Here is a 1,144,944-nt window from a genome sequence, read left to right on the forward strand (position 1 = left end):
GTGACAGGGGTGTGAAATGCATTTTTTTTCATTATAGAAGGATACGATTTCCAGCAAGGCTGGCAGCAAAGTCACATTAAGCCACAGCCGAAGTTGCCTGCCTAATTCCCCTGGGATCACACTGCAAGCATACCCCATAATCTTAAGGGATGTGCTAAAGCTTTGCTGGGACTCACTCAGCAGAAACTGTTTGGGATTATTCCACAAAGCACTAATTCTGTTCTGATTTAAAGGAGCACCATCAACCTGCCTTAAACACCGGGCTTGGCCTGTCTCACAACTGTCCAGCTGTAAGGAACCTCTCAGTAGCTGGTATTTTTGCCATCTGTATCCACTTTGGTTACCTGGAAATTAAGAGGAAAAGACAGACTGAAAAAGCCAGGATCATGTTAGCATGATGGACTCAAGCCCATCAATGGATATTTGATTAGTGACACTTTGAGTGTTATTAATAATTACGATTAATAAGAAGGAGAGTAGCAATCTATTACAGTTACTCACTTTCACGCACAACTAATGCTCTTACACGTGCCCATCCTCTATGGCTGGCTCCTGCAAACACGCCGCTGGCTGCTATCTAACATCGGCAAGCAGAAGCACTCTTTTTGTTCAAAAGACGGGAACTAACGTTTTCCATTCTGCCAGGCCTGAGCCCAATTTCTGTTCCAGACTGCAGCTTTCGTACCTGTGGAATTATTGTTAGTTTTCATGCTAAGGTGTCTCACGCTTTGTAAATAAGAAAGGAAGGATATTAGCAGGGTTTTCCTTTTTATGAACCTAGAACATGAAACTGAGAGGAAGAACTAAATAAAGCAGCCATGAAATCCCCATTAAACAACTAACGGTTTCTAAAGCATCTTGGAGATATTCATTTTACAAGGCTTATGCTGCAATCTTCTATCATTATTTTAATGAAATAAAGCCCTTGACTGTTTCCAGAGGCCAACTTTTTCTTTCACACACAAAGACATTTTGGTTACCCAAAAAGAAAATAATTCTGCAGTAGATTCACTACAAGAGGGGCAGGAAATTCAGAAAAGCTATATAAAATGTCACTGACGGTAGGTTCTGAACCTTTGGAACAGCAAACAGAACAATTAAGACTCTCAGTTACACGCATCATTATGTTTAATATGAAAAACATTTCTAGATATAAATCATATTTATAAAAAAGATCCATACCATCTCTCAGATAGCATCTTACATGGTTGCAGCAGAAGGAATGTGAAATATCCATTTTAGGTTTCACCTATTATATGCTGTGCTCTCTGTCCCCCGCTTTGCTCGGGGAAGTAAACCTAGCCTAATCAGCTTCACTTTGCGGCTCACATGAAATTCACATCTTGACTAGATTTAGATTAATATTGGTGGCAAACTTTTAAATCAAGAGAAACTTCAAAACAATTCTTCAGAAACACGCTGCTATTAGAACGCACACCCGAACGCGCTCATCCGGCCGGTGACGTTCTCCGAGAGGCCGCAGCGATTCACACCACAGAGATGACAAAATGAGCAGATTCTAACAGAACGAAACCAGACTGCAGAGATTTTTGGAAGGGGGCACAGAGTCAGCAGGAGCTTCCAGGCTCTGTTTGTGAGGAAGGAACAGGTCTAGTGTGTTCAGCCAAGAGGCGCATTCCACTCAAATTCATTTCAGAGTCTGGTCCTTCAGGTGAGATCAGAGGCCTCTCTTGCTTTCTCAGGACTGAATCATTTTCTTCTGTATGTCAAAGACATATCTTTTAAAGAGAAGAGAGATGGTAACAGGTTGGGCTGAATCATTCTTGCTGCTTTCATCCTCTTTAGCTGTATCCCCCTTCCCCGCCTTAGATTTCTTCTTGGAGGCAACATTAAGCAGCATCTTGGTATCTGGCTTCAGCCCATCTGTAAAAAACAAGAACACAAGAACACGTGTGACAAACACACTTAACATCCCATTTCAGTGTAACTGGAAAAAAACAAACAGGCAAGTTCACTTCTGAAAATAACCAAGGAAAATAAGAAAGTCAGAGGAATTAGGAAAGTCACATTTCTGCACCACACTTCCGGAATACGGTAACTCACCTGAAAAAAAATAAGAGAAGCTTTCAAACACAGTTCACAGAAGTGATACCCCCAATCCAGTGCAGTATCCTGCCCGTGTCCTTCTACAGCTTTTATGGTATTAGATACAGGCAAAAAAATCTAATCAAGCCAGACCAACTTGCCAGGTCTAAGCCTTCTCCCTCAGCAGACCTATTATTTACACTCATCTGCCAAAGGTTTTTTTTCATCATTAGGAATATTTATTAACATATAAGTCATGAGTGAAAAACAACTGGTAAAATAGTAAAATTATAGAGTCCTAAGGCCAGAAGATTCCTGAATGTCTTCAGTCTATTTCCCAGACCTGACAGAAGCACAGTGCTTAGGTTTTAATAAATTATACAGTTCTGTGTTTGTTTGGGGGGTTTTGGCTAAAACACAGCATTTGTTAAGGGTTTCCACTGTCGCTTTTTAGGGGAACTGGAATTAACTTCTATAGGAGTCTGAGGATCTAACTTAAGTCTTTCTCCAGACATTTGTGCCCAACAAAAATATTTGTCCTGTTCTTCCTAAACGGCCAGGGTTTATTACACTTTTATATTTTCTTTTAACTCGACACATTGGTGACACTGTAGATAAGAAATGCAAGATAGCGAAGTCCAAAGAAACGCTGTAAAACAAGAGAGATGCAGCTCCTAAAAGACCACTCCTGAAGAACTGCTTTCTTAAAGCAGAAGACGGCAAAATCCTTGGGCGCTTATTCTGCAGCACCCGAATACGCTGCAACGTGGCTCTTGGGCACGTGGCCAAATTCAGTTCAGGTATTTTTAACCTGTGGTGTCACGTAACCTTATCTCAAACACTTAATCAGCTTCTCTCCACTCATATTGAAATTCAGATGTGGATTCTCATATCACAGCCTGACAAAAAGATTGAGATGCTTATGATTTCCTGGAGACAGGAGGTCTACGGGCACAGGTGATCCGCTGCGGCACAGACACGCCGAGAGGCACCTCCCCATCTCCTGGGGCAGGAGCAAAGGGCTCGCCGGGGGAAGGGAGGAGACGAGGAAGTGCTGGAGCAAATCCAGGAAACTGCCCGTGGGCCGTTTCACCCAGGAGGTTGTGAACAGGCCCTAACACCCAGCCACGGCGAGGCTCTTTGAGACAGAGGGGTCTTGCTTTCTGAAAACAATGCAAGAGCACAAGAGAGGAGAAAACCAACCCATTATGTTTATAACTGTAGAACCTACAATTCACGCTGCGGCTGCAGAAGTCCAGCATCAAGCAAGATCAGCTCTGCAGGGTTCTGCAAGATCTTGTATTGCTCAGCCATTTTCTCTTTTCAGATGGCAGAATACAAAAACACAGTTGTGATTATTTCATTGTGAAAATAATTGAGTGTTTTTCCCTGACGGGTGAGAAGTCTGATAATGACTATCTTCGCATGTGTAAGGTTCAATTAATCAAACTACATACTATGGTGTGGCCTGATCACATATTTATTACATGGTTTTATTAGATTGTATAGTCATGTTTGATGCAGCTGTTTCAATTTAATTGGATGCTTTCATATAAATCCCATTAATATCATTAGCCTTACAATCACTCCATCTTCATTACAAAAAATAATTTATCGTTACATGAAAAGCAACTTATCTCCTACTTGGAAAGCTCTGAGAGCACCTTGGGTGTTGCTAGAAAAAAATAAAATAGCCAACAATCCAAAAAAGAGGAAAACAAAATAAAACCAGCAAGAAGAGTAATCTCATGCAGTCGCACGCTCTACCTTTGCAGGATTTATTTCACATTGTATGTTTTCTACTGTTTTGAGCAAGCTAATTGTAAGGGTCCCTGAACAGGGTTTCCTACACTTTCCTGGGAAGACCATTTAGTTTTTGGACAAAGAAACATTTCGTTTTGCTTTCTAGTTGGTTTCCCTTTCTGGGTCTTATCACTGTTACTAATGTTGCTGTTACTGGCACGTTACTGTTTAAGAAAGATGTTTAACTAAATCCTTTCAGAAAGACACACTTTAAATTAATTAAAGCAAACAAATCCTAAAACACTTCTACTTATGTTAGCAGGCTTTGCGAGACTCTGATTTCCAAAAAATGCTAATTGGCGGACAGGAGAGAGGAAGGGAGGGGATGTGGCCTTGAAGTTGCAGCCAGAGTTTCCCCCGAGCGAGCAGCGAGGCAGGCGGTGGCCCCGCCGCCCCCCGCAGGTCAGCCCCTCGCCCCGGGACGCGCGGGGGAACTCCCCGGCACGAGGGCGAAGCTTCGGCTAAACGGAGCTCAGCCACCGCCGGCGACACCAGCGAGCGCCTGGACGGCCCGACGCACCTGAAACCTGACAGCAGTTCAGGGGTTCCCACAAAGAATCTCGTGTTTGAAAAATGTCCAGAAAAAAGGCTGCGTTGTCTGGGGGACTGTACTGGAGAAGGTGTGCTTAAAGCTGAGCAGCGTCACCTCCTCCACCCGGTGGCCAACTTCCCCCTGTGGAGGAGTAAGGATACACCTCACCTGCAGCCCCTAACACCTACCTGGACTCAAACAGGCTATCACGGGTAAGAAGTGTACAGAAGAAATGGAAGAACGTGGCAGTTCTTCGCAGTGAAGTGACGGGCTGACAGCCAAAGGCAGCTCAGGTATTACTGAATTCACGAGGTATCCCAATTACCTAATCGGATCCCATGGCCCTGGTTCTGCAAACAGATTAGGTGGCTGGCATCGTACCCTAACAAATGGCATTTTCTGTTTTGCTGCTCTGGTGCCAGGAGGTCTAAGGGCTGAAGAGGCTCTGTGACAGGGAGCAGCACAAAGGAGCAGGCAGGGAGAGACAGGCGGGGAGGCACAATCGGGGTTTCATCTACCTCCGCGGATTTCTCGCGTTACACACAATGCATGCTTTACATTTTACAAAACCAAGGAAATGAAGGGAAATATATCTGTCACCGAAGAAGACATCAGACCTTTAATAGCTGAAATGACGGATATTTTTAGATGGAGGTCTAGTTTAACTTACTTACATTAAGGGTCTAATCTCTCCTGAACAATAGCTATGTTAGCTTGAATACATAGTGAGAAATCTGTTCCATTAATTAAGTGCTGCCTGACTACTCGGATTTGTAGCAAATGTTAATAGATTTTTTTTTTTCTTCCTCTGTTGGACAATTACTTTATTTTGCCAAGTTGCTAATGGATTAAATTGAAAAGGTCCGTGTGTTAAAAAAAAGACTTTAGCTTCAAAGTTCTAAGAAATGGTTTGCATACAACAGTGGAAAATACCTATATATTAATATTATTAATGGGCAGTCCTCAGAGGCACGTAAGATATCTGAAAGCTTAGCAAATTCATTCCCACCCATCGTAACCATGTCTGTAACAAGTGCCCAGACAGGTCTCATGTAAAATGTACTTGTAGCATCAACTAACACAGGTTAGATATAAAAATCTAGTTGTAAAATAGTCTAATCCATTCTTTGAGTTGCAGCTACTGATAATCATTAACAAATAAGAATACAGATTCTGAACAGAACATCCTCTGTCTCAGCATGGCCTCAAGGATTTAGTCCAAACTCAGCCGTTTATAAATGCAAAAAAAAAAAAGAGTGAATTTTCAAATTCAAATGAAAAGCGATACCTCATTGGGAAAAATATTTTCAAGAGCAGTTTCACATGCACAAAATAATGGATAAATGCAATATTTTAGTTTTCACAAATAAAAACTAGCGTCAGTGACTTGCAGTGTCTGACACAGTTAAATGCATTGCAGCCTCGAGTTTTACCTAGGCAAGAAATTTGCACAGAAACACGCAGTTTTCATTAACTTCGTATGGAAATTTCACACTGCAGAATTCTGAACCCCTCCTTGTGTATAAATATAGGAAACAAATCTTGCTCCCCTTCACAAAGATACCCGCCCCCCCGCCAGCTGCGGGCTCCAACGCCCCGTGTGCAGCCCCGGGGACACGGCCCCAACCCCGACAGGCACAGCACGGCCGGAGCAGCGGGGTTTACCTTCGCTTGGTTTGCACTACTTCTGCCCCAGCTGGAAGGACGAAGTGATAGAGTATCTCCTCTGCTAATTCCTCTTGCTAACAGCAGCAGGGTGAGGGAGCACTGCTGGGTTTTTTCTCCATACACATTTTTATTTCAGCTGTTACCTCTAAGCTTGGATCCTACTTTACCTTTTACATAACTTCCCCACTTCACATCCTCCTTCCCTTAACACTGTCCTTCCTTATCACCATCCTCTGTCATCTTTGTTGTCTTTTTTTTCTTTATTAGTCTTCTGCTCTTTGAAAAGGTCTCCAAAGACGGTCTCTTCTCTCCCTCCTAAAGACCAGGTCCTTTTCCTTGACTCCCAATTCTACTCGCTATTCTGCCCTTCGGGAGTTTTCTCTCTCTCTTTCCTTTTCCAACTTTATTTTTCAGATTTCCCATCTCTACATTTCTATTTCTTATTTTCACAAATCTCTTCAATACTGAGGAACAGACCTGCCTTCTTCAAAGCTAATGTAACACCGTGTTTGAATGGAAGATTTTAAAGACTGAATGCTAGACACATTGCAGATGAGAAGCAAGATAATACAGTATCTCCTTGTAGCCCAGCCTGAGACAGGAGTAATTTTTAAGCAACTGATAAAACACATCATTGAAAACAGGTGTAATAATACAGGTGCACAGCCGAGAATAATTTATTTTGCTGAAGTTCAACTCCTCTCTCACACACACTTGGACCAAAGCCTACTGGTAGCTAACCCAGCCAGCACGGGTGAAGGTGAAGGTATTAGCATGGATGATCACACGGTTTGCTTATGACACTGAAAATCATATCAGGGAAAAAAGAAAAATCGTATTAAAAGATTTCAAGTCTCCTTATCCATCAGAACTTGGCTTTCAGGTCAAAACTGAAAGTTCATTCTGCCAACTGAAAATGAGCAAACGTTACACCAGCTCCCTCAGTGGTACCTGCCACAGTCTGCTGGGAAGGTGCTGACTCGGGGTTCTTACCACTGCATTAGGAAAAGGCACACTGAGGCTACCCTGGTAGCTACCCCAGGAATAGAAAATATTCCTTTTTGTTCTCAATATTTAGAAATTCCTAGACTATTCTTGACCTGCTGCTGCTATCTCCAAACCTCCCAATCCATTCAGGAATTTGTGAGCAGAGTTTCAGCAGGAAACTGAACTTTGGTTTTACATTCTGTAGACAGAATACCCCGTTCACTTCCTTTGGACGCTGCAGGCAGAAGACTCAACCACGTGCAATTTCTTGTTTCCTGTCAACCTTCAAATGTTAAAAATTGACTGAACATCAGAGAACAAGTTAACATGGCACATTTGGTGTCAGAAACAATTTTTAGCGGAGGCAAACGTAACCTTTTAATGACAGGCAGACATTTTTCTTTCTTCCTGAGGGAAGGAAAAAAAGAGCAAAACTTGAAAGAGGCAAAGGGTTGGGGATAATCCTCACTCACAATGGATTATTCCTAACAGCTGGTTTTCACAATTTCAGGATTTCCTTAAATTGAACCCTCAGAGCCTGAACCCTAATTACACAGTTAAGGAGTGTTGTGCCTACATCAACTCTCCTGCTAACAGCACAAAAGCCCGTTGACCTGAAAATCAGAAATAATTAAGAGCCCTGGATGGAGACACCCATGCCCCAGTCTGATGCTGAGAGGCCGTGCCTGGAGTGCATGAAGCCTGGTCCCTGCCCCTGCTTACTGCAGCGACGGACCATTGAAAGGCAACAGAAACTTCATCAGTACTGCGGGACTCAAGAATCCAGTAATTCAGCACAACACAATTATAAATTAATTTGTTGGGGCTTTTTTTCCTCTTGCAATAGCTGTGTATATTCATCCAAGACGTAAAAACTGTGTTTACCTACGTTCAGAGAGGGATACAAGGTTCAAATACACCACTCTTATCTGATTCAGATTCTGATCAGCTTTAGAACAAGAAGAATAAATCTGTTGATGGCTTCCAGCAAAATTAAGAGAAATACCAGTGGTACAAGTGTTGGCTCTCAGAGCCCCACAACACACTAAGCCAGCACACACTTGTTCCCCACCTAGCCCCAAAACATATCAGCAGTTCTACAAAAAAAGTTATCATTCATTTCTGTCTGAAAAACATGAAAAGCTCATGCAATTATCCCTAAGGTTTTGATTTAAAAAAAAATAATCCAGAAGCATCCCAAAATCAGGTCAATTTGTCCAACCCCTCGTGTTACAGTTCTCTCTACAGTCAGACAGAAAGGACAAGAATAACAGAAAACGGAGCACCCTGTTGCTTGAACTCTTTACATTAAGCTATTAGGGAGCAACTCTGCTTCTCTGCTAAAGATACCCAAAACCCTGACTTTTGTTTTTATTCAAGCTAAGGTGGCAATTTTTCTCCTTCAATATCCCAGGGAAAAAAACCCTGAACTGATCAAGAAAAAAAAGACATCTTTGTAAGCTTCCACGAACAGAGCCCTGTGGCACTCTGTCCCTAAGCACCGACAGGGCCACCAGACACACCACGCCACGTCCTGCTGGTTCTGACCCGGCATCGCCTGTCGTTAGCACACGCTGCTCCAGAGAGAGCAGGATGGACGCTGTGCCCTGAGCTAACCAGAGCCCGGGGTCAGGCAGGAATTCTCACTCTGACATCAGGGTCAGTACGTCGACACTTACGAACCTTTCTGGCCAGAAGATTTCAGTAGAGTGCTCCTACAGGAGCCAGGCTACTCTGCTCTGACGCGTTCAGCACCACGACAACGAGCATAATATGCTTACCCAGACAATGTCCATGTGATAGTTGACCAGAGATTCACTCAAGAAACAAGGGATACTCCTTTCCTTGCTACCCTCAGGAGCTCAGGATTTGAGCTTCGATTCCTTTCCCAGATCAGGCAATGAATTTTACTTATGTAAATCCCTTCACAATTCTCCAGTAATTCTAGTTTGAGTTCACACCACCGTTTCCCACATCTCTTGTCAGTTCTCTCAAATATTCTGAGTTTCACACTCCAGAGTAGATTCAGTTTTCTCTTCTGGCTGGTGCAAGATCTGCTATTATCACCTGGCCTGCTTTGTGAACAGTAACAGGGCTACAGCGTGAAGGTGGCCAGGGAGAGCAACCAGCCCCAAGGAGCCCGCCCTTCCAAACGGGAATTACCCCGACGCCTCGGGATCTGTGCAGAACAGCCATAATTCACTGTCTGCTGACAGAGACAAGAAAAAAAAAACATCTTACAGCCAACTTTGAGCAGAAGTAGACTGCCCCATGTCCTGACAGTCAGCCCGCATCAGCAGAGCTATTCGCACAGTCTCGGCTTGGTAGGTTGTTTGGAAATCCTTAACTACTAAAACATTTTCCCATAAATTTGGGAACAGCTGCCCTGTACCACATCAGAGAAGGCTGCAGTTCAGTGGTGAACTGAATTGAGTCTTGTGTATCAATTTGTTAAGTTTATACAGGCTTTTGGGCTGAAAGACATTATTATAAAAGGTGGTACTACTGGAAATAACATGGATTTCATTAGGGGCTCCTACATAGCAGGGAAAGAGCTAATCTTCCTTGATGAGGAAGACAGAAGCTGGTTTAGTTCAAGGGCTGACCTAGGTGAAGTTCAGGCCGCAGCTGTATTTGGAACACTCTCACATCAAGCTGGACACAATCCTCCCAAGGCCGGTGCCAATTCTACACAATGGCTTGAACTGCACTCTCCGGCAGTCCTTAAAGGCACATTCTGTATCTTGGCTTTTGCTGCAAGCAATCAAGAAAGAATGCAAGAAAACAAAACTGTTTCCCAAGCACTGTTTGCTGGTGCCATAATTAATATAATCAAACAATTCCACAAATTGCTTCCAATTGCTGGCGTCACTTTCATGTGCAGAGCCAGACTTTCAAAGAAGGGCCCTTCTTGTCCTACATCCTTACACTGGTAACCCTCGCTTCACACAATAGTAAACAAGACCTCACTAAATAGTGTAGGGTAATTTGTACTGTAATAGGTCCCCAAGGCACCACAGACACAATTTGAAATGCCATCTAATTTTTCTTTTTAATTAAAAAAGCAGTTACTATATTTAAACAACAACACAAAAAAGTTCAGAGGGGACAGACTGGAGTTTCCCACAGCTCTCTGGGAGTTTTCTCAAGGTCAGGAAGAGTTTTATAGGCTCAATTGGTACACATTTTTTTTCTTTAATTAGTCTACCATACCCTCTGCATGAAGTCAGCGTCTTGATTCTCAGCCTGATATTTTTCACATTGCTAAATGGAGCACAGACTGCAGTACCACACCGCATCTATCCGCTCCTGAACAGTTACTGATGCCATACTTGCCTACACGTTGCCTGCCCCTCCCCTCTCTTGGTCCTTGTCATCTACACCAAGGACACCCAGCATACCACAATGCATCAAGAACTTTTTTTTCATTCATGGTTTTATACTTCTCAGTTTCCAGCAAGATGATCAGGATGCATTACCCTATTTCTCAAATTACCAAAACATAACCACATTTTAACGTTTTGTTTTGTTTTTTTTTCTTCCCTAGCAAAATTAAAATATAATAATCAAACACCAGATACAAATGGACATATCTCATTCCCAAACATCCCTAACCCAACATTCCTTTCAGCCCCAAACAACAGCTGTGAAATGACCTACCTGAGATCACGGTTCCTTGCCTAGCTGGCCGTTCAGCATGGATAGGTTGGCAGTACCAAGCCTGACCTCACCTTATATGCCAACACATATTTCAGCTGCCATCATGTTGTGTGCCACAACCATTTGTTGGCTAGTTCTCCTAAAGAGAAGACAACGACTCTGCATTCCTGGAACATAACTATGATTTGTATGCTCTACACAGTTTTTTGTTTCTGTGTGCCAAAGACTAGCTTTAATGCAAGTTACATGGGAGACTCCAGCGCACCATGACTACTAGGTCTAGGCTACACAGATTAAGGGTACACACAATAAATTTGCAGAGCTACAACATAACCACTAAGGTAATCTTTTTGGCCCCAAATCCAACACTGTCCCACTAGCCTGAAAGAGAGGATTTTCAAATTAATTTCTGCATGGGCTATATATGAGCTTTCAGGACATTAACAAGGCTGCAGTTATGCCAGCTGGTATCGTACCAGCAATGATTTGTAAACTCTGTTTTCAGCTGATGGCCACTCAAGGTCCATGCAGTCACTGAGATGATGTTTATGCTCATTCTCCCAGCACACCTACAGGGAAAGGCAACTCTTCATACCGATGCTGTGCTTTTAGCCTGCATGTTTTTCAAGTTCCCTGAAGCAAAATCAGCGCATAGAAAATGCCCAGTGCACAACAAGAGCAACTGCGGAAAAATAATGGAATGAATAAGGACATCAAATTATTAATATTGCAAATATATGCAATGTAGTTGGGAGCCTGGGAATGTAGACAGGCTCTTGTTACAATTCAACAATAGAAGAATTACAGGCAGGTCAGCATGAAATATCCAAGACCATTCAGAAAAAAGGCAGAACAGTGTCTTAAAGTCAGACATATTGTCCCTGGACCTCTAAGCAGTACTCTCCCAGGAAGGGAGAGAAGGAAAGAAACATGCAGCCATCAACATGACGAGTAAAATCTGGGAGAGTCTGTGACAGCTGCTGTACAGGACAGATTTTCCCAGGTATTCTTGCTGAGGTGGTCCTTGCTGATGGACACCCAAATCAAGAGGTACAAAGGCACAAAAATGTCCCAAGGAGCACAGTTAGGTATGCAAAAATACATCAAGGAACCACCAACCATAGGAGCTTTCATAATTTGAAACCCCATAGAATATCCCTTCGGGACTACATTTATAGCCAGCGAGGGAGATCCCAGCCCAGAGCCCCTCGGCAGTGGGGCGGAAGATATTGGACTGCGGTTTCGTCAGCACCCTTGTACCTGTAAAATAGTAAATCAACAGAACACCAACAGTGCTCACACTCTGTGCCCTGAGGGGAGCAGAAACACCTGAAAATGTTCTGAACTCAACACAAGGGCCTAACGTTTCACCAGCCTAGTGAAAAGGCAGCACCACCACCCCACCTCTCCCACACGTACAGCGCAGGAGTCCGGGGTAGCAGATGTGACACAGAATCAAAGGCAATTCATTACAAAGCAGCTTCCAATCAAAGTGCTAGATCCGCAGGCCCGTCTGTAATCCTCCCATCTCGCCTGCAACTCTTGATGTGCAGTAGACACCACAGAAGCCAGCTAAGCTGGACCAACTCCGCTGACGTGTCCCTGGCATCTGCTGCGCAGCGCTGGCCCAGAGTTGAAGTTTGGCGATATGCATCTTCCCCTGGGCCGCCTTTATAGAGCAATCCTGAACAATGGGACTTCAGAATAAAGAATAAAACATTTCATTTTTTTTTAAACTTCTAGGCAAGGGCCTTTAATGCGATTAGAAGGGGAGGGGGATTGGATAGCAGCTTTTTCTTTTTTATGTTATGTATATTGTGTGTAAACAAATATGCAATTTGCTTTAAAAAGATAAGGTGATTAAATTTTTATCGGGCTTGTACTCTGTTGTCACCACAACAAAGAGAATTAGGAGGAGGAAAGAAAGGCCTTTTTATTTGAATTATGCTCTTACCAGAGGTTCTCTACAGCACAGCTGTAAAGCCACTCAATGTTCTCCAAACAGGCCCTTTGATTGCATTTTATTCAACTTGTTTGCATTTGGAGCAATCGAAAGGAAAGGAACGCTCCACATTTTGATGTCTTAATGTTCCTTAATACCTTCTTTAATTTATATTAAGCTTCTTAACTAGGGTGATGAATTCTTCAAAAACAATAAAGACCTAGTGCAGAAATCTTTCACACACCATGGAAATTGAAATTATAATGTATTCATTGCGCTTTTTGTTATGAAAAAAATTATTTAGAAGAAAGATTTAAAGCACATAAAAAAAATCCTAAAGTTGTATGAAAATTACTTGATCCACAGAAATAGATGAAAGTTCAAACTAATTATTACAAGGGAAATAAAATGTTGTGGGAGGTGGAGGAGAATAAACAGTACAAGAATTGGGCTACTATGAAGTTTTCAGTCTTTTCATAACCTTTAAATTCCTTCTGTATGGCTTTCCACAAAAAAGGATGCTGGAAATTTGTATAATTTTGGTTTACCAAGGCAAATTCAAGTGTTTGCAGTTCTTCCCCCTTTATTATTCAAGTCCTTCTTTCCTAAAATAAGCTCTTCGGGTTTGTGGTTCCACAGCGCATCTCCCTCCCAACGCCGCTCCCGGGCTGCCCGGACCCACAGCCAGGCTGGAATGGGCGAAGGCTGTAGGAGCACCCCCCGACCCCCCGGACACAGCAGGTCGGTGTTCCCGGGAGAGGCTCCCCGGAGGAGCCCAGGAGCAGAGCCGAGGGTCAGGCCATGACGCGAAGAGAAGAGGCCACCCAAGGGACCAGGCTGCCGGGTTTGCTGCCGCAGGCGCTGCATGTCCTCCAGGTATGGTTTCAGGATGCTCAGGCTGGTTAAGCTGCAAACACGAATGACCTGGCCCACACGACAAAACGCACTCTCGACTACTGCAGTGTTCTTAGAACCCCCTCTGCAGAAACCAGCAGAGCTTTCAGTCAAAGGCCATTCAGGCACACGCCAGCCTTAGCAAGGAGCATCCAAAGAGCATATTCGTGCCTTGCTTCCCAATTTGTCTATTTCACTTTTTTTTTTTTTTTAAACTTAGTAATTTTACGTTTTAATGCAACTTCTTACAACACATGCACGTGTACAGCTACAAACACATCACCTCGCTCTCCCTCTGCCTCTGCCAAGACACCCCAGCGAAGAAAGAAGCAGGTCTGGCTGCCCCGAGCCCCAGCTGCAGCGCCCGTGGAGTGGAGAAATGAGCTTCCTAAACAAATCCTCAGCTACATCACATCGTTTGAAATAACGTATTTGAAGAAGAACATACATTTTCATCTGGAATGGCTGTTATTTTCTGTCGACACCCCCTGACTGCTTACCTGCCTTCCCCAGCCACATCTCCAAGCAAACTGTAGGAAAAGCTCACATTAAAGCCTCATGATAATGCCTGGCACATTTTAAAATGCTTGTGAAAAAAGCTCGCTTAGCTGTACCAGCAATCAACGGGCCACAATAATTAAAACAATTTAAAAAATTCACATGCTGCCTTTACCATAGAGTAAAACAATGCTGATCTTAATCTAATGTGCATGCAGCCTGGGTGAAGTGGCGCCTCCCCCTCCCGAACAGGGTCACACCGTACAGCAGAAGCATCAGAAGCTGAAGAGTTTAAGAGTGTGTATGGATCACTACAGGAAAACTGGGAAAAAAAAAAAAAACAAACCAAAAACTCTCAAGCACCAAGAAATTGCAGACTGTGGTCAAAGGCAGCGCAAAACAGTTTTACAAACCACGTGGTCACCCTCTGCCACGGTATCGTCATCTTTTGCTCACATCTGTCCTACAAACTCATCGCTGCTTTTGCAGGAGTGCAGAGAGACAGAGCAATGCTAAAACGGACAGTTACTCCAAAGCATCGTAATTCTAACAGGTAATGCCTACTGTACCCCACATACTAAAACTTTCATCTGCATTTTAAGGGAGCATGTACAAAATTTACATATCCAGAACAGTATTTATGTACGTAACCACTTAGAAGTCTTAACTGTTGTATCTACGAAAACTTGTGCCTTTAAGCAGAAATGATTCAAGAATTTTAATTTGTTTTAAATGTTGAAAAAATTCCATCCAAGTAAATTGAGTCAACAAGGCAGCAAAGTACGAAGACATGTATCTGGTTTTTATTTTAAAAATAAAAACCTCAAGTATATACATTTCTTAGTCACCCACAAATCCTCTAGTAGTGAAAAAATACTTTGCAATAACTGAGTTTCCTGCATTTCTTTTAATTAAGACACTATGCTTTTCCCCATTCAGCACATGCTGAGCCTTAACTGATTCTCTTTGTATTATTTAACTAGCTACTATTCTAAAATGTTCTTATAGAAATAAATTAGGCAGAGATTTTGGAAACTGGGGAAGGGAGTGAAGATTTGCAGGATGGGACTCTTCCTCTAAGCTGCTTCAATATCATTAATTTCAAAAATGCAAAGTCATCAGCCCGCCCTCCAAATAAAAACGAATATCAGCATTATTTTTAAAGGCATAACTTATTTATATTCCACCTCTGAATATCGAGACTTTCAGTTCAATCTTCTCATGGTTTTCCTCAGTGATCAGAAAGAGCAGAAACAAACCTTTGAATCCAAAGTTAATGTTTTCTAATAATTACTTTCCAGCACTTGGAACAAAGCTGTTCTTTTAACTGTTGGATAAACAGCAACACCGACAAAGTCACACACAGCCAAACAGTGCTATGTTTATAAAGGGGCTGGCACACTAAGTCAGACTTTAAATGAGATAGCACGAGTTGCAGAGATACAGCGACACAGACCTAGCACATATTAATAACTTAATACTTCTATCCATGCCACAGCGGTACTTCCATTTTTCTAGGCAAGCACCCAAGGGCTGGGTTTCCTTCCTCACTACACTATTCCTGGGGCACAGACTGTTCTAAAACCTCGTCAAGTAAAATACTGGAAAATACAGGAACAGCCTCTGTCCAGTCCATGGGAAGCAGATCGTATTTAAGGCTGAGGCTGATCAGCTTTCCTCTATCTTTCTGAAATGTCCAGGTGCTGTTTAAAAAGGAGCTGTAGGCAGTTCAGAAGGCTCAGATGCAGAAATCACTCACAAGTGTCCCGATGCCAGGTGGCTGGCTGGAAGTGAACAAATTCCAGCAACCTCATTTGCAAGATTCCCACTGCCCCTGCCAATCTGAGCGTGCGGGTCCAAACCCAGCAGCGCGAGGGAAAAGGTTCACGACGTTACAACAGGCAGCCGAGCCCTGTGCACTGATGACCTGGATCGAAGAGTCACTGCACGTTTCCAACACACCAACTCACTTTGCCTTGCACCGTAAAAAATCCAACCCCGACAAACAAATCTGGTGTTTCTAGGGAGCGCAGCAAAAGGCAGCATTGAATGAGAGGAAAATTAGATTACAGAAGATGTAACATGACCAGCCAAAACACACAAACAAGTTAAAAATAAATTAGCCCCATTACCAAAACCACAAAGGCAGCATCTTGTGTGATGACTGTTGATTTCATTAAGTTTGGGTTCTAGTACAGTCCATTTCAGGAGCAGGAGTTCTCACATCTCAAGATTTATTTTTCTTGACAAATAAATGTTAAACATTTGCCTTGTACTAACATCTCAAGGTTTATACCCTAACTTACTCAAAGACAACACAGGAACATAGTTTAGCCTACCAACATAAATGACTTATGAGTGACCCTACCAAAGCAGAGTGTATCTTTTGCCCACTGAGTTTTGCCAGAATACTGGATTTTGGGGGAGGAAGAAATAAAAGATAAGACAAATTTACAGTCAAATTAAATTTGCTCTGAAACCTCTTCTACATCTTCCTCCTAGCTCCCATTATGACACCGCTCCAGTCAACTCCGTACCGCACAGCATCTAAGACGACATGCAATAATAGGGAACAGAGCATCCCTCCTAATACCAATCTGTGCCTGTGTTCCCTATTTAGAGCCCTGCCTCAGGGTTTTCACCCCTCCACCCTTACTCTAGTTAGCATCAGTGGTCCTGATGTCTCCACTTACTGCTCAGGGCAGGGCTGATCAACTGCAGGTTCTGTGACAGCAACCAAGAAGCCATTTACAATTCCAACAGCTGTTGCTGATTTTGCAGCAGAATCACGGCAAATCTGCGGTTCAAACCTTCCCTCCTTACAAGGAAGGAGAAAACAAGAACAATTAAAAAACAACCGAAGAAAGGGAAGGACTGGGGCAGTGTGATGGATAGAGGCACAGCCCCAGCTCATAGCGTGGTGTAACGGCCTCTACACTGCTGCCTTTGCACAGGCAAAATGGTTAAGCCAACCCTGAGGTCCTACCTTAGCAGGTTCCTTCCTCACCAGCAGACACCGGAGGAGCTCTGCAGCACACCCCAACATTACACGTTGTCCTTTGGAAGAGCCACAGGCCCGCAGGCAGCAGCCCGGGGCAGAGCTCTCACGGTGCTGGTACCGCAGGAGGAGGCAGCGGGCAAACCCACCCCTCTGCTTCACTAAGGTTCTTCAGCCCTCACGGATCAAAATGGAAGCAGCACCGACCCCTCACCCTGCACACTGGTGACGAGGGAACTCATAAAAGTGTTCATAAAAGCGCTTGTTCCACAGGCAGCTCATCCAGACTCTGCACCTACAGTAAGTTCACATTAATACTTACATATATGTACAATAGATATTACTGTATTACACGTCTGTACGTGCAAATGTACATTAATACTGCCAAAATACAAGTTCTAGTAAAAGCTCCAAGGAGAAAGAAAAATCTGAGTCTTTACAAACTATACCAGGTGCACGTCCTTCCAAATAGGTTTAAACAATAAATCTTAACACAATTCTCCTGGGGACAGCTATCCTTTTATCTTTTGGAAGAAATACGGGATACTGTGGGGAAGAGAACAGCCTAACGCTTCGGAAGGAAAGCAAGAGCCATGCAGGTGGTGGTCAGAGTGAGGCAGCATCTTCAACTGCCTCCCTCTCAAACCACATCAGCCCCCATGTCTTAAATGCACGTACTCAAGACAACCTGTGGGGTGCCCGAGTTCTGCCCCAGGTGCAAGAAAAAAACCAGTTTGTAGACAGGAATGATCCAGTCTTATCTCCTGTACTGGCCAAAAAGATACCGAGCAAGGAGTTCACCGAGATAATTTCTGCAGCGGGTCAGAAGTGGGAGGTATCTGGCAATTTGGGGTTTGTTTCGTGTTTACATGCATCAGCTCTGACCTAACAAACTTTTTAGTAGAAGAGGCAGCAGAAATAAAACAAACAGATGCCACCTGCTCAACCTGCAGCTCTAAAGTATGATTTCAGTGAATTTCACTGAACGGCAACAACAGAAAACCTGCAACAAAAAACTCCCCCCAAAAAGTCTCAACACTAGAAGAACCTCTCAGACAGCTGTGCTGACTTCTAATGAAGGTTAGTTTGTGCTCTGCAATCTAAAATTATAATGGACAGGCCACTCTATTCCCACCTTTTATTCAGTTCTATTTTACTACTCCAAATATGTACTACCTAAATTTGTATACTCTTTAACAGTAGTTAATCTTCAATTAAAATACCTAGAGCAGAAACTAAGATAACTGGTTTAAAAGGTAAAAGCTTATTGACAAAAACGTATTCTTCATATTGCCTTTTTTTAATTCTGCATATTAAAAATGTCATTTTTATGACTTGAAAAAAATCTTCAGGAATAATGAAGGCTAACAAAAGACTGAAGAGCAGTAATTTAAAAAGCTCCATATGTAGCATCCTGATTACTGTATCAGTCCCATTTCCATAACGAAGGGAGAAGTCACCAAACTGCTGCCTGTCCTTTCTGGTGACAAGGAAAGGGCAAAGAGGACAGCGTGTTTTCAAGGCATCATCCTTCAGGCTCCGAGGGAAGAACAAGAAGTCTCCTGCGGTACAGTACGTGGGTGTCGGTGTCCGGCACTCCTCTGGAATACGGTAACCCCAGCTTTGGTGGTCCCTGCACGTGTACTTAATTTGGAAGCAGCTGGGTTCAAAAGTTTAACCTCACTTTTTGACCTGCAAAGGTTTAGCGTGTGGGCGTGCACATGAGTGTGTACATCCTACCACACAAGCTGAAGATGTGCAGCCACAACAGACAGTGTCTGGGTGTTTATACGTGCATGGTTTTGCACACAGAACATGTTGCATATTTTTAAATACCAAAATGTTCTCCGGTGTACACTGATGTGCACTGTGTGAGCGTTCAGCCTTCCCAAGGCAAGCGTGGCCAGTCTGCATTTCAAAATTCAGTAAGCTTCTGCAATTTTCGGGCATGATTTTAAAAGGACAGAGTAACGAAATAATTTATTAATTGCAATAGTACCTATTTAGACACAGTCAGCATGCTTCATAGAAAGTACAACCACCAAATCTGCCGGCTTGGCCAGATTAATGTCACTAACATGCCACAGGCACACCTACGTCACGGATTCAACAGCCAGGGAATTATCTTCACATTTATAGTGGTTTTCACCACAGACGCAGCGAGCTAAAAAGGTAAGTGAAGCAGGGGTTAAGTGAGAGAGGCAGGAAGCCTAGAAAGCAGGAGGAGGCTGGGAACCAGGGAGCACAGTAAGCTGATGAGTACCAGTGACAAAAGTACAGTCACAGTCTGGTGGAATAGTCACAACTCACAAGAATTAATATATTCTCCAGCCAAAATCTGAATATTTTCTTGAATTGCTCTAAAGCACTCTACAATTGCAGGCAGAAATCCCCGATATTGGCACAAAGGATATATTTTTCAGCCATTTGTCATTTTACAGCTCAGACACAGAAGCAAGTTAGTGCCTATCAGCTGAGCTTCGGTAACTGCAAATATGCTCCTCAGCACATCATATGCATGACAGAACATCTTCACTGGGATTTAAAGAGAGATCTAAGGTTATGAATTTATAACACATTTGTGATGGGATTTGAGCATTCAGACAGTCACTATCCCTGAGATAACAAACAGCAACTCATTAATCCATGGAAATGTGACACTATAGTTGAGTGCAATAGTTTTCTCAGCACTTGTGTTATTTTGAAATCTTGAATCAATTGTTTACAGAAGCTCTTCACTTGTGTTCACAGCAGTAAGTGCTCTACATACCAGTGAATCTTTAATAATTCCTAATGTGCAGCATGTATGAAATAGAGGTTTTATTTGAACGATAAACCCCAGCACACATAATGGATAAATAGTTCACGATGAGTGGAAAACACAAATTTTCAAACGGAACAAGCACTTTGTGTTTGTTGATAAAGTTGTAGCTTTCAGTCAGAATTACACAACAGTAACTCTATTACAAACCAGTTCCAAACACAACAGGGGGAAAACACTTTGTATGCAACACAAATCAAGTAAAGTATGTAGGCATAATGGCATAGAAAATAGAAGTTATTTAACAGAAGAGCCCATACATCAGCAACCGAAACTGCGAATTAAAACACAAGATGGTGCCCCAGGGGGAACACTCAGCACAAAGACACTACAGACAGCAAGTCTATGAAGACCAGACTACTTGACCAACGCCAAGAAAGGCAAGTCTCTCTTCAAAAGTTCCAGGGACATAAAATGAAAAGTTAATGTTCAGAGCCATTGTGCATTTCAAACCCTCTTGTGACCTAAAAACCTATCCAGCTTTCCAGGGAAATTTCCCATTTTCAATGGCAACATTTTATACGTTGCTTTAGCATCAGATCGGATCCCCTAAAAGGTGAAAAATATGGGTGAAAACCCTCCAAGAAAACAAAAATTGTAATTTCATTGTTATACAGTAATCACGGCATCTAGTGCAACAGCCAAAGCAAACGCTTCCTATTTTTGTTTCAGCACAGTAGTACCCAGCTACTTAAAAAAACCACAACAAAATAATAAACAACAACTACTCCAATGTATTACTAAAGCAGACAAACGATACAAAACTCACTGAGCAATAAAAGGCAGAAGAACAGGCTCTCCGATGCCATGCAAACCCCCAGGCTGACGGGGATACCAGCACCGGCTGCTGCACTTCTCTCAAGTGAACTGGACTCTACCTGTTCTGTAAGTATAAATTGGGAATAACTCTAAACAGTCAATCGTTTAAATGAGAATACAATTGAAACAATAACTGTGGCTCACGCCAAGGAAAAAAGAGGAGTAAGTTCTGCCTTACAGAAGCCCTAAACTGTAATACAACTTGTTTTCAAGTTACTACAGCTCTAATGGATAGAGATTGCTTTGGAAGTTAAGAAACCCAGCCCTAGGCAGCTTTGCTTGTTTGGCTTCTGTCAGTTCACACTATTATTTCACCTCTGTCATCACTTAAAAACCGGGGTTAATAATGCTACAATTCTTTGTACAATACCTTGAAATACACAGCCCTTTTTATCTGAAGAAAAACTACATATTAAGTTTACAAAGCGTCATCGTTGATGAAACAGCCTGTTCCTTTAAATTTCATGCTTAAACAACTCCACTGAGGTTTGAAGATCTTGATTTATTTCTGATTTTACAAATTTTTAAAAAGGCTTTTCGTGGAGATGCAATTCATGAGTTTAACATTTCATCAAATATGCTTTTGTTAAGTGCAGTCGAGCAGGCACATTACTCATGGTCATAAACTTTAAGTCAAATCACAGGCAACTAAGCAGTTCCTGTCTTTTTTCTATGGTCTCTGTGCCTACCACAGAGGCTAATTATTTTACAACAAAACTTGAGAAGTGTATTTTTTTCCCCCTAAAGCTATATTTGTTCATTGTTTCACTAGTTCTGCTTTCAGAGCATGATTTCATGTCTGCAGTTCATATTTTCCCAGCAGAACCACAGTGCTTGATCCATCCACACACCAGCAAGAACAATCATGTTGAAGGTAAATTACATCCTTAAGAAGCATTAACTTTTGATTGATGTGAAATTTAAACCACACAAAAGACAACATAGATACAGAGTTCAGAAGTCAAGTAAGAATGAGAAGTACCTCTCAGCTTGCCTAGGCTGTGGGTCTTCCAAGGTTGCTGGTAAAAGAAAAAAAGCTCTCTAAATTCTTTATGCTTTCTAGAAAATTAAGAATAATGTCTACTACCAATTTCTGTACCTGCACCCTCACTGCGACTACTTTTTGGCCCACAGTATACTGAGAAGTTAATTAATAGCTATCTGCACCCATTTCTTCTATAATGTAGATTGAGAGTGAAATTTTCTAGCCTTTGTCTGTTATTTTGGGAGAGTCCATGAGAATCTCTGCAATATGTATATTCACTATTCCGGTATTTTCTCTAAAATTCTTCACAAGGAGTATAAAAATCCTGCCACTAGCTTTTCTGAAAAAAAAAAAGGATTAATATAAAATGGCAGGTGACATGAGCCAACAGCTAGTACTGCCATTGCATTAAAAGCTACAAAGAGAGGACATCCTCTAGAGAGTATCCTCCCTCGTGCAGTTCTGTAAGGTACCCTCACCCTCCCCAGCCACACGGCAACTGTCACGAAGGCCAGTGGGGAACAGCTTGTGGAGCTCTGCCACTTACATTATCTTACTGTGGCAGGAACACTGATGGGTATCAAGTGCCTTGAAATGGGGAAAGTCTTGTCACAACGTGACATTCAGCAGGTACCAGAAGGAGAGAGTGAAAAAAAGAAAAGATATATTTGCTAAAGACTCAATCTTTTTCTGTTCTTACAACTATAAGATGCTAGAAATTAAGAATTATTTATCATCCAGGGAACATCTCAATCCTAGATACTTCATGAAAGTGTATTTTCAGTTACCTTTCCAAACTGTGTCAGAAATCAGGTAACCACCACCTTTCTTCTGAAGATTAATCCCCATTGAGAATGAACGCAATGGACCAAAACACACCACGATGACAAGCACTTAAAAAAGAAATTATCAACAGTCAATAACAACAGGCTACTGGCTGACGGGGTAATTAATCCCAAACCAAACACACCGCAAAAGCTCCAGGAGATGGTCTGATTCCAGTGGTAAACAAAACCACTACAGCCCTCTTCACTGCACTGCCATACACATGCTGGCAATTTATTTAATCCTTTTAGATCTCTGCTCCGTGTCTTTGGAACAGGTGACACCCTCCTTCACTGGGGTAGAAGATGAACTCCATCCGCTTGTGAAGCGGGAGACTACCCCTAGAAAATGCCAGGGAAAAGGACACGAAACAGCTGCCGTCCGTTACACTCCTATTTACATCATCAATATGGCAATAAAATTAATGTATGAATGTACAAAAATCCAAGCTGTCCAACTCTGCCCAGAATCACGCCAGACAAGAGCTCTGCCTGTAACACCAAGCTTGCCAGAGCTCAGCAGTGTTCTGCCAAACCCCAGGCCTTAACCTCTGCGCTGGCGAGGCAGAGCGCAGGCAGGTATTTCAGCATCTACGCTCTTTGAATCCATTCTTACACTGAATAGATTACTTTTGTCACTCTATCATTTTTTTTTCTTTAATTATCAGCATAACGTTTTGCAGAAAAAGTCCTGCAAAAGCAAATCGTTTCCTCATCTAAGCACCAAATCAGACAGCTAGGAGAAGCGGGGATCTAGATGTCCAGAAAGCCCTGACTGTTACATCAGCTCCATTTTTAGGAGTCCCAAGATGCGCTGACATAAAAACCAGAAGTCATGGAAATAGAGAAACAGAAGTCTCAGGGCATTGTTTTGTACCAAAATAGATAGTTCTATTTTTAGGAAAAGACAAACAAACCAGCAAATGTATTGCTGAACTGGGACTGGTCTGGAAAAGGGAGTTCCCCGACTCTATAGGATTTGTCAGCCTCACCCAAAATAAAGCAAGTTGGATTGGTTGGTTTTAAAATCTGTTTGGAACAGGTGCCCCTGTTAAAGGAGTTAGAGTTTATTCTAGTCTCTTCTGTTGTCCTGAAGCTCCTATTTTATCTTAGTCACTTCTACAGCCTAGCCTTTCACAAGAACCACTGCATCCAACCTTTAAGCCGTTTCCTACCCCACGCTCCTTCCCAAGCATGTCAGAGGGAGCAGCACTCACCACACACGGGAAAAGGGGTTCCCGCACTGCGCACAAAGAGCCTCAGTGCCCCTGAAACACTTGGGATGAGACAAGGGACGCCATATACAGCCCCACAGGTCAGAAGTTTGCTCTTCAGGCAATCAGTGATTGAAAGTAGTGTCATAATACACAGCTGAGCACATGGAAAAAAAAAAGAAATAGTACGCTCCCCTTCTAGATATTAACAACCGTGTCTGGTGAGAAAAGAGGGGAGACCAGCAACTGCACTGGGGTACAAAGAGCCAGTAACACAGAGCAGTGTTCCAGGGGCGAGAAACATTCACTTTCCAGGACCTGGACCCGGCAGGGGCCATGCACAGCACACCCAGGGCAGCCAGAACACGCCGCCTTGGGTCAGTGCTGAGCTAAAGCCCACGCTGAAATTCATGAACCCTCTTTGGACAGCACACAGCGAGATGGAAAGGCACGGATGTTCAGGCTGCAGCTCCATCTCCCTCCAAGCACCACATACAGCATTCCTTTGTACAGCCTTGGCCGCAAGCCCACTGGTTTTACCACGGAACGCTGTGATGCACTGTAAAGCTTTTATATTTGTGGATGCACATTGAGACAGTGCCTGAAAAGTGCCAGTACGTGTCTGAAATGCCACCAGCCTGTACCATCTTAAAATCTCATGCAGCATTGAGAGAGAGATCGATAATTAACACACAAATAAAACAGGTCTAAGAAACCCAATTTAATAGAGAAAATACATTTATAACTACTGCAATCTTTCTCCTTTCATGATGACCAAATACGGTGCCCTGGATCAGCTTTCAGCTCTCAGCAAGGCTGGGGGAAGGGGAAAGACTCGTTTAACAGTTGGTCCCATTTAGTCATACAAAGCTGGAAGGAGGCAAAAGGGTAATAATTTAGCAATGAAGAAACTCCAAAGACCTAGAAAAGCATGGCAGCCTCCAGAGATGGGGCTTGCCAGAAAGCTATTTTGGGGACCGATAGGGCTACAAAGCTGCTATTAAGCTTCAATCCTTAAAATAAGCCCATAAACTCAGAAAATATTTATCTGGAAGGGTGGCAGCCCAGTAAAAGTTTTATGAATGTTTTAAAACTGCCCTGTCAAGGGGCTAGCCGCTCAGTCACCTCCCTCCCTCCTAAAGAACAACACATGCAAGAAAGCGGGCCCACGTGTCAGGTTCCCAAGCGGGAATGACAGAGGAGCCTGAAAAATGGCTCCGTGGCTCCTGCCCCCCCCCGAAGCCCGCAGAGCACACGGCCCTCCCCAGCTCTGCCCCGCCGGGGAACGGCGCCCTGCCGCAGGACTCGGCATCTCTAAGCCATCACCTGCTCTGTTTTCACCAACATCTTTTTCTCCTCCCTGCCATCTATCACCTGTTAGGGAAGGGAAAAAAAAACCTCAAACAAACAGCATATACAAATAAGGGATACCACGGGGAAATACAAAACCAAGCTGGTTTTAAAGTTCTTTCCCAAAGCATCTCGGATCCAGAGGCTGTAAGAACATACGGTCCGTGCTCCTCAGCTGAGCCACTCGCTGCTGCTTTGGCTGTGGGTTATAGAGGAGGACAGCAGGGCAAGCGGACAAGTAAAGTCCACGTTGGACTTCAGGGCCTTTCATTTTTGTTAACACTTAAGAGGAAAATCAAGCTGAAGTAAAGCAAATTTAAGTAAAAGAATATAAATTCATTTATGAAACTGTGCGCAGCCTGAAAACGCCAGACAGAAGAGGGATGCTGCTCTTCCCTTCCGCCACACGTCATCTCCTCTTCTATCTCCCCCCCCCCCACCAAATCTAAAACTCCACACAAAGCTCAGCCAAGGGAAGCTTGGCACCTTTCTCAACATGGAAGGCAGGTGGGGGCAAATAATCACAGGCAGAAAAATCAAAATGGGATGGAAGCAACGAGTCGCTGGTGAACAAAACACTGTCTGCAGGCAACCAGACTCTCACAGCTCACATGAGGAATTGTTTCCACCATAATCGGGTCCAATTATTAAGATCAACTTTCAGAAAAATGAACTTCGGTTTGTTCACATTCGACTCCTCCTAGGCAGTGCCATCCTCTGTGGCTCCTTTAATTTATTTTTCGAGTAAAATGTACATAGACTGAAGAGCCACACAACCCCCGAGGCTTTGGCAGAAGAGAGCCGGGCACCCTCCGTGGCAGGGCAGGACCGGGACTGCCCAGAGGGGAGGGACTGTGGGCCAGGCAGATGTTTCCTGTCCCCAGCGTCATGTTCGCACTGTCACAGATTATTTTAAATGTATTGTGTTACTCCATCTATCTCTGTGAACTGTCCATCTTGTAAAAGTCTTTTAATGATGTTATTTTCTTCTTGTTATCTGCGTTATCTAAAAATTATTTATACTATTATAACCTTGGTTTCAAACACTGGCTACAAACACTGTTGCAACAGTTATTAGATCGGGATTCATATATACACACACACGCAGAGATTAATAATTTACTTAACAACTGCTCCGAAATGCTGTAACTTGATTTGGTTTCCCCACACTGCTCTACCAGAAAGGAAAGCAAAAGACTAGAGCGACAAGATCCAATCTGCCTTCCCCTGGGATCTCAAAGCAGCAGTTTTCCTGAAGATGGCACAACAGCGTCCTGCGGTTGAAGCCTTGCTGGACCCTTCTGGGGGAGCTGAGCAGTTGCTGAGCCAGAGTTTGGCAGGAGTAAGTGCTCTGTTAGATTAAGTTTCAGCATAATGTTCTCGATAGGAATCGGAGCACCATCCCTAAAGTGCAACGGGAGGGTAAAACGCCAGCCATCAAGATGGATGGTTTGTTTTTATTTTTATAGAGATTTTCTAAACCTCAACTTTCACCTCAAAGCCCCCTCCCCCTCCTGTTCTCAGTCACCTCCAATGGCCCATCTGTCTGCTTCGTTTAATAGAAACCTCTATTTCCCAGCTAATGGATGCATTTGGCTAAGGAGATAATCTCTTTGTGTTCGCTTCAGTTATCACATTCCTGTTATCATATTCATACTGATTAAATACGAAACCCAACATTTAAGTCAGACCCCCCACATTATTTAAAAGCGACAAGATGTTCGTATTTTGGCACTCTGAAACCCCAGCCAGCATGGAAGTGGCCTCCCCCTCCCACTGTGAACACCTCACCTTTCAGCTGGGATGCCACCCATATGGATTTTTACAAGGACAGGATCCTTTAACAGCACCCTCCTATCTGAGACCGCCAGACAAAGTTCAGGTTTCCTGAAAAGCTCCAGGGCTGGTACAAACCTGTCCCAAGGAAACGACGACACTGCAGGTCAGGCAGCATGGTGCTGGGGTTACAGAACCAGGAGGGTCAGTACAGATTTCAGCGCTCTCAGAAGTGTCCAGTGGCAATTCACAACCCACATCTCTGCCTCAGTTTCCCCCGTCTGAATGCAAGGACAGTTCACAAGCCGTGATGGTAGGTGTGCAGCTAGTTTATTAATGTCTGTTTGGGTCTGCATGGCTACAGGCTGGAGGTGCTGCAGAAAAATGAAGTACGAATCACCAGACATCAAATCAGCAAAAACTAATTCAACAAATTCTGGGATTTAAGCCAACTTCATGACATGTCACATTTTAAAAGCAGCCAGTCACACGCGTGATAAAGCACACTTTTAACCCTGAGCAAAATCGTCCTCAAATTCCAGAACAACTCCACTCATCGGAGCTGTATTGCAACAAGACCCAGATGAATTTGCACCATTCCTTTCTCACTTCTCACGCAACCATCACCAGCCTCTGTGGAGGAGGAAGGCTGTGATATGACAGCCATGGAAACGAACCCCAGGAGACACACGCTTTAACTCACCCTATTGTTCAACACGTAATCATCACTAACTTTTTATTTAAAAGTTATTAATATGGCTACTTATTTACTCAGGGTTTATCCTATTCAATTTAATGGACTACCCCTGGCAAGTCAATAGAAGCACAAGTTAGTAAGACTTAACCGCAAAGTTCTGGTGAAATTAGTCATGTCTGTCACTGATTTTTCAAAACTGCAATTCGGTAAGAGCCTAAGTTATACGTTCTAATCATCTCTGTGTGCAAATATCAAATCTGAGAATGGAAGCACAGCAGTCACACGCACTACACGTGCAAATTATTTATGAGTTACTGAAGACAGACCCAGTGCTCCAACCACTCTGATTACATCCACCTTTCCTAGAGACCAGGCACGAGCTGCAGACACCCCGCTCGGCCGGCACCTCTCCTAAGAAGGGATGCGACACCTCCTGAGCAGCTTCGGAGCAGATGAGGTTATACCATGGTCAGGAAAGCTCCCCTGGGATGTCAAGAAGGCTAACCTAACCTTCTGAGATCCGTATAAACAAACAACCGAACACGGAGAGCCTTGAACCGAGGGACGGCTGTTTACCTAACCCCTGAACTGCACGAGACATCAATCCCTGCCTTATTAAAGAAATGCATACGCTGGCCAGGCATGCCTGCTTGATCAGCTCTCTCCTGTTCACAGCTTCTCCGGGGTCGGAGGAAGTTCTAACAGGGCTCATTCCATAAATAAAATCCTTCTGGTTGGTGATAACTAAATTGTATTAAGACTGGCTCAGACAGCTTCAATTAGAAATAATCGGCAGGGGTGGACTGAAATACCCTCCATCAATTTGCTTACAGCTGGTCTTTTCCTCCTTTTCAATCCCAAACCAATTCTAACTACCTGGTTCAAGGAAAGTAGCAGGGAATCCATAACATGCTTCCTCCTATTATATGCACCATCCATACGTATGCGTCTGAAATCAAAGCACATCTAGTAAGAGTAAATGGTTTAAGTACAGAGGGAATCAACAGGTCTTTAAGAGGAGATTCCCAACCATCAGAAAGCAAAACCTGGAAACTTCTGTTAAAAATACATAATATAAATAAATATAAGCTTCAAATAGAAAAAAAAAAAGACCGTTCCCTCTAGTTTACAGGACTTCTCTCTCTCCTTCACCCTCCTAAAAGCAACCGTTTGCATGTTACAAATCCATCGTTTCTTTATGAAAATTAGCGAAAGGTTGTTCAACCAAACTCATGTACAAAAGTCTACAGCACAGTCTCCTTACAATATCAGTATTTTTTCTGTAAGATTTTGAGCTTTAGTAAAGGCATTTAAGATCTGTTGTTAATCTACCTATAATTTTTCCCAAATGCCAAATCATTTTTTTCTTGTGTTTATAAGAAAGAAGTTCTCAATGAGTATCACTCATACTTTTGCTCCAACACACATTTACTCTGAAACCTTATCATATATTTAAGAGAAAACACTAGTGAAATGCACGATAATCAACCGGACACAAATAGTCAAGTTATTCTATTTTCACAGGTGTAAATTAATTTGACTTTCTGTAGGAATAAATTGGCAAATAATAAGATATACATATTTTAGGATTTTCTCCAAAAATTTTCATTTTCTATTTGGCCTTCGTATGGCTTAGTCAATGGAAAAGGATTCTTAAAATATTCAACTTCTCTTAAAAGGAAGAGCAACTCAAGACAGAGCCTGGGTCATTAAACCCAAACCGAAGTTTCACTTAAATAAAAATGCTAATAATTGACGGAAAAAAAATCAATCTGAATGTGCACAATTTCAAGACAGAAAAATAAAAACCACAACTAAACCCACTTACATTATGTCCTCAAACTACTTACTTTGAGCACAACAAGAAAAATATGAAGAAAAAATAGGGAAAAAAGTCAGGGATTGGGGAATCAGGCATCAATTTCCACATGAACTCCAGGGGGACTATAATCTTCGTACATCTTCTGAGGAGGTACTTGTGAGAACAGTCGACTGTAATGAGCCATGAAAAGAAAATCCTCAGTTCATGATATACAGCCTGCTCCTGCCAGCAGGAACCTGCATTCTTTAGCACATTTTCAGTCCTTGAAAACGTCTTCTTTCGCTCGTGCCTGCAGTGTTACCTGGCACATGCTGCTTGGCAGAGCCCATGTTACCATTGTGCTCGCTTGAAAAGATAATTCATTGCAATCATAAAGAAAACGAATGCATATTCTTCGTGTTGCCTTCATATTATAATGCCAGTCTCGATAAGCTGATACTTTAGGAAAACATGCAGGCAAACAGTGCCTTGCCCAACACATCCATACGTTAACCCTAAAAAATTAGAAAGGGGGAATTTCCTTCACAGATGGAAAATTGAGAAGGTAAACAAATGCATTCAGAAGTAAATACATACCTGGCAGCAAACCCGTGTACTGAATTAAAAATCCTCAGGTGCACAGCGGAAGGCTGTACCATACAAACAACGTTCTTCATTTATACACAAAGAGACGCGTTAGGATGAACAACAAAGTAACTGAAGGGATGGCACAGGTCCGTTTTCTTGGTTCAGGGTTCTGGAGTTGTCAATATATTTATTTTAAAAAAAGCAGCTGAGGCTGCTCAGGGTTGCGTGGGCAAGGCTGGTTAGCAGAGGAAGGAGCTGTAGGAGTAAAAAAGGTAAATGGCCAAACAGAAAGGGAATTGAGTGGCGAGAGAAGAGCAGAGAGAGGCTGGGGTAAGACATCAGAAAAATTAAACTGGGCAGCTCATCGGTTGTACCAGGGAAGAAGAGGTTCTCCAAATTACCAAATTGTCTTCATTTCCTAATCTGGAATAGCTGAAGGGGTGGTATGAGGGGAAAGGGGTGGGAGCAACCGAGGGCTCAGACGTTTAAAAAAGTTTCATGATAAAACCCACAGCGTAAAAAGTTCACAATATGGAATTTCTGTGATTGAAGTTACAACCTCAAATATTAGACAAAAGACTTCTCTGTGCAGGATGACTGTTTTCTGTACTTTACCTATAACTTTTATTCAGGTATTCAGCACTTCTAAAGCATGTTCTGAAGCTTTTTCTTTTTTTTTTTTTTTAATGCAATAATACTGTAGTTACAGGCAGGAAATGCTTTTGTTGCTTATGTATAATATTGTACAAAATCATGTTACAGCAGACTCCCCCTATCAAAACAGGTCTATTGAAGCTCCAGTTATTTCCTATTCTTTATTAAACACTGAAATCCCTTTGTGAAAACACAAACCAAAGACTGCTTTACACAGACTTCCTTGAAATCAATGCACACTATTAAGAACAACTATTTTTTTGTCCCCAGACTCAAAACATGGATCAGCCTCTCAAGGTTAACGTCCTTGTCACACCACAGTTCTCATCCCCTAAGCACTGGCCACTGTTGCGAGTCAGTACTTCAAATAGCCTACAATTTGCAAACCACAAAGCTCTATGCCTCCAGGAAGCACCCATGGTGTATGTTTTTACTCAGACTTCAAAAAGATACCAGAACAAACGCTGGTGGAAAGGGAAGGTGAAAGGCCCAAAGGATGACCGGTCAAAATCGAGTAAATAAGCACAATTTACAGAAAAGGAGAGAAATTTCGTTGCAAGGGGGCAATCTGAATGCTTGTGGAGACATTTAGTAAGATCAAAGATAAAAGAAGGCTTGGCCCATCAGTATTTTCCACCCAAACACTGCAAAAGCCATGAGTGAAGACTCTACCATCCAAAGAGAGCAGCTCCCCATTTTGCACACAAGAAGAAATAAAGATGAAGGAAAGAATTCCTTCTTTGCTCTTGTATAAACTGCAGACCCGAGGACACAGTCTAGAGCTCACGGCTTCCACCTCCTTGTTCTACATAAACGAGAGGGCTCATGGAGAGCAGCACAACTAACACTTCACGATAAAATTCCACCTCGAACATCTAAAGAACGAGAATTAAAAAACGAGCAAGTCCCCAGCAGATTTTTTGGAGCGTTTCGCCAACACTTTAAAAAGTATCATTTTGTGGCAGTTCAGCCCCGTAACTGAACCCACGGGGACCCCCCGAACCCCTCACGTTTAGCTGTACTGACATCAACCAAGTCCTTAGCAAGAAAAAGGGCCTTTCCCTCCAAGAAGCACAACACTCAACTGAGCAACAATGAACTGATACAAATTTTTGCCAGACATATGTATTTTGTTACTCTTCAAAAAAAAAAAAAAAAAAACAAAAATCAAACAGCTGTACTTTGTCCCGTCAGTATTTTTTCACAGCACACTCCAAAGCATCCCAAACCTGTAGAGTAAAGTGTAAGGATTCTTATGTTGAACTACATGAGAATTAAATTAAAAAATGGATATTCCTATTTGCTCTAGGAGATACAAGGTATTACAGGATTTTTTTTTTTTTTTGGTGCTCTAAGGTTGCTCAGCCAAACTGTACAGACGTGTAATAAAAGTTAGCTATATTCTTTCCCAAGGAAAAAAAAAAATCTTTTCACACTTGAAATTACAGCAAGAGTATCGAATTTGCAAAATGAAACACCTAAAATGGACAACAACAACAAAAAAATCAAACAGAAGGTAGCACATGCATCCTGCTCTTGTGTGCAGGACGTGTAGTACACTAAGTTCTGTAGTATTTCACAAGAGTGATTGTGCTGTTCCGTGCCATGTTCTAATCCAAACTGTTTGCAATTTCAGCAGCATAAACCCAATGAAGTCAAAATTAAATGCAGAATTTGGTCTGCAAGAAACAGGATATCTGGTCTGTAGTGACTATAGCAAGGCATCTCCACTTTAAGTGAAAAATACTCAAAATGACAATGCAGCAAAAATTATAAAATTTGAACATATTTCTATTCTGCAGTTGTATCTTTACAGAACTTTGCAACTATCACATATGCCAAACAGGGCAGGATTACTTTCTGGGGGGAAATAAGCTTGTTCATTTCCTCATTTGGAATATTTAATTTTGCCACCCACCAACACGGTTCTTTTCCCCCTCCTTTTTCCTTTTAAGAGGTAACCTTCAGTAAAAGAACCCCGCTTAACACGGGATTCCCTGAGCGCGTTAGGCCAGGCTCATCAAGGCCAGCTTACACAACAGCAGTACGAAACGGAAAGGTATCTGCTAAGTTGGAAAAGGTCACTGGGTAAGCTGGTGGTGACGTGGTGGCTAATCCGAGCTCAGACCCAGCAGCCTGCTCGCCTGCACCAGGCACAGCCCTGTCCTGCTGGCCATCCCACCGCGCAAGGGCCGAGCAGCTTACACTTGCTGTTGCAATTACTCCAAATTCTGAAAAGTAGCAGCCCTAACTATGTGAAATGCTTCTTTTCTCCCAGGGAATGCAACTTTCCACAATAACTATGCTCCCCCAAAATAACAAAGCCTGGATTAACTGGAAAGACTTATGACCACAAGAGCGCCCGCACAGAAGTACGGCTGTAACACACAGCAGCACCACCAGCTCTCAGTTTTACCACAAATCTCAAGATAAGTGCAATTCTTTTGAAATCCCAGATTCTAAAAACATGCAACTAAGTGCAAATCTCAGTTTGTTTAATTTACATATCTAGCTCTTGTGGCTTAGGAGAATCTTACATATATGACCTGAATTTATCTAAGAAAAGAAACAATCTTTACAGATTTTATTTTTTTTTTTAAGTAGAAGAAAAATCATTCTTTGGGGGCTTACCATTGTGCGTACTTTGGACAGCTGACTACCAACATCACTGCCAACTGAAATACTTGTAAAAACCTACAGTGGTCTCCCAAGCTCTCCCCACACTATCAGATCCACATTTTACTCTCAAATCAAGATAAACAAATTCTAACTATAGCATGTGTCTATTTTGCAAGAGGGATTTGAAAGAACTTTAGGATACTAGTAAAGCAATTGCTGTTCTTAGAGGCAAAAAAGAAAACTTACTTAGAATGCACTTGGAAAAGACTATTTTGGCAGCTGATTTCTCCACAGCCTCCATCTACAGAGGGCAATCTTGAGCACAGAGCTAGACTGGAGCTTCCCCTTCAGCCCTTCCTTTCGAGACTCCTAATGTAACACACCAGAGCATCCACAGGTCAGAAACAAATCCCCTCTGCCCTGTACAACCCTACAGCCGCCCGAAACTGCTGGCACAAGTATTTGAGGGCAAAATAAACTGTTACCAGCATAAGACTTCAGAGACCAAGAAAGATGGGGGGGGACGGGGGGACAGGGACAGCAGCAGACTGGAATAAAGAACAGAAGCAAATGGGAGAGAGACAGGAGCATGAGCAAAAACCAGAGTGAAGGGGGAAAACTGGAAGCTACTATTAAAAGAAGAAAATTTGATTGTCAAGTGTTTGGGTTGTTTTTTTTTTTTTTCTTTTTCATTGTGGGGTTTCATTGTTTTTTTCCTTTCCCAAATGCGAAAGGTTCTGTAGAAGTAAAGATACCCATGTTATGGTCAAACAAATCCCATCTGTTGCAATTATTTTTCTTTTCTTAATAGGATTTTTTTCCCCTTAAGTTGCACAAATGATTAATTTCATATTTACAGCAGGAGTCCAGTGAAGTGCAAACAAATAAAGGAGCTGATTGCTCACCAAGGAGAAAAAAACTAGTGCAGGACAATAGGTCAGCTACAAAGCATCACCCCAAACCAGCAATGTTCTGTGTGTCAGCACAGGGAATGCAGCCACCTCACTGCACCTGGTATCAGAACACATGGTACCAGAACACTGGAGAGCTAATTAAGATTTTTTTTTATTTTTTTTTTAACATTCTGAAGTTTTACATTCTTAACTTCACCACCTTAACATTCTTGTCTTTTCAAGTTTTCTTTAGATTGAGGCAGCATCTACATCTTTACTGCTTTCAAAATACAAACATAAACATGCCCTGCAAAGTAAAAGAAATAAAAACCTAAGCATGAACATAAAAGCCACAAAGCCTGGAGTTAAAGCTGGGGGTGCTCTGAGGCGAAGCTCACACCAGTGCGAGTATAAGGTGCTTTGCTATTCAGGGAAGGGAAAAGGGTTCAGTACACTTTGCTCTTTACCACCACTGAGTAATCGTTTAGGAACAGCTTTTCCCTGAAGACCACCCATAGCCTAAGCTGCAAGGGGGGTGCAATGGTCATTGGTGTATGTGATAGGCAGGGAAGAACCACTGAGCTTACACCACACACTGTAAAATGAAAAATGGTCCTTCCACTGTGTTAATGACACTTTCCTGCAGCTCCTCTTGCACAGGACGAAAGACTCCATGTTATTCTTTTCAACTACCCAGAAGACCACCGTGTAGCCTATACTGCACCCAACACAAGGGCTTACACAGGAGCTGGACCTTTTCCTTCCACAGCAGCACTCAAACACTGCTAACATCACCTGGTAATTCTGTAATCCATCTCTGCTTGAGGCCAGAAGAGCAACCTCCTGAACAGACACTCCAACTTGAAATCCAAAGAAGAGTCTTAAGCTCCTGGGCACAGCATCTACCCGAGTGTGCAAAGACTGGCCGCCTCTGAAACCAAGCTTACCATCCACACACCACCCTCCAAAGCTTTAAGTTTAGAGGCTTAGTCCTGCAATTCTGTCATTACAGTCAAGACCAGAATCTACTCGTACTCACATGAACAAGACCGCCAGCCACTTAGTAAGTTAACACTTCCCTGACTTCTGTTTTCATTCAGAAGGCACATGCACAAATCTTGATTTTGCTTCCACAAAAAAGAACACTCTAAGGTCAATAAATCTGGATATTCAGCTCCAAAGGTCAATATGGGCTTACAGGACGTCACCACTTTAAAGGTAGGCTTGATTCCTTCAGGCCAGCCTTGCTATATAAATGCAAACAAACTCCTAGTTCCTACGTGGTCACTAGGACTGGCACATCGCTTCGGCTTAATCCGCTCAAGAGGGGATCATGCAGGGAAGCGATGCTCCTCTGGCAACAATCCTCTCCCAGCCTGTCCATGCTGCACTAGCCAACTTGCACAAAAAGGAGAGAAGGAGATTTATGCTTGAAGTACCCCTGAAGGATTTTAGGTTTTGTTTGGTTTAGAGGGTAGGGGAAGAGAGACTGTGAAAGAACAAGCAGAGCTAATCTCCAGCTTTTAAATAAAAACGCAGCTACACAGATTTCTTTGCCCTTGGGCTTTTGTTTTTCTTCTTGACTGAAATCCTGCTCAGCCTCACCTGATACCGACAGGGATGGCAACCCACCAGACCCTTGCAGCCAACAATTTTTTATTTTCTTTTATTAAAAGAGAAGCCAGGCTGGGCAAACATGGGACATTAAATGTGCCTAAATTCTGAGAAGAAGATTATCCTATTTTAACGCAACACAAGCAAAGAATTCCAAATGTCAAGATCTCCCGCAAAAAAAGTATATTGCTTAGTGACAGGATGTTTAATTATTCTCAGTGCTACCAAAACGTTTAGACTGCCCCATTCCTGCTGATGTCAGTAAGGAACGCCTCCAAACTACAAAACTGGGAGTGTTACATTTCTCTACAGTCAACTATTTAAAGCTTTTTTCCTACAGTTGTTTAAAAAAACCTCTGTAACTAATATTCCACAAATGCCAGCTATGTTGGTGTGCTGAGAACTACCTGAAGAGAGTGAGACACTCCTTAAATAATTTAAAGAAATATTTTATAGAGAACACAAGATATTACTGAAGGGGGAATTTTTAGAAAATACTGTGAGACAAACTGTTTTACTGTTGCGTTTTTCCATCTTTGCATAACTAATTTCACTCATACTATTTAACCTCTATTTGACTTCCTTGCTTAAGTGGAATGCTAAAAAAGAACTGACTTGAATCCCACTTTTAAACCCACAATTTTTAACTGGAATTGAAATTATGCAGAGTAGTGCTGTTCACCTACAGCTTCTTACATCAAAGCTTTCCCACTATGGCATTAACCACTTTGCAAGCCACTGTGGGAACCCATCCAAGGAAAAAAATTATGTGGCAAAATATGAAAACAAAGACACACCGTCTCCACCATACACTAAGGTGGGAACACACATTCAGCATTTCTACCCTTAATTCCACACGTAAGAATACAGGGGGTTCTCAAAAATAAGGCATGTTGGTTAATTCTTAGCACTTTGTGCTACCTCACACCAACACTGTAGGATCCCGGAGGGGATCCCAGAGGCACTGTGTCCCCGAACCAGGGAACACATCCCTGCTGTTACTTTAGAACAGACTTTTGTGGTACATTCAACCCCTCCACCACGCCAAGCAGTGGAAACAGGGAGAACAGACTCACTCTCTCATAGGCAATAAACATAAATGCAAGGCAAAAAGTTACTGGCAAGAGAAGACAAGGTCACAAACGGGTTTGTCTTCACCTGTTGTAAGAAACTTAAAACTACTGTTACCCTGTACAGGTAGAAAGAACAGCTAAGTAAAAAAAGCTTGTATTCTAATATTCTCATTTGTATCTCTTATTATGAAAAGCGTGCCTTTTATTACATTTAAATTTACTCATTCAGAACTGTGTTACGAGGGTTAGATATGCACTGCCCTGGCATTAAGAAGTAAGGTAGCTTTTATCTCACCTCTCATACAGCGATTTTTACTGCATCGAGTCAAACAGAACAGAATTGCAGTCAAACACACAGCGGTGCCTCAGGAGGGACCAACTCTTTTCTAGCAACTAGACAGCAAGGACAGACAGAAAGGAAAGTGAACTGTGCCCGAGATATCACGTATGCTCCAATTAGATTTTAAAAGTCACTGCATTTTACAGTAATTAAGCACAAGACAAATGCAACATGCCAAAACCAATGGAATAGGCATAGCTAGAGGCAATCTTTTACAAGATGTCATGAGACACATGAACAGATCATGATTTTGCAAACCAAGCAAGAGTTTTACAGGGTCAATTCTTGGGTGAGAGACAGTTAAACAAAATCCACAATTAGCACTAAGTTATTCAAACGATTCACTGAACTTTCCTCTGAATTTCTTATCAACTGGCATGACATTCCTAGGTGCAACGTATGTTGAAATAAGCATTTTCCAAAGACTGTTGTTGTTAGCTTTTGTCTTCCTTAGAATGAGGCACTTAAATATACAGTTGCTGCCTCCCCAAACTTGTTCTTGATTTCAAAGGCGAACAATACTTTTCACTCATTTACCTTGACTCTATAAAGCAGTGTTCCCGTTGCCAGCTGAAGCAGCTGCCACGCATCACCCCCCTCAGCAAGCAGCACTTCATCAGTAGCTCGCTCCCTCAAACACACACACACGGAGCTTACAAAGCACTGCAGTTTAAATTGCCTTTCAAATCCTGTTTGTTTTTTAAGCAGCTTCTTAAACTAAGCAAAACTCTCCTGTGAGTTTAGAGCTTACGTCCCCCTTTTAATGTTCTCGATCATATAACCAGTGTGGAAAGTAAGCGTCACCCTGCCAGTTAACATGCCTTGAAACCTCCTCAGTTCAAACAAACAGCTCCACAGTCTAACCCTACAGAATAGCAGAACTGACAGCAAGTACTTTAAAAAATTTTTTTTAAACTAGATGCTCCTGCAAACAGTCTAGAAAGCAGGTTATACCTTATTATTCTGTGCCTGAACACAGAAACAGAAATGTAATGAAAAATACATTGTCCTCCTACTTTCCACCGCCCTGCTCTCTGTTCTACCTGACACTGGCACTAGCCATCATCCAGACAAACCACACAAGTATTCTCAAAATGGAACTACATCATCTTCCTCTGCAATGATGATCTGGCAGCACAAGAAATCTCTGCTAAATAACATCTCTCGATAGTCAAGTTACACTTCACTTTATTTCATGTTATTAGCTTTACTTCTACCTCCTTGGACCACCCTAAGGGATTCTTCTCCATTATGTTCTTCAAATACTTGCAGATAATCATATCTCCCACTTAGACATCATTTAGCCAAGTTTCATGCATTTCTTTTCATCTTCTTTCCCTCATAAATCAATCCCTTTAGCCTCTCCAGCATTCTTGCTGCTCTTCCCTGAATTTCTTCCAAACTGCTGACATCTTTCAGCGACTGAGGAACTTCCAATTGCATGCTGTACTCTAGATGTGTTTTTTGTACTCTAAAGAAAGATAATTAAGCCTTTTCAAGAAGTATTAATGCTCCAAGCCTGGAATAAATCTAAATCAGAGATTTCTTTTTTTTTTTTCTCCCTCTCCAGAATGGGTAGTAATTATCCCCATTTCACAGAGCAGAACTGCAGAGAGAAGTATCTGACTTCTTGCTGCACACAAGCAGCGCCAGAATAAGAAACAGATCTGTGTTCTGCCATTCCCAGCCCTGAGGTCTGCAAAGTTTCAGCCCACAGCCGACGTAAGACACCGTTCCCAGGCTGTGATCTGTAGGCAAACACAAGCCATTTCCAAGTGACTACAGAACCGCTCTCGGGGAACCCAAGACTTGCCCACGGAGCGGCCGTGGTGCTGGAGGCCGCTGGCACCAGTGGGGCCAACAGCCACCCTACAACAGGCCGGGGTCTGCTACTACCTTCACTAGTCTCTGATCCATCTACCTGATTTTTATTGCTGTAGAGAGGTTTGTTTCTAAAACCAGCCCGCGGCTATCATCAGGTTAACTACCTGAACAAGATATTCAGCTCCAGAGGTAAAAACTGTTTTTAAACGCGAGAGGACTGACTGCCAGGCTGAGACAGTCCAAGGCCATTTTCAATTTGCATGTTTCCTTCCGTTCCCTCCCACTCCCTGGAACTTTTGTGATGGAATAACAGTGAAATAACTTCAGAAAAACTAAAAAGAGTTCTTCACAAAAGAAAACTGTAAGACAGGCTATATGAGGGGAGGCAAGGCTGAAGAACGGGGGGCAGGGGAAGAGTCTGATCAGTTAAATGTAATTAAAAAAAAAACCAAAATCCCACAAACAGGATGCAGACACATTAAAAAAGCAACACTGACCTAACAAAGGAATGTGAACTGCAGTTGACTTAAACAGCATCACAGCAATAGCCCTCCCCCTACACACAAACCTCTGCAACTCTTAAAGACACAGGTTTTTAGGCCCTTCTAAATTCTGTGGTTCCTTCCCCTGCCAGCCACACGTTTGATACTCTTAGCTTGAGCTAATTCAGTTTATTGCCTCCTCTTTCCAGACAACAATACCCAAGTTTGACTCAGGCTAAAGCAAAGCAAACTGAGTTGTATTACTCTGCCTACCTTAGACAGATATTAAATTTTAGTATTCTGCTACATATTCTTCTCATTGAAAGAACAAACTATAAAGGGTCCTCTGTATCATGGACTGATGTTAAATATCATAAGAGTATAACCAAGATTAGGTAATGAACACCTTGGTGAAAGGTGTTGTTTCTTCCCACTAACTCAAACAGAGCAAAAAGCAATTTTCTGAATCTGTGTATGATGTTGTTAATGTGACTGCTGGTTCACAATTACAGTCCCTGCTTACATCCACAGTGGTGATGAAGACTCTTTATCTGGCTTCTCCCCATCCCATGAAGAACCATTTCCTCCATCCAAAATGTGGAAATAGCAACATAAATGTCATCCTCCTGTTGTTGGTCTCCATCATATTTTTGCCTCCAGGAGACAGAAGCTACTAAACCCACTACATTTTTAAGCAAGATATTATCTCGATTTTCTGTTTGAACCCTTTTCATCGTTAAGGTCATTTACACATCATTTCACCACCTACAGAAAGGCACCTACCTCAGTGAACGCTTAAAAGCCTTTCTATACTAGAAAATGCAAAACATTCGTATCTCTTGTGCAACTTCTTTCTTTAAATACGCACTGTGCTTGGTAATTAGGCTTTCAGACCTATTTGCAAAGTCTAGCATTTGGCGACAACACTGGAATCACAGCTAGAACAGAATACGGGAGGTTTTCTGTTTAGTCTGAAATTCCTATCTTGTGATAGGAAGAAGAAAGAAAATTTGCTGAGGGTCAAAATTAGTGCAGTTGCATCAAGGCTTAAATTAAATGGAAAGCAGTCCATCTTCAGCAAGAAATCAGGAAACTTCGGTTTTCTCTGTAGATCAACTGCTACATGATTGTTTGCTGTCACAGAATATCATGATTTCTTTCCTCCCCTCGTACAAACAGAAATAATCTCGCTCATGTCCCTAAAGAGGGCAGAGGATTACCTAGTGACAAATGGGCTGAAGACACTACAGAAATACAAAAGTACCCTGGTATTGTTAAAATCTTATCCCACAATCTGAATTAAATGCAGCACCTATTACTGCCTCTTCAAAAGGCTCAGAACAACTTTCCTACCTTAAAAGAAGGAAGGAAAAAAAACAAACCCTAGTAATCACACTTATAAACTCCAGCACCCATCACTCCCCGTGCTCTAACCTAAGGAGGCATAAATCCTTTCTGTAATTCACCAAGGATCAAAAATACAGTAATATATATCATATCATAAAACCGGGAGACACAGGCAATAAAACACACTCTCAAGATCTCTAAAAACTCATTTATCAAGCAGTTTTTGCTTGAAGGCAAGTCAGGTAATAACATGCAGAACGGAGCCAATTTAAGGAATTTGCATCCACTATACTATATTTAATAAGTAGCTAAGTAAAAATGATTGCAGGTTTGCTTTCCTTTATTTGTGCAGAAGGGCTCTGGTACAAATCATACGTGTATTAATAGAGGAGAGATTTCCACAAACCTTCCTGCGCAGAGCGCGACTCCTGTGTTAGTGACACTTAACAAGAAGTCATTTGGAGACCCGAGCCTGCTGACGCCGGAGAGGTGGCTTCAGGCCATTCGGTCTCACAAGGTGTCAGGCACCATCATTTCGTTACCACCCACCGAATCGCCAGGGCTCCAGCTGGGCATGAGCTGATTTCAGAACTCCAGGAGACCGCGGGTAACACTCAGACTTGCAGTACGGAAGGATCCTCTACACTTGATATCGATTAGTATTTGTTAGCTGAAAAGCACCTACCTGGAATTCGGATTTTAAATTTGCCACTTTGTCCAAAACCACCATCTATTATCCCTTCTTCTCCCGTAGACAGTTTGACTTTTAGACCCACGAAAATCTGGATGTTTGTTTCCTTTTTAAACAATGAACGACCGATCACGCTGTAATCATCCATCACCTGCAAAAGAAACAGGGCTTCATGAGTCCACAATCTAAAGTGACAAGAAGAATTATACCCATTATAAATGTATGATACAGACTAAGTACAGTGACTATCACCCTGCCCATGGAAAACTACCCCAAATGAACAGAATTGAGTCATCCAAAGTGCTGAGTTTAAGGCAATTTGTGTCTAAAACCATAGAAGACTTTGCAAATGAACATATTTCTTCCTTCACATCTTTTCTTACAATAGAGGAAGAACAAAACCTGCATCAGGACATGCTGTAAAGATCAGTTAATTAAAATCTCCTTCCTGCTTTGAAGCCTTTTCATGAAAGTCACTTAAGTACCTATACTCACAAAAAGTTTTTACTTACCCTACAGCTAAGTACATTATCACCTACACAAACACCCTCTGTCTCTTCGCTCCAGACCTGCACTCCAGCAGCTACACTTCCAAAGAAATGACAGAATGACTCAGAGTTTCTAAATAGAGCCATTTAAATATTCAACTTTACATAGGCATTGATTTGTTAAACTAAAAGCCTTATGACCATTGTATCCAATTTTAATTTCAAGGTTTGTAACCCAGTGGGAAGAACCATTCCAAGTTGAATTCTTAATTAAGCTATCAGGAACAAGAGGCAGCAGGGTTGGTGGGTACGGCGAGATAAACAACCCTCCCTCAGGCATTACAAAGTATAAGGTGCAGTCAAGTGAGCCTAATCCTGTAGGTGTGAATATCCTTGTATACCTAATGCCTGGAGTTACTCTACCTCGTAGCAGTGAAAAGAACATTTATTTACTTATCAGAAGAAATAAGGGGATATTACTTAAATCTTTTCAAGATCTATTTCTTTTTGTGGCAAAAGTTGCAGCTTTTCTTCATATCTTTGGAGTGATTTTTAGATAAACCTAAGGATTTCAAAGGCCAAAGTGACCTAGAACAGTAAAGATTTATAACCAATTTTGAACATTCCCCTTTATACAGTTTGAATGATAACTCAAAGTATTGCTGGTTTATTAAGTCACTCTCCTTACCTGAAGCCTCCTCCATGAACAGTAGTGCACATACCGACTCAAATCCCTCGCACCGTTGTTTATTATTTATTACACATATACACACACACTCCTTTGATGTCAATCTCAGTATGGCAGTAAATCTAACATCAGAAATTTCAGGTTTGGTTTATTTTACATGGGGTTTACCTGCTCAGCCATAAACAGCCTCGCACAGGCTGTGCGGTATTAGAGGACTGGCAGGACCTCACCCTGTCCCAGAGCGCTGGCCGGGTGACAAGTGTCTGCAGCTCTTCTTCCCTCTTTGCCCTGCAGAGGACAACAGCAGGGGCAGCTCCACTCCCAGCGGGGTGCAGAGTCAAGGCTGCAGGCAGAAGCATTCGGATGTCTCACCATTTGCTGCCTGAACATCCACCCCTCGGCGTTTCCCCAAAGTCACGTTTCTGGGGGTTTTAGTGGCTGTCCTCTCTCACCCCCGCCCCTCAACAAGCACAGCTTCAAACCAGCTTGTGAACCATTAATGGTAGTATCACTGCTTGGCAACCTTGGGCTTAAATTTAAAACTGAATAATGTCTTTTACTAGAGCCACTGATAATAGGTGGTGGCAGAGGGGGAAGATAAGCTTGCAGGCACGCTTGCTTTTCTTCAGGTTGGAAATAGAAGACTAGCAGAAAAAGAAGCTGTTAATTCCAACTTGAAGCACATACATTCTCAAAAACTTCTTCATTTTTCCAGTTGCATTAGCTGGTGCAATAAAAATATTACTTCTTCCTATAAATCTTTTATTTCTAGAACAAGAATTTCAAAACTGAACATCCCTCTCCTCCACTACTGGCTACGTCCTTCTTCCCCTGTGCCTGAAATACAGTCTCTTACACCCCAGTGAGGATCTTCCACATAGCTATTATTTTTGTAGTTATTCCCCCAAAATGGCACAGGAAGACAACTTTAAAGACAATGGAAACGTCTTTTATTTTCCCAAGAGCACTTCAAAGTTATCTTTAACTTAATTAAAAATGGAATTAGAGGGTAAGCAATCACACTAGGCCAGCATGGTTCAGTTTAGAGCCTCCCTGGCAAGGCTGTCAGAAAAAACTCAGGATGATTTCTGTGAACAAGTGTTATAGGCATCACATAGCCAAGTAAGGTGGTAATGATAATCTACAACTGATGATTACAACAGCAATAAAACCTATCACTATTTTAGGTATTCCATACTCACATAGTATCTTGATTTTAAAACCCCTCATCTTTTATCAGTAAATGTGCTTTTTAGGATCTTGCTCTTGTACCCACAGTTTAGGAAAGCAACTGAGGGTTCCAGCCACACTGTTCCTTTCATTCCAATGGTCAGCTTGTTAAAAATCCCTCCTTTAGCTGATGGGTATGTTCTGTCCACATCACCACTATTCCTTGGGCATCTCTACAGGCCGTTAGGAAAACAACTGCTTTAGCAGTGCTGAGATAACAAGCAGTCGCTGACTTGCTCGAGTGGCTGTTTGGAATAAAACCTTTATGATCTAGTGTTGAAGTCTCATACATGAAATACTACACACCCCAACCTGCATCACCCGTTCCCCCTAACCTATCACCAATTTGTCCCTGAAGACGACTAAATAGTAAGAGAATGCCTGACAGAACAAGAACTAAGATATCTCATCAGCCTTTGCAGTAAAACAAATGGGCAGGAGATAATGGCTACAAAGGAAACCTCGTTTTCTCAACTTTAAAATCATCTTAGAAAAATTCATTTTTTGTTTTAGTCTCGCTCTGTGAAAAGGCACAGAAATGCATGTTGTTCTCTCCAACTGAAACTCAACACTTCCAATTACTTTACCAGCAATTTACCTCCAATCGCTGGATTTTAAGTTAATCCCCTCTGAGTTCTCAGAACATCTACAATGGCAATCACTTTGCCTATTAGCTGAGCAGCCTTTTGGGAGATCTTTCAGATTTTCTCTCAAACACTTTTTTTTTTTGGTTATAAAATATTATTAACTTAAAAAGCCAAATGCCACAAAGACAGTAAGGGATATGCAGTCTGCTCTGAAGCAGCAGCAAGGGGCCTAGCAATGAGGGCAGACTAATTTTATTAACTTCAGGGAAACTTCAAAAAGCTTTAGGGCTTTAATGCCAGACAGAGACGACCCCAAAAGTCAGTTTAAGTGCTGCATAAACAAAGGATTAGGGTAAGAAAAAGCTGAAGGCTCCTTGCATTTCTTGTTTATATTGTCATATGACCTAGTAGGAGTGGGAGAGGGCTGCCTCTCTGACTTTAATCCCCCATGGTGTACAGTGGCGTTTCAGTTCACTGACCTACATTACGATAATATTTTTTTAAATTTATGGGCAGAGGTGCAGCATCAAACTCACTTAAGAACTTTAAAAAAAGAAGGGGGGTGGGGGGGGTGCGCAAGGGGGAGAAATAGCCAGAAGAGAAAAATTTTCTGGCTGGAATAGTCTCCCCCTCTCACTTAGGTTAGATCAGCAGCTTAGAAAGGGATTTCAAGTTCAAAGGGAACGTCTGTTACTCTTGTTTTATGGCTTAGACCAGAGGACACAATAGCACCGAGTTTATGAAATATCCCTTCCCACTTGGCTTTTGTGCTCGCGGGAAAAAAGTAAACAGCACTTCATAGCCATAGGTGAAGTATGTGCATCTCTGGCACGTTACACTTCTGGTAATACCAAGACGTTCAGAGATAAAATGAACCACCTCACACTCCCCATCTAAGCTGTACTTATGCTACCGTGTATTGTTTGCAAAAATCACAGTTAATGTTGCATGTGTTGGCTTTCAGTGCAAACCACAGCATAATCCCAAGGAGAAACAACTCTGCAGTTTCCCTTTGAGCAGGGGTAGCAAGCTGTACTGTCCAGGCTGTTAAACCACCCTCATTTTTAAGGTAACAGAAATTACTGTCATCTGAATACCCTCTCAAACAATCCACCACACACATTTTGAAAGGAAATAACTCAGTGTCTTAAACATATCTGTAGAAAAAAAAATATTGGGATCAGAACAGAAACACACAGAAGGAAACAAAGCAGTGCCAAAGTGAGATGGGAAATAAGGTTTGAGACAGCAAGTAAAAGCACTGAATATTAAATACTAGAAAGAGACACAGAAAGAATAACCTTTTCTGATTTAATCTAAAATTATATGGTTTTAACAGAAGTAAACCAATTTTTTAAAAAAGGATAAAAACAGCTCAGAGGATTATTCTCAGCAAACTGATACATGGCCCATTGAAACCAAAGCAGAAAACAGCAGGAGGAGAAAAAGGAACAAAAAGAACCCATGACTAACACTGAAAATACAAAGTATTTTTATTACTTTTTTGTACTTTAGAAAAGTACACTTGAGACACCTTCATCATGATCAGTGACAGCTCATTTCTAGAAAACAGTTTTGAGCACTTTCCATTTCCGTATCAGAAATGGGAATATTTTGGAGGCTGCAAATTCCTGTTCTTTCATAAAACGTGGCTTCATGCATTGAGAAAATGATGGTACATGAGGCCGCAAAAAGGGTGAAGGAGAACAGAACTGAAAGGATTGCACTGACAACTGGGTTTGCAGCTTTTCTGATTCCCCAAGGAATGCTCCATCTTACAGTTTGTAACAGAGAACTAGAATGATTTAGTACAAAGAACAAACAATTTGGTCAGCCACACTGTTTCCTCAAGAACTTGTATCAGCATAAAAGTATTAAAAGCTTTTCTTTCTGCAGCTCCCCCCAGAACTAGAAGCTTTTCCTTGTGTGCTGGTCTCTAAAGACCTCCTTTCTCACCATCCTCCAAGCAACAACTAAACGTGTGCCTCTGAACACCTATCCAGGAGAACGGAACAGATGAGCAGTTCATCTCCTTCAGGACTTCATGCCTCATTGCTGCTGTCGTAATAGAGCAAGAAGCCATCACACAGATATTTCTGCATATCCACCAACATTGGTTTTCAGATGTTTCTCCTATCTCTTCCCTGCCTACATTTCTTGTAGCCAAGGAACACCTTTCTTTCTCTGCCCTTCTCTTCCTTTCTCAATAAAGGGACAACTGCTTTTGAGAGTATCTTTCTCTTTGCTGAGCATTTTGCCATCACTACAGCCTGGTTAAACCAGCAATGTAGCAGAAAAGAGATCTGGAGGACTGAGTCAGGACAATGAGTAAGAACTGTATAACCAGACTAGTTTCGATTTTTAAAGTTCTGCAGGTATCAGCTGGCATTCTCCAGGCACACACAGGGCACTAACTTCATTATGCACCCTTATACTGCAAGTTCCCTTCACCTCTAATTAACGTTTAGACAGGCCGAGTCCCAAAAAACCACAGGCACTGAATTCCTGACACGGCTTAGTTAAGAACACATTTGTTTTACCAAGTGAGAAGAAACTGTTTGATGTCATGTTTTTATTAATCTTTACACCAAACTACGCTGTGTTCCCTTTATGTAAAAAAACCATCAGAGACAGAAAAGAGGAGGCTACAGACTGTTCCTACATACTATACTGCTCAGGACTCCATCTCCAGACCTGTCAGTCCTGGCTTGAAATGCTGTAAAGATTAAAAACCCTGTACTGCTTACTATCCAAGCACAACCAAGAAAGAGGCTGTTCTGTAAGGCAGATCTGAGATGCAGAGTCCTGACCTGGCCTTGCAAGAAGGATGCAGAGAGGATCGCTGAGCTCAAGACAGCAGTTCTGAGCAGCCAGCAGCACTCTGGTGGGGTCTCCATGACTTAAGAACACTCAAGGCACTTTCTTCAACGATTTTAAAGTGTTTTCACTTTGGCAATCTCAGGTTCTGAGATCTTAAACATCCAAAAGGAAACATCAGTGAGACCTGGCGACTTCCATTCGGAACAGCGCCCGGGTCCGGCACACTGCAGCAGGTCAGGTATGGTGACAGTAAATTTGCTTCTAAAGGAAACTACCCACAAATAGCTTGGGAAGGTGTGGTCACAGAGAGGAATAAAGAACAGATGCTCACAAAATCCTCACTGGAAATTAAGCAGGCAACGAGGACAGGCCTGCAAAGAGCTGCCTGAAGCAACTGATGCTGAGGAGAGGAGAGCGCTGGCTCTTGCGCAGCCCTGCAGCCCTTCTGAAGGCCCCGCACGGCCACCGAGCCACCCCAGGCCTCTGCCCTTCCCCAGTGATCTCAAACTCCAGCACGTGGACCCTCGGCCCAGAGCCCAGCAGCCCACCCACTCCCTGGGTACCAGCTCCCTTCTGCCCTGCGGGGACCCGCGCCCGTGGTGCCAGGCTATCGACAGGGGTCTGTGCCACACTGCTGAGGGAACTCGAGTCCTAGCGCAGAGTAACTCAACCCCTGGTGAAGGTGTACTGCAGAGGATGCTTACAGTTCAGTAATACTTAGGTTTAGTTTTACTTGACCTTTTTACTTTAAAAATGCCTAGGAAATTACATTTATATAAAACTTAAGTTGCAGAATTGGGCACTTAAGAAATGCCAGATGTCCATACAACCTTATTCCTGTCCCTCTTTGATATGCCCCATGATATGGTCTTCACATGACCACATCCAAAAAAGTTCACAGCAACCCTGCCTTATTAAGTGCCTAGGGTAGAGGCACAGGGGAACAGAATTAATGTTGCATAGGCAACTGTAAATCTGGTATTTCCTAACTTTCAAGCACTTGATTTTGCAACCTAAGTAACATTCTTAATTTATTTTTGTGTCCAATAAATAAAATGCTGTATTGGTTGCCTTGCTGACAAACTGATTCCCCCACAGGTGACTCTTGCACAACCTCAGAAAAATCAAGACCAGCTGTCCATACACTTGTAAGACCCAAAAGCATGTCTGCATTTTAAATTTAATAATATAAATAATAACCATAGGTGTTACTCAAACCTTGCAAAATTCTACTACCCAGTCATGTGGAGCAAGCTATTCTTTTGTTGGTGAGAGAACAAAATACCAATATTTTCATATAAGCAAGCAGATTCTGTGACTTCGCTGGCATTTTTATGACAAATTTATTCTACTGTGTTAATCCATATATTGTGTCAGTCGGTAAACATCACCATTCTTTTCTCAGTACTCTTTAAGAGAAATGGTATTTCTGTTTAATGAGCATACAGCCCTCCCTTCCCCTTCCCCCACTAAGCTTCTCAAACCCTTTTACTCAAAAACTAAACAAAAGCCAACAAATAAATGCATCTTTTATATTCCTATTTTACAGTGCATTTTAACTAGTGAATGTGCTGTGCACTTTTATTCACCTGATTGCCTTCATCTCTGTATTATTACTGTATTTAGCATACCATCAGCAGCCAAGCAGAACCAAACAAACTCATGTTCAGACTTCAAAGCAGGAAAAATATTAATTGTGGCGTCTGCATGTTTACAGTAGATGGAGTGACATCCACCCCTTCTCCAGTCAGAGCCACGGAAGGATCTGCAGGCAGCCCAGGCCACTGCCTGTGCCCACAGGCAGCACTCCGTCAGCTTTTCCTGTACAGTTTGGCCTTGGCAGTCACTTTGTGCCCGTATCAGTCTGCACACTCGTATCAGTCACCCCAAAAGCATCACTGCCTGGCGGATGCAGTATTTTTCTTGCTATCCTGCTGGAACTACAGTGCCACTTTAAGAAAATAGCAGATGAAACATTAGCCCTGGTAAGCCAGCGAAACATCCTCTACAAGTAAGTTAGATGGAAGAATCTAACTACCTGAGCAGGTAAAATGCACTTCTCTTCACTCCTAGGGGCATCGCAGCCGTGCAACAGAAAATTCAAGGAACAGTATTTCTGTGACAAATATTTTAAGTACAGCACAGAGACACAACTCTGAAAAATTGTGGTATTACTGATATCTGGAGAGGATTCAGTGAAAAAAGTACCAGTGGTACTCACACATGGTACTCTTCCTCACCACTCAGGAATCTTTCCAGACAGGAATACTCTTGCACTCCCCTATTAACTTACTCCACAAGTCTGCTCTCACCCCTAAGCAAACCACACCAAATATTCCCATTCACTGGTACACGAGTTAATTTCTCCTCCCTCAGCAGTTTGGTTAAGTGATAAACTTGACATAAACTCTGTAAACCAAATGCTGTTTTCACCCATAAAAAGACATAAGGAATTAAAAGGCAAAATATGGCTGACAACTGTTTAAAACCACCGTTTTTGCAGACACTGCTTTTTAAAACGTTTAGCTCCTTAAGGGGTAGTCTGGGTCATTGCTGGTCATCAACAAATTTCAATACTGTTTTCTCAAACTTCCTGCAAGTTGCTTACTAGTACTCGTCTCCACAATATCTCACCCTTCTTCTGAAGGGCCAGGAAGATCTGCTAAGCAGTGGTGACAAAGACCTTCCATTTGACCACTCAGCCAGCACACCTGCTCTGACACAGCTCTCGCTACCATACGCTAAGACAACAGAAAACCCAACACTTAAAAGATGCTCAAAGGTAAGCTTTTCCTCTTCCATTCAGGCTTCAAAAGAGATGCTCTGATAAAAATCTTAATAGCTTACCTTGCTTTCACATCTTGCTCCTGCAGCAAGACCTTTCTCTTTGGGGACACTTAGATCACACCAATATTCAATATTCATGTTGTTATTAAGCAATAAGTGATCCCTCCATGCTCCAGAATCTAAGCATGCTAGCTACACGATGGCCTCGGTCCCTATGACAACCAGTTCAATAAGAAAACTCAATATTCAGCAACCCACAAAACTTGGGAGCAGAGTGGCTACAAATACTGGGACATCCCGTGGCTGTGACACATGGAAGGAGAAAGGAGGTGCAACATGATTACCATCAAATAATAAAGCCTAAAAGCAAGGCAAATAATGAGAAAAATACATTAAAAGACTTTGAAATACACAGAGAATTAACTCTTTTTAATGTCAGAGAAACACAGAGAAAGCATCTGTAGGAAGGACAAGCCCCTTCTCACAGGAAAACATTCTGCTATGCTTAAAGTGGGACACAATCACAGCAGACACATGCATGTTTTGCACCGCACAAGCTTGTAAGTGCAGAAGGTGCAGCTCGTGCTATACAAGGCAGAGACTTTTCCTTCTTTTGTTTCTGCCACAGAGCTACTGATTTATGAGCATCCTTAACAACAGGACCCTGTGGCAATCATCCTAAGATAAATCCTGCTTGTGCAAACACTTTCAAAACAGGGAGAATATCTGAGTCAGGCAGGAAAGCCTGATACACCACCACAGTTCACCTGCCAGCTCAAACTCTCCGCACTCAACCTGGGTGACCATGGAAGCCAAAGAGCAAATAACGTGACAAATATGAAGGATTTATCCCAGGAACTGGAGTAACGACTTCATGAGTCAGACTGGAATTAATCTGCAGTGCTGCGCAGAGGTAAAATTCAGAGAGGGAGACATTTCAGAGCTGGCGATAGGATTAACGCAATTCTCGGCCCAGAGAGCTGCGAAGAGCTGGCTGGGGAGAGCCTGTCTCCAGAAGCACAAGCCCAAGGACAACACTTGCTGGTTATCTTCATCATTTGCTCGTCTCCAATTCCAGGGGCTGCTGACCTGCTACGGTTTAGCAAGCCCACACTCAGAGCCACCACCTAGGAGAGTCTGAGGGAAGAACTCCCTCCGCAGCGTCTCATTTGCCCTTTTTTCTCCAAGATTCCCACGTCACTCTCCTTAAGGCAGCACTGGTGTTCACAATAGCACTCTCAGCCTTGCTTTTACTTTTTTATCAGTACAAGCCACTTGTGGCCAGCCTAGCTCTTTTTCCTATCAAAAGTACATTTGTCAGGCAGCCAAGGTTTTGCAAAAATGAAGTGTCCAGAGGGTGACAGTCTCTGCCTCCACATAACCACACCAGAAAGATGCTCTTGACAGAAACTTCCTTCCTCCGAACTTCTCCCCTCTCTCAAGTTCTCTTTGCAAGAGAAAGTTGGACTAGTATTCACATCATGCTAAAGTCATCAAGATAAGCAAACACAAACCTTTGCCAATGCCCTCTTACGTCTGAGGGAATGGCAGGTTTTGATTTTCCTTAAAACTAACTCCTAAAGACTTGCTCTATAAACCCAAACCAAATCTGGTCTAAAGCAAAACAGGAACATTCAGACACTTCTACAACAGTTCAAGAATAATCAGATACAAATCGTAACTGCAGTCTGAATCATGCAACATTTTCATGACCAGGATGCAATCCCAGCATGGTTAGAAGCAAGTTTCCTGCAGTATCCTGCATCTCAGACAACACTAGCTTAACCAAAAAGGCAGATGATAAATGTCTTGCAGCCAAATTTTCCCAGATGCTACAGTAATGCACACATACCTTAAAAAAAAAAAAAGTAAATCAACAGATAAATAAGCAAAAAAAGAGGCTCAAGGATATGCTGCAGACAAGTAAATTCAAAGATCCTGGGGTGAAGAGCAGCAGTCAGGCTTTGATTCTTTCTCTCCCAGTGCTCCACTCAGTTTTAGCATTAAAAAGGCAAGATACCAAAAGGAAACAGGCAGCAGTACAAAGAGAAGTGCAAGGGTACTTGAATTTTTGTAGAACATTTACTGTCACTTGAGCAGATGAGAAAAACCAGGAAGCTTAGGCACAAATTTTCACTAAAATGTACTAATCCAAGACCATTTGCTAGTTTAGCTATGTTCTTTTTCCTTTTTAAAAATACAGTGTTTACCCAGTTCATGGATCTGATTTCTGTGTGAAACAGCAAAAATGTCCCACTTGCTCTTAGAGAGAGAGAAAAAAAATCTTTGAGAATAAATGTTGTTCTTTTATTAAAAAAAACACCGACCTTAAAATCCAGGAGGGTGCCATGCACAAGGGGCACAAAAGTACCGTGATACTGAAACTTAATGAATTTGCAATTCTTACTATTCCATCAGTGCTCTGAAACTAATCAGAATAAGAACAAAAAGCCAAACTATAAATGCCTGATTTCTCCTGGGTAAATTGGTAGTTAGACTGCAGGGAATTTATTTTAATTCTAGCAGCAAAAGCCAGGAGGGAGAGCTTGGGAGAGCCACATCAGATTACCAGCAGCGTTTTACAAGCGGGCACTGCTGAGCTGCCCCACCACGCGCCTGTGGGGGCTGCCTCCCCCCGCTGAACCCAGGAAGGTGGCCAGCACATGCCCCCGCCTCCCTCTCCCAGCCTTTCAGGAAGCTATGAAACTAATTTTCCCCAGTAGTATTCTCTGGGGGAAAAGTTCACTCCTCTTGAAGGTAACGTGTATTTTTTAATTATTATTATTTTTTATGCCTCCCCAGGGAAGGTGAAGAGGGGGGAGCTTCCTTTGCTCAGAGAAAGAAATTTTCCTGTATCAGCGCCAAGAATAGACACCCTAAATTCAGCGATCCTAATCTCCAGCCATCCATCAGCAGCAGGGTGGGACCAGCTGATTCAGATTTTCTATTAGCTAGTGACTTTGTGTACTAAAATAAGTCACTGTACCACCCAATTGTTCTGCTGCTCTCTGCTCTGCAAAGCACAGACTTAATCGCAGCTGCCCCAACCACGGCTCTAAGTACTTCCCCAGCAGGCTCTTTATAACTGGCACAATCCTCTTCCCACCAGCTCTCCCAAGTCCCTGCGTGCCCCCGTGACTCTGTACCAGGAGTGTTTCTTATCACATTTGCTCCACTATCCTTAGGGCAAGCATCAGGGAAAATGCCAACTCTGAGTACCTACGGTACCACAGCACCCAGCATCCAAGAACAAACCTAACCTGCAGACAGGCTATTCGATGGCAACTGTTCATTTATAGGGCCAATGAGTATCCAAACAGAGAGTGATCAAGGCCCATATACAGGGCACAGTGTGTGTCAGATGAAGACAGGATAAAATAATAAAACTCCCAGCTCTGTATTTTAAAAGGCACGGGAGGATATCAAAACAGTTCACTAAAATATCAGCCTAATAAATTACTTTGTTGGTCAAATATCAAATAATCCACAATCACTAGCTATTTTCTGGACCAGAAATGTATAATTTGATTAATGTTATTCCATTATTTAGACTGTAAAAGCAATAGCAGAATACATAAACCGGCAAATGATTTGAAAACGACACTAAACAATTAAAAATCCACGAGCAAGGCTAAAAGCAAACTCCATTAACCCAGTCAGACAACCCACACAGTTGCTACTCTGCAAGTTTTCAACTCCCATGGACTAGTGCCATGCATTGGGAGCAGAAACGAAGAATCTGAGACCAGTTCATTTCAGTTAAACAAAATGCAAGCAGCATGGGTCCCCACGGGTCACACAAACTTCTGTTCTCATTCATCTCCCTACAGCCACAGAGAAACAAAAGGAGCTGGCTAAGCCAGGCCTCGCTGGATGCGAGCGGCACGGGACACGCACAAGTGAGTGAATTTTTAGCAGAGATAAAGACAAACGTTTCAGGAGTTCAGACAGCTCTAGAGCATTCAGAAGGATCGGTATCCAGACAGCCCCACCTGGCCTAGATCTCCTCTGCACCTAGGGGGCAGAACGCTTCGGACCCGTTCTAGTTCAGCATCACCGTCCGCCAAAGAGGAAGGCAGGCGGCCAGTTCAGACAAAGGAGACAACACACCTGCTACCAACACTCTGCAGAATGACTGCTGATTTGGAGGGTCCCGTATAACCCATGTTAAGAGAGACAACGTTTTCAGAAAACGACAAATATCCTCTCCTCCTAACTACTCTTCTTCCTAGTGACAAAATCATCTTCCAGAAAACCAACACAACACCACACCACAGGTCTGTAGTTCCTTTGAAAAGAATGGCCTCCAAAGTCAGGAAAGGAAATTCAAAGGCAAATTTCTCTTTTTTTTTTTTTTTTTTAAATATAAACCAGCAATACAAAAACCTCAGAGAAAAGGGGGAAACACCAACTGCCCGTTTGATCAACTCATGTAGTGAGGTGTTTAGAAGAGAACATCACTAACTCAAAATCATGCCCTGACAGGGATCGTGGCTTTTTTTTTTTTAAACTATTATTTTGCTTTACTAAGCAAACAAAAAAGTATTCAAGAAATCTGTGTTACAAATTGTAACCATGGTAAGGTATGCTCAGCATTGAGTCTCTGATAGTAAAACTTTAGGAGAGACACTGTGCAGCACCCAATGCAGCTTTAGGGAATTCTGAAAAGAAATAAGGACTCAATTGTTCAAACAGGTTTTGGATTAGGAAAATAAAAATTAACAGTTCTTTACCCAAAAGTTAATAAAATATCTACTGCACTAATACATCAGGTAAACATTTGCTGAAGTTTACATCAATTCTGCTCATTTAGGGGTGAGCAATTATTTTTATATCGCACGTCCCCACCTAAACTGTTCATCGTGAAACATTCCACTATGGGATGTATAAACAAACGGTTCTCCCCTGATGACTAAAAGGTAACCACCACGAAGATAAAGCTTATGGCAGCAATGTAGTAACACCAGCCACCAGAGACAGTGCATCCATCCATACTGAAGCGACAGTAAAAAAAATCCTAATTAATTTTTACTGCAGATGCCAACTCCTCCAGAAAGCCCCTCTATTTTCTGCCACAGCCAGGAGGGGTCAAGTATATAAACTGTAGCAGATTCACACCTCTGCAACACGGAAACAACATGCATTAATCAAGGTTCCAAGTTCTCCATGTCATGAGCTTGATCCCAGCTTTAGCATGCTATAACTCTGTAAGGAATCTTGTAGGAGACTTTTTGCCTACTGAAATGAATGTTAATAATTGAGGTTCGTTTAATAAAATGTGAAAATGCATCAAAAAATTAGTGGTGTTCTTTGTGTTAATATCATGCTAATTTCTATTTCTTTTACACTGTCTTTACATTTTCGATGTACTGCAGATTAACTGTGTAAATATGTCAGTGGAAAGCTGGAAGTTTTGTCAACTTGGAAGCGACCAGATGAGCCACTTAAGAAGGTACACAAACCGAGCAGGATTGCAGTAACAACAGAGGGGCTAGACATCAAAAGGATCAGTGAAAAACCAGCATCAAGTTACTCAATACTGAACTGAATAAACTAGGCACTTTTAAGCAGCGGTTTCTGACTGTTTGCTAGCAGCCAAGATGTCACACACGAGGCATACAAACATGAGCAAGATGTGTATAAAGACTCTGGAACACAACAGTGAAAAATTCTGTAGCCCACCAGTACATGTACTTACACAGAACAAATATTTCCCCTTCCCACGTATGGCTTTAGCTTACCCTTTCCACTTGTCCTTCTTTGTGCTTCAGTTTGTACACTTTCAGCTTTGGCAGGAAAGTCTCCACGTAGTTCTTGTCTTCCATGCCCTGGAGCAGCACCCCGTGGAACGCCAACCTGCAGGTATTTGCATGAATATCTGTATCCAGCTTGGAGCCAATCACAAGGCACAGCTTAGGGCAAGTGACTGGTTTTTCAAATTCTAGCAAAGCCCACTGTTGTTTTGGGAGCTGGACTTCTCCTGCCTGGTCATTTTCTTTGTTCTCCTCTGAAGAATTTGAGTCCTTGGACAAATATTCCTCTTGATAAAGATAATCTTTTTCAAAATCAAAAACATTTTCTTCAATTTCTGCAGTGAAGTCAGCAGGAGCTGGACTGAAAAACATCACTCTTCCCATAACTGTTTCATGACCAACTGTGATATGGAACTTGGCCTTGGTCTGAAGAGGTCCTCGAAAATACTGGATTTTCTTCAGGGAAATTATTGCAGCATGGATGGTGTGAAGTGACTCTGGGGTGCAAATTAGGCCTCGTTCCAGCAGTTTGGGATCAAACTGGGTTACACAGATACCTACTCTGTCACCCTGCATAGCATAAGTGACAGGAGTATGGAACATCTGCATGGACTTGACCTTCTTTGTCACCTATTGATGGAAAAGCAAGAAAAAAAAAAATCAAGCAATTAATTGCACATGGGTGCATGACAAAAACAAAGCCACATATCATATCCCGCTCTGATGTAAAATGACCCGAAGATTCCACATTTCAAAAGTGGCAAGGGAACAGTCTGAGAACATACCCCATCATCTCAAATCACCACAGGTCTGAGCCTCTTAGCTTATTCTACCTCTGTTCGTGAGTCTGTAAGAGTATCATGGCCACAATTATGTTGATATTTGCATCACCTGTGCTGCAACAGCTACATACTATCTGCAAATCAACAGATAAACCCACACCATGGAATAGCTGAATGTACTCCCCCCAAACACCTGCAGCAGCAAAGGTGCAGCACTAGAGACCCATTCACACACTTACACGACTCTTCTCCCACCCTTCTTTGACTTGAATTCAATTGTAAAACGTTCAGAACATAAAACCTTGTATTTGTACAACACCAAGCGCCACGAAATCTTGCAAGCCATCACTGCAAAGTAATTAATAATACAAAAATCTACCATCTTTGACATTCCATTATATGAAAAAAAAAAAAAAAAAGTCCTTAAAGCTTTCTTGCAAAGATTTGAATGTTCGTAAATACATGGCTGGCATCACTGTCACTAAAATGTGGGGTCCCACCTGTTAGGATTATCATAGGAAGAGTGCAGCACTGGCCACCACTTCGAATTTATTTAGCCCTTCCCAGATGCTATAAAAGTTTTTAACCTTACGGAGCCTGCTATTGTATTACTTATTTCAAGGAGTTCTCAAGGAGAAGAATGAAACAAGCTTTTAAAAATCAGTCTAGGCTCAGCTTGATCAGACTAAAAGTTTAGTTTAACAAGGTTTAATTTTGGCTTTTCTTTTAATTCTGCAAACCCTCCTTCAATAAGATTTCCCCTCTCCCCAGTTGGCATGTAACTGAATGGTTTTTGTGATGTTTACGTTGCCACCTGTTGCATACACACTAATGCTGCATGCTTCGACAGGTAACCACTTCGCTTGAAGTCCCCAGATTAGATAGCTTCTAATACTGAAGTTATACTTTTGGCAATTAAAAAACAATAACCTCTCCTAAATAAATATTAAATACTTGAACAAGTGTCCTTAGTACAGAAAAGTTATAAACAACGTACTTCTGAAGGGCTGAAACCTCAAAATTCAGATCCAAGAACTGAACTCTCCGTGGGAATGCTCCACACCAGAGATCATTTCTGTAGTACGTCTGTATCAATAGATTATCCTGGGAGTGTGTACAGAACAACACTGCCAGAATAGATCTCAATTCTCAGGATAATTTCTTCTTCTCTCTCCCTTTTCTTAGTACCAATTCTACAGCTATCACACGGTTCATGTCAAATGCTCCTGTGCAATTCTCAGCATTTAAGCCATTAGTATCTCTCTCACTCAGCTGGAACTGTTCCCAAGCCAATCTCCAACCACTGCATGTCCCTCAGTAGCCCATCTTCTAATCCTGGCCCACCCCATTTATCTTCAGCTCCTGAAAGTAAGAAACCAAAATATGCAAACACCGATGAGGAGAATCCCAAACCACAGGGCTGGACTCAGCAGATCTGGGCTGCACCCTCAGCATGTCACCCAGCTTAGAGAACATCATTTAGGTTACACAGCTCAGAACAGTCTAGAGAAGTTAACCGTATTAATTTTAATTACAAAATTGTTCACTCATAAGATAATATGAAGACACCAGCTTTTTTTTCCTGCATCTTGGATGCAATGCATAAGTGAAAACAAAACTAACGTTTTTCACCTTTTCCTTTTCCACAAAGCCTGCTGCCCTACAGGAAGGACACAGCACTTGGCTTCAGATGAATCTTTGTATGCCTGTTCCCAACGTCACCAAACTAAGCAACACTAAGAGAAGACTGTAGGAAAAAAAAAGAAAAAAAAAGAAGAAACACTCAGGGGAACAAATTGCAGAAACTTAAATCAAAATAGGGGAGTAAATGAAAAGTCTGTTGGCTGGATGAAAACCTTCAGTAACTGGAATATAAAGAGCTCTCCAAATAAATCAGCAAAAAATGGTCACAGGTAATGTACAGAAAGCTGATATAAAAAGGGGGGGAAAAATCTAGCAGCTACATGGCTTCTGGAAAACAACAAAAATCCTGCATTTGTTCTTGAAATCATAATTATACCAGTAACAATGGCCACGAGCTTCCCCACGACAAACATTGTTTGGGTTCCCTGTATCTCTGGCTGCTAACCAAACCCAAAAGAAACGCCCTTTTACAGATTATAATGTTATTACTGCAACAGTTTTCAAATCAAATGCCACATCAACGCCTGTGAATTCTTGGAGAATCCACAAAATACTGTGAGAAAGGAGATCAAGAGGTATGTTCATGTAAGAGAAAAACCCCTGAAGTAAAAAAAGTCTGGACCAAAATAGTTTGGTATGATCTTAACTAATGTCAGAACAGACTGTAACGGCCGTTCCAAATACTCAGTGGGATTTCAGTTTCAAGAATTTTTGTGCTCCAGTATATATTTATTATCCTGTTAGGCAAACCTCCTAGACAGTACTACCTTTCTAGATCAATTGGAGAGAAACAACTTAGCATTTACCTCCACCCCTCTATTGACTTCCAAGATTGTACTTTTGAAAACTCGAAGTACAGGGCCTTGAACCAAAGCCTTCCCTCATTCATTCACTCCAACGTACCCCTCTCTGCCCGGTTTCGGTCACTGTGACAGTTGCAACACTGGTGATACAGCAATGTTTGAGGACTTAAAAAAAGAACTATAGAAGGTTTTCTAAACATACGTTTCAAAGAAATAAACAAGTACTCCAAGATTGAAACTGCCAATATAAAAAGTACCAGCCCAAGCTGTTTTAGAAGACTCCTGTGATTTCACAGGTGACCATACTGGCAGTAAATCCTTCATCTCCCACAACCACAGACAGGGTGAATAAACTGACAAGAACTAAGGGATCTTCCAGCACTGCCACACCTCAGCACAAAACTGGAACAGGAAGATGCACAAGAGATCTATGCAGTTTTCCATCCTAAACAGAGCCACAATACTGATTTTCTTCATTTTATTATTAATATCCTAGTTTATAACGCTACTTTTTAGAAACTACCCACCTAAGCAATAAGCAACTGAGTGAAACTATTACAGAAAATACTTGCGAGTCTTTAAACCAGTCTACTACATCTATTAATTCCAAATCTCTTTCACAGAAGCCAGATAATATTAAAGACTAAAAACTGCATTTAAAAATACTTATTCTTGTGTGCATGTACTCAGAATACATCTTAGCATTTAATTAGGCATCCATGGAACATTCCTCAAAAGCATTTGTGTGTACTCTCTCCCCTTAAATTTATTCAAAGGAATACGCTTGATGCATCTGACACGCAGCCCATAAGCAATCATCAGAAGAATTAACAAGTACTTTTAAAACATTCACTTCACATGATTAAACTTTTTCAGTGAGATTTGCAATTCTCAACTGTGGCATATGGAACCAGTTTGTATTAGACTACCAGGCCATGTTCTGCCACATTTCTCAGTATTCAACTATATTAAAAAGAGTAAACAATTATAAAGTGTTACTTTCCATGACAAGGCTGTAATTCCTACATTTATGAGAAGCTTTGCAGTGTAGTACTGACGGAGGAGTATTTCAGTGTCGCGTGAGGCTTTAGCAGGATGGCTCTTGTTAATACATTTGCTGATGGTCCTCACAGTCTCCAACACACGTTCAAGAAAAATTCTGGATCCTGACTAATTCTCTTCCAGGCTGCTCTTTCAGAAAGTGGTTTCAGTGGTTTTTTAATCAGAATCATTTGCACAATCGTGTAAAGTCTTTCCCCCCAAGCAAAGCCCGTTACCTGCACTGCCCCCCCCTCTCGCAGGGGAGGAGTCCCCCCACACCCTGGCTCTGCTCGCCCAGAGCTTTAAGAATCACCCGAGTTTTGTAGCTGGGTCTGGCTTCCAGGCAGGTCTGCCTGCCCTCAGACACGTGAGAGGAAGATACGGAATTACTCAACCCACTGAAAATCCACACTTCATGCTGGCCAAGTACCTTGGAGATGATTTAATCACAGCCCATCTATACTTGTTCTAAATGTAAGCAATTTTTTCACTTATATTCATGGTATCTATGCTTGTATCTGAAGTTCTCACAGCCACAGAGGACAGAAGTAAATGAGAACACATTCCAGCCGATTCCTTTTTTTCCTGCACGTTCCCAGTACCAGAATCCACTGTAAAGGATTACACAGCACAGCATCCTAACTGCCCATAAGCTCTGTCCCAAGAGCGTCACGTCTGTGGGACAGAACCTGAGCAGCACCACGCTGCAGCGCGCTTCGGCGATCGGGGCGGCGGGGGGATTAGATCACACGAGAACTGAGTTGGAATTGCGTCTCCTTCAAAAGGTCAGACGTGGAACCAGCAGAGAAGGGAATCAGCGAGTTGATCTGCATCCACAGCATCAAACAACAAGAGCCAGAGCGGCTTTAAATCACCAACTTCCTGTCTGCTGAGCAGAGCAAGAGCACCAGCGCAGCATTTCATTCCATTTCGCTCTGACCCCAACTGACAGAGACACTCGGCCATGGTTTAAAAAACTCCAAATGTAGGGGTTTTCCTTCAAGAGACTTAAGTACGTAACTAAACTTCATCTTAGTTCTGTCTGGCCTTTAAAATACAAACCTGGAAGCACTGAAAAGGATGCAACTGGCCCTCAGTATTAATTTGTTTCTCTTATGCAGATCTAGTTTCCCTGTGTTACCCACAAGTTATAGCAGAGTTTTAACCTTCCACGTATTTTCTTTAGCTTTATAGCAATAGAAATTTCAAGTAGGGCGTTGGGGCTGGATCGCTCAGTCCACCCATCTACCAACGGAACGACATGGAACACTTGCGAGCATTCTGTCCTGGGCAACAGGAACGCAGAACTGAGGGCAGCTAGGACCGCTATCTTTGGCATTTCTTTACATTTATTTTGAGCACCCAATTTTTGTCCTCAAAATGCTGCCTGTAAAACAGTCTCTCATCATGCCCATGAAAACAGCACAAGGCCCATTTTAGCACTCCTGAGAGACGTATTTTACTCTTCTTTTGGGGAATTAGATTTTTAGATGCAGAAAGTGAACGACATTGAGGGCATTTTTAAAGAGACAGACTTTGTTGCATGCAAACAATGTAGGTAAACATGGAAAACTTGGATACCATTATAAAATTTGCTACAAACTTTGCTAAGAAATTCACCCACATTTTGCTTTCTAATAATGGCACAAGGGAATTGATTACATCTCATCATATAAATCAAGAGCCACGTGTTGAAATCTTACATCATTTGCAAAGGGATTTGCTTCACTTTTAAAATTTTATTTGTGTAATTACATTAATGTTCCTAAAGCATTATGCGAAGATCTATAAAAAGGCTGAGAAAGAAGAAGTTTGTGCGTTCAAATGCAGATTAAAAAAAATGCAAAACAGAAATCAAAAGCATCCAAACAGTTCAGCCCCTGAGATAAACAAATGTATTTAATATAAGAGAACCCGTTATTTGAAGACCAAAGGGAAAGCCTACTAAGATTTTCAAAGCGGTTTAGTACAGACTAATAGAAAACAGGATACAGAAAAAGTCCACTAATGACTTTGTCCCCCCGACATGTCAGAGCTTCTCTTCCTTTATTTATCCAACTTCCATTAAGTTATCAACCATATGCCTTTGCTCGTAGCTTCTTTAGATAAGAACCTAGCCATCCTGCTGCCTCCCAATGCTGAGTGCATCTTTCTGCCATGTAATACTGACGAGAAACTGAAAAGTTAAAATAATTAGCCTCAATAATCTATTAGAGAAAATACTGATTATAAATGCAGTATTTATAAAGAAGTATTACATATGTATTACAAAGAGAGACCTCACTTCAAATGCAGAGGACTCCAACTAGTTTAAAATAAAGATCACATCTCGGAGCCCAACTGCTGAGATCTGCATCTTTAAACTTGCATCCAAGAAGGAAGAGGAACTGATCAGTGAAGAAAGCCCCATTTCAGCCCTGAGCTTTAGAAGTCCACCGAGAGCAAGCCTCCCTGCATCAGCACCCAGACAAGAAAAACAAACCCTCGAGAAGCATAAAGTGACCATGGATTGCAGCAAAGTGCCAACTACAGCAAAAAACACCTCAACATCATCCGGCAGAAGGGTCTCCTTACAGCTGAAGAGCAGCAAACTAAGACCTGAGCGCACAACCAAAAGGCATCTCGTATCTGCTGCTTCTGAAAGCAAGGTCTGCCTTCCTCCCCATGGCTCTACGCCACATCCAAATAATGAGGCAGCTCATCTTCCTGCTGCCAGTATCATCTCTTGGTGGTCAGAGGATATCAAGCTACACTATCAAAAAAACACAGCCACCTGTCTGAAAGGCTACCACAATTTTTAAGCTTTCAGCCAAGCCTTGTCTAAGCACGTATACTGAAACTAAGCAAAGCTCTAATTCAGACGTAAGACTGTTCTGACATGCAAGCAGATATTTTCATAAATTCTCTTCTAAACATGAAGAATGCCAAATTCTTTGCTTTATGAGGGATGACCATTCACACGCAAAGCCCAGCCCTATACACAACACCACGTTAGCTAAGGCAGCAAAGCCACTCCTGCTTGAAAGTGTCAAAAGGACACTCGGGCTTGAAAGCACAAGCCAGCAACAAGCAATCGGAAATCATGAGTCAAGGCCTCTGCCTTACTCCGTCCACATCCTCCATTCAAATAAGCAAAAAAAGTTTAAAAATTAAGATATGGAATATTTTCCTAATTCTCTGAGACGTCTTTGCCGTTCATGTCACATCTCAATGAACTTTGAGAAACGTTAGTTCTAAATCTTCAACCAAGATTTCAGAACAGCATGAAATGGAGATAAAGCAGGTGGTGTTTAGAGTACACTGTTGAACAGCAATCATACAATGCCAGCTCTGCCCACTGCTCAGCTGAGGAAAGTCATCTCTTCTGAGCAAACACAACAGCAGCTAGGACCAGCCACAGAGAGTAGGAACCTCAAAAAGTCAGAAATAATTCCAAGACTGCAGATGCCACCAAGATGATGTGCACTTGGTAACAATTTTCTGAAAGATCTTGAATATTTGTAGAACGTATTATTCATCCACGGCCTCACTGTGCCTCCAGATGGGAAAGGAATATAGCATCTGGACGAAAAACTATTTCACATAGAGTGATTCTTTTAACTTAATTTTTTTAAGTGAAGTTTATAAGGGCTTTCACCATATGACCACTGTGGTGCTTTTGTAATGCCACACACATGCTATTGGATTTTATTTAATATATGCCTCCCCCTGATAAAACAACACTGAAGAAGCCTGAAGAGCCTGCACTGCAACTCTGGAATAAAGCAATATAAAAGGGAATACTAAAATCCCTTTAGCTTATTTCCTTTCACAGCATCTAAAACATGGCTATGCACCCAGTAAATAAAGCAGCAGGTCGATGTTATTCTCATGCTGCTCTGCTTTAATACAGTAATTTTAATTACTCATATGCTATACTCATGCACAAAATCACAAATCAAAAATTAGCAAGTATTAAGGATTTTGCACATAAAGCTAAGTGACCTTCTATGCCCATGCATTTTCCTTTAGCCTTTAAGCATGTAATCTCAATTTTTTTCAACAGAACCTAAACCATCCCATGCACAGGCTGGACCAAGCTCACTGACTAGGAAAACTATCCTCTGTTTATTTTCTTCTTGTGACGGAACTGCCCTGAACTCATTATTTGCTGTAAACTATCAAATTCACACTGTACTGCATGTATGCTATCTTATTGTTTATTTGGTAAACTTGAGTAATCTTTTCACCCTTATAACATAACATGGCATCACGCCTCGCTGCAGATAGGAAACTCAACTGCATAATTTGTCACAATCCAGATTCTCAAGAAAAACCCAATATCCACTTTTTGAAAGCAAAAGGCTGATTTTCAGAATATTTATCACTTCACGGTAATTTTTCTTGTTCAAGCAAAGCTTCCAGTAGCCTCAACCACTTCAACCAATTTTCAACTCACACAAAAACCCCAAAACCCAACTTCGAGGTCAGAGTGCTGTGAGAGATGTTACCCAAGGGGAACACCTAGAGCACCAAGCCCCCCGCCCCCCTTTATTTTCTCTCTGCATTGCCTCTTCTAGATTCGGGTGAATCTATTCACATAGGGGAGGACCACATCCTCTTTTAGTCCTCTGGCCCAAAGCACCCGACAGCCATCCATGTGGAGCTCCCGGGCTGCGGGTAGGAAGAGATCCCCACTCTCCAAGGATGTGTGGAAGGGGCAGAAGACAGACACCTACTGTATATCCTTTCATCTCCAAACAGCTAAAATCTCTCTTTTTTTTATAATCAAAAAAGGAATCCCAAGACGTCAAGTACCCCTAAATTAAGCTGTACTGCTTGTGCCATCTATCACCACAGATGGCAAAGAATGAATTTTAAAAGCATAATATAATGCCAATGAGCTTAGCCAGCAAGTATCTAGACAGAGAATGCCAGACCCATAGTAAACTATGACACAGAATAAGCTTAACATTTACATACCAATTAAAATTTCTGTAACTTATCAAAAATATTTATATAAAACATTTTTCAAAGAAAAAACAAAAAAAAGTCAAAACCAATGCAAAAGGAATAGGTTAAAGAGAGGCTCTCTGGAATTTTCTTCTTCCAACAGAATGAACTGAATTCTTCTTTTTCCAAATAGATTGAGGTTTAGAACAATAACAACACTTTTATCTGAAGACTTCAAAGTCACATGCAAAAGAATATATCACAGTAAACACAGGGTTGAAGGTTTTATAGAAGAACTTCTCGGATTTTTTTCTTCTTCTTTAAAAGAAATTTGTTTACTACCAGTCTTTGAAAAGCATAAAAGGGAGGAAGCTATAGGGTAAAGAAGTAAAACTTTTACGTGTAAGGAACATTTGGAGCTTTGTGAGAAGGCTGGTTTTGGTCGAATGTGCGACATGTAGCCCAATGTGAGTAATATTATATCTCAAATAAAAATCAGCCCATGAATATACATAATCCAAAAGGTAATTCTCCCAATCTCTGAAATGTAATGGAGCCACTCTAGATCACTGAGGCATGAATATTTACCGTATTCAGGCTTTACTGCTCTCGATCTGGGTTCAATTTTGCAAATTAAAATGAAGGCTCTGTGGATAGAGAGATTAAAGAAGAGCATCCCAAAGCCTGCCTGTTTCCTTGGTGTGGTAGCAGTGATCTGGCTACCCTTCTGTTAGGTTATTTCTTTTTACTTAATGGAGTAGGTCAAAAGCAATTGAGAGTGGAAAGAGGAGGTCATTATTGGGTCACAACCTTGGAGTTAAAGGCTCACTAAGGAAAACAAACACAGAGTGAACATAGAACTGCATTGAAAAATAAAACCTGTAATGAAAAATAGTATTTTCGGCTCTTTTCACTTCTATTTTGACAGGTTAAGAGGAAAAATAAGAACAAAGTTCTGCTCATTTCTTTCTCGTGAACAAAATTCTCCTGTTCCTTCTCTAAAATAAGCTCGTTAACAGAAGCCATGATTTATACAAAATGAAACAAAGGTGATGAGTAATTACCGAGAGATCTGGTAGGCTTCATTAGCTGTGGCAAACATTAACATTAATCGTGATGATTTGTACATTTTCTAGGAAATAGCTGGAATACAAACACAACAGCACTCCAGTGCAATGCAGCAAGCAAGCAGACACAAGTATGCACATCGGTACAAACCAAATGATACGCTACTACTCCTAGTGAATTCCGTGTACTAATTACAATCAAAACAAAGGCTACCTCTGCTATGAGAAGAGAAGAAGAAAGGAATTAATTACTAACAAGTATTTTTCACAATACTTCTTTTTAGTTTATGAAATAAACAACTGGTAAACAAAATCTTTATAGCTTTGCCTTGAGGGAGGATTTTTTTAGTGGCATATTTTAAAGAATTCAACTGGTAAGCAATTTCCAATACAAGTCAGTAACAGTGATTAAGATTAGATGAGTTAATTGACATCCTCTGCATTGTATGATATTTTCAAAATCTAAGCAGTTAAGTCTAGAGTAAAGAACAACTGGATTTATCCTCAGCACCTTGGCACATCACACTAAGCTATTAAAGGAACAAAGCAGTACGGTGCAAAGTTTGATACAGCAAAAGCAAATTCTAATGCACAGATACGTGGTAAAAAAGTGCCAGGTTTACAGTATTCTGACTAATCCATTCACATGCAGCTGGGGGAAGAAAGAGGGTAGGAGGGCAGAAAAACAGAGGAGGAAAACTGGGGAAAGAATGAAGAGGCTGCATCTTATGTAACTGGAAATAGAGACAAAACGTAGTGGTGATCAGCCAGCAAAACCAGCATTTACCATACAGAGGTGCCACGCGATACCCTATGAAATCAGAAATTCACACTTTTTGCCTCTGAGCTACATCCTGGTACCAAAGGGTTACTGCGCTTTGAAACCTTCACCAACGGCCTTACTAAACATTTAATATTTTTCTTTCTGCTTTCTTAAAGGCCCCAGATGTGTTCTTGCAGATCAAAAGAGACCAACTTATAAAGTTAAACGAAATCAAGGGCTTTTGTTCCGAGGCATCGTTGCTGAACTAATTATTCCTGGATGTTGTTTAATGAAATAGCAGTGCCATATATTAAAACAGTTAACAGGATGAGTTGCGTGAGTTATAGGAAAGGTCTGATCCAGGATTATAAATTTAAGGTTTTCTTCAAAGGAGATGAAACAAACTGCTCACAACTCCCCAGTCCTTTCTGTCACTTGAAGACTGAAATAAAGGAACCCAAAAATGTATGAAAGCTGAAATATCATTCTACATATTTACCCTTCCCTGAATGAGAGAGAACTAAAGATGGGGGAGTTCAAAAAGCTCCCGAGATACTTTGAGATGGGGAAAAGAAGATTTAAGTTATCCTGTCTATTCCCTGAATGCTACAAAGCACAAGTTAAAAACCACATTGGTGAAGTCTTAGGAGAAGCTTCACTTTAGATGTACACAGACAAAACAAGGACTCCCATCTTAGCCCCGTGCAAATAGTTACCAGAACACTGGGGGGGGGTAAGCAGAAGAGCTATCCCAGCATCACATCACTAGCAGAATTGGAGCTTTTATTCTGCAGCCTCCAGCCGCACCAATATAGTTGCTAAAATGCTTATTTAACTATACATTTACCTTAGGGGGAGAAACAAAAGACTCTTGAGATCCCTAAGGATCTCAGAAGGCAACTTTTCAGAACCAACAACTCTTATACATTCAGACAATAAACACTTCACTTCCCTACCGATAGTCTCTTCTGTGTTTGTATTTTACAGCCTGACACCGGCCATCGCAACACTTGACACCTAATTAACAGACCTAGGAGCTGGAGGTCCATATATTGATCACACTAAATGGGATTAGTGTGAAATAAAAAGTTCAAAGGGTCTTGACCAAACTTCACCACAGCCCAGCTGTGACAGCTGCTACGAATTTGTGTATTCAGTGCCCCAGATTTTTATTAAGAGGGGTCTGGCGCACTGGAGTTTGCAGTAGCCTATGAGATCACAAAGGTTCACCTAACAATGTCAGGCTCTGTAACTGTAGTGACTGACTGAGGAAAAAAATCCTCTTGCTTGTTTGCATAGGTCTTTTTGATTAACTCATGAAAAGGGTCCCTCACCTCTGGTACAACAAGCATTTACAATAGGCATAGAGTTGCGACTTCTTTGCTTCTCAAGGATTTGTTAACTTGCTATGGAAGAGCTGTCCAATTTGAAAAAACCCTGGGTTTGATTATAAAAGAAATAATTCCCGATACATGCTGCAAGCATACCTAGTATATTCTGACAATGACAGCCAGGAGCTGTATTCAAATGATAGAACTCGAAACTATTATCTTCTAGAGACACTTTCTATTTGCTTAAACCTCTCAGCTATCATCAGGTGAATAAATATTTCCACATTTTACACACACCCTTTTTAGTGGCAGTCCTACCGACGTGATTTTTTTAAACCTTCATCAAGATCCAAAACCATTACAAACTATCACCAAGGTATTTCAGTATTCCTGAGTACCTGCGCAAATTCATTTCTTATTTAAAACAAGCCACCTCATTTTCCAATATCAACTCTCACAGACACCTCTAACAGAAACGTGGGAAACCTGTTCCAACCCAGGGAAGGGAACAAGCTCATCACACAGAGATGTCCCAGTGCCACTGAGGCACAGTGAATGCTCGACAGCTTTCTTTTCGCTAATGTGATGTTTACCAGAATATTCAAGATAAACTGGAACAAAACACAATTTTATTTTCACTGGTGTGGGTGGTTTGGTGGGGTTTTTTTGGTTTTTGTTTTGGTTTGGTTTTTGGTTTTTTTTAGGATTTACTCTGTCAGAATATTTTCCAAACAATTTGAGGATGATCTGCTCTGGGAGTTTATGTATCAATGATAAGGAAGTGGTCATCAGTCAGGAGGAAGAGATGGAAAACAGCTGTCACTTTATAAATCACTTTTAATCCAATACGGATCCTTTAAAAGGAAGTTAAATGTGGTCCATGAAGGAACCTTAAAAACAGGCTCACTGGGGGGGGTTGCAACACACACGGGTGGCAGAGGAGACGGCACTAGAGCCATCACACAAAAACCCCAACGGCAGATCACCAACCACGGAAGCTTGGTAGAAGTAAGGAGGGACAACCCAAAGCCTAGGAAAGAAGAGTGGACTGTTAAGTGAAGTTAAATGAAATACAGAAGTGTATTTCCTGTAGCAAAGAATAATATTTGAATACTTTATAGTCTTGTGGCACACCAAAACCAGCTTTTCTTGCCTTTCATTTTGCTTTCTTTCTATCCATGTATAACTCTTCTGCTAGGTTTCTTTCCTTGTGGTATCTTCCCCTTCCCGTCCTTTGAGTCTCACGGCTGTGGCATGCCCAGTCTCACCTGCTGCCACTACCCTCACTAAAATGGCCAATGACATTTCAAAGTCCCACAATTACACTTCAAAATTAACATTCCAAGCCTGGAAGAAGATTTCACGTGTGTCTGCTCTGTCTGCAGTCAGGGCCAGAAAACTGCAACTGTCACTCCTTCAATCTTGAAAGCTGGAACCTTTTCTTTTTAAATTAAAGTTGAAATTACTTGTAATCCAAAGTGTGCAGGCTACAAGAAATTCTTGGAGTGGATCCAGTCATCTCAAAAGGAACCTTATCTAGCCTATCCACCAACGCAAAATTTTCTCCTTATTCACTATATTATTTAGAATTCTTTTTCACCAGTGTAGTTTTAAAAGTCCCATCAGATCTTGCACAAGTACTTCATGACCATGCTTCCTCACCTGCAGATTTTCACCGCAGTCACTAGCTCTCACAGCTCCCTTCCCCCCAAAATATTGGGGGATTATATACTTCCTCGATAGCACAGAACTGCATCATGACTTTCTCTCTTGATGCATTATACGTGTTGTAATTGTATGCACCTTCTTGATTTAAGATTAAGAAATGCCCAAGGACAACCCACACACACTACGGAAGGTAAACGTCTCAGGGAAAAAAAAAATCTACAAAATTAAGAACCACCCAGTTAGATTTGCTCATTACTAAAATCTCAGAGATACCAAGTATCAGAAGAGCATTTTAAAGGGAGACAAAGGCAACAGAACTTGTAATGGAAAACTGTGACAGCAGGCAGTACCACTGCTTTTTGTACAGTGTCTCTGCTAAGGAGACCCCACGTCTACTGACTGGTCTTCATTAGCCAAAACATTCTTCTCTCAAAAACCAAACCAGCATTTTTTTCCCCCCCTCATCTTTAAGAGCAACGTTACACAGAGGATTATCAGCATCTACCTCAGTGCACACTGATTATGAACTTGAACTGTATATCCAGAAGCCTCTTAAATGTAGCAAAAAGCACTGTGTCTTCCTATGCTACAAGCTTAGATTCTCTTTATTCTAAAAGAGGCATTAATATTCTTCTACAGTAAATATAAATAGAGAAGATATTCACCACAGTGAAACTGCAAGATCTGGTTACTTGCAATTCTAGGAGAGTGGACTAAGATAGAATTCAGGATGCACCCTCCAGTTCTGTATTTTATGAGTTTTGTAGCACAATTCAAATGGCTTGCACAGGAAATATGATTTTACTGGAAGAGACTGGGTATCTTTATTTAGGAAGAAAAATATCTAACTGGAAAAGCCTATGGTAAGTCAGGAGTGAAGCTGAAACCAAGAATTGATCATATCATTTGAAAGAAAAATGTCAATGTTAGAAACTCTTGCTACTACAGCCAGTGTCAATTAGAGGAAATTAAGTTAGCAAGCTGGTACAACTGGTTGAAGTTTTATCACTGTCTTTAAACAGAAGGACTGGGGGGAAAAATAATTTAAACACAGATGAGGCCAAAGATAAACAGAAAAATAAGAAAAGCTTTTAACTTCTCCAGTAAGACAAGTTTCCAGAGTCACTCTAAGTAGATGCTTGCTTCAAACTGAAGAGACCTAGCTTCAAGATTCAGTAAAATGTGGGGAAAAAAAAAAATACACACAATACTTACACATACATTTATATACCACTGACTCTATATTCTATGCGTAGCACATGTACATTTCATAATCCTTCAGATTAGATTTAGGGGAGAAAGAATTTTAAAAATGAAGTTTAATAGTCAGACAAAACGGCTGCCGTTAGTCACTCAATGTTTCCATTTGTCTGGCTTTACTAAAAGGCAAACCAACAACTAGAATATTCTCTGTTCTGTCGGCATCATCATTGCTTGCATCGCCTTTAGATATCACATTTTAACTGTGACAGCTTTTTCTCCCTCTTCCTTCAAAAGGTAGGTACCACTTATTGCCTTTTTTATTTTATTTAAGTGGGATAAATTGCAGAGTTTGGAAAACATTCCACCCCCTTATTTTTCTAAAGATATTATTTAAAATCCCCAAAGGATGTTAATATTTAACAAAAGCATAGGGTTAGCCTATCAGAATACCAAGTCTGACGTTATTTAAGGCAAAGGCTTATTTCAGTTGCTTCAGAAGAAAAACATGAAACCCCACTACCTTACCAACCGCGCAATAATGGAAATGAGGTTGTCATGAATTCCAGTCTAACCCTCAATAGTGGATTCCAATTACTGTGCTCATAGGAGAAGTAAAAATATTGACAAAAATATAACACCATTTTTTCTGAGAAACTGGTGAACAATGCTGCAAAAAAAAATCCACAGATGTAAATCTACAAAGAAAATCAAGTTTCCACTCAAACTTCACTCTTTTTAGCCTTGTTACACTCCCCCATATACGAAGGGGTGAGCTCTCACTCTGCACAGGGACAAGGGAATGAAAAGGGATGTATGAGGTTTAGCAGCAAATAAATAGCTTCGCTGTTATAAATTTCAGGAGAAACATTACTAGTTAAACTTAGTGGGCTTTGTGGTCTAATATACATTCTGCACAAGTAATTTTTCTACAAGCCTTTGGCTCCATCTGCTGACTTTTGATATTAAAAATAATTGATGAGGCTGAAAACGTTCATGCTTTTGGAACGCGTAAGTCCTCCACGTTTCTGTAAGTGTGGTTCAAAAGATATAACTAAATACCCCAGGTGTGTGGTCTAGTAATTTTGTCAGTTAAAATTATCTCGAAGCAACAACACATCACCTCTGAGGAGAAAGTACCTGAGGGAGCCCAGGACGTGCAAGGGGTAAACAAACCTTACTTGGAAGACTGGCTGGAATCAAATTTAAGCAACAGGTATACATCTGGATGTTTATGTCACAGAATCACCCAGCAATTAAGTTCAAATCTGAGAAGTGAGATTCTGAGCAAACTAATAAAGAAAACTGAAAATCCGTAACACGCCCCTTGCGAGAGCTCATTGGAGACATTTGCTCAACACCTGCCTGTACGGGTTTCAGCTTCTCCCACATTCACCGAGATGTCTGCTTCACAGAAACTAAACCTTGTTGTATTTATGAACAATACATGAGAAAAAGTTACTCTGAAGGCTCAAAAGCCCCAATATTTGCCTGCTCCGGCTCTGATTTATTTTTCACTACTGCAGAATTCTGATCAACAGTGCTATGAACTCAAACTAGACAGAATTTCCACACAAAAATACTGCACATGAGAAATGCACCTAGTAAGATCTTTAAATATAGCAAGTGAAAATTTTAGACCCCAAAATAAAAAAAACAGTCACAGTACTTCATCGGCCCTTTTTTACAGCTAACAACAAAATCCATCATTAAATAGAAGCAGCCTGATCTACCTGGAACACTGAGCTCTCACTGCTGCAAATTATCCGAGTGGTACCTGGGATAATCAGCGTCTGACAATCTGTTTTCCTTTATGGCTCCAATTTTCAGTACTGCATTAAACAACCTAACGAAACCACGCACACACAGAAAACCCAACACACAACTTTAAAAACGTCCTTGTGCCATCTCTGTGCCCTCTGAAAAATTACTTTCCTCCTATGATCAGTGCAGGAGAAACAGTCAGCCTCACAAACCGAGTCCCACTTTTTACAGTTGCTTCGTATGGGGAGGATTTTTTTTTTTTTTTTTTTTAAACATTCATAGCTTCTATATCAACCTACTGAAGTCTTAATATTTGACTTACAAACACAGGTTAAAAAAAAAAACAGTAGATGGAATCAATTATTTTTGCAAGGGGATTTAAACACAGAATGTCTCAACTGTGTTAAAGCTAAGATTAAATAGAAGCTGAACCAGATCCTAAAGATCACTCTTTATCACAAAAATGTAAAAAAATCTCATCTTCATAGCTTTGTTTAAAAAAATAATCTTTTCGGAAATGAATATAAAAAACCCTCTTGCATATAGCACACACCAACAGACACTGCACTTTCCAAAAAGCTTCTTTCAAAGCTATTAAATGTTTCTAACGTCTCCTTCAGAGGTGAGACTGAAGCTAAGGAATCCATTAAGAAAGCCATTACTTTCAAAAGGTGAAAACAAAATGCATCAATTCAAATTCTGAACAGATTCCCAAGAAAATTTTAACACCATGTGAAATATTAGGAAGATGCAAGACTCATTTCTACATGGTCATGCTCAGATAGAGGTACAGGTCCAGCAGGTTCAAAACTAGACTTACGCAAAAGTTCACATCTGGGAAGATTATCACCACACAATTTGAGATTTAAGAGACATATTGAGGAAAACTTAAAAATATAACAACATTTAAACATAAATCTGCAAATTTGATTTTCCATATACAGATAAACAGCAAGAAAACAAGCGTGCATGTTGTAAAACACTGGCTGTAATTATAAACATTTTAATCACATCAACTTATTCTGTTGAAGTCTATCTAAATCCTGACTCAAGTCAAAGCCCTGGCTCGTGTCACCGCAGCTAGGTGACACCGAACAAGTGAAAGGCAGGATTAAAACTTCACTTCTGAGCCCATCAGAAGGAACCTTGTCCATCAGGGACAGCAACGCGACGTAAAGCAAAAAGCAATAAATACAGTGTTTGATTTGCGGGGTTACACTCACTGTGCCAGAAAACTTTAACATTATGGATTCAAAATAACATTAACTCAGCCCACTACACATTGTGGGTATCTAATGGTATGTTTTTACAACTGTTTGTAATGTACATGTCAGATGGCCTAAGTCTTTCTTGTGAGTCACACCATAACCACAAAACTATGCCTAAATGTTAACTTCTCTTTCTCCCCCACTCAAGTCTGATGTAAAGATTTCTTTGCCCATCTCTCTTCCCGTACACATGAACCTTTAGCACAGCTTGCCAGTATTAACTTCATGCTACCCTCAGACAAGAATTAGAATCACCCTTATGTAAAAAACAAAAACCAACCCACAAACAGAAGTTTATCATGCTTTTGCTTCTAACCAAAATTGAAACAGAAAGCTTGTGTAAAAAAATAAGAGACCAGAAAAGCTCCCAAACTTTTTTGTAAAGAGGGAACAGAACCCTTACCTTCACATTCTCATTCGTGTGTTCTTACTAGAAAATTAGCGTCATTTAAAAAAAGAAAATACTGCTTATCTTCCTGCCAAAAACATTCCTTTAGAAAGCAAAGACAGACAACATCCACAATATTCCTGGTGACCCACCAAACCAGCTCAGCATACACATGTCTCAGAGGCTACCAGAGCCACAATTATCTTCCCCAAACATGCTCTTGTTACTCTTTACCCCTATTATCTCTATTCTTAACAGTACACCTGAAGTTTACAAAGATTTTTCTCCCCCCTCCATAGATTTAAAAATCTTTAAGCAGCTCTCTAGAAGTGGGGATAGAGCCTGTGAGCTCAGAGACCATTCACGTGCTGCCTGCACGACATCTGGAAAATGGATTTAAAAATGGGAATTCAACAGCGTGCACAGATACGATGGGTGGGCGGTAAAAGTGCAGATGAAAAAGCAAGGACACAAGGAAGTACTTGAAAAAAGTTGAACTTTTTCTACTACAAAAACTGTTTGACTATGAATGTATCTTAAAACTTTTGACTGATCTGTTAGCATTTGCTGCAAGAAGGAAAAGCAGACACATCACCATTTGTACCAACTTGGAGATTTCCACACTATTTTAGGAACTGCATGCCCAAGAAATACTAACACACCAGAATAAATTACGTTGAACCTCAATCTCATGTAGCATCTCAGGCGCACGGGAGGGCTCAGAGCACGTTAGGACCCCACCCTGTATCACCAGTTTGGAGAACTTCCACCCATAAAAGATTAAAGTCCTACCCTGGGGCAAACATACTTCATAACCTCCTCTGAAGCCCAAGCAGTCAAGTAGCCTTTGACAAGACTAGAATAAAACATTAATCGGAGGGCACTTGCCCCCTTAATACGTTTTGTGCAAATAATTGTTTCTCCCCAAACAAAAGCATCGTTAACAACAGAAAAAAACAGCTGAAATAGCAACACTTGTCATACAAAACTTTATTCTTTATTCAACGATCACCCGACTCCAATCCTCTCGTAAAACTTGATGCAAAATAGTCCAGAAGGGGATTTTGCATTTTATTTTATCTTTATAAGCATCTGTACACTTCTTTGCATTTAGACTAAACAAGCTGACACTGCTTTGTGTGGACTCAAGGCCAAACTGGGCATGTATTTTAGTCTTAGTGGGCATTCACTTCAATCCTTTACTGAAAATCATATTTTCAAGTTTCCCCTTATAATCCCCTTTTCTGTGGTTTTGAGTGTTTGTGGTATACCTGCACATTCCTCACTCCCTGAAGACTTTAAATTATTGTCAACTAATCTCCACAAGCAGGATCAATGTCTTCAACCAGGCAAAGAAAATACCACATGAATAATACCCATATTTCATATTATAACAACACCTTTTTTTTTTTTCCCCCTAAGCCACCACTTAACTTGTTGCAGCCCTACGTACTAGGTGTTGTACATCAGACAAAAGCCTCTCCCAGGGACGGTTATCCTAGAAGTCTATTGAAATTCATTCTATAATGAGTATTAAGTAAAAGCAACAACACAGCAACCAAAATGAAGAAAATAAAACCAAAATGGTTAGATGAATACTGAGAGGGTAGAAAAACCTCAAGAAGTTCTAAAACCTCATACAAAACTGAAGTGACAAACTTCTGAATCATATTCACTACCTCTATCTGTTTTCTGCTGAAGAAAAAAAGGTATCTGTATATATAAACAGGGTCATCACTTCCAGTGAGTTATTCTGTTCTCACGGGCGATTTCTGCCACCTAGACTGAAGAGGCAGTACGGGCATCTCTGCCATCCTTTGCAGACTCTACTGCACACCCTATATAGTGTGTATCTTAGAGACTGCCTAGACAGGTCAACTACTAAAGCTAACTTTCACAAAGGCCCAATAGTTTTTAAGTCTACAGTTTAAGCATGTAAAGATGTATTCGCTACAGTGACTCTTTAAACAGGCTATCTGACCTTTCCTTTTTATTTCTAAAGTTATTCTTGATTATTTATTCATTAGAGGAGAAAGAAAGAGAAGCCAACTGCACTTTACGGCATATGCTTTCAAGGTAATCTTTACAGCCATGAAGAGCCCGGGACTTTCATTTCAGACAGCTGCAAATGAAAAATCTGTATCTAGGCATTCACATGTTCACCACAGTATCTGGGCAGCTTACATCATTTTACTATTCCAGCTGATATTGTAAATATTGGTTTTCCTTAGTATTACTTTTTCTTTCATTTCTAACTGCAACAGCTATATAATATAAGGTTGTAGAAATACTCTAGCGAGAAGATGTATCGTACACTTAGTTTCAACAATACCCGTTACCATCACAGGCATACGACAACAGATTCAGCTGAACAAACATTTAAAGAGAAAAGTCAATTCTTCTGTAATTTTCATAGTAGCAACAAAGAATAAAATTTAGAGTTTTATAATTGGTGTCACTTCAGGAACGCACAGTACAAGGCATGAGATTCAGAGGACTTTCTGTAGTGGTACAGTAATACTTCAAGAAAATACTCTGCTAATAGACTAATCACAGATTCTTGGGCATTTACGCACTAGTCTATTTTCAATATTCAGATCCATTTTTGCCAATGCCCAGATCTGAGCAGAACTTTATAACACACAGACCACGGCTTCGTTAAGGCAGCGCTTGCTGACTTGTTCTGCACTCTTAAAAGCCTGATCAAACGAGGAGTTGTACTCTGTATGGATGACCAAGGAAGAACAAAAAGTGACATTCCCTTCCTTCATTCTGGTTACTGAAATTTTGCCAAAGCCTCCAGCACTTGAACTTAAATATTTAAAACATGATAGTCAGTCAGTGCTCTAACTAAGCCTACCATGCTAAAGTTACATTCGCAGCAGGAATGCAACGTGAAAGCTCTGTTTGCCATGGAGGGGGTTACCTTTCCAATTACTATTCAAGCGTTCCACTAAGATTCCTGCTCAAACGGTATGTGTACGTGCATGTGGGTCTGTTTTCAATTGATTTGAGAACAATTCTACCTGATAAATTAAGAGAAGTAAAAATAAAGTTAATGACCTGGCAGCAGCAATGCTTACACAAACAAGTTATGCAAACACAAACCAGCCATCCTTTGCTTTAAAAAGTTACCATAAAGCTTAAACAAAAAGGCATTTGGATGAAATTTTGTGATTACTATAGCAATGTCCATTAACTTAAGTTGCAAACCAATCTTGAACCCCAGGGTACACAAACCCCAAACCACAACACTTGATCACTGGAGCAGCAACTGTTCAACAGGGAGCACGTTACCTACTAGCCCTGGGATAACATGCATGGTTTTCTTCAGTTGCATCCCAGGCTTGGCTCAAGTCATCTCAAGATCTTTCTCCTCCTGTACACGGCTTACAGGACCACTACTTAGAGTACCCACTCTAGATGGCCCCAGGACTCATTGTCAAACTATAAATGCAAGACATTTAGCCCTAGAAAAACAATAGCTGGCAAGCTGGCACATCCTGTAGAGAAGTATCAGAACCTGCTTGCTCATCTTCAGAAGCTGACCTTGAGAGGGTAACACCACTCAGTGTTTATCAGGTCTTGCCCTTTCTCTCATCAGACCTACTCTAGCTTCAGCCTATAGAAACAATTCAAAAATGCCATCCCAAGGTTTCACATTTGACACTCACTGATGCTGGTTTCAAGCCAAGATACACTTGAAGGAAGGAAGTATACACAGCTGCCTTGTGACTCGAGATTGCAACAGAAGCTGAGAAAAAGGGGAGGGAGCAAAAAGTTTCTTCAATCCCTGGTGTAAGTGGAAAACCTCAGTCACTTCGAAGAGTAAACTTTGAGGCTGGAAAAGAAGCTAGAGATGGAGAAATATGGAAATAGGCAGGAGAAAAAGTAGAACAAGCTGATAAGCGAAGTTAAAGCAAGAGAGATACATCTAAACGTCAGCTGCCATCTTAATGGCTTTATTAGATGTCTGGTTTTCAACTTCGTTTTGTTGCAAAACTATGTGTTTGTTTACCCTTAAGTATGTTGCCACACTGAAGCCAAATTGCTCACAAACATTACAAGAACATACTCCGTTTCTCCAGCTGTGGCACTCTCCTGCACTGGGGGACTGAGCTTTCCGTCAGATCCAGCGACCCAGCACACTGGTAAGTCCCAGAGAGCCACAGAGCACTGACGTCTGCCAGCAGCCCACGCTAGCCAGGAGGCTAGCAGGGAGAATGCCTGCGTGCCTGGGAGGGTGCACCAAGGGACAAGAGAAACCACTACCCTGCAGGGCCAAGATCAGCCTCAGAATGACTCGACCTCTCTAATTTTTCGGTTAGTCCACTGGTTCCCTCTTCTTCAGCTCAGTTTCTTCCCCACTTTGTATTTCTGCAGCAACTTTCTTCACTTTTTCTCACAGTTCTCATGAGACAAATGATTTACTGAAATCTGGGCAGAAAAAATATCATTTGATTTATCTAAGAAAATCAGTCATTGTATCAAAAATATGATGTTCATCTCAGTATTTTCACCTGCTCAGAGTCGAGATGATCCTATGTTTCTTTTCCATTTTGAAGCCCATTACACAGCGTACCAATCCTTAGGCAATAATAACGCTGCACTTTCTAACTAAGGCAAAATTATCTGCATGGCCATGGCACAAAATACACACTTTAAATTATCTCATGCATTAACCACAACCAGTCGGCACTGCAGGAACTCTGACCAGGCAATCGGTATCACAGAAATACCGCACAAGTTAAAGTCTGCCGTGGAGACCAGTACTGGTCCCAGCAATGCTGCACTTCCCCGTGGAGCCTGGACCCCAACCAGGCATTTAAAGGTGGGTTAAGTGGATAGAAGCAAGGCAGAAGTTACACACAAATCTCTTCCTCTGCAGATTCACTGTAGGAAGAAACTTTGGTCATTTTTCTAATCCATTAGCAGGTAATGTGTATCCAACTGTCTCAAACTGGCAGGGAGCACAGGGTACATCTAAACCTCCAAGAAAAGCTGCAGATGAATTTTAGTATTTGAAGAGTTAATTGGCCAGCACTGACTAGGCCACTTTTCTGCCTACAGAGATCACATTAGACACACAAGCTCCAAAAATACAGTGTATGGTTTGGATTAGCACTGCACAGGCTGGCTGCTCTCCCCTGGCTTCCTTCCCTTCTGCTCTGACCAAGTAGAAAAAAAATTTTTAAAAAACCCCCATGATATATATCCAGCTCCCTTTCTACTATGTCTTATCCCTGGTCCTGAATAAAACAAACCTTAACAAAGTCCTTTATCTTGCTCACTCTTTTTACTGTTCCTGCATGATACTTAATAAAGAAATTGCAAGCAATATTAATTAAACCACTGTGCTTCAGTAACAGGTAGGGAAAGAATAGCAACGTACAAATCTCATTTTTATTCCTGAGCCTTTTTAAAGTTAACTAGATTTTTTTTTTTTTTTTTTAAATACAAAATTAAAGTGGATTCTGTTCTTTGGGGTCTTGAGGTTTTGGGTTTGTTTGAAGGTGGGGGGTGAGTTTGAAGGCTTGGTGTTGGTTTTTTTTTTTTTTAAAGTGTGAACTCAAACAGAAATAAAAAACAAAACCAAAAAAACCACACACAATAAAAAGTTACAAAACCATACATTGAAAATGAGGGAGCGGATCTTTAGAAAGATTCAGCATCTGCTACACTTATTCTCTCAAGAGATCGAGCCAAAAAGATTTAAGACGTTTTTATTGCCAGATCTAAATTTCATTCCACAGGCACTGGATAAAGTCTTTAATCCTTTACATAACCACAAAGAACTGTGCTGAGGAGTTTAATTCTTCCAAAACAACTGATAACATCCTAAATGTTGAAAGCAGAGTACTTTCCAGTATAAGCCAAATCCTGCATGTTTTGCTTTTAAGTAAATGCCACAGCAGATGCAAAACCAGTAGGATTCACACTGATGTTTTCTAGGAAAGGAGAAAATCTCAAAAAAACACAACCCATGCTTTAGAAGTGGCAAACAATTAAAGAAACAGCTTAATACTTGTACTGAACTAAACCACATGTATAACATTATTGTGTATATGTTTGATTTATTGATTTAGGATTTAAGATACTTGTATTTTATCATCCATGTATTTTAATATGCATTATGAACTGCTTTTTCACGATTTTATCCGTTACATTCACTTGATTGTCCCCCCAACCCAATTCTCTGAACTGCCCTTCACAACATTTCAATGGTAAGAAAACGTTCAAGGCGAGCTGGACTTCTACCGTAGCATTTTAAAGGCTGTTTGTATCAGCACTGGGCAAGAAAAAAACATCCAAGCAGCCCTGGAAAAAACAGATGTAGAAACAGCAGAGACATACTCTCAGAAAATTTAGCGAGAGTTCTCTCTAAATAGAGTTCAAAAAAAGTCAAGACACCCTGAAATTTGGAAAGGACATGTTATGAGGTCCAAAGGACACAAAACAGCAGCGGTAAAAACTTGTTGAAGATTTCCCCATGGAAGTCCACATACAAGTGTCCTTGTGATCCTATTCAGCGGATTTCATGCAACTTCATTGTCTGAGATTTAAATATTCTCTGACAAGACTTAACTGTGTAACTCTGATCATGCAAAAAGTCCCTAAATGCACTGAAATCAGTTCTTACTACATTTATATACAAAAGCTCACTAATCAGAGCTCTTGGGACATCAGATACGCTGAAGTCCTCCTGTGGGCAAAACCAGATGTATCTGTTGGGATTTCAACAGCTACAGTGGCTTGAAGGAAATAGTCTTGCAAGTACTATTTGGGTTATTCTATCAGACACTGGAGAATTTTTTTGTTGGATGAGACATAAAAACTACAGAATGTTTGCCAAAAAACAGACCGAGGTTATCTAGCCAACAAAGAAGCCTGAAAAAGAAAAATCTCTTTTCATACGGTTACGGTGGAAGTTTCTTCTCAGCATCACCCTTACAAAATGATGCTTCTTAAAAGTTCATGAAGTCAGTATCATTTGACAGCAAATAGTCCCTTGCCAAAGACAGAATCCACTACTGATTTAAACTGACACTCTCATTTACTGGAAGACTTGACTAGATTAACAGAAGCAAGTTTTTCACATTTTTCATATTTGATGTCCCAGGTGACCTCTGGAGAGCGTATCACAGAACACCTGGATGACTGCTCTCCAAGAGAAGCATTTCATAAACACACTTGCAACTTTTGAGATTGAAATGCTCAACATTAATTAACAGTAGTTGTCTACTGCAAACCTCAGGGATCGTGAAGGCTGGACCCAGTATGAATATTCATCATTCTTCATAACAGCTCAGCCACACCTAGCAGATCAAAACTCTGACAGTGTCTACAGAGGCACATCCCAAGGCCGGTCCAACGATGGGGTGCCCACGTGATTTATTACACAAGAAATAACTCTGTACTGTGTTAACATCAGATACATTATTCAGCTTCAGGACACAAAAATCCCCACATGATCCCCTACCAAAACCCATCAGCATAACCATTCACCAGTAACAGCTACTCAGCCTTCAAGGTCCTCCTGAACTTCTGACAAAGCGCTGCACAAAACGGCACCCACTGTGCTTTTATCTCGGCTCCGCGAAGCTGTTATCCTCCACCAGCCCTTCAGCTTGCATCAACTTGCTCTAACGTTTGTCAGTAATTACATTAAACAGAACAGATCGGAACTTGAATAGGAAGGGGGAAGAAAAGTTCCTACTTCTTACAAGTCCTGAAAAAAACAGCACTGGTCTTTGTACGTGCTGCCCCGTAGGTGCTTTGGGGCTGCCCCAAACCTGCAGCACTGGCACGCAGGCGATCGGTGCTGAGCCGACACTGCCAGGGTGACCACGTTTATACCCGTGGACTGCGTACATCTACCTCTGCCCCCTCACTCAACGCAGATTTGACCTCTTGATGATCTTTCACAACTCTTCAGAGAGGGCGATTCTTATTAATCAACCTGGAACATCTGGTGTGTTCTAAAACATCTTTAAAGGAACATTAAGGTATTATCATCTCTTTTAGCCAATCTTCCAGTATTTCTAATGTGCTTACAGCTGTGCAATCCAAAACTAGAATCACTGACACGGGCCAGGAGGAAGGCCACATACTACATATTTTGCATTACTTTTCACACAAGGATTATGCTTTTTTGGTTTGAGACAAGAACAAAAGTCCTTGTCCATGACTGGATTTTTGCCTTCTAAGTAGCTACTGTTCTCAAGCTACTTTGATTTTTTTTTTTTTCACCTGGATAAGGAAGGCAAAGATATTTCTCCCCCACTGAAAAAACCACTTTCCTTTCTCAATGAAAGCATGCTATGAAGACACAGCAGCACTAGAATTTGACATTCATGCTCACTTAAACTAAACAAAATAGATAAGTATTTTGAAGTGATTATAGCCAAACCTATCGGTAAAATAAAATGAATCTATATTGAAAAAATCCTTATTATTCAAAGTCTAAGGACTTTTATAAAGCAGAAATAAAAATGTCACAAGCTATTACAATTTATAAACTGGAAGACTACAGAGACTGAAAGACCACTTGAAATAATCTTAAAGGACATTCAGAATTCTGCCAACACTACATTTTTGCTGCAGAAATCCTAGGTTCATGCTCTTCAAGGTGGATTTCAAATGCTAGTGAGCGAGCAGTACTAACTCAATTGGATGGTGAACTGTTTGCTGTGTCAAAGCTTTTTGCCAAACACATATATATAATTTTTCTTTTCGCTATATGGATAATCAACCCCAGATGGCAATTTACATAGGCAACAGCATAAAGGAATCCATGCACTGCTGGTGCTCTCAGCCTCAATCAGAGCAAGCACGGGCGTTTGAGAATGTCACTGTTTATTTTTAATTGCTGTGTCCCTCCTTTGTGCAGGTTCAAGCGGTCAAAGATGTCGAAGTCCATTAGTAGAACTGGAAGGTGATGCCACTTCACTTGGTGAGAGGGTTCTTCAAACTCAAAAAGCAGCTGGTTTGTAATGTCCCTAAATGCCCAGTGGGCACCAGCTGTCAATCTCAGTTACCACAGGGTCAGGGCAAAAAAAGGTCAGAGGGAGTCATAAACCACAACGTGTTGTGAAATGTGCTTCCTCCGTTACCTTGTAGGCCTGAGAAAGGTTTGACCTTTTATAGGTATCCTAACCCTCCTCTGCACGATGCTAGCGGGGGTAAGTACAACACACAAACTTACAAAAGTTGCTTCCTTTTACTGTGCCTTGGCTTCCATACCTGGACAATATGAACATGAATATTCATAAGCTGCTAGAGGCAAAAAAAACACAACACAAAACTCTGCCCACCCTATTACTGCTCAGAGGTATGGACACACCTTCTATTTCACACAAGGCAGTGGAAGGATTAATTCATTAACACCAACTGAAAATAACTAAAACCTAGAGGAAAGATGTTAATGCCAAGTGATCTGGCTTCCCTTTGTCAATGACCTGGTTATCTGTTAACCTGCCTTTCACTTCACTGCTCCCCCCGGCACTTGGGGAGAAGCATCTTTTTAAAGAGTCCCACTTAAGGACTTTTCTATTGAACCTTTTAAAAACACATTTGCAACAGGCAAGTTATTCCCTGTGTTTTTGCCACTTTTCCCTTCATATGGATTCTCAAAGAACAGACTAATTCCTGAATATCCTTCTCCAAAACATTCTTGGACTATACGTGAAGAGCTAAATGGTCATTTCCAGATATAATCTAGTTATGCATTCTTTCTTTGAAAGAAATAATTACTCCACTCCATCTCAGCCCCATCTCCCAGAGCACAAAGCTACAGGAAGTTTGGCCAGTGCTGTGCCAAAAGCAAAGTAGGTAACAAGTTGTGCCAGGCCTCTGCGGTGCAGGAGCCACCGCGCGGCAGCCTCGGACTCCCAACCCCTTCTCCCTCCTTGGGGGCCTGGTGCAGACAGGCCCAGGACAGCCAGCAGGACACAACCGAAAAGGGAAGGAACACTGGCAAGGGGAAAGCAGGAGAGGCTGTAACCAGAGCTGCAACCCCAGCAAAGCGTATTCCCTGCAGGAATTACAAGCAGGGTTCCAGAACGGGCTGCACGCCTCAAACGAGAACATGGAACTCCACTGGGAAAACAGACATGACTGGGTGCATGTGCAGATCACTTTTATGCAAAGGACAATATGATATAAACTAGATGGCCGCAGGCATCACAGAAGACACTGAACAAAAATTAGTTGTCAACTACCAGCAAAATATTTCAGGTGAAATCAGAACGCCTCACTTAGTCCTTCGCTTGCCCATAAAGTACAGGCAAAGGTAAGAATGCAGAATGTTCACTCAGCAAAAGAGTAAGGTCCTTATAGTAACACAACTTGAGGATAATACAACACCAACAGGGTCCCATCCAGGCTTGTTCAGCCAAAAGCTGACTACTCTCAGAATGTAGCCAGCTGGGTCCACTTTAAGTGGCAGCTGCAAAATGCTCCACAAATCTTGACTCATTTTGGGCAATTAATAAAAAGGGAAAGTCAGAGCAGTACGAATCAGCACCTATGAAATAGGCTTCACCTGTTCTGAGTATTAAGTCATCTTGTTTTCTTTTAAAGGATAATATAAAAATATATTTTTGTTATATAATAGGAATATAAAGATGTATTTTAAGGAATGCAACAGTAACCACAGTTAAGCAGTTCAAAGGCCACTGAAAGGCCTCTCGACCTTCTACAGGCTTGGATGTGCAAGAGCAGCAAGCCACCTCTGCATCCCAGCAGTGCTCCCAGAACATGCTGACATCAGCTAAAGCCCCGGCCAAGCCAACGTACCCCGAGCATCTCAATGCCCTCTTCTCATTATTTCCTTCACCCCCAGACACGTCGGAAGCCTACCTGCTCAGGTTCTTTCACAAGCCTTCTCATCGCAGCACGTCTCAAATGAAAGTAACCTCACTCAAACCTTGTTCAGTCCTTGGGCACATCCTATCCTGGAAACATGCCCACCTTGCTTTTCTGATTTTGAAAGTCTAACATGCTAATCTGGGTCAGTCTTCTCTTCACTCAGCTGAAATTCATCAGGTACCTCTACTGGCTGGTTTATTTAAAAATCTCTACATCTCTTCCCATTATGAACTGGCTTATGGTAGAGTACCAAAGACATAGAAAATAATTGAATCATTTCAGATTGGAAGAGAACACTCTCTTCTTTGTTGAGTGTCTCTTTCTATCAGGAAAAGTGGGGGGAGTGAAAATGAGAGACTCACCTTCAGGGCAGGAATCTCCACATTGTCACCAAGGCTAACAGAGCCAGAAAGAATAGTCCCTGTCATCACCGTGCCCTGACCCTTGATAGAGAAACAGTGGTCGACTGCCATAAGGAAGTGTCCTGAGGGGTCTCTTGATGGCAGGTAAACCTGAGACTTGAGGACCTGGAAAAAAAAAAAAAAAAAAAAGAAAAGATAAAAGCAGCACCATGCCTGGGTGAAAAGTCATGACAGCCATACAGCAAAAGGCAGGCAAGCAGATGATTGATTGAACAAGCTTGCAGTTTTACTGATTTCAGGCATCTCCCAATGAGCTCAGAATGCACCAATGTCAAATTAACTGTGTGGGCCGTAGAGGAGACGTACACTTAACAGCAGGAACAGTTCGATTTTCTGCCTTAGAAAGATTTGGTGCTGCACATTTAGCTTGGTTAGCAAAACTGCCCTGGCAATAAACTTGCTGCCAAACTCAATATAAACACTGCAGCAAAGCAAAGAGGAAAAATAACTTCTACATGTTCCCCCACCCCCTTTTTTTCCTCTCTCAAAAGTACAATTTTACAGTGCGTTTTGCTACTGCAGCTTTTTTGGATTTTGTAAAAATGAATTTATATACAGATATTAGTGCACCACAGAGCCCATCCCTGCCTTCCTCCCAGAAAAACTATGATACTGGGTTAAGTTTTCAAAGTCGACTTCCCCTTCAGGTATCTGTTAACACTTCTTGGAGGATCAAACCACTAAGAAAAATAGCTACCTAAGTACCATTTTCTAGAGAAATTCTCCAAGTTTAGGATTTCTGTCTTGCTGACAAATACTCTTGTTTCTTAAACCGTATCACTGTATAGAGAAGACCTTAATTACAGAAATGCAGCCATGGACCCAAGAGTGCTTCTGAGGAACTGGTTCACTCCTGTTTCAAACCACTTTGAATCTCTGCCTCTGTTAGAATACCAGCATATAAACTTGGCCTTTAATGTCTGCTTTTAAGGTCAGAAACAGCAGGTTAAGCCTGCAGTTGTAATGGCAGAACAATGGAGAGGGTCTCTTATCGAGGACAGGAAGGATAAACCCTTGAAGCTCGGTGGCAGGGCTCACACAGCATCTGCCAGCTCTTCTAATCTTCAGTCTGAGCTGACAGAAACAGCTCTAACATGGGTATTTCCTTCAGAGTTTTTAACCCTGGGGAACATCCCAGTGAACGTGCCTAGAACCCGGTGAAGGCAGAGCTAAGGACTTGCCTCCCCACCTCTCTAGACACTGCAGTGGGTGCCCTGGTTCCTAGCAAGTCTCTCCCGAGGCCACACCACATCACAGGCCTGTCTCGGGGCACACGTGCCCGGGAGGTGGTAGGACACTCAGTGCTCAGCACCTATGTGGAACATCCTCCCTTTGTACGGGCCAGACACCCCCAGATTTTTGATGACTGGTGCTGCACCCTAACCAGCAGTTTACAAGTACTTTAAACCTGGCGGCATCGAAAACATCCAAGTCAGACCTTGGCAAGTCTACAAGGAATGATGCCTTTGTTTTAGGGCTACTTTCTGCTGTCTGCAAGTAACAGTGGCACCCCTCCAGGGCAGAGATGCGACTTTTCCCTAAAGCTTATTCACACAAAGGGTGACAAGTCTACTACAAGCTACAAACTGCTTTCAAACAGCTATTTTAAGTATCCTGCCCTTCACAGGGTAAGCTTCATGCCATATAACTTAGTTTCTTGAAAACCTGAGAATTTATTCTCTCCCTGCAAAAAACAAAAAAACCCCAAACAAACCAAGAGCAATGAACACAACCCACATTGCTGGGACGAAGGATACCTGTGAAGCATTGGTTTGCTTAAAGTCTTCTCTTGTTCACACGTGTCTGAATGTTAGCTATACAATCACAGTTTTTTCAAGGTCCTACCTCGTTTGGGGCACAGGGTAAATCCAGGCCATGCTTTTTCTTTTCCAGCTATGTAAGGCATGCAGTAAGCAAGGCACAGTATCACAGAGAAAGATGGTTTCATCATGAAGGCAGGTGTTGCTCCTCTAGAGAGTGGATCCTACACTTGCTTATGCCAGAACTCCCATGCATTGCCATTCGCTTAAAAATGAAACTTCCCGCAGGTAATCACTGACTATACACCTCGGACTGTCCAAACAGAAACCCAAAGCTTAACAGAAGTGCTAAGCGCTCACAACTGCAATCAAAATTGGCAGGTACTATGATCGGAACACAAACATGTCCCCAAAGAGTTCCTAGTTTCCTTAAATTTGGCAACCAAAATCAGTAAACTCAATGGACTTAACTGCTTTGTGCCTCAGCTTCCCAATCTAAATATGGATTAAAGTCACCTCTACACTTCCTACAGGTCTTCTGGAAGTAAATTAACTGTTTGCCAAGTGCTCAAACCACAGTCACGTGTGCCAAAGAAAAGTCCAGGAGGAAATTAATCATCCTGAATAAAGAGCAGTATTTGAATGGAGTCATGAGGGCACACGGAGAATAATGAGAATTCAAACAAAATACGGACTACCTGCTCACCACTTGAGCCCTGTCTATCCTGTGCAAGGAGTGAGGTAAAGGTTGTTTAAAATAAAGAATCATGCACTTAAACACTGGATCATAATACACACACTAAGGAAGGAGGCAACCACTCTACTGTTTTCTTAACTGCGGCACAATTATAAAACACCACCTACCAGGGATTTGGCAGAATTATAGAACTACTTCATTATGCCTCATAACTCTTTACAACTTTAAAACCAATTTCACCACACATGTGATAGCTACTTCTTCAGGCAGAGCTATTCAAAGGCATTGAAGCCTAGCAGTTGAAAAAGGAGATTCACTTTTGGGGCATGCAACCCCAACTTCTCCGTTCACTGGAAGGAATCCCTAAAGAATCAGGTTCCTTAAAACTGACATTAGTGCAGGAGTTCCTCAGCTCTAAATACTAATGCAGCGTACTTCAAAAGACTTAAAGGAAAGTTTGAGCATATTTTATGTTATTATGTTCTTCAGCAGGTACCTCGATTAATTCGGAAACACCTATGGGGTTCTCAGACTCTGGGGCTTCTGGTCCACCAGGCTTTGCTGCAACAGCAACAATTGGGCATCCAGAGAACCTGAAAGAGAAAGACTCCCACCATTAGACCACAGATCTCCTACACGTGTCAGTGTAAAGCAGTTCCAGGCTCATCTGACAACGAAGGCAAAGAAACTGTCTCAAATTCCGATTTATCTGCTCTTCCCCCCCAGTGACTAACTGACAAGTTTTCCCTGAACTACCAGCACCTGCCCCACCGGGCTTCACTAGGAAGCCTGCAGTGCCGCTAGATCATCTCCGGATTCAGCTCTGCTGTGGGCACAAGCAAGACTTCAGTTTATTTCAGAACCAAAGGTCTGTTACCCTGGTTTACTGGAGCGGCTTTTCATTCAAGGCGTTTTCCTGGGGACTGGCACTGTTTTCATTCAGACAATCACAACCCCGGCTGCGGAATCATAACCTTCAAAGCAGGAGCCAAACAGAAGATGGCACATGATGCCTAACCCCGAGCCTGCAGGCGGACGGCAGGATCTGCAGACAGGAGATCTCAATCTGCTGACATCAAAGTTCATGAAACTCACAGATCTCAAACATGCAAAGGTTCACAGAAAAGCCGCACTTCCACAGCTGACCTCATTTTAGCTTTTCTCTTACAATGAATTTTACTCTTCAAATCCCTAATAATCAACAGGTTTTTTTTACAAATTCAGTCAGCAGACTTAACTTTTGCTCCCTAAAATGCAGCTTGGGGTTGGAATAATTTGATAGCTTGTTTTACCTACATTTTGGAAAGGGAAGTTAGACTATAAGTCAAATTATTATTGTATTTTTCAAAAGTCAGGATTAACCATGTAATATATATATTAAAGCAATGGAATAATAATCAGCAATAATACAAAAAAAGTGATTGGTTCTCAAATACTTGATTCTTATGCAACAGATTTGGACCAAAAGCAATTGTTATGGTCATCCTTTTGACGCCCACTCCCCGTAGATTTTATCTCAAAAAGGGAGTGAACTGGAGGAAAACACAGTGCCTTGATAAAGAAAAAATTGTGAAGTTCTACAGAGGGAGCTCATTTAGTGACCAAACAGTAGTCAAGCATATAAAGTATTTTCTTTGTTTATATGCCATAAATCTGAGGCATGTAAGGACAAAGGGTAATAAAAATGCACACGGAGAATTCCTGTGATCAATTTTTGAAATTTATTTTCCTACAAATTCAAGGGCATTGTATTGCAATAAACAGAAATTTATTCTGAATCATGTGCTTTACTCCTTTTCCCATGTATCAGAACAAACTGGAGTAATCATGTACTGCCTTTGGAGGCACTTCCACACAATGATTCAACCCTACTAAAATTCTTACTCCATCACACCCATCTATTGTCAGCAGAGGTTAGACCCTGCTGGACAAAGATAAAAGCTGTCATGTGAAAAAAAAAAAAAAAAAATATAACGAAATAGAAATTCCATTGATAGGGACCGTTTGCTTTTACTTCTGGTACCACTCCATGGAACAAGCAACTTTTAGATAGGTTAAATTTACAAGTGTCAAACTATTCCAATGTACAAGTTACTTTTCCTCTGCCTGCTTTCACCTCCCACGGAATCTCCTGACACCACCAGAGTAACTTCCCTGGCATCAGCAGAATACCTACTCTATAGCTGCAGCAGACTTCAGATTTGATTACTACTATGGAACTGTGTGTGCATGCCTGTGTGCAGAATAGTAATCATCAATGAGTAAACTACTCCTAGAAAAACAATCATTGCCAAGGGCTTAGGGTTAGAGGCAACTGTCAAGTGGTCTCAGCCTATGTCCTGCTAATAGGAGTCGTTCAGAAATACAGAACTAGTCGAAAGCCGGGCATTTGGAAATTCGAAGGGGGAAAGAGGCTATTGAGAAACACCACACGCCTGAGATACAACAGGACAAGCACTTTACAATCAAGCCCAGGTCAGCAGTGCTTCCAAAGCGCCATAAAGCACAGCCTGCACATGCGAAAATGAATTTTTGTTGTGAGAACAATACACAGACACATCCGATAAAAGAACATTTCTAGGATCCAGAGTTCCAGCGAGTAATTAAAACATTATGAGGGGATCATTTCTCTCCAGGTGGAATCACAGCTGTTGTGATCAGCTGATACACATCCTTGTATTGAAAGGGCACCAGCAGTAAGGACCTCACAGCTAGCATCCCAACTGTTTCATAAACTCACTTCCCCTTCAACTGTGACAGTCTGCTAATTTTCAAGCCATGTTGTAAAGACCCATCTGTACTCCAGGATATAAAGAGAAGATTTAATTCAAACAGCGTACATTAAAAAGTGTTTCTGAACACCAGTTTCCTTACAAAAAAATTGTCTTCCTTTTATGAATATACAATTAGAAAGGTCTTTTTTCCAATTGTTTGCAACATGATCTTGGACTAAACCAAGAATGAAGTACCACCTGCAGCAGCAATCACTGCCATTCAAGAAGAATAAACACATTTTAGAAGGACAAAATAAAACTGAGTAGTATAGTAGGATAAACTCTCTTAAAAATCAATAAACTTCTTCGCATAGATGAGAAACAGATAAAAAAATAACTATTAATCATAATACTGCTTAATTCACATTCTTATATATCAACCTTTCAAACCACCAAATAAAATCTTAAGTCATTAGATAATACACTCTAAAATTCTCCTAACTTTGTTATCTCAACGCTCTCCCCCCAGGATTACCTGAGAATCTGATCAACAAACTCCGAGCTATAAACCTGTTGATCCCAAATGCTTTGATATGTTGCAGGTGTCTCTCTACCTCCCCTAAAACCAGAGGGAGCAACCTACAGAGGAACCCAACCCACCCTGCTACCAGAGAGAACTGAAGGTTGTAGATTCTAAGTTCGCAAGAGAATATCACTTCCCTGGCAAGCTCCAAACCGCTCCCAGCACAACGAACAGACCCAAGAACAACACAGGAGCTGGCAAGACACCAAGATCTTCGCAGTGGCTGCTGTGACAGTTGCACAGTTGAGAAGGGACGTTGCCCTGCCATCACCAACACCCTGAAACAGGAACAGCCCCATCCAGCCAAGCTTTGCTTTGGTCATCCTGGTGAAGTTCACTCCTCCGTACGCTGAAACATATTTCTTTGATTCTTCAAATCAAAATGTGACCTAACAGCTATAAACGTGGAGTCAGCGTCCCCTTAGGACCCTGGGCAAAGCAAGCTGTGCTTCAGTTTGGGTAACCACTACATAAATATTGTGTCTCTGTTGTTATTTTCCCACTTAGTAAAAATCTCACTGCACTTCATCCCTTCTGTACCTTAATTAATTTGCCTAAAGAGGACTGACAAACATCACCCCAGCCAGAGCCACAACATGTTACGCAAGCTTCCATCATCCTGTTCTGCCTAGTTGGGGCAATCACATTTTTCACCCTCAGTTAAACAAAAGCCCTAACATTTTCTTTTCTTTGGAGTAAAAAAACCCTGCAGATCACAACAAAAGTTGCAAGCCCATAAACTGAAAAAAGCCCAAACAGAACAAAAGATGCAACAAACACATATCCAACAGTTCTTCACCTGGATATTCTGGGGTTTTTAATCCAATCTGACCTCCACACAGCACTTTAAGCTGAAAAACTTTATTATAGGAAAATATCTCTGTACACATGACACTTGCAGATGCCAATTCAGGACTGCACTTGAGTTTCTGGTAACCTTTCCATTCTCATCATCTTTGCTAGACATACCAGTATGTTCAGAAGCATGTTGGAAGGGAAATGTAGGTGAAGTATTTTTGTTAAACATTTTGTTACTAGTTAGCTGTTAATATTACTGTTAACTTACTTCGTATTTTCCAAGGTCTTCTGCATTTTCTTAGTCATCTTCTCAATGGCACTTTGTCTCTTCCCTTCTGGAAGGAGATCTATTTTGTTCAGAACTACCACCATCTTCTGGCAGGCAATTTGCCCAATTACCAAGCACTCTGCTGACTGCGTCTGCATCCCTTTTGTCACATCTATTACAAGCATCATCAGATCAATAATCTGGGCACCTGGAGGAGAATTCAGAGTCAGTATTGCAGCAGCATGAAAAGATTAAGGATCATTTTCTCAAATAATCTCCACAAAAACTGTACAAATCTATGTACAAATGCCCAGAAATATGAACAAATCACAAGTCCAAGTAAGCATCGAATGCAGAGCTGTGTTTGAAAATAAGACCCCAGGAACTTAAGATATTTCATGCTACCATTGGATCATAAAAAAATATGGGAGTGTCATATTTTACATATTCCTCCATATTAACAGTTCAAGTTGAAGGATGTTACCACTGTATGTAAAAAGAAAGGAAAATTACCCATGCAGCAACACAAGTATGACATTTGTCTCAATTAGAGATAATTAAAGAAGCTGAGCAAGAATATGATACAGCCAAAGAAACACCACAACACTGCAGACAGCTGCACACTCGGAGGAGCCCCACGCCCCGTAAGTGTGGTTGCAATGCTCAGTCCCCACCTGCTTCCCACCATTTCTTGCAGAGTCCAACATTTGGTAGAAGTGAAAACAAGGTGACCACCAGAGGCAGGTTTACCCCAAGTATAACTCAATCCCTACAATCTCTCAGCGGGAGGAAGAGATGATTTAAACCCTGCAAGATATTGTCTTCGCTCTCAACTCAGATCTACACAACTTGAACACGCACTTCATACACAGCCACAAACAGACCCGACTCTTAGATCTCTTCAAGAAAACATTCCTAAATTTTAGGCTGAAGTTAACCCATCCGGCTGCTGAATTATTTTTATTTTATTTGTCAAAGTATTGTTGTCATGAACCCTTAAAACCTCTGATTGAAGCAACGTGAATTTCATGGATTTAAATTAGGTTTCAAGGAAGCTTTTGATGAATGTTGGGCCTTCCACTAATTACATTCAGGATTTTCCTGTCTCATTCCAGGTAACTGAAATACTCTGAATACAAAAAAAAGTGAAGTGCAGACTTTAATGTTGAGAAAATTGAAACGTAAAAAACTAGAACAAAAATCTAAAGCTTAACTACCAGGAAATGATATGTCAAAAAACACATTTTCAAAGAAGATAAAAGCTAGAAGTCATGCAAAATTACAGCATTCGGAATTTAAGTACTTTTAATATTTGCCTTAAGCTTTTGATCAGAAGAACGAGAAATCGATACAACTGTTCCTTGTTCCTTCGCCTTCCCCAGCATTCCCCTCCCCACTTTTTTTTTTTTTTTAAAAGCTTTTACAATGGCAATGACAACAGCTAGCCTTGTTCATAATTCCCATGAACTCAGGATAGGAAATCATTCTGAGGTTGAAGTGCATGGGTGAATGAGTGGGTGGGAGCTACAACAAGAAAAAAAAAAAAGTTACAAATGACTATTTTCAACCTACCAAAGCTTTCATCTTGTAATAATGAATGCTAAACCCTTCAGAGCACTAGTTGGATAATTATGACAATTTCCAAGCTCCTGCAGAATTTTCACCAATCCTTTCAAATATCTCTCCTTGACAAGTCAAGGACAGAATTTACACCTTCAGAAGTATTTTTTTATTTTTATTGTCTCGAGAATTGTATTCGTTTAGAACTTGCTTGAACCATAACACAAGCATCACCAAGGCTGTACAAAAGGCTCAGAAGAGCAGATCTGAAGGACAGGAAGCAAGGGGAACGGACGGCATGGAAACAGTTCAAGTGGGACAAAACACCCAACCATCAGAACGCATGCACTCCTGTGAGTACAGAGAGCAGGGGGGGTTTACACTCAATATCCATATTTTATATTAAACTATACCGCACAGTATATTCTTACTACGCAGGTGAAATCCTTAAAATGAATGGGCATTATTAAAAACAAACCACCAAGCCAAATTCTTTATTAATACTATAAAAAGTGCATCTAGTGAAATACCAATGCTGCAGCTTAAGGCTTGGCCAACGCCGTTATGACGACTAGAGCACGGCAATCCTTATGCTCCAGAATTAAGCCAAAGTAACCAGATCCAAACCGGGCCTTGCAAAGGCAGGCTGATAAGACACATTATATATGTAGGGTGTAGTGTCTCTTCCCTCCAACAGGAGACAAAAATCTGCACTGAAACCGTTATATGCAGTTTCAGTACAAGGGCCACTTTATCTTGAAACACTAAATCAACTGCTTTGAATACATTTGTTATAAAGCAAATACTTGTAATTGATGTATTTATGAATTTATTAGCAACACTCTAAAAGAGCCATAAAAACCATCAGCCCAGTTGCTAGAAGGTCAAGAATGTCTACCTCAGGGCATTTCATAGCAAAGAGAAGATGAACAAAGGAAAAATAACTCTACAGTCCATGGAAAAACTCCAGTAACACCAGAAACTATATCGCGATGCTCCAGACAAAAACACATTACAAGTCAAGGAAACGGCAGCATACCCAAGTCTGCAAATATGTGCTTCAGTACAACTATTGTGCCTCCTTCCAAAGCCTTAACGTGCTAACTGGCCACAGTTGGTGAGTGATGTTGCAAGATGGAACAGAAAGCCTGGCAGGAGAAGAGCCAGCACCCCAAGCAGGGTGGGAAGCTGCTGCCCTTCGGAGTCATGGAACCAAGGGAAAGATCAGGACAGCACTGACAGAAATACTTTAACTGCATTTTCCCCGAGGCATGAGGATGCTTCGTACGTGTCTACTCACGCATATCAAGACACAAATGCTCAAGTTTACAGGACCCTTGAGTAACAAGGCAAAAAAAATAAGGCTGACATTTAGTTCCTCAACTTTCTTCTTTGAGATGTTTAATAAACCATTTCTGACAACTCACCTTCTTCCCAATCCCTCAAATCTTCTAGAATCCACTTCCACAGTTGCCCTTCATACATGCATAATCGTTCATCAAATACTAAAATGAGATAATCTAGAGAAGTCAAAACAAAGTGCACAGGGATTCACAAATGTCACATCCCTAATCAGGAAAGCTGGCAGGTCACTTGTAACAAGGTGACAAAACTACAATCCCCTCCCGCTACTGAATATGGGACATCTCATTCAGTACCTTTAGCCTCGCAGCATGTAAACAGAAATAGCAGACTTGCAATATAACTTCATATTCACTATTTAAATAATCTTTATCACACTAATAATCAATCAACTCACTACCATGTTAAATCTCAGTCAACAAAAGGAACAATACTCCGGAAAAATTTTCTGCAGTAGAGCAAGATTTAACTAGGAAAGCTGAAGCGAGGATGGATTGTAAGAGTATTGTTATGTATGTCATCTGACTTGGAAACACCTTTTAATTGAGGCATAAAAATATTACGGCCATACCAAACAAACTCCAAAAACAACAAGAACAAAACAAAGTGGCAATATCACTCAATAGACCTGCACTATCTGACCACAGAATGCCTGCCATGGGCTCTTGGGTGAAAGAGAACAAAAAAGAACTGAAACACTTTGCTTTTTTGCTTAAAAAAGGAGACAGGATACGGTCCCACAGAGTTAAGAAGAATGATATGGAAGAAATAGGTGTTCCTCAAGCCCTCAAAGCAGGCAAGTGGCTTTGAACTACTCTGAACAAAGCAGAGACCCGTGCAAAGGACGGGTGTGCATATAGGGAAGCACAGCAGTCAATAAGAATATTTTATCTGTATTGAAGCAGGTCATATAGAATCAATGATAAAGTTAAACTAAGGTATTCAAACGATTTCCTCTACAGAAAACACAGGGGTGTAACCTTTTATTTGCTGTCTCATCTAGGAAAGAGGTGTTCAAGAACATTCAGAAAGACAGAGTCCTCCTGACATGCGATTTCTCACTTTGCTTGAAAATGAAAGATCAGCTATCAGAGTATCCTTCATGTGATGACATACAGCTCAGATGTAGCCCTGTAAAAAGCAAATGAAACAAACCAGTTGTCATCAGAAAACACAAGGAGGTGGGGAAAGATGGGAATTATATTGCCAGATAAGCAGCTAAACCACAGCAAAAACAAAGTAAAGCAGATAGTCTGAGTGAAGAAAAAACAAACAAGAAAGATAACACATGAACAGAGAGGAGCTGGATGACAGCCAGATACAGGAAAAATGCAACAAGGCAGCATCCCAGAGAAAAGACTGCAAAGAACACCAGCTAAACCTGGGGGCAGCAGCACTCGTTTGTACCACAACAGTGACAGGGAACACAGGATTCTCAGATATTATGAAAAATAATTTCACAAAGAAAGAAAAAGTCTAGCCCCTGCCTTGAACAATCACATCCAACCCACTCTTGCTTCTGAAGTTTGGGGAATATCTGATTATGAACAGTCATTGGGGAAGTCATTTATTATTCTTTACTCATGGGACTAATTAAATCAGAGATGTCATAGGTTATGGCAAGTTTCAGAAGCGCAGAAGGCAGCAACTCTGCTTCCCTGGACTGGCCATTGGCTCAGTTTCTCTAAGGGAAGAGCAGACTGACAGCACTTGGCATGACATCACTCATAGCCGGCTCTCACTCCCGATCCTGGAAGAACTCACCAGCTGCCGAGTACACTGGAGAAGGCAAATGACCCAGGACAATAGCATGCATTAAAAAAAAAAAAGCATTGATGAACTTTTAATCTTTAGGAGAAAATTCATGGCATTCTCTGCTTTTATGTTATTTAGTGTATTATATATTCAAACCTTTACTGAAACGGGAAGAAAGGCCAACCCAGAGTCCTCACAAGGCTGCAGACCTTCATCCCCTGCATTAGATTTGCTTCTTACCCCTTTATCATCACACCTACCTTTGATCTGAAGCATAAGGCACACAATTCTGCTCACTGAAGCTGAAGCAGACAAACCCTGCCACGTTGACACGCTACTGTCTCACATCCTTACACAAGAGCATACGATTAGCAAACCCCGCTCTGTTACAGTGGCATTCACAGGGAAACACCATGTGGGTACCAACCTACAGGCTGCATTTTTAAAAACTGTAAAGCGCTGTAATTGCCGTGTTTATTTTGGAACAGAACATTACGTGTTAAATAACAAACCTCCTCCAGCCTGGATCACAGAAGCTGTTCCAGTTCTGCATGTACATGAACGCAGAACACCTTCTGTTTGTGCAGCCCTTTGCATGCTTGTAAACGATAAACCCAAACTCCCTGACCCAGCTGGGTGGAGATGGAGCCACAGAGCAAAGTGCAGCATTTAAAGTCAGAGGGCATTATTAGGTCTAGGGGGAAAAAACCCAAAACATTTCAGCCTCTCATATTACTTTATCAGTTCCAAAAGCCTATTACTATTTCATCTGCACTGTGGCCACTTTCGGAACCATTCAGTTTTACACTCCAAGCACTAAACCAGCTAGCAATTTCATCCTTACTGAAAAGGAGAATGAAAAGGTGTTTTCAATGAACAGGCAAAATCTTAATTGTTTTCAACAGATATAAACCAAGAACGCAGAGCATTTACAAGTAGTACTATTTTGGCAAGCATAACTCTAGCATTGCATTAATTCCCCCATAATACATCAAAATCAAGCTCACTGGGCTCCAAACAGTAAACCCTGGGCTAGTGGAGGGAAGAAGAGGGGGTCAAGCCCCTGTGTGAGCGAGGGGAGGTTCTGCACGCCACACGAGCACAGAACATCGCCGCAGATTCTCACTCCTGGCTTCTTTAAGCTGCCGTGTCCTGTCCCGTTTGTGGTTACCTTTTTAGCTGACTTTACACACACAGCACCACTCCTGTTCACAGGCACCAAAAGGAAGCAGAAAGTGGAATTTGAAATGTAGAAATAAAATAATTGTGGGCCATGGGCTATAATTTGATTTCATGCTTTACAAGGAAATGAAAGAAGACTTCCTTAAACATACTTTTTTTTTTCTAAATATGCTTTTTACCATGTTAGGATTTCCTCTAGTGCAGAAGAGAAAATAGGATTGTAGAAAATGTACCGTTCTCAAGTATCATTGCTACTCAGGGGCAAAGCTCTGTTTTAATGTGCACTTCCCATTCTGGGGAAGAGGAAATTCTTCAATTAATAAACCGGGTGGACTGAGGCGAGTTTTTAAGGTTTAATCAATTTCATCTGCACATCGGATAAAAAGAGCGACTATTCTACCATTTTTGCCCCCCCTATTCCCCTTTCAAAAAAATAATAAAATCAATGTTTTATTTTAAATTCTTTGAGGTTAGTATCTCCTGTCTCAGGAAATATTGTCTATATCATGCAGTGAGTATGAAACTTCCCCCCTTCCCAGCCCCCCCCTTTTTTTGTTAAGAATCTTTATTCGGGAACAACTGAATTATTCTCTGCTTTCATATACAGTAACACCTTGGGAGATGCTACAAGTCCCAGAGGATTTTGCTAGGTACCTTAGGGGAGGCATTGTGATGAATAAAGAAGATGGTTTACATGATAAGAAATCTCCCAAAATTTAAACAGAAATAGGAGGTACGAGGGGGGAGAGAGACGTGGACACAACTGGAGCACATGAATTACACATGAAGAAACCCTCTGTAAAGCAATGCAAATCATGGATCAAAACTGATACCACAACTTTCGTTAGGAAACACTTTGAAAAGAACAGGAACTCGTGGAGTTCAGGCATCCCACCACTGCTTCCCAGGCATGCCATTCCTCAAGATTTCAAGCAGCTGTAAGCACAAACAGGGACTGTGCAGATTCAAACTCTGGATAGCTTGGAATACGTCCGATAGCGAGGGTCAGACAGGCAACCCACAAGACTTCTTCCTGGATGCACAGTAAAGCTGAGAATTATACGCATTATATTTGATTTCTGAACAATAAAGAAGCCGCTGGTTGCACAAATTCCCCTTAAATGAAAACCAGCCTCTAAGGTCTTTCCTAAACCGAGAGCTACAAAGAGAAAGCAGGATGACCATGAGGGCAGACTTCGAAAAAGTACATTTTTTATACATCAAATAACCTTTTAGTTATTTATTTGTACCCTTGAGTTCAACTCAACTACAAATAGCGGGATAATCGCTAATAAGGAATAAAAAAGTTCTTTTGCAGAAGACCTCAAACAATCCACTTGGAATACACTTTATACTTCATCTCCCAGATGAAACTGTGCAATATTGTCCTGAAGGGGATAAAGGCAGTGAAGGCCTCTACATTCTCCTCCAAGTCATCCAAGGATCTTACTTGTTTGCTTATGCTCTATCTACACGTCAGAAATAAGGCCGTGTTCTTCAAAGGGAGGAAATGCCTATAATGATTAGAATTATGTCAATAAGCTTGATTGGCCATGCTGAAGCAGCACGAACAAGGCCGATAAGGCCTCCATGAAGGTCATGCTAAGAAAGACTGAGGCATATCTTCCAATAATTTATTACTATATGCTGACCTGGCCACTACAATATTGCACATGGGAATAAGGTTAAACTGATGACTTACTGAGGAAAAAAAAAACCCAAACCAACCTTAAAGTGAACACTCTCTCAAAAAAAGCACTGTAACACAGGAAGGACTGTCATCAAGAGACCTTTTGCAAGACTTTACGGAATGTAAGGAGTCCTGTGTTGCCTTTATTGTCTTCAGAGAAGTGTTATACACCAGGCCATCCATAGAGCACTAAATGATCTTGGGAAACTTGATCTAGCTTAAAAGGTGGCCATTTAGAGATGGCTGGCCCACCTTTAAGGGATAAAACCAGATGACTTCCAGAAGTTGCTTCCAACCTGAACTATTTCATGAGGAGACAAGGCTGTAAGAGGGAAAACACTTTTAAAAAAAATAAGTAAGAATGTAGAATGAGACTTGCCCATATGCATTTTCCAGGGACACTGGGAGATCCTAGGCCTGAGTAATTTATTATGGGAAGGTAAGCTTCAGGCAGAACAACTGTGCATGTAGACTGATTATTTTAAAGTCCATTTTTCCCCCCCCTCTCCAAGTGTTTTATTCTTACTACAAAGTATATAATATTTTGAACAGATTTTCTCACTGCATTATTCCTGTTACAGTCTCTGAAATGTGTCAACTCTGTCAGATTTCTGAGTCAGGAATTTCAGTGCAAGGGGAGCTGCGGGGCATTCCAGCCCACAACGGGCAAGCACAGGAAGCCTAGAAGTCGAGGTGGGGTACTCTGAAAACAAGGGAAAAAAAGATACACTTGACCCTGCGACACAGACAAAAATTTAGCACTGAGCTGTTGACTTGGCATCTCTCAAGGTATTATTTTCCAGTCACTCCCCAATTTACTTGTTTGAAGAACAGTAAGGGCTCGCACTGCTCAGTCAGCAGCAGCGGTGACATAGAAGGTGTCTTTTGAGGTCTTTACTCTTCTTTGGCTGAGGGACACCAGAAGCACCACCCTGAGAAATGTCTGAACAGTTCTGCAGTTTCCAGCACTGCAGAGGAGAGACGATTCCAAAACAAGGCAAGTACAGGAAGCCCTCCTTACAACCTGACTAAATTCACTGATAAAACACGTTAAAGTTACAGGGAGTTTTGCAAAAGATACACACAACAAACAAAATCCTTTCTCCAAAGGGTCTCCCAAACGGAAAGCACTACTGAAAAAGAGATTGCTATGACTCTTTTTATTCTAATTATTCTGTTACCTAAATTAAACAGAATAACAGAGAGCAGCACAGGCAACAGCCACAGCTAAGGATGCTGCTTCTACAGACAAGGAAAGGCTCAGCTGCATTTTAAGCACACTTTTAGAAGTACAAGAGTAGATTTTTCTCCTTCACTTCCATCGTAAAGACAAAACATGCAAATGAAAAAGGCCTTTCTAGCCATGCAGTTTCAAGCCAGCGCAATCCCACGCCTCGCTTTATACAGCGCAGATGAAGGCAGTCACAGTCAGGGCCCAGCAGCCGGCAGTGAGTGGATGGAGGGGTTCGCTCTGCACACCCCCGCGATGGAGGCGGCAGCTCTGGCTTCCCCTGCACCGTGCCCATTCCGGTCTCCCACAGCTCACGGCGGGTCCGATGAAGGGCAAAGCGAAAGCTCAGCCCAGTCAGTTCAACTCAGCAGCCCCAGGAGCTCGCCTCTGGATTAGCGAGGTGACCCGGCCAGCACAGGGCTCCAGGGAGAGCCAGAGTGGGCCCGAGGGAGGCAGCTGGACCAAAGAGCCAGGAGCTGCCAAGGGGAGAAAAGGACAGAGCAAAGCAAACCTCTGCCTTCGAGGGACAGGACCCTGCTGCGGACCAAGGTGTTCATGAAACAGCAGCCTGATGGATTTCAGAGAAACCTGAAGCGGAGTCAGTGGTCAGTGTATTGTCAGAAAGCATTGGAAGGAACTTACTAAGTACACATGTATTTACACAAAACAAGTGCTATTACTTTAGAAAATTACAAAAGAGTCATTATATGCTGTTCTATGCAAAACTGTTTTAAGTTTAGAAGCAGTCAAAAAAGGTATTAGACTGCATACGTGATGCAATACTGAAATAACTGCATTTAGATCTAATCACTTCCTGAAAAAGGAATCTGAAATATAAAGTGACTTCAGAAAAAGAAAACGAGACAAATGCAGTTAAGTTCTTCACATACAACTTCTTTTACACAGAACAATCCACATTAACAGCATGCAATGACAAAGCACATGAAGCTGAGCAAGAGAAGGGAAACAGAACACCTCTAAAAGAGCACAAGCAATTATATAATAGTAAACCACACAACAGTCCCCAAATCAGTACTGCCAGACACATCTGACTCCAGACAAGTGCAAATACAGATTCGATATTTACATGATTAAGATTTTCAATGCTACATCCGAGCTGTAAGAAGTTTCACTGTTTACAAAACATTTATGGTTTTATCCTGTGTAAGATGCATTAGGATGAAACTTTAAGCAAGGGACACTTCATTCCCCTCACTGACTTTCTTGCTTTGACCCACTCAAACATTCACTTTCACTGTTTCCAAAGAAAATGTGGCAAATTAGATGAGTAACTACTAGGGTCTGGCATTTCAATTCCTGTTCTTCAAAATAATTCTGAAGAAAACCAGAAAAATCACCACAAACAAGAATGCTCTCCCCTCATTGTCTATAGGAAAGTAAACAATCCTTGCCTTGTAACAAGAAATGCCATGTAGTACAGAGCATGTGTAAAAATGGAGGTAAAGCACCATATGAGAGAAGACATCATCCTTCTTACAAAAGCAGCAAAGCCCCTTGCTGTAATACGACCTATTACTAAACCTGAATTTCTATACTGACAAGGCACAAACTGGACAGAGTCCAAAAGAGACCTCTCCTTATTTTAAGGCTGAAAATACTAACTGTGGTAGGTTTTTAAAAAGCCCACGTATCTTGAAAAAACAACAATCATTCTGAGTAGACACAGATGACTGCTACAAAAAAGTTAGCATTTGCTGAATTACACAACACCATGGTATTTCAGCTGCATTAATTTCTTTCTTGGCTTGAATGTGAAAGTGCATAAATGGTGAATTAGTTAGCAAACATTAACTTTTTAAAGTGTCACTCATATATATGTATATGCAAATACAGATATCAGTAAAGCTAGAAAGTAAAATATTTAGGATACTGCATAAAACTAGAGTAAAAGTTACCTAACATTTTAGACTGAACATCATTATACAGCTCATCATTCTTGGAGTACAACCCATGACATACAGTAGGAAAAATGGTTATTTCATACACTTCAAAGCAAAGCAAAACAAAACATGGAAGAAAACAACTGGGCTGTTACCATTTGGTTGTAACCTCTTTTTTTGTGTGCTACATGCCTGTGTTGTACCTAGGACAAAAAGGTTCAGTTCCATAATCTGACATCCAGACTATAAAACTTCAAAAATAAAAAGAAAAAATCACAAACTTCTGGGTTCCCAGATGACACACAAAACTAGCACCTATAATTCCACGGATTCCTATCAGACTCAAACTTAGAGGTTCACACTGAAGAGCCCTGTTCCTTCTGCCTAGAGCTGTTGAGGTCATAAAAATAAGGATTCTGAAACAATGCGGCAATAAATTGTACTGTAAATCAACACTGTATGTTCATTCTTCGGGAAAATAAAGGTGCAAAGTCAAGAAATGTGTACTTGTAGAACTCCACTTTGACCTCCCCAGACCATACTGTGCACTCAAGGTCCTAATAAGCTTTCCTAAGGCCTGATGAGTGATTAATTCACGGTTTAGATTTCTTATTCAAAACTATTTTGCTTTGGTATCAAGGTCACATGCATTTTTGTACTGCTCTGAAGAATTAAACATAATGTAATGTTACACTCGGGCCTTACATAGTGACCATAAATGGTCCCAGAAGGTCCATAAAGTCTTTATAGTAAACACTGAAAAGCAAACCAGTCAGAAGAAACAAGATATTTAAAAAAAAACCCCACCCTTTTTATAGTCTTGAATCATATCAGCTTTTCATTTGCTCTCTACAAGATCTCCCACCAAGTTTCAAAGAAAAAGTAAATATGTTTGCATATGATAATGCTAAATATGTTGCAAAAAATATGACTACAAGGTATGACCATTCTGTCCACTCTCAAAGAGTACAATCGGTCATAGTCTTTGAAGCTGTCTCAAAGCCCAGAAAGAGGAAACAGTGGCTGAACACTGTACAGGCATCAGGCATCCAGAAGAATTATGAAGGCACAGAACCTGCCTGAATGAGGACCCGACCCATTCCCAGCTCTGCAAGACTTCCACACATCGGGAGTCTTCTGCTCCACCTCTGACTCAGGTCCCACCAGACAGACTGGCTATTCCCAGCTTCAGGAACGTCTACAAAACCAAAACCTGGTTTCCATGTAAAGCTGGAAATAAATTAATGGGATGCTACTCTTAAAGCATTTCAAGCCCTAAGCTACCTTGTCTCTGTCTTTGAAATAAAGAATCCAAAGGTCAGGGACCCCACAACGAGGAGCTTGGTTTGTACTAAAATCCAGTATTGTTGTGCTTTTTTCAGCACTGCACCCAACACACTGTCCCAGCAGAAGAGTTATGATAAGCTAGGGGAAGATTCATGCACAGCTCTCGTATGTTCCATCTGAGGATGCTGAACAAGATTTTTTCTAAAGAAAACAAATTAAGAATTTACTTTTTAATTTTTGAGGAGTGGGAGGGAAAGAAAAAAGAAAAAAAGATTACTGGGGCAAAGAAAAAAAAAAAAGTGTTGTTTAATTTTCTCTTCACCCTCCACAATACTGAAATAACATCAGTCAAGGTTATAAACATCTGTAATTGCCAGGGGAATGTACAATACATTCAGAAACTCCAGGCCCACATATCCTGTAGCTCTGCACTTCACAAACAAAAGGTTGGGGAAAGAAAGAGGGGGTGGGGTACAGGGAATAAAGGCTTAAAGATTAAAGTCACAGGCAGAGACAGACGGCTCCGTTTTTTAATAACTGAAAACACGAGTTGTGCCTGAATGTGCTCATTGTTTTATGGCGGGGGGGAGAGTCTACGCATGCTGGACTGGCTGGCGACAGAACTGCCTTTGCATCAAAAATAAGATTTACAAAAAGGAAAGGGGGAAAAAAAAAAAAAAAAAAAAAGACACCAAACCCATGCCCTAATTTCCCCTCTTGTAAAGGTTAATGATGCATTCAGGTAGAAAGCAAAAAATTATCCCACCTTGTCCTCAATAAATTGGGGAAAAATTCATGTCTAGAAGTACCTGGTTATAACAGCCTGACAGACACAACCGAGGAGATGTCTGAAGGCTTTACACCGCGAAGGAATACAGACTGCAACAGTCCTACATAACAAACAGGCACAACCATGTAATAACCCGCTTAGAAATCAATTTCTGATCGTTTATTTGCACAATAAAACCAGTGCTGCAAGGCTAAGCTATGTGATCCAAGCGATTCTTATATGGATTCGAGAAGTTCAGCTGTCATGAGGAACTTCTGAAATCCATTTTAAAAAAAAAAAAGTATCTGCTGTACTTTCACAAGTTGCATTCATTTCAGTCACTACAAAAAGACGCTAGCTTAAAATACTGCACTAAAGTATTAAAAATTGGATACGTTTGGGTTTGGTTTTAAAAACAATTTTTCTCTCAAAAATTCAAGAGTACAAGGTACTTACGGCTATTCAGTATCCATGATTGCACATGTTTGGTATTTTAAAATTCCAAAATACACAATCTGTAGTGGACAATTTTTAATCTAAAAGGGGAAATACTTATGATTTATTGTGGGTTAGATCCCACCAGTGCCCAGGAACCCATCTAAAGTTGAATGCAATGAGCCCCGTTCCATTGTCAGGTGCCAATGGACTACAGGTCTACACAAACACATAAAACCAAAAAAAAAAGATCATTCTTTCATTTTATTCTAATCTAGCCTAAGACTTTACTATAACAGAGCTTTTGTTTTACTGTATCTTTTTTTTTTTTTTTTACCTGACAACTTTGCTTTAAATATAGACTGAAAGGAGATAATTCAATCAGACAACAGGCTCTTTCATCTAAAACCATGAGACTCCCTGTCATAACTTCTTGGGGAAGCCTAAAATAAGGAGCAGGGAGGCACACAACAGGAGTCAATGAAATGCAGCCTCCTGCCCGAAGCAAGCATGCTGTGCAGGGAGGAATCAGTGGCCACAATACACTGCTCCTTGGCCAAAAATGTCAGACCTGGAATGCTCCAACTATCATCCCCTCTTTGTTGATGCAACACTTTTGCATCATCAGCCACTGGACGTCTTGTTGAGATTAAAAATACTGTGGAGAGTTACTGTCTGTTTAGCAAAGGAAAAGAAGACAGAGTCCATGTCAGAAAGGGAGGGGAAAGGAAAAGCCGAAACATGAGCTCATAAGCCTGTTATGGAGGATAAAGGCAGGCTTTGTCTTACTTTATTCGTACCAAGTACGAACAAGAGGCTCATCACTGTTTTGAGCCTGAACTGCAAAATTTGTTTTGTATGCAGTACTGCCAACTTTTTTTTCTTCACTTAACTAAACTACTCTTTCTCAAAACCAGCTTGCTGATACTCCAATCAAGTATTTAAGCCTAGATGAAATCTGTACCATAGCAGACACTATCGCTCTGCCCACGCTATAAATTTTGGCACCTCAGAGCACAGACAAACCTTGGTTATATAGCTGATTCTGTCCTGAAGTTCACGTGCATAAACAAGTAAATTAAAATATATGAATTGTTCAATAAATAAATAAATAAATCACTTGGAGGACAGACACTGGATATTTAGCCACACTAAGAGTTAGGCAACTCTTAATTATTAAATCGGAGATACTTCTTTAGGCAAGAAGGATTAATTCTTTTTAAACCTTCAAATGTAGAAGTCAGGCCAAAAATACAACACAATGTTTAGAAAGTAGTCTTTGGGAGATTAGAGGGAAAAAAAAAAAAAAAAGGTAAAAAACCGCTCTGTCCTCTCACAGAAACACTACCCACCAGCGTTGTCCCTGAAAGAGCTCAAGGGCAATACTAAAAGGCAGCAATGGAAAGCACAGACTGGATTCTAGTTTCTTGCTCTTAGGAAAAGGCGAAGAGGGTGGTAATTTACCGTGTACAACCAAATTGTACATGAAAGTTTAAAAACAGCCAATTAAAGCTAACATTATGGCATGGAACTGAGGGTCCGAGTGGAACGCATTAGACACGCATTCCAGGCACCGGCTCCAGAGTCCGCCTGCGCGGCGGATGCTGTACAAAGTACAAAGGGTCAAGAAGTTCTTCTCGAAGGGAAGCCCAGCTCTAACCGGGGGCCATGACAGCTCGCCCACAAGGCGAACACGGTGCCCAGCCACTGAGTGACATCAAGGCTGCAGAGCCAAGTACCACTTGGTCATCACCCACACTGACAGTGTCAAAACCACGGCCATCGAGGAAGGGCAGATCTCACTGTGGTGAAGAATCAAATGGAGGGGGAAAACAAGGAACAAAGAGACCCGCTACAACTAACAGTAACAAACAGGCCTATTTTGGTGTAAATCTCCTACACATCTCATACATCCAACTAGAGCTTTGCTTCTCTGTCAAGCCATCCAATCTAGAATGACTGAAAGAGCTACCAATATCCAGTGAGAAGTCAGAAGACTACCACAAGTTACTAGCATTATATTATATTCAGCCTTCAGAGTCTTCTGTACTTTGGAGCATGGTGTACCATGATTTTGATGCAAGTTTCTTGATTTTTCTGTGACAGTAATACAGAAAACTGTTGTGCTGGTATTCCTGCTGCACCACGTAACCAAGCGGAAAAATCAAGCTAGAACAATCATATTGCTCCTTGTGTCATGTACTTCAACATGCAACTCCATCGTGAAACAGGGAAATTCATTACACTTCACAATACACAATTCCACGAGATTTCTCACACTAACACTTTAACTTCCAAACTTTTACCACCTCCAAAAGCCAGTAAGAATTATAATCCTGACAAGAACAGCAGTGTTGGATTGAGGATGAAAAATCCATCCACGCCAAAAAAGTAAGGCTGTCCTCCAGAAAGACACTCTGCAAACAAACGATCTCAGTTTTTATGCCAAGTTTTATTTCAAGCACCTGCATTACTACACAGCTACAGCAGTACAGCGCATGGAAAGAAAGAAATCTCTAAAACAGATCAGACCCAAACAATTAAATTAAGGATGCCAGCTCTGGGAAATAGGATACTTTCATTCTCTGCACTGTGCACAGATAATCAGAGCCAAAGCAAACAGAAATATTTTGGAAGACAAATTCTCCTGGACACAGTCTAGCCAGCAGTCAGTTAACCTGCCTTGCTGCAATGCTGAATATTAGGTGCTTTAACTTACAAATTTCAGTTGAAGAGATGAGTGGTTGAAGAGTTAGCGTTGCCATTAAATTGTTCTTGCTAAAGTTCCAAGACTAGAACTACCAAGGAAAGTTTCTGTATGTACAACCACTGCAAACTTGCCACTTGAAACCAAACTCAAAGCAGTGATCTATTAGTTTATTCTCATTTTAATAGGGTTTTCAGCATTCACAAAGGCTGTAACTTCTGGTTTGTTTTAAAAGATAAATTTGACTCACCACTCAAATTCTGAAAGAGAAATTTATTTTGTACTCGGTTCTCTGGCCTCCAGTCCACGGCAGACATCAGGCCCTGCCTAACAATTCAGTATCAAATCATGACAATAACAAGCATTCTGCATAGCCTGTCGTTCCCCTAAGTCACATCACATTGTGCCAGAGAATCCTCTCCGAGGAAGCCGTTATCGAGCATATGGTACTATTTCATACTTCCTGCCAGGCCAACAGAAGGGCTTTTGACAGTGTATTTATTTTTATTTAAATTTTTGCTGACTAGGATTGCACAAGATACACACCTCATTTCAGAGCAGTCCCAAGGGGTCAACAGTCATGTAAATCTCACATCCCAGTACTTCAGGACAAAACCAGCTATATCACGCTGGATTCGCTATCTAAATTGCCAATGTTACAAAGCACCAGATATTGCAGGTTGTATGGGATTTGTGTTTCACATTTATTAATTATATGGAGAGTGTATTAAAGTCCACTGTAACATAAAAGGTGATGCTCACTGTAAAGGAAGAAGGCAGTGCAGAGTTTAATTACTAAATAAAACTAGACACAACACTTGCCAAGATCAGAATTTATACTGTATTAAGAGGGGCTGGAATTTAATGATCTATAACCACACAGAGATAAGAGACAGTAGCAATGCTTGAGTAAATGTTTTCAACAGTACTAATAGGAGGGAACGTGAAAAAGCTACAGCATCACAATTTAAACAGGTGACTTTTTAAAAAATTTGACAGCAGAATAAATGCCATTAAAAGATTCAAAGTTTCATTGGTAGGGTATTAGTTTTTTTAAAAAATACTTAAAATGCTTTGAATTATTTACTTAATTGTTTAAAAAAAAAAAGAGAGATACTCGTGTGAACAAAGTTTTGCAGCCAACTGAGGAGTGAGATACAGAGCTGGTCTGAGTTTGTACTGGTCTGGACCTTAACCCTGCATCTCCCTTACAGAGCTCATTCCGACGAGGCCGCAGGGATGCAGATCGCCCAACAGGGCTCTGAATTGTTACTTCTAAAAAGCTGGAAGCCTGCATGGCACTTCACAGATAAACTCAGAACAAGGCTCCAGCTTTAGAAAGCTCACAGGCTAAATTTAGACCAGTTGCTCCCTACAATAACAAAAATATTTTAATCTTGGACACAGCCAGGTTCTTTTGTTACTTCAAGTTTTATACTTAGAAAAGCACAGACCTTGTGAGGTGAACATACAGAAGCCAACATACAAAATCACTCCTTTTATCTCTAAAAATCCTCATAATTAGAGAAAAAAAGTTTTCTATTAGATATTTTGAAGAATCTCAAAAAGTGAAGTTGTTAACACAACCCTGCACAGTACAGCTCAAATACTACATAAAACAGACCATGCTCAGATTATCAGATATTTCTGAATAATTCTGAGCAAGTCCTCCAGCATTTTCTCTAGGATGAACAAACAACTAAATAAAATACAAGTGTTGACTCGAAGGTAGAGGCATTTTACAAGCAGTAGTGGCGGTTTGTGTAAACTAAGTTTGAGAGCAGCAGCATCTGTCGGTTACATAAAACACTACTCAAGATCCAAACCCTCATCAAGATCAGAGCTGTGGGTCTGTGACCAGGAAGGGTCAGCAGCAAAAATACAACGGGTCTCCCAGCTCTGCATCCCCCACACTCACCATCTTTTGTTTCATTTGACAATTAAGAACCACTTCTCTCCCAAATCTAAATTTTCAAGCTAAAGCAGAGGCTGACAAAATCCCCAGGGAAGTGGGAAGAAAGCCTACAAAAAACAAAGTCTGCTCAGAATAGACACTGCTTTGCCAAGCTCATGTGACCAGCTCTCAGGAATGCTGGCACTGCTCAAGTTATTCAATAGAAATACACAAACAGACTAAAAATCCTAGATAAACAGCAAAACAACACGGAGAGCAGAGAGGTAATGCTTCTACTGCAAAGTATGCTGTACCTGTAAATCTGCATTTCACTGCTTAAAAATAGAGCAGAGCAAGCAGCACATTGCAGGAGACCAGGAATCACAGCAAAAATTCAAAGAGCAGCAGCTACAGGCACTGAGCCATCCCTATCTAGCTTGGATGGGATTCCAGAAATTAAGAGCCCAGAAGTCCAGCAAAATCATCCGCACTTGCTGATGTGACCTCCGTGATACAGTTTCCCAGGTGACTAAGTGAAGAAATTCCTAAGCAAGAATACAAAACAGTATCGAAAGTACACCGAGAATATCGTAAGATTACACACCTCCCTCTTCACAGAAAACCATTCTTAAATGCTTTTGCCTTGTATGAGGTTTCTTTCATGTTCTTAACTATTACCTTTACATTTTGTTAGGTATTGTTTCCCATTCACATCTTCTAGACTCGGAGAGAACAATAGATTCTAAATTAAACTTTCTGACAGTGAGAACTGGAATTACAGAACAAGGGATGGGAAATTCAGAATAAGAATTTAATTTCAAATGAACTTAAGTAAATATGCTTCATTTGTTATCTAGCCACTTCAGTCTTCACATCAAACGATGGAGACAACTGCTATTGAAGAACCATATAATAGTAACGGAAGAGAAATACAAAGGAACTTTATTAAGTGTATCCTTACAGACAATTTACTACACACACTTAGATTAAATCATTAGAAGAGTTCCTTAAAGCACTTCCAATAAATTATTTTTTATTAATTATATTTAAAATGTCACAGTTAATCTGCTTTTGAGAAAAAAATTATCTTGCCATTTTGTAAAAATATAACCTTGAAATAAAGTGTATGAAGAGGAAAAAAGGTAAGTAATGTAGATACTGAAAATGAAATACTCTTTAATCACTGGTCTACACGGAGGTAAAAAAAAATAGATAAAAATCACATAAATCGTTATTTAATTTTCTTCCTCCCTTAATAAAGTAATACTAGTATCCATTCACATGATTTTTACCTCTAGAGTGTCCTGTTAAGCAAGGTACACATTGGGGGTAGGGGAGGGAGACCCGAGAGACCACAAGTGAAAAAAAAAATATATATTTTTTTTTAAACAGATGTGCTAACTTGTAGTCACCATGTTTTAAACACACATAATGTTCTCTGTCACTGAGAAAAATAAGTTCTGTGTACAATGAGAAGATTTGCCTCTCGAACAGCTAGATTCTGTTGGTCCAAAGAAAATGAAATCCCATCTCAGAGTATACAAGTTTTAGGAAGGGCTTTACCAGCAAAATGAAAGCTTTCAAGTTTTCAGTACCAAGAGATAGCTGCAACAATCTATTCCCTCTGCAGCAGCACTGGGCAGGCAAAGCAGCCTCTTTCATTTCTGTTCTTTTAATAAACTGGAACCCAAGCTTACATACTGTTGAATCTGGAAACAAATTGAATAAATAGTTTTTTAAAATGCAAACAAAAACCATGAAACAAGTAGGAGTGAAGCAAAGCTGAGTTATCAGCAACTTTAGTCCCCCTGCCACAAACCATTCTACCTCACAGTCCACTAGTGTCCACCTAAATTTAATCTTTATCCAGTTATGACAGAAAACGAACAAGGGCAGCTTTTAACAGTATGAGATCCTCTTCAACTCCCTCTTACTCATACAGGGAAGGACAACACAGAGGTACCAAAAAACTGCACTTCTACCCCACTTCCCTCTGCGCTGTCCCTGCTCTTTTCCTTCTCTCCTCACCCCACCCCACCCCCCCTTAAGCCAAAAAGATCTTTTCATTCACTTGTGGAACTACCAGTTTATGAACATGGAAAAAAAATCTGTTCCAGCTACAAGCTTCAAAGCCGGCCTGCTACACTGCTCACTCCCCTGCACCCGAGAGAGGCACCCCCACCCACTGACGGCCAGCAAACCCTGGGGTGGGCTTCAGAACAGAACTTCTGAAAGTTGGGGGGGGGTACAAACACCCTCATATTTTCCACTTTTCTGCCAAAAAATCAGGTAAGATTATCATTAAAAAAATGCCAAGTCTATAAATCCCTCTCTACTGTCTTCTTGCACGTTTTTACATAGCAAGAAAAAATTCTGCTGAAATTGCTAGGCATCAGCCAAATTCAATAAACCAACACTATCTCCCACTGTAAATGCATCACTAAGATAAACGAATGCATAATTGAAGAGCACTAATCACTGCTTAATGAAATGCCGTAATCACCAAGAAAGAATACAGCCTCGGTGATTAAAGCTCCATTTTTTTGGTTGCTGAGAGCTAAGAGAAGTAAAGAGAGAGATTACAACTCAGGCATTCAAAATATTTTGCAGTGATCATTACCACTTAGCAACAAACCATATTTTCCAGAATATTATTTAATTTTGGAAAACTAGCTCAACGGGCTATTTTGCTGACCTGCGACAAAGTCATGTTGGCCACCCATAAGCTAGTGCCTGAGCATCCTGTATCTCAATCACAATCCTCTGCCGCTCACAAGTTCTCATAAATGAGCTGTTCCAGCTGAGCTGATCTTGCCTGCTTTTACAGCATCTATACTGCACCATGCTTCTGACCCCTACATGAATATTTAATTTCTTTAGGGAAATCAGATCACACTTTAGCATCCTCTTGGCAGAAGCACATTTCTCATTCACAGAACTTACTCATTCCACTTCTGAACAAACAGTGCATAGAGGGGAACTTACACAGACTGGGACAAAAGTACAAATCTTGCACAGAAAGCGCAACAGCTTCCAAAAAGAACAACGTCCCCAAAATGTGTGCATTTTGATGATTTCATCCTGATGTCCTGAAAATTTTCAGCATCCAATAAAAAAAAAAAGTAAATACAAGTGGCATTTGAGACACTACAAAGCTGATAGCTCTCCAATACAAAGTGGAAATGCTGCTAAAATAAATATGAAAGAGCTTAACCTCAGACATTCTTGTAACTATTTTGTTCCAGCTCTTCTTGTATGAGCCCATAAGTTACTGAAAAAAAAGTTTAAAATAGTATACATAAGCTTTGAAAGGATACTGTCAACTAATTTAAATCTCACATTAGTCAATTCTGGTTCTACCTTGGGATTGACTCAATTATAAGCAGGAACACACACACACAAAAAAAAAATCCATAAACCTGACATCCTTTTACATGTGGCCTCCAGTTTTCCTAACTACAATCTGTCATTTTCTTAATGGGACAAAAATATTTTAAAATTTAAAAGTGAAAAGAAACAAGTACAGTAACTAAAATAACTTGCAACCACTGCCTCAATTTGACTACATTTCTAAAAAAAGTGTTCTTCTTTAAAGTAAGTTAAGGACTTGCTGGTTTGAAATGGACAGCAGGGCTTCCATCTAAAAAAAAGTTTATCCTCTCATTTAATTTCTTTTGTTTTAAATTACAACAAAAACATTAAACCCCACAAAACAATGCTGGCTATTACCAGAATAATGAACTATTTCATACAGTAAATAGAGCTTCAAAATGAAGAAGAAAACACATTTAGGGACACACAATGAAAAAACACCCAAACATGCACCCACACACCATTTGTTAGCAAACAGAGTTCAGTGATGAAAACACATCTGGAGATGAACTTTCTGTAAAGACTGGGTTTTCAGCCACTGGTTTGGGTGGGGGGTTTTTGGGTTTGTTTTTTTTGTGGGCTTTTAGTTTGGGGTTTTTTGCCCTTTTTTTTTTCTTTACAGAATTTAGCTTCAGTTCAAACTCTCCTTCCCTTAACCAAAAGGGTATTTCCTCCATGCAAAGTGCAACACAGATCGATTTAACAATTCTACTTTTTTTATATTGCCCCTAGATGCACTATACAGCACCACAGACAAGCACATCTCTTCCCACAAGAGATTCCAGTTAAATAGCAACTTTGGACAGAAAAGGCTAAAAAAGCCAGCACTACCGGGTATGGCAATACAGAGCAGAGACGGTAAAAGGAGAGCTCAGCTACCAACACATGGGTAAACATCCCCAGCCACAACTGTATCACTGCACCGGCAATAATGGGAGCATCCCAGCTGTTAGTCAGGTGAAAAGTCTACTCAGGGGAAAAAATACACATGCTGGTCCCTACCATGGGGTGAAAACCTATCACACAGCAAGCAAACTGAAAGAACAAAAATATTTCCTTAACTTCCTTAAGTTAAGGATGCCCAACTTGTGGCTTTTGAATGTTCAGCAATACAGTTATTATGCCATACACAAGGATAATTACCAACAATTATGGCAAGGGTTCTTATTATGGATTTTATATGTATATCAACACACATATATAATTTTGGTATAAAAACTTGGCTTTTCATGCTTCAAGGAATTTTTCAAATGAGGCATATTATCATATTATTTGAAGTGGTAATATTGCCAGCCGGCGGCCAAAATTTCAGTGCTATACACCAAAGCTGGTCCCTCAGGTGAACAGGGATTTTTTTTGTTATTGTACTTCTCAATCCTCTAAACGGAATACTCATTGTCTCACCGAGATCAGGAGAGGATTCTGATGACGAGTGCTTCCAAGAATGACAATGGTTTGGGGTTTTGTTAGTCTCTAAACACAGCCTAGACAATTAAGCACCATCTGAACCATTTTCCTTGCTCTCTGATGAAATGCCTCTTGGTCAGTTCTGATGTCTTTAAAGGATACTTCATACATTAGAGCACAAACTCCAAAAATTTTGGACTTGAAAGCACAGTACATGACTTCTTTCATAAATCTTCAAAGAAGTTAGGGGAGAAGGGGGCTCCAAAGTTGTGTTATGTATAGTACTGCACAATAAAGTCAAATAACACAAAATACTTATGTGAGTTTTTCCACCACACAGCAACACCGATGCACACACATATTCCAGTTTTGCAGCACTGGGTAAGCTGCCTCTATACTCTATAAAATTGTGTGTCATTTTTTTTCATACCTAGATTCAGACACGCTGATGTTCAGTTCCTCCACAACCAGCACCACCATACTGGTGCACTCTTTCAAGATTCTGAACGCCTTCACCACCCACTGGAGTGTGGGGGTTAACCGTAACCTGGCTGACAGACCCCCGGCCCCTGCGCTGGGGGAGGCAAGTCCAGCACTATTTCACTGCTGCACTAGGCGAGGAGCTTACCCGTGACACGGCTCTCACAGAAACCCACCCCCAGCCACATTTACTACTTTTTCTTCTCTCCTGTTTCAACAGATGACCAGAGCAGAGGAGCCGGGCACGCTCCCCTGCCCGAGCGGGGGACAGCCGGACCAGAGCAGCGCACACCCCAGAGAGGGCTGAGGCACGCCACTCGTGCTTCGCGTACATGCTCTAAGCCACGCTTTAAATCATTTCACATACTAGAATGTCAGCGTGGATAACCACTGCCAGAACACAACACAGAATCCCCCGAAGTCAACCACAGGTTCAGGTAATCATGACCTCCCTTTTTACAACATAAATGCATAATTTCCGCACCACTCTTTGATGAAGGGACCACAGACTTTAAAAGAGGAAACAATTACAGTCATTAGAATTTCACCCAAGCATGAGATTTAATCTCAGGGCATGGTCTTGCCAATGGCTGTGGGGGTCTCAATGGAGACAAAATTGCTCTGTGGGAGAAAAAAAATGCCTCGATGATGACATTAGTCAGCAAGAGAGACTGAGCTTTGTCTTCCATCCAACAGCACAGTCAAATACAAGGAAACCATTTTCCCTCCCCCTCCTTCTTATCCTAAAAAAGACGACTATAATAATTTTGTTTCTTTTTCTGAAATGCAGTTTTTGCATGCTTTGGAAACTTTCTTCTCCAAAGCACTACCGCTGGAAGGGAAGCCTTTAATATAGGAAAAGTAGATTTAAGCATGAATAAACATCTGTGACAAAAGACATTTCCCCTTGCCTATCCTGGTTAATATAACTGGATAGTTCTGTCAACAATTCTAAAACACTTCTATAGCTTTTCCTTACCCAACAGGTTCTCAAATACCATTTTCAATTCTCACATACACAAGAGTCATCTCTAAATGATGACACAATTAAAAAAGCACCCGAGATCTGAGAGTACCAGCTACTCTTATAGGCCAACCATATGTTGCATTCTAAGTAAGACACAAAAGGACAAATTTGGCACAGAAGGCAAGAAAGTGCTACAGGGCATTGGGATAAATTCTGCTTTTTCTGCAGTGCTAGCAAAGTGATCTGCAGCGGGCAGAACAACCTTCATGATCCTTCTACAGCACAATGAAAAAGAAGTAGTTTTTAACCAAAATCATACACCCAAATGAATAGTCTCTTCTCTGGAACCTGGGGCGAGGGGCCTGCATTCTTACCCAGTTCAACTTCTCTAAATCTCTAACTTTGATTTTTACTCCCCCTTATCATTCTTTACCCCCAAGATGCTCCTGAATGCAATTTATTCATTTTTGTCTAAGCCATCCTCTCTATTCCATTTCCTTTTCAGCACTAACTCACACACACATATATGTATGTTGAATGTAACAGCAGAATATTTGTCTGGTCACAACCACCCCTCGTGCTGGTAATGCTGATAATTACAGTCTAATGTAGAATTAATCAGATTAAGTTTGAAACAGAGATCATAATTCAAATTAGAAGCCAACACTAACCATTTCATGTTCACTTGCAGAGATTAGATAGGCTGTGCAAGAACATTTTGGTAGAATAACTGATAAGGAGATGGGAAATAAGAATTATTGGTATTTACTTAGCCTGCAATGCTTTTTGGAAGCAAACAGTTTAAAGGAAGCACTTCAGAATGGCTATTTAATCTGAATTTTACAGATAGCACAGAGAATATTTTCTCACAGAACGCATGGTATCTTTGCAATCACAGCTATGGTACGAGCTGTTCAAGTCTTTCTTTGCTGGAGCTCTCACTCAATTTTGCTCTGTTATGAGCTGTGACCCACAGAACACAATGCATTCAAGAATCCAGCTGGAAATTACCACTGCAGAGCATCTGACCTTGCTCTTCAGCTTGCCAGGCCAACCTTAGGGTTCTCAGAGAAAACAACTAGCTGCTACACAGAGAAATAACTTTTTATTCCTCTTAACGGACATTAACAATGACAACACAGGGGTTTGGTTTGCTTGCTTCGCTAGAAGATCTGTTGCGTGTCTGCTTTACAACTATTGTAACCTAGATTTTCCCATCTGCATTTTCTTTTTCTAGGGGTTTTGATAAACAGTACTTTACAACAGTTATCCAAGAACATACTTTATTACTTCTAGTACGAACAAACAAACGGAAAAGCATTAAGGGAACCAAGTTCATGGCTCCAGCAAGCTAAACTAGCTATTAGAAGTAGGTTCCATACATAAGCAACATATCATTCAGTTTATATCTAGCATCTACTAATTGAAGACAACTTCTAAATCAAGCTGTAGAACAAATACAGAGGAACCTTATTAAACCAGTTTGTTCATCAGTAGACCACTGAACTGCTAAACTAGAATATTCAGCAAGCAAGCAAACATATCCATCATCAGTAAAAAAATGCTACTTAAAATGTGCTTTAAATTTATTTTGACAGGGCTGATTTTAACTACAAACATCCTTCATTTTACAGTAAGTTGTTCTAGATTTTATGCAGGTTATTTGTAAGGCTTCACTACATTAGCTGATATTTAAAACCATCTAAAAATGGATTAATAAAGCTTGACCACTCTCTCAAAAAGCCTACAAAATAATTCCAAGCAAGGAGAAACATGAAGTAAAAGTGAAATGAAAGGGCATGTGGTTATTTGATGAATGCTTGCACACAGTATGATGGAACAAAGAAATTCTGTTTTTAAATCAATAGGAAGAATGATCAAACAGACTTAGTCAGCACCATTACAGACCTTGGTTATGTTTTCCTGAGAAGCTGTCAAGTTTTTGTGTCAAATAAAGTGTGAATTAGCACAATTCTGTTGTACACAAGCAAGTATGCACCCAACCACTCAAAAACTTTGTAGAAAAATCATCCTGTATTAGCAAGAGACAATTTAACATTCAAACAAGGTTCAATAAAGCCACTCCTGTCTACAGTCTACATTTAAGATTGAAAGTTCAATTATAAATCACATCTTCGGAACAAGATAGGCACAATTATTTTTTTTTTTATCTGAACACAGGAAACAGCACATTTCTGACAGGATTCTAACAAGCAGAGAATGTGATTATTCACTATAATTTCTGAGATCAGAAAACAATGTGTCTCCTGCTCCTTTTAAACTTTTCAGCCCATAAAAGGAAAGGAAGATTCTTCCTGCTTTGCCCTCTACCATTACTGAAGAGTTGTTGTATAGTTTAGGAGCTTGTTGAACCTGTGTCACTTCCACAGGGAAATCAGCTTTGAGTCAATAAAGCAGAAGCAGGCATAGAATAGAAATTGTAGCAGCCAAGTAGACTAATCTCACTGTCACATCACTCAAAACACATTAATGCGCACAGAAACTAAATAATAAATGGAAAGTTAGAACCATTAAAGTTATGATAGCAACAGATAAAAATCCCACATGAAGTCTGCTATTTTAAAGTGCCCTGGTACGCACACACAAAAATAAGTTTCACTCTACTCAATCTCACACAACAAACCCTTCCTTCTTTTGCTCAGTTATTAATGACACTGGGAAACAGTGAACGAAATAATTGTGTGCACTAAATCCCATAGTACCCACATCACCAACTGCTTTAGAGGTTAAACTAGATAAACTTTCCATACGTGTAAAACAAAACCCCAGTGCTTTCTACATGGCCAGAGTCACACCGCTCATGTGCGACGTCAGTGAAAACCTGCTGGTCTGGCTCTCATTCACATCTCCTCTAAGGTGCAAGGTAACACCCCATACGTTTTTATTGCTTAAGGTATAAAAAGCACTATCCAAACTGTAAATGAGACTAACCTTCCTTAAAACACAGAGGATATTTTCTTTAGGGGTGGGAAAAGTAAGCCACAGTTGTGTTGCCAGTCTCCACTGCCTGGATTCAGTGTCCCGTCCCTCCACCCAGGCTGACCTGTTACCCCAGTACTAACCACCACAATCCCCCACTGTAATCAAACACTGCCCTCTTGTGCACTGCAACATCGGCAGAAAAGCCTGCACTTCGGGGCTCCGGGGGGATTTTAAAGCAGCAATATTTTTACACCTTTCCTTTATGCATAGTTCCTTAATTTTAAAGGGGATTTCATTTTAAAAAGTCAATAAAAATACTCTTTTGTCAGGCAGCAGCCAAATTAAAGTGAATTTAGAAAGACAACGTTTCAATTTCAAAAGAAAACTGTTTTCATGTACAGAAATAATATTTGTTTGCATTTTTAATACAAAGCAACACCAGCAGTTTACAAGTACCATGAACCCAACAAGTTTAATGGGGTTTAGCAAACATTCACATTACTGCTAGTTGAACTCTCCCAGCCCAGGAGTACTTCCGTGACTTCAACCACTACAAAAAGGCTTGTGAATATGAATTAGATTATGTGAGTTGTATTTTTAATATTTTTTCTCCAGAGCAAGGTTCATTATTATATTATTCCCACTTCAAGCTGGCAGCCGAAGTCCTCAAGACTCGCCCGTGAGCTCTCTCTGCCCAGCGTGGCATCTGCCAAAGGACACGAGGCACTCTGAACTCCAGAGAGGAGCAGTTCCCTCCAACATGCGCACTCAACAGCAAGAGGCCTCCACTAAAAATTTAAGTCATCTCTATACACACTCTACAGCTATGAAACTCTACTTCTTCACCCTCTGGGAATGGAAAAAACAACTGTCAGATCTTCACAAAGGTGTCACCAAGCAAAAGTTGATGCTGATGGAAGTGTATTTTCATGACAGTAATGCAAAGGTAACTCTGAGTTTACAAATCCTCTTAAAAGCTTACAACAAACTCAGCAAAACAACTAGTCTGCGATAAAAATACCTTTTTTTTTGTGCTGTGTTAATCTTACAAATAATCTGCATCTGACTGAATTTGAATGATGGTAGCAAGACCACATTTCCCTTGATCTCCCAAGACTGTTTTCATTGTACTCATTTGCATCAGCAAGACATGCTTTTGCTATGCTTATTTCCCCCTCCCCAAGCTCTTGTGTAAGTTCAAAAGTCTTGGCCCCTCCAATGTATCAGGTATGAATTAATACCCTTCCTTAACAGAACACAGCAGCAAAGTGGAAACAGACACTTGCAAGGCAGTTTTCTTTGAAAGGAACTGCAGGGACAAACGGTGACAATGAAGCTCTAGTTATGAAGTAAAAAGGTCAAAGGTTCAGACAGGCATAAGGATTACAAAACTACAAGTTTGTCAGAATTTAACCCCCCCCCGCCAGGTTTAGACAACCAGGGTCAAGCAGTAGCTTTTCAATTAAAACCCTGTATTGGCTGCCCTGTCCTTTGAACTTTGTAGGAGGAAAAAAAAAAAAAAAAAAAAGACAACTTTCTTTTCAGAATTTCTTTTGAGGAGCCATCTCAAAATCGAACAGATAAAGGGCCTCTGACAACAGCTCACCTAAGCCAAGGCCCGCAGTATCCCTTCAGTATCCCTTCAGTGCCTGCGTGTGGGGGAAGCGAGGATGAGGTCATCGTGTTCTCCTGGATTAGTGTGCTGACCCTTCGCAGGGCATGAAATTAACCATCAGCCAGGAAAAAAATCTGCTACTGCTTAAACTACTTTGCTACGCAAAGTGGTCTTAAAATGAAATATGGGGATTGAATTTCTTCTGGCAGATTAACTCTTATAACCTCTCAGCAGGCATCCCTTACTGCCGAACTCATTTGAGAAACCACTCCAGACCCTGCTGGATGCACGGGGCTGCGGCAGACTCGTGTAAAAGCAACTCTTATTTTATTTGGATGGCGCTAACATCAGGTTTGTGGAGGAACAGAGCGCTGAAATTTAACAGAAGCTTAAGACGACCCCCATAGGACTGCGACAGAAACTGCCCCAGCTCGGTGTGGAATGTTCACAAGGCACCACTCAATCTCTACAGCCCCAGAAGCAAGCAGTAACAACAGCACAGCAGAACTGCGTTTTGCAGTCATTCCTTCAGTGCAGGAAGCAAGTGTAAGGCTGATGTGAGCGCTTCCTACTGCTTGTGACAAGCTGAAGAACTGACCCTTAAAATTCAGTCATTCAGGTTTGTTTTCTCTGTTTAGCAAGTCAACTATGAACAAACAGAGTATTTGTTGTGCTGCTTGATACATGATAGTTAGACAAGATCCTGCTAGAACACAGGAAAAGTCTTGAAATTATTGTAAAATAAAATGAGCTCTGTTCTTGCTGTTCAAAAGAATAAGACAAAGAGAAATAGAGGATACAGTCCAAGCCATACAGCTATGCACAACTTAATACCTTCCTGCTACATCAGACACACACGAGTCCCCCGCTGAAGGATAAACCAGTACGGTTTAAACACAAATGAAAGCCATGCACTAGTAAGCCAAGTGCCTATCATTTATTCCATTCCAACCTTGACTATCACCTTCCAGCTCAAACTTTAAGAAAGTATCTTGGGTGGAACTGTCTGCAACATTTCCAATTCCCAGCATGCAGGTAAAAAAAAAAAATCTTTTGATTTAACATTTGATATGCTCTGTTTTCAAGGACAAGCTTTGCAAGAAAAATGTAGCCACACAGAATGAAATACGACTTCCATTTTCCATTCCATTTGGTTTCTGCTCAAATATTCTGCATTCATTTAATCTTATGGTATTGTCTCTAAGTAAGTATCTTGTGAGTGAGAAGTATTTGCAAGGTCAAGCACTAGCTGCCATAGCATGACAAAAACACAGTACTGAACTCAGCCATGAAAAAATCCACTTCAAGAATTAGCCAGATACAGAAATATGGTAAAGAATGGTATAATTTAATATGTAAGTAAATTTAGCAGCTTTGTACAGCAAATTAATTAACCCTTAGAGCACTCTGGGAGCACAGAAAAGATGACAGAGAGAGGATGGAACTGCATTAGAAGATAGCCTGGGACATCACTGATGAAAATGGCACCCTGGAAGAGCTGAGATGATTGAAAAAAAAAAAATGCTGACTTCCCTTGTGGAGCCACTAAGTAGCTCCTCAGAAGGAACTCCTGGAGCCAGTCGCCTCACGGGATACCTGACTGAATAATGCTGGTGCCACCGAGCCACAGCAGACAGTGTTCCCATAGGATGGGGTGACTCGAGGGGGAGCCCACCAGTTTACACCATCTTCAACAAAAAGAGAGAACTTCAAATAGTAAGAGCATGCAATGACATTTTCACACCTGTAGCTTCTACTGCAAAAGCTGCATACACATGACTAACATACATGAGAAGACCGCTTCGGAGCCCTCTGTTGTCATTCTCCCTCCAATTCCTCACACCCAGCTCCCTTTCCCAAACCCCTCCTGCCTCTACTTTTTCTGTAGGTTAACTCACACCAACAGCTATCACAGAACTTAACAGCAGAAGAGCAGTATTTTAAAGAGGTGTGAGAAATCTGAGGTGCAGAATAGACACAGGAAGATAAAGTCCTTTGCACTTACATTTTATTTAAAAAACTTATATATGGAAAATCTGTAGTAACAGAGAAATCAGATTCCATCAAAAAGAAAAAAGCAGTAGCATTCCTGGTTGCAAAGACAGTGCTCAGAATGGTGAGCAGCCCTCAACACTCATGATTTGGAAGCAGATGAAAACAATCTAAATTAAAGTGTCATGATCTGAGAGGCCTGGCTACCCATTTCTGAAGAGCTGGAAGAGCTGACAATATTGAAATCCTGACACCTAAATGCTGAAGGATGTATCCTGTTACACACGATACACTATACTGCAGTTTGAGTTTCACCAAACCATACCAAAACTGTAAGCACCTAAACAGTCCCACAAGCACAGATCAGGTTTTATCATCAAGGTTTCACCTTTTAAACTTGGTAGTAAAAAAAAAAAGCATCCACTATCAAGATACATCTATGCTACCAAGCAGAAAACTGAAAATTCTAAGTATTAGCACAATACTGCATTTTGTCTACAACTCTTTCTTAATCCATAGTACTGCAGTAATCAAATGTTTTCACTAACATACATAACCTGGTAGAAGAAGAAAGTCTGACATGCCTCTGTGTCTGAATCACTACTTGTAAAGAATCATTTCTGTTGGAAAGAAAACTCTATCATGCTGTCTAGACCACTGTCCCCATCATTCTCCTCCCAGCATGGCCTGAGTAACTTACCCTGCCAATGTGGATAGCTGTGACTAAATGCTTTAAAGTTCTTCCTAACGATAATAGGAAGTAACAAGAAGTCTATGTATTAATCGCCTCAGAGAAGTGTTGGAAATGATCAAAAAATATGTTTTTTCCAAGTTTTCCCATGTCCCCTTCATGAGAAAGTTTACCCCACTCAGATTAGTTGTTTCTGGCAGAAAGAAATGTCTGATTACAGGTCACTCTTCAGTATATCCAAGAAAAGTTACCATTTGCCAAAGTAAACTTTGTTCTTTAGAAGATAATCAGGTGCTTCCAATTACTTAATGACAGCTTGATTGTAAAGTACAAAAGACAACAGGTTTCTGGAATTCAGCACACAGCCACTCCTCCCTGGCAGCTGTAGAGCACACATTAATGGTACAGAGCACGTCACTGCTGGTGAAATCGAGAAATGGCAATATCCTATCCAAAATAAATACAAACAATGCAATGCAGCTACTGCCAAGGCCATGTACAAATAATACATCTGTTCAAGACGGGGTTAATCCATACATCATCAAGAGGAACTTGGTCTGAACCTCAGTCTAGCTGAGAAGGAGCGTAGTACTGCCTTACAAAACCACCACCTAGCTGACACTAAAGTAGCAGAGGACATGTACAGGAACTGAACTTCCAGAGGGCCCTGCAGCTGCAGTTCATCAGTGACTGCTTCGAAGAGCCTGCAGCTGCAGCTCCGAGGTCCCAGTCAAGCACCAACCACCTCAACTCTTTAAAGAGATGGAGGGGGTTGTGCTGTTTCTCCTAGAACAAGGTGAGCTAATCAAAGTGAGCTCTAACACAAGCCAGATCAACCTTCAGATATCATCTGCCAAGACTAAAATGGAAAGTTATTAAAACCCACAGAATTATTTCTAAATGTAAGATCATCACGTCAGACCTCCCTGGTCTCACCAAGACCAAAGTCTGGCGGCACAGGCACGTCCAGCAAGTCCACCACAGCTCTCCAGCCCAGGGAATATCAAACCGACAGCTTCAACGGGCAAAAACCCAGATGTTAACATTGCCCTGAAACACCACAGACAGGGGCTCTGCACACCGAGGAAAGGCTTTTGTCCAGGTAACTGTAAGAAACCTGAGCAGGCCCGAGTGTCCAGAGAGCGCCCAAAGACCCCCCCTGCACACGCCGCCTTCCCAGGGGGTGTTTTATTTTGAGGGGCCAGGACAAAAGAAGCGTAACCCCGCCAGGAGGCCCGCGAAAAACCGGGACACCCCGGGCCGCCTCCCCGCTCCCGGGCCCGGCCCTGAGGGACCTGCGCGCCCCCAGCCCGAGGGGCCCCGGGACGGCCCCGCCCCGGGGGGCTTCTCCGCCACCGGGGCGGGCAGGGGCGCCCCCCCGCTCCCCCCGCCGCCCTTACCGCCGATGATGGTGCGGATGAGGGAGGCGTGCCCCGGGCAGTCCACCAGCGTGAACTGCAGCTCGCCGGGCCCCGGGCCCAGCCGCGGCGGCAGGGCGGTGCGCAGGCAGGAGAAGCCCAGGTCCAGCGTGATGCCCCGCGCCCGGCTCTGCGGGGCCCGGTCGAAGGCGGCGGTGGAGCCGGTGGTGCTCAGCGCCCGCGCCAGCGCCGTCTTCCCGCTGTCGATGTGGCCCAGGACGCCGACGTTCACGTTGAGGGCGCGGGGCGCGGCGGCCATCGCGGCGCTGCCCCCGGCCGGTCCGTCCCAACAGCGCCCCGGCGGCAGCGCCGGCCCCGCCGCCACCGTTCCGCCGCCTCAGCCCCGGCCGGCGGCAGAGCCCGGCCCGGCCCGGCCCCCTCCCCGCGGCACGGCGCGCCGGAGGGCGGCCCGGAACGGGAACGACCGGGCAGAGTCCCCGCGGGGGGGAAACCCCGACACCCAGCGCGGCCCCGTCCCGAGGCGGCCCCTCCGGGAGCGGCAGTTAAAGCCGATGCCACGCACCTGCCCGGGTGCGGGCCTGGGGCTCCTCACCTCGAATGGCAGGAGGAGGGAGCCGGGAGCCCCGCGCGGGGTTGCTGTAACGGCCCCGGGGCTCGGCCTCCTCCCGCCCGCGCTGCCGGGGCGCTGCCTGGCACAGCACCCCCCGTTCCGCAGCTGGAGGCAAGGGGCTGAGATTTGATTTCAAAGTCGCAAGGTCACGGCAAATTCCCCTGAAAAAGCAGGTCAAGATTTGGATCATTTGCTCTTCTGCTTAATCACTCATTTCTGGGTCTGCATAATTCATCTTCCTGTTAAAGTACATTTATGCTTTTTAGGAGCCTTCCTAAAAAAAAAAATCTTACCTTTAAAGGATTAAGAATATTTCGCTTATGATTAACAGCTCTCCTGAAAACCAGCAAAAAAACCCCCAACAAACCCACCAAAAAACAACAGGCAAGGCCTGAGAGCATCTGAGATGCTAAAGGCAGGAGCACATTTCACCAGTTGGAGTCACTTGGCCTTACTGATAACCTAGGAGGCACACAGGGCCCAACACGTTAAAACACACATGCTCTGCATTTTCAATAGCAACTGCTGAGCAGTCCTAAGGACCTTTTCGATTACAACAGCTGGTTATAAGCCAAAAAAGCAATACTGGGTTATGGAGCTCCCATAGGGGTCCAACTAGACTAGACTTGCACTATATTCCACAGATTTTTTTTCTTTTAGAACAGTGCTGTTGCTTTTTTGCTCTCTCTACACTGTAATATATATTGCTAATAATATTTAGTATTCATATCAATAACTAATGAATGAGCCAGATGTGAAAGATGACTCGCCAAAGGTTCTCAGCATCAGGGATTTAAGGCGTTGACTTCAGGCTTTCTCTTACAAATAAAGTTGCTTCATATAACAACAGTTTCTATATGAGTTTGCAGAGATTTAAAGTTAGGTACCAGTCACTCCTCCTTCCCAAACACACAGAAGTCAAGATGATTCGGTGACAAGGGAAGAAAAAAATAGCAGGGCTATTTAAGAGACACCTACCTCCCTAAAGGGAAGAAATGAACTCCCAAGGAGTACTGCCCATGCTAATCAGCTAATGAGTTAATCAGCTGCTTAAGCAGAGTCCTTGGGTTTGATGGGAGCTCTGTTATGGGAGCCAAACATTATAATGTCACTTTTCAGACCAAGTTCCCAGGCTTTGAATAGTTTCCTGTTAAATCATAAGGCTCGTGTACACTTCATGCCCTGAACGTCTCAATCTGTGACATCAATGCATACTTGCAATGTGAAGGGAAAGCATACATCTATTCCCACAAGACAAGGCCCTACACAGTTACAACCCCCACAGATATCACTGTATCGCATTACCTACCGTTTAATTTTTTAGCATTAATTACTAGATGAGTTCAGAAGAAAAAGGTCTGATTCCAGATTTGCATTCTGAATCCAGAATTGCATTATCCAGCGGTCCTCCCAAAACATCTAAAATATCTGCCATTTTCAACAAGATTTGTCAAAGCATAGAGGTCTAAAAGCTTCTCTCCTGTGCAAAGCAGCAATGCAGTAAAGGAGACGCCCACTGCAATGGCCCACCCAGAGCAAGAGCTGCAGCAGGAGCGCAGGTGTGACCCGTTCTGCTTGGACTGCCAATTTACCAATGAAACCAAGAACTGCATTCTGCTCAGACAATAACTAGAGGGATTCTGGATAGAACTTACGGGACAAAAAGAGTGTTGTTTGGTTTTTTTTTTTATAAGGAGATATAAGGAAGGAAGATAAAAAACTATAGGAAAATTGATTTAATTCCACTGCTCACATAAAAATGGTGGCATTTCTTTTATAACCCTACACTCATAAGTGATCTGCAAGGACAAGTATCAGGTAGAAATATGGGTTTGTTCTTAATTTTCTTCCTTTAGATACAGCAAAGACTTGCAACTCTCTAGATAGAAAAGGCAGTTGTCCTTGTGTGGTGGGAAGAAAAATAAAACACACATAAATTCACTACAATGCCTCCAGTTTTGTTGTTATCACTGAGAACATACCTCTGTCTCCAGGACTGTGCAGCCTGTGGATCTGATTTTGGGACACAGCACTTTAAGGCACAGCTCTTTTTAAGATCAGGGTGCACAAGGTACCTGTGAAATGAAAACACTTACATCACCAATATGAAGGAAAATAAATTTGATAAATACAGATATAAGCACTTTCATTCAGTGTTTAGAGAGATCCATTCTGTTAGGTTACAAAGCTTTAAAATTAATTACAAGTTTGGAAATTAAGAGATGGCATTCATTAAGATTCATCACTCCTATTGCTTTGATGATGAGGAGGAAAAATCAGTTTCCTTTGCAGGAAACAAAACAGAACACACACCTACGCCCCCAGCTCCACTCTCGATATTACTAGGATGGAGAGGGGAACACGGCATAATGAAAGAATCACAACTTCTCCAGATTTTTCTATAGCCCTCGTGAAGCAATCAGTTTATAACATTTAGCTGTTTTCCTCGTTTCCCCATTAACAGACCATTCCCCTTCCCAGTTTTCTCTCCTATACTGAGTTTCTTCCTTAAAAAGCGTTCACTTTAATTACTAAAGTTTATGGACTCATGGGAGAAAGGGCAGGAAGTCAGACTTTTGGGATAGGGTAAAAATGTAAAGGTCATTCACACACTCACACACACTCACTCTCTCTCTCTCCAAAAATAATACACTATTTGACAGTTTCAGGATTCAGCATGTCCCACTGAAATTTGAAAGCTTATGTGAAACTAGGCCACGTCCTGTAACCTCAAACATTTAGTCTAGGAAAACAGCTCTCAAGTCTCCAGCTCCCACCTCGGGTATCGCATGACGTCTGTGCCAAATAGGAGACCTCAAACAGGGGGGCAAGAGAAACGTTGGTAAAATGAGTTGATTAAACCTGGGGAATAACAGTTCAGACTGTTAGTCACAGGTATTGTTTTTTCTGGTTAACTGGCCAGTGAAATATTAAATTATTCTCAAAGCATCTATAACATGAGATGGGCAGAATGGTCAAACAACTTATGTTCCATCGGGTGGCATGGACAAAGGAGAAAGATGACTCATGCTTTGCAACAAAATCATTTTACCCTCCCCCTCGAATGTGTTAACTATTCAAAAGTCACAAAAAATCATGTTAAGATTGAGGTTCCTCATACTGATGCATCATAACACATCAGACATCAATTATAAAAGATCATTTAAGCTATTTAAGTTCAGTTCTAAACTTTCCAGTAGTTCCAGTCGTACTCTGGTCTTTCTGGGGAATAAGCAATTAATCCTGTGTGGTCTAAAGGATTGTTGTTTATTTTCCCTCACCCAAACGTACTCTTCTCTCCCTCTTTAGCTGCAATTCCACTACGATGCTCACACAACATATGGAATGAGTAAAACCATCAATACAATGAGCGATGCCAAACCATGCATAGCCTCTGGACGATCATAAACCCCGTGAAGTAACACTGACTTGAGCAAATAAGAGGGAGAAGCCAGCCTCACATCTGTCAAGCAAACAAGTGTTTACTGGTTCTTTTTTCTATTGAAATATCCCACTGCAAATACAAACCCAAATCATTTTCATAACATCTTCTGCAGGTCCATCCTGAAAGTGTACCTTCGTCGTGGCAGTGGATTTTACTTACTGCACAGCACAGATCACTAGACCAAAGTTTTGGGCTCTACTCCAGTTCTACTTTTGAGATATCATATTGGTGTAGACAAGCAATTAACACTTCTGTTTGTTACCCACTTTTATCAGGAAAAAAAAATCTCTAATTTAATTAGCATTTCTGAAGTTAAAGAACCTTATGTAGCGTATCTGATTTTTACCTAAATGACATATTTCTATCCATCCTCTAAATTATGATGATTAACTGCAATTCTCTATTCCTGCTATCTACATTCCTATATATTGAATTTCACCAAAAATAAATAAGCAAATATTATTAGTCTTTGAAATACCATAATCTCAAAAACGGGCCTAGCTGCAACATCAAACAAGATAACATGGAACATATGCACAGATTTCAGCCTAAATTAACAAATTACTGTGTATTCACCCATCACTAGCCCTTCTGAAAGAAGAGCCATACGCAGCCCGGCCCTCTCGTTAACAGTATCAGTGCCTTCAGAGCTCTTGAGAGACTTGCTAATTATTCTTCCAGAACTGGCAGAAACTTGAACCCTGACCAGACTTACCCACAACACTTGCGGCAGTTTAATGCACTAGAGAAATCAAAGTTGTATATTTGCTCTTTTACAAAGAAAAAAAAGTCTGCAGATCAGTATGTATTAGGCATTTGTGTTCTGTGACTAATACGATCCTGAGAGGATGAATAGAGTCCAACAGTATACATGCTTTTTTAATTATTTAAACGATAGCTCATATTTGCTAGATTCAAAAATTCTGAGCTAAACCATTGTATAAAAGGATACCCTTACAGAGGTGTCAAACTACATATGTGTGCAATTACACTGTAATTGCAATTTTAAACTAGATTATGTAAATATAAACTGACAGAACAATTAACAGAAAAAGAAAGCTGAAGTGACATTTGTAACAAAACTAATGGAAGCTCTTAGATGAAAAGGGAATAAATAGCATATATATATTGTTCACGGGGCTTCTGCAAATTGAACCATGACTCCCACCCTTCCTAAAGGCCCCTCTCCTCGCTTGGGCCATCACAGGGCTGCCTTCGCAGTTCTCCCTGGCAGCGTGCGGGAGGCGCAGGTGGCACCACCCCTTTGCAGCAATCCTGCATCGTACCGTGTACCCACCGGCCTTGAACGGTGCAGACAGCCATGGTTTTATAACCCAATACAGAAAACACGATGTATCCATGGGAAGAGTCTCTTCTTTTGGGGGGAGAGATCTCGGTACCTACAAACAAGAAGCCACTAGATCTGCTGGTTCCCAAATCCCTAAAATGTCGCCGTAAGCGACCTCCATCTCAAGCACTTAACCACTGCGTAACAAGGTGCAGCAGAATGACAGCTACCACAGGTGGGAGCCACAACAGCCTAAAAGCTTTAGTGTCACAGGCCTGAGGGAACAAGGGCAAGGCCTGTGAGGCCATGAAACTACCTGTTGAGAAGGGGGAGTGGTTTTCCTCATTTCAGTAGGTCAAAGCCCAGAAGAAATATATGCTCTAGGTACAGCTTATGCCAAAGCCTCAGGTGCTTACATAAAGGCTTCGGGCACATGGAATAGAATTATTTTGCAGTTACACTGAAAGCTAGAAGTTAGCGAGCGATGCCGAGCAGGTAAGGGATCACCCATCTTTCTTTGGCAAAGATTTAGAAGACACCCTTGGAAAGCCTCCACTTACTTTTGCAGGCTAGACCCAGCAGAGGCTTTCAGAGAGCGCTGCGGACGGTTCCTGGCCCACAGCCAGCCGGCCGCGGGCAGCCGGGGTGCCCAGGACAGGGCGAGCGGCCGCCAGCACCGCACCCGGCCAGGAGACGCCCGCGGCTCCCTCCACCCTGGCAGCGGGGAGCAGCACCGGCTCCAGCCCCGCCGCAGGTTCCACGAAGGCAGAAGGCGGTCACGTAGATGTGGCGCCAAGGAACCTGCCGAGCACGGCCAAGGCGCCTTTTCCCTCAGCGGGGCCCTGTGCTGGCGGGGCCCTGTGCTCGGCCGGACCCTTCGCGGGCGCCGCACACGGAAGCGGGTGGCCGGACCCTAAAAAGACGCCCCCCCGGGCAGTGACAGGCATGCGCCGCGTCCAATAAGGATGGAGAGCGCCTCGCCAGGGGCCAATGGCGCGGCGGGGCGGGCGGAGGCGGCCGCGGGCCGGGAGCCTTGGTAACGCGCGGGCCGCGTGTGGCGAGCGCGGGCGGTTGGGGCCGGTTCTGCCCCGCCATGAAGATCGAGGAGGTGAAGAGCACTTCGAAGACGCAGCGCATCGCCGCCCACAGCCATGTCAAGGGGCTGGGGCTGGACGAGAGCGGCACGGCCAAGCCGGCGGGGGCTGGGCTGGTGGGGCAGGAGAATGCGCGGGAGGTGAGTGGGGGGGGGCGGCGGGGCCCGGCCGGGGCTCCCCTGGGGCCCGTGGTGGATCGCGGGGGCCCAGCCCGGTCCCGTCTGTGCTGGGCGCTCCTACAAGTCCCGTTAGTGAGTGAAAGCCTTTACCTGAGCTCCTCCGCGGGTTCCGCTGCTGTGAGAAGCCGTGGGGGTAGTCACGGCTGTTCCTTACCCCGCCACTTCCTCGCACTAGAGAGCGGCAAGGGCGGGTGACTGTCTCGGGGGGGTTAGGCGTAGAAATTGGCGTATCGAAGGCAACGAAACGTACCAAAAGTCCAGAGATTTGGCCTAAGTGGGGATTAGAGCTTCTCTTTCCGTCCGGTGACTGGCCCTGGGCTGGTGCTTTAGCTGATCCGTCGTTCTGAAAGTTAAAGATTAATTTCCCGCTTTATTTTTAAACGTTTATATATGCATGCAACTCCAGGAGGGGCAAAATAGCCTGTACTCCTAGGCTGTACTTTGTCGTCTTGTGATTTTTTATTTTTTTTAGCGTCTGTCTGGTAAAATGATCGTAGGAAGTAGGTTTTTCTGATTTCTGCCTCCCTCTTTTGTGTGCATGAAATTAAAATGATCTTTATTTTTAGCAGGCTCACAAAACCTAATATTCCTAAGCACTTTTAGTGATATCGGAACAAAATGTATTACAGCAGTGCTTGTGTTAACAGTGTAAATACTTATTTAACTTCCAGGCTTGTGGGGTTATAGTGGAACTCATCAAAAGCAAGAAGATGGCTGGCAGAGCTGTGCTGTTGGCAGGACCTCCTGGCACTGGCAAGGTATTTTTCTCATTGATATGAAATAAAATAATTCCAAATCTATTTTATGTTAATTTGTTGTCAAAACCATTTTAGGGTAGCGGTTACATAATGCTTTCATCTACTGAAACTTTTTTCATCAATGCATTGCCATGGTTTCCTGCTTTACAGTTTGATTTTGCCATGTCATCGACATTGGCAGTATCCAGCGATGTGTTCGGGCATTGTTAGCATGGAACCACCTCTGGTGGCTTACAGAGGTAACGTGGTCTCTGAAGAAGAGTCTTAGAAGTTAATTTTATATTAAAAGCCTAAATAGGTTTTGCTCTGTTTATTTTGGTTTTCCCCCATAATATTTAAGGCTTTTTGCATTTGTATCAGATGTCAAATTCAAATACCCAGTATTGTTTCTTTAAGGTGTTTTATAAGTCTTTGATAAAAGTCACTTTGTATGTGTCTGCCTTGTTTTGGGCAGAGGTAGGTTGTTATATGTGAGAAATATATGTCAAACAGAATAGCCTTAATATTGAATTGATGGTTGATATAGGGAGGGTGATGTGATGAGGAAAGTTAACTTTGTGCAGAAAGAATTCTTTGTTAATTCTCATTAAAAGTAACGTGTGGATTTTTTGGTTTCTTTAAGACTGCTTTGGCGTTAGCTATTGCTCAGGAACTAGGAAGTAAAGTTCCCTTTTGTCCTATGGTTGGAAGTGAGGTCTATTCCACCGAGATCAAGAAAACAGAAGTTCTGATGGAGAACTTCCGACGAGCAATTGGTAAGTTTCAGAAAAATGGAAGGATTGAGTATTTGCATGATACTCTGCTTTTTCCTGGTCATCTGAAAAGGAAAAACTTTTCAAGGATCGTAGTGGTTTTCAGAATATTGTGTGTTCCTTTTTCCAGTGCTGATCTTAATTTAGTGAGTCTCTTCCACACTTAGTGGAGTCCGGTTTTCTGTTTACAACAATTAAATTATGGCTTATTTTATGGTTTAATCTGCTTCTCCAGATTCTCCTCTCATCCTCCAGGTTCTTCTCCTGGTTTTGCCTGTGACTGAATAAAGCTGAAATAAAAAATTATTTTTACTTACATTAGCAGAAATACTTGTAGACAGAAAAATGCGCTCACCTCTTTTATTTCGATGATTTCACCCCACTAAGCAAACAGTCTTAATCAGGGACTCCCAAATAGTAGTGTCAGCCTGACTTAGTATTCCAGCAAGCACAAAGGAAGTTCCATGCCAACAAAATAAATAACTTAATGTCTTCCTCAGTTCTTGAGTGCTTTTACAAGCTTGATGTAAATTGGTTAAATTTGCAACACAACCTCAGTGAGTATCTAAAATCTCTTACGTGATCGCTGCTGACAGCTGATAAACGCAGTTAGAAGTGGCCCGTGTTTGTAGGAGGATTGGCTAAAGATAGCCTAACTGATTTTAGGACTGAACGTATTAACAGTTAATTTCCCTGGTTTCTGTACCACGTTTCCCCTTGGACTTCATCGCAGTATTCGGTGGCAGTGAGGTGAAGAAGTCTCTCAGTTCTGCAATGAAACAAAAGTATTCCATTGACTTTTATAAGAAAGCAGCTCTCAGTAGTCTCTGCCCTTCTAGTTACCACGGATCTGGTAGGGCCTGGGGGAGGGAAGCCAGAGACTGACTAGTCTGCAAAATTTCCTTGATGTGATGAAGTTCCCTGTCAGAGATTTGGAAACCTGAACCAAGAGGTGAAACTCACGCCATCCATGTTGTCATTTCCAGAGATAGCAGTATTTTAACTCTCGGAGGTTTAACAGCCAGCTACATTGTTAGTTCCCTGCATTCCCTGGATGTCAACAGAGACACTTCTAAACAAATATTAGTGTTAATGAAAGATGGAACTTCTTTTATTCCTTTCTGTTGAATTCCATGTCACATTTTCATAACACAACCTTTATTGGATATTTTTATCAGCATAAAATAAAAAAAATCTGAAATATTTTAAAGGACTACTAACCACCTTTAAATCTTGGGTATGTTTGAGCTTCCCTGCTTGGTAAATAAATAATGTACAAGGGTGAGTTTTTATAAAAAGGATTCTGTGTGCACAGTGCAGTGTCAGCGGTGACTGGGTGCAAGAGAAGCTTCAGCTCACTTGTCGACCAGCACCTGAAGTACGCATTGAGGTTTTTTGTGTGATTTCCTGTAGCAGGTTCTGTATACAGCATCTATTGCTCATATTACGCATTTTACTTTGAGGGGGTTTAGCCACCTCCATTTATAAAAATTATCCAAGATCTTAACATCCATTTTCTACTTAATTTTTTTTTTTTTTTTCTTGGAAACAACAGATTCTGACTGGTTTGGACTCATCACCATATAAGGAAACAAGAGTGACTGAGTTTACAGAATTTTAGTGTTGAGTCTTTTAATAACAGACTTGATACCGTCTCCTGGCCACGTACTATTTGGGGTATACTACAGAGTTTATAATGTGTAGGAAATGTAAAAGGACAGAGTGGGAAATGAGAAGATGGAGTTGTTGCACAGGTTAAAAAAACTTCAGCTGAGAGCGATTAATCCTGTATAGAGCTTATTAGCAGCTGGCAAGGGTGATGACAGTAGCTAATGTTAGAGCTCAGTTGCAGTAAAAAATGACTGCTGGAATAGCCACTTAAATAGCATATCTGTTCCCTCTGTCTCCAAATTGTAAGTGCCAGTATATCAAACGGGCACTGTTTAACTCCACGCAGTGCTGTTGTACCAAAACGTGAAGGAGCCCACAACTGCCAGCGTAGACTCCTGGGTCTGATTTGTAAGTAATGTCTCTGTTTAAGAACTCTTTTGAGAATGAAGTTCGTGGTTGATACATGCAGATTCATTGGAAAACAGGATAATCAGCAGCAAGTCCAAAGCATCAGTTACCTCTGTTCAGATCACGTGCATCTGAGTGTTTCCTGCAGCCGGGTCTGCCTGAGCACAGCGCTTCGGTTAGAGGCTTGTGAAGCACGTCTCGAGGTTGTCCTTTGTGTTGTGGAACAAACTCCGAGCATGGCAATTGGATTCTTTTCAGATGAAATGAGACTGGGAGATATGCTTTAGCAGCATGCAAAATATACCCCAAGCACAAATGGCCTTCCAGTCTTTCAGAGCAGCATAGAGCTTGTGGTGAAGGTTTCAGAACAAAACCAAAAGGAAAAGCAAACTCGTTAAACGTCCCGTTCTCAGCCCCAGCACTTCTGCTGCACGGATTCCCAGGTTGCTCCACGTTCCTTGCATAGGTAGCCTGTGGGATGTAGCCTTGTCTAGGTCAGTTTTATAACTGAAAGGTTCATAATTTTTTTTTGTCTGATCTTGTGGTATACCTGAAAAATACTCTCTTTAAATTGCTGAAATTAACTTCATATCGAACTTTTAATGTCGTGCTGAATAAGACAAAACAAACATTTCTTACCAAGAAATTATCTTGCTAACCACAATTAACCTATTTGTCACATTTCAAATCCTGGCCTTAATTTGGGCCCAGCAGAGGGAGACAGACCCGTACTCGTCAGTTCTTTATATTCCCCTATCAGCAACTCCAGATTACTGGTGAAGTGTCTGATCTATTTCAAAGCAAAATGAAAAGTTATGGAACAAGGAAAGTTTTATAAAGGCCTAATAGCCTCAGACTGGGCAGGATGACTTCCTTATATCTTGTTACAGCCCATTCATTATTTTTGGTATGGCATGTGTGTCTCATAAAATACTTTATAGAGTCTCTTCAGATGTGGGTTCTTTGAACTTTTATGTAGTTAGAACGTGCATAATTGTAGTGGTGGTGGTGATGATAGTGGTTTTTCTTTGGCACAGTCTAACCCTAAAGCTCTTCGGCTCTGTATTACTCATCAATTTAAAATAACTTAGTGAATGACAATAGCTGTGACTAGAACAGAAGATAGTATGATGATTGCTCAGCTGTCTGAAAAGCAAGCAAGTAAGGATGCCATTGTCAGCTATTTTGAATTACAAATTTCAAATGTACATTATAGCAGTTTCTGCTAAACTTTATCTAGCTAATCTCCTGCTATTAAGTTGAAAAAGATTTTAAATTATTCATTAACCTTTCCTTAATTTTATGAGGTTCTAACACTATACCTGTTAATTTATGTTATTTCTAACTCGGTTGCTAAAATATAAAGTTTTTGATGGAGTTACATTTTTCTCCTGTCTTTCTTTACCTTGCACCGCTCTTCTCATGGCCCCAGAATTGCCTAAAACTCGCAGTCCCATTAGTGTCACTAGTTTCAGAATATGATCTGTTGCTCTGACTGCAGCGTAGGGGAACAAATCAAGCAAATCCCCTCTTTGAGGGAGGGAAGAGAGAAGGATATTGACATTTGCTTCAAGAACTAATAATAACAAACAGAAGAAAGACTTTACTGAAGTCCTTTGCAGGTCAGCACTTGGGCTGAACTTTCATTCTAATGACACAGGATGAATATTTTCACTTAATATTGAAGAAGAATAATTCTTCTTTCTACTTTTAAAAGTAAAAAATGACCATTAAATGTAATGTAGCCTAATAAGAAGTTACATTCTTCTGGCAGCAGTGCAGCAGACTCCCGAGTGTATACGGCCACTGATTTGTGTACTGAAACTATTCTAAACCGTTTCTTGCAGGGCTGAGGATTAAAGAGACCAAGGAGGTTTATGAAGGAGAGGTCACAGAACTAACTCCATGTGAGACTGAAAATCCTATGGGAGGGTATGGCAAGACCATCAGCCACGTAATTATAGGACTCAAAACTGCCAAGGGAACCAAACAGTTGAAGGTATGTACGGTGGAGTCTCAGAAATTTCCTTAGGTATTTCAGGTCCACGTCTTCTATTTTTAGCACTTCTTATTTCCATTTCAAGCTCTTGGTCCCTGTCTCTGTAGAGTGAGGATGCCAGAAGGGTGTTTTCTTTTGATGACAGCTTTATTCTACCTCTGAGTGTGTATGTTTATCTGCTTTATGGAGAATATTCAGCTGCTAGTCTTGAAACTGGGGATAATCTCATCGCTCAGTGAGCAGCTCCTCTTATTTTCCTGTTTGGCAGCACACACTTGTATGTCTTCAACGAGTTAAAGGCGAGTTTAAGCAGGAACAGATCCTGATGCAGTTTTGCAGCATTACTAAGTACCACAGGAAAAGAGGCTGAGGTGGGAATCTGAACTATGATCTAGCTCAGCCTGTGATATGCTCATGCTGACCCTGGCTATAAATTCGTGTTCATGATAACAAACAGGCAAGAAAGGTCTTCTTTGGTTTTTGCTTTCCTGATTCTCAACCAAATTTTTGAGGATGGTTTTGGGAAATCTTGCCTGCTTCTGTATAAATTGTCCTTTCTGTCACATCCCTTCTTTCTACACGGGGAGGAATGCTCTAGTGAGTATTTGACAGAGAACTGGAAATTGAGCTGGTACGTTGCCAGCTCAGACCCACTTTCCCTTTGTTTTCTTGTACAAGTCTCTGTCCGTGTTGTCCAATTTCCCTGTCAGTTAGAGTACGAGAGAACTGAGAGCTGTCTCTGTGGTTGAGTATCATCTTGCATTTGTTCACTCTGAAAACAAGAAAATGCAGAGCAAAGTGAATAAACATGTACTGAGGGAAACAAAAGCATCTAATGTATTCTGCATCCACTCTCCCTCACACAGCTCCACAGAGGATAAAGACTCAAGAATTCAAGTAACCTAATTCAATGCTGTAGCCAGATTTTTTTATAAAAGTTTTGCTAGAAAGCAAACGAGTGCTGCTCCCTAGGTATAAACATCCTGTCACATTACACAAAGGCATAGTTTGTGATGGCGACTGTTATCGTGTTTCTGGCACTCACCATCGCTTCCTTCAGACAGCAGATAATTTTTTTGTAAGAAAGTAAGTTCTGTGCATCATCTTTCAGATTTATTCTCTATCGCTACTCCAAGTGTTACAGCTTTATAAAATCCTAGAGGTTTTGTTGAGGGGAGATGCAGCTGAATTTTGTCTGGTTGGGAGTGGGCTTCAGGCTGAATTTTTTTTCCTTGATTACCATAACCACCTGGAACTGCTTTGACCACCTGTGATGTTTGCTTGTCTCCAGCTGGACCCAAGCATATTTGAAAGCTTGCAGAAAGAGCGAGTGGAAACTGGTGACGTTATTTATATCGAAGCAAACAGCGGAGCCGTGAAGGTAAAAATAAAAGTTTTGCACTTTTTTGGAGGTGTATGTATTCTTGCAGACCTTTCTCTGCCTTTGTCAGAAGGCTCTCCGATTTAATAACCTTAACTGACATGAAATGGTTACATGGAAGTTTTAAAAAAGAGCCCAGTGTTTTCCTTATCTGGAGAGAAAACTCTCTCTTGCACTGAAAGAACGTGGTCATCTGGTTCACAATTAAGGTCATCTGGCAAGGAAGCTATCACTGATGCTGTCTGGATGAGTTTTCTGTTCTGTAAAAGCGAGACATCTTTAAGGCAAGGGGGGAAAAAGCAAGCAACTTTAGTCATTTTCAGGCTGACATGTGCAGCGTATTTAATCTTTCTTTTATCTCTCTGGTATTTTCTCCACAAGATATATACATGTAGAAGGGAATACTGCATTAGTTAGCATTCTTTTCATATCTGATTTAGAAAGTAGTGTACAGCGATACTTGGTGTTTAATGGATGAGCATAATATTTTGTATCATATAATAAATCACCCACCTACAAAGGAGTCTTGAACAGTTCTCCCAATCTCTAGTTAATCTGCTGGATTTGTCCTTTCACAAGAATTGCATACGGTTAAAAGAAGGGGAGAGAGGAGTGGAATATTCTTACCACTGGAAATATCAGGTGTTTTTCAACAGAGTTTTTGAGCTTTGATCAGTAGATAGGGCATGCCTGTTGCTAAGCAGGGAGTGGGATGTCTGGACTGTCAGCTGAAGCTTGTCAGGGCTGGAATTGTGAACTAAGCCTTTATCTTTATCAAGTTCATGTCACTCAAGGTTTTGGCACTGAAGCTAATTCTATACCTGGGTTTCTCTTCTTTGCTTTTCCTCAGAGGCAAGGCAGGTGTGATATCTATGCTACGGAATTTGACCTTGAAGCTGAAGAGTATGTTCCCTTGCCAAAGGGCGATGTGCACAAGAAGAAGGAAATTATTCAGGATGTCACCCTGCACGACTTGGATGTGGCCAATGCTCGACCTCAGGTATCTGGCTCCACAGATGAAGTCTTTACAGAAAAAATACTTGACATAAGATGTGATGCTTACTAGAATAATCCAGGAGATGTAGAAAGTTGAGCTGTCCTAAACCACCCCCAAAGGTTCCCCTGTAGGAGGAGCAGTAGGTGTTAGGCCCCCGCTCCCCTCCTCAGGGAGGTGGTGCTGCACGTGGCTGCCCCAGTGCCCCTGCCTAAAGGGGCAGTTGCTGCGTTAGGATGCATGCACCTGCTCATGGAATATTTGTCAGAGTGTATTTCCTAAGGCTACAGAGAACAGCCTTCCAGCCTTAGCAGAGCTTCCGTGTGGATACTCGGGATCCGCTACCTTCACAGTTGATGCATAAGCCAGGCCTAGCCCTCTCCTTCCCTCCACCACTGTGCCCCAGCCCCTGCAGAAAAAGAGCAGCGTGGGCTGCTCCTCTTGACCCGGGAAAGAGATTATTACTCTCTCTCCCAAAGGAGAGATGCCTACAGATGAGAGGTAGCAGCAGCTAGATCTGCATCGTCTTATTTACTGAAAGTTCTGAATGCAGATCAGCATGTTCTGCTCTGTGTTTGTGGCTTTGTGGCCGTGAAATGGAAACTGCAAGCACTGTGATAAAAGGTGACTGACTTTGAGTGCTATGGATTCTGTTAGCGTCCCTGCTTCCTTCAGAAATGTTTCATCACCTCTTGTTAAACTTCCTCATGACTTTCAGTAGAGCTCTGAACTTACTGCAGAAAAAATAGTGAGACTAGAGGAGGATTGCTCCTTGCTGTATCTTAACATAAACCCAGTATTGAGGGAATTCCATCTGTGTCATAAACAAAAGCCACTAAATAGAGTATCTTTGTTTAAAGGCTGGCATCCCTACAGTCTGATAATGCAACCTCTTAACCTACTCAATTTCAAAATAAACATCACCTTTTTTTTTCCCCATCAAAATCACTTCCCTGATAAAAATAATTGTATTCAGAAGTATTCAAACTCAGAATAATGGTTCCTGTGTTGACAGGTTGAACACCTACCGTGCATACAGGCAATCTTAGTCTCTGTGTTCCCTGACGATTTCAGTCCGTATGAGCTTCTCTGGGATAACTTTGAGGAGAGGGTATCTCATTTTGGTTGTTTCATGTTCTCTGAATGAACAAGGCTAAAGAAGGGGTGAGGAGGGAGTGAAATGATTAAGTTTAGGATACTGCTGCCCCGACCTAACCTTTGACAGATGATCATGCCAATGCAAAATATCAAGTTAACTGCAAGAAACAACTTCTTCATCCAATTCCTGATTTATAAAATTCTGAAGGTACATGTTCAATACGAGAACTCATAGCCGATCCGTAACTTTCTCTTCCTAGGGTGGGCAAGACATCCTTTCTATGATGGGACAACTGATGAAACCTAAGAAAACTGAAATCACTGGTATGAATCCTGCATCGTATTTTTAGACCAACATAACCTATATGTTTGCCAGTTAGAAAAGGATTAAAAATAGGGTTACTCATGCAGCATCTCCAAAGGAATACAGATATAATACTTATTCATAAATATTCAGATTTTCAAAAGCTGCTAGAATTGGAGTGGCTGGAAACAACACGTTACTGGTTCACACATAGAGTCATAAATACGTCCTGTACTCTGCACCCCTCTTCCTGAAGAGGAGGAGTCGGAACACCAGTGCCTTCCCCCTTTTCAAAACATTCCTGCCAGAGAGTGTGAGGTTCACCCTTTTGACAAAGAGCCAAACTGAACAGCAACCACAATAAAATCTAAAAAACTGTTAGGATGCATTCTTAAGTGAAGCCAGCACGCTGAATTTCTGTGGAGGAGAAAAATGGCTTCTAAAGACTCTAACCTTTGGTTTAGGCACCTCTGTAGCAGCTGCCTGTTGATTTGATGCTTTAAGTGCACTGCTGCTTTTCCTAACTACAGATCGTTGGAGAAAAATCATACCTACAGAAAGATCTATTCTCTTTGCTTTGAAAGAAATGGTGTTTCAGTAAGTGACTATCTAAATTTAGATCAAAGTCTGTTTCAATACCTAACTGGAATGGTGGTCTTTTGAAGTATTTCCTCTGTTCCAGAGGTCACTTTGCTTATTCTGATGTCAGATTTATTGATGTAACATCTTGCATAGCTTTGAGATCCATATGTTCACAGAAATTTATATAGCCCTATGGTTTTTTTTTTGTTGTTAAACACAACTTTACTGAAATACAGTAGCAATATTTCATTCTTTCAGTGATGTTCTTTTCAGCCATGCTTGGAAACTAAATTTCATGTTTTAAACTGAAGTTTGACGGACTTGCCCCCTGCCAAACTCCCCAAACCAACAAAAATCCTAGTTTTTTTACAAGCAATGAGAGGGAACAGACTACCCCAATTAAGTGTGAGAAGTTCAGCTTAGAAATACTTTCTTGCACAGATATCTCCCTGATACAGGACTGAATGCCACAGAGATTTTCCTTGTGGCAGTAAGATACCAAACCATTAAAAAAAAAAGAAAATCAATGAGAACCTTGGTTGCTTTAAGGCTTTCATACAGACCTGTAGTTCACTAGCAGAACACCTAACAGTTTGGTTTTGTTTTCAGACAAACTTCGAGGAGAGATAAATAAGGTGGTAAATAAATACATTGATCAAGGCATCGCAGAGCTAGTCCCGGGTGTGCTCTTTGTAGACGAGGTTCACATGCTGGATATTGAGTGTTTCACATACCTGCACCGAGCCCTGGAGTCCTCCATTTCCCCCATTGTCATCTTCGCTTCCAACCGAGGAAACTGCGTTATCAGGTACGATGTCTGAACGTGAATTTTCCAGTTTGCATGGGTCCATACACGTTGGAGTTAGCTGTATCAGTAGAGTTACCGTCTTTGAAGGCTTTTGTCTGCGACACCTCTGGTAACACCCTGCATGGGTTGGAAGCTGCATCCGTGCTCAGGAACTGCTGGGGATCTTCATGATGGGACAAGCATTTAATGCCAGGCTGGCTGAGTGACAGCAGGATGGAATTCCTCCTCCTGTTTCCCCTGACACAGCTGCTGAGCTGGCTTCCTGCCTGACCTGTGACAATTACCCCTCACTGGATACCTCGACACCTCTGTCACTTGCACGTTAGGGACAACAGAAGCACCAGGGCTACAAACCTGATACCAGTTTCCTGCTTTTTCTGGATTATTCTGCTGTTTGCTATCCTCACTGCTCAGGCTTCAGCTTCCTGTTCTTACTGCTGAAGCCTGTCACAGGTCAGCCTCTCCTGCTCTTCATTCTTTCCTGCAATGTTGGTTTGGCTTTTTGTGATTCTTCAGTCTTGCCAACTAACTTGTTTTTGATCTCCAGGCCAGTTCGTGCCTCCACTTCAGTATCTTGCACCCACACAACACGTTCTTTGTGTGTTCAGTAAAAGTGTTCTCCTCTTTCAGACTCTTCCGTAAGGTCTACTGCTAATTTGTGGTCTAGGTCTAATTATGTCTAAACAAGCTGTCATTAGCAGTGATTGCTACTCTTTAAATTGATTTAATTCAGCTGTGTAACAGCTATTCCTTTCCCTCTTAGAGGCTCATCTGGAATTAATCTTTCTCTGTTTGCATTGCTTAGAAGTGAAGGTGATAAGCCCTTCAGAAATGTTTAAGGTGGACATGGCAGCACTTTCTTTGCCAGGGGATAAAGAGGCTGTCTTGTGAAAGCAGAGCAAATAGACATCTGTCAGCATGGATTCACTGCAGATCTTGTTATGAAAAAACTGTGATTTATGAAAGGAAGCTTTCCATATAATACTTGTGTCTAATATTGCTGAATTAAGCCATTAAAAGCAAGCTCTTAACTCTATACCCCTGTCTCAAGTAGTTAGTGATGCTCTGATTTGCCTGCTGGTAGTTCTTAAAAGGATTGGGAAAATATTAATTGTATAGATGGAATAGTTGATTCTGTAGCCTCGGACCAGAAGGGATCATTGCAGAGGAGAGGGCACCGTCTGCTCGGGAGTGCAGCAGGTGATGGCAGGTGTTCTGATTCATTTCCCAAGGAGGACCATGGCCAAAGCTGTAGTGCCTGAGCACCAGCACCAGACTCGGAAATGGAGTTCTCTACCAGCACTTCACTGTTTTTACCTGCAGTCTCTGCAGATGTTGTGAAATCTGGATATGTTTTGCTCTCTACAGACCGCCACTTCTCAATTTGCTGGGTGGCAAGTGTGGGATGTCAACCACTGCAGTACTCACTGGAGGGACTGGGGGAAGGACTGAGCAGGGTGATGGCTTGCTCAGCAAGAAGGGATGTTCTCCAAAGGGATGACGGTGTATGTAATTTCTTCTGATACTGCTAAATAACTTAGAATGATTTGTTCCTTGCTGGAAGATACCTTGGAACATCAGATAAGACTGTACTGTAAGTTACAGTGCAGGGAGGCATGAAGGAAAGCACCACCTCTGCCGATTTTTGAGCGGCATGTTTAAGAGCTCCAGAAATAGCATCCATTTCCCTGGGGCTGCCCAGTACCAACTTCAGAGTCGAATGTTTCCTGTCTCCATCTGGGGGGGGGTGTCTCTGAGGGGAGACACAAGAGATGTAAACTAGCGGATGTGTAGTCACTTACAACTGGCTTTAGTCAACTCAGTGAGCTGAACTCGGAATAGTATCTGATCCCTTTCTGTGTCTCCTTCAGAGGCACAGAGGATGTCGTGTCTCCTCACGGGATACCGCTGGACCTGCTGGACAGAGTGATGATTATCCGCACCATGCTGTATACACCCCAGGAGATGAAGCAGGTATGTGCGGCGTTCGGAGGGAAAGCCTGCAAAGCCCCCGTGGCTCTGGTCTCCCGGGAGGGCTGCTCTGTCTGGGCGTGCTGTTGCTGCCGAGCTGCCTGACACGTGGTGGTCACCAGGGTTTGTTCTAGGAAGCTTTCCCCTTCCTGAGGGCACGCTGCTTTAGTAACCCTTTGCAGTAAGCTGCTTACAACTGTGCGTCCAGTTTCTCCGAGTGCCACCCACTGAGCTGTACGGGGCAGCGTTACCTGGAGCTAAAGGTGACATCTCACTCGTGGCAAGTGCTTGCTGACCTTCTCTTGCAGATGTGCTTTCCGCAGAGTTGGCAGGTTCCAGCAGGCTGTGCTTTTTCAGTTGGTATGAGATGAAATGTCACATTTTGGGACCTTTGGCCCCAGACCTCAGGCTGTTCCTCCACCTAAAAGATGAGGGGGCTTGAGGAACGCAACTTCACACACTAAGCTTCTGCCTTTACGCCCTGTACTACAGCTGCAACCTCCTGTCCCCTGAAACTGGGAGGATTTTCATGCTCCCAGTCAAGTTGGGAAGCGCAAGCACAATACGTGTGGCAGAGATATGCTTCTGAATGCTTGAAACTTGTCCTGTGGGGCCACCACAATGTATCGTGTATCGATTATAGCGCGCGGGTGCCATTATGATGCACCGTGTCAAAGATCCCCCTCATTAGCGTCTCAATGCTGCCAAGTGACACGATGCAGAAGACATTACGGTTTATCATGTCAATTCTTTGTATTATTTAAGAGATAGTGTCAATGGAGGAGAGCGTTGTCATGAGATAATAGTCTCCTGCTGCTGGGGAAGTGCCAAGGTGAAGCCGAGGCATTTATCGAATATAAACGTCGAGGCAAAGCTTCATTTCACTCCCTTTGAGGAGCTTTTCACATACGGCTGTTAGGAGCCATCCTCAGGATGATTTTTTTCATACCTAAAAGGACACTTCAAAGCATTATGGTACAGATCACAGTAGAAGCAGCCCAGTGGTTTAATAACACGATTATGTTTTGTCTGTATACAAAACAGATTTTGAAGTGTGACTTTTACTCAGTTGGGAGATGTTAAAGACTGTTGTCTGGGCTTCCCTGTACTGCACGTGAATTTTGTGGTGTTTGGGTATTAGGAGTAGTTCCTTTTTGTCACGGTTGCTGCATGTAATACCCACGTCGTGTGCTGATAAACCACTGTTACAGAGCTCCTTTCTGACTGTTGGTTTTCAAAAGAGCTGGGTAAGTGCTGGGATTTCCACTCTCCCAGGAGTGGGGGAAAGGAGGTGTTTACAGTAGCGTTTCCTAAAGCTAAAAATAGAGTCCAGACGTTATGTCCCATAAATCATGTTCCCACAGTCAGATAATCTCATCTTCCCTTAAATTAAGGTTTTTGTATGACCTCTCCTCTTGGGAGAAGAGGAGGAGCTATTACACTTAACTCTGGTTTCTAACTAAGTGCAGTTGAGGGGGTTTAAAAAGAAGATGTCCATAAATTTATTTCTTTATTTTTGCTCCCGCTTCTTCCTGCTAGGAAGAAGTTTTCACTGTTGACATTTCCGTGTGAGACTCTGCCTTGGCCTTTCACAGTTGATTTGTTTATCAGCACAAGAATTGTCCATTTGTCTACTGAAAGCTTGTTCTTAACCAGTTCAAAATATTTCTCTTTGTGTTGATAAAGTCGAAATCCCACTGTGTAGCTCTGCTCTGAGAGCAGGACCCCCTGTGCCTTAGGGCAAACAGAACAGGAAGAAAACTCTCTTCCATGCATCTGCTAGTTGGGTGTGTTGTAATCAGCCTTCTTTGCATACGTGCCTGCTGTTAGATAGAGTTAGAAAACTGGGGCTTTTTGTTCCTAATGTATTTTCCCCGATAAACGCTTTTTCCCTGTTTCATAGCAACTTACTTATCTATGTATTTGCTGGGTTAATGGCTTGGGCCTCGATCCTTCAGTCAGGTTCTACACAGTCGCTAGATAAAAAGTTCTTTTTAGAAGTTGTTAAAGCCATGGAGTTCAACATGCCATGTTTCCGGAAGGGGAAGAGCAAAGGAGCAGTATTTGAATGGATGGAAAGTCGTGTTGGAGTGATCTCAAAGATAGAAAACAGATCTTGAATTTGAAATTGCAATTTGCAGCAGCGTTGCCAATACTATTAATATCTTAGCCCGACTTCCCGCCATCTCAAGCCCCTCTCTTTCCTCTGCTCCCTACCCTGACTCCCCGAGCGCATTTTTATGGCTTTAATTTAAACGAGTGCTTCTTGATATCTTGTTTACAAAGCTGCCAAAGTGAAAAATACCTGTATTATATGAGGCTTGCAGTTCCAGAGTTATCTCGGCACCACAACACAACATCATTATCCAGTCTGCCCCTTATCACTCAGCTGGTAATACGGACTATCGAGAGACTTGTGCCACTTTTGTTACAGCTTTATATGCTCAGGCTTATTGGTGATATCTTGCTCTCCAACTTTGTAAAGATCTTCAAACTGGTACAAGCCTGAGACTGTTCTTGAAAGATTAGATTCTTCTTAGTGATTTTTTTTTTTTTCTTCTTGCAGGAATAGGTGAATCATAGAAAGTAACTTTTTGATTTATTTTACTATCTTCTTGTCAATTGAATAAAAAGTGTGTTGTGAGCTGCTGAGGAAAGGGCACAGCTTTCTGTAGGGCTTTTCGGAGCAGCAGCCATACTAAATTTTGCAGTGGGACTGGCGTAGCTGCCCGCAGGACTCCAGCTGCCTCGTCTTTCCTGCGTACCTCTTCTCTTTGCTGGTGTAAGTTCCATACTCTGCTCCTTGTTAGCAGATGGGCTTTGCTAACCATGCAGAGTTACTATGAAGAGTTGGGACTCCAGACATGTTACTTCACCTGCCTTTTGTGATAACTGTTTTTTGAACATTATATTTGCCTATTCAGACACTTAGAGTTCTACAAATTCTAGTTTAGCTAAGCTGCGGTAGGATAACTCTTCACAGCACCTTGGTTTTGAGCATGTCTCATCTAAGCTGACAGTTTCCGGATACTAAACGGAGCAGTTTAACATGTTGATTGTTTGGGCTGGTACCTCACTGATTCATTCATCCCAACAGATCATAAAACTTCGTGCTCAGACAGAAGGAATTAATATTAGTGAAGAAGCTCTAAACCATTTAGGGGAAATCGGTACCAAGACAACCTTAAGGTGAGTGGAGCGCAGTCGGCTTTTCTCCGAGGTGTGATGTTCCCCCAAAGCCTGCGGGGTAACTCGCAGGGGGAGGTGAGACAGCCCTCCCCCGTGAAGAGCAGGGAGGGGGAATCCTCGGCTTCCCTCCTGTAGGGAATGCTGGGGGGGTCCGGCAGCCGCCTGCTGCCGCTGGAGGCGGGTGTTTCCCAGCAGCTCTCCCACCCCTGCCCACGCTGAGTCCCCTGGGACCGAGCTGTAATTCCTGCCCCGTCTGTTTGCTCGCAGGTACGCTGTGCAGCTGCTGACCCCGGCTAACCTGCTGGCCAAGATTAATGGGAAAGACAGCATTGAGAAGGAGCATATTGAAGAAATAAATGAACTTTTCTATGATGCCAAATCCTCAGCAAAAATCTTGGCTGACCAACAGGAGAAGTACATGAAATGAAGAGCTTATGTTAGATGCTTTGAAGTGGCTTTAACCCTTACCCAGGACTGGCTTAAGGAGTGAATGAGAAATGTTAATGGTTTGTCTCTTTTGGGACTGGAAAGTATTTAAATGTTGGACTGCTTTGTCAGGCCAGAATTAACTATCAAGTGTTCCCATTTCATTATCGACGATACGATGCTCCGTGATGTCTGTGTAACATCCTAGTCCCCTTTCATGAGTACATATAAAACGAGTAGCTCTTGACCCATCAGTTTAAATTTCATTACAGAAGAGCTCTAACTGAAGTTGATGCTTTAGAACAGTCTATTTTCTTTATGAATGTTGTTTTAAAATAGTTCCCTTTTACAGATAAGAACTTTTTTTTTTTTTTTGAATCAAAGTTTGTCTGAAGTGCTTTATAATAAAATATTTCAAGAATATTGGAAGCCTGCACGTGTTTGCCCTGGGTGTTGACCTGCCTAAGGAAACAGTCAAAATAAGTTGGAATTAACAAAGCCAAATGTGAGTAAGATGGATCTGTAACACAAAAATAGATCTACAGCAAAGGAAAGAAATAGTAATGGGACCTTTTTAAAGTGTTTACTTTTTTTAGGTCTTGTTTTTTATTTTCTGAAGTTGTGCAGAAATATGTAATAGTAATTATCTTGGCCCTGTTGAAAGCCTTTCTTCCAGAGTAACTGAACCTTTCCAAAGCAGATAAGAATTGCTTTCCATCACAGTTAGCTATTTTTTCACTATGTTCTTACCCCACTTTCTTGATCACCCAGGATCAGGAAAAATTTGCAAACTGAAGCTGAAATCCTGCTCTGCACGGACGCTGTATGAACCGAGGCGTAGACTCCTGTGCACAAAGTACAAACCCCGGGTACGTGATTGCTTCCCGGCACTCTGAGGATAAATGATTTAAAGATTAAGATCCATGTAACACTGAAATACAAATCTATGTAACCATGTAAATGGATGAACTAGGAAAAAAATGTAGAAGCCTTTATAAAGTGACTAACCTCACGTTTTTTATTAGAACCTTTAGTGATTTAAAACACTTTATGTACAGTTACTTAAATAAGTGCAGTTCTTAGGGCAGGGGGGGAAGGGAAAGAAGTAATAACTTGTCACAGGAGCCCAATTTTAAATACCCTTTTTAGTTTTATCAGCTGCAAAATGGAGAAGATACCTTTTCAATCGATAATCAAAACTTTGAATCCACGTTCCTAAATGAGAATCTTTCTGACAAGAGCCAGACGCGGGCCTTCCCCAAACCCTTCACTCGGAGTCGCTGGGGACAGGCTCGGTTCTGTTACAGTAGGCAGACACTGGCAACTGCCTGCTTTTTTTATTTTTTTTCTTAAAGGGTAAAAAGCATTTCTGTTACTCATTTTGCTTTCCTAAGATGTTTTCTTTTAGGAGTTCCTGGTAGTTAGAGAATCTAAAACGATCACAGAGCCAGAGCATGCATGTTTATATAAAATATTGACATGGCTTAATTGCTACGTAACAAGCTTCCCTGTGAAACTGGAGAATTCTGACTTCTAAAACTAATGCGTAAGCTCAGTCACCATCTTTTTGGGGAAGGGCTCCAGCTGTTAAAACCTCTGTCCTTGCCCCCATGTGCTCTAGAGGCTTGTCTCTGCCTTGTGCTGAAGGGCTGTTTGTGGAAATTGCTGATGATTTTTCAGCTCAAAAAAAGTGGCCTGGACAGCAGAGCCTGCTGGGGAAACAAACGCAGAGCTGGAAGGAAGCTGGATGCTTTGGATTTAGTAATGTTTTGATCACATTCTACCATCTCAGTCATGGAAAAACCTGTCCCATTCTTCAAAGTGAAATTCAGTGCTCTGTCAGCCAACCCTAATTAGCTTTTTTACTTTAAATAATCTATCTACTCCTTCCTCTACATCTGCAACTAAACCGTAGTGACAGAGATATTTAATGAAGGATTTTTGGTTTATCTCTGAATATTTTTGGCCAAGGAGCAATAACTGCTTTCAAACCCTGAAATCCTCTCTCTCACTGACTCCAAATGACTGAAGATTGCAATTACACCATCGGACTGATTTTCCCAGTGCTCCTACACTCCTCTTGCTGCAGCAGGTTCTGGTTTAGTGCTGGGGCACAGTGGGAGGAGACCCGGGGAATTAAGCTGCTGCATGGACAAAACTGAAACTTTTTTTTTTTTCCCTTGCAGTTTGAAAGTCCTTGGCAATGATGAATGTAGTCATTTAAGAATATAAGTACCACCTTTCTGTGAGTTTTCTGAAATACTTAACTGATCAATTCAGCAAGAAGTTTGAGTAAGCCCTAAATAATTCTGAATGCCAGAGCTGTTCGAAGCCCTAATCAGCGTTTGATGGCATTGGCTTTTTACTGATCAATTCAGCTCTGTGCACGCAGCAGCAAGAGACCTGCGGGGCCTCCTTACAGAACCGAAATCTTAAGCCCACTGCTTGCCACTGGCAGGAGAGGGGAGAAGCTCTTGCTTCTCCTTTGGCAAACCAATTAATTCTTTGCTTACGAAACCTTCTTTATAAAAATTCCAGCTCTGTGAAACTGGGAAGAAATAATCTGTTCTCACAAGGAGTAAAAACCAGTGATCCTCTGTAAAACTGAGGCCGGAGAGCCTGCCAGCCCTCAGGACAAGCAAAGGCCCAGGACATGAAATAAGCCTGGCCGGCCAGCCCGGTGTCGGAGCTGACTTCATGACTGACGGTACCTGTCACCTGAGACTGACTGCAGGTACGGGAGTGGACTTTGGGAAGAAAACAAGATCTCACAATACACGGGGGGGGAAAGCAGCAGCAATCAATCTAAACTGGCATTTTTCCCAAACCTTGAGCATTTAAAAAAAAAACAAACCAAAAAATCATTACTTTGTCACATAAGAGCATCCTTACGTGAGCCAAGTCGTGCAGCCGCTGCTCTGCAGCGCCAGACAATCCCCGGAGAGGAGCAGGAGCCTCTCTCGGGGGCAGGGTGTGCTGGGGGGGTCGCCCTCACCCGTGGACGTGCTGCTCCTCCTGAGCCCGCCGTTCCGCTGCTGCAGGGCGCAGCGAGAAGGGTCCTCGGCGCTCCCCCAGCAGCAGCCCAGCCCCTGCCTCCGCGGGTGCCGTCTCTAACGGCCATTAAGTGTCTGCGGAAGACGTAAAGCCATGATCTAAAGGGAAAATCCTGTGCTAAATGGTGAGAGAATGTTTATCTAGCCTATTAAGTGACGTCCAGCAGACTTATTGGTGTCAAAGCTTTGCCCATGAAAATAGTCTTTCATATTACCGATAAAAATAGTTCTGTTGAAAGAATCACTGCACCGTATACAACAGCAACTGATGAAGGATCTTTAAAAAAAAAAACAGAAATACTCACTTGACACAAAGCTGCCCCTTGAAGTGGGAAGGCACATGCAGCAAGGAACATTCCCACCCAATAAGTTTGGTTATTAATATTAAATGTGAAAGAACAAACTATTATTTTAATTCTTTTCTTTCTATTTTCCACAAAGGTTGTGCTTAATGCATTAATCTTCTAAGCGAAGTTTTTACGACCGATTGCCTGCACACTATGAGAAGTTTCTCCATCCATTACTCGCAGGGAAACGGGCCCTGCTGTGTAGGAAAATATTTGTTACATCTTATCAGGGTGACACATAATCTAACAACAATTACAGCAAGCCCATATTTTGTACTATTTCGGTTTCAACGTGAAAAATAGTTCTAATATTAAACCTGGGGTGGGTGGGGGGTTTAGTAACCAGTTGAATATTATAAGCTGTGATTTCCTCTTGACGTGGAGCGGTGCCGCACTCGGATCCTGCTCCGAGACAGTGGATACACATAAATCCAGCGGACGTGCCTCCTGTGCAGATGCCACAGCGTGGCAGCGACTGGAAGTTGATTCCCCCTCTTCATACATCCCCGGGGCGGAACCTGCCACGTCTTTAGTTTTCATGTGGCCAAAAGCCTCTCAAACGCAATTAACCTTTATGAGAAAAATGGGAGATACTCTGAAAACTGACCCCGCGAGGAGAGCGCCGATGTCGAGAAACCAGGCTTGGGACTACCCACATCCCAAAAATCAGTCTAGATGCCCTCAGTGCTGTGATTCCCTTGGAAAATCAAGGAAAAGCCCTTGCAGCTCCCCCAGCCCAAGCATGACCCTCCCCCTGACCCTTCCCAACTCCCCCAGATCCCTCAGCGCTGGCTCAGCCCGACTCTTCAACCCCTCCAGGGATCCCGGGGACTCCCCCCTGCCCTGGGCAGCCCATTCCAACGCCCAACAGCCCCTTCTGCACAGAAATCCTTCCTCAGAGCCAGTCTAAAATACCTTTAAAAGGAACAAATGCAAGTGTCCAGCTCTGTGCCAGTTCTCCCAGGCAGGTAAAAGTTGACTTTAGGCTGTCAGTTCCTCACCTCTATCTCCTCTGCTGATTAACAGCTCTGGAGCCTGTGCATCAATGTACATATTTTAATTGTGCACGTCCAAGCAAGTCATTCACACCAGGCAGAGACAGCACTGATATCCTGGGAGTGGGCAAGGTAACAACGGCAGAATTTTAGTGGGAGGATTTTGATAAAATGAGCAGGCCAGGGAAAGAGCAGACTTTTTTTTCCTTTAAACAGGGTTAAGAACCAATTTATTTTTATTACAACATTTTCAACAACCTTCACTTGGGGCTGTTTCGGGAGCGCTGATTAAAGAGTTTCAAAGAGGAGAGGACCCAGTGCTGCTCACTTGACCCTGTAGCTGTGCAGCCTGCAGGGCTCTGCTGGGGTCCCAGCCCTGATTTCCCACCCAGGCGCCGGCCCCCGGCTCTGCCGCTGCTCCTCTCCCCCAGCGGCCAGTGCTGCAGCTCTGCCCGCAGCCAGCGGGCCCTGGGACGTTCCTCTGGTGCAAAACCAGGAAACAAGGAGAAAGAGGAGAAACTTGAGCACCTTTCAGATTGGAAACCAGGCCGAGGAAGGGGCACAAGGACAGCAAGGGAGCAAAAAGCACGCTCACATCTGCCTCAACAGCTGCAGCTGACACTTTTTCTTTCTTTCCCAAAAAAAGAAAACACGTTTCTGAAACCGCAGTGAAAAGGGGGAAAGTGCACAACCTGAGCTCTAACCGCCCGCTCACCGTGGCCCTGGCCCCCCAGCCCGGCGTGGATCCTCTCCCGTGGGCAGGTGGGAGCCCCAGGGCTGCTGGGGGCAGCTGCCATGACACCAACACGTCAGTGCCCCAACTCCCAGCCCGAGGCGGAGCAGCGCCGGAGCTGGTCAGCGAGGGCGGCTACGCGGGGGGTGACGGGGTGCAGGGCGAGGCCGCGGGGCGTCCAGGCGCCAGGCAAGAGGGGGGCTCTGTGCTCTCTGCAGCAAAGGCCATTTGCCCGTTACGGGCCTTTGCCAAGCAAGTGTCAGCACGGACAGGAGCGGCGTTCGAGGCACCCCCTGAGCCCCCGGACCTGGGGCTCCCTCCCTGCAGCTCCCACTGCCCCGGGGCTCTGAACTCCCCCGGCCTCCTGACTATAATAGCGGTGTTCTGGGTCAATTATTCATCCCCTTGATGCCTGGCTTGCTGTTTTCTGTCCTGGGCTATTAGTCCCCCTCAAAAGCAATGGTGATAACTGGCAGGCATTGAGCACGGCACTGGAGCAGACGACCAAACGGCTTTTACTTCCCGGGAAATCTGTGACTTCCAGGGAGCCCAACTGAATCCACCCCCACGGTCAAGGACAGCGAGACCAGTGTCACCAGATCCCAGAGCATTCCGGACTCGCTTGCAAAAGCAGCGGCACTGCCCGCGGACAGCAGCACCCACCTGTGAAACACCCGCGGCGCTGCCGGCGCCGCTCTGCACGCCGAGGCCCAGCAGCACAGCCCTCACCTCGAGGCCTACGCTGGGGCAACGGAACTGAGCCCCAGAGACTTGCAATAAAGATGAAGCATATGAGAAAAGATTTTTAAAACTGTCTAGTAGCCTTGTGGCTGGCCTGAGCTGGACATCTGCCAAGCACATGCTGTTTCCTTGATTTGTTTCCTGGTTATGGCTGGAGGTCCCAGCTGGGGCCACGGCTCCGCTGCCCACACAGCAAGGGATGATTTCTGTCCTGCAAAGCTTCCAGTCTGTACGGTGAAGATGGGCAGTATACTGGCGTCAAATGCAGCTTGTAGCCGGGGACATTCCTGGGGACTGGCTATCCCAGCTCCTGAAAAGGACCTTCCGAGACTAGAAAATACATCGTACTCTTTGTGAGAAGAAAAAAAATAAAATGCTTTGTAGGTTGAATTATCTTGTTAAACCCCCCCTGTGGTTTCCACGGTCTGGTGTCATTGCTGACTTCTGCAACAGGCTCCCAGTTCTGACCTCCGCTGGCCATCCCACAGCCTGCCAGGAGGTGAGGGAGGTGCTGCGGAAAGAACTCCGGAGAAAGCTTGGAAAGGTCTGTGTCAGCCTTTGCTGGGGAGGGAAATCGGGCAAGAACTCTGGCCAGCTGAAGTATTTCAGACTGGGCCAGGAAAAATTCATCCACAGCGAAATTATTTCCCATTGTCTGATGGGGAATTCCTGCCGCTCTCCAGCAGGGCAGGATCCGGGTGAGGAGCAGCGCCTCGCACAGCGGTGAGCACAGCCCTCGCAGTAACACCCTGCACACAGCTCAGCTCCAGGAGCTGAGAGGAGCAGAGACAGTCCCTGCGGGGGCTCTCAGCCCTACCAACGCCCGGGAGATGGGAAAGGCTTCGAGGGCTCTGCTTGCTGCTGGGGAGCAGAGGCAGAGCATAGTCAGCACGTGGGGAGGGGGGCTTGCTGTCCTCCCCCTTCAGTGCTTTAAGAAGTTGTAAGAGCCAGAAGATTGGTATTGTCTAGTGGTAAAAGCAGAAGACAAAAGATGCAGTCATTTCTGCACTGCAAATAAAACTACATTGAGTATTTTCCCCATTTCATTAAGATGTTTGCAGACAGGACCAAATTGTTCATAATCATCTTAGCGGAATGGTGCTACAGCAGCCAGCTCGTAACCTGATTTCTTTAATGTGATTACGGGACAATTTGATCCCATCTCCAAAAGCAATCACAATACCACAACGAATCTGTGCTCTGCCATAACCATAAATACGATGCAAACATGACCTCATCTCGCCTCTAAATGCATCTTGCCCAAGGTGACAACCGCTCTGGTTAGACCTCGCGCAGTGCAAAGTTCTTTGGTGCAATACTTCAGAGTTAGAGTTAGCAAGAGATTAACCACATGCCAGGAAAGCACTTTGAAAGCTGCTTTGTTTCATAATTCACCAGATTTACGTTATGAATGGAGCCCTGGCTCCACTTAGTCATTCCAAACCTGCCCTGACTGCTGGGAGGTGGCTGGGGAGCTCGGCGGCGAGGATGGACTTTGTGTAATGACATTTTGTCTGGTTTTAGCTGAGGTGGTTGGGCCTGGCTCTGCCTCCCACACTCTGTACCCGCCGAGCAGCGTGATACACTATGAAATAACAGCTTCTCAGCGTGCAGGCTGCAGCGTGCTGCACATCAGCACATCATACAGCCTCGGGCTGTAGTTTTGAGGCTCATTCATAAAGGGGACAGGGCGCTGCTTCCCCAGCAGCGTGCAGGAGGTTTGTGCAGGAGGTTTGTGCAGGATTCCCTAACAGACCTGGGGACTTTAGCACCAAAAGGCTGGTATTCAGGCCAAGTCTGGGGAGTAATGTCAGCACGGTAACTCTGCACTGGAAAAGGACTGGCTCCCCAGGTTCCCGCAGGTTTGGATGCAGTCACCTGGCAGAGGTTTGTTGCCAGCCCCCCGTTCCCCCGCACGCCAGCCCCTGCAGATGCAGTAACTCCAGAGACACACCCAAGCACTCACGACCAGCTCGGAAAGCACCAAGCCAGGTCTGTGTCGCACATAGAGCACGTCCTTCCGCTGCACAAGCAATGGCTGGAGGGAATTCAGGAGTCACGGACTGATATCTCAAGACCCAGCTCTATTCCTGATTTCACTCTTCAGCAAGTCATTCTCTCAGGTAACAGTTTGTCAGCATCCATTACTCTGGGCACTTAAGTCTGAGAGATCATAGGCACATTAGAATTAAAAATGTACAGTACCTCTGCAAAACCCGGGCTTCAGACGTACAGATGCTCTCACGCTGAGGTGGTCAGGATTAGTGAAAATTCAGGAACACAGATGTTGGGTTCACATTTTCGCAAAGCACCTCAGTGTCTACCAGGAGCCCAAGTCCTAGTTAAGCTCAGGCTTTGGTTGTTTAATTTTCAAGTTACAGAGGTCCCTTTCCTTACAGTTCCAAGCCATGGAGACACTGGCCTACAGACTGCAGAAAACGTTACCAGACAAAAGCCAGATTTCCTTATTTTAGCACCAGCAAACCGCACCCGTATCACCTTTGCAGAGGATACGCGAAGGGTTCATCCTTCACACCCACAGCTCTGAAGCTCCTATGGACAGTGAGCCCACGCCAGCTGCCCAGGACCCATTTCCCTCTCCGTGTGTTCTTGCTAAGGAGGTTGCATGGAGACCAGAGCTCTGCTTCCCCGCCTGAGCTGGGCTTATCCATTCTGGGTTCAACACTTCTGTACGGACGAGGGAAATGTTCCTCAAGGACTGTTTTCACCACTGCTTGCTACCAACATTTATCCCAGCCACAGGGTTCACACACCTGCCAACTACTGTCTGCAGAAGTTACCTGCTCTCATGGAGAAGGCAGAAACTCACCACCACTCAATTTTTGGAAATCGTATGGAACAAACTACTTCTGTGGGAGACGCTGCCTAACCCTCCCTGCTTTCCTCCTGATCCTCTGGGCCTGGAGACGACAGGCTGCAGAGACAGGCACCCCCAGCTTTTACAGACAAACCTGTTTGATCCAGATCTGCTTATAATCCCCACTTTTATTAGGATAAAAACAAAAACAGATGCAGATTAACAAATCTGTTGTAGGTACAAGAGAGTGAATATGCTGAATGAAAGAACCGACTGCCAAATGCTAATGCTAAAGAATTCAAGCCCAAGGGCTTCATCCCAGGGAGGGACTGACAACCGCAGAGCGGAGCCGGGCAGCCTGGAAAGCTGCTCAAAACCACAGGAGAAAACCACATTTGAGGACACTGCTGCTTGTCCCTTAAATTAAAATAGATGTGTTTCTTAAATACAACAAACACGAGCCCCTCCGTGCCTCCTGCTCTCTCCAGCCGGCCCGTGTGGGGCTGCTGGTGTCTTTTTTACACCCAGGGTGGTATATTCTGCCCCGAACTTCGGGCCCTGGAAGGCAAAACTCCTTGGGAAAGCAGGGCAGTTTCCACAGAGCGCTGCTACAGAGTGCAACGGGGCTGGAGCCTGGCTGGGTGGAGAGGATGGAGCCCCGACCACGCAGAGCGGGACGCAGGGAGCTCTCCGCTGCAAGGAAACTCGCAGCACTTGGAACCACGTATCTCTTTCTCCGGGCTGAGGAAGCAGAGAGAGACCTCTGTCCCCTCGCACCGACTCCGCTAGAAACCCACTGCACGAAGGGAGTGGCTCTGGCTTACCCCGAGGACTCCCCTCGCGGGGGGCTGCGCCCCGCTCCCTCCCGCCACAGCCAGCTCTGCGGCGCAGGAGGGTGCTGGCTCTCCCAGCTGCTCCTCTCCGAGGGTGGGCAAAGGAGCCCTGTCCCCCCGCCGAGGGCACCCCAAAGCGCTGCGGGCCGGGGAACATGACAGGAGCTTCCAACACGCCGCTGGCTCCCCGCTGGAGGCATGGGCACGTCGAGCAGCCGGCATCACCTCCAGCTTCACTTTTTGATTAATGTTCTTCCAAACTTTCCCTGGCTCCCCGCGCTCCCACTTTCTGTCACCCTTCTCATTACAGATGTATCTTTGCATCGAGGAAAGCGGGAGGAAAAATTGTTCTTTCAGGGTGACAGCTGAGCGAGGGCTATATTATTAAAGGTACCAATCATAGGTGCCGAGCTATCATCGCACGATGAATGCACTTGTCAGGAGCCCGCGGCGGCCGGGGGAGAGAGGGAGGGAGAGAGGTGGCGGGACGGCGGCACTCGCTGCCTCGCTCCTCTCCTCCCGCCTCCCGCTCTCCCTCTCCTTTAATGTTGGCCACCTCCGCTCGCCTGAACTTGGACCTTCAGCGGCGACAATTTCTCTGGCCTCGACAGCACGATTAATTTCTCCTGCCCTCGGCGGGGCCTCCGAGTGCGGTGGAAGTCCAGCTGGCCTGCTGCTGATAAGATGTACCTTTTGATTTGTTTTGTCTTTGATTGCCTTTTCTGTCACCTACAATGGCTGGCCGCCTGGAGACCTCCACAGCGCCTGACTGACGGATCTATTTATCTATAGGCTGCTCCCCGGCTTCTCCTCCCCCTCGCTCCCCTCCTCCTCCAAACCACCACCTTGTACCACTGAAGTCCCAGTCTAATAGAAGCCGTGAAGGCTCATCCACCATAAAATACATCTGCCATCCTCCTTCTCTCCAAGATAAAAGCCTGTCAGTGTTACTTTCCAATTCCAGGCAGCTTGATTAATGGTGAAAAGCCACTGCAAGATCGACTTCTGGTTTTTACAAGCGCTGTCAGCCGGCCCAGGGTTATGCGAAACACACACTCATAGAAAACAAAACAAAATGAGAAAAGGTTGGGTGGGGAGGGAGGAAAGGGATGGGAAGGAGGGGGTGAGGGTAACCAAATCATATTAGGCTCAAGACTAAATAAAACAGGAACCTGGAGCCATCAAATCCCTGTCAGACGAGTGCAGAAATACGCTCCGCAGCTCATTGTACCAAGGCAAATTATGGCAATAATAAATCATTGTTGAAGGAAGATTGTTGATAATTTTTTTTTTTTTGGATGGTGGCATTCAATAGGGGCGCTGGGACACCTGCCACTGGGCTTGGAGCGAGAGCCGGAGCAGGTTATTAGCCTGTCACTCAGCCCTCCTCCCCTCACCCCGCAGGGATCGCAGGCAGCGGGGCTGAATAAAAAGTCTGGGAACAGAGATATTAAAAAAAATAATAATTAAATAGTGGAAATATTCCTACAGAAAAAAAAAAAAACAAAACAAAACAGAAGGGGAGGGGGTCAAAAGAATTACAGCACTCTTTGCAATGCTCATTTTTGATAAAGAATATTTTACAGTGGCCGAGCCTAGTAGTGCTCCAACTCCTCGGCTCCATGTGCCACCAAGAGGCAGCCATCTCGGGGGTGAGACACCACTGTCCCACGGAGCAGAGCAACGCTGCGCACTCAGGAAAAGTCTGGAAAAAGATACAGCCCGAAAAAGAAAGTAGGGAATACTCCTGAGCCACGGAGACTGGGCTTGAATGGTCAGGGAGGAGGTTTCCTCACTGTCCACTTCCAACAAGACCAGCCCGCAGCTAAGTCGCTCCCTGCAGCGCCTCTGTGGCAAGTTTCCCACCCGAGCTGATTAGTCCCGTTTGGTGGGTGACAAGGTCTGACCGGAGCACAGGAGGAGGTGCAGGCTGCCTAACAAAATAAACCCACGGCCCCGCCTTCACCACACCGGCACGGGCAGGGCACAACATCGCCTCTTCCAAACTGACTTTACCTCTACCAGCACGAGGAGAAAGCTGGCAAGGGAGATGCAATTTCCAGTGAGCTCACACAGGTAACTGCTCAACTGCAGCGATGGTGTGAAGACCAACACCCCCTATCTGGCCAAGTGGAGCACGTGAAGTTGCCAGCCCAGTCCTCGGAGCCCAGCCCCGGCGCTTCAGTCACCTCTGGTGCCTATCGAGTGACCACCCACACGGACTTGTCTGAGCATCATCTGAACCCTTTGATCCACACCTGCAATCCAATCTGCCCCTATCTCATGAGATAGCAGCAGCCAAACCCTATCTTCCACCTCGGCCGGATGAGCTCAGCAGGACGATGCTATTTAAATGAATAAAGGGGGGATTCCCACGTGCCCACACACACCAGCTGTCAGGGGTCGTGCGAGGGGAGATTTGCCCCGCAAAGAGATCGACACCCAATTTCTCCAGCCTCTGGTAAGGACCCCACGAGGCACCATCACACTCCTGCAGTGCGGGCGGGTTGCTGAGCTGTGAGCAGTGGGCCCAGCGCCCTGCTGCTGCCCAAGCAGAGGAGGTCTACAACGGAGCAACACGGGAAATCTGTTTGCAGCTTGGTGTCCCCTGAGCTGGACCGTCTCACTTCAGAGGTACGGCACTGGAGGGATAAGGAGGTGGCAGAAGGGACTAATGGGGCTGATAAGCAAGGAACAGATGTTGCAAGGGAGGATGGCAAGCCAGCGAGGGAAGGGGAAGTAGGGAATGGAAAATTCCCCAAAAGAGGAGAAGAAAGCATGAGGAAGAAGAAAGACAATCTAGAAAATGGGGAGGAAAAAAGAGAAAGGTGGAAGTATGCTAACAAAAGGCAAGAGAAAGCGCAACCAGAGAGGAAGAATAAACCTCAGTACAGTGGATGCAAGCCCAGAGAAGCAGAAGAGAGCCAGGGTGTTTGAAAGCAAGCTGTGTGTTACAAGAGACCAGAGAGAGGAAGAGGAGAGCGGCGAAATGGAGAAGGCAAAAGAAAGGACCCCCAAGAGGACACAGCGGGCTCCCTGGCAACGCTCTTCCCGGGAAGCTGGTGCCAGTAAAAGAAAAGAAGGAATTAAAAAAGAATGTTGAGTCTAGAAGCAAATCCACCGGAACCCCAGGCAGAGGTTTTACTTCGAGTTGTGAGTTAGATGATGTATTCCGTTTGTATCAGAGACCCCTCCATGGCCACACACTTGCCAAATCGGCGTGCGCAGTGGACCCCAAACCCGGCACCACCTCTTAGTTGGCTCAGAGAGCTTTATGCCCTCAGTTATCTCCCCAGTCAAAAGCCGACACAAGTCGCTCCCCCGCAGCCTCTCTGCCCCCTCAGCCGCACGCCGTGGCACCAGGCCCCCCGCCAGGGGCACCCGCCCGGGCACAACGTCCCCATCGTCCGTGCGCCCCCACCTCCCTGCCGCGGAGACGAGCGCCGAGCGCGGGCAGAGCCGGCAGCGGGGCCCGGCCGCCCCGGCCCAGACACGCACCCCCGTGCCCGGAGTGTCTGGGGCTGCCGCGGAGCGCGGGGCTCGGGCCCTGCACCCGGCCCCCCGGCGGGACCAGGAACAGGGAAGGCCCAATTTAAAAAAAAAAATAAAAATAAGGAAACGTGATAGCATCTTTTTACACATTAATTTTTAAACTGATAATGTTACTTCTGTTTTCCATTACTTGAAAAAAAAGCTTTCTATAAAACGAGTAAGTATTTCAATTTGAGTTATTTTAAGTTAAAACAGTAGGTAACTGTAATTCCCATTTATTGATGGCCAATTTTATTGTCAGACCTTAATACTGCACTCTGTTAACCACATTATAATGAATCTATATTGAAACCTCCCATCCTTTTTCCCCCAGATCGTTCTTTAAAACAGAAGTTTCTTGTGTATCTACATTATTATGTCTGGATTTAAGTTCTACTTCAGAGCCACAAGATAGGACCTCCTTTTCTGTATGCAGTAGCATGCAATAGCAATATTGATGCTTTTTATTTCCAATATCTTATTCCCTCCTGTTTTAGGGATAAAAGTATTTAATTTCTCTGTCAGCACAAGAATCTTTGCATGCAGTGCAATTTCATTTCCAATGTGGGCTGTAGTTTGGATATGACACAGTAAAAGAAATAACAAGTCTTTAATAAATATTACTATTTTCCATATGCTATCTAATTGTACCAAACACCATTTTTCATCGTTAGAAAAGTAGACAAAGTTTAGCTCAAACAACAACTACGGGAGTTATTTCACTTTTCCTAAGAAACTCGGGGGCTTTCTTCCAGAAACAAGATTCTCTCCATTCTTTAGTGGCCTTCATTTTTTAATTTCTACAGAATTCAGCACCTTTGTCTGCGATAATCTCCGCGCAGGGCCTGAATGCCACGTGCATTCAAACCTGGTCGACTGTTCCCTGCTAAACTAGAACATGGGAGCAAGTTCCCCATGGGCTTTGAACGTGGCACGGAGCGAGCTGGCCGAGCCCGTCACGCCTCGCGCCGTGTTCACACAGACACTCACATATTCATGTGGCGAGAAGGGAAAAAAGATCTGCAAGTCTGCACTTGCTGCTGCTGTAGCTTTTTCCCTCCCAGCCAGCACAGCTCGCTGTGCCAGCCTGATGCAGCGCAGCGGCTTCGCAGTGTCACTGCAACCACAAGCTCGCTGCCTCGAGAGGCAGACAGAGATGGATAGCGAGAACCGCCTGATCAATGGACCTTCTGTCCAATCCTTTATCACAAACAATAGGAGCTGCAACAATCTAAAATATATTTAGGTAAATACTGGGAACCAGCAAGCCAACTGCTGCCACAGAGGCCAAAGACAATCCCCCAACACCTGAGAAACATCTTTTCTGGGTCCCAAGTGGTGACTGCCAGGGCCCCCAGCCCTCCTTCAGCCTGTCCCTTCTTTTACTACCCCAAATGCTCTCTGGGTCTGAGAGCTGTGTGTAGCTTTCCAGACCACTGACCGCAGGAGTGATGTGCTCAAGCTCAGTATTAATGTAAAGAACTATAGCAGCAGCTTTATTGAACGGCTCCGGCCCCTCTGGACATCTATATCGTACAAGTTGGATACAGGTGATAGGCACCTCAGATTAGAGAGACTGATAACTGTATATTCCTAAAGGGTCCTGTCCTTCCAGATAGATTTTTTTCAGGGGATGAATTTGCTTTGTCCAATCCAGAAGGCAGGATCTTGCCAGGAGTATCAACACATATCATCGCTTGTCTTCAGAAACACCAGCCACCCTCCCGCACCCAGAGTCAGAGCAGGGTAACCCCATCCCACCCAGGCTGGGGCAGGAGGGAAGCACTTGTCAAATGGCAATTAAAGGCCTGTGGAACATGTCCATAGGAGAAAGCGAGGAAATGAAAAACATACATCCAGGAATTGCTAAGCCTTTTGGACAGAAATAAAGAGAACAGCTTTACATAAAGTCAAGTTCCTGCTGTTGTTGTAAGATGAAAACAAATCCTGTGAAGCTCATCTCAGCCTTTAAAAGGTCACGCTGGACAAGCTCACAAAGCTCCTGTGCCCCATCTGACTTGGAGCGAAGGGCATCAGGCTCTTGTGCCTTCCAGCAGACATCTGTGAGCACAGAGCTCTGACACACAGTGAAGAAAGGCCATCTCTGACCTCCGCCGCCCACCCCTCCGGGCATCCATCCTCCTCCTGGAGCCCCGTGGGTCTTCCTACCACTTACAGAGGTATTTGGGAAGAATCGCATCAGGCTCCTGCCAGAGAATTTACAAGAGAAAGGCAAAGCAGCCCTGTCAGATCTGCACTTTATTGCTGCAGTAACAGCTCTGCTGGGTAAGGGAACAAAGCAGAGTCTTTCCGGATGACAGAGGTACCCGCTGGGAGGGCTCCAGGCTGGGTGGTGACGACTTGGAGCACCTGCATGTGCAGGAAAGCACCAGCGTCGTGGGTGAATGCAAGTGGGCAGGGAGAAGAGATGACTTTCTGAGGTCTTCAACCTTGAGCATGCTTGTGCTCAGCCCTCACTGACCATACGATACCCACATACTTTCTGAAACAGTGGTAGGCTGCACGCTCTAGCTTAAGCTTAGCCTCCCATACAGGCTTCAGAGCTATGCCTAGCACAGGCAGTTTCGATCTGGTTGAGCCTTCTCAGGCATCTGTGAGACTGATTACACAGGAAACCCAGGGCCAGCAGGATGCTCTCCACCATTCAAGGTAGCAGGTAACTTCAGGAGTGTTACTAGTAACAGAAACACTCCATAGAAGGAGGAGCAAAACCCAGAGAAGCGGTTCGTTATAGACTGCACTGCTCTTCTGTGAATGTCCTTCCCCAAACGAACGCTTCAGAGCATTTAACAAATCCTGCCATGAGAAAAATTTAATCCAACAGGTAGCCAGAGGGAGATAAACCAGTCCCCAACCACGAGGTGACACAGCGGCCCCGCGGCAGGGACAGAGCACGTTCTTGCACACACTTTCCTGTGCCAATCCCCTCAAAACAGCATCTTCCTGTATGTTACTGTAGAAACACCAAACAAGTTCCTTTTCCAGCTATCAGGGAACATCGGGTGCAGGTGGAAACCACCCAGGCACAAACAGATCTCCAGCCAGGTACTGAAATTCCATCAGCACCTGTCACCCAGAGGCCCTGCTCTCCCCGCACCAAGCAGAAACCAGAGCACGGCCGAGCTCCCCAGGAGCTGAGATGCACCCATTGTTGGGCTGCATGTAGATGAGAGGGCTTCCCTTTGTCCCATTTAATCCTTCCTTCCTCCCCTACTGCCCCATCCTCCCCGACACAGAGTGCTATTCAACACTGCTGCAGCACATTATCAGGGGAAAACATGAGGTGTGGATTGTCTAAGGGTCACTTCTGCAGAAGGACTGAAGCTCTGACATGAGCAATACCTGTTTCGTGCCAGAACCTCTCACCACAGACCCGAACACAAGAAAGCAGGGCACAGGCTTTACTCAGGTCTTTCAAGTTGTGGGCTGGAGCCCGCACTAAATGATGATCCCTTCTCCCGAGTTCCAGAGGGTGTTTCTACTTCAGTATACTCCTACAGAGCTCCCTGGGCTGTAGCAAAGGAACAGCCTTAAGGCAATTTCATTATTTCTCCAATAACACCTTCTAGAACCCCAACAGCATCAGTCTGTCACCTCTGCTTAGGGAGATGATCCAGATTTGTGCTGATTTTATAGCAATTACTTTTAACAACCAAAAACATAGAGAAATGGTTTTGTCTTCTAGTAAATGCAAAGTGTTAAACTTGATGAATTGCAGACACTCAAAGCTCTGATCATCACTTGTGGTCTATGCATAAAGAAAACACTCTCTGGAGAAGTAGAGATATTCTACAAGGATGAACTAACATCAAGGCTGTGATCTCTCAGCAATTCTGTGAGAACAAAGGAAAACATGACCACGCTGGCACAGAGACCACTCAATTCTCTGACCCTCTTTTTCCTACAGGCATGAGCTCACTGCTGACACACTGATTTTGGGATTAAGGACAGAATGAAATGCATTACTTCATTAATTAGCTGCTCATAGTTATGTTTCAAAGACACTTACTTTATACACATACACATGTGCAATTTGGATCTGTATTTCAACTTCTACAGAGTAAACATTTCCTTCTGGTGCTTCAAGAACAGGCAACAGCCATGGAAGAAGCAGGTACAGAGATGGCATGGCACAGACACCGTATCCGAACCAGGACTCTTGCAGTGACCAGCTATATGACCAGGGACAAGCCCTGTCCTCTCCACGGCATTTCCTCTGGATTTTTTTAAAGTCAGACTGTACAATCTTTGGAGCCAAAAATCTCTCTCATGTTGTAATTACAACCAGTACCACCAAATGGGCACTCTCATACAAACCAAGCAAATCCTGCAGTACAAGCAACAGCTGAGAATCCACTTCATAAAAATGGGAACCCTTCTAGCTTATTTGCTCTACAAGACTCTTTTTGCTTTTCACACAAGATACCCCATCACCATTCCAGTTTGAAGGGTCCTGCAAGCTTCCAGCTATCCACTACAAAAAGGCAGATACAAGTGATTTAAAGCTAAATAAAAATGACAGCAATGTACCTCAAGTGCAGAAAGTTGTGTTAGATCCCCTGGCTTATGTTACTGTGTTCCATCATTAAATTAGAGAAGCCTTATCCCAAATGTTGGCTTGCTTCCACTAGCCTGTAGTGCGTAAGAAATGGGAGGCACTGAGATAAAAGGCAGCTCTTTTCTACCTACCTAAAGATGTTAAACCTCGCCGCGCCCCATGAATCTCTCCTCCTTTCAAAAGTTACTCAAAGCAAAAGGGGCCAGGTTAAAAAAAACCATGTTGCTCTTATAACTTAAAGATCACCAGTTCAAGCTCCAACCTCAAATGTCTGAGATAAATTAATTTCTTTTCTAAGCACTTTTAATAAACACACTTCCCTATCCTACAAGTTTCTACATCTGCAGAACATGAGGAAAACTTTGTGGAAAGAGAACACCAGGTCAGGCTGGGATACCAAGGTTAAACAAAACATGGATTGCTATAGAACACAGGTATTCTGGGCTTCCTCTTCCTGGGGAGATCTAGCAGGCAGCTACCCCTTTGCAATTTTAATCCCCATCCCCATCAGCACGACGCACTCACGATTTGTGGTCAGCAGTCGTCAAAATCCTGGAGCTCAAGAGCATTCTTAGATGCACCCGCCGTAAGCACATCGCGTCATACCCCCACACCCTGGCTTCCCAAGGACGCAGCTCCTCGCTGCCCTCCCTGCTGTGGTATTTCTTCCCACCACTCCTCCCTGGAGCCGTGGCTCCTCGCCGCCCGCCTGCCAGCCACGCTGGTGTACGGTTATACCCCCTCGTTGCAGAAATGACTGCATTTGTGGTCCCGGGGAACCCTTGCTCTAGATGCATCAGGCATAGTTCTGCAGCCCTTGGGAATCGAGCCGCAGCAGCAATTTCTTGTTCTTGCATTGCCAAAAGATAAAGCTATTTAAACAAAAACAAAATTCACACTTACATAGTGAAGTTAATCATGCAAAATGTTCTCCTCGCTGTTTCCCACTCCCGTATGTCTGGAGCTGCCTTTTTCCTTCATAAAGCTTCACCCCACAGGTATACAGAAGAGACACATCAGAGCTGTAAGAACATCAAATGGCTAAAAACATGCTGAAGATTAAAGTGAATAATACTCATCTTGGATTTCAGATAGCTAATATCCCCCAACAGTGCTCGCACCATTTTTGGAACCGTCTACTTCAGCCCTAATACATAAAAAGGGGAATCTGGGATTTTATATGTGCCACGTATCCTGCTTTTCTCTAAAGCAATACGAAAACGTCTGAAACAGCTTTTTAAGAATTTATGTCCTAATTGTTCTTCTGTTTTATTTGTTCCCTCTATTTTAAGCTCTCAGGTATTCATATTGCTGGAAAACTGACTTGGCCCAGTCTTCTTGTTCTCCCAAGAAGTATCTCGGAGCAGGCATCCCATCTCTGACCTCGACAGCCCACTCGGCGATGACAAAGTATATCCTGGCTGTGCTCATTCAGTCTCTAGCCCCTCTGATACAGCTGCCAAAGGAGGTGCCAATTGTCAGGGTATTTCCTTTCTGCCAAGCGCTGCCAGCTTGGCTAGCCTCACATCAGCAATAGCCAGAGGACTGCTAGAACCTGGCCCACAGAAGAGTTTCAATTTTAGCAGATCCATCCAGTCACATATTATAAAACAGCAGCTTAAAGTCTAGCTGACTAATTAGGTCCCCAGCTTAGAATATGGATTTTGGTTTTACATGCTGCTTTGTCTTCTTTCCAATCTCACAGACTGTCTCAGTCTAGGCTTAACATGTATAGCAATATTCAGCAGACTAAGGGGCTGCAACAGCAACTGCCCCTTGACACCTAGCGCGCTTGAAAGATATTAGAAAATATTATGCCGTCTAAAAGCAGAAGATGACCATTTTCAGCATTTCAGCTTAGAACCACCTCTATCCTGGCCCCGATCTTAGGAAGTATAAATAAATACTGGCAAACTCTGTTCCCAACTTTTTACCTTGTACAACACCCACCAGCGCAGCGGCAAAGGAAAAGAAAGGACGGGCGCTTGGAACAGACGGAACAGGCCGTTGGGCGAGCCAAGCCTGGAACCGCGGTGTAACATTGCCACCCGGCGGGCAGGCGCCCCGCCGGCGTGCCAGCGCGGCCTTCGGGGAGCTGGGGGGAGGCTGGGGGGCCCGGAGCCCCTCCACAGGCAGGCATTGTTTGAACACCTGCGCATCGCCCCGTAGGGCTGGGAGGATGCCAGCAGCACCGCTCGCCGCTGGCCGCAGTTCAAACCCCGACCTTTTTCGGCAGGAAGGCGGCGAAGGCTGGGGTTTCATGTCAGAAAGCTGGCAGAGGGAGCAGCCAGAGAAAGGGAGACGGCAGGCCGCCCCAGCCACCAACCGAGGAAAAGAGTTTCAGAAATGTCGCTGCTCTCCCTCCCCTGCACACTGGCTGGCGATAGCACCCCGCCGGGGAAAGGCTCCAGCACCCCGCAGCACCCAGCCAGGCACCAGGAAGCCGACCCGGGCTCCAGGCAGCGGGCCCCGACCCGGACTCCCGCAGCGGGGTCACACCACAGCAGCAGGCAAACAGCTTGCAAAAACCTGAGCGAAACTCCCCGAAGCGGGGATAAAATGGAAGGCCGCCTAAAGCTTATTATTCCTTGCTGCACGAGAGGACAATTAGGAAAAGCAGGTACCAGGCACCTCAGCCGCCTCCTTTACCAAAAGCTGGCTGAGAAATCTGTTCCACAAATTCCAGTCTGTTTACAATGCAGGGACAGGGTTATCCCCAGAAGTAATCATGGGAGCACAGCCATGAAACATTTCACAGACTAAAGCAACAACCTTTATAGTCGCAGCCAAAAGGATTTTCTTTTAAACAAAAAAAACCCGAACAACAAACAAAATGTTCAACTAATTAGGAAAAAAAAGTCCCTTTGTTTGCCATCTCAAAGTTACATGGAGATATGCTCTAGGAATAAGTGAACTAAAATAAACTAGATGGTTTGTAAGGCTTCCTGAGTAATAGGGACAAAATTCAAACATCCAGCGCTTAAAGTGCTATTGGCACAAGTTTTCACATGAAACAACCTACAGTGCAGAAGAAAAGGCTATGCAAAGAACTTTGCACTTAACACACCACCAGCAGAAGGGATCTCAAACTTTGCCTTGGTGCTGATATTCTACCTTGCTGTCTTGTGGATAACTCCTCGCACCTACAGTGACTTCAGCTACTTCTGTGACTGTACGTGTGATGGTGTAACATTCCTACAGTTGTTATTAACACAGAGTTCCTGGGGAAAAATAAAACAGCAAGGGAGAAATCAAGCTGTTGTTTAAAACTACTTCATACACAACCAAAATCCTGGCTGAACATCTTGCATCCAGCACCAGTATTTTAAATAAATTTGCTTCTAAGTATTAGTATATTTCTGTTCAGGAAGAAGGAACATTTTTTCTTATTCCAACTGAAGTTTAAAAACTCAAGAGGGCAAAAACAGTCTGGGGATTATCAGTAGCTTTGTGTTTTGCTGTTTCAATTAATAGCCTGTGACTACTATCATGCTACAAAAAACTGGCACTGTATTTCACATGGAAATACACTTTTTGGTGAACTGATGCACCATTACCTCACTCCTCCACTATTGACTTGGGTAGCACCTTCTGAATTGCAACTCTTCTAGAACAGGAAAGCCCAGAGGAATGGTTAAGGGTCTGTTCTTTTGGCAGCCTACTGCTGAGAGAAGACCTTGGAGCAAATACAACTTGTCTTTATTGTACCCGGACACCCTGAGCAGCTGTTTTCAGAGGGATCACTTACACAGTCTCCTAGGAAGGTAACGCGTTAGAATTGTAGCAGTATTCAAAGCACTGAAAGCCAAGCACTAGCTCCAAAGATGTACTTTATTTCATTATAAAGCAGACTGTCGAGGCATTATTTCTTTTTGTGAACATCCAACGTGTATGACCAGCAGGTCCTGCTTCGAGGACATAGCTGCTTGATAACAGACAAAGGTTTCACCACTAGACAACAAAAATACAGATGTGTAGAACAAGTGCTGCTTAGACACTGGAGAGCTAACAGTCTAAACTGCAACCAGTTCGAACAGATATGACCGAAAATACATGTACAGCTCCAGCCCAGCCAGAGCCGCGTGCCCAAAAGTGGAGTCCTTTTATTTCAAACCAAAATTCGTATTGGGCTTCCTGGAAAAACACCACAAAAAAAAATCCCCAAAGCAGAAGAACCACACCACACTCCTTCCCTCTCCTTTTAAAGTCACTTTTTAACCATCCCTTATTTCACATCAAAATTGTGCTGTGGCATACCAGTACTTTATCAAAGACAGAAAAATTATTGAACATTGTGTGAAGTAATAAGTGAATGGTTGGCAGTGAGCACCTTATCCTCATACTTTTGTTCCTTTTACACTTGTGATCCTCACCCCAGGAGTTCCACTTTTATTGATAGGTATGTCTCACCCCAAATTTGCAGGTTTCTCACGCATTTGGTATTTGAGCTCAGTGCATTAACCAGGGTTTCTGGGGGTCATCTGTGCTCCTTGGGTACGTAACAGAGTCCCATCACTCCAAGCAGAAACAGGAATTGATATACCGTCAGCCAACATGCAGAAATGCACAGGAGGCATGTTGATGCTGTGTAGAGAAACATCCCAACATGACAGCTCCTCATTCTGGTTTCCACGTCGTCCAATACTGATTGAGGAAAAGTGTATTGACAAGACTCGTACACAAATATCTGCATTTGGTCCTAGGCACCTTATTAGTACTGACAATCAAAATTAAGATGGAAAATTAAGTACTACTCTGGTCCATTAAAGCCTTTTACTGTAACTTCTCCCATTTGAAAGTGTAATCTTCAAAAAAAAGGAGTCCGAATACCTTCTGAAAAAGTACTTTTCTATGCACCATTCAAGTCACTGAGAGCAGAGGATGGAAAAGCCTCCTACATAAGCAACTTGCAGGAGTTATCTGACAAGGGTCTCGTATCTAGATCTATAGAAACAGACAATTAACATACATTCTTTTCACACTCCCTTGTGATAATGAGACTCAAAGTTCACTAGATATGAGTAGTCAGATAACATCCTGATTGCTACGAGACCAGAATTTATTATCAATGAGAGAAACTTTAGCAAAGAGCACAAGCGATTTGCGTCGAAGCAGCTATAACATCCATTTCTTTCAGCTAGCATCAGAACTAGAAGTGCTACCTCTAATGGCGATGAAAACTAATTAGAAAGATTTATAAAGCTGCCAGATGACCAAGTTTCAAAGTTGCAACTCTTAGGCACAGACTCTGGCAGAATCTTTGACTGACCTGAGTTTTCTGCTCATGGAGGAGGGGTGGTGGGAAAGAACATATTCCTTCCTTATACAGAAACTCGACAACAGTCTCAAGCCAATATTCAACACCTGACAAGGTCTAGTGTAGTAATTACGAGACAAAACATTTGGAATTAGAGATATCATATAGTAAAAAGAAAGAACTGCCTTCCAGATCTGCCATACTGAAAAAAAAAAAACCCCAAACACAAAACTGAACATATTAAACACTTTTTGTGCTTACAACCGTAATTCTGGAACTTGAGCATTAGAGGGAGAGACTTTTCTCACCGCTACTGCAAAGGAACTGCAAAACAAGATAAATGGAAAAAAATCCCTTCCAAACACTCATTTAGCAAACATTTATTAAAACCTGTAAAGGCTTCAGGTATACTAAATTTGAAAGGGCCTTAAAAAATTTTCAAGAGTCATTGAACTAAACCCAATTCAGAAAGCTGATTCTCCTAACATGTAATTAAAAAACAATTTTATTTAAAAAAATTTTTTGCACATTTTTCCTCATCAATTTATAAAATGCAAACAGTATGCTAGAAAAGTTTCAACATAAGGGAATGCGCTTTGGAAACATTATTAAAATATGCGATCCTATAGAATGACATCAAGTTTATGTTACTTCTTTTCACCTGACTGGCTATTTGAGAGTGTTCCTCCCCTCTTTCCCAGGTCCATGAGAAGCTAGGTTTAGAAAAGAAGAGCTCCCATACTGCCAACTTCACTCTGTTCCTTTACAAAAATTTCAAAGTACTGATAAATGATAGTGACAGCAAGCAAAATTCCAGTTCCAGACCCAATTGCCCCAAGGAAGTCTGCCAACACAGAGAGGGCACCAATACAGAGACCACCAAATGCAGCAGCTGTAGGGATGTACCTGTAAAACACAAAATGAGCACAGAAAAGGTGCCATTAGTTTGCTCAAGATATTAACAAATACACCGGGGTTAGTGGTATAGGGGATCTATGGCAAAACAGCTAAATCAGAGACAAGTTTGTTTCTAGAAAACCAATCCCATCAAAAACAGGAAGAACACTACAGAGATAATCTAACCAGGTGGTCAAAAAAACCAAGAATGAAATTAGATGAATGGGAAAAAAGTCAATGGCAGAATGTTCTCTTCTCTCATGGGTCTACAATCCAAGATAAGGAACATGCAATAGTACCAGAATACAAGGCAAGGAAATAAAAAACTCAACCTCACTAGGGTGAAAAAAATGCTAAGCTAAGAAGAGAAAGTATTACAGTCTACCATGCAATTAAGCACAAAGATTAACCTTATGGTTACTAGCTCTTAAAGTCATTTGGAGATAACTGAAATCTAAAGTAACATGTCTGTAACATGAAGGGTGCATAGGTCCTACGCTGCAATTACAAAACCTAGACACCAAGCCCTGCCTACCTCTGCACCTAGTAGATTCAGCTAACTACTTGTCTTAGAAGGTCTACATGAAAACAGTACTCAAGACATTACACATTAAAAGTTACAGTAAAAAAAAAATACTTCTGCATCAGTTTGAAGTAGAAAGTACACTCAAATACTAATTTTTAGCTACCCTATAAAAAGTATAAAAATGAAAAATCTAACAGGAACACACAAGCCCCAGAATTCAAGGCACACTCTCTAATTTTAAGGCAAGAATATGCTGCACTGTACAAGTCTTCCATTAATGAGACAAAATTCTGCCTCACACATTTAACATTGAAGCCAAAAGAGTATCTGTGTTCCAGAAAATGGAAGTCGAAACAAAATTTGCCACGTGTTTCCATGTCACGCTTTGCATAACTAGCCCGTGAAAGGCACAGCTCACCTGTTTAGTTCATGTACCATTGAAGTTTCTCTGTGGCCTCGCATTACCATTTGTTGTTCTTTCAACTGTTTGGCAACCTGTATTGAATCAAGGAATGGAGCAAGTAAGTTTAGGGTCGTTTGCCATGGCCACCCAACTTAGTACTAGGGGAAAACAGAAGCCATTTCAGCAAACAGTGGTGTGTTTGGGTTTTTTGGTATTGTTTTTTACATTCTTCATTTGAGTTTCAAATATCCAGTATTTTAACTTCAAATAGATTGCAGTCACAGGCACTTTTCCACACTGTCTATTACATGAAGCTTTTTGGATAACTCTAGTCCTACTGCAAAAAGGAAAATCTGGAAGTTAGTGGGCTCTCACACACGTAATTCAATTCCTGTTTTGCCACCTACCCTTCTCCTGGTTAGGGTTTAGTAGATGTTAGCAAAACCATCCCATCCTATGAAGCATCCACTCCAGTTTCCCACACTCAGCTGAGCTAAGCACTTATTTGTGGGCCAGATTAGAAGCTGTATGACTTCGAAAGAATCCCTTCCTGGAACATTATTTTTAAATTGGATTTCTGCAATTGTACAGCGTTACAATAGAGCCCTGCAAGCATTTTACTAACAACTGAGGCGAACTCGAAAGTCTAGCAGGGGAACTTCTGAAGGTGCTTGTCACTGAATCTAATATACTAAGAAAACACACTTCCAGATGATTAAGCCACCAGTCTTCCACTATATAGCGAATATCAATTTCTGCTTCTGACCTTGTTTACATGGACTTTATTCGGTATCGGGAAAGGATATTAATGTCCTAAAAGCTGTCCGTTGGTTTATAGTGAAATAAAAATCTGGCTATACATGGCTGGGAATGCCTCCCTGCACGCCTGCCGACAGCCAGCCAGATTCAAGTCCAAAACAAGAGAGTGCTCGCGCTGCTACAGTAACTGTGCAGCTATTACATATTTGTGAAAGAATGGATGAAACCATTCCATATGGCTGCCAAACTTGATTTCCTACCCAAAACCACACAATACAAACACACCACAATGACAACTATTTTCCATCTTGTTTTCCAATTCCAATTGCAGAGTGACACAGTTGCTGAATATCAAATATCCTGCAGCAAATGCAAATTTCGAGAAGCTAGGCTCAGCTACATTAATGCACTGCACTATATTCTCTGTTATCACGCTCTCAAGTTAAAAATAACAACCTCTGGTTAATCTTCCCCAAAAAGAAGTGTCTATGCCAAGCATGAGTATTCAAGTTTTATCTGCAAGTTCTTAAGTGACAGCTACCTTGCACATGGTGCATCTGACATTTGGCACTGGAAGAGTTTCTACCTTTCCTGCCCTCACACTGATCAGATGTTACATGGCAAGGTTCAAAGTTTCCTAACGCAAATGAAAGCAACTGAGTTGTGTTTATTGTTGTTTCTGAAAAAGCAGTAAACAGAAAAAATTAGCCCCATTCTGCTCTCATCCTCCTCACTTACAAAAAAGACATAGTCACTGTTTATACAAATGATAAATATAACCAACAAGTTCACCAGCGTAACAGCTATTTCAGAAGAAAGTCAGTCTTACTCTTACAACAGCCCATCTGTTTTCATCATGTAAGCTTAAAGGATTTATCATTTTAAACTTACATCTTTGGCAGAGGAGCCAGAGACTTCAATCCATGTCTTGGAGAAGAAAGCACAGGAGCCCAACATAAATACAATATAAACTACTGCATGTACAGGGTCTTCTAACACTGAAGAAAAGGACTCTGGAGGTGACAGATAATAACAAAGTCCACCAACGGGATAAGCACGAGCAGGGCCTCCAGATGACGTGTCCTAGAAGGAAGAAGCAAGCAGTCACCAAAACGTTCTCACTATTCCTTAGCCCTTCAGCTAAGCCTGGGTTTGTATCACCTTCAAGTCACTCTGTATCATTACCACTACAGCAGCACACAGAGATTCCCCTTTCCTATCACAAGGAGTTTCTAAAGTGGAAATGGAATACAGTAAGGAACAGCAAAAATACCTAGGACAAAGAACAGCCCAAGGTAAAAGGTAAATGGAGACCTAACATCTACACTCATCACAGCAGGTCTCCTACTCTACCATTAATTTAAACAGATTACTAATTTAGGAGTTTCAGCGTGCATGACCTCCTGTAGCAGAGTGCCTGAATATTCAGAGAGACCATCTCTTCAATCATGCACTTTAATGGTGCTCTTATACGGCTCTATGCAAGATTAGAAGAAATACTCACAGACCAGGTGCCCAGCAGGCTAACCAGTAAGTTGCCACTGAAGCGAGCAGAAAGCATCTGGGAGATGACGTACAAGTTTGACACCAGGGCGGACTGAAGAATAATGGGAATGTTGGAAGTGTAGAACAGCTTGATAGGGTAGGTGTTGTACTGGCCACGGTAGCGAGCAGATTTGATAGGAAGATCCACTCTGAAGCCCTGAAAAGTTTTCAGAAGAAAGTCCCCCATTATATCTGGACGTGGACCCATACCACAGGTCATAAATTGCAAGTGCAAGGCCTCGACAGCAATAGAAAAAACCTGCAGTCATTCTGTGTAAGTACACACACTCTATCCAGAGGGCTATCCATGCAAACACTTCTGCAAAGGGCCTGGAAGCCTGCAGGGCTCTCTAAACACACACATTTCAGAAAGCACAAAAGAGAGAATCACAAGAAACTGGAATTTTCAAGAAGACTGAATAGAGCATCCAGGGAAAGAAACATTAAACCCTTCTATATTCTTCCGCAGTTTGCTGCAACAACACAGTAAGAGACACACAGGCTTAAAGACTTCAAAGTATTTTCCAACAAAAAGCAATAGCATTTGAGTGAGGCAGTACTACATGTACACGTTCATCTGGGTTCTTTTCAGAGACCAAAGTAGGTCTCAAGTCTTTTGGGCAGTTACAGTAAGTGTGGAAACTGATTAAGCAAAGCTAGTGTTAAATGAACATCCAGACGTTGCAGGTACAAAAACTTAATCTTCTGAAGGCACTAGAAAGTGAAAATATAACTTTCTGTAGAAGGAAGCAGATTACAGATCGACTTCCATACAAACAATTTTATAATCCTCTGTATTCCAACTGACCTGGAAATAAATTACAATAGCAAAGACAAAGATGGTGGCAATCAGATTCATGAGGTTGGGGAGATTCTGACGGTAAAAGGCCTCACGAAGAGCTCTGACTTTGTCTGTACGAGTGGCCAGGAGATGGAACAGTGCAATGATGGCTCCCTCAAATTCCATGCCTGGGAAAGGAAAAGAAAAACCAAGTTACGTGTGGTGTGATTGTCTCCAAACTTCAGTGCTTTGTCCCATTAGGCATACTTCTGAACTACAGGATTCAAAATGGGATTTCTCCAAGTCTTTTGTATCTTGAGCATGCTCTCAAGACTTCTACTACTGTCGTCTTGCATATCAGCTCTGTTATTTCTAAGATTTTTTTATCTTAAATCCCCCTATAGTGGCCCCAAAACTAAATCATAACCCAACAATCAAATGGACTAACTTTAATGGTATCTAGAAACACTGACATTCACCAAGTTCTTTCCCCCTTTCCTCTTCTGAAAAAAAATTTAAGAATGAGGGAAGCAGCATCCTTTCTAGTTTTATTCATAGTGAGACATGAGTTACTGTTTGCGTGACAGCAGACGTGATAACCTGACTTATGTTTTCTATTACACAGCACCAAACACGATCACCTCCTGTCAGGTTTGGAGAATAAAGTCTTTGGGACAAAGAGTAAGAAATACAAGGAGCAGAAAGAAACAGATGGTATTTGTCAGTAAGCTGGGCAGCAACCATAATACAATGGCAGTCTACCATCATCGAGTTTTTATGGAGGCACGGTAGGGAATTCATATTCAGGAAATATTTTTTGAGATACTGCAAAACCAAGAAGAAATGTCTTTGTACTTGCACCTTGCATAGGAGCACTTGCTGCCTTAGCAAATTCAGTACATGGCAACTACACGGCTGAGATGCTAGTAACAGCATTTGGCACTGAAGTTAACATACTGCCAAAAAAAGATTCTGCCTTTTTGTATAAAATTTTTGTACAGAAAATGGACTACACCATACTACCTCGTCCTGTGTTCACTGTGGTGGGGCTGAATGCTTTCCACACAATAGTCTCACAGATATTGGTAGCAATGAAGAGAGAGATGCCAGAACCAAGACCATATCCTTTCTGTAGGAGCTCATCCAAGAGCAGAACTATCAATCCAGCAACAAAAAGCTAGAGAAAGAGAAGAAACACAGACTTAACCCCATCTCCTTTTAATTTCTGTTAAAATAACGACTTGCACTAAGAGATAAGGAAAGACTATATATTTACGTCTATCTGAGGAAGCAGGCACACTTTGATCTTTTTTCTCTGCATGTGGGGCAAGCAGTTCCATAAGGCTGATTTTCTGACCCATTCAGAGGGAGAGTAAGTAGAGAGGATGAGAAATTACCTGAATTGTGATGAGCAAGCAGATACCAGCACCCATCTCAGATGGGTCTCCATACATCCCAGTCATTACATAGACGATGGACTGTCCGATGGTAATGATCATTCCAAACACTGTAGAATGAAAAGAAAAAAATATGTATTTATTCTGAAGATTTATGTCAGTGGACAATTAGAGAAATACAAATCCCTTATTTTCAGAGAAATTTAGGGAGGAACACATCCGTCACAGGACATTTAAATTCAAGGATGTTAAGTCTGTTGTCTGAAATATACACAGACAGTTCAGAAACAAACACTTAGAAGCAAGTGGCTTTGGTTACTGAAGATTACTTTAGATACTGAAAACTCCGAGCGTGCTAAGATAATACCTTAGCAATTTATGGTTATTTTTCCCAGTAAACAGATCAGTTGTGTGGTACAGCATCAAAGAGCTAAAGAATACTCAAATTTTTCTGAAAGTCATTTATCAACTAAACACAGAGGTCTCTAATTGCTGAGAAAGAACCATGCTTGAAACTGCAAAGTAAAAACAACTACAACAAATAATATGAATCATTAACTTTTTTAGGTTAACACTGACCAACACCATTCAGAGGCTGGGTCCCCACAGTCTAGGCACTGCCCAGTTTGTCCAGTGAGATTAGAGCAGCAATGTTAGCTGCACAGACACTTTTCCTTTTCAAACCTTCCTGAAGCTGTAACAGCTACCCAGTCAGAGCGCAGCCCCTCAGAGACTGATGAAACCCAAAAAATCTGTAGCACAATGTGAACACGTAGCATGAGAGAAACCCATATATCTGACTCCCGCATTCATCATGTGGTAAGTTTACACCTTCTATTGTTAGGGTGAGATATTTTAAAACATCAGTCTTTAATACCAGCTGTTACTCACGTTTCTGTGCTCCATTGAAGAGAGCTCTGTCCTTTGGGGTGTCACCAACTTCAATTATCTTGGCACCTGCCAAGAGCTGCATGATGAGCCCAGAAGTGACAATAGGTGAAATGCCCAGCTCCATCAACGTACCTGCCAGACACAACAATGAAAGGAAGTAATGGGGTGTAGCATACCCAGGCACTTTTGAAGTTCAAAGCTTGCTTTTTCCACCCTTTACATCATCATGGAGAAGATATAAAACTCCAAGACTCTGTAAATGTAAAAGGTTTCAATGATAACAGAAGCAGTCTGATAAGGAACGCAGTACTCCTCAGTGCCTTAAAGAATATGTTTGCTGGAAGAGACTCTTGCTGTCAGGAACAAATTTGCATAAAACAAGGTAGGAATCTGCTTTCTGCCTTTGACAGTCAGTCACTTGATTATTTGTAATTTTAAACAGGAAAACCCAAACTTTTTTCAAGAGTGCACCAAGTTGCTTGCACGCATATATGCACATCTCATTAGGATATAAACTGACAGACAGCCCAAATGATACGTAATGATAAAGTGAACTCAGGAAACTGTCACCATTTTTAAGTCACACCTGTATTAAAAAGCCTCTATAAGAAACCAAAATTTATACAAACTATCATGAATTTCAATCTTCTCTGAGACAGACTTTAAGATGTCACCCAGAAAACCAGTTTGAAATAATACAGTTATTACTGTTATATAATACAGTTTGAAACGCAAACCAAAAAGCTTGAAATATGTACAGAAGATTGCAACAGCAGCCATACAGGTAATTAACAACTGTCTCTTCCCTAATCCTTTTCCCTCCAAAATGCTCCTTGTTTTTTGTACATACTAGATAGCACACAGCCAGACATAAACTCATTTTGTCCACAAAGTTGTGCCTTTCCCAATGCCACAGTGGTTTATGAATTTATATAATATACAAAATGACTTTTCCCTCTCTAATTCAGTTTTTATTTACATTAAAATAGAACGCAAGGTAAGAACGAATCAAAAACCATTTCGATTCAAGCTAAAGAAATGTCCTCCTGAAAGACTGACCATACCTCTATTTGATGCCAAAATCACTCTCATCCAGTAGAAAGGATCTGCTGAGTCTGATGACATGATCCCAAACAAGGGAATCTGTGTTTCCAACCAACAGAGGAAAACAGGATTAAATTAGACTTCAAAACGTCCTTTACACATTTCAGCTCTTCCTTACAAACAAGAGGAAGAAACATACCTGGCAGCATACTAAGAAGATGAAGAGTGTGATAGCTGTCCATAGTACCTTTTCTTTAAACTGAATCTAAAGGGAAAAAACAAAACTAAAAACCAACGACCAAAGGTGATAAGGCTGTCAAAGTAACAAGATCTAGTCAATTAGGCAAACTTTCATAGTTGCTAAAGCACATGTGATTTTCTTGTGAAAGGACAAATTACAGGACATCCTAAAGAAAATAACTTGTTGTTCATCCCTTTTATATTATAGAAGGCCAAGGAAAATTACAAAGATCTATTGAAAGTTTAATCATAATCAAGATTTTTATGCCAATGGAAGGTAATTCTAGTACTTCCACAGAAATGAGTTTTACATGTTCGCAAGAAAGAGCTTCTGGTGAGAAAAAAATAATAATACAGAAAAGCTTCCCTTAGCAAATAATCTTAGATTAGAACTTTAGAAGCAAAGATTTTCAAGTTGCTGTTTTAAACTACCCCAATACGTACTGCTTTCAACACCTCGCCACTCACTGCATCGGCACAACTGCATTCACCAGCAAACACATCCTTGTACATCCCCGTGTACCAGACAGCACTCCACTCAAAACAATCCTGCCTAAAGCTGCCATTCTCTCAACAGGAAAAAATCCACACATCCCACAAATGCAAACTAAGCTGTAAACATTTTATATGACACAAATACTCTGTGAAGAAAATTTTATTAACTTACCTTCCGTTCTGGCTTTTGGATTTCAGGCAAGATAACACAGAAGGGCTTGATTACTTCAAGAAATTTTACTGTATGAAAATTAGTTAAAAGACAAAGTGAGCACACAGATACAAAGAACACCGAGAAAAGGTCAAGTGAAGTTGAATTTGGACATGTACTTTATATATTAAAAGTCTCAGTTAAGGATAAAGATTTGTTGTTGTGTTGTTTGGGTTTTTTTTTTTAATTAAATTATTATCTGTTCTAAACATACAGAGATTCAGCTAGTATGGTGTAAGTACAGTATGGACTGGAAACAGAAGAAAAAAGTGTCATGAGTTTTACCATTTTACCAAGTAGGTTGACAGTACAAAAAAAACCCCAAACATGTCATTGTTTTGCATGAGTTTACCAATACCCTTGAATATCTATTTCCTAATAGCTTCTCCCCCCGCCTGAGAAATACAATACCCAAGATAGCTTTAAGTCAGGTGTTACTTTTAGGCCATACAGCTTAAGAATTCCTACACACTGTTCCTAAGCAGCAATTCAGGTTGCTTTAGAGGACATCTCAGGCAAAGGCCATAAGATCAGAAAAGTCCCAGTCTTAGAATAAGCATAGAAAAGAAGAGGGCATCTGCAGAGTCATAAGTTTTCCAATGAGCAGAGAGATCTGGTTTCGAACAGAGTTAACGCTAAAAGTCAAATCTAAGCCTGCACATGTATTTTGGACTTGTTTGAACTAAAAAGCATACAACGATCCAGAAAAACTAAAAGTACTGGTGGCTTCCCACTTCTCTTTGGAAGGCAGCAACTTCACTGCCAATTTTGTAACCCTTTAAGACCAGCCCATAAAAATGATCTACTTAATGTCAAATGATTAATTGCCAGAAAAGTTACACTAGACTGTGGTTTTAAGCTTAAAGCAAATCGTGATTCTCCTACATCTACAACAATACACCAATTGACTCAGATGCTTTTCAAGCAGCTCTTCCTCGAGGTAGCAGACTGTGAGCACTTCCATTCACTCGGATTACTTCTAGGCTGCAGATCACCGTTTATAGTTTACTCCGGCAGTGTAACCGAAAGCGCCACGACCGATCACCAACTCGACAGCCCGTCTCGGTACCGCGCCAGGCACACCCGAGCTGGGATGGCCGGGCCCGAGCCTGCCAGGCGGAGCGCGCCGGCCACCGGGCATCACAGAGCAAGCTCCCTTCCCTAGGGACATCTGCCAGAACCAGGAAATCGTTTTTTCTCCGCCACGGGTTAAAAATAAATAAATAAATGAAATCCAGAGGGAGACTCTAACCCAGAGGAAGGGCAGCCCGCGCAGGGCTGGCCGGGCAGCCCCGAGGGCCCAGACCGGGGGCCTCTCCGAGGGGCTCCCGGCCGCCCCGGACGGGAGCGGGGGAAGGGGCCGCCGCGCCGCCCGCGAGGCCCGTCCCGAGGTGCCCGTGAAAGGGGAGCCGGCGGCCGGGCCGCGGCCCCTCGGACGTCACGCACGCCGCGGTGACCCCGCTGCCCTCCCCTCCCGGTACTCACTGCCCATGGCGCCGCCGGACGGGAGCACGGAGCGAGCCGCGGCGGCAGCGGCCTCAGAGGGACACGTCAGGGCTCGGTCCCGCCGCCCCCTTCCGCTTCCTGCCACGCGCCGCGCTCGCCGGGCGCCGCCGCCACTGCGCAGGCGCCGCCGCCCGCGCCGGCCCACGGCAGCCGCGGCGGCAAAGCGCCTACAACTCCCATCACGCACCGCGCGAGCCGCACCCTGCGAGGGGCCCGCGGAGGGTCCCTGATGCTTATTGGCTCGCCGCCGGTCCAGGCAACCAATCAGATGGCGAGGCGGCGCGCGACTTGCTGGGAGTTGCAGTCTTGGTCGCCCTGGCCGCCATCTTAGTGAGCTGTGGGACTGGTACCTGAGAGCCCTGGGCAGGTGCTGCGGCCGTAGGTTATTTTGAAGAACGCAGGCTTTAGCTATCAGAAATCATAACGTGGGCTTAAGAGATTTCGACAGATCAATACATAGGAAAACACTTAAAAATTATTTTCTGCATCTGCGTTTTTATAGTGGAATGTTTTAGGCCCCTCTCAGCAGTAAGAGGCTCTTCGCACCTCACACACAAAATGGCAGCCAGTGGTGTGACAGAGTGTAACCCACCCAGAACGAGCTGGATTTCCAATAAAATACGAAACACTGGTGAAAATGTGAAACGTTTTGCCGTGTGTGAGAGAAGTCATGGTACATCAACATGTCACCGGATTGCCCAGGAGCACCAACACGTGAAATGTGTTCACATTGACTTGCTGCTGAAGGTGTATCTGAGGGTCACATATTGTCCTGTGTGCTTTCCAGGCCTTTACAGAGGGAGTTATCACCAGTCTGAAAACAAAAGGTAAGCAGAAGTTAAAGGAAAGAGAAAAGCAAATAGAGGTGTTAATACAAAGCAATTAGAGCCAGTGTCTAGGCTCTGTGAAACCCACAATGGTTTCCACTAATCTCTCTGTTACTCTTTAGGGATTTAGGTATGCTTTGTTTCATTATTTGATCCCTACTTTTCTGAGATTAACTTTAGAAGGCTAGTCCTTAATTTCCTGGGTTTTTTTCTTTTTTAATTTTTAAATTTTACTCGTGGACAGTATACTTGCCCTCAGGCTTCTGAAAACGTGCATCTCCTCCAGGAGTTATTGAAGACATCTACCAATGGATTTGAGCATGTTTTAGTCAGTTCTTGTCCAGAACAGTTTATTTCAAAACAACCAGGTTATCGAAACTGGTTTTAACCCACCCATTTCTAATTAGAGATAAAGCAACTGCCTTCCAACTGACATGCTGTCTTGCAAAGTTGATTTGATAAGATCATTTTGCCTTACTGACTTAGGCACTGTGCCCGGTTTACTGGAGCTAATAGGTAGAAACGAAGGAGAACTAGCAGTGTGTTTGTGGAAGTCTGGGCAAGGAAACAACAGCAGTGATTCAGGGGATCAGTGGTAGAAGCATGCAGTGAAATGCCAGAATTTGCTGAATTTATTAAAATAAGGCAAACTATTGTGAGAGGTGCTGATAACATCACTACGCCAGATCACTGCTAAGTTAGAAAGGGTAACATGGCTTTATCATTATCTAAATGGCTCATCTGCTTTTAGCCCTTTAGAAGTCAGGTGTCTGGGTAGTTGTCTAGACTCTTTGTGGTCAATGGAGATACAAGTGGACACCTCTGGAGAAATACTTACCCTACCTATTTTACACATCTGTTTTCAATTTAGATGAATCATCCTCCAGAGCTATCTATCTCTATTGATTACAGAGGGAACTAAGGTGACCACTTCAGATGAGATACTTGTATTCTAGACATCTGATGTTAGAAGAGGTGAATTCCAGCCATGAAGACTAAAGGTGTCTTCTCAAAGCTGTTATCTCTGAATCAAGCTCAGACATTTTTGAAAGAGTCTGAGGGGAATCTTTTCAATCTACTGTTCCTATTGTAATTGTTCTTTTGGCAAATAGATAATGTCAATCTTCTAGGGTCTCAGTCTATTTCCCCTCCACAGTGATAAGTCTATCCTTAAAAATTGGCTTTTGGGATATAGTCAGACATGCTTTTTATGCTACTAGCCTTTATCTGTGCTGTAAGAATAGTTAAAAATATTTAGTAGACTGTTACTCTTTGCACCTGTCTTTAAAAATTATTTTAGATAATAAGATAATTTCATTTCCTATAAAAAGATGAACCTTATAATTACATAGAATTGTCTACTTAGACATGCCAGCTGAAAACTCATTAGTTTTTGCTTACAACTCTATTTTGTCCATTCTGAGCCTGAATAACTTCACATTTGGGGCAAAGAGGGTACAGTTCTGCAGCTGAAATTTGCCACTGAAGTTCAATTCTAGGTAGAAAAAAAATGGTTGATGGAAACTAGCCTTCTTAGAAACTTACAGTGAAAAAAACCCTGTTTTGCCAACTGAAGTAAAAAAAATAGAGAGGAGCCAAGTTCTGCTCCTTTGCATAATCAGCTGTCATTCTGCAGAACAAGAGAGCAAAAGAAACTGAAGAGACTGTTATTGGGGAATTATTACAGTAAAGCCATGTGAGACACTGGGTCAAGTTTTGGCCTCATGTCACTCCCTGACTTTGACAGTTTATCCTGGGGAACTATTTTGGCAGCCAGTCACAGACTGAGTGACAAAAAATGAATTTGATACACCAGGGCTGACTTTTGAACTCTGTTTAGGAAACACCTGCTACCACAGAGAACTCAGTTTAGAGCGGTGCCAACTGTTACAACTGGAATGGTGGTGATGATGAAGTAGCATGTAATCAATAAACTGCTCTTTGGAGAACAGCAACATCTGAGAAGCAGACGTAGACTTTAAACAGCTTGTTCTTTTCATGTTTTGCTATTCTTCTTTGAACCAAATCCGTCCCTCTTACGTAACCAAGCTAATCCTGCTTTGGAAATAGTGTAATTTAGGACCATTAGAAACATCAATATTCACTTACTGGCTCTGAAGTTTGTTAGCCAGTGTGTTCCACTGTTTCACAGAGTGCAAATCCTTGGCATTTACTGCAAAACTATATATCTCAATATACCTCTGTTTCATTAGTATGAAGTACAAAGTTCATTAGTACAAAGTTGACATTTAATTACTGCTTTTGAAATTGGGCTTCACTCTGTGGTGACTGGCTACAGATGCTGGACCCAGTCGTGCTGAATTGTACCCCGATGCCAACAACAAAGACTATATGATTGCTTCAATAGCCAGGAGGAAAAAGCAGAAAATAGGGGAAGGGAGTAGAAAGGGAGAGAGAAGCACAGATGAATTTTTCACTGCCTCTAAATGGTTCCTTGTAGTCCTAGTGGCATTGCTTGAAGAAACTGGCTACAGTCTCTATTTGGAGAGATCGCATTTCCCACGTCTGTGACATGTTCACACTCTGTTCCCACACCAGTACATTTTATCAGTGTGTCAAAGCTTGCATGTTGCATTGAATAAAGGCCTTTTTTCACCAAGGAGGATAAAGGAGGCACTCGAGCTGTTGTTACACCGGGTCTCCCAGCATCTGTGGGCTGCGATCGCTAGAGGGCGTTACAAATCTATTCGTTTGTACACGCGTGTGTAAGTACACACACGCACACGAACGTTCGCCTTCCAAAACAGGGCTAGGGAGTATTTGTAGCGTTGCTATGCGAGAGGGGTCCTGTGCCAGCAATAGCCCTTTGTGCGCTGGGTCAGTTTAACAGCAATACTCATCTGCAGTCTGAGTTTTGATGTACAAACTCTGCCAGTAGTAGGCTGGCTAACCACAAGGTGGAAGAACTGCTTTACTTATGATGCCATCTCAGCTTGCATGAAATGTGCACAACTGTGCAGGCAAGTTTTATTGCTATCATTATTTAATTGTTATAGTGCATCAGTGCCCAAGGGTCCTATTCAGGACCAGAAGTCCTTGTGCTAAGTGTAATATAGATGGAGTCTGCAGCTAGATCCCAGTGCCCCGCACGGGGCTCAGGTCTGCCATACTTCAGGAGATGGCTGTGGTCTCTCTGCAGAGCCTAGCTATTACAGTTAGAGACCCTTCCCTTCAGCGAGGCCCCCCGAAGAGGCTGGTGCTTGGGGAGCTCCATGCAAGCCCGCTCAGATGTAGCAGCTGCAAATCCAATGCTCTGACAGAGTGTTCCAGCGCAAGGACAACGGTTGTCACTTCCCCTTTGTCTGGCACCCCATGCTGTCTTTGGAGCTGGCTGAACGTTGCCTGTCAGATGTCCTTACCAATTTATCTACCCAGGTAGATGGGCTCTAGAGGCGGCAGCGTGTGTGAAACAATTCAGGTCACAAGTGGAAATTCATGGCCTGAACGGTAGGAGAGCATGGATGTAAGGATGACTGACCTTCAGGGAGCCCTGACTAACAAATAGTTTACTACGCTGCTAACCTAAAAGAGACTTACCTGCCAGCTCTTTTAAGGCCAACAGCCAAGCTTCATTGATTCCAACAGAGCTAGAGTTTCCCTTGCAGTCTGTACTCAGGAGATAACCTCCCAGCTTGCCTGAGAAACCTGAAGCAGTGCGCCAAAAGGCAGGCAGGAATCTTCTATAGTGGGGAGATGTTGAGAGCCACATTTCTAGTTGACAAATGATGGAATAACATTTTCTGACATAGATTTGAGCTTTATTACAGGGCAATGAGAGGTACAGGGCAATGGGAGATGCCGTGTAAAAAGGTCTTTCTAATTGAAACAAAGAAAGTACTGATTTTTTTTTTTTCCGAGCCATTCAAACTCTCTGATTCCTTAATAGAAGGGGCTTTAAAAAATGTAAATTCCTTCTAGCCTAGCTGATTTCCAGTTGAAGAAACACATTCTAAATGATGAAAACTGCAATTTCTATGAGGCATTAAATTCATCTCTCTTAAGTCCAGATGGGTAAGAAATGCAAAATTTTATCCTATCCTGAAGATCATAGGGTGTTTCATAACTGTGGGTATTTGCAAAAAATTTCCAATTTAGATATCTAAAATGAGATACCCAAACCAGTGATTAAATAGAATTGCCCTAGATACATTAAAGAAGTAAGCTTAGCTTCCTCACCAGGCATAAGTCCAATAGTGCCATGCACAAAAGAATTTCCAACATTATTATCAGGACATGAGAGGTTAACTGAATGTCTTTGTACTGCTTTGCATGAAATGTTTTGAATCCTGAACTCCTGTTATGACTCACACCCCTTTTTCTCCAATTTGTTCACCTAGGCACTCGAACATCACTTTATTCCATGCATTGATGGCAAAACTTAATAAGGTATCTAAAATACTTTATAATACTGTAACTTTAATCAGCCATGCTCTTAGCTGGCAGTATTACAGCAGTGCTTTCTCAATAACTAGGATCCTGATTTCTGACACTGATAAGACAGACCTTCTATATAACACACTTGTGTAACACAAAGAGCCAGTGGCTAAGCCCTGATCTTGTCAAAGAACAACCACAAAACTTCAATAGGACCAGCATCTCATCCTGTATCTGCAAGTGAAGCCTCCATATTTCAAGTAGAAACAAAATGCAACACGTAGCTTTGCAATGACAGCAGTGCTACTGATTCCGAAAAAGCTCTGTAATAAAGCTACCGTCTGTTTGCTAAAAGGTGCCATGAGGGGGACAAATTATGGTAAAATTATGCAGATCAGCAAACGAGGTCAAGCAGATACTTGCCACTGTGAGTACACGCAATATGGGCAGTTGAAACATATGAAAGAAGAATGAAAAGGTTTTACATCCTTCCCCGAGGGATGCAGTGTTGGCTATTGCTGGCCACAGAACTCCAGACTAGATTGATAATGGCTGGTGCTCAACTGACAGCCTACAAATTATACCATTTCATGGTGAACCAACTGGTGAATATTTCAGCAAGAATGAAAGGCCCACAGCGAATACAAGGTTAAAGTCTTTTTTAACATCTAAATGCTTCCCACGTTTTCTCTTCCTGCCTTTTTTAAGGCTTTTGAAGTCTCCAACATATTTTTTTTATGTAACAGCCCCCCCCCCCCCCCCGAATGGTTATTTTTCATGCCCTACTTGTTTTACTGTGGCTTATCTAACTGGATTCTGTAAAAAAATTATAATAGAACTAACCCAAACATGTTCATATTTCTAGGGATTAAGAACTAGCTTTCACTTTTATGATCTGTTTTTTAATCATCAAACTGTTGACCTGGAACCACTGTTTAGAGAAAAAATCCCCAAACAACAGTGTTTGGAACATTAAGGAAAAAAGTGCTTGTCTTGGAAATATTGATGCCAATTTCCCCTAAGTCCTTATAGTCACCAGATACATATCGTTCTGATAATGGACTCATTTATATAAATATTACTGCGAGCTTGACTCTAACAGTCACCATGTGGAAGTCAGCCAGGACTAGAAATCATCACTATGAACCTTCCGAGAGAGCCTTTACACCTTTGCAGAGACGGCTCTTGGCACAAGAGCATTAATTTAATCTAGAATTTTATGAGGCATTAACAAAAATACCTTTCATGCTAAAAAGACATTGGACATATATTTGGGAATGGAAAAGTACCAGTAAGAAGAGGCTCTCTGATTTTCAAATCACCAAATCTTCAGTGACTCTGGATCCCTTTAGTCCAACTGGAATGTTCTGACAGTAGTCAAAAAAATAACAACATGGACATTGGACTTGTGCATCTGTACGGGCTGTTGTTTTTCAAATCAGTGTTTGGATATGGAATTTGAATAACCTCATGCACACAGTGACATGGAGTTACTTACACTCTTCATTTGTGCATGAATGTGTACTGTTGTGGTACACACAAAGTGGGGGCTGAGCTTAGCTTGTCATTTCATAACTTTCATGCAAATGAAACATGTAATACATTAATATTTTTACATGCAGTAATTATCATATGCATACTTGAAAAGAAAATGCTGTACATGTAAAATTATGCTTTTGATTCTGGAATAGAACTGAATTCTGTTTATGGATATTTGCAGCTTGCTGAATAATTCTTTGAGTCTTTCACTTTTGATCTCTTGACAACATCAGCTTTTAAATCCCAACTGTTTGTAAATCACCTTTGGAGCTATTGTCTTTTTCTTTTTTTGGATTTCCGAGCAGCAGCAGCAATTCATCAAGTAAATTCTCTTCCTGGCTTTAAAACCAAAGCTGAAACCTGAGCTGTTCTGTTTGGTATACAGTGAATGAGCCTTGATTTGATTTTTATTGTATTTGATTCAAACTTTATTATAAAAAATCTCCCAGGGACACTTGCATGAGAAACACTTTGCAAGTAAAACCAGCATTGTATCTGAAGTCTCCCATTTTTAAAGATTATTATAACATTTTTATCATGCTTTCTTATCTCCATAATATTCCACTGTATGGCAAACAACTGCAGATGTTAGGTAATAGAGCTAGATGTCTCTGTAGGTTTTTCTAATGGATTTTCTTTTCCCGTACTACAAAAGGGTTTCACAGTGTCATTAACCCAGTGACCAGCACTTCTGCAGCCTACTGTGGGCGGTCCCCAGGCAGCTATATTTCCACTGTTCTTTGACTCCAGTTTTGTCTCAAATTTGGTGTAGATTGTTTAACAAATGCCCCTCAAAACCCTACTATAATTTAAATAGAGCAGATGATCCTTGTGGATGGCCCAACAGTGGGGTTTATGTTATGATGTCTCTACTGTCGTGCCCAGTAGTTGGTTCATTCTCTAGAATTGACCCGCCCATATTTTTCAGTGGAACAACAGTGACTTCCAGCAGCTGGAGAATTTCAGGTTTGTATTCAGGTTGGACATACAAGGTGTTTTCGTGATAACTTCCTTTCCTTCTACAAATTGTAGTTTAAATTGACACTAGTTATAAATAACTCACAACATATCACTTCTTTTTAATTGACTTTTGATTACTATTTATCTCTTGATCTCAGAGAAGGCTTTTGTAAATGCTAACAGGATGACAGGCTTGGTTTGATCCTGCTCCTATTACAGTCATTGACCAAAAATCCTGCTGGGTTACATCCACTCTGAGTGGATCACAGGATCACATCCCTACGGATCTCCTAATGCACTTTATAAAATGTATCCAGTAAATCCAATAACAGCAGAAATACGATTAAATACACAGCGCACAGATGGTTCCAAAAAAAGAGCGAGCTACGGCTTCACTTTGAATTTTTGCTTATAAAGATTTACTTTCCTTATAAAAGTAACCCATATAAGTCTTTATGAATATTTAACTAGCTCAGCTAGGAAAATAAAACAGTAACTACAAGCTGATCTGTGCAATATCACAGTAGTACAAACACATTAAATTCCTCCTTAAATGCAAGTGAGCAGGACCTTGGCCAACTGGAAAGAGCAAGAGAATAGTTAACACGCCTGAGTTTTATAGACATGCCAAGTGGCTTAGCGGTCTTTACTGAACATTTCTGTTACAGCAGCTTGCCTGAAATAAGAAACAAAGAAATCAGATGAACGACTGAGCTGCTTAGGACAGCAGCATTAGTACAGCAAATTTCCTGGCAAGATAACTGTTACTTTGTGCATCAGATGACTGCTCCATGCTGCAGTGCTGAGCAGGGGTGGATTCTTAATCCATTTTCAGAAGTACTTAACGAAAACCTTTAGGAAGGTTTTATCAGCTATGAGTACTGGAAGGAGGGTGAACTTCCCATCCCATGGTTTTGTTCATATGCTGTTTGGCATCTTTGTGTAAGAGCATGGGAAGCCATCAAGGAGTGAGCTATTAACGCATGAGTCATGACAAGGCTTTGCGGCAATTATCAATCTTTGTACAGTCTTTGACTCTCCAAAGAGCAGGCTTTACAGTGGCTTAGCTTCAGAGCTGAGGTGAATGCTGGTGCATTAAGGCACAGTTTGATGAGTGAATTTTCAAGTGGCAGTGCTGGCACAAGCAGCTGCCATATAGCACACACCCATTAGCAGGCACTTGTTCCTGTCTCTATGCCTCTCTTTGTACTGTGCCAGTGTAGGCAATTTTGTAGCTTCATGGCAACTGTGGACTACGAAATGATCTGGCTGCAAAAGACTTTTTCAAGTTCTGCAGCTGAACTACAGATTTAGTCTTTTTCATAATCATCTAGGAGTTCTGACTGCAACGTGAGTGAATACCTTACTTGGCTTTAGTTGAGACTGATAATGAGAGCAGCGAGCGCTTAACAGCTCGGGCTTCAGCATGGGCTGTCCAAGCCAGCTAGAGATCGCACTGAATTGCTAAGGCAGTGGACATCTGGACTATTGAGTCTCCATTGCTCATCGTTAGATCTGGTTTGGGTATATCTGTTCAGCTCAAAATCACATCTCCTAACCACAATATGGCTAGAGCTTTGCTATCAACATGCACCTACGAGCAGGTGTGTGCCAGCTGACAGAAGAAAGGAGCTGTAATCTATCAGACACCTTTAAAGGGCACTTTTCTTCTTATTTTATTATCTTCTTACCTTTCCCTGGGCACTTTGTGTTGTAGATTAAGTAGCTAATTGGGCAACACAACCTTAGAAAGATGCTGCAAGAAATAAGCATTTAAGAACACTTTAACCTTTGTATCTTCTGAATATAAGCTAGAATTTAAGACTTCACTGCTATCTGGAAAGACCTGTCTATCAATATCACGTGGCTTAGTAGAATTCTGTGGGACAAGTAGTAGTCCATGTAGGGTCCTTTGCTCCAATCCTTCTTCAGGGCAAAAAGGAAGACAGAGCCCATGTCACCAACTGTCACATTGTACAATATTCACCATTGCAATTTTAATCTTGGCTATTGAAGAGGATTATGTGTTTAGACATGTCATTATTTCTGTATGCATTAGAGTAGTCATAGCCATCTCTGATCTTAGCAGGATTAGTCCTTCCACTGGTTTGCCTTCTAGGAAATGCAAAGGATATCTGTTTTTTGGGGAATGTGGTTAGATAGATGCTGTCCTATTCTGGGTGATTGTCATTGCAATCAAGAGTAGAATTCAAACACTTTATCTCAGAGAGAGCTTACAGAGATAGCAATCTGGGGGGCATGTAGAAAAATATGCACAAATCATAGACACTGAAATGTCTGATATGGCATTTGGGACCTAGATTAAATATGGGCTTTCTTCCTGAGGGATTTGAACTGACCTTAAATAAAGAACTGCTCCCTTTGTTTTTAATGAGGTATTGCTGCAGTGAATTAACTGAGAGTAGGGGCAGAATGAAGAATAAATGGAACAGACACAACTGAAATGGTTTTAAAGACCAGGCTGGTTTGGGAGTTCTTTCCCTTCTCTTCACCACTGCCTCAGTTTGACTTCCCTGAAATCTTTGTGGTGTCTCTCCCTCTTATGCCTGTAGACAAAATTAGTGCAAAATTCCTTTGCTCAGCATCTTTAGCTGCTAACAGGAATCACCTGGGGACTGGAAGATGAAAATCACAGGTTATTTAGACCTTGACCTTGCTATTCAGGGTCCCAGCTATGCTAATGTCGGGGGGTTTTTTTTGTTGTTTGTGTATTTGGTGGGGAGACAGGTTTAGCAGTTTGATTCTCTGTCCACTAGATATGGGATTGCCATATAGTAACAGCTTAGCAGTGGTCAGTAGACAGCCATCTACAGGGAGTAACTTTCAGCAGCTCTTTCCCTGCACTATAGCTGACCTGAGGGGGCTAGCTCTCCATTACCAGTCTCTCAAGTCTCATCTTTCACTTCGTTGCCTTTTCATCCTCACCAGAAGGGTGAAATCCTAACACTGTGAGCATCCCCCTGAGTGGAGAGAGATTTTTAGTCAGGTCTTAGGTCTGAGCATCTTCTCACACCTTTGTTTCATCAGTGACTTAAAAAATAGTTCTACCTGACTTACACTAGAGTGTCTGAGAGAAGGATCTGTCCTATTTTTTATTTTTATGGTGTAACTCTCTCTGAACTGATTTTTTTAAAGGTTGCCAACTAGCTGTTGCATACAGGCTTCCAGTCTAGCATATTCAAAGGAAACAAAGCAATTATGCAGCTTTCTGAGCAGTGCTGTCCTGCAAAATAACTGCATTTTTTAAAATTTTGTTGAGGCTATTAACTGCAGCAAAATTCCAGTATATCTCACTGTCTGCTTAGTAAGAAATGTTCTCTACCCTACAAAACTTCTTAACCTAAAAGATTTTTGGAAGCTCAGGCCTTATGTATTATAAATTACCTGTCATTAAGTATTATAAATTACTTGTCAGTTCAGCTAAGATTTGGTGGGGAAGACAACAATCCCTAGTGTCAATTCAGTAACCCAGCAAGTAGATGTCACATTGTTTACATTTTAGCAACATCCTAAAACCCTCCTGTAGGTGATTCCTTGGATGCAACAGTGCTTTTTAGTGGCTAGTTAAATGCACCACAGATTTGTTATGGGAATCCCTGGAGAGTTGAAGCATTACTGTCAAAACTGTGGTAGATCATCTAAATTCAGGTCTCAGTTACCCAGTAAAGCTACTACACTTCTCTAAAGCACCTTCTCTTTTTTGGATTGTAGCAACTGTGGCTATCTAAGTGGCATAATTTATTAAATCAAACTGCTTTGAGAAAAATACAGTTCACTCATTCTTCTAATTACTACAGTTCAAATTTAGCTTCAATTAGTGAACTCTCAATTTGCTGAGATTTGTTCTATCTGTGTGGAAGTGTGACTAGCTATAAAGGCACATGCAATAAGCCTTACATTTCTTCTTCTTCTTAACATATTACACAATTAGATATCTCTTGTTGCTTGTCTATGAAGGAGTTAATGAAATACCCTTGTTAGCCGCAAACATCCAGTCTCTCCTTTCCCAGGAAGGCTGGTTTTTGAATGTTATGGGCAACCGTGTTACCAAAAATCAGGGAGATGACAGCAATGCAATAATGTTATTATTCTACCATTGTATAACCATTTTTGATCTCTAGATCTCAACATAACACTACAGACATCTGTGAGCCACCCCCTCTAAAAACACAGCAAGGCAGACCCACAAAATGCGTAGAGCTGCATTATTATAGCTATTCTACATGGGTGAACCTAGGCACAGAGGCCAGATGCCCAAGACTAGTAAATCGAACTGGAAACAAACCCCAGAGGTTCAAATTTCCAATCTGTGATCTAGTTACAAGACATCTCCCTGTGATCCTCCTCCTCATACTGGAAAGCCTGGAAAAGCCTGTTGGATGGGTATCATAGCTTTTTATGTTAGGATTCAGCAGTTGTTTCAGCCACGTTTGAAAGGAATGAGTCAGGAATTTGTGTATGTGGGAAGAGGTTTCCTCTCACATTACTGTATGTATGGATGAAATACATTTCCTCTACTATGAAGTTGCTGAATGAGAAAATAAAGTAATGCAGCTGACTGGCACTTTAGCGGCTCTACTTCGAACCTGATAATGAAAAGCCAGCAGCCTCTGGAGGCCAGTTTGGATAATGCATTTCATAGCAAAACTGGTGAAGTCACTTGCATTCTTATAAAGAATGACTAGAAAAGGACAAAGTGGAGAAATAATACCAGTACTAAAACCTGACAAATTAGAGACCGGGTTCTTTAGTGAAACCTGGCCTGACAGAAAGTGCAGGAGAATATCTGCCTTTAAGACGTGAGCTGTAATGCAATAATGAAGACGCCTCCCTCTGTGCTTCAGACAGTTTTTGTAGCAACCAGCGTCCAAGAATCAGAGATAATGATAATGTCTTCTGCCTGCAGTCATTACAGCTATGGCACGCACAGTATGCAAGGCATTTAATGTCAAACTTACCAGATCACGCAGCGAGACAGCGGCAAGACCTTAGTCTTCTGCCAGGTCACCTGCCTTCCAGCCCCAGTCATAGCCAGAGACCAGCGACACTGCAGAGCAGGCGGGTTTTATTTGCAATGAGACTGAACCACAGAATTGGGGTTGGGGCTAAAACCTGCTCAAAGATGAGTGTCCTCAAATCCAGGGTGCTGGTATAGTCTTCCTTCCGTCCTTCAGAGATGATTTGTTGCTGGAAGCAATAGGCTTCTGAGAAGTCTGGAGCCTGGTGAACACCCCAAGTGGTTGTTCCCATCTTCTGGGGAACTGAAGGGGAAAAGAAGTTTAAGGGCTTGTCAGACAAATGGGCTGAGGCAGAAATGGGGTTAGGGGGAGAGAAACAGACTTGCACAAAGCTTCCAAGAGGAGACTGAGCTTCTGAGCAAAGTGCTACAGCCAGCAAAAAATTGGAGAAGGAAGGAGACATAGGTGAGGACTGAAAGATTTCCCTTAGCTCAGCAAGGAATTTAAGGTTCTTTTGACTCAAAGCCTGGAATAGTTCCATATAGTTAAAGACCAGCACTTTTTTGGAAGTACTTTGATGAGCTATGCAGAAGACAAGAGTTGCCAGGTATGTGTTAAAAAAAGGATCTTATTTCTGTCAGTAAAGAACTTCTAAAAATAATGTTATACATATGTATGCAAACCACATAGGAGTATACATCCTGGAACACTTAAATGCCTTTTCGTTTGAAGGTAATTTCTTATGGCAAGGCAGGCCAGCCCGTCAGGAGCCACAGCTCTGCACCATGCTGGTTCTCTCTGCTCGGGCCGCACAAACACATAGCCCCAGCGTGGCCTTCACCATGGCGGCAATCATAGGTTATTAGTAAATCATTCCATCAGAGCAGGGCAGTACACACAGAGGAGACATTCGCCAAGAAAAGAAGGAAAGGGTACTTCCACATACGTCCTATATATATTGTAGCCATTTTACCAATATTTCCTTTGCTTTCAACCTCTACATGTCAAATGATAGTAAATTGCAAATATACCAGTTCCAGCTGAGCACAACTGGGGGTGAAATAGCTTTTCTTTGAAGCTGAAGCTAGAGTCCACTTGAAACTGTAGAGAGAGCCACAGAAATTTGCAAAATAGTAACTGAAATTCTGACCGGGTGATTCAAAGCATTGTGATTCATGAAACAAATTTTCAGAGCTACGTAATCCATTAGGAGAGCAGCCTGTGAAAGAGACCATCACTGTAGATAAGATAGCAATCACTAGGTAAACAGCTTATTAAAAGAATGTCATTGTCTTCCAGATCAGCAGAAAAACAGTATAGATCTTCATGAATATATTTTAGCATTTTAAAAAATATGTGTTACTCTAGCATTGCTTTTCAGGTGATCAGGGATCTCATTATATATTTAAGGTAGAGGAAAAAATGTAAGATAAAGATCCAGAGCCAAACCCTATTACATCTGAGCCCTCCCTAGGAAGAGGTGGGGAGGATTGTTCTACCCAGCCTGGCAGTGCTGCGTGTTGTAGCATTCTGGGAGCACCTCTCATCTCTGCTGCCAGTCTCTTGGTTTTGATGCTCCCTCAGCCTCTTACCTGGAGCACGCTTGGGAGTGCTGGTAGAGGGGCTGACAGCTCAGTGTGTGCCAAGGCAATTTTCTGTTGGCAAATCAAGGCTTCCTGAGTGGCAGAATACAGCTGGAACACAATACAGAAACTGCCCCATAAAATTCAATATTGTGCACATGTGAAATGTGTGCGTGTGTCCTCCTGGCACGGGCAGGGACTGAAGCACACAGTCACAGCAGTGGTACGTGAGGGTGGATGGTCAGGTGCCTCATGGTTTACATCTGTGGGCAGTTCCTGTGACCACGAGTGGAGTGTGAAAACAGAGACGAGAGATCTACAGGGATCCTTATGAAATCAGTTATACATGGACATTTATCCAAATAAAACATTAGCTGGGGATAAAAATGGAGAGCTTCAATTAGCTTTTTATAGCATTTCATTTTTTGCTTTACTCCCTGTGTGTCACGTGACCAGCTACCTCTCCAACATTTTTCTTCATATTTGGCAACTAGTGATGTACTTCAGCATTTCAAGTGAAACTGAAGTGTATGCCTTTGCTTAATAATCCCCCCATTCATTTAAATAGTCGGTAGCTTGCCAGCGCTGCTTTGTTTGCATTTTAGAATTATGGATGATGTCAAGACAGCCTTGATTGAACGCTCAGCTAACCACTGCTCAGATGGAAAGGGGCTGAAGTAAACTATTATTTCAGTGAAACTCACAAGCTTGCAGAATGCATATTCTGTAGTTAGTTGTTTATTTTATTTTTGCATCAGGATTTGTAACACAAGAAATTAAGACACTCAAGGACTTTCCCAGCAATGTGGGACTACTCATGGACATATCAGACATGCAGTATTCATATACTCTCAGAAGGCTTTTGGCTGAGATCTATATCTCTCAATAAACATGCTTTCTGCTTCTTCTTTACTTCCTTCCTCAGTCAAGCTTTCATTTGCAAGTATTAAAAGTATTTAAAAACGGTAGTCAGCCTAAGTGCAAACCATGAACTACATGGGGCCCCCCCAAAATTAAGAAGTTAGTGCCCTCATTCTAGATGTTTAATCCAGAAGAAAACAATTCCTTGCTTGATATGTAGTGCTGGACATTCAGACTTGGTCAGAAACTGGGAGACACAGACACACAAGAGTTCCCGCTCAAGAGTCTGAGCCCGTGGGCAGCAGGAAGCACGATGCATGTGAGGGCAGGTCACTTGCCAACGGTGCACGCAGTACAAACTGTTAACTGCCCGCTACACCTCAAGCTACCTGATTGCAAGGTCAGTATATAAAACATATGCAACTACTCTTCATGGTTATCGAGACAGACCTTCTCAGAATACATTCTTTCCTTCCATCCAGCTCGTTAAATATCAGTCTGAAAAGCAAAACGTATGAAGCGGGAAAGAAACAGCCAGCTCACTACAGGAATAAATGTTTAATAGAGGAGTCTCAGCTGTGTTCCACATACATGTTCAAATATCACTAATAAAAGCCTGCAAAAGTCTCCCTTCTGCCCTTGAAATCAGAGAGTGAAATCCAGTAGATTAACTCAGGCTTTAAACCACAGGAGGATCTGAATTGTCAGTAGACCACAGAGCAGAGACCAAAGACAAAGAAAACCTTTAAAACATTCTTTCTTAAAACAAAAACCAAAAAAGGTGTAAGAAGCAAAATCAGTAGATACAGTTGCAGAATTCACACAGAAACACTTAACTGATGCTCAAGAGCATTGCTTCCAGCTGCCTTGAGAGCTCTGTAGGCAAATTAGAACAGGATTACCTTTACTTTACACTAACAATGAAAGTTTTTTAAAGTTTCTAATATTGGATGGTTACTTGGAAGAACCTTCTACTGATTTTGTTTAAAAACATATCAAAGCAGAGTTTGCCTTCTTGATATTATACCTAGAACTGTGCTTAGTGACCAGTGGCGTTACTAGGTTACAGCAGTTACTCTAGGAAGCAGTTGCTGATTTGTACCACTGAAGTTCATGCTTGTCATAACTCTGTGCTAGACAGATGATGATCTACATATGAACAATGGGAAGAAAAAAGAATGACTGGATGATACAAACACAAGAGCATGTGTCTAGGCTGTGACGCTCATCCTGCTTGGGAAGCATAAAGGGAGACAAGAGGTTAGCTGTAAGGCTCATAGATTTACTCCTGTTCTACATGTTTTCCTTAGTTTTGTCCCCACCAACTCCCTCATTGTCTGAGCAGTTCTCAGTATCCTACTATAATTATTAGGTAAACTTCAGTGACCTTCCTGCTAATTGTTTTTATATGACAGTTTAATATTCCCTCTGGATATTTTAGAGAATAGTTCATGAATCAAAAAAGTCAGAATTGGGAAAGGACTTTTGGGTCATCCTGTCCACCTCTCTCTGCCATAAGCATTGCAAGGAAAAAAAAACCAAAACAACCCAACAAAAAAGAACTGGCATTTTTGCAGACTAAAATGCAATTGAAAAAGAAAATGGAGATGTCTGAAGCGCAAATCCTGCAAATAACTATGGATGAGCTACCTGATGGATTCCCTCATTTCTTTGTCAATTATTTCCTTCCAGTTTTGTTGCTGCTTTTGTAGCCTTCAAAAGCAACTTCTTGCTGACAGTGATAGTTCTTGTACTGTATCACAGTTTACTCTTAGTGTTTGCCTCTGACACTCACTCTGCATTGCAGCATACTACCATTTGCAGTTTTGGCCCAAGAGCACAACTGAGATTTCCAGTTCTTTTGTCCACACTGCCCAGGCAGTGACAGACATACACAGTAAGGCAGGCACCAGAGACCTGATGAATTGGTAATTCAGATGGGATAGCAGTACTGGTAACAATTTTCTCCCTAACTTACTGTCTTCAAGCCCTATAAAGGCTAACACTGCCTTAAAAAACACTGTTTGAATTATTCCTCTTCCCTGTGATTACAGCCAGTTCTGTTGGTAGAGAATTTACTTTATGCTACTTTATTAAAGCAACTTCTATAAAACCAGCTACTGTTATATAAACATTTATTGTTTAGCACATCTTTCCTTTTCCTGTAGCTGCAGAGCTTAGGCAGATAATACTGGTCTCGTTTATTACTTTTTACTTTACATTCCCTTCTCCATCTCTTAAAGTAAGAGAGTTTTCTAACTGAGCTTTAAGGTTCTGGTCACACCAGACCTTGCAATAGGTAGGGTCTATGTGAAAATTTAGATTCTTCTTGTCTTTGGTACAGACACTGCTGGAGGGCTCACTTGTGACTTGTTGCCAAAAGACTAGATTTCTACTAGCACAGGCTCAGCTCTGTTGGCAAAGACAGCATCTTTTGACTGTCCTGTCTGTGAGTTAGATAATATTTGCAGTAGCTTGTGTACTTGGCTAATGAACCTTGGCTAATGGTTTTTTGTTTAAAACAAACAAGGCTCTTCTCTGTTTTCCCTCTGCTGCTGCAGTACAGTCTGGCCCTTTGATACAGCTTGACTGTTTTTTCCTCGGTAGCTTAGTACAACCAGGTGGGATGAAGAGCAAAGGAGGGATTTCCCTGGCTAGAGCTTTCCATCATATGTTGTGCTCTGCTGTGAAATGAACCCTGGGCTGCCACTGTGCCTGTGAGGCAAAGGGTCCCAGAAGCCCAGGCTGCACCCAACACTGGAGCTCACACAGCCAGATGAAAGATGAAGAGCCACACACAAAGGCTGGGCAACCTTGACTTTCAGTCGCAGAAGTCCAGGGTACCAGTACTAGCAAATCAAGCATCATCTGAGAAGCACAGCTCAAAGGCAGTTCTGTCCTTAAGCACGCGTTGCCGGCTCCTCTCCGTGGGACTCAGCTGTCATCCGGAGCCAGTGCAGCATTTGTCTCTCCAAATTCTTCAGTTTCTGCAGAACCTGGAAGCACTGAGCATCACTGAACTTCTATTGGTCCACTAAATCGGGGGGAGGAGGGATAAGATCCCGCGGGTTCAGCCTAGCAACAAGGCAAACATCATAGCTGTCGTGCATGAGGACGTTGATGGCCACCACGTTCCACTGGTTCTCCCATGTATCCAGCTCGAGGATCTCTTTGGTGATAACTTCATGACGAGCTGAAAAACAGAAGCAACAACAGCAGGCATCAGGAGCCAAGTCAAACGGGACCAAAGAGGTTTGTGCAGTTATTATTATGACCCTTCTGTAAGGTGACGATGAAAAGGGAATTTCTGTGCTGCTAACAGCTACGTAGAAGAGCATGCGAGTTGTCAACATAGAGCAAATGAGATGGTGCAGATGGAGATCTGCGCAGTGTATTCAGTCCTCACACTCCGGGCTCCAGGTGCAGCTTCAGGGACAAAAGCATGAAGTGCTCCATCTTGGGACAAGTATGCAGGTGGCATTTCATTGTGCAATCAATTGTCAAATGCTCATCTTTTAGAGACAGAGTATTGCCTATTGTTAATGGGTATGCCTACATGCAGCGTGTTGTCTTTTCTTTGCCCTGACTAAAATGCAGCTCTCGGGCTCCTGGAAGCACTCCAATACTATGGCTTTTTTTGGGTGTGAAGTCTGGACATCCTGTGATTTAGGGAGAAATAAAGACAGAAAGAAACCTCCAGGGCTTTACATGTACTTTAACTGTTCTGAAGTGCTGAGGAATTTGTCATGAACAGTCAGGTTAGAAGGATGCCATTAAATCACAGGCAAATTCAAGACAAGAAGCTTTTTACTGAGACTAACAAAAAGTAGCAGAAGAATCACCATGCAGCAAAGAACCATAGTTGTCAACCAGCAGTGCTGTATTAAACTTCTTGTAAGAAGCCTTTCTTTGCTAACAAAAGTCCTGAACTTTCATTTCTGCTCGCTTTTAGTTTTCATCTTAAAGTTGCTCTCTCACAGTGAGTAACCTTAGTCTAAGCTTTTCTTACTTTGAGCTGAGCACGTGCTTTGCTGGCAGCTTCCTTCTGATGCATTAGAAGATGGGTCTCAGAGATTTCCAAGCACAGACACTTCACGGGTACCAGGATAAGAACCACAATCACAAGAAACATACAATACTCAACACTTTTATTGAGTATTAAAAGAGTGGTGACAGGCTAAACTTTACAGGGTCCATCCAGACTGAGGTTCCCAACCAGCCATCCCTTCTAGAAAGCGCGCTTTTTTTTTTTTTTTTAAAAAAAAGGCAACAACAAACAACCCTATCCTTCACATCTATCAACTGCATCTCATTGTTTGGACACTGCCCTTCTGCGGAACCAACAGCAAAGGACTGAAGAAGGGGGAAAGAGTGAAATACAGAAGAGCATCCAGAGGTATGTATTGTTTCTGGTGTTGGAAACACAGACTACATACTCCTCCAGAGGACAGCAGCCCTGGGGGTTTAGTACCCCCAAGATAGTGCTGTCACAGTTTGGGTTCCATGCAAAATTGGTGTTGATGTGATGATGACATAGTGTTATGGGATTTTAAATACCCCTAGAGCTCCTCTGCAAGTAGCTTCAGGATGTGGGGAGGTCAGATGGGAACAAGACTTCTTCCCCTCCCAGGCCTGGTTGCCTTGCTGAGGTGATTCAGGACAGTTGTGTTTGCTGCAGGTCCTGCGCATGCAAAGGAGATGTGGATGTCTCAGCTTCATGGAAATGTCTACATGTTTTTGTCATGTTTATCTAAGGAAACCACTCATCAGTCAGTCACTGTCTCCACCCTCTCTCTAACCTGATAAAGCAGTGCAGCACAGTGTTTCTACCCCACAGTGCACAGCCTGTACTGGTTTTCCTCTCAGTTGTGTCACAATTAATTGTGGCATAATTTTTACTGGTCCAAACGCAGACCTCTGGGACTTTCCTAGATCTCTAGGAGCTTGCTTGAGTAAATTTTGGGTAAGATTTCAGGACTCAGCCTCATCTGAATAGTCCTTGATCCATTTCTTTCTGCTGTTCACAGAAAGTGAAACAGTAGTCATGATGGTTTGCTTATTGAACCTGGGTATAAGAGGAGGAGAATAATAATACGTAGGAAAGTTGCACCCATCCAAGAGAGAAGACAGCAAACTGCTGAAAACCCCCAGTTACATGTGAAGAGAGAAGGCACAACTGACAAAGTGCGAACAAGTAACGCGTGCCAGTACCAGCAAAGAGCTCATTTCTCTGTGACCCTGCAAGAGTGAACAGGTTATTCCTAAGAGGCAAATATGGAGACATAAACAGACCTAAGCTGTGACATGGGAGGCTCCTGTATTTATGATTAGATCATCTCCTTTATGCGATACATTTTTATGCTTGTATTTTCTTTGGCATAGCTTATGCCAAAACCGAGACAGTCAGAGGAAAAAAAAATAATTAAACGCTGGAACTAAGACATTCTGTGGGTGATTGCAACACTTCAGAAGAAAAAAATCATAATTAAAACATCAAAGGCAGATTCAACAACCCTTCCTTACAAGCCTTGCTGTGTTTTTTCCTGACCCTGGTGACTCTCAACCTTTAGTGTCCCTTGTTTCCCTTTTCTGTGGGATGTTGTAACTGGTTTTGTTCCACACTACAAATTCTGCTTTCCAGCACATGGAGTGTTAGTTAACTCTTAACCTTTGGGAGATAAAAAGAATATGTTGTTGGAATAATGGAAGCAATCATTCCTCTAGTCTTATCTTGTTTAATATGAAAGGAAGCAGCACCCTTTGGATGAGAAAGTTCATGTGAGGAAAAGCACTCCTCAAAATACAGTCATAGTTCAGAAAAAAAACAACCCTCCCCCTTTCTTTTTAAAAGAGAAATGAGTTAAAATACCTTACTACTTAGGCCTTTTTTAAAAAAACTGTTTCTTGGTTAGGACAATAGAAAAGGTAATGTTTTTCAAAGAGAATAGCACCTTGGATTCCAGGCTGTAATGTGGGGTTTGGGCTTTAATCCCAATAAACAGTTTTAAGCCTGAAGGTGCAAATAATTCCAGATTCTGCCTCATTGGTTCACCTTATTTAATTGCTATTTCTTTTTAAAGGCAATATCTTAGCAGCCAGTTTTGCTTACAGGAGAAGAATGTGACATCTACAAAAAGAAATTGGCTGTATTACACAGATTACTTGCTTAAAAAGCCACCCCACAGAACTCCCTGTCATACATAGCATTATTCTGCATCACTTACCAGACAACCACCTTAGACAATGAAAGGATTTCACTCTTTTCCTAATGCTTTCATTTTTTCTACAAAATTAGGCAGTATTTTTCTGCACATTCTTGTTTAACCGTGAGAAGTTTTAAGAAACTTTCTTTACATTATGTTTTTCTGCGTAGGAGTTAAACCAATTTATTTTAGAATTATTCAGGTAGTACAAACCTAACCCTAATGCAAATCTTTTTTAAAACAGTAAACCAGTGTTTATAGCAGTATGGTTTATTCTTATTCAGGAAAGGAAAAGGCTAAACCAGCATAGAGAACATTAATTCCAGCATAAATTTATCCCCATGAGAAATTGTGGTAGGTTAAAAGTCAGAGCTCTTTTAGTAGTTATGGCTTTTTGATGTACAAGTGCAGACTGAAGGCTAACACTGAGCTTCCAAACCCATCCTTTCCCAGTGAAAGAACTTGAGTTATACCTGAAAATGTTTGATTTATAAATACTAAAATCATACTTCATATATGCAAATAGTCATCTGAAAGCAAACAGTCTAATCTTTAAATTTGCTTTTATATTCCAGTCTGTAATCAAAGCACTTTCCCATAATTTTTCATATGAAATTTCTCTTTGAATGTGCAGAAAAAAAACCAAAAATAATAATTTTCAGTAAATGATTGCCTGCACTCCATATACACAATCATGTTTTCTCTTCAAGAAGTTTATTTTCAAATGTGATTCACTCCCCAATTATGGCCAGACTTCATTTTATGCTGTAAGTTTTCTCATGTCATTTGAATCAGGATTGACCATAAATCAGGATGAGCCATTCTTGGAAAGACCCCCAGTATGACTGCAGGCAACATAAATATTTGATCTGCTTTCTCTTCCTTTTTTTTTTTTTTTTAAACTGCATTCCATTTGTGATTTGGAGGTTTGGGAGAACAACTTTCCATGTGAATGTAGTATTTATTACCACTTTTGGTCTTTTATGACCTTGCTTTCTCTTTGCTGTTTGGAACTGAACATTCAGATACAATTACTAGGTTTTGGGTTGGGAGTGTTAAAGGGAGGCAGATGTAGAAGAATTAACTTAACAGGTAGAATCTATAGGTCATCCAGGACTATTAACCATGCAGCTATTATGTTTGTAAGCCAATAAAAATAAATTCACTCTACTATAGCTCTACTATTAGCTCACTGGAGTTTAATCTATGGCAAGTTTGCTGAAATGTGGTCAATATTTCATTATTTCATGTAGAAGCCCGTTGACATCAGCTGGTATATTTGCCTCCACCTTATGAATGAGGAAACAGTTCTGGAGACAGTGAGAGCATGTGCCAGGTCACAAGTCGTGATGCCTCTGCACCAGTGCAGGGCAGAGATACCCAGAGTAGTTTTGGACAAGCTCACCTGCTGGCTGCAGCATAGCTACATCAACATACTGTTACACGGCCAGCAATTTTATCCAGAGCAGGACCAGCTGCCTCAGCACAGAACTGCATTGTGTAGTGGGGGGTAGTCTCAGTGTCACATCTGTCCTTGCCCGTGAGCTCTGTGCCCTGGGACATCCTCACCCAGGCTACTTGCCTGAGCTCCTGCTGATGTCAGTTCTCAGGTTGTCACAGCACCTTTTCCTTTCCAGTTTGCAGTTTCCTGATGTGCTCTATCTATCTTCTTTTGCCATATAACAGTTTATAAAAAAATACCAAACCTGTGGTGGTTAAACTGTTAACTGTCTGCTTATTCCATGAAAAAAAGAACTTGAACATCACAAGGTGCTTGCCAGTTCCCCAACAGTCCCCAAAATGTTTACTCAGGTGTTTCTTTCCCTGGCTTCCCAGTTCTTATTGCCAAACAGCCACCCTAGAGCTGCCTTGAAACAGTTCAGTCTCCGTGGCTGGTTTGTACCTGGTTTTGCATGTCATTATCTGTACCAGAGAATGATTTCAAACATATGGGACTCGCCTCTGCTACTTATCTTCCTTGCCACTAATAGCTGCTTTCATGATTACATGATGCGGAGTTAGGTGACCTGGGAATTCACGTTTGTGTTGCAATGGGATAGAAGTGCATTTAGATCATTACGACCAGATGTCCTGGCTCCTCATTTGCAGTAGGAAAAGAAATACGTTCATCAAGTCTGTGGCCTTCAATCCCATTTGCGTATGTGAGCTGCCCCCTAACTCCACCGGCCTTGCTAGTCTAACACAGCAAATACCCCTTGCAGGGTCAAATACATCCATCATCTGTGCCTGTGGGCAGAAGCAGGCAGAGAATACACAAGAGAGGGAACTTGGCTGGGCTGTTTAACATGCTGGCCAGCCTTCGTGATGTTAAGTATCAAGGCAGTGTATCCCACCAGACACAGCGTTGGGGCTTGAATTTACAACTGTGGCAGCTTACTGTTTTCAGAGCACCTGCGTGGAGTAAGGTAAGATATTCACTCTCCTAGACAGGACCTCTATCCTCTTGCTCTGCCATAATTCTTCAGGACCATAGTTTCATGATCCACCCATTCACTCACAAATCAATATATATTCAAATTAAATATATATATATAAAGAATGGGACAGTCTGCAGGAAGAAACTTCTAATTTAGTTACTTCAACTGTTTTTCTTGGGATTGATCCAGCTACTTCAGCCTTTAAAATCTTTCCAGATTTTGCCTGTTGTTCATAGGCAAGGCCTCTTTCAGACCTGGTCCCGCTTGCACTGCAGGTGACAGCAGGATCACAGATGATGGGGGCAGTGGGATCAGTGCTCTTGAAGTCAATGCACCATTCATATGGGGAAAAGCCGTAAAATCAGAATAAGAATTACAGGTCTCAGCCCATCCTGAGATACTGTTTCTAAATGCCTTACAATGGGTTAATACATTATTAATAGAGAATATAAAGCATGTTTAGACTGTATGCATGATAGGCAGTTATGAACACAATAGAAGATGTCATACATGGCTACAAGCCATGTTTCTAAACAACCTATTGACCTCTTCAGCAATTAATTAAAATGCATTAAAATAGCTATTAATCATTCATTAACCCTTTATAAACTATAAATGAGCCTTAGTAAGAAGCAGGACTGAATTACTAATACCATGCTGTCAAATTTAGATCTGAAACGAGCAGGTGCTGCTCCCCAGCAATTCCCCTGACCTGTACTGGCCTTATTTACGGTCGCGAGTTGCTGGGTAATGAGCAGGGGGTAAGTGGGCAGCCCTCCCTGAGAGGGCAGCAGGCTGAAGAGGTCTCTCCCAGAACCCGCAGCAGCCTGGCAGCTCACACGGGTGCTGGGGGAGAATTAGGCGAAAGGTCAAGTAGCGTTTTTCGGGGTGGGCTCAGCAGCAGGCTGGAGAGATGTGGCAGTGCCTGCGGCACGGCAGGCAGCCGTGAGCAGATTTCTGTGCTGAGTGAAACGCAGGGACCCCGAATCCCTTCCACTGGTGGGAATATTTATTCAAATGGTAACAACTGTGGGCAGGAGAACTTTAATTATTCATCACTGCCCAGTAAATTCTAACAGAGGGAAACAAACAGTGCAGCAGATAGGCAGCCCAGGGCTTGCCCTCTGCTTTATTTAGCTGGGAACATGGGAAGGTGCTGGAGAAACAGGTTTTGTTCCAATCCCTCAACCCCCAAACTTCACAAGTGCAGTATTTACTGTGCCAGACTCCTTAATATGTCTAAATTTAATTTGATTCCAGTAATGTTCCATAACGACTATAATAAAAAACAAGCACTAGAGTGATTCTCCATCTAAATCACATAATGGAGGAGACTAGGGGGAACAGCCTTTATGGGAGATTAGTCAAAATAAATAACTATTAAACTAGTCCACTGTCAGGAGAGGATGGCATGGAGATACAAACTCATTAGCTCAGCTGGAATACAGTAATTACTACACGGTTCTGCATTGCCGCAAGCAGCACCACTTGTATTCCAATGTATGGATTGCAATTTATGTAAATGAGGAAGAAGAGACCAGAAAATGAATCTAGGGTAAGCATAGATTTTTTTTTTGTAGAATCTGAATTACACAGCTCATAGGACTCTGTGTCACCATCACCTATCTTGTGTAACAGTTGCAAACACAAAATTGTGTTTCTTGCATGCCAAGTTCATAGATATTTCTTTCTTTTCCCCTTCCCCTGACTGTAACATCACTTAAGTGAAAAATTAATTTCTGCTTGATATCTGTAACTAAATACAGAACTGGGTTGAGCAGCTCTGGTCCCACACATGATGCTAAACACATTACAGAAGTTTTCAACATACGTGCATTTATCTTCTCTGCTATAGACTACATTGGAAGGAGATGGCAAAACTGCCAGTTCAGAGAAAGACAGTTCCACATCAAGTGCCATTAGCTGATGAAATCATAGAACCTTTTAAGTGATATGTGCTGCTAATAGCAGACCTGTTAAACATCTCATTAGTTGCACTGAGGTGGCTGTCCCTTTACTTTGTACATCAGCTGATATCGCATGGGTGTACAGTAAAATGGCATTCTAATTAAAATTGTACGATTGTAGAATCATTTAGGTTGGAAAAGACCTTTAAGCTTGAGTCCAACTGTTAACCTAGCACTGCCAAGTCCACCACTAAACCATGTCCTTAGGAGCCACATCTACAGGTCTTTTACGTACCTCCAGGGAGGCGACTCCACCACTTCCCTGGGCGGCCTGTTCCAGGGCTTGACAACCCTGTTGGTGAAGAAATGTTTCCTAATATCCAATCTGAACCTCCCCTGGTGCAACTTGAGGCCATTCCCTCTTGTTCTATCACTTGTTACCTGGGAGAAGAGACCAACGCCCCCCTCTGCCCCCTCCTGGCAGGGAGTTGCAGAGGGCCAGGAGGTCTCCCCTCAGCCTCCTCTTCTCCAGACTAAACCTCCCAGGTCCCTCAGCCGCTCCCCAGCAGACCTGTGCTCCAGACCCTGCACCAGCCTCACTGTGCTTCTTTGGACACACTCCAGCCCCTCCATGTCTTCATGTAGTGAGGGGCCCAAGACTCAACCCAGTAATCGAGGTGCAGCCTCACCCATGCCAAGTACAGGGGGAAGATCACTGGTCCTGCTGGCCACGCTATTGCTGATACGAGCCAGGATTCATCAAGTTAAAAAAAAATCAACTCTGGATTTGAATTTATAAGAGACAGACAGTTGGACCAACATCTATAATCTGAAACTAAAGCTACAACCCCCAGCCCCCAGAAACAGGCTCCGAGATCTGTATTTGTGCAGCAACAATGCAGAGTCAACAAACATGTGCCTCCACAAGCTGACAGTGACAGCAGATGACACAGTCCTGGCAAACAGGCACACACCCTTGCCTTCATTATTTTTCACCAGAAAAAAATATTTCTAATACTGAGAAGCCATCAAAAAGAAAGGGAAGCCAATCTGTCAGGCATTTGATAAGTGTGTAATGCTGCATACCTGAAGGGCTGCTTACCCCTCCTTTGGCGAGGCGCGCTAATGAGGCTGCTTCTGCCATGCACCGCCCGATGCTAATAGCTGTCAGCCTGCCCAGGTGGCAGGTTTTAGTTCTATGTAGAGGCAGAGGAAATAAAACATTTTAACAATTGTTAGAAAGCTGGCTGGCTACTGTGCATTGAGTCCTGAGTATTCATAGCATGGCTAATATTTTTATTGTGTGTGGAGCTATAAACCAATGGACAAACGCAACCGTTTTAAACATATCTTGATGAATGCTGTAACATTGATGACAAATGACAGGCGATATTCATGACACTAGACTACATGAGCTGGAGCTGAGTGTCAGAAACAAGCAGATGAATGTTTCCTATTTGCCATAATAGTTTTAGTAGAAAATAAGCTAATTTGTATAAACTACTGGCTAACAGATGAAGTTTTGCAAGTAGTGCTAAGGAGGAACCAAATTTAAAACAAGCAGAAGTGATTTTTTTAGTCACTTATGTTCATAAGAACACACAGTATTTGTCAGCTAGTGATACAACACCGAGGTCCCAGAGTGGTTTGTACCATTTAGCCACAGACACCAAGCTCCTGATGTGTTTGCCTTAGGTAAGCCAGGTTACAAACCCTCATATCCTGATGGAAACAGAGTGTTAAGAGACCAGAGAGGTCCTCAGGGTTCTGAATTGCCTTCTGCTCTTTCAGAGCAGATGCAAAGCACCTGGATTTCCCTCTGGAGGCTTCTGTGTTTCTCCATATGCTACAGGGGCCCTGGGGTCACTAAGGTCTTCATGTAGACACTCCAGGTAAGTGTCTAAACAGCTGAATTAATCCCCTTTCCCCTCTCATAGCCAGGCTTTGAGCAAGCTTCTAACTTGAGGAAGCCTCAGCAGGAGAATTCTTACAATCAGTGTTTACCAACACAGCTCAACACTGAGCAGCATTCCTTGCAGTTCAGAGGAAGCTTTCTCTTGATGAATCTTGGACACGTTTTGGAGTCCACTCATCCTTTAGAGAGACTGTGCTCTGCATTGTTAGTCTCAGCTGGCCAAGCTGACCTCCCTCTGGGGACTAAGTGGCTGCAATTTCTCTTTCTCTGCTCCTGGGGATGCTATTAGGGCTGAACCACTTGTCCTTCTTCAGACAAAGATTTGAGAAGCAAATATATATGGGATGAGAATCCTGCCATCACAAAACTTCAGGTGTCACGTGGGACATGAGGACTGAGCAGTACTCATCTCTTCATCCAAATTTAAGGCCCTTTGAGCAGTTGACAGCTGCTTTTCAGCTTTGTGCTTGTGCACAGCATCTCTAGTCTCTAATTATCCATTTAGGTCAATACTCGTGCAGAAAGACATACAGAACACAAGACATACAAGTAAAATTTAGATGCAACAATGTCCTTAGTGGGTCAAGTTTCACACTGCTGGATCAGAAGTAGGTTTAAGCAAATGCAAAGTCAGGTTGAAGCTGGGGAGTTGCAGAGAGATCTATAGTATAAAGGGATTTGGTTGCAGCCCCTTATATACCTTGGCTAAGACTTTCCATTGCAGTAGTGATTTTGGCTCATTTTCTTTTTATTTTGAGAAGCGCTCATTCTTGAATGTTCACAGCAGCCCTTTAGTGTTCAGCAGGCAGAAAACCCAGAGACTACAGCTGTGCCTCCAGCTTGTTCCAAAAACTCCACTTGGTTGAAACTAAATTACAATGTTTTGTAAAATTGGAATATCCTCTCTTCGTTGCATCCCTCACAAAAACCAAAGTGACATGCCAAGAAACCCGAAAGACTAAAACCAAACAAGCACATTCTAAAATAACCCCATTTGCTACTAATGCAGCACATGCTGTTCTGTGAATATCTTGAAGCTGCTGAGCAGCTGTAATTGTGGAAGAGCAGAGTCAAGCCACCCTCTCCAAGTCCCCATGTGACAATAATAATGCTCCCACCCCACCCTTCACCCCCGAAGAGCATATCAGGCAAGAACTCTTTCCAGCATGCAGACAAGATGGGGCGAGGGAGGGAGGCCAGCTAGATAACCTCTTCAGGTTCAGCATATGGACTCCACCCATCTTTTTCTGGATGATGGTAGCTAGAAACTGTTATTGTTACAAAGATTTAGAAAGCCTTTTTCCTTTAATAACTGGAAAGCCACATTAAGAAGTCTGTCTTTAAGGCACAGCTTCCTCTCAACTCCTCAAACATGTGGATACCTCTAATTTACGGTTGACAGTGAGAATCTTATTTTGTCTCCCTTGTTAACAGACATCATAACAATGTCTAACAACACAGTCACATACTATTTCTTCACTGGTACACAAAATATGTATGTAGGGGGTCAGAATTCAGGTTGCACGGGTAACTGCAAAACTGGCATTTTCTAACTTTGACTTCTTGTTTTCCAATCTAAAGAACACTTTTAGTGCAGGGGAGTTCTATACATAATTATACAGTTTGCAATCGTACAGTCAGGAAGCTGGCATTATAGACACATACAAAAGATGGCAGTCTTGAAATCCACAGGGGCACTTCCAACCTCTCCCAGAACTACCACTCCTTGTACATGACTCAGTAACAGAATGTGGTGGTATTGTACAGAAAATGTTTTTATGGCTTCGAAACTGCCTTATTCAGAAAGTCTCATACTAATCTGTTAGTCATCTTGAATGAAATTGCTTCATTTACCAGTGCAAGTGATCAGCCTTTTGAGATTTGTACCCACTAACTTTAGGCTTTTTTGCAATACTGCTGAGAAAAAGACAAATATGATGGCACAATGTTTCCTATGGAAACAGTGATGTACTGTAACCATAACTGCTCTGCAGTCACAGAACTTCCATCAGTGGTGACATGAGAACGTGCCTGTTAGAAAGCTGCCATACAATAGTTTTCAGGGAGCAGCTTGCTCAAACAGTAGCAAGTGAAGGGAGGGAAAGGTGAGTTGTGAACTAGCTGATGAAAATCATCATTCTAAAATAACAGCAGCTTTAAGTGTAGAGTTTTTAAAGTAAAAGTCAATGCAACTGGGGTCAGTGTAATTTGAAGGACACGTCACCCAGTGATACCACGTGGCCATTCCTGGGCAACAGTGAACCTGACATGACATTTATTAGCAGTGGATAATGCATCTGTATTACTGTTTTCTCCTAGAAAGGAAATTGGGGTAGCAGCAGTATGTAGCAGAAGACTAAATGTTGGTGTTTTGAGACTCTCTGCATTTATAATGAAAAAAATAATGGTTAACAGTACTGCAGATTTAAATGGAGCTAAGCACAGTTGGAAGGAAGACGACGTAAAAGAAGAAAGGTGGCCGAGGGGCTAGGATTATTTAAAATCACCAGATCTGGAATTTTAGACTCTTTGTATCTCAGTTCCCTACCCAGAGTACTCATTAAATACATAAGCTTTTCCAACACTGATTATGAAAAACATGTAAGTAAATAGGCAGAGCCAGATAGCTTGGCTAAGGACAGATGGATAGTGCCTTAATCTTCAGCAAATATGCCCAAGTTCTTTAATGTCCATAACACACTAAACTCCTGATCTCAGTAGCTCTGGAAGTAAATCCAGAAGAATTCTGCTGAGGTTGTAGATTTGGACAGGTTTAGCACAGATCAGACACATTCTGAGTTTTTCATGTTTTGTTAAGGAAAAAAGCAAAGGGCAAACAGAACACGATTCATATTGACATTAGGAGCTGGCAGTCCAAAGGGCTGAATCAGCTCTGTGGCTCCAGGGCACGCCAGTGCCACCTGATAGGGTTGGTGGGTCATCCCGTCAGGCTGTGTGCAGTGCAACTGATTTCAGCTATTTAGGGAATGTCAGCGTCAACTTTAGTACCTGCTCCGTGAAATCCTCCGCAGAGGTACAGCTTCCCTTCCACACAGCCTGCGCTGGTAGAGTTTGTTCGTAAGGAGAGGAGGGGAGAAGGCATAGGAGGTCCATCCCTCCAAAAGTCTCCATCAGGGTTGTAAATCTCCACCGCATCAAGACATTTCCGTGTCTGTCCTCTGTCTAGACCAAGGCACCCAATTCCCCCTGAAAAAGATATGTAGGTCAAACGTAGCAGTCGCAGATTCTGCAGAAGAATACATTGCTGGCTGCATCGTTTTTTGTTTACATGCCCTCATCTCCCTTTCTTTTCCCTTCTGCAGCTCCAGAAGTTTGTTAGAAAGTAAACTCAAAGCAGAAGCTGCTGCACCTTATCTACAGACAACAAAGCAAGATCCTTTCTGAAGTCTTGTATCAAAGGAAGGACAAGCAGCATGGCTTCAAAATGCAAAGGTATTTTGTCTTGTTTGCTGTCTATATAGTAGAAATGGTCATAATTACTCCGTGTTGGACAAATTGCTTTATCATTAAGTTGCAATGGATCAAAAACTATTCTGCAATTACTGTTAGTGGATTTGACCCTCACACGTGTTAACCAACAGTCATTTGATTAGTTGTCTTCAATAAAAGAAAAAGATTACACTCATTTCTTACGAGAAATCAACTTCCAGAAACAAACCCATCCGATATGCAGGAGTGCCAACTGAGTTCTCTGTGACAAGCGCTACTGTTGAAGGGTTAATGAGGGTACTTGAAGTCAGTGTGCAGGATTGAAACAGATCCCAGTTTTCCTTTGCTGGGACATAGTGCGACAGGCTGCAGATGTCCCCGAGATCTCAGTGTGCACTGAGATCACAGTGTAAACACTACCTTTCCAAATCCTATCCGGTGATCAAATCTAGGTTTTGAATTCAGTCTTTGGTTCTTGAGCATTAATATGCTGACGTACCCTTGCAGGTTTTCCCTCTGTGCCAGTGGACACAATACCCTGTAATGAGCACTGATGGCACGCTGCAGCAGTTCTTTTGTGCATGCATGTGTATGCGACCACTTTTAAATATAAAATGGCTGCAATATGCAAGCAATTTCCATATGAAGGCTGGCTTTCCATATACATGTGCTGGGCTGCTCAAAAGTGCAAATCCAAAATGCATTGTATGCATGCAATTATGCCTTTACATATGCAAAGGGAAAGGACTGCAAGTATAACCTGTGCAGGTGCTGTTAAAATATGTTGCCCCTAGTGCTGTTATGCTGGTCTGTCAGAGGAATGAGCCCCTAGTGCTCAAAGTTTTACTTGCATGTGGTTTTCCATCTACCTCTTAATATGGATTGTGTTATTTTTTCAACCTTTTCTGCATTCTCTAAAGGCATTTGCAAGAGACAACTACATGTAAATGGGGACCACAACGCTCCAAATTTGCTGCCACTGTATTCCAGATCTGCATTTTAGAGTCAGGTAAAGATAAGATCAGTTATCCCTGCATCAGAGCAGGAAAATTAGAACCAAATTCAGTGTCCATTATCATCAGCAGGAAGTTTTTCTCCAGCTGAATTTAGCAGCATTTGACTTGGTTCAGTATTTGAATTTGAAAACCTTCACTGGGTTTGGTTTTCAGCTCCTTTTCCATGCACAGCAAATCTTTATTTGCCTTAATCCCTACCAGCAAGGTCCTAGCAGTTTGTATGAGGTCCCCCTCAGCATGTGCTTAAACAAGGCTAGCATCCAAACGCTTTCATTACTAACTTAACACCCCCAGCTAAGCAGCATTTGCTCTGATGGGCTCCTCCTCTGAGGCTTGATTCACTCAAGAGAGCTGAGGTAGGGAGTAATTGTGGTCATGGGATTTTGCTAATCATTTCCATGCCAGAAAGGGAGTTGTATGCATCCCCATGCTGAGCATTTGTCATGATGGAACCTCACTGAGCTGTTCCTTAGGACTATTTAGAAACAAGAATAAATTTCAGAATTCAAACATTTGCTTATTGTATTGTATTTATGCCAGGAGCATTATCCTCTACTATGCAGTGTTCTCCACTACTCCTTAATGGCTTATAAGAGAGGTGCCACTCTAAGGACAGGACACTATTACCCTAAAACTATCAAGAAAAGTTAAAAGGGCTAATCAAATTTTTTAACTGATAAAGCTATTTGTTTGCTTATGTAGTCTTTGTGATTCTATAGCATTCTTCAAGTAGATTCACAGAGTACAGCGTGCAAGACAATTTGCTACTGGGGTATGTGCAGTCTATAGAGTGCAGTGTAACATAGAAAGAGATACTCAAGGCAGTTTTAACTGGGAACCAATAATATTAAAGCTCCCCACAGACTAATTTGATCAGTTCAAAAGACAGCTTTGTGGTGCCAAAGACAGACTGCTGCTGGTTATCAAGCTATCTTTTTTTAAAATTAGCCCAGGTGTTACTGTACACCGCTGAAGGATATGCACTCACCCATAAGAAAAGTCTTTGTATGAAGAATGAAAGAGCATCTTGTTCAATCAGAGGAATGAATGGTACCAGTTAGGGAATGCATGTGGTGTGTCAAACAATAGCTTTGCTGATTGCCACAATATTTCAGGAGGGGGACAATGCACAAAATGCCCCAGAACTCTTCTAGAAGCATAATTGCTGTTTATTTGTTAGTGCAATTTTATTGTTATTTTCCAAATTGAGTAACTGTGGGGCATGGTAACTTCAGAAAGAACAGAAATAATCAGGTAAAAAACTGATACAGCACTGTCAGTGACCTTTAGAAAAAAAAAATCACAACCATTACCAGTTAATGAAGACATTCAGCTGCCAATCTGGGGGATCCACTGCCAAACATTTTTTTCCTGCATAGTTATTAGAAAAGTAATTTTTTGTGACCTATTGGAGCATCTTTTCAAAAGTTTAAGAGCTACCACATTTTCAAGCATTTATGAAGCCTTCATTGGATAGTTTAAGCCATTTAAAGTTAACCACCTTTAATCCTGTCATTACTAGAGACAGTTCTGAAGGTACAAAATATCTCCATTTTATTTACGCCCTCCACAGCCATTTCAGATAAATCCAATTTCATGTTCAATTTACAAGGGTGAAGCTAAGTTCTCAGCAAATAGAAAGTAAGAAGGAAAAATCAGAGGGGAGTAAAGTTTAATTTTCAAGCTTAGAAAAATAGTATTCTGAAAAACAAGAAATCAGGAATTTCAATCGCCCCTTGTAAAGCAATGCTAACACTGAAATATTGCTAACAAAGGAATCTGAGGATATTAGAATCTACCAGCTCTGCTTTGCTGTGTTCCCAGATGCAGTAGTTGAGAAATACTCCTGTGAGACAATACTTTTTTTCTCCCCCTCTATGGAGGCTGATGTCTCAGGCCTCTTTCCAAAGAATCGAATACACAAATCAGCAAAAAAAAAAATCTCAAATTTAAATCAATTCATGTCTGCATCTGAGTGGAGGCATCTCATGTTAACCAGGCTATCCATCATCTACAATGTATATACAACACAAGACTCCAAATTGGCAGAAAAAAAGAAACTTGCTGTGCCAAACAATTCAGGCTGCTTTGTGCTCAATCACTTATAACTCCAGATCATCCCGTCCCACTGCCTTCTTCATTCAGATTTATGAAACTATTAGGAGTGCAAGTGGAGACTTAGAGAATTACAGTTAAGACCATGAAGATTGTCTTTCTTTCATGTTCTTTGGGTAGAGCAGCTGAACAACTGGGTTCATTCTCCACTCCTGCAGGAGCCTCTACATAAAGTGGGGGTAACCTTTAAGAGACCAAGGCAGAGCGCAGTAAGGAGCAAAGAGGTTTAGATCATTTGGGAGAGGCTCTTGTGCCGAGTGACCCGCCAGCAGCGCATGGATCTGTTCTTGCGATTGTACCTTAAACCACCCAGATCTGTAGATGGGCTCCTTAAAACACACGTGCTGTGGTCACAGCCTCCTGGGAGCCCCAGCAGGTGTGCAAAGGGCACCAATTGCTGTTTCCATGCCCACGGTCTGCAATGGGTGCTGGGGAGGGTCCTTCACGAAGCCACACTCACCTGTCTCATCACAGAGCAGGCGAATTCAACACCACCTGGCTTAGCTCTCCGCAGAAAGCCCAATTATATGTCCTTTGTGCAGGGGGAGTTGGATTTCTCACTGGGAGTTTTGAACATTTCTGTCATTTTCACATTCACGCACAAGAGGATTTAATCCCAGAACTCAGCCTTCCCCCCACCCCCACCAGATACACCCTTTCAACACGTTAGGCTTTTTACATTATGCGCTTTCCCTAGGAGATATTTCAGTTGCCACTGAAGTGAGTGAAGCCACCTTTGTGTTCCCAAACCCATTAATGCTTGAGAGCTTTCCATATCACGCTTGGATGATTCTGCAATCAAATATACTTTCAAGGGCACTCTCTAAGCAGTGGTTCTAATGGACTTTAAATTTAACATGAAGCTCCATTAGTAAAATAAATATATAAATACAATACAGGATCTTTATTAAGAAATCAGGATAGAGAAGACAAGCCTTTGATGCAAGAAGGCAAAGCAGGGTAGGTGATGCGATTACCACGTCTTCAGAATTTCAATGAGATAGTTCTGTGCCTTGCTATACCCACATGCTGCTCAAAGCGGGCTAAAGGCAAAACATATTGCTTTGGCTGAGGTCAAGTGCCTCCCCCTTACTCCATGCTCATGTGAGAAGACTGAATGCAATTTGAGCCACATCGGCTCTAATAACAGAACACCCTTCCAGCACTTGAGGGGAAACATCTGTAATGGCAGTGAAGTGGTAAAGAGTCACTGGTCATAATTAGTTCAGTGGGTACAAAGGAAAGAAGTGCCTTAAATATATCTACATGTATCTATAGAAGTGAGACTGATGCGTAGTTGAGTTTTAGGAGATTTCTTACAGTGAGAACAATCAACCACTGGAATAACCTCCCCAAGGAAGTGATGGACAACTTTAAGATTCAGCTGGACAAGGGCACTGGGCCATCTTGTCTAGATCGTGCTTTTGCCAGATTATGCTTGAGGTCCCTTCCAACCTGGTCATCTATGATTCTATGAAGACATAGGGAGCATTTCTACCTACACATACCCAGTGACTTCACTCACATCGCTGATACTTGTAAAAGCAGACACTGGTGCAGAACAGTTGCACTTCCAAGTCTCATCCACACCAAGCTCTTATACAGTTAAATCTGCCAAACAGCTGAATCCATCGTGGACAATTTTTTCCCCCCACATCCAAGTCTGGATTTTTCATTGCACAGATAGGCTGGCTGACCAAAATGACACCTACAAAGCAGTAGGTGGTCCAGATAGGACTGAAAGCAGCTTGTGTACTCCTCTGAGAGGCACAGGGTAATGGTGACATCTGAATATCAGACTTTACACCATTTAACTTGGTTCTCCCACTAACAGACAGCTGAAATTAGATGTAAGCTATGGTCTTTCAGCCAGGGCAGTATATCAGGGACCAACAAGAGCAGAGCTACTCCCAAAGGGAACATGACCCAGATAATGAACTTACCATCAGGGCACAGAACCAGAGGCCGCTGATTGCAGAGGGCCCTACCAGCAGTCATCAGGCAAAGGCAAGATAACAAAGAGCAGCTAATGCCCCTGGGCCTGCATTTAAACCTTGCTCCTGGACCTGTGTGCAGCAGGTGTGGGTGGAGGCCCCAGGTGATGCTGCTCAGGATGATCAAGACCTATTAGTGCCCTCAGGGCCCTGAAACTGTAATTCTTTATCATGTAATTAAGTCTTCAGATCACAATACTGAGCAACATGTATTCTTACTAATGACCCTTTGAATTTTTATCAGAGGAACCTGGGAAAAGGGTGAAAAAAAGGGAGTAATTCTCCAACAAGCAAGTGAAATCTAACTTTTACCTCCCGTAAAATAATTCACTATTAAATTGGTCTTTGAATGCACCATGGATTTAATAGCACTAATCTCTTACGTAACATTTCCCTTCATTACTCTTTAACAGCACTCAGGCTGAGCATCTCAACACTTAGGTTGCTCTCTCACTCTCTGCAAAGCAGGCTGCATAGCTGGTTTCTCAGAGAAATAAGGGAGCAATAAAGCTAGCTCTGGTGGGCACTTCCAAAGATGAAACGGAGAAGCACTGTCATTCTTTTCTAACACAGAGCACAGCAGATGAGGTAATGCAGCTTGTAGAAGACATGAGGGCAAAACGCTGATTAGAAGCAGGGCTGAAAAAACAGGTGACTGTCTTCCTAAACATGGTCAACGCTGCTGTTCCACTGCCTTCTCCCCTAAGACCTTGCTCTCATTTCCTTTGATAATCCTTAAGTAAGTAGAGGGAGCATTTCTGATCCTGTCTATCAGACCAGATTTTTGCCTTTTTTATTCCTCACTGCACACAGGCACTCCAGAGGCTGTTGCACAGGTATAACAGTGCAGAATCAAGCCCATAAGCTGCTACTTGTCAGAAGTTGAAAGCATATTTATAAATAGACATGTTTATTTTAGAAGAAGGTGTTATTCAAATGCACAGTTAATACTGAAGACTGAAAGCTAAAATGTCTCCTTCCAGCCCCTCCTACACAAGCTTTCCTTTCCAGAGAGACCCCAAAATACATATTCAAATAAGTATTTTATGATTGAGATATTCAGTATTTAATTGAACCTCATTTAACTGCTTAAAACTTTTAAAAGAAGCTCTCAGGAAGCGCTCAGGGGGAAAAAACAAGTTGTAAGAGGTGGGATGCCAGGCTAAGGGGGAGAAACAAAAATTCTCTGATTCTTAAGTCTTTCCTGCTAGGGATTTCTCATTTAAGTCCTTCTATATGCTCTTATTTATAAAGCAGGAATTATGTAACATAAAAGCAACACATGGTTAAAGCTGTCATGGTGATATGTTTTTTACCAGTGACCTGTGTTGCAGAGACAGTAGTTCTACTGAATGTGTTTTAACATAAGCTAATGAATATGGCATTCAAACAGATTCATTTGGATAACTTTTCCTAATTTGTCTGTTGGCTGTAATGAGTTTTCAGAGACTTAGCTGGAAAGGATATTTTTTTAAGCAAGAGATTAAAATGCATGACCTTAAATAGAGCCCTCCCATCTGGTTTTCTTCCAGAAGTGTCTCAATTGCTTCTATCATTAAGAACACAATACTGCTCTTTCTTGGGCTTTCCAACGAATATAGTTATGTTCCTGGGAAAATATGGAGAGAAAGAGCTGAGACCAGTCAAATGAGATGAATAGGAGAATGGACTGTGAGCCTTAGGAAATGCTGGAGGATTATGTACACTGTATAAATAGCATAAGATTCTCTAGGAACATTACACAACAAACAGACAATTACATTGCTGAATTGCTGATTAAGACACATGGTACAGGTTCCTGAACAATGCTATTACTCAGACCAAAAACTCTAATCTATTTCTCATTTTCCTTCCATCAGTGTGACTCTAGAATAATTCCATTTAAGTCATTAGGGTTTTACACACTGGAGCTGGCAATTAGGCTGGGAAGAGGTTTTGGACAGTGACTATGTACGCTTTGTTCTGTGCCAATAGGACTTTTCAGAAATTAACACTTCAAAGGCTAAGCGTCAGATTCTGGTGGGGGTTAGAACAAAATGGGTCTGCCACAACACAACTAGATCAGCAGACTACTTACTACAGATTTACACCTACATGGATGAGGGCAAAAATTAGACTGCTACAGCATCTTATTCAAAGATAGTGCCCCATCTATGTTTTTGCTTCATATTTATGATAGAAATTGCATTTGTGCATCAGAGATGTTAGAAAAGATCAGCTTTTAGTGCAGTGTTATTCCACTTATGCTCTAGAGTCCCACCTAATCCTGAATGTGCTGACACCGGCATGAGCTGTACAGGAAGACAGAGATCCTGCCTGAAAGGGCTGACAAACTTACTTCATTTAAGGAGTTAGTTTTCAAGAGTTGCTTGAAAGAACTCTCATCTCTCTGCAACACTACTTTATGTACCCAGCTAGAGCTGTATATTTCTTTATTTCATGTTTTTATTTCTGGGAAGCAGGGCTTGGTCCTTGTGGCATACAGAAGATACCTTGCATTTACCTGTTTCCACCTTGCTTCCCTCCCTCTCCTTCATCTGCCCCCAGCAGCCCCCAGTGGATCTTCTCAGCTGGGTGCAGGAGGCCCACGGAGACAGGGCACCACGTAAGGAACAAGTGTGATATGCAAAGCGGGTGATGCTTGCGGGGATCCAAGCAGTGCGGTGGAGCACGGTTCTGAATTGCCCCTTCCCTGAGTGCCCCACGACCGGGGCTCCATGGGAGCCCGTTAGATGTTCAGGTTCTGGGCGCACACACTTCACCGTGTGGAACTCCCATCTGGAGTGAGGAGGGCTATAAATGGCAATGGCAGAGACTCCACACAAGTCTCTCTCTCATCTGTAGCACAAAACCCGAGTCATTATGCCTGAGCATAAACGTCTCTGAGATCACAACATGAGGAGAACCGACAAGCTGTGATCCTCTTCAGAATGTCTTTTTGCACCCCTGACAGCATCTTTCCAGACTCCCAGAGTGCTCAACATTCCTTATGAAGCAGGGTGATGTCCGAGGAATCCACAGCTTTGAAGAGCCTGCAGTGGTTTTACCATCCTCGTGGCAGTTGCTATTCTTTGATCTGTCACTATCAACCTCTGTTCCTTCCATTCCCAGTCTCTCCTGAATGTCATCTGCATGATCGAGCACCACACCAGCCAGATTCAGAAGGCTTTCACTGCCTTTCTTTCAATGCCATGAATTGCCCGTTCGCTTGGCTGGGGTTACCATTACAATTGTTCCCAAAGGAAAACTGGACCCACCTCACAGCCCAACAGCCTTAGAACTCGCCAGGTAACAAGGACTTGTCACCACGAATAAACCGTGGAATGTAGCTTTTCTGTGTGAAGTTTTAATTACAGTTGGCGAATGTGAGTTTACAGCTGGAGATGAGGCCATGTGTGATATCAGCAGAATAAGATGCCAGTATCAGTCACTGTATCACTGTTTCCAAACAGAATCATTTGGAAATTGCTTCATCATTTTGAGAGGTCTTGGAAAATCCTTTCATCTCTTCCACAGAGTTTTCAGATCATGATGGTTAACAATTACCAAGCACATTGTCTTCTCAATTTTAACAGCTAAATCTGTATTTCACCCATGCTGTTAAAGGTTGATTTAAACCAGCATATCCAAAGGTAGAATTTTGTTGTCATATAATTTTTGGCTCAGTGTCAAGTTTGTCTTTCAATTAAAAAATTAGTTCTAATATTATTTGATTTCCTAAGGAAACAAGACTTATGCAATTACCCTCACTACATCTGTGTTCTGTATCTGCATTTACATGATTTTGTCTGCCTCTCCAGGCTTTTGCACTTATTGGCCAGTTTCAACCAAATTTTACAGATTTATGGATGTTAAAGTCCTCTCAAGGTTTGTGAAAATAGGCAATCAGGAGTTTGTGAAAAAAGCCCAGACCTAGGTCAAAATGTCTTCCCTGCAATTGATATTCATGCTACCTGATGGTAACTCGTTTGTGTCTACGCTTGCTGCAGAAACAAACAGTAAAAAATACCACAATCTTTCTCCAAAATCTGCTCCCTGGAGTAGCGTGTGAGCTTAGTTACCTTTGGTATAAATCACAAGAAAGTTTGTTCATTACAGTGAAATTACCCCAGATTTACACTGTCGAAACTGAGAACAAAGACCACCTTTATGTACATTTAGTTACATTTAGTGGCAAGAGTGAAGGGTCCAGTGCAGCAAATTGTTAATCTCAGGATTAAATGCGTTGGTTCCCTTAGGACTGCTGGAATAAGGACTGCCCATGGGAAGGTGTGTGAACCACCAGAGTGATGGAGACAGAACAAGAGCCCGTTCTGGCCCATGCACTGATCTGATTGTTAGCAAAGATTTTCTCACCAAAATAAATTATTGGTACGGGCTAGCATGTAAGAAAGAATTCAAGTCAATATTCAGCTCCCTGAATACTGCAGCACTTGCAGCTATACATAATAAAATTAGCTGTTTATTTCATTATGATAGCAAAATGCTTGTGAAGGGCTGTGAGACCATGAACTTTCCTCAACACCATTTAAACAGGCACTTTTCAGATTGAATACTGTGTTTTGTGTTCAAACTGTACATTTCACTACTGTAATCATTCAGATATGCTTCTTGCTTTGTGAGATTTTGAGGGAAGAAAAGGGATACAGTTTTCCTTATTAGCAACTCCTTTTCCTTCTCTCAGTGTCAGGCTTGCTGTGAAGAAGACTGTCAGTTTGTTTTATCACATGCATCCCAAGGCAGCTCCTTTTTTTTTCTCCCTGACTCTCTTGTGTCATCACAACATTCGTGGTCTTGATCTCAGAGCACTTCTTACTGAAGCACATGAATACAGCCTTTCTCTTCTCAACTATTACTGCTGCTTCTGCTGCCCCATTACAGCATCAGTGTCAGTATAAATAATTATATATATTTAACCTTTTACAAAGAATGGAGTTTCCACATTTTTGAAGCACCTTTGAGCCTGGGCAGACAACACTCTCGTTATTTAACAGCATACTGACATTCTCTATCACTAACCTTTGACAATAATGAACTGATTTTCTGTTGGCAAAACTCTCTTATTCTTACGGGCTTCTTTCACCTTTTCTCCTGATTGTGCCTATGGGCCAGTCTCAAGCCACTTAAGAGAAAGAAGTTTCACTAAAAGAAGACAAATGCAGTGTTAAAGCCATTTCCCTCTTCAACGGCAAAGATACCTTTCTTAGATACACCCCCTGCAAAACGATTCCTGTATTACATGCCAGGAGCAAACTCTCCTTTATCCATGGTATATAGCAACCCAGACAAAACCAGAACATCCCTTTTACAGGAGGTGTATTAAGTTGCTAAGACCGTATTTATTGTGTTCACTTTGAGAAGCTTGTAAGCAGGAGTAGTTTGAAGCAGAAGGGGTTGAAAGGTCCTGAGGTACTGATGTGATTGCTGCCTTCTTCATCTCTGATGCTGCCCACCGGAGCATAGGAGGGCATAAGTAACTCACAGCTCACCTGTGGATTAATTGACTGTTTTCCCACTTCTTCAAGAACTTTCCAGTCATACACCTCTCTATAATCTTCTCCATCACTTACACCCCTCTGGCTCCAATTCTGCTTCCAATGTGCCCCTTTCAACTTTTTCCCCATATCATTTCCAATGCCTGCAATGCCTTTCTTCTCCATCTGCCTTTCCCTGCCTTACATCTTCATTGTCTTTGCAGAAAAATTCCTTGCTTGCCACCTTCTGAGGTGTTTGCTAGCGTAGAACAGGTGATGTTCTTTCTGTTGGCTTCAACAGTGTTTGGGATGGGGCTGTGAAGGATGGTCTTTGGGAAAAGAGTTATGTTATGGATGGACCGTGGAACTGGGGATATGGATGGGGATCATTTTGGGACAAAAGACTCTTTTCTTTCACACAAGTCTTAAAACTTTGGGTCAAAATACTGTTTTGAAACAAAAACCTGAAAAGATTCAGTAAAAAAATGAAAAAATGAAAGATTTAGACTTTCAAAAAAAGACACTGCATTGAGGTGGGAGGAAGAGAATGATTCATGGAATTTTATCAGAATCCACAAATAATGTTGGTTTTGACTGGGAGATCCAAATTATTTTTTTTTTCCCTATGGCATTCCTTCATCATGCTGGGTATGTTCCTTAGCTTTTTACTGCTCACCTGTGAAATGGTGCTAACAAGGCTTCTCTACCCACTTTTTAAAGTTCATTATTATTTATAGTGCACACTGATACTCCAAAGAAAGGTAGTTTAAATAGCAAAGTATCTTTGTTACATTAATTCAGAACACTAAACATTTACTTAATTTAATCTACATAAGGAAGGAAGAAATGATGCGACAAAAAAATAACTCTAGAGACACACTATCCTCTTAATCCAACATACTTTCTCCTACGTACATAGCAAAGGGTGAGATATTTCACTTCACAGAGGCAAATTGCTGGAAAGAAGAAAAAGGCATGGTACTATCTGTTAAAAATCTGTTTCCTCTTACCCAAGACATAAATCTCGCTGTTGACTACGGCTGTGCTGAAGCGGTATTTGGAGTACTTCATCGGCGTGCCTTCTGTCCATTTGTCTTGGCCCGGGTCGTACCGAAACGTTCTGTTACTTAATCGATCCGGCTCATCGTCAGGCAGATCCATCTGTATGAAATATGACAGCCATATAATAATACAACATTTGGAGCCCTCTGCACACGCCTGCATGCAATTAATCACAGCAGACAGCTCAGCAGATAAATAACATAAACACATCAATTATAGCTGCAAAGTGATTCATACTCACTAGGGTTTCACAGCACCCATCACTTGTGGCTGGGATACACTGCAGAAGGCAAATGAATAAGAGGGCGTCTATATTCTGCAGCGATAAAGCTGAGGATTTGGGTAATAACAATACATTCAAGGCCCCTGCTCTGGCAGAATGTACCTCTTTCACAAGGCTGCTGTAGAGTCCTAATAATAATAGAGGGAAAACCATTCTATCTGACACTTTTTTTTTTCCTGCTAAAGGTTGAAATCTATTCCCACTGCTACTCAGACTGTACTGTGAGTCTCAGTGAGGTACTTTGCTGGCCTTTCTCACATCTGTATATACACATAACTTATTCTCAAGTCATTTGCACGTTTATTTAGTCAGCCTAACCAAGTAATGTTGTTCAACTGCTGTAACTTCCCCTTCAATAGCTTTCATAAAAAGCTCCTAACCCCCGCTGTATCTTTGCTGCCATAATACTCTTTTTATACTCACTCCTACTCCTCTTGTTCTCTCTAATCTTCTTCCCCTTTCTGTGCCTGTCTCGTATGATGCAGGGAACTCAGATTATGTTTTCTGGGTACAACACCCTTGAATGTAAGCAGTAGGCTGTGGGGGGAGGATCCTGAAATATTTCGGGATGAAAGGTTTCACATAGAGAGAGTGAGAAAGAGAGAACTACTTTGCTTGCTTGTGATGTTCTTATATGTGTTCTTGCTTTGCTTGTTATTTTTCTTCCCCAAAAGACCTTTCCAATACTAATGTCACGGACAAGATAGGAGAAGGCAAACTAGAAAGTAAATATATAGCCCCTTGGTTACTCCCTGTAAGTGCCCAGGGGCATGCTCTTTCTCCATGGTAAGTGTGAAACACCAATTTGTTCGCTGAAAGAGGGGTAAGCTGGGTATTTTCAACACAGAGTAAGCATATACTTAGGAGCAGGCACCATCTGACATGCTGTAAATTCACATCCCACCTCATTTTTGTGGTAACGTTCACCTCAAAGTGCACCCTGTGCTCTTTATGTGCAGGGAACATAACATTAAGCAGCCCTTCTCTCTGTCTCGAGGGTCTGAAACCTTCCTCTCAGCCTCACCAAAGGCTTTCTTCCATTTTACGAGTCCCCAGTTACCAAGGCTGGAGTCGCTTGGGTTTTTAACTCCACTGGCATCAGTGAGGCCAGACCAATGCTGAGCTGGAGCAATGCTGCCGTGTCAAGCCCTTGCCCTCCTAAGCTGTCATTTTATGTCCGGGCTTGACTTTGTCTTGTCTTGTTTCAATTGCAAAGCCTGAGTGGGAAGGGAACATGTATTTATCTCTGTCCTGTAATGGACACATGCGTTTACAGCACTCTATCAATGCGGCGTTGTTAGTGTTTGTTCAGGATTGACAGAACATTCAGTGCTGCTTGAGCACAGGGACAACTCCTGGCTTGACGAACTAATTTGCTTTCCCAGTGCAGCAGTGGTAGCCCCACATATATAATCACTGCATCTGACAGGTGAGTGTGGGAGATATATAGTACCAGACGAATTCATCACTCTGCAGCGCTGGTCTTCAAGCACTTTTTTGAGAGCTTTAGCTGATTTGCTCTGACCTGTTCTGGTACGCCCTAATCTTACAAAGCTATGGGTTTTATCAATTATTGATAATCTGCTCATCTCAAGCCTATGTACATATAAACTCAGACTCCCATGTGTTGTTACTGGCAGTACTGGTGAGCAGGTATCCGTTGCAGGTGGTTTTGAGGTGCCTGCATTTTTTAAAAAAACTATTCTTGGCTCAATATTCCTGACTTGTGCTTCTAAACTACTTCTCCCCTTACAATCTGTTCTGGATAACTATTAAGAAAGACAAAGCTGGTTGTCTGATTTCAGCATCTGTCTTTGTGATACAACATATCTTCAAGTTTTTTCCCAGACAGATTGTTCCTACATTAAGTGCTTTCATATTTTAATTCTTTAAATAGTGAGGTATCCTTGCTCAGTTGTTTCAGTACCAGAAATACTGTCTGATCTTTCTGTTGTCTCCTTTGGGTAATCCTGCACTTAAAATATCCAGAGGTGGAAATCTTGTTTGCTGAATGCATCTCACTTTTAAATACTTTAAACAGTAATTTATTTCAAGAGAACACAAACCAATGAGATGTGATGACAGTCTGAACAGATTGCTGTCAGCAGTAAGGATTACAGATGCTCTACCTCATTGTCAAGTAAATGTGGGGCTTTATGTTGAATGCTCAAATTTAAACTGCGCTGAGCAGTAAATAAGAATGGGCTACACTCTAAAAAAGATTTTTCACTCTGGGAGGAACTGGAGAGAGCAAGCACTGTTCCTGAGATCCATCCTCCTTGTAGCATAGTTCTGTCCAGTCCCGGTCCTACTGAATACGGCATCTGTGGCCCTGCTGAAAATTCCCATTAAAACTTCACATGGCCAAGCAATGCAACTGAAACAAATTAATGGACCAATTGAAAGAGTCTGTTTTCCAGAGAACGCTTTGGCTTTTCATTTAAAATATATTATAATGAAAATCAAATAAATGAACTTTAGTTAATCAAGAAAGTTTCCTGAGAAATTGAGGTGAACTTTAAATTTCAGGTATAAAACTATCCCTGAAATTTACCTCTCCACATGCTTTTCAAAGCAGGGCTCAGTAAAGGGCCCTTGTATGATTTAAATACCTTTATTTACTGATACCTAGAAAAATAAAGAGGATGGTGTATAAGGAAAGGCTGAAACTAATCCATTTTTCACAGCCTGTCATAACAAAAGAAGTGCCAAATATGTACTAAATATCATCCTAGTTATTTCTAGGTTTTTTTACACAAATAAGGTGTTTAACCCAGTAGCTATTTCAAAAGGAGCTCACGTTGACACGGGAGATGTATTTAATCTCTCTCTCACTGTGCACATCTCTGTGAAATAGCTGCACTTCCTGAAGTTGGTATTTACAGTGAGGATGGCACAAGATGGATATTACTCCTCTTCACTGTGTTTGACTTTCCTCTGAAAGATGTTTAATCAGAAGAATGTGAGCAATTTTTTCTTCTATTATCACTGATGTACTATTCCTATGCAAGAATCTCCACAAAATTACACATCGTATAAACCAAGCACAGCTCTGCTTGTTAGTAAACGAACAAAACAAAGCAACTGGCACATTTCTTAACCTGTGGTGTCCAGCCTCCCAGCACGTAGAGCTTATTCTTCACCGTCACTGCCACATGGCAGGCTAATGGCACTGGAAGAGGCGCCGTGCTTCTCCAGGTGCCTTGCTCCATGGAATACCTCTCCACACAGTTCGTGACCAGAAACTGATTTTTCACTTTCATCTGCCCTCCTATCACATAGAGATCGTTATGGATAGTGCCCAATGCATAGAGTTCACGGAGCTGAGTGGTGCACAGGCTGTGCCAAAACTGGTTTCCTCGTGGGTGGTATCTGTAGGAAAATCCAAAGTTGTAAATGCCCTGGTTCCCTGAGGTCCCATCAGCTTATTACCCCCTTCATCAGCCATGTTTATTCAGAGAATGGCACAGTGACAAGAGGAGCTTTCTCCTGCACAGGGAAGTTATAAAGTTGAGCCCAATATTTGCAAGATCAAGCATTTTTAGTATGAGGAATCCTAGGCATCCTTTCAAAGATATTTGACCCTAACTAAGGTAAGAAGTCCCTTATTTCTGTATGTGCTGCTCACAGTTTCCACTGAAGTTAGTGGGAAGAGCGAGAGCTCAACACTGCTGAAAATAAGGCCACTGCATCTGTCACAATATGGATTTGCTCCCTTAAGTTTAAGCATCTGTATTTGAAAATGCTGCTACCATTTTCTAATTTCAACTTTAATCCAGAAAATGTCTGGGTTTCTTTAAAATGGGCGCATCTGAAAAAGACATGAGTAAAACCAGAAAACTATCAATTGTTACCCTTGAATCTCTGAAGTACCATCCTAAACATAACAGAGAAGTGTTTTCTCTGTCTTACTGGATTCCTTGAGTCATTCACTTGACTCATTTCCCCCTGCTAATGACCTAGGAAAGAGTATCCAAGGAAAATGTTGAGATTTGAGTAAGGAGAATATAAAATCCACACACATTGATGTAGGATCCAATCGAGCTCATTTACACAGAGATGCCGCTAGAGTAAATCCTCCTTCTTTCAGGAGAAAAGGCATCAGGATTTGGTTGCATGTATATAATTCAGTGTTATGAAGATAAATCGTGACAAATTGATTAATCAAAATCTTTGGGAAAACTTTTAAGGAAAGAGTGCTTTATCTCATGGTCTTTTTTTTTTTTTTCTCCCGAAAAATTATTTGGATTTAAAATTTTTGAATAATTAGGGATTTTCTGACCGAGGGTACACACCTATAAATTTCGATGTTCCTGGTCTTTTGTCTAGACATTTTGGTGGCGCTTGCCTCGCCTGCCACAATAATATCATTTTTCTCAGTGACGACACCAGTGCAAACGCATCCTAAACCCTCTCCATACTTTGGAGATGAAATGAAGTAAGTCTTTTTTGTCACAGGAGCGTAACAAAAACTGGCATCTGCATAGCTACCATGTCTTGACCTAATGCCAAGAGAATTGTTGCCGATGCAGAGTAAGAGATCAGTAGTCTCCATGCCGTATCGCAGGCTGAGAGAAGGGTGGATGGATAGTCTGATGGTTTTCAGTGCTTCCTCAAACATATCATTGCATTCTGAGTTGCACAGAATCATTGTGTTCCTCTTCCGGGCTTCCACAAGAAAGGAAGGGCTGACAAGTACCAGTCTCACTTGCTTCAGGAGCTCAATAAGGTGATCTACACGTGACTTTCTGCTGTGCTTGACCCATCTAATGACAAGGTCCAAAATGGTCTCCTCCCTGGAAATATTCAGATCATCTGATTTTATGAGAGTCAACAGCTGCTGGAATTCAATCTCTAATATTTCTTCCTGTAAGCTCACCTCAGCAAAATGCTGGTATAAGTATTTCCTCGCTTGATCACATAAATCTTCTGCCCCAATATGGTTTGCAAAGTAGTAGATGCCCACACAGTTGGAAGCATCCATATGGTCCATCATGTACTTCTGACACATACTGCAAACATCTTCCATCTGCGTGAAGTACGCAGCAAGCGCAACAGTCTGCACATTCTGATTAGTGAGGTGCAGTTCTGCACTGTACATGTAATTGAGTATGACCGACACGCTCTCTGCGGAGATGTCATACAGTACCACTTCTCTTTGCGTGCATTCAACCAGGCCACAGGTAAACATGGCTTTGAAGTAGGGACTGAAGGCAGCCAGCACTACCTTATGGCAGGGGAATTTCTCACCTTCCGCAACTAGGACGACGTCAATTATCTCTGTTGATTCTTTCATTCTCTTTACTTGTTCCAATAAAGTCAAGCTATGCCTCTGCTTTCTTCTCTCTTCAGGCTTATGATCCATGGTTGGTCTCCAAACTTCTTGTTTTTAAATCTCCTCAGAATTCAAGGTCTTCATCAGGAATGTTTCTAAAGGGAGAAGCATGACATAGTCCAATAAGAACAATTTATTAGGCCAATTAATATCCAAAGATAGTAATCCTACAGGGCGTTATATAAATCAGTAATGCATAAAAAGTATGTAAAATTACAGTGAGGTCTCAGGCTCAAGATCACTGAGACAAAATAAAAATCAACACTTCAAGTGATCTTCAATATTCAGTAATCTCCCCCTGAGTTTTGTGATTATTTAAAGAAAATTACAGACAGTCTTTTCCAGCTGCCTTCTCTCTCCTTTCCCTGATTCTCATCCAGAGCCTACTAAAATCAAGGGACAGATTTCCACTGACTTTAATAAACTCTCGGTCAGGCCCTTAGTCCCTTGGCTATTCAAGTTTTGTCTCTCACATACACCTGAAGGACATTAGTCCTTGCTTGGATGCCCAGAGTACCTTGTATTTTCAGCAGCTCCATATGTTAGCCAGCTACGATGGAGTAGTGCCTTTCAGTGCTCACAGCTCCTCTCAGACGAGGAGTTATGCCTAAGCAGACTTCCGAAAAGGATTTTACAAGACTAAATAAGTGGAAAAAACATTAGACTTGCTTCTCTCATTAGTTTTTATAGTGATCTACACCGCTGCAAAGCAGGTGGGAAATAAACCCAGCTCACTGGCATTTTACAGAGCCATAAGGGGATGTGTGGATGTTTAATACCCTGCCTTGCCACCAGACTTGGCTGCCAGTTTGCACAACAGTTTTAATTCAAATGCCCTGTGCAAAGCAGTTAGGAAGCTGCCGCCTCATTACTCCACCAGTGAATTTGACTCTGCCTCATCGTGCCCAGCTTCACCAGCAGGTTTCTCCCCAGGCTTCGGGCTGAGAGAGCCGACAGAGTGTTGTAGGCAGAGACAGCTTCCACCCCTGCAGTGTGGTGGCAGAACTGCCAGGAAGCACCTTGGTCTGATTGGCCAGATTCTGTACTCTTCCACACCAAAGTGTAGGTCACTGGTTACTATAGAGTTGCTACTGGTTTGCTTTGGGATAAATAAAGGATTAGTAAATAGGGACCTGCTTTCAAACTGTCCTCCCACTTCTCAGCAGGATGCTTAGGTGCTGCAGATTCACAGAGTTTTGGTTCCATTTACTGTAACCTCAGATGGGATTTTTAATTAAATTGTAATTATTCACATACTCACTCTAGTCTTATTTATGGGGAAAACAGAAGGACCTTCATGGTCCTATTTCTGGTTTTGGGGGGGCCTTTAGTGAACCTCTCAGGCTTTCAAATCAGCAAGCTGCAGAATGTGAGGTACAGTGGTAGAGCTGTCAATGGGAGAATGATGTTTACCCATCACTTGGGGGATGCCAGTCCTTAACACACTTTTTGTCTCTAATGTGGTAGTGAGACAGTTCTGCTGTGGAAATGCATTAAGGATTCGTGTCATGAATCACCAATACACAAACAAGTCCTAAGGCTGAGGTAGAGCCAAGTTCAAACACATTGTAAACATGCTATGATTTGCTTTATGAGACTATTCAAATTAGTAACATTCCTCACCAGCTTAAATATTTGCAGGAGCAGGGTCTTGTACAACAGATTGAACTGTTTTTCTCAAATCCTGGAAGTACAAAGAGTTGTCTGGTTTCATTAAAGAAATATGTATCAACATAAAATAAGAGTATATGAAATTCTTTGAAATCCACCCAAAGGTCTTTTCACAAACAGATCAGATTTCTCTACAGTTCTAGATAGATGGATTTTTAAAAAATATTACAGTTATTTCCCAGGTAAAAAGGAAATCTACAGCTATATCATCAAACTCAGACCTACTCTTTTGGCTGTTCAGTTGTTTTTGGAAGTAGTCATCATTCTGGTTTAGCAAATTACATAGATTCCTCACTTTAAGTGCTAAATTAAAAGCTAGGCATGCTTTAAGACTAGCATTTCCTTGATTTTATCAATTCTTTCCATATTCCAAATCTGGAACTAGAAGCAATACATCTGAGAAATGAATCTGGGTTATTACCAGATTTTAAAAATGGATTTGGAAGACAAAACATTAACTTCATAGTCTGAATGTGGGCCAAGCTCTGAGCTCTTCTCATGCTACTTTAAAAAATCAATCAAAGGCAGTAAGTTTAGTACAAAAAATAAAGCAATGGTATTTCCAAAATCTATATATATGTTTTATTTTATTTTTTTTCTGGCTACACTGAAATGAAGTACTGCATTTGAGAAAATGTAGGTCTCAATCGTGCATCAACTGCATCTGGAGCAGTCTGTACAGTCAGTATAAGCCTTTCATCAGATAAAAAAATGTTCTTTTTTTAAGCCCAGAGGATAATTAGGTGGCCAGTTTATTGTTTACATCTCTTGCTATTTTATTACCTTGTAATATTTGATCTTCATTGCATTTTGATAAAGGAACCACACCGTATCTCAAAGGTCATGTGTTATAAGCACACATATCTTAAAACAGATGAGCTGTAGTGCCTTTAACCAGGTTATTCACCCTCCAACTGGATGAAAGTGTTAATAACTACCAACAAGGCTGCAATCCTTTTTAGCAATCTGATTAACCAGCGTTTTTCCTCCAAAATGATCAACTTGTCTCCTTTCTCTTTTGTGATGTCAGAGCTTCACACATCCTCCAGCTTTTCCATAATGGACAAAATGTGCATTTTTAATGTGAAGAACAAGTGAGATGATTAATCATCATCATCTTTCCCAGACTTTTGCACAGATCAGGAAGAAGCTATGTGTAGAACTGAGTTATGATTTCACTTCCTTTGCTGGTCACCTTTAAGCTTTCTTTCACTGTTAATTTCGCTTTCTTAAGAGGAACGCTTTGTCTTTGGTTACAGCGTTCATCAGATTTGTGAACTTTATGTGTTCATTTCCCAGTGATGAGGGTTTCTGGTACGACATGCTCACAGCCGTTTTCTCCTCTCTTTCATCGTTGACATTAGCAATAGGCATCTTGAAGCACTACGCAGCTCATGCCACTTACGCACAATTTTAGGCACGAATTATCTGATGGAGAAGCCCTACGCCACTGCCCAGATGATGAAGGGCACTGCCCGTCTGCACCCAGTGCAGGGTGCTCTCCTCTACTGCCCGCAAAGGTGCCGAGCCAGCCTCTGGGCCCCCTCCCCAGGAGCAGCAGCAGAGCTGCCTCCGGCCTGTCAGGGGTAGGTGGTGCAGGCTCCCCTCTCCTGGAGCCAGGCCATGCCCAGTCATCACCCCGTCCTTGGACTGACTTGTGCAGGCAGTCTCCACCTTGCAGTCAGGATCACCCGCAACCCCCCAGGCTCCTCTTCACCCCCCTCGCTGCCTCCCCAGCCAGGGCTACAGGCAGAGCTTGGTTACTTTACGCTTTCAAGAAGACAGTATTTGCCTTTCCTTGTAAGAACGCACCTTCCTCATCTTCCATGCTTTGATAGCCACCTTGACTGAACCTTACTCAATAAAATCGAGCTGTCGACTTGTATGTAAGTCTACTTTCCTACAGCTGAGGAAACTGAAGCTAAAAGGTTAAAAAAAAAAAAAAAAACAGGATTAAAACCCAGGGGTGAAATCCTTTCATTAACTTCAAAAATTCATCCCTGTGCCTTAGCTACAAACTTGTCACTCCCCTCCTGGCTTTTAGTAGTGTTTAGGTGAGGTCATTGGAAGGATATTAATATTCTCCTTTATATCACTGGAAAGACTATTAAAGGGTAATAATGAAACAGTGCTGCTTTGCTTTCCCCTCTGGGTTACAGAGTAAAAAAGATGGTACATTGATATTAAAAGAAAGGATAAATGTGATACAAATATAATTTGCAGTGAGACACTACACTGAGATTGTGCCAGAGGCTGGGTTGTCATTATAAAACCTCCTGTGCAAGACTCAAATCCTTTGTAATGTCACCAGGAGCTGAAATCAGAGTTATTGCCTTATTCAGAGTTTTGGGACATTTTTTTCCTTCTATTGTGAAAAAAGGATTCAGGTGCAAATCTTCATTTGATGTTATTTTATCTCAGAGTCAGGCTGTTAATTTTCCTCCAATTCTGGCTGCTACTTTAATTTTTATATCAGCTGTTTTGTTAGTCTAATTTCACTTCTTTTTTTGCCTTTGTGTCATGAACCTTATGAAGAGTCATATATAATTTTATGCAGGAGCTACAGCATACGTTTTGCAAGGCAGTAGGGTGCTGCATGAGCAGTTCAAAACATAAATAAGCGCACTGCTGTGAGCTCAGCTCTACAGCTTTTATGAGGCTATCAAACTATAAATAAATGCTGTCCTCATTTCTCAGTTACACTGCAGCCTCTTTGAACTGCCCCAGTGCAAAAGGACTGTAAACCAGATGGAAGTATCTCATCAGGAATTTCCCTTAACCTCTGGGAAAAAAAAAGCTACCTTGTAATTGGAGACGTTATTTTGTCTGTATTTTTGCCTGGGACACAGAATTTTCTTGTCTTTTCCCGCAGTCCCAGGGACTCTCCGCTTTCCCGCGCTGCAGTGGGAGGGTGGGAGCTGCGGGACCCGGCCCAGAAGAGGTCACAGCACCCAGCGTGGGGCAGCAGGCTCGGTGTGGGGGCAACTCCTGCATCCTCCTCTTCCTCCTCTGCCTTTTTTTTTTTTTTTTTTTTTTTTTTTCTTCTTTGCCTTAATGAGGCTGCCCTGTCTTCAGCCTGCCTCCCTTCAGGTGCTGAAAGGCTCAGAGTTCAGTCACATCAAAGAACTGGTGCCTCTGCCTATGAATTATTTGTGCTTCCTTTGTTATCAGTAAGCTGAGAAGCAAATCTGTTAATTGTATGCATTATGACATTTGGCTGACAGCCACAGCGAGGCAGAAATCAGTACCCAGATGATAATAATGTTATAATCTCAGGGTTTAATTATGAAGTCTGTGCTGGCATTTAAGATCAAGATTTTAAACCATGCAAAAGATTCTGCAGTGCTCAAGAAGGCCAAATAATAATGCTAATCTTGCTATAAGGAACAGATATCATAAGAATAAGATATAGAAATAAATCTTCTAGGGAATTATAAATGTTCCTATATCTGTAGGATAATAGGAACTATTCTCTTAATTCTGATACCTGGAATGATGCTTGAAGACATTATTACATGATTGAATTATAAGAATTTAGAGGGTAATAAGGTGATAAAAGCAGCTATTGCACCTATTTATCAGGAACAAATTGTGTTAATCCAATCTAATTTTCTTCATTTTTTCAGGGATAATAGGGGATAAATTAGATACTTTGCCTTGAGTGAAGTTACTGATATGGTCCTACATGACATCATTGGAAACAAATTGTGATGAAATCAACAGACTAAATCCACATAAATTAGATGCCTAACTGTCTGAAAAAGCAGATTCAAACAATGGCATTGGTGGTCAGACTGGGAGGCATTTCTAGTCTGTGGCTGGAGATGTGTGCTGAAAAGCTCACTCATAGTTTGAGGGAACACTTACTTTCTTGCTTTGACTTAGATATTATTTCTTGAATTAATTTCATCCATGCTGTCCAGATAAAAGTTACAAACTTGTGGTAGAGCATTAAGTGGGAGAACATCCGATTCTTTTAGGAAATGTGTGTCTCTATGGTCTGAGAGGGCATACAGGTAAGTGTCTCTGAGAAGAGGTCCTCTGTGACAGTTACACATTTCACGTTTGGGTGAGTCTCAAGTATCACCGTAACTGCTAGCAGCCAGGCCACCTTCTCTGAAGTTGTCCATGTTCTCTTAGTTGCTAGTTACCTGCAGTTGTCCATATTCTGTTAGTTGCTAGTTACCTACATATTTAGGATTTTCATGTTTTCCCAGGCATCTAATTAAGTGAAATGTCCAAGTCCTACTTAAACTCACTGTGCAATTTAGGAACTGAAGTGGCTGCATACTTTTAAAGGTAAAACTTCAGCCGTAAATTGCTCGGCAGTTTTAAAAGGTTTCCCAGGTGACGTGATCTTCTTCCCATTAAAGCCAGAGGAAGAACTCCCCTTGCTCAGGCCTATGGATCCCCTGGGGCCAGGCCAGTGGCAGGTACATTTCAGGTGATCTGAAGTGATTTACTGGTGGCAGGGAAGGAGGAATTTTGAGGTTTTGAAGCTGCGAACACTACAGATCAAGTTATGTCACTGGCCTAGATAAGATGAAGTATGACTCCTTCTGAGAGAAATTTTACCTATTTTTCTCCCTCAGTCCCTGTGACACCGTGTTTATTTTCACCTGCCATCTGATACTGAGGAGCCTGAGCCAAGGCAGTCTGAGGTCTCCTGATATCCAGGCATGGGCCAGGTCCTGCTGGGATGCGTAGCCATGAGCTAGGCATGCTCCTGGGAGCGTTCTTAGACAGTTACAGTCTGCAAGTGGCGCAAAAGGAGGCTCTCAGTGCAGGAAGACAGGCTGCTGACCTGCAGGCTGCTACTACAGATGTAGACAGCTGTGGCAGCGTTGTGTTCCCCAGTGTGCATCCCTGTGTCCCTGCGGCTGGAAGCACCCCGCTGCCAGCAGAGACTGGTCTTCCCTGCTCAGGCTGCTACAGACACGGCCTGCCTTTTCTGCAGTAGCTGATTTGCTTTCTATCTCATTTCGTTGCTCTTAATTTAAAGTAAAAATAAAATGGGACTTAACAAGGCTGGGCTAGGAGAAGGTAGATACCTAACAGTGAGGTTTTAAGCAGTCTGCAAAGCTTCAGAAACTCTGTTTTGGAGTATGTTTGACTATTGGAAGGAGACCTGAAGATGCTTTGATCACCTTTCAAAGGCTTTGGGTACTTTATGATTCTGGAAAGATTTGACAGTTTGAGCTCCGTTTACTGCCAAGACAGAGGCCTAGATGTGGGATTGGATTAATATTGATCCTATCTCAGCAAATACCAGGCATATTTTTTTTCTTTAAACTGTTACAGATTCATGAAAAAAATCAAAGCAGCTGAAAATGAAAGACCCTGTGGACCATCTTTTCAAATATGCCTTCACCTGACCTTAATCTTGCTCTGATTCAAAGCTCAGTGAAGTCAGTCAAAAGGATCCCATGATTTAAGTATAAAATGGAGATGGCTCTGTTCACAAACAAATGCCTATAAACAAGTCCCAGTCTGAGCCGATTATGTGCATTAATTGCGTGAGAAGAATAGAAGCTAAATATATACACACAGAGCCCATTTCTTTTACAGTTCACATGTGCAGATCATTTTTCTTACATATCAAAACTAATTGAAATGGCAAAGTGCTCATTCACAGAGGGAGGATGCACAAGATTTTTACATATTCAATGACAGATGCCAGCAGAAGGAAAATGTATTCTAAAATGTATTTCAGTGGTTCTTTGAGCAGCCTGGCAAAGGTCTTAGAGGTTTCTCTTTTTTTCATTTATCTAAACATACTGGCAAGTATAGGAAAGGCTTACTTTGTGGAACAATTACATCATACAGTGTAAATTGGACTGTAGCACAGTTAGAAGATAGGTAGTTTAATAACAGTGCAAACTGGGGTCTATTTGCATTTTTACAACGGAAAAGATTGTGAACTCTAATTGCTAGTATTTACATAAAACTGAAGTATGTATCCGTTTGGTGAGCAAATGCTCGTACGTAAAAGCTTTAATATCCCTGTCACTCAACAGTGAAATTAAAATAAATTGCAAGTTGTAAACCTTTATAACTTTATGTCAGCATTCCATTAGTTACTGCTTGAACCAGCCTTCCCCATAAATTTCTCTAGTTTCAATTTCAGCCACTACCAAGCAAATACCTGGGTCTGTCCATACCCACAGAAAAAAAAGTTCATAGCAACCCATGGCAACAGTACTGCACCGCCTCCCAACTGGCCCCTGCACTGCGCCCATATTCAGTACCTGCTGAATCTGCAACCCCCCCTGAACCCTCTTGTTAAAAGTGTTCAGCCTCTTGACGGTACAGACCAGTCCCAGGCACATACAGACACCATTTGGGGGATGCAAGGGTTTCCTCGAGCTTCCTCACTGGAAGCAAGTGTAGATGTTTGCAGGCGTGTGGAGCATGCAGAGCCTGCCTCCGTGCACAGACCTCAGCCACGGAAATGTCTGCATCTGCAGGATGATCCTCTTTCCACGCTTCTGGCAAACCCCGTAGAGCTGCACACACCCCCAGGTTGATACTGTTCAGAGGTTCCCATCCAAACTTCCTAACTGATCTCTCGCAGTTCCTTTATGAACTGGACAGCAGGCACCGTAAGGAACCGGGAGGGCTTCACTGCAGGCGCCAGCAGCGGGCCGCCGGCCTCCTGCCCATGTAGCTGCCCGCGGCTGACCCGCATCGCCGTCTGGAGGCCCCTCTCCAGCGCCTTTGAGGGTTCCCCAAGACACACATTCAAGTACCCCTGCCCACGGGTTTCCCACACACCCAGCCACCCAAAGCAGCCCAGCCCTGGCGTTTCCACATCACCCATCCGTCTCACCGCCAAACTCCCTCCTCCTTCCTGCTCTGAGTGGGGAAAGGATTTAAATGTACCTTTCCGACGCTGGGAGCGGCAGGTGTCTGGGAGAGTGTGTGGGAGAGGGAAAGAGAGATCTCGACAGCAGCACAGAGCTTCTGGTGAGCACTGAGGTGCCAGGGTTATAAATAGCTCGCGCTGGGCTCCCGGCTGGGACAAGGAGCTGCTTTAATGTCATGCACAGGGGCACATGAGGACGCGGCCGACTGGCACCGGTGCTGCTCTCCTTGCCCCCTGCCCGCATGCTGCCTGCCCCGCGCCGGCCAGCTCAGGGCTCCTCTGTGGGGTGCCACAGCCACCGCTCGTGTCAGTGGCCCACCGAAAGAATTATTTTCCCCCCCACAGACCTTGCCATGGGCACACAACCAGGCACGTCTCTGTGTCACAGTTATTTCTGGGCAGCTGGAGCGGTTCCAGTGCAGGCGATGGTCAGATGGGCTCCCACCTACCCCTGAGCTCTGGGGACCAAGCCAGAGGAGATGCTGCTGACCCTGCCCAAGTCACTCTCAAAAACAAGGCCACTGTCTCTACAGCTGAGAGGAATTTCCCCAAACTGTTTCTCCTGTCCTTGCTAGATCACTAAGAGTTGAAGTTGTACATAAAATAAGGATTTGTGACCGAATATGAGCATTATCTCTGTATTTTAATCAGACATAAAGCCTGACTATCATCTTGCTTCTGTTGATGTAAATCAGAAACAGACCCACTAAATTGGTCCAGAATAGTGGGGCTGCACTGATTTACATCAGCTGCAGATCTCGTACTCTGTAAATTAAAGGGGAATAGAGAAGTCCATAACGCACTGTTTATACCTCCATATGTTTAAGCAAAGATGGAAAAAAGATTAAGCAAAATTTAGGGTGATAAAATTGATTGATGTTGAGCCTATACTTTTTAGTTGAGAAAGACATTAAGGGGTTTTCAGAATGTTCTTTTTTAAATGGCATTAATTTATTTATTTGCTGTACTAATTGGTTGATTGATCATAATAGCTTCTGAGAAAATTGAAAATGAAATGTATTTTCTTACCTAGATTTTTAGTCTGATGGTTTTATTACAGAGTTTTTCCCAAAGCCATAGAGGGATTGTTCAGGAATGTTCATCAACAGCAATTTGCTGGGTTTAGGGGGAAAATTAAGATGTATGTCATTTTAAAAAGCATATTTCATATAATTTGTGAACAAAACTAGGAAAAAAAATCAAAGTATTTAAAGTTTACTCATGTCAGAAAATTTGATAGACGGGATTATGAAGATATATATTGTCTAAACTTCCAGATTGTTCTTAGTAAAAGTTCAGTTTTATCTTAGAAATAAAAATATCCAGTCTGATACTATAGCTTTCACAGAAGCCAAGATGGAACAGTGAACTGATGAAATGCCACAGCTCTGATAAAAATGGACTATATCCCCTAAATTGCCTTCAATGGCAAGTGGAAAAAATTCATAGCATGGTGATGGTTAACATGGAGTGTTTATGGTATTAATTTTACTTATATGAAATCTCTCCACTATCACAATAATAATAATATTTCCTTTATGGGTGTGTTTCTTCAGCTAATTTCTATAATGAGCCTGTTTCACAAAAACACTAACTAATGCTTTTAAGACAAATTCCTTTTTATCGCTCATGAAATTCTGAATATTTCTCTTGCACTTCACTGAATTAACCAGGACACCCCGTCTTGCAGCAGGGCGACTGCTGAGCGGCTCTCAGCTGCACTTTGTAATTACACAAACGGAGTAACACAGCAGTGAATCAGGCCCCTGATATTTTTGCTAGAATTAAAAGCTTTCTCTGCTGTAAGCCAAGCCTGTTTTCACCTTCTTCGTGTAATTAAGTCGTAATCCTTTCGTTCTGATATCATTATCTGTTGTCATGGTGATTTTAATTATAAAAATGAATGGCTGAGAAGTGGGCGAAGACTAAAGTTTTTGCTGAACTTTGTTAAGTTAATGGCAAAGGGAAGAATATCAGTGGTAATACAACCAATGGGCCATCTTTTAACACAATGTATTTTAAAACAATGATAAGAAGTAGGTGTCAAGACAGAAGAGACACGTTTGATGCGAATGTGTCAGTGTTTAGGACATATGTGTTGAATTTAATGTCTTAGAACAATTCTTGTATGGTACCAGTCATACAGTACATTCTGGGGTTGTGTGAACAAAGACATTCCCTTCTAAATCTCAACTGCTAGTGATTCACCTATTGGAAAAACACTCTTTTTTTAGGAAAAACCTCTGACCAGCTTCCAAGTGTGTGTTTGTCTGAGTACAGACTTTGAGAACAGCTACGCAACATTTACAGTTCATCCGGAAGCAGAAAACCTGTTTTGAGAGGCAGGTGCATGCAAATTACCCGTAGGTGAAGCTACACCAGGGTTTGCAATAAGCAGACCCGTAAGTCACTGTCAGTTATAGCTGAACTTCAGAAGAGACCTCCATCAGCTCAGTTAAGCTCTGGGTGGTATCAGGATGTGGTTTTTCTTTGCCACCATGGAAACATTGCAACCAACGTGCTGAACGAATCTCATCTCCTCTGTCACTCTTGCTGTGGTTCTGTAGTTCATTCTCTGCTGACAAACACATAGTTTTACACAGATGTGTCTTTTAAACGGTGGCACAACACTGTAGCTCAGAAGGGGAGAGCCTCATGCTTGACTCCGTGCCCACAGGTGACTCCCCAGCATGGTCACGGCTCTTTGCTCCTCCCGCCTCAGCGATTCCCCAGCGCTCCTCAGCCTCTTTTCCTGGAGAGGGAGGCAGCCTCTGTTCTGGGGACCAGTATCCTGCGTTTGCTTTCCTTCCCACATGGGAGTAGTTCTGGATGTGTGTTCATCCACTTGGCACCACCTCCAGTCTGGCTGCAGCAGTGACGGCACTGGCTCCGCTCGCTGCCACAGCCTGGGGCAGAGCTCGGGCATCCTCCCGCTGGGGCAGAGCTCTGGCGTCCTCCCGCTGGGGCAGAGCTCTGGCGTCCTCCGGCGGGGGCAGATCCTCCAGTGGGGGCAGAGCTCGGGCATCCTCCGGCGGGGGCAGATCCTCCAGTGGGGGCAGAGCTCTGGCGTCCTCCCGCTGGGGCAGAGCTCTGGCGTCCTCCGGCGGGGGCAGATCCTCCAGTGGGGGCAGAGCTCGGGCATCCTCCGGCGGGGGCAGATCCTCCAGTGGGCGCAGAGCTCGGGCATCCTCCGGCGGGGGCAGATCCTCCAGTGGGGGCAGAGCTCGGGCATCCTCCCGCTGGGGCAGAGCTCTGGCGTCCTCCCGCTGAGGCAGAGCTCAGGCGTCCTCCCGCTGGGGCAGAGCTCGGGCATCCTCCCGCTGAGGCAGAGCTCTGGCATCCTCCCGCTGGGGCAGAGCTCGGGCATCCTCCCGCTGAGGCAGAGCTCGGGCATCCTCCCGCTGGGGCAGAGCTCGGGCATCCTCCCGCTGGGGCAGAGAGCTGCAGCATGTCAGGCCCGGACGGCAGGTCTGAGCCACATCACACTTAGGTGCTCTACAAGTGCCAGTTACTCTGTTTGTATTATGTTAGGACCAGTCTGGATACATAGGGAGAGAAAAAACAGAAACAGAGAGATTTCCAGTTTAATCTTACTATCTCTTCTCTTAGGTCAGTCCAATACAACACTGACTTTTTTTTTTTTTTCTTAGGGTAAATGTCAACCTTTAGAGCAGACCAAGGGCAATCTTGAGCTCGCCTGTGACCACCGGTCCGGGCCCAGCACCCCTGCAGTCCCTCTGAATTGAAATCTCTTTCTGGCTCTGTCGACCTGATTCCCAGGTTGCCTGACAGATAATGTGGCGTGCCAGCCACCCGCTGCTTTTTCATTTAAATAAATGAGAAAGTTGTGGCTAAATTAACACTCCAACGGAGGTAATAAGGACCGACTCAGCTGCTGCCATGATGTATGCAAATTGCGGTTTCACACATTAGGAGCTAGATGTTGCTTAATTTGTAGACCTTTCTGTCTTTTAAACGAAAGAGTCCCCATCAAATTCAGGCGATCTTAAAAAAAAAAGGCAAAAGAAAGCCCCCAAAGTCAACTACTCACCAGTGATTCTAACCGCACCTACAGTCTTTCTTCTGTGGTTTCCCTCCCGATCCCCTGATAAGCAGTTATTACTGAATTATACTGCACTGCTGGATGCTTTTAGGCAAAATATCTGCTGATTTCCAATGAACAGCCAGCCTGATTAAGGAGGTACTGCCAGCCCTTTGGTATTAACAGAAACCTGGAGTTTTTTGCAGTGGTGCCACAATCCAGGAGCTCAACATCCATTGGGCTTTTCCTCTGGAAATGGAACTGTAATAGGGTGAACTGTGATAGCTGCTAGTTAATCGGACAGAAGGAATGGGCTGATAGGAGAGCATTTTTTCTCCTTTTACATCAGTAGAGATGGGAATAGAGATGCAAAGAAGCATGTAACTGGAGGGGGTTTGTGGAAAAGCTGTTCTGTACATTAGTTTTAGTGCTTTTTAATCTCTCTAAGCAAATTATGGATATAACTGTGTTAGGGTCAAAAAGATTTCTAAATGGACACCAAAACTGAAACTGAGGAAGGGAAGTACATACTCAGAATAGCAGAACTTGGGGCCATTATGGCCACAGAAAGTAGAAATAACTCTAATGTTTCTCACAGTATGTTCTGTGAGAGGAAGCAAAATATTTAAAACATTCTAAATCAGATTTTGGCTCCCTCAGAAATGCTGAAGCCACAGGATATAAGGCTTAAAAAATGATCAAAACTCACCTGATCTTTTCCAGGTTTTATTCAGAAAGGCAGAGGTTGCATTCTAAAATCCCATTCAAACGATCTGGGGTTTGCCTACCTTTTGGGGTTTCTTTTGTTTTTTTTCTGTCCTTACTTACATGGTCAGTCAAGAGCTATTGCCACAGGTCTTTGAATGCCTTTGGAGGAGATGCTCTTCCCTCCACTCTGGTCACCAGTTCCTCCATGCTCAGTTCCTGTCCCCAGGTGTCATCTTCTTAGCCTTCACTTACCCCTTCCATAGCCTGCAGACACCTTAGAGACCCCTGGCATGCCATTAGCAAAGAAATAACAGGAACTTGCCCTGTCTAGTCATTATTTGACTGCATGTGTTGAACAAATTGTCATATGAAAATGCAAGATAAAAAGTCACAATGAATTTGTGGGCAAGAAACACTCAGCCTAGAACCAAAATGCAGGGTCTGAGAGTGCTTCCCAATTCCCAGAAGTCAATTCATACCCGGGCTGGTTTCCAGCTCCCTGCTGAAAGCAGAGCTGGCATACACCTCCTCCCCATCACTCTTATTCCTTCCTGAGGAAAGGAAACCTGAACGCTCGGGTGGGACGAGAGCTGCAGCCTGCCCTGAAATGAGCTACTGTGGACAGGGATTGAGGGAAAAGCCCCAAAGTGCCTCCATCCGGCTGTTCAGATGCAGCCTGGGCAAACTTGGGTGATTTACTATTTGGGACACCAAAGAAGACCGTAATTCTGGCTGCTAGGACTATATCTCTCACTCCGTACAAGCCCCGACCACTCTCTTTGGCCTTTGTCCCTCATTGCTAAACCAGAATGACGGTTCTTTCCTACCAGTCAGAGAGATTAATTAGTATTCACTAAGCTGCAGGGCCTGAGTGCCAATTGGTGCAAATTAAAAAGGGTATCCATGTTTGTGTATCCCGATAAACTCTGTGTTTGCTGCAGACACCCCCCACCCCCCCACCCCCCCCCAACCCGGCACACAACCATGTCACAAAAAATGCACTAAAAAATCCTTTTTTATGCAGTGGTTATGGTGGGTGAATTACCAAATACGAAGCAAACTATGCATTGTTTTTCTGACAGAGGCAGTAACTCGGAGAGACACAGACTTCTCCCATCATGGGCACGAGGCATCTGTCCCTACAGAGACAATGCTAGTTCGTACGTGTCCAGTCCTGAGCACTGGGCTGGAGGTGGCCCCTGCCTCCCACGCCCCGCCGCCCCAGACGTGGCTGGCATTTGCAGTGTAGTGCTGGAGCTCCAACCCACGTGATGAAACCCTGTCCCAGAGGCAGGCAGCCAGCCCGAACTGTCCATCCAGCCATGGCTGTCAAGGTATGAGGAGACAGATGGTCACGGGGAGCCAGGATGGACCCCCCAGCAGGGCCTCATCCTCAAAGACCTCAGTAAATGGCACACATCCTGACTCAGGGCAGGCACCAGATAGCCTCTTTCACCCCATGATCTGAGTCACCAGACTGTAGCTTTGTGAGTTCATCTGCAAGGGATCTCATGAATTAGGAGGTGAAAACTTGGAAAGATCTGCAATACTGTCACCCTTTTAATTAGCCATCTACAGTTGCCCATAAACATGCAGCTGATTTGGCTCAAACATTGCAACTGAGCATAGTGGTTTATCTAGAGTAGCAGTACATCATAGAAAAGGAAATGGGAATAAGAATCCTTCAAAAAAATTAAATTTCTTCTACTTCTGTCCACAAAAAAAAAGAATGAAGAAATGTAGCATCTTCCAAGTTACACCCCATGTGGAATCTTCCAAACCTCTTTCCATATGTTCCTAAGTGTTGAAAGCCCAAATGTTCTGTATCTTGCTGCCAAATTCTCTGGCTGACTTCCAACAGCTCTTACAATGCAGTTGGGTATTGTCTAGTGAAAAAAAAAAAATCACCTCAGATTGATAATTAAAAATACATTTGATCATCAGATAGATATGAATGGCCAGGGGATGCTGTACTGAATGAATCGCTCATGCTCACAGATTTTAAAGCAGCAAAAGGGTATTTTTCTGGTCTTCCCCAGAAATCCTTGTTTGCTGCAGAAGAGATTTGAAACTGGGGTAGAGGTGGAGGCAGATGGGCCATGGCAGAAAGTGACACTGCTGGGGGGCAGTCTGGGGTACGTGTCTGACCTGGGCTGCAGAGGGCGGTTTGGGCTCAGACATGGCTGGGTTGCTTTCACCCCTGCCTTGTTTCAGACTGAGCCCCACAGCACCACAGCCTGGGAGTCTGTCCCTGTTTCAAACCCAGGCATAGACGCTGCTGTAATCCCATCCCTGCAGGCCGGGCACACGCGTTGCTCAGTGTCTCCCACACATTTCGCGGCACAGGAGGGGAAGAGATGCTCTGTGCTCTCTAGCTCAGGTGCTGACCTTGCAGCCTTCCCTCTGCTGTCCTCTTCCTCAGAACCTCCCAAGGTCTGGGAATGCTGGAAGCTTCATGCAGACATGTACACCCAGGAGCTGAGTGCTTCCTCTTGTCCCTGAAAGGACAGCATCTCCAAACCTTAGATTTCCATTTAAAAAGTTACTGCAACTTCAGAGAAGATTCAGTAGGGTACTAGGAAGAGTCAACAAGTAAAAATCATCAACACGTGCTGGTATCAAAGCATGGCACTGTGAGCTGGAAGGTTCCTGCGTGCAGGAGTTCAGAAGCCCCATCGACAGCTCTGTAACAGGAATCTGAACTGACATTACCAGCCCGCAGCAACTGCAGATGCTTGTGACTCCAAAGCACAAACAAAACCACAGACACTTTTGCTACATGGGAATCAACAACTGTAGCCAAGATATAACAGACATCTTGTGTTGGAGGAAACAGGATGAGGGTTGAGGGGCTGAACTCCTAGATACCGTAACTTTTGATGTTGTTAACGGCGCATGCCTAATTTACAGTAAGATTAAATACAGAGGGTGTTAAAGGCCTTGAGGATTGAAGATGTCCATCTCTAGAGCACCCGAGGCTCTGGGAAAAGTCCTTTGTTGTCCTGAGATACAGCAATGTCGCCTTACATAGGAAATACCTCGCCTATGGATGCTCTGTCCCCCTTTTCACTGCAGTGCTCCTCATTTGACATCCCCTTTCTCCACATGTGCTTCTGGGTTAGTTATTACATGTATTAATTCAGACTAGGAGGAAAACCAGTGTGTTTTCCTGCACTAGAAGATATAAAGTAAATTGTGGCAGATACTGTAAAAATTAAATAACCGAGAGGGAACAGTTACAAACCGGATGCAAACAGTAACGCGTGTGGTGCTTAGTATGGAGTAAGTCCCATGTGAATTCCTGGTATTAGGGTGCAACGCTGAGCACAACTGGGCCTTAATTTTGTTGGCCACTTGGTGCTACCACAGCATCTATATAGGAGAGTGCTCCCAGGAGGGAGCAGTGCGTTTGGCACAAGGTTTCTGACCACGTGAAGATACTGCCTAACGCTCATACCAGGATGGCAGAGTATCTGCTAGAATTCTCTTGTTGTTCCACACCATAACGCTTACTCTTTCTCCAACATGCACTTTGCACTAGGGATATTCTTTATTTTCTCTAGTACTACCCCTGATTTACATCAGTGTGAACAAGAGCAGAATCAGGCTTCCAGTTAAATAACTAATGCAGCTGTTTTGCTGAACCAGCTTCCTGGCTGGGAATGAATCCAGTCAGCTGTGGATAACAAACCCCGGTAATAGAGATTTCAAAGATTTCATACATTAGTTTTTTTCTTAATATTTGCAGAGTTACTTTTCTTACAAAATCTGCTAGGCAGATGTTAGGAAGCAATTACTATACATGAATCAGAAAGAAAATGCACATCTTACACTGAACATGTGTGAGTGGACTGAGCAAAGAAACCAAAGATAAATGAGAAAAAAAAAGCAGCTAAAATAAATCTGAGCAGAATCTGCAAGAATTTGCTATGGGGTTATAAGGAAGCAAAAGCAGAAGGCAAGTTCATGAGCCACACATTCACTGTATATCCAAAACAACAAGCCTGCTACCTTTTCCAGCAACAGCAGAATTGTACTCACTGTTCATGGGTAGAAGATGAAGTTAGTCCTGGATGGGCAGGTGCCGTTTTCATCAGCACCTAAGAACCCTTCAGGCAGTTACATCAGCAACCAATACGGGGGACAGGGCTAAAACATTGCTACACACACCCTTGTGCTCAAATGTCCCAAAGTATCCTTACATCACGGTGTACATAGATGTAAACAGGGCTGATCATATGAGTTAAAAGTCTTGCCTCTGTGTACAGAATTATTGTAATTTTTATATATAAATACAACCAATCTTCAAATGACGGTGGCAGCAGTAATAATGTTCTGGAGATTAGGACAGAAAGCAAAATTGTAGGGAGAATTTCACCCTGAAGAATGTAGTTACCCAGGCTGTGGTTTTGTCCAGGACACAATACTCCCTATACTTGCAAATCTGAGTAATCTTTAACGACTGAAAAAGTTACTGCTTCAGTTGTTCACAGTGCTCTGATGCAGAGATTTTGAGAGGATGCGAGTTAGCAATGGTATAATTGGGTAAACAAAACCAGGAGCATTAGGAATGGATTCTGCCCTCAGCTTGCCTCCAGCATTGAGCTCTATTTTCTCTGTCCTGATTTCCCCCCGTATAATAAAAATTTTGTCCTTCCTTTCCAAAGTACTTTGAAATCTCAGGCTCAAAGTACTGAATTAGAATTAAATATCTCAGTAAGTAATAATAAAAATGCAGCATGCCTTTTACAGCATTTGCCATCACTAGCAGTTAATGCGCTTCGTAGATCAGGTTGGTATAATTACCTTTACCTTGCAGTGTGGCTGGACCAACTGAGGCCAAGTAAGGAAATGATTCACCTGTACCATGAAAGCTTCCTTAGAATGCCTCTTAGGAGCATAAAGCAGACCTCCAGATTGTGTTGATTTTTCACACATAACATCAATTTAGTTCAAAAAATAAATTGCACATCAGTAACTACGGCCCTCTAAAATTCCGTCTCAGTGTTTATGAACCTATAAACACCATAAAAAGAAATGTTACAAAAGAAGCCTTTAAAATTACAAACCAGCCAGGATGTTGAATATATCAAGTCTGAATTGCAATATAAAACCTCATTTTGAGAAATGCTATGAAAGCACTGGGGTTGGGTGCATTTTAGAACAGCATTTGTCATAAGAAAGAGCTTGAACATTTGGGTTGCCAAGGCAGAAACAAGCACCACAGACACATTTTACCCTTATGGGGATTCATCAAGGTTGTGCAGTGCAGCTGTTGTCTTAGTAAAAGAAAGTATCAGCCCCTGGCTGGAAGAAACAGAAACATAATTATGTTATGATGAGCTGGAAAACATGCAAAGAAAAATTGGAATGCAAAGCATGATAAATGATGCTTTGTCAATCGCAAAGCAGCAAGAAAACCAGGCGGCACAATAATAACTCTTCTCCAGTCAATGCTTCCAGTTTGGCTACCAAAATAAAGCGCCACTCTAACCACGGCAGAATAGCTGTATCTTTTGTATTATTTAGTCCTGATACAACGATGCTGGGTTTGTAAAGTGGATTATGCAGTCATCCTTAGTAACAGAAATGAGGAAAGGAATGGTCAGGTACTTCTCAAAATTGAGACCATAATTCCATCCAGAGAAAATTTATAATGTTGTCTTATTATGATTTTTATGCATATTAAAATTCAAAGCTTAGAACCTTTTCCTTTTAGACACCATTTAATTATGTTTTCTGCCATGAAACCCCTGTTTCTGCTGAGGTGACCAACATTCTACAAATAGTAATTTGGCTACATGCAGTCGTATCGCAGTAAAATAGAAAATGTGAACCCACAACAGACTCGTTAATCTGGCTGTCCTCACAGTGACAAGGACAGGGTTTCCCTTCCAGTGCTGCAGCAATCTGCTTGTCCAGGGTATAAACCACTGAAGTTTATTCTCGTGATGTGAGTCCAGAGGGAAAATTAGACCAATATATACCAGCACAGGGAACTTTTATTTAGAAACCGATACTGGGCCGCAGAGATAAAAAGGGACAGATGTTTCAAGGAAACCTTCTCATGTTAAAGTGGAAAATTATTTAAAAAAAAAAAATATTGATGAGGAAAGGGAATGTGGTAGGGCTAACAGATCCCCATGCCCAGAGGAGCTGTGGCTGTGCCCTCTAGTGCCCGCGTCCTGCAATCCTGAACTGCAATTTCTATAAACCCGGGGCTTCTGCACCTGAGAACACCCGCGAGCTGTTCCCCGCAGCGCCCAGTGCGGAGCAGCTCCCTTGCTGGGACACTGCAAAGGTTACACAGGTCCAGACGTTTGTAAAAAACATACTTACTCCCAAGGCAGAGTTATTCTCAAGCAAGAGCAATGCTAGAATAACTCTTACCAACTTCCCCTCTACAGACAAAACTTTAGGGCAGAATTTCCCCCTTCTGAGTTTCCTACCTTTGGAGGATGCCTTTTATATATTTCATGCTAAGAATGCCTTGGAATCCGGTATTAATACCCTTGGGGGTTTTTTAATTAAAGAAACCAAATGAACCACCAAACAAAACGGGTATTGCTTCTGTAATTAAAAACAACCAGCTCTCAAATTAGCATCTATGTAGGATGGGTCATCTTTTATACATCAGTTTAAAGGACTGAAACCTATATTCAAAGAGTGTATTTTTAAGTGTGTATTTTTGGTCCTGTCAAATAAGGAGCACAGGCAAGATACTAATCACTTCACTCGTACAGCTACTGTTTGCAGTCACAGCTTTGTAAGCGACTTCTAATGACAGCATGATTTGCAGAACTTTTATTACCTACCAAAAAATTAGGACTATTTTTACCACTGATTATTTTCATTTACATGGTAAAAATACTTTATTACTTGACTATAGTTTGCATCTAGGGGTATTAAACCACTTGTAGCTTAATCTAATAATTCTATTCCCACTGATTAGGGAAAGTGAAATTACTGATGGGCAACAAATCAGTGGAAGCCTGCAAGCAATTTCTGTGATGCTCAGATATTCCTGCGCTAACCCTTCAGCCTTTCTCCCTTTCACTTGGCACTGATTTGTGAACAGGTACGTGAGACGGCAGAATTGCAGAGCAACGCCAAACTAGTTAGAATTTCTCCTGATACTATTAAGCTTAACCTGATCAGTAAAACGTTGTCCTTTAACATTTCCTTCCTCAATCCAGTTTGCCTGACACCAAGTTGATTTTTTTGGATGCAAGACATTAAAATTGTTATTTCCCAGGAAAACGAGCGCAGTTTATCCCAGCCCCCACTCCTGTACATGTCTCATTCAGGAGTACCAACAGGCAAGCAAAGGCAGATTACACAAATAAGTAAAGCTGAGTGACTGGACTCTGCCTAGGGATAAATTTTTAAAAGTAGGCAAAGAGAAGGGCAGATCCAAAAAGATGACTCTAAACTGACAGCTTTAGTGGCATTGGCTTCTTTGCTTTTCAGCTGATTTTAATGCTTCCTCTTCATGCTTCATGTCCCCTTGTTTCCCGTGCGCTCCCCTGCTTGTGCTGTTGCTCTCTCCAGCTGCTCCCTGACTACTGTAACTTCCAGCATTTTTCTGTTGGAGCAGATTCTTCCATAATCACATACTTCTTAGATATTTTATTATTGCGTCCTCCTCCTCTATTACTTTTTACCTCCTTCTTGTCAGCAAAAGTTCTCTTTGTGGTCCTGGTGAGCAGAATCCCAAATGGTTTAGCACCCACACCCAGTCAAATCCACTTCTGAAACAAAAATACTCCTTTGCAATTTAAGAGTGTGGTATCTTCAACCAGAGCACAAGGATCTCATGCAGTCTATTCAGCTTTGCATGCCAACAGGATATGATCCATTAAAAACTCATTTTGTGAATGAAAGCCCAGCGACAAAGAAAATCCTATCCCATTCCCTTACCCCATCATCAGAATTACACGCCAGCCCGCTATGCTGCCTCCCATCCATCCTGCTCTCACCCTTCTCTTCTCTCTAGCCCCTTCTCTCTCTCCCCCTGCTGTGACAGCAAGTTTTCATTACATGTGTTTTCTCTGCCATTCCAGCAATTTATTAATTTCCTAGAATTTGCCTTATTTGAGGGTGTAATCCTTTATACCTTGGGAGTCAATGGAGATGCTTAAACTAAGCAGGAGTCAGCCTTTAATGAACCCAACACCTTCCCCTGCAAGGCTTAAGCAATTACTGAGTTAGTGTAAAGATTCACCAAGTATATTTCTATTTTTTGTTAAGAAGTTGCTTTAGTTTAAACTGTATTTCCAAAATGTATTTCGCTCCACTGAGACGAGAGAAGGTGTTACAGTCTCATAAATACTGCACGCTCAGACATCCCTTTGGTTTCTCACAGGAGCTGGTGTGCAGTAATTGCTCCGCTAAAGCCCTGTATATTGTTCGGATATCAGCTAGGTGAATTCTTCAGACCCAGCCCAGTTTTCTCAGGTGGCTTTTCATTCGCAGCTTAAACTCCATAAAATAATACGGTAACTAGTCAGTAGTTGCTTCTCATTCATTTGTGCGATGTTATCACGAGATGGAGGAGGTTGTGCTACTGATGAGAAGAAACGTCCTCAAATTCCTGGGGGCTCAGGGAGGCTGGGGAGAAGGGAGGGAGGGGCCGGCTGATCCCCCTCCTGGGCAGTGGTGGGAATCTGGGCCTGGCAGAGCGCGTAGGCTGGACCACAGACCTGCTGCCTCCAGTATCAGCTACACGGAGGTCACTGGGAGTCATGTATCTGCGCTGGCCGGGGCAGGCTCTGAGACAGGATCTCACCCTCCTGCCCCAACAAAGGTCATTCTCTTTGACATGCTATTTTCTTTGACATGCTATTTTAGAAAGACATTTTTCCTTGCCTGTCCCCACCTCTCTGTGGCCCTGGGAACTGGGATATTCCCGGCACCACAGCGGGAGAGGAGCCTGTTCCTGGCATCAGGGAAGCAGTCAAGTGTTCCTGGCAGATAAGCCAGGAGCAGGGGAAGAGGCTTCTTTCCTTCTTTCTTTTCTTCTTAATCCGGTTATTATCTGATCTGTATCCTTTAAATAAATATATATGCCCTTGCTTCTTCCAACTCTGGAGCTGGCTTGTGATAGCTCTTTAGTTCCACCCACCCGTGCTTAGACAGTCGCAGGCCTAGCAAACTGTACACCTCTGAGGGCAGCTCCCAGGGCTCAGGTTCAGACCCCGTCTGACCTAAATCTCGCTCATTATAAACAACCATAAACGTTGGGTTTGGGTTTTTTTTCCAAACAATAGCAGTTACAGGAATATGTAATTTTGCTTTTGCCGTTTATAACTAAACCCCCCCTAGGGCGTTTAATATAAATGACACTGAAAAGGAAAAAAATCTGGTTTTGATTTCCATTTTTATATGGGTCATCTCTGAGGTTTTGCATTTATTGTTATTATTGTTAGCATGTATTTCTTCCCTTCCCTCAGCCTTTGTTTCCAGGTTTGGACTCAATGAGCAGCACATTGCTTTAAAAAATATTGTTAATAGCTGCTTCTTCTTGGCCTGAGACCTCAAAGTATAGGCAGATACGTAAAAATTACAGTTTATAATATTATTCTGATGTAAAGGGAATCTGTGCTCTTAATATAAGCAATTTAAAAGTGCTCAATAAATGCTGAGTGCTTACCAGCATTAAATGAGAGAACTCGGTTATCGGGGTGCGTAAGGCTGGGAAGCTGTTTTGGCTTTGGGGAACCTTGCGGTGACAGTTTTTGGACGTGTGATAGACCACCGAGTAGAGCTCGATGTTGCTGCACAGATAATCTGTGGCGGTTCGGGCACGGTTCGGGGATGCGTGTATCGCTTACGGGCGGTACTCACGACTGCCTTTGCCCCGAGGCGGGTGCAGAGCCCGGGGCTCGGTGCCCTCGGAACGCGCAGCCCAACGCCCCAGGCCGCCGCCGCTGCGGAGCCCCGGGAGCGGCCGCAGCACCTCGGCACGCGAAGGCTGGCCTGGGGGCTCGGTTCCGCGGGGGAGGCCCCGCCGCCAGCCCGCCCTCCCCGCTCTGCCCTCCGCCTCCAAGAGCCGTCCACGCTCCCGCGGGGCCACTCGTGGCCACCCGCGCCCGCTCCTGCGCCGGGAGCCCCGGCGCCGGCACCCCCTCCGCCCCCCGCCGCCGGGGGAGGCCAGCGGGGAGGCCCCCGGGGAGGCTCGGCCGGTCAGCGCCCACCCGCGGGCCGGCGGCTCCTCCCCACCAGCCCCCCACCTCCCGCCGCCCAGCCCAGCGCCCAGAGCCCAGCCCAGCCCAGAGCCCAGCCCAGCGCCCAGCCCAGCCTAGAGCCCAGCGCCCAGCCCAGCCGCTGCCGCCGGGCCGCCGCGCCGTGGGGTGGGGGGGAGCGGGGCGGCTGCCCCCCTCGCCGCGCGGGGCTGGCGACCTGGGACCGCGTCGGTGCTTGGATCCTCCTCCTCCTCCTCCTCCTCCTCCCCGCGTCCCCTCCCTCCCGCTCCCCGCCCGGCAGCCAGGGGCTGGGGAAGTTGCGCTTCCACGCGAGATGGCTTCGCAGCAGGGATCGCTCTGAGAAAAAGGTCTCCCCCTCCCTCGCCTCCCCCCGGCGCCGCGGCCTCCGAACAGTAAGTGGCAGGAAGGAAGTAAAGTTGCAAACAACCTGCAGCGGCAGGAACTTTGTGAGCCGCTCCAGCTGCATGTGTTCAAGGTGCCTTTGATGTGTGTGCAGCAGCTTCTGGAAAGTGGACTGCAGCCCTCCCGCTCGTCAGCCCTCCCTCTCCCCCACCCTTCCCAACCTCCCCTCCCACCACCGCCACTTCAGCCCACACACGCAATTTGTTTGAGAAGGAAAAAAAAAAAAAAAAAAAAAAGTGATGAACAAGAAGTGGTGAATTACCCAAGCGACTTTCCTCCACGAGCGAGCGAGCCGGGAAGAGGAGCCGCGGCGAGCCCCGCGCTGCCCGCCCGCCGCACCGGAGCCGCCCGGGGGGGATCCGCCGGGCCCCCGCCGGGGACCGTGGGGGCTGCGGGCTTGGCGGAGTGTGAATGCATCTCCGCAGCGGGATGCCAAAAGCCTTCTCTGCTTGCCTTTGACTTGCGATGCCGGCTCCTCACTAGAATGCAAACCCTTGCACAGGATGAAAACAGGTTTGTTGCAAATTCTCCTGGAAATGTTTCGTTCCCCGCCGCCGCCACCCTCCTGGCTGAGATGTCAGGGAAGATCTTAATGCTGGCACGGTGGCAGATACCTCTGCTGCGTCCCCTCTGCTGCGCTTTGGAGATGTTAAGGCAGAGATAAATCTTTTATGCAGCTGTCTTTTCATATCTGTAGCTGTTGCTGCACAATCTGCACCTGATTGCAGCTAAAATATTCTTTTTAGGATCCGTTTCACAAAATGATGCAAAATAAACACAGATGGGAGAAGTGGGGGAGAGAAAGCTGTAATGAACTAGTGATGGTGGCTTGATCTTCCCTCCTTCCCCCCCTCCAGTGCCCTCACACAAAATGTGAGCCTTTTCTGAACACAAAATGCTACATTTCTGTTTTAAAGATTTGGGGGGCTTTTTGGCTGACGCTTTGGAGGGAGACCTCCATCAGTGGTGCTCACTTGCCTCACTGGCTGACTCTCTTCAATGTCTGTGGCTACCAAGCCCATCAGCCTCTCGCTTGCCTTCACCTGTTTTAAAGTACGTCTCGTTTCTTCCAACACCTTGCAGGTCATTCCTCCAGGATGCCAGAGGAAAGTTCGCCAAAGCGGAGTCCTCAGAACATCCCATACAAGGACCTGCCCCACATCGTCAATGCTGATGGGCAGTATCTCTTCTGCAGGTATTGGAAGCCAGCAACAACTCCCAGGTGAGCACTTCCAAGCAAATGTCCTTTTTTTACTATCAGTAAATAAGACCCTATTAGTGTAGTTATTATTTATAGCTTGACTGGTGTTACAGGTCTGTGTGCGTGGAGCTTTACAGAGCCACTAAGAGAAATTCTCTCACCTGAGAGATCAAAGACTGTTCTCCAAACCTTTCCTCATTCCAGCCAGCCTTACAGATAGGGAGTTGCTGTCATGTCACGCGCGGCTACCGCGTGGCGCGTGCAGGTGCCTGATGCCTGTTGGCAACAAACAACTATCCTCAGACTAATAGCACAGGCAGCCGGGGAGGGGCGGGCCGCGGGTTAGGGATGTCTGCTCTTGCTGATTTTCTCAGTGTCAACAAATTAAACATCAGCATCTGACTTCAGTTTCAACAGTAGCAGATGGAATCTCAGGGCAACAGGCAGGATATGGTTTGACTGCATTGCTTTTTGACTGTTCGGGGGTTTTAAATTATTTATAGTTAGTAAATGATTAAGGGAGCTCTTCCACTGGCAACTGTGATTTCAAAACTGACTTCGGTAATCAACACAGACAAGGAACCAGAGAGGAAAATTTCTCTTATGTTTTTGTCATAATTTAAATAATCCCTTTTCTGTAATAGCTTTCTGTGCTGATTATGATCTGCTATAGAAAGCTGTTTCTGTTCCTCCCATAGTTATGATCTTTCATCCTCCTCCCAGTAGCTGCTGTCTTGGAATGTGTTTATGCTACCGCTAGTTACAAAGGTAACTACTTCTTAAAAATCTGGATATTGTTTTATTGTTTTCTTTTTCTGCAAGCCAACAGGAAAAGCTATGTTGATTTTATGAAGCTAGAAAACAGTCACAGGAAAAAAGTTGTTGAAGCTGTAGTGGGGAGTTAAACTTTTTCCTTGACCACCCAACAGGTTAGACATCATCCTGGGTTCAAGTCAGCCTGCAGCTGTGCTGAGGGATGGGTGCGGGTCCAAGTGAGCTGGCCTTGGGTTTTATACCTGCCAAACTGAGGGCCAGTGGCAATAACATGGAGCTGGGAGGTGGGCAAGCACCCAAGTACACTGCCCGTGGAGGGAGGACAGTGCAGCCACCCCACTGTATCTCTGTTGTGCTGGTTGGGCTCCAGGACATGGGTCTTGGTTTGAGATCACCTGGTCCACAGAGTGCTTTATAGTTACGTATACGCACTGCCTTTCAGAAGCAAGGAGGAAAGTTTTTGGCACCGATGCTTTACATAGTCTTTGTGCCAACCTGAAGATTTCCTCTACAGAAGAAAAAAAATGCTATCAAAACAAGCTTCTGCTGTGGAACCAGGCTGTCTTGTATTATAATGCTAATTAATCATTAACTGCCCACAACTGTCTTCACCCAGTTGCAGAATTGCTTTCTTTTTTTCATGTTTAATTTCTTAGCAACTTAGTAGTGAATGGATGGGTCTTTGATCCGGAAATGAAAGAGTGGTAAAGAGCTGAGAGTTAAAACTTGGCGTCTAAGTCTCTGGGTAGTTAATTTTTGTTAGGGTTCTGTGCACCAAGCAGTTAACTGAGAGTGAGCTTGCCCTAGTTTTGTGACAACAAAAGTGGATGGGGATCAATGTTGCTCATTTACAAGTGGTTCCTAAGTGTGTGTGTGTGCGGGTGTGTGTTTGCATTTACCTGTTCGTGTATAAGGAGGGGGTGTACTGTTTATTATTAGCTCTTTTTGCATTGTTATCTATGAGAGAGATGGTAAGCGAGTGAATAACAAGTTAGTGCCTGGATCCTACAGTCAAGGATGCTCTTGAAGTGCTTTGATAGGCAGACCAAAAATACATTTTTTTTTCCCCCTCTCACTTTTCATAAGTAGCTCAGCTTTTTCTGCTTCATATGTAGAAGCTCAGCAACTTTCATCTAATTTTAAATGTTCAGCAAAAGTGATCTATATATATATGTATAGGGAGAGAAAGAGAGACGCCTCAGGGGACTTTTGCAGGCCTGTCACAGTTTATTCTGTTTCAAATACTGAAGGCAGTTCTTTCAATCTTCTAACTTGATTCAGGTTCAAATCTTAACGCTAATGAATGATGCTATAGCTGTCAAACGGTGGGATCTTTCATTGATCCATTATGCATCTAATCCCAGCTAGGGCCACAGAAATACCTCTTCACTGCAGATGCCCAAAGGTTATCACTGACTTGCCTTCTATTAGAATAGAAATTATCATCCTTGATCCCTGCCCCGGGAAGGGGAAGAAACTGAGATATCTGCCAAAGGAAAAAATTAAAACGTGGCCCTAGCCTGGGGTGGGAGAGCAAACAATGGCTAGGCAGGCTGTGGGAGTGGGGCCGGCTGACAGGCATCGCCCCTCGGAGTTGGTGCTTCTCTTTTATCTCCTCACGCAGACCCACAAAGGTGGATAAAGGCTGTGGCAGACTAATGTGCTATAGCATATTTTAAAAAAACCAAACAAACCCAAAACAACAAAACACAATATGCCAGGAAGATGGGGAAATTTTGTGAGGCTCTTTGGCTTCGTGCTCACAAATACCCGGGCTCTGATCCTGTGTGGTGTTGATCTGACTGATCAGCCCAAACTGGTGCACATATGGAAGCTTTGTTGTAAGTGCCACCGAGGCCAAGGTTGTGCTGCGAGTGAAAGGCACCTATTGTGAGTTCCTCAGCAGGGTCCGCTTTGTTTCGAAGGGGGATTTAGGTGATTACTTCACAGGAAGCTGACACACAAAGGCACTCCGATGTCATAATGATTAGATGGGGTAGATAGAGTAGGTAGTAATGGGACTAAAGCAGGAGGGGGACAGTGTTTTCCACTTGTTTTTTGGGTGGGAAGTCACTCCTGACAGCAGAGCTGGGGACTGGGTGTCTTCATCTATTGCTGTAACGCAGGAGAGACTTCCCCAGCCAGCAGCCCTGCAAGCTGCCCAACTTGTTGGGCCAGTTTCATCTTAAAATATAATTAAGTGGTCTTGCGGAATGCAGCAGGGAAGAGAAAGCAGTATGTTCTGGTGTCGTTTTCACGGATCGTGCCAACAGCAGGATTTGTGGAGCTTAAAAACAGGTGACTCTTTGGCACTGAGTGCTCATAGTGAATGCAGGGCTTAAGATCTGGGCAAGGCAGGGCATTTTCAGGACCATGTAATGTTGTTTGGAGGAAGTAAATCGTTGGTACCAAACCAAATTGATCTCATGCCTATAGCATGTCCCAGTAGCCAAGAAAATCCTACTTAAGGGGAAAATGGTCTTTATATAAACAAAACCAGCTCCATGCAAGGCTAAAACCTCTGCCACCACCCTGAGCGGTCTGAGTCAAAATATGAGGTAATAGGAGTGAGGAATTAAGAAACCATGCTCCGTTCCCAGCCCTCAGACAAAGCTGCTAAGAATAGAGGTGGGATGAGGAAGGGGAAGGAAAGTTGGGAGGAGAAGTCAAGACATTTCCTCTGAGGCCCCTGAAGGGCCTGGAGAAGTTCAGAGATGACCTTCTTTTCCCCTCTGTTCTGTATCCCTGTAGCCTCTTCTGGATGCCTCAGCTGTTCCTGTCACTGCTTAGATAAACACAAACGTTTTGTTCTGGGACACTCTCAGCCCCTCTCCTTGACCTCAAATAAACCCTGTAAGATTTATTGACCCAGAGTAGGTTTTTCAAAGGTGCTAATAGCCTGCAGCCACCAGTGGCTTCAGACAAAGTGATGCTCGACTCTCCTCCTGCAGATCAGCCACTCTGGGTTGGAGACCTGGAGCTCGAGACACTTGTAGTTTGAGGATGCTTTTGAAAATGTGGCTTCCAGACATCGTTGTGTCTGAGCTTCCTCATCTGTCAAACAGAAGTCATTCTCTGTCTGTTAGCATTATGTTGTGCTCTCGAGGTGCACATAGATGATTGCCAGGAGCTGAAGCAGTCTGCCTGAGGAGGCTGCCTGAAGCTGAGACGTGTGTGGGTCACACGTGTTCCTGGTACATTTTTAATGTAAATGGGTTTAATGTAATGCTAAAATGGGTTGGCTCAACTTCAGATGTCGTGGCCATGGTTTAAGTGAACGGAGTTGCAATTGTCTGAGTAAACAGTGTCTTTGTAGGAGTTCTTCCAGTTCTACACCTGACAAGTGTGATTAAAAATACAAAATTAAACAAACAAAAAGCACCCGCTTTTCTATTTACTTTGTAAATTTGTTTTACTCTTTGAAAAATGCCTGTCGTTCGTTCTGACTTGTTAGCAATTAATGTTAGCCAAGCCAATAAGGAGCAAATCTATTTCTCTCTTCCCCAAGGATTTTGCAGAAGCGCCTGTGGTGCAGAAATACAAACTGCCTTTATATTTGAACTGGCCCTTAAATTGTGACTATTGCTTGCTGATTTTGGCACCTCATTACCAGCATTTCCATGGCTTTTCCAGAAGAACAGCACAGCTCCCAGCATGAGCAGATGACAAACTTGAATTTGACTTTCAGACCCTTCCAAAATGAGCAAATAAATAAATAAACAAACCAAAGGGAATCAAGTCACTAATTATGATGTCTTCCGTTATACTGTGTGGTGTTTATCTCTAGGAATACTTAAAGGAATGTCTAATTCAGTGTCACTCTTGAAGAACACTTGTTTGTACTAATGAGGTCAACTCCAAACTAACGCACAAGGGCCATATTTGTGTGGTGCAAAGTGACTGATGTGAGCACAGTTTGTCGGAGGATGAATTCAGCTCCCTCTGCCTGTCTGATCACATCGTACGTGGCGCAGAGGGGAAATAACAATTATCATTGTTGAGTCAACATTCTAGGCTTCGCTTGCTGGATTGCTGTTGCAGTCCAAAGCCTCCTTCTGTTCATCAGCCATGGAAGTGTTCCTTCAGTGCCTGTGTTCACTTTGCTCCGTGTCACTGTCTTACTGTGGGTGGGAGCAACCTTTTCTGATTTCTGATGCATTTCCAGAGGATGTGCAGGTTAGCAAACCAGCTTCACATAAGGGACTCCTGACAGACAGGCAAGCAGCTTTGGTTCTTGCTGTAGATATTTCCAACAGGCTTTTTTAGTAGGTTAATATTTTTCAGTCCCTACAGGAATGTTCAACAGAAGCAAATCTGCCTTTTATACTGCAGAACCCAAGGACAAGGGCAAATGACCAAGGGAATAACAATTGTAATTAACGTGTCCCTTTTGATTATTGCCCTGTTAGGATCAGCTTCTGAGCACAAGTGTATGACGTTGTGACATCGGTGTGTGGGAACAAGGTGACTTTAGGAGCTCCCTGTTGTGAATCTCAAAGCAGTAAAATTTCATCCTGGCCCTGAGATAGCAGCAGAGGAAGCAGAGTCAATGTTGGTTCTCAGTGTGCGCCCTGATGAAATCCTGGAAGCGGTGCTGTCCAACCCTGAATATCAGAGGTAGAGGTAGAAATAGGAGAAGGGAAGAAAAATGGTTTTGAGATTGTGTTGAAAAGCTTAATTTGTGCTCATGATTCTGCCAGAGGGTGAAGGCTAAGCAAACCTTGCTTCTCCCATGCAAACAGTTAATTTGTTTTTAATGGGATTACAGCTGTGGTGGCCAGTACTGGCTTTGTACCGTGACCCTGTGGGTCCCCTAGCTGGTGACAGCAGTTAGAGCCCTGCCTGTCCCTCCAAGTCTCTTCATCCTGAGCAGACCCTGCACTGGCTCTCCTCTCAGACTCTGACGCCTAAGTTTTCTTCAGCTCATCAAACTGGGAGCGCTCTAAACCGGTTATTTGTTGACAGTGATGCAATAGTTGAAGTAGATAAACTCATCAACCTTCCCAGGGTTCCCGATGCATGAGCACTTTACTTCACTAGCACAAGAAATGTGTAGGTTTAGACAAAATAATAAAACCAGCTGCACACAGTTCCTTGCCTTAATTTCTTCAGCATTCTTGAACATCCCCTGGGAGCACACAGCGGCTCTTCTAGATCACCATGAATACATCTACAACAAGAGTTGGCTGGTATAGTTGTACTGGCTAGAAGAGGGTATTTTTTCTAGATGCCTGTTGCAGAGGGGTTGACCTGTGTTTCCTTGCAAGTTCCCTTCAAGCTGCTCTGGCTTTGTGCTTTTCAGAGCAAGGATAAACATCAGATCTCTTTGTTCTCCTAGGGAAATCGCATTGTTCCAAGAGCTGTCCCTGCAGACACATTTGGCTGAGCTGCCTTCCCTAGGTTCAGGCGTGCCACTGTCCTGAAGTGCTTCCATTTGAATGGAATCCATCAGTGTTTTAAACCTCCTATTGTCCCTTATCCAAGAGATGTGACACAACCCTGATAGCAAATGACTGATTGTCCTAAGTAGCCAAGGAGATAGTGTTGCCTCCTGCTCATGAGATTTCATAAGATGTGCATATGCAGATCACTTACCTCATCACACCCCAGTTATATCCTTAACTATACCCATAAATCCCTGCCTGTACTCTACCAGTACAGACATCCTGACGCTGTATCAGTATGGCTGAGTATTCTGTAGGAAGGAAATTAGCAGCACCAGGGTAGGTAAAGTCTTTCGACATCATTAAAACTGTATCTCTCCTAGGGTTTCTTCTTGTAGACCGATAAAATTTTGCTTATGTTAACTGGAATAGAAATAGTGATACAGTCCCAAATACCAACCTTGGGCTAGTCCCAGCCATAAACATCTTCTAAAGCAACCAGAGGTGGGGGAGTCACTGGGTGGTGGTGTCAGGAAGGCATCTCAAAGCTGCCCAGCCTCACTGTCCAGACAGCAGTACTGAGGTGTGGCCTTGGGGCCAGGCAGGGAATGGCCAGTGGAAGCCGTCCTGGTGGCCAGAGCACTCCGGTCAGACTTGCCTGCCTCAGGCACGCTCCCACGGGCTGCCCACATCAGCTGGGGGCAGGAGAGGGGATGGGTTGAAGTGTACTCTACCTGGGGATGCGTTTGTTTCCCCTAGACAGATGCAGTATATTTGCATCCAAAGGAATTCATTATTTTTGCAGTAGCAACCATGTACCATTTTCAGTGTCCCAGGACCCTGAGTAACACCAAACTTGATGAGTACTTCCACGGGGATGAAAGAGACTCTCCTTCTGCGTGACAGACACTTGCTCTCCAGCCAGGAGCTGTCTTCGTTTGGCAGGCGCTCACTTGATGATGGGAGCCTCTGAATCCTCCCATACTAAGTGATGGTAAAAGCAGCTTGCTAGACCTAGAAAATTTAGTGTCAGAAAACAGAATAAAGAAGTCAATGAGGAGCAGAGAACAGGCAAAACACATGGTCAAGACAGTCATTAGGCAGTGACACCGAGATCAGTGATGTACAGAATCAGACCCTCAATTTCTCTGCGCTTTTGTTTCCTCAGTTAAAATTGGGTGTAATCATCCAGGCAAGTGATATAAATTGGGTCTGGAGTCCCTAGATGAAAGTTGCAAGAGAAAGTAAGTTGTTCCTTGAAGTTTTGGTGGGTGAAGAGTGCTTGATGGTTGAAGAGAGCTTTTTAAAAAAAATCTGCCGAGTGATGTACTAGTTGCTCTTTGCTATTCAGCTACAAGTAAATTTTCTCAGCAGCAATCCCTTAAAAGAAAGAAAAGAGGAGGGGAAAAAAAGGAAACAAAATATTGACAACTGGGCTAAATCCAGACACTAAGTGGTAATAGTGTAGTAATCGTTTGCTTCAGTGTTATGTATAGATGGGTGAGGAGAAAATGTGCAAACTGCTATAGATTTGGTAGGCAAGAAAGATTACTGATGTTTTTCAGCCATCTTTCTGACCCGTGATAAAAAGGACTTGCTCTGTATGTTTTCTTTCTTCCTTGATCAAGCTTGAAGCTTGCAGAACGAGGGAATAAAACTTAAATCTTTGGGCTTTTTTTAGAACAGAAAGTTGGTTTAATTTGCTGTAGGTGTCAGCAGGTTAGCTAGTTCACCAGCTGGCAAGATGAGCTTATTTTTATAGTTTTTCAGCATATTTTTTACTTTCAGTTTTCAAAACTGTCTCAGTGAAGTTTCAAATTCAGCTGTCAAATTCCAGAAATCTGCAGTGGCTTAATTTGCTGGGCTAAAGGCATGAGGAGTGATGAGGAAGCAGTAAGTAATTAAATTATTGCAGAGATAACATCCAGCTGACTTAATGGTTAAGCTTTTTCTTCATTTTTTCAATTCTGTGTGAGAGCTAGTCTACAGTATTTGGAGTATTAAAAACTGTATTCCGAGCAGCATTCATAACCTCAGTTTATTAAAAGGAGGTTCAAGTGATCAGCGTTCAGGCAGCCTCCGGCCCTCCGCAAATGATTTCAGCAAGGAGCACCAAGCATCTCAACCCAGGTTGTCCTGAAAAGGCACAGATCATCTCTCTGACATTATTAGCTGCCCACCAGTTTATTAGGACAGAAAGCTTTTTAAAAATTGACTTTTTCTTTCCAGGTTCACTGTGGCCCCATGCATGCAGCACAGGGCTGGAGCTCAGGGAACCCACGGTGGCATTTGGGCTTTGCCTCAGGCTCTGTGTCCAGCCTTGCCTCCGGCATGCTCTGCTGCCATGGATGAGGCTTTTTACCTCTTGTGCTTCAGTTTCGGTGGCAGCGGGACGAAGGGTTGATCCTTGCTTGGGACAGGGTAGTGGATCAGAGGACCTCTCGAGGTCCCGTTCATCTCTGCAGTATGTGACTGCAGCAAGCGTAGCTGCACCCTTTGTAAAGCATTTTGGGTTTTGTGAATGAGGAGTGTTGCACAAAAGCCAGCTGTTGTTATTATTTATGCTGTTCATTTACTGGTCACATTTCTAGGAGCTGGGAAATGGGAGAAAAATCAATCAGCAGTTTCACTTTGTTTATATTTAATGTCACTTTCAGTGTTTGGGGAATGTTGGTTTGTTAAACACTACTCCTTCCTCTAAAACCCCTAGTTTTACACAGTCAGTGGAAACACTGTCTCGTGTTTACACACAGGTGTACATTTCTCTTTTGAAGCATCATTTAAGGGTTCTGACCATCAAAGGTTTGTTTCCTGCTGTGTGTGTTTTCCTGTGGCGTTAGGAGAGAGGGTAAGATCCCCCAGCACTGCTGCACACAGCAACGAGGCTTTTGACATCTTGCTGAGCCCAGAACATTTCTGAGGTGCCCCAGCTCCAGGTCCCTCCAGCTCTGCAGGCAGTTACCAAAGCCCTGCTGCCCCACACTCAGGCAGCAGGGAGGGCACGGGCACGGCGGCTCCAGTGCCCCGAGCCCCGTCCCTGTCTCACAGCTCCAGAGCCGTGTCCCACGGGCACAGGCAGTGCTTCACCCCGCATCCAGCGGCTCTGCGTCACCTCGGAGGTGCCAGGAGGCCCTGATGGTGTGCTGTAGTCCCCACTGGTGTGCTCTAGCCCCCAGCGGTGTGCTCTAGCCCCCGATGGTGTGCTCCAGCCATAGAGCTGACGAAGCTCTTCCCGTCCCCGTTGCAGGCTGTGACAGATGCACCCCTCACATGTGATCCAACAAATGGTGCCTTGTAAGTTGGCAGAAGAGAAACTCAGAAGGAAAGACAAAACATCTTCCCTTCTGCTAGCTCAGACATCAGCTCTGACTCTTTCTTTGCTGGCAGTCGAGGAGTTGGGCCTGGCCTGGCAGTGGTGGGGTTAATAACTGTGGTATTGAAAGTATTTGCTCTTGATATTGCTGAGGCTTTTTAAAAATGGTCAGAAATATGTGGTACTTCTCAGTTTCTGGTGAAGTGCTCCACATAAAACACAGCGTTCCTGCAGCAGAATAACAGCTTGTGGTTTAAATAAATGTTGTTATTTCTGCTCTGCTGTAGGTGTACATGTATGTTTTGGTTCAGTGACTGCCAGATACTGTAAATGAGTATTGATTTCCTTTTCTATTTTAAGCTTTTCTGCAGAAAAGGCATCCCACATGCCTTTAGCTCTCTTTGCCTGTTCCTAAAGTGATTGCAGCCAAGGATTTATCTAACTAAATAGTCTTTTATTGTTACCACTCATCCTTATTTTAGTGGTTGCCCCCCAAGTTGGTCAGGTCAGGTCCCCATTCACCTTTTGGAGTTTAAAGCTTTTACAACTAGTCCTTTTTGAGAGCAAATTAACAAGACAGTGGTTTAAAACTCATGGCAAGTAGTTCCTCACTTACATTAGCGTGAAAGCCCTCACTGCTCTAAGTGAAGCTGCCTTGCTGTTAGAGATGGAAGAACATTTTAGGTCGCGAGCCCACTGTAGCTGAAGTCTTTGGATAGCCAGGTCAGCTCAGTATGGCCGAGAAATAGCACAGACCTGGATTTGGCAACCGTAGCCTGAAGCCTTTATCCATTTGTTAACTTTTAAGTCATCTGTAGGTAAACCATCGCACCTCATCGGAGGTTCAAGTTTGCCGTGTTTCAAAACATGAGTAAACATTTCAGCCTTTAAAGCACATATTGCAGGGATCATTGTCTTAGCAGGATTCCTGTGTCTCACATTTAACCACTTAGATTCAACTTTCTCTCCTACCTCAGGTCTACAGCAAACATGGAATAGTAAATTAATTGGAACATGCTCAAAGCCTTGGCAAATGCTTTGCCTGCGACATTACTGATTTCCCAGAGGAATAGCTGCTGATATTGATTTTGACAGAGCCTGTAAAGCCTCTTGCTGCAGAGATTCCTCTCATAGCTGGGCAGGGCTGAAGTGCAGCTCTGGGATGTGCTGAGATGGAATTATTCATTGGAAATTAATGTGCTTAATCTCAAAGTATGTTAAAATATATGTAAGTGCTTTATGATTAAGAAATCAATCCTTGAGTTTCTGCCTCTGTTCGTGGGATAATGCTACCCTGGCTTTTGGAAAATCACGCAGAAAAAGATTGGGTATTTAGGGACTTGTGTTATCTGTGACATCTGAACTTTTTATGAGTTTGTCAGTTTGTTAAAGATAACCAATTAAGATCTCTGCCAACACAGAGTCCTGCAGACAAAATTGAATCAGAAAGGTAAAAGTGAGGATGGGTAATTGACTCAGTGCAGGAAGTAATCAGGAGTTCCCCATTAGGGGTGGAATTGCCTGGTTACAAACTGCACTGTCTGCTCTAAGTATTTCAGGGAATTGAAGTTATATGTTTTGCTTTAAACTGTTGCCACACAACTGGGAATTGCACAGTCAGTGTTTTATTAAAAAGTAATAATATCATACTATCTTGAGTTCACAGAACAGGTGAAGTGTCGTCCGCTTTCTTGCTCCTACTTATTCACAGCTCACCTCCAAGCTAGCAAAGGTTTGCCCACCTAAGCCCAAAACGCCTGATCAAAGGACTCCAGTTGTGCAGCTTTTATTGCAAGGAATGGCCTGGAAATGCTCTGACCCCCCTGTGCCAGATGTGTGCTCTTCAGCTTCTTCCCTGCACAGGTGCTAGGGTGATGGGCTGAATTCTTCCTTTAATAACTTTTTCAATATTGCTTGTCATGAGCTGTCTGTACCATCCACTCCTTGAAATAACAGCTTGAGACTGGAGGTGATTAGAGCCATGGCTAGAGTCTAAAACATCGACAATCCCATTTTTAAGAACCACTGATTTTGTGGAGAGACTGATCATGAAAATCCCTGGTGAGCTCAGGTTCAGGCCACTAGTGATGTCCAGCTCCTGCATGAGAAATACCCTGTGAAAAAAGTGAAGTCAGAGGAAGTCTGCAGCCTTTTTTTAGAGACCTTTAGGAAACACTACTTAACATTTAGATGTAGTGTCCTCTGCACCACTTTGTGATTTGTCTCAGTCTATAAGCACTTCTTAGCAAACATCTGAAAATAACCGAGCAAGGAAACGTATTGCTAAGGACTTAAAAGTCACCAAGTCCTGGTGTGGACCTAATTGGAGGGATGGCTTTACTAAGTAATTTCCATCATTTGAAACCTGCAGAGGCTCAACTAGAATGCTTCACCTCGATACAGGGCTACTGCTGCCTAATTCCATCTTCTGTCCTATGCAGGAAGGTGAGATTAAATGGTCAAAATGGGGCCAGGATGCCATGCAGGGAGCATTCTTGCATGGCTGGAGCCAATCCCTTAGTGGAGCACACCTTGTTCCTTTCGAGGAGGTCTGCTTGGTCTTTTCGGGTTGAGTTGGGTTTGTCAGGCTACAAACTCAGAGCAGCAGTGAGTAGTGACTTGTCACTGGAACAGGCTCCAGTGTTCTGAATATGCTGAGACTGTAAGTGAACCCAGCAAGAAGGAACTGGTTTTGCACAGCTACTTTGAAACAGAGACATACTTTTATATAAAAACAGGTCTTTCTTCAGTGAACAGGTTTAGTCCTGAACTAGCAAGTAGTGCTGAGTTTGAGTGATAGCGATGTGCAGAAGAAAGCTTCTGGCCCTTTAATTGCTGCTTTCTGAAGCTTTGAAAGGACCTTCCGTCTAATTACACAAGCCTTTCTTTTTTCAAGGCTTTGGCTCACCAGGCAGTGCCTGCATTTTGATTTCAAGAAGAATCTGCTACAGGAGTGGCTGAACGGTAATTTTTGTCCCTTTGGAAATCGTTAGAGGTTCAGTGCAAGTCTGTGAAAGGGAAGGGGGAGGTTTGCAAAAACCGTTCTTGCTCTTACTCTCCATTCGTTGGTTCTCCGTTGAGAATCGTGGTCCTGCAGCCATCTTCCATCTGCAGTGGCTTTGCTTCCAAGTGAAAATGAATTTTTAATAAAATTAACAAGGATCTTATTTTTCCTGATTTCCAGGGTGTTCTGTGCCAGAAACTCTTGTGCTTCTTTGAATATTCTTCCTCCACACCTTATCTAAAAATTTCGGGTGTGATTTCAGATCAGCTTGAATTTTGCAGCTGATGTCTTCTATTTAAATAATGCTTTGCACAGTTTTCTTAGAAAGACACTGACTGCTTTGTGCATTCATCCTCGTGGCTCCCCGTGTGAGATGACCTCCATTTTATCTCTCTTGCAGCCCTTGTACCGAGCAAAGGCTGAAGCAGAGAAAAGTGCAGAACCGGGATGTTCAATTCCAATTCCTGCCGGGCAGGTCAGGGGGCAGCTCTGCCTGGGCTCCCCCCAGGTCATCCCTTCCTCAGCCCTCTGCGTGTGGCAGGGCCCACACCTCGCCTCTTTGGAAACAGAGTCGTAATTCTTCGTTCAAGGATATTCCCGTGCTCCGTGGAAGGGCAGCCCAAGAGGGAAGCGCAGCGCCTGGCCCTGAGCTGCCCGTGTCTCCAGAGCACTCGTCTGCCCTGCAGAGTCAGAGCAGCAGGTCTGGAGGGCAGTTCTGCCGAGGAAAATCCCATCTCTGATATCAAAGTGGAGGAGTGTCTGCCTTAGGCAGTCCCCGTAACCCTAGAATCCCTCCTCCTCGGTCAAGGGGTAGGAAGATCCGGCCCGTGAATTTTAAGCTACACACCACATATTTCCCCTCTGATCTCAGCCTTGTTTCCCCTAAAATATTACTTCAAAGCTTCCTTGAAACAAAATACAGCTGGTCTCAACTGTTAACTTTACAGAGGTTTGTCCAGAGCTATGCACTTTCATGGTTCAGTAACTCCCTCCCTCCCACTCCCACCTGAAGGTTCCTTCATCTCTTTTCCCTGTGTTAGACCACTGGTGAGTTATTCTCGGTGAGGGCTTGCTTTTCGAAGAGCTACAATAAATCAGCATAAGCTGTTTCTCCACATTGTTTTGCGCTGGCTCTAGCTAGATCCTGCTGAACCTTTTTTTTTTTAAATGTATCTACTACCCAGTTCCGTCTCTGCCCCATTGATTTACGGTGTCTACGCTTGCTGGTGGTGTTGAGTAACTTACCCATGTTACCCCTCCTGGAGGTCATGGCAGTTCTCAGCTGCCCTCCTAACTCTGTGCTGATGAAGGACTGTGATTTTGAGATGAATGATGAGACCAGGCTTACAGAGACGTTGCAGGAGAGGTGCTCATGGAAGCAAGCGCAGGTTTTAAGACTGTGTCCTAAGTGTCTCTGATGTTAGACTCTGCTTAAACCAAGAGCAACCCCTTTGGACAGGCTTGCATGGGAACGTCCAAGCCTGAGTAAATGGGGAAAGACAGTAAGAAGCAGTTTGGTGGAGAGGTTTATTTGTTTAATTGCCAGTTCAGGATCAGGAATGAAGCTACTGATTCTACTAGACTAGACCAAACCCCATCAAACACAAATGTGCAGAATCCTAAATCCCTACAAGCTCGATAAAATCAAGCAGAAATTTTGTCGTGTGAGCATAGTGCGCGGTCCTTCGACATACTCTGTGGTGCTTAAAGGTTTTGCAAGGTTAAACTATTGCATTATTGATCTACTTACCTCAGTCCATCTGGAAGAGGAGAATTCCTCCAGATGTGGAGCTCTGCGAGAGATCCATGCTGATGTTATATGGTCTGTGATACTGAGAGAAGGTCAAGAGAGCCTCGACTCCAGGCTGTTGCCATTCTGACTTGCTTTTTCTCCTGAGTTGAGAAAAATAGCTATAGAACTGTTAGTTTGACATAACACTGTTCAGCTTCAATGACAGCTGAAAATAAGAGGTGGCTACCCAGATTATGGACATACATGGCAAAGCTAAGGGCCGATAGAGAAGCTAAGAATGCTTTTCTAAAAAAAACTGAACAAGAAAGCAAGCAAAGCTCTTGGCTGTAATACCTCCTTGAAGCATGGTTTGGAGTTCAGAGCAAAGTCATTGCCTCTTGCACCTTCAGAGGGACATAACTCTGCATGTTTCCTAGAGACGAAGGGCAGCATGAAGGGACACACCTGACTCCACCATAAATATTCCTGTCTACCCGGAGTCACCAGGCTGAACTCTTGGCCAACTGCTTAGGTCACGAGCATGCACAGCATGACAGAAATTGCCATAACTATTTGTAATCCCATGGCCTGAGTTCTGTCAGGATTGCTTCAGGACACAAATCACCTCAGAAAAAAAAAAAAAAAAAAGTGCAAAAGCTGCCTTGAAAAGCAGATACAGCGAGATACCTCTTCCAAACTTCGGATCTTACACCCAAAGCAAGAGCCCTCCAGAGAAAAGGTCACCAATAGTGAACAAAACTGTTCATTCTTCGTTACGTGTTCTTGGAAATGATTAGCTGGGAAATTTAAAAAAAAAAAAAGTCTTTAACCAAATACCAAGGGTAGAAAATTGAAGTGACAGTTAAAACTCAACAAAGTTACAAGCTGCTTAATGCATAATCTTATTATGTGAAAGATAACTAATCTTCATAATCAGCCAGGACCACTAACCCAGCTGACGCCACAGCGCATACCTTTAATCGATTTTCTGTTATAAGATACTTTGGTAGCAGAATATACATGCATGACATCACATTTTTAACAAGTAAAGTGGTCTGTGAGCAGCTGTCCAGTTGCTTGTCAAGAAATGCCACCAGTGAAATGTTTTTGATAAATAAAGGTTAATTGTTTACTGTGGTTCTAAGACTCAGACTGATGCCAGCTGCAAAGGAACTGATAAATACCTCAAACAACACAGCAAAATGTAATACTTCATTTCAGTGAGCCAGTCATTTTTCTGGCAGCCTAACTCAGAGCTTTCCCATCAGTTAATTTTTAAAAATTACCGTAGGATTTTAGTGTCAAGTATTCACAACTGCTCAAGTCAGATGTTCTTTGTTAGAGCTGATCTGGTTCTGGTAACAACATTCATAATACCAAATGAAAAGTATAGTTGCCTGACATGGAATAGCATGGCATTAGCTTAAGTTGCAAGGGCTGGATTCAGGAAATAATTTCTGTGTGTGATTAAATCAGTCCGTACTCAGGACAGAATTTATAAAGCATTTTTTAATTTTCATCTTGTACTTTGTAAGTCCTGCTGACTTTCATGAGTTGAAGAAAGTTTCCTGAGGTTAAGCAAGTACTTAAATATTGTTCTGAAGAGGGATACTTTTGAACGGGGTGAAAGAGATTGCATTTTTCGTATCTGCAGTCATAGGAAGCTTGTCTTCAGTTCTTTGGTCTAGTCCCAGTGTTTTGGGTTATTTTCTGGCAATAAAAGAGCATGAATGGGGTCCTGCAGAAGTGTCTCTGTCCCCAGAGGACTCAAGATGTTAAAAATCATACCATCCACTCACAGCTGTCCTTGCTTAGTTCAGTTTCAACATGATTTGTGTTGAAAATAAAGCAAGAACATGGGTCTTATGCCCAGCGGGACCCACGTCCTGAGCTGTGTTTCTGGCCTGCCAGATTTCATAGCACAGCAGCTTTCTGAGTGGGATTTCAAGGTGTGGTTCTCCTCGTGACAGAACCCTGGTTTAAGGCGGCTCTTGCTCATTTGCGTAAGCCCGGTGCTGCAATTTATCTTCCCCACAATTATTCTCTGCAACGGATTGTGGAGTTGCATCTCTAAACAATTGTCCTGGCACAGCAGAGAGGGCAGAGGTGGCAACGAGTGCCCGGCGATGACGAAAGTGAGAACCTCTAAAACTGGTTCTGCTCTTGCACCTGAAGCTGAATTCCCGTGCAGCAAAGCTGCTCCCACCCAAGAAGTGAAATACTAGAGCTACGGTGAGAAGTGTGGAAGGGTTGCAGAGAGCTAAGGCTTAGATCAGCAGGGACCTCTCCGAGAGGCAGGACAGAAAGACAAGGTGTTCATATGGGTTTGGGCACGCTGCCTTCGCGTTGCAGCCCGGCCTCCACCCCTCGCAGCCTCCCTGGTTCAGGAGAAGGTGTTTACACGTGCCTTGTACCAGCTGCGCCTGTGGCATCGCGTGTGTGGCCTCCTTGGCAACCTGCAGTGCCACACCGCAGGGACTGACGCCAGCCGTGGGTGACCAGCACGGTGGAGGTGTGGGAGCAGGGGCCATCACCTCCTAATGGCAGATGAGTAGCTACAGCCAGGGGTTGATTTGAACAGCAAAGACAAATACTGTCCTGCCCTCTTGTTGTAATAAGTAACCGCATCTGTTTGCCCAGCTGCGGAGTGCCAGGAGGCAGAGACCTGCAGTACGGAAGGTGGAGGAGGTGGTGAAGGCTATGGGAAGGGTGGGGAACTGTGAAAACTAACTGTTGCTTTTGCAAACACCGCTCAGTGCTGGTTTCCTTTAATAACCGTAATTGTCATTGCACTAGTTAGGTGAGAGTGAGCATGTGGATGCTTACTCATGCTCAGCTCACACCTTGGTTTTGTGTGGAGACACACCTGCTGAGCGTGGGGAAATGGTGCTGAGGTGTGATTAGGTGCTCTCTTGAGCAGATGCCAAAGCAATGCTGTTTCAAGATGTTCAGCAATTACAGTTCCACCAACAAAACCCAGCTGAAGCGTCCAAAGAAACATCAGGTCTCCCTGCCTGCAGTTAGAGCCCGGAGTTAGCGGGGGTTCAGGCACAGGCCAGTCCCCAGCAGGGAGCTTTGCAGGCCGGGCACAGGGTTTCCACCTGAGAGGTGAGTTCCCAGGACTTCACCAGTGCAATTGCAAGAGCTGGAGGTGAAGAAATTTCTCCCCAGGATCAATCTGATAGGTGGCCAGTACACAGACCTTGTTTAAACAAAATTCCCATTGAGGTCGCGCACAGAGGCACCGCAGTCCTGCAAAATCTTAAAGCCTGCAGGGTTTCTGTATTAATTTTAAACGACTCTGCAGCAGGCAGTCTCTGATATTCTGTTATTCCAGCCCTTGTGGTAGAAGGAGCAGGCTGCGATTCGAGAGCAGGGCTTTCTCCAAAAATGTTTACAGACAATAAAGAACTTCTGTCAGTCAATCTAATCACTTGTATTGTCATGCCAGCTCGCTAGTGAAAATACGTTGAACCATGTATTTGTTATACTGCCTTCAGGTATTATTTGCCAAATCCAAACTTGTTTTCTAATGGAAAACAGGAGATTAGGTGAAGGAGACAAATCCTTAAATCCTTGCTCAGATGATACACTGACTTCAACTTTCCAAGTTGTTGTGTTTAATGTACGGCCCCTGTGCTTAGACCTGGGGGCTGGTGCTAAAGAGCTGTGTAGATGTGACCTAGTTTTTAGTCAGTAAAGCCACTCTCACTTTTTTTTGAGCTGCTTCTGTTTTGACATAACAGTTGGGAAATTTTACTCCTTGTTTATGACTTTTGATAGGACAAAACTTACAAAAGCGTCTAAGTCTTCTCGACAGCTACTGCCATTAGGGCTCTTAAAGGCACAAACAGTCTCAGGAATTTTATTCAGCATTTTGCAGACAAATAATAACCCAGGTCTCTTCCCTGTGGTTTCCCAAGGCTCGATTCTGCAACGCCTGGCACTTGTGCTAGATGAGAGGAGAGGTTGCAGGAACATCTTGCTTCTCTGAAGCATTGAGGTTTTTTCTTTTCTCACTGGTTTCACAGAAGATGAGGGGTCTGAGCATCTAGCAGGATCCTGTCAGGCAAGGTCATGGTGCTGCATCACTGTGAATGAAAGAGAATTAGGGCTCTGCTGTCAGGGGGGTGAAGTAACAGCAAGAACTTCCTGGCGGAGATCTCTTTGCAGGCTTCCCGTTAGGTTTCATTCACTTGATGCCTTTCAGTGCATGCATTCAAATAATATTTCGCCGAGAAATGAAGGGCTGTGTTCAGTCAGCCAAGATGCACCTCAGTCCCTGTGCCTAGTCAGCAGAAAAAATTACAGGTCCTCTAAAGAGTAACCAAGGGCTTACGTAAGGCACTGAGGAGGGAAGGTCAAGAGCCCGGTAACAGGAGGTGTACGGCAGAGAGATGTAGCTTGGCTGAGCCTGTTGGGTATCAAGGTGATGGGTACACAGGCATTTTCTCTCACATTCCCTTAGTTTCTGCATCCTGTGCATGCAGGGGACTGTGCAAGACAGGTTTGGGGACCTTGATGTCCCTCTAGGTGAAACAGGACCAGGGCTGAGATACCAGAGCGTTATGTGTAGGTGGGGGCAGAAGCACTTGGATGGTGCCTCCAGTTTTCAGGGACACATACAGAGCGATGACTTGCTCGTCCAGCACTGGCCACTGGCTCTGCTGGGCTGCCTGCACCTGGGCGAGGCACAGGGAAAGCCATGATGCCTCTGCCACAGAAAGGTAATATTCTGCAGTGTCTCAATTTCTTCAGTGTTTGGAGATATGATAATAGACCCTGCAGTCTGAAAATCAGACTGTCTGGCAGGTGCATTGATAACTTGACAAATCTATTGGCTGGGGAAGATGACAAAGGAAGAAATGACTGCTCCACAATGATCGTTTTGAAACCTTCAGTGATCCCAAAGAACACTTGCATGGCACAGCAAGTTAAATATCCTACATGACCTCACCTCACCCTTGCTAAATTAGTATTAGACAGATACCAGAGCATCTTTGCATTGCTGCTTTTGTGTTTGCAGTATTCTCTGTAGAATCCTCCTGGTTCTGATGGATGCTCTTTCAAGTTGTCTAGCATGAGCAAATACTTTGAAACAGGTGCTAATCAAAGAGCTAGAGCAGGAGTTTCTACATCATCCAACATATTTTTAAAGTTTAAATGTATTAAGATCAAAGCAGTTTATTGCAGTGAATACAGTGTCTAAAAAGGTATTCAAAACCTCAGTCAAAATAAAGTTGAGGAATTCACTAGCTGTAAACTGCTTTATTTTGTTGTCAGTTCATATAATACTTCACTGTTAATGTACTGAAAATGTCTAACTTGTAGCCTTCAAGCTGTTTTGTGGTTGCTGATGTTGCAATGACAGATGGTACTTTTAAATTAACATGTTATGTTTATGTTGCTAAAGCTGGATTTTAAATAGTCACCTGTCAAATTTAGCAAAACTTCTGTAATAGCATTGCTACTTTTGCTATAGTTCTAGTCTAATTCCATACAAATTTTGCCCAGTAAAAACACTGGGAAGTTTCATTCAACTTCAGTCACTCTCACTTGATGCCATTCCAGTAAAAGTAAAGTATCATTAATAAAACCGGAGTCTTCAAAGGTAAGTATTTGGGTGTCTTACAGAAATGTTTGTTAGACTGGTTTTTTTATGGTCCCTGTCTGTAGTCGTGTGGTGGCTATGTAAGAGTCACTTTAGTCACCACAATGAAGCAGCTGTTTTGGGGAAGAAACTGGAATGGTAAAATTACCAGATACGGGGTCAAAAGATAAAATTCCAAACTCCAACCAAAGTTCTGGACTCTGCTTGAGACCCATCCTTTAGCTGAAATTTTATCTTTAACGCTGCTCCGTAACATCAGACAACGCTGCGAGTTGTAAAGTGAAGGATGATCATTTGTATTTGAAACCATGGAGAGACATCAATCCCCAAAGGGCAGCGCTTAGACTGTAGGAGCAGTGTAGGAGCCTGAAGCCCAACAGTTATCCAGCTCCAGGACTGATGCTGACCCCAGCTGCACGCTGACTCGCAGCAGACCGTGAGGCACAGAAGGAGCAGCGTCCGTCCCCCCAGCAGCTGACTTCTGTCTGCTCTGTCCTGCTGCCACCGGTGAGGACCAGGCTGATGGGAGCTCAGTGGCAATCCCTTCCCTCTGTTCAGCCCCCCTCAGCCATTATATACGTGCTGTGTATTTGCTGAGGTCTGAAATGCTGTTGCTAAATTCAGTATGCTGGTTTTAATTGCAGCTCTGAAGCCCTTGTGGGTTGATTGCCAAGTTAATGATTTTTACCTTGCTGCTCCATTTAGGGCCCTCGTGTTTATCGCTCATGGTGCTGGGGAACACTGCGGCCGCTATGACGACTTGGCCCAGAGGCTGACAGGACTTAACTTGTTTGTTTTTGCCCATGACCATGGTGAGTAACCTAAAACAGTACTTGATTTATAGCAGCTCAGGACTTTACTGAAGTAAATGCCATTAAAGCTACTCAGCAGTGAGAGAGTCAATAAAATATTTACACCTCAGCATAAACGAGAAAGGGATCATCTGTTGCTTTGTAAAGATCTGCATATTGAATCTATAAAAAGCTATCCCTCTTTACCTTGAGTTTTCCTCAGCCTTGCCCTTGGCATTACTGCTGGCGCTGTTCTAACCTCTCTGTAAGGGATTATTTCTCTGTCACCTATCTCTTGTGGGGTGAAGAGTTATTGTGCTCTGTGGAAGTGGAACTAGGAGCCATTTCTGCTGGATTCATGGTCGCTGTCCTAAATGATCCCAGAGGGGAGGCTGAAATGACCGTGTAGCCCCACTGCTCTGATACAACCAGACAGTGCACCCCTGGGACGCGGAGAGGCCTGGAGACAGCGCAGACCTTTCTTTGGACACATCTCCACAGACCAGCAGAGACACCGGGGCTGACTCCGCACCCCTCATCTTTGACAAGGAAGCAGCTTGAGGGTGTGTAAGGCTGTGATAGCACAGCAACACCCCTTCAGCCCCCAGCCCGTAGGTCTGGGCCACGCTGTGCCATGTACACTTACTGTCCAGCCTCTCTGTTTGTCTGCATGGCATGAGGTTCATGAGAAAGGTGACGGAACAGGCTGCACGCTCTTCACCCTGCAGCTGCCGTTAGTGACCACAGGCAATATATACAGCAAGTTACTGAACTCCAGGACACACAAACAACTTGTTCAGAGCTGCCGTGGGCCTACAAGAGACTGCAGTGGCTCACTCTGTGTGCTTAATGTCATGCCTTAGTTCCTCATTCCCTTAGAACTTGATAAAGATTTTAAGAAGTAGAGTTAAAATAACAATATTTGAAACAACAAACCTAGAAGAAACGATAAAAGATTGTATTTATCGCATGGATTTGGTACAGAGAATGCCTCTTCTGTTGATGGAGAAGGGCCTTTGGGGTGAAGGTTTCTGTCAGGCATGTTTTGTGCTTTAGAATGAGACAGTTATTTGCTCTCTTTCTCCTTGAATATCTTTTTGACTAGAGAAGCATAAATATGTCATGTGTTGTTTTTTTTCTATAGACTGATGTTGCTGGATTAATTAGTTCAATTAGTACAAATATGGTTGCTCAGGCCAGTTAACAACTTCATTCTCCCTGTCAAACCTACAGTTTTCTTTGTAAATTCAGTTTGGTTTTCTTCATCAGAAGTGGGGAGAGGGTAGAGAGGAACTTGAAAGCAGAACAATGGAAACACGGTTGTGTTACACAAAGAACTAATCTGACTGAGCCTAGATTCACTGTAACTTAGAAAGACAACATATTTTAGGTTCTGTAAAATAATCTTTGCACCTAAAGAGGTAAACGGTGAGGATAAACTTTATTTGATGGAATACAGGTTACAGCCCGAGCTGGATGCCAGCGAGAGCTGAAGGACATAAACACCTCCATGGCCAAACATGCTCCGATCAGACTGGGAAATTCATAGCTTTCCTCCACCACTTTGTCTCTGCCAAATCACTTCAACAGTGTGTTTCCCCTTTGCAACCCGTCCTTTGGATGTCTTTGGGTAATATTAATTATTCAACTGTGTTAGCAAAATAATTGCTTTCTGTTCCCCATCTCTTACAGTGGCTCTCAGTTGTATGGGCTTGGCAGAGATTTCCCAGCCTGGACAATTGGTCTGGTTCTGGTATTCTCATGGACAAAATTCCCAATATAGTCCCATTATCCATGAGATTATTAATGCAGTTCCACAGCATGGCTAGCATGATTTCCCAAATGAGTTGGGAAGTTACGAGGGCTGTGGGATGCGTGACTTGACTGATTTATATTGTGTCTCTACTTCAGTCAAAAGAAGGAAAAATAATTTCCATTTATATTGCTGAGTCTGTAGGAGCTTAGGCACTGGCTCTAAATCTTGCCAAAGGCTGCTCTGCACCACTGTTTCCTGTTATGCAAGGCACCAGCACAAAGGCTGGCACTTCACAGGGTCACAGCATCGAACCAAATTTGGGTCTTAGTATTGTTGTGTATAAGGTATCACTGGCTCAGACCTCTTAGTATGTCAGGATTTGTACCTTTACTCTCCAACGAATTCCACAGTAATCCCAAGACCCCTGCACCTCCTAGATAAGTGGTGAAAATTTAATTCCAGAAGATGTCTTAACCCTGCCTTACATCTAATAGTACTAAATTGCTTTGGTTTATATCAGTCCCATGAAAGATGAAAATGGTATTTCTTTGTAATACAGAATTTTTTCCTGTGGTCTCCTGTATGGTGTTTCTAATAGTCAGGGAACTGTTTCCCGTGATTGCTGGGTTTACTTGGCACACAGCTCCATGAAGGCAGAGTTAAGGCTGCTGGGATGACCTGGCTCTGCATTTCTGCAAGCTTTAGGTATTTTGAAATATCTCACTTCTTTGATTTCTTTTCTTTTGTTACTATTATTTTATTACGACAACATTCTCATGACAGAAAAAAAAAAAAGAAAAAAAGAGACAAACAGATTATTGGCAACCAATTTAGGAAAGCCCTCTTAGAAGGAATGCCTCCATGGAACTGAGTGATGTTATAACTCGTCAGTCAGTCGCAGGCAGATTGCAGCTCCTTTAGTTATAATGGAGTATTTTTAGGGATCTGTAAAGCTGAGAGCCAAGGAAAATGAGAATAAAGGATAGAGAATGTGGCTTTGTTTTCTCATACCAAGCATTTTCAGTTGGTAAAGCACATGATGTTCCAGCTATCCTCATCTCTCTTCCTAGAACATCTCATTTGCTGAGATCTTATCCTCTGTGGTTGCATTACATGGCCAGAGCCCAGAACAACCGCAATTTCACCTTCAAAAGCACACGTCAACTAATAGCAGTTCCAAAAGCATTTCTAAGATGCAAGGGCCACAGAAATGTATTTGCTTCTCTCTTACACTCCCTAACAGTAGCGGCACTAGCCCTCTTTTTCACTTGAACTTGCTGGTGCTTCCTATGGGTGACATGGCTGTCTTAGGTGAAGATGAGGAAGGTGAAGTACTTAGCCCTAACCTGGCAGCAGGTTTCCTTGAGGACAGCCCCTCCAACCTCCCTCTCTCTCCAGGTAGAATAAACCCTCTACCTGTCTGGGTACATGGAAACCTTCGACTCTTTGACCCTCTTTGAAGCTGTTGAATTTCCCACCCTGGAGTTATGTGTAACGTCAGATCAAAGCAGAGGGAAAGGTTGCAGCTCTAACAGTTTATTCATATTCCTTAGATGTTTCTAACTGAAGTTCAGCTTTCTTTTTCAGCCCTGCTGCTACTTTGTGTGTGGTGAGCATTTTTGATAGGTTAGCACGTCCTTCTCAGACACCTACTGCTGCTTGTGCTCCCTATTAATTTTCTCACTGTTTTCTCTGTTTAACAAAGCACTTACTTATTTCTGAAAAGTAGAAAATAGCTGGAGCAGAGATTTTTAAATGCATCAAATATTAGTTCTTTCTGTTTTGTTTTGGTTTTTTTTTTTTTTTCTCCCCCAAGTGATTGCTGTGTTGTTCTTGCAACTGTTAAAAGACCATTTTGTTGATGAGAACAGAAGGCTTTTATTTATTCATAGCACTGGGAAGGATTATCTACGCAGAAAGGTTAAAAAGGACTAAACATGGTCAAACTGGGAGGGGGGAAATGGCTGAGAAGGATGACAGCATTAATAAGAGCAAGAATTAGGGTAGTGCTGCGTGTGAGACGTAACAGCTGATACACGCCAGCCCGAGGGCAGGTTCCTGGAGAGCAGCGTGCCCTGAGGATGTGAGCCGGCAGGCTGCGGGGCTGTCTCCAGGGACGGAGTCAGGGAAGCCCTGGCAAGCTTTATCAGGAGCTGGTTTGCTCGCAGAGCAGCGTAACTGTTCCTTGGTGAGTGTTAGCAAGGCTGGGTGTGGGCCTGTTACCCACAGCTATCTGTTGTCTTTCTGCTTCCTCTCATTGACTCTTCCTCAGAGCAGAAGTTTGAACTGCTTTTCTGCAGAGACATAAGGAAGAAGGGCACTCATTGCTTGCGTTTCCTTCGACAGGAGGCTTACAGTGGGTTGTGGGCATTTTCATTTTCATCCAAAGGGCTCCTGGCCTTCAGCATGATATATGAACATTGTTGGGAAATTAAATCTTCCATATACACTACTGGAAATAACCATGGGTATGGACACATGAGCATTGGCAGGAGTGCAGGGTGACTCTTCTCCCTGTGAGTCCTGTTCTCATTCGTGGCCCCCCCAGCAGGAAACACCTCCCACAGAACTGGGATTGGCTTGCACACGAAGTTGCACTACCTGAACCTCACCAGCAGCCACGCTCTGAGCCATCGGATGCTGCTGATGCTCATGCTTAGTGCTCTCCTTGGCTAGGAAAGAGGATATAGCACTAGCTGTGCACCCCTCTTAGCACATCCTCGTCCGGGCTTTTCTCTGAAGTGATGAAAGTTGTTCTCCCAGGAGAAATCCATAGTGCTGCCCAGCCCCATGCATAAATACAGGTCCTGAGCCTATCGCGTGTTGTAGGCAGAGCTCCCGTAGAGGTTAGCGTGGCTGGCAGGCAGTGAGATCTGCAGTCACCCAAACCCAGAGTGTTTCTCACCCACAGGTGCCATGGAGGGGCAGAAAATGCTGTTAGAGTTCACAGACTGGAGTGGGGACTGCAAGGGCAGGCCCGAAGCCAGAGCCCAGCTCTCAGGTTGAGTTCCTCTCTCTATGTATTTCCTTTGCATAAAACACCACTCTTAAGAGCCAGGAAAACTCTTTTAATATTTTTACTAACGGTTCCAGTCTGAAGACTCCTAGCCCATTTGTATCTGTCAGATGAGGACTGCTGCGGGGGCATTTCCTGCTGATAGTTTGTTAGAATTGCCAAGCAAAGAAGGAAGTTCTTTAGAGCTTCAAATAACTTTGCAAGTACATTCCCTATGGGGAAATTAGCCCTTTTGTTCTTCAAATTGTCTCGACTTGTCTGTCTCTCAGTCTTTTATGATAATTCATTTGGAGTGGAGAGAGAGCTGCTAAGGGGTGATTAATCTGTCCCACCATGATACAGATGTATGGACATCAATCTCCCTGCATGCAGCTCTGAAAACTGCTAGATTGAAAGCTCATGACAGAGCAAAACCAATGGGAATATAAGGGAACACATAAATGCTGAGTGTCATATGGACCTGTGAGCCCTGTCTGGAATTCATCCGTTCTCCCTTTTAACCCACGGGGAGACTGAGTCATAAACACGCTGCGATGTCAAAAGCAGGCAGGGATGTCTGCGGCGGGGCGAGACACGAAACTGAGGAGAGACACCAGGGAGGGACCATGCTGGTCTGTCCCACCTCTCCTGCTCCCTCTTACAAGCACCACTGTAGGTTCCTCCTAGCAGGGGGATCCTGGAGGAGATGGCTCTTTGGCCTGGCTGACAGAGCACTGCCAGTGCTGTTTTATCCTTGTTTTGACTCCGTATCCAGCAGGGTCCCAAGCCGGCCTTGCTGCCCTTAGCTTCTCCTTCTCCAGATGTTGCACAAAGGTAGCAGGCAGGCTTATCTGCCTTCCAGGGCAGCCCTGAGGAATGCTCAGCATGTGTGGTGCACACAGGAGGTGAGACCATAGCACGTAATTACAGGGTGAAAGTTCAGTTACTGCAGTACACCATGTAATTCCTTAGGCAGTGAGAAAACTGTAAGAACCTGGAGCAAAGTCCTCCTGTAAACCAGATAGCTAATGAGTAAACCTGCTTCTGCCACCCTTTTCTAACTGTGTGTCGGGTGTGGGATTTCTCATGTAAAGTGGGGCTACAGCGTGCACGCCTCCCAACACAGACATGAGTTAGGAACTTGAGGACCAAAAAGCAAGATTAACTCAAGATGAAGTGGGAGACCAGCCTGCCAGCCACCAGTGAGCTCCAGTCAAAGTGAAACCAGCAGCTTCTCACCTCCAGCTCTTCTGGAGCAACGACTGGTCTTGTCATGCTGGATCTCGGAGCAGCAGTGACAGCTTGCTGAGGAAATCAGGCCATTCACTGACCCTCTTTGAAATGATAAACAAAATGATTCATACTGCTAAGATGCAACTTTGCCCATGCATTGGACAGGCTCTTGAACACACTCTTTCGACTGGATAGTGTATTTCCCTTGCTTTCTCCCAGATTGTAGCATGGGGTTGGGCTCTGTTGGTGATCATGAGATAGCACCTCCCAGAGGGGCCAGAGCTCAGGTAGGAAAAAGTGGTCTGGATGCACTTCCTACAACACAGCGGTGCTGACACGGGCCTGCGAGTGTAGCCCAAGGGGAGTATCCTGTGGCACAACAGGCAATTGTAAGTACTTTGAGATGGGCTTTATTAAATGGAGATGTGCACACTATTACTGTTACATTTGAGAAGCTCATTACAGACTTCCACAGCCCAATCTTGCTCTCAATCACTGTCAGCATGATTCTGTCACTTCAGCGCCCGGCCCTCTCCACGCTGGGGTCACACAGTCCCGAATCTCTGCCCACACCACGGGGCACCTTTCGGAGCAGTAAGCATTGTTTCATCTGAGGAGAGCAGCTACACAACAGCAAGAAAACACGGGGTGAAGCATGAAGGCAAATACCTACAGTGTCTCATGCTCTGGAGGAAGCCACAGGCTGGGACTTGGAAATGCGTGTGTGACTTTTATTTTGTCTTGTGAAGGCAGATGAAACGGTGTCGAGCCAGGAAGCAGCTAGACCACAGCAAACTAAAAATAAAGATGCAATGAGGCTGCACACAGCTGATGTATCTGACAGTGCAGACACAAGCTTCAGTGGAGTATTTTGCTTAAAATATTTGGGTTAGGAAAGGGGCAGGGCATACTCAGAGGTGTTTCCCCTCCACTCCAGTCATGGACTTCCCAAGAGTAATACTGGAGCCATGCTGATGTAAAAGTGGAGAAAACATAGGTTATCTTTTAGGCAAAGGGTTTGGAAATTGTGAGACTGGATATACCTTGAGCACAGACATACAGAAGCAAGAGCACCTGAAATCAGACATGCAGTATCATCTCGTGTGCTATGAAAACATGACAAACCAAATCTGGGCTGCTCAAAAAAATCTATTTATTTTTCTGACCCTTTTTATTTTTAAGTCAGATTTAATTGTGGTATAATCAGTGATATAAGACAGGCAGATAAGTTCTGTGCTATAGCCCAGGGCTGGATGCAGGCATTGTTTGGATGGGGGAAGGCAGTGCAGATGCTCCTGCATCACTGCCCCTCTGTGTGGACCTCACTAGATGATAATGCTGGAATGCTGTAACGATTGCAAAAGAATGGTTATGGTTTCCTCCGTTCCCCCAGTTACTCTGTTCCTTCTAACCGCTCAGCTATTTCCTCACTGCTGTAGATCCACCCTGTAACAACAGATGATTGAATAAACAACAACATATCATCCAGTCGAACAGGATCTTTGGCTCAGGTCCTGGCTGAGCTGAGCTTGCCCTCCATGCAGCAGAGGTGTGGTTTGGGCTCCGAGTGGAGCGGAGCTGGGACACCCTTTACTCCAGCCTCACCCTGTCCACCTTCCAGCACGAGCCATTCTCTTTCCTCGCTCCACCAGGTGATGGGAAGGAGGTGCAGGAGAGGCAGTTCCCCTGGCTGTGCTGCAAGCTCCCTGTATGAGGGAATCCCTTTTGGGACACACTGGGATCTGAGGAGCTGGCTTTTTACTCTGAAAGAAATGGGCCGTGCAATCCGCCCTAGTTCTCCTAATTATTCACTGCTTACTAATGAGCAGAGGGAGAAATGTCAGTGGGTCATTCCATGAGATAGTACATCTTCTCAGCAGCTGCTTCTTGAACAAAGCCTCGCTGTTGGCCTTCACACAAGGAGGCGTGAGGCTGTAACAACGGGCCCCAGTGAGAGGGGACGCAGCGGCAGGAGGAACAGAGTGCTCCCTTCTGAGCACAACTTTGAGCATGGAGCTGTCGCACTGGCCACTTTCCAGACTGTGCTCCCCAACCTGTCACTGTTAACGGTTAACAGACAGACTGCATGGCAGAGGAAAGACATGTCATTCATTCAGGAAACTTAAAAGGCTTCCTTCTTCCCATGAGGGTTGAGTCCTTCTGGCTTCCCTTCCATGATTCTGCCTCTCAGATGAGAGATACCCTCTGTGACAAGGGGGAATGGGCTACTAAATTTGTGTTGGGTGCCAGTAATGTTGGGACTAAGTGATCAGAACTTTGGACGAGTAGTCCTGGTAATCAGGAATAAAACATCCTTTATTTGGACAAAGGGTTCACTTTGGTGAGTAAGAGAAACTAGAGAGGAAATAGCCTTGAGTGAACCAAGCTCATTTCATTTTACAACCCGTTGTTTTGCTTCTATTGCCTCAAAGATCTGTGCAATTGTCATCTGTACTCAGTCTTTACATATATCAATTAGCCCCCACATCAAGGGTCAAATTCTGCTTTCACAGCCGCTCAGGTAAATCCAGGATAACTCTGTCACGATGGCAGCAAGCAGGTTCAGGCACATAACTTGTAACTGCATTTCCTATTAGTGAAGGAGGGTTGGCAACCTCATGTAATGTTTTCAACAGTTTACTTGCTCTCCCATAACCAGCTTTGGTAGCTGTAGGCGTATGTCTGCATGCAAGATGGTTGAGGGTGGAAGGACAAGGACCAGATGGTTATTAAAGAGCTCAGGCTGAGAGAACAGAGCATTTCGTGTTGCTAGCTGTGTCTGTTAGCCCCCGCTACTGGGCAGGCATCAAACTTGCTTCAGACTTTGTTCCAGGGGTCATTTCCTTTACTGACTCCCATGACAGGACATTAGTTCGTGTCAGCAAGAACTTTAGCCTCAAGAAGCATCAGAGGAGTCTGTATTCTTCAAGGGAAAAAATGATAAAGAGATGTTGCGTATACTATCAGTGGCCCCTTTTCATTAATGGTGTGGATGATGGGATGGAGAGCACTTTAGTGTACGGGGGTACCAATCTGTGGAAAGTAAGCATATGCTGGAAGGCAGCTCTTCAGAGGGACCTTGACAGCCTGAAGAAACGGCCTGACATGGACCTCCCAAAGTTTCAACAAAGGCGCTTGTGAAGCTCTGCATCTGGGGTGGAGCAACCAGTAAAGGTTGGGCACTGAATGAATAGAAAGCAGCTTTGCAGAAAAGGACCCGGGGATCCTTGCAGACAAGTTGAACATGGGTCAACAGTGTGACCTTGTGGTGAAGAAGGCCACCACACACTGAGCTGTATTGGAAAGATTATAGCCAGCAACTCAAGAGAAGTGATTATTCTCTTCCATTCAGCATTTTTGAGACCACATCTGAAGTGCCAGGTCCAATTTGCTCCCCAGTGAAAGGAAAACATTGACAGACTGGAGCAAGGCCAGAGGAGGGTGGTCAAAACAACTAGGGTACTGGAGAACAAGATGTATGAGAAGAGTCTGATAAAACTGGGTTTATTTAGCCTTAGAAGAACAGGCTAAGAGGGGATCTTACTGCCATCTGCAAGTCACCAGTGGGAGAGTGCGGAGAGAACAGAGCCAGATTCTTCTTGGAGGTGCATAGTGATGGGATGAGAGGGCACTGACACAAGTCACAGTGTAAGAAATCCAAATTATGTACAAGGAAAAAATGTTTTCACCATGAGGGCAATCAAATGCTGGAGCAGGACCCAGAGAGGTGGGTAAATCTCTAGTCTTGGAGATATTTAGCAGTAAACTCAATGAGGCCCTGAACAACCTGAATGAATGGGAAATTGAGTAGGAGCTTGACCTACATATTCTCTAGTCCCTTCCAGCCTCAATTATTCTTTATGAACTAAAGAGCATCCTAGCTGCTAGCATTTGGGGTGTTGCTTCCAAAATTAAAGCACAGAAGGTTTTGAAATGGGTGAAGAAATTATCCTCTTAAAAGCAGGCTTTAATGGTGTCTACAATTAGGAACAGCTTCATCTTCAGGGAGATGCTTTTTGATGTCTTTGCACAGCGAGAAAAAGGAAGCGTGTTTACTTTCACCTTTACAGGGACAGTTTTTCCATAGCAACAGCATTTCATTAATTTGACTAGCTTTCCTATTGTTTATTTGTCAGATGTGTCTAATTTGGAGGAGGTTGTTTCAGAAGCTAATTGCTGATGATTCCTCACTTATAAATGTATCTTCGTACAAATGTGGAGTCTGTCATCCTTTTGAGTTACAGATGACTGCTCCAAGTTACTGAACACCATTTGAAAAGTACAGAAGAAAATCTCTTTTGTGTATATAACTGATGATGAATTAAAACAGAGTCCATTTTCCTTCACTACCTTTTTAGATGGATAAGAGGAGTCGGAGGAGCACAGTCCATCTCAGGTTAGTGTCTAGTTCAGCACTAACCTGGAGCAACCCTTGTTAAGGAGCGTGGTATTCAGAGACCCCTTGTTTGCATGGAACAAAGACAAAAAGGACAGGCAGCTTTACAAAGAGAAGTAAAACATATAAGCAGTCAATAAATGGCCTAAAACTGTCACTTCTTCTGCATTTTTAATGCACTTTCTGCCCTACCTACATTAAAAAGCTTGAACAGCTGCAGTATTGGGGGAGATTATTCACAAAGCAAGCAAAACTTTTCAAAACTTTACCGGAATTGATTTTACTTCTAAGTAGCAGTCTGAAGGCTCACTTAAGCTGCATGCATTTGTGTGTGTTTTTTTCAAACCTGTGGCAGTCTTATTCTATTTTTCCCCAAAAGTTGTTCTTAACAGATCCCTTGGGCCTGCCCCAGGCAAATCTACACTTAGCATGGTGTAAAATGCCGTGAGCTGGTACAGGGTGTAAACCAACAACAGGCTCCTTGCAAGTGAGGTGTCAGCCCTCCAGCCTCACAGTCCTTCCATCGTCGTTCTTAGATCAGGTTGAGGGTTGGGGCCAGGGTTCTGCTTGCCAAAACAAAGCTGCAGAAGCAGCCCCTATACTGCTTTTTATACTTTGCAGTTCTGATGTTCCTTGTTTGACTCTTTGTTTGCTCAGTCATGAGGTGTGGCATGTTGTTCCGAAGCTGGTATGCCTGATTCAAATCGGTGGATTTCCTCCATAAATAACTGGCACTGTTGATTTCTCTGGGAGTAGCTCTGTGTTACAGACCATGAGCCCTTTTAAGGGACCGTCTCACAAGTCCTAACGCTAGCAGACATCTTTCTTATTACAAAAGATGCAGAGACTTTTTTAAAAACAAAAATGTTCTCTAACAGCAACTGCAAACAAGACACTGAATATTACAGCAGCAAGCCCCAGAAGCAAAACAGGCAATGAACAAAAGGAGAATTCATCCTTTTTCGATTCACATACTCAGATTCTTCCTCTTTAATCAGCCTGAGTGTTGCAGAGAAACATATTTGGTTACAGCGTCTGGTGTTTTCAGTTAATCAGGTTCCTGCTATTGCACATTCATTTTGCATGTGAAACGGGAGATTTATTTGTTTATTAAAACCTACTCTTATTAGCAGCACAGACAGGAAGACACCCCCAGGGTTATCCAGGCTTTTGTTCCTGCAAACAGCATCCCTGTCTTTTTCACAAATGGTCAAAGCTCCGTTTTTAGCCAAGCGTTGTAAGTAGCAAACCCTGCTCCGGCTGAGCAGGCTGCTCCTCTGACTCTTACAAACTTCTCACTTTTTGCCCCAGTGTATTTCTGCCTGCTATAGGGCTGTATGTTTCAGTGCCAATGTTTTTCTCTTCTCCATTAGTTACCCACATCATCTTAGTTGAGAGCATTTCTTTTTGGTCTCACACATTGTCTGCGGAGCCTGACAGAGTGTTAACGTTAACTGATGCCTGTCACTTAGGTACCACGTTGCCCCTGGCCCCCCCCCGGTTCTGCCCCCCCTTCCCCTTTGAGGTGCAGGGCCCATCTCCCATGTGCCAGACACCAGCAGCTTTCCCTCTGCTCCTTCAGGGATGGTGCCACTGGGTGCACGCCCAAGCTCATCCCTGCAGCTTCTCTTTAATTTCAGAATGTCTTCACTTTAAAATCATGTTTATGTGCAATTCTTACACAGCTTGGAGGTTTATTTCTTAATTGCTTGAGCTCTGTGTCTCTACACACAGAAGACATGCTTCCACCCTCTGAAGGCGGTAGCTAAATGTCACCAACTTCAGTGACACCAGGATTTGACTCATGGGTTTAAGGTTGTTTTTCCTTTTTTGATAAAAAGCTAACATGTCTTGGACCATTATTTTAGAGAAGAAAAAATCATTTTAGCTGATAAAGAGGTGTACAGGGAACTAGGAGAATCATGGTTAGTGATTTGGAAAAATGATTTCAGAATTTTAAAAAGTTAATCTTCATAACTGAAAGCTTCTGGCAGTGTGATCCTCTTCATTTCTGAGCCCATTAGTAAAGTAAAGCAGCGCATCTGGTTAGCCTCTGGTTCACTCTCCAACCCAGATCAGGTTTTCCAGCATCACAGTAACGTTCCTTTCAGCCTTGAGCATCTTCCTTCTTTAAAATAACAAATGAGGATTGCAAAAGATCTCACAAGACCTAATGCCATCTGGAAGAAGTCTTACCTGAAGACTTGTGTTTGAAGCCCACTTTGAAGTCTTCTGTGCATTCTGGCAGTCAAAGAGCCAGTTGCAGTGGAGATGTTTCAGTTCCATAATGCACTAAGACATCAAATGAGAACTCGTCAACCCGTTTCCATAAGCAACAGCTGCTCTCAGATGATAGCATATCTTGGTCTGTGCCAGCTGTGGCCAAATTTTAGTGACCTGAACTAGAAAAGCCCTTTTGCTTGGTATTCTGGAGACTTCCCTGGATTTTACATAGCGTTAGGTCTGGCCCACGGTCTGTTAAGTTTGAGCAGAGCAGCAGTTTTAGTAGCCATGGATATCCCTTGCAGGTGGGCCTTCCCATGCATCAGATGATCGATCCTGTATGATTCAGATCCAATGTGTCTCACTCTGTATTGCACGAGTATTTTTTCCACTGGTATGCTCTAGTTTTCTTTGGAAATTCCCACTCGGCTCTGCCACAGGTTCACCATGGATCTTAGGAAAAACACTTCACCTTACTATATCTCAGGTTACTCGTGACTAAATCTGACCATGCCAGCCCACTTCCAGAGAGGTTGCAGACAAAAAGCCCTGAGCTCCAAGAATGCAAAACTGTTACTGTGAATGGCTCTTCACAGGCTGAGAGGAAGAGTCAGACAGTGAAGAGAGCAGCTTAGAATAAAATATCTCACCAGTATTTAAAGGGATGAGGCAGAAAAATAAGAATGGTTCAGTTGCCACTGTATACCATTTTCCTATGTCCAAACGCTAAGCTTTTGGTTTTGGAACTGGTAAGGAATGGGGCTGTGGATGGTAAACAAACAATAACGTCAGATAATGACATGCCAGTTGACTAGTTTGGTAGCTGCATGTCTTTTGACTGAATTTATGTTCAGGATTGTACCTGGAAACCTGACCACTTCACACAAACAATAGAGAAAAGTTATTCTGTCCCAGCTAAGCCTGTGCTTTACTCCACCCTCCCTCAGTATTGCCCCATGAATGGGAATAACCACAAGGAGAGATTTCCTAGGGCATTAAAAGTGATGCCACAGAGCCTGTCCTGTGGCACTTGGGGGTTAATTCCTCTGAAGATACCGTCTGCAGATTCAGTTCATGGGGAAAGCTGTTATACCCACAGCATCTCTAATGCTGGGATTTATTCAGGGCTTGGCAGTACTCTCCGATTTGAGAATCCTTGTTTAGCTTCAAAAATAATTAAAAAAGTGCTGAATTGTAGATGGTACAAAGACTAATGCTCTCAACCCGGATCCCTTAAAATTGTCGTTCTCCACACTGCACTTATTTTCTGGTTCTGAATTTATCAAAGACAATGTGTGCTGGGAGACCCTGGCAGTTTGTCTAAGGCAGCCTGATCCGCAGTGGTGCCAAGTTCATGCTCAGTTCGGCGGAGGGCTGGGAGAAGGGAGAGGAGGCTGGGGGCTTTTCTGAACTGAGACTGCCTGGTATGACCTGTTATTTCGATTACAGTCCCGTGTCTTTTCATGAACCTTGCACCTATCCTGCCTAGATTTTGAAGGGAGTTTGCTCTGAGCTGCAAATAGACCCTCACTGGCTGACTGCAAAGCAGCTGGCATAGCCCAAAAGCAACATACAGGTCTGTAACCTTCAACGGCTCAACACTTGTACCTGTGCGTTGGGTACTGAAGTGCAGACCTGCCAGCTAGTGTTCACTGTCTACTGTCAGCCAGCCACGGTTTGAAATGAGTGATAGAGCACAGAAAGCAATAACCTGCCTGTTTGATCCTGGCTTGTTTGGTAAATATATATGTAGTGAGGATTTCAGAGTTGCAGGGAGGAGAAAAGGGTATCAAGTGCTACAAAGCAGCTGCAACAATAATACTGAAATCAGTCTCTACCCAGAAAGAACAGCTTTGCTGCAAGACGAATTTAGTAGAGCTATTTTCTGCCATGCTACTTTCCCCGTGACTTTCCCCGTGCACCATCTAAATACCACCCAGCCATCAGCCAACTGGCAGCCGTGGGGCTCTGCTCTGGCACTCTGGGCAGCGTTGTCCCACCCCGGAATGCTCCCTGCCAGACCTGCTTAATCAGAAGGTTTTTTCTTAATTGCATTGCTCCTGGTCAGTTTGAGCGAGCTATAGCTCTGTGCGGATGTACCCTGTTAAAAAAGAAAAGAAAAATTAAAAAAGCCTACCCTTATTTCAGATAATCCCCCCTCTGCTCTCCCACTGAGCTTGTGCAAAGTGGGTATAAAAAGCTATCAGCTCTGGAAGAGTGGTATTTCCTTCATGACTTGCCAGGAAAGGGGACAAATCCCGTCTAATGAGGGTGGCACTGCCATGTGGCAATGTGAAGGAGTGAAGCAAAAAGCAAAAATCTCTTTAACTCTGTGGGAAAGCTCCCTTTGGACAGGTTGATTTTAGAACTGGAAGTGCAGCCCTTGGGGAGAACTGACCCTGAATGCAGGAGTTTGGGAGCTCTGCTTTGCTAATGACCTTTTGGCAAGTTAACTGGTAAAGCACTTTGCCGTTGCCTTAGAATATGATTCCTACTTTTAAGAAACATTATTATTATTCATTTGCCAGTTGCTGAAAAAAATTATATAACCAAAAAAAAATCTGTGCCAAGATTGCTTTGGAATAGAGAAATGCTGTACTCGGGCGCCAGGAATCTCACAGAGACTAAACAGAACCCACTGGGAGCCCTTGCTCTATATGGGAACTCGTGTTTATTTTAACATGTAAATAAACTGGGTGAAAAATGGGTCTTTTACATTATTTTTTTTGCTCTTGATGTGGGTTCCCAATGGGTGGTCTGCATGGAGGGGAACCTTCTGAAGACAGCTTGAAAGGAAGTTGTGCCTGTCCCCCAAGACATTCGTCAGCAGCGTGGAGGGAGTTCTTACATGATCCAGCTTTCATCTTCTTGATGCCTAAGCCACTGTTAGCAGGGAAGAATTAGGACTGTCTTCCCTGAGATGAATTGATTTGATTGTTTTCTCAAGCATAAAAATATTCAAGGCACACGCCTGGATTTTGCAGTGAGCTAGCTCTGGGCTGATGCTGCAGTGTGCTGGGCAGGGCTCCTGCTCGGGGATCAAGAGGTGGGTCATTAACTTGCAGCGCTCTTTGGAGGGGAACAATCAGGCGGGTTGTGCAAACTCTCAGGCAGGGCAAATGAAACCGTCTTTAAGCAAATAGAAGAGCAAGAAATGAATGGCCTTTGTTAAGGAAAAAATGGAAATGTTTTCTAGTTAAACAAGCTGTCATTTAGGACTTAATAGCATGTGCGTGTTGGAGAGCCAACCCACATGCCAGCCGTGCTTCGGAATAAATGGGCAGGGAAGGGGAAGGGGAGTGTGTGGTTCCACTCCAGCGCTGGCTTTTTCATTGAAAACTCTGACATTTTGAATTGGTGCCCCAGCTGTTCTAAAGCTGGAACTTGGATCGGAAAGTTAATGCTAGTGGACTTTCATCCTTCTTTTCATTAGAGAAAAAAATTAAGTTTGCACTTTTTTGTAAAATTTTATGATAAAATAAAAAAACAACAGGATATTATATATGTGTTTTTAAAGCTAAATTAAAACAGCAGGGAGATTGTCCTTGGCTGCTCTCCTCTTCCAGTGAGTGTGAAACCCTGGTGTCCATTTGTGGTATCTTCAGTCATATGTGGAGAGGCCCATCTCTGTTCTTAAAAGATCAGCAGCGTATAGGTCAAGTGAACTAGTGAGACCCTGGATTAACTCCAGAAAAATCCATGCAGTTTTTTTCTGTGGTGTCTGAGCACTGATACTGGTTTGATGTCATGCCAGAATGTCTTTGAAGACTAACTCTGATTCTAAATAAAGTCGCCTCGATGATACTTCAGGAAATGATCTGTTCCTCTTGAAAGAGGACAAAATCTCAGTGCAACACTGCAAGGATAACTGTTAAAAATTATTATAGGGCCTTAAATAAAATCACTTACTGCCAGATTATAAGACTCCTTAGAGGCACCATAAATTGTGCCTCGCTGATTATATATCTTACATTTACAGTGTGATTTTCATCCCATGGGAAAAGAGATTAGATAGGAATCGTTTTACCCATCACCAAAAGAAACTCTTCTGCAGAGGAGCTCAACAGCTGCTCAACCATCTACGCCAGCTTTGTGCAGCAGTTTCAAATCATCTATCCCGGTAGCCTGGTGGAGAAGGACATTCCTTTTAGCTGTTTTTTCCTTTAATATTCTTGAGGGCTGGCTTGTGAGGTGGCATCGCAGAAGGGGCTGAGGCAGAAAGTGCAGTTCTGTTGTGAACTTTGTGGAAAAGGAACTGGGCTCCATATTCCCCTTTCACGGTCCTTAGCTTCCACCAGTCATGCCACACCAGCATCCTGATTTTGTGACAGGAGTGACAAAGCTCCAGGCAGCACGGGGAGTCACTATGGTATGTGCAGGTTTCCATTACAGGACATCCCAGCAGACACTGATGTTTCTAGTCTGGGCACAGTGGGTGCCATTTGTAAATGCAGCCTATGAAGAGCTCATTATTTTGCAACACAAACACTCAGATGGTTTTTTTCAGCATGTTTTCATGAGCAACATGATGTTCCAGGAAGACTTCTAAGGAACTGCAATTCAGAGCCAAATTCAGCAACAGCATAAGAAATGGGCAAGTCTTCCAAAGCCAGAAGAACCGTGCTTGTATCCATTAGAGATGAATTGGCTCTTAACATTGACAGAAACAGTTTGCCTTGTCGGACAGAATTAACGACTGCTCTGATATGTACCAGGTCACTTTGTTTGTCATCTCTGGAGGACAGAAAAGATTTTAAATGGTTTCAGCAAGGCGACTAGCTCTCTGCTCCCCAGCAATAAGGCACAAATAATTTTAGTATAGAAAATTGCCTGTTTCTTTTTTTTTTCCCTAACCAAGACAACAAACAATATAACTCTGTGTGTGCACTATTCTAAAAATAGCTCTGCAAATGTGTCTCTGGTGTGGGAGGAGAAGGCTTTCAGTTTGCTCGACTCTTTGTGTGAGGCAAGTGAACAAAAACTATCCAGCAAATGCTGAAGGAAAAGTTATTTTCCTAACCTTGAGAAAGAAGAGGGAAGCTGATGAACTTGTGCATTCAGGACAAGACTCCCTTTTAGTAAGAGAGAGGCAGAATCCATCTGTAATTCTTAGTTGCATGCTCCGTACATAAACCACCAAGGCTGGAGAGATACTTCTGCTGGGTACCATATCTAGTGGTTTTACAATGTCATGGAAAACCCAGCGTGCTCACGGTATCTGTACAGGTGGTGTGAATGAAGAGATGCTGAGGACTACCCAGACAGAGAAGAGCAGTCAAAAGTTACTAAGGATAAGCATGTGTTGAGCTGTATTTCAGATCCTCAAGGTACATGAAGGTGGAAGCAGTGGTGAGAGGGAGTCCTCTCCTTTTAGTTCCTGATGCTTCCCAGCTGATGTGGATGGTGTCCTCCTGGAGAAGCCTTAGACCATGGGCTTCTATCAAATATTCGCAGTGTAAAGCTTGTCAGTACTGCAGAGCAGGTTTACTCTGCACTGTGCCCCATAGTCCTGTCTCCTGGTAGTGCAGATCCCAGGCTTAGCTGGAGCACTCCACAGCTCCCTTCCAGCCTAAGCACTGCTTTTTCTTCTTGTGGAGACCAGAGCTGTTGGGAGAGGATGAGAGAGATGGCACACAGCGAAGGCTGGGTCAGAGGGGCATTGAAAAGCTCCTCTCCGAGGTTTAGCTACAAAATACACTGCAGCACATCAGCTGACCTGATCAGAGCCAGGGTGGCAGGGCGGATCCTAGGCCAGCTTACCCTGCTTTCTTGTCCTGCCTTTGCTCTGCACCTGCACGCAAACTGCAGAGCCACTGCTGAATGTCCTCTGTGCATCAGCTTGGTATGGTTGGGGAATGGAAAAAGATAGGGGAAATAAAACCAGACGGGCTCCCTTGCTGTGATAAGTCTGTTCTCAGGGCAGGGAAGCTGCTTTGTTGAGCAGGAATCTGCAGGATGAACTTGGAGGTGCTTCCTGTGTGTATTTGTTCTGAGGGTGGAACATTTGCTTTACGTGTTACTGACGGTACAGGCACAGTCTGTTGATTTTCCCAGATGTTGACTGTCCTGCTTTGAAGCTTCTTCCTGTTGTTTTAGTTGTTTTTGTGTCTGAATGGTGGATTAGATGTATTGCATGTTAAACAAATAATTAAACATTGAGAGCTTTGAAATCCAGTATGTTTAATTAATGAGCCTTGCTTGCTTGATGAAAAAGGACGTGTACTTGATTCAAAACAAGTATAGTTTTTTCAGTAGTGAACTGTTATGACAATTTGAAGTGTTTACTAGTTCATTAATATTTTTTTCATTAAACCTTAAAAAAACACCCAAGCAGAAAATCAAGGCTTCACACAACATTTGCTATGTAAACCCATTATTAGTGTCGTCTTGTGTATTGTCTCACCCACATTCCCCATCTATGTACTTTCTCCCATCTCCTCCTCTGCAAAACCATGCTGCCTTACAGTCTGGGATTAGAGTTAATTATTACTTTTAGATCTTGCAGTACCTTGGGCCAAGGACTGTGATGATGCCCTGCAGTGCTGGGTGCTGTACAAGTGCAAAGAAAGCAGTCCTTGCTCAGCGGAGTTTCAGTAGTTCTCATAAATACAGGCACCAGCCGTAATGCCTTGTGACATCACTTAATTAACTGCTGCACTGGCTTCCAAAGCTGAAACACTCCTGAAAACCACATCTGCCTCATCTTCTGCTTTAAGTACAAGTTTTACCTCCGAGTCTGAATGCATTTTGTATAGGGCAGAGAGGAGAGCAGAGGCAGACAAGGGTTGCTGTCTCCCAGTCTGTGGGGTCTGGATATTAAAATGAGCTACCGAAGTGGTCCCTTCCCATAGCAGCAGGTCACAGGGTTGCTTGGGGTCTGCCACGGTGAGGTCCCCACCTGAGCAAGCTGCCACAAGCTCAGGAAGATCAGGGGAGATGAATTAGGTTGGCACATTTGCACCTTGTGCACCAAAAGAGCCAGCCAGATTTCTGTCACTGGCATCTCCCACCCGCGGGCTCGAGACCCAGCATTGCTCCTCCGTGCAGGCCACCTGCAGAGTGAAAGCATCAGTGAGAGCTTTTAATTACGCTTTTTTCCCCCTAACCCAGACAGTTTAGCAGCAGGGAAGACATACTATTTTCATGTCCCCAGCAGCATCACCTGCTGGGGGGGTGAAAGCAAAGCAGGGTGAGGTGGGCTCACCTTCCTGCATGCTGCAGTGTCCAGCACCGGTGAGGAGCCCATCCTGTCTCCAGTGGGGGCAGGAAACAGAGGCAGAGGCCTTCAGGAGTAAAACAAATCTTTCATAAAGCTAATAAACACAAAATACTAGTGTAAAACCTTTCAAAAGGCATGTAGGCATTTGCTTCAAATGGACTTGTCAGACTCCAACAAGCTTATTGATGAAGGAGGCAGCGAAAGAAGAGCGTCTTCAGCCTGGGCTTGGCTGTGGGCTCTAACAAAAATCCTTCCTTCGCACACCACTGGCTGCTCTGCGACGTGCTGCTGCCTGCTGCTACTGCGGAGCCAGTGCTGAGCAGTAAAATCACCCTTTCTGGCCTCCAGCAGCTCCTTTGGGAACTGAATTGCACCCATGCTTCAGCTTATTAAATGAGACGCTGCGGGACTGAGCCCTGCCAGGGGTCCCCTCTGACATAATTACGAAGCGTCCTTTCAGTGTGGAGCCTGCGGTACGGGAGCGACCCCTTGGCTGTGGCTGGCGGGTCACTGACTGGGCAGCGGTGCCCGTCTCACCCTTAACTGCCTCTGAAAACCCCTGGTGCTCCTGTGTCAGTGCCGCGTGCTGAGGGACCGGTGATCTCCTAACTCTCCTTTTCCTGGCTCTCCTACTTCATAACCTTGGAGATCTGTATCTAGAGAGGAAAACAGACACAAAGTCTGATGGATCCCGAGGCAGGAGTCAAGCCCTGCGTTCCCCCTGATTGTTTTTACCATCGGTTGGTTAGGGGGAGCATTTCACCCCACAGATGCCTGTGATGGTGTCCTTACTACAACTAAAATGGATCCAAACCATCCCCTTTCTCCCAAAGTTGGAAACCTCAAAATATGTGAAAAGTCAAGATACAGATCCTGCCTGGAGAATTACGGCTCCCCAGACAGACTTTTCATGTCCTCTCTCTCTGTTTTATGACTTTTCCATAATAAATAGGGATCAAAGGCTGAAAAAACAACATAGCCCATAATTCCTGCTCTCCCATGACTGTAAGCTTTAAGAAACAGCACTGAGATCGGTAAATTTACAGCGGCATAGCTGAAGTCAACATTTGACCCTGCATTTCCCCTGTCACCTCATCTTCCGCAGCTCTGAGGAGTGATTCAGTCCACACCTGAGCATGCAGGGTCAGGCTGTGCCGTTGTCAGGAGGGTCTGGCACTAGGAAGGAGAAAGAAATACGTGTAGTGTGGGGGTTATATAAAAGTTGGTATTTGGAAAAAAAGTTGTGCAACTATCTGAGGGTGGACAAGGTATGCTGCCACGCTCCTCCATCCCTGCAGGGCCTCGGGGCGGGTGCTGATGTGCCAGGGTGTGCGGAGATGGGCACTGCCAGGCTCTCTATTTGCCTCACGCTTTGTTGGTCTTATTTAGTGTATTTAAGGACGGATTTCTTCAGCTCTGGTGGGAGCCCACAGCCCCAGGAAAAAAGCATCGTGCCAGTGAAAACCCAGCACAGTTCCCTCGTGTGAATGAACGTGCCCCTCAGGCCCAGAGCTGGGGTGCTCGTTTCTTCAGGCAGTTCCCGTTTGGCCTTTGCTGAAGGGAAGGGAGCATCGAGTTGCACTGTGCTTTTGATTTACCTTTTTTCCAGCATATCTCCAATCTGACCAGGATGTCACATTTTTTCAGGTGTGTGAGCCAATGTCAGCTGAAGAGTCGGGCTGCTTTGGTGTAGTTTTCAGAAGCAAAGCCCCACGGCACCAGAGAAAAGGGGATTTGGGGAATGGAGGGACTTGTGGAAGTATGGATTTGCAGGGCCCCATGATCCATTACGCAGGCAGTGGTACACACATGGCGATAACACACCCCCCAGAGCTCTGACACCTTCAAAGCCGAACCCTCAGCTTTGTCCTCCTGCACAGCCAGCCAGGGTTCTTCCATCCAGAGAGGTGTGTAGCTTTGGAGGATCTACAACAATAGGTGAGATCATGCTCTGAATTCCTGCTTTCGACAGGATTGGCTGATCATGAATTATTGTTCTTGTCTCTACAGTGCCAGAACTGCAGAGCTCATGCAGAAAATACAGAGGGCCTAATCGCTATGACGTATTGGGCCAGATCACTGCAGCCTTTATTCAGACTTTGTTTGAGCAAAGTATGTTATTTTGCAGTGGTGTGTTTGGTTGGAAGTGGAGGCTTAGACCTCCTAATTCTAGATTTGCAACTGGAAAGGTGTGGTTTGGACTCTCATTTGTGAAGGCTCGCATCTAGGAAAGCGTGTCCACAGTTATCTCAGTGCACACAACCTGAAACGGTCGATCGCTGTGCTCACTGCACACACACAGTGCTGGCAGGGAACCACACCAGCTGGATGGGAAGCCAGATTTGAAACCTATTTGACAGTTGTTGATAACCAAGTATGTCATGTGGATGTGCCCTGGCAGCCACAGCTCTTTACAGATGAGCATCTCATGACTATAACCTCCCACTGCCCTGTTGAAGCCAGGGGCCCCAGGGGGAGTGTTGTGATGAGGAACTCATGGAGCTGTGGTTCTCATGACACTTCTCTGTTGCTTCTCTTGGGTGTTGTGTCACCTCTGGTTAGTTCCAGTTCCTGGGTGCAGGCAGTTCCCCTCCTCTTGCACCCACTGCCACTGTGGAACCGTTGTGTCAGATTAATTCCCAGCAAAACCCAAAGAGCTTTACATCAAGGATGAACTTGACCTTTCATTCTTAACAGCTCTAAAGGCGAAAGAACAGGGAAAACCATGTCAATATTCTTGACTCCATTGATGTTTGGTTGTGCACATGTCTTTCATCTAATAGAAGAGGTCTTTGTTCCTCACCCTGAAGCTTTCCCAGCTGGGAGATTCAAGCTTGCAATAAACCCATTCTCTGGTGCAGTAGGTTTGGTTTCTATAATAATAAAATAATAAAAGAACAGAGCCCAGCAATGCCATCTGGCTAACCTTGTGCAAGGGGCAGGGATAGTATCACAGCAATGACTGGCATGGCCTTCCTTTACCATATGTGCAGACAAACTGCTCCTTGAGCACTGCTGTGTGCCCTCTGAGTGGGGCGCAGTACTTTAGTAGTTAAAAGCGGGGTCAAAAGGTGGGTTCATTAAGTTATTAAAAAAAAAAAACCACCAAACCCTGCAGAAATCCAATGAGATGCCTGTCACAGCTATTGCACAAGTATTTCTTGGCTTCCACAGTCATAACTGCCTGTTATGAGCAGCATCATTGTTACGTGGTAGGACCAGGAGATTTTCTCCATGCTGAAGGACCAAGGAGGCTTTCTAGACCTGCCTCTGTCTCATCCAAAATTAGAGCAAAGCCTCACAGCTCTACAGTGGTGAGTCACGGCCCATATAGGGACCTGGGCCACGGGGGGTTGCTATTCCTGCTTGCTCAGCTGTCTTCCACAGACACTGTAGAGAAGGTGATAGTCGAAGCAAGTGCAAGCAGCACCGGAGAAAAAAAGAAGTGCTAAGAGAAAATGCTCTTCTCTCTGGATTATTCAGCTCATATTAACTTGCTACATTTGAAGTTTAAATAATAGACAGATAGTGCGTTTGAGGTCCACAGAGTGAGTGGACTGGACATGTATAAACCTGGCAAAATCTCACTTTCCATCTGTAACAAAAATCAGTTTAAAGTTAATAGAGCCACTACCCACACACGTGGCTTCGCTTCTGCAGGTTATTGCAACTTGTATTTTATTTGGCTCTTCAATTTGTTTCTGGTCGCTGACCCACGGAGGATGCTTGCTGTATCGTGTTTTGGCAGGAGCTGGAGCGTGTGCCTGGGAAGCAGAAGCGGTAATACGTTATTTATAACTGGCCAGCTGACATCTGTGGGTTTACCTGCCAGGCAGCGTGGCTGATGGCCGTGTCCACTGCCAGGAGACCCAGCTCTGGAGAGCACCTGCCAGGGCAAAAGCTTTTTTCAGTTTTTCTTAGATGTAGTGTATTTAGAAGTTCTGCCTGCTTTGCAAGGTGATTTTTTTTTTGATGGCTTGAAAAAAAATTAAGTTTAGACATAGCGATTTCTTCTGGTATGAGTACTGCAGATCTAACTGAGAAGCCTGCACCTTTTGGGCTGGGTAGGCAATGCTTTGCTTTGCTGATCACTAGAGGGGGTACCATCCAGCATGTAAACAATTAACAGGCACTTCACATCGTTTGACAAGTTATTGCCCCTTTGTGCCTTCAAGTCTGCCTAGGTTGCCACTGGAGAAGGCCTAGGTAGGCACACAGTGGGAGAGAGATGTCTGAGACTCCCTGTCCCATACACATGGGATGTGTTTTCCCTTTCACAATTTTCCTTAACAACCTGCATGGAACAGAAACAAGCAAGGAGACTGGTTTTAAGGAAGAATCTTATTTGTGATAGATAATAACATGTACATCTGATCAGGTAGACATGCAAACCGCTTCCCCAAGGTGGTATTAATTTCAAGCTTTTCCAAGCTCAGAATTGCCTGGGACTGTGTTTGAGGCGATGCTGCCTCCTCTGCCAGGGATGCCGCTGTTCCCATAGCAACCCACCATCTCCTGTTTTAGCCTTTCCCTTCCCTTTCCCTTCATCAGACAAGATAATTCCCAGATACAGAATGAGCTAACGGCATCCAGGTGCAGTACAGTTTGCATTAGCACTTGTTTAGGAGGAGCAGGCCACTTGATACTTGCCCACCGCAGGCTTCTGCAACCACCGACACTTGGCCGCCTCTGCTGAGCGCTTCACCTCCTAGCAGGAAGGTTTCCAGCCCACCCAGTGCTCCAGGGTATCAGTGAGAAAAGGCAGGGCTCTGCAAACTCCTGCACACCCAGGCCCTGGAAAAGGCTGTGTCCATGGCCCATGAAGTTTATAGCAACCATATCTAGTTAGAAATTTTCTGTTTCTTGCCAAGACACAGCAGTTATTGCTGCACAGTGAGCCATCGGCCTCCAGCAGCTGATCCCCGGGGCAAAAATCCATTTCCCAGGATGCAGTGACCCACCTTCTCTGCAGCAAGGCAAGACAGCCCCTCTGCTCTCCTCACCCTGATGTCGAAGGCTGGGATTAGATCAGCACTCTTAGGTTTGAAGAGCAGGTAGAAACAGAAGGGGATATAAGATTTTTTTAAAAAAATTCAGATCGTGGCCAGTATGGCACTTCTTTAACAGCTCTGTGCTTCCTCTGTATTTCTGCAGCACTCTTTCTGTTGAGACATGACAGCAGGAGGTCAGGCTAGGACAGCAACAGTGCAACAGGCATGTTTCTGCTAAAGCCTTTCTCGCCTGCAACCACTGCTTCCAGTGACTCAGACACATGCTCTCCTTTTCCCCTACAGTTGGCCACGGGCAGAGCGAGGGCGATCGTATGGTTGTCTCAGATTTCCACGTCTTCATCAGGGACAGCTTGCAGCACATTGATCTCATGAAGAAAGAGCACCCCGAGCTGCCCATTCTCATTCTGGGGCACTCCATGGTAAGCACCGTCCCCTGCTCCTCCCGCTGGGACTCTCGCAGATGGCAGGAGATAGCTCAGCCCGCAGCAGGAAGAAGACCACAAGCAACCTTCCCTTCGGCTTCATTCCCTGACTGATTTGCCAGCGTGCCTTACCCCACAAGATCCGTCTTGAGTACAGTCAGTCCTTAACTTTTCTCCCCGGATCATGGCCCTAATTAGTGCCATTTGCAACAATGGCCCGATTTTTTAATAGGACCGTTCATTCACACCACCACCTCCCTGCAGCATTGGGCTTCTTCCATTTTAACCAGTAACCAGGAGGTTAAGCCCTCCAAAGCTTTGTGAGCAGCTAGGGGATGAAGCACAAAAATACCCTGTAGCCTCATTCTGTTAAACAGCCTAACAGGAAAATGTACCAGGGATTAGGGCTGCAAAAACAAAGGTACTGATTTGGTGAACAGATCTGAAGTCTGATTCCGAGAGCACGGGCCAAATCCCTTTATTCAAGCTAGCAATATTCCCACTGATGTCATTGATCTGCTCTCCCTGCCTTCCCGGAGGAGAGGAAAATGAATAAGTTCTTTGGGATTCAGCCCATGCTCGGATAAACAGGCATTCCTGCATGAGAAGGCACGGCATGCTCTGAAGTGCTCGCTGCGCTCCAAAGCCGCTCTAACAAGGACCTAATTTCCCAGTGAGGTCTTTGAGATGCTTCTTGCTGCTACTCCATTTAACAAGGCCCTGGTTCTCCGGTAGCGTGGAAGTTCACCAAATATTTCCCTTGGCAACTAATCCTCTGCAAATTTTCCCGAGCAAGCCAGCCAGATCCCTTCTGTCCGCCACCCCGCACGCCACCAGCCCCTGTCCTCACGCAGCCTGGCTGGCCTTCGGCTCCCAACCACGGGCTGGGGGTTTGCTGTCAGGCCCTGGGCGCAGCGCTGAGGGGCTGGGGACGCTGAGGAGAAATATTTAACTTCCAGTAATTAGTGCAGATTTTCACATGCCGGGTGGCAGCACTGCCGTTGCCCAGGTTACCGGTGCCACAAGCGCGGAGCGAGCCTGGCTTCATGGCATCTCCCCAACACAGCACCAGGCTGTCACGCTGACAGAGTCTCAACTTATTTTTCAAGTCCCACCTGAATTACCACTTCAGAATGTTCTTCTTAGTCCTTTTAACTGAGGGGGCCACACGGCATCCTGGGGAGCCGCTGGACATTGCACGGAGAGCTGGGTTCAGTGCGCGTGAGGGTTTATAGCATGAGAACAGAAACCAGGGCTCTTCTCCCCCCCAAACCCAGACACTTGTAGTGCCTTGATGCCTCCAGCCTCCCTCGCTGACCACGCTGCGCTCTCACTGGGGCAGAAATAATTCGCTTGTTTGGACTAAAACCCTTCCAGTAACAGGATTACTGTGCAAAGGAGATGTTGACACCTGTATTAAGCTGTGGGCTGTTATTTTGCGTTGCAGGGAGGAGCCATCTCCATTCTGACAGCTAGTGAGAGACCCAGTGAGTTTTCAGGCATGCTGTTAATCTCTCCTTTAGTGGTAGCCAGCCCAGAAGTCGCCACTCCCATCAAGGTAAGAGCAATCTCACGTTGCACTTAGTCACCTCGCTCTTGTGATGAAGGAAACGCGTTAAGACCTCTGGCCTTAAAATGCAAAACCCTGCTGAGGTCTGTGCCACCTGGATGCCAGGCAATACTTCTCTGCTAAGTAAGTGCCTCCCCCACAGTCCCACCTACTTTTCAGAGGGGAAGTGAATCCTGAACTCGTCCAGAAAAGCTTATTTAAACGAGTCAGATAACGATGCTACCTCGGGAGGTGGTAGCAGACTGTGCTTTCTTCACCACACCCTGTGGCAGCCCACACAGTGCCATCCTTTCCCTTCCTCTCCTACAGTTTTCTTCCTGACTCATACAGAGTCTGGTATAGTTGCAACACAGGCTGCTGGCTAAGTCAGGCCAGGGTTATTTTTGGCGTTTGGGGGATGACCAATTTCTAAACAAAACTAGTGCTCTTGAGTCCCAGGAATCCTTCATGAGCCTCAAAGGAAGCTTCCAGCTAAAGCATCACTGCCCCAGCAGCGTCCCGTTTGGACTGGTACTGTAGCTGGTGCTTGTCCAGCCCATCTCGTTCAGTTGGCATTTAGGCTTTACCCCCTCCCATTCACATCTCCCTTCCAGAGCTATTTCTGATCCAAATTTCACTGCCCAGTTTGTCCTTCCCTAGGGAGGCTCTGCAAGGCAACTGACCCTCAGCTCTCCCCTCCTGTCTTGATTTTTAAAAGAATAAACAACAATCCTAAAAGAAGCTGGAAGCAAAGGGAAGGACCAGCCAAGCCAGCAGGAAGAGTAGACCATCTCATTCCCACAGGACTCGTTCCTTTATCCTTTCTCCCTAGACTCTTCTCCTAGGGCTAGATTCTTGTTTTAGTCTACTTCTAAGCTATTTCTCTTGCTTTTTTTTCTTCTGAGAGAAAGGAAACAGATTGCCTCACTTTCCAGTATAATCCTGTCACCCTTCTGCTGTAGCCAAAGCCATCTACTGACCTCACAAATCGTTACAAGCACCAAAGGGTGCTTTTTAATCACCTCACTCTTCCACTGAAGGAAACGTGTTAAGACCTCTGGCCTTAAAATGCAAAACCCTGCTGAGATCTGCACCACCTGGATGCCAGGCAATATTTTCCTTCTAAGTTTCTCCCCCCCAGTCCCACCTACTTTTCAGAGGGGAAGTGAATCCTGAAGTCAGCCAGCCTGGGAAAACTTATTTAAATAGGAGTCAGAGCCCCAAAGCACGCTTTTAGGGGGCTGGGAGCTGATTCGTCCCAGGTGAGGCTAGACCTGATTCAGCATAAGGGTCCCGTCAGCACCAGTGCCCTTGTTTTTCTTACTTTGGAAAGGAAAAAAGAATAAATATTAAGAAAAAAAAACCAAACAGGGTCTGAATCTGAGAGACATTGTTAGCCTCCTGTTCCTAGTTCAGTCAAGGAAAATACAGAAGGATTTTCCTTCTTCTAGAGGTGCACCTTTGGCTAGATGCTAAACCACTTCTGACATAAGGAGTCGCCAGTTCTGTGGGAACGAGTAGTCTGGTTTCTCGCAGATCTCTACCAGATTGTTGCTTTATTTCAGTGTAGGAAATCCTAATCTCTAACTGAAGTATTTTGGAGGTGTTTATACAGGTTCTTTCCTACAGAATCTCTCGCATGCAGTAATACAAGTGCTCTTTCAAATCTATTGTTGCATCTCAATACTGATAAAAAATTAATTATTCCTGAAACATCTCTGCTCTGTCAAATTTAGCTGAAATCAGTCCTGGAGTTGAAAAGGTATTTGCAAGAGGAATGAGTGAAAACAGGCAGAGTATTCCTGATTAAACCACCTTTTCCCATAAAGCTGAGCTGAAAACACTTGTGTGCTTTTTTTTCCTCTGAGAGCCAAAAACCATTTCATTGGTGTTTGTGCCTCTGAGGCACAAAGGCTTTGGTTTTCCCTTGGAACTGGTACTCTTCTCGGCCCTGGGCCATTTCCCAAGGACCATTGCATTCATCCCTTTGCTGGGGAATTTTCCAGCTGAGCAAGAATTTACCTTGGCCTAAACAAATGAGGCTCAAGGCAACAATAACAGTGATCCAGATTACACACTGGGTCCTTCAGGCTGTCTTAGAAATACCTTCCCTTGCTTCTGAACCAGCCCCGGCAGCAGCAGAAACACAGTGCGTTTGCAGACTGTGTGCAGGAAAATAAAATTCTGCTCTGTGCAGAAACACGATTTCAGCAATGCCCTGTAGATCTTGTGTCCTGGCAGAAGCATCCAGTTGCGAATCCACTGGAGAGGAAGGGATCTTGCTGCCTTCCCCCTTTTCTTCTCAACTAATCTGGACAAAATTCAGCTCTGAATCTTCAATATTTCAGAGGATGCAAAGAGATGGGAGTCACATATGCTGGCAAAGAGCAGAGTAAGGGTAAAATAATATCTCCCACTACATGTCTGCTGCTGAATGCTGTGAAATCAGGTGGGCAGGACAGCCTCTTAGGAAATACTCCATAGTGATTAATCCTGCACTAACCTTCAGCCTGTTCCTTAAGGACTCAGTACACAATATTCTTTCATTTTTTGTGTTTTCCATTTTGCCTCTTGCTGATCTATTGCTTTGTAACCCAACTGGACATCATGTTGTTCCACTACCTGAGCGTGTCCCAGTCATTCAGCCTCAATCTGCACCCACCAACAGTGCAGAGGACTGCTTCTAAAGATAGAGTCAAACTGGGAGAAAGTACTGTATTAAAATCTCTTATTTTGGCTTTGCTCTGGTCTGTCTGGTTTAGCAGAGATGTTAGTCATCAAACAGATATGAGTTGGTTTGTTATCCAGGTACAGAGACATCGTATCTGATACACAGGTCAGACCGTATCCCTGATCTCCCCGATAACACTGTTCACTGCCCTCAACCAGACCTCGGGAGCTCACCACAGTGTCTCTTGCAGAGACTCTTCAGCGTAGTCAAGTGAGCCTGGCTAGCTTAACCAGTGCAAAGATGTGCCATAAGCTCATACTTGCATTGGTGTGGCTGTGTTACTTTACTAGCCTCACTCCAGAGACCTCAGCAGAAGTTAATTTTGCTGACACAGTGTCACAGTCAGTGAGGGGTCCATATCCCAACAGTGACACTGGCTGTAGCCACCCCAAAGCACAGACGTGTTTCCAAATCTGTGAGCCTTCACTGCTTTTCACTCTCAAACGACTTTGACCTCAGCCTTGTGTTCTTCTCTGATACCACAGTTACTCTGTCGTGTATCACCCGTGATTACACACCAGCAGAAACAGAAAACAGAGGTGACAGCCTACCTGCAGGTGTTGGCTGTGAACACGAAAGGGCCATAAACCAGATCTACAAACACTCATTGCATATTTTCTGATTTAATGGTGATCACTTAATTAAAGACAGCGATCAGCGATCAGAGCAGAACCCTGGTATCAGTGTGCTTGGGGCGCTGCTGGAGTGAGAGATGTTACCCTTGCCCCTGCCAGCGGGTCCGAGCCTGGGCTGCTGAATGCTGCTGGGTTTCATTCCCAGGAGACAAGTGAGCAACGGTTTGCTTTAGCCAGTGCATGCACATTTTGCTGTTTATTTACAGGTTCCCCAGAGAATATGCTTATGAAAAAGAGTGCAGCCTAGGCAACTGCTGCACGTTGCACCGAACATCACTTAGGCACTGCAGGCTGACATCAGAGCTGTGGCAGCAAGGAAAGGGCAGTAAAACAACAAACCCCGGCCCTTCCAAGGGCTGGAAATGGCTTTTCCTGTCAAAGTGCTTAACGTACAAGTTAACTTGAGAAAGAGAAAGAGGCAACGTACAGCGAAGTTGTGGTGTTCCTGTTGACGGGCAGCTGATGGCATTTCAGACTAGCACACCCACTCCCTGATCCTGGGAGCATTTAAACACTTTAAGACAAATGTGTTAAATATAGGACAGGTCTTTCTCCAGCCGCAGTTGACATATCTCAACTATTTAACCTCCCTGTTGATTCCCACCAGCTCAGGATTTGGCTCTCTGTGTTACCTCTCTTGCTCTAACTAGCTCTTCAGCTGTTTGCTTTCCTCTCCCACAGGTTTTTGCAGCAAAAGTGCTCAACTTTGTTCTCCCAAACCTGTCACTGGGGTCGATAGATCCAAATGCAATTTCCCGGAACAAGAAGGAGGTGAGAACCTTAATGCCATTTAAAGTCACTGCATAGTCAGTACCTTGTCCCAGTCCTGCCATTTCTCTTTAAGAAAAAAACCAAGTGTTTTGCTAAATCATGAGGGCAAGATCTATGCTGGTGTAAAAAGGTGAAACATATCTCAAGTCAGTGGAACTGACCGCACACAGCAGGAGACTGTGGGAAATCAGCTGTTTTCCCTCTGGGGGGCCTCTGGGTACAGGACAGAGCAGAGGCCTGTGCTGTGGTTGCGTGGGGAGGCACGTGGGAACCATGTGTCTGTGCTGCACCACCACCGCTTGTTGCAGTGGCAAAACCCAGCTCACACAGGTTACAAACCCGCTGCTAAAGTCCATTTCTCCAACCCTGCTCCTTGGCGTGAAACTGCACAAAACCCTACAGTCCTGGAGGTGGGTTCTGCTGCTTGCAAACCAGGATCATGTGCTGAATGCATTCCAGCAGAGGAAAAGAGCATGCTTGCCCCAAAAACCTCGCTCCAAGGTCTCCTGGATCACACGCTGGCCTTTCCAAACAAACGATGATTTCTTGCTGCGCCTGAGAACACCGAACCCAGCTGCGCTGAAGCAGCCACTGTAACACCCAGTTCCAGCTCCACCACGGCGACTGTGCCTGGAACTGTTCCAGGGTGAAGTTTTGGTAGTGTCACCATAGCTTGGGACTCTTCTCCCATTCATGCCCACTCCTAGTAGTAACTGTTGCTACCACTGGCAAAACCAGACGTCATTGCAACTGCTGCAACGACACTTAACGAGGGTTTTCCTTCTCACTCTTGTGGGAGGAGTGAAAGGAGGGAGGCAAGAACTGTAAGTGAATGAAGGTGCTTTGGCTGGACCCAGAACTTGGTGCATTTCAGAAATCAACTTGAATGATAGAAAGGAGCACCCAAGGGTCTCTCAAAAGAGAGCGCTTCGCTGCTGTAGTGGTCGGTTGTTCCTGTGCTCCCACATAAGCTCACTGACAGCTGCTGTAATTTTTCCTGCTGTTCATGCAGTGGTTCACATCTTAAGTAGAAGTTAATAAATTGCCTTCCTCTGGGGAGACAGCTCGACTGGCATTAGAGCTGAAGTTGAAAGCATCAGGAACAAAGCTGATGTCAAGCAATGCATTCAGCCTCGGCATATCCCACCTCTTTGACTCACCCAGTCAGTAAACTGGAAAGCAAAGTCTCCCAGGATAGCCTCAAGGCTTTCAGGGTCGTTTCTTGGCTCTGCCGAAGAGTTTTTTTGATCAGACAACTTTTAGTTGACTCATCTGTGACCAGAGCATAACATTTCACTGAGTTGGAGGTGGAAGGATTCAAGGAGCAGAGAAAAGGCAGACAGAATAGGTTCTAGGAAACTGTCAGGACTAGCATGGAGTGAGTTCTTGTGCAGCCACTGATGCACCATATGATATCTGTTCTTAAGGCTGCACAAAATATAGACTTGGGAAGAAGGCTGATTCCAGTCAAGCTATAGAAACCTGTTTTAATTTCATTCAGCTGCCATAACTTGTTGCATGTAATTCATAGAAAAGGTTTAAATTAGGCAATCAATTCACAAAATCACACAGAGGAAAGTTTTCACTTCTGCATTTGTATTTAGAGGCTAAAAGCAATCAGTGCTCTGGAGGAGGAGAGGAATTTGAGAGAGTCACCTGAAGAGTAAGCGTGGCTGGGACATGTGGGGCTTTGCTTCCACACTGATTGGGGCTGCAGCTGGTCCTTAAGGGTGGCAGTTTTAAATCCACCTCTGACAGCTGGAGCCTCTGCTGGAAGATGGTAACGCTGCACTAACTATCTTTACAGGAGAAAAGTGAGGATGTGAGGACAGCCTGAATAATAATGCATTTAGGAAAGTGTCAGTGAGCTCCCTTAAGTGGGAGCACAGTACTGAGTGAGCATTTCCATGGTGAGGTCATGGTAGGAATCACCACAGCAGCCACGGGACATAGTTTATAATAAATGCTATTGTGTTGTCTTTCTACCCAAATATTGGCTCCTGTTCCCTTTGCTCTATGATGCTCCAAGTCTCAAGAGTTTTGTTTTTCCTCTGCCCTGTCCATGGAGCAAGGGAAAGCCTTTTGCAGTGGATAAAACCGTAGGTCTGCTCCGTTAGAGTCCGCAGATAATGGAGCAGTCCTCAAAATGAGACAACAAAGCCCTCCTGGCTGTGCTGCCTGCACACCTGCACATGCAGCTGGCATGGCAGCTGTGGATTGTGATGTAAAGTGCTTTCCTGACCAGCCTCAAACTGCAGGATCTGAGGCTCCAGGCACTGACTGAAGCCAACACAGCATCTCGGTCCTCTGGCTGTCTCGAACACACACTCCACCCTCCTCTTGGACTCAAGACGGGCAGCCTCAAAGCACACAATGTGCTGGAAACATCCATTATTTATATGTTAAACACATTCTCCTGCCAGACCAACTTTCTATTCTCTAGAAATATTTTTGGGACTCGATCCAAGAATTTCCTGATGCGATTGTGTTCCCAGCAGGCTGTCCTCGGGGCGGAGGGACTGAGGCGCAGGATGGCATGGAGATGTTTGCTATGGCAAATGCAAGAGACACAAAAGTGAGCAAGAAGCAACCTTAAACCCCCAGTCCTGTTATTCCAAGGGAGAATTACATCACAGGGGTGGGCACCCCTTCACCCCACTAAGCTTTGTTCGCAGCCGTTGATTTCGGTGGAATTTTAGACTTGTTCCTGCAGAGTCCACATAGGATGAGGCTGCAATTACCTTAGAATTAATGTATTGCTCTGCAAAACGCAAAGGGAAGTTGGAGATGTCTAAGCAGGGGAATGGAGTGCAGCAGGAGCCCTGATGGTTCTTCTGTCCTAGAACTACATCAAGAGAAACAAGAGCAGTTGTGAGGCCTCTGCAGGGCCGTTGCTGGAGCGTGGCTGAAGGCAGCCGCAGGCTCCCGGGGTCACCCTGACCCGCTCGCACTCGCTGGCTCGGAGCCAGTGGGAGCTCTGAGCTTGCAGGATTTGCAGTTTGTAGCTGGAGGAGTATAAAAGCCGTTCCCTGTCTTTTCCCTCTTTCCCCAGCGAGCTGCTGCTTTGCACTCACCCCATCCACTGACCGTTAACTCTGACAGAGATTCCTGTTCATTGACTGGGAACAGGCTAGTCCCCCCGCAGGCCTGATTGATCTGGCTTGGGATTGGGTTATTATTTTTTCCCCTCTCACCATCTACACAAAAATATTTGTTGGCTGCTCAGTAGCTCAAAAATCCCTGTTCTGTCAGAAAAGAACAGGAGAAAGAAAGAAACCCATTAGGTCATTCTCTTAGCATTTATGGGGCGGGGGGGGGGGGCAGCTCACATGAATTCATCAACATTGTTTTACTCCATGGTAAGAGAATTTCTGTCAATCCATCCACCCACCCCTTCTGATTCCCTCCTCTGCAAAGTCCTTAATTTGTTGCCTTCAATTAAAAAAAACCCTACAAAATAAAAGAAGCCCATCTCAGAACTGCGCCGCTTTAGCACAGTGCTGTGACATAGACCCAGACAAGTAACTCCCAGATGAGGCTGAGGCCAGTTGCAGAGTAGCCAGTGCAACACAGTGGTTTTGCTCAGAATGCTGGTGAAAAGCCAACACGTTTGGCTGAAAGTATCAGAGTACACCCAGCTGTCAACGGGAGCTAGAAACACCACCCCGGGCACTGGTGTGCGGGAAGTCAAAGCGGAACTTTTTCCATGAGCACGTTCACGAGAGGCTGCTTCTTGGGAAACACAAGCAGCTTCCTGCCCTTGCGAAGCTTGCAGAGGAGGGAAGGTATGGCAGGCAGGCAGGCTGAGTGGTGCAGGGGATGGAGGATGTGGGTGGAGGTTTCTGCACCAACGAACTGGTTGGCACTGGGAGGGTCCGTGTGGAGCCCAAGGACCGTATGCTGTTCAGCCTCTCTGCTTCCTGGAGCCTTTAGCAGCAGCAGAGGATGCTCAGCGTGTCTGAAGAATGGATTCTTTTACCTTAACCACAAGCTCAGGTCTGCAGTGGCCTCTTACAGTGTTTTCCAACCCCCCCCACATGCATGGGCACTTGCTTCTTTGAAAGGGAGGTACTATGCATGAGATCCTAGTATGTGGTGAGAGATCGCTACCTGTCGCCCTGCCAGAAACTGCCCCTCGCTTCAGAGTAGCCATGAGGCCAAAACACAGCGATGGGCTTAAACAAATACTAGAAAAATCTGCTGCACCCAAGGGTCCTACAACTTACATTTCTTTGGTCCAACTCCAGCACAAACTAGGGTAGCTCTACAGCTGTCACTGCCTGGACCACCCTCAGCGCTGCGGGCTGGGCCTGCAGGGTGCCAGCCCCTAATAGTCCCAAATTCCCACCCACCCCTTCCCCTTGCTGCACTTGGGTTCAAGCAGCAGGAGATGGTGGGGACTGGAAGCAAGAAGGTGCCAGGGAAAGACTTGTGAGCACCAGCATGCCTTGCTGCCAGCAACGTCTTCCAGTGCTTCGTGCTCCAACATACTTGAGATGACGAGGAGGGAAGTGGCTTTACACCCTCTGGCAAATGAGTGCCCAGCCGGGAAAGTCCGTGTCCCGCCCCTGAACCGTGTAGTGCCCTTCTGTCACCCTGATATTCTCATCTCACAGGGAGATGAATGCAGAATCCACCTCAAAGCCTTCCTGGCTTCTCCGCAGGGACAGGCAGCCCCCTCCGTCCTGTGCCTACACATGGGCCACCTGCCACCCGTCCCCTCAGGCCAGGCGTGTGCCACAGCAGGAGGGCCTCAAGGAGGATTTGAACAGACCCCACCGCCTGCGAGGAGAGAAGGAGACTCTTTTTGGCTAACCTATAAATAACCATCATTTCTATAAACATCTGCCAGCGTTGGGAGAAACTGGAGGCTGCGCCAGAGACCAACCCCTAATCAAAGCATTCTGGCAAATATTGAGCTGGCAGGGGCTGTGTGGGCCGCCTCCACGTACAGTATACAAATATTTACTGTAGATTTGCCTGCTGCGGTAACTACTCGTTCCTAGCAACTTTCTGCACCAGCAGAAACATTTTTATCCTCTCACAGTCTGGCTGAGCAAGTTGTTGACTTTTTTTTTTTTTTTCCTCATCATTTGCTGCCTCAGCTGTGCACATTTTGTACCCAGAGAGGAGGACTCAGCTTTTCAGTCGGATGTGATGATTGTCTGTAGGGGTAGGTCATGGTTTTCATCCCCAGGAAAAGAAGGTGAAGAAGAATGACATCGGAGCCCTCAGCAGAGATGGGAAGGACCCAGAGAACATCAACTTTCAAGCAATGCAGTCTGAAGAACCCTCTGCAGAAGAGGTGTCATGTTTGAGTGACAGAAGGACATGACAGAGGAGAAAAACGCAGGCAGATGCCCCCACCGAAACAGTCTCTGTCTGACACTGGTTGTTTGCCTGCAGAAAGAGTTTTGGCTTGAATATTTTCTACATGCAGCAGGGAGCAAGCCAGGTGGGGTGAGCAGTTCTGGGCAGGCACAGGAGAGCCCTCGACCCGAGTCTGAGAGCAGGAAACGACTGCGCAGGCCAAGGGAAGAGACTCCTCACTGCCAGGCTGATTTGCTTTGACTTTCCTGCATGAAATATTGCTAACCTTAAATTACCTTTCTCCCTGCCAGATGGAGTCTTACACATCTGATCCCTTGGTTTACCATGGCGGCATGAAGGTGTCCTTCGTCATCCAGCTGATGAACGCCATTGCCAGAATCGAGCGAGCTCTGCCCAAGCTGACTTTGCCCATCCTGGTGCTACACGGCTCTTCTGACAAGCTCTGCGACATCAAAGGGTCATATTTACTGATGGACACAGTGCAGAGTCAGGACAAAACGCTCAAGGTCATCTTGCTTTCTTGATTTTTAGGGTATTATCCTGTCAGTGGTTGCCTGAGCATGAGTGGCTGTGAGGGGGGAGCCTGCTGCGCTCCGCAGAGGTGAGAATGAGCAGGTCACAGCTCCGTTCCCCGGGAGGTGGCCCCGGTGCAGCCCTCCCTGGGCACAGCGTGGTGGCCTCTCACCAGTTGCAACCAGTCTCAAGCCCTGACCCAGCAGTGGCTGTGTACCTGGGGGGTCTCGTGGGCAGGATGTAGCAGTAGGGGGAGGCTCAGAAGCAGGTAAAGTGCTGACCCCCCAAAAGCTCTTCTGGACAACGCCAACTGCGTGAGCACCAACCTTATCTCCTGCCCCAGCACGTAAAGATAGAGGGAGGGCCCTTCCAAATCACCCCACAGCAGAAGCCACTTCACATCTGCTCATTTCAAGAGAGCCACAGCCGATTAACCAATTGTTAGCACATGAATGAGCCTGAAAGAGAGACAAGGAAACCAGGGGAAAGCTTTGGTCATTGGAAAAATAACTGGATAGTTTGGGCGTAAAAGGACTAGAATTGCACAAGGCATGATGGGAACATCCCCCATTGTCCTTTAAACTCCAAGGGCATGATAAGTATTTCCTCTTCCTTAGTAGGGTAAGAAGCAAGAAATAGCTGGTGCTGGGACACAGTTATCTTCCCAAAGGGCAGCAGGGTGCCAAGCTGCAATGCCAGTGCCTTCCTGCTTCTGCCACTGGCATCTCTCTGATTTCATAACCTGCCACATCTAGGACAGAAGCCTGACAAGGTGTGGGCAGGACGTGTTGGACCTGTGGGTGTTGACAAGAGGGGACTGAAGACTGGTTTGTTCATGCAGATTTTTTTTTCCCTGTGCTAATCTCCGCTCTCTCCCTGGTTGCAGGTGTATGAGGAAGCCTATCATGCCCTCCACAAAGAGCTGCCTGAGGTCTCTACCTCTGTCTTCACAGAAATACTGACGTGGATTGGCCAGAAGGTCTCAGCAGCTGGGGAAACCAGCCATACTTAAGAGCAATTGGTTTTGCAGCTCTTACTGGGGTTTTCTGGGAATAGATGCTTTTCTTAATAGAAGTCTCTCTGAAAAAGATAAGGGAAGGTGGGGGGAGAGGCACAGGGTGGGGCATTTTGCATTTGCTGATGTAAACGACCATTGCTCTACTCTGGAGAAGAATTGGTGGCTGTGGGAGCAGCCTCAAAGCTTTCCAGAGCGGGTGACTGGACTGAAATGCCCCCACCCGCCAAACCTCCCCCACCACCCCCCTTCTCTGCTTGCGCTGGGGTGACAGGGGTGTATTTATACTGCAATAATTTTTGGTATGTTAAAGAAGTCAGTATCTTCCACTTCATGGTTCTGATTCCAGGTGTGTACAGGCCCTTCCCTGTCCCCACCATCCAGTACCTTAGAAGCCCTGGTCCTTGAGAGGAGAGCAGTGAGGACGGTGCTGGGTAACGAGGAGGCTAAAGACGGAGCTGAGAGCTCCCTGGAGGTGAGAGGCTGGTTTCCACGGCCAGAGCCCTCTGGATACGGCCCTTTTCAAACAGAACCAGGGGAGAGCATAAAGGCAGCCTCCCCCCGGCCCTGCACAGCCTCCCTGAGTTTGCACTCGGCCAAAGGGGGTTGAACAGCTCTTTAGTTTTCATCATCAGAGCACGATCCCAGTGGGGAGAGGACGAATGTGGAATCAAACCCACTTAGCACATTCAAGACCCATGCTTCTCCCAGTGCCAAACCTTGTCTCTTCTGTAAAATGAACTATTATGTAAATATTCCTAGGGGCTGCTTTTTTTCCTCCCCCCGCCCCCCCGTTTTTTTATTCTTTTGGAATTAATAATTTGCTCTACTGAAAACTGGAAAAGCAAAGTCAAAGTTATAAGAGAAAATAATATAATATATGATGTATATAGATGTGGCTGGGAGCTGGGAAGAAATGGGAGGAGAGTCTAAAGAAGGGGTTAATTGTTCTTTCTCCTGGCAAGGAATCATGTTGTCCTACTGGGATCCAGTCCTCTCACCACAACTTCACAGTCATAATCTGTTGTTTTCCTTCATCAGTTGGATAATGTCCTGAAAATAATGCTAGAGAGAAGCACAGAGCATCTGGTGGGTGGGGATTAGCTGTGGGTGTCCTCATGGTCCACCGGGTTAGCAGGAGCCCCACAGCGTGGGCAGAGATCCCGGCCCAGCTGCCCCCGGGGCTCCGGAGGAGCAGGAGAGCCAGGAGCCGAGGGCCAGGCTCAGCCCCCTGGGCAGAGACCGGGGGGCACCCCGCCACCCAGCACCCGCCCCGCTGCACCGGGGTGCAGCCAAGCCGGGCCTGGAGCCGTCGGCTCTGGCAGCAGCGGGGTGGAAGCAAAGGCTCTGGAGGCGACGTGGGGCAGGAGCCGTGCAGTGAGCACCGCCTGGCTCTGGGGGCACCTTGTGACCTGCTGGGGTTTAACTGCGCCTCTCCCTCCAGTTCTGCAAGCCCCCCGCGAGCGTCGCACTGAGAGCGGGGCAGCGCCCGCGGGGCCAGAGCAGCCCCAGGGCTGGATCCCACCTGGCCAGTCGGGGGGTCACCCACCTCTCCTCCCTTCAGAACCAGTTCTGGCAAGATTCCGGACCGGGGCCTCTGTGCAATAACCCTCAGAATCTGGGCTCGGTCTGCTCGGCTGAAGGATGTGTAGACGCAGGTGGTGGCCTTGTGACTCCTGAAGGGGTCAGGAAAGCTCTTTTGTACAGGTTGATCCAGGCACTTTCACACTTTGTATTTTCTTGCCTCTGAAGAGAGGAACGTGCTGTCATTCTCCAGCAACACCAGCTTTGGATTCAAATACAACTCCAGTGCAATCAGCTGTGCTCACCAGCCCCTGCTAAACCTCTGGTGACACTTGCTGTGGGAAGGAGGCGACGCACAGGCCCTGCTCTGCATCATCCAGCAGCCTGCCTTGCTGCAACTTCTCCCTGAGCAAGATCCCTCCTTGCCACATGCTGCTGGGGAAAGACAGCAAGAGAAACACTACAGTGGTGAAAAACCTCACCTTCTGCTTCAGCTGGAAGGGGAGTCAAGTAGGCGTGTTCCAGTGGTGACAGACGTTGCGGGGGCAGGAGCAAGATGATAAGGATGGGATTTTTGAAAGCACTTTTCCCGAGGAAGTCAGGAGTTAATCAGGGCTCACATTCCTTACGTCCTTTCCCAAATTGACAAGCACTTTGTGGGGGTACGTGACCCTCCAGCAGGAAGGTCAGAGCCCGTCTGCTCCCTCCAACCCGGCTTCAGGCAGAGGAAGGTCCATGGTCAGTGCCTTTCCTCAAATGTGTCCTTTCACCCCAGAAACCTCTGCAGCCCAGCAGAAATAAAAGGAAACCAGTTACATTGATCCAGGGGAGTCCTGTCCCTCTGCCTAGCTAAGCTCAGCAGTGGCACGTGGCCTGGGGAAGCTCTATTTGCAAATCAGGTTAACAAACAAAAAGTTGAAAGAACAACAGCAACAAAACAACCTGAATAAGCCCCAAGCCCTGGCACAGCAGTTTATTGCCACCCGCAGCCAGTTTTCTGAAGAGTTACCTTCTGAGGAAAGGAACACAGGGAAACCTGCCCAAAAAGAGCCCCAAAGGCTGCGGCAGCACCCGCCTGCAGGCCGGCTGCTGAGCCCTGGGCAGGTGGGGAAACGGGCGCAGAGGGAGGGAGCAGGGGCAGGGGCAGGGGCAGCTCAGCCCCGGTCACTCGAGCTGCCGATTCCCACCAGCTGCAGCCCAGCGCGCAGCTCAGCTCTCGCTGCTGTTGCTGATCCCTTACTCTGCCCGTAAGCTACTTTACACTGACCCAGTTAGGTTTCACCGCGCCCCGGAGGAATTCTTCCTTCGCTGCCCAGATTAGCCCTGAGCAGAGCCGCTGCCGAGGGAAACGTAATACAACTGTGGTTGGAAGCGGCAGGTACCGTCTGCAGGGAGCACAGCCGGCCACGCCAGGGACTGCTCCGCGACCGAGCAACAGCGACGTGTAAGCACTGCACATCCCACCACCTGCAGCCCTGAGGCCGCCCCCCACCGCCTAACCCTCCGCATTTTCTGTTTAGCCTCTTCTTTTTATATCACTCACCTCAGCACTGCCAGCACAAACCCGCTGAGAGCACATTTACTTTTCCAAGTGATTTCCGAGCTTGTCTCTCTTGTTGTGTTCCAGTTCAATAAAATACACTTATATATATATACATATATAAAAACATATATACATACACATGTATTTTCAGTGGGAAAAACCATATACAAGTTTAGGATTCTTAAAGGAATACAATGTATATTGCAACTAATAATAAAGTTATGTTTTCTGAACAGAGCGGGTTTGGGGGCATCACTGGTGAGCGCCGTCCCTCCGAGGGTGAGATGGGAAAGGTGAGGAGGTATTAAATTGCCGTGCAGCTTGTGGAGGGGGGGCTGCAGCCCCTTGGTGCTGCCAGGGTGCTGCTGTGGATGGTGTCAGCTCCCCAGCCGCTGCGGACCGGGGGGAGGCCTAAGGTTCCCTTTCTGCTTCCAGCTCAGCTTTTTGGAAAGCCCTGAAATCCGCAGCCTCAGGCCAGTATCTGCTGTAGCCCAGAGCAGTGCAATTAAAAAATCAGCTTGGGGCAGTGCAGGTGTAAGATGTCTTTATGGTTTACTCTGACCCAGCAGGGCGCTCTGTCTGGGTAATCCCAAGGACAGCCGGCTCTACCCTCCCCACAGTCAAAGCCTGCTTTTTAAAAATTGTAACTGAGGTGCTAACTTTACAAAAAAAAACACAGGGAAAAAAAAAATATTCCTTGACCCAAGTGCTTCCCAGCAGCAGCCTGGAGCCGGTGAGGAGCCCGCAGTACCAGGGGAGCTCAGCCCGCTTTCGGACCGGGTTCCCACGCTCTTACAAGCCCGTTAGGACCCGAGCTGGCCCCGAGCTGCACCCGACCCGCACAGGAGGCAGCTGCGCCGCCGCCGGGAGCCGCGGCCCCTCACATCCCACCTTCTGCCCGCAGCTGTGAGTACGGGGAGGGCCGGGGGTGGGTTTGCAGCTCTCGGAGCTGCCCCCGACTCGCCCAGGCCCAGCGCTCCGCGGTCGGGGGGGCCCCACGCGGCAGAACTGTCCCCTCCTGCCCCCCTCGTCGGGACAAGCCGCTGCCTTTGCCAGGGCTCCCCACCCCAAATCGGGGACAAGCTGCTGCAGCGGGGCAGGGGTGGGGCGGCAGGTCCATCCCTGCGCCGCACCGGGCCCAACCTGCAGCCCCCAGCCGCTCCAGGAGAACGCTCCCCCCGGGGCTGCGCGGCGGCTCACCCCCCCGCCGGCTCAGGGGCTCCGGCCCGGGACCTGCTGCGGGTCAGCGCCGCGGGGGTAAGGGACATCGTTAGTGACAAGATTTGCTGTAACACCAGCGAGTCCCCGGCTCTTGCCCTGGTGTTTGAGCAGCTCATGAAGCTCCTCGCAGCCCTGAGGGCCGCTGCAGGGCGCAGACCCCGCGCCGGGGAGGGAGGGAAGGTCCCCCCCAGCAGCCGTGCCGGGGGGCAGTTTGCCCGCTGTCACCACCCGGTGCCCGGCGAGCTGTCCCAGCCAGAGGTGGCCCGTCTGTTTTTAGCCTGTGCTTCTAGTCTGATCCTGCCAGCCTGCGGGAACCGGGGAGCTTTTTGCCGCTTTCTCTTCCCCAGCCCGCGCTCGTGTCACCCAACGCTGGCGCTGGGGGTTGGCGCAAGGTGGGGACCAGCTGATGGTGAAGCAGGAGGCAGAGCAGTGCTGGGGGGTGGGGGGAAAGGGAGCTCCTCTCCAGCCACCCTGCAGGGACAGGCAGTCCCCTCCACCGCGGGGACGCGGGACGAGATGTCGCACCCAGCCAGGGACCGCACCTCTGTCACACGTCTGGGACCACGCAGCCCATGACCTGGGCCAGGCTCAGGCACCAGAAAAGAGCCGAATGCTGCAGCTCCAGGGAGCAGTGAGGAGTTTTAACTCAGAAGATCTGCTCAGCACACAAACCGGCTGCGCTTCGGTTGCGTTTGCCACCAGGAAAGGGTTCAGTGGGGGGTTCACAGCCCCTCGGAGCTGTGATTCACTCCAGAGCTGCTGGTGGGTTGAGCAGGGACTCGCAGCTCTTGTCGGGCACCCGCAGCCTCGGGCACTTCTCCATCTCAGGGAAAGAGGGACGGAGCTGAGGGGGTGGCTCAGGTGCGTCAGAGACCACCAGCCTGCCCGCCTGCTGCCGCCGCTCCCGCTCTGGCCAGGCTCTCCAACGTGGGGTTACTTGGAGCAGCCATTTGCTCCTCTCTCCACACGCGAGCACGTCACCTCCTCTGCGCGCAGAAACAGGGCAACGCTCTCCAGCTCCATCAGGCTGCGGTGCTCCTTCTCCATCCGACGGGGAAGCTGCTGGTGTGGAGCTACCACTCACCTTCCTGCTGCTCTCCCAACAACCGACTCATTGAACCAAACAGCCACATCTGCGAGCAAACACTGCAGAGCCCACACCTCCCAGTAACCAAACACCCGGCCCTCCTGGAGCACCACACCTCCGGAGGGAGGGACACAGCATTAATTTGCCTTCTCTCCGGAATAAACTCTTCAGTGTATGGAAACATTCCAGGAATTCAGATGAAAAACAATTCCTAAGAGGTCAATTAAGAGTTTGGATGGATCGCGTGGTATGTGCGGATGCCTAACTAGAGGAAACTTGGCAAAGAGCTTTCTTTGGCTCTGCTTGGCCCTGGGGGGAGCCGAGGGGAGGGCAAGATGTCCAGCACAGAAACCACTTGTCTTGTAAGAAATCACGCAGAGATGAGAACAGCAGAGTCAAAGCAACGGCAGCTCAGGCACAAAGGACGAGCGGTACCTTCCCCGCATCAGTTCATGATGAAAACCAAGCAAGCCCCTGCCAGACCATGCCATGAGGCAGAGCCCCAGGAAACGCAGAGCTTTCCAGCCTTCCCGGGGTCAGCTGCCTTTGTATCAGAATCACGCATTCGTTGAGATGAAAAACCACAAAATGGCAGCACCAGCAAAGCTCTCCCCAGGCCAGCACAGGGAACCCTGGAACAGGAGATATCCACACGCTAAAAATAAACAACTCCCATCCAGAGAACAAAGAAAAATAATCTGTTTTTCCCTCATGCTGGTCTGCAGGGTCAGCTCCGTGCTGCAGCGACAGCGAGAAGCCGCCTGCCCACGGCCCAGGACAGAGCCCTCGTGTTCGCCCGATCCAAAGCCCCGACGGCACTAAGCTGCCAGGGCTCACCCCGCGCCCTTTCAACACCAAACCCTCTCGTCCTGTGCCAAGCGGATGTACAACCCCTGCTGCAGCTGCTCTGCACCAAAACCCAGCCCGGGGGCACTTGTGTGACTCCTGGATCCCCCGCAAATGCCGACCCTCGCACGCACGACCGATCCTCCCCGTTACCGCTGTGCTGAGCACTGCAGCTGGCAGAGCAAGAGAAGTACCTGCCCCTCGTGCTTTCAGACCTGGACGACTCCTGTTTAATCACAGGCATGATTGGAAAAGGTCACGTAAAGTCAGGAAACCAGCGATCCCATCTCCGCCAGCCCCGCGGAGGGAAGGAGCCGGCGCCCCAGGAGCAGCGTGGCCGCAGCCAGCGCCTGGCGAGGCTGCGCCCGACAGCACTCGGACCGGAGACACAGCACGGCAGGAAAAGCTTTCTGGACAACTTGCCTGAACCATTTTCAGCTTCTCAATGAGAGCCTTTGGGAAAGGGAAGGAGATTGAACTTGCCGCCAACAAACTTGTTTTAAAACTTGTGGATAAAAAGTTCAGTTTTAGAGCCAGAGAGGAGGGGGGTGGAAGGAGCTCTAGAGAGCAGATTGCTGGCTCCCGTTATGGAAGCAAGCTTAATAAAATTCATAGAAATATTGGTGGTTCTGCTATGCTGTGCCAAGAATGTGTTAGAATAAAACCTTCTGAGCAGAAGGGAGAGATAGAATGTCATCTTAGCCTTGATATGAAAGATCAGCCTTCATCTCCTAAAGCGTATCTCAAGGAACGGCAACTAACACATTTCCTCGCCTTCCCCCCGGCGCCGGGCTCCGCACAGCCGCGCCTGCACCTCCTCACTGCCACAGCCCCGTACCAACGGACGAGCCACCCCACAGAGACGTGATCAGGTAAGAGAAGAGAGAGGGAGACATTCTTTCTCACGGGGTTTTCACGACACAGACCAGCTCAGTGTCCTCCACGGGAAGCCGACCCCACCCTGCCCTGAGCCCGCTCCCCTCACCGCCCTCACCCACCAACCACAGCCCCAGCCCCAGCCCTGGCTTTGCCGCAGCAGCGAACAGAGCCGGGAGCAGAACGGGCCCACTGGCAGGGAGCTGCAGTCAGGAGGGAGCAGATCTCACTTTCCAGTCCTGCTCTCCTTCCCCTCGAGCTTGCTCTGCCAGTAACGGGAGGAGGGAGAGGAAAGCTTTCTCAGAGCTTATTTTGGGAACTGAGCAGCCAGGCCCTTGGGACCAGAGCTGGCTCTCGGCATGGCACTGATCCTTTTCCAAGGCTTTCTTTAGTCTCCTGAAATGCCCTTCAAGCCTTGCCCTGAACTCACAGGCTCACAAAGTTAGCCACAACTAGGGAAAGCGGAGGGTGTGCGCCTCCCCGTCCCCTTCCCCAGACGCTGATCACACACAACTTCAAGCTTGCAGCTTGGCTTTGGCCCTAAGGGTCTGCATGTTCACAGCTGCACCCAAACGTCTCTGCTGTCCCCTAATTAATTATCTGCCTCTTTCCAGCCCTTGCCTTGGTTACTGCCAGTAATCCACCTCTGATTGCCAACCTAAAGCCCTAGAAAAGGAATTCTCTGCCCTTCTCCCTCAGCACTTCCTCAAGGCAGGCAGCAACCCCAGCAGAGCCAGCACCTTTACTCCAAACAGGCCCCGACTGTTCGCCAGCGTGGCCTCTCACATCTCAATAATTTGTTATATCAAATCTGATTTAGCTTAGAAGGTAAAACAAAAACCTGCTCTGCCCGCAGAGGCACCCCTGTGAGCAGAGCGCCGAGCCGAAGCCCTGGTTTCCCATCACCAGCCCCACGAGGCCCGTTCGCCGCCGGGAGCTGAGCACACAGACACACACAGCTCCCCGGGCTGTGACGGGCTTCGCCAGGCTGCCCACAGCCAGAGAAACTCGGCGTCGCCCTGAGCAGACGAGTCTGTCGAGGCACAGCGACTGCGAGCTGTTGCGTGGGAAGGTGCCAGTTTGACCATGACTGTACCAACATGAACAGCTCAAGCCTCTTGAAGAGGCTCATCGTTTACTCCGGGCTCTCTCCTTGCAAGCACTGTTGCTGAGTCCCAAAAGCCTCACGAGTGCTCAAACTTTTCCAAGCCCAGCCCCTGCCTTCAGCAGCATTAGTCATTCAGATGCTATTAGCATCCCCCAAAAAACCTGCACGTTCCTACACGGAGCGAGGGGGACAAGCCTGGATCCTCGTTCCCTGAGCACCAGCCACGCTCTGCAGCCAACAGGGGCTGCACACGGGCACCTCAGTTATTGCCACCAAAATTATTTTAGCCCCCCAGACATACAAGGAGGCAGAAGAGAAAATAAGTGTCTGTGTCCTCAGAGAGAAGGACTGCCCAGGCCCTTCAGCAGACTCAAGGTTTTGGGGAGAACCCGGAGGCTCCAGGCGTGCACCGAGCAAGTGAGAGTAAAGCAGAGGCTGAGAAATCCCCAGTCCTGGATCTACCGGAGCCAGCGACGAGAGGCACAGAGTGACAAGAAGAGGGAGGGACAACTCACCTGCCAGGGGCTGCCCAGAGCAACTTTCCGGGATAAACGTCACCACCACCAGCTGACCCAGCCTGCGCCATGGGGCTGCTCCTGAGACAGAATAAACCTGGGAGAAAAAAAACCAGTCAGTGCTTCACAGCCAGGGTCTGGCAGGGCCACAGGAAGGGGTCCCCAGGCCAGAGCAGCGTCACGCGTCCCTCCCTGCTTGGAGACCAGGCAGTGCAGAGCCAGCCCCTGGCCCAGGTGTGGGAAAATCAGCTGAGGGAGCACCCAGTCCCTCCGGAGAGCAAGCCACGCTGATGCCCGTTGGGCACAAAGAGGCCACAGCAGGGATGGATGTAGTGAAAGATACTATTTTATTGCTGCGCACATGCTTACACATTTCTTCTTAAATATAATGTTGCTCTGATAAATTTTACAATCTTCTTAATTCAACATGTGGCTAGTAGTAAACAAAAAGGACAGAGGCAACAGAACACAAAAAGGACGCTGGCAACAGAAGAAAAATCAAAAGGTTTTTATTTTGTGATAAAAGTATTTGCAGCAAGAATAAAGTGAATTCAAATCTAAGTTTTGACCTGGCTCACCTTGGCTGGAGAGCCTGCCTGCACGCTGACCATCTGCTTTTGGTAGCCCTGTTCCACCAAAAGGGATGGGGGGGGCAAAGGGCCCCGAGTCCCTGGACAATCCGAGGGGCCTCACGGACGTGACCACTGTGACACCGCTGGGCAGCGCCCGTGGAACTGCCTTAGTGGGAGGCAGAGGGGAAGGCCAGGCCGAGCTTTCCTCCGTGTACAGCTGCAGCCTGGCTTGCTCTGCGCTTCAGGATGCGGGAATGGGATTGTTCACGGGCAGCCGCATGGAAAAGGCTTCCCAGCGCTGCTGCCCCCTCTGCCTTCCTCCCGCTCTGCCCCTACCGGTGTCCGTGTGGTCAGCAGCCCAGGCCTCTGCAGAGAAAAGCATCAGCGCGTTCCTCAGTGATCCTGCTTCTGCACCTCGCCGAGCACAAGGGGAAGGCAAAGGCCACGGCCCGTTCCCCGGCGGCTCCGTGCGGGGCTGCCACAACCGCTGCTGCTGCCCAGGGATGACGACTGAGGCGTCAGGTGAGGAGTTTATGCAGGAGGAGCAGAGGGGATGGGATAAACTGAACGTCCAGCTTGGGGATGTGATAAACTGAACGTCCAGCTTATGCTCAGCGTCATCTTCAACCACACAGGGCGGAGAAACAGGGAACTGAACCAGCTGGGTCAAGCTTTCCGTTTCTGCAGCAGGCTTTCGTGAACCTGACACTCCACTGAGCAAGAAAACAAAGCGGTTCTGCTTTCACCTTCCTTCCTCCAAAATATACGGGACTTCATATTAAAGCTTTCCCAACAGCTCCTCCCCTCCTCAAGTTTACCGAGATGCTTTTGACAGTTCCAAGCTGTGCTGGGCTCTTTGGTGGTCCTGGTGAAGCCAAAGAGCTCAGAGATGGACACAGAGGCACATTCCACCAATCCCACGACAAACACAGGTCTCCCCTCCACGTCAGCCCCCCAAACAGGGGCACCCTGCTGTTGCTCCCTGCTCCCACACAGCAGCACACGGCTGCAGGGACAGCCCCGGCCTCACCCGCACGCGGCCACAGGAAACAAACCGCCAGAACTCCTCACGATTCCTCACAAGCGTTTTGAAGCAGAATTGAAGCCCTGCTTGAACAGCCCTGCTGCCACCATTCCCTGCCCCACAGACTTGTTCTGCAAGAGACACCAGTTAAACCCAGAGAACAAAGTGCACGAGCATTCGGTGCTTGGTTATGTCAGCACACCTCACTCCTGCTCCCCCAGCTCTGTGCCCAGCTTCGGTTAAGCGCGACTCAATCTTGATACAGGATTCTGCCAAAGTCCAGCTTCTCTCGGGTACCCCAGGGCCCCCTGTCGGTGCAGGCCGTGCCCAGAGCCTGCCCGTGTTCCCCAGGGAGCTCCACCACGCCCCAGGTACAGGCAGATGCTCCGAGCAGGGGCTGCAGTTCCCACGTGGTGTGGGAGCACCAGTCTCACCTCGTGAGATTAGTGAGGGAGAGAAACCCATCCTCCCAAGCGCAGCCACAGCTGAAGCAAGTCCCTGCCAAACGCTGGATCTCCAACGTCTTCCCTTACCCAAGGGAAGCATCACCACCATTACAGAAACCACCACCCTGGAGCTGCAGGGGCCCGTGCCCAGCTCCCACCTCAAGCAGTAAGAGCACACCTGATGCGGGTTATTTCAAGCTCCTGCCTCACAGAGTGACCGGAGTGACGATACGTGTTGGGGATGGTGCCCACTGCCCGGGCAAGATCCTGCGTGTGCTTCTCACAACGCCCCTGCTCCCTCCCCGCTCGCAGCACAGCACAGCACACCCGGCCCCTGCCCCGGGAGCCCGAGCCTCCCCAAACCTGTCACCTGCAGACAAACAGCTCCGAGGGCAGCCTGCGGGGCAAGGCAAGCTTTGTGCAGGGGTATCGCCCGCTGATTAGTGCCAAGCAGAAAGAACATCATTACCCTCGTTAGGAGTCTAGGGAGACAACACGAGATAACACGACCTACTGCGGGACACAGACTCAGATTCATTAGTACAAACAGTGAGTTTCCTGGAGGACACTGAAGCTACAAGGTTCAAGGCTGAGCAAAGCCAGAACGTCGATGAGTGGGACAGCTGCCCTGCAAGAGACCCAAAAGGCCCCTTTTCCTTCTAAAACGATTTCTGGTGACCCCTCCTCCCTGACCCACCAAAGAGTCTGTTTTGCTCTACCACAGTGGACAAAAAGAAAGGGAAAAGTGCTGTTTCCAAGAAGGTGTTTCCTTCCCCTGTTAGGAAGAAAAGGGGTGCTCTCCTTTTTTTTTCATGCATTGAAAGCAACTGCTTTCTAAGAACGGAAAGGCTCTGGTCTCTGCTGCATTCCCAAAGACATTTGTTCAGAAAGCAAAGCTTTTAAATTCTGAGCACTTCAAAGCAATGAAAAGCTAGGGAAGGCCCAGAAACCACTTTGGTTCTTTTCATCTAAAAACTAGAATAGCAGGTGAAGACAGTGCCTTCCACACAGCCAGGCACTGCTGTGCCCCTGCTGGGGAAGCACTGCCCACCTCTGCCAACCTTAGCACGCTGGCCCTGAAAGAAAGGCCACCTCCCTTCCAATATACTTATTTGGAGAGTTTAATCCTGTTTTCTTTCTCTGACGGTGGCAATTCAACAATATCCTGGGATGAACCAGTTTCAGAAGTGTGTTGTGGGGCAACAGAACAGGATGGGTGTCCTAACACCCGGCAAGTCCCCCAGAGCAGCTCCCTGAGCACCCCCAGCAGCGGGCAGCCTCCCATCCGCGTTGTGTCCTACAAAGGAGCAGCTACTGATTTGGGCTGAGCTTTGGGAGCTACTTCTGAAAGGAGAAACGAAAAACAAATTAAAACCAAACACAAACCAGACATGCAAATGTCCAGACGTAAATAAATTAAAAAGAAACCATGCCTGAAAGTGATTGGGGAGGACAAAGAAGGGGAAGAGAGACATTCAGAGACTCGGCTGTTCTTGCGCTCCGAGCCAACCCGGCGGGGCTGCGCAGGCTCATACCACAGGCAGGGTTTGCACATCAGCACTCAAGCCCTATACTGGCCAGGAGGTTTTCCAGAGCTTCAAGTTTCTGGTTGGCTTCCTCGATGGCACTGTAAGTCTGCACGTTGCTGGTGATATGGAAGCGGATGTCGTCGACCAGAGGAATGGAGTCAGTCTCCTGCCGCTCCTCCACAGCCTCCGCGTTCTCCTTCACGGCAGCCACAAACTCCTCCAACTCCACCAGCTGGACGGGGCGGACAAGAGAACCGTTAGGAAGACAAGATGATGGGTGAAGGGATGGAAAGGGTTGGGATAACGGGCTCAGCCACTGTTGAGGGATCCCAGAGAGGAAAAGGGATTGCTAAGGGTACGTGGAGACCCCAACCTTGCTGCCTCCTACACAGCCCGTTTGCAGAGGCATCTGCCACCCCCCCGGGAGGCAGCAACGCCCCAGCAACCAGCGCCACAGCTGTGAGCAGCCTGCACTCCCAGGAGTGCACTGTGACACCCGCTAACTGAGCACCCATGGTTCTGGTACTGGGGCACATGAACACACACAATATTCCCCCCCAAAGGCTCCCCAGCAAGACCCAGGAGATGCTGCCAAACGCTTTTGGGGAAGGTCCTGCCCCAAGCAACAGAGGCTGCTCGTGCCCTGCGCGGACCCAGCGGCCACAGCTGACCCTGCCCCTGCCACAGCGCCCAGCCCCACGGCCACGGCCCCTCAGCAGATCACGGCAAGGCAGCTGCTCGGTTCTGGGCCCAGCCTGACAGAATCAGGTCACCCAGGAATGATTTTTGCATCAAGTTCCCCGGGAACATGTGGCGTGCTGAAGGGTGAGAGGCAGCTCCCGTCTGCCTGCACCACTGCAGCGCGCCCGGGCACGGCGGGGTGCTGAGCCCCGCTCTGTGCTGCACTCCCTGCCAAAACCTCTCCCCGTTGCCATCACCGGGGCCTCGCCACAAGACACTGGCAGCTGCTGATGTCGGAGCAGCTGGGGCGGCTCCGTTTGTGCCGAAACCCTTCGGAAGGCACGTTGCCAGCGCTGGGTCCAAGGGCTCCCGCTCAGGGAAGGGGAATGGTGCAGCCTTGCACCATCACTGCTTGGGACATCCACCAGCTTTCCAACCAAATCCCTTTTTCAGAAGCCAGAATCTGGGGGCATGCTGATGTGTCTGTCATCCCCAAGCTATACACTGAACAAAATAACAGCCCTGGAATCATTTCCTTCGCTATTTTCACATACCAAAAAGAATTTCACACCTTCCAAGCTGCAGGTGAAAAATGTTACGCTCCCCTGTGAACTGTAAAAGCCATTTATAAAAACCTCTGTTTCAGGATAAAAACACCCCACAGGTTCTAGTTTATCCTTCTGTGTGGCAACTTTCTCCGTGAGTCCTGAAACTTATAATCCCTCAGGATAACACTCAAATGGAGCCTCATAAAGAAAACTTCAGAGCTAGATTCATTACTTCTGGGTGTTCAACAGCCAAATTTCCCTTGTGGAGACCCCTACTGTTAGATTTGTCATCCTGGAGGAGAGTAGAGATCACATTGATTTTTCTTTTCTATAGCATTATGCCAGGAAGAACTCCCTGCAGCAAACACTGGAAAACATTTCCTGCACAGAGCTCCCCTGCGCACCCCACGGGGCTCTCCAGGCTGGAACTGGCACATTCTCCAGTTGTCGCTCTGGGCATGGTGGCTGAAAGCTCGGTGAAAGTCACCTGCCCATGGAACTTTTTGGTCAGGTTTTTCACCCCACAGTCCACAGGGATGTGCCAGACGGCCACCAGCATCTGGCTTACCGCAGTGACACTGCACACGCTCCTCATGCTCCGTCCTAACTCACCATGTGCTTTGCTACTTCATCGCTGCTCAGTTTCAGGAAGCACATTAGAACAGAGGGGGCAAGCACTTGTCACAGACCAAAGCACGAGCATTAACTCTTGTATCTGTGGCTCACTGCGCAGTTCAGGCTTACAGGCACACGTGGCAAGGGCTGTGGGGAGCGTGTCTGGTACCTTCTCGATGATCTTCGCCATGTACTCCGTGCACTGGTCCTCCAGCCGGGTCAGCTGGAAGAGCTTTGCGACCCTCCAGATGCTGACGATGTTGTCCTCGTCCAGGATCTGAGCCAGCGTCCTGCCGCAAAGGCGCTTCAGCCCGGGCAGCAGGTACATGTCTGCCACGCACAGCACGTCGTAGGCGTTTTCCGGGGACAGCTGGCAATGGCAAGAGGGGGATTACTGCCCAGTCCTACCCACTTCACCCGTCTCCGGCAAAGCGCCTTTTTCTCTCGTGTTTTAGCAGAGTCCCTAAAGCATGCACCAGGCAGGCGCTAATGGCACTACTGAGAGACCCGAGCTCAATCTTCCAGGGCTAGGTCTTCCCCTCCGTTTCCACAGAGGAGTTTAAAATGCTGCAGAGGCAGCTTGCTCAGCACAAAGCAAGAAGTTTGCCGTGCTGCAGTTAACCTCTCTAGCTAAGCACAAAGCAACACTGAAACACAGAAGTGCACCTGAAAGCTGGCTGCTGAGAGACGTGCAGTGTGGCAGCAGGAGGAGGCAGCTTCTACCAGAGGTACTGAAAGCCCTTCAAACGGAGCGGGCTGGCAGAACAGAGCACCCCATCCCCACTAGGACTTTGCCTCCCATTTACGTACCGCTGGACACGCACTTTGTGGAAAATGTACAAAATTCTTTTAAGTTCCTTCCTCAAACTGGCTCTGCTAACTCAGGCAGCACAAGCTCCTTGGCACAGGGATACAGCCCAGGACAGAAAATTGCACCCCAGATAAACTGTAGGTGAGGGCCAACTAGGTGAGGAACAGACTCTGCACATTCCAGGCCCTCAAACCAAACTAAATTCATGCACCAGATGCTCAAGCTTACACTGTTGTGAATGGCCTTTAACATTTTCAGGCTCTTGAGCTAGAGAATCACCCTCTCATTTCCCTCTTGGGTACTTTTGTTCCTTGCAAGTGATCTGAGGATAAAAAAATGCTGTAGATAATGTTGGAGACACCACCTCCAGCTTCACTCAGTCTCTTCCCCTGGCTGGGCAAATCCTATTTCAGTCAGCCATCTGCGTCACTAACCTGGAGCTAGAGCCTCTCTCTGCACAGTTCGGTTCCTGCTAACGCGCAGTGCAAAGAGCACAGTTACCCACATTCCTTTTAACAGCAGATCTGCAGGATGCAGCACACCCTGGCTGAGGAGGAGGCGAGATCCCCTGCAGACAGAGACCAAGCCACACGGGTCTAGACTGAGGAATGGTAACTCTGGTGCTGCACCGTCCACTGCCCTGATAACTGGTCAGCAGCAAAACAAGCGCTGTCCACATCTGCACAGGTGGTTGCTCACTCTGACAACTGAAAAAGGCTGATTCTTTCTTCCCCCACAGCTGTCCACACCCGTGTTTGGAGAGACTGCTCCCAGCGCCTCTCTCAGCTGTGTGACAGCCCGCAGCAGCGGTGCAGAAGGATGCATCAGAGGCGTGTCGTGTACTGCCACAGGGTGTAACAAAGCTCTGGGGGCTGTTAATCAAGTGCTGCTTTGTCCTTTCATAAGCTCCAGGAACCTCATGAGTTGGAGGCGTCTGAGCCAGTAGTACTGATGGCAGCAGCTCCCAACTGCTTGATGGAGCACAAACCTGGCAAATGTTCCTCCAAAAGCTTCCCCTGAGCCCACACAAGTGTTCTGATCAGCTACTTCTCTCTCTGCCTGGAACCCCGTCTGTCCTCTGCACACACTCTTCCTTCCAGCTGCCAGCACTGTCACTACTACATGGCCGAGACAGAGAAATCCTTTGGAAAAAGAATTGTGGGAGTGCTGACCCTTGGCTAGGGAAACCCAGGGCAAGGAGAACACTCTGCATGTAAGTTTGGAACTTGAGCTATATTCCCACTTTCCTGACCATTTTCCCTAGTAGTTTTTCACGGCAGGTGAACTCTCTGCAGAAGCTCGTGTCTTGGCTGCTCAGTTTGAAATCCAAGCCAGTTTCTGGGGCAGCACCATTCTGCCTAGAAAACACACGAGCGAGATCCTTGCAACTCCTCCACTTTGCTGTTGGGCTGTCCTCCTGCCCCAAGCCCAGCCGGGGCAGCCTTGTGCTGGGGAAACACGTCTCGAGGAGGGCAGGCAGAGCAGAGGGGTGTGAGGGACCAGGGTCACGCTGCAGCGCAGTCACAAGGTCGGGAGGATCTTCACAACCCCAACATGCTGCCTTCCCCCTGCCTGCCCTTTCAGCACGGAGCTGAGGGACAAATGAAGCATCTGCTCTCTGGCATACCAGTGGCAATCCTGCCCGTGCTGCCTGCTAAATACATCCCTCCCCACCGCACATTCCCTGCCGCTACCCGGAGGCGAAGGCAGCAGCAGAAACAAGGTCCAGCTGCGGCTGCTCTCCGCACGTGGCACCCAACCCAGGGCACAAACACTGCTCGGGAGAAGTGACACTGCCAGGTGCAGCAGCGTCCCTCATCGCTGCCCCAATGCCAGAACCCGTTCTGGCATCTTGTAGCTGGAGCTGCTGAAAGCGTCTGACGCAAAACCAAGGCAGGAACCTGCTTAAACACTGAGATTTGCTGCGCCTTCCATGAGGCTGAAAGCTAGGTGGGTTGGGGCCACTTTGTTACTGCTTGTGCCACTGAGCACAGCAAGGTGTTGGTCTCCCAGTGGAACCTTTGCACACCCCAGCAACACATAACAGTGGATATAATGACTTGCTACAAGTGGAACAGTGGGCTGTGATGCCAAGAGTAAATCAGCAGAATCTCTCAACCTTTCCACATCCCCAAATGTGTTCAATCTGCCATCTACTGGCAGCTGCCCACCTTAATCCTTCCACAGAGCCCGAGAGGGAAATCTGCATTTATCATGCCATCATACAACGTGCAACCTAATTTTCACATTTTCGTTATGGGACAAAAGACTAAGGATTTGCTTCCCAAACATCACCCACAGAAACTAGACCCCTGCCTGGCTCACAGTGAGTCCCAGGACGTGGGTCCCTGAGACAGAAGCAAGGCAGCAGAGTAGGGCAGTTGGATTTAAGAAACTGAACACCACTGCCCCTCCAGATGCTGTAGGCAAACACTTCCAGAACGAGCCAGCCCAGGAGGAGAGGCTCTGTGGGTGGCCTCACCTCTGTGTCGTCACTGTAGATGTAGTAGAGGACTCGGATGAAGATATCTTCTGAGATGTTGTGGAGAGTCACCACAGGGATGCTGGGCTGTGTCTGTAACTCCTCACTCTCACTGAAATGGTCTTCAAGAAGGGCTTTGAAATAATCACTGCGACCACAGAAAAATGCCTGGAGAGGGAATAAAGACCAAGAGACTAGAATCCTTCTCACTGCATCAAACCGAGCAGCACTACCCGCCGGCTGTCAGAGCAGCTCAAAGATGTTTCGGAAGTTCAGACTCTAACTCTGATCCTCCCTATATTTTGAAGGTGCATCTCCAACATTTTTCCATACCTTGTTTCTACCCATGCCTAACCCCAGAACCAAAAAAACAATCCGTAAACTTCAGAGATCCAGAAGTAGCACGGCATTAGGGCAGGAGTTTGAATCCATTCTTCCTGTTCACTTGCAGATCAAACATTCCCCTCTCCAGACACTGAACGCACAAGCTAACTGTAGAGATTCTGCAGCTGTGAATGCTGTAACTAAGTCCATAAATTCATCTCCTTACCTCTGCAAGAAAGGCAGCGTTTGCTGTTTTGTTAAATGCTTTAAATATAGTTTCCAGTTGCAATACGACTTGGGGTTTTCCAGCTGATGAGGCAGTGCTGCTTCTGCAGAGGGCATTCCGCACTGGATGAGTGGGCAAGACAGGTAGACTAGACATGGCAAAAAGGGAGGAGAATGAAGTATAGAGCACATGCACGTACCTTATGGCACAAAAAGTTGTACTCTGCCACCCTGAAACACACGTCGGGACAACTGTTGAAGTTGTCGGTGCTGTCAAACGGCAACTCCCCAAAACCAACCTAGAAAGGGAAACCAGAAAACCTGACCTTTAACATTCGTGCTTTAAACATGCTCAGGGTCCCAATTTTGGACTTCTTGGTCTTCCCAGAAGCAACCATCCATTCCTTCAGCACAGTGCAGAGCACCAGATTTCAGGGAACAGAGATTTCAACGTGAGGAACTGAAGTCCTTGCACTCTTGATAGAGACACTCCTGGTACAAGTTACAGCCGCCTCCCTGACCCGTGGAAACTCCCCACCCCTCCAAAAACCTCTGGGAAGCATTTCTGTGCCACCTCACAAGGCACACGACCAAGTGAAGGTGAAGTTTACTTCACGTAGTGGATATTATAAGCATACTAGAGCTCAGGACTAGCCCTTTACTGTGTAGATGCACAGGTAGATGTAGGAACGTATAGATGACATAGAAGTATACACCAGTTTGAAATAGTTTGGCTACAATTACTGCCTCACTTGAATAATTCAAGATTTCTAAAGCACATTTTAAATTTATGATTTGATTTGCAGCCAAAGATAGTGTTGTTGCAGTATTAATACTCTAGTGAATTATTTTAACACCAACACACCTCCTCCCAGTCCCGCATGCCAACAAAGACAGCACACACAGAGAGGAAAAAAAAAAAAAAAAAATCTGTTGGCCTTATGTTCTTTTAAAGTGACACTTCCAAAGATTTTTACTTTCACCTTATCCTATATAAAGGGTAATACAACTGTATTAAAAAGAAAAAGTTTATATTCACAGTCACGTAGCCAAGACAATTAATCTCTGGAAACAGAAGTTCCCCCTGATTCTTGCTTTCCAAACATGTCCCTGAGCTGCCTGGGCCCAGGAGTTTATTACTGCTGTCTCTCACCCAGGAAAGTTTCACCCCAAGCTTGCACCTGGAGCACCCTGGGCTGGCAGTGGAGGTCAGTCTCCCAGAGGCAGACTACCTCAGCACCCCCTGCCCCACGCTGAGAGCACTGACTGCCAGCTTTGCTGAGGAGCCAGCCCACCCCTCCCTCCCCACCTAACCAAGACAGACCCAGCCTGCATCACCCCGGCCTGAGCTCTCAGCCCAGCGCAGCTCCCGTGCAGGGAGGTTTCTCTCTCCAGACGGGTTCTAGGACGTGGCAGGGCACCCAGCTGGCCAAAGCTCACCCCACCGCTGAGCGTGGCAACCCGGACCCATCTGACATCAGTTCAAGGCCCAATTTTATTTTTAACCCGGACCCATTTGCCAAGGTCTTTGTCTGTCCTCGGCAACATCTGGCCGTCTGTGGCTCCTAATCACAGCGGAGTAAACCCCGTGACATTCAGAGCCTGCACAAGGCTCTGGCAGTAAGGCTGCCGCTCCATTAACACCTCTCTCCTGTGGGTCCTTCCCCATCGGGGAACTTCTCTCCCAGAAGAGATGCAGCAATTCAAGGAACACTCCCCCCAAGTCTACTACATGTTTTTTGTGAAGCTGTAACACAAAGGGCACCTCCAGCACCGAGGATGAGACCAGACTGTCCCATTTGTAGATCCCCCAGGCTGCTATTTTGCCGTTACCTGTGTTTCATGTTTCAAGGCACAGCTTCCATGTACCCCTAGAAATTCTGACTTGACTTTCTGGGCTACAGCTTTGCAGCACATTATAGGTAAAACAAACCTAGAAACAGGCTTTGTTAAGATGCCACTCTTTGCAGCACAAGAATTTTAATTGACATATAAACTCCACATCTTCTGCGTGCATCCCTTCTTTGCTCCCCTTTCATTGTTCAAAGGTAAATCTTTAAAAGGAATCCATCCCTCTGGAACAAACATGGGAGTTTTATTTGTCTCCAAGTCTGTCTCCTGAATTACAAACTCCTCCTGGCTCAGTTTCCCACTTCTAGCCTTGCCTGGTCCCTGCTCTGATGCTCAGGTTTACAAGGTCATTTCCAATTCCTACTACAAAAGCAGGTTGATGTCTTTGTGAAGTGGCTTTGCAGAATTTTCCCTTTTACTTCATTTTTAAGTCTTTACTACTTCTACTCTCTTCTAACTCTTGAGGAATTTAATCTCCCTTTCAGGGTCTCCCTGCAGAAAACTGGCTTGTTCCTCCCACCGCCCCCACTCAGGAAACCTGCTCAGCATACCTCTGTCCAGGCAAAGCACAGCTGCCAAAGCTCAGCATGTTGCCCAGAAAGCACAAAACAGTCTGTCCTGCGAGGTGCAAACACATTCACAATCACTCATCCACCATACGGAAATATTCTCAACACCTCCATAGCATAAGACTGCTTCAACGTTCACGAAATCCTCCCGCCATCACCCACCACAACACGCGGAGGACCACGTCTTTGCTGCTGTGAATGTGCTGTTAGCGCCCAAAGAGAAATGCTGCTGGAGACAAAACCGTACAAAACCAATCAGTGGCAGCAATTCCTACCTTGGCTGGATTATCTCAGCAAGAAAACTGTGAGCAAATTACAACACAAAATACAGGGGTTAGTGATCCAAGAAAAGATTACCAGCCCATAACCAGATGCAAGTGAATTGGATAAAAAAAAAAAAAAAACCCAACGATTGGAAGCATGATTTAAATAGTTCAGTTAATCTGCCTCTGCCAAATGGGCAAAGCCCAGGAATAACTGCCATGGACAACCACACTACACAGATGTGGAGGCAAGACTAGATGGAACCCATCGAATGGTTTCAAACTGTTCTTTCTACACTTTGTAAGATTTAGTTTTACCCCAAAAGTGACAAATGGTCACATTTTTTTGCAGCCACACCAAATGTTAATACAGTTGGAGAGAGCACTATTTATTTCACAGCAAACTCTGGTCCTTTTAAGTCTGATTTCATCTTAGTTTGGAAAATAAGAGTTCAGTTAAAGGTAATGAAAAATAGCTATAAGGAAATTATATGCCTGCAGTCTCAAGCACCGGAAAGCCTGGAGTCTCCAACTCCGATGCCACCTGGCAGACAGGAGATGAAGAGCTAGGCAGAGAGTGGAAAGCCACATGGTTTGTGACAGTTGCCTGGTTTCTGATGGTAATTTACTTAAATCTGTCACTGCTAAATTTATTGCAACAAACCAAAGCAGCAGCTGTTGTGGTCAGAAAAATTCTGGTCATTACTAGTTTAAAACAAAATTGAGACAACAACCACACTTTTAAAAACAAACACTGAAAGAGAAAAGGCTTTCAGGTATAAACAGGAATGAGACACAAGGTACCAAGATTATAAACATGCTGAAGAGTTCAAAGAATAGATAGTCCTCACTCTGAAAACTAATAATGAACTGTGATTGGATATCAAACGTTAATTATTGGTTTAGTCATACAGCAGAGTTTTCTGCATCATTCAAGTATCAGAGACATTACATGAAAAGTATTTGTTTATAGTGAAACAGAAAATTGTATACAACCCCATTTCACAGAACATGGCATTACATGGCATGAGCAGCTCAGAATGTCTCTTACCAAACTCTGGAAACGCTGGCTTTTATCCAGAAGCCAAATACCTATTTTGTTCTGCTGGAAAAAATGTATGTTTCTCTCGAGAACACAGATGTCTGTCCGTGACTGTTCGGTTGTCCCTGACATTTTAGGTTCCATAGTTTGTTGCTTGTACGGCATCAAACCCTGTCAGAACGAGGATGTGCAATTCCTCTGTCCCAGAGCAAAGATGCCTAATTCACAGAATTTAACAATTTGCAAACATTAGGATGAGATATAAATGGCAACAGGATGAAGAGCTGTGTTCACACACTCTTTGTAAGTCAACAAAAAAGACCTAGAGAGAGAAAAATGGGAATCTCTTTGAATTTATCAGGCTTAAACAAAGCACCCACGTTTGTGCATGGCACACACGTTCTCTAGTGACCAGGCGTGTGACCGTGCCCTCTCCACCCTTACAGCCATAGCAGCTCCAGTGCTGCTGCAACTGCCTTCGTTCTGATCTATGAACACAGCAAGGAAGCCACAGCTCACAGAGGCGTTCACAGTGCTGTCAGATGATTATATTATTCCAAGTTTCATATTTTCCTTCCAGCTCCTATTCTGCACGAAAGAATTAAAAGGGAAGTGTTTCTAACCCTGGAAAAGCCTAATGCAACAGGAGCATGCCATCAAGGTCTGGGAACAAGCAATCAAACTGAAAGCATTCTTTTTATTTGGGAAGTAACTTAAAATTTATATAAATCTCTCCACTTCGGGGCCCACAATCCTATTTTTAATTATTTGGGAAGTAAATCTGAGGCTTACTTACAGTATCACCTCCCTTTAAAGCCTGCAAACATACAGAAAAGCATACTGAAAGCCACAAATAAATGCACGGTTATTATATTTGCAGGAGGCAGGTTATGTAGGAAAGATTTCTGCATTGGTAGATGAAAACTTGATGGAGAATGACTCCTCTATAAAGTGCTTGGTACTCAGAGAGATATGTCTGCCAAAAGCCAGCCCAAACCATGTGGTTTACTACAGGTAAGAAACCTGATCCATGTGCACACACACACACACACACACACACACACACAGGTCTAATCAGCAAGGGACAAAGAGCAAAAAAGCAATAAACTTTGCTACATCCCTCAGTCATACAACCTCTGGGCACAGCAGTCACCTAAAAGGAGTTCACGTTATTAAATTCAGTGATTGGTACGAGAAAGAGTTAAAAAAGGACAGATGTAAGAGCAAAGTGAATCTGCTGATATTACAGAAAACAACAGATGCCAGGAGAATGAAGACCACTAACATTTACCCTGCTCTCCTGCAGCTGGGAGCAAAGATCCAGATATATGAGCCTAACTAATAATACTGATGGTATTTTAACACAGTGATCACCAGCCTGCGGTCTGTGGGCTATTTCTAAAGGTCAACAAGACGTAGTTATGGAAAGCAAATCTATTGGCAGTCAAGTTAATTTGCTTCAGAGGGATTCACATTTCTGCTGGAAACATTTTCAGGGTTTGAGAGCCCCTCCCCACTGCAGGGTGTCAGTTCCTAGTCAGCTAGCCCAGCTAGCCATCTGCCACCTACATGTCCCTTCGGGTATCAATGCCTGCTGATAAAACACTGCTGATACTCAACAAGGATGGCAGAGAAAAGGAAAAAGAGCTGGGGCCCAACTCCTGTGCCACTGGAGTCAGCGGGGAAATCCCCACCAATACCACGGCAAGGGTTTTGTTTACCAAGACCTGCTGGGGGAAAAAATCCAAGGGAAGGACCAGCACTGACAGCCCCGTTAAACAGCTTCACAGCATTCTGAAGCAATAAAAGGCTTTCAGCATTTGGAGCAGCAGCAGCACACAAGCAAGCACTAAACTCAAAGGGAGAGAATGCGGCCGAACGCGGGTGAACACACAGCACAGCCCCCGGAGAGCAGAAGTAGTGTAAAGGCTCCGTACCCGCAGTTCGGCTGGCAGGGCGCAGTCTGCTAGGAGAGCCAGATCTTCCTGCAGCCGGCAGTTACCTGTGGGCTCAATCGTCAGCACTTTCACACAGGTCCCTGGCTTGGAAGAGACTGGAAGAAGCAAAAAAGACAAAAGAGCAGAGATGCCTAAATTCCTCTACAAACATTCTCTCCCATTTAGAGAAAAGAAAGACACTCCGGGAAAAAACAGTATTATTGCTGTTTGGCTTCTACTGCACAACCCCCGTGATTCTCCTGTGTACACAGGCATCCAGCCCTCGGTGCAGCTGGTGAGCAGGGCTGGGAGGGGAGGCTTGTACCTCCTCAAACCTCCACTTAATGCCTTCTGCTGGCATGTCAACTGTGGCAAGCACAAAGCTGCCACAGCCCGAGTCTCTCTGCACAACCCTTGTCAGCAGGTACAGCTGAGGACTGTCCATCAGGCCCCCCCCGGGCCCTGCAGGGGCCACTCGGACAAGGTCTTCCCAGCTGGCCACCCCTACCACAGACAGTGTTGCCTCAGGTGAAGCCCATGCCAGGGAGTACTGAGCTGAAATAAAGCTGCTTCTGTGCCTCTCTGCTCTGTCACGTGCTCTCGTGGGTCCCATTGCGTCTGTGCCATCCTAACTTCACTCCAGGGAACAAAGGGATTTATTCTTGTTTAGGTATCAAGTCCTGTGCACCCAAGTCTGTCCCCTACTCTACCTGTAGATCCTCAAAGCACAAAAAACCCCAAAACACCTGGACTGCTGAGCATGCCCGTGTTCTCTGCAAACATTAAATAAGCATCACTACCACCAGAGATCAAATAAACCATGCAGAGATGGCAACTTCTTTGCCTTTTTCAGACCTAGTGTGTCTTCCTGCCTTGCCCTACCAGCCTCCACAATTGAACAGCCTCGTAAAGGGGAAGCAAAATACACAATCAGACTTTTGCAGCCTTGCTATGACCAAAGCTGCAGTGGAGCTCCTCGAAGCCACCCCGCCTCGAGGGCAGCCCAAAGCCCACCCAGCTGTGGTGTTACCACAGCTCTGCCAGCACGGCCTTTCCTCTTTCTGGCTACCGCACACCTCGAGTTTGGTTTCAGCTCAGCAGGCTCTGCGGTGAGGACTGGAGCACGCAGACATTCGGGAGTCACGGGCATACAGGGAAGCATGTGAAAAAACATGGAGCACCACTGGAAAGTGGGAAAGTTGTGGTGAGGAAGGCTCGAGATGCTGTTGGGAGCCAGAGAGATGCAGACTTAACTCTCAAGGACAAAAGAGTTAAGCGGCCCCACGCCAACACGCTCAGAAGTTTCTGACAGGCATGATTCACTGCACGCAAACCCCTCCCAGGTGAATCACACCACCTTGAGAGCTCGCTTTTCCTGACGTTTTGCACAGCATCACACGAGCTCCAGGAGATGACTCCATCGGGCCGTGGGCGAAACAAGACCACGAAGTGCCACAGAACAAGTTCTCCACCCCCTCCTCCGGGTTACTGCTGCACCTTCGGCTGTGCCACCACCGTACCTCAAACCGGCTGAACGTCCCACAAGGGTACAGGAAAGGGAAGGATCATCTACCAGTACAAGACAGTCAGGTGCCCCCGCTGCTGCACACAGATACACCAGCAAGCAGACAGGCTGCTCTGTTAGCACTGAACTACCTGCAGACGGATGACTTCCAGGGTAAATAAGCCAAGGAAGAGCCCTGGCACCAACACAAACAAGACTGAGTGCATTTTCTCGAAGAGCCCTGTCTGCTTACAGACCAGCACGAGGGAAGGAAATTTCTCACTGTGCAATTAGAAACTCTTTATGGCCGAGAGAATAATTGATATTTGTGTAGTGCCTATTGTAACAGTCGCCAAATCAGTCAGGCTCTGTAATCACTAATGGACCCAGCAAGTTCTAAGCAGTAGTCGAGGGAAAGAGTTCTTCTCTCGGGATCTACAAAGCATCTGTGCACTTTCACAGCAACGTGAAAGAACAGTGATTTGTCTGAGAAGCAAATCTATCGTGAGACATTTCAAACACTGCATCTCTCAAATCCAAGAGCACAGCATTTGGTATCACAAGCAGCTCTCCTCTAACAGAAACAATCAAAGTGACAGAACAGGAATAAGCTGCTGGTGCGAACAATCAGCAGGGACCATCACCTTCTTGCAGGACGTAGGAATGAAGGGTTTTCTGGAAAGAGCAACATAAACAGTGCAAGGAGCTCGAGGGAGTAACCCAGCTACAGTTAAGAATGAGATTTTGTCTTTCTTCCCAGTCTAGCCCAGCTCTGTAGCACTGAACGTCACCTACCAGTTCACCAGCTGCCTTTGTTTTACCGCTCAATACCTCTTTGTAGCCTTTTGTTTCAAATGAACCAAGGCACCACAAAAAATAAGAGCCACAAAACCCCCCACCAAAATCTCAAACCTTTCCACAATGATGCCACACTCAGATATCTGCCTTACACACCCTCCTGGCAATGCCCTGACTAGTTACAACCACAGATTCTGTACGTTCAGCACCTCCCCTCTGAAGGCAAGCATCACAAACCTGGCTCTCAACCGTTTTTGCACTAAAACATGTAGAAATAACTGCAGAACATTTAATTTCAAATACCTTCACTTCTAAAGGAAGGATTTTGGCTTAATCTGGACAAACTCTGTCTGAGGTCTTCCAAACGCTGCAACTTTTTTTTCTTGTTACAGCCACAATATACACGTGGGGGAAAATTTGCAAGCATTCACACTGAAGTCTCTCAGGTGCAGCAGAAGACACTGGGTCATCCTCTTCAGGGTTTTCCTAAACCACTGTCTGTGCATGCCAAGACACTAAGTGCTTCTGAAATGCTGATTAACTCTAGATAATGAGATTGCAGAGACTGCAATTATCCACTGGAGCTACACGGGCCTGAGTTCATGTTGTTTTATTAGGCACGTTTCAACTTTATTAATACAGAGGCAAGACGTGAGCCTGCTCTGCAGACCTGAATCAGATGTCTGTTCCACAGAAAGCACTCTGAGCAAGCAGGACTTCAGAGAAGGAACAGTGATGCTTTGTCAAGTGCCAGACACGATGCGACCTAAGATCTCTCCCAATTCTTATAAGTATTACTTTCTGGAGAATCAAGTTTTCCTGGCTTCCACATGAAAGCTGATACGAGAAACAAACTGTTAACAGACCTATCAGCAGTTCTGTCTATTCATTTAAATCCAACCCGTCATAAATAAAAACTCAAGCCTAGTACTTCCATCCGTGCTTTACACCACCCATTGATTGTGCCTTCTGTCAGGCCTTAGAAATGAACAACAACTGTTCCCTCTCAAAGAGCACAGAAATTAAATTATTTGTCCGGTGCCATCCAGGAAGCCTGTATTACAAATCCAAGTTTGTATCTGGAACTCCCAACCAACCTGAAAAGTTACTTCACCATTTTTAAACCCGACCAAGAAGTCAGCTTCTTTGCAGTCACAAATTTAACCACTGGACTTCCTGATCCTTAAGTTGCCAGCAACACGCTACGTAATGGCTTCAGACACCTAGCAAGCTATCCGCCTTATTTTCCTCCCACAGTAGGACAGGAGATTTTAACTTGATGGATTAAGGTGGAATGGTCACCCCCAGGGTCTCAGCTAGACCCCAGGAGAAAAAGATAAAAAGGAAAAAAATCGGAAAAAAGCATCTCCAGTATCTCACTGGATTACTCCGATATCAAAAGATGCCACAAGATAATCTTGTTACCTGGTTGTGTGAGTAGTTTTTATTTTCTATTCATTGTATTCACCACCACTCCCCTTTTCCACCACTTATTTAATACACAAACTGGTATCTTACACTATTTGTAGCAAGGAACCAAGAAATGCATTTCTAATCTCTTCAGGTGCATGTTTACATCTGTATTTACACAGCTGGGGTACGATGGGCGATACAGCTTCCGTAAGAACTTGCACACTGGTCTACGTGGGGACAGCTCCGTGGTAACCCTGTACCCCACCACCCGACTGCACGTGCCTAAGGGAGACTTACACATGGTAGTATCTTCCATGTGACTTCCACGTGAGTACTGGCTCTTATCTGTTAAGCCCTGCAACTTCAGGCTGAATAGTCAGAACTCATACTTCAAAAGGGAAAGGTGGAACAGCTACACCCTTACTTCTACGATCAAGGAAGAAGATGCTGTTGATTTAAAAACTACAGACCAGATTCCCTTCTCAAACCAAAACTAACTTGGCTGAAGTAAAGGAGTTAACGCAGAGCATGATATGAGAAATCAGATGTTTTCAGCCTGAAGGTTTTGTTACCAGGTATTTTTTTTACTTAATGACTAACAGCACTTTGCCCTACTTGTGCTGTTTTGATTCTTCGTCATGTGTCCTTTAGCTTGAACTAAGGAGATGAATGATAATCTCCCACTGTTGGTTTTCATGCAATAATCTGATGTCATGATGAGATCACAAGCTCTTTGGATAACAAAAAGCCCTTAAATAGAGGATTGTGCAATTTAAGCTTTGGCACATACATGTGTTATAAATACACACACGCTTTCAGAAATACTTCTCTGCTTTTAAAAAAAGCGTTGTATCTCACTCTGCATCCATTTTGAGCCAATTGTCAAACATTTGAGTTTGGTTAGGGGTCAGATAAATGCAGAAAAGGACTTTTAATTGTACATATTTTATCTCCCCAGAGATTTGAACGAGCTCTCTGCTGAAAGGCAGTTACCAATACACCCCACAGTGCTCCACTGAATGTCTGGCAACCACAGCAAAGTCCTGCTGCCATGGCTGCTCTACTATAATGAAAACATTCAGTGTAAATGATAAACGTGCATGTGTCAGAAACCACTACAGCTGCCCTACAGAGAGCCCCTGACATGCAAACATGGGAATTCCACAACAGAATCATTTTCTGGAAGCACCCAGGGCCCCGTGAAACACGCATCGTCACACTTTCCTCTTTCCCCCTGAAAGGGCACACAGGCACAGCAGAGCCAACAGCAAGTAAAATGCTTACCAAATTCATAGACTTTTTTACATTTGGTCTCCAAATCATCTATGAGGTCCTGCAGCCGACACTGCTTGGCCAACCTCTTGCAATCATTTACATATTCTACGTCGATATCAAGACGACCTGCCAAGAAGAAATGCAGCCAGCTGTTTAAACTCACACCACTTAGGTGTAAACATGGCAACAATTAAGGACAGAATTCCTGATGGCACAGAAATTCAGTAATTGGACACACTGCTTCACTTTTCAGCATCCAGTTACAACTCAAGTCTAAGCATCTAAGACTTGGTCCCCCACCACCCACGACCTCGAGGAATCTCAGTTCAGCATGTAATTCACATTCTCACTTCCCAGCGTCTACCCTAACAGCTCATTCGAGAGGCCAAAGACCAAACAGGCTTATGCAAGAGATGTCTAATTCCCTCAGAAAAGAAAAAATAGCAGCACAACAGCAGCATGCATGACTGCCACCATTGGCTACCTGGCTCTGGGTAAGAAAAGACTTTATGCTCACAAGCTGTCAGCCCAGACTCTGTTACCATCACTGAAAACATTTCTGAAAACACTGGACTGAAGAAGAGCCTTGAAGATAAGGTTATTTTCTGGCACCACCTCCTGGCCTGAAATAGTTCAGCACTTAGCATGGCTACAATACAACATTTGGCATTTTCACAGAAGGTTTAGGATCAACTTCTGTTCAGAAAAAAATATTAGGAAGTAGTCAAAGCATTCAGCACACACTGCTCAGGTCTGACGGACTGAGAATGCCCTAGGTGGGAACCTGGCTGCTCACCACCTCAGGGGATGTTTTCCCAGACAACAGATTTACCTTCCTTAAGTTAAAAATATGTTCTCCACATCCATCCAATCAACCTAAGCTAATTTTTTTTTTTTTCACTTGACTGTATAGTTATTGGCAGGACAACAACTGGCAAAAGGTACAAACGACCTGGAAGAGCTGGGGACTGCTCACATTCTCCCCTTCTGCCGGCAGAGGGGATGTGCTGGCAAGTCCTGTACCCAAACACGGCTGCCAGTGAGCCTGTGCCACCCAAAGAGCACCAGGGCAGAGGCACCGCCCGCTGCCCACCCGCCGCGGATACACACACCAGACAGGAAATCATTTACCTGTGTACAAATACTGCAGAAGAGAGCCAAAGGCTGCTGGATTGATCTGAAACAAAACATGAGAAAGTTACCTTTAGATTTCCCAGGAACTTAGTAACAAGCTTGAAACTTGCCTGGATACAAACCACGATCCTGAAGAAGTCAGAAAACCCCCATAAAAACAGCAACTCACACACTGCACCCGATCTCCCCGCTCCTCACATAACGAATGCTGCCACTCCACCTGGCTTACACAGCTCTTTACATGCATCAACTGACTCGAAACCACGTGCCTGTGGGGTCAGGACCTGACTAATGGTTCAAAGACAGGGTTGTGATACAAGCTCTGTAAAATCCAGCCATTCGCTGGTCACAACCATTTCCAACTCTTCTTGATTTGAGAGGAAAGACACGTTCTTGTACAAAGAAGACATTAAGCAGTGTCCTGAGGAACTGGAAGTATGTTCGTCACGAGAGGTTTTGCACAGCCACAATCAAGCTATAGAAACGTATGCCAGAGTACTGGTGATTAAGGGATGGAATGCACTTATGGCCTGTTACAGTTCCTGCTGCAACGGCAACAAGAGGGACTCAATTAGTGCCCATTATGGAGGTGATGTCTTCACCACAGACCACCTGTCCACCAGGAATGAGACAGACTCAACTCCTCCCGCAGAGGAGTCGTGACGCAGCTGGCAGATGGTAACAGCTACCTGCTACTGAATTAATTTAAGATGTGGTTGAGCCCCCGACAGAGTGAACAAAGGGGAAGCATGCAGCTTTTGTTACCTGAGTAAGATGCTATTTTGTGGCATAAAGTGCCTCCACAAGCCCCTCTCCTTGACTAGGGTCACCCTGAGCTCCTGGAGCTGTTCACTGTGGAAGTTAACCCTCAAACTGTCCTTCCTACACCATTTTCTCACCCAGCTGAAACAGAGAAAGAAAGGAAAGAGCTGGAAGCACAGCCTTGCTCACCAGTGGATGCTTCAGCACTATCATGTTCTTCCCCTTCCATTTGGTCTCAAACATTTCTGCAAAGTAGGCGCTGCGAGCGCTGAGAATGCAGCGGTGGGCACAGAAGGATTTGCCGTGAACGATGAAAACAATGTCGCTTTGGTACCCCTGCTCCAGCAACCTGTAAGGAACAAAGAGAGGGAAAATTCAACGCTGAATGAGAAAGGAGAGAATGGAGTAAAGCCAGTGGGGGACATGGTACAATTAGGTCTAAATGAACAAATACCTCTGGACATTGCAGTCTCTCCCTGCCCAGTTAGGCGGCCGGCACAGGGACTGGTACGTCACATACTAGACTGGGATCTCTCTCTCCCTCCAGTGACTCAAAGTTAAGTTTCATTAGTGCAAGAGGGAGGCTGGAGAATGAAACCTCTCTGCCTCGGGAGAACCCGTGAACACAGGGAACAGATTCTAAAGAGGAACTAGTTGCCTCCAAACACATCTCTAAAGGTTAATCCTCTTTTAAATTGTTCGATGGCAAAAAGCCATACAGAAGCACACACCTTCAAAAAGAATTACACCACTACACAGTAAGGTGCAACTTTCCTGCTCTCTGGACACCGTTGGTGTGCACGCTTTAACCGCGCAGCAAACAGGAGAGGACTTGATGTCACCCACCCTCAGAAGAAGGAAGGATGTCACAGGCATGAAACGCAGACAATTACCACATCAGAGATGAAACCTTGTTTGTGACTGCATGCCCATACCCTTATTCTTTAAAAGGAAAAAAAAAAAAAAAAAAAAGACTGCTACTTGCAGAGTTTACAGCAACACTACCAGTGTTACCTAACGCCCAGCACCCCTGGCATAGATACCCTGCCAAACATCCCCAAGAGGTCACACCAGGCAGACATCAGGCATCACACTCCTCCTGGAGAGAGGACTGGTGCCCGAAAGGTGTGTGGTCACACAAGGAGAGGATGTCAGAGCATGTCTCGAATGCTGATCTCAATCTCCTGCCACTAGCAGCACATCCTTCCTATTAGTGTCTTGCCCAAAACAAAATAGAAGCAGTTAGGTGTTCATTTTTTGCCCCCCTACTGTTGCCCTTTGTTTCAATTTTAATGAAAGGTCTGTTTGGAATGAGAAGCAGAAAACAGTACATTTTAGTTTTCATGTGCACTCGACCCTGCATCATCTGAGCCACAAACTCACCAGGGAAGTGATAAATCACCCTGCAAAATTCTACTTCCCTGAAAGGCAGAATCTGATTTTACTCAGATAAATGAGTTTCCTTCCTCCCCTCTTTCCCCACAGCTGCAGAAATTAGGACTCTGTAGTAATGGGAAGATTGTCAGATCTTTCTAGGATTTATTTGCTCTCCAATTTTGAAGATGCAGACGCTGAAATCTTGGTGGTGGGTTTTTTTTTTTTAAGTCAGTCCAATGGGGAGGAAAAACAAACAAACAAGCAGGTCTGTGTAATAGCATCAGAACTACCAGGGTAGAAAAATAGCAAGAAGAAAAGACTGACACTATTCCTTTACTCCTGGAACAAGCTGGGCTTCTTCTCGAGCTCTAGGCTAAGACTACAAGGTGTGACAGGCAACTTTCAGAAACATCTCAAAATTAACACATTTTAATGAACAAAAAGAAAGAGCTGAGCACTGCTCTGTAAGTCAGTTTAAGGCTTCTTAAGGTGCTCTATTTCAGAAATGAGATATCTATTATCACTGCGGGAAACCTCGGCTCCCAGGCTACAGCACTTCAGGCCTGAAATTTAATTTCGGTTGATATATTATCCTAAATTACTAATGTGGTTTTAGTGATCAGATTTTGGTCTGACATTCAAGGATGACAGTCTAATGCTTCTGCATCATAAAGACCAGCTCTCTGTTAGCTCTGGAAGCTGTGCCTAAGCCACTGGAGGCTCCACTTTAAGCACACACGTACCTGGAACTCAACCCTTTGGGCACAAAGGAACAGCCCTTAGGAAGCTCTGCGTGCCCAGAATGAGACAGAGCACTGATCTGCTGCCTTTCGAATCTGCCCTTAACAGAGAGCTTGAATATGCAGGTGAAGAGCTAAGGAAGGAGGACAGAAGGCCTTGCACACGGAGCCGCCTCGTCCGCTTACCGCTGCAGGAAGACATCGTAGTAGTCCCTCTTCATGCACTTTGCTGTGATCTGTTTGTACTCCTTCAGCAGGCGGCGGATGGCGTCACTCAAAGCTCCGTACAAACAACGTTCCCCATCAAACGTGTTTGCCTCACATTTAGCTCCTGCAAAACGATCACAGGTACACGACAGCAGAGTTAAATCTCTCTCGAGTGTCCCCAGACGGTCGCTAAACGAGTATGACTTCTGGCTGGTGACAGGTTGCCCTGTGACCCCCTACGCTATATATACTGAGCATATTTACAAAAACTAAGCTCCCCTTACTCGTGTACAACCCAAAGGTGTTCTCCCACAGCAAAATCCCCTTCTGAAGAAGCCATGACTCACTTAAACTGACCCTGGCAATAAGTCCCTCAGCATGACTCCAGCCATGTTCTGGGAAGAAGAATCTCACTGCGCAAAGGGTACAATCGCTTACTGGACTTTGAACAGCTCCTCCTAAACAGCATTTCGGCCTTGTACAAGGCAAGAGATGCCTCTTTAGGTTAGACTCTGCTAAAAATTTGGAGGGCACTTGCATTTTGCTATTTCAAAACTACACAGGTGGTTGTTTAAGATGCTCTGAATGCAGCGGAGGAAATAAACCTTCTGAGATCTGACTCTGCACTCAGATCCCTCTGCCAGAGCACAGAACATCACCACTACCGAAGGGAATTTGGGTGCTGGGAACCAAATGGGCAGGCACTTTGCCTGGAGAGCTTTTCTTGCTTTGTCTGAGGTTAGTAAAAGCCCTTGCATTTCACCTTTAAGTCCTGTTTACAAAGCAAGGCTATCAGAAGAGAACAATAAAGTTTTACACAGACAGCTCTTCAGATGAAGTACCTCAGCATACTCCCAACAGCAATGCACCCTTGCAAAACATCAGCTGTGATTTCAGAAAGTCATTCTGCCTCGACTCATCCCAGAAAGCTTTCGTGTAGCAAATTCAAGCAACAAATGGCCTGCAAAAGGCACCATGAAAACACGTCCAGGGCTCCCACTGCAGCCTGAGATCACTGATCAGATGGCTGACTGTAACAGAAGAAGTTTCCACAAGGAACAGCTAGAAGGACATACAATCCCTAAGGACCAGTCTGAAGAAAGACACTGCACCCCAACCCAGGACAGTTTTTGCTCACCATTGGCTAGAAGATAGCGTACAAGCTCCTCGTGTCCACAGAGGCAAGCGTAATACCTGACAATAACAAGAGAAAGAAAATTAGAGATCCAGCAGGAAGCAGAATTCAGCGTTTGGGCACACCAGAGCAGGCAGACCTCAGCACTGAGCCGTCCCTGCTCAGCTCAGAAGGTGACTCCTCACAGGAGGGAGGAACTGCTACCCAATAGCACAGTAGTCTGACCCCAGCACCAGACTAAGCAGGATCGGTTCCCAGCGCTCCTAGGCACTGCTGCCCTGCAAGGACATCTCAAGGTCCCAATCTGAGTTCAGCATCTTCTGCTGCACCACCCACCAGCTGCCAAATCCATCCTCATTTTAATGGAGTTCATTTTTTGGGCACTCAGCAATTCCAGGGAATTCTCAAAAACACTCCTCGCTCCTCCCGTCGTCCGACTGCCGCACGCTGCGTTAAGGGAACAGCACACACCCCAGATGTACAGCAAATCCACTCCTCAAAGTCCTACTTACGAGGAGTTTTGTCTTCCCTTTCACGATCTAAGCCTTTCATGATTCTCTTTCACAAGGACCTCATACTGTCCCACAAACTAGGAGGATGCTGTAACGTGCACTGCAGCAGGCAAACATCTGCCTTTACTTTGGGAAGTCATTCCGTACTCTAAATATACTGCAATGTCCAAATGCACTTTGAAATCGGTATGTGGGGAGGTAGAAAGCTCACAGCACCCCCCTCAGCACCACCAGGGGATTCTTCACTACCTACTGCATGTTCAGAGCCTTGCCAGACAGCAATCCCACAGCCCCTTTGCGTTTCACCTACAAAGGCAGGCGAGAATGGCAGGGACTGTGAGGGGGGAAAGGCCTCATCAGGCCAAGAACTGCTTAATCCAGGTAATTTGATCACAAAATCAACCACCCCTCTGAGCACTCCGACAGCCAGCATCAGTCAGAGGGGGAGACAAAGACTTATTTAGCACAGCACCCACAGAAAAAAGAAGCAGAAATACGTAGCCAAGTCTCCCAGAAAGCAGAACCTGAGACGTTTTGTAACAGTGCTCCTAGCTGCTGATGCAGAGAGCCGAGGAGCTCTGAAAGCCCTCCCCTCCCACCCAGCAGCACTCCAGACCGCAGGACTCACAGAGGTGTACTGTCCCATTTATCACGGACATTAATTTCCACGTCTCGCTGTTCAAGAAGGTATCTGGAAGAAAAGGGAAAACAAAGTTGTAACTTTATGCAGCTGCTCACTCAGTCACATTCTCCTCTTTAAAAAAGATGCAACTCTGAGTCTGTACAGTAACTTCCAAAGGCACGACAAGAACCTGCATTTGACTTGGGGAGCCGTCAGCCGTGGCTGAAGGGGCATCAGTCCCACCCTCAACCCGAAGAGCAGCCTCCTGCAGCCCGGCCTGACAGCGCCCTTCGAGTCCTGGAGGAGGATCAAACCCCCCTCCTGCCGACCCCTAACAGGGCAGCAATCACAAAAGAAGCCTGAGCATTTCAGCAGCACCTTCACATTCCTACAACACTCGCAACCTGGATGCTTACAAACACGTGGCCAAGGTTTTAACACCAAGGCTGGATTCTCATCCTGCCTGTGGCTTTTCTCACCACAGGTAACACCACCAGTGCTACTCCAGACTGCTCTTAACTCCTGCCACTTCCTCATCCCGCACGTTTGTCCTGTATCCAACACTGGCAACGCTCCCTCTTTGGCACCTCGAGAAGACAGCCTTTGCCCTGCACACGAACGTCCTACACAGCCTGGCTCTTCTAGTCTGTCCCAACATACCGCAACCACCAGCTCTCTCAATAACACGTGAGAGTCCCTCTCTGGCCTTCACAAAGATTAAGTTGTTCTTCTCATCTGCCACATCAGCTACCCCCTTTCACTCCCTCCATCCTTCCTGTCTCAAGCTTCAGCTTCCTCTGACCACATTCAAAATCTGAAGCAACTCAGCTCCTTTCTACTCCCTCACCTGGCCAGCTCGTCCCCTCCGCTTTGACAGTGTTCCCAGACTGATCATTTCTCCACTATCACTTCTATGTCGGTCATCTTAAACCTCTGCAAGGCCACCTGCAGGGCCTCTCCTTCTACACTAAAGCTGCAATTTACTGCTTGCAGTAAATTAACTCAACCGGTAACAATGATCTGCAGACCTCGTGTATCTGCCTATTCGTCCTTTGTCAGTGAGCACCTGGAAACAGAGAGGCTCCTTCTGAGGATCTGGAAGAATCAAGCGGGGAAAAAAAAAAAAAAAAAAAAAAAAAGGCAAAGAGCACTCTTAGCCTCAAACTATGAGATGCAGCAGAAGGGTCTGTTGTAAGCTCCGGGCCTTTGTGTTACAACATCCCCTCACCCTGCAGACCACAAGCCCATCTGACTCCTGATCTGAAAGCCCCGCAGCTAAGCCACGCTGCTCCAGCGCGTGAGCAGGCACACCGGACCCAAAATTCAGCAGCCCGGTATTTCTCAGCCCTACTACCACAGCCTCCAGCACAAGGTGTCGAAATATCTCCACAGCGATTACTTCCCAGAGATCCACCTGCCGACCGATGGCAGAGAAGGAGCAGCCGAGGAGCCTTTTGCGAGGACATTTGCCACAGGCGGCGCCCGAGCTGCGCAGGAACCGCCCCCCGCTCGGCTGCCCGAGCGTTGAGAAACCTGGCAAACCTCGCACAGACTCGAGACACCAGCAAAGCCTCCGCGTACGCCCAATTCCTTGGGGGAAAAAAATCAAGGCGCGTTTATTTATAAAGAAATAAAGTCCCCTCTTCACACCCCAGCCGGCACCGCGGCTGCCCCGGGGAGGCCCGAGGCTGCGGGACGCCGCCGGTTCAGCGCCCGGGGAGGGCCGGGCAGAACTTCTGGTAAACACAACCCGCGGCCCGGCCCCGCTGCCCGCGGGTGGCCGCAGCGGGCAAAGGCCGCGGGTCCCGCGGGGGGACGCCCGGAACGGCCCCGCTCCCCTCCCCCGGCCGCCGCGGGCCTGGCGGCCCGGCCCGGCTCACCGGACGCGGCTCACGTCGCCCTTCTTGCAGCTGGTGAAGAGGTCGCTGGTGTCCATGGCCGGGGCAGGCCGCGGGGCGGCGGCGCCGCATTGACGCGGAGAGCGGAGGGAGCCGCGGGGCCGCGCCGGGCCGGGCCGCGGGAAGGGGCCGGGGGGCGGCTGTAAACAGGCGGGGCGGGGCGGGGCGGAGGAGCGGCACAGCGCCCCCCGCGGCCTGGGGGAGCAGCTGCAGGCGGGGGGCGGCGCGGGGCGGGGGGGTCTGCTCTGGACCAAGCGTGCGGCGGCGGTGCTCCGGAACACGGCTGAGGGGGGAGCCTGGCCCAGAGCGTGGCGGGGCCTGGAACACACGCACCTGCGTGGGGCCCAGCTCTGGAGCGGGGGCTGGTGGGGGCACCTGCTCCGGGACACGGCTGGCACAGGGCGGGCACCCGCAGGGGCTCTGCTCTGCAGCAGAGGTTGTGCTAAGCCAGGCTGGCGGGGAACAGGGGCCCTGGGGGGCAAGGGGGCACCCCACCGGGCTGGGACAGCACCCCACCGGGCTGGGACGGGCACCCCACCGGGGGAAGCCAGTTTCCCCCAGCCCGGGCACCTGGCACAGCTCTGTGGGGCAGGGGGGGCAAGGCTGACCGCCCCCCATCCCAGCAGAGGGACCTTGGCCAACACCGCCTGAACAGATGTGAATTCAGGCAGATGCAACCAAGGAAAGGACTCCACTCGGGTCAGTGTTCAGACACCCAGGAGGTGCGTTTTATTGCAAAGAAAACAAAAACCACAACCCTGTCGCTTCCAGGGCCAGACGCGAGTGTTTCTAAGTGTTCTCCAGCAGCAATCCCAAGCAGGGGCCAGGGCTTGCAGGCAGTTTAGGTCCAGCAGGAACAAGGGCGTCGAGAAGGGCTGGGAGCCTGGCTGTCAGCCGACACGAGCCCACGAGGCTCTCATGAGCCAGCACAGATGAAGGTGGTGGTTGCCTCTGACTGTTCAAGCTCCTCCAAACCCTCTGTGAAGGAGAGGTGGCTCCTGCGTGGCTGCGAAAGTGGACGGGAACAGACGAGCTGCTGAGGGCAAGGGCTGCCGTGGGATCCTGCTGCAATGCTCTAAGGTCATTCTGCAGCAATCCATAGGATAAATATACCTCGTTTCATGCTGCATCCTTCGGCCGGAGGGATCCTTAAGGTGGCATCTGGAACTGTATTCTCAACCTGCATTACATACTCCACGGTTACCAGGTCACTTTGCGTTGTTTCTTTACACCCTCCATGCCACCAGGCGTCTGCAGGATGCAGAGCCCTCGCACATGTTGGACTCCGCATCACAGACCCTGTTCTAGTCACCTGGGAGGAATCTGCAGCTTGGCCATCCCAGATCTGGCCACTGTCCCACGGAGATGGAGAGCCACGCTGATCTTGGCCATCACCAGTGTTGCCAGGGGCACAGAGCTCCTCACACTAGCCCCTGATGCTCTCTCAGAAGAGCCACCTCCATTTCAAGCCAGAGCCTCCGTTTTCTGCCTGTACTCCCCAGGATGAGACGGGGCGAGTGGAGGAGGAAGCAGGGAGATGGAGCTGAGGCTGATGGAGCTCTAGACCGGTGACTGCGGGGAACGTCCCATCTCGCTGCTTTGCAGACGGGGATGTCCTCACACAAACCATCCCTGACGTGCTTGGTGAGAGCCCCTCTGCTCACAGGCAAGTCCAGCAGCCCCTCGCCAATAAGACGAGTGACTGTCCTAGGCAAGTCACAGGAAACAAATACGTGGAGCTAAGAAGGGGGAAAAGTACCTTTGTCCAATTATTTTTCGTCTCCAACTCCCAGCAGCCACCAGGTGTCAGTGCGATCAAACGTTTGGCAGATGGGAAGACAGTGAAGTCCGAGTAGGTGGAAAACAGGACTCCAGGAATCAATCACTTTGTCTCCTGCATCTGCTCTGCTGCCTGGCACACCGCTCTGAGAAGTCCAGCTTTGACAGTTTTTGTTAAAAAGAAGTTCAACTACATTAAGGTGATAGAAAAGCTTCCTGTTACAAACGCTAAGACAAAGTTTCTCTTCCTCTAAATCCTCCCTGTGTAGAGCTGGAAACCCAAGCACTGAACAACAGAGGAAGTGGGCTACCGACAGCCTCTCTACAGTGCTCCCCAGCCCGCAGGTCCCCGGAGATGGCCCGTCTCTGCAAGGCTGAGGGGAGAGGGACAACAGTGCAATCGACTTAACAAGATCAGCCTAGTGCAAAAAACATGATACAGAGGAAAAACAAACGGTAAAGGTATAAAAAGTATCACCAGACTAAAGTGGAATGCTATTAACCAGTAGATTTCTGGAGCTAAACTGAGATGATACCGCCAGGTGCACCCTGTCAGAGACAGCAGATTGTTCTCAGCCTCGCGACAGCCGCCCTCACACACTCTCCAGATGCAGAAGAGAGCTCTACAGCCTCCGGAAAACCTTCAAACCGTAAGAAGCCAGAAGAGCAAATCAGGAGAACTTGCTAACTTATTAATAAGCCCGCACAGTCCCCTTGGCTTCTTTAAAGTCTGAAGACTTCACACCAAATGAGGAGGTGCTGAGCCCAGCCAGAAGCATTGCTTTACCAGCTCCTTGTTGTTTCTCTGAATTAGTAAAGGGGAAGAGAAAACAGGGCAGCAAAGCAGCTCCTAGCAACGATGTGCATCAAGGAAGTGTTTTGTGGGTGAACTGATTCACATCTGATCGGTGCCATTATCTTTTTAATAGCCACGGGGCGTTAAAAACGTATTTAATGAGGATTATAGGAACATTTATACGGTGAAACTGCCTAAAGGCCATGGCCATGCCAGGCCCTGTTATGCTAAGTGCTATACAAACTTAAATTTTAACTCCATGCTTTAATTTACTCACCATATCATAACAACAACTTGCATTTAATCCTGTGAGCTCCAAAGTGCTATCAACACAGCCACTGAACTTGTGCAGTCTGACTGCACAGACCCATCAAACTCAGCAAGGGGCGGTCACGGACTGTCCCCCGTTACCAACTGCTGGGCAGGAGAGGGAACTCCTCCGAGCATCTCTGCAACCCTACCGACGAGATAGGAAAGGAGCTGATCACCTCCATCTCCTACAAAACACAGGGAAAGGTATGGAGGCAGCATAAAAAACACTGAAAATGGGAATCTGGATAGGAAACCAAAGACTGTTGCCTTCCTTGAATCCCTAACGGACTGATCTCCACGTGGTCCTACCTCGAGATGATCTGTGATTCAGTTTGTATGCAAAGCGCTATGCAAAATGAAACAACAGACTCGTACCTTGGCTTAGGCACTCACAGCAGGGATGAACATGCTAAAATATCTGTACATACAGGGGTAGATTTACAGGCTTGGCATCAGGCTGCATATCTGGGGTCTTTCTGTACAAAGGTTCCCTTAGAGACCAAACGCGAAGCTGCATCTCCCAGTAAGCAAGGATGCAGATCACCCTAAGAGAGGAATGCTGCTGCCTCTGACAGAAGCAAGTCCCTCAATCCCTTGATGACAGACGAAACAAATGTTCTGGGATTTCAGGCTTGACAGTAGTTCTGAGTCTCAGTTTAGGCAGGGCTCAGAGAACAATTATGCATATTCACGTGCCTTTTATCACACATCTTCAGGGAGCTGGAGCCTCAAAGTTGCCTGAGGCATGCCTGAGAAACGTTCATCGGGGAGCTCTTAGATCTGATTCTCATCTCATCTGAACTGGCTTTTACACTTGCTTAAATGCAGTGATTTTAAAGATGTTACCCCAATTTACACCTGTGGGACATTAAACATTTCCCCCCCTCAGGGCAGGATGTGGAAAAGGAAACAAAAGGACCAGAAAATGATCTGTTTCCAATTTTTTACTTTTCTCCCTGTATAAAAAGTCTCACATAGTCTTTACCTCAAGAAGACCAACTGAAACCAAACTATCCTGGAAAACAGAACAGGAGTGGAGGAGGCCTGCCAGTCTAAAACTGATACTTAGACAAGGGATACTTTGCTGCTGATTTCACAGGCTGTTGTGTGAAAGAGGCATGTCAATGTCCTTTTTTGAGCAACTCTCCAACCTAAAGCAAATTTTCAGCTAAGATGCTGCACCATGGCACCGAATTCTCTGCAGTCAGCCAAGCAAGAGTAAAGTGCTCAAACTTTGCAAACTCAGCTTGGAGCTGCGGAGCTGAAAAAGGGAGTGGGGCTGTTTGTGGTTCAAGGGGGGAAATGAGATGACAGTGGGATTTTTTTTTCCCCCGAATGTAAACATCAGCCCATCTAATTAGCAGCTGAATGCTAGAGCACTAGAAAACCTCTTTTCACATGTGGAATGCAAACTCTGCCCAGGATATCGACTGAGTCTTGGCTCCCCTCCATCCAGAATGCACCTGCAGGGACTGAATGGGATCTCAAGGTCAGGATGTGGCTGCCGTAGCTCCAGCTGGACTCCCAAAGTGAATTTCCTTCCCCGAGCTGGACTCTTGGTGGCAGACTTAGCCCCACTGCCTTGTTTCTCAAGCCCAGCCACTACCAGAGAGCTACAGTAAGTGCATTTAAAGGTGATAAAAGCATTGGTGCTACTGACAGGAACACACACACAGAGACCTACAAACCCACCCCTCCCGTATCCCTCTGTTCAGTGATCCTCCCGGCTCCAAGCCCCAGTGAGGGCTCAGGACTTCTATTGGAAAAACTTGCCCAAAGACTTGAGCCATCCCAAGCCTTTAAGAAGTTCCTGAGAAGCCACCTGATCCCATGGTCCATCAGTCAAGATAGGAGAGAGACAAATGTATTTAAGGGGGTGGTTCCCTCCCTTCTTTTTCTAAAGATGCGTGTCTTCCTCAAACACATCCACATCCTCGCTCGCCTGCTTATTGATCAGGACATCCCAGCTGTCGGGGCCGTTGATGGTGTTTCCACCGTTCACGCTTGGCTTCTTCTCCTGCATCTCTGACTGGCTGTCACTGGCCACGTCCAAGGTGGGGTTGTCATGGCAGCCGTTCTCAACAAAGCGCAGCTCCTCGCCGTGCGACTGCGAAGGACGAAAGGAACACAAACGGAGACAAAGGAGGACAGGTCTTAATGCTGCTGAGAAGCCCAATCAGACCAGGCTGTAAGGGCCACTGAGGACTCTGCAGGGGCAGTGCGAGAAGGTAAACTGACTCCTGGCCCAGCCCTCGCAGTGGAAATGAGCTGTCCTGAGCACAGCAAGAGACAGGTTTGCATCTCTCACACCCGAATGGGCGCCCTTGCTGCTCCAGCGCTATGTCCAGTAAGTAGACAGGGGAAAACAACCTCCCTCTTAACTTTCCAATCCCCTCCTCCCCAAGGGCTAAGAGTCTGGCCACCTCCTCCACCCGTCCTGTGCTCACCATGTTCTTCATCTTGGGCAGGCGTCTCTGCCAGCAGTTGTATATGAGCCCCAGTACAATGATGATGGCACAGATGGAGCCAATGATCACCAGTACCACAAAGAGTTTCCCATAATCGCTGCGTGTCTGGTTGGGGTGCGACTGGCAGCTTGTTGTGGTTGAGTAATTCTGGATGCCAATCTGGAAGGAAAAAAGGAGTATACTAAATCCTCTGGCCTGCAGACAGGTGGGATCCTGTTCAGACTTCCCAGGGTCCAAATACAGGGCCACCACTGTGGGCAGAGGAACCAAAAGCCAGGGTTGGGGAGAAGGATGTATGCTGTCCTACACGACTAGAAGGCACACGGCTAAATTTAACACCATCTTCAGTGAAAAGTGACACGTCAGCAAATGACAGTAGGCACAGTCTTACCCTGATCACCTGCACAAGGACCACACCTATGTGGAAGACAAAGAGGCCTCCATGGGAGAAACTGCCCAAGATTATGAGTACCCAAAACAAAACATGGACCACTGAGGGGTGCTGAGGCTTTGGCGACCGTGTGACAGAGAATGAAACCATAATAAATAGATTTTCATTAAAGCTCTGGTCCTAAGAGGGTATAGCGGTCTTTCCGCTGCCTTGGAAGTGGACAGCTGCCCACTGATTCCAAAAGCTGCCCTAGAAACGGGCCCCTGTGGTTGTCAGCAAAGCCCAACACCAGTCCCAGTGACTCGGCGGATTTCAAGGGGGTTACATATCAATTCAACAGTATGACCGGTGTAAGAGAACACCCTTCCTCCTCCCTCCAGGCGCAAGGTCGGCACAACGAGCAGCGTTTCATTATTGATAGAGCTGGAGGCAGGTGGTGAGGTGCTGCTCTGGTAGGATGCACGTTCACACAGGGTCACAGTTGCACAAAGAGGTCAAACCTTGCGCTGACGCAAATCCTTCTTTCTGGACAGATCTAGCCGCTGATACCTCAGTCACACAATTTCTAGAGGGTCGGCTCTTCACACTTTCTCTAGTGTAAGCCAATCAATACAGCACTGAGCACTTAATTTGCTTTGTCTAACTGCACCGGTTTGTCAGGTCAGGGAAAAACCTGAGAGCAGACAGCCAGCAAGGCCGTGGCCCAACTCTGCTGCTAAAAAGGCAGCAGAATTACTCCAGTAGTGTAAAAAAACCCAAGCTGAACTGGGCACTGAGTGCCTACACGTCTCACAGGCCTAAGGGGCAAAGTCAGATCATGGGACTAATTTGCCCTCATCTCCACCCTCTTCCAAGCCGCCCCGGGTTAGAGGGGAACAGGCGAGGGCTAGGGGCAGCTGGAAGCGCAGCCCAGTCCTCTGCCTGCTCTTGCGTAGGCACCTGTCTAAAGGGGTGGGATGCAGACCCTGGGATTGCAGGAAGAAGGTGTGTGAATGTGTCCCATCTAGTACAGGCACCTCTCCCCCCTCCTCCAGCACAACTTGAGCTACTTGAGCAGCCCGTGTAGGTAAATCAGCTGTAGGGTGAGCAGGGCCAATCCTGGGGCTCCGCAGCACCCTCCTCACCACAGGCAACAGTGTCGAAGGGATGAGACCCAGTATCCCAGCAAAACGAGCGTGCCAAAAGCAGCTTCACAACCACGCCAGAAAAGCAGGGAGGGAATAACCCACAGTTACTCCCTTAATGGGAGCAGACGTCTGATGGCCTGGCGACTACCAGAGAGGAGAGAAGGGAGTTTGCCAAGTGCCTGACTCATCCGTTTGCCTGCTGTGGGTTCAGCACTTGGCTGGACTCGGGTATGCTCCCAGTTTTCAAGGTGCTTATTCTAATTGTATAGCTAGTCTTAACGAATGGATGGAGACAGACGGGCTCTTACCTCTGCTAAGCTCCTCTTAACATCCCCCAGTGCCATGAGAACATCTTTTGTAGGGATGATGCCTGTAAAGGAGAGGGAGAGATCAGTGCTGCTCTCAGCTCAGGTAGATGTACCCATCACTGTGAAGCCCCCAACAGAATGGGAAAGTGCACTTTTGTTCAGTGGTACTTTATATGAGGAGGCTGAAAGAATGCAAGGACCACAACCAAATGCTCTTTAAAGCGGGGAAAATAATCCAGGCATGAACTGATGCTAGAGGCACCTAGGTGCCCTCCCCACAGCTACAGAAGCTCTCGGGGTCTGTGTGTGCTCTGGAGTGAGCAGCAACACCCACAAAGTCAGGGATGCTGCCCGATCCAGCCTCCCTGTCCAGCACAACTCCATCCTGAGCTGCAGCACTCCAGGGATCCCCACAGAGCTCCAGGCTCACCAGCCACAACCTTTCTCAGGAGTGTTTTGCTCGGCAGAGCAGCCTGGTGAGGTGCTGTGCTCCGCTCCCGGCAGGAGACAGCTCCAGGCAGAGCCACCGGCCCAGCTGAGCCACCCCTTCCCGGGAGCCTCCCTCCCTCCCAGCTCCCAGGTGCTCTCCGAGGCAGAACAGGAGCAGTCAGGGAGGATTTAGAGGCTGAGGCCCATTTCTCCCTTCACTTGCACAGCAGTAAAAAGAGGAACTGAACAAAAGCTTGATTATTCAGAGCAGAAAATACTTTGGTTCCTGAGGTTTCTAAACTCAGGGGTATCTCCCAGCCCGGCTGTGCTTCTGGAGTTCAGAACTGGTTTCTTCTCCAGGAAGGGGGATGTCCCTCTCACGATGTCATGAAGTTAGTTTAGAAGACCAAATGTTCACCAAAGCCTTTTCACCGGCACAGGCTCCAGCCCAAGGGCTTGGGAGACATGCAATGGCATCAGCACAGCAAATACCACTTAAATGTTAGCTCTATTTTCCTGTCACTGTGGGACATTTCAGAATACTGTTGGCTTTTTTTTTCATATAGGCCATAATGTCAACTTTATTTTTCTTAGCTGTCTACTAAGCAGGCAGCAGCACATACTGACGTACAGGAAAAGCACCCCCCTACCAAAAGGGGGGTCCAGCCCAGCCCACCTTCCACTGTCAGCTTTTGTTTCTTTGGGGATGCAGGGGAGGCACTGTCAGGACTGGCCCAGTTTGGACAACACTCATGTAGTGTTAAGAAGTGAACTAAGAGCAGGCTGCCATGTCCCACCATTGCAGTGGCCTGCTCCTGAAGGAGAGTACGTAAGGACTGGGATTAAGCTGAGGGACACTCGAGTGAAGGCAGTCCGGGGAGGGAGCAAAGCAGGAGGCAAAGCGCAGAAGATGGAGCTTCATGCAAGTGGCGGGGGACAAGCCAGAAGGCAGATGTCAAGAAAAAGGGTCTTATGTCCTCAGTCCCCTTCCATCTCTCAACTGGTGGGATTGAAATGGATTGGAGAGTGAAAGCTCCTTCCTCCATTTGAGAGCCCCTTAAACACACCCCCCCATCACGGGAAGGCTCCTTCTCTCAGCACTTACCCTGTTCCCCCGCCAGTGTCATGAGCAAGTGCTTGTCGTTCTCGTTGGGTTTGCTCAGAGAGATCAGCCAGCGGTCCTGCAGCCCCTCTGCCTGCCTGGAGAAGGCATCCTCCACCAGTGCCAACAGCTGGGGACCCCTCTCCAGCCGAAACTCCTCCTGCCACAGGAAAGGGACCTTGGTGAGCACATGGTGGGACAGGGCAGGTGTAGCACTGCAGGACTGGCAGGGGGCAGCGCCCGGAGCCCTGAGCCAGGCGTGCCCAAAAGCCAGCGACGCTAAACCTGGTGCAACGCTCTCCACACAGCCCCGGTACCCCAGCCTGGACCCACACACACATCTCCTGACACATCAACCCTCCTCCAGGGCTCCTGTGGCCGCCACGCACCCCACACGGTGCCAGCCCAGCTCCCCCAGCACACAGTGACGTTATGGTGTAAGGCCAGGAGGAAGCAGCCAGGTTCTTCCCCACAGCCAGCGCTGGGTCAGCAGGCGCCGCTCAGCCTGACGTGCTCCAGCCATCCCTCAGTGGGCTCCTTTGCTGCTTTCTCACTCCTGTGTTTCTATTCTTATCTCCGGTTGCCATGCCAACCTGAAGGCCACACAGATGATTAATAAAATGGAGAGCTCCTGTTGCCATGGCAATTCGAAGCGCTCAGGGCAGGCACAGGCCTGTGCCGAAAATGGCCTAATTGGAAAAGACACCGATGACTGAGGCCTGAATCACAAGGGGCTGCCAGTGCCTCCTCTCACCAGGTTACGGTCTGGGCGCGGGGGGGCAGGAGCCGCAGCAGGAGGACGCAGCACCAGGACGCAGCACCATGCTGCTCAGCTCCAGCCCCGGCCCCCCTGGCAGCCTGCGGCCGGTTTGGGGGATGCAGAGGAAGGGGGAGCAGCTGAGCCCAGGAGCAGGAGGAGGACAGAGGTGAAATGTTTCTAGCGATGGGGAAAACAGAGGCTGAAGAACACAGATAGATGCTCTGTGGTGGAGAAAAGGGAGCTGTGAAGGAGCTGAGGTGGAGGTCGGCTCCTGACGTGTAGCCAGTGTTGGGTCAGATCCTGCAGCCCTCACTTGGGCAAAATTCCCAGGTATATTGAGTGGGAGAGGTGCCCAGGAAGAGACCGAAGTGCCTGCCTTGCCCAGAGCCCATTAGGGAGATAAACGGGCTGCCAGCTTAACCCAGCAATACAGACATCAGCCCTGCAGCAGGTAAAAGCCTGGTGCTCTGGGGAACATTAAGGCTCAAGGTGCGACGCTCTGGGGGGGTTAAGCATCCTCCACGTCCCTCAGCTTTTCAGCAGGACTCGGTACCACACTCGGTCAGGGCATCAAAACATAGGAAATACGTGAGGAATCCCCATTCCACTAATTTAAACTACAGCACTTGCAAATGCAGGTTCTCCCTCACAACCCTGGAAAGCCAAACACCACGGGGTTTGGATACAGAAACCAGAAAGCAAAAGGGACAGGCAGAGGGTAGGCAAGCTGCCCAAAGTGAGTAAATTACCACGGGTAGGAAGGAAACGGCATCAACATCAGTGGAAAGGAGAAGAGCTTGATTCCAGCTTCAGCCATGCAAAGTGGTAATGGGAGGCAGGGAACAAAGCAATGTTCCTGTTAAATATGTATGTTGACAAACGTCCCTTTGAATAAAGGGGAAGACAGCACAAATCATTCCTTGGGAAATATGTTTTGAAACATGAAATCAAGTAGAAAAACAGTTCAGTCCTGCCTATCCCAGGGCACTGTCTTCTTTTAGCAAGGCAGAACTGAGGATTCAACAATAAAGACAGAGTTTGGTCAAGAGACATCTGCTTTTCAGTTCTCACCCTTCTAGTAGTTTAAACTACACAAGTGCAAGTGACCACAGGGAGGAAGCTACCACATACACAGAATGAACGAGCATTTAAACTCCACAGAAGTGGGAGAAAGAGCAAGGGGACTAGGACATGGAGGAAACAGGGCAGCAGAACTTTGGTTTTCAAGGACCAGTTTTCTGAGTTGCTTTTGCGAACTGTAGCAGAGATACTTAAAACCCTCCAAACTGGTTTGCCTAAATCAGGAGGAACAAGATGGCTTTTCATCCACCCCTAAAGCAGTCAGCATACTTTACTGTGTATAGGAATCCCCCGTTGTCCCTGCTCCCAAAAAGTTCACCTTAAAAAAATAAAAATGCCACACACAAAAACCCCCAAGAAGTCGCCAGTAGTGGCAATAAGTCAGAGCCACACAGTAACAAAGCAGCTGGCTCTGCCCAGAGCAGGAGCCGCAGAAAGCAAGAGTACAGACACACGAGGCCAGAACACAGCTCCCCGATGAAACATTTCAGTCTCGGGCTGTCAAGCTCCTAATCATTTCTTAGAATTATGAAAGGCACCTTGACCCCAGGCCTTTCACAACTGGTTTTAAAGTGCCTGATAAAAGGCCCAGCAGAGGTGAACGAGCCCTTTTACCAGGGAGCCACAAGGGGCTCCGGGCTCATGAATTAACTGCAGCTTTATGGGGATGGATGGACAGGCATTGGATTAGCAGAGCGTGGCTGGTTAACAGACCCAGATAACACACGAGATAACAGGGTGGGGAGAAGAGGCACTTAAGGAAGATTTAGTGACAGCTGCTTGACACCGAACCATTTACACTGCAAATGGGGAGTCCCTATTCCTCTGAGCCATCAGAGGAACATTACTATATCCTGGAAGGAGGGGAAGGAAAAGGAAGAGAAGGAAGGAGAATCACGCTTCAATCCGGCCACATTTCCTACCAGTAAGAGGTGCAACGTTAAAAGCTCCCCTGTCTCATGACAATGCAGGTACTGACTGGCACAGACTAGCAGCCAGAAGTTAGTCAAAATCCAATATGGGCCTGACATGTGCTAGACTTTGAGCAAAATCTTCTCTCTCCACCCACTCTTTTCCCTTCTGGAGAACAGGAATATTTCTGTCTTCCTCCCTTTCTCTCCACAGCCTCTACAGGGAGGTTGAGGTTTAGTGCTTTTCAAATGTTTTGCAGTGAAAGCAGACAGCAAGAGCTGCGCCTGCCTCCTCTTCTCTAAGCACTATTCCCCCCATGCCATCAGGTCTCTTTGGACTGACTTACACAGTCGATGTTATCTGACATATTCAGGATGACGTAGTTCTTCCCCGCAAGGTTGCTCCAATCTTTGCAGATCACCTGGAGAGACAAGGAAAAGACAGCTGGGTTTGGGTAGCGAATGCAGCTCTCCCGCTGAAAGCACAGGGTACACAGGGAGAAGGGGCTGTGCCATACCCCCGAGAAGCACTTCTCCAAGGATGTAACTGCCCTCTAACTCTGTGTTACGGAGGAATCACCACGCACGGGGCAGGGACAAAGTTCCTGTGCCAGCTTGCCACAGCCAAGCTTTCCTCTGTCTAGACTCCAGGAGGACTCAGGTACCCAGGGGAAAGCTCTCCAGCCTGCAGCCGTACTCTGTACGTGATCAGCACTTAACACAAAACCTAACCAGGAGCCTCCGTGGTCCTTAAACAAACCAGTGAGGAAGGGCAGCACTTTGCAGCCAGGACTCAGAGGGACTACATCACTTGCTCAGGGTCCTCAGTACTGTAGGGCAGAAAGCAAAATTAAAAGCTTTCCCCAGTACTTTCTCACCAGTCAGCTCCTGCTACCTATCTCCCCTTAACCAGCTGCCAGTTTGCTGGATTCAGGAACTGCAGTTCACCTCACACCTCCTCTCCCATGGGCTCTCCTAGACCAACATCCTCACAGCTCGCTGGACCCCGCTCCACCTGCTCTGCATCTGGTCCCTCTGCAGGCAGCAGCAGCAGCAAAAATAGCACTTGCTTCTCACTCCCTCCCCAGAAATCCTCGGGGCCGTTTTTGTCCTGACACTTCCAATAACGCACGCTGAGAAAACAAGAAGCTTTCGCTGCCGTGCGTGCCCCAGAGGGCAGTTGTTTATTAGAAGCAGGATTTTGTGCAGCAGTTTGTTGGGGAAGATGTGAGGGGGCAGAGCTTTCACCGAGGATCACGGATACCTTAAGAAGTGCTGTGAAAAACTCTCTCCAAAATTCAGTTTTGGCTGGGTGAAGAGAAGAAGCCACTTCCACCAGTCACACTGAGGGACATGGGTAAGGTTAAGGGGTTAAACACCCCCCCCCCCCGAGAGAGAAGAACCCAGATATCTGACTGCAAGCTCCCACCCCGCCCTGCGCCCCGCGCTACCTGTGCTGAGTCCCAGGGCAGCTCCGTTGGCAGCACGGCCACGCGGGCATCCCCAGCCTGTGGTGACAAGCTCCTCTCTGCTGCCACGGTCTCAGTGGCTGACTCGGTGTCATTCCAAACGGGATCCAGCGCAGGCTCATCAGCCCTGTCCCACGGAGACGCAGAAGCAGCGGGGTGCTGCTCACTCCCAGGAAGAGTCTGGGTGCCTGGGGAGCCGCCTCCAGGAGAGGGTGTCCCCACGGGCGTTCCCACTGCCTGCTCCATTTCGGTTAGCACCGTGGGCTCCAGCATCTCCCACCCCACTGTGGTCTCCGAGACCTCCTCTCTGGCCGAATGCTCTTCCCCACCAGCCTCCACTGTGGTCTCTGCAAGCTCTGCTCTCGTGGTAGTCACAGTCAGCTCCAAATCCGCTCCCCCAACAGCCCACGTGTCCCCAGCTGTCACCTCAAAGGGCTCTTCTGAAACACTGGGAGACCTTGCAGCAACAGTAGTAGAAAAAACAGAGGACACAGGCAGAAGACCTGGCCCCATGCTGCTCCCAAGGTCTAAGCCTGGAGGAACAGAGTCCTCTTCTTGCCCTCCTATGGCTGCCTCGGTCACAATACCTGGCCTGGCGGAGGCTGTGGAAAACAGAAGAGTGGAGTCCTCTTGGCCCTCTGGTTCAGAAGAGGTAGCCTCTGGCTCGGAGGTCTGGAGGCTCTCCACTCCTCCTCTGGAGTGGTCTATCGGGAGCAGCCCCTCCTCTTCCTCCAGCGTGCTGGAGAAAGGCGTGTGCAAGTCAGGCTCAACAAATTCTGCCGGCGGCTGGAGAGTGGCTGTTTCCCAGTTGTCTTTCACCTGTGTCCCATTCCCTTTCAGCAGGGCCTTCTGAGACGCAGCAGGAAAGCTGTAATCTAAAGAGAGATCCAAAAGACTTTGTGTCACATCCCAAGTAACCATAAACTTTGAGAGGCAGAGAGCTGGCTGCATTGTGTGCATCTAGCCACAGATGGGGCCAAATGGCAGAGACCCTCTAAGAGCAGGCAGCCTGCCACTGAGAATAACAATTCCATCTGATAAGTGCAGTGCAACCTCCTGCGCTTCCCCAGCTCCCCTGTCCCACCCCAGTGAACCCACTTTCCCTAGGGATAATTCACATGTTCATTCTCTCCACTCCGTCCTGCACTTTCACAGACAGTAATAAATAAGTTTTGACTCCTGGCATCCTTAAGGTGAGGTTATGAGTGTTAGGAATTGGGCTGGGACCCAGAGGTTCGTTTCAGATGGGATTCAGGCAGGTATGACGTGGCAGCAGCAGTCAGTCACAAGCTAAATGGGAAATACTCGGGAAGAGAAACAAAACCAGATCCTACTCCCTGGCACACCCAGGTAATACCACCAAAACCTGAATCAACCTGGACATCTTTGAAATGCAGAACTTCAGTTTGTGCAGTGCATAACAGCAGAAGAGTCATCCCACAAACATCTGCATTCAGAGATTCTCATGTCATTAAGGAACAGTTTTGCTGCAGGGAAACAGAAAACAGAAACAGGAGCCAAATCTAACTCCCCTCTCTCCAGCTTCAACCCCTGGTTGTTCTGTGGCTCTGACCATAAATGCACATGATGCTGCCAGACCAGTGTAGATGCTGAAGAAGATGCACCCCACGAATGTAAGGTCAGAGTAGGCAGGGGCTTCTTCTGGAAGCCCAGCAAGGAGCTGGGATCCCGGGATAAGGAGAGTATCTGTAAGATCAGACGCGTTAAGCACAGAGTGACAGGCACAAATCCAGCAGGCATAAATCAACCTTCATCTGTCTTGAGAAACTGCCTGTACCCGAGGAGCTGTTTGAGGAGTTTGCATCCCAATGAACTCCGTTTCTCCCCAAGAAGAGCACAGCACATACTCCGACTGAGAAAGATCAGGAAGATGACCCCTCTGCAGCTAGAAACGAGCACCTTGCCCCACCTATGGTGATTATTATTATTATTATTATTATTATTATTGACTTGCTTGAAATCCCCAAGGCCCCCACATCCTCTCCTGCCTGCCAAAGCTGATGCTCCACGGAGCAGAGTGGGCAGCAGCTCTCTGGATGCCTCACAGAGCAGACCTGCACAGGGAATCTCCTGCATCCCTGACTCCACTCCCTCGCCTGCTGATGCCAGAGTGGGTGCGAGCTCCCAGGCAGGGAGGGCCATGTCAGCAAACACATCCATTGCCTTGGATACTCCCTGGCAACCAGGACTGCCCATGCTGCTCCTGCAGCTCCTCCCCATCCCTCCCTTGCAGAGAGCCCCGTGGCTCCCTCCACCCCGAGCAGGAGGTGCAAAGATGCTCCTGTTCAGCTGGCAGGTGGCTTCCCTAACCCACAGCTTATTCCCTCCGTGCTGTCAGCAGCTCCCTCCAGATGCTGTCCAGAGGTAAGTGTGATCCAACTGACCTTTGGAGCTGTGATGTGGTGACTGTCTCCGAGTTCTGGCTGCAAACAGGCACTGAGATCTACTGGGCACCGCAGGCACGAGCAATGTTCACTTTGTGGCTGTGTTTCCATGGAGAGCACCCATCCTGACTGAAATTCTGCTCAAGGACCTTGAGGATTAAAAGATTTTTGCTACCCAACAGCCTACCTGGTGGTGCTCCCTCAGAGGCCAAGGCGGCTGGTAAGAGCAATCAGTGGCAGCACAGACAGACCGAAACCAGCTCCTCTCCACTGCCTGGCCCTGGTCTTCCCAAAGGCCCTTACCAACAGCTACACAGCCCAGTGTCTGCAGACAGGGTCACTGCCTTGCTAGATGGATGGTGGTTGACAGCAGGCACAGCCGCAGACCACAGCGTTGAGGACACCAGGTCGGGACCCTCTTCAGAGAGATAGCGAAGTTTTAGTGCATCTCTCAGGGCTCTTCTGCTCCTCCCCCTGCAGGGATACTCAGGGTTTGCACCAAACCCACTAACCTCAGCAGGAACCCGGCCTGCCCTGGTGTGCTGTGGGTGAAAAGTGAGGGGTTTGTCCCTTAAAAGAAGGTTCTGTCAGATGAGATGTTATTTTCAAGGCTCAGTGATCCAATCTGCCATCTTCTTTGCCTAAAGACACTCTCAGCTATTCTCGACTCCTCTGCATCTCCTCTCTTCCCTGCCCCTCTTCCCACCTGGAGGAGAGCAAGAACTAGCAGATGGGCACAGCAGAAAAACAAACCAGGGAAAAGCAGCGTGAGGTTTGCCCCGTGGGAGCTAGAAATGCTGCTGGCCTGTCAGCTCTCCTTTGAAGTCACACATTCGACCTTTCCTTTAGGTGCTCTGTCACAGACCAGGCAGCTCCCGCGGGGAAAGCCCCGCGTGCTGCAGCCGTGCTGCCTCTCTGCTGACGAGATCTAAGGCCGGCAGAGCGACCGCTGCCTCCGCCATCTCTCCCGGGGGATGGAAGCGCAGGGAGAACCCATCCCACTCTCTCCCAGCAGGCTTCTGTCTCACAAGGCAGCCAAAGACTGAAACCCGAGCTGCTTCTCTGGGCCAACAAATCAACAAGGCAGAGGCAGACACAGGAATCCTCACACTCACTCCTAACTGAGTTAACATCCCCACTCGCAGGATAGTCTCTCCACTGTCCTGCATGCTAAGCTGGGAGCATCCTTCTCTTGTACGGTTCATAAGACCCCATGATTATAACCTCAACTCCCCTCCGATCTTGTGAGAGCTGTTATCCAGATTTGCACGGAGAACAGTGAAAATTGAGGTGTTTTGGTCACAGTTGTGCTTGCTTGGGCTTCTTAAAACAAGGAGCTCTCCATGCAAGCCATTTCCCAGAGGGGCTCAATCACTTTCCAGGTTCAGAGGTTCAAGGATGGTGAGTCAATCCTTCCTTCCAGACTTTCCAGCTAGACACTTAGTTCCTGTCTGGAATCACCTCCTACTGTCTCACTACCACAGGTGTCTGTCCACTTCTCAAGACCAGGTCTCTAAGGTACTCATATTCTCTTCTAGTTTACATCCCTCTTCTAAGATCTGAAGGAACTTTTGCACCCTGTCCATCTCCTTGGTATGATCCCAGCACCTTCTTCCAGACAAGTTGATTTTTGCCACTCACCTGTGCAATGCAGAGCCAAGAGCTTTCCCATTTAGAGAGCGTTCTCAGCATTTCCCTCAATTGCCCTCACCCCCAACCGTAAGGGAACGCAAAGGGCATCTCTCATTTTTAGTGGCTCCTTCCAACATTGATCTAGCAGTTCCCCTTCAGCAAGTGGTCTTCTAGACCCTACAACCCACTGGCCCACCTGGTTGTCCTCTACCTTCAGCAGAGCCCCTACCCCTGGTTCCCACCCTGAGCACGTGGAAGTGCACCCACAGGCGAAGGTCTAGCCGTGCTGGTGCTGTCCACTCCCACCCCCACCAGGTTCTGTGGGGAGAAACAGCAACCATGGAACAGAGGCCAGACAGACTCGGGTGACCTGCGCTCCTGCTGCAGAAGCGGGGCAGGGTCTTCTGTTAAAGGAGACAGGTAGTATGGAGCTGGCTGCAATGCCAAATTTGTCAGGCTCTTTTATCAGCTCGTCAGATTTCAGCGAGGAAGAAGAGCACTGCCAAAGAGAAGGGAGGAGGCAGTAACTGCAAACACCATCGGTGCCTTCCCTGCCCGGGTCTCCTCTGGAAGTGTCCCACCAAGATCAGCCGTAGGCTGGAGCACAAGAGGAACTTGTGGCCACACACAGAGGTGGCATGTGCCACCTAACCCTTCCAGTCATGAAAAAGAGCAGCCAAGCCACAGTGCAGCCAGCCTGGCCAGAGGGCGGTCAGAGGGGGCAGCTCAGAACCCAGCACCCCTGGCCAGACAGCCCAGCAGGGATGGACCAGGCGAGCGTGGTGGGCAGCCACAGCTCCACATCACATACTCCCAGAGCTTCTCAGTCACACCATCCCCTGGGAATCTGGCTCACCTATATGAAATTCCACACCTCCACCTCACCCCTGTGCCACCACATCCTTCGCTCGCCCCCTAATGCGTTTCATCAGGAGCAATATTACTCACGTTGCAACATCCAGCTGTCTTTTCCACCCCCACCCCCCAGTTCTTCCCTTCCAAACTCTCTTGCAAAGACCCTCAGGCAGTATTTTCTGAAGAAGCCATCTCGCACTCCCAGTCCTGCCCTTCACATCTCCCAGCAGACCTCGTCTGGCTCACACAGATTCATTTCCTTTGCCCGAGGAGATGATTTGTCCTGGGAGAGGTGAACATGAGCTCCAAACCTCTGCGAGAGCCGCCACGGAGGCGATGTCCTGCTCGCTCTGAAATCAATACCAAAACTTCCCTGACACCAGATGGGCCTAGACTTGGCACTGTGCCAAGGCACGGTCCCCCAGCCAGACTTTTAATTCATCACATTTCTGCTTCCCCTTCATTCAGAAGAGCTGTCTCACCTACTGCCCTGCAAGGTTCCCTACCCTGTATTCGCCACTGCTAGCTGTTTAAAGCACCCGCGACAGCTCAGAAAAAGGGTGACCCTCTTTGTTTTTAGCACACATAACCTGACCATAAGGTCTTTATTGGATTAAACTGGAAGATCATGTTAACCAGCGATTGAATTACTGGTAACTAGAAGGCGCTGTAATAAAGAACATTCCTGGGCTTCCACCACCACCACCCAGCCGGACAGCACCGTCCATACTAAAGTCCCCGCCAGCTTTGGGAAGTGCAAGGTGCCCTCTGCTTAAAACGCAGCCAGGTCTGCGGCAGTATCTGCGGCAGCGTAGAGCAGTGGGTCTCGCTACAAAAAGGCACACTCCATCGGATTGGAACTGCAGGGGGATTTCAAAGAGGCGAATGCAAGTACTGGTGCTGGAACTGAGCCAGCTGGGGCTAATATCCTCATCTTCCGGAAGAGCGAGGAGAAGTTACTATCTGTGAGTCCAGGACAGGTCCACACACACACACAGAAGAGATCATAGTCAAAAGAGAGGCCCAGGGTAGCAAAGTGGTTAGGTCTCATTATGCTTGGAATCCAGGTAGAGCCTGGGCACCGAGTGCTACAGCGGCTCCCAAACAGCCCCAGGCCTTTTCCTGCTCAGGGTACCAACTGCAGTAAGGCCAGAATAAACCACCCTCACCCAAACACAGTGTTGGCTGGGGATGGCTGCTCCAGAATACCACTACGCACAGAGAAACCCTCTTTGCGACAGGTCAGCCTTTGCCAGCAACGTGCCGGGCGAGATGGCTTGTCCCGAGAGAGATCACCTCGTGTGAGCGGGCACCAAACCGGGGCGACAACAAGAGGCACCCTGGGAGCTGAGCTCAGGCAGGGGGCTGCACAGCGCTAAGCTGCTTATGTTGACGGTCTTTACCAGGTGCTTCATTTCATTAATGCTTGGGTTGAACACGGCTTTAAGAACTGCAGATCTGCTGTCAGTCTGGATGAAGATGCAGATTTCTGTAAGGCTGAGAGAGACTGAGATCTCTCTGGCCAGAGGCAAGTAGCTCACCATGAACAGGAGTGAATCTCACTACTAGAGAAGAGTTGGGGATGGAAGATATTTTATCCTATTAGCTGGTCAGAAAATTTAGTTTTCTTCAAATACAGTCCTTCTAACTTGTCTGTCCTGCTATTGCTCATCCTAACTCTCCTGGGAATCCCTTCTGCTAATTACTACAATTAAAAGATTACAATTCCAGCCCCACCCCCCTCAAAGTGCCACATGCCATCCCAGTAAAACTAGATCTGATAGCTCCCAGCAGTCATGCCTTGCTCTTCAAATGCACAACCTTGGAGCTAAAAGCCCAGGCCCTGGCTGTAAGGAAGCGAGCTCCATGCCAGCCCGCCATCACACTGGAAGATGTGATGATGATGCACTCCGCTGCTCAGGGACCCAGCTGTTGGGCAAGGGAGGAGAGGGACTGAGTGCCTTCATTCACAAGTCTTGCATCAGTTTCCAGGAGCCTGAACTTCCCAGCAAATAACGATGAGGCTACCTCAGCCTAGAGCCTTCACTGGGCAGGGAACACACGGGGCACTGCGTTCTGACTGAGCCAAAGGAGAACACCAAGAGGCGCAAACCAGGGAGCGCTCCAGGACGGACACGCCAACACACAAGTCTTTCACTAAAAATCAGGGACCCAGAGGGACCCGAAGCCCTAACACCACCCATCTTCTAGCCCTACTAAAAGAGATGTTGCATCTGTTGCCCAGGAGTTCCAGTGTGACAGCAGGAAACCACAGGGGATTGGAAGCCTCCAGGCAAAACGAGATGGGGAAGGTGGGAAGAAGGGAAAGGAGGACAAGAAGGGCCAGATGCGAGTCGCTGCAGGGCCAGTGTATCTTCAGGGTTGATCTGTGGCCCAGGCCAATCTGATACCAAAGGTGAGACAAAGCAGCCAAGCCCAAACTACAACCGGAGAAGCTTCTGGGTTCCCTGGAAGCCCGAAGGCAGTGGGATGCAGAAGTAGCAGGTTCACAGCTCCACAGACTTGCCTCCTGGCTGAAGTATGAGTCACACACGGCTTCCTTCCCTAAGGATATGGCATCCACGTTCCCACCAGACCTAATCCATCTCTTTCAGATGAAGCTCTGCTGGGCAGCAGCTGCGCATGGGTTAGCACACAGGCAAGTGTGCACTGCTGTGCACACTCAGACAGAACGAGACAGGTATCAGGGCCCTTCTACAGGCTGGTGCTCACTGCTGTCAATACAGATTTACTGTTCCGTAGCATAAATCAGCAAAAGCACGTTATTCAGGAGAAAGAGAGCTCCAGGCTGAGCTGTGCTCTGCCAGTGGGAGTTTGTTCTCACTTTCTAATGGACTAACAGGTGGCCCTAGATGCCACATGTTTTATAGAAATATTTTTAAAGGATGTTCGAGTGCACTTAGAAAAAAAAAAAGCAGCAGCTGCAGATTGTTATTACTTTTTATCTCTTGCAGTCTCAAAGTCACACAAAGGCAGAGGAGTCTCCCCACACAGACTTCAGAAGGAAAAAAGGAAAAAAAAAAAAAAAAAGAGATGACTAATACAGTTTTGAAATCTCAGGAGATCTAGCCTGTCTGCAAGACCACCACCAATTCCAGGCCCCAAAGAGAAGCCAGCACATGTCTCCTTTTGTAGCAGAGAATTTTCACTCTCCAGTAGGATAACAATCCTGTTTTGTGAATTGATTGATGCAGGGTCTCAGATCTGTGCCTGGGACAGAACCACTGACCATGCCGGGCTACATTTCACTGTCAGTCAGAGAAACCAACCCCACATAAGGAAAACATATACCATGAACCTTTTTTTTGTTAAACAGCAGCTGTTTGAAACTGTTTAATGGATTTATATGTTGAAAATAATCTAACAGATGTCATCACACAGTTCCACGAGGTATCACATGGCACCTGTCACACATGCAGCATGCAAGATCCATGGTACGTGCATCTCGTGCACAGGCTCTGCATGACAGGAGAAGGCTGCCCAATTTAGGGATGCCATTACAATATCCTTTATTGTAAAATGACACACAGCAGGTTTCTAATTAAATTTTAAGTTGAAATGTGCTCCCAGCTCTTGAATAATTCAAGCTGCTCTATTAACCAAGGTTCTGCAATGCTACCGAGACATGAGCTCTGGACACAGCAACAGCCAGGGGAAAAAAAAACAGTGCTTGGAAGCACAGAAGCGGTTAGCTGGGCAGAGGATAGGGCAGGGTACGCGTAAAGGACAGCTGAAAGAGCACATCTGTTCATGGAGGAAAGCACTGCAGGCAAGAACGGAAGGAGAAGGGAGCACGTTCTGCATACAAATGGGGCGAGGCACGTGCGGGAGGCGAGGCTGGGCTGGGTACCCAGCGCATCTCGCTCTCAATGCACAAGCACACGCTGTTCTCCAAGTCACGTCCCGATCTGTGAGCACACGCAGGTGCCTGCTGGCACACATCTAAAAGCGGCGCTGAGCGCGCTGCCAGCGCGGGGAGCGCCTCGGCCCCAGCGTGTCCCCCGGCTGTGCCGCCAGGGCCCCGCACCAGCCGCCCCGCCAGGGCCCCGCGGGGCAGCGAGAGCACGGCCGGGGAGTTCAGCACCACCGGTGCTGAGCAAAAGGCCCTTGGAGACCTGAACTGGGATGGCCCCTGTCCCGCCGCGCGCTGGGCCCCGCCGGCAGCCTGAGCCATCGCGCTGCGCCAGCCCTCGGCCCTGGGTCAGCACAGGCCTTTTTTTTAGATCACAGAAATAGAAGCAGAGATAAAACAAGACTTGTGCTTTCTAGTTGCAGACCTCGGTCAGACCTGCTGAAAGGGAGGCAGCGATACCGGGTGAGGGAGGAGGGATAAGGCTGAAGCCTGGCCCCTGGGTAACACTTAATACATGCCCCACATGACACTTAAGAGCAGGAACGTGTGAAATAATCTTCTAAGCTACTGGAAACCCTGTAATTCTCCTCCTCCTTCCTCCCATCCCTCGTCCTGAGAGTGCCTCAAAGCCAACGAGGGGCTCGGGGGGAGACCCCGGAGGGGACTCAGTAATCTCAAAAAACACTCCACGGAGGAAAGCCGGCTCAAGCGCTGATGGAACTCACTCATTCTGGCCATGACTCACCAGGAAGCAGGCAACAGGAGAGCTGCCCAAGGGAGAAAACCTGCTGTCTTCTCTCAGGCCAAATCTCCACCGAATTCACAGAGTGAGGAATCAGAATTTGACCCGGGGAACCCAGCTTTGACTCAAACCCCAAGACAGCCTTGATCTGAGATGGAGTCTTGAGACCTTCAGGTTGTGCTTAATTGACAGCAACAGAGAGGACAGAGAAGAGAGCATAGAAGGGGGAGAGAGACAGAGAAAGAAGGGCACGAGGCAATGGGAAACTAGGTGGAGGCAACACGTTTCCTAGCTCATCGCAGCTTAGGAATAAAAGCTCAGCTGTAACTTGGTTTCTAAAGCCTGTGCTTGCTCAGGGTTCGCCGGGGACACATCAAGCACTGAGGTGAGAAAATAGAGCTGACGTTTAATCTCAAGCCCTCTTAGCGAGAGCTGTGTCAAAGCAGGAAGACAGATCCCTGCATCCTTCCACCTCCCCAGAGTCCCTGCAGAGTGCGGAGGAAGAACGGGGTAAAAACAACCTACCTGTTGCCGGTCCCAAGTCCAGGCTGGAGTCGTTGAGCTCTCCCCCATCTTCCCAGAAGTACTGCGGGGGCTGTAAGATCTTGGACTCCTCATTCTCCTCGCTGGCAAAGCCCGACCCTGGGGCAGCATGCAGAGAGCCAGGGGCAAGATCAGGCTCCGCAGCCTCTGGGCTGGTTTGCTCGTGGGAATTCATGGCCTCCAGGTGGGACATCATGGCAAACTCCAGCAGAGACGTTGACGTGAGGCCATCGGCAGTTGGCTCCGAGGAGGAGGCAAGGCAGAGGCACAAGGTCCCTGTAAAGTGACAGTAAACCTGTATCAGAGATAGGGCTGACACCCACTGGGCTTGGGCTTGTCTTCTTGCAGCCTGCTCCTGCCAAACCAACCGCCTTCGGGGTGACCTGCCCCTCTCCGCTGACGAGGAAAATGGGGGTATTTTGGGAAACATCCAGAGCCACGCGGAGGAGCATTCGCGTCCAGGGGGAGTCAGTGCCAAGCAGCCATGCAGCCTGAGGCACCTCTCTTCAGTGGGGCAGTGATGGTTCACCCTCTCTGAGGTTTTTTGCCTCTTTGAAAAGACCAGGTGCCTCGTTAATCACCCCCCCTGGAGAGGAGGTGGAATGTCTCATACCGAAACCATGACATTCTGGCCCTGTGAAGTCAATGACAGTTTCCTATCCGACCGTCACCCAGGCAAGATTTCACCCCAGTGCTCCTTATCTGCAGCTCTATTATACGCAGGGGGACTGATTTAAACCAAAATTCTATACATCACCAATACTAATCATGTTGTAAACCAGCAGGCTGAAAAATCTATTTTTAAGTCATTGATTTGAACTTAATTCTGCATTTGTTTTCAAAAGGAAGGGCTGAATGTCACAGCTAAGAATTAAAATCTACCAACAGCAAACGTCTACCTAACGCTACGCAGGGGGGCAGGTTGCATTTTACACTTTTCTTTAAACAATTATGTCCTTGTTATTTCCATTTTATCTATTAGAAGGTTTGATTGACACTTCTCGATTCCTAGATGAGACTTTAATTGCGATTTGTGTCAAGGTACATTCACACGCATACTGAACTTCAATCAAAATGCAAGAAAACAGCACCTGGAACTTGGCTTTATTCAACGGATAAATACCATGAGAAATATGGAGACATAAGGAAAAAAATGAGATTACCAAAACATGTTTTACATTTAAAACAGTTTTGTTAAGCAAGCAAAGTAACTAATTTGGGTGAACTGAACCAATTGCTTCCTAGCCCTCTGTTCTTCAGCGCATTAAAACTAGAAGATCTCATCCTCTCACAGCTGATTTTTATTCATAGTTTAGAAGAAAAAAGGACAAGTTTTCCCGCTTTCTCAGCTTATACTCTTTCTCAGTTCTTAATGAACTAGTCACTGAGCTGAACTAATTGAATAAGCTGAAATGAAGACTAATTTGTTATTTTTCTTTGATAACTGATCTTCTAGACAAGAGAAACGCATCAGATCTAATCCATCCGGACTTCAGGAAAATCTCTGATACAGTGCCTCGCGCAGAATTACACGAGAGGCAAGAAAAGACACCGATTAGCAGGAAAACTGTAAGGCAACTGTAAGGCATTTGCTATACGAAAAATGACAGAGACTTGTGCTGGAGGGAGGCTATTAGTGGAATTCCTCAAGGTCTGTCCTTGGATCTGCTGTTCTTTAACGTTTTCCTAAGTGACCTTGGAACAAAAATTACGAACGCGATAATGAAATTAGCCAAGGACACAAAGCGAGGAGACATCCTCACTGTGCAGAGAGACTGTAGGTACAGCTAGGTGATCTTGAGAGTGGAAATAACAGAAATATTATGACAATAAATAGTACAAAGTGATAAGTCACCACCTTGAGAACTAGCACCAAACATTTCTGATACAAGATAGAAAACCATCCATTACAAAATGTTTTGAGAGGAGAAACTCCTGTATTAGAAACAGCCCTGAGATATCACTGGAATGCAGATGTGAAAATGCTTGCACAGTCCTGAAGTATTAGAAATAGAGAGATTTTACAAAGCACTGCTGAGACATCACCTGGATGCTGCACGCAGATCAGAACACACGTGGCCTGGAAGGATTTAAGCAGAGCTGAACTGCCTTCAGGCAAGGGCGCACGCCAGGCAGCCTCGCCAGGTTCCTTCCCACCACTGTGTCCTACGGCTCCACGTCCCAGAAGGACAAATTCAAATCAGGGCAAATGCCAAGATGAGCTGTGGGGCAACGGCAGATTGTGCTTTCGCTGAAAACATCGGCTTGTTAGCACAAAAAGTTTGGGATTTGCTGCTCACTTGCCAGGCTGTGCCAGGCTGATTACCAAAGCTGTCCTGGGAATGCTGGAAGCCAGAAACGCTTTTCTCAAGCCTTCTGCCTGCTCCAACCCTATCCACCTTCCTCCACTATCCCCTGAACTGAGCAAAATCCAGCATTGGTTACTCCTTCCCAAACACACTTGGGCCAGGCTTCAGCACTTCTCCATCATCTCGTTTATTTTGTTCTATTGATCCAAGGCAAGATCAGCTGAGGCCGGCGCAGCAACAAAAAGGGCACAGCAACAGAGGCAGAGTATCAAAGGGGAGGGAAGCTACTGCAGCATCACAGAGCCAACCAAAGTGCCTCTGGGCATCTCTGGGGATGGGCGGGCTCCCCGGGAGCTGTGCATGCACACTGAAGTCCACCGTGGGAAGGAAGAGTCCACACGTGTCTCGTGCGTGAGCAGGGATGTGGAGGGACCTGCCCAGGCCAGCCCCCGGCGCATTCAGAGGTGCTCACCGGGCTCCAAGGTGATGGGGCCAGACTGGGCTCCCCAGGTTGACACAAGACACCTGCATCACTAACGGAGAGCACTGCCGAGCCCCGTGCAGCTCAGCGAAGAGAGCACTTGTCTTGAGGAGCTTACAGCTTAAGCAAACATGACAGAGAGCAGCGAGGGGGGGAGAGGGAACATTATTCTCAGAGTTATCCAGAACAGGGGAGCAGAAAGATGGGGAGAGACCAGAGCTGGTCCGAGGTCAAATGGAAGATTTGGTGTAGCTGGGACTGCGACGGACTGCCTGGATCCTACGAGAGCTCTTTATCCACCCCAGTGCCTCAGTTTCCCCCAACTCCCATTAGCAGAGACACAGCTGATGCGACCCCTTGGCTTTCCAGCCACGCTACAATACACACCCGTGTCTCCCAGCCAGCTAGACAAAGCCTCAAAACGTAGCTCTGCGCAAGCTCCAAAAACTGGCTCGAGCCTCTCTTGTTTCCATGGGCTACACCCCGTTTGGGCTGCCTCCAGAGCTCAGCCACAGCCCATCCCACCACCGCCTCAACAGGCATCCCGCGGCCGGTGAACCTGGGTACCCAGAGACCTAATCCCATCCATGCCCGAAGCTCAGAGCCTGGGAGTTTGCTTACCCTCATTTAACTCTGAAGTGTTTACCCAGTTAAACCCCCCTAAGCTGCATTATCTTGTTTACTGGGATGCTCTGCTCTCCTCAGACCAAGATAAAACTACACCACCTCATCCCTAAGAATGAGTCATTAACAGACACAGCCCGATCAAGCCAGGTTTCTCCTGGGGTGCATCTGGAGTAAGACAACACCTGATCCACTGCCACAGGATGCAGAGGCTGGCCTGGGGGAACCCTCCACACCAGCACCAGCCCAAATGCCCCAGGGCTAAGAGCCCCACTGCACCAGCACACAAACCAGTACCCCTCCAGACAGCATCCGCACACCACTTCACACCTTTTGCGCCAGCAGCAAAAAGACAAAGGTTTGGGGTGCCAAACAGCAGACCCAAGATTTGCCACCTTCCCTCTCTCTTCCAAGCATCTCATAAAGGAGCTCAACGCAGCTGCCAACTCCAAGGCAAAGAAAGAATCAAAGCACGAGCTGAGCTGGGAGGCAGGGGAGCACGGCCGAGGGAGGAAATCTAATGCCCAAGACATCGGTGGTTAGCCATTCCCCTCCTAGGATGGGGAGCAGGGATTAGACGAGTTTCTATCAGCCACCAGTCTCCCAATTTTGTATTCCAAAAGGCAGATCAAGTGATAGGAATAAAGAAACACAAACGAATAAAGCCCTGCGACTGTAGATGGGAGGGAGCAGGGAACGGAGCCAGGGCTCGCCAGCTGCTTCAATGGGGCGTTTGTCTCTCATTTCTATTTTTGCGGCACCTCTGCGTAACCTGGAGGAGATGAGGCTCTGCATGCTAAAGAGGGCAGCCAGCCTTCGGGGAAACAGCATGGCTGAGAGCACGGGAGGAAAAACCCTCCCCAGAACAGACAGAGGAGGGGCGAGAAAGGAAAGTGGGAGAGGTAGGTGGAGGGGGAGAGGGAACAAAGGCAGAGAGAGAGCACCAAAACCAGCACGGGAGCTCCCGCGCCGGCTGCGAGCCCTCCAGCTGCCAGCACCCAGAGGTGACACGCGGAGGTAACGCCGACCTTGCAAGGAACGCTTCACCTCTGAAAGGAGCAGAATGGGGCCATTTCAACAGCAGGAAACAATACTGCAGCGTTACCTTTCCAAGGCCACTGGAAAAGAGCCAGCCAGGAGGATACACAGTTGAAATGAATTTGCTAGTTGCTGACCCCACTGGCCCCTCAGAAAATCAAGTCAAAGTGGCGAAGCTTGCTCTGCTCAGCTCAGCAGAGGAGTCGATGAAACAGCCTTGGACAAGGCAGATGGGGGAGTTTCGCTCAACAGCAGGAAAAAAAAAAAACAACAGAGGAAAGAACATCTGCCATCTCCCAAACTGCTGAGAATAAGAGCAGTTTCACATTTCTAAACAATTCTAAAGAACCCCAAAGTATATTAGTTGACCAAGAATCACTTTAGTGCTTTGCCACAAGGCAAGCCACCTCTCCAGGGGTCAGGGCAGCTGTTTAAAAGCTCCCAACTGGCCTACTGAATAGAAGTGAAAGAGGAAATAAGTTGTCTCTGTACCCAGTTGAAATAGGAGGCATTTGAGGAGGTGAAATAGAACCTGGCTGTGACTCTGTCAAACAGCCTTTTAAATTTTCTTGCTTTTTAACTGACAACAAGCAAACCTCAATTTTCTCTCCAAGGAAACACACAGACATCCCTTAAGATGTCACCACCTTGGCTTGACCTATAGAGGGGCTGGTGTGCCCTTCAGTTTACCCAGCTGAAGGTTGGTTTCTCCTGTCCTTGCTGAGTGCTGTGGCTACACCGCGGTGCCATGGGGGCAGGATCAGCCTGCTGAAGGGAAGAGCACTCGCCTGGCGCACACGCTCTGACTTACCTGCCTCTCACCATCACCCAGCAGAGCCAGTACACCACCACTCAAGCACAGTTACACGATGGGTACAGGGAGGGGAGGGCAGAGCATCTCGGTATTGCCAACGCAGCAGTCACAACAATGTCCATCTGGCCCTGCTACCGTTGACCTTCCTTTCAAGCCCACCCCAAACCCAGGAGTTACCCAACAATGCTATTTCCTAGGAGTGCTGGGTCAGGAACGGGTCATTTACTGATAATTGGTTAGGACAGAAACACAATGACCAGATGAGGGAAGCATCTGCCAGGGCTATTCCCTCCCCCAGACCACCTCAGCCTGGAAAAGCTGGGGAGCAAGGCCCAAAGGCAGAGAGGAAAGAGGCCCCAGGGCACTACAGCCAACGGCACAAACCAATTCCAGAACATAACAAAACACAGAGTAATTTAAATAACAAAAAAGGATCCCAAACACAGACAGCCGAGGAAGAGAAGAAAATGTCGTTCAGCTAAGAGATGTCCAAGCCGATTCCTCACACTTACCTGTGCTCTCTGCACTCCAGACCCTCAATGGCTTCCACGGGGAAGCATACAGGATGGCCACGTGTCGGACCACGTCCTTTTGGTGTAAATTCAGAGTTACAGACCATCCCCATGCTGGGACACTCCACCCAAGAGACCTCTCCCAGTCCAGCTCCCACGCTGCACTCGAGCACTTACAAATCCAGCCAGGTCCCTAATCTCTGAGATCATTTCCAGCCAGCGCTTCAGACAACAAGATCAGACTGCCATCCTCCTCTGGTACTGCCAGCAACCAGGTCCCTCACCGCGTGTCCCTCTAAAACCCTCCACCTTCCCATGGCCCCGGTACATTTTACAAAGCAACAGCAAGAGCACTGGGGCCTGTGGGGAGCGTAGACACTTACCAACCTGCACCAACAAGAGGGACAAGGCACAGCTGAAGGAGCCCTTGCAACGGAACAGCGCTTCAGAGGGAGATCCTAGAGCTCACAGTAGCTGTGCCGGCATCTGTAAGGTTTCACAGATCTTCACAGCTAGCATAATCAGAGAGCTCAAAGACAGGGTGTGCACGTCTGCACGTACTGAGTGGGCGCTACCTTGCTAAGGGCTGCCAGCATTTGCTCCCTTGGCATTTCAGCAGAGAGCACTTACAGCGTGCAGACCCAGGGATCTCCGTGGGAAACAGCAAAGCACTGCCAGAAGATGCCCCTGCTCTTGCAGGTAATTGCAGATGTGCCCTTTGTCAGCACACATGCACCGGGGGCCTGACCTCCAGGGGTGCTGGGCATCCTCAGCCGGGCGCTGAGAGGAGTCCCATGCCCTGCCGTTAGATCAGCACCATCAGGACTGCTCCAGGCCCCACCACCCATCTCCACAAGAGACGCCACGCAAGCAGGCCACAGCAACTCAGGCAAGCCTGCCTGTCCCTCCCGCTTCGCTCAACCACTCACGCCGCAAGTCACAATCTTGCTTGGTTTCAGTCTCCCAGACTGTTTTGTTTGCCTTCACTCCCTCCCCAGATCGTCTCGTAGCCTTCACACCTCCCTCCTCTGCTGCTGCAACGTCTGCTCTCCTCCGCGCTTCTCGCCATCGACAGTGGCAGTTCCCAGCGCCGGGAGAGGGGGGAGACGCAGCCCCTGGGGAAACGGCATTGAGTAGACAGCTGTAGACAGAAGAAGTGGATTTTCTTCCCTCAGTTACCTTTCATAGGCCTCCCCAAAGCAGCCCATAGGCCCTCAGGGGTTAACAGGCCACAACATGAAAGCCACTGATCTAAGAGAAAAACCACGGCCCACAGATTCCTTTGCCCTCTCGCAGGCCCAAAGCATTACATCTGTCTGCTAAAAATCACCTCACCAGGCCTGTGCTTCCTCTTCTCACCCCATCCCAACCCGGACCATGTACCCCACGGCGCTTGGTCTGGTTTTTAGCTCATCAAATAAAGGCTCGTGGTCGCTTCGTCTTTAAAGCTTCCCAGCCCGGGCAAAGCAAGCACTACTGCAGATGCAGGAGGGACTTCCCTCGAGATCTGGTCACCCATCAAAATACAACAGAAGCTTTTTACACCCCAAAAAGGTCTTTAAAACTCACCGGGCACAACACTGGGCACAAAATGGTTACGCTCTGCTCCAGGCCCTGCAGCAGAGCAGTGGCGACCACCGTGCGGCACGCTGCTCAGCAGTTTCAGCCCCAAGAGGCTCCTCCACTCTCCAAACAACCTCATGCATCCTAGGCAAACGAGTTCACGCAAAGGTTTGGTAGTCCCTGGGCACACGTACGGGTCCTGACTACCTTCACAACGAACCAGGCGGGATGGGAAGAGCCAAGAGCAGCTGCAGTTGTCATACAGAGGCAAGGCTGAAAAGCTGGCTTCCCAACAGCAAAAAATTATCCCCGAAACAAGAACGTGCATCCAAACCCTGGCAACCACAATGGGGCTTAACCAGGCGCAGGGACAGCGCGGGGCTGACCCGAGCCCCAGCAGGGTGTATCTTCCTTGCCAGCATCCCTGGCCCTCTGAACAAACCAGCGCACGTGTTTGCTTTGCCTCTGCGCAGGCTGCGCTCGTGTGGCTGACAAATAGCCTCTCTCCATTCTTTTGGGATTACGTGTTTCAACAGCCAGCGAGGACGGGAAGCAAGTTCACTCGACTGCCAGCTGCGGCCAGGATGCACCTTCCCCGCAGCCCCTCTGCCCCCGGCCCTGCAGCAGAGCCGCCGTCGCTGCTGCTGCTCACTCGGGTACCCACAAAATGCCAGAGCTTCTTCCCACGCCGCACGAGTGGAAACAACTTTCGTGTGCTCTGATCCACAGCTCATCACCAGCAGCTTCCCCTTGAGGGCTTAATGTAGTTATTTCTACCCCTGATGCCTATAATTAAATGAACATTTCCTTATGGCACTGAAGAGGCCAAGGAAAAACTGACTACAGGGAATTTTCATCCACCCTGATTTATACTCCCTCATCTCAGGCTCGTTGACACAATGCTAACAAGGAATCTTTTAAGCAGGCAGAAGAGAAAAAAAAAAAATTAAATAGCCCCCATGCAGAGAGGCACCTGGGGGGACAAGAGGGAAGAGACCAATTCCCTCCCTTCTCCCCCTGCTTTCAACCGCATCATTTTCCTACTTGCAAAAGCAAAGGGGCTCAGATACCCTTGAGTCTGGAGAGATGTTTCCACGCTCTGCCAGCGGACCTGCGCTGCCCAGCAGTCTGATGAGGTGCACTCAGCCCATCCCGCGGGTCTGAGGAGGTTCCTGATCCGGGGAAGCACGGGAATTGCACTCAGTCCCTCCAGCTCTCTCTCAGGCTTTAACTATTCCTGTTCTGCAGGACTGGAGGAGCAAGGCCAGAGCACGCTGAATTATTCCAGACTGGAACAGATCCTAAACCGCTGAGCAAAGCTACTCACCAAAACATGGCTTGATTTATAAATTCCCAACAGTCTGTGTCTCGCTTCTGATGTCCCGCCTAGGTAGGAGTCCACGTGTCCAGAGATGCCTGGCCAACTGAGTCCAGCCCCCCCGAGCTGTCACAACCCACCAGGATTACCGGTTTCACTAGACCAGGAACTGAGCTGTCCCTCAGAGCTGCCACTCACCTCCCACCCCTACACTTCTCCCTGTTAGGACAGCAGAGAGGATCACAGCCAAGGACCCAAATCCTCCGTATCACCACCAGCTGCACAGCAATACTAGAAAGTTTCCAGCAGCCTGGGCCGAATAGGCAACGCGCCCTCCCCTCGGCACAGGTAGTACCAGCCGTGGTCCTTTCGGCCGACAGATTTTAGAACCACCACCAGGTCCGTCTCCTCCCTCCACAGAGCAAACGCAGCTTTCAAGCGATGGGGACGGGGGCCAACCCTCGCTGGCAGCCTGGTGGGGTGGGAATGTGGCAGCTCCCCCCGCGCGCTTTGCCTTCCGTGGAGGAGGCGGAGGTCTGCCTGAATTTGGGGACGTGGGTCTCTACTGAAACGTGGCTAAAGGACCTTTGCCGGCTGTGCCCGGGGTTTTCCCTGATGTGGACAACCTGCCTGGAGAAAGACACAAACCTGGCTCCCTGCTCCGCTCGGGGAAGGCTTACAGCTTCTGTGCCACAGAGCACTGGCACAAAACACCAACAGGTTTTCCAATCCATTTTGCTCTTTAAGCTCACTATTGTTTGCAAACCTACAAGGCTTTATCCCGTCTCTTCAGGGAGCCCCAGATGACAGGGGCGAGGCACACTGGCGGACAGAGCAGCTCCATGGATTACACCTTCCCCCGTGAACATGGTCGGGAGATTGGGGTAACAGGAGATGTGCCAGGGGGCCGGATGGCACCGTACAGCAGCTCGGTCGTGCTGGAAGACAGCGACTGCTTGGGAAATCAGCCCTTCCCTCCCTGCCAGAATGACTCAAGACAAAGACTCCCCCACTCTTTAAATGTCCCCGTTCAAAACTCCTGTTCCACACTAACCAGATTTCTGTACAAAAGGGATGGGGGTAGGGAGGGAGAGGGCAATCTCAGCCTCACAGGTCTTCGGGGGGATCCCTTTGTTGGGAAATTTCCCCAGACTATTTAAAAATAAAAGCAGACCCTTCGTAAGTATTCCGAGTGTAATTATTCCTGCACTTAACTGCCTTTCCCTGGCACCCTACCTCTCCTCCACATTTCGAGAGGAGGCTCCTGGGGAAAAGCAGAGCAATTTGTGGTTCCCCCTTCCTTTGTGCCAGTTTCGCGGTAGTTAGCAAAATTACCACGACGCCAGACGAAGCCATCGATGCAAGAGGAGGCGGTTTTGGGGCAACCTTGGCGCAGGCGGGTCTCCCCGCCGAAGGCCCGCGGCGGCTGCACGCCCCGGCCGGGGCCACGTCGGTCCCCGGCCCGCACCGGGCACGGCGTGCGGGGTCCCCGCGGGGACCTGGGTGCGCACCCCATCGCCGAGGCTGGAGACCCCGGGTGAGATCCCGTCCCCGCGGGGTGAAACCCGGGCGCATCCAGCCCCCCCCCGCCGTCACCCCTCGGGGGTCCCGGGGCTGAGAGCGGCCGCCGATGCCCGCTGGGGAGCGGTGCCCGGTACTCCGGGGTGGGGACACGGGGACCCGACACCGGCCGCGGAACCCGGGGGCCAAGGGGGCTCTGCGGGGGAGGGGGGCGATGGGGACCTGCCTCCCGCACAAGTCCCGAGGAACGGGACCCGCCGCGGCTCCCGGGGTTGGGGCGGGCAGACCCACCCCCCACCGGCGCTCGGGGCGCTCCAGTGCCCGGAGAGGGGACCGACACCCTCCCGCTGCCCAGCCCCGCGCCGGGGGGGGGGGGCCCCGGCGTCCGGCCCCCGGGGGTGGCGGCGACCCCCGCCCCGCCAGCCTTCACTCACCGGCGGCCAGAAGCAGCGGCAGCAGCAACGCCGGGGCCCGGTGCAACGGCTGCATGGCGGCGGCCGCTGCCCTGCCGCGCCGCCTCTTCACGGGGAGCGGGGCCGCCCCGCCGCCCGCCGGGCTCTGCCCCTCGCCGCCGCGCCCGCCCGCCGCCCGGCCCCGCACTGCATCCCGCCGCCCGGCGCCGCCTCCTCCCGCCGCCGCTGCCCGCCGCTCCGGGGGCGGGGGAAGCGGCGCGGGGGGGCCCTGGCCGCCGGAGCAGAGGCGGGGCGCCGCCGGTGATCCGCACCTGACGCCCGGCTGCGGGGCCGCCGCCGCCCCCCGGCCCGGCCCGGCCCGGCCCCCCCGCCGCAGGCCCCGGCGCCCCCGGGCGCCCCCAACGAGTGCCGGCGGCGCGGCTGCATGCGCCGGCCGGGGTGATCAGCCCCGCGCGGGAAGGCGGGAGCCGCCGAACCCCCCCGCGACGCCCCCTCCGCCGGGCGAGGGGGGACAGAGCCCGGGGGGAGACAGAGCCCCGGGGGGGGACAGAGCCCCGAGGGGGGACAGAGCCCCGGGGGGGGGCAGCGCCCGGTCAGCGGGGCCCTGGCGGGAACGGGCCGGAGCAGAGGCCGCTCCCGGCCCCTGCTGAGCCCCCCCCGGCCCCCGCCTCGCTCCGTGACCCGCAAACGCTCCCCCTGGGCAACTTGACCCCCACCTGGGGGGGCCCTTGGTGCCCCCCGCGGGTCACCTGCAGCCAGGCGGTTGCGGAGTACCGGGCAGCCTGGGCCCGCGCTCCCCGTCCTCTGGGTGAAACGGCGTCTCCCGGTGGTTCGAGGGAACCGCCCGTGTCCCGCGTGTGCCCGCCGCCTCCCGTCCTCTTGCCGGCACCACTGCAGAGCCCGGCTCCATCTTGGCACCCTCCCTCCAGACCCCTCCTGGACCCTCTCCGGGCCGAAGACCCCAGTCCCGCCATCCCCAGGCTTGTCTCGGCTGTGCGGCGCTGCGGCCCCTCAGCCATCTTTGCGGCCCTTTGTTGGACTCTCTCCAGTATGTCCATGGCTGTTACTGGGGAGCCCAGCGCCGGACACTGCCCTCCAGCTGTGGCCTCGCCAGCGCTGAGCAAGGGCTGAGGATCTCCTCCTAACGCCTCCCTTGCCCAATGCCCGAGATACCATTACCCTCCTGTGCGGCACGTGGCTGGCTCATGTTTGATTTGGCGTCCACCACGACCTCCACGTTCTTTTCTGCCAGGCTGCTTTCCAGCTGCGTGGTCCCCGGTGTATTTTGGTGCATGAGGTTGTTCCTCCCCAGGCGCAGCACCCTGAACGTCTGGTTGAACTCCGTGAGGTTCCTGTTAGCCTGTTTCTCCAGCCTGTCAAGGTCCCTCTGCATGGCAGCTTGACCCTCTGGTTTATCAGCCATTCCTCCCGGTTTTCCGTCACCAGCAAACTTGCTGAGGGTACACTCTGCCCCATCATCCAGGTCATTAATGAAGAGATTAAACAGGACTGGGCCCCTGGGGTACACCCGCTAGTCGCTGGCCCCCAGCTAGGCTTTGGGCTGCCACCCTCTGGGCCCAGCCGTTCAGCCAGTTCAGTCCACCTCACTGTCTGGTCATCCAGCCCACACTTGGGCTTGTCCATGAGGATGTTGTGGGACACAGTGCCAAAGGCATTCCTGAAGTCCAGGTAGACAATATCCACTGCTCTCCCCTCATCTACCAACCCGGTCATTTCATCACAGTTTATCACGTTGTTCAAGCATGACTTCCCTTTGGTGAAGCCATGCTGACTACCCCTGATGATTTTCTTGTGGTTCACGTGTCTGGAAATGGTTTCAAGGATTAGCTGCTCCATCACATTCCCAGGGATGGATCCTCTTTCTTAAAGACAGCAGTGACATTTGCTTTCCTTCAGTCTTTGGTCACTTCTCCCAGGTGCGGTGATAGATCAAAGATTATTGAGAGTGGCCTTGCGATGACACTTGCCAGCTCCCAGCGCACTCATGGGTGCTCTCTGAAGACCCCAAGATCTCTGAAAAGGCCAAAGCCTGCACTCCTGAAGTCTGAGGTTGTGAGCTTTCTTTTCTCTCCTTCCTCACCTCAGGATCCTCAACTCCACCATCTCATGGTCACTGCAGCCAAGGCTGCCTTTGATCTTCACATCCCAACAAGCCCCTCGCTGGTGAGCACAGGGGGCAGCAGAACACCTCTTCTTGTTGGCTGCTTTATCACTTGGGGGAGGAAGTTATTGTCAACACGCTCCAGGAACCTCCTGGATTGCTTATGTCCTGCTGTGTCGTCACTCCAGCAGGTGCTGGGGTGGAGCACATCCGACTCCTTTTCAGTCTTGAGGAAGGTGAACTTATTTTACAGTTGTAAGGCCTTAGGGGGGGGCAGGAGTCTTCCTCGTGGTGTCAGAAGCTTCCATCCTTCACCTCCTCCAGAGGTTGCACTTACCTTAATATTGGGGGTGGACACCACCTGCTTCTCCACTTCAGTTGGGGTTGGGAGCTCTCCGAGCTGTTTTGTCTCAGAGAAGATCCTGTTTAACTTCCTTCATCTCCTCTGAAGCTGCACAGCCTGCTCGCTTCCTCCTGTACCTCCTGCACTCGGTGGCACAGCTCCTGCAGGACAGGGAGCCACTTCTCCTGGCACCACCGAGAAGTCCCAGGCACTGGCTGCAGCCGTTACCTGCAGCTGGGTCTGTCCTTGCCAGGACAGAGGCTCCAGCCCACCTGCTGGGGAAAGCACCCTGTGGTGTGTCACCGCCGTGTCCGAGACTGTCACAGTGATACTAATTCAGCTGATGACCCCTTCTTCGTGCCCTTCTGTGAAAACTGCTGTGAAAACTGCTGTGTCTGTAAAAAAGGAAAAGGAAAAGGAAAAGGAAAAGGAAAAGGGAAGGGAAGGGAAGGGAAGGGAAGGGAAGGGAAGGGAAGGGAAGGGAAGGGAAGGGAAGGGAAGGGAAGGGAAGGGAAGGGAAAAGAAAAGAAAAGAAAAGAAAAGAAAAGAAAAGAAAAGAAAAGAAAAGAAAAGAAAAGAAAAGAAAAGAAAAGAAAAGAAAGAAAAAAGAAAAGAAAAGAAAAAAGAAAAGAAAAGAAAAGAAAAGAAAAGAAAAGAAAAGAAAAGAAAAGAAAAGAAAAGAAAAGAAAAGAAAAGAAAAGAAAAGAAAAGAAAAGAAAAGAAAAGAAAAGAAGATAAAAGATTTCATAGTGCAGCAGTTCTTGGATGGGAGCTCTTGGAGCAGTTCTGGTTTGGTGGGTAGCACAGGAAAGAAACACACCGAATATCATGCCGAAAATCATTATTACAGCAACAAGGCCAACTGCTCCAATTACATTCAGTTTCAAATTAAACACATCTTTAGCGGCCTCAGGGCACAACGTTACAGTAAATGACTCAAGCAAGGCCCTTGTCAGGCAGGTGTCCAAGAAATAAGGCTCCACAGGTCCTATCCCGGCAGTTGCAGGGGAACACCCGCCCGCTCCCTGCCCCTCAGCCCCTCTGGCCAGCCGCAGCCTTTCCACTTCCCTCGCGCGGGCCTCCAGCACGTGCCACCTCGGAGGAGCTGTGCGACCCCCAGTCCAGCCCCAGCCAGATATTTGAGAGACCTGGTCAAGCCCCAGGCACGGCAGGGCTGCAAACACGGTACGGCTCCAAGCCGGAGGATCCAGGCTCGGCTCGGTCCCTTCCCATCAGGCGGTCGGCTCACGTTTTCAAGCTTTCCTCAACAGCAGTGACTAGGAGCCTTTTTCTCTGGTTTTGAAACAATTTTCTCTTGTCATACGACTCTAGGAGGACAGGAGATGCTAAAATCCAGCATCGCAAGCTCTGAGTGAGGGAACAGCTGCACTGTCGTGGCCTCACCCAGTGTCTGTGCTTGCCCAGCGCAATACGTCTCCCATATGGGATGTCGCTGAGACGACGGGACATAGGTCTGAAGGTGATCGGGATTTTAAATTCAAATGTTCTTATGCCTCAGTTAAGCATCTATTAAAAACATTGCAGAGACTATTTTTTTCCTGTGAGAATTGAGGTTTTTTTGGTTGAAGTGTGAATCTCCTGAAAGGAATATTGAGGTATTATTTTCTGGCATGACCCAGCAGGTTTTCAACAGCTAAAGAAAGGCAGCACGTGCCAAAGCCCGCTGAACCCCGAGGGATCAACCAGCGAGCCCAGGGTACTTGGTGTTACCGACACTGACCTTTACAGCTCCTACCAGACCAACTGGCACACGCCACCCCTCTGGGCAGTTGCCTGCCTCTTTTTGCCAGCTCTTTCCTTCCACCCTCTGCTCCCACGCAGCAGCTACCCCGAGCGTGACAAGGGCAGGTAACAGCCTGGCTGCACCCGTCACCCAGAGCTGCAAGGCAAAGCCGACAGGCTTGAACCACAGTCCTCGCTTTTGGCTTCTTTTGGACCGCGTCCTTCCAGTGCTCTGAAAGTCCTTTTTATCCAGAATCAATGCGGCCCCCAGCCCCCGCCGAGCAGGAAATGCAGCAGGAACTGCCGAGCCATCGCTTACCCATTAAATGAGATAAAAACACTTCAGTGCGCTCAGATTCTAGTCCAGGCATGGCATTTAATGAATGCTCTTGTCATTTTTCACTTTGTTGCTGGTAATTTGGCTGTCTTAGCGTGCAGGTGGCTTACTACAAGTGGGTAACTAAAAGCCTTTCAGATCTCCTGACCCTGCCACATCCAGCGCCCAAATCTTAGAAACTGAATCCAGTGTCTGAAGCAGCCTGATCGCATCAAAGAAAGCGCAAAAACACCCTCGTGTGTTAAACGGCCTCGAATCGGTGGGAAGGGAACCACGCGGACATGGCAGCGGGCACACTGTCTGTGAGGCTCATAGTCCTCCCTGGATTTATTTTGACATTATACATCAGTCTCAGACTGAGCAACAAAGGGAGAGTATGAAAGGAGGAGACACATCTTCGGCGAGAAAATTAAATAAAATTAGTGGCAACATCGATCAGCCAGGTCAGCGCTGCCAACAGAGCAGAAAACAGCCAGCAGAGATGGGCAACACCATTCTCTTTAAAAACAGCATGAACTTAAACCCAGCACAGCCTTTGTGTCTTCATTTTACGCTCCCTGGAATAGGTATGGCTGGCTTGGCTCTCTCCTGAGGTACTGACAGCTTTATAGTCAAAGGCTCGTAATTTCTCATTTGATCTCCTCCAGCCTCCCTACCTCGCGTATATTCTCCCAACAATGTTCGGAGCACTGGTAAAAGGGGCTTTACAATTCCACTAAATGCTTTTTTTATAGCTCCTCCAAAGCTGCTCAGAATTTTTTCTCGGTATTACCATTATCTGTGCTTTTCTGTTCTTCCCCAAAATTGTTCAATTTCACAGTTACGTCTGTTAGGCAGAATCAGAAAGCAAGTGTGTATTTTAGGTTGGCAAAACTGAAAATCCTTCTGCCCTCTCCCGTTGTAAGTTACCATAACAGCTTTTGCCTTCAGGAAATTCAGCCAGCTTTCCAATTTCAATTTAAGGGCCCCATTTTGTTCCAAGATACTTGCAAGCAAATACTACTGTGACAGAGGAATGAGGTGATAGCTATGGGAAAGAATTTGGTGCCTAGGACTTGTTAATTAAAAAGAAATTAACCACAAAGTCTAATCTCAACAGAAATGTAACTTGTTTTGAAACTCCCGTTAAAAAAAAGGCAACACATTAATTTGAAATACGCTGGCGAGATATTTTGTTCTCCTAAATACAGCAAAACTGAATTGACCCGCAAAGGTGAAAGTGATCTACTGCCCTCGCTCAGCAGAACAAGAAAGTAAACAATAAGCAGAACAAATGAGCGGTCAGATGTTAAATTCTTGCAGTGTTAGAAATTGCAAGATGTCACTAGTACCGCGAGGAGGGTTTAACCCCTTTTCCTTCGCACGCTGACAACGGTCCAGAGAGCAGAAGGTGATCCGTGCCCGTCCTTAGATCAGAAGGGGAACTGCTCTGAGTGTGTCCCGATTGCTGGCTCTCTGGGACAGGGACTGGGTGACACAGCAGGCCTGCAGCACACCGGGAGGTTTAACTCCATCTTCCGCGAAGCCGTGCAGCCTTTTGGCATCTCACCCCCATCAGAGGAAAGTGAATTCCCCTGCGCTGCCCAGCCCCTCCTTCCTTAGGCACAAGGAAAGGTTTAACTTCTCCCGTGTTCCAGCATATGTGAGTTTACTTCAGAGCCTCCGACAAGCTTTATATAAGCTTATTTGCTGAATTAGCCCAGAAACATTTCTAGTGTACCAAGCAGGGGTGGGTACCTGCTCTACGCTGGCGTAGCCCAGGCACGCAGCCATGGGCAAAATGCAGTTTCTGCTCTCATCCTGCTGGGGAAGATGTATAATAAATACTGTGAAAGGAGTGACCTGGAGCAATTAATGCCTTCCAGGATATGCTGTAATTAGAAGGGAACAGCATCTGCTCTATTTAGAGCCCAGGAGCAAAATTTTCTGTATCACTTTGAGCCTGTCTTCCTCTCCGCACATCAGCTTGCTCCCCTCAGGGGAGGGCCGGCTGCCCGCCCGGCACTCAGCGCCGTTACCGGCCCTGCTCCTTTCCCATCTCCTGCTGTAAGGCGCCCTGCAAGGGCAAGCACAAGTCGTGTTTTCCTTTCCCAGTTTTCACCTGCCCCTGCTGCCTTGTGCCCCGAAGCCGCCCGTTTCCCTCCTCACCAGCACGGCGTTGCCCCGCAGCAAACCTCAGCGGGCTCCTGGAGGGCAGAGGAAAACAAAACGATATTGAATTTGATTAAGGGCCCAGAATAACCTTTAACTGAGCCACCTGGGGCAAGGAAGCAGCCAGCTCCTCAGCTGAAAACCCGTGCAGTTTTCCTCCTCGCCCAGGGACAGGGCTCCTGGCTCCAGAGGAACCGCAGCCCGGCACAGCGCTGTCATGCAGAGGGGTTGTCACGGCCTTCCGTTTGCATGGGGGCGACTACCGAGCCCCCAGCGAGGAAGGACTGACACCTCTCATGGATCATTCACATCATTTAAACTGAGCTCCTCTACAACTTGGAGAACCCCCCCTTATCTCTGTGCTGAGCTCAGCAAGCCAGATCCTAAGCAGAGACCAAATGCCCTTCTGACAGGGATAGAAAATCCCAGAAATGTGGATGTCGTGAGGACAGGCAAACCTCAGGCCTTCTGAAGCTTTTCACTGGGGCAGAAGGATAAGCCAGCTAAGGCCCGGTAGAGCCAGGAGGTTGGTGACAAGGTGCAGGAGTTTGAGTCTTAGCTCTGCTTGTTTTAGAGGGATGACCCGAGCCCAGAGTGACTGCCAAGCCCTCGCTAGGCAGGAGTTTCTACCCCTTGAGGTGTAACATATCTTCATTGGGAAGAACCCAGAGGTGGTTTGTACCTTTCCTTGCTAAACTGAAAAGCTTAATGGTATCGTCAGAGAAACTCTTTAATAGCTGGGATGTGGGTATCTTCAGAGCAGAGGAGCAGCCTGTACCTGGAGAGGGCTGGGGTCTGTTGACTCCAAGGAGCCACACGCTGGCTTGTGGGGACTCCTGGCATTCCTACATATGTGTTTCCATGTGGTTTGTTGGGACTGAAGCTCCTCAGCATCGTTTACACAGGACAGTGACTTTGAGATCTCCCTGAGCACTAGATAACTCGGAGGAGAAGCTTGGCAGCTCCCCCGGGTTCCTCCCACAGCTTCACCTTGCCTTTAGCGGGAAGTGACTTGCAACCTGAGTAGGAAGGAGCACAACCCCCTTCCAAGGAGCTTTTGCTCTAAAGATGCAGTGCTCGGCAGCCCCTCGAGGCTCCTCACATACGTTTAGTTGTGGCTGAGGAGCATGCTGGATGGCTGGAGCCCTTGGCAGACCAGTGCCCCATGATAATGGAGGCATTAAATCAGTCATGGCAGCAAGAACTGCAATAAATGCAAAATACAGCAGAAGCCTGATCCAATTTTGGCTCTGCTTTGTTAAATGGAAAAGTATTTTAGTAGATGGAAAAATACTCGGAAGTTCCGAACGCACCCTCCCTGCAGCATGGCGTGAGGGGTGGCTGTCTGCAGTGACTCACCTGTGTCTGTAGATAAACATCTTCTGTAAACAGATTCCCACTGTCCTCACAGCTCAGCAATCACATGCTGGAACTCAGGTATTCAGGTCAGTCAAGGTCAGCAGGGACAGAGCCATCAGCACCTGAAACGGCCCTCCGGGGTGAGCTGCAGCTGGCTGGGCTCCTCGCGGACAGGGACATGACACAATCCAACCCAACCCTTACACCCTGAGCACAGCTACGCTGGGAAAGTTCTCGTCAACCAGTTTCCAGACGGCTCTTTAGTGAACACACAGAAGATGGCTGAGCAGGTTCCTGCCAGGGTCTGGCACGGGACAAAGTAAAACACTGCTGGTCCAGAAACGCGGCATATGCTAATTCTTCTAAGCGGCTTTGACATTAATTTGAGGCAAAATAAATGTATTACTGGAGGTAGAACTTCTCCCACTCCAGGGGCATCTGCCATTTGACAAGCAAGACTCGGAAACAGCCCCTAACACACTGGATGCGACCCAGGACCTGCAGATAGAGGGTGTTGGTTTATGACGACAATAAAGGCAGAAGCTGTAATATCAAAACTTTAAACCCTGTCACAGGTAGGAAAGAGCTTGCAGGAAGGGGAGGGGGCTTGTCTCCCCCTTTTCCCCATCACACACCCTCATGTGTTAGCTGGTTATCTGCAGGCACCTCTCATGCACCCCGAGCAGCACGTATGCAGTTTGTGTGAGCGTGAGTGTGAGTGCGTGCTCCGTGCTGGGCTGAGGTCAAACAGCTTCTGATGAGATGCAGAGAGAGGAGCTGCTCTCTCAGGAGCGTGCACACACCGTGTTCAAATTAAACTGGATCAGGCTCTGGCCCATCATGCCCTTTTCAAACCAAGATGCTCTTCCAAGCCGGTGCCCCCCAGCGTTTGCCAGGACCCACAGTCCCAAGGGGGGAACAACAACTAGAGGGGACACTACCTGGCTCCGCAAAGCTTTGCAAGGAGCACCCTTGTCACCCTGCACCTGAGCCCGGGCACAGCCCTCACCCCCCCAGGATTCTTGCTTTTGGCCCACGTTGTCAGAGGCACTGTGCAATTTCCTGATCACAGCAGCAAGAAGCCCAGCGCTCAAGCTTGGCTAAACTCTAGGTTGTCAGGGGAGCAACTCCTCGTTTCACTGGAGAGGCTTGGCTTGCCGCTCGCTCGAGCCCTGCAGTAAAATCCTTGCTCGGTTCAGCCGGAACATGCCCCCTGGCAAGGCAGTCCCTGCTTAAAGCAGCATTTGCTTTCACCCCTGTTTGCACCCCTGTCCAGGCCAGACACCTGATGCTGTCAACAGCCAACACTTGCTCCAGGGAACCTGAAAAGCTGTGCCAGTGGGAGGAGGAACATGCCTTCAGACTGGCATTAACACTCCACTGAGCGGCTGATGCCAACATTAGCAAGGGCGCAGCTGCAAGAATTCATCGCTCTGCTGGATGCTGGCAACACAACAAGGTGGGAGGGCATAACTGCCTTTGTAGTGAGGATTCGGGAGGAGGCAGAGTGAGCAAAGCGACAAACAAGCGACTCCAACAATGGCATCTCTCTGCTGCCGCTGCTCACACTGTGTGCCGAGTAAGGTGGGACCAGAGCACAGGAGGCAGAAGGTGTAGGACAACACTGAGGGGTGACTGTCAACAGCCCTGTCCGCAGCAGGACAAGGAGAGGGGGAAATCAGGAGTCCCACTTCACAGAATCACAGAATCATCCCGGTTGGAAAAGCCCTTGCAGCTCCTCCAGCCCAACCATGACCCTCCCCCTGACCCTTCCCAACTCCCCCAGATCCCTCAGCGCTGGCTCAGCCCTATGTCACTTCATTCCGTGTCTTCTCTCGTGGTTTGAGGTGACACACTTGGCCGTGTATTTAACCCTTTGTGGGCCGCTACAGGCATACAGGTTGCAAGTGTTTGGGAAGCATTTTGTACTTCTCCAGCGCAGCACAAAGCCTGTCTCTCCTCTCGCACCCACCGTTCACCCCCACCACACACAAGTTCAGCTTGTTTCATCCCTGGTTTTGCTCTCCCAGGGCCAGCACTTTCCCCAGCAAGGTCTGTGCGTTCCCACAGCGCCGGGCACACTCTGTGGCCTCTGCCCGTGGTGTGGGAAGAGAGGTGAGGTGAGGAGGTGAGGTGCTAACAGCAGGAGGTGAGGTGCTAACAGCTCTGTGCCCAGCCCCGAGGAAGCACCCTGGGCCTCACCCCGCGGCTCCAGGCACCGCAGCTCTGCCATCCCCAGGCACAACCGACCTGGGCACACACATGCAGGGGGCAAAGGAGTAGCTCAGGCAAGGAAGGCGTGCCAGGAAAGTGTCTCTAGGGGCTGCCTGCGGAAAGCCCTGTTAGACAGAGACCCAGTGGGAAGGGAAAAAACCAGCCAAAACAGTTAAACAAATACACAGGAGGGAGCTGGCAGAGAAAAGGCAACACGCGGAGCCAGTTTCAGGCTGAGAGTCATGTGCTAAGGCCGCAGCAGGGTTCAAGCACTGCTAGGTCCGGAGCAGCAACCCGGCAGAGAAGACACACACGCACACACATCACCATGACAAACCCCCGTGTCCCCAGCGACGCGTCTGCCTGGCCAGCGCAGAGCCGCCCCAGCCAGCTTACAAATTGTCTGGAGCAGAGGCAGGAGATGCCTCACTGTCCCCTAACTCTAGCCAGCAGGCAAAGCACATCCACTGCAGACTTCAGCTGTGTCTGGGAGAGGGTTTACTGCTTCTCCCAGACTGGAATTCAAGTGGCAGCCAAGACATGAGATCGAGGTTGTCTAACCCCAGTGGGAACGGAAGGGATGTGGGAGATCTGTGATGGGACAGTCTCCAGGTGATTAAAACATTTACAGGATGGCATCAGTGCTCCAAAAAGCAGGCAAGACAGGGAAGGAGCCAGGGCGGGCAGGCTCTTGGTGGGAAAGGCAGCACTTGTGACACTGTCCTGTAGACAGCGTGTCCTGGTACCTGTCCACGGTGAAGACGTGCAGTGGCTGAGACCCCAGCACGGGCACTTCCTACTATCTTGAAGAGCAAACACGGGATGTTTTTGCACCCAAACCCAAGCCCCCAAACTGCTGAGCAGCTAGCACCCAGGCTGCTCACACTCTTCCTTCCCCCGTCGCTGCAGAAGTTCCCAAAACAGGAAGAAAGGCAGAAGTATTGAAAAAATCATGTATTTAAAACGCACACGGTAAGAAAATGGCATGTAAGCACTGAGCCCATCCTGTCTCCCCCGAGCACCTCCAGCTCAGGGCTCCTCCACTGCTGCTCCCCAAACCAGCACCATGGGTACTTCACCCTCAACAAATGGGATGAGAGCACCCTGACCCAGCCACAAACTCACATCTGCTGCCCCTTTACGCCCAGTAAGGCAGGGGAAGCCCCTTCCCTAAGGCTTCTAGACACTGCCCAGCATGTACTGAAGGAGCTTTCACTGCCCATAAAGATCATCACTAATATTAGAAATAGTTATGCTTTATTTCAGTTCTCATCTTCCTCTGCAACCCTCCCTCCCTTGCAGAAACCAAGCACAAGGTCAACCCCCGTGGGCACCTGGGGAGATGGCACAAAGGCCCGGGGCTGAGGCTGGCTGGGTCATGGCGAGTTGAAAGCAGTCTCAGTTATCACCCAGCAGGCTGCACAGTCGCCAGAGATGGGGAAAGAGAATCTCTGAGGGTGCTTACAGTCCAAGGGGCGGGGATAAGGCCAATGCTTTTTGAATGCTCCCACTTGGTCCCTGCTGCAGATGAGCCCCTAACAACTAGCGACAAACAGCAAACATCTATGTGGCCAGCAGTCCTCCCCCTGTTGTGCTTAACCCACAAGGCAAAACAGTGAACAAAGCTGCTAAATGGACTTGGCTGGGCATTTAGCTAATTAATTCTGTTCTATTTACAAGGTCTTCAGCAGCTCAGCATTCCCTCAATCCATAAGGCACAAAGTGAGCAAGAGAATGTGCAGCTTAGTCCTGCTGGATCACGATCTCCGCGGTGCCCCTGGAAGGGCTGCAGGGGGAAGGTCTCGTCTCACAAACGCTGCTGCAGCCTCAGAACTGCTGGAGAATCAGCTTCCGCTTCACATCCCGGCTGAACCTGTTCATCCTGAACACTTCACTGTCGTAGAAGGCAGAGAGGTTGTGGATGTTGATCTGCCGGGCCTGGGAGGGGGAGGAGGAGGTAAATGCTTAGTTTAAAAAAAAAAAAAAACCAAAAATCAGAACCTTGTGGTTTTCCATAGCAGAGGCCGCATAAATGTGTCAGTCAGCAATCTCTGCTCTGCTCAGCAGGAACCAGAACCGCAGCAGCAGGGGAGGCTGCAGGTCAGGAGGGAAGGAGCGCTGGCAGAGCTGAGCTGAGCGAAGGGAGGCTGCTGGCTCAGCACCTGCCCGCTCCCAGCTTGTCCTTTTACCTCCGCTAGAGCTAGAACATTACTGTCCAGAAGCCCCTAATACCTCACCCGTGGGAAACAGCTTTGCAGGAGGCCTCTGACTGGGGGGGGTCACACCGGCAGCACCAAGCTGGAAGTAACTACTTGCACATTTGGTGCAAGGAGCAGAAAAGCAGCGGCCCAGGAATCAAATACTGCTTTAGAGCCAAGCAAGGTCAAGACACAGCGCAGAAAGGCAGAGCCAGGAGCGCAGCCTCTGGACCAGGATACGGATGCGTTGAGGAGGAGGAGGGTGAGCCTCAGGGGGGATTGGGAAAGTTCACACAAGCAGAGATTTTTCTGCTCGTTGCTTCTTCCAACAAAGATTCCAGGGAACTTGTGTCCTCGTTCACCTGCAAAGCACCAGCCGCACTGCAGGATTTACCCCTCCAAACCCGAAGCTTTATAAAGCACAAGGGGAGCAGAGACAGACGAGACAGCCCCGATTCTGGGTTACACTGATGAACACCATTTTTTTTCTGGTACCATACCTCAGGAAGGGAAGTTACAAGTCTGAGAACACCTCTGGTTCAGAGGCTGCAGAGAGCAGGAACCAAACCCAGGGAAGAAGGCTTGTCACGACATGCCCGTACCTTATCCACCAGGTCCTTCTCTGGGACTTCTATGGCGTCCTGCTGGGCCCCGTAGCGGTTCCGCTGGTACATCACCTGCTCTGCCACCAGCTGCTTCAGGATGAACAGCAGCAGCTCGTTGTTGTCTCTCTTGAATGAGAGGTACCGGGAGAACGTCTGGGAGGGAGGATGAGATGAGCCGAGAAGGTCGTCAGGAACCCAGTGACACCCTGGAGCCTCCTGTGCCCAACACCAGCCCACACCCCTCCTCCCACTGAGCACAAGGGGAACCAAGTGACAGCGCTGTCACCTGTGCCCTAAACGTCTCTTGAGGGACTTCTGCCTTGCCAAGGCAGCCCTTGGCGGCCGTGACACTGCTGGCTGCTGTTAGACCCACTAAACACCTCTGAAGGGGCCTCCTCCCCAGCCCCGGAGCTCTGGGGGGCTGGCAGTGCACTGCTGGGGTGGAAGCAGCCATGGGAGGGCCAGCCCTGGGGAAGGTGGGGAGCAGCTTCCCTTAACCCAACTGTCCTGTGCCTCCACAGCAAATGCTCGCACTTGGCTGGATGTCTGCAGCCAAAGAAAGAGGCCACGAGTCGTCCAGACTGAGGGCAGACACTTGGAGTGGATAAATGCCAGGCTGTGGCCAGCCAAGAGCTGTTTGGAGCCAGCCTCTGCCACTCAGAGAAAAGGGCAGACTGGGCACTAAACCACAGTGAGCGCTGCCCTGGGGTTAACCGTCCCCTGAGGAGCCCCAGAAAAAACGTGAAGAAACTGCCTGCTCGGCTTGATCACCCGGAGGCAGCAGCGGGAGCCCTGTGCCAAATAGCAGGGAAGGCGTCAAAAAATAAAAAGAGAGAGGTGGCAGTGCTTTTGATGCAGAGGCACAGGGCACACTTCCTTCTCATCCCCCCAAAACCACTGCCCCACCTCAGGCTAACGAAGGACAGTGATGTAGCAGCACCTTCAGGCTCCACCTGCAGAGCCTGGGAGAGCCTCATCCCGCGGGCAGGGCAGGGCAAGGCGGCTGCAGCCACTGCCCCGGCTCGGGCGGCGCTCACCTTGCGCATGCTCCGCATCACGCTGAACTTCTGCGTGTCGACGAAGCTCTCCAGCATCACCCTGATGGCCATGTTGACGTCATCTTCCACCACGTAGTCCCGCAGGTGCATGCGGGCGTGAGCCTCGGCCATGCGGATCATGGACTCGATGTGTCGCACCGTGATGGGGATGCTGCCGGTTGCCTGCAGGGGGAGAGGAGAAGGCAACTCCTTACCGAAGGATAAAAGACATGGGGCGAGACAGGTGGATTCTGGCCTAGGACCCACTTCACAAAGCTGCAGGGAGCTGCTCCTGGACCTCTGAGGAGGCTCTGCACAGGCTGGGAACAGGCTCCCTGCTCAACATTTTAACTCAGGAGGGTGCGAGGGGATGCTACGTGGGGTCCCTCTTTGCCATTATTCAGTGCCTTGTTTCCTCCAGCAACTTTTAGGAAGGGTTAAAGAAACAAAAAGCCAGTTAAAAAAGGTAAGAGAGAGCTTTCCCAAGCTCCAAAACCCTCCTTCTGATGTCAACAAATTCCACTTCCACTTGGGAGACAACAAAATGAGCCTGAAAGATCCCACGGCCAAGAGAAGGGCATTTCTGCAGAGATGCGCTCCCTGTGCAGTACCAGGAGCGTATGGGCCTGAGTGAACACAAGCATCCCCTCCCGGGGGGCTGCCAGACTGGGTGGCAAGAGGAGGATTGTGCTGTCACAGTCACTAGTACATGTGTCCAGCCCATCAGTCCGCAGATAACCACAGGCAAGACTCTGCATTTAGATGAAGAATCATCTGTTCAGCAGACACTGCAGGATCCGCCCGTCTCTCACAAAACAGTGGCACAGACTTTTGTGACAGGAATGGCAAGAATGTGTCAACATATGCTGGAGCAGTCTCAGGCTGAGTTGCAGGCTACATACACGCTTCCTCCCCCCTTTCCTCAGTATTCTCACCATAGACTCTTTCCTCAGGTCACTGTACATCCGGGCCACTTTGTCCTGGTCCATCTGGTTGAGTTTGGGGTGGACCTTTTCTTTGGCATAGATGATGTATTTCCTCAGGATCTCCTGGGGAATGGGCTCAACCCCGTATGTGTTGGGAAGAGCGACCTCACTGGCGTCCCCATTCACTGCCTCCTTGCTACTCGGGTGGTGCTTGACATGGCTGCCAACAACGAACCGGGCAAGCATTTCATCCTACAAGAGAGCAGTGGAGAAGAGGACCCTGTAAACCCTCCCTGGCTAGCCAAACTCAGCAGGATGCTCAGCCGCAGCTGCCCAACAGCAGCGTGACAAGCCCTGCACAAGCTCAGACTCACAGCACAGCTCGTACCTGCACAGGGTCCACCGTGTCTCTCACCACGCACAGGATATCGAATCGAGAGATGATGGGCTCAGTCAGGTCCACGTTCTCCGAGAAAGTCAACGACGGGTCGTATCGCCCGCCTGGAACACAGAGACAAGTATTAAAGTCAAACACAGGCTCTAGGGCTAGAGCTTTGAAGCAAGGAGACTCTCCTGCACAGAGAGATCTGGAGAAAGCAGGCACAGGGAGGGGAGGCCGTGCCGCACTTCTCAGCACAGCAGCACTCACACTGGACCCTGCAACAGTCCTGTGGCCTCTCAGCACTTACCTATGGGATTGGCAGCAGCAATAACGGTGCAGCGAGCTTGCAAGGATGTAACGATGCCTGCTTTGGAGATGGAAATGCTTTGCTGCTCCATGGCCTCGTGGATGCTGGTCCTGTCTTGATCGTTCATCTATGAGAAAGCAAGAATGACTTACACTGAATCTATGTTTAGACCCACTGCCCAACACACCAAGGGAGGTCAGCTCCTGGTGCTCTGAACAGGTTACAAACTGCTCCATAGACTAGTAAGGGCCTAAGCAAACTGCAGGAATCTCAGTCAGCTGGGAGACGGCACCCCGAGTTACAGTCTCCTCATCAGAGGCTGCAGCTGGTCCCTCCAGAGCTAAGCCTTCCCGCAGAAATGAAATCGGGACTCACCTTGTCGAATTCATCGATCAGGCAGACCCCTCTGTCAGCCAGCACGAGGGCTCCCGCCTCCAACGTCCACTCCTTGCTGACCGGGTGCCTCTGGACATAGGCCGTGAGGCCCACAGCGGAAGCACCCTGCCCGGTGGTGAAGATTGCTCTGCTAGACGCCTTCTCTATGTACTTCAGAAACTGGGATTTCGCAGTACCGGGGTCCCCGCACAGGAGCACGTTGATGTCACCACGGACTTTGTGTTTGCCACCTACAACAGGAAGGGGAGAGACATCAGCAGCTGAGCGCGTGGCCTGAGAGCACCCCTGCCCTGAACACCACGGAGCTGCAGGGAAGGCAAAGAGTAGGCAGGGAAACACCTCACAGGGAAGCGGAGAGAAAAAGAAAGTCAGCTTTGGAGGCAGTCCCACGTGTAGGACAGCATTTCTAACCTTGCTGAACACATCCTTCTAAGAAGACATTAACAAATCACGACACCAAAAGGTCAAACCTCTGTCAGGGCATCAAACAACCTCCTAGAGGAGGAGGAGGGACAAAAACTTGCCCAGGTTTGCAGCAGGAGCTGTTTTCAGTCTTAGTGTTTCTACTGTCACACCAGAGTTTTCAATGTGATAAAAGCAGCCGTTTCCATCAGCTATCCCTCAGTCTGTTACCTCATCTGTCACCAAGACACACACAACTCACAACTCCAACCGTTCTCACTGCCACGCTGCCGACAAACCCAGACCCATTTGCCTCCCGCTGAGCGAAGCGGCCCCAGGGAGACGAGTGACACTCACCTGGGTTTTTGGGCTCTCCACCGAAGAGAGCTAAAGCCAAACCCCTCTTGATATCTTCATGCCCATAAATAGATGGGGCAATGCTGGCAAAAATCTGAAAGGAAAACCAGAGGAGTTGTCCAGGGAATATCGTTTCCCATTCTGGACAGAATTTGGCAGGAATACCATCAAGGTGCTGTAACTACAGTTACCCTTCTGATACCGTTGTAGCCAAAGAGCCTTTTATTATCCAAAGTGAGGGGGCCTTTCCCAAGGTGACTACCCACCCACAGTCCCTTAAAGGCGCTTCACAAAAACGGTGCTGTTGGGACGCCGCAGACTGTGTAGTCTTGTGCTGGAAGCTGCTGTCACGGCCTCCACGCTCCTGCTGTACACAAAGTACATCGTGGTGACTGTTATCGGCTGGTGCAAAGCTGGAGACCTTGATCTGAGACTTACCCACTACACAGGATAGTGGCTGAATGGGCTATGCCGCACATGAATTGTCATCATGGTTAAATATTATGAACAACTGGGTTATTTTCTCACGGGTGTTCTGATAACAGCCTGACGCTGGAGAGTACTGACGTTAAAAACCAGCCCTGGCTCAGCTGAAGCTGCTCCACCCACTGGGAGTCAACATAAAACCAGCACGACCAAGGCAAGAGAGGGAGGTCCCGGTATTAGAGCTTAAACCTGACCCAAGAGAGGTTGAACATCACCAATCCAGGAGCTTTGTTCTTTCAAGCACTGGAGTCAGGTCTTAGCAAGCCAAGATCCCTAACATGGCTTAAGCCAGTTAATAACATCCCTTTGAGGGCACTGGAGACTCAAGTACTGGCCCCTGAGAACACTTCCCTCACTTTGCTTTCAAGATACGGGGAGAGAAAACAAGGATCAGATGTAAGCAGAGTCCGAGTGCCTCCCACCTGCCTTCCAGTCCTGTTGTCATGTGGAAGGCTGAGAATGAAGGGGAGAAACAGAAAACGTGACCCTCAAAAGTACAGTGGAAGTTTCTTATTTACTTCCTTCCTACAACTCGCTCTCATCAGCAGCTGTCCGAGAGCTACAGAAGACCACTCAGAGGGAACTGGGATTTCTAGAAGTTTTTTAACCACTGTTCAGGCAGCCCACACCTTTCATCATTTCTGATCCAGCTGCCAGGTGATGGCAAGCGATCAGCAGGAAAGGAAGGGACGTCTGAGGCTGACCCACCTTCTCCCCAATTTGCTCATCCTTGGACAGACCCACAATCACTTTCACGTCTTCATCGGTCAGTTCGCCAATCGCCAGCTTGTTGTCCTTCTTGGTGATGTGGTTGGCCAGGATCACGGTTGCGAACACTGGGAACCCGTTGGCAGTGTTCAAGGAGCCATCATAGTTGTTGTGGTAGATCCCTGTGAGCTCCTGGGAACCAGAAGATGCTGCGTCAGTGCCTGAACAGGACCACACAGACCCCTTCTCAAATGCATCTGAGGACAACCCCTCCCCACAGCCCCACAGATGTGCCTGTGATGTCATTGTCAGAGCTCAAAAACACTCTGTGCTCACCTCACACTTCAGTCCACAGAATCATCCAGGATGGAAAAGCCCTTGCAGCTCCTCCAGCCCAACCATGACCCTCCCCCTGACCCTTCCCAACTCCCCCAGATCCCTCAGCGCTGGCTCAGCCCGACTCTTCAACCCCTCCAGGGATCCCGGGGACTCCCCCCTGCCCTGGGCAGCCCATTCCAACGCCCAACAGCCCCTTCTGCACAGAAATCCTTCCTCAGAGCCAGCCTGACCCTGCCCTGGGCAGCTTGAGGCCATTCCCTCGGGGCCTGGCGCTGGCTCCTTGGCTCCAGAGACTCATCCCCCCTCTCTGCCCCCTCCTGGCAGGGAGTTGCAGAGGGCCAGGAGGTCTCCCCTCAGCCTCCTCTTCTCCAGACTGAACCCCCCCAGTTCCCCCAGCCGCTCCCCAGCAGACCTGTGCTCCAGACCCTGCCCCAGCTCCGTTGCCCTTCTCTGGCCACGCTCGAGTCATTCAATGGCCTTTTTGGGGTGAGGGGCCCAAAACTGAACCCAGGAATTGAGGGGCGGCCTCCCCAGTGCCGAGCCCAGGGCTCAGATCCCTTCCCTGTCCCTGCTGGCCACGCCAGTGCTGACACAAGCCAGGATGCCATTGGCCTTCTTGGCCACCTGGGCACACTGCTGGCTCATTCTCAACCCCCCCAGGTCCCTCTCTGACCGGCAGCTCTCCAGCCACTCCTCCCCAGGCCTGTAGCCCTGCTGGGGGTTGTTGTGGCCCAAGGGCAGCCCCCGGCATTTGCCCTCAGTGAAACTCCCCCAGTTGGGCTCAGCCCATGGCTCCAGCCTGGCCGGGTCTCTCTGCAGAGCCTCCCTGCCCTCGAGCAGATCAACACTCCCACCCAACTGGGTGTCATCTGCAAACTGACTGAGGGGGCACTCGATCCCCGTGTCTACATCATCGATAACGTTCTCACAGTGTACTCACAATCTCATCCCCTGGCTTGCAGCTGTCGACCAGGTCGGCGAGGAGAATGGCATCCTTGGAGCGGGGCAGCCTGCCAGCAGCCACCTTCCCAGGGCTCTCCTGGATTTTAATGCGCTGATAGTTCTGATAGACTGTCTGCAGCAACAAAATAAAAGTTACCGAGCAAGTCTGGCGGGCATCAGCACAGCTGATGCTTCTCAAAGGCACCTCACCAGAGAAGCCTCATTCAGAGATTTACTATGGTTAGAAAACTACGGGCATGAGAGGATGGAGCAATTCCAGGGCACGATGGGCAACAATGGGGAGAGGAAAGCACTTTGCCACATCTCACTTTGTCCACCCAAATACCAGACCGGTTCCTGGGAGAAGGGTGCTCCACTTGTGACACTTGGAGATATCAAAGCAAAGAATGAAAGTCAGGAAGCTCCATATCGATGATTTTGCTACTGCCTCTAGTTTCCTTAGCTGGCAGATCAGGAAATACTGACCTGACCTGGGAAGGAGGAGGGCTGGACAGTCTGCGTTTGTGTTTCTACAACATGGAAAGGCAACTGCCTACCACAGAGTGTGGCAAAAGATTTAGCCCAAACACTTACAATGAGGCAATAAATGACTTCTGGCTGCTAAATTGGGCAGATTCTAGGTCAAGAGCTCAAATACCCAAGATCTACCTTCACAGACCCCTGGATAGAGCAGCAGACCCCCCTCCCGGCACGAAGCCTGTTCAGAGGGTGGGAGCCAAGGCGGGGCTGGGAGGAACAGGCAGCGTGAGGGCATGGGCAGGACGAGGCAGGCCGGCACTTCTCTTACCTCTTCCATGTTGATTTCAAAGGGGCCCAGAGACTGACACTCTGGACAAGAACCGGGTTTCACCTCCTGGTTCTGGGACTGGAAGAAGGGTCCCAGGATGAAGCTGCACTTGCTGCAGTTGTATTTGACCATGCTGAGCTGAGGCAGGACCCCTGTGCAGCTCGTCACCACTCCGCTGGTCCGGATCAGCTGATTCAAGTGCAGTTGCCTGAGGAAAGACACAGAGATGCTAGATGCCTGCAGGGCACAGAAAGCAGAACACCCTGCAGAAATACTCTTGCTACAAGGTACAACCCCCAAAGGCCTAGTGAGAAACAGTTATAAGTGGGAGTTTTCTACCAAGGTTTGTGTTTTACCTTGGGGACACTGAAATCTCATCCTGAATGACTTTTTTTCCCTGTAATAAGCTCAGGCATCCTGCTAGACTTACCCAGAGGTTTAGCTAGCAGATGAGTCACCCTCAGCCCCCAAAGCCTGCTTCTGGCCACTGAATTACAGAATTCACAGAAGCCACTGCTGGTAATTCTGCTCCTTACCTGAGCGACCGCAGCTCTTCCACCAGAGGGAGGTAGGAGATACGGACATGGATCTCCTGAGCAATACGATCATATTTGGGGTACATGGCCAACACCACTTCCTTGGCGGCCTCATCAAAGATCTTCAGCATTTCTGCTGGGGCCTCAGGCAGAAAGTAGGCAAGGACATGTTCCTGGGCTGCCAGATCCTCGTAGTTCACCACCAGACTCTCTCTGTTCTCTTAAGAAAAAGATGGGGTGAATTGTATTTTCAGCTCCCCAAGGAGTGCAAAAGAGCATCAGAACAGACACGCCTGTGTCCTGCAGTCTGCAGATGTCTGCAGCTTCCCTGAAAAATGTTTAGGGGCCAAGAATTTGAAAATGGCTGGAAAACTCTTTTTAATTTATTTCTCTGACAATTTCTTCATCAGTACCAAGCTTGTGATTGCTCTTCTCCCGTTCAGCACAGGTACTTCCCAGGCTCAGTGTTCCTGAGGCTCAAAAGCCTCAGCCCAACACACAACTTTCCCACAGGCCTCCAGAAAACACAAGTTAAGAGGAGAGACAACTGTGCTGAACAGCTGGCAAAAACCGTCAGTGTCTCTCGTTCCTGGAAAGGGAAAAGACAAATGCCTTTCATCTCCTATAACACTGTGTAACACTGACCCTGATCCACCACTCAAGCTTCTGGAGGTTCCACCGCTGTGTAAAGAAGAAATACAAACAACTGCAGTTACATGAGCTGTTCCTAGATGTGACAATTTCTGCTTTTAAAATGTATCCGTGACAGCCTTAATGGCTGCTCCTTCTGGCAGTGCCTAGTCAGAATTCAGGGCTACAACACTGACATGGTTTTCAAAGTCACAAGGTCTATTTGTGTCCCCTCACTGGATAATCCAGTTTCCAGTGTGAGAAAGTAACCGGCACAGACAGCAAGCAATTGTTCTCTCTTTCAGATCACAAACCTGCAGACCACTGTCTGCTCCCCCACACATTCTTTTGCTAGCATTTCTACGATATGAATATTAATGAGTAGCGGATGCCAGGGGGCCTTCTAATTAGTCAGCCAGAATCAAAGAAGACAGCAGACATGTTTCCATTATTCATTTATCCCCATCAGCATCCGGGTTTCTTAAAGTGCTGACTCAATGTCTGGGACAAACAGGGCAGGCAGAAAAAACCCACCAATGGACTGGATCACTGCAAAGTACCGTGGCCCACATAACGAAGAGGAGCCTCTGATCACCCAGCCCTACCTTTGCACATGTCGCTGATCCTCTCCTTGAAGACATTGTGCCCATGGTCATCCACATGGGTCTTCAAGAAGTTCTTGAAGCGGTTGTAGATCTCAAGTCGGGGAGCTGCCATGGAAACCCACTCCCTCACCGAATGCCCCTTCATATCTTCCAGATTCTCAATGCTCTCAATCATGTCTTCATCCTCCTCTTCCATGCCATCGGCAGCCCGTTCTGCCAGCCTCCTCTTCCGCGAAGGACGCTCTTCGTCTTCGTCGTCACTGTCTAAGGGTTGGGAGGAAAAATTGTTAAAGAGCTGGGATTCCCACTGCCACTCTCTGATCAGTCATGGTTGGATTGCACAGGCTGTGGAAGCACAGAGGTTCAGAACCTGGGGTACACCCAAGAACCATCCCAGGCCCAGCCTAAATCCAGCTGTAGCCTGGCTGCTACATCCTCCACAACACAGCTAAAGACTTTATGGGGGTAAATTTGTATTCAACAGCACACAGTCATGTCTTTAACACACCAAGGGAGGAAGGCCAAGGAATGGGCTTCCAAGTACATCAAAGGCCCTCCCACCCAGGCCACAGAAGGCTCTAGAGGAACATCAACACCAACAAACTCCACAACATACGCTCAGGAGAATCCCAAACCCTTGATACAGGCCCAGGATCCTGACTTTGTCTCAGTGAACACGTAACCAGAGGAACATACCACATGAGCTCCTAGGGAGCCCAAATCAAAGAGATCATGCACTGGGGAGCCCAGCCCAGAGATTTCACTGAGAGATCAAACATGCTGGAGGTCCGGGGACCTCCCGAGGGCCAGCTGACGGCCTGGCCCAGCAGCCTCCCCTGTACGTACCGTAGAGCAGCCCCCTCCTCATGCGGCCCATGCCCTGCTGCAGCTCGCGGTCTCGCTGCCTCATTTCTCGCTCCGCAGCTTCCCGCTGGCTGGCCGTCAGCTCCTCCACATCTTCATCGTCCAGGGCCAGGCCCTCAGCTTCATACACGTCCAGCTCGGGGATGGGGCGGTAGTCCCTAGCACACACACACAGAGCACCGAATCAGCCCAGGCTCCACAAAAGGTTTCTCCAGCCTTTCCCTGGCTGCTGCTGGGTCGGTGTCGGGGCAGTCGCTCTGCAGCAAGACTGACCACGTCGAGCAGGAAGGGGCTTCATGGCAGAAGATGCCCAGTGGTACAGAGGGCTCCAGCACCACGGTTAGGAATGCCAACATTCAAGGTTTTGTACTGTAAAGTTCAGCCCCTCGCCAGCAGGCCTGGCTGAGCAGAAACAGTTATGCCTGCAGGAGGAAGGAGCTGGGCTGGATGCACGTCACACATCCAGGGAGATCCTGGCCTACCCACACAGGATCACAACGGCACGGTGCTTCCAGCTTGCAATTTGCTCAGTTCCTCCAGGACTCTGATGATACCACGCGCTTGCAGGGCAAGCTTTTAGGGGAACACACTGACCTTTCTGCACTGTCCAGCAGCAATTCGGCCCCCTCACCCCAGCCACCAGCACAGCAGAGGGAACCCCCCATGGCTTAGAAACCCCCACTGTGTCTCTGGCTGCACCAAAACCCCATCCCCAGACCCAACGCCCCAGAAAGTAGCTCCCACCAGTTTCCTTACCTTTCCATCCCTTCCCCGATGAGCTCTTCTCCTTCCTCCTCCTCCTCGTCGGGGAGCCCCTCGGTCCCCAGGAGCCCTTCAGACTCATCCTCGAAGGGGGGCAGGTCCCGCCCGGGGCTGGATGTGAAGGCATCGCCCCGGCGTGAGCTGCGGATGGGGCTGGTGGCCGCCGCCTGTGCCTCAGAGGAGTCCTGCAAGGGCAGGGGGGAGAGGGTGAGGGGCCCGGGGTGTCACCACAGGGGATAAAAGAACTCATGTAGATAAGCAGACACTCCTTTATTAACGGCCAGGGAGCACAGGGGAGTCATCTCACCAACAGCACACCCCTAACCCGTGTAGCATGTTTATTATACAGGGTACAGCAACACATAATAAACAAGTGCTCATACATAGACACGATCATTCCCACAACTCAGTTTTCTTATTCCCTCCTCTTTCTGGCCACGCACACCTGAGCCCTGACATGAGTCGGGGGGCTGCTTCTGCAACCACCACGGACCACTGACTCAAAAGAAAGGCCCTCCAGGGCCCTTGGCTCAAGGACTTTGGCTCACATAGAGATTTTAACATGCTTCGAGACCCTTTCACAATGTATTTTTTAGAACACCTGGTCTAGAGGGCAATAAACCCTCCCTACCTGAACATCCTAACAACAGTACTTGCTCATGAGTCTAATTCTTGGAATAGAAATCTGGTTAATGGTTACTGCTGGCCTACACGGCCTGACCCTGGGACTTTACAGAGGGCTTTGTAGCAGCGTAACTGGTTGTCTGGTTATTCAAAATCATTCATTATTTAAACCCAAATCACCCAAAATCACTAAAATCGGCTCAAGTTAATAACAAACCGGTAACAGGAGCACCCCCCTCCCCGGCAGCGGGCCTCCGGGAGCCTCTGCCACGGGGGCGGCGGTCAGAAGGGGCCGCGGATCATCCTCTGTCGCGGGGAGGATGAAAATAATTCGCCCTCCTCGCAAATACCAGCGGAAAGGCAGGGGAGAGCGGGGGGAAACCCGCCCTCCGCGCCCGGGGCTGCTGGGCGCAGGCGAGAGGCTCCGACCCCCCCCTCGCCCCGACCCGGGTCTCCTCTCCGGAGGGAAACCTCCCCGGCCAGCGCACCCCCGCACCCCCGCGGACCCCGCGCGCCCCTGACCGCAGTGCCGGGGCCCCCGCGGCGGGAGGCACCGGGGGCGAACCCCGCAGCCCGCTCACCGCCATCTCCGCCGCCTCTTCCTGCCCCGCCGGATCCCGCGCGAAAACTCACCCACGTGGTCAGCAAAAGCGCGCGAAAGCTCATGAATAATGGAGAGGCTCGGGGGCGGGCCCCGCCCCGCTGCCTGAATATGGATGAGGCGGTGGGCGGGGGCCTGGAGCGGGCGGGGGCCACGGCTGTCAGCCTGGGCACGGCCGAGGGGTCTCCTGGTGGTCAGCAGTGGCAAACTGTGTCTAATTTTGGCAAATTTGGGGCATTTCCCTCCCGCCGGGAACCTGAGCCACGGGAGAGATCCCAGAGATCCCACTGGGAATTCCAGTGTCCGTGTTCCCATGTCGGCCGGTAAAATCAAGTCTGGCTTGGCCAGGTTTGCCACTGCCCCCGCTTGAGTCACCTTTGGTCAGGTTCTCAGTAAAACTACTAGAGGTAGGAAGGGGGTTCCGGCGTTCGGGTTGGGGTTTTTTTGTGTGTCAGTCTGTAGGCAATGACACTAACCGGAGCAGTTCTGAAGAACAGACACGTCTGTCTCTGCAGCTGCTTGGTGCAGCGAGCAATGCCATTTAGGAGAGGAATTGAAGAACTGTCCCACAGGAACTGGAAGAGGAATTTAGAGAGACAAAACAAACAAGGGGATGATGTTTGGGGAGGTGGTGAAACACTTCCACTCCAGCCACAGGCTCTTTCATAATGTGGTGGCTTAGATTTTGTCTTCTCTGAAGGGTTTCTGATTTAATATCAGGCTATTTGTGCTCCTGCTGCACTCCAGCATGCGGCAGTAACCCTGAAAGAGGAGACACCAGAAGCAAAAGTGACTAAAGAGGCAGCTGACAATCATAGACCTGAAATGGCTCTTCCAGGAGAGCCGCTGGATGAATCAGCCGGGGACTGATATAGCAAAGCCGGAGCAACGCGATATAAATAGGAGCGTGGCTCAGCCTCTTCTCTGCGCCACACGACAGGGAGCTGGCTGCTGCTCGGAGTGAAGCAGGCACAGGGGTCCCCCCAGAGATGTGCCCACCTCTCAGCTACCAGAGGCCACCATGGCTGGAAGGAAGGGCCCTGTGTAAGGCCTGGGAAGGCCCAGGTGGATGAACCCGTCTCCCTCACAGCTTTCCTGTCCGTCCTCCCCAGCAGCCCAGGGACCGTGCCCTTGATTTCACCGCTCTCTTTGGGTGCCAGTCACAAGGGGTGAGCTGGGGCGCTCAGTCTCTTTGGGAAGGGATGAGGTTGGGCAGATAAAACCAGCCCTAAAATCAGGTGGCTGCTGTGCACGGGACAGGGCTCCTTCTGCTGTTGCTAGAGATGATGCGCTGGGGCATGGGAGAGGGCTGAGACGCAGACAGGGCCCGGGCTGCTCGCTGGGGTGAGCTCAGCTGAGCATCAAACTCCCAAATATCAAAATGCGACCCTAGAATTTTGCAGGTTGGTGGCTGACAGCACAGCAGGAGACCTGGAGACTGAATTTCCTGTGGAAAGAAGGTCAGAGACACAGGAATACAGCCCCCCTGGTATCCTGTGGTGCAAATTTGTGCCTAATACTAGAAATCAGTGGGTTGGTAGAGAACCTCTGAAACAAGACAGGCACATCTGTCCTTGCCGTTGCTCAGCACCTGAACAGCAAAGCAGGTGAGAAGTAATGTCCTGTCCAGTAGACTGATCTAATAAAAGCTGGAAGAGTATTTTAGAGAGATCAAATGACCTAGAAGAATGGAATTTGGTGGCGATACGAGGGTGTAATGCTGTCCTGGAAGAGATGACAGCAGACTGCTGCAGGTACAGCACCAAGTGGCAGCTTTCCTTGGGGCCCTCGAGGTTATACCAAGGCTGCTAAATGTCACCTCTTGTCTTGCTTCAGCTGGCGACAGCAGGTGACACCGCGAGGCCAAGGCAGCGAGCTCGCCATCTTTGGGCACTGCTTGGAGGAGATGCGGCCCTCGGCTGGAGCGGGAGCGAGCACGTGTGGGGTTAAGGAGATGGGGCAGTCCTTGGAGGCGGGAAAGAGCAGAGTTATGTCTGCAGACACCATGTTCAGGCTGAAAGGTACGGGTTGTTAATACAAAGGAACCATAAGTGTGGATTTCCCACCTCCTCTGTTACACACAAGCAGTGAGGAAGGCAGGATCTAAAGTGTCGCAGCCCTTGCAGTGGCACCCAGCAGTCTTCTGCCTGAGAGGCAGCTTTTGGATCTGGTGTCCCAGGCGCTGGGCTCCAGCCTCAGATTGAATCAGATGGAAAGAGCAGGTGGATTGGAAAGCAAAATCTCTCGTTCTGACACAGTTATGTGGGAGGTAACATGTTCAATTAGTTAGTGCCTGAGGCTACGAGTGAGAAGACATGGATTTTAGTCCTGGTTCTGTTACCAAGGCACTTTTCAGACAGAAGCACTCCACCTCTCTTTAAACAGAAACGTCCCTTCTATAACTCAGAGATGTTGGTGCCTGTCAAGCCTTCGAGCTTGGATCCCTAAATAGAGCATGCAAAAATATAGCAACATACCATTAACCTGAACGACAGTGTGAGAAGAGACAAGCTATGGACCAGCTTCTCCAGATGTCATTCCAAAGGCATGACACCAGCCCAAAAACCTCTTTCAACCCAGTGGAAAATCAGAGGAACAGGGCTGAGGTAGGAAGGAAACACAGTCTCAGGGTACATCCTCTCCATGAGGCTTGCTGCAGCGAAGCTGGAAGATTAAACCCGAGAGGAGGATCAAGCAGACTGAAGTTGCGACAGATTTATGTGTGGGGTGGGTCTGAAACCCTCTGTGCGTGCTGCTTGCTGGAGCAGGGCACGCTAACTTGATTAACGTGGGGATCTTCGAAAGAGGCATAGGCTTTGTACAGCAAATTTCAGCTTAGCAAAAGCCTTGCTATAGAAGCAATCCCTAGACCCCCAGGTGAACAACGGTTAGAAAACCAAGCCAGAATTTATCCTCCAGTCCTTGAAATGACTCCGATAACAAGCATCCCCCTTGAAACTGTTCACAGTCAGACAGCTCTTACTACTGATATTTAGGCAGTTATTTCCTTTAATTTCCCTTTTAAATGTTGGCTCATTTATCCCAGTTGTTTCCTTGTTTAATAAACTTCTCTTTTCTTTGCCTGGTGTTTGCACCTCCAAATCCTGGTAATTATTTATCATGTTTCCCTTTAGCTGCTATTCTCCAAGCTATGCCGAGTTAGTTCAGTCAGCTTTAAACCTTCCTTACAAGCCAAACTCTCCAGGTTGTTAATTATTCTCCCCCGTAGGAACTTGATTATAGGATCTGGTCCGTGGAAGAAAATTAACTCCCCTGCCTTGAAATCAATAATTCTACAGAAGCAGCCCGTTCCTCCTGGCCTTGGAGGTGCGCAGCCGTGCTGGCTCACACCAGCGATTGCTGCCAGGTGCGATGCCGGGTTGTGTGGGCTGGCCTGGGCTGAGGGTCAGGCTGGAGCCGCCGCAGCCCGCGTGTTACAGGCAGCACCTCGCACCGCCGGCCTGCGGCGGGGCCAGGCCCGGGGTCACGGCCCTGCCTGCCCCCCACGCCACACCAAGATGGCGGCAGGGCCTGGCAGGCCCGGGTGAGCCGCTGATGCCACGGCTCCTGCGCAGTGAGGCGTGCGGGGGCAGGCCGGGGCACAGCCTGCGGGCAGCCGAGAGCCACGGGGGTCCCGCAGGGAGGTGGCTGAGCCCCGGCCTGGCTGGGGGTGGGTGGGGGCCTCAGCCCGGCCTAGGGAGGGCAAGAGGAGCCGGGGTAGACCTGGCCTCCGGGCAGTGCAATTCAGCACCGGGGGCTCATGGAGAGGTTTGGGTTTGCTCCTCCCACCCCTTCCAGGACAGGCTCGGGGAGGGGACTCAGCGCCCCGATGGCCAAGGCCAAGGCCGCCGTCTGCTCCCGTCCCGCAAGTGGACGGATGGGGACAGAGCGCCTTTAAAGAGCGGCAGGCCCGCCCCTCAAGTCCCGCCTCCTGTCCCTTCCCATTGGCTCTTGCCCCTATATCTTTGGCAGACCCTGTCCCTGCTTGCTCTCTGATTGGTCTGAGCCATACCCCCCCCCCCCCTTCCCCCCCTTGGGGATCTTCTCGCAATAGCGCCGCTGGGCCCGGACGAAAAGGCCTCGTCCCGCCCGTTCTGGCGGCGCGGCGCTCTGCTGGAGCCGCTCTTGAGCGACGCTCCCTGGCTGCGGGGAGCGGCGGGGCCGCGGCCTGGGATGGCGGGGCTGGGCCCCCGCGCCTGAGCGCCGTCGCCGGGGACGTAGGGCCGGGCGGGCCGGGCCCGCGGCGGGTAGGAGCGGGGCCGGCGCCGGGAGCGGGGCTTACGGGCAGGGGCGGGGGGCACCTCGCCCCGGGGCGGCGGGGCCTGCCCGGCGGCACGGCCTGGCTGCGGCGGGGGCCGCGGCCCGCGGAGGCGAGCGGCGGGGCGGTGCGAGGCCCCGCGGTGGCCGGGCCGCGGCGGTTGGTCCCGGGGAGCCGGACGGTGCCTCTCAGGCAGCAGCAGCCCGCGCCTCGCTACCCAGCTGCCTCTTTTTTTTTTTTTTTTTTTTTTTTTTTTTTTCCCCCCCATATAGTGATCGCGGCAGGAAACAAAAAGCTTCGTGCCTTGCCCGGGGCGCTGCGGTTCCTGGGTTGCGGGCGGTGTCGGCTCCCGTGTTACCGGTGGCCTGAGGGGACCTCGCTGCTCGCTGGGTTTTTGTTGTGCCCTTTGCAGACGCTTCCGCGGGTCCCTGGAAGGCGGCTTTATGCCTCCTCTCGCAGCCCGGGAGCCCTCCTAAAGCGCAGAAAGTAATCGAAGATTTTTTTCCAGCTCTCTGGTTCATTCAGAAGCCTTTAAAGTAAACGCTGCTTCCCTGCCAGCGCCGAGTGAAGCGACCGTGGACTGTTCCTTTGCCTCCTTTGCTGCTGCCGGGCTTGTTTGTGCACCTGCCTTCTAGAGGAAAGAAACCCAAACCCACAGAAAACTTGGGATGCTTATTTCTGAAAGACGTCCCTGATCTGGGCTTCTCTGTCTATTGCTTTTGAGTTATCGTTGATACTTCTGCTTTTGGCGTTTTTCTTTGGTTGTTTTTCGCATTGCAGTTCCTTTCTTTTTTTAAGTTTAGTTCAGAACGAGGCGTGAGAAGGCAACTAAGAGCAGAGACGTGTCCTAGATCACTGGTGGAAAATCCCTGTTTTGTGAGTTCTAAGGGTGAAATGCAAAATGCAAACATTGTGACCAACAGTGAAGTTTGAAGAGCCATCTTAAAGAGAAGAAAAAAAGGCATTTTTCCTTTTACTTTCTTTTTAAGCATTTAAGTTAATCAATTAACAGATGTGTGTAAGCAGGGATCTGGACAGCACAGTTTTTTCTTGCACAAATACAGTGTTTTAAGGCGCTATCTTAACCCAAGTATGGCCTGTACTTGCAAGACTTTCTGATACTGTTTTCAGAAAGGAAGAAAACTTTCATTTTTTGATTAGAGCTGGAACTCTGGTAGTGTGTAATTCACCTTTATGCAGTGGGGCTTTGAGAGCACAGAGAATTGCCAGGGATTTGAGCCCTGATTTCGCCGAGCTCTGGTACGGTTACAGTGCCATGAATCAAACAACAGTCCCTTGGTGAGGGGGGATCATTTTTGCTGAGCCTTCCCCAGCGCTGTCATGGCAACCCGGGAGTCACAGGGGCAGAGCTGTGAGTCCAGCTCCTGGACGGAGGAATAGGCCTCTGCCAGGTGAGGCTGACTTCAGCTGTAGTGTAGAAAACCATTTTAGTTTGTTTTCTGATGTCTGGTGAATAGAGCTCCCTGCTAGAGGAAAAAGGGAGACCAGGACTGCGGCATTGGCTTCCTGTAATGTGGCTACGGGGTGATTTGACCCCCATTATGTAGGTTGGGCTGGCTGGAGTGAACAGCCCCATGGAGGCAGGGTGTGGTGAGTGATCTCTTGGATATGCTCAGCTGACTGGATTTATTTTGGACTAGACAGGGCAGGGGTTTGCACAGGGCGCTGTAAGGAGCGGTGTTGCTGAGGGTGACGAAGCCTAGCCGGATCCCCGCCATCAATTCCTGGTCCTGTTGCCGTGGCATTTTTGCTGGTGACTTGGACAGGAATGGGCCAGTTCTCCACATCCTTGCTGTAGGCCTGAGCTATTAGAAGAGCGCTGACGACCATGCTGTCTGGCTGATGGCTTTGGCTGCCCTTTCTTATCACGTTGGATGTTCTGTTGCTCTGCTCTCTGTGCACTCCATCTTGGGAGAAAGAATAGGATACTAATACCAGGCGGTCACGAGCAGCCTGGGAGGTAAGCTGGGTTCTGCTTTGCCCTTTGAAACCTTGTGACTGGAGCCCTGTTACATGCAGCCAACTCCTCTCCTTATCAGCAGCTTGCTGCTGTTGCATGATAGTGACAGCTTCTAGGGAAAAAGAATGGAGCCTGTTTGTTCTTCTCGTAAGGAAGATGGTTTTCCTGTGTAATTCTCTCACAGCTTTATACTCAAGCTCTTTTCAGTGTGACAGGCAGATCGAATTCTTTGTCCCGGCAGAGGTGTTAGGAGGTTGTGATGGTTTGCAGTTGATCTTGTTCTGCCCATGCTCACTGATGTTTTTCTGTATGCTTTTCCAGCTTTTTAAAAAATTAGGTAGAATTTTTTCAGTGTTGGCAAATGTGAACACACTTGTCCTTGCTGCTACTGAGATGCAGTGGTGTTTCAGAGACAGAGAACAGAGCAAAATTATGAACAGAAAATAATTCTTAACAGTGTCAGTTCCGAGAAGTGAGAAGCTGGAAGGAAGAGAGGGCTCTTCTAGAGATAAGTCTGGAATGTGAAGGTTGTTTGCTGGAACCTCTACTAGAACTAGGATTTTTTTTGTCACAGATTTTGCCATCTCAGCGCCAAGTTGATACTTCCAGGTCTGCGTGTGTTTATTTAATGTGATGTCTCTTGTGCAGCACAGCATAGAGCAGTCGCAAAAGAAAAATCCCAGCTCAGCAAGTATCTGTGAACGTGGATGAATCAAAGGGAGGGTTTGCCAGCTGCGGGTGGGATGGTCCCCTTACCCCTCAGAAGACCTGGGAAGAGCCTCAGCCTCTGAAGAGAAAGAAGAGTGTGTGGCTGGCAGTCTTGAGCACTTTGTGGGGAAGGTGTTCCTGAACTCTAAAAGCTCAACAGATGACACAGGGCTCTGCTGATTCTTTCCGACTTGTGAGTCACTCAGAACCTTGCCGGGAAAATACCTTCTGAGTCCTGCCATGGAGGCTGTCAGTTTGCCAGCCAGGGTAAAGTCAAACAGGGAGAATTGTTTTGAGATAAACCCTAGATTAACTGTAGCACACGGACTGCTGGAGTGCTGTCTCTGGCGATGTGCATCTTTAGGATGCTGGCTGATGGAAGTAGGTTTTTTTTTTTGAACCTGTGTGTGGTCTGTGACCACTTTGAGTGGCAGGAGAGATGACAGAACCTTGTGTTTGTGTTCACCCTTGTAGCTAATCAGGTGCCTTACTGGTGAGGGCTGCTGCTTTAGGGTGGGAGGAAGAGAGGATTTGCACAAGGCGATACGTTGAATCAGGCTTAGTAAGGTAAATCAGGTCAAAACTCCAGTATATACTAGCTCTGATCTAAAGTGCCGTGTGCCGGGGTCTACTCAAGCTTCCAAGGTGATGGTAGAACCAACAGAAGGATAAACTGCCACCGGCACGGGTGTGAAGCACATGGAGTTTTATGGATGGCAGAGCAGAGTTTCCCTTGAGCTTCTGGAGGCACAGTTAATCATAGCAGAGTAGGGCCTGGGGGACGGACAAATGGCAGAAAAGATGTGAATGTTCTCTCAGGAAAGGCAGGACGAAAAAGTTTCATCAGGGGAATGGGAAGTTCTGCCTTGTCATCTTTCTGAGGGGTGGCAGAGGTGTAGGGTAGGGCAGGCAAAAGGCCTGAGCTCCGTGACTTCTGGTTGCGACCATAGCGCTCTGCTGCCTGCGGGTTTGACCTTAGGAAACCCATCAGATAGGACTGCGTGTGGCTCTGGGTTTGTAAACTACCAGGGATGATGCTGATCTCTGTCTGAGAAGGGCGATGCGATTGAGACTGGTGGATGGAAAGAAGCTGGAGGAGTTTATGCTAACAGGGTTTTAGGCGCTGTCTTTTCCCAGCGTGACTGTCGTGCTCAAAATCAGAATCGTTCTGATGTCTTGCAGAGGGTTAGAAGAAAAATGCTGAATCTTGGCTTTTGCCAGTGTTGGTTTTGGAAGTTAAAGAGTCTGTACAGTCCCTTTGGGTAAAAGTACATGAGGCTCTCCCTGCTCCCAGACTGCGGCGTTGGTAACAGCAGCAGGTTTTAGGTAGGGGCCTTCATTTTTCCTTTGCGATAGTTGAAATCAAATCGTTGTCTGTAACTTCTTGGTCTTGGCAGCTAGAACAGTAATTAATGTTCTGGTACAGCAGGGTTTCTGTCTCCATCTGATGATGGAGTATTGCTGCTGAGTCTTGATTTCTTCTGTGAATCTGCCAAAGCTCAAAAAAAATCACAGCATTGAATCCAACACACTATTACACTGTTTGGAGTGTGTTTGTTACCCTGATATCAGATAGTGGGTTTGTGCTGTCCACTGTAATGCCTGTGGGCAGAGCAAGGGCAGGTGACGTTTCATTGTGTAATACAGTCTTTCAGATGATGATAATTTGCTGTAGCAAGCAGGAAGCACTTGTGCAGGGGCCTAATGGCAGGGACGTGCTTTTAGCTCTGACTCACAACTGATTTAATGTTGCTCTTTGTCTCTGCTGTGGTTGTCTTGCGCTGCGTTTGACCTGGACCAGAGGAAAGGCAGGATGTTCCAGTCTGTGATGGGATTCTCCGTGTCTGACAACATCACGCATTCGACTGCCCTGGTGACAGCACTGGGTAATGTGACAACTTTGACCCCGACAACAACGCAGGCGGTCAATGACACCAACATCACTGTGCCACACAAGTGCCTCTTGCTGCTCTATGAGGACATTGGGAAGTCCAGGTGAGATGGAGGGAATGGGACTGTGGCCTGACCCTGGGCGAGGGGAAAGAGCATTTTTGTCTCAGAGTTTGGTTGAGAAGGGACTGGGGCTGGTGCTTTCCCTTCTGGGTGCTGAAGAACAGGAAAAAACCTGTTTTATTATTTACTTTTTGCAGAGTCCGCTACTGGGATCTTCTGCTTCTGGTTCCCAATGTGCTTTTCTTTATGTTTCTTCTATGGAAGCTGCCCTCTGCCAGGGCCAAAATCCGGGTCACTTCCAGCCCAATCTTCACTACATTCTACATACTAGTGAGTACCAACTGCTCTGTGCTTTTGAACCGATGAGTGAGTGGGTTTTTTATTACCACTCATGAACAATATCACTGAACTAGTGGAGAGAGACCCTAGACCAGATCTTGCAGGGAAAAAACTATTTTTACTTGAAGGTATACTACAAGAAGTAAACAGATTTTTTTTCTTTCACTGTCTGAATTCTGGTTTTCAGATTCTGGGACCATAGCTGCTGGATTTGAGTGGATTTTGTTCTCCTGTGGTGATTTTTTTTCTTTTCCTTTTTTCTTCTTTTGTTGCTTTGTTGTCTTGGAATCTACTATTTTACACTTTCCTTGCTCCTTGCAGTAAGTAGCATGTGACACAAAACCAGCTTCACACTGAGCCTGTGGGAAGTGAAACGCTGGAGAATAATTTGTGTGAAGCTGTTGAAAAGCTTGGTCATCTGCTGTAGAAAATGATGTGACAGGGCTCTGGTTAGTCTGGGAATGCAGAAACCCAGCCCTGCTAGTTTCTTTCCCATCATATCAAGGTGGTTGCTGACTTGATGATGTTCTTGGTACTTTTAAAGGTGGAAACAGAATCTATAGGCAGTACAGTTACAGTTCTCACACATCTAAGATCTTGTCTGTTCTCTCCCCAGTTTCAAAAGGCATGGGCAGATTTGATCACATTAAGGTAGTCTCTTTAGTAAGCTCTGAACATCATAACTACTAACGGTGATGCTGCTCACAGGGCATGGTAAACGTAGCTAAGAACCTACCTGAATTTTTTAAAAATCTCATTCTTTATCACAGATGCTTTTTGAGATCCTGGCTTGCCTCAGCGTGTAGCGCGATGCGCTTGCTCTTCCTTGGTGAGATCAGGACAGGTTGTAGAAGTAAAGGTGTGTTTGACTCCGGTTAGGTAGGAGACATCCTTCCTTGGGCTGCGTACAGCTATGGCACGGCAAAACCCAAGAAGCATCAAAACCAAACCTGAGCTTGTAGCCTCAACTGAATCTTTGGTGGGACGTCTTGTTAGCTCTTTCAGGCCTGGAGTGTGGGCACTGGGCTTGTGCAGTTTTGGATAACCAGGTGTACACACATACTCTCTCCTAATTTTTTAATATTACCAGCCGTTTCTGGTCTGGATTTAAATCTTCCTTTATGCTTCCAATAGTGCACATGGCTTAGTAGGAAGTTCATGCCAGAGGCTTTGAAAAGCAAAGCTGATAAACCAAAGGGAAGAGTGAACTGACTATGCTGTTGACTTTTTCAAAACAGAAGAGATAAGCAGAAAGTGAAGCAGCCTGAGAGGAAAATGCTTTCATTCAGTTTGATCTTCTGGAGTATGTTATTGGGAAATGAGGATGGAAGTGTGTTCTGTGAGGATTTCCTTTCAAATGGCTGTTTGTCATGTCTTGAGGGAATGCTTTCTTGTGGAGTCAGTGATTAAAACAAAGTTAATAGATCGGGAAGAGTCTCTGCCTACTTGGAGATGAAGGAAAAAGAGTGTGTTTTCCTCTCCAGTGAGTTGTTGGTGCTCTAGAACACAGTCAGGGGCCCTTCTTTTTGTTGTCAGTGTTTTGCACCCCAGGAGAGAGTGTTGTATTTTATGCCATTTGGGTCCCTTCATCCAAGGAGGAATTAATTCAGCTGTAGGTGGCTTATTGGTCATTTCCATTCTCCAGCCACCTTAGAATCAGCTTGGACTCTCTTCATTCTCTGACAGATTTAGCTGTCTCATACCTGCATCATTAGAATTAGCCCATGACTTGGAGAATTTTATCTGGAAAAATCTGCTTTCTTAGAGTGTAAGTCTGCACAGCAGAGGGTAGGTAGATCTGACCGAGCTCTTAATTGCATAGTATGGCTGTGACAGCACTGGAGTTGGTAAATTAGCTGTGCTGAGCTCCGCGCTGTCAGGCTTAAATGGTACATGACCTGACTTGGGTATCTCTGTGTTGCACTGTGCAGCAGGGTAAGATGTTTTAAAGCTGTTGCCTGCAGCTGACTTCTTTTTCTTTGCATTCCTGAGCACTGTCAGTGTTGAGTGAGTGAACTGCAGATTTTAGTTTTATCACAGATCTGAAGTGTGGTAGCTGGTATCGAGTGGCTTCTGTTATCTGATGGGATTGGTTTATTCTGTCATACCAAGCGCTTGATCTTGTAATTTGGAGGGATATGGTTTTTTGGATGTTTTTTTTCTCCTCCCCAGCCTCTGTTGATTGAAAGGTGTGAGGATTGTTTGCCTGTAAAGGTAATGTTGTAAGGAGAGGGTGAGACCTCTTCAGAGCTCTTTAATCTGACAGTTGAGGAAATGTGTTCCTTCGTAAATTCTAAACCAGTAATCCTACACCTAGCAGGCCTGAGGAATCTTCTTCAGCAAATTAATCTGCTCAGGAAATCCTTAGCATACATTGTCAGGATTGAAAGATGACCTAGAAATGGTATTTCAAAAGGGTTTCAGGTCACTACTGCCTATGTGCCTTTTGACATGAGCTCACTTTGGTATCTTTTTGTGTAGGTATTTGTGGTGGCTTTAGTTGGTATCGCCCGTGCTGTTGTCTCCATGACTGTGAGTGCCTCTGATGCTGCCACAGTTGCTGATAAGGTAGGTACAACACTGATTTTAGAGGCTCTGCTTTGTGCAGTTCTGATCCCAGCAGCAGTCTGCTATGGCTTTCCTTTTATGTGCATACAAGAAGAATGTTGGGGTGTTTTTTCAGTAGTCATAACTGTGTCCTATGGTATCCTGTTCTGATAGCTGTATCTGATCACAACATCCAGGGCTGTAAAACAATGGACTTCCTAAAATAGACACACAAATAGCAGCAGGAAAACTTTCCTGTTGCAAGGATGGAATGACTCTGCCTTGCAAGAGCTGAACATTCAGATACATTTAGTGGATAGGCAAGACCTGGCCGTTGTTACCCCGGCAATATTTGAGTGGCTCTTTGAAAAATACTCACTGCTTTTGTATTGGAAGCAAATAAACCAGAATTCCCTTTGGAGACTGATAGCTGACCGTCCTTGCAGCCACTCTGAGCACAGGACAATCCCTTAACAAACAGGAAATAGCTTTGTGAGTGCTGTTCCTTTGTAGTCATTTGACTTGTAGCAGAATATTACCTGAAACAAAAAGCTCTGTAGTTCTTGAACTCCTAGAGGAAGGCGAGCCACCCACAGAGTACAGGTCTCCTGACTTTATTCTCCGGAATCGGTGTGGTTCTTTCGCTGTTCCCTTCAGTCTTACCCGCCAGAGTGTTGTAATAATTCACTGCTGCTTGTGAGTGGCTGGATGTTTGTAGCATTTTCATTCACCTCTGTTGAATAAATGTAGGTCCAGGACTTGAATAATGGAGAAGGGGAGAGAAGGTGCTTTTCTTCAGTTCTATTAGTGTTGCTGCTAAGTGCACCTTGCTGGGAAGTCATGCAAATAGGACAGATACTCTGCCAGTTTTTCCTGTACACATGTTCTATCATGTCCAGTATGTTTCTTTTGTTTTCTCTCATATATATGTGTACACACACACCGTGTATTTTCTGAGATTAGAAGTGTCTTATCAAATGCCTCTTGAAATATTGTGTATCTTCGAGAGTGCCATTCAGTGTTCAGAGGAAAAGAAGTAATAAGCCAGAATCTGGGTTCTTGTTCTAGGTTTGGCACTGATTTATTGCATGACTACCTGGAAAGTTGCCTCACCTGCTGGTTTTTTGGTCTTGTTTCACCAAATAAAACATGGGAATGAAAATAACAGGCTGGAAGTGGGAGGGCTCTAATGTTGAATGTGCTTTAGGTTTAGGGACCAGTAGCTGTGGAGAAGTGCAGAGTTTGTTCAGTCATAACTGTACTGCAGAATCTACTGCTTTAAGTACTGGCCCTGTTGAACATTTTACTTTTGATGTCTTGGGTTTGTGCTTCTCGGGAGTACAGCAGAGAGAACACATCCAGACAAGCAACAGATCCTCAAGTGTGGCAAACCATAGCCACTTCCTCTCTCCGTAGGCCTGCTATTTGCTCACTCCCACACAACTGTTGTGTTTCACAGGCACGGATGGGACGTGGAACAAGCATATAATTAGTATCCCTACAAAGCACGAGGCAGGTTTGTGGAAATGACCTGCTCCATTCAGAGGCTGCCAACCCCTGCAGCAGAGAGTGGGGTTTTGCTGTATTAACTTCCGACTGGTTCCAGGCTCTGTCTAATCATGTTTGTCTGGTTTCTGTTATCCCTCAGATCCTGTGGGAGATCACAAGGTTCTTCCTTCTGGCGATTGAACTGAGTGTGGTGATTCTAGGCCTTGCCTTTGGTATGTGTCAGGAGGTTTTTGAGTGGTTTGAATGTTTCCTATTCCCTTTCTTTCCATAGAGACTGCATCTGTAAGTTTATGGAGATGCTGATTCCGTAAAGTGAAGGAGCTCTAGAATAAAGACAAAGAGTAAACTGGGGAGCTTTAGTTAGAAATGGCTGAAAGCCTGATTGTATTTACAGATCTATGACTTGTGCAGTTGCAGGTTTTATATGTTCTTTGTCCTGCCTGCATGTGGTGAAGGAGTGGACAGCTTAGGTGAAGAAGACTTATGCAAAGATCAACAGTCTGATCTTTGTTTCAACTCCATTTTATTTAAGATTGTTCCTTTGCGGGTGCTTCTATCCCCTCCTTGGTGGGTTTGATGGATCCTGGCTTTCATTCAAATGCTTTAACTGTAGCTGCAATCTAACTCTACTTTTTTCAGTTGTACAAGTGAAAATGCTGTTTGGAGCATCTCTTCCTGTGAGTCAAAGGTAGAGGACAGGGCTTGGTAGGTGTCACTGCATCTGCCAGGGGTGACAGCTGAGCACTAGCTCTTTCATCTTTTGAGGGCTCATAGAATAATTTGGGTTGGAAGGAGCTTCTGGAGATTGCTCCAGCATTTTCCAGTGCAGATTTCTGTAAATTATGTAAACCCATTTCCCCTGCTCTAACCCAGTGTCCCATTCCCTGAGAAGAAACTTTACAACATCTTGTTGTATATGATACTGGAGTCATTCCTGACTTTTTTTGTGTTGGTAACCCCGGTGGAAGGACTTAGTTGCTTTCTCTATGTAAGTGTGGGCAGGAGGAAAGTAAGTTAAAACCTATGTTAAGTATTATTTTTTCTGTGAAAGACTCAACTCTCCAAAAGGGAAGCAGCTTCTAGTGGTTAAGTGAGCTTTAACCTTTCCTTGAATGCCCTTGGAAATACAGATGTTTTCCTCTATTGGTTTTGGAGAGAAATTATTTTTACCAGGGCTTGGGATAGCATCCTCAGTCACTTCTGTATTCCTGAATTCCAGGTCACCTGGAGAGCAAGTCGAGCGTGAAACGTGTTCTGGCAATCACTACAGTGCTGTCTCTGGCCTATTCTGTCACCCAGGTGAGTAGGTTGGAGCAGAAGAATTAGTCTTTGTGAAAGAGGGGACTTAGCTTGGAGTTGGGCAGTTAGATGTGGGACTCCTCTCTGAGAACTGGCAGCTTTGCTCCTTGGGTGAGGTTTTGGGGGAAGACTGGGTGCTTGTGGCAATGTATGAGGATCCCCTGAGCGCACACCAGACTTTGTCCTCTTTATGGCATGACTGGGTCAGGCGAGGGGAAGAAATGAGGTGAGGTTTAGATGGATTGCCTTGTTTAGCCAATCTTGGAACAGGAGTGAGAGGTCTTTCACACCAGAGCCACAGGTTCTGAATCTGGCCTCAAGTGCCAGGAAAACTAGATGGAGAGACCTGAGGTGTGCTTGGCAGGTAAGGGCAGTGCAGTGGGGCTCTTGTCTCCTGACTCTTGGAGAGCTGAGAGCTCCTGCTTCCCTCAGACTAGCAGCTGGCTTGCTGGCTCAGTTTATTAGCTGCGTCTCCATCTCTCTGGACAATGCACTATGTGTCTGGCTTTATTCTTCTTGGGATGTGAGCGGTCAGCCCTGTGTCTCTATACTTGGGGCAGCTCCAGAGCAACACAGAGATCTTTGTTCTGTGACCAGGCTCTTGCTTGTGTAGGCAGTGAGCTGATCATTACCACATGATAAAGCTGGAGGAGCCTCATTAAATATCAAGTGTTTGAGCTATATCTGGGTTCAGGAGTGCTTACAAGCACTTTTCTCTCTCCACTGTCTGTAGGGTAGCTCCTGTTCATACCGTTTTGCAGGAATTCAAGTGAATGAGACAGTGTCCTTTCCCAACTCTTGCACAAGTGTGGGCTTTTATACCCTGGATGTTTCAGCAGGAAAGGTCTAATGTAGAGGTGGAAAGGGAACTCTCAGTCTATTTCAGGCAACTGCTTGTGTCCCTGTCCCTTCATTCAGCCTCCTGGAATGTCATCCATGCTGGTTTCCTCCAGATGCAGATTCCTGCCATTTTTTTTCCCCCTCACTTATGTCTTCAGTTTCTTCTTTTTCTGTGTGAGCTTAACTTGGTCTAAGCAGGGCACTGGTTGGCTCTTATGTGTCAGTGACAGCTGGTGTCTGGACTTCTTTAAATACAGTCTCCCTTGTCCAGACACCCGCTCTAGTGAGGACGCTGCCTGTGACAGTCGTGTTGGTGCTTCTCTCCTTAGGGCACCCTGGAAATCCTGTACCCTGATGCCCACCTCTCAGCGGAAGACTTCAACATCTATGGCCATGGAGGGAGACACTTCTGGCTTGCCAGCTCCTGTTTCTTCTTTCTGGTAAGTACTGGGCACGTGTTATGCACTCCGATAGTTCCTTTGTATTTTCTAAATGGGGCAAGGAGGAGGGTTGGTGTGTAATTAGGCTCTAGTCCCCTCCTGCCTGATACAGCGCAGCACTGGTGCTTCGCACGTGGTGGGGAGGCTGAAGCAAGAAGGGTTTGTAAGTGTGGTGGCTGAACTCTGTTCTTCACTCCCTTATTTCCCCTTGACGGGTCTTTTTGTGCTCATGGGGGTGAGGTGTGGGGCCTTCAGATCCGCACCATCCGTGCGGGGTTTGATAGCAGGGGTCTGTGCCTCTGTGCCGAGATGTCTAGGGTGTGTGTGACACCACACACCGTCCCTGCAAAGATTGTGGAGTTCAGTTGCCAAGCAGCCATGGAACAGTTAGTTCTTTGTCTCAACAGGTCTATTCCTTGGTGGTGATTCTTCCAAAAACTCCTCTGAAAGACCGGATTTCTCTGCCCTGTAAGTGACTGTAGTGTGTGCCGTAGTATAGATGGAGGCAGCACCAGGCTAAAACATAGGTGGGGGTAAGAGGTTCCTGTACGTGGCTGTGCTGCACATCCCACTGTCTCGGGGTACAGATCCATGGCAAAGGATTGATAAGTTATCCCTGGAAAAAGTGTTGTGCCTTCTGGAGAGCAGAGTAAGAGCAATTACCCTGCTACTTCAGTAGCTAAACAATTACATTAAGAAAACAAGATCGTCTGCTCAGTTAACGATACAGATGTAATGTAAATATATAATCTTCACAGTGCCTTAAGAAATGGTTTCTTAATAATAGCTTCCTTTGAAATGCATGTATGATGTTAAAGTGTACATGCTGGTCATCCCCTGGGAAAGAAAGGCTAATTGGGAGCTGCTTAATCATTTTTATCTAGGCATTTCCTTTATTAAGATGCTTTTCTTTTTGTGGCAGAATATCTGCAGTTCTTGAACAGGGAGAGAAGCTGTTACTAAGATGTTTGCATTGGGCTGTTGTCTCTCTAAGTGGTGTTGGTGTCCATGTGTGGGTACCCTGAGGGGGTGGATCTGTGTGGTGCACGCTGCAGGCAGGTGGTCCTGGGCCCCATGTGCCTGGTGTCCTGCACACCCTGCTGCTCCTGTCCAGGTGTCCTGAGCAGTTTTGTTAGTGCTGTACACTGGAAGGGCACAGCTTCTGGTTCAGCTGTGGGGTTTTTGTTTTTTTCTTACCTTCAGTTCTGTGATTCACACTGGTTCCAGATGCTCACCTATAAAATCTTTGCAATTGTTGCCATGACCGTGTGTTTTCAAAACTGATCTTGTGTGTGTATGCACATGCAGGAGAGTGGAGTTTAGTCCCCTGTACCTCCATCCATCCTGCCAGCATGGGACAGCAAAATGCAGTCTTAATTCTTCAGGAGTTCTTAAACGGGCAGGATGGCGAGATGCTTGTGTTGCGTTCGCCATCTCCATCAAACAGATTTGCACTGGGCTGGTGCTTATGAGGTTGAGCTTCATCTGTGTCTGTGTCTTTCCCACAGCCAGGAAGAGTTTTTATGTTTATGCTGGGATCCTGGCACTGCTGAACCTGGTGCAGGGCCTGGGCAGTGCCCTCCTCTGTGTGGATATCATAGAAGGACTGTGGTATGTGTGCAGGGGAAGGAGGTCTGCAGCCCCGTTTCTCATGTTGCATTCGGGTGTCCTTCAACGCGGCCTCTCCCACGAAAACAAACCTGTGCTGTGTTCCTAAGAAGGACTAAAGCTGTTGGTTCTGTTTTGTGCCAAAAGCCCTCTGAGTGTTCAGGAAGGTCACAGGGTGTGGAGCTGTGTGCTCTGCAGCGGTCTCTGGGTGGTCAGTGATAGTAGTAGTTTGAACCCACTGATGCCTGGCCACTGGCTTGGGTTTCACAGGTAATAAGGGAGGAAATAGTGTTTGCTAGAAATAGCACGGAGATACCCTTACTCATCTCTGGAGTTCTGTAGGGATCAGTGCCACTTCCGTGAATCAGAATTGGGAGCACCGAGACTGCTCTTGGTCAGACCTGAGGTCTTGGCATGGTTCCTGCTGTCTAGGAGCAGTGACACATGCTGATGGCAATGTCTGTTACTTTGCCTCAGTTTTAATTTGTTTAGCACTTTTCTTGCCCTCTGCTTGGACACTCTGGAGGAAAACTGGATCATTTTGGGGGGATGTGACTGGTGTTACACAGCTGTATTGTGCCAAACGCCTTCATGTTCCCTTTTGCCGTTGACAGCTGTGTTGACGCCACCACCTTCCTTTACTTCAGCTTCTTTGCACCTCTCATCTATGTGGCGTTCCTGAAAGGCTTCTTTGGGTGAGTAGCCATGAACAGCAGTTAAGGTTATACACTGTCATTTAATTGTTTAGCACTCAGGTTCTCCCCATCTGTAGAATAAAAGCAGCGACTAGAATGCCAGTTAGGGAACCAGTTTTTAATTTCTGGCCTTGAGGTTTTTCTTATGTGACCCAGGGCTGCTCCCTTCTATCCAAGACTACTTTTGTATGCAAGGTAGAGCCGATAGCTATATTCCTCTCAAACATTTATGAGGATAACTTCTTCAGTGTCTGCATTCTGCTTAGTACAACGTTTTTCTGCTGAAGTTGTTAACTAAATGCTTAATGAGAAATTGAGTCCCGGAAGATTAAATGGTCTTCTGGGTGAGTTCTGGGACAGGTTTGTAGAAAGGATCTAGGGGTTAGGTCACTCTTTGGCTGAGGACTCCTCTGCGGTGGGCCCAGGAGTCATTCCTTAAAAGTACTCGGGGGCGTGATTCCTGGGTCAGGCTTGCCACCGTGTGGCCACTCGGAGGAGATGCATCTTGGTAGGAAAAGTCGAGTGGTTTAGGGTAGGCTTTAGCTTTTATTGTCCATAAGCAAGAAACAGCAGGCTTTAAAAGAACTAAGAACATAAAGTACTCCTAAAATATCAAAACGCGCCTCTGCTGCCTTCTGAAATCAGAGGGAACAGTGTCTGGAATTGGAGATACAAACACTTGTGGCTCAGGAGTTTCTATTTTCATTTCCCTGATGTGCACAGATGGAACTCGAGGTGGGCTCCCGTTCTGCTGGTGTCAGTAGCCAGGCTGCTGTGGAGTCCAGCGGTGGGAATGCTGCTGCCCTTGGTAATTCAGACTTTTCCCACACTAGTCAGGATTCTGCCGGTTTTATTTCTCTAAGGTGGCTTAGTCCAGAGCTACATTTAGCATTATGGCAGTTCCTCTGCTAGGTGTATTTCGAGACTGAAAGCTAATGTGGAGAATTCTTAGGGTCTGAATACAGGATTTCGTAGTGCTGCTGAGTTTCAGTTAAGGATAAGTGGCGGTGAGACTGCATTGCTTAAACACGTATTTTAAATCTTTAATCACTCCAGGTCTGAACCGAAGATCCTTTTCTCCTACAAATGTCAGGTGGATGAGCCTGAGGATGTGGATGTGCACCTGCCCCACCCTTATGCTGTTGCCAAGAAGGAAGGAATGGATTCTGGGTTCTACTCCAGCACTCAGATTGACACCACAGCCTACCTGGACGACGTGGCCTCTATGCCGTATCACGTGGGCAGCATCAACAGCATAGACAGTGACCGCTGGAAAGCCATCAATGCCTAGGGCAGAGCTGCCCGCTCCACACGATGCCTCGTTCCTTTCCTTCCAAACTCCCCGGTACCACAGCTCTTAGGATGCCTGTTGGAAATCTGCCCTTGGCTATCTGCCATGGCTCTCTTCTCTTCCTTAGGATTTCCAAAACCCGTTGTGGAACTAAGTCGGCAGCCCAAATTCTGTTGGAAAGAACGTTTTCTGTCGCTACCTGAGAACAATGTAGAACAGTTCTGTTCATAAACCTATAAACACTGAACCTTCCTGATCTTCTGTGTTCTGGATGTGAATATGACCCAGAAGACAGGCTTGACTGGCGCCTCTTCCTTCTCAATGACTGAAAGCACTTGTCTGCCAATCAGGGGAATGGCGTTTAGGGATGAGGGTGTTGATTTGACTGCTGTATTGTACATACGTAGAAACAGTTCGGTGGTTGAAACCAAAGATGGTCTTCCTGGGCTTTTTCAAGCAGCGTGGTTGCCTGGGTCTTGTCATACTGCCACAGGGTAGGTGGTGATAACAGTGCAGGAAAAGGGAAGCTGGTCAGCTGGGCTCATCTCTGGTTTTAGCTAATACTGCTGAAAACCATGAATTGCAGTTGCCCAGGGTTAAAAGGAGTGTTCTGTGGGAAGGAGAAGAGAGGTATGAAGAGGAATGGACTGTTCTTTGTGCCCTGGGAGCGTTTGGGGGACTAGTAACTGGCAGCATGGATGTGAGCTGATTGAAGGGTCGGGAGACAGAAGGACAGACAGCACTGCAGTCCAGCTGAGCTGAAGTAGCTGTCAAGCAGTCTGTGGAGGCTGTACTGCTGCGTGTCTGAGCGCACGGGAAAATCAAAGTGACAGCGCTGAATCAGGGCTGAGTTTGAGGAGTAAAACCCGTGAGGTAGGTGCGTTTTCTGTCTGCACGCTGCTTCGTGGCTCTGGCAGGGTCTTGGAGCGTGCTGTGAAGGAGGAAGCTGACTCTGCAGATGAAGGCTCTGGAGACATTCAGGTGCTTGAGGCAGAGCAGAACCCCGTGCTGAGTCTGAGCTGTCAGTATTTAGTGACTAGAGACTCAAACACCACAGGCGTGCGAGGATCAAGCTGGCTGGTGTTCTAAGTTGGGAGGCAAGTGGGAGGTGGATGTGTTTCCCTGGCAGTGTTCTTCTCTTACATTGCAGTTCAGATCTGCAGACGTCTGCTGGTCTGAATAGGTTTTATGGCTTGATATGTTGAAAATACTTACGTGCATGCAGAGTGTGGTTCATTTAAAGACTGTCTGGAGCTTCTTACTAACCTCTTCCATGCTGGAAAAGGGAGTACTGTTGTCTGAGCTGTCTGGCGTGCAGTTTCAAGACACTGTGTTCCAATCCAGGGACTGTTCAGCTGAAAGCTGTGTTAGGCTGGTTTCTGGGACGTACTGTGCTTTCCAAGGGTGAAGGGGTGTTCCTCTAGCTTTGGGGGTGCTTTCCTACCTGAGTTCTCCAGGTAGGTGGGGATCTGCTATAAATAATAGCAACTTTCCATTAGGGATGGTAGAAAGAGGGAATTTGAAACATTTGGGGACTGCATAAATCTCTTGCCCCAACTCTCTGCTGTTCCTGATGGATATTGAGGTGAGAGTTTCTGGGAAATCATCTTGCAGGGTGCAGTGTGGAGGTGTTAGTTTGGATCACATGCAGGTAGGGGAAAGCATTTGCTACCAGGTGTTCCCACCACAGAGAAAGAAAAGTTGGGTAAGAACATGAAGAACAACGTTGGTTGCCAAAACTATGCAGGTCCTTTGCTTATCTTTTTTTTTTTTTTGTTAATGAGCAATGCAGCCTCTGGTCTGCCTGTGGACTTTGCCCTGCAGGCCTCTAAGTAGCACTGGCACCTTGAAAACAAATAAGGCCCCCCCCCCCCTTTTTTTAAATTTACTTTTGAGGAAAAAAGTCTCTGTTTGTCTGTGTGCAAGAGCTGAATTGTCTCACGTAGGTCAACAGCCTTTCACATTTCCCCTCCATGCAATGACTGTGTGAGGGCTGGAGAAGCAACTGGCCGAGTCAGCCCTGGCGCCGTTAGAGGAGCGGTGGTGCTGCTCCCTCACCTGCTGTGAGTCACCCTGGGCCACGCTTGCTTACTCTAAAAGGGACGGATGACGTGGTGCCTGAACTGCCCTGCTGCTGCTCCTGCTGCTGCTCACAACACGGATCCTGAGCCGCTGTTGGAAAGTGTGGGGAACCCTGTGAAGCTTCCCTGGAGCTGGTGGCCCTCGGACAGAGCCAAGAGATAGAAAGGTCTTCAAGCAGTTGAGAAATAAAGGAACTACTTTTCCGTTCCAAGGAGAACGTGCTGACTCAACACCCTGACTGAGAGGACTTACCTGCCCTCCTTGGTGATGCGCAGAGCAGGTTATGAATTTGCCTTTCTCAGCTGAATTCAGTGCTGAAGGATCGCTTGTGCTGGTGGTCGCCATGTCCATCCTGTCCTTTGCTGGCAGGACTCCAGGATTTCTGGAGTATCCCACGTTCTGCTGCTGAGTAGCTTCTGTGCTAGGTTGTGGACTGACCTTCCTCCTGTTGTATTTTTATGTATGTATATAATGCTTTGGGCCGTATTCAAAATGGTCCTTGAGCATAAGTGTGTTATGTGGGGGGGGAGGGTGTAAAAAGAGAGAAAATATAGAATAAATGTATATTTTTGGTTGTAAAATAAAAAAATAAAATTGTTTGGCATAAATGGTCATACTCTTGCTCAAATGATCCATATTATGGGCTAAAAAGAGCTTTCAGATTTTTTTTAAAATCCTTGAACATGCATGGCAGGTAATAGAATAACATGATGTCCTTTTGTCAGAGATGGATTTTTTTCCTTCTCGGAAGACTAGGACAGCAGATGGCTGTGCAGAGAGTGGTCTCCTGGTCTAAATGGTTGTCGGTGAAGCCGTTGACTCTTCTCTCGGTGACGAGGTCTTGCTGTTCCCAGGCCTGTGTAGCACCAGGGGTCTGTGCAATGGGATAGGCTTGGGAAAAGGCTTCTGTGGAAGTTGGAACTGACTCTTGCTTATTATTTCTTGTTCTGGGCTTCACAATGAAGCCTGTGTGTTGGGACTAATGTTCCGGCTGCGGGGAGGACGTGATAGCTGCTGAGCAACAGCTGAGTGCTGGCAGTGATCGGTGCCCATGGGATTCTCTGTGGTGGGGGTGTACAGGCTGGGGCAGGGGGGTGAGCTCTGTCTCTACCTTGGGATTGGGTCACGTCCTTGCGCAATAAAACCTCCTGCAGTTCTTTCCAGGCTCCCTGCAGGATTGCCCTAGGAGATGCTACCGTGGAGTTAATTTGGATGGCATCCTCTGCTCCTGCGTGGGTGCGGAGGCCTTGGAGATGCTCTACAGCTGCTCCCCCACGATGGCTGCTTCCACGTCGGTGTCGTGGAGGCGGTGGCACTGCTGGGGGTCCTCAGGCTCCCGGAGATCACAGAAGCACAGCTGTAGGTGGGACGTGCGGCTTTGTCGGTCTGTGCTCACTCCCTCGTGGATCTTTGCAGGTGATGCCTGCTGCCTGGCTGGAGTCACACCTGAAAAGGGAAGGATGACAGGAATAATTGAAGTTGTGGGAAGACTTCCAGAGGAGTAATTACGTGGTTAAGAACTCACCAGCCTGCAAGAGCAATGGTGCAGGTCTGTGAAACCCTGAGAGGGCAGAGGAGGTGAGTAAGAAATGTCTGTTCATGGGCTTTTTTTTCAGTACAAAACCTGGGTGCATCAAAGGAAGGGAGCAGGTGGCAGATCAGAACTAAGAGGCTGGTGAGAGCGTTCTGGGAGGGGTCACGGTTTGCCTTTAGCCAGACCTTTGCTCTTCCACTGGATGTGTGCAGTGTTTTGGTGCTGCAGACAAACAGCAAACTGCAGAGCAAACTGATGGTGGCACAAGGTAGTGCCCTTGTCTTGAACTCAAGCAATGGGCCAAGTCTCCAGCGTACAAGGTATACAAAACAACAAAAATATTCCTTTCTTTCAGGAACATGCTGTAGAAGAGGCCTGGGTATCTTGGGGGCAGAGAATCCTAAATATTCCCTTAGAGCTGACCAGAGTCCCACTGCCAAGTCAAAGCTGTGGTTCCCACGTTAACTGCAGTGAAGAATAAGCATTAAGCAGTTAAAACTGCTCTGACGTGCTACAAAGTAGTAGATAAGCAGTGTGCAGGTACCAAGGCTTTGTTAACTATCTAGTCCCAAATCGTATAGGTCATCACGTGGCCTGTATTTCTGGGAATGCAGAAAGCTTGGAAAGGATCCGTCAAAGCTGCTGTTCTTGGCGCAGCTCCTCGTGTTACATGATCGTCTCTCTCGTTCCTTTGGTTTAGGCTGAGGATCGGCTGTGCCTGGTGACAGGGACGGGCTCTGCGGTGCCCACGCCTGCGCCTGGCGGCCGGTACCGGCGCGGTCGGTGGGCCTTGGTGGCACAGGGGGGCTGAAGGGAGCGGAGAGGCGACTTCTGCCCTCAGAGCACCTGCTGGAGATCTGACTGCAGGCTGCGGACTGTGATTTTCGTTTTCAATCACCAATGTGAGCCGAGGCGGTGGGGTGGTGAGCTCCCTCGAGGACTGTGAGAGAAACGGTGTGTGGGAGGGCGGACAGGGGGTTCCTGGCGGGTGCGGGGGGGACCTGCCCGGGACATCCGCGGGGCTCCTCAACCTTGGAGCGAGGCGAGAAGCTTCGTGCCTCCCAGGCTGCCTTTCTGCAGGGTTACCTGTGGTTGGCTTTTCTTCTTCCCGTGATTTTTTTTTTTTTTTTTTTTTTTTTTTTTGGCCCCGGGGAAGAATCCCCGTGAGTTCGGCGGATGGCAGCGGGAGTGTCGCGGGTTCAAATCAAAGGTGTGAGGGGCGGGCGGGGGGAGCCCAGCGCCCCCGCCACGGGGCCGTGCCGGGGCGGGCTGAGCGGGAGCAGCGCCTCCAGCCCCCAGCCTGCCCCGCGGCCCGCGCCAGCACCGCGCCCCGCTATTGGCTGCCCCGCAGCCGCCCCGCCAATGGGGCGCGGGTATGTTGGCAGGTGGCGGCAGGGCAGCGGCGGCGGCCCGGTGCGAGCAGAGAGGGGGGGGCGCGGCGGGGAGAGGCGTCCCCAGCGCCCGCCCCGCCGGTATGGGGGGCAGCGAGAGCAGGCAGGGCGGCAGGAAGGTCTCCTTCGGGCTGGATGAGCGGGAGCAAGTCCGCGTGCTGCAGGGCATCAGGGTGAGGCGGCCCCGGGGCATGGAGCCGGAGGGGGCCCGCGCTGAGGGAGGCCCGGCGGCGGGGGTAGGGCACGGAGGTCAGGGGAACGTGGTACGGGGCTGGAAGGGGTGAGTGCGGAAAACCAGCAAGCAGGAGGGATGAAAAACCGGAAGGCTGAAGGAGTAGGGGGTTGGAGAGGCGGGAAAGAGCGCTGAGGGCCTGAGCACGGCTGCTCCCGAGGGGTGCCACACCAGCCCTGTGCCTCCCCTTCCGAACCCTGTCCTCGGCCCTCTCCCCCTCCTCACTGATGGGTGACCCCAGCCTGGTGCTTTGCGAGCGGTTTGATGCTGAAGGCGCTGCCTGTCTTTGAGGGCATCCAAGAGGAGACACCCCTGCCCTTGTTCGTGATACCAGGAGCCGTGGCACCACTGAACATTCAGGGAGATAGGAGTTCGTGGGGATGAGGGAGGATTAGGGGTGTTTCTAGGAGGGGCAGTGGGAAGCTGCTTCTTGAACTTTGAGCAGACATCTACATGTATGCGTTGTCAAAACAAACCCTGGAGAGTGGTGGTGGTGTCACTAAGGAACATATTCTTCCCCCATCAAGATTTCTCTCCCTGTTTTTCATCAGTTAAATTGCTTATTTATTTTTATTACTACCATAATATTCATTGCTGTTGTTTCTTCATACTTTTATCTGGCTTTCCGCTGAGATTTCTCTGAAATGAGCTTACAAAGTGTGTTTTGCTGTGGTTACCTATTTTTCATACCGTTTTGACTAATCATTTGACAAAAGTTAACTAAGATTGTGCCAATCTCCTTTTTAAAGTGTTTGATGGAGGTAAAGTTGTTCTTGCCTGATTTCTCTTTACAGGATATTGGCAGGGACCCCTTGGGGACTCATTCTCACCTCCCATAGATGTAATTTGTTCTGGTGCTTTAATTTAGTTAGCTGCTCCATCAGCTGGATGCTGACGTGGGTTCATTGTTACTGGTCTGTTTATGACCTCCAGGAGCTCAAGGTGAAGATGCTCTGTGTATCTCCCGATAGCTAATCAGGTTAAGTGAGCTGTGGTTTTGTAGAACTTTGTTTGACTTCTTGAAGTAAAAGTTTTTCTTTTCCTTTTTTTTTTTTTGTTTGCTTGTTTTGTGAAACAAAACAATTGTTCCTTTTTCTTAGTACCAAGGATGTTGGGTTTTTTGCAGCTGTGTATAAAAAAAAAAGTAGTTTCACAGAGCCTGTCCTTAACTAATTCTGGCTTTTTACAGATTTGTGTTTTTAAAAAACGGTTCCCATAAACAGGAATTTGGAATGATAACAACATATAATGAAGATGTTAAAAATGCTGTTAATCCGGGTAGCAGTGGCACAGCTGAAAATACATTTTTACTGTGACCAGCCTAGATGGGGAAACAGCCTCGTTTTGTTCTGGAGCTGGAACAGCACAGAACCTCTGGCTTTGGGAGGAGGAAGGGGTCAATCTTAACAGTGCTGTGAGAAGTCCCTTGGACTGGATTGCCAGAAAACTTCAAGCTAACTTTTCTTTCTTTTCCATGGTTTGGACCCAAGTAAGGGAGTGGGGATGACGTTGAGATTACAAAAAATGTTTGCAGCCTTATGTGAGTGGGAGGGCTGTGCAGCTCTTCTCTGCCGTGGGGTTTGCAGCACTTCTGCCATGTGGAGCTGGGGAACAAGTAGGGGGGAAGGAGGAGGATGGATGGGGTGGACTTACAACTCCCTTAGTTCCTTTCCTTCCGCTTCTGGTAGATCTGTCCCTAGTCAAGGGTTTGGCTCGTTTGGTGCTCTCCACCTTCATTAGTATTTGTGGAAGATGAATTGTCATTGTCCAGTGAAGCCTGTAGGGTCAGTCGATGGGCGGTTTTATCACTTGCTGATAGTCTGTTTTATAAAAATGTAAAGTCAACGTACAGTTGTTGGCCACCTGGATTCAAAGGACCATGGCACTGAAGTGAGGTCACTGGCAATTCTTTTGCAGTAGCGTGGAAACTAACAAACGGGGAGCTTTTATAATGCAATATATATACATTAAGAGTTAACTTGGTTAATTCTTTCCTGTGTACATATGTTTCAGCTCTCTGAAGATGTAGTGAACCGAATGAAAGAATCTCCTCAAAGTAAAAGGGACAACCAGAGATCGCCCCGTTCATCCACTGACACAGCTCCCTCTTCACCAGCTGCAGAGGGGAAACCCAAATCTCCTACAGGTACTGTCAGTCCCTTTCAGCTCTGCTGACTGTTTGACACACTCCTCAGCAGCGCTGCCACTGGATGTTATACAGCGTGCCTGTGTTTTTCAAGACTACCTTGTTGTGAGAGGAGCTCTTTGATTAACCTGTAACATTTTTATGTACGTAGTTATTGGATGTTACAGTCCTGTGATGTCCTCTTTGTGTTTCTGAAAGGTAGCCGTGTCAGCTGGCAGTTAGAGCACTTGAAATGCTACAGGTGTGGTTCTGTCACTGCATGACCTTAAAACAGACAGATCATTCTTCTAGGTCCTTTCCTTCTCCATTTTTGGATTACCTCCCTTCTCAGATACTTCAATTAACTTATATCCATCCCTCTGTGAACCTTTCTAGGATTTCAGATGAACATGCAATAAGCAAGGCAGAAATTTCTTATTTTACCTTCCATTCCTGGCAAGCTGCCTTGCTGTCTCCTCTGCATGCACAGGGAGTGTGTTGTGGGTGGATGGGGGAAATGCTGCTTTTTTTTTCTTTTGAAATAAGCTCATAGAGAAGGACAGACTGACTAAGCACAGCTTGCTAAATAGATGTTGAGAACTTGGTTTCTGAACTTGTCTTTCTTTACAGGTCAGAAAGCTATTTGATTTCTCTTGGTTCTCAAATACACTTTGTTGACAGATGTTATCAGTGTGGATTTGTTTAAGGCATCCGGACTCACATGAAGTTAGGGAACTGGGCCTTTGCTTTTAGAGATTTGTTTGCTGTTAGCCTACATCTTTCCTGAAAGTGTATTCAGTCTTATGGATGGCCTGAACTCCATCAAATAATTTCATCTCTTGTGTGATCCCTTGTAATTACAACAAAAGTAGGAGGTTGAGGGGAAGACTTAATGGAACTAGAGGAAGGAAATGGATGGTAGGTCTAAAACTGTGCTTACATTTCTGTATAAACCAGGGTCTGAGCTAACATCCTTACTTAGAAGTTTGAGCGTGTCTTCTTGAAGATGATGTTGTCAGTGTCTCTTTGTTTCATGAATTCAGACTCCATCCATTAACCTTAAATTTTTTTGAGACTTTTCAAAATGTATTTTCTTTTCTCTTGATAACACTCGCATACTAAATTTTCCTCTCAAATAATTTATGATGTGATGAAGGACTATGATTTGTACTGTCGTTATCACAGGTTTCTGTTCTTTCTAGGAATCCAGCCACCAATGCCGAGTGACTCTGGTCAGAAGTCTTCTGCTGCAGAGCAGGAACTGTACAGGAGGTGAGGTGAAGTTCTTGAAAAAGACAAGTGTTTAGCTCCTTTTGGAATATATATATATAAAGTTTTGCTTCCGTCCAAGTGCAATGACTCTGTTTTAATGCCTGAGAATCCCCTTTAAAGCCTTTTTCAGTTAAGGGCAACGTAACACATTTTTTAGGGAAGGCCATCCCTTAGCCAAAAGGAGCGGTCGGGGAGCTGTGGGTGATTGGAGTGATGTTTGGAGAAACGGGGGACCAATGTCATGAGTTGGTAACTGCAGGAAACTTGGGTATGACGGGCATTGCAAGACCAGTAGAGAAGAAACTTGAGTGCAGTTGGCTTTTCAGGCACAAATGAAGGAGTCTAAGTGTTTGATACTTCCGTCAGGGATTTTGGAGTCTCAAACATGGTAATGGGTTTAATTCAGTTTATACCTAAAATAATCAGGTCTGTCTTGTGTATCTGATTCTATTCCTCCTCCTTTTCCTAGACTAGACATAATGCCTGTCAGCTAGTACTAGAGTGCTATGAATTTTTCATCCAAGGGTATTTTAATTTATTAGGGTAGAAATACCTGTGTAAAGGTGAGGGTAAGTGTGAGGGGAAAAAGAAATTGCAAAAGAAAACTGTCCTCTCTGACAGAGCCACAGCAGTCGTCTTGCAGGGCAGTGAGAACTTCAGTTCTGTGTAACTCAGTAGCTTTGTTATAAAATTGCTGGCCTGATCTGTCTGTGCATTCTTAAAGGTGCTGTAAAGATGGGTCTTTTCCTGTTCTTTCTTCTGCTGCTCCGATGGTGTCTTTACCGTGCTTATAGTCGAGGTAACAAAGAAAATGAGTCTCTGTGTGTCCGGTGGTTTTTGAGTGTTGCAAGTGACTGACCAAACCTGCTAAAACCCCGCTGCATCAATCACGCTGTCCTTATGAAAGTCAGAGATGCAACCAAGGGAAGTCTCTCTGGAGAGCTGCTGGTTCACTTTCCTGGGGACTGTGGAATTGAAGTTGCTGGCAGTTTTCTGTGCTGAGCTACTGAACTGCATCCCAAGTGCCTGATCTGGGAAAGAAGTAGGGGCAGAAATGCAGTGGAAAGGCAGGCAGGGAAGACAAGAAAGGGGGGAGCAGCTTGTATGTGTGTGGCTCAGCTGTGGAACCAGAACCGGGCCTGGATGGGCTGAGATGCAGCCTCAGAAAGATGTGGGTGACACCACATTCCTCTGCAAGCTAGAGCCATGGAGGAGAGAGTCCGAGGGCACCGCACTGGCTTAGCCTGGTGAAGAAGGGGGATCCCACTCTTGTTTTTAGCTTCCTAAAATAGTGAAATAGAGGCAGTGCCAGACTGTTCTCAGAGGTGCACACTGAAAGGACAAGAGACACAGACCACAGCAAAGAAATTCTGCCTGGGTATTGGGGTGGGGGGAAACCCCAAACAGTCCATGAGTGCAGTGAAGCACTGGAACAGGTTGCACTAGGAGGATACAGAATCTTCACCCTTTGAGATTGTCAGGATTTGACCAAAGAAGGCCCTGAGTGACCCGATCTACCCTGAAGTTATCTCTGTTTTGAGCAGGAGGCTGGAACAAATAACCTTCAAAGGTCCTGTCTCATCTAATTTATTCTGTGATTCACTTCAGGTTAATCTCTCTTTGCTTGCATGTGGAATTTCCAAGGCTTGAATTGGATGAAATGTCCTGTGTGGCAGTTTGAGATTCAGGTGTCCAGGCTACGGATGTGACAAGGCTGGTTCTCTCAGCGCTGTTGCTGCATGTATTTTATATGATTTTCTTTCCCTTGTAGAGCAGAAGAGCAGCGTTTTCAGATAGGCTAACTCCTTTTATTGTTGTATGTCCCTTGATCTTTTCCAAAGCGATATCTATTTATCTACCTAACTGCTTTGTATTCGCACTGTTTTCAGGTGATAGTTAATGGAGCTAAATATAACTGAGGTATAAGCTTGTATGGTGCAAAGTCTGCTATTGTTGCCAGAGCTGTACCTCACTGAAGTTGCAGGTCATGTTTGAAGTTTGTTGGACTTTTGAATTCCTGCTGATATGGAGGGGCTGTGAACAGACTTTGTGTCAAATAGATTATGGAGCTGTGTTTGGGCTCTAGGCAGGGGTAGTCCGTGCTAAGCCGTGACCCTGTTGCCAGGAGTCTGCTGATCACCTTCTCTCTGCCTTTGGCATTCATATAGGTATGAGCAAGAACAGGCGCTGGTCCAGGAGGAGTTGCTCCGGCTGGCCAAAAGAGAAAGGGAAGCAGCCAGTGAGGCCTTGAATACTGCACTTCAGCGGGAGAGAAACAGCACTAATGAAGAGAGGCAGAGAGCGGCCCAGCTGGTGAGTAACAAAAATCCCCGCCATGTTTTCACACAGGACAGGCTAGAATATCTCTGCTTGAGAGGCTGCATTAAATGTCACTTGTGTGATCAGCTTCAAAACTTTGATTTAGGCCGATCACCTCCCAATTCATCACTTGTGGCTCACAGCGTAGCTGGCAGGCTGCTCTTGCAGCGTGTCCTGCAGAGACCCTAAGGCTGGGCCTACAGGGAAGGGTATAAGCAATGGCTGTGAGGGCACGGGGCAGCGTGGGGTGGGTGCTTGGGGTCGTTGTCTGGGTTAGAGAGAACTCTTCTAAACTGTTCTGTGTAGGAAATGGATGTTTTGATCTATACAGGATCAGATTCTACGGACCTGATCTGTCCTGAAACTTTGCTCTGTTTTTCTAGAGTGTAATTGTTCAAATCTCCAAATTAACGGAAGGTGACAATGAGTTCTGTTGTTTGAGTCTTTCATGATGCTGGTAACAGAAGAACCGTTATAAAACTGTCAAGTATTGTAACATTTTAAAGAAGGCTTAAGATTGATTTTTAGGGACCAGAAGCATAAACCCCTTTTGTAGACACCACTGACTCCCAAACCAATCTGTTCTTGCCCAATAGACAGATTTATTTTTGGGGACATCTTGCTGAAGCCTTTACTATTAGTCAGGCACCTCGGGGTTGCTGAGATACCCCATTGGGTTATGTCATGCCAGTGCAGGGAAGGGCAGTGGTGGAGGCAGAAGTGCAGTGGGATGAGACTGAGTAGAACAAAAGGCTTATGTCACTGCAGTAGATCGGGGTTGTCCTTGGTGCTTAATATTCACACAATCCTATCTTATATTGTTCTGGCAATGGTGTACTGCCTGTAAACAATGCGGAGTCTTACTGGAACTGCCATGTTTTTCCTGACCTGCAGTGATAGGAGTAGTTGGGGTGTGACAGTGAGCTGGGGTTGCGTTTGCCACAGTGACATCAAACTGCCTGTTCTTTTAGACTGTGAAGTTGAAACTCAGAGAACTGGACTAAGAGTAATTCTCCTTGCTTGGTATAATTCTCCTTGCTTGGTACATACTGCAGGGATGGTTTAGGGAGGGGGCAGACTTGAGTAATGATGGTCTTTATTGTGTTTCTTCCATCCTGCTGGTCTGTTGCATGCACTTGATTGAAATGAAGAATCCTGTGAGCATGTTTTTTCTGTACGTTGAATGCTAAGAGGCATGGCTTACCAGGCACGTGACTTGGCTGTGAAGTGTTTTGAGGTTATAATATGAAGAAATTTGGGGGGGCTAACTAAATAAAATTTATGTAAGAATGGCTGTAGGGGTTCAGACAGTTCCTTCTAGCTATTGCCTGTCTCTGACAGTGATCCACAGCAGCTGCGTACGGAGCTGTATCGCAGTATTTCCCACCAGTATCCCCTGGCAACTTCTGTTACTCTGGGGCTTAGAGGCTTCTTCAGCAAGAGGTTGCATTTTCACCTTGGCAGTTAATGGTCCTTAATAAAATTGTCATCCATGAATTTGTTCGTTTGTGGTTTTGGACCCGTTTGTGCTTTTTGCCTCTGTGGTAACGTTTGTATGGGGCTGGATTGGGAGGTCTCAGACTGCTTTCCTGGGGAGAGTTCGGAATGGCTGCTGTGTCACAGGAAACACCCTCTTGGCAGCTTGTGCCCCGACCCCAGGGAGCTGTGTGAGTGCTGAGCTTTAGAGCAGGGGTGGCTGAGGCAGGTACTGCCCTTCCGCTGCACAGTGCATCTGGGCCAGCAGATGCAGCATTAATTCTCTTGCCACTGGAAAGAGAATATTCTCTTCATGAATGCAATTAACGGACTTCTGTAAAGAGGGAGGGAAGGATCTAGTGAATTTATTGTCCAACCTGGAGATGTGGCCTGGCTCAGCAGCAGAGCCCTGCCCTCCTGCAGTGAGGTGTAGAGTAATCCTGGAGAAATGTGACTAGCGGAGTCAGGCAATATTTGCAAACTGGAAAGAGGTCATCTCTAAAATGAGTTGGGACCGGACGGCTAACATAGAAAAGCTGTGCTATTATCTGAATTAGCTTTTAATCCTGCGGTGTCGCATACCCAGATATTGCATACTTGATACTCTGCAAAAACCTGATCAGGCTCTCCTGGTGTAGCCCATAAAAGATAAATAGTGACCATGGACTGCTAGCCTGGAATGTGGTGCAAGAATGAGAAGCTGTTAAATTTCATTGCTCTTTAACTATCTCTTGATCAGTCATAAATTTAAGATCCTTAAAAATGGAATAGTCTAGCCTGTCCTTGCAGAGATGAGGTCAAGTCTATTGTCTATCACCTTCTAGATATCTTCCAAAGCAGGAAGTGTTTTTGCCCGCCATTTAAATTATTGGGATCCCTATTAGACTTGTTCACCTCAGCTACAGTTTCCTTTTGGGCATGGTTACCTTAGTGTGTTGACTCAGTGCTACTCAAATCATATCTGTCCTTTGGCTTTCAGTGTTTTTGTTTTCCTTTCTTTGGAATACAGCTTGAATGGATGTGAGCTGCTCTTCGTGCCACATATAATTAGAAAGATTTTTATTTATTTATTTAATATTTGCAGTAAGATCTTGAGCTGTCCTGTGCCCTTAACGTATCAATAGTTTGGTGATTAGTGGCCGCTTTTTCTGCAGTTGTCTCCAGTAGTGCTGCAATATTCTCCTTTGACCTTGCTGCTTGTAGACCATAAATCCAAATATGATAGCTATATTTTGAAATTATTTAATTTTCATTGTGCTGAACATCACTTGTCATTTAATCTATTTTTTGATTTTTCATTTACTGACTTATTATTGACAGTGTTGCTATGAAGCACTTCAGTCTTGTTGCACGGTACACGTTTCTGAAGAGAGTGTGGACTAGAGCTAACCTTTGATAAGGAGCTTGTCTGCTTCTGGGGCCAGTTATGTCATCATTTCTGGGGTAGGGTGCAGATTAAAATTTACTGTTGTTTTTTTGTGGTTTGTGGTGAGTTTTGTTTGGTTTGTTTTCTTGAAGTGGTGCACTGGTTACAAGAGGGATTTTGAGTTAAGTGCTTGGGTCCTGTTCTACATTTTTGTCTTGATCACTTTTTTTAATGACTTTGAACAAGGCACGTAGCTTCTAGATACCTTAGGCTTTGAATAAAACTCTGTAAAGTTTTAGTTTAAGAAGCAAACCAGCTCTGTAAGTAGAAACACTGCAGCATTCACTTCCTTCTTTGTGTGAATATGGCTTCTGATTAACCATGGGGGACGGGCTCCAATGGAATAGTCTGCTAAGATGCTGCAGAGGAACTCTCACCAATTTGTATTGGTAAAATGTTTTGTTTGTACAGCACTGCAGGATCGTGGTGCTGACTGGACTCTGAATAATTTAATGCTGTGAGCACTTAGAATACAACAAGGATCATATGTACAGTACTTCACAGCAGGGCCTAGGGTGTTAACTAATGCTTGTAGCATGCCTTAAGTCTCATGTGAAATATCCAAGAACTAATACAGCTATCTTTAAATCCTTTTTTTATTTCTAGCATGAGGAACTTCCAAAGTTGTCATAGTCAAGTCATTTAATTGCTGCACTGTGTTGTACACGGTCTCACCTTTCCCCTGGACCAGGAGTCTTTCCTTTTTCACTTCCAATTAATTGAAACCTCTCAACTTCTGTTCTTTTGGCTTTCTTTTTTAGCCCTTCTTGCCAACAAAAGAAACTCTGCAAGCAGAGCTGCTCTTTTTTATCCTTTCTGCTTTTGTAATCTCCTAAGGCTGTGCAGCATGTGCAGCATATGCATCATGAGCCACTTGGAGCCAGTGACTCCCTGCCTGATGATTTTCACTGAAACCTTTGAGACAAATCAATGTGGAATGGGGATGGATAAAAGCAGAAGCTGGAGGGGGGGGGAATAAACGCGATTAAGCGAACACATCTCATTACTACTCTAGAAAGGGAGGATTATAACTTATAAAGTAGGAGGATCTCATTTAGGGGCCATGTGTGCCTGTGTTATCAGGACAGAGGGAGAGCAAATAGAATAAATGAAATTAATACTTTGAAAAGAAGCATTACCCGGATTTGAGAATTGAACTAATATGATTTGTGGGAAGCCCTGAAGTTCTTATCTCTCCATTTAATACCCCGAGGATAATGGCTTTGTCAGAGTTATTGACCAAAAGTCATCGTCTTCCTTCCCACTTCGAAAGAATGAATTCAGAAATGGGGTGATGGTAGGACAAACTTTGCACCATGATTAGCTTTTTCAGACAAGACTGACAGGCACTGGTTGCATGAAAACAGACTAGAGGCAGAATTCCTAAATTGCAGGGAAAGTGTTTGTCCAGCTGTCGATGACGGACTGACTGCTCACTCTTCCCGGCGTTCTGCTCATGCCCTGCTCCCAGGCTTGCTGATGGCAACCTTTGCTTTCTGGTGGCTCCAGCGTTGCCCTGTTGTGATTAGTGTGGCCCAGAATATAAGCATGGGAGGAAATAGTCACAAGGATTTAGGGTTTGTCTCTTGTTGCTCCACCAGCTGATTGTAATTGGTCATAGGCTGTTGGATTCTTTCAAATGATTTCTTGTCCAGAGAGAATCTCTTTTCTCTTTGGAGTTTCTTATCTCCTCTTGCTGGTTCAAGAGAGAAGGGCTGAAGGAAGAATGCAGGACTGGGAATGCCTTTCATCAGGGCTGTGGGCTTTGATATTATGTGGTCTTGTGAGTGCAGGATTCCTAACTCTTGGCCTTTGCCTGTGGCATCTTTGGACACTTGCACCTTTAGTTTAATGTATATTGTTCTGCTCACATTGTAACTGGTATGTTTTCTTCTCTGTTTCAAAGAACGTGGAGGTAAAACTGCTTAAAATTTCTGAAAGCAGCATAAACAGCCCACTCTGATTCAGTGGAAGAGAATTTTGATGGCAGCAGGGGAGCGATCAGGTGGAGTAGTGTTTTCCTTTTGGCCCCACAGGGTTGGAGAAATGACCCAACTGACCCATTCATGGAAAGCTTTCTTTAGATTTCTGGTAACTGATGAAGCTTCAAGTCAATCTTGCCTACATTTTTTTGCTGTAAATTGCCCACTGTTGTGGAGTGGTATCAGCTGTGGATGCAGCTGAGCTGGTACTAAAGATGGTTTTAGAAACGGTGCTGAACATGACTGAGTTTAGTTAAGGCTTTCATTTACTTTGTGATAAGCTGGGGATCAGCTTCATCCTGGCTGATTAACCGTAGGTAAGCATATCTAGATTAGACTGGGGTTTTGTTGTGTGTAATCTCCAGCCATTGTGATAAGCTGGAGTTGGACTAGCTGAGCTCCAGTGGTAGCATGAGGTTTGTTGAAACTGACAGCATGGGGCCAGCAGTGAAGTGAAATTGTCGTTTTTCAGGTCAGGCCTCTATTGTTAAAACTTGTAATTTTTTCCTCCCTATTTATTTGAGTTTTTGTAATGAAAGGTAATGTCTCTGAGCTTTGCAGTATAGTTTGGATACTGCATTAGGGCCAGCTTTGTTGGTCCTGGTTTCTCTGCAGATAAATGTAGCACACTGAGCTAAACCCCTTCGCGTTCTAAAAGCACAAGCCTGTATGTAGTAAATCGACTGGTTTTGGGAGGACACATTGCTCACACAAACGTTGGGGTTTAGGTTTTAGTGGCTCTTTAATTTCTGTAAATATTTCTTGATTGAAGTTTTTTGTTGGTGAAGTGGAAAACACTGATTTAAATCAGAAAGTACGGAGGCTTGCTTTAAATAATAGTGCAACATGGGGAAAAAGCTCATTTTTCTCCATTGATGTTACAGTGATTAGCAACAACTATCTACATGTATTTACTAAAGGAATGACACCTCTTTTTCTGAGATTCATTTTTAGTGTTTTCTTTGGCAAATGGCTGGTGCATTTGGTTACTAGGACACTAATCCTGTGCCAGCAGTGGGGGCAGTACCTGCTGATGAGCTTGTTGCCTGCAGTGGGACTGTTTGCAGAGCATTCACACACTGTGTAAAAAAAAAACCCCACACTGACCCTTAGTGCCTGCAGAACCAGCTAGGGAATTCTGACTAGGTTAGCAGGAGTGCATTGGCTTTGGCTAGGAATTGCAGTGCAGTTGTTCTCAGTTTGCTTTCACTAACTGAATAAAACTGCTTTTTAAATGCGTTGATACAAATGGAAAGATGTGGTTTTTGGTTTAAGCCTCAATAATTTATTACAAAATGTTACAAGCTATTGGTAGGGGGATTTAAATAGCTTGTCAGACCTTGTTCCTTCTATCCCTCTCATTCCTTGCTATCTGAGCAAAGAGATACTTTTCTGGATTTTTTTCATTGGAGAAAATGTATTAATGTGTGGAGTCTTAAGGTTAGTGCTCTGTTGTTCTAGTCTCTGACCAGAACATCCTTCCTTTTTCCCCACTGTCAGGTTCTTTAACTGCTACCTTCTACTATAGAAGTGGGTGCGTTTCTGCAGTGAAGGAATTACTACTTTTTATGAAACCATTAAACATTTAAGGGGTTCCTATAGGAAGTGAGTGTGAAGTATTAAATGATGGGCTTCGGAAAGACTTGTGTTAAATTTAAGCTTGGCATGGTGAGGATTTACATGTCTTCTACCTCCAGCAAGCTAATAACTTCCTGTCTCTGGAGCATCAGTGAGTCTAAATTTAACTAAAGCAGTTTTGGGGAATGTGTACTACAATGAACCCAGGAAGTAAAAACAAAGCCAAACCAAAAGAAGAGCTCTTTCTCCCTCTTATTTTGAGGGAAGGCAAAGCTGTTAGCTGGCTAAGGGTAAGATGCTGTGTATGTACTCCCTATTTTCCCTGCCACTGCTGCTATAATTTCTCAGACATTTATAGCATTTTTTTTTTAAACCACTTCCAATTTCTGCAGCTAGTCTTTCATCTCCTGACTGAAGGTTAATTTGTGTTTGGAGAGTTTTTGCAGATTTCAACAGCTGATGGTCGTTTGAGCTTCTCATTTTTGTAGTCTCTTGGGCTAAGGGACCTTATCACAAGGTTGGCCTCTTTTTAAATCCTACAGCTGCAACGAATTGAAGTTGTCTGTGGTGCTACCTACTTCCCTTGTCTTGCCTTCAGTTCTCCTGTGTCTGTATTTCACTCTTGTTTTTTGGCTACTAAGTTCATAGACTCCACAGAAACTTGCTCCAGATTAATTTGTTCTGGTTTAGGGTTACTGTAAAGCCATTCCATTCTTTAAGAAGTAAAATACAAGATTAACCTTCCTTTTCCCCTCTCTCTGTAACTAAAAAATACTCAAATAATGAAGAAATAAGAGAAAAATATCTCTATTTTTCCAGTCCAGCAAAGCTAGTACTGCATATTTTTTTTACTGCCAGACTGCTGTGGAGTAGAACTCTGCTCTAATTTTGCAGCTAATTTTGGGGTATAAGCAACAGAGATTTGGTATGCATCAGGTGTTGCAGTATGCTTTCCTGTGAGCCAGCCTTAGTCAAATGTGGTATAGTTTGTGGTATGAGGTTGTCATAGGTATAAAGGCTGAGAGAATGTACATTAGAATATAGTTCCCACTAGCTTGGTTAAACTTTATTTTTGGATTATGACATGGCTTGTCTGTGTCTTGAGTATTTGGAGTATTGCATATATCAGTATTTGGTGATAGCTTTCCAGTATTCATTGTATTCTAACTAAAAAAATGACAGTGATTGAATCTTGAATCAATGATCCTCGATCACTGAAAGTTTTCTTGATGTTTCTGACTGGAAAGTGTTAACAAGATTATTAATTTGTAGGGCTAATATAATAGCTAGGAAGTAAGCTTGCACTGGATGGAACATGTAGATTGCTCTTGCACTCAGGTGATGGGGATGTGAGGGAGGTGACCTGCCACTGGATGTCATTTCTGAGATATTCCCCATATGCCACAAAAACTAACTTTGCTTTGGCCACCTTTTCTTGGAACTTAATGTGTATGTCTTGATGTGGTCCTCATGGACAACAGAGGGGAAGTAAAGAAGATACCCAAGATGGGCAGAGTGTTCCACACCAGGTGGCGGTGAGAGAAACGGTGCAGGGCTTTTTCTGGGTCTCAGTAAGAAAGGCTGTAAAGTGTCATAATAAAATAGCAGTTTTAATAAGATAATAAGATAGAATAGAACTATAGATAGCAGTTAAATCCTAGAATCACAGAACGGTTTGTGTTGGAAGGGACCTTACAGACCATAGAGTTCTAACCCACCTGCCATGGGCAGGGACACCTTCTGCTAGCCCAGGCTGCCCAAAGCCCTGTCCAACCCATCCTATCCCTGCCCTCCTGGTTAAGGGTCCCTCGCCCCTTTCCTGCAGCCCCTTTCAGCCCTGGGGGTCCGCTCTAAGGTCTCCCTGGAGCCTTCTCTCCTCCAGCTGAACCCCCCAACTCTCCCAGCTTGCCCTCACAGGGGGGCTCCAGCCCCCCCAGCATCTCCGTGGCCTCCTCTGGCCCCGCTGGAGCAGGTCTGTGTCCTTCTGCTGTTGATGCCCCAGAGCTGGACCCAGCCCTGCAGGGGGGTCTCCCAGAGTGAAGCAGAGGGGAGAATCCCCCCCTCACCCTGTGCCCACCCTGCTCTGGGTGCAGCCCCGCACACGGGGGCTCTCTGGGCTGCGGGTGCATGTTGCTGGCTCACAGGCAGTTTTTCATCCACCAGCCCCCCCAGTTCCTTCTCCCTGGGGCTGCTCTCCAGTCGCTCCTCTCCCAGCCTGTGTTTATGCCTGGGATTGCCCCAGCCCGTGGGCAGGACCTTGCCCATGGCCTTGTTGAACTCCATGAGGTTTGCACATCCCAGCTCCCCAGCCTGTCCGGGTCCCTCTGGGGGGCACATCCCTTCCCTCAGCGTGTGACCGCACCACAGAGCTCGGTGTTGTTGGTGAACTGGCTGAGGGTGCCTCGATCCCACTGTCCGTGTCTCCAACAAAGGTGTTAAACAGCGCTGGTCCCAACCCTGACCCCTGAGGATGCCACTTGTCACTGCTTTCCACATCTTACGTCCCTTCAGATGCTGGCAGCCCTGCTTTCATGCAGCGTTGAAGAGACCCTGGCTGGATTTTCCCATGGCGTGCTGTGCAGATGGAGAGGTTCCTCCTTTTTTGAGCAATTAAATTCTTGCAAGAAAAGCAACCCTGTTCATAAAGGATGTTCACATAGAACATCTTCCTGCTCTTTTAGATAAAGGCAAGGGCCAGCAGGGGCCAGTACCGAGGAGCAGCTGCCTGCATGCTCCTTTGTTAGGATGCTGAGGAATCTGTGCAGTACCTGTGTGTGCAGCACTGCAGGCCTGCGCCTGCTCACGTTAACTCTTCTGTGGATCACTGCCCCCTCGGTGCACACTCCTCACCCGGGCAGGGTCACTGCATTCCACCCTTCATCCACACAGAGTTTATCTTTCTCAAAGATAGGTGTGTTAGGGGTTATATATTAGCAAGCTGTTCAGGGAACTTCCTGGTGGGCTGGGGTGTTATCTGTGTGGTGACACAGCACAGGCTGGCGTGGGGTGATCCAGCAGGTTCCCAGAGAGGTCCTGCTCGTGGTGCCACAGGGGCTTCTCAAACTCCCAGTAGCAGACCCAACAGAGCAGATGTGTGCTGTTCGAGATCACATTTCTTCAAACACTGTCTTCCACAATTTCTCCTGTCTTCCACAAATTCCCCAGTAGAAATAGTTTTGCTGCGTCATACTAGAGGATGAAGCTGAGTCTATGTGGTGTGATGGGAGAAATCAAAATAAACACTGTTACTTCTTTATTTTTTCACCTTAAAAAAAGTTAAAGCAAGCTGATACAAAGTGTGAATTTCACTGAGGTTTTCTCCAGTTGGTTTCTACCCTTTGCTTCAGCTAGGCATCCTCATACCTGCTTCTATTTGCTGATGAAGTTTATTTTCATTCTTGTTTGCTTCCTTCTCCCTCTCTCTTTCTCTCTCTGTTGTTTTACTTTCCCAAAACTGCAGGACAGTTTGCTCCTGCTGTCTCCTTGTTGGTGGCGTTATCAGACACGTAGGCAGCGGGTGAGATTGCAAACGCCACTGTTCTCTGGGATTCTAAGCATCAGACAATGTTTTACACGGCGTCCCATTCTCTAGCTGGCTGGTTGGACATGATGTTGGTACCTTATCTTCATGCTGACACACACTGGACATTAATAGAAATACATTGCTGAGGCACATGTGTGGAATTTCAAGCAGCCTTTCTAGCTGTGCTTTAGATAGTCTATTGTGTGCTTAACCTCTTGGAAGAGGTTTTGATGAGAAACACATCATGTTAACTCTTGGGCAGCTGGGTGGACTCCCTTAGAGTTTCTTATTACAGCCAGCATAATAGCTTCCTAATTGCGTGCTGCTTATGTATTTTGGAGTTTCAGCAGTTTTAAACCTGTCTTTCCACGAGCGATATGCCTCCTTCCTAATGCAGATTTTTAAGGAAGAAATAGCTGTGCGTATTGCACGTGGGGAGGAGGTAGGAAATACGTGCTGCAAAGGGAAGTGAGCTGCCAGCACCCTTGTTTAGCTTTGTCTGAAGTCTGTCCTCGTATTGTTTTTGGCTCTGCGATTGCCTTACATCAACTGAAAAAATGACCTGGATGCAACTGCTGCTATTTGCCAGGAATTCCTTCTGCTTTTGGAGCACATCACGATTTTTATTGTTTCCTTTGTACTATATATGTAGACTTTCTTTGCTTGTTTTTTATGACCATCTGCAATTATGTATATTATTTATGACTATTGAGTAAAATATGATGGAAAGTAGCTTGTTAAAAGGGACTGTACTAAGAGAGAGGAAATGAGCTGATCACTTTCTCTTTGATTTTTAGACAATGAAAATAGAACACCTGCAAGCTTATGAGGGAGGGAAGGAATTAGAGTTAGCTGGCTTTCTTTTGCCTCTCTGTCTTACATTGGGGGTTTAGAGCCTTTTTAGCCTTGAAGACTTTGTGATAATGGGCAAACTTGCAGGATGATGCAGTAGGAGTCGAGAGTAAAAATTGATCAAACAGACAGATAGAGCGGGGCTATGTATAATTACTGTCCAAAAGACAAAAGCTCCATAGTTTAATACCTACTTGAATAGTACATTAGGCAAAGGATACATTTGTTAAATAACCAGTGCTTTTCCAATTAGGACTGAGAGCTTGCCACGTACATTCCCTGGATCTTCAGCCTAATGCTTTTGCCATGGAAAAAGTGGTTCACTGTCTAGCGGATGACTTCAAGCCCCTTTCTTTTTCTGAACACATAGGCTTGTATCTCCTCTCTCCTATTCCATTCTCTCCAGCCTCTGAGCAGAATGGATTTGTTCCTGTGTTCGTCTTGCTGTAGCTGTAATTGGCACTGTCAGGCTGAAGCGGTGACTCCCCTCTGTAGCTTCCGAACCTCGGATACACAAACGTTTCCTTACCAAAAGCTGTTCTTTCCTCAGCTGAGGACCTGAGCAATCAGTAGTTTTTGTATTTTCATATGATATACTCTCCTAGTTTAGCAGCTAAATGTGGAAAAAGGGATATTGGGAATAAGGGTATGTTTAAAAAAAGCCCACAACGAAACAAAGCAGCATCCCAAAATCAAACAGAAAACTCTCCCCAAAACCAATGACAATAACAACAAGGAGGTGATTGGTGATGGCCAGTGTGGCTTTACGAAGGGCAAATTGTGCCTAATGAATTTGGTGGCCTTCTATGATGGGGCTACAGCATTGATGGATCAGGGAAGAGCAACTATCGTCATCTACCTGAAGTTGTGCAAAGCATCTGATGCTGTCCCCCATGACATCCTTGTCTCTACACTGGGGAGACATGGATTTGATGCATGGACCACTCGGTGGATCAGGAATTGGCTGGATGGTTGCACACAAAGAGTCATGGTCAAGGGCTCAATGTCCAAGTGGAGAGCAGTGACAGGTGTCACTCACCCCTCAGGGGTCAGGGTTGGGACCAGCGCTGTTTAACACCTTTGTTGGAGACACGGACAGTGGGATCGAGGCACCCTCAGCCAGTTCACCAACAACACCGAGCTCTGTGGTGCGGTCACACGCTGAGGAAAGGGATGTGCCCCCCAGAGGGACCCGGACAGGCTGGGGAGCTGGGATGTGCAAACCTCATGGAGTTCAACAAGGCCATGGGCAAGGTCCTGCCCACGGGCTGGGGCAATCCCAGGCATAAACACAGGCTGGGAGAGGAGCGACTGGAGAGCAGCCCCAGGGAGAAGGAACTGGGGGGGCTGGTGGATGAAAAACTGCCTGTGAGCCAGCAACATGCACCCGCAGCCCAGAGAGCCCCCGTGTGCGGGGCTGCACCCAGAGCAGGGTGGGCACAGGGTGAGGGGGGGATTCTCCCCTCTGCTTCACTCTGGGAGACCCCCCTGCAGGGCTGGGTCCAGCTCTGGGGCACCAACAGCAGAAGGACACGGACCTGCTCGAGCAGGGCCAGAGGAGGCCACGGAGATGCTGGGGGGGCTGGAGCCCCCCCTGTGAGGACAGGCTGAGAGAGTTGGGGGGTTCAGCTGGAGGAGAAAAGGCTCCAGGGAGACCTTAGAGCGGCCCCCCAGGGCTGAAAGGGGCTGCAGGAAAGGGGGAGGACTCATCATCAGGGGGAAGGATAGGACGAGGGGGAACGGGCTTAAACTGAAAGAGCTGCCCAGAGCAGCTGTGGCTGCCCCCTCCCTGGAAGGGTTCAAGGCCAGGTTGGAGGGGGCTTTGGGCAACCTGGGCTAGTGGAAGGTGGCCCTGCCTGTGGCGGGGGGGTGGGATTAGGTGATCTTTAAGGTCCCTTCCAACCCAAATCAGTCTGTGATTCTAATAACAAAAACAATGTCAGCTGCAAATAAACTTCCAAGTTTCTTAAATCTTCCTTAATTTTTCAGGGTAAAAGAATTTTGTTTGAAGTGCAAAACTTGAAAAAGGATGAGAGCTTTAAAGCTCAAAGCCAGCTACAATTTTAGAGATAATGAATGCTGGTCCAGTCTATTGTTTTCTGTCATTTAAAAAGTTGCCCCTCCAGCCAGTGTGTCTTTTCTTGTTCAAGGCTTGACATTTTGCCGTGTAATTTTTCTTAAGCTTTGTGCTACTGAAGGTTATCATAGAGTTCTGTTAAAAACCCCTTGCCTGCGATTTCCTTTTGTACAGTGACCTGCAAAAAGAGGTGGTTTTCTGGTCAAGTAAGAATTTGATACTGTTCCTTTACTGGTATCAGAAGTGGGATGCATCAACACCTTTTCCCATCTGATGCCTCCTCAGAAGCCAGCTCTCAGGTCACTCTGCCCTTGTTCCACATTGTGATGAAGGGCTAAATGCAGTCTTGAAGCTGTTGCTAGCCACTTGCATTTTTTTTTTTCTTTAGAGCAGTTTAGAAGTAGTTCATCAAATTTTATGTATCTGGGGTAAAAATAAGAGTAAAAATAATTAATCTAGATAGAGTATTAGTTTGTGTCCAAATCAAGTGGGGATGGTTAGTGGTGCTCCTGCTCCAGTAATGTTATTCTGTCAGAGCAGGCTTATTTTCTGAGGTTAATAAGGACTGTGTTAAGGCACCTGGAGGGAAAGGAGCTCTAATGGTCTTGGCTGCCATTCTCCTCTGTGTCGATGGGACTAGTGTGGTTGATAAATACTTTGCTGCCTCAGGCCTTGCAAATGCTGGCTGGTCCCTTAGGAAAGAGAGCAGTTTGAGGGGTTCCATGGGTGTTCTTCAGATGGGATTGAAATGCCTAGACAGGAGAGACTTCCTCCAGTCTACTCAAGAAGGGTTTAAATTCATGTTAAATTTCAGTGTTTTGCTGTCAAGGATCTTGGTGGGCAGGTAATGGTAGATGATATTTTTCTGACTACACGTGTGTGCAAGCACAGGTGAAGTTTTGCCTTGTTTGCACACAGGTTTAGAAGTTACATCTGTTTTCTGTGCAAGAAATGTCTTACTGGGCATTCTTACACTGCAGTGAAAATTCACATCTGTGTAAGCATGAATAATAAACTTCCATATAATTAGACTAATTTCATATTGTTGCTCACTGGCCAGCAGATGTTGCTGTTGAGCTTGGTTAGGTTTCATTGTACAGTTCAGCAAGTCATTTGCCTATTTTAAGAGCTATGATGCAGATTGATTTGGAACTAAGTTTCCTCCTTGATAATTCATGTCATCTTCTGGTAAGTCAATATACTGTTCAGAGACGTGAGGTACATCTTGTGCACTTGTGTGTGTGTAAATAAATAAATGAAATTAGAATGTCTTTTTTGACCTGTGCATTTTTTTACTTCATTACTGGCTCTGAATTCTTTCCACTTTTATTAGCAAAGCAGTTTTGATTTGCTTATTTTCTAAATTATTTTTGAGGGAGGGTGTAGGGAGTTTGTTGGCTTTTCAAGTGCACCTTTAAAACGTGATGGTGCAAATGGAGTCTTAATAAACAATCCATAAACAGCATATCCTCACTAATACCCCTTTGAATTTAGGATCTGGAAAAATCTATTGCTTGTCTCATTTGCAGAATCTGGGAGATGAATTATGTATCTTGTTGGGGGTCAAAACCACGGCTAAGCCTGGCGGCTGCTCAGTCTATCGATCTGCGCTCTGCTCCTCCATTCTTTGGGATGTGATTTTAGCCGTAGTAGTCTTATTTTGGAACTAAAGATTTTTAACGTGTATCTCGGTGGTATGCCAGTGACGATGACTTCGCCGAGTTCTACTTTTTTCCTGCAGTGTCGAGAGCACTTTAAGAGCAGCAGCGAGTGTTTCCTGAAGGTGGCAGTGAGGGGACACCCATGAAGACGCCTTTCCAGGGGTGGACGGGAACTGCTGAGCCTTCAGATTGCTTGCATACCAATGAAATGTCTTAAAGTTTTTGATTATTTGTTTTTACTCTGACTCTAGCTTCTCCAGGAGTTACGATAATATTTTTCAGGATGAGTTTACTCGAAGTTTTTTGAAGTTTATTAGTTTCTATAGAAATACATCATTCGGAGCTGAGGCCACTATGTAGTGACATAATTTACAAACTGGAGATGTATGTTGGATCAGCCTGCTCTGTCTTTTCATTTTCTCACCATGCTTCCTGGAGCTCACTTTCGTGCTTAACTGCGTGGATCTAGCAGCTTGTGAAGTCGCTGTGTATTCAGGCTGCGGAGGGGAAGACAAGGTTGTTGTGAAGGCAGTGCACGAATGATGGGGTATGTTCTCAGCCGCTTCAGGTTCCTCTTTGGTCTTCAGCTCTCTAGTTGGTTTTCTTGTAGTACTTCTTGGAGGGGTGGAGAACGGCTGCTGAGAGCAAGTTTGGTTTTGGAGTGGTAGAAGGAGAGTGGCAGATGCTGTCCTAATGACAGCTCCTGCTTGTTATCAAAGCTGATGTTGCTGCCTCCGATCCTCAGATCCTCTTTAAGATTCACCGTTTTGACCCACATCCTGGCCTTCTAATCAGATAGTACCTACAAATCCTGGTCTGTAAAAATTGACTATAATATCTGTGCTCCTTTGCCTTTGATTTTCTGCAATCAGGCTGTGTAGACAGTCTAACAAGGCCTGTACGGAAAACCCACTGGAGTTTCTTTCAGCAGAAGTTTGGGATGTTTATGCAGTACTTTTGTAACGGCAGTATCTCAGGTCAGTGTTCACCGATATTGTAAGTATTTGAGTGATTTGGAGTTTAAAACATTAAGGTGATCTAGCTGGCCTTGGGCGAAATGAATTATTGCTTTGAGGGCAGAATCTTGTCTTGAGGGAGAAGCTGGTGGTTGGATGGCATCCTGCAGATTTTTAGGGAGGAGATTTGTATCTTTTCATCTGTTTTCAAGAAGGAGAAACAAGAGTTATAAAAACCACTTAAAGGTTCAGTTAAGATTTATTCTGGCTACATAACTGCCTCCCATCATAACTTTAATATGCATCATCCTGAAACTCCTAATTGGCCCTGGTGTTGGCAGGGCTTTCAGACCCAGCAGAATCTTCACCGTTCAGCAGCTTTTAGGAAGGAGTGTAGCCAGAGAAGTACAAAAGATGAAATGGCTGCCTTATAAATTCTGATTGACCTTGAGAGTCCTTGTTTTAACAAGCAGGAGGACGCTGTTGAGAGCCATCTAGACGAGAGCAGAGGTGGCAGTGCGTATAGGTGCGCAGTTGCTGAGGCAGGAGGAGAGGGCGGTGGAAGACCTCGTGGGTTTGGTGGGAGGAGGCGGTTCCGTCATGGGCCCTGTACCTACTTTCCTTGTTTCTGTTGTTGGTTGGAGTCTTGTCTGTACTGACACAGATTAGAAATGTTGAGGGTTTTTTTTCTGATGGATGCTTGTGGGGGTGGGCTATGTAAGATCTGTGGGTTGAAATAATCCATTTTGTCAGAGCTGGTATCTTTATTTAGGAAATGATCCCAGTCAGTTGTTCCTCTCTTAGTGACTGACTGGTCCCTGTGTGGGCGCTCCTTGGATGGATCAGAGTCTCAATGACCAGGGGGGCTGAAATTCTCTTTAGCTTCTCCTCTGCTCCCCCAGTGCCTGGGTGGGAGGTGGAAGCCTGCCAGGCTGTTGCGGTGTCCTATCATTTTGGTGAATGACAGAGGACTGTCGTTCTTGCTCTCTTGGGCTGTCAGTTGGGCACCTTTTACAGACCCTAAATTCCCTTTAAAACAAAACATTTGGCTTAGTTTATTTCATTCCATTAAGTAATTTCACTGCTAATGCATAATTATCTACAGCAGTGACACTCGTCTATGCTTTAATTATCACAAAGCTGCACAATTCCCCCTCCCCCCTGCCTAGAAGTTGTCACTTGTGCGGGGTGGTTTTGCAGAGATAAGTGTGTAATACACGGCAGTGCTTTGGGTCTCACACAATACTCAGGCGGTTGCTGATTGCTAAATGTCAGCAATAGACGAGGCAAGGATTTTGGTCTCCATCCTCTATTAGTAGCTCTTAGCCATGTGGAGTGAGAGACGTTGGGAAGGAAAAAGCTTATCCAAACTTCATAATACGGGCTTGGAGATAAAGATGTGAGCAAGTGCTGATTGGAGGCATTAAGCTTACAGGTGTTAGGAAAATTTGGAAGCACAAGTATTTGTTTTTCTTCAAAAGAAATGTAAGAATTGAAGCATCTGTGATCCAGGAGCCCTGATTGTATTTCCTCCCCCCCCTCAGCTTTATTACCAACTTTCCACGTGCAAAAGAGCCCAGTGAGTGTCTTTCATCCAGCCAGTCATTATGAGGAAATACAGCTGAGTTACAGGGTATTTACTCCTAAATGTGGAGAAGATACATACTTGAGTGAAATATCTGCCGTTCCTTAACGCCACGCTCTTGTTCGTTAAAGAGGGATTTTTGTTAACGGAGGACAAGGTCAGTGCTATTCAAACAGAGAGCACGTGGGCAACGTGATACTTGTGTCGTTGGAAGGTAAAGGTCTGTTTGGGAATAAAATATCCTTTAAGAGATTTCTAAAACCTCGCAAAATCTGAATGAGGAAAAAGCTGGAGGGGGCTCATCCCTGCATTTGTCTAGTTTCACAAAGCTGAGAAGTGGGTTGTAGACACCTCGTTTAACTGGCTGTGATGCACGGAGGTTTGTGGATGACGAACACCTGGAGCATGTGTCAAAAAGATGGTGAATCTTGAGAGGGACCTGATAGAAATGAGGACAGTGTGAGGAAGCAAAGCCTGCTTATTATCTTATAATAGATGGAAATGAGGCCATTTATTGGTGTTATCCGCTGGCGGAGCCGTTCTGTCAAGTACCTTTGTTTGGAACTCTGATCAAGACGTGCAATACGTAATTGTGTTCCAGCTTCGTAGGACTGAAATTACTCTTTCACATACAAAAGCATTGAATTCTTTTCCTGTATTGTTATGATGAAGGCAGTTTCTGGTTGCTGACTGGCAGGAATAAGGCGGGGAGGACTATACAGCTTGTGTTACAACACAAGTCCCTGTGTATCTGCTGCACTTGGCTGGTAGCAGTGGCACCTGTTTGAGTGAGATTTCTTTGGCCAAGAAGTACATTGTGTATTTTCTTTGGTCCAAGCACATAGTCTTAAGTATGTCACTTGAAGACCTCACAGCTTGCTGAGCTCTAAATCTTTCCATCAATCTCATACTTATTTTCTATGGTGTTTATCACCATAGCGTTTTATGTACTTTCCAGATAAGTAGAGTGGCATAATATGGTGGTCAGTTTGAGGCCTTTCTTCCTCTCAGGAAAGGATGTTATATTAAGAATTGTACTTCCTATGGGAGGTTATATACTCACCCTACAGTAATTTAGTTCGGGGGACCTGAACACCATTGACAAATTTCCAGATGTCTGTTCTCTAAATACTCTTGGTTGAAATAGTGGCAATAGAAGCACACATAGAAAGATTTTTAAAGTGGGAGAACTAATATCCAGAACAATTGCTTGGGTTTTTGGTTTTGTTTAAAGCATGCTTGAAAACCTTCCCATAAGAGCATGGAAGTAAATACTGCCTTAGTGGCTTTTTTGGCTCATCTTATAAAAACCACTTGCCAGATACGAAGTTTCTGTGAGCCTATGGTAGTTGCTGTGCTCTCGCCTTTGTAATACACTTTGCAAATAGGAATGAGATGTCACTCTTAAAAATATTAGTTCATGCAAAGGCACAAAGGAAAATGGGGAGACACGGAGAACTCCATAATGGAGGTGATGGAGCTCATTGCCTCAGTTCTCTGGGCTGCTGTGAGTGACATACAACATGGAGAGATCATTCCTTAGCCACATGGCAAGGGAGATTGGTTGGGCATCGTGGGGGAGCTACTGGGGGAAAGGGTGGGTAAGTGGTCCCCATGGGGCTTATGTGAGAGAGAAAACCAGTAATGAAACCTGTAGTGTATGCTGTGAAGCCTGGGGTTGGGGGTAAGAGTGGGAATGGCTCTTCCTGGCTCCGTGGGCACATGATGCTTTTGCCTCCTGTGAGTTTGTTGGCAGATGTGGAGAGAGAGGATCACAGCCTGGCAAGTCAGCTGCCAATGTGGCTGATGATTAATTGCCCTTTTTAAATTGCAATTATGTCAGTTATAGAACCCGTGAATATTAATTCCGTATTTGCTGGTGATGAGACGGGTCCATTTTACTGATATCTCAGAAGAGGGCTAAGTGCTGCAGCCGATGGTTACTACTGAAAGGAAAGGCTGCTGTGACTCCTTGCATTGTTTTGTGTCTGTCTTGCCTCTTCTTTCTCAGTGTTTGTTCCCTTCTTCAGAATCTCTCGGTGCTTACAGTGAATTTTCGGCAGTGACAGTAGTAGGTGGCAGGCTGACACCTAGAGTGAGTTAATCACTGCAGGCAATATTAGTTACTGGGGTTTGGTGGATGGCTTTCCACCATTCATTGCTGCTTCCCGAGTCCCTTAGAGACTTAAGAATGAAATAGGGATTGCTTTTTGCTGCTCCAGCTCTTTCCCTTCATCTCAAAAGTGTGTAACCTTTCATTCCACTGTACTTAGATCTTTTGAGATAATTTTCTGATTGTGCCATCTTGGAAGGATATTAACAGGCAAGCATCAGTACACTGTGACTTTTCCTTTCAGTAATCTGCGCAAATACATGGATGATGAAAATCTTGGTTTCTTCTGCGGTTTGGGTCTCTGTTATCAGTCATGATCCTGTCTAGTATTTTCTGCATGAATCAGGACAAATTATTGCATCTTGCTTGTGCTTTAGTTTTCCTGGAATAGTAGTTATCTCAAGAACTTGTTGTCATGATGTGTTGACATTCACTGAGATCTTTGAAGGTGAATAGTATGGTGTGTTTTTAGAAAACAAAAATAAAACCCTTCAGAGCCCTCTGGTTGTTTAGATGCTTTTTTGCTTTTTAAAACTTTGTGTTTCTTTTAAAGCTTTTCCGAGCTTTCAGTTTTAAGTGACTTTACCTATGTATTTCATTGTTTGCTTGTGGGGTTGGTATATGCCAAGTTGTCAAACTGACTTATGATTTTTGATGGTGGAAGTTGAACAAAAATTGTCTCTGCTGTTTGTTCTTCTAGTTGTACGTTTTGTGTGGCTGGTAGAAGTTGACTGTTTCCTGAAAAATTTTCAGAATGGAGGCACTAAAGAGCTGAAAGCGTTGGGCATGTGAATGTGAACTTGGTATTTGCAGAAAAAGACACTGTTACCTGATGAACACTCTGAAATTAGAGTGCCTTTTTTTTAAAGCTGAATTGGTACTCCGTTTTGATATTCTTGGTGTTTTGCTTATAAGGGAAGAGGGCCTTGCAGTTCAATAACATCCCATGCCATGAACTATGCAAACCAGATGTGGGCAGGCTGGAGAGGGTCCAGAGGAGGGCCACAAAGATGATCAAAGGGCTGGGAAGCCTGCCATGTGAGGAAAGTCTGAGAGAATGGGGTTTGTTCAGCCTTGAGAAGGGAAGACCTAGGGGAGACCTTAACACCATGTTCCAGTGTTTGAAGAGTGGCTACAAAGAGGGTGGAGATTCCCTTTTTACATGGAAAAGACCAGGGGTAATGGGTCCAGGTTACTCCTGGGGAGATTCCAGTTGGTCACAAGGAAAATTTTTCACAATGAGAAGGATCAGCCACTGGAATAATCTCCCCAGGGAAGTGGTGGATTTTAAGATTCAGCTGGACAGGGCACTGGGCCATCTTGTCTAGACCGTGCTTTGGACAAGAAAGGTTGGACCAGGTGATTCTTGAGGTCCCTTCCAACCTGGTGTTCTATGATTCTATGAACTGCATTCCTATTTAGGGATGTCAGTTTATTAATTTTGATCATTATGTTTAGAGCTTAACTTCGTGAGCCCCTATTATTATAATTCTGTTTAGACATCCATCATTATAGTTACCGTCCCACTGAATTAAAGGTGCTATGTGGTAACTCCTACAAAAACAAGGGATGGGACTTGCAGGCAATGGGAGAGCACTTCTAGTTCTGTGTCAGACTGCTAGGGAAAGGCTAGAAGAAAATTCAGTGCAGCAGAGAATAGGAAAAAATACATTTGCAATTTTTGCTTAGTGTTGTCCTTTCTTGGAAGAAAGGCATGTAGTGGGCAGTTAAGTGTATTTTGGTAAAGACTTCTTACCAGCCTGAAAAGGCATCGAGGGCAGCCCTGAGACGACAGGTTCAGTGTTTCATTCTGGCTTTTCTGTTTTCCCCATATTTTAGTTTTATAATTGAATGGTAAATTGCTCGTTTTCATCAGACCCTTTCATTGTGGAAGGCCCCAAGTAGTCTTGTAGTGCTGCTGCTTCTCTTTGAGATGAAAATGAAACATTTTGTTTTACAAAACAAGGATAGACAGTCCTTTAACAACCAAGTTAGCTTTTTGTCACTAGTTCTTGTGGGTGTTATTTTTATCCTCCCCCTTCTTCCTGTTTTCCTGGTGCACTTTGTCTTAACTCTGGTGTAGGAACTACTTTGTCCAGTGGGTAGTTAATGGCATCTAAGCATGACTGTCAGATGAGGAACCGGTCGCTTTAAGTACAGCCCTGAAGAGCTATCAGAACCGCCAGCACCTGGCTCCTCAGAGGCCTCACGCATTGGTACAGACCCTGCACTTAAACCTGTCTGCAACCTGCAGAGTTTCCAGTAGTGTCTGGCTGATATAGAAGTTTCCATATCGTGGTAGGACTAGAGCGATCAAAAGTTTCAGCCTCCGTTTCTGTTGGAGTGCTGTCTGTTTTGCCCAAGAATGCTTTGAAAGCTTTGTCTTGTCATCAGGAGTTGAGCTTCCGTTTTGTATCACTTGCCCTTAGGATAATATTCTCTAGCTAAATGGGTACACAGAAATTGATTTTAATGTTTTAAAATATATATATATATTTTGTACTTGAATTGTTCTACTAGGATTTGTTCCTATAGGACTCCTTAGCAGCACACATTACAAACTCTGCCCGCAAGGTACTGCCGAGACACTCCTTGGGTGAGGTGGCAGCCCAGCAGACAAGTATGTCGCCTGCTGCCCGCTGCTGTAAGATGTGTGTGCTCATTCTGTTGACACAAGGTGCAAATATCAACTATTAGTCAAGAAGTGCCAAGGGTAAGTCATGTTTAAAGACCAGAGGTGATTTCTGGCTTTCACAACATGTCTAATTATTCAGCGAGGGGGAATGCTATGATACTCCAGTGATTTATGTGGAAAAAGAGTTTAAGGATACCTGGCCAGGAACTGGAGGTTCCCATTCAGAAAGTTATGATGTTTTGGAACAGAAAATGCTGATCATCACCATGTCAGTAATTTGGATTCCTGGGGGCTGAGAATGGAAACTAAAATTTGAAATTGCTCTTTGCCTTATAAGAAGTAAAGAATTGTCTGTAACTTGTAACATGGCTTGAGAGAACAGCCAGTGTTGTGGAAGGCTTGGGAGGAGCAAGGAGTCTGCTTTTGTGCGTTAATATGCTTTTTTTGTGTTTGTATGTGTGTCTTTTCCCTCACCATCATGGTAATAGACCTTGTCCTTTTTACTTGGCAGTTTCAGTGCTTGTGAGTTCAAGGTGGGCTCTGCTCCCTCTGGGGCTGTGCTCTGGGAAGGATCCTGCTCGTCCTGCTCGAGCACTGTAAGCAGCATCAATGGGAAGGTGGGGGCAGAGGAAGATGACTTCAGCTGCTGCCTGTCTCATTTCTGTCAATGTAAAGAGCTTTACAGAAACAAGTAATATTTTGCAATTGAGTTTCTCTTTTAAAGACACTCTGATGCTAATGTTGATTTAATAAGGTTCTCTCATTCTCTTTCCTTGCTTAATTTGAAACGTCTAATTTTGTGCTTCACAGTTCTGAACACAGAATTAGTGAGGGAAGAAGAGCCGGAGGCAGGGGGAGCGGAGTGCCACACCAGAAGTTGCCAGGGGAGATTGATTCAATAGAGTGAAAAGGTGCAAAAGGTTATATGACCACAGTTCAGAACAACGTGATGGTGGTACTAATGAGAAGGAAAGCTTGATCCTTTAAAATGTTTTAAGGTCTCTGTGGGTGTGGGTATAACCAACACTAAATGGAGAAGGGAGCACTGGAGTGTTGGTTTCTTTGAGTGGATTTTTCTTTTGATTTTATGTGTATGTAATACATATATTATATGACAGGCGGGAAGGAGAATATTATGAGATAAATAAGCTTTTAAAGGTGTTTATTTTAAAGGTTGTTTTGATAAGTGTGGCATTTATTTTCAAAAATGCTGAGAGGTTATGAGAGATGGTGAATTTGATCTTGCTAATTTATTTTGTCTGCACCTGAATGGTGTTTTTTACCTGTTTTAATTTTATGCTTGTGGAAAAAGCTATTGATGTCTTTGGACATTTAATTCATTTGTTGTCTTGGGAATAAATGTAAACTCCCCAAAACCACAGTGCCAAAAGTTTATCTAAAATATTGTACAAATAATAGTAGTCACTCAAGCTTTTTCCTTTGCCTCCTGCTTTGTTAGTGTACCTTTCCTCTGCCTCTTAGGAAACCACTCCTGTGCAACAGAGCTGAATCCTAATTTGCCTCTTGTTTGAGCTGGATGACAGTTCTTCACACAACCAAGCGGACAGTGTAAAAGGAGTCCAAGTTATGTTCAGCTTAGTTTTGTGATAAGCTGCCAACATGTTTCATTGAAAACCTTATTAAATCACAATTAAATCCACAGGAAAAAAAAAAAATACAGGCCATCTCAGTGAATACTTGATAGATGAGGTGTATGGTTTTCAGTGCAGGCCAGGTTCATAATCTGCTCCATGCTGTTGGAGCTCGGTGGTAGCTGTGGTGAGGTCCCACCACAGAATCACCAGAAACCTCTCCCAAGCACTGGGAGCTGCCTGTGGGTGATGATTTCCACCTATGGCCTCAGATACAAGTATCCCTTTTCTGCCTCATGTGCCCTCTCCCCTTCCTCTTTCTTCTCACGTTGTTTCTGGTAATAGGAGCTGAACTTCTGCCAATTGCTTCTGCAGAATTTGATAGCTAATACTGGGTGGTACAAGTCATCCCAAGCATTTGGTTGGGGAGTGCACTTGACCAAGCAGGCCTGCATAAGGACTGAGGTTTTAGGGCCAACTGTCAACACAGGTTCTAAAAGAAGTCTGAACCTGCCTTTGAAGGTTTCTTTTTCCCTGACTTCCAGTGCCTATAGTGACTAGTCTCCAGGAATATTTATCAAATCACTGGCCTGTCTGGTTATTTCTCATCTACTGCACTGGTCAACTTACTTGGTCAATAAATCAATCAACAGGTTCTTAAAATTGCTTTCATTGACCTTGGAGGTGTAGCGTATCAGAGGAGCTCGCGGAAAGTAAATGATTGTATGTGCCCCAACTATAATTAGAGAGCAAACAGCGTGGAGATATGTTTGTAAATAGTATCTACTACAGTAAATACAGCAATCTGTCTTTAGGGTTCTGTGATACTCTGAGCTGGATTGACTCTCAATTTGCAAACTCATGAAGCATGAATCTTAGCTCTGTCAGGTCATCTGACTGCTATATTTAGAGCATACAGTATTTTAAAGCTAAATTTCAAGCTTCTTGCTTTTGATCAAAAGGTCCAGGAGTAAATACTTGTCTAGTTCCTTAGTGTGTGACATCATTTTTGAGCTTCAGAAGCTCCACTGAGAGCGAAATGTTGGTTTCTTTTCCTAAGGAAAATTCCTCAAGCTGCTTAACTGTTTCTGTGGCACGCAGTCTATCCCCTCTTCTTGACAGCAGCAACACCGGGCTTGTGATCCTTGCTGAGACACTACCAGGTACTGCTCCTTTGTAGAAAGAGAGAATAATCTCCCCCCGCCCCTGATTTTTCCAAGCCATCTGCCTTGAGCAAGAGTGTGTTGCATTGCCCATTAACTGGGCATTGAATCAGCATTGAATTCTTGTAGTTCTTACAAATGTTAAGCACTTGCACAATGTGGAAAACTGCTGTTTGCAAATTGTTCTATCAAATGGAAATCAAAATTTTGCCGGCAGTGACATAGATTTGCAAGTTGCTCTTGATACAATCATGCCCTGGAGATTGCAATGTAAAAATAAAAAACGCCGTTTTACAATAGCCTGAAATCCTTGTTGCTGAATCCACACTCTTCTTTTTGCAGATGATTTCATTATGGTATACTCGGACTTCATTAAAAGATGCAACCTTGCAGCATTTCCTCTGATCACAGCCTTCTGAGGAGCCGAGAGTGCATGTATTTGAGAACCAGTATGTTCTCTTCCTAAAGCACACAGTGGGTTGCAAGTGCTTTGGAAGCAAGAATCAGAGTCTCTGGTGGACATTTTGTCTATAGCTCAAAACCACAACTTAATTGGCAGCCTTTTCATAACACTGTGGCCTAGGATGTAGGGAATGCTGCAGGCAAAGACCAAGGTACATTTTCAGAACTGGTTGTAGGAAAATTTAGTGCTGACTGCCTGTCTCTCTTTAGTGATCATAGAAATGAGGGAGACTGGTGGTTCCTCACTTCCATGTTTTTTTATTTTCCTGGGCAGTCTCTGATTAATCTTTCTACATATTTTTTCCTCCATAGGTAACACCTCACTATGAGCATGATTGTGTATGTGTGCTTGTCCAGGCCACTTATTTTAACTTAAGTCCCCTGTACTTTTTGTAGTCCGCTTGGTTTGTTCCAAATGTTGATTACTCTGTCTTTTCTCACATACATCTTGGCAAACTGGTAGGTTGGATTCTGCCCCCAGAAAGATACCAACCCTGTAACACTGTGTAAAGCGTGCTTTGCATACATCTGGGATGGAAGAGCAGGGAGAACAGGAAAATTTGCAAGACTGTCAAAGTGGGTGAAAACATAAACTGTGATGTTTGAAAGCGCACCTGATTCTCCTGCAGAAGGATTCAGACAGACAGGGGATGCATGACCATGACTGAAGGCTTTCAAGAATTTTTTTACTCAAACATGTGATTAAGACAGTCTTTGCCTGTATTAAAAAGCAGCCCCCAAGTCAACTGTATTTCTCCTAAACTGTATAGTATTTGAGATAGGGTGGTTGTTTGGGTTTTTTTTAAATGAAATAAGATTTCTAATCTTGTGGCAGGAACTTTGTATTCACTGTACCACACTAAACCTGTATCCATTGGCTGGTGCCTATAAATATCTGTTTTGTTCAGAGACAGGTAAAAATTGCATATAGTGTCTGGAAGCAAATGTGAGAAGGGAATTCCTTCTGAACTCACATGGTTTATCATTTTTACTGCTTTGAGGCACATGGGTTGATTATGCATGTCGTCTTGATTTTTTGCAAAACAGTGGTTGTGTTTGAAGTACTATGTTTGACTCGGAAGCTAATATATTTGGTATTTAAGAATCTGGCAGGAGAAAGCTCTGTCCCCATGTGCATGCATAGAAATGAGACTGGGATGTAGGCATGCGTAACTGTTATTTTCCCCCGTCTGTCCTATCCCTAGAAAGCCATATGCCACCCTTAGGCTAGCATAATGGGAGACTGTATTAATGATTATGAGCTAGAAATAATCCAAGAAGAGTTGAGTGGCCTTTGATTCTTCTAGCTTTATGAGAAAATACCTCATTGACTCAGTAGGGTCTGAAATATGTTCTGGGATAGAAAGTCATAATTAATATAGAATTCCACGATGCCCTTTCTTGAGCTGTTGGGGTTTTTTTGTCTAGATTGGTCAGGGACTCGCTGAATCTCGTGTCTAACAGGCAGAGCAGGAATTTAAGCAAAGAGGTAAAAATTTAGAGGGAGTTGTTGACTCACCTGCTATCAGAAATAAGCATCTTGAGCATGGATCTCTAGAGAGCCTACGCTCTGCAAGATTTCTATAGATGTTGAATGCCTTGTCTGTTGGCAGCCTACAAAATGAAAACTATGTATGTATGCATGTATAGAAGTGGTGATGGGAAAAGGAGAATGTGGGAATGGGCTGAAGTATTAAAGCAAGCAATGAAAGCAGATGGTTTACTTTGGATTTTATAAAATAGGTTTCTCTTTATTTTGTTTTAAATGAAAACTATCAGCTGTGAGCATTGCAAACCTATTTGCAGCAATGCCATAAGTATTAGAAGTGCAGTTGTCCCTGAATCATAAAAGGACAGAGGGTTTTTCTGCTGCTTCCCATCTTCATGTTTATAAAATTGTGTATGCTCTGTATATAGAGTTGAGCAATTTCATCACAGCCTTTCCTCAGAATTGATTGCTGTTCAGTGTCTCTTCCTGCTTCTTCTCCCTTGTCAGTTGGTTACATCTCTTGACTCTCATTACGTTTAATATTGATACTGCTTCAATTTTCCCCTAAACTGGAAGCGTTTAAGGGTCTGGAGTGGATACTGAATGTCTAGCTACATTCTTTAAATGCTTTAATTCCTATAATCGTGGAAAAGTTTAGCGCTGGATTATTGCCTTAAGAAGAAATGACTCTTTGCTCATTCAGTGATGAAGTCTGGTCATCAAGATGTTAGAATATGTGCTGCAGAGCTCTTCAGATACTGACATGAGTGCAAAAGTTGGTGCCAGCAGCTGTTTTGGGTTTTGGGCACCTGCTGCCTCTCATTTCTCGCATCTCCCACTCTATCTTCCACTTCCAAAGTTGGCAGTGCCCCTGAAAATACTCCGTTCTTTGGTAGGAGATCTCTACCAAGCTGGTAGTGTGGATTCCCGAGTCACTGGCCACGCTGTAGTGAAATTAGTCATATGGCAGAGTTGTTGACTCTGGCAAGATAATGGACGCTTACTGTGCTGGGGGTGAGGCCCTGGCACAGGCTGCCCAGAGCAGCTGTGGCTGCCCCCTCCCTGGAAGGGTTCAAGGCCAGGTTGGACGGGGCTTTGGGCAACCTGGGCTGGTGGAAGGTGGCCCTGCCCATGGCAGGGGGGGATGATCTTTAAGGTCCTTTCCAAACCAGACCATTCTGTGATGAAGTGATCTAGGTGAAGCTGGTTCCAAGCAGGTTAGAAAGGCAGTGTCCCTCCTAAGGCCACTGTTCTGTCATGCTGATCCCTTCGTCCTTCACTGCCGGTTGCTGAACTGTGGTTTGATTGCTCACTGCCATTTTTGCATTTGCCCAGGCCATGACAGACATGAGTGATGTGTCTGTTATGGCAGTTATGTATGTGTGATGTGGTGTATGAGTTCAGAAAGTGTGAGTATGGAAAAGATGATGGAAATTGTCCGTGTGTAGGAAATACCAATTTGGTGGTGTGTTCTTGATTGCACTCGAAGTTGGGACATATGTGGGAAAACATCTCCTGCGTGAATAATCAGTGTTCAAATATGAAATTTTCAGAAGCATGAATGCATTACAGATGTAGTTCCCATATCTAGACAGAGTCTTCTCCGAGCTGACTGTGTCATCTTTTCCCCCTGTATAAGTACTTAGGACAGGGGTTGCCAGTTTGGCCTGAGATCCTGTTTCAATAACCTTCTGCTTCTGATACAGTCAGGAAGGCTGCTTGTAAGAGGAATGAACCCTCCTTTTAGCAGAAGAGTTCAGCAGTATTGGCCAAGGGTGCTAAAAGATGGCTTGTGTCCCAGGGCTGGGATTTTATAGCTCACAAGCCCCCAGCTGGGAGGTGGAAGTGAAACTCAGTTAGGAAGCAAGGAACCCAGATGTTGCTCATTTCTTAAACAGTTTACTTAAACTTTGAAAATATTAGAGGACATGCTGTGTCTTTTATTATCAGGCAAAGCTGGTAAATGCAGGTCGGCAAAGAGATCTTGGCATGTGCTTAGGAGGCAGGAAAACTTAAACCAGTAGGCCTCTTAAGTCTTCTGTTTTGTATTTTTTTTTTTTTTTCAGTCTATGCTTCACTCCAAATGTAGTTATTTTTTCCCGACACAGCAATATGTCCTACTACATCTACACCTGTTTCAATTTTCCTATTTCTGTTCAGTGGAGTGTATCTCTTCTTGGAGTAATAATTTTTCCCCCTCTTGAAAGGTGACAGAATTAAAGCCTTTGTCAGTACCAGCAGAAGAGATGCCCTGTGATTGGCGACAGTGTTATCTTTCCTAAAACTGTGATTCTGCTATTGTGCATTGTATCTTATGGGGGTATAAGAGGGACCACCTCTTGGTGATAGGGCTGGGTCCTTCTCCTTGCTCTCTTCTCAGCAACTGTCCAGTGCCACTGAGTTAGTACCTCGTGTTCATTTTGTCATGCAAGCGTTTGTCTACCAGGAATGTGACAGTTAATGGTTTAGGCACCCCAGGGGTGACAGATGGAAATCCAGGAAAGAGTTACTGGTGTGCATGACCTACCTGCTGAAATAATAACATGCACCATAAAGAGCCCTGTGTTCCTCCTGTCCATCTGCTGAGGATAGACAGTCTTGCGGTTGCTAAAATGTAAAAACAAAACTAAGCGCATCTGTCCTGACTGTAAAAATCAGTAAGAAGAAAAATGTTATTCAAATCGGGCTTTTGTCAAGATCGGTCGGCGATTACCAGTGAGCACCTCTTGCGTGTTGGTTGGTTCCGCCGAGGGCTTGATGCCGCTGTATCACACCCGCCTGCAGAAAGGGGGCAGTTGGCTTCCCCCAGCTGAACTGTAGATGTCCGGTTCCAGCCCTCTCGGCTGTTGCAGAGGATGAGGATGGATGGCACACGTAGCTGGCCCACGTAGCATCATCCCTCCGTTACCTGAAGTAGTCACTCTGTGCCATTAAAACGATGGCAGATCCCATAAACATATTACACTCCACCGTCTGCTCCCTCTGGCACTGAACTATGACCAAGAGGAAAGTTCCTCCTGCCCTGTCAACTCCCCTCAAATAAATAATCATAATAAAAAAGACCAGCCTTTCTGAAGTTCCTGCTTAGCCAATGTGCTGCTGATAGAATGTAGCCCTGAGAGGCAGGGAAGGCTCGTAGCCCTTGACAACAAATGAGAGCTGTGGCTGCCTCATAAATGCCTTGGCTTCAGGAGGAGGTGGTTATGGGCATGAAATGTTTATCATCTTGTACTTGCTTTGCTGCTGCTGGGTTACTGTGTAAGTAAAAAGTAGTAATAAGCAAATAAGAGGTGATACTGCAGCCTGCTTCATCTGCTTGACGTCATACTTGAATGGGCTTGCCAGCGAAAGGAGGAGCAGGTGAAGGCAGCTGGGCCTGGGCCTCTGCGCTAGGGCTGTGTTCAGCTGCCTAGGAAGGGGGATCTGGTTGGAAATCTCATCACTCAACTGCCTTTCTGTTAGGAAGCACTCTTTGAAATTGGCCCGTAAAGAAGTTATGTAAGGTCAGCTTGTGTATTCAAAAATGCCCTTGCAAAAGGAGACGAACTGCAGGTGATTTGGAAGCAGCGCAGTCGTTGGGCACCTGCTTTTGAGTGTGCCCGGCACTGCCACGTTCATGGGTGCATGCTGTGGGCATCCGCATCTCTACCACTGCGCAGCACCTTCCACGGCTCCTGGAAACGGGCTGTGTCACAGCTGCCTGTGCTTAGCTTCCACCTTCCAGGGGGATACCGCAACAATATTTGGGGGCTTTGCTTTGTTTTTATTTTTGGGGGTGCACGCGCTTCTGTTTTGCTTTAATAGCACAGTTCCCAACAGGGGACAGCACTGCACTGCTTAAGATGCTTGCCGTTTTTAAGGAACTTTTAAAAACTTGTCATCCTAAAAGCTATATTGTGCAGCAGCAGGCGGCCTCCATAAATCACTGATTTCTCTTTTTCTTCTCTTTCCCTTCCTTTCTCTCTTGCACTCTCTTTATTCCAAGCCTGCGGATTTGGACGCCTGGGTAAGCTCTCTTTTTTGTCTGGATCTTGCTTATTCCAAGTGTCATGTTGTTACTGCGCACGTACAGATTGTTATTGCTGAGCACAGATGCAGGATTTTATTTTCTGTCATTACATTTTAAAAGGTGTTCAGCTAGAAAATTGCATATTATTTCCTCCATAAAGATTTTCACTGGTTCCTTTTGTGTAGCTTACAGCTGCTGAAACCAAACTTGATCTGGTGATGTGTGTTGTTGGCTAAGAGAGTAGCAGAAACAGGAGGAAATGAAGGTTACACCAGTACTGCTTTTTAAGGCCCTGAGTCTGCATCTGGGTTCTAAAACAAAACAAAACCCAGTCACCCGCCGTCGGCAGAATGAGATAAAGGACAAACAGCAAACGATTTTGTAGGCCTTGCGTGTGTGGAAGAGTGACTGCAGGCAGCTCCACAGTAGTGGTGATATTTCTGCTGGTACAAGTGGAGGTTGAGTCAAGGCTCCCCCATGGTTACTTGTCCGGTACAAGCTTCCCTGTAAAGTTCTGCTGTTCAGTCTCAGGCATGATGTGCACAAGCTGCCTCTTGCTGTTTCAGTGTTGCCCTTTCAGCTCTGCTGTTCCCTTCAGGCTTGGTGAGGAACATGCCAGCTAGCTAATTTTGGAACTAGTTCTGTTCTTCAGTGCATTGCTGTCAATTCCTTCTTCTAGTCTTGGAGCCTTTAATAGCATTTGTTTTTCTCCTCTGCCACCTGGACTGCTACCAGGACTGGAAGAGACATGGGAAAGCATGAGGTATAAGAATTTGCAGTTGTGAAGTGTGGCAAGCTGAGGTACCCAGCCAAAACATCTCTGCTGTGCTGCTGCAGAGATGTCACTGGATACCTGTGGGGGAAGCTGATAACTCCTCTCGGCAAAGACAGGATGATGTAGAAACAAGCCGTTTGGTAGAGACTTAAGGACCTTTCCTTTATCCTTGTAGCTTCTTTCTCTGGATTGCCTCCGACTGATTCTCTAGGCGTCATCTCACTAGTTCGTCTGTGACTGGTGAATGTGTTTTGCCAAGAAGATAAATATTTTTGCAATAATCTTGCCAAGTGCTGTGACTTGCCTGTGAGGAAGTTCTTTATAGATCGAGGTATGGACCTTTCCTTTTAGCTTGACTTGCCCTTTGCAGAGAGGGGTGTTTTTTGTTTTTTGTTTTTTTTCCCCAGTAGAGTATTCTCCATGCCCTCTCCCCAAATCCCACAATCCCAGCAACAGGGAGAGACAAGCCTGATGGTAGCCGTCAGCAGTGGGCTGTGCTATTGCTGCACTTTATTCCCCGGTGCCACATTCCCTACTGTAATCTGACTCTGCCAAGAAGCCCTTTTTTTTTTCAAGCAGATTTCCTTCCTAGTTTTCATGTTTAACAAGGTGATGAGAAGGGACTGTGATTAAAAATAATAAAAATCTGGTGGTATTTTGTGGGGGGCGAAGCCAAAGCTGATCTGTGAATGGCTGTAGCTCAAGTGCAGCCCGGCTCTGGAAGATCAGTTGCACAGTCTGATGTGTTGCAGGTTGGTGTCACTTCAGGACGAGGCTGAGTATCTGGCTTTGTTCATAGAGAATGAACCTATAATATTTCATTACCTCAATTAAGAGGCTTGTAAAATATTTCTTTTGGCCTGCTTGTCAGCTAGCAGGCCAGTGCTTGAATTCTTTAGTTGAGCCAGTATGTAATGCATAGCTTTAGAAATGTGCTTTCACAGTTTGTGTCTAAATGAGTTACTTGATAAAGGGAGGGGAGGAGGCAGGGAATTGCACATGACTCTGCCCTAGCTCTTTGTCACTGTTCAAAGCAGCACTGAGATTACACTTTTTCCACCGCCCGAAGTTTTTCAGGTTAAGTAAAACGCAGGAAGAATTTGAAGAAGCCCCCAACCCAGCCCACGGATCCACGCCCGTGGAAGCTACAGCAGCACGCTGGTAGTATACCTTCACTGTCCCTTCGTAAGAATGCAATGCTGGTAACTTCTGACACATCACAGGGAATTCCTGAGCATTGCCTGAATATATCTTACACCTGGTTTTTGTACAGAGGGCAGTTGCCTGTTGCATACATTCTCTTTTGCAAATCACACTGTCCCATGCTACTTTTCTAAGTTTTGGGTACATTTGTGTGTTCTACAACTAACGATGCTCTTCTTCCCCTCCCTCTGTTTTGTTTCTGTTTTCACACTTTTGGACATCACGCTCCACTCTGTTCTACACTGCAGTTTCTTAGATGTCATCTCTGAGCTTTGGCCATCTCTTACATGATATGTTCAAGCTCAGATGTAGCTTCTGCAGCGTGGATGTAAAATGCAACTTTCTGATACGTGATTTTCAAACCATTCTGTTATCACGCATGTCTTCCCTTCTTCCTTCCTTCCTTAGTTCTAAAGGCCTTTATGTGAAAGTCTATCTGACGCTTTGTTTGGCACCTGCAATCTCAATCCCCTGTGAAATTATAAACATCTCCACAGCAGCCAGTTCTGTCTGGGACATCACAAGCTTCTGACTTCAGGTAGGGAATAAGCAGCAGGAGTAGAGGAACTCTTAATAAATATCCTGTATTCATACAAAACGTCCCTTGTTGCCTAACCCAGTTTGGAACAGCGAATATTTCAAATGACACATGTTCTGACTGTACCGTTCATACTTCAAACATCATCATAAAGTGTTCTAAAGTTTCTAGTAATAACAGCTGGGGATAGAGGGAAACAGAAAGTAACTTTCAAGCAGATCTGTCACCAATAGAATGTTTCTCAGTGTATTTCAATGCACTGAAACATCAGCAGCTCTTGAAAACAAGCAAGGCACTGAAAATATGTTTGAGTTGTGAGTAGAAGTTTTGTGTGCCACCTCTGGTTCATCCTGCAATTTATGGGTGATAAGTGGGAGATAATGGGAGATAGTATGGCAGAAATTACTTAGGGGGAAGGGTGAGTGTATAGTGAGGCTGCAGTCTGCAGATGGGAGATCCGGTTTTGATTCTTTGACATCAGTTTTGCAAGACCCCAGGGAAGTCACTCAGGGACTGTGTCCGCTGCAGGGTGCGGTGGTGTGGAGCATTATTGCCTTTGGGCACTCCAGCTCCACTCAGGTCTGCTTGGGAGTCCATGGCTTGCCGTCGTGCACGTCAGCACCCGCTGTTGTGGCTGCAGCTCAGCACCCTGCTTGAGAGATTAGGTACCTGGTTTGTGTTCCCTTCCAGAGATGTCATATCCATGTCTTGCCAGAAATAGAATAAAACCTCTTGCTCACCAGTATTGCTACATGTATTGATTTTGTGCTCCCAGAATAGTCTGCTACCCCAGGAGAGTAGCGCTGCCACATAATTTGTTTAGACTAAGCAGAAACTTTCTTGCATTTTTAAGAGCTGATCTTTTATTTTTTCTTGACACACACTTCACGTCAAAAGCACCTTCCGTCTGGATTGTGCAGAGGGGTCAGTACTATGTCACTCTTCTTTCTTTTCCTTATTTATTTTCTCCTTAAGGAAATACAAATCACTTGTTTAGTAATCTGATTTTATGGGTGTTATGCAGAAAATCAGCAGGAGAATCGGGTTCCTTTGGTCATCCACCAGACCATCCTATCTTCTTACATCTGTTTCATTTCAGTTGAAATTGCTTATTCCTTTTCTGTATAGAAGATGGATATCAGTTCAGAAGGGTAGTTCTGATTCTCTTATCACAGAAATGGTGATAATTTTGGCGCTTACAAAGTGCCCATCAGTGTTGTTGCTGTGGTATCTCTTTGGTCAGGCTGCATGTATGGGGCAGCTGATTCTTGTCCCCCTGCCCATCCTTTTTCAGCTGGTTTGTGGGCTGTGAGATACAGAGCAGTTCTGGTTAAACCAAAGCCAGAGATTTTGCCTTTAATCAAGTGTCTTTGAGAGCAGGGGGATTTAGATGTGAGTCTATAGTGCTTGTGCCTTACCCTGGCCCTGTTGGCTGGATGACAAACATGGGAATCAAAATGTTTCTTTTTCCTTTACAAACAAACAGACACCATCACCACACCTCTGCAAACTCCCTATTTCATGTACTCCTACTTCTTTTTTTGTTTGCTTATCAACTGTCCCTCACTGCCTAGCTTAAAATCTCTTCTAAGCCCTATTATACCACAGTATTTCCATCAGCAGGGGAGGAGAAAAAAGGAAATGCACAGCAACTGGCTTTCAGATGTAATTTTTCTCATTAACAATGGCTGTTGGCCATAAAACGACAGGTCTGAGCCCATGAGGATGTTTCTGTCCCAGCTGCTTAATCATACTGGACCAGCATTTTCTGTGATTGTACCATCATCATTAAAAGTTAAGAGCAATGCTGCTGGGGTGCTGTAGATTAGCAGGGTTTGTGTTCATGTCGAACAGACTAATAATTGTAGTTTTGAAAGGTTGTCTTGCCTGGTGATAACTTATGTGGCCCCAGAGATTTTGAGGTGGGATGGGGAAAGAAAACCAAATGCCATTACTGGTATTGTTGCTTGTTATTTTTAAGCTCAAAAAGTTTGGTTCAGGTCTATAAATGCCATGTTTTCTTAATGCTAGTTTAGTTTAGGGAATGCAACGAAGTGCTACTGGCTGTGAAGAGCTAAAAGGCAAAAGCTGTTGCTGTAACCACACAACTGATCACTGCTTAGTTAGTTGATGACCAGGTTATGCTTAAACACATGCTTGTATACAGAGTTTGCTGGTTTGGAAGTGTCACGCTTATACTTTGGAGGCGGAAGAGAAATTCTCTGACACCCATCTCCCCTCCAAATCTGAGGATGGGGTGCTGGTGGTGTGTGCCCAGAGAGTGTGTGGAGAGAGCACTTAGTTGTCAGGGTAGTCCTGTGTATGTCTGTAAAAGCAAAAGCACGGCCGTGAGAAAGTGTGTTGCCAAAAAAATGTTACATCATAGGCTCATATTTTAGATTTTCCTCATGATTGTAGGGATTTGTTAAATATATAGAAGTTTTCTGACACTCCAAGGGGCAATTGTTTGTGAAGTGGAGGATTTAAGGTCTATTTTTAAGGTATGGTGAAAGACATTGGAGTAATAAACATCACGATGGGTGAAAAACAAAGACTTGGATAAGGTGGAGTTCTGAAAAAGGCAACGGAAAGGTGTCACCTTTCTATGATCTTATGTTTTCATTTAATAAGGAGAAATAAAATCAAGGTTATGAGTTTGAGTATGATACTAATAAGTGTGTTTCAAACTTACGGGGATAATCCAAAATGAACTGCAGTGCTGAAGGTTTGTAGTTCCACCGAGAGGGATCCCATACACCAGTCCTGAGCAGTGATATTTTTTTTTTTTTTTATTATTATTATTATTTACTTCCAGTCTGCATCCCGTGTGCTTTCCTTGCACTCACACTTTATTTTTAATTTCTTCGTCTACTGATGTTCTTTTGTTCTTCCCAGGCTGTGGAGCTGCAAGGCAGGGAGGCAGAGCTGAAGCGGCAAGAAGCCTTCTATCAAGAGCAGTTGGCCCGCATTGAGAGGAAGGTATGGCTGAGCTGTCTTTTATTTGTGGCCTCTGAACACTGATGGGATCGGGTGCAGATCTGTGTGGAGCCAAAGAGCAGAGAAACGGGAAGCATTGTGCTGAAAGCTGGAACAGGCAGCTTCCAGTATCTGTCTGCTCCCCACCCCTGACTCGGTTAAGTAATGAAAAAGCTCTACAGACCAAATCTTTTGAACGACTTCAGTTTGAAAGATGAGGGTTTTTTAGCTGGATGATTTTTTAATAAAGTAATTCAAACTTTATTTTCTTTTTCACCATGGGGTTTAGGTGAAAGCTAAGTTCAAAAAAATAAGTGTCTTTTTTTTTTTTATTCCTTTTGTTAAAAATCCTTTCCTAAATTAAAAAAAAACACCAACCCACAAATCTTGCTATAAATATGAATTAAAGTTGTATTATTAATTTTTCTCTGGGGAGCCCAGCAGTTCAAAGGAGGGTGCTGTAGTGCATTGCCTGGTTCTTGCTGGATAAGCCTTTGAAATGAACATGATTTAAAGAGACACTGTCAAGCATCTTTTAAGCCTGAAATGACCTTTGAAAATCCATTTAGGGATTTGAATCTCTCCTCTAAACATAGGATTTGGTTCTGTGTTTAATTGTTTACTGTGATGAGTTTTTAAAAATTGATGCCATAAAAATAGGAGCAGCCATGCTGTTCCTTATGAACTAATGCGTTTTTCACTTCCTGGCAAAATGAAATAATGTTATAAGTAGTCTTTATTTTTTTAATAAATGTGGAGAATAATCTTCTCCAATTTGAAGCAATTAGACCTCCTGACAGGGAGTTGCATACATCTAACTTGTAGTTGTGTTATGTGACTAAAAAGAAGTGCAAACAATGGAAAAGGTGGGCTGTAACGAGACAGAGGAATCAGCTTTACTACCAACATGCAGCGTGGTGGTGTATATGGAACATGGCAAAACTGCAGATTATAGAAATGGTAGAAAACTGTCAGCACATCTATTCCCCTTCTCATTCCCTGCTACTGCATGATTGTCCGTACAGCATTTTTTTTTTTAAGCCATTGATGGTAAAACATGCCCACGAGCAATTTTCACATGATACGATTTTGCAACACTTTAATCCATACAGTTCATTAAAAAATAAACTATTAAAACTACCACTCAGCGTTGCATTCAGATTTTTAAATTCTATTTCTAGATAATGGGGATTGTTCAGTGAAATTGCAAACAATCTAGCAGCTATCGTTCTAATTATCACAGTTGTCCATATGTTCATACGCAAAGGGAATTTTTGCAATTTCTTGGTCTCATGCTGTGTGCTTCTATTATATTCTTCTCTCCGGATCTCGTTTCATGAAGCGGAAACTGCAGGGAAAATTTGTATGTGTGTCTGTCCTTTATGGACAGTGGAGTGGGGACAAGTTTGTGTCCAGGCTGCATTGTTCTCTTTTTGAAGTCTTTTGTTGTATTTTTGTGTTTCCCTTTTCAGGTCTATGTCCCTTGCTACCGGGTAACTGTTGAAACAAGGTGATGGATATTTTAGTGCAGGATCTTCACGGGGGAGTGAGGTGACTTGCCCATAGTCCTATTCAAACTGCAGAGCAACTGTCTTCTAGTTCTTACGTGTACAAAAGCAAGTGGATAAAAAGGATAGGTTTTCTTTCCTCTCTTGAAACACTAGATAGTTTCTGACCCTTAAACACTAGCATTTTGCTGGTAATAAAATAGAGGAATGCCTCCAACCGTTAGTCTGGATTGGAGTGGGAGGTGGTGGGGGCTAGAAGGGAGAGGAGAGAAATGTACTTGAAACAGTGTAATAAAGCTTAATTGTATTAGTTTTGAAAAAGGGTTTTGATCTTCTCTGTGGATAATTTTATTCCTATAATGGTTGGAAAGATGGAAAACACAGCACAGAACAATCTTTTTTATTAGCTGTTGCTTTTATATAATTCTGCTTTTATTTGTTGAATGCACGCAGACCTTGACATTTATTTATTTATTTTTCCTTCCACTGTGCTAAAACCTTCCAACGCAGGCTTAGATATATTTTTATATATCTGTGTATGTACGTGTGTGTCTATGTCAGAAAAAAGCTATCGGTAAAAGGATGAGGCGGGGAGGAGCTCTGGAATAGAAGTTTGCTCTGAAACAGAAGTTTACTTTCTCTGCCGTTTTCAGAGGGAATGGTCACTTGGGGTGTGGCCATGGTGGATGGAAGGTGCTGTGCTGGGAGTGAACCAGTGCATGGAGTCAGCTGAAATTTCTCCTTCTAAGGAGCAGGCTGTCAGGAATTCCCCCCCTCCTCCCCTGCTGTGCCTACCTGTAGTTGGCCTTGTCCCCACTTCTGCATGACAACAGAAGTCAGCAGCAGGAGACTTAGACTGGTTTTGAGGGCTGTTTTGAACTCTTGGTGTTAAGAACTAAGTACCTTCCCGGTAGGATGCTAAAAGTAATTGTTGTATGCTCCTTATAACATAGTAGCTGCTGCGCTGAATCAAACACAGAGACTGTCCTGTTCCTTCTGACAGTGGTCAGTTTTCAAAGGCTTTGAAGGAAGATGCAAAAAAACCTCACCAAAACCAAACCGAACCCCCCCCACTTTTGGAGAACAACTTGGAGAAGAGTCTTCCTGAGTGTTGTCAGTTGGAGGCTGACACATGCCCTGCTGCAAAAGAGTTTATTTTCATTCAGTATTTTTATTCACTGTAATGGAACTTGGACTACTGCCATCGTTCTTCTACGTGTCTCAGGCATCTTTCTTGAAGCCTTGTTTAGCTCTTTGCCTCCAATATCACGTGGCAGTGTGTGCCACAGGTTAACTTCTATATAAATTCCCTGTTACAAGTTTCAAATACTTTTTTTCCGTTTAATATCCTTTATGTGAAAGAGATAAAAGGAGTTTTCTTCGTTACTCATTATCTGTAGACTTCTGTTCCTTCTTTTACCTTCCCATTAAGCTGAGCAGTCCTCACCTTTTCAGTCTCTGCTTGTGGGAATGGCTTTTTCCAGGTTTCTCATTCTACTTGCTTGTCTTTGGGCCCTTTCCCCCTTGTGGCTCTGTCTTTGAGATGTATTGAACAGAATTGAGCTCAGTAGTTCCCTTGAATGCAGCAGATTGTGTGAATAACGTTATCCTTTTATTTTGTAATCTCTGAAAGAGTACTGTAATCTACTGGACAGAGCACAGAATTGGAAGCAAAAAACCGCTCATTTTCTAATAGCTGTTTCTCTTTTGGGAGTTTGAAACAATTACTTAGTCCATCTATCTCAGTTATTCCATCTATATGATGGAATAGCTTATAATGGGAGGGCAAAATGTTGTGAAACAGCAAAGCTATAAAAATGCTAAAAAGGCTTTGCCTTTAGTTTTGCATGAGATGAACTATGGGTGTACCTTATTTCAAACAGATTTTGTGAAACTCAGTTTCTCTAGACAGTCATTAAAATTTTCACAGGAAAGAGCATCTATGAAAAAATAATTTCAGCTTTGGGGGTTTTCCCTACATCTTCTACTAAAGCACTGGAAGAAGTAAGATGGTGAGTGCAGCAGTGCTGTGTCACACCAAAGATCCATCGAGTTCCATACTCTGGTCCTGACTGCGACCCACGGTGGATGTCCAGGGATGAGCGTGAGATCAGGGCAGGTGTATAGGATACTTGCCCCAGATGCCTTGATCATCCTGGCTGGTTGTCTGTGAACTTTTTCCACATCTAGTTAATCCTCTCTGAGAGGTGTGAAGCAAACTGTGCACAAAGTGCTCAAGGTACGGATGGACCCTGAATTTTTATGCTAGCTGTATCGGAGTCACTGTTTGGTTCTCTGTTTCTTTGTAGTGCCTAACACTTGATTTGCACTTCTGACTTGTGTTGAGCAAATGCCACACACTACTGCTACTAGCAGCGTTCAGCTATTTTGAGTGCAGATTCGAATGCATGAAGTAGCTGTACTGGGATTAAACCGGTGCTGTGATTTGTTGTTGGGAGCCATTCTTCCCACTGCCTCCTGCATTATCAGTTTGTCGGGGTGGGTTGTGTGTGAAGGGGCGGTAGGTTTTGTTGTTGACCTATTTTTTTATAGGTTTTGTTACTATTTTCACCTAATATCCTGTAAGGAAAACCTTAGAAACACTCAATTTGAGAAGCTTAAGATGATGTTCTTTCATGCATTTATATGTTACTGAGAAGCAGGGAGGGAGGGAGCTTAGTGTAAATAGTTGTCGTATATATTGCTCAGAACTGGGGGTTTTATGAAGGAGTCCATGTATGCATTGTCCTGCTTTCTCCATATGGTAGAAGCATCCTTTAAAAAGTCAGATAAGAAAGGCAGGCAGTCTTTCCTGGAACCCTTCCGATGCCAGGAGGTTTCACTTAGCATATTAATTGTATACTTTCTCCCAAGTAATGTCTGACTCCTTTTGCTGTTTGGCCTCTTGCTGGGTTTAACCTGACAGGCCAAGGGCGGTGCTATGGTATGGCACAACACGGGCAGCTCTTCTGAACAGTCTAAAGACAGAGAAAGGGTGAAGGTAATCTCGGCAGATGAAGTCAAAACTCCTTGCTATAGATGATGTCTGCTCTTTGTTCGGATTTCCCTAAGCTCTGGCTCCCGCGTTATCTTTTATTAGGTGGCTGTGGACTACTGTGAGCATGGGTACATTAATATGCAATGTTTTTCTGCTTGTAGTTTTTCAGAACAGTAAGTATTAGCACAAGAGGTATTCATAAGCTGTAGAGTATTTATGCAAGTGGGAAAGGAATGCATTAAACCAATACTTTTTTTTATTAATAAGGTAGACTGAATCTCTTTCTCTCCTTAGCTTCACAAATCTTGTAATTTTGTGTGTGGCATTCACCTTGCTTGGTTTGTTTAAATGAATCTCCTTTTGCCCTTGCATTTACCATTTAATTCATGTTTATAAAGCATTTAGAATGTGTAAAGAATGGCAAGCAAACTTATTTTTGGTTGTTATTCTTACTGGCCTTGATTCTTCTTCTTGGAGCAATCTCCCACTTCTGGTGCACCAAGGTCACCCCTACATGTGTCCAGTGTCATTTCTATGCTTTTCTGCCAGTAACTGATCTCAGTAAAAATCTTTGTGGAGAAAATGACAGCAGTGTGGAGGAAAAAAAAAAGCCTCCCAGAATATGTTCAGGTTGGGTCTTCATGATCAATTCTAAGCAGATTCTGCAGGGCTGAACAAACTGATGTCACCTGGCAAAGGTGGCAGGGGGTTTCTGTTGAAGGGGATGAGGAGTCAGTTCCCCGAGTTGGGATCCCAGGCTGCATCTCGAGAGCACTCACCTGCCTTTGAAAAAGCAAGCCGTGTAGAGGTGTTGTCTTCAGCCGAGCCCTCTGCCCTCTCAGTGGGAGTTAAAGATTCAGTGCCCTTTTCTAAATGAATTGATATGCCTTGGCAGGTGTCACTGACACCGTTTACTTTCTCAATAAAATGGCCTGTAATGTCTTAGGGCTGCATGTGAGCTACTGCTGTGTGTGTAAGGGCTTTGTTTGCCTCCGGTCACTGTGGTGCCAGCCACTAGCTTACTGCTCCAGCCAGTGCTGTGGGGAAGGACAGCTAGTGGGAAACCAAGTTCTGCTCTCAAAAAAATGTGTTTCCCTTTCAGAAGTATTGCATGTCCCTGCCTTCATAATTGAGCCTTACAATATTCTTTACAATTTCAATTTTTTTTTTTTTCTTACCTAATTTGTTCAGTTCTCGTCCCCTGCCCCTGCTGCAAACCCTTCCTCCCACAAACCCAGCAGTGCTTTATGTCAGCCTACAACAGCTGTGATCCAAAAAAGCAGTTTGCCTTTCAGGCCAGTGGAGCAATATAATGAAGCACCCAGTTCATCGAACTGTTGATTTAATCTTCTGAACACAAGAAGAATAATCCCCGGTGTAGTTTTCCAAAATAGGCTGATAAGATCCGTCCTAATCACCCAGATCACTTCCCACTCTCTCGGGTTGTCTGTCCATGGCTGTGTGGACGTTGTCTTTCAGGCGACGGTGGCTCTCGCAGTCTCTCAGGGCACAGCCTTTGATATTTAGAGAACTGAAGATTTTGTTCCGTGCACGCGTTAAATTTCTGAATGGGAACAAAACAAAAGAAGAAGGAACCTGAAATTGTCATCTGAACTCGTTCCGACCTCTCATCCTTGTCCTCTTTTCAGTTATTCGCAGACATTAAATGTCACGCCGGGGGAGGAGGAGGGAGTACAGCATCCCTAATTTCTTCTTTCCGCCGTACCCGTTAGGCTGAGCAGCCTGTAGAGGAGCAGCCTTCCCTTCCGAGGCGTCCCCGGCCTCTCCCTGCCCGCGGGGAGAGGCTGCTTCGTCGTTGCCTTTGGCCAACTGGCAAACCGACTTCCAGCACCCTGTGCTCAGCTCACCCATTTAATGGCTGTTTTGCTGAAAGCTTGTAAAGTTTAGTCGTTAATATACCTCAGTACACCAGCTTTTAGAGATCAGATAAATTGATTGGTAATTTGATGAACTCGGAGAACATCTATAATAAGGTAAATAAAATGTGTTAGATGTCAGCACTGCCTCTCTGCCTTCTCTGCAGTGTGTATGTTCTCTTCAATATGTGTTGACTGATGTACAGTACATTACATCAAATTACAAGCAGCCTCTATGCAAACAGCAACTAAGTGTTTGCTTCCTCTTCAGTCTGGACGATTAGTGTAGAGCTGCATTTGCAGTCTGTGTGCTGAAGGGTGAACTGTCAGAGCCTTACAGTGATTTTTGTTTCCCTGGCATTTAGAGTACCTTTGCAGAGGGAGAGAATGATGCTTATGGGCTGCTTCATCTTGGAGGAATCCATCCTCAGGCTCGACTTGTGAAATAAATGTGGCAATGTGTGGTTTGAACTTAGTGTCTTAACACTGAATTTAGCAGCTGAATTTAGATAACAATCTGGTATCTGGTCTCATCAGTGTATCACTATGAAGTCTTGCTAAAGACAGAACAAAAAGACCTAGAATGTGATCTTGTCTCTTTGTTAGAACTCAACACCGGAGTATTTGTCAAGTCGAGTCCAAAAGGAGCAAATCAAGGGGTGCTTTTGTCTTACCTCTGAGAGCTTTCCCCATTATCTAGCTTTTCTGACACCCTCTCTCACCATTTTTTTAATTCAATCCGATTTTCCTTTAATTTATTTTCTTATTGCCTAATAGTTTAAATTTTTCTGCCTCTTTGTGCTGTTTCCATGCTTGTTTATAAGCAGAATGGTATTTATAAATATGTGTATATACAAATAGCACTGTTACCAGTAAAACCGGTGCTACATTTCGAATGGAAAGCAGCACTCGCCTGCACATACGTGTGTACACACGCACACTGCCTGTCTCACCTGCTTTTACTGTGCTGTAGTTGTACCTTAGCACCAACTACATTATCCTGCTGCAATAAATACCGGTGCTGCCTGTTATTTCTGTGTATTTCGCCAACCAGTGTACAATTAATTTTTGGCCCTGTTATTGCAGTATTGGCTATTTTATGAAACTGTAGAGAGTTAGCACAGTGAATTGATTAAATATGTTCCAGACCTTAGGCTGGAGTCTGTGTCTGCTGGGATTTGGATGATTGAAGCTTGTGCTTCTCTTGGGATATTCCAGATTTAGACTTAGTCTTGGAAATTGTTTCAGGTAGACAAAACTTCCCTCTGTATGTGGAATCCACTTGCATAAGAGCCCGTCTTTGGGGAATCTGAGATTTCTGTTTCAGCCTGCAGCAGTCCTTCCACATGTGGCAGGTAAAAAGGCATCACTATTGTGATTTAAAAATAAAGCCGAGGCCTAGGCTCATTTTGCAAAGGTCCTTAAAATTATGGCTCTGCCCTGACAGAGTATGCTGTCATCGAGTTAATGTAAAATATGGCTAATAATTACTCTATAAATTGGGTAGACTCCACAGAACATCTCACATTTGTGCTGAATTAAGTAGTCCAGAGATCAGATTTTAAAAAGGGACTACTCTGTATTTACAGCGGCTGTACCTTCTGAAGTGAGTGTGTTTAGTAGTTTACTGTGGGTGTGTTAAATATATGTTTTATGACAGCCTAGGGCCACTTCTCTGAAGGTTTTTCCCCATCTGCCAGTCATTTTAAAGAAACATAAATAAAAGAGCTACTCCAATTTCTTGAACATATAATGCACGTTCCCAAGAGACCAGCGTGACTCAGAAGTAGCTTGTAAATAACATGTTTTAATGTTCTTAAATAGATGTGCACCATCAGGCTCGCCATGAGCTCTTGAGCCACTGCAAATGGTGTTTGCTTTGTCTGTCGCAGAATCTCCTGATCCCAGGATGATGAGTGGTGGGGTTTTTGTTCGCTCGTTTTGGGGGTTAACTGATGGTTTGGCTATATATTCTGCTGCACCAAGAACAATGCCAGTTGCAGTTTATCATTAAACACCTTGACTCGAATGAAAATTACCTGGCTCACCCATTCGCAGTCCAGCCCCTTTGTAAGGAAATATGAAGTAATGACTAAATTTTTGTTTTGTTTCTAATAAAAATGGTGAACATACATCTCGTATGCACTGGAACTCTCCTGACAAGTGTGGGGAGGAGAGTTTTGCCCTGGTAGGTATTCACCAGCCATCAGACAGAAGATGCTGCCCTGCGCAGAGAGCAGCAAGGAGGGGCTGCAGGGCCAGAGAGCGCTGGGAGGCCTCGGCATCTGTGCCGGTGTCCGAGGGGCCACAGGGCAGCCAGAGGTGGGAGAAAGAAATGTGGGAGCTGAGATAAAACTCTAAGCCTCTGATTGGAGAAGACTTTTGTAATATCTAGGTTATTTTATGAGAAGAACTACCTTTTCTTTTCCTTCCCAATTATTGCATTTCAGTTATTTTCATAAGAAAAAAGGCTTAATTCCTTCTCCTTCCTTCTCCCTCCCCATTCTTCTGAACAGAAGCCAAATTTTTGCTTACATAATTTCAAGCTGCAAGGTTGCTGTGAGTTTACGTGCCTGGGTCAATTGAGGAATGTCTGGATTTCCCCACTGCTCCAAGATGCCTTATGATGTATTGGATGGTACACAGAAATCATCTAATTTGCCCTGACATGGCAGCAAGCCCTGAACTGGCTGGACTGTGGTTCCTGAAAGGGAGAAGACTCATATAGGGGCATGTAAAAATGCTGCATTATGTGCCTGCCTGGGCAGGTATATGGATTTTTTTAAACTTTATTTTTCATAATAGTTATGTATACCACAAATTTCCTTTGACTGTGTAGGGAATTAAGTGTAGTATATGAGACCTTTCACCTTGAGGTCATTTGTTGAGCTACAGCTTCTGTTAGCAGCAGCAACAAGCCATTACATCCTGATGGCTAATCACTCATTCGTGTGGCACTGAGATAACTCTTCCTCCAGTTAGAGGCAAGGGCTTGTTGCAGGAAGAACAAGGGGGAAAAAAAAAAAGTGTCCTAGCTGTCGACGCTAGCATCCCAGTGAGGAAGACAGAATTTGTCCTTGGCAACTGAAAACAGGACAGTGCTGGGTGGTAACTCTGGTGTGTGTTCGCTTGTTCTGTGGAGAGAGGATTTGGCTCCAGGTCTGCAGCGTTTGTGATGTTTGGGGTTTTTTTCCTTCCTGTTGTTCCCCAGCGAAAGTATAGTTCTGTCCCTTCTTTGTGTTCCTCTTGTCTGATTTCTGAGCCCAAGCTGTCCTGGGTTGAAGGGCTAGGGTATTTTGTTTGGCCTTGTAGTTGTGGGTGAAAAACTCATACATGTTTTCATGAGCCTAGAGAAACCCTTACCACACTGTTTCCCAAGCCTTTCCTTGTTACAGTTTATCAGCTACAGCAGCAAAGCCCTGATAATTATGATGCTTAAACCAGAATGTTTCTTTTGAGCTTTAAGCCTACTGTTATTTCTTTCTCCTTTAGTCCCAGTGTCAAGGTCTGTTGTTTGCATGTGGTACTCCTTAGCGTTAGAGATTGCATTGATTTAATTCTGACAGTAGATTTAGTTTGCATCCACGGGTGTGTAGCACAGCAAACATGTGACCCTCTTCCAGTTACGGTCCTGAGGTGCCTTGGCAAAGGCTTTCTGAGACCTTTCTGGTTTAGTGTTAATAAGTAGTTATGCCTATTCTTCTGGAATGGGCTAAAAGTGAGAAATGCCTTGTTGCCTTTCCTCCGCCTGGACTCTGTAATGAAAGTGCGATACTAAGCTGGTGGTGACCAAAAGCCATTGAAGGCTGCGGTGACATCGTGCACCAGGGTTGTGACAGTCACCGGCTGGGGGAGTGGTCTCTGCTGGAGCATGGGAACGAAGCCTTAGCGGGGCTGCCTCTGCTCTCTTTGGGTGTTTGGTTTTCATGTTAATCCTTACATCTCAATAGCCTTGCTGTGAAAATGCCTTTCTCCACCTGATTGGCGGTCCGCGGTCCTTCTGGGCTTGTCTTTGGAGACTTCAGAAGCTCTTTGCCAGCTACAGAGATGTCTCTTCAATGCCTTGTCCTCTTCAGAGGAGGCAAAACTGCTCCGTTAAAAACCCTGTGAAAGAGAAGATCACTCAAAGCAGAGAGAATGAGACTGTCAAATGATGGAAAGGAAATTGCTTTACAAATATTTTCTGATTTCTTTCTTATCCTTTTTACCATCCTTTCTCCTTTGTCCTCCTTGGCTTTTTTATCTTAGGATAAACATCGTATTTATTTTCTGTTTATTGTGTAGAGAATTTCAATCTATTTTGAATAGCAAAATAAATATAAAAAGATACTAGTGTTCTTTCCTCTGGCATAACTGATGCCTTGCAGGGAGAACTGGAGGTTATGTGACAGCGGTATTGTAAAGGCAGGCCAAAGGAATCTGTGTTAATCTATTTTCTTTTTCTTGTTATCAGTGTTTCATTTTATATTTTATCTTCCTTTTTAAGTAATAATCAATACTTCTTGGTAGAAATAGCCTAATAACTTTTTTGCTAGATATAAAATAAATATACTGTAGCTTTATAATATTTGCCCAAGTATTGCTAATAAAGGGGAATGACATCAAGTTATCCTTGTAAAACTACTTTTGAGCTGTGGAGCTGGGAACTTTTTCCAGGTATTCATTAACTGAGGTTTCTAGCTCACTGGGAGATAAGTGAACATTGTCCTCATTTAAAAAGCGAGACCCTAACGCTTAAGGTTAGTATTTTCTATAACAGCTTTTGTTACTTCACTTTTTGGCTGTCCGGGTATGGTATATTTCTTCAGATGTGCTGATTACCCGTATCTGGAGCTTGAAGTTTTGAATAATGAGCTCCTGAGCATCTCCAGACAGAGCCACGAGCCAGCGGGCACTTCTGAAAGTATGGATTTGTCTGTGTCATTAACCGTGTACAGTGACCTGTAAAGTCCTAGCAGTCTTTTTGGCTGTAATCATTAAACCAGTCTCTCCTACAGGATAAAATGGGAAGAGAAGCTGCAAGCATAGTGAGAGAACCCTGACTGAAAATACAAATATCTTCAGAAAATGCTCTGGGAGTAATAATAATAAAGAAAAAGTATGGTGGCAAAATAAATTGCTGCTGATATAATTTTTCTTCCTCTCCCAAGTTTGCCTGTAGTATGGCAGTTTTTCTCCCTTCGATAAATAAATGCAAAGATGAGAATCACTGCCAAAAACTGTCACATTTCTGGAACTTTCAGCCCCTGATTATTCACATTAAGCTTCCCCCCCCCCCCCCCCCCCCCCAGCAGTACAGTATTCTGAATATGTACACCCACCATTCTGTCAGATCTGTGCAGTCTGCGTCTGGTTCATCTTCTGTGTCTTTGATGTGCTCCATAACGTAGGCAAAGAGAGGTCTGATAGTCTCTCTAAAAACCTGACAGTTTGTGTGACAATCTGTCCACGAATCCACAGGCTCCTTGTCAACCAAATGAGCCTTTGAATATCAGAGGTTTTCGGAACAGTGCTTGCAGCATTGCATATGCACTAAGGGGAGAGTACAACAGGCTTCCTTGTAACCTGAGAGATGTCTGCATTTTCCTTAATCATTCCAGGGACATCTCATCATTGCTTCTTGGCTGGTTCTCAGCCCTGCACATGTCGGGGTTATTTAGCAAAACTTGATTTACTGGAAGCTGCACATGGAGAATAATTTGCAGTTGGGGGTAGAGGAAGAACCCTGGGAGGGGGTGGAACGTGCAGGCTTTGGTATACTTCTGGTTTTCGGTGGGGTTTTTTGTTTGTTTGTTTCTTATAGTGACTCTCTCCCTTGCAGTTCCCTTTACCCGTGCAAGCACAGGGATGTGATGCATTTTCTTCAGTGTTCTCCAGTCCTCTTGCACATCCTGCTGCCTTGGGTCCCTCCCATTCTGGCTTTCTCTGGGAATCCAGTGAATTGCATTCCTTAGCTACCTGTTGTGGAAAACGATGGGGTTGTGAATATAATTTAGATATTTAAAATTGGGACAGGAACTGTTAACCGAGCCGGCTGCTGCAGTTTATAACTGGGGTTTAGGGCTATTCTCAGCAGAGGAAGCCGGGAGTTTTAGCTGCAGCGTGCCCGCCTGAGGTGGTGGGAGTTCTGTTGGAGGCTCTGTCAAATACGAGCTTTGGCGTGATGGCATCAAACCTTAGCTATCATGTTCCTCCCTTCCTGAAATAAGCTCCTGTGATGGGCCTGACAGGGGAATGTACTTAGTATCTTTTTATATGTATGACAAGTACCTGATGACTGCCAATTTTCTGTTTTGGTTTTTCTTTTTTTTTTTTTTATTTTTTTATTTTTTCCCCTCTGAAGTGCTGGTCAGCCTCCTAGTGAAACTTTCAGCTGCATACCTTGGCACTCTTGATACTCTGGCAGTTCCCTTTCTCTCTTCTCCCCTTCCCGTAGCACTGATGCTCTGCACACCTGTCACTCTCGGACAAAGCCCAGTTGCCAAAGGCAGCGTTGCCCTGTGATCTGGGAGTCCCTCCTGGTGGCGTGACGGGTCGGCGGGGGCCCGGCGCGGGCGTGGGGGTCAGCAGGCAGCGCTGTGCCCTTGGAGCCAGGACGCCGCGGTGTCTCTGCGGGTCACCCGGGTGCGGGACGTCTCTGCAGCCGACGCTGACAACCCTTGATGTTTAATCAATGCCCGGGAAGCCTGTTTACCTGCACTTGTCAGGTATAATTGATTCGGGCATTTACTGTGAATTCCTCACCTAAGACTTCTCGCTCCTATATTAAACTTCCAGCTAGGAGGAGAGAGGAGCGATATTCTCCTACAACAGTGTTGGTGTTAATCTGGGCCTTTCACGTTGCTGTTGCTGTCCTTGTCAGAAAGCCTCGCTTGCCTGCTGGCATTTTATGGCCTTTCTCTTTGAAGGTGCTTTTACTTTCCAGAGTTTGTGTTTAAAGAATTACTAATGTTTTATTTGCAGTCTTTCAGAACAGTGTGTTTTTAAAACAACCTCATATAAACACAGTCTTTAAATCTTTGAGGTGTTTTTGCTCCTTCTTCCCCTTTTAATCGCCTCTGTAGTAATAATTTCTTTGTTGCTGGCTGTCTTTCTGACTTGAAGATCACACGAGGCTTTTCTGCATGTTCCCAGTGAGGCACTTGCAGCTCTTCGAAGAAGTTCCTCATACCATCTTTCTGTGGGGTACCTGTTTTAATTGGACTCTTCCCAGTGTACCTTTGTAGAGCCAGTCTGGCTCTGGCGTGCGATCTCAGTCTGGGTTTGTAAACCTGTTTTCACCACATCTCGGTGCGGAACCTGGTTCTGGGAGGTCCTGGGGTGTGTAGCTTTGATTCATGGTGTGCTTTAGGGGCTGTAGCTTAACCTTTTGTGTCTAGCTTGTTATCCACAAGATAAACCTAGCTGTGGTCCTTCTCGCCAGCTCTGCCTCCCTCAAGTTCTGTGCAGATCAGCATTTTATGGGATTTTATCTTTGAGAAGCTGTCTAGATATGCTACAAAATTAATATTTTGCTTTCAACTCAAGGTAATATTGCAGCAAGAAGGTCTGTTCAAACAGGAATACACTTCTGCCCATGACTAGTTTAACTTTCCTGTGTTGTTACTGTGGACATTGCTCTTTTTCTGTCTTCTCTGAATCTTAATCCAAAATTTATGATCTCACAGCTTATTGCCGAAGGAAAGAATAGAATGACACAAATTCAATGCTCTCATTTCATTATTGGTCTCAGTGGGAGGAGTGGATGAACCCACACACGAACAGCAAACAACAGAGCTGTGTTTAGAAGTTGGCTTTGGCTGAAAAAAAATCTTTTTTCTCTATCATCAAGCTGTTTGTAGTTGCTTGCATCTTTCCTCTATTACCTTTTGAGAAAAAACCATTTGAATTCGGATAACAGCAGTTTAACCCCTGACTTCCTGCTCTCGTGATATGCTTTATATGCATATTTTTTTCTTCCTTGTTAATCAGCTTTTATGTGTATGTGCACTTGTGCTTGATAGGAAGGAGAAAATGTGAATGATCTCTTTTAGCTAAATGCTAGCTGACACCAACAAACAGGCTGAGCAGGAGCTCAAGAGGAGCGAGCTCAGGAGGTGAAGAGATTGTTTCTTGCAGTGCATCCGGCAATTCCCAAACTCCCCGCTTTGGGCCAAAGTTGATAGCAGCGATTGAGTGTGTCGGTTGATTTTAACAGATCCAAAGGGCTGTCCAGCGAACGGATCGGTTCAGCTCATCTGCCTCTGTACCTGTGGGAGGGGTGCGGGTAGACGGGGTAATTTTTCATATCTGCTAGGAGCCGTTTGCATGTGACTTCGGAGCACTGAGACTGAGCAGCCTGCTTTACCGCGTGTGTGAGGCAGCGCCCCGGTGAGGTGTGCCGTGCCCGCGTGTCCCTCTGATCCCCAGGGCAGTGCTGTGAGCAAAGGCAATTCCCAAAGCCTGCGCTAACCCAAGTGGCTTCTTGCTGTTCCTCGGGGCAGCAGCTGTGTCCAGGCACGCGCGCGTTCCCTGGCCTCAAGTGTGTGTGGGCAGGCGACAGTCGTGCTGCTTTATCAGGATGGCGTGAGGTCTTATTTCTGGCTTTGGAAGCAGCTGGAAGCAGGGATTTGGACGTTGACATTTGATCCATAAGGAGTAACCTCTGCTTTCCCCTTTCTCTCCCAAGTTCGTGGTGTTTCCTACCCGTGGGGCACACGCGTGTTCCCCCTGCCCTGCGACACCGCGCTCGTGCTCCTTTCGGCTCCAGGGGGGCTTGTGGCAGGAAGCTTGGGGCTTGTTTGCTGGAAGCTGGTGAGCGCGGGTGTCAGGAGAGGGGCTCGAAGCAACGCGTCTGTCAGGTGCGAGGCAGATTGTACCATCTAATCCCCCGGCTGTCGTCTGCAGCATTTGTCAAGGCCTCTGCTGGCCTGCTCCGTTTCATCAGAGGTATCACTCGCATTCATCTAGGCTGGCAGCATTTCAGCAGCTGTTAATCCTCTTTGTATCTGTAAGCACTGTGACCACTGACAAGCTCCTATACTCTGAGGTGTCAAAATATCTCAAGATAGCTGTGGTGATGGTGGTTCATTGGTTTGTTGGGTTTTTTTTTGTTAAATCCAAACACCTTCTGATCTATTGACCCGGACTGAACCCGATGGAGAAATCTGTGTCCCAGTCTCAGGTTTTTGCTACTGCTGCTTGACATTCACAAAGAATTTCACCTAAAATCTCATTAATTTCTAGTTCCTCGTGCTTGTGTTGCTTGGTTTTCTGTTTTACATGTTACTGCAAGTAGCGCATGTTTCACTGAAGTTGTAAGGAATGTGCTTTAATGTCAATGTGAGAATGAGCTGGCAGGGTTTTCTCTTTAAGCTTCAATTACTTTCCCTCCTGAAATAACCCTGAGAACTCCATCTTCTGCTATATTGTTTTCTTACTCTCTTTGCTATATGTTGTGGAAAGGACCTGGACAGTGTAGCGAGATGTAGTAGTGAGTGTTGGAGTTTCTCTGCATGTTTGCAGCCAAGGAGGAATGCTGAATTAAAATTACTCCAAATTTAGCTCTGAATTTTAACATTGGTTCCCTTTGGAGGGGGAATTTTTAGTGCAAGGGTGTTTTGGGAAGAGTGAGGAGCAAGGGTATAGCAGCAAATCTGTTGTAGGAAAGCAGTAGGGTAAAGGAAAGCAGGTTCTGTTGGTCTTTAGGCTCTAGTTATGTATTTTTATAACTTCTTGGTGTTTTTATTATTTGCTACGAACCATCATTTAATAGCAGGGGAAAATCTTTCAAACTAACATTTCTTTGTTTAGTTTGTTTGTCCTCTCTGGAGAGCGCTCTCCCCATATGACAAAGCTCTGATGTTCTGAAGTTGGCTCCCCTAAGGCTCAGCTTTATTGAGAGAAGTGAAACATTTTAGGTGGTTCATTCATTCTTTCTGTGTCTCTTGTTATTTGAGCCCTTATGGTGTCCTTTGGTCATGTTTTTAAACTTATTTCTGCAACTAACGCTGCCAGGAGCTTTATTTAATAATAGTTGAGGTCTCATGTTCAACTTTTTCTTTGTGAGCTGCCATTTTATCTCAAGCATCAAATATTGTGAGAGTAAATTAAAAGCAGCATTGATGTCTTGTAATTTTGTGTTGAATGTTCTCTCTTTTACCGTGCAACTGAATATTGTTTTATGATGCTAAAGGACTTTGCCAAGACTACAGGCAGCTCAGGCTTTGTCTCAAGTGCAAATACCACACTTGATCCTGCTGAATAGCCCTTGTGTGTGGACGGCTCTGCTGAAGTCGTGGGAAGTGCATAGGTGGTTCCTGGCTTGGCTCCTCGTCTGCAACCTTGTTATGAAGTCCTAGATTTTTGTAGGCCGTTGGAACGTTATCCCCTGCTATAGTGTGGTAGGTAAAATACGGACAGTGAAGCAGATCCTGGGTCTGAAGTCATACAGATGAGGATACTTGGAGAATTATTCTCTGTGACTCTGCCCGTGCTGAAAGTCCCGCCTGTTGCCCATTTGTTGCTGTTGGTTGCATTTAGTGTTTAGGACAAAAGTGAATGTGACTTTCCCAAGGTAGGAAAGGGCCTAGAGGCCAAGGAAAACCTGTTTAACAGGTCTGCTTTTTGAACAAAGTCAGGTTTAAACAGTAAAACTCTGTTTCTCTTCCTTGGTGAAGCGTTTACAGGTACTGATTCATGCCATTGAACACTCATTGGTTTGTAGGGTTTTTGACGGGGAGGGGAGGGGGGAAGAAGGCGTAGAGAGGTCTGATCTAAAGGCAAGAGGCCCCGTTGGATCACATGCAAAGATGCTTCCTTTTCTTTTTTAAAACTCAGCATTTTGCATCTTCAGGTTGAAGGTCTTCTGTGCCCCTCCTCGATCTTCCCATTGTGCCATGTGTCTTGTGGTTTCTTTGAGGCCACGTCTCTCCTCCTTTCCCTCACTGAGATTCTTGCCTCTCCCTTCAGGTTCTCGCTTGCCTGCTTGTATCAGTTCTAGCATCCAGAGCTATTTCATAGCCGTTTCTTTCCCAGCTATTTTTGCCCATGTTTGTAGTTGATGATGTTGCAGATGGGGCTGCCCATGGTACTGGGCAGTTGGACTCCCTCTGGTAAAGCAGGCAAGGTTGTGCCCCAACCACTTTAATTGACAGTACAAACAGTAAATGAATCTGTTGGCTACTACTTCTTTCTTTTAGGTGGGTTAAATGCCAGCCTCATGCTGGGTCTCACGTACAACATATTTGTTCCTGTTTTCCTCTCCTGCTGCTGTTTCACTGCAGAGTGCTGCAGGCTAATAGTATCTGACGGGGCTACTTCCTATTGCCTGAAAAATGTTTAATTTTACTACCTTGCTTTCTCTCTTTCCCACTTTCTCTCATTTTGATCTCTCAAATCCAGTCCCTTTGAGAAATCTGACAGTATGAAATACAAAAATTGCTTGGGTAGTAATTGGAGAAACGGTGAGACTTATGAAACCTATGGAGATAACGCTTACATCTACTTATTCACAGTATTTAATTTTTAATGGCAAATTTAATTAATGAAGCACAAGTCTTGTGGTTTCATGTGTGAATAAGTAACAGCAGGGAGCTGAAAGTCATGAGGTCTGTTTACAGGACAGAGAAAAAGGCTCCATTAAAAGCTGAGCATTTCATTATAGGAAGGAGTAAAATGGGTTTAATAGCATAGAAGTTTGACCATTATGTAACAAGTAAGTAAATGAAAACTTTAATGACAATTTGCTGGCAAAATGCATTTTGAAGTGGTTACTCATCCATGATTTTTCAGTTTAAGTCTGTCTCCTAGGTCAAAGTTTGGAAAAGCAAAGTCTGTTCTGTGGGTTTTTTGGTATGTGACATAAATTCAGGCACCAGAGATAAAACGCTTAAATATAGCACCTTGAAGCCTAGGCTCTGAAAACCTGTATAAACCTTCCAATTAGCTAAGCTTCACACAACTTCAGTGATCCAGGCAGCTGTTATCCCTCGCTTGCAGATGGAAAATGGTGAGTTGCCCAAGATTGCACAAGTGGCAGAACCGCTAATAGAACTTGAGTTATATCTGTCCTTTCCTTTTTCTAACCACTGAACAATATGTGTCGTCTCATCATGCGCAGGACCACAGCTGCATTTATGGGAAAATAAATGAAGGAGGGCAAGAATAGTATTCTATATAAAATGACCAAATTTGGGGAGAGACGAGATAGCAGCTAGAACCGGCCCTAAATGAATAGCTGTCCTCGCTTTCAAAACCATTTTGTCACATTTTTGATTGATTATTGCATATTTTCTACATGTGCCTTTTCAGACTAAGGGCCTTGCAGATGAGCTTTGAGTGAGGCAATTGCAGCTTTTTCAGTATAAAGTCCAGAGGCTTTGCCCAAAGCAGCTTTATCAGCAGTTTAGTGACACAAGACCTTGCGGCGAAGTCGCTGGGGGTGCGCAGCCGTTCCCTTCTGCTGTTTGTGCTTGGGAGGCTCGTAAGGGCAGCCGGGAGCAGGAATCCGTCCTCCGTGTTCAGTGGCTGAGCACTTGTGAACTAAAACTCTTTCTGTGCAAGCTCAGGAGAATTTAATGCAAACCTCTTAAGCCCTGCAGCAAGACACTCCAGACTCTGTTTGGCAGTGCCTTAGCTGATACCTGATACGCCTCCCGATGTTGTTAAAAGGCAAACAGGCTGCATAATTTTCTTTTAAAGAATAAGTAACATAAGTAGACGCACTGAAATGTAAAATGGATTTTCCAGTGCTAGCAGCCAATTTTGATACTTGCACGTCAGTAACTTACAAGATCCTTCACAGCAATTAATGAGGAAAGAGAACAAAACACAACCTAACTCAGAATAACTCGGTGCTGCGGTTACACGGAATAATCAAAGCTGACGGTTGGTTGTTAGCAACCTTTTCCCCCCCCTTCCCCTTCGCAAAGGTGAAGCGCGGAATGGAGGACATGTTGTGGTCTTGATGCATTTGCTGAAAATAAAATGAACTTTTAAGCATTTTTTTTGTGTTCTTTGAACTGAATATGCTGTTCATTGTTGGGAGTAGTTATTAGTTATAGAAGATAAGTTTGTGAGGGGGTAAGATCTGAGATGCCTTTAATTTTTAGAGCTGAGCATTGTATTTTTTGTTTCAGAATGCAGAGATCTACAAGCTGACGTCTGAGCAGTACCAGGAGGCAGCCGCCAAGGCAGAGGAGTGGATAAAGTGAGGAGCCATTTTTGTTCTTTTCAGCGGTTCCAGTTGCGTTTCAAAATGGTCTGTGTGTGGCCTCTGGACATTCCGTAAATGGAGTGTGAAGTCATCTCCTGTCAGGTATTTAGGGGGCTGAGAAGCCGTAAGCTAGCATCCCCTCTTCCTGTGCCAAGCTTCTTAGATCTTGCAGGGGAGAATGAGGGAGAAGACACGGACTTGGAAAATTCACATTGAATACGAGTATTTACTTGGGTGTTCAAACAGGCACTGGAATGTGTTTAATCTGTTCCAACACTGACCCAGTGTATTTAACCTACACGTTGCAGCACTGGGCTAGTACATGGGAGTAAGAATAGCATCACTTCTAAAGTTTTCATTGTCCAGGGAAGAAAAAGGTAAACAGTCTAAATCTTAGCCCTATAAACTTAAATCAAAATAGAGTTGTAATTATCATGAATGTTTTCTTAGAACGAGTGCAATGATTTTACTGGCCTTTTTTGTTGGCCTTGGCACAATTAGCAGACCTTTAATGTTGTCTTTTTACCGTGAGCATATTTAGTGTCTAAATTCCATTTGTATTTGCCAGTAGTGTTACATAGCTTATTGTTCCACATGCACTAACAGCTGTCCAAGAAAAAATATTTTCTGTAATTCTTTAATATTAATGAGTCCAAAGCAATTACACTGTCAAGAGCAGCACTCGGATCTCAGTTGGGTAAACAGTTGGCCAACATGCAGTAAACTGGAGTAGCAACATATGTAGTCCAGTTGGGTCCAGTCCAGACTGTATGATACTTAATTGCAGAAATAAATAATATAGTAGTGATGAATATGTTAGTGGGGTGTGCAGTATATTGTACTGTCTTTATTTAAAATTATGTTTGTCTGCCAAAGCATCACATAACCTGTTGTAATTTCAACATTTTTGTTTGGACAGTCAAGCAATAAGTTGCTAAAGAAGCCAAAACAGGGCAGCTAACACATTGCATACATTTTCATGCAGTTTTCCGTAAGTAGAATTCTAAATTCTGTTTTTAAATAAAATTTTAAAAATTCATAGGACATAAAGTTCTGACAGTCTTCGATCAGTCTTTTCTTGGATTTTCTTCTGCAGATGTGCGGTCAGTTGCTGGGAACACGTGTAGCAACGATTTATCCTTGTGACTTTGTAAAGGAAGGAATGGTGACCTTTTATGTTCTTGCTGTTACAGACCATAACTAACCTATGTTTTATAGTAGTCTTAAGTTTGGTTCCTGAAGTTTGAGTTTCATTTAGTCTTTCTGTTTCTTGTGGAGATGAAGACTGGTAACGTAGGAAACTCAGGATCGCAACCATTTCTCATAAAGGTTAGTGGCTGAGACCAGCGCCAATGCTAATGACTCCTTTCAAGATTCAGAAAATGTGTTTATGGTCTCTTAGGGGTTCCTTCCCCTTTTCACTGAGCCTTCATCGTCTGCCAGTCCTTGGCTCCTGGCCTTATTGTGCAATGCCGTTCCATTTGGTGGAACCCGAGCCGTCGTACGGGGACAGATTCCTGAGGCTGTCTGACTCGGAGCCGAAAGAGACACCTGCCCTAGTGGGAATTTTGTGTGAAAAGATAACGTGGCTGGGGGATGCCTTGAGAAGGGACAAGCTGTGTGGCACTAGTGAAACTGAGGGAGAAGTGAACACCACACTTCATATTTTTTTTACAGTAGAAATTGCCAGCAATGTCCAGGATTGCACCGAGCTGCACGTTGGAATGCACGGTCTGGGACTGATAACTGGACATGCAGGAAGGGTCACTGCTTTATCCCATCGGTCTGCAGTGTACACGTTTCTTACAGCAGTATGCCGTGATCCTGTCTGGGATTGTTGCCTCAGCGTACAACACGGTGTACAAACACTCTTACAGAGTGCACATGCCTCACGTGTGGGTCATAAGACTGGGACAGGGTCAGGGAAACGGCCTTTGTACACTGGGGATCATGCTTAATTGGTAGGACTTGAAGTCTGCACGTTGTAAGGTCCTCTTGTTAGGTGTTGTACATTTGAGTCTTTCTACAGCCTGTTTATGGTAATAAATTACAAGGCCCCGTGACTTAAGTGGAAAGAATAGTTTGCTCATCCTGATTTGCACTTTCATATTAGACATACAAGCACTGTAAGTGCTAAGATAGGTAAGACTGATTTACGCACATTAGTAGCTTGGTTGGCAGGAATAAACTGACACTCTAGCAAAATTACATGAACTGGAACACAGCCAAAGTATGAGTGAAGGTCTGCCTGCTTCCAGTGCTGGACTACGACAGCGCCTGGAACAAAAGGCAACCAGGAGCGGCACTGTCTCCATCTGCACAGGAGACCTCCTTCCCACAGTGTCCCTGGCTTGTATTACACCTGTTTCGCTGTGAGGTCTTTGACCTGCCCCTGGCACTTAGGCCTTGTGGGACCGACCTGCCCCGTGCTTGTTGTATTCTGCCATTTTATGTTGGCATAGCTGAGGGAGGAAGAGGGCAATAGAGCTTGGGCTGTTTCCACAGCAAATACCCTGTTTTTTTGAATCCGTGTTGAGGCAAAGATAAGAAATATCCGAAACAGAAAAAGAGTGTTTTCTTGGCATTTATTGACTTTTGTAATTCTGTTAACACCTACAGCTCTGCACAAGTGGTCAAGGTTCCACGGACTATTTCCTCTCCTTAGTGATTATCAAGTGTTGCAGGGTTTAGGAATATTGTACGAGCTCTCCACCAGTGACCCTTCACAGCATGCCTGCGAGGTAGGCAGGTAAACCTTCCTATCTCCCTTTGTATGGAATCAGAAGTGAAGTGCTTAGTGCTGACCTTCATACTAAACCACTGACACGGTCATTAGCTCTTGGTTTCTACTTCAAGGTAGGACGCTGGGCTTGATGCCTGCATGGCCTGACTGGTGCAGTGGACTTTGTTTTCTCATCTCTCCACCTGAACCCAGACTGCTCCTGTCTCTGCATTCATTCCTTCTGCCACAGTGTCTCCTTCTTTGTTCTGGGCTCTGTCCAACCTGTTTCTTTCTCCCAGGAAGAGGATCCTAGCAACAAGAAACCACTGAGCACAGCTTTCAGCACCTTAAGCAACTTGCCCTCGTTGCTTACATGCTGTGGTGAATTGGACAGTTGCCACGGACATATTGTCTCAACGATGTTATTATAACCGGTACATTACTGTTTTTCTATTTTGTTAACCAACAGAATTAAAGTCTGGGGACCTAGAACTTCTTTCCCCCTTCTTTCCCTGTTTAGCAAACTGTGCACATCAGTAACCACCCACAAAGGAAGCAGCGTGTAAATAAAAAGCCAGTGCTCCCCGCCCTTCACTTCGTTCCACATCCTTTTCTCAGTGTTCATAGAGCCATGACTCAGACTGGGTTTAGAGAAGACAACTTGCTAATCCCCTCCCTGCTACAGAGAATAAAATGGCATTTCATTCCAAGCTCTATTAATGCGCTCGCTCCGGGGATAAAGCAGCACTCCCAAAAGGCAGTGGCCAAATTTTTTTTTCTGTTGCGTTGTCTTTGTCTTCTTTTGAGTGTTACATTTAGATTAGCTTCTGAGGATTAAATGTTATTACAGTCCCTGAATCTGTTAAGGGGAAGGAAAAAACATCAGTAAAGAGGTTATGGCTTAGTGCAGGCACTCTAGATTTATCCTCAAAATGCTGTTTTTTAAAAATTTGATTTATTTTCTTTTGTGAAGGTTGTCTTATCACGTTTTTATTTTATTTTTGTAGTTGTTAAATTTGGATGCAAGAATTGACATGGGTGGGGGTGTGACTCTCTCTAAAAGGTAAAGCTGCGGGAGTGGGGTGAGGGGATTAGGAAGCTGTTAAAAGATAAAATTGTTTTGAAGCTGAGTTTCCCTCCGAAATCTCCTTCTAGTCTGCAGACCTGTTTCTGAGGCTGCTCACCGATGGCTGTGTTGCTTTGCACGTTGTGCTGAGAACTGCATATGCTTTGCGTGGTTATCAAGGAGTGCATAAAGAGTGTCGGTATCTTACCCTGACAGAGATCAGCCTCGAATCCAAGGCAGCTTTCCAGGGGAGAAACTGCCAAAGAGATTTACTCCATATGGGACTTAGTATCTAGGAGTTCCATTTAATGGTCCTAAGATATTTAAACTTAATGGACATGAGTATTTAAGGTGATTACGTTAGAGAAACGGGCAAGTAGTAAGAATCCTCCTGGGCTGCAGGTGGAGTAGAGAACCACACTGACTCAACGGGAACAGGGGCAGAAAGTTCATAGATGGACTGTCTGCTGGGAACAGGGAATTTACGGCTTGCTTTCCCTACTCATGGAAATAAAGGTTTTATTGAATTGCACAAGATTTTTATAAGTCTAACAGCCCCTCAGTTAAAACGGCAATGCTAACCGGAACCGAGAGGAACTACTTGTTCTTTTCTCTTTTTCTTGTTTGTGTAGATCCAGAGAGTTTATAAGATAGTTATGTGGTGATACTTGAGTTTATTAGTCTTGAAATCTGCTCCGAGGACTCAGGTGTTTCAACAGAGGGCTATGCCCAGGAGTCAAGCTCTGAAATAGTTTTGTGGTCAGTCGTGAAGGCCAAGGAAATGAAGGGTAGAGACATCACAGTTTTCAAACAAAATCGCTCTGGGATTTCTCCTGTCATTAGATTAGATAAATGATTAATTCAGTTTTGAAATTAAGAGCCTCTGCAATAGGGATTTAAGAGTTTTCAGGAATAAAAGACTGATTGCTGCTCGGAGCTCATCCCCAGCCTTATCTCAATGTAGTGCTTTTCTGCCCTGCAATGATGGTACAGTCACAAAAAATGACTTGGCTCCATCCCAGTCCTGTTCTTCCCTCACTCCTGGGTTTGTGTTCTTTGTTCCTACTTCTGTCTGCGCCGAGTCTGTTTCATGTAATCTTTAAATAAAGAGATGAGTTATTAGTCAAAGCTTTGTTGTTTCTCATTTATAAAGTTGCATTTAGTGGGAAATTGGTATATTGCTGTAAGACTGCAAGGCATGAGTTTCCCCCAAGTTGTTTCAAAAGAGGGTAAAGGAGTAGATGGGTCAATCTTGGCTTTGTGTCATTTTATGTGGTGTGAATTTTACTGAAAGAAAACCCTACTGATCACTTTCAGTTCTGTTTCACAAAGGTTTTCACTCATTTACATTAGCATGTAAACATTTTCTTTACAAATTCTGGAAGGCCCATTGTTAAGCAACTGTTTGTACCAGTGTAGTGATTTCCAAGCAGGGTATGTTCCCCCACAATTTTGGGAATATCGTATGTGGTAATGGAAGTCAAATATGTGTAACAGGGTTGTGTAAATGTTCCAGTTGGGCCAGATTCTTCTTTTTTGAAGAGTATTAATTATATAATAATAATATAATTAACAGAATTTAAATCTTACAAATGTATTAGTTGTTATACTTTATCCAAGCTGTCGGATTTTCTTTCTGAAGTTCAATTCCTGGGGATTACTGAGATGCTGGTTCCAAATAAGACTTTCCTTTTGCCCAGTTAGTAAAGTGATGTTCTAATCTAGTGTTCACACTATCGTCTTTTCTCTCATGCACGATGAAGGATGACTAATAAATCAGTCCAATGAACTGAGATTGCGGCTCTGTTAGTGCTGAAAAACTGATGTAAAATATTAATATATCTTTTCAAAATTGCAGGAGCATTTCTTCAAAGGTACATTGGTAGAACTTGGGAATTTATAAAATAAGAGCTGAATAGCAAAGACTGGAACAGCAAAGGAAGAGGTGCCAAAGACTCCATGTAGCTTATTAGGGATGTTTCTATTGCTATTGATTTTTACATGGAAAGCACTTGTATTCCATGTAATGTTGGCATTATAAAACCCTTAGATCAGGGTTTGTTGGCAGGCCAAATCCAGACTGTTTTCAAAAGCATGGATATTTGTGCAGCTGTTAAAACAAACCTCAGACATCGTTTGTGCATCAGAGTACGTGAAATATTTCAGTTCAAAGCTCTTTATCGTGGAGAATGCAGTGAAAATAGAAACAGATCCCTGCCCTCAGATTGGGAGTTACATATTCCACTGTGTAGCATGGTGGAAGCAAGGTTTCTCCAGGTTTCAGAGTATTTCATTGAGTATTTAGACATAATGACAGGTCCACACCGAAGTCCAGAACTTCTTGTGCCTTTGATCCCCACCTCCCCTTGGCATGAGTTGGGAAAGTATCACGAATATTAATTAGTGACCCATCTCAGTTTATTCCTGCTGGGTTTGTCTGCCTCTGTCTTCCAGCGTGTGCGTTGTACAGTGAGCGGGTGGTAGTGGCCCGGGGTTGATTTGTAGAGTATTGAGGTTAAAGTTGTCTGGGAAAGCTTTCCAAAAAGAGTGGTGAATTAAAGATGTCAGAAGCAATAATGCCTGAGAAACCACTTGTTACCGGTGAATTAATGACTTGTTTGCCAATGAGCAGCCTAAGGCGAAGTTGAGGTAACACACCTAACAATCTGGTCATTAATTCAGTAGCGACTGATTTCCAGGGCAGTGTTGCTGTTTTGAACACTAATTGTACTCCTGGTGCTGGATTATATGTGCTGTGTGAAGTGTCTTTACTTACTGTTGAGTTAGTCTCCTCCTGGAGCGATGACAGGAGAGACCAAAGGCAAGTACCGTGGGGGAAATTTGAAGAGAGAACTAGTTTGTTCTGTAGGTCAGAGCTTCTGTATCTCCACCTTCTGAGGAAATAAGGACTGTGCCAGGATGGCTGTGGACACCTTCCATCGTGGTGATCCATCTACCCAGAGGAATGAGAGATCGAGGCCCTTTCCTGCCTTATAAAGGGAGAGAAAAAACATATCTGCCGTCAGGCCAGGCTTTGATGACTTCATTTGTTTTATTATTTGTTTATTCAGTGTGATTTTGATAGTTCATGAAGTTACTCTGATAAAACAGGTTTCTAGGCTATGGAGTCCCATCAGCTTTAGGAGTCTCAAGATCAGGTGGTACTCGGCCTCCTGCGAGAGCATCTTGCTGGAGTTTCTTTGTTCCTATCCTTTTATTTTCCTAGTCAGTCCTGGAAGTGTCTCTTGCCTGCCCGTCTGGGATGTACACGTACACACCAACCGCAGTTGTAACTAATTTGGCCCAAAAAAGTGGCATTTTGAAGACAGGAGCACTTGCTTCAGGGATGAATATTGTTTCCTTGGAGAGAACTTAGTGTTGTGTTGCCTGTGAGCGCCACTGACAGCGGGACGGAGCAGCCTCCGGTAGGCATGGGTCTCATCAACTCACCCCTGTTCCAAACTTAAAATTGTGTTATCTATATTATTTTCTGTAAGGATTTTTTCAATTTCCTGAGGACTTCTTGAAATTATAATATTTATTTAAAAACAAAGAAAAAGAAATCCCAACCTCCCCCCCAAAACAGACTTCAAGGCTTTGTGTGTGTTCTTTGAAAGCACATTATTGACGTTCTCTGGGGGATGAGTAGCTGCTTAATAGGGATCTTGCAGAGTCAGTACTCAGCAAATTGCACAGCATGGTAAAAGAGGGCACTGTGGTTTTGAAGATTAGAGCATGTAGGCAGAAGCGAGGGGATTTTTTTAATAAGGTGAATCTTTAGCTTCAGATCCCACCTGAACTTTAATGCTGGCAGCTTCATTCTCCTCTCGAAATTTGTTTCCACATCTTTAGCAGAATGTGTCACTCTGTCAGTGCAGAATATACTAACGGCCTCATATTTTTGTCCATCACTGCTTTGTGTAGTCTGATGTAAACTGTAGGGACTTAGTACGGTGCTTAGTGGCATTTTAGAAAAGTAACTGCTGTGCAAATGAGTGGTCAGGGTTTTCTGTTAAAAAGAACATTTTGTTAGCAGTCTGACATCATTACAAGATCATCTCAGACAGGCAAAATTTACTGAACCTGTCTGTCCCTCATGTCTTGTGGTCACATAAAATCAGCATATTTCTTCTTCAGTTCCTTTCTTCAGAGTACTTTTTGTGGAGGGGTTTAACAGACCAGGAAAGAACATGTGCCCAGGAGTCTCCCAGCAGGCAGTTCCCCAGCTAACTCCCAGACTCCGTAGCACTACCACAGCCCAGAGATTCTTAGGGCCAGTGCTGCATACATTCCCGAAGCTGCATGCATTCCCTCCCTGACCTGAGATCTTAACCAGTTTTTAGATGTTGTTTTTTATCTGAAGAAAGAAAATCCCTATTCGGGTCACTTGTTGGGTTGTGTGTTGTTTTCAGATTCAGTTATTGCTTGCTATATTGCTTTTCTGTCTTGTGGGAGCTGAGCCAGCTTCCTTTCTGATTCAGAGAACTCCTTCCAGCAACAAGATTCTGACTCATTCCTGCTTGGCTTCCAGAGACCGTTTTGCTGCTAACTTTAGGCTCTTCGTCTTTGCTAGTCAACTTTTAGTAGTTTGGCATCTTTGGAAAAAATGGTGCATGGCTTTGTGGGCAGGAGATCCAGTTCTGTTAACTTCTGTATCTCTTGGCAAGTGAAGGGAGAGGCAGTAGTTTTCCTTTCATCTTCCAAACTGGCAGTTTCTCATAACTCAGTATTCTACCATCATAATCAGTAAAGAATTTACATCCAAATGTACATTGGAATTATCCACTTGTGGGGAGAAGTCTCTCATTATTCCAAGCCACTTGCCATCTGCCATGCAGAATGCTAATAGGGATGATTAGTTATTGCATGCGCAGGTTCAGTAGGATAGGGATCGTTTAATTTTATATGGTTTTGTACAGTTTTTTGTGTATTACTACCCCCCTCCTCCTCCCCCAAAGACCCACAGCCCACCACCAAAACCCCAGTGCCTGCAGCTTATGGACTGCTAAGGAAGTCAGTTAACTTTGGTTGAAACCACGCTTGGCAAAGTGCAATTGAGTATAAATCAAAGTGGTTTAGGATGACCCGTTGGTCAAATGGGACATGACCCTCTTCTGTGTGAGGATAAACCATGTAGTTTGTGATACATTGGAGTTAGAAAGAGAGCAAGCTGGAACCAGCATCGGATGGGTCACACAGTCTCTTTACATCAATGTAATCACTGAAATAGAGAGATTGTTGTTGGATTTCCAAAAGTAAAGATTGTTACAGAAAACTGTTAAATTTTAGTTATTTTCTGCTTCAATCTGTATATTTTAGAATTTGGGATTTGGGTTTTTTTATTTGTTTGATGGAGAAAAATGAGTTAGGCTGTCTTCACTGAATGCAGTACAGTGACACAACAAGTTGCTGAAGCTTGAGATTTGGACATTTGTGTTAACTTTTGTTCTCAGTGACAGAATCTAATTACTTACCCAGGAGAGGATTTCTGAACAGCTCCTGCGTATCTGTGCTGGGAAGGAAAGGAGGTACCTGTCCTGGGAAGGACAGGGGTGCACTGAGAGCACGAATTGCGGTGGGGAATTGTGTGGCAGCCTCAAACAAGCTGTCAAAGCAGGAATGGAGGTTGGGAAGTACTAGTGACAGATCTTGTAGGATCACAGAGTCACCCAGAAACTCATAGTAGTTTATAAATACGCATTCATTAGGCGCTTCCATGGACAAGGTAGGGAAAAAGAGAATCAGGTGACCTATTATTGAAATGCAGCTGTCAGGGGGAAGAGAGAGGGGAAATACTGCAGCTGTGCAGTGGTTTGTTGCAGACGATGTGACAAGGCATATGGGAAGGGTTTAGAAAGACAGGAATACAGCTGCTTCAGCTGAAATGTGGAGGTAGTGGCCCTATTCTTGTGAAAATCGTCATGAGGTTTCACCTTTTTTCAGTCCGTCTCCTCTTGCTCTACACAATATGCTACTTCTACAAGCCTTGAATTCCATCCAGATCGGTGGCAAAGCCTGATGAGCAGTGTTTTGAATACACGAGGCTGATGAGAAATATTTCCTTCCTGATCACATTAGTTTATCCTCATGAGGCATGCAGTTTGTTTACGCTGTGCTAGGTTATGTAGCTTAAATATGACTGAATTTTTAGTAGACATTTGGATAATCTATTAAGCTTCTTCCATCTCTTATTCCTCTCGCCAAACAGCCGCAACGTGACGCTTCCTTCTTTCATTCAAGCCACGTTATCAAGCTGATGTGCAGGATCAGGGAATTCCGTAGGTTGCAGTGAGGCCAGAGTGTCTGCTTTGTGGTAGTGCAGCATCCTGCAGCCTGTGCTCAAAGTTCGCTTTCCTGGCTGTTTGTTCTGTGCTGATGAGTTTTTTTATAAGTGAATGAAATGCTTCAATTGTGTTTAATTTTCTGCTGTAAATGTCAAGGATGCAATAATGAGAGAGGATGGAACCTTTCCGTGTGCTGTGTATTGCATCTGTCTGGAGTTATTTTTCTGACATGTTAAAGAGAAGCCATCAGAGCCAACTGCTACCCAAGGGAGAGTGCAGTTTTACAGGTCAGTTCACCACTTACCGGTTTTATATACGTACAGCACAGCGTGGCAGCACACCATATTTATGTGACCAAAGCATCGCTGAGCTTAGTCTGCAGTGTGTGTAAAGCACCCTGGGTGTATAAACACGCTAAGCGACGATGTGACACGTCTCTCCTCCTGATGCGCAGACACCGCTGCCTGTGCTCTGGGCTCTGCTCGCACACCTCCTTGCTGACCTCCGAGGCTGGCTGCGCTCTAATGACGCTGGTGACTAATGCGGTTTGCTCAGGTTAGCTCAGACACTGGTCTTAGTCCAGTATCGCAGCAGAAAGCAGCTAATCCAGCTGTTGGAGTCTGCAGCCCCGTTGAGGTTCCTGCCTGCAGCTGTGTACTGGAGCTGGCTACTCTAAAGTTGGCTTATGTGAGGGACTTGGCATGTCTTTGTTTTTCATGTTCTGAGCAGAGGTATTGAAATAATCTAGGTTTAGATACCATCAGTCTCTATCTTGAGTTTTTTCTCAGCTTGAATGGTTTCCCAGAGTAAAAGGTAAAAAGAGGATCTCGCTCTTAACTCCATCTGGAATTGCTGCTCTACCCGGTGAAGCCAAGTGATGCTGTGGTCCTCGCTGTGGAGTTACTGATTTTCCACCAGTCGGAAGAGCTGCCAAGTCCTGAAGCATTAAAGTTGTATCTCTGCTCAGCTACTCTGATTTTTCAGCTGGGTGGAAGGACTAGCAAATACATACACATCTTCCAGCTTTCCCTTCCTTTCCAGTACCCAATCCGTAATTCTTCTTCTGTCGGCAGCAACTTGCCAGTAGCCACAGTGCTGTGTTTGAAACCTCCTGTCTGTGGGGGCTGTATCCTGGTGATACTGCCTTAATCGCTTCTAGCAGTAAGTTTGTGTTTGTCTTTGGAAGCTGTGTTGCTTCTTGATTAATCGATGGACATTTAGACCAGCACTCTTCCTGCTATCAGAGCGCTTATGATGGAAATTCTCAAAGAACCTTGCTTTAACCTCCCAGACGCTTCACACTTCTTCATGGGGTTTATATCCATGTAGAAATGAATTTGCCAAGACAAATGAACGCAGTTATTGACTGGAGCAGCCGTTACCTGCCGCTATTGAACAGTTAGGAGAGGGTTAAGAAGAAAACCTCTTCTGAGCCACTAGATTGGCCCTGACTAAGATGAATGTCTAATTCACTCCCAGCGTCCTTACTGCTGCCAGTAATAAAAAGCTTGCTTCACATATTCACCCTACTGCAGACGTTTCTCTTAAATTAAATATCAAGAGGACATATAATAGCATGATTCCACACCAAGCCAATATTATCAGATTGATGTCAGCAGTGATAATAGAAGAAGGATAAGTTGATGAGATTTCATTTATTAAATAAAGTAAAGGGAATACGCAGCGATAGAGAGGATTTGGTAACTCTCAGCGTGTCAAAATACACCAAGATCGTGCTCGTTCTGTCTTACCTTAAAGGATAGCAGAAAGAAGGATGCTCTTTGTTTCATTTTAAGAAAACCTTTCCCTTCTTTTCCAGACAAAGACCTGATTTAGATCCCTCCACGCGAGGGGGGGAGGAAGATCTGGAGTAATGGATTTCATGTGTGCGTGGCCTTCCTTCCCATTGAGCAGTGGTGAGGCAAAGGTTTCTTTCCCCACTCTGATGGGGGAGGCACTGGTAATGAGTTTTATTTCTAGATTCATCCTTTCTTTTGTCCCACCTGTCATCTTTTCTCCCTTCCTCTAACTTTAAACAGATGAGAGCATGTGTTATTGGTTTAATTTTTCATATTCTGTATGTCCTGGATTTATTTCCAAGGTATTGTCAGAGCTCATCTCCCATACTTCCCTGTCCGCAGGTATTGTGCTAGCCCCTCCAGGCTCAGCCTTTCTCTCTTGCCTTTTTCCTGTCTGCTCTAAATGAGCCTCTTGCATCTGTTTTGATAATAGCAGTAGCAATTGCAACGCGTTTTATTTGAGACAGAGGCTAATTGTCTACCTTATTTGGTGGTGGCTTATTATGCTTCAAACTGCGACCCATTTTAGAAGAAAGGTCAAAGCATCTTAGTCCTCTGCTCCTTATGTATTCAAACACCATCCCTGCTCCACCATGTTCCTTCCCCCTTGTTGTTTAAGAAGTAATTATGAAGACCCTCAAACAAGGAGACATTTACCAAGAGCTGTGGAGTGTCCAGAAGGTGGATTTTCTAGCGTTTAGTTAGTGCCAACAGCCTTGAGCTGGGCTGAGGTTGAAGGATGATGGCTGACGAGGGTCCACCTCCTTTGGAAGTCAGTGTGCCATTGCTCTCAACGGAGATGTTTGTAGTTAGATGCTGCCGGTCTCCAGCAAGTTTTTTTGTGTTTAATTCCTTTTCCTTTCAGATACATACCAGTAAAACCAGACAATGGTAAGGCGCAGCTGGTGTATAGGTTTGTAGTTCCCTCTTGTGCGGAAACGATGCAACCTGAAGTCAAGAGACACTCTGAGCAGGAGAGTGGCGTCCCTCTGAGTTGGGTAGGGCAGGGACGGTGGGTGCTGTGCTGGGAGGAGAGCTCCTCAAGCAGTTGTTCACCCAGGCAGTTCAGAGACCCCCTTTCAGTCCAGACGGGCACCAGAACTCGTCTGCTGGATGTGGGTGACTTGTACTCCCAGACTCAGCAGGAGCTGCGTCCTCGTGGTGAGCTCACATTTACTTCTTGTCCCTTTGGTTGGTAGGTGACACGTGGTGGGGCACAGCGACAGTTATCTCCTGACCCACGCTAGCTTCCCGCCCCAACGTGAAGTGTCATTCTCAGCGGGATTTAACTGGTTCTGTTGAATTTCCAGTTCACTTGTGAGTGCACTAATCTATTGGTTTGTGTAGTGTGTATTGACAAGTACCTTAACCAGCTTGATGTTATGTTGATTAGTTTTTCTAAATCTGTTTTGAGAAGCTGGTGCAATTGATGTGTAACCACAGTTTGAGATTTTATTTTGAAGAAATAAAGGAGAATATTCTGTCTGTGATTCTGGGTGCCTGGTACCAAGTAAATCCTCTCTGTTGTGAAAAGTGGCTGATTTAGGTACTCGCTGGGCAGCGCGTACCATTCCGTGCTGATTGATCCTTGCCTCTGGTTGGCTTTAGGCACCAACACTCACTCTGTGGCTTCTCACTCACCACGCTGTGGCTTCTAATAGCCCTCTGCACCGTGGGCTGAGCTCCGAGGGGTCTCCTGGAGATGACACAGACTTGGCACTACTGTCTGAGCCCACGGATGGGTCCTAGCTTTACATTTACTGTAAGCAATGAAGACTGATGCTGCAGGAGAGACAGTGAAGGAACAGACACACAAAAAAGCACAATTCCTATAGCTTCCCGTGCCAACAATGGCATCCTCAAGCATTCTTCTAAATATTTCTGAGATGTTTGCGCTGTATTGTTCAGTTCAGATGAATGCTGACTGTTCTGTGGCATGCTGTACCTTTTTTGCCTTTCCAGGTTTCTGCATGAAAATTACAAAGTGTCCTTCAGTTTAACATGGCTGAGTTTTTTTAAAAAAACCTGATTTTAAAAGTCTTAACTTTTTCAATGAATTGAGGGCTTTGGTGGTATTTCCTGACCTGGTATTGCTTGGCACCATTTCCACAGTCTCACTGATTTGATTAAAGTGATATTAAAGTTGGTGACAAAGCAAAATGCCAATGTTATGAATTTCTGAAGCTCTCCCTGGGTTCTTTTCTATTGCAAAATGTGAAGATTTTTTAGAATATGGATTTTTAGGGCCTTTAAACGTGATTCACTATAGAACATAGAAATTAGAAATGCACACTAGTCTCTAGGGACCATGCATGGAATAAGTTTCTTCTAAAAGCTGTAAGATTAGTGAAGAGGTGGAGAAAGAAGTCTGTATAGTATGTTTGGTGTCTTCTGAGCCAAACCTCAGCATTTTAGAGTGTGGCTGTCATACTGTTACTGATAAATTCTTAGTCTGTCCATGCACGTTGGCAGTAAGACTGAGGGCTGAAGAAGTCTCATTTGGAGTATGTCTCAGCCAAACTATTTTGAGGGAACATCGAGATTGCTGATACGGAAAGAACAGATTAATTTTTTTTCTTATTTTGGCCCTTCCATTTGCCTTCCTGAGCACCTTACAAAACCGAGCATGATGGGGAAACTCATATCTGAGCTCTCCAAAAGCTTTTAGAAGATCTTGGGTTTTTATGAAACCAGGACACTTAGACATCTGTTCCACCTGAGAGAATGACACATGCCCAGGAACAGGTCATGTTTTCTCCCTGCCTCACCGTGATGCCTTGTTGCTGAATGAGTGCCTGTTGTTGTTACTGTGGAAATGAACAGATCGTAGCACGGTGCTAACGCCTGCCTGTGGCATCAAGTGCTTTGGAAGGAAGAGGTGCCTTTGGTATTTGGGCACAAATCTCTCTAAGCACATCGGGGCAGAAAACGCAAGGAATTCAATGGATTTATGGTTCAGGAGGCGGCATCCGAGGATTGCTACACCTAAGCATATGTTCTCTGGTAAAACATACCATGGCAATTGTGCTGCAGATTCCTGCAATTTGTGTCTGCCTGTCTGTGCAGCTGATGACACTGTCGTTACTGTGTGTGTGCCATTGTTGCTGGTATTGTTTTACAACGACCTTCCCCTTTATTGGTACTGTTGCTGATGATGTGCCATATGTACACATGCACATTAGAGTATAAGAACATCATCCCTAATTGTTCTTGGGTAGCTGTCAATGCCATTTACGGGGGTATGAGTGCTAATTGCTTCAGAAATACAAAGAAACAGATATCTGGTCTTGCTATTATTCCGTTTTTTCTAGTCACTAGGAGCATTGCAGTGCTTCCAACCATGTTGGATTTTTTAACGTGTTTAAACAGATGAGAATTCAATAGATTGAGGCGGCTTATTCAACAAGTCTATTCAGTTCCTTGTTAGACTGTTACAGATCTAGCGCAGGCCCCGCCAGGATTCCTGGGTTCTGCCAAAGATTTCCAATGTGAGTTGGGGAAATCATTGAACTTACTGGAATTGAATTATTTTTTTTTTTTTCCCCTCCTCTCCTGACTGCAGAGGAGAGATGATGTTTTATCTAAGGGTAAAACAGCCTTCCACACCAACCTAGAAAGAATGTGTTCCTTCTTTCTAAGTACCCTGGATTTTTCAGCTGAAAGACACTGTTGGTCATTTGACCCACTTTGGTGATTGCTGCTCCCACCAGTTTCTCTATTAGGACTACATGACTCCAACACAAGATTAGTATGTGTGTCACTGGTAAAGTGGTAGTAAGTGGGTGAAAACTCCTCTTCACACATCTTTCTGTGCTCGTTTTCCCTGCAGGAGGAGGAACACTGATCCTGTCTGTGCAAGCCTGCAGTCTGAAATTCTGAAGTGCTACCAAGAAAACAAACGTGAAGTGCTCAAATGCTCAGAGCTGGCTAAGGAGTATCAGCGCTGCGTTAGTGCAGCTCAGAAGGTAACAAAAGCTTCCTTGTTGTACTTGCTGACTTTGCTGTCTTGTTTTGCATGGTGATTTCTTCTGGGAAGTGTTTCTGAGAGCTGTGGTATCTGTTAGTCAAATTGCAATCTTCATAGGAGACAGTTTTTCCTTGGGACCCCTTTTCCTCCGTTCATTCCGCGGTTTCCAGTCACGCTATGCTATGTCCCAACTTCATTTCCATCGGTGGGTCCTGTTGTACTGAGCTGCCACCAAAACAGTAGCACCGATGCTCCCAGGTTTCTAAGTCAGTCACCACGATTTTCCCAAGTTTTGTATGCTGCAAATGGTAGGCAAATCCATTTTGCCAGGGTCGGCATCATTTCGAGTGGGTTCTAAACATCCTCCTGTTATGGGACTTCACAGTTGGAGGTGGCCTTTCCTTTTGTTGCTGCATGAGGAAAGTTGCTTTATTGGGCAGAGCTGCTGCCTCTTAAGAAAACTGCACGCTCCTAAAAGCTGTTCCTCTTGTGCTTGGGGCCAGCAAGCCTGATGGCTCTTCCTTCAGCGGTGCAGAGCCCTGGTCGCTTCTGCTGATGCTTCAGGACAGCAGCTGCTTAGTACCTCGGAAGAATTTCTGACTATTGAAACAAGGGAAGGAGAAAGGAACAGTGAAGTATTTGGGAATTACAACTAGGACATGATTTTGAGAAAAGTGAGTGGTAGGACATGAACTGCTGCTTGGGGTGTCTGCAGTGTGAAGAATGCTGTTCCCCATGTGAGAATTCAGTGGGTCAGGTCCCTCAAGGGCAGGCTTTTTCTTTGGGGGTGCTGGCGGTAGAAAATTCTCCAAAAGGCGCTGAGACTATAGGGAGGTGGATGTGGTGGAAAGGATGGAGCCTTAGAAAACTGAGACTCCTCTCATGGGATTACTAATGCAAAGGGTGGGGGAGAGGTGGAGATTTCATAGAAGCAGTCTTTCTCTGTCGCATTAGCATTGTGAGGGGAAGCTGTATGCCTGATTTAAGTATAACATGAAACAATCTGCCAGCCGGCTCCCAGAAGAAGCCCGACAGAAGGAGATGGGAAAATTGTCAGGATATATTAGACCAAATGTTGTTGCTAGTCCTAGTGGAATTTTTTTCCTTCCTGTTTACAAAGAAGGTCTTTGTATGTCTGCAAATCAGCAAGGTTAAAGCTGCCAGGAAAAGGGCTTTTCTCTGATATCTTTAAAGTCCCCAGCTCCCAAAACATGTGGTTTCTTTTTCTTTGTCAGCTTTAAAGTAAAGCGGTGCCTGTGTTGCCTCTGCACAACCCGTGCCCTCTGTTGCTGCTCTCGGAACGTCGGCGCATCCATTGCCAGCCTCCGTTACCTGATGCTTCCTCCTTGCCTCCTGTAAATCAGACTTGTAGCCTTTTCAGTGGAGTATATCTTTAGCAAATGCATTTACCAATACATCTTTATTGCATGCGGTGCGGGCGGAATGTGATTACCAAAGAAGACAGATTGCATTAAACTTCAGCATATTTGCAAGCTGCGGCTCCAACCCGCCTGAGGAAGGGCCTGGGATGCTGCCAGCCCTGAGCCCCAGCCCGACATTGTTAAAAAGTAAAGTGGAAGCTAAATGACTGGTAACAGCAGAGGGCAGTGAAAGATCCTATTAACTTGGATCTTCTTTGGGTTTGGATGGTGGATTTTTTGGTAGGCTTTCTTTATAAACTGAAAACTGGGGGTCGTTTTAGTTCCCAGAGTATTCAGTCGACTTCAGAATTTTTTTCCCTGCTGTTATATAAACTTCCTGGAAGGAGCAGTTCATAGGACATGAATTTGCTGTGGATGATGACAATATGGCAGAAAATCTCCTTGCTATGTTTTAAGAAGGGGCAAGAGAGACTAAGGAACAGGTAACGAAACCTTGCAGCTAGACATAGGTGCTAGAGGGTTCTGCAACTCCAAATGCAAATAAAACTCGTGTAAGGCAGTACATCGGTAGTTTTTTGTCCCAGGACAGCTCAAGCCCTGTCAGTTTGCCTCACTGCTCTTACCGAGTCCTCTGACTCCTGAGATATATGTAGCGATCACAAGCTGTTGTGTTTTTTCAAGAAGGATTAAAACTTCCTCCTCCCTTCCCCTCTTAAGCTGTTATTTTTCTTTAAGTTTAAATTAGCATCATCTACCAAATGGCTTTGTCTCACGCATTCCTCGTTCAGGAAATGCAGGTTGGAGGAATGTGGGAAAGAGAGGCCAGAATCTCTTCATTTCTTGGGTGTTTTTTTCTTTATTTTTTAAACACAATTTGTTTTCCAGTACAGGAGGTTGTAATCAAAGCTGGATGTGTGACTTCAGCTCACTTGCGCGCTGGTGATTTGTTGTTCTGCTTTTTACTAAAGATTTTATAAGGCTTGGTGAATATTCTTTAATGAAGCATCTGGTTCTCTGCAAGTTCCTTTTGATGGCTGGTAAAAATGTCTCCAGGGCATGGTATACATTAGACTCAGAGAAAGCAAGCTCTAGATTTCTAGACTGAAAATTACAGCTTACTGTGGATGAGAATAATTCTTTGCGTCTTCCCCCTTACTGTGTTGGTTTGAGACTCTTCCGTTGGGCCCCCATTTCCCTTTGCCTATTGCTGTGCGCATCTCTGAGCCAGGAGCTGAGATGCACCCCCAGTTACTTCTGCCCCACGGACAAATATATCAGGCAAACATTTAATGAGTTTTGAAATTTATTTGCTACTCATTTCCTGTATGGGCCCTCTTCCTGGGACAGGTTGCTTTATTGTGTGGTAGGGCTCTACCTGACATGACCCGGTTTGTATGTTTTCTGTCCATGAGGGCTGCTTTTGTAGGCAAGGGGGAGAAATAGGCACTGCTAGAGCATGTTGCGCCTGATCCTAAAGCAGTCTGAGGCAGGTCAGCTGAATTGCCACCCACAGCGAGTATTTCTCTGCTGCTCGGGAGGCTCATCCAGGCCATGGGCACCAAAGTTCACGCCCGTAGTGGGATGTTCATGGAGCGATGGGAGCAGGATCCTGCTCTGACCGTCTGCCGTTGTAGCTAGCGTGCTTTCAGCTTGCCCTGCCTAACCTGCTCTCTAACTTTGCCGTTTATACCATCCTGCACGTGAATATTGTTGGCGTGGCCAGCAGCTCACTGCCGTGGCGCCAACCCGCTTCGGCTCTGGGCTGCTCGTTGCATCCTGAGCTTTGCTTGTGTGGAAGCTCTCTGACTTTTGAGTACATTACTGTAACGTCTCCTGTTTAATTTAGGAATGCTTTATCTTTTCTGGTGGTCTGTTTTCTTGGCTCTGCAGAACTTCAGCTACAGCATAAGAATTGCTGGCTTTAAATCTAATAAAAGCTGGGATAATGGGACAGCTGTGGGAGGGGCAGTTCCCATTGTGTCTTTTAAAATTGCCTGTAGTTTATTGACCGCAAGTTTCACCAAGAGCTACTGCTGCCGTTAGATAATGAGAATTGAAAATTGCTGCTGCTGTTTCCCCAAGGTTTTATCTCATGCCAATGAGAGGAGGGTGTGGAAGGAAAAGGAGAGTGGGCAGTGGAAATCTGCGTAGTTTCTTACTTTGAGTCCAGATGGAAGGGAAAAACAAATGATTTTTTTTTTCAAGTCTGAGTCCTATTAGTGAATTGCTTCCCTCCCCCTGCAAATACACACTCGTGCAAGCTTTTCAGAGTATTTGTGTCCTGTTTTGCTTCCCTTACATCCTGTTCACATCAGTAGGCAAATCTGAATTTCCATCAAATTTTAGTTGGTTAATTTGTTACGTAATTGGTGGTTATACCAGGGAATCTCTGACCAGCTGCCACTTGAAAAATGCAGCCTCTGGTGACCATATATTAACGTGATTAGAGATTTCAAACAGAACCTCCTTCATGTGTCTGTGTGCAGAAAAATGTCTGTTAGTGAAAAGCGTGTATCCCTTTCTTTCCAAGTGTTTTTTTACTGTCTCTAGGTGCCTGTCTTTCACAGAAGGACCAAGGTGAAATTCTTGCGCTCTAGCTCCTGGCCAAACCAAGCTATAAAGAGCTGCATACTCAGACACGTGTATTCCCTTGTCAGTAGGAGCTGTATACATCGAGCTAGGAGCCATTCATAATTCTGTGCTCTTTCTCCCTATTCTGCGTCCAGCTTCTCACGAGTCTGCTATTCATAACAGACAAAGGTAAAGCTACATCTATGAAGGCTTTAGGGCTTGTCTACATAAGGAAATTACAGTGCAGTAAACTGGTGAGTGAGTTTGTGGTACAGCAACTTCTCTGTTTATGAACATTCTGGGTTTGTAATGGAAGTGCAGGGAAAATTCACACTCGTTTACTGTGAGTCACTCTGCTATGCAAACAAGCCCTTGCAAAACACCGATTGACTGGATTCCCGTGGAGGTAGACTTTTAACATAACCTTGAGTTGACTGCATTCTCCTTTGCCCTTGACTGTAGTAAAAAGACATGTGCTCAATTCACTGTGCCTACTTCTCCCAGGGATCACTGTGAAAGCCCAGCTCCCATTTGGGGCACAGCAAAGCAGTGCAACTCTGCTGGAAGTTTGTGTCTCGCGCGTGGGCAGCGCCCTGGGTTGCTGAGAAGGTGCTGCAGGTCGTCGGGCCATGTCCTGTCCCCGTGGAGCCGTTTTGCTCAAGCGTTTGGGATCCTGCTGAGGTGTGACCTGCTGGGAGCTGTCACTTCCACAACCTGGGCCACTCGGCTTTAGAGAAACAGCTTTGGGATGCGTTGGATACCACGGGCTGTGCTGCAGGTGGCTCTGATCATATTAGGCTCTTGTTAAAGAGTTCTTTCCATGCTGATGGATTGCAAAATGCTTCATAGATTGTTTGTGTACTTACTGGAGTAGAGAGTAGCAGCCAGTGTGTGTGTGGCTGGGGGAAAAAAACTTTGGACAGGTATAGCAAGGTCCACACTCTGCTGGGATTCCTCCTCCCCCAGGATTCTGCAGAGGTAGATCTTAGCTGTTGAAGTCTCATCAAGGAGATATAAATATATCACACAGTGTGCTACTTGAAATGCAATATATCTAACTTGGAAGGCTTTAGGGTGGTTTGAGCTTTCTGAAATTCAGCTTTGTAGTTTCAGATAAATCTGGGTTTCCTATCTGGAGGATGGTATGCCCAGCCAGGTTTATGCTTGCCCTGCCTTACGTCAGGCAGTCCTTGCACAAAGCAAACAGATCTGTAGAGCATTTTTCTTGCCTTCTCTGTAAAATCAATTCTCTTTTTTAATCCTTCTCTCTTCCAACCTTTATTTGTGCAAATGCTGTAGTGATAACACTATTGGAGGAGTTTATGACTCAATAAATGGCCCCCACAAGGGAGTCAGTGGAGAGGCCACAAGCTGCAGGCAGCTGCTGTTTGTTCAGTCGTAAATACAGAGGAGAGCAGCAGTGGATTAACTGTGCCCAAGCACACCCTGACCTGTTATTTGCAAAGGTGAAAAGGATCCATATTTTGCTTCTAATCATAAAGGATTGAAACAGTTATTGTTTTGATTCTTAAGGCAGCAGTTCTTGGTTCTGGCGAGTCTTGCATCTATACACAACGTTTCACATCCTCAAGAGTTCATCAGTGGATAAACTAAAAATATAGAGCTGCCTGAAAGGACATAAACCGCCATCTAATATATGAGGCATGTCCCAGAATAAAATGCTGGCCTACTTAAAATGGAAATGGCTGCTGCCTGTACCCGGTTTTTACGAAACTGGAGGCATAAGTTCTTTATTTGCTCTGTGTCTCAGCACTTCACGAAGCCCTGATGTTCCCCACAGCCTGGCGTGTCGTCAGCACTTACTAACCCACGTGAGCAAGTACCTTTGTCTGCTGTTTGCAGTCCACATAAAGCCCTAATTGTGGCACCTCCTGGAGTTGGTAATTTTTGAAGAAAACAAGAGCACAAATAAACTTAAAACTTTTCTGCTCGCTTGGCTGTGCTTCAAGCCTCATCTTCCACAGATACTTAGTCCATACCCTGCATCATCTTTTCCTCTCAAGTTCTTGCACCCGTTGCTTGGTCTGGAAGGATTTCTGACCCCATTTCTCTTCTCAAAAACAATCTGTTGTTCAACGCACAGTCCGTGTGCATTTATTTTTGGTTTTCTGGGTTTTGTTTGTTTGTTTTGACATTGTTACAGTGAGGAAGGAATTGCCTTTGGGTCTAATTTCTCGCTTTGATGGTTCTGATCTTAGATATACTTACAGGTAAAGTTAATCAAAATATGTGTGTTTCACAAATGGTTTTAAAAGAAACTTTGTTTAAAAAAGGGAAAGAAATCAGAAGACCGTTACAATTCCAGAAGTTGAACTCTTTGGTATTATGTTATTTCTAAAATGCGGTCTATTCTACAGTTCTTGTTTTAAAACTTAAGTTTGCCTGGACCTGTTTAAAAGCAGTCTCAAAATTTTTCTATAGTAAAAACACTGTAAGAGCTGTACAGTCAGGAGTGGGAAGTCATAGCTGACTTGATGCTGTGATGTCTTTGAGCAGGTGAGTCTGAAAAAGCTCATTTGAAGTTGTATATCAAAATTTCAAGCAAAGTAGGGCCAAGCACTATAAGGACAGGAATATGTTTCTCTGATGTATTGTTTTTTCTCGCTTCAAAAAGAGTATTTCTCTTTTGGCTTAAATTAATGGTACCTACATGGATCTGCTGCATCTAACAGGTTTCTCTACTTCGGTGCTCTCTGTATGGGGTGTTAGGCAGCGTTTTCCTGAGAACTGTAGCCTGTAATCAGTCGGGCTTATCTAGTATGGGAAACAGTTGCTTGGGGGTGAGAGTGTGTTGTGATACATCATGCTGGTTTTAATGCCAGATTTTTTTCACAAAAGATTTGTAGCACTGTGTTGGCAAGTTGGAAGTGGAAATTCTTACTCAGATTAATTCCGGGAGACTGATGACCAAGCAGTCTTGGACAGAAAGAAGTTGATTTCCAATTTTTAAACTATATGTTTTGCTGCTGAAGTTAGATTGAAACAGATCCACAAAAATTGCTGTCGGTAGCAACTGCTGGTTAGAAGCACAAGGTCAGTGGTCAAATGCCTTCAGACTCCCAAGAAGTTCCAAAATAGCCCTGACTTCCATAACTTCTGTGCTAACGTTAGATCCATTCTCTGACAACTTGGCTATAACTTGGGAGATTATATCAGTGATGCCAAAGTCTTCGTGACAAACTGGTGAAACCAAAGATTTGTTATGCCCTGTGTTGGTTGTAGTCTGTGCAGGATGGTTTCCTGCTCCATGCAGTTTGCAGTTTCCGCACACCATCCATTAGCTATTTTTGTTAGCGGGTCTTGGGGTTGAATACCTTGAGGACTAATAGGATTCAGAGCCCTCACCACTCAGCTGGATGTGTCTGTGTAGACAGCACGTTCAGGGGTTATTCTGGTGGCGCTGGTCCCGGGCCAGCCGAGGAGTTGCTACCAAGCAAGTGAGGCTGCTCTAACTAGCCTTTCTTTGCAGTGCCAAAGAGAACTTGGGAAGCTAATGAACAACGGACGAGCCCTCCTTTCAGCGGGAAGACAATCCTTTTCTTGTCAGGGCTGTGGCGTGTTGGAGGGGAAGGCTTGGCGGAACCTGTCCTGGTGCTGCCCTGGTGTTTGTTCTCTCCACAGAGCCCCTCTGTCCAAGGCTGTGGAGCGTTTGTCTGGTACAAAAATCTAAACTTTTGTGCTGAGGTTTCTTTCTGCATTGTGCCTGCATTAATTGTTTGTGGTTTTCGCCCCCGTGTGACGCTGTTTGTCTGCCTAACAGGCCTCATTGTCTGGAGATACTTCCTAGTACACTTGGGATTTTCCAAAGCAATTTAAAGCTGTTAGTCCTAGCTAGACCTTCCCAAGCCGGCTGAAGTAACCTTTCTGGACACCAGTGCTTCAAGTACAGGAACAAGACATGTTGAAGACAGTGTGTTGCAGTGATCTGAATATAGTGTTAGTTAGCTCTGCTGCTGCTACGTTCATCTGTTGGCAAGAAACTTTCAGTTCTAACACCTTTTTTGGTTAGAGGCCTTTGTTGGGGGCCTTTAAGAGTTGGTGGAAGGCTCTTAAAAGACCTCTGCATTCAGAGAAGCTGTCCAGAAAACCAGCGCTTCTTAGAGTTTGTTACCTTTTATAATAGGAGGGAAGCAGGTAGTGAAGCCTTGAGTTAGGATGGTGCTTCAACATCTCGTGTATCTTCTTGGTTCTGGAGTTGGAGAAGCATGCTGCTCTACTCTGTTAAGCCTGAGTGTGCATCCGGAAAGGCAGACAAAATTATTTTGACAATGTGTTTGCTCTTTGTCCCTGCTGAATGCTTGTTTGTCCTGTATAAATGGATTTCAGGACCAGCCAACCTCCAGCTCTGAATTAGTCTAATAAGGTATGGTAGGTAGGGTTTAAAGGTCATTTTGCAAGCAGCTGGTTCCCTGCATATATTAGGGGGAATGATTTTTAAAATAATGCTATTGGAAAGCTGTTGATTTAACTTTTCAAATATCTGTATGCTGTAAAATCTCAATTCTTCTGCTTCTGTCCTTCAAGCTCTCTGCTTGCCCTCTGCCTGCTTATCTCTCTGTCATTTCCGATTACCTCTACCCATCTGCCTCGGCGTTCTCTCCCACTCAGTTTATCAGTCCACGTTTGCTGCCCACAAGGACTGGGTTTATTTTTCTGAGCAGCTCATCTGTTGGGTTACTTCAGAGCTGTGTGACAGAAAGCTGAGAGTTACTTGGTTCGGTCTATTAGTAAAGCATTATTACACTGTTCTTTTATTGGGGGACTGGGAGTTCTGAACAATACCACTACATCTGCAGCAGTTTTGTGTCTTTGCAGGTACTAGTTCCCTTCTCAATTCATTTAACATTGATGAAAGAAGATCATGAGATTTATGTTTTTTTAACTCCTGAACAGGTTGAAGTGCTCACAGTGATCATTCCAGCTTCCTCTCTGTGGAGTGTGTGCTTCAATCCTGACCTGATCTAGGTGTTTCATATGGAAATGGAGAATGTTTTTCTTCATTTGCTTGTTCCCTGGATTCCTCCTTGAGTTGCCAGTGAGGATGATTTTGAGTGTTGTGGTGATTTATATGCTGTGGACACTGTCTTAAAAGCTGAAAGGAGCACCCATTTACCCGGGTCACGCAAGCCTCTGCCGGGTCTGCGATGGTACCTTCCTAGTACAGTTACCTGCACCTGTACACACCCCTGGATCTTCACATCTCCTTTCTGCTTCTTTGAAGTTTCATTCACAATATATATCCTCAGGATATCAGACAACAAAAAGGAAGCTTAAAAAATTGTGAGATGATAGCAGCTGCAACATTTTTTCCCCTTTTATTCAGACTGGACTGCTATAAAACTTTTACGTTTGTCTTATATTCTGAATGTTTCCTCCTCATGACTTGCAACTGTTCTGAGTTTATTCTCTTCTTTAGTACTGTGCAGTTCTTCAACCCAGCTACTTAAGCAATCAAGTTTCTGTCTAGGACACACCGTTGGTCTTTAGATGTTCTATTAACAGCAGGCAGCTTCTTTCTGTTCTTGAGGCTGTTCTGCGTAGCCATCTCTTGACTATCGTGGAAATAGGTGAGGGATACTGGGCTTAACTGATCTGTGGGTTCTGTGTGGCTGCCTGTTAGGGGCTCAGACCAGCAGTGCCCAGCTACATGATGGGTCCTGCACTGTTTAAACGACACTCTGCTACGAGAGTCTCTTCACTGATAGGACTGTAAGCCTTTGGATCAAGGGTTGGAACTATAGCTGGCAAAGTGATGATGTGCATGTGTCAGCACCAGGGAGAGGTTCAGAAGAAAAGTGTAAGTAAACACGTATTTGTGGTACAAACTTCAGGAAGAACTGTGTAATTTAGTGGAGTATATTTGCATAAGATTAAAAAAAATCAGAAAACTTCTAAATATCAAAGAGGTGAGGTTTTTATCTTCTGGATGAGCCAGCAGGGCAAGTAATATACTCTGTTTCAATTATGTACTTGATAACTTTATGAAAGAAGTTCTTTGACAGAATAAGAGAATTTCTGGTTATAGATACAACATAGACTTGCTGATCTCTCCAAAGGAATTTGAAAGGAGACAGAATTACTGTTTGTTTGTCCCATCTCATTGCCATCTTAATTCCATGTTTGAGCACTTCTGCTGATTCTTTTTCACAGGCAGAAGAAGGGAGAAAACATAGACATCTTTTGAGGCACTGGCTGCAGCTAAACACAGTATGTCAGTAAATTATATGGGTACTTCTGATGACCCTCTGGGCTCTCTGACACAGGACTGCTGTGTCTTCTCATGGATTCAGGTGCACCAGTTGCTGAGTTGGAACACAGGAGATTCCCTCCAGCCCTATCAGCAGGCAGAGTTGAATGCGTTTGTCTTTAGTAGTGCTGAAGGTGGCCCACTTAGGATTATCGTCATTTAACAAGCTCCATAATATTTCTGTGCCCTAGGATGTTGGCAGTAGTGTTTAACTTCCTGTGGCACATCAAAGTTATATTTTGCCTTTTAGTACCAAGCCTAAGTGTGTTCAGGAGTATCCTGAGGCTCAGGAAGGCTTCTCAGGTCTTGTAGAAGTAGACAACCATTGAAAAATGTATTGGATGCTGTGATCCAGGTAGGATTCCTCCCAGCTGTGCATACCTTGGGCTGATGTGATGAAGGCACTGTGATAGGGCTGGAGTGCACGAGAGAAATGTTTGTGGAGAGCTTGTACTGCCCCAGTGATCACCTTCTGCAAAAGCCAGCCTTAAAGCATCCGTACAGACTGCGGTTTGACCTCTCTGGAGCAGAAGCAGGTTCATTGCTGAGGATAAACAGGGTCTAATGTTCTAATGAATTCCTCCTCTCCAGCCTTTAGCAAACATCTTGAGGCACTTGGGGTGCCGTGTTGTTCAAGAACAACAAGCATTTTGGAAACTATTAAATGTGAAAGTCTCACACTTCGTTCTGGTTTGTGCTGATGGGGGTGATGTGAGCTCACACCGGTTTGGCCTGAACTCGAGACACCACAATGCTCTCAGGTTCCTTGTTTAGTGCAGTATCAAATGTATGATTTGACCTATGTTCTGTGATTCCATATGCTGGCGGGGAGATGAGCAGGAGAGGTCCCAGGCTGCATGGGACAGTTCCTGGTGCCGCCTTGTTTTGCTGAGCCTTGACATTTGCTGCACTAGAGCCCCATAAAATGCAGGAAGGTCTCTCCAGTCGTGTAGGTGTATTAGCAGGTTTCTCGCACTGATGGATTAGAGCCAGGCTGTGTTCAGTAAATGTGGGTAAATAATAAAAGGTGAGATTGTGTGCAGTGATCCCAGGTCTCCTTTCTCCAGCTGCCATCTCCTGTCTGTTTGCTGGAAACCTTTGCACAGGCAAACGGCTTTGCTTGAGAGAACAGGCTATGCACTGTTTTCTGACATAGCCAAAGGTGCCTGACACAGAGCCGAAGGAGAGCTGCTCTCCCAGGGACTGAAATGTCAACAAAGATGTTGTACTGCCTTACAGGGCCCTGACTTGCTTTTGTCTGAAAACTGAACAGATGTTGGAAGGTCAGGAGCTTTGCCATATACAGAGCAGCCCCTGGAGAGCAGGGCAGAGCCTGCTCAGGTGTCACGGGTAACACTGGTCTGAGTTTAACGTGCCAGCACTTCCCCTGAACGTGCAGCTCCCCCCAGCATGTCTGGAGTTTTACCCTGATGAAGGAAACGGGGCTCCCATAACCATGTGAGCCTGGTTTCTGTCCCGCGCTCTGCTTGCTCTGAACCTGCTGGTGAGTTGCAGTGATGTTCCTCAGAAGGCACAAAGGCTCTGAAGTAATAAGCTCCTGTATGTCTTGTGAAAGCAGGCAATTAGGTGGAGGGAAGGGGCCCCAGCGGTGCTTGTGCAGGGGGGAATGGTATTGACTCACCCTTTATTAGACATCAGTTTGGTCACGGAGGAACTTAACTTAGAGGCACGAACCTGGAGGAATCCAAGTGACTTCAGTTCTGCTGCTCATGAAATGGCCAGTTCCTGCTTGAAGACTCTGGCTTGCCTAAATGTGTGAGGGGCTGACTTGTGCTTTTACCACTATAATCAGCTTCACTGGAGAGACTCAAGAAGGGCAGCACTGCAGCAACTTAGAAAAGAGAGCAGCCTTGTTTTTAGGGATTGTCCTTTGGAAAATGCCTTCTATGTCCAAGTATTGATTTCATTCTTTGCTTTTGAGTAACGGAAGCAAACCCCTTGTTGCAAGAGAGGGCTACGGAAAGAGCCCAGCTTTCAAAAGTTAATAGCTTGATCCTTTAATGCATGTCCTCGTATTTTTAGGATGAGATAAAAGATATGGTATTGGGTGCGAGCAACCTGGAAGAAGAAAAGAGCTCATGGGTTTGAGGTAGCTTGTGGTCTTGCTTCCCGTACCTCTTTTTGTGTTGTTCAGTCAAATGTTTCATGCTTGGGAAATTTAAGCTCTGGGGACCGAAGCAACTGTTGATCCTTGCTGGCCTCAGCACCTTCTCCTCCGAGCAGCAGGCAGGCGGTTGGCAGTTCTGCTGCAGCGCGGGTTTGCTGCTGCGTGTTGAGGCAGGACAGGGAGCGAGGTGAGGGAAGAGCAGACTCTGCAGTGTTGTGCTCCTGGTACAACAGAGCTGTGAGGGGAATAGCCCGAGATACGTCAGCTCACAGGCGGGCACAGCTGGGGTCGCTGGCTCTGACATGGTGGCTATTATGTCTGGCAGCCCTCGGTCAGAGCTTGGCCGCAGGGCCAATGACTTTTAACTGCCTTTTTCAGTCCCCGCTGGTCATCCTTGTCCATCCATCATTCCGCCCTTTGGCATGACTGACAGGAGCTGATTCCAAAGCTTGGAATGGGAGCGGGGTGTAGTAGTTGTGGCTTGTGGCCGTTGAGGAATCGGTTGTGTCAGCAGGTCTGCACGTGGGCTTTGGGCACTACAGCAGAGGATCCGATCTATAAAGTTCTCACAGGCCCTGCGAGTACAGTGTTAGGCTTTGAAGCGTGGTTTCCTCTGTGCTCTGCTTTCCCACAAAATCTTCAGGCATGATCCATCAAGGAGTGTGAAATATATTCAGAATCCCACTGCTGCCTTTTTTTCACAGTCAGCAGGGTTGTGCTTTCTTCTCCGGTGTGGAGTTGTTTGCTGTTGAGAGTAAGCAGTCTCTTTTCTTGTGATTCCTTACCTCTCTTTGGGACATGATGCCATCAAGAAAACCAGCTGTTCCAATCTGAGAGTTTACCTCTGCCTTCATGCTCTCTTGTCGATTCTGTTGAATCAATGAAGTGTTGCAGTACTGTAGAGAAAAGGGGGTTGTGAAGAAATGAAGAGTGAGATCACACGGCAAGATTATATAGAAGAGGATTCATATCCTGTCACACAGTTCACAGCGGCTGTGTCTGGAACCAGATCTGCTATAATAACAGGAATCCCCTCATGGAAACTTGAATCTCAGATCCAAATCCTTGGTTCATTAAGTTGTGGGATCTGAGAGTTCCCACATGGAGAAGAGAGCTAGCTAATCGCAGTATCTGGGGAGACCTGACAGCAAGTCCTGGCTGCTCCTGCTGGGAAGATGGTGGCTTTGATAGGTGTTATGGAAAAAATTATTTAAAGGAGAGAAGTAAGGGAGATAATCCCTGGATGCCAGCTGTAGCAGAAGGATAAGGTTGAAAATACTCTTCCTGTAAATCCTACAAATTGCAGTTCTGACTCTTTTAATATCTTGAACCACTGTCTCAAACCCTTGTCAATACGGGCTTTTTGCCTGTGACTCGCAGATTCAATGGCATCTCTGTTCAGCCAAGAAAACTGCCAGGTTGTGCTTTGACTTTGGTTCCAGCTGTTCAGTGCAAAAAGCTTTCATTGCTGCTATGAAAAGCTTTTCTTAAGGGACAACATAAAACAGTAGGAGTGTTGTGGTGCTTGAAGGTTGAAGTAGGCATCTTCCCTTGAGGACAGTCTTCCGAAGCACAGCAGTCTAGTACACTGTCAAGTGGATAAAAGGTTATAAGGATTGTGCGTTAATCTGTAGCTCTCTGCAATTAATCTCCCCAGCAGGTTTGGATCTGACTGATGTTCGGATGCACCAGGCAGGTATGTAAGGGAATTTCTCCAGTGGCTCTGAACTGCTCCACAAGCCTCTAGGCTGTAACTACGCGCCTGGGTCCTGCCTGCTCTTCCTTGCGATCCTTGGTTCTCGCTCCAGCGTTGTTCTTGCTTTGCTCTCTCTGTTGGTACTTTCCTTGGCTTCACCACTTTTGGTTTGTACTTGGCCACAGTACCTGGTCCATCCTGATAGCAGGATGGATGGTAAGTTCACACCATCCTGTGTGTTTCACCCCAGGCAAGCTTGTGTTCTTCCTGATAATTGCCTCAGAATCAACAGTTGGAAGCGCTTCTTGGTCTTGGCACCAATTTTTCAAGTGCCACTGAAGTTTTGACGAACTTCCGGAGTTGTGTGTTGTAGAGCTGTAAGAACCTGGCTTCTTGATTTTTGACTTGGCATTTCTTATTTGCAAGTTTATTTTTGGGTATGCATTTGATTCTCTCACCCTCTTTCTCTTCAAAAAATGGACCAACAATATCTTAAGGTTTTCAAAACTGTTTCCCTGAAGTTAACTTATCTGGAATTCTTCTCTGGAGCTTAAAAACAGTAGGAATTTGCCAACCCTATTGGGCAGGATTGAGAAACGTGAAGATCAAGGAATCCTCATTTTGACCCGCTGGCACCAGAGGCAGTTGCTGTATAGCACTGCCAAATTATTTCTCCCATCATGTTTTTGTTTTGTTTCATGCTGTGCCGAATTCGGGATCGTTAGGAATGCCACGCTGGCTCTGGGCTGGGTCTCCCTTAGGTCGGGACAGTACACAGCAACTGTCTGGGCTGTAGGCAGGGTGAGTGGTTCTAGGACTGTTCTGTGACTGAAGCTCAAGCTGCGGGTGTTTCGCTGTGTGGCTCTGACACCGCTGTCCTCGCTACCTTGCACGGGCACTTCTGGCCACCTATAAGATTTTTCTTGTAGTATGTACAAGCAAGCTAGAGATATGCTATTGCCTAGTTTTACTACCACCTCCTCCTTCTATTTACTCACCTCTTTCTAGAATCTGACTTTTCTAGATTCAGATTTTTCCTTTCCCCTCTGTCTTAATTTTTTCTACCTGCTTCCTCCCGGTGTCTCTGCATCCTCCCCCTCCCTCCCTCCTCTCCTCTCTTCTGTCCCTTTCGTTTGCATTCCTTTCATTTTAAAATCTGTATTGGAGCTGACACCAGGCTGCTTGTTCCCTGCAGCACAGAACTGCCGGTTTGGAAAGAGGAGGCTGCAGTTCCCTCAGGGGGCAAGGCAGAGTTCAGTGTCTGTCTTATTTTTAAATATGCGTCTGAACATGGCTGATCAGAGGAGCAAAAGCAGTCTTTGGGTTCTGCATACTGGAAGCTCATAAGGACATAGACTAATCCTCTGCATCCCCCTGTGCTTCTCATTGAACATGAAAGATGCTTGGCACAGGGGAGATGGACTCCAGGAAACATGGGTAAGATTCAGAGACTCCATGGAAGGAGGGTAGAAGGGTGTGGGTGCTGGTGTAAGCCTCACACCTTCTTTTTCTGTTTCAGCTTCTTTCTCATCTTGTCAGATTTATGCACTTTTTTTTTAACCCTGAAGGATCCCGAAGTACATTACTCAGCTATACATCAACCTTGGAGGATGCTGTTTGCCTTGGGCAAGTAAAAGACTGATGAGTGATCATCACACTGGTACAGTGAGGGGTCAAACTGGGATATCCTGGTTCCACGTTATCACAGCCAGTGCTGTGACAAGGTACCAGAGATGGGTTTGAAGGTTTCCCAGTATGAGTAGCAGCTCTGCTATGGCAGGTTATGTACCCAGCTGGTGAGTTTCCTAAATGCTTTTGTTGTGCAACTCTAGCTGCTGGCATCTGTTCAGGGAGCACAGTGATGTACTCACGTAAAGGGCAAAAAAAAAAAAAAAAAAGCAGGTGCTTACTGGTCCAACAGCTCTTGCCAGCAGATGAGGATCGGAAGTGAAAGAGAGCCTATTGAATTAAAGCTGCAGTCGTAATTGTAGTTTAGAGAAAATGTATGTAGTTTGGCAGAATACCGGGGTCCTGATTCTTGTAAAATTGTGTCGCAGGGTCTCTCAGGACCAGGGGAAGATCAAGACCTCTATTGGAAACCTGTCAGCCCCGTTAATTTCTGTGGCACAGGCTATTTTGGTCTGGCATAGACATGGGGTAAGCACTACTCCTTTCTGCAACACGTTGGACGTTTCTGGTCTTTCAAGTGGTCAGACCTGGTCTGTGTAGCTGGGGACGTGCAAGGTGGTTGCAGCAAGAAGTGTGAGGGATGCAGCAGGCTCATCCTCTTTGTGTTTTCGTTTAGTATCGTTGACTAGTGAGCAGCCTAACCCATCTGAGGAGATACCTGACAGCATCAGGACTCAACACCAGGTGATTGTCAACTGGAAAAGTACAGTGGCCATGTTCAGTATAGGTTGAAGTAGGCTCTACTCTGGAGAGAGAAGAAACATGTGGATTGAGGAGGCTACACTTCAGTTCTTTAGAAATGTTCTAATAATCCTGGAATAACAAATTCTTCTGATTGGAGAAGTTGTCCTCTCATACAAGGATCTCGGTGTTTATGCTATCTAACGTCTTTCTTTGACTTAAAGAGAAAGTAGGAGTTTTGACTTTCCATTTGAAGACTGGTGAAATGGTATGTGTGAATGATAGAAGAATGGACTGCTAGGCTGGATGGATTTGGCCTTCTGATTCTGCCTTTTTTGGTCAAAGGATCCATGGTTTTGGACTCCGATGAGGTGTGTTCAGTTGCTGTCCTTGGAACAGTTTGCTCAGTAATTTTGTGGAAGAGGTTGTGCATTGGAAGTGGGTGAGGAACAGAAACAAGAGCTGGCACTGTGCAGCTGATTTCTTCTCTGCAGTGCTGCATATTCAGTTGTCAATTTTTTCTCTATTTTCTGAAAATTTTTGGTTTCTTGTTTTAAAATAGCTAGTAGAGAGAGAGGGTTCATTGCCTACGAGGACGAGAGCTGGAGCTGGGTGGCAGATAGACCTTCCCTGGCCGGGTTCAGCTCCCCCCTGCCCTGGGGGTGGCTCTGCAGGAGCTTTGGGTCCCCTGGATACGTCTGTCTGTGTTCCCTGTCCTGAGGAGCAGCATTGTGGACACCATGGCTTCTTATACTCTGCAATCCTGACTGGCATTATTCTTCCTCTTAGACCTCTCCTGAATAGCCAAGCTGCTCATTGCAGACTGTGAGTTTTTTGTGAAAAATGACATGCCACCACATTCTCACAGGCTGTGTGTGTGGGAGCCCTGGATAACAGGGTGGTACAGTCACCTGGGCTGGCCGCTCTGATTGCCCCAGAGGCTGTGCCAGATCTGGGAGAATTCCTTGGGAAAGCAAACCAACTGCTAGAACAACTCCCGCGTGGTCCTGTGTGACCTTGCTTTTGCTGTGGTGGGGAGCAGTTTCCAAAAAAGCATTAGAAAGGATATGCCCAAAGTCGCTTTCATGTGTAACTTGGACTAATCAGGATTTGACCCTGAGTCCCTAGAGGTGAAAGGCTGCTGTGTTAACCCCCTCACTTCATCTCTTGCCAAGTCTGAAAATCCAGGTTCTTAAGAGGAGCTCTTACTTGTATGACCTTCATGCATGAAACAGTTCCTCTTTTAAAATGTTGTTTCCCCTTTATCAGTTATTCATTGAAGAGTCTCTTTGCATCTGTAGAATTTTGAAGGGTAGCTATTATTTTACCATTTTAATTTTCCCAGCTGTTCAAATAATTGTTTTAACCTCTCAGTGCCTGGAAATGTTTTTCACATCCTGGTTGCTCTGCATTGTATTCCTTTGGTTTCATGTTTTAAATTACCAACAAATATTTTTTTTCCCCCATTCCAGATGGTTATTCTGTGACTTTCTTCTCTGTAGCTTAAAAGCTACATTGATCTGAACAACACTCTGGCCGCAAGGATCTTGTGAACTTTCACTTTGTGATACTGGGCTCTCACATCCTGTTTTGGTTTTTTTGTTGTTGTTCTTATTGTCCTCCCCAAGAAAAGCTCAGTACTCGGTCCTCCTCAAGAGGAATTCGGATCCCATGAAGACCAGAACAAGCTGTGGTTATTCTGAAAGATCTTGCCACTGGTCTCTCTAGAGTTACATTTCACTATATAGAGAGCAGAGACAGCAAAGCCAGCCCAGAATACAGTGTCTTCACACAGTTTTACAGGTATTAAAGTATTAAATATGATAGTGGTTGCTCTAGCCCCAAGACAAGGCTGTGCCAGCCGAGGACAAGGCAAAACTTGCTTCTGCTCTGCAGGGGAGGTTGCTGGTGGAGCTGGGTGAGGCCCTCAGTGCCAGTGTCCTGTTCCAGCCTGGGGGTGATGCTCAGAGTAGGAGTGCTGCACCTTTGTGTCCTGTCTGGGGCAGAACACTTCCACGTGGGAGAACCTCCAGAGCAACAGCGTCTCATTCCATAGCATCAGTCATCATCTTTTGATTTTTTTTTTTTTGTATGTCTTTAACAGTCTTGCCATAGGGACAGAGGTGGAATTTGAAAATAAGTAATTACATCCTGATATTTTGGACATATTGCTGCAGTTTCTCTTGCATGTTCTTCTCACACGTTCCAGAAGTTCCAAAAGGTGATTTATAATTCATCAAACTAAGCGTAAAACATCTGACTGCAAAACCTATCAATCTGATCCCATCTCTTTCTAGCCCTTTAATTAGGGAAAGCCCTGCTGAAAAATGTACCCATCAGCTCCTGAGAAATGGTGCATTCCTGGACCTTCAGTATAGATCTTGAGTTATCCAGGTGCCAGAATGCTGTCAGAGCTGACAGATCTTAGAAAATACACCCACAGGCAGAACATTATCCATTATACTAGCACTGAGCAGTGGGCAGTAAGGAAAAATCAGCAGAGAATGTGTCTTTATCAACTTTAATTGGCTTTTCCCGTTGATAAAAATCAGTGTACCCGGCAAGGAAGAGAGCCTATCTAGCAGCTTGATCTTTCCATCCCAGAGCTGAAGGGTGCAGTCCATCTCCACTGACGTGTGACGTGGACTTGTCTCCGCACAGCTCCGAGCGGTGCGGCGGAGTCTGCAACCCACAGAGAAGGCTGCCAGTCTGTCCTCGGTGAGTGACTGTGTTTAAGCAGGTGTGAAGAACGAATCACTCCTGATAAGCTGGATTTCATCTGGGCTCTAGTTGCTCGAATTTTACTTCAGAGAGAATCAGACTTAGCTGAACTTTTCTCTGGGTCCTGGCTTGTAAGCGGTCCTGGATTAGGAGTGGCTGGGCTGTGAAATCAGGGATCTGGGCGGTGGATGTGCTGATATGGAAAGGAGACAGCGGGCAAAGGAGGCAGCAGTTTTGCAGGAGCTACAGGAGATGGCACATGTAGAGGTTTGGGGAAGAGAACAAGCTTCTTCGGGGTCATTTGGCACTGCAGGTTTATATGTAGCTTTACATCAAAGACAAACAAGACAGCGACTGTGTGAGGATTTCTCCTGGGAAGGCTGTTTTGATGCCTCGTTGCAGCATGCTGGACTATGTGTAATGTTTTGGTTTTTCCTTGGTGCTGCTTACATCTATTGCTGTTAGATTTACGACAGTTTTATTATAGTAAATGATATAGTGAAGGTGATTACAAATCTGTTACTGTACTAGGTTTTTTCATAGTTGATTAATGAGAACAACTGATTTATTTATGATCAGTTTGGCAATGTGTAGCACTTCTGCTAAATTCCGCAGGGTTTCCAAGCATTTATTTTGCCAAGTCAAACTCCTCTATCTCATTTCCATAAATAATGGAAAACGGAAGTACATCGACTTGGAAAAGACACTTTAGTAAGGGACTTTTATTGCAAAAGTTTCCTTTCTGCAGTCCCTGATGGTCTTAAAAACCGGACTGTAAGACCATCGCAGGGTTGCAGTCCTATAAATATCAGTTTAACCTTTGTATTTAAAACTTTTAAAAGCAAAAATTTCAAAGCTTTGTTGTTCAGACCACCGAAGGAGCAGCCCTGTGTGCCGTGCAGGGAACTGCCCTGCTCTTGGTGCAGGTCACCGGGACCTGCCGCAGCATCTCTGCCGTGGCAGCACCGGTCCTTGTCCTGGGAGCTCCCGGTGCTGAGGAGCGAGGGCACAGCGGCGGGGTGGGCTGGACAGGGTGGGCTGTGGCTGCTCTCTCTGCAGCAGAGCCCCCTCCGTCCCCCAGGAGTGCAGCTCGGGGTGGATGCGATGCCCAGCACACCAGGCTCCTCCTCGGGGCACTAGAACCTGCCACAGGCCAAGCTGCAAGGATACGACGGACTTTATGGAAAAAAAGGGGTTTTAATTTTTAATTTCTGCTTATCATATGGCTAGGAGAAACATAGTAGCTTCTTGTGTTCAGAAGGTTTCTGTAGAAACTTGAAGCAAGTAGGAGGGAGGGGTAACAAAGTCCATTCTGTTCCTCTAATTCAATCTGCCTATTTACAAGCCCAACCCATCACTGGGCATTGACCAACATTGTCACTGTTCTGTGCAGCAAGGGGAATACTGAGGCTTTAAAAGGCTTCTGTAATAAATAAATAAAAATAAATACATTGAATATATACAAATCCACGTGAATAGCCTCGAACATCATCATTCACGTGGCTTCCGTGGATGCTGGCCATACTGCAGTCAGGGCAATTCCGTGGTGTTGGTCCACATGCCACAGCAGTTTCACCAGGATGCAGTTATCCTTGGCTGCTGGCCCTAAACTCTGGTGCGGTGTTGCTGTCTGCTGTTAACTAGCCATCTCGTGCCTGGGTGAAAGAAGGGATTCCTCTGTGTGCGGCCCAGAGAGATGGTAAAGAACTGTAAGATTTATTATGCATTATAAAATAATCATTCCGGATGAAATAGAACTGCAGAAAGAGATTTTGACGTCTTATTCTGAGATGGCAAAATGCTTCTTTGGTGGCCTAAAAGTTATTAAAGGTGTTGTTATCCCAGATGCTGAGTTTGCCAAGTGCACAGAGTAAGTGCAGCAGGACAGTGCCTGCCTCTGGCTCTGTGTCAGTCATTCCCTAAACGCTTGATGGTACCTGAGTGACCAGCTCCTCGGCTGCCTCCTGCTTAAAATCAAGGCTGCATGATTTTTGCTATTTTTCTAAACCATTTGCTCCCTTTAATTGAGGACTGTGAGCCATTGCGTGTGCAGTGCCGCAGGATCCTTGTCGTGTAAGGCCCTTGATAAATATGTATTGTATTGTCAAGTGTTTGTAGCTACTCTGCAGGTAGCGGTGGAGAAGCGAGCTGCGTACAGCTAAGAGCTGTCGTGTCTCCGGGGTCACTGGAAACAAGATGGCACGGGGGATTGTGGGAAGAGGAGCCGGGATACCTGCCTTCAGCATCACCTGCTAATAAACCAGCTATTTATAGATCAGCTGAGGCTTTGTCAACTAGATTGTTAAATTAATATTTACATACTGGCTTCATTGTCTTTCACTGAAAATCTCATTTGCATTAGTGCTTGGGCAGAAGTGCAGCTTCCTGCGCTCCAGACACACGAGTGTGTGTGATCACAGTCCGTGGTTTGTAGCGTGTGTGTGTGTGTGAGAAACCATTCCTGATAGATTCCTGCCTTGCAAATCCTCTTCTCCCCATAGCAGCTCTTTCCCATCTTTCTGTGCCTCTCGTTTCTTACAGGAAAGCTCACCTTTGTTCCTAAATATCCGCAACTCATCATGAGGCTGATCTCGCCGGAGAGGAGCTGAGCAGCATTTCTGCATAGCAATTCCTAGTTAATCTCTGCCTCTCAGAGAGAGACTTGAATTGTTGATGGCTTGTGGGTAATTTAATAACTAGCAGACAAATAGGATGTGTAGATTGTAGTAACTTAGCCCAGATGCAAAATCCCCCCCAATCCCTATTTGCATCCGTTTGAATGGATTTTGTTCTAAAGGTTTGCTTTTTGCGTTTTAGCGCCGGCGGAGCGGCAGCGGGGAGAGTCGCTGCTCGGCCGAGCTGTGTTGATGGCAGCAGGCTCCACACCTGCCCGAGCACTTCCAGCCCCCGGGGTGCGCGTCTGTGTGCCTCTGCCTTCCAAAAGGGAAGAGTAATCTACTCGCTAGAGGGGTGTGTGTGTGTGTCTCTAGTCCTTGGACGACCTTGAACAGTCATTTAACTTGTGTTTATTTGCCCATCTCTACCCGGGCAGATATTACTTCTGTGGTTTGGAGTGTTGAGGTTGAATGGCTCTCTCAGAAATGTTGTGGATGAAAAGTGTTACTGAAACACAAGGCATTCACAGCATCTCTTCAGACAGCTGATCCGAGTTCAGATTCACCTGCCTGTCTTGCTCTTTCTTGCTTCAAAGCTGTTTGGACACTTGGGTTGGGTGGGAGCGGGGCTGTGACGGGGCTGTGACGCAGGAGGAGCGGGGCTGTGACGGGGCTGTGACGCAGGAGGAGCGGGGCTGTGACGGGGCTGTGACGCAGGAGGAGCGGGGCTGTGACGGGGCTGTGACAGGAGGAGCGGGGCTGTGACGGGGCTGTGACAGGAGGAGCGGGGCTGTGACGGGGCTGTGACAGGAGGAGCGGGGCTGTGACGGGGCTGTGACAGGAGGAGCAGGGCTGTGACGGGGCTGTGACAGGAGGAGCGGGGCTGTGACGGGGCTGTGACGCAGGAGGAGCGGGGCTGTGATGGGGCTGTGACAGGAGGAGCGGGGCTGTGATGGGGCTGTGACAGGAGGAGCGGGGCTGTGACGGGGCTGTGACGCAGGAGGAGCGGGGCTGTGACGGGGCTGTGATGCAGGCAGGTGTCACAGCCTTCGCTCAGCTTCCACCTCTTAGCGCTTGCAAGGCCGTTGATAAGGTGCTGTTACACTGGTATTTTGTGTTATTCTAACCTGTCTTTGGCCTGCGAAGGGTCTGATGGTATCTGTCTCTCTGACACCTCTGCAGGCTCTCCGGGCACCTCATTACTCTTTTTGGGAAGAGAACATTGCAATCCAGTTCCTCTGTCCGCAGAGAGCAGAGCTCATCTTCCCATGCCAGCCCAGTTACCATAAAGCTGGAGCTCACTTACAGTTTATCTCTCCAGGTGCGTGAGGCACATAACATTGCCACAATAACACAGTTTGTGCTGAAACCATTTACCTTTTGTTTATTCCTTTTAAGATAGCAAAGCCTCAATTTCCTCCCCTTCAAAATATTTCTTGTCTCACAGGAGAGGATGTGGGAGAGGCCAGATGGGGACGCGGGTCTGGGAAACCTGGAAGTTGGTTCCTCAGTGTCCCAAGCCCAGTGACTTCACCTGTGCTCATTTCACCACTGCCTTTTCCATTTTAACTTTAATTCTTGCTGAAGGCAGCACCTGATTCTTACATTTTCAGATCTACCAGGTTTTTCCGCCTTCTGCTGATATTCAGGGGAGATGGGGATGTGGTGTTCTGCAAAATGTCAAGGTCTCTTCCTGGAGAGCTGACAGTATAGGTGTTTTATATGTGCACGGGCTATTGGGATGAGACATTCTTACTCAGAAACATTGGCGGAGACAGACAGCCATTCCTCCTGCCACGGAGAAACAGGCAGGCACTCACTATTGCCAAGCCTTGAAGTATTTGGCATGTTTTCTATTGCCCTAGTTTTGTGGAGTTGTTCCTGAAGTTTTGCAAGTACATGAGAATCTTAGTTCTGGTTTTTTATTTTAAAAAATTAAAAGGAAGGAATGAATAAAATAACCTAGCCTTCGTGCTTAAACAGCAGTGGTACGAGACCGTGACTCAGGTGCTTAAAACCAGAAGGCAAATGAAATAACCCCAGTGCACTTCTCAACAGTTTGACAAGTCAACCTTGTGGTGTTGAGGGAATTTCAGACTTCTCTCTTGGGTTTTGAATATGTGAAGAGTGTGCAGCATGGCTCGTTTTCCTGAGTGAGAGAATATTTGCAGCTCTAAGGGTTCACAAATCTGCAGTGTCCCCTGCAAGCAATAACCAACTGACTAAGACAGTCTCCCCAGATTAGAAGAGCCCTGCGTTTTTCAAATCTCGTTTGCATTCTAATTTGTGGGTTGTTTGGTTGTTCCTCTTTTCAAGGCTTCCTGGCGAACAGGACGATCTCAGGCTCTTTGGTTGGAAGCGGAAGCAAAGATTTCATGTAAGAACATGATTTGGGGAAGTGGAGCTTTGACATTTCCATAGTTATGTCATCTAGCATCAGACTTCCCTGTGAGCCAACGGCACCGCTTACACAGAGATGAACGTAATTATTCACGGAGGGGCCCTGTTCGGCTTCGCGCTCCCTGGCTGGTCTACAGAGGAGAGCGACGGGCTCTGCAGTCTCTGTCCTCCCGCCGGCTCGCGGCGACACACCAGGCTTGCGGGCAGCTGCCCGCACACTTTCCCCTTGGTGGTGTGGCAGCCGGGGAGGCACGTGTTCCTGAACCCGCCGCTGAATCCGGAGGCGCACGCTCGCGCCTCCGCGTTGCCTGAGCGGAGGGACACGTGCAGTCAGACTCCCACAACAGAAAGGTTTCCAATAAAGCTGAAACACAGAGGTATTGTTTGTCCAACCGCTGGCAAATGCACAGAGCCTTTGTGTGGGTCCTGAAAGCCTTGGCGCTTTATTCTCTGCAGACTGAATAGCAGCCGCGGGTAATAATAACACAAGATTAAAAAAGCCAACATTATAGGGGCATTTACAACCCGCTGAGAGAGTGAAATCTCAGCAAGGCTGAGCTGTGTCTCTAGCGATCCGACGTTTTTACTGCTTGATACGGAAATGATGGGCAGCTCTGGAGAAACGGCCACCGCAGAGCAGATGAAAGGGGAGCGGATTGTCTGTTCGAACGCTGCAGTAAGTAGAGTGGGACAAATGGAAAATCTCTCCGCAAATCAAGCGACCGGCCTGTCCCCCCCGAGCTGGGTGGGCTGGAGGGTGTCTACGTGTGCTCGCACGCCTGTGTTTCCTTCCCCGGCTGGTTTAAAAGCGAAGGCTAGCCTGGCATCAGCGGGGCCGGCCGCAATTTGCATAATTCGGAGCCTTGTGCTTGGAGGCCTTTGGTCAGCATCATCCAGGGGTGGTGCTTTGGTAGCTGTCAGAGCCACTCAGGACCGCTCCTGTGGGAGAACGCAGCTGATTGTGGATAGAGATGGTAGGACTGGCCTTCTGCCTGCAGGAGCAGCCAGTCTTCCCGTGAACTTAAATTTTGAGAGACAATAAATCTTGAGCTTTCTGAATGCAAGTCTTGGTTTTAAGTACCAGTAATGACAACTGCCTTACACAATTTAAGCTCAACTGACTGTTACCATCTTACATGTGGAATTTCATTATTTTCAAACCAAAGAAACCCCACCCCACCAAAAAAAAAAAAAAAAAAGAAGACTTTTTTAAGGGGCAGTTCCCTATCTTAAAAGTCAAGTCTTGAGTTCAGTGCTGGTTCTAACAGTTCTTTAACATAAATGTCTTACAAAGTTCTTCGTGTACATACAGCTATCTGAACAGCTTTGGAAGACCCAGGTTTCCTCTCCACACACGTAGAAGTTGTATTTGGTAAGTCAGAGACAGAGTACCAGCCCATAGCAGCGTCCTCTCAGGGTATGCCTAGGCTGCAGAATAACGATGTCCTATCTAAGCCAGCCCAAACCTTGCAGCTTGGGCACGACCAGCAGGCTGACCCTGGCAGTGCTGGGCCCTGCGGCACCTACCCACCTGTGCAGACAGGTTTTGCAGCTCTCTGCTCTTCGGCAGGTTTCTGAGGCGATGTCTTACAGATGCGACCTTGGTCTTTGGTATTAGCAACGTAGTGAGTGAAATAGTGGGAGGTATTTTAAAGTAATAAAACATGTTTTAATAAGAACGTAGGCTACGTGGCTGGGGCAGGTGTGGTTTAATGACTGTACTTTTCCGTTCTAAAAACATTCTCTTCCGTTCAAGTGTCGTGCTTGTGCCAGGCAGCGTGGTATGGAAATTGCTGGGCCCTGGGTGCTTGTGTGGGACATCATGGGGATTCAGAAATCCAGACTGCTTCACAGATTCATTTACTTGGATTAATGAATCTGTCCCTGCCTCTGTTTCCCCAAGAGTAATGTGAAGTTACTTACGTCACAGGGATTTATGAGCTTCTTTCTATATTGGCCATTTAGCAGAGAGTGAAATTCAGCTCAGAGGGCCCTGCAGAAGGACGAAGTATTTGAGTCTGTTCTGTTCTAATCCTGGTTACAGAAAATTGGCAAGTTCCTGCTTAAAGTCTCTTTAAACACAAAATATAAATACCCTTTGATTGCTTTTTTTTGTCCTCTTTCTCTCTCCCCTTTTTTCTCTCTCTCTCTCTCTCCTTCCTTTATGTATTTTGTTCTTATTTTAGATGCTACCTGTCTCAGATTTCAGACTGTTAGGTTGGGACCTGAGAGCTGCTCTGCACTGGCACAGACCTGCAGAAGAAGGCTGGGGGCTTGCTTTGTTTCCGCAGGTTGCAACTGTGAAATTAAATGTATGTTAGTGGTAAGGTCTTTGAGGGAAGAGGGTGTAAAGAGGTGTTGAGTGACACTAGAAAAGAATGGTTTAGGACGGGGGAAGAGAGGATGTAGCTAAAACTAAATACGATGCTTGCTTTTTGCCAGAACCTTTGCAGCAGAAGCATGGACGTATTCCCAGTCGACAGCTCCCTCCTCTCTTTCCCCCTCCCTTTTCTCTCTCCTCCTCTGGGGCTACTGTTTTAGGATGAGTTGGTTCCAAATAGACAATACTTTTCTAGCAGATAAACGGGCACCTAAGCAGCTGCACCGGTATCTGTCATGAACAGGCATGCTGCACGGTGGGGGAAATTACAAGATGGGACCAGCATCATTTGTCATATTTAAAAAAGAGAAAGCTCCCCCTCCACTTGAGCAGGGGCCACAAGACAAGTGAACAGCACACTTACAAACTGTCGCTTTCTTTTCCAGTCTCTTAATATGTTCTCAGATGCTCCCATTAAACATTCCATCTTTAGGTCCTCTTTGTAAAGGATGTGTTTTAGACAGATGGAAGCAGGTCTTTGTCCTGACACAGATGCAGGACTATAAATTTGCAGCGGAGGAGATGGAAGATAATTATTTAGGAGGCTTTTGTGGCTTATTCCAGCATCTGGTGTTTTACCAGGGTGCCCTCTGAAGAGGGAAAGGGACAGGAAGGAGCTGGAGAAATGTTGAGCTTGTTTTTTAGTTGGTAAAGGTTTTTAATCTTGAAAGAAGGAATTTATGCGGGAGGAGACGTTGACTGAGAAACAAAGATGCATCTCCCGGCGTTCATCATTCTCCCTTTGTTTGCCCAGATCCATGTTTCAGGTTGTAGGGCACCTTATCTGCTGTTCCCTTAATTGCACTGGTTGTGCTGGGCATCGGTGGGCAGTTGCTGGGAACAGATCCGTCCTGCTGCGATACCGCCTGGGACGGCTTCTGCATCCAGGGCCGAGCATGCACCTTCACGTGGGTTTGCTGCCCGGGGGGGCCTGTGGCTGGGCAGCTGCATGTAATGGAGTGACGGAGCGTCTCTGCGGCCTCCCAGTCTGTCCACAGCTGGTCTGCTCTGGTCTGTGCGTCTGCCCGCAGCGGGCAGGGCTCCCCCGCTCCTCCCCTCCTTGGTGTTGGAAAAGGGGAGGGGCACAGTGAAATGTTTAGGGTTTCTCGGGTGACTTCGGAAACCTCTATCTAAGAGGTGTGGTTGAGTGATTTGACTGTCTCAGTTTGGGTCATTAACATTTCAGAATGCCTGTTATTTTCTGTCTGGTTGCCTGAACTTGGTAGAGGATTGTCTAATTGGGGCTTGGTGCGGGCCAACCAACCAGACGTCTCTTCCTTGTGATCTAATCAGATCTTGCAGCTCCTGGGACCAGATAGTTCAAGATACTTAAAGACTGGCAAGAGTTAGGCATGTAATTAATTCTTTAAGATAGGAGACTCAAATACCCGTAAACGCTCAGTCAGCAATAAGCTTCTGGTGCAGAAGAGTTGGAGTGCTGAGTCAAATGGGCTGATTCTGCTGAAAGATACTTCAATTTCTGGTTTTGTACTTGAGCAGTGGAGGTAGTATCCCAATACAATTTATTTATTTATTTTAATGTACTTGTAGGCTCTTTTCTGTGACCCTACTCTTTGGGAAATGTTCCACAAAAAGAGGTAGGAGTTACATCCCACATCTGTCTGCAAACAGACATAAGAATTCCCGTTCCTCCCTTAGCTCTGTCATTGCTGATTTTTGCCTCTTCGACCAGAAGAAAAGGAGAGACACATCTACACCCGTACGGGTGAGATGAATACGGCTATCACACAAATAAAATTACTGGCTGCCGAATAGCAACAACTTAATGAAAATGTGAACTGTTAAACAAATAAAGCCAGTCAAGCTTATAATACTTCTGCGTGGAATTTCACTGTATCACTGAGCAGAAATAGAATTAGACACAGAAAAAGGATATCTGGAGACGTCTCTGCCTGCCTCTGTGCTTGGTGTATGAAGCTGGACTAGGCAGGAGTGAGCCATGCCTTAGATGTGGGCATGTAACCCCGACCTGGAGAGAGTGTCTCTTCATCCAGTGCAGGAGCCTGCTAAAGCAAGGCACGAGGGGACAAGATAAAGGACTAGATTTCCTCTGAAGCCTAAATGCAAATTGTACAGAGGCACAGATCCTTTGAGAACTGTGTGATTTTTTTTTTTTTTTTTTTTTTTTTTTTTTTTTTTGTTTGCATTTCTTTAGCATCTTCTGCTGGTGAGTAATTATGGTTCCTCTGTGTGGTTGGTAAGTAGCATTACTCTTACGTACAGAAAGGGAAACAGAGATGGGGATTTATCTACAGCTGCTGGACGAAGTTGGGAGGAGGCTGCTGACAGAGCCTAGGGCTCTGGCTCCTGCCCTCCAAGCAGTGCTGACCGTCCTGTCCCTCCTGGGAGAGCTGCAGGCTTCAGGAACCCTCGCAAGGGGCAGGTGAAATCCCCAGGAGGAGAATTAAACAGCTGCTGTTGAGGTCCCATCTCAACAGCATGGTGCCGTAGCGGAGGGCTTGTGAAGTGTTCCCAGCAGCTCTTTGCGCTCTGCCCAAGGACTGGACTTTCCTGTGCTTCCATCTTCATGAAAATTCCTGGAGTTAAAGACATGCTCGTTAGAACTAGTGCAGGTTAATAATGTGCTCCAGGATGAGAGCTGGAGAGGCAAAATGCAGTATGTAAAGTTGGGATCAGCTTGGGAAGAAGCCCTGCAGCCACGGAGCTGCTCTGTCTGCCCCCAGACGAAGCGCCATCCTCTCTCCCTGGCTTCTCCCAGCCGCTGCGCTTGGCTGTGAGCAGTCGGAGCGAGGGATGGGGCAGGGTGGTCCCTGCCTGGTCAGAGGCAGCTGGGGTTGCTCTTTCTACCTCCTGTCTCTCTTTTCCTCCACTCCTGCCCTGATGGCATTTCTTCACAGGAAAGCGTGTCTCACCTAGGCTTGGTCTCAGACTTGTGTGGGGTGTTGAAGGTGTGTTGTGTCTGGGTCGTGGGAAGCTTTAAGGCGCTGTGGAATTAGAAATGTTGGAGGAGTTTATATTCTAAGTGTCTTTATCTTTCTGGGTGACCTTGTGAAATTTCCTTGCACCAGATCTGTATCTTGCAGTCCTGCTGCCTTTATCTAATTTGTTTTCTTGTGTATGTTACTGACACCCAGTGAAGTGTAATTTGTTTGAGAAGTGGCACTTATAACAAGGATCCTGCTAGTAATCCCTGCATTGAATCCCTATATACACAATGTTCCAGGAATAATTAAAGTCACAAACTTCAATCTTGAGGGATGCACAAGGGAAACCTATCCTGAAATGAGGCTTGGCATGTCTGACTTTTCTACTTCCAGTGCTTTTTAACAGCAGGATTTGCTATTTTTGTTTCAGGACTGAAGTAGATTTAAGTGGAAGTCTGACATCCTGAATTTCCATGTCCTAACAACAGTGTTCATCAGTCAGTATTCTTACTGTATCCTTTCTCTACCCCTTCTTTCTATTAATTTTCCTCAATAGTCCATAGGGATCATTTGCCAGCCTGATTCAAATTCCTGCACTTCCCTGGCGTCTTGTTTTATAACATCTTGCATCATGTACTTTCCATTTCTGTAATCCATTTAATCCAAAATACTGGAATGGCTTTGCAGGTATTTATTGCATTTCTTTCTTCCTTGTGTTAGGAGGTAACAGGTCATTTATACAACTTAATCCAAAGTCTCTTGGCTTCTGGGATTATTTTTTTCCTTTTATTTTCCCACTGATTATCCTGGAGGCTGGTAGCAAGAGCAGGAGTGAGAGTATAGAGAAGTTTAATTTATTTGTGTATACTGTTTTCATCACGTTGTGCTCAGAGCATGACTTGGGAGTTTAGCAGTTAAATCCCTGCAACCGATGTCCCCTAGCAATAACATTACTGTTGCCTGTCCTTAATTTTTGGAAGCATTGGGCTTAGGATTTGAAATAATGAAATGCTGTTGCATCAGTAAGTGGTTTTCCATTCCTTTTGGCTCTGGAAACGGATATTCACAGTTGGGTGAAGTTCATTTTAATCCTCACAAAACCAGAGCTGGATTTGTACAAGTTGTCGTTGTTCTGCTTTAGAAACACTCTGTGCCTTCTGGATCCCTTTATCCCTCCCGGGGGCTAATCCACGAGCTTGTGAAACACTTGGGGTGACTCCAGTTGCAGGATGGGGGGGCATCCAGCGTTATCTCCTCTTCCTCCTGCATTGCCCTCTCTCGCTTGTTCCAGAAAGGCAGGGTACTGTTTGCAGTGTACACTTTCTGATGTGTATAGATAGCGAGATGTAATTATCTTCCCCTGAGGTAGAGTCATTATGCTGTCTGTAAAGAGAGAGGGTCACAGTCCTAATAGGAAATGATTTTAAAGCAATCTTGACCAAGTCTAGTGGAGCCATTTCAGACCACTTAAATCTCAGCCAGTCCTTCACAGCACTTGTGATATGTCCACTTTATGCGGTGAGAGGAGTGGGACTAACACTCGTCGAGGGATAAAGAAAATCCGGGATAAACTGCAGCGTGGGCTTTGGGCACACGCCGTGTGCTGCCCCAGAGAAGCGCCAGCAGAGCCCAGTCTTGAATATTATTGTTCTTGATACTGATTTGGAAAAATGCAAGGCACTTGCAAAAGCAATAAGCCAGTAGTCGTGAAATCCACCACCTTGGGCTTCCTGTGCTACAAAAGCTGCCCCTCTGCCCCCAGGCTCGATTCCTGAGAGGCGAGAGGATCCTTCCAGTTTCCCAGGCAGGCGGGTGGGCAGGTGCTGGCACAGTCCCCAGACAGAGCCACATGGCCGGTGGATGCACTACTGGTTTACCTGGGAAGTTCGGGCTTCAAACGTGCCCTGACTTAGGAGTCAGATTTGGTCAGAGGTTGTTGAACAGTAAATACTGTTTTGTGTTACAAGGCGTCAGAGGAAGACAGACTTCAGCATGCTTTGGCATGTGGCAGAGCTGTGGTCAGGAGCAAGGCGAGGAGAAAGACTTGGGCAGAGCTGCTGGAAGGTGGCAGTCAGCAGCTGTAGGTCATACCCGGGGGGCACTGGCAGGTCTGTTGGGACCAGCCCAGGACTGAAAAGCAGACACCGCTTCACACAAGTGATTTTTCTGTATTTCAGCCCTTTACAGAAGCACAACAGCCAGAGCTGTGCAGGTTAGCAGAGCTCTCAGCTAGTACCCAGGAGAGCAAGAATAACTAGTAGTGAAATGCTCCATGTCTGATTTTCATCCTTTGAGCTCCTCTGTAATGTTATTGGAAAACAAAAATTGTTTAAATAATGGAGCAGACCCGATGAAATTGTGCAGTGATGCAGAAGGGGTGAGGAAGGGTTATTTCCTTTTCTTTCCATTACTTTTCTCCTCCCGCCTTGCCTCCCAAACGTGGGTGGAATCTGCGCGTCAGGCACTAGCAACATCAGCCTGGCCTGGTGGCTTTTCTTAATGGTGAGAATGAGATTAAATGCAATTAACATTGATTGAACAAAAACTGCCCTCGGTTTGTATGCCGATTAATTAACAGCCATCCTTTCAGCAGTGACCCTTTGTAGAGCGGTGTTTGTTCCTCCTGGCCCCGGTATTTCCTAGCACATGTCCAAAATGAAAAGCACTGAGCGTGTTCCCTACTGCGATGTCGGGGGCTACCAGCTCAGCGGGGGGACGCAGCCCCCCAACCGGGATGGTTTTTTGTGCAGTCTAGTAACTGCAGAGCTGCTCAGTCAGTGGCAAAACATTTCCTGTTAAGCAAGGCTAATGACAGGAGCTCTCTGCGAGTTAGAACAATGATCAGAACAATTGTCTGGAGAAAATCAATGTTAGAATGCATGAACAAACAGGTGAGTCTCAGAACGGCTGGAGATAAGTTGTGCCAGTAAATAACTTCATATTTGGGCGATGTAGAGCAATGGGGAGGTGTCAAGGCAGAGCAAAGCCAGCAGTGCGTCGGCTCTTGTGAGTCAGAGGAGAGTGAGGAGGGGGGAGAGGAAACCAGAAAGGCTGTTTCTGTTCCTTGCACTCTGTCGGTGGGGTCTGTAGACCGGGGGACTTCCACGTGAAAGCACTTTCTGGGGTGTTCTGACAGTGCGCCTGGTGAGTTTCTGAAAGGCATCTTTTCTGCTGTCAAGGCAGCTTTGAAGGCACCATCTGGGGAAGTAGCCAAGAAGTCATTGGGTGAACTTCTCTGCTTTGCAAAGCTATTAACACCAGTACAGAGAAGAGGGAAAACAAAACTCTCTTCATAGCATTTTGAATTAATGTTTTTTTGTTGCTGCCAGGCATACTCCTGCCCCTTCTTATTCCAAACCCAAGGACAGCAACTGTTGGACTCCTGAAGGATGAGAGAGACAGAGAGGCTTTTCTGTGCAATGACTATATGGCACAGAAGTGCTGTGATCCATTAGTCAGCACAGCTGCTCCACAAAATAGCCAATACCCGGAATGTAACAGAACAAATTGCACATAACCAAAAAATACCTACAGCATACATCAAGCCAAAGTGACTCAAATGTCCCTTGCAGCGCTTTGGGGTGCTAATAGCCCTGCAACAAATGCCTTAGCCAGTGGAAAGGCCTTGAGCGCCCATCTTAGGACGGGTCAGGAGTTTTGTATTTTGTCGGTGCCTCTTTCCAGACTGAGATGAAAAAGTTGTGCGGTCACGTTACTGAAGTCTGCTGTGTGCCAACAGGTATTGTGGCTTTGAGAGCTGCCTGCACACAGCAGGGAACTAGGAACTGTGGAGATTAATTTCTACTTCGTCACTGACACTCCAAACGCACCGAGTCATTTATCATGGGGATCTGCTTTCTGATTTCTTCATAGCTACGCGGTGCCCATATGTGCGAGCGCTGTGGTGCAACTGCTTAAAGGAATATTAGAACAAAGGTAAGGCACTCGCTGGAGGAAACTTGCAGAGTTTACCCTGGGAGACTAAAGGCTGGTTGAATAAATATGTCTTAGCACAGCTGAGGCTTGGCAAACAGCATTTCTGGCAAACGCTGAGGGAGGAAGTTCTTCAGGGTCTGGGCTTTCAAAGAGGAAGATTCCTCCACTGGCTGCGAGCCTCCGGCGGGGCCGGGAGCCGCGGCGCGGAGCTGGCCAGCGACGGCGGGAGGCGGGGAGGATGCTGCGGGCTCGCCAGGCAGCCCCGAGCTCCTGCGCCGGCATGCAGCTGACAGGGAAGGACCAGGAGGAAGACAAGAGAGCGATGCATTAGAAAATCTTGCTGAGACTTTCTTGCCCTGATGCTGGTAGCAGGGCCTCAGCTCTCTGTGGCGGGAGAAGGACCGTGTTGGGCGTTGACTGAACGCAGCAGGGGTGAGGTGTGTGGAACAGACCTACTTGCAGAGCTCGACCCTTTCTCCTCACTCAACTGGAACCAGAACTGGAAAGCTACTGGCTTCCCCACCCGTGCTGTGAAGTGATGGGCTGTGTCAGCTGAGCCGCCCGCGGGTTTGACCGCTCTTGGTTCCCAAGCAGGGTCTCGGGGTGACGGGCCACCATGGGTTAGTGGCTCAAGGTCCCGCTTGCCAGGCGGGGCGTGGAGGGGAGTGCTGCGTGCCCTCCGGCTGGATTTGCTGTCAGGACTGAACAGATGGACGTTCTGTTTGTGCTGCAGCCACAGCTGTGAGGAATCGCCTTGGTACGGACCCTTGTGTGGACACTGTGTTCTTGTGTAGAGGCGCTGGGCGGGAGCTCACTGAGACTGGAACCTGGTGCCTGCCTGGCATCGCCTTGGCCGTGGCATGAAAAATAATCTACTCTCTCTGTGCAAGAAGGGTACTGTCCCTTCTCGTTAGACTGTGCAGTGCCCTCTTCAAGGCTGCTTGTTTCCCGAGTTGTTCTGCTGAGACTGCAGCAGAGACCAGCTAATGCCAACCGTGGGGCACTTCTTTTGTCATGAAGCACCAAACTTCTTCAGGCTGAGCCTCGACTCGATCCATTGGGAGTATCCTGTCGTGTGGGAGCAGCTTGTGATTGCATATGCAACTTGTCTGGTGCGTGTGCAGTGATAAGGGCATGTAAGAGAGGTAAGGTTTTTCCTTCCCTTTCCTGGCTCCTTCTGCTCAAGGTAAGTGTTGTAGCAACCTGGCAGCATCTTGCAGGGAGGATTCCAGGTTGGAAGGAAATGAAGGGGTGTCAAACCTGTATTGGCGTGGTTTCAATGGAAGGTGGAATTAAAAAGCTGGTGTAAATGGTTAGCTTAGCAAAGAGTGGGTTTAGTCTTAGAGATACGGTGCCCTTCCGTGCCGTTACGCAGCACGTGAGGCATGGAACTGATGCAACTGTGCTTTTAAGTAGTTAGCCACAGGTTTATAAACTGATGGCCTGGGAACAGTGGAAACAAGTCTGCGTGTCTTCGAACAAGCATAGACCGGTATGATGGGCGGACACGCCACGAGGCCTGCAGAGCTCGTCCTGTGCAGCGTGTGAAGGTAGGTGGCAGAGGAGGCCTCTGGCCTCCGGCGTTGGTAGCCCACGAGCCCTCCTGCGCTGCACGGCGCGTTCTGCAGAGGATGGAGGAGCAGAGGTTCACAGCCAGAGACTGCACTCTGGTGTCACCTCCTTTGTACATGGAACCTCAGCGGTACTGGAGGGCTCAGGGTGGCGGTGGCCTGGCCGATGCTGCGAGATCTGGATTGGCACGGGAGCAGGAAGGTCTGAAACAGGTGGGAAAGCCTTCCCTCTGTGCAGGCAGTGGGCACTAGGGGTGCTCCCGTTCCCCAGGAACGCCAGCGCCAATATCTTCATGAGGGAGGGACGTTAATTAGTTTCTTCATCCAGCACAGGCTGGTCTTAGATGCAATAGTGTCAGGCCACTGTTGGGAGCAGCGTGGGCTGGTGGACGTATCGTTCTCAGAGGCTTCCCTCAGGAAACCCCTGGCATCCCGTCGGTTCTGGGTCCCGTGCTCACTGTGCAGAAGATTTTGCGAAAGTTTAGTCATCCAGAGCGAGACAGAACCTGACGCTTTTGCACAAGGAATGTTAGTGAGTCTCCAGCTTGATGCGTCCCTGGTATGTGGGTAGGTTAGGCTGGAAAAAATTGATTGAGGTTAAGTGCTGGCTGGGTGCATTTTCTCCTGAAATGAGTAAAAATGTGTAGTTATGATTTTGAACATGGAATTATGTAACCGTGATGTTCTTTAAAATGACTCTAAAGAAAAAGGTTTCACTATCTTCCATAGGGGTTAACCACAGAGTGGCCACATCAGTGGCTTTTTCACAAAATGTAGCGTTCCTCGACACTCCACTGAAGTGTTACAGTGTGAATACAGCAAATTACTTTATTGCAAAATTGATTGCGAGCTGCTGCTGCTTTGCTCATTACAATTTGTGAGAGTGCTATTGGAGTTTTTAAAATGTATTGCTCTGTGCAAAACTTTTAAGTCACTAATGATGAGAAAAATTACCTGGGAAATTAGAGCCAGTCGAGTAATATTGATGGTTCATTTGTCAGATTTCTGGATAAGCTTTGTCTAAATAATTTGGCAAACAATTTTCTCTTTATTCTTGAGTCCTTTGAAGCTTTTCCAATTCGTTGTTGTTAGAGATGGGGCTGTCTTTGGAGATGCATGGTCAGTGTAGACTGAATACACTGACCTTGCAGGCGTTAGGCAGCAAGTATCGGGCTGCTACGCGGGAGTAGCCCAAACGGCATCCTCGCCCTCTGAGAGATAGCGCCAAGTGTGCTAGCGTCCTTGTTTTGTGATGTTCTGCTTTCTGGTTCGCATTCCAGGAAGCACAGCTTCTCTCCTAAGAAGGGCTAACGTCTAGAGTTAGAACCGAGCTCAGATCCAGCCGTAGTGAAGCAGGGTGGTGAGACCACGTGCAGCTGCCTGTTCAGTCACTTTTCCATAGCAGAGCCCTCCAGACACGGGTGAGTTCTGTCCACCCGGGGAAATGGAACTGCACCTTTCCAGAGTGTGAGGAGAAAGCAGCGTGTTGGTGGGCTCGCCCCCTGCGACGCTGCTGCCGGTGTGGCTGCACCAGCAGGGGTTGTTACGGGGAGCACGGTACCTGAAGTAGGGTCCAACATCACACCCCGGATCCTCAGGGGCAGAGGTGTTGTAGCTGCTGCCAGGTGTGCTCTCCACCGCTGAGGGCATTGTTGGTTTGGTTTCTTCGACTTTGTAGGAGTGATAAGATAAAAATAGGAAGAGACCACAGCAGGCTCTGCAGTCTCCATCCTAAAAAGGTCAAAAGCCTCCTGTTTGTTCTATCCCTCGGAAGTCCACGGCTCATGCACAGATACCTGTGGGATCTGAGGATGGATCAGTTAGAAAACAGGAGGTTGCTGTGGGAACAAAGCAGACATGATGTTGCTTTGAATTTTAGGAGGGTTTGGGTCTTAATAGGATAAAGTCTGTCAGACGTGTCAGGAGTTAGGGCAGTCTCCGAGTCCCGCTCTTCCTCTCCCCTCTCTAGTGCTCACTCTTGCGTTGATCCTCTTCCAGGAGGAGGGGATGGCGTGTGCACGTTTGGTGGCAGCTGATCAAAGCGCTTCCCTGTCCTGCTGAGGCTGGGACGTGGCGTGGAGCTGTGCGGACTCCTGCGACCCAGCTCCTCCAAGGCTTCCCCGAGAGCACGGCCTCTCTCTCCCCTAGGCCCTCACATCTGTAAAGCCTAATCATGTGCAACTGACCCTATATCCTCGTTCACAGAATCAGTCTCACCTTTGATATCATGACCTGGTGTCTTGTTTCTGTGGTCCTCTGTCCCCTTGAGTGTCCTGTGTTTTACAGGAGGTGAAACCTGTGGGATTTTCACCCTGCTGACATTACTCCTTCATTTCTGAAGGAAACAGTTGCGTGTCCACAGCTGCATAACTAACTTACTGCCTTTTCCTTTGTCTCCTTTTTCCTTTAGGAGCTGTTAGTTAATTCTAGATAAACATCAGCCACCAAAGAGCAGAGGACAGGGACCACAGATGCCCTTGGAAGCCCCAGCATCCTTCTGGATAGACACTGACCAAAACCGGTGCCTTCTGCCCTTCGCGGTCCAAGACAACGACATGATTCCTCGTCTGATTTCTGCACGTATCGGTCTCAGCGGATGTTCCTGGAGTTAGGAGGAGGGTCCTGGGAGAGGGGAGGATGCTATTGCTTCCTTTTTTGTTGTATTCCAATGTAAAGAATCATACTGACCCCAGGTGCTTCCAGCACAACTTGTAGCTTGGAGGTTTGCTCAGCACGAGCCTGGTTCACCCTGTGCTAGCTTTGGTTTCACCAATCCACATCTGAGTTTCAAGAGCTGTTATCTTTGTCCATATGCTCTGGGGAAAGGGGTCCAAAGCCTTTGGAAGTAACCCTGACTAGCTTGTTAGGATTAACTGTTCCTAGCCTGCTCCCATTGGTTACACCGGTGGGCCTTTTCCTCCTTTCCAAGGTTCCCTCCCAAACAATAAAGTGTTTAATGGTCGCTGTGTGCTGTCAGATACTTCGAGTCCCATGAGTTTGTCAGTTGCTGTTTTCCGCCTCCTACCCATGCCAACAAAAACTCCAAACAAGTGCGAGGAATAGAAGTATTTCAAGTCACAGTTTATAAATCACAAAACTTGTTCGTTTTGATCCTGGGCTGAATGACTTTGGCTTATTTGAAAATACTTGGAAGAGTGCAGGGTCCTGGCTGAGGGGAACTGGTGTTGGTGAATCATGCTGAAAAAACCTTTGCAGAGCCCAAGTTATCTTCCTTTGCACCAGCTCTCGTGTGCAGTTCCTGCTTTGTCTGCCTTTCAGCCTGGTGTGCGGAGCCGAGGGCCGTGGGAGCTGGGTGCCTCTGGCATTCTGTCCTCGCAGAGGTTTGCAGAGGACCCACCACCAAACCCGGGGAGCGGGTCTGGCTTGGTAACTCTGGCTAAAGCTGCTCCTCTGGCAGCGTTTGCTGCTCGTGTGTCTGTATCTGACAGTTTCTGAAGAATGTGAACATGGATTTTTGGAGGTCATGTCAGAGTTTAATGCAGTGTTTATGAAAACGAACGAGGAGGGCAGAGAATTGTTTTCTGTGTTATGCTCTGCTTCGTCTCTTTTTTCTTTAGGCAGCAACTTAGTGCTTTACATCTTCATTAAAGCAACACAATCCTTTCCTTCTTGTGGAGAGCCGATGCCACAACGCTCTTCCTCCTCAGAAGTGATGTTTGCTTCTCCGTGGCTCATCCGTTATTCTCAGATCTGGCAAAAATTCCAGCTTTTTATCACTGTGCAGGTCAAACTTGCTGTCCCCGATGGAGGAAGGGCAAGTTTCCCAAACCAAAGTAGGACACTTGGTGCCCTCGGATCTGTGTGTAGCAGTGCTGGGTGAGCTTTTGCTGCTGCTGTTTGGGATAGCCAGGTTCTACAGTGCTGCGAACCTCCCGACTCTGCACGCACCTGGGGCTGCTCCTGATTAGATTTTATATTATTGTTGGTCTGAAGAGAAAAATACCTATTTTGTCTCTTCCTCATTTTCCTCTTGCCCCTATCCAGTGTTTCTTTGGCATGAGTAATTTACATGTCATTATCTCAGCTGCCCTAAATTGGGGGGAGACTGTGATGCCAGGGCTGATTATTTGGCGGCACTGGACAATTTTCTCTGTTAGGCAACTGTAATACATTTTCATGTTCTTTTATAATGAGCTTTATTTACCAAATTGGCAATTCCTCTGTTGAGAAATAACTGATTACAGCATTCAGGGAGTTGCTGTCATCTCAAGATACGCAGGTGTCTGTGGAACATAAACAGATGTGATCATTCAGTCAGTGAACTCAATTGATAGAGGGTAGGGGGAAAAAAAAACAGCCATAAAATCATAAACGTAACGTCTCCAGCCAGTGTTGGCCAGGTGCACTGCTGCTGTTTCGCAGCCCAGCAAGGACAAAGTGGCACTCTAAGGCCATCCAGTACCTCCAGATGAGGGACTGCTTGCTTATTAGCTGAAAATACCCCTCTTGCCTGTCACCGCGGTTCAGTCCTGCCTTGCCTGACTCTCAGCCTCGGGTAGTCTCCGAGGACAGACGTTACTTCATCGTGTAGCCTTGAAGTGGGAAACTCCTCTGTCCTGCCGGGTTGGGTTTGATTTTAGCTTGCTCTGTGATGAATGTCTACAAACTTCTTGGTGATGGTGTGTGTGGGGACTGTGGTCCCATCTGCCTCCCAGGCAGCCCCTTGCCTTCAGTGTTTCCAAGTGCCCAGGAGCAGTTTGTTGCTGCCGTTGCCCTAATCATCAGCTCAGGTATCTCAGCCTGGGGAAAGAAAAAGATGAGAAGAGGCGTTGATGGGAAATTGCTGAAGATGAAGTTCAGTTTGCAGAGCCTTGGCTGCCGTCTGAGTAAAAAATGTACAGGTAACATAGCTTCTCAAGTGAGTGTTTTCTCTCCCGGTCTTTGCTGCTCCTGTACTACCGAGCCCTTGAAAGGAAGGAAGAAGCCCTGCATCTTCTCTTAGGCTCCGTCTCCTTACGTTTCTCCTTGACTGCTTGTTGGCTATTCAGAGCATGAATTTTTGTTCATGCAAGATTGTGACAGCAGGTGTCAGTTACGCTCCGAAGTGGCAGAGATCATTATTCCTGGAGCCTGGCGTCCAGTGCTCAATAGATGTCCTTATCACACGGCTACCATCGCGGCTGGCGTTAATGGGCAACCAGGACAGCAGCATAAACAAGGTCTGAATCTATTGTAGAAGCTGAATTGGAGGCAGTTTCCTCCACAGGCCGGACTGAGGTAGGGTAGGGGCAGCAGCTGTGATGCTGGTAAAAGGGGGCTCTTTGGTATCAGGGAATATCTGTGACTAGAACCAAACCTGCCCAGTGCTGGGTGCCGGTCAGGTGCGGTACTGGGGGTCCATTTGGGCTGCCTGGTTGTTGCAGTTCTGCTGTGCGAAGTGGGTCGTTCTTGTGTACAAATGCAGCCGGTAATTCGGGTGCAACGTGCGCAGCTGCAGTAAGTTCGTGTGACAATGCAGCCTTGCGGAGTGCCCGCTTGGCAAGTCTGAATTGTTTTAAAGCTGGCCGGATGAATGGAAGGAACAACCTTTCTATTCATGAATAATTTTAGTGTTGCAGGAAGGAAAAAGAACAAACCCAACGAAGTTAGAGAAGGTACAGCAAATAACAGAACACAGAAATTTTCCAGTAGGCTTCAACAGCTTTTTAAGTAAAACGTTCAACAAGCACTTTGAGATTCCAGCGTGCAAGAACATCTCAGGCTCTCTGAGCGCCAAATTTGTGATCTTGCATAAAAACACAACCCATTGCCTCCTGTTGTTAATATTTCACACTCGGCTTTGCAAGATGCTTTATCTAATATCCTCTCTGCGTTCAGGCTTCTACCAACTCTGCCTTGTCCATAACGGGAGAGGCTGGAGGAGGGAGGCAATTGCCAAGCGCATCTGTAATCTATGTAGGAGGGTTTTGTGTAGCTGTAGGGGAAGAGTAAGTCTCATTTCCTATTTTATAGTCTGCTGAATCCTGTGATCTCATGCTGTGTGCTCCTTTTCCAAGCAGAATTTTTCAATTTGTCTTTCAAGTTGCTGGTTGTTTTTTTTTTTTTTATTTCCAAACTGGTTAAAAGTGTTTGTCTGTAGCTTGTTGATAAATTGTTTATGTCTGATTCCCTAAAACGCCTCATTGCCAGTCCTGTACGCCTCTCAGGACCATGTTGTTGTCTTTGCCAGGTGACTTGGTCTTTTGGGGTTAGCAGCAGTATAGGTACAAGGACTCTCCACTGGTTCCCTCCCACTCCCTCTAAGAGTTGCTGTAACTGGGTGTACCTGGATAAAATTCAGCCTACAACTGCAGCAGCTCTTTTGGCCACCCCGGGCAGCCGTGTCACCCAGCACTGTGGAGTTTATCAGCCTTTTTTCCGAAACCCATGGGAGCCTGAAGTGCCATCAGAGTCCTGCAGGCTCGTAGGCCCCCCACCTGCTCCCTTTCTCTTTTATCCTTGGAGAAGGTGGGTGGGATATTCCTCAACTACCCGCCTGCCCTCCTTATCTCTCAGCCTTATCACGCTGCTCCTGGGGGGTGTGGTGGCTCCTCCCAGGCCGATGCCTTTGGAGAGCAAAGGGTGATGCAGACTGAAGTGATTGGCCTGGACCAGCAGTCCCCCTCGTGCTGAGGTTGTTGGGGGAGGCAATGACCCCCCTCCATCTCCCCCCCCCGTGTGTAATTAGCTGCCAGGGGGGTAGTGGCGCAGCCTGGGGCAAAGCCAGAGGGAGCAAATGGAGCAGCCACTGGTCTCAGGAGGGCTCTGTGTCAGAAGTGTATCTTGGATTTAATGACACATGTGCTCTTTTCAGACTCTTTTTATAGAGGTCAGCACATGGCAGAGAACTTTCCTTTGTCGCCTTCCTCGGCAGAGCAGCAAACAAACTTTTGTTTCCAAGTTGAAGATGAAATCAACTGCTCCCTCTGGGCTATGTAACAAACTACGCCTGGAGCTGGTTTCCCCTTGTGAATGGCGTAAATTAGATGCTCTTCCTGCTTGCACTCAGTGGAGTAGCTTGTGCTTGATCCAGGCGTTTCATTTGTGCAGTGTGCTGTGAGATGCTGATAGGACTCGTGTCGGGCTCCTGCTGCCCTGTGTTGCTTTTTGTGGGAGCTGTTGCGTGGAAGACTTGCTGTCCCAGGGAGTGCAGGAGCCTCCTTTGGATTCCTACTTTGCATCCTCCTTGGTTTTCAGAAAGTTTTTTTAGAAATAAATATAATTTCTGATTTCTTTGGAGCAGGTTTTCTAATTCGCATGAGCCCAAACAAAGCCCTTTGGCTCACGTGGCTCTTTTTGGAGAGTTAAGGTCTGCTGTCCTGTCTTATGGATCCCTTAAAGCTTTCATTTCAAAATCCTTTTTGAATACTGAGTTAATGTTGGATTGTGGCAGGGTAAGTTGTCTTTGTTCCCATCTACTGCTAACATTCACGGCAGACTGGTGCATGCAGTTCAGTCCTATACACTTCCTACTCCCTCCTCTACAGAATTAAAATTAAATAAAAATGTTATCTTCACTGTTTAGACCAGGAAGGATGATTGGGTCACCCAGACTGCAGGGGGAGGTGGCCAAGGGCAAGGACCTGCTGCAGGAGGGTTCGTGCAGCCTCGCTGTGGTTAGTGGCTTCCTGAGCATCACGCTGGAGGCTCAGTGACCTCCTGGGTTCTCTGCCTTTGGTCCTTTCCCATTTTTTCTGTAACAGAAAGGGCTTGTTTTACCGGAGTTGTACCTGCTCTGAGGCAGCTGCTGTTTTCTGGGTGCTGGGAGTCCCTCAGCCTGTCGCTCGCGGGGAGGCGGGAGGTGACTCGGTGAGGGTGTTTGTCCCCGACCCGGTGAGGTCCCTCCGCAGCCGTGTGCGTGCTGGGCTGCGCCGGGGGGACGTGGCTGAGAGGTCTCTGTGCCCGCGTGGCCACGCTCCAGCCGTGCCCTCTGCCTGGGCCCGGGGGCTCCCTCCTGAGCTGGGCAGCCAAGCGGAAGGCTGCTCGTCCCAGGATCCATCTCGGATCTAAGGAGGCTTGTTTTGATCCAGGTGTGTCATCAGCCTGGGCACGTACCCTGACGTGTGCGAAAGGGTAACTTAAACCTCGCAGGCAAGGAGAATATCACCAGCTCTGGCCGTCCAAACGGTTGCTTTCTCACAGGGGCAGGGCGGGACGTTCTCCCCATCTCTCAGTGGAGCTGGGATGGGCCTATCTGGCAATTTATTTTTTTTAACCATTTTTTTAATATTTAGTCCTTGAACTGCTTGAGCTAGTTTCTGTAACGGGCACCAGCTGAGGCCCGTGAGTGACTCTCCCTCAGAAGGGTGTTTTTCCCCTCCTGCAACCGCTTGAACACTTCTCTGTAGCCATTCTCTTGGTGATGGAGTCCGTGGTCATAGTGAGTTTGATTTTTCTGTTCTGTGAATGGGGGTGCCACTGTAAGTCAGGATTAGCTAAACATAACATTAAAAATAAAGCACGGCTATTAATTTAATGGGTTCCTCGTTACAACCATCATAAAACAAGTAAACAGGAACTCTGCCAGTGCTGCCGTGCATTCCCCCTCCGAGCGTCTGAACTAAGGGAGAGAGTTGAATTTTTGCCGTTTGATGAAGCCGTGTGCGAGCGTGGCTTTTTAAAAATTAATTCTTTATTTTTCCTGCAGTAGCCTCTCGACTGCTGAAGAAGTCTGCCCGGTGACTGCAGCAAAGCTTCGTGGCTCTTAATGAGCCGGAGGGGAAATGCCAGTTCAGGGTTTAGCTTAAATCACATTGGCCAAAATAAAAGCTTACAAAGGGCAGAGAAATCGCTGTTTATGGGCTGCTTCATAGTCCCTTTAATCCTTATTTACTTATTTTCCTTTTGCAAGCCTTTGTGTTGGGACTTTTTCCCTTCTGCTCCTTCCCTTGAGCGCGCTGTTGGCCAGCTGACGGCGGCTTCCTTGGGCTGCAGGTTACCGGATTCGTGGCTCAGCGCCGTGCCTCTGTGGTGGCCACGCAGGCTGAGCCTGGCAGCCACGTGCCTTGCGGGAGGCCAAAGCCGAGCTTTGCCGGGAGCTTTGCGCCCGCGCCGGAGCTCGGGGCTGCGCCGTGGGAAGGCAGACAGGGTTGTCCAGAGTGTCAGCTGGGAACAGCAGTTATCTGCGTGTGAGGCTTGTTCCAACCTTAAATCAGGTGCTTGTGCGGTGCTGGGGGATCTTTAAGTGAAAGAGGTTACAAAACGAGAAAGTGCTCATCCATTTATTTCGAGACTACATTCTAATTATTTTATATAGTGCCTTCGGGTACCCTGAAGTATACATTCCCAGGCTGGAGGGCGGTTTAGAAAATGGAATATCCACATTAAATATATTTAATACATTTAATATATTCATGGCTGCTTTCCCTAATGCAACCCAGCCGTCAGCCCTCGGTGCCAGCTGCTGGTTCCGCCCTGGTTGGCCTGACCTCTGCGTGGCCAGGAAAAACGAACTGTGCTGTCTGAAGGAAAGGGTCGCAATTTAGTCTGGGGCCAAACAGAGAAGAGAAATGATGCTTTAGAGTCTAAGCTGATAATCTTCTTGGGAGCACCCTCAGACAGCAGGGTCTGGTTCTTCAGCTCCTCACAGGACAAAGCCGATGTCCTCTTCGGAGGCTGCGGGTGGTCCCGCATTGCCTGTTGCTGATACAAAACTGAAGTAGGTTTATTTGAGTCTGTTTTCAGCCGATGGATGGGCTTAGATCTGTATAGGTTATGGGAATCGGGTGTCAAAGTGACGGTGTGCAAGTGTGGCATCAGGAGAAAGAGGTCCATTTGCTGCTGCTTTGTGGCTGATGGCAGATGTTTCAAGGAGTGATGGTTCTGATGGATTAAAAAAAAAAATAAATCTCTGTTCAACAGTGGAAGGAGTTGCACAGAAAAATGAGACCCGTGTGCATTCTGTAATTTTAAAACAACTTATATCATCCTTCTGACTGGAACTTGGTCACTGCCAACCGAGGGCTTAACCTTGTGGGATTGCTTGGGAGGTCCACACTCTGCTCTCTAGGAAAACCAAGCTCACCCATTCGCAGGGAGGTTTTAATAAGTTGGACTCAAGAGAGTTGTGCTCTAGATTGCTTTCTAGTCACTGCTGGGACTGGAAGCCGATGCTCTAACACACCTTGCAGCACTCCTGGGTGAGTGGATGACAATACAATCAGAGCTGGTCTCGGGAGAGCTGAATTCTGTCATTCTCAACTTGCAAGAAAATTAAGATTTTAATGAGGAGTACAGGTGAAAAGTTCTGAAACTCGGAAACCCTGAGCATCCACTGAGAACGTGGGCAGCGGAGCAAACGCTCTGAAACGTGGCTCAGCCCAGGGGCCCACGGGGCCGCCCCGTGAACGGCGCTGCCCGGGGAGAGCTCCCGGCTCTCCTCGCCTCGCCGGGGCCCCAGGGGTTATCCCCGTCCAGCCTTAGATTTTAGGTTCTGTAATTTCCAAACCAGCCTGGAGTGTTTTCTCCTGTTGCTCCACGGGTCCGCGCAGCCTCCCAGAAACCCTTTCCAGGTGTTCAAGTTCTACCCAAGCGCCTTTCACCTGTGCCCGCTCGCCCGCCGGGGCCGTGCCCGGCCCAGCGCCCGCTCGCTCAGCCTGCGCCCTGGGGAGCTCCTGGCGCCGGCGGGGCAGCGCTCGTGGGAAAGGAGCGCTTGGAAAGGCGCCTTTCACTGTTAGCTTGGGGAAAACTCATCACCTTGGTTCTGGTTTCCTACGGGTCCCTCAAGTCCTGAAAATGTGGATTAGCGAGTAACGGCAGGTGAGTGTCGGAGCTGTGCGGGGAATTCACGGACTTCTCCGTGCTCGTGGCCTTGTGTGCGGTCAGTGAGTAGTGTAGGCCCTTAGTCTGAACTTCTGAATTGCAAATTCATGGGTGATTTTGTAGCCCCTTACTGTTAACGGAGATATTCCTTACCCCAGGAGCGAGACGTGGATTTCTGGAGGAGGCTCAGGCAGCTTCTGCCCTTCCTGAAGCGCCCGGCAGGGCTCTGACAACGGGACTTGTGTGCAAACTGAAAAGCAGACTGGTTCTGCTGCCTCGTTTTTTCCTCCCTGACAAGTAATTGACGGGTAACGCTTTGTTAATGCCAATAACTTCCTACTTTGAGCTGTTGGTATACAGTTTGATATTTATATTTATTTATTTGTAACATCCAGACTTTGTTCTGTCTGGATTAATCCTCAAACTAATCTGATGCTGAGCTATTATTGTGACAATTGAGTATACAATTTGACATTCATGCTGTACCTTGTGTAGCTAATTTATGTAACTCAATTTATAAATTACATAAATTGGTTACATAATTTACCACATACCTTGTACACTTCACAGTAATATTCCCAGCTTGCAATTTAAACAATCCTTATACCGAGAATAATTTACACTGAAGACTCTTGAATAATTTTGCAATCTATTCCTGGACAGATAAGGAGCTGTGTTTGTTAAATAAACGCTTGGTGTTGGTTTTAGCTTATTAATCACCCCGTCCTGATTCCCGGGCGACCTGTTGCCCATGTCTGTGTCCGCCTGGGCGATGCGGGGGCCAGACCCCTGCAGGGGTCCAGGTCTTCAGCTTGTGCCTTTCAGAGCCTCCTGCCTGGGGACGAGGAATTTCTGCCTCTGTCACCGGGTGGAAATTGGGCTTCAGCGCAGCGGATCCCGCCTGGAAATCCAGCTCTGCTGCCGGCGGCCTCGTCCAGGAGCGCGGACCCCGGCGTCTCCATCGCCGCCCCAGCACCCGGGGGTGATCACGGTGAGGGGCGTTGGGGGACAGGCTGTGGGTGTCTCTGGGAGAGCTGGTGGTGTGGGGGTAGAGACCATCCCCGTGGGTGCTGACCCAAGGAAGTTACGTGTGTCTGTGTGTCCTCAGCAAGTCTCTGCTGCTCCCGGCCGGGGGTCAGAGGGGACAGGTCCAGCTCCTGGCCTAGTGGCTCCAAGGTGTCGAAAGGCTGAGAGAGGCACAGGGACACCCCCCCTCAATGCTGCCTGTTCGACGGCGCCTGCAGGCACCCCCTCGGCGCTTTCCTCCGGGGAGCTGCTCCCGGCCGGCGGCCCCGGCGCTGAGCCCCAGAGGAGGAGGATGGTGCTGCTCGTCGCCCCTTGCCCTGGTGGCCCGTGGGGCATTGATTGGCCCATTTCCATCGCTCCTGGTCACGGGTGTTGTGTGAGTTGCTATAAATGCCATTGTGGGGCTCGCAGGTGTGACCTGGGTGCCTGGCAGCGCCCGTGGCCCGGAGGGAGCAGGGTGCTGCTCCTTGCAGCTGGGCACGGTGTTGACCTGCTGCGAAAGTTGCCAGAGCTGCTGCTCTCCGGGTCTGACTTCATCCCCTTCCCCTCCTTCGGAGTCCGCGCTGTGGCCAAACAGCTCCCGCGCGGGCAGAAGCACCAGGACGAGGAGCGCGAGGGCAGCAAGGACCCGGCAGGCAGGTGCTCACCTTGGCCCTGGCGTCGCCTCTCCTTGTCCTGTCGCTGCCTGGCTCCCCTGCCTCCCCCAGGAGGGGACAGTGGTGACAAAGACCATTAATTTGGCATCCAGCTGCTCCCAAACCCCGTCCTACCCCCAAGCTGCCGCCCTGTGACTGATGATTCAGCGCTGCAGGTACCAAACCTGCAAAACAAGACACTGGGGACGTGGGTATGAGGTTGTCAGCCCTGCTGGCCACCGTGGCCACCAGCCACCTCCCACCGATGCCCAACGCTCTCCCCTTTCCCATGGTGCTACCAGCCTCCAGCCCGCCGGCATCTGGGGGGGCCACAGCTCTCCCCATCCCCGCCTTTCCCGCTCTGGACCCACACGAGCTGGTACAGGCGCACGGTCCGGGCACGTGCGTGAGCCGGACCCGCACACCCCAAACCCGCCTGGGCAGCCCCTGACCCGCCTGGCTCCCCTAATTATCTCCTGCAAGGCAAAACAATTAGGAGTTTTGCTCTCTTCTCCCTCCCTTCCCCCTTCCTCTTCATTGTTCTTGGCAAAAAAAGGTTAATTAAACTCAGAAAATATCCCTTTTCTCCCCCCTCCTAAGCATGAGACTGTTAATTTTCTCTTTATATTTGTATTTAATTAATTCCTGCAAAGGCTCTGACTATATTTTTTTGGTATAATTTCTTCCTTTGTCTCTCTCTCTCTCTCATTGTTAATCCTTGCATATTCAGTTTTTCCCCTCCCTTTTCCCCTAGATTTGAAATTCTATTACCATTTCAGAAGGCAGCCGTTTGAAGAGAAAATTGAATACCCGTCCAGTCTTGATAAGAAGGGACATTTGGTACTAACGGTAATTTGTGAAGCAGATTTTCTCCCCCACCCCGCGGCCGGTCCCCCCTCCCGTGCTCTCCGTGTTCGTGGGGGAGGACGTACGGGGGACACGGGGGGTGTCACGTCCTCACCCCCGGCTTTTGCGGCCCCTGCGGCCCTGGGCCGGTGCCACGGGAGGGGGTGACACGGTGACACGCTGTGCCCGACACCCCCACATGCCCTCACCCCCCTGCACCCCTACTGTCCGCCCCGAGGGGATGCCCCGCCGCACTGCCCCCGTGTTTTGAGGGGTACCCGCTGTTTTCAGGGGGGGCCCCGCCGCACCCCCGCTGCTGCAGGACGGGGGGGGAGCAGCTCTGACCCTCCCTGCGCGCAGCCCGGGGGGTTTCTTTTGGGGTGTCGCCGTGGGGAGCCGCGTGGCCCGTGTCTGCACCGGAGGGTCTGGTTTTGGGGGCACAAGGTCCCGCGGCTGCCGCGCCCGCCCCCCCGCCTTGCGCCCGCCCCGCCCCGCCGTGGGTGCGGGGTTACCGGGGCGCTGGGGGGGACGCCCCCCGCCCCGTGGGCCGGGGTCCCCCCGAGGCCGGCGGGGCCGGGGCTCCCTTCTGGCGGGCGGCACAAGGTGGCACTGTGGGGCCGCGGATCCGCCGCCGCCTCCCGGCGCGGGTCGAAGCTGGGGGGGGGGGGGCCCCCAGGCTGCCCTCGGCGGGGGCTCTGCGCTTGTCAAAAACCCCGCGGCGACTCCGCGGGCATCCCCGGCGCTGCCTCCCCCCTGCGGGAGGCGTAAAAAAAAAATACAGCCCGGCTGGGCCCCAGCTGCGGGCCTTGGGCTGAGGCCGGTCTGAACTCGTGTCACTTGTGACCCCGAGAATCCCGGTGACGGCTCCGGCCTCCCGCTGCTGGCTGCCTGCTTGCCCCGGGCTTCGGGAGAAGGTCCCTGGGACAGGGTGGGGGCTGCCACCCCCCGCCCGGCAGCATCAGGAGCTTCCCCAGCGGGACGGGGCGGCGGCGGTGCTGGGACCCCCCCTGCTCCTGCTGGGGTGCCCACGCTCCCGGCCCCTCGCCCTGCAGGGTCCTGGCTGCTGGCAGCGCCCAGCCGGGGGTGCTGGGGGCTTAAACGGGAGCCCCAGGGAGAACCCCCCCGCCCTTGGCACCGCCGCCGCCCCAGAACGGGGGCGATGGGGGTGTGAGAGAGCCCCGAGAAACTTCTCGTGTCCAGCCTCGGCAGCCCGGGGCTGGCGGGCAGGGGGTGGCTGCTGGGGCTGCAGAGCCCCCGGGGAGCCGCACGCTCCCCACCTCCTGCTGCCGTGTAAATCATGACGGCTTGGACTGAGCTGAAGTGAAATATTCCCTGTTTCCTTGCCCAAATCTGTAGTTCCCTTCTGGCTCCGAGGCTCTGGGCCATATTGCACATTTGAATTTAAAAGCAGGCTTGCGCTCGTTATTTATTTATTTATTCTAGGATTATTATTTTCTTTAAAATCAAGGTCCGCTTTTGCTTCAGCTCGACGCTTCCTCCTGGAGCGGTGGGTGCTGGCCCTGGGTGCAGCAGGGGGGGGCGGGAGGCAGAGGTTGGTCCCTGGTCCTGGGGGGTGTCCTTGGGGACGTCTGGAGCCAGGGAGAGGAGAGTGGCGGAGGGGAGAGCCTGGGAGCCCAGCGCTGGCTCCCAGCCCTGAAAAGGGAGGCGCAGAGTTAAGGCGATAGCTGGGGGTGCTGGTGGGCACCCCGCTTCCCCTCCCTGCTGGAGGATTTGCCATCTGCTGTGTGAGAAGCGGCATTTGCTTGCTTCAGGGGTGTCACACCGGGGATGACACGTCGCTGCGCAGCAGTGCTGGGCTGTGCTCTGCCCGCGCCCGCCAGCCGGGGCTGGGTGCTGCGGGTGGGTCTGTGCTCTGGAGCTGGCCTTCAGGTTTGGCACACCTCGGGTTTGTCTTCTCCCCTAGAAAGCCAGGGGGTGGGTGGCTGAGGCTGCCGCACGGGGTGCCTCAGTCCCAGCGGCTGCCCTGTTTCTAGCACAGGTCTGCTGGGGAGCGGCTGGGGGAACTGGGGGGGTTCAGTCTGGAGCAGAGGAGGCTGAGGGGAGACCTCCTGGCCCTCTGCAACTCCCTGCCAGGAGGGGGCAGAGAGGGGGGATGAGTCTCTGGAGCCAAGGCCCCAGCGCCAGGCCCCGAGGGAATGGCCTCAAGCTGCCCAGGGCAGGGTCAGGCTGGCTCTGAGGAAGGATTTCTGTGCAGAAGGGGCTGTTGGGCGTTGGAATGGGCTGCCCAGGGCAGGGGGGAGTCCCCGGGATCCCTGGAGGGGTTGAAGAGTCGGGCTGAGCCAGCGCTGAGGGATCTGGGGGAGTTGGGAAGGGTCAGGGGGAGGGTCATGGTTGGGCTGGAGGAGCTCCAAGGGCTTTGCCAACCTGGACGATTCTGTGCGGGCTCTGGTGCACTCACTCGGAGCTGAGCGTGGCCGGCGGGGCCCGGCCTCCCCCTTGCTTTGTGCTGGGAGCAGCACTGCAGGAACATCTTTGGTGGCTGCTGTGGGAGAGGTGGGAAAAAAGGCTGGAAAGAGGCAGGAGGAAACAAGGGCAAGAGGAGAGAGAAAGGAGAAGGGGCAGGGGTGGGCCAGGGGAAGGGGGAGTTGCGCAGAGAGGCGGACACTGGGGCAGGAGCGAGCCTGCGGCAGGAGCAGCCGCCCGGTGCTGCAGGCCTGGCAAGCCCATCTCCCCATCAGGCTGCAAACGAGGATTAATTGCCTGTGCTGGGTTCCTGCGCTGGGCCACATGCCACCGCCGCCCGCCCTCCGGCACCGGCCCCCCACCGCCGCGCCGGTAATTTATGGCCACGTCGGTGCCGGCAACTGCGGGTTGGCAGCTTCGCTGCCGGGCACCTGCGCCTGGGCTGAGGCACTACATAACCCCCTCGGCTGCACTCCCCATCCCGGCCGGGCCACCCCAGGCAGCTGCAGTAGGAGGGAGGTGGGGTGGGGGTTCACCCCCCCAGCCCCAACAATCCCTGGCCCACCCCTGCGGGCAATGGGGTCCCTGGGCCAGGGGAGCAGATGGCTGCAGCCAGCTCACGGCGGCCCCCTCGGAGCAGCCAGTGGGGTCCCTTAAATACCGATGCCGCAATTAAATGGGATTTGCTAATCGCTACTAAGCCCTCCTGCCTCGCTGCACGTGGGGCGGGCGAGCACAGGCAGCCGGGGTCTGGCCCCGCGGAGGCTGGCAGCGCTGCTGGCACCTCGCTCCGTGCCCTGGGAAATGTGTGGAGACGTGTGCTTCCCCACGCGGCTCGGGCCTTGGCGCGCTTGGCCGTCCCCTGGAAATGGCCCCTGAGGGTTTTAGGTGCCGGGGACACCAAGGCAGTGAGGTGGTGGCTGCCCCCCAGCCCCTGTCATGCTGCAATGGAAAAGGCTGGAAGGGGCAGGGAGAAGTTGGTGGTGGAAGGAGAACCCCAGGGCACGTGCTGGGTGTTTCTGGGGACGTGGGCTCTGCTCGAGCTGGATCTCCGCCCCGGGCTGAACCAAATCACCCTGAACCCAGGCCAGCCCGGCCAGAGGCCCAATTTATAATCCTTTGCCTTCAAGGATTTAATGTCTCTTGAGCCTTGTTCTGGCTCAAGACAACTGGAAAAACAGAGCAGAGCTTGCAACTGCCTCCCCAGGGCTCCCTGGCTGCCGTGAGCGCTTCCAGCATCATCTCACCAGTTTGCAGGACAGGAGGATGTGCCCTGACCCGGTGCCCACAGCCAGCACCACGTCCCCAGGTGAGATGGCCTCAGGGATGGGTGGGTGAGTGACCATGGGGCACTGGGGAGCACTGGGGTCCCCCCGGCTGGGGCAGGCCGTTGTCTCTTTGGGGTCTCTGGGGAGGCATCTCCCTTGCAGCCTTCCCCGTGGCTCCACATCCCGGCACAGAAGCACAAAGGTGATGGGTTTCTAGAGCGCTGCTTCTCGTGAGCGGTCACTGCGGGCCGAGGGGTTTGTTCCAAGGGGTTCACTCCAACACTCCGCGGGGTTCACTCCATGTTCCCAAGAGCATTTCCACATTTGCTGCGCGAGGAAACACGCGCTCGGCTCCTCGGGTGCTCCTTCAGGCAAATCCAAGTCCCCTTCGATGTGGTTGAGGTCTGTGAGGAGAGCAGGAGGCCGAAGGATGGGGAAGAGGCATTTGGAGGGTCCTGCCAGGGCTGGGGGAGCAGGGGGAGCCCCGGGGGTGCTGGGGGAGGCGGCAGCAGAGCCCCTGCCCCGGCCTGGGGAGGTGGAGGTGGTGGAGGGCTCCTTCCCCACGCTGTGGGGTTTTACAGCCCGGAGCCCAGCGGGACTGCAGTGTGCTGCGCTTTATTACGAGCCAGTTAATAACTCTGTGCTGGATGGTTTGGTAAAGGAGTTAATTTACCCTGGGCTGTTCTCTAATTTGGGCGGCAAGGCTCAGCCGCGGCTGCGTCGGGCTCAGCCTCTCCTGTGTCGCCGTCCCAGCAAAGTTTGCCCTTCGGCCTCGCTCGTGGTGTCTGGAATGGACGGGCTGGGGTCCCCGTGGGGTCCCCGTGGGGTGCCCGCTGGCATCCCCCTCCTTGTGCACCCCGAGCCCCGGCTGTTTCACACAGGCCCCTCCCTGCCTGGGGGCTCCGCGGGGTCCCCGTTCCGGCCGCGGGGTGACAGCGAAGCCCCGTGGCTCGGCTCGGGCACCCAACCAGCCCGCTCACCCCCCAGGTAGCTGAGCTTCCTGGTGGCACCACATCGGGAACCGTCTTTAAGAATACATATTGACATTAAAAAAGGCCCCTCTGTACCTATTAATTGAAGTCATTAAATTTAATGGGATGGTTATTGCATGTTAAATAAATACCAGCTAATTATGAAAAACATATTTGCCAAGGTTTAACTATAGAAAAGATGCCTCAATTACATGGTTATTAAACCTCAAAAAATATACACTTTTAATAATGAAGTGACATTTAAATAACATACATTAACTGTCTTATTAAATGTTGATTCTTTTCATATTTGAGGACTTTAATTTAGCACATTTTCCCTGGCACTAACCATACGATGCATCATTAGCTGTCTTTCAGTCATCATTTTGTAAACTTTCTTTATAAACAGGCTGAAGTGTTTGTGTTTGCTTTTGTTTTTCCAGCTCCCAGCTCTCCCTTCAGGCAGCGGGGATGTGCCAGGGGAGGGTGCAGGGACAGCAGGAACTTCCCGGCGGCTTCTTCACGCTACTAAACCCTTCTTAGGGATGGTAAAACCCGAAATCTGTCATTCTAGAAGCGGTGGGCAGCTGAGCTTTCCAGGATTTGTGGCGTGTCACTATGGAAAGGACCGCTCTGCCTTGGTCTTGGCTTTCCAGATCGAGTAAGTTTGCAAGAAGCGTCTGGGAGATGGGGAGCGGGGTAAGAGGAGGAGCCCAGGGCTGCAGCGGGAGCGCCAGTGACAGAGGGAGGTTTATTTCTAGCTCTGCCACGAAGCCACGGCACCAAACCTTGAAGAAGTCCGTATTGTGGGGTGCCTGCACCCCTCCCAGCTGCTGCAGCCCCCGAGGGGCACGGCGAGGGCGCGGGCTGCCGGGCTGGCGTGGAGCCGCACAACCGAAGGCTCCTTCTGCTTTAATACGGGCATTGATTGTGGTGTACACGCCAGGATATAATTTAGAAATCACTCTCCCAGAATCAATTAAAGACCTTGCTAGGAAGAGAGGCACCTCTCTTAGTTAAAGCCTACACCTCAGACTCACGCCCCGCCGCCCCTGCTCTGCTCTGGGGTGTTCCCACCTCCCTCCCGGCCGAGGCCGGGTCCCTCTCCACCCAGGGGGTGGGTGCCGGGGTCACCCCCCAGCAGAGCTGCTGCTTTTCTGGGAATCGGTGCTGCCCGGCTGCCTCCTAAACCAGCCGTCGCTTACGGGCTGTCAGGGACCGAGCCCTACCAGCTCCTCGGAACGCTCCCTGCGTCTGCAGCAGGTGAGTAATCTGTGCCCGGGAGGAGCTGGTGCCCGGCACGACGCCCTTCGTGTTTCATAATTAATTTAAGTCCCGGGGGAGCGGGGCTGCAGGCTGGGCACTGCCTTGGGCAGGGGCAGAGCTCGGGGGGGGTGGGAGATCTGCCAGCCTTGCCCTGTGGCTGCTCCATCGGTGTGATGAGTTGCCCCAGCCTTAGACCACAGCCCCGCGGGGGTCAGGCGGAGGGGGCTCCTCGAAGGCAGGGAGCTGGGACCGTGCTGTGGGGCGATGGATGGGGCACAGCCTCCAGATTTCAAATTTCAGACCTGGACGGGTGGTGCCGCAGGACGGTGGTGCTGCCAGTGGCGGGGGGGACCCGCAGACCCGGGGGGTGGATGTGACGGACCTTCGGCTGCTCGACCCTGCGGTGGCTTTTGCTGGGACACAGCCAGGGCTGCCGGGGCCGTGGGGACAGTGTTGGGGGCTTTGGGGGCTTTGGAGGCAAATGGCTTCTCAAACCCACCAAATCCTCCTTTTCCCTTCCCTCCTCTTGTGCCATTTGGTGTCAGCAGAAAGAGCGGGGAGCAGTTCCCAGACGAGGGGGGCTCAGACCCGCTGAAGGTGGCCCCGTGTCTCCTAACACAGCGAGGGCTGCTATGGGGAGCGGCTGGGGGAACCGGGGGGGTTCAGTCTGGAGCAGAGGAGGCTGAGGGGAGACCTCCTGGCCCTCTGCAACTCCCTGCCAGGAGGGGACAGAGAGGGGGGATGAGTCTCTGGAGCCAAGGCCCCAGCGCCAGGCCCCGAGGGAATGGCCTCAAGCTGCCCAGGGCAGGGTCAGGCTGGCTCTGAGGAAGGATTTCTGTGCAGAAGGGGCTGTTGGGCGTTGGAATGGGCTGCCCAGGGCAGGGGGGAGTCCCCGGGATCCCTGGGGGGGTTGAAGAGTCGGGCTGAGCCAGCGCTGAGGGATCTGGGGGAGTTGGGGGGGGTCAGGGTGAGGGTCATGGTTGGGCTGGAGGAGCTGCAAGGGCTTTTCCAACGCGGATGATTCTGTGACTCTGATTCTGAGGCATCAGCGTGGGGATGGCTGAGCCCGCCCGAGCCCCACTGCCTGCACGGGTCTGGCTGGGTCACCGTGCGGGTCCAGCAAAGCGGAGGCTTGACTTTATTTGGGGGAAGAACCTGAGATTTCAAAATGTTTCTTGCTCCACAGTGGGGTTATATAACCCCACTTGTTACTCGAAGAATCTGTTACTCAAAATTCCTGTACAGCTAGATGCGGGGTGGTCAGTGGGCTGCTGTGGTGTCAGCCTTTGTATTCTGGTTTTGGCTTTGTTAATATTACGGAGTTTATTTACAAAACGGAACTGAAACATCTTTTTACAATGGTAACATCTCTTCCAAGATACAGAGCGCTTTGACCATGTCTAAAGATTTCCCTGTTCTTTTTTATCCTTTTCTTACTGTGCTGATGAACTTTCATGAAAACAATTGCAGGATATTGTTTGTTTGGTTGTTGTTTTTTTTTTTCGGTAAAACCTCTTTAGTCAACCAACATTTTCTCATGGACAGGGAGAAAAAAAAAATTCTCCAAGGCCAGGAAGACTGGGACTGGGTCTTGTCTTTGCTTTCTTTCTCCCACCCACTGTTACAGGGGCATGGACTGAAGTCCGAGCCACAGTGCTGGTCCCTGCCCCGTCCGGCAGCGTTACGCACGCGGGGGTGATGCCAGGAGCCCTCCGGCCTGAGGAATAAACCCAGGTCAGCTCTTCCTGGGGAGCTGTGCGTGGATACCAGGCTCTCCAGTTCCTCCCAGCAGAAGAAACACGGTGACTTACAAAACCGCTTTGGGAGGGCTCATGGCCAAGGGGCCGTGGAGGCGCCACAGGCTGCGGGGGCTCCGTATTTCACGGGGCCGGAGAGTTCTTCCTCACCAAGTTTTGTGATGCTCCTTGAGGGATCTCTGTGCTGCAATATAACATCACTGTATGGGAAATTGTCTTAAGTAATGGTTTCTGCTTTTTTTTTTTTTTTTTTTTTTTTAAGATATATTTATGATATCTTTTATTGGAATAGAATTAAAGTGAAATTAGAAACTAAAATAACTTTAATTACGAACTTCATGATTCAGTATGTTGTAAATCCTTCAACATAATATTGTGCCATAAAAATGCTATTTTGTGATAATTATTATTATTATAATTAATGTTCCTTAATTGCTAATGTCGCAGGCATGTGTTATCTCCCAGGTTTTCTTGCGGTGTCTCTGGAGGAGCTGCACCGCGGGGAGATGTGGAGGACCCAGGTGGGTGCCCGGGTGGGCGCAGGCTGCGTGTGCGGGGCTGGGGTGGGGGTCGGTGTGTCCCAGCCGAGCTGCCAGCTTATCCCACCCGCGGTTTGCCCCCACCTGGCCAGTGGCTCGGCTCTTCCCGGGGAGGAGGAGGCAGTGAGAAGCAAGATAAGTGTCATAAGCTGCAACTTTCAGGGACAGGGAAGGGATCTGTGCCCTGGGCTCGGCACTGGGGAGGCCGCCCCTCAATTCCTGGGTTCAGTTTTGGGCCCCTCACCCCAAAAAGGCCATTGAATGACTCGAGCGTGGCCAGAGAAGGGCAACGGAGCTGGGGCAGGGTCTGGAGCACAGGTCTGCTGGGGAGCGGCTGGGGGAACTGGGGGGGTTCAGTCTGGAGAAGAGGAGGCTGAGGGGAGACCTCCTGGCCCTCTGCAACTCCCTGCCAGGAGGGGGCAGAGAGGGGGGATGAGTCTCTGGAGCCAAGGCCCCAGTGCCAGGCCCCGAGGGAATGGCCTCAAGCTGCCCAGGGCAGGGTCAGGCTGGCTCTGAGGAAGGATTTCTGTGCAGAAGGGGCTGTTGGGCGTTGGAATGGGCTGCCCAGGGCAGGGGGGAGTCCCCGGGATCCCTGGGGGGGTTGAAGAGTCGGGCTGAGCCAGCGCTGAGGGATCTGGGGGAGTTGGGAAGGGTCAGGGTGAGGGTCATGGTTGGGCTGGAGGAGCTGCAAGGGCTTTTCCAACCGGGATGGTTCTGTGACTCTGTGCTGTCTCTGACCCAGGCTTTGCTGGGCTCTCACATGTGCTTGCGTTCGGCTGTGTGCTCCCTCCAAGGTAGAGATGAGCTGAGTGCAGTTGGACGGCTGGGAGCACCCCATGGCACCCGTCTGTCCCGCAGGGGTGGGTGCAGATGCATTAGTGGTGGCCCGGAGCTGTTCCAGGAGTTGCTGGAGCTGCCCTGCATCCGCAGCCCCGTGCCTCACGGGTGGTTCCTGGGCACCCCACGGGCCAGGGGCACGTGCCCGCGGCCCAGGGCTCCGGGGGCTGCCCTCCCTGTCGCACCACCCACGGCCCTGGTGCTACCGACCTGCCTTGGCTCAGGATCGTCAGGAGCTGCCGTTGCTTCAGCCGTGTTACCTGAAGTGCTGCCCCGTTAACGGAGAATTTGGGCTTGTGGCTGCCTGGGTGTTGGCAAGTTTCAGCCAGGCTTTGGGCGACTTCACCTTCCTCTCCTCATCCCCAGCCTCTCCTCCTTACCCCCAGCCACTGTTTCCAGAGCACCAAGGGAGAATTAAATTTCCTCCAGTGCCTGCCAGGAGCTGTGCAAGATGCCAGCACCACGTCGCTGGAATGAAAATGAAGAGCAAACACGAGGCCGCAGCATGCGGGTCTGGCCGGGCCCGAGTCTTTGCTGCCATCTCCAGCGAGGCAGGAGGATGCTGTAGGGAACCTGCCAAGAGCTGGTGAAACCTGTTGGCACAGCGGGTTGTGGGGAGGAGAGGAGAGCAAGGGGAAGGTGTAGGGAGAGTTAAGACTGGCCAGAGGGAGCGGGGGAGAAGGCAGCAGGTTGGGGAAGCGGTGGGATTGATGCTGTGGCCAGGCTGGGGCTTAGCAGTTCTCATTAGCGTCCTTTATTAGCTTGGAGGATGCTGCTGGGGTCTGGGAGGCAGCGGCAGAGAGCTGGGTCCTCGGGCCCAGGTGCGAGGGAGGAGCAGGGAGCAAAGGGATGGAAAACGCCTGATGCCAAGCGCGTGAATTTTTCATGTGACCCGGAGGCCTCGCTTGTACCAGCATGGGGCTGCCCGTGACCAGCTGAGTGGGAAGGCATGAAAACAGCCACTGAGCCACCTGCTTCACAGTGGTGAGTGTATATGGGCTGAAGCTGAAACCAGGATACATTTTTAATGACGCAGGCGGGGCTGGGTTTCTTTAAATAAGACTAGACAATGAATATGTGCTCCCGAAGCCGTGTAGCGCACCACAAATGCATTATTTACAGCAGCTTCTTCCTTGTCCGTTTTAATTTTACATGGGCACTGAAGAAAGGGAAGGGACTCCTTGGCGTCTCATGGCCACCCACTTGTTCCATGTGAGAGATGAATTTCTGAGCCGCTGAAGGATTTGGTGTTGATCTTTCCGCTGACTTGAGTCATGGGGGAAACAGCCAGCCTGGGCATGGAGCCTGTCACCTGGAAGGAGGGCCAGCTACAGCCTGGGGATTAGTCTGGTTGATGCATCATCGGGTCTTAATTGTGTCATTTTCTGTCTTCTCCTCGTGCGTGAAACGGAGGGGGGATGCTCTTAGACCACTGCAACCCCTCCTTGTCCCTGCACATGCTGAGCACAGCATCTCTCCTCCTGGCACTGGTGGAAGACCAGAAAGCCTTTGGGAAGCAGATGATGACACGTGTCATCCTGATGGTGAGGGAGGAGGTGAATCTGCTCTGTGAAAGGCGTCCTCAGCTGGCCCCGGTGAGGGAGGGCACAGGGCAGGCAGGAGTAAGCAGCAGTAGAGTGGACTATGGCGGAGGGGGGGTTGTAGGGGTGCTCCGAAGGACACGGCATTTCCCCAGAAGGGACACTCTGCCTGGTTCCAGCTGGTGACAGGCCAGCCAAGGTGGTCAGCACTGACTTCAGGTTGCTATTCAGCCCTAAACCATTAGGTTTCAGAGTTAACGCCTTTTGCAATTAACAGGGAATCTCTTTATACCACAATTAGAACCGCTGGGTCAATCCATCCTGCTTTTTCCTGTCTCTCCAAGACTGGCCGCACACTCAGCCCAGCCCAGGTAAGCTGCCACCGGAGCCCAGCGCACCGCTGCGTCCCAAAACGCTCCCGGTGTCAAACACGCTGGTGATGGCACCGCACCCTGCTGCGGGCTGCATCAGTCAGAGCAGCCCTGCAGCCTCTATCGCTGTGGCTCCCGGCGGTGGCGATGCCACATCCTCGCCGGCGAGGTCCAGAGACTCTCTGCGGAGTGGGGGACGCGGGCAGTGAGTTTCTTTCTTACCTTCAAAGTTGCCTTGACTCAGAGTCTGCGTTTGCACGCTGTGCAGGGACGCCGGGGTTTGGCTCATCAAGGGCTGCCTGATTTCCTCGGTGGGGAGCCCTCGGGCTGTGGGGGAAGCACGAAGCTGTTCCAGCACTCCTGGGCGGCCGCAAAGCTGGGATGGGAGTCCAGGAGCTGACGGACATGAGGCCGCTTTCCCCTGCACCGCTGGGCCTGGGAGGGTTGAGATGGCAGCTTGACGGCTTGGAAAATAGGCTGAGATGAAGGAATATCAATATGGAGAGCGAGCTGTTCCTGCTGAACAGCCCCGGGGCAGCTAACGTGAAATGCTGGTTGTCTCGGAGGAGTTGACAGGTGTCTGCATCAGGCTCCCTGCTAATTAAGCGCCGTTGTGAGTCATGGGGCCGGGGGAAGACGGAGCCGAGGAGGAGCTCAGCCGGTGCAGGTATGGCCGGGGGGATCTCTGCAGGACCTCCCTGCCCACCAGGGAAGGACTGGGGCATCCGTGGCTTGTCGGCTGGCAGAGAGCGGGGCAGGCAAGGCTTTGGGGAGCTGGGGGTCAGCTTTGGGCAGAGCGGAGCGAGCCGTCCCCACGGCGGGTCTGTCCTCTCCCACGGTGGCTGTGTGTCTTCCCCTGGGTCCCACGTGCTGGCAGCGATGTTACAGACCTGGCAGGGTCCCCCAGAGCATCTCCCACAACCACAGCTCCCAGCTCCCGTCCCACCAAACCTCCTCCCAAATCACTGCCAGCGTGACAGGCTGGAGCAACAAGGATGCTCCCAGGCCCCTCTTTGTCCCGATCCCCTTCAAGGCTTCGCCCACAGACTCTTTCTTCCTGACCCTGGCAGGGGAGCAGCTTCTTGCTGTGATTAACAGCAGCGTTGCCTGTCCACCGCGGCCTCTTAACAGAAAATTCCCCATTTTGAGGAACACAAGCATGGTGGGTGGAGGGAGGGGCAGCTCGCCAGTAATGCTTTGTGGATGCTGCTGGTCTGGAGGGTGCCTGTAGCAGCAGGCGCAGGATGAAAGCCGTGCTGGCAGGCAGCAAATGCCGCCTCCTGGGGCAGAGCTGGCAGAGGAGGAACACACACCGTGTGGTGACAGCCCCTGTGCCACCCCAGATCCCTTCCCCATGTGCCTCTTCAGCGCCTTTTGCCCACTGGCACCACTTGCCTCAGAATTCCAGAGTCATCTGGGTTGGAAAAGCCCTTGCAGCTCCCCCAGCCCAACCATGACCCTCCCCCTGACCCTTCCCAACTCCCCCAGATCCCTCAGCGCTGGCTCAGCCCGACTCTTCAACCCCCCCAGGGATCCCGGGGACTCCCCCCTGCCCTGGGCAGCCCATTCCAACGCCCAACAGCCCCTTCTGCACAGAAATCCTTCCTCAGAGCTCAACCCCTGCAGCTCCGATCCCCTGAAAAATGGCTCTGCTCATTACCTGTTTCAATTTCACCCCGGATCCCGCAGCTCTGCAGACACGGTTTGTTATCCTGGCTGACAAGAAGCTTAAAGAGCTGCTGATGCCTCCTGGAAAACTTTGACAAACCCTCTGGTTTGTCCCCGTGCTGCCTCCCCAGGCGGCGTGCCCAGCCTTTCTACTCCCTGGTCTTGACGTGAGGATGGGAGGAGGAAAAAAAAAAACCAAACCTTGCTGCCGTGGGGGCAGAGCTGGTCCCCTCCTTTGGGAGGGTGCCCTGGACTGAGCTGCACAGTCGGTGTGTGAAGGTCCCCAGGGCTCTTGTTTGGCTTGCAGGCTCTTCTCTGGGCCACCCGGATTTCCCAGCCCAAGAGGCCTCTGGGTGAGCCCGAGGGTTTGTCTCATCCCGCTGCGTCGTCGCTCAGCGCGGGGCGTCAAATCCTGCTCGCAGGTTCTGGGGGGGGGGGTTGGGGTTGGAGTCCTTTTGTGGTGGTTCAGGGGTGATAAGCAAGGGAGGTGGCATGTACTTGAGGACCTGGGCACTGTGCCTTTTAGTGGAAATTTTCAGCAATCAAAAATAGCAAACAGTTGAAAAACTGTGAATTTAGCTGGTTGGTTTTAGCCTCTCACTGCTCGGACTGTGTGAACCCGGGGAGCTGAGCAGAAGAGTCTCCCCCCACCTCTCCCGGCTCTCTCCAGCGACCTCATCCTCTCCCAGTTAGTTTCTTTTTTTACAAAGTAGTTGTCAGGTGGCTTTTCGAGAACAAAATGCCCCTTGGTCTCTTCGGTGGCGTGGTGGAAGCACACCAGGCACCCCGAGAACAGATCGTCTCTCAGTGTAATTTTGGCCCAAGTTGTGGATCGGAGGTGCTGAGTCAGCTTTTAGCGTAATGAGAAGGAGCTGGGCGAGCACCTCACCTCTGGGCTTGGGGTCCAGCTGCCATCGGAGCCATCTTTTGCCTCCAGCCCTTCCTCCCTGCCGAGCTGCAGCTTCCCAGGGCCTTTGAGGTGCCACTCAAGCTGCTGTCCTGGGGACAGCCAGGCTGTCAGCCCGCGGGGCTCGGCGGGGAAGGGGGCTGAGGATGCAGGGGGAGGTTGGGGAATGAACAGAGCAATTAAAGCCCCGTGGGAGGCAGGATAAAAGGCCAAGCTTCCTCAGATAACGAGGGTCTCTCTGCGGGAGTGAGGTGCCCGGATCTGGGGGGAGCCACGGGAGTGACAAGCGTGTCCCAGTGTCCGCCGGGCACGGTGCTGGATGCGCCATCGGACTCGCTGTGTGGTACAAACCCGGGTCGCTCCCTCCCCTCTGCTCCTGGCACGGGAGGGGGGGCATGAGTTATCTTGCTGTCTTGCTTTATTCCCCTCTCTAGGGGTTCAGGAGGCGGCTGGCAGCGCGCCCGCAGCCGGGACAGCCGCTCTTTTCTCAGCTCCACCACCTTGGTTTCCCTCATTGCGGGAGAGATGTTGACAATCCATCTTCCAGGAAAAATAAATCACTCTGGTGTCCTTCCTGGTGCTGAGCAGGGGGACACGGGAGCGGCAGAGGTGGCTGGTGCTGCTGCATCTCTTGGTCCTGCCCCGGGAGGAAGAATTCATCCCTCTCCCCTTGCCTTTGCAGCAGGAGATGGCAGCCGTGGGACCAAGGGGCCTGTGCACCGGTCCTGGGAGAGAGTGGATTTAAAAGCGGTGGTGGGAGATTGCCTGAATATCTCTCCCTTCTTCTTTATACGTTTAAGAGGTTTTGCTGTCTTGCTAACTCCCCTGAGAGACCTGAGCAGCAGCCTCTTTGGATGTGAATACCTGACAAGTTTTTAATGTGAAAGGAATTCACTAAATTTAGTCTCTTGGAGGAAGGAAAAAAAAGAGGGGGGGGGGGGAAAAAAAAGTATTTCTTTCAAAACAGGGGAAGCAATCCAAACCCCAGTCACTGCCGGCAGAGCCTGCTGATTTCTTCTCTGTCTCAAAAGCTTTTAAGGCCGAGCCCCAGGTGTGTCTGTGCATGAGCAAGAGATGGGAGAAGGGCGGGCAGTGACGCCGTGTCCAGGGGGAACGCGCCGGTTCCCGGCCTCCAGGAGAGGGATGCTGGCTGAGGGCAGCCTGGGATAAACGAGCACAAAACCCCGTTTGTGTCAGAAGGGACCGCTTCTTCCAGTCACATCTTGGCTCTCAGGTGGGCTGTGAGCAAGGTGTGAGCACTGTGCAGCAGAAGGTGCTGAGGGCGGGAGGGAAATTACTTGAAATTACTTGAGGGAATGGCCTCAAGCTGCCCAGGGCAGGGTCAGGCTGGCTCTGAGGAAGGATTTCTGTGCAGAAGGGGCTGTTGGGCGTTGGAATGGGCTGCCCAGGGCAGGGGGGAGTCCCCGGGATCCCTGGAGGGGTTGAAGAGTCGGGCTGAGCCAGCGCTGAGGGATCTGGGGGAGTTGGGAAGGGTCAGGGGGAGGGTCATGGTTGGGCTGGAGGAGCTGCAAGGGCTTTTCCAACCCAGGTGATTCTGTGAAAGAGCACCTCTGCTGTTGTACTCGGCCAAATAATTGATTTTCCCTTCCATCCTCCTTCCTACTCTTGCTGGAGCCTCTTAGGACCCTTTTCCTTCTCCATTCTGGTGCTTGAGCTTGACCAGGAGCCCCCGACTCTCCTTCCCTGTCCTCTCCCAAAGGCCCCACCACGGCCTCCGCGCGGCTCTCGCTGCAGGAGGCTTCTCGGTCCCTTCGGGAGCCCGTCCCTCCAGTGTACGCACACACGGGCGCCCTGGGGTGCCGGTGGAGGAGGAGGCCCACGTGTGCCTTCATCACCCGGGGGGGCGACCCCCAAACTCCGGCGGCGTGTCCTCGTCTAAAGGGCAAAGCGTGTCCCGGCGTTGAGCGTTGGCGGGGATGAAGATGCGGCTGGGTGCACCCATAAAAACCTGGGCGAGCAGGCACCCTGCACCGCCTGCCCACGGAGAGGGGCCGCTGCAGCACGTGGGGGTCCCCGGTAACCCACCACCACCTGCAGCTCCCTGTCCCGGCGGGTGGCTCTGCATGGAGCCGCTCTCTGCCCTTCGCACCCACAGGTGGCTGGTGAGCTCCGTGGGAGGCCGGGTCGCGAGCGCTCAGCTTATTGCTGTTGGTCCTTACAGAGTTCCCTTCCCCGCGGGGAGGTGGGGGCTGCTGCTGCCGGGCCCACCCCAAGGGGCAGGAGGGTGCTGGGGTGGGCTGCGCCGGGGCGGGCAGGGCGGCATCGCCGCCTCGGGGGGAGAAGCAAGAGAGAGATGGGGGGACACACAGGCTGTGCAAGCGGCTGGCACCGAGCGCACTAGGAAAAGACAATCACCTCAGGCCCCAGTTAATCTTTTTTCGGTGGCTTTTTTTTTTTTTTTTTTTTTCACTTTTTTCCCCCTTTGCAACTGTATTTGCAGGCGGAGTGGATGCGGGGCCGGGGAGGTGCGGAGCGGACGCCCCGGGGAGCAGTCTGCCTGTGGGGATGTGAAGGACCCCCCCGCGCCGCTCTGCCCGCAGGTGGGTCCCGGTGCCCCCGTTACCCCCCAGTTGTGTGTGTCTGTGACTGTGTGTCTGAGTGTGACTGTGTGTGTCTGTGACTGTGACTGTGTGTCTGACTGTGTCTGTCTGTGACACTGTGTGTCTGTGACACTGTGTGTGTGTGTCTGACTCTGTGACTGTGTGTGACTGTGTGTGTGACACTGTGACTGGGGTGTGTGTGTGTCTGACACTGTGTCTGTGACACTGTGTGTGTGTCTGTGTCTGTCTGTGACTGTGTGTGTGACTGTGTGTGTGTGTCTGTGACGCTGCGTGTGTGTCTGTGACGCTGCGTGTGTGTCTGTGACGCTGCGTGTGTGTCTGTGACGCTGCGTGTGTGTCTGTGACGCTGCGTGTGTGTCTGTGACTTTGTGACTGTGTGTGTCTGTGACGCTGCGTGTCTGTGTGACTGTCTGTGACTCCGTGTGTGTGACTGTGACTCCGTGTGTGTGTGTCTGTGATGCTGTGTGTGTGACTCTGTGATTCCGTGTGTGTGTGTTTGTGACTCTGTGTGTGTGTGTCTGTGACTGTGTGTCTGTGACTGTGTGACTGTGTGTCTGTGACTGTGTGTGTGTGTGTGTCTGTGACTGTGTGTGTGTGACTGGGTGAGCGGTCCCCACCTCTCCATGGCCGCTTTCAGAGCCCCTCCCCTGCGGCATCGCCCTTTTAAGGGCGGGCGCGGGGCGGGGCGGCCCCGCCCACCCCCTCCCTTCCCCTGGGCGCCCCCTGCCGGCGGCGGCCGCTCGCGCCCCTCCCGCCCCTTCCCCCCGCTCGCGCCGCCGGTGCGGGCCGTGCGCGTGCGCGCGGCGGCGGGGGCGCGCGCGGGGCGGGCGGCGCTCGGTCGGGGCCTCGCGCCGCCGTCCCATTCATGCGGGGCAGCGGCGGCGGCGCGAGCCAGGCGGGTGCGGGGCCCCGGGCGGCGGCGGCGGGGGGGGGGGCGGGAGGCGGGAGCGGAGGAGCAGGAGCAGGAGGAGGAGACGGCGGCGGCGGCGGGGGCCCGGCGGGCGGCTCGGTGTGGAATGCGGTTATGGCTGGCACGGCGGAGGCGAGCGGGGACCGGAGCCGTGAGTAACCCGGCTGCAACTTTCCTCCGCGGGCGCGGCGCGCGCCTTTACGCGCCCGATCGGTCCGTTTGCTAACAATTCCGCGGATTTGCCGTTATTGTGTGTGTGCGGGTGTCCCCCCCCCCCGTCCCCGTCCCCACCCTCCCCGGAAAAAAAATACACGGAGGCGGCGGCGAAACGCGGGGCCGGCCCGGGCCGGGCGGGGGGGGGGGCCGGGCTGGGCCGGGCCGGGGCCGCGCTGCTGCCGCCGGGGCCAGCCCGCATTGCGCCCCGCGGCTCCGGGAGCGCGGCCGCGGGAACCGCCTCCCGCGGGGGGACAAAACCCCCGCCGCGGACCGAGCGTTTTCCTTTATCCGCCCCACGCGGGTGTCGGGCAGGTGCGGGCTGGACCCGAGCGGTGGGGTGGGGGCACCTCCCTAGTCGGGGGGTGCCGGGGCCGCCTCCCGCCCGCCCCGGGGCTCGGCGGGGTTTGCTTCCCCGGTGCCGCACCGCGGGGAACACCACCCCCCCCCTCTCACCTCCCCGCCCCGAGTCCGGCACCGCCGGAGACGGGAGCGGGGCTCAGCCTTGCCCGGGCTCCCCGCACCGCCCCGCAGCCCCGCTGCTCTCCCGGTGGCCGCGCTGACCCGCAGCCCCGCTCGCCTCCCGGCTGCCAGCCCCGCCGTTATTCCCGCAGCCCCGCGCACACCCTCGCTGCCAGCCCCGCGTCCCCGCCGACCCGCATCCCGGCTTCTAGCCCGATATGCCCGCGGATACCCCGGCTCCCCGCCCCGCACGCCCGCGCTGCCAGCTCCTCATCCCCGCATCCTCGCTGCCAGCCCCCCGTCCCTGCTCACGCCCGCGCTGCCAGCCCCCCCATCCCGGCTGCCAGCCCCCCCATCCCCGCTGCCAGCCCCCCATCCCGGCTGCCAGCCCCCCATCCCGGCTGCCAGCCCCCCCATCCCGGCTGCCAGCCCCCCCATCCCGGCTGCCAGCCCCCCCATCCCGGCTGCCAGCCCCCCCATCCCCGCTCACACCCTGGCCGCCAGCCCCGCGTCCCCGCTGCCGTCCCCGCATCCCGCCGGGGCGCGGTGTGCTGCCCCCAGGCTGGGCTCACCCCTCAACCCCCCAATCCCCCCCCACACCCCGTTTCCCTCTCCCCACGCCACCCCTCGGCCGCGGGGGTGCTGGCGGGGCGAGCCGTGGCGTTGCCCGGCGAGGCCGGGGCTCCCTGGGGGGCAGCCGCTGTGCCCCCCCGTTATAACCGTTATCGTCGTGATCCTGTGGCAGTTTTGCAGCGCCTGGGCCGCCCTCCCCCGTGTGCGGGGCTGCGCCGCCGCCGCGACATTCCCGTGGAAGGTGCCGGTGGATAAATCCCCCCGCGCCTCCCGGTGTCCTTCACCCCTCGGGTTTCCCCGTTCCTGCTCCGCGATCGCACTCGGCAGCTCCGGCATGCGAGCGGGGAGAGAATTTTTATATTTTTTTTGTTTGTTTTGTTTTTTTTTTTTTTCAAAATCTCTGTGGCGTGCTGAAATAAATCCCGAAATCCCGGCTTCTCCCTTGTCCTCCTCGCGGGGAAATTCTTCCTCCTGCCCCTGGCCGAGCGCCGGGGTGGGGGGAGCCGGGAGGGGGGGGCTGGTGTGTAAACAGGGCTTAACATGAAGGTCACTGGTTAAAGAGGAGATGGATGGGAGAGAAGAGACAGGCATTAACCTCACTTGTTAGCTCCCCCCTTCCTCCTGCTTTGGGGAGGACAAAACAAAAGCAGAACCTGCTAACGGAGGGATGAATATTCATGATCCTTCTCCTATGCTCTGGGACGTGGAGGGGAGAAAAGTTGAGCGGATGAGCTGCCTTTCCGAAGCTGCTTTTCCTCCGGCTTGCAAGAAAATCCCTTTTTGCTGAGCGAGGGCCGTGTCAGGGGGAATTACCAGCCTTTTGCTGGATTTTTTTTTTTTTTTCCCCCCAATTTTTTTATTTCTTTTGTGTGTGGCTGCAAGAAAAAAAAAAAAAAAGGAAAAAAAAGAGGAGCCGAGGCTATTGACTACATCAAAGGTTATCCATTTGAAAACACCATTTTCCTCTGAACAGCGGCTAATTGCTTCCTGAACAATCTCAGGGTCTTTTGTATATACTCAGTGGGCAAAATGAGTGACTCCATGTCTGTCTCTCAAGACGCTGGTGACCGAGCGGGGTGGAAAGGTGGAGAAGCCAAGGAAAAGCAGCGGGGCAGAACCCTCTGGGAGGCTGCACGGATAATTTCTTAAGCGGCTGCGAGGGGGGAAGGTTTTTTTTTCCCCTCTGCCCGCTTGCCGTGGTGCGGTCTGCTGGTGCCGGTGGATGCCGGCGCTGGCAGCGGCGTGGCGGCGAGGCTGTGGGGAGGCTGGTAAGGAAGTTTGGGTTCACAATAACCCGATGGCGCGGGCGAGCCGGGGCTCCCCATCCACCCGCGGCTTCGGCGGCCGGTGCCGCTGCTCCAAGAGCGGCGAGCTGGATGCGCTCCTTCCCCAGGGGCTGCGGGGCTCCCGCTCCGGGGGGGTGGCGGGGCTTTTTCTAGAGCTGGTATCCTGCAGATTAAAGTTGTGGTGGTGGTGGTGGTTTTGTAACCACGGCGGTAGCGGTACCGGTGAGAGTTCTCCCCTCTTGGCTTGTATTTTTTTTTTTTCGGTAGATGCGTCGGATTTGGAGCAGAGCGGAGGCATCCGCCTTCGTGCACGCTCGCGCGGAGCCCTGGAGGAGAGCCCTCGTGCCTCTCCGTAACACCGAGCCCTTTTCCTGCGCGAGAGATAAACAAACTCCTCTGAACTCCGGTGGAGACGGGGGCCGAGGGCCGCGCCGGCGGCTCCGGGTGAGCGCTGTTCCGCCGGAGCTTTGCGCAGCCGAAATGGAAGAGGGTAATAAAAGCGGCGCTGCTGCGTGCTGGCAGGGCTGCCTCCCCTCCTCCATCCCGGCCGCAGCCGGGGCCGGCCCCTGCCCTGCTCCCTGGGTGTAAATGTCACGCCAGGCAATTTATTTCGGTGGGTTCGCCACATTTGACGTGTCTTGAACAAAGGGAAGGATCCGGCTCTGGGATAGGACTTAATGAAGGAGACTTGTACGTGTTTATTCTCGAGGCTGAGCGCGGGTCAGGGCCTTTGTTGCTGCCGGCCTCGCTCCTGGCTGTAGCACTAACCGCCGGCGGGAGCTGGGCTCGGCTCTGCGCTGGGAATTTCCGAGCAGGAGAGCCTGGTGCTGCCGTGCAGGCACCGCCGGCTGCCTGCAGACCGGGGGGAGCCTTGCCTGCAGCATCGGGCTTGTGCCGAGTCCTGCGGGGCTTTGCCTCTCCGTGGTAGGGTCGTGTGTGTCCACAGGGAAGGGTCAGTCGTGTTTTTTGGCACCCCGGGCACACCACACCCCCCGACCTTGGAAGAATCGGGGCAGGGGAGGTGCCGCCATCCCTCTGCGCAGCCATGGGGAGGTGGGCACGGGTCACCCCGCTGCCCAGACGCCATCCTCGCAGCCTGCGAGCTCGGGTTTTACATTGAGCTGGCTTGGTGGGATAGATGCATGGAGACCTCAGGTTGCTGCTCTCTCTGAGCCATTGGTGTCTTCTCCAGACTGTGTCGTTAGATGCTTGTGTGCTGTATGGCAGAAACTGGTGGGCAGAGGGCTCCTGGCCGGGGTTTGGCTGGTGAGCGGCTCGGTGCTGTGCCGTGAGCGTGGGGGAAGGCCCAAGGGCTGGGAATCGTGAGTGGTGGGGAGCTTGCTTCAGTGTGGCCCACCGCTTGGGTTTGGGGCCCCTTTTCCCAAGAAGATGTTGTGGCTCTGTGCAAAATGGGGAGGAGTGAGCGCTTGCCACCGTTCTGTGCTGGGGTGACTGGTTTGGCTCCAGGCTGGAGACAACCAGCTGCTTCTCTGGCTGTAGGCAGCGACACGTTCTGGCGGGGAACGTCCTGCTACGGCTGGATGGGATGTGGTGAGAACGTGTGTGCTCTGACACCGTCTCTGACTCGCAGCCTCAGCCTTGCCCCTCTTAGTCCTGGCCGGAAGCAGCGTGGAAGCCACGTAGACGCCCCGACGTGGTCCTTCGGCTACGCTTGGAAGCCAAGTTTGAGCGAACATCTTGTGCACCGTGGAGGAGAAAAACTCCAGCCAATAAATAAATCTTGATGGTTTCCGTGCCAGGCAGGGGCAGACATGGCTCCTCTCCCCCACACTTGATGTCTTGTGCAGCCAAAACACACACCTGCCCCCTGGCTCGTCGGAGCGCGGCCGGGCATGGCGCGGTGTCCTCGTTTGCCTTCCCTGAGCGTCCCGCGTCTGCGGCTGCCTCCAGCCCTTGTTCCAGGTGGAAGCCACCACTTAAAACCCTGAATTAAAAACATTTAAAAGTTTGTTTTCCCTTTAGCCAAGGCTTGGCAAACCTCCTCCTTGTTGCCGGTGTGCTGAGATGTTTGATCCTGAGAAAAACTGCACGTCTGGGCTGTCGGGCTCGCGCTCCGCCTGTGTTCTCTTGCTCCTTTTTCCTTGTGTGACACGAGGTGGGCTATTGTGGGTGACCCCTCTCTCTATGATGTGGGGTGCCTTGGGGTGAAGGGGGCTGAGTCCAGCCCTGCCCCTGCTGGTGTGTGCCCCAGGGGCTGAGAAACCTTGTGAGCCTCCTGCTCTGGGCTCTGTTATCGCTGGGGTCGATCCGGGGCGCGGGCCATGGCGCCGTATCCGCTTTGCTTCTTGAGCTGAGCTTGGGAGGGATTTCACTGGAGAAAGTGCCCGGGGTGAGAGTGTGGCAGGGGTGCCGGGGACAGTCTGCGTGGCTCTGGGGGACCCGCTCGGCGGGGACCATCTCCTCCCCATCTCTCCTCCTCCCCAGCAGCCTGCGGATCAGCCCCGGGGCTCAGCACCCGCCTCCCCATCTCGAGCATCCCGCAATCCTCTGGCCAACTTGACACGGACATCCAGGAGCGGTAGTAATCCAATTTGGGCAGTTTAGCTGCACTTTGCTCTCGGTGCTGCTGGCCAGAGCTTGGGAGCTTTAATCCAGCTAATGACTCTGGCTTTGGGGGCTGAGTAACCGATGGCCATTTGCTTGATTTGGTTTTCCTTTCTGTTGGTGGTGGAGGACAGAAGCTGAGGCTGTTTCCAAGTCCTGCCCCTGGTATCGGGGACGGTTTCCAGGTGTAGGTATGTTTAGGGACCGGAGGGTGAGGGCAGCATGGAGGGTCACTGCAATCTCTGCTTTCCCTTTGGCAGATTCCTCCTTCCCCCTTCTCATTTTCCATCTGTTCCCCCTCTTTCTCTGGTGAAGATAAGCCCTTCTGCTGGAGCTGTTTTGCAACATACTATTATTTTCAGAAAGACGAAGCCAAGAAAAATAAAGCCTCTCTCTTCCTTCAGTTGCCTACTGTTTAATGTACAAAATACAGGGGTGGTAATTGCATTAAAATGTATATAATTATACTGGAGGGAGAAAAAAAAAATCTTGCTAATTGCACGGGTGTTTTGAACTGATAAATGTTGAGCGATTCGTGTTTTCTTGGGAGTTTGGTGGAGCAGAGCTGCGGTGTGGTGTGTGAGGGGTTAGGAGCGGGGCTGGTTGGGATGCTCCCCCTCGGGGGATGCTCTGAGCCCCTCCGGAGCAGTAGCAGAGGATCGGGCCCCGGACACAGCCAACGCTTCTTCCATCCAGGCAAATCTTGGTGTCGTTGTAGGAGCCCTGCGAGTCCCTTTGCTTTATGTGCTTAGTTAAGCAACTGCTTGTGTGTCAAAATATTCAGGCTCTTGCAGAAGTAAATCCCTGGCGAGAGGAAAGGCAGATTCTCGTTGGTGCTTGTCTTGGGGGAAGAAATTTCCTGCGTGATGGAGCTCTGTTGTCTTCAGGGGCTGTTCCCCTCCCGGTTAATGTCACGTTGGTGCGAGTGGGTGCTGTGGGTGGCTGACCCCGCGGGCAGGGTGGGAGGAAGGACGGGCTCACGTTTTGAACGACACGATGCGAAGACCGTCTTTCCTTCTGCGAATGCTGACCCCAGCAGAGCTGCCAGTAACGTCGCGGGTGATTATAACGGCAATAAGTTGTTTGCTTTGTGCGTGTGGCCGTGCTCTGCTCACGGGCGGCTGCTTCGCTCTTCCTGTGCAGACTGTTAGTTTTCAACAGGGGAAGAGGAAACCCCAAAAATATTTTAGGAAAAGTTTAAAAATAATCTTGGAGCTTGGCCGGTGGCAGGATGTTTCGCAGAATCATGTTCCCTGCTGGTCCAAGTCCAGCCCGGTGGCCCTCAGAAGGCTTTGCTGGGCGGTATTAACTCCTGTCTCATCATTTTGGCCAGTTGAGGACTTGCTGCTAGGCTCTGGGAGCCAGAGGGGGCCAGGACCTGGCCCTGGGTTTTGGCTTTTGCGCTGGGTGGGTCTGGCTGCCCCGTACCTGGGCAGTGGCAGAGCCGAGGTGTGAGCCCAAGCTGCTGAGGCCTCTGTCAAACATTTAAAATCTGTTCCCTGGCATTCTACTCCCTCCACCTGCATCTTCTCCTTGGTGGTTTTTATTCCTAGAGGTGCTGGCGTGCCGGCAGGGGCCCTGCCTGCCGCCTGCCCACCCGCCGCTGCTTATCTCGGGGTCTGGCTCCTGGGTGGCTGCGTCCTTTCCGGAGTCACGGGGGCTCTCCCCTCTCTGGCGGTCCCAGCATCGGCCCGATGAGCCCTTCTGAAGTCAAGAACCTGTTTTTCAGGCTGATGTCATCAGGAAGAAATGGGGGAGGAGGAAGGCAGGAAGGCAGCGCTGCTTCCGAAGGAGAGCCGCTGCCGAGCCGCTGCTGGCAGCCCCGACTTCCACCAACACCTGCTATTATTCCTTATTACCGGCCCGGCGGCCGTGCCCGGGGCTGCCGGCACGCGTGGGAGAGGTCCCGCTCTGCCTGGCCTCGTATCCGCGGGCGAGAGGCGGGAGGGACGCGCCCGTGCCCGGGGTGCGCGTCAGCTTGTGCCGGGACCCCCGGGCAGGATGTCTGTCAGCTGGCCGGGTGTGCCTCGCAGGGCTCCGCCACCCTCTGCGGGGTGACAGCGCTCGCTGGAGCCGCCACCCACCCACCTTCAGTAGCCCAAAGTGGGCTCTTGGCTTGGGCGGCCCTCCCAGCGCAGACACGCAGCCGCCGCCTCTCGGTTTCGCGGCGAACGGGTAGAGCCGATGCCTGTCGGGGTCTCGGCCCCTCGTGCACGCCGCCGGGCCGTGGCACCACGGCCGTGTCCGGCACGGGCTGGGGCTGCAGCCGGGATCTGCAGGGAGAGGAGCTGCCTCGCGAAGCGGCCGCAGCTCGGCTGGGTAAGACCCTTGCTGCGGGCGGCTGGGCTGGGGTGTGCCGGAGCGGGGGGGCTGCTTCGGAGCCGCTGGTCGGGGTGGCGGTGCCAGCAGGAGAGCAGAGCGCAGGGACAGCCCCTGCGGCGGTGCCCACGCTGCTGCCCTGTCTTTATCCTGCAGCCATCGTGCTGCGAGTGCAGCCCCTGTTAGTCTCTCGGAACGGTTCCCCCTGTGATGGTGGTGCTGCAGGAAGACTTTTTGTCCCTTTCCTCTCTCTGCTGCTGAGCCAGGCTCTGCTAGCCCTCTGGCTGTCTCCCTGCTCCTGGGTCAACTCCACCTTGGGCAAGAAAAATATGAGCCAGGACCTGCACAGAGGAAGAGGAGCTGGGATTTGGGCTGATTCCAGCTGCGGCGCTCGGGGCAGCACGGCCGGCGTGGCAGAGAGGGAAGGACGGGAGGTTGTGGGGCAGGAAAGACAGGCACGGCGTGGGGGCTTAGCTGGGGAAACCTTGTTTGGAGAAGTTTTGTGGTCTGTTTTTATCAGACCTCGCTCTGGCGGCAGTCATGCTCAGCTCGCCACGTGATGGCGAGAGCACTGGTGTCAGCACGGGACCAGGCGGAAGCATGGGAATTTCAGCTCAGCGGGGATTAAACCGGCCCCAGAGCAACCTCCTCTGGCTGGGAGCAGAGGGGATCCAGCGATCAGGAGGCCTCCTGCGGCAGCGCTTCGTGGCAAAGCGGGAGCTCCCTGGATTCCCGCTGAGATCTGGGGGGAGAGCAGCTCTCCCGCTGGCCTTGTGGAGGGGGTCAGGAGGTGCGGAGGCGTGTGCGTCTGTGTTGGAGGGAGGAAAACCCAGCCTGGGGAGCCGGGCTGGAAGAGGTGGATTGTTCTGGGGAGGGTCAGGTCATCGGCTTGGGTTTGTGGCTGCCCTGGCCTGGTGAAGGACGTGGAGCAGCGGGTTCAGGAGCGAGGAGCGTTGTGTTATGCTACAAGGAGTGAGATTGGACAAGGGAAGGATGCTGGTGGCCAGAGGACCTCTTGTTGGACTTCTCTGCTGGCTATTGGGAGACCTGGCTTGTGGGCGACCACCTGGGTCTCTGCAGGGTCAGCTGGACCCAGGTGACCTCCATCAAAGCTGTTTTTTGGGGCATTTACATGGGACGGCGGGCTGATGGGCTGTGAGAACCAGGGTCTGGAGTGCTTGGGCCAAAGCCAAGGTGGAAGGTTGACTTCCGAGGACTTGGTCTGAGCTTCTTTGCTCTGAAACTTGGGGACAAAATGTTAATTAGCCCCGGTCAAGGTGGCAAAATTCACCTCAGTGCGGGATTTGAAGCCTTGAGCTGGCCTGGGTGTCGATAGCAGGAAGCTGCAGTCCCGTAGCCGGGGTCTTGGTGCCTTGGGTCAGGGTCTGCGGCGTGACGAGAGGTGCGGAGGGGCTGGGGGTGAGGCGTTCTGCTCCATGGACGCTGACGGACCAACTTCCTGAAGCAGCGTGGGGAGGCAGCAGGCTGTGTCCTGTGCGGGCCGTGGGCTGTGTGTTGGTCTCCATCCCAGGCATCCGTCAAACCAGGTCTTTATTTTGCTCCCTTGGCTGCGGGAGCTCAAGGGAAGGACGGGGTGCGCTCTCTCCCTGGGAAGTACCCACCCAGCACGTGAGCCACGTGTACAAATCCCCTCGGCAGCTCTTAGAGGGTCCCTGTATAGGGACTGTGACACTCAGGTGAGTTGTGAGAATAAAGGAAAGGACAGCCATCAGCTTTCGCTTCCAGCGTAGCTGAAGGGAGTTGGGGATATGTGTAAGGTCTTGGTCTGTGCCCGGTTTCCGTGGCAGGGACAAGCAGCCCGCCGAGGCTGTCCTCGTGTGCCTCTGCCGTGGGACGTGGTGGCTGGGGGAAGCCTGCGTTTCCCTCTCGGGAATGCTCGCGTGAGCCCCTTTGGGATCGGCTCTCTGCCGGGCAGCCTGCGGTCTCTTGGTGGTGAGAGCACGTGGTAGCTCCAGCGCTGTTCTCCTGGGTGTGATGTGACTTATTGTGGAAGACCAGAGAAGGGGAATTGCGCGCTTCAGAAACGCTTTTTAATTTCCTCGCTACTTGTTCTTTTGTGCTCCTTTTTGCTGAGGTTCAAGCTGCTTCTTGAAGCCTTTGGGCGCTAGATAGCTGCTTCTTCTTGTCGTGTTTCTCAGGACAGAAGAGGTTGAGGTCCTTGCCCAGAAGATCCTTGCAGGACAGGGGGGGAAGCTGCTGTGCCCAGGTGCATGACGGAGTCCTCAGCCCCTGTCCCGAGGGGTGGCAGGAGCCTGGGAGGAAACTGAAGATGCTAAAGATACTCCTGATGTGAGTGATAGTGATGGAGATTGGAGCAGGGCAGCTTCAGAGCTTGCCGGTGATTTCATCAGGGTGTGGTTCGAGCCGGGGATGAGATTTGTAATGATTTAACTTGCTAGGGAGAGACCCCAGCCAAGTAGTTTTTAATGACTGTGTGCAGTGAAGGAAGGAGTTAAAGTTTAGCCCGGTTGCAGACGATTGCATATGTAGTGCAGCTCTAAGTGCCACCACCAGCCTTTCCTCATTGTTGTAAGGCTTTTCCCAGGCAGAGGAACCTAAAAATACACCAGCTGTATAGCGAGGGGGGCTCTCCTGTGGCCTGTGGGCTTTTCTCTCTCCCCTTTGCTAATTACTGGCAGTTCAGCAGCTCGTGGGTTTGAAAATGGAGCCGGTCTCTTCTCGGACTGTTCCAGTCGCTGAGCAGCAAGTGACTCGGGGAGATTGCAGGTGAAGACCCGTTAGATGGTGTTTCTCCTTTTGGGGGTTGGTGATAAGGGGGTTTTCCATCCCATTGCTTCGCTCTTCCAGTCTCCCTTGCAAAGGGCAGGGCTGTGAAGCTCTCAGGGCGGTTTTCAGCCTCATCTCACTGCTCGAGAGCCGCTTGTCTCCAAGACAAACGATGTTTTCCCTGACGCTGGGGGTGCAGACCTGCCTGGGACCCACCCCAGGAACCGTGCAGGGCCCCTGCATGGTGGCAGGCAGCACCAGCGGCGATGGGGATGGCAGGCGGGCGGTGGGTGCACCTCTGTGCTCGTCGGCATGTTTTAAAGCCCAGCTTTGGCTGCTGCTTTGTAGCCCAGCCGCCCGTGCTGACTCGGCATCCGTCGGCGTGCTGGACTCGCTGCCCGGCTGAGTGGAGAGCTGGTCCTTAATGCTCCGTCCAGTCTTTGCCTTTTAAGGTTAGTTTTTCCATTCCAGCACTCCTGCTTCGTGCTAGCAAAAGTGGTGGTTATTTTCCCAAAGAGTGATCTCCCATCCCAGCCCCAGGTTTTTGTGCTGCGGGAGGGGGAAGCTCTCAGCCCTGGGGGGATGAATGCTGCGGCCCCTTGCCACCTCCTTAGCAAGGAGCGGGTCGAAGGCATTTGTGGGGCATGTCGATGGCGTTTTTTGATGAAAGGCTCCTTTGAGCCCCATCCAGGTCATGCCGCAGCTGTGACCAACTCAGTGTGGCCACTTTTGAGGTGAAACCTTGAGCAAACGTCCTCTCCGGCTTGGGATGAGAGGAGCCGGGGTGGATTTGGCGCTTGTGCGATTGTTTCACCGGTTTCGTTTCTGATGGCAAGTTTCCTGCTATATATATATATGGGTGTGTGTGTGTATATATGTGTGTGTGTGCACAGAAAACAAAATACGAGCCTGTCTCGCTGGCAGCGCGGCCCCTCTGTGGGGTGAAGCAGCCCGCCGCGGGGTGCTCTGCGCCGCAGGATGCTCTGGCTGCATCACTTGCCACCCAGGCAATGTACCAGGCTGTCTTTTTGGTCCTACTCTCCCAGTTGGTGTGTGTGTATCCAGGCTGGGGTGTATTATTTTATGGCACCCCATTTCAGAGCTGGGCTTGGCTCCAGGGTGTCTGCTCGGGTTTTTTTCCATGCTTTTGGAGCGTGGCGTTGGCGAGCGCAGGTCTCGCTTCCTGGCGGCTCCCAAGGCTGGGTCCTCCCCGGGGCGAGATGCTACTTGAGTGCAGGCCGGTGGGGTTTGGGTGCTGCGTGGTTTAAAGCGTGTGCTGGCGGAGGAGCTGCCGCTGGCCATAACTCTCCGTGGGGGTTGGAGGCAGTGTGACGGAGGGAAATGTCCTTTGGTCACCGCGCCGCTCCTCCCCGGCTGCTCCCGTGGGCAGGGAGCTGGGGCTGTGCTCTGGTGTGGGGCTGCCCATGCTGCAGCAGGCTCAAACCCTGCTTTAATTCAACCCGAGTCTCAGCAACCCAAATGATTTAATCCTGAAGAAGGCAGAAAAACGTAACAATTCCTGCTGCGTTTTTTTAATAATCGCTGCTGATGGTTTGAAGCAGCACTGGTCAAAACCCCTGCTGGTGTCAGGTCACTAGGATGAGATTTTGCTGCTGAAGTATATTTAGGAGCAGAAATCTCAGAGGAGCTCTGCAGAGTGTCATCTCTCGGCTTGCCCCAGCTCTGCCTCGCTTTGCTCTCGTTCCAGTTCCTGAGTCGCAGTTCCCTACGTTAATTTGGGAATCTCCTGTTGGGCTTTCTAGCCCTGCTTTGTGGCAGCAGCCCAACCTCCTGCTCTCCTGCCTGCTTCCAGAAATAGAACCGATGAATCATAGAAACCCACTGAGAAAAAGTGACTTCCCCGTCCCGCTCGCCCGCCCGATGTCCGGCTGGCAGCCCCGCGCTGCTCTCTGCTCCCCCTTTCCCCTCCGCCGCCGTCCCCGCTCCTCCTCCTCCTCCTCTCTCTGGCGTGTGGCTGGCACTGAGCTTTGTGTTGCTGGTGAGCTCCTGGCGAGGCAGCTGGTGGTTCCTGGGGGGACTCAGCCCCGCCGTTCTCGGCGGTTTGATGAGAGCTGTGCCGGTTTCTTGGGGTGGGAAACGTCCCTCCGGCAACCCGTCAGGAAAGCGCGCTGCCTGCCACTGCCGGGCCGCTGGGTCTGTGCCGCCAGCGCGGCCTGGTCCTGCGCCTCGGTGTGCTTTGGGGCTAAAAAGCTCTGATTTGGGGTGCTCGTGGTCCTGCTCTTACCGATCAGCTCGTAAAGCGAAGGTGCTGGGCGGCGTGGCCGTCTCCAGCAGCGGTGCGGCTGCATGCTCTGTGCTAGAGGCTCCCAGTGTTGGTAGCAGTGGGGGATTAGACCATGGGGAGGATTTCCAGGGCTGGTGGCTTCACGTTTTGGTTGTCTTCACACCCACAGGGCTTTGTGGCACCCGGCTTCGGTCTCAGCGTTGCTTGTACGCGTTGCCCAAACCTCCCTTGAGGCCGTGGCCGTGGCGGGGGCTGCCCTGGGGGGTGGAAGGGAGCGGGGTGGTGGCAGGCGGGCAGGGCTGGGCTCTGGCGGAGGTGGCCCGGTGCAGAGAGGGTTTGGAGGTGCTCTGGAAGCTTTGCCCAAACTGCCGGGCGCTCCAGGGCTGGGCTTGACCTGGGAAGAGAGAGGAAGAGATTTTGTGTTTGTTGGGAGCGGGAGAAGGGGGAAAAGTCTCTCCCTTCCCTCAGCCCCCTCCCTGGCTCTGTGACTTGGGAAGGGGACGGCAGAATTGAAGGGTGCTGCATGGGATGTCGGGGTACCGTACGGCCCAGCCGCTGCCTGGGTGACGAGGCAGCCCCCCAGGTTTGCGTGGGGCCTGGCTGGCGGGTCCCACAGCCCCGCTGAGAGCCGGCTGCCGAGCCGGCTGCCGAGCCCTGGGGTTGCCGTCCGGCACAGCCGGGCCGCAGGGCGGGTGCGGGCAGCTGCCCTCTGACGCCCTGCCCGGCCCAGGGTGCCGGCAGGGCCCCGCAGTCGCCGCCGGCCCTATTTCCTACTGCACCACTCCCTGGTGGGGATCTTCCCGCAGGTTATCCCGGCCTGAGTCAGAGATGGCGGCGATAAGGAGCGGGAGGCTCCGCTCCTCTTCCTCCTTCTCTTCCGAGCTGCTTATTTGCAGCGTCTGGGGCTGGGGACGGAGGGCTGAGCCCGTGGCCCGGCCGTGGGGGACGGAGGGCTGAGCCCATGTCCTGACCATGGGAGCGATGGCCCCACCCTGGGCCGGGGGGTTGTGATGGTGTTGGTGGGACAGGCCGTGTGCTGGTACCGGGGGTTTGTACAACCCCACGTTAGCCCAGGGGTGCCTGTGGAGGGGGTGAAGAAGACAGGAACGGGGTGTAACGGTGAGCAGACACGGAGAGCAGAGCTGCAGTAGCTGCCTGCGACCATCTCCTCCCTGCTGCCGGGGGGGGGGATTTTTAGCTGCTTTGGCTGCTCCTTGTTGGTTGATCCCCAGCCGTGGCACAGCAGCGTGCAGAGCTCTCCATCCTCCCTGCGTGTGCCCCCTCGTTCCTCTGGAGTCTCTCAAGCCGCCTGCCTGATGGCTGGCCTTGTGTTTCTTAATGCATATAAATGCCAGAAGGACGTGTTTCTCCTTGCCATGCCCGCTTGCTCCCCTCCTGTCCGCAGCCCTCCTGGGGTTTGTCAGGCAGGCAGGTGACAGAGATGGCAGGCAGCGTGCCAGGGCTCTTGGCTCTCCCAGCTCCTTTAAAAGGTGCTTTCGAGATTCCCCCGCTCCGTGCAGGGCCTCGGACCGTGCTTGCTGAAAACTGGGTTTTTGCACCCGCTCCCGGTGCCGTGGTGGAGCGGGACGGGGCAGTGGGCCAGGGGGCTCCTCTTGAGGCTTGTTAGCAGCCATCTCTGGCTAATGCTTCAGTGCTGTTGGTGGTCTTAAAAGCAGGTTGGGGCCAGCTACGCCCTGCCAAAGTGTTTGTGCGCGGGGATGTGCTGGTCTGGTCCAGCCAGTGGCTGCAGGCCCGCTCAGGCGTGGGGGCCTGGGTTGGTGTGAGGGCAGGGGGATGCCTCAGAGGGGGCTGCTGGGGCTGGGGGTTGAGGCTGGGGTGGTGGGACGAAGCACGTGGCTGGGACAGGCTGTGCATGGCAACGTGTGACCCGGCGAGGTTGTCCTTAGCGTCTCGCAGACTCCTGTGGCCCCTGCGCTGGGGACGTGTCTTCCTCCGGGGCAGGAGGTGGTGGGAGATGTTTTGTTAAGCTGCTAGAAAAGCGTGAAGCGGCAGAGTCTCTGCGGGGTGGGGTGGAGCAGGCTCGGCACCATGCAGGAAAGCTCCTAACGCCACTCTTCTTGTCTTTCTCCCTCTAGGGCTGACTGGAGTGGCTGTGCCCACGATGCCCTGAATGCCGAGCGCAGCAGAAGCAGAGGAGACTGTGTCCCGTTAGCTGCTGCTCCCTCCCTCCCTCATCCCTTTAGTTTGGGTTTGTTTCTATTTATTTTGTGGCTGGGTTTGGGCATGGCCTTGGCTGGGTGTGAGGCTGCTGCAATGTGGCTCCTTTGGCTCAAGCACCACTTGTCCATCAACGTTTGGACCTTGCTGCTCTTGGGGAGCACCTGGCTACCGCTGGCGGAAGGCAGCCCCAAGTCTCCCTTTAGGACATTCCCGGTTACAGACTGGAGCTTGACGCACTTGGTGGTCCACAACAAAACCGGGGAGGTCTACGTGGGGGCTGTCAATCGGATCTACAAGCTCTCCAATAACCTCACGCTGCTGCGGACCCACGTGACGGGGCCTGTGGAGGACAATGAGAAGTGTTACCCTCCACCCAGCGTTCAGTCCTGCCCGCACGGGCTGGTCACCACCAACAACGTGAACAAACTGCTTCTGGTGGACTACTCGGGGAACCGGCTGATCGCCTGTGGCAGTGCCTCCCAGGGTATTTGCCAGTTCCTGCGACTGGACGACCTCTTCAAGTTGGGTGAGCCCCACCACCGCAAGGAGCACTACCTCTCCAGCGTCAACGAGTCAGGCACCATGTCTGGGGTCATCATTGAGGTGCTGAATGGGCAGAACAAGCTCTTCATTGGGACGCCCATCGATGGGAAGTCGGAGTACTTCCCCACCCTCTCCAGCCGCAAGCTGATGGCCAACGAGGAGAACGCAGAGATGTTTGGCTTTGTCTACCAGGATGAGTTTGTCTCCTCCCAGCTCAAGATCCCTTCGGATACGCTCTCCAAGTTCCCCACCTTTGACATCTACTACATCTACAGCTTCAGCAGCGAGCAGTTTGTTTACTACCTGACCCTGCAGCTGGACACCCAGCTCACCTCGCCCGACTCCACTGGGGAGCAGTTTTTCACCTCCAAGATCGTCCGCCTCTGCGTGGATGACCCCAAGTTCTACTCCTACGTGGAGTTCCCCATCGGCTGCGTGCAGGACGGCATCGAGTACCGCCTGATCCAGGACGCCTACCTGACCAAGCCTGGCAAGGCTTTGGCCAAGTACCTGGGCATCTCGGAGCAGGAGGATATCCTCTTCACCATCTTCTCCCAGGGCCAGAAAAACAGGGTTAAGCCTCCCAAGGAGTCTGTGCTCTGCCTCTTCACGTTGAAGAAGATCAAGGATAAGATCAAGGAGCGTATCCAGTCGTGCTACAGAGGGGAAGGGAAACTCTCACTGCCCTGGCTCTTGAATAAGGAGCTGGGCTGCATCAACTCGGTAAGTTCCCGCTTGTCTCTACCCTAGCCAGGCTGTTCCTGGTGGTTCTCTCTGGCCGGACCTGGGCCGTGTTGTCCCAGTGGGAGGGCTGATGCAGCTCTGCCGATGGCACGGGGGAATTTGTGAGTGTCGTGTAACTTGGACCTTGGTGGTGGCCAAGGGTTGGAGACGGTGGGATGTGGGTGAGCCCCAACGGGGGAGCTCAGACCTGGCAGAGGGAGGCAGGGAGGTTGGTGGTCCCGGTAGAAGTTGGTGAGAGGCTCAGCACGGAGGGACCCCTTACTCCCCGTGGGGCGCTGGGGAGGAGGGCGGAGGGCACAAAGCGCCGTCAGCGAGGTGGGGTTTGAGCGTGGCCAGGACGAACTGTTGTGCGGAGGAGCTGGAGGTGGGTGCTGAGCAGTGATTCCCAGCCGAGGGAGCGCTCCCCGCTGTCCCCGGAGATGTGTCCTCCTGCCTGGGGCTCTCGTGGGCCCATCTGGCCCCTGCTTGTGGCTCAGCTGCTCTCTGTGGGGCCGACGGGCGGTGGGGAGTGGGGGAGCTCCCGCCTCCTTGGCTCTCTGGGTTTGTTTTCCAGCTGAACGATTACTGTAGCTGGATTTTTTTTCCAGGCAATGTTATAAATCACGAGCGGCCGCAGGGAGGCTCCGGCTCTGGGTGATGGGGAGATCTTCCACTGCTCATCACCAAGCTGGGCTGGGCAGTCCCCAGGCAGGGTCAGACACCTGAGAGAGGGCTTTTGGGGTGCCAGTGTGTGTGTTTGGGAGGGTTTGGTGGAGGTCTCGACACCCCTGCTATCGCCCACCTTCCCCCAGCCCCTCTTGCTGGTGCTCAGCACCCATCACCAAGCCCCCAGCCCTGCCCGAGCAGGATTTTGGGTGTCTGGTGGTGCAGGCAGGTGGGTAGGGGATCCCTGTGGAGCAGCCTTGCTTTTCCTCCCGCAGCTCCGGAGGAGACAGCTAACAGCTGCCTGACAAAGTAAAGGGTTTGCTGTCAAGAGCGCTGGGCTCGCAAATCAGATTTTGGCTTTGAACTAATTCAATTTTGCTGGAAAATGATGAAATCGTTACACTGCTGCCTGTTGGGTCGCGCAGCTGCTGGCTCTGGCGGCGAAGATGCTCTCGCTGCTTCTTCCTGCAGTCCCAGCTCGCCTCTCCCAGCGCCGTGCCCCCCGGCTTTGGGGAGGGGACTCTGCCCCCCTGCACTTTAGGGGTGGTTTCATGCACGGAGCGTCCTGGGACTGCTGCCTGGGATCCAGCCCTCACGAGCAGGTGGATCTCAAGGTGCTCTTTGGGCCCTGCGGACGTGGCTCTTGGGGAGTGGGAGGATGTGTGCCAGGACGGGGTGGCTCCTGCTTTTCAGTGGGTTGGGTTGGGGGGTGCCGCCCTCCCCCGGGGGAGCCAGGTGGTGGTTTCTGTCCCTGTCCTGCTCCGGCTGCCAAGTAGAGCCAGGAAAGGCATGACTGGATCATGAGTCAAGCCCTCAGCCCCTTGCTGTGCTGAGCACAAGCCAAACCAGACCCCGTGGAGCATGTAACTTCTTTCTGGCAGGAATTTCTGTGCCCCTAATAAAATGCAGCCACCTCTGGGGTGGGTCGTGGCAGTGACAGATCTCTCAGTGGTGAGGGCTGGCCAGAAAATAAAGGGCATTTTTTTTATTTGTAAGCAGGCAGAATGTAATTGCTCAAGTCAGTAGTTGCTTGGGATTTACACCCCGTCCACATGGAAAATGTCCCAGGAGCTCTCATGCTCCTCTCCTTCGCGGCAGCAAGGGGCTGAGGCTGGTCCATGCTGGAGGGAGGGGGCTTTGCCAACACCCCGCTCCCAGACCTCGAGCAGTGCGGGGCTGAGGGATGCTCATCCCCCAGCGCTGCAGGGCAGCTCAGATTCTCTGGAGCCGGAGCCAGGAGGAGAGGCCTCCAGGCTTGGCAGCCAGCTCTGGAGATGTTAGTGGTTCCTCCCCAGCGCTGGCGAGTGGAGAGAATTCCTGTCTCCTGTTTCTTTCTCTCCCCTTCTGGGATCCCGCAGTGGGAAGGGGAGCGGAGCCAGCTCGGGAGCAAGACCCTCGTGCCGGTGCTCTTGGACCCGAGCACGGATTTGCACGCGCAGCGAAGGGGGGACCCAGTCTGTTCCCCTGCGCCAGCCCTGTCACTCCTGAGCCCAGGCAGAGGTTTTGCAGCTCGTGGGGTTTCACTCAAGTGGGGTTCAGTGTGGCGTAGCCCAGCTTTTTGCTTCCCCAGTGCAGCGCAGGGACTGGAGGTCTGCTCAGGACATCCCAGAACAGGGGTACGAGGGGCTGCTGGAGCAGGTCTGGGGAAGGGCGGCGGGTTGGAGCTGGAGTAGACGTGTGGCAGCAGGGAGCTATTCGGGGTTCCCCGAGTCCTTGACCCCGGGCTGGCAGCGCGGGCAGAGCTGACAGGATGTGGGCAGCGGCTTTGCCTGGGCTGCCCCGGGGAGAAAATGAACTTTGAGTCCTTGGTGGGGTTTGCTGCCCAGCCTGGTGGCACAGGGCAGTGGTTGGTGACAAACTGGCCCAAAATGGACCAGGATGAGCCAGATCCTTGCCGGGGACAGCCAGAGAAATGCGGGTGTTAACGAACTGCACCGCCCTGGGATTGTCCCTGGGCAGCGATTAACTGCGGGGGGGAGCCTGGCAGTGGGCCCTGCCTCCTGCAACCCCCTCCCTGGCTCTTTGTGTCCCCCCACACCGCATCCTCCAGCCCCTGCAGGGGGCACAGGGCGATGGGGTGAGCCTGTAATGGTGTTAACTGGTGAGTTACTGGCTAATTAATAACACCGAGCGGCACAAGCCTCGCCTCTGCTGTCTGCTCCCTCATTGCTCCCCTAAGTGGGCTTGAAGGGAGGCAATGAGACAAGACATGTCAAGGAGACTCCCGCTCTCTCAGTGTGGGCCCGCGTTCCCCGCTCCTGCAGGCCACTTCCCCTGGGAAATTCGTATTTCCTGACCCTATTTTGGGGAGGCAGTGCTGGGAGAGAGGAGAAGACTGCCATGCTGTGGAGGTGGGGGCCTGGGGAGCAGAGGGAGCTGAGAGGAATGCCAAAAGAAAGCGCTGAAATAAAAACAAAAGCCAAAATAATTAAAAAAAAAAAAAGGAAAAAAACACCACAAAATAAACAGCCTCCCTGCTTGCAGTGCACTGAAGCCATGGTCCCTGTAAACACCCATGCAAATGGAGAGCAGGCAGGGCTCGAAACCTCCCGCAGATCCCAGCATCTGCAAGCTGAACCGCTGCAAGGTCACTGGCCCTGGCGTGCCGTGGTGCGTGTCGGTCCCTGCTGACACCGACCAGGGGCCAGCTGTCCCTCTGTCCCCCTGTCCTTCCGTCCCCCCATCCCTCCATCCCTCTGCCCCGCCTCTCCCCGCATCCCGCATCCGCCAGAGATGTGGGTCGGTGCCGTTATCCCCATACTGCTGCCCTTGGCCCGACCTCGCCGTGCTGCCTGCCTGCGCTTCCCTAACGAGGCAGTTTGCTGTTAATGAGCTAATTGTCGGCGTAATTATTTATCGAGGTGGTGTCGGCAGCGCAGCGGCGGCGGCGCCCGGCGCTCCTCATGGTCCCGGAGCGCAGCTGTATTTGTCGTTTCCCAGAGAGTTTGTTGAGACAAAGCAGAGAGGAGTAAACACCATAAACATCTCTCCTCTTGCATATTCAGCAGCCGAGGGGTTGGGGAAGCTGCAGACTGAGTGTGGAGAGAGCAGAATCTGCACCCAGGGGTTTAAATCCCTTCAGGGCACTGCCCCGAGCCCCTCTGCTGCTGGCGGCCGCCGGGAAGGTGCTGGGGCGCTCCACCGGCACGGAGGGGCTGTCGGGGCTGCAGAGGGTTTTTTATCCCACCAAATTGCCTGAAGGATCCCAGGTATCTGGATGGGAGCTGGGTATCAACTGGAAGCATCTCTTCCGTCTCGCTCCGAGGTTGGGGAGATAATTTTCTTGGATCTGCTGTTTTGAAATGTCTGGCCGGGTGGTGCAGAGGTGGCTGCTTAGCGGCGTGTGCTGGCTGAGGGGCAGGAGAGGACATTTGTGGTGTTCAGAGGACGGGTGGAGAGGTCTGAATTCCCCTTCCCCCCTTTTCCTGTGGTTGCAGAGGCACGTGGTCCTGTCTGGGGGATCCCCTCACGCCTGCCTGCAAGAGTTCCCCTAGTTTGGGGAAGGACGAGCAGAGGTCAGGCGGGGAAGGGAGCCGATTCAGCCGTGCTACCCCAGGCACCCAGCAAAACCAGAAGTTACCGCAACTGAGGAAGCGGCCCAGCATCCCCCGACTGCCCCGGGGAGGCCGAGGGCAACCGCCCGGCGTCATTCGTATGAGGAGCGGCTGAGGGAACTGGGGGGGTTCAGTCTGGAGAAGAGGAGGCTGAGGGGAGACCTCCTGGCCCTCTGCAACTCCCTGCCAGGAGGGGGCAGAGAGGGGGGATGAGTCTCTGGAGCCAAGGAGCCAGCGCCAGGCCCCGGGGGAATGGCCTCAAGCTGCCCAGGGCAGGGTCAGGCTGGCTCTGAGGAAGGATTTCTGTGCAGAAGGGGCTGTTGGGCGTTGGAATGGGCTGCCCAGGGCAGGGGGGAGTCCCCGGGATCCCTGGAGGGGTTGAAGAGTCGGGCTGAGCCAGCGCTGAGGGATCTGGGGGAGTTGGGAAGGGTCAGGGTGAGGTTCATGGTTGGGCTGAAGGAGCTGCAAGGGCTTTTCCATCCTGGATGATTCTCTGATTCTGTGATTCCCGCTCCTTCCCAGCTGGAAGGCTGGCACGGTGCTGAGTCCCCCTGTTCCAGCCACCACTGGGACCACTGGCCTTGGGGCCAGCGTGGCTGTGCAGCGAGGAGGGCGAGCAGCCTCCCCGTGGCTGCGGGAGCCTGAAGCCATCGGGGCTGTGAGTGCGTTGTGCTGGGGCACGGAAAAGCGCCGTGTTTTCCCTCCTCCCCGTGGGTGACTGCAGGGGGCTGCTGGGCTGGGCAGACCCTGGCTGTGTGGGGATTGTGGAGCTACGTCACAGAATCATCCCGGTTGGAAAAGCCCTTGCAGCTCCTCCAGTCCAACCATGAACCTCACCCTGACCCTTCCCAACTCCCCCAGATCCCTCAGCGCTGGGTCAACCCAAAACGTCCTGCCCTTGCGTACGTGGAGCTCGGGAGCTCGGCGTTTTCCCATATGCTTCACACACATGCTGTATGGATTTAAACCCCCTTGAGGACTGGCATGCATTTGGAGGACACTGCTTGCCAAAAAAATCTCTCTCCTCTTTAAATTTAAAGTTACGTAAGGAGCCTTGTGAAGCGGAAGAGTCCCCCGGCTGGAGCAGGCTGTCTCCAGGTCAGCAGTGTCTGCCTTGCCCCCCAACCTCCTGCACCCACCTCGCTGCCACCCGTGGGGTTTGGCCCGAGCCCCTCGCTGCGGGGATTGCTGGTGCTGTGTGACCACATGAGGCCATTGCCTAGTGTGGGACCTTTGAGAGGCCCATGTGCCCCCCGTGGCCAGGGTCAGGGTGACGTGGTGGGGATGCTCTAGGGAGGGGGCAAGTGCTGTGGAGCTGGGCCAGCTCCCCTGCCTGCATCCCGGCTTTCACAGGGAGTATTTTTCTGTCTTTGCCTTGCCTGTTGGTGTGACCGTCCTCGCTGGAGGTTCCGAGGGCAGAGAGGGGCCGGTGCAGCCCTACCTCTGCCTCTCCCTGGGCAGAGATTGTAAAAACTTCTCCCAGAGCTGTGGGCGAGCGCTGAACCGAGGAGGCAGCTGGCTGAGCCAGGCGCCTTGTCTGGGGCAAGGCAGCATGAAAAAAATGTGGGGATTTCCCCAGGACGTTCCTGCGGGAGGAGGCGCAGGGCGGCAGGTGGGTAGTGTGTTTGCTGGAGGCTCTGCTGTGTGGAGCGAGGCTCGCTCAGGAGCCCTGACCTGTTTGTCTTGGCATGGCCTTGGCTGGGAAGTGTTTTGTCTCTGGGGGAAGGCTGAGGTGCAGGATTCAGCCCCTCCTGCCTTACTGCCAAGCCGTTTTCTTTCTGAAGCTAGCGTGGGGGTGAGGAGGAGAGGGGGGGGGTGTGTGCTGGCACCCCACGTGTCTGGGATGGCAGCGGTGGGGATGGAGGGGGAGCGGGGATGCTGTGCTGGGTTTGTAAGTGCTGCTCGGTACGATGCAGAGGACCGAGAGCCTTGGCCTTGCTCTGCAAAGCTCGTTCAGACGCAGAGAGGGGCTGCGTGCCTTGGATGTGTCCCAAGCGCCTTACGTCAGCGTGTAGGGAATTTTAGGGAAGCATCAGCTCATCCCTTCTCTTGACTGGTGAGGTGGGGTGGCTGGGACAGGAGGGGCAAGGGATGGGGCTGCACTGGGGATGGGGTGGAGGTGGCTGGTGGCCATCTGGGAGGACCAGCATGTCAAGGCGTTGGCAAAAAGCTCACTCTCCTCTGTTTTCTTCCAACAGCCACTGCAGATCGACGACAATTTCTGTGGCCAGGATTTTAACCAGCCGCTGGGTGGTACAGTCACCATCGAGGGGACGCCGCTCTTTGTGGATAAGGAGGATGGGATGACCTCGGTGGCTGCCTACGACTACAGGGGACAGACCGTCGTCTTTGCGGGCACGCGGAGCGGGAAGATCAAAAAGGTAGGAAAGCCCTCGGGGAGGCTGACGGGGAGCCCTGACCGCTCGCGTCGCCGGCCCTTTGGGGGTACAGGCAGGGCTGTGCCTCTGTCACACCGTGACTCGATATATTGGGGGTGACGTGCAAGGGGCCAGCGAGGGGCAATTTCCCCTCGCTCCTCTCCGCCAACCGAATTTGCAAAACTTTTGGAAGGGTTGTAACCTAGGGAAGTTGAGTCCTGGCTGCTGGTGGATCAGAGCCCGTCCCGTTGTGTCTCAGGGCAGGTGGGTTTGTGCCGTCGCTGCCACGGGGCCGTGTCTGGGTCCGTGTGGCTTTGCCACTGCCCTGGGCAGAGGGGGGGTTCTGATGGCTCCGGCATGGGGGAGACTTCTCTTCCCGTACCCTGCCACGGCACAAAAGGCTGCTTGTTGGTGGCAAGTAGGAAATAGCTCCGTGTGTGCCTTTCTCTGCCTGCATCTCCACGGGGCACGGATTTCCTGTTATCATAACATCGTGCCTATAATTATAGCTGTACATGCCCTGTATAAACACAGCTTGCATTAACGGCATCCTCAGCCAGGGAGAGGCAGCGCAAAGGTCCTCGAATGGTCCCTGCCAAGGGCAGGAGGACCAGGGCTTGGCCGGGGAGTCTGGCCTGTTGCTCTGTGCCTTGCAAGGTGCACCAGCACCCTGTCCTAGGCACAGCACCCTGCATTTTTGCTGCTTCTCCTTCTCTGTACTGGTCAGGGTGCCCTAGAGGAGCCAGGGTGGCAGGAATCAGGAGCAGGATGGTGTGGTGGGTGATACTCCCTGTAGGTCCCAGTGTTCCCCCCCCGACCCCTGTGGCCCTGCCTCGTACCAGTGTGTTTAGGGGCAGGGGAACATGGGCCGCATGTGTTGGGGTGGGGGCAGGACGCTGGTGGTCCTCTCCAGCCCCACATTCTCTGCTTGGCTTCGTGCGGTCCTGGGCGGGGGGACACGGCGGCGCCAGGGCTGAGCAGGGCTGCGGGGAGCTGACAGAGGCAGCTCGTCCTCCCTTCCGGATCGATGAGGGATCCGCAGGGACTGGTGTCGCGTTGCTGGCGGCTTCTCCTGCCGCTGGGCTCCAGATGGGAGGTTTGAAATGGGGATGGGGAGGAAGGAGCATGTGGGAGGAGGGTTCACGCAGCCACAGGAACAGTGTTACACCTCTAGTTCCATATTTATCTAGAGGGGCTGGCAGTTGCTTTTTACACGGCCGATTTGTTTTTTCCTCTCCCTCCTTTTTTCAGTTTTTCTCTGGTCTTTGCACCTTCAGAGCCTCTTGCAAGTGGCGATCTAGGGTGGGTGTCTGGCCAGGGCGCGGGCTGCAAAGTCATGGCTGAGGCCAGGAGTGGAAGCCTGGGTGTGGTTTGAGCATCCTCCTCCTGCAGGGCTTTCCCCAGCTTGCTTTTTTGCTGGTTTCTAAACTCGATGCCCCAACGGGCTGCTCTGGTGCTCTGTCCCAGCAGATGACACAGAACAGGAGCTCCATGGGGGACGAAGAAGTGGGTCTCAGTCCTGCCCCAGTACAGGGATGCTGGGCAGGTTTTGTAGGCTCGTCCTGCCTGAAGCCCCTAAAACCCCCGAGGTCTCAGCGTGGAGAGCACTTCACAGGCTCTGAGCCTTGCGCTGCCAGGTCCCCCCCTTGTCCCTTGCTGTGACCTTGGGGTGGGCAGCCCAGCCTTTCTGCGGCAGCCCCTGCCTGGCCTGCCCGGCAAAGCGCTGCCTCAGCAGCTACCCGATCCTGCTGCCTGGCTGCCGGCGGGGCCAGAGGGAGGGGAGGGCTCCCCCCTGCCTGGGGACCGTGAGAGGGGGGCTGCTGACCTGTCCCCGAGTGGTGCCAATGTGTCCCCTGGCAGGGGTGCAGCAGCGTGGCTGAAGTGGTTCCCCAGGCAGAGGGTGGAGGGGGGGTGCATCCCTCAGCAGGAGTTTCAATCCTTCTGCTTTTAAGCCATCATCATCATTTCCCATTCCCTTGGCAAGCACCTGTGATAGGCTTGGCGCAGCCTGGTGGCTTCTGCGCTCTCCTGCTGGTCCCCCTGCTCTTGCCGGCACCCCCGGCATCTCCTGTAGGGAAGGGGGGCTGAGCTGACAGCTGGGTGCTCCCCTCCCCATCCCCAGGAGCCCTGTAGTGGCTGCTGCTCCACTGGGGGCACCGATCTCGCCATCTGGGCCAGGGTAAGGTCAGGGCAGAGTCACTGCTGTGTCTGGATTTTCCTTGGATGGCAGCTCCCATGCCCAGCATTTGTCCAGGCTGTTGTGTGCAGACAGAGCCTCCCTTTGTCCCCCCCCAAAAAAAGCCACGCGAGCCTCTGGCTGTGCTGCAGCCTCTCCCCGGCCCTGCCGCCAACAGTTGCTGCCACGGGGCTGGGGTGCTGGGCAGCACCTGCTGCCGCCGCAGCTGCGGGGAGACCCTGATTTCAGGGGGAGTGGAAGGACGAGATTGCAAACAATGTCAGATTTGCAAAACTGGCTGCAGGATGGGGGCTGCAGGCTGGGATGGGAAGACACTGGGGGGGCATGGAGATACAGGACCCCTGGGATGCAGAATCTGAGAATCATCCCGGTTGGAAAAGCCCTTGCAGCTCCCCCAGCCCAACCTTGACCCTCCCCCTGACCCTTCCCAACTCCCCCAGATCCCTCAGCGCTGGCTCAGCCCGACTCTTCAACCCCTCCAGGGATCCCGGGGACTCCCCCCTGCCCTGGGCAGCCCATTCCAACGCCCAACAGCCCCTTCTGCACAGAAATCCTTCCTCAGAGCCAGCCTGACCCTGCCCTGGGCAGCTTGAGGCCATTCCCTCGGGGCCTGGCGCTGGGGCCTTGGCTCCAGAGACTCATCCCCCCTCTCTGCCCCCTCCTGGCAGGGAGTTGCAGAGGGCCAGGAGGTCTCCCCTCAGCCTCCTCCAGACTGAACCCCCCCAGTTCCCCCAGCCGCTCCCCAGCAGACCTGTGCTCCAGACCCTGCCCCAGCTCCGTTGCCCTTCTCTGGCCACACTCGAGTCACTCAATGGCCTTTTTGGGGTGAGGGGCCCAAAACTGAACCCACTCACTGAGGTGTGATGACGCTGAGCGGGTCGCAGCAGTGAAGCCCGTGGCAGCCCGCTCCCGGCTCGTCCTCCCAGGCTTACCGGGGCGTTGGTTATCTTTGGCTGTTCCTGTGTTGCACCAGGAGGCCAGGCTTGGAAAGCCCTCGGCCCTCGTGCTCGCTGTCCTCCGTGCCAGCAGTCATGGGACTGGGGCGCTCGGGGGGTTCCTGCCGCTGCCCGGGGCAGCCGTGCGGGGATGACTTCTCGTGTGCAGGGGCTGGCGGTGCGCCGCTTCCTCCCTGCTCCCGTGGCCGCGTGTCGGGGACTGGCCTTGCACCCTGTGCTCTGAGGGTGCTGCGGATGGGGAAGTGACACGGGGCCGTGAGCCACGAGCACGCTGCAGCGGGGATATCCAGGGGCTATTTATTTGCGCAAGGGATGCGAGGCTTGCTTCCTAATTCTTGGGTTTTTCCCTGGAAACCACCTGTCCTTTTGGACTAGATGATCAAGGTCTTTTCCAACCTAGATGATTCTGTGATAATCTTTTGTATCGGGCAGTTGTCATTCTCCCAGGTTGTCTCTCCTGTTTTTCGGGTGGACAGAAAGCTGCGTGTGTAGTTGCAGTGGGGGTGCTCAGTCCCACTCGGGACAGGGACGTTTGATCCCACACCCATCGTCACCTCTTCACCCGCGTGTGCTGGGGACTCGATTTTGGGTGTGGTGTGTGTGTGGAGAGAGGGAGGGAGGACGATGCTGGAGATGCCCTCCCAGTCAGTGCCCCGTGCTGGTCTGGCGGCTCGGAGCGGGGGCAGTGGGGCATCCTGGAGACCGCGCTGCCCTCCTTAGTTTGCCATCTGCTCCTCGTTATGCAAACAAGGCACCGCTTTAGGCCTCTGCTGAGCTCCGGAGTGGCCCTTGTGGGTTGGTTGACCCAGTTTTGGGTGCCGCCTGGTTATTTTGGAGGGGGTGAGCTGAGCTCCTCCCTCGCAGCAGCTGGTGGCAACCTGCCCACTGCCGTCCTCGACTGCTGCGGAGGAAGGCGGCTGTGAGCTGTGAGGTACCCGGCCACGGCCCCCCGTGCACCCCAGCCAGGATAGCAGCAGGCTACACATCCCTCGCAGGCAGCCAAGCTCTCGATTTTTTTGAGGATTATCTGGCTGCCCAGTCGCCATCATAATCCCTGCAGCTCCCTGCCCTGTCCTGAAACCGGCTGCCCTCAGGCGTGAACGCATCAGGACGTGTCTCCGTTGGGAATCTGCTCCCCCCTGGGGCTCACGCTTGCCGCAGCTTGTTTATTCTCTCCCACGGAAAGCACAGCTGAGCTGGCCTCGTGTCTGGCTGCTTTGGCTTCTCCACTTCAATAATAATAATAATAGGAATAAATAAACTCTTCACGCTAAGTGGGTCATCCCCATCCCAACGCAACGGGACGTGGTGCTCCTCTCCTGTTCTGAGGAGGGTCGAGGGGCTCCCTGGGAGCCCCCTGTCCTGCCGAGGGCAGGGAGATTGGGATGCTCTGAGGGACCAGATTTGTCAGCCTGGGGAGTCACCCCCTTTGAGTACATTTCTCCTCAAGCTTTGGGGAAGGATGCTGCGCTGCGTTCACAACACTTAGTGTGTCTGGGCAGCGTGACCCAAAAATAGGTGCTGTAGGGAGGGGGAGCTGCTGACCGGGGACTTTTCAGGAATTTCCCTGTTGCCTCTCCCCTGCTGGCTCTCCTCCCATCACAAAAGCCCCCACGTGTCCACCTCTTGGTATGAGGCATGACCTGGTTGTGGTCTGCGTGAGCTGGAAGGAGAAGCTGTCGGGCTCCCAGCCCGCTCTGCCGGCCGCCGTCCCCGTGGGTCCTTTCGCGTCGCCCTCTGCTTTAGCGCTCAGGGTAAGCGGCTCTGGCTGAAAAGGGGCCCTTTGTGTCTCGGCGCGTGAAAGCCGGCTCCCAGAGTGCGCGGGAGGGCTCGTTCCCCTCGTGACCCTGCTGCCGGCTACCCTGCGCCTTTGCGGGCTTTTTTTTGGGGAGCGGATTTGGGGGACGAAGCCTGCCCCGGCCCCGGCGGTGTCAGCTGGTGACCCTTGAGGACTCCCCAAGCATCGACCCCGGCACAGCCTCTGGAAATCCTCTCCTGCCCATGTTGCTGCCTCTCCCCAGCTGGCTGCCCGGCACAAGGGCCTTTTGTTCCTCCTGCCTCTTCCCTCTGCCCTCTCCCGCTCCGTCCCCATCCCATCCCCTGGGGACCCCTCGCCCCCTCCCCATGTGCACACAGCCCCCGTGGGCGCCTGCACCCAGCCCCGGGATGGAGCTCTGCTCCTCGGAGCATGCGGCCGCGCCTCTCCCCAATCAATGGCAATAATTTTATTGGCATGACAAGGTAGCTGACGGTTGCCAAAGTGAATCCATCAACTACCTCTCGGCGGCTCCCGCCCCCTCGAGAGCTCTCGCCAGAGTCGTTAAGCTGTTTTAATCAAGGTGGAGCCTGGAGAGCCGGTGTGTTAAGTGGATGGGGCGGTGGGGAGGGGGCGGTGGAGCCTTCCCCGTCCCCCCTGCTCGTGGCGGGGAGCGCTCAGCATCGCCCCGTTCCTGCTCAGCAGGAAGGGGCCCCGCTTGCCGCCGCCGTCGTCGGGCTTTGTTGAGCCGCCCGGCTCCGAACAGGATGTCTCATTGTTAGAGGAAACAATTAGAAATTCATCGTGAACCGTTGGCCTCCGGGACCGGCCAGGGCGGCGGGGCCGGGGCTGCAGGCAGCTGCCAGCTCCGTCCTCGAGTGACTCTTGGAGGGGGATGCCGCCGGGCTTCGGGATGGGGATGAAGGTTTCCACGCTCTTGGCTCTCCCAGGGATGCTCCAGCGTGCTCACGCAGCCTTGGGGAAGGAGAGGAAGTGTCAGGGGGATCCTTCCCCCCGAACCCCGCTCCTTCCACTCTAGTGCCCCCAGGCTTTTTGACTCACAAGCCATAACCCTCTTTTTAGTTTGGGGTTTTTTGTTTTGTGTTTTGTTTTTTTCCCCCCATCTGCTCTGCTCTCCGCACAAAGCCGGCAGGTGAGCGAGGCCTGGGAGCTTGGCACCCAGCCAGCCGGGGAGGCAGCAGCAGCAGCCAACCCTGCTCCAACCTTCTCTCGGCTGAAAGTGCTGACGGTGCACGTCTTGCCTCTCCCTGGCTCCGGCGCCGGGCGCCCGCAGGCAGCACGCTGCCTAACCCCCATCCGTCAGCCCGCTCTGGCTCCCGCGGAGCCGCCACCGACGGCGGGTAAGGCAGCGTCGCTGCCGGGCTTCGCCGGTGTTGGGGCACGGTGCCTTTTGGGGAGCAGCGTGTTGCAGAAGCTGGAGGAGGTCTTCGGGATCCCCACGTCTTCCAAAGGGCTGCTGGGTGCAAACCTGACTTCTGTAATGGCCCTGGAAAAGGGGCTTGAGGGCAAAGAGTCTCTTGACAGCCCCCTGAGCCAGCTCGTGCTACCCCGTGGGGCACGCTCAGGAGCTGGCAGGTCTGTACCAGCCAAATACAGCAGCATCACCCCCGCAGCTGGTCCCCGCAGACCATCCCCTGCCTGGAAACAGAGTGGAATTAGGGCTGGAAAAGGGAAAAGCGAGAGTTTGTGGGTTTGGGCCTGCGTGCCGTTGCTGGTCCTGCCCCCGTTGTTGTGGGGCTGTGTAAGTCAGTGGTGGCCGTGGCTCAGCAAGGCAGAAGAGTGATGCTTTGGGGCCACCGGGGGGGATGCTGAGCACCCATAAACCTCTGGGCAGGTGTCTTCAGGGGCCTGCGTTAGGACAAGGGATGTGTGGACTTGCCTGTCGCGGAGGGCGGGCGCTCCGGTGCTGGCAGCGAGCGCTGGGTTTTCCCTCCTGGCCGGTGGAGTTGGTCTGGTTGGTGAAGCATGAACATCTGTGTCTCTCTGCTGCTGAACGGGGGGCTGTGGCCCCTGCCTGCCACCCCTGTTCTGCTGGGAAGAGCAGGGGCATGACTCTTGCTTTGGACCTGCCTCTTGCTGGGGACCTCTGCGGTGGCCCCATGGGGACAGGGCAGGGAGAAAACCCACCCCATTGAGATGGAAATGAGCTGGAGGCACCAGCTCTGTTGGGTTGCTCTTGTTGGAGCTATTGTGCCTATTCACTGGCACAAACACTGACTAATTTTGGCTTTTCAGGTGGGAGAATAGCCCTGGCCTCCCACCAAAGGCAGAGGAGAAGAGGGAGGATGCCTGGAGCCCCACACTCCTCAGGAGGTTCAGGGGCTGCGGGTACGCCTGGGTGGGAGGAGGCCGTGCTGGTGTCCTGCCTGGCCTTTGTGCAGCCCCATTAACCCAGATTTAATGGTGCCTGAGGAATTTGCCCTGAGCCCGTGGCCTGCTGGAGGAGGGAGGATGTGTGCTCAGCAGGGGCCGAGCTGGTTTGGACGTCTGGGTCGCTGTGTGTCCCCTCACCGCCTCAGGTAGTGACAGTGGAGAAGGTCAGGCGTCCCCAGTCCCTGTGGACTGACCTCCCTACTTCTTCCCTCTGGACTGGGAGGAAAATCTGTCGTAAATCATAAGATGGAGGTGTGGTGTGGCACTTGGGGATGCAGGATGTGGACTCCAGCTGCCCCTCGGTAGCTGCTGGAGCCTGTCGTCCATCTCTGAGGCTTTGATACACGTGGGGGTCGTTCACCTCCGCTTCAGGTCCAGGCGGGGACGGCTCAGCCCCAGGCGGCTCGGAAGAGCTGGTGTTTGGCCTCCGTTATCCCCTGCCCTGGTTAATTATGGGCTTTTCTGAAACGGAGTGGGAGAACGGATGCTAATGGGAGCCTGGTATTGACAGAGAAAGGCAGCAGGAAGGTCCCTCACGGGATTGGCATTGTGGGGACAAATACAGGGGTGGGGGAGCCGGGGCAGGCACCATGTTTCTCCTGGGGGCTGACCTTGCTGGGTGCTGGGGTGTGGGACAGGAGTTAAACCCCGTCCCACTGAGTGCCCAAGAAGCACCTGGGGTGGGATCGGAGTGCTCAGCTTGTATCTTGCCTGGGTCAGACTCAGTCTGCGTGATACAGGGCGAGCAAACCCCCGGTCCTGCTGCCGTGCCTCGGGGCTGAGCAGACACCCGGGAGCTCCGTTCCTCGAAGGGCCGCGGAGCCGGAGCCGCGGCGTCAGGGTTTAGACGTGGCGTCAGGGTTTAGACGTGGCGTCGGGGTTTAGACGTGGCATTGGGGTTTAGACGTGGCATTGGGGTTTAGACGTGTTGCCCAGCTAAGGAAAGAGGTCCCCCAGCCTTGGACGCGTGCGTGCTAATCCTGGTTTAGGCCCCCCCGGTAAGGATAATGCTTGGCATTTTACACGATGGTGCTTCGGGATGAAATGAGTTTGATGAGTGAATTCTCGCTGTCGTCCGCGGTTGGATGCGGTTGCATGGCTGAGGGTGACTTGGAGAGGGCTGGGGGGCAGAGCTGGGGTGGGGCAGCAGGGCAGAGCATCCCGGGAGGGGCAGGAGGAGCATCAGAGCCCTGAGTTCATGGCGTGGACCGCAGGTACCGTGTCCCCTTTCTGTCACCTTTCTACCCAGAATGGAAACATTTCCCATCCCTACTTTTTTCTTCCATTTTGCCTTTCTCTTTTATCTCTTCTACCATGCCCAGTGCTTGAAATAGTCCTGGCTGCTGCACAGCAGCTGCAGGTTCTTCCTCTCCTGCGCCTTGGTGGGTCCTTGAGGTTCCAGTATCTCACGTCTGACTGATGGGAAGAGGAGTGATGAAGGGCTTTGCACTGAATAAACCCTTCCTGAACCCTCCCCAGCTGCTTCCAAGCTGGGAAGTTTCCCCACAACCCCTGTTCTCCCTTTCCTTAGCCATTGTAATTGGAGGGAGAGATTGGGGCTGCAGCAAGACGCAGCAGGAAACGTGTTGGGCAGGGGGAGGGCCATTGTTTGGGGTTTGGCGCTGGATTTCGGGGCCCCCAGGCACTTTCTACGGGTGGCCCGTGCTGTACCAGAACTGATCCTGGCAACTCCCCACTCTTTGTGCGCCCATGGACCAGCATGGGCACAAAACCTCCTCGTGGCAGTGAGAGCAATTGTCTACATGGGAAGCAATAGTGGGAAAGTTTTATTTAATGGATGCTTAGTTCTTTTAATGCTATTTAGCAGCTGGAGAGAAAGAAGAGAGCCAGCGTTGTGTGGCAAGCCGGCTCTCTGCAGACTGAGGACAGGCTGAGGTGGTGGGGAGCATCCCTACGGTCTGGCAGAGAAAGGCAGGATAATGTGATAGTGCTTTAATTTGGCCATGCTTCATGCTCTTGAGGGCAGCATTGGTCGGTTGCTCTGTGCTGGGATGGATCTGGCGTGGCCGGGATGCTCAGTGCGGGGATGCAAGGAGGGGTCGTGCTGGTAGAGCCAGCACCAGGGGAAAGCATCTACCTCCCGCCGTAATCCCCGTACGGGCGACGGAAACGACGCCGGGCTGAAAAAAGCCTGCGTGGTTTTTATTAGCTACAACCCTAATGATGTGTTTTGGATTGTTCTCCTGCGTGGATAAAAATTACCAGACCTTGAACAAAGGGGAAAAAAAAAAAAAAAGTCTCTCTGACCTTGAAGCTGTTCGTTCACTCGTCTTCATTTCATTCCCCTCGGCTGGGGATGCGGGTCAGTTTTGGGTGCTATTTATAGTCCGCTTCGCTTGATGGTTTTCTTTACAAAGCGAAAGGTTGTCACCTTTGTTTCTGATACTGCAGAGAGGAGCTGCTCAAGGGAAAAGGAAGAATAAATGAGAAATTTTTCAGAGCGTTCCTGTATGTGGCAAAGCTTTGTAATCTGGAAAGATCAGAAAGCCCCGCACTGCCACGCTGAGCTCCTCGCGCTGCCGTAGCCGGGGTCTGCGCTGCCCGCAGGGGAAGGGGGTGATGCTCTGCTCTGCTGGCCGGAGGCTGCTGGGGCCGGGCAGAGCCTTCATCCCCTCCACAGCGGTGATGCTTTCCCTCCCTGGGCAGCTTGTCTCGCTTCTCCGCACCTGGCGCGGCTGGCTGTGGTTGAAACTGCACATCAGCTTCACTCTTCCCTTCTCCCTCCCCGTGAAGGAAGCCGGGGCTGCGTTTCCCACCTTCGCTGCCTGCAGGAGCCCAGCTCCTGAAACGGCATCACCCGCCCGCGCCTGCATCCCCTCCTCCGGCCCCATTCCTAACTGACAGACTCATTGAAACAACAAATGTTGCCGTAATTTAATTTTCAGGCAAACAATAGTCCAGGGACAATGTTAAATTCATGAAACTGGCTTAATGTGACGACATTTAATGAAGCAGTTTGTGCGTTAGCATGGCTGTGCGCGGCTCCGGCGTCGCGAGGATGCGGCTCCGTCCCGCTGAGCCTATCTCTCTTTGGGGAAAGGCCGATGCTCTGGGGGAACGAGGGGGTTGTCCTGCTGCTCCCCAGGCTGTGTGTGTGCTCTTGGGGTGCAGCTTTCCCCTTCCCCTCCCCGATGCTGCGTTGTGGGCTGAGAGCCGGTGGGTCCAAGCTCCGTGGCTTGGCTGGGAGGGAAAGGGTTAGTGAGAGTGTTTTGGGGCAGGAGGGGGATTGTTTCCCTGGTCCTTTCCTCCCTTTGCCTGGAGCCCCGGGAAGGTCCCTTCACCCCCCAGCCCCCCCTAGCAGGGGTGAGTCCTTTTCCTGAGGGCAGGGCCAAGGAATTGCCCCCCAGGGCTGGGCACCAGCGGCGGGTTTGGCAGTGGATGGGTCGGGTCAAAGGGCTCGTGGCCGTCCCGCTGCTGATCTCCAGCTGCTCCTGGAGACCTCCAGTCCCTGCTGGTCCTGGGGATGGTGCCTGGCGAGGACAGGCAGAGCGGGGAGAGGAGCCATTTCCTTGTGCTGGATCTGCATCCTGGAGGGCTGCTCCTGGGGGGTGAGGAGAATCTCAGAGTCATGGATGTTGGAAAAGACCTTGAAGATCATCTAGTCTGACCATTAACCAACCGTTAACCTAAGGAGACCTGAGCAAACACACCCTCCTCCCCCAGCCCCCGCTTTGGGGTGCCAGGTTGAGGCCTCAAAGGCTGTAGCACCCCGTCTCTCGTGCACGCAGCAGCGGTTGCCTCCAGGGCCCCCCCCGGGTCGATGATACCCACGGGGCTGCTGACAGAGGCTGTTCCCTTTGCAGTGAGAGCTGGGAGCGATGCTGCACGGGGAGAGCACAGGCTTGTTTTGGGGGAGTTACAGTTCGCAAAGCAGGTGAACAAGAGGCAGTCTGGAGGGCGGAGAGCCCCGCTGCTTGCTCTGGGGGCGGACTGGAGTTGTGCCACCCCACCAGCATCCCTCGGGCACTGTGGCACCAGGAGACGTTTCTTTCCCCTCGGTGATTGACAGAGCCCTGTTAGATCTTAATTATGTGCCGGCATCCACAGACCAAACCTGGTGCTGCGGTAGCTGGAGGCTGAAGGCTGGCAATGCTGCTCGCTCGGCTGGGTGGCTGCTGAGGTAAGGGGCTTCCTTGCCTTGCTGGGGGCAAGTTGTTGTCCTTGCCGGGTGTGACAGATCTCTGGAGCTGCGTGGGTGGGAGCTGGGGCAGTGGCGGGTGAAGGGATGATGTTAAATGTGCGTGTGGATGTTCACTGGTGAAGCCTGGCGGGGCGGGAGCTGGAGACACATGGATGCCATCTCCTTTGGGACAAGAAACGGGGTCTCCCCAAAGGAGATGACATCCACGTGTCTCCAGCAGGGCTTTTCTCACCTGCAGAAGTCTTCCCTAGCCCTCTCGAATCCTTCCAGTCCTCCCAGTAGCAACCTCTACCAAAACCTGAGCTCCACCAAACTCGTGTCACTGGTGGTGCTCTCCCCAGCCAGGACTTAAAGTTAAATTTTCATTGAAAGCTGCAGCAAAATTGTTCTGAGGGTGGATTTGGGGCTCAGCAGGGGTGCTTGCAGGCAAGCTTGAGATCTGCAGAGCAGTTTGCAGTCCTGGAAGCTGTGAAGGCAGCGGGTTTGCGGGTCTTGGAGGCTGTCTCAGTGCCTGGCTATTCCCTGGCTCCCCTGGCTTTTTGCTTTCCATTGCTGCTCGTCAAAAATGAAGCAGTAAACGTTGAGCGAAATGCAACTGAAAAAATTCAGAGGAAAAATAGGCAGTTTTGATGTGCCTCTGTGTGTGTGTGTGCATATATCTCTCGCTCTCTCTCTATATATGTATTTTTCTTTAACGGCTTCCAAAAATAGGCCTGTGTCTTGGCCAGGGTGGCTGTGTCTGTAATTAGCTATGGAAAGCAGGTGCCTTAACGAGGCTGGTGCGTACACAGCCGTGCTGAAAAGGTCATGTCCCTGGTGAGGAGGTCGGGATGCGGGACCTCGGGGGTGGTGGGCACGGTTGGGGGGCTGGGGGGGCGGGCAGTGGCTCCCCCGGTGTGCTCTGTGCCCACAGCTGCCGTGGCAGAGGGAGGGGAGCAGCCTCACCCCTCGGGATGGAGATGCTGGATGGGGCTGGGCTCACCGCCGCTATGCTTGGTTTCCTGGGAGGGGGTGATGCCTGTGATATGTTTTGTGAGGAATGAGCAAAGTCTTTTAAAAAGACCCGAAAACCTGAGAGCTGCGCCTCGCTGGCGTGGCCCACGCCAGCTGATTCCCACCCTGCGCGAGGGATGGGAACTTCCCAAATTGAATTCTCCGTTTATTTCCACAGAGTTTCTCCCTCTCTTTCTGGTATGTTTATGGGCCTCGAGGGATCTGTTTTTACGCTCAACATTTAAAATTAAAGACGTGTTTCTGTTCTAGCAGGTGAGATAAACACTCCCCATCTCAGCTGGGGGTTTCCTTCCTGCCTCTCCTTCCCCCCTCGATTTTTGGCTGGTGGGAAAGTACAAGCCCACGGCTGGAGCAAATAACCAGGGAATGAAATGCCTGGGCTCTCCTCCCAGGGGGATGAGTAGGCTTCGATGTGGGATGTGTGAGCTTTGGCTTCTTCCTCCAGTGGTTTCTTGTTTTAAGAGAGGGCAAAAATTGCTACCTGGGGACAGAGGAGGAGGGAATGGGGGGAGAAGACGTGCGTGCTCCAGCTTCCAAGTGTGGTTCATCTCGGTGACAGAGGACACGCCGTGTGACGACGTGGTGCCGCTGCTGGTCTGCAGGAGGGCTCGTGAAGTTGTGGTGACGTGGTTGTGTGGCAGGGTCAGCGTTGCTGGCCGGAGGCTGTGTGGGGGCTGGCACAGCCCGGGGTGCACCTACCGCCCGTGGTCCCCGTGGGCTGTGCTGCTTGGGGTGCCTTGAGCATGTCCCCTCTTTAGTCACGGATCCATCTCAGAGGTGGAGAGCAACTGATGGAGGAACTGAGTCCCACCGGCTTGAGGGGAGGTGGAGGGTTTTCCTCCATGCCCCTTCGTGGAGTCCAACATCACAGCTCGCCTTCCCCTTTCACACCGCGGGCAGGGGTGCGTGTCTGCCCCGCGCCTCCTCACCCGGGCTGCCTAAATGAGAGCTGGCCTTCATTTTGGGGATGGAAGCAATTAAAGAGCAGGCAAACAGCTCCGGTCCTCCCCGACATCCTATCCGCCCAGGCGGCGCGTCCCTCCCGGGGTGGAAGCATCTCTGCTCTCGTCTGCTCAGCTTTGTTTCCCCCTCACCATGTGCTGCCTCCCTCGTGTGAGCATCCTCACTGCTGTGCTGCGAAAATCTTGGCCATAAACCCAGCCCAAATCCCTGAGAACATCGTTTGTTCAGCTGAGACTTGGCCCACGGTGCGTTTCTGAGTCAGTGCCGGAGGTGGTACCGCATACCTGTGGAGCCAGGGTATTTTTTCAGGCATCTAGCGAGCTTGTAGTGAGTCTTTGCAAGCATGTGGTGCGTCTTGCCCTTGGTGTCCCTGCTGTGGGTGGCAGCTCTCGCCGGCCAAGGCCGTTGAGTCAAAACTGTTGTTTCTGACCCCCCCTAACCTCCCTAATTCTGTTTATGCTGGTGAGCAGGGAGAGACAGAGAGGGAGAGCAAGCGGTTTTTTAATGGCTTGTGAGTTTCTGGTGGTGTTTTCCATCAGGAAAATGGTAGTTGTATAGAAGCAATTAATTGGAGGAAGAGTTTATGGTAATAAATGTCAAGAATGTTTCAAGGATGTTTTGGATGAAATACATTTTTTTAAAGCCTCCCAGCAAAAACAAAAACCTTGCCTTATTTTGAACTTTGCCAGAGAGAAACAACTTTGAAACTTCAATTTTCCTTTTTATTTTAATTTTTTTTTTTTTTTTTGGTGTGTGTGTGTAAGGTTTAAGTGCTTTTTTTCCCTCCTCAGCCTGTGCTCCTTAAACAAAAACATGTGTTTTCCTGGCGCAGCTCCCCAGAGGCAGCTCTGCCGGAGCGGAGGGCAGGGGCTGCGGAGGTGACGGCCGTACGAGTCCAGGCAAGTCCTGGGTTTTGGCAGGAGCTGGAGTCCTCCCTTTTTTTTTTTTTTTCTTTTTTTTTTGGGGGGGTGGCAGGGTAGGCTGTGGTCAGTTCACTTCTGCTGCCTGTGCTGCCCATTTCTCCTCCGTGCCATGCCCGCAGCCAAAAGGAGGAGCAAGCTGTGGGCATGCGCGGAGTACTTTGATAACCTGGGGCAGAAGGTGATAAAGGAGAGAATTAACGCTTCAGAGCGATGTGAGTGCCTCGGCTGCCTCTCCCTGGGCAGCCACCGTCTGTGGCTGGTGGGCTGGTGGTAACCCCGCTGTGCCTCTTGCTCCCCGGAGCAAGTGAGGGCGTGGGGAGGTTGGCATGAAATAAATGACATTTTATGGGGGAGATGATTTCCTAGGGGGGTTGTCTGTCTCCGCGCAGGCTCTCCAACATCCCTGGGATGCTGTGGCTGCATGACTGTGCCTGGGAGCTCCGCTCCCCCCGGTGCTGCCGAGCCCTGCTGCGCGCTGCCCCCCAGCCGCAGCCGTACCTTTGGCCCCAGCTGCGGGGCTCGGCGCTGGTGTGTTTTTCATAAAGGCTCTTAATCACATACAGGATGTTTCTGTTTGTTCAAGCAATGAAATCACACAAACAACCCACCCCCAGTTTGGCTTTCGCAGAGCATCAGCTGCTCGACCCAAGTCCTAGGCAGAGCCGGAGCAATCCTCCCCTCTCCTCCTCCAGCTCTCGGCCCAGCAGCGTGGCGAGAACGCGCCTTTCATGCTGCGGACATGCCCTGGAAAGTCGCCCGGCTCCGGGGACGGGATTAGATGAGGGCTGGGAGCCGGGGCTGACTCATTGCTGGGGCTCGCGCTTGGCCGAGGCGGTGGCAGCGTCTCGCGGGAGCTCGCGGGGAGGCTCAGAGACCTTGAGCCGGGACCAGGCGCGGCCAGCCCCACGTTTTGGGGGCTGGATTGGAGTCAGGCTCTGTGTGAGCCGCGATGCCGGCTCAGACCCTCTCCTAGGAAGAGCACGGTTGTTTTTTTGGGTGGGTTGCAGGCGCCGTCTCGTCCCAGGGCGCTGGGGTTGTGTGGTTTTGCATTATTCCAAGCACCCAGCCCCGGATGGGGATGTTGCAGACCTGCCACTGGTTGTGGTCTTTGCTTTGGGCTTTGTCCTTCGGGGTATTAAATGGATGGAGAGCAGGAATGTGTAAGGATGGATTGAAATTAAAAAAAAACAAAACCCTGACTTTTCTCGCCCCTGTTGCGTGCATCGGTCCCATTGCTGCCGTTTCCATGGCAAAGCAGCGGGCCCGTAACCCAGCCCGCCCTGTGCTCCTCGCTGTTTGGAGGAGCAAAAATCCTCGGAGACGATGAGAATAATTTAACAAGCCATTAATGAGAGCGGGGGAAAACACTGGAGGAGCTGGAGCAGGGTCGGGGCGGGGGCGCGGGGAGGCAGGGCTGGTTTTTGGCAGGGAGTGGGTCACGTTGGCAGCCTGCTCGCTTTGCCTTAGATGTGTTATGAAGTTTTGGAGGTTGCTTGAAAAGTGTCTGGGGAGCGGTGGCGAGCCAAGCGGGCCGCGGGCCAGCTCGCAGCTAAACATGTTGTTGTGTAAAATTGCAGTCAATTAATTTAAGACCTGCCAATTTCAACTGCAAAGCGCTAGGAGGTTCTGTCAAGTTTTCAATGGGATAAAAAGGGGGAAGGGGGGATTAGTTTTCAGCACTTGGAAGGGCAAATAGTGATCCTCTGCTCCGTCCTGCAAAGCACCACCTCCTCTCTCTGCTCCTTTTGGTCGCGGTAAACTCGCTGCCACCGATGTTCAAAGTCCTTCTGACGTGTGCCGTGGGGGCTGGGGCTGCTGAAGGGCAGGAGCCAGAGCCCTGGGAGGTGGCCGCGGCTGTTCCAGGGCCTGGGCACACGCTGGCTGCCAGGGGATGACCCAGTCCCCTTCGGCTTTGCAGTGCTTCCCTGCCGGAGCCCCGTGGGCAGCATCCCCTCTCCTGCATCCCCAGGTGCTCTTCCCCCAGCTTACCTGATCCTTGGCATGTTGGGTAGAGTGCTGGCTGTCTGAAACAGAGCGAGAGCAGGAAAATGCTCAGGGCAAGCCCAAGAGATGCCCCACTTGCCACCCTGGAGGTCAGAGCAGTGGTGGGGAAGGCAGCCTGCCCTGGGGAGCAGACAGCCGGGTGCCTAAACCCCAAAAAGGCTCATCCCACCCGTCTTTCCTGGTGCTCCACACAGAGCCCCTCTCTCTGCACGTGTCAGGCTTAGCCCTGTGCCCTCATGCCCTCGTCCCCTTGTGCCACAGGAGCCTGGCACCCCCAGTGGGGGCACCCCGGCTGGAGGCTGCGGCTGGCGTTGCGTTACGTTGGCCGCAGCCTCCCTTGGAAACGTGTTTCCTGGGTTTTGGAGAGGTAGTGTTTGTACATGCATCCGCGAGCTGCCTTTTTGTTGGGGTTTGGGTTTTTTTGCGTGTTATTTTTTCTTGGTTTACAGCTTAATGAAACTTCTGAGAAAGTGCAGCTCTGCTTGTGAGTAACAGTCATGAGACTGGCGGGGCAAGCTGGCCTCGGCTGTTTCCCTTAGGCTGCTCGCAGCCAGTGGCAGGGCCGAGCAAGAACAGGAGCTTGTTCTGCTCGGGACTTGTGCCTCTCTGGACGTGGCTCAGCCCTCCCCTGTCCTTATCCCAGTTTGTTTTTCCATCCTCAAATGCGCTGTAGCTTAGATTTACCCACGTGTGTGTCTGTCCTTTCTGTGGTCACATCCCTGGGCTTTGACCTCCGCCGTGGTGGCTCCGTGTCCCCAGGACCCCTTCTCCAACAGCTGGTGCTTTCTAACTGGCCACCGACGGGTACAAAACCGCCTCCCGGGGTTTGTGCTTTTCTGTGCCAGGGCTCTGCTCTGGCCTCGGCGCTTGCGTGTGCGTGATGGAGCCGCGGCACATCCCCGCGGGGCCGCAGGCTCGCTGCTCCTCGCTGCTGGGAGGAGAAGGGGTTGGGGGTAGGACCCCCTAGAGCCAGGCTCTGCCGCAGAGGCGCTGCCGTCTGCGGACTTCTCCAGAATATATCAGGCGTAATTTCCTCCTGCTTCACTGGGAGCTCGTTAATATTTCACTGGGACGTGGGGGCAGCCTGCAAAGCCTGTGCTTCAAAGGAGGGAAGCTTTCAGCAGCTTTGGGGTTAGCTTTTGGTTTCCCCAGCTCTTGCTATAACTTGTTCTGTGGTTTTAAAAACAGGTAAAAAAAACCCACCCAGCAGAGGAGACATCCTGGGCAAAGCCCACCGGGCTGGCCATCGCCTGCATGCTGCTGAGCCGGGTTGTGGCCCTGGTGTCTGCTTAGCTCCGCTCTCCCTGCACTGGCATTTGGGGAAAAAAAATTAAAAATTAATATAGTTGAGGGAGAAGGATTATCTGGGTGCTCTGCTTGGGTTTGAAATGGCCAGGAGGGACCCAGTGCAGCCCGGCTGGTCCCACTGCTGCCAGCCGGGTGCTTAGGCAGAGCTCGCGAGTGGGCTGAGGCGGGTTTCCCTTCCCAGTCAGGAGCTTTTTGGGAATGGCTTTTGGGCTGTATTGGGGCATTACTTTTGCCTGATCCTGAACTCCACAAATCGGAGCAGGATTAGCCCTCCAGGAGCAATAACAGAAGAATTACTGCATTGCATGGGCGTCTTTATGTGTTTTTTAAACCGTGCCTCCTAATTATAAATAATGGCTGCGATATGAGATATGATTATGATGGATGGTGATTCTGTATTCCGTGTGCATTAGCGGCTTTAACCTTGCCGGGGTAATTATGTCTCATTTCAAATTCTGATACTATTTATTTGAGGTAGGGGACTGGGAATTTAATTTCTACTGCTTTGTCTTTTAGTATTATTATTATTTGAAAAGGATACCTTTGCAAAATTGTTTTTTAATCATTCCCTCCAGTTGGCAGCAACAGTTCATTAATATTTTCAGGGCCCGTGCGGGGTTGTTTTGGAGATGCTTGTGAAGGTAGATGTTTTGGGGGAATGTGAAGCTGAGGGCTGATGTTTAGGAGAGGAGCTTCTCCTTCAAGACACCTGTGTGCTTCAGTCTTACCAAGCAGCTATCTTTGGCCTTCTGCTGCTCTTGACCTTCGTGTCTCTGCCAGCCTGGGCTCCTTCCTTGCACCAGGTCCCTGGGGGGGGTCCAGGCAGGAGCGGGCAGGGCTGAGCCATCTTCCTGCCCACCCCTCTCGCCGCCTTTGACGGCAGGTTTAATTAAAAACCACATCAACCCGAAGATTGCGCACGTGGTCCTTAATCAGTTTGAAGTCGCTGTGAGAATAAAGTAATTATACTACTCGTTTGGTTACAGTAATTAAAACTTTAATTAACATCATTTCCCACCCCTTGGTCTCCCTCTACAGATACTCAGGCATGCGATGGGTGCCTGCCAGGGTTGCATCTCAGGATAAAGCTATTTATCTGGGGGCTATCTGCCTGACCCTGTCGCCACTCCTTCCAGCACCGGGCTGGTGAGGTCTGTCCGTGCTTGGTGCTTGCCCATATCTTCCCGGGCTGCCGGGTGCCAACCCCCATCCCTGGCTGGGAGCAGCTCCTGGGCCACCGTGCTGGGGAGTTGTGGTGGGTGGCAGCTCCGGTGGGAGTGGTGGGGAGGGTGGTAAGTGTTCCTCAAAGATCTTCTGAGAACTTGGGTTTGAGAACTTGATTTCCCTCAAGCTGCCCAGGGCAGGGTCAGGCTGGCTCTGAGGAAGGATTTCTGTGCAGAAGGGGCTGTTGGGCGTTGGAATGGGCTGCCCAGGGCAGGGGGGAGTCCCCGGGATCCCTGGAGGGGTTGAAGAGTCGGGCTGAGCCAGCGCTGAGGGATCTGGGGGAGTTGGGAAGGGTCATGGTGAGGGTCATGGTTGGGCTGGAGGAGCTGCAAGGGCTTTTCCAACCGGGATGATTCTGTGGTTCTGTGAATGTGGTATGTGCTCTGGTCTGGTCGTAGCAAGAGCTGGGCTTTCAGAGAGCAGCTCTGCATCCCCAGGAGTATTTTATTAAGAAGTTAGCTGGGCTCTTCATTTCCCACTGCATGGATCTGCAAGAGCTGAGGTTACAGCAATTTGTGGCCAAGTGCTGCCGCACCTGGAAAGCTCAGAATGGACTCCAGCCCCCCTGCACCCCAGTTTACCTCCCAGAGTGGTCACTGATGGAACCTGTGTTAGCTCTGTGCTCCCCGACAGCCCGAAGAAGGCATTGCTGCCTGGGGAAGCGGTGCAGGGAGTTCTGCATCGGTGCCAAAGGAAATCCGTGCCATGTAAAACCTGAGCTCTTAAATATCTCGAGCAGCATCCTTAGGGAAAGCAATCTCTGTATTTAAATCTTCTCAATCTCTCCTTCGAAATTGCTCCTATCCGCAGACTGAAGAGCCTGCTTTTCATCCTGGTTTTGAACAGAGAGCCCACTGCAGAGACGTGGTTTTCATTGCCCTGGGCTCTGCTTGGTGGGGAGCCACGGCCCCATAGCTTTCCCCCGGCTCCACAGAGACACGGAGGAGGCTGTAGTGTAGTCAGGGGTGAGTCTCGTGGCGTTGGAGATGCTGTAGGAGGGCCAGAGGTTTAGGGTGTGGGAATGAAGCCTTAAAATGCAAACGAAAGGGGAGAGCAGAGAATTTAGCAAACATGTCAAGAGCTGAAGGTGGAGCGAGAGAGAGGGTCTGAGTGTATTTGAAGAAAAATATTTGCAGGCACTCTCCAGTGCTCTCAGCCCCAAGCCAGGCTTAGCTGGCTGTTATCGCTGGAACACCGGGCACGGAGCGGCGGAAGATTTCTTCCCTAATCTTGGAGGTGCTTATGTTTGGAGCAGGAACGGTTTCAGGAGGAAAGGCAGAGCCTGGAGTTTTGATCGTGGTGTGTCAATAGTGGAGATGTTGATCTAAAAGGAAAAAAAAAAAAAAAAAAAAGCACGGCTGCAACTTTCTGCCTCCTCCTGATGCCACCGGTTACATTCCCGTGAAGTACATCATGTGGTGCAGGATTTTGTCATTGAATTTATGAGGGATTCTGCATGTCCGGTCCTGCTGCCTGTGCTGGGTGTTAATATTTAATGTTGTTGCTGTGCCCTGTGATATTTAGACCCTGATCATTTATTGCTTATCAGCATTTCCTGTGCAGTCTGGTGCGATTTGACCATGGAGATAAAACACCAGCCCAGAGCTGCGGTAACAAGGAGCCTCATTGGTAGAAAGAGATCAAAGCCGGTGTTAAACGGGTGAAGCCGAGTCCCCCCCTCCGTGCAATCAGTGTTGTCCTCTCTGGGCGGAGGTGAACGGGCAGCGGATTTAGTTCCTATTGTACCTCCCTTGCTGCAACGTCCTGCTGCAGCGGGCGGCCTTCAGCTGCCACGCCGCGGGAATAACGGCTGGGGAGGTTACACGGCCGGAGCTGGATGGGTTGGGAGCTGCTGCGATGGGGCTGTGGAAGGCTTTAGAGTCTGATGGGTGGGTAAATCCAGACGCAAGCCTGCACAGACAGCCCCGCTGAAATGGGGGCTTGGCTGGTGCTGAACCTGCATGTGGGCCCTGGGGTGGGAGGGGACCCGGCAGCGGGGCTCCCCTAAAGCAGATCCCCCCTTGGGGTCCGTCCCTCCTCTGTGAGGGGTTTTCCTGCCACTGGCTCCTGTCTTTGCAAGACTGACGGCTCTTGCCTTGTCCTCAGGCAGCTCCTTTCTTGCTGCTGTGTTGTTTTAGGGACCAGGAAGGAAACTGCTGTTTTCCTGCAGCTGAGGGGGAGGAAGGATTCAGCTGATCTCCAGCTGTGCTGCAGCCCTGGGAGCCTTTCCTTCCTCCCCACTGCATCCCTGGAAAAGCCCTGCTGCCTCCTCTCTGCCTTTTGGGATCCCCCGATGGAGGTGTGGAAAGGGGAGCATCCCCATCGCTGCTGGCGGGCAGCGGGGCTTTGATTCCCCGTCTGTAGGCACATCCCAAGTTGCCAGGAGGGCGAGGGTGATGGGACGAGCCCTTGGTGTTCATCTTGGGATTATCTTGGTCTGGGTGCACGGTCAGAAGTGTGGCATGCTTGGGCACGGGGGCTTGTGCCACCCTGTTGAGCTAAGCAGCATTATTAGGAGAAGAGTAAGTGGTGCTTCATGTTTGCTGGAGAAATAGCAGCTTCTAAGCTGTGGAGAGGCTGTGGAGAGACTGTTCTGCTCATCAGCCAGGGCGGTGGGCATGGGACAGTAGGACTGTGGTCTCCTTGGAGGAGCTGGTGCTTTGGCAGTGAAGCGATGGCTTTTGTTTGGAGTCCTTCAGGCAAGAGGTTTCTTCCCAGGGACTTCTCTGGGCTGGTTAGGTATTAACTCGCCCCAGGCTGGTCACGTGTAGACTAAGTCCCGTGGGAGCTGGGAGGGTGACACATTGCCATGGCTTCAGTGTGCCCGGGGCCTGCTGGGACACTTGGGATGCCTACATTAATTAATAAATGGGAAAAAATAATCCTGTATCTCTGTGACGTGCTCTGCCCTTCACTGCTGTCACCAGGGCTTTCTCCTACACAGAGGAGAACAGTGGGATGCAGCGTGAAGGTCCCCATCCCGCTTTGCTGTGTGCTTTTTCTGCCCTTACCTTCCATTTTGCAGGGCTAAAATTCCTTCCCCATCCGTTACAGAGCTCTCCTACTTCCCCAGCTCCCTCCTCTCTTCCCCTGGCTTGAGGAACAGCAGGACCCGCTTCCCTGCCTGCCTTCCCCTCCCTCGAGAGGGATGTGTCTGCAGTGAGGTGCTGCCGGAGGGGTAGTTTTGGGGTGGGCTTCAGAGGTAAAAGCCCTTGCACTGCATCCGGAGAGCGTGAGCTCTGCCCATGGGTTGTTGTGCATCGCTGCTGCTGGGGCTGAGGGTCAGCAAAGACCGAGGACTGACACCCTGCCAGGCCGCAGCATCGCACTCAGAGGGGTCCTGGGGGACCCCCGTCCTCTGCCCGCCCCTCCCGATGCCCCTCGGCAGCTGCCAGCGCCTCCCGCCCCGTCCCCAGCAGCCCCCAGGGCAGAGGCTGCCCATTGATTTGCTTGTTGGGAAGCACCCCCCCCCCTCTGACCGCCACAGCCCTGAGCGATGCTGATTGGGAAATAATTGCAATAATAATAGAGATATTTTGCTCCTGAGTGACTAGACGATACAAACTGGGCGCTGAGCCAGGAGAGTTTTGAAGGGCAAAGCTGGGAAATCAATGGCTCGAGACCGCCAAAGCAACTGTGGGGTTGGGGGGGCTGGGACCTGGGGCTTTGCTGCAGGGGGAGGCAGGGCAAGTGCTTTTACCCGCTTGTAATTCCTTTCCCTTACTCATTGTCTCTCCTTCAGTCCCTCTTGCACCCGGGTTTGACTTTGGCAAAGGTGCTGCTGCCGTGCGGTGCCCTGGCACTCACTCCCTCTTTCCAGCAGTTCAGTTTTGGGACAGAAAGATCGAAAAGAGGTTTCTGACAGTGTTTTAGTTCTGTCAAAATTACTGGAATGGTGTGTCGGACTGTACTTCCCCGTCCTGCTGCTGGAGCAGTGTGGGCAGACGTGGGCACGGCAGGTTTTGGGAAGGTTTGCAGGTGGTGGGCGCGGGGCTGGTTGGTGCTGTGCGGGCTGGCGCTGGTGGGGGTCGCTGAACAAGAGGAAAAGATGGAAATAAGTTTGAACAAAAGAAAAAGGCAGTTGAGGAGTTTCGGGGAAAGTGGGGCTGTGTTTCGGGGTCCTGCTGGGCAGGGTCTGTCCCCCTCTCCGCTCTCTCTGATGGTGACCCCCAGCGCCTTCACGCGCTTCCCACCCCACCTCCCCAGAGAGGTGCGGCGAGTGCGTCTGTCCTCAGCCTGCGTGGTGGAGCTCGGGATGCCACCCGGGGACAGCACACCGGCAGTGCTGTGTGCTTGGAGAGCGGTTGGATAAACCCGTGTTCTATCTTTTGGTGTCGGCAAGTTGCTGGGATTTGTTGCTGTTACAAGCATTGATTTAGATTAAGTATCTCCTTGCTTTTTGCTTTATTATGCTGATATAATTAGAGTCCCAATATTCTCCAGCTCAGGGCGATGTCGGGCCCAGGATGAAAGTCTTGCTTGTGTTCATATTTATGAATCGGATGGGTTTCGCTGAAGGGAAGTCGGCAGCTCACGAGGCGGGAGCATCCAGCCCTGCGCGAGGGGCTGCCGAAACCCCCTCCCCGGGAGGAGGCCGGGAGGCAGGGGCCTGGCGTGCCGGCTTCGAGCAGCAGGCAGCTGCCTGCCCGTCTGGGAGGAGGCATGTGTCTGCTCCGCGCCCGGCTGGCGCATTCCTGCGCGGGCAGCTGCCGGGGCCGGCGGGGAGGGTGGCCGCCGCCGGAGCGGAGGTGGCCGGGGTGCTGGCTGCCAGCCCGCCCTGCATAGCTGGGATGTTTCTGCGGGGCCATCCTGTCGCCAGGCCGGGGTGCGAGCCCTTGGGTGGTGCATCCCCACAGCCCCGTGCCCCTGCCGCCTGCCCGTGCCTTCTGGCTGGGTGCCGGGCTCTGCCCCGCGGGGGGCACTGAGCGGCCGTACGGGGAGCCCTGGGGAAGCACGGCTGGGGCTGTCCTGGGGGCGATTTTCTTGATGCCTGAGCAAAACCAGAGGTGAATCCTCATCACCCTGGGTGCTAAAGTTTGGTTACCTGCAATACAGTGGGAGGGAGCAGGAGCCACTGCCTGCCCCCCTGCCCAGGCCTCCTCCCCGCTTCTATCCCCCAGCGTGGCAGTGCCCCCCTCCAGCAGTACCAACCCCCCCGTCCCCACCAGCTGTGCCCCCCGGACAGATGATGCCGTGACCCCATATTTTTCTGGGCAGTCCCTCCTGGGTGGGGGGAAGAGGAGTGTGTGTGTGCGTGTGTCCCCCTGAGCAGCTGATCTGGGAACCTCATTTTAAAGCCCTTGCCCTCCTCTGGAAACCAGAGAGGGGTGTGCGGGTGGCAGCTGCTGGTGGTGCTGGTCCCTGGGGAATGGCTGGAGGGGGAGGCATGTGGAGGGGCAGCCGGTGTCCCCGTCCCCACCCTGCCTTGGGGTGGGCTCGAGCCATGTGCCAGAAGGGGCCATGCAGGCTGGCACCCCAGGAGGGTCCCTCTCCCTGCCAGCCCCCCTGGCTGGACACAGGATACTCCCTTTCCGGCTGTAGCTTTGTCGGCAGGGTGTTGTGTGACACCACCCGGCAGCTGTCACCTCCACGCCGGGGTGGCCGGGCTGCACAGGTCTTCTGTTGACAGTCAGAGAGGGACCTGGGGGTGCTGATTGCCAGCCGGCTGAACAGGAGCCAGCAGTGTGCCCAGGTGGCCAAGAAGGCCAATGGCATCCTGGCTTGTGTCAGCCCTGGCGTGGCCAGCAGGGACAGGGAAGGGATCTGAGCCCTGGGCTCGGCACTGGGGAGGCCGCCCCTCGATTCCTGGGTTCAGTTTTGGGCCCCTCACCCCAAAAAGGCCATTGAGTGACTCGAGCGTGGCCAGAGAAGGGCAACGGAGCTGGGGCAGGGTCTGGAGCACAGGTCTGCTGGGGAGCGGCTGGGGGAACTGGGGGGGTTCAGTCTGGAGAAGAGGAGGCTGAGGGGAGACCTCCTGGCCCTCTGCAACTCCCTGCCAGGAGGGGGCAGAGAGGGGGGATGAGTCTCTGGAGCCAAGGCCCCAGCGCCAGGCCCCGAGGGAATGGCCTCAAGCTGCCCAGGGCAGGGTCAGGCTGGCTCTGAGGAAGGATTTCTGTGCAGAAGGGGCTGTTGGGCGTTGGAATGGGCTGCCCAGGGCAGGGGGGAGTCCCCGGGATCCCTGGAGGGGTTGAAGAGTCGGGCTGAGCCAGCGCTGAGGGATCTGGGGGAGTTGGGAAGGGTCAGGGGGAGGGTCATGGTTGGGCTGGGGGAGCTGCAAGGGCTTTTCCAACCTTGTTGATTCTGCGATTCTGTGATCCTGTTGCCTCTGGGAGGTGGCCCCATGGTTTGGGGGTCAGCGCTGCTGGGACCTGCTCCTCTCCAGGTTGCTCTGTCCTGTGCCCTTTGGACAGATGGTGCCAAAATCAAAGCAGAACTCTGGGGGTGTTAGCATGGCCCCGCTCCTGCAGAGGGGGGATGAGCACCCACTAGTTTGGGTGCAGGAGCCTGGGGCTTTGATGGTGCCCGAGCACTGGTGGTACAGGTGGAGGAGGTTTCTGTCCCAGGGCTGGGCTCTGCCCTCCGCACATGCCAAAGCTTTTTCCTCCCCCCAACTCAGGGACGTGCTGCAGAGCTGCTCACTGGCAAGAGGATGGATCAGGAGAGGAACAGGACACGGGCAAAGGTGGGACAGGGACCTTGATCCCTCATCCTCTCCTCACAGCCCCATCTTGTCTTCCCCTGCTCAGTCTCTGTCCCCAGTGGGCATCCCTGGGGCTGGGGGGGGAACTCTCTGCTTCCCCCAGCGAGTGTTGAGAGGGAAGGGGGGAGGCTTTGAAATGCACTCCCGTAAATAAGCCTTTCTTTTGCGTTGCCCGTCAGCGCTGTGCGAGCCCCGTGGAACTGGAAAGGGTCCCCGTGAAAAGGCTGCCGAGTGTGTTTCAGGCAGATAAGTCCCTGCCTTTGAAGTGTGGCAGGCGGGCAAAAGCGCCCTCCTCTTGTAGCTGCTGCCAGCCGCTGCGAATTAATCACAGCCCTGTACAGATAAGAGTACAAAGCCTGGCTGAGCACTTCTCCTGCCCGGAGGAGGGGTCTGGGGGGGCACCGCTTTGGACCCAGGAGATGGGGGCTTGAGAGCTGGGAGGGGAGGAGATGGAAGGCTGGGATGGGAAAGCCCCTCAGGGCGACCAGCTGGGGGGCAGTGAGGAGCCCCCTCTTCCCTGTGATGGGCTTGGGAGGTGTCCCCTGCGGTGAGACCCTTCGCCTGAGTCCCCAAGTGTGTGTTTTCAGTCCCCTGGGGAGCCGGTGGCCCACCCCAGCACCCCCCCGGACCCTGGCCAGACCCCTGCCAGCATGTGTTAAATCTAAAAGCAGCCTTGGCATGTCTGCAGCTGCCTTTCCTCCCCGGCTGTGCTTCCTCCCTCTCCGCCTGGCATCCCTGGCCCAGGCTGAGCTGTAAAGCCCCGTCCTCCGCCGCCATCCTCCTCCGGACCCGCTGCCAGCGCTGGGTGGCTGCCAGATCACGGCTCCTGCCCTTCGTTCCTCTCACCACCCGCCTTTCCAGAAGGCAGCCCCGGGGAGATGCTCCTCTCTGCCTTGTGCCCGTTGCTGGTGGCTGTGAGGATGTTGGGAGGTTCTCCCGGGGGTGGTTGGGTGGGTCGGGCAGTGGGGAGGTGCCTTCTCACCTGGACAGGCCCACAGGGTGACTTGCCCAGGGGAGCAAGCGGAGTGCCATGGAAGGAGCTGTCTCTCCTCTGACGTTTTGTCTCTGCGCTCCCTGTGCTTTCCCTCCCCCTTGCCTTTCATGTGGGTCTCGGGTCCCAGCGTTGTCTTGTACAGCTCCTCAGGGCAGCGGCTCTTCACTAGCACCAGCTGGGGTGGGGTCTGAGCCGTGCAGAAGCTTCTAGATGCTCTAGCATCGTGGTTTGTAAAGGAGAACCAAGCTGAGGAGGGAGCAGCGGGCTGGAGGCGGCGGCAGGCCTGGCCGTGACCCTGCCCCACTGTGTGCTTCTTGGCAAGGCAGGGTGCTCTCCTCCTTCAGAACCTGTGTGGGACAGGACAGCCAAGATGAGCATCTCCAGGAACTCTGTCTGAGCCTCCTGGGGGAGGGCTTGGCCTCTGTGCCATCGCTTGTTACACCAAGGTGCCCGGGGGTTGAAGCATTGCCCGATGTCCTTTCCCTCATCCCTCCTTTGCTGGGGCTCTCTGTGGCTGGCCTGGAGCAAGGAGCCTCTTGGTAAGGTGAGACACCTTTCCACCTTAGACTGGCTCTGAGGAAGGATTTCTGTGCAGAAGGGGCTGTTGGGCGTTGGAATGGGCTGCCCAGGGCAGGGGGGAGTCCCCGGGATCCCTGGAGGGGTTGAAGAGTCGGGCTGAGCCAGCGCTGAGGGATCTGGGGGAGTTGGGAAGGGTCAGGGGGAGGGTCATGGCTGGGCTGGGGGAGCTGCAAGGGCTTTTCCATCCTGGATGTTTCTGTGATTCTAGGATTTCCTGGCCTTGCCCTGTCTCCCCCAGCCTGCTTGGCTTCTGGGGAACCTGGTCTTAAACGTCCCATCTTCAGAGAGCAGTTGTGCGGGGTGCTGGCCCGCGGGGTGGGCTCCTCGCTTGCCTGGGGAGGGCGTGCGCGTGGCTTTCTGGCGGAGCAGCCTCTGGGCTTGCTTGAAGATGATTCACCCCAGCAGGAAACTTGTAATTTCTTGCCTCTGGTCTCCTGCCTTTATGAGGGAACAGCCCAACAAGCTGACCCTTGCTCCTGTGGCTCTGCCTGGGCATGGCCCTGGAGTCCATGGGCCCCCCGGGGCTCCTACCGGGCCCCCGCGGGAGGCGGCGCTGCCTGCAGCCGGTCCAAGGCAGGCAAGAGCCAGGGCAGGAATCCTGAGCGAGAAATTAGTGTAAGTAATTATTAGTATTGGGTAATTATATCAGCGTCAGGATGAGGAGAAAGGTTAATAGGTTTATTTATTTATTTATTTATTGTAAATGTCTTTTCCCCCGGTGGGAAGGCAGGCAGGGTGGGCAGGAAGGAGTGTGTTTCCGAAGGGGGCTGCTCTGATTAAACCACATCCTCTCCCCCTTCCCCTGCCCCCAGCTACCCTGCGGGCGTGGGGAGAGGGGGGGTGGAAATGGTCCCTCCCAGCATCTGTAAGAGGTGGAAGGCACCTTGTGCATCTGCTCTGCCGTGTTCTGGTCCAAACAGCCCATCCCCTTCCCTCTGGCCGGGGTGGGTAGGTTCCCGTTGGGCTAATCCTGCTGGAAGGGCCCTGATGCTGGGTTCCAGCTCTGCCCGCACAGCAGCGGGTGCTGTGGGCAGCCGGGTCCTCCTGGCGTGGGATGACGTTGGGGTTTATCTGCTGGTGATCTCATGCTGGGCAGGAGTGGCAGGATGGGTTTGCCTACCACCAACTAACTCAAAAACTCCCTCTGTGCCCTGCTCTTTGGCCAGCCAGAAAACAACTTGATGGCCAAGTCTTCCAAATTTCACTTTCCTGAATCCCAAACCTGCCTCTAGAGCATCCTTCGTGGGAGGAGAGGTGCCAGAGAGAGGGGTTCCCACATGTGCATGCCTGGGGTGGCCCCGTGCCATCCACCAGAGCACCCTGATGTGTGGCAGGCTGGGCTCCAGCCCCGTTTGACTACCAGGAGTATTTTTAGGTTCTTGGAGCCTCAAATTAACTGGAAGTGCTTCACGTCTGTTGGTTTTTTTTAATACATCTCTTTCTTTTTCCCAGCACTGCGCAGTGTAATAATGTAATGGGGAAATTACCCCGCTAGTTAAAAATTACTGCCAGCGCGACATCCAGCCATAGATCTATTTTAGAACCAGGGTAAAACTCTATCGATTCTTCTGTGCTGCAACCGCGGCCCATAAAAGGGTTGGAAAGGTGTGTTTGTCACGTTGCCATAGGGAGAGGGGGAAACGGCGCCTTGCTGGGGAGGGGGGATGCTCCTTGTTACCCTCTTCCAGAAAGTTGGACAGGACGTTTTTAGGGGAGAAGCTGAGAGCAGGAGGGGAGCGACCTGTGAGGGGATGCAGGGAGGCAGGGCTGGGCTCTGGGGATGGTGCTGGGTACCACTGAGTGAGGGGTGCTGCAGGGGGGGTACCGCACCACGCGTGTCTGGAGCTTGACCTCTGAGGAGCAGATGTAGTCCTGGACCTGGGCAGAAAGACACCCCTCCCTCCCTGACACGGCCCCCTCCCCAACACCCCCTGAAGCCCAGGCAGAAGCTTTAGGATGGGTTTTTGACATCTCTGGGTTCCCCAGCGGTACCCAGGGAGGGGGTGACGGGGAGCAGAGTCTTGACAGGGATCTGGCAAATGATGCTGAGAAGGTGGGCAAGTACCAGGACCAGTTTGGGATGTGGTGGAGGCTCCTCAGTCTCTGGCAGGAGGCACAGGGGGTTTGTTTTTGCTGTGCCCTGGGCTCCCAAGCGTTAGCCTGGCCCTGCGAGCCCGGTCACCGCGTCCCCGGGGAGAGGGCGGCCCCTCTGCTCGCTGCTGTGCAGGACTCGTCGCTCTCTGGTTGCTCAGGGGTCTCTTTCTTAATTAAATACATTTGTTTTGTAAAACTGCCTAAAAATAATCCGGGGCTGGTGCATGCAGGAGGCTGGCAGTGAATCAAAGGCGCCGCTCTAATTAAACGGGCCCCGGTTTGTTTGTGAGCCGCATACATTTCCATGCTAATCAGCTGCACACCGGGATCCTGCTTTCCCGGCCCGTATCCTCCTGATTGGGAACTATGCAAATGCCGGTGGCGATTTATCGTGGGAGGGGGACGAGATGGCCGGGGTGCTGGGGCAGGTTGTCGTGGGGGCCCGAGGGCTTGGGCACAGCTGTGGGAGTGGGTGAGATGATCAGGGCAGGGCTGTGGGCTGTGTTTCGGGGGGTGCTTCAGAGCAGTGGGTTTGGACCCGTGCGGGGATCCCCAGTCCTGGAGGTGATGGTGCTGGATGGTGCCCTGGGTGTGCTGGCAGCAGTGAGACCTCCTGGCCCTCTGCAGCTCCCTGCCAGGAGGGGGCAGAGAGGGGGGATGAGTCTCTGGAGCCAAGGCCCCAGCGCCAGGCCCCGAGGGAATGGCCTCAAGCTGCCCAGGGCAGGGTCAGGCTGGCTCTGAGGAAGGATTTCTGTGCAGAAGGGGCTGTTGGGCGTTGGAATGGGCTGCCCAGGGCAGGGGGGAGTCCCCGGGATCCCTGAGGGGGTTGAAGAGTCGGGCTGAGCCAGCGCTGAGGGATCTGGGGGAGTTGGGAAGGGTCAGGGGGAGGGTCATGGTTGGGCTGGAGGAGCTGCAAAGGCTTTTCCCAACCTCCATGATTCTGTGGTTCTCTGCCTGCCTCTGGGTTTTACGCAGAATGTGCTGCCAGCGTGGCCCCCATCCCATCCCATCCCATCCCATCCCATCCCATCCCATCCCATCCCATCCCATCCCACCCACTGAGCCATTTCTCCAGCACTGTCTTCCCTGAGGCTGCCCCGTGCCAGGGGACAGCCCAAATCTGGGGGTATCACAAGCACTGGCGTTAAGAGGAAGGTCCCTGTCTCGGGCAGGTGGCAATCAGGTCACAGCAAGTGGCACAGCTGAGTTTAGCTCCTGCTTGGTGGGTGCCTCCAGCCCCGTGGTGCCGCCTGATGTGGTTATCGCGGGTGCAACCAGGAACCAGCGTACTTAGGAAGAGCTTTAATGTGCTTGTGAGCTGTGAGAGGATTAAAGCCTTCGCCACGTTCCTCCTCAGGGAACAAAGGCATTTTCTGAACCTCTGTTGACCCTCACCTTCCTTGAGACCCTCTTGACTTCCCTGGTCAGGAGCCCAAGCCTTTCCTCTGCTGGGTGGGGGACGGGAGCCCTGCCCGCGTGCGCCGCGGCGTCCTGCCCGGCCGGGGCTTGCTGCGCTCTGGCACAGAGCTGCCTCCGGGACCGCTGCGGCGAGATGGGGTTTGCTGCTCTGCTGCGGGCCGGGGGCTCGTCCCTGCCACGCTGCGAGTTGGAGGGGCTTTGGGGCTGAGAAGGGGAAGCAGGGTGGCAGAGAGTGGGGGCAACATGAAAACCACGGGTGTGGCTCCATTTCCTGGAGAGAGATGAACTCCATCAGCATAAAGATGGTGCAAATGCACCAGACAAATGCAAAAAAGGAAGAAAACGTTGCAGTTTGCTCTTCTGGAAAGGGTCGGGATGTTTGTAAAGCGGCCGGTACTTTGCCATGGTGCGGTGGCCATGGGGTGGCCACGCTGGTGTGGGACAGAGGGGTGGCATCCCCCGTCCCCCTCCCTGGGTGGGGGCTGAGGTGCGTGTGACCCCGTGCTCACCCCCCCTTGCGCTCCCCACAGATCCTGGTGGATTTGCAGGCTGAGAGGAAGCACCAGGCACTGCAGTACGAGAACGTCGTGGCCCACGAGGGCAGCTCCATCCTGCGAGACCTGGTGCTGAGCCCCGACCGCCAGCACATCTACGCTATGACCGAGAAACAGGTAAGGGGAGGGGATAAGGGGAGGGGATGGCAGCCCCTCTGCTCTCCTGGCTTGGCAGCCCGCGTTGCCACCCCAGCCTCCGGTCCTGTGCGCTGGGAAGCCTTTCGAGCTGCTCCACGGCTTTTGCTTCCTGGGATAGGGGCTGCCAGGGGCTGCGTGTCTGAGGGGACCAGTGGCAGCAACTCGCTGTCCCTCTGCCCCAAGTCAGTCATTGTTACCAGCGGCTGCTTGAAATCCCCGTGGTCCCTGGGGCCAAGGGCTTCCTGACCCTTCCTTGCTGCGAGGGGATGGCCATCACCCCCTCCCTGCTCTGGCCATCCCCTCCTGAGCAGGGTTTTTGCAGGTTAGCAGAAGCTCCTTGCTCCAAATGTCTTTTTCTCCTCTGGGGCAGCAGCTTTTGCAACTCAGGGCAGAGGGGACATGGGGCTGGTGTGTCCCCAGGCCCTTCAGTCCCTGCCTCTGCTCACACTGAGCCAACCAGACGTACAGACCTGATCCAGATCTGGTGCTGCCATCCTGGCACTGCGCTCAGGGCTCACCGTGGGGAGTTTTCATTGTCTTTGTGGGTGTTTGCGTGATCCTCGATGTGTGGGAGAGCTTGCTGGTGTGAATTCATCCATCCATGGGCTGTGCTGGAGCAGGTGAAGCAGGTCCATGCCAGTGGTGGCACTTTCTGGAGCCGTGCCCCGTGGGGTGAGGCAGGGCGGCTGTGCTGGGGTACAGCGTGCCTGTGTCTCGCAGCCTCTCCGCTCCTCTGCCCGGCAGAGGTGTGTGTGAGCGGGACTGCCGCAGAGCTCGGGGCCTCCCGGGTCTCCTGGCCGCCAGCCCCGGGGCTTGCAAGGGGGAAGGATGCTGGAGTAGGGCCGTGGGTTTGTCTAGACAGCCCCGTGGGGACAGCAGAGCCCTTTCCCCCCTCCTCCCAGTGCCTGTCTCTGGTTTCTGCTCTGCTGCAGGAAACCTGTGGCTTTCCAGGAGAGGCAGAAACTGCCTTTAGCTTCCTCCATGCAGCTGTCCTGGGCTGTGTTTCTGTCCCAGGACTGGCTTAGCTAAGCCTCCCCTCAGCAGGGCAGATGTTGGAGACGTGGATGCTGGGTTATGCTGACCTGGATGGTGGATCTCCCCTACGGGACACCACAGTTGCCTGCGCGGGGTCTGCCTTTGGGGGGACACCCGCTGCCGACCCCCTTGCCACTGCCCACCTGGAGCAAAGTCAGGGGACAAACAACGAGGAACGCTGCCAGTATCCTCATCGGAATGCGAACTGGAGGGTACTGGCTGGCCAGCATTAGCCCAGCCCTGTAGGCGTCTTGCTGAGCCCATGCTCTGGCCCCCTGGGCTGGGAGGAGGGATAACACCCCGGGTTTAGCCTTCAGTAGAGAAGTTTGCAGATTTTAATTAACGAGTGAGTCCTGCCCTGTGGGAGCAGTGGGGAAACTGAGGCAGGAGCGCAGCAGGTGCGGGCAGCTGCTCGGTGCTGCCAGCTCCTCATGGCAGGCGAGCAGGCAGCTCCCTGCACCCCCTCCCCGTCCCCCCCTCTTCTCCTCCCCTCTCCTTAATAAAACCCACTCGCTTCCCTACTACAGCTCAGTGTTATCAGAGTGCTGGTGGAAAGTAATTAAATGAACAGTTGTAACAGAGCTCGAAGGGCTCAGAGAATGAGGGGATTTTAATCAAATCTGGAGGAGCAATTAATAAAGGACGGGTAACCCCTTCGGAGCAGGGCTGTGGCAGCTCCAGGGTGCCTGGCTGGTGTTGGGAGCTGGTGCTGGGAGCCAGCACAGCCCTGTCCTGCAGCCCTGCAAGGAGCTTGGTTGGGGTAAAAGCCTCCCTGGCATGGAAGTGTTTCCTGCAAATGTGCTGCCCCCGTCACGGCAGGGTTCAGCCTGCTCCTCACCTCTCTGATTAATGCGGTGGGAGCCGTGGGCCAGGGTGAGCCCCATCTCTGGCAGGGTCTAGGCACGGACACAGCGGGGAAACACAGCCCGACCCCCTTCCCTCCCTGCCCGTTCCCCACAGGTGACGCGGGTGCCGGTGGAGAGCTGCGAGCAGTACGAGAGCTGCGAGCTGTGCCTGGGCTCCCGGGACCCCCACTGCGGCTGGTGCGTCCTCCACAACATGTAAGTCCCACAAACCGTCTCCGTCCCCACCGCTGATCTCCGTGGGGACGTGCCTCCTGGGGATGGAGCGGTCCGAGGGGTCTGTCATCCCTTCCCACAGCACCCGGGCGTGAGGCAGGGCCCCTCTGGTCCTGCCCATGGGCTCCTGGGTTCGGCCTCTTTGTGCCAATAAGCTGAACATTAAAGACCCCCAGGGCTGGCACCAGGGGAAGGCAGAGCTGCCGTACGGGCCTCAGGCGCCCAAGGCCTCTCGCTGGGCATCGCGGCCCTCCAGGGGGTCCGTGTGCCGTGCTCAGCCCGGGGTTCTCTTCACCGTGGTGGTTTCGCCCCCTCCAGATGCTCGCGCAAGGACCGGTGTGAGCGGGCGGACGAGCCCCAGCGTTTCGCCTCCGACCTGCGGCAGTGTGTCCAGCTCACCGTCCAGCCCAGGAACATCTCGGTCACCATGTCGGAGGTCCCGGTAAGTCACCTCTGCTGCCCGCAGACCCCCCCCCACCCCCAGCCACCTCCTGACCTTCGAGGAGCCACGGCAATTAAAAATAACTAACGAGTATACGACAGATAGGGAGAAAGGGGAAGAGAGGTCCGAGACAAATGAAACACAGCAAAGTGCAGAGCATTGATGAGGGCTGGCCTATTGATGGAGATAATAAACCAGTTGATGATTATTCAGAAAAGACATAACCAAGCAATAAATATTTCTCCATAACACAAACACCAACATCAGAGATGCCATTTGTAGGCCAGCGATCTGTCTAGCTCAATAGCCTGTCTCTGACCCTGGCCTTTAGTAGATATTTTGGGATGAGACTCTGATGCACAACTCATTGCGCTCTCTGTGCAGACAGAAAGGATGATGGACTTCCCCGAAGTATTTTCCAGGCCATTAGCACTGTGAAGAGAATACAAAACAGCGTGTACTAGCAATAAAGTTTTGAAAACTGCCATGTCTGAATATCTGGCACTCGGGAGTCCTGAAAGAGTTGGCCAAGATGTTCTGTGGCCTGCGGATATTTGTAATAATACGGCTTCCTAATAAATAAGTGAATGTTGAGAAAAACCCCAGAAACAGAAAAGGTGTTCGCTTTTTTGCCCAGATGCAGAAAGGACCAAATGCTCAGAGACTGCTTAGTTTGATGTCAGATTTAGAAAAACCAAAAGAAAAAAAAAAAACTGGTGCGGGATACAACTGATAAAGATTTAAGAATGGGAATATAATTAATGCCAGTCAACATGGTTTTATGTCAAACAAACCACATTTTGTTCTTTGATGAAATTATGACTTGAATTGGAAGAGGGACTGCGGGGATGTGATGTCTTTAGGCTTCTACAAGGCATTTGACTTGGTACAACACAATGTTCTGATTAAAAATTAGCATTATACAATATTGATAAAGCACGCGTTAAGTGGATTAAGAACTGGCTCCGTGACAGATCTCAAAAAGTCCTCGTCAGAGGGGAGTTGTCACCGGATGGAAATGGTTTGGAAAGCGCTTCTGCAGGGGCTCATGTTGTCGTGGTACCACAGAGATAAATGCGAGATGGCTGCGGGTGGGACGTGCTGGGACCCCGGGGGTGCCGTGGCCTGAGATTTCCTTCAGAGCAGCTGGGTTTGGGTAGGTCTGGTTTAGCAAAAAATTGGGGTTTGGTATTGCCAAGCCTGAAGTTAGACACGGAGGCAGAAGACAGGCATTCGTCCAGTGTCCTGGGAGGTGGTGTTGGGCTGAGCCCTGGCCGCGGGGCTCCTGGGGCAGTTCTCCCCTCCCTGGGGGTTATCACCCTGCCCGGCGCAGGCTGCTGCATGAGCTCTGGTGTTGGGGACGCTGCGTCGGGCTGGAGTCCAGCTCTTAAAGAGAGAGGCTGAAAACCTCCCGTAAACATCATGTAAATGAGTTGAAGGCTGGAGAAAATGCCTTGCAGTGAGAGACTTCCAGAGCTCAATCTGCTTAGCTTATCAAAAAGAAGATTAAGAGGTGACTTGATTACAGAGTATAAGTGCCTTTACAAGGAGCAAATATCAGGGACTAAAGGGCTTTTTAATCTATCAAGGAAAGGCATAACAAGAACTAATGGCTGGAAGCTGTGAAAAATTCAAATTAGAAATAAGGCAAGCGTTTTGTAAAGTGAGAACTGCTGACCCTGGGAATGACTTTGTGAAAGAAGAGGTGGATTCCTCCCCTCCCCGGCTCTGCCGGAGCGGGCGCTTTTCCGCAAAACCCTTCAGCCCTGACGCTGCGTTGGCTCTGTAGAGAGGTGAGGCGTAATGGCTTGTGGTATGGCCAGGGCAGAGGGCAGGAGGCTCTGACTCATTCCATCTTTTAACCCGTTTAAATCCACGCTCCTTGCTTGAGCAGGGAGGCCCACGGACGGGACTCGCTCGCAAGAGCCCAGAGCGCGTTTCCCCACCGCGTGTGGGTGGCAGAGGGGGGATTGCACCCGTGGTCTTTTCTGTTGGCTACACTTACACCTAGCAGACACAGAGGAGTCTTTTTTGCTAGTTTTCGGTGTTGATGCTCTTGCCTCTCCTCCCCAGCTGGTCCTGCAGGCTTGGAATGTCCCTGACCTCTCGGCAGGAGTCAACTGCTCCTTTGAAGACTTCACTGAGTCCGAGAGCCGCATCGAAGATGGGAAGATCTACTGCAGCTCTCCCTCGGCCAAGGATGTCATCCCCATCACCCGGGGCCGCGGTGAGCTTGTGCCGTGGGGTGGGAAGAAAGCCCAAGACAAACTTGGTCCCACTTGTTGCCCCACGGGCAGATGTGGAGAACAATCCTCCCGTGACCCCGAGCAGGGTCGGAGTTGGGTTCTTAGGGTGTAGGAGGAGAAGGACGTGACTGCTCATGGGGGGACTGGTCCTTGGCCTTCTCCAAGCCATGAGCACCAGCACAACCTGGACACCCTGGTCTCATTCCCACCTATGGACCATTCCTGGGCAGATGTGCTGTAGGTGGCCGTGGGCTCTAGAACATTCTGCTGACCCCGGAACTGTTAAGCTCCCCTTCAGTACCACCAGTACAACCCAAAGCCTCCGTGCCAGCAGGTTGCAGTTAGCTGCCGGGGCTCAGACCCTTGGGCTCTGCTGGTCTGTTTTGGTGGCTGAGCAGGGGTGGGTGAACACTCCCTTTTCGTTGCCAGATTCAGGGGATTCCGTTAGTTAACTGGGCTGAGTGGTGATGCCCAGCTCCCTCCAGCCCATCGCAAACCTTGGGCTGAATGCTGGGCTGCCTGCTGTGTCCTTTCTGATGCCTTTTTCTGCCTGGGTCTTCCCCAGGGGACAAGCGAGTGGTGAAGCTCTACCTGAAATCCAAGGAGACGGGGAAGAAGTTTGCCTCTGTGGATTTTGTTTTCTACAACTGCAGTGTCCATCAATCGTAAGTGGCCTGGGCTTTGTTAAGAGTGTTCCGGGAGCAGATTGCTGGGGCAGTGCGAGGCTGGGAGAGAGAGATCTCAGCTTTGTGGGTGCTGATGTTGCAAGAGGAAAGGGCCGTTGAATATAGTGGTGTTTGCAGTGGGAAACCTCCTCTTTTTGCCCTTGTAAACTGGGACGATGACCAGAGCACCCACAGTTGGTTTGGGCGTGTGGGAACATGTAACATCAGGGGCAGAAACTCCCTTAAAAACAGGGCTCTGGGTTTGGCGAAGCTTTGGGAGAAAAAAGCAAGTTTACTGCATTGCAGACTGTAGCAATCCATGTGACCGAAAATGCCAAGTGTCTTGTTATTCCTGGAAACAGTTAATAGGAGTGACTGGGCGATGCAAAAGGAGAAGCTTGTGTTTCCCTGCGAAGGTACCTGCTTCTCAGGCTGGCAGGAGAGTGAGCTGGCAAGTTGCAGCAGCATGGGATAGACCCTGCTGCATGTCCCGAGGCGTCTGCCCGGGAATTTCCTAACTGGAAGTAATTGTGAATTTGCTTTCTTGTCAGGCTGCTGCACAATCTACTCCACGTAAGGGGTTTTTAGGCAGTTTGAGAGATGTTTGTGATAAAATAGAGGAGGTGCGGGTTATTGATGTGCTGTCTAAGCTGCGTCTGACGGCGAGGAGCTGCGCCGCTGTGCCTGAGCGGCGGGGAGATGGCTCTGCTCTGGGCACGCCGGAGGAGGAGCTGGGGTGTGTTTGGGCAAAGAATTTGGAGCTCAAGAATGCGAGAGATTTCATTACCCTGCCAGAAACCTCCCATGGATGGTGGCGCTCCAGCTGATCAGTAATTATAGATAAGCAAATGCCGAGTGATCTCTTTGGGATGGCTTTTTGCAGCGTCTAGCCTGGCTTGGGGAGCTCTGCTGCGGGTTGCTCCTCCGAAAGCCTGTTGGGATTTTCTGCTTTGGTCAGCGAAAAACAGGTGAGATGTGGGTGCCCCGGCTGGTCCGTGAGCTGCTGGGGGATGTGTCAGAGGAGAGAACCAACGAACCTTGGGCCTCGCAGGGATTTCTGCCTTGCCTGCTCTCGGCACAGCCAGCGGGTCTCGCCTCCTGGCAGCGAGGGAGGAGAGAGTTTGCAAACTTGACTTTATCCCTCACCTTGACTCCCAGAGATGAGCTTTGTCTCCCTTCACGTCGTGTGGTTTCAATAACATTAGCTCAGCTTTGGCTCGGGCTGGTTGCATGTCATTATTTTGCAAATCAAAAAGCAGATGTGACTTTTATTTTTCTAAATGAAAGAAAGAAGGCTTTTAAGTACAAATGGCATCGGATTGGATCCAATCGGGGCTCCAGCATTTTGGTCCAGCGGGAAGAGGTGGTGAGGGAAATGGCATTTTATTTTATGTGCCTGACACAGGAGGGAAAAAAAACCCAACCACCCCCCCCCCCCCCCCCCCCGCCAGACAAACCTACAACAAAGAACCCTGACTGATTTATTACTGCGTTGATGTTTAATTTTGGATGCATTATTTAAAAAGGCTAATTATGGATGCATTAATATTTATGGGCTCCGGTTGGAGCTGATAGAAAAGTCCATGTTCTAGGCTGGTGAACATTATTATTATTTTCTTTACGTCAAGAATTTTAGGGTTTGGAGGCAGTTTTAACTATGTGACCTGCAGTCGAGTCATAGCCAAAGAGCATGACAATACCTAGGATGATGCAATACTTTTAAACACCATTTGCAGACAGGCGTCTTTAATGGATCTCTTCGGAGTTAATAGCCTTTCAAATCCAGGTTTCATATTTTGTGGAGGAAAATCTATACGTCAGCCTGATAAATTCTGTATTAGGAACAATATGCCTTTCCACAAGGCTGATATTTTTCCTGTGGAGATCTCTGATCACTCTGCATTATGTTTTCTTTTTTACATTTGGGCGTCTTTGCTCAGGTTAGAAGCCAGAGGCTTGCGTGTCGAATCATTTCTCAGCTGAGGACGAAACGTTTAGGCGAGATTTTTCAGATGGTTGTGGAGAGATGGGAGGATTATAAGGCAGCGCTTCACTGGTGTCAGCTGGGGTAGCTCCAGGGAAGCCAACGCATCTCCACCGTGTACACCGGGGAGAGCCTGATCCTTCTTATTTTCAGCAGACATCTGGAAAGGCATCAGCGAAACGCCGCTAAAGCCCTTTTGGAGGCTGCGGGGCTGGTCCTGCCGCCGCGCGAGCATCCCGGCGCTCTCGTTTCTCACCGCCTTGCAAAACTCTTCCTACGTGTTTTCAAGGACTGCTGGGACCTACCTGGTCCAGGGAGGGGTTGCAGAAGGGAAGATACATCTAATCCCTTCTCCTCCAGGGAAGGACGGGCGTGGAGGAGGCTGCGTTGTCCGTTTGGCTTGGGATGGTCCAGGCCCAGGGCACAGAGCCCCGTTGCTGTCCCATCTATTGTTGCAGGACTTTATAGCGTCACCCGCTGCGATGGGACGGTTCCCATCGCAGACCAGCGTCACTGCCTCCCAGGATACTTCTCCATGCAGGGTCCCTGGGAGACCTGGTCTGGCACTCGCAGCTTCTGGGGCACAGCAGGGTCAGCTGGCAAGCTTCTGGGCGTCCCAGCTGCACCCTGGTAGCCCTGGGGCTCTTGTGGGGCGCAGGCAGGTATTTCCAGGCAGTGGCATCTTTTGGGCTTCTGGCTCCTGAAAGCTCGTGCGTCAGGCAGGGGATGTTTGTGGCTGAGCTGTGACAGATGTGTTGGATGGGGGAGTGGAAACCTGGAGGTCAATGCGGAAAAATGGTGGGTCCCTTGTGAGGGGGCTCGTGGGTGGCTGAGGGTTGCTGCTCGCCCGCAGCTCCTGGGGACGGGCTCTGGTGCCTGTGGTGGAGGGTGGAATGGAAAACCCCGTGGCAGGGACCCGGGTGGGTCCCCTTGGGGGTTTCCTGTGGGGCACTAATCAAGTGCAGGAATTTAAAGACCGCTCAGTGCCTTTTATCATCTAACGAATCAGCCCGTGTCCAGCACCAGCGCCTGCGCAGGCAGATGTTGAGGTCGTCTTTGTCAGCGTTAAACTCTCTTTTCAAAGCCTTTGTGGGGAAATGAATCCCCTTTCAAGATAAAGATGTTAACACCAGGCTCCCTGCCTGTCTCCAGCAGAGCCTGCGCTTGCTGGCGAGGTGGGCGAGGGGGGAACCCTTCCAGAAAGGCACCGAGCAACTGCAGCGAATAGCGAGATGCGTTTCTTCCCTCTGTTTCCATGTTTGCTCTCGGGGTTTCTCCCCTGGAAACTCCACCCCATAAATCCTGTTGCTATTCAGCTTTTTGGGGAGCGTGGCTGCAGGGATGGGGCTGGCAAGCGGAGGGGGACGGGGAAGCTTTGGTGCTTCCTTCGGTGCTATGTGTAGGTTTTCACAGAATCCCAGAATCATCCTGGTTGGAAAAGCCCTTGCAGCTCCTCCAGCCCAACCATGACCCTCCCCCTGACCCTTCCCAACTCCCCCAGATCCCTCAGCGCTGGCTCAGCCCGACTCTTCAACCCCCCCAGGGATCCCGGGGACTCCCCCCTGCCCTGGGCAGCCCATTCCAACGCCCAACAGCCCCTTCTGCACAGAAATCCTTCCTCAGAGCCAGCCTGACCCTGCCCTGGGCAGCTTGAGGCCATCAGCTGCAGGGTATTGAATTTCTCCAAGGCTGGAGCAAGGGGCAGATGTGCCAAGCAGCTCCAGCTGCTGCTGCCTGGAGTGATGGGACTCTGCCGTGGCCCTGTCCCACAGGTCCGGCTTTCCCTGTAAGCCCCCATTAAGTAAATGGGATTTGAACAGACGTCCGAGGGGCTGGGAGCGGCGGGGCTGTGTGGGGAGGGCAGGGCTGGGCTGCTCTGATGTCCGGAGCACCCGTTGGCACCCGTGGGCCCTCGTGTCGCTGGGCTCCTCGCTGCAGCCACTCTGGCCACCTGCACCTCCGTGGTGTGGCTGCATCGCCGCTGGCCCAGTGCTTGCGGCTCCTTCCCAGATGCCTACAGGTTCTTTTTTTTTTTTTTTCAAAGGCATGGACAGATGGCTGCAAGCAGCTGAGTGAGTGTGTCTGGGTTAGCAGGGCTGAGCTGCGAGGTGGTAACAGATCCCTGTGTGTTCCTGGGCTGGGGCAGGTGGAAAATCCTACAGGATGGCTCCAGAGACCGCTCGGGATTACCTGGTTTATGTAATGTTCGTTGTGAATGAGGCGGGCTGGTACAGTCTGGTGGTGTGTTCCAGTGCGGGGAGGCAGCTGCAAGTGTTTTAAGTGGATTACCTTAAAAACCAGGGCCCGATTCTGCATCCTCCAGCCAGTGTGATGGTGGATGCCCCGGGCCACCCCCCTACCCTGGGAGTAAGGGCCTTGGCAAAACCCAGCTGGGACAGAAAAGCCTTGGGCTGGTGTGAAAGGAAGGGCAGGAAGGGCTTGAGATGGGCAGGGGTGGAGGGAGGGGAGAGCTCATCTCCCACTTCACACCCCTCCTGGCTTGGGGGAAGGGCAGGGCTACCCGCGGGGGCTCGGGGGACACTGATCCCACAGCTCTTCAGGATTTCCCTCTTGCCCTGGGGCGGAGAGATGTATCTAAACCCCAAAGCGCTGCAGTTCAGCCTCTCACCCCTGACGCAGGCTACGCCGGAGCTGAGTATTTGCTGAGGATGCATCCTCCTGCCAAGAGGAGGCCTGAGGAGCAGTCGGGGGGCTCGCAGGCGGGCTGTGCCGTTTCCATTAGCACCGTGTTTATAATTTCCCTTCTCAGTGGCCCTCCCCAGCTCTGCTCTTGGTCCTGCTCAGCTTCCCCCATCCCTCCTCTGTGTCTTTCCTCCAGGAATGTGCTGCCCCACGGAAGCAGCCTCGGTGTCTGCGTGTGTGTCCCCGCGCCTGCGCAGTGCTCGCGCTCCCCGTCCCTCTCCGTTTGCTGCTCAGGCTTAGCTCACCCCTGTGGACGCTGGTTTTGTTTTCTGCCTTCCCGGCTCCGTGTGCTGAAGCGCTCTGGGCTGCTTTGGGCGCGTGGCACGCCTGGGGCTGGCAGTGCGGGGAGCGGGTGAGGACCCCGCTTTCCTGGGCTTCCCGTGCTTCAGACCAGGCGTGGAGACAGCGGCGACCTCGCCGTGGTGGCCGGAGGTGCCTCCTGCAGAGCTGCCCCCAGCGAGGAGCCAAGTCCTCAAAGCCACCCTTGGGCTTGTCCTGCAGCCGTGCTTGTGGCCCAGCACCCACCCTGGAGATGCACCCAGCTCCGACATGCTCCTTCGCTGCACTCTTCCCGCTGCTGCTTTTCTGCAGCTCTATCAGGTGTTTCCTTAGCGTGGCCTTGGCAAGTTTGAGCTCGGTTATGAAGGTGGAGGGACACGCGTCAGGAGGGCTTGACCCAGCTGTGTGGGAGTTGGGGGCAAGCGTGGAGGCTGGGGGCAGGTTCCATCTTTCCCCCTGCGTCACTCAGAGGTGGGCAGAGCTGCTGCCAGCAGTGCTGCCTGCTCTTTCGGGGTGGAGGTTGCAGGCCAGCAGTGAGCCTGGACTTGTTTTGGGATGGGGCCCTTTGCCCAGAGTGATCCTGAAATGTGGCTGAAGCTGGTGCAGCTCTTCTTGCCCAAGAGCATCAGGAGGCACGGGGGGCACTACCAGTGGGTCTGACCCCCTTCCCCCTGCCCAGCCTGGGCTTTGTCTCTTCCTGGCCCCTGGCAGGGCTGGGGAGGAGGCAGATGGGGAGCAGGCTGTGGGTCCGTGTCTGGGCTACCCCCCCCCAGCATCAGTTTTCTGCCTGGTTGGGCTTCTTGCACTCCCGGCACACTTCGGGGAGGAGGGGGGGACTTCAACACATGAAGGAGAGCCTCCCTCTAATTATCAGGAGTGATGAAAGCCTCTTAGGCAAGAAGTGATGAGGGAAGAGTGCCTGACCGTGGGAAGGAGAGAGACGGCACAGATGGCATCATGCTGCCGAGCAACCTGCTCCTGCGCGGGGAACAGACAGCAGCGCCACACGGCCAGGCCGGGGTACGGCCCTGGCCACGCCGCCCAGCCGGGAGCGCCCTGCCTCGGCTCCTGCCCCGGGTTTGGGCAGCCCTGCAGGGTGCTGGGGCGGTCGGACGGACATGCCGAGGCCGGTAGGACCGAGGCAGGTGGGAAATGGGGTTTCACTGTGTTGTTGGCACCCGAGCACTAACTCGCTTACCACTTTACAGAGTTTTTGGCCAGCCAGGGGGTGCTGACCCAGCCAGGCTCTAAATGCAGCAGAGATAGACTGGCTCTGAGGAAGGATTTCTGTGCAGAAGGGGCTGTTGGGCCTTGGAATGGGCTGCCCAGGGCAGGGGGGAGTCCCCGGGATCCCTGGGGGGGTTGAAGAGTCGGGCTGAGCCAGCGCTGAGGGATCTGGGGGAGTTGGGAACGGTCAGGGGGAGGGTCATGGTTGGGCTGGAGGAGCTGCAAGGGCTTTTCCAGCCCAGATGATTCTGTGAGATGCTGTTGGAGCGAGACGTGTGGCGGTGAGTGCTCTTACAGCAGCATTTGATGTCCTTATGGCAGATGGAGAACCTCGGCAGAAGAGAGAGTGTGAAAACCATCTCTGAGGACGAGGCTTGAGGAATGGCTCGCTTAAGTTAGAAGCAGCTGGGAGGGCTGAAGTAGAAGCAGGGGGAACCACGCACCTCAGGGTGTACGAGGAGGATAACTTGAGATGCTTTAGGTCCTTTGACAAGTGGAGGCCAGCTGGGACCTGCAGCAGTTAAATGGTAAAGGAGACCCTCAGGTGAGGAGGGTCCCAACATAGCCAATATTTGGGCCATTGGCCCTGAAGAATTGCAGAGCAGAGCTGCAGCTCTGGGTGCTGGGGTGCCCCGGGGCAGGGCTGTGCCCCGGGCTTCACCCGACTGCTTTGAGGTGCCTGGCGAGGTGGTGGAGGGGGCGACTGGGGAGTCTTTTTGCAGACCCTGAAAGACCTGGTGGCAGTCTCTCCTTGGCAGAGGGCTGATTTCAGGGGAGGGTTGGTGGTGATGCCCCGGCACGTGGCTGCTTGGACCATGCTCCTGTCTTACATGACCTCTCTGTGGTTGCTCGGCTTGCGTGAGGATTAACCCCTGCTGTCCCTGCCCCGCTGCCTCCACAGCTCGGATTTACCTGCCCCCTGGTCGCTGCTTGAGCCCTGACCCGGAGCACGGAGCCGTCCTTGCGCTTGGTTTGTGTCCCCCGCTCCCCCCACCCTCTGCACCTCCCTCCGTCAAAGCAACCAGAGATAGGAGGCTATGGCTTTGCTTTTAAGTTGAATCTCTGCAGCTGAAATAAAATTGCATATATTTGCATAAGGAGCATCTCAATTAGCATATTTGTGGGTAAAGCTAAAAGGGCTGTTCATTTGGAAGTGAAAATGTGAGCGAAACATGGAAATGACTTCCAGCCCCCTTTGCAAGCAGCTTAATTAAATATTTCCTTAGTGTGTGCGCATGGATTTGGGAAGCTCTTGCTGTATATGTAATGGTGTGTGAAACCCCAGGGCGGGCAGGGAGCCGTGGCCTGGGTGTGCATTGCCGCCCTGCGCTCCCTGCGCCCTGCGCTGCGCCTCCCCACACCTCCAAGGTGACAAGTCTGCTGGAGGGTGAGGGATTCAGCGCGCCAGGCCCTGCCACCCTCTCCAGGAAGTTTTTCTTCCTGCCACCTCCCGTGGTGATGCTCTGTTTTCCCTGTCATTTCCTGGGGGGTAGAGGCAGAGATGTAGCTGTGATTTAGGAGTGGGATCAGGCTGGGCAGGGCTGCCTGCCTCCTGCCAGAGCTGTGTTCAGGGGAAGATCCTGCCTTTGTTTAAATATAATTGCTTTGGGCCTGATCCTGTTCGTGCTCGGATCAGTGACAGCAGGTATGAGCCTTCTTGGGAGAAAAACAGTGCTGCTGCTTTTTTTTTTTTTTTTTTTTTTAAAGCAAGCCTCATTATTTTTCTTGCCTTCGAGCTTATGCCTCAGCAGCTCGCCAGTCTCCTTCAGAGGGCAGCTGGGGCTGCACGGGACACGCCTGGTGCAGACCTGCCCCGTTGAAGGCTCGTTGCATTAATTTGGGACTTTGCTGGTGTCCTGCGACAGTGTGGTGGGGAGGGCTCAGCCCCTTCCATCCACACAGGGGTGAGGGCCCCAAAAGCTGACGGAGGAGTCCCCTGTGCTTGCAAACAGGGGCATCTCGTGGTGCTGGGAGGGGGTGATCTTGGCGGGGGAGAGGCATCAGGTCTCTGGGGCTGGTTTCTTTGGGGAGAGGGGTGCAGAGCAGAGTGTGGGGCTCCTGGCAGCGCTGGGTGCCCAAGCGCATCCCCCGAGAGAGGTGAGGAAGGGCGTGGGGGCACACGTGGGATCCCACCGCACAAAGAGCCCGGAGAGGAGCCTGGGGAGAGGGACAGAAATGTTTTGGGGTGGGAGGGAGAGGGTGGAAGGGCACACACACACACGCACGCACGCACGCGCGGCTGCGGAGGGCTGGGGCCGAGGGAGGGGGTCACACACAACCTATTGTGAGCGGCTGAAAGGCGCTACAGTCCCGAAATGTTCATCTGACCCAACCTTGCGCCAGTTATAATTTTCCTCTCAATGAGCGTGCATTAATCTGGCCCTTTCTCCCCCGGTCCCCCCGCAGTGCAGAGCTCTTGTTCTGCTGCTGCCTCTTGCTAAAATCGCTTTTCAGCGAACCCAAATAAAGCTCCCAAAGTCTGGAGCCCGGCCCCGGCCCGGGCAGGGTCAAGCTTGCCAAGCGGAGGAGGGAGCGTGGCCGCTGCGGCGGGGGCACGAACCCGCGGGGCCGGAAGGGCCCTTTCCCCTCACCCTGCCGCGGGCAAACGCGGGGCTCCGGGGCGAGCAGGCACGTCCCCTCCCAGCCCGCCGGCGCACGGCCCTCGCCCCACGCATGGGGGGTCCTTCCCACCCCCGAGAGCTGCCCCGGCAGACCCTGCCTTGCCGCTGCCCTGACGCTGCCCTGCTTCTCTCTGCCCGCAGCTGCCTGTCCTGTGTGAACGGCTCCTTCCCCTGCCACTGGTGCAAGTACCGCCACATCTGCACCCACAACGCCGCCGACTGCTCCTTCCTGGAGGGACGTGTCAAGCTCTCTGAGGTAAGGCCATGTGAGCCGCTGTCCCCGTCCTGTCCCGGACCCCTGCCCTAGGGGCAAACCGCTGGAGAAAACCTTTCCCACTGCCTTGCCCCTGGTGCTGGAGCTGCCCGGGAAGCAGTGAGGGAGGAGTGGGACATGCTGCCGGGACCATGCGCTGGTGGGGAGAGGCTGCTTGGGAAGCCGGGCACAACCAGAACACTTTACGCTGAATGAAGGGAAAAAACAAAGGCAGAGACGCTAAAGCATTTTCCTTTGATGTTTTTGAAGGGAGCAAGCTTGAACTGTCATTGCAGAACACCTTGTTTTCAGAGAGGGGAAGGTTGAAATCTGTAAAACAAACCGTTTTGCTACACCTCACGCCTCCTTCGTCTCAAATGCTTTTCTAAGAAACATGTTCTTTTGTGGGGGTTCATCCCGTGCAGCATCTGTGCCACCCACCAGGGAAACCTGTCACTGGCAGGGTGCTTGCGGGAGGTCCTGGTGTCCCCAACCTGTGGTGGCATTTCTGGCAGCTTGGGTTGGGTCTGAATGTCTGCAAACAACTGCTGGCTCGACAGTAAATGCTGATTCGGGTCCTGAAGGGAGAGTTTGGGGAAGCAGAGTTTCTCCCCTGTCCCTGTCCTGAAAAGGGGTCGGGTTGAGCTTCCCTGGGTTTCCAGTTGCCTGTGTAGGGGCCTGGTGGGAAGGGTCCTGCTTGCCTGATGGTTGCTGCTGGGAGCAAATCCATACGCTGTCCTCACGGGAATGGCCCAAACGGGTGTTGTTCTGGAGAAAGCGTTTGTCCAGATGATCTCAAATAAAGTTCAGTCTCTGAGCTCTGGCAGATCTGGTGTCCCAGCAGCCTCCCAGGCCAGGACTGATCCCCCGGAGCAGAGGTGAACAAGGACGGCTTGTCTTCGCTTCACAGATCATGTGTGAAGGCAACTGAGATGTCCCCCAAGGTCTTTGATGTCCTGGCTGGCACTGAGAGGAAGCCTGCCTCTGCATGTCCCCCCTTGGGAGGAGCAGTGTCTCTGAGTGAATCTCCATCCCCTTTAAATTGTGTCTTCTGAGGTCTGCCCTATCCTTGGTGAGGCCTGGTGTGCTCGTGGCTGTCCTAGATCAGGGCTGTTGTCCTCCCCGTGTCCCCCTGCGTCCGTGCTGGGCTGGGAACATGCATGGAATGGGCTGCCCAGGGCAGGGGGGGAGTCCCCGGGATCCCTGGAGGGGTTGAAGAGTCGGGCTGAGCCAGCGCTGAGGGATCTGGGGGAGTTGGGAAGGGTCGGGGGAGGGTCATGGTTGGGCTGGAGGAGCTGCAAGGGCTTTTCCAACCCGGATGGTTCTGTGATTCTGTGGAGTCAGACAAATCCCTCTGTCTGATACACCCCAATTTTTTCCCCTTCCTACCCCTCAGCCTCTGTCATCACTTGAAGAGCTCTCTCACAGGAGAGAATGGGAGAGCTGGGCTGTTACTCAACCATTCTCCAGCCGCCAGCAGCACCCATCTCTTTTGTGCCAGGGATGGGATGGATGGATGGATGGATGGATGGATGGATGGATGGATGGATGGGCATCTTCCCATCTACTGGGGCTGAGCCCTGCATGGCTCGCCTGCTTCCTTGGGGTGTGTTGACCTTGGCCCCCACCTAAGCGGTTTGGTGGGCACCCAGCACTCAGCCAGGGTCAACCCACCGCATCTCTGTGGAAAGCCAGAGTGCCTGGTCCTGCTGCCTCTGCCAGGGGAGCTGCTGTGTCTGGGGGGAACATTTGGGCTTTGCAGCCTGCCAAGAGGGCTGCTTGGGTCTCATGCATGGGTGCTCCCCAGTTTGGAGCCTCCAAGGATGTCAGGAGTGGATGGCCTCGCAGAAGGTGGTGGTGTCTCTGCGTGGGGCCATGCTGGGCTCTCGTTGTGATCCTTCTTCTGAACATGGAGCTGAGTGAATCTGCCTCTTAGCCAAGCGCATTGGGAGAGCTGGAAAAGCCCAACCATCACTCCCAGGCATGGGCAGGCAGGGTTGGTGCTTGTCATTTCTGCACGGCAACAGACAGGCCTTGGGAATGAGACTCTGCTCATCAAACAGCCCCTCCTGCCCCCTTGTCCCAGGGGAGCCCACAGCTGCCGGGTCTGTGCCGCCCTTTGCCAGCCTCTCGGATGGTGCAGTGATGGCTTTGTGCTGTGCCTTCCACCAGCTGACCAAATTCCAGGCTCTGACACTGTCCCTCACCTCCCTGGAGGTATCAGCTAAGTGCAGGGGGGCAGATCTGTGCTCATGTGTGCCGGAGCGTGTCTGGCACGAGCCAGAACAAGGGATTTGGTAATGTGAGGAGATCAGAAAAAGCTGTTTTCTCCTTGCTTGTGCCCTGAAGAAATCTGGTGAGGTATTGGCCTGTCCCAGGCATCCCAGAAGCCTGCTCTTGAGGTCGTGCTTCCAGCCAGCCCTGGCAGTGCTTCTGCAAACACAGCGTGTGGTGTCCAGACCGCTGGAGTCTGGTGGTTCTCGTCTGCCTGTTCCCCTCACTGAGGGCAGTGTGAGGCTACTGGGCTCTTCCCCCTTCCCTGCCCCGCAAACCCAAAAGCATCTGGCTGCAGGGGTGTTGTCTTTGGGACACAGGATCAGAATCATCCAGGTTGGAAAAGCCCTTGCAGCTCCTCCAGCCCAACCATGACTCTCCCCCTGACCGTTCCCAACTCCCCCAGATCCCTCAGCGCTGGCTCAGCCCGACTCTTCAACCCCCCCAGGGATCCCGGGGACTCCCCCCTGCCCTGGGCAGCCCATTCCAACGCCCAACAGCCCCTTCTGCACAGAAATCCTTCCTCAGAGCCAGCCTGACCCTGCCCTGGGCAGCTTGAGGCCATTCCCTCGGGGCCTGGCGCTGGGGCCTTGGCTCCAGAGACTCATCCCCCCTCTCTGCCCCCTCCTGGCAGGGAGTTGCAGAGGGCCAGGAGGTCTCCCCTCAGCCTCCTCTTCTCCAGACTGAACCCCCCCAGTTCCCCCAGCCGCTCCTAACCCACGTGCAGCTCTCCCCTGGACCAGCTGCTCCGGGACTCGCGTTGCTCCTGAGCACGGGCCGGCTGTCCCCCAGCAGACCTCCTGGCCACACTGGAGCGGTGCCTGGCTTGAGGTTTGGAGCGCCTGGCTCAGCCTGTTTGCACGTTGGTGTGGCCTCAGCAGTTCCCGGCGGGGATGGTGAGACACCCCCAGAGCAGCCGCTGCTGTGGGTTGTGTATCCAGGCTGGGATGAGGCATCCTGTCCCTGCTGTCCGGGTCCCCAGCGGGGTGCTGTGGTGGATGGGGGGGCTCAGTGCCAGCCTGTGGCCTGCTGGATGAGTTAATGGTAGATGTCCAGCCCCATCCCCTCCGTGGGAGGATGTCTAACTGGGGGGGGTTATTTTAAGGAGGATTTGGTCCATCTGCGTGGGCTGGAGTGTTGGCACTGGTCAGGAGAGGCAGGGACAGGGGTTAACAGCAGCACTTAACTCCGTCTCTGCTGGTTTCCAGAATGTAAAGAGTGACCCACAGCACTGTCCTGGGTGTGCTGGGGGTGTTTGCCTGGATTTCTGGGGGTGGCAGGGCAGGAACAGGGTGTGGGTAGGAACCACCGCTCCCATCAGCGTGCCTGGAATGGGCGTCAGGAGGAAGGATGTCCCTGCCCCCCGGCTGCTGTGCCTTTGAAGCCTGATCTCCGGAGACTGCCCTCCGCTGCGCGGGGCTGGGCATGGGGGATGAAGCAGCACAGGCTCTTTGCTCTTCCCCACTGGTGGTGCCCAGTGGTGGCCGTGGGGCGATCGGTGTTGAACGCTGGAGTCTCCCATCCCAAAAATCTGCTCTCCCGTGACAGTCCCTGCTGGTGCAGAGCTGCTCTGGGGGCTGGAAAGCTCCGACCTGCGGGGACCAAGTGTGGTGGTTCAACCTAAGCAGGTTTGGCTCGTGCTCGTTCTTCATTCCCTCACCACTGAGGATTCTGTGAAGGAACCTCAAAGCCAGGGTCAAGCCCAGCCCCAGACTGGCTTCACCTCTGCTGGTGGCACAGCCTTGCTGGTGGAGCTGGGAGCTGCCAGAGGAACCCAAACCGCCGGGTTTGCAGCTCCCACCTCTCCAACCAAACTTGGACACTCCTGTCCCGTTCTCCAGCAGCTAGAAAAACAGTTCAAATGGAGAAAATCTGAGCTGTGCGATGTTTGGGAATGCGCGTGTGTCGGGGTCTTTTCTCCTCGTCCCGTCCCTTTGCAGCTCCCTGCTCCGGGCAGGGGGGGCTCTGCCGGGGGGGCTGTTTTGGGCACCACGGGGAGCTCAGTGGGCTGTGCGGGGCGTTCCCACGGGGTGTCAGTGCTGGGCGATGCTGGGGTGAGTTTAGTCAGCGGTTGGAATTACTCGTAGGGGAAGTGTGTTGTCCCAGTGCCCCCACCCCTCCGGGCACCCCGGGCGCCCACCAGCACCAGGTGCTTCCTGTTTGGGCGCAGGCTGACATTTTTGCTGGATGAGACACTTCTGCCGGCAGATGCGGAACATGTGACGTCGCAGGGGGACTCGGCTCAAACCTCGAGTCAGCAAAACGAGCCTGCCTGCCTGCCTGCTGCCTGCGCGGGGAGAGGGACGCATGTGCGCCAGGCACTGGTCTTGGGAGCATCCCTGATGAGCCCAGCTGGGGTGGCGTGGGCTTACCCACCGCCCTGGCTGGATCGGCAGCAATAATTACAGAAAAATGAGGAGGTTTAGGCTGGCTCTGAGGAAGGATTTCTGTGCAGAAGGGGCTGTTGGGCATTGGAATGGGCTGCCCAGGGCAGGGGGGAGTCCCCGGGATCCCTGGGGGGGTTGAAGAGTCGGGCTGAGCCAGCGCTGAGGGATCTGGGGGAGTTGGGAAGGGTCAGGGGGAGGGTCATGGTTGGGCTGGAGGAGCTGCAAGGGCTTTTCCATCCTGGATGATTCTGTGGTTCTGTGAGGTGGAGGCGTTGGGGAACAAGCTGGGAGCTAGTACTTGCCGAATATTTGTGTGCCCTGTGAGGAAGACATGTGCCACCCGTGGACTCCCCCTGCGATGCGGAGGGGGATCAAGCAGGCAAAAACTTCTCCCTCCATCAGCGCTTCTGAGCCAGAGGTGGAGCAGAGCAGCCGCCTTGCAGCAGTGGGAGCCACTCATTATAAATGGCAGCGGGCACGCAGGGTCTCCCTGCTGTGTGCCTCGAGCTCATTGGGAAAGGGGAGCAGCTGAAGCCCCCCTCTGCAGAGGGGCAGCCATGATACAGAGCAGGGAGGTGGCAGAGCAGCATCGAGCGTCCCCAGACTGTCCCAGCCCTGCCACCATCTCTGGGTTGGGGCTGGCACCGCTCTTCCTCTCTGCTTTCATTGTGTTTAGCATGTTTCGGAGATAAAGAGTTTCTTCCCTTAAAAATTGTGCTTTTGGGGCATATAGGCTTGTGAAGAACTGGAAACTTAGAGTAAAAATGATTTGGGAGTTTTCTGTCAATATTTACTAAATGAAACAATTTCTTTTTCATTTCTTTCTGTTGTTTGAAAGTTAGATTAATCTTACCAGCTGAGATAAAGCCCGATGTTGTGCAGGGTCTGTGCCAGCTTGGTGCGGGGTGGCAAGAGGCAGCTGGGCAGCACTGGCCACGTGTGGCTGCTGGTGGCCCTGGGGTGAGAGCTGCCCCTACGGCCGTGGCAGCCTTGCGAGAGCAGCGAGGTGGCTGCATCCACCTCCGGCACTGCTGCTGCTGCCATTTCTGTTTTCAGAGCAGCTCGTTTCAGCTCACGTTATTCCCCCTTGATGTTACTTCAAGGCGGCGCTTCCAGAAGTCATTCCTGTAGGTGCGAGACCTCCACCTGGCTCAGCAAAGCCGGTGTGGGATTGCATCAGGCTGCTGTCGCCCAAGTGGCACCCAGTGGGGCTGCGGAGCTGTTTTGCTGCCTGAGCTCATTTATTTTTGCTCCCTTCTGCTCCCCTGTGCTTTGTGCACAAGGCTCACGGGCTCTCCTGGAGCAGCTGGGAGCCAGTGGCTATTAAAAGCCGAGTGCTTTGCCCTCCCAACAGCTCCTCCTCTGGGGAGCGCGGGGGCTGGCAGGGTGGTGCTGACCCCCTTGCCCTTGCCTTCCTCCCAGGCTTGGACTCACCAGCATCCTCCTCGCCAGAGGGGCTGTCCTGTGGGCAGCCTGCAGCTGGGCTGGTCGGGGTGATGCTGCTTTGAGCTGGCCACAGATAGAAGCAGCGGCAAAACTCGGCACAGAGCAGGTTCTTTGCAACACTGTAGAAGCAAAGGGGGAAAAGGCATTTCTGTCCACTTGTGAAAGAAGAGAGATGGAGTCTTTAAGGGAAACAGGAGGCCTGAGAAAGTAGCCTGACACCCGCAGCTAAGTGGGAGTTGACTCTGAAACCTACTGACTGAAATGGTGATGCTAATGTCCATCTTGTTATCAGTCATTTTGCCCAAATGTGTGCTGCTGTCACCGTGCCAGGTTTCAGGTCCCATAGCTGAATCCTCTTCCCACCTCCCACCTGGACTGACCCGAGCTGTGGGAAACACCCCGCTGCCCTGCCACCGCATTCCTCTGTGCTCTCCTTTTCTCTCTGCAGGGCTTTGCTCAGAGCAGCCCCGAGATCCTGCTTTGGGGTTGGTCGTACGTAAGGATTTACTCCAGCGTGTGCTCAGGGGGGTCTTTTCACAGCACCTTGCCCGGCCTGCCAGCCAGGGCAGGGCCGTGGGGGTGCTGGAGGAGGCTGTGTGGTGTTCCCCCTCTCATCATCCGCCCCTTGCTCCCCTCACAGGACTGTCCCCAGATCCTGCCCTCCACCCAGATCTACATCCCCGTGGGCGTGGTGAAGCCCATCACCCTGACAGCCAAGAACCTGCCCCAGCCGCAGTCGGGCCAACGCAACTACGAGTGCATCTTCCACATCCCCGGCAGCACCACCCGCGTCACCGCCCTGCGCTTCAACAGCACCAGCATCCAGTGCCAGAACACCTCGGTGAGTGTGCGCCCGGCCTCGGCGCCGCCTTCCTTACCGGGCTGCTCGCTCCTGCCCTGCCCCGGGACCTTCTCGCCTCGTTGCGTGGCCACGTTTGCTCTCCCATGGGCAGGTAACGGGGGTTTCTGGTGCTTGTGGGGTGCAAGGTGGGCTCCTCCCCGCTTCTCCTTGGTGCGTGGGGCGAGGGGCTGCTGCTCGGGGTCGCTCTGGATAGGAACAATGCTAGAGCCGCCCCGGGGGAGCTGCCAGGCTTTCGGAGCACTTCCAAGGCAATTGGCTTTGGAAAGCTGAAGAAAGTTGCCTGGGCTGCAGCCAGCTGGCCCGAACGTGCCAGAGCCTTGCCTCCCCCTTCTCTCTGCCTGCTCTTGCTTCCCCCTGACACCATCCCGTCCCTCTTTACAGGCGGGATGGAGCTAACGCCATCTCCTTGTCCCGCTGCGCACACTCTCCTCTGCCTGCAGCCGTGCCTGCCAGCCCTGCCAGCGCTCCCCCTCCTCCCCTGCGGCCTCTCTCTGTCCCCTGCAGCCCTTGTCCATCCCTGGCTCCAACCCGTGCTCCATCCCCCTGCCCGCTCTCCATCCCAGCCCTTCTGGTGCATCTTCCTGCCTCCCTGCAGCTCTGTCCCTTGAGCCCCCCCCTGCAGGCAGCTCTGTTCTCTCCGGTTGCCTTATCCCTAAGTGAGAGGGTGTTTTGTGGCCCCTCCGAGAGCTCTGTGTGTGCCCCTCGCCATGCAGCAATCCCATGCAGGGAGCACCAAGCCCACCAGCAAACCCACGCGGGGTGTTAATAGACCCCCCCAGGAGCTGGCGTTGCCCCCCGACCTGCCCTCGTCCGCATGGAGCCGGCCCCTCCTGTCTCCCCCCCATTTAATCCTTTGAAAATTTGTTTTCCATCACTCACACTGTGAAAGCTCATTTGCAGCACCGATCCCTGCTCCCTTGTCCTTCGGTGGCACGAGTGACATTTAGAGGCTGTTGAAGATGAGCCCTGGCTCCCTCCCTCCCCCTGGGCTCCTGTGGCTGCGGAGCCTTTGGGCTGGAGGAGCATCCTGAGTCGCTGCCTCCTGCCCTGGGCAGCAGTGCCGGGGGGATGCCGCGCTCTCAGGGCTCTTCCTCAGCAAAACGCAGTTTGCGAGGAGCAGAAATGCTCCTGGGCCTGAGTCCTGAGTTGTCAGTGGGTCTGTGCTTGGTCTGGGGGCGACCGCAGGCAGCGACACAAAGTGCTCCAGGGAGCAGCAGGACCATTGGTGAGGCCGCCCCTCGCTGAGTGGGTTCAGTTTTGGGCCCCTCACCCCAAAAAGGCCATTGAATGACTCGAGCGTGGCCAGAGAAGGGCAACGGAGCTGGGGCAGGGTCTGGAGCACAGGTCTGCTGGGGAGCGGCTGGGGGAACTGGGGGGGTTCAGTCTGGAGAAGAGGAGGCTGAGGGGAGACCTCCTGCCCTCTGCAACTCCCTGCCAGGAGGGGGCAGAGAGGGGGGATGAGTCTCAAGCCAAGGCCCCAGCGCCAGGCCCCGAGGGAATGGCCTCAAGCTGCCCAGGGCAGGGTCAGGCTGGCTCTGAGGAAGGATTTCTGTGCAGAAGGGGCTGTTGGGCGTTGGAATGGGCTGCCCAGGGCAGGGGGGAGTCCCCGGGATCCCTGGAGGGGTTGAAGAGTCGGGCTGAGCCAGCGCTGAGGGATCTGGGGGAGTTGGGAACGGTCAGGGTGAGGGTCATGGCTGGGCTGGAGGAGCTGCAAGGGCTTTTCCAACCCGGATGATTCTGATTCTGTGACCAGAGTGGTGTCTGGAGGGCTCTGCTGCAAGAACCTATTAGTGAGGTGCATTAAGCCAAGGTTTGTCATCCCGCTGCTGCATTCAGGGAAGAGAAGCAGCCAGGTGGAGGGCTGCCCAGTGCAGCTGGCTTCTGCTGGTCCCTGGTGTTGATCGTGTCCCTCACCAGGGTTTTGTCACACAGATCTGCTCACAGACCCTGTCTTGCCTGTCTCCTGCGTGGCTCGGCATTAGTGCTTCAAGGGGAACACGAGGGATGTGTGTGTGAAGAGACATCAAGGTCACAGGGGTCCCTTTGCTGGGGTCTCGTGGCTGCTGGTAGCCAAGCTTGGCTGCTCTCTCTCCATCGCAGCCACATGGGACGTGTTTTGAGGCTCAGTTAAGCCACTCTTGTCCCGGTTAACATCAGGTACCTGCTTGGCCAGTCCAGAGCTGTTCTGCAGCGTGCCTGTGCCTGTCCCTCTTCCAGAGCACCTGCGGCTGTAAATGGGCTGGGGGAACCGTTGCCCTGTTGCAGAGTGTGGAAGAAATGTGGCCTCCTTGTCCCTGCAGAGATCCCGGCTGGGTGCAGAGCTGCATCAGCACCTGGGATGCCCTTGGGGAAGTGGCTGTTGGCTGGCAGACTTTAATCCCTGGTGATTTGCTGGTCCCCAGTTTTGTGGGGACAGCTTGTGAGCCCTTGCCAGTGTGATGAGTTGCACGGCCTCTGCAGCTCTCCTCCAAAGGGACAGGACAGCTTGAGGAGTCCCTGCCCATGCTGTGGTCTCCATGCAGAGCTGAGGTGACCGACACCTTCTCATGGGCTGACAGTGACGGATGTTTGACCTGAAAATTGCCAGGGATGCCCTGAAAGCAAAGCAGGTCGGCTGGGGAGCGCATGGGGAGGTGTTGTGGGCACTGGGGCGGGCAGCAGCAGCTCCCCGGGGTCATGGTCTCAGGCAGGAGACCTGGCTTCCAGGCACAGGGTGGCTTCACAGACGGAAGATGAGAGTTTTGGCTTGAAAGAAGCTGTCTTGCTTTCAGGGTCTGCTCGCCTGCTTTAACATTTGAGGGCATGTAGCCAGGCTGCTTTATGGTGTGGGGGATTCAGATTCACACTTCTGTGATGCTTGCCTCCTCCCCGTCTTTTTTTGCAGTCCATCTGGCTGGTTGATAGCACTTCAGGCTTCTGCACAGTCCCCCACCCATGACCCACCGGGTTCTTCCACTGCGATTCATCCTTCGGGTTAGGATTTTGGGGCCTGCCTGGTGTGGGAGACACAGAGGAGTGGAGGGATAGGGAGAGGATGACAGCCTCCCAGCCAGGGAGTGAGGGATGGGTGTCCTCTCCTTGGGAAGGCATTTAAGCACACTTTGTTTCCACGAGTTCAATGGGATCTAAACAAGAGGTTAATTACTCTGTGGAATTAGGGATGCTTTCCTGAATGGTGGGTGAATGGAAGGGATAATAAGTCAAGCCCGCTTAAAACCTTTTGTCTTTTGTTTAGTTTTAGTGCTTGTCAAACTCCAATGACTTGTTAGCACTTTGAAGAAAGGGCATCTTGGTTAAATATTCAGCAGTCCATTCATTAAGGTTTGAGTGTGGACTATAAACATCATTTGAGACACCCAATGGATCTTCAGCAAACTCAAGGGAGAGCAGGCCTGGTGTTCCCCAGCATCCCAGGGCAAAAACCAAGCAGGAAAAATCCCTTTCTGCCCCTTCACTTTGGTTTCTTTCTACTCCTCAGAAGGAAAGCAACCCTAAAGGTTTTCCACAGGCATTGTGAAGATGCAAAAAGGAAAGACAAGCCTAACTAAGAAAATTAAACTCTTTGCCAGTAAACTATTTTTTTTGTTAATTGGTTAGTTTTAGTTTTCTGGAGGCAGACATTTCCAGGCTTGATGCTTTCAGAAGAGGATGGAGAAACAGCCAGGGTCTTAATGTGTGCAGGTAATGCTACTGAGGGTCATTTCCCAAGCATTCCTGCCTTTTCCTGTCCTTTCCCATCTGCCGTTCCTCAAGGGGGCTCATCCTTCTTATTGCTGCAAAAAATAGACAATTTTGCCATTGGAAAGTACCACAGTCCTGAATCTGTACTACTGTTTGAAATGTTGGACGTCATCTGGTTTAGTCCTGGCCTTGGCAAAACGGCTACAGGTGTTTCTCTCTGCCAAGGGTTTGGCTTTTTCTCACCAGAATGTTCCTCTTAAGGCTGAAATAGCCCCAGAGCTGCTCTTTCCCTTTAAATGTAAAAATACGAAGAACCCCTGATCTCCTTCCTATGAGCATTTGAGTTTGTCGTCTCAGCACTTTAAATTAAGCCTCACGCCTCAATTATTTCCCTTTCCTTTTAACCAAAGCCCCGCGTGGTGCGGAGCAGCTGTGTCACCTCCCTGGTTCCCTTTTGGCTCCTTCCTCGCTGATCCCCCGGGCACGGGCAGCCCACCCATTCCAGCTGGGGCTCCGGAGGGCGCTCCCCTCTGGCCAGGCTCGGGTCAGGATGTTCCCCCAGGGGCGGTTTATTCCCGTGGCAAAGTGATGTGGGTGCAGATTAAGCTGGGCTTGGTGGGGTGGGTGTGCGAGTTGTACCCAGCCCCAGGCGTGGATGCTGGGAAGGCAGGCAAGACCTGGTAGATCCATGTTTTCTGGTTTTTTTTTAATTGTGGTGGAGCCTGGGTGTTGCTCTGACATCTTCCCAGGGTCTCAGGTTCTCACTTACACCCTGCCAAATTTCGGGCAGGAGGAATCCAGGCAAAAAAGCTTGTGTGTGATGGGGGAGGAAAAGAAGAGATTTATGTGAAAAGAGCAAAAGGAGATCCAGAATCAGAGGCCAAGTGTTGCCGTCAAGTTGTGCTGTTGTGTGGATGACGGTATTTTACTAGGCCTAGGGTGTATTTATAGAGGAACATAAATCATAGGCACATGCCCTGTTCCGAGCGCCGCACACCTCCACTATGTGTATCTCTAATTAACCAGCCATGGAGCGGGAAGCAGGATTGGAGCCCACAACCCCAGCACCGCTCGCCAACAAAGCCGTGCTCTCCATCCTAGCAGTGCCTACATTTATCTTTCCTGCAGCAGTGTTTAAAGTGAAAAGGGAGTATCAGGAGAGTTTGATAGGATCCAATTAAATTCCAGCAGATAAAATAATGATGAATTGCAGTTGAGCCCTGGCGAGACGCGATGTACATTACTGCCGTCCCCGTAGTGCGGGGAAGGAGTTGAGGTCATCAACTACAGAAAAATAGGACACAGCTGCAGCCCAAGCGCTCCTCCAGCAACGCAGCCCAGGGGGATGGTGCGTGTGGGAGGGAGGGGGGCTGCAGGGGGAATTTGGATATGGGGGTTTGCTCGCAGGAGCAGCCCCTCGCTGCCTTCCTCGGGGCCGGGTTGTGCAGGTTGTGGCTGGAGTGGGGTGGATGCCCCACGGCAGGGGTCTGACGGCTGCGGGGCCTCGTCCGGGTGGGAAAGGGCTAGTGCCTTGGCTAGTTGGTGCAGTTCTGTCAGGAGCATCCCGAAGTGCATCTCAGTGTGATCTGCCTGCAGATTTGGGGTGTCCCCTCGCTGGCTGAGGCTCTGAGGGAACTGGGGGGGGTTTAGTCTGGAGAAGAGGAGGCTGAGGGGAGACCTCCTGGCCCTCTGCAACTCCCTGCCAGGAGGGGGCAGAGAGGGGGGATGAGTCTCTGGAGCCAAGGCCCCAGCGCCAGGCCCCGAGGGAATGGCCTCAAGCTGCCCAGGGCAGGGTCAGGCTGGCTCTGAGGAAGGATTTCTGTGCAGAAGGGGCTGTTGGGCGTTGGAATGGGCTGCCCAGGGCAGGGGGGAGTCCCCGGGATCCCTGGAGGGGTTGAAGAGTCGGGCTGAGCCAGCGCTGAGGGATCTGGGGGAGTTGGGAACGGTCAGGGTGAGGGTCATGGTTGGGCTGGAGGAGCTGCAAGGGCTTTTCCAACCCAGATAATTCTGGGATTCTGTCTGCTGGGAGTGCAGGTCCACAGGGGCACCTTCTCGGGGTGCTGAATCCCTCACCCCAAGGGCAGCTGGGCGGCTCTCGGTGCCCGTGGCTGCTAGCTGGTGGGTGAGCAGTGGACTTGCTGGAACCAAAAGTGAGACCCTCAGGTGAGGTGGCACCCACAGCTCTCGCAGCGTGCTGGGCATCCCCTGCACGGGAACAGAGCGGGTGTGCGAATCAGAGACATGAGAAGCGCGTGAGGTCATCAGCTGTTACTTGGGAAGATGCCTGAGATAAGTTTTGAGTGAAGAGCCTTGAGAAGGGCTTAGCAAGGGATTCTCTTGCCTGAACCACATCCTTGCAGAAGGAGACCTTGCTGGGAGTAGCTGTATGCAGGTTGGTGGGGCTGCTGCATCCTCCATCAGCCCTTCCGTGTTTGCCTTTAGGCTCTTCCAGAGAGGGACAGAAAGGCTGGGTGGGTTAGGTCAGGGGCCAGGCAGCTCACATCTCTCTTGCTGACTCAGTGACACCTTTTTTCCCATCCCGATGTGTGGACCATGCTGTGTGAGAACACTTCTCCTTTGGGCGCCGTTGTTCGCTCTGGGGGCTGTGCCGGGTGTGTTTTGCTCCCAGAGGAAACGTCTCTTTCCCGTCACTCGGCCTCGCAGCAGCTGCGGTGCCACATCCTCCTTCGGCACAGCTCGGGGTCCGGGTGCCTTCGCAGAGCAGAAAGTGATCTGATAGCAGGACTGCCCGGGTAGGTGCATCCCCCCTGCTCACACCCGTCCTGGCCTCCCTTCCCGTGGCTTATCCCAGATTGCTGCCAACCACAGCAATTGATTAACCAGGAAGTTAATAACAGTTAAATGTTTAATGGATGCTTAGCAATCTGTTAGCTAGAAGCAGGGAGGAGCCAGCGTGATGGGACCTGCTGGCTGGCCAGGGGATCTCATCTGCATCCCATGGGGTGGACAGATTGGTGAGCACCCCCAGCCTGATCCCTGCTGGTTGTGGGGTCTCCGGGGCTGGAAAGTGGCCACTGCTTTGCTCAGCTGCTGCGGCCTGGATGCTGCTGCCTGCCCGGCAGAAGCAGCTGCGAGGAGGCCTTTTGAAAATGTCCTTCAAAATGAGACGTGCTGTGGAAATCAGAGGGGGATCTGATGGATGTCGCCGTCTCGGGAGGCCGAGCCCTGAGCCCCTGTGGCTGCAGGTCCTGCCCGCACGCTGCCGCGCCGTGACTCCAGCTCCGGCATCCCGCAGGGACCGCTAACGGCATCCCAGCCGTGGAGCAGCTGCCCGTTTCTGCAGGGCAGGTGAGAGGCCGCTGATGGACGTGCAGAGGCCAAGGACACGTTTTTCATTGACGTCCCTGTTCCCTTGGTGATCCCCCACCACCAGGGCCAGCCAGGGCGATGGCTCCTGCTCCTGCCTGCTGCTTCCCTCCGCACAGTCCTGCACTCCCGGCTGCTCCCCGCTGCCCGCTCCAGCTCCGTGTCGCCACAAATTCAGCAGCCTCAGCACAGGATCCTTTCCCCGAGGGACACTGTCTCTCGTGCAATTGCCCTGTTGCTTTCTCGGGGCTGGTGCATGAAGAGTTAATGCTTTCTCTCCCTCTTCCCCTATTCTTCTTCCTCCAGCCCACCTCCCAGAAGAACTAATTTCCAAAAGCAGCCGGGGCAGAGAGATGCAAATAAGTGTTTTGGACAGCTGCAGGCTGGATGCCTTCCCGAGATGCCAGGGCCCCAAATGAGACATGTCAGAGTACAAATTGAAAATGCCAATTTCACTTACGCTGCCACGTGGCTCGTCACAGCTAAATTCTGCTCCAGAGCCGCCACCTCCTTCCCAGCACGCGCTCCCTCCTGCTGCCAGGGGAAGGTCCCTGCTCACTGCTGCGGGTTTGGTCAGCTCCTCCTCATCGCCCTCTTGGAAATGTCCTTGGCTGGGTGTTGGATAGGGGAGGGTGAGCAGATCTGGCCTCCCAGCCCCGATCTGGCCCCGTCATCCCAGGCCTGGTGACAGGAGCGATGATGAGATGCTCTGGTTGTAGATGGCGTGTGGTGGAGACGTGGCTGAACATCCTCTGAGTTAGGTTAATGGTTGGACTAGATGATCTTCAAGGTCTTTTCCAACCTAGATGATTCTATGATTCTGTTCTATTATTCTAAATTAAACACTGCAAGAGGTGTCTGAGAGGCTCTGCATGATGCGGGGGGACGGGGCGCTCTCTGTAGAGGGCGGATGGTGGTGGAGCTGTTGGGCGCTCAAGAAAGGGTTGATTTTGCCGTTGGATGTCTTACACCTCACAGCTGCCATGTAGGGTTGATGAGCAGCAGCCTTTCTCCCCAGGGGAGGGCTGTGTTCTGGGGTCCTCCACCCTGCGTTTGTGTGCGGTGGTCCCTGGACCACTAGCCGAAAGCTGTGGAGGTGTAGCTGAGGACCAGGCTTGCCCTCTCATTCTCACCTTGTAGCGCTGAGGGAGGGCTGTGTTGCTGTGGCCGTGTCTCACTTGGGGTGTGGGCCCCGTTTTGGTCTGGAGAAGAGGAGGCTGAGGGGAGACCTCCTGGCCCTCTGCAACTCCCTGCCAGGAGGGGGCAGAGAGGGGGGATGAGTCTCTGGAGCCAAGGAGCCAGCGCCAGGCCCCGAGGGAATGGCCTCAAGCTGCCCAGGGCAGGGTCAGGCTGGCTCTGAGGAAGGATTTCTGTGCAGAAGGGGCTGTTGGGCGTTGGAATGGGCTGCCCAGGGCAGGGGGGAGTCCCCGGGATCCCTGGAGGGGTTGAAGAGTCGGGCTGAGCCAGCGCTGAGGGATCTGGGGGAGTTGGGAAGGGTCAGGGGGAGGGTCATGGTTGGGCTGGGGGAGCTGCAAGGGCTTTTCCAACTGGGATGGTTTTGGGACCCTGTCTCTTGCCACAGCCACCTGGGCATGCTGGCTTCCTTTGTGGGCCATGTCCCTGCCTCCCGTGGAGGGTGTCAAGCAGAGCAGACCCACTGGGGTGGCCCCTGGCAGGGGACAGATGTGCTCCGTGCGGCAGCAGCTGGGGCAGATGCTGAAGCCGCCTCCTCTGGGCACAGCACCGGCTCTGCAGAAGGTGACGCTCAGGCTGGCCGGCGGTGGTGGCAGGGCTGTGGCCAGCCCGCAGTCGAGTGAGCCGCGTCCGCCGCTCCCTAACAAACTCCAGCAACCCATGAATCATTCATTTAATCTCTCCTGACACGCCTGTCATTTTCTCGGGCAAGGAGCAGGGAATCTCTTGCCGAAGGAGGTCATTAGCTGTCAGGGACGGTTCCGACTGCCTTCCTGCCTTCGTATCGATTAAACCTTTCTGCCGGCGTGCAGGGACTGTGCAGGGAATATTGATGGGGCTGGGGCTCGGGTGTCGAGGTGGGCGAGAGGGGGTTGAGTGGGGAGGAGGCACTAGCAGGTCTGGAAGGAGCAACGGGGGTGGGTATGTCCAGAGAGCAGTGGGTGCTGGGGCCTGAGCGTGGAGTCCCCTGGAGCTGGGGGGCAGGATCCCCTGCTGTCACCTCCCCGCGGGGGAGCGTGGCGGTCGGAGTGGGGGTGCTGGTCCTGGAGTACAGCATGGGGTGGGGCTGGGAGCGGGGCAGCGGTGAGGGCGCTGGGTGTGGGCGCTCTCCCAAGACCTTTCCAAGGGCTGGTGTGGTGCCAGGCCGGTGCCTGGCTCTGTCCCACCCGCAGCCCTGTGCCTGCAGCTTGTGTTACGGGCGGTGGGGCTGGAGGGGACTGCAGGGGACATCCTCCCACCGGGTGGGAACCTGCTCCTGCCGTGTGCCCAGCCAGTCCTTCCCCGAGCTTCACTGGTGATGAGCGTGATCCCAAACGGGATCCTGAACATCCAGCTGAGCCTCCCTGGAGTGGGAGAACACAGGGGAGGGCTTGGGTGCTTCACGGGGAGAGGTACCTGTGTGCTGCAGAGACACCATCTGTCTCTGACTCTCCCAGCAGCAGCAGCTTCAGACCTTTGGGTTAATGGGTTTTGGGTCTGCTTAGAAACCCTCTATTTTGCTTATTTGTCTTTTTTTTTGCTGCTCCAGTCTACTGGTTTGTGTGTGCTATGTGCAGTGCTTTGAGCAGTGGCTGTTAGCCCTGTCTGTTCCTAGCCAGCGAGTCTGGACCAGGCCCCCATCCCTCCCCTCTGGGTTGATGGGAGTCACCCATGTCGTGGGGTCGTCCACCTCCCCCTGCCCCTCACCGGGGCATTTCGCCTCGCCGATTGACGGGCTCTGCCTCCTTCTGTCTCCTCCCGCAGTATTTCTACGAAGGGAACGACATCAGCGACCTGCCAGTCAACTTGTCCGTGGTCTGGAACGGGAACTTCGTTATCGACAATCCCCAGAACATCCAGGGTGAGTTGGGATGGGCCCGGGGGGTGGGAAAGCAGCTGAGTGCCCCCCGCAGCCTCCAGCCCACCCCTCTGCCCCGCCACGACTGCAGTTTGCACTGCTTGGGGAGTGAAGGATGCTCCGGCTGCAGCCCTCAGGCGGGTTTCTAAGAGGCTTTTCTCCAAGAAGCTTTGGCAGAGAGCCCAGGGGTGCTGGTGCCTCCTGCCCGTGGGGGTTTGTGCCCCGGGGAGCTTTTGGCAGGCAGCGGGAGGGGGCGAGAGCCGATGGCCTTGTCCCCAAACCGCTGTGCCCATGGGCTGGGGGAGCCCCGCTGACCCCCGCCCTCCCGTTCCAGCCCACCTGTACAAGTGCTCGGCGCTGCGGGAGAGCTGCGGGCTGTGCCTCAAGGCCGACCCGCGCTTCGAGTGCGGCTGGTGCGTGTCGGAGAAGCGCTGCTCGCTGCGGCAGCACTGCCTGGCCTACGAGAGCAGCTGGATGCACGCCAGCAGCGGCAACAGCCGCTGCACCGACCCCAAGATCACCAAGGTACGGGGCTGGGCTGGGCGGGGGCGCCGAGGTGGGGATGGGGCTCTCCGGTGACACCTCACAGCAGCCGCATCTGCTCGGTGTTTAGGACTGAGCATCTCTTGTCGCTTCTTCCATTTCCAAGGCTGAAACGCTCTCTCCACCACCCCCGTGCCCTGGGCTTTGGGGCCCGTCTCTGAGATTCCCCCCACTCCTCCATGTGACCGGAGGATCCCGGCAAAGCCGTGACTCCGTGTTGCTCCTCCTCGTGTCACCGTGCTTACCCGGGCCGGTAGTTCATCATCATCATCATCATCCCCCTTCCCTGACGGCTTTTATGACCTTCGCTTAATAAGATTGTATATATTAATGTTCACATGCCTGTCAGGCCGGGCTCCAAGCGCACAGGGAGGGACTGGTGGGTATTTCTGCTGGATACCTTCTGTTTCCCCACAGCTGGCCGGGCCTCGCTGCTGTTAATTACAGGAGTCTTAGCGCAGGATAGGATCTGTTTGGGTTTCAGTGTCTTATCTGGTGGAAGCTGGAAATGAGAGTTGTGTGTTTTCCCTGCACCACCTGCCCCCCACTGGGCACATCCCTGCCTGTGGGAAATACTGCCTGCAGAGAGCGGCCTGGGGCTGGTGGGGTGCTGGCAGGAGAAGGGGTCTGCTCCTGGGGGAGTGGGGTCGAGCCCCAGCAGAGGCCTGCTGTTGTGTGTGGGACTGCGGGGCTCCCCGTCCCTGGTGGCTCGGGCTGAGCTTCCCAAAGCTGGTCCCCTGGGGATGGTGGCAGTGCCTGGGCCCTGCCCAGGGTGGCCTCGCTGTCGGCTGGTCCCTGTCCTCTTGTGCTCACGTGGCCACGGCTACAGGCATCCACACACCTCGCTCACAGCAGCTTCCCAGCTTCCAGCCTCAGTAGCAACTCTCCCACCCTGAATCCTTAGGAAAATTTGCAGTAACTGCAGGTGCAGCAGAAACAGATCTGTTAGTAGGTGAGCTTGACCTTGGTGCTGCTCTGCGTTGGTGCCCCGGGAGGTGGCGGGGATGTGCCTGGCCGTTGGTGTGATGCTCCTCTGGGCGCCTGCCTGGTGCCTGCTTCTTCCCACAGCCCCTGTCCTGCACCCCGGGCTGTGGGCAGGCTTGGGAACGGTCCAGAGAGCAGCCTGATGCAGAGAGGGCACACGGGGTGGCAGGGGAAAGGTCTGGAATGGTGATTTCAGGAGGAGCTGGAGCCTCCTTCCTGCCCAGCCCACCGAGGTGCGGCTGCAGGGTGGTGGGGCTGTGCTGGGAGGTGACCCCCATTCTTTACCCGTGAAGAACCGCTCAGCCATCGCTTGGTGACGGGGACAAGCCCCCTCCAAACCTCTGCAGGGTCCTGCCCAGGGCTGGCTGTGACTCTCAGAGCGATATCCCCTCCCCCGGGATGGGGGAACCCCTCAGCCTCGGCACCTCCTGGCCCTGCTGCGGCTGCCGGAGCTGGGAGCAAACCCACTGCTTGGGCCTTTTGCTTGTTGATGTAAAAGGATCCTGTGAAACCAATTAGCAGAAAAGCAGCGGTGTTTGTCGGGGCCAGGGGTTTGGAGGTGGAGAGGGGAAGGGGGAGGCTCGAGTAGCCCCCGCTCTCCTCTCCAGCTCCCTCCTCCCACACACCTTGTTTAGCCGTGACCTCCCCGTGCTGGGCAGCCAGCGATGTCACTCCGTTCCTGGGCTCATTTCTCCCCGAGCGCGTGGCCCTTGTCAGCTTTGCCGCAGAGGAGGAGGAATCGAACATGCCGGAGCAGCTTTTAACACTCATTTAGAAACACCAAACAAACAGCCGCCCATTGCCAGCCACCCTGGCGGAGCTTGATTTAGGGGGAAGACCCAACCTGATGCTGGCTGCAGCTGCCATAGTGAGCTCTGATCTTGGACTTGGGCAGGGGCTGGGCTGGGTTTAGGCGAACGGCGGTTCCCCGCAGCCCCGGCGGGTTTTGTTGCCGTGTTAGTTGTGAGTTGGGGCTGCCTCGGCGGGTGCGGGTCCCAGCTCTGATGCTGCCCCTGTTTGAGCGTGCTGAAGGTGATCCCCCCACGGCAAATCTCCAGGATGGAGCTCACCCCAGACGCTCTGGCTGCAGCGGGACTGTGCAGAACCAGCCCCTGGCCCCGTGTGGTCCATCGGGGCTGGGGCTGTGGACAATGCCTGATGCTGCGTTTCCCCCCACTCCGCTCATCCACCTTTCCTCGCTGCGGGGGTGATGTCCAGGAGTGAGCTTTGTGCAGGGAAAAGGAGGAGGAGGAGGAGGCTCCAGCTGGCTCAGGCCCCAGGTTTGCAGCCGTCCATATTTGCCAGGAATGCAAAGAGCTTGGTCGTGGTGTGGGCATGGCCATAGCGAGAGCCTGCCCAGGGCTGAGCGCTGGCAGGGCCGCTCCCGTGCTAGAGGGGATCTCTGCCAGCAGGAGCACGAGCAGAGGGCATCACCTGGGAAAAACGGTCCCTTTTCCTGGATCAGGGTGCACCTTCCTCCTGGACCGACCCAGTCTGCGTTACTCTCTTCCTCACCTGCTGCTTGCAGCTGCCTCTTCCCCTGCTCTGTCTTGGCGTCACCAGGGACCTAGCACTGTCCCCTGTCTCAGCCAGGATGCACATCTCTGCCATTCACAGAATCCTCTGAGTTGGAAAAGCCCTTGCAGCTCCTCCGGTCTAACCATGACCCTCCCCCTGACCCTTCCCAACTCCCCCAGATCCCTCAGCGCTGGCTCAGCCCGACTCTTCAACCCCTCCAGGGATCCCGGGGACTCCCCCCTGCCCTGGGCAGCCCATTCCAACGCCCAACAGCCCCTTCTGCACAGAAATCCTTCCTCAGAGCCAGCCTGACCCTGCCCTGGGCAGCTTGAGGCCATTCCCTCGGGGCCTGGCACTGGGGCCTTGGCTCCAGAGACTCATCCCCCCTCTCTGCCCCCTCCTGGCAGGGAGTTGCAGAGGGCCAGGAGGTCTCCCCTCAGCCTCCTCTTCTCCAGACTGAACCCCCCCAGTTCCCTCATTCATCCCAGTTAGTGCTGCAGATGGGCTCTGGGCCCTGGGGATGGTGTAAATCTACCTGTAATTGCCTGGTTGGAGGCAGTGGTGGGCCCACACCTCTGCTCATCCCTCATCCCACTGCCGTTTGTCAGGCCACACCTGTCTGCTTTATTGGGCATCATCCTGGTAAATGAGGCGTAGCGCCAGGGTGAGCTCCTCTCCCTTCCTAGTTGGGCTTGGCACAGGGTTTGCCAGCGGAGAGAAACTCTTTTCCCCACTGCCTGCCTCATGCAGGGACCCAGTGGAGATGCTTTCTTCTCTGAGGAGATGTTGGATGTGGGGACCTCATCCCTGGGGACATGGGATCTGGCCAAAAGCCAGGCTGATCCATGTGCTTCCGAGTGGCTCACAGTGCCTTGTCTCCTTCCTACCCATGTCCTTGTCACCTGCTGGGTGGCTCCATCTGCAGCGGGGTGTCCAAATCTCAACTCTCTGCTTGGACACACCTGCTGGCTTGTTCCTGGGGGGATTTGTGGATGTGGCTGTCATTTGGGAGATCTTTCCCACTCTCTGGGCTCCTTACAGACACGCTGACATTTATCATCACCCTTCTGCTCCTCGCTGCTCGCAGGGGGTTAACACACATCCCGCGGCTGCCCGGGCTGCAGCCTGTCCAAGTGGGGTGTCCCCACGGCTGATGTCCCCTGCTCTTTCCTAGCTGTCCCCTGAGACTGGCCCCAGGCAAGGAGGGACCCGTCTGACCATCACCGGCGAGAACCTGGGCCTGAAGTTTGAAGATGTTCGCTGGGGCGTCCGAGTCGGCAGAGTGGTCTGCATCCCCATCGAGAGCGAGTACATCAGCGCCGAGCAGTAAGTGTCCGGCGAGGGGTGGCCGTGCTCCAGATCACCTCAGTAGGTCAGGGACAAGGGGTGCCTGTGGCTGCAGAAGGCATGGGGCGAACTGGGCTGAACTGGGAGAGAAGTACTTGCTGGTTGTGGTTGCTCTGGGAGGAGTCTAAAGGCTTTCGGGGAGCTCCCCCCCAGGCAAGGCCACTGCTTTGGTTTCTCATGAACCTGCTGACACCTGGGAGCTTTGTGTGGTGTCAGATCGGTCCCTTCCTGAAGCTGATCCGTCTCCGCTGTGGCACAGGGAGCATCTCAGTGCTGGGACACTGAGGGCTCCTTCCCCGCATCCCTTAGGATCGTGTGTGAAATCAGCGATGCCAGCCCCAGCAAGGTCCACGAGGCGCGGGTGGAAGTGTGCATCCGCAACTGCTCGCCCAGCTACCGGGCCGTGTCCCCCAAGAGCTTCACCTTCGTGGTAAGCCCCGTGCCGGGGGCAGGTGATGGCGGGTGGGTTTCGGTGAGTTGGGAAATCAGCCATCATTTCCCCAGATGGCAGGTGTTGGGTCACGCCCTTTGGATTTCTGACACTGCTTCGCCTCCCCGCAGCCCCGCTGGCACTGCTGGCCCTCAGCACCGTGCCCTGCCACCGTCCTACACGTCCCTCTCCTCTGTGGCCGCTCGGGGCTGCTTGGGGACTCGGGTTTCCATCCCCAGCCCGTCTAACCCCAGGGGTGACTCTTTTCCTTGGACAGACGCCCACTTTCTCCCGCGTGGTCCCAGCCCGGGGTCCCCTCTCCGGCGGCACCTGGATCGCCATCGAAGGCAGCCACCTCAACGCTGGCAGCAACGTCTCCGTGACCATCGGGGGACGGCCCTGCGCTTTTTCATGGTGAGGAGCACAGAGGGTGGTGGAGGACAGGCAGCGGGCTGCTCCGGAGGCAGCGGCACCCTCAGGTAGAGCAGCAGCCAGGAGGGACCCCAGGAGCCAAACCCCACGGGTGGCCGGAGACCGTCTTCCTCCGAAACCGCTGCGTGTCAGAGGCTTCAGGAAGAGCAGATTTTTCTCTAAAAGCACAAAGCCCTGAGGCATGAAGTGGATAATTTTTAGATTAGGGATGATAATGGAGCGGCTCTTTAAATATTTTCCTGCGGTAATTACTGGTTATCAGCCCTAATCGCTGCTGTTTGCAGCAGCCGTGCGATGGGAACGCTCAGGAGCTGCTCAGCCTTTCCCGGCTGCCTTTTGTTTCATTTCTTGGTTTGTTGGTTGTTTTTCCTTTTTCTCCTCCTTTCTTTTTTTGGCTCCATCCCCCCCTCCCCTGGCAGCTTCAGAAGGGGAGGGGGCTCCTGGGCAGCGCCCCCACCCTCGCCTCCCCCCTGCCCAGGTACTGACAGTTTGTGCGTTTCTGCCCCAGGAGAAGCGCCCGCGAGATCCGGTGCAGGACCCCCCCCGGACACACCCCCGGCGGCTCCCCCATCCTCATCAACATCAACCGGGCAGAGCTGAGCAACCCGGAGGTGAAGTACAACTACACGGAGGACCCCACCATCCAGAAAATTGATCCTGAGTGGAGCATCAACAGGTGAGTCGTGGGACACCTGCAGGGAGCTTGTGGGACGCGTCGGGGGCTGTTTGCTGCACGGATGCCCCCCTCCGGATGGGTACAGCTCCGTGCTGCTGCCATAGCCACCAGTAACTGCTGCGATAGCCACCAGTGCTGCTGCGATAGCCACCAGTGCTGCTGTGATAGCCACCAGTGCTGCTGCGATAGCCACCAGTGCTGCTGCCATAGCCACCAGTGCTGCTGCGATAGCCACCAGTAACTGCTGCGATAGCCACCAGTAACGGCTGCGATAGCCACCAGTAATGGCTGCGATAGCCACCAGTAACGGCTGCGATAGCCACCAGTGCTGCTGTGATAGCCACCAGTAACTGCTGTGATAGCCACCAGTAACGGCTGCGATAGCCACCAGTGCTGCTGCGATAGCCACCAGTAACTGCTGCGATAGCCACAGGGCCGTGCTCCGGAGACGTGGCACGAGGAGTGTGAGCGATGGCTTGGCACCGGGCCCCTGCTGAGTCCTGGCCTGCGGGGCTCAGCCTGGCAGGGGGCAAGAGCAGAGAGCGCTTTTGGATGTGCTTAATTTCAGCTTGACATTTGGCGGCGACAAATAAAATTAAAATATTTCCCGCCGGGGGATTTTTTTATTTTTTAAATGTTTACATATTTTTCTAAAAGGTTTGAGTTGGCTGGAGAGCAGGCGAAGGAATCCATTAAGAGCTAGTGCCAAGGGAAACCTTCCCCAGGGTGCTGATGAGGAGCGAGCTCCCCAGGGGCATGGCCGAGCTCCCCGGGACCGCGGGGCTTTTAACACCAAACCGTGGAGAAAAACCGTCAGGGCTCAGCCTGCCCTCGGCCCGCGTGGGGGAGGAGGGGGGGCACAGAGGACCTCCTCCTCCTCCTCCTCTTCCTCAGGATGCTTTCCCATTGCGGGTCTCCTTTAGCTTGGGAACTGTCTTCAGGCCCCAGAGGCGGACGCAGGGTGGGACGTCGGTGTTAATTAGCAGATTTTCTCTCTAGTTGATCAGCTGAGATGGTTTGGCCGGGGTGCACGCCAGATCCTGCCAGCCGCGGGGATGTCTGGGTGGGATAAGAGGTTCCCAGGGCGTTGTGGTTCGCCCGTGCTGGGGCAGATGGGTGTCCAGCTGGCGAGGGTGGGTGCTTCCCTCCCCGAAGAGGGGACCCAGTGCTGCGCTGCCTTTCCTAACCCCTCGCCTGCATGTCTGCAGTGGTGGGACGCTGCTGACCGTCACCGGCACCAACCTGGCCACCATCAAAGAGCCCAGGATCCGCGCCAAGTACTGCAGCTCTGAGAGGGAGAACGTAAGTGGTGCTGGCTGGGGCGGGGGGCAGAGCAGCAGGAGGAGGGGTGCCGTAGCTGTGCAGCGCAGGGCAGAAAGCACATTCCTTGCCCATCGGGGTGTGCAGAGGCTGAGGGCTGGGGGCTGCCACCGCACCGATCTCCCTGCAGAGCCTCCGGCCAGGCGCTGCCTGGAGAGGGCTGAGATCCGGGCGTGCAGAACTGAGGGGGGGTTTGTGGGATGGCTGCAGGGTAGTGGCAGAACGAGCCCATCCCCAGCCAGCTCCGGCCTGCCCCCCCTCCACATCCATTGCAGACAGGAGTCTCTCTCTGCCCTGGGGCGGGTTATAACAGCACAGGACAGAAGATCCCAAGCCCAAGCCCCATGTCCTTGTGAGATCCGATCCTGAGCTCCCTTTTGGGAGCTGGGTCTGACCTCTGTCCTTGCCTCCCGCAGAACTGCACCGTCTACAACGACACCACCATGGTGTGCTACGCGCCCTCCATCGACAACCCCGTGCGGAGCCCTCCGGAAGTCGGCGACCGCCCCGATGAGATCGGCTTCGTCATGGATAACGTCCAGGCCCTGCTGATCATCAACACCACCAACTTCGTCTACTACCCAGACCCCGTCTTTGAGCCCCTCAGCCCCACGGGGATGCTGGAGCTGAAGCCCAGCTCTCCCCTCATCCTCAAGGTAAGGCAGCGTGTGCCCAGGGGCAGAGGGGTAGGGATGTGTCCCTCTGCGGAGGTGGAAAAGCCCTGCGTTGTGAGAGCATGAATTTGCTTTATGTTGGGTTATTTTAAGCATTCCCCGTTGCAGGAGAACTGACAGTCTCGTTCCCTCAAAGGGCAGGAACCTGCTTCCTCCGGCTGCTGGTAACTCCCGCCTGAACTACACGGTGCTGATCGGAGACACTCCCTGCACCCTGACCGTCTCCGAGACCCAGCTCCTCTGCGAGTCCCCCAACCTCACCGGCCAGCACAAAGTCACCGTAAGTGCTGACATGGTGCCTTTGCTTCTCACGTCCCACGTGCCACAGAGTTCAGTCTTTAACCCGGCGCTGGTTCCCTGACGAGGACCAGATAGTTGGTGCACACACAGGAACATCTTCCTGCTCCCTGGACATCACTCTCCCTAATTTTGTCTTTGGTAGGACCAAATCCTTTTTCCCCTTCCCAGCCTGCTCAGTTCCTGTGCCCTGGCTGGTCCTGCCAACAGCCTCCCTTCCCTGCTGGGTGCCAAGGCAAGGGGGGGTTCCCACCCCGTCCCCCCGCTGCTGGCTCACACCGTGAGGAGGACTCCTTTGTTTGGGGGGTTGTAGCGTGGCAGCGCTCACGCTCCAGGACCCCGCCAGGTTGAAAGGGACCCAGCACGGTCCCCCCCCAGGCTCCCCACCCGTGGGGGAACTCTTTTCACATCCCATCTGTTACTGTAGTGTTGTCTGAACAAGACGTCAAACTCTCTCATCAAAAGCGCTGTGCTCAGCTCCGGCCGTTCCTGTGGTGCTCTTCATCCTTCCTGCCCCGGGCTGGGAGTCATCCCCCATTCCCCGCGCAGTGGGGAGGGCTGTCCTGGGCTCATCCCCATCCCCCTGACACCAGGTCCGTTTTTTTCCCCCCCACAATGGTGCAGATCAAGGCTGGGGGGTTCGAGTTCTCCCCGGGGACGCTACAGATCTACTCGGACAGCCTGCTCACCCTGCCCGCCATCATCGGCATCGGCGGCGGGGGGGGGCTGCTCCTCCTCATCATCATCATCGTCCTCATCGCCTACAAACGCAAGTCCCGGGATGCCGACCGGACCCTGAAACGCCTCCAGCTGCAGATGGACAACCTGGAGTCCCGCGTGGCCCTGGAGTGCAAAGAAGGTGAGGGATCCCCGTGCTGTTACCGTGGGGGTCTTGGAGGGTTTTGTACCATCCCAGAATCACCCAGGTTGGAAAAGACCTTGAAGATCACCCAGTCCAACCGTTAACTGTCCCGAGGCTCAGTGTGCTCCCACCCTTCCCCTGCTGCCTTCCAGAGGGGGAACGGGAACGGGCAAAGCTGCTTTGTCAGAGGAAGCAAACTCATTTTGGGTGGGATTTGGGGCTTTTTCCAGTTAAGAAATTCCCCTCCGTTTCTTCGAACAGGAGAAAAGAGAGCAAGAAGGGTAGCGAGAGCTGCCTGTGAGTGGGCAGTCGGTCTCTCATTATGTGACAGACGGATGCTGTGAAATTGGACAGAATTCCTTGTATGATCCTGCTGATAAAACCTAATTGCCCATTATCCCCCTGTGCTGGCTCCTGAGGCCCCGACCCTGCCAGCCACAGCCACAACCAGCCCGGGCGCTGTGGATGGAGCAGGCACCAAAACCAAGATCATAAAAAGGGGAAAGAAAGAAAGAAAAAAAGAAAGAAAGAAAGAAAGAAAGAAAACCCCTTTGCTCCCCAAAATCCCCATCCCTGCACACGCCTGCGGATGGCACTGGTGACGGGGAGAGGGGAGGGAGCTGGTGGAGGGGATGGTGTCTTGTCTTCCACAGCTGGCAGATAAAAGGATCTGCTTTTAATTAAAAGGCACAATCTCTTCCCTGCCTTTTCTCTTTTCTAGTCCCACTAGTTACAGATAAGATAGCACGCCTTTCAAGCTGACGGTTTGTTTTTTCTCATCAGGCTGACGAGCCTGCAGTCCTCTGCTTGGCTTTCAGCTCCCTTTAAAGTGCTGTTAATTTGATTTTTCTGAGGGTTTTCTCTCCCCCCCCCCCCCCCCCCCCCCCCCCCTTTTCCTGGTGCATCTCCAGGACTCCTCTCCCGTCAGCTTTTCCCTGTAGGTGCAATTAAAGGTTCAGGACCCCCCCTGCGTCGCGTTCCCCTGGGAGTCGCGGCTGCCTCTGCTCCGATCGGGAGGTGCCGTGGTGGGTGTGTTCAAGCTCTTCTCTCTCTAGTATTTAGGTCAAAAAGAAATGAGTACATTCTTGTGGTTTAGGCTAATGTTTTCCCCCAGAAGCTCTGGCTTTGTTCAAGCCTTTCAGTTCCCTGCTGCCCCCACCATCCCTGGGAAGCTGCAAGTGCTGAGCAGGGAGGATTTGAGCCCCCCCAGGACCTGGTGGTCCTTATTCCCAAATCTGCCACTTGATTCACTCTGGGGCGGTCATCCCCACCCTCCACAGCTCAGCTTCATCAGGGAGATGGAGACAGCGATCACCGCCTGCTGCGGGCAGCGGGTTCGTGCCAGGGGGGTCCCACCGTGGGGTGCTGGGGGGTGCGGGGTGTCGATGCTGGGCGCTGGGACTTTGGGATGCGTTCTTAATTCTGCTTTAATTCCCACCGCAGCCTTCGCTGAGCTGCAGACCGACATTAACGAGCTGACCAACGACCTGGACGGGGCTGGCATCCCCTTTCTGGATTACCGCACCTACGCCATGCGGGTCCTCTTCCCTGGGATAGAAGATCACCCCGTGCTGAAGGAGATGGAGGTGTGGTTCTGTCTGTCCCGGGGGTGTTTCACGTTGGGATGTGCCCTTGCACGAGTCCCCGGGCCCCACACGTTGGGCTGGAGAAACGTTTGGTCGAACGAGCCTCTCACCACGCGGCTGCAGACCGGCTGCCAAATGGTCACTGCGCTCTCTGACACAAATATCAATATTTATATTAATATCATTGCTGCTGTCATTTTCTACAGCACTTGCTTTATTCAATTGGGTTTGTTTGATGCCTGACCGGCCGCCCATTTCTAGCAGGCTTGTCCGACTTCGCCTGCTTACTTGGCTGCGTTTCCCCGTGCAGAGCCTGTCCTTGGCATCCTTCCCCTGCTCCCCAAAGCAGCTCCCTCTCCTCACCCAGCCTCCCCACCTCTCTGTAATTTAGTGCGTGCAATTGCACAGCAATTGGCTTCTCGTTTGCTGGGCTGCCGAGGCCGCCCTTGATTAGAGAAAGGAGGGGGGTGGCCTTAGCTTCCCCTCGCCGCTGACCTGGCGCAGTAATTAATGTCGACGTGGGCTTCACAATGTGTTTAGGAGAAGTAATTGGCCCTGGTGCAAGATGCACGGTCACTAATTACAGCACAACAAGCTCTTACCAACTGCAAGTGCACGTGCTGGTGTTGTACGCCAGCGTGGCTACAGTGTGGCGGCCTGGCCCTCTGCCTGCTCTCTTTCCCTGGGCCCTAATCCCAGCTCTGAGGGGCGATGGGGACCCCGTTTTCATGGATTTCCCCCTGCAGCGTGGTTTCCGGGTGCTCGGAGCGCAGCCGGGAGCGTCGCCCTCCCTGGGGCGCAGCCCTTCCTGTCTGGGCAAGCGCCTGGCTCTCCCCTCACCTCTGCTCTTGCTCTTTCATGATTTTCCCTAAAGAGAGAAGGGTGGAAAGGTTATCAAAAAAAGCTATCAGAGGAGGAATTTTGTATTGGCTGTGGCAGGCTGGGTGGGAGTTTGTCCACTTCCAGCTCCTAATTCAAAACATCCCACTTGAGAGAGCACACCAGCTCAGCCTGGCCTGGGAAACAAGAGGTTAAAGTTGCAAAGGAGGGGGGAAAAAAAAAAAAAATCCCCAAAAGACATTAAATAAAGCAACTACAGTTGTGTAAGCTTCATATAATTTAATCAGGTTTGCTTTTATTTGTCTCTACTCAGAGTGTAACATTAGCTATTGCAAGTGACGGGAAGGAAACGGCACTTGCTCACGCCCGCGCTAACGCGCAGCCAGCGTCAGGCTGCCGGTACCGGCCCCCCTGCTCTTTAGGTTTTGGAGGGGACGTTGGTTGCTTTGCGATTAAATATTTAATTCATTATCATGCATTTATTTCTGCTGATGATCAGCGAGTTAAACATGGGGGCCCGGGGAGGTGACAGGCACGTGGGGGGCTCAGGCTGCTTGGGACAGGGAGTTCGTGTCCTCCCGTGCCCCCTGCCAAGGCTCCAGTGTCATGGTCACTGTTGGGCAGGGCCCCTTTGCCTGGTCTTGGCTGCCAAAGCACCAGCACCATGCAGGTGTGGGGATGCACCACGTCTCCCTCTGCCCTGGTTGTACTGGGGTGTCTGGTGGGTCTCCAGTGCAGCCGCTGGGCTCCAGCCTCCAACCTCCCCGTGCCGAGGAATCCACGAGCATCTCCGTGACCCTGTGGGGAGCAGCCGATGGTGCTGGGCCAGGCCCCGGGGGAATGGCCTCAAGCTGCCCAGGGCAGGGTCAGGCTGGCTCTGAGGAAGGATTTCTGTGCAGAAGGGGCTGTTGGGCGTTGGAATGGGCTGCCCAGGGCAGGGGGGAGTCCCTGGGATCCCTGGAGGGGTTGAAGAGTCGGGCTGAGCCAGCGCTGAGGGATCTGGGGGAGTTGGGAAGGGTCAGGGGGAGGGTCATGGTTGGGCTGGAGGAGCTGCAAGGGCTTTTCCATCTGGGATGGTTCTGGGATTCTGTGAACCTCAGACATCTGCCCGAGTTACCAGCATCATCGCATCAAGGTCTCCGCATAGTCTGGAGGGAGGGACTCCAGGAAAACATAATTTCAGGCATTTCTGTTCCTAGCAGGACGTTATCCTCTGACCTGCATTAAGGGAAATGGAGCCACGTGCTTGCTCATGTGGTGCCTGCAAGAGGAACCCCCAGGATGGGGCAGAGAGGCTCTGTCGCTCCCCCGTCACCCCTCTGAGCTGCTCTGGGACAGGTGTCCCTGCTGATGAGGGTGACAGCGGTGCCTGGGGGCTCCTATCGCAGAACTGACAAGGACTGGGTGGGAAATGGGGGGTTTTGTCCAGTGGGAAAGAGTATTTAGGATGGGGAAGTTACAACTGTGAGGAATTTCGCTGAAGAGCACCGATCCAAAGTTTTGATTGAAGTGAAATGATTTGATGTGTCAAAACCCTGTTCTTCATTTTGAGATGGTGTTTTGAAATGAAAAGTGTTGTTTTGTCTCCAAATATCGACGTGAAATGAAATTTTTCCCTTATTCTCCCAATAGAAAGACAAGGGATGGGGGGAGTGTGAATAATTAAAATCGGTGTTTTACCAAAGCAAGGCTTTTATTCAGAGGAAACCATCTTTTCTTGTGGGAAAAGGTTGTGCTGTAAAAATGTTCATTTCTGATAAGAAATGTGGTCAGGGCTGACCAGAGCTGAGCTGATGATGGCAGCGTGGGGATGAAAGCATCCCAGCCCAATCCCTGCTGGGCCCTACGTGGCCGAGTACGGCCAGAAATACAGCTTCAAACATCTCAAGAGGAAAGGGAATATTTCGGGCTGTGCTGGAGCGGGGTAGAGCCAGGTTTCTGCTATTTGCTTCCCTGTCTGAAATCCATCCCCTCAAAAACCAGGTGGGTTTGCTGCTGGCGGAGCTTGGGGTTGTGGCTTTATTTGCTTTCTGTGCAATACCCGAAGCGCGTGTTGCAGTGACTTGGGTGGGAATTGAGCTGCTTGTTAGCTGAAATTGAAAATTATAATTTGCGTGCGTGTTTGGGAGAGAAAGAGTGTTTGTTTATGGGAGGGAAGCGCGTGTATGTGCCTGCACATGCGTGGGAGGGGCTTTGTGTGGAAGTGTGTGTATATATATACACACGCGTACATACACTGATGCCCCGAGACTGTGTTAATGTGACGATGAGATAACACAACCTAGATAATACCTCTGGAGGGAAGTGAGGCTGATCACCAAAGAGGAAGCTTGGTAGAAGAGAGCAAATCCAGCCGCTTTTTTACCCTTTTTCATCCTCTCCTCTTGGGGCATGAGGATGAACCGAGGGTCTTGTGCAGCCCAGCCATCATCTTCTCATCACCCTCCCCCTCGTGCCCATCTCCCAGCTTTGCTCTATCCCCGCAGGTCCAGGCGAATGTGGAGAAGTCCTTGACTCTCTTCGGGCAGCTCCTGAACAAGAAGCACTTCTTGCTGACCTTCATCCGCACTCTGGAGGCTCAGAGGAGCTTCTCCATGCGGGACCGCGGCAACGTGGCCTCCCTCATCATGACAGCGCTGCAGGGCGAGATGGAGTACGCCACCGGGGTGCTGAAGCAGCTCCTCTCTGACCTCATTGAGAAGAACCTGGAGAGTAAGAACCACCCCAAGCTGCTCTTGCGGAGGTGAGCATCCATCTGAGAGCCTGGAGCTGTGGGACGGCGTCCCGGCTCTTGCGAGCGTGTGGACGTGAGCTGGTGTCCTTGAGGGATGCCATCAGGGATGGCTTTGGTGGCGGTGCTGGGTCTGTCATCAAGCATTTCCTTGCCTGTCTGCGTGCAAGTAGGAGAAGGATGCGAGGCCGCCTGGCCCCGGCAGCTCAGGAGGTGCCCATGGGATGTTCTCTCTCTGGTTTGAGCTGCGTGAGTTGGTGCTGGCTGGGAAGCAGAGAACAAGGTGCTCGGCAGCTGCAGGGGCTGGCGCAGGGAGGGTGCACGCGGGTGTCGGGCGCTGTTGGGTATTTCCGCAGCCATGCTCCCTCCTGCTGTCCCTTCTCTGGGGGACCAGGGGGTGCCCCCCGCCCCACTCTCAGCACCTGGGGTGGCTCGGCGAGCTGGCAGCAGGCAGTCGTCCTCCTTTCCCCGCTGCCTCCTCGGGGCTTGCCCACCTTGCCAGGCATGTGGGGGTTTTCCTGGGAAAGCCAAGCGGATCTTTGCAAGCTGGGAGTCTCGCCGGGGCGGGGAGGGAGTGCGAGCAGGAGGCAGCCTGCCAAGCCCTGCCGTGAGCCTGCCTGGCCCATCAATATTTAACGATAGCTCTGAGCTCTCCTTCATCACGGGCTGATGAATATTGAAAGATACACCAAGTGCTGAACAAAAACAATTAATAAGCTGCACCAGCCCAGCTCGAGGCCCTCCGTGCCGTTTTCTCCCTTCGCATGCCGTGCCGTGCCTCCCCATCTCCTCCTCCATCAACCCGATGCCACCAGCCTCCAGCAGAGATGCAGGGACGGCTGAGAGCCCTGGGGCTGGCAAGTCACCAGAAAGGCTCAAGAAGACTTAGAGCTTCTTTCAAACATCAACCGATGTTCGTGGCACGGCTGGACTGGACAAAGCCTGTCGGATTTTATGTCTGGCCCTGGGGAGACGCCTGGAGAAGACACAGATGTGAGCTGGTCCCAGTTACACCCCTGCTGCCTTCCCTCGGACAGTCTCTTTAGGCACATGGTTTTCTCATTCTCTCTGCTTCGTTTATCCCCTTACAGGGGTGCCCTTAATTTCTCAAATCACCTCATCAGCGATGTGCCAGAGACGGGGTGCAGTGCAGACCTGTGGCTGGCCAGGGGATGGCTCTTGGAGGTGCCGACCCCTCTCCCCCATCCCTGTTCCCCGAGCATATCCATAGGCTCTTCCCTTCTTGCTGTCCCTCCACGACACCAGGCTTCACTGAAATATTTAAACTGCCTTTCCAGCTTCTGGGTCTCTCGGAGCATCACGAAGTCGCTGCCATTGGAGCAAAACTCCGGAATGAAGTAAATCAATAAAATGGAAATAAAAGGCAGTGCGGGGAGCCAGCGGCTGCAGCGGCTGAGCCGTGGGGGTGGCACAGGGGCAGAGCCCAGCCTGGGTCAGCGCGGTGGAGCTGGCAGCCCGAGGACTGTCGCTCCCCAGCCACAGAGCTCCAGGACCTGCTGCAGGTGGAGCTGCAGGAAGCTGAGGACGGGGCCGGTACCTTTGCTTGTGCCTCCCCAAGTGAGATTTAATGAAGAGACTTTGTTCTTCCCTGCAGCCACGGCGTGGAGCAAGCAGTGCTGAGGGCTGTGCTTCGCTGTCCTTTGGATTAGCCCGGCCGTTGGGCGTGAGAGCGTGCTTACCGCCCAGGGCAACTGGATTAACATGACTCTAACTGGGGAGAGCTGCTATTTATTTATTTTGTTATTGGATAATCCCCCCGTTGCTGTGGCATCTGGCTCTATCGCGGATAAAGACAAACATCCTCTGGAGCCTGGGTGGTGGCACTTTGGATGAGTGTTACAGGCTTGTCAGCAAAGAATCTGGGCCGGGGAGGATGTTTGCTGAGTAACTTCAGTCTACTCACATCCTTTTTCTTTTCCCTTTTTCCTTCCCTTTTTCCTTCCCTTTTCCCTTTTTCCTTCCCCTTGACGGATTAATCATCTGGGTGGGTGCAGGAAGGCTTCCCTCCCCTGAAGGCTCAGACATTGCCATCCCCTAATGGTTTAAGAAGGGCCATGCTATTCCGGAGAGGGCAAAAAGGGCTAAGCCCCATTAGCACGAGAGAAACCCTTGGAAGGGACCATACAGCCTGCAGTCAGCTTGAATAAACTCTGAGAAAGTGGATTTCCTACCCCAGCCATCTGGCCATCGGGAACTGCTCCTGGCCCATCTGCTGGGCCTGGCCTTGCCGTTGGGCAGTGGGTCTCCTTCGGGTGGCTCTGACGTTCGGGTTACTTCTGGGTTTTGTTCCTTGAGCCAACCCGTTTGTATCCGTTCCCCTGGTGCAACAGGAATGCAGCCACGTCCTGGAGATTTTTAGTATTGCTTGTGCTTTCAGGAGCATCTGTGTGTGCAAACAGCTGATCCGATGATTAATGGGTGGATAAGCTGAAGAAGCCGAACTGGAGAGGGTCGAGGGGCTGGCTGGCATTTTTATTTTAAAGGGAGTTGAAAGCCACTTTAAAAATAATGGATGTGTTAAGGGGAGTTTTAATCTTTTGGCAGCAAGGCCAGGCTGCGCTGCAGACGGGTGCGTTAAGCTGCCCTTGTAGGGCTGCACAGTTCACCCGGGTCCTGTGTCACCTTCAGCTCCCTCCGTGCCAGGCTGTCCCTCTCCTCTGCTGCTGTGGCACGTCCTGGCCGCATCACCCCCCCGCCCCGCGGTCCCCCCCATCCCGTTGGGCCCCACCGTCTCTCACACTGATCTCCTGGAATCCTGCTCTCCCTCTTGTGCGCCTGCAGCGCGGGGGTGGCTCCCCGGTCCTCCCCTGCCGTGCTGCTTTGGAGCACAATGGCATCTCTGAACCATGCTGGAGGAGACTAGGGGCAATATCTAGGTTTTCTCACGGCAGTTTTAGCTGCTTCCTTCAACTGCATCTCCAGAAGCTGAGAGGCACAGCTCCGTTTTTAAACTCCTTTTGGAGCAGGGTGGTTGGAGCATTGTTCACCGTCCCGCTCTGGGGAGACACACAGAGACCTGGGATTTCCACCATGCAGGCAGGGACGGGTTAAGTCCCAAACCTGTCACAGTGTCTTCACACTGGGCTCCAAAGGTAGATGGAAAACAGCTTAAGCTTCCAGCCACTGCTCTTACTCCTTGCTCCTTTAATCCCCTTGGGTTTGGCTGAATTAGTACTGGGGATAAGTTTGACCAAACCCATGCTGGGATCAAAGTCTCCGGACCCGGTTCCAGCAGTGGCTTTAACCAAGGCCACGTAGCAGTGGACCAGTGCCCCCTCTGTGCTGTGGGGCTCTGCGTCCCTGCCCAGAGCCACCCAGATCCCAGCCCAAGGGCAGGGGCGTGGGGAGAAGTGAGGGTGCAGAGCCTGGCCTCCTGAGGCTTCCCCAGCACCACTGCTGAGTGGGAAAACTCTCTATCCCTCCAGTACTGGTGGTGATTGTCCTTTTGGTCCTGGGCTTTGAGGCTGTATTGATCAGGGGCTACTCTGGGGGTTGCAGGGAAGTCCCACATCACCCAACAGCGCCGGGCAGGCATCAGGGCAGCAGCAGTATCGAGGGCACTGCAGGAGCTCCCCGGTGGGGACGGGGGGCTTCCAGCTCCATCAGGCACACGGGGGTGTGGGAGGAGGTGCTGCTGCTGCTGGGAACGGGGGTCAGCATCTGACTTTGCCTTGCAACCTCAGCTCTTCCCTTCAGGTTGCGCTTTGACTGGGGAGCTTGAGGCAGGTCTGGGGACGTTTTACTTGGCTTTGGTGTCTCGTACAATCGTCCTGTGGAGGGAGCAGCCTGATTCTAGTGGGACGTGATGGAAGAAACAAACTTCATTGAAGTAGGAGAGAGAAGCCAGAACCAGGGAAAAGCAGAAAACTGGTCATCCCCTGGGCGAGAGTCCCCATGGGAGGAGCTTGTGCTTGGCTCTCTTTGGTTCTCCAAATATACCGGAGACCAATTTGCTTATTCTCCTGGGGGCTGTCTGCTCGTGCCCCTTTGCTTCAAGGCTCCTGCCTTTCCAGATGTGACCTTTTAAAGCCAAAAATAATTTCACCACAGTCCAAGGCTGAGGTGGCAGCGGGTGAGATCAGAGACCTTTAATATCCTCTGCTGACAGCTTTGCTCTCTGCCTTCCCTACAGGACGGAGTCGGTGGCAGAGAAGATGCTGACAAATTGGTTCACGTTTCTGCTGTACAAGTTTCTGAAGGTGAGTTTGGGAAGGGCTGGCAACCCCGCGTGGGCAGGGGGACGGTTCCTGCCTTGCTGGGACAGGCAGCGTGGTACCCAAAGCCTGGAACGACGTGTTCCTGAGCACTGCTGCTCCCTCCCGGAGCAGAGATCCCTTCCCAGGCCTCCATTCCCATCCCGGGCTTCTGAGATATGATTGATGATTCTGGGTCTCCTTTTGGGGAAATAACTGAGCTGATTGAGAAATGAAATCCAGACTGGGATTGCTTAACTCTTAGTGGGTTTGAGATCTTTTTCAAAACGGTGCCTGGAGAAAGGATAAATCTGAAGCAACTCAGCTGAGTCTTGAAGCCCTTCAGTGTGGTCCCAATTCCTCCCTCCTTGCTTCTGTAACTCGAGAGGAAGAAGTCCTGGAAGCTGGTCCCTGTGTGGACATGACTGATGGGAGGAAATTTCTGCCTGTTTGAGCGGTAGTCTGATGTGCTGCACTCTTCACGTAACGCCACTGCTTTTCCTTCATCTCGCTGATGCTGAGGCTGCGTGGAAGGGAATCAATTCCCCCGGCATCTCCACTTCTGCTTCCCTGCAAAGGTGCCGTGGTGGGGATGGACACCCTGCGGGGCCTGTTGTCAGCTGGGGACACGTGTAAGGGCTGTTTTTACCACTGGTTCATCCAGCCCATATGGAGAACCTTTATCCCGTCAGCACCGGTGCTTCCCCTTGCTACAGCCACACCAGCCGGTGCTGGGGGTTACAGCTCCCGCCCGTGGACCCCCAGCTCTGTCCTGCTGCTCCTTCGGGATGACACCAGCGGGTGAACGGCGCCTGCGGTCCTGCCGCCGGTTTGTCAGTCAGCAGAGCTGTTCCTTGGGATCCTGCCTGGCGTCAGCGCAGCGAGGCTGGGTGGCACGCAGCCGTTTTTGTGGGATTTCATCCCTCATTAAGATAAAGAGGGTTTGAACCGTTTCCAGCCAAGAGATGAGAGCGAGCAGGAGTCTGTGCAGAACTCAAGTGATCGTCAACGAGAGGTGATTTATAATATCACTTACATGCACTTGGCTTTTTGCCTCTGTCGAGGGATAGCCTGTATCTATAAAAATCTAGCTGTAGCATGTGGTGAAGGTTGCTTTCCAGGGGTGAGAGAGGAGGAAGGCTGTGCCATTCATGGGGAGATGTCAGACATTTCTTCGAACCAGGGTGTTCCTCAGCAGGGCCACCCTCTGCCCCTGCAGCGGCAGTGCCCAGTGGGATCAGGTGGGACACTGGCAGATGCTCTTTGGGCTCTGTGAGGTGAGTGGGACAGGCAGGAGTAGCTCTGGCTGTGGATAAACTCCCTCAAGGCTCATAGAAATGGATGGGGTTGTGCTTTGGCCAAGCAGAGCGCTGTGCACGGCCTTTGGATACCCACAGCGGTGTCTGGGGACGTTGTGTTTGTGTGTGTGAATTGATGCACTTAGAATCACAGAATCCCAGAATCATGGAGGTTGGAAAAGCCCTTGCAGCTCCCCCAGCCCAACCATGACCCTCCCCCTGACCCTTCCCAACTCCCCCAGATCCCTCAGCGCTGGCTCAGCCCGACTCTTCAACCCCCCCAGGGATCCCGGGGACTCCCCCCTGCCCTGGGCAGCCCATTCCAACGCCCAACAGCCCCTTCTGCACAGAAATCCTTCCTCAGAGCCAGCCTGACCCTGCCCTGGGCAGCTTGAGGCCATTCCCTCGGGGCCTGGCGCTGGCTCCTTGGCTCCAGAGACTCATCCCCCCTCTCTGCCCCCTCCTGGCAGGGAGTTGCAGAGGGCCAGGAGGTCTCCCCTCAGCCTCCTCTGCTCCAGACTGAACCCCCCCAGTTCCCCCAGCCGCTCCCCAGCAGACCTGTGCTCCAGACCCTGCCCCAGCTCTGTTGCCCTTCTCTGGCCACGCTCGAGTCATTCAATGGCCTTTTTGGGGTGAGGGGCCCAAAACTGAACCCAGGAATTAAGGTGTGGCCTCTCAGCCTGTCCTGGACAGGGCTGGGCGGTGTGGGCAGGTGATGGGGTATGTTCACCTGGTTCAGAAGCTGCTTTGGATCAGCTCATGTGCCACCAATGTCCTGCATCTGTCTGCCCTTTTACAGCCCTGTTGCCCCTTGGAGAGGCTTCTGGGCACATTGCCAGCGCAGGGCAGGTCTGAGGATAAGGACTAGCAGGAGAGAAAGCTATGGGGCTGGGACCAGGGCAGTGCCTTTTTACAAAGTCCCTGGCTATGCTGTGGCTTTGGCAGGGGACAGCATCTCCAGTCTCTGTGGGACAGCAGCAAGAGAAAGTCTGATCGAGATGCACCATTACAGGAGGAATGTAGGCAGAGGGCCTGGATAAACCTGTTGGCTGTGAGATTGGCTATGCTGGGAATCATCTCCCTGGGGAAGTGATTGAAACACCATGACTTGGTGTTTGTAAGCGATGTTGTTCCCACTTGAGTTAGACTGGAAGAGACTTGAGGATGGGCTCATGGCCTCTCCTGGGTCAGTCCCACCAGAGAAGACCCGCGGGGCCGTTTCTGCCTGTCTCCCAGCGGTGAGGATCACGGGTGGCATCAAAATTGGTAGAAACCTGTGGAGTAGATGGAGAGGTATCACAGGAGACTTCGGTGCTAGCAGGGAAACTGCACCAAACCGCAGTAAATGTGCATGTAAATGAGGCAGGAGGATGTGTGCCCATCTGCCAAATTGACTCTCGGCAAAGCTACCCAGAGCAGGGGTGGGTGCTCAGTGTGGCCGTGATATGCTGGGGTGAGGGACAGGGACAGAATGTCCCCCCTCGCCCAGGGCCAGCAGCCTGGGGCTGGTGCTTTCACAGGGACCCTGTAGTAGCATTTATCAGACTCTTAATGAGACACCCTGGGGAAAGGGAGAGGGATAAATCGAGACAAGTGCTGAAAAATGCACGATATTAGGTGCCTGATGAGCTAGATCTAGTCAATAAGACAGTTTGAGTGTTATCTGGCTCGTCTCAGCCTGCTCCCAGCGCACCGACGCTTACATGCACGGGGGGGTTTGCAGCCACCCTCTTCCAGCTCGGCTGGCATGGAGAGACCCTGCAAAGCCCCCTCAGGCCCCGAGGGAATGGCCTCAAGCTGCCCAGGGCAGGGTCAGGCTGGCTCTGAGGAAGGATTTCTGTGCAGAAGGGGCTGTTGGGCGTTGGACTGGGCTGCCCAGGGCAGGGGGGAGTCCCCGGGATCCCTGGGGGGGTTGAAGAGTCAGGCTGAGCCAGCGCTGAGGGATCTGGGGGAGTTGGGAAGGGTCAGGGGGAGGGTCATGGTTGGGCTGGAGGAGCTGCAGGGGCTTTTCCAACCCAGAGGATTTGTGACCCACATTTGGAACAGGTGGGGAAGCCAAGCTGCAACAGGTGGAGGATGCACAGAGTCAGGACAGGGCAGAGGGACTGTTTCAGTTGACATTAAGGTGCCTGTTGGATCAGAAGGAGACCAGGAGCCCCCAGCAGCCTCCACGGTGCTGGAGGAGTGGCGTATCCATCCCCAGGAGCACGGGTGCCTCCATCCCTCCGGGGAGGTACAGGGCCACCTCTAATCCACGCATCCACAAAGAGATTTATTCCCCATCAGCCTGACGGGTGTCTGAGGAGCAGGGGAGGGGATGCTGTGATGCCCGGAGTGCAGCCGGGCCACTGACGGTGTCACCTCTCTTGGTGGCGGTCCCCAGAGGTGGGTGCAGAGCTGCGGGTGCAGGGGAGCAACCGTGCCTTGCTGGGGGCTGAGGCGGGAGCAGCCGTGCCAGATGTGAGCGGGGGTCCTGCTCCAAGCTCTCCTCCATCCACACCACTTCCACAGGCTTGGAAGGTTTATGAGGATATTTTTACAGACAACTGAAAGAAGCAACCCAAGTCTTTTCCACCGTGGCTGGAGGGGTGGGCTCGGGGTGCCGTGGGAGCCCCTCTCTTGCCGGGCAGCCGGTAAGGCGCAGCGTGGCACCCACCTTGGGTCTCTCACTTCTCCGAGCTGACTTAATGAAGCCAACTTCGCGAATGAAACATAATTTCAAAGACAAGCGTGTTGTCGGAAGGTCTGGGGATGATGTATGCCTGTTCCTGCTCGTTAGCAGCTGTCTCTTTAATTACCGCAGATGCTAACGAGATGCTAACAGCATATGGTGACAGGGAGAGCAGCCGCACTTTGCACCAAAGTACGATTTATTTGTGAGGCGGCCGGGAGGGAGGGGCGAGAGCCCGTGGGGTAAAATCTGTTGGGACTTCCTCTCTGCTCCCCTTGCACCCTTCTTTCTCCCTTAGGGCTAATGCCTGTATCTGGAAGGGCTCACTGGGATACAGCTCAGGGGAGGGGTTTGGGCCCTGGGTGATAAAGGGGTGTCCCCTTCAGCCCCCCTGCACCAGCTCACGGGTCCGGGCTGGTTGGTACCTCCAAGCTTGGTGGGACCTTCGCTGGTCCTGGGTTGCTGCAGTTCCAGCATCTCTGGGGCAAGTGTCTCGCCCAGTTTCCCTCTCCCTTCCACATATGAGACAGATGCTGATGTGGCCCTGGCTGGTGGCTAAACTGGCTCTGACTGTTGTCATTTGGCAGTGGGGACACTCGGGTGGCAAACTGTTTAATTGCCTGGTCCCCTCCATCAGCTGGAGGCTCAGGGTCGGGCTGTCACTGCGTTGCTCTTGTTTTTCCTTCCCAGTGGCTCTGGCTGGTGGTGTCCAGCTGTCACAGGGAGAAAGACCCCTTGACCTTCTCTCGTGTAAGACTGGGCTCCTGGCAGATGCCAGAACTGCATCGTGATACCTGGACACGAGCCCCCAGACTGTCCCACTGCAGCGTGCCCTTTCCAGTCCTCGGGTGCTTCTCTCCGGGCCAGCTCTAAAGATAGGCTGTGTCCCATACACAGAGTCCCCAGACCCAACCTGCTCTTCGCTAGCCCTGAATTTAAGCTTTTTAGCTCATTTTTGACCTGTATAATTTATAAGTCATCAGGGAGTGTCTGGAAACTCTCAGAAGCTGAGCCTAGGGGTTAATAGGTAAGGGAACAACCCAGTGGGCTTGGAAGGAGAGAACTGAGTTCCTTCACAGGATGAATTTTACCATGTGCCCCCTTCCTTGCGGTCTTGAGGAAGGGCTGGAGACTCTTCAGAAAGCCACATGTGGGGCTTGGTGCTGCAAGGCCACAGCGGGCTCCTGACACGGTGGTGGTTCATGGAAGGGAAAGCTGGTGCCTGGCACCCTCTCACCCCCCTCTCTCCTCCATCCCATCCTGCAGGAGTGCGCCGGGGAGCCGCTCTTCATGCTCTACTGTGCCATCAAGCAGCAGATGGAGAAGGGACCCATCGATGCCATCACAGGAGAGGCTCGCTACTCCCTCAGTGAGGACAAGCTCATCCGGCAGCAGATTGACTACAAAATGCTGGTTAGTGCGAGCAGAAGCCTCAGTGGTACTGGTGCTTGCCAGGACTGTTAGGTCCAGCTGTTTAACGAGATCTTGGAGGCACCCAAAGTACTTTTCAGAGAGCAGTTTGTCTCTTGTTCTTCTCTCTGGCGTCCCTGGCATGCCTCCTGCCCTGTCTCTGTGGTGTCCATCTCAGCTGTGGTCAGAAACGGGCCCTTTGCATAGCGAGGTTTGCTCTTGCCATGGAGCTGAGACAACCAAGCACAGACTGAATCCAGGCTTCTCCCAGCAAACCCCACGACCCTGACAGAAACGGGGCCAGAGATGCCGTTGAGCACATGTTACCTGGAGCAGCCAGTGGGGTTGGGTGGGGATCAAACTTAGAGCCTTGAGTTTGCTGCAGGAGATGGGGGGATACTCCTGTTCCTCTGTAGGAGCCATCTCTGAATGATAAGCCAGGCCTGTCCCTGGGCTGAGCCTGCAGCTGGTTCTACACCACTGATCTCTGCCGGGGTGGGGTTGGGAGGGGAGTGGAGCGTGCCCAGGCACCGCTCAGCCTAGGCAGGTTTTGGTGAGTTTGACATGGTTTGCTGGCCCAGGATTCCTTCGCTGACTCTGTGCTGTCTTTCTGGGAACAGCTGGAAATTTGAGGGTGGCGGGGGGGGAAAGGGGGAGCGGGAATGTGCCGTGTGGCTGTAACACCTCGGTGGCCCGGGAGGTGAGGGGACATGGCTTGTGGACAGCTGCAGCCCCGTGTCCTCAGACCTGCCTTTGCAGCCACCGCATCACAAACTCTCACTTGAGTCTTTCTACCCCACTGTGCTCCGCAGACCCTCAACTGCGTGAACCCCGAGAATGAGAACGCCCCGGAGATCCCCGTCAAGGTGCTGAACTGCGACACCATCACGCAGGTGAAAGAGAAGCTGCTGGACGCTGTCTACAAGGGGGTGCCCTATTCCCAGCGACCCAAAGCCGGAGACATGGACCTGGGTAAGAGAGAGGCCTCCCTGTGGGGAGCAGGGAGGTGACTGCAGAAGGCAGGAAAATCCACATCTCCTGTAGGAGAGGGGATGTGGCAGGAGCAGAGCATCTGTGCTTGTGGCAGTGACTGTGTGTGGGGACCCCTGGCATGAGAGTGCGAGTCCTGCCAGTGGAGAGGGTGGGGAGAGGACCCTCCTCAGCTCTGGCTGTGGGCTGGATTGCAGGCTTGAGGTGCTGAGGCCCAAGGAGGCCAGCAGTAGTTGAGAACAGTGTTGATAGTCCTGTTCTTAAAGGAGGAGCAGGAGAATGAAGAGGAGAGGAGCAAAGGAAACAGTCGCCAGAGTCAGATCGATGCTGTCTTTTCTTGAGTACTTAGAAACAGCTTTTGCCCAACACCATATTGATAGTCATCAGTCCTAGGGTTCAGAAAGTGGGGGGAGAGCTCTTTTATTGGTGCCCAGACTGTGCTTCTACCCTCACCTTGGCTTTGTGCTACCATTGCCTCCTAACCATGAGCTCTTCTTCCTGGTGGGGACAGAGTGGCGGCAGGGCAGGATGGCCCGGATCATACTGCAGGATGAAGATGTCACCACAAAGATTGACAATGACTGGAAGAGGCTAAACACCTTGGCTCACTACCAGGTAAGGCTGGCTGTGGTAGAGAGCACTGAGCAGTCACCAGCTGCTTTGAGCTTGAGCATCTTTCCTCGCTCCTCAGCTTGGTCAGAATCCCAGAGTCATCCCGGTTGGAAAAGCCCTTGGAGCTCCTCCAGCCCAACCATGACCCTCCCCCTGACCCTTCCCAACTCCCCCAGACCCCTCAGCGCTGGCTCAGCCCGACTCTTCAACCCCTCCAGGGATCCCGGGGACTCCCCCCTGCCCTGGGCAGCCCATTCCAACGCCCAACAGCCCCTTCTGCACAGAAATCCTTCCTCAGAGCCAGCCTGACCCTGCCCTGGGCAGCTTGAGGCCATTCCCTCTTGTCCCATTACCTCTTTGTCAGGGCCAGGGCTCAGCTCTCCAACTGCTGCTCACGCAGGGGCATGGCCGGGAGGTCTGCAGTCACTTTTCTGCCTGGGTACCATGTTAACGGTCCTTCTGTTGAAGGAAGCACTAAATGGGGCGTCTCCAGGACTCACAGAGGCTGTGTCCTGCTCTGACCTTACTTTTCACGCTGAGATTTCTGGTGTGTTCCTGTTCTGACGCCTTCCCCAGGGCTGTCACGGAGGTGGATACGTCGGTCTCCTTTGCTGGAGATGAGTGTCCCTGGGATGGGGTGCAGTGTAGCTTCCTCCCTCCTGGGCTGCTCCTCCTGTGCCCCTGCTGACACCATCTCTGCCTGCAGGTGACGGATGGCTCCTCGGTAGCCCTGGTGCCCAAGCAGAACTCGGCATACAACATCTCCAACTCCTCCACCTTCACCAAGTCCCTCAGCAGATACGGTGAGTGAGTAGGGGTCATCCTCTGCTGTGCTGGCAGGGGAAGCAGTGCTGGGCTGCACCTCCAGGTGTTTGTAACTGCGGCTCATGTGAACAAGGCCCCGGCTCTCCTCGCCCGTGCTGGTTATTCTGGTGTTGGAGAGGGAGCAGATGCCCTCAGAGCCATCTCTCTTTGCATCGTGTCAGGGGAGAAAGACATGTGTCAGATGGCTGCTCCTGAGGGGATCCCCTGTTCTATTCCCCTGAAATCCAATTAAAACAGTCACAGAGGCACTTTGCACTTAAATGAGCAGAGCTGAGGACTCCAGTGAACACGCTGGCGAGTGTTCTTCAGCCTTGGTTTGGAAGGGAATGGCGTGGTCAGGTCAGACTGACACAGGAGCCACCTGTGATCCTGGCTCCTGGAGCAGGACAGGCCTCTGCAGGTCCCTTCCCACCATGGTCCCGGCCCCTGAACACCAGGCAGGCTTGCCCAGGGCTCGGCGGGCTCCCAGCAGGGCTCCCAGGCCGTGGCGGCTGCATCCCAACGCTCCCGTTCCGTGGCCGTGACGTGCCCTGAAGCGGCGGCGGAGGGAGGGGGGTGCAGGGGCTGCGCGGGGTGGTGGGCAGGGTACGAGCATCCCCCTCTGCTCGGCGCTTGCAGAGAGCATGCTGCGGACCGCCAGCAGCCCCGACAGCCTGCGCTCACGGACCCCCATGATCACCCCCGACCTGGAGAGCGGCACCAAGCTCTGGCACCTGGTGAAAAACCACGACCACATGGACCAGCGGGAGGGCGACCGGGGCAGCAAGATGGTCTCCGAAATCTACCTGACCCGCCTGTTGGCCACCAAGGTATGGCCCAGAGGAGCTGCCGGCTGGCTCTATCCACCCGCGTGGGGAAGGGTAGTGGTTTGGCTTCTCCAGAAGCCGTGAGCACTGTTTTTTTATTAACCCTCTGCTTCAGCACAGGAGGAGCTACTCCCTTGGTCTCTTTCCTGAGCTGGAGGTGATGTTTTTGTGTGTCAAAACCCTCAGTGAATATCCCTTGAGTGGATTTTCCTATCTGTTTTTTTGCACCTCTTGGTGTTTTTACTGTTCCCTATATCCTTGAACAGCTGCTGGGCTGTGAAGCAGAGATGCCCTGGGGCAGGGGCCTCATCCCCTTCGGTGTTTGGGCTAAAGCTGCAAAATCAGTGATGTGGGAAGGGTAAATACCTGGGGCGTTGGGAATCACGGTGGGTTCCCCTTCCCTCAGCACATACAAAACCTCCAGTGCCGAGCGGGTGCTGTGTGTCTGAGATGTCCCCGGAGAGGAGCGGAGGGCTGTGCTGAAGATACTGGCTCAGGATTGCAGAGACTGGGCTCAGCCATCTCCCCTGTGCCGTGGCTCCCTGCCTCGTGGGACGAGGGCTTGGCATCAGGTCTTGGGTACCTTAATGGCACCCAAAAAAGACCGTGATACGACATACATGCGTTTGTTTTTTGCTCTATATGGTGTTTTTATTTGTGTGCTTTTAGCACGCCAGGTCACGCAGTGCAGGAGGTATCACTGCAGCCTCTGTTTCCCAGTATATACCACTGAGAACCCCAGTAGGGTTACACAGACCGTACTGCGCTTCTCTTCCAGGCGGTAGGAACAGAAGTGAAATTGGTTTAAAGGCCGGCCATCAGTTAAAGGCTCGTCTCTGCTGGCACTGGGTGTTGCTGAGTGGCCGTTCTCTCTTCCTCCTCCTTAGGGCACCCTGCAGAAATTCGTGGATGACCTGTTCGAGACCATCTTCAGCACAGCGCATCGTGGGAGCGCGCTGCCCCTCGCCATCAAATACATGTTTGATTTCCTGGATGAACAAGCTGATAAGCATCAGATCAATGATTACGATGTCAGGCACACCTGGAAGAGTAACTGGTAATGGAGAGGGGCAGTGGGAAGGGGGGTAATGATATTGCAGCTAAGGATACTGCCAACCCCTCCCACAGGGAGCAGAAATATGTCCCTGGAAATGATCCAGGGCAAGAGAGGCCCTTATCTCTGTGGCTGGGCTGTGGGTAAATCCCTTGCATGCCTTCTCGCAGCAGAAAAAATCCCAGGAATGCAATGTTCCCTCAGCCCTTCCATTCCCAAATCCCAGGCACCACGCTCACCCTGAGGGCTGGGGTTGGCCGAGGACCTCAGCGGTCCGTTCCCACCTCGGGCTTCTCCATGCTCTGGGCTCCTCCAGAGATGTCAGCCTCAATTCTCATCTCTGCTGTCCTGAAGGTGTTTCCAGAGTCCCTCCCGTCACTCAGACGAGCGTGGCCTAACAAAGTCGGTGTAAAGCCGCGTAGGCATCCTGCCTCTCTTTAACCCCAGCCAGCAGCTAAGCATCGCACAGCTGCTCGCTCACCACCCCCCGCCGTGGGATGAGGGGGGGGTAAAAGTAAGAAAACTTATGGGTTGAGAGAAGAACGGTTTAATAACCGAAGTAAAATAAAATAATAAATAGTAATGAAAGGGAAAATAACAAAAAGCGAGAAATAAACCCTAAGAAAAACAAGTGATGCAAATGAAAAACAATTGCCCACCACCTACTGACTGATGCCCAGCCTCTTCCTGACCAGTGGCCCCCTGGCCAGCTTTCCCCCTAGTTTCTATGTTGAGCATGATGCCAAATGGTATGGAATATCCCTTTGGGCAGTTGGGGTCGGCTGTCCCGGCTGCGTCCCCTCCCGGCTCCTTGTGCACCGCCAGGCTCCTCCCGGGCAGGGCAGCAGGAGAAGCTGAAAAGTCGACTTAGCGTAAGCACTGCTCAGCAACTACTAAAACATCAGTGTGTTGTCAACAGTATTCTTGCCCTAAATCCAAACCAGCACTGTAATAGCTACTAGGAAGAAAATTAACTCTATCCCAGCCAAAACCAGGACACTTGAGACCTCTGTAAGTGCCATGCTGGGGCCAGGGCTGGAGCAGGCGTTGGCTTCTGCTCCGGAGCCCCTCCTCTGCATTTTTCTTTTCTGCTGCCTCACTGGTTTCACCTCTCTGATCTTGCTGTTACTGGAGACGAGTACGTACATTCCCGTGTCTGGCATTTGTTAAATGGCAGCCAAATTGCTTTTGTGTAGTTCAGTAACTGTTGGCAATTAGCAGGGCAGGAAAAGAAACATTTTTAAATGGAGATGTGAGAGCGCAGAAGCGCTTGGAACTGATTTATAACTCAGCTTTCTATATTAAAAGAAGGAGCGAAAGGCAAGGGAGGAAAAAAAAAAAAAGCCCCGCTCCGCAGGGGTTGGGCATGCAGGCTCCTGCATACTAATGCCTGTGCTTATCTCTGGGCGCTAATTCGATGTGTGGAGCTAATTTCTCGAGGCCATTCCCTTCACAAATGAAATATGTACATGCACCCGGTACCCTCATTAGGAAAGTCCTGGGGAATTAAGTGTGTTTTGTCTAAGATAAAAGCATTCGCTGGGTGTTGGTGCTGAGGGATGACAGAGCAGAGACGGTTTCTGATGGGGGGAGGCCCTGAGATGCTCCTGGGAGAGGAGAGGGGCGGCAGGACCGGGAAGCGGAGCCGTGGAACGTGGCACGTGTGTGGGTACGCAGCAAACATCCAGTCGGTGGCTGGCCAGGAGAGCGGCTGCCTCTACAGCTGAGAGCTTTATTTCCAGCATCCGAGGCTGCCTAAATTCTCCTCTGGTGTTAAATGTGCTAATGAGTCCCTTGAGGAGTCCAGTTAACTCCGTGCTCCGACACGGGAGACGTGTGAAATGCCACACGGCGCTTCCGAAGGGATTGTTGATGCGGGAGAAGGGACCGTGCCTGGTCTGACCCGTGGGCTCAGCAAGGGCTCTTCCCTGCGAGCGGATCCTTGGCGAAACCACAGGTCTGCCCTGCCCTGGTTTGCCTTTGGAGACGTTGGCAGTGCTGAGGAAATCCTCCACGGAGAGCTGTGGCCACGTGGGGGTGGGCAGGGGGCAGGTGTTTGCATGCCTGGGGTGCTGCGGGGAGCAGCCGGCCCCGTTCGGGGTCATGGGCAGCTCCTTCTCCACAGCTGGAGGGGTGGGGGTGTGCCAGCTGCCTGCAGGGCTTAGTTCAGCTGCTGACTCCTGTTCCCTTCATCCCTCAGTCTACCTCTACGTTTTTGGGTGAATGTGATTAAGAACCCCCAGTTTGTGTTCGACATTCACAAGAACAGTATTACTGATGCCTGCCTATCCGTGGTGGCTCAGACATTCATGGACTCCTGCTCAACTTCTGAGCACAAGCTAGGAAAAGACTCTCCTTCCAACAAACTACTGTACGCCAAGGACATCCCCAACTACAAGAGCTGGGTAGAAAGGTGAGTAGACTTGGCAGTAGCTCCTTGCTTCACCTAGAGGGCTTACACTGGACATGGGTGGGTGTGGGGTCCTGGGTCTCCTCTTGGCCACCGTCTGAAGAGGGACCATACTAAAGCTCGTGGAAGGCAGTCGTCTCTTTTGGGAGATGATGCTTTCTCGTGATTGTTTCCTGGAATGATGACAGAGCTGTTTATGACTTGCTTAAGGAGTGCTAAAAGCAACCTCCACTTTTAGGTTTTCCGTTGTAAGAACTTGGTCTATGCTAGGGAATTGCTAACACCTCCCTTGACTGCTTTCGAAGAGCGGTGAGAAGTCAGCCTTGGACTAGAGAAGTGCCTTTTTTTTTTTTACCACAACAATACACGCAGGTTTTGCTGAAATGATTGAAAATTCCCCATTTCCCACCTCTCATCCATCAGTACATCTCGCCTGGGATCCTGATGAGAGCACATGCTCTGAGGCAGTGCTGGGGCTGCCGTCGCTGTGCCGAGGAGCAGGGAGAGGAGCAGGTCCCCCGACTCCCTCTGACACCCTCCACCTTCACTGGGAGCTGAGGAGAGACATCCCTCTGTCCTGCTGAATTAATGCAGTGTTAAAGGTTCGGGGTTTGAATGCTGCTGATTGCAAATTGATGTGCTCAGGCATAATGCTGTGTTTAGCTTTATCCTTTCGGGAGAGAAAGCTAGGAGATGTCCTCAAAGCCCTCCAAGTAGAGCTGCTGTTAAAATGTTGCTGTCTTGTGAAGTGGGGCTTGATCAAGCTTAAAAAATGGCAGTTTTCAGGTTGCTGATGCAACTTTCCCCTTGTGCTGATATGCTGTGCTGTAGATCGTGGTTGTTTTGGTTTGTTTGGTTTTTTTTTTTAACTGCAGACCCTTCCCTTTTTCAGCATCCAGACAGGATACAGAATGACCCAAACCAGAGATGTCCAGGCAACAATAAACATTATGTTGTCTAATTTGCAAACATGAGACTCTGTAGCCTAAATCCTCCTTTGGATACTCACTTGTACACAGTTATTTTTGTTGCACCGTTGGCATGTCTGGTGCTTTGCAGGCAGGTACAAAGACAAGCTTCTTCCCTTGAGGAAGATAGGGCTTGGATCAGAAGAAAAAGTGCCCCTGAAATATGATGGCTGAGATGAGAGATGAGCTGCATTGTAATAGGAGAAAGTCCTTTGTGGGGGGCTGGAGGGGTCTTTGGAGTGGGCTCCCGTAGGAACATCACAAACTTCATAAGGTGAATTTCTCTGACCTTGCCATCTCTATGACAAAAATATTCAGCTCTGCGTGTGCCTGGAGGAAAAAAAGGTATAAAATTGTTCCAGAGTTAAACATTGGTCCAGACGTGCCGCGTCCCTGGGGAAGCGGTGGGAGATCTCACCGGTGACAGATGTTCTGCCATCATTTACTACTGGTGCGGTCCCAGAGGCAGCCGAGCAGGGGGCAGAGCTGCCCTGGGCAGGGTGTGACTCTGTCTCCAGCCGTTCCTCTGCCGCGGGGATTTACGGCGTAATCAGCATTTCTGGCTTTTGGCACCATTATCGTCACAAAGCTTTGCAGAGGCGGGAGGGGAGCGATGCGAGGGTGGCTGAGTGGAACTAGCAGTCTGCTGCCATGGTTCAGGCACCAGCTGAAAAAAAAAAGGGCATCCTGCCAGTCTGAGGCAGGAGGAACACGGTGAAGGGCTTGGGAGGTGGGGGGGTCCGGGGAGCCCCAGGGGACTGCTGCCGGGGTCGTGGCTGTGGTGGTGTCCTCTGGAAATGGCAGGTGTGACTGGGCTGTCGGTCCGCACAAGCCACACGCACTTACATTGGAAAACGGACGGTTTCCTGCCATCCTTTGTGTCGTGATAAAACCTGGAACCTGAAGCTGCTGCATGGTGCCTGGACATCTTGTGGCAGCCAGAAAAGCTTCCTCCTTCAGCCAGTCTCCCGCGAGTCCCTCCCCACAGGGGCCTTCACCGACGGGGTTGAAGGGTGGCCGGGAGGATCTCTATGGGTTTCCTTTGCTAATCAGAGCTGGCTGGAACTGAGGAAGTTGTCCCTAATGCTCCTCAACACGGGCAGAAGTAATGTCAGCTTTAGGAGACGTCACTCTGGGGGTGATCTCTCCCGTGGCGTAAGAGATCTCTTGGTGTCTGGTTTAGTCAGAGCTCCTCACCTCAGGGCGCGGCTCTTGGCAGCTTCCAGGAGGCCTCTCGCATCACTTTCTGGGTATGAATGAGCCTCCTTGTAAAAACTGCCCCTGTGTTTTATCACAAGCCGAGTTCAGCGCCGTGGGATGGAGTGGATCCTCGTATTCATCTCCTCAAGTGGTCTTGCTGCCATCTGCTCCTATCCAAGTGCTTCAACCATGTTCCGTCTCAGCCTTCGGCTGATGATGCTAATGATGCTAATCACTCTGCCAGAAACTTCCCTGAGCGAGGAGTCGTGAGGAGGAAAGCAAACCTGGGAGAGACTGGCGCTCTGTCTCTCCAGGTGGTGGGAGTGCTCAGGGCTCGTTTGCTGTGGGTAGGATTTCTTTCCTAATAGAGGCCTGTGGACACAACCCTGGTTTCCAAAAGGACCTCAGCAGCTGGTCCAGTAGTGCGTCTGCTTGGCGTAACCCTCCTGCTGCAGTGGGATGCTGCGGCTTTGATCTGCCTGGGGTTTGATGAATATTGTATTGGATAGTCTGTTTTTCCACTACAGTTCTGGGCCATATAAGCTGTGTCTAGGTTTCCCTGTATCTCTGGAGCATATCAGTGAGGCAGCTTATGTGATAGGACTGCAAATCTTAAGGTGTCCTAGGAAATGTGAAGTAGTATCCTGCTGGTAGCAACCACCAGAGAAGCACAGGAAGGCGGGAAAGCACCGAGTCACACAGAATCATCTTGGTGACCTTGAAGATCACCTAGTCCAACCCTTAACCTAACACTGACAGTTCTCAACTACACCATATCACATAACCATAGAAGTTGGTTGACCCAGGCGTGCCCTGAGACATCAGCTACTTCCCCCGCTGCCCAGGATCCTTTGACTTCACAGACACGCCTGCAGAACCTTGTTTTTCACTGAAAACGAGGCTCCTCGTAGCCTTTTGGTGAGCTGTAACTTCTGAGCGTGGCCAGTGGCAGTCGTAGGCTGTGTTGGATGCCTGTTGCAGAGGGAGGTGCAACCACGCAGGGGGGTATCACGGCAGGGGCTGGGTGTGAACTTGTCTCGTGTTCACACGCCAAGTCATTCAGTTGAATGCAAAGGGGCATCCTTGGCTTCGGCAACGAGAGCAAAGCCTTACGTGTTGCTGCAGGCGTGGAGGAGGGTTCTGGCGGATGCAGTTTAGGGGCCAGACAAGCCAATGCGATGGGAAGGAGGAAAAGCGTGTGCTTTAGGAGAGGGTGGGAAATCCCTCAGAGCAGAAGCTCCTGGGTTCCCAGCGGGCTGGGCTGGGCCGGGCTGGGCGCTGATGCTGCCGACTGCTCCGTGGAGCCGCTGAGGGCTCTCGGGGAGCAGCGGCGGCGCAGGGGTGATGGTGACATGTCCCTCTGCTCCTCACCTTGCCTCTCAGGGGCTGTGCCCAGCAAGCATCGTGGTGGGGACCCACCCCCTTCTGTCTGTCCCTATTTCTGACCCGCTCTTTTCTTTCTCCCACGCAGATATTATGCAGATATAGCTAAAATGCCAGCGATCAGCGACCAGGACATGAGCGCGTACCTGGCGGAGCAGTCACGGTTACACCTCAGCCAGTTCAACAGTATGAGTGCACTGCACGAGATCTACTCCTACATCACCAAGTACAAGGATGAGGTAAGACGCAGCCACGGGGAGTTACAGAATCGTCAAGGTTGGAAGAGCCCTTGCAGCTCCTCCAGCCCAACCATGACCCTCCCCCTGACCCTTCCCAACTCCCCCAGATCCCTCAGCGCTGGCTCAGCCCGACTCTTCAACCCCTCCAGGGATCCCGGGGACTCCCCCCTGCCCTGGGCAGCCCATTCCAACGCCCAACAGCCCCTTCTGCACAGAAATCCTTCCTCAGAGCCAGCCTGACCCTGCCCTGGGCAGCTTGAGGCCATTCCCTCGGGGCCTGGCGCTGGGGCCTTGGCTCCAGAGACTCATCCCCCCTCTCCGCACCCTTCTTTCAAGGAGTCAAGCCTGGGCTGTGAGCTGTGGCTCTTCGCCCACGTTTCTATAGTCCCTTACTTTTTCCTGTAGAAAAAAACACCCTGTGAAATGCAGTAGTAGCAGTGTAGTCTGTGTCTGTGCTTGGGCTGGTGGGGAAGGAAAGGTTTGGGAGGTGTGGAGCCAGGTGCTGGTGTAGGCAGTGCTTCATTCCCCGTATTTTCTGCAGTGAGCAATGTGGGAAACACCTATTTTTCTACACATTTGGCACACGAGCTCCATGGGACTGCAGAGTTCATGCTGATATCTCACTGTTCTTCCCCCATCCACCACCACTGACAGGGTGCTTTAACAGTACCAGCACCCTGTGATGATACAGGTGGTGTCTGGCTCCACTCTCTGGGGGTGCTGGAGGATGTGGTGGCCTCTTCAGTACTTTGTGAACATCAGTGAGAATGGTTCAAAACCCCTCAGTTGCCATTTATACAAATTAACTTCGTAAAGCACCGCTCAAACCCACACCCTGCATCTTTTTATTAAAGCAATAAAAATATGTAACTACAGTAAAATATGGATCTATACATATAACGTGATAGTATGGGTTTTATTGCCCCAATAAAGAGGATTGACGACTGTATTTGAGCAGTGGCTTATTTAGGTGACAGAGTGCCAGAACATCTCCTCGCTCAGAGGCTGGGAGAGCTGGTCTCATGCTTCCCAGGGAGAGGAAAGGGGGTCCCCGTTGTACCCTGCATCTCCCAGTGCCTCTTGGAGGTCTGGACTTAGGGAGTCCACAGGCAGGTTGTAGCAGACCTGGGTCTAACGTTGCGTGGTGGCCACAGTCCTTGTGGAGCTCGGTGCTTTGCAGGCGTGAGGAGGAAGAGGAGGGCCTGGCTTGCCTACTGCGTGGCTGGTGGCCGTGTGCTGGTGGGACCTCTGCCCAAACGACTTGGGGTCATCCACATCCAGGAGGCCTCCACAGCTCCGTGTGATGAGTTGGCAGTGAAGGGCTTGGGGGGTTTGACAGTTTGTACAACAAACACCTCTGTGGCTACCACAGGAGTGGAGGAGGAGCAGCCTGGAGGATCTCAGTCTGCCGTGGGACAGCCATCATCCCTCAGCCATCATCCCTCAGCCATCATCAAGTTCTCGCTTCCTCCAGGCTAAAAGTCCTCCAAGCCTTAAATAAATCCTCCAAGCCCTGGGTGAGAGCAGGGAGGGCACCATGTGACATTAATGAGCTGCTCTTTAGGGGCACAGGTCCTCCTCTTGCCCACTAACAGCAGCCTGACATCTGTTGAGTGTCTTGCTGTCTCCTGCTCTCCGAGCATCACAAGTGTGTTCGCAGCTCTCAGGAACTTCTTTTTATTATTTGTAATGGGATTAATAAATCGCAGCTGTTCCTTTTGTTTGTTTTCATTCATTAAGCACAATTATATGCGGCCCGATTGCACCCTCTTTGATGCAAAATGGGAGAGAATAATTTTTCCTGTTGTTCAGTGCAATAATATGCTGTCATTGGCTGTGAATGAAAATCATAATTAATTTTCATTTGGGTACTTGCATCTTGGTAATCAGTGGTCCTGGCTCCTTCCAGCAGGTGACAAACCTGGGTGTCTCTCTCTGCTCGGCGCAGGTTTCTGCCTGCATTGTTTCTGTAAGGCTGAGATAAAAGAGGAGCAAATAAACTCAGGGGCAGGTTGGGAATCTTTCGACACCTCAGCATCCCAGGATGCGGAGGAGACGGGTGGGGGGAACAGGCTCCTCTTCCGCTTCTCAGACCAGGCTCACTTGGTTCCAGCTCAGCCACCTTTCAGGCACGTGGGGTTTTGATTCCTGCGTTGAGTGTTGTGGTTGTTTTATTCCGCGTGTGGCACGATGGCTGCGGAGATGGCTGGTGGGGGAGGATCCCCGGTAGCAGGTTTGTGGCAGAATCTGTGAGCTCGTGAGTCCGGCTGCAGCCCAGGGTGTTCCTGCCAGGGGAGGTAAATCAGACGTGCTCGGCTCCTGCTGGTGGGTTTTCCCCTCCTTGGGAACTGACGCTGGTGTTGAGGTGCAGCTTTCCCCTTTCCTTTGGGAAGAGATTCTCTGTCGGGCACCTCTTACTGCCCCAGCAGACAGGGACCAGCCTGGTCCTGTCCCAAAAAGCTCCGGTGGGGAGCCAGAGCCTGTGGGTGGCTGGAGGGTGCTGTGGGGCAGCGTGGAGGGTGCTGCACGGCTGGAGGGTGCTGTGGGGCAGCGTGGAGGGTGCTGCAGGGCTGGAGGGTGCTGCAGGGCTGGAGGGTGCTGCAGGGCTGGAGGGTGCTGCATGGCTGGAGGGTGCTGTGGGGCAGCGTGGAGGGTGCTGTGGGGCAGCGTGGAGGGTGCTGCAGGGCTGGAGGGTGCTGTGGGGCAGCGTGGAGGGTGCTGTGGGGCAGCGTGGAGGGTGCTGCAGGGCTGGAGGGTGCTGTGGGGCAGCGTGGAGGGTGCTGCAGGGCTGGAGGGTGCTGTGGGGCAGCGTGGAGGGTGCTGCAGGGCTGGAGGGTGCTGTGGGGCAGCGTGGAGGGTGCTGCACGGCTGGAGGGTGCTGCACGGCTGGAGGGTGCTGCACGATGTGCCCCGCACGCCACTCCACAACCCACCAGCGCTGCAGCAGCTCTTAATCAAAGGGAGCTGATTCTCCATTAAGAAGTTACCTGTAGGGCTCGTGATGGACTTTGCCTGCCTCCTAGTAAGTCTATTAATTATACAACAGTTTGTTTCCAATTATGCAGCCAATGAAATGGTTAATCAAGTCCCCTTTGACGGATGCCTTGATATTTAATTGCAAAAAATTTGCTCTCTCAACTAGCTCACCCGAGGAGATGAGATTTCTGTCAGGTTTGTTTTTTTAAATCGGCTTTTCTGCTCTGCTGGCACGATGTCAGTGAGACGAGACTCGTGGCTGCTGGGGAGGACAACTGCCCCTTCATTTTACACTTCATTACTCCCTTCTCCCTACTCTGAGCTTTGTCTTCCACCCTCCCGATGCTGCCCGTCCTCCCCCCGGCCTGGGGGCATGGCTGCATCCTGCCCAGGGCAGGGCATGGTCCCTCCACCCTACGATCTGTCATCGCTGCGGCCAGGAGCTCCTTTAGAGAGAGGAGGTTTCAAGGGAGGAAAGTCATCCTTGAATGTCTGTGGGTGCCCCCCTTGCCCAGGACTGAGGGCTCCCAGCGAGGCTGGCTTTGCTGGTGCATCCATCTGGTGGGATTTTACCCCTGGTGGTAGCTGAAACCTCGTGGATTTGGTCTTTTTGTGCTCGCGGAACCAGTTCATGGCTTGATCGTGGTCTCTGAAATGCAGCCCCTGTTCCTTAGCACGTTACAGGTTTGTTGGAGTCACCGACGTGGTGGAAAGGTGTTGTCTTGGTTTTGTTTTCTCGTCCAAAAGAAAAAAAAAAGAAAATCAAAAAGAAAGATTTCAGAAGTTCACATCTCAGACGTGGTGCTCGGAGAGCCTTAAGGGACAGCTCTGTGTTCACCCTCCATGTGACGATGGCCGTTTTCTTCATTGCCCCATGTGCAAGTTGGCTCCTCGTTAGTATCGGCAGGTCCCGGGAGGTCCCCGGAGGCTCCGTCTGTGGGGTGGTGCCACTCGGAGCAGTGTCCCCCACCTCGAGCCTCCTTGGGCTCTTCGGTGGCCCCATTAGGGACAGGAGTGAACAGGCCCGTGGGGTCACACCCCCTGATGCCGTCACTGAGCCGGCCTGGCCGTGGGTAACGAGGAGCTGCTTTGGGTAGAAGTGCATCTCCTCATCCTCTCCTCTTGTCCCCTCTTTCCCCCCAGATTTTAGCCGCGTTGGAGAAGGACGAGCAGGCCCGGAGGCAGCGGCTGAGGAGTAAGCTGGAGCAGGCGATCGACACAATGGCCTTAAGCAGCTGAGAAGGCGTCGGCGAGGTGCCAGCACCCCGGGAGGGAGGCAGCAGGAGGGAGAGGGCCGGCCAGCGCCCGCCGAGGGCAGAAGAAGACTTTGGGGCTGGGGCCGGGCGGACCCGCGGGAGCCGCCGCGCCTCCGCACGCTTCCCACCAACGAACACGGAAACCTCGCGCTTTAGCGGAAAAAAAAAAACAAACCAACCCCAAATCCCGACGACAGCAGCAACATGGATAAACCCCCCTGACACACACACAGACACACACAAACCCCCCCGGTCCTTGCAGAGGGGCGATGCCGGGCGGAGGAGAAGGGGGTCGCCTGCCCCACGGACCCGCTGGGCGTCCCGTGCCCACGAGGGAGGAGGGTCGGGACCACGGGGCTTTCTAGGACGGCGTTTGGATGTTGTTGTTACTTTGGTGGAGGGGGGGTGGTGGGTGGGCTCCTATTTTTACTGTACTTGACTTGCTCTCCCCTCCTTCCCCCCAGCTGGCCTCCCCCTCTCCTCCTCTCTCTTTTTTTCTGTCTCTTCCCCCTTCTCTCTCTCTCTCTTTTCTCTCTCTGGCCTTCTGCCACTAGTGTTAACTGCTCTATTTGCACAATTTACATGAGACAAAACAAAATTTTTAATTTCAAGGGGAAAAAAAAAAAAATTATAACAAAAAATGGGAGGGGAAAAAAAAATATTCTGAATTTTTGCAACAAACTAACAAAATGGTTTTAAAAAATACGCTAAAGGACTGATGCTGGGGAGATTCGGGGGTGGGGGCAGGAGGGGTGGGCAGGAAAGGGAGAAATCCCTGAGCTTTGATATTTCTAAAATATGTCCTGTGCCATGTTTTATTTGAATGTTGTTTAGTGCAGAAAAAAAAAACAAAAAAACTTTAAAAAAAAAAAAAAAAAGGTGGGAGTTACGTTAGCTGAATAGATGCTCTTATTTAAATGCTGCTGGAGTGGTTCTGGAGGTCACGATCAGAGAGGAAGGATGATCCCGAGGTTGGTTTTTCTTTTCCTGGGGGATCGCTGAGGGATGGTCGGTGTTTTGTCGAGCTCGTTTTCCCAGTCTGGTGGCCGAGGGGAGGGCTGGGCAGTGCTGCCCCCCCCGCCTGTCCCAGGACCGTGCGGGGCAGAGGATGGCTGAGGGGGCTTGGGGGCTGTGGGGAGGGGTTGTCAAGAGCCAGCATGGGTGGGTTTTTGACAGATCCCCTGGCGCTGGAGCAGCCTTAACAAAGCCCCTTTATAGTTTTTATTTTCCCCCACCATCATCTTTTTGTGCTGATGCAGGAGAAGGGACCAGATCCCCGGGGAAAGGGGGGGCAGCATCTCCGTGTCTCCTGACCGGGATGCCCCCCCAGCAAATCCCGCTGGGTGCCCAGGGACCGGCCTGTCGCCCGCTCCTCCGCCTGGGAAGCCCAAACATGTGCAGGACTTTCCACCCAAGATTGACCTTTCTTTCTCTGTCTTTTCCTTCTTTCTCCCCCTTTCTCCCCTTGCTGTCACCCCATCTCCCCTCCACCGCCTCTGCCCTGCCGGGGGGTTCACTGGAAACCCCAAGTCTCTCCCTTGGCCGCCCCCTTCGAAATGTCAGATCCTTGTGGGTTTGTGCTTTCCAGAGATGAAAAGGTGCCGAGTGCTGCCCCAAATGGCAGCAGGTGACCAAAAACTTCAAAAAAAAAAAAAAAAATGAGCAAAACTCTTTCCTTTTCTGTACCGAGAGCTCCCGTCGCTGCCCGGGCCGTGGCAGACAGGGCCAAACTCTGCCAGGAGCGGGTGGCTGTTGAAATCCAAGTGGAAAGAAGCCCAGCTGATTTCTGTCCGTTCCCTTAAATTGCAAGTTAAGGGGGGGAGAGGGAGAAATAATGAAGTTTTTAATTAAAAAAAAAATAATAAAAGTGTGTATATATATATATGTGGTTACAATCTAATTCTCGTGCCCCAGTGGGGTGCTGTATAGTTAACTGAAGGAGAATCGAACCAATATAAATATGAAATGAATTTACACAGCCAGTTAAAACAAAACAAACAACTACACAAAAAAAAAAAAAAAAAAAAAAAAAAAAGAATACCAAATGGTCTGGAAGAAATTTCCGAGCCTTTCTCACCATGCAGAACAATCGTTTGAAGCCTGCACATCTCTCATTATGCTGTAATTTTGTTTGGTTTTGTTTTGCTTTAATAAGGAGGGAAAGGAGAAGATGCTGATTTTTTTTTAAAAAAAAAAACATCAACAAACCGACAACAAAAAACCCAACCACAACAGCAAAACTATGTTTGAAAAAGAAGTAATAATTGTTTCCCAAACCTACGAACCCCGAACTGTCGCTGGATTTCTGAGAGCTGTGGGCTGTTGCATGACTGTGCTAGATTTTAGTCTGAGTTGATCTTTTTAAGAAACGGAAGAAAAAAAAAAAATACCCGTAAAACAAAAAAAACCTGCAAGTGTTGAATATTAGAGGTTTGTTTAGACCTGTTATCTTTCTTTATTTGAAATTAATTTGTCACTTTCTCGTCCAAAAGGGGAAAAAAAAAAAAAAAAGGCAAAAAGAAAGACTTGAGAAGTTCACATCTCCAATGTGGTACTCGGAGAGCCTTAAAGGACAGCTGTGCGCCCGCCTGCCCCACGCCGGGGCCACCGCTGGCTGCCAGCATCTCCCTGGGCTCCCAGGGGGGACAAAATCCTCCTGGGGGGTCCCTCGGGGTGTCCTTTGCTGCCGTTAGGATGGGGCAGAGCCTGTGGCTGCCTTTGGTGCGGGGTTGGCCCGGAGTTCCTCCTGGCAGCGCTGGTGGTGGTGGAGGTCCTGGGGACGCCGCTGGTGCTCGTTGGGACCTGGTGGAGGGGGAGCGGTGGCTTTGACGTGTCCTTCCAGAAGTGGCCTGGGTCGTGTCGCAGTGGTAAGAGCATCTTGGGGAGCTGTGGTGGCTGTCGAGGGAGCCAAGCGTGTAGTTTCTGTGGTGTGGTGGTTGAGAGGGGATGGTGGGACCCTCCCCGTTGCTGATGTGTTTCTAAGAGCAGCTCCCTGAAAATTTCCTCCTTGACCAAAGAGCACTGGAAGCATCGTTAGGAGCAGAGGGTTTATCAGCCTGTCGCTTCCCCAGCGGCCTTGGCCAGGCTGAAGGGACAGAAGTTTTCTTGGCTGTGGTGGGCTTGGATTGGATTTTGGCAGCAGAGAGGTTCGGGGGGGCCGTGCCGGGCAGGCTGGGGGTGCCGTGCTCTGGCTGCTCTGGGCTCCCCTCGCCCCGTGGCTCTTCCCAGAGCCATGGCGTAGTCCTGGCGGTGGGTTCCCGTTGGCTCCCTCCTGGGGAGCTTTGGGCTGCCTGTGGTTTGCTCCACCAAAGGATTCCCCCTCGCCCCCAGCATCTCCCCCCGCGTCCGGGGTTCCTTGGCTGCCTCTAACGGGGCGGGGGGCGGTCGGTGAGCTGGGCATTGCGCTGCTGCCCGCAGCCTCCAGTGTTTCTTGGTGCTACCTTTGCCTTTTTTTCGTGATGCCCAGCGTCCTTAACGGTGCCAGGCAGCCTGGCCTCCCTCCCTTACCCTGGCCTAGCGGGGGCAGAGCCGGGCTGCCTGTCCTGACCCTGCCTAGGAATGGGGAAAGGTGGGGGGAGCCTGGGAAGCATTCACAGGACTCCTCTTACTGGTGGTATCACCCGTGTCCCAAAACGGGGTGAGAGGGAGAAGCCTCCCATGCCCTGAGCCTGTGTTTTGGGGAGCCCCCCCTCTGCCCCCTGCCACTGGAGGCATGTGGACCCCGCGGGCTGATCCGCGACTGCTGCAGCGAGCACGTCCCGCCCTGTCCCTCCGCTCACATTGCCTTTTTCTCTTCAGTTTGGGGTGAAAAAAAAAAAAAAAAAAAAGTGCAATCCAGTCTGGAATTGTGCCCCTTTGGCAGGAGCCCTGTGCCACCCCTGGGTCTGGCCCCAGCCTGGGGACAGGGAGCAGGGGGACGGGTGGCGGGACCCCCCCCCCAAGCCCAGGCTCACCTGCTCCCGACCAAAGCGCACAACGCTGTCCTTTAAGAAAGAGGGGGGGGGAACGTAATGTGGACCCAGCGAAAGGCAGAGAATTTTAATAGTTTTTAAAAAATTAAATGGGGAAAAAAAAAACCCCAACCCTAAATCCGAAGTCCTGATTACTTTTCTGTGATTGTTTCAGACTTGAAGCAACAGGCCAGCACGGCTGGTCAAATGCCCTTTGATCGTGTAAATATCCTGCTATTTCCTATTTTAATGTTCTTCAGATTTAGTACTTGTAAATAAACACACGCATCAAGGAGAGATTAAACATTTTTGCTAAAGCCGGTGTCTCGCCTGTGTTTTGAGGGCCGTGCGGGTGGGAGGAGCGGGTGGCCCTGGGGAAGGTCCGTTCCCAGGAGCGATGCCCGGACCCGTGGCCGTGCCAGGGTGACGCGATGCAGAATGGCATCGGGATGGGCCGGCATCACCCGTGGGGGGACCCCACGCTCTGGCTGCTCACACACCCAGAGCAGCCCCGGGGCCTCCGGCGGGCGCTCACATTTGGGCAGTCGATGGTGGCAGACGTGGGGGGACATTCCCGGGCACCAGGAGGTGAGTTCGGAGGGTGTGTCCCTGGGGTGGGAGGTCAGGCTGGGGCTCTGCCCAGCACGCAGACCAAAATCATACAAATTAACCTGCTTTTTTTTTTTTTTTTTTTCCTTCTTTCCTTAGCATCTTCCCTTCCTGGGGCCAATCTCCTGAGGGTTTGGGCTGGCGGGGCTGGTTGTGTACGATGAATCCTAAATGCATCTTTTCTCTGTGTTTAGTATATGTATAAACTGGATGTTTCTTCTGTTTTCTCCTGCAGTTTTCTGACTCTCCAGTGAGAAGAACATCAGCAACAAGTATTAAACATCCACTGTTTTAGCCGTAGTGCTGTGAAAACATAGATTGATCTGATTTTTTTTTGAGTGTAAAAAAAAAAAAAAGGTTTTCTTTTAACAACCTTTCAACTCTGTAAGAAAATCACATTTTAACTGAATTTTGTTCAGGTTTCTGGAAAGATTTAATGGAGGGCAATGGAAAAAAACCCCTTATATCCCAAAATTTTGTGGCTGCAAACACCATCCTGGTGGTGACGTGGGAGCTGGTGGCAGGTGAGTGCTGTACTGGGTATGGAAACTGCATTTAAATAACACGTGCCAAGTTTTCGGTCCAACATGTGGTGGGGCTTTCACTGCTTCTGGGGTCTTCTCAAGGTATAAGGGTGAGGGTCTTTCCCTAAAGAGTCAGGTTGGGTTTCCGTGGTGGCTTGTCCTCAGTGGATGTGTTGGAGGGGACCCCACACTCAGCTGGCAGCAGCCCCCCACCAGTGCAAGAAGCGGAGCCGACCCCTCGGTGAGGCACCTCCGCGGGGGCTCAGTGTGGTTGGGGTTCCCTCCCATGGATCCTTTCCTGCTTCGGGCTGAAATTTCTTGCTGGAGGACATCTGTGTGCCGTGAGAGGGGAAGAGGTGACCGTGACACCCATCTGGGACTTGCTGTTGTCCCCATAAACCCTCTTGCTGGATCTTATTGCTTTGCTCTGAGCCATTTTCAAGCAGGTTTTTTTGGTGTTTTTCCCTCCTTAATATTGGCTCGATTGTTTTGTCGGGGAACAAAAGCTCAGAAAACCTCCTGGTTGGCCAAATAAATAAATATCTAGTATTTCATGATCGCCAGGATGTTCTTCAATACAAATTGCACCAGTTTTCCCAAGGAGTAAGAGCTGCTGGCATGAAGCCAGGGCCTCCAACGACAGCTACAAATGTCTTTGTTTGCCTTCTCAGTTCCAGTGCAGAGCTAAGCAGAAAAAGATTATCAAGGCCTGCAAATGATTGTGTAATCCACAAATGCACTTTATTTGATTAAATGATAAAATGTAAACCTTCCAGCAATAACATACACCGCTGCCGCCTGGCTCGGCCGTAATTCAGTAAATCTGCAGCGGCGTGCCCGGCGCTGACGGGGCTCGGCGGAGAGGCAGCCCGTGACCACCCTGGCTGGCCCGGGGGGGGCCTTGGAGGCCCCTGTGCCATCATCTCGCCCCGACTCGGGCTCCAGGTGAGTGGCACATCCCAGGGAACCCGCGTGGTGGCTTGTGTGGGACCTCTGCCCTGCGCCATCACTGTGGGCTTGCACTTGGCCTGTGCACCTCCTTGTTCTCGCCAGCCACGTGGAGACTCTCCCCTGCCTTTGGGTCTCTCTATATATGAGGAGGTATTTCTGTGCAGAAGGGGCTGTTGGGCGTTGGAATGGGCTGCCCAGGGCAGGGGGGAGTCCCCGGGATCCCTGGAGGGGTTGAAGAGTCGGGCTGAGCCAGCGCTGAGGGATCTGGGGGAGTTGGGAAGGGTCAGGGGGAGGGTCATGGCTGGGCTGGAGGAGCTCCAAGGGCTTTGCCAACCTGGACGATTCTGGGATTCTGTGAAGAATGGAATGGAATGGAATGGAATGGAATGGAATGGAATGGAATGGAATAGAATAGAATAGAATAGAATAGAATAGAATAGAATAGAATAGAATAGAATAGAATAGAATAGAATAGAATAGAATAATTAAAACCCAGCTAGAGTATTAACACGGGCTGTGAGCGCCAGGCCACGTGCTGGGTTCAGACATCTCATGGGAAAGGCCAGAGCAGCATCACGTGGCCTTGCAAGTTGAAGGATACGACGGGGGGTTTCCTCCCACTCTGAGGTGATGATTAAGTTTCTTCTGAGCTGCTGGGAAGAGGGAAAAGAAAAAAAAAAAAAAAAATCCATAAATTGTGAAGGCAGCAAGGGCCGAGCAGAGCAACACTCCCTTTCTCTCCCCGCCTGGACTAATGAAAATCGCAGCCACGCTGGGAGACGACTGGTTTATGTTTGTTCTTTGCTTTAAATGTAGTGGTAAAAAGCCCACAGTTTTGGGCTTGGCTCGGAGGTGGGATCATTAGGAGGTGGCAAGCGGCGGCTGATACACATTAATGTGCCACGAGCAGTCAGAGCTTCACTGTGGTTTTTTTTTAAACTGAGGCAAATGATTGCTTCAGGAAAACGACTGTCTCCCCTGGTGGAATGAGAGCAGGGGGAAGGGGGAAAATTGATTTATCTTGAATTTTATGGCATTGGATTGACAGCTCCGGAGATGTGAGCCCCCCCACTTCAGAGCCACAGGGTGGTGGGCAGGTGACGTGACTCTGGGCACTGCCAGCTGCCCCGTTTCAGAGGGTCCCCCCTTTGGGGGGGCTGGAGGTGGGTGCAGCGGCCGGGCTGGAGATCGTGACCGGCAATCTCGGCCACGACTGTCAAGAGCAATTTTTCCATGTGCGAAGTCGGTCGAGAAACACCCCTGGAGGCGTCTCACCCATCCCTCTGGTCCCCCCGGACTTGGTGACTGACCACAGTGTGCCTGGCACGGGTCACCCCGAGCTGCCAAACCCTGGGCTGATGCTCTGGCTGCGGGAGCCCCACTTCTCCCTCAGCTTTTAAGGCGGTGACTGCTCTGATTTTACACGTGCTATTTCTAGGTGTTCTTCCCAGCATTAATACCGCTGTGACTGGCTTGAACTGGCCTTCCCCTCCCTCTGCTGGAAAAAAGCAGAAATGTCCAGTGTCCACCCTTGGGGCCTTGGCTGGTGGCCAGGGGCATCCTGCTGTCCCCTGGGTGCAGGCGGTGTCCCTCAGCAGCCGCGGTGCCACCAGCAAGGTGGCTCCTGGTAAGTGATGGGGACTGGGCGGGTTATTTCAGTGCTGCCTCTGCCATATCACAGGGGATCACGCTGCACGTTGTAAAAAAGTCATGAGCTCACAGACCATACAGATGGGTCCAAGTGGGGGAAACTGAGGCACAAAAGCAGAGCTGCTTCGCTCGAGGTCATGTAGAAGGTTGCAGCGGGGGAGAAACTGCTCGTGACCCGTGCTGAAATCCCTAGGAAACGCTTTTGTTATGGTCCCAGATGCCTGGGCCACTTTGGCTGTCACACTATCCTGAGCCGGAGTTTTATTTCTTCCCCAAACTACTTTTTTTTCCATTTTTTATGAACGAAATTCTCCCTTTGCAGCTCCTATTCTCGCAGGGGCTCTTCCACTCAGCGGTAGCCCAATTTCCTTTTATAGCTCGTACAATGACTGTCCTAATTACAATTAAAACCGGGAACGCTCTAATCAAATCTTTTACTATTCTAGACAAACTCAGAAAATGAGTAAAATTAGTGACACATGGCGCAAAAAAAAAAAAAAAAAAAAAAAAATTAAAAAGAAGCGCGTGAGCTGGTGTTGATGCAGAGAGGGAGCTAAAGAGGGCAGCGGGATTTCGGGGCTCATCTGCAGTAACTGGCGGCGGGGAGGAGGCAGGACTGGAGCATCCCTGGGGGCTCCTCCATCCCGCTGACCCTGCGCTAGCTGGACACGTTGGTTTGAATAACCCCCCCCTCCCCACAGTTACTATGGCAACAAAGCCTTTTGATGGCGAAACCCTTCAGCATCAAGAGTTAATCAGACCCTAAACCAAAATGGGGTTAAAGGCGGAGCAGGGATGTGTGAACACTGGGGTCGCTGGGGCAGAAGAAAGGCGGTGAGTGGAGAGTAAATAACAGGCAAGGGAGAGGGGTCTGACGTCTGCCTGAGCGCGAGCGGACTGCCGGAGGGGGTTCCACTGCGATGGGAAATCGCGGGGCTAAATTTGTAGGCTGGATAATTATTTTTAATTTTCTGAAGGGCTAGCTGGATGGTTTTACCACCCTGCTCCGTCACGCCTTGCAGCTCTGTGTGCTGACTAACTAGAGGAAACGCCAGGTGCCGTGACGTGGAAGGTTGGGCGCGTGTCCCACCTGGGTGGAAATTGGCCCTCAGCTGGGGTCTGGCCAAGGGACGGGGCTTCAGGCCAGAGCAGGGCTGCCTAGAGCTTGAAGGGCTGCATGTGCCGTGGGCTGACTCCACATGTGTTAGTTTGGGTCAGGGTGTGAGCATGCGACTCCAGATTTACCAGATAGAAATCCATGATGTGGAGATGTGGGCTCCCATGTGTTGGGGAGGAGACAGAGAAGGAGGACTCACGGCTCCGTTTCTTGGGTTAATGGTCCTGGGTCATGTAAGGGTCGCAGAGGTGGGACGGAGACAAAGCCAAGGAGATAAAATCTTTCTGTAGTTTGCTGATAATTTGGGGTTACGGATCCTGTCTGGATTATCATGGCTGATGGGTGTTCCTGGCATTGCCTCAGAATCCTCTGGGCTGGAAAAGCCCTTGCAGCTCCTCCAGCCCAACCATGACCCTCCCCCTGACCCTTCCCAACTCCCCCAGATCCCTCAGCGCTGGCTCAGCCCGACTCTTCAACCCCCCCAGGGATCCCGGGGACTCCCCCCTGCCCTGGGCAGCCCATTCCAACGCCCAACAGCCCCTTCTGCACAGAAATCCTTCCTCAGAGCCAGCCTGACCCTGCCCTGGATAGGTGGTTTGTCCTCGGTGCTAGCGAGGTTTGCAGGGGGTTGATGGAGGGCAGGTAGTGAGCTCCTACCGGGTCCCCTCAAGGTCTGAGTTATCTCCAGCTCTGCCCCTGGGTCTTGTTTTCGGAGATATCTAGAGGTTCAGCAGGGAGGGGAAATGTCCTGGGCAAAATGAGTGATGAAACAAGCCTATATCTGGCAGTTTGTCAGCTTTCCATGCAGGCTGCGCAGACTCCCAGCTGGGTGCGCCCTGGCAGCTCCCACCACGGAGAGGTACCTTGGAGCCGGGGGGCGATTAGATTCGGTCACAACACATTAACAAGGAGCTGCTTGCTCTCCTCACTCCTTCCCCTCGCTCTCCATCTTTATTAGTTTGTCAAAGTACTTTCAAGTATAATACTTATATTTTATAGGTCTGAAGCACGAGATTATTCAATTTGCTTTATAGGCCCAGTTTGATAAATCCACTTGGAAGCCCACGCTGTGGTAATTGAAATGCACTGCCTGGGGAGGAGGGAATTTCAGCACTGGTTTCAGCCTTTGCTTCTCACCGCTGCCAGCCCGTTGCATGGGCAGGAGTCAGTGAAACCTGATGGGATTTACAGGGCAGGAACTGCCAGGGGGGCCCAGGTGGGTCTGGGTGAGATAGGAGCTGGGAAAGCTGCTGGGACAAAGCACTCTGAAAATGTTAATTCCTTTCTCATCCTCTTGTTCTGATCTTTTTGACCCAACCGAGCCCCAAGGACTGTTGAACTGTTGGGGCCCAAATTGAAATTACAAATTACACTGAAAGCCAGAGGATGGCCAGGAGTTCAGCGTGGATATTTTACATGCCTCCTGGAACAGCATTTGATAATTCATCCCTGCCTGCGCTGAGCCAGCAGCAGCCGAATTTCTCAGCTGCCTCCAAATGAACAGGGGCTGAAAGCAGGCTCTCCGGGCAGGAAAAGCCTCTTTGAAGGAGTTGGACGTCTTCCTACTGGGAGGAGTGAGGCGTGTGGGGAACTTTCACCTTTGCCACAGTAGCAGGGGCGAAGACTGTGCCTTGAGGAACATTCGGACGCTTGAGGTTGGGTCTGAGGCAGGGAGGAGGACTTGGTCACGAATCTCAGGTTCACGAGGCTTTTGGGAGCCAGTCAGTCCCTCTCACACCTACTCCATCCTCCTTTTGGGGGATTTGAACCAAAGCTTTGAGTTTCATGTGTATTAAGGAATAATGTATCACTGTGCTTGTGACACAGGGACTTGGTACAGTGACCCCAGAAGCCTTTCTCAGCCTCGTGTTAGTGATGTCCAGCTCTTCAGCTGAAGTTTGCTAATTGGTCATGGTTGCTGGCATTAGCTGAGCCTACCTGTAGCAGACTAGTTTTTTTCCAACCCAGCATTAGCTCTCAGAGGGGCAGCAGTCCCCAAAAGCACATGGTTTGAAAGCTGGACTTTAAAGAAAGGCTTGTCTGCTGCTAAACCTCTCAACAGGTTTCGGTCTTACGATGCAGCAACGCCTGAGGCTCCAGGGAAAGGAGTTGAAACACTGGAAGTGCAGGGACCTCGCAGTCCTCTGGGTCTTGTCTCTGAGAGTACCTTGGCTAAAGGTCGCGGTGCTGAGTGTTGAATTGAGGTCTTGAATTCAAACGTTAGAAATTTCATCTCACCGTTCAACAAAAAAAAGTCAGCCTTACGCTGAAAGCAGTATCGATCCTACGTGACACCAAAGATTCTGCAAAAGCCTTGGAAAATGTTGGGCACGTTGGTTATTGGTTTATCGCTTGAAAGATTTGGGTTGGGGTAAAAAGATGCGAGTTTTTCCAAATGAAAAGTCTGAAAGAATGTCACAGCCAGATCTAGTCAAGACCTCGCTAGATGGGACTGATGGGGTGTGAAGAGGCACCGGTCTCCAGATTTCTGAGGGCAAAAAGCTGTGTGCAGAAAGGGTGTTTTGAAGACAGTTTTTAGGAGACAGCCCTGTCTGCTTCATCCTTCCCACAGGCACAGAGGACACCCCTCTCTGCTTGTTCCCTGCTGGCTGCGATGAAGGGAGGTGGCATGAGCTGGAGCTGCACCCCAGGGCTTTGCCTCCTCGCTTTCCCACCACAGCCGGGCTTTGCAGTCGGACGAGGGATGAGACTCTCAGCTCATCGTTTCTGCTGCAAGAAGTTGCCCTTCCTTTTAGACTTCATCCCCCAGGGCTGATAATACAGCGTTTCCCAGAAGGGCTAAATTTAAAGCAAATGGAAGCATATTATATTTTTGGCTGCAGTAGGTAGACGTGTATAACACTCTGCCTTCGTTTTTGCTTTCTCTCTCTGCCGAGTGTGTATCATAGCCTGTCATTGTATTTAAATAATAAAGCAGAACCAGGATTATTTTGTCCACTTTTTTCCTCCTCTCTGATCTCCCCATTGAAAAATGCACAGAAAGCAACAGATGTTTCGACTTTGTAGCTTGAACCTTCTCAGCTGTTTGAAGATTTGATGTAAAGTTCTTTGAACATCAGTTTCAGAGGAGACTCTCTTAGTAACGGTTGCCATGCAAAATTCATAATTAATGAAGATTTTCGGGGTTATGGCGGGTTTTAAAAATGTTATTTCATTATTAGCGTTGTTATTTGGCCCCGTGCTTCGTCAGCGCGGAGGAGAGGCGTCATCCGAGTGGAAGAAACGGCGTCACGGGTGCACCCCGGCGTGGGGCACGGACTCGGGGTGCCTTCCCCAGGCTGGGCACCCCAGCGGTAGCCAGACGGGCTCTCTGGCTGGCAGTGGGGGGCAGCATGGATGCTGCTTGAGGCAGGGGGCTGCTGAAAGGCACCTGGTGATTAGCTGCTGGGGTTCAGGCACTTACCTGCTGCCCGCTGTCTCAGCGCAAGGAGCGGGTTTAACTCGGAGGCCTGGGTTACCCTCTAGTGGCTGCAGCTTAAATGAGAGGAGGGAAGTGTGTTTCTTGCAGGCGTGGCTGGGATGCGCTAAATCCTCCTCGAGTGTCGAGGGCAAGCCAGGAGGCTGTAGGGGAGCAGACATGAGTGCTGTGGGGGATACCGGGGCCCAGAGCCCCCTCCTTCCCCAGGAAGAGCATCTGCTGTAGCGCGATGCAGATGCCCGGGGTAGCCGCAGTGTGATACCCGGAGCCTGGCTGCCAGCACCAGCAGGGCTGGTTTTGGAAGGGTTTGCTGCTGGGAATGCGGTGGCCAGGCTGCCTGGCACAGCGTCGTGCTGTTGGGGCTATCACACCAGTGCAACTCTTCAGAGTCATCCTCGGGATGTCTAAAGCAGATGGCGGCATCGCTGTGGGTAGGCAAGGAAAAGCTGTGGCGCGGGGCCGGGCTGTGGGTTTTCTCATGTTGCCACCCAGCAGCTGCGCTGGGTATTCCTGGCACGGGGTGATGCTGCTCTCTGGCACGTCAAGGGATGCGGCAGGACCTTTGCTGGGCTGGCCCTGGCTGTAGCGTCCTGTCCAGCAACAGCAGACGTGCCCCTGCCTGCGCTAGTCCAGGCTTTGGGCAGCCTAAACGAGATTCTTTTCCACTGGGTCCAACCCTCTGTTAATGCTCCAGGGAGGTTTGGGCTCGCAGCAAATGGACCATCCGCTGTTTTTAAGGCAGAACATGAGTGACTTTAGGGTGTGCTTGGCCATAAGCCAGCTGGCGCGCAGGCACGTGTCTCGCCGGTGAGACTGAGCGTCCCTGCCGTGGCCTGGGAGAGGCAGCGGCTCGGCCCTGTCAGCCACGACCAGGGACACTCCGCTGCCACCAGCAAGCCACCACTGCCTGCCGTGGCAGAGCCAGTCAAGTCATGCATCTAATTGGTGTCTACTGGATTTTTTTCCTGCAGCTACAGTTTGTGCTACTTACTGTGACATTCGTGAGGAGCAGTGATTTGGGGTTGTTTGTGTGTTTGACTCGGAGAATTTCTCCACGCTGGTATCTGAGTCTTTCCCCCCGCTCCCATCCTGAAGGCAGTTTTTCTGTGTCACTGGACTGGAATAAGAGGGGAGGCTCTTGGGTCGTGGGGCGGTGGGCTGGGCAGAGTCAAAGGAGCAGAGGAAGGAGAGCACAGCCAGGCCAGCTGCCAAGGCAGGGGGGCTGTGCCACTCTCCTCACTGCTGATGCCCCAGGACATGGTGGCAAGGCTGTCATCATCCAACCCCCCCCCCCCCAGCATCAATGCTGTCCCCCCCCAGCACCCAGGCTGTCCCCCAGCACATCACCATCATGTCATGGCACATGCCAGCTGCTGGCTGCACCTGGGTGGCTGCGGGGACAGAGTGGACAGGCTGGGCAGCAGTGGGGCTACCAAGTCTTGGTGTGGCACATGTCCACCTGTGGTTGTGCTGGGTTTTCTGCCTGCAGTTGTAACTCCAGAGCAGGTGGCGGCTTCTCCACTTGGAGGTGAGCAGGGAAGTGGGTGGAATGCGGGTTCTCCTAACCCTGTCAGACACGTCATGTCTTCAGTCCGGCAGGGTTTCCTCTTGGATTTCCACCTAGGAACTATGAGCAGTGTGTCTGAGGGACAGTGACTGTGGGTGAGGCACAGAGCAAGAGAAAATGATGGAGAAGCTCTGAAATGCACCTCCTGCATCTTAGCCAGGGCTTACATGTTTGTAACACGCCCTTGTTGGTAGATGGGGCAAAGTCTTGGAGGTTCTGGGCATGGATAAACCAGCTGGGACTTAGCAGAGATTCTCCCCCCAGCACTGATACATCTCCTCCTCACCAGGGAGGACTGGGCTGGAAATGTTTGGCTAAAGCATCTGAGATTTTGAGGCATTCCAGAAGCTAAATCTACATTTCTTAGCTGAGCCTGGTCTGCAGAGTAAGTGAAGGCCCACCTACCCCAGAGTCATCAGTTATGGGCTTGGTCAGGGGTTGAATTCTGCTGTTCAGCCCCGCACCATGTTCACAAGCTGTTGTGGTGCAGGACACGCTGGTGCAGTACGATGGGTTGCAACCCTCATCCCTCAGTGAAGTTTCATGTCCTCAGGATGTTGATTGCTGTGGTGCTGGACCTGATGGTCCCTCCTTGAAGCTCAGGTGCAGTCAGAAATGGCCACAACGGGCTGGGTGCTGCCAGCTGACCAGGGGGAAATACCTCTGCTGATGTTTCTGAAAGAAAAAGAGGAGCGAGACTTGACTGGGAGAGGCAGCCGGGGACAGTTCTTGGTTGTACCAGGCTGTCTGGTAGCCCACTTGTCCGGGCTCTGGCCGTTGTGTTCGCCCCATCGTCCTTCAGGGAAGGCGATGAAATATGAGGTGACAGCACACAGAGCTGTCAGGCTTGGCCTGTCAGCCTCAACCGATGCAAGAGAGGCCTCCAGGGCTTGCGGCCCTCCTCTCCTGACCAGTTTGCTGAGCTGTGTGCATGTGAGGGGCATCATGGTAGCTGTCGTCCTTCTTCTTCTTCCCAGACCGTCCAGTCAGCTCCTTGTGCAAATGTCTCTGCCCTTTTTGTCCACTTGGGGATGAAGGACACGTTCCCCCTCCCTCTGGTCCTTCCTTCGGGTTCCTCTCTGCTGCGATGCTGGGCTCCAGCGCGAGCAGAAGGTGCTGGTGGCCTGTGAAGGTGCTGGAGGGTGCAGTGAAGGCCAAAGGGGCTGCCTGCAGGTGCTCATCTCCTGTCCGGGTACTTTTTGGGGATGTCATGGGCCAGCAACGTCTGCCAGAGAGGAGTTTGAGTGAGGTCCCTCTGATTTTGGGAACGAGGAGCAACGTGCAGCTGTTTTGAACCATGCTGGGTCACTCACCTTGGTCCAAAGACGGGGCCCTGCTGCATTTTATGTACTTACCATTTTATTTATTTGCAGGCATCTCTGCCATACTAAGAAGAAACACTGCTGCAAACCCAAAGGACCCGTATTCCTGCAGGTGAGGCTCAGTCCATGCACCCAGCTCCACTCAGTTATCATAAAAAGTCCCCACTACTCCTTCGCCTCTCAATCCTTCCTGTCTCACCTCCACCTCTCGGGCAAGCTGAGCTCCACAGGACGGTAACTCTGTCCCTGGCAAGCAGGAGCGGTGGCTCCAGCAGGGTCTCACCTCCATGTCCCCCGCTGCCCTGCGACAGCGTCAGCCCTCCCTGAACCCCCTCTCGAACAACCCGCCATGGCAGATGCGGCCTCGCAGCCCTGATGGGGCTCTGTGCTCGGCAGAGGAGAACGGCCCCGGACTCTAATCCAAGCAGACAGATTGAGGTCAAACGCACCCTTCGTGCAACAAGCGGAGAAGGGCAGGGGAAGGGGAGGGGGGGTGTGTGCAGTGGGCAGCGAAGAGAGGGAGAGCCCAGTGGGGGTCCCCCAGGCGCCTGGAGAGGTCTGGGACTGGGCAGCCTGGCCCCCTCCCCATCTCCTCTTCCCTGGGGGTTGCAGGAGGCTGGGGGGAGCGAGGGCTGGCAGGAGCGTGCGCGGGGTGAGGCTCAGCGAGGGCAGCCGGGGTGGTGCCCGTCAGCGGGCAGATGCGATGGGATGGGACGGAGCAGCACCGGGATGTGTCTGCCAGCATCCCTTGGCCCTTCTCTGTTGTGGTGTAGGCTCCTGAGACCCTGCCAAAGCTGGGGAAGGTGGAAAGGTGTCTCCTTAGGATGAGGCGCAGGGGGAATAAATGCCAAATGTGCCTCATCTTGCTGGCAGCCTTAGGACTCACAGCACTGGGGACCGACCTGCCCACTCCTGTGCCAGGCTCCGGGCTCAGAGATGTAGGAGGTTTTAGTGCTAAACCACTTTGGCTGCTGGCGCCCACCTCTCTGTCTGGTCAGATGTAAATTCCTGCAGGCGGAAGAGCCAAACTGCCCACCGCAGAGCACCCTTCTGCCTCCTGCCCCACTCTCAGCCCCGCTCCCAAACTGAGCGGTAAGAGATGAGCAACAAGGAACTGAGCAGCTGGAGGAGGATTAAGTCTGCTCAAGTTTGCTCTTTTGTGGTGCTTTGGCATTTGTGTGCTGCGTTGTGGATGCTGCAGGCGGGGCAGGGCTTGCCGATGCTCCTTGGGTCACATCCAGGCTTTGGTGTGGAGACTTTCACCAGTATCATCGAGCAGATGGCACAAATAATGTGGAGTAAAAGAAGGGTCAAGGATACAAAAAATTAAATAATCCTCCCCTAAAATGGAGAGCTCTGGCTGAGCAGTCTCTTTTTGCAGGGTCGGGTGGTTGTTGCAAGAAAACACAGGACGTTGAGCTCATAAAAAATATACCTGGGGACTGGGGTACTTGGATCTCCTGGGCTGTTCCCCATAGCATGTGCGCAAGGACATGGCGCATGTTAAGATGAGCTCTGTGCTCCCTGGGAACCACCGAGCCTCCTGGTACCTTCTCGTGTGGCTTAGGATAGAGATGGCTCGGTTTTCTTTCGTACCAGGTAAGTTTATATTATTAAGAAAGTCCTGAGCGGCTCTGAAAGCATCTGCTCCCAGCTGGTATTTCTTGGGCACGTCTAAACTGTACAATACCCCACGATACCTGAACTCTTCCCCTGCTTGCCAGGGGTGCACAGGGGTTTGTGTTGTATGGGCAAAGTCCCCCCTGGCTGCCCAGGGCCCCGCTCCTCCCCAGGGTCCCAAGGTGATGCTGTCTCCAGGGTCTGATGAGCTCAGGCAGAGGAGCTGCACGGCTCTGCGGGCTGGGCTGCTCTGATGCAAATCCTGTTAGTGGTGAAGAGGGATGAGAGGGAGAGAAGTGTAGAAAGAGAATCAGCTCCAGACAGAATATATGTATTTTTTTGCCTGCTCCCCAGGAGACTTTTGAGAGTCTCAGAGCAGCATTTCACATAGTTGCTCAAGTGGAACTGCTCTGAATAAACAGTTGCATTTCAGCAGTGGAGATTTAAAACCCAGGTCTTGGCAATTTCTGGCTGCTGAAAATCCCTTGGTGCTTTTCAGAGTAGTGGGTGTGTTAACCCCAGTACCTTGGCCAAATTCCCAGCTGGGAACCACCTCATAAAATCCCTTTCATACTCTTAGCAGGCACCATCTTAAAAATCTTTCCTCTTTTTTTTTTCTTTTTTTTTTTTTTTTCCCCCCATTGTTTGCCCTAGCTGCCTCCCTGCTCTGATGAGGCATAAGTTTGATATATTTCTAGCTAGCTGATGTATTTTCAGTACCCATGTCACCCTTCCACTGCTTTTTCCCTTGTTTACAGTTGGGATGGAGACAGCGATCGCATCTCCTTCCGCCAAATAAACCAGAAAATCGTGTGCCCCCTCTTCTTGGGCCATGTCCCACCCGCTGGTTATCCTGGCAGCCTTTCTGTGCACCTATCGCTGCTCTCGAGAGGGAATGACTAGTTTATCTCATGAGTTGGGTGATCTCCTCCTCTGCTGGGAACCGTCCCCTGCATATACCTTGGGATCGAGTTTGCCTGCTTTGTGGCTGTAAGTCACTGATCAGCCGGTAATTACTTCCTACAAGCAGGGTCTTTTCCTCTTCAGTCATTTTCAACTTATGAATTCCCCATTTGCTGTGGAAATTCTTAAAAACTACAGAGTTTGCTTGAGGGATTGAGCCATCCTCCAACTGTGCTTCCAGTGTGATATCCACATTGTCTGCCCTGGTTTTCTCCTGCTTCTTGTGGGTTAGTTTAATTAAGATGAGCTCATTAGGGAAATTGTTGATCAGGGCAAGTTCTGAGACCCCTCTGCGGGGAAGCCCACTGCCAACTGCCCTGCAGCTGAACTGGCTCTTTCCTCCCTGTCCACCAAATCCCAATCTGCCGCTACGTTGCCTGGGCTAAGCCTCACCACCTTGACCATAAATCACTGCGTTAAATGATTCACTAAAATACATATTTTCCTTTATCTAGAAGATCAGATATTAACAGAAAAAGTGAGACAGAAATGAAAACAATCCCAAACAGGATAGTCTGGCATCCCCCATGTTTCTCAACCCTCCTCAGTCTTTGCTTCTCCCCTTGTGCCTTGGGCTGGCAGCTGCTCAGATTGTTTCTTCACCCTTCTCGCTTACATGGGCTGTATTTTATGTTCTCCACCTCCTTACTGTTGGATTTACTGAAGCCCTTGCTCCCAGTCCTGTCATTTCATGGAGTAGTTCCTCCAGGAATTTGGGCTGGGAGCTACCTGGCTGCATGACTCGGTCACAGGAAGATCTTGGATCTTCACTTCCATCTCAGCTGTAGTAATTACATTTTCCATATAGGTCACCCATCTCAGTTCATATGTTTATAATTATTGTCCCTGTCCAGAGCTGCTGAGAAGAATTCATTTAGTCTTGGGACCTCACCTAGATGTTCTGTGACCTCTCTTCCCCCATCCTGCATTACGGCACTGCTTGTTCTGTCTTTATTATCTTTGAGTTTGTATGTCCAGAGAACCTTTCTCTATTTGTTTTAATATTCTTCCCCAGGTCTAACTCGCTTTGACTTCTGACATTTCTCACTCCATCTCTTCTATTTCACAGCCCCTAAAAACTGCTGTGTTTGCTGCTTAGTCATTTCCCTTTCTATGCTCTCTTCTTTTTCCTTTTATCCCCATTACTCTACTCATTCCAGCAAGTCAGGAGCTTCTCAGGAGCTACTCCTTCAGTATTTTTTCCCATGCTTGGGATGCATTCTCCAAGGAATTTTGCCTTTGGTTCAAAGACATTTGAACCTCCCTTTTATATCCAAGTTTGGGTTTGCCCTTTTGAAACCAGGGACCTTTAGGCAGCACTCTGCTGTTGTTTACCTGTCTGTTCTTTTTAAAATAAGTCAAAATAAGGCAAGATATAATAATAATAATAATAATAAATCATTCTGTCCAAGGTTATTTTCCAGTTCCAGCCTTTCCGCAGTGTTCTTATCACTCACCAGTATTGAGTCTAAACCACTCTCATGTCTTGGTGATGCATCTGTGGTTGGTGTTCAAGTCTTTAACCATTGCAGCTAGGATGCGTGAGCTTTTCTCTTCCAGTTTCTGATTTTTGGTTTTTGTTTGGGAAGTTAGTTTACGAAACTATTTTCATAGTATTTTTTTGTAGTTTCTCTCTTTTTGTTAATGGCAACAGAAATCAGAGTGTCCATCCAAACCCATCCCTGCTGCTCCAGGGAGGATTTTCAGCATTGTCCTAATAGAGCTACTTTTATTTCTTTTGCCCAAGTGGTAGTGGCCCCAGATGACCTTCTTCCGTTCTGTCATACATCTTCATCCCTCACGTGAGTGAAGGTGTTGCTGCCTTGCCACCTTCTCTTTCCTGAGGGAAGCAGAGCCATTGGGACCATGACTCCACCAGGTTTGCTGCTCCTGGTTTCTGTCCCCTGTCCAGCACTGGGGTGATGCCATGCACGTTGTGCTGTCCCGCTGCGTCCGTCCGTCCCTCCGAACCACCTCCATCCTCTGCCTGAGGGAGTCTGTGACAAAGCAAGGGCTGTGAACAGAAGGGCTGAGCAAGTGCCCCACATAATGGTCCACCCTGCCCAGCCCTTTCCCCCTGGGTGACCCGTCCAGCCTAGGTCTCTTCGGCTGTGTATCTTGCAACACAGAGTCTTCTTCTCTTCTTCAGCCTTTCTGTAGATTGAGGCCGAGTCACTGGAGCTTCCCGCCCCACTAATATCCCCGGCCCCCGCTCTGCCTCTGCGGCACAGTCCTCTGATGACCAGGAGCGGGGAGCCGGCAGCTCCTGCTGTGTGTACAGCTCCTGCTCGCCCTCAGCAGCTGTGCAGAAACATGTTTTCCTCTGAACCTTTTCCATAATTACCTTCCTTATTTTTATTTTTTTTTTCTTTCTGTAGCATATTGTCAGTGTCTTTTGGTCTCTGAGCCTCTTGGGACCCTCAGGAGAAAACATGAGCTGATTTCTTCTGGAGAGGGAATGAGCAGCCTCGAACTTGCCAGCCTGGGTGGATTATCTTGTCCTCTTGGTTTTAATAAGCTGCACAAGATTAAAGAATGACTGTGGATTAGGTGTTGCTCTTTTTTTTTTTTTTTTTCCCTAAGTTTTAACTTGGCACATAATTGGAGGCAGAACAGAGGATTCTGGGTCCTCGTGCACCACCGCCTTTCACACTGGCATTGGCAGTAAACCTATAGTGAATCCAGCAGCAGACAGGGACCGAGGGGTTTGTGGCTTTGAAGGACTGACACGTTGTTAAACATTTTGCAGTGTTTGAACTGTTTGTATGTGTTGGTTTTGTTTTCTTCCCCCCACCCCCTCCACTTCATCTTCAACAGCTCCCTCGCCACAAACCTGATTTTAAAAATACACACACTTATTAATTTATGAGCTGTGGTCAGTGCTGTGGGAAGAGAGACCTGGAGAGGAAAGGAGTCTGTGCAGGCGGCAGGGCCGTAATGAGATCAGGGATGGGGAGGCTCTGCCTTTGGACTCTGCTCCTGCTTTCACCGAGATGCTTGATCCTCCAGTGAATGAACATAGCACATGACAGTGTCAGCTCTCCAGCAGCTTAATATTTCTGCGGATGATTGATAGCACAGCGTATAGGACCTTCAGACATAAGGATGGGAAAGTTTAGACCACAAATATCCTGTGTTTATGGCTGATAGCGGTGCCCAGGGGAGAGCACAGCAGGAGAGCAAGTCCCCTGATGCTCTCCTCCGCTTCCCGGGGCAGCAGTGACCACAGCCTGAGGCAGACAGTCCAGCTGGTCATCTCTGCGAGGGGCAAGGAAGGGGCTGTTCCTGTTTCTTTCATACTCTATAACAACTTATGCACAGATGCTCTTACCTGCCGTGTTACAAGTCCTGGGTACCTCTGCTAATAATGGAAAAAATGGAGTCAAAGGAGGGTGCCAGCTCCTTCTCACAGAGGTAGGATCGTGGCAAGAGGGAATGGCCTCAAGCTGCCCAGGGCAGGGTCAGGCTGGCTCTGAGGAAGGATTTCTGTGCAGAAGGGGCTGTTGGGCGTTGGAATGGGCTGCCCAGGGCAGGGGGGAGTCCCCGGGATCCCTGGAGGGGTTGAAGAGTCGGGCTGAGCCAGCGCTGAGGGATCTGGGGGAGTTGGGAAGGGTCAGGGGGAGGGTCATGGTTGGGCTGGGGGAGCTGCAAGGGCTTTTCCAACCTCCATGATTCTGGGATTCTGTGAAGACTTTCCAGTGTGGTGGTGGCCTGCTGGCATTGCCTTCTGCCTGGTGCAAGCTGCCAATACCTGGGAACAGGCAGCGACGGCACAGGGGCAGCTCCCAGAGGGCATCATGTAGAGGTATGTTTGGGCAGTGGTGCCTTCAAAGGGAGCATCGGTGAGAGGTGGTAACTCTCTGCTCCTCCTGCCACTCCAGCCGACCTCTTATGGGGAGAGGGAGCCTGGCACAGCTTGTGCCTTGCAAGAGCACTGCCCTGGAGTTACAGGAGCCTCCCGGACACTTGGGACACCTTGCACAGCCGCTCTCAGGAGCATGATGGATATCCCACCATGCTGGTGTAAGCGAGGAGGATCTCTGCACGGTGAGCACCTGGCTGGGGAGCCTGGGACCCTGTTTCCTATTCTCTACATTTCATGTTCTAAATCACCACAGGGAGCTGGAAGGGTGTGGGAGCAGAAAACAGATCTGTTAACATCATTGTCCCCAAGTCCTGGGGGCTGACCCATGCCAGTGCAGTGTTAATGCTTTGGAGCACCAGGGATCTCCAGTCCTCTGCCTGTACTTCTCCCCTCTCTGTCTCCTGGACAACTGCACTAACTATTCAGATGCTCCTAAGGACATACAGATTCGTGTCAAGGAAGGACAGGGACAGAAGGAAGTGGTCTGTGTGAGCCGAGTCTTAATGTTGGACCCGACGTAGGACAGAGCAGAACTGGCTGTTCCTGCTAAGCCGATGCAACTCCAGTCTGCTGTGGGTGACCTGGGAGGGCAGGTAAGTCCCCTCTGTCCCCTCCGCTCCTGCCTGGAGACCACAATGCTGGGATAAGGTACAGGTACTGCCTCCTCCGTGGCTAATTGCATTTGCCTCAGTTAAAAACCCAAAAGATGTGAAAAACAATGGAAGGTGGAAGCGTTGTCCTGATTTTAAGCACTGTTTGCATTTGGTGGCATTTTTAACTTCGGTCGTACTGGAATCTTGCAAACAAGATTGATTTTCTCTCTTAACCCTTTGCCCTCGCTCCCATCACAGAAACAGATTTTACTTCTCACAGTCCCCACAGTGCCCCGGTTTCTGGCATCTTCTGAATATGCAGTTAGTGGCTAAGGAGGTGTTCGTGCTGGGTTGTTGATGGTGGCTTGTCCAAAAGCTGAGCTCACCAGCCTGTTACTGCAAAGCTGTTCAGGAACGTGGCAGCGCTGGACAAACAGGGCTCGTGGTTGAAGGGTTCTCAGGGGAGTTTAGCGGCTTCTAGTGGAAAAAGCGCAATTAGTGCTGAGGCATCTGGGATGTATTATGACTCTTCTGACACACGGAGAGTCATATGGATTTTTCCAGAGGGATGTGAAAACAAAAAGACAGGTCATGATTTGGCCCTTCTGATCTCAACGTGCATCCCATTAGCGAAGGGAAAAAATGTTGCAGGAAATTCGTGAGTTGGCTCAGTTGCATGTGGGAAAAGATAGAAGTGGGGGGGGGGAAAGTACTACTTTAAATGTAACGTCCATATGCCCATTTAGGATTTAATAAGAGAGTTACCACATCGCTGGTAAGTGACAGCTGGTTATTAGAAGCACACACTGAAGCTGCGGATCGTCTAAAGGCAAAGCTGAAGCTTAGCTATTCAGTCACTAGTACAGCTGCCTTTAATAATGACTTTTAATTTTGTTAACACGCATTAACCAGCTTATTAAATCAAAATAAAATGGGAATCTTACTCTTAACGCAACCGCACAGAAAGGACCCAACCCCAAACCCTGACTCGCTGGCTGTATCCCATGGTGTCCTGGATAAAAATGTGTCCGAGGGTAGGTTTAACCCAGCCTGTTATTCTGGCAGAGTCACAGCAATATTGTATTTCCTCCCTCTGCCTGTTCTTCCCTTTTTTGACTTCTGCATCTCCATGCGTGGCACCCTCCAGAGTTGCTGTGCGTATGGTGTGTGGCATGGGCGGGAAGCTCAGCCCGCTTCAAAATTGCTCGATCTAAAAAAAAATTGTCAGCAAGCGTGATTTCTCCTGACTCCCTCAGTGGAGGTGGCACTTCTGGCCTCTCTAGATGAGCGAGGGATCTGAATCAACTCTTCAGAGTGCACCATCCGGGGGTCGTGAGGGAGCAAAACCCTGGACTCAGCGGCGTAGACTCCGTCTGGTGTGTTTTCTGCCTTAATAATGACAGACCGCGACGCTTGTAGAGTGGTGGGAGTGTCCGTGAGCCCATCATGCCGGATGAGCACTGCCAGCACGTTGCTGCTGCTCTCCACATTTGCAAACAGATTTGCTTGGATTGGGCTCACCCTGTGTTTTTCTGTGCCAGCCTTGGTGTTGGAGCCAATGTGCTTTCACAGCGTGGAGGCAGCCCTCTGAGATGGCTGCTGGTGGCTACCATGTGGGCAAGAGGCAGGCGATTGCCCTCCCTGCAATCTGTGCTGGTGACAGGGAGGAAAGGAGGGCAGGCCAGCCTTTGGTGATGCCAGTCCTTTCATCTTCCTCTCCCACCACATCCTCTGCCCCTCTCTATTAATTCCTGTGGCCTCTCTCAGCGCCTGCCAGGGGAGATGCACCAGTGTGAAACGTGCTCCTTGTGTCCGTGGTGCTGTTGGAGAGTGCCTCAGGTCCCATCCGGGAATGCTTTGGATTTGGCTTATAAAATGACTTCTTGGCATCAGGTTTTTGGGTCGTCTGGACCAGCTGCTTGTCCCGCCCCAGCCTGGAGTGGTTCAGCCAGTGGCTCCCTGCCTGTAGGGCAGGTCTTGTGGAGCCAAGGACAGGTCCTGCCTTATCATCATCTGTATGTTTAAATCCGTCTGCTCCCTTTCAATCACCTTTACATACAGAAATGCCTCCCGATTAACAAAATCTTTAATGGGAGAAAGACTGGGATGCCACCCTCCAGTCTCCTTCGTCCCCATCCTGAGACTGTGCCCCATAGCAGGTGTCTTTCTCCTGCCTTGCTCCATCCTTCTCTCTGGTGAGAGCTGCTAATGTGACAGCGTGCGCGCAGAGCAGGCGCTGCCGAGGCGAGCGCGCTTGGAGCTGCTGGCCTCATTGGTCCTTACTTCCGTCTAACCAGCAGAGCGGAGAAATTGCCTGTTACCTCGGGTCGATTTTTCATGCACTCCTAAATTGCTTTGTATTGACACGCTGTCAGAAATGGATTGTCACATTAACCCAGCCAGGGCCGGGCCGGGGTTTGCAAGCATGTGCTGTCGGACTGATATCTTTACAGGTTGAGGGCAGGCTGGGGGAGCTGCGGGGCGCATGGGGTCCTTCCCTCACCTTGGTCCCCTCTTGGGTCTGCAGATCTGTTTTGCAGTACTTTCTAATTATGATGCAGACAAGCCAGGGAAAGGCAATCCTCGCTGTATCCTCCTCTCTGTAGCCATTTCTTCTTCCTTTGTTGGGTTAGAAAAGTGACTTACGAGTCTGCTGGCTCCTCAGCCCATCTATGGGGTCTGCTGGTCTGACTCATGAGCTCTCTTGCCCAGTGAGGACTGAGGATCCTGAGGTTTAAAGGATTTGGGTCTCACACTACTCTCTTTGCTTCCCCATCTGGATTTCCCTCCATGCTCTTAGTTTTATCGCTACCTCTTCCATCTGCCATGTGACAGATGAACAAAGGGACCAGCTGTAGCGCTCAGCCGAGGAGCTGAGGTTGGGTTGCATCACATCAGAGGAAAACCACCAGTGATCGTGAAGATGGTGAATAAAAGGAAGCTGGAGGGATGGTCTCACCTTTCCCCATGAGCCAGCTTGCACAGAGACTCCCATTTCTTCCAGTCAATTTTCTAGGTGATGTGTGATTTCTAGAGCTTCCCGCCCCTCCCACTAATGACCTCTTCCATTTCTCTAATAAGATTCCTCCTTAGAGATTAGCAAATGCCTCCTGAAGTCAGAGCATACACCACCTACTTCATTTCCCTTGTCTGTCATGCAGCTAAAACAAAAATCCAATGCAACTTTATGTGAGCTGGCTAAACACAGCCCATCGAGCCAGAGCTGCAGAGAGTCCTCATGCAAGGCAATCTGTCCCTCAGTGATGAAAAACTCAAAATTGTTCATGGGTTGTGCCTCTGCATCCCCTGTCTGAGGTAGAGAGGCAACGGTGCCTCCTTGTAGAGCAGAGGCTGACACAATGCGCTGCGGTTCACATGGGAATGATTTGGCTGAGCAGCAGGTTTCTCATGTGGTTCCTTCCCTTGTATCTTCTTCATGAAGTAAGTGAGCACGAGGCTGTTGTCCCCTCGTAGATTTGTGGAGAAAAAAAGGCTGTTTGACAGAGGCATGCTGTACCCCAAACATAAAGCAATTTTAGGGGTCTAGTTTGGCTCCTTAGAGCCCCTGCTCAGCTGCCTCTCAGTAGAGCTGCAGTATTTCTCTGTTCCCTGTTCTCCCCGAGGATCTGCTTCTGCTCTTTGCCAGACCCACCTCCATTTTCATTTTGCTGAACAGATCAGTGTTTATCTTATGCCTAAGCCACACCAGGTTAGTCTGGGCATGTCTCTCTTGCTGGCAAAGCTCAATCTGCGAGTCATCTTCTGGGTGTGGCTCAGAGATCAGGGTCTGCACAGGCCAAGAAACGTTGGCCACTCTTAGAGACCAGCGTAGCAGCTAGAGCCCTCTCCCCTCTAATCTTTTCTCCCTCTGAGAAAGACTCGAACCCACCTGGAAAGACCCTCCAGATTATCAGAGAATTCTGGTTTCGAGGCGGCAGGAGAGGCCACTCAGTCCTGCCATTTGAGCTTTTCCACTTCGTGAGGAATAATTAAGTATGATTTAAACCGTGGGTTGCAGTGAGGGAGTAAAATGAAGCAGGACTTCTTTCGGTCCTTCGTGGGTGAAGATGTGGGTTCCTGTTCAAGCTCCAGTGAATACTTACATAAATTATGCTGTGGAGTCAACTCACCTCCCTCCTCTTTCTCTTCAGCCCAATGAATATTTACTAATTTCATGCATGGTGGAAGAGACTGAAATTCATAATATGAGCATACTTGACTAATCTCAAACTTCTATGCAGTGTTTGAGGTCTTGTCTCCCTGTCCTTCACCTCCAGAATGGGGAGGGACCTTCTCCCTCTCCACTGCAGTGCTCTTTCATAGGCAGACCTCTCCTCTGAACCCTCGCCTAAATTTGTTCACCTTTTTCTTCAAATGAGCACGGCTTTGGTTGCTTCCTCAGTTATTCCTGGTTTGACCAGATTTGCCTTTCTTGACAGTTAGGATCTGCCTGTGCAGGAAAACATCTGGGTGGTGGCAGAAGAACTGCCCCAAGCCACTCCTGCAGCGACCCTTCCCTGCGCCCCTGAACCCCCCCGTGGCACGGGAGGGACAGTCCTGGCGCCACGGCCATTTGGTCCTCCCTGGCTGAGGCTGCCGATATCGGAGCCAACGTCGCAGTGGCATTTAGCCAGAGGCACACTTTATCTGGTAGCTTTGTCCCTGCAGCCCACTTTACACTAATTGCCATGCTGCTGATGTGGCAGCGGGTTTCAGGATGAGAGATGTCGGCTTCCAGACCAGGAGCCCCCCCAGGAGCTTCCTCCACTCTCCTCCCTGCGACTCTGTTCTGAACATCTTTGTCCTTTTCGGTGCCTGACACTGCTGCTGTATCACAGATGAAAAACATCCTTGCTGTATGGAATAGTCCCTGCCATTTTCCTGCTTGATTTTCTTTCTCCTTTTTTTTTTTTTTTTTTTTTTTTTTTTTTTTTTTCCTGTTCAGCCTTTTCTTCTCATTTCCACACTCCCTCCCCCCTCGCCCCGATCAGTCAGACTTCTCCTGAGCCCTGATGTGTTGTGACTGGGGCTGACTGACAGCGCTTCGTGCCTGACACACATCTCTGGGATGCAGCCCAGGATGTGTATTTGAGAGCAAAGTTGGATTGTGAAGTGCCATGTGGGAGTCTCTGAGAAGGGAGTCAAAACACCGTCAAGCCTGTTCTTCTGAGAGGAATGGAGATGTTGTGTGGAGCCTGCTGGTGCCAGGAGTGACTCTGTGGCCCGCAGGCTAGGCAGGGTCATCCCGCCCTGTAAGCACTGGAAGCTGTCCGCAGCCTCTTTGCAGAGCTAGGGCAAGGGTTGAGGAGAGCCATGGAGATCCAGCCCTGCTTTTCTGCATTGGCACCACTTTAAAGCTCGAGTTGGGTCTATAGGGATGACGTGGAGCAAGCAGAGGAGTCACCTTCTACTGCATGTGTCCTGGGCACAGGGCACAGTACCCTGTGGTGGCTGTTTTGGGTGATTTGGCAGGGGAAGGTGAGAAAATTTGGGGCTGCAACTCCTTCCATCCTCTCTTCATCAGTGGGCCTTCACAAAAGCTGTTTCCCACCTCCCTCAAAATTTGCTTCTTTCCTCCCCAATCCTGGAATAGGTAGAGACATGCTGGAGAAGCTCTGCTGGAGCCACAGCTCTGAACTGCTTTGTTCAGCCACCGCATTCATCTTGTTTCAGCCCTGCCTGGGCTCTGGGTTGTGTGTGAGAGTGTTTTCAGGAGAATGGGTCTGATGAGTCTGCAGAGAGCCGTGGCTCTGCTGGGGATGCGGGAAGGGTGACCTGGCACGGAAGACCTGGGTGAAGTAGAAACAGCTGTTGTCCTCCTCTCTCTCAACACACCTGCAGCCTTGAGACCACTCGCCCCAGCTCTGCGATTATCTCGTGAGGCTCGGAGCCAGTCTGCTCCGCTTTCTCCCAGCCGACACATGCTTTAGACAAGCTGGCTGGGCTTGAAGGTCTAATCTGTACTTGGAGGAGGCCTGTCGTTATGAGGGCCATGCTCAGCACCATCACGTCACCATCCACTGCTTGCCACCTCCCTCGTTTTCTGAATGCAGAGTCATCCCTGCTCTCTGAGAACCTTCTGTGTTTATGTTCCCTGCCTTACACAAAGTCACCTAAAAATCCTCTTTGCCGGCACCCCGGAGACCCCAGGTGCTGCTTGGAAATCTCTTAGAGAAGTAATCATCCCCTTTGGATTGCATCATCACTCACCTTCAGTCCCTCTGACAGTCCCAATTTACTTGTGTGTTCAGCTGTAGAGCGCCAAAAGCAAAATACTGTAGGCTTTTGGTCTGTAGAATTTTCTTTGCCCAGGAGAAAACCAGCCGGGTCACAGCTTGACCCTCGATCTCCTCACCCACTGCCCTGTCCCCTGCTCTTCTGGTGGCTTTTGCCACTGCATTGGAAGGGAAGGTTAATAACGCGATGCAGCTGGCACTGCTCTTGGCTGGTGGGAGGTGTTCTCACTCTATGTTGGGGGAGAAGCACATGGTGATGACACTGGGAAACGGAGACTGGTTTTGGGGCCCATGCCTGCTCTCGTATAGCATTAGTGTTCCTCTGTCCTGCCTTAGCCCCACAGAAAGGGATGGGTTGAAAGAGACCTCAGGACCTGCTTGGAGCAGGCCAGCTTACAGCAGATCACTCGGGACAGACTTGACTTGACTTGACTTGACATGGCTACCATGTTAGTTTTCCTGCTGTTTCTTAATACTTCATCTTCTTTCACCTGAATGCTCTTCATCTCCATCCTTCCATTGTATTTATTTGTTCCTGTTTTCCACTTGTCTGGTTTTCTACAGCACTGGTCCAGGACAGAAGGGGAACACTGGAGCCGGCCCTGTGTTACCCCTGACAGACACACCCCAGGATTCACAACGCGACAGACGCCTCCTGAGCAGGTGCGTGTCACAGGCGCATCAGCCAGGGGGAACTTTTCCAAGAGAGACCTGGACAGAGCTATGAGAAGGTTCCTGACTGATGTTGTTGACTGATGTTGTATCTTGGTTAAAACTCATTTTGGGACTTAACCTGGAACCGGTTATCGAGGGCCATCCCTTCAGAGAGAGGGGGCAATTCCTGCGTAGGAATTAGAAGTCAGCACACCTGTTACTACAAGAGACTCCAGCTGAAAAGAGAAGAAGAGGGTGGGGTGGGGGGAAAGGGGAAAAAAAAAAAAAAAAAGAGGCTCTTCAATTTAGGGTAATTATCTCAATTTTCCCAGGATAAGGATCCTTGAGATATTTATTTGATTTACAAGGGTGTGCTGCAAGGTGGCAGACACAGGGCCTTAAAGAGACATTAATCAATTCCTTATGTGTGGTGGGGGGAGAAGGAAGAGAAAACAAAGTGAGAAGGGGACACAGAAAGGAGAACCTTTTGGCAGGGGGAAGGGAGGCAGGATGTCTGCCTCCCCTGTAAGTTTTCACTTGTGATTAATATTTTGTGGAAAACCGTGTTGGCCACAAGAAATGCTGAAGGCTGCTTCAGAGAGGTGTCAGGGCAGAAGCAAGGGCCTGGCCAGTGGCAGAAATCCTGCTGTGGACTGGGATGCCTTTAAACCTTCAGCAGTTGATATTCCGGGGTACGTGGGTTAAATATTTCCCAAAGAGTTCCTGTTGCTCACGTTTCTGCTGGGGAGATGATGAGGGTTATGTTTGTGCCAGGCCTGGAGAACTTGCCCGACAGCAGGGCAGGACTCTGATGATACATCAGTCTGGCTGCGGTGAGACAAGGTCTCTGTAGGATTTATCTTGAAGTGTGGATGTTCTGGGCTCAGGAAATGCACAACTGTCCACACCTTTGAAGGGGGTGGACTGCTCTCCATTAAAAAGACAGCCCTCATGTTTTCTCATGTGACGCTCTCAGACCTTCCTCTTTGCCCCTCTTGCCAATACCACTGCTCTGTCCCTCAGTCATCCTCCTCTGCACCAAATCCTGATGCCCCTTCCTCCACTTACACCCCGCAGCTCCCGTTGTTTCCTCCCCACCTTAGCTGCTAAAATGATTCTGGAGGCAAATCTGCATATTGGAGCCTGTGGCTTTGCACTCACCTTCATCCTTGTCTTCACGTTATCTGTACAGGGAAGCAGGTCTGAAAATCCTCATCTTTCCCAAAATCACAGCTGCCTCACTGCCACCCCTGCAGCTCTTCACACCTCCCTTTCCCCTCCATCCTGTTCAGGCTTCTCAGCTTCCCTCCTCAGCCCTTTTGCCTCTTTGCTGCTCCTTCATGTCCACATCCCTTATTGTTCCGCCAACGCTGTCTTGTCACATCGTACCCTACTCCTGTGATTTGACAATAGAGAGGAAAAAAAAAAAAAAAGAAGGGATTCAGTGGAGAGGCAAATGAAACGGGAAGTGGAAGAGGAGGAGGAGAGAAAGAGAAGATCAGAAGGAACGAGAGCAAACGCTCGTAGCTGAACGCAGCTCAGGAAGTCACCTGGGGGAGTCATTGACTGAGGGGTCACTGACCCTTGTGAGTAAATTTCTGTAATAAACTGGTGAAAGCACTGGCAGGCCCAAGTGATTTAGTTCAGAAATTGCTGTAGTTCAGCTCCCCTCAAATGCAATTCAGCAGGACCGTTAGCAGGCACAAAGCCCTTGCCAGCCTTAATATGGATTACTTTTCTTTGTCCCTTAAGTTCATCTCTTTACAGCATGGTTATGTTCTCATAAATTTGTTGCAGCGTGTTTGCCGGCAGCTGGCCCATTGGAAAGGATTTGTGTCCACTGGAAAAGCCTCTTGGATAAAGCTCCCTTTGGCAATATGCCTTTTTAAGGCCCTTCTGCAGCCATGTTGCTCTGTGAAATAACAGCTTTGTCAAGGACCAACCAACATCCCTGTCGGATTCTGACCGAGGCAGCAAGCCTTGGCCCTCGCACATGGGCACCTGCCTGTCGGCATTGGCTGTCCCGTCTCCTGCCCTCCTTTGTAATAGCTGACTCCAATAAACGAGGGGCAGCCTTAATATGAGGGGAGAGATTTTCAGATCCCTGATCTCAGTGAAGCTCCTCACGGCATTAAAAACTCAGAGGGGATTACCTGCCTGTGGTACTTAAAAAAAAATCTCCTCTGGGATCTATATATGTATAAACTTCACTTACCCACTTGTGTGGGTGGACCTTGCTGGGGATATAAGGGGATTCCTGAGTCTTCCCTGGGCTGCAGAAGCCCAGTTGTTCATCTTTATATATTCATATTGTATTGCATATTGCATGGCATAGGTTTCATAGATTGGTATTGGGAGTGTGAACTTGTTAAAGGCCCTGTTGTGATGGTGAATGTGCAACATGTATTTCTGCTCTGTAGAGCAGAGGAGGTGGCAAGATTCACAGGGAAGCTTGTTTAGTGTTGATATTTGTGTAGTGGGATCCTGCTCCATGGGTAGGGGCCTGAATATTGCAAGTGGGGCTACAGACAGGTGCAGGGTGTCTACACATATCCCTGTTTATCTTCATCTTGGCCCGTCTGCCCACCATATCGTCCAGTGTGGCTTGGAGTACCCACCTGGGTACTCATCTCTACTCATGTATTGGACTATACAATCCTGGCTGCCAATGTCTTGCCCCGTCATTTCCACCCGCACATCTCTCTCTCCCAGCAGCTCACCACCAGCAGCGGCTGCTCTGTGGAAGAGTCACAGTTCCCAGAGGGAGGTACCACCCGTATTGGAGGTATCGCACTTGCTGCAGAAACGACGGCATCTGGGGCATCCTGGTGAGTTGTGTTGTGTGTCAGCTGTGATTTCCAATTCCTCTGGATCTATAGGGGCAGAGAGGGGACCCTCAGCCTCTTTGGGCACCCTTAGCCTCTTTGGGCACCCTCAGCCTCTTTGGGCACCCTCAGTCTCTTTGGGCACCCTTAGTCTCTCTCTGCTTAAATGTGGGCTGTGACCCAACAGACACAGCAGTGGGGAAATAGCTCCCATGGATGTAAGGGATGTGTGGGGAAGGTGGAAGGGAAGAAAAGTCCGTTTGCAGCAGAAGCAGCCTTGCAGGACATCCCTGGTGTACCCTGGTAGGGGAGGTTAAGCTGAGGAGCATTTCCAGCAATCTGTTTCTACCTGCCTGCCCACTTCCCACCAAACTGCCATCAGTCATGCACCGCAGTGTGCACTTAGGGGAAAAAAAAAAAAAGAGAAAAAAAAAAAGAGGGAAAAAAAGAGGAGAGAAAAAAAAAGAGGAAAAAAAGAGGAAAAAAAAAAAAAGAGAAAACAAAAGAGAAAGAAAGAAAACCAGGGGAGAAAAAAAAAAAAAAATCAAAGAACAGTACATTTCTTGTTGTTTGATCTTTAAGGAATGCTGAAGAAATCTCTTAGGCCTCTGTCTCCCTGGTTGTGCTCGTAAGGAGATTATGGACCTCGTGTTTTCACAGGAAAACACCTGGCTGCTGGGCCTGGCACACTAATCCAGACAAAGGATAACAGCGGCCTAATTAATTCTCATGTCTCCGAATCTGATAACGGCACAGTACACAGACGAGTCCGTAAGGACTTAATGAGTTTAATCGACTGCACTTGATGATTTTATTTGAAACCTTGTGCCACAAATTAAACTATTAAAAATGCACTTGAACTTGATTGGCAGCTGTAATCCAGGCAAAGTCTACTTAATCTGCAGGGGTGGGGAGCAGGGATGGATGCAAAGGGCTGGAGATGAGGAGAGTGGAGGGGAGTCTCTGGTAGGTAAGAGGATTTTTGGGGTGAGTTTAAGGGAAAGCCAGAAAGAAGGGAATTGCCCTGGGTGAGCTGGGAGCCAGAAGGCGGAGCCTTGGGACAGGCAGGGTGGGGGGATAAGGGATTTATCTGTGCTGACCCACCCGTGGGTTGAGCTGTGGGATGAGGGAAGGGTCTGCGCCTGTTCTCGTCCCGTGTTCTGCCCCGCAGGGCTCTCCGAGGGGCTTTTGGCTGGTGGCTGGCGGGAGCTGCTGGCTCTGGGGTGAGCTGTAACACCAAGGTTTTGCATGGCTGAGGTGAGGAGGGCACGCATCTTGAGCCCAGCCTTCACATCTCATTCAAACCGGCTTGGGGAAAGGCCGTGGAAATGCCCACAGAGGTGTACACACACCGGGGTGTGCGCAGCGGAATCGGGGGGGAAGGGATGCGCACCCAGACTCGTTGTTTGTCGTCTGTGAAAGCTGCCCAGGTGAAAAACACCTTTGCCCACATGGAGGGTCGGGTGTGTGCGCAGTGACAGATCCTCCCTCTTGTGTGCTCTCGGCTGACCGACTGTGTCTGGTCGTGCTCGTCCAGACTATTCCCACACATAAATACCCATGTGCACAGGCAGCCATGCGCAGGCGGTGATTTGGCTCAAAACGGGCCCCTAGCTGAGGAAGGAAAGGAGCAGGGGAGTCCGCTTTGAAAGCCCCTTGCCCCCCACCCTCTTCTATTTAAAGCAATTTGCAAAAGATTTTCAAAATTATAAGTCAATTGGCGAATAAACAATCATGATTAATGGCATATTGCTTCAAAGGTGACAGATCTGTAATCCCCTTTATTATGCAGGAGCCATTAGCAGCAGTAGACGTTAAGAGACTACATTAAAGGCTTCAGCTATGTCTCTGGAGTGGAGCGGGTCAAGCTTTTGTTGCTATGGCTTCTTTACCTATAGTTGTGCTCATAATTGGTAGAAAGCAACGTATCTGACTGCCACTCGTGTCTCATAGCTTACTCACCTCACATCCTGAGCCAAAACACATGTTCTTCAGCAGCAAAGCCTTCAGCGGCTGGTTAGTGGCAGGAGGTCGCGTGGCTTGTCTCTTTGGGCATCTTATTTCTCTCTCCCAGACAGGATCTGGGGTGCTCCTGGCTCACACAGGCGTGCGAAGCGACTGGGATTTTTTTTTGGAAAGGCTGCGTGAGGGTGTGGGAGACTTTGGTGCAAGGGGGAGGGACAGCGCGGGGCGTGTGCTGGGGAGGGCTCTGCAGCACACCTGCACCCCACGGCAGGGACTAAACCCAGCACCTAAAGTGCTCCTCGGAGACACCGAGAGATCAAGAGCAGTGCCAGTGTCTCTGATCTCTGCAATAGCAGGAATTTGCTACGTGGAAATAAGGAGATGATCCGACAGTCCGAAGCACGCGCCTTATCGCGAAGGACTGTCAAAGCCCACGCCAGTGATTGCCTTCACTCAGAGAAAAATCTCTTCCTCACTCACACCTTGTGTACGTACACAAACGGGACAGGCCAGGCAGTGCCTGAGAAATGTGGTATCTCCCGCTGCGTAGGGACCCGGGGCAGAGGGCACCCTTGCCTCGCTCTCACCTCCACCCCTTTGGACACGTGAATTCGGTGTGTTGGCAAATAGCTGAAACGTTTTAATGGGGTAGGTCACAGCTTTAATTTTTTAATCTTTTTTTTTTTTCCCCCCATTTTTTGCATTTAGCGCCAAACCTCGGGCAGCTGCTGGGCGGTGCCAAAGCACGTTGGGATCTTGTGAGGTCCACTGTGCCCTGCGCTGGTTTGCATCTGACCACGCTGGGACAGGGATGGGAGTGAGGAAATGGGTGTTGTTGGCCAAGTTTCTCATTAGGGAGTTGATGAGGCTCTTTCTAGGGAAAAAGTGTGCTAGGGGAGATTTTTTCAGGCGAGTTAACACCAAGATCCTGCCTGTTTCTCCTTCTGAAGCCTGCCACTTCTAGAAAGTACAGAGATAATAATTTAAGGTGTTGTACATCTTGACTAATTACACTGGTCCTGGCCGTAGCCGTCCTTGTCTTTCTCACCTTAAAATGCACTGTAAAGATGCTATTGGCTGTTAAACAGATGTCGTGTGCTTTCCCAGTAGTGGCTCTATTTTAATTTTTTTACTGAAAGGAAAATAATCGGCATATCTTTGACAGAAGAATGCTTGAGGATCTTAATGGGGGAGATCAGCTAGGGAATGGCAAAATATTTTTGTCTATTCGGTCTTGTTAGCGCTTTGATTAAACAGAGTAATATTTTCTGAGCCTGTCACTTAGCATGAGCAGCAGGGTATTTTGTGATCAGGTAATTCCCTGCCTACAGGAATGGTTGCATGTAAATCATGTGGTTAATAATACCCCAGTATAGAAGGCAGATGCGAGCGCTAATTACGGAGCATGGGACGCTCGGCAAAACCACACCAACTCACCGGCCCCTGTCAGGTCACTGGGGCTCTCCCCCCACTTTGCCACATCAGGCTGATGGTGTGGGGGTTATCCCCGTCCCTTGTGCTGCCCTCGCAGCCAAATCCCGGGGTGCAGACGGGCTGGGGAGCCGCGGGGCCAGCCCACGGCGGTGCCTGCGCGCGGGAAGCGCGGACAGCACCGGCACAGGATCTGCAGCCAGCGCACGCGGCGCTCGTCAAATATTTACCCTTTGTTTCAGTCCTGACCTCTTCGCCTCTCAAGATAAATAATTTAGTGTAGAAGCCTTGAAGGTTAATCTTGCATTTATTTAATGTTACAGGACACTTGGCTCACTTACAGCTAAAAGCCCTGCGTGCTGGTTGTTAGTTTATTTAATCCAAGTGCCATTTTATTCACCCTCTTCTCTCTGAATCGCTGGAAAGAAGGAAGGAGGAAGGAAGCGGGGGGAAGGAAGAGCTATCTGTATGCGGCTTTTAGCTCCTGCTGCAAACTCCATCAGGAGCAGCACCCTGGGGAAGCGTCGATGCGAGTGCCTCAGCCCAGCCAGGCATGTCATCCGCCAGTCGATCCGAGTGGCTGGCTCCAAGCGCCGGTGAGAAAAAAAGGGGAAAAGCAGGGGATCTGACATCCCCGGCACAGCGGCTGCGAAAGAGCTGCCTGCCTTTGCCCAAACCTGACAGAAATTGCTGGTGTGCCAAGAAAAGCCGAGACAGCACGATGGGGGCAAGGAGGAGGAAGAGGTGAGGCGGGGGGGCAGGAAGAGTGGCTTCGCCCTCATTGCTGAGATGGTTTCTGTCTCCTTTGTCTGAAAGCATCAGGTGGTCCTTTCCAGATCTCTGCAGTGCTGCTGGAAAACTGAAACGCAGAGGGGAGGGTGGCTCAGAGAGGTGCGGGGTTGGATCTACCTTGCTTGAATGATTCTCTTAGTGATTAATTTCTGGCAGACCAGGCAAAAGCGTTTGGGAGATTTACAGGTGGTTTGCACCTGGGGGCTCAGCACCTCTCCCTGCTGCCAGAGCCAGCAGCCAGGGAATGGCCAGGAGCATCCAGGCTTCAGCAGAGGCAGAAACCAGCTTGTTGCCCAAGAATTTCACACTGATGGATGTGAAAAGAGTTGTAAACTTATTTGACAGTGACTTGTGAGGGCTGGAGGAAACATTTCAGCATCATCCTTCTCTGTGTTTCTCATTTCTGGAGATGCACAAACCCAAATGCACAGTCCTTCCCGAGACTCTGTCAGTGCATCTACGCTCCTCAGACATATTGGGCAAAGCAGCTGGAAAAAAAAAAACCAAACCAAACCAAAACAAAAAAAAAAAAAAAAAAGAAAAAAAAAAGTGAAGTACATGGAACAGACTGACTGCTAAAGCAGGTTTGGCTTTTACAGCCCAGCTCACCATTTTGGATCAGAAACGTGGCGCTTGCTGCTCCATCCCAACCATGGCTTACAGCCAGTAACTCACGACAGGGGCAAATTCCAAGATTTCAGAGCAGCGTGTCTTTATGCATTCAAGAGCAGATCTCCTTGGACAGCAGGCAGTGAGGAAGCCAGTTTTTCTGGTCCCCACTGCAAAGCCGAGTGGCAATGTCACTACCAGACTGTGGCCTTGGGCTGCCCTCCCGAGCTCTGGCTGAAGAAACCTCCCTCCAGGCTCAGCTCGTGCCTCGCTGGCTCTCGTCAGCCTCTTTGGCACGCTCTGCGTCTGTCTGGATGCGCTCCTCACCTCTTGTAATGATAGCTGCACTCATCCACCACTTCAGAGCATCTTGTTAACTTCCTTCCCACCCCTGTTTTTAAAGGCCTCCTAAGGAGAAATGGCTCTGATCTCTCTAAAGCAAATAACCCCTACATTTGCTGGCATTAGGGCCAGCTAGGGAAGAGGAGAAGTGTCAGAGGATGCTGGCAGTGCAATCACACCCTAGCATAGTCACATTTTCACCTGCTCATGTGGTCCAGCACAGCTGTGACTTGCTGGTAATTACTTGCTTGTAGCTGGTGTGAGACTCCCAGTTCCAAAAGCCATCTGCTTACCTCCAGGTCCCTGTTGTGTGATCTTTTATTTGGAGTTCACCTCTACAGTTTATGGCGGTTTCCAGGATAATGGTCCAGCTGGAGATCCTCTCGACTCCATCCTGTGCTGGCTTTTTCTCCTTTTAAAGGACATTTTGCATCTTTCAATAAACACCCACAGGATGCTCGACATAGCCTGGCAGGATTTGACCCAAAAGGAATAGCCATGTGTGACAGGTGGGAGACTCGAGCGCCTGGGTGTTCGTTTGTGCAATCCAAATCTCCTCAGGTAGAGATGTGATCAGAATGACCTTTCCCATCAGCTTCAAGTGCTCCAGTATTAAATGGGAAACAGCACAAGATCAATGTGCCTTGTGGCTTTTCAATGCCTTAGTCTGAACCAGGAGAGACAGTAATAAGAAAAAGTCAGAATAATTTAATAAATGGTGTGTGCTTTTTTTCCTTCTGGAGAGGATGCTCAGATGTGTTCAGATTGGCAAATAGGCTTAGTTTTGTTCAAGGCAGTAATTCAGCTTAATTCCAATTTCATTTTGGTCCCTGTTGGCATGTATTGGTTTGGACACGAGCATGGGCTCTCTGGGAAGAGCTTTAGGGCACCTAAGTTTGATCCCTGCCTGAATTACCTTTCAGGAATTGCTTTCCCCGCATTGAGTAGAAGCTCAGGCATCTACTGCTGGGGCAGGAGAGTAATTCTCCCTCTCAGGTTCCTTCTCCACCCACCTGCTGCTTGGGCAAGAAGTCTCTGGAGGTAGGACCACCTGGGGGGACAGTGTATTGCAATCAGTGGCTGCTTAATAAGTCCCTTCAGGTTGGAAGAGGTTTGAGCTGCAGGTTTTCTAAGGGCAGCTGGGAATTCACAACCACGAGCCGTGTTTGGCTCCCCAGACCTTTGAACAGGAGCACGTGGATGTACTCTTCAGATTCTTCCATGTCAGCCGTTATACACCCCTTCCAAGGTTTAATGCTTTAAATCATGACAAACACGCTCTAGCACCCTCACGATCTAAACGGCTCCTATCAAACTTGCGCTCACTCTCGTAACACCCTGCCACCTACACTGGTGTGCGTGTTGCTGCCAACCTTTTGGCAAGCTCTTAGCTTTTGTACTAGGACCAGGTAATCGACATTGCTTTGTGCCTCTTGATAATGGAGAAACACACCTTTTAGACAGATAAAAATTCACATCGGCGTCTCCGCACAAACATGATCTGCCAACTGCCTTTTCCTTTTTTTTTTTTTTTTTTTTATTTTCCCCCCATATTTAAAAAATATATCAAGCCAGACAGCTGCAGCGGCTGAAGGAAGCAGCTAATTCCCCTAACAAGCCTCTTGTGCGGAGAAGTGCTGGGCAGCCCAGCTCTGAACATGGGACTGGCAGTCCGTATAGGATTAGGGGCATATCTGGTGGCCCAAATTCCCCAAAATCAATTAAAGACTGTTACAAAAAGAGGATTTTCTTTCTGAGGTTAGAAATGCATCCCTGAGTCTGGAGGGGGGAAAAAAAGGGGAGAAAAAAAAAAAAAAAGAAGCTAGAAGAGCTCCAGACTCAAAGGGAAAGTTCAAAGGGTTGGGGTTTGTTTTGCAGTTGGAGTGCAGGAGAGAGGGGTTTGTGTGTGATGTGTGTTTCTGTACAACTCTCTTCCAGCTCTGCTTTTCCTTATCGATCCCACTCATAATATGATTTCCCTCTTGAATAACTGCGTGAAAAGCAACTGAGAATAAAATCTTGTGGATGTGCTCCTGAGTGAGCATTAGCCTTGTCCTGGATGGGCCAGAGACCAGCAGAGATGCCAAGTGCCGCTCAGCGCTGTCCCACGGAGCCCCGTGGCGGCTTCGCGCCAGCTGCGCGAACACGGGTCTTGGGGGTCGGGGCTGCTCAGCGAGTGCTGAAACATGCCCAGTTTTCCTCAGTCCTTTTCTTCTTTCCCTTTAATAATCTGGAAATGGCATTCCTGGAGGGCAGTAGGATTTGCTGGGGATGCTCCGTGTGACCACGCACCCACGTTGTGGCACCGACGGGGCTGTGATGGTGCCGGGCCCAAGCGTGGCTCTGAGGTGTCCGTGCAGGAGACCTGCGCTGCTCCACGCCTCTCCCAGCTCCCTCCCTACGATATCCCTGTCTCTATATTTTCCAAGAGCTTTGGGATCATCTGCGATGAAGGCGTGCAAGGCATTATCACTGGAGTTAGGGCAGAAAGCGGAGGGCTTGTTTGTTTATTTAGATCCAGGGCTGTTTGCTCAGCTGCATCCGTATCACTGCTAATTATTAAGACATTTGTTACCGTGCTTTATTTATGTGTGTGGGTGCTTGTTTACCTTTCTCTGGAGCCTCCAGCTCCAGTTGCTCTTGGAGGATGGTTTTTGGATTCTCAGCAGGATCGCCGGTGATCCTCAGTGCTCCTGCCAAGGGGTAGGGGAGCAGGATATCTTTGGCAGCTTGGGACTTATTTCATTTCTACTCCTTTCTTCCCAAGAGCTGAGATTCTTGAAGTTCTCTGGAAAAGCACGTGTCTACACCACGAGACTCACTGAGCCTATAGGATGCCTGCTCTGCTGTTCATATTTGATGTGTCCCTCACCCTATCTATTTTAATCAGGAAGTCCTGTGTTCAAGGGGCTTCTCTCATCACTAAATCAAGCTTGAAGTTCCAGAGTGGGGGAAGAAGGCTGGTGCCAAGAGGCTCTCTGAGGGCCGCGGGAAGGCGGGGGATTAATGAAAGAGATTTGTTCATACAGACCATTATGAAAAGTGGAGTTGAGGCTTTGCAGGTGCTGTGTGAAGATGGGGAGATTAGTCCCTGCTGAGGCTTATGGCTTGGATCAGGGCAGGTGTGGCTGACAGTAGGTAAATAGAAAATATGTGAGCTTGATATTAAAAATGGGCTCCTTACGTGGACAAAGCCTTGAAAGCTGTTCACCTCTGCCCCAGCCCTGCTGCAGCTCACCATGGAAGCAGAAGCAGGGAAGGTTTTTTTTTCTCTTGGGTGCTTTACGTACTGCTTTTGCTGGACCATTTCAGTGGTGTCCTGGTAAGGAATGGGTGGCATTAAAATAATCTCCATGGCTACAACCATGCAGAGCACCGATGGAGTGGTTAGGACAAGGATGCAGGCGGCAGGACTCCTGGCCAGGGCTCGGGGTGTGATCTTGGGCAGATGGCTCAAAGTCTGTAATCCAGCATTTACCATCAGATCCCTGTATGAAGCGGTTAGAGACTGAGGATTAAAGGTGTTTGCAGGCAGAGCAGGGAAGTAGCTCTTGAAACTCCCACTGATGTCTGTGGGCTTGGGATCCAAAGATGTGCAAGACAGGCTCTGGGAGGCACTGCTGAAGCTGGGGGTCTCCAGGGGAGGAAGGGAATCTGAGACTGGGGTCTGGAAGATTTTGCCCAGGGAATGTCTGTTCATGCTGCAAAGTACACCTGTGATGTGAACAGAAGTGGCAAATACTGCAAGTGGATGGGGTGGACAGAAGGGCTGAAACTCCTATTGTCATCCCGGTAAACCCACCTCTGGCTCCTGTGCAGGGCAGCTGGGCTCAGAAGGCACCTCTGTGAGCTCATGTGAAGCCCAGAGGTGTTTCCAGTGAGGCCACAGAATCAGAGAATCATGGAGGTTGGAAAAGCCCTTGCAGCTCCTCCAGCCCAACCATGACCCTCCCCCTGACCCTTCCCAACTCCCCCAGATCCCTCAGCGCTGGCTCAGCCCGACTCTTCAACCCCTCCAGGGATCCCGGGGACTCCCCCCTGCCCTGGGCAGCCCATTCCAACGCCCAACAGCCCCTTCTGCACAGAAATCCTTCCTCAGAGCCAGCCTGACCCTGCCCTGGGCAGCTTGAGGCCATTCCCTCGGGGCCTGGCGCTGGGGCCTTGGCTCCAGAGACTCATCCCCCCTCTCTGCCCCCTCCTGGCAGGGAGTTGCAGAGGGCCAGGAGGTCTCCCCTCAGCCTCCTCTGCTCCAGACTGAACCCCCCCAGTTCCCTCAGTTGCTCCTTTCAGTGCACACAGTCACCACCTATTCTGCTTCCTCCATCCTCTCCTTTTTCCCTTAGCCATCAGTGCCCATCCAGAGAAGCCCATCAGTTTCTCCTGCCTGCGTGACATGTCTCCCTTCAACCGCAGGAGGCAGCAGGATGCTCAGCTCAGTCCATGGGCTACTAAGAATCAGCAGCTCCAATCCAGTCCTGCTGCCAGGTGGGATCATGTAACGACGAGGTGTCTTCCTCCCTCATTCTTCTCCCACTCTTTTGCTTGGCGTCTTTCCAGTGTCTTTCCCCTGATTTGGATGGATCTAAGTTGCTTGGCCTCGCCAGAGCGCTCAGAGCCTTTGCAGCTGCAAGGCAACATTATGCAGGAGGGATGGGATAATTTCATGCGTGTTTACATACATCTGCATTCCATATCGGCTCCAATTTGTGCATTTGTCGAAACCAGCACGCTGGTATTTCTCAGAAATTTCACTAGCTCTTTCCCTTAACCTTTCCTCTGCAGAGCAGAGCGGGACCTCCATCCCTCGGGCAACAGCAGAGCTCACGTGCTGAAGCCGCCTGCCTGTCCCAGCAGCTGGAGGGATGCCCTTTGATAAACTCTCAGCTGGATGCAGAAATACAGTCTCCGGGCTCCCCCAATGGGGTTTCTCATCTCCTGAAGCAAGGAAAGGGCTGTGGCCATCCCTGCTTCATCGCTTACATGAACATATGGTACAAATTGCAGCTGCAGCAGAGCCCGAGTGCCCCATGCAGTGGGGAAGGTGATGCCGGCTGGTCCCTCCATTTCTGCATCCTGCTCCATCTTGGTCATTTACAGCACAGCAACCAGGGGACTAAGCAGGCAGAAATTCGTCGTGTAGCAGCAAATAATTTTAGCTGATCTTTTTAAAGCAGGTGGTGGTTAGTGGCAGCTTGCCTTGCTTTTCTTTGTCTTATTGTTTTGAAGGTGCCGCAGATTTGTTGGGGTTGAAAAGAAAAAGAAAAAAAAAATAGGCAGTATGACAGACCTGGGGATCTTGGAGCTGGTGCAAATGTCTTGTCTGATTCCTCTGCCTAAAGGCTGTGTGAGTCATGAAAAGAAACTTGCTGTAGCGTCCTGGTTGTGATTCTGCCGGGGGATGATCCTGCAGTGAGGGAAGCTGCATGGGGAAGGTGTGAGGCAAAAAGAGATGATCTTCAGCCACATCCTGCAAGTACCTTCACGTTTGAAATCTGCTGTGACCAAACACCCTCTTTTAGCTTAAAGATGGAGCAGTGGCCAGCCTGGGGCTGCTGAGCCGCGGATTGTTTGCAAACAGAGAACCTGCACTTCCCAAGCCAGAACTAAATCACCCATCAGGTTGGCAGTGTTCAGCTGGCTGAGGCAGCAAGACCGTGGTACTTGAAGAGATGGAGGCTGATGGTGTAGCTGGGGGCCAAGGGCTGGAAACAGCCACTTCATGTAAACCCGGCTTGTGCTGGGACTCCTGATGCTCCATAGAAGGGCTTCATCAAGATTTAAGGTGTCCTTGTGGGATCCCAGGGCATGGAGACTGTCTCAGGAAGGCTGGGCACCCCGAATTCATGGTCATCAAAACGAGGTGTGGAGTTTAGTGAGGAAGCATGTGAGCCTAGGCAGGTGTCGTGAATACTTTGGGGTCAACTCTGCTCATGTGGCACCATGAGCCTGTCGAAGAGCTGGTCTGTCAGCAAAGGAGGTGGGGACAGGCCCAGCAAAGCAATGGGACTGGCTGGAGCTCTGCTCTCGGGAAAAATGGCTTTGCCTGGTAAAACCCATCTATCATCATAGTGCGGTGCTTTCTCACTGCGGGGCTGGGTACAAAGCAGAATGAATATGCAGAGACGAGACATTAGTTCTTGTTTACCAGGGTGTAACCCTAAGAATTAGAAAATAAAATAGAAGTTGGCCAATTCTCAGTGAACAGTGGCTTGGGAGGGATAAGAACAGCTTCTCTTTTCAGGCCTGGAAACACAGAAAAGTAGATCTCGTGTTATCTCTGCCTCTAGAGAGCAGAGCTGAAATGACATGCCTCCTCTTTCCCCCCATTGTGGCATCGCTCTGATTGTTGTGGCGATTGCCTCCATCCATAAGAATTTTAAGGAAAATACCTTTTGATTAGTCACCCTTGCCTATCACAAGAAAACCAGGCGTCCCCCAGTCAGCCCGGTAAGCATCACCTTCCCCAGTCTGCTGAGAGTGGGAGGAGATCTGTGGAGCCAGCCCCGGGGGCTGGGGTAGGGCTGGCTTTGCTTAAATCACCCAAGGAGGTGCAAGTGTTAGGAAGAGGAAAAAGGCGGGTGTGAAGAGGAACACAAACTATACAGATGACGGGAGCAGTCGAGTTCAGGGACTCTAAAGGAACCCTTTCTGGGAAGAAAGTTGCATCAGCAAGTAAGTGTTGGCATTTACCAAAGCCTTTCCTGGCTGCCTTCTGGCTGCACCTGTCATTTCTTCTTCACTGTCGTGGCGTGTGCTGGAGCCAGCCTTTCATGTCTCTGACCAGTAATTAATTAGGAGGGGATCAAGGCTGATAATTCCCTGTAATCCCTTCTCCCTCATCATTTTGTTCAGTAATCCTCTCACCGTTAGCAACTTGAGGGGTGGGGAGTGGCAGGGGCAGCAGAGGAAGCCCGAGCTGTGGTGTGGTGCTGGCAGAGCTTGGCTGCGGGGTGCCAGAGCATCCCTCTGCTTCCCTCCGATGACAACCCCCAGGGGAGGCATCCCAAACCGGGGGGCAGCTCACAGGGTAGCGTAGGAGGGGAGAAATTATGTGTGGGGAGGACAGGGTTTGGGGGACAGTGAAGCAGGGACGGGGCAGGCAGCAGAATCTGTCATTCTCCAAATGCTGACAGATTCTAGTTTAACCTCGAGGTCTCCACTGAGCACCGTGGCATTTCTGCTGCGACAAAAGGCTTTTCACAGGCAGGTCTCTACAAAGACCCTGGTCAGGAGATCCCTGATTTGCACCCAGCTGCAGCTCCGTGCCACCTTTCCTGTGGCACCAGGTGAGGACACTGGACCAGCGCTCCCCATCACTTGTGACCCGGAGAAGGACACCACCACCCCGGGAGGTCTGATGTCTGCGGTGTCCTGCAGCACAGAGGAGGAGACACAAGCCCTGGGTGTGGAAGCAGAGGGAGGACTTGGGGATGGGTGGAGTGCAGAGCTGCTGGTGGGTTTTGGTGTGTAGGAGAGGGGTGGTCAAAAATAGTGGGTTTTAGGCAGGAGATTTTTTTAGGAAATGAGAAAGCTGGCGTTTGACGTGCCAGGGGCAGCTGTAATAGCCCTACACCTCCACACGAGCACCTCTAGCACTGACCCTCCTCTCCTGCCAGGTCAGGAGGAACATGGAGGGTGTTGCCAGCCTGTGTCTGGGCCTTGAAGAAGCCCAGAGCTGCCAGCACTGCATCAACCTCCAAAGGGAAAGCCTTTCACTTTCCACAGCCCAGCATCCTCATCTCCCTCTGACTCAGCCTCTTTAAATACTTTCTTCCCGACAGCTGGAAGAGGAGATGTGAACCTGCAGATTACAGGACTAAGTGGGTCTGAAGGGCCTTTTGTTTGATCAGAGCCGTGGTTATTGCCCCTGACAGTCACAGGCATGGAAATCTCCAATGTGTGTTTGACTGAGTTAAGGTGCCTTTGATGCAAACTTCTCTTCATCCCATTTAAACTGCAGATCATTTCCATTCACAGTGAGGGGAAGCTAAATAATTCAGTGCCAGACAGCAGCATCGATGCAGCTGGAGAAATGGGATGCCTTCACCTAGCAGGAGGCACGGCCTCGTCTGCTCGAGGAGAGGGAGTTCTGGGAGATGCAGCGTCTCTCTGGGCTGGGTGGAGGTTTGACCCACGGTAACGCGTCTTGATGGAGCAGCTAGAAAAATGCGCGTGATGCTTTATAGACTGAACAAGGGCCGTTTGCTATCGCAATCCCTAAATCCCCTCTCTCTGTGTGTTTAATAACACAGATGTCTATAAAGTAAATGCCAGCTGATTATCAGAAAACATATTTGCTGAGCATGAACAACTTTGTAATAATCAAACACCACAGATAAACACTGACTATATGGTTTTGTAACTCCAGAGATTGGGTTTATAATCTGCTGTGTACCAAAATAATAAATACACAGAGACCAAACCTTTCTGCCTCCAGATCACAGCGCAAATCCCAGCTGAGTCCCTGGAGCTGTTGATATCTAGTGGCTCCTGCCTTGCTCCTGTTGGGGATGGAGCTGGGAATCTCTTTTCTGGGTGTTATGTATTGTGTGTTTCTAATTCTTCCTTCCTGTGGTTGTGGAGGGTCTTTCACCCAATTTACAGCCTAGGAACCAGCCCACGGGACAGCCAGAAACACGTGGTACGTCCCCACAGCGCCCAACAGCCAGGATCCTTCCCCCCTCCCGCTCCTCAGCTCGCAGTGATGTAATACACAGTGTCTAGAGATGAGCATGGTTATTCACCGACCTCCAAAAGCAACCTGAAGAAGCCTCTCGCAGGTTTGCAATTGTTCCCATCTCAGTGGTCATCTTCTGGCCCAGACGGCGCCATTTTCTTCACAAGAGTCACCTGCAGATTCCTTTCACCGAGATCCCTCTGTACACAGGTAGGAGCACACGTGCTTCAGCTCTCCCAGTCTTTGTGCTAAACCACATCTCCACTCTGGACTTTTTTCCTATGCACCATTTAAAATAGCACAGAGATTTAAGCATCTGTTTTAAAATAGCTTTGTTAAAAAAAGAAAAGCTTACTCCCCCTGACAATCAAAGAAAGAAAGAATAACCTCCCCACAGCACCTGCTAAGTTATAGGCAAAGGGGACTGTGTGAGGAATAAATGTGGTGCCTCGGCTTGACACTTCCAACAGGGTCAAGTTTTCCCTGCACCGTAATGAGGTCTTGTTAGGAAAGTGGGAGCGGTGAGTGATGCTCTTTTCTCTTGGATCTCTGCATTTCAAGCTACCTGTAGAAGGAGTGTGGTTGGGGATGGGAAAAAAAAAAAAAAAAAAAAAAATCAACTTGTTAGATATTTCTACCTTGGGCTTGGATGTTCTGAGGACACAGCAGTGGAGGAAGAAAAGATGGGGGCAGGGGTAGCAGGAGGCCAGGCGAGCTCTGCAAACAGCTCCTCTCTCCCTACTTCTTTGTTGTCCCAATCTTTGTTGGTGCCTCCGTTAGATGTTTTAGCTTCAGTTTCTGTGATGAGGAACTTGGGAGATGTGTTGGCAAAAGCTTTGCTTTCCTGGCAATAAGAAGGCTATACAGATTTGGGGGCTCTTGTGGCATCTAAGTGGATGGGGAGGGGGAAGGACTCCAAACTTTCAATCAAGCCCTGCCAGCTCTTTTTTATTTGAGAGGAACGAGGCTTGCCTTGTTAAAGGCAAGACACGAGTGAGAACGGGCAGCGTGCCAAGAGCCATTTGAGAGGCAGGTGAGACTTTCTGAAGTAAGAAATATCCATTCCACTCTAAATTGAAGTGTGTTAAATAAGGATGCTGTTTAGTGCTAATAAGGCAGGCAGCGAGCTGGAGAGCACAGCTGGGGTTACGGCTCTCGGCTAGCGCAGAGGCCCCGGGTTCGGATTCAGCCGTGGCTCTCGCTGCGTGCAGGGAAATGAGCTCCAGGCAGGTGTTGCCCTAGTTCCTGAGGATGCACATCGGTCAGCGAAGGCTTTTTTTTTTTTTTTGAGCGTTTGAGCCCTAGGGTAGAAGTGATGGGGGTTGTGGGGTCGGGGCTGAGCGTGTAGAAATATGGGGCAGGGTTTGGGGCTGGCATGATGTGGAAATCTGCTGTGGTGGACTCCAGCATTTGGGCTTTCCACATAGGCATGGGAAAAGCTGACACAGCACCTGCTTTTTTTTAGGGTTTTTCTCTACCTGCAGGCCCCAACCCTCACCAGGAGAAATGCTCTCCTTTTATTTATTTATTTGTTTGTAATTCCTCTGCTTTTCTAAAATGCTAGAACATAGAAGAACAGATGCAAATTAACATATAAATCCAGGTTGGAGGGTGTCACCGAAGGGACAGGTATTGCATAGTAATTAAAGAGCATGAAATTCTCTGTGAGATGTTTGTTAGTGTGCTCTAAATAGCCGATTGCTGTTTCTTAAATATTCAGTCATTACTGTAACTGGACACAGCTTGGCTTGGAATTTACTGAGACCTTACTGGAGAGTCCATTAGACCACCAGGAGGTCGGAGGGATAATTTAAGAGTACTGCCTGCCTCTCTGCCTGTTGATTGGGTTCCGGATTTCACAGGCAGAGCAGCAGGGTGGTTCCCCAGGTCCGTGTAGCTCTGCCTGGGCTGAGCCTGGCTCTGGGGTGAGGTGCAGTGACCCCGTGGCTGGTTTACCTCCATTATCCCCATCTACCGGGTCCTTGAGGTCTCTTGTCAGACCCTCCTACCCTCTTTGTATGCAGCAGCTTTTCCTGTTGAGGGTGAGGAAACACACCCTGGATATTTACTTCATGACATAGCAGCGAAAGACTCTTTAGAAAAAAATGTTGTTTCCATCCTTGTTGGTGTGCCGGAAAAAAAAAAAAAAAAAATCAGCTGCCAAATATGTGTTTCCCTGAAACAATACAGGGCCTAGGAAATGACCCACGAGAAGGGGATGGTGCCTGGGCATTACTGCGCTGTGAGTCAGCTCCCAGGACGGGGAGGCCGGAGTGATGCTGGGCGGCTCTGCTGGGCTGCAGGAAGGGGCCAGGGGGGGCCCGGAGAAGGGCCCCCCCTTGTCTGCACGGCTCCTTTGTTAAGGTGCTTCCGGCCTTTGTCTTGGGTTGTCTCCAGGATGTCCCTGGTCACCTTCTGGAGGCCAGCTCAGCCCAGGGGCCGTCCCCGAAAGGCAGCAGGAGTCAGACTATGGAGACTGTCCCGGCTGGCTCGGCACCCTTGAGCATCTCCACACGTTTTCTTGCTGTACCTCAGGGCATACAACCCGCACACATGTTGTGTGCAGCAGGAGCTATTCCTGCTGTACAGCCCTCGCATTATCTCAGGTATTTTGGACTGGAACGTTTACCAGCATATTTGGGTGGTGCGTCTTGCGCAGAGATTTGAGGTCACGTGGTAAAACCCAGAAGGACTGGCAGGTCGTTTTCTCCCAAAGGCTGAGCTCACTGCTCATGCAGTCCTGGGTGTCCTTAAAATGTCTGCTAGGGAGATCTGCTCTGCGCTCAGACAGGACGGAGAGAAATGTCTTTACTGCAGCTCAGACCTGCCCAAGCAGCTCGCAGCACCGACCGGGATGAGACCGTTATGTCTAGGTGATGGTTGTACCATTTCTTCAGGCCTGGCAGGGATAAACCCTGTTTTAAGCCCATGACATGCTACTGGATTTGAGATTTGTATTTCCAAGCATTGCTCCTTCAATTAAGTGGTTTTGTATTGTCTGCCTCTCCCCCAGGAATGGAAAAAAAACCCGTGTGGGATATTTTTGCAGAAGTTCCTGCCCTCCAAAATGGAAAAACAGACTTGGGGGCTGAAACAACTTCAGCTGCTCAGTTAATTCCATTGTGTGCAAGTGAGGAACAGGCACTTTAGAAGAAATGCTTCTTTTAATTGCAAACCAACTTTCCATGAGAATTTATTTCTTTTTTCTCCTGAACAAGATTTCATCCTGTCCTCAAAACCACAGCCTTTTGGATCACACAGCCAGGATGTTACAGGATTATTTTTGCTCAGAGAGGGAGGCTCGCTTCTCTAAGAATACCTCTATCTTCCCACCGCTCGAGCTACACTTGCCTGATCTTTCAGACACATAATCTAAGTGGCCCCGCATCACTGGAGCCCAATTTAATGCCAAGCCATAAATTGAAGGATCAGAAGTGCCTAGCCACAATGAAATCCTGTTCACAGATTAGGGAGTCCTGGCCGAGCAGCCTTAGAAATTGAACTAGGGGACTGGACTAAATCAATTTGATTCACCCAAAGGGCAGAGCCACCACTGAAATGCGCAAAACAGAGAAGGGCGGGATCTCCCATTACCATGCACCTAACCAGGGGGGTGAGCCTGGTGAAAGTGCAGCCTAACCTTTTCTAGCTGAAATGTCCCAACAGACTTTCTGTCTGCTTCCCTTATTCCTTTTTCTCTTCCTTCCCCTCCCTTCCCTCAGCTTGGGTGGTAATTTTAGACTCTAGGCTAAAAAGAAGTAATGATAGTCCTGAAAAGGGAATTGGCTTCTGTACAAATCCTAGAGTGGAGCTGGACCAGCTGCTCATCCGTTCCTTGGCATGGAACCCGGATACGTTAATGCAACACAGGTACTCTTGGGAAAGGGAGGGAGTTGTCTAGACTGGTGCTCTCCTGCATGTGTGGGACCTCACTGGGACCTCACGGTGAAGAAAGAAGGGGACTGGGATGAACATCTTTTGGAGAGAATGCACTGTGCCACCCTTCATCCCTGTGCTTTGTGGATTATCTCCCTCTGGCAGGAGAAACGGGTGATGTGGAGCGCGAGCATGTGCTCACGTCATGCTCCATGGAGCAGCTCCAGACTGGAGGGGGACAGGGAGGATGGGAGACGATGCCACAAGCCACGAGCCTCACACTCGTAACCCCAGAGTTTGCCCATGGGGCAAGACTCTACTTAGCGCAGGGGGCGAAGCAAGCTCCCGCTCAGCTTGCAGTGTCTCCTTAGGAACAAAAGCACTTTGGAAACGTGGGCCATGTGGCTCTTCTTCAAGCAGAGCAGTCCAAGGAGTGCAGCTGTGAGGAAGTGCCTCCTGCCCCGCCACGGGATGCTCTGCTGGTGCTCGGCGCAGCATTGCCTGCACCTCTCCCCTGTGGCCAAATCACGTCCACAGCTTGGCCCGTGGCTGCACTGTCAGGTAGGTATAGGCTGGCTCAGGGATGCCCTAATGCAACAAAAAAGCTGGTGAATGCTGCAGGTGGGTGCAATGGGGCTTAGAAATCCCCAGCCTGTGGAAGATCCTGGCACAACCCTTGATCCCCGGGAATCGGGGATCCTGATGTTATTCCTGCTCCTGACCGTGACCCTATAGCGGGATCTCTGATGGAGGAAGTGCAGGGAGTTTACCAAATGCACATTTATACCCCACACTTTGGAAAACAATCTTCAAAGGCATCCTTTGTGGAATATCTCCTACCCACAATATCCTTGGAAATTGCCCCTCTGCCTGAAGAGTTTGCAAACAATAACGACTGGCCCTTGTTCAAAACATTAATCGTGGCTGGTAGGAGATGGTTCACCACAAGGCAGTCAGCAGAGCAGACTATCACAATTCAGATGTGGCTTGATCAAATTCAAGGCAGTATAAGATGTGGAACAGATTACAGGCTGGATCACATAAACCACAAACCACATGAAAAGTCTAAGGACTACAATAGATGCTCTGCTCTCACACTTAAAGATGATCCCGAATGAAAGGATTTCCCCCGCCTCCAGCCCTTCTTCCCCTAAAAAAGGATTTCTGTCTCCAGAAAATGCAATCCAGTTGCATGAAGCACCTCGGGTACCGTGAGCATCTTTGCATAACAATGTCATGTCAAACAAATTCCTGCCTGCTCCTTGTCTACTGCCTGATGTATTGTGCCCCAAAATGGTTTTGACTACCTGCCACCTCAGCAAGACCTGATGGCTATGAAATTAGCAATTGCAGAGGCAGCTGTGAAAATGAAAAGTAAAATGGGGTGGGAGAAGGAGGGGAAAAGGCAACTGATTGGGTGCTGATGTGCTGGGAGGATGGAGGGAAGAGGAAGGCCAGCTGGGGACAGCTTTTGTCCTCCACTTCCCAAATGAGAGATGATGTCTCTCAAGCACCATACAAATGAGCAATGGTGTGGAAGGGCTTCTAATTATTAATGATAATCAGTTCATTAACAGTGACGGTCAGCACTTTGTAAGAGGCACGATTTGCTTTCCTCTAGAGAGTAGAGCCCTCCCTTGTCTGCAGCCCTACCGTCAGCTGTGGGTGTGTGTCAGAGGGGCAGAAAGAGGAAAAAGAGGATGTTTTGGTGCCCGGTGCCCGACGCTGAGGCACCATCATGGTTGTGGCAGCACCTGCATCCTCACGGGTGCTGTGTTGGGTCCCTGGGAGATGGGGAATCAGTGCTCCCCAGCATGTCTAGAGCAGATGTAATTAAAGCCTTCCCTGCCTGCCACAGAGCATATGGGACATGTTAACAGAGTAATTAAATTTTGTGAAGTGAGTCTTTGCTGGAAAGCTGGAGGGTGGGTGGGTGGGAGGCAGGGGGAGCAGTGGTGCTGCCATACGCCTGCCTTCGGGAGGGAGCGCGCTGCCCCTTGCACCCTGGGTCCTCGCTCCAAATTGCTCCTTGTGCGACAAGCTGAGAAAATAATTAAGTGGTGGCTCATTTGCATTATTTATTGAGTTTGTACATACGAAAAAATACTGGGGAAGCTGGTTAGACTGTACAGATGTTACAGATGAAAAAGAAGCGTGTTTGTGTGCGTGTGGGAAATGATGAGAGGGACTTCTGAGCAGAAAGGCAGATGTGGGGGACTGGGGAGCAGAAGGGGCAGAGAAGAAGGGAGTGGGGAGAACAGAAAAGAGTTTTTCCTGCAGACATGGGTAAAACACACGCAGTGCACAGTGAATTTGCCAATTAGTGGAGATGCAGAAGGATGGAAATTGCTCCTGGAGTCGGTGCGTGTCACTGGTGAGAGATCAAGGGAGAGGGGTTCGAAGAGGCTGGAAGGGCTGGTTTGAGCGTTTCAGGATGGGATGTGTCTTTTCTTTGCCAGGTGAAACTTTCCAAGACAAAAATCTTTAGATGTTAAACCTCCATTTTGGCATAGTCTTTTTTAACTTAAAATGAGAAAGAGGACCTCAATTTTTAGAAAGAAAATGAAAGGGTCAAATAATAAGTTTAAACAAAATTCCTGTCAGGGTTGAATGAGTTATTTGTAGTTGCCCCACACTGAATGTTGTTGTTCCCCCAAAATTGAGATTTGCCACAAATCTCAGCTTATGCATCATACTGTTCTCCTTCTCCAAATGTTTTGGTTCACCTATTGAATCTGGTATTGACCCCCCCCATTGTGTTTGTGCAACTCTCACAAAGGAGCCGGTTCTCATGAACACCCAGTTCCACGCAGCGATGATTGTAGAGGTTATTAATACGTGGAACAGGTTTATCAGTTCCTGAGCACACATCCATAATGACCCACCCTTTTCCCTCTGTTCAAGACGCTCGTAGAGCAAATTGTGGGTTGGGAAGGCTGGAAAGTGGTGACCGACCACCGACCTCTCTGAAATGATTGCTGGCTCCGAAGCTTTCATTTGGGGCAGCGGCGAGGGAAGGGGGTGGTTTTGCTTCTGCGCTGGTGGGCCACGGCGTTCCCCGCTCAGAGCAAGCGTGTGGCAGCTTTCAAACAGCACAGGCAGCTGTGTTTGAAGAAGTGCTCCCTAATTACCCTCCCGCTTGACGAGAGTGACAGCCCATTGTGCTGGCCCCAGCTGTATGGTTGACAGTCTCCTGCCGTCCCTCGCAAGCTGAGCAGGGCAGTGGGTGCAGGGTCCTCTGGCAGCCCCTTCTCCCTCCTTTCAGGCACTGCCCCCCTGGCGTGTTCCAGCAGCCTCGACCAGCGTTTCTGTAAGTGAGATATGACACTCTCCCTCGGTAAGAATTTTGGGTTGTGAAACAGCTGAGAAAGGTGAGGAGAGGGGGGTTGGACCGGGGCTTTGCTTTGGGTAAATCCTCCTGTAGTGTAGAATCCTCAGAACTGCTGAGGCATGGAAAAAATATGCCCATGACAGCACTGTTTGCTTGCTGCGTTGGAAAAAATGCTCTGCCAGGATGTCCACATGGCCCAGGATCTCCTCGGCTAGTCCAGAGAGATAAACCCACAACATTCAGGCAAACCCCTTCTTTTACCTTATTCTGAAAATGTTGATGAGGGAGGAGCAGGGCTTTCAGTGAGCGAGTGATGCTGAAAAGTGAGGTCACAGCAACCGTTTACAAAGTGAACTCTGCTTGGCTTCGTTTTTGCTTAGCATCTGCCTCAGCATCTGCGCCACTCCTCTTCTGGAGATCCCTTGTCTCGACTGGAGGGGGTAGCTGTGACTGACGGCGTGAATCTCCTCGCAGTCACCCCCGGTTCTCCCCCTGTCAAAGCATTTTTTTCATTGAGGGCGAGACATAAACATCTCAAAAATACTCCTGTGCTAAAAAAAATCCCGTCGATAAGTTTTGCGTGGTGAAAAGTTCAGAAGGCTTCAGTGTCTTTTCCCCTCATTTCTAGTTAGAAGTTATAGACTGGAGACTCCCCACAAGTCATTAAAGCTCCTACATTTAGCATTTGATTCTTCCAAAATACTGTCTTCCCCAAAGGGTTTGCTCATCTTTTGGGAATGCTTCCCTTGGTAGTTTCTCTTGCTTCTCCTGGCAGCTGCTCCTTTATCTAATTGCTCATCAAGAGCAAAGCTTTCCCCGCACCCCGTCTCAACCCGCCGCGTTGTGGTTTACAATTGTCAGTCTTGTGAGTCTGCAGCAATGGTGGATGCTCTGAGATCTGGGGTGAAGGGATCCAGACCTTGGGTGCTTCTCCAAGCCTCCAGAGGTGAGGCCTCCCCACACTGCCTCAGTGTGCAGGGGTATCCTTGGCTGTCCCTGGGGTACAAAGGGGACCAAACCCCACAGTCCTGCCCGGGATTCCTGACAGCCTGCTGACCTCCAGTGCCTGCAGGAGCACAGCAGGATTTGTGCCAACCCAGCCTGAGCGTGTCCTGCGTGCCACAGCCAGATGAGCTCTGCCACGCGTTGGGAAAATACAGGTGAGGTTTGGGAGCTGGCTTTGCAAGGCTGATGGACCCAAATGCAGAAAGCAGCATGTGGTCAGGAAGTTGTTCTTGCTGCCCTTCTGCAATAGCACATGTGTGTGTCTGGGAATGAAAATTAAGGGTGTCAAAGGGCTCCTGGGCACTCAGCGAGTGAAAGACACTGCCCTGTCTCCTCGCTGTTACCAACTCAATCAGAATTAAGGGTATCAGCAGCACTTTGACAGTACAGGGCAGCATCTCTCCAGCAGCAGGGGCTGCAGGACCCTCCAGCCCAAGGAGAGGCCCCCTTGCTTGAGCTGCAGACCAGAGACAGCAGCCTGTGCCTCCGCTGTGTGCTCGGGAGGATGGAGCTGCAGACGCCACCAGCTTGTGGCCATTCCCCTCCTGAGCCAAAAATGGCATACAGCTGACACGGAGGAAACCTGGAGGGGGAGGACGTGATGGGGAGAGCCACCTCGGATGGGGTGATGTGGCACAGGCAAGTGCCTTTCCTCCAGAGGAGCCTGAGATGGTGCTGCTTGAGATGCCCACATCTACAGAGCTCCTGGTTTCTCCTTTGCTCAGCTTGGACAGCAGAAACTTCATTTACGATTTGCTTTGCAACATCCCAGCATGGCAACTGCAGCAGTGAGAGAGAGAGAGGGGGAGAGTGAAGAAGAAATATGTAACTAGGTCAGTCTGCTCCACATTACAGCTTCATCCTTCACCCAGGGAGGAGTTGTGGTCTTTGCCCGCCCCTCGCTGTTCCCATTCAGTCACTTGATGGGGTTTCTAGCTAGTTTGAGCCTGCAACCTTCAGATCAAGACTTTTTCTTTCTTTTTTTTTTTTTTTTTTTTTTTTTCCTTAACTTGGTTTCCACGTTCAACTCTGCTTCTTTCAACCTGTGTTCAGAGGCTCACAGTGGAAGAAACCCTTTTGCTGTATTTAATTGTAAAAGTTCCTTCCCTATAAAAGTCTTGGCAAACTGGGCTGGCTCAGTGGTTAGTGCTTTGCTCTCCTCCTTGCAGGGGCAAAGTTCAGTTACTTAGCGTCTGGCTGCTTGTTCCCTTGTCCAAGAAGGAGTTTTTAATCACAGTAGGACTGGATGGTTTGGCTTATTCACAGCAGGGCTACAATGCCAATTGCCATCAGGTCTCTTGTTCAAATATGGCCTGGATTGTTAAGTGAAGTTTTAACTGTTTTGTGGCCGGAGTTGCTGGACTCAGCCTGTTTGCTGATGGGTGGGTGTGTCTGCTCCGTGAAGGTACCCATGCCATGAGCACCAGGGGATTTCCCATTGCCCTTTTTGCACCCCCCTGACATATTTGTGCTATTTGCCAAACACCAAGGTATGCAGGAGGTGGTCAAGCCCAGGCAGATATCCTTGAAGGCAGAGGGATGCAGACGGGACTGGTGTGTCTCATCCAGAGGCAGACACCATCCCACCTCTCTTATCCCTCAGTGCATTCCCCTATGGGCAGATGAGCAGAGCTGTCCAACTGCAGACTTTTTCCACCTCCCTTATGATAATCCCTCCACTCACAGCATTTTGGCTGCCTCCCCCGGCTAGGTACCATCCTTTCTTCATGGTGATCCTCACCGATGCCTTTCTGCATTGTCCCCCTCTTCTTCTGCCTCTTTGGACCAAAGCTGGAAAGACAAAGTTGCTCTTAATTAGCTTTGGAAACGCTGCTGGTTTGGTATCATTAATACTATTAGCATGAAAGTAAATAGAGATGGCACATATGGGCTATTAGTAAGCAGCATGTTAATTATGGCGAGGTGCTGCATTACTCACTCTGGTCTAGATCCTGCCCTCTGGCACGGAGCTCTGTCATGATGCTGCCCTCCCTCCGACCCGAGGGCTGGGGATGGGTGTCCCGGGCAGAGCCAGTCCTCGGGCCGGTTTGTCTGTGTGCCTGTGCCTGTGCGGGGAAGTTTTTCCCTTCACTGGGACCGGATCCCAGAGCAAAAGGCAGTGATGGGTGGGGTAAGGCACCAGGGATGGGCTGGAAGAGGGGCTCTGCTTGTCAAATATTAGCGAGCATTTTAGAAACAACACCGACATTTTTCCTCGTTCTTGTACGACTCAGGCTTAGACAGTATTTGCAAACCATGGGGAGAAAAAGATTTAAAAACAACAACAACAGAAGAGCATTAGCAGGAAATAATCTCATCAGCCCCAACTCTCCAGCAGCGCTGGAGACAGGAAAATGATGCCTTTTTATTAGCCTTATTGTCTTTAATTAAAGCATTCAGCAGAACCCTCTGATAATGGACTGCAAGCGAGGTCGGCAGCATTTGTAATAACACAATACAGGGTTCAATTAAGTTGTACTTTTGTAGCTTTTCATCTCCAGTTTAAACAAGCCGGTGATATATACAGAATGATTACCTTTCCGAGCTGGGGGAAAAGGAGGGGCACAGGGAAGACAAACCACTTGTTGCGGTATAACCGATGCTGTAAAACCACCCCCTTTCTCCACAGCATTTCCATGGGTTCAGCCAGCTTGTGGGGGCACCCCGTCATCGCCACCCCACAGGCTGCTGGAGTTTGGCTGCTATACTGCAGCCATTAGCTATGGATTTCTAACCCACGTTTTCCCACCATTGTGGGTAACTACCACAGGTTTCCTAAACCGGAACCTTTAAAAAATATTATTTTTGATGGTTGCAGTACCTAAAGAACTCCAAACAAACAGGGGGATCAGAGACAGCAGAAGAAAAGATCAGAGGTCCAGATACAACCATTTGAGCTGAAAGACTCTGGATGATTGACAAGCAGTTGATATTTGCTGCTCCTTCTTTTCCCTGCTCTTTTGAATTATTGGTCATAAAATACCCTGCAGCCACACTCTTGCTGTGTCAGAGAGAGAGAGGAGCCAAGAAAAGACCCACACGGCTAACACTTAACTTTATGTTCACCATTAAGTAATGCTAAATTAGAATGAAATCAGTCTGGTAATACAGGTGACAGCTATATGAAGACCAAATGAATTCCCTATGATCAGAGCCGTTAAAAAGAGCACGTCGGCAGAATTCATGATGACGGGACACTTACCGTGCGTATAACTCACACGCACACACAGGAAGCCCATGGTAAATCTGGCCGGTGTTTTATGTCAGGCTTTAAAAAAAAAAAAAAAAAAAAAAGAGGGGCTTTTAAAGCTTCTGTTCAGATTGTCATCTCTCCAGCCCTGATGTAAATTCGCAATACCTTGATTTGCACTGGGGGGGGAGGAAGGGATGTGAATGAGGAGCCTCTTCCCTGAGGCTTCTGGACAGAGATGCTGGGCGCTTCCATCTCTGGTGGTGATGTTGCTTGGGCTGTGCAGCACTGTGCTGCCGCCCAGAGATGCTCCTCCATGGCTTGGGGCAGCAGCCGGCCCCAGTGGGACCCTGCTTCAGTGCAGCAAACAGCTCCCTTTAAACACCCGAGGAGCTGCCGTCTGCCCCGAGATGCCCACGGACATCGCTTGCTGTGGAGTTAACGCGGGACCGGTTCTGTGACACTTTACAGCTCCTATTGATTGCTGAAGCCTGATATTAAAAAAAAAAAAAAAGGGTTGAACTGTGCTTGATCTCAGGCACAGCTGTCCCCATAGTGACACCAGGGCTGTATCACTCGCTGCTTCCATCGTGTCAAACGAAGCAGTTTTTGGATAGGAGTATACGCCTACGTAGCTTTAGCACATGGGTTTTCCTTGCCAGGATTCTGGGGCCTGCGGGGAGGGTATTAATCTCTCTGTGTTTACGGCACAAGAAAGTGCTGTGGGGAAGGTAAAACCGAGGTCCCCTTCCCCTGTGCTGGCTGCCGGGCTGTGGTACCCCACGCCGGCACGCTTTGTCACACAAGGACGCTACCCTCGGCGCTCAGGCAAAAATGAGTGTGAGATAATTATCTTCTGCCTCCTTACAGCCCAGCTGTACCTGAATACGGTTCATTCTGGATGTTTTTACTGTCTCTCATGTAGTGCAGCTATGCGCTGTTAAACAGCTGTTCAGCTCCACCCTAGAAAAATAGCTTCAATAAAGTGCATTTCCCATACAGGTCATATATTGGTTAATTCATCCTTTTGGGAGAACTTCCAGACAGGAAATGTGGAGGCAGAGGAAGCTGTCCCAGCAGAGCACAACAACTGTTAAATTAAATCCAAGCCTGGCTCCTACTACCTGCCATTGTTACTGAAATAAAAAGAGAAAGCAAAGGAGTGAGCTTCGCTGGGGCTGTGTCAGTGCCGCTGCCAAGCGCTCCAGCCCGCGGGGCACCTGTCATCACTTTTTTCCGGGAGAAGGTGAGTCAAGTTTTCAACAGCCAGTCTTTTTTTGGTTGGTGGTTGGTTTTTTTGGTGTTTTTTTGTGTTTTTTTTTTTGGCTAAAAGTGTAGGGCAGTGCCATACCTATGCTATATTCTGGACGAGAAAGGGGTACCCTGATGTGCCCAGCCCCCTTCATTCATGACCTTAAAATCTGTTGAAAAGGGAAAACACATTGGAGCCATCTACAAGCTGACTTGACCTCTGGTAGATTTTCCAATTTGAGGAGATACAAAAAAGCACTCCTCCGACCATTCCCCTTGGATCACGTACTCCACTGGATCAGTTTGGGCTTGTGGATATAATTTGGTGCGGTCGTGGCAGGAGTCACTTCTGAGCAGAGCCAGTCTGTTGTGTGCTCCGCGTGGCTTTGCTATTATTGCACCCTGACTGCTGCTGAGACAATTTCTTGCCTATTAAAATGCAGTTACAGCCCGGAAAGCGATAGTGTAAGAATGGCTTATCAGTGCTCCGTAGCTATTTGCTCTAATCATCCATACCAAAGGCCTGAGAATGCTCCCACAGAAGCCAATAAGACTTTTACCATTGACTTCAAAGGCAGCAGAGAGCAATTTAGCTGCTGCCACCAGACAAAGCAGGTTAGGCTACAGCTGGTACTTCCACAGCTAACTTGGCTCTGAAATCCTGACAATCTAAATGTATTTTTTGCTACATGGGATGTTTAAAAATAGACAAGACAAAGTAGCAGGGAAAACAGATTGCTGGGAATATTCCTTCCCTGGTAGGAGAAATGGACTAGCTGAACCTAGCAGGGCTTTTCCATCTCCAATGTGTATGAGACTATGATTTTTGTCAGCAAACTAAGCACTTCTGAGCTGGAGGCAGCAGAGAAAGCCGCTAAAAGCAATTTGGAGGTGCTGGTATCATAATTTTTCAATCCAAGAGGAACTTCTGGTTTTGTCTATATTGTAGGGCTCTGGAAGATTCCCCTGAATCCAGTGAGAAACGGTGTCGAAGTTGAGACAATCTCATGGACATGAACCGTAAGTCACAAGAATACGAATGTCTTGATAGGACTGTCCTCCCAGCTGCCTCGCGGGGGGAAGATATTGAGTGCACAACGTTGGAGAAGATCAAAGAGGCACCTACAGTTAATAAATCACCAATAATGGGTGATTATGCCTGCCCACATCTAAGCAGGCCAACGAAGTTTAGTGAATCAATGTCTCAATATTTTAAATTATCCTCAGAACAGTTACTCTGAAGGCGTGGAAGACAAGGTTTTTTTTCTTAGTTTTGCCTTGGGTAACATGGAGGATGGGGGTCAGGACAAGGAGCTTCCTATGCAGAAGTGATCATAGTCCAGCTATGTTTATCACTCTCATGGACTGCGTCAAAATTTGGTCAGGAACTCTGATCTTTGGAAAGGAGAAGCTGAAAGAAATCGAAGAGTATTAAAAGAGACTCAAAGTCAACCCCCTCAGACTATATAAAGACAGTCTGCTCATCCCACCTATATTCCCAGGGGAAGCAAGAGGGCTGCATAAATGTTAGAGGGAATAAGCTGAATAAATACACCTTTGCTAGAAGTGGAGCTGGCCCAGGCAAGCCCGGAGGAAGGAGCACAGACCTGGGCAGGGCTGGTGTAGAGGCAGGGGCTCCTTGCAGCGTGGGATTAGGCAGGACAACCCCCTGTCTGAAAGCTGCAGGGATCCCATCGCTTCAGCGGGCAGCGTGTGGAGGAGCCTCTCCTCGCTAAGGCTGGGCGCTGTGTCTGCTCAGCACCACTCCTGCAGCCCAGCCTAGGGACCCCCCCTTGGAAAAGCAGGGCTGAGGCACCCGCCTCAGCTCCTCAAAACGCTCGGCTGGTGCAGTGGAGTGGACTCAATACAAGCCTGAGTGTTTCATTAGCCGGGTTTTCCACCCGGGAGGAGACGCTACGACTGCGTTGACCTTAATGCGAAATTAAAGCTGTTTAAGCAGGTAACAGGCAGACAGCTGGGTGCAACCATGCGATGGAGGCGTTTGTCTCTATTTGCAGACAAGCTGTGTATGTGTTTCCATTTCACTCAACTTTTGCTGCTTGTTTATTTAGTTAATAAGAGGCAGCAATCTGCCTCGTACAGCCGTGCAGACAGCAGAGCAGAGAGCGCCCGGAGAAGGGGTTTTGTTGAACACTTGCTGGCCTTATGGTGCGAGCTGTGTTTCACCTGCTGTGGGAGCGAGCAGCAGCAAAGACACTTGCCTCTAACAAAGCTTTTCCCCTGATGGGGCATGTCTTGTCTTTCTCCATCAATCTGGGTACAGGACTAATGTGTCCCCGTCCCTGGGTTGGGGTTATGTCACTACCAAGAGACTGGGCAGCGCGTCACCATCTCCCCGCATCTCACACCCAACTCGTGGCAGCTGACCTGGGGTTGCTGAAATGTTTGTGTGGTTGTCCCTCAGGAGGTGACCAGACCTTTCTGTCCATATTAGTGCTTTAGAGAAAGAAAGGAGAAAGAAGGCAATGTGGACAGCTGCTGCGAAGCTTCTCCCTCATCCATCTCTACAGGAGAACTAACGTTGCATTCCGGGAAAACGCTCTGCCACTGTCTTGTCTTGTGTTTCTGCACCCAGCAGTCTTTTCTGAATTTTTAAGTGTTAGTCTTAGTGCCTCCCGCTTTTATCTGTCAGCCTTCGGTGCCGCAGGTGCTGCCTGGGAGTGAAACACAGCTGCTGCCTTCCTGAGTTACCGATCTTCCCCTTTTGTGACAAAGATGTTGATCTCTGGCAACACCAGCCGTCCTGCCATGGCCTTGTGCTGCAGGTATTTACGGAACAAAAGACGGGCTGAGATGCATGAACTCATTTTAGGGGCTGTCAGGCAGGCAAGAGAGGCTGACCCCCGATTCTGGACCTGTATTGCAGACATATCCTGGCTTGTGTCAGCACTAGTGTGACCCGCAGGAGCAGGGAGGTGACAGTCCCCCTGTGCTCTGCACTGGTGCGGCCACACCTGGAGGTTGTGTCCAGTCTGGGGCACCTCAATATGAGAGAGATCTGGAGGGGCTGGAGCGAGGGCAGAGGAGGGCAACGAGGCTGGGGAAGGGCTGGAGAATCAATCCTGTGAGGAGGCAGGGCAGGAGCTGGGAGTGTTCAGTGTGAGGAGGAGGAGGCTGAGGGGAGCCCTCATCCCTCTCTGCAGCTCCTGAGAGGACATTGCAGAGAGGCTGGGGCTGGGCTCTGCTCCCAGGGGATCAGGGACAGGACAAGAGGGAACGGCTGGAAACTGCCACAGGGGAGGCTCAGGCTGGGCAGGAGGAGAAAATGTTTCCCAGCAAGAGTGGTCAGAGAGTGGAACAGGCTGCCCGGGGAGGGGGGAGTCCCCATCCCTGGGGGGGTTTCAGGGCCGTTGGGATGAGCTGTGGGGGATGTGGGGTAGGGGAGAACTTTGTAGAGTCGGGCTGAGGGTTGGGCTCGATGATCCTGAGGGGCTTTTCCAACCTGAAGGATTCTGGGATTCTGTGACTGCAACTGTGCTTTCTCATGGTGTAAACTGTCATCTCATCACAATGCCTCCAGCGCCCGCATTTTACACCGCATTCTTTGGGTCTGGGTGTATAATTTCTAGCCCTCTCCCCAGAAATCTCCTTTTTTACAGAACAGGTCTTTGTTCTTCGACACATCTGCAGTTTCTTTCCTAGCCCCTTCGCTGCTCATATCTGGACCAGTCCTTCCCACGGTGCTCTGAGTACCTTCCCTTGCTGCGAGGGGCTTGGATGGCAAGTGAAAGAGCAAAGAGAGGGAATCTCCTTGGGAGCCCTCCGAAAGTAAACAGGAGAGGCAAGAGCAAAGATCTCCCAGTGGGCCCAGACCCAGAGACCACCAGAGGCAGCAGAAGTCTGCTGGAAAACACTATCTGTAGTGTTCAGACTGGGTGCCAGTTGTCCCGAGAATGCATTAGGGACCCCAGCCCCATCATGCCAGGCGCTGCAGGGACACAGAACATGCACACACACACACGCATCACTTCTTGCATATACACACATTAAATCAGATGCTTTTGGATCTTAAATTTAGCTCTGTATTATGAATTCACAGGTCTTCCCGGAGCACAAAGAAACAAATGCTACCTAGTTTATCCTGTATTTATCCTGCTAATTAGGAGTTTTTTAGGACGTACAATTTGAGGTGTTACCAATTAACTCAATTGTGGACCAAGACCAAAGCTGTTATTTGCTTTGTCATAGCAATTGAAAGCCAAATAAACAAATACTAGTGTCTTTTCACTCTTTCCCCTGTGCTTTAGCACAGCTGTGCAGCAAAATAATAATAATTTCATTGTCTACTTTCCAAAACTCTACATTTAAAGCAGATCGTAAAAAATCTCCACATGGTTTACTTTGCCTAATTATTATGAAATCAGGCTGTAAATCCCAGAAGAAAGACTATATCTTCCTTAAAAAAGAAAAAATCCCAAACACAGAAAATAAAAACCCAACCAAAAGGAAGCAGATGAACGAATGAAATATGTTAGAGTTCGTCCGTCTGTTGTTTATGATCAGGAGTTTTGAAGGACACCATGGGAGAGAAGTGCTTGATGTCCACAGAGCTTCAGAGGGGTTTAGTATTCATTTCACTGTGGCTCTTCTGAAAACTGAGTGTAAAAAAACCATCTCAGCGGCAGAGAAATGGCAGAAATTTGAAGAAACTTTTCAAAATCTATTTTTTAAAACTTTGGATGTTTCTTTTCCAGTTTTCCAGTTAGCCACCAACCGTATGGCTTGGGATCCCTTGCTTGTGTTGTAAGTTCTTCTGGTAGCCACCTCCAAGTTGAGATGGCCCGGCCCCTCAGGGGCCTCTGCTCAGCAGGAGGAGCGAAGGGCTGGAAGAACAGGAGCCAGGCTGATGGGCGTGAAGTGGAGCAGGAAAAGCAAAGTGAAGGGTCTCGTGGCAGACAGAGGACCAACGCTGGAGCTGAAGCTGTGGAGCAACTAGCAGAGACTTCACAGGTTTGCCCTCCTCCCCATCCTTCTCTTCTGTGAGCCTTTTTTTGCTTCACCTTGGTAGTCCAAACACGAGATAAAAGGCAACAACTGAAAGCACAAATGCGCCCAGTCCGGGTGCCCTCCTGTCAGGCAGTGGGAAGCTCACAGAAGTAGGTGAGCTCTCAGTCTTCAGCAGTTCCCTTCAAAGGTCACGTCTAATTAGGAGAATCCTGGATTTTGACATTACTGATGCTTTTAGCAAGTTGGTCTCTTCCAAGACAGCAAAGAAATCCAGCTGGGAACCCATATGGGGAAAAATATATATATTCTATAAACTTGTTATCCCTAGACAACTTCTTGTATGCACTACATGTGAGCTCACTCGATACACCTACTCTTCACCACAACCTGATTTTAGACTTTGCATGACAGCTAGTCCCACTGATACCTGTCATCATTTCTTTATATCTACTTGGAGTCCACTGTAAGGCAGTTGGTGCTCTTTTTCAGATAGAAAAAGGCTTTCCTGGTCTTTCCCTAAGTTTTTGGTCACCCCAAGTGGCCTCGGTCATCACTGATTTCTGCACGACCTCCGTGGTTGGAGGATCAAACTCGACCTTCTCTGTTTCCTTGTTGGAAAATGCAACCCAGGTACTTGGAGACTATCGCCAGTGATTTCCTTTAACCTGGCACGTGGCAACACCTAAGTGTAGTCCAGGCTTCAGTGTTGTGTCAGACTAACTTACGGCTTTAGCACAATGTAACACAGCAGATACGTGTCCAGTTACTGCAGCACAGATGGTGGGGGGTAATTTTTAAAGGTATCGGAAGCCTGCTTAAGGTAGATACCCGTATCCTCAGAAACACAGGTTGGGTGAAGTGGATAAGGCTTTTTCTTCTCTCACTACTGTCGTAAACAAACTGATGGTCATGGTGGTGCATCCTGGCACCAGAAAATGCTTAATCCTTAGCTGAGGTGAAGCTATAGCTATAGGCATGTGCACTTAAGCTAATCCAGGGGCGGAAAAACTGCGTTTTAAGCCTACCTCAAGGGTGCTCATGGGGAGAGGCGTGCATATGCTGACAGCACTGCTTGAACGTGCATTCAGGTTTCAGACCGCGCTCATGCAGGCCATGTGCCGATGTGCTCCACGCTGAGATCCCCGACATCTGAAGGCGGGAGCCTCCAGCCCACGAGAGATGCTCTTACACTGTCAGTTGGGTCCTCTCCTTGATAAAACTGTATCCCCTCACTTCCTACATTCATTCACTTGTCAAGAGCAGACTCGTTTCAACACCGTGGATTCTAAATTTTTGTTTGGCGCTGTAGCCCTTCCCAGCACCTTACATAAGGAAAAAGAGAGAATTAAATACGAGGAGCCTAAAAATAGAACTATTAAAAGAAGAGAGAAGCTGTTTGGTGAGCAGCGGGAATGATGTGGTGCCCTCTGGGAGATGGTATGTTGAGCCAAAGGAGATGTTCTGCTTTTAGGCAGTGCCTTTTATTGTATTTCAGTGAAGTTCTGTGCTTTTCTGAAGTTCTTAGGTGCAGCGCTTTTAGAAATGAGCCTGTTCTTTCTCTTTGCTCTTGCAAAAAACACGACTTTCATACCATTTCCCAAGCCAATCTTCTTGCACAGACTGCAGCCAAAATTTCCCTTCCCTAATTAACCTGGAATAGTTTTTGAAGAAGTTTTAGCTGCAGAGAACATCAAATTTAGCTCTTAGCCCGGAGCCAAGCTCTGGGCTAAAGAACACTTGTCATTTCAGGAATTCATGCAGATGCACCTTGACATCTGGGATGGGAAATGTCGCCTGCACACTCCCCCGTTGGGATAACGAGCAGCCGTGGGCACTGCTGACGCTGCAGGTGGAGCCCAGAAGGTTTTTCCCATTCATTGCAACACTTTTGTCCAAGCTATGTAAATAATTGCAGGAGACTTCTTTGACACATGCAGGCGTCTTCTGTTGATATTTGTCCATGTGATAACTCAATCGCTTCCTTTCCCCTCTGGGTGGATTCTGAGGGTAACGTGCTGCAGTGATTCCTGTTATATGGCCACGTAAGGGATGGAGTCCTCGGCTGAGCCTTGTTTTACTACAGCCAGCTCCTCTGTCATGTAAAAAGGCAGCCAAAAAAAATGTAACACATACGTTTTCCTAACGTGATTTTGGAATGCACTTAACAGGGCCTGGTTTACACGTGTCTGGTGACCAATATATGCTGAAATTCAGGTACGGAGAGTGGGGCTGGAAAGAACCTTCAGAGATCACGTGCCTCAAGTCAGGATCAGCCAGGTTTCTCCCCCCGCGATGACTGTAGGAAAACTCTGGCTGACTGCATTAGGCAAGAGCAGATGAACATGCACTGAATGTCTCATTTACGTCAGGTCCCTTTATGACTTCATGATCTGGGCACTCAGCATCGGAGGCATCAGTACGGCAGCGCTGTGATCCTCGATGTGTTCTTGAGCTTTCTCTTCTGCACAGCTGCGGCTCATTTTCTCTGTGTTGTAACTGATGATATTTGGAAGAGGCGTGGAACAGCAGCGGGGAGAGATGGGCCCGTGATGGTATCTTTCACAAAATCTAGTCCAGACTGAACAAAGGTAAAGCCCTGATGAGCTACATGTTCATCCCATTCAGAACATCTACGGGAGTAACTGAATGTGGGTAGGTGATGACTCTGAAATGCTGAACCATCACCATCCACTCCAGACATCTCACGATGAGCCCGTTCAGAACCAAAGACAGAAACAACAATGTGAAGCCTAGATACTTTGAACGTTAATTTTTTTTTGGAGAAACCATCTGTTGTCCAAGAAATATTTGTGGAAAATAACTGGGAGAAAAATTTAGACTACTAATAGCTTGTGGAAAATTGTAAACAGCTGGGATACCATTCCTGAGCAGGAGAAAGTAGACAAATCCATTATTTTCTATGACTTCCTACTTCAGCTATGGTAGCTGCTTTGCTTTTGGTTTGACAGGGGGTTTGCTGTTTTTTTTTTTTTTTTTTTTTTTTTAAGGAACTTACTCAACAAAGAAAACATATTTTCCCTCTGGGATAAATAACCTCCTGTAATTGCACAACTCCACTGGTTTTTAATCCAGTCTGTGTGCCCACAGTAAGTGGTCTTTGGTTTTCTGGCCAAATACTAATATTTGCAAGCTTCATGAAAAACCTTTCCTCCTGAACTATAGAGCACCATAAGGTTTGTAGTTCCACAGAGGCTGACTTGAGCCAACAAGCAGCAGGGCATCATGTCAAATTCTGCAGAGTATAAGCTTTCACCCATAGGAATACGTGTATTTTCCAGCCATTCTGTAAAGAAAACCCTCTGAAAGCAAAGTGAGGCTGGCTTTACGTCCTCAACTGCCTCTCAAGAGGGAGGAAAGATAGGAAGGAAGAGCGCTTTTTCTGTACCTTTTTGCCTGTTTATTCTTAAACCTACTGAAGACCAGTTAAATAGTAATGCTACCCCGTTCAACTCTTTTTGCCCATGAACTCCAGCTACTATCAAGATGTGGTAGTTTGCAGTTACATGTGGGACATCAATAGTGTATTTAAAACCTGACGAAGTCCAAAGAGCTGCCTCCTTAATTGCTACATGAGCACAACACGGGAGCCCTGTCGCTAGAAGCAGCATGGAGTTTCCCCCCCGAAGCCTGTTGCAGGAGGCAGAACCGAGCTGTCATCTCCCATTTAACCTGAGATGACCCTGGCAGGGCTGTTCCGTGCCAAACGTTCAGGTCACAGTGCTCCTGATGGCTGTAACCCACTCGCTGAACTGCTCTCATAGCAGGGAAAGGGCATAAGAGGAGCGCAGAGGAAAACCCTGTCCTACGCTTTGCTCTTTTCCAACTAGTCTCTAAAGTGATGATGCAGAGATTATTTTTTGCCCCTGCATCAGTAAAGTGGAGTTTTGGCTTGAAATCCATTAAAGTGCCATTTTTACTCTGCCTTGCTCATAACTTTAAGGTTTGGGATTTTTTTTTTTTATTTTTCTTAATTACCAATCAGCCACTCTCCATCTGCAATATTAACATGTGGGATGGCAGTTGCCTCCAGTGGCTATTTAAATTAAACGCAGACCTACTGAATAGACACTGAGTGCCAGGAGATCTCTTTCGGAGGGAGGAAAGATTAGAGGACAAACTGCTTTCCAGTTAGCATTGCCAGTGTGTTTCTGAAGCGAAGGATGACACCTTTCTGACTTCAGGACGTTATTCGTGTCCTTCTCTTACAGAACATGTGTTCTGAAAGCCTGTGGCCGTGTCATTTTCCAGCTGTCATTTCACAGGGGTACTGCAAGCGAGGTACAGCCGGCCTGGCTTGGGATTGCACCGGAGACATCCGAGACACGACAGGTAATTCAGCTGATATTACAGCTCCCCTGGAGACAAGGCTGACTCCAGACCCAGCACAGTGCCAACCAGAGCTCTGTGCAGGCTTGCAGGTGAAGCCAACCAACCTCGTGGGCGGTGCACAGCCATGGAAGACCCTGGGAAGCATCTGCTGGGGGCTGTGTTTTTAAATACAGCCAAGCTGTGCCAGTGACCCCCTTGGATCTGTGCCACGGCAAGCTTGAACCAGGCAGGGGCAGCTGAGCTGCCCCCACGCCGCTGCCTCTGCAGACCTCCCAGGGATGTTGTTCGGCAAGAACAGGCCAGTATCTCACTGCCCTGCGGCTCTTCCTTCCTAAACCAGCACAAACGCCAAGCAGGGTGTCAGCAGCGAGAGGGCTCTGGGAGGCTGAAGAGGCTGAGGGCCTTTGGGAGGAAGGGCAGGCAGTGCCCGGCAGTGGGCTGGTGCTCGGCACAGCTTGGTTGTGGGGTCTCCTCCTAGCTCAGCAGGATGGATAAGCTCCGCTCCTCGGCTGGGTGCAGCTGGGCTGTTGGACATGCATCGGAAGGGGTTTCAGCAGAGATTTATGGTGAGCGCAGGAAGGCTTGGATGAGCTTGCGGCTGGGAGAGGGGAGTCCCTGGAGAGAGCAGCATTGTGCAGCCCTCGGTGTTCTGTGCCAGCATCTCCTTTCCTCGCCCGTGCTGGGAGGATGCCGCAGAGCAGGCAGCATCAGTCAAACCTGCTCCCTCACACATCCATACCACTCCCTCTGTGCATGCCTTAAGCCTGTGCTGGAGCGCAATCCCACCACTTTATTCATCCCCCAGGCTGCCAATTCAAGGAGCATTTCCCAGCCTGGACCTAAAGGGTTAAGGTGGGATGTTAACTTCAAAGCTGGGCTCTCTGGCCTCTGTGGGGATCTGAGCAGTGTGGGTCATGGATGTCCTTGCAGGCAGGTCGCTGCTCTCCGGGCTGCGAAGAGAAGATGTGGCCTAAAAGCTTCCTTTCGGAGAGGGCATGATTAATCTTTGCTTCTTAGAGGATGACAAATATATTATATTCGCTGACGTGCACATGCATTCTCTTCTCCTGATGGGTGACCCCTGTCTTAATGCCAAGCATGCGAGGCCCAGCTCTGTAAACGCAGAGGAGAGCTTTGCAAGCTCATTAATGCTTTGAAGTTGCTCATTAGGAGCAGATTCCTTGGGAGCTGGCGAGCGTAACAGCCCTTGTGAGCGTGGCCTCATTTGATATTAATGCGGGTGCTGCAGCTGGAAGCATCCAGGGATGCTGAGCTGCGATTCTGCACTCGGGGACCAGCACGGCGGATTGCTGTGACTGTAATGCAAAGGGTAAAAGGGAAGCAGGGAAAGGTGCTGTCCTGTCTCGGCACCTAAGGGGGTGAATTTTCTCCCTGGCAGCGTTTCTGCATGGGGATAGATTGACCCGGCCCTCTGCTGAGATGAAGATCCGCAGCATCCTCCTGTGGGATGCCTGGGGTGCTTCTGCCTCGCTTCCCAGCACTCGTGAATTATCTCTGGAGGCCAGGATGACACCTCCTGTCTGAGGAGCTCTTCTTTCGAGACCTGGAAACAATCCGTTTTCCTGGTCAGTGCCTCTCACCTCTGCAGCAGTCAGCCACAAGCCCTCCAAACTGCTAAACTACCACAGGGCACAGGCGGGAGCAGTCCCTGGGGCAGTGAGGAGGGAATTGCTCTCCTCTTCAAGCAGGACAGGGCCAGGACAGCCTGGCCAAGCGTGTCTGCAGCAGACAGGATCCTCGGGTGAAAGGGCCTGGTCGGGTTTCTCTGTGTGATAGCATTTCCAGGTGAAGGTGCTGACCTGGGGAGAGCGGTGGTGGCTGAAATCAGAGACAGAATTTATCAGGCTCCTGTGGCTTAAGGGCTAAAGTCCTCCTGCACATAGGTACTTGGGGGCTGTGGGTTTGAATCCCATGTGATTCAACAGAGGTTTTTGTGTTCTGTTTTTTTTCCTTTCCTCAAGTGGGAGGAAAAAAAGCTGTGCTTCACCCCAAAGGAAAAAGAAAGGCTCTCCTGCCCCATTGTGTTTCCCAGCTAAATGCACTAGTAGAGTCCCAGATGTGGACTGGGGGGTGAGGAGGGGGATCTGAGGTGCTTTAAGCCCGTGGTGTATCTGGCTGAGTGCTGTGGGGCTGTCAGAGCTGCTGCCTGTCCCCTGGGCACCCAGCAGGGTCAGGCTGAGACCCTCCAGAGATGCCCCTCCTGCACCAGGCAGCGTTATCACCAGTGACTACGGTCCTTGCACGGGGATCTAGCGTGGCACAGGGGGGCTCTGCCATCCTCCATGGGCCACGAGACCTGGTGCCTCCCAATGAGATGTGCCACCGGTTTGCTGGGGACATTGAGGGAAGAGGTGAGGGGGGAAAGGCGTCGCTGGGCGCGGGACGTGTCCTGGGTCGGGGCACCAAGGGCTTGGTGAGGTGGCAGAGGGGGCCAGGGAGAGCCTCCAGCCCACCAGGATGGCCGAGTGGTGAAGGCGTTGGACTTAAGATCCAATGGGCACATGCCCGCGTGGGTTCGAACCCCACTTCTGGTAAGAGCCTCCTTTTTCTCTTGGCCCAAAGCTCCCACCCCAGCTTTCAGAGCAGGGATGGGAGCTCCGGGCCCTGTGCCAGGGCAGCCGAGGCCATTCCGTGCCCCAGCACGAGGACCCTGGTGGGACCGAGCCCACCCTACTGTCCAGGCTGAACATGTAGAGAGACCTGAGCCTGTCCCCCTGGCACACAGGGTGCAGATCTCCTCTCTCGTGCAGGGAGTGCTGAGACCGTTGTGGGCTTGAATCCCACGTGCGCCCAAAATAGCAGCTTGTTTTTTCCACAGCAAAAATAGAAAAAACTGACTACTCTAAAAGAGGGGGGGAAAAAAAAAAAGAAAAAAAGGTGTTGAGCTCTAAACAGCTCGTGCAAGTCGCAAGTGGAAGCCAGTGTAAACAAGTGGGTTCAGGGAGATGGGTTTGGGGTTTGTGGAGACTGGTCCTACTACCACTCCTCTCCATGACCCCAGACCCCTTGCTTGTGGCACTCTCCAGGGGGCTTGGCAGTGTCACAACCCCCAGCGTGGCAGGATGGGGTTCCTGATGCTGCTGGTTAAATTTGGGACATGCACGAGAAACTGAGAACTGCTCCTCTGGCGCACAGCGCCGCTACGCTGCGGCCTGTCGTGGGTGGGGGCCTGCGAGGGCTCACGAGATTTCCGCTCCCTCCCTCGTGTGCATGGATGGGCAGCAGATATTCCCCTCAGAAAAGGGTTAGCCTGCTGGACCCGTGGAGATGCTGTCAGGTTTGCATTTGGCTGCTTCGCTCCAGCCCGAGGCCAATCGGAAATGTCCTACTGCTGGGACATGATTTGAAGTGATGGTGTTAATTTGGTTAATTAGGATTCCTGGGTAGCGTGCGCTTCTTGCAAATCAGCTTACCATTGTAGTATCACTGGAAGGAGTTATTTGCTGGTGCATGGGGTTATGTATGAATTTATGATTATGATGTAGGACCATTAATTTCATGTTTGTGGCAGATGATACAGCTCAATTAAAAGTCGCACGCTAAGATCGTTGGCTCTCTCTGATATATGGGAATCAGACGGTGGCCTAGAGGGCCTGTACAAGTGACCATATAACAAATGGGGCAGGACCCAGAGGAGAGGACATGGGAGGAATTACTCTGCTCCTCTGCCATTTGATTAGTGCTGGGAGTGAAATTTTGTGCGTATCTGCTAGAACAGGCTCGTTGCAACTAACCTCGGTCGTTAAGTGATGCAAAGAATGACAAATACATCTTTGAGAGTATCCCAGGGGGTCTAAGCAGCACTGCGGGTCAAGCCTTTTGCCTCTGATGGCTTGGAGTCAGACTACTGTCTAGTTCATGTGTCAAAGGCATTTGGTGGCCTCTGCTGAGTTCAAAGCTGAAAACTCCTCATTTGAGCTTCTCTGTTGATCCATATTCTCAGAAAGCTTGTATTTTTTCCACCCCAGGGGTACGGGTTCTGGTCTGTTCCTGATCCCTCGAGGATGTTTATCCACTTTGCAAAACTCTTGGGCAGACAGAGCATCATCTGAGGGCACCAGGAGCCAAATCAAGAGCCTTTGTGTCGCACAGCCTGCTGGAGTCCTGCGGTCAGCTGGGGCCAAATGTTAATTTGCCTCAGGACTGAGATCAAATGGTAGAACCATGTACGAACACGGGGCTGGAGATTTGGGGACTGAAATAGCAACGAGCCCAAGTGGTCAGAGTAGGTGTGGGCTGTGGAGGATGGATAAATAAACTGCCTTCTACCGGGCTGCAGTTTCCTCCTCCTCATCCCATCTCCTCCAAATGTTTGACAGAGCTAAAAAGAGCAGCTTGTCCAATAGCCATTTCCATGCATCATATTTATTAAGATGGTTACTGCAGGTTAAATATCAATAGTTTGTTACAAATATATTTATTATAGATTAACTATGCAGCATGCACATCTGTTACGTTGTTGGTTAAAAGTAAAACTCAGTGAAAGGTTTTTAATAATGAATTTGTGCTGAAGTAGTGTACAATAAGTATCTTTAGTAATCTCACTCTCAATTTCATAAGACAGTTTTATGTTCAATAAATACCTAGAGATTATTAAAAACATATTTATCAAAGATTAACAGCGATGAAATAGATACAAATCTAAGCTGTTAAGCTCAATATGCGTACTTATAATAATCAATTCCTATATTAAAACACAATAACTGCCTTGTTTAATCTAAATGAAATGGCTTTCGGGGATCTTTGTAAGTGCCATCTTTTGCTGTGTGCTCCCGCTTGCAGATCTCAGATGAGATCCTGGGACATTTGTGCTTAAAATAAATCAAGCACTTAGGTAAAAGCAGAGCAGGCCTAGAATAATGCAGGCTGTTCCAGGAACAGGGGACCAGAGCTCAAAGGCTGTAGGTCAAAGCCAGTCCACAGGCACCAGAGCAGCTCATCTAGCCTGTCCCAGTCTGTACCCCTGAGAAATCCCCACATCCAGTCTAACCCACAGCTCGTACCCCACCTCCAGCCACGCCACGTCCAGGACTGGGAGTCTGGAGCAGCAACTCTCAGCTTCTTTACAATCAGAGATGCACCCACACTGTTTTGGATACAGAAACCTAACGCCTGTCTTGTATCTCGTTATTATCTAGCGCTTGGAGGCAGAGTGAGAAAATGAGCTGTTTAGGGGATAAACAAAATGTTATTGTTTTACTCTTGTAATGCTACTGTTATAATGGCCAGCTGGTGGGTAAGGAGAGCTGGTGCCTCTGCCTGTGCCTCTGCCTCTGCCTGTGCCCGTGGCTCTGCCTGTGCCTCTGCCTGTGGCTCTGACTGTGCTCCTGCCTGTGCCTCTGCCTGTGCCTGTGGCTCTGCCTCTTCCTTTGCCCCTGCCTGTTCCTGTGCCCCTGCCTGTGGCTCTACCTGTGCCCCTGCCTGTGGCTCTGCCTGTGCCTCTGCCTGTTCCTGTGCCCCTGCCTGTGGCTCTGCCTGTGCCTCTGCCTGTTCCTGTGCCCCTGCCTGTGGCTCTGCCTGTGCCTCTGCCTGTGGCTGTGGCTGTGGCTGTGCCTGTGCCTGTGCCTCTGCCTCTGACTGTGCCTGTGCCCCTGCCTGTGCCCCTCCCTGCCTGCCCCCGTGCCTGTGCCTGCCTGCAGGAGCTGGGAGCTCTGCCCCAGACACTCACTTTTCGTGAAAAGTCTCACAGGCTGTCTGGGTGCCCCATGGAGCATCAGTGACCTTTGCCCACAGGAGGACTCAGAGTCCTGATCCCTCCTGACAGCAGGCTGGCACCCCCCCAAGGCACCCCCCAGCCGGCCGGGATCCAGTGCCTCATCCCAGCACTGGGGGGTGGTTTTACCCCCGTGTTCGGGCTTGCACTTTTGTATCAGTGGAGCTCAGTGCCAAATCTAGATGAGGAAACAAATGAGAGGCACCCAAATTCGAGGGAGATCGCACACCCAGTGTCTCAAATACGGACTGTGCCATGGTACAGCCGGGCTGTGTGGGTTGTTGGCCCCGTCATGTATTGAGGGGTGTTTGCCTCTTGTGACAGCAGGATCTCAGGAAACAGTCTGAGAAGGACAGACATCCCCCCGGAGGATCTCAGATATGTGGTGATCTTCCACCTCCCAGTTGTCTGTTGATTTCCTTCCCTTATGGATTTGAAAACCAGGCTCAGGCACTGCCTCAGGGGTGGTACTTCTGCACCGAGCAGTTCTGTCGGATCGGGTGTGTGCGTGGGTCTGCCAAGGAAATCCTTCAAAGGCAGGGCAGAGTCAGGGCACGATGAAGGCAGCTGGGCAGCCTTTCAGAGCTGGAGGGGCCTGTTGGAGAGATGATGGTTGAGAAATAGTGGAGAGTTTCTGGCCGGTATCAGCCACCCGCTATATGGAGATATATATATGTGTGTGTGTGTGTGTGTATCTCTGTGTCTCCTGGTATATGAGTCCCATCTGTGCTCATGGCACCAGTACATCGGGCAAGTGCCTGGCTCTGAGGGATGTGTTTGACTCAAAAGATGGCCCGTACAACCAAGGAAGATCTTTCTGTGCTCAGCTGGGCAAGGGCAGTGCCGGCTCCACTGGTTGCTGGGAGGATCCGTCGTCGTATTTTGGCAAGATCTGCTCTGCATGATGCTTCCAGCGACCACCCGTTGCCAGAAGCCCCTGACTTCACCTTTTGTCCCACATGGGGAAACGTGACCCGAACGCTGTAGAGACTTCGTGGTCTCCAACGCAATCACACACTCCGTGGACACCAGAGAAGTTGTATCTGTTTACACCCTGAGTGAGTTTGTCTCCTGTACGTGTTCCTTAGCTGAACCCACCCCGTGGAGGATGTTTAGATGGTAGGGGGGAGTTTTCCATCTTAGCAGAGGGCTGCAATTACAGAGGTGACCAGAGAAAAAAGACAAGCGGGCACGCGCCACTGCCTTTAATAGAAGGCAATGATTCTTCTGGGCTCCAGAGTAATATGGGAGATCTGGTTTTAATAAATTAACAGCCTACAAGTAACAATATCAAGCAATTAAACTCTGGAATGAAGGCGAGCACCATGAAATGTATTCTGGAGCCGACAAGGGGGTGGCAAAGACAATCCCTGAGCAGTGGAGAAGGCAAAAATATAATAAAAATGCTCCAGAGAGAGTGGGAGAACTCTGCTCCCACTCTCATTTTTATTGTGTGTGCACGTGGACATCTCGTCTTGCTCCCCATCACCCCTCCTTCCCCCACTGGCTCCTGGGGACCCAGATTTGGTGGCCCCATCATCACCATCACCCCTGTGCCTGCTCTCACCCATGAGGTAAGGAAATCCCCATGGCGAGGAGGGGATGGCTGGTGGGAGAGAAGGGAAGTAGCTGGGAGCTTGAGGATAGTTAGGAGTTGAGGAGGGCAACAAATAAATAAAAAATAAAACAGCTAAGCTCCCTGTCTTACATTAATAGCCTGTATGGAATCCTCTTTGCCATAGAATTCAATTTATTTCCATTTAAAGGCTGTTCTTCTCAATCAATGCAGCTAATAAATAGCTGCTGATGGCCATGACCCCCAGGCTGAGGGAAGAATTTATCTTCTAAGCCAATTAAAGGAATTGAACAATTCCTTTTAATAACACTATGGGATTTTAATACAAGGAAAATAATAAAAAAAACCCAAACAACCAACCACCACAACAGGAGAGGGAAAGAAATCCTCCCCCCGAGCCTTGCAGAGAAGGGTCAGGCAGGCTCTGCCAGGGTCAGGATTAGATATTTTAACTTGTCTTGTGAAGCCGGTAGGGGAAATGTAACGTTCCCTTTGAAAACACAGGAATGCTTTTCTTTTCTGATGTCTTAAAAAAAATCCAGAAAACAAAGAACATAATGGCAAATTATGGTCCCTTGTTTCCAAAGCTGTGAAAGGGTTCGGAGGGATTAGTGAGCCCCTGTGGCGTGGTGGGAGCTGGACGGGCCAGGCCAGCTGCGGTGCCTCTCGCAGCGCTGCAGGGGCAGGGTGTCCCTCCGGGCGTGGGGATTTACCCGCAGCGGGACCCAGGGCAGCAGGGCCTGTCACCTCGGGCACTTCCATACTCACAGGGGTAAGGCAGACTTTTTTTCTGAGACCCCCATTACTTTTTTCTTGGCGGCAAAAAATCCTCGCTGATCCGTTTGAGCCCTCGGTGAGTGATGGGAAGCATCCTGAGAGACTCGTGGGTTCCCACAGCTGGTGTCAGAGCCAGCGCTCGGTCAAGAGAGTGTTCGTGCCTTGGAAGACAGACAGGTTCAAAGGAGGTGGCAAGGAAAGCAGAACAGATACCTATTGAGTTTTCACAAAGCTACATAACCCCAAATGGCAGTGGGTCTTCTCCACTCCATCACTCTCCTGTCAATGAAATCTCATGACTCCTGTTGGCATCGCATGAGAGCATCTGTCAAACACAGGAGTCGCCTTCGAACGATCCCGCGCTGTAGGGAAGTCTCTTATCTCCATTTTACAGATGGCAAACAGAGGCACAGAGAGGTTAATTGACTTGCCCAAAGTCGGCACAGGAGGTCTGTAAGTGACGCCGGATCCCTTGAATCCCTGTCTTCTGGCTTAATCATAAGACCATCCGTCTTCATCCTCTTCCCTCCCAGGATTGCCCAGCAGCTGTGATAGCTCAGGCACTCGTGTTGGCAAACTGCAGGTGGAGACAGTGCTGGGGGATGTGCATTTCTAGCAACAGTTTTTCAACCCCGTTTCCCAACAGGATGTCAATTTTGACCTTGAAATTTTGGGGCTTTTTAAACTCTTCTTTAGTTTCCTTTAATAGCAGCGAGAGAAAAGTGCTTGAGCATGAGCTCTTTGGGGGAGGCATTTCAGAGATGCTAAGGCAAAGGGACACTTCATCACTGCTTTGATGGAGGAAGGACATCTTTCCTGGGTTTAATGCACCGCCCCCATCAAGCTGATAAGCAGATTGAACCCACAGGTAGAAAACAAACAGCGACCTTTATTTTCAAGTGATCACTTGGTAACAGATCCCCAACAGGGCTCTGGAGATTTGTCCTTGACAGCCATTCCCGTCTCTGCGAGAGCAAGTCTGTGCGTGCAGGGCCACTGAGAGATGTGGCGAGGCGCGAACATTTCCATCACAATGTCTCTTGTTTCAGAAGTGTGAATGGAAGAAGCGGAGAGTTGGGAGTCAGCCGCTGATGAACGTGGAGAGCACTTTGCATTCCCTCTGAGACTGGGAAGGAAATCACAACTGTAAGTCTGCCTCTTTCAATTTGCAGGCTTTCTGCAACATCTCTGTTCTTTCTTCTCGCTCTCTCGTTTTCATTTTTTATTAATTACCCAGTGACAATTTTCCCAGAGGACCCTATTTTCCATTAATTATTAGGAGAACTACTGGGGGACCGTTGAGTTGTTGGAGAGCTCACTTTGTGGACATCAGGTGGGAGCATTTCCTAATGCCTACATGTGTATCTTTTTGACATTCTCCTTTCACAGGAGGCTAAATGACCTGCCTGGGATGGAGAAGAACTTTTTTTTTTTTTTTTTTTTTTTTATTGCAGCATAGCACGTTGAGCAAGGAAACTTTATTTAAGTGCTGGTTTGTTGGCCCTGGAGACTAACATACTGCTCGGCCAGAATCGATCAGCATGCTCTGTGTATGATTTATTATCATGTCCTGCGTGTAGAAGAACTCCCAGACAGAAACCAGTGTCGGCGTAGGACCACGCTGCACTTGCATTGCTGTTTTCTACTGCTGAAAGTGTAGATGTGGCAAGAGCAGGAACAATGCTGGCCTGAAATCTCAGCTCCAGATGTTGACTGCCCCCAGTGCAGATGGATAATGAAGCCATGGCTTTTAGAGTTGTACCTTCTCCGGTCCCCGCAGACTGCTGAGATTCATGGGAATGTGTTGAAAGAAACAGTCAGGACAGTGTTAAAATGGAAAGCTCCTTGGTGTGGTACGTCAGTCTGAGCACCGTTGGCATTCAACTTCTGTTTGAAAGAATAGAAACTGATATTTTTATGATGGTTTTCTGTGAACCTGCTTCTGCAGGTTGCTGTAGGTTACCGAACGCCACCATTTCTAGGATAGCTGATATTTAAGCACTTCTGTGTAATTAGAAGAATGTTCTCCATACGTGAACCAGTCTTTGGAACAGGCCAAGAAGAGCCAGGATTTCCTCTAGAAAATTCTGACCAGGCTTGCAGGGTCCTACACACGCTCATAGGATATTTCTGTAAACACAGCCCCCAGGCTGTGCAGGGACAGAGAACAGAGCACAGTATCACCTGCTCCTTTCAGAAGCTGAACGAAACCCAGAGTTTCTGGGTTTTAATTTAAGGACTTTAAGTTGCATTAATGGTTGGCAGCTGCCTGCCCATGCTAACTCTGTCCTCCAGCCTGTGCTTGACTTTCTGCACAGACATCCCTGCCCAAACCCGTTACAGGCGCATCCATAACGACTCCTCCTGAAGGGCTCTGTTCAGGTGTCGCATGGCGGTAGCACTTTATTACACGTCAACTCCCATGCTGTTTTACAACATCGTTTCTATGGTTACCCACCACCCTCCGTAACCCACGGAGCCCGTAAAGAGGCAGGATTGCATTTCACAGCGGCAAGACCTGTCATGTACAGTGACGGGCTTAATACCCGATGAGGAGTGAGGCACTAAACCCACCGTCGGGTCCCAGTTGCGAAGCCGCTGCCACCCCGTGTGCTGGGAAGTGCCGGGGGTCAGAGGCGGGCAAAGAGGGTAGATCTCATCAAGACTCTGGTTATTGTCACGTTCCTCCCAACCACCCAACTTCTCACCTTGGTGTCAACAGCCAACGTGGATCTGGCAGTTGTTGGAGTTCATCGCAAGGGTGGGACGGGGTGGAGTGACTAGGGCAGTAGGCAATTTTTTGTTAAACGCCTCATGATGGCTGACACAGACCTGTCTGTCTCCAAAGGTTGTCTGGAATGAAGTTACAAACATGGTATGTAGTTGGATTTGGCCTGAAACAGCTTTTTCTTGCCAGAATAATGGGTTGAATGCATTTGTATTTCATGATCTGGGTGGCTTGTTTTAATGGTGCCTGAGTGGGATAACAAGGATGTTTCAAGAAATGTTTAAGGAAGGATCAAGGATTTGATCTGGACAACATGACCACGATGGAGAATGGAATTTTGTGGGAATAATGATTTGACAGAACACTTTGAAGTGCTTAGCTGTCTGTCTAGTTGGACCAGACCGTGCCCACAAATCCGTTACTGTAATTTGATATTTTCTTGCTGTTAAACCTGCCAAATATGTCTATGTGCAAGAATGCTATCCAAAATAGTTGAGACAACTCACAAAAAGAAGAGATTTGGAAGGTCTCAAAGTGAAGCGGATGAAAACTTTATTTCCCTGTGGAGAAGATCGGCTTTTATTGTGAAAATAATATTTTTTAAAAAATCAAGTTCCCTCCACCAAAAAAACATTCATCCTAAACCATAAGGTGTTTTCAAGGAACACCCACCTCCTCCAACTACGTCAGAAATTAACAGTTTTGACAACCTATTTCCCATCAGTTCCAGGTAAGGTACAGCAAGGGTCCCTGAGGTGCCAGTAGATGACAAATCGGAGATCAGTCTAAAATAATGTATTACTGCAAATAAAATCATCTGCCTGTGTGGAGGTAAATTATGCTGTGGGGAGGAAACAGCCCTTCCCTGTGTGGTTCTGATTTGTCCTCAAAACGAACCACACGCTTGGTCCCGGCTACCACAACGTGACCAGATAATGAGACCTGGGAGGAAGCTAAAAGAAGAGCAACCAGACCACCCCTTCTTCCTTCTGATCGCTAAATGATCAGACGTTTGGAAAAAATGATTTATGTGGGAAGCCTCAAACAGCTAAACGAGGCTACGAGATGACAACGTGTACTTCTGTGTGTGGGGAAAAAAAAAAAAAAAAAAGCCTAAAAATATCTGAAGGGTGTAAACATGAAGGAGAGCGCCGTGGTATCAAAGGGACAGCGCACAGTACAGGGTTCAGAGCTGGCAGCTTTCCTTGCTGCTCGGAGCAGCGGATGGGAGATAACTGCAAGGCAGAGCAGCAGCATCATGACTATATTTCACTTAAGCCTGTCCCCCAGCGACTGGATTTGTCACGTCCTCCTCCCTCCTGTGACTGGCATCAGGACTTGTCCCACTGAAATACCGCCTGGAAAAAAAAAAAACAAAGCAACAAAATATTTTCCCCTCCACTTAATCGTGGTGACCGCCAACACCACAGGACGAACTCGAGCCTGCTGAAATCAAAAGGGCTTTTCCCACAGGGTTGTAAAAGCTGCTTTCACCTGCCAAGTATCATCTGTCCCTGTAGTCACTCCCTTCTCAAGTAATAAGGCAACATATGGATCATCATTACCGGACCCCAAGACTGTAAAGAAATTGTTATATATTTCCTATAGCTCTCTCTCGATGTATGGTTGGATTCTCAGCTGATGGGAAGCAGCGCTGATTCATGGCAGCCAAAGACACAGCCTCTTGTGTTTTGTCTTGTCTTCTCATCTCATTGAACTTTCCAAGGATCTAAATTAATGTAAGGGAAATATGACCTTGCCTCAGTGAATTGTTTTGGGGGCTAATGTGCCGAACGATTTATGGGCAAAGAGGTTTTTTTTTTTTTTTTCCCCTCTTTCTTTAATAAAAAGTGCTTTCATTCAGCAAGCTTTGATGGAAAGCCTGCGAGGACCTGTGATAAGTATGTAACCGGAACAGACTCATATTAGATATCACTGTTACAAATCTATTAGTCCCACACATTAGAGCATGTGCTGGACCTGATGAGCTACACTAGTGGGAACATGAGTCATTTTGTGAAATAGATGTAGCTTGCAAATCTTTTCGACTGTTATCCAATTCCTTTTCTTTCAGTTTAATTAGGATATAAAACATGGCCTTAAGAGCTCACGCGAGTGGAGGGAACTCCACGTGAAGGATAGGGAGCCAGCTGCGAGCGTTTCCCAGCTGCTCTGCTGCTGAGCCTGTTGGCTTTCACCTTGCGAGGTGGTTTTGCTGTTCCCCCAGGGACTGATGGAGGCAATGTCTCTTGAAACATTGCAGGAGGACAGAGCTACTCTTGCTCAGCTGAGGGCGACGTGCACAAGGTGGGTTGGCCTTGGGTTTCCTCCACATTCCTGCCCAGCGGCCGCCAGCACCCGGCACACTGGGAGATGCTGGGCTCCCCTCTCAGCCGGCAGAGCTGCTCGTGCTGGCGGGACACCCAGGGCCCAGCAGGGCTCCCGATGCGTGCAGGGGTCTGCCAAAAGCTCCCTACCAGGGTAACACCGTGACAGCAGAGAGCAGCAACGAGACAAATCAGATGGGGGTTGGTTCTTTTCCAACCATATATGCAAAGGGCCTATAATGAGCGGAGACGAGCACCTGAGATCTGTGACGCTGTTGATGAATTAATACAAAATCAAACCATACACTTTAAAGACAAGAGCATCCAGCCCTTCTCATAACCAATGCAGGACATGTTTCATCTAGAGCATATCTGCTATCATTGGCGCGCTTTCCGTTCTTGAATTCATCTGTTCTGTACATTTGAGGACTGGCGTGATTAGCATTTGGCTTTGCAGACTTCAGAACCTAATTCCGATGAGTTTTGTGTCTCCCTTTTTCTTGTTTTGATTCTTGTTTGTTCGTTCGTTAGTTTGTTTGGCAACATATTTCCCGTTTGAAACAAAAAACTAACAGAGATGGGCACTTACTTTCTTCCTGGACAGATTCCTTTGGATACTGATTTATTTCTTTTTTTAAAGATGGACACCTGGTTTCCTTATAAGTGAGTGTTGGCAGGCTGGGAAGCTGGGAAGGAGGAGGGGGGCAAGGAGAAATGCATCTGTTTAGAACAAATGCAACACTGTAGGAAAGCTTTGTAGGATCATCCAAGATTGGCCCGGTTGCCTGACGCTTTAAACATATGGTGTGCTCCTATATATATTATGCATGAAAACTAGCTGCATGCACATAGCAGTCGTTCTGCAACGTTTTACAGACAGTCTGCCAAATCCAGAACTTCTCCTTCTTATTCAAACCCAGCTCCCAGAGAAGACAATGAGCATTTACCTAGGGCTCACTGCGCTTGGCGTGCTCCAACCCTTCTCAGCTGGATGAGGATTTCAACATCCCATCCTTTGGCACCGAGCGCCAACCTTCCTGCCCCCCAGGGCATGTGAAGATGGAGCTGGAAGCGTGTTGTGGTGTGGCAGTGAAAGGAGAGATGCTGGGCAGGAATAAAGACCTCATCTGCCGTGTGTTTAGCAAGCTCTGTGGCAACGTGGGCACACCTGCGTGTGTTAGCTCTGGCTCATGCTAGTCCCTATGTGGCACAGTCTTTCTTCACCTGAGAGCTCTGCGACAGTTTTTCAGATCCACCTGGGCAGGGCGGGCGCTGGGATCTATTAGGTTAAGAGCTGAGGAGAAGCTGTAGCAAGCCCTGTGGTGTCTGTCCTGCTCTGATACAGGCCTTTCCCTCTTAATTAACCTTAATCTGGGAGTTTTCTTATGTGGGGAGGAAAGCTGCTGTTCTGGGGGGAACTTTGTGACATCTTCGCACTGCTGAGCTGGCTAGAAGTTGAATCAGGGAGTGATATTGCAGCTACTGCATGTATTTCTTGGCTACCATCAGCACAGCGCTTGGGTGCCACACAGGGATACTTTTTTGTCTTTTGGAAAATATCTCTCTCCTTTTTTTTTTTTGTAGAAGTTATCTGAAGGGTCAAGAAGGGAGGAACCAGGTGTTCATCTTACCAGGACGCCCAGTATCATCATGTGTTTCCTTGCTGTGGAGCAGTGTTTGCCCTTTGGTGGAGGTGACAGAGGAGCTAACTGGCAGGTGGTCATTTTATGACATGATACTGCTTGTATTTCTTGAAGTGGTGACACTCCCCAAACGCAAAGAGTGGACTTTTCCAGATCAAGAAAAGCAAAAGTGCTTCAAACAGTTTGGTCCGACACCACTTGTAGTTAAAACAGAGGCTCCCGTTGCACAGCAAAACATCATCTGCCTGTCAAGAGAGTTTCTGAAGGCCTGAGGCATCCAGAAATTATGTGGAGGGTTTTGCAAGAGTCCCTCTGCCATTAGCTCTTGCAACAGAAAAATTTCAGGAGTATGTCATCTTTGACAGGTATAATTATGCCTAATGCAGTGTTGAAACTTTGCGGTTTTGAGGAACTTACTGTCAGTCTGATCCCTGTCCACCCACGTCTCCATCAGAGAGGGTCTGAAACCGGTCAATGCTTCTAAGTTGGCATTAGTTGGAAGCCTGCACGAATTCTAGGAATTTGATTAGAGAGATTATCCTCCCTCTTTTTTTTTTTTTTTTTTCATTTTTATTTCTGAACAAGGAAAGCTGTTTTTTTTTCTTTTTTTTCTTTTTTTTTTTTCTGTGTTTGAACCTCATTTTCTGCTCTGCCCAAAATGTTACTGAAATCTCCTGGGCTCTGTCAGGTCATTTGGGAAATTCCAGTCCTCTTCTTCCTGCCAACACGCTCTGTGGCCCTGCTGCACCGCCACCAAAATCCTACACAATTAGACCCCAAAGGATGATCCAAATTCAGATTTAATCTTGGGCAAAGAGAAGCCTTTAGATCAAACATCCCCACCGCCGTGCAAAGCAAAGGCTCTGAATGCACCGCCATGCGATGATCATTAGAGGTAGGGAAGATCTGAAGTTTAACACTCATCCAGATGAGTGATGGATAAACATCGCTTTCCTAAAAAAAGCACTTTCTCATGCTCTTTAATCCATCTAGAATTTAACAACTGGGTGCTGACTGAGACACAGCTTGATTGGGGAGAGATGAAGGGACAGAGAGGAAGCTTAACACACAGCCAGCTCAAAGCAAACACTTTTAATGCTGCCTGTCTCGGAAACTTTGAAGAAAAAGCCCTTGTGTCCTCAGCAGTTCTCTGTGGCAACTTTTTGGCATTAAAGTTCACGTAAAAGAATTACGAGTTTCCCATTATCACGTATGGAGATGGGATCCATTGTGCTAATTCCCACGCCGTGGAGATTTAACATTTGCAACACTTGGTTCTGCAGATAGACTGTGATGTGTCCTTTTCAAGCTGCAGCCAGCTACACTGAAATCTTGACTGACACCTCTTATCTGATAGAGGCTGCTTTTCCGCTGGCTGCTCTTTAGAGTGATAAATGTCAGGAGTTTGGGAGTTTGCTTGTATCTAGGCGCTCCATCGGAGACTTTGGGCAGGTAATTATCCTGAGACCATGGGACTTTGTCATGAAATCCACTGCTCTGCTTGTATAGGGAATGTGTCAGCCAGGGGTCGTGGATCTGCTGTATCCAGGAATTGGGAAGCATCCACAAAGATAAGGAGGGAAGGATAACATCTGAACAGAGATTTTCCCCAACCGAAAATGAAAGCAGACCTTTTCTGACATTGCGAAGTCGTCTGTCTTGATCACCTGGGAAGGCCATGAGTTGGGATTGACTCAGTAGCCTCCAGATTTGAGGCTTCAGTCAAGCAAGCAAAGCAACTAACCCTTGCAGGCTGGTGTCACAGCTGGAGCAAAGCGATAAACCTCTTACGTGAGGGAACCAGTAAAGAAAACAGATATCTATGGCAGTTGGTGGGCTCTAAACAGAAAAGTTTTTTCCTCTATAAATCCTTAACATATTTTTGTCCTGGTGGAAGCTACAAGGAGGAAAGAGCTAGGGAACTGGAACTTTCTTCCTTCCCTTCCTTCTCCTGTGTCTCACTTTCACTCTTCCTGGTCTACTTTGTTCTTCATTTCCAACATTTATCCTCTGAAAGCTGAAAACAGGATTCAGTGGAAGCCATTAAATTTTTACTCTAACATTTCTCAGTGTTCCTGAGGTCTGAGAAATTAGGGTTGGCAGTGAGCAGAGGAAGGAAGAGACAGGAGTCACCTTCCTCATTCTTCTTTTTGCCCAATCCCAGCATGTTCCCACCAGTGTGTCCGCTGTGGCTGAAATAACTAAAGTCTCTACCTGGAACTAATGTCAACCTTTTTTTTTTTTTTTTTTTTTTCCAGAAAACCAGCACGAGCCAATCTCGGTGGGCTCTTTGCACCTTCACACCCCACAGGAGGAGGTGACAGAACTGTTCCCATCCCAGCCAGGTGTGGTGGCTGGTGAGGTGGCTACCAGAGGCTGACTGGCTCTGGCTGATGCTGGCAGCAGAGCCTGGGGCAGGTGAGCTGGGATGGCTGTGGGGTGCCACCGAGGGGATGAAGAGGCTGCGGCAGCGTCCCCCACCACCCTGGAACCCAGAGCAACACAGTTCTGGTCTTGGTCACGGTTGGGATTAATGCACCCACCCTGCCCCATCTTCCCTTCCTCGCTCAGACACGCTGTGGCTGGTGATGTAGGTGCAGCGGGATGTCCTGCTCACCCATTCCCGACAGATATGCTGAGGGAGCCTTCCCCTGCCCCCCGGATAGCTGGGATGGTGTTTTTGTGGGCGCTGGCTGCCCCATGCCTGGCTCCACGCTCCTTGGGCAGCGCCGCAGCCCCTGGCCCGCAGCTCCTGCCGCAGCCTGGATCTGCAGGGCAAGAGCAGCTCAGCCCCTGTTCGGAGGCACAGGGTGAGGAACGCTGGCTCCGTGTTCAAATGCCTGAGTCAATTCATTTAGGTGCTTGAGGGTAACAGTTGCTTCATCTGGTTGGCTTTTTTTCTGTTGTTTGTGCCTTTGTTTGCTTCCCCCTCCTTTCCCCTTAACATACCCTTTGAGCTGTTCTTTAATTGAAGTAAACGGAGCAGCTGCTATGGTGTGTGTTGTTTTTCTCATTTTCCCCTGTGAGTCACACATTTCCTTCCTTAATGTCTCTATCTTCCGTCGGTCTGTACTAATGAAGCCCCACATCTCAGCTGCTGAATGCTCAAGTTCGTCTGCCTGGAATTTTCTAACTCATTTCAACTCATTTCCCACTTTCCCCTCTCCCCCCCTGCCACCTTTCTCCCATTCCCACCCCATCTCTCTTTATCACCTCTCCCTGTCTTCGAGCCTTCTCCCACCCCTCTCCCCCCGTGTCCCACCAGCTGCAGCTCCCTGCCTGCAGCAAGGTGCTGAGACCTGTCACATCATTGCATACACCCCGCTGGGAAGGTGGGCAGCACTGCCGGGGGTGCCACGTCTTGGTGGCAGGGCAAGGAATGTCTCCTAAAGCTCTCTACTGCCATGAGGCTGGAGAAGCCCTTCCTGGGCCTGTGGGAGCCAGGAAATATTCAGAGCATTGTCCCTTTTGTCCCTCTTTGTTCCACAGGGGAAGGAAATGAGAGTGGAGAAAGCTGCCCCGTGGCTGTGTACCCTGCATGGGTTTCAACCCAAAGCACTCAGTCAGGAGCAAGCAGGAGCAACGGCAAATGGCTATATCTCCGCTCTGCTTACAAAGGTCATTCCTTCCACAGGTTTAGCTGCTCTGAGAAAAGGATAGCAACGTGGGGTGTGGGAAGCGATTCCCTGGTGTGCCCTGACGCCGTGGGGGTCTGAGGCACAGGGAGCAGAAAACGCCAGCTGAGAGGCTCTGCCCTTGACAAAGTCAGGCACCACCACTGCTTGGTACTGGCTTACGCTGGAATGAACCCATGTGCTGATGTCTGCTGATCAGGGGGGTCACTGCTAGTCCTGGGTTGTTTTGTTTTGTTTTTTTTTTTTTTCCCCCATTTTTGCTGGTTTTTGTGGGTTTTGATGGACACTTCCCACTTCAACACCAAGCCCCGCTGATCTCTGTTGCATTTTCATCCTTTTGCAGAAGACGGGGATGACTGTTTCTTCTCTTAAGAAGGTGGGAACTGAGGCACAAAGAAGCAAGGACCCAATCTGAAAGTTGGGCTCAGAGCACGTCACAGGTGATATGTCAGCAGCCCTTGTCTGGAGGATCCTGGGACAAGTCAGCACTGCAGTCTCTGTAGTGTCCCTCAGCAACGTCAAGGACACTAAAGAGACTCCTGGGAGTTTTTGATGGCAGTGCTCACGGAAAAACCCATTATCACAACTGGATCAGATCCCTTCTCAGCTTTCACTCCTTTCTCTCTCCCACCTGGTACAGCTGTCTTCTCATTTCAGGAATAAGCAGAACTGAGTCCTTGAGATTCAGCTGCAGGAATTAGATCCCAGACCTTGAGTTTTGCAGGTTAATCCCATCCTTACCATCAAACATCTGATTCCCCCAGAAGAAAAATCAGGGTTAAGATCATTTTAGAACCATAATAGAACAAATAAATGCAAATCTTTGCAGTAAGAAAAAAAAAAACCCAAACAACAAACCGAAACCTTGATAGCTATCAGACACTGGCTTACGTGCCTCTGGGAGAACCAGAGGAAGAAGCCAGAGTTATGAGCACTGGATGGCTGGAGGAATTCTGCTCTTGCTATAGATTTTGTTATGCTGTTTTTGCTTTAAAATGCATGTACAAAGAAAAAAAAAAAATCAACAAAAAAACATAACAAAATAAAACACGCCAGTGCTTTTCTCTTTGGCTTCAGGACCTCCTGTTGAGGTTCCCTCATCACCATAGAGATAGTATTGCTTGTTAGGCCTCAGACTCCTAGCAGTTGGAATTCAAGTGGACAAAAAGACCTAAACAAACCCATTATAAATCCCCAATTACTTTCAAACTGTCAGGCTTATTAAAAAATGTAAATATCCTTCTCGTTCTTGCAGAGAGTGTATAAAAATGCATGAGGCTAAAAGTTAGCTGAGCTGAAAGGAGATGATTTCTGAAATAACTTTGCTGGGAAAATGGCAGAAGTTGCTCCTGGGTGGCAGAAGGAGGACAAAGTACAACCTGCCTGAGTCACTGGTCCCATTCATCCTCGCTGTTGGCATGTTGCTGGTGCTGCTCTGCCCTACGGACTAACTTTTTAGGCTGATTTTCTGCTGTTTTCAGGAGACATTCATACAGATCCAACAGAGGGAATTTCTACCAGCTGATACAAGTTGGACCCCAGCTGCAGGTGGCTGGAAGCACCCTGTGCTTTTCAGTATTTACCACTCACCTCAATGGAATTATTTTTCTGTTAACATTTTTCTCCCGCTTTTCCCTCCTTTCCCGCTTCTGCAAATGGGAAGGGCATTTCTCTTCTTCTTGGATTTGGTCTTGCCCTGACTGCACAGGAGTTTCTCGTGAGTCTCTCTTTAGAGCAAAGCAATAACATCTCCTTTCTCACCACGGGTCACTCCTGGATTCAACAAGGGTTTGCTCCAGAGGCTGGGATTTCCCAGCCATGCAGCAGAGCTGGTGTGAGCCCTGCAAGTCGGTGAGGTACCTTTCATCTTCTTCACATTGAGAACCTCATTCCCCACTGCTATCCACAGCTACCAATGACAGCCCTCCGGAGGGAACGTTACCCAATAAAGGCAACAAACTTGATGTCTTAGTGTTAGGTGGATTCGAGTGTAGTCGTTCTGGTGGTAGAAAGGGGACAGTGTTGCCCACAAACTGGGGAGAAAAGCAATATTCCTTCTGCTCGTCTCAAAGACAAAGATCTGGGACATTGGCAAAAGGGCAAAATGATCCCCGGGGAGCCGTTGAAAGGCAAACTGGTGTGCCATGGGTGCTGGGAGGTCTGTTTTACTCTATACGAAAAAATATCTCACTCGATTATCTTTCAGGCTGAAGATACAAAGAGTTCTTGCCTGGAGGGAACCCTCCTTGTCTGGTCTCTTGTATATCACAAGATACAGATTCGGAATACAAGAACATATTTCATATAGTTGCCCTGCTTCGGAGCCCAAGAGCGAGCTTTCTCTGATGCTAAATTTGTAGCCTTCATGGCATGTACCCGTGATGACAGGATGCTCAAGCCAAAGGCACAAGATTGCCCTTACCCCAAAGAGCTTACCATCTCATAAAAATCCAGGAAGAAGAGCTGGATGTTAGACAACAATGAGCTAAATGAGATAAATAAAATTGGCAACCTCCTTGTGGTGTCCAGGTTGGGTAGGCATCATGGTGAAGGAGGAAACAAGAAAAGATTTGAAGGCAGAAGATTAACACAAGCTGAGAGAAAGCTGCTCATGAGCGGAGGGGAGCAAGGAGAAAGCGTTAACGTCTTTGTGTGGAAGTTGGATGCGTAGTAGTGGCGTAGGGTCTTGGTATGTACTGGGGCACTGGTGCAGCACTGGTAGTCCTCGGGGCAGGGGAAGGAAGGGCAGGCCTTCAGAGGAAGGTAAGGAATGTCAACATGTCATTATACATGTGTGCCAACCCACGATGTGTGACTGCCGTATTTTATCCAGTAACACGAGTGCACCTCAGAGGTGTATACGATAAAAGAGGCAGTGGTTAGCTGTTTAATTAAAGAAGGAAAACTGAAGTGATAACATTAAAAAAAGCTTAATTGCTATTCTGATCAATCATCAGCAGGGACGAGCTGAAAAAGCTGCTGCCCTAGAATCTCACCGGAGTCTTTGCAGGGGCTGCTGAACTTGGCACTTCTGCCCGTTCTCTGGAAAAGCCAGATAGCGGAATCCCCCTTTCCCACCCCTTTGCAGGTGCTTTGGCACTAATTATATTTTTGTCTGGATGCTTATGAGAACCCAGTATTTTCATTTCGGAGCATTTGAAGGCATCCCCAGGGCCTTGGCAGCAGCATTTTCTGAGGGAAACTCCTGTTTGAAGGAAGAATGTTGAGGGAGATGCAAAGTCTTCCCTTCCTGTGCAGTTCTGCTCCGCGCCGCCTTGGCCCCCCGCCACCTCCTGATGTGGAGAGTCTGTGATATCCCGGCGACTGCCCTCTCGACCTGGCGATCCTGCAGGGCCTGCCGTCATCTCTGCCCTCACCGAGCAGCTGAGATGTTTTCTGCCTCGAGTCTTTAGACGATGCGTTTTCGGAGCGAAAGGACAACGAGCGTTGACTCCGTATTAATGCCAAACTTTAAATGTTTTGACTATAAAACCGAAACACCATTACCTATTCCCTGCAGAGCTCCTCTCCCTCTCTCTCTCCTTCCCTTCTCCTCTCCACACTGTAGCCTTTTGTATGTCTCAGGCATTAATCCCTCGCTGCCGGGGTGTGTAAATTAAAGAATAATAGAGCTGCAGAGGCATAAGCTCGCTATGATGGGGAATGTGTTTGTATGCTAAGAAGCAATTTCAGCGAAAATTAACTCAATTTCATCTGAAATAGTGAAGACCGGCATAAGCTGGCAGATCCCCGAGGACGGTAAAATTACTTCGTCAAAGCTCTGCTTGCTTAAATTAACCAAGCAAGCACTCCAGGTTATTGGCGAGATGCAGCTAGTAACTAGGTTTTAATAAACAAAAATAGCTTTTTGGGTAAATAGGGAAAGTGCAAAGCATCTTATGTATTCTGCTGTTTTTTTTATCTGTGTGTCCTGAGCAGCAAGACCTTCACATTCCTTCAGGAGCTTTCTTCAAGTCTCCGTGTCCAGCTGGTCTCTCTTCAGATCCTTTGCAAACAAGTATGAATCAAAAAGTGGTTTTGGAGATGATGTTGGATAAACATTTTCCCAGCAACTAACAGACTCGATGGCTCAGTTTGCAACTTCGAGGTACGGTAACGACGACAGATTTTAGAGGTATTTTGTTCTTTTTTCAAAGTCAGAAGATGACTATTGTTGGGTTTATGGAAATTAAATTGCTCAAAATATGATGTGGTGTCAGAACAAGGGTTGATCTACACTGTCACCAGTACGGCAGATGCCCCAGATGAGCACATTGCCGCCAACAGGCAAGTCATGGTGTGAGCCTTCTCCTCCAGCTGGGAGCTCTGGTCTAAGGGGAGGGAAAAATTTCATCATGACAGGAAGAATGGCGCAAGGACCAGCTCAGAGGGCTTGTAAATCAGCTGAGAATGTGCTGGTTGGTATTTTTTTTTTTTTCTATTAATAGCATTTCTAAGGATTGTGTTTTGCAAAAAGACTTTGCTGTTGGAGGTTATGATCATTAGGAAGGGCCTTCTGGAAAATGGATGTTGGGATTATTCTTTTGCCTCATAGCCCACCAGTGTCAGGAAGGAAGGTTGTTTCCTTTGGATCTCATTCCTACAGGTGTTGTGATGTTGGTTTTAGGACTAGTATTCATCAGAAATGTCACTTAATTGGACAGAAGAGCTTAAGACCCTATCCATAGGAAGGGAATATGGAAAAGCTTCTCAGAGTTGCAAAAATACATAATCTCCATTGACTCTCTCTCCTTTGCTTCTCTCGCTCCGAAAGAGGCCATCGGTATTCAAAGGGCACTCGATAGTTAAAAGCTTTGGGTATATGTCATCAGTACCCCCACTGGAAGGATGGATTGTTCCTTCGTGTCTCAGCCAAGTCATGATTTCTGGCACTGGGAGTCACTTCTGTTCCTGGCTCCAAGTCCCCAGTGAATAGGACTATTAATGGTTTATCCAAGGAAAGGAGAGTTGCAGAAGAGTCAGACCAGCCAAACCAGAGCATGAGGATGGAACCCAACCACATAAGGACAGCACTCCCCCCGTTGCTTATTTGTCCCCTCCCTTCCTACCATAAATCTCAATATCCGCAGCGGGGAAAGCAGCTGCATAAAAGATTTGCTGAGCCATCCACTCATTAAAGTGTTTCACTGGCAAAGAAATACTTTCTCTCACTGTTGCATATTTACAGTTTGGAGATTGCTTGTTAGGACAATCTGAGGTTGTATTTTTTAGCTGTGCTGGTTTCAGATGTCAGGAGAAGACCCTTGGTTAATAACCCACCGTTACTGCCACGAAGTGCAGTGCCCCGACTTGGGAGACAGCTGGCAGCCCCCCTCCCCATAAACAAAAACACAGGGCCAGCTCCGTGTAAAATCACCTCCCTTTGATAAGATTAATTGCAGAAATGCCACCAACTTGTCATTAAACCCAGCAAATGCATTTGGAGCAAGGGATAAATTGCCCAGGGAGGCAGTGGCTCATTCGGACAAATGTGGCCCTCTGAGACCTTTCCTCACAGAGCTCCTCCATTGGGTTGTCTGTCACTTTTGCTTTTTTTCCCCATTAATGCAGTGGCTGTGGTCAGAAAGGTGCCAGCTTTAAAACAACACCCTCAAAAACCAGCCAGGAAAAAAAAAAAAATTAAAAAAAAATCCCTTCCCCGCCGCCCCCCACCCTCAGCAACCGGGCTGCCCGCTTTCGCAGAGCTCCTATCTGCTCCCTGCATGCTGCTCCCGTGGCGTATCTGCTCCCTTCGCTGATAAGACCCAGTTCATCTATTGTCAGCCCCGCTGAGCCAATCTAGCTGCATTCGAGCGAGCTGGATTTTGTTCTGCATCACGTATCAATGACAACTTCCAGCTACGGCCTTGCTTTAAAAAAACCTTGCCGGTGAGGGTGCATGGAGCTCGGAGAGCGAGGCAGATCTCTAAGCACAAAGGGAATTCAAAGCAGCTCAAAAACAGGCTTTGAAAATAGAGCAAATATGCTGTGGAGGCCATCAGGAGAGACTAGATAAACATGGGACACCAAGATAGCCGCAGGCTAGACCGCTGTACAGCACCGTACCTGGAGCAGCAGTGTCAGTGGATACAAAACGCGGTAGTAGCCTGCTATAGAAGCAGAAAAAGGATGATTTGTGATTAAGGCACAGCAGTGACACTGAGTGGCTGGAGTCTGTTGCAGGTGATCTTAGCTGTGGGCTCCCTTCCTTGCAGTGTTCACCAGTCGTCTTGACTGGAGAGGAGATTTCGCGCGTCAGTCGTCTTGACTGGAGAGCAGGGGAATCAACAGGGTCCCACACCTGGACCTTTGGAGCCCTTTGGAAAGCTGCCCCAGTGATGCGGCAGCCTCTGGGGTGGGGAGCAGAAGGGACTTGTCTCTCGAGGTGTGTACAGACTGCCTCCAGCTAAACAGGGCTGCGTTGCAGCCAAGGCCTTGAAGAGCTGCTATAATTTGAATAATAAATAAAATGTAGCCTTCAACTGCAGTTTTATTAGCAGGATGACACATTTTAAAATCAAATTACTTTGATACTCTCGTCTCGGAAGAGTCAAGATGCAGGGGAAAAGCCAATTGCACAGGTGCTTTGCAGATTATGAAACTGCTCAAGCTGTAGTTTGTGTGTATTTCACCTTTAATGAACCTGCCATTTTATGAGTCAGCACTGATGGGAAATGCGGTGGTTGTCTTTCAGGAACACCTTACGCTTTGTCTCTGCCTGCCAAGATGTCACCTCCTTGCTCTTTGCTCTCTTAGACTGCCATTGCTTTCCTTCAGCCCTTTTCGACTTTCCCTACTCAAAAGATTAACCCTACAGTCTCACGCTGGAGAACTTACTTCAGCTGAAGAGAAACAGCAGCACAAGACAGATAAGAAAGTAATTGTACCCTGAGGAAACGTGAGGAGTGTCTGCATCATATACTCTTGCTTTACAAAATAGCAGCTACTTATGTAAAGCAAGCAGCCCTTGAAATCCAAGACGGGCTACATGGAAAAGCCATCATGGCAGTTACCTCATTATACCTCTGCCATGGCTACGTGGAGCAGTTTCTCTCTCATCCTTATTTCAGTTTGTCACCGTCAGAGGTGGTGTGTCTCACTGCCCGTGTTGTGGCCACGTCTCTGGGCAGATGAATTGTGAAAATCCAACGTGAGAAGCCTGAGGGGAAGAGAAGGGAAAGGTTGAGATGAAGCATCTTGCGGTGAGGAGTTGGTGGCAGATCCAAGACAGGGTTTAGACCAGATCTAGGCTTGTTTCCTGCAAGAATCTCCCAAGGCTGCCCAGAGGAATCACACAATTTCCAGGGCTCTCAATACGAGCTAAACATCACAAAAAGTGACTCCCTGGGCACCCCCAGAGATCAGGGGCACCCACGCAGCAGGTTGTGCTGATGCCCTTCTTCCTTGCTCTGGAAGGACCATGCTAGTGCAGAGAAGGGTTATGGACATGCAGAAAAATAAGATCAGACAATGTCATGGAAGAAAATCCATCAAGGTTTATTAACCAGAGAGAGATCCATTATTTCAGGTGGGAAATACGAGGCCTGAGGTCTGTGGGAACAGGTAGAGCACAGAGCAGAGCAGACCCAGTATCTTCACCCTGTCTGTGCCCTTTTCCTTGCTGCGATCAGCAACACGACAGCAGCCTGGCTGCACGTTTGCCTTCGCTCACTGCAAAGCTCTCTACTTTGAACCTCAAAGGTAAAAATAGTCAGAGATCTCTGACTCGATTCACACAAGTGTCTTTCAGATGGGAAAAGCTTTCAATTGCTTCCAGCCTGGGGCCAGGACAGTATCAGTGACCATGAAGTAGAAGACTCCACATCCCGTATTAACCAGTCACTGCAGTCTTATTCTCTCTTCTTTTCCTTGCCTTGACTTTGGGTTTTTTTTTCAGTCTCTAATGAAGCACAAGTATCCGGAAGGAAGGCATGCCAGGGGTGAGAGGGAAATGGCCTTCTGATCTCTCCTCTTGAAGGAAGATTTGGAACATTTTAATAAAGTGGATTAAGAACTCGGACACAAAAAGTAACCCGTTTCTCTGTGACAGGTGCTTTAATCTTCTCCCTGAGCTGCTGATAAAGGCTTTCCTTAAAGAAACCTCCTGAACACAAAAGGGAAAGTAAAAGAATGGCAGAATAGACTGAGAGGTGCAAGATGTTTAAAGGCACCCCCAAAAATGAAGCTGCTTGGGTGTTAATTGTGTTCTCTTTTCCCAGAGCCTGTTTTCCTCTTTCGTTTCAGATTTTGGATCAATGCTACAGGCTGCAAAGCTGAGGCAAGGAAGGAAAAAGCCTTTGATTAGACAATCTGAGCGGTAAAAAAAGGTATTGAACAAAAAGTACAGTCAATGAGCTACTCAATACAACAATTAGAAGGTGAAACTTTTTCTTTCCCTTTCGAAACAAGACACACCTCTGCTCCGCTGGAAGGAGGTGGGTGGGAGGAATTTTTCCCATTCTGGTTCCCAATTGTCTCCTGGACCTATTCCATTTCAAAGGAGAATGTGACCTATAAAACTGGCCCACTTTCGTTTCACCCAATACAGCCTATAAAACTATCCGGCATTTAAAGAGACACTCCTGGTGTTTACAGTGACAAGCTTTCTGTTACGATAAATTAATAAAGATGTAGAAAAACGTCTGTACAAGTGTTCCTGGAATATTTCTAATTACAGAGTCTTTCCAACAGTGCTGGCAATGTAAATGGTTACACAGCTGAAGCCTTGCCCAGATGGGGAACCCCACTGTGAGAATAAAATCTGGGCAGGTTGAGTGGATTGATCTGACATGCTAACATGGTAAGTTCATGGATTTTTTTCTTTTTTTCTTCCCCCTGTCTCAATGATCATTATTACTATTATAAAACTGGATATCTTAAAAATTAGTGCCCATCCTGAAAATATGTGGGGAGCATCTCAGGGTGTTGTGGCTGGTTCAGCACTTGGCCGTCCTGAATTCCTCCAAGCCTCTCCGTGGAAGCCAGCGTCCCTTGGCAGGAAGGTCAAGTTAAATGCCCTGTGGGTCTTTGCAGACTCATGGCTTGGGCCACGTCCTGCAGCATTCAGAGCAGCGTAGGTTCCTTGGGTAGGTTCCTTGGGCTACATTTGGTTCGAGAACATGGTGTCTCCTTGAGCCTGGACCACACCTACCCCAATCCCAGACAGTCCCTGAGCTGCCTTGGCTGTGGGTGTGCGGGGCAAAGGGTGTCAGCCCAGGCTCCCTCTGAACACGGGCAAGCAGAAGGCAGGTGTGAGTCAACCCTTGCCCACCAGGCAGCCACGGATATCAAAGCAGCGTGAGTCCCAGGGGAGGCTTATTTATTCTTGATGCTTCAGTTTAAGCTTGTCTTAGCTGCCTAGATCTCACAGCAGGAGGGGAACTGAAGAGTTTTCTGCTTCTCTCTCCCTCGCAGTTTCAGATGCATCCACAGCCATTTATAGCCACAGGTCATGGCAGCCAGAGAGAAGTTGGGTTCACATCTCAACTGCGCCTAATTCCGTAAGATCAAGCCTCTCGCTTTTGCACCCTCACCTCTGGCAGGCTGCAGCCAGTCCCTCCAGTCCCTGAGAGGGTTTTGCTTCCCAGCTTCCCCTCCAAGCATTGACTGCCTGCAAAAAAGCTGGGGCAGGAAGGGTTAACCTCTATTTCTCTCACTCCCTACCACACAGAAAAGCACAAAGGCTCCTCTGCACTGCTGCCTCTCTTGTTCCGCTGTGTAAAGGGAGAAAGAAAACCCCAAACAAACCAGAGATAAAAACCTGTTAGGTTTTATAGATCAGCTGCAAAAGGAAAAGCAAGAAGATGGAGCAGAGGGCTGGGAGGGTGCAGCCCTCAGCTGGCCCTGCAGAAGCGTTCCTCTTCACCTCTTTTGCTGTATCCTTTACTGTCCTATAAACACAGCTAAGCCCCGGCATCACCTCGCACCCCTGCACCTCACAGAGCACTGCACCTCATTCCTGGAAAGCGCCTCGTCTTCCTCTGCCACCCATATACTCCCTCCTGTCCCAGCGAGGGCTTGAGAGGGCAGCCAGGAGCCCCACTGCCGGCCAACACCCTGCCTCACTGCCCTGGTTACAACCACAGCTTCACAAACTACTCGTTATTTTTTCTTACACCTTTCGCCCCTTTCTACCAACCCTGGATAATATCCTGTCCCTCCCCATCTTCATTTCTGTGCACCATGGTGACCCAAATTGTCCTTTTAGGGGGTCCTATTCTTTCTGATTTGGGGAAAAAAAAAAAAAAAAAAAAAAGAATGAGTCCAGGAGCATTGAGATTTTTGTTTTCAAGCACATATTTTGTTTTGATAAACTGCATTGTTTTGTCTATAGAAAAGTATTAACTGCTTACATCTATTTTCTCAAAGACTGCACATGAATATTAAAAGGGATTTATTCCTACAATGGCTTCGGGCAGTTGAGTAATCCATTATAGGCTGTCATATCACACTGTGGTAATGTGGAAAGCTGGGAGTCCCTCCAATAATATTTATTAGCAATACAGGCACATTTTCACTTTACGTTTTTTTCCCCCCTTTCCTGTGATAAGTTCACGTATAAAAATATTCATTAGTTTCTTTAAGCTGTTGCTTGATTTTAATTATGATGGTGATAATGATGATTTAAAACAATAAGCGAATTTCACGTAAGTGATAGTGACCTGGTTTATTGCATTTATTTCAATATATATTGGGACACTCAAACTGAGATCCACTGGCCACCTGGCCACTTCATTTGGCCAGTATCTCCCTCCCTCCCTGGGGTCTCGTGTGGCCCCAGGGAAGCAGGAGCCCGGAGGAGTGGGCTATAGGGCAGCTCTACTGCTGCAGACCCTGCCCCTGCTTTGGGATGGGGTGAAGGGGGGTAGGAGGGTGGGAAAAGGCTTTTCTCCTTCACCCTTCAACACCAAAGGCAGGCAACAGTCATGGGGACAGCGGGATCCTCACTTGAGTCTCTAACCTCACCATCAGCCTCCTGTCTTCACGCCAGCCGCTCTGCAGGCATTTTGGTTGCCTTTCTCTTGACTTCTCCCACCACTCCCATTTTAGTTTAGGCTTTTCATTGCTCTAAGTCTTTGGTGGCAATGTCTGGTCTTCACTCATCAACCAGAGCTGGAGCTTGGCAGTCGTTTCTGTGCCTGGCTACACTGAGACACAGCAGAAACTCCCCGTTGATTACTCCAGGGTGATCTCCCAGGAAGGTGCTGAGCCGTGAGGATGGGTTCTCCGAATTGCTTTGTTTTTTCCCCGGAAGAGGAAAGAGCCAAAAGTCCAGCAAAGACAGCAACTGCAGTGATACCAACGCTCGTTCCACTGGGACCCAAGCCAAGACCGGCTCCTTGTTTCACAGAAATTGTTGAGTCGCTGCCAGAGGCTAACGAATGGTGGTCAACAGTGGACTGACCTTCCTCTGAACTCACGATCCCAAGGTGAACAGCTCCATTTATCCAGAGCCCACTAATGCCAATCAGCTCCTCTACATTCACCTTCAGTCAGATCTGACTAGGAGGGCAGTTTGTTAGTGATTTCGCTGACCTTGGATGGATGCAGACCCACAAAGAAAACACTTGCTTTCATCTCTGCTTGCTCCTTCTGATTATACAAGCAGACCATGACCTGCTGACAAACACATCCTGAAGATGCAGCGTGTAAGAAGTCCACATCATCTTATATGACAAGCTGCTGTTACACTGTACTAGGTGTCATGACCTTGGAAGGAGCCTATGGGACAAAAGGTTTTCTGCAGAAAAGTAGATCTTGGTGGAGCTGTGTTACAAGCCTGAGACAGTGAGATGATCTACAACAGCTTTGATGAGTGAGTAACAGTAATGGGGTTGTGTGAAGTGTTCATTAGTCCCCATGGGTCACCCAGGGCTTTGCAGCCCCCTTCAGAGGGATTTTTACTGTGCATGTGTGTGGGGAGAGGCTAAAGAATGGGGGTGGGTGGGGTGGGAGCATCATTGCTGCCCTGAGCCTGACCTCACCCAACTCCAACCTTTTCCTGTGGTTCACAGCTGCGTCTCCTCTCCCCTCAGTTGTCACTGCCCTGTTATGCGGATTAAAAAAACCCTCCGATCTGAGATTTCACCAGCGCAAGTCAGCTTGTATTTACGCATGGCTACACGTGGGACCAACATCTGCAGGTGGAGCTGGGCACGGGTGTGGATGCAGATGGTCCGTGGTGTGAGCGGGAGGGTGGGAGCGTGCGCTGAAACAGCAGGCCTCACCTCCGTGGCCCCTTTGTAACTCAGTCTTCAGCCAAAACTCCCTGGCCTATACTGGTGACATAATGATTGTCTCCACAGCAACCAATTACGATGATATAAATAAACCCTTACGACGTTATTACACTGCATCGTGGAGAGACGGAGAGTGATGAAAAACAGGGGGCTGGGGGGGGGGGGAGGGGAGGGGAAGAAATAGTTGTGCAGATAGTCAAAGATAATTCTAGCTGGCCGTGAAGGGAGTAATATCCTAAATTATATGCAAACAAATGGTGTTGTTCAAGATCCTTATTTCTTAATAGTAATAATTAAGAAGAAAAGCTCCCATCCAGTGTCCAAATAGTTCTCCTGAGGAAGCACCTCATGTCCCATATGTCAGTGTTCAAACTTACAAATCAAACCCAGGTTGTTCTTTTCTTGCTGGGCTGACACCAAAAGCTGCCCAGAGCAAGACATCTGTTTTCCTGCCTTTTGTAAAGACTTCTTGATAAGAATAACCTGGCTTTGGATGAACTTCTTTGGCTCGGTATCGAAGTGTGGCTAGTTTACACAGACTGCATGGTTTGGAAAGGAGGTGCCTTGGTTCCTCAGGTCATCTTTGAGCATCCATGCATTGCTCTCTGCTTGGGAGCAGGGGCTGCAATGGGGCCTGTGGGCTTTCTGAGGATGCGGGTCATGAAAGAATGCTCAGGAGAGGCAGAAGAGAAGTGAACAGTTTTCCTTGTGTCCTCATTCTTCCATGTGAAGTGAAATTCTGCATCTCCAAAGGTGTTTCTCACCCGTCCCCCTGATCCCGGTACTCTCCATTTGCTCTTTGCCCATTCCAGTCCACTCCAGCCTCTGGCAGATGAAACCTCTTCACCTTGGTTTGCTGGTGGTGGGCATCAACCTTCACTGACCAAGGTCAGCTGGTCCTGCTTCCTCTCCCCCAGTCCTGCCTGCTGCCGAATGGCTGCTGGAATCTCAGTGGAATCAAGATACAACACCCCGTGGCTTTAAAGACATCTAATCTCCCTGGATGGCTGCAGAGGACTTTGGTCTCCTGCCTACATGTAAAACCTGGATTTTTTTTGTGTCTTTTCTCACCCCCCTCTCCCCAGTGCGGTGCTCACTGAACCTTCCACAAAGTCCCAGATCAGGATGTAAATTGTGTTTCTCCTGCTGTGATAACATGATGTAACCCCAGTGTGAACCGGCCACTTCAGTTCAGTTGGTTCAGCACCAGCTGGGTTGACCTCAGTAGTGGACCTTGCCCCCAAGGCCTAAAGAGGAAATTTCAAGTTTGAAATCCAGGATCAGGTGCCTGTGTGCCGTTGTGGATGCAAGCTTGGGCACATCATGCTGTGAGGGAAGCAGCCTCACCGAGTGAACTGTTCCCTCAACCAGCTGCAAAGGACTTGTTAACCAGCAGCCATTTAGGTAGTGGCACTGCAGCAACTCTCAGTCAGAAAAGATTGATTTGGGCAGTTCCTTCTCCACACTGGGAGTGCACTGATCAGGAATAGAAATACCATTAATCACCTGCATTAATACCAGGAGCTTTGATCATCTTTCCCCATTATCACTCCCTTGCTGTTAATAAAAGTGATAACCATGGGGGAGAAGAGAAGGGGACTGGACTAATCAGTCTGCAGCTGGCGATGCTGTAAGTAAACTGAGAGGTCTAGAGACTGGGGAGCTGAGGAAACCCTGGAGAGATGGTGTTAAACGAACACTTTTGTTCATACAGGTTGGAAAAATGAGACACCCAAGGCAACTTGGCCTTAGTGACAGTGCTCCAGGACTATGAAGGGGAGCCCAAGATTCAATTTCTATCAGGAACTTGCTACAGAGTGTGTTTCTCTTCCATCTAGAGCAGTTGGCTGGATGCTTCCAAGTTTGTTTGAGTTGGTGGGGAAGGGGAAGGGAGGGCCCTGTGTTTCCAACCAATAATAAATACTTACGTGTTCGTTCTCCTCCCATCTCCTTCAGGTTCACACATGCCCTGAGCTCCCTCGTTACATGGCATCTAGCCTGGAGTCTCAGCGACAAAAATCATGCCCAAGCTTTGGAGAGACTTTTCTTGGGTGGGGAGTGGAGACTATGTATTTCCCTATGTGGCTCCTTACTGGTAGCTCAGGCAGGCTGAATGAAACAGATAGTGATTGATAGTATTTGCTTATGATGGCTCCTGATGGCATTTTGAAGAAGAATGGGGAGGATAACTAATTTGCTCACCAGAATCTTAGCTTACTTTTGAAAAAAATAATTGAGTCTCTTGCCTTCGTATTCAAAAGATAAATGTGCCTTGAGAATGGCCAATTGTGTCTGATTGTGTCTGCGGAGAGCCTGAGAATAATGAAAAGCAGGTGCCTCACTAGCACATTAGTTACAAACTCTCCTGATAGGCACTTAAGTGGCCCCATTATTAACCAGCCACCGCAGGACTGAAAGGGCAGGGACATCCCTGACACAAAAGTGCAAAGGATCTTTTAGAAATGGCACCGCGTTCAGATCTTGAGTCTCTCACTTACGTGGTAGATCTGGATATTGAGCAGAACCTGGGAGAGTCCCAACAGTTTTTGGTTTTGGGCTGATTGTGCTTGATAGCAAGGCTGGGAGAGGGATCCGGGGGGGGTACTCGAACCCAGACAAGGTGGGGAACCATGGCAAGTGTCTGAATCACTTCAAGGAGGTTAGTGAAGAGTGGAGCAGGACATCCCCGTGGCCCCAGTGCCTCCTCCACCTCCCTCACACGCTGGCCTCTTGTGTTTTTGGAGGGAAAGCTGCTTCATTTGGGGTCACCTTTATCCGCCATTATTTCCCTGGTGCATCTTCTGGCATTTACCCCCAGAAATACTGTGTAAACGTCTTGTATTCGCAGAGACTTCTTTCTTCTGGCCTTCGGCTTGCTTGCTCCGGCCCGTTCAGTCCCCACCCTTCCCACTGGGATTGCCCAAGAGTGGAAACGGGGCAGAGAGCGGGAAGGCGTAGCCCTTGCTTTCTGCTTTGAGACTGCCCGGGCTGAGGTCCACCGGTGGAAACCCAGCCAGCCTGGCCCGCACGCGAGTCAGGCAGCGGCTCTGCTCCCTCAGCGCAGCTCGAGGCTGGGAGAGAACGGCATCCTGCAGAGGGAAGAAGCTGCACCCGTGTCCGTCTCCCAGTGCAGACCCCCACAGCTGGATCAAGGCACCAGCTGGGGTCTGCCCAGTGCTCCCGTTCCTGGCTGCTGCTCGCTCAGCCCCATCCACCCAGAGCCCTTCCCCACAGTATTATTTTCACTGTCTCCTTTTTCTAGTGGCATCAGGCCCAGAGCTTTCACAGGAAAGGGCAAATGGGCTGGGACTTTCATTTTAACAGCAGAAGAGAACTTGCAAGAGCTTCACAAACTTCTGGATGGGGCCAGAAGGTCTTTTTTTTTCTGCAGCAGCTGGTTGGAGATAGCAAGAGCAAGATTCGCCTGAACCTTTGATAATTAAACTCTCAGCTGCCGAAGAGCTGGCTGCCTGGCTGCCAGATAAATGCTGTTTCCCTTGAATTAGTGTGGAGCCAAAGTGACATCCAATGGCTGGTTAGACTCATCAAACTGGCTGTTCTCTACAGCTATCCCGGGGGATGGAGCCCAGGCGGCCATTTGCCAATGGAAAAAGGAAAGTACGAATTCCAGGCACGTATCATCCTGCTGAATTTATCACATCTGCAGTTCAGGTACTTTTAGACTTCCTGATGTCATAATATTCCTTTATACAAGAGCTTTCAGGGAAAGCTCCCAAATATGCATTAGACGGAGATGTAATAAGACAGGTCCTGTATATTAAAGAGCTACTGCCAGCTCAAATTCAGTCCCAAATTTAGGGTTGAAATGAATGAACCATTACAAAGCCTGACACCATCAGAAACATTCCTGTACTATTTATTTTTTGGACAGGAGTTGGAAGAAAAATTGTGGGGGTGCTATTTCTTTAGGGGAAAGCAAGTGCCACCCGCAGGGCCCGCAGACGGGGCTGTAAAGTGACAATCAGAGAGTCAAGCACTGAAAACCGTGAGTGTAACACCAAGCCTCATCCCCCAAGCTGAGAAATGAAAAACGCAAACAAAGAGATAGAAAGAGTGGAGAGCAAATTGGTTTTCAAAAGCTCTTCCTGTTTCAGTCATCTCAGGTACTGCTGGATTCAGAGCCCCAGAAGTGTGGCAGTGATTTTTAAGCTGACAAGGTCCCCTATGCTCCAGCTGCATGTGTCAGGACAATGAATTATTATTGCAAGGGCACTGAAGGGAGGGATGCAGTTTGTTAGATGCCGGGCAGGGACCTTTCTTGCTAAGAAAGGGCAATCTTGAGACAGATGCACAAGGCTAAAGAGCTGCCCAGCAAAAGATGACACTGAGAAACAGATATGGACACCAACAGCGGAGCAGTTGCTCGCCCCACAGGGTGACAGGGGGGGAGCAGAGCTTTGTCAGGCCTGTTTAGGAGATCTCGGGAATGAATCTCCTTGCTGAGTCCTGACACTGTGAATCCTAAGAGGCCTCTGACATGGGCAAAGGAGGGCGGATGGCTGGCCAAGGAGGCAAGGGCTGGAGGAGCTGAGCTGCTGTGTGTCACGGCCCCCCAGTGAGCCTGGGGAGCAAGGAGAGGGCTCTGCACTTGGCATTGAGTGATGGAGGAGGCTGGATGGGCTGGCAGGAGATGGCTCCTCTCTGCTGTTATTGAACATCTACTCACCAGGGCTGAATGATCAGCTGGTATTTAAATATTAAATATCAATAAATCAGCTGGAAGTGTGCCTGTCCAACTCCTGGTGAGTGTGTGCTGGTGAGAGCTGTGCTCAGGGCCACCTGCACTGGCAGAGTCCCGCTGCTCAGCCCCGTCCCCCCCACCACACACACACACGCTGAGCGTGAAGGCTGCGCATGAACACATCATGAAGGCTACTTGCACTGACTTTCTATTTGAGAAAGAGTAGACAAAAGCCCCCAGTCCCAGCAATTCAGCACCAAAACATCTATTTCAGCGCAAACCACAAGCGCCTGGGTGCTGGGAACACATATTTCTCTGCAAATCAAAACCTGTTCTTTCAAAACCATATGTCGTTGACTGATCAGCCCGGTTAGCTGGGCTTTCTTTTGTGAAGGCCAAGCTGGAGGTAAGAGTTTTGATTTGCTTTTGGAGCTGGGGAGGGGTTTCATTCCCAGCAGTAGTCTGCTTGGCCACCGTTGCGAAGCATTGCAGCTCATGTCCATGCCGTGAGAGCTGATTATACCTTGGCTGACCTGCCTTGACATTTAGATGTTTAGTAGAGTCAGCTCTTTGCTTGCAGTAGAGAGATCTTGTTTGCCTGACCCTATCAGGCACTGGAAGGGCAACTAATGTTGACTAATGTCAAGTGGTTCTGCTGCACAGAAACGGGGTCTCCTGAGACCCAACATTAACAGCCCCCACAATCGGGGCCAGCAAAGCTATAGGTTTTCATTAACAAAAGTGTTTTTCCCAGTGAAGGACTTTGAAAGAGATCCAGACCGAAGTGCAGAGGGTAAGGATGCTTGGCAGGGCTCTTAGAGGAGAAAGACTGGCAGCAGCTGGCATTCAACACCCACCAGGAACTTAAAATGGCCGTTCCCTGGTTCCTATATCTCACTCCACAACTCAGGCAGCCTGTTGGGGTAAGAGCAGCACTGCAAATCAAAGATACTACTCGTAGCAGTAGCACAATAGTTGCCATGTGCGACTGGCAATGAACCTGGTCATGGGATAACCACCCTCCTAAGGGAGCAGAGGTCCAGCCCTCTGTGGCCAGGAGGCGACCATGCCGAGCCATTAGCACATGGAGGGCAGCGTCGGACTCTGCTCTTCTATAGCTACTTCAATTTTAACTCCAGGTCTGGGGCTTCTTATTACAGCAGATATTGGTCCACGTCCCTGTCACTTTGTGGCCTGGTGATGCCCTGCTGTGTAAGACCTTACGTTTAGACCCCGGCTTTGCCACCTTTCCTGGAGAGCTGGATTTTCTCTTGGTGAGAGCGACATAGCTCCGTGGAAATGCAAGAGCTCCAGGGGCTGTGCTGATTTACTTCAGGTATGTTGCTGGTTCAGTTTTCGATTTTCTACTCCAGGGATATTTTTACTCTCTACCTCTGCTGTGGCCTCCAAGCAAATCCAGTTTCAAACTCATCACCACAGGGGTCTCCTAGTTGTGTCCCTGGATTGAAATCACAACTGTTGATGGTACTACAGGGTTTTCCCATCACAATTTTGAGGGTAACTCCCCCAGAATGTGGTCTGCAGTTGTGGGAAATTTGAGCTATCCCTTTCCCTCTTATCAGTCCTCTTCCAAGTGGATGTCGGCTTTATTTCTCTGGGATGGAAAGACACCCATCTGAGTTGCCTGGAAAAACTTTCAGCCAAGATAAAGCATGAAAAAATACCCAGAAAAGTCTGACCTTCTCCCGGCCTGTTCCCTTGGTAACCATCACCTTGCTGTTATGGTATTCAAAGACAACTTCTAAACTTTTCAGAGAATATAACAAGGAGCCGTTCAGGCAGGGTCAGCAGGAGCTGGGAAATGAGTTTCCTTTGCTCCCTGGGCAGAGGCAAGGTGCCAGGCAGGGAGGTGCCAGGCAAAGGGCAGGCTGCTAGTCCCTCCTCCAGGGACTGTGAGCTCCTTTTGGGGAGGAATGAGAATGGTTAAGGTGCTCTCTCCCTTCCCTCCCAATTTGCCTCTTGCAGAGCTGGGTTAGAGGATGAAGTCTGCTTTGGGTTGGCTTCCCGGCACCTCTCAGTTGGGCACTCAGGGGAAAGTTTTACCCTTTGAGCGAAACAATGTTCTCAGTCCCTGCTGGGATTGTTTTGCATGATCATCTCCTCCCTTGCTGCTGTCCACCCAGGGGACCATACTGAGCCTTCTGTCTCGGGTGTGGGCTCTCAGGCCTGGGGTTGTAGAAGAAGCGATGGTGTTCATCTGGAGGCTTGGGCAACCAAAATGGGCTTTGGAGTCTGGTGTTGCTCTTTGAACCATTTTGGACGTGCTGCTTCCCAACCATTGACATGTACCAAAGCATCCCAGTGACAATCCCACCCCTCAGCCAGTGCCTCTGGGAAGATCTCCCAAGAGGACAGTAATATTCATGTGCAATTTCTTCTTTGGGTCAGTCTGGGAATATGCGGACGTTTCCATCTTCCTTAGCTTTCTTGCCTCGGGAGAGATGAGAAGATAGGCCAGCATAGCTGAGTTTGCAAATTCATGTTCACAGAGAGGTCCTGTTGCATCCAAAGTGTATCCTACCCAGTCAGAGTGCAGAGTGGGAATCTCTCAACTGCTGCAAAAAAAGGGCCACAATGGAAACATCTTGTCTAGATGGCTGCCTGGGATCCTCCATTTGTCACTGGAATATATACGCAGCAGCCTACGGTTGCCAGTTACTGCTGCCTTGTGTCCTCCATGCATATTAAAAGCACACACCTGCACAAACCTCTAGTCTGTCACTGCAGATATACAATACATATAAAATGTACTCCTGTATTTATTCATAGGTACATGCTCATTTATCAAAGAGGCAATCTCTGTTGGCATCAATATAATAAAGGGTCTCTCAAAGCAGTACTGCCAGGAGCCCTTTTTCCCCAGGGAATGTAATGCTGCCATGAATATGACAAGTCAACGTGGGATAATGCTGCATCAGAGGGAAATAATTCTGGGGACACTAAAGGCTGTGTAAGTGCATGTTAAGGGACATGGGAAGCAATATAAGTGCACTTCCCAACTTCCACTTCTCTCTTTGGGGGCGAGCAGGCAGTTTTGTATTAGGTGTCCTCTCTGGTTTGTATGTGACCAAAGGCAGGCAGGCATGGAGGGGATAAGTGACATTTCCTCTGCCTGGTAACAGGTATTGATAAGCAAGGGGAATCAAACCTGTGTTTGAACTTCCCGTGTGCTGGGCTCCACTCATCACACCAGCTGAGCACCTCCAGGAGTTGGTCTGTTCAGGGAAACCAGTTAGACATAAGCAAGGTCCAACCCAAAAGCTGTGTGACCAGGTTTGCTTGTAGATGCAAGTTTGGGCTGACTCATTTTTGGTGTAGTCCAGTGGTGGTCAACTTGGGCCCTATTGCTTTCTCCGGGTGGGGAGGCATGAAAGCCCTCGGAGGTAAGGAAGGTTGTTTGTATTCCTCACATAATAAGATTCTTCACACAGGCAGTCAGCGTGATCATATGGATCAGCTGAGCACTAACTACTTGACGCCAACTCCTGCATTTAAAGGAGGCTGCAGATGGCTGCTCAGCTTCACAGAGAGCCTTTATCTGTTCTCCAGCCATTATAATGCTGTCGATGATTTATGGTTTCATGCAGAAAACACAGGATGTCTGCGTTCCCATGTCCGTGAGGAGGTCTGCCTCCCATTCGTCACCAGAGTTCACCACTTGGGACTCTGCTTGGATGATTATCTCCATCTGACAATGGGGTATTGGCTGTGGTCTGGGATCGCTTCCCTGTATTTATGCTGTGGTCGTAACCATGAGGTTTTCACAATTTCTTTTTGATTCCTGGGTATTTGGCCAAGGATTAGATCTTTGTGAAAATGTTTACAGATCTTGACACTTCATGAACATGAACGGGAATGACAATTTGGATTGGGGTTGGTAGGATGTCCAGTGTCTCCCTTGTTCTTCCCTTTTTTTTCCACCCCTGTTTATGCTTATCTGCCGTGTTGGAGCAAAACTCTTTCTCTTCAGTGTTTGACGTGGGAGGACGTGAGAACCTTGGTCACTGGGATATTCATCCTGACAGCACCTTTGTGTTACTGGAGCAGAGATTTCCCTGCAGCTCCTGGCGAGGACCATGGTCACAGAAGCCCTCACCCTGCAGCCCGTGGTGGAACAGTGTTGTGGTTTAACTCCAGCCAGCAATGAAGCCCCACACAGCCACCCACTGACCCCCCAGCAGAATGGCGGAGAGAATTGGAAGCGTAAAAGAGAGAAAACTCGTGGGTTGAGATACAGTTTAATAGGGAAAGCAAAATCCAGGCATGCAAGCAGAGCTGGCCACTGTAGGCAAGCCCTGGAGACGGAAGGTTTTATTCCCCATCACGGTGACAAGTGCATCGCATCCTGGCAGGACAGTGGCATCCCGGGGAATGTCAGTGCCAGGCAGCCTCTGCAGAGCAAACGGCACGTGGTCTCAGGGAATGCTTTCAAAGAGCTGGCTGGCAGAGGAGTATTCATCCAGATGAGCCTGAAAATTTATATGCACAGCTGATATTGCTGGAAAGCAGAACTGGCATGGGAATAGCTCACAAATTGGGAATGCAGGGGAATCTTCAACAAAGGCTTTTATCTACCGAACAATTCAACCAGCTTGGGTGCAGCGTGAAAGAGGTGCATGATCTGAAGCAGAGAGGGTAAAGGGGGCTTCTTTTGCCTCTATTTATATACCTGAGAAGCTGCCCTAGCAATAAATATTTGCAAATAATAATCACAATATCAAAACCAGAAAGGGCAAAGAAAGAGCAGCTCCCTCCCTCTCCTCTCTCTGGTGTTGGTGTTTGAGATGTCATCTGGATGTGAAGCTGAGCCCGTTTCCAGTGGAAGGAGGATGGCAGTCAGTGTATCTTTATCACAATCTCTTTCATGCTCCGGTGAGCTCTCTACCCTGTGCAGCAGCAGCAGTATCAGCAGCAGAGACAGAGATGCCAACCTGTCTCCAAGCAAATGGAAAAATCTGGGCTGAAGCCTCAGCTGATTCAAAGAAGACCCCTTGGGTGTTTTTCCAAAGTTGGCTGCTGGTTATTTTCAATCCCACTCCTGCTTTGTGCTAAGGCATGCAATGGCCCGTGCCTTTCCCGGGCTGAAAGGTCAATGGTTTTTCATGTGGAGGAATTATCAGGTTCATTGTCTTCTGCAGATTATAATGAACAGTATCTTTTTTATCTGCTTCTTGCAACCTCAGCACCAGTGTCTGAGCTTGGAAGGGACGATTGAAAACACAGGTTGTTTTTAACACTGGAGAAACAATGTCTGGCTCTGGCGGGGCATTGCAGGGAGGTCTCTGGTCCGGTAGGGTGTCAGAAGTCTCTTGTCTTGGTTTGCCTACCCTCTGTAGCCTGCTCCTCTGGGCCAAGGGGACGGCAACTCATCCCTCAGCACCCTTAAACCATTTTTGGCCAGATGAAGGGAATGGCACTGGGCTGAGATCCTGGACCCGTCCCTTGTCCCACGCTGGAAAGGGAGCTTTAAACCTTGTGATCACCAGCTTAATACATCCTTACTGAGGTACTGGGAGATGCCCCTCCTTGGCAGAAGAGATCTGGCGGGAAGTACAATCTGGGGTTTCCAGTCGGTGCTCTGAAGTGAGGATGATGAGGAAAAGCCCCCTTCCAGCACAGCAGTTCACCCTGCTGTGGCTTCAAAAGAGAGGGTGAGTGAGATGGTTCAGTGGCAAAGCAAATCCAACTATGAGAAGGAATTCCATCCCCCGAAAATGAGATGGGACCTGTCCCTCTTTCCTCAACAGAAGCTTTTCCCTGAGCTTTTCGGAATTTCACCCCATTTCATCAGTTTTAAACTCCTCCTCTGGTTTTGGAAAAACTGGAATCGGCGAGAACTATGAAGAAGACAGCCTCAGAAGAAGGGCTAGCAAACGCCATGATCTCAGATAATGCACCATATATCAGGCCCCGAGAGCAGAAATAGTCCCTGTGGACCCAGCACTGGACTGAGAGCTGTGACGGAGGTGTGTAACTCTTTAGTTAATCTTTTAGTGTAATCTGAAGACCACTGACCCCTCTTTTTTGCTTTTCCACATCAGCGATTAGTCAACAACAGGAGGAGAGATTAATTAGAAACTTCCATAAAATTTACTTTAGCTTTCATCCTCTTGGCTGCAGTCCCCACACCCCAGGCTTTGAGGACGATGCGATCACTCCGCAGAGGAGCGGATTTCATTACGGCTGAAACAGGATAGGCAGAGGAAAGGAGGCAGAGCAATGGGGGAGCAGCATCGAAGGAGAATTAGTTGACAAGGAAAAGTCTGTGGAAGAAAACGAGGAGCACTTGGGACTTTGGATGAAAAGTAGTTCATCCCTTCTCAGCCCATTAATAAGTTAATAACTTATCAGAGATTAACTTAACACCTTGAGGCACAGAAGACATTGCCTTGTTCTCACATTAGCTTGGCTCTATTGTAATTCCTTTATCTTACCTTTTTTTCCCCCTCAGCTATTGCATACTCACCTGGGGCCACACTAATATAACAGCATAAGATTCAATTACAAAAGACTACAATAAGAGTGCAAAATTCTCTTCCTGACATGCTGAATCAGTGCTCATAAGCATTAATTATTGAGTGGCTAGCAGAATTATTTTTTTTAAGTTGCAGTGGAAAAAAGAGGAAAAAAAAAAACCCCTATGGCATCTCCTGTGCACAGAGCAGCAATGCTCCTGTGTAGGATGTCCCCAGCTTTCTGACTCTTGAGGCAAGGCACAGGCAGGAGGAACAGGGACAGGAGAGGAGGAGCCAAGTACAGGGTGTTGAGAAGAAAAGGAGGGGATGAGGGGAAAGAGCCCCAAGCTGGCACGTTCCCCTCCTGAGGAAGGAGCGCCCCAGGAATGTTTGGCTCTTTTTATTTTCCTTGGTCTAATCACAAGGCTTTTTATCACAAAGGAGAGCAGGGAGCCCATGTGAGGGGGAAGATAAAGGTCTGACCACCAGGTCTCTGCTCAGCCTGGATGGGGAATATCCTTATCAGCCCATTTGATGTCTTCCTGAGAGCCTCAGCATTGTGTCCAGCACTCAAACATCCCTGTCTCTATCACCAGAGCTGCCACTACCTCCAGCTTATCTCCTTGTTACAGGAGCCTCCATCTCTGGAGTACCTAAATACATTTTACATGGTATCAACAGAGAGAACAAAGTAGCCCGTCCTTTCCCTGGCAGCTTCAGAGAAGCTTGGGTTTGAGGGGACCGTGGAAATTCAGCTCGTCTTTCTTATCTGGCAAGGTGCTTGCAGACTGGGGCTTTGAGGCAGAGCAATGGGAGATGCTTATGCTGCTGCTCTTTATTTTGTGAACCAAAAGATGATGCCAGGATCCAGATGGGTTAACGTTCCATCTTTTATCCACACAAAGTCACGGAGTTTAACATCTATCGGTGTCTCCTCATTCTCAGCTACAGATAGATTAAGCACACTGGAGCAAATGGAATATTTCTGCTGCACAGATCCAATATTTGCTCCCAGCTTCCTTGGAGCAAATATAAAGAAAGAGCAGAGCTCAGGGCATAGGTTTGCCTGGGATATCCCGGCGGACAGGAAGGGTTGGCCAGTTATTTCAGCTGGAGCTGCTCTAGGCTCACAAATGCCACTACAGAGTTACATGAGGATGACAAAGACCAGATGCAATTCCCTCATCTTTCTGTCATGCCCCCACCCCCCCTTTTCTATATTTAAACATACAGATTCTGTGGGGATGAAGACTTGGCTTTGGGACACGTGCAAAATTCTGCTGCCCCACATGGTTTTAGTCTTGTGTTAGATGCACCGTGACAAAATAAACACTGTGTGTGTGAGAGGGAGTGAAAAGGATGACATCAGGATTACAAGCAGTGTCAAAGGAGACAGACTTGCCTTTCACAGGCAATATTTGCCTGTGTAACACAGGCTCCAAAGACTTTTATCGCCTTCCTCCTTTGCCAGCGTTGTGTGTTAAGCATTAAGCATATGGCTCCACTTAAACCAGGGGCCAGGCTCCCCGCGCAGGGTGAGGATTTCCTGCGGTCGCCCCTCGTCCTCTGCGGATGGGAAAGTTTGGCGGAGGCAGCGAGTACGAAGGGTGGATGGAATCCGATTAGTCAGCAACGGCACCGCGGAGCACAATCCGATCCTCCCCACAAATGTCACACCCTGCCGTTCGCTGGAAATAGCTGGCGAGGCAGGAGGAGCAGGGATCTAAGAGACTTCGGGGCTCAAAGCCACAGGAGACACACAGAAACCCATTCTCGATTTTAACCAAAGGGGACAGAGCAGACGTGTTTGATCGGGTGATGGAGGAGATCTTAGAGGCTGGAGGAGATCTTAGAGGCTAAAGATCAGGCTAAAGATGCTTTTTCAAGGGCAGAAGAGATGACACTCTGTAATACCGTTAATTGGGCTAAACCATAAAATGGCATGGTTTATGCTTGTGCTCAGATCCAGATAGATCTGATTTAAAATCACACAGTCAAATGAACCATGTGCTGGTGAGCGATGGCGTGACAGGCCCCTCTCCCTTCACACAGCAGCGGAGGCAGCGCAGTGTCAAGCCCCCACCCTGGTGTACATCAACTCAAAGTGATGAGTTTACTAAAAATTTGTGACCTCATCTTTCCTGCATATCTCTGCTGAGACAGACGCAGTGTGGTGTCTTCTGGGTTGATCTGATTTTTTTTTTGTTTGTTTGTTTTGTTTTTTTTACCTTTTTTAATGTGCTGTCTATGAGCCTCTGTTACGCAGGACATAACAGGTACCCAGGTGATGGTTATTTCTCTTTGTACCTTGGAAGATGAACTGGATTTTGTCTGGTGACTAAAACCGAAAGGCTCTACCTCTCATTTCTTATCCCCCGAGGCATTGATTTTGGCATTCTACAGAGTTATGGATCTGAGTGGAGATGGCTCTGATGTCCTTATCCATTCCTGCAGTATCAGACTCGGAGAAAACTGCAAGGTGAGACCATTACGTAACAAATCAAATATGCTTCCACAAGCAAGTCACTGGGAGTACTTGCTCCCCTCTCACCTCACCTCTCCCTTCCTCCTGCTTTTCTTCCTCTCTTCCAGTCTTGGTCTTTCTCCCCTGAAAGATGTTACAAGGCTTTGTGTTTAATTAAGACACATTGTCCAACCAATTGGGAAGCAGGAAATAGCAGGAGATGTTTTACAAAAAGGAACAATTCTTGTTCATTATCCCTTAATTGAGGCAACAAAAAGGTGCTGGAAAACATCCATCAGATGCACATTCATGTACATCATCAGAGAGGATTGGATTTAGGAACTCACAAAAGCAACGTCGAATGTTCCAATCAAGAGTTATACAGACAACAGGGAAACAAAGAATTGGAGACACAAATACATCAGAATTAGCCCAATTACAGATTATATGTTTCTGGAAAACACATTCCCTGGCTCTCTTCCAGGATTTTCTTATTTCACACTCCTTTTCTGTCATTCCTAGCTCTGGTGCAAAAGTCAATGTTACTTGTCTCTCCTTTGCTGGCCCTTGAGCGTCTGGCGAGGGGAAGGCATCATTCTGGGGGGTGTTAGGGAAGCACGTTGTGAAGGCACAAGTGCCAGCCTGCAGACTGTCACCCCAGCTTGAACTCGGGGTACCCTGAAGATGACACTTTGTTCAACTTTTCCACCCTTGTTCCTTCACATTTTGGAAGTCGCCTGCTCTGCTAAGCTGCTGTTCTCAAGCAGAAGAGATAAATAACATAAGAGAGTCTGCTGAGGGAAAGATTTTGATCCTGGAAGGCCAGGAAATCCCTTTACCCATTTAAGTATGCATTTTAAAGCTTGCTTGGCCTGCTTCTGATCTCATTTACACTCTAACACCGTGGCCCTCACAGGCAGCCTTTATTCCCACAGGTCTGTTAGACTCAAGTTCTTTGGCTTGTCATTTTCTAAAAGGTGCTTCAGGCTTTAAATGAGGGACAGAATATGCCAAGGACCCTCAAGATACCGACTGAAATGCAAGTGCACCTCAATGCTTCCTGGAAGGAAAGCCATCACCAGGAAAAATGGCATCACACCTCATTGGACTGTAGTAATAGGCCCAAACATGACAGGATAATGTTAAAAATGCTCCTGATCAGTACCCACAGCTGTCGAGCTAATTATTCTCGCTGTCTTGTCATAGATACTTATATGGTCTCCAGGGTACTTGAGCATTTCACAATCTCTAATATAGTTCCCTTCACATACTCCTGAGAGACACCTATCCACCATCACCTCCTCCTTTCCTTCGTCCCACTGGGATGATGGAAGGAGGCGGTGGCTCGGCAGCCTATTCCAACGCTGCGCACCACAGTGTTTTGCCTTGAGTAGCACGTATCTCACTAACTTTGTCTATCCCAGTATTAGACATGGAATTTAAGCTCCAACCATTGATGGAAGGAGGTAGGAAGCACCAGAAGTGGATTCTGATCATCTGAAGAAAGGTGGGGAGCCTCACGTGGGCTAACTCCCCTGATCTCTAAGGGAGGTGAGCCCCAGGATAAGCATCCCAAGCTGGACCACGCTACGGGACCGCTATGATGCAGTGGGGGCATGGCCTGATGCTTCGTGAAACCATGTGCAGTGGTGGAGCATCCCCCCAGCGTCCTGGGAACGGCCTGGAAGAACCTGAACCCGAACATGAAGATGTCCTCGGGAGCTGCTGCTTGAACTCAGACGGTTTTGGGGCTGGAGGAGGAGGCCTGGCAGTCTGTTGCTCAGATCTCAAGGAGACTGCACAATACTCGGTGAGGTTTTGCTCCTGGAGCCGCCTCGGGGAGGATGGGGCAGGAGTCCGGCTCTGTGCTCTCTTTCAGCTGGGAGCTCCCCAAAGTGGCTCTGTCTTTGCCTTCAACGAAAAAATTCCCCCATGATTTTCCCTTGAGCTTCCTCCAGCAGCTGCGATTCCTGTGTCGTTTTCCTCTGTCATCCCCACAAACCTTCCCTGCCTTGTTTTGAAATCCCCATTGCCAACCACGGAAAGTGTTTGCATTGTAGCTGGCATTTGTTGATTTTCTTTAGGTGGCTCAGGGCTGCAGGCATTCCTCATTACTTTTTTATTAGCCAATTTGAATACTCATTTAGCCTCACTAAGCGTGTGATGGTTTTTAATTCTTCCTTCAGAGGCGTTTGTGCAGAGCCTGTCCTTGGTCCTCAGTAATAACACGGGATCCCACACAATGCAGCTGAGGAGAGAAACGATATCTCACGAAACAAGACTGATCAGTCTGGGCTCGTTTCATGTAGATGACAAGGCTGAGGCCTTCTTTTGTTTTGTCACTTGCTTCCCCGTACAGTGGGAATGCCAGAAATCGCAGCAAGTACAAGACGAGGCAGGATGACACAGTACGTTGCACCGGACAAATATCTCTTCAAAATACTTTGCCAAATTGAATAATTCAAAGTGGCAAGATCATAAAAACTATAAATTACCAAAGTGGTAGAGTGAAGACAGTCAATGAGGAATAAATTAATTAATCCATCTATAAGGCTAATAAGAGTTAGAAAAAAATATGATAACCATTATGTATCAAAAAACAAGTGACCAGCAGACTATTGTGTTTTGACTGCTTTGAATCTGCTTTTCAGGTGTGCTAAGTACCCAGAACTGGACAAGGCAGATGGTAAGTTTTTTCCATTCAGAAATCAGACCAAAGGAGGAGGCAGGAAGGGGATAGATGGTGGGAGGTCACCTGGTCCTGTCACTTCTCAAGTCGCAAGGTCAGATAAAAAAGCCATGTCCCCGTGACAGATAGTCACAATGTGATATAGAATCATTGACTCACAGAACGGTTTGGCTATGAAGGAACCTTGAAGATCATCTAGTTCCAACCCCCCTGACCCGGGCAGGGCCACCTTCCACCAGCCCAGGTTGCCCAAAGCCCCGTCCAACCTGGCCTTGAACCCTTCCAGGGAGGGGGCAGCCACAGCTGCTCTGGGCAGCCTGTGCCAGGGCCTCCCCCCCCCGCACAGGGATTAACTTCTACCACCCTCAGGGGGGAGAGCGATGCCCGGGTCCCTTCAGCCCCCCCTGGAATGCTCTGGAGACATCGCCGGGGGGGGGGGCAAAGTGGGGATCAGGATCACACGGGCTGCCTGAGCCATGTTGCTGCAGATAAATACCAACCTTTGGTCTCACGGCCTATTAGTCCGGCAGTTTGCTCAAGCGCTAAATCCACTCGCACACAAAAAAGGTACATTCTGCTGCTTTTTCAAGTGTCTTGGGTTCTATTGTGTACAAATTTACAAATGAACTGCTTGAGTGTTGACTAACGCTGCAGCCTGCAGTCAAGGTAAGAGCCCATTTATTTATAGGCTCTTCAAGGACAAGAAGATGCTGTATTTGTACAATCTTCCAGTAGGTGCACAGCACACAGCCTAACAAACAGTTACCCGCCTCAGCTGCATTTCAGAAGAGGACGATATATGAGACCCTCAAGGAAAATACACAGCTTAGCTAGTGTTTCCTGGCAGGAAGGTCGTGCTACGCCATCGGCTTTTGATGATGGCAGAGCTGCAAATGTAGAAAGAAGGATTCTATTTATTTATTTATTTATTTATTTCCTACGCCATCCGTTTGATTGGACGTGTGTCCAGGAGGTTACTGAGGACGTGGAGCTGAGCCGTGGCAGGAGCAGAGCAGCCCAGCTGCTGGGTGTGCGCAGCAGCCGCTCATTTAAATGAGGCTGTGTGTTTGCAATCGATGGGACTCTCTGATCCCTGGATGCTGGGGAGCTCTCTTTTTCTATTTCCTGCTGATATTTACTTCAAAGGTGCATGACCACACAGATCACCATAATAACAAGACCCCAAAAGAAGAATTAATAAAACTCTGAGTGTGTTTTACCCTTAGATCTCATGGTGCTTGACAAAGGAAAGTCACCATCAGTTCTTTTTATATGGGGGCAGAAAAAGGTGAAATGATTTATTTATCCACGCTCCTGCAGTGAATCAGTGGTAAAGCAGGGAGTTGGACCTTTCCAGCTGTGCTTTGAGGCTTCTTATAATGTCCATTGGAACAGTCCTAAAACATTTACCCTTTGAGAGTGCATCCCGCCCCTGCTGTTCTGTGCAGAAATGAGCCCTGTGAAGAAAAGTTCAGCTTTGCAGCAGCCAGGGCTAGAGCAGACGGCACAGATCTGGTGTCTCGAAGCACGACGACTTAAATTTATGGTCAAAGAGGTTGAAGGGCTCACAGAAAGTGCGTGCGTGGAATGGGAATGGGAGAATATGATGCTGGATCTGGGCTCGAGACCCAGTTATTTAAACAAACTCACTCCCGCTGTGTTTAGAGGAGCTTGCCTTGGTTTGCCCAACGGACATGCCTTTGGTGAGAGCTGGAGGAAAGGGCTTCTGCGCGGCCAGAAAGGCAGCTGGGTGCTCCCCCAGCCCCAAGGTCCTCAGAGCCTTCACGTGGATCTGAGCAAAAAGCCTTTCTGCCTCATCTACGGATTTTTCAGCATTCACCACGCACAGCGTTGCTGTCATTAAAGCTACAGGGAAACAGCACATCCAGGGCAAATTTCGAGGCCAGAGATCCTTGACCGCTTATGCTGAACAGAGCAAAGGGCTGTAACAAAGCCCAGAGGGATGTGGTCCATCTGGCCTCTCAGCGTGTTCACCAAACGCTCCACCGGCGGGAGGGACCGATCCTGCTGGACGTCTGCCCGCGCTGCCCTTCGGCCGCAGCGGACGGGGCTGGTTGGAGGGGTGGGAGCTCTGGGAGGGCCATCTGGAGGCAGCGAGAGAAAAGTCCAAAAGTCCCCGGTGCTTTGCATCATCCTGTGGGGATGCAGAAGGGTAGGGACAGCAACTTTGCTGTCCTACCTACAGTACTGCTGGGACCTCAGCAGCCCAGCTGACATTGTGTACCTGGGGTACTTATCCCGAATGTTTAGCCACTGCCAAATACTTAATTATGCAGGGGAAGACACCACTTAGGCTGAGATGTCTTGGATTCATTAAAGAAGCTGTATAAATCATTGTGCTCTCCCCCTGGGCTCTGTGAAGGAAAATCCTGCTGATGGAGTCAATTGAATCTGGAGGGGCCAGAAAGCTACTGAGCCCCAGGTTAGCAGAGGATTTGGAGGCAGACATGCCCGCATCTGGGCATTAGAGCATCAGTGTAACCAAGCTTCCAGACAGTTTAAACAAGTGCCGTGAGCTGATTGCAAAGTATTCTCTGTGCAGCCTGGGGCCCTTGCTCCACATCCTCACAAATTCCATTCATGGGCATGAGACGGCGATGAATTTGCCATTCATTAACAACAAATAATATCTCTCAGTCCGTCCAGGGTAGGCGTCACTGTGGAATTGCTCTTTCACTTTCATTTTACAGGGTTCCCTGTGATAAATTTATCTTGTAAAGGGTGATTAAGACACTTCATTATGTTTTAATGTGTCTTTAGGCCTATGTCTAATAGTAACGCTCATTCTGGATCTCTCTGGAAATAGTTGGCTGCTGCAGCCCAGAAAAGTCTGCATTAGGGACGTGACTCTGGATGGGCACCTCACCGACCTGGGCAGCACCAGTGGCCCTTCCTCAGGGTGGGGAACACTGGGAAGTCCAAAATGGTGCCTCCACTGCCGGAGACAGCCCAGGTCAGCACCTTGCCCAGGTGGGGTTATCACAGGAGGAAATCAGCTTGGCTGTTTCTTCCCCTCACCACCCAGTCTGTCAGTCTCAGAGCACAGACACGCAGGTAACAGTGAGGTCCCAAGCAACTCTGACTGCAGAGCCTTGAATTCACCACCAGATTTGGGTTTTCTCTCTAGCGAGCAAGTCCTCAGAACCTTGCATGGGCGCGACTGGCCAGCAAAATTCAAAGGGGTATTTGTGCCCCAGTGAGCAACTCTGAGATCCTCCATCCCACACTGGTAAGCCCTGAAGATGGCCTAATTCCTGGTCTGGGCTTTGCTTAGCTGAAAACTTCATCCAGTGACACGTAGGCACAGAAGTGCCCTGGTTTGGGAGGGCAGGCAATTATTTTCTGCCTGAAGGGAGAAAGTTCATACTGTGCTGTGTTTTCTGTTTTCTACTGGGCAGAGCGGCTCTGATAGCTCCCAGGCTTTCTCAGCTGTTTGTCAGTCACCAGTTCTCTTCAGGACTGTGTAAGGAGCTCAAGTACCTCATTAAGATGTTTTCAATTGCCCTCTGCAGCCACGTGTGTAGTCATACATAGTGTAAAACCTAAATGAGGTGCTGGTAAAGACTCGGGGAAGATGCCCAGGGTCTGTCTACGTGGGAGGGAACATACCTGATCCCAGAAAATACTTCTGCCCCATCACCTCCTGTGCCTTTTTCTTTCACTGCCACGCAGTACCTGTTTTCTGTGACTAGGCATCGGGACATCACAAAGTAATGCAAGATATTATTTTTGTTCTTCTTGCTCTCTCACTTAGCATTTCTATTACATACCTTAACTATTCTAGTTTCAGGCACCTTTAATCTCTTTTCGAACTCTGAAGACCCATTGGTAAAACTTTTAACATAATATTATGAGAAATTTTATGTGTGTCATCATCTTTTCATGTCTGTTACTTTTTGTGAGCACCATATGAAGACTGACCTTATTGCTCTCTGTGGTGATGCAATCTCCTCCCCTGCCACGTACCAACCTGGGGAGATAACTACTGCTGATGGCAGTAGTTAGAGAGTTAAGAGCCCCTTTGAGGAGCCTGGCTCTGCCCTCCTAATCATTTGGGAAGGGTTATAACAGCCTGGGAGAACACTAACAGAATTGCACACCCATCTAGTTCTTGGCCACTGTCCAGAACACCCCCCTGTCCTAGGCCAGGGTGATAAGTATCTGACAAAAGTCAATTATCTTGGACCTATAAACAGGAGCCCCGAGGGAGACCCTTTGAGCTCTCCGGGACTGCAGCGGGTGCGGGACCAACATCTCCCCTGAGCTGGGACACTCTCAGGTATCAGCTCCTCGAGGGACTGTCCCCGGATGGAGACGACATAAGGCCAAGGTGAAGCAGACCTGCTCGAATCGAGGATTGTTGATGCATTGTGAGTATTTACTCTAAACTCAAGAAAAGGGAAATTTTACTTTGAGCTGTCTTCTCTTTCAGCCACTCGCTCTCTGCTCACCAATGTGTTTAGGTGTACACAGTTATTTTCACGAGCGTGGAGACGCACGTATTTTTACTGGATCCAGATACTTTTGTCTGTCTGTGCGTTTGTATGCTTTGTATTTCTGAATGCGCCTGTATCTATGTATAGATTTAAGGTACCACATAGTAAATTAGTGTGAATCTTGTCATCTTCCAATCTGTAGTTACGTCGCTATTTCAAATTATTTTGTAAACCTTTAAACTGGTTAATGATTAAGTTTTGCTAGTTATTAATACATTTTGGTTTGCTGTGATATCATGACCACGTTAATACTTTCGCAATAGATAACAGCATTGGGAAGGAAGTGCTTAGCTGGTAAACCTCTCCCATCCCTTCACATATAGATTTAATTTGTAGAGGGGCAGGGGGAAATGCTTACCACAGGCAGGCAAGATCTTGCTTGCTGTTTCTTAGGTGAGAATTAGATCCTCAGGTCCTAAATCAGCTACGACAGTCGGATTGGCACGGGCTGGGAGGCTGCGTCCTGCGGAAAGGCTAGTGCTGGGCTAATTTCTCCTGGCAGTTTTAGATAGCTGTGGCAGCCTTCCTCCCTCCCTCTCTTTCACCTGCTGTGTGGTGTGGCCACGTACTGTTAGAGAGGGACATCCTGGGAATGCAGCAAAGGACCCATTTCAGAGATGGGCCGTGCCACGCGGTATGTAACGCTCCCTGGCTTCCTTCAGGATGATGAGTTGCTCAGTGGCCCGTGTGTTAGTCCCTGGGACATGTACTTTTATGCTCTCTGAGAAGAGCAGGGCAGTTGGCACGGTCCCAGAGAGTGCCCTTCTGGTCTAGTTAGAGCCTGGAAGCATCAAATGCCCTCATTCATTTATCGGAGGGTGATAAACAGCCTGGGAAATGCCTGCTTCAGTCAGGTCACATTCTTGCTCTTTTATGAATGTGACATCTTTAAAAGCGTATCTGCTAATGTCACGAGAGACCTGGAGGAAATCCCAGCTTGGTCAGCTTGGTGCTAGGTTTCCTGAAAAGCAGCTGGGTGTGTAAGATGCTCAGGTTGCTCTTTACAGGGCTATTTCTACAGAAAATGAGTGATTTAAATGCTCTTCTCCCCTAAAAAAAAAAAAAAAAATTAATTAAAAAATCTGCCCAATCTGGACAAAGCTCTGTGCTTTAGACATGGGCATAATGCGTTCATGATTGCAGCGAGGGGATTTTTTTGCTGTGTTTTCATGACCGGCACAGCTGAGGCTATGGATCAGGCAAAGGGCCACAGCGCTTGCCATGTTATCAATTATCTTTGGGTTGAGGAGCAGAGGGTTATTGCAGTAACAGAATGGGCAGAAATCTGCCCAGTTCAGGACAGCAAGGTGCCTGTGTGGCTCTCTACGAGAGCATCTGCTCACCCAGGGAGCCAAAATCTTGGCTATCTTAAAAGACTTGATAAAAGGGAAACAACAGCTCCAGTGCTGGCCTAGACCTTGCGTTTAAGGCACTATACGCTACTGAGCGACTTCAGCCTGTCTCCTACATGATTTTCCCTTCTTTCCCACCAAAAAATAAATAAAATCAGAAGTTCTTGCAAGTCCCAAGAGCCAAGGCGAGGCAGCCGAGGCGCTGGGTGGGGACGGGCGTGAGCTTGGGCGTCCCCCCCGGGCGGGCGCACGGTCCCGTGGGCACCCTGACCTTGAGGAGGGCAGCTTCGAGATGCCCGTGCAGCTGCTGTTTTGCATTGCGAGCCATATGGCCGGCACCATAAACACTGCCTCTAATTGTAGCTCTCAACCTGCCAAAGTCCAAAACAGGGAGAGTGATGGGGACAGAGGCTGGGGGAGAAAAATCAAACATTTGCCTGCAAAAGACCCGGAAACAATGAAAAGACATGGAAAAAAAAAAAAGTCCTGAAAGGCAGTAGGATTCATTACTCCAGTAAAAATCACCTTCTCTGACCTCAGGTGCCTGACTCAGCACTTTCCAAGTCAGTTTTTTACAATAATAAAAGGGAGAGAATGCCAGGTGTGGGAAATGAGGGCAAATTTGTGTCTAAAAAGGCAAGGATGTTCCTTCTAATGAAAGACTGTAGATAATACATTCCTAATCAAACTGCTAATAATAACCTTGTTTCTATAATTTGCCTTTTTTTTTTTTTTTTTTTTCAGTAAAGCAGGGTGATGTCTTACAGGGATTCAGGGGGTTTGGAGGGGGACTAGGCAACGGTTTCCAACAGGTTGCTCAGTTTTATTAGCAGAACATGAAGGAAAAGCTGGTCTTGTTCCTCCCTGCTTGGGCTTTGTGTCAGTCCAGCTTCCCCAGGCAAAACTGATGCAAAATAACTACCAGGACAAAATGGAGAAGCTTTTCACCTATTCTGTATAGATTTAAATGGGCAAGATTCGAGGCAAAGCATTGCTATGCATAGGTTATTTAGCCTCTTTCCCAAGGGGGAGAGGAATGTGAGCAGCCTCTCTAATCGAAGGAAGGCGTGAGGATGTCTCTCCACCCTGTGATGGAGTTGGTGCTGCATCCAGGGCTGTCTCTTTAGCTGCAGCAGGTACCTGTAGGCGCGGGGTGGTGTCTGCCTGCCTCTCTCCCAAGGACTTCAGGTGGGAAATCTGTGTGCACAGGAGGTTCTGGGACCCCGGGGCAAACATCGGAGCTATCCTGGAGGTGAGGTCACATCTGCAAGCTGCGGACAAGGCTCTGCAGCTGGCAAAAGCAAACAGGTCCCTCCTCTCATTTCTCTCTCCTTGGCCCTGTGAGGCCGGGGCTTGTCCCACCAGGTGCAGGAGGAGCGTTGCTTTGTTCAGGGAGTACCTTCCAACCAATATTGCATCCAGTGGGGTTCTCCAGGGGCTCGATCAGCCCCTTCCTCTCAGAGGGGTCAAGACACAACATTCCGCGGAGCTGGAAGACCCCGGGGATCAAAGGCTTTGATTCAGCAAGGTGAGGAGAGGAGATCGCTACAGCCACTGCTGAGCCGCCTGCTTCCACCAGAGTGGCAGGAGGGCAACATCTCCCCTCACAGCTCCAAAACAAAAGCTCAGAATAAAGCCAGGGTAACCCAAAAGGTGATGGGAGCTTTGTTTTGCAAGGCTGGCTACTCACCTCCCTCTCTGACACACCCCGGGACAGAGAGTGTCCTGGTTATCCACTCTGCCTCGGGGGGGCCAGAACTTTGTAGTGTGAAAAGAACCACTTTTCAGCTCTTTTAAAGAGAAATTTAATTTAAAAATCAGGGAGAAAAACCTCCACTGGGAACCAGTGAAATGGCAAAATAGGTAGACACCTCTGCATCTAATTTATGTGAGTTTAAAACCAGTACCAAGATTGGTTTAATTACCTGGGAACAATGTATTTCTCCTGGCTTGCAGATCAGCTCGTTAGCGATACACTTTTTTTTACTTCCAGTTGAAATTGATAATACATCCCTCACTCAAAACATTGTCTCCCAATCACCATGGTTACTGCCAGGTTTTCCACAAGGACCCAGCATATTCATCTGTCAAGTATGCTAATGGGGAACGGACCCTGTCACACAAAGGAGCAGGCTATTCAAACATACATTTGGCAAATAATTGTACATGTCAAAAGAATGATGCTTGTTATTTGCCTAATATTATCCCCCAGAAGTGGGAAATAGTTCAGCTCTCAATGCAAAATGGCTTGCCCTTATCAAATAGGCAATTTGCTGATAATTTAGACTATTAGAGATCTTGGGGTGGGGAGACAAAGGGGGGGGGGGTGGTGGTGGCAAACGTAAGTGGCCTTTTATAATTGCACTGAAAGCAAAATGGGGCATTAAGTGCCCCGGAGGTGCAGTAGCGAGGAGCATCACGGGAAACGCTGCCGGCCCATCCTGGGGGCTGCTCACAGCCTCCCCTCTCACCTCTGTCAGGTAGCTGCTGGTGGGTGGTTAATTATAATTTAGCAGGAGCACTTTTCTCAACTGTGTTTTTTTATTGCTATTTATCTTCATGATGGGCCAATTTCCATTTTGTCTATTTCGGTAATTAAGCCAAAGAAAAATGTTACTGTAGGATTCCTCTGAGTTTCTGAGCTCCTGATGTCAGCGGCTGGGGTTGTTGAGCCTGTGCTGAAATATCTGTAGCCGAGGGGGAAGAACTTCCCCCCTCTCGAGGGGAGGAACTGATTAACATCTCCAGGCTGTCTGAGACTTTCAGTCTAAGTTGTGAAAGTCTCAAATATTTGGGCATCTCTGTTTCTTTGACTGGGATGGGCAAAACCTCTCTCACTATCATCTCAGGGCAGCTGGGGTTTTGAATAACGGTCAGGGCGAGGTTCATGGTTGGACTGGATGATCTTCAAGGTCTTTTCCAACCAAGATGATTCTGTGATTCTGTGAATATTACGGTTTCTTCCTTGAGTACTTTTGCAAGGAAACAGGAGAGGCCACAGGAATTTAATTCTTCCTCTCCCAACCCTGCCTTTTTCCTCTCTTCCTTCACAAAGATCAGATCTGTGTAGTTACAAGGTGCCAGCTGGGGACCCCAGGAGCATCATTCCTCACAAGAACGAACGCACAGGCATCAGCCACCCGCCCACAGTCTCCCGTGGTGTGGCCGAGCTGTCTCCGTGGTCCTTGGCTTCACTTGGTGTCCTCTGTGCCGTGTGTCCTGTGAAGGCACAGCTTTCTATTCATCCCAGATGTGCAGCAAACACCAGTGACTTTCAGCTGGGTGTGACCCCAGGTTAGATACCATGACCTAGAAGCAAAAGGCTTCCCTTAACTGGGCGGTTTCCCTCCCGCTTGCCTGGTCTACAAAGAGCAACATTGCTGATGGCAGGCTGGGATGGCGCAGCACAAGCTGGATGTGGCGGAATTATGAGTTTCCTTGATTGTGGCTTCTGATCGCTGAGCTCCCCTCTGCTTGCTGTAAGAGTGAAATGCCATTAATTTGCCTTGGGGAGGATGGGGAGACCTCCCTCCAGACTGTAAAAATCGACTTCTGTTTGCTGCGGAGGAGCCAACCCTTAAAATGCACATGGGAGAGGCAAGGAAATTGTACGGTCAGAAAGTTGAGTTTAGAGAGTGACTAGTAAATTCTGAGTGGGATGAGAAGCAAGAGGGGTTATGGTTTGCTACCCCATGGTGTTTGTTGTACGAAACACTAGCTTTAAAGTGAGCAGAAGGAAGAGAAAGAAAAAAAACCCCAACGACTAGCAAACAACCTAATCGGCTATTAAAATATTTCCAAGCAGTGAAATTAATACAATTCCCAACTCATAACTTATTTGCCGCTGTACCAAATTAACATAGATAAATAAATTAAAAAAAATAACCTCACCCAAACTGCCTCATAATAAAATGTGATCATAGCAATAATAAGACGCTTCAGTGCATGAATTTGGTTGTATTAATTCACCCCTGGTGTAATTGACAGCTCTCAGCCTTCAGCTTTCCACTGAACAGCGCACTACGGCTGAATTATTATACCTGGCACTTCAGACTCTTCCACATCTCATTGCCTAATTGTGTTCTCTTCTAGTAGGTGAGTGTTAAACTCAGACATTAAAGGATCTCTGCCAATTACCTGAAGCTCAACATTTGATCTATCTGAAAATCTCACCGATCCGTGGGGGACTGCTCCTCCGTCTGCATCCTGAGTGCTGCCTTCTCTCCTTGCTTAGTGCGGTATAAAGCAAGAGTAACTCTACTCCTGGTTTTAAGGGCATAAAAAAGTGAATAAAGGGAATTCAGGCAAGAAATCCAGTGTGTGTGTGTGTGTGTGTGTGTGTGAGTGTGTGTCCCCTATTCAGAATTAGCGCCAGCATTAATCCAGCAGCAGCTGCTAATTATGTAGGATTTATGGGAAAATGTATTGCTCTCTTTGTCTTCTCACTGCTGGTTTTACAGATGCCGTTTGACTGGTGCTTCTGTGTGATACCTTGTAAAAGAAGCAGCTTTTCTGGGATTACCTCCCCATTGCATTGCTTCTCCTGCTTGTAGTTCACTGATGTGTTTCAGTCTGTGGTCACTGTAAAGCCTCTGTGGCGCTTTGGAGACCCTTGTTTGCAAACCGATCAGTTAAATTAAGAAGCTTGATTCTCATTGCTGTGTGATGACATCTTCAATTTAGCTGGTGCTCCAGTGAGGAAGTAAACAAACAATAAAAGTGTCACAATTCCTTCTAGTTCCATTAGACAAACAAGAAGTTTATTCAGCGTTTTGGCAAATGAAAATTTAAGCAAACTGTCAAGGGAGACATTTTCCCCATCAGATGCTTTCTGAGAAGGGATTATAACAAGAAAGAGCTATCACCCACCATGTCATTATAAACAAAGGCTCCTGTGAACCCCTTTTATTAAAGATTAGCAGCACTGATTACAGACTTGCAGGCTGAGCCAAAGACAAATTAGAGTATCTTTTGCCATGGGACAACTTGCACTGCCTTTCTGGGCAGTGAGATTACTGCAAACAGAGGACTCCTGAGAGTTTTCACCTCTGGCCATTCATTCTCTGCCACTTAGAAACAGCGTGGTGATCTGTGTAGATCTATTTTCTGTCAGAGAACCAACACTTCGTTATGCCTCCTGTCGTATGATTCCAGTCATTCGTGTGATCAGGAATACCAGAGTTCAGTCATTTCTCACAGATAACCCTTAAGGCTTCTTCAGAAAGTGTTGCCAAGCCCAGTGCCAAGGAGCTCCTTTCCAGCAGGGACAGACTGGGGTGTTAATACCATGCTTAGCAAGCCATGCAAATTCAGTCTTCTGTGCTGTGTGGTGGCCACAGGCTTGATGCAGACCAAGACCTGTCAGGATAGCTTCAAGGTTTTGAGCTTATGGTCTCTGGCTAGTAAACATCAGGTAGGAACCTGCCCATCAAAGTCCACACACACATATTTAGGAGATGGGTGTGTATCCCCTTCCAACTGGGAAAGAAATTCTTGACAGCGCCAGGGACTGAACAGAAATAGTTGCAGAAGGGATGTTGGTGCTGCCTAAAATGACTGTGCAGACTTCCCAGTGTGACGGAGACAGCCTCCAGATGGGGTTGTGTCTTTACACCCAGGGCAGGAAAAGTATGGCTTTGTGGGTAAAGGACTAAAATAGCTCTTGAAATAATGCCCTACGTGATCTCATGGCACCCAAGGGTACCCATGGATCATGGAGACTGTAGTTTGGATCTCTGGATCCGGGTCCAGTAATCCATAACTCTGTGGGTAATGTGAGGATCATCTCCCTGCAACACGTCATTCCTGCTGCTGTCCCAGCAAGGCTGTGCTGAGCCCTGGGACTGAGTCTCCCTTTCCCATGGATTGCTTGTGCACAAGGGTCAGAACAGGCTAAATTTTGGCACTGCGTGGAAGGTAAGTGATCTCATTTCCAGCTGTGTCACAACCACACAGGAGGTTCAGCTGCCACCATAGGAACAACCATTTCGGAGACAGCAGGGCATGCTGAAGGAGTGATGCTGCACTTATTGGTGTGGACTGACCTCTCCTGGATGTGGAGGACTGCAGACCCACTATCCATCCCTCACAACGCAATAACTGAATCATTCTGCTTCCCCCTTGTCTCCCCTTCCCACCCCAGGCCCAGCGGACTCATCTGTGGGGCAAGGACGACAGTGAGGAACCAGTGCTGGTATCAAGAGATAAGCAGAGTCCTGTGCACACAGACACGGCGGAAGGGATGGAGAAGCAAAATCTTGTAAATCAAATCATGGTGTCACAAGCAGGTTTCCTCTTTCTTCTTTCCAACAGTCTGTAAATCTGAACTGAGCTCTCAGCTGGTTGTGCCAACGTATTTCCAGACGACGCCTTCAGAGGGCTGTGCAGGATGAACCTATCCCACCTGTCTTCAGATGGGATGAAACTAGATCCCTGTGAGAAACGAATCACCAAGTGTGCCTGTGGTCGACCCGTAATTTCTGTTTCCCAATCCTGTTTTATCACCTTCCTGCCTTTACTCGCCTCACTGCTAACTGCTGTTCCCTCAGAGTCCATCACACCTCTGGCTTCGGACCCACACACGCTCCTACAGACGGCCGAGGCACGGCCGGGTTTGCGTCGGGCCCCCAGCACACCCTCGCTGCGGGTGCTCCCTGCCCCAGCCTCAGCCCTTGCTCTGGGGACAGCGGGGCCACCACTTCTGTCCCCGCACCTGCAGGTGCCTGTTTTCACAAAAACAAAACTTGCGTCGTTTCAAAATGCCAGTCAGGAGCTGCAGTTACCAAAGAGCTGCCTGTAAGCCTTCCGAGGGGGAAGGGAGTCCGCTGCAGTGGCCCTGCAGGGGAGGGAACAGCCATGGCGGGGTGACAGACCCCCTGCCCGGGCCCAGCAGCGCCGCTCGGCTTTGTCGATTGTTCCCCCAGGCTCTGCCCTCACGGGCAGGCAGGGGCTGGTGCTCCCTCAGCCTTTTTTTTAGCAGCAGGAACCTCAGGGAGGAAGGAGCCCGGTCACTCGCACAGTCACAGAATCGGGCTTTGTTTATGTACCGAGCTGATGAGCAATTACCTCGCAGGCGCCATGTTAGATGCAGAGCACAGGCCTTGTAAAGCGCTTCCTACTGAGGCTAACACCTCCTGTTATCAGACCCCACTTTCCGTTAACCTACAATTTTTCCATATTCGAGGCGCTCAGGCTGAAATCTTCCCTCCTGGGTGTTGCCTCAGGCCGGGCTGATCACATTTTGCTGGCAAGTCTCTGGGTGCCCTCAGGGAATCCCTGGAAGGGTTGTGCAGTCTGTGCTGACGGCCTCCAAGTGACACCCAGGGAGACGGGACGTGGGAGAGCCCCCAGACAATGCTAATGCAAACCAGGGCGGGTAATTAGGCTGAGATGGAGCTAAACTGAAGGCAGAGGGGTCTTGTAGAGAGGCCTCTATGATTGCCTGCTGCATGCTCTTTGTTCATAATAACTGGAAGAGTGATCCTTCGTTGTCTGGTCATGTCTGGTTACATTTTCCTGGATGTAAATTACAATACAGCTCGTCTGACCTCGGTGTCACCATCCCCAGCAAATTGCAACTGGTGCTCACACTGTTATTATGGAGCGCACTGCTATACAGGGGAGTCATTCTCCCTCCACCTTCTACCACCTACGTGTTCCCGTGCTCCTGAAACGGCCAAACGCTTTCATTACTGTGTGACTGGAGAAGAGCCCTGGGTTAAAGCTGCAAAAGGAGCGTGCCTTAGGAAAAGGGCAACAGGTAGGGCTCTGAATCCCAGACTTAGGGGCATGGAGAGATGCTCAGTGGAAAAAAAAGGAGGTGTTTTTCTTCACGTTGTCCACAGTTCATCCTTAGTGGGAGAAGCATGGAGGCAAGAGGTGATAGTGAGCTCCCAGCAATTGTAGCTTGAACATTTGGTGCAAAGTCTGGAGCAGAATGATCCCCCATGGTCCCCATCAAGCTGCTTCATCTCCCTGTCCTGGCCAAGCAGCAGCTGGCAGAGGGGATACACGGATTTAAGCTCAGGCTACACAGAGCTCACAAATAGAGGAGCTAATCACGGTGGAAGAGAAGCTGGTTTTGCCCACTGGGGCTGCTGTGCTGAGATGAATTGCTTTAGGCAACAGACTTGAGCTATGCTAAAGGGAGAGAGGATTTAGTGTGCTGGGGAGATGGACTGGGGAAAGCAAACAGACGCCTGGTGAATGAGATATTTCTGGGCAGACCTTGCTTCTGCAAGTCCCTGAGATATCTGGAGGAAGGGGCCTACTGATAGCAGTCTCTGGATTGTCTCTGTTGGGCGATTGCCATCAAGTTTCCATTGCCCCTCTCCTCAACACAGACACTCCCAGAGCTTGTGATCTATTCCCAGAGGTCACCCCATGATTTTATTAATCTGAGCTCCCAGTCCTGCAACAGATATGTTTATAAAGAAGCTAATCCCAGGACCCCCTCTATGGGAACAGCTCTGAGCAGGAAGGGTGAGGGCAGTGAAACCCACATTGCTTTAAGCAACTATGAAGTCAGATGCACCAGGGAAGGGGAAAAAAAAAAAAAAAAAAAAGCTAAATTATTCCTGCAAAGGGTTGGTACAGCAGCATCTCTGCTTCCTATGTGTGGCACAGCCTGCTAATGCTTCCCATATCTGCCACCTCCCTCCCCAAACTAGACGAGAAACAAATCCATTATCTGAAGGACATTTGTCTAAAACTCCCCTTTTGTGCCTTGGCTATCTGGGGCCCGCAGCTGTCACTTCCCATTCTTCTTGTAATTGCTCCTACTACAGCTAATAATGCATTTATCAAGCAGAATTTACTTATTTATTTATTTGTATCCCTTTATTATTTTTATTGTTTAGGTATAAAATAGGTCTTTCTCTCCCCAGTGCTCCAGCAGAAAACTATAGTCTTCCAAGGAAGCAGTGGCTGCTCTGTGCTTCTGCCTCAGCCACGAGGAACTGGTTTATTAATATATCGTGCCCCTGCAGCAGCCTCTGGGATGTGAGGTTTTCACCTGACCATGTCACCCCTTCCCATGATAGCTCCGAAAGCGAAGCTCTCACAATAGGACAAAAAGCAATCCAAAAAGCAATTTGCTTCTCTGACAATTTCCTCTCTCCCCAGAGGTGTGGTCGAAGGTATCTGTGCATTGGAAGGAGCAAGGCGTCAGCCCTCCCCAAGCCTCTCCTGCAGCCGAGCCAGGATCGAGGGCTCTGGTGACTGCACAGGTCCATGGCACAGCCTCCCAGGGCAAGCAGGGCTTGAGCATCTGGGACAGGGCAGCTCGTGAGATGTGCTCTGCAGGCTTAATACGCCCAGCTGAATTCCCTGGTTTTGCCTCCCACTTTCCTCCTCCTGTCTAGCACCCCTTTCTGACGGTGAGCTTTGGAAATGCTTCTTTTTGGTGGGCACACCAAGTTTATGGCCACCTTTTGGAACAACCACTGAGGGTTTGAGGGATGAGTTTATCAAACACGCATGCATCCTGCCTTATTTAATTACCAGCTTTGCTAGGCAAATCGTGGTTATCTTTTGCTGTTTGTTCAAGGGTTGATAGGAAAGGAGCTGAATCACTAAACCTACAGGTTGCCTACTGCTCTGTTGATCTCCCCCATTCAAGAATTATCCGCAGAGTCTGTCCCCCAAAATCAGAAACTTCAGCTATCTCCTGCTTCTGTCCATGGGATATCTCCTTTGAATGTTTACTTAAGGAGTGATGGGGCTGGGATGGGGCAGAGGTGAAAGGCAAAATCTTGTGCTCATGTGATGTGCTCTTGCAAATTAGATGACAGAATTGCAAGGGAAAGAATGGGGATGGATGCTGGGGGGAGACAAGAAAGAAATCATTCATTTGCAAGCTAAAACATCTGGAACACCAACTGCCCTTTTGTTTTAAGGAATAACAGAGCAGCTGTTTGAGATCTCATGGAGATATGAAGGAGAGTTGTTCTGACATCTGTAGGGACATTGTTGTGTCTTCGGGTCTCTGGGGCTGGGAGGAAATTCACTTATTTTCTCCCTTGGAACCGCAATGTATAAGCTTGAAAAACAGAGCGATTCCAGATATTCCTCTGCTTTTGCCTCTTACTCCTGAATTAATGGGGTGAAGTGATTTCCCTGACCTTTTCAGGGTGTATATGTAGGAGGGCAAGGAAGAGCAGAATTCAGCCCATCAGGATTGCAGGTACAGGGTCTTGGCCAGTGGCTCACTGGGATGCATCTGGCCTCCGAGGCCAGCTGTTAAATTCAGGAGCCAGTTGGAACCAACAGGTGGCCCAGACCCTGAATGCTTCAATAGTCAAAATTTACATTTAGATCCCTGGAGGAGAACTGGGTTGACCGGTGAAAAGAAAATGTATATTTGGCTTGCTAATGGATCCAGGGCTTGTGAAAAACTCCCTCTGAGATGAAGAAGTGATAGTCCCAGGCAGTGAAAGACCTCTTCTCTGGATTGCCCGTGTGCAGTTGTACCAGCAACGTCCTGAAAAACAGGTTCCCTCTGCTCGGCGACCTGGGAATTATGAATAATTTTTCAGTGGGAAAGTGTTAGAAAGATTAATTCATTCTGCTGTACGTGGCAGGCATTGCCTTGCTCACCAAGCTAAGGATTTTATCCCGATCCTTGCTTCTGACAAACCATGAAAATGTTTACCTCCTTGCTGGCTCAAGTGTTTGTGCCTGGCACTGGGGACGCGGTCGCTGGGACTGAACTCCCTCTGCTCCTTCCCCTTGTCTGCCCATTTGCCAACAAGCCCTCTCAAAAGCAGTCCTGAGAGATATTCAAGCTTGTTATCTTCCACTCTGCGGCAACACCATTTTGTATGCAGTTTAGAGGACATGGGTGGAAAAAAAAAGCCTCTTCTCTCTACCAGAGCACCCTGTGGCAGGTGCACCTGCCCAGTGAAAGCAGAGCTTCTTGGCTGCTGAAGGGTGGCAGCTCCTGGCTGCCTTTGCTCTCGGGGCCTCGGGGTAGTTGGGGCCTTTGGGCAATGGGAGCTGCTACTGGGCTACAGGTCAGATTGGGCCTGGGTATAAATGGAGTCCCCTGGGGGAGCCATTTGGAGCTCGTCCCATGGAGCAGCAGCTGCGGGGAGGACTCTCCCCTTGGGTCCGGACGCTGCCCAAGGAGACTCCTCGAGGTGCCCTGGGTCGGACGCTGCTCTGAGCAGGTCCTCAGCCTCACTTGTCAGGTGAGTGATAAAGCGTTTTGGTTGCCGTTAAACTCCAGGCAGTGGGGTTTTGTTCTGTGGTTTGGGGTTGCCGTGAAACCTGATAAAGTTGTGACACATTTTGGGTTGCCGTTAAACCCTAGAAAGCTCTGTTCTCCTCTCACAGACATTTGAACCTGTAATTTACGGACAGCTTGTTAATTATGTTAATAATTTTTTTTTTTTTCGATGGTTGATTGTTTATTTGAGAGCCCTCATAACACACCCCTCCCTGACTCCTCCACACAGGCATTCTTCATCACTTCAGGACTTACCCTTCCAGCCCTGCATGTGCCTGGCGAGCATCATCCACGTTGCTCAGCAGAGATGCCTCTTGCTTGTCCTACATTTGTGTAATGCAGCGTTTCATCTGTCCTAAGGGAAAGCAAAAAGCAGAGCTATGAGCTGGAGTTGTGTCCTGTATCGCTAAACGGCCGTGGATCACTACAAGTTGTAATGGTTGAAAAGCATGTCCTCGCTGGTATAACAGCAAGTACTTGGATTGCTAAAGGGAAAGAAGATGGTCTGCCTGTGCACTGTGCTGTTTGATTATATCTTTCCTTTCCTCGAGTGTAGACAATGCTGCTGTGTTTGTTGGTTTTGGTTTTAGAAAGCTGAATTTGCTTGTTCCCCCTGCAGACACCATGGTCCTTACAAAGCTAATTCTTGGATAATTTTTAAAGAAAATGAGGGGGGGGGGGGAATATTTAATTATTTTCTCAGCTTTGTAAAATCCCACTGGAAAAAGAAACTTAAATGTGAAGCTTACTTTCCATTGACGGTAAAGTCGGATGGATTCGCTCACGAGCATTCTCTGTTGAATTGCAGGCGTGGGTCAGCCAAAGAATTCTGCAGCTTTGTAAGTTTTGGTGAATGGATTCTGGTTCAAAATGCCGGAAAACTTTCCCTCAAGGCAGGAAAAAGTATCGTAAGTGATTTTTTTTTTTTTTTTTTAATATGGATGTTTTACAGATCTACAGTAAGTTTCCCAAAACCTAAAATTAAGTGTTTTCTTTCTGGTTAAGTAGAATGTAACATTTGACCCAGACTGAATTGTGGCTAAAATTCCAGCAAATTTAGACCTGATACTGAAGAGAGTCCTGCTCGGGGAATCTGCAATCAGCCGTCTCTCTTTTTCATCTTTATGCAGTTATTTTCAGGAGCAGCAGTTTCACCCAGAAGTGTAACAAAGCAAAAGAAGTGCTTAATCAGAGGCCTTTTGTCACGGGCCATTTAGATCCTAAAAGACAGATTTACAGGGAGAGTAATCTTTAAAACCAATCCAGAGCGGAGATCTGCTCAGGATCCCTTCGTGCGGTTCGTGATGTGCTAAGGAACTGCCTTAGTCAGGGTGGGTTTATTCCCCTCCACTCCCCTTTCCTGCCTCATTTTCCACAGCTGTAAAGCAGATCATCTCTCACTTGCCTTCGCATCCACCCGAACTGGAGCTGGGTGACTTTCACACGCTGGGTAAAGTGTGATCACAGCTAAGCGACGGCCATTAGACCCTATAAAATTAGGATTAGCCAGGATGACTTCCCACATTAGATCAATTTAAGTCATTGGCTGGTGGAAAGAAAGTGTGATTCTCTCCTCAGCTTCCATGTCTTTTTTTTTGTCTTTTTTTTTTTTTTTTTTGTGACAGCATGGGGTGTGATTGTAGTTTTTCTCTTAAAGTCATCGATTCTGCTTTCTACCTGCTTCCTCTATTCTACCTGCTGCCTTTAAGCCTGAGCTCGTTTTGCCCTGGGTTGAGATCATCTAGCTGAGGTTAATGCCTAATGGGTAGGTAGGAGGTTTGGGGGGAGGCAACTCTGTGGCAGAAGCTGCTGAAAATAACGGGAACAGACTAAGGCAGGGTTCTTGGGGACCTTTTCTGGCAGCAGCCCAAGGGCTTTCTGTGTTTAGAGAGAGAAGAGCACTAATCTGGTGAGCCCCCAGGGGCGAGTGGCTGAGCACAGGGAGGGGAACCATCTCCTGGTCCTGGGGGAGCCTCTCAGCTCCAAACCAGGCCTGGTTTTATTTTCTTCTGATGCACAGGATCCTCCCATCTGAGCACCACCACGCAGGTGATCCTACTGTAGTCCAAAGAGAACCAGGTCCTTACTGAAGGTGGTGCAGACACTGTATTTCAGCTAAGAAATCTCTCCTAAGCGGCTCACGAAATAGCACTCCGCACCCCAAACCTAATCTTTCCCAGGCCTCCAGTTCCTGATACCAGCCTCTATTTAATACATTTAACATAAACAGCAGTGTTTAATTTAACTCCAAATGACACTACCGGTAGTCGTTTGGAGGGGTGACAATAGTAGCCAATGTTGGAGAATTAGCTGGGTTTTCCCACCCATGGCTGTTGCTTAATACAAATTTAATGAAATGGTAATTGTGTACTGAGGGAAAAAAAAAAAACAACACCAAACTGTATAAGATTAAGAAGATATTCGCTGAACTCTCCTAGCCAGGCCACAGCTTCTACATATCTATTATGAAGCTGTTAAACCTCGCTAAATGTGTTTGCAGTAACTACTTGCTATTTCATTATGGAGCAATAACTCTCCTTATTGAGTCTAAATTAAATCCTTATTTGAGACACTTCATTTAAGACGTTATTGGGAAACCCACCTCGGAAGAGGTAGAGCCAACCTTTGCTTTATGGTTTACAAGATTATATTATACATGTATATATAAATGCCTAATTTTAGGGAATTTCACCTCAGTGGCTGCAGCCCACAGCTGCAGTCCCCGGTATCAGACTACAGGCACAGCCTGGAGCTCTTCATTGCATTGAGACCACCACAGCCTCCCTGCCCAGTGTTACCAGTACCTCCCCTTCTCTTTACAGCTGTCGCTGTGTGGGGAACCAGCATCCTTCTTAAACTTCCTTTTAAAAAATCTCCCAGCTCAGAATCCTGGGGGTCTTCCCAGATGTGTCCAATTTCCATGCTTAGGCTCAGCAATATTAATGACATTCCAGAAGCTGGTATGAAACCAGTCCAAGCAGCCTGTTCCATCAGGAAAGGGCAGGACAAAGTGTAGACAGGTTGATTTGCAGATTGGAGTAGGAGCAGGATCCCTCTGGTAGCCGATGATGAGGTGAGCGGTTGAGCTGGGAGGCAAAAGTCCCCTCATTCACTCCACGGCCAGTGGAAGCCGCAGCCTTTGCTCAGGGAACCATGGAGCCACCTCGAAAAATGCAGACGGTGATTCAGGATTAAAAAAAGATAAATCAATCCTATTGATCAGCACCGACTGGGAACATTTACTGGTAGATCTCAGAGAGATTTGTAGACCCGTAGCTCTCCTCCACTTTACAGCTAAGGAACTGGAATGCCATTCCTAAGCTACACCAGAGTGAGTGGTAGAGGGGAGATCACAGCTACCTCTGCTCAATCCTATCTCACCTGCTCTGTGCTGGGTAAAGCAAAAGGGGCCCCTTGAAGTGAATGTTTTCATCAACACTCCTTTGAAAACTCAGCCTCTGCCGGGGCTTATTTAGAATCCACAATGGAAAGGGACAGGTTGGCTCACAAGATAGTGGGATATTTTTAGATTCTTCTACCCGTAGGCTGCTGGTTAAGGTTGGTGAGGGACTAATGGTTCCTCAGCTGCCCCTTGAAACAAATCTCGTTCCCTTGACTGATTACTGCTGCTGTAGAAAGTACCTGCTCCACAGCTTCTCCTCCCCGGCTCTTTGTGGCACCAACCCAGGGCTGAGGGGACACGGAAACTGGTCCCTGTTCTTCACCATAAATGCTTCAGTGAAGCAGCATGTGGGAATACCCCCAGGTGTGGGACTTCTGCACATTTATAGCGCAGGTCAATGCCTCTGTTTGAGAACGTGTACCTTTGGGCAGGCAAATAAAGCTTTCCCAGGAGAAAGGGAAAAATCTTCCTCCCCTCCCTGCCACTTCCTCCCACCGGGTGAAATATGCTGCAAAAAGACCACTCTAATGAGCCAAACTCATCCAAATCCTTTAGAGCTGCAGACATTCACATCCTTATCAGACTCCAGACTCAGCAGCTGGGGTCTATTTCTAACATAAAGCAGAGAATTTTGCCTAAAAGCTATTGCTGTTTCTTGGAGAGGAAAGAAATTTGAATCTTGACAGTCCTGGGGCTGGGCTAACATACTTATAGCAGAGTTTTCTCCTCCCAAAGTCCTTTTAAACTCAAGAGTCTGTGTTTAAACAGTGCTTAGCCCAAAGGGGGCTCATTCTGTGTTGGCCCTTTGGCACTGCAGCAATAAACAGGATTAATAACTGGAGTCAGCAGGGCTTGGTACCGTTAGAATTTCCCACGGACTATGCAGAAGGTGCTGTTCCTACAAGCATCTTGGCAGTGAATTATTTATGGGCAGCATAAGGATCGCAGTGCTTGTCAGTTTATTAGATTTATAACTAGCTGTGCTAGGTCCACTGTGTGTGTGTCTGTGCATGTACGAGCGTGTACACGTTCAGCTGTTTCTCTCCAATCCCCTACTAGTTAGGGACGATCCACTCACACACGTTTCCAATATAAACACATCACTTTGTGACTCAGACAGGAGAAAATCCGGGAGAGGCAAAGGATTGGTACTAAGGAAAAAAAAAGAGCTTGTTTGGATCCCTTAACAAAAGATGCAAATTTTCACACAGGCACAGGCTGAAAAGTGAAACCCCAAGACTATTTGAAGGGTGAGAAAGTTCGGTTTACCTCCCAGTTTCACAGTTTCTTAGAGCCCTGCCTGTGTGGGTTTTATTTGGAAACACGTGGACTTCTACCTCCTTTGATGGCATATGCATCGTTTGGATACCCAAGGAACCCCGGCTGGGCAGTTCTCTGGCTGGGTATCGCAAAGGATTTTAAGCACAATTGTCTTTTCAAACCCATGGATGGGAACACTTGCCTTCCAGCTAGTGTCTGCTGTTCCAGTTCCAGCAGATCTCAGAACAGATGTTATTAAAGGCTCATCTTTTCCTGCTCTCTCTGATACATCTGTGCTCTGATGTTGCCAGTAGAGTCATCACTGCATATGAAGGCGCTGGCCTGGGGCCATGAAGCTCGACACCACCTCTCTCTGAAGCAGCACAGGTGACTGTGTTGCTATCACCAGAGGTTCTGCTCTGAGGCAGGAAAGAGGTGACAGGAGCAAAGACCTTTATTCATGCAAATGAACCAGGCAAAGGAGAAAAACTTCCTATGGCTGGAGCAGAACTGGCTGAAAGCAGAATGTTTTGCAAAGTTTTCAGTGAGTCCTCAACTCTGCTGTAAAGAGAACCTGTTCGAGCTGTTCATTAAATTGGATGGTTTAAATAATATATGGACTGTCTTTCTGGATTCATGAAAACAGCTGTGAGGAGCACTGACTTGTTCAGCCTGTAACAGGTTTCTTTCCTTTTCTTAAAAAAGTTGTCTTCCCTAGGCATCAAAATCTCACATCTAACTTTTGAATTCTGCTTTGGAAGTCTTCTGGTTAGACCTGAGCAGGCTGGTGTGCCTTTTACAGCTCTGTTTTTATGCAGTCTAACTTAAGTTTGATTTTTTTTTTCTTTTTTCCTAAAGGTCATTTAAAGAATCATCCTGGCAGAAAAAAGGAAAATGCTTCTTCCCCAACAAAATGACGCAGTCAACCCATTTCACACTCCCAATCAAGCTCAGATGCTTCCCCAACCCTCAGACACTTATGACTGTTGGTATTTGGACTGAAGTTGTGTATCAAATCCAGAGACCAACAGCTCACTGGGCCATGGTTTTATGTTTTCATCCCCAATCAGCTAGAACTTGTGGTCCAAAAAATAAACCTGAGGAGGGGGGAGGAAGAGACAACTATTTCAGTGCTGCACGTGGGAAATGGAGTCAGTGAATTACCAAAAGTCGCAAAGATACAGCATGGCAGAGAAAAAGGACCAAGCTCCTATATTATGATGCTTTAACCATGTTGTCATCTTCTTTTTCTGTCCCTTGGTTACTTCAAGTGTGGTGATGATGGTGAGTGAGGACTTGCATAGGTCTGCTCATCTCTGATTGCAAGAAGATGCGTTCAGAGGATGATCCATAAAGCTACGCTGCCCTGCACAGGGCTGTCTGGTGGGCTGTGCCCAACATCGGGATAAAAGTATCAATGCTCTGTCCTTCCTGCAGCGCTCTCCTAGGTTGCCTCAGGATTCCTCGGTGAGATCCGTGTCTTTAGCCCTGTCTCCATAGCTGAACCTGCCCCGCTTTCCCGGGGTGAGTCACAACACCAGCAAAACCACAGCATCAGAGGGGTCAGGGAAGAAGAGCTGCTGACACGAGCATTCAACGGCGCGGATCGGCCTTGTGCAATGGACAGAAGTCGCTTCAGTCGGCGTTTTGGTTTCCGTATCTGCAAATGATTTAGTCGTGCTCGGATCCTTCTGTAGTCAATGGGGAGAAATAGGCTCTTAAGGGTGTGATTCATGTGACCTACTTTAGGCATCTACTTTGGAATGAGATGAATTACAGCTCTGGCTCCATTGACTGTATATTGATGAGATGCCTGTCTGCTATAAGAAAGGAGCTTTGGGTGACTAGCTTAAACTTAGACGCCTGAATTTAGTCAGATTAATCCACCCTATATGTCTACATGCTCCAGTTCTCTCTCTTGTTGCTGTGTAGACATGACAGGGAGTGTCTTTTTTTCTTTGGGAGACTGCAGATAAATCAGGTTCAGAAAGCGCTCAAAAAAGAGCAGCAATGTGAGATAGGGATAGCATGTGCAGGAAGCTGGACAGGGAAAGATATTTGCTTCTCCTCTCTGTCTTTGGAACAAATTTTCAGGAATCAAGGGCAATAAAGGTGATTTTGTGCCTAAAAATAAATATATGTTGGTGAAGTGAGGTTCCCTGGAGTCTTCTGGCAATCTGCCACAGAAAGGAAAAAGGTCCTCCCCTCCCTACTGAGACATTCTTTCTTGAAAGGTTTGGACAATTACTGCATTTTACCTTTTCCACCACAGCGTGGATGCTTTCTTCTTTTTAACAGTTTGTCTATGAGCATTTTAGCTTCAGCTTAATAAGAAAGGATTGATGTTCACACTCTATGGAGAGGTTGTACAGGGCGATGTTTCTGCTTGTTGCAGTAAGAAGATTATTGAAAAAGATGCCTCAGACAGGTGGGTGGGGGGATAATAATAAAAAGTAACCTGTCCTCTTCCTCCTCGACAAAAAAACCCACACCAGGCACAAAGTGAGGCTAACAAATCTTGGTGGCGTAAAATGATTGTCATCATGAAAATCGAAATCCTACCAAAACAGAATGATAAGGCTTTATGTTCAACCCTCCCACTGGGAATAAAAAGGAAATCTCACCTATTTGCCCCATGGCTCTGACAAAAGTGACTCGACTGCTTCAATTGAGATCTACAAAAGAGTGCTTTGTTCCGTTTATTTATTTCAAGTGCCCGCCTCCCTGAGCAGATCTGAGATCCTGGAAGATGCTCACATACCACCTTGAGAAGGGCTGTACAATAACCAAGAAATAATAAAGTAAATTTCAAAGGATGCTGTCACAAAACTATTTCTCTTATCATCACTGTGCTGCTTTGCAACTGCACAGTGAAGACCACTTTGGGAACCTGACATGAAGACAGCATTCCCCTACAGAGCCATGTTCAATACCTGATGGAATAAGGGCTGATGGGGGCAGTGTCTGATATGCTTCTCATACGTTGTAGGTTTTCTTCCCAGCAAAGTGAACGGTTTTGCTTCTTAAGACACATACTGCCACTTCCCACCTCTCAGATTCAACCATTAACAATCAAGAGCAAAATTCTCTCTTATTGTCCTCCATATATCCTCTCCTCTTATTAACCTTCATACGGTGAAAACAGCCAGTCTGTTCTTTCACTGCATGTCAGTGCTGGGACAAATAAGCTTTTCTCCACCAAACTGATGGACTTGGGTTTGGCTTGACTCCCTCAGACTTCAGGAGAAATTGCCAGGATAGGAGTGGACGGGCCAACAGCCTCAGGCCGTGTCAACATGGTAAAGCCTCTCTTGAACCAGATCTGAATAGCATCCCAAGCCTCTTTATGTCAACACAGAGAAGCCTCAAAGTTTAAGATCAGTGGTTGTGCCTCTGGAAACTGTGATTCAGGACTTGGGTCCCCACTTAGTACTTGTGAGGATGTAAAAGGTAGCCAGGATCTAAATTGGGAACATGAGTCTCTCCTAATCATCCCTCATCCATGCAAAAGCCCCTCCTGGCTGAAATGCACCTGCCGTTTCATTTCTCCCTGTTGCTGGGTTAAACTGGATCCTCTCTGATCTGTCTTGGCGTGCAGGACCACGAAAGGCATGGAGTGAAAACGTGGCTAGCAGCACAGTTTTATACCAAAAGAATCCATGTTCTGCTGCAGTGCCATGGGGCCGGATTTTTAATGCTTCTTTGCACCTATTTTCTATATGTTTGATCTCTTGCACTTTGAAAAATGTCAGCAGCAAAATAGATGAGGGCTGACTGCATAGTGAAATGGGTGGAGGGGCTGCAGGGGTGGATTGCCTGGTAAGATGGGCACCTGCCAGATAAGATGGAAGGTTTGGACATAGATCTGTAGATCTCAGAGGCAGAAATTTAGCTTTTTCACTTCAAGGCATGCCTGTGTAGACGAACCTGGTCAAAAAGAGGCTGTGTTTCCAAAAAGACCTTTGTGAGTGTGACTTCCTTCTGTCTACACGAATTACTTTGCATCAGTCATCTTTGATTTTCTAAACTACTCCTCAAGGCCACGGACAGCTCCCTGTAAGGCTTTCTGCAGATTATTAAATGTAATGTACCTATAATTTCAATATCACATCCTGCTCAGAACTCATTAGAGCTCAAAATGGGCATAAGTAGCAGTGAAACCCTTGTTCTCATCTTAAACCAACCTGTAGAATTAAATGATTTAGATGTAAGCTTAACATCTAGCACAGCACAGGAAAAACTGTGGAGAACAGGTTCCTACTGCCTGTCCCCATCACCTGGCGAGAGGAGGGGATGACAGAGACCCATGAAAGACTCTGTCTGCGGAAGGACCAGCCGATGTCCAGGAGTGGCTTCCCAGGCTCGTTATCCCACTGTCGATCCTCGATGGCTCCACCGTCATCATGGCGTTTTTCCTGATTGATACCTCTTGTCATTGAGAAGCCAGGTAAAATAATTCCACCATGCCTTCCTTTTTATGAAAATGGAGCAAAGCGTGGCACACAGTCATTCCATCTCCCATCGGAGATAAAGCGCCTTCATTTACTAGCTCAGAAAATCAATACCTGTGATTTGATATGAGCATTTATTTTCACTTAACTCCTTTCTATCATCGAGCCATTGGGGGAAAGCAGGAGAGCTTCGTTTAGTGCAGCAGGATTTGCAGCAAATGCTGCCGGGTGAATTGCATTTCACTGCGTGTACACATTCATCCCTCTTGCTGATATTCATCTCACGTGTCTCTGCCTTTCCCAGTGGGATCGGGTAAAGGTTGTGTCCATGGACCTGGGATCTTGGACCGTGGCACTGCTGCCCAGCAGCTCTTTCCCTACGAGGCACGGTGACCCTGAGGCATCCGTCGGAGCTGGCAGAGGACAGGGTGGCTCCTGGGGGGCTAGAGGCTCGTTTCTGGAGTCGTGGGGTCTGGTCTCCAGAGGAGAGACTCACATATTTATCTTAAGGGCAATGACGTAAGAAATTCTACATGGGATCTGCATGAGAGAAAGCAAAAAGACTTTGACTCGATCCCTTTCTCTCGAGGACAGCAGGAGCCCGGGTTGCCTGTCACTGGTGTGTGCCGCCGCTGCAGCGCCTGCCTGCGGAGCGCTGTGGTGCCCCGGCAGACACCATCCCCTCTGGTCTCCTCAGGGTACCCCAGAGGGGTTTTCAAAGCTGTCTGGGGCCATTTTCAAATACCAGAGGCTTTCCCCCAGCGGCGCAGTCACATCCCTGCAGAGGGGTGATAACTAGCACTGCCTGCTGCTCCTGATGTTGGTGTGGAGGCATGCGGGTGGGTGAGGAAATAAATAATAAACAAAAAAGTCAGCTTGTCAGTGTGCAAGGATGGAAATGAAGAGCACTGACCAGCGATGACCTTTTGTTTACATTTCCCTCCGAAAGGGAGAAATAATTGCAGTTTCTATGTGATGCTGCCTTCAAATTACACCCTCTCTCCCTGCTCTATTCAAGACCAGCCAGTGATGACATTAGAGTCTTGAATCAAACTAAGTGGTTACTATGGTGTCAGGCTGAAATTATGAATCTCAGAGCCCGCCAGCTTGGAGAAGGAGCAGTGGCGGACACATAATTAAAACTGTGAGAGAGAATAGAAGCCACATTGTATCTGAATAGCAGCGAGATTGCACTTCCGAGGAGCGGTTACCAACAAAAAAAAAAAAGGAGGGAAAAAAAAAAAAAAAAAAAAGATGTGCTTAGCAATGCAGTTAAATGCATAATCAGGGACCAGGAACAATGTACTCTGCTGGTATTTTATTGCTGGCTGTAGCTCTGCTGCTTTCCCTTCAGTGCCTCCAGTGACTGCCTAGAGCCCTGCCCAGCATCCAGCAGCCCTCTTGCAGTAAAAAAAAAAAAAAAAAAAAAAAAAAAAGGCATAAACCCAACAACCTCAACACTTTGCATCCAGAAGAAGAGTTTTGCACAGCAAAGCGGCGACGTGCCAGGTGCTGGATGCAGGCTCCGACACCATCCTTTTCCCCTGAGCAGGGCCACAAGCAGCGCGATGATTGACGAGAGGCACGGAGGTAAGGCCAGGGTGTTGGGAAGCAGGACGGATTTGGTAATTTCAGCGGTCATTAGCGGAGCTCATTGTGAGTTTGATAGATCTGCGCTGCTTTGTTACAGTTAAGTGGACTGATTGTGGAACACAGAAACGTTTTTAGTGACATGACAGCTAATTTAGAAAGGGGGGGGGGGGGAGTGGTAGGAAAAGAACACGCATTATTCCATAATTATATCTCACTCTGTTCCGACCCCAAGACTGACTCCCCTGAGAACATAACTCTGGTTTCTCTGACACCCTGAACAAGAGCGAGATGTCAGGCTTCTCCTTTCAGGCTGCTGCACAGTGGATCCCAACCTGTTTGTAGCCTTTTACGCATTATCCCATTGCTGGACTTCTTAAACGTCACCAACTGTGCCATTCTGCCAACCCTCCCTCCGCCCAGGCAGCAGGTTTCCATGAATCCGTAACACGTTGCGCAGGATTTGGGTTTTGTCTCCTCTCTTTGATGTTGGAGGCTGCCCTTTCATCCACCACTCTGCTGTCCAGTGTGGATTAGGAGAAGATCTGAGCAGGGAGAGCATTTCACCTCAAAGCCGGCCAAAAGCCATTTCTTTTAGACTTGGAGCATTCCTGCTGGAGCCCTGGGAAGAAACGGGCCACTGCACCTTCCACTACAGGCATCCCTCTGCGTTGTTTCTAAGGGAAAGATGTAAAATCAACAGGTAATAAAAAGTCAGAGTGAGGCATGTCGTTGGATACAGTCAGAAGTGAGCCAGCAGAAATTGGTGCTGAGGTTTACCAGCCATGTCAGGGACATCATTTACCACGTACAGATGATCTAAAGAATTTATGAATTCACCTCTTGGACAAGATGTGATCATTGGGCCAAGCTGGGGCCCTTGTTCAACAAAATGCTTATATATGTGCTTTTATGTCCTGTGGAAGTCAGAAGATGAGAACCTTAATGGTCTTACAGCAGAGAGCACTAGGAAAAACATGCAAAAGGCATAATTTCTTATTAATGGGCCCAAAATACCTGAACTGGATGCTCTCAGGGACAGATCAGCTGAAAGAATAGATGCTGTTTCCACCCTCTCCCATTCCTGGATCCACTTACGCAGATAACTAAACGCTTGCAGAGCTGGATCCCAACACTGCAAAAGAAAAATATCGCATCTTTTTAATTGACCGCCTGTGTGTGTAATATAAAGAAATCCAGACTGTGGTCTGTAGGCAGCACGAGAGTTGCCTTCTATCTTCCTTCTTTCAGATCTTTGAATCTATATTTAAAGAGAGAGATGGAAAAATAATGGAAATGCAAAGCAGAGAGGTGGGGAGTTGGCAGGAAAGCCGGGAGGGAGGGGTTGGTCCTGAGAGCTCTGCACTGGGAAAAGTCCTCAGACGCAGCTGCTGCTTCACGGGAGCAGTGGGCTATTTTTAATGTACTGTGCCTGTATTTGCACTTCCAATTGCTATCGTTAAGAAGGCAACACCGACTCTTGTAATTATTATGTCAACGTAGTACGTCGGAGGTAGCCACCTCCCCCTTTTGAACACCTGCCGGTCGCCTTGTTATGCTGTAGAGGTCAAGTGTGTCTGCTCCAGTTACACCAGTCTGGGGGTGTTACTGGGGCTTGCACATGCCTCGTGTAACTACAAATGTGCTTTGGCTGGAGATCTTTACGGCCCGAGGATGACAGCAGTTGGGCCAGCCAGACTGAAGCCTCTCCAGGAAAGAGCTAAGGGGAGTTTCTTGGCCACCTGGAACATCTCTGCAAATCTGACTTTCACGTGAGCATGTTCCTGGCACAAATATTCCCTCCCCAGAAAAATGCTGAGATGAAGGAGACAGGGTTCTGCTTCCTATGGGATTGTCCTTAAGCAGGAAACTAAAAGAGTTCTGGAAATATTCAGGGATCAACAGTAAGAGTCCCCGCTTTTGGAGACCCTTGGCTAAGGCAACCCGTGGGATGCTGAAAGGAAACACCGACTAACGATCAGGGATTACCCAGGGTCAAGAGCCAACAGGAAGGCTCCTTGGAAAACTTAGGAGGAGGTGTAACTTCTCGCAGTTACGGCTTTCATGAGAATCTTAGATTTTTAAGAAACGGCAGAAAAACATCTGTCAGGAAAGATGTAAATTAATCCTATCTTGAGGCAGAGGCAAATTTTTCCTTGTTCCACCTAATTTTCTCTTCAGCTTAGAAAGGTTTTGATAAATTCACTTCTCCTCGATGTTAGCCTATCTGTTTCTTCTTTCAACTTTTCATGGTCAGACAAAATGTTCCAGGCCTTCATTGCTACTAGAATCCTTATTATAGCAGAATATGAATGATATGATTAAGAAAAATATTCAGAAAATAGAAATATTTGGCCATCTCTGTTGAGCTTTAATTAAAATTAATATTATACCTTATTTGAGCCGAAATTCTGAAGCATCACATGTAACTGAATATATTTAACCAATTAACTAAGTCAAACAAGGCTGTCTAAACTTTAATCACAGACCTCTCCATTCCCCTATTACGTCAAGTGCTGCTAATGCTGTTATACTTTTGACAAGTGGCCCCTGGCAAATGAGCAAATCAATAATGTATTTGAGCTAGACAAGAGGGTTGAGGAACTGGGCACATTTGCATCTCTGCAGTGCCTTTTGCTGAGGATCTCAAAGCGCTGTGTGAACTTTCAATTCCTTAAGCTTGCAGCAGTGCGGGGAGGTAGGACCGGGTAGATGAACTAGTCACCTTTATGGATGGCCCGCACGAGGTGGAGGGACAAAGGTCTAGATGCAGACAGGGCTGCAGACAGCGTGTTAGACCCTTGGATTGTGGCAGACCTCACCCTGCCCATGCTCCCCACAAGACAAGGCTCAGTCCCCACCTTACTGGGGACTGCCATGGGACACTGAACTCTATGTGGTTTCCAACCTGAAGTGCTGAAGTCTGTCTTCAGGGTTGCACAGACCAAACTTTGGCTGCTTTAAGACTCAGCTATGTGATCATCCTGCCACTGCCTGCACCTCTTCGGGGTTCATGGTCATCTCATACTTGTGGCTCTCTCCTGAACTCCATTTTCTGTGCTGCACAGTATGTTTTATGGCCCATTCAGGCTGACGTGATGATGCAACACAGCTTAGTTGGCCATCCCTACTCTCTTAGAAGAGAACAGTGCCTTCTAAAATTTTGGAACTAGTGAAATTTTAAATGCTTTGAAAGAACCAACATTGACTATTCCTTCGGGACCTTTCTGCAATAACAGTTAATCTCATTGCTGGGAACCTGCTCTTGAATTTTCCTATTATTAGAACAGAAGTCTAGGGACATTTGTAATGTCTCTTGTACAATAAGTAGAATAAGTATTTATATAGTCACAACACTTAACTGTTTAGCCTGAAATTTGAAAGACCTTTCCAAACACTAAAGCAATAACCCAGGTGTGGAGAGCAAACATTTTTAGACCTACTGTATAGGATGAAACCAAGGCCATGAGAAATTCATGCATGGTTTGCCTGGTATGACGTATTGGGTCTGTGGCTGAGCTGAGAGCTTGTGGGATTCATTCCCTAAGCCCTGGATGCTTTTCCTGTAATTTTTTAAAAAGAAATGTTATATGTGTATGGTGTTTGTTGTTCCTCTTCATGGGAGAAATATATCTACAAAATGGTTTTCCAATAATGGGTCATTTATGTTGTATCACCATGTGATTAATGGATCTTTACATCCCCAGAGGGGATCAGGCTCGTGACACTGATGCCACACCACGTCTTCTGAAATCAGGAGTTCAGTTCCTGTTTTGGCAGCTCTGGGATGAAGCAGTTTCCTTGACTCGAGTGGAGCCATTTGGGATTGTTCCTGCTCTGGAGTCTGTGGTGGTTGATGTCCAGAAGGGCTCAAGCCCCATCACATGGCAACGGGAGGGTAAAGAGCAGCAATTGCCCTCAAAGTGAACATGTACTTAGAGGAATGAAAGGCTAAGACGACTTGTCCCCTCAAAAGCAGCAATGCCAGAGGAAGAAAGTTTCAATAAAGTTAGATAAAACTGCTACACATGAATGGAAACTTGACTACACTGACGCTGTCAAGTTGTGTTTAGGGGTTTGCAGGTGTGGGAAGGGGGTAGAAATTAATCTTAAGAAAAGATGGATGAGGGAATTTCTTTAATAAAAGAAGGAGAGAGGTCCCAAGTGGAAGCAGAAAGGGTGCTGAAGCCAAACATTGAAAGAGTTTCCAAATTTTTGGGGGTGGGGAGTTGGATCAACTTCGTCATGTTGCTGAAAATCCCAGAGTCCCTTGGGCGACACCTTCTGTGCTCTGCCTCTGCGGGGAGACGGCTTTATGAGATAATGATGTTATTCCAGCACAAAACTCTTTCATTCTTGCAGTGAATTAAAAGAGGAAAAAGAAAAAGAAGGGCGGGGGCGGGGGAGCAGTGTTATTTACTCCTCTGCAGCTGACATTAAAGGCTCCTTTAAGGGCCAGTGGGTTATTAACTTCCTGTCGCCTGCCACAATGATATGCTGTGACATATTGTCACCGCATTCCAGCGAAGCCTTAAACATTAATTGGGAAGTAAGATGAGTGAAGCGGCTTTAATGAGATACCTTGTTGTAACTTCTAACTTTACACATTATTTACAGTGATTCCACTAATGGTTCCATCCATCAGAGACAGGGAGAGGGATTGGGGAGGAGAGCAGGGCAAGGAGGGGGTGAAAAGAAAGAGATAGATATCAGAAATTGAGTGAGAAATGTAGGGAGTAGGGTGGGAAGAAGCTACAAGGTGTGGGACAGAGAGAGAAGTACTATCCCTCTGGTGTTCTTCCCCCCCCCCCCCCCCCCCCCCCCAGTTTACTTTCCTTGAGTAATTTTTCATCTACAGCCATTTTAACAGCAAGAAGACGGGGAGGGAGGTTATTCCCTAACACAGTCCCACCAAATAGCCCGACCTCGAGCCCTCAGTGGCGCTATCTCAGCCCACTACAAGCAGCAAAACTTTCATCTGCCCCAGCCTCCTGACTGCCCCGGGTTCATCCTGCATCCACACGGGCTGTGTCAGGTGAGCTGGACCAGGGGGACATCCCAGCTCCTCCTCGCAGCAGGGAGGAGGCACAAGGGATGGAAGAACAAGGGTGAAGGATGATTCCTTGCTTTTCTCAGATGAGGCTGTTCAGTGCCTAAGCATTGAGGGCAGGGGATTGTGTAGCCAACTTCAAGTGATCGTTTGCCTTACGGTTGTTTTGCCAAGCTTGTGTTACTCCTTCCTTCCCTCCTAACTCCTCTCTGCTTCCTTCCCTAGGATATGAACTGAAGATGCACGAAATCCGTCTTAGGCTTCCAGGGTGGTTCAACAGGCAGCTGGAAGCACATTCATGAGGTTGTTGTTAAATGTTGATGCAAGAGGCTGATGTCAGGAAGCTGAGTCAGCAAAGCAAGGACTGTGGAGGTAAGGCAAGGATCAGTGGAGTGAGTTTGTTTCAGTCTTTGAAAACTTAAGAGCCAGATTGTCAGCGTTGCCTTACTGAAGCCACAACAGATGGGACGGGTGTGGCTGTTAAATCTGGTAAAAACGTTGTCCAACTTACACCTACAGGCAACAGGCGTGACCAAAGAGTGTGGCAGGTGTGGGTTTAGAAGGCGAGATGTGGGGAGGCTGCACTGTCCAAGCTGGTGCTGCCTGGTGTAATATCTAAAGTCGCAGTTGTGCGGTCGCCCAGAAACGGCACGGCAGTACGGCCCTTTCCATCAGCGGTGCAGCTCTGCCCACCTCTGTAAAGCCAGAACCAGCCCTAAGACTGAGAGGGAACCAGTGTCTGCCACTTCAGTTACAGCCCTAAGCCAACGACAGAAAAGATTCTGGACTGGCAGCCTCAGAGCCTGAAATCCTCTGAACAAGGGTGTGAAGCCAGGCTGGATCCCATCAACGCAGTATTTATCCTCCATTCAGCACTGGGGTCAAAGCTGAGCAGATGAACCCGGTTTCTGTGCTCCCTTTATTCCCTAAAAGAGTCAGCTGAGCTTGTCAGTTGGATGGGTCAATACTGAAAGGAGAAAAATTTGGCCCTGTTTGAATTAGAAGGAGCAGAATGAGAAATCACAGAGTTGGGGGAAGACCATGATTGCGACCATGATTATCATAATATGCCCTGGCAGGAAAGTGCCCAGAGCACCAGGCATTGCGTTCCTGGCTAGAAGGCACTTGCCTTGGATTACAGACTACATGGTTTCAGGATGCTCCATGTGCCAGCAGGTTTATGCTCCCTTTTCTGTTTTCCATTAAATCGTTTCTATCCTTGTTAACAGGAAAGCCCCACAGAAGCACATGCAATCACAGCTAATGGATTCCAGCTTTATTCCTAGATTTAAGGTATGCTTCTTCTTGCAATACTGGGCTAGATGGCTGCTGAAATGGAGCAGACAAAGAGACAATTAATTGCAAGTACGGGTGTATAAAAAGCACCTGGGGATTGATCAGCTGAGGGAAACACGCGGAGTTTAAGAGCACGTGTGTGTGCCAACGGCCCCCTTTCCCAGGAAAAGTTGAAATTCTGAACTCCACTCCCAGCTACCTGTCAAGGTTGGCGTGCCTTTAATTATAATGTCTGTGTGCTTCTTTAGGCACCATTTAATTCTCTCTGACAGCCACCCATTTAAAAATAAAAAGGCAAACACTCAGAACTTAGTGGCAGATCGGAGCCAGGCAAGGGATGTGCTAATTGCCAGATGTTGTTCATTTGATTCTGATCCATTACCAAAATTAAAGAAGAAAGAAATGGAAGTAGGAGAAAGAAAGAAAAAAAAAAAACCAAAACAAACCGACCCCAAACCGCCCCGCCTCCGCTCCGCAAAGCTGTCTGTAGGTTTGACTCGCTGCTGTTAGCGAACTTCACTGAACAGAGCACGTTGGGTGTTTCTGCATTAACAGCCTCACAGGCCAAGTCACTTTATGCAATGGACTGTGGAGCATCTCTCTAGGGGTCCGGTGTTCAGTGGCTTCCAGGGCTAGCAAGGAAATATTTCCCCACAGTGCAGCCATCTGTAGCCTCTCTCTGACATTTCCAGTAGCTAATCTGCTTTATCAGAGATGAAAAATTTCCATAGCTGGTGGCTCAGGAGAGCAGGAGAAGTCAGAAAGTCAGTCTGGATTTAAAGTAACTCTTCACTTGGATGGTTGCTAACACCTAGTCCCGGCATCTCTTGTGCGATTTAGGCTGGGAAAGAGGATTGCTAAGTGCCAAGGGAAAGGAAATGAGGTCAAGGATGAAGACAGACAGCTTAGATTGGCTCCTAAGGCAAGTCTGAGCTGGATTTGGACTTAGCCCAGTAGGTTCCCCGATGCGTTTTGCCTCTGTGAATCCTAAGGGGAGATTGATTTATTCGCTGTTGATTCTTGGGGAGAGACTCAGGTGCCAAAAATAGGCATTTAGAGACAGTTACATAAGGATCCATCAGAGAGATCCACAGAGAGCTTATGGGACAGAGGAACTGAGGGAAACCTAACCCTTCTGGAGCAGTCTGTCTCCTTCTAAGCAGTCCCTGCATGAGGTGTAGTCCCTGGAGGGCAGGAATTTGGTAGTCAGCAAGCAGCGAGATCATAATTCATCCCTGCCAGCTCCTTGGGGAAGCCACTCATGGTGGGACGTCAGCGTCCTGCGGCTGAAGGGGATGAGCTGGAGAGCATCTGTTTGTAACAGAAACTGCTGTGGAAGTCTGGGCTGCACGATACTGGGTGGTACACGTGGAGAGTTTTTCATTTGGGACTTCCGCATTTGTTCTGGCTGTCGGGCCACATCACTCTCTTCGGAGTGTCTTCTGCCCAGCCAGGCCAGAGGAACAGAGCAGGGAGCAAGGCTGGGTACAAACACATGGCTGCTGCTAGAGACAGAGGCATAGAGGGCTTCATTATTTATTTTTTTTTAAGATAAAAGGGCTTCCCTTTCCACTGTCAGGTGGATCAGTTCATTAAATAAAACCTTTAAAATGCTTCTGACTCTTGTTCCTTACAAACTGCTTGGGGTTAAGCCATCAGGCCAGGTATTTATTGTGAGCAGAGGTCAGCTGTGAAATGCTCCACGTGCAGTGCTTCAATATCCGCTTTCAAAAAAAAAAAAAAAAAAATCAAAGACAGAAATGACTGAAAATTGCATTGCACATGGGATTTCAGCTTGTTACCTACTCTGAAAGGTGGCTGACACCCTGTGCAGTCCAAACGGCATCCTCTTGGACTCTGTACCTTTCTTTTTGCCCCTGGTGTATCAGATAATCCACTGAGCCTTCTTTTTCCACCAGTTCATAAAGATCCTGTCAACGGGCTAGGCTTAACACAGGAGTGAACCAGAAAGGGGCTGGATCTCCAGATTAAAAGGTCCCTGCAGGATACGATGTGGCCTGGTACAGGAAAGGGCGTTTAACTTCATTTGGAGCTGTCTTCCTCATCTCCAAGTCAAGGTTTTCCTGATACATTCAAAGAATTACATATAGGTCTAAAATATGTAATTAGGCTCATGGCTCATGTATAGTCAGTGAGACTAAAAGAACCAGAGCATCCATAAATATTGGAGGTTTTTCTGAATTACTCATTCCTTTAAAAGTAAAAAGTGGGACAGAAGAGCTGTGAAGGAGGGTAACAAGGCAAAATTAGTCTTCCGTCATTTGTGGATGCTCTAATCCCCATGAAAAAGGTTCGGAACAGCAGTGTTTGGGTCCTCCTCCCTCAGTGGGGTAAATGCAGGGAACTCATTAAACAGACAACCTGGCTGTGCCTAAATCCTTCATCTGTCACAGGGATTTGTTTTAGAAAGCTCTGCTCTTGCATGAGATATATTTGGATTTGGAGCACAAAGAGTATCTTCGTTTAATAGCTCTCTATTCTTATCAGGTTGGCCTTCCTTGAGGCTGTCCATTTAGTTCTCTGGGAGTTTATTCTCATAACAGGCTCATCTATCCCTTTGTCAGATATTCTTTTAAAACGGCCCTTGTGCAATAAATTGACTCAGTTCGGGAAAATTCCATCCTTTAACCGGTCCGTATGGAGAAGCAAAATCTACTATTAACTGTACAGCAATAACGTTTTACAAGGACGTTTCTGACTTTCTACCTGCTACAGGTTCAGTTTAATTTTGACAGTATTTTTAACCAGGCTATAGGGGGTCTTGTCCATACTTTGCTAAAGAGGTCAGGTCCCTTGTACACGGCCCCGTTTGCAGTCCTCCCCTGGTTTTCATCTCCAAATGCCAGGCAGGGACCACCCGGAGGAGGAGGAGGCCTCCACGGTGGGCACTCCCCTGATGACGAGAATCATACCACCGGGCTGCAGCTGGTGGAAAGCATCTTCTTTTTAGTGTTTTCTTGAATACGTGGGGCTGTCTACGGGGGTCAGCTCGCTGCTGCAGCACTACTCTGCTTTGGGACCTACCAAATCAAGCACGTTCAGCTGGAGGAGCCCAACCATGTGGGCCCAAAGGGAACCTGCAGCGCAGCACTGCAAACCCCTCAAAGACCTACCAGACACGTTATAGCCTGCTGCTTGTCTAGTGCAGGAGGGACCCCGACAGCCTTCTTCCCTTACCACTCGTGTGTCGGCAGCAAATCTCGCCACCATCTTTCTCCGCACGTGTGATACTGCTTGCTGTGCTTTGCGCCAAAAGTTGAGAGTTATCCTAAGGGCTTTGAGATGTGCGTCATTTTGCAAGCAGGCTGCAGCAGTCGGTTTAAATGCTCCCTACATGAGCTCTAGATGAAATGCACGGTGAGTGGAGGGGAGAGAGGGAACTATATTATCTTTTCTCCCTAATAAGGAGCGATACAAAAAGAGAATACAGTATACAGTTCACTTAACTAATTTTCTAACCAGCAGTCATTGCAATGTTCTCTCTAGGATTAGAAGGGACAAGGGAAGAGGCAGAATAATAAATCCAGACTGGCTTTTTGCAAGCTACAACCATATCATTATAGGAAGGAGTTTAAGGACATCCACTCTAGGGAGAAAAAATGAGAAACAGAGGCCATTTCAGCTCACCCTTGGCAGCACAATTAATTAAAATTAAATTCAAGAAAAAATAAGTTTCGGATGCCATCTGCATAAAATCCCCCATCTAAATAGTGTTCTCTGCAGATCTGGGGCTGTCTGTGCTGGCGAGTTGATTTGAATGGGAAGATGCATCATCTTGGGATGTAATATATCCATTTCTCACCTGCCACTGCTGTCTGGCATGTCAGTTCACATTTGCAGTCAACACTCTTCTCTTATCCTACCCCAAGAGGCAGAGGCTCTGAGGAAACACGGTGCTCAGCGGGAGGTGGAAAGCAGGGGGAAGGCCGGCATGGCTGCCCCTAGCATGGCTCCTGGGACACTGCCTGGCTGTGGGCAGTTCTGCTCCTTGCTAAGCCTGGTTTCGTTTAAAGGGAGTGAACGTCACAGCGCTGTCACATCCCTGTGTGACGCTGCACCAGGAAGGATTTCTTCACGGTGCTGAATCAGCCATTGCATGGCTCCAGCATGGAGAGGGAATCTGTCTGCTGCAAACCCGCTGTCAGCCTTCTCTGCTGATCCCCACTGTTGTCACCCCTGGAGCAGCTCCTGCCTTACCCCCCAGAGCAGAGCCTGCCCCGGTGTAGAGGCAGCAGCTTAATCCTCTCACACTGCTGCTGGGCAACCTCCCCCCAGAATGGCAGGAGAGCCCGGATGTAAAGTCAGTCGCCATTCAAAAGAAAGCAGAAAAATCAGCTGAGTGTTTTGTTTTGGGGGTTTTTGGTGTTTTTTTTTGGTTGGGTTTGTTTGGTTTTTAGGTTTTTTTCAGGGGACTTTAAATTCCTCTCTGTACTTTTCATTTAGACAAGAATCCCAAAGGATCAGACAAGAGCCCCAGATGATCCGAGCTGCATCGTATCCTTATTAGATTAGACAGCATCAACTTCCCCCAGGCCACGACCCCAAGGACAGGGAATCACATGAGTTTTCCCTCTCTCCCCTCCTGTTATAATCCATGGTAAAAAAATGAAATGCCAGTAGGGGAAGAGAGTTGTGTCCCTGATGGTACATTCCCACCCCAGAGCACTCGGTCCCCTTTGGTTGCTTGTAGCTTTTATCTCTCCTGGTTCCAGTCCTGCAGACGTGTGGTGTCATCTCTCGGAAAAAAAAAAAAAAAAACCAAACCAAAAAACGAGGGAGTAAATCTCTATCTCAGAGGTTTGTCTCCCATAAATCAGTATTACTCTTGTGTCCGTACTGGGCCTGCTTTCCCCCTGCTTCGGTTTCCAGGCAAGTAGGGAGAGCTCTGCTGCCTCACACAATAAGCAGAATTTCTGTGGTTTTACCCACCAAAACAGAGATTTGCCACTTCCACACCTCCCACATCCAGTTTACTATGTAACTGCATAATTATTTAGCGATGTCGAAAGTGCATCTAGATTAGAGGAGACGAAGCTGTGAGTGTCTTTGAAGAGCTGCTTAGGAAGGGCTTGCTCTGATGCAGATACACCTGCAGGCATGGAGAAGAGGAGATGGGGAAGCTTTTCTTTCAGACGGGGTCTCCAGAGGCTCTTTAGCCAAGAAAATGCAGTGGCATTATTAAAAATGATAATTGTGTCATAAAAAACCGAAATGGCAGGTGAGAGGCAGAGTTTAGGATGGAACGGGGAAGATGTGCCTTGTTTTACTGAAGCTTAGAGGTATTACAGCAAGGCATCCAGCGATCAGTCTATCAGCAGTGTCTTCTCACTGACTTCAGGGAAAGCTGGATCAGGCCTTAAAAAATCAGGAGCCCACTGGAACTACTCTTGATTTACACTAATAGGCAGGGGATCAGCCCTGGATTTGTTGCCTGAAAGTGCCTAGACATGCCTATCTCTATGGTCCTTCAGGAAAGAGAAAACAACCCCCCTGCACGAATATTCCTCTGCCTGTGTTTGAGGGGAGCAGAAATATCTCTGGACCTTCAGCTTAAGGATGCACTTGCTCCATCCCCAGTGTCCTCCTCCTTCCCTGCGAGCACCCAGGGCTTGGTTTTGTTCCTGGCGTAAGACAGGCTGGGAGGCAGGGCTGTTGCAGTGAGAGCCGTAGAGGCTAAACTGCTTTTAAAAGCCACTTAATAAAGCTAAGCAGAAAATCTAAAATGAGTTAAAGGAAACTAATGTGAATCTCAATTTTTAAAATTCATAACATTTATCAGTGTCTACGCGAGGCAGCATAACAGAAGTAAACATCGACTCCCATTGACTCTGCTGGCTGCCTGCCTGCGCTGCTGACAGCAGAATCAGTCCCTCTCACTGTCGCCGGTGCTACTGTCTCAGGGCGTGTTAGATGGATGTCTGAGCTACCGTCAGCCAGGATCTTTTCTCTTGTAAGAGGCAAAGATCTTCTACAGTCTAAACAAGCAGGACAGAGGCACGTCCTGGTGCTCTGGGAAAGAGCGTTTGCTGGAGCTCTTTTACATGCTGTTCGTCTCTGACACTCCCTGCAAGTAGCACAACTCCTGGAGCTGCCAGGAGGGGAGGGGTAATCACCTCTGCGCTCCAGTCCTTCCTCCAAAGCAAAACGTTGCTAAAATTGGCAGCGCAGAGGTGCCAATTGCATTTGAGATGTGTTTTGAAACGCCGGCAAGGGCCAGAGAAATGACTGTGGAAATGGCATCTTGTTATTGCACAGACTTGGTTTGTAGGCAAATTCCTCCCTGAGTCATCTCTGCAGGGCTGGCTGACAAAACCAAACCAGCCCTGAGCGGTCAGTGTGCCGGCGCCTGCCGGGAGCCCCTGCTTGGGGGGCTGCCTTGTTCCTCAGCCCTGGATGCCGAGCTGGGACCCCCCCAGGGTTTCTGCACCCCGGTGAGGGCACAGGCCTTTCACATCCGTGCTGCTCGGTGGGGAGAGCCCCACGGCTGCTCCCAAGAGCTCTGCAGCACAGGGTGAGCCCAGTCTCCAGGGACGGGTGCCCGGTGACTTCGTGTAGCACCAAGCATGACGCTGTGGGTGCTGCTACCCCCGGGAGGGGTCGGGTGGTGTTCGGGGCTGGCTGCGTAGGGTGAGGTAACCTGGACTGGAGCGGTGAGATCTTAGAGAAGGGGCTGCTCTTTGGGTGCTGCAATGTGGGGAAGCTCCCTGGGCTAAGCCACGGTGCTTTCCACCAGCAGAGGACGAGGGCGGGTTGAGAGGTGACCCAGTGCAGGCGTGGAGGGGCTGTACAATGTACCCCCTTCCAGTCTGATGCCTTATTCCTGGGGGTGTAAAAAATTAAGTCACTCTTGGCCTTGGGGAATGACCCTTGCGACATGCCTCTGATCACCCCCGTAAAAAATACTCAGCTGAATTTTTGTTTTCTGAGCCTTTTTCTGCTGTAACATCCATCAGGCCACTGTCTTTTTATTCCTCCCTTCTCTTACAAAGTCTTCGCTCCAATTCACTCCTCCAGATGAGACCAAAAGCTGGTAGCATTTATCACTGTCACCAAAGTATCCCTTTCTTCTGTTTGCTGACACTTCACCCACCGATCCCAATTACTGGCTGTCTTTTCTTCCATTCATACAAATTCCCCATGCAACTTTGGATCATCAATTTTCAGCAAATGGGCTGTTGGCGAGTGCTGGGCCCTGCCTCATCCCCCTGGCTGACTGGTTGCCTCCGACACACGGCATCCCTCCTGCTCCCAGGCCAGACGAATTAAACATTGTCAGGAGATCAGTGAATGAAGGAGCAAGAGCTTGTTTCCCTTCCCAGATTCCTCCTGAATTCGTAGGAATTCAGCTCTCGGTCAACAGCATCAGACGGGGCATCACGCAGGTCCCAGATCCAGCACACAGCTAAGCGCTGACACTTAAGACCAGACTTAACGAAGCCCAAATTGCCAGACGAAATGGGAACAGCCCTGGGAACCCTGAGGAGGGATGTCGGATGCACGCTGACGTGACCAGATCTCACCAGCAGGTCAGAGGGACTTCAGTGCAATCCTTCCTCTGCATTTATTTAACCACTTGGAGACCAAGGTAGTCCTTCTCCTCACCATTTTGCTGTTGCCTTGCTTGGCTGGTGTCTGGGAGCATCACGGAGATGGTCCCAGCTCAGCACTGCTCCGTCCGCACGTGTCTGCAGCGTGCTGCTGCTTTCTGCCGCAGCGCGGGCTGAACCGTGGCATTTCCATTTAAGTGCTGAAAGCAAACAAATACCTTTTCCACAGCCCTTTGCGCCTTCCAGTGCATTCTTGTGTCACTTCTCTGCGCCCCTGGCTGGTGGGATTGATCAAAGGTGAGGAGGGAGAAATTTGGATGGGTTCCCCTTGTTAAAACCCTGAAAGCAGGCACATTAGGATGCTACTAATAATCCTTGGGTTTCTTAGCTTATGATAACTGCCTCCTAAAATATTAATCAAATCATGTCATGTGATCCTAAAAATAGGCTTTCTGATTCCACTCTGCTCTCTCCGTAAGGTTTCTTGGCTGTTGTGGTTTAACCTTTTCTGGCATTTCACTGATTGTAGCAACCGCTTTTCCAGAGAATCGCAAAACCCGCTGCCCTTTCCCACTGTGTACACACGTACATGTCTATACCTACACGTGCCACTCAGCTTTCCCATCATTTTGGTACAAGTACCTCTTTACCAGTATGCAAATACTTTAATCCACCCGAGGAGATCAGAGGAATTTATTCTAAAATATGGTGCTGCATAATCCCAACCTCTTTTTAGCTTTTCTACCACCTTGTCTGTCCCAGCCCTCTCCAGGACAAGACAGAAGATACACAAACGCCTGAAGATTTTGGGGAAGCTCATCAGCACACGTGCCCCTCGCAGGTGGAGGAGCACCCTGACTTCATTGCTTCCTTTCCGCTGCTGCAATGCTAATGGATGAAGTTCTATAAATATTTGATTGACCTGTCACTGCCATGCTGCTCTCATTTATCACTTGCTCAAGTCGGATCTGAATTACTTTGGAATATTTTGTGCCATCTTCACAGAGTGTTCAATTCTTCCCCTGCCCACCCCGCTGCCCTCTCCTCCGCGGCGCCTTCGAGGCAGCACAGCCCGCAATGGAGCAGCTCCTGAAAATGGCCTGTCCTGGGCCAGCAAGAAAAGTGCTCAGGGCAGTGGGACAGAGAAGGTGACTCTAGAGACACAAAAATAACCCAGCAGGGGCCGGGTGATGTAGGAAGCACGAACCCACCCAAGCCTGAGTATGAGGGAACACATACCGCAGTGTCTGAGATCAACAGCCCCTTTCTGCAATTTCCATAGTGCCGAGTCCCAAAAGAGGATTACAGATTTACAAGAAATTCAGGTAATTTGCTCGTCATGTTACCCATAGGAAGTGAGTAATTCTCTTGCGCTCACCGCTCTAATCAGAGGCTGGGTATTTTACTAGCAAGGGCTCTGGAATAAATTAGGAAATATAGTCCATACAATCAAATTCTATTCTGTTCATTTTCACTCCTGTCTTCTCTAGATTTTTACATTTGGGATGAAATCAGCAAATTTTAGGGCTTGCCGAGATTGAAATGACTGTGTTTAGCGATGCAGCCCCTGAGCATGCAGAGACCGGTGCTGCTTTGCTCACCGTAATGAGTCCCCCCGGGGTGCTTGTAGCCGGGGCTGCCTGGGGCTGCCACAAACCCCCTTCTCCCATGCTGCTAAATCTGCTCACCCCGCTCTGATCCCCCCCTGCCAACCACCACCGCACCCGCTCCAGCACTCCCATGGCCAGTCCAGCCCCGCAGTCCTCCCCGTTGACGCCACGTAGCCTTTTACTACGGATCCACCCTGCAAATTCCCGGGGCTGCACCAGCTCTGGAAGCTAGCAGGGACTCAGGGTGTAGGTGGAGTATAAATCCCATGGGCTGAGTTGCCTCTGCACAAATAAATCCTTTTCTCAGCCCTTGAAAAACAAAAGCCTGACACATTGAACTACTTCTATCATTAGAATTACCCCTCTCATTAGCTCTCCCCCTCTGCCTCCTCCCTTCCTCGTGTCAGCAATACGCCGATCCATCCTGCTTATACCAGCTCTTACCTATACTCCAATTACTTTTTCATCTCCCCCACCGGCTGTTTTCAATACTATTATCTGCTGCATTTGCTGGATCTGGCTTTCAAGCGTTTGACTGATGCCTGATTCCTGTAACCAGAACATGTCTGTTGATTGGACTGTCAATGGATTTCTTGGCAGAAAGGGCATTGGGCCTTGCAAATGTGAAACTGTATTTCAATTTCATTTAGGAGGAAAGAGAAAGGAGAAAGAAAAATATCCTAAAGCCACATTTTTCCTTGCTCTCTTTGAACAAGTGCTTTAAGTAAACAAGCATTTTACCTTTTTTTAATAAGGTCATTTGTGACATCACTTTCTTATCAGAAAAAGGAACATTTTACGTTGTGTGTTTTCAGCACTGGAATGCCCATCTTTATTTTGCAGCAAATGGCTTCTTACTGATTCTCCTCTGGGGAGGAAAAGAGCAGGGAGTGGGGAGGGAGATGTACATCCATCCCTGTCTTTCGGCTGCCCGCAGTGACACCTCGCTGTAACAGGAGCACGCAAAGCCTCTCCTGGCCAGCCCTCCACATGCCAGCTCGCAGCCAGAGCCTCTCTGGAAGAATGCACCTTTGACTTTCCTAAATAACAATGCAATTACCTTCAAAAGCTGGCAGCCAAAGTACGTGCTGAGAAATGGCTACCATTAAGAAGAAATTATCCGCTCTCAGGCAACGGCCAATTTGTTAACTTGTGAAGGAGGAGAAGGATCCTAGCTCCAGACCATGTGGGTGTGAGGATGGTGGTGGGAGAACGGCTGCTTCCAGCCAGCCCTGGCCCAAGGCTGGGGAAATCTCTTGGGATTTGAAGGATGAGCCCTGGGCGAGCTGGATCCTGGGCCGCAGAGCCGTGCCATACCTGGAAGCCGCTCGCAAGGAATCAACAAAACGGTCCCTCTGCCGGAAACCTGAGCTCAAACACACCCGACCTCGTCACCTGCCTGTGGCTAAAGCGGGGTGCCAGGATCGCTGGTATCACCCGAACTTCCAAAAGTCCCGAGGTCAGGAGCTGCGTTTGCAAAACAAAGTCAAAAGCAGAGCGGAGACCATTTTTGAGACAGAAAAGACTGAGGCATAAATAAATTACTTGAGTTTGGCTTCCAGCGGTCTGTACCTTTAGGGGTGGACACATGAGTTCTCACATACTAAATATATTTTTCCCACTGGCTTATCAAGGGCTCTTCAATACATAAAGCCAATATAACTGTGATCTATGCAGAAAGATCCAGATTCTGTTTAACATCGGAGACAACCTTTGATACTGTGCCAAGCTACAGAGAGCACCGTGTGACATTTCCATCTCTAAATACAACCCCAAGAAGCCCACCAGTGAGTTAGCTGGGAACGCAGCTGAAATCACTGGTGCTGACAGGACTATGTCTGAAAATATTAGTGTGTTCAAACTTGGAGGCTTGCTTGAGACCTTTCTGGGAGACAAAAACAACCCTCCATGGCTTGAAAATCGATCTGGTGGGCTTACAGTGCTAAATAAATAACAGCAGAATCAGGGAACTTTGAAGATGACAAGATTTTCTAGGTCACGTTGTCTTTTATCCCCCCTCGGCCAGTACAGAGCGTTTTGTAGAATGTAGCCTTGAGACCTCGTTCCAAACAAACCCTAAATGTTACAAGAAATGCAGTTTGACAACTGCTTAGCGGATACACACAGGCATTGGCTTTGTAGGTGCTGAAGCTGTTAGAATATAGCTAAGCAAGTATGTTTTGAATATTTATGACCTTCTTAAAACGAATGAGCTTGGGAAAAAGAGCCTGGAAGCGGATTGTGCAGAAAGCCCCCCCCCAAAAAGGGATGGAGAATCCTTTTCCTCCTTCCTAAGAGCCCTGACCCATTGCTCCCATCATCCCACCCTTCCCACCCTCTCCTGGTTAGGGTGAGACAGTCCAGATGTGGAAGAGGGGCCAGGCATGGACCTAAGTGCCCTTTCAGTGCTTCCAGGTAAAAAAATCTGGAGAAACAGGCAAAACTGGACTTCGCCGCCTAAAAGCCAGATCAGTGGCAGCGGGGGAGATGAGGAAGGAAAGTGCTGCCAATGGAGGGCAGAACGTGGTGTTGGGATTTCTGGAGAGTCAGGACCATTTCTTCTTCTCATGGAGAGAATGAAGCTTCTCTCTTATCTCTGTCCTGTCTGTGCAAAGATATTGCACAGTCAGAGGCAGCTGCAGTGAGGAAAATGTGTACGGAAACACAGACCTAGTGCAGCATCTGTCGTTCCCTCTGGGTCAAGCAGTGGTCTCAAAGGATGGGTCATCATGGAGGGAGCTCAGAGAGGGTGGAGCAAGCACATCTGCCAGGAGACGGTTGACTCCTACAGGAGTAGCCTGGCCAGGAAAGCCAAAAATCAGCTCAAAAATCTCATTCTGGGGAAGAAAAGTAGGCTCAGGAGAGGTTCCTTGGCTTCCCCACTTAGATTTGAAGGCAAGGCATGGTTTCAACAGAAGTGATTTGCAAAAATCACTATTTCAGTCCTAGTACTGAACTTCTGCATTTTATAGATGTTTATATCCAAGCCAGAACCTTATTTCTCACAGCCGTGTTCAGGCAAACTCATTCTCCTGCATTTTACAGTTGTGTATGTCCAAGGCAGCAGCTTGTTTCTCACAGACACGTTCAGGCAAACCCTCCCTTAGGCTCCCTCAGTGAGACCTGAGGAAAAGGGGATGGGGCAGGTACCGCCCCGCTGTACTCCTGACACCCTTCACCCCACGACTTTCCCCCCCGCACAGGGCTGGAATGAAGCACAATTAAGGGGAGGCTGACATAGAGGAGGGAGAATGAAAACCACAGCAGCCAGAAAATCAGCAGCGGCAGCAGCAGCAGCAGGAGGCCAAGAAGAGGTTATTCCCCAGATACATCCCCTCTTTCCCCCTCCCCATCATGCCAGCAGCCTCTCTAGCTTCACACGGAGGTTGTGAGGATTCATTAGTTAATGTTTGTGAAGCGCTGTATAGATGGAGAGAGCTGTGTAAGTGCTAAGTATTATTATTATTACAGAGAGTCGCTGTTAAGGCAATGGATATGCTCTTAAGTGTCATTTCATATTTAATTAACGTACAATAATTGTCTTCCTAAACGTGCAGGTAAATCTTTATTCCTGACACTTCCTTTAAAGAGACATTGCAGCAGAGCTGCTGACAACAGGCCTCCTCCCTGCCCTGGGAGGAGCGGGATGAGCTGGGAGTGGGGAGAGCAGAGCAGCGAGGGCTCTTTGTCCTCTCCCCCACAGCCCCGCGCACACACTCTGCGGCCCCAAACCTGGGGTTTGATCACTGCTCTGACCCGAAAGGTTTGCTTTGCTTTGCCAGCCCCGTGCCAGCCCTGAGGGAGGCGGGTGCAGCCCGTCGGGCAGAGCTGAGGGCCACTGCGGGACCTGGCACAGGACACAAGGTGCAGCCTTTCTCCTGGGGTCAGGTTATTGGCAGCATTGTCCAAGCACCGCATGTTCCTTCTAAGTAACTAAACCCAGCTGCAGCTGTGCACCTTGCCGTTATCATTAGAATTAAAGGAATAATAATATAAAAAAAAAAAAGAGGATAGAGAAGCATGAAACCACAGCGATGGGAATTTCCCTTTTATTTTTGAGGGACATCTTTGCCAAGAAATGGTATGCTCAGAGCTAGGCTACATATCTTTTACCGACAGAGGGAAGCAAGGAGAAATCATCTGTGGGGCCATCTGCTCCCCTAGCAAATGGGAAGGGGAAGCCACCTCTCCCACCTCCCAGCGATGTTTGCATTTTCAAGAGAGACAGGGGAAGTAAAAAAAGAAGCAGTCCGTCATTAACTCAGAAGTAACACGCCTACAGGAGACACAGGAGGATGCCTGGGCCCTTCGTGTCTCTCTTTTTTACCCAAACGTCTCTTTTTCTCTACAATTTGTTGACAATTCAGTGCCCTCTACGGGCATCTCTCCGTGAAGCCCAAAGGACAGGTTTCCTCAGGTTGCTGCCGGGGTGCTCAGGGGGAGCCAGGGATGCTGTGGTGCCAGCACCAAGCTCTGCACCTTCATCTTTGCCATCCCCTTCCCTGGCAAGCCGGCACGGGCAGCAGCCCCCCCGTTTTCGCTGCACTGCCCTCCCCTTACTACCCTACACACGCACGCCCTTCCCACCCTCACAACAACCCGCGTGTGATCCTCCCAAGGTTCCTCATCGCTGCCAAGTGCTCTGAAGGTCGCCGGGGATAAAGCTCCTGCCACCACCGAGGACCAGGCTCTGCTCCAGCTCTGGCCTTGTTGTCACCCTCCCCTTCTCCCACCATGGCCCCCAAGAGAGCCAAAGGGACGGGGCCCTGGGAACTCACTCCTCGCCTCCCCCTCCAACCTCCTGCTTTCTTCCTCCTCTTTCATTTATTTCAATTTGCTATGCTTTCCTCCGTGGCTTTCAGCATTAGCTGGGGAGAGGGAGCAAGGAGGGGAGGGGAGAGGGATGTTTTCACGGTGGAAAGCCCCCGTCTTGCACAGCTGGGTGGTGGGCGAGTGGGGCTGCAAAATGGAGGGGATGGCAACCAAACGGCTGCGCAGGAGCTGCAGAGGGGGATGGATGTCGGCTGGTGAGATTTAAAAACGTAAATTCAGATATAAGGTCAGACTGGGGGTTGCAGGAAAACCGGCCAATTTTTTTTCGGCTGATTTCGGGTGTAACCTCTCACGGTTCAGAAACATAACGGAGGTCAGTGAATGGGCAAAGTGCTGCCAGGACCTCAGGATGTTCTCATGGCATCTCAAACTACCACAGCTGACTACTTGATTGCTAACTCAGGGGAAAGAGGGCAAAGGGTGCTCAGGGAGAGGTGGCACTGAAGCACTGGGAGGTTTGGGGCCTGGGCAAGACTGCTGCGTGAAAGGGGTGTTTGGGAAATTCATCCTCAGTGCAGGCACCATGATTCGTGGCTAGAGGGAAAGCACCTCTCTAACAGCACTGCTCATTTTCTCTGCACCTCATGGGTTTTGCTTTTCTTCCTGGATTCCCAAATGGCTTCATTTGCTGGGAAGACCTTTCATGAGCTTCAGCCATCCCAGCAGACACAGGATCTGGGTCCATCACCTCCTGCTGCCTTTTCCTTGACTGTGTCATCACGCATTTTCATGCAGAAGCTTTTGTACCAGTCGCTGAGGCAGTCCAGACTGCCAAAAGCCTGGTGCTTTCCAGAGCACACCAACGTTCTGGTGCTTCAGAAATGCAATTTAAGGTACAAGCCCTGCCCTTTCGGACCCTGTAATTCCCAGACATGGCTCATGATGTCCGTGACATTCCCTTCCTTTAGGAATCAGCCTGAGGTGTGATGTTACCACTATCCAAAAGCCTATTGCCGTGGCTCCTTGTCCTGTATGTGTCCTCAGCAGATCCTTGGGGAGATTGTTTGCAGGGTCTGTCCTCTTTTATTCCCTAAGAATCCCTTCACAACGGCTATAGGAAACTTCCCAGTTAAACCATCTTCCTGTGGATTGATTTTAGACTTTGTACGCATTGAGCTGTAGTCTAGAAAGGAGAAGCAGTGGAGATGTACTTGAGGAAGGACGGACCTAAAGAGGACACTTCAAGTGAGCATATAAAATCAAAACCTGAAATCACAGAATGCCTCAACAAATGGGTGACAAATAATGTATATACTTACTGCTGACACGATCTCCTGTCTGACATACTGAATTATAGCATGAATTGTTAATCCTGCTTTGGGGCAGAGACTAAACCAACCTCTCTCTCTCGAAATATATCCCATGCATTCTGGATTTTGCTGTTAGTTGGTATTATCAAGGTTCTCTTTTCCCCAAGAGCTTTCTTCAATAGTCATCACCCCTCATAGCAGGTTGTCCAATAGAAAATTGGAACAATGATAAAGAATAAGAGAAGAAAGAAAGCAAAAGAGAAAACTTCATGCTCATATCACAACAAATCTTAAAAGCCGATGGAAGATAATGTCACCACCAGTTCTAAAGGTGGATCCAAAAATCTAATTAAGGTGCCTGTATTTCTACACATTGTCCAGGAAGTGCGCTAGCATCCGAAAATACAATCATACTCAGAACAATCTAGCATTTTCAGGATGCGAGTGCGTTTCTACCTGTTAAACGGAAAGGCAAGAGAGAGAATCCAGTTGCTATGGAAATCAGGCCATCTCCATGGGAATTCAGAAAGTAGAGTATCCTCTTGGCCAGTAAATCAGACACTGAGCAGCCGTTTCTTGACCACGGCACTGAACGAATCTGAGCTGCTCACAGGACACATCATTTCCCCACCACTACCGCCCTGTCTCAATGTCAAGTAAATTCATGAAGAATTGGGTTCTTACGGAGTTAAGGACTTGTTTTGTGGGTTGTTTCTGTGAAGGGGGCTCTTGGCTTCAGCTCCTGTTATCGGGATATAGATTTATGTGGGTGGGAAAAAAGAAATGCTTGGGTTTGCTGCGGAATAAAAAAGGGTCAGGTAGGTACGTACAGAATAAAAGAAATGAAGGCCACATTAAGGAACACCAGAAAGAGCTGGCGATGTTGTGCAAATCCATGTCTTGTTCAGGACTCCTCTCTTTGCATTAATAGACTGACTAAAGAATATTCGAGGTTTAGCTGGGGGATCCCGTCCCTTGCCACGGGTGGGTGTCGCTGGCTCCGGTGCTCCTGGGCACAGGGGATTTCTCAGAAGTTGGGGTCCCCCAGAGGACCCCATGCACAGGTCGCCCTGAAGACCACCGGTCCCCACCTCTGGCTTTGCTCCGGTGTCACCGTATGGAGGAGGTTGAGAAGCTTTATGATGAGGAGTGTCAGGGGATGCTTTGCCGCAGAGCTCTTCTGTTTTGTCATTATATTTAACCACCAAACGGCGGGCCCAGGAGACTGGGTATTGCCCTGCTGAAGTTGAAGGAAGCTTTGATGTGAGTGCCAGTGCGCAGACAATTGGCTGATGGAAAGCAGGTGATGAATTTACAGGGCTGAAATCCTTGCTTTGACTGCTATGCAAACACCATATATTACACCTGAAAGTCAAGAAGATTAAAAAACACCTTGTAGAAAAGATCCCTGGTCGGATATGCCTTTGTTAAAGGGGACGACTGCATTATGGTACAAATGCACGTATGGCATTCAGCACTGGGGAAGTTAATGGGCCTTTATTTGAATATATCTCAGTGGGTAAGCAGGGCTCACAGACAGAAATGTCTGTCCGGTGTACGTGTGTCGGAGAACACTGCCTGACACTGATGCAAAACTCTTTGATATCGTTTTATCTTTCGATCCATTTAGATTTTTAGAGCTCAGGTTAAGTTGCCCAACTTAATTTGCAATCATTTAAAGTAGGGGTTAAGTGAAGGTCACGGGCTACTCTCATTTAGAGGGAAACCTCTGCAGTACTCGCATGCTTTGACCTTTTCAGTGTTTTCTGATTCCACTGACCAGCTGCGCTCTTTATAGCACTGTTAACCTGTGAGCAGTGTGTGGAGTGGTCATCTCCCACAGTAACGCAGAAAATTTTAAAAGGTTAAAGTAGTTGAGACTATTCCTGGCAAGAGCAGGTACCGAATCCCTAGGAACAGATTTCATCTGTGTGTCTGTGGCAGGACCTTCCTGCTCTGCAAGGTTTGCATTGGAAGTAAACTGAAGAGAATGCAAAAAGGGGGCTGTACGCAGCTGTAATCAGGTCACCTGAGTTCAGGCTCAGGTCTGGCTGCAGGTTATCTCAGCAATCACCTCAGTGGAGAGAGTGGTTTAATACAAGTAAGGATCCACGCTGTCTCGGAGCTCGGGAAAAATAATACTAAAAATATTCCAGCAGTGGTGCAAAGCTAGGGACGCGCGTCTTTTCCAAACTTCACACGCAGAACCCTAGGAAATGTGATGTTTTGACATAAATGAAGTTAACAGCAATCAGCCCTGAGCGTGCAGTGGATGGGATGCGCCCTCTCACTTCAGCAGTGCTCAAAGAGTAAAATTCTTGTGAGCCGTGACTCGTCTTTCTTATGTTTAATTTTTTTCCCCCACATTTATGATCCAGTTCCTAGTTTTGTAACTCTCCCTTCTGCCTTGCATGAGAAGAAATGGAAAAATTGTAAAACCGGACTGCCACAGTGAGTCAAGTCTCTTGTCTTCGCGGGATCGTGTCTTCCATGGCAGTGGCTGGTCCCAGATGCCTCCTAATCACAAGCTGGTTCTCAGACACCCAGCTTTTCCCTAATGCCACAAATATCTGGAGAAGGGAAAAGCAGATTTTTTTTTTTTCTCTTTTTCTGAGAAACGAGAGGGGCTTTATCTCTTTGCGACGCACTCTAAATATACAGAAAGGGTCAAAAGTCTCAGCTTTTGCGCTAGGATTTCTGAGTGCCGCAGGCTAAACCTCTAACTCCAAGATCAGCCTAAGAGAGCAGTGGGAAATCACTCATCATTAAAAATTCAAGTTGTCCAATACATCGGTCAAGGGCTGACAGAGAGTTTCCAGTCTGCAGCTCTGAGGAAAAAAAAAAAAAAAAGAGCAGAGCGGGAGGTAGAGCCCCCCTGTCCAGCCTCTCCTGGGCATCCCTGCGCTTCTCCAGCTTTCTCCGTCCCCACGCAGCCAGGACGAGCACAGAAATGCCATTTGGCTTCCCAGGCCGGCTTTCAGCGTGGCAGGGAAAGGGCTGCCGTTACACATGCTGATAGCGATAGTACGTGAGATGCAGTCAGCAGTTTGTTGCAATCAGAGCTTCTGCTGAGCACCGTACAAAGCCTGCCCCTTCCCCGTTAATTGAATGTAAGCCCTTTGGTACTTTTCTCTCTTTGATCTCACTTCGAATGAGACGTAAGGCTATTAAGGCAGAGGAACTGGGCGAGCACAATGCTAGCAGTAATCTGTGTCAGGATGAAGGGATGTTACGCAAGAGACTAGGAAGGAGATGGAGTGTGATTCCCCCCACCCCCGCCTCTATTTTCTGATCTAATCCCAAAGGGTGTTTTTTAATATTCACCGGATAGCAACTACAAAGCGGTAAAACTGATGGACATGAGGGGAAAAAAAAAAATCGCATGTAAAAAAACTCGTTTGCACCAAAACCACCCTTGCATCTCCACGGCAGAGCCTACCTGCTTGCCAGGGGATAGAAATGACTCTTTGAAGTAAATGCACGTCCCGGCGATCGGCCTGCAGCCCTGCTGCAGGAGTTAAACACTGCAAAACGCGGCACTACGGAGGATTGCCCATCGTATTGAAGCCAAAACGAGAAGAAATGCAAACTAAAAAGATTAGAAGATAATTGCTTCAATTCAATTTTGTACCTGGAGCCAATTACTGTTTGGACTGGGGATGACTTGTAGGTGAACCAGTTAGGTCTGAGGTAGAAACTGCAGACACAGTGTTAATAGTTAAAATGTCAGTGTTAAGCTTCATTAAAAGAAAAACCCAGCTCCCTATCCTGGTTCTGTATTTTCTTCCATGATTATCGAAGTGAGCCCTTATGTAACATGCTACATATCTCCAAGTGAGGTCTAAAATCAGCCAGTAAATGCATGTAACGCCTCTTGGAAGAACTGGAGGTGAATGTACTGCACCCTTCAGACGGTGTTAGACATATTGCAACATCCCATTTTTTTACATTTACGGATCTAAAATTATGAAGCCAAATAATGCGGTTTTAGGACCCATGAAAATGCCTATTTTCAATCCGAAAGGACATTGAAGGTAGTTATTATTTATCACTCACGTTCGGTTTTTGGTTTGGGGTTTTTTGTTTTTGTTTTTGGTTTTTTTTTTTAAACGTGTTCCTAAAAACTTGGAAATAGAAGAACTAGTTATTATTTATCACTCACGTTCGGTTTTTGGTTTTGGGTTTTTTGGTTTTTTGTTTTTTTTTGTTTTTTTTTTTTTTAAACGTGTTCCTAAAAACTTGGAAACAGAAGAACTGAAGAAAGGAGAAGAAAATCTGAAATACTTTGGTCTGCTTTTGTCTGTTTAAAAACTAAACAAGAACAAAGTTACGCAGAACAGTTAAAAAACCCCATGCAAATGAAAATAACAAAAGGGCATTTTTAGTCAGTTCTGAGCGGAGCAGAGGATATACAGAACAAGGGTGGCAATTCCTTTGTGCTACAGATCCTCGTGCCCAATCAAAATCTGACCGTGTATTTTAGCACCTGCAATCACTGGTCTGATGGCCCCCTTTCTTTTTTCTTGCTTGGTGCTTCGGAGCTTTTCATTCTCCTCTGTCTGGTTTAGTCAGAGCAGGCTGGATGATGTCTGGTCACACTTTTTCCAGGTTCCGCAACCGTTGCAGTGTCCCAAGTCACTGGCAGAACTTTTTAAGCTGGACAAAAATGTTCCTGCAGCTCCTTTGATGGGAATGGGTTCTGCCATAGGGTAACAAACCCTTGTTCCTCTCTGGCCCCTCTCTTTTTGTAGCTCTTGGAGCAATGTCTCTCCGTGCCTACCTCTGGGCAGTCTGGGTCCTAGGCCAGCCCATCCGAGAGCTCTGTCTTTTTACTGCTGAAAGACAATGGCAAAACCTCTTCACCTGAGCCAGGAGCAGGCACAGCGCTCGCGCCATCACAGTGTTTGGTTTCATGGAGCTTTCCTGCCAGCACAGTCATCCTCTCCTTGCCGATACGTGGCAAAACTCACCTACACGTGGCAAGTTCTGAGCTTCCCTTTAGGGGACAGAGCTTCCTGATGGGTGGCTTGATTGTCTGTTTTCAAAATATAATCACGTGTGTATTAAAAATAGCATCACGCTGACTTGCTTCCTGTGAAAACAAGTTCCAGTGCTAGGAAACTAAACATAATTTTAAACGTTATCATCCGACTAATCATGTTTTACCTCTGTTGGTATTCCATTTCAATCCATATAATTTTTCTGGTATGAACCTGGGTCAGTTTTGCATATGTCCAATCTATTTTATATATACACGTTCACTCTATTTGCACACTCAGATGGGAGACATATGCCTCTTCTCATTTGGGCAGGCCATAGTGTTATTAAAATGGAAATGTGCAGGCTTTGGGATCCAACTGCAACATATGTTTAAAAATGAAAGATAATTCTTTACTTGTAACTACCAGAAGAACTCAGAGCTTTTGACTCCATGTATAATTACCATGAGACCTTAACAGCTTAATTCACTAGGTAATTACATGGTTATTTTTTGTTCTATAAAAGGTAAAGAGGTAACATTTAATTTACAGGGTGCTGCATAATCCTGTAATTACTCGGTAATTTCCGTGTCGTCACACAATAAAAGCAGGGGCCTTTCCATGGCCCAGATATGACATGATGAAAAGTCAAACTCTGTTCAGCATTGTCAGGAAAATCAAGGGATTTCTTTGCCTCCTTCAGATAGGAAGTTGAGAGAACGAGAAGTTGAGAAAACGAAAGACGTAGGCCTGCAGTGCAGTGAGAGCAGTTCACAAATAAGAAACTTCCCTCTTGGGTCACTTGGGTCATCTCTTGACCTCCAGCTTTTTGGAGAACCGGCACCCTCCCGGGTTCAGGCCCTCTGTGCCTCTCTTCTCTTGCTTCATGCCGCTGCCCATATATCAGAGCTCATGCCTAGAAGGAAAGCCTGTGAGATGGATTTCATTTCTATTACTGGCTGATCATTATTTCTGTTGCCCAATTCTAGTTTGGTTGTGGGGATAATTTCTCCAGGTTTCCGGGTAGTGGAGCAGTAGGGATTACCAGAAGGATGGCAATTCCTGCCAGAAAAGAACCCAGAGCTCTCGTTAAAAGCCCTTCACTCGCTGCTCCAAGCTGTCTGACCTGGGAGCTAAAACACCAGGGAGGACATTTCTGACCGTTGGATGTCACACACGTCCTCCTGGCTCCTGCCACACTGCTCTCAGGCTCCCCCTTCTTCCCCTGCCCCACAGCACAGGGTACCTGATCGTGTCATACTGCCCTTTCCACTTCATCTACAGATTTAACCACGATGTCTTCTCAAACGGGACTTTGGCAAATACAGATATCTTATTTACCCAGAAAAGATCAGCTGGAGTTTGGTTACATCTGCATCACTTTCCCCTGCAAATTACGACGTGTTCAAAAAGGACCTTTAAAATGACAGGATCCAGCTCTTGAAGAGCACGGGACGGACGCCTGCAGTTTCCATCACCTTCACAGGCTTTGGGGACACCCCCCCCCGCTCCTGTGCAGGCCCGAGGTGTGACATTTGCTTTCAGGCAGCGTGAGAAAGTTTCTGTCCCTGAAGTCCCATGGGAAGATTCATCCCGGGCTGAGCCCACAGCGAGGAGAGCAACGCACATTTATATAAATAAAAGCAGCACCTGCAGTTACTAACAATAAAATAAAGACCCTATTAATCTTCATGTTTCAGGGTATCAGCAGCTAGTGCCAGGAAATAATCTCTCCACAGCTTGGGACAGCAACGTGCCATTGCCTGGCTGCGGTTGCGAGGGTCTCTTCCTTTCCCCAGCCTGTCCCTTTTCCTCTCTGATGGTGTAATTTTTTCCGTGCTGTCCTCTGAGCGGCAGAGAGATCCCACTTGCCGAGAGCAGGTACGACAGAGCAGTAAATGAGATTCCTAAGGTGCAGCACTCACAGTCTATACCACGGCCCTGATTAAAAAATATCCTTATTCTGCCCATATACTGTAGGCATCCACTCCCTCCACTCTTGACACAATAACCTATAAAAACTGCGGTCTAATGCATTAATAATCCACGAGTAAAGGTCCCAAAGTGCCCATTGACATTATAGCCATTAAGGTGCAGTGTGTCGATAACAATACATAGTACGAGAGCAGCCACTCTGCCTGCGTGTGTGCGAGCACGCATACCCTCTGCTGTTTAATCCTACGCAGTGTATTTCCAAGTCGCAGCAGCTCCTCTCTGATCTTGGGGGACTAACATGAGAAAAATCCCTTATGACTGCTCCTCTGTGCCTTTAACGAGGAAGAAAGAGCTGTTTCAGCCCAGGAAGGACGGAGCGATTCGGAGCCTGCTGCCTCTCACACACACGATAATTTATGGGGCTGACACAGCCTGACCACAACAGCGTTCTGGCCCTGCTAATTTCGATGGCATCTTCTCTTAACACGAGCAGAGCAGTGCCCTCCTCTGGGATGCCAACGCTCCATAGATCTACCCGTCTTCCTCGGAGATGGAGATATTCCATGTAGGCCTATAAAAAGGAAAATTAATTGTGTCTACACACCCACACGCTTTCTTAAAATACCGCTAATATTTTACATTTCTCCGGTGGCTTTTATCCTAGAAGTTTAGGAAGCACTTTGAAACCTTAAGTCTACAGATATCACCCCCACTCCCTGAGAAAAGATCCCTCTCCGTGGTGCAAGGCGGCAGCTGCTTGGCAGCATCTCAGAGCTCCCAGCGGGTCAGGACAGGACATGAAGATGGTTCTGTTCATCTCTTAAAGAACAGCTGATGAGCAGAAGGCAATTTAAAAGAAGTGATATAAAGGATCAACTCCTACCAGATTATAAGGCTGTTTAAAAACAAGCTATTTTGGAAAGGAGCAGCTCTCCGTAGCATTTTCTAGACTCTGCAACAGGACTTTGCCCCACTGTGCACAAGCACAGGGTGCTGGGTTACCTGTGCTCTGTGTGTGCCAGGGGCTCAGCGGGGTCATTAGGATGCAAAACTCGTAATTCGGACTGTTGTTACTACTCCTCTTGCTTTTTCTTCCCTTCTACATAGCCTTTGCTTAAAATCCTGGGCTCACCAATCCGCCAAGTGGGTCTTATAGATATTGGCCCAAATATAGCTGTAAGACAATTACAGGATTTCTTCTCCTCCTCCCTCCGTGGAGGTGGGTATGTAGCTCCTGTAATCACTCCTGTGTGTTTCTTAGCGACGGCGTCTAGAGTTCCGTGGTGCAATTCTGGGTGCTGCTTGCCCACACCAGAAACCCACACCTTGGGACGTTTCTGAATTTCCCCTCAGCTGCCACATTTTGCACCTTCTGAAGGTGTAAAGAAGGGCCCGTGACTCTGAACCTGGAGCCAGGACGCTCAGTGTGGCGGTTCCCCATTAACGTGATGGACTGTAGAAGTGGAAAGCGATGTGAGTGGTAACAAGAGGTTGTCAACAACATGCAGGCACCAGCTAATTTAACAGTGCTGTGCACACACCCATCAAGGCTCCCTTGCTGTACGCAGCCTTTAAGCAAAATGTAGATGCTGGCTGTGAAAGGCAACAGGCAACGTCGCCCTCCTGAACGTGACGTGAGCTGTCTTGGGGAATAAATAACAACTTTAAAAGTCACTCCTAAAACTTTCAGAAAGCCTTGCAGGCTGCCCAGCTGGGTCTGACTGAGCACTGCTCCTCCCTGAGGATGGGAGCAGCCATGGATGGAGGTGGGGAGGAATGAGGAGGAGCAGCAGTCAGATCAGGGTGGGAGAAATCAGAACAACCAGCAAGGTGGAAAATTGGGAAGCTGGTAAATGGGCTTCCGAGGATAGAGCTGGGCAGAAGGGGATAGCCCTGTCAAATATAGTCTAAAACTGGCTTTTACAGGGTAATCAACCTTCCCAAAGGGAATCTCCCTCGGGAGAAGAGATGAGCATCTCAGAGGATGGACTCAAGGCATCAGTGGCACTTGTGCGTGGCCCAAGTGACTCCCTCTGGGATGCAGGGTCACAGTGGAGGTGCCACTTGCTCCTTGCTGGGCCAGAAACTGCCAGCACGAGTCTGGCCGCAGAGAGGCATGTTGCCACTCCATTACTATACTGATCACCACTGAAACAGGGACGGTGCAGAGAGAAACTCTCTTTTCCCCCCTCTGGGAAGGCACACGCAATCTGGGCTGACGAGCCACAGCAAGTGCAGAAGTGCTTTGGGTCTTGCTGGTTCCCCTAACCCCGCGCTGGAGCAAAGGGACAACTGAGCCGACTCTCTGGTAGCGCCCGAGCAAATTACAGCTCCCTGCTATGCCCTGGAGTTGCAAGGAAGGAGAAGCACATCATGTTGCTGACCCACAGCAGAAGAGAGTGACAGTGAAAGAGAGATCTGTTTGGCTGCCCCGTGACACTGAATTTAGAAAAGAAAGATTGCTCGGTCCAACCAAGCGAGAAATCTTCTACATTTTTGCAGAATATTTTTTCATGACTTGGTTAACCCTATGATTAACCCTAGGCCAGGCATCAGAAGCTCGGCTCACCAGAGAGGGAGGGATGTGGAATATTGCTTATTTCATTCTCAGAGAGAGAAAAGGCCAAGCTACAGACGTGCTGACATGACCAGCCCACTTTTAGATTTTAGGGGAATGATGGTGCAGTGTAGAAAACCTGAACCAGACTTCCAAAAGTTGCAGTAAGGTTAGAGGAAAGCAAGCAAAAAGCTTCCTAGTTTCATCCTCACAGGCTGCCAGAAAGAGAAAAGGAGAAAGAGAGAGGGCAGGGGCTTGAGCCAGAGGTTGTTTACTGTGTTGGAAGCAGAAACTATGAGATGCAATGTGCAGCATCTGGCCCACATCCTGCACTGTCACTGCAGCCAGTGGTATTTTAAGCAGGTTGATATAGATGTAATCAAGATAAGAATCTGGCAATGTGTGTATTTATTTGCTATATGGAAGGCAGTCAAACTCTGTACATCAGGGGAATCACTGACTCCCACAAGTGGAACGTCCTCCAAGAATCATCTCTGCTTCAAACTTCATGGGTCACTGCCCATCACTTCTGAGTTTAGTGAGGTTTTAAAAAACCAAGGGTATTGAAAGCATCCTTCTCCCCCAGAAACCAGTAACAACACAAAAAAGCTGAAGGCTTGCAATTCACTCTGCAGAACTGGAAGCAAAGATTTCGGCTGGGTCAGCCTCTGGCATGAAATCTGGAAAACAGAGCCAAGACAAGGAATGGGAAACTGGTCATGCCATGTGGAAGGGAACGCATGCACTGGAAGTGACAGACAGTCTATTTGCTTTTGAAGAGTATTTCCAGGCCAGTAATCTAAGACACAAGCAGTAACTCAATGCAAAGCAATGCTGAACAGGTGCTTTATGGCTGTGGTGTCCTTTTTGACATGAAGCGAGTTCGCTGTGACGCTCGCCGGAGCTGACCGCAGTGAGCCGGGTTCCCTTGGCCAGGTTTCTTGTTTCGATTCTTACACAGATGTCAACATCAGCACGATGCTTGCTTTGGGGTCACAGCAGAGGGTAAATCACTCAGGCCTTCTTGTGTTACACATGGGCGATTTTCAAAGGGATGTTGGTCAAAATTCAACAGAACTGCAATTTTCTCCCAATTGTGGTGAAAACCACGTTTGACTCATTCCCTCCACCCCGATTTTATGAACAAAACTCATCTGAACTTTGAGCTAATTACCCAGGCGCGGTTGATCTGGCTTGCAGTGTCACTGTGAATCCTTCAAACGGCAGCAGTTTCTGTAGGAAAAAGGGGGTGAGGAATTTTGCTGAGCACACGCAGTTGTTGCCAGCTCGCCTGGCCAGCCACAGGAATCTCGTGTTAGAAGAGTTTGGCACATTGATGCTCAGCCCGTCACAATACCAAAGGACCTCGGACAACCTGTGGCAGTTGAAATACTGGTCAAGGACTCATCCCTCCCGAGCCTACAGCTGTTTTGAAAACCTTCACCTGTAAAGAGGATGCAGCTGGCTTCAGCTACACACAATCCTGTGCATGCAAGGGGCACTGCTGTGGTTTGCTCCATGTATTTCAAAGCCTGGTAAACGTTTCTCCTTCACCTGTTTTCATCGATCCTGTGAAAGCTGAAGAGATCTAAGCATAGGTGCGCCCCGGTTCTCTTTGGAAGCGCAGTGGGTGTGCTTTGGTCTGAGGTCTGAATGTCTGCTCACGTGCCGTTTGAGCTGCGTGCTCTCCTCCGTGTCCACGCTGCAGATGGCAAAGGTTAAACGTGCAACCCCGGCGTCAGAAATGCACAGAGAAGCATTAGAGGCAGGGAAGGACTTTCAGATGCTTTAATCACCTTTATGCTCCATCTCCTGATACGTGCACTGGGCATAATGAGATTCTTTTATATGAGACCTCAGCCCTTTGCCTACTGACTTTCAGTTGTGGAAGCAAATTGTAGGTCAAAATCCCCAAATAATAGTTCAGCAGCTGTCCTTACCGGGGCAAAGGTAAGACAAGATAAGAACAAGAATGTGGGATACTGCACCCTTTGGCTCTGGGCTATCTTCCTTAGAGCTCTTTAGTTACAGAGGGGCGAAGGAAAAAGGTCAGCCCCAAATAACTTGGCTTTCCCTGTCTCTGTTAGACCCTTCCTCATTATTTATTCTCATGTCCATTTTGCTGATTGATTATAAATGATGCAATCAAGGCCCCTTGCATTTATGTCTGTTCCAGTAGCAGAGGTCACCGGTCATTCCCCCAGAGCACCCTGACTTCTGACCCCCCCCTCCATATCTCTGACAGCTTTCTGCCTTCACCCCCTGGCTCACTGCAATCACGCGGCTCTGCAGACCAGGCCACGAGAAGTGTCTCTCCCATTCTCTTCCCAGCACAACCCTTCAGGGGAGAGGGAAAGCACAGCACGAGGATGAGGAGGCACGACCATGCCAGCTGGGATTTCCCAAAAGGAAGGTCCACTGGCACGGAGCCTTTTGTTTGAATATCATCCCCCATCCCTAGGGAGGTTATTGACAGGGATGAAGAGACCGGCTCAGACAGCAAACTTCCTCGTTATGGTGAGCTGGCAGACTGCTTAGTACAACCATTTGCTATTCGTTCTGCGCGGCACACAACTGGTCACAGGGAAATCTTTTTCCTCTGTGGCTGCCTGACAGACCTTTTAAAATAGCAGAGTAAACCAAACAATCACATGACCAACAAAGCAGGAAAGAAAATACTTTCTGGAATGAAGAAACTGGTGGTTTTTTGTTTGGTTTTGGTTTGGTTTGGGTTTTTTTGTGAATACCAGAGAGACCCCTTGAAGTTCAGATTGGAGCAGTTTGACAGCATTTGTCCCTCTGCAGCGACCCAGGGCTCCAGGCTAGGGAAAGGCTGAGCGGTGTGTGACCCTGTACTCCCTCCCTGCCCAGCTCTGGGTACCAGATGCAGTACGGGGCCGTGGCATGTGCAGGGGGATGATCTCTCTGCCAGCAGTCTGTCCCAAATTCATAGAATCCCAGAATCACTCAGGTTGGAAAAGCCCCTCGGGATCATCGAGCCCAACCCTCAGCCCGACTCTACAAAGTTCTCCCCTACCCCACATCCCCCACAGCTCATCCCAACGGCCCTGAAACCCCCCCAGGGATGGGGACTCCCCCCTCCCTGGGCAGCCTGTTCCACTCTCTGACCACTCTTTCCATGAAAAATTTTTTCCTAATGTCCAGTCTGACCCTCCCCTGTTGCAGTTTAAATCCATTCCCTCTTGTTCCATCACTAATCACCTGTGAGAAGAGACCAGCACCAGCCTCTCTACGATTCCCTCCTACCCATGCCGCCGGACAGACAACTTTCCTCCCAGAGGCCTTGGGGACAGAGGAATGCATCCAGAAACCTCTCCAATTAGTGTCAGTCAATCATTTCATGAGCCGTTGGTGCTTTGTATCGGCAGAGGTGCTCCTGCAGTGGCTGACAGGTCTGGCTGTAGCTCTGGTTCTGCACGTCAGGCGTGCGCATCGCTGGAAAGTTTGGGTTTAGGTGGGGTGGGCTGGAGACACTGAACCCTGAAGACAGGCCAGGGGTTGCTTGTGTAAAGGGTGGCTTTGGAAAAAGCTCGTGGAGTGTTTAGAAGCACATGGAAAAGCAAAGGAAGGGGGCTGGCGGGCTGGAGTGGAGAGGGTTGATGAAGCAAAGTCAAAACCGGTGAGCTGGTCGCCGGGGCTGTGGTAGCGCACTGGATTGCAGTGCCGTGGAGATTAGAGATGCAGGCAAACAGCATCAAAGTAATAGGCAGGGAACTTTACAGGCAACAATCTGATTGGACCTGAGCAGGGATTTATTCATGAAGATCCGGAAATCAACACACAACTGAACGGCTTTCTCATTACCCATCTCACTCCCAGCAGTGACTCATGGCTCCGCAGAAAGCAAGTTCGGAGCTCTCTCACCAGCCTCTGTGAATTAATGTGGACTGACAAAGGTCAGCAGCACAAAAAACCAGATGGCTTCATGCAGTCTGGGAGAGGAGGTGACCTTAAACCTGAGCAGGACTTAATCCTCTGTCTGATGGTAGAAGCAGTGCATTTATTCTAACAGTGTGAGGGATCTGGGTGGCTTAGACAAGTGCTCTCTGATTCGAAGGGTGATCAGATCCAGAGAGCGCGCCTGGCTGCCTCTGGGAAACTGGGATTTGGCCCTGTGCTCCTCTAGGATTTTGCTGGGTTTACAGACCAGGCTTTGGTGGTGCTCTAGCCTGCGAAGGGGCTGGTAAATAGATAAAAGTACATGGCAACCTGAGCTCTTAGCACGCACCCATCAGATTCGTTAACACTCAAAAATAGCCAGCCCTGAGCAAGTAACTTGATCTTCTGCCGAATATGCACAGTTTAAAGCACAGCAAAGTCAGAGCCCTGGTCTAAGGCCAGATCATAACGAGTGTTGAGCTGGACAGGCGGAGAGGGTCTTCATTGTGACAGGCAGCCTCTGGCAGCGCTTGCCATCGCAGGCTACCAACCCAGCTGTCTCCTGGCCCTCTGCCTGGGGTAAGCACTCCCCCTGCCACTGCCTTGACTTCCCTGTCAGTGAGGAGGGTGATGGCAAATCACTGTCTGGGGAAGAGGAAGGATCATGGTGTGGGCACAAACGCCTTGTCCCAATCTCTGCCTCAGGGGTCACAACCTCTGGCAGGGCAACCGGGGCACCTTTGATTGCTGCAGCAGGTTTGAGCAGCAAACGTAAGGGTGAGAGCTCAGCTCACACTCCTGCATTTTCCAGCACAAACCTCCACCTCTTTGAGCGATATACACCATTAGAGTGAATCACGTGAGTCTATGCACTTTGTTTTACTGAAAGAAGAGGGAAAAAAAAGATGGTTGTGATTTTCTTTGAGCGGGAAGGGAAGGGCTGACTACCCACCTTCCTTTCTGAACAGAATTGCAAAGCAAAAGCACGCTCTTTCCCCTTGCTCTGAGACAAGCCATCCTGAACCTGCACAGGGATTTTGCAACCCGGGACCTCCAGCCCTGCTGTCTGCCAGGTCCCTCTGCGTGCAGAACAGGCTCTCAGGGCTCACCTCCCTCCTCCAGCCACCTCTCAGCAACAGCACTGCAAGTCCACAGGCCTAGACAATTAAATCAAAGTCTAAACCGAGGAGGTGAGTGTGCTCCCACGTCCCTATTAAAATGTATTAGCATCACCTGAGGGAGCTAGAAGGCAATAGGCTTTGAGGAGGAATCCTGATGGGGAAGGAAGATTGTGTCTTATTTGAGAAGGATAGAACGAGGCAGATGTGGTCAGTCAATGCAAAGAGCTTAATTTCAAGCAATCATCATCATCACTACCAACTCCAAACATCAGGGTTTTCCTAGGTGAAAAATGATACAGCTCATTTGGTGTCAATAAATCCAGCTCCTGAGTGAAAAAAAGCCCTTAAATATTTCAGCACTTTGGGACTGACTCACGCTGAGCTTGAAATTCGGAGGTTTGCAGCAAAAACTCCAGCTATGCTTGAGCTTAATGAAAAAGTACACAGACAGGATCCTTAGGAGCTAAATTGGCTTCTGCAGCCACTAGGTTGGATTTACAGCATTGCCCTAAACTTTCTTTTCTCTACTACAAACCAGAAAGTACTCCCCCTCATCTCTCACGGAGACAGGAACCTCAGAGTCGCTGAGGCTTTAAGGCTTCAGCCCTTTCGTTCCGGTGCTCACTGGTCCAGGGGATGAGAGCAGGAGCCTGTATGCGCGTAAACAGCACCAAAACAACATCCCCTGGCACTGACGCTACCCTCTTCCTGGGAGGGTGGCACTGCGTGTGCTGGAACCCTGCACTGAAGTGTGCTGAGGAGAGTGGAAGCTGCTCAGATACTGTAAACGTGAGGGATAAGATCCTGCAGAGAGATGATGAGAAAAGAGTCCACAGGAGTGGACAAATGGTCCACAGGAGGGAAGGACATGAGGGGAGCCCACCATGAAACCCATTGTGCTGGGAGACGTGGGGAGCAAGCCAGAATGGTCTTAGTCTGGGATGCTGCGGGCAGATCTAGAACAGCACACAAAGGAGGGATCTCAAATCTGAGAGTGGGGCTTTGCTTAGTAGTGACAGGTCATGGTGTGAGCTGGGTCCTGCCTGGGAGGTTGGCAAGGAGACGAGCACTCAGTTCTCAGAGGACAGCACACCCCAAAGGGGAGGGGATGCCTGGCTCCAAGAGGCGTTTCCTAGCTGTAGGAAGCGCCTTCTTCCTGTGACACTTGGAAGCTTTCTCCACCATAAAACTGACATGCCCAAGAGGATGGCCAGCCCTACCTTAATGGCATCCTGTTGGTATGGTGGTTACACAGGGAGGAGGATGAGGCTGAAGTAAGTTTCTGTGGTGTCTATTTGCCCTGTGATTCTACAAGCTGACTTCTCAGATGTAACAGGGGAAAGCAGGAGGGATAAGGGTCCAGCAGGCAAATTTAAAGCAGACATAGATCAGCTCAAACACACCGAGGTCCCAAGGAATATTTGGAGATGTTGTCACTGACCAGGCTTGTGATAATGAATTTTGTACTCTAGGGATCAGATGTTCCTCTCAGTTATATTAAATTAACCTTTGACTTCATGTGGATCTTTTCAAATAAAAACTCTTGATAAAGCTAAACCTTCCTTCCTTAAGTCAGGACTTTTAGGCTGGGACAGAGACAGAGGCAGGGAGAGGGTCTGTTACCTCGGGCCAGACTGGAAAGGAGGCAGTAGGAGCCTGGACGGGGCTCACGCCTCAGATGGTACCAAGATGAAATGAGATAAAGAAACAGTGACATGAACAATGATAGGATTTGTAAAACTGCACATTTCCCCTGCATTTCCTCTCATTTATCCCCTTCCTCCTTGAAAGGTGGGGAGAGAATAGAAAATATAGAAGAGGGGAAAAAAAAAAAAAAAAGTAAGCCCTTGCAGCAAGAATACAAAAAGAGAGAGAGAAAGGGAGAGCTTGTTGGAGAGCATCTCTTTCCTTTGGGCACTGAAGTGTTCCAACATCAAACCTTCTGTCCTCATTAAGAAGCCCTGTGTCTACCGTTGTGACATCTTTATTCACACACCCCAAGACTTCAAAGACTTCAGGAGATTTCCTTGGTGGATTTAACATAAAAATATCAGGAGATGAAACAGAGCAAAAGGCAGCCTGGTGCATTCTTGTTTTAATTAGGCCTTGGGTGGAGGAAGGGGGGGGTGAGGAAGGAACAGAACAACTGAGACGCACACTAAGGTGTGAACACAAACACACACACACACAAATGCACGCACACACAATCTTGATCATCGGGACTCAACTTCTCTTCTTTCACAAGCTTTTGGAATAGCAAACAGACCCTGAACCTCAGCGAAATGATTTTTTTTCCAGCCTCTAATACAGATCCACATTCATCTCAGGAATAAGAAAGTGCTGCAGGTGAAATACATGTTTCTGTTGCCTAAACAAAAAGCTTGAAGTGTAACTAATAAGAGGCAAAATTAAGAAAGAGGACAGAAAAAAGGCATGGAGAGTAGAGGAGAGACGAGCTAAGCATTCGTTAGCGATGAAACGTGGATCTAGGGAGAATTATTCCTGTTCTGCTTGTGATTTGTCCTCTTTTTTTTTTTTTTTTTGTTAAATAAACTTTTTCCAGTGATTTTCCAAGCCACTTGTTTGACTTATGAGTCACCGGTGCTATCTGAAATTTGCAGTGCCCCATTTGGCGTAAGTATGTAGGTGACAGAGCATGTTTCTCAGCCACAGAGGGATGACCCTAACTCTTCCTGCTCCAATCTGATCACTGCTGAAACCGCTTGTAATTTTAAAGTCGAAAACTTTGGGGGTTTTCACAGATATTCTCTAACACTTCTCTGAGATTTTGTCTTTTTTTGGTTACTGCCCCTCTTAGCAAAACTTGTGGAAAGAAAAAAACCACAAAGAACCGCACTGGAATTAGTTTGAACAGTTTTAAATTAAATTTTCTGAGCCTTTCTTCTCAGTATCTAGCCAGGTCTAGGACCGAGATAGCTTCTTCTTGCAGAGAGCAAATATCAAATGATGATTAAAAACATATCAAAAGAAAATAAAAGTTTCACTCTCCTCAATTGAGGTGGCTGCTGGGCCATCTCTAGTTCCAAACAAGGAAACTCCCAACCTCCTGATGCCAGGTTTTGGAGTATTACAGCCCAAATTTCACAGGACTTCTCCAACTGATTAAAATCAACATTGCTGCCAGGCCACAGGACCCAATGTGCTGCTGGGGCCAGGTGGGTAGGAAGGGAGTCACTGCGTTTTCTGCAGCTACGCAGCTTATGGAAGCACCAAGAGAGTCTCTGACCCACCCTGGCACTGAGGGTTGTCCCCACAGAGGGCACGTAATTCTGGCACGTGAACAAGACAAATGCCATCTGCGAAATCTAAGCAGCATTTTTAAACAGCTAAAAAAAAAAAAAAAAAAGCAGCAAAATCTTTCCCCAGCCCTGCCCCTGTGTCAGGGGCCAATAATCTAGTCTCAATTAGAGCATTATTAACAAAGCCCTACACCTGGCCCTACTCGTTTACAGCTATTCCTGTTGACAATGGCACTGATTAGCTGGTTTAGCAATGAACTGGGTTGATCACTCCAGTATCTACCACCCTCCTACAATTTACATTTCTCAGCCAGCTCTGTTTTGGGTGGAAAGAGTGAATTTTGTGCAGAAGCAAGATGAGATTTAGGAGACACTGGCAGCAGGAACAAGCTGCCCCCCTTGCGCAGACAAGATTCACCCAGGGACAGAGCAATAACTCCCCCAGTGGGTCTGAATTCCAGTTAATTATGGAACCGGCTGATAGCTAATGGAAACGCGGCAGATCCACATGCCTGCTCTCACTTTGTAGCCTGTGGCTGTGAGCCAGTAAGAAAAGTGAGGTTATTGATTTGATTATCTTGTTTGTCCACCTAGACTTGCTAGTTGCATCTGCTTTTCCCAGTTCAAATGAAGTGTTTTCCACTGATTAATTAATTTTAATTTGTTTTTGCTTCAAGTGCAAGATTTGGTTTTTATTGACAAGCGAGTACCCGTGTTCCTAAGCCGCCTCAGTTGAGCGGTGGCCCCGTGCTGCACAGAGCTAAAGCTCTCCCATTTTGCTAAAAAGTACTTTATACAGCAACAGAAACCTCCCTCTTTTGCCTGCATGGTTTCTAGAAAAGACAAACCCGTGTCATTCAACAGCTCTGCTCCTCCCAGACTGAGGCAGCCTGTAGCGTGATGTGAGGCCTCGTGGTCCTGGGGCCCCCTCAGCACCTTCCTCCCCCTGCAGGCCTGGCCACAGGCTCTGAGAGCCAAGGAGGGGTTTACACCCGGCCATTCCCCCCACACCACAAGCCCTTGGTCCCTGCACTCCCAGGCTGCCGTGCTGGGTTATACCCACCCATGGCTGCAGCCCTCGGGGTGGGGAAACCGCGGGAAATGCAGGGGAGGGGCCATTTTGAAAGCGCTTGAAGTTTTTGCTCCTTTTCAAGGCCTGTGTTGGTTCCAGTTAGTGCCACCAGTGCATTCACAGAACCATCTGGGTTGGAAAAGCCCTTGCAGCTCCTCCAGCCCAACCATGACCCTCCCCCTGACCCTTCCCAACTCCCCCAGATCCCTCAGCGCTGGCTCAGCCCGACTCTTCAACCCCCCCAGGGATCCCGGGGACTCCCCCCTGCCCTGGGCAGCCCATTCCAACGCCCAACAGCCCCTTCTGCACAGAAATCCTTCCTCAGAGCCAGCCTGACCCTGCCCTGGGCAGCTTGAGGCCATTCCCTCGGGGCCTGGCGCTGGGGCCTTGGCTCCAGAGACTCATCCCCCCTCTCTGCCCCCTCCTGGCAGGGAGTTGCAGAGGGCCAGGAGGTCTCCCCTCAGCCTCTTCTGCTCCAGACTGAAACTAACTATTCGCTTCAGCCTAGTTCACCAGCAAGTCACGCTGCCTTCTGTCATAAAGGCCGGAGAAATATGAGGAATAAAATGCCTGACTGTCTGTATTTTGCCTTACGCTCCTAAAACACATCAACAAGCTATAAATGCCAACAGGGCAAGGAAACAGGTAGTGAGAGGGGATTTATGGGCTAGCAACACCGGTGGCTTGGCTCGCTCCGGCTAAGGGGCTGCCCCAAGGGGAAGAGGCTTCCTCAGTGACAGGGGCAGCTGTAAAAACCCAGGTTCTTGCTCCACATTAGCAGGGTTTTACAGGGGGATTTGCAAAGGAAGGTGACAGTATTTACCTTTCTGGCAACGGAGGGAAACTGAGGTATGAGGGGATTTTGGGAATGTCTTAGCACAGGCCGGCATCAGAGGTAGGACAGGAACACAGCCCAGGGACCTGCCGCTCCTCAGGGACCCATGGCACAATGGGTGCCATCGGCAAATAATAAATGCTCCCTCCCTTTTCCTATTTACCCAGATACATACAAAGATGGCAGCGGTCTGTGTTGAGCTACCACCTTCTGCCCAGCGTCTTCCCTGGAGTAAGAGAGCTGTGGTTCCCATCCAGCCTCCTCAAAGAGAAAAAGCAGATGCTGCTGTGATGCCGGCTGCAAACACTGTGCTGCCCAAAACTTTTCATCCCAGTGATGAATTGGCTGCTTAGTAGAAAGGAATAGAGCCAGAAATAGCTCTCAGCCAGTCACTGATATCATCATCTCCCATCTCAATCAAGCAGGGATTGCTGGCCAGGTATATCTCAGGATTATCTCTTTACCTGGGATTTTTAAATTGCCCTCAAACACCCATGCAAATAAGCGTAGGGAGTTAATGTTGACTACGTGTCTTTTTGGAGGCACGGTGCCTCTGCTGCTGGGTCCTGATGCCGTCTTGAGTGATGCTGCGTTGGGATGTGCCTCCTGACCTTGGCCTGATCCGTCCAAGGCTCCCACCAGCAGCAGCACTTGTGGCTGCATTTGTGGGTGCAGGAAACGGGCCAAGGGAATTAGAAAGTTAGAAGATGAGGTGAACAGCAGGGCACAGAAAAAGGCAGAAAGATTAATGGCAGGGACACAATCAAAAACAAAAGTTAAAATGGAAATGTTAATCATTTAAAAGAGGGTCTCAGTGGAATTACTTGCTTTATGGCTCAGAATAAAAAATAGAAAGGGGAAAAGAAGGAGGAGAAGTCCCAATAAGAATAATTTAGTGCTTTGTCTAATGAGCTGCCTTTCTTTTCGGTAGTTCACTCTGGTGTCTTATCACTTACCCTGTGATTGACTGAGTCCTCTTTTTGCCTGCTCTTGCTAAATGGTGATTCGCCATCTGGTAGTCATAATTTCTTTCGGGTTTTTTTTAATCCTATATTCTTTTGTAATTAGAAAATAAATTACATTTTTTTTTTTTTTTACTGAAAAAAAGAAACATGTCTAGCATATTACTTACAGATGACAGTCGGTGTGAGCTCAGCACTGAGGCAGAAGGAAGGGACTTGACTCCTGCCTCGTTTGGACAGACCTCAGCTGACATGCCGAGGGACGCATCAGCTTTCCTATTGAGAGTGGCAGGCGCTGAGGGGAAGGGCTGGATGAAGCAAGCAGCGGGCGATGACTTTAGTGAGATGTGAAAGCCCACTTCTGAGGAAGAATGGGAAGGATGAAGGCCCTGAAGGGCTGGCGGAGCGTGATAGGGATGCGTGTCTGTATGTGTGGGGTATCGGATGGAAACAACTGGTATGTGTAGCATGGGCTATCGGGCCTATGAGCTTGCATTGAGTTTGCTGGGCTCCGCTGCAGTCCAGACATGTCGGAGGGTGGTGTCCCCCATGCAGCGAGGGGCACACAGCTCTGCAGAGGACCTACATCAGACCTTGTACTGCCATCTCTGTCTCCGCCAGCTATGGAGGGAGCCTTGGGTATGCTGGATGCTGAGCAGACTGCCCGAAATCAAGGAGTGGGGATCCTGCCCACAAGGCTGTAAGACTAACCTTGCCAATGCCTAACTGCAACCCCATTTCTCTCCTGCTTGTTGCCGGCCTCATCTCCGCAGCCTGTGCGCTCACCCAGATTGCCACAGTCTCATTATATCTTTGTACAGCACCAGCCCTCTCCGCTCTCATTTCAGTTGCCTCCTCAAGGTGCTCCAGTAATTCAAGTGATAAATAATAACAATAATAACGCAGAAGCCGGTTGAATTGAGCTTGATTACTCCGTGGCTGAGTTTGGGCTTGATTGACTGAAAGGAGCACATACCCTCCCAGTTGTTATCCTGAGAGCCTCATTTTCTCAGTGCGATGTCGCTCCTCCTAACCTCAAACCGATCGGGCCTTGAGGCCGCTGGCAGCATGCAACCCCCTCATTCCCAGAAAGATCCCGCTCCAAAGCACTATTTGAATTTACATTTTTGGCACGTCATATAATGAGGCAAGAAAATGACAGGGAAAATATCCCACTTCTGTGCAGTGCCAACAGAAACGTGTTTTCCCTTGTTTTCTAGGCAGGCTCACTGTTTTCTGAGAGGGAAGGCATTGGTTTGCTGGGGGCTCCGAAGGATAGTATTTTTGCTGGTTAAAGTGGATGCATCCACACAGTCCTGAATATTTGGACCAGGCCCTGCCTGGTTTTACACCGCTTACCTGATGGGTTATATAGGTGTGTGTTTTAAATTGGAAGGAAAGAAATACAGCCTCTAAATCAGCCAAAGATGTAGTGAACATCCATTCAGCCGCTGGATATCCATCTCTCTCCTGACCCTGCTCCTGCAGGACCTGGGAGTGGTATTCCCACTGCCGTGCTCACCTCGGCCCTGCCATCACTCGAGAGAGTCAACGGCCGAGCTGCCTGGCCACCCTCCCTCCAAAACGGGGGGCAAAGGACAGCTCTCCAGGGCCAGACTTGGTCTTTTCCTTCCTATCTTATGTCAGCTGTGCTCTGCTCCTGTCCCCCGCTCTGGTCTGCGCTGTGTTTTCAAGGGAGATGCCTATATAGAAGGGAGGGCATTTGGTAACATCTTCAGTTGAGCCCAAGAAAGACAAGAAGCAAATGATCTGTGCGAGGTGGAAGCTGTGTTTTTCTTGGCTTAATACGGATGAATGAAGAAAAAGGAGGGAAAGAAAACAACTCATTTTCACTCATTCTCTAAGCAGCAGCCGCTGTAGTGCTATAGCCAGGAGCATCTGAGAGACAGAAGGAATCTGAGTAACAAGAAAATGCTGTTGTACAGACCTAATTATAGTGATCGCACCTGTTAGAGAAAACAATAAGCAGTAAAATGAATAAACCTTCCTGGGACTCATTTTATCAATGAAGCATGACCATGTGAAAACTCCACAGAGAAAATCTACAAGGAAGACATCAGTGTACTCAGATCTTCTCCTTTCTGATCTCCCACCCTTTAATCAGCTGGACAAGATAACCAAAGTAAACCATGTGTTGTTCATCCCCTGGCTGCATGCAGCTCTATGCAGATGACCTGTTAATAAGATGCCTTCTCAATCTTGGTATTATATTCCCACCGGGGGATATTTACAGGCATGTACATGCAGCTGCAAACTTCTGGTACTTAGGAAAGAACGGTGGGCAGGTCTTCAAAACCTTGCAGAATTTGTCAGTTATCCTAGGGATGGTGGGGGAGTGTGGCAATTCTCCTCCGAGTCAGTAGATCTGTCGGAGGGACTGCTAAAATCCATTTGTGGTGATAACAAGATCTTGGGGACAATCCCAGTGTCACCAGGAGTGGTGTGGAAAGGACTGTGTTGTGTTTTAAAGCTGCTACCTGTTTTGCCAATTATCAGGCCTGGCATAAAGGACACAGCCAGCACAAAGATGAACCAATAACCAGATTGTATTAGAGACAAAAGGGTCAGTCCATGGGGGAGCGCTGGGGGTACAAACAAGTCAGTCAGATTATACATAATCAACATCAATCCCACTGACCCCAACAACGACACCGCACGACCAGCAACGGGTGGGATCGATGGTGACATGCAGTCTCCCATAGAAGGGACGGGAGACAACCGAGTCAACCAGCCAAACACATCAGACCAAGGCAGCCACACACTGAATCTCTGCACAGCCCGCGTTTACCAAAGCCAGACTTGAGCGGAGCCCAGTCCCAGGGAGGCGGGAGGTCCTTCCCCAGCAGGGAACTCTGCACAGGGCATCCCCCTCACAGACAGACACTGCCCCTCCTGCCAGGGGTCCCAGCTTTTGTCCCCAAGTGGGACACCTGACCTTGGGTTACTCACTGCGGGACCCCTGGGGCTCTTTACCCAATGGCTCTGTCTGCCAGGAGAAGCCTAAAGGTAAACTCACCCCCCTTGGGAAGGGCTGGGGGAATCACCCAGATGTCAGCCTGAATTTGGGGTTGGGGTTGAAACCCCGGCATTTCACTACCAAATCATTCTTATATCATGCAACTTGGTGACAAATTGCTCCTGCTGCCACCACTCATGGTCCCACAGACCTCATCCCATCCCTCCCTCGGGATCCACTGTCTGATCCGCGGGATCCGACCTGCTCTCTCCTCCTACTGAAGCTTCCCTGCTCCTGGCCATCTGCCCCTGCTCTCCCGTACCTTTCCGAGCTCCCAATCACAGCTCCTCTGCACCGCGGAGGCACATCTAACACCAAGCTTTGCATGCTTCCGTGGTTAAAGCAGACAAAGAGGATTAGCCTTTATAAAGAGTTAATGCTGGGGTTTTTTGCATACACAGCCCCCTTCATCCAAAGATCTTAGAGGAGTGGAAGTATCATTAGCAGCGTCTTGTGGATGGGAAAATTGAAGCATGAGGAGATGAAATGAATTTGCTTATGGGATGATTATTCCCTTACCGGATTTGCCTCACATCTCGCAGCCCACGTCCTGGGCCAAAGCCCTATTATATGACATACAGCTCAGACAGAGGCAAACCCAAAGAAGCAAGGAATGCTATGATACTCAATCTCATTTCTTCTTTTCTTTTTCCAAGACCACTAGCACGTACAAAAGGACAAAGAGACACCCCAAGCCTTGTAACATGTCTGAGTGACAGCCCTGGTGTCTGAAGTCCTTTGGGCACTCCCTGAACAATGACGCCCCCAAAATATTGACCCAGCAGAGTGTCTCAGCCCTGGCTCGGGGGGAAGAAGATGAATGTACTCTTTGATTACTGTTGCCATTGAAAATCGGGCTGTGTTATTGTCAGCTCCTAAGAGTCACTTGGTGATGCAAGCTTTGAGGTACCAGCTCCTAGGAGTTGCCTTCAAATCACCACTGGAGAGAATGTTTTTCCTCTACTTCCCAGCCGACTCTGACCTAGTAAGTAAATGGCTCCACAACTAATTAGTAACAACCTAAACCAGATCTAAAGGAAACTGGACAAGCAATTCATGATGAATAATTTATTGGATGAATTTTGCCTCTTTTTTTTTTTTTTTTTTTTTTTCCTGTTTGTGAATTTTCTATGCTTGTGGTGTTGATTTCTCCTGCTAATTGGTCGTTTGAAATGGTTTGCTGATGCAAATATTTCCGCTCTTTTCTTCAGGAGAAGTTCATTAAGAGTATCCCCAATCCAAAAGGAATTGACTCATTTTAATTGGTCACAGAGGCCACATGGCATAAATGCATTTTGTGGCACAAACATGTATTTCTTCAATTCGCTTACTGAAAATATTCTTTCAAACTGTTCTTTCCGTTCAGATAAGATGTTTCTGTGAGCATCCCTTCTAGTCAGAAGAAAAAAACCTCAGATTCCAGAAGCCAGTCAAAAGATACTCAAATGGAAAGAACCAGTAAAAGATGTTCAAATGGAAACGGCTGTGAAATAACCCTGTGTAGGAATGTCTGTATTTGTGTACCTACCCATGCACAGAAACTGCTCTTGCAATGTTAGTTTAAACGAAACTTGCATTTGCTTATATTAAAAAGAAACCAAAGACACCCAGGTTAAAAACATTTAACCGAACCCTGCCGCTGTTCTAGGTGACACTGAATTCGCGTCCATGGTTTTGGCACAGACAGGGTCAGCGTGTACCAGCCAACGTAACATTGCTTTGTGGTCCCAAGCACTTCAGAAGGGCTGTCTGAAAGAAGAGATGAACTTACGGCCTCTTCCGCTAGCAAGGGCATGAAACGATAAGCTCCTTGTATCGCAACATCTATAACATACAGCAAGAAGCAAAGAGGTTCAGACATGGAGGAGGGAGGGTGAAAACAAGCCACCCGACCTGATAATGAAAAGCAGGCACTTGGCCTTGGTGTGGAGCATCTCAGATAAGTAGTTTAATTGCCAAGCTTTGGTGCTGGAGGGAGGGAAATCTAAGCTAAATTAAAAGATTAAAAAGATATTTTTTCATCAAGTGGCAAAATGGAAGGAGTAGACGAGTCTGCTCAGGAGAAAATGAGCAGAAAGGAACTGTGAATGTTGTGAAAATATATCCATTAGACCTGCCTTATTGAAACGTGCTTTTGCCAAGCATCCAGCCCTGCATCTCCATGGCAACATGGCCTCGTCAACAGAGAAGAAAGTATTTTTGTCAGGATGGGCCCAAACACATAAAAGCCATTTCGATTTGGGGGCAACACGATCTTCTTCAATCAATACTGCACACATAATAATGACTCCTGCCACTTTTTTCATAAATCTCCACTTTCTGCTTTCATTTCCTGTGGTTTGACATCACTGTGAACTGGAACCAGGTTTAAATTTCCTACAATTTTCAGCCCCCTCTGCCCTCCTCGGCAGCACACCATGCCTCACACAGCAGCCTTCTCCTTTGGAACACGCTCCATGTGCGGCGTGCCTCCAGGTGGGATTCGCCTGCCCCCAGCTGCGAGGCAGGCTTTGAGGAATGCCTTGGTGGCACCATCCGCAGAGGTCGTGGCTGAAATTCTGGTCATAGCTGAGATGAGGGGCCGGCCAAACTGAGGATGGTGAGTCTTTTTCTCTAGGAGTCACCTCTGATGAGACGGGATGCTCTGAACACCTTAACTCTCAGAGAAAATGCCGTGTCCTTTCTAGGGCATGGGTGATGGGTCTTCTGTCCACACCCTGTGAATAAAAACATTTTGTCTTCTCCATTTTTTTCCTGCACTTCCAGTTTGAGATCTCATTCTTCCTGACTGCCAGTTGACAACAATAATTTGGTTTTTCCAAATAAACAGCTCAACGGTTCCACGACAGAATCGACCGCGTGGCCAAAGGGATTTCTGTGTGCCTGCAAGAGTCTGTTGAGCGTGTGTGTTGGGGAGGGAGAGATGGAATACGGAGGAGATGTAAATGCCTATCACTATTTTTCATTTAAATTAGCGGGTATTAGCCATATAATCCAACATACTGCTTTTAAAATCTCAGCAGTAGCCTGCTGAATGCTTTGCTGTGGAAGTTACTAAAGAAATGTAAAATATATTTTTTCATAATAACTACAATCTAGCTAGACTTAAAGCAATGCCCCCTTTGTTGGTTTATGTTCTATTTTGCCATTCGTTGAGAGACTTTTGAATGTATTCGATTTCCAAAACCCCATTGAGAAGGGCGATTTGGTGCACAGAGGCAAAAACAATTCCACATTTGTGCTTTTCAGCTAATGCAGACAGAGGGAGGCTATTTCTCCAGACAGATTGTTGTTGCTGCACGAGGGTCAGCGATTTGGATCCTGCCTGTTCCCTGGGGGCCTTGGGGTTTTGAAGAAAGGGGAGGGATGGCATTTGGTCACTGATGTGTTTGATTCCCAGATGAGTTTCGCAGGCTTGGAGGCACACTCTGCACGTTAGCGTGCACCATTCCAGGCTGTGTCCAGAGCCTGGAGGAGAGGAACGGAGGGAGGTGGGTTTAAGTTACAGTAATGCTAATAAATTAACGACTTGAATTGAGAAAGAGGCTCTCCCTGCTAAACCACACACTGTTTGCAAATGAATTTACAAACTCTGCGCTTGATTCATCCCCGGTGAAACAGGATATTTCTCTTCAAGGGGTTTGCCATCAATGCGACTATACACAATCTGTATCAACCCACCACACCAAGGCCTCAAATTAACCGCACTTGCTTCATCTACCTGGCACAGGGAGCAGAAACCCCTCAGCAATGAGTGACGATACCACACTGCAGGCAGTGATACACTGGATGGGGTGCAAATAAGGATCCATATATTCTCATTTTTCTGTCTGCATGCTTAACCATCTACTGAATTGTCTGTCTAATCACTCGTCACCCGTGCTTTGATGTAGGCTGAGTGGTGGTGTCACCTGGAAGCTGTCAAAAGCTGGTGGAGTGCCTGGCATGTTGCATACTGAGCAAGGAGACACTCAGAAAATGCAAACCAGGATTGCTATTTTGGTTCCTTCATTCCTGACCAGAAACTTTCAGAGTAATTTGATAATCTGAATGACCTTCATTATTGGTGACTGCAGTAATTGCAAAAAAATTTCAACATGAGTCGGGCAAAGATGCAGTTTTTATGAACATCTGTTGTTGACATGGGCTCATCCTTCCCAACCACTGTCAGAACAGTCCAGAAAACGGTTCATGGACTGGAAATCATGAGCTGACGGTATTTTCACAGTGGATTTCTCAGGAATTCTCGGGACTGATTTTTTTTGTGAAGGTTAATCTGTTTCTGCCCTTCTAAAATGAAATGAATCTATTGGAAGTGTCTGAAATACCATCTGATGGTGACACCAGAAAAAAAAAAAAAAAGAGAACATTTTCCTCTTGGCTTCTCTTTGAATAGGAAAGGTGAGGATGGTGGCAAGCCTTCAGCAAGAGACCCTTTCTTTTCCCACACTTCATTTTCTGCTCTTTCTCCTTCTAGAGCAACACCTTTCATGAACTTGGTATGCCTGGGGGGTTGAAGAGGGACCTCCTTTTACAGCAGCCAGATTAGGAGTAGCAAAATGAAGTAAAAAACGTTTTTAAGTGTTTTCCCCAGTTTAACTGGCTCCTCTCATTCAACCCTGCTTTTGGAGCCTTCTGAGACTAGAGAGTTCAAGTGAGACCACGGACTTTGTAGTTCAGTCCCCCAACCAAATAAATCTCTTCAGACCTGGTTTATGCTGCTGTTCCTCCCCAACTTGTTCATCAGCTGCTCTGGGCAGGGGTAGCCCTTTTCCACTGAGGGTTGGGGCAGGGTTTTGTGTATCAAAATCTGAATCTGCTCCATCCTGCCACCCAAAATGTCACTGAAATACAGTATGCGGCAGGGGAGGAAGAATTAGGGCTAATTCTGGGTTAAAAGTTGGTTTAAAAATAATACACCACAGGGTTTATTCTTTTCAGGGGAAATCCAGGACGTGTGCAGGATGCAGCAGATTCAGTTCAGTCCTTATGGCTTTGAACTGGCCCCCACCAGTCCCACTCAACGCAAATGGGATTCACAGGATTGAGGGGAAAAGAGATCCTAAAATTACTGGAATCTGGAGGGAGAAATTTTTTTTTTTTTGTCTGCTTACAATCAAGTCCAGGGATATTAATTAGATGCTCGGCATATGCTTGGTTCATTGAGACAAAAGTTAAGGCAGCCTTTCCTCAGCAGTGAAAGCCATCCCGCTGGAATACTGATTAAAAAGAAGCAGTGTTGATAGGACTAGATGAAAAGGAGGTGAGTATGAGGTGGACCAGTGAACTGGGAATCAAGACTCCAGGGTTTATTTCTGCCACTAATTCCTTCTACAGGTTGGAGAAAGTTTGCAAACCTGTCAGTGCCTCCGTCTCCAAAATTAGTTCTGCTCCGGAGTTGTGGTGGTGATGCTTTTTTTTTTTTTTTTTTTCCTTCCCTTTTAATGAGAATTAATTAATATCTAAAAAGCACTTTGGGATCCCAGAATGAAAGGAGCAAAACAAATGCAAAGTATTCTATTGTTTATTATCTCCCCTATAGACCAGGATGGAGGCACCTTGCCGCTCACATAATTACTTCCCCGCAGCTGCAGCCTCTTAAGAAGTTAATATATGCTACATCTCCACATCTAGGTATGGAGAAAGACCCAGACCCTCCCACCCATCACTTACCCCCCCCCTCTCCTTGTCCTTCCCCTCCCTTGCTCTCTGTTGCATTAATAGCAGAGACGGCATTAAAGTAACTTTATCTCTTTGGTGCACACATATACAAACTCAATGGCGGGTGGTGTTATGAGGCTTATTGCCGAGTGCGTAATGACTGCTTCTTTTTTGGATGAATGAATTCAGTGGGTGACAGGTATGTAATTCATGGCTTTGTAAAAAGCTTTGAGAGGAAGTGTATGAAATGTACTATATAAATGTCAATACACTGCACACTTTAAAGCCTGTGGGTTGAGTCATAGGGAGGGTAGATTTAAGGGGGGATCATAAATAGCAGAAGAACAGCTGGTTTCTCTGGGTAATGATGACTGAAGATCTGAGTGGTGACTGCTTAAACATACCCACTCGGTGGAGGTACTTACACAGCCCTCTTTACCACAGTATCTGAGCACCTCACAGCCTGCAATGCATTTATTCTCCAAACAGGGCAGGATGTTTTCTCAGCTGTGCAGGGCGGGGTGTGCGGAGGCACGGGGAATTTGGGTGACACTCCTGGGGTCTCTGTGGGAAGGAAGGCAGGGCTGGCAAGCTCAGGCAAAGAGGGACCCCAGCCCACTCTGGCCCCCTCACCCCAGAGCACTGTCCCTCCAGGCAGGGTGCCCAGGGCGGTGCCACCTGAGCTGAGCACAAATGTGAGCTTTGGCGTGATCCTGTGCCCTGCACCAAACCCACCTGCACGCCCAAGGCTGTGCCATGTCCCACGTCACCCCAGCACAGAGGGGACTCTTCCCTTACACAGTGAGGAAAAGCCCAGCCCTCAAGGGACAGGGACACTGGTGCCTCTGACTTCGGGACAGCAAACGGGGACTGGCCTTGGTGCAGTGGAGCTGCGCTCATTTTTCCCAAACCATGACATCCACCTTGGAAAATAAGGGCTGAGGAGACAGCCTTCAGTGAGCTTGAAAGAACGCCCATGGGGGCCAAGGTCTGATAAAAGGTTCATATTTCTGTGGCTGTGAACTTCCTGCTGCAGCCAGCTCTGCCTTTAATTGTTTCCCTGCAGTATTTTTATTTTATATATATATATATATGGAGTAATGCCTGAGGGAGTTACGTGATGGGGCTCTTAATTTCCTTGCCCATCTTAGAAAACCTCAACCCCAATATTTATCATCTTTGCGTGGCTGATACTTGTAAATGTTTTCTTGGGAGACTCGTGGCGAACAAGCGCTGGTTTGTGCAGAAATCAGACTGGGTTATATAAGAAAGTTACCAGCAAAGGCAACAAGTTCCCACGTATCATCAGATGCTGCATAAATACAAAGCATCTGATGATGCATCAGCACCAGACTCCTTTTGTTACCTCTGGCCCTGCAGACTAAGCTAATTACGCTGCCACAGAGGGAGAGTGAGCCCACAAGAGAGATTGCAAGCTCCTTTCTTCAAATGTCGTGTGAGAAAAGCCGCACAGACCCTCCAGTTTTACTTGTTAAGGTCTGCGTATCCAGTTGGGTCTAATATGGAAAGAGGATGCCCCGTCAGGCTGGTTTGACATGCCTATCTCCACCTTTTGGTGGTACCTTTGTGCAGCTCCTAGCACAGCAGGTGCCAGCACTGATGCCTGTAGGCTCCTGTAGTGCATCCAGCTCCAGCATGAACCTGCCCATGGCTTCCTGTGCCGAGATCATGGTCTGCTGTGACCTGAACGCCTGCAATTAAACCTGGAGAAATAGTGCCCTGGCTTTTATGAACAACTCCGCAGGCAACGAAGGCGAAGGACGAAGAGGATTTATTTAGTTTCTCAATGAGCTGGATACGTTAAACGTTGTGACTTTTTAAGACTTGCTGCAACAGTGGCTGTAAACAACGTGCAGCCGTAGAAACTCACTAAACAAAAGTCTCTAAATCCCAACGATGGGAGCGAGAGCTGAGGACTGTTTCTTGGCAAGTGCTTCTGTGCTTTACAGCGCAAAATGCTCTGCCAAAATCTCTGTTCCTCTGGTAGGACAGCAGTTGTGTCAGGTACCTACTCTGTGGTGTGGGTATGAACTCCACTGCTTCAGGTGAGCACCGTGAGACCCTGCATGGCAAGGTTTGCTGCAGGAGAGGGGACTGAGGCACAGGAACACCATGAATTACATTTATGGGAGCGTTTAAAACTCCGAGTCTTGCATCAGGATGGATTTGGGCACTGGACTTGAGAGAGCAAACCAAAACCACATATAATTTTTGCCACAGTGCCTTGGGGTTTGCTACTGTGCACACCTCAAGGTGCGCAAACACCAACCACCCTGAGGACATCTTAGACTAGATATTAGGAAGGATTTCTGTGCAGAAGGGGCTGTTGGGCGTTGGAATGGGCTGCCCAGGGCAGGGGGGAGTCCCCGGGATCCCTGGAGGGGTTGAAGAGTCGGGCTGAGCCAGCGCTGAGGGATCTGGGGGAGTTGGGAAGGGTCAGGGGGAGGGTCATGGTTGGGCTGGAGGAGCTGCAAGGGCTTTTCCAACCGGGATGATTCTGTGATATCTCAGTTTAAAACCACCCAGCTCAAGAAGAACTAAGCCTGCCAAGGCTGGCCATGGCCCTGAGAGAGTCTGGACAAGAGATTCCATCGTACCCCAACAGGGTGGCCAAGCACAGGGAGCGTGTGCTGGGGACAGCTGCCGGGTTAAGGGCCCTGTGCGCGTGCGCCATCTCCCCGCAGCCCTCACCCGGGCAGGCTGCAGCAGCTTATTCCCGTGATCAATCTCTATCATCAGTTCAAGTGGCAGAGGTCAATGTGCTGAACTGAAAGGCTCTCAGCCTGCCAGCGGCTCAAGGTGAGGGGAGGGGGGCAGGGAGGGCAAAATGATGCTAAACGATGGGATTTCTGGCGTTTACCTTTTAACATTTGTTTCCTCTCCTTTGATGAATGAAATGGCATGATCCAACTGATTTTAAAAGCACCCTTAGCGTGGCAGATGTGCACCCCCACAGGCAGAGATGCCATGGCCCTGGTCTCTGTGTGCTGGACCCGTGGCTCATACGGTGCCCCCCAGCACCTTGCCTGACACCTCCCTGCTCCCTCGGGGACAGCCCAGCCCAAGGTTTTGGTTCCTCCCATGTTCACTTTGTGGCCTTATTTACTGCCTTCTCCCTCCTGCGCTTGATACCCGTTATAAATTTCCTTGTGGGATTTTTTTTTCCTGCAGTGATCCTCACCTTGGTCCCCGAGTACCTCTCCAGGATTAAGTTATCTTCCTACACTTGTGTGTGTCTGCGGAGGAGCTGCAGGGAGAGCTCCCAGGATGGGATCCACCCAGGGAGAGGCTGAGCACCATTTTCTTCCACCTGACTTAGACATGCTGAGTAATGCAGGGAATCAGATTTTTAAGAGGCATTGCATTTTCTGCTTTCTCTGCACTCAGCATCCTTCTTGGCTATGAATGAATATATAATCTGAGGGACAAATGAGTGCAATCTTGTTTCACGAATCTTTATTCTTCCCCGTTCTTTATGAATCTTTATTCTGTCTTACTTTCAACCCTTTTCCTATTTTTTTTTCCCAATACTGCTTTCTTTTTCATCCTGTCTTCTTTTTTCCCCCCACTTTTTTTGTCTTTATCTTTCTTTTCTTCTGCTGCCCTCCCAGCTTTTCATTACTGTCATCTTTTTTCCCAGCCACTGAACCCTTGATGTTGTTCTAATTGACAGACGGGGTTTAAAAGCACATTCGAAAGCGCCTGTCTTTTTAAATAGACTCCTGTCTCATCAAAAGATGTACAGCAACATTCCATTAGAGCACATCATTTGAAAATAGATTGGGCTTTTAGCAACTGCACTCGTATTTTTATAGTTAGGCTATTCTGCTGGGATCGTCCCTCCCCCTTGCCAGCCCCCATCATCTCCCCTTTTGGGGAGGGCAGGGGGAAAAGATACATTAAAGAGAGATTAATGAGTGTTTTGTTCTGTTTGAGTTTTCTCCTCTCCGCAGCTCTCAGGTGCTTGTTCAGCGTGTTTCTTTCTTATAGCCACAGCACAGAAAGTTTCAGAATGAAAATGGGGATGCAAAAAGCATATGCGCTGACGTAAATGAAGACATGGGTGAGGAGCAGCAAAAAAAAAAAAAAAAAAAAAAAAAGGCTCTGGTACCTTATGAATGGTGATTCAGCCATGGCTTTCCCAACCAATTTGTGCACGAGGCATTAAGATCCTGTTCGGTAGTAAAGCAGTCACTGAGAGATGGCTCTGCCCCACAGGCACGTCCACGGGAGCTTTTCAACTCGATCACTTGGATACCAATAATATGTTAATTGCCAGCTCTAGCAAGGCAGCCACAGGAGTAGCTAAAGCTGCTTTGTCAGGGCCAGCAGACTTCTGGAAAGGGGAAAGCAGGGCAGTGAAAGAGCCCTGAGCCTGCACTGATCTCTGGCAATCGAAAGCCAAGCTGGCTCCAACTGCTGCGGCCACTGGGTCGTGCAGGGATGAAGAGGCAAGATCCAGAACTGTCAGCGAGCCCAGTCCTTGGGCCTTGTTCAGTGTCCCTTTACCTGCCCACCACTACAGATCCTGGGCTGCGTATGGCAGCAGGTAGGCAGAGCTTGGGTGGCCTAAGAGGAGACAGTGCAAAGTCTGGGGAAACTGGGAGCATTCAGAAACCACAGGTATGGCCTGGGGTGACAGAGAACTGAGCCAAGGCTGCACTTCCATCTTCTTTTGGGCAGCTATGAGCTTCTGCTACAACGTGCATTTCTTCCCATTGCTATGGAGTGACAGTTCCGCTCAATTTTTACATTCAGAACATGAAAGAAGACGAAGATGGAAAAGGTCTTGCAAAGGTGCATTACATTATGTAGTCCCTCCTGTTACCTCTAAAGCCCCCCCCCCCCCCCAATACTGTTTAATGATAATTACTGTGCTCCCAAAATTTATGGAGCTTAATTACCATCTCTTTGGTAAATATGTTGTGAGATGCACCAAGACTTTGTAAGTCCATCATTTCCAAACCACAGCCACTTGCTGTTGAACATCAGGGCTCCTTCAGACGGTCACTACCAACACAACGCAGCAGCTGTTCTCACCTGAGCCCAAAGGCCACCATTGTCATTACATCAAGAAGAAAACCAGCCCAAACTCTGAAGTTGGATCCAATTTTAACTTTCAGCGTGCTAGAAGTGCTTAAGCCTGGGCGTATAACATGGACTACAAACCAGAGATGGGATCCCCTTTCTGGAGTCAGAGGTAGCTCTCCTCCACAGGCAGGAGTGTTCAGAGCATGGCACCCCCCTCTGCACCCTGGGTACTCTCTGTTTGGTCCCAAATACTGGCAAATATCTTGAACCTCCATTTTCTTAAAACCCTGCTGAGGAAAAGAGAAATGGCCAGTTCTCACCTGCAGATCAGATGGATGTGTCGGGTATTTATTTACTCTTTCATCAACATCCCAAAGATCTGCCCTCATAAAGCCTGTCCCTCCAGCCACAAGCCAGCCTGCTCACAGCTCCTCAGTTTTCACCCAGATGGGCCAATGGAAAATATCATCTACCTTAGGGGCTGAGATCTCCTTTCCAAGCTTAGGAAGGCAAAACCCATTCCTGTTCTAAATCCAGCACTGATCAGTAACTGCGACTTAATCATCCACTCTCTTCACTCCCTCGCTCAAATTATTCCCTCTTGCTATGCCACTGTCAAGACCAAGGCAGAGGCAATAGGTACACTTTTCAGCCTCCACAAAGCAAGAACTCAACGTTCCCTTTTTGCTTTCCATGTTCCAGTTTCATGTGTAATAGTGATAATCTCTGTCGCTTTGTTGGATCCTCACAATAAACGGCTTCTCAGATTGATTAAAACCTCTTTGCTTGGCTCGGGCTGTGCATTGATTTTAGCTGCTGCTTCTTGCTTTGTGTACAGCACATCATAGAAATCGGAAAAGACCCATTAGGTATCAAGTTAAACCTCTGAGTCTCCCCACCTCCCCTCAGTCCCCTGGGAGCTGGCAGATTATTCATCACAATCTGTTTGTGGCAACTTTTTTTTCCAATCCCTTCTCAAATGGCCCAGGGACCGTCCCTGCTAGACCTTCCCATGCAAAACCCAACCACACCTAATCACCACGCTAGCATTGGCAGGGAGGCTGGCTCCCTGCTTCCTGGCCCATTGCTCCTCTCCGCTCAGTACAGAATATCTCTCTGGAGCCCTCTAAAATAAAGATGCTTCCCTGGGGCACTCTCCTCTCAAAAGAAGGCACAAACAAGCCAGGATTTTAAGTTAATGGGTGTTTCTCTCACTCAGGATGCCCAAGTTCATTTAAAAAGCATCCCCACCCTCCTCTTCCTTTTCCACTGGCCTTCTGAAAGCCGGTGTTCCTGCAGAGGTGAATGAGGGGGTTCAGAGAGTTTATCCTTGGGACTGTTGACACCAATCCACTTTCTGAGTCTTGACTTCTCCAGAACTATTCCTCCCTGATGTTGTCTGACTGCAGGTGTTTCCATTATCCAAATACTTGAGAGCTTGAACCCTTTTAAGCCACTTGCCTAACAGTTGTTCTCCTATTTTCTGCCTTCCAGCCTGACCCTCAGCCACTTTAGCAGGATGGGCCTCTCAGAAGAGTCACGGGGACTCTTAAGAGGGAAGCAGGGTGGGCTGTGCCTCTGTGCTGATCATATCTTATCAGCACACACAGATCGGAGACCTCCCTGCAGCCTATTAATTTAGGAGGGGGAATACTTTCAAGCATAGTGCAATAGGATAGGAGAAGTAACCCTGCAGAAGTAGTGGACAATTCTCTGCTGATTTAGTTGCCCGAGAGAGCTCTCAGGAAGGTGGGTGTTGTGCGGGAGAGGACCACAAGTGCGTGGCTGGGAGCAGGAGGGGCACCCAGTTGTTGGCCGCACAATAAACCTCATCCTTTGACTAAAGGGCAGGAAGAAGGGACAAGGCAGCTGGCAGACAACTTCTACACCTCCCTATTCCCAAAAGTGTTGAGCAGCTCTTGGCTTGGCCCAGAATATTTTCCATCGCTATTGCCAATAATGTGCAGAACAATGGAGAATCATCCCTTGTTTTCTGCATTTCTTTTGAAAAAAAAAAAAAAAAAGAGTTTCTGTGGACACATTAAATGGGCTGGATTCAGCCAGCATAAATTCCACCCAAGCTCCCATTATCTCATGTTTCCCACCGGCTGGCTCTATGCTTGCAGAGGCAGCTAGCCAAGAGAAAACAGACACTGGCTGTGTCCACATCGGGACGGGGATGGACAGGTATCTCCTGCAGTGAGAGCTACATCCCTGACCTGGAGACCCCCCAGAAGAGACAGCAGCTCCTGCCCAGCCCGGGACGCAGGTTTCCTTCCTCAGGACAGCGGGTGCAGGGGTGAGGGGGGAGCTGGGCTGGCTCAGGGCACGGATTCCGAAGACAACTGGGCTCTGCCCCGGAGATCAGGCTCATGGAGAGCACCAAGAGCTGCAGATCCTGGGGTGGGTGTTGGATGGAGAGGGGAAAGAGGTTCAGCAGCGCAGCCGATTTGTACAAGGAGCAGCAATTCCCGGGAGAGCGAGGGGCTGTGGTTGGAGAGATAGCAGGCAAGCATTCTCCCAAGGCTATTTATTCATCTTATTTCCAGACTAATACTCAGACCTTCATGCTTGCTGTGCTTGCTGCCTTTCTGAAGTCAGCTCTATTCAATCAGTGCTTGTGTGCATCGAAATAGAAGAGGGAGGGAGTAGGGGGAGGGGAACCACCAGGTTTTTGTGGGCACACACTTTGTGTTTCACCTGCACCCACTGCCCTTACTAGTTCAGCCCTTGCCTCTAAAACCCTGCCACACTAAGCTGCTCAAAGCCCCAAGCATAGCCAATTCCTGCACATGAAAACTCCACCACCGGTGGTAGACCTGAACGAACGGCTGAATGAACACGCATCGCTCTTCACTTTACCAGGGACAGCTGCCAAAACGGCTTCAGCCATTTTAAAAGCCTCTTTGCAGATGCTGAGACAGGAGTTTTCAGCACATTTGAGGGGCTGGTAATGCCCCCTTCTCCCCCCCTTCAGTCCCCCTGTACTGGGGAGCTGCACACAGAAGCAATGTGGACCCAGGAGAAGTGTGGGTTCAGCAGAATTCCGGGCTGTTTGCTCTGCCAGGATGAGAGCACGTCTCTGCCAACACAGGAGCAAAACTTTTCCTTATCTCACTGTGCACGGGTTTACACGAGTGCTAGAAAGGCACTGTGTTCAGACACAGGCCATTATCGCTTAAAAAGTTTGAAGAAACTTAGTAAAAGTCCTTCAAGCCTTTCTTTCAGGCCACGTCTACATGGCTTAGGAACTGGGCTGTTGACTGGTAACTTGTTTACTGATGATAGCTTCCACAAATAACTACAGATTTTACAATTATTCTTACAGTTTCAGAAACGCCCACCCTGTTTCCCCCTTAAATATTTCCACCTCTGGTTACACAAGGGGTTGATGTGATGCTCAGCATAACAGAGGGTGGTGAAATCACTGCTGAGGAGAGAGGATCGAGCCAACCAGGGCACGGAAGGTGGAAATGGGAGCGACTTCGGGGCCGATCAGCCATTGACAAGACGGGGTAGACACTTCTTGTGGGTGGTGGGATCTGGGAATCTTTTCACTGTTCTTTCTTCTCATTAGCTACAGGCTACACCCACATAAGAAAAATCAATAAATTAGACTGCGTCTGGGAGATAGGAGACTTGGTAGCTCTGCCAGTCACTGCCCGGCTGCCTGACCCGAGGCACTCAGCCATAACAAATTTTTCTTCTGCTTTCGTGTAAGAAAGGAGGCAGAAGGAGACTATAAAGCATGTTGGGATCTGCAGATGAAAAACACTACCAGATCAGAGCTGGACTTGGTCTCTCTGATAATACATCAAGAATGATTATAGTTACTTCAAAGGTTTTCTACTGGTTCACAGACAATCTTAATTTTTGTTTGCCTCTATTTTTGGCATTTGTCCAAAATAACTTTCTTTTAGATAGTGGTGTTTACACCCAAGTAATTTTCTAGCTTTGTATTGTGTTTTCTTATGTAAGTTTAAGAAAAAAAGAAATGCCATTAATACCTGTCTGGCTCGCTAGGAGAGCTGGAAATTTTAGATTCACCGCAGATTCCCCGTTCCAAAGATACCATGGCCATTGACAGCAGTAGGGTTATAATTTTTACTGGGAGCCTCTGATGTTACTTCTCCCCTGTTTCAAGCTTCCTTATACAGCTTTAGGCTCCTCTTCTCCCACCCAGTCCTCAAGGGCTCTGCTCTCCTTCACCCCCATCCTTGTCCTTCTCCCTTTTACAGTCTCAGGCCAAGAGACTAAGCCACACTCAAACTCAAATTTAAGATATTTTAGCAGCTGAGCTACAAGACATTCCCACCAAAGGTTTACACCCTGAGACTTCTCCGAGATACTTCCCAGCATATGTGGATTTATATCAGACCATACTCTTCCACCAATCTTCTGTCAAAATTTGACATCTACCATCCAAAACCATGGAGAATGGGAGCCTGGGTTTGAGATGGGGTTTAGGTTTGCATGCAAATCCACACACAGGCCCCAGTTCTCTCTGGGTCAGTGATGGTTACCATCCTGTGGTGGACACCATACAGGTAAATCAGTGAGGCCCCTCCCTAGGGCTGAAGAACATTAATAAACCTTAATGTCTCTATGACATCCTCCGTTGGACCGTGATATATATAAAGTGAGAAGACCTGTTCCAACAGATACAGACACAGCCTGTAGAAAAGATGTTGAAGGTTCCTGTTTGATCTTCAGTAATAAGTACAGAAGAGGACTTTGCTCCTAGCCGGACCTAGCACTACTTTCATGAAATTCAGTTCATTACAGTTTAGATATGAAGACCTATTGCATAAAATGCCCTAGTCTGACAGTAATGTATTTGCCATATAGTTAAATCAAAAGGTTAAGGAAAAGCACCAATTTCTTGGTAACTATACAGGCATAAAAATAATCATTTAGCGAGTTTGGACAGGGTATTTTTTCCTTTTCATTCACTTGGCTCTAAAGCAGCCTCAGCTTAAGAAATTAAATTTGACAGGCGATTAGTCCATAATGTGGTGCAATCACTTTTAGTATTTGAAGGAAAAATTGAAAACAGACTAGATGTTTAACTTTGAAATGTCTGTTTCAGATGTGATGGGCAGGAACTTTAGTTTTTTGGCATCAAGAGCTCAGCGACTTGCAGAACAGGCTGATCTCATGCCCACAGGCAAGATAGGCTGGTGATGCTAGCTGTGAATATACAGCAGTAACCAGCATGGGTTTGCTTTTACCTACTGGGAAGTTTATTGCTATTTCACTGTTTGGTAAGTGAACTCACATTCTTCAGAATAGATGATAAAGTCCAAGTCTCCAACTTCTATTATTCTGTAGTAAGTTGTTCTTCTGCCCCAAATGTTTTTACAGCACAGAGTTTGAGATGGGCACGCAGGGAACTAGACCCTGAATTGTGGTTTATATGTGTTCCCAAACTGCTCCGTTACAGGTTTGAAGTTCGTATCTGATCTCTTGAGCCTATGAATTAAAAAGGGGAGTGATGGAGCGACCTACAAAATAATTTCAGACTCCCTTCCCAGGTATCCTGCTGCTCTGGAGCGTTGCTCCTCTAGCTGCGAAGCACCCTTGCTGCAATGCAGAACTGGCATCACAGGCTGCAGAGAGCCATCCCCAGCACATCCCGGTGACTCTTTTCTCCCTGGTCCCTTTTTCCTCATGGAAAAATGGCTTTTGAGCTCTGTCGCTTGATGACAAATTCACAGAGAAATTCCTCGGCACCTCGCGAATGGGGAAAGGCAGCATGCCGCGTGTGATGGGGATGTCTTCTGGCACAGGGACTGAACGTGGGGCAGCGAAATGTTCCTCCACAACAAGGACCCTTCACAGCGTGGGGTGGGGAGCAATAAAAAGACCCCAGAGCACCCAGCTCTCCTGTTGGAACCCTGGGCTATTTTTAAAGGCCCTTAACCATGAATATTCACCCTCAGGCTGGGAATTCACGGCTCAGATGTCAGATGAATCTTCCCAGCCAGATCAGACAAAGGTATAGCTGCAGATGTGACCCAGTTAGTTGGCTTCACGAAGCACGAGTTGGCCTGTTGGGAAGAGCAGGCAGTGCTCTCCACGCTTTCCGTGAAGTGGTATGAAACTATTTTGAATGTGAAGTCATCCCTCGGCAGCACCTGCGGGGCAGGTCGGGTTAGGGAAGCGTTAAGTGGCATCCAGCACATGCGATACCCTTCATCACATGGATGAAATCCATGAACTTGGAGAGAGACAACAGTAACAACATCCCTTATCTTTTAAATGAGTAGAGCTCTTATCTCATTCAGGCCAAGTAGAAGCCAGACTGGGTTTTGAGTGGTCAGAGCTTCACCGAGTTTCCTCTCTTTCAGCTGGAAAACACCCAGAAATGGAGACAAGATCTTTTCACTGTGCTGGGACCAAATCCAGGTAGAAGCAGCAGGAACTGCTTTATTGCTTTCAGTCAGAAATCCTCCCTCCCTGCTCTGTTGTCTGTGCAAGAGGCTAAAAGCAGCCTGTGGCCTCCAGTGCCCCCCTGGAGCGACTCCACTGCTGTGCGTGGAAATATTTTCCATCTATAGCACTAATGCCTCACTGCATAGAGGAGAGGGTATTTAATGTTTGGTATAAATTGTTATTTTGGTGACAATCTGGATATAGTTAACACCCTGGGATAAGTCACAGTTTTCTCTTCCCTCACCAGCTTTCACTGGTAAACACTGATAACACCAAGGGTCTTCCTTATCATTCATATTTTGACAAACCCATTTTTTGTGCTCCTCAAACATCACTTCTGAGTTGTTAGCTCATCTCAGGCAGTTGATGCAACAACAGTAGGGAAAAGATAAACATACCAATAGTCACTGCTGAAGGTAAATCCCCCCGACCCCTCACATCCAGCCCCCAGGTCATACCTCCATCCTCCTCTGTGGCCAAAGTGTGCAGAGGAAGCCTGGCTGCAGATCCTGCAAGGACACGGTCAGGATACAAGCTCAGAGGTGCTCTGCGGATCAGCTCCGGGAGGGATGGAACCTCTGCCCTCATCAGTCATAGTGGGATGAGCCAGTCAAAGCCGTATTCTCCATAGGCTGGGCCGTGTAAGCAGGGGTGCACCCACACGTGGCACTGTCACCCCACATGGCCAGCAGGAACCGAACTCCTGCCAAAAGACTTTACACTGCTTAAAAAGAGAGGAGGTGTAGACTGAGCTCTGCTTGGCCATGGTTACAAACCCCAGCTCTTAGTTATCTATGTACTTCACCTGTGAGGGAGGAGGCTCCTGACAGAGGCGGGAGCAGATACGATTCACCTGTGGACCACAAGGTACCCACCAAACAACTGAGCCCCAACCACCTCCACCAGAAAACATAAATTAACCTCAATTGCCAGCTGGACCGGTCCTCAAGGTGCCCTTGGAGGGGACATTGTACTTGGAGCAGATTGATGCTCTTATTAGACAGATGGGAAGCAAGGGGAGAGGGGACAGTCTGATGAGCTCTCTAACTTTTAGTGACTTCCCTACACCAATCTCTTAGCTATTTTAATTCCCCTTTGAAGGCAATAAAGGGAGAGCTTTTAGCTCACCAGGCTCATCTGAAATATCTCAGTGACGTGACTGAAACTCTATCTTCATATTCTCTGTGACTGCTAGCTTTGGAGGCTAGTTTCTGATTTTCATGGTGCTTGGGTTTCTTTCTTTTTAGTAAATGTGTGTATGTGTGTGTTTCTTAGTTATTTTTTGTGTGCTTGTTTCTCCTCTAGCACAACAGACAGACAGATGGCTGTGACTATTTTGCTAGGCCAAAGCATTCTTGGCTGGATTCCCCAGATGAGTAATGTGGTGATAACTTAGTGGTGTTTCCTCACTACTCCAATGTTAAGCAGGGAGGGAAAATTAGAAGGATTTATGAAGGGGTAGAGGAAGGGGAAAGACAGATAATGACAAGATTGGAGAAATATTAACAGCAAGGAGGACTTTTGGCAGGGTTTTCTCTTGAGTAACCTCAGCTGGGCTCATCCTGGCTTCTGGGAAGTTTTAAAACATGGTGGGGGGGTATGGGAGAAACAACAACTTGGTAGACAAACGTGTCCAGACTTTTTTTTCCTTTCTTTTTTACAAATAGCATTAAAAATTGGGAGTGCAAAAGCAGCTTAGAGATGACATTTCAAAGGGGGCTGGGGGGGGGTGGAGAGAAATTGCAAGGTAAACAGGACAGTTTCTATCTTTCCTCTACCTCCAGCCTGTGTGCAAGGATAGATAACAGCAGCAGGAGAAAGCGAAGTCTGCCATGGAATTTAGCTCTTCTTTTTTCCCCTTGTAACAGGGAGAGAGGGAGAGACTGCATGTGCTTCTGAGGCGTCTCTGTCTGCTTTGAACCTTATCAACAGGGACTGTGCAATGCAGTTTCTCTTTCTCCCTCTCTTCTTCTAACTTTTGAAGCAAAACACTTACGTGCAAGGAATGTCGGAGCATCTGACAACCAGGAAGATAGAGGAGAAAGCCAAGGAGTAGGGAGGAGGGGGCTACTGGTTCCCCTCCTCCTCCTCCTCTTTTTTTTTTTATTTTCTTTCCCTGTTTTCTTTCTTTGATTAAAGAAAGCAGGAAAGAAGAGAACATTGTAGAGATGTCTTCCCCACCCCTCCCTTAACAAGTCTCAAGAGTATAGCCTGTGTTGAGTCAAGCAGATTGTTAAGGGAGAATGGCTGTCAATGGGATCTCAAAGATGCAATTCTTTTTTTTAGGAATAAAGGAAAGAGAAAAGGCCTCTTGTCATGGCTGCTCGCTGTTTATGAAATGTTTTGCCAGTGTGAGACCTACAGGGAATCTGGGAGTGTGCTGAATCTGTTGATCTCCCACATTCCCTTTGGAAAGGATCGCTTGCCACGTACCTTTGCAAGTAGAGACAGTCCCTATATGCATCACTACTCACTGTTTTTCAGGTTTATGGGCTCTATTAAGAGGCATTCGGATAGGTTCCTTAATGTGGCAGATGAGTGTAAAATCAGCAAGGAAGGAGAGGCAAGGGCTTGCAGGGGAGCTGGAGGATGGTGGGCACATCTGAAAGGCAGGTCAGAAATAAGAGTTTAGAGCAGAAGCTGAGCTCTGCTGAATATTGGGTCCAGCATTGCTATTAAAGAACGGATTCTTAGTTTCTCCCACCATGCTTTCATTGTGCCCTGGCAGAGGTTGAAGGAGTTAGGCAGAGGTTCAAATCAAAATCCCAGACCTGGACTCGGAAGAAGCTTGGAGCCAGATCTGAGCTTTTGCAGATGGTACCTCTATATATAATGAGGTCAATCAAAACATCTGATCTCAATACCCCTGAACTTCTGGAGGGGGACATGAATTTGAGCCCAGGAATATGGAATCATCTGGACTGTGCAGTTGGTCTCTGCCAATTGCTTTTCTTTCCTGGCAGGCTTGATGGGTCTCAGCTGTACTGCTGAGTCTCCTTTAGAAGATGTTTTAGGTATAAACCTAAAGAAAAGGAACCTTTCTGGACACCCTTCTTTCCCTCAGGTTCTTTGTAATTGATGCTGCCTTACAGGGGAGGAACAAAAGATAAAAGGAGTGGACGACTTGTTGAACATCTCTTATTTTAATGATAAAGCAGCGTTGAAAGGACTGTCCTTTCCTGAAACCCAGTTCCCAGTGTCTGAAATCAGACAACGGCAAGTGCAACTCTTCCGTTCAGCCAGGCTCAGGATCACCAAAAAACCCCAAACACCTGGTTTTGTTCCACTTTTATCCTGACAGCTCATTCTGCTCAGGAATTGCTACATGATAATAATGGGGAATATGTAAAAAGTCTCGGGGTTAAATGAGGATTTTGCCCGTGTGACTGGGGTGAAGTTGCTGGCATCAGTGGTCCTGCAGATCAGCTGCTACCTGAGGGGCCGGAATATCCAATTTAGTTTATCAGCCACCCCCCTGCAAGATGGCAAAATCTACTAATGGGCTTGCAGCTCTGTTATTAGAGAGCAGAATGTGTATAGAATAGGTAAGACAAGGTAGGAGGGTTTGGAAGATGAGGAGTGTTACTTCCACTAAAACAACGCAACCCTGGAAGATTCCAGCCCCCCTCCAGTGACGCGGCAGAGGAGGGAAGTGAACTCACGTCCAAGATGGTGACGGAGATGCTGTCCATCAGCAGGTTGGCAGGGAAAATACGGATGTGGCACGGGTCTCAAGAGTCTGAAGGTGGATAGAAGGGGAGCTTTGGGGCAAGGGAATGGGGAGGCTGCTGCAGAAAGCCCTAGCAGGCAGTGCCTGGTGCAGGCGTACAAAAGCAGGTGGCTTCTTTTTTTCCCACAGGAAGGAGTGAGAAAAGTGTTTTCAATCCTTCAGTGGGTACGAGGCTCCTGTTGGGTCATTTGGAGTCTATTTATGGTATTGCTTATACTGCATCACAGCTTTGAGTCAATCTGCGTCCCCAAATGCTGCTCACAGAAAAAAAAAAAAAAAAAAAAAAAAAAGAATTTGTGAGCCGGGGGTGTTTGGAGTGATGAAGGGGGAGGGCAGGGACTGCGTGCTATGTTCAGCTGCGAGACAGCTAGAAATGGAGGGAGGCAGGAACCGGGGAGGGGAAGGACCTGTTCAAATGATGGTGTGTGTGGAGACCAGCTGTTAGGCCAAGATGGAGGGGAACAACGCCAGCCCGAGGCCCAGCCAGGAGCTCGGCTCAGGCCAGGTTTCAAGAGAACCCCATTTCTGCATTCTGCTTTTTCACCTGGCTGTGCTGCCCTGCGCGGGTCTCCGATTGCTGCTGTTTTATTCAGCTGTTCAGGCACATGCATCTGGACTCGGCCTTTGCTGTTAATGATTTGCAGTAGCACAGATGGCTCCTGCTCGAGCTGGTACTAATTGGGCTGGTGCCTGGCTCAGCTGCTGTCCCAGCACTCCCCGTGCTGCACACGCTGCCTTGAGGCACGTAACTTTTTCCCTGCGTCCAAAACCTGCTCCTCAGAGCAGCAGCATCAGGGAGGCAGGGCGGTCTGACATCCAGCTGCTCAGTCACTCCTGGGAGGTGACATCCTCCAGCCAGCAGCAGTGACCTCCTCGGGCGCCGGGCAGCCTGCGGGCCCCGGGTGTGCAGGTGGCAGAGGAACAGCGGAGGCTGCTGCAGCCCCTCCGGGAGCATTTCTTGGCTCACTCCTCTCTCTCCAGGTCCTGCCTCTCTCCGGCTGTGAAAGAAGGAAGGATAAAGTCCTGTCCCCACTGGGCTCAGACTTCCCACTTCATTCTGTTCACTGGGCTGCTCTTTTCTTGTAGGAGGGGTCTAGCAGAAAAAAAAAAAAAAGGTCAGAGAGATGAACACCAGGATGGAGGATCAACAGGCTCAAGTAAAGGGAAATACAGGTGCTAGAAACGTCTTTCAAAGAGAAAAAGGGTAGCGAGTCTCCTACAGATAAATTTAGGATGGCAGCAAGAATGTTCTGATCATTAGTTCCACCATCAACAGGTACAGCGAGGGCAAAGTTTTACGGAATGTGGTGCTGAGTGACCTGGTGCTTGCAGTAACGGGTCTGTGGCTTGATCGCTCAGGAAGCCCTTTGCAATTAAACTCTCTGAAAACTAACATCGTATTAGAAAAATCCAAGAATTAGCTGGAATATCTTTGGATGGCGTGAAATCCTAGTAGGTTTGGGATCCACCACACATTGCCTGGGGGGGGAGCCTGCCCAGAGCGGCAGCTGGGTAAACGCTGCGGTTTAGGATCACGTTGGGCTGAGGTCTGGCCGTGAGCCAGGCTGGCTTTAACCTGGACAGAGGGTGCTTGCACGCCAGACCGTGTCCATTAAGTGCACTTGGTATATTTGCTAGCGCAGCAGCGGTGTCCTGCAGTCAGTTCACCTAAAATCAAAGACTTTTAAAGCCAGACATACTGTGTATTGTAAATTCAGCAGCACTCCAGGTGCATCTAGGCAGGATGCATCTGCTAAGCCTGGTGCAGTGATTTTTAAAAGATCACTAGATTTTGCTTGTGCTAAAACCCCATGTGTTCTTTTGCCTTTTCTTCTCCCAGCAAGCTGAGTGTAAACAGAAATAATACTCGGGATCTTCTAATTGTTGTAACGTGTAATCTTAACATTTGTGGCAGATTTTGTCGGGAAGGGAAAGTACAAAGTCACCCCTGAAATAAATTGGCTCCAGGTGAGGAATTGAAACACTAAATTAACATGACACCGGGCACTTCAGAATGGCTGCGGATCTAGTAAAAGAATAAATAGAGTAAAATTCCTGTGGACCAATCGAGACCAAACATACCAGATCAAGTGTTATTCAGGACCGTGTGTGTCCCAGCTAATATTTACTCTGTTAACAGCCATGTGTGAAAACAGATATTTTTCACAAGTATTTCAGAATTTGATCCCAGCTGATACCTTGGCATTTGTGGTGAAAATCATTGTTTACAAAGAAAAATGTCTCCAGGAGTGCAACGGGGAGACAAGTTCTCCGTCTGCAGAGAGTGTTGAAACAAGATACAGAAGCAAACACCAGGGACACTATTGACTACACAAACAAGCTCCCCTTCCAACACCTTTGAAAGATGTGGGAGAAGTAACACATGGCAACACGACTCGTAATAATACTGCTTACTGTGGGGCTTTTCATCGGGAAAATAAAATGAACATGGTAAACGTTTATTTTGTGCTTGATATCAAATTACTTGTTGCTACTTGACTGCTCTGAGCTGCACCAAGACAAAAGCTTCTTTGTACAGGACAAGAAGTGAAGCATCTGCCGTAATTAAATGGTCTCTTACGTGCCCGGGAAGTCTGGGGCCGGAGTCAGGCGGGACAATGAGAAGAGTCAGAGGAGGGGACCCGGGCACCGTTACAGCAATGGAGACACGGGAGGTGCTCAGCTCTGAGCGGTGCTGTGAAATATCCTGCCTCTTTCTGCTCCTCTGCTCTCTCCAAAATAGATAACAAGAAACAGAGCAGTCCTACCGAATGGGTCAAACGAGCTTTTGAGTTCTCCCTTTCCCTTGAATCAACGAACCTGCCGTGTGGGTAATTAGTCTGCCAGTCTCATCCTGGTAGCGCTGCCTTTGGAGTGTGACACATTCAAAGAGGTCACAAGCTCATTCTTTCCTCCATCCTCCCTTTACCTTTTTTTTCTTTTTTTTTTTTTTTTCCCTTTTTTTTTTCCCTGTCCCTATTCTTCTGGTTTTTTAATGATGCCCTCCTCCAGCACAAATTGACTCTGGTGGTAATTTGTCATGTCACCTTCAGTAAAATTTTGAACAAAATTGCGGAAGATTCATGGGGGAGCAAAAGCAGCACATCTTTTATGCATTTCAGATGGTAAAGTATAAATCAAAAAGCCCATGGACCTGTTTGCAGGGAGACAACAAGAAAAAACCTTAAACCGTAGTGAGTAAAGGTAGACTGTCTCTGTCTGATCGTGCATGGACAAGCCTGGGATTGAATTTTTAATTGTTTGGTGACATATTGTTTTTATGTCAGGGTGAATACAGGTGATAAAACAGATTTGAGAGAGGACCAACCCGCAAGCTCCTCCCGTCACACTCCTATTCCTAAGTCAGGGTGAAAGTTAAACCCCAAGGGACAGGGGTGGAAGGTTTCATGCTGGGAGAGGGGGGCTTGGGGTTAGGGCCTGGTGTTTTCACTGCTTGAAGGGGTTGGTTGTTCTTGACCTTGGAGGAGATGATCTCTCTCAGATGATTTTAGACTTGTGGTTAAGGGTCTGTAGGAAATTTGGGTAAATTCAGGTTCAAGTTGGAGCTCTTCTGCAAGCCTCTTTTTGGGGAGGGATTTACCTGCTCTGCCTTGAAGGTTTGAAATCATTTTCAAATTGAGCGGTTAAATTCCATCAGAAACGGATGGGAAGCGGCTGAGCAGTTTCCCAAAGCTCACCTTTGCACTCTGCGGGCGACGCCTCTCGCCCCAAACCTGGGCTGAGCCTCACCTTCCCACCACCATTTGCTCTGCCAGTTTTGATAGCAGAAGCTTCCGGAAAGGGCTGGTCTCACCCTCGTTCCCACGCAGCCCCCAGTCCTTGTGGCCTCGCTGTGTTGTGACAGGAAGAACAGGGCTGAGCTGTGGAGGGTCGGGGAGCGCTGGCTGCCCCCAGCCCCGAGGACACGGGGCAGGCAGGGCTGGGCGCATTCCCTGCCTTCAGAGCCACGTCTCACAGCAGCGATTGCCTCTAACCCAACAGCTCGAGGATTCTGTAGGCCTCTGATATCCCCTCCTCCACTCCAGCTCATTTTATGTTACAGGCACAAACCATAATATCCTCCTTTTTTTTTTTTTTTTTTTTTTTTTTTTTTTTATAATGCATGATCGATCTATTTTAAAAGTACACACAGCTATACGGTAGGAGAGATTAAACAGCAGTGTAGGAAAAGATCTCCTGTGGGGAAATCTGATTATACTCTTTTAGGGGGGTTTTCTTGTTGAGAGTCAGCCTGCATATTCCCACACTGTACTTGAAGGTCAGTCATTGTCTTATGCTGCTTCCTACAACAAAATTGAAAGGAGTATGATGAGATCTCATAGTCACAAGAGAGCTCATTTGTTCAGCAAATCCAGCCATGACCCTTCCTAATGTTTTCTTTCCCTTCTTTCCCTCTCTTCTGCTGGCTTGTTTTTAGCTGAATGCTTCCACTAAAACCTCCCTATCAATATTCAGGGATGATTTCTGAAGTTTGGGTAAAGTCTATCGAATCCAACAGAGACCAAAGTGCCAGGCGTATTTGTCGAGTCTAAACAGCTATCACAGTCTAGGGGATCAAAGACTCTGGGTCGCTTCTGCTCCTTCTTTGGTGGGAAAGGCATCATTGTGAATTCTTTATTTTACCAAGTGCATTTGAATGTGATAGCGAGCTCACGTGCGAAGCTCAAACCTGGGTCCAGCTCTGCAAATGCCAGCGCTGCAATTTGTCTCCGGGGGTTGGGAGCAGCCCGCAGGGAGAATGAGTGTTGCCTGGATTCTGTCCTGATGTCTGTTCAGATGCTGGTGGAGCACGGACCCCGCAGCCAATTAAAAGTGCTCTGCTTGCAGGTTTTCCTGAGAGTCTCTTCCCCTTGTGAAAGGCAGAGCTAAAGCTTTTAAACTTATTTATACATATATGGGTGTGGAATCTGCCTGCATATGCACGGCCCACGAACACTGCGAAATTGTTAGAAGTTCGGAGAGGAAAGACTTTAAATTTGCGGGTTTGTAATCTTTTGTGGTTGCTCTCCAAGCAATATTTCTGTCTGCCTTCTGCTTAATGAATTAGCAAAGCTAAGAGAGTAGCATGAACTTTGAGAAGATATACTTCAGTGCCCCTTATGGCTGATCTGGAAATGATGCTCGTTCCGGCACTCTGTGAGCAGGATAGGTAACCCAAAGATGTCAGGAAGGGCTGCAGGCTAAAACAGCCAACCAAAGGTTCCTATGAGACATTTTATTCATCCCAGGATAGCATTAATAGCATCATTAATTTTGTATTTTTATTTAATTTCCAGGGGTTATGCTAAACAAGTACCACGTGGCTTTCTGTGAAAGCAGCAACAGCCCACTCTGAGGTCTGTGGAGATGCCCACGTGTGTGAGAAATGGGCAGCAAAGGCACCTTTAGGAGTTTTCCCCTTTCCAGGCCGTGGGGAGCTGAGCTCCGGGGACATTCTGGTGCCTGAACCCATGGCACCAGCCGTGGGAAAAGGAAACCTGGGCTGGCACAGGAGCACTTGAGGGAGGGGAAAGGAAAATGTTGCCATTCCTGGAGGTCACCCACAATCATTCCCCAGGGGGCACTTGCCTATAAAGGCCGGGGAGGGTGGGCATAGACAGCCAAAATAAAGAGCGCTGCGCTAAGGGGGATTCTGAAGTTGTTATTATCAGGCCAAGTTATATGCCGTGTGTGTATAATATATCTAAATATACCTAAATATATTTATGGGAGATGAGGAGAATGAGGGTGCCAGGAAAGGGGGGATGGGTGGGAAAAATGGTTTCAGTAATTACAATGAGGTGATCAAAAATACCCTGCAAACGTGAACTCTGCCTTACACCGCCTCCCTCCCTCTCCCCTCCCACCCCTCAAAGTTTCATTAGTTTTTACAAAGGAGCACTGGGGAGATTATTTATCTTTGATCATTCCGGGATCAATCTGCAAATGTACAAACGCACTTAAAAATGAGCGTTTGCCAACTGTTAAGCTCCACGTTGCTCCGTGGTTTTTAAAGGCCTCAGGAAGATGCAAAAGGAAGACAAAGAGGAGATGGATGACTTCAGCAAGGCATTTAAGAAATCGTTTGAAGAGAGCAGCTGCCCCCCCATCCTGATTAGCTCCGTCAGCTTGATTTCAAAAGTAGGTAAGGGTTTAGGAAAGGGGGAGAGAAAAGGGCTGCGGAAGGGAGACAGACACCAGCAGCAGTGCTGATATTTCTCTTATTCAGATGGCTTTTTAGGGATTGTTTTATTCCCGGTGCTGTTTCACACCTTATTTACTTACTTTTCTATATTTTTGCACCCTTCCTAATCCATCGGGTTCAAGGTGGCTGTTTTTCACAGCCAGTTAATACCTTCAGAGTGGATATTCTGGGGATTCTCTGTGTTTGATATACTTACTACACTGCTGCTCAACTGCCATGGCACACCTCAAATATTTATTTAAAAAAGAAAAAGAGGAAAAAAAATAAAAACCCAAACCCTCCCCAAAATATTTCCTCAACAGTCTTCGCTGCTGAAGCTTCTCATGACATCTTCCATGGGGAACTTGCAGGGTGCTGATCTTTTTGTTTATTCTTTTATTTTTGGCAGCGCCACTCTAACTGCCTCCAAAGAAGGGGGTGAAGACATTCGAGGAAATAATTGGTAAACATTTATCATGGCTTTGCCCAGGCAGCAGGCACGGCCTTAGCTCTGGAGCTGCCACGTTCTGTGTGGGTGAGGAAAAGCCATGTCCCACCCCAGAGCTGGCTGCACTCTGGTGATCCAGCTAAAATCTGCATTTTACTTGCCCGGGGCTGCTCGTGGTTTTGCAGAGGACAGGGCAAAGATCCACCTTCAACAAAGGCTTTTTAAAGTGAGACTTATAAAAGTACGCCAGGAACTCGGTTTCCTTACCTTCAACCAGGGGAGAGAAAAGTGAGGAAAATGGCTCCGTATTTGAATTGCTGCTTCTTTATGAATTACCAAATATTGAGCGCCATGAACTTGACAATTTGAGCAATTTTCTCCTCCAGGATTGGGGTTTTTCCTTACTGACTGACTGTAATCTGTGCTTAAAACTTAGAGATATTGCCATGCGCCTTACAGTGGCCAGGACAATTCTGGAAAACAGACCTTTCCCCAGCATTGGAAGGAAGTCTCCAGGACACTGCGCAATCCCATATTTTAGGAATGGCACACGAGACAAGGAACCGTATGTCTCGTGTTTGGGACACTGAATTTCCTCTGTCCATCCCTTCCAAGACACAGCCCCTGGCTGCATGCTCGCCCGCAGAACAGGATCAGATTCAGGCTTCTGAACCCAAACTGTGTGGGCGCTGAAGTGTGGCTCGGTACAAAGGCAGTGCTTCTTGTTCCCTGGAGGGGACGAGGCCGCGTTTGAGATTTATTGGCCTGGGTATCCTTTCCAGGACAGGTTTGTCCCCTCTCCCTCCAGCAGCAGCTCCCAGCCCTGCGGAGCTTCCCACAGCCGGCGCGGGCGGCACAACAATCTCTGTTCAGAGAGGATCCTCTGTGGGGGTTTAGAATCACAGAACGGTTTGGGCTGGAAGGGACCTTACAGATCATCTAGTTCCAACCCAGCTGCATGGGCAGGGACACCTTCCACCAGCCCAGGTTGCCCAAAGTCTCATCCAGCCTGGCCTTGAACCCTCTTCGCACTGTCCTGGCATCCCTCTGCTAGGAAATGGGTCTGAACCCACAGGACATTGTCCACGCACCTGCGATTGTTTTTTCCTGCTGGTCTGGAAGAGAAAAAAGCAGATCCAGAACCACTGCTGCCGGTAACGGGGACCCTGTGCGTTCCATGAGCTGGTGTCAATGCCAATGACACCGAAAAGGAAATTATAGTTAACAAAACAGAATATTTGTCTTCTGCACGAGACCTTCCCCCTCTCTTCAGTGGCCAGCTGGGCAGCACTGCCCTTCCCTCCCGCCTGGGGCTGGAGCTGCTCTGGGACTGGGACTGGGGCTGGTTCTTGGCCCCGGCAACGGGAGAGCGGAGCCTGTTCCACCCGAGGCAGCAGACTCGTGTCAAGTCCCCGCAAAGGGACAAACTGCATCTCAGCGGACAGGTAAATTTTATCTCTAGACTCTACAAGAACATCAGGGCGTCTGCCAGAGATTTTCAGCTGATCTCTGTATTCTTGTTTCAATGTTATTACTTTTTTTTTTCCTTTTTTTTTTTTTTTTTTTTTTCCCTTTCTTTATCCCAACTCATTTCACTGGCACTTTTACCAGCATTTCCTACATTTTTCAAGACATGATAGTCTGGCTTTCTGATGACCTATTGCAAGACAAAGTTGGGCTGCTTATCAGTGAAAGGTACCTTGTCAACCGGCTGAGGAGCGGTGTTATATTTAAACGGAAGCAGACGAAAAGCCATAGGGAATAGAAACTACCACTGCAAAGGTATTAAAGACGAGGCTTTTGTGTGAACAGGGATATGGGGGGAGGTGAAGTTGGAGGCTTTGGAGGTAGCTGTGGGCTTAGTGTATAACTTATTCTGTCTAACACTTGCCATGAAATATCCTAACAATACTCAGGCACTAGTGGTAGCAGAGATATTATCACTTGGGGAGACAACAGAAATGGCCTTATCATTTTGACAATGGCTTTTTTCCCTTATTATCACTAAGTAACAATATCTCTATTTCACCACCACTACTGAGCCATTGTTTTTTTGATAAATAGGGTCCTTTTTGTGATTTCTTTTTTTTTCCCCACTTGTATTTTATAATCTCTGTGTGTGTGTGAGCAGGTGAAAAAAAAAAAAAAAAGAAAAAGATGTTGTGCCTGATCGTTCGGTGTTAAAGACTACACCTCTTAAAAGCCAAAGAAGCTGTCAGAGGGGGGATCTACATGAATATAGAGCTTGCTTGGTGTCTAAGGAACCTGTGGCTCACCCAGGCTTATAGAATGTCCATTCTACCCGTGGGATCCCCACACCCCTGAATAAAAGATGGGAGTATCTAAGAGCTGGAGTATATAAGAGGTGTTAGGACCCATTTGTGGGTAGGAATGTCCCATTGCATTAGAAAATGCCTATAACTAAATCTTTAAGCTTTGACGTGCAGTTTGTCCTCAGATGCTTGTGTGAAGGCACCATCTCCAGCACGGCCGTATCTCTTAGGGACTCAGTGGGTTGCCTTCTCCTCATTCGGTTTCCAAAATGCCTCAGCTGATGGGCTCACATCCCACCTTTCCCTCCAGCCCCACTCCAGAGCTGAAATGCCCGCACAGGCTGAGCGGGAGCTAAACTGGGTGTGTACGGTTCCATTAGATACGGTATAGAGTGACGTCTGGACGTATTCACGTTTGAGTCAGCTGAACGTTTATCCTCATTTATCCTCTATTCTCTTTCTGTTCCTTTCTCATGCCCATCCCCATGGTGTCTGAGCACTGCTGGCTACCTGACTTTCCACCATTGTTATGGATCATCATCTGCCTGGGCTAGGAGTGTACTCTCCCATTATCCACTCATCATCCACAGTGGCTCTGTCTGGATACTTCTTTCTGCTGATACCATCAGCTGCCACTGTCTGTTCTATGCACAATAGAGAACCCTCCTATCCGAGCCCATTGCTATGGTTACTGGCATCCTGCGGGCGGTGGGATCAACAGGAGCCATAAATGAAGGTACTTCTGCGGTATTTGCATAAAGACTCCCTACCTGCTGTGGAGCGGCCACGTTCTCCACAAATACTCCCACGAGTTTCTGTCGCTGCCGTTGCAAATTTGCATGGATGGGCTGGGACTCCATTTACTCTGTCTTGGCTTGGATTCATAGCGAGAACACTTTTTATGGAGGAGGAGAGAAAATTTACCTTAGAAGATGACAGCACTCACCTCCCTTAGATATGAAATAACAAGGAGGAAGGTCAGTTCTTCCTCCCCCCCCAACCTTTGCACACCCTGCCTTGCAGAGATCCTCAGAACGCTTGAACCAGCAACACGCTAAGCCACTTGTTAGCCCCAAATGCCCAAGCACCAGGGAACCGACTCATCTATCCCACACCTGCTCCGTCGCTTCCGTTGCAGTTCTGAACGATGCGCTCAAAGCCTGACACTAAACGGAGAGAAAATGTGACCAGCCTAACTGCTCTCAGAAAGTTAAATGCTTACAGTAATGTCACTGGAGGATCGAAGAGGAAAGAACAGGAGGAAAAGCAGGCTACTTGCCTCATCTGTGTTGTTTTTTGCCCCAAACAGAGGAGGCACATAGTGATATTAAGCTCTACTCCTTTGATTTCCCCTCCCCACCTTCTGTCTCTTGTGCACACACACTCTTTCCCTCTTAAGGCTGATATATTATGATTTGATGCAGGAGGATTTTTCATTAGAAGATGTGAATAAGGCTTTAATACAAATCAGCCTGGAGAGTCTTTTGGCAGGATTTTTAAATAGTGCCCCTTGTCTCCTCAGTGCAGCCACACGCTATCTTGTTCCCATGCTGACCTCTCTGTCTTTCCTCATTAAAGAACAAGTCCAGGCTGCTGAGCCCTCTCTCTTTTTGGAGATCTTTACTGCTTTGTCTCACACACAGTCACCCCTGCTGCTGACCGACAGCTCCTCACCCCCAGTAATTTCTGCACTGCATTAATTTCCCATTAATCTGCATCATGATTTATGAGTCTGAAATGATGGAAGACTTCTAGAGGACCGCTTCTCATTTGGCCTGCTGGCTTTTCTCCCTTGCCCCTTTCACCTGCCTTCTTCAAAAGCAAATAGGCCTCTTCTCCCACACTGCCTGTCTGCCGAGCATCGGCTCTGCGGATGCTCCAAACGGGGAGAAACAGGCTGAGAATGGGGTTTTCTGGCTGTTTTCCTTATAAATGATATTTGAGCAAATAAATGCTAAGGAGAAAAAGGACTGTGCTCTGACTTCTGCTGAATTTAAACCTGCCCTGGGGGTTGCTGCCAAAGCCTTCTTGAGTCTGGGGAGGTTCCAACAAGGAAACCTTCAACCACCCTGCAGGGATCAATCACGTTAGCAGGAGGGACAATGACTCCTGGCAGTGTGGGGAGCTGGACCTTCAGGCCAGGGGTGGATCAACCACTGGAGTGTTTGTGGGCGTGTTACTGTAGGGTAGTTTTAGTCTGCTCAGGACAACGGCGAAAAAAAAAAAAACCAAGTCTGCACACTCCCTGTACTTATTTTGTGGGACTCCACTGTGGTTCTACATCGAAATTATCTTGCTTTCCTTTTTCAGGATTATGTGTAAGAAAGAATGGAAAATTACTCAGTTTTAGTAAGTCGCCAGCACTTTGTGTCTTTCTTCAAAACTCCTGAATTTGTAGAATTTGAGGCCATAAATAGAAACAGGATTTCCTCTTCTTCTCTGGTTATTGGTACACCGCTCTGGTCCTCAGGAGAGTCAGAAAACACAAAGAGGTGGAAAAGGTTTTGTTTAGAAGACAAGAGAAGAAAATGCTGAATGCACTGGGCCAGGCTGAATAAATGCAGCATATAGTTATGGCAGCAGTGGGAAAGTGAATAAAGGAGTCAGGAGGGACGGAAGAAGCAATGGGTGGAGGTTGATTACAAAATCCTTTGTGCTCTGCCTTGACTCCTCTGGTCCACTGCTCAGTAAAGGCCATGGAAATGCTGCTGTTGGCTTCCTGGCAGCGCGTTCAAATTTCAGACAATTAAGCCATGTTAAATTTCAGGCAGAAATACTCCTCACGACACAATAGCCTGGGAATCATAAGCACGATGGTCCCACCACAAAAGAAGGAAAACTACCTCAACTCTTTCACTGCAGGAAGAGGTTTGATTTCAGGTGAGTTTAGGAAAAGGTGATTTGTCTCGAATCGTTATTTTCCTGGTCTCCCCCCAAATCACAATATTCTCAAATCTCACATCCAGCGTGTGAACCTGGTTCTGGCTCTCAGGCTGCCAGCGGGATGATTTACAAAAGCAGTGGTGACCAGGACTAGCAATAAAGCTTCGTTGTTACTGCATGAATATGTAGATGAATATGTAGTTACTCTGACAGCAACAGGGGAAAGCTGTTTCTTTGGGGGCTGGAAATAGAAGGGAGAAATTGCTCGGCTTTTTAGCCATTGTTTTAAATTGATATTTAGGAGACCAATTTCTGTGCTGCCTGGAAAAGAGGAGAGAGAAAAAGAAAGAACTTTGCGTAAAAAATCTTCCCAATTTTACTTTGTTAATCTTTTAAATCTTTTGAGTTTGGGTAGCTTGGCTCAAAAGGGAAAATCAGAAAATTGTCTCTATGTAAATAGAGCTTTTACAGGGAGCACAAAAGCTTGGGGAGGGAAGAGTGTAAAAATATTTTAATAGGTAACCTTTTATTCGGCAAAATATGTATTACTTCCTATTATGATAAACAGTTGGCATATTTGAGATGAAAATGTTTATACATATACATTACAATTACATATTCATTTGACTTTATATTACATACACAACTCAATTTGAATAAATGTCTGAAGCCAAAGGAATAAATTAGGATTGGTGCCGAGTGCTTTCTTTGCCCTTCCCCATTGTGTTTGCAAGATTTGCATTTTATAGTTGCACATTAACAAATATGCATATTTCATTATGGTTTTGGATTAAAAGGTTATCATCTCCGTTACCCATTAGTAATAAACAAACACAGGCTTTCCATGTGAATTTATCCCTGGCTCAGCTGTTTGCTGATTAGGTTGTTGTCGCCGGGTTTCCTTGTTTTCTCCTTGTGGAGAATCCCTAAAGCTGTTTCTTAAAGTGCTTATTGTCCTCTGGGGAGCAGTGAATGAGAGAGAAGGAGGCAGGCGAAGAGGAGCCAGAGGCAACCTGAGGAGGTGTGAAGACAGGAAGGTAGGGTCAGGACCAATTTGCAGCCAGGTTAAGAGCTTAGTTTGGGCAGGTGGTCCCCAAAGTCCAGGCCCTGTGGCAAAAAAAGATCCTTGGAAAACCTGGTTGAAGGCTGTTCAGGGTCAGATTTCCTCCTGCGGGTGGGCAGGAGGCAATGAAGCGATCACATCAGTGTCCAAACCCACGGCAATTTCACATCAGGCTCTTCCCCCTGTGCTGGGACCTGGAGTACTCGGTACCCAGCATCAGGTGGGAGTGGGGGAAGAAGGCATCACAGTTTTACTGGCACCCACTGGTGTGAGCCCCAGTGAGGCTGTGCGTGTGTAAGGAACTGAAAGAAGGAAGGGCTCAAACGTTCATCGACACGGAAAACCTCAAGGACGAGCTGTGGCCTTTGGATTAGTCTAAGGAAGTTCCCCCAAGGAAGCGGGGGTGTATGGAAGGGTGCACACCCCCCCTCTCCCTTGCAGTTGCGTTGACAAACTCCTTAGATAAGCCTCAAAAGGGGAAAACTGGACCGAGTGAATCCAAACGTTTCCCCTGAAGCACAAGTGCCGCTGATCACGGGCTCTGTTGTGCAAGGCAGACACCATGCTTGCCTTGCTAATGACTTCGCTCCTTCCCCACTGAAGTGGGAACAAGGGCTGATAAGAGGGGATCATTCCTGGGATGACCGATAAGAAGCATGAAGGCAGCAAAAATCTCTGGGAACAGAGGAAAAGCCAAAGGTGGGCAAGGGAGAGTACAGCCACCGGCTCCACGGGAACCCCTGCTCCACCTTTTTCCTTGGCTCTCATGGAAATGAGTTTGTGGAATCCCGGCCCCTCTAATATGTTAATCAGCTGATAAATGAATTTAAAAGGGGACAGAAACTTTGCTGGGTTGCACCCACCACCCAGGATTACCAGACCTGAGACAACGCTGTATCCAGGGGCGGTGATCCAGATGGCTTTGACTCCCCTTCTGATAGATTTTTTAGGAGACCACATTGCTTATTATCCTTTTCCAAGTTTAAATTGTTTTCTACTGCAAGCAAAACATTTTAACCGGTCATTTGGTGTCGTTTCACCTTAATTTAACCTGAGGGGATCACAGAACCGTTGGGACCCTCTGGGCGGTGCCAACACGCGATTCATCGCTTCAGCCTTGGGTGAATGTCTGCCGGAACAAATTGGCCTCAATGTAGCCACTTGAAATCTCAGCGGCTCTTGTTCCTTGACAACTTCATCACAGCATCTTAGCTGAACCTGTTTTGCCAAAAAAAACCCCACCCTTATTGATCAGTTCTGGTTTGCAGACACTTGCGGGATGGAGGCAGGAAGGGACAGGGCTGAAGGTCCCAGGCAGTTCTCACCGCTCTGGAGTCAGCAGCATGGATGCTGGGGGAGAGTTGATAGAGTAGCTGAACTTGGAGGAGGTTTTGCATTCAACGGCCAAAAAAATAACAAGGACCCGTTTCTACCGGCAGAGGGTAGAGGAAGCTGCCCTGTGCAGTCAGCATTGGAGGAAGGCTGTCACGTCCCAAAGGGAGCTTCTCTCTTAAAGCCGGGTGCTATTTGCCAACCTGATGCTGGGGCTGGATCGGTGTCCCCTCATAATAGAGCTGTGCATGCCGTAGGATTATGATCTTTGACTATTCACCTCCTGCAAATAAGCTCCATGTGTAAAAGCCAATGGAATTTTAATGGATTTTTATTTTCACTTTATTGGATTTTGCTTTCCTTGTCTTTTTAATAGGACTTTGCTAGAGTCAGTGGGTGTGAATGGCTGAGAAGCCGTTTGGGTTTGGTTTTCCTCTTCTTCAGGGAAAAGGAAAATGAAAACATTTAGTGGCTCTTCAGCAGAAAAAATAATAATAGAGAATCCCCAAGGGGCTTTCTACACAGCTCCTAGGATGCTATTGTGGGCTCATCCAATGGTCACAGCTGTTGTCGCCTCAGTGCTGGTGCCCTCTGTTTACTCCCTAACCCTCTCTGCTGTCCCAGGCCAGCTTTCCAGGTGGCATCACAAGCATAATTGCCCAAAGTTGTCCCCTGCTTAGGCCAGCTCTGGACAGTCTTTACCAGTGCCCTCGAGGATCCCTTTGCAACTGCTAAAACAAGGAGCCCCACTTGCTGGTCTTTCTGAGCAGCCACTTGTTTTGCCAATTATCAGGCCTGGCATAAAGGACACAGCCAGCACAAAGATGAACCAATAACCAGATTGTATTAGAGACAAAAGGGTCAGTCCATGGGGGAGCGCTGGGGGTACAAACAAGTCAGTCAGATTATACATAATCGACACCAATCCCACTGACCCCAACAACGACACCGCACGACCAGCAACGGGTGGGATCGATGGTGACATGCAGTCTCCCATAGAAGGGACGGGAGACAACCGAGTCAACCAGCCAAACACATCAGACCAAGGCAGCCACACACTGAATCTCTGCACAGCCCGCGTTTACCAAAGCCAGACTTGAGCGGAGCCCAGTCCCAGGGAGGCGGGAGGTCCTTCCCCAGCAGGGAACTCTGCACAGGGCATCCCCCTCACACACAGACACTGCCCCTCCTGCCAGGGGTCCCAGCTTTTGTCCCCAAGTGGGACACCTGACCTTGGGTTACTCACTGCGGGACCCCTGGGGCTCTTTACCCAATGGCTCTGTCTGCCAGGAGAAGCCTAAAGGTAAACTCACCCCCCTTGGGAAGGGCTGGGGGAATCACCCAGATGTCAGCCTGAATTTGGGGTTGGGGTTGAAACCCCGGCATTTCACCACCCCGTGCTGGCACACCAGCCCGGTGGGCTCTGTACAGACTTAACCCAGCTCACTGCGCTTCTGACATCTTTCAGGTTTTCAGCTCTGTTCTCTGCGGAGAGAGAACGACCTCTCTGACCTCCCCAGATGCAGGGCAACATCCCTCCTTGTGTATTGTCTATTCATTAAACCCCAGCTTGGCTCTTTGCCCAAAGTGCCAATTTTTAGATATTTCCCTAAGGCAGAAACATTGGATCTGTTCTCCTTCCATTCTCCCTTATCCTTCCTGCATCCATCATGAGGCTCCACCGCTTCTTCCCAGCTCTCAGTCTACGTGGCAGCTCCAACGTGGGAATAAGCTCTGGGCCAGGAGATGTTTCTCCCCTGCTGCAGGAGGTGGTGCTTTGATGAGCTGCCTGCTCTTTCCATCCATCCCTGCCATCCCACCTGGAAGCAGTTCTATGATGAGAAACCAATCAAGTGAAGAAGTACTAAAGGTCAGGGTGAGGGTAGAGCATGTTAATAAACTTTGCTCACTTGAATGGGGCATTCTAATAATTCTAATGCTCAGAACAAAGGTGGCAGAGAAGGTTGGAAATACCACAGCGGGAGACCGGCAATTCAAACGGGATAAAGATATTTTTGCATTCAGCCCCCTCAATCGTTTCCAAATTGACATTAAGTGCCATCCCTCAGCTATGAAGGTGCTTGGGGTGGTCTGTGGGAAGTCTATCAGGGTCCTCACATGGAGGCCCCATCACGCAATTGTCTCCCGCGTGGCTTTTACATCTGCGAGAGAGATCAGTGCTTGAGCCGTCAGGAGGATTCTTTTTTTTAAGGATTTTTTTTTTTTTTTTTTTCCCAGCTGCTACTCTGCCAAGGCATTTGTGATGGTGATGTGATGGCTGTGATTTTTGTCTCCTACAAAATGGTCTGAAGGTGGTAATTCAGTTCACCTAGACCACCAAACAGCCATCAGATAATTGTAAATTTGGAGTGGAACTAAATAAGCTACGCATAGCTTCATTTCCAGCTACTAATCCTCTTAAATCATTGAGTCACCCTGTAAACTATTAGCTAAGCATTTTGAAGAAGAGTCTCTGCTGTATGTAGCCTCACGGAACTCTACAGACTTCAGGCAGAATCTAACTCAGTAAGCAATAAATTGATATACTCACATAACGTACCTAAACTTTAAGCGCATGCTTGAAACTTGGAGACCCTGTGTAAAACATTGCTGCAGCACTGCGCAGGCAGATGCTTTCATGGAACTGAAAGAGCTCAGTGGTTTCCACAAACAGATTATTTCTTTGGGCAGGTGTCTTCTAAAGATACCGTCTCTGCTTTATCAACATACAAAGCAGCTCCGATCCCCAGCAATGAGAAATCTTCTGTAGGCATTTTCGGCAGGAGTTGGCCATTCATAAAGGATTTTTTAAGAGCTTTTGCACATGAATACCGTCATGTTGGAGTTGATCAAATTATCCACTGAAAATGATTTCTGTAAATGATTTAGCTCCTCTAGCAGTTTTCTCTTTGCCAGACTATCTGCGAGCAGATCATGAGTTTTATTAAAGTGTTGATTACTTGCAGTTTCACAACTGTTCAAACTATAGTCAGTGCAGCCAAATTTAAATACTGCTGCATCTACAAATGCCTTACAATGAGTAAGAACTATTTCTGATCCGCTACTCATGCTGTCCATGTGGTCATCCCTGTTGCGCGGGGATGTTTCTGCTGCTGGGATGGATGGGAGGGATATGCTAAAAGGAAAGAATACCTTTTTATTTAAAAACTGTCTGGAGGCACGGTGGAAGTGCTCAGCTCATCCATTGTGCAAGTAATAAATAGGAGCTGTTCAAAAAAAATCTTCAAGTACACTTCCAGAAGGAATACTCCCAGCTACTTAACAGCACCGGTATCTCTGTAGCTCATTTATCCCCACTAATACTCTTGAAATAAACACTCAAGTGTTCATGAATAAACGTGCCCTTTCTGACTGATGTGAATCCATTCGTGGCTATACATTATTCCGAATGAATACTGTAATTCACTCTAATTTATACGAGGAAGAGGAAATTGATGGAGGAAATAATGAGATTTGGGGTAATGTAAGCACTGTCAGCAGTCTCATGAAAGACTATTGTAACGTCTTCAGGCTGGAAACCATTTTCCGAGGCTTAGTTGCCCGTGGCTGACACAAGGCTGAAGACGTACCGGTGGCTGTGGCTGTCACATGAGGGGGCCATTAGCGCTTATAGACATTGGTGTTGAGCAGGAGCCGATCTGGTGGCAGCAAACAGGGCAAGAGGCGGTGGCATCTCACGTTACAGAGTTCTGGTGACACCTTCACATCCCTCTAGGAGCCGCGGATGCCTACGGGTGGGATAATAGAGCTTCTTTTGTGGCGTTCAGGCAGCACCCAGTGCCGAGTCTGTCCGTGGCCTTGGTGCTCCTGGGACACACGAGGGGACTTGCACGACGCTGCTGCAACGTGGCAGAAACAAGCCACCTGGTTTCTTCATTTTACAGAGACTGTCACACCAAGAGCGCTTTTTTTTTTTTTTTTTTCTTTTCTGCCTCTCCATCATATACTTTGAATAAATCAGATTTTCAAAAGAGTTCAGTGCTTTGATTTAGGAATTACAAGAGGGAGATACGAAGCCACGTCAGAAGTGCTAGGTACTGAACAGCCTAAATCTGACACTTGGGCTTTAACCTCAAGTAAAGCTTCTTTTCTCCTGCCTGAGCCCTCCATGTGTGGCAAGCAACAGAAAAAGGCACTTTCTGTCCAAGAGACCCAGCAACTGAAAAGTGCAAAATATAATAGGCAGAAAGATTTTCTTCATACTAACAAACGTTTTCCCGCATGGTAGGAAATGCAGTCAGGCTAGGGAAGATAAAAAAGGAAGGCAAAGAGTGGATAAGCATCAGTCTAATGGTAACAATACAATGTTCTCAGATAATGGAAAGATATGACAGCAAACAGTGAAAGGACGAGCAAGATAGTTCTGAGAAGGTGCAGTAAAACACGGAGGATGATATGTCAGGAAAACATCTACGAAGACAGGAGCTATTTCTGGGCCACGTAAAGTCAACAGGCTGATCTGTAACCAGGTCCTTCTTTGGGGACTTCAGAATGTTTTGCACTTATTTGCAGTAATTCTGAATGTTTTTCTCCCTTGCTCAATCACAGGAAATCAGGTTTAAAACAGAAAAGACACACAATTGCTCGGCTTCTCTGCCACAGCATCCCTTTCCCATTAACCCTCTTGCCACTGGAAGGATGGCAGCTGCAGATCTACGTTTAGGTTTCAGCAGGGCTCCAAAACCATTGTCTTGACAGTGCCGGCCAAAAAAACAGTGGAAGCTGCCAGCTCTACTGGGCAGCTCCCAGTAGATACATAGTCAAGGATTTACTGGAATCGTCTTCACCCCCTTTCCCCATGCACGATTTGTTCATTCAAGATTCTTCGTTTTTTTACATAGGTGTAAAACTCTACCAGAAACTTCAGCTCAGTGACTATCCTGGTGGTACCACACGAAGGTCGACGGGGTGAGATACTAATAGAGAGAAGATGTAGGAGTTGAAAGGGGTTTTGTAAGAATAAAGTGTGTCGTCAATTCCAGCACCCACTTTGCCAAATCAATCCATCTCTGGGTTTGTGTTGTTCTCATGGATGCTCTGAGCACCTCAAAGTGGAACTTAATAATAGAAGTACAGAGCCCTTTAGACTGCTTGGATTTTTTGCTTATTTTGGGGCACAAATCCCTGTTGAGGATAAGGTTTATTGGTCTTTAAGGATGGATTTTCTCTTTATTTCTTTTTTCTGCCTTTCAGGTACCCAGGCTTTGGGAATAATACGTGCATGAGGGAGGAATCGGTGTTGCAAAAATCATTCTTGTACTGGGAAGGCATTTTTCCTCCCTCCTAATATCTACCATTTAAAACAAAACAGCCCAACACTGAATTGTAACATGAACAAGCTGTGATGGAGCAATGCTAATTTCCCAGTTTCCACCACGTAGGGGGAGGTAGGGGAGCTTTCAGTTGCATCTACACATTAAAATGAAAAGGCACAGGCCTGTCAGCTAGACCTGGAAGCCACACGGGGAAGGGGCAGGGGAGAAAAGAAAGGAGCAGCTGCCGACAGGCTCATGTCCTGCTTTCCCTGCTTTCTAGTTCTGGAGTGCATCGGGATAGCCTTCGATGTTTGCTCTGCTGACACATGTTGGCACCCAGGGTAGCTGTAATAGGCCCCTGTGGGAGGTGTATTATTGAGATACACAGGCATTCTGCACATTAACAGTAAGTGCTTGTGCTGCTTTGAAAAAAATCTGAAATAATCTCTCTTCCTTTGCCCTTCTTTTTCTGCATCTTGCCTCTGGGCAACCGCACAGATTGATTTTCTCGAAGGCAGGTGGAGGTTGGGGTGGGTGGCACGGAGCTGCTGGGGTGAGACAGGCGGGAGGCTAAAGGGACAGTGGGCTACCAGAGGGGGCTGAAAGAGTAGGAAAGGCATCCAGCTGCTGGAATGACAGTTTAGTCTCCTGTGTCAGTTAACGCCATACTTACAGGAATTTTACAATTTGGTGGCAGAAGATCCCGATCCCCAATGATGTTTTTTCTTGCCTCTTTTTCTTGCTTTTCCTACTGACCAGAGACGTACCATCACCTTTCCTCATCAGTCAGTGAATCACCTCCTTTTCAATCCATTTACTTCCCAACCCGTTGTCCCTCCCTTCTCCCATCTCATTCTCCACCCCTGGGCCTTACATTTAAGGTGCTGTCATATTTTTCCAGAGGTTTGACCCATTTATGCTGTCCAGGTTCCCTCAGGTTTGAGCACTTCTACGACTGCTAACCCTTCCGGACCAGAAGAGCTCCTATTAACGAGGTGTTTTTGCTGTTGTAAGACCAACAGAAATGTAGAAGAGCAGAAAACACAGAACAGATGCATGGACGGTGACATGCCATAACCAGGCGTCTTGGAACCAGCATTTTGAGTTGAAGCTTGAAGTCTGGGTGGAGGTTTGGGAAACTTTATTCAACATCAGCTTATCCATGGCTTTGTCAAAGCTGGCTGCTGCCTTGCCAGTGCCTGTCTCATATCCAATCCTACTTAGTTATCTTTGGATCACGCACTGCGCTCTAGGGCATCACAGCTTGCCTGGGCATAGGTCTTTGCTGAGGATTGGTGTTTTCACACTGGGATTATTTAAGCTGTGGGACCCAGGATTCCCCCGGCAGTTCCCTGGGAAGTTCAGTTTGCAAAGGTACGTGGGCAAGGAGGAAACCAGCATTGGGTGCCCTGCTCTGGATGAGGGGGAGGTCAGGACTGGGAGGGCAGGGACCTCACTGCCCCTCCCCACAGCATGAGCACAGCTACTGCTCCTTGTGGCAAGACCCAAATATTCAAGCCTCAGTCCTCCAAATCCTCGTTTTATCTTCTTCTAGTTCCAAACTGCTTTTGAAGTTTCCTTCACCATTTCCATCTTCAGTCAAAGTCAGACTGGAGTTTCTTTACACCCTATTTTCAATGTCTCAGGGTCCAAGATGAGTTTAAATCTGTCGCCATACTGAGCTGGTGGTTTTGTGGGGTTTTTGGACTGTGTTTACCAACCTCCATGTGTTCCCCTATGTGTAGGGGCTGGCACCAAACCAAACCTCCCTCCAAACACACTCTGAGTTCATATCTGAGCCATGAGGTCCAAATCAGGATCTCATTTCCAACACCTGTAGCTTTTCCAGGAGAGACTGCACAAAATGCCAAGCTGGGTGAAGTCTGGATTCTAGCATTGCATCTGAATCCCATCTCAAGGGAAAATAAAACAAAGCAAAGCAACATCTTGTTTCTTGTAAAAATGTCTTGCAAGGAATAAAAACAGCTATGCTTTCCAGGTACTCTAAGACTCTTTCTGCTAGGCAATGCTTCTCTCTACAGCCTTTCATTTAACATCACAGCCCCTGCCTTCCTTCCTTCACCAGCCTGATTCATAACTCTAATCATCTATGGAAACGTACTGCATGCTTTTATGACCACCTTGTGTTTTCTAAGATCTGCCCAGGGTGCTTAAAAATAGCCCTGACTCCTCTGTTCAGCCTCGTCTCCCCGTTACAGTGAGCACACGAAGAGCAGCTGTGATACAGCAATGGTGGTGGGTTCCTCCCGTGGGCTGGATGCTCTTGCCTGGCCTCTTCAGAGAACCCTCCGGCTTGGCAAGGCTTTTGCCAGGGATGAAAATGCGCGAAGAAGACGAGCAGCTTGGTGAGGTCATTTCTGGTTGGGCTCTGCCTGCTGCTACAGCGGCTGCTGCTGCTTTCAACTTAGCCTGACAAAATCCTTTGGCTCCTGTACTCCTTCCTGCTCCTATAATCTGCAAATTAAAATAGGAAGGTGGTGCAAGAGGGCGAGCAAGAATCTTCAGAGAAATCAGGGGAGCTTTGGACACACTCAGGTATGCAGAGTACCTTGAGCCCATCCAAAGGGCTGGAGGGTGTCCCTTTGCTGTTGGTATTTCATGCCTGTCATGGCGTTTGATGCTCCTATGAGAGCTACAGATGCTCCGAGGCAGTGCTGGCATTTGCTCTGTGGGGCTGTGTAGTCTCCCCGGGCGTGTGACGTGACAGCAACATGGTGGAGCTGCTTCAGTGTAGTCCTGTGAGAGAGACTCTTCCCACGCAACCAGCAAGCTGCCTTTGCCCGGGGTGGGACCAAACCATCCTCCATATTCACCCCTCTGATTTCTGGAGATGCGTTTTCTCACGCTCTTTGCAAGACCTCTCTCTCCTCATTAAAATCCTTGCTTCCACTTTCCAGATTTCTGAGCGCAGCAGCACCTCCCTGGGATGCTGCAGCCCCTGCCCTTGAGCAGACACCCAGGCAGCTTACGGCAGCACCCAGGCAGTCACTCAGCTTGCCAGAGGTGCACAGCAAAGGCCCTGGAATAGCTTCTTCCACGCTTGTCCACCTTGGGAGACAAAGGACCAGTTTGTACTCTCATCCCTTGGGTCTCCATAGCATGTAAGAGATGGGCTCAACTACCATTTTTTTTAGCCACAGGGACACCAGTGCCAGCCTGGGTGCTGTGAACGCACATATCACATCACGGTACTGCAAGAGGCTTGCTGAAGAGCTCTGCATTTTGCATCCGCAGCCGCCTGAATCTCCCTCACCACCTGCACTAGCTCTTGGAGAGCAGCTGGCTCGCCTTGCTCTCTGGGGCGAAAGCAACTCTTTGACCATAAAGTGGAAAGAACACAAATTTTATTGAGAGGCTGAGGCTGCCTTCCAAATGCATTGCCTTTGCTGCTTTCCAGTGTCCCTGCCCCCTCAAGGGCTCTCTGTGCTCACTGATAGCTACTCACCAACTTCCTTTGACTCCAACAACTCCCGGCTCAGCCTTCGATAAGCAGCTGCCTCTTCTGGATCTCGGCCCCTGTCTGTGGATTGCCAGAGCAGGTATCCCTCCAGGGTCTCCTCACCTTCCCATCCAAATTAAGCCTAAACGTACTTTAAGTCTCTCCCCTGGGATTCCTGTTCTTCTTTGCTCTCAGTCTTTGCCTCCTTAAAATGCCTGCCAATGTCTTCAGGCATCTCCTCACGTTTCGAGCAGCTCTGGCTCTGGGCCACACTGCAGGCTGGCCTGGCAACCCCTGCAGCAAAGTGGTTATCTTTCCATATGGAGTATCATGAGGAGCTGCCTCTCGCCCAGGCCCATACTCTGCCTGTTCTGCCTCCCTGTCCACCGCCTCGTCACTGGGGTAGGACAGAGCCTGCCAAAAGGCAAGGCTGTAGAGACCTGAGACCATCTTGCGGTCCCTGCTTTCGTGCTGCCTATCTTACTGTCTCAGCTTGTCTTTGCTTCTCACCCCTTGCTCCTCTGTGTGTTCTGGCTTCTGCAGCAACTCATGGGGAATGACAAAGGGCTACAAACTTGTCAGTGGCATGAAGAGAGGGTAGGACTGATTAGTCACTCCCTCAAACACTGAATCTGCTCAAGACCATCAAATGAAGCTAGCAGGAGTCAGGCTCAAAACAAAAGAAAGGGGTGTTCTTCGTGCAACAGGTTGTTTGGCAGTGTAACTTCTTTTTAAGGGATGTTGTGAGTGCTATCGGATAGGTGGACTTCAGAAGAAACCAGCTAAGGGCAGGGAAGAGAGATCACATCTGGCTCAGGATAACCCTGGGGTGAAAATGGCTGGGGGACTATCAAGGGGAAATGTCACATGTACTTACTGTTCCTTAAGCATCTCCTTATTCCTACTGCTAGAGACCAGATGCTGGGCTAGGGGGAACTGAGCCAGCACAGCTATTCCTAGACATCATCTCAACACCCTGAAATGCTAAAGATACTGCCGCTGTTACAGCACACCTTCATCAGGCAGCAACTCTGAAAAAGAAACCTGCATTGTAGAAGCTGGATGTAATCTAAGCGTCATAGTCTTTCTACTTGCCCTGGAACAGACTGGGCCAAATCCAACCTGCGGAGAGTCCCCACTTCCAAACTGTCCCATCATCACCCAGTTTTCAACAGTGGCTTGTGGTCAGGGGCTGTAAGCAGCCAGGGGAGCGCTGGACCTTCAGCAGTCAAACAGCAATGAGAAGGCAATAACGGCAATGCAGTATTTCCAGAACCAAAACCACATTTGCGTGCTAAGAAAAAGAAAAAAAAACACCCAGTAAGTCTAAATGTAGCAGTGCCATCTGCTGACCTATGCAATAACAGGAACATAAGCCTCTAAAAGTCAGGACCTATGGAGGGAGTGTATCCATCCTTCCCCTCACAGCGAGCGTGAAGAGCCTAATCCTTGCAAAGCACCCCTGGATTTGGGGCTGTGGCTCCAGGAGCTCTGTCATCACGGCACTAAAAAGGTCAGGTCCGCAGCTGGTGTGAACTGGCAGGGATCTCCTGAGGGAGCACATGTCATTTGTGGCAGGTGGTGCTGCACCCCCCGAACGTGCAGCAGTGGCCCTGGGTGCTGCAGCACTGAGAAAATCCCGGGCAGCTCTGAGTCCACTTCCTACAAAAGTGGAGGGACCTGCACCCCAAAGTCTGTCCTGGGAGTCTCATGCTGTTTAGTTTAGACATCGCTCTTTTTTTTGTGAGTAGACTAAGGCTTTGTTGTTGTTGTTGAGGCTGCAGGTCAGTGTTTTGAGACTTATTTTGGGTGGGGGGGCGGGCAGCAAGATCTAGCTTGTGAGCACAGAGCATCTTTTGACACTGGGTGTCACATAGGAAGGCTTTTGGGGCAGAAATACAAATCGCAGCACCTCTCTGCCCATCTTCAACAAAGTAAAAAGCCTCCCTTGAGATAGAGAAGAAACCTGCCAGCTGGCAGCGAGGTGTCTGCCCCCTCACCCATGTCTGGAGGGGATCCCCAGTTGCTCAGGACCTTGCAAATTCTTTAACTGGTGCAGAAACTGAGCGAGACCTTCTCTCTCTCCCTTCTTCGATTCCATCGGCTGAGCAAATCTTTCTATGGTACCAGAACTTTTCAGTGAGAACCTTCCACCTGCTTGGATGGTCATTTTGCTCTGTTTTTCAGAAGAGGTTCCGTTCTGTGGCCAGAAGTTCAGGTGATACCTCCGAGTCAGAGAGCAGGACCTGCCCTTCCTCTCCACAACACCGAGGGTTTTGTGGCTTCGAATTGCTGTTGTGGATAAGAGGAGTGGAAGATAGCTGGCTTGCTTGCCTTTCTATGGCATGCTCATCATTTTGGGTCCATCAGGAAAGGAGAGGCGGGTGCAGACTGAACCGACAGCTGTCAATCATTTGCGCTCTCTCCAATGACACACGGCAGCTGTCGCTGAGTAGTGTACCCTTGCTCTGTTTTGTGGGCGCTTTGCTCCAAGAAGCTCTGGCTGAGCAGGACAACTGCCGTAATACGGGACAGAAGACCACTTCTAGATATCCCCCCGGCACACTGCAGCACCAAACAAGTGTGAGAGGTATTTTTTAGGGTTCCCCCAGCCAAACCTGTTGTTCTGGGTCAATCCATCGTCTCTCTGGAGCAGAGGCTCAGACCTCTGCAGATGTACCTGTTTTGTCTTTTACTGCCACGTTAAAGACGGGCAGCTTCAGACCAATTTGTGTTCCCCACCCTGATCTCCTTCTCTCCAGCCTTCTACTACCAACCTTCTCCTTTCCTCAGCCCCAGCACTGGGAGAGTGTCTTGTGTTCGACGGGGAACGCACCCAGTACAGGCCCCTACAGCCTCTGTTCCCCGTTTGCACCCCTGGGTTTCTGTTGTCACCCCCGCTGCTGTTGACACCTCCTCCTTTCCTCCTGCCCATGGGCCCCATTTCCCTGTGATGGGACTCTTTCCCGAGATGGTGGCTTTGTCCCACTGCCCTTTCTGTCAAAAAAGACATGTGGCCAGCTCTTCAGGAAACGCCCTTTATAGATTATCACAGCGGCGCCCACAACAGACTTATCAAATCAGTGTCCTTCCCTACACTAACTCAGCCTGGCCATAAAAAAAATCCCTAAAGGATGTTCTCTAATCCACTCAAATCAGTCTCCGCTAGAGGAGATAAAGGCATGTTCCACCACTTGCTCTCACAAAAGAGGTCCACGACCTCTTCGTTAGCCACAGAAAAGAGTAACTTTTGCTCCTGGGGATTCAGGACTGTAGAGATGGCAGGAGACAGCCCCCCCCCGCCCTACACGTGCCTCCCCAAAGCGCTGCGTGCTGAGCACACCACAGGGCCGCTTTGATGGAGGATGTTGATGCTTTCCCTGCTGGAACGGTGTCCCTTCTTCCCGGGAAATGCGAGTAGCGCTGTTGGAACGCTGCCTTTGATTTTCATTGCCTGCCTGGTTCATTACTGATCAGGTAATGACTGACAATAGGCCAATCAGATCTCCAATATCACTGTGTCAGTTCATAATTAATACTACTGCAAACTAAGCTTATTGTGATTTAATTAGTAATGCTGTAATAATGCTACCGCCTGGGCTTAAGGTTACTAATTTATATAAATAGCTATGTTAATGTTTTGAAGCACCAAGTATTAATTGCATCAGTCTCGGTGTTAGGCTCTGGTTGGCTAATGGCAGCTGCAAAACTCAACAACTCTTAGTGTTGTGGGGAAAAAAATTGGTTTTGATCTTTTTCCTGTTGTTTTTAACTAGGCAAGAGGCAGTCACGGACAAGGCTGGAGGGATTTGGATAATATGGGCCAGGGAGCAGTATTTGAGATTCAAATCCCTTTTTGCTTGGATCTGTTATTTTTCTTTTTCCTTTCCACCATGAGCATCTCCCCCTCGCCTTCCCTCTCCTCCCTCCTTCCTCTTAAATATATAAATAAATCTGAGCTGCTTGCATCGACAGTTCCAATTTGCCACAATTGGAAGTTGCACACATGAGAGATCTCTGTGCAGCCAGCTCGCATTTTATTTTCAAATCTAGAATTAAAAGGAAAGAAGGGGAAAAAAAAGAGGGCCATGGGAGCACAAGGAGGATTTGCATACATCAGAGCTCTACATGAGCTAGGGCCTAAGCTCTTTCTCTGGGCTTGAACAAACTACTAGAGGGAAAAGGGAACAAGAAAAAAGGAAAACTGAGTGACAAAAAAATCCTGACTGTTTCTCTAGACTTGATGGAGGCTCATCTCCCTGCGATGGGGCTGGTGACAGATCCCTCTGTTGCACTAGGAAGAAGTGTCTGAGATGGAGGGAAGAATAACGCAAACTAATGCTAGAGTGGAAGTGGGTCTTGTGCTGGCGTCCACTAGACTTGGGAGCAAATGTTAGACTCATCACACTAGAGGTGGAGGAAGGCACGGCACCCCAAGGGGATGCATCTAAGTAGGTATTTAAATTGGTTTTCTGACCCTGCTTCTCTGTCCTTTTCCCCATATTCTTTCTCAGCCTTTGCACAAACAGTCCTCAATTTTCTTACAGGTGACAAACATGTCCACAGGCAAGAGCAGAAACACCTCAGGTGCCTCCATCCTGGGAGTGGTTCGATGGCAGCAGCATGGAGCTCAGCGTGGGCTAACACACAGCCAGCTATTTTCTCTGCTCTGACAGCAGAGACACACCCAAGGCAAGATGAACACCTGATTTCCCAACACATCCATCCTATCCTACCTGCGGGTGAGGGTGTGCATCACCAAAGGTAATGGACTGCTCTGGGGCAGAAGAGCTGGCGACTGCCTGTAGCCACCAATGCCGTCCTTCGGTGTCTGGGAAGCTGAACTTCTTATGAGCCAACTCCTAACACCTATTTGCTGTCATTTTTTAAAGACAAATCAAATTCTTAAAAATGAAGCAAAAAATTTTGCTTAAGTTAATCTTCATTGTTCTCTTCTGATTGGGTTTTCTAGGTCAGCAGATCTCTTTACACCTCATGTGGGGAAGGGTCTGCTCAGATTTATAAGGAAGGACAAAAAAGAGTATTTTTCCCTTCCTCAGGTCTCCCCCTCAACTCAAAAACTGTCTTGAGAGTGGCTCAGGGCCAGATGCCCCTCTGTGCAGGACTACTGGCACTGTCGGAGCATGAGCTGGCGTGGACTAGAGGATGGTGGTTCAGATCACAACCCAGTCGAGGATGGAGCACAGAGTGGGGGTCTCTGCCAGATGTGGAAAGGCAGAGGAGGGAAATACCTCTCTGGCACTGACTGCCGTGGGAGGTGGCATAATCGTTCAATAATTCTGTTTCAGAAAGTCCCAAGCAGTCGTGGTCCCACGGACTCACCGTTGTGGTCCTACAGGCACCTTAGGGCATGCTAAAGTGGGTCAACCCTTCGCACTGGATCTGAGCTTATCAAAATGGAAAACACCTTTCAGTTCATCCCACTTTTCCCAGGGATTTTCCCCGCTCTTTCACGGATGAGTGAGTGATTACCAGGATCACAACCAGTAACAACCAAATAATTCTCTGCAAGGAGATATGGGGGTTTATCCAAACACAGGCTCCCGGGCGGGCACGGTCATCTCCAAAGATGTTTACCCTTTCCTCCTGTTTGCAAAAGAAGTGACAGAGATGCTGAGAAATCCTGGAACTGGCAGACGAACAAAATCTACGGCAAATACAGCTGCTAAGTAGTCTGAGGTAACCGAAATTAACTGCACTTCCAATCATGCTCCAGCTATGACTGTACTCTAAGAAGCAGAGCCTGTGATAAATATAACTTGGCTGAATGCAAGAATTTAGATCTTGCGTTAGATATTGAATTCATTACCTCTACATGTGTCTATATCCAGAGGCTGTATGTGCCCTTATCTCATCTATATCCAAAACGCTCTTAATTTCATTGATGCTGACATTTAACTCTTGATATACTTCTTCTCTTTTTGAAGAAGATCCACGAGCAAGCCAAGCCATACAGGAACATCAGAAAGATGTGACAATGTTAGGAACAGGACCCCCTTCAGGGAAAATCATCTTGCATAAAGTCACGAAATACAGATTTATTCATTTTTAATGTATTTTTCTCGCTTCTTTCTCCTTGCAAAATTCAGGCCAGCTGGTGGGATTGACAGTAATGACTCCCAGTGAGCTGGACTCTAATCAGCTCAGCTGGAATAGACTGAAGGACTTTTGGAAATCTAAACCACTCCAGCAAAATGGATTTATCTTCTCAATTAGTCACAGATGCTGGTGGGATCCACCAGGTGCGCTACCGAATAGCCCCATGTGGTGTAGCTTGCAGAAAACTTCCATTGCTACAGCCCAGTCATTACTTTTGTCTTCTTCAGAAAAATGTAGTCAGAAAGGAGGAAGGAAACACGTATTTCAAAGTTGTCAGTGAAGGGAGTGATTAGATTTCCCCTTCCTAGTTCACGCTGGTCAGGGTTTGAAATCCCCATCTATGTGAGCAGGTCATCAAACGTCTTGGCCAACAAGACCAACTCAGCGCTTCGTCCTGACCTTCATTACTCAGATTAGAAAGGAAACTAGCACACCATATGCCAGACATAAAAGTCTCCAGCAATTCGCTTTTCAGCACTGCACTCCTGGGTTTGGATCCCAGCCAGATTGTGCTCTTTGAAACTTATAAATTGCTTTCATCTCCCAGACAAGGTAAAATCAAATTGGTGTAAGCGATGTCGCGTTGTTGATGAAGATGCAGACGCAAAGTTAACTCTAACACGGACTTAGCACACCGTATGAGGAACATCTTAATAGGCACGGCTGCTTCTTTTGGTTGGCCTTGGGAAAAAAAAAAAAGGCAAAAAAAAAAAGCAAAACACCAGTGTTTCTGAAAGCTGCAGTAACGTGAAAGGAAATGGGTCTTTCTTCACCCAGACGCTGGGTCTGCACTGTGCAGCCTTTCCTAGCATGCCCATGAATGGTGAGGTATGAATCGGGACACAGGGCGGTTTATAAATGGTGGTGCTATGCTGAGCGATGCATGTGTCTTAGAGTCCTTTGCTTCTGATGTATTTATGGCCACTAATCTCTCTCTGGCTACAATCCCTGCCCAAGCTCTATTTCAATCCACTGCCCATACAGGACTCATTTTATCAGGTTTTCCCATCTGTAGCTGTAATGATAATTGACTGTTATAAGTCTGTCGGTTCTGGAATTCAGCCCTTGAAAGGAGTGTTTCTCACCCAGAGACCGGGATGGGGAAGCTGAAAGCAGTTGGATTTGCTTTCCTCATTATACTTTTAGTAGACCGAATGGCAGTGTTTCCTCCACCCTCGATTTTTGTGATGCTGGAGGGTTTACCATACTTTCTCCTGCTTTTTCAACCCTTCCTCAAGGGCCTAGAGTGTTTCCTGGAGCTCTCCTTCCTTTTGCGCTGTCCCAAAGGACACCTGACAAACCCTCTCCCTCCCCTTCCCTTGCCCTACCCTCTCCTCCTCTTCTCTTTGTGGAGACCCAGTTTTCATCTGGGGTGCAGAAACTTTTCTATGCAGAACCCATGACCGTGCTGGTTCCAGGTGCCAGCGCCGTACAGGGCGGCCCTCCCCTGCTCAGAGGATTTCTTTGTGCTCATGCTGTCTATCCCTGGTGCCCTGTGAGAGTGGAAGCCTTATGGGGGGCTCCCTTCGGGGGGGAACCGTGATCTCCCTGCTCGATGTCGGCATCGACACTTGTGAATCCTGCAGGAACTCGGTGCCACTCAGAATTTCAGCTGTCTGTTGAGTTTTGTTGAAATTGGACAACTGGTTCAAAAGTTATTCGCGAGGAACTGACAGACAGAATGATTGCCGAGGAAATCAGGCTAAAAATATTAACTTCCTGAGATAGCAACTTCGTTCTTTCAGAATTATTATCCTAAAATATATGTATACTGCTTAGTACAGGCTTCTTCCTACCTTTCCACTGCTTCTTTTCTTTCCCTTGTACGTCTTTCTAGAGGGTTGGAGATATGAACTCATCTCTCAGCCTGGCTCCAGAGATTCAGCAGGCCTTGCAGAGCAGAGAGAGGGACCTGTGGCTTTATCTCAAGAAGAAGGGGCAATGCCTAGGTTATCCTGGTGCTTACACCAAGGGTATTTCCTTACGCACTCCCTGTAGGGAATGGGAGTTGGCATTGCCCAGTGAAACGGAAGGATTGCCTTCTTCCCCCTCACAGTTTACATTGAGTTTTTTTTCCATGAGATGGGGAAAGACCCAAAGCAAGTCTGGCCTTGCTACTGTGGGAAATAATCTGGACTAATGGCTAAGGGACACTTGTCTTCCAGCTGGAGGGGGTTTGTGGTGCAGCAGGAGTTTCACCAAGGGTGGATTGGTCCAAGAGGACGAGGAGCCAAGAGGGCAGGACTCTGTGCCCTACTCTGTCCCCGTTGTCCCTGAGCAGAGTAGTCTGGGACACAGGGGACACCAGGAAAGGAGGGGACAGGCCATGCATCACCCCTCTTCCCTCCATCAGCACCTGCACCAGGCTTCACAGCCCTTTTTCAAACACGTTTTTCTGTCAGATTCGTTTTGTGGGCAATAGAAATGCCAGATGTGGGAGAGGGCAGGTGGAGGGGCCGTGGGGCAGGAGAGCAGGGGGGGCAGCAGCAGTGTCAGGACGAGGAAAGAGAGGGGGATGGAGGGCGAGCACGCACGGAGAGAGACCCACTGTAAAAAGCAGTAAGTTCCTCTTCATATTGGCACAGCAATGTTTGCAGCATGGCTTAGCATGCCTCCTCCTGTTAAATAAATATTGTGACAGTTCTAATCCTAGTGAGCAGGGACGTAACCAGAACTTGGATTTTCACTGAGGGCAAACAGTAATGGGTACAATTTAAGTATTTCAAATAAGGCTCTAATTTAGATCTATGAAGACAGTGCTGTTTGTTAAATAAATATCAAGCTCATCTGGTACCAGGCCAGTTGTTGTGGTTAAGCAAGATATATCTAGCTAGTGGTTATTTAACTGAATGATGGGTGAACAAGGCCATGCAGACTGCAAAATGCTTTTCTGGGAGGAAGAGAGAAAGGGAGAAAGAGTGAGAGAAAGAAAAAGGAAGAGAGAAAAAAAAAAGGGGGGGGGGGGAAGTATTAAAAAAAAGAAAAGGTAGCAAAAGGACCTCTTTACCTTTTGTATATGCCCTCTCTAGGAACTTTGAAAGCTATCAAAGCAGACAGCTCCAGCCTGGCAAGGGAATTAGATATCATTTAATTGCTAAAAAGAAAATGACAAATGCTGGTTTCTAGCTAACATGCTACAACCGTCTTATGAAATGTTAATTGGAGTACCTTACACTTCCCATATACCTTTAATGAATTGATGGGGATGCCACTCTCTATTTATAGGCCACTTAAATTCCTCAGCAACTCCATTTACTTCTTGTATATATTATTAAACTTCAGATGGCAGTTACATAATCAATATGCTGTCCTTTCATAAATCTAAATGAAGAAAATCCTGAGGGTCCTTTGGAAAAGCACAGAATGGCTCATAAAGAGTTTAGTTTTTCTCTGTGAAGCTCTTCAACCCTTCCTGTGTATAATCTCAGTACTTTGGATTTTGAGGTTTGGTGAGTTGTTGGGTTTTGGTTATTTTTTTAGCAAGAAAAGCATACGAAGGGATGAGATCTATTATAGGGAAACGTCTTAAAAAAATCCCAGAACACTCGACTTCATAAAAATATGCATTTGTAGCACATGGCACATTGTATTACTTGCCTGCTGGATCTGGTGCCATGGGATTTTCTTATCGGCGACAGAGTTGGGCAAGTTTGTCTCTAATCTGGTTTGATGTTTTTGGGGAGATCTTTGGGTTCATCAGCTTGGTGGAAGGTAACAGCACCTATATTGGACATGTTGCCTTAAAAATAAAGTGGTGACGGTAGGATCAAGAAAACTATAAGAAATTTAGTTAATATATACTATAGGATTAACAGTCTCTGGCTACCAATACGGAGAAATAAGAGCATTGGGGTACTAGAAATGGTATGGCTCAGCGGGACAAGAATTTGGTTGGACTGTGGAGCTTTTACCCCCCTATGTTTGTTATTACATCCATCAGCAGTTGATATTGCTTAAGGGCCAAGCAAAACTCTAGCATATGTCCCTTTGCAGATGCTCTTTGGCCTGTGTCTAATGAACTGCTGGCCTTTGTCTGGCTTCCAGCATGAAGCTGCCCATTTCATCAAAGCCAACAACATTCGCATTGCCTGGCAGCGTAGCTGAAAGCCCTCGGAGGCCAAGGACTGAGCAGGATACAAAAGGTGAACTATTCTCACAGCTGAAATATGCTATTGAGGAGTGAGTCGGGAACCTCGCCCTACCCCTGCACCTTCTCTTCAGAAATGCCTCTCCTAGACTTTCAGTTTAACTCCTTTCTGTGTTTGAAGGAAACCTAATGGTGGATTTACCCAATATTCCACTAGCTTCCGGCCCTGTAGAGTTTGATATCAAGTTACTGCCCTGCAAGCTAATTCCTGCCTCCAGTGGATTGGCCAAAAGATCTACCATGCAGGTAGCACACCATCATGTACTGCTCGTGCTTCACACTATTTCCTCACCACACATCCCACCCTTACAAGAGGCAGAATAACCTGTAGTTAGTGAGGTATCCTGAGGATGTTCTTCATTCGTCTCTGGTTTTGAGGCCTCTAGATGACGCCGGCCTCAAAGATGGTGGCGACCCAGAGTAACGCGAGGATAACCCAAACATCTGGCTAATTTTTAATGGAAGAGGCACGGCCCATCCTTCTTCCCAGTTCACACAGCTCTTGCCTTTTGTCTAGCTCCTCTACAGAGAAGTTTCTGTCTGCGTGGTCCTCCATGGATCTCTCCATGAGCTGGTCTTGACACTGACCAGAAAGCCCCTTTGTCACCCCAGATAAAGGAATCTTTCCTAACCATCTCCCACACTTAGTGTTAGTCCCTCTCCCTTCAGTATCTTGGGACACCGATAGGAAGCTCATGCTCAGTGACACCGTCAGCTCTCCTGTCCACCCACTGAGCTTCACATGGGGTCTTCTTTACCACCTGCTGCCCCAAGAACTGTTTTCTGTCAGTCCTCTCCTTTTGAGGAAGGTTTGTTTCTAGCTTGAAAGCTTCTCCTTCTTGTGCCCATAGCTTATAAACAGACTAGCACCACTGCTGGGGATGCTCTTCAGCTTTTCTTCAACCTTTTAGAGCCTTCCCATAAACAAGGGCAAAGCCCTTCTGATCCCTCTGTGTCTCTTCTCGCCCTCTTCCACAACGGATGAGAATTAAACCTGCATCCGCTAAACTGACCAGCATCACACGTCAAAAAAAATAAATGCCCTTATCCTTGGCAGGTAATGAAGAAATAGATAATGATGCAAATAATTCTCCCGTGACTGTTGCTGGGAGTTTGTTTGCATCCATCTATCTCCACCTTGTCATGTTGCCATTAGTGCTGCTCATAATACAGATGTTAACAAGGGCAAAAGGGCGATCTGTGGGTCCCCTGCAGTCACCTGCAATGCTGTCAGCCCGCAAGTTAGCTGTCAGATGGAGTTTACTCCAGGGATAGTGACCAGTCTGACATACAAACAGAGCGAGGGCTCAGAAAGGAAGGTGTGAGGACACAAACTCAAGGAAGCAAGTGAGAATTTACCATGCCCGGACCAAGGTGTTTGTGTTTTCTTTTACACTTGCCCTATCACATATTTGCTTCGATGTGGGGGCTCATGACAGATGCTCTAGACTCCAGCCCAGCTAAATGGTGCTGAGCCAAACTTCACACTGCAGCTTGGGATGGAGGATGGTGCCGTCTAAACCCCAGGAGGATTTTGCAGTGCAAGGGTTGGCTTTGCCCATCTGCAGACCCAGCTGAGCTCTTTTAGGAGATGTGAGCTGTATAGCACGGGTGGTGGGGCTGTCCCAGAACCCCCAGCACAGTCCACAACTACAAATACAAAGGCAGGGCATGTGGTAACCTCAGTGACACCTCCAGGAGGAAAGGGCCCAACACAGTCGGACGGTCCCCGTGTCACCGGGTTGCAGAAGTATACTGTCTGCTGAAGCTCAGTCCAGCTGAGACCCCTCTCCACCACAGGGAGTGTTATGGATGTGTTGTCATCTCCTGGATGTGAACCACACATCAATCTCTCTTTTCCTTGGCTTTTCAATGCATATGGTGTCTGTCTTGCAGCCCTGTGCTATCTGGACACTTGGGACACGACGTGGCTCCTTTTGTCAGAAGGGTTGACTCTCTCTATCTCGAAATAACCCACGGTGAAGTCTCTCATTTGGAGCTGGAACTGAAAAAAAGGACAATTGAGCCACAGCCTAGAATTCCCCAAAAGTATTTGCATCCTGGCTTTTTGTTCAACAAGCTAAAAAGGAAGCCCAGGGTTTTGTTTTGAGTGCATTATGCTGTAGTCGATTTTATTTTTGTCTTACCCCTGTCAACAAAGCTTAGTACAAGTGATCCCAGTTGCCTGCTGGAAATGACAGGAAGGGAAAGGGGTGTGGGAACACACAGCGATATGGACATAATGGAACAGAGAATGGTGCTGAGTGAGAAATTTCACCTTTCACTGTGGGGATGGGGGGGGTGGGGGGGTAAACGCTGTTCCACAAGCAGAGGATGTGCCTGTTTTCACTATGTGCAAATACACGACATGCTTTTGGCGAGAGGAAAGCTAAACATTTTCCCCAAGTTTAGATTTCACTAGAAGTACACATCACACTCCCCCAGAAATGTGTGCACTGATGTGATCCGACTCACATACGCAGATACTCCTTTGGTAATCGTTTAGTGTGCTAGACCTTGCATTAAAATCCTGGCAGAGGTCACAGCAACAATGAATTTGCTCAACTTGCCATAGTCATTAGTCCATGCCAATTCTGGCTGAGAGTGCAAGTGAAAATGAATCTACAGTTGTCCTGCTCATCATTTCTCCATACCAGCAAACTGTTGTGCCATTTGGAGCAATTTATTGTGATTGGTATCCATTGCTTTGAAACTACTCAGGAGAGAAGCGATGAGGGATGTTGTGGGTCGTGATTACGAGGGTCTTGGATGGACTGAAATACCTTCCCGTGCTCTTGAAGTGGGCCACAACCACAGGTGGCTCCACGAAAAAGGAAAGCTGGCCGCAACAGAGTGGGAGGTTTAATAACGGTGGTGCAAGAAGAATAAAATAGTGTTGGAAGGTGCTGGGTGCATGAGGGAGCTGTGCATTGGTCGGCACTTTGGGGAAAAAGCCTACGCAGCATCTGGTTTTGCTGTGCATGCTTCGGGGCTGCACGTTCGATTTTAATGAGCCTCTTACCCACCTGCCGAACCGTCACCTTGTGCCACCTGAATCTGTGGTGTGCTGGGCCGGTTGTCACACACGCAGAGCACCGAGGCAGCACAACCACGGTGAGGCAGAGTCCTGAATCATATGGCCTGGCTGCAGGATGCCCTTTTGCAAATGGCAGAGGAAATCAGCCCTTGAAAACAACCCCTTTCCAAGCCTGCTGTTCAGTTGGCTACAACGTTTGCCATTGCTTGGCTGCAGATTACAGGTTCAGCAGCATGCTAAACAGCCAACATTATGTTTCTGCCAAAGAACAAGGCTCCCGACTACCGAAAACTCCCAGGGGCCCACTGGAGCTGTTGCTAAGCACAAGGGAAACCTGGTTAGCAAAGTCAACTCCATGCTTTTCTGAGTGTGCCTCAAATTTTCTGCTCCGCCAGTCCCTCTGCTTTTGGATACCGTCCTCCCGACGCAGAAGGCGCTTTCGAACAGGCACGAGGATGCCAGGCCAAGTCTCTCTCAGCAAACAATGACCTTTAGGAAGTACTGCTGCTTTTGGATGCTGTTGGAGCGCATCTTGGTGATGATTTTAAGAAAATAGGTCAAAGTTTCTCCTCTTCCCGCTGTCAGCTAGTGGGAGACCTGGCGAAATACCGGACCTTCGAATCACATCAGATGCACAGCCCAAATCAACCCCTGCTGATGACTTCGGAACGCCAGATATGTTGTACATAAGATCTCCTCCACTTCTGCCAAACCACGCAACAACGTGTTGGGGAAAAAACACATCCTAGTCAAAAAAGGCTGAGATGTGTGTTGATGTTCTGCATGACTTTTGCAATATCACACAGCGCAGAAGAGGCATCAAAAGCCGCCTCCAAAGGGATAACTGGGTATAAACCTGTCAGGAAAATTAAAGGGCTGTAGACCCCTGCACCAATATATAAGCCATGGTAGTTGTGTTATGGAAGGCACTAAATAATGGCATCCTTTTTAGCTACTTTTTGTTTCTGGACTGCATCTGGCCCTGCTTTATTTAAACTATTATATATGGATGTGTTTTTTAAGGAACAGGATTTATGGAAGAAAACTGGCAAGGAAGAAAACACTGCTTTCCAGGCAACGTTCTGGGTTTCTTTAATCACTGAGGGCTGATGTGACTGTCCATAAAAGAGAGGAGTTGTTTCTGGTTCAGCTTTGCTGCTAAAAAGCTAACCAAAAATGTGTTCAGGCTGCAATCCAAGGCCTTAGTGAGCTCTCTCTCAGACAAAAATACACCGTGAGTTACACTATCCCCTGAGCATCTTTGGTGACATCTCTGGAAGATAAGAAACCCGCAGAGAGTAGCAGAATCATGATCACCATTAATTAAAGCTCATCAGAAGAAAGTCTTGATTTTCTAGAGAAGATTCTTGAAAATTTTCCAGATAAATGTGACCAGGAGCAGTTTCAACTTGATTCTCATGCAAACTCAACTGGAAATGATTACAGCCAAATAATAGCATTAAAGTGGAAGGAAATTACTGCATTGATTGCTTGACCTGAAGAACAATAATGGTCTTTGTCTATTGCAACTGATTTTCCATAACATTAGTGGTACACAGAAAAGTTCAGATTAAATCCAGGAAGCTGGAAGTAAGACTGAGAATTAGCACACTACCATGGCGAGGGCTCCAGCCCCTTTGCGCAAGGACAATCCCCATGAGCGAGGGTGGCCATGTCTTTGCAAGAGGCAGAAGTGTTACCTACACCCCCCCCAATCTGTGTGTGTTCAGTGGAGAGACTTGTAGGCCAGTTGCTGGGACAGGACTGAGGAACGGGTCCCCCACAAATAAGCCAATCTCCAGCTGTGAAAGATGCTGTGGGAATGAATCAAAACTGTCTTTCTGTCCTTCCAGAAAAAAAAAAAAAAAAATCACCTCAAGTTTTGTTCCTGGAAAACAGGCATTTTAGAGAAAATTGCTTTGCATAGGTACTGTTCCGTGCAAGCTCTTGGTTAGTATTTTGGTTTGGCCCACTTAGAGGTAATCCCCTGTGATTAGTCTAGAGCCTCCTAGACTAGCCTAGACCCTTTTCAGGGAGATGTGCCCGAACTGGAAGGGACCTAAAGGAAAGCAGGAATGAGATAACTCAGCTCCCAACTGAAAAGGTATTATTGCCATTTATTTTCCCCAAATTCTTCAGTGAGTGCTGGTGATTCTAACACCCAGAGTCCCAGCAACTGGCACAGAGATACAAAGCTCCAGTCCTTGCCTTCCCTAATACTAGCCTTGCTTTCCCCTCCTGTCTCCTTTATCCTCAGAGGAAATTGTGTAAAGGACCAGTTTTAGCCTCGTAGCTGCTTAGAAATCACTACTAAGCAACAGCACTGCTCATTTGTATGAGTGAAGGGTAGGGGATTGTTGGTCACATCCCAAAGACTAAGCAGGACTGCTTGATGCCCTGAAGGGAAACAAATTGTTGATTAAAATCCAGTTCCTGTTTGGCAGGCAGGAACTACACGATGATAAGGACAACTCCTGGGTGGCAGTCTCAGCCAAGGGAAGATTACTCCAAAAAATACTTTTTTTTTTTTTTTTTCTTTTTTTTATTGCTAGAAAAGACATTGGCAGGCCACTGGCAGGGTAGCTTTGCCGCATGCCTTGAATGTAAGATCTTTACCCCGACGAAACCTGTCCCGTGGAGATTCAGCCCAGCGTCAGACCAGTAGCTGGCCTGGGCTCCTCAGGAGACCAACTCCTGTTTAATCTTCCAGTGTACGGCTCTTTCCCTGCTTAGACTCTCCTCTCCAGTTCATCATCTATAATGTTCCTTATCTAATGAGGAGTTAGAGGATAAATACATTGAGGAAGTCCATCGGTGCCGGGTGACCTGAGCGTGTCTGCTGCAGATGCCCCACAGTCCCAGCGGAGCGTGTGTTGTCAGGGAATTACCCTCGAGCTTGGCCGTGGTTGTACCCACAATCACGGGTTGACCACAACTACCATCAGACTGCAGTAGCTGTGGGAAAGTCCTTTGCTGTGCCCCATTGCTGCAGCCATCTGAAACTGCTTTTCATCCACAGGCTGTGGCTCCCCTGAGAAAACACACCTCTGGATATAGGTTTGTACATCAGCTGGCGATCTGGAGGAAGAGGCTTCGATTCAGAAATGCTTCGAGGGGCTCTAAGGTCTGCACGTCTCCATTCCCTGAATGCACTCTGCCCATGTCCATGCCTGGGGGCAGTGGGGACAGGCAAGTCCTGTGCTGTTCCGAAGCTTCTTTGTGACATCCTGCCCTGCTCCATATTTGCTCTTGCTTGCAGCGAAGAAAGGGTGGGCATTCATAACTGCCCTGGCATGCAGGTCTTGGAGAAATCATCGCTAACAGGTTCCTGAACTTTGGGTAAATAATTTTTACTGTGTTTTTTTTTTTCCTCCCTTTTTAAAGCCCTTGTCAAGCGGTGCTGTGTGCCCCAGCAGATTGCAGGGGTGGGTCCCGACAGCTGGCGTGCTTCAGATCTCATGTGGCAACTGCACGCCTCGAGGCCCCGCGTGCCACGCAGCCACCCTCCTTCCCGGCCTCTCTGCCGCTGATTCGCACTCGAGCTGTTATTTGTGTCTTCAGCGCACAGCTGGTCGGTTTGGAACAGAGGGGTGGGAGGGGAGGATGGAAGGGGCAGTGTAGCCGCAGAGCAGGCAGCCCATCACTCCTCCAGGATGCACGAGTGAAAAGAGAAATTAATAAGACATACAGAGTTGAGAGCTGCTCCTTTTTATCTGGGCGCTGTTCATCGCAGGAAGCATCTTCTCCCCCGCCTCTCGTGAGGATCTAGTGGCCCAAAGCCTGCAGTCAAAAGGTTTTGTTCTCCTGCCATGACAGCGTGACAAGGCCACGTGTGTTGGGATGAAGGCAACTGGGTTGCAGATCCCTAAGGAGAACACTTCGGGAACCGACTGGTGCTTTTGTCAAACAAATGCAGCACGTGATGGGTGGGGATGTCTTGAATACGCAGCAGTGGGTTGACTGACCCATGTCCATGTCTCTTTCATCTACCTCCTTGAGAATGCTTGCATGAAGGGTGCAGCAGAGAGGTACTTGCATCTAAAATGTGAGTACCCAGAACCCTCTTCCTGTGCTTGGACATGTTCAGCTTTTAGAAAATGAAGTTTTGTTCCTACAGATAAAATAAATATCATGAGACTTTGACCAGTAACACACTGTGAATTACAAGACAGCTGTATCCTCGGGGTGGCCTATAAGCTGAAATACGTTTCTATAAAAAGCTCATCCTTTACAATTAAAGCACAAAATGGTACAAGCCAAACGACTCTCCACAAACAATTTGTGAACACACACATACGCACAAATGCTTAATGACTTGTTACAGAAACAAGTAAAAAACAGAAGAGGCAAACTAGCTCCCCAGAAAGTAGTTAAAATCAACACTTTTTATTCTGCTTCAAGTTTTCTTGACAGCACGACTCCCCCTTTATCACACCCTCCCTCTCTGTGCTGAGCTCCTGGGAGCCCTTGCTGACCCTTCTGTGCCACCACCTCTACCTCTCAGAGGTGCTGTGAAGATGCTGCATTTGTGTGGGGTCCCAAGCTACCGCCCACAAAACTCAGGGAGAAACCTGGTGGTGAAGAAACACATTACACACTTCAGGGGCCGCCTTATTCCACGCCAGAGCACATAAACAGCAATTCGTGAGTCAACAAGGATGTTCTCCAAGCCCATAAAAGCCTGAAGTGCTCTCAGTATCATCCCCATGCAGCTGGAGAGGCTCTTGACCTGGGCAAGACCTTCAGTGTGGAATGGAACTGAAAGGCAGAAATTTCAGCCCTCATCTGCAGTGACAGCTCAGGAAGAAAAACACCACTGGGAGAGAAAGAGAGAAACAAGGGAGAAAGGAAAGGCAAAAGGGTAGAAGTGGAAGGCGAGTAATGCAGGACTTCTTTAATGGGACTGAACGTTAATAATACTAACACTCTGGCTGCGGAAGACTGCCAGTTACCAATCACACAGGTTGATAGTCAGTGCCCATAATGCACCCATCCTGGTGCTGAGTCCCTTCAGACACCAGGGAGTAACAGCATGACAGAGCCCGAATCGCTCCTTCTTCTCTGTACAGCTTCCGCGCCGGAAAACCCCACCCCATCTCTCCATATTCCTGCCCCACTTTGGACAAGGCTTTAGCAAAGTCTTGTCTATGTTGAGCCAGTTTTCCACGCAAAGGTCTTGGGGCAGAAGACCTTGAGAAAAAAAAAAAAAAAAAGCAGCAGTCTGGGAAAATTTTCCATCGTTTGCATCCTTATGTAATGGTTGCTTGCAACGACGGGTAACCGAGGTCCGTCCTCCACTCCCCACCCCAGGCAGGCAGGAGATTGATGGCTGTGTTTGAGTTTGCTGTTCCTTCCCTACTCCCACACACACTTCAGTAACTCTCCTTATTTTTATACTAAAACGTTGGCAAATACATAAATATCTCCTGTCACCAGAAAGCCGTGTCCGTTCGGTTCTGTCTGAAAGCACCGCTCGCCCCTGCTCGCCCCCTGCACTGCACCGCTTTCATGGGCCCTGGGGGAGGAGCTGGGAGTCACAACTCATAAATTCCCATCATGTCAGGCAAACGCTTTCACATCATTCAAAAGGAAAATCTGCTTCCCCGAAATAAGTAACAGGATGTAAAGAGAGTCCCCGGGTAAGACAATGGGGACACCTGTAAATCACTGCACACTGGAAATGAGGCTGGGGGACTGGGAAACCCTGGGTCGGCTCCTGCAGAACGCAACGCAAGGAAGTTCATCCACATGAGAAGAACAACCCTGTTCTGCCTTTTCCACTCTCAGCAGCTAAAAATCTTCACTGAAAACGTATGTGTGGCCAGTGAGGTGATGGTTTAAAGCGCAGGACTCAGTGCGAGCTGAGAAACGAGAGACTCTGAAGAAACATGGCTTTGGAGAGACACAGGGGGTCTTGAGGGAGAGCTGGCATGAAGGGCTGATTCCCATGGTGCCAAGTTTAGTCCATGGGCTCACAAGTGTGGGACTGATGTCATGAGAAGAAAGAAAATCATTGGAGGGTCATACGGTTAAAAACCAATCACCATGGCTAGTGCATCTCCCAGATCTGGTCATATGTTTCTCATCATCTTTATCACTGCTTCACACACTCTTGCTCTTCACCCCACCCATCACCTCCAGCCTTTTTAGCTAGATGAGGCGATGGTAACATTAAAAATACGGCTGTTTTCTCACAGTGTGGGGAGACGCTGGCCAGCCACCCTTGTCTGCCCTGACACAGCGACAACTGTGCGAGGAAGGCTGCAGAAAACCCAGTCACTGCGAGGAAGGGGAGGGATAAGAGGTGGTTGGCAGCCTCCAGAGGGAACTGGGCTGCCCACCTGGGCTTGGTAGTTGGTAGCAATAAGAACTGGGAGCTCTGTAAGCCTCAACCAGATCTAGTTATTTTTCACAAGAGCGGATAAAAGCCTTATAAGGTGGGCTGGGCATTTTTCTGTGAAGAGCCATGAATCCACTTCCATTCTTTCTCCCTCCTCTTCTATTGCAGCAGTTAAAAGAGGACCCTGGATAGAAAACGGTGTGTTACAAAGCAACCTCTGTGTATTGCCTAAAGCAATCAGCTAGCAGCTTCCCTTTGTGAGGAGGAAAGTGGGCTTTTTCTTTTTCTCCCACGAGTAATCATCCTTTTCAATGCTTCTCTTTCCCATTTTGAGCTGTCCCCTTCCTGGCCTCCTGAAGCAGCCTGTGTGTCACAGAAGCCACGAGTAGGGAAGGGGGAAAGACCTGGGTTCCTACTGAGGAGCAGGGGAGTGGGGTGGCAGGCACTTCACGGGGCTTTGCACTGAAGGAGCCAAGGCCCATCCTTAAGTAGACCTTTGCTTTAGCAGGAAAAATATTCTTGGGAATAACACAGTAGTTTTAATTCCCTATCCTCAGTGGCTCTTCCTTCTCACGGTCTGGCTCCGGTTTTGCTCTTTGCAAACCTGCTGCTTCTCTCACCATTTGTCCTGTGAGTGTGCTCAGAGGCTGTAGTCAGGATTTAGGGCCTTCACAGGCTCAGGCACAACATGGGTAGAATGAAGAAGACTGCCTCTGCCTCAGAGATTTTAGCACTGGAGGTGACTTAGAGCCGGCAGATCTGAAATCAAGTTGTCCTACCGGTACTACCCCACGGGCAGCCCATTCCCCATCACTCCACTGTTGGAAGGTGATGCCTTGGATGACTGAAAAGTGAAGAGCAGTATCTCTTTCCTCCAAAGATATTTCTGTATATGTCATCCTTTCATCAAAGCTGGACATGACAGACACCCTTCCCCATCCTTCAGGAGTTACAGTGCAGTTTATATCTCACTCCTCGGGGTCCCCAGACCTCGCTCAGCCCACGTGCCAAGGCCACAAACAATCCCAGGGGTCTTCTTGTGTCACGCGCAAGGATCATCCCTTCTCGGAGACAGGCATGTGGGCACTGACAAAGTGAATGTGAGCGTGAGTTTTATGAGACTTCACAAAAATACACCCAGATGGCATTAAATAAACTGTGTTGGAGGAAGGTTAAGCATGACTTATTCACACTCCCTACAGTGAGCAGTGGGAGGACCGGAAACAAAACCCAGGAATCCTGCTCCCTCATCATCTCTCTCCTCTTACTAGTAGCACTTGCTGCCTTGTTTGTGGCTGTCCTCCCTCAGCTCCACCGTGGGGAAGTCAGGGTGAAACGCATTTGTCACGTTCAGAATCCCTTTGTCTTAAGCAAGGAATTAGAGATCGGGGCATCCCCTGAGCACCTGTGTTTCTGCCAGGTGAGCTGTGGGCATGCTCTTTCTCTGTTTCTTTTTATGTTGGGACTTGAGGGTAGGGAGCTGTGGAGGAGGAGTGGAAAACGTTCTGTTTTTTCAAACAAGCCTGAGGAGTGTGGTGGAAAAAGGCCTGTCCTCTCCTTCACTGAGAAGTTTGGTTATGGAGGGCTGACTCTCCTTGTTTCCTATATGTATATGGTGCCCTGAGGGAGCGTCTGGTTTTGATTAGATAGTGTCTTGTGGAGAGTTCTTGATTCTGGGCTATACAACCGTGAAAGGAGAGTGTGTGACTCCTTCCCTCCCCCGTGAACCATGAATGAATAGCACCTCTGCCCAGTCAGGAGAGAGGGGCCCTCAGGCCAGCTGGGAATGTGCATTTATCACAAGGCAACGAAGTAGCAAAGATATCAGGAGACAGAAAGGATTTCTCAGTTCTGTTTTGCTTTTTCAATTCTGTCACTCACCCCCTTACAGTGGAAGAATATTTCATGTCCATCAGAAGGTTCCCAAAGCAGCAGGTTTTCTAGGAAGAGATGCTCTCTGGAGACACTGTTGTGCATTAGGGTTTAGCTTAGGACTGCAGGAGACCCACAGGGTCCTAGACAAGGAACCCCACATTTCCCACTCCCATACACGGCTCCTGCTCAGGTGCAAACCTGCTGCTCTGTGCCTGGGGATCCTGCCAACGGCAGCAAGGAAAGAGCACCAGCAGGGATGTCATCCCCAGCCTCATCCAAGCCACGCACCGAACTAAAAGAGCCAAGCCCCGGGCTGGCAGATGATTTCCCTAAGAGTTGTCACTGGAAACTCTGCTTGGGAACTCGGAAAAATTAAGCCCTGCTTCTTCCATGCCTTCTACCATCAATAGAGGTTGTGCAGTCGGGAAGATAACGGGATCACTTGCCTTTTGCACTCTGTGGAGCTGAATGTTTTTACCGGCTATAGGGAGCCAACACAACTTAGAAATAAGCAGGAACTGGCACGTGCAGTTCGATGCCGTTTTTAACAAGGTCATGATATTAATTAAGATGGTGTTTCAGCAGTGATTTAGCTGTGTGCTGATAAACAAGCCTGCATTTGTAGACCTAGAGACACCATTTCAACACTGTCCCTTTTTGTTCAAGGAGCTCAAGCTTGAGAGGAAGATGGGGGGATGAAGGACAAGAAAGGGCGCTCTCCCATACACATACAACTTTTTTTTTTTTTCTTCTGTAGGAGACAAAGATTTCCTCTGTGTGGCTTTGTATCCGTGCGTGTTCCTATCAGATGCATTCACCTTGAGGAGGTTTTGCACAGAGTAGCACTGACACTCATTAGCTGAGTGGGTAAGTCGAGGAGTTCTCTCTCCAGGGATGCCCTGAGGGAGGACAGACTCTCTCTAAAGTAAAGTTCCCTTCTTTTCGAGGATTTTTTGCAAGTGCTAGTTAAACACCTGAAGGCCTGGCTAACTCTCCTGTATAGAGACTGCCGAGCAGATACTGCAGCTGAGGCGTTGTTAATTCATCAACGAGGAAGAACCTAATTGTTAGTTGCTCTGGTGACTGTCATGATGACTATGCAAATATATTTTTCCCTCCCTCTCCCCAAGTTCTGTGCCCTTTGATAGTCCCTAGGGACTTTCCTTTTTTAAGTTCAGCCGCTCTTCATTTGCATGAGTCATTGCACTTGGATGACAAGGTGAGAGAAAAAGAGTGTGAGAGCAAACCTGTCAAGCAAAAAAGGAGGCCTCAGCCCTCTGAAAGACGCTTGTTTCTGAACCGCTCACCAAGGCCCTTCTCAAGAGATACAGCGCAGATGAGATGCTGCCCACTAATTTCCCTTGATGTGTGTCTCCGGCTGCTGTAAGATGCGTGAGGGCTCAGTGGGTTTCCCACAGAGGTGCAGGCACCTGCTGCCACATTTAAATCTTTTCACGGTGAACTCTAAAAACCAGGGAGACCAAGCACTCCTCGTTTTTTCCAAGAGAGGAACAAGGGAGCCCCAAATGAGATGAGCGCTCGGCAGGCACAGAGTGAGCGCAAAGGCGTTGTTCTCAGCACTTGTGTGTGTAAAAGCTGTGGAAATCCTTCCCGGGGGAAATTCTGAATACTTTGTGTAGGTTCAGGGAGGGAACAAGCATGTTCATGGAAGAGGAGCCCACCTGGGTTATTAACTAGGAGGACATCGCATCGCTGGCTCAACACATCCCTGAACCACAAAGAGCTGGAGGGCGGGAGGTTATTTGGATATATATCACTGTATCCCTGCCTAACTCCTGCATTAATCTCCATGTTCTCCTTGAAGGCTGGGACTGGGGAACAAGCCCAGCACCAGGGAGAAGTGCTCAGCACTGGCAGGATAGAGCTCAAATCAAGCCGGGGCTAGTTAGCCCTGGGGATCTGCTTCAGGAAATCCAAGGTTTGAGTCTTGTGAATGGACCGAAGAGGTACTTGCAAATACCCAGAGCCTTTATATGATAAATATTACCTCAAATTAGCTGGCCAGATTAAAGAAGATGTAGACAGATAGCTGATATTACCTCTGAATGTAGCAGGCAGAGCTGGAATCATTAAAATAAATGTCCTCCCAAGATTCCAGCTTTATTTATTATTATCGTTATCAGTATTATTACAGTGTCTAAGTGTATCCTGGGCTCCAGGGTACCACAGAGAATGATAACCCTGCCAAAATGGCCATCCATACTGCTGGCTGGAAACAGATAGGGTGGAGAGGAGCTGCAGCGAGCCCAGCGAGCAGCCTGCAAGGGACTCCAGTGCTAAAGTAAGGACCGCTGTCCCCAGGTGGACGTGGGTCACAGGTTGTACCTGCCAGCAGTCAGGGCACAATTCCATGGCAACTGCAGTGTCCTCCACTTCAGGAGGATGTCCCAGTGCTCACCGATTTCTACCAGTATGTGCAACCCCTTAACGCAAGGAACAAGTGAAGGCTGGGCAGCCTGGCATGCCTTGGTGCACACATGGCCTGGACATAAAGACATCTAAAATCTGACTCCAAATTAAAGATTTGCCCTCTGTTGCCCTCCTCTCCTGTCAGGGCATTAATGCAAAATAAAAGGGGAAGGGATAGTGTGGGGAGTCTCACAACTCCCATCCCTCTTCTCTGCAACAAACAGCGAGGCAGGTGCTATAGAAAAAGATGCTTTTCAACTTAGTTATAATAATGTTGTGTCAATCATCAAAATGCTAAGCTGTATGTAATGATTTCCCTATGAAAAACATCTATCCTTTATAAGGTGTACTTGTGTACCTACTTGATAATGTGCATTTCTATTGATCTATATACATAATTATGTTAGGCTGAAACCCTTAAACATATGCCTGCGATCTTATTAAAACAAAGAGACTGACTTGAAAACTGAGTTAATTCAACCTGGAACCCACGGAGAGGAAAAGAACAGAGTCCCCCCCTCCCAGTCCCTTTAATTGTGCTTCAAAGATCAACAATTCTCCAAAAAACTAAAAGCTAAGTAGAAAAATATGGCAAAATGTGAAGAATTCTTTTACGCCAGATTATTTGTCCACACTTTTCCAGTAAGCACTGGCTGATACTAAAGCACATCTGATGGTGTCTGAAAAATTCTGCAAAGCTTTCTCCTCGATCCCTGAGCTTCTTCTGGATCATCTGTCTTCTACAGTGCTCCTGCTTTATTAATAAGACTGTCACAATTACAGAGCTGGCTGCAGACTTCCCCAGGGTCTCCCTGAGCAGATCCCTCCCAGCAAACCTGGATGTTTCTCCTCTCCAGGGTGCCACTACTTGGTTCTCCCTCTCTCACTCCTACAGTGCCTTCTGATTTTGCCATACCCGCCCATTCAGAAAGTTCGTTTCAGCACAGGAATTAGGCATTGAATGAGAAGAAGAGGAGGACGAATGAATAAGGTCTAAGCATGTGTCTGTCAAGCCTAGGTGTTGGCCATCCCCCATCAGTTATTTGAATATGCTGAGCTACCCTTGAGGTGCTGTCTTCCAAAGGCTTGGGTTTGGTCTGTCTTTCTTAGCCGTGTTTTTACCTCACCCTTCATCTGATGATCTTTTAAGATAGCCACCACCCCTGGCTCTAGGTGCTGCTAGGTCCAGGCATCTGGAAGCTGAGCAGGGCTGAGCGTAGACATCAAAGCGAACGGCTCTTTCATCTCCTCTTGAACACCTGCAGAGAAAGGTCTTTCTGGGCTCACAGCTTGCTTCCTAGGAGGAATTCCAAACAGTCCTCACTGAGCTAATGTAGTATGTGCAGAGAGACAATATTCCAGACGTAGTCAAGTTACACACACCACAAATCCTCCCCCCGCCGGCAGCGGAATTTTGGGGGGTGAAAAGTTTCAGTGGTCTTCAGGAGGGATTTTGATTGAATGATGAGTTTCTCCGACAGGTATTTCAAGGAAAATTGATGGGAGTTTTGCCTTTCCAGCCACTGGCCTTGCTTGGAGGTGTCAGTGAGTTTATTACTAATTTAAATGTTGTTCTCCCAGCTTGCAAGAGAGTTAAATATTGAACACGTCTCCCATGTCTTCCTGTGCTCCACCTACTGCTTCAGGCCATCAAGCAAGTACCTTCATAAGGGACTTTTAATAACACATTTTTCAGGTATTTACAACAGGTTTAAAATGATTTCAAGGCTTGATCCAAGATAGCCATAAGCACAAGGGGCTTTGAATTAATGCCCTTCTGATGATGAAGGTGCAGCTATTAACTGTGTCTTTTCTCTGTAACCAGAAGGAGCAATGAGGAAACCTCCGTGTTGCACTACATCTTCCTTGGCTGTCAGTTGCCCGCTTGTAGCCATTACCCAGAGAAAAGCAGGGAGAGAAACAGCTAAATAAGAACCTTCTTTAACTGTATTTTTTATCTTGATTCATCTTAGTATTTCTAAATTTCACAAGTGCTTTTTATTAAAATAAGGCGGCTAATGAAAGATGTCTGAGTGGGTCAATTAACCCGAGCCTGAACAGGTCATTAGAAACAATGGAGAATTGTATAGGCAGTCACACCCGACGAGAATGGAAACTGGCCAAATGAGTCACATGAGGAGATTGATCATTTTAAAACAAATATAATTTGCTTGATTTGTTTTCTTCTTCCTCTCTAATAGCAAAATTGCTTTGAAGACAAATAGTAGGCCCTGTTCATGATCTTACATTTACAACAGTCATTGTCTTATAATCCTTAGACTGGACTGTGGGATTTCAGCATGTGTGACAACTTCATCAGCCTAGGCTGATATTTTGGGGGAAACACTGCTCATGTCCAGCACGGTTAGAGAGGTACCAATTTCCCCTTGCACTTCCGAGATATTAATTTGATTGGATATGTTCCTCTTCTAATTTATACCACCACAGTGACTGGTCTAGGCTGCAAGGTCCTTCCTATAGGTCTTCACACTCCCCAGAGACTCTGTAGTACTACAGACTTCTTTTTCTACACCTGCCCTTCATGATCTCTTTAACCACGGGAGGAAGCTTCTCCATATTAGAGTTCGGTTTGTGTCTGCCACCAAATCCCACATCAGTTAAGACCACTGCAAAGCTTGCTGGGTCCCTCTCCATGTGCCAGATGGGTTCCTTCTTCCCGCCCCCTCCCCTATTACCATGGAGGAACTTGAACATTAGAAAAAGGAACCCCTGATAAAACCGCTGGCTGTACGAGCGTTTCGCTCCTCAGAGAGAGGAACCCACGGCAGATGTTATCATGTCATGCAAGGTGCTGGTGGAAGAGGGTGAGGAGGACAGCAGGGTTGTGGAGACTCTCTGTTGGGTTTTCCTGAAGGCAGACATGCTCACCCATCCCCATGTGTGCCCGCGGGCACCCCAGGCCTGTCCAGACCCCTCCTCCTCAAATACTCCTCCCTTATTAGCGTGGCACGGGACACGCTGGGATCTGCTGTCCGCATGCTGCCAGCAAGATGGCTCTGAGAACAGGGCGCCGGCAGGAGGCAAAACGCGTACTGCTTTCAGCCTCTGTAAGGGCTGCTCTTTCAGAGAGCAACAGACAGCCTGCAGGAACCCTCGGAGAACAGAGCAGAACAGACATGACAGGGGAAAAAAATTTGGGGACACAAGTCTGAAACAGCAGTTTCTTTTTTTAATCTACTTTTCATGGCTTACCAAGGGAAAGCAAAGAGCCCATCAAGGACACACAGCCAGCCTTTCTCTCTCTTTCACTGTCAAATTTGTTGCCTCATTTGGGATTTAGAAACAAATGATTTATTATTTTTTTTTCCCCTTCTAAATGAATTAAGCTATCTGGGGATGGATGATGGATTCAGGAGATACAGGGTAGGTTACGAGCATGCTCTGTTGCTTCCCTGTGGGACACCTGTACTCATGAATCTGCAGACATTGACCCAATTACTAAGCCAGCACCTGGATACAAACTCCCTGTGACCACGGCTCTAACTTGCTGTATTCACTGTGTTTTGTTCAGGGACTTTTGCATTTTAGTGCCTTTTTATGCTAAGTTGGCACATGTAAGTGAACTCCATTTTCTGAGCAATTCCCTTCATCCTTTGAGATGTCCTTGTTTTTCGTTTAGTCATTTGAAGCAGGTCCCCTCCTCTCCCTCCTCCTCCTCCTCCCCGCATCTCCCAGGATGACCTGCTAATTTAAATGAAAAGAGATTGCAGCAACATTCTCTTTGTCACTGTAAACTCAGGAAGGCTTTCCCCCTTCATTGAGGACAAAAATTCAGGACAAAAAGCGTTATTTACTCATCCTCTCCTCCCCTCTCACCACAGGCTTCTCCCTCAGTGCCATGGTGTTTTCTCCAGTCTAGTTCTAAACATTCTTTTCTCTTCTTTCTGTGGAGCGACACATCTCCAGCTTCACAGACCTGTTATGCAGTGTTTTCAGATATTCAGGCTAAATTTTCCTTTGAGTTAGTGTCCGCGGTCTTAAATTAGGCTTCTCATTAATTCACTCTGTAAAATTATACTCATTGTTTGAATTTGATGAAGCGTTCTCGCATTAGATCCACTTGTGGAGATAAACGTGGAGCATAGGGTAACAGTCATTTATGGTGGGAGCAAAAGGATTTAGCCCAAGGTCTACAAAGGTATTTATGGTGCTATCTTCTATTTAGATGGCTAATTTGCTATAGATTTTTACTCCTTAATTAGAAACTGAGAGTGCTAATAGCTTTCTGCCTCTAATCTTAAATGTCTGCCCTAGCCACTAGGCACATTTTCAGAATTACAAGCTGGGGGGTGTGGGGGGGAAGACAAGACACTGGTAGGAATCCTTCAGTTTATCAGTAAAACTCATTTTCTGGGTAAATTCTGGGTAAAATGTGCATTCAAGGTATTTTCAAGAGGAGCTAACTTTGCAAGAAGCTGAGAGTACACTCACGGAGCTGCCTAAATTCTAAATTTCACTGGCTCTGCTGGAAGGTAAGGTCTCCACAGGCCTGAGACTTCCCTCCTGTCTTGTTGAGAACACCTTGTTGACCTGTAAGGAGTCCTGGTAGATTTGATGAAGACCAAATAGCTACAGCCCTGTGATAAACACAGTTGTGTTTATCTGCAGACTTGAATGAAAGAGAAGGAAAATACACACTGCGGACTCCCTTTCTCCCTTTCTGCATGAGAGACCCCCAGATTAGTAATCACATTAGGAAGGACAAAAATTCCTTCAGGAATTGAAACACTTTCAGTATAGGACAGAAGGGCAAAAGGTCTTTATTGGAGAAGAAAATACCTCATGCACTTGGGTTGCAGGTTTTATGTGATGTCTAGAAAAACGACAGTAAAATTGGCACCTCCTTGCTCAAGAGGTCCCCAGTGAACATTCAAGACATATCTTGTTTGCAAACACAAATGGATTTTTACTCCTGTTTTCCCCGAGGAGATTGCAGAGCTATGGCAGAGTGAGCTGTATTCTCTTCTGGCTTGTGCATCATCATCAAATCTGTCGGCTAATTTCCATTTGAAGAATCGTTATTGCCAGTACGGAGGCAAGAGCCAGACTGAATTCTCTTCCCATCAGGGGTAGAGTTGGATGAGTTGGCATTTAGAAAGATCAACTTTATGAGTGGTGAGCAGAGACCCATGGAAGGGGAATGAATATTGGATCCGTTGAAGGTCATCACTACAAGTTTCCTCCCTGACTACTGCTGTGCTATCTTGGGGAGAGGGACAGTCTCATCATGTTTCTTTATTTTCTTTGTATGTGTGCTGGTTTGTTTCTACCTTAGAGTCCAAAACCATTGGAAGCTCTCAAATACTCATTGGTATGTGGCACCTGAGAGTCAATTTGTATCATTTCTTCAGCTGTTCTGAAAGAAAACAGCAAAACAGAAAAAATAATAATAATAAAAAAGACTTCCTCCTTTCCTTCTTGTCTTCCCTCTGGGTCTACCTCAGAATCCTTGGAAAAGGTTTTAGTCCCAGGCGCTGCCAGACAGTCTTGCTACCTGAGAAACACCACCACCAAGTGCCTAGGAAATGGGGAGGATAAGAAATCAGAAGCTCTTTGCAATATCTTATCTTTCAGCGAGGACAGATCAGGCCTTCAGACCCAAAAGAGATCAACACCCTCACCCATCCTTAACTGAGTGATGATGGTGATGGGTTTTTTTAATACTTTTTTTCAGTCTTGTCTTTCCTTCTTGTGAAATACAGGATTCTTCTTTATCTTCTTCACTTCCTTCCTATTAAATTTCCTTTTCCTCCACTAGCCTTACATCCTCCAAAGAGAAAGAGCATCGTGAATGCTTCATCAATTTCAAACAGTCTCTCTCTCTCAAGGAGAACCACAGAAGTCGTTTTTAAGGCTACTACGGGGACTGGATTTTTTATGACACGTCCCATTCTGTTCCCATTTTCTGCTTCTTATTCTAATGTTTGTAGTGAGGGCAGAGCTGACACCAAATGTTAATGCCTGAGACAGGGAGGTGATCTCAGACTGGCCGCTCACGTGGCTCTTTGATGCATCTTTAAAATTACTTCCAGCTCAGCTTTTCAGGGGCTTGAAGAGACTTGCAGACATTTTGCTACTTCACCTGACTCCTTTGTGGCTTTGGGCGATGTTGTACCCTATTTCTGGATGTCTGATGGTCCACAGCCAGCGCCCTGGACAAGGGCCAGCCGTTGCCTTGTCATGCAGCTCCCGCACGCAGGCGCTGGATCCACTGCTCTGCTCCCTGCATGGGAGATGCATCACACAGACCACTCTGGCTGCGTGGAGGGGCTGCTTTTCCCCGGCCTGGTTCACCCTTGGCTCTGCTGCGAAGCTCAGCAACAGCTAGGTCATGCCTGAAACCACCCCCTTGGCTGCAGAGGAGACCCAGGTACAAGCTGGGCTCTACCCCGTGACAAAATAAGCAGAATATCTGCATGCCCACATGAAAAGACTCCCCCCAGAATGTTTCCTCTAAGATCAAGCGGAGTTTCTCAGTTCAGGATTGGAATCATCCTCTCCCAGGAGGGCTGAGCCCTCCCTCAAGCACTGAAAGGGCAATCCCCTATCATCTAATAGGCCGTTTTCATTGCTGTGTGTGCATTTGACAGATCTGGTCAAATTATGAAGCCCTTTCTTTGTGAGAAAGTGTATAACAATCGCAGATAATAGGAATCGTGCACACTTAAATCCCTGCTTATGCTAAAGGATTGCCCCAGGAAGGGAAAATGTCTGACCCACTTTCATTACAGCTTTTTGAAAGACGATGCTGTGCCTCCTGCAGCCAGTAACTTTGCAATGCCAATAATGGGCAGTTTGTGCACAGTACGTGTAAAGTAAACAGAGCGACGTCTCATCTGCCGTGCGTGTGCTCCAAGGAAACCTCCTCACTGTGTTCTTGATGCTTTTGGCCAACTGTGCCGCTGCCTGCAAACATCTCAGAGGTGCCGAGCGTCGAGCGGGGTGCGTGGGGACTCCCCCGGACACAGCCACGCTCTGGAATGAAGGAGCCACAAGGCCATGCGGACTCAACTTGTATCTCGAGCACCACCTCAGCTCGGAAGAGCAGCAACTTTAGTTTCACCCTGTGAAAGGAGTGGGGTGGAAAAGACCAAAGATCCCCAGGAACAGTCCCCTTGTGAGCGTTAAGGGCACTCCTCAGTAGCACGCAGAAGGGACGCAGCTCTTCTGACAGCACTCAGGTTAAGCTGATTGCCACTGGTTGGGAATCTGCTCCTCATTTTTTGGTTATTTCTAGCAGTTTCAAGCAGGTAGCCAACTCCGCATGGAGGTTATTTATCTGCAGGAAGAGAGGAAATACCACAGTGCTCTTGGAAAATGGGCCAATTCCATGGTATTTTGTCTCTGAGCAGAGCAAGATGGCTCAGGGGAAGGTGTTAGTCAATTAAAGATAATCTAATTAAAAACATAAAATAAAATCCAACCCAGCATTTGCTCCTGCGTGCCCTTCCCCCAGAGAAAGGAGGCATTGAAAGAGGTAAGGATGCTTTTCCTGCTGCCACGGAAGGCAGAGGCAGAGGGGGCATCTGAGGGAGCATTTCCTCAGTTCCCCATCATCACCAGAGTCCTTTGTGTTCATTTCTGAGTATGAAATACCCAGGTTAAGAAGAAATCTCCTCCTCTGCAACTTGTCTGCAACTGGTAATATCCCCCCAGATTCCCTCTGCTCCTCGCTGAGGCTTTTAGTCCCTCTAGTTACCAGATGGCAGCAGGCTGGCATTTGTCTAGTTAAAATGGATGCTGGAAGCAGCATCGAAAAGCACATTGTTTGGGACTGTCATTATTTGCATTTCTGGCTTGGCGGGCACCCAGCTGGGACGGCTCCCACACAGGCACCTTGCACAGAGGTGCCCACCCCGCGGGATCAATCTTTGGAGACGCGAGGAAGAAGAGGAGGCGGCTGATTGTTTTTTTTTTCCTCCCCAAGAAGCCTTCTAGATCATGGCAAAACCTGCTCTGCTTCCCTCTCCCAGGCTCACCTGGTTCCCCAAGACCCTTGAAACGGGAGAGTATCTCTCCAAGGGAGCACGTGGTGGGCTCACAGAGGGGATGCTCCCCGAGAGCCTGGGTGGGAGCTCCTCAGGCCGCCCGGGTGTCGGGGTGCAGGTCAAGGTGTCGGGCAGGAGACACTCACTGAGCAGGGGGGGTGGGTGGATGCGAAGCTAAAGCTGGAGCTGGGGAGGGGGAATAAATGATAACTTAATATCTGAGAGGTAAGTGTTGGTAATTAGTCTGCAACACTTTGATCATTAATGCATGCAATCAAATTATCATCAGGAACGCTTTCCCACCAGCCTCCCCTCCCTTTCCCCTTGCTTCTCTCTCTTTATTTTAAGAGCTGGCACACGGCAAAAGCTGACAGCACCAGCCCCACCGCGCAGCCAGGAGGCTTTCAAAGGAAGCTGCTGCTCCCTAGTGTTTGAAGGATTCAGAGCTGGAGCTAAAAACACAGGCAAGAAACAGCGAGTCCCCAAAGAAAGGCCGAGCAATAAACTAATGGGCCCAGGCAGTTTTCTATCCCGAGCACCAGTTCTTTGTTATCTGCTCGGCTATTGATTGCAATCCCCATGGATACAGCTCAGGTTTTCCTGCTTTGAGTTCTTAAGTGAAATTAAAAGCATGTGGTTCATTACTCAGTGCTCTCCTCTCTTCCTCTGATCTTCTGGCTACCATCCAGGCACTGCTGGCCAATTACACCCCTGGGAATAACCTGCCTTTTCTTTTTTTTTTTTTTTTTTTTTTCTTCCCCCTTCACATTTCTACACACTCTGCATCTTCAGGAAGGTGGAGGGAGAGACCACACCAGGCACTCTGTGAACTCCACCTTTCAGCAGCGTGGTAAATAAGAATTGATTAGCGTTCCTGCTCTGCAGCCACAGCTGGAGTTTAGTACCAACTTTTGGTGAAACCTGCGTGGATGTATATACATCTGTATGCACAGGGGAACATGCCTGTGCCAGGGTGGCAACTCTGCAGGAGCTCAGTTTTTGGCAAAAATTGTTGGAGGATTTTGGTAACATTGGGTAAATGCTGGTTCATCAAAATAATTTTTTTTTTTTTTTTTTTAATTGAAGTTCACCATCTTTGGTGCTGGGAATTTGTAAGATGGGGAAAGAAGAAGAGCTGGTAAGGGTTATATAAGATTTTTAAAGGGAAATGTGTCTCGTGGCCAAGACTGGGCTTTTTAACTCAACCAGAAAGTGCAAATGCCCAATCCACTATAAACCGAGCAGCGGCTGCTACTCCGAAACCTCTTATTAGGAGGCTGCGGGGAAGAGTGAGAAGAGGTCAGTAGCACAATGTACTTTCCCAAAGTTAGAGAAGAATCTTCCTCTGGACCCCGCCACCTAAAACATTCCAGGTCATCCTGAATCTCACCAGCACTGCTGGTGATACGATCTCCTTTGACAGCCATATCTTAAAGGAAGGGCAAATGAATGCATTAAGATCTCTCTGGATATTTTATCCAGCCATCTATCAGGCTCCTCCAAATAGCGTTTTGTCTGTAGAGTTTAACATCAAATACACGGAAAGTCAATGGGTTGACTTCGTCTTTACTCCTAGAACTAGAGGTCAAATAATGCTTGATTAGACAGTATAAATCTATACCTCCACTGCTGATAGGTGTAATAATAATGGGGAAGTGACAGGAAACGCTGGTGAAGGGTGTGCTGAAATTCAGGCCACTTATCTGGGCTTTCAGCACGGCCTGAAGCAGGACCTACATTTAAAATTTTTGGCAAGCCTGAAATACTTCTTTTCATTACATAATTGGCCTGTAACTCTAATGATGATAGTGGAGCTGCTCCAGATTTATACTAATGTAACTGACAGCAGATTTTTGGCTCTGAGTCTGTAAGAAAAAGCTTGCCATAAATTCAGTATTCAGACTGTCCTTTGTAGTTTCTTTTTTTCCTCAGAGGGGAAGCAAGTGCTTCTCTCTTTTCAGATTAATTCCTTTCCGTAATATTTTCTTACGGTTACCGAGAGTTTGCTTCTGTTCAGCTGACCTATTTAAGCGAGGTGAGCATGAGTAGAGAACACATCCATCCCATATATAACAATGGGGTTGTTAAACGTATGCTGTTCCCAGAATAGCTCCCCCCAAAAATCGCTACTCGGCTTGTTTTATGGGCTTTCACTAGAGAGGCTAAAATTGACTCAAGTTTGAAGAACGTCTATTTAAGTATCTTTTAAATTGTGAATGCTTAAAAGAGGGGATTTTTGAGCATGAGCCTGGGGATTTTTTATTTTAACATTACGTTTAATGGTGTCTTTGGCATTTAACGTGAGGGGGTGTACGTGGTATATCTGTGTGTGTATGTTTATATCTAGAGAGAGATAACTCATGTGGAATGAAAATCCATTTAGCAGAAAAATGAGATCTCTTGAGTGTTTGTATTTTCTGCTGGAACTAGAAAACACTAGTACTATAAAAAAAAAAAAAGACACAGAATGATCTAAACCAATAAGATATGATTTTATGCCAAGATGTGAGAATGGATCTATATCTTTATCAGGTTTCTCTCACTTGAGAGATGAAAATCACATGGAAGCTTGTTAGGAATTCGCTCTGTACAGTATATCTTTCAGAAATACGTTGTAATGATGTCTGACAGTTTCAAAAGTGAATTATAGGCTCAGGGGTAGTTGCTGTCCCCTCCCATATATAAATGCCAGGGCCCAGCCAGGCCCATCTCCGCATGTGCATGGACACGCACAGCAAAGCGAAGCACAGAGGCATCCCAACAGTTTGCCTCCAGGCCTCTGTGCAAGTGCAAGACTCGGGATCAAGGTGGCTCAAGCTTTTCCTCAGTTCAGAGCAGATTGCCGGGAGCCTGTGATGACTCGGCCTTGCACTGGGCTCTTCTCCCACCTATTAAAGTCAGGCTTGAAAATTCAGCGAACTGACTGTTGAACTGGTGGGACAATGAACGCTACAAAGGGGCCAGAGCCCTGCACAGACCGGCCACTGTCCAAGCAGCCTGTGCTGCTGGCTCCTTGTCTCAATGTCAAGTGCGTATTAGCTAGTCACCTTCTGGGTGCAGGGATCCCCTGCATTCAGCAGGGAGGAAAAAAAAAATAAATCAGGGTACCTTTTGTTGGGTAACATTTATTCCTGTTATATTCAATACCGGGGAAGCTGCAACCTCTGTCTCTTGATTTTCCTCCTCCTTTTTTTCCCTCTCACTTACTGTGTCTTGGGCGGATGTGTTTGCTATTATAAAGTCTATTGAAACATAAACATATACTTTTAAAATAGCATTTCACTCTGACAATACTCCTGGAGAGAGCTGAGAATATTGTGGTGGAGATAATGTACTCCAGACAATAAGAGAAGACAGGAGCGGGAAGCTTATCTGCTAGAACCCCTATTGCCTATTTAAACAATAATCCCCTTCAGAATGATGTTTTTCTGTGTACGCTTAAAATGCATGATATTCAGCATGTTCGTGTGGCTTTTAATAGCCTGGATAATTTTCCATACAATTAATTCCCTGAATATATTCTGGTTTGCTTCTGCAATTGGTAACGTGGGTCTCCCCGGTGTGGGCACAGGCCAACCCCTTCCGGAGCAGCCTCGTCCCGTGGCATCGACGAGGGCTCGCTGGGCTGGGGGCTGCTGCAAAGCCTCCTGCACCTACTGTTTTCTCTTCCAAAGACAGATTTTAAGTTGTTTTTTGGTTTGGTTTTTTTTTTTTTCTTCCCTGCTTTGATTTCTGCGCTAGTGGAATCAGAAGGATTTTGTCTCTGAAAGCAACGCTAAGCCCAGATGTGGAAAGAAAGGGCTAAGTGACAACCAGCGAGCAAGACGGGGGACATGGGGGGTGTCCTGCATTGCAGAGCTGTGCCGTGATGCTCTGGAAGGTGTGAAGAGCTAGAGCTGTTGCCATGAGCCAGGAGAGCATTCCCCAAGGGATAAGAACCCACGTCATCCCCCCAGAGAGCCCCAGGGCAGGAGGGGTTGCTCAGGCTGGAAATAAGAGCAGGTACGGACAGATGTATTTCCACTGCTAAACTTCAGTGCATCCAGGCAGTCTAAAATGGCCTTTAAAACAAGGGCTGTGCTTAGTCTCACTGATAGGGACAGAGAAAGCCGATCGTTTCCCATTTACTCCAGAGATATGGACACCCACAGCCATGGAAAAACACTTTTGTCCACCTCCATATGGGCCACCGAGGGAGTGGGAGCTCAGGGTTACAGCACAGGAAAGGCGAGCAAGGCAGATCTTCATCTGGGTGTAAATCAGCATTATCTCTTCCAGGGAGAACAATGCCAGCTCAGTTTACACCCGCTGAGGATCTAATTGGCATTTGGCTCTGGCTGCAAAATTAGGATTGCTTCATCATTGTGCTTCTGATCCTGTATCACGGGAATCAATGAGGAATTTGATTACAGGCTCCTATTGGGATTCTCAGCCCAGCCTGGGGACGTTAATCATCAAAGTTGTGACTGAGGGGTACAGAGAATTGGCTGGGAAATTCAGATCACTTTTCAAAAGGAAAATGGGAGCCAAGCGTATGCGGTCTGGGAGAGTTCAATTACGGCTGAAATTTAACTTGGAAAAGAAAACAGTCCTGAGAGTTGATGCTGTTTTGTCATTGACTTGTGCTCAGGCTTGCCTCCTTTCCTTTCTTCGGCTACGATGCGGGCATGGTGGAGGTAACAACTACCCCTTGGAAAAGAAGAGAGATGCTGGTGTGGTTATTCATCTTCTGGCGCCTTGTGGCTTTAGATATAGTGAAATCTCATCTGCCCCTTCCTGGGAGGATGCAGAAGCATCATGTTACTGGCCAATCCCAGTTTTCCACCATCTTCCCTCCCAACCAGTTCTGGCCAGTCAACCCTCTCTGAAGGTATATAAACCACATGAACTATTAACTCCAGCCAGGCTGGAGTTGGGCGTGAGCCTGCACCCGCTGGTGCTGCTGGCGCAGGGTTGCTTCTCTTTCACAGCAGCTGGTGCTGGCCTGCTGTCAGTGCAAGAATCACACAGATGGAGATACCGTGTCTTCTACATGGGGTGGGAAGTCCGGGGGAGGGATCGCACCCCACAGCCCTCTCCGAGCTGGCATCTGTGTTTGAACCCACCCATTAGGCTCAGCTGAATTACTAAAAGCTCATTTTGCATTGCAAGACCATGACACAGATGAGCAATGACTTTGGGTCACGACCCATTGATGATAGAAGTGAATCAACGCACCAGAGATGAACAAAAGAGAGATTATTAACGCAGTGGTTAATGCAGAGCGCCAAAATTCAGGATTTCCCTCTGGCTCTTCACTGATTAGTGTGTGACCTCGGGAAAAACTCATGGCATCTCAGAGCCTCGGTTTCCTCACCTGCAATATAGTGATAAGGCTCATCGCAAACTTTCCTTACTAATGAAGAACATAACTTGCTGGGCTTGGAGCACCTGAGCTAAAAAAAAAACAAACAAAAATACTAAGTGGAAAGATCTGCTGCTGGTTGCTCTCCCTCAGCTCCAATGGGGCTAAGTAGGGGCATGTGATCTATGAATACAAAATCTGTCCCTAAGTGTGGGTGGTTTTATTTGTTTTCCTTGTTTTAATGAACGACTCTCCAACCTGTTTCCAAACTCATGAGACAACTTCTACTGCTAGGAAAAAAAAAAAAAAAAAAAAAAAAGCCCAACCTGATGTATTTCTCTGTGCCAGCGGCAGACTCATAAACAGACCAGCGAATAAGGTATGTGCTTCTGAGGACTGTCTCATGGATATACACGAGTTACGTCCTTTTCCATCATTTTGTTGATTAATAGGCATAATATCGTGTCTGATCACTGCAGTAAGTATACTGTGAAAGATAACCACTGAAGACATCTAATTGTTTTCCCTTTGGGTTTTTTTGAGGGGGGGGGTGGGTAACGCTTTAAAATAATGGCCCTAATCATTATTAATTCCTTTGGTGTTCGCTGGAATAGCATCAATCACAACTAACTCATTTGCTATTAATGTGGATGTCACAGATACTTCTGTAGGGTTTCTTTCTGCTAGAATTCAGTGTTCATTAGCCGGAGCAGGTTTTTGGTTTTGTTTTTTTTTTTTCCCCATTGTTCCTGGTGAGTTTTGAGCAATCCCTTGCTGGGAGGGGGAGGCACCACGCTGTATACTCAGCTCATCTTGTGTGCAAAAGGCCAGGTCTTCTTTTAAATGCAGTGACCCTCGGTTTCCCTCTCTGGCAAGGAACTGACCCATCTCGCTCATCCCCTCCGCATGCGCTGCTCTAGTCATCAAAGATTAAAGACAGATTCCCACACTCTCTGAAACTGTCAGGAGACCCCCAGTTTTTCTTCACACAGTCTCCAACCCAGCATATAGAAGAGAAAAAACCCCAAAGTTTTAATTTGCCCTGCTGACAAGCCCAGGATTTTAAGATTAAGTTGTGTGTCTAATGACGCTAATTAAGGAAATCTCTGAAGATCTAGCTGTGATCATAATAAAGAACAATAAGGTCCCCAACTTCCCTCTGAAAAAGATATTTTGAAAGGGATTGAATCAATTTCAGGGGCAGATGCAGCCAATGCAAGATGGAAATGTCCTGCTGGTCATCCAGCTCTTGTTGCTCACCTTGCCGTTGTGGATTTGCTTTTCTTCTTTTTTTTAAATTTAAATTTCTGGATGGTACCAGCTGCAGGTTAGACTTTGGCCTGCCTTCCCCTCTTGGGAATCCTCTTGGAGAGGATGTATCAAGGGGAAAACATCCTTTCTCGTGTTTTCCAGCAACCTAGAGCACTGCCTGCTGTGGGCATAGAGCACCCCACAGCATTTTTGAGTTACCTGGGGAGCACTGTAGGTTGTGAAACACAGACCCATTTAAAACACCTTCAGACATCCCACCTTGCCTCCAGCGGCTACAGAAGTGCCATGGGTTCCTGGTAGTCCTGTATCATGTCCATGCACCACTGACAGGCATCTCCAACTCCATGCACTCTCTACGCTGCCTGCGTAGGCGCCTGAGTAGCTCCCTTGGTGTGTGCCATGACTTTGAGCCTAGCAGTGCCCTTGCCAGGCCTCTTCTAGAGTCTGTCAGCATAAATCTACCCCTTAACTGCCTTAAAACAGTGGTGGCACCGCTCTGACCTTTTTACAAGTAAAGGGCTTGCCTCTGGTTCGGAGCTTTGGGAGAGAGCTGGTGAAGTAGCTGTAGGATTTCTGCTAACTACAACCCCTTCTGCTGTAGTTTGAGTGGCAGTTTCAAAGCCAAGAAACTTGAGCTGCAATCACTGCTTTGTCCACATGTGTGTTTTCTCATTAGTGGGCTGTTTTGCTGCAGAATGCTGAGGATTTCACATGCCCCTTGATATGGTTCTTTGATGTATTCAGGAAAATGCCAGTGGAGCCTCTTGTCCCCTCTTTCATTTCCAATAAACTCAGCATTCCATATTCTTCACTAAAACAAAGTAGCTCCCAATGGCCATACCCTAGTGAGCAACCTTACAAAAATAATGCGCATGTGCTTGTGTGTGCACATGCACGCAACCCAGCCTCATGTTTCATGCCTTAGAGCAAGGCCTAATGAGTGGTGCAAAACTAAAGGCAGGAAGGGACCGGCTTAGCATTCCCTGAGCATCCTTTCTAAATTCATTGCAGTTAGTTTTCCAGTGTTGTTGTAAAACTCAATGAGTTTGTCATAGCTCACAGTAACATCTCCTTTCAGCAGCAAAGATAACCCTGCTGTTGTAATAGATGCTAAGAGAGACTTCCAGCTGAGACACGCTTCCGCTCGGTTCCTTCTGGCTCATCTGGAGTAAGCTGCTTTGTGGCTCATCCAGGAGAAGATCCTCGTTTCAGCGCTGCCTCGGGACACAAGTTCTCCCAGCTCTCCTGTGAACAGAGGACTCCCAGGGGTGAAGCACACAGCGATGCCTCCTAAAGCCGAGCAAAATAGCAGGCACCAGCCTGATATAAAGTTTCCCATGTTTATCTTAGGAATACGAGGCAAGATCAAAGTCCTTGAAAAGGAGAACGTGAACTGGGAGATGTGTTTCTCCCAATCTGTCCCTTGGTTTTGTAATACAAAAATACAGGCAACTTTAGCAACTCAGCCCGTTTCTCACATCTTTGCCATCCACTGGTGATTGCAGCACAGGATTTTACCTCTCCACTGCCGTGAGCGAACACTGGACTGCCTCTTCACTCCCCACATTCCCTCCCTGGTGATCCCCACGAGTACGCACAGTCCCGGTATCAGCCGTTGCCCCAACACTGTGAATCAGACTCAGGGGCAGGGCAGTTTTGCCATGTCATGCATGGCCCAGGGTAAGGTCGCCTGCACGACGATGGTTTACTCATGCTGATCCTGTTGCCTTGCCCTTCATACCATCTGTTTTCTGCAGGTTGAGTCTGGTTGAGCATCAAACCCTGATGGCACTACCGACCTGACTCTCCTAAATCCCAGATCAGGTGCTTTCTCTTAACCCATCTGTGCTTCTGGGAGGAAAACCAGGTCACGTCGGGTTTCATGACGCCTTCTCCAACCCTTCCATAGCTCAACTAGGAAGTCCATATCTTTACTTAAGCCACTGTAGGCTGCCTGTCTCTAATTATGAGCTGCAAATGTTGATTTGCGATGGGAGCGGCTTAGAAACTCTATACCAATATTGCTGTCTATTGGAAAATGTTATTCAGTCAGAACCAAAATTTCTTGGGATCAATAAAATGTCAGCATCTTCTTCTAGGGGAAAAACTGAATTGTGGTGAAAGAAAACTACAGTAACTTCTGTTTGGGAAATTTTTATGTTTTGAAATTTTCAGCCCTTGTAACATACATGGAGGTTTTTATTTTAATTTTTTTGTGTAAATTTCCTATCCGCATAATTTGAGTTTTACACGCATATAACAAATGCATAAAGTAGACTAATATCCTATGCCAATAGCCCCCGTTGCCACAGATGTGCTGCTGGAAATGTTCTGCCATTCTTTTTTGCATCCCTTCATTAAAATCCCATGAGTAGTTTCTGCTTAGCACTAATAGAAATATGTCCTTATTTTTTGGCACAGTGTTTCCTCTTTCTATCACAATATAAAAGTTAAATTCCAAAGCAAAAATTGTCTGGGCGTTCTTCTTGGTGGACAGCTAGGAAATCAGATTTTTTTCCTGATCTGCATTGGATTAAAACCAAATTTCCTCACATCTTCTTTTCCACTGTGATGAAAATGTTCTATCTACAGTGCTTCCTAATCACTGCAGCAGGGATCTATGGGAGTTCATGGACTATTTCTAATGGATCCGCAAGATGCAACCGAGAAAAACAGGTTTGTTGTGCAGACAGTTATATGTGCTGTTCAGGGCTTCCCTACTCTGCCAGAAAACATTTGAGAATTTCAGATAGAGAATGTTTTAAGATTGCTCTTTCACACGCTGTATTGGCAAAAATCTGCCCCATCACCTACTGTAATTATAATTCACAAATCCCCATGAGCATGCTGATAAAATGGTTCTTGTTTTATTTATACACATTTTCCTGTGCCTTGGGCAAGTTATTTACCTTTCTCTATGCCTCAGTTTCCTTTCTGGAAAACCAAGATTTTCTCTTCATTCACCGGAAGATTTTGGAAGAGGCAGTTCATATTTACGAAGTGCACTGAACAGGAAAATAGCTTGCAAGGGGAAATTTCTCATTGGAATAATTAATCTGATTCATCCAGGGCCAATAAGGGTGTCATTGCACAGCATTTCCTGACGGAGCCTAAAGAGACGAGCATGAATGCCAACAGCCTGCCTGTGCTCCCCCAGCCGCCGCAGTTCTCCAGGCAAGGGGCTCAGGGAGTCAGCAGCCTCAAGGCGCTTCCAGATGGGCTTTGATGGAGACGGGTGTCCTGCATCGCTCTGGGTGCTAGACTGAATGGTACCACAGGCATTAAAGCTGGGAAGAAATTGTCTGCAGTGTGTTAAGCCTTTCTGTGTCGTACTTTTAGCAACAGAGAAAGGGCCAAGGGATCCTTATTGAGCTGTAGTTAATAATAGAGTTAGTATTGTCTATTCACCCATCTACTCAACTGCCAAGGGCTATATCATTCATCTTGAAAGGGTAGAGGTGGTGAGAAATGGGTAGAGATATCTCTGAAGTTACCAGGCTTTTCTTTAAGCCTGAAGGACTTGATGTTTTCCCCAGCACTGGAGCAGGTACCCTAAGGATGGATGGCGAGGGAGACCTTGCAGCTGCCAGGAGGGATGCCCGAGCCTCCCCTGCCCGGCACGTCTCCCAGCCTCTGCTCTCCTTCAGCTCAGAGCTGAGGCTGAAGAGCCTGTATATACACAGACACCAGACCCAGAACTCTGATCCGGCCTCTGAGCCAGTGGCCGCTTGCTTCTATCTCTTGCCTAACATTTGCATGCATTAAAATAAATCACTTTTTATTTTCAAGGACAGCGATTAATCCGCCGAGCCTTTCTGTTGCTCAAAGTGTATTAGCTGCTTAGCCCAGAACAGAACCAAAATAATCTGTGTTTTAATGGCAAACAATGAGGTTTAAATACACCCCATCTCCTTTAACATCTCCCGGTAATTAGTGACAAAGGCCCTCCTGCTCAAGTGCAGCAAATATTTAACAGCCAGCTCCATTAGCCTGAAATTCATTTACCAGCTTGGCCTCTGTGTCTGCCAGGCATGGAAACTCTTGCAGCAGCCCACAAGCCTTCTCCCTGTTCCCTAACCCCTCAGACGGGAGAGGCACAGGGTCCCTGACAGCACCGGTGACCAAAACACTCTCCTCATGTGCTGCTTTAGTCTTGTTTAGGATAAAAGATGACAAATCATCACTCCAAAACACTTGTGGGATTGTGAGGATGAAGCTTCCTGAATGATATCTGTTGGAAAGAGAAGTCTTAAATGCCAGGAAGACTATAAAAGCAAAGATGTGCCACGCTGCTGGGGTGTCCTAAGCATCCCGATGCTGAGCAGAAGTATTGCTCCCCACGTGTCCCATTCCTGCCCTCACCGGTGGCAGTTATTGCCAGCACTCAGCAGGACCACACATTGCTTTTCCTCCTCAGGGGTGGAGGTGGCAGGGCTGAGTTTCATCTCTCCTGAGGCTCTGGTGCAGAGGTGGGAAGGGGGAATGGCTCTCCTCTGGCACCCAAGGCCGTAAGTCATGCTCAGCCGTCCCCACCACGTGGTGGGACACACCATCTTCTCGAGGCGGGCGAGCGATGGAGCCATTAACAAAACAGATGAGGGGGCAGTGTGCGAGTGCGGCGCTCTGCCTCGCTGGCGGGCGTGCTCCTCTCCTGGCATTTATTTGGCAGACACAGATTCCTGCTGACAGAGCACTTTAACACCTGCATGAAAATGCTGGGGTTTATTTCAAGTGCATTAGCTGCTCGATTTGACAGACCTGTGGCCCCAACTCTCATTTTATTCACTTAGTGGATGCAGCCTGGATATGCAGAGCACAGCAGGAGCTGGGCCCACGGAGCAAAGAGGGTGCTGACATCTTTCTTGCACCAGAGAGGGGTTTTGGGGCCCTCTCACAAACCCCCATCCTGTATTCCCACTGGGGTCTCCCTCAACAGCTCCAGAGTGAGTTCATTAGTGATCAGGGGATGTTCTTTAGTTGATCATGGCAAAAACCACAGTCCTCTTTCTGGGTCCCGTCTCCATGTCACAGTGTAGGTGCCTTTAGATATGAAGGAGAGTGCCAGAAAGTCTGCAGAACCTCCATCACTGAAGATCCTTTAAAAGAGGTGGGACAAATATCCATAAAGAATGACTTAGACTGCATTGCTCCTTCCCTGGGATAGAGGGACAGATGAGACGGACTCTGAAGTCTCTCATAGTTGGACTGTCCTTCTCCTATTACCTCAACCTCTCCATCTCTTTAGATCACGGCAACCAACGTGCAACGTTTAAATGTTCTCCCTCGCATTAGGGAGCTGCGCCTAACAGCGTCAGCCTGCACGGCTGTGTGCTTTCTGTACCAGTAACAACAGCGACAGTGCAATCAGTCAGGCCTGGCATGAATAAAAGTGTGCTCTTCCCAGTCAGAACCAGGCCAAACTCTTATTCATCCCCAGATTTTCATTCCAATTGCTTCCCTCCACAAGTCATTTGCCAGCAAATCCTGTGTGAACCTCCAGGTGTTTACCACCACCCACACCTCCCTCTGTCCTAGGGTAGACCTACACTCCAGAGCTTTCCATCTTGGTTGTCCAAAATAAGAGAAAGGCCTGAGGTTTTGTGTCTCATCTGAAAGACCTGTCCATGCATGCTGAGCTGCGTGAAACTGTTTTTTTTTTTGCTGCACCTTGCAACAAGAGCTAGAGCAGAGGTCCGAGGAGCAAGCCCACTGGCATGTCTGCCTGTCACTTCAAGGTGTTTTAATTTGGATGCTTAAATCACCGAAGTACCTCAATCCTGCCCAAGGGCACAGAGGAGCTAAAGTCTTTTCACTGAAGTAGCATTCAATTCCCTTCCTCCTACAAATGAGCTTGAGCTGTCCTGATAATTAGTGCTTTATCTTGGATGGCACAAAAAGGAAAGAGGGGGGGGGGAGGTGTCCTCAGCCTTCACTGCTGGGCAGCCTCCCTGTTTCTTCTTATTAGCTGTGATAATGATGGGAGAGAATAAAAGGCCCAGAGCTGCTTCAGTCACCTCATTTCATCTGGTCTGAGATTCGAGTCACTCGAGTGTCAAGAGAGCCTTTTAATTTCCAATATCACTGCTGCCAGAAATTAAAAATAAACTGGGAGCAAAACCATCAGATTAGCCAATCACACTGGAATTGCCTTTATTGTTATTGTTACTGTTGTTATTATTATTATTATTATTTGATCAGCTTTGGGTGAATTGAAGCTATTCAGCAAATCAAAATATGTCTTGGATTTGAAATGACTGGTATTAACTATTCCGTAGTCTGTATTAGTGATGGGCTAATAGCCCAAAACATCGCAGCATGCTCTGCTGGAATCGAGTTTAAATTAATGCTACCAGTTCATAAAAATTGCTTGTGTCTATATAACTTTCATCATGGCATCTTAAAACATTTAATTAGCTAAAGTGACTGGGTGAAGAACCCCAGATGTAATCGAGCCAGTATCTTGACAGTACTAAAAGAAGCAGGGAAATGATGTAATCGAGACAGTATCTTGACAGTACTATATAAAAAAAAAAAACAAAAACAAAAACAAAACAAAAAACAAAACAAAACAAAAAAAAAACAGGGAAATGATGTAATTGAGACAATATCTTGACAGTATTAAGAAAAACAGGGAAATGACATGAAGCCACTGGGAGCCATGGGGCCACATCCAGCAAAGCCGCTTCCCTCCCGCCACCGGCCACAGACACCGGGGTGGGAGAAGATACTCTGCAGTGTCCAGGAGCGATGGCCACTGACATACTCAATCAAGGCGAAGTTAATTGCAGTTCAGCTGTGCGAGGGCCTGGGTGCTTTGCTTCCCCTCAGGAGTCAAACGGACAGGAGCCAGCACTTGACAAGGCACATTTAGTTTTATGGGTCGCTCCCTGCACGTGAGGGCATGGCACAGGCAGGATCCCGAGGAAGGACCAGATTAGGGCTTTTCCCCCTCCCTGTGGCTGCTCAGCCGAGGAGGATTTGGCTAAGCCAGGGTTTCACAGCCAAGGCACAAGCTGGGAGTTGTAGATCTGGGCCTGGCTGGGCCCAGCGCTGCTTTCTGGGCCAAAAAAAGCCACAACAATTTTGCCTCCTTGCCCTGTGATAAATGTTGCTGACTCGATCCCACCCTCCACGTCCCCAAAGGCCTGCCCAGCTTGGGGGATTCACTCCAGGATTTACTGATGCTCGTCCTCTGGCCTGGGTGCTGGCCTGCAGAGAGGGGTGTCCAAGCCCCCCTGAACTGCCCGAGTGCCCCTGAGCCTTGTCAGGACTGATGGAGACATTTCAGCTGCACTTCCAGATGAGTCCTTTCATGTCAGCTCAGGGGGAAAGAACAAAGCAAGAGAAGAAAAAGGACTTACTGGAAAGAAATGCTTCAGAACAGCTGCTCTAACCTCATTCCCTCTGCTGCCACAGAGAAAAGCCTTTTAAGAGTGGCAAGGCACAAATTGAGGATGGGGGCTGCTACCCTTAGACAAATATACACAACCCTGCTCACCGTCCTGGTGGATAGTCTCAGAGACGAGACCGTGCATCCACACTGAAATTACCCCTTGCATTTTGGGACTGCAGGTGTGAAGTGGGAAAAACAGGACTGAATGATACAGAAAAGAGGAGGAGAGGGATGGTATCTAACTCCCAATATCCAATATCACAGACCTCGGATGTACTTACGGGCCGTTCTACCACGTTAATGTGTTAGAAAGCTCAATGCAGAAAGGCAATTTTGCAGTAGAAAAGGGCCTGCTCTCTGAGAAGATTATCCTGGGAATACACCAGTGGTGCTGCTGAGATGTTGTTGTTGTAGAGAGGAGGGCACAGTCTCGCTCTCCCCACGCTGCATGAAGTCTTATAAACTTTGGATCTCCCAACAGGAAAGTCGTGGTTGCTATTTCTGCCTCCTCAGTGCTGGCCTGTGCCTCCATCTCCCCAGTCATCACTACTTTTATTACATAAACTAGATTTTCCACCATATATTTTTGGCTCGCAAAAAGCCATTCCATTTCGACAGGAAATATCAATTTGACATATTCTTGATTCATTTCTGTTTATTCTCACGGCACGTTCTATTTCTCAGACTCTGGTTGCTCGGGAGAGGGAAACAGCGGATTACATCAGTGTGAAGCTTCATCAGATCTGTTTGATCAAGGTGCCATGGATACAGCAGCAGAGGTTTAAGTTTTAGTTCCGCAGCCCTGTGAAGGCTCAGGAAGATGTATCCTTCCAGCCTGATGCCCTGTTCTCATGTGGATGCAGCCACCCCACATATCATCCTCCCTGGGCGCACTGAGGGGTGCGTGACCAGGAATTGGTATGTGGAACTGCCTGAACGACATTTTGTCGTTTCCTCCAACATAAAGAAAAAGCACTTTTGTCCTTAGATAGGAGGTCATCCATTTTTTACCGAAGATAAATTTAGAATTACACATTCAGTTATTAAATATTTGATTCCTAATTATAGGTCATCCCATGGCTTTTGTAATTAATCAGGAAACAGCAATAAGCATGCAGGATCCCTCTCTTCTTCCTTCTAGTTGCAAATTTTAAACTCTTATTGACAAAATTGTGTGAGTCATTGTGTATAATAAATAGATTTAATGATCTGTGCAGACAATCACAAACAAGAAGAAAAATTCATTGCATAAATGATTTTTTGTTAATTATTTGCTCCATTCCACCGCTTGCCAATACCTCAAGGGAATTTTGAGGATCAATTAGTTAAGGTTCAGATAATATCTTGAATAATGTTTCAGGAATCTGAAGTTATTAGCTGAGGCTTCTTCTGTGAATTTTTCTTGTTTGAGTGGACTTTGTCAGATCTTTACAGTCCATTTCATAACCGAGCACTAACTTTGGATTTATAATTAGTTGCTACGCAGATCTCCAAATATTTAATGTCACCTTCATTTCACATGCTGATCAACTGTCTGCTTCACTCTGGTTTGTGTGTATAGGTTTGACTTTAATGCAGATTTGAGTGTTTACATGAATAAACATTTAGTGTCCAGTCTCAAATGTAGTATATTTTAAAGCCAGAAGAGAACATTTGAATAATATATGTGTAAACCAGACCATTTTATACCATCCCAGTAGTTCTCGCGGTGAAGGGAATTAATTTTTTCCCACCACACAGGTGAGTGCTATTGAGTTCAAAAACATCTTGTTGAATAAGAGCGTGTCTTTCAGAGCATATCCAGTCTCTATGAAAAGACTCCAGGTGATGATAAATGCATCCCTTTCCTTGACAAAGTGTGCTAATGGTTGTTCTCCACTGGTGCAAAGTGAAGGTATAGTTCCTATTGAAAGTGGTTTTCAGTATCATTATTAGTTAGCTTTTCATAGCCAAAAAAAAAAAAAAAAAAAAAGAAAAAAAAATCAAAAGAATGCTCCTTTTAGCTCTCCATGACATTCACAGCTCCCACAGCAGACGGTCTAGTGAGTAAATATAAAGTAACAGACTTTCTAACCACACTATTTACTTGGTTCTTTGCAATGGCTCTGAATGAGCCATTAAGGACTGTTGTGTAAATATAGGATTATGGGCTCTTTAAACACATGCTATTCACTTGCTCTGCCATTATGGGGATCTCTCACTAGCAGGCTCCTACTGACAGAGTCTTTGTTAAACCCTCTTTCATAGGAAAGACAGCAATGGCTCTCTGCTCCTTGCTTTGCCATCCACCTGGGTAACTTAAAGAGTGCTAATGGGAGAGCTCTGCCTCTTTGGCTGAGCCATACAGAATTTGTGGGCTACCTGGGGTTCAAATGATTATGGTATGAGGGTTACATTTTGGCATCCCACTAATGTGACTTCATTAGGCTTAAGCAAGCTCTTCATGCATCTCTCCCAGTCTTTTCTGAGGACGCTAATGGATTTTTCTGCCAGTTTATATGAGGACAAGAGTCATTGTTTCCGATCACCACGATGCACTAATTATCTAGTTCAGAAAGGATCCATGGTACGTTGAGTCCACATGCCATCACTCATTACAGACTCCAGAACAGCTCACAGCACCTTTGAGCATGCCCAAGACTGGTAGTAAAAGATGAAACAGCTATGGATAGACCCTACTAGTACAGTGGTCAAAGTTATCATCAGCAGTCCAGGCTGAATTTTCTAGGATGCTACATTTCTTTGATCAAGTATATCAAGTCATATCAATAAAATCTATTAATAAATAAAATCTTGGAAACACACATGCACACTCTAATCTCCCATTCTTACTCGTTCTCAAAATTACTACATTTTTATGAGATGTGTTACCATTTGGCCTGAAGCTGTCGGACTTTACATCCTACCAGCAGCAGTGGGTGACAAACTGAGTGAAAATGAAGAACAGCTCCGCACACCAAGGAGAGCTGGGAGAGTTCCAATCATTAGGAAGGGTACGGGGAGCACCGTGTGCCCCCAAACAGCGGGAGGCCTTGTGATGTCTGACATGACAGTTTGCCTTGCCTTCACAAGGTCCCGTGGTGGGACAGGATGGAGAACTGAAAAAGGAGGTGGCTTAGGAGTCTGCTTATTTTTTTCCTACTCCTTTAGGTAACTCTCTAGGTCAAGCCAAGCTACACACAATGTAAAGGATGTAAAAACAGCTTCTACTATCTGATGCCGCTGACTCTCTTAGGACTTGTGTTGTCTAAATAACGAGGCAGGGCAGAGGACACTCCACCTCTGCTGTGGTTCGGAACGAGTGCAAAGTCTCTGAAGGACATACACAGCATCAGAGCTTATCCTTAACCAAGATCCCAGCAAGAAGCAGGTTCCCATGTGCTGCTTGCGCTGGGAACTCCAGGCTACGTGATATCATCCTAAAGTATCTCCAGTTGGCCTGAGTACATCACTTCCATATCTCCCCTGGAGCAGTGCTGAGTTTCCCGAGTGCAGGGCAAGATGCAGCCCAGAAGACCCAGTTTTTCTCCCTTTCAGTGCTTCAAGTCTAATTTCAACAGGAATGTTAAGGCTTCTGCTTCACAGGAGCCTCTCACATCTTAATAATAATCAGATACTGAGCTTCCAGAAAGACATGCTAAGTCTGAGCCTGGGGCTGGCTCCAAAGTCTACTGAACTTGAATGAAATATTAACAGTGATTTGGATTAGATGCTCTATGGTTTGACAGGCAAGAGAGAGGGGCTGATTGCTCCTTGCACTCCTACGGATGTAAATCACCTCAAAGGGGAAGAGAGGATAAAGCCATGATTTTCCTACTTTCTGCATCAGCCCTTTGACCTGGTAGCTAACAGCATCGCCTTCTCCCCTGGCAGCTAGGCCACTTAGTGCCTCGCATGGGGATGTCTCCTGATATCTTCTGCATGGGACAAACTGGGGATGAAAGTATAGGATTTAGAGGTTTTTTTTATCTTCAATATGCTGAAGGACCATGAACTAACTAGTAACCCTTGGTATTACACCTGATTTTACCTGTGTCCAGAGAAGCTAATTTCTTTTATGGCTCCAACTTATCAAGGCTACAAATGCCAAGCCACGAAAGGTCATAATACTACAGACAGCTTTGCTTAAAAGGTAGCAATTAATAATCCCACTGCTTTTCCAGTTTCCTCTTTAAGTTTTTATGTCCTTTATTGTGTGTCCTTGGAAGCTAATTTAAGGCTTTTTGTCTTAACAGGTCTTGAGATGCTTAGAGCTTTGCGATCTCTGTTGCATGAAAATATATAAAACCACAAGCTCAGAAATGACAGAGGCCTTGTTAGTGGCTGCATAATCCATCCCATCTGTTTGTGTTTCTTTATTTCTGGTGGCTTGAAGCATGTATGGAGGGTGGAGTACTTGTGCTAATAGTCTCCAGCCAGCCGAACATGGCAATATCTAGTCTTCGGTTGCTTTGCACAACCTGTCCAGGACTGATGATGTTGCTGTATGGTCTGTCCATGGAAAAAACACGGTCTTTTCTAGGATTTTATAAAAATTGAGTCTTTCCTTCAGGGAGAAACAGACATAATTATGAAATCTGAATGTTGATGAGGCGAGAGAAAATTCTTATTTCCATGATACCTGGTGGAAGATTTCTAATGGCAAAGCGTGCTCAGAATGTCCTTTCGACATCACAACCTAAAGAGAGTGAGGGCAGATGTTTTGGACTGATGCCAGGCTTCTGTACCTTACCTCAGGCTCAGCCAGAATCCCTCGCAGAGCATGAGCAATGTAGCTGCAGCTCCCTACGGTGCAAGATGCCACTTGGAGCTCTGTGGAGAACTTGGGGGGAAAGATACTGAAATCTCCCACTAACGCACTGGTTTGTTTAAAACTATTTCAGCCTGCCTTTGTCAGCCTGTTTGCTAGTGTTCCCAGCAAGGATTTGGAGGAGATCTGAAGTCTGGCTGGACTTTTCCCTTCAGTTCAGTGACCCAGCAGGCTGGTATCTCCAGGAGTACGTTTTCTAATCAGCCAGCTAACAGCACGCTTTGTGTCACAGGGAAACCTGACAACATCGCAGCAATTAAAAATAACTTTGTGGCTACACTGAAGTTCCATCACAAGGTCTATTCAAGCTCTTGAAAACAGCTCATAAATTTTACAAGGGAGGAACAGCTGGAGTTGGCATCAGGGAGTGCTGTTGTTTTGGCTCGCAGATACAATAATTCCCTAGTAATAAAATAAATAAAAAAATCTGTTCCACACATGCTAGTCCCATGAATGTATTCCTAGGGGTTTTTTTTTCTGTCTTTCTCCCTGCCTTATTTTTTGTGGGGGTTGAGTTTGGGTGATAATTTTGGAGCTGAAAATGTTCTGCGTGGTTTCATTTAAAAAAGCAAAAGGGAAAGGAAAGGTGATTTCTTTTTCTCCATCCTGTTCTAAATCATTTTTGACCCTAAGAAACAAATGCGCAAACAAACAAACAAAAATGCCATGAAAGCTTTGATCTACAGAAAAGAAAACTGACTGGATTTTTAAAGAAGAAACAAATTAAGGAAAGCTCTTTCTCTAAACACTCTACTGATCAGAAAATAACATCTTCTGCCATTCTGAGTGCTGTGTTCGGAGCCTCAGGGGCAGAAATGCCTTTATGGACAGGAAAAGTAAGAACCTACCTACTTTAGGAAGAAGTTAGAGGTGGCAGAAAAGCCGGTTTGAAGTATCTTACACATTATTTGGAGACATTAATTTTGCATTTTACTGGGGAGCAAGGAAAATTAAAACAATGCCTAAGAAATTAAGTTGCTTCCTGCTCAGGGTACGGTTCCATAGGCCCTATCCAGAGGATCTTTGTACCAATGGCTGTGGGAGTGTCAGCCCTGCGCCGCTGTGGGACGTTCAATGCTGAAGAGCCAAATCGACATGAGCCCATCAGCTCTGCTTGGTGAGCTCTGCCTGGGAGCTCTGTTTCGTGCAGGCTCGGAGAAGTGCTGGTCAGTCTTGCGCTGGCTCAGAGAAGCACCAGCTCTGCTCTGCACGGGCCTGGAGAAGCAGCGAGGCTTTGAGGAGAAACAGGCATTGGAAGAAAGATAAGCCAGCTCTGCATAGGCCCAGAGAAGAAGAAATGCTTTGAGGAGAAACGGGCCTTGAGAGAGAGATAAGAAACTGTCAGGCTGTGCTAAGGTGGATGGAACTGTTGGTGGGAAGGAGGGTTGATGACTGTCTAGTTGCTGATTTATGCTTATTATGAAGTAAGAGCTTGAATGAGAGCATAAGTATGTATTATTGTATGAGTATGACTGTAAGAAGAAAAAAATAAGAATTTAAAGAAAATAAACAGCAGAAAGAAAGAAGAACACTGTGACGTGATTTATTTTGGCCGCTACAACTTAATACAACTCAGTATAATTTATTACAAATGGGTAAGTCAGGGAGCCCCTAGACAGACCAAGGGATGTGCCTGCAGGAGGCAGATCTTGCGTCCCATGCAGGGTTTCTCCTATCAAACGGTGTATCCGGAGGTCTAAGTTCCAAGCCATGACTACCCCCCTTCAAACTCTGCACCAGCTTGTAGTTCAGGGAGTTTCTGAGCTTGTGGCACCTCTGTACTTACCAGCTCTTGGGGGGTTTTGCTCCTCTGGATTTCTCCAGGCAATCTTTTGCACCCATGTGAATGTTCAGCATCCGTTGTATCCGTGTTGTGAAGCTCAGCTCCACGTGAACTGAAGAACCGATTCATTGTTTTTATGTCAAATCTGCAACCTGACAGCTTAGTGCCTTGTGCTGGACAAGAGCTACAGACCCCTGTTCACCTCCCTCAAGCCCCTGGGGATTTGGTCAATCAAATCTGGGATTCTCTGCTTCTGGAGAAACTGACTTTTCAGACAAGGTGTAAAACCAGGAATCTGTCCCAGCTGATTAAGGAACAAATGGAGATGTTTCAGGAATTGTTCAGAAGGCTGCCGGGGTTGAGTTGGTTTTGTCTCCTGTTGCAGCAAGTCCTTGGGAAGCTCTCCCGCTCCAGCGAGGAACGCGGGTCCTGCCCAGGGAAACGTGGGGTCCAGTCTGGATATGGAAGAGGCAGAACGCACAAAAAGCAGACGCAGCTCTGAGGAGTGATGGATCCTGGGCTTTTGTGGACAACTGCAGGAGATCTGGGAAGGAGATGGGGCTGTTTAGCACTCAAAGAAAAGTACGAGCAGCAGTTCGTATTGAGGGACAGCACAATTCAACGGAAAAGGCTTCAGCCGGGGGCTCCAGGGTGCCTGGGATCTCCTCCCAGCAGTAACTCTGGCTGGGCGGATTGTATTGGCTTTCACATTTTTTCTCTGGGTGCAAAATAGAGAGGCTGATACTGCTTCACCTTCAGAAAGTGCTGTGAAAGCTGTAGATGAAAAGTGCACTGGGAAAGTTAAACAATATTAATGATTATGAAGCCACAAGGTTCTCCAAATAGAAGATGCTAAAAAGTACAAAGTGCTATTATATTTTTATTAAAAATGTTATAGCCAGGTACTCTCCTCCCTTTCATTGAATGCGTCCAACTTCCTCACTGATGGAAATTGAATTACTTGCAGTGTTTTGTACTGAAATTTTTTATTATATTCTAAAAAAAAAAAAAAAGATACTAATAATATAGATCCAATAATTAAATTGCCACCAGAAGGTGATAAGTCATGAATGGAACAAACAAAGAGAATAAAAGGGAAGAGGAATACAAAGAAATGTATTATATGACCAGCATATGGAATATTAAAAGGAATAAAGAAAACATAACCCTGATAATAAAGTCAGAGTAATGACTTTGACAGTTTATGTTCCAGGCACCATCTGGGCAAAGAAATATTTTTTGAATTACCAATGTAACTCTTACCCTCCTGAACTTCAGGGCAGAATTTTCCTCTGATCTGCATTTTCAGAAGTTCCCATTTCACTGTGGCTCACTGGCGCTCCTAATGGCATTGTGTACCTCCAGAGTTCAAGGAGCTCTGCTTGGGTGCTTTTTCATTTATCCTGGTTTTCCTCTGGCTTTGTGGGAGAAGAACAGAGAAGGAAGGGTTAAGGGCTGGTGGGATGCCCCCAGCTGTGTTCAATGAGCTTTCAGGCCCTGCCAGGTGATAAAAGGGAAAAGGCAGGAGGGGAGGGTGTTGGCATGAGGGGCTGGGGAAAGGCAGGGTGGTGGTCCTACTGTGGCTTCTGCTAGAGGAGGCTTTTAGGGTCGGGTCCTTGCTTCTGGGCAGGCTGAGCTTGTTACGGAGACAGCTGGCTCTGGGCTACTCTGATACTTTCACAGGGCTGGTAGGACAAGGGAAATTTAGACCTGTGTTAGAGCAACTTCAGGGGAGCGCTAATCTTCCTGGCTTTGTGAGGAATGTGGTGGTGATTCCCGTCATAAAATGGAGTGACCTTTAAGGCATAGAGTGATTAAACATATGAGTCAAATGTGCTGTCAATATTTTATGATGTATATATGTTAAAAGAAAAGTTATTATGGTTTTATCTTCACACCTGTTTGAGGCTCTTGCAAATGTTGATGTTTTGACTATGTTGTTATTGCACATGGGTGGAGGGAGAATGGGAAAGTACCAGACAGACCCTTGTTTTGATGGAAAAGTACCAGGAAGACCCTTGTTAACAACACCAGGAAATCCAAGAATTTTGGAGAAGCTCCACTAGCATGTACAGACCGAAGATGGATACTTTTTGGAAGAGAGATGCCCCTTTTATGAATAGGTATTAAAAAAAATAGACTAGAAAGAGTGGGTTTGTTTTGAAGGGTGTGTGTTGGTTGTGGAGCGGTGACTCCCCGGCGTACCCCGCGTGGTTTTGCTTGTTCCTATTTCAAATAAATTTATAAAACTATATTCGGCTTCTGCTTCTAAATTTATAACAGCTTGAAGCTGCTGGAGTTCTGCCCTAAGAGCTGGGGCAGCAGGATATGCTGGTTTTGTTCCCTCTTTCTGCCTCCTGTCTGCTGGGAGAAATCCCTTTGTGCCTTGAGACATAGCAGCCGGTATTGCAAAGCTAATTTTCCAGCTCTCAGTCCTTTGCAGATGTTCCCATTAAGTTAGGATCCTTAGCTGACTGCTTTAGGGCATATTTCTTGCTACTTCAGGCTTCTTAATCTTACTACTTTAGGCTTCTTAACCACTGCAAGAAATCAGGCAGGAAGAGGGAGCTGGTATTAAGGATTATTCAGATAACCACGAAGTGCATAAAGCCCCATTCATTGAGATGTTTTCATCGACAGGTTTTCATCTGAAACCTTGTGGAAGTGGCTAGAAGTAAACATTCAAGTGCTTCCTGTTTGTCAGATAAGCCCTGTAACTCACCCAGGTTTATCAAGCAAACCAGCGGTGATGAGTAAAATCTAGATTTCAGGTTTTCTGGATTCATTAGGATATTGTGCCTTTGCTTGATACATGAGCAGGAGTGTGAAGAATATGGTGGTGATTCATGTTCAAAATATAGTGACTTGAATATGGGGAGCATGGGTGCTGCTGGTGTTTTGCTATGTGTGTGGGTTGGGGGAGATTTATCGTAGTTTTATTGTTGGAAAGGTTTGGGGGTTTTTCTTCCTCGGGTGATCACAGACTCACGTGGACTGTTGTTGCGAGTGTGGAGGGGCACTGGAGGAGCCCCCAGCAACGCTGGATTGCGCATGCGGGATAGAGTGGAAAACACCAAACAACCTCCCCTCAACAACACCAGAAAAGTTGAGAAAATTCGAGAAACTCCATTGCTTGCACGAACTCAAACACACCCATCTTATGAATATGTATCAGAAAACACTTTAAAGGGTGAGGGGGTTGTTTTCGAGGGTTATGATGATCATGATCATCGTTATCGGGCCGTTGGTGCGGAGCAGAAGCCCCCCCCTGCTCCCCTGCGTGCTGAAACTTTTTGTTTTGCTTGTTCTTATTTCAAATATATTTATAAAAGTTATTTTCTGGTTCTGTCTCTGCATTTATAACAGGAGACAGGGCTCCCCTTCAGCTGAGGCAGGCTGGGGCCTAGAAGGCAAGCTTGGGCCTAGACGGCAGGCCGGGGCCTGGATTTCCTGAGGCCTGTTGCTGTGCTGTCACAGATTGAGAAGCGGATGTACAGCAGCAGTGTAAACCAGCTTCCCCTCGATGGCAGCCAGGGATGCTGCTGCAATTTGGTACTTGGTAGGGCTGTACCTTGGTGTCCCGTGCTCTGCAGTTGGCTTTGTGAAGGAAAAGCTGCCTTGTTTGCCTGGGTGTGGGGCCTCAGCCCTGCTAGCTGCGGATGGAAACCTTCTGCAGCAAGTTTTTCCCTTGTTTCAATTTGTGCTTGAGATTTGAGGATGAAAGCCAGGAGGATGAGACTTTAACCATGATAGAAACCACAGGACAGCCTGCAGTGATGGGTCACGTTAGCTGAGCCAGCCTGCGAGCCTGGTGGTAGTTTGGTTACGAGGGACTGATGTCGTTTTTTTCCAGTGTGGCAGACAGTAAACGCTGCAAGTGGCTCTTTGCCGAGACAGAACTTAAAAATAACAATCATTCCCAAGTGCGTCTCCTTCTACTTGTGCTAAAATGTCATTTTGCCAGCATATGAGAAAGGCACAAAGCATTCACATTAGATGACTTTAGGGCCGTAGTTTCTCTCGGTCTTCACCCTGACCCGAGCAAAGTAAAAAGCCACTAAATTCTGGAAGGCAAAGGAGGGAATAGCAAGGGAGAAAGAGGAAAACAGCTTTCGCTAAAGCGTCTGTGAGGGATTTGGTCCTTTGAAACGCATCTATTGAGAGGAGCTATAGCGCTGGGAGGGAGGGGGTGAATCTCTTTGTGCTTATACACTGTGCCGAATATTCAGAAACTTGGACGCAGGAGGAGGTGAAATTGTTTATATTTATGTAATGATTGCAAGCCACAAAACACCATTTGTTTTCCTCATTACTGAGACTTCTGAGAGCAATATAGGTCCCAGTATAGCCTTTGCAGCTCGCTGCCTTCAGATGCCCTTGCGCTCCATCCGCGGTGCTGCCTGCGATGGACCATCCAGCACGGGGCAGACGTGTGACCTTGAAATTTCTCAAGGTCATGCATCAGCCAAGTAGTTTGCTCCTCAGAATCCATCTGCAAAGGGTGTAGCAGTGGTAGCGGGCCCAGAGAGTGAATCTGGGATCTGGTGCTGCTAAAGAGATGGGCAAAAGGCGCACTGCCTCCGCAGCCTGCCTTGCATCAGCAGGGCTCTCGGCAGTGGGAGGCAACTGCTCTGCTAAGTTATAATAAATGGTGCTTTTGATAGAATTTGGAGCGATTTCCCTTTAAGAGAATTCCCCCTTTTTTTGAGACCCGAGTGTCGGCAGAAGAAGCTGGGCTTGTTTTCACGTTTTAGCTGTGAAACAGTATCGGGCGGCACCATCTGATTCCTTTTCTTACGATTCTTTTGTGTCTTTCCTTTTGTAAGCAAAAATGAGCACATTCAGGCATGAGAGAAAGAAGTAAAATCAGATTGTATTGCATTTCTTTGGCATATATGGTGCAATGCAAGATTTTAATTTTTTTTTCCCCCTTAACTCCTGAAATTTCAGATAGCCTGAGAAAAAATACCAGCATGGACAAAAATGGGGAATCAGCTTTCCATCTAAATGCTATTTAAAAAATCCCATAAATGTAAGTAGCCTTTTTATGCAGTTAATTATTTTTTTTTTCTTTTATCGTTCCTCAGCTCTGTTTTCAGGTCTTCTCTTCTATGCACTTTCAGATGAGCCCATGTCTTATGAAAGTGATGTTTTGTTAATGGAGACCATCAGCAGTTCTAACAGCAGGAACTAAACTGAGTATTTCCTTCCCCAAAACAGTTTTGCTAATTTACCTCATTCTAAAGTAAAACTGAAAAGATTATTTTTTTCAGCAAATTTTAAATTCATCTCAGAAAGCAGGACTTCAAGGGAACTGAAACCGCTCAGGTTACACTGAGAAAATTATTTAGTCTGAATAAAAAGAGCAGGGCAAAGCCATAGGCAAATGTGACACACTAATTTCAACACCTTCAAGGGAAAATAAATATTTGGAAATGTTGCAATGTTTCATTTTGAAGTTATTTTTAAGGGAAACTTTTTTGTTTCAAAATGCCATTTGCCATTTAAAAATGAATCTTCAAAAAGAGTTTTGAAGAAATAGGGGTCAGACATTCTGAATTATTGGTTTCAGCTCAAGTGCAGCATTTCAAGTTAGTCTCAAAATGATTTTTTTTTTTTTTTCTTCAGAGAGTTGAATCCTTCCTCCTTCAAATGCTGTGTTTTAATTTGACTCATGCATATTTTTCCCTCATGAAATTTGGGTTTTGTAACATAACAGAAAAGCCACTTTTTATCCCTCCACCTGCCAAAGCCTTGGTTACCCAGCCCTCACACATGCACACCACTTCTAGCAGATGCTGAAGTCTGGCCAAAATCATTCTCTGCTTCTCCACTCCCCAGCACTCCGGAGAGCTTTGCCAACATGACAAAATGCCAACTTGGGCTCCACTGTTTTCCCATTCTTCAGTCCCTGGTGAAGCTGGTCCAGGAACCTCATTCCCGACCTGCTGCCCATCTATCTACTCCCCAGTGACCAGTCCTAGCACAAGACCTGCAACAAGATCCCCCCGTACAGATGTGGTTTCCCATACTCAGCCCCATTCGCTCCTCACCATACCAGAAAGTGAACGTTGTTCACAGCAACCTCACTGGTACCAACGGCTGGGTGGTGCCATGTTTGGGATGTTTGTGGCATGGGGTTGAGACCTTGACTATGAAGTTGAGGTCCCTTTGAGCCTCAGAAATAAATGGGAGCTCTGGGCTTTATTCCAGTTGCTTGGACTCATCCTGCCACTGCAGGGGCTCCCCAGCCCCTTCCTGCCTCTGCTCCACAGACACCGCACTGCACCTCCTCACAGCAGCCAGCAAACCCACGCGCTTTGCTGGCCAGCATTGCTCCGAGACCTGGGCAAGTCTCAGGACGGGGCAATAGGCAGCTCCTCCGCATCTGCTAAGATCCAGCTCGGAGGTGCTCTGACAAACACTGGCTAATAAACCCATCCTTAGCAGGGTAAAGGCTGTTTATGCGTGTGTATGAGAGAGCGAGATTAGGCGTTCTCATCAGCTGCTCTTAGGATCTGGGACAACAGCAGCATTTTATCCATCCTCAATCTGAAGTAAAATTCTGGCTCTTTCTAAAGCGCCTCTGTGCAGTCGTGGTGGAGATGGCTGCTTCTTCCTCTTCCCTTAGCTCGTTCTGGGCAGATATCTGGTTTTTTTCTCCTCTCAGCAGAAGTGTGGGGATTTCACAGCAAGCCTGAAGTAATTTCTAAGTTGTAGAAGTTTTGCAGACATAACTTTCTCCTCTCTCAGTAGAAAAACCCTGTATTTTTCAAACATAAAAAAGAAGTTGCTCTCAACCCAGGAGGTACCTCCTAAGAGCCACTTCCCAGGTTTTCCCCATCTCTGATTATACAGTCTTGACGTGAATCAGCCCAGCGCAGCCTCGCTGAGGTGGCAAAGGGCAGTACATTAACTCCAGCATTGGTAGAAGTTTAAGGGCAATGGTTTTAAGCAAGCACATTAACAAGTGAGGAAGACTGTTCCGCCAGACACTAGGATAAAGGGTTATTTCTAAAGGCATTGGAGATAATAGCCATGCTGCAGTTTTTTGCTTTTACCTACCCTCCCTCAACTGGCTGCCCAGGAGCAGATGGGGACTCCCCAGTTTGGGGTTTTCAGGATTGGGAAAAGATGGATTCCAGCCCCTTGTCAGACCACCCCAGCCAAATCCTGTTGTTGCTCTATGCCTCAGTTTCCCCAAGGGAAAAAAGACCATAAAGATACCAGCGCCCTGTGACAGAATGGTGAAAAAAAAAGCTGTATAAGTGTCCAAACAAAGAATTAGTGAGAAAACAACATGTAAACATGAATCTGAAACTCTATTACTATGTGCTCTCCCCGTTATTCTAATTATTTTGTGTGGTGCAAGGATTAAATACCAGGCTCTGTATGCCCCCCAACCAAGTACTTGGGTGATTTGGGTACGCTAAGAATAACTGTCTTCACCTCTGATCTAGTTTCTTCAGTCTGGTCTTTCCCTCCTGCTCCCGTTGAGAGGAGATGTTCCCCAGCTCGAGGCTTTAACCCAACTCGTATCATTCAGGAGCTGCTGCTGTGAGATTGTTACCCAAGATGAAATAAATCTCACAGGAACGAGCGAACCTGGGAGACTTTTGCAGAGCAAGGCAAAGCCACGGAGGTGTTTGGGGGCTGCAAAGATTCAAAGCTGCCCTCCTTGTCCTGCTCCCTCCAGTCAGTAAATCTCGTCTTTTCTAGTCTCCCTCTGACCCCAGGGTGCTTCTGCTTGACGTTACCTGCATCCAGGCCATTGCCATGGAAAGCTTGGGTGTGACTTAGCACAGGAGTCTTGGGCGTACCTTATGTTCTTAATGGACACTTCCAAAACCTGACGTGTGCTTTCACACCCTCCTTCAGCAGACGAAGATTTCTCTGGCTTCGCAGAAGAGGACAAAAAAGAACAGGGAAGGAAAAACTCTTCCCAGCTGCCTCGTGTCCCTTCACAATAAAGCGCTAACGAGAAATCTCTCGTTTTTTTTAACCAGTGAGAGTCAGTCACAGTCCGGGAGAGAGAAGAGCTGTTTCCACTCCCTCCCAGGCACCGTGGTCTTAATGTTCATGCGGCACTCAGTGTCCAAAATATCGAGGGGGCTGGCAAGGGCTGCTGGAAGCAACTTCTGTGCGGATCTCAGCGGCAGCGAAGCGTGAAGGAAGAGCAGCCCGCGTTGGCCAGCGAGGCAGAACGCTCCAGTGCACCCCTGACAGTGCCCTCCCTGCCGTTATTATCACACGAGGGGAGAAAGGGATTTTTGTCAGCTCCTCGGGGGGGAAGGCAAGGGCTGCATCTGCCTTCTGCCGCCTGCATCCTTCGGTTGGGGCAGGCCGTGAGCATCTATTTACTGATGGCAAAGATGGACTGATGGCCGCTGCTGATCCGGGAGCGTTACTGATTTTTCTGGGGTACCTGGAGGTGGATAGCGTGTCAGCAATGGTTTAATTGCATCTCCACATAGCTACCGCTGTTCATTTGCCATTGTGGAGCACTGCTAATGAAAAAGGTGTTCAGACAGAGTGACTGCAGGTGTGCAGCGTTCTCCGGTGTTGGATAAGAAGCTTCACAGAACTGAAATTAATAAATAAATATTATTGATGTGACCAGAAGTTCTAGACATTTTTGGACTCTGAAGCTATATGCTTAATTTAGCCCTGCAGTAAATTCCAGGTGCGTGCCCAAATACAGCTGATTAGCCAATGGGACTAGCCCTTACCTAATTAATCTACGGAGTGACAGAGTCTGCATACAAAGCAAGTGTGCAGTTGTGCACCTGTTTCATAGATGGACTCGCATATCTCGAGTGCTATAGAAGCCTTTCGGGGATACGCCAGCTCCCAAGCAGACATGCAGAGGAAGGTGGTGTCTCCTGCCACCACCCACAACCCCGGTACTTCAAAATAAACTCCAGGAGCCCCAGACTGGTGAGACGCCGCTCCAAATTCTACAATGGTCTATACCATATATATTGGCAACTGTAATTCTGTGTATGTCGGTGTCTGCATACAGACGTCTTTCTTTTGTGCTTTTTTAGAGAGCTGAACAAAATGGATGCAGTGAACTGGGGTGGAAATCTGCCAGGTTTGGTCTAACCAACCTCTGTGACCGCATCTACAATGGTACAGGCATATAGCATCACTTGGCCCATCGTGAGGTGCAGCCACCCCAGGTCTGGGCTGAGAAAAAAGTTTTTCCATGGATTACAGTCCTACACAAAAGTGTAGGACAGGAAATGAAGGATGTGCCTTTCAATTTATCAACACACTCTGCTACAGGAAGCGTGGGAAAGGCAGATGCTGAAGTGATGAAATGATACACAGCAGGGATTGAATTAATCTCTGGAAACAGGCAAAGGAGGTCAAAAGGAGAAGACTTGACCCAAACCTCCTTTCAAAATTTAAACTTGAATCAAATACCCTCCCAGTTATTTTCCACATTCACAAGTTTTCTTTCCCTGTCTGTTTACTCCAAGTGCTCTCTGAAGCACAAAAAGAGCCGTGGAAGCCAGTGAACGGGACTGCCAGGAGCTGTGCCTTTCCAGCTCCCTGACCAAATCTTTTGAAAAACCTCAGCAGAATGGTCCCCAGCCAATCCTTTGCAAATGCTGTGCTTGACTCCAAGCCTGCTGGGGTAGGATGGAGGAGTTTAGTAAATGCCACAGGGATATGCAGTGCAGGAGGAACCAAACTTGCAAGCTGTGGACATCCTCATCAGCAAGCTGCAGCGGTTTGATTAAATCCTTCCAAGCAGCCGGAGGTAATAACACCATGAATAGAGCTTCTTAATTTCATTTCCCCAGCACTTCGGAGCAGGTATATATCCACACAGAGGTGCAGGACCTTCGCTGCACTGGCTTTAATAATCAGTAGAGATAAAGGCAGAGCTTACCCTACGTGCCACTGACAATTGGGGAGTTAAATTCAAGAGACACCAAGTCCCTCTCACTTCTGCAGTGGCACAGAGAGCAGGCTGGTGGGGACCGAGAATGATTGATGGTATTGCTGACCGAAAGGAGAATGGTGATTTATGGACAAGCCACTGTCCAAGCCATGCACGCTATACTGGAGAAAAATAAATGGATTCAGTTTCAGCCCTCTTGGAAGGTGCTGGCCAAAGCCTTTCATTAAGTTAGCCTCTTGGATGTGGGCTGTCAAAATATTTTAACATCTGCCTGTGACCTCCAAGCATTTCCCTTTCCCTTCGCTGCCTGCTCCAGCCCCAGACATCCCTTCCAGTCAAAACTGACAACGTTAGCCATTAGAATCACTCTTTGAATTAATTACCCTGAAATATGCTTTCGAATCTTCCACTCCGTGTAACAGCAAATTAAAGGGCAGCCTGGGTGGGGTTTTACACGTCCTGGTCTGGCTGCCCCTTTCCAGCTAGTGCGACCATTAACACCCCATTAACACAACACAGTGTGGGCTGCTGCTTTCCTTTTTCTGCTCCACACTTGCTAAAAAAAAAGAAAAAAAGAAAAGGCAGAAAGTGCTTTTCTTTCCCAAACTTTTAAAGTAAGCTCAACACAGCATTGATGGAAAAACTAGAGAGATGCTCCAGGAGACAAAGGTCTCTGATGAAGCAGTGTCTGGCCTCGCACCTGGGATATTCCTTTCTGCCAGTCAGGTGGCCCTGCGGTGACCTGGCAGTTCAAGTTCCAACTTCTCTATTCCTCACTTACCCGCAACTCTGCTCTTACCAACAAAAAGCACGTCAGGCTGGTAGCCCAGCTTGGCAAGGATGACTGTGCGACCAGTGATCCCACAGCAGCACGGAGGCCTCTCCTTCTTCTTTTCTCCAAGCTCGCCAAGGGGACGCGCAGAGCAGAGGGACAACTCGTATCATTGGTACCTCCACGCTGATGACTGTTGCTCAAAGTCTGCGTGTCTCTGGAGCAATAAGCAGTAACACACCGAGCTCTGACCTTCTCCGGAACATTCCTGTCCCTTCAGCAACTAAATTTTTCACAGATCAAGGCTGGAGGCACTGATGAAATGATCCTGTGTTTGCTCTCCCAATTCATCTGCATTTTTCCCCTTCTAAGGATCAAGCAAAGAAGCCTGGTAAACAGTTTTCATCATTAATTTGGGAGCTTTGTGAAATATTTTTCAGGTATTTAGAAATTTTTTTTAAGGCAAGTGTTTAAAATTCAGACTCAGTTGAATGCCTAATTTGCATAAAGAATTACCACAGAATTACCACAGTTCAACCCATACCCTTTCCTGCCCACAAAATTGGGAAAAAATCCCCTCCGAAGCAAGTAACCTGACACTGATTGAAATGCTTTTTCCTCCCCGTGTTTTCTGGAACTGCTGAGATCCCTTGCACTCTGCTGATGGTTTAGATACCACCAGCCCCTCCTCTGAAAGCGGGCAATTAGCTTTTCCTCGGTGGGTAACTCTCCCCCCGCCCCGCTCTGCCTGACAGCCCCTATTCCCACAAGGAGCCAGCAAAAGCAGAAAGCTGTCTCCAGCTCAGCGAGGGGGCTGCAGACAGCCGCCCCCGGGGGTGCAGGGGGTTAGACAGGTACCTGCGAGGATGGGGGAGCCTCAGGGACTTAGAGAAATCCTGTGGGAAACGAGACCTGCGGCTGCAGCAGCGGAAGAGGAATAGATGAAGGGCATCGTTTCTGCCAGCCCTGCCAGGTGATGGGATTGCTAGAAATGGTTTAAATAATTTTCACCCGCTTTCTTCTTCCCCACACTCCTTCCACCCTTGTTTTTTGTCTTTCCTAGAGCAGCCTCTTGCAAACGCTTCCTCTGCAAACACTCCCTCTGCAGAGCTAACAGAAGGGAGCAGGGCTCCCTGAAGCAGAGGAAAAGAAATCAAAGGACTGGGGGAGAGAAGGGAAAATAAATAAATAAAAGAGCTTGTTTATCTTTTTATTAATAGCAGAGTGGTGTTCCCGAGGGGATAGGCCAACTGTGACTCTAATCCAGCCATGCAAAGCTGCATCTCTGACTGTTTGGCTTGTGTTTCTTTTTTTCTCTTCTCTTTTCCAGGGTTAATTACTGGGAAAGAGATGTGAGACATTTAATTCTCGCCTCCCCAGATCTCCCCCTCCTTCCCCGATGAACCACACACAACCTGAGCGTTTGCCCTCAGAGGCAACGCCGAGCTGTGCCGGTCGCTGCCACCTCCATCCAGGCTGAGTGACACTCCCAGGCTGTACTTGAAGAAGGACAGGGCCAAATCCACCACAATGCATAGTGCAGCGAGTCGGTTAATGACAACAGGAGGTGGTTTTAATTTGTGTTTGTGAGAAGGAACATTCAGCTGGGTCAATGACACTGCTCTGCTCTCACCCCTGGAAAACGAACATAACCTCCGCATTGCCTGGCAGCGAGGTGGCCTCCCGACATGGCTTGAAAGGGAAGCAGGAGCAGCCGGCTGTGATGGGCCGATAGGCTTTGAAATGCATCCCAGGGAAGGGAACATCAGAGCTACTGATATTCCTGTGAAAAGTGGCCCTGGCCTGCTGTATCTGCGGTAGCAGTGCAGAACGCTGGCCGCTTTAACGACACCATCCTGCTGCAGTGATGTCCACCAAGGACTTGCTCGCCATCCCCAAAGCCCTGCCACAGCAGGACCCTCCGCGCTGGAGTTTCTGAAGTATATTTTGTGCTTGGGCTCTGGTCTGGAAGCTGGAGACTTTTATTTCAGGATATCTGAGGAAGGATTTTCAAAGGCATAGCTCATCAAAAGTCAAAGGGAATGAAGAACCTGACCTCCTTGCGTGCAGCTGAGCCTCTCTCCCCAAGCTGCTCTGGCTTCCCTTTCAGGACAGCAAAGCCTTATCCGTCCTGCTTGGTAATGAATCTGGTTTGTAGTCATCAGGGGTTTTCTTGAAAGAAACAGTCCCAGTGGTCACCTGCGATGGCCAAGTCCACCTTTAACTGTGGCACAGCTAGGAGCTGCAGCAAAGTGGATGGGGTAGAGACGAGGTCAGCCTTCAGATGTGTCACAGCAGTTGTATTAATTAAATGAAGTAGATTTCCCAAGGTCTCAGAGCCTCCTCCAATTCACCTTTCCTCAGGTGACCAGTCTCATCATGAAGCCCCGTGTCTTCCTCACCAGATTATCAGCATCCGACCTTCTGCACAAGAACAGATGGCAAGTGATTTTGAATGAGCATCCCCAAATGTGCATTTGGGAAACACAATTTCCCAGAAGTCATGGTGAAGGGAGAGGAAAGGGCTGGTCTGAAGGTGTTTTTTTAAAGCTCCTAATTGGGGGAAGGAGAAAAACAAGAAAGCGTAAGTGTTCAGGTGGGGGAAAAGGAAGGGAAAACCACATCCTAGTGCCTGGGATATGGTACGTCTCCGAAACTGCTGAGAGGGATGTAGTCGTCTCTGCAAATCAAGATGAGCTGGCTGGCCAATGAAGCATGCCCGGCATTTTATTTCTCATATTGTTTGGAGATAGGGATTCAGCTGAGTGCATTCAGCAAATAAAGATCAAATAACCTGCTGTGAATAATGTTTTAAACCCGGGTTCCTATCAGGATCTAGTTATAAGCCCATATACTCCGTTGGATAAAAAATAAGTTACACATGGCTGGAGGCAGTATTACTTTCTATGGAAGATGAAATCTGTTTTGAAATAGAAAATGTTTAGTGATTCCCCTCTCCTCTTTTTATTTTTTTGGAAGGGCTAAACCACATAAAGCTGCCTGACAGAGAGGGTGGAGGAGGGTCCACCAGTATTTCACCCACCGCCTCTGGGCCCGGCACTATGGATTGATGCTAGAAGAAGGGGGTGAGCCCCCGGAGAGGAGATGTGAGGTGGAGCCCACGTTGCCAACATTTTTGGCTGTTTTGCCTGGAATCAAGCTCACCTCTATTGCACTAAGCTCCTTAGCTGTTCAGAGAAACAAGCCCCTGATGAGCTGATCCTTTGCTTGCGTGATGATAATCAACGCCTTGGCTGGCAGCCACGGGGAAAAAAACCACCAGTTGCTGCTATTCTCTCCCTTTCGCCCGCGCACCTGTACCAAGGCACGGCTTCACAGCACAGGCGAATTTCTACTGAGTTGTTTGGGCCAGATGTAGATGCTGATGCTTGCTTTCGAGCGCCACACTGCACAAATAGTCCTGTTTATTTTAATGAAGGTATTGATGGAGAAAAGCACTTTTCCGCAGCCACGTGGCAGTGTAGCTCCTTCTCTTTTCAAGGAGAGTCAGCAATATCCCATTGCTGCCTGTGGAAAAACACGCTAGAAAAACAGAAAATGGTTACTGAAAATTTTCGTAGTTATGTCAGAACTACTTTCCTTTGACTGCGGCATTTCACTTGACCCTGTTTTGTTTTCTTTTCTGTGTCCTTCACCTTGTCTCACACAAGCCAGAGCTTCTGCTTTTTAATAGGTCTTGAAGAGTTGCAAAAAATCTGCATAAACCCTTGGTATTCCCTCTTCAATAGTCCTTCAGCCAGACAGATGGTTGAAAATTTTCCCTCTAAACTGTTTTTTTAAAGACATGTTTATTGTGTGAAGTATCTGCTTTGCAGCAAAAACTTCAATTATTCCTCAGAAAAACAAATATTAAAAAATGAAAACATTTTGACTGCAACCCTAAATATTTCAGCCAAAAAAAAAAAAAAAAAAAATATCCAATCCCCTGTGTGTGTGTGTTTGTGTCTCTTGTTAAAATACTTTGATTTGGAAATGCTGCCACACAGGGGATTTTGTCAGAGCAATTCTTGTTCTCCTTCCTCACCATGAACCAAATGTCCTAAATCTGCTGCCTCCTCTGCTGGGCCATGGCAGAGGCCCTGGGGGTGCTGCCTCCCCTCTCCAGGGGAGGAAACCCTCCGAGAAAGCGCGTGAGCAGGATGTCTCACCTACAAAGACAGTGAGAGCCTCGAGTTGCTTGAAGCCTGGCTTCCGTGAGATACCACAGGGATGTTATTCATGTGAAATATCTCTGCTTGTGGCTATGATATTTCAGGGTTTGAATTTCCTTTAAAATACTAAATTTAAAAAAAAAAAACAACAAACCCTTTTGTAGTTCCACTGATGCTTTTTGCAGCGAGTTGCACCTTGCTCAACCAGCTTTAGTTGCCACGATTTCTGTTAAATCTTCGTCTCAGGTGCCCACCTCGGGTACCCTTTCTGCAGCAAGCCTGGAGATCAAACACCAGGATGGTTCCTTGGCTTCGAGAGCAGCGAGGGAAGCTCAGCTCTAACCCTCACACGCTGCTCTGCCACTACTGAGCACTGACTACTGGAGCGTTTTGCTGGATGCTGAGAAGATGGGAAAGATGGGACGTACTCCTGCTTCCAAGAAAGTGCTCATATTTGCTTATCCATGAGGTTCAGACTGTTCTGCAAAACATAAATGGAAAGATGGACAGTGTTCAAGACTACTGGCAGGCACTGAGAACATGGGAATTAAACTGAGACACATTTCTTCACCCTTTCCAGACTGAGTGACTGTTGGGAAGGAGACGGGGGCTGCAGATGTACTCATCCCCGCTGACACAGGTTTATTCTGCCCGCGTGCGAGGCTGACCAGCACCCATCTCACTGCAGCGCCATGGCATGGAGCCCAAGCAGCTAAATAAACCCAGCCTGTCAGCACGGTGTATTAGCCCTGGCTCAGCGCCATCCCGATGTGGTCATGCAATTTCTGGTCAGCTCAGCATCTCGTCAGCACTTGCTCGTATCTCTTCAGCAGACTCAAGGCAAGATGTCTTCCGTGCCTCGCTCCTCCTCTCTCAACCCACAAGGGTTTCATCTGCATATTTACAAGGCAAACTGACTTTCCTGGTTTACCATTGAAATAATTTTCATGATGAATAAATGGAAGGCAGCTTGAACATTTAAGAAACCTCAGAGCACTTCTCCTAATGTAACTCAGGCCTAAAATGTTCCAGCTGGGATAAGTGGAAATACATCCCCTGCTCCTAGTCTGCAACTTAAAAAGCAAAAACCCCCCTCCCCAATTTTCCAGCAACAGAGAGAGCTATGAGGCCTGGAGAAGTACGGCACTCTTGATTACAGCTCTGTTGAAAAACATTGTTCTGAGATGTCTGGAGACCAGATAATAGTCACTGGTTTAGTTTAAAATAAGAGGCATTTCATGAATAAAGCTTCCCAGCGTGCAGAGACGGGGGAATATTGAAACTGTCTGTTGGTGCTCTCCAGACTTGCCTGTGTGGATTGTGCTGTCGTTATCTTTTCCCCAGAAGTCCCACTTTTGGAGATGCTGTACCATCAGGCCCTCGCTGCAGATCCAGCCAGTCAGTAGTGCTAGCTGAGAGAATCTTAAATACAGGGAGAAGGAAAGAGACTTTGTAGATTTGATCCTTGTATTACTGGATTAAGTAGCTTTTCCTGGCCTTTCTTCACCCGCCACTGTGTTGTCTAGTTAGACATTGTAAATACTCGCTCCTATTTGCATTTTATCTTCCCTGAGTTCGCGTTCAGTCTGTTTGCAGCATGAGTGGTTTGATACTCAGGTGTGTTTTACTGCAGGAATATAGTTGTTCTTAAAGGCATGGTAGTGGAATATCTTGTAAGTACTCAACTTTCCTATGAATTACTGCAGATCACCCGCAGCCTGGCAGGAAACATGAGTTTCATGTCATAGTTTGAGAGCTGGCGTTGCAGAGGTCCAGAGATCTGTTTCCAAGTGAAAGCTTAATGCAAGGAAAGCTTTTTCCTGGCATGCAGGGGAGTCCAAGGAGAGAATGTCTGGTGGTCCTGGGGCATCTGTGACTCCCATGGGGAAGAGGCCCTCAAGTCTCCAGCCATGAAATACTGAAAGAAGCAGCAGAGCCTGATCCTGGCATAGTGTTGAGCATGGACAGGAGAAGTGAAGGCCAAGCACATAGCACATCTCACACATCAGGTCCTAAACGCAGACATCTCTGGGATTAAAAAAGTTAAAAAACTACCTTGAGTCAATAATAGGAGTTATAAACCTTCCATTTTCACTTCAGTGCCTGGCTAATGACAAAGATGCTGAACACTTTCAGCCATATATCCAATATTTTCTACTGAGCCTCCAGCTAAACTCAAGAGGAAAGAGCATGTTAAGAAGCCACCCTCAGCCTCTGAGCGCCAAAGTCGCCTCTTTAGGTGCATCAGCAGCCTTGGAGACAGTAGAAAGCAAATCCAGTGCAAGTTTTGGTGGAATCACATGTATCACCAGCCTCAGACAGAGCCGCTTCATCATTGTTTGTATTTGCGCTGGTTTTGCTGCATGGGGATCACTCCAGCAGACCTTGAAATCTGCTAGCAGCCAATTGCATTTGAACGTTTCAGATTTAATAATGAATATCTTCTGCTTTTCATTAGGGATGTGCAGCTTCACAACTTCCTGATATGAATCCGGAGGAGCTGGCAATAAAGGGAAACCAACAGCCCGTGCATAATGGAGCTGGTTTTTATGCAGACACAGCTCTCTCGTCTACATTTTTTGTGAGTGGATGTAGGACTAACGGTGCTGGATGGCAGGTTCTGCACAAGGTTCATGCCGCTCCCCCGTGCACTTCCCATCTGACCAGTGTCAGCCTCTGTAATTCCAGTTCTTGGGGTCCCACCTGAGGGATACACTTCAGTGCTTCTTCATCCACCTAAATTGCTCACCATATAATTTCCTCACCTCTGACACAATCTTCTACCCCTCTGGTTTGGACTCGGAACTCCTTTCAGAACGTGCCAGTGTACAGACTGGACAAGCTGCTCCTTTACCTCATACCTGAGCTCTCCCTGGGATCTTCCGTGATGTCTCTCCTGTCGCTGCTCTGCTGGTACCTCGATGTCTTTTGGAGTCTAGCCAAAAAATGCTTTGGGATGAAGGGCAAGATCTTGACTTAGTGGCCTGGGAAGGGGGTGAAAAATACCTTGTTCATACTCTCTCCTTAAACCATCTGATTCAACTGAGAAATCTCCCAAGCATGTGTTTTCCAAGGAAGAAATGTATGTGCTTTATTTTGAACACGAAGTTTCATGCTCAGTTCAAATGACTGTGGTTTAATGCCTCACCCACAGCTCAATGCTTGTGACTTTGTAGTTTCTTTCCCATGAGTTTCCAATACGATGCAAACCCCGTGTCTCCCTTGCCAAGGACTTTTGTTCTTCCTCCCAACTCAGCGACAAGCGTGCTGTTGTGTGATGTGGAGAGACAGCCCAGTCTAAAGATCAGAAGTTGGGGCCTTTGCCCAACTCTGAATGACCTTTCCCCTTCCATGGACCATGCCTTCCTCCCTCTCTACAACAGAGTTCACCTCTTCTTCCCCAAGAGCTGGGAGGGTGACAGAAGAGCGCAGCACCCATGGCAGCCATGAGAATACCTGTTGGCTCACGGCAGGCAGCCAGACAGGTACAGTGCTCACGTGCTTGAAAAGAGTCCTGAAACCCCACCGAGAAATACACAGGCACCCGTCTAGAAAAATGCTGAGCAGTTCAGAGTAGGAACAGCCTAAAAGGATTGTCTCTCTTGACGAGGAAAGCAAAAATATGACCCTTGGTTTCTCTATGCAAGGGGTTGGATTCATCTCACTTGTACAAGGCAGACAGTTCCATTTGAGCTAGGCACCCCAGGCTCCAATTATAGCCAAGGAGAGACACAGGCACTCATCCTAATGTCCGTATTAGGATGAGAAGAACTGCACTTTAAAATGCCTATTATTCTTTCTAGCCTGTAAAATAAATATATATATCAGTGCAGCATTGTCCACCCTCCTACAGTTTGATACTGGATTGTTTATAAAAAGAGTCCACAGTTTTCATAAACTGGATTCTTGAGAGCAGCTCCTGGATTTTTTAGCTGGATCAGGCAGCTGACGGTACAAAATACCTGGTAGATGTTTCTCTAGATTAAGGCCCTTTGAACATTCCCACAACCGTCAATCTTGCTTTCTTGTCTTCCGTGCAACAAACAACAGGCTAAATGTCATGTTAGCTAATGCTAAACTGTACTCAGTTTTATAAATTCTTTTACATCTTGAGATACCGTTCGTTATGTGAGACAGTGATAGAGATGGGCTTTTTGAGATTAATTTATTACAGACTAAAGTATATATCAGACCAAACGTACATTCCTCAGTAGGAGTGAAAGGCAGTGTTAGCCACAGAGGAAAACACACCCTCAGCCTGACACCGAGCACTACCTATGGAGAAATCAGTCCTGTCCCTGTCCTTGGTCCATGTGGCCATCCAGTTCCCGGATCAAACAACACTTTGGAGGACATTTTTAAGGTCTAGAGACTTTCTGACCCCAGGAGTCCACGGATCAAAGTCTGAAACCCATCACGCCAGGCTAACAGCCTCTTCCCGAGGCATCTCTTCTCAGTGACTTTCTCCGTTTAAACTATTTTGCCTTGACTGTGAGTAACCATGACCTGTACAAACTATCGCATACACAGTCTTACTCCTGCTTTGCACAGTGCCATCAGCACTTCTCTGGTTTTTGTGGAAACGCTCGTTTCGTTCTGATGAGATTTCTTCTGTTGTGACTAATAACTCTGAGTCTTCCAACAGAAAGATTTCCAAATGTCAGCGGGTCCCCTTTCCCTCCCTAGCTCTGAAGTAGAAATTCTTACTTATGTAGCACCCAACTGCGTGACTTTGCACTGTTGTGTTTGTATCACATTTCCAGCTACTTGCAGTTGCATTTTGTTTTCTCTGTGGGCAGCTGAGCCCCTGCCCCTGCCCCTGCGCTGCCACACAGCTCCCACACACCAGCCTTCGCCACCCCATCGGTCCTTCCCCACCAACACCCAGCAGGGCCCAGCCTGCAGCCACAGAGTTAATTAGAGGCGGTGACAACGTGGGAGTTAATTAATCCCACCAAGCCAACGGCAGGAGCTTCCTGATTTGTCGTTGCTGCTCTCAGCACGTCTGATGAGCTGCTCCCACCAGGACGGGACCTCATCCTGGCCAGCTGCCGCTAATGCTGGGGAATTCACCCACCCCAGTGCAGAGCTGGCATTTCAGCTCTTCCTCCCCTCTGCTCCCTCACACAGCTCTAAAGATCAAGGGCAAGAGGGCGTCATTAAACCTAACCCTGTAAGGAATGACACGCACATCTCTCACCGCCAAGCCCACACATCCTCTGCCTCGATGGCACCGTGTCAGGCCTCATAACGCTTCTCCTTCCCAGGAAATTCACTCCTCCCACTTGAAGATGGGTAAGCGCACTGCCCCTGCCGAAAAGCCTCTTGCTGATGCTGTCTGCATCCTCAGTTACCAGCAAGTTGCAAAACTTTGGTGCATTTGGATTTTAGCCACGGCGCATCCATAAACCCTGAGGATGATCAGTCCACGGTCAGCTGCAGAGACTGGGAGGCTCCTCCTGATAATGAATCTCCCCTGAAGCAGCCCTTGCAATCTGCTGGCGTCCCTGGCACCAAGGAAAGGTGCTATATTGAAAACTGGGAGCAGCAGGGTCAGGACAGAGACCACAGCAGGGAAAGCGAAGCGCCAGAGCGGTGTCACAGTGCACCATGCCCCTGAGCCGTGCTCACTTGGTCTGTGTCCAGTTTTGGGGCAGTAGAAATCTGACCTTGCTCTGAATTACCGTATCTCAAGTCCCTGAATCCAGTTACATCCCTTCAAAGCTAGGCTTGACCCCAGCTGTTTGTTATGGATTTACCAAGTTTCCTTCCTTGCTTTCCAGCGGGTTTATTACCAGCAGCTGCTAACAAGCGCTGCTGGCTTGGTGGCTTCTCACAATTCCTGTGTTTATTTGCTTGGGATTTTCATTTTTGGCACTAAAAAAATCTTGATTCAACTCACTGGTTTGAGTACCTGGCAAGGAAGGGCAAATGGCAATGCATAAATTATCTTTGAAAACAGAAATATCTTGAAAAAACCGAAGTCTTTCAGCTTGTAAGCGAGAGAGAGCGTCGCTGTGGATGTTAGCCATGCTGAAATCCAAGAGCGCTGCTCGTGAATTTGGGCTCTTTGGAAAGAGCCATTAACATTTGTTTAGTTATTTTCCAGCAGAAGTTGGCAATCTTTAATCTGTGAAATTTCCCATAATTTATTGACACTTACACATCTTTCTTTTCCGCAAAAACACTGCTGGTTTTAATTAGCGCAAATTAATCAATAGCAGGGGGGCCGTGCTGCGGTGCAGTGAAAGGCAGGTGAGGAGCGCCGGTTGCATGCTAAACACAGCGAGGTGGAAAACTGACAACTGGAGCCAGAGCTTGGCTGTGCAGCAGGGCCAGGTGAGCGGGCAGGAGTAAGAACAGCTCTGAACCCGCAGCTCAGCGGCCGCCACGCGATGGAGATGCACGCTTTTAATTATGATTTCAAAACTTTAATAAGTGCGCATGTGTTACAGGTCTCCCCGTGTGCCTGCTCTGCAGAGGGTGAGAGATGTTTCAGCTCCTGCTTATCACAGCTTGGGGTTGTTTGGTTGTATGTTGTTTGGTTTTTTTTTTACCTCAAGCTGTAGAATTTCGTCTGGTCATCCTGGAAAGCTTCTTTTTGCGGGGTTTGTCAGCCAAAGAGGGGCTGTCTCGGTTACACCCACAGTCAGCAGCTGGGCATGCATCTGCACTGGGTCCATGCCCGTCTCTGGTCTCAGCTTTCTCACCCCCCTGGTGCTGTGCCCACTTCTGCAGGTACTGCCAGAACCAGGAGCCCTGGCCCCCCCGGGCTTCCCAGTGCCCCAGAGAAGTTCTGTGGTTTTGGCCATTTTCAAAGCACAGCCCTGATGCTGGCTGCCGTATCTAAGGGAGGGATCACACCGCCATACTAGAGCTGGAGAAGATGAGGGAGAGTCAGGGAAAAACAGCGGAGAAAACACCGATAAATTTTAAATGCATAACTTGTTTGAATTAACGCATGTACAGCTTATGTACTTTTAGTGGGAAATGCCAGATACTCGTGATTTTCTCCACTGGTCACAGAGCAAACTCAGCCTCTGGCAGCCCTGAGCAGGAGCAGCCTAAAAAACTCCTGTCCATGTTATGTGCAGACAGGCCTTTCCCGTGTTTCACATGGACCAAATATTTCAGCTATTCTTGAAGCCTTCTCAGATGTTTTGCAGCCTGTGTGAAGCTTCTAACTCAGGGCTACGGAAGGACAAGGTTTATACACCAGGGTCCATCATCTCTGCTCCCAGATGGTCCATCGAAAGGTCAGTCCTTGGTCTTGGTTGGCAGCACATTCCTGGGTTCGTCGTGGAAGACTAGAACAAATACCACACAGCTATTCTCTCTCCAAGACTTCTGTTATTTATTTCCTTCTTGTCCGCAATCGAGAAGCCCACGGATCGGATGGTTTTTTTAATTGAGATTTCACCAGAACATGAGAGATCCTATTGCCACGACCCTTGAGTTGCAGCTCTTCCAACTTCTGGTGTGGTTTTCTATGTCCATCTCAAGCCACAGCCACATCTGCAGCCTCACCGCAGACACCCACAGGCCTTGTCCACTTGGTGCCCTCACTGTATATGACAAACCACACTGCACTTGCTTTTTTTTTTTTTTTTTTTTCCCCCCAGGATTGCAGGATCAAACCACTGCAAACTCACATGTTCCCCTCCTTGTCTGTCTTCCTGCCACATCCCAGGCAGCAGCAGCAGCCATAATCATTTTGGGATCAAAACCTGCTTTCTATTATCCAGCTTTGGTTGATGATGATGTATGAAGCAGAGAGAAAAGAGACAGCTTGATTTTCATAGGTTAGGTGTTGACCCTGCTGGGCTTAGTGTAGCATGAAACTAGTTTTGACTAGTAAACTGAATAAATATGCCAGGGAAGCTGTAGAGGGGCAATATATATGCAACACTAAGGTGCCATTTTTACAAAATGACTTTGATTCATCAGAGGGCTAAGCTGATGCCCAGTGCATTAGAAATCCCGTGAACAGGAGCTCAGGGAAATATTTCAATTCATAATCTGTTTGCAGAAAACAGCTTCCTCTCCTACTTCAAAATGTGAACCCATTTGGCAGAGCAGCTCGGGGCAAAAAACGTGGGACACAGTGCTGCCAGTCAGCCCAAGGGATGCAGCAAGAAGGTGAACAAAGGCCTTTCCGCTGCGTTGTCAGGTCTGCAAGAGCCAAGAAAATCACGCCCACTGTAGGTGTGGCAGAAAGAGTGAGAGCTGGTTTGTCAGCAGTAAATCCTACGTGTCCTCTGAAATTCAGTCTGGGTGGAAGCAGCAAAGTAAATGGTTGGGAGCTGGTCTCTGTGCGGTAGAGGACTTAACAGAAGGGTGATCAAATAATGATTATTTTGGCATTTCAGCCCGCAGACAGGGACCTGTGGATCTGGAAAGTCCTACAGCACTCAGCGCTCTGGCAAGGGGCTTTGGCCAGGCTTTCTGGATCTGCACCACAGCACCGTCCACGGTAGAGGACTAATAGCCTGACAAATGTAACTGCGAGGTGTGCCACAAGGCATGAGGCATTTCCAGTTGAATTCAGAGAGATCTGAAGCTGATTCTCAGCCTCCCCGGCCTCAGGGCTGGCCAGCTCTGTGACTGAGCCTACCTCAAAGAGCAAACCCTGTTCGTTCTTCCCATGGAAAGGGTACAGGGAAGGATTCAGTGGCAAGGATTTGGATGGATGCATGCTGAAAGAAGCACTGACTGAGCAGACATCCCACTTAATATACTTTTGAAGCTCTATCTTCCCCAGAAGGAGCTAAAATGGCCAATCTCTGCGAATGCTCCAAGCTGGTCAGATGTAATCCCACTCCAGCCTAAGAGCCATATGGTCATTTTTAACAGGGTGCTGCACTCTCCTTGGTGGAAGCATTCCCTAAAGAATTCTAGCACATCTTAAAGAATTATGTGGGAAAAAAAAAAAAAAAAAAAAAAAAAAAAAGAATATGTTGTCCTCATTTATGGAGGACATTTGCTCCAGTGTCTCACTCTGATTTTTTGGGTGGTCCTTGAATACATGGACTGGGAGTTCTCCTGTCCAAAACTACTGCCCCTGCATATTGAGAGTTCACCTCACCACGTCGGGTTGAGCTGGAGGTAAAGGAAGAGGAACCAGCTTACTTGAGCACAGTATGGCACGTGCCTACTCATAGGCAAAGACCCTAGGCTTAGGCAGAAACTAAAGAAAAATCAAGGCTGTTGCCGTTGCTCTCTTAGGCTAGAGACAATAAATAGCTGGACTGAGGTCAGTGGGTTTTGTGGACAAGAGGAGACTTGAGACCTTTGATTCATCATTCACTTAGAAAGATAAAATCTATATTTTTCTATTTCTTTTTCCTGGGGGCAGTGATGGCTTCCGCTGAGGAAAGATCAAATATAGTAAAGAAAAGCTTCTCATATTGAAATATATTTTTCTATTAAATATAGAGGGCAAAGGAGAAAAAGTTAGCGAGGAAGAGATCCTGGCAAAGGTTTATTTAACATAAGCTACATTTATATTTTTGGTGAGTTACAGGACATAAATTGAGCATTTTAATGTATTCCATAATGCTGCAGAAACATGACCTTGAAGTTAGCACAGAAATCTATTTCAGATTTTATTTAGCAGCTGCGTAGCCTTTCAGAATATGAACTTTAATAGGAGTGGAGTTAACAACCAATCGTCTGCACTCAGGCATGGTCATAATCTGATTTATGAACATATACTCCTCTATTACTATTTGTTTAATTTTCCTTACTTTGAAATAAGTAAGTGCTCAAATCCCTATTCTGGCTCCAAGATCAAGACGAAGGGCCCCCGCGTGTTTCATCTGCTTCTGCGCAGGAGATGTACTCGGGTAAAGCGCAGCACACTCCAACCACTCACAGAGCATTTGCTGCCCTGATAAAACTTCCACAGCCCCCAAGTTATTTCTTCCAAAACCAGGACATCTTGCAATCATTTGCAAGAAAATAGAAACGGAATTTTTGTCTGAAATTCATTGCTTGAAACTTCAGAAAAAGGTTTTCCTTTGGTTGAAAAATTATTCTTTTTTTTTTTTTTTTTTTTTTCTTTTTTTAGGGGGAAGACACAAGTATTTAGGAGATATTTTGGTAGGAGAAAAATACTGCGGTAGGAGAAATCACACTGGGCAGAGTGTGTTGCTGCCCAGCCTGTGTTTTACCGGGATGATAGCAGACATCTCTCATCACAACACACTTAAACTCAAGAACTTTGTAGCGGTAGAGGAACAACTTGTACAAATACAAGGAAGAATCAAAGAACTGGGAATGAATTAGCCCTGTTCCAGTCTACTAGCTGGCTTCTTGGTTGATGGAGAGATTCATAGGCTGGAGGAAAGAAGAAGCATCTCTTGATAAGAAACATTTCACTGCTAGGTTCCTTTTTCGGCTGGCAGTCTGGAGGCGAGTGACAACCCAGTGCACAGTCCCGCACTGCTCCAGCAGGACTCGCGGATGTTATTTGCTCAACATCATGGTTATCACCTCTGAAAGGCCCCTCCAGCAGTGTCCTGCATCACCCCTGTCCGAATCCCTTCTTTTGCAGTTCACAGGGTCTGCCCTCTCCTTCACCTTCCAGTCACCCACTGGCAAAGGAAAGGGAGACGGGGCAGGATGGAGGAAGGCAGTTGTAGCGGGTGGTGTGAAATGAACAGAGGAGAAGTTACCCACCCAAAAAAACATCCACAGAGTGAGTGTGGCTGACAAACTGTCACTGCCGGTGTCCTTCACTTCCCTCGCTGTCATTTGTAATTCATCAGAAGCAGAGAGAGGACTCCGAATCATATCAAGGTGGCATCTTCCATCACAAGAAACTCCGTTCTTCTAATTAACTTTCCCACTGACCCGGAGACGAACATTGTGTGTATGTGTATAGTGTGTGGAGAGAGTCAGAGAGGGATATTGCTCTCTGATGTCTCCACATTTACGACACTGCTGTTTGATGGGTTTGTGTGTGTGTGTGTGTGTGGGGGGGGGGGTGTTAATTTGTGCCTCTAAAGCATGCATGGGTAGTCACTACATTTGCTTGAAACAGAGGTTTCCTTTGCTTGCTGTGATCCGCTCTTGTCTGAAGGGAAACATGCTTACTGTGCAGCGTCAGCAGTGCAGCACGACACGGAAATCCAGACCATCCTGAAGGAGTTATCCGATTCCCTTTGTGGGAACAACAGATTTCTAGGCCTCACTCTTATGTCATGGATTTTGGCTTTACACAGCCGCAATAATACTACGCTTATTTTACACCCCTGTTACCAAATCCACCCCTCATCCCTGTGACAGGTAGATTGAGTTTCAAGGAGGACCAAAGCTATGCTCCAAGGATGCTCAGACCAAAAATCCAGCTCGCCCCATCTCTTGTCTTTAACAGCGGACAATAATAAATGTTTCAAGATCATTCTTAAGAAGCAGGCGGGCAAATAAGCATAACCCTCTCAATGGTTTGGCCAATGACTTGTGGCACAAGGACAGCTTTAGATTCGGGGCAAGGTGATGGCTTCATCTGTGCGGGTGATTGACTTGGGGATGGGTCTCGGGAGTCCCCGTGCACAGTTGGAAGGTTTCAAAAGGTTTCAAGGTTTTGCAAAACAAAATTTCAAGGTTTTGAAACTCGCCTGCTAAAGCACAGTCAGTCATCGCAGAATAAACCTTGGTCTTGAAGAACTGATTTATGTTCAATGCCATGGGATGAAATAATTTTTTAATGATCCTTCTGTAATTGAGCAGTAAGATCCTAATGGATTATAGCCATGCTGGACCTAAATATTAGAGCAAGCTACCTTGGAGTCAGTAACTGCCTGGTGCAACAGCCTGGAAATCTTGGGGTGACTTGATATAAATTAACAAGCAGAGGTTTATAATGCGTTAAATATGACAATTAATCTCACAGTCAGCGAAGCAGCTTCTCCGTGAGTTATTTTGATGTGAAATTACATTTTATCTTACTCTCCCTGAATCTTCTGGTCTCACTCAAGACACCATAAATTTTGTATTCACAACACCAATCAGCAGAGTAAAAACTGTTAAAGAGGAAGATAAAAATGTAGTCACTTAAGTAGAAAATAGTCGGCTATAGCAACCTCATGTAGCCTACGTCTCTCAAAAGCACTTGTTACTTTCAAGGAAGTTGAGCTGGTGGCCACGCAGTTTATGTTAAGCCTGCCTAGGTTGCAGGCTCTTTCCTAGGGTTGCAAACAATTCTCTAGGTAACCCACATGCCATAATACCAAATTAAGCTCCCCCAACTGTGCTGCCTCTGCCATGAAGTGCAGAGAGCCTTATCACAATTATTATGTTCAATTAGTTTTCCCATCCAGTTTGAGCAATTACATCTGAGGACTTTTTTTTTTTTTTTTTTTTTTTTTGACAAAAATATGCTTGCAATATATCCTCCCTTCCAATGTCTTATTGCACAGATGAGATTATTTTTTTATACCATGCATGTGGAGATCAAGCAGGCTAAGCACCTTGCAGAGCCCACCATGTCTCTGGAAGGCACTTTAAGAAGTTTATGAGGGTAGCAACTTGTCATTTGACTGGTCATTTACAGAAGATATATGAAACATAGCCAGGAGAGCAGAAGATGATCTGTTGTTTATGGCAGGAAATTTTATGGGTCCCCTTCCATAGAGAGAGGTGATAGAAGCAGGATAACCTTGGGATTTGGAGGTCCTGCTTGAAAACAGGCAGGTGAGATTAAAACAGTGTGTGTGCACATGCAGATGGAAATACTGGGAAAAGCCAGCAAAGCCCACCGGGAGCTGAGGTCATCTATAAATATGGGTAAAGTGGATAGAGTATTTAGATGAATGTGGTATTTACATAAATTTGACTGTGCAGATTGACTGGTCTGTGATTGACTGATTAAGAGTTTGATTAAGAGTCATCCTAGAGAGCAGAGTCCTTAGTATTTCCTTGGTATGGAAAATCACGTCTTTTATCTCAAGCACTGGCCAATATTTCTGGAGGACAGACATTCAGACTCTGGCATCTAAGTGCTCTTTTGGGGTTTCCAGGCTGTTTAATTCACTCAGCTAGAAATAATCCTGGTGTTCAGCAGGGCATGGCGGGGTGTCTGTCGAGAGGTCATGGATTCATTTATTTAGTCTATAAATTAGGAAAAAAATACTGGCCTCAAATGTAAGCAAGACAGATGCCGAGGAGAGGATTGCAAGCCAAAAACCATTAGGAGGAACTTGCACATGCTGTACCTGTGTATTAGCCTTGGGGTCAGCAGAACGGGGTCCTGGAGCCCTCCCGATAGCTGACACGAGATGAAAAGCTCTTCAACAAATGGGCCCTGATTTCACCTGCACTCAGCTACCAAGGGGGCTGTTTCTGAATGGCCAGGTGTGGCCTTTCGCCCCAAGCTTTGCCAACTTGCACATGGCTGAATGAATCTGCTAAAATGATCAGCTGGGAAATAGCTAATATCATTAAATACTATTTAAGCTGTCATTTTTATGTGTAGAGTCAACACCCCTCGTGATGAATGGGTCAGCTCACGCCTCGGGGAGCAATCACTGCAGGTGTGTTGCTGCCTTGGAAAAACATCAGGGTCTTGGTTTGCCCTGGTTTATATTTAAGACTACAGCACAGTTTATGTAAAGGCAAGATTGGGCCCTGAGGAACGATGTCTGTCATAAGGCACATGAGAAAAGAATAAAGGAAGAAGCCTGATGTCAGATTCTTGATTTTGCTGAAGTTTCAACACAGCACAAATTCCCAAAGCCCCAGGAAGGAGCACTGAAATTTTCTTTAGCAGACTAATGATGTTTGAGGCTATTTTTCTTGTTGCAGACAACTGCACACCAATAGCAACAACAACAAAAAAAGAGCCTAATGAACCTGCAGAAACGTATGGCCGTAATGAAGATGAAAGCCTCTCTTCCAGCTACCTTGCCTAGAAACACACAAAAAAAGGAAGAAATTAAAAAAAAAAAAAAAAAAGACAAGATGCCAGCTGCTTGGAGAGATTTCAGAGGCACAACTGGGTCTGCAAAAAGGAAGAAAGGAAGGAAAGAAAGAAAAAGCTTTTCCCCTGGGGTTCTTCTACAGGACCATTCTTCATTGCTGCTGAGTCTGCATTAAATGGCACAGCTGGTTGGAGGAGGAAGGCTTCTGGGTGGAGGGGAATACAGAGATATATATTTTTAATGGGCTCATAAGTTCCTGGAGAGAGAAATGAAGAGCTGTTAAGCTTCTTGAGCTGAAAAGTTCTTCTGATTCCAAGGGCCTTGAGTGTTGCATCGCCTCCGGTGATTGTCAGCTCTCTGCGATCTCCACTCCATTTGTTATTTTATTTGTGTGAGAACAAACAGTCTATCACCTTACAGGATTTATAGCTAATGCTGACCAGGATTGTACAGAAAATACCGAAACTTGTACTGTAAGGCTTGTTGGTTTTTACTGAGATCTGTTCCAGGACAACAAGACATTAATATACCAGCTTTCTCCTCTGGAAGTTGCCTTTAAGGCTTGATTTCTTTTTACTGGTGAAAGGAGTTTGTCCTTTTCTCTCCAGCCCCTCGTGATCTCTCGGGGTGACAGGCAGTTTCAGGTCTGGGGCTCTTTGACAGAGTTTTGGGAGTGGGCAAGGCCGGCCTGGCAGGAGCTGCTGCATGTCACATTTGATGTGGGTTGATGGAGCTGTGTGGGAAACCTGCCCGAGCCCCCGTCTATACCCTCACTAGTGCCACAACACAGAGCCGACATTTCTAAGTGCCAAGACTTTTCACAGTATAGCAAAACACTGACTCAAAACACACATAAAAATCAGGCACCTAATGGGTATGGTTTTCTAATGAGAGGGAATAAAAATTGTATCAGCAGACTCAAGTTCCGCCTTCAGCTCTTCGGTTAAAAATCGCTGGGTCACCCTGAATTTAAGAGCTGAGTTTCAGATGTTATGTATGGGGGATATTTTGGAATAAGAGGAGCTCTTAAAAAGGGTGATTGTTTCTACCTTGACTATTTCTTGCATTGAAGGTGCCTTGAGATTTCATTTTTGGACAGGGAGTACATGTGCCAAGTAGTGTCCAGACACAAAACACCCTATGACTGCACAGCCTGGAAGGATAACATATACCTTAGGAAAGAGCAGAAATGTCTGACTTGCTAATAACAATGAAAACACTTTTTCCCAGAGACTCTGTCTGGAAAATTCACGAAGAGGAGGAGGAAATGAAAAGGACAAAGCTCCAGTGCTTAAAGATATTTCAAAGGTGCAATTGGAGCTGCAGAGGGGAAAAAAAAAAAAAAAAAAAAAAAAAAGAGTGAAAGGAAAAAAAACCACAATCCCTGTCTCACTACAGGGTCATTCTTCATTGCTGCTGCTGCTGATTCTGCATTAAAAGGTGTAGCTGATTAAAGATTTGGTTTTGGGGTGGGTTAGGGGTGAGGGAATACATAGATATATATTTTTAATGGGCTTGTACGTTATTAGGAGAAATGAAGGGATGTTTAACTTGTATGGATGAAAAGCTCCCAGGACCTTGAACGCTGCAGCTGTTTTACCAACTGTCGTTCATCTCTGCAACCTTTACTCCTGTTACGGTTTTTATTTGTGCACTGACCAACAGGAACTGTCCTCCGTTAAGGCTGGTGACAGAGGTTTGTTGTTCGTCCCCAGTGCAGACTAACGTGACAGACAGTATCCTACAGTCCTGACAGATGATATCTAAATAACATTTTCTGGTTAGATACAGGTCACTTTGTCGTGGGACTGCAGACACACAGCTACTTCCTACCACACCAAGAGACTCTCACACCTTCTGTTGGAAGGTTGTAAGGAGCTGAAGGAATGCTCCAAACGTTCGACACGGAAAACCTCAAGGACAAGCTGTGGCCTTTGGATTAGTCTAAGGAAGGTCCCCCAAGGAAGCGGGGGTGTATGGAAGGGTGCACACCCCTCTCTCCCTTGCAGTTGCGTTGACAAACTCCTTAGATAAGCCTCAAAGGGGCAGACACAGCCTGAGCTAAACCCTGGTGTGTAAGCCAGACACCAGGCTTGCCTTGCTAATAACTTGCTAATGACTAATGGCCCTTCGCCACTGAAGTGGTAACTGATGAGGTGAGCGTTTCTGGGACGACTGATAAGGTCTCTGGGAACAGAGGAAAAACCAAAGCTGGGCAATGGACCGCCGACTCAAGTGCAACCCCTGCTCCACCCTTTTCCTCTTCTCTCATGGAAATGAGCTTGTGGAATACCTGCCCCTCCTCATCTGGTATGCTAATCAGCTGGTAGAATGAACTTAAAAAGGCAACAAAAACTTTGCTGGGTTGCACCCACCACCCAGGATTACCAGACCTGAGACAACGCTGGATCCAGGGCTGGTGATCCGAATTGCTTTGACTCTCTTTCCCTCCTTTTTTTTTTTTTTTTTTTTTTTCTTTCCTTTCTTCTCTTTCTTATAGATTTATAAAAGACCGCATTGCCTATTATCCTTTCCCAAGTTTAAATTGTTTTCTACCACACATAGAACATTTTAACTGGTGGTTTGGTGTCGTTTCACCTTAATTTAACCCAAGGGGATCACGGAACCGTTGTGACTCTCTGGGCTTCGAATCTGGGTGGTGACAAAGATACAATAAATCCAGATTTAAAACTTCCAGGGACACGGTGATTGCGCAATTCAAAGCACTGATTTGGTGGATGCTTGCTCTGATAGTTCAGATTTGCTCAAAAACCTACTGATGGACTAGCTGTGCATCAGCTGGCTTTCTGCAGGACCTGTTGTTATTAACATCTTACCCTGCAGTCAGCCTAAAACCTGAGGAAACTTTACCCTGCCCTCTCCAGCTGGTTACAGAGCCCCGTTTCCAGACTATATTCAGTTCAGTTCAGTCCCTGAGACAGAGCTGGTCCTGCACATGCCTGATGTGAATGGTCTTGGGACCAAGGGCATAAAGCATTGGCTTGTGAACTGATCTGTGCCTGGAAAACATCCCATCGGCATGCTCACTGCAATGTGAGCCTGCACAGCTACTTATCTTGATCTATGTGTCACATATTGTTGCTCACTCAAGACATAAAGTGGGGCTAAAATACATCTTGTAGCTGTATATTTCTTTCTCTCTCAACTGGTAAGATGTTTCCAGCTAGGAACGTTCATGTGCAATGAAGCCCAGGCTGCAAGTGTATTTTTTCCATTAAAAAGAAAAAAAAAAAAAAAAAAAGAGGACACAGGTTTCTTCTTCCCACCTCTACAGCTCAAGTGGTTTACCGTGATTTAAAATAAACAAAGATTGCTACACAGCAACCTCTCGCCCCCTTTCCTGGGAGCCAGCCTTTGAGACGCAGAGCGTGGATAGAAGAATCATTAGAGTGTGATAAATAAACCTATCACGGGAATAACACAAGTCCTGATCTACACGTATCAGGTGGATGGAAAGAGAAAGAGGTCACACCAGCGAGGTGAAAGGGCAAGGTAGCACGCAGCTAACGTTTAAAAGGAATTAGTTAAAAAAAAAAAAACAAACAAACGCAACAAAACAGAGTGAAAATAATCCTCACAGAGGTGATGAAGGGGAGAGAGGAGAAGCAAAGGCATTTATTTATTCAAGGTGAAAGTTGTGGGGCTAATTAAAGTGAGGCAGGGTAGGATGACCGGGTGTGTAGGGACAGTGGGGGTGTGCAGCTGCACACTCCATCTCCAGGCACAGCATCCACCGCTGCGGGATGCTGCTCAGCACAGACAGACAGACAGACACGGCACGGCGGTTCCGTCACTTCCAAAGTCACAGTCAGGCTTGGTAATGGCTGGATGTGTTAGCTCAGCAGCTGAGGAACCCGGGGTTTACATTTCTATTATAAAAGCGTGTTTAAAAGAGCCAGTCGCAGCAGTACCGAATCTGGAAAAGCTCTTCAGTCCTGGCTGAAAGGTGGGTGGTCCCAGCAGCAGACTGCGCCCTGTCCCAGCTTTACATCCATCCTTCCTCGTGTTTCCTGGGAGCGTGGCTTTCAGAGGTCTGTTGTAGTCAGTGAGAGAAGCAGCAGAGATCTGAGTACACAAATAATCTGCATAACAAGTCTTCAGCAAGCAGAGGCTGCCTTGGAGGCCACAGTTTACTAAGTGTCCTCTGATGAGCCACTTGATTGTTTCATACTTGTCCAGATCTGGCTAGAAAGCAGTTGGATGCCTGCAAATTGGTATTTCCTTGACAAAGAACAGACATCACAGTGAGGCTGTGCTAACTATAGGTAGGATGGAGTAAAGCCTGACGTTTGTTTAGGAACAGACGCCTCCTATTCAGAGAGTTTCGGGGACATTAAGCACCAGCAATGGAGGTTCCCAAAGGATCACAACGGGATGGGTTGGTGAGAAGGAGCTGCACCTGCCCCTGTTACGTGTATAAAGCAAAAAAACACCCACTCCATGAGCATTTTTCCATTTAAGATCCAAGGAAGGAAAGTTCATCTCAAAACGAGTGGCAAGATTGTGACTACAACGCTGACGTTGGTGAAGCAATTTGAAAGGGTCCCTTGAACTTTGGAGGCCAAGGTTTGGGCATCCTGATGTCTGCTAGTTCACACAGCAAAGGGAAAAAAAACCCACTGCAGATAGAGTCAGAGACCTTTGAGGCGTACCAAATCCAAGGTGTTTTCCCAAGCATTTTCAGCCCGGTTTACACAAAGCTGTGCCCCATCTTTGCAGAACGTGTACGGTCCCAAAGAAATTTTCATGCACCTTTGCCAGCAACAAAAACCTCTCCCACGACAGTGATTCTCCTCTGACCTTGGAATTTAATAAACAAGTTGGAAGCATGATCCCACAGAGAGTGAGATAGTTAATACAGCTTTCAGTTTTAAAAGAAGGGGTTTCTCAATGATTTAAGTCTGGATCACTATTTAATATTGAACACTGAAAAGGCACGTGCAGAGCATCTGCCTCTCTCCAGTCTGGGACAGAGCTGGGGCACCCGGCAGGAAATCAGGCACCCAAGGTGCTAGAAAAAAATCACAGCGTTTGCGCCAGCCATAAAATTGGAAAGACGGCAGAAAAAAAACCCAAAACACCAAAACCAAACACAAACAAACAAACAAAAAAACCACCACAAAAACAGGCTAGTGTTTTCAGGGAGAATCTTACCAGAATGGTTTCCTGATGACTGGCCAGCTTTGGTGAAAGCTTTACTCTTCATTTTATTAATTGAGATTGTAAACGTATTTGACTATAATACAGAACTTTTGGGCTATTGTTTTCTTTTTAAATTGAATCTTTTTTGATGTTTTAATCAACAATGGAGACAGAAACACCTTGTTTTCATTTTTTTCCTCTTTCTTTTAGCATTAGTAACGTACAACAAAGAAGGGAGATGAGATAGCACTGCTGTTCTTAGCTCCTAATGCAGATGCTTGTGAACGCGGAATAAAGATATGTGAGCTCACATAGTCTTTCCCTCATTTACACATTTGTCTTGACAGAAATTAGAAATTCATCTTTCCCTTCAACTGGATTCCTCTGTTTCCCATTTCATTTCCAGGGTGTTGGGTTTTTTTGTACTCCTTCATGTTTCAGACCAACCATCACTCTGTTTCTGACTCTGACACTGTTTCCGTTTTGTAGGTCGGAATCACCATCAGAGCACTGCTCAATGACACGGCCTCCCAGCCTGTTGCTCCTTTGGCCTGCCTCGCTCTCTCCTACTCATTGGGTGTGAGCTCATGGCACTGTGGGTCACAACATCACTTCAATAGTTGTAGAGCAAAAATCTGCAACAATCAGCCTCATCGATGAGAGGATGAATCACAGAATCACAGAATCACAGAACGGTTTGGGTTGGAAGGGACCTTGAAGATTATCTAGTCTCACCCCCCTGCCATGGGCAGGGCCACCTTCCACCAGCCCAGGTTGCCCAAAGCCCCGTCCAGCCTGGCCTTGAACCCTTCCAGGGAGGGGGCAGCCACAGCTTCTCTGGGCAGCCTGTGCCAGGGCCTCACCCCCCTCACAGGGAAGAATTTCTTCCTTACATCTAGTCTAAATCTCCCCTCTTTCAGTTTAAAACCATTCCCCCTTGTCCTATCCCTCCAACCCTGATCAAGAGTCCCTCCCCACCTTTCCTGTAGCCCCTTTATGTCACAGAATCACAGAATCATCTGGGTTGGAAAAGACCTTGAAGATCATCCAGTCCAGCCAGTCCTGGGAGGCCATCGTAAGGTCTCCCCTGAGCCTTCTCTTCTCCAGCTGAACCCCCCCAACTCTCTCAGCCTGTCCTCCAACAGATATCAGGGTGGTTGAAGTCCCCCATGAGGACCCGGGTTTGTGAATGTGAGGCTGCTCCTATCTGTCTATAGAGGGCCTCATCTGCTCAGGTGACCCGTAACAAAACCCCACTATAACATCCCCTGTCTCTGCCTTTCCTTTAATCCTGACCCATAAGCCCTTGGTTGGCTCCTTTTCCATCCCCAGGCAGAGCTCCGTGCACTTCAGCTGGTTGTTGACATAGAGGAAGACCCGCTCTACATGTCTCCCCTGCCTGTCCTTCCTAAAGACCCTGTATCCTTCCATGCCAACACTCCAGTCATCGGATCCATTCTACCGTGTCTCGTGGTGCCAGTTAGATCAATAAGATGAAACACGTGTTGATCTGAAGAGTCTCTCAGTATGACTTGTTGGTCAGTTGGGTCCAAATGGGTCAATAGCTCCACAGGCCTCTGCCGCAAGTGTTCATGCTGCAAGGTCAGGGGATGTGTCATGACAGAACGGGACAGGATCCAAGCAAAAATAGATTAAGCCAATGTTTGAGGTTCTAAGTGGGCTTTGGATTAGGTCCAGAAGAAGCCTGTGTGGGTACTCCTTTGGAGCCAGAAGGGGTGGCTTCCTTCTCCCTACTACATGATGCAGATTCATGGCACACTAAATTTATCTTTATTTGCATCTCTTTGGGGAAAGTGGAGAGCTGAGCTTCAGCAAAATAAAAGTTTTGCTCACCACAAACTTCCAGACAACACCATTTTCACAGCATGCCAAAAGGGAGATCAGTTGTTCTTCAGAACAGTCATATGTCTGAAGAAACACCCAGAGCCATTTCAGAAACTAGAACATGCTTGAAGAACACGTTTCACCAGTAGAGGAGAGACGCATAAAAAAATCCCCGTGGATTTCCCTTGTCAGGTCCCTCTGAAATCCACCACAGTTTAAACGAAGATCTCCTTCTGCATATTATTCCCCCCAAGACGTGACCACCAATCTTTATTGTTTCAAATCCATGGGCAAAACACCAAAGAAAATCTGCAGCAAAGCTTTGTTAGGGAGCAGCTTTGGAGACTCACCGTATTTTCTTTTGTGGTTGCCGGATCTCTGTGCTTAGAGGTCGTCATCATCTGCCCTAGATAGAACATGATTAATAAAGAACTGTTTTAATGTAATTTTTGCCGCTGACCTTAATTGCACAGGTCAGAAATGAAAGCAGCTCACCATATGCCAGACATTAAGGTCTTCAGCAATTCCCCAGCAAACGTTACACTCCCTGGATTGGATTGGACCCCGGCCAGGCTGCGCTCATTGAAACTTATAAATTGCCTTTATCTTGCTGGCAATGTAAAATTAAATTGGTATAAGGGATATTGCATTGTTGATGAAGATGTACAAGGCAGAGTTAACTCCAATCCGGTGAACTTATCACGAGATATGAAAAATATCTTAATTGGCTCAGCACCTTCCTTGCGTGGCCTTGAAGAAACTCAGTGTTCCTGAAAACTGCAGTACCATTAAAGGAAACAGTCTTTGTTCATTCTCTTTGTGTGTTTGAATTGTACAGCTTTTCCTATGCTGCACATGAATGGTAGAGTGCAAAACAGGATATATAGCAGTTTAGGTGACGCTGTAGTGAGCTATGATTGTATCTAAAAAGTCCTTTTCTTGTGATATATTTATGGCCTGTAATCCCTCCCTTGCTGCAATTCTTCTCCAAGCTCTATTTCAATCCATTGTCCAGACAGGGCTCATTTTATCAAGTTTCCTCATCTCTAGCTGTAGTGACAATTGCGTGATGTAAATCTAGGAGCAGCAGGGAGTCATTGGCTGGAGATGAACTCCGGTGAACGCTAACCCTTCTGGGCTCTCTTAACATTTGGGCCCAGACTTTGGGAGTAAATGAAAATGAAAATCCTTCCAGTAATTTTCTCTTCTTACAAATTCAATCAGAGAAATTAAAAACAGCCAAGACCTTTTGGGTCAGTGTGTCCTGCTTCCCTTGTGTCAGAGCCTTTGTGGCCTCTGTTACATCTCTTTGAGAGAAGATTGGAAAGTTATTGTATCATTCACTTCTTACAATCCTTCTAGAATTATAACTATATTAATGTAATTGTGCCAAACCAAGGCAGACATTTTCCAGAGAGAGGGAGTGAGGAAGGCACTGTTCCTACTCTCAGGGGCTTATATTCTCCAACAGCACAGCTAAATAGAGACCGCTGAGCAGCAGAGACTGTGCAACCAGGAGGGACCACACAGCGTACCACAAAAGTCCTCAAAGACCCCCAGGGCTTTTGCCACTCCTGTGACGGATGTGCGTGTCGTGATGGAATTGTGTTGCATACACGCAGGAGACGGCATTGCCAGCAGTTGCTTCAAACCCAGAGTGCTGTGTATCCTGTTCTGAGTTATGGGGCTATGAGACCTGGGATCTTCATGAAAAAGGGCAGCAGGCTTCTGCCAGCTAAACCTGCAGAGGGAAAACTAGGTTTGATGAGTGAGCTACGGGGTGGGCAGAGCTGTGGATGTCCATCAGTCAGCCGTCCTTGACCCTGGGCAATGTGCCATGAGTATAACCAGGCAGAACTCCCAGCTCCTTGATGGCACGGTCATTAAGGGATTTATGCCTGCAGTTGCCACACTCAGACACTTGCCCACTGTCCTTGACATGAGATCCAGTCTCTCCTAAGGTGTAAGGATGGCTGAATTTTTCTCCTGTGATCCTAGAGAACGTTTCAGCACTCTGAGACTGATGCTGCCTACGATACCGTGCCTGGAGTGCACTCAGTGCCCCTTGCACACTCCTCCACTCACATTTTAAATAGCCAGCAGGGACCATATTCAGTTCTGGAGCGTTCCCACAGGACTCTCCTTGTAAGTTTGGGGCTATCCTGTAAATTGGCAGTCCTCTAAGTGCCAAGAGAGGAGCTGGTGCCGGGTGGGGAGGAGGAGGGGATATCCCACCAGCCATCCATCTGGACGCAGGAGGAATCGATACCTTTCAGCCCCTAGGTGTTAGGGTGACAAGCTCTAACAAATGCAGCAGATGGGTATCTGGTAGAGAGTCTTTAGTAGGCTGGCTGAGTGCCTGACAAACCACAGGGAGAAAATCACAGTATTAAAAGAAGCCCCGCGCAGAAACGCACTGAAATATTGCCAACAAAACATCCGACCAGCTCCCGAAAGGGCTTCCCGCATGGTGGAAGTCAAACCTGCTGTCTCTTGCATCCAATTCCTCCTTTTTTCCCAACCCTGGTGCCATGAAAGGGCCTTGGTGAGCAGCTCACCGAAGCAGCCATCTTCCACTGTGTCTCTTCTCATGTTCTCCTTGCGCCTGAGGGACAGAACAAGCAGCATCCAGGTTGTTCATGGGCCATGTCTGGAAGTTTTTAAAAAGAGGGAGAGAGCGATTTTAGCAGAACATATCTGTTAACTGGCTTCTTCACCTAATTAGCTGTGGAAAAGTCACCAGATGGACACAGATTTTAATGATGGCTTCATTCAGAGTCTTGGAGGAGTGGGTTGGATATAAGAGATAATTATCTTGACTTTTAGATGTAAAAGGCTTCTATTTTATTCTGCCTTTTTTTTTTTTTTCCCCCCTCTAGTTCATTTTTAATGAAAGAGGGGAACAGTGAAATTCAAAACATCAAATAAAAAAGGAAGGTTGACAATCCATCGTTTAATCTCTGCTTAGTGCCAGCCTGGAGTGACATTTCTAAGGATTGGTTTGATGGGAAGCTTGTTTGTTCATAAATTGCCACAAAATGGCATTCTGGGTTTAGCCAGGGACTTTCCCCCTCCCCCTGTGTGCTGGGAGGAAAGTTAAAGCGATCTGATTAAATGCTACAGGGGATGGAGTTGTGTTTTCATGACACAGAAATATGGACGGAAAAGCCTCTTTCCCACCCATTCTCTTTTCTCCCCTTCACGCACCTCTGCTCGTACGCCGTGTTCAATAAGGGCCACCCAGATGAGACCACGAGAGCATACCCTGGGGTGGGCGAATAGCTGCCCCCAAGATTGATAAAGACTTCAGGGGTCTAATGGGAGCCTCTTTGAGCACAGAGAGCACAGCCCGTGTCTGCAGGGCAGGAGAGCTGCTACTGCTGGGTGGGTGAGGGAGGATGGAGAAGACGGTGACCAGAAGAGCTGGGAAGTCACCAGAGGACAACTCCTCACGCCTGCAGAGGACAGACTTCACTTCCCTGAGTGTCATCCGGCTCCTGCAGCCTATTTCTGTCTGGCTGTGGGTAGGAGAAAACCCACGAACAACTCGGAGTGCCGAGCAGCTGTCGGCACGGGGGGCAGGTTCACAGGTTTTCAGGAGTTAGGATTACCAAGTTTGGCCAAACCAACAGCAGCCCAGTGAAAATATGTGCTTTAAATGAATGCTATGCATAGGTCTGGGCTCAGTTGGAGCCTTGCAACTGATGGCCAGGAGGGGATTTCAATTAAAACCAGCATGGACACTTAGGCCTGAAAAAGCCGGATGCTCATACGTGCCTCGGAAAATCCTTTTCTGACCTCTGATCTGATTTTTTGGGGGGGGGGGAATCTGTTCCTTTGCCAACAAGTCCCTCCCATCTCCACCAGTGCTTCCCAAGCACCTGATAAAAAAAAAAAAGTAGGAACTAGAATAAAAACAATTTCCCACATTTCTTTTGAAACCACTTTGATGGCTGAAAATTTCCAGGCTCTTGCTATCAAATTTGACTATTGTCATTCAGATTGAGTGCAGTCTCTAGGGCCAAGTTTTGCTCTCTAGTATCATAGTGAAGGGCCTGATAGCAGCGCACGCTGATGGGAATGCAATATATATAAAAGAATAGAGAAACAAAAAACGAAAAGCCTGTAGTTAACTGAGAACTTATACAGGCAGTTGGATAAGTGGATCATGTTATCCATCACTGAAATAACCAAGACCTCTGAAGTCTGTAAAAATGAGAAAACCGCTTGAGAACAGCATTGCTGGAGAGGCTGTAGCATCACTCTGCCTGGGTACCCATGAGCCTTTCACAGTGCTCCAGCCCTCTCTGTGCAGCTGGTGTGCTGATAAACAGAGGAAAGTCTGCCGAAATAGAAGTTGATGGGGAGATTAAAAGGAGGCCACTCAGAGCTCTTGCAATGCTCCCCCTCCCTATCACATTTTCAGTAAGGAAGGAAAGGATGAAAGGGAAAAATCTTTATTAGTATTGTTACTGTTATTGTCGTTGCCAAAATATTTTACTTTCATTTTCCAAAGTTAGCAGCGATCTTGTGTGGAATATGGCTCTCTGAAATACTCAGGTCTAAACTTTTTCCCAAGCTTTTGCCTTAACTTCAGCTGAGAGTCTTCCTCCCAGCCTGAAAGGGAAGGGTTTGGCACAAAACCCTGCGTCCGGAGGAGAAACCAGCACAACCCCTTCACTCAGCGAGTGCTCGTGGATCACAGGAGAGGTCCTGCACCAGTTGTGGCTGTATCTATATAGATAAGTACATGTAGATATGGACATACACATACACATTTATGTATAAAGCTGTTTGACAGATGCTCGAGGGTATTATTGCTTTAAAAACGTACAAGAAAGCTGGGACAAGAAAACAACTTCCCTGTAAGCAAAAGAGTTTTCAGGGTGCAATTGGGGATGCAGAGTAGAATCAGCAAGTCCGGAGCTAAGAAGGGCCCTTGGACTTGCACAGCCCCTCCTATAAGAAGTGCCATGTTGAACGTGGACCCTCACAACCTGGTGTGGCTCTTACCACAAAACTGGCCCTTTCACCGGAGTAGGGGCTCCTGGTGACTTTAACATGAGATCAAACAACCATTTCCAAAACCATCAAATTGGTTTTGGCTCCGTGATGTGGCTGCCTTTCCCATTCTACTTTTCCTAGTGGCTTTATTAACGTGTGAAGCTGTTTTCTGCACTTCAGCTAGAAGTAAGTGCGGTATTCATCACTTGGAGCTGCTGGTATTGAACAACTGCCGTTGCTTTCGGAGCACCCTGAAATTTCAGCTTGTTTGTGTGTTTAACTAGCTGATTAAAAAGTAGGTGGAAAAGCCTCCGTCTTGCAAAGCTCAGTCAATATTTGGGGAGAATCTTAAAGAGACAAAAAAAAAAAAAATGTCTAATACGGAACATATATGTCGTCAAGCTTTAAAAAAAGGAAACCCTCGGAGATTAGTGTGGGGTCTTTTCCTGTGAAGCACCGAGCGTTGTTGGATTAATTCCCTGAATGAGCAATACAGCCAGAGGAATTGGGTGAGCCGAGACCTTTCCTAGAGGGCTCAGACTCCTGCAGGATCTGATCCCACATTCGAAATGCCATGGCCAGGCGGGGGGGACCAAACCATCATGAGGCTACAGCTCTATCATTAGTGATGTCGCTTAGAATAGGTGATGACCCAAGTACTTTCTTGGTTTAGCTGTGCTCTAATAATGCTCTTTCCCACCCCCTCATTCCCCCCCTACCCCCAATCCCCGATTTATTTACATGGAATGAGGCCATGGGAGTGACAAGATGAGTTAACGAGACGGTTCATCATTTCCTCTCTCTGTAATTTTAATTCAGCAGATTGCTGCCTCACATCTGCATGTGTGTTGGTGCGTCTCTCACTCCTCTGACACATCACCTTTCCAGGGCTATAATTTTTCATCTAAGATTATGGACAGGCATTTGGAAAGTGGCCTCGACCAGTGAGGCGAGGAGAAGTCGGATCATTTTTATGAACCAAGGGGCAGAGTGATCCATAAAATATATGTCAAATTAGAACCAGCGCTTCACTGTAAGAAAGACACCAATTAATGGGTTCCGTAGGTTTGGGCTTAATAGAGCAGAAGATTTACCAGCCTTTAAAAGCTTAATACCAACACCGTTTATTGGGTGAAATCGTTTGTCAGTGGCTAAGAGCTTCCTGACTTCCCTAGTCCCTTGCAAATGGCAACAGGCATAGCTGCAGAGATTGACAGTGGTGTGCTGCTCCTTGCTAAAGAATTTCTTAACCTTTTCCACGGGTGGAGCGTGAGTGGAGGATGAGATACATTTTGAGTAGGGCATATGAAGAATTAAAATCAACACAGGTAGGAATCTCACCCTGCAGCTCTGAGTGACTCACTGGGCAGGAATACGCTAGCTCCAGTCAGCATCAGTGGTATGATGAGCATCAGGTAATTTGTTCGGCTTTGTCAAGCTCTTCCTTCCTTTTCTTCAGACGTCTTTTCTTCTAGGTTACCTGCTCTTGGTCGTCAGCTTAAGCTGAGAGACAGCCATCATCCTCCGAGCAGAACTATCATCTCCTGTTGGAGATGGAAAAATGAGGGATGATCCCGAGCTACTGGGTTTTCTTGTGTGAACCCGGTAAAACCTGATCAGAAGGGTGTTGGAAACCACAACTTCTTGTCTCCAGGTAGATCCTTCAACTCCCTGTGTCTTTGACTTGTCAATAAGGAAACAGGTTATGCCCAAGTGGGCCGAGATTCATCCAAGTTTATACAAAGAATATTTTTTCTTGGGTGTATTCAACACTAAGAATGACTTATAGTGAGTCCATGAATGTGTCTGCAATATTGCCGTGACACAAAGTACACTGAGCTTAAAAATTTATTATGTGTCCTCTAATCTTCATAAACAAAGGGATTTGCCATGCAAGATTATTTTAAGAGCATTCTTAAATTACTACTTATTCCTTAACTGCATTATGTTTGTGAAAAGGCATGACTATGTGGTTTCTCAGATAATATTATTCCAACCTAAGAATGCAAAGAGCTTTAAAAAAAAAAAAAAATCAAACAAACAAATGGAATGTAAATAAAGGAGAAAAGCAAAATATTTGGACTTCTGAAATTCCTCCAGGGTTGTTTTATGTGTAGAATGCATGGCATTTCTCCTGCAACATTTCCCTTGGAAACAAAAAAAAAAAAAAAAAGAAGGGAGAATTTTCAAGGATCTGAGGCTGTGTAAGACTTTGAGCAAAGAAAATTGTGGTCATAAAACCACTGTCTGTGTTTTGCAGTGGCATGCAGCTTGAGAAGACCGTTTCTTGGAGCTTTCCTTCAAGTGAAAGCTCTCGTTACCGTAACACTTCCACACCGCCTCTCAAAGAAAAGGTCAGATGTGAACTCAGACCACGGCAAAAGATTATTCAAGTAAATCTCTACCCGAGGTCACTCAAAGTCCAAATTTACAACACTGCTGATCAAAAGATAATGCAGGATATTTCTGTAGCCAATGATGGTTTTTTTACAGCAAATTCTAAAATACTTACCCAAGTCATCTTCTGTAGCAAGATGTTTAGGTGCAAAGAGAGAATCTTGAGGTATCGCTGCATCAGTCCCTCGACCCATGAGACGTCTTTTGGGAAGAACCATAATGGAGTTGAATCTTGTTGAATCGCCTATCCGTGTTTGTGTAAGCCCTGCTGATGGAAATGAGAATGATGGCTCCTCTCCAGAGGACTCGAGAGCAGCGTATCATGTTCAACATTGTGTTCCTCAAAGAACTGTAGAAAATCGGTATTGTGATCTAATGAATTTGAGAGGATGTCTCCTGAAGGGGTAAATTACCATACAGAATGTGTTCTTTTATTATAAAGCTGTAATTTTATTTTACTGTTCTACTAATGATGTACAGTGAGCCATGACTGGGGGAGCCCCAAGAAACATAATGATGGTTGTTTATTATAGCAATATTTAATATATTTCATTAATAGAGAAATGTTTTCACCGAGGACAGTGAAAATTCTATTGTAGCACAGGATAAAAAGAAGACATATCTATGCTGTGTGCTATGCTAAAATATACGCCATTAATTTCTTCTTGCTTTTTCAAAACCAGACTCGATTCAGATGGTTGGTTGCTCTCCTCAGTAGGCGAAAAGGACTCTGAAATGTCCTCTCAAGGGTTTGCTCCTGAGTGGACCGGAATATAACTTACTAAAGCACAAATGGAAGTAAGACTTTTTGAGGACATGGTGGCAAGAAGCCTTTCAGTGAGGCCAGTGGTCCAGCAGAGAGGGCTCTACACTGAAGGGTTAGGATGCCTTGCAGAGCTGCCCGGTGGCACTGACCCACAGGACCATGTGGTCGTTCCATCTGACTTCATGTCTCCATGAGGGAATTGCTCCCAGGGAAGCTCACTCTGTGCCGTGCTCTGCTGGAACGAGGATGCTTTTCAGTGACAGCTCTCTCCGCTGCTCTTCGTACTGTTCCACAAATCCCTGCTCAGACTGGAACTCCCAAGGCCGATCCCACTCACTGGCGACTGGAGGCGAGAAATTAAATATGTGATGAAAAAGCAGCAAGGGATGGGGCCAGCTTGGCCAAGCCACCAACCCCACAGGTCAGCTCTTCCTTCCAGCACCCCCAGCTCTGCTCCCGCAGTTGTGCCATAGCGGAGGTCCTGCTGTAACAGATCTCCTGCGGCTGCGGCACTGCCATCGTCCAGCCCTTCCAGCCCTCTCCATCTGTCCACCTGCTCTTCCCCTTCCCCAGGCACAGCAGAGAGTTTGGGTTAAGAATTGCTGGGCTGGGAGGGCATTCAGCTTGCGGGAGAGGGATGCTGGGTGGGTGGGTAGCAGCCTATTCATTCCTTCAGGAGGAATGGCAGGACTGTGGGGAAGGGGGCGGCTGCGCCCGCCACAACGCAGCGGAAGGAAGGAGCAGCACTGGCATGTTGCAAGAAGTGGTGGTGCTGGAGTGGAGTTAGTTAGCAAGTGCTGTTAATAAGGACAGCCACCTGTTTCATTAGCCATGGTTTCAAACAGAAAGGATGTGGTATGCAAATTACCATGCAAAGCAGGCTGGCAAAGACCAGATAGGGGCAGGGAGTTGCCAAAGGCTCTGATAACAGCTGAAGCAACAGATGTGTTGCACCAAAGAGTGCCAGGAAGGGAACAAATGGCCATGGCTGCACTTCCCCTTGGGCAAAGTGGAACGGTGCAATTGCCATTTGGCAATATTTCGGTCAGGTCTTTAGATGGGTAGTTGACCTTGATTTTCAAGGCTGATACATTAGGTGCCCTCCAGTTCGCACCTGCCATATTGGCCAGCACCTAAAGACATGTCAGCATGAAACCCAGACATTAAAATTTATCCCAGTCCAGCTCATCCAAGGGACAGGAACTTACGGTGCACTAACATGTTACTTGCATAAATTGCATCTCATTGCTTTTTATAGCTGGCTTATATGCTATAAATTTTGTGAGAAGAGAGAGAAAGGGAGCTAAATAAGATTAAATAAATGCAGAAAGAGAAGTTCCTTTTCCTTGTAGCTGTACCAGAAGAGCAGTTGCTTCCTTTTGTCTGGAGGTGTGAGCAGTAAGGATGAGCAGTGGATGAATTTCAAAAAATTCAAAGCCTTGGCTTGATTCAGATATGGCACCCCTCAGCCGTATTGGCCAAGAAAACATGCAGAAGCCAGCCTGGCTGAGTATCGTATGCCCCTGGAGCTCAGCTCTTAGTGAATGTGAACCGACTGTTGAAGGAATTTAGGATGAGACTTGACTGAACCTCTGCCAAGATTTGTCAAAGGCTGAGATTTGACGAAGGATAGCCTTTTGAGATTAAGAATAGCTAGGCTGTGTTTCTGGCTCTGCCTCATACTCCTGGGGTGACCCTGGGCAAGGCGTTTAATCATGCAAAAAGGAATACCAGATGTATCGTTACTTTGCAGGGCTGCAGGGGTGTTGAAAGGACAGATTAATTAAAGTTTAGGAGAGACTCGAAGGGAACAATGACAAGCCCTACATAAATATCTTGTTGCTAGAGCTAATGGGAAATGCAAGCTGCAACCCCGTGTGAATTTCTGACATTACAACATTTGGTTTTGAGCGGATTGGTGCAAAATAGATGATTTTGGTAAAATGAAAAGTCTAATAATTTCTAGGAGGAAATACCAGCATGTTTCATTTTGGTTTATTTCAGGTACTTTCTGGCTTTTGAACTCCTTTTCGCAAGAGAATCTATCATACCAGGGCTCTCAGGATGCCTTGTGGCACTGTAGTCGGAGGAGAATCTCTATCTCATCCTGACAGAGGTAATTTGGCTGCATATCTCTGTGGTAATATGCAAAACTCCTGCACACCATCTTTTTCAAATCACTGCAGAAGTTCGGGCACGAATCTGCTGCTTGTGAGATCAATCTAAAATTTAGATTCGATTCAGCAGATCATAATATTTGATTTAAGGTCCACCACCCTATCTCCTACAGGTTTTACATTTGAAGTTTCCCATCTCAGTAAAATCAATGTATATTTAAGGATGGATTTTTTTTTTTTTTTTTTTGGAAACCATATGTTGCTGCTACAAGAACACATTGATGTCATATTGCTTGCTGGCAATATGCAGTATATAGTGACTACTTCCATTTTCCAATTCATGCTAAAGCCCTTTATGCTGCTCTATTGGTATATTAGAGGAGAAAACCATAGAATTCCTTATGAACATAAACTGATTTATAATATCACATAAAAGGTGAAATAGGACGGATTTTCTGCTTTCACTATAAACCAGGCAAAAATTGTTAATTCAGACAAATATTCCACTGGCTCTGTAAATAAATCCAAATCCCTCAGTATAAAATGTAATGGATAGGTTGTTAATCCATTAGAAATAAAATAATTGTGGGGTGTTTTTTTTTTTTTTTGTATCCCTTACAGAAGTCTGAGGTTTGATAGATGTATGAGAATCATATAGTAGGAACTATTTTGCTCATCTGTATGTAAGTTGGTTGGGGAAAAATGTGGTTAAAAAAATGTGCAGAGAAAAATAAAAGAGATTTGTGGGAAGATCAGGAAAGCAATGTTTCACAGGGGAAAAAAAGAAAAAAAAAAAAAAAAAAAGGGTATTGTCTACATTTGACAGTGGCTTCCAAATTACTCTCAACTTTGCCATGATAAAATTACTCAATTTCCCCCCAAAATAAAAATTCAAATCCTTTTTGAAGGCAATTTATTATCCTATAAAAAAACCCAACTAACAAAATCACGTTGTTAGGACTTTCTTGGAAAATAAAAAAAAAATAATATTTTTTTTTATGGACTGTCACCAAAATGCATAATTTCAGAGGAAATGTGAACGGGAGAAATCAAAGAACTGAGTGTTTTGAGTGAAGTAAGTGGAACTTTATGAAAATTTTCCCCCAGTTTCTCTGAATCCCTGTGATCTATCCATGGTCGTCCACCCACCCTGAGTTTCTCATAATAAAGCAGCAGGTTTTGGAGCTGGCGTGTGTATTCAGCTAACCTCTGCCACGTCTTCTGGCAGAAAAGGTGTTCTTTGTGGGAGAGGTGTGCTGAATTTTACATGTACCACCTGCATCGCCGCCGCTTCTGCTCTTGAAAAGGCTCGGACAGAGCTGTGCATGGATCAGAATTGGTAACGTTCCCAGAGCAAGAGCAAATCTGTCGTTACGAGATTTCATGTTTTTTAATGATTTCATCGTGCCCGCACGCGGTGCGTTACCCGCATGTATACTAAAGGTAGTTTTCAGTGGTTCCTCTCTCCCTTGGCTCTTCTCTAAGACCCCCCCCATAGCCCGGCGGGCAGGTGAAGGCGAGTTTCAGGCTCCTGGATGGGTGCAGAAGAGGTTCTTGGGGAAGGGTGGCCCATGCGGCTGATGGGGACGGCAGCGAAACCGCGCGGAGGAACCGTGTGAGACACGCTCTTGCTTCAGTTGGGACTTTCAGACCAAGAAGGGCAAAGGAGCCTTTTCTCTTTGGAGGTGATGGTGAAATTCATGGTGACTAAGGAGACTGAATTCTCACCCTGCACACTTTTTAGAGGTTACAGTCTCTTCCTGCAGGTGTCCTTCTTTTACCCCCACTAAAACTCTTATAGCCAGATTCCTCCTGGGGGGTCTCCAGCTCCTACACTAGACTCTTTCTTAATCAGAAGCTCCAAATCCTGCTTCTGACTTCAGACAGTGCCTCATTTTCCAGCTGAGGACAGAGGGAAGCCTCCCTCTCCCCATATGCAGGGGCACAGGGATCCCTTCCCGGTCTCTGCATAACTGCTGTTCTGAAGACATGAGATGCCAGCCTCATTTAGAGACTCCAAATGAATAATATTTGATCACTCCCAGCTCCCACCCTGGAGAACGCACATCTGCACACCTGGCAGAGGCATAGCACCTTCCACCGACCTGGAAGGCAGGAGCAAGACAAGAGTCCATCCCTCCTCCCGTGCCTGTGCCCAGGGTGATTTCAGTGCTGCCAACGGTTATCGCATCTGCGCCTTCCACAGCTGATGCCCCAACTTCTCCACTTCCCCCTTCCCCTGCTCAAACCTGTCAGGAGAGGGGAGGGAAGATGCTTGAAAATTCCCTTTGAAATCTTGCCTGTGAGGCACGGATTTATCAAAGCAACCAAGTTGTGTGTGTGTGTGTGTGCACGAGCCCTGCCATGACATCAAAGGGAAAAACAAGCAGGAGTTTCAAAGGGGCGCCCTTGTTCCCCTTTCCCTATTTCTATGCGGGTACACACGCGTGCACACACATGCAAACACATATTTTCCTGCTTTTAGAAACTACCAGGCTTCTGCCAGGGCTGCTCTGCACTGATGGGGTGGAGATGCACGATCTTTCACCACAGCATTCCGGGGTTAACCAGGTAAAACACTCCTGTCATCCTGGAGAATAACAAGACAGACAGATGCAGCTTGAAACAGTGGCTCAGAAATGGCCCCTTAAAAGGGCAGGATTACCCACAAAAGCATGTCAGCTCCTTGGCCAAAAGACAAGAGGGTGTTGTCGTTAGTACATGTGACAGCTGATAAAAGAGCCTTTCCCATGTGCTCAATAAAAGCAACAGGCTCGGAGCCCCTTTCAACACCTTTATCCTGGCTGTCAGTTATGAAGCCTCCTGACACCGATAAAACACAAGTCAGGACAGATATTGCCCTGTTTTCTGAGGGGTGAAATAGTGGCGTACGCAGTGGAGTGACTCGAAGCCAGAGTGACAGGACAAGAAGACAGAGCTCCAGTGGGCATTCACGGAAGGAGCCTGAGTTTCAGGCTGGGAGAGGCAGACGTCTGGCCTGATTTGTGGGCTCTGAGTCGCTCCATAGCTGCGATGAGGTGGAGTCTGGGCTCAGCCCTTCTACCAGGTGATTTGGTCCCATTCTGCGTTAGCGGTGGGTGACAGAGAGGTGGGTGACCCCTGAGCATCGTGGCAGTCAATGATACCAACGTCAGGAAGCCACAGGGGCTATATTTGTAATGCTACTATCATGCTCCCAGTCCTGAGGGTGTTCTGCCTCTGGCAGCCTCCCTCACCCCTCCCAGAGCTGGGGCAGTGCTGTGTCCATCCCCACACTGCTCCAGCCATGGTGGGGGGCATGGGAAGCGATTCATGGTGCCCCTCAGCTTCTGCCCGAGCCCTCCTTCTCCACAGGAGCAAGGCATCGGTGCAGAGCTGCTGGCTAGAAGGGGTGAGCGGTGAGTGTGCTGGGAGGGAGGGGGCTCTGATAGCCCCTGGGAGGGAGTCCTCTGTGTCCTACCCCAAACGGGGCTCTGCACCACCTGCTGACCCACTGACTTCAAAGCATCAGGGTACTTAGTGCTGGTATTGCCACAGTCTGAAGTCATACCAGTATGCTCAGGGCTCGAATCTCAGTCCATGTGACTGTGCTGAGCTGGCTTCATCCAGCAGTGGAAGCCTAACACCGAACTGATAGCTGTGAAGCTGCAGGAGATCAGACTGTCCTGGCCAGCTGGTGCCCAGGGTATTTACCCAGGAGCTCCGGCCAGTGCCAGCCAGTGTCTCATGTCCAAACGTGAGCAGAGAGATCAGCTTCAGGGTGGATGTTTCTGCAAAGCTGAAATCCCCTCCCTAACTGCAGTGGGATGTGCCCACAGAGAGGTGGTACCCAAATCCTTAGAAAGATACTGGAGAGCTCTGGCTCTCTTTAGAAGAGGTAGACAAAGTGCTCTTCATTAAGTGGGGCACTCAGCCCTGGAGCTGGTGACACAGGGTCACAGAAGAGGTGTGACAGGATACCAGTCCAAACCTCTCTGCCTTTATCCTCGACCACAACTTCCCTGATGCTTCCTTTGATAATTTACTATCCCTCCAGAAGAAATACAATTTCGCCTCCCTCCTGCTTTCCTGCAGCTGGATACTTGCTGTGTTTGGAGTTTTTTCACTGTGATTGTTTGGGGAAGGGCTGGTTTAAGCTGTGTCTGCCCTGCGAGCGAGGCTTGGCTCAGCCTGAGTAGGGTCAGAAACGCTGCTGAGAACCTCCTGCGTGGCTTTGTCCCAGAGGCCCCACCACGTGGGACTTGAAGGAGACAGCACTGCCTTCCAGCCAGGGTATCTCCTGCTGGGGGCACAAGGAGGAATAAATGGGTGCCACGTGTCCTGTGTTCTGACTTTGAAGACTTCTCCCTGTGCACAGCAACATTAATCATTTTCCGGGGCAAATGGATAATGCCTAGGGTGAGTGAGATGTTCACATATCCCTTGCCCCAGCTTTCTCTACTAGAGCAAAAAGAAAGTATCTTTGGTAACTCCCTTGCTGCAACTGTGAAAGACCTAAATAAAGAGGGCTATATCGAGTTTTGACGGGTGGTAAAGTCTAGAGGGCCATAAGGCAAGCTCTGCCTGTATTGTACCTGATCATGATTCTCTTTCCTGCTGGTGTCCCAAAATGTTTCATGGATGATGGCTGGTGTGTCTGCAAATGTCCAGACATAGGAAGGCTGAGGAGCAGCAGCCAGTGGAGCTACTGCTGTCACCGCCACATGACAGCGGCCAGGACCTTCCTCAGCTTTGCCCCGTGGCCTCTTGGTGAACCTACTTGCTCTGTTCTCCAGCCTCTCCAAAGTTTTTCACCCAGCTCATTAACTGGGCCTGGTGAGGACGCTCTAGAACTGGTCTAATGAGGTAAGGCACTTTGCCTGTTAACCTGCACGGCATTTATGCTGCAAGAGAGTAAATTAATCACATGGATTTGGGGCAGCACTGGACTTCAGCTCACAGAGGTAGTTTCCTCTCCACTATGCATAATGCTCATAGAAATTTATTGGTAGATCCTCAAGAGACTCGGTGCATCTCAACGACATCAGAGGCCTCTTTGTATAAACGTAGCTCATTTTTATTTTTACATGTTTGAGGGAATTTCCAGCTCATGTCACTGAAGACCTCCTCCTCGAAGTCCACACGCTCACTAAAGCACAGACTGCAGTTCCGTTCCCCTCAGGACGGAGGGGCTCAGGCTCCTTTCCCATCCCTCGTCACTCACCGCCACCTCTGTAACTCTGCTGATGAACATCAGTCCTCGTCTCTGGCCTCTCTTCTGCCCTCCTGGGACTGTCTCCTCTGCTGTGCTTAGTCCTGCCAGGCTGCAGGACTCTGTTCTGTTGTGAGCTGGGCTGAATGCACCAGCTGGGTTCCTAAACTGGGCCCAGTTCAGAGCCACCCCTTCGTACAGAGAAGAGATTTTCAATCTTGAATAATTAAAAGATGACCTGGCTCAGTGTGGGCAGGGACAGGGTAAGGCTTCCCAGAGTGGGCATAAGGAGAGGGTCAGGAGGAGAAGTCTTGGGTAGGAACTCAGTAGCTATGAGCAGATGTTTGCCTTTAGGACGCAATGGTTTCACTCTCCCCAGGGTTCATCGTGGCATCTTACTCAGTTTCTGCCGTGCCCATTATCTTCAAAAGACACATCTATCTGAGAATGCTCCTCTTCTCCTCAATCCTCATTTTTCTTCCCAGGCATGGGCATCCTCCCTTAAACTTCAAGCACCTCTCCTCAGACCTCAGTTACCTAACTAAGATTATTTATTGATAACCTCTTTCTTTTCTTTTTTCTTTTTCCCTTTTGGCTCTCTGGCTCATCAATTAACTGGAGAGGGTATTGATCGGTAATCGTGTCAGGTTTCCCAAAGCTTTCTGGGAAATGCGGCTGCTGCTGCTACTTCAGATGATTGCATATGCTTTGTCTTTGATTCACAGAGAGCAGCTAGGGAGTATTCTCACTCAATGTGACTTAAACGAGCAATGAGCTCACAATTTACCCTTAGGTATTATTTGCAGCTCTCGCTGGATGGGTGTTTGACATTAAAAAGAAAACAGAGGAAGCCAGAACCTAACAATTAATTCCCACTGAGCCAAATGGAAACTAAATTGGGGGTCTATGGCAGTCTGACATATGTTAGCTTATAGCACTAGGCTACCTGGCTGGAAGGATATTTGTGTCTGGCAAACTAAACTTACAGTAATAATATGATTTGTACCACAGTCCGATTTCACCAGTCTAAAGGCTCAGTAAATTATGTTCATGTCGGTGGCACTCTGTGCCGTAAAGCTGCTGCTGTAATCCCTACTGGGTCTTCCAGTGCTAGCACAGCTCTTAAATTTGGAAATGATTTGCTTAAAGAGTTCAGCTATTGATTAATAAGGGATTTTTTTTTTTTTTCTGAGTCTTCATCTGCTTTTCTACGTAATGGATAATTATGTCCTAGCAAGCCTGTAACTCCCGAGCCTGGGCTTGGGAAGATGGTGTTGGCCTCTTCAACGTGTACCTGAGCCGGTGCTCACCTCTTCTCTCGTGCTGGACTCCTACTGATTGCAGCTGAGGAGTAAACACTGTGACGTTGCCTTGGCTTCTAGGATGATTTACGTGGCCTTACAGCCCACAATACATCTCTGACCTGAAAGACGTAGCATCCATCTCACTGACAAATGCCCGTGTGTGTTTCAAAGCAGTTAAGGGTGGGTGGGTAACAGAGATGGCAACACTGACCTATCAGCAAATAGCCTGAGGAAGAGCTGCTTTATATTTCTGAATATGGCAGATATTTCACCCGGGTCTCACTTGCATTACCCAGCCTTCAGCTCCCTCTTGCTCGCTTCTCTGTCAAGAGGTTGAGTGGCTGGGCTGGACGCTGCGTCGGGCTCTTCAGCGGTGCTCCAGGGAGGGCTGGGACACCCCAGAGTTGTGGTGGCTAGTCCATAAAAACATCCATTCCCCCAGACAGTCTGGAGTTCCTGCTGTCTCGGGCTGGTAGGTGGTGTGATGCTGCAGAAGGGGACTGAGGAGAAGATGTAATTTTTTGAATGCCAGTGTTTTGGCAGGTAGAAGAGTAATTGCTCTGTGTGCTCCTTCCCAGCCTGTCTTCTGCCAACAGGAGAGCTTCTGGAAGTCTCTCCTCACCCGTGTTCCTTGCTAAACATCCCCTGAGTTTCCCCAAAGTTCATCACAAATTAGTGAGAGGGAAATTGTTCCTACTGATTTAGGATGAGACTTTACCACATAGTCCTGTGTCTGAGACCAAGCTTCTTGCTCTTCAATAATCCACTTTACCAAAAGGGACTGTTCAAGCTACTCAGACTTGGGTCTTTAACCCTTTAAATAAAACTTCAGGGAGCATTTGCTTGAAATAAGTTGCTGTCAACACTTCCACCCTGAAGGGTCAGAAAGAGGAAGGGGAAAGGGCTTGCAGGAGGGCCCGGAGGAGTTTTGAGGGTCACATGCACTGTGAAAGCAGAGAGGCTGCCGTGCGACCTCACACTATCCCATCTCTCCGTATCCCATCTCTCCGTTCTCCTGTGTTTCTGGTATTGCCTCCAAGGGAAGGTGAGTTCTTTTCACAAGTCCAGACCCCATTTCATACTTCAGTGGGAGTACTAGAAAGCTTGTCAGATGAGGTTTGCTTTCATAACACCCCCTGCAAGCGTATGTCCAGCACACGCGCAGACACACACACAAACACAAAGTACTTTGTACTACACAACTTCCACCCCTATTCTTTTCTCACTGTTTGTACATTCACCTGCTTCCAGTGCAGCATGCCGGCATGTGTTGTGTTTCTCACGGTAACATGGATTACGCGTGCCTCAGATCTTCACAATTCCCTTGTTGTGCCTGGCACAAGTTCAAATGAGTTAAATTGGAAAGCGATGGCTTTTTCCCCTCTCGTCACTACACGTAAATCTTCATCAGGTTGGTGACTTTCCAGCATATCGCACCCACTGTTTGTGTTTTGTTTTGTTAATCTATTAGCTCAGCAGAGAATAAATCAGTCTTAGGAAAAGTTAGCACTTTGATGATGCTATTCTTGCTCACAGAGCACTTTTTTTTTTTTTTTTTTTTTATTAAGGTGACTAGTATTTCTTTCCACAAAGAGTCAGCATGTGGATTTTCTAGGCACAAGCAGAGCATCTTCTGTAATTCCACACACTGAGCATCTTCACCAGCCTGTCAGCTGCTGCTTCTGACTGCTTCTCTTGTGCTACGGACTTTCACACTGCTCTGGGAAAGCTTCTCAGCCCAAAGATGCCACCTGCTTCCTTGTGAACTGCTTCAAAATTGCTCTTGAGCCCATCCTGTAGGAAGAGCGGTTGTTGTGGGAGATGAACCAACATAGAGGGTTCGAGACTTTAAAAGTGCCACTTGAATGCGGAATCTCCCGATGAGGAGGGTTTGATTTGGGCTGCTCTAATTGTGAAGGTTAACCCTTGGTTTTCAGACCTGATGCCATGGCTGAACATCTCCCAACTTTCGGAGCTGCTGTCAGCAGGTTGAAAGGTGGTTTGAACAAAGAACAGGGTTCCAGCAAGTAAGGTAACAGAAGGTTAAAACTCAGCCCACGTAAAAATGTAGTCCTTAATTTTAAGACAAAAGCAGAATTATATTACGAAGCTAAGCTGAAGAAGTGGCTTTATTCTTCTTCATAGCATCCTCATATAGATGCTGAAATGCATTCCTTTCCCATCAATCACAGGAAAGAGCATATTTGCTTAAAGTAGTTGTGAATGAACGAGATGTGATGAAATCACTGTCAATGGTCAGGCTGGGAATTCATCAAGACGTCTACTGATCCTCTTAAAAACGTATCATTGCCTGTTGAATTGTGGAGCCTAATGGAAGGAAAATTAGTCGACGAAGTCGGTTTTATTTTCCCAGAGTTATAGACTTCATCGTATTTCCAATTCGCTGCTAAACAAAGCTATGAGCCTACCTTTTGCTCAATTCGAAGCATTTAATGACTTCATAAAAAAAAAAAAAAAACAAACCCAGGCTGTTGAAATTTATATCCATAAGTTGTCATCTTTGCCTTATTTTCAATTTTCCTGTGAAGTTATTAAAACATTATGTGATCGTAATATATTTATGGGGAGGGGGAAATGAGGTGTAACTCTGACTGAGGCACAGTGATTTGTTAAGAACGGTAGAGCACCGAGTGCCACTGACTTGTGCAGGGGAAGACGGGGGCTGTGTCTATACACCGAGTGGAGTTTTCAGTACATATATTCCATACTTGTTGCACAGAGTTTCTATTCTCCCAACCTGCATAAATATTAATGAGACCCAAAGGTATCAAACTCTGCTCAACAAGTTGAACTTAGACTCCCTCCTGCCTTTGAACTGCTTTGCCTTTTTCTTTTTGGATGCTGCATGACAGAGGACAGGAGTTTTGGAGAAAACTCGATGGTGGTGTTTTGCTGCTAACAAGCACGGAGCCCATTATTATTCCCTATGCCTTTATTCACAGGGGAGAAAAAAAGAAAACCATTAACGGACGTAAGTAGATTTCTAGGTTTCTGTTCTGCTCAGTTTTCTGTTAGGTTATAGTGCACCTTCCTTGTGATATCTGAACTTTTGGCCTGTTTTGTCAGCTGGGTGCAGAGCCAAACTTACCTTTGTATGTAGGATGCTGAGCACGTTAACTGGCCAAAAATGTAGCCCTGCTTTCACCCCAGTGTGGCACTGTTTTGAACATATTAATCATTTTAGGGAAAAATTGGACCCAGTATAAATCAGAGTAACCCGTTGTCTTGAGCAATGCTACTCCAGTCTCCAGCGGTCGAGAAATGGTCCAATCAAACCGATGGCATGTCAGTGTGAGTGATAGGAGGCGTATGTTTCTGTGTGCTAAAAGCAGCACAACACATTGCAAGGAATAGGAAACTGGAGCGGTTCCGACAGAGTCACATATGGCTTCACATATATAATGTGCAAATTCATCAGTCAAAAATATTGAAACACTTCATAAGGGTAAAGCTCTGCTCCTACAAGGGCTGCGATCCCCTAGACTTAAGGGGAGCAGAGTGAAATCAGTGCCAAGTGCTCGCAAAATCCTCCCACAATAACGTTTTCCAGGGTGGTCACATGTGAGAAACTCTCATCTTGGGAGACCGGGATTCATGTCTGGCTTTAGTCGTATCCAGCTGAGTGGTTTCACCCATATACGTGATGTACCCAGATACCCTGGATCAGGAGAAGCTGCCCATGCTCAAACAGACTTGTGACAGCAAAGGAACTTGAAAGACAAGTGCCTCACCCTCTATCTGTTAGAAGATGAGGAGAGGGAGCTTCATCGTGGCTATATGGGTCGGTGGACTATAACATCCTGCTGATCAGGAGAGAAATCTTTTGGCAGGGCACCCCAGAGCTGGTGTAAGGGATGCCAAAGGTTGGTGAAAGTGAGCACGGAGGAGTATAGGCAGAGTTAAGCCTCTGTGCCAGAACAAGACCATTCCAGGTCAGGAATGAAAATCCTTGGCAGAGCTGTTTGGGGAATCCAGCAAGGCATCTGCCCTCAGGATTCTTGTCTCCAGTCTGCACTATTTGGCTCTTTCTGCTGCTACATCCACTCATCAAAAAGAAGATGCAAAGAAAATATATGCAGGAATTTTCCCCTGCTAGGTTCATCCCGGCGCCATTAAGCTTCACGTTGGCACATCCAAACATCTCTCCAGCACCAACAAATGAGTGTCTGGGCCCACCAAAAGCGTATGTTTGTCTTTCTGGGACCAGCACATACTTTGCAAAGCTTATTTCGGTTGCTAATTTGGGGTTGACAAGACGCATGGGGCTTCAGAGAGCAGCTCACTGCACAGGCTGTGCTGAACTGACAGGACGGGTACGCGGGGCGTGTGCTGGCACATGGGAGAAGCAAGGAAAAGCATTAGCTACATTAGAACTATTTAACATAACCCTGAGAGTCCTTCTCACAGACAGCTCTGCTCCTGCTGACTCTAACTGTATAATGCTAGAGCAGAAAGCCAGGCCCAGCATGGCTGGTAGGAGAGGGGTTTAATTATTTTCATTCTCCGTTTTAATTTCAGCCTTCCTAGTAATTTGTGTTGCCTTTGTTACTAGAACGAGGGAGACAAAAGATATTTGCCTTGTAGATTCCTTTAAAAAGTTGTTCTTGTGCTAGTGAGAGCAGCCTGACTGACAAGCTGCACAAATCCCCACAGGTTCATGGTGGAGCACAGACCCGGGGTGACTTTTGAACCACAACCCTCTGAGGGCAAGAAAGGGACACAGTCCTCTGGGCCAGTCCTTAGTCGGTTTGATGGGGTTGCCAACAGCAAGGTCAACGCAAGCCTAGCCTGGGGCATCTATTATTCGCTGTTATAGACTATTCCCTGGCAGGAGCTGAGCTGGACCACTAACCTCTTCCCCCTGGATCACCGAAGATGCTTTTGATGGAATTATCATGGTGACGGCCACAGCAGCTGATTTGAAGGCAGAGGTTGTGGAGTGAAGATCTCTGTTCTGTTTCTGAGCCTTTGTGCTTGATAAAACGTGTGTGTCAAAAAGGGAAGAAAATCACTAGCACTAATGGAAGGGTGGATTGTCTGAGACAGCTCCAGACACCCAGGAGACCATCATATTTTCCTGCTGGAGTTAAACTGATGGGTGTTGTTTCAGGCTACACACATGGGAACGCTCTTTATTTTAATTTCCAGCTCAGAAAGCTTGTGCCCACCATTTTCTCATTGGGAAATCACAGTTCTCTGCACCTGCTTATCATAACGTAAGAGCCTGGTGGCACAGCAGAGCTTTTGTTCCGAACTGCTTGTGAACCCAAGAGCAGCAGCTACAAAACGCTCTGGCATGTCTATGCCCACCCCCAGGAATCTGTGTGTCCATTCTGCCTGTCCTCTGACCTGGCCATAAACAAACAGGCGACTTTCCAGAAAACCACATTAACACATAATTCTTCCTTCAGAGATACTGGAGTACAGCAGTCCCCAGGCCTTTTCCAGAGCTACAGCCACGTCTAGGGGCAGGGAGGAAAATAGGTAAGTCTTTGTCATTAGCTGTCAAAATTGGGACAAAGGAGGCTGGGGTTAGATAAGAATCCATGTGCATGTAGGTGAATTTACCTGTACCAGAAAAAAAAAAAAAAAAAAAAAAAAAAAGATCCATCAGAATTATTCGGAGATGGATTTTTTTTTTTTTTTTTTTTTTTAGAAAATATGAGGGTTTTAACGCAGAGAGTACAGCATTAGTCTGTTGAAGGAGACAAAATATGGTTGTATACATTAAAAATATTGAATATGGCTGGCTACTGCATGGATACACACAGCTGATGTAGTCAGAATACATTCATTATTCTGGAAACACAGGCAGATTTTGTGCTTTGCTGCAATTTGCTGATGTTCTGCTTTTCATTCCATTTGAACCTGTTTCCCTTCATGTTAAATATTTTTTGAGTAGACTTGGCTCTGGTGTTTTTAATGCCCTTAGCAGAGTTTGGAGGTCACTGTAGCAGAGCAACTGGTGAAGACAGCAGAATTCCAGCAGCAATTGAACTGCTTCCATGAACTGCTCTTCGTTGTGTCCTCTGGACATCTGTTGTGCTTCCTTAATGGGGACTGTTGGCTTTTCTCCTCAGGAACCGAGCTAAATATTCTCGAGTTCAAAAATACTCTGAAGTGATGATTAAGTCAGATCTAAACACAGATAACAACACAAGCACCAAATAGTTTGCAATGTTTTGCAGCTCTTACCATTAGTGTATACCTACACCAGCGAAGAGGAAGCTCTACTGATTATCGACTGAAATTCCCTTTGTACTTCTTACACAGAGTGACTTCCACGTAACCTTAAATCCTCTCAGTCCCAGGTGTCAACGAGGAGGGAAAAGCGTTGGCAAAGGGAAAGTGAGAGGAGGTTGGAAGGCTGGGGTGGGCAGGAGGTTTCTGCAGCGTGGTGGAGCAGCTGTCTGCAGCACATGCGAGGGCAAAACCTGGCTCTAGCTTGACTGCAAAAGGCAGAGCCTCTTTCAAGCAAAGCAGTATGAGCACCAGGGCAAAAAATTCTTCTTGAGGAGGCCACAGCAACAGCAGGTCAATGCACGAAGATGCTGGGTCAAACGGCAGCCACGGAGCCGCTATTCCACAGCCACGTCAGATGTGACCAGCCAAGACCTTGGTGTCTCTTGACACAAAGGGGATGTTGCAGGAACGCGACGTCGTGGGTTTGTGTGGCATCTTCTGTACGTACCCTGAGTCAGGCAAGACGTAGTTCCTGGGGAAAGGACATTATTAACAGTGCTTTCCAGAAGTTTCCAGCAGCTCTCCCAGAGAGCAAGTTGGTCTTTCACGGGGATTTTCTGCTTGAAAACGTTAGAGGGTTGTGGGTTTTTTCCCTATACCGTGCTGCAGGCTCCTACATGTTATGTTGTCATACTTGGCAGGAGGATGAGGGGTAAGGAAGTGTTAAGTTATAATGTAAATTGAGTTTATTGCTGTCTGGCAGAATATTTTGGCAGCCTTTTGTGACAAAGCCTCTGCCACAAACACTTTTTTTGCGTTTGGAACCAGGTCAAACCGTTAATCTGGGTGTCTGCAGGGCCATGTACAATACTAGAGCAGCTCCTACTGTCAGAAGATGGATGCAGCCCTGGCTTCCCACTGCGCGCGCTCGCTTCCCACAGTCTGACATCGACAGGTTGTGCGAGCAGGAAAGGTTATTGGGGTGGGAGGAAACGGCTGATTCAAAAGGGTCTGTGATAAACAGCTGTTCAGACCATAATGTTGCCAGTGTCTCGGTGTTTCAGGACAGGCATCAGGTCTTCCTTGAGTCCATCAAAACTGTATCGCGGATAGTTCCTAATCTGCCAATCGGTTAACTTCAACGCTGTGGAGGAAATCTGCCCCAGCCTGGCCTTTAGTAGTTCACATTTGGGACTCCCGTTGCCATAAGTCAGGTTCTGTGTCACAGACCGTCACAGAAAGCCCCAGTGATGTGATACCTGCAGGGCACAAGGCGGGGTTGGCACGTGGGTCTACCAGGAGGAAGGACTCATCCCACGTGTCCTCCTAGAAGGACCTTCCAGTTCAATGTGTCTCTGTGGTATCAGGTGAAAACGTCCTTTAGGTTATAACGAGTGTTTCTGTCATAATCCATTCTTCGTCATTTCAGCTGAGGAAGGAAGGGAGAGAAGGATGGTAGTGAACTGCTCTTCTTCTCTCCTTTCTCTGGTCCCGTGATAGCACTAGTTAAAATTAATGGGGCTATTGCGCGTGTGCAAGCATAGGAGGGGATTTATTTGACAGAGCTGTAGATGGAAGGGTTAACTCTATGCCTAAAATGGCTTCACTACTCAAATATTTTCTTGGAAAGCTTTGAAATGGTAAGCCTTTGTAGTTGTGGGTTTGTGTTGTTTTGGTTTTTTTTTTAATTAACATTGATCATTGGCTGTACCAATTAATGCAATTACTTGGTCCAGAATAAAGCATCCTATCAGATCTGTATCATATGCTAGTCCTCTCAGAAAAACAATTTGGGCAGAGCAGACTGAAGAAATGGATTAGCCAAAGAAAACATTTCTGTTAAAAGAAATTATCGTTTGGGTTTGGGGTTTTTTGTTTGTTTTTTTGTTTTGTTTTGTTTTGTTTTTAGAAGAAATGGTACATTGCCTGCATGCAGAGTCATAACCCATTTCCTTTTCAATAGGAACGAAATATGTTTAATCACTGAGCTGTCATATTAACTATTATTTTTATTAAAAAAACCCCCAAGAAACAAAGGAAGGAAACAAATATAAAAATCTAGGAAATCGGCTCAATATTGACATTTTCTCTTGGGAAACAGGTAGGATTTGAAGTTTCAGTGACTTTGGAATGCCGTGCATCCACGGCTGATTTTTCCAGTTAGTGTCAGTGATCAGAGAAGTTTACAGGCACTGTTAGTTCCCCCAGTTTGCATCCAAAGGATTCATTGGAAAACAGAGAAATGACCTGAGTGTAACCTCCCTCTGACCTATAAGCTATATTAATATGACTGTGGGTGGTGGGGATTTGGATACTTGGATCCAATATTTTGTTTTTCTCTAAAGTGTTAATCCTTTACTTGGCATACAAAAGACTTGGCTTTTCCGGACCAGATCATGTGTTTTCCAGGCTGGCGGATGCCTTCACAGACCTACTGGTGGGAATTTGTTACCATCAAACCCAAAATGAGAGCTTAATTTTGGTTTTGCCTGAGGGCCAAACCTTTTTTCACCGTTCCAATCCACGTCTAAATACCAGCACTTTGATCTTCCCTGCTTCGTGGACTCTACTCTTTTATCCTTAAAAGAGATTCAGCCAGATTTGTGGTGGAGATTACACCTCTACTTTGTACCTCTACTTGCACGAGCATCAAAACCCACCATCTCCCACCGGTTCCCTCTCGCTGGGTGGTGGAGCCCATCCTGGGAGAGTGTTCCATCCCAGCCACGTGAGGCAGTGCCCTCCAGACAAACCCAGCCACAGCAGCAAAACAGAAATGAGGAGAGAGAAGATCTCCAGCTTCCACCTCCACCCCGCATTTCCCAGGCTCTGGAGGGCTCATTGGTTTTTCCCATCATGAAGCCACACACATCCCTCCAGCACAATAAGCAAAGCGTGCTCCTACCTCTGCACCCAACACGATGCAATAAACCTTCTCCAGAGCTGTCCCCTCGAAGGGCCGGCTCCTTCCCAGGCTTTGCCAGACACCACACATCTTGCTGCAGCTTCTCCCGGACATCTGCCTGCTTGACGTGGTTACCCCTGCGACCAGCTGAGGAAGCCCAGCAACGTTTTTCAGACCAGCACAGTGGTTTTCGTGCCAGAACACCACATCGAGTCAAGCGAAACACTTTGCAGATGTTGACAAAACGGTGCAGGAGGGGGAAAAAAAAAAAAAAATAAAAAAAGTTTCCCTCTTCCTCACTCCAGCTCTTCCTCAAAATGCTAATTTAAAAAGAAAAATTCTACGGTTTAGGTATTCTTTTTACTGGTTTTAAAACGTTAAATAAAGCTGAAAAAACCCCAAAGTGAAATGTTACTTTGCAGGTCAACTTTTCACCAAAGCAGCTAAGAGAAGGAGGGACTTGGGGTGTATCTCCCACACCTGTTTTATATTCTTTACTATTGTCAGTGTGTTGAAATATCTTTTTTTTTTCCCCATTGATCTTTAAAGATCACTTGAGCAATCCGTACCCTGAACTTTGTCATGGGACATGAAAAGATGAATCTGAGGGGTTAACTGCGGGCCCTTTTCTAGGTCATCCCTCTGGGGCAGGAGGCACAGAGGAATTGTTTGACTTCTGTCAAACCTGCCTTTGCATCCAAGGAGAGAGATCACAGAAGGAGCCCAGAAAAGAGGTGGACTTTGTGCTGTGGGGCATTTGCAAGCAGATGAACGGTGCCAGACCTAGAGGACGGAAAATTAGGGCATGCACTTGGCAGAAGGACTGCAACCCAGAAAACAGATGGCACCAGTTTCTCTGGAAATCTCTGGGGCCCCCGCGGAGTCCCAGGCTGCTGCCTGAATCCTCCAGCCTCCAGGGGATGGAAGCTGGGATCTTTAACAGAATCGAAGCAAATTGAGGGTTAAAATCAGCGGAAATTCAGTGGGAAGCAGATGCCTTTGGGGCGGCCTGCTGGCTATATGAGGTCTAGATTTAATAGTTAGGAAATCCCCAGAGCACTGACCAGGCTGTGCTCTCCCTTGGGTATGTCTATGGTGCAAAAGTGGATGTCAGCAGCCACCCTCCATACCTGCACCACGCCCTAAGAGAGAGCTTAAAAGTAGGTCACAGCTCACTGTAACGTGAACTCTTTCTTCTCAGGTGCATCAGGGAGCTCTTTCATGTGCTGCTGAGGCAGGAGCAGCAATTCTTGAGCCTCTGTGGTGGAGCAGTACCTGCTCCGGGGAGCTGGAGGCTGCTGCCTCCGCCGTGTCCGGGCATCAGAGCTTGGGTGTCTTCTCTTGCAGGTTTTAGATGCCTTTCCACGCTTCTCAGCACTGCCCAGTGCCCAGTGCTGCTGCAGTGTCCTGCAGCTCACAGAGTAACCCTCTGCTGCTTTATCTTTCCATGTCCTGGCTGTACTTTTATCTCTCTGCCCTCATCAGGTGCTTCCTGGCTCCAGCACATGTGTTTTTCCGTGGGAAAATGCACTTTTTCTTAGCAACAAAGGCAAGGCCTGAGATAAACCATCTCAGTACAGTGAGATTAACAGCGAGGTTGAGAGAAAATAAATGTGTGGTCATCACCTAGTGTCAGAAGCTTCAAACAGATAGGAAGTTGAATGCTCCCTTCACCGGTTTTCTAGATGAGAGGCAAAAAAAAGCCAGAAGAATTCGCAGTTGTCTGTTACTTGAAGAAATGAGTTCTTCATCTCATCCCTTCATACCTGCAGTGAATGGATGACAAGACCGGGAGCTTCCCCTTCATCTCTAGACTGAAATCCCACCCACTTGCTTTGAATATCACCAGGGCCACTGCTCTTGATGGTTCTCAGTTTTCTGCCCTGAGAATATGGAAATTTGACCATCACCTGCATTGCTTCCCTGTACAATTACAGCCAAGGGCTGAAACAAGCAGATGGTGAATGAGAGATGGTGTCATGAAAGCTCACTGGAAAAGAAGGCAATTTTACCTGTTCTCACATGATGAAAGAATGGAGCCAGTGTGAACATTTCCCATTGAAAGTGGCTTTCTGAAGCAAACAGCACCTAAACAATTCCATTCACAGCAAATATCTGCTTCTGACGGGAAATGACAGTTTTTCAGACAGAGAAATACATTAAAATGTCATATGTCAAAATATATCAAAGATATTTTGGCTGAACTAAAACTGAGGTGGGGTTGTTTGCAAAAAATTCAAGCAGGGGGAAGTTAGACTTCTCTGACTCTTTTAGTGAATAACACCCAGCTCTCCTACAGCTGGCTTCACCCACCTGGCTGTATGACTGTATCCTCTCCTTTCTGTACAGAGCAAAAAAGCTGAGATCTCTGAGTGATGGCCTTGAGTATTCCGGATAAAGTCGTTATCATTCAGTCAGCTCTCCGAGAGCCTTCAGCCCCAGTGAGATGGGCTGGCATCTCTTTCTCACTCTACAGACAATCAACACTGTAGGCATGAGGATTATCTCACCGCAGAAACACTTCTATTGGGCACACTGCTCATAGTAAATCTCACAAGCGTTGCCTTTTTTTTTTTTTTTCCCTCCCAGGTACAGCCACACACTGATCGTTCGTCAGCGCCTGGTGCCCGTGTGTGTTGGTGTGGAGGCAGACAGAGCTCAGAGGGGAGCCCCTGAGTGATGCTGCACCCACCACCCAGGTTTCTTCTCTCCCCTCCATGCCAGCCCCGTGGGGCAGAGCTGTGCTCAGCACCACCCCCAAGCTCAGCCCTCTCTGAGCAGGCCTTGGAGCCGGGAGCCAACAGGAGGGATGCTCTGGGTTTCTCCAGGAAAGCTGGCAGATCACAGAATGAATGCAAGCTGGAAAAATCTGTGTACCGCGATGCACTCGTGCAGCTGGAAGGATGGAGCCGCTGTTTGGAGCAGACCTTTCTGTACGTGTAAAGGGGCATTTCAAAATGCGCTTCCAACACTGAAATGGAAGGGCTCTGCTCTGGCTCATTTTCACCTGTGATGTGTCATCTCTTAAGTGGCCCCAATTTACCAGACACCAGCAGGAAATGTAGTTTGTGAATGCAGCTCCTGCAGTTGCATATGCCAGTTAGCCACACAATGGCCAGCAGGACTGCTTTAAATACCTCGGAGTGTAATTCTGACCCTGGCTGATACCAATAACAAAAACTGCCCTGGATATCGTCTCAACCATCACTGTGCACAGGATTCTTAGTTTGAGGCAGGGTGAGTTATGACACAGCAGGTTCATCACAGCTATAGAAATCCTCCCCAAAGGAGTGAATTGTTTCCATTCTTCATACACAAAGGAAATAAACTTACACTGAAGCCCCAGTAGTTTGTCCAGGGTTCCACTCTTAATATCTCTGCTGTATAACACCTGACAAGAGCTTCCCAAGTGGCTGCCTACCGAAAAAAAAAAAGAGAGGATACATCAGCGAGGACATGCCGACAGCTCCACGGATGGGTACTTGGATGCAGCCCTCAAGATTAGAGCAATAGCATCATCCATAGTCGACTAGAATTTCTCGTTCACTGGCAATAAATATTGGATTATTTATTTTGCATCATGACTGCCTTCTCCTTTCCTCTTTTTTTTTTTTTTTTTTACTTTCTGTATGGTAAGGAAAGAGCATGTGATGAGTGTGGTGTATTAAAACTGAATATTAATCTATTCAGTGCATGCATTCATTTATATGGATGATTTGCTAGTTTTGTTTGAGTACACACACACACACACACACACAAATTTAACAGTGAGTTTTATTATGAAAAATGCCATCAAATTAACCCTTTTAAAAGAAGCCAATATTATTGGCAAGGATTGCATTTTATTTTCCTTGTAAATGTGCTGCTTCCTCAGACATTAATTTCTTTGGAAATCCAGTACTTTTCCAAATGCAAAGACACTGGTGATGAGCAACTGTCATTCCCACATTAAAAAGCAAAACCAAGCCTTGATCTTTCTACAGCAGATTAGGGAGTGAGATAAAAATGAGATGAAAGCCTCAAATGTCTGTTCCACTAGGTTCGAGGCATTCTTTTTGTTTTAGTTCCGCACTCTGCCTCTTTAATTCCCCCTGGCTCAAATGCCAATTTTCTGCTATGTTGGCATGACTGCCGAAGAATTGCTTCTGTTAATAAACTGCACAAAATAGCTGAGCAATTAGGCAATTAAACTGTTTTAAATTTAATTTAAAACCCTGGCATTTTGCTAGGAGTACTTTTTTTTCTTCTTTAATCCCATCTTTTTTGTGTGGTGGGAGGTAAAGGGCAAGTTGGGAGGGTGGGAAGGCAGCGTGGTGATGAGGGAAGAGCCTGGTGTGATCCGAGTTTACTCAGGCTCCTGCTGCAGATAAGCACAGGGGCTGTCTGCTTTGGGGAGCACATTTCAGCCCTTGTCCCTTATTAGAACAAGTCATTTTTTCCCAAACATTTAACACACAAACAAGCTTAATCTGATTTCTGTCCTGATCCCAGATGGGTATCAGGGTTTGTAAGCAAATGCTGTCAAGAGCTGCCTACCTGCTCTTGTCTGCTAATTCAAAATAATCATAATAAAAAAAGAGTAGTGGAGAAAGCGCAGGAATTGCTACGCCTGGGGGTGAGCAACCTGTTCTGCTCGTCACTGCACGCTGCATCCAAGGGCGCTTCTCCAAGTTACCTGAACCGTATGAAACTTTGTCCTTTGAGCTTATTTGACCTGTACTTACAGAGATGCCTTTTTTTTTTTTTTTTTTTTGTATTTTGGTAAATGCTCTCTCGCTGACTTGCTGTCAGTGATGACACGGGGATTTACACCGGGGCTAAGTGGAGGATGGTGAGGGGGCTTCTTCCATCATGGCCCAGCTGCATCCCCAAGCCCATCATTGACCGCCTTGCTCCATGTCACCCAAAGCCACTTCTGGGTCACTCACATGGTGCCGGCCAAGCTCTGGCAGCCCACCTCCATCTTGCTACATCCCTCCTGTAAGAGTCGGTCAGCTTTGTCTCAACATTGTCATCAGGGACATGGACAGGGAGGTACCTGCCTTGGCCTGCTTGGCCTTGCCGATCCCTGGGGTGGAATGCGGTGCAATGGCTCCTGAATGCAGAGCTGTGTGGCACAGCGAGTGCTGGGCTGTTCCCCTGAGCACTGACCGTGTGGTGCAGGCAGTGCTGGGCTGTTGTTTGGTACCTGGGCCCAGCCAGGGCTGTTAGAGATAATCGCAGAGCCACTGTCAAAAAAGGTGGATGGCAACTGTTGCCATAACATCGATGAAGAAATTGTGAACCTTAGACGAACTTTGCTTCATCGTAATCCCAAAACACCCCTCCTGGTGGAAGGCTGCCCGCCTCCAAGACTGACAACGCCTCGGACGCTCCCCCCCTCGCATGTGCGATGGCCTCGCTGGAGAAGGGTGGAGACCCCCGAGGCGGAGGTGGAGCGAGGTGTGTTACTGAGCATAAAAGGATGACTTCTGGACAACAAAAACTGGAAGCTTCCCCACGAAGGACCATGATGATCGACAACACAGCATCAGCTGGACCCGTTAGGACGTCGTGAGATCAGCACCGGTAGCTATAACCTCTCTCTCTCCTCTCTCTAAAACTTAACTTTACTTTTCTTCTTTCTTTCACCCGTCTCTATCACGTGCTGCTTCACGGGCAACACAATCAAGTTTCACTGTTTGATTACTGCTATCCCCTTTGGTGTTGGTCACCTTAATTTTGCACTTTCGAGATCGCAGCAAACGAACTATCACGAGTCCACCGAGTGGACCATGACACCCTCCCCAACCCTGTCATCTCCCCGGGGCCACCATCAAAAAATCTGTGCATGTTCCTCCGTTCTGATCCACAGTCCCAACCCGTCCTGCTCATGGACCCAAGCAAAGTTCTCCCAATAGTCATAAACCTTCCTCTACCCAGCAACATCCCACCCCTACGCACAGCAACTGCTCTTCTACCCTCACTGCACCACGCACCTCAGCTGACCCACAACTCTACCCCTCCCAAGATGTTCAGAGAAATCTGTCCTCTTTAATTCTCAATGCATTAAATCTCTTTTCTTAGCCTAATGACTGGAAGAAACAAAACATTCTCCTCAGTGCCCTGCTAAAACTTTCCCCTAATAAAAACTCACCGTGTTTTCTGAGCCTTTTTGAACTGTCTACATTTGGACAAATGATGCCACAGCTAAGGAAAATATAGCACAATGTTGTATATACCCTGCAGTGCTGACTGTCTCCTCGAGGAAAGTTCCAATTTCCATGGTCACGTAATGGCTATTTTTAGTGAACCAGTCATTCTTGTTATTTTTCCTAGTCTTTGAAATCAAAAATCATGAAAAAAAAAAAAAGAATTAAAAGGATTCTTCTAAAGGTTACAGTAGTCACATACTGTTTGTGAAATTCGAGCTGCAACTTCCCCCTCTGAGCTAATTTGGGGATATCAACATTAACAATATTCACGTCATCTCTGCAGTCAGGCTCACATCATTTCCACTTAGTGCACCACGGGGACCAATCCTCTGGTACTTGGGGAAATGTGCTATGAGCTCAGTCATTATTCCACAATTCTGTGCTTTACCGAGATCTCCCGTTCTGCACAGTGAACCCACTTGGTCCCCTGAGAACAGACAAGTCTGTCCCGGGCAGTCCCAGGCTCAGACCTGGGTATCTCCGCACCTTTGGAGGAGTGAGATGTGCCACGGAACCAGGCTGCTCCTGGCAGTGGTGTAGAGGGATGCAGGGAATCGGGGCAGCAGCAAGACTTTAATTTTCTGCTTTTTGGACATCACAGAGCACCATTTCAAAACCTTTTTTGTCTCCATGTATTAGCATAGATTGCAATATTAATTTCTGTCCTCTCCTCCCCCCTGACATTGACTTTCCAGCAGCAGCCCTTTGTCTGTCCAGTCCATTTTGACAGCAGGGTCTTCGCAACAGCGTCTCTCTCTCTGTGCTTATACAGTGCCCAGCGTGAAGGGAAACTGATTTTTTGGCTGGACCTTTAGCTGCTACTGTAATGCACATAATAATAATAATATTACATCCTTAAATGATCTGTCCTGTTTCGATGCATCTGACAACCTTCTTAGGAAACAAAGAGGGACGTATTATGCATATGTGAACAAGCTCGAACGTCAAGTGGACAGCACATAATTCCAGATCATCTTCTGAGTGTCACAAAACCCCAAACCGTCACAGGCGTGACATAGGGAAGGATAATTAAGATAATGGGTTGGTCAGTATGTTTGTACATCGCTTAGCAGCCCTCAGCAGAATTACTGTTCAAGGCAGACCCCAGCTCACTCCTCAAGCCTCCTTGCTAGCAACGTGTAGTCAGGACTTCAGAATAAGAGAGTCTAGGCTTTACCATTGTACACGTGACAAGATTTTCAGAGACCGTAACTCCTAGAAGAGAAGCATCAGCAGTGGCTCACAGGTGGAAGGTGACAACAGTTCCCCGTGGGGTACCAGCACCGTGCTGGGCTGGACACGCAGCTGCACCCTCGGGCACAGTTAATGATGCCGTCCTCGGTGATTAGAACTGGTTCATTTCTACCAATCTTCAGGATTATCCATCAGGGCCTTTCTTTTGGTCAGGAGACTCAGCTCTGATGTGGTTCAAGAGCCACTTGTTGGTCATGAATTGCACGTTGGACACTTCTTCTTCATTCTGTAACGTAGTGACTAAAGGACGTCCCAGGAGTTTAGTTGTTTATTGTAGTTCCTACAAATACCAGCAGAGGTTGTACTGAAATGTAAGATAAACACATATGCAAATAATACATTGACTCTGATTCAGTCACGATGACTTTGCCAATAAATATACAATCACGTTATAATACATTACATTTGTATATTTTAAACAACCTAATTGATAGGAGCATGAAAGCATTAAATTACCATATAGCAAGACAACCACACCACAGTAGACATCTATTAACATACTACACGTCAATCAGTGTTTTACCAATTAATGGCTATCTAATTATCTTGCTATAATGAGCCTGTTAAATGCCAATTAAATGGCAAGATGTTTGAATGCATTAATAAGAATGTAATTACACAGTTATTGGTGACATAATTTTCACATCATTAACTAGTAACTTACCCTTATTGAGTTTAATAAGTATATTCTTTTAACTTCCCATTGATCCTGAATCAGGATACAATTGCTGTTTGGTTAAGACTGAATGACGTGGCTATAATTACCAGGATCATTATTGGAAAAGTTTCGTGTCTCTGATGTTATAAATAAGCAATAATTGAAGAATGCACCGGAGGAAAAGGCAACTGAAAGTGCAGTTACGTTCTGTGTGCATGGAGAATAAGCTGGGATGGAGAATCTTCTTCTTCCAGACGAGAAATGTACCACTGATAAGAGACCAGATCTGAACGTGGAAATTGCAGTTTGGACAGCAGAAGGTCAGATTTCCCTTATCAAACTTCGCTAGCACTGTGCTCTAACTGCAGAGAAACCGTGCGGAAGGCTGAGTCCTCACCTGGTGTCTTCTCCCCTGGGGAGGAGACACCGGGACAATCCCAGGAGCGGGTGGGCTGGGACGACGCTCACCCTGCTCGCTCTGCATTGCTCCTGGGGAGAGGTTTCTGCTGCCTTTGGGCACGGCTGGGAAGGGTGAGGGGCAACGGGAGGCACACAGTGTGCTCCTGCATGAAGAAGGGCGGTGGAGCCTGCTGGGACCAGCACTCTACCGGGACTCAAGAGGCTGTGGAGTCATTCCCAGCTCCACCTCATACTTACCCTGGAGTTCGGACAGGTGGCTTAATCCACCCTATCCTCTGGGACCTGCGAGACTGAAATGATCACCCAGGATACTGAGGTATCCAAATCCTCCAGGTCAGGGGCTGCACAGACACTGGTGTCAGCATCAGCTCCCCACAGAGCAGGTGTTGTCAGAGCAAGTTAAAGCTGTCCACGGGAAGCTGAACTGAGACCTTCGCTTCAACCGTTAGGGTGTAATAGCTTGGATAAAAGAAAATAGCTATTCTTCCATCCCAAATCTTTTATTTATGAAAAGGAAAGAAATCACCCAGTGCATTTCCACACCAGGAAAAGCTATTTAAGCAAGCGAGCATGCGTGAGCCATGGCAAATGCACAAATAGTTCTGAGTTAATCTCTTCCTTTTCCCTCTCATCCCATTTTTGCAAAAGATTGGGCTCTTACCATATCTTCTGTATTTAAAATGAAGAAAGAGATTGACTGTCAGTTACTGAATTAGGCACTGTACTGAGAGACGTGTATACCTAACTCAGCCCTCAGCCTCAGTGACTTAACTAGCCGCCCCTCATTAACCTTCACGAGCGCTGCAGATCCCAGCACAGCCCAGCATGTGTCCAGCATCCCCAGCTATATGTTCTCTGCGAGTCTTCGGTGGAACTTTGCCAGTATTTCCCAGAAACCAGGAGACAAGAAGACTCTTGGTGGTCCATGAGGGCTCAGCAGAGAGCTGCAGCCTGCATGTTTAAGTGTTTTTCTGAACTGGGGCCAGTGGAACTACCTCATCTTTCCCAAGGATGTAACCTAGCCCTCTTCTAAGATTTCTTATTTCTCTTTTCATCTATCTTTCTGATTCCTTCAGTATTTTATTAAGAGAACTGGGGAGGTCTGCTAAATTCCTCTGCCTCCTGGGAGGCATCTAACAGGAACGTGTTGTTCCTATCCTGGACAAGTCAATGGGCAAATGCACGCACAGACATCACCTTCTCGTGACATCACCTTCCATTGATCTCTGCTGATCTAGGCACACTGCGGATGTGCTTTGTTGGTTTAAAGAGGTTTTTTCAGTGGATACTTGTCAGGTTCCTTCCCTCCCTCATTTTCATTTCTTCATAAGAGAGACCATTCTGTGTGAAGACACAGAGGTGCTCTCCGTTTCCTCAACCAAACAAAAATAAAGAAGAGTGGGGAAGCGGGAGAGAAAGAGAAAGAAAGTCTCCAACCCCTATGCAGCTTTTTTTTTTTTTTTTTTTTCACCCCAAAAGCAATATGAAATTACCCTGAGCAGGTACGGTAATAATCAGCACTGACTGGAGTAATGATACGTCTCCTGCGCTGAAGCTCCTGACAGCAAAATCATGACCTGCTCCCCACAGGTATCAAAGTCACTAATTACCCATCATGCACTCAGGATTGGCATTCATTAGAGGAACTGACACTGTGTGATTCAGTCACGGGGAGTCTCTTTCAAGTCCCTGCACTTTTCCCTTTGATAGGAGGAGACTGTATCAGCACAGGCGCCACGGTTGCCTTCTGTCACCGAGCACCTTGGTGCACAGCGCTGGCTGCTGGGCTGCCCGGCACGCGGGAGCCGAAGCCAGGGATGTGGCTCGGCTGAAGGAGCAGCTCTCGGTGGTGTTTGGAACGCGTTTCGCGATAGATGGGGGACAAGCACATTTCTAAGCTCCGTTGCTGCTGCCCACCTGGTTCTGCAAAGCTAAAGGGTCAAAATCTCTCCCCGGCAATGTCCCAAGCACTATCACCTACACCCAGGCGCTTGCTTTGCCTCTCAGATGAACAAACCACCTAAAGAAAATGGGTTGTTCCCACTGTTTTTTCAGGGCTAGGCTAATCAAGATATTCTGCTGTAATTGTAGACGTAGGCTAATGAGATGATGGGTAGGGTCCACTTTACTAAAGTCAAATCCAAAGCTCCTCCATGTCTGCACAGACCCGATTTGCCTGGAGCCCTGTTTCAGCCCCATCTGTGACAGGATTTATACCGCTGCCTCGTATCCATTTCCCCGTTACAGCCTTTCTCCTTGTCTTCCAATTATTTATTTTTTTTTCCCCTAGATTGCTATTTGCTTTTACCCTGTGTCTTTGAAACTGAAAATGGTAGTTAACAATTAAGAATAATTATTTTATTGGCATATTATCTCTACAGTGGCACTCACCAGAAGAAAATAATGAGTCAGCACTGGTAATGTTAAACAATTTATAGGTTACCTAGTTCAGAGTGACACTAGAGCCTTTCTTTACACTGAGACATCCAGCACTGATCACTGTTATAGCCGGAGCATCTTGCTTGGGTGAACCATTAGTGTACTGTAGCATAGAAATCCCTATAGTGGCTATAAAACATATTTATATATCTATAAAACCAGGATGCTTTGGTCTACTGAAAGCACTTAGATACTTTGATAAAGAACAACATATAGAAGCTGGATGTATGGGGTAAAGGAAGAAGACATGCTCATGTTTTGAGATCTGTTTATTTTCAGCTGTCTGTGAGGAAAGCCCGTCAGTTTGATGATTATCTGAACGTATGTGGAACATTTGTAAAAAGCTGAGAGAATTCCATTATGTATAAGCTGCTTAAAAAAGTGGCTCACTTAAGGTTATTACATTGCTGCTCTGGGTTATTTTTGTTTAATTCAAACTCTGCAGTGGGTGAGACTCAATTTCAGTTTAAACAATCACTTCGGTGCCTTATCTTTCTCATCATCTTCTGTACCTACAAAATTTGTAGTGCGGGATTCAGATAAATAAATACATGATTACCCACACACTCCCTCATCATTTTCTCCATGACATTCAGTTTTCTGTGAATAAAGAAAATGTCTTTAAGGGTGGTTTTTTCCTTCTCCTTTTAAGTGAATGTTTTCCAAAGGGCCTGTCCATCCAGAACAGATTAACTCTTTTTCCTTAGAATGAGGCCAAAGCACAATTTTTAGTGTCAGAAGTTCAGTTTCGAATCCACGGAAGTTTCTGTTCAGAAATCGAAGAATACGCTTAAAAAGAGGCTTCTCTACCCTGCTCCATCTGAAGAAAGAATTAAAATATTTACCCATTGACCCAAGAAGGTGCTTCAAACGAGCAGCCCTATTGATGAAATGAATAAGATAACGTGGACTGTGATTTTGCCCCCCACTCGTCCATGAGAAAATGCATATTTGACAGCTTTGGAATTAGTTGTGCCTCAGCCTGAGCCCCCTGTGAAACGGCTGCATGTTTCCAGACGTACCAAACGCAAACTTCGAGCATCCGAAGGAAATAACTGCAGCAACATCCTCTTTGGAAAGACCTTTCCATCAGAAGAGGCAGTTAAACCCTTTCACCTCCCAGCCAAATAACGCCAAACCAATAGTAATCAAAGAAATGATCAAAGAAAAAGCTTGCAGAATGGATACTCCGTTAAAAGTACTGATAATAGAGGATTAAAACACATGAAAAACCCCCAGTCTTCCCCTAGGGAGAACCTTCATGGAGGAGGAACTTACTTCTGGGAATATGTTTCTTTTACCATTTTATTTTCATATTCACAATCTTCAAATTTCCTAAGTCCATGTAAGAAGAAAGGGACATTTGCTGTCGTTCTCTTTCAGACAGCAGCTTTATTATCAGCCCTGTGCACTCACCCTTTCCACTTAGGACAAAGCCAGTGCCCGGCGATTAAAAATTCAGCCCAAGCCACGAAATTCAGGTACTTTGCAATGTCGTGGCGAAAGTTTCCAGCCACTGCGGCGTGCGTCTTTCCTCTCCTCATGATCTGTCTTTCCATTTGGGGGTGGCAAATGGCTGGGGTCTGCGAAACAACACAAAATTGTTCTCTCAGGCGTGTTCTTCACTCCCCAAATTAAAGGGGAAGTGCGAAAGTTTAATTGTGCTTCCCTCTGCGTCTCTCCTGGCGGAGCAGTGGATTGGGGTAGATTGTGAATGTACTTTAATTCTGCTTATCGCAAATCTAGTAGCTCATTACGCCCTCTGTTTTTTTTGTTGTTTTGTTTTTTTTTTTTTTTTTCTCCTGAGATGCTATAGAACTACAACAGTGTAACTAACACTTCTCCTCATTTAGAACCGCAGGTGGTGGGAGTACGTGTGATTTCATTGTCTTTACTTGGTAATTACAGGTCTGTTCCTATTCCCACAGTCCCAGCAGGGTGCTCGTATAGTACAGGGAGTTAAGTCCTTTCAGGTGCTTGCAAGGTGGATGAAGAGGGAATATTGTCTCGTTGCAGAATGGCTCTGGTGTGGCCGCTGGGTGTAGCAGGGATGCTGGCACACAGGCCGGACTAACTGCTTGTATTGACACGGGCGCAGTGTAAAGCCTGGCTCAGTCCAGAGCCACCCCAGGGGGGTGAGGACAGCGGGGATGTGAGCGGGCAGAGCGTGTGGCCGCCTCCCTGAACACGGTGCCTCTGCAGAGGAAGCAAAACGCCCCGAGTCCTGCCGACACCCAGCACACCCCCCGCTTCATGGCACTGACCTCCACACGTGCTGCATCCTCCTGCCTTTCCCCAGCCGAAGACCTCTGAGAGGGTGAGATGTGATGAGCTACGGGGCAATGGCAGCAGGAGTGACACAGCCTATGATTTAACGCGTGCGGCAGGTCCATTTAAAAATGTAAATATTATTATCCTTTGATTTCAGCTTCTGATATCTCCAGACGTTTGTGGATGATAAGCCAGGCTCCCTTCAGGTTCTGCCACCTTTCATCAGTGCACATTATGTTTATCAGACAGAAATCAATGTGTATGGGAAGGCACATTGCATGTACACCCGATGGATGTGCCTGGATGTTAACGGGATGTTAATGCACCACATTGATATTATGCTTTGACAAACACAGTCGCCGTAGCCCACACTGCTGACAGAGCAGATTCTTTCTGAACTTCGCTTTGAATTCCCTTTTTCTCTTTGAATTGGGATATTTGCATGAAGGCTGGAAGCCCTATCTTTCTCTTATTAAAGCACTGGTGATCTCTGCCTTTCCTCCACTGGAATAGGCTTGTGAGTTCAAGGACTGAATTCAGCGGAGTTCATAAGCATATCCTTAAATTGATCGGATTAAATCTTGGGTAAGGCAATAAAGCTTGGAGCATGTGTTTATCCTTAAGCACAAGCTTAGATGCTGTGCTGAGTAAGGAGCGCAGTACATCTGAAGCAACCCAAAGCCTTTCCTCCCTGGAATCCTGCTCTGCTGCTGCCTCTTGGTTAAAGGAAGCCGAAGGTTGCCCGTGCAGCTGGCAGAGCAGCGTCAGGCTGTCGGGGTGCAGACACCCTGACATCTCCAAGGCACTGCCGTAGGTGCACAAAGCTATTCCAAGGCATCTGGAAAGGATGAGGACTTCATCTTAAATTCCGGTGTGGAAAAGAGAGAGAACCCAGAGCCGTATAGGTTGAACTAGGATCCCCAAAAGGATGCGTTTCCAGCAAGATGCTCACAGGCACGGTTGAACATACAGAGTGCTGTCATCTCTGTATTAGTACATCAAGTGTGACAGGTGGTCAAAAGTCAGAATCCAAGGTGCAGGTACCTCTGTTCACTGGGAGCACTTTAAATTCAAAGCCCTCCACATGCTCTGGACACCGCTGGTCCCATACACCATCTAATGTTCAGGAGCTATGTAAGAAAGAAATAACAGCTATTATTATTTTTTTTACCCGTCATTTCCTAAATACCTAAGAAGCAATCAAACCCGGGGTTGATTCATGGAAAATTGTCACGTTAGCCATGGTGGAAGTTTGTTTGTTTGTCTTGAGTAATAGCCTGTTCTTCTGCCTCTATAAATCAAATTGTCCCAACAATCTTCGGCATCAGGCTGTATCAGCTCAGCAGTAGCTTCAAGAGGGGATCTCAAAAACTCGTTGTTTCCAAACGGTGGCTTAAAATCCAGTGACAATCGTCCTGCCTCTTTTCATCTGAAAGATATCTAGCTCGAAAGGTGCCTGGTTGACAACACAACACAACAGATGCCCAACAGCTCACGGACCATGAGACTGAACTTTCCTTTTCCTGCTGGATTTCTTGGCCCCCGGCAGGGCATGTGCGTGGCGCTCACGAAAGCTGCAGCCAGCAGCTGAATTAAAAGGTACCTGAATAGCTGAAGATGCGTTTCGGCCCTCCACCTGCCTTCTGTTTGCCAGTGCGAGAGCAAAATTTTTTTCTCCAGGGACATTTGGAAAGTGCTGTATATAATAGAAACCACGCTCCATAGTCCTCTCTCCATCACTAAATAGGTCCAGCGTGTCCCAGCCCACCTCATAGTCCCCTACTTCTGGTTTTTTGTTTTTGTTTTGTTTTGTTTTTTTTATCTTCCCTCTATGTTTTTGCTGTATATTTGCTTATAAATACTACCATTTAAGAAGGGAACGCTTGAAGGATATTCCCGTGAGGTCTGAAATGATGGTTTGCTTTTTTTTTTTTTGTATTATGAGTATTGGAGAAGGATGCACGGGGCATCAGCAGAATGTTGCAGCGTGGATTATAGATTGCCACTCAGCAGTTGGGGGGCTGGCTATTTCTTTTAATTGCTGAAGCTGTATTTTTCAGACAGTGCTGATCTTATGACAATTTTTTCTTTTTTTTTTTTTTTCCGGCTTTTCTGCAATTAAGCAATCTAGCTGACGGCTTTAAAACTTCTTTCATGAAATAAATACTCTGTTGTACAGATACTCATATGCCGGCCCATGGATCGATATGCACAGACACACACATGCACACACACACTCAGGCTCACACACGCACAGAGACATCCCTGTGTATCTTACAGCAGTTTTGACGAGGGAGGTTTTCTTCCATATACCTTTAAAGCTTTTCTTGTACTAACGGAAGACCCCAGAATTTTGCTTTCACAGACAATTCTTGTTTGTGAGAGGTGTTTTCCAATATTTTCTTTCAGTTGAAAAGCCCAAATATCCGGTGAAAAGCTGTTTCAGTGAAAATGTAATGTGTGTATGTGTGTGTGTGTGTCCCAGTTTCAGCTCCTGAACTCTGAATAAACTGGGCTCACCTCCAAGAGTTACGACTTTAAGGAATATAGGTAATTGCACCATTACCCTTTTCATTTGTTTAATTTTTTTTCCTTCAGCTTGTTCTGTTAGTTTATCATACATGTGGTCTAATTAAAGTTTCCTGCAGGACATTTCATCCAGAATAAATAATGACATTGCTCAGAAGGACTCTAGTTACTTTTTTTTTTTTTTTTTTCCCTTCCAACTGTGCTGAAAGGGAGGTTGCTGTCTAAAAAAACTGTGCCTGGGCGGAAGAGACAGTTTTATAATTGCATTTCCAGTCTTCTTTGTATTCTTTTGTGTTATATGCTTGTACAAGGAGAAACTGGACAGGCCTCTTGGATAGCAGCCAGGCAGAATTGTCAGAGAGAGAGAGAGAGAGAGAGAGAGACCAGATTGAAAATGAAATAGGAAGGGGAGAGAGAAATAAAAAATATCAGGAGGATCTCTCCAAACAATGACTTACGAAAGTGAACGTGGAGGAGAAAATACCAATTTCATTTTGTGTCAACTTCTGAGGTTTGAAAATTGTCTTTTGCTTTCTGTTTTGGGTTGGTTTGTTGTTTTGGTTTGTTTTTTTTTTTTTCCCAATTGTGACAGAGGAAACTCAAAATATGGGGGACGTGCTTCAGAAATGGAACTGGGACAAAACATTTGTTTTCTGACTAAAACCTGAACACTGACAAACCAGGGTACTCGCTGAAGAAAGAGATAGCTGAGGCTTGAAAGTTGAGGCTCTGGCAGTCATATTCCTACCCTGGGTGAGAGCAGCGTTTCTTGGTTTGGGATTTCTATAAATTAATTCATTCATTAATCAGTAAATGCATATTCTCTCTTGCTGTGAACCAAGCAGAAAGAGGATCAGCATACCCAAATCTAGGGACCGTAGTTTGACCTTCATGCTGCTGAGTGTGAAGAGCTCTTCCAATTTTCCCTCTTCTGATCTTTTCTAAGACCCTGCAGGTTTCAATTTCCCAGGTTGACGTACTGAAAAGTCGGTATCAAGTAGGTTAGGCCTGCTCTGAGCAGGAGTGGGACTAGGTGACCTCCAGAGATCCCATCCAACCTGAATTTTTCTGCGATTCCCTTAAAGTCAATCACGACAGCATCCATCTGCAAGCACTAGCTGTACTCTTTATTGCAGAAAGCCCACAAGTCATGGTCAGTCAGGCTCCACAACGGGTAAACAAAGAAAAGAAAGAATAAAAGGGAGGCAAAAAAAAAAACCCCTTTCGAGCCTTGGGATGTGATTATTTGCGCAGGGGCAGATTGAGAATAGCTGAAACGAAAGGAGAAAAGCAAATGTGGGTCCGTGAGAAGCTGAATGGTGAGCACGTCTCTTCCACGCTTTCCTTGAAGGCACAGCGTGTGGATGTACTTTATTCATAATGACAATATGATGTGATTCATAGCAATTGCTTCTTCCCAGTAAATTATTCTAAGATGCGTTGTTGTGCCACGTTGCAATGGCACAAATGAATGATGTTAAAATACTGAGCAGACAAAATGATAACACCTGTTACAGAGTCACTTATAAACCAGAGTGCACGGAGGCATTTGTACCTGTCTCTATCATACATTGTGAGTTACACATCTTAGAATGGTTTATGAAGGAGAAGGCAATTTCTGTTATTCTGTATTAAAACATTTCTCAGTGTTCCCTTAATTTACAGACATCCTCTCTCTGTTTACTTGACATCAGCTCCTGCTCTCTGGCAGCAGGCAGCGTAGGAGAGAATTCACAACTGGCTCAGCACCCAGATTCCCTACCCAGGTCAGGTCTGGGAGGAACAGAGTAACAATGTCTTGATATATTTAATCCTGCCCCATGGTAGCACATAATTACCCAGGCTGAGGAGGAGCAGGCAGCTGTAGCCATTTGCAGTGCACAGGGTGGAGACTGGGGCTGTGAGCTGGCACGGGCAGCAAAGGCATCACCTCACACGGGTAACGATGTCCTGAATTATCACTGATTGCACAGGTGCTCAACACCCGTGTGGGAGTCAGGCAGGGCAGTGCCCTTGTGAGTTTCCCTCTAAAAACCTAATCCAGTGCTTCCTCGTGCCAGTGCAGGAGTGGCGATGGCTGTGGCTGTCCCTGGGTAGGGCACTGTGCCTTCCACGGGCTCTCAACATGGTCTCAAAAGGCTGACATCATTCACAGAATCCCAGCACCATCCGCGTTGGAAAAGCCCTTGCAGCTCCTCCAGCCCGACCATGACCCTCCCCCTGACCCTTCCCAACTCCCCCAGATCCCTCAGCGCTGGCTCAGCCCGACTCTTCAACCCCTCCAGGGATCCCGGGGACTCCCCCCTGCCCTGGGCAGCCCATTCCAAGGCCCAACAGCCCCTTCTGCACAGAAATCCTTCCTCAGAGCCAGCCTGACCCTGCCCTGGGCAGCTTGAGGCCATTCCCTCGGGGCCTGGCGCTGGGGCCTTGGCTCCAGAGACTCATCCCCCCTCTCTGCCCCCTCCTGGCAGGGAGTTGCAGAGGGCCAGGAGGTCTCCCCTCAGCCTCCTCTTCTCCAGACTGAACCCCCCCAGTTCCCCCAGCCGCTCCCCAGCAGACCTGTGCTCCAGACCCTGCCCCAGCTCCGTTGCCCTTCTCTGGACACGCTTGAGTAAATTCAGTGCAGAGGAGCCAAACAGTCCACGGTGGCACGTAGCTTCCCTTGAGGGGTCACTAGACCACACCAGTCCCCAGCCCTCAGCTCCCAGGCGCCCGAGGGCCCAGCGAGAGCGATGCTGTTGGGAGGTCATCTCCTGTCACACCGTTTCCACAGGGGTGTGTAGAGCACAGCGCTGTCACCACGGAGGGCACGGGCAGGCTTCCCCCTCACGCTGTGCTGAGAACCTCTACCTCCAATGGCAAAGCCAGAAGCACAGTCAGATATTTTTTTGTGGGGTGGGGAAGAGGTAACAGCTTTTCTCTGATTTCTAAAGGAAACTGGTTTCACCCCCTGGCCAGGCATCTCCTGTCAGCTATCTCCCGTGGAAACGGAGCCCCAGCCCAACCAGCTTTACTGGGGATTTTGGACCAGTTTCCAGCCTTTCAAGTGAAACATTAAGCTTTGTTTCTTCTTTTCATTTTCCTCTCCTCCTTATTCTTTTTCCTTGATGCAATGTGTTGGCTCTATTAAGATGCTACCTACAGGATTCTCTCCTAATGCTCACAAGTGCCTCTTCCATCCAGAGGCAGCTGGAGAAATTGCTCCTCTAAGCACCAGACACTTAATTAACAATGAGACAAACCCTCCAGTTTGCCTGCTTTCTCACTTATTCATCCTCTTTCGCACTGTCTAGCGCAGCGAGAAAGCATGTAGCAAGGTCTTGACCAAACACTTTGAACTGCAATCATCTTGGGATACCCGAGGAAGATAATTACCGGCTTTGTTTCTCTTTCCCCTTCCCCTTCTTCCTTCTGATGACAAGGGGATGAAGTGGATACTCAGCATATCTGCCTGTAGACAGCAAGGCCCAGATTTCCCCCTCTCTCTCCCAGCTAAGGAGTCCCCTGTGAGATACACTCCGTGCCCTCCGATGACAGCGCTGATGCCTCTCCTCTAACTAGTCTCGTCCCTCTGGGAAGCTCTGGGGAAGTAATTTGGCTCCCACCAAACTCTGAAGTTCAAGTTGTTTCAGGAAGGTTTGTCAGTACGGAGTCAGACAGCAGGGACTCCGGGTCAGGTACCTGGTTTTGCCACGGAAAAAGACAAACCAAGAAGCTTTTAAAAGCCCAATATTGCCAGGCTCTGCGCCGGCACTGTCTGCTCGCCGCAGCTGTGAGCTGCAGTGTGGGTATGGAGCCACGTCGTGGGTGTGTAGGGCAGAGCAGTGCATCCCCCCAGGGGCAAGGGGAATGCGTGTACCACCCTGGAAAACTACCACTGCCTCTTTTATTGCGATAATTTCTGCTTTAAGACACAGACGTTACTGTTTATCATCAAACCTGGCCCACTTTCCCTGTTACCAGTGGGCTGTAAGGGTTTCCTCATTTTTATGGAAGGAGAAGGGTAATTAATTCCATAACGAAGCGGGCATTAGCTGTGACAACTGCTGCCTGAGGCATTCCCATCCTGTTCAGCAGCATCCGTCTCTGGTTTGATAGCTGTGGAGCAGGAGGGTGAGACGGAGTGCAGAGCCGGCCAGAAAACAGCTGCAGGAGGTCCCCGGGGAAGGCAGAGTGCTGGGGGGCAGGCGGGGAGCCCCCAGACAGCTTTGGCTCTTTCCGAGATGTAGCAAGCCTGCTCTGTGACCTGAAGAGAGAGATCTTGAAGAAACATTTCAGCTTCATTGTAGATTCTTCCTAGAAAGCTGGATAAGAGGGCAGGTCGGACTCAGTAACCCACCAAGCTAAGACCCTGTTTGCCAACATATTCTGCCTCTTTCTTTTTACTTGCAGATCACTGTACAGCAGTGAAAAGCTTAGTTAAGCCAAGCCCTTGACATATTTAAAGCTCTGTGCAAATATTAGCTAATCAATCCTCAAAAATCCCTTCTCTGTACTGAGCAAGAAAATGTTGCTGGGTCTGATCCAGTCTTACAGTGCAACACAGCCTCACCGGTCCCAGGTGGGAGCAGGTCAAAGAGGAGCAAACACACAATCTGTCACATCCCAGTTTCTCAGGACAATGACTCAGATTCACCAATTCCCAGGTCAGGATGAAGGTGAAACGACACCAGGGATTCTTCAATTCACACAACTCAATTTTTCTTCACTCACAACAGATAATTGGGACGAAACTTTGTCAGTAATCTTTGCCTCCTCTGCAACAGGCATTAATTAAACTTACACCGACTAGTGGCAGATCTGACACCCCGACAAGCCTTGCCTTATATGCGGGTATATAGAATAAGAATGGGAGAGAAAAGGGGAAAGAGGAGAAGAAAAAGAGAGAAAGACAGAAAGGAATTTCACCAGTCCTGGTTCCATCGTCGTTCCAGCCAGCCCAGGGGTCCAGTTCAGGTGGGGCGCAGCCACCTGGAGCTTTGACTTGTGTCTTTTTATAATTCTTTGCCCCTCCTCTGGGTGGCCACTTGGACTCGTTAGGCTAATTAGGCATCACACGCAGTTTATGCTTCTAGAATTTTCCTTGATTTTGGTACTTGCGCTGTTTGTACTTTCAGATTCTTCTGGAAGAGATCTGTTGAGCTCGGGGGTCATTGGGGAGTCACTCTCCCCTCCCTGCAGATGTGACCATTGTTTGACCTCCTCAGAGTCACTCAAGATAGGGAAGTTCAGCCTCTGAGAAGCGTGGTCCCACCTCCACAGGACCCCCTCCTCCTGCTGCAGCCATTACCTGCACAGCCCTGGCGTTTCCATAGAAACAGTTTCTTTTGCCAAAGTTCTTCACGGGATGGTTGAGACATTAACTGTGGTTCCAGGGGACCGTCACACAGTCTCACCAGCTCGGAGCAGACGGGCTTTCCAGCATCCCTCACAGCACTTTTACCACCTAAAACACCTGTTGGCACAGTATTGCTTTAGACTCGTGTGCCTAAGACTATTTTGCCACAAGAACTCTTTATTTCCCCATAATCCAGCATCCAACCTCTACCTCCTCCAGCCCTGCTCAAGACCTGATCCTTTCCTCTCTCAACCTTGCCACAGCCACCACCTGACCTTACAAACTGGTTTCTTGATCTCCAACCATCTCCCTGACTTTGTTTTGTGACCGTGCCCTTGCCTTGCCCTTTGGATTGGCACGTCTCTGGCTTTCCTTGGTTTCTACGCAAGGGAGATGATTCCTGTCTTAGTTTTCCTCACTCCACTCCTTGAGTCTATAACTTACTCCAGTCTGGTCAAGCTCATTTTTGTAAGGTATTTCCCAGTAGGATCCTTTAGCATCTCAGCTATGCAGTGAAGCTGAAGTATTTGGACAGGGTCTCTTCCCTGGAGATGCCTGATAGCAGTGGTGGAGCCCAGAGCTCAGCTGGGGAGGAATGTACCTAAGTCCTGCTCCTTACATACTGCATTCATTGCTCTGAAAGTGTTTGAGAACCATTTTCTGAGAAAGCTGCCACTCTTTTTTTTTTTTTTTTTTTTTTTTCACCGAAGATTCACATATCCTTAAGTTAGTGTCCTGGATCTGCTTCTGCCTCCCTGCCCAGGGTACATCTGCTTTGGCTTTAGGATCCTGCTTTTACCATCATCTTCTATCCCCCCCTGTGGCTGTTACCCTCTCCGTGGCTGTAATCCCACAATGTTATCCCTGCTGGAGGGAACCTTGCGGATCATCAAGTGTGCATTTGAACCTCTTCAGTCCTGGTAGGCCAGACTGTCTGTACAGCGAGGAGGGCTGAGGGAGATTTCACACCAAGCTTACGTAAACAGCACAGCCCTTGACTTGCACGATTCCTCAACAGCAGCGTGCTTTATACACAGTCTTTTGGACACTATATTACAAATGCTTTATTGATGCCAGCTGTATCAACAGCTGGGTTCCTCATCTGCAATGGTTTTTGTATAGCCCGAAGTCTTTAGGTTTGCCTTCATGGACCAGGGATCATTAGCAGCGAGAATCCTTCAGATGTTGACTTGGCTAATTTGTCTGTCGATGGGGTCTGTGTTGCAATTTAATGTGAAGCTGAGAATGTGAAAGTGAGTGACTGTTGCATTATCCCACAGGGATGGCCTTGATGCTAGTTTTGCAGGAAGGAGTTCTTTTTTTCAGAACAACTGAAGGTCACCAGGCCACCAGGGTCAGGATGAAGACAGGACTGCATCCCATCCTCTCCTGAGAGGCCATCTGTGTTGAAAGTTTAGAAAAATCACTTGTTGGTTGGCTGTGCCCTTGTTACTGGGCTGTGGAAAATTATCAGGCTCTGAAGCAAACTCATGGTTTTCTAGTGTCTGAGCACCAGACACTCCCTTCTCTGCAGAAAATGAAGGTGGCCGTGAGCACTGGCCAAGAAAAATTTGCATCAGTGGGTGTTGCAGGCTTTGGTTCAGCATTTTATCTCATTTACTCAGCCTCCAGCAGAGCTAGGCAGATACTGCAAAAAGAACAGGAAAACAAATCTCCCCTCCAGCATCTGCTCTTATGCAGAAGTAAATTCATTTTATGCTTCTCCGTTGCTGAAAGCTCAGAGTGAAAGAACAGTGGTGCTGCTGGCTTGGCCATCTGTCTGGGGCTGGGATCTGAGGGCTCTCCCCAGCCCTGCCACAGGTTTCTTGCTTGGCCTCAAATTAGACAAATAAGCTATTTGTGTTTCAGCTTTTAAGCTGTAAAATGGGGATATTACTTCTCTGCCCCCCAGGAATACCTTCTCCCAGCCAGCACAGAAGCTGGTTACTGTGGACAGTTGGGACCCTAAAGGAAAATGCTGTTAGATGTGCCCAGCCACCACGGCATGGCGAGAGCTACCCACAGCAAAGGACTCCTCCCCAGGGGTCTGCTGAGACAAGTGCTAGGACATGGCTCTGTTGTTCCCAAAGCCGCTCCTCTGTGCAGCCCATAGACCCTCCGAAACGAAAGCAGTCAAGAATGTCCAGCAGAAGAACGACAACTCATTCACCATCCTGGCTACCTGCATGTCAAAACAACAAGACTTGCGTCTTGACATTCACTCTAAGGCTTCTTGAGCGCAAACTAACTTGTCTGGTCTTTATTTATTTATTTATCGCTTCTCCTGATAACGTGTGTGTTTATTATCAAAATAAATAAGTGCATGAAATGCAGAAAAGAAGTAATGGGAAAGGGTTTGTTGCAGGGAGTTCCCCCTTGAAGCCTCCGTCTCCTCCTACGGAGTCTACATAAAAGCCTCTTGAGGAAGATAATAGAATAACAAGCCAGGCTACTAAAGTGAGGAACAATCGGGAATCAAGTAAGATAGAGAGGGGAAAAAAATAGTAATAATAATAAAAACAAGAATGAAAATGATATTTCAACAACACTGGTGCCGAACAGAACGCTGTTTTTAAGCTGAAAGTGTGCTTTGCAGATGATAATAAAAATAATTAACTTCATGACTCTTCTTTATTCTTCCACCCTTTGCTCCCACCTACAGAATCTCACAGGATCCTCTGACACAAAAGCAAATTTTATCGTGTTGGTTTTATCCTCGGCAGTTTCATACAGCAAGGCCTGGGCTTTGGGCTTCATGAATGGGCGTTTAGTTTGTCTGAGAACTAGGCTCTACAGGGAGGAAAAGAGGATTCCTTTCCTTCCATTCTCTTTACAAAGACTTGTTGAAAAAAAAAAAAATCTATATTTTGAAATATGACCCTTCAGCTCATACAACACAGCACGGTAATTTCCAGGTCTCTACCTTTTGTTCTCTGATACTAGTGGATGGGCTGGTTTGGGTCTAGTTTTGCTCCTGACTAGAGGAAGAGAGTGGTTTGTTTTTTTTTCGAGGATTACTCATTTCAAACAGATCAGCCTTTTTAATCTTCCCCTTTGTGCCTGCCACAAGTCCCCGCTCACCGGAGCCAGACTGGGAAGCACATTTCACATCCTCACAGCGGTTCTTTGCCCCGTCACTGTCACCGTCCCTCTCGTGGGGTGCTAAGGCTCTTGCACCAAGCCAGGACCAGTCCTGCCAGACCAGGAGGGTCAAGGCTCTCAAAACCAGTGCAGGAGTGGGACTGTGAGGGAAATGCTCTGAAGAAGAGCTCTCTGAAGTAGCGTAGTCCCCTGCTTTTCTGCTCCTGGACTGCGTGTCTAAAGCAGGAAGGTCAATGACTACATTTTTGGATTAATTATTGTCAGGGCTTAGAATCTGTGCATCTGGGGGACTGGCGACTGCTGTCATGGCTGGGTCATATTATTGCTGTGTTTTGGCCCAACAAGTTAGCCAATAATCTGTCTCTTGGAAACTGTTTCTTTCGGAGATTTCTGACAATGGAGCCAGGTGTTTCTCTGACAAGTGATTTTATTTCTTTACAAAGCACGTTTGCAATCCTGGGTCCCAGAACACGGTCAGCATGAAGCAGTTCCCTTGCTTACAGCTCCCCAGACTGCATTTCCTAGGAAGTCCCACAGCCCCACAGAGCATCTTCACCCGCTATTTCACACCCCACATGGGACCCACTCATTTTTTTGGTTCTCCCCAACATGCCCCAGTGCCAAATCTCTCACCAGGGCTTTGCAAGATCAGTCAGTCTCCCAAAAAATTACTCAGTCGAGCTGTGACTTGTACCAGGCCTTACCTTATGCAGTGTCTTCTACTGTTTCAGGTCTCTTGCTCCTCCTGATTGCTCATGACTATACTAGAATTCTAAGCAAGATCTCCTGCGACACATCTACTGGCGTTCACCTTTGAACATGACATATAATGACTCAGCTAAGTGTTGCAACACAGAGCCAAGGCTTTTATTTGAAAAAAAAAAAAAAAAATTATGAATCGGTTGGTTTTCTTTAAATATCTGATCTGCTCTAGTCATTAAACTTAACGGATGGCTGCACTAGCAAACAAACGCCAGCACTTACTGACCTGTGAGCACACCGTCTGTGTCTTGCACAAAGCCTTTGGGGTCTGGGGGAATCTCTTCTCTGCCTCGGGGGAAAAATGGAAGGGAAGGGAAGGGAAGGGAAGGGAAGGGAAGGGAAGGGAAGGGAAGGGAAGGGAAGGGAAGGGAAGGGAAGGGAAGGGAAGAAGGGAAGGGAAGGGAAGGGAAGGGAAGGGAAGGGAAGGGAAGGGAAGGGAAGGGAAGGGAAGGGAAGGGAAGGGAAGGGAAGGGAAGGGAAGGGAAGGGAAGGGAAGGGAAGGGAAGGGAAGGGAAGGGAAGGGAAGGGAAGGGAAGGGAAGGGAAGGGAAGGGAAGGGAAGGGAAGGGAGAGTTCTCCACTTCCTTCCTCCTGACTTAATTCAGCAGAACGTGTCCTGGGAGTGGAGTTTGGATTTCACAGCTCGATGGCAAACTCTGTGTAAATCTGGCAGCGTTTCTGCTTCTGATGCACTCATGTGGAGCTAGCAACACATGTTGCTGTTTGGGGTGGCTGGTTTTTAAATTCCTCTCCCTCAAGTGCTAGCCAGGCCCCAATTTTTCCATAATTGAGGTTGTTGCTGCAGGCCCCTCAGACCCATGTAACTGAGGCAACGTAGCTAAGGGGGTGGCAGAGCAGAGGGCTCATCCTCTTGGCTGCCTTAGGGGGTTAAAGGAGACGTGAGGGACAGGAGATCCTGGCTGCTATGTGACCCAGGCAGGCAGCTATTCAGCTATGCAGAGTTTTCAGGGCTCCCTTCTGCTGCAAAAACTAAAAAAAAAAAAAAAAAAAAAAAAAAAGAACAGTAAAATTTGAAAATACATTGATTTTCTTCCTCAACTGAGCTCTCAATCAGCACAGGTCTGCCAGTTCTTTGCTACAAAAAACTACCCAACTGGCTTGGCCTCGTTTACATCATCACCAGCAATTTGGTACAGCCAGAGGATTGCTGTGTCACCCTCAAAAAACCACATTTTTTTGGCATGACCCTTAAATTCTTCTGCTTGGCATTTTGCCTTTAAAACAGAGAGAGGATTAAAAAAAAAAAAAAAGTACTTTTCCCTGGGGTGCCATCAGATGCTAATAAAATCTTTAATTAATTCAGATTCAGATGGGCTCACATTTCTCTCGCTAGCTCACAACTTCAATCAAGTTTTTTTTCTCTTTTTGTGATGCTGCTTTCATGCCACTTTTCACTGCATTTCTGATTTATCTGGAATTGTGTTATCCGGGCATATTGGCAGGAAAGGCTGGGATAAAAGAAGACGAGGATGAGAGAAATGATTAACACAGGATGTATTTTGTTGTGGGTTTTTGGATTGTTTTGGGGTTTTTTTTGTCTTTTTCAGAAGAAAACCCAAAAGGTCCTATTGCTGTTATGAATCCCCCAGGAACTCTTTAAATTACAGACAATTTGCTTGATTGGACTGCACTGGTCTTAAGCATTAGAGAGAGACAAATCACTCTTAACAAACGTTAAATCAAATAAGATAGACAGAAATCTTGATAATGTGAAATGAATTCTGTAAAATTAAGACATCTGCTGAATGCTCACTCCATAATAAAGCAATAATCTCCCTGAAATGGGGTCTGTCTCATTATCAGTTTGATGACTGGTGTGAATGATCTTATCTAACACTGGTGAACTGAGAAGAAGTAAGCAATACGTTTTCTTTCCTGGCCTCAGTAAGTAAGGCAGGCCTCTGTCTGCCCTGCTGTCGGTCCTTCCAGGGTCAGTCTCCCCATCTTTTGGATAAAGGATTTACTGTACAGAGCATGGAAATTCTTCCAGGATTGGTGAAGTATTTAGGATGCCTTGCTCCAAAGGCAGCCAAAGGAGGTGCCCCTGGAGCTTCAGAGCTGCGAGTCTAGAGATGGAGGCAAGGAGGAGATGTCAGCAAGGAGGAGACGTCAGCAAGGAGGAGATGTCTCCCAGCCCAGAGGAAGACAGCACAATCTCCCCAGTGCTCCCAGCCTCAGCTCCGCTTGCCAGGGGCTCCCTGTGAGCAGAGCAGGCTGCTGGCCAGGACGGGCAAGGCGGGCAAGGTGAGGGAGGGCACGTAGGAAGGGCTGATTTCATTGATAGACTTTCATCATTTCCCTTCCTATCTCAGCTCCTTGCTGGAATGATCTTAGAGGATAACCTGCCCCGGAGTCTCTCCTTCTACTCTGAGCTCTTAAGCGGTTGATCAATAAGCCCAGGAAGGAACAACCAACTATGTGCTTGAGTTTCCTTAAAATATACATGTAGACGTGTACAGAAGATAGGGATTGAATTCAGTGCTCAGAAGACCGAGGAGCCGTTATAGCCGCTTCCCTCCCGTGTCCCCCGTTCCCGAGCTGCCCCTGCAGGAACACGTCCGTGACGCCACACTTCTGCGAGGAATTGCAGTCTTTCTTTTTCTTCCAGGCTCTTGACACAACTTCTGTATGGAAAAGCAGGACTTAATTGAAAGAGCAATGCCATTCTCCCCCGATGCTTTAGGGCTAATGCACCTTCACCTGATTTGCTGTGAATTACCACGAGGTGATCTACCCGGCGTGTATCTTGCAATCGCGCTGCAGATCACAGAGCTCTGCCTACTGCATAAACAAAGTGCCATGGCCTAGGGCAATATTATAATTGAATAGATAGAACAGATTATTATCTGTTTGATGTGCAGCATGGAGCTGCAGCACTCCCTATCATATTCCAGCAGACCGGAGCCGGGGACTCTTTCTAAAGCATCCGTACAACCAGGGAATGTAAGCAAAAGGCTCTCGAAATAGTAATAATAACACAACATATCTCTAGGGCTGACAAGTGTGTTGAGTACTGCAGTTTCACCTGTAATCTGTCATAAAGTTAGACAGTTCTATCAATGGGGAAATAAACAGTCAGGATAATAAAAGGTGAGTGCTGAATAGCAACCCTTCAGCTCCCTCCAGGCTTTATTAGGATAATTGATTTTGGAACATTAATAAGGATATTGATTAGCTTTAAGGAATTGAAACTCAGAGTGAGGGGGGGAGCAGGGGAGGAGGGAGCCGTTGCTCTTGGCTACAGACTCGTAGTGGGAGCGGGAGCCCTGTTATGAAGAGTCAATCAGCTGTGCCGAGGGATTAACTTTTATCTTCGACACGAATTAGGGAAGTGGTTTTTGCAAGTGTGCTATCCACATGCTGAGGACCCAAGAAATTACAGAGCAAGAGTGCTACAAACGCCACGAGGCTTGTTTTATCGTTCGTAACCTCACAGGCAGCTTCCATTTTGTGATTCAGCATTTCAAAGTAGGCAGAGCCCTGGTTCAACCACGGCTGGTCTGGGGCGGGGGGGAAAGTCAAGTGGGAGGTCTACATGGAGGAGGTTTCCATGCAGCAAGGAACTGATTAGACCAGGAGTGTAATCAGCTCCCTGAACTTGCAAAGTGAGGTTTCACTGATCAGCGAATCTCCGGGTTAAAAGAGAACTCTCATAAATATGGAATTTCGCTTTCTTTCTTTTCAAGATCAAGTGGTTCACATGATTTTTTTTTTTTTTTTTTTTCCCCTTCAAAAATTTAAAGCACTGACTTGATACATTTTAGAAGGCGGCAGTTGTTTCCAGCCATGGAGTGAACAAAAGTCAGGGGCATCATGTTCATTCTTCCAGTAAAATAATAACCTTGAGTAATGCTACAACATGTGGCAGAATGAGAGTGAGCTTGCATTTTAGATACTGCTGTGACTTAACAGAAGTGTCAGGTGGTTTCTCAGAGTCTTGTTTTGATTGATTTAAAGATGAACCTGCACCTGAACGTGGCTGCTGGCCAGGTTTGCCATATCATATCTTGAACTTGCATGCTGTTCCACTCTATGCGCTACACAAACACATGTCCCCTTTTAAAGGGATTTCGTATAACCAGAGGGGATGTGGAATGAAATAAATGTAGAGGTAGAAGCTTCCAGGACCAGCTTTGTGCCTCAAGATCATCTAAATCCTTGTGCACACCAGAATTTGAACGTCTTCTTTGATGGGTCTTCAGTGATTGTAAGAGATTAACTTCTGAGCGCGAAGGTTTCAGTAGTTTCTTATTGATGCACGGCCAGTTTATATGGTCCCACCGGAGCCCCTAACAGAAAAACTACCAGAAAAAAAAAAAAAAAAGGCCTCTTATTAGATTCAGGTATGTCTTGACCCAAGAGCTTACTGAGAAATGTCTAACAACTTATGAAATGCGAAGACAGCCAAATCCACCCATTTCCGAGTTAAGATAATATATTTCTACCTTTTAGCCAAACATCCCTTGGCCACCCAAGGGAGCCACCCAAACACTTGCTCTGCAAGATGAACAGACCAAAGAAGTGCATTAATGGCAGTTCAGCTCCAACTTCAGTCTCCTGGAGAATCATTTCAGGATTTTCATCATTTCCCCCTAGTACTCCACCTTCAAATGCCCAGCACAGTCATGGGAGACCCTCGTGCTCTGTGGCCATTCACAGGGAGTGAGATCTGAGTGTTTTTCCTGCTCCACCATTCCCTTTATCCTTCAGAAATGAGGGAGATGTTTTTGTCACGTTGCTACATGTAGGCACGGAGAGCATCACTCGGGCTGCAGGGGCTCGTGACACACGGCTTGAGTGTTCACCTCGGCTCCTCAACAGCAGAACGCACAGACAGTAACTGATGTCCACGTTCTTTTATTCCCTCAGCTTGTCTTAGAGCTTGGCCCCCAAAAGTAGATAGTGAGTGGAATATTCGGAAGAATGAGACAATGGATAAAGATTATAATAGACAGGTAATTATAATAAAGAAAGAATTATTAGATAACTGGATAGATAACTGGATGGATAGATGTGGATAGAGATCTGATAGGGTTTTTTCTCTTTTGCAAAAGCCCTAAAATAAAGGAACTCTTGCACATACATAAATCATCTAGCTCCGGGATAGGAGCAAAGACAAGTTCCCATAGCAACAAGATCTATGCTGTAAAGCTGCGCTGCCCTTTGTTATGTATCTTTGTGATATTTCTCTCAGACATGTCATTGGCAATTACCCACAGAAGGAGAGCTCAAATTGTTCAGGAGCCCAGCAGATCCACCTTACATTATTTTCTGTAATTAATGAGATTATTGAATTTCCACGCTAATAAAGCGTGGCAAGGAGTCTGAAAACAGCTCCTCTCCGAGCCAATTTCGGGTGATTCCTCGGCGCTGCGCCCCCCCCCCCCACCCCTCCGCGCACACACCTCTGCACAGACCTTGGTGCGGAAGAAAAAGATAGCGTGAGCCTTCTGCAAAGCTCTCCTGCTCTGCTCTGAGTCAGCTTGCCAGAGCAGCATTGACGTTTCTGTGTTGCCAGGAGGTGAAACCCTGTGTAAATGTTCCTAAAAGCAGTTTTCAAGCTATTCATCTTTGATAACATTGTTTCTTTATGAATGCTTGAGCTTCCCTTTGCTGCCTATGCATCACTTTTTGACAGGTCTCCATCTATTCTGCTGCTGCCTGCGTGCAGAAAGCTCTCTTTTATATAAAGAAGAGGCGCTTGCTCGAATCAATCGCCTCTGAAGCTTTTTTTTTTTTTTTTCCTGATGAAGTTTCTTTTCCAGGTGGGCTTTATTCTGGCCTGGGTGGCAGCAGCTTACACCCTCTTGCAGTGGGGCAGAAAAGGAGCAGGACGTGATGGCACTGGCGGGTCGTGCTCCACTGGGAGAGGCAGCTCGGGTCCTTCCCGGATCAGGATGTCATTTGTGCATCGAGCAGCGATGATTTTGTACGTGCTGTTCAGCTCTTGAGGGACACAGAGAGACAGGGCTTTCCCCTCCTCTGTCCTCCTCCCCCAGCCTTTGCTGTTCTTATTTTTTATCTTTAATTATTTTTTAATATCCGAGGAGAAAGAAATATGTGGCAGGAGGCAATTTTAGAGCAAGTAGCCAGGAGGGGACTCTGAGGATAAAACCCAACACAGTGGGGTCTGGTTCTTTTGTTATCGAGTGCATGGAGAAGGATGACCTTTGCCTTCTTGTGCCTCCTGCAGAAAGAGGGGTCAGCATCCCCACGAGGCCACTGGACTAACCCTGCCTCCACTTGTAAACACTTTAAGATCTTCTAATGCTACATTGATAGATAGTGAGATGAAACACAGAGGACTTGTGCCAGCATATTGGAGAGTATTGAAGAGTCATTACCTCATTTTGCAGCTGTTTTTTTCTGCAGTAATGCCGTTGTGGGTCTTTTAGAGATGCTTCCTGCTATTCATCTCCTTCAAAGGTTTCTAACTTGCATCTGCCTCCTCGGCTCCTGGAAGCATTTCGAAATTCTCCCATGACATGTTCTTTCTGGAGGCAGAACGTTGCTAGGATCACTGCAAAGTCCTTTCCCTGCACGTTCCCTTCCTTGCAATAACAATAATTTATGGGGAAGGTGTTTTCCAGGCCCTCGATATCATATGGGAGATGCAGGAAGACGAGGCCCCAAGGACTTGACATTCTCCGTCGACGGCAGCAGTTCAGGCAGAAAGTGCAATGGACGGCTGGGGGCTGATCCGTCTTCGAGCTCAGCAACTCATCTCTGCACGGTGAGTCGGCGGTGGCAGTTCCCCACTGCTCTCCTTCCAGATGAGTTACTGTGTTGGGCTTTCCGAGAGCAGTTTCACAAAGAAATATTTTGCCTGTTTTGCTGTGGAGCGCTCCCATCTTCTAAATGTGCTCAACGCCATCTCGGAGAGCACCGTGGGGCTGAGCAACACAGCCAGCACATCTTGATCCGGCTCCTAATTCGAGCTCTGGCCTTGTGGGTAACCATTTTTCTCCTCCTGCCTTCACATTTCTCCTTGTTCTCCTTGCAGAGAAAAACCTTATATCTCTTTTTTTTTTTTTTTTTTTTTTTTTAAGTGCTCTGAGCTCTAACAGAGGAAAGCCCTGAAATGGCATTTATACCCACCTTTAATTTCACCAGCCTAATTTCTCTCTTGCTTCTGTTCAGATTTTTTTTCTATCCCTTTCCATCTACCTACCCACCCATCGAGGTTATTTAATCCCTCCATGGAAATTCCCTCCACGTTCCCAAGACAAAAGTGGTTATGTTCTCATGTTCAAATGTGTTCTCTGTTCCAACTCAACTGCAAACCTGTTGTTATTTCTCAGATTTTCCAGCTACCTGCACTCCTAATAATGATCAGATAAACATGCTCAACATCTCACCATTCCTCTTGCTACAGTTTGCCAACTAACCGAAGAGCATCCTGTTTCCATGCGAATAGAGATTGAAAAGCTCAGCTAGTAACCTAGCCAGCAGCAAACTGCTGTAGCTATAGTTTGGCTAAGCCTGCTTTTACTGAATTATTGGCAAGTTATCAGGATCAGAAGAACCAATGCTACTTTCTTTAAAGCTGAACGGAAATGTCAGATTCTGCTGCTTAAGAGCTGCATAATGTTGAATTTCTGCTGATGTGACACAATATCCTGGGAAATTGTGTAAAACATCTTAGAAATATAGCGCACAGCTTCCAAAATGAGTATCCATTCACAGGAAACACCGTCATGATGGATTGGCAAGTCACATCCTTAAGTTCACTGAAAGCAGACCTTTTTAAGGCTTCTTTCTGATTTCTAGGATTGTTATCTTGTCACACATACATGCCTTTGACAAACATGAGCACAAACAGCCCTGCAGTGCTGCTTGCAGACTCAAGGGCAACACTGTCCTGGCTGAGGAAAACATTTTCCTGACCATCTCACTGCAATTCTAGGCTTAATACACCTGTGTTAGCAAGAAATTGTTCACAGCAAGAAGAATTTAGAGTCTGAGGATAGATTCAAGGCAGGTTAAGTACCAATCACATCCCAAAGAGGAAAATGGGAGCACTCCTTTTTCCAGCCCACAACAAAATCTACTTCATAAATCCCCCCAGGGCATCGGCTCTGTGGGAGAGACGGGTGGAGCTCAGCACTAAGGACCCCCCGAATTCCCTTCCTTCAGAAATAGTTTCTGTATTCATCATGTTTCTCCCAGTTAAGGCCTGGGAGGGAAGCGTGATCTGCCAGGCTTCGAGATGACAACAGTCTTCCTGGCTCTGACTCAGCCTCCCTGCCATCCTCCCTCCTGTGCCGCTGGGGGAGGAGATGCTGCTGCAGCTCACTGTGGCTCACACCTGCATCTTAAGCCTAACGGGTCTAGTGCCAGTCTTGGGAACACGGTGTATTGGCTTTGTGTGGGAAGGTTTTGGTAGCGGGGGGCTACAGGGGTGGCTTCTGTGAGAAGCTGCTAGAAGCTTCCCCCATGTCTGATAAAGCCGTTGCCAGATGGACCCACTGCTGGCCAAGGCTGAGCCCATCAGCGAGGGTGGGAGCGCCTCTGGGATAATGTATTTAAGAAACAGGTAAAAAAAAACCCTGTGGGAGAGCAATTGCAGCCAGAGAAAGGAGTGAGAACACGTGAGAGCAGGAGCTCTGCAGACACCCAGGTCTGCAGGAGGGGCAGGAGGTGCCCAGCATCGGGGCAGAGGTTCCCCTGCAGCCCGCGGTGCAGCCCATGGTGAGGCAGCCGTGCCCTGCGCCCAGGGAGGTTGGGGTGGAGCAGGTTCCCCCTGCAGCCCGGGGAGGGCCCCACAGCAGAGCAGGGGAAGAGGCTGAGGAGTCCTGCCCCGAGGAGGAAGGAGCGGCGGAAACAACGGGGGATGAACCGACCACAACCCCCATTCCCCGTCCCCCTGGAGATACGCAAATTGGGAGTAAAGTGAGCTCAGGAAGAAGGGAGGGGTGGGGGGAAGGTGTTTTAAGATTTGGTTTTATTTCTTCTTACCCTACTCTGATTTGATTGGTAATAAATTAAACTAATTTCCCCAAGTCAAGTCTGTTTTGCCTGGGACGGTAATTGATGCGTGATCTCTCCCTGTCCTTATCTCGACCCATGAGCCTTTCATCACAGTTTCTCTACCTCATCCAGGTAGATGAAGAAGATTTGAGAAGAGAAAGAGATAGAGCAGCTCTGGTGGGGACCTGGGTCAACCCACCACCCATGGACAGGATGACAAGACTCTCAGTTCACAGCAGCTTCCACCACGTACTAACTCTCCCTTAGTGAGGCTGTGGCAGAAACCAGACCACAAAGCTCATGAAGAGAACCCTAGTTTCATGCTGAGCATGGTCCAGAAGCTCTGCAGACACCCCAGCACTGTGCCCAGACTGCCCATATTGCTCCTCCTGAGCACCGAAGCCCTCAGAGCCCGGCAGAACTTCTCCATTAGCTACAGGCTTTCCATTAGATCCCCGTTTTTAAATAGTGTGCAAATAAACCCAAGAAATCTACGGAAGGGCTCATTGCCAGGGCTGAGCTGATACGATAGGAAAAATCATTCTATCCAGGAACTGCTTTTTGTCTCTTTTCCCTGGAAAATCCATTCTATTTGCCACTGTTGGGACAAGATACTGGGTTAGGTGGACCCCTGGTCTGATCGGTACAACAGACATTATGTTAAACAAAACATAAATCAAAACGAAAACAAGTCCTTTAAGATGAGAGTAGTCTGCTCTTGGGACCAAACTGGAGAGGAGCTGAGGCCTAAGAAGCTGCTCCCTCCTGTCTTGCTCCACACAGAGGCCATCACTGGACAAACGATGGAAATCGTGCTTTGCCCAGCATCGGGGTTTTTTAGCTTTGCTTCCAGTCTGCCTTAAAACCAAGCATGGAAAACTACATCATTCTTTGCAAAAGAAAACAGACCCCAGGGATTCATTTAGGATTAATTTACATTTCCTAGATCAGCGGGGTTTGTTTTGATATTCATTGTTATTTTATGGACAACCTATTAAGTCATTTCAATTAGAAAAATTGATCTAAATGAAAATTAATTTGGAGAAGAAAAATAAAAATGCGTTATTCCCAATGGTATTTTCAGTGTTAGCATTCATCGCCTCCCTCTTCTTTTCCTCCAAAACAAAATTTGGTCAAAAATTGGCATAATTCAGGAATGCGTTTCCGTCTCGACCAAACTACATTCCCCAATTTTAAATGGTTTTGTCAAAGTTCTTCCAAACCGTTCCACCTTCAATTTACCTCTGGCCTTCACTGTTTTACCCCCTCCCTTGGCTCCTGCAAACTATTACTTCAAAAAGAAAACACATACAGATGACAATTTTCTATGAACCTTTCTGTTCAGACCTTCTATTAACCTTTCCCTTTGTACATAAAAACACCAATAAAATAGAATCTCCCCCTGGAATCCTGCAGAGATTTGTTCCTTTTTTGACCTAATACACAGGTTTTAGCCCGACCGTGTTTCACTTACTGTTTACCTTTGTTTCCTTTTCTCTCTTCTCACCAGTCTGGTCAGAAAAATCCTGAAAATTCATCCAAATTATAAACATTTTGGGCATATTTTGCCAATCATCTGTTAGCGTGGTCAGGCTGTTGTGCAAGGAGGAGGAAGCAAGAGCCTGTGAAACAAAGACTGCAGTGAAATATTAGGCTGATAAGTGATAATGTTCCCTCCAGGTGCTGCAAGTGTAGAGATTTTCTTACACACGATGCTTCTTGTGAATAAACTTAAGTTTCCCACTGAGCCTTGCCGAGTGTCTCTAATGCAGCCTCCTCCCGGTGAGGAGCATAACGGGGCAGCTTTCATGGGTAATCGGTCAGGCTGAGGCCATGGGCTCCAAAGGCAGGTGGGTTCCCGGCTGGCCAAGCTGGTTTTTAAGCAAAAAGGGGAGAGAAATTTGTAGGGATGGACACGGCCGGGAAGCGGGAACTGCTGCCTGGGGTGTGTTTGCTTCAGCAAAGAGGCACGGTGGAGAGATGGGGATGGGCTGGGTAAATCATCCTGCGACCAGGCAGGATGACTGTGAGAAGTGAAAAATGAGAAACTGAATGTAAAAACCCCAATCCCTCTTGTTGCTAACCCTAAAGGGTCAGTTCATCACCCCCTCGGCCAAGGTTAGGCTCTCAGTAAAGAGACCTTCTTCCATAACCTGCCCTGTGACAGTGGTTACACGGCTCACAAGTACTCCAGGAAAAAAAAAAAATCTTTCTGGATGTGACATCCATAAACACCCACAACCCTGCAGAAATAATATGCACATTGAATATTTGAAAGCTGAGAAATGCTCACATTTACGGATTTTTATTGCTTGACGCAACACTGAACAATAAAGGGAGCAAACTTTTACTGGTAAGAGAAGCAGGTAAGGGATCTCTCTAATCTCTGGGTTTGATAGTTTTGCCGTATATCAAGATGCAGTTCAACCATCGCTACAGCAATCTGCCATGCTTTTGTGTTAACGAAGAAATTCAAGTGTGTTGTGGCATCATTCATCATGGTCATTATCATCCCAGTTCCCTCTTCGTGATGACATGGGAATAAAACAAAACTTCCCAAACCTTTAGGGGTTTTTTTGCAAGTCACAGCCCGGGAGGGTGAGAATCCGTTGTTGGATGTGGATTAGAAAATATTCATTGAATTGCAAATGTTTTCCAACAAGGAGCCCACAATTGCTTGTTTCTTCATTTATTCTACTTGTAATTCATCTCCTGCAGCTGGCTATCTGTGGACTATTGTTTCTGCTCTTTGATGGCCTGGCTAAATAGAAATATATTGGAAGAGCAGCTAACTCAATAACGCAGAGTATCCCACCTAAACATGGCTGTGAAATGGAGGTATGAGTTGGGCTAGAATACATGAAGCTTTGTGGAGATTTGCAAATAACATCCAGATATTTGCAAGTAGCAAATAATCTGATTCCAAGAATTGAAATAAGCCAAACTCAGCCCTTTCCTTTTCAAACAGAATCATGTATCATAGTACAGGAGCTGGAGTCTGTTTATTTGATGATTTTTTTTTTCCCTAACCCTAACCCCTAAACTGCCTACAATCATCTGCATCCCACGGGCTTTCTTTTTTCCCCACTCTTCTCCTTCTCTTTCCTAATCCAGTGTGGGTCGGAGCAGCTTTCTAAAATGTAAAATGCTTTTTAGCTGTAATTCTTTCCTTACAATTTCATATTTTAGAGATTAAGCCAGCATGTCCAATATGATTTCATCCAGTAGTCTGATTGCCACATTTCTATTCCCAGCATGTTGAGAGGCTCATGGTAACCGTGAGCTTTTCATGCTGGACACCAAGTCTTTGATCTTCATAGCACAAAACCATGGAGTGCTGATGAGATAAGTTCATGGAAAAACTGCTGAGCAGGACAGGGCGAGCGAGGAACCGTGAGCCGTGATGGTGACAGCTCTGCTCTGTGGCCACCAGCTTTCTCCTGCTCAGCAGCTACTGGGAGAGGAGAATTTCTGTCAGTCTGCACAAGGACAAGGGCAGGCAAGTCCCCACAACGTACCTGTTACTTTGCCAGGCATTGCTCTTCCATAGCTTGATGTTTTGGAGGCAGAAATGGGGCAGACTCCTTCCAGCAGAAAAGCACATGGATAAGCATCACCTTCTTGGTGTCCTTTTGCTGCTCCTTCTCCCACCCTGCCCTCCTGGCTGTGTGAGCTCCCTGTAGAATCAAGACCTTTGAAAAAGAGCCCTGAAAGAAGATAGGACTGGAGTATTTTGGATACCAGCCTTCAGGCAGCAGTCAGTTCACCGCCTGACCCTAGGGAAGTGGATAAATCTACCCTGTGCCTAAGTGCCCAGTCCATATAACGGCACGGTTCTGCCTCACCTCCCTTCAGCAGCATTGCAGCAACAGCCTTTGGGAGCGACTGTTGAGCTCCCAGATGGTGTGGTGTTTTGCCAATTATCAGGCCTGGCATAAAGGACACAGCCAGTATAAAGATGAACCAATAACCAGATTGTATTAGAGACAAAAGGGTCAGTCCATGGGGGAGCGCTGGGGGTACAAACAAGTCAGTCAGATTATACATAATCGACACCAATCCCACTGACCCCAACAACGACACCGCAAGACCAGCAACGGGTGGAATAAACAGTGAAATAGAGTCTCTCATAGAAGGGACGGGAGACAACCGAGTCAACCAGCCAAACACATCAGACCAAGGCAGCCACACACTGAATCTCTGCACAGCCCGCGTTTACCAAAGCCAGACCTGAGCGGAGCCCAGTCCCAGGGAGGCGGGAGGTCCTTCCCCAGCAGGGAACTCTGCACAGGGCATCCCCCTCACACACAGACACTGCCCCTCCTGCCAGGGGTCCCAGCTTTTGTCCCCAAGTGGGACACCTGACCTTGGGTTACTCACTGCGGGACCCCTGGGGCTCTTTACCCAATGGCTCTGTCTGCCAGGAGAAGCCTAAAGGTAAACTCACCCCCCTTGGGAAGGGCTGGGGGAATCACCCAGATGTCAGCCTTAGTTTGAAGCTTGGTGTTGAAACCGCCCAGCGTTACACCTGGTAAGGGAGTCTGGCCACTAAAAGGCAGACTTAAGGGAACACAGTGAGTACTGATATGGTTTTATTTCAGCGCAGACAGGCCATGTTAAACACCCGGAGGATGGCTGGAGGTACATGGGCAACACAATCATGAAAATACATTTCAAGTAGGATGTTTACACAGGTGAGATGAAACCTGGGATAAAATTCCACATCTGGTCCTGTCCTTCCACAGTGTCAGCACAGGGCTTGAGGAGGCACTGGCCTCTTAGACAACGAAGCGTTGGGAGTAGAAGCTGTGCACGTGGGGCACTTAATGCCCCTGAAGTGCTAATATTTTTTGTTTACGTGAAACTTCTAGAGGACCACCAAAAAAAATTATCAAAGCCCTTCAGGACATCTGCAGTTCTCCACCAGTTTCCCTTCATGCAAGTCTTCATGCACAACTTCCTTCAGGGTAAGTCTGACCTTGAGATGAGAGAAACATTTCACCAGACAGTGTTGTTGCTTGGAAGATGACAGAGAGGTCTATCACACGTGCATGAGCTTGAATCTGAGTATACAAACCGATTGGATTTACATCCCTTGCTCTGCTTAACCACAGCTGAGTACCCTTTAGTGGTGAGGCTGGTATCTCTTCATGCATTTGGTTTCATCTTAATTTCTCTCTTCCCTCCCCTCGCGCTATGTCTTTGTCGATACCCAGTCCTAGGAGCAGACAGTGCAACTGTAAACACATTTATTACACCCTTGAATCCCACATTTTCCCTCTTCATATCTCCTTTTACTGCGTGGCACCTGTGTTTTGTTTTCATTTCCTCAGAACAAGCAATAAAGCCTTAATTTCGTTCAAGGAACAGGGAGGTGATCTCATGCCACCAAGCTCCAAGTTTTCTGGCAGAAGCCGCAGAGGGGATGCAGGCAGCCGGGGTGGGTGCAATGGAAGAGAAGACTCCATATGAAGTTTGATCTGCTGATGGATACGGTGTGTTTTCCACCACCTGAAAGGTGGCCATCAGTTTTGGATGGCTTTTAGGAAGTGATCCTCTAGTTCTGGGCTGTTGAGCTGCAGTTTGTGTACCCTGGGGTGGGATGGAGCATCCAGAGACCTCTGCTTGAGACGTAGTCGGGATCCCCGAAGTAAAAATGGTTGAAAATCACTGTCTAGTTGAATCACACATTCACACAAAGGAAATAAATCCTTTGGCCATGCGAGTCTCCATAATAAAACATCTGAATCTCTAAAAAAAGCATTTTTTGTTAACAATTTGAGGCACTGTAACGAGTCTGAACAAGTGCTGATCTTCCATGTGGAAACTGTGGGCTTTTATTTTCAGTTGTACTTCTGTCTTGGTGAGCAAACGAAAGAGCAGCACTTCAGGGCGACCTGACAGCTTCTGTGAAGAGGAAGTCCTGGAGAGTTTGAGGTGCTAAAGAAAGGCCCAGCAAGAAAAAAAATAGTTATAACCTAAATTTCAGGCAAGTAAGTGGGAATAGGGCAGTAATAGCCGTGACTCACCTGTACAGAGAAAGGAAGGGGTAGACTCAGAAGCCATCACCATTCCCATGTCAAGACCAGAGGCATCCTCTGTCTAGGACAAGTCTTTGCTGTGAAGACAGGGCAGCTGGGTGTAACTGGGTAACGGTTTTGGCATACTGGTATATGATATGGATGTCTTCACAGTCTCTTCTAGCCATAATTCTGTCAGCCAATAAAAACCAACTGTTAGCCAAAAAGTTAATATCTCTAAAATACTTTTTTTTTTTTAAATTGTGGTGACAAAAATCTCATTTTCAGTCAGAAGCCAGCTTCAAAAACAAATTCTAACCATGTCTTCTGTTCTAGAGAAGACCTTTCGTAGCCAATCTCCTGCTACTCCCAAATGTAGTGATTCAAACGTGTTGCTACAGGAAAGGAGTTTTCTATGAGGCTCCTTGCTGCAGGAGCATCCCAGCCTGGCCCAGCAAGTCCCATGTGCTGTGTACTCTTTCCCCAAAGCCCTCACACAGCAATTTCTTAGGGAAGATTTTCACAGAGGTGGAAAAGTTACAATGGAAAGTACCTTTTCTCACTTGGCAGGAAGGCAGACCCGTCTGGAGGACAAAAAGAGCTCTTCTACGAAACACCAGCCAATACCTGGGGTATCAGATGGTGTCAAAGGCTCTACCTCCTCCGCTGTAACAGCTCCCCGAGGGCTGTGATGGGCTCAGGAGGGTGTGATCCACCCTGTACGTGTCCTTCCAGCTGCTCCTCAGGGCTTGCGGCTGTTCAGCCCATTGGGGATGCTCCGTGATCTCTCACAGCCTCATCCGATGTCTTCTCAAAGGCACACCAAAGCTCTCATCCCCGTGTTCTTACGTGCTCCCAGCGCCACATGAGACCACGTGTCTCCTGATAATTGGAATTACTCTGGGGATTTATCTGACTTAAGAAGGCATGCAGCAATAAGACTGAGGTATATACGCATCCGATCGAGAAGGACCCGGGGATATGTAGCGGGTGGACATGGTCACCCCTGAGGAGTGAGCATGGTGGCGCTAAGTGAGGAGAGCTGGCACCCTGTTCAAAATTACTTCCCAGACTCCAACTAGGAACCGAATCCAAACATGGTGTGGGACTGGGGGGCTGTGCTAGTACGGCAAAAACACACGAGAGACTTCTACCACCCTGCTGCAAACTCACCCCTTGATCAGTTTTGACTTTTAATGAGCCAGGCCAGCAACCTGTTTCGTCTTAAACACTCCTCCAGTGCCTTTTAATGGCAGTATTTACACCGGACTCCTGAGCTCCAAACATACAAACCCAGGCTGCTTAATTAAGTGCATGTCCTCACAACATCTCCAGTACTAACATGATGGCACTGGGGTATGTTTCAGTATTTTTACAGGCTGCGGGCTCTCACCTAGGGCAAGTGACACTGATTGCCAGCAATATACTCCACCACATTCAAGTAGCTTTTCTGTAGCTTTTCCAGTTTCCTAGCAACAAGGCTGGCAAGAAGACCTAAAAGTCTTCTTTAACAAGCTCTGTTTGTCCAGAATATGCACTTATCACTGCATTGCAAACAGCAAATGATCTCCCAGGCCAGCCGATTATTAGTAGAGGGAAATGCAATGGAGAAGCATATTTCAGGAGGGACTATCCCTGCAAATTTTTGAGGCAATCAAGTATTTGTCAGCGCGCAGGGATGTAGATTAGAGAGGGACACAGATGACCTAATTTGAAAGCTTTGTGTTTCTCTATTCCACTGGACTTTTCTAACATGCTCCAGGGTTGTTTCTGTCGGTTTTCCAGGGTCACTGTTTGGTTACAGGAGAGATGCTGGGTCCTCTGCTCCCCTTGCGAAGGCAGTTTGCTGACTCCCACTGAGTTCGGGGCGTAGCACAGGGACACAGCGAGTGAGGAACTTGTGCATTATTAAACACACATATGTAAGAGCAAGGAAACTGCCTCAGGATTTAAAGTGCATGTGAGTGTTAACTCCTTTATTTCTTTATTTATTCTTTCAGAGCTGACTTACACAGCTAATGAGCTTCCTTTCCTCCTCCTTTTTTTTTTTTTTTTTTTTTTCCTAAGTCCAACTGCCATATTTCTTCTCCTGGCAAATGGACATGTTGAAAGACAGCCCTTGTCCACACAGATAATTCGTTTTTCACTACATCCACCAAACCACGATGCGCTCTGGGAAGATCTATGTAGCTCTGCACCCTGGGCAATCATTTCCTTTTATGGCTCTGAAGGGACAAAACCAGGTGACATGCTGAGAAAGTTAAATGCTGAAAGTTTCCAAGAAATGCTGGAGAAGCTGTACCAACAATCAGAGACATATAGAAGTCGAAAACAGAGGGGTGGAGAGTGGCACCACTAGGATCATCTGCCAGTGTTGGAAAAGCATAAGCACGGAGAAGAAATAATAGGAACTTTTTCAGATGCTGTGAGAGGGCACAAGTGGCAGCAACATGCCCAAATAAACAGAGGCACGTGCTGGCTGATGAGTGCAACATTCTTCTGACTGCCAGCCCAAACCCTGAATCCCCTGGTCACTGCTTCCCCAGTCAGGACTGCTCAAGTGTGCAGCTCTGGAAGTCAGAAAGGATTAAAGCCATTAGGAATTACCCACATAAGAATAGATAACGTCTGGGCAGCAGACAGAGATGTATTAGCGAGAGCTGGCTGTACTGCTTTTGCAGTGCCTAGCACTGGAATAACTCCTTTCCCTTTAATGCACTTATTCCCATTGATTTATGCAAGCGTGAGAGGAGCCTAGCCTACAAAGCTCAAATACATCTTATAGACCACATCGTTCTGCCAGGAAAAGTGGTAGAATCTCTCATATCTATCTGTATGCCTGTTGATGTGTATTTAATTCTTCCATTTAAGGATATTCATATCACCCTTCTTGGGCACCCTCTTAGAAAGGAATGGCATTTTGAGGTGTCCTCTATTGACTAAAAGAGTGTGTTGGTGTCAAGATCAGGTGCAGGTGACTAACTTCTAGATGAATCGAACAAGGCGAAGTCCTCCTTGTGGTCACACACTTACATTTTGTTTCCTGAAAAACTCACCCAGTTGGTTAAAATAGCCAGCAGAGAATAGCAGGAGTATTCTGCTAAGTGAAGGTGATCCAGTGCAGAGCCCTTTGTTAGGGACTGAAGTAAGCAGAAGATATTTCCTCTGTTTTCTGTCGTTTCCACCAGCTCTCTGTAATTCTAGGTGTTGGCTATACTCTGCAGGTGCTCATTTCTTTCCCCTGACTATAAAGGCAGCCAGGCTGGAGAGGCATTTCTAAGCTGCTTGAAAAATAATTTTAAAAATTAAAACAGGAGGAAGAAACACACTTAATAAGATTCGATCGGACCAAGCAGGGAGGAGAAAACCAAAATCTCCCTCACCTCAGATGTGAAATTATTTTTCCTTTAAATAAAAGAGCAGGATGTTCTGAGGAAGTTTATATCCCAAAACTTAAGTCTGGACAGTCCTTGAACATTAAGTGATGGCAGAGTCAAGATCCAAAGGCAGCTGCGTTTTGAGCTTGTCTCAGTACTTTGGAAACATCTGCATTCGTTATCAACATCCATAACCAGTAAAAAGATGAAGCAGTATTTCTGCAGCTGCGGTAGAGCGATGTAACTAGCATACATTTCATTTTATTTCAAGTTTTGGCTACCTCCCATGCAGGGCAATGGGGGATGTGACAGATGGCTAACGTGCACTAGATACTCAGGGACTGGGGAGTGATGAGAACTGGGGTTTTTCATGTTGCACAAGTTCAGAGATGGTAACGAGAATGAGAAAAAGAAAGTCCCTCCCATAGGTATCCATCTGCAGTGGGAACCTAACCCTGGTCTTCACTGGTGAAGGCTAAAGAACAAGGAAACTTGTTTTATATGTGGAACAGAGGAATCCTTGAGCATTTACTCCAGATAAAATAAGAATGAACCCAAACATTGTGTCTAAACTTGAACTACAGATGATTACTGTGATCAGAAAATACGTGATTGAGCATTAGAGTCTGCTTTATTTTCGTGCTGTCAGGTTTTGGCTGTCTACGCTGAAATACTAATAAGAGGGTTTGATCCCACGCTATTTCTTGCCTCGAGGTCGGGGAGATAGCCATACCACATGCTAAGCTCTTCTAAGCCATCATCCTTTTGAAGTTTGCCCATGCTGGTTTATCTCTCAGTCCCCAAAAAGCTAAAACACCATAGTACCTGGCACTCCAGTTGTCCCCTTCATAAAGATAATAATTTTCATTTTATGAATGCATTTATTTAGATGTCTGCTAACACAAAGATGGGATAACCATCCCTGCATTGTAGATTGCTTTGATAAGACTTTAAAGGACTTCTCCAAGCTCTCCAAAGAACAATTGTAATGAACTTTATAGTCCAATTCAGTATGAGATTTCTCCCCAAGCCAGAAAAAAAAAAAAAAAAAAAAAAAAGAAGCAGTGGCCAGTTTATCAGATGGAAAGAAGTCTCCTTTCATTAGTAATTAGCCAGCACTTCCCTCTCCGTTCCAGGGCACGATGGCTTAAACTGGTACAGGCACATCCTTCAGGAGGGAGAAACCTGTCACAAGACCAAATATACGTGCGGTTCCCGTGCCTGAGTGTGCGGCTCTGGTCAGTGCTGTGTGGACTGCTAACGAGCCACCTCATTAGCTGCACGTAGGAATATCTACCCCGGAGTCGGGTGCCATCGTGGTAGTCACACGCTGAAGCACAGTGGCAAGCCCTGAACCGTCCTGACACCTACAAGTTGCAAACTGTCTCCCTTAACGCCATCTCATTAACATGGGGCACGGCGTCGTGGTGTGGCATGACCCTGGATCGTTTCCTCCTCGCCCACTGCCCCAGGTGCCTCACCGCACGGAAAGCACAGCTCTGCGCTCCTCCGTGAGCTGCTTTGTTCTCTCCTCCCAAGGCCTCGTTGCAGCTCGGTGGTTTTTTGGTCCTGGGAACACAATTATGCCAGGAGAGTTCCCGAGAGATGCTCAGAGAAGATGTATGTGTGCTCGTTCTCAGCGGCTTCCTCCTCTAACGGTGACTCGGGTCTGATGTAGACTCTGGTGCTCTGCAACTCCTGAGACGACTTGGCAAAGTGATACAGAAGAGCCCATGCCTCCCGTTGAGCGAATTGCAGCCTGACCTCTCCTGCCTCTTCCCTGGCAAGACTTTTGTTCATCTTTTTCTGCTCAGTGTTATGCTCCTCTGATAGCCCCCGTTCCAGTCTGCCAGCAGTATTTATTACCTTTTTCACAGTATGGCTGTTTTCAGTTTTCTTACATTTCCAATTATACTGCACAGTTGCCATTGATCTGTTTTCTGTTAGCATGAAAATCAGAGCTGTGATCTATATAATTTAAGACTCTACCTTCATTAACCTTCCTTTTGTTTTTAAGGCAGACTATTTAAATTGATCTTTATTAAATAAAATTACAAGAGCTATCAATCCTCATGCTTCACGGTGTAAGTTGATCAGTGGCTAACTCTGGAAGTAATTGCCAGAGGACTTCTTTGTTCAGATACTGTACAGTTAGATGCGTTTCAGCAGCCCGATTCCTTCCGACGAGTATATGGACACCATCACAGACAGTATTCGGCATTTGCTGCATCACTGGTTAATTCTGATGTAGGAGAGAGCAGCTGGATTGGGCGGACTCCTGCCAGAGCAGCTCATCTCTTGGCTGCCACAGCCGAGGGATTGCCAGGGCCAGATCCTTCAGCGACACATCAGCCCAGACCCATTGACTTGATGTGATCCAAAGATCCTCAGCTGGTGTAATTTAGCACAACTCCTCCTTTATTTTGCCCCCTCCTGTCGTCAAACAGAGATGGGCGGGTGAATGATGAGTTTATTCATGGAAGGCACCGTTCTTATCCCATTTCTCCCGTTTCATATGGCAGCTACTGCCTGTCATGGTGGTACTTTGGTTTTGCACCAAATCAGAACCCTGGACCACCCAGGGAAATATAAAAACCTTAAGCTACGGGATCGCCGCATTCTTTAAGATATCTCCTCCCTTGTGGTGGTTGTATGTATTCTAGCTTCTTAAATTGACTTTTCACATTGTCTAAACATATTTAGACACAAGATTTCACAATTACAGGAAAGTTGCTTTCAACATCCTCCTACTCTCATTCAGATCCATTCTCTTTGGCTCTCATGTTCTTATCATATTTAAGAATTCTGTGTAAATGAGCATTAATGAACCAATTTTAAATTATTTTTCTATGAGCAATTTCAGCTGCAAGTCGCTTGATTATGTGAATCCAAATGATGGAGTGGGGGAAGGGAGACCATAAAACGTGCCTTTGCTGCAGCAACCCGTGACCGATTTAAGTGCTGGAGCAAAGGTAAATGCAGGAGGGTTGAGCTGCCACCTGAATGCTGCCTGTAGACCCTGCACGGAGAGGAGACGGTGCAGGACTGCAGAAGTCGGGGAAATGCACATGATCACATAGAGGTGTAAGGAACTGAAAGAAGGAAGGGCTCAAACGTTCATCGACACGGAAAACCTCAAGGACGAGCTGTGGCCTTTGGATTAGTCTAAGGAAGGTCCCCCAAGGAAGCGGGGGTGTATGGAAGGGTGCACACCCCCCCTCTCCCTTGCAGTTGCGTTGACAAACTCCTTAGATAAGCCTCAAAAGGGGAAAACTGGACCGAGTGAATCCAAACGTTTCCCCTGAAACACAAGTGCCGCTGATCACGGGCTCTGTTGTGCAAGGCAGACACCATGCCTGCCTTGCTAATGACTTCGCTCCTTCCCCACTGAAGTGGGAACAAGAGCTGATAAGAGGGGATCACTCCTGGGATGACCGATAAGAAGCATGAAGGCAGCAAAAATCTCTGGGAACAGAGGAAAAGCCAAAGGTGGGCAGGGGAGAGTACAACCACCGGCTCCACGGGAACCCCTGCTCCACCTTTTTCCTTGGCTCTCACAGAAATGAGTTTGTGGAATCCCGGCCCCTCCTCGTCTAGCATGTTAATCAGCTGATAAATTACTTTAAAAGTGAAACTTTGCTGGGTTGCACCCACCACCCAGGATTACCAGAGCTGAGAGAACACTGGATCCAGGGCTGGTGATCCAGATTGCTTTGACTCTCTTTCTCTCCTTTCTTTTCTTTCTTATAGATTTATAAAAGAAAACATTGCCCATCATCCTTTTCCAAGTTTAAATTGTTTTCTACAGCAAGTAAAACATTTTAACTGGTGGTCTGGTGTCGTTTCACCTTAATTTAACCCGAGGGGATCACAGAACCGTTGCGACTCTCTGGGCTTCCAGTCCGGGTGGTGACAAGAGGTGGTGGTGATGGTAAATTCCCTTTTCCTCTCTCTTTCTCTCTACTGATGCTCACCTCCCTGCACTGCCTCTGCAGGACATGGCATTGGTAGCTGCAAGTCCCTCTCCCACCCTTGGACGGGGAACGCAGCCAGCTCAGTCACTACCCGGCAGAGAAACAAGCACTAGGGGGGTTGGGAGAGGTGGGGGCACAGGGCGGTTGGGGGGATTTGTGTCACCATGGGCAAGGTGCATCAATCCAGGGTCGGAAGAGATTTAACATCGTGCCTGTAAGACACAGTGGCACGTAGGGACTGACAAGACGATATCTTAAAACCTTGCGTGCCGCAGCAGCACACACTAATATATTGTTTTCCAGTGCCAGGTACATTCTATATTTTTAGCTCTATAAATTTTGAAGTTAATCCAGAAATGAGTTATTCAGCATTGCAATAAAATGTGACCACCCTCTGACAGCTTGGTTCTTTTCTTTCTCCCCGAGGCACGATCAGAGAAGAGAGGCTGGTCTGCTGCAGAAACCAATAACCAACCACAAGTTGAACGACAAAAGTTCGGAGGGCTTAGTCCACCTCCCGTGGGAGTTAATCGGAGTTTTCTACTGCTCTGAAACCAAACGGGATACGATCCCCAGCAGCTGGATGTCTGCGAGGGATAGAGGAGCCTGAGTGAGGCTGAATCATGGGTCCAAATATCTTTGAGAAGGAAGATCTCAGTCTCTTCTCAATTCGGGGTGGTTTCCATGTTGTCTTCCAGCTTGAGGACAGGGTTTAGTTTTTGCTGACTTTGGGCTTTGGTTGCTCCGCAAGGGAGGGCTGTTTGGTGGTTGGCGAAAAGGCACTGGTTTCAAAACCCCTGTTATTTTTTTTCCCTCCAGCTCTGCTGTTGACTTTCTCTCTGACCTTGGGCACATCAATTCTTCCACTGAAGTAAGTGGGAACTCAATTGCATTTTATGTTTCTTTATGAGTCAGATTCCCTTTCTACAAAATGAGGATCATAACACTTAACTACCTCTCAGAAGTGCTCTGAGGCCTAACAACAAATTAATGTTTAAGATCCTTGGATTTTTTTTTTTAAAAAAACCCTTTTCAGATATGTGAATTTCAGTGAAAAGTATCAATTTGTTGAAACTGAAAAGTTCTGCAGATGAGGATTGTTTTCAATGCATTTCTTGGCTTGGGGAAAAAAAAAGAAAAAAAGAAAAAAAAAAGGATATTTAAAGCATCATTTTGAAATGGTTGAAATGCCCTGCTTCAACATTTTGGAAGTGAAATATTTTTGGGTTTCGTTTTGAAATTACTTTCAATTTATTTTTTTCATTATATTATGTGCTATAAATATGACACAAAATCAAGGCAAATTGAGGCATGACATCTCAGTTTGCTAAAAGTGAACTGTTTTTGAATTACCTGAGAGGACATTGCTTTCTTTTTTCTTAATTTCCTCTGCAGAGAACTCTGACATCTCCTGGATTTGTTCTGACTGAGCATCTGGCCCAATTTCAAAATCCACTGGGAAATGGGACTTCTATGCTCCTCAGAACCCGTGAGGGCATGAAGGATCTGCGAGACTCTGCAGATGTCACACGGGGCTGCTGTCCTGAGGAACTGTTCTGCTAAAGTGAAAATATCATCTCACAGAGACACACGGCCTTGGGAAGAAGGTGAAAGGCATGATCTGAAGATGTCCAGTTATATGTAGTTGTGACCACTGGACACCAATTTACAATAAAATTGCAAGTATTTAAGCATTGGAGCAGGCTATCTTCAATGGTTGTGGAGTCTTTGTCATGGGAATGTTTAAAATTATGCAGGACATTTGTAGGAAAGGCATAAGTAATGAACACCTGAGGCCTCCTTCAGCCCTGCAGGCTGGTGCTGACGTCTGCCTGGGTGACGTGGTGCTGAACCCAGGAGGTCCCCTGGAAGCAGAGGGACTACAGCCAGGAGAAAGGCAGGAAAAGAGGGAAAACTGAGCTCTAAAAGGGCACACATGAGAAAGAGAGAATGAAAGAGAAGCAGAAAGGGAGATGCCCGGAATCACAAGGCAAATCAGCCAGGGGAGAAAGCAGGAGATAGATAATTCAGAGCGTCCAAACACAACAAATCCTCAAAGCAAAGCTAAACTCAGCTGAAACGTTCACCCATAATGACCCTCGTGCATTGGATGTATAATTTTTAAAAGAAATCAGCTACTAAGAGTTATGCTTCTCATGATGAAAGTTTCTTCTCATGTCCTTTGCTTTCCACCCAAACTACAACATCCCAGGCCTCACTCAGATCCCAAGAGGAGTTTTAATTTGGGCCCCCTCCTGTGCTCATGTGTTTTTTCTCCTACTCCAGCAGCACAACTGCCCCAGCCATTAACCAGCCAGGATCAAACCAGAGCTGTGCCTGTGTCCCTTAGATGAGAGATCTCCCAGGCAGAACACAGGGACATTCATCACAGCGAGTGGCTGATCCAGCAGAGTTCAGTGGAGTTGGACAAGGACCAAGCTGCGAATTATGCCTCATCTTTTGTGATGCCAGCTGCCAAACGTCTTAATAGCAAGCAGCCCACTTTATCCTCTACTGCGGGTGATGCAAAATGATTGCCTGAGAGATGTGGCATGAAGGTGGAAAAGGTGCCGCTCCAGTCCCAGACCCTCTCTGTTCACACCCCTTAGCAGCGTCATATCAAACATTGCACAGAAACGCTGCGGCCAGAGGCTCGTGACAAGGGTCTCCCTGCAGGGTAAAGGTCACCGGGCACTTGCAAACTGCTTTGAGCCAGCTGAAATGTATCCTGCGGTCGCGCAGTGGACTTCCCCAAGAGCCAGCACAGTGCCCAGCATCCCATCACCCCAGAGATGGGAGAGCTCGGTGGCCTCCGAGCCCCCTGACCTACTTACTAGGTCCTCCCTAGGATTCTCCTGGAGATCAGATTAGAGGGAGCAGGGCGATCTGAGCTCTATCTCTGCTGACACCCTGAATTCACACTATTTATCAGCTTCTCTTTAAAAGGATTTCAGATTGCATTTCCGTATCTAGCATATGGAGACTTTCATTTATTTGACAGGTTGATTCTTTTATCAGACGTTTATAAGGGTTTACAGTACTAATGCACTCCACATGCAGTATTGAATTCCACACAGAGAAAGTGCTGGCAAAGGGATGAGATGCCCTCAGAGCCCGTTTTCCCTTCTCTTTCCCGTCCCACCTTTCCTACGCTTTACAGAGGCGGGTCAATACGACAAAGGCAGAGATAACACTAATGCCCTTTCCAAGCATTTTCTGCTGGGATGAGTGATGATGGATGCAGGCTCCTTAAAAAAAACTGAGTACATGAGGCTCTTCTCGTGGTAGTACTGGGAGGGGGGATACAGGCGAGCGGCGATAGGCAGAAGAAGAGGAGAAAGGCACTGAACCTTGCAGGAGATCTGCCGAGAGGAGACAGATACTGGCTTTGCTTTAGGCTGAGAGTTGCAAAATAAAATCCTCCAGGACAGAGCCCGCAGGGCAGGGATTTCTCCTTTTTGACAGCCTACAGTGAATGAAGCACAAAATAGCCTGCTGTCTCTGCAGACAGCAAGGATGTGCTGAGACGTCAAACTGTAGTACAGAGGATGCACAGGAGGGAAGCAGACATAGCTAACTACCTCCCAGACTTTTCATTTCTTGTTCCAAGTGGGAGATCCTGAAATCATGCAAGTTTTACCTTGTGTCCCTGCTGGAATCAAAAATCTACCTTCTTTCTGCTTTGGGATAGCAGATGGAAATAAAGCTTATTTGGTCTTCATGATCTGCTCTCATTTCAGATTCAAAGGTGCTTGGATTCAAAGTCTGCATATCTTCAGATCTTCATACGGGAAAATATCTTCATATTTTCCCCTAGCAAAGGGCAGGGGAATAGCAGTGGACGCAGCCAGGCACAAAGTCAGGTTTCCCATTTCCAAACTACATGCAGGAAGAGTTTCTCAGATGCTTTCAGGGGTTTATAAGGACAGGTTATTTCTGCCGCATAGTTGATGATTTGCCTAATATAGCTCCAGCCTCACGCTGCGATTTGCTTGCTGATTTGACAGCTGAATTTGGTAGCCTACGATGATCAATAACAGGTTAGCTTTGGTAATGTAGTTTCTTGATTTTTAGTTTGGGTTGGTTAAGTGCATTGATAGAATCTGTAAAGCATCCAGAGGCCCATTAGGCTCAGTTAGGATCCCGGGAGCGGCTCTTCAAGGAGAGCCTGACCTGAAACTCTGCCCTGGTCCTGCCAAACTGACCTCCTGAAAAAAAAAACCAAAACAAAAACAAAAACAACAAAATACCCAACCCAAAACCCAACAACAACCAAAAAAAATATCAACAAACAAAAAACCCCAAACCCAACAAACAGAACAGCCAATCTTTGTGCCACTTTATCTCACCAAACTGGCTGAGAGTATCAGATGTGCTGGTTCTAGGAGCAGAGCAACAGCAAAGCTGGGCTGATTTAGAGAAACAGCCCCAGGATTGCACCAGCAGAGAAAGTTCCTCCAGGATAATTATGATGCAAATATGAAGCAGTTTGGTGAAACTGCACTAACCATTTATTTGGATTTGCTCATTAAACATTAAAACAGTCTTCAGCTGGTTTACCGTCACATGATAGTCCCACCTGAATTGTGGATGGCCATATCTACTTGGGGCTTAATGAGGTTTAATTAATTTGTAGCCACACCTTACTTCCCTGGTATTAATTTGCCTGCAGATGCCCATGTTGCCCTTAGTCACTCATTCAGCTTGAGGGGGCAAAAGATACTCTGGATTAATACATGAGAGTCTCAGTAAAGTACGGTAAAGGGGAGAGATTATGCAGTGAGTGCTTAGTCACAGCACCTACTAGAACTAGTACTAACTTGACAGAGCAAGCAGTTAATGTGTTGCAAAGGAGGGTCTCACCTCTGGTCTGCACAGGGCAGAGGAATACAGAGTGTGGGTAACTCCTGCTGCCTGCACATCACCCCTGACGCTGCAAACTGAGGCTGTTTTGGCTCTTGCAAGGGGTCGGTCTCAGCTCCCTGCTCTGTCCGTGTACTGCTAAACAGACACGAAAAGAAAGGGGTAATGGGGGAAAGCTTCAGGGTGTTTGAGAAGGAGCAGTGCTGGAAAGGCCGTTAAGATTTTGGTTTAAACCCACTAACATCTAAGAAACTTGCAGCCAAGTGCCAGCCTTCCAATATGCAAGCACAGTTGGATAATGTTAAGGGTGATGGCTAGCTGTGAACTGATCCTGGGTGCCTGTTGTTTTGCTGTGAATTTTCATGCTTTTTGGAGAGTTTAAATCAGAACTTTAATGGGCTTTTGATGTTGTTTTAGTTTGGTGAATAGTTTCCCGTTGTATCTGCTTATTCAGTGAAATAGCGAGGAAGCGCTGTTACAGTGGAAGATGACAAGAGACTATAGAAGCCTATCTCAGCTGCATTTGCACAGCAGAAGCCTTTAAAAAATCACTGTGCTATGAACAAGACATTTCCATATTTCACGGCTATTTTTGCCGGATGCCTGAAGTTGATGATACAGCAAAAAAATTTGAATGAAGGGAGAAGGGGAGGGAAAAAAAAAGTCCTTCTGCTGTTCCTTTCTTTCTAACAATTTCCATCTCAGCCATGTTGCTTGGCAAAACCAACAAAGCCAAGTATGTTGTGGCTGTAAAAGGGTAAGCGCAGGGGCTACATTGAGGATGTTTTCTCCCTGGTATTGGGGTGGGAAAATGGGGATTCATTTTGAAGTGGCACATTGGCTTCTTTTTCTGCTTTGCTGCTCCTCTCTACCCAAAAGCCTATCAGGGCGGCAATGTCTTCTGGGAGAAGAAGGTCAGAGGAACTCAGGGATGTAGATTATCAATCTGTGTTCCCGCTCAGGCATGTGGCAACAGAGCAATTAACCCTCTCCATGCCTGACAGCCACCATCTCCTATACTCCTCTTACTTGTTCAGGCCTGCAGAGATCTACCAGGCTCCATAATTGACGGTGTAAGAAAGCATGTACAAAAAAAAATGCCAATAATGAGGAAGGGCAACCCTGCTAAGTGCTGCTTGGTGAGTCCGTGGGACATAGCACTAGACCAAGGTGGCTAAAAGTAAGAAAAGGAAAATAGAAATAGAACTTCAAGGGAAGTTTACTGCTGTATTAGTCTGTTGTGTTTCCAGAGAGGCTGCTCAGAACTCTGGGATGTTATGTCCTTCTGTGATGCTGTGCCCAAAATGATTGGTTGCTCTTCAAAGCCCTAGGGTCTGTTTTTTGCTTCCATATCATTTATACTAATCATCATCTGTGACCATTTCTTAAACACCTTCCATGTGTTCGGCAGTCTTCGTCCCACTGTGAAAGACAGAGCATACGCTGGAATGCTTAAATAAAAGTGCACGTTCCTCTGCAATTATCTCAGCTCTTATGGCACCACTAAAGAAGACAGGTTTGGGTTGTTTTTTCCAAGGAGGGATTTGAAAACACTTTTTGGAATGCAACTAGGAAAACACATTGTGGATGATGGAAAAAGATCCCATCCATGCCCAGAACCAATGGAGACTCCCACTGTGCTGGGTGTTTCCAGCCTGCTCGGTGGCTACCTGGCCATTTGGCACGTAGCCCAGCACCCCAAGGGCCTTGCTACAGAGAGCAAACGCTGCTCAGGAAGCTCTTTTTGTAGTGAATTATCTTGTCCTTGACCTACCTTCAATAGCCGTGAAGGGGATGAGGTTTTTCCCTTAGATCAGCAGACCAAATGCAAGCAGAGGCCTGCAGTTATCTTCCACGAAAGGATTAAAGTTTCTCTGGGTTGACGTTATTAGAGTGACCACAGGCAGTCCCAGACCGGCTAAGGGGCTGGCAGTGGGGACACAGGTTTAAACTGCAGATTGAGACATCAAATTAAAGAAAGCAGTTTCATCCAAAACTTTGGACTCTGGGGCTCAGGTATGTCTCACACACCCCACGGAGGAACCGAGCTGGAGGCCACAGCACAGGGCTGGCACTCAGGACATCAGCCAGCTCCTCCCAAGTCACTGAACATCTCTATTGCTCATTCTCTCCATCTATAAAAAAGGATTATAGCGCTTGTCTCAGACGGGTGTGTGAGGATCTGTGGCTGTAATAAACCTCGTGGCTGTTGGCTGGAATACACCATACCAACATTCACTGTGGTTACTAGGGAATAATTCTTTGCATAGGACCAAAACAAACCAAAAGAGATTTTGGAGGGTAGCTCCATGCCGAGTGAGTTACCGTGATGTTGGTTCAGGATAAGCAAACGAAACAGCTCAGTCCTCTACTGAGGGTTGAAACACAGAAAAAGCCCATTTGACTGGTTTTTAATAGTGGGGAGATCACACAGTTTTTTTCTTCGTATGAACTTTTGGTTCTGGGAGCAGTGAAAGAGCATTAGAAGTACTCAAAAAGCAAAGAGAGCAGCTAACATTAATCTTGCCCTTGCCAGAACAATGTGAACGAAGGCCACTTTCATCAGATTTCCGCTATGTTCATAGGAGAACTGGGAGCAATTCTGGAAATAAAATCCAAAACACGGGATCTGTTGCAGGCTGCATCTGCTGAAATATCTGCAGAAGTTAGCAACTCCTGCTGCAGACTGAGGTGGGGTTTGTGGAAACAACTAAATCTTTCCAACAAGTAAAATTTCCCTGCTCTGCCTCTGTTCAGGTCAATATTTAGGGGATTACTGGGGTTTCTCCAGGCTAATAGCAAACGTCGAGGGATGTAAACCCACAAGAAATGCAACTACAAATTACCCTCCATAGGGTCATACCCTAAGGCAGATGTGTCTAACCCTAGAGGAGAATCCAAACCCAAAGAAGCCCCTGAATCTTCCCTTTCCCTTCACAACTCCTGTTTGGATTCCAAGCTCTCCCTAGGCTGAAAGAGGTAAAAAGTTAAAATTAGGTCAGAGCTCTGAACTCCCATTAGAGACACTGAGGTCGCCGTGGTTGTTACCAGAACAAAGTCTCCAGCTGCAGCCAGGACACTGCACACTCAGAGAGGAGCTGGTCCCCTGTGCTACAGCGAGGATCCGCTGGCCCCGGAATGGCCGTGGTGTAAGGTTTAATCAGGTTAGCTAGGTTTTCTCTCCTGATTTCACAGCCTCCATTCAGCGCACCAGATTATAAACTTTCAACATGTAATTGAACCTGACTCAAGGAGCCAATTGTATTACAGTGGGCTTTAAAAGGGGGAACAGCAAGGGCTAAAGTTTTCATTCAACGAATGCAATTTCTAGGCGCAGAAATCAATTCAATTGACATCAGTTGAGCTTTAATGCTGAATTAAAGAGCTGCCAGGTTTCCCCCATGGGGCTTTTACAGTCCGGGTTTTATGAATTCATTAAAATGCACACACAAACTTTTAGGGAAATAGCATTACACTGTAATAAGAGCTACAAATCGACCATATTCCTCTGAGGGGGAAGTCTAATTTGAGTTGCCTAGTTGGCAAAATTGTTTTCCATCGCTTTGCATTTATTAGCAGAGGGTGTCATATTTTCCCTTGTTTCCGTTTTGGTTTCTTGCTGTTTGCTTAGCAAGGGAGAGCATCATGGTTAGAAATATCAAGGCGAGATGGAGTCTCTCGAAAGCAGGTGCCTGAAGGACTCAGTAGACACTTTCAGACTGATGGTTTCTTCCAGACTGATGGTCCCTGCCAAGTGGAAGTTGGAGCCTAGGGTGGAGGAGACAAGCAGGGTGTCTGCAAAGAGTCTGTGCTGAAGGAGAACCCCTCCTCAGTGAGAGCTGAAACTGGATCTGAGGCCAGTGGAGAAGTGAGCATCAGACATTTCTGAAGAATATCTGGGCTTTCAGTGCCTTTCCCTTCCATTATTCTCACAAACTCACTGAAAAAGAGGAGCCTTGCAGCATCCTGCAGCTTCCATCTTCTCCACTCTCCCTGCGGGCACAATTCAACGCACAAATACTGGTTTCCTCTGGGACACTGGCGGTGGCTGGGAAGCTGCAGGAGCAGCCACAGAAGCCACAGCCATGAAGAATTTCTGTGAACAGGCCAGCATCATCCTGCTGCCTTTATGTCCGTGTTGTTGTGCTCCTCCTCCCGCACACATCACAGCGCTCCTTCCGATAATGAGCGTTCGCAGGGTTTCCTTAAGTATCCTCTCTAATTGGATCGATGACCCTGGAGATTGGAGGTCTTGACCTATCCATAAAGCAAGTGGGACTCAGAAAGCACCATTTCCTCATCCCACTGGTTTCCTAGCATGACTTGGCTCCAGCTCTTGAAGAATGAGGGAGTCTCTAGGGCTAATTCAGCTCCTGTGGAGAAGGCACAGTTAATGTCATTTGGAATGGTGAATTCTGCAATGGGGACACACATGCCTGTGCAAGGAGACTCTACAGAAAGATCTGACAGGCAGCCAACCCTCTGTCGAGTGGTAATAGATAACAGTCACTGCCAGCTCCCATTTCCAGGCTAACTTAGTGATGTGGAATGACTCCGTATGCTCTAAACAGATCTGGTCTCCCACTCCGATGGGTCAGGAAGGCCTAGAGAAGACCTAGAAAGGGGCACAAAGGGAATCACCCAGGACTCGGCCCTTTGCTCCCAGGGTTGAAGATATTGCAGGGTTTCCTTCTTCGCTGGATGCACACGTGGGACTCCCTCCAAGGAAACAAAACTAAATGGCACCTCTACCCCTAGCGACAGCATACAAATTATCCAGGGCGGCTTAAGGGGACACGTCAGAAAACAGATTTATACCAAAGGCACACGCAGCCGTTGGCTTTCTTCACTCCATTCTCTAGATGCCAAAGTAGCCAACAGGTCATAGCGTTACAGCAGCAGGGTGGGCAGCGTGGGAAGGAATTATTTGTGCCATTTCCTCAGCGTTTTGCACAGAGCAAGTTTCTTGCAGCTATTCAAGAAGGGTTATGAAGAGGAACCTAGAAGATTAGTACAAAGATCATATCAATACATTTTGCTGGACAGCCATTACTTTTTAACAGCAGATATCTTCTTTTTTTCAAACACTTCTCTTTTTTTTTTTGTTTTTTTTTTTTTTCCCCCACAGAGGTTTGCATACAAGCAGGAAAGAAAAATACGCTTCAAGTTTGCTCATGGACCAGCTAAAATATCAGAGGTGGGGGTCCTCTCCTCCTTCTTTTTTTTTTCTTTTCAATGGATCATCCTGAGTCTCTCTACATGAAAAGAAGACAAGGTATCGCCTCTTCACATTTAGACCACTTACAGGAGAAAAGGAGGAGCAAGAGGCAACCAGACCAAGCACTCTAACAATGAACCTTGGTGGACTGCAAGCCAAGAAGGAATCGCATCTTTTACTCATATCCCCAAACAGTGTGAACAACCAGGTGGAAAGTTGCACCCAATCTGTCTGGAGACCCATCAGCAGCAGGACTGGGACCCTTCTTTTTAACCTGTAAATTGACACAAATGGCCAAATTACAGACCCAGCAGGAGGGATGATGCCTGAGGCAGGCAAGATGTGACTCATGCAGCAAGAGCAGGGAGAAGGGAGAAGCTCAGTGCTTCCGTTCTTTGCCCAATCCCTTTTCCCAGGTCAAGAAGCAAAACCTGTTGGAAATGGTAGTTGCCCCAGCAGGGCACAGATCCTGCTGCTGGCCAAGTCCTGCAGGCAGCGGGCAGAAGCCACGTGCTGAATCAGCTTTCCTGAGGCCACCTGGCTCACATGCCAGAAGCTGCCAGCTCCAAATGTAAGGCTTTCAAGCTAGAAAATCTTAAGACACTTGACAGCGTGCCTGTATCTGCAGAAAATGCCTGTGACAGATAGATGGCTAGATAGATCTTAATAAGAATTGTTCTTAAACCAAATGTTCCAAGAACCTGGTCCAAAAGAGAAAAATCCTGTGGGTCTGAGAAGAAATTTTTTTTTAAATAATAACAATAATAAAATAGTCCTGTTGGCACTAACCCCTTCCCATCAAAAGACATTTGGAAACAAAGCCTAGAAGACAGTTTGGAATGTGCAAATATTAATAGTGCGGGTTATTGCAAGTCTCCATTTGTTTGATGTCCCTCTCCTTTATACTGTGACACACACACCCCCTCTAGACCCTCTCGTGTCCGCGCTGGACCGTCAGTAACCGTGTCCTGGGAGCCTTCCTCTGGCTGTCGTGGATGCAGAAGGAAGGAGCAGGTGGGAAAATCTTGGCTACCAAAAGTGCTGTCAAAAAGGGTCGCGATTCCTGCCCAGCAGCACGAAGCGTGTGCTCTTGCTCCGGGGTGTACCCACTCGAGGCGTTCCCACGCCCTCCCTCACCCTCCCACCCGTCCCCGGAGCAGCGGCGGGCCCCGAGGAGCCCTGGCAGCGCCGTGGAGCGGTTCACTCGTGGGCTGCGAGTGACACCCTGTGGCCACCTCGCCCCGGGACCTGCCCGCATCGCCCGCGCTCGCCAAGAGCAAGGGATGGCGGTGGGATGACTTCAGGCCCACCCCACCCCTCCGCAAGGGGAGTAACCTCCTCTCCGGGTCTACAGAGCGGTGGTTCTCCCAGTGGGGAGGAGGAAGAGGAGGCAGTGTTTGGCTCACATGGCAAATGGCTCTGAGCCTGCCCTGAGCTTCAGCCAAACCTGAGGCTTCGGAGTGGAACCAGAGGTTTCCTGTCCCCATGTGGCTTATTCCTTTTGACCTGCTCCTCTCCTGCCCAAGTTTTGACCTGGCTCATCACTAATGGATGGGCTCTCAGGATCTTTCAATAGCTGTGGCCTGAGGAATGCAGGAAAGGAACTATTTGCATTCAAGGATATCTTGGCTTGTGAGATTGTGGGAGGGGGGAGTCCCCATCCCTGGGGGGGTTTCAGGGCCGTTGGGATGAGCTGTGGGGGGATGTGGGGTGGGGGAGAACTTTGTAGAGTCGGGCTGAGGGTTGGGCTCGATGATCCCGAGGGGCTTTTCCAACCTGAATGGTTCTGGGATTCTGTGATGGCCAGTTGTGCTCAGACAACCGTGGAGAGTTGAATGGATTGGGCAAAGGCTGGAGAATCACCTTGCGCTTCTCTAAGCCAGTGCGAAGTGCAGCAGGGAACCCGCCATCTTCTAATCCAGATCCAGACTCTCAGAGCTGTTCAGGCACACACAGTGAAACCAGCACGACGTAGATGCAAGACCAAACCCAACGTGGTCTCAGGTTGACCAGCAACAAGACGTGGGTGCGTTCAGGGTTTAGATGAAGGTCTGTCTCAGCTCAGACCCAAACCCCAACTCTGCAAATGGTTCTTTTCATGGATAACTGCATCTTTGGATTGTTTTTTTTTTTTAAAAAAAGATTTTTACATGATGACATGAAGTAATGAAGATGTCTTATTCCCAACACATAGAGGGAATCATCCCGTTCACCACAGCTTAATTCTGATGGTGCAGAACCTTCTGGTTTGCTGTTGACAGCAGGGAGGAAAAATATCTCCTACAGGAGGAAGAAAAACCCCACACTGCAATCACAGAGTTGCTGTATTACTTGTCTGGATCAAGCATTGTTTTGTTCAAAATGTCAAATTCTGGGTGTCTGTGTTGCAGCAATCCAGAGAGGAGTTAGCTTGAAAATCATCCTTCTGTCGCTGAATTTCCAAATTACAGGGAAAAAAACCAAGTGAAAGGAGCTCTGCCATTAGGTTTGCCAACTCCTTCCGTTTCAGCAGCGGGCCAAGAGTTTTCACATTAATCCACTGCCCCCAGCCCGACTAGGTGTTTATGATTTCAGGTTTTCCTGCAGTAGGAGGGATAAAGTGATTAATCTCTTTATTAGGGACGGGTAGGAGGAGATTTCAGTGTAGCTTCATTCTACTGAATCCCCAAACTTTGGGCTACCTGCCCCTCCTGACCCTCTCGCAGCATTCCTCCCAATTGGATAATTTTAGATCTTTGCGTACCTGCTCATATCCTCTGCGAAAGAAGGTGGGGAAAAGGTAGATTGCAAATTTGCATACATTTGCACACATTTGCATACATCCCAGCACATTCCCTTAGGCGTACTTGCTCTTCTGTTAGGACGTGACTGTCCACCAAACTCTAATGTGAAAATGCTACCACCTTCCTGTACCTCCAGGAACGAGGCACGCAGAGGCAAGTCGGGACGTTCTGGATTAGTTAAGGGCTAAGCAGCCCATTTCCACAGCACAACTTCTCAGTAACGGAGCAGGTCAGCCTAAAATGCAGGTTATGAAATGATTTCCTGTCTCTCTGCTCTTGCCTGTCCTAGAACACATACCCAAGGCAAAGGCTGGCTGCAGGCTGTCCCACGCAAGCGCTCGCCGTTCAGCTTCTACTGGCCGGGTGGCTGCAGACCCACCTGAACTCTGAGGGGTGTTCCCCAAGCTACCGCAGCTCCACTCCTCCTCCCACAAGCGTGAGGACGTGGTCAAACAAACCACCAGCTTGTCGGGTCCAGCAACCACATCTAAATCCAACCAGCCAAGAAATCACAGAGGTTTTGGTTCTGCCAGGCATTTTCCAATGCAATAGCCTCACAGAATCATCCGGGTTGGAAAAGCCCTTGCAGCTCCTCCAGCCCAACCATGACCCTCCCCCTGACCCTTCCCAACTCCCCCAGATCCCTCAGCGCTGGCTCAGCCCGACTCTTCAACCCCTCCAGGGATCCCGGGGACTCCCCCCTGCCCTGGGCAGCCCATTCCAACGCCCAACAGCCCCTTCTGCACAGAAATCCTTCCTCAGAGCCCGTCTAATTCATAACTCATTCCGTCTTTTTCCATCTTGAGCGAGATTATTATGACAAATATCACTTCCATGGTCCAACCTGAAGTTCAGTGGTGGCCCTGGAGGACAGTCCATCAGGTTCTTATTTTCCCAGGAATCCAAAGACTCGGACTTCACTGAAGATCAAAACAACAGAAAATAAAACAGCCCACCTGCACCACCTCCTTCTAACCCTTCAGGTTGCAAAAATTATCTTCCTAATGTAAATAGCTTCAGTAATTAGGATTGTTGAATATACAGTACTAAGAAATGTGCAGTTCATTATTTTTTCAACGAGAACATATTAAATTATGCCTTTTGATATCTCTTTTCAAAACGTGGATTATCAAATTTTCATGTGCTGAATGTGTGTGCTGACTCTGTCCATACATTGCAAATGCACTTAAAATACTTAGATTTCCTCGTAATAGCTTGATTGATGAGATTTTGCTTAAAAAAGGGGAAGACAGGGAAATCAGATAAAAGAAGGTGGCTTGGGGAATTTTGAGAGGAATATCCGTGAGTCCCGATTCGCGCAACTTTCAAGTGATCCAGAAAACGATTGAGCCCCTTCTGAGCAATCAAGGAATAAAATTGGTTGCTGTGGGCCAGGCCCTCACCTGCTGTAGATGCCTTAGTTGCAGCTACTTGAATGAAACCACTGCTTTACAGCGGGTGATATTTTGGCCCCAAAATCCAGCAATACCAGGAAAACCTCTCTTCTCTGTCACGTGTGCAGTCTGTTGGGGGTCGCCACTCCTCCAGCAGCTCTGTCCCTGGGTGCCCCAGGTCTCAGGCTGACCCTGTGCTGTGTTAGCAAGTGTTGAGCAGAGGAGGTGGAACATCCACCCAGAATGTGACTCTTCACAGAGAACCACTGGTTTTAAATACAACTGTCCCATATCTGCCAGGCCTCCCTCTACCTGTAGGAAAGACTAAATATGAGGGTTCAGCCTTGGAAATGTGAGGTCTCCCATCTTAGACTTGCCCCGGCTGTTAAGCAGATGGTTCGTTTTGAGGGAGTAATTCCCCTCATGCTGCAGCCTCAGATCCATCATCCTTCAGCATTTAACAGCCAGAGGGAGGCAGACAGAGCTGTGCTTTAGAAGAAGGGCTGGAAGATTGGCCAAGCCAACCCAAATATAAACCCAGCGCCATCATGTCTTTTCATGCAGCTATATACCATCTCCCATGTGATTTTGGGCATCATTTTCCAACCTCCTTTCAGATAACACCACCATGGAGTAGCACTTAGGACCCTATTCCAATATTAACACACACACACACACACACACACACACACAAAACTCCTCTTCCTGCAATCAAGTATTTCCTTCTGCCAAGAGAGCTACAAGGTTGTGGGCACATCTGTTGGCTTCTTTATACTTTAATGTCATCCAAGTAATAAGAGCATCAGGAAAAAGAAAACAAAACACCGAAAACCCTCTAGTGGGGTTGGTGCTGCTGTGTGTGCCTACGGTAACTACTGTGAGCATTAAGATGAAGCACTTCAAGCATGAATAATAATAATAAAAAAAATATTCTAGAAGATAGATTAAAGCACCCCAGCACTTTGTAATAGTATTTGTAATGCAGATAAAGCGTTTGTACTCTAATTTCCAGCACCACCAACAAAATAAGTAAGTGTGCTTGGATTGCATTTTTCTTTCAAAAACTGTTCCAAAAATTATTCATATTGAAGGAAAACAACTTAAACTGGATTTAGAAACACAATGCATGCGGGAAAGCTACTCGCTGTTATCAGCATGACAAGTGCAACCTGTTCCTTTGATAAATGGTGCTTGAAGAAAGACACAGAAATCATCTGCTTTGTGTTTTAAGTTTAATTAAGTAGTGAATTAATGTTCGCAAAGTGCTTTGAGATCCTTCATCAGCCAGTGCTCATACAAGTGCAAAGTACTTTCAGCATGAAACGCATTTCCAGGAGTTGTACTAACCTATTCATGTCTTTCCAGCAGCCTGATCTGCAGCCTGAAGTGGTCAGGGAAAAGACCCCTGCTGACTTCAAGGTGTGTCAGATCAAGCCCACAGGACAGGAGTCCCGATTTAGTAGGCAAGTCCCACGGAAGAGCGCTGGAATACTTCCATGCTTCGAGTTAGGCGTGTGTTTAAGTAGCTTGCCTTAGAGAGTATATTTTTATATGCCTGCTATTCATTGAGTCAAAGAGCTTAGGGCCAGAAAAGGCCATTAGCAGAGCTCGGCCAACCTCCTGTTTATTTCAGGCCATTACGTTTCACCCAATAACCCTGTGCTGAGCCCAACAACCTGTGTCTGCTAAAACAGATCTTCCAGAAAGTGCCTCCAGGCTTGTTCTAAGGCCAAGGTGGATATAAGGAATCTACCGCTTTCTTTGAACTAGTGCTTAATCAACCTGTTTAAAATGTGAACCGTGTTTCTTTATTACTTCTTTGAATTGATCTGGCTCCATCTCCTAGCCATCGGTTCGCACTATGCCTTTCTACCCTAGACAAAAGACCCCTGTAGCAAACAGAGAAATGTTCTGCAGCAGCATTTGCTAAGGGAGCATTGCAAAGGCTTCTTTCATGCTTGAGGGTGGAAGATCACTGCTTGGGATAAGAAAGAAATTTAAAGAATTAGCATTATTCTCATAGGAATCCAAATGTGGTAGGTCTGGTACAGAGACATCTGTGCTCCAAAGATCCCATGGCCTAGAGAGACAAAAATGGTCAAGTGAGGGAAGAGTAAGGCCAGGGACATGATTGCCACTGGAAAGCAACCTCTCAGCTTTGTTTTATTGCCAGTTATCTGCATTGAGAGGGATGGAGGTGTACAAAAACCTTCTTTCCTGGCCAGTTACAGCCTGTGCCTTGGCAGCACTTGGCTCCCAGGGAGAGCAACAGAACAAGGACTGATTCACTGCGGCAAACCTGGCACCCAGCAGGGCCGAAATCCCACCGTATTTCCATGCCAGAGTGGAAGTTTTGGGAGACATGGATAACTCTGGGCCTGGCTTCATGATCTTGCTCGTGCGGTGGGAACACGTAGTCAAAGTAGACGGGAGCTGCATTTGGCCCATCACGCTGGCAGGCAGATGAAGCACAGCGATGGGGACCTGCTGGAAGTTAGGAGCTGGATACTAACTCAAACCTCTACACTAAACACGTTTAGAAAGCCATATGCCGCCAACCCAGGCAGTAAGGAGAAACCGTCTGTTTGCTCAGAGCCCGGAGCAACTCCCACGCGTGGCAACGGAGACGGAGCTAGATGGGGCCTCTGGAAAGTATCTCTTGCTTCATATTTTATTATTATCTCTAGGCTCTCCTCATAAAGCCTGCAGTTCGAAAAGGCAAAGAATTTGTGAATAGGCAGGGGACACTCAATGCTACATCAACATCCAGAACTTCCACGTCCAGGCTGCCCAACCGCTCCGCGATCGTTCTACCAGTGCTTCCGAGCGAGGGAATATCAGCAGCATCTCCCTGCCCCAGTACAAGGGCTTCGTTTGCTTTACTGTTGGCTTGGTAACAGCTGCTGTTACTGTTCGAGGTGGCAGGAGGGCAAAAAAAAAGTGCTTATTGCTTTAAAGCTCTTCAGGAAAGCCTTGTAGAGTCTTTGGCAGGGTTTAAGAGCGGCCAGGCGCTCCCTGGAGCAATGTCCAGCGATGCTCTGGGGTTGTGCTCTTTGGTGGTGTTGCAGTGCCCCCGGCCACCCCCCAACAACACCAAGGGCCGGGGGCAGAGCCCAGGGCCAGGCCGTGGTACTGGCAGCACCAGAGGAGCAGCTGGGAGAAGCCACTGGACACAGACAGACCCCAACATATTAATTGCAGTAATGGGGCAATGCCGTGGAGCTCTGCCCCAGCCTGGCTTGGGAACAGCGAGGGTGAGGTTCAGTTCCTGAAGCAGAGTCTCAGGGGGTTCCACATTCAGTGGGGCAGGTGATAGGAGGCCCATCCAAAATGCCACTTGCCTCCCCTTCCAGCGCATCAGCCAAGAGAGATACCTGGAAGGAAAACTGGTCTGTGTTCAGATTTCACCAACAGCTCTGTGTAACGCAGCATGCAGTGTAATTATCACCCGCCTTTAACATGATGTAATATGAGGGACACAGGCTGCAAGAAATCCAGGCCTAGGTCCTATTTTTACTTTGGCTTGGGTTTCCGTCTACCTGCAGTTGTCAGTGGTGTAATGGGGGGCGGTGTGATAGCACCCCGCTGCAGAGAACCAGCCCACAGCACTGGCGACTGGCACGAGAGGATGGGAGAGGAGCTGATGGTTTTTGATGAAGAAGAACGGGGCAGAGCTCTAGTCCTGCAGAACTTGGTGACCCGGCAATGGGGAGTCGATCACAAAACGCAGGTGTCCACACCTGCTGTGGCATGGATCCTACTGGCAGATGAGGCTGGAAGACAGTTTAGGAAATGTGACATTAAAACTACAACAGCAACAAAATTAAGATGTTTAACAAGGTTTATCCTCAGGCTCACTGCCTTTGAACTCCGAAACCATCAGGAGCTAAGACAAACCTTTAAGGAGGAGCCCTCTGCACAGAACATTTGTAGGATATGAGTGGGGAGAAAATAAACGACAAACCCATAAGAATGCAAGAGTTGCCACTGAACATCACCCTTCTGCCCATGTGAGATGCTGGGGCTTCAACCCCAAATTCAGGCTGACATCTGGGTGATTCCCCCAGCCCTTCCCAAGGGGGGTGAGTTTACCTTTAGGCTTCTCCTGGCAGACAGAGCCATGGGGTAAAGAGCCCCAGGGGTCCCGCAGTGAGTAACCCAAGGTCAGGTGTCCCACTTGGGGACAAAAGCTGGGACCCCTGGCAGGAGGGGCAGTGTCTGTGTGTGAGGGGGATGCCCTGTGCAGAGTTCCCTGCTGGGGAAGGACCTCCCGCCTCCCTGGGACTGGGCTCCAGTCAGGTCTGGCTTTGGTAAACGCGGGCTGTGCAGAGATTCAGTGTGTGGCTGCCTTGGTCTGATGTGTTTGGCTGGTTGACTCGGTTGTCTCCCGTCCCTTCTATGGGAGACTGCATGTCACCATTGATCCCACCCGTTGCTGGTCGTGCGGTGTCGTTGTTGGGGTCAGTGGGATTGATGTCAGTTATGTATAATCTGACTGACTTGTTTGTACCCCCAGCGCTCCCCCATGGACTGACCCTTTTGTCTCTAATACAATCTGGTTATTGGTTCATCTTTGTGCTGGCTGTGTCCTTTATGCCAGGCCTGATAATTGGCAAAACATCATGATGGCAGAAGGAGGTGAAACTGTGGCTTAAAACTTTGAACTCAGCCTTACAAAACCACATTAGGCTCAGCTGACACAAATACTTTGGAGACAGAGGTTTTTTTCTGGGTGATTTTTTTTTTTAAATGCCCTTACTGTTTTTCTTCCATCTGATGATAAGCAGGATATCACCAACTTTTCTAAACTATTATTTTTAATTCTCTTCTCTTTTCCCTCCGACTCTCTGGCTCTCTTGACCTGCTACCATAATGCGCTTGCAGGGAAAAGCAATTGTGGGAACTCTCGGCCTTTCTGCGTTGTGAAAGACAGGCCTATCTCTGGGCTGCCAGTCATTCCATCAGCCACCACTCAGGGAAAGAACAATTTGCCGCCAGGCGATAGCAGCACGCTGACACTTAGCAGGATGGGAACGTGCTCCAGCCTGACAAGGAACAATCAGACATTGCATTAAAGGAAGAAAGGGGACAGGGAGGAGAGAGGGAAAGAGGTAAAGAAGAGAAGGGGAGAAAAAGGAAAAAAGGAATGGTTAGCTATTTAGAAGATGCCCTGTAATTTGAGTGTCAGGACTAAAATGATAGGTCGGATGTTTTGATTGAATGTCAGCAGGAATGGTATGCTGGAGAGTCATGCTTCCCACTCTACTGACAGAGCGAACTAATGGGAAAGTATTCCAGAGTGACTGATTTTGGTGCCAAGACTCTTTTACCGATGTCTCAAACAAGCACAGGACATGCCACTGCATGAATAAATATATTTTTCCCATTTATTTAAATAAATATATAAAAAAGTCTGTAAGTAAACTCAGCTGAAAGAACAGCTGAGTCCCTGCAGCCCACCAGCAAGAGCTGGCAAGTCCATAAAAGAAGCAAGTCTCCTTTTTTTCTTCCTTTTTTTTTTTTTAACTTTCCCAATAAGATCAACTTGATGATCTTCCCTCTACAGCCTATGTCTCTTTGGAAGAACAGCACTGTTAATTTGCTCTCTCACATGACTGGATGTAATACAGTTCTATAACCTTTTAACATTTTGCTGCTTGCATGGCATACCTGTGTCTTACTCATTGCTCATCAAATTATGCAGGGAACTCAGAGCCCTGCTAAGATGTTTTAAATACGTCCGCATCAAAAATACTCTCCTGTAATCCAGGCAGCACAAAATCATTATCACAGCCTCATCTGCATATTAGGATTCACTCTTTCTCAGCCTGAGAATGCAGCACGGAAATAGCCAAGCATAAAAGAGATGGAGAATTTTCCTCAGGTGGTATCTCGTAAATCATCGGTTTCTAATTTACGGATTTTTTTCTTCCTGCGGATCTCCACCTATTTATTTATTTATTGCTTTCCAGAATACAGAGTAATTAGTATTATCTCCTCCACAGACAGCAAAAAAAAAAATGATATGTTGCCTGCGCATGGTCACCAAGTCATCTTATGAGCTTGTGTGGATGGGGACAGTTGTAGAGAAGGATGGGGACAGCTGTAGAGCAGGAAGAGTGTGGTTTAGGTTTTGGCCAAGGCCTTCTGAGTGCTGGGCACGGCTCCTACCCCTTCTCCATGTGTTCTGGGTGGTCTTGAGCCAATTCATCAAACTTTCAAGACGGCTTGAATGCCGTTGACATTCAGTGGGACGTACTCCTCAGTCTGGGCAATGGAAGCTGGGATCCCAGACGCAGATGGCTGGTTTAGAAGTCTTTACCTTTTTTTCTCTCTGTGCTTTCACCTCTAACCCTGAGACTGTAAGTTTGCTCTGGGTTGTGTGCTGTTGGAGGCATAGACTGTTTTTCTCATGCCTGTGAGACGCTTAGGATGACAGGCTTCCCATTAGGGCCAGCGGGTTTCACTGTATACATAAAAGTAGGAGGTATGAAGGCCTCAATGTTTTGTAGCTGGAAACAAAAACTAGTATTTTCTCAACCTGCTGGCGGTTTTCAGCGCCTCTACTTATGGTGCCCAATCTGAGAAAAGTTAAGGTGACCTGATTTAGAGAAAGTAGATTTTCAGCACTTGTGATAAAGCTGAATGCCAGAAAAATCACTACTGGTGATTGAAAATGTAAGCCAAAGCCTTTTACTTGCAAATCTCCAGTTCAATTCTGGCTCAGGCAAGCAGGCACTGGAAGTTGTTCCTGTCTGACAGTTGCATCAGTGGCATCTGGAAAATGAGCTGCTAAGTTTCAGCTTAATTTCTAGTGAATACATTACTAAAAAGCCATTCAGTGCATACATCCTGGTACCTACCAACGGCAATTGCCTATGAATCATCAGTGATGCGTTTGTACAAATGATGCTACCACAAAAACAAATGGTAGTGATTGCATCATTCTATCCTCAGCACAGAAATCAGACACTAAATCATAAAAACCATTTTTGTTTCTTGAGGCCAAGAGCACAGAAGGGGAGGAAACAGGCCCACATTTCTGAATCCAGAGCTGGACAGGTTTGTCTAGCCTTTGAACTGCTCCTAAAAACTGCTGTGAGATGCTTTGTGGACTGACAGAGGGAATGGCCTCAAGGGAAGGCAAGGAGAGCAAATTAATTACAATGTGAGTTAAACTGGAACAAAAGCAAGTGGAGACAGAGCCAACTGTGAGCCCAAGGAACCTCTGTAAAGTAGGAATTTTGCAGCAATTAATAGGATTGTACCCTGATAAAGGTTACTGTGTCACTCCTAACAGTATGTGATTATTTTTTTTTCCCCTACACCCATATCTTTATTGTTTGTCAGGAGTGAACTTTAATGAGATTATGCTGTCAGAACCCATCACCAGAGTGACCACACACATGGTACGGTAGATATACTGCAAAGATCCACTTTGATTTTCTCCTCTGAAGGTGCCAAACTACTTTCAAACGTGTGTTAGAGCCATTGGAACCAAGACAAGTCCTGCAACACCACGGAAGGACCATCTTCAGGAACCTTATCTCAGATAGGGAAGGAGAGGAGCAAAGACAGGTGCGTAAGAGGTGAGACACACAGATTCCAGTCCCAGCTCTGCTAACGGCTTTCGATAACTGCGTCAGGCTGTCTGGGTCAGGATTTTTTCCAATTTTGCCATGTGTGAAAATACCCACACAATTGGATTCTCAACTTAGCCAAAAATTTGCAGTAATCGAGCACAGTGAGGAGAGGGATCCCTATCACCCTGGGCTGGGGTGTGCAATTTTAGCTAAAAAATGACACGTACAATTGGAGTCATAAATGTTCATGAGTATAAACAAAGCTTGTACCTTTTATCCCCCTGTGTCTTCACTTCCTTTTCCATCCCCCTCTCCCTACAGACATTTAGAAAATGGGTAAGATGTTTAGCTACCTCACCAGATTACCCTTGAGAATGAATTAATGCCTATAAGGAGCCCTGCGATTCTTGGAAGGAAGGTGCCATAGGCTCAGAGATTATAATTAAACTGCTAAACGGTGCAGTTGGATTTACTCAAAGTGCTGCCAATGACGGTGTGCTGCACTTTCAAGCAGAGCAACACACTCACCCTTCGAACCAAAGGGCCTGACATGACCCATATTTGTGCCCTCAAGGCTGTTGAGCAAAAGAGCAACCAGCAAATTTCATCAAGCTTAGGGGCTGCTCAAGGAAACAGAAGACTCCCTGGTAGTTCTTTGGGGCAACGAGCCCACTGAAAGCCACCTCCCATGACCCATCATGATATTCAGTGGCACCGAACTTAGTCCTTACTTCTGTTCCATAATGGAAGAGCTCAGTGAGGTCATTTTATCTTGGAAAGGGACTCTTGGTAGCCTGGCTCTGTTCTACCTCCCAGACATGGTTTTTCACAAGGACCCTCTTTCATGGGGTCTCCTCCAGCAGGCTGGAGGGGACATGCCACTTGCAAGTCTTGAGAATTGCATTCTACCAGCCCTCCAAGATAATTTTGGCTGCTATAGAACGGCGCAGTCACAAAAGCTTGTAGCCTGATCTACCACCCCCAAATAATAGGAAGAGTATGTATGAAGTGGCCACCAAAGCATTTTTCTGACATTCTTTCTACAGTGAGTTACCCATGATGCTGAGCACATTCTTATGACCTGAACTAATATTTGGAACTATGGGGAGGGAAAACCTGAAAATACCTTAGTGTGAGCACTTTAACAGGAGGCAAGTGCATTACAACCCAGCCTGCTTCAGTCCAAGGTGAACAGAGTAAGGTGAACAGCCACAGTGACAGTGATGGCATGGGTGTGACATGCCTGCTCTGATGCTCACTCCTCCTCTGCTACAGCCACACCCCTAGGAACTGCTCCCATCATCTCCTCCAGCTCTTCCTGGCTCCTACAGGGAGTGGAGGACCCGTATTGGGTGCTCAGCACTTCCTTGCACTTCTGACACACAGGAGTAAGTGATACAGAAACAATAGGAGCCTCCAAAGATTCATGCATTGTCATGATAATACAGGGTGGAGGAAATTATAATATCTGAAGAACATTTATTTATCACCCATTTTCTAATCACAATACATGCAATTACAGTTTGACAAAACACTGCCAACATGAAAAACATCTGGAAGTAGTCTGGGGTCTTCAAAATGAGTACAGTTTCATTTCCATTATTATTTTCTTCTGCTGAGAGAGGCAGTAAACTGTAGTTAATAAAGGAAAGCCAGTTTTTATGGGCTAGGAAGACAGTAAATATATGCAAAATGGTTTGTTGAATCTAGCAGTGGGGTGCCATAAGGCTTCATAAAGCAGGGATGGAGTTTAGCATCATTCTTCTAGGGCTGGGAGTGATGCAGAAAAAACCTCTCTTGAGTCTACTTACTGACTGGCCTAGTTCAGATAGTGTATACACAGGCAGTGCTTCTTCCTCTGCAGAGTTTCCGTTAATCACTGTTAATGCCAGTCATCAGATCACTAATCATTTGAAACAAGAAGCTGCAGATATTAAGACAGAGATTCAGATTGAGATAAATAGCACAGATCTCCCCAGGCACAGGAAGGTCTGAACCCACCTGTCACTGACGTTGCCTGGTACATGATGAGGCTGTTTGCCTTCCTAATCCTTACTGTGAGAGGAGCTCCTCTATCCTGGTGCAGAGAAGGAGACAGAAAGCTTGAGAAACCTTCACAAGGACACATGGACACGGGGATGGATGTGGCCAGACCCTGACCATGTCCCTCTGCAGCAGATGGGAAGAGCACAATAAAGCTACCTCGGGGCTATGCCCCAGGAGTCTCAAAGCCCATGTGTTTTGGAGCAGTTTGATTATTGAGCTGCAAGTGCCCATGGACATACACTGAATCACCTGAGCAGCCTTGATGGGAAGCCAAGATGTCTTATGTCCCACATCACCCTTTGAGCCCAGCCTGATCCTTTCTGTTGAACGCACAAACCTGAAAGCTGCAGCAACCCCATTTTCTCTTGCTGTTGGGGAGGGTTTAAGAGCAGGTGCACAGGCAGAAACTGTGGCTCTGCCGACGGCCAGTTGTGTCTCAGTTTATCTCTTGCAGTTCTGGAAACGTGTCATGAGTTGTCCAAAACAATCCATTTCTCTGCTCAGAGCAAAGGCAATGGAAAGGTTATGCCACTGCGGTGCAAGTTTTCCTTGTAAATCAGATCCAGAAGTCAGTGCCTGGCAGCCACCTTCTCTGACATATTTAAGACCCTGAACCAAGGGCATGTGCCTGCATATGTCAGAGTGGGGATCCACACGGCAATTTGGGATGCGGGTCTCTGGCTGAATTTGCATAGCTGCTGACGTCAGCTTCATTTCCCCCGACGGTGGCATTTGGTGTCCTTGGCATAAGACGTTTTATGATACGGGATCTGCCATTTGAACACAAGCTCACCTCGGAGGTGTCGGAAAGGGGTAGACAGCAGCACAAATGTGGTGCCCAGTGACTCGCAAAGGCAGGACTTCAGAATGTAACAAGCAACGAAATGGGATGTGCAGGGGAGGAGGGAGAATAGACTCATGGCCTGATCTTGCCTGCAGCTGATTTCAACAGACTCCATGGGAGTTAGGACTATTCTGTACTTAACAGTGGGAGTTCAGGTAATTGTGAGATTGAATCTTACAGGAGACCATGACTTGCCAAAGGGGAAGTCAAATAACATCAAAGCAATCAAAGGAATTCTTCAGGAATTACCGAGTGAAATTCTCTGGCTCAAACAGGACCTTAGGCTAGATTAATTACAATTGGTGCATCTAGATCTAAGATCTGCAAATATCGCAAGTTACGTCCATTTCTATTTTGTTATTGCTTACAAGACTTTGCCTTGAAATCCTGTTCTGACTAAAGGAAAACGAGGAGCAAAGAAAAGAGAAGGAGCGCTGCCAGGTGTTGTATTTAGAAGAAAGACTCTCTAGAGACAGGGAATGTGAATGCCGATGAGTGAGGGCTCAGTCCTGCCTTCGTTCCGTGAATAAATGGAGACAGAGCCAAGCAGGGTGATGAGATGGCCCATGAAACCTGGGTGTAAATAAGACCGGAGGTACCTGTATACAGAGATTCTGTCTAACTAAATTCCTTAGCACAGCTCAAAGACCCAACACAACCACCAGCGGGGCTGGTTCCAGAGCAGCCTCTGCAACACCCCGGTACAAACCAACATCCCAAACATGATCTCACCGATTGGAGAACAACTGTGTCCCCCTGGGTGTCCCCACCAGATTGCAGCCCAAGCAGAAGGCAGTTGTGAAATCCCTGCAAACCCTCCTTTTACTAGTGAGAAAGGGTGAGGTGTGCCCATCACCACTCCTCAGGCAAGAGCACAGCTCAGATCTTGCCTTCGAGACCACTTTTCAGAACAGCCCTGACCCTTTCAAGTCCTATCAGAGCTGAGGAATCTCCGTTGTTATTCTAAGGATCTCTTTGGGCTGTGCTGGTAAATGCTTCGTTGGATTGGCAATGATTCAAAGAATTGTTTAATCTTTCTCAATCGACTCACAGAGAAAGGAATGAGACAGTTGATTTATTTCTTATCTCTTTTTTTCTCTAAGCTTCTTTAAGAGTGAGTTCCTTCCTCTCTCCCCTCTTCCTGCACTCACATGCACTCTCACACACACACTCACCCAGGGCCTGGCACACACCCCGTGCTGTGTCACTGCCGATACAGAACATCTCTGAACAAAAATACCTGGGAGACGGTGACCCTTACAGAGCAAACAAATCGTTGGCTTTTATTAAGGGTAAAGTGCAAGCTGATGAGCCGCTGTGTTAACTTCATGAGCTAAAGTTCCTCCATATCCTCCCCAACTGCCTACCAAAAAAATCACCCCAAAAACTTGCAGAGCATTTGCATGCTATAAAGAAAGGTTGCTTCTCCAGATGGCTAAAGCGGTCCTGCATGTTTCTTTTTAAAATTTCCCAACTGTTGCTGTCCGTTTCCTAACTCCACGCTGCAGCACAGCATGTAAACCTCAGCCTCTCTGGAGAAGCAGTTTAGCTGCATGTTGAGTCTAGTTTACGCAAACTCACAGGAGCATCTGCAGTGAGCAAGGTGTTACTGCCCTGCACCGTCTCAGTGAAGCTAATATCCACAGCTTGTATGTCTGCAGCTTACTCCGAACATTTTTTTTTCAATTAAATTCTTATGTAGGCAAATAAGAAAATCTGCATTTCTTCATTTCAAAAGCAGAAGGCTGAGGAAGCCCTCTAAAGCCTTGCTTAGGAGCTTAATGAAGTGCTCTGACTTCCACGAGGGGCTGAGTACCTCGCATGTCTGATGTAAAATCAAGGGCTGGAAATCATACTCTTCAGATGAAGTACAGTTCTTATTAGACCTATGGAGAGGTCTCTTCAGCCTGTCAGCACAGGGATGAAGCCAAGTCTGAACTCCAAGACAAGGTATAAATCCTCCATCTGCCAAAATTCAGTAGGATTGGACCCAGAGTTTAGGCTCAGCTTTCTTCCAGAATACACACACAAACATAACATCAGTAGGTAAATGAAACAGCCTGATGGGAAAACACTCATCATAACTTAACCTTCTCGGAGAGAAAAAAAAAATCATTTTCCTTCAGTCTGAGCTATTAGAAAATTGGCTTAATGAAACTACTAATTAAGCTAGTCTTCTTTCTCTGAATCATCAGCTATGTTGTAATTGCTACCCGACAAAAGTGTCCCATGGTTGTTCTGGTGTGGCCAGAGAAAGGATATTGCAAATTATTGTTGTGATTTTATGACAGCCTCTATCCTCCGTCCTGTTTGACCCCTTCCTGTATATTCTCCCCGAGTCCCTCCTGCCTTCCTCAGTTTGATTTATGGCTTTAAGGAGTGGTTCCTCTCTTAAAGCTGTTTTCTAAATGGGCAAGATACATGATATAGGTAAAATAAGACATACAAAACCTGGGAACTATTCCTATTAGAAGTACCAGATCCATTGTTATAGATATTATTCCAGTTTACTTATGCTATATATGTCCTAATAATCTCCCTCAGGTAGAACTAGCAACGATTCCTTAAATCCTCCTCCTAGAGACCTGTAGGATATTTATGATGAATGAGCTTCCAAGAGCTCAGATATTTAATTTGCAGCTACCATGGTTAGTGATGATTAAGATCCGCTTGTTTTTACACTGTTTCTTAAATAAAGTGTAAACACGTCCTGTCCAACTCTGTTAAACAGTGAGACACATGGGAATGCTAGTGGAATTGCTAAGAAAGATACTGCAAGTGGTCAGGCACAGAACAAAGACACATGATCACACATCTGTACAGCTATGCATGTAGCTGTATATATGAAAATAATGCATGTTTACACAGATAGAGATATATAGGCAGTTATATGTATTCCTTCTGTCAGGCCTTGACTGCAAGTAGGCTTAATGTCTAGGGATTTCCACTAAAACACCAGCTTGATTTCCCACCAGGAAACATGGGGAAATTAAATCAACCTGTCTGGGTACTTGGCGAATATAAATCCCTATTCACAATTGCTGAATCAAACAGATAGGCCTAACCAAACAGTACTTGCAGAGAAGCCACAAGAGAGAAGGAGGAGGAACAGAAAAACAAGCAAGAAGAAAGCCCAGTTCACAAAGAGCCCCTTCTCACCATACCCCTCCCCGAAGGGCCAGCTCGGTTTGCTCCTCCTGTAGTTGCCGCACACAGGAGTTGATGGAGCTCTGCGGTGGTTTAGGGCAGACTGTTGCACTGCAGGTTGAAGCAGAAGATGTCTTCACAGCCCAGATGCTCTCCCCATCAGCCACTCCTTTTAGCTGCTTCCCCACGACTTTCCACTCCTCGGGAGGAGCAGCACAGAGGATCCCAAGACAATGCTTATCAGAAATCCCAGAAGCTCAGTAAAAGCTGTGTTCTTCCTCATTCCTCGGCTTGTTCTCTGTCTGCAAGCTACAGGCTCACATGAAGATTCTGCAGGCTTTTCACAATGCAATTTTATATTCTGTATTTCCTTGACTATACAGTACAGTTGATTTTAGCAGAAATTGCCCCAAAATGTTGCAGACTGTGAATTTTCCCTGTGAAGTGACTATTTATTCAATCTCCTCACTTCTCACCAGATATCAAGGCAATATTTTTATCCATCTTGTTTTCTGCCCCTCAAGTGCTCTCCAGATGCAGCTGATCTTTTCTCCTAGGCTTCAGTCCACCAGACAGATATCCATATACATTTACACACATCCATACATGTATATACAGCTGTAAGAATTAGCAAATAACTAAATAAACAAACAGAAAAACCTGTTACACGCTACAACTGCTTCATGAATTTAAAACATATGGCGGCAAAGCACTAGGAAAGCTGTAAACTATAAAGAGGTTACACAGTCCCATTCATTTATCATGTTACAATGAGTAATTTGTGCACTAGGCAGGAAAGAGAAAACCCACACAGTTGGAGAGTGCATATGTATTTCTGAGGCTCACACTGGAGAGCCTTTTATAAAACATACACATGATTTGAATTCCAAAGCAAAAGCACTGAGAGGCAATGCACAGGCTAATATTGTTGTAATGGTGTACGCAGAGCTTAGGAAGGAAGGGCACTGGCTGACATCCTTTAATGATAAGAGGACTTTCAAACAGTCTGGGTTTCTGCACCGTTCAGACCCTGTCCATTTAGAAGTAAAGCTCCAGTCTACAGCTATAAAATTTCTCCTTAGTGCTTTTACAGAAATGGCAAGATGGTGACTAAAGAAACCATGACTGGGAGCTCCTTCTGCTCATTTTGATCACATTTCACTCTTTTTCACCTCCTTTCACATGTCCACTGGGGGGGTATGTTGAACCACGTTCCCAGGCGGGTCCATGTACTCATGGTCCCTATTATGTAGAGACAAAACAAGAACGGGGAATTTAAGGACTTTATTTCTGTAGAGGGTTTCTGACCAGTGTAGTGTCTTACACAGCGTATTATTAAATCACCTAGATTCTCCAGATAGCACAGAGCCCCATAACTCACATCTACCTGCTCCTGATTTGATTTTTTTTTTTTTTTTTCCAGTTGGCAAAGAGCTTTTATGAAACGTATAACACAAGGCACATGCTCTGTCCTGGAAATGGATTAGTTTTCCCAGTGGGGAAAGTGAATGATGTAGGCTGTGTCCCGGTTGTCATGTCCCAGTGCAAATGGTTAAGATCTTCTTTTTGTCTCAGCAAATGCCCGGTGGAATCTTGAGCTGGGTTTAGGCCCTAGGGTCATTGCTAAGCAGTTTCTCTTTCATCCTTTTTTAGCACCAGCAAACGCAGCTTGAAACATGTATACAAGATGCTGCTTTACAGCATCCCTTATTCACTGGTACCTTGGAGACTCCAGTTCATTGAAAGTAATAAAACCAGATCATCAAAAAGAATTCTTTTGAACAGGCTTTGGGCTCTGCTGTGCTACTTGGTTACGGATATTCATCTTCCTGGAAACTGTGCTGTTTGATACAGCATACCGGCATGAAAGCATCAGCTGCCTCCCTGGAGCATTAACCCCTCGAGTGTTGAAATCACGATCCTTGAATAGCAAAATAGCTATCGCTTATAATTGCTTGAGGGGAGAAGCAGATTATATTCTCCCCGATGCAGCGAGGCTGCACACTGGGGTCAGAGGCTTTCTCTATCCTCATCCTGTTCCAGTGATACAATGGGCTGTGTACAAAAGGGAAGAGGGAGCAAAGAGAAGCAGACTCTGTTGGTTACAGCTACAGGCAGGCTGTAAGGACTCCGGTATCAAAGGGTTCCATAGCACTTAATCCAAACTGAAAACATAGATGTGCTGAAAACACAGGCATTCTGATACTGGGGGCTTTAACCTTCTGTTAACCTTACATATCTCGTGATCCTACGTATCTTATAGAGCCCTGATGTCAAGGCTTTAACCCAAACCCCTTTGATTTGGCAGGGGAAGAGTTGTCGTTGTTGTCAGAGTTGCCAGAATTCTGGTGCTTTTTCATTGTATCCAAGCTCTCCTTTCTTTTGTCTGTCTCGGCTAGAAAGAATAAAGGGTCAACACTGGCACTGTGAGCATAGGTCTGCAGTCCCTGAGTTTCATTTCTCTAAATGGGGAAAGAGCAAGGACAGTGCAGCTGGGCTAATTTCTCCTGAGTCTCCTGTTCGAGAGACGCTATTGCATGCTATCTGCATCTGTGTTTGCAGCGCAAGGAGGATTGTAGCCTGAACTCCTGCTCTGGCCTCTGTAGGTCTGCTGTGTGTCTCTGCCCTGAGATGTCTTTGTTTTGTTCTAGCTTCACCCAGGGGCAGCAAACCCAGCTTGTTTGCAAAATTCCTCCATTAGCACTGCTAGCTTCAAGAGTGTCCCTTGAACTGCAGCTTGTCAGCTGCCGGGGAGAAGCAGCAGTAGAGGGCTTCTCCGAATCACAGAATCACCTGGGTTGGAAAAGCCCTTGCAGCTCCCCCAGCCCAACCATGACCCTCCCCCTGACCCTTCCCAACTCCCCCAGATCCCTCAGCGCTGGCTCAGCCCGACTCTTCAACCCCTCCAGGGATCCCGGGGACTCCCCCCTGCCCTGGGCAGCCCATTCCAACGCCCAACAGCCCCTTCTGCACAGAAATCCTTCCTCAGAGCCAGCCTGACCCTGCCCTGGGCAGCTTGAGGCCATTCCCTCGGGGCCTGGCGCTGGGGCCTTGGCTCCAGAGACTCATCCCCCCTCTCTGCCCCCTCCTGGCAGGGAGTTGCAGAGGGCCAGGAGGTCTCCCCTCAGCCTCCTCTTCTCCAGACTGAACCCCCCCAGTTCCCCCAGCCGCTCCCCAGCAGACCTGTGCTCCAGACCCTGCCCCAGCTCCGTTGCCCTTCTCTGGACATGCTCGAGTCATTCAATGGCCTTTTCTAGCCTTTCTGTCCTTTCTCTAGCCATATGACTTCTTCCTTATTTTCTCTTTCCAGACCCTCCCATTACTGGCCAACACCAGAGACCCAGGATGGACAGTTATTTGATATGACCTCGTACAGCCACCCTTGTGCTCTGTCTCATCTTGCACTGGTGACACTCCCGTGCTCACTGAGGATGAGCAAAGAGAGTTTTACCTTTCTAACTTACACTCTTTATTTCATACCACTTCCCTTGTGAGCTGACTGTAGGAAAACATATGGTGCCTTTTTACTCATGGTTTGCAAATAGATGCAAAAAAGAGAACGTTTATATGCCCCCTTTGAGGGTCCCTCTCTGTTCCCTGCCTGAACCTGAGCCACGTCTGCCCTGCTGCACCCATGTCTCAGGCTTCAGATCCAGATCACACACCAGCAGTTGCCTTCGCAGCATCCCATTTCCAGAACAGGCTTTACCAGAGACAATATGAGAAGGAAAATGGCTGAAGTCTCAGATCAGCTGAGAATAAATCAATGCAGGATCCCCGGGAGGTCGTTTTTACAGAATCGCTCTGCACTAGAACAGCAAGCAGAGGAGCAGGAGAGTAGTAGCTGGCATTGATCACACCTGATTACTTATTAAAGTTTATAAGGAAAGATGCTGGAGGAGAAAAACAGCAGGAGCATCTTTTATCACAGAATCACAGAATCATCTACATTGGAAAAGACCTTGAAGATCCTCCAGTCCAACCATTAACCCAACATTGACCGTTCCCAACTCCACCAGATCCCTCAGCACTGTCAACTCCACTCTTCAACCCCTCCAGGGATGGGGACTCCCCCCCCATCCTGGGCAGCCCATTCCAACACCTAACAACCTTTTCTGTAAAGAAATACTTCCTCATATCTAGTCTAAACCTTCCCTGGTGCAACTTGAGGCCATTCCCTCTTGTCCTATCGCTTATTACTTGGTTAAAGAGACTCATCCCCAGCTCTCTGCACCCTCCTGTCAGGGAGTTATAGAGGGCCATGAGGTCTCTCCTCAGCCTCCTATGATGAGACTAGAAGGGTTTGGGGGAAAAAGGAGAGGAAAATAGCTCAAAATGGACTCCGTCAATGTTCTCTTATGTTACGGCCCCACATTTTTTCTCTAGATTTCATCACTAGTTGATGTATTCTATGGGTAAGGTGAAATTGTCACTTGTGAGGGGTCTGAACAGAGTCAGGATGCAGGCAATAATACGTGCACAACCATTACATGAACAAATGATATAAAAATATCCCTCTTAATTGAAGTGCATTTATGGCTTGGTTTCTGCACATCTCTGTATAGACACAGGCCTCTCTGAATGTGTCTGCGTTCTCTCTCGGCGTGTGCGAACACGCATTTGCACATATACATAAATCTGACATTGGGAGATGCAGATCTTTCTTCCTGTGGCGGTTTCAGTACAGTAACTGCATGTATGTGCAGGGGTGCCTTTCCATCCACAGACCAGCATGTCTCCACCCGTGCACATGTCTGAACAGAGCTCCCCAAAAGCACTGGTTTGTATGCAGAGAGCCTAAAGCAACTGGGTCCTCTGCAGAACAGCTCGTAAGCTACTGCGGTGTTCGCTAAGAAAGCAAGAGCTCTTCATAAAACCTAAAATAAGCCTTACATCAAACCCAGTACAAAACAACTCTAAACCCCCAGGCTACTGCAGGATTATACAGTTGTGAAATACATTATCCAGCCTTTAAAGTCATCTTTGACTATCTGCCTGAGGTCATTCAGACAGCCCAGACTCTCAGCTACATAATACAAAAAAAAAAAAAAAAAAAAAAAAAAAATTGAGCTTGCAAATGTTCCCAAGAAGGCAGTACGTCGAGGTCCAAGTTCTTCCTGCAGAGAGAGGCCGATGGGATTATATTTGAATTCCTTGTTTGCCCTAAAAACGGCTCAGCAGAGAATTAGCTCCAACACAAACTGCTGTTCGAGGGAGATCTACTGTGTTTGGTGGCAGGAAGAGAAAAAACGAAGAGTTACCGGGCTCCTGTGACTGAGTCACTGCATCAGAGGCCCAGAAGCAGACAGGCTATTCCTTAGCAATAAAGAAGCAAGACACAGTAATTTCCAATAGCAGTCTTTAGATGGATTTGCAGGTAGAGTTTTCTATTTTATCCACAGCAGGCACACCAACTTCTGCCTCCAGTTGCTGTTTCTGGTTAGCCAGTCAAGCTTCTAATTGGATCTCCAGCTGGACATTATCTCTGAGACACACCAGGGCTGAGAGAAGGGGGCCAGGCTGCTGCCTTGCCAACACAGCCAAGCCATTAGGCATCATCCTGCAGTGAGATACAGGCAGAGAGGGGGCTCTGCAAAAACTCATCCAAAACACCATGTAGTCATCAGTCCACAGTGAGCTGCTTACACCTTCATCCCAAGGCAGAGGCAGACCCAGCCAGCCCTACATGACCCTCCCATATTGGCCTGTCCATTTTTTTCTTACACATGGGTACCCTTGGCTGTCCATCCCCAGCACGATCTCTTTTATTCTTCCCAGAAGGCTGGGATCTCCAGGGAAAATGAAGCGGTGTGAATTAGTTTGTCAGCAGCTTAACCAAAGGACAAGCCAAACCGACGCTGCCAGGACAGCTAATTCCAGCCTCACTTCAACAGGCAGCTGGATACTTCAAGTGCAAGAAAATAAAAGTATCCTCGGAAGCTCTGCAACCTGTCTTTGGTTGACATTAGAAAAGGCCAGACCAGGAGGTCCACGTGTTGTGGGGAAAGGAGGCTTGGCCTGATACTATCCAGTTGGGTACATTTTATGAGAAATCTCAAATTTAGGGAATGAAGGTGTTGAGTCGCCCCCAGCTCCAGCCAGGATCCTCCAGGAAGCAACAGCAAGTATGAGATGATTCTATGGACAGTAATGGTAAGTCCAGAGGATTATTTTTGCTCACCCCAGTGATTTAGATGGCCTTTTTCTCCTGCTGGTTGCAGCAGACATTTGCCCAAAACGGTGCGTTTTGTAATTCTTACTGGGGCAACCTGGCACAACTATCATCTGTGTTCTATGTAAGAGCAACAAACACTGAAAGGAGCTCAAAATCAAATTTCTGTGAAAGAAAAGACCAACTCAGGGTCAGACAGGTGGCTCCGCTCCTGTGCAACAGGCCAGTGCCAGAACTCCTCATCCACTCAGCCCTGACAAGAGTTTCCCTGCAATTTCTGCTTGGCCTTGCATCGCTACTAACCTGAAGACCAATTTCCTTAGTGAAGGAACTAAGGAGAGCAAGTACTTCTTCCTGAGAAGTGATGAAGTCCTTGGCCTTGTACAACATGTCTCCTGGTGCTTATATGTCACTGTTGTTCCTTATGGGGTACAACTGTGAAGTGCTTGAAGTCAATTTATCCCTCCGTTGCTGGAGATTTACAGGGGAAAAAAGCACAGTCTGTGCTTACCAAGGCTCAGTGGGGATTGTCCTGTGAGCTGTGTGTTCCTGGAGCTGGAGACATTTGTGTTCCCATGACTGTGTCTGTAAGTGTGTGCAGCTGACCTCCCTCCTCTTGTGACCTTGGGTTCAGGCTAACCAATGAGCCAGCTAATAAGTTTGTGTTAACATAAACAGAGACAGTGGCAGTCAGAAGAAAAGACATCAGAAATCAAACCTAAGGAAAGGAATTAAAGGGAGAAAATTCATTAATCTCCTCTTTGCAATGACACATGCTTTCCGCTCACTTTTTTAAAAATTACATTTTACCTGCTATTAGTTTACTGTGAGCATCTCCAGTGCTGTCTTCCCTCCCCACAGCCAGTTCCCTCAAGAACAAAATTAAATTTAAGCTACTAAAGTTGGACCTTTCTGAAGTAAAAAGAATCTTTAAAAATGGATTTTTTTAAAGGTCATTTTGAACTTTATCTGAGCACACATGGAGACGCAGGCCATTCAGCTAAATAATGCCATCTGACCACCTCCTGTCACCATTACTAGGATAAGAACATCATTTATGTGAGGGAGACAGCGGAAGGCTTTCCACTCATTCCTTTTATTCCTCTTCTAATTTTTTGGAGATTTTAATGCTGTTGATTTCTATAGCTGCTTCTCCACTTCCCATTTCCCTTAATGACCCACAGGAAAGGCCATGAACTTACATTGAAATGGGGCATCCTGATTTTGACCCAAAAGAGGGCAGACTGAACTTCTTGCTCCCATGAGATCAAGCTGCATCCTCCAGGGCTCTACCTGCTCCTCACTTTTCCCACATCCTGCCATGGTGGCAGTGCCTTGACAGGATGGTGTCAGAGCAGTCCTTCTTCCTCCTTGGGTCTCTTTCCCTGTTCCAGTAACCCAGCTTTATGAACTAAATTAAATCTAACCTATTATCACGTACCTAAGCACATACTTAAATCACAAAGACAATCTAGCTGACGTCATTAGCCTCTTTTGTGGGTTTAGGTTGTACCGTGCATGGGTATAGTCTGTGATACCAAATCCCTGCTCCAGAGAAAGCTCAGGGAAGTACAGCATTTACCCCAGCAGAATCCCTATCCACCAGAGAAACCCTCACCACTGACCTGAAGCATCTAGAATTAACATTACCTTCAACATTATCTTAACAGCAAAGGTTGGCGTGGGGAGATGCCTTTGCAGAGCCAGGCTCCAGTCTGAACAAACAGGACCTCTTAAAACCATGGACGCCGTTTCCAGATGCAGCAGACCCACCTTCCCTCCATCAGCTGAGGATAACGGGGGTTGCACACAGCTTGCTGTGCAGCGAGCTGTGTGGCAGAGCTCAGTGCTGTAAAAACACTGCATGTTATTTACTGTATCCAGTTCTCCCCAATCATGCCTTAAATAAGGCCATATTTATTGAAGAGACACTTAAAAACGTCCCATGGCATGCTTTGTGCGAACGGGGACTTTCCTCAAATGACATTTCAGCACTACACTTCTTCCTGCAACGGCATCCATGTCCCACTTCACAGCTGCCCGGTCTCCTTGAACAAGCTTCCCTTTAACAATGTTCAAATATTTAATTTGCCAAGTGCTGTGGGAATCCCAAAGGTTTGGAGGAACTATCTATTATAAATGACAAAACATGACATTATTATAGGTAGCCTGCCTACTCGATGTCATCTGTGTTCTACACTGCTCCTTTAATGAGGCTGTCTTTCAGATCCTGTACATAACAGAAGATCCTGATGCTAGCACTTCCCAGGTACTCTAAAAATTAAAACAGCCAAGTCCATACAGCATAAAAAAGACTGCTTTCTAAACCCTAAAACCCTCATATTCAGAGGAATTGCTTTGAATATTCTGTTATTTAGCTGTACAGGCATTCAGAAGGAGGCTACTCCCAGCCACCCAGTGCAATTCAGTAAATGTTCCCCTGAAACCTAACAACACAGTGCCCTCTGCTGCATTTTTCTCTGACATATTAAAAGGAGAAAAAAAAAAAACCAAAAAAAAAACCAACCAACCCAACCCTGCCGTGCTTTGCAGCCTATCCTCTGGCTCAAACTGAGATAAGCAGATGGTTCGTTAGTACTTATCAATGACTCAGTAACATCCAAGGTACTACATAAAACACTCTAGCCGGAGAGAAGTCAAAATAACAAAATGGATTCCATACAAGGGAGAGCAAAAGCAATTGAAAAATGAAGTAGGGAGTGCAGAAGTGCTAGAGCTCCACGCCTTAGTCCGGCTGTCTCTCCTCTCCAAGCAGAGCTCCAAACCCAATTATTTAAGTTAAATAACTAGTTGCTATAGCCTTGTTGCTTTGTCCTTCCCACCACCCTCACCCCATCCACCACATCCTCCTGTGACAAAACATTTACAGAACTATGTGAACAAAGCCAAGGAGATGCAAGATTGGCCAAAGACTGTGGCACCTTCACAGTCCCAATGCCGGTAATCTGCATCAAAAGGAGCTGGCTGCAAGCAGCACCACCTCGGGAGAGAAGGGCGGGCTGGGAAGGAGTCATTGCTATCATCCTACTCTTGATTTTGACAGCAGTGCTAGCTGTTGACATTCCGGGGGACAGGAACCTTTGTGGATTACTGCAGAAGAGAAGGACAAACACAAGGCGGTCTTGAGGAACCTCAAGGCCAATAACAGCACTTTGGCAATTCTTACTTTGAGCTACTATCACTTTGGGCTCGGTTAATTAAAATCAATAAATGCATTTGCTTTGATTTGGATTTTAGACGTTCACTGAACAGTCCTAAGGCTTTCTCTTGTAGATTCACCAATGATAAAGTCAATAATTTAAAATTAGCTAGGCATACTGTGAATATTGTCTTGGCAATGTACAGTATCTCTGAGCACGGGGACTCTGGGGAGCACAAAGGCATTAGGATTTTAAAGCAGCACCTGCTGGTGCTGTGGCTGTAGAACACAAATATTTCAGAGACTCCAAAAGACTATGTTCAGACCCAAACAAACACCAGTGTTTGGGAATGTTTCATTTTGGTTTATAGGTTAACCTGCTAGAAAAATAGGGACCGACTGCAAACTGAATCAAGATTCAATCACATCACGAGCTCTAAAGAGCCAACCGTTGATTCTTGCCACCAAAGCATACAAAAATCCATTGGTTCTAAATTTTGTCATTAAGAAATGTTTAGTTCTTTGCACAGCTGGCCTGATACCTGAGATTTTCAGACACAGGTTTCCAAGCTATTGTTTGCAACAGAAGCTTAAACAGAAGGTGAAGTTTCTCTCCCCATCTCTGTTTTCAGCAAAACGCAAAAATTGCCTTAAAATGCTGAGATTTGACAACAGTCTGGGTTATGCCGTTATCTAGCGAGGCCATGAAATCTATTCCAGCAAAATATGGGTTTATTTGATCCTTCCCTGAAATCTGAGCTTCATCCATCTCTAAACCTTTAGAAAACCCAGGTCTGCTACATCTTCTCCTTTCCACAGTTACCTCCTCTTGTGCTTCCTGCATCTTCCTGGGTCCCAGCCAGGCCTGGAAGCACCAAACAACCACAAGAAAGATTGTTCCTTGAGATCACCACCCAGGAGCAGGAAATGTTATGAGCCTCTTGGGCGGGCCTGTTTTTACTGAAGGAACCACCCTACTTAGCAGATGTGAAACCTTGAGTGTATCCAGAAATTCAGCCAACAGCTTATCCTTGTTAGCATCAGCCACTACTAAGAATCAACTCATTCCACTGAAGCAGCGAAAATCCTAAAAGAATGGCCTCTTTTGATACATGTAGTTCACAACACTACTCTGATCAGCAGACAGCACAGTGTGTGTGAACCGAAAGGCACAAAGGGCAAAGTTCTCAACTCCAAGGATTCAAAGATGTCCAGCCTGCTTGTCCACAGAATGGAAGAAAAAACTGAGAAAGCAACTACAAACTGGGTTGGAATCTGGATGCACAGATAGATCTCTCTCTGAGGTAGCTACCCCGAGGGTGAAAAACTGGGAGAATCCCTGCTCTGTTCAGCACAGTATTTAATTACCTAAAGGAAAAACCATGTAAATAGACTTTAAGAGACACACTTGATAATAAATCTATGACAAAAGGCAATATAGAAATCTGTGCTTTTGAATTTATTATCTGACCTCCCTGCTGAGCATTCCTGTGCAGCTGCAGGATAAAATAAATCGGTCTAGCTAAAGAAACTGTAGAAAACATCTGAATATTCCCTGCTCTGAAATATTAACCTGTGATCCTTCTGACCGTCCCTCTCTCAAGTGGAGAATGGCACGGTCACAGTGGACAGATAAGCCACTAGGAATTTCACTGGAAGTGAGGAATGCAAAGGGGACCAGACCCCAGGCCAAGACCCCTGTATTGAAAGTGCAAAAGGATTGTCTTGCTAAAGCTGACTAGAATTTAAAAAAAAAAACCAAAAAAAACAACCAAACCAAAACAACACAACACCCTTCATTAAAATACTCTCCTGGGAAATGTGCAGCATATGACTACTTAAAGAACTGGGTTTGCTTAGAAATACAGCCAAGTTCCTATATTTCTAAAAGATTAAAGACTTTTTTATCCTTTATTTCTGCATTTCTTTTCTTTTCCTTTTTCTTCTAAAAAGCCTTCGTAAGAAACTTAGCATGGAAAGGTGACTCGGGTGCACAGGAGACGGACGCCACGCCGTTCGTTAGAGCAGACAAATAAAGGGCTCATCCTGTAAAGCAGCTGAGCACCCACACTTTCTGTCAGCTCTAGAAAAGCTTCTGGCTTGCAGCACTTAACACAATTGAACTGTGGAGGCCATTATTCTGCAGGTTTAGATCCAGCCTGAGTCTCTCTGACTTCATTAAAGCTTCATCTGGGCAAAGGCAGACTCCGGTCTGCACAGATCCTTGGAGCCTGACAGCCTCATTGCTTTCCCTCTCACTGCAGCCACCTGGGGAAGAAGTCCTGGCACTCTCTACACTACTGTTTACTGTAAAATGCACATAACATCAGCAGCAAACCTTGTGCCCTACGCCTATGGGAGGAGACGTTCCCCGAGCCTAAGTGATGGCAATCTAATGATGATCCATTCAGAAAACCTCATGCTGACCTTAGCACTTTATAATAATGATATTAATCAAAATTAAACACTGTTCAAGGGACACTAACCATACATTTCAGACTGAAAGTGTGACAGGTAAGATTAGATGAGACATGTTCAGCAGACTCCCGGGGACAAATTTTGAAACAGAGGACCACCAACATCACGTCTGCAGAAAAGCAGCCATACAGCCGTCTTTCATTTGCAGGCACAAAGTAGCAGATGGTTTGCAAAGCCAGGAAAGCAAACAGAAAGCACCCACTCTGCCTTTTACAACTTCACAAGCCTGAGTTTTGCATGGAAAAAAAAAAAATGCATGTGTACATCATTAACAGATGCAGGTCCTAACTCTTCCACTTTGATTATTTCTTTTTAACTGCCTTGTTTCTGACGTCTTTTAAAAAGGAGCACAACTGCTTCTCACTGTTTAGTCAAGATCTTGAAGGAAAATTATTCCTGGTGGGTCTTGAGCTCCCCCCATTGACTTCTCAATAGTAGCTAACATCCAGGCCTCATTTCAGTGCTCCTCCACTGTCCAGACAAGCTTTTCTGGGTGGGATGTTGAATCTTCACAACAATGAAGATGTGATTGCCCTCTGCTGTGTGTAGGCTCACTGTGTTTCAGCACTACCACTGCTAACAGAAGTTATTGCCATGCCCAGCCCCTCCTGGAGAGCGCCGCCACTCAGCTGAAGAGCTTATTTTCTTCTTTCTTTGGTGAAGGAAGAATAATAATTTCTCCCTAAACTCTTCGTCCTCCCTCCCTGGCCAAAGTCTCTTATGATCTAAATACTCTCCCAATCTCAGAATTGGAGCACAGAGTTTTTACACGCTCTCTATTATGGGCACCACCAGGACTCCAACGAGCTGACGGTAATACAACGGCGCCAAAATCTGTGAATATGCCAGAAAGCTTTTGACATCATTTGCTGTGAACATTAATCCATAAACTCTTGAGCTGCAGAACGCCTGCATGTCGCCCAAATGACTGGCTATCAAATCAGGTTTTCAACAGCCTCCAGCGAGGCTCAATGGCCATTGACTCTCCACTGTTAGTGCTGACAAAGGGTGTAACCGTGCTCATGGCTGAGGGCTTTGGTGGTCTCCTGGCTTATGACCAATTGCTATGGTAATTCAAGGACAGCCAGTTGCTATTTTTTCTGAAGAAATAACCAGCCTCTCTTCTACTCCTTCTATCCATTAAATGCTTATGGCTTTGGGGAGATCTGGAGCTCCTTACCCAAAACAGGAAACGCAGTTTGAAATGCAGCACCTTTATTCTTCTCCTGGTGCGGACAGTGAGTTCCCAGAAGGTCAGGGAAGGCACTGGAATAATGTGAGAAAGATTAAGGCCACAGTTTCGGGCTTTTGTCACCTTCTTGATCTGTAAGACACATTCTCTACTCTTTCTTAGCTGCGTTTCATCATTCTGGATATATAAAAGTGGCAGCAACCTTAGGGAATACCACTTCATAGACAGACCCACAATGGAATATAAAGCTGGAGATAGGTCATGCTCTTTCCTTTCCTGTGCTGTGACATGAGGACTGAGCCAGGGAACAAAGGGATGTGGCTGGGAGGGAGCTCTCTGGCTATTCATCACTGTTCTCCCTTCAGCTGCATCAAGGCTCACAGCTATTTAATGTACCTGAGGAATGGGAGCGAGCCCAGGTGACACATGAATTTGATTTTAGACAAAAGGCTGGCTAAAGACTTCCACATTGTTATGTTTGAAACAGTTCCCTTGTTCTTTTCTACCAGACATTTGCTCTTTCATCCAAATATCTTCTTGCAAATAACTTCATTTAGAAATGTTTCCAACATCTGCCGTCTGCATCAGTTTGTCTTTTGGAGCCTTTTTTTTTATGGCAGAGACTGTCTTAATCCATGTTTTTCGGAATGGTGTGTAGCTTTACGCTTTTAAATATGGGATCAGACCCTTATGATGCTAAGAGCCCTCTAGTCCTGTGCAAGAGCTGTGGAAACGACGCATATTCTATTCTATTCTATTCTATTCTATTCTATTCTATTCTATTCTATTCTATTCTATTTCTATTTCTATTTCTATTTCTATTTCTATTTCTATTTCTATTCATAAACCTCCCCTACCAGTTTCTACCTCAATGGCTTCCCATGGCACACTATGTTACAACATTAAGAACTATTTTACATGGTTTGGTTTTTACTAATCCTCATACTAAGGTGAGTAACTCATAGGAGAGGACAGTCTTAATAAGACCAATTGTTTTTATTATACTAGAGAAAGCAGACCAAGGCCTTTCATGTGGAAGGTGGGGAAGCTTACTGTCATCCTGTAAGTTCTTTGTATAGCTGCTGACTGGCCTGCAGGGAGCCACAGTTCGAGCATGCTTAAACCTTTATTAAACAAGTCTTTCACACTCCTATGTTTAAAACAGTTTCCTGGTTCTTTCCACGAGCCACTTACCCCTTCCTCAAAATCTCTTCTTGCAAACAACTTCATTCAGAAATGTTTACAACACTTCTGCTGTTTCAAGTATTTCAACACAGTCTCCTAGTGAGTGAAATGGTTGCCCAGAGAGCTCTAGTCAACCTCTGAGATCTACCCCGGGCACACCTGAAGAGTAAGATCCTGAGAGCTGAATACAATCTGGTATTCTCAGAGAGAAAAAAAACAAACAAACAAACAACAGAACAGAAGACAGTTTCAGGGCCTATACTATTCACAATAATCAGAGCTACTATAAACTATTGAGGTGCACTGCAGGATACTAATGCGGCTGTCCCCTCCTCTCTAGAACTGAGCAGTCCTCTGCCCTCTTCTTTCTTCAGAGTTCAATTCTTTCCTTTTCTCTCAACCATCAACAGCAACTGCCTACATGGCAAGACCTTACCTCCCTGCTCTCTCCTCCACCCCAGCTTTGAGGAGAGCAAAGCTAGTCAGGATACTGCCATTATAGATTACCCATCTGTGTTCTGAGTTGACCTCCTCATCCACTCTTCACAGCATCATAGAATCACTTCTGTGGTTGGAAAGGACCTTTACAGGTCACCTAGTCCATCCCCCTGCAATGACCAGGGACACCTTCCACTAGACCAGGTTGCTCAGAGCCCTGTCCAGCCTGACCTTGAATGTTTCCAGGGAGGGGGCAGCCACAGCCTCTCTGGGCAACCCGTTCCAGTGATTCATCACCCTTATCGTAAAAAATGTTTTCCTTATATCTAGTCTGAATCTACCTTCCTTTCGTTTAAAACCATTACTGCCCTCTTGTTCTCTCTAAGGTAACAGTGATAATAATAACCAACAGCAGAGAGAGCACAGAAGGGAAAAAAATGCCCTCAGGTGACATAATTTGCCTTGGACATTTGTTCCTCACGGGACTTGGCACAGTGCCATATCAGTGTTGAGTGTTTCACCGGAACACTTTGAATATTTATTACATTCTCTGACCTTTCTGGAGCTGACGGATGCCAAGTTCGATATGAAAACCCACCAGCCTTCAGACAGTGACCCAAACCGTTGAGCTTGCAATATTAATTCCTGTAAGAATACTAAGGGTAACGATGTTTCTCATTAGGTAAAGGGAGTCTGAGAAGGAGGAAGAACAATTAGCCAAAGCCAGGAACCAGACAAGCAGTTTTGGCTGGACTGTGAGCAAAGCACGTAGTTCTGCACATGGATAGTTCTGGCCACTGCATGTTACGTCAAACCTTAGTAGCTGCAGGTAACGTATCCGCTTTCCTACATGCTGATACTGAGATAAGTTGTGACGGGCGGAGGAAGCAAGCAGCCGATTCAATGTGAATGATAGAGCAAGCTTCAACTTTATTGAAAGAAATCACCCCTTATATAAGCACTCTACAATAATCGTGCACACTACTCACAAATCTATTGGATACATGTAAAAGGCTACATTATAATGTCCCAGCCCCCTGTGGCATCTCAGACGTGTCACAACGTCTTCCCTCTTCTGGCCTGCCTCCTTTCCCAAGGTTGTTTTTACCATCAAGGCCATTGTGTACCTCAGTTTCTCTCTTTGTTAACATAACAGTCTGTTGTTTGGCATAACTGTACCCTGGGTTTTTTCCTTTGTTTACCTCAGGTGGCTGCAATCAGCTTCTGCAGAGACCCATGGCCTTGCTCTCTGCAAGCCGTTCTCCAACAATAAGTGGCTGCAAAATTGAGATTTTTCTCTGCAGGGAATGTAGAAACACTCTTAGTCTAGAACTCTTCCATCGCCAACATTTAAATAAATGTAATATACATTTTTTCATGTTCACTGGGCAGTGAACACCACAGATACACAGGATCAAAAAGAATTAAGCACATTAATTCAGTTGTACCCCACCAGGCCCATTTTCATCACCAGTGGCGTTACAGCTTTTCTATGTGATTATTTTTAGCATTAGTAAAGAGCAGCAGGGCCGGTCTGTGACAGGCATGGGAGGGAGCACTGGACTTTATTACGTCCTTCGTTACAAACTTATTGAACCTTACTCAATCGCTCTGTCTCTGTGCTTTCCTCACCTACCGAAGATAATTCCTGTCACTCAGAAGTTTGCAGGGTTTGATTTAGTAACTTTAGGGATGTTCTTATATGTTAAACCAGGGCAACCCCTTATGAGCGTTTACAGAAAGCTGCAACTGGTCAACACTGGCTGCTCTGCAGGGAGGTAACCAGGTTCTTGGGACCTTGGCACGCAGTCTGCCATTCCCCAGCCCCAAACCCATCAAAGCAGGGAATAATCAGGCAGGATTCCTCCAGCTCTGTGCCCCAACACAGGCTCTTTCCACTGTCCAGGCCAGGCTGACATCCCCTTCCACCATCTCAGGCCTAACAATTACTGATCCGTAAGAGAATATTCCATCTAATCAGAGGTGTGTGATAAGCAATACCAGATGCTACAGCAACCCCTTCCTTTAACCCTGTAATGTGTAAGAAAAGGAGCTTCTATCTGCTGTCTTGGCTCATGTGTCCTCAAGCCGTAATTCATTTTATTGTAGGGGAAGCTCCGCGCCTACCCTTATTGGTTTTGCCTATCCTCTCATACACATTAGTTTCCTTTCCCAAAACCTCAATTAAGTTGCAAGTGCGACTGCATATATTAACTTTTCTACAACTGGGTCATAATATCTCCTCCGTCAGAAGAGTTACCGGGACTAAACCGGGGCACTGCACTGCCTTGGGCGTGAGACCCCAGCAGCCGCTGAAGGCAGGTGGGGGGAAGCTGCTCTCCCCCCGTAGAAGGCAGCCTTCCCCCCCAGGCTGATTCACAGGGGGTCACAACCGGCGCCCCGGGCCCGCGTTGCGGGTGTCTGTTCCACCGGGACACGGCGCGACCGGCGCCGGACAGCGCGGGAGGCGGCAACGGGAGGCGAGGGAAAGGCCAGCGCCCCCTGAGCCGGCCCCAGCTCCCGCCTGTCCCTTCCACTCGCTTCTCATTGGAACCACTCCCCCGGCTTCGGAGGCGCCGCCGGACCCCCCGGGACCCCCCGGGACCCCCCGGGGCCGCCACAGGCCGCGGCACCTCCCGCCGCGCCCCCTGCGCATGCGCGCGCTCGTCTCCCGCCTCCCGGGTTATCCCACATCGCCTCGCAGAGAGGGGGGGGGACGGCTTAAAAAAATGAAAGTTTACCCTCCTCTACATCGTTTTTTAGGTAGGTTTTCACGCTTCTAGCTCCAAGAAGAGGATTATCTGGTTGTTAACAGCGAGACTCGGTGCGAGGGGCTGGAAGACAGGCCGGGAGGCGCTACGTGGCATCCTGTCCCCCCCCTCTTTCCCTGCGGGTGGGTCGGTCCTGTCCGTCACCTCCCCTGCTCCGGAAGGGGCGGGGCCGGCCGGGGTCAGTGCGGGCGTCGGGCGCGCGCGGCGCGGGTGTCGCTGGTCCCGCCGCCTGAGCCGCCGGCCCCGCCATGCCGCCGCCGGGCCAGACCCAGCTCCCGGACTGGGACGGCCTGAAGCTCCGCGTGCGGACGCTCATCGCCTCGCACCGCGTCATGATCTTCAGCAAGAGCTACTGCCCCTACTGCAATAAGGTGAGGCGGCGGGAGTGGAGGAGTCTCCTCGGCGCGCTCTCCCGCGGGGCCTCACCTCGGGCCGGCAGCCGCCGGGACCGGGTGTGTGTGTGTGGCTCTCTCGGAGCCGCTTCCTTCGCCCTGCCGTGACGAGGAGGAGGAGGAGGAGAAGGGAGGCCTGGCGCGGCCCCCGTGCGAGGCGAGAGACTTCTGCCCTGAGGGCGCCCGCTCGCGCGGCTGGCGGCCCGCCCAGGGCGGGGGGGAGCGCTCGGAGGGAAGCGGGCTGGAAAGCAAGTGTGTGCGGGGGCGCTGCTCCTTGCGACGGCACCCTGGGGATTCAGAGAGCACCGGAGGAGCGCTGTGTCCACGCCGCTTCAGTTAAGCACAAGCTGCCACTCCTAGAAAACCCCCTCATCGGGCTAGAGGCGTAGATCCGAGCTGGCCGCCTCGGTAGTGCTTTCCCTTTGCCACGTGAGGGAAGGGGTAGATGGATGTGTGGGAAGTTCCGCACAATGTGCTTGTTCCTCGGTTATAAACAGCTTTTGTGTCTGCTACTCAGAGGTCAGGGTGCTGGTTTTGTTACTTACTGAAAGTTTGAGCACCACGTTGCTGTACAACTTGGGAAAAGTTGCGTCCCTGGGGAGGGATAAGTTTTCTGCTCCTTTTAAATTAGAGGGAGAAGGTTTGACTCTGTACTACAGAGTGTAAGTTCTAAATGCTGACCGTAATTTGTGTTTTAAAAAAGCCAACTATTGGCTATTCGTGACATTTAGAGAAAAAAATCTTTCTAGTCCTTGTTATGCATCAATATCACGGGGTGCTGTAAGTAGTGGGCCAGAGTCATTAAAGAAAACCAGGATTTTCATTAGAATTTTATGATACCAACATGCTATAGTCATAGCTCATACAGAATCTATGTGTGTAGACATTGTGATTCTTGGATGTTTACAGAGAGCGTGTTATGAAAAGTTAGTTAAACCTCATAATACTGTGTTTGATGTGGCCGTGGTGAAACAACATAGTTGGAACTGTGAGTTTGAGTCCTGATGTTCCTCCTGGAACCAACAACCAGGAAAACACTTGGAAGCTGCACTCCTGTGTGTAGGTTAGGTTTAGTTCCAGTAATTCTTCTGATGGAGGAGATATTATGACCCAGTTGTAGAAAAGTTAATATATGCAGTCGCACTTGCAACTTAATTGAGGTTTTGGGAAAGGAAACTTAGGTGTATGAGAGGATAGGCAAAACCAGTGCCTTCTCTCTCAGAATGTTTTGGCGGAAAGATAGTATAGCAATAGTAGGCAGCTCAAATCCTTCTAAAATTTGCTTACTTATCAACTTAATGGAATTTTTAGCAAATGAAGGGTTGGAGCCTTGCTCAAGTCTAGTCCAGTTGACAAGTGTTACCTGCTGCTGAGGAGAAGCCCTTTTGTGGAGGACTTTTCCATTGAGAAAGCCTTAAAATACTTAGTTGTGCCTGTCTGTATTGCTCTGTGTGATTTTTTTTTTATTGCTGTTAGTGATTTTTTTTGACTGCTCGAGTGTTGATACGCATAGCACTCAGTCCAGTGTTTTTGAGGTTATACAATGGCATTGTAATTTTTTAAACCTTGCAGCCTTTTCCTTCATCTGTTTCTGGTATTGCAGTAGCACTGGACTAACACAATGAGCTTAAGGGAAAAAAGACTTGACTGTAGTCCAGTAATTAAATTCCAGTTTAATGTTCCTTCCTGTATTTGTTCAGAGATTCTCCATTAGGCAGGATTACTTGTTTCAGGGAAACAATCAGATATGAGGAATATTATCTTTCTTGTCTTGGAAAGAAGGAGTATCTTGAGTAGGAGGGCCCTTTCTCATGACCCTTTCTAGGAGGGAGAGTTGGAAGACCTTGTATGAAGATTTGTGAAGGAACAGGTGTTAAACTTGAGGTACAGCGAGAGGAAGAGCTGATTACTCAAGTAAACAGATCTCCTTGACTTATTTTCCTGTTTGGAACAGAAACGAAAGGGAATATAATGAAGAAAACGTGTCCATGTATTGCAGAGGGAGAATTAGAAGAAGAAAGTTTATGAGATGGAAGCTACATGTGAGACATCAAGTGATAAAACAGAAATATTTGCAGCAGTCTGAGTATTAAGAGCCCCTCCCACGGAAGACTTAGAAAACAGTGAAAGGAATAAGAGAACAATGGATAATGCAGCATTCTTCCTAGGTGATCTAGTCTGTAGAATTAATGAAGTGGGTATAATTGGAAAGTGTAGCTACAGCTTGGATGCTTTAGCCTGTAATTGCATAGTTTTGAGCTCTTAAAGACAGATGGATATGAATAGTGTGCACTGTGTCTGTTTTTTTTACTGTGGATGGTTGTTAGCAATGTGCTTTTCATAGGATTAATTGGAAAACTGGTGATGTTTAGCACTAGTGCGGAGAACACTCATGCTCTAAAAGGACCTAATTTGGGGGGTGGGAAGAATTCTTACTTCAAATGGAGGTATCCATGCCAGGAGAAAATTTAAACTGCTTTCTTTCAGAAAAGCACTGCAAATAAATCCTCTAAATGAAATGAGTAGGTTCTGTTCAGTTTTGCTAGTAGCATGACTAAGCAATTGTTTTGTTCTTTTTTTTTTCTGCAAATACAATTTATTGTTCAATTGCTTTAGCAAGGCGATAGTGGAGAGGGGGTGGTGTTAGAATGACTTCCTTGTCATAACTTAGACTAGTTCTTTAATTTCTTACCACCCTGGAAAGATTTAATATTAACATAAAAATTCATATAGAAATGAAAGGTTTTTTTAGCATGAAATATTGCCAAGTCTGAACATCTGTGATATATTGAAATTATTTTAAGAGCAACATCTGTAGTTGCGTAGAAGTTGCAGGTTGTTCTGGTTATATGTTCTATATTTTATATTACCAATCACATTCTGTATCCACAGGTGTTTCTGGTCACTTCAGCTGGAGCTGTTATAGAATGTTAGCTGATATGTGAAACAGCAGACCTAGGACATACCATTATTACTCAACTACACTATATGAAGTTTATTTCAAACCTGCTTAGCTATTGTAGTGACAGAAAGCATCTCAAGGAGGAGTTTCCTAAAGTGTTAGACCACTTCCTCAGTGTTAGACCAGTCTCTCAGCTACAGATAAATTATCTACTGTTTAATTCAATATCTGGAAATTTTTATAGTCCCTCTAGTTTTGTAAAAACTGAAAAGGTTTAGTGGGTAAATGAGGCTGTTGTATTAGTCAGAAGGAAAGTAAATTGTTGCATCAGGGATCACGCAACCTATTATCCGTCCCAGACACTTGTTGGAGGAATTACATTTTTAGGATTAGGATATAAGGAAGGAGATTTCCCAGTATCTCCTGAAGTTTCTAGCACTGTGTGGCTCAAGAATTTCTTGACCTGAGCTTGTTAGTTTTACTGAGTTAAAAGTTTTCAGTTGACATTAGTTGGTCTGTTAGCTCTTTTGATCTCCATTTAATTTTGGCTTTTACAGTGTCAGGTGGCAGTAAGTTTTCTGGTTTATGCCTTGTATGGAGGTTTACTTTTCGTTTCAAAATTGTGCTCTGGTAAATGCAGTTGTTGCAGTTTGCTCCAATGAGTATTTCTCAGAAATCATTTCCTGTTAACCTTATCTAGATATTACTCATGATTAGTGTATGCTATCTTTCTACTCCTCCTAATCATGTTTTTTTCCAAACAGACATAATCTATTATCTCTTACCTGTATTGAAGATTTCATAACTGATCATATACTTGTTACTTTTCTTTTTCTTGCATTAGCACAACCCAAGCATGAGCTATTCCTAAGTATAGAGTGCAATAGCTGCTTCTAATTAGGATGCTGACATTTGTCAGATTTTTTTCTCTACTCCATATCCTCAGTAGAGAACAAAGGTTGCCTAAATGCTTTGTCTTAAATCTGTCCTTTCTTGAGTGTCATCCTTTCTGGTTCTACTAATGTTCTCTATTCTGTCCTCCCCCTGCCAGCTGCTGTTGCAATGTTTTAATAGTTTTTATTAATAAAAAACCACTAATAGAAACTTGCCTGTTACTCCTGCTGCAAACCAAACCAGCAGCCAAGTAGCTAATGTTGTGACTTCCCTCCAGATTCTTAGTTTACCACTTCATAGTAGCAATCCCTTTAAGTTTTGCTTTTTAGATCTTTCATGGCATTCAGCTTGGACTTTGTAACAGCAGTTGCAGAGCAGGAGGTCTGGAATGGTTCCACTGCTGTTTCCCTTTCAGTCTGTAGCCATAGTTGTTCCAGTAAGCATGACTGAAGGTGATGGTGAGTTTAGGCCAAAAGTTTTAGGCCACCGGGATGATTAGAGGACTGGAGCCCAGGATGTGTGAAGGAGCTCAGTTTGTTCAACCTTGAGAAGGCTGAGGAGGGATTTTAGTTGCTGTCTTCAGCTACCAAGTGAGAAGGCAACCCAGACTCTTCTCAGCTCAGAGTTGCAGTGAAAGGACAAGGGCCAAATACAAGTTGCAATGAGAGATACTCCAATGAGATAAAATGGAAATTCTTTACTGTGAGGATGGTGAAAACACTGGAACAGCCTGGAGGGGTTACGGTATGTACCTCTCCTTGCAGATGGGTATTCAGAACTGGAGTGGACAGTGCTTGAGTAACTTCATCAACCTTCACATTTGGCCTTGCTTTGAGCAGTGAGTTGGATCAGATAGCAGTAACACTGCATCCTGTGCCATGAGGTATGGCAGTGTCCATCTGGAAGGACAGTTCACAATTTCAGTACTGCCAGTTTAACATGATGGTGCTGTAAAAATCTCAGTTCAAAAAGGCTACCTGGTTTGAAAATGACAATGCTACACTCTATCTGGAACAGATGTTGGAAAAACACCCAGAACTCTCTCAGGGAGAAGAGGGGGGGAAAGCAGTAAATATCAACTAAGTTGTCACTTAGGATGGTTTTTTTCCTTTTTAAGACTAGGCATGTGTATAGAGTTCTTTTATTTATTGCTGACTTCTAGATGCATAAAACATGTTTCTAGGACATGTTCTATGATACTGTATCTGAGTTTATTCATGGCAGTGCAGGAGAAAAGCAGCCTTTTAAGGACAAAGCATCTTCAGAATGCTTCTCCTGCTTAATGGAGAAGAATAGCAATTTAAAAGGTTAAAAAATGTAACTGTTGCATTCTGATATTAACTTCCTTGATATGTCACAAGCAAGATATTAATGATTTAGTGAAACAATGGCAAACGGATTAGGTCCTGGAGGCTGAGGCAGATGTTATTGAACAGCAAACCAAAAATCAGAGCCAGGAAAAAATTCTGGAGGTCATCTTAGTCTTGTCCCCGCCTCAGGGTAGGAGAAGCTATTGTTCAGACACTTCCGACATGTAGTTTGAAGACAGTGCTGATGAAGATTGTCACCTGCATAGGCACTACATTACAGTGTCTTGCTGTTAGGAAAAACTTTTCCTAAATTCTAATCTCAATCTCTTGATACAGTTCAAGACCATTAGTTGTTATTCCATCCACCACTGCTTCTTTTATTCTTTGAGGCAGACAATTATTTCTTTAAACACAGCTGTTTCTTTCCCTGTCTCTTCTATGTTAAACCCAACTCCCAAGAATAATTTTTTTCTGCTCATTCTAAAATTCTTTTCTGAAGTACAGCAAGCAAAAGTGAATGCAGGGCTGGTAGACATGAGCTGTCCCAGTTCTGAGTACACTTGGAGATCATTACCTTTTTTTTCAGCTTTTTACAATATACTTTTTTTTTTTTCATTGACTTTACAGTGTTTTGTTTTGCATGTTATCCTTTACTCCCTCCTTTTTTTTTTTTTTTTTTTTAGTACTGCCAAGGAATGTGGCTGCTACTTTTCTCTCTTCTTGATGTTTTTCTAAATAGCAGTTATTCTCATGGCTTTGGTATCTGTCAGGGATGGAGTCTGCAGCTAAGCAAATTGTATATATAAACTTTTTCTTAGAGTAATGAAACTTTTGTTGGAAGGTTGCTGTGATGTGGGATGCGTAATCTGAGTGCTGTTAAATAGCCTGGCTTTAAGTGTAGAACATGCAAAATGTAGTAGTGCCAAACTTTACCAAAGCCATGCAGAGCTGGGCCCTCAAAGCATAATAACTGAGACTTAGAAGTTACCTGTGTATGTCCAACAATCAGTTTTCACCTGGAGCGGTGTGTCAGATCTTGTGAAACCTTTGCACTGTCGTCATGTGTTTCTTTTGTAGGTGAAAGAACTCTTCCGCTCTCTGCGTGTGGAGTACTATGCTTTGGA

The 1,144,944-nt window shown here is 48.0% G+C and overlaps 12 protein-coding genes and 1 non-coding gene across 25 annotated transcripts in view; 7 read left to right on the plus strand and 6 right to left on the minus strand.

The window, feature by feature from the left end:
• Positions 1-818: 818 nt before the first annotated feature.
• EEFSEC (eukaryotic elongation factor, selenocysteine-tRNA specific) lies at positions 819-131,216 on the minus strand. Of its 3 annotated transcripts, XM_074914014.1 has the most exons (8): positions 131,078-131,216; positions 127,767-127,859; positions 92,556-92,763; positions 88,689-88,785; positions 85,676-85,840; positions 55,782-56,423; positions 41,435-41,591; positions 823-1,884 (listed from the first exon to the last, which is right to left on the minus strand). In XM_074914014.1, the coding sequence occupies exons 3-8, from the start codon at positions 92,741-92,743 to the stop codon at positions 1,700-1,702; spliced, it is 1,434 nt and encodes a 477-aa protein (XP_074770115.1). In that variant the 5' UTR covers positions 92,744-92,763; positions 127,767-127,859; positions 131,078-131,216; the 3' UTR covers positions 823-1,699. The 3 variants fall into 3 exon arrangements, with proteins under 3 accessions (XP_074770113.1, XP_074770112.1, XP_074770115.1); XM_074914011.1 differs by lacking the exons at positions 127,767-127,859; positions 131,078-131,216 and adding an exon at positions 125,196-125,515 and having other exon boundaries at positions 822-1,884; XM_074914012.1 differs by lacking the exons at positions 85,676-85,840; positions 127,767-127,859; positions 131,078-131,216 and adding an exon at positions 125,196-125,516 and having other exon boundaries at positions 819-1,884.
• A 313-nt stretch (positions 131,217-131,529) lies between these two features.
• RUVBL1 (RuvB like AAA ATPase 1) lies at positions 131,530-148,494 on the plus strand. Its single transcript, XM_074914344.1, has 11 exons — positions 131,530-131,751; positions 132,462-132,548; positions 133,171-133,303; positions 137,167-137,318; positions 138,610-138,699; positions 139,550-139,699; positions 141,052-141,115; positions 142,287-142,485; positions 144,357-144,459; positions 147,554-147,645; positions 147,913-148,494. The coding sequence occupies exons 1-11, from the start codon at positions 131,611-131,613 to the stop codon at positions 148,070-148,072; spliced, it is 1,371 nt and encodes a 456-aa protein (XP_074770445.1). The 5' UTR covers positions 131,530-131,610; the 3' UTR covers positions 148,073-148,494.
• A 22,828-nt stretch (positions 148,495-171,322) lies between these two features.
• On the minus strand, positions 171,323-181,722 carry SEC61A1 (SEC61 translocon subunit alpha 1). Its single transcript, XM_074914215.1, has 12 exons — positions 181,633-181,722; positions 180,109-180,176; positions 179,401-179,466; positions 179,222-179,300; positions 178,158-178,289; positions 177,267-177,376; positions 176,893-177,046; positions 175,897-176,057; positions 175,048-175,245; positions 174,435-174,626; positions 172,800-172,876; positions 171,323-171,864 (listed from the first exon to the last, which is right to left on the minus strand). Exons 1-12 carry the CDS (start codon positions 181,637-181,639, stop codon positions 171,678-171,680), a joined length of 1,431 nt encoding a protein of 476 aa, XP_074770316.1. The 5' UTR covers positions 181,640-181,722; the 3' UTR covers positions 171,323-171,677.
• Positions 181,723-196,699: 14,977 nt separating this feature from the next.
• On the minus strand, positions 196,700-231,675 carry KBTBD12 (kelch repeat and BTB domain containing 12). Its single transcript, XM_074914689.1, has 6 exons — positions 231,613-231,675; positions 228,950-230,084; positions 227,756-228,026; positions 224,320-224,470; positions 212,270-212,467; positions 196,700-199,990 (listed from the first exon to the last, which is right to left on the minus strand). Exons 2-6 carry the CDS (start codon positions 230,017-230,019, stop codon positions 199,821-199,823), a joined length of 1,860 nt encoding a protein of 619 aa, XP_074770790.1. The 5' UTR covers positions 230,020-230,084; positions 231,613-231,675; the 3' UTR covers positions 196,700-199,820.
• MGLL (monoglyceride lipase) lies at positions 199,880-316,793 on the plus strand. Of its 5 annotated transcripts, none has more exons than XM_074914690.1 (9): positions 199,880-201,193; positions 212,584-212,713; positions 254,966-255,104; positions 275,607-275,713; positions 300,809-300,945; positions 302,396-302,506; positions 306,545-306,634; positions 312,256-312,471; positions 313,365-316,793. In XM_074914690.1, the coding sequence occupies exons 2-9, from the start codon at positions 212,695-212,697 to the stop codon at positions 313,488-313,490; spliced, it is 945 nt and encodes a 314-aa protein (XP_074770791.1). In that variant the 5' UTR covers positions 199,880-201,193; positions 212,584-212,694; the 3' UTR covers positions 313,491-316,793. The 5 variants fall into 5 exon arrangements, with proteins under 5 accessions (XP_074770791.1, XP_074770792.1, XP_074770794.1 ...); XM_074914691.1 differs by having other exon boundaries at positions 199,880-200,049; XM_074914693.1 differs by lacking the exons at positions 199,880-201,193; positions 212,584-212,713 and adding an exon at positions 253,605-253,872.
• A 5,912-nt stretch (positions 316,794-322,705) lies between these two features.
• Positions 322,706-350,650, minus strand: ABTB1 (ankyrin repeat and BTB domain containing 1). The gene is made up of 12 exons (XM_074914113.1): positions 350,492-350,650; positions 348,618-348,680; positions 347,481-347,536; positions 346,322-346,466; positions 344,208-344,367; positions 343,254-343,299; positions 342,132-342,248; positions 337,133-337,248; positions 331,671-331,769; positions 330,922-331,089; positions 327,798-327,998; positions 322,706-326,016 (listed from the first exon to the last, which is right to left on the minus strand). The coding sequence occupies exons 1-12, from the start codon at positions 350,545-350,547 to the stop codon at positions 325,810-325,812; spliced, it is 1,434 nt and encodes a 477-aa protein (XP_074770214.1). The 5' UTR covers positions 350,548-350,650; the 3' UTR covers positions 322,706-325,809.
• Positions 350,651-351,209: 559 nt separating this feature from the next.
• Positions 351,210-384,415, minus strand: PODXL2 (podocalyxin like 2). Its single transcript, XM_074913929.1, has 8 exons — positions 384,107-384,415; positions 373,475-373,768; positions 363,424-364,316; positions 362,320-362,394; positions 359,225-359,381; positions 357,691-357,752; positions 355,844-356,023; positions 351,210-355,503 (listed from the first exon to the last, which is right to left on the minus strand). The coding sequence occupies exons 1-8, from the start codon at positions 384,159-384,161 to the stop codon at positions 355,294-355,296; spliced, it is 1,926 nt and encodes a 641-aa protein (XP_074770030.1). The 5' UTR covers positions 384,162-384,415; the 3' UTR covers positions 351,210-355,293.
• Positions 384,416-395,327: 10,912 nt separating this feature from the next.
• MCM2 (minichromosome maintenance complex component 2) lies at positions 395,328-408,953 on the minus strand. Of its 2 annotated transcripts, none has more exons than XM_074914081.1 (16): positions 408,902-408,953; positions 407,639-407,829; positions 406,865-407,040; positions 406,019-406,282; positions 404,784-405,003; positions 404,248-404,455; positions 403,438-403,572; positions 402,159-402,350; positions 400,965-401,058; positions 400,185-400,435; positions 399,810-399,936; positions 399,509-399,621; positions 399,130-399,372; positions 398,195-398,377; positions 397,155-397,310; positions 395,328-396,292 (listed from the first exon to the last, which is right to left on the minus strand). In XM_074914081.1, exons 1-16 carry the CDS (start codon positions 408,932-408,934, stop codon positions 396,182-396,184), a joined length of 2,697 nt encoding a protein of 898 aa, XP_074770182.1. In that variant the 5' UTR covers positions 408,935-408,953; the 3' UTR covers positions 395,328-396,181. The 2 variants fall into 2 exon arrangements, with proteins under 2 accessions (XP_074770182.1, XP_074770183.1); XM_074914082.1 differs by lacking the exon at positions 408,902-408,953 and adding an exon at positions 408,850-408,891.
• Positions 408,954-412,982: 4,029 nt separating this feature from the next.
• On the plus strand, positions 412,983-431,035 carry TPRA1 (transmembrane protein adipocyte associated 1). 3 transcript variants are annotated; one of them, XM_074913869.1, is made up of 12 exons: positions 412,997-413,116; positions 413,636-414,088; positions 417,618-417,811; positions 417,967-418,099; positions 420,590-420,676; positions 422,304-422,376; positions 423,384-423,463; positions 424,633-424,743; positions 425,151-425,211; positions 426,252-426,354; positions 426,966-427,046; positions 428,103-431,035. In XM_074913869.1, exons 3-12 carry the CDS (start codon positions 417,630-417,632, stop codon positions 428,335-428,337), a joined length of 1,146 nt encoding a protein of 381 aa, XP_074769970.1. In that variant the 5' UTR covers positions 412,997-413,116; positions 413,636-414,088; positions 417,618-417,629; the 3' UTR covers positions 428,338-431,035. The 3 variants fall into 3 exon arrangements, with proteins under 3 accessions (XP_074769969.1, XP_074769970.1, XP_074769971.1); XM_074913868.1 differs by lacking the exon at positions 413,636-414,088 and having other exon boundaries at positions 412,983-413,116; XM_074913870.1 differs by lacking the exons at positions 412,997-413,116; positions 413,636-414,088 and adding an exon at positions 414,131-415,108.
• Positions 431,036-432,773: 1,738 nt separating this feature from the next.
• CHCHD6 (coiled-coil-helix-coiled-coil-helix domain containing 6) lies at positions 432,774-548,716 on the plus strand. Of its 3 annotated transcripts, none has more exons than XM_074914567.1 (9): positions 432,774-432,855; positions 435,590-435,722; positions 436,904-436,973; positions 439,142-439,286; positions 469,848-469,868; positions 475,283-475,366; positions 494,865-494,935; positions 510,642-510,777; positions 548,134-548,716. In XM_074914567.1, the coding sequence occupies exons 2-9, from the start codon at positions 435,614-435,616 to the stop codon at positions 548,155-548,157; spliced, it is 660 nt and encodes a 219-aa protein (XP_074770668.1). In that variant the 5' UTR covers positions 432,774-432,855; positions 435,590-435,613; the 3' UTR covers positions 548,158-548,716. The 3 variants fall into 3 exon arrangements, with proteins under 3 accessions (XP_074770668.1, XP_074770666.1, XP_074770667.1); XM_074914565.1 differs by lacking the exon at positions 432,774-432,855 and adding an exon at positions 433,330-433,517 and having other exon boundaries at positions 548,134-548,715; XM_074914566.1 differs by lacking the exons at positions 432,774-432,855; positions 469,848-469,868 and adding an exon at positions 433,330-433,517 and having other exon boundaries at positions 548,134-548,714.
• Positions 548,717-576,090: 27,374 nt separating this feature from the next.
• On the plus strand, positions 576,091-704,228 carry PLXNA1 (plexin A1). The gene is made up of 32 exons (XM_074914616.1): positions 576,091-576,245; positions 590,540-591,890; positions 598,309-598,491; positions 629,706-629,846; positions 631,863-631,963; positions 632,300-632,423; positions 634,497-634,650; positions 635,235-635,334; positions 644,290-644,404; positions 651,149-651,349; positions 661,316-661,412; positions 661,744-661,934; positions 665,629-665,780; positions 666,111-666,231; positions 666,509-666,645; positions 667,172-667,339; positions 668,548-668,641; positions 669,076-669,315; positions 669,470-669,613; positions 670,255-670,489; positions 671,936-672,078; positions 675,405-675,661; positions 679,803-679,869; positions 685,099-685,245; positions 686,055-686,214; positions 686,744-686,847; positions 687,551-687,647; positions 688,288-688,478; positions 689,363-689,532; positions 691,730-691,942; positions 695,579-695,729; positions 699,849-704,228. The coding sequence occupies exons 1-32, from the start codon at positions 576,139-576,141 to the stop codon at positions 699,942-699,944; spliced, it is 5,952 nt and encodes a 1,983-aa protein (XP_074770717.1). The 5' UTR covers positions 576,091-576,138; the 3' UTR covers positions 699,945-704,228.
• Positions 704,229-770,105: 65,877 nt separating this feature from the next.
• On the plus strand, positions 770,106-770,188 carry TRNAL-UAA (transfer RNA leucine (anticodon UAA)). The gene has a single exon. It is a non-coding gene; the product is annotated as a tRNA-Leu (tRNA).
• Positions 770,189-1,138,506: 368,318 nt separating this feature from the next.
• TXNRD3 (thioredoxin reductase 3) overlaps positions 1,138,507-1,144,944 on the plus strand; it is a 20,015-nt gene continuing 13,577 nt past the window's right edge. For both annotated transcript variants that reach the window (XM_074914178.1, XM_074914179.1), the window contains exons 1-2: positions 1,138,507-1,138,693; positions 1,144,898-1,144,944. The exon at positions 1,144,898-1,144,944 is cut by the window's right edge and continues 14 nt beyond it. In XM_074914178.1, coding sequence (XP_074770279.1) covers positions 1,138,571-1,138,693; positions 1,144,898-1,144,944 — 170 coding nt within the window. In that variant the 5' untranslated portion in view covers positions 1,138,507-1,138,570. The remainder of the gene's footprint in view (positions 1,138,694-1,144,897) is intronic.

This window comes from Athene noctua, chromosome 10 (genome assembly GCF_965140245.1).
Source record: "Athene noctua chromosome 10, bAthNoc1.hap1.1, whole genome shotgun sequence".
NCBI classification, from domain to species: Eukaryota; Metazoa; Chordata; class Aves; order Strigiformes; family Strigidae; genus Athene; species Athene noctua.

Bases quoted from the DNA above. Each gene is read 5' to 3' on its own strand.
- CHCHD6 (XM_074914565.1), top strand. From the start codon at position 433,428: ATGGGGGGCAGCGAGAGCAGGCAGGGCGGCAGGAAGGTCTCCTTCGGG. The intron at 469,869-475,282 runs GTAAGCTCTCTT...TGTTCTTCCCAG, and splicing joins CTGCGGATTTGGACGCCTGG to GCTGTGGAGCTGCAAGGCAG. The intron at 510,778-548,133 runs GTAACAAAAGCT...TTTTTCCTTTAG, and splicing joins GCGTTAGTGCAGCTCAGAAG to GAGCTGTTAGTTAATTCTAG.
- PLXNA1 (XM_074914616.1), top strand. From the start codon at position 576,139: ATGCGGTTATGGCTGGCACGGCGGAGGCGAGCGGGGACCGGAGCCGTG. The intron at 651,350-661,315 runs GTGAGTGTGCGC...CTCCTCCCGCAG, and splicing joins TCCAGTGCCAGAACACCTCG to TATTTCTACGAAGGGAACGA. The intron at 686,215-686,743 runs GTAAGAGAGAGG...TGGTGGGGACAG, and splicing joins AGCCGGAGACATGGACCTGG to AGTGGCGGCAGGGCAGGATG.
- MCM2 (XM_074914081.1), bottom strand. From the start codon at position 408,934: ATGAGCTTTCGCGCGCTTTTGCTGACCACGTGG. The intron at 406,283-406,864 runs GTACGTACAGGG...CCCAACCCTTAG, and splicing joins GAGGAGGGGGCTGCTCTACG to ACAGTGACGACGAAGACGAA. The intron at 399,937-400,184 runs GTGAGTCCCGAT...GCTTTCTCATAG, and splicing joins TGATCGATGAATTCGACAAG to ATGAACGATCAAGACAGGAC.
- TPRA1 (XM_074913868.1), top strand. From the start codon at position 417,630: ATGTTCCAGTCTGTGATGGGATTCTCCGTGTCTGACAACATCACGCAT. The intron at 423,464-424,632 runs GTGAGTAGGTTG...TTCTCTCCTTAG, and splicing joins TGGCCTATTCTGTCACCCAG to GGCACCCTGGAAATCCTGTA. The intron at 427,047-428,102 runs GTGAGTAGCCAT...TAATCACTCCAG, and splicing joins TTCCTGAAAGGCTTCTTTGG to GTCTGAACCGAAGATCCTTT.
- KBTBD12 (XM_074914689.1), bottom strand. From the start codon at position 230,019: ATGGATCATAAGCCTGAAGAGAGAAGAAAGCAGAGGCATAGCTTGACT. The intron at 228,027-228,949 runs GTGTGTACCCTC...ATTTTCCTACAG, and splicing joins AGGAACATCGAAATTTATAG to ATACCACCCACGAGGAAACC. The intron at 212,468-224,319 runs GTAAGAGGAAAC...TATCTTTTTCAG, and splicing joins CAGCGAGATTTATGTCTTGG to GGGGAATTGGGTGCCTTGGT.
- MGLL (XM_074914690.1), top strand. The intron at 255,105-275,606 runs GTGAGCACTTCC...TGCTCCATTTAG, and splicing joins AAGCCAGCAACAACTCCCAG to GGCCCTCGTGTTTATCGCTC. The intron at 275,714-300,808 runs GTGAGTAACCTA...TTTCCCCTACAG, and splicing joins TGTTTTTGCCCATGACCATG to TTGGCCACGGGCAGAGCGAG.
- EEFSEC (XM_074914011.1), bottom strand. From the start codon at position 125,472: ATGGCCGCCGCGCCCCGCGCCCTCAACGTGAACGTCGGCGTCCTGGGC. The intron at 88,786-92,555 runs GTAAGTTAACAG...TTTCTCTTTCAG, and splicing joins AAGACCTTGGAAAATACGAA to GTTCTCTGGATGCCCAATTG. The intron at 1,885-41,434 runs GTAGGTGCTTTT...TGTTTTTTACAG, and splicing joins ATTTAAAATCCGAATTCCAG to ATGGGCTGAAGCCAGATACC.
- SEC61A1 (XM_074914215.1), bottom strand. The intron at 177,377-178,157 runs GTGAGTAACAGC...TTCATTCTACAG, and splicing joins CTTCAATGGAGCACAGAAAC to TGTTTGGAATGATCATTACC. The intron at 174,627-175,047 runs GTGAGTATTTCT...TCTTCCTTCTAG, and splicing joins GCCTGCTGGGCACCTGGTCT to GACACGTCATCTGGAGGCCC.
- PODXL2 (XM_074913929.1), bottom strand. From the start codon at position 384,161: ATGCAGCCGTTGCACCGGGCCCCGGCGTTGCTGCTGCCGCTGCTTCTG. The intron at 364,317-373,474 runs GTAGGTTGTTTT...ATCTCTCTTTAG, and splicing joins GGACTTGGGACCGGCAACAG to ATTACAGCTTTCCTGCTGCG. The intron at 359,382-362,319 runs GTAAGTCAGTCC...TTCCTGTGGCAG, and splicing joins TGTCAGATAACATCGACTGT to GAGGAGTTTCGGCTGGAGAG.
- RUVBL1 (XM_074914344.1), top strand. From the start codon at position 131,611: ATGAAGATCGAGGAGGTGAAGAGCACTTCGAAGACGCAGCGCATCGCC. The intron at 133,304-137,166 runs GTAAGTTTCAGA...CGTTTCTTGCAG, and splicing joins GAACTTCCGACGAGCAATTG to GGCTGAGGATTAAAGAGACC. The intron at 138,700-139,549 runs GTAAAAATAAAA...GCTTTTCCTCAG, and splicing joins CAAACAGCGGAGCCGTGAAG to AGGCAAGGCAGGTGTGATAT.
- ABTB1 (XM_074914113.1), bottom strand. From the start codon at position 350,547: ATGGACACCAGCGACCTCTTCACCAGCTGCAAGAAGGGCGACGTGAGC. The intron at 343,300-344,207 runs GTGAGCAAGGCT...GTTTTGTTTCAG, and splicing joins TAGTGCTGAAGCATCCACTG to ATCAATCCAGCAGCCTTTGG. The intron at 327,999-330,921 runs GTGAGGCCACCC...TGCCATTGCCAG, and splicing joins TCTACAGTGACGACACAGAG to CTGTCCCCGGAAAACGCCTA.